Source organism: Balaenoptera ricei, chromosome 5 (genome assembly GCF_028023285.1).
Source record: "Balaenoptera ricei isolate mBalRic1 chromosome 5, mBalRic1.hap2, whole genome shotgun sequence".
Taxonomy (NCBI): domain Eukaryota; kingdom Metazoa; phylum Chordata; class Mammalia; order Artiodactyla; family Balaenopteridae; genus Balaenoptera; species Balaenoptera ricei.
Genome location: NC_082643.1, coordinates 4,656,409 through 5,809,841, shown reverse-complemented (window position 1 = coordinate 5,809,841; position 1,153,433 = coordinate 4,656,409). Strand labels below are relative to the sequence as shown.

Sequence of the window (1,153,433 nt, the reverse complement as noted above, 5' to 3'; positions counted from 1 at the left end):
TATTTGCAATATTCACTTTATTGCAGTGGTCTGGAACCAAACCCACAAATTCTCCAAGGTATGCCTGTATTTTGATTATTTCATCCCATTCTCTCCTGGACTGAAAGTTTCTGTCGAGAAGTCCTCCTTTAGTGTTATGTGGGTTCCCTTGTATATTGCTTCTCTATTTCTTCTTGCTCCTTTTAAAATTCTTTCTTTGTCTTTGACTCCTGACAATTTAATTATAATGTGTATCAGTGTAACCCTATTTGGGTTCAACCTATTTGGGATCCTTTGGGCCTCATGGATCTGGACGTCCATTTCTCTCCCCAGATTCAGGAAGTTTTCAGCCATTATTTCTTCAAATATACTTTCTGTCCCTTTCTCTTTTTCTTCTCCTTCTGGAATTCCTATAAGGTGAATGTTTCTACTTCTTTCTTCTGCATGTTGAGTTTACTTTTGAAACTCTCTATTTAATTCTTCAGTGCAGTTATTGTATTTTTCAGCTCTAGGATTTCTGTTTATTTATTTATTTTTGATGTTGCTATTTCCTTGTTGAACTTCCCATTTTGTTCATGTATGGTTTTCCTAATTTTCTTTAATTGTCTGTGTTTTCTTGTGGTTCACTAAACTTCCTTAAGAGAATTATTCTGAGTTCTTTGACAGTTCATAGATCTCCTTTTCTTTACAGTTAATTATTGGGACTTTATTAGTTTCTTTTGATGGTGTAATTTTTACCTGATTTTTTCATTTTCCTTGATTCCTTACCTTGGTATCTGCCAATTTGAGTAATCAAGTTCCTCTTCCAAACTTTACAGGTTTGCATTGTCAGAGACAGTTCTTCACCAGTCAGCTCAGTCTGGGTGTCTCGGTGTGTCTGCTGATAATGTCCTTGGGCAAGTGGGACCTGCTTTTATGATCTGTTTTGGGGTGAAGCAACTGTTCAAGCTCTGAGGACAGGAATGGGGAATAGTGCCACAGGCTGGGAAGAGTTAAACAGGACTGCTGGCTTGGTTCCTTATCCAAGCAAGAGTCTAGGATAGGCTCCACCTTGCCTGGATTCTCTGGTCAGGCTCACTAGACGGTTAGGACTTATTACTATATTCAGTAATAGATGGGGCTATAAATTAGCTTCCCTGTCCTGGTAGTAGGGCAGGATGGGACCCAGGGCCTGCACAGCTTATTTTTTGGAGACCTGAATCAGGCCAGAATATTCACGGAATTACCTTGTTAGGTGAGGCCACTGGTTTTGCTCTACAGATAGAGGAAGCCATGGGCTGTGCTCTCTGCTCAGGTGCCATTCTATGCAGGGTTGCTAAATGGGCTACACAGCTTCCTGTGTGCTCTGGTCAGGTTCCCTGTTGGGCAGGCTGAAGGCTATATTCAGCGATGAGGATGAACGGGGTTACAAATTAGATTTCTTGCCCAGGCTCAGTAGGATAGGCAACTCTAAAGCTGGTAAAGCTCTTTGCTTATTGTGTAAACTCAAGCCAACTTGCTTCCCAAGTTACCTGATTGAACAGGGCCACTAACTTTTGCTCTGCAAACTATCATTATTGCTCTAACTGCCCATGCTTCAGCTAATTGCCACTGAGCTGCACAGCTTCCAAGAGTGCAGATGAAGCCAAAAGATACTCTCTACAGTAGGCAAAGCTATGACTCAGTTCCCCTGCGGGGGCAGGAAGGGAAGGAATCACTCCAGGCTACTCTCAATTTCCAAACAGGCTCTCCAGTTGGGAGGGGCTGCAAGCTACCTGCAGTCCTGGCTATGACTTAATCTCCCCACCTGTGCTTAGTAAGCAAATGCTCCATATCCAGTATGGGAGCAAAGGCTCTGGGGGCAATCAGCTTTGCTGCCCACCTCTGGGCTTGAGTGTCACTGGGTCACACTGCTTCCAGGAATTGTCACCAGACAGACACCAGTCAGAGGCCAGAGTATGCCCCTTGACAAGCTAAATTACTGGATGCACCAACCAATGCAAGATAGCAGGATAGAAGGTAGACTGAGACAGAGATCAATATTTCAGTGAATGGGGTCATGACTGTAACATCGGTAGCTAAAAGCAAAGAGCAAAGACACAGTAAAATATACCCTAATTATATTATCTGCAATGGATCATGTTTTATTTTTTATTTTATATTTTTATTAATAATAACAAGGGTGAGGTAATAATGGTCTGGAATGATAGTATTATTCTACATTGTTTGATTGCTAGTATTACGTTTTCAGAACTGTGCTAAAAACTGTTTGCAGATCATTTCAGTTGGATGATCACAGATGATCATGAACCAATGATTAAATAAGAATATTGGATTTAGGGGCTTCCCTGGTGGCGCAGTGGTTGAGAATCTGCCTGCTAATGCAGGGGACACGGGTTCGAGCCCTGGTCTGGGAAGATCCCACATGCCACGGAGCGGCTGGGCCCGTGAGCCACAACTACTGAGCCTGCGCGTCTGGAGCCTGTGCCCCGCGACGGGAGGGGCCGCGATAGTGAAAGGCCCGCGCACCGCGATGAAGAGCGGTCCCCGCACCGCGGTGAAGAGTGGCCCCCACTTGCCTCAACTAGAGAAAGCCCTCGCATGAACCGAAGACCCAACACAGCCAAAAATAAAATAAATAAATAAATAAATAAAGTAGCTATAAAAAAGAAAAGTGCTTTAAAAAAAAAAAAAAAAAAAGAATATTGGATTTAAATCCCAGTACACTGAAGGAGAACCTATGTGCATAGTCACTACAGATATTGCTTGAATTGCATCAGTGGGAAAGCCTGACATGTGTTTGAGAGACCTGGAAAAAAGACATTATTTTGAGAATAGAGCCAGTCTTCAGTCAATGAATGGAAAGAGAGGGAAAATTCCCTGACATCAGGGACCTGGCAGATGATGGAGAAAAATAGTTGTGGAGGGCAGACTTGGGAGAATAGAAGGGGTGATAGACTGGGCTCAAAAACATGAAAAGCCACTTGGGAATAATAGAAATCTAAAGAATGGGATACACAGATTGCCAACAAACACACGAAAGAATGCTCAACATCACTAATCATTAGAGAAATGCAAATCAAAACTACAATGAGATATCATCTCACATCGGTCAGAATGGCCATCATCGGGGGGTCGGGGCAAGATGGCGGAAGAGTAAGACGTGGAGATCACCTTCCTTCCCACAGATACAGTAGAAATACATCTACACGTGGAACTGCTCCTACAGAACACCTACTGAACACTGGCAGAAGACCTCAGACCTCCCAAAAGGCAAGAAACTCCCCACGTACATGGGTGGGGCAAAAGAAAAAAGAAATAGAGACAAAAGAATAGGGACGGGACCCGCGCCAGTGGGAGGGAGCCGTGAAGGAGGAAAGGTTTCCACACACTAGGAGCCCCTTCGCGGGCGGAGACTGCGGGTGGCGGAGGGGGGAGCTTCGGAGACACGGAGGAGAGCGCAGCAAAGAGGGGTGCGGAGGGCAAAGCGGAGAGATTCCCGCACGGAGGCTCGGCACCGAGCAGCGCTCACCAGCCCGAGAGGCTTGTCTGCTCCCCCGCCGGGGAGGGCGGGGCTGGGAGCTGAGGCTCGGGCTGCGGTCGGATCGCAGGGAGAGGACTGGGGCTGGCAGCGTGAACACAGCCTGAAGTGGTTAGCGCACCACAGCTAGCTGGGAGGGAGTCCGGGAAAAGTCTGCAGCTGCCAAAGAGGCAAGAGACTTTTTCTTACCTCTTTGTTTCCTGGTGCGCGAGGAGACGGGATTCAGAGCGCCGCCTAAACGAGCTCCAGAGACGGGCGCGAGCCGCAGCCATCAGCGCGGACCCCAGAGACGGGCCTGAGACGCTAAGGCTGCTGCTGCCGCCACCAAGAAGCCTGTGTGCGAGCACAGGTCATTCTCCACATCGCCCCTCCCGGGAGCCGGTGCAGCCCGCCACGGCCAGGCTCCCGGGATCCGGGGACAACTTCCCCGGGAGAACGCTCGGCGCACCTCGGGCTGCTGCAACGTCACGACGCCTCTGACGCTGCAGGCTCGCCCCGCCTCCTCCGTACCCCTCCCTCCCCCCGCCTGAGTGAGCCAGAGCCCCCGAAGCAACTGCTCCTTTAACCCCGTCCTGTGTGAGTGAAGAACAAACGCCCTCAGGCGACCTACACGCAGAGGCGGGTCCACATCCAAAGCTGAACCCCGGGAGTTGTGCAAACAAAGAAGAGACAGGGAAACCTCTCCCAGCAGCCTCAGGAGCAGCGGATTAAAGCTCCACAGTCAACATGATGTACCTGCACCTGTGTAATACCTGAATAGACAACAAATCATCCCAAATTCAGGAGGTGGACTTTGGGAGCAGGATATATTAATTTTTCCCCTTTTCCTCTTTTTCTGAGTGTATATGTGTATGCTTCTGGGTGAGATTTTGTCTGTATAGCTTTGCTTTATAATAGCTTTATTTTATTTTATTTTACTGTATCCTCTTTCTTTCTTTCTTTCTTTCTATTTTTTCTCCCTTTTACTCTGAGCCGAGTGGATGAAAGGCTCTTGGTGCTCCAGCCAGGCATCAGAACTGTGCCTCTGAGGTGGGAGAGCCAACTTCAGGACACTGGTCCACAAGAGACCTCCCAGCTCCACATAATACCAAACGGCGAACATCTCTCAGAGATCTCCATCTCAACATCAAGACCCAGCTTCACTCAACGACCAGCAAGCTACAGTGCTGGACACCCTATGCCAAACAACTAGCAAGACAGGAACACAGCCCCATCCATTAGCAGAGAGGCTGCCTAAAATCATAATAAGGCCACAGACACCCCAAAACACACCACCAGACGTGGACGTGCCCACCAGAAAGAAAATATCCAGCCTCATCCACCAGAACACAGCCACTAGTCCCCTCCACCAGGAAGCCTACACCACCCACTGAACCAACCTTAGCCACTGGGGACAGATACCAAAAACAACGGGAACTATGAACCTGCAGCCTGTGAAAAGGAGACCCCAAACACAGTAAGATAAGCAAAATGAGAAGACACAAAAACACACAGCAGATGAAGGAGCAGGGTCAAAACACACCAGACCTAACAAATGAAGAGTAAATAGGTAGTCTACCTGAAAAAGAATTCAGAATAATGATAGTAAGGATGATCCAAAATCTTGGAAATAGAATAGACAAGGTGCAAGAAACATTTAACAGGGATGTAAAAGAACTAAAGAGGAACCAAGCAATGATGAAAAACACAATAAATGAAATTAAAAATACTCTAGACAGGATCAAGAGCAGGATAACTGAGGCAGAAGAACGGATAAGTCACCTGGAAGATAAAATAGTGGAAATAACTACTGCAGAGCAGAATAAAGAAAAAAGAATGAAAAGAACTGAGGACAGTCTCAGAGACCTCTGGGACAACATTAAATGCACCAACATTCGAATTATAGGGGTCCCAGAAGAAGAAGAGAAAAAGAAAGGAACTGAGAAAATATTTGAAGAGATTATAGTTGAAAACTTCCCTAATATGGGAAAGGAAATAGTTAATCAAGTCCTGGAAGCACAGAGAGTCCCATACAGGATAAATCCAAGGAGAAACATGCAAGACACATATTAATCAAACTATCAAAAATTAAATATAAAGAAAACATATTAAAAGCAGCAAGGGAGAAACAACAAATAACACACAAGGGAATCCCCACAAGGTTAACAGCTGATCTTTCAGCAGAAACCCTGCAAGCCAGAAGGGAGTGGCAGGATATACTTAAAGTGATGAAGGAGAAAAACCTACAACCAACGTTACTCTACCCAGCAAGGATCTCATTCAGATTTGATGGAGAAATTAAAACCTTTACAGACAAGCAAAAGCTGAGAGAGTTCAGCACCACCAAACCAGCTTTACAACAAATGCTAAAGGAACTTCTCTAGGCAAGAAACACAAGAGAAGGAAAACACCTACAATAACAAACCCAAAACATTTAAGAAAATGGGAATAGGAACATACATAGCGATAATTACCTTAAATGTAAATGGATTAAATGCTCCCACCAAAAGACACAGACTGGCTGAATGGATACAAAAACAAGACCCATATATATGCTGTCTACAAGAGACCCACTTCAGACCTAGAGACACATACAGACTGAAAGTGAGGGGATGGAAAAAGATATTCCATGCAAATGGAAATCAAAAGAAAGCTGGAGTAGCAATTCTCATATCAGACAAAATAGACTTTAAAATAAAGACTATTACAAGAGACAAAGAAGGACACTATATAATGATCAAGGGATTGATCCAAGAGGAAGGTATAACAACTGTAAATATTTATGCACCCAACATAAGAGTACCTCAATACATAAGGCAAATACTAACAGCCATAAAAGAGGAAATCGACAGCAACACAATCATAGTAGGGGACTTTAACACCCCACTTTCCCCAATGGACAGATCATCCAAAATGAAAATAAATAAGGAAACACAAGCTTTAAATGATACTTTAAACAAGATGGACTTAACTGATATTTATAGGACATTCCACCCAAAAACAACAGAATACACATTTTTCTCAAGTGCTCATGGAACATTCTCCAGGATAGATCATATCTTGGGTCACAAATCAAGCCTTGGTAAATTTAAGAAAATTGAAATCGTATCAAGTATCTTTTCCGACCACAACGCTATGAGACTAGATATCAATTACAGGAAAAGATCTGTAAAAAATACAAACACATGGAGGATACACAATACACTGCTTAATAACGAAGTGATCACTGAAGAAATCAAAGGGGAAATCAAAAAATACCTAGAAACACATGACAATGGAGACACGACGACCCAAAACCTATGGGATGCAGCAAAAGCAGTGCTAAGAGGGAAGTTTATAACAATACAAGCCTACCTCAAGAAACAGGAAACATCTCGAATAAACAACCTAACCTTGCACCTAAAGCAATTAGAGAAAGAAGAACAAAAAAATCCCAAAGCTAGCAGAAGGAAAGAAATCAGAAAGATCAGATCAGAAATAAATGAAAAAGAAATGAAGGAGACAATAGCGAAGATCAATAAAACTAAAAGCTGGTTCTTTGAGAAGATAAACAAAATTGATAAACCATTAGCCAGACTCATCAAGAGAAAAAGGGAGAAGACTCAAATCAATAGAATTAGAAATGAAAAAGGAGAAGTAACCACTGACACTGCAGAAATACAAACGATCATGAGAGATTACTATAAGCAACTCTATGCCAATAAAATGGGCAACCTGGAAGAAATGGACAGATTCTTAGAAATGCACAAACTGCCGAGACTGAACCAGGAAGAAATAGAAAATATGAACAGACCAATCACAAGCACTGAAATTGAAACTGTGATTAAAAATCTTCCAACAAACAAAAGCCCAGGACCAGATGGCTTCACAGGCGAATTCTATCAAACATTTAGAGAAGAGCTAACATCTATCCTTCTCAAACTCTTCCAAAGTATTGCAGAGGGAGGAACACTCCCAAACACATTCTATGAGGCCACCATCACCCTGATTCCAAAACCAGACAAAGATGTCACAAAGAAAGAAAACTACAGGCCAATATCACTCATGAACATAGATGCAAAAATCCTCAACAAAATACTAGCAAACAGAATCCAACAGCACATTAAAAGGATCATACACCATGATCAAGTGGGGTTTATTCCAGGAATGCCAGGTTTCTTCAATATACGCAAATCAATCAACGTGATACATCATATTAACAAACTGAAGGAGAAAAACCATATGATCATCTCAATAGATGCAGAGAAAGCTTTCGACAAAATTCAACACCCATTTATGATAAAAGCCCTGCAGAAAGTAGGCATAGAGGGAACTTTCCTCAACATAATAAAAGCTATATATGACAAACCCACAGCCAACATTGTCCTCAATGGTGAAAAACTGAAACCATTTCCACTAAGATCAGGAACAAGACAAGGTTGCCCACTCTCACCAGTATTATTCAACATAGTTTTGGAAGTGTTAGCCACAGCAATCAGAGAAGAAAAAGAAATAAAAGGAATCCAAATCAGAAAAGAAGAAGTAAAGCTGTCACTGTTTGCAGATGACATGATACTATACATAGAGAATCCTAAAGATGCTACCAGAAAACTACTAGAGCTAATCAATGAATTTGGTAAAGTAGCAGGATACAAAAATAATGCACAGAAATCTCTTGCATTTCTATACACTAATGATGAAAAATCTGAAAGTGAAATTAAGAAAACACTCCCGTTTACCATTGCAACAAAAAGAATAAAATATCTAGGAATAAACCTACCTAAGGAGACAAAAGACCTCTATGCAGAAAATTATAAGACACTGATGAAAGAAATTAAAGATCATACAAATAGATGGAGAGATATACCATGTTCTTGGATTGGAAGAATCAATATTGTGAAAATGACTGTACTACCCAAAGCAATCTACAGATTCAATGCAATCCCTATCAAACTACCACTGGCATTTTTCACAGAACTAGAACAAAAAATTTCACAATTTGTATGGAAACACAAAAGACCCCGAATAGGCAAAGCAATCTTGAGAACGAAAAATGGAGCTGGAGGAATCAGGCTCCCTGACTTCAGACTATATTACAAAGCTACAGTAATCAAGACAGTTTGGTATTGACACAAAAACAGAAACATAGATCAATGGAACAGGATAGAAAGCCCAGAGATAAACCCATGCACATATGGTCACCTTATCTTTGATAAAGGAGGCAAGCATATACAGTGGAGAAAAGACAGCCTCTTCAATAAGTGGTCCTGGGAAAACTGGACAGGTACATGTAAAAGTATGCATTTAGAACACTCCCTGACACCATACACAAAAATAAACTCAAAATGGATTAAAGACCTAAGTGTAAGGCCAGACACTATCAAACTCTTAGAGGAAAACATAGGCAGAACACTCTATGACATAAATCACAGCAAGATTCTTTTTGACCCAGCTCCTAGAGAAATGGAAATAAAAACACAAATAAACAAATGGGACCTAATGAAACTTAAAAGCTTTTGCACAGCAAAGGAAACCATAAACCGGACCAAAAGACAACCCTCAGAATGGGAGAAAATATTTGCAAATGAAGCAACTGACAAAGGATTAATCTCCAAGATTTACAAGCAGCTCATGCAGCTCAATAACAAAAAAACAAACAACCCAATCCAAAAATGGGCAGAAGACCTAAATAGACATTTCTCCAAAGAAGATATACAGGTTGCCAACAGACACATGAAAGAATGCTCAACATCATTAATCATTAGAGAAATGCAAATCAAAACTACAATGAGATATCATCTCACACCGGTCAGAATGGCCATCATCAAAAAATCTAGAAACAATAAATCCTGGAGAGGGTGTGGAGAAAAGGGAACACTCTTGCACTGTTGGTGGGAATGTAAATGGATACAGCCACTATGGAGAACAGTATGGAGGTTCCTTAAAACACTAAAAATAGAACTACCATACGACCCAGCAATCCCACTACTGGGCATATACCCTGAGAAAACCATAATTCAAAAAGAGTCATGTACCACAATGTTCATTGCAGCACTATTTACAATAGCCAGGACATGGAAGCAACCTAAGTGTCCATCATCAGATGAATGGATAAAGAAGATGTTGCACATATATACAATGGAATATTACTCAGCCATAAAAAAAATTAAATGGAGTTATTTGTAGTGAGGTGGAAGGATTTAGAGTCTGTCATACAGAGTGAAGTAAGTCAGAAAGAGAAAAACAAATACAGTATGCTAACACATATATGTGAAATCTAAGGAGAAAAAAAAAAAAAAAAGGTCATGAAGAACCTAGTGGCAAGATGGGAATAAAGACACAGACCTACTAGAGAATGGACTTGAGGATATGGGGAGAGGGAGGGGTAAGATGTGACAGGGTGAGAGAGTGGCATGGACATATATACACTATCAAACGTAAAATAGATAGCTAGTGGGAAGCAGCCACATAGCACAGGGAGATCAGCTCGGTGCTTTGTGACCACCTAGAGTTGTGGGATAGGGAGGGTGGGAGGGAGGGAGACGCAAGAAGGAAGAGATATGGGAACATATGTATATGTGTGACTGATTCACTTTGGTGTAGGCAGAAATTAACACACCATTGTAAAGCAATTATACTCCAATAAAGATGTTAAAAAATAAAAATAAAAAAATAAAAAAGAATGGGATACTAAATTTTGAATGTTGACTATTGAAAAGGAGGTAAGTGGTACATTGGGTTTAGTATCATCAATTTCTTCAATGAGAGTGGACATTGGATTTAATGGCCAGAGGAAGTTCCTCATTCAGGTTGATTCCTGATAAGGAAGAAACCCAAGACTGAATCTTTCATTCACTTTGCCTACAATGGGGGCAAGTTCCATTGCTCTAATCTCTTCATCCAGATGGCCCAGGCTGGTAGTGGCATCTGTTTCTGAGGGGTACTGAAAATAATAATTCCTACAGTACTTAGACTATAAATAGTGAACATAAAGAACACTTCACCTGATTACAAACCATGTTACCTGAACATGAGAACATTTCACCTGAGTATAAACCCAATATAAAAATCCTATTTATGTTATTATATATTTTATATCATTTTTTGTTAAAGCTTTCTGTCAGTTGTTATATAAATATCTACTGCATGCCTATGATGTGTTCAGAACTATCACTAGAGATGAAGGTGTAATGGTGAACAAAAAACAAACAGTCATAGATTTTAAGGAAGATTTAAGTTTACTATGGGGACAGGAGACAGACATTAATCAAATGAATACAAATGAGTGTATAGTTAGAAACTGAGATACATACATACTCAACAGAGGGACATAAATCAATAAGAGCATGTGACAACAGCAACAACAAGGAGAAAAGGATTTACCTGGAGGAATAACAAAAGCATCCCTGCGATTATGTTTCTAGTGAGATCTGAAAATGGAGAATTTTTAAGTATGTATAAGTATATATTGTTACATGACCAAGTATAACAGTAACAGTATACCAAGCAAAGGGCAACGATTACACAAAGAGCCTGGGATGGGAGGGAACATGAGATTTTACACATCTGAAGAAGTCGTGTCTAGCTGGGGCATGGATAGGCTGTGTTTGGGATGAGAATAGGGAGATAGAAACAGGTAGGCGGCAGAGCCTGATAGAACACGTTGAGGATTTATTTTTATCTCTTTCCCAAAGAGAAATTGGAAACCAATGCAAGGTTTTAGAAAGAATTGATGTGATTGTATTTGCACTTTGAAAAGATGACTGCAGTATAGATTGCAGGAGGAGAAAGCTGGATGCCTGGAGACTAATTAGGAGGCTGTTATGTTATCCCCTGCCAAAGACGATAGTAACTTGGACCCTTGAGTTGGCAAAAGTGATGGAGGTAATTGGACAATTTGAGTTATATCAATAAGAACTGGCATTCTGAATTCCATTAAAACTCTTCCAAATAGTTTCAATAGCACACTGATATTTTAAAATATTAATGATTTGAACTTTTTATATAAGTACATTTTTTTCTCATTTGTTTAGATAATATCTCTACCAAACACAATACTAAGGTTTAATTGTAGTTGTCTTTTCATTGAATCAAATTAAAATTGTGTTATTTTACTTATGATAGTTTCAATTACATTTGTTTCACAAATGTTCCTTGATTATATACTTCTCTTGTCCTTTCTTTTTACACTTACAATTTTTCGCACTATTCATTCATATGGTACCCTTTTGGATATGATTGACATAATAGCTTCTTAATATTAGAAACTAAAAATTTCATTTAGATGAAATATATTCAACTTAGTTGATAAAATATTCCTATACCCCTGAAACTGTTCTTCTGAATATAATGTTTTGCTGAGAAATTTTGACACTTTTTTTTTGTCATCACTTTCTTTTTCATTTTACTGCAACATTTACCACTTCATAGCCCATGCAATTTTGCTCTTGTAGGATGGAGACAGAGTGTGCAATGCTCTGTCTATATCGGAATGGCTGCTGCACTATTTAGCTACTGCAGACAATTGGCTCATTTAGAAAACATTTTGCCACCCAGGCAGAAATGGGGAACAAGGAAACTAAAAGGCCTTTGGAGATATATTTTTTAACTCCTGAGACATTTCTAGGAAATCTTGTAAAATAAGATTCAGATAATTTTCTTACAGTAAAAGATAGTAACTAAAACAGTATTTTCATGCATGGCAGATAACCTGATATTCATGAAAGAGAAATGCTGTATAGTCACAGGAATTGATTTCATGTCTTGACTCCACCATTTTTCAGTGTGTGAGATTCAGCAAACCACTTAACATCCTGCTTCCATTTCCTCATTGGTAAATGGGTACAATACCATGCTCCTTCCTCACAGGGTTGTTGAGAAGAAGGAAGGTGTTGTAGGATTTCATGTCTAGTAGGAAGATGACAGCCGTTGGAAAATTTAGCGGATATGCTTATTTATCTAGTACTTGCTAACATTAGTAGGACCATGTCCTTGTAGAGTTGGAACAAAACTTAAAACCTGTGTTCCAGGTTTTCTACCACGTGTAGAGGGTAATAATGGATGTATTGTTAAGTACTCAGAGTTACAGCTCACAGGAAGATGAGCCCCATCTATCACATGGCTAGCATTTAGCTATCATTTAATGTATGCCAGGCCTGTGCTTAACCCATCACTTCATCGTATTTAGTTTTTGCCACCACACTGTAAGGTATTTTTATCCCCACTTTATAGTTAAAGAAACACAAGTTTTTAAAAGCTTCTTAAGGAACATGGTATAAGCCCACAAAACTACTAAGGGGTAGAATCTAGATTCAAAGCCAGGTCTTTTGAATTTTAAACTTGTCCTATTACCTACCACGCAGTATAGTAAAACCAAAGTTATCTTATTCTCAGTCCATCACAATTTATATGTACTTGATTCATACTGTAAGAAAGCAATATTTCATTATGTACTTCATTCTACTTCGTAGGCGTGGTTAGTAGGGCTCCAACATTGCTGAGTAACATCATATTTAATTGTTTTCTCTCTGGAAGAAAAATAGCGTTTACAATTCTCAGCATGTTGGAGATATTGAGATATATGCAACTCAGATTCATTTGAGCCTACAACAGTCTCTTTAGAGCCAAGTACTGTAGAACTTTGTGAGGGGGGTCGGGCTATGGGGTATTCCTGAGTCGAAGTGTCTAAACTCATTTTCTGTCTGGTTTCTTTTTAATTGTAGTAAAATATACATAACATAAAATATACTGTCTTAACCATTTTTAAGCGTGATGCTTAAAGCACATGTGATTACTGAATGTGCTTACTGGCATTAAGCACGCTCACATTGTTGTGCAACTATCACCAGCGTCCGTCTCCAGAACTACTTTTTTCATCTTACAATACTGAAACTCTGTACCCAATAAGCACTAAACAGAAACTCCTCATTCCCCCCTCCTCTCAGTCCCTAGCTGGAGAAAATAAAGACACGCGTGACTGGTGACATGCAAAAGTGAGGAAGTGAGATTATATATAAATATATATAGAGAGAGACAGAGATGGAGAGAGGTCGTATCACTTTTTATATATATATTGCCAATACTGGACTAATTGAGTAAATATGACCAATTCATTCAATAACAATGATTGGATAAACATTATTTCAACCTGTTTACGGAAAAGTATAAACAGAGATACATAGGGAGAGGGGAGAGGACAATAGGGCTAGAAAGGTCTTCACTGAAATATTAACATTGGTTTGGGTAGTGGGTTTAAAGTGATTTTTACTTCTTTTTGTAAACTACTGAGATTTTATTTCAAAATAAGCAGTTATGACTTTTACAGCTGAAATAAACTTATTTCTAAAAGAAAAACAATCTTGTCCTACATTTTTCATAGTTTCAGATATTAGAAGAATATTAAATAAAAGAAAATAATGTTGGAGATGGCTACCTGTCTCCAACAGAATGGGGAGTTAATTGCTGGAGAGTGAAAGCTACATTCAGATGCAATTAAAATTTATTTGTGCTCAGTTGTATGATTAATGAGTATAAATTTAATCAAAGTTTAGATAAGAGAAAAATCAGTATGGATTAGAGGGTTCATGCAGAAAGTGGAGTTTTATTACCCTTGATCTTGTGACAACTTGTGAACTTATATAAGTTAAAAGGTTAAGAAGGAGAGTGAGCTCAAAAGGATGGTATTACAATTGGTGAAAGATTTAATTTTGGGTCAAGTTTTAAGTAAACAATAAATTTTAATTGATATACTAAGTTAAAATATTTTTAGTCTATAAATTACATGAGTGAATATGTAGACAGGAACTTGAATAATTGCATGTCTGAGGAGGTTATCAAAATGGGCAAGTATCACTTCATTCCTGTGCTTGTTACATGTTGATATTTTGAAAAAAAGTCAGACATTTAATTATTGTAATTTTTTTTTCAAGTGAATGAATACAGCACCATGAATTTTCTTTTTTTTTTTAATTAATTGATTTATTTATCAATTTTTGGCTGTGTTGGGTCTTCGTTTCTGCGCGAGGGCTTTCTCTAGTTGCGGCGAGCGGGGGCCACTCTTCACCCCACTCTTCACCGCGGTGCGCGGGCCTCTCACTGTCGCGGCCTCTCTTGTTGCGGAGCACAGGCTCCAGACGCGCAGGCTCAGTAGTTGTGGCTCACGGGCCCAGTTGCTCCGCGGCATGTGGGATCTTCCCAGACCAGGGCTCGAACCCGTGTCCCCTGCATTGGCAGGCAGATTCTCAACCACTGCACCACCAGGGAAGCCCTATTGTAATCTTATTAAATTAAACACCATTTATTGTTCGGCTGTCAATCCTGCAAAATGTATATGATTTCAATATCGGGGTATTAAATTTCCTTGGGACACTCATCATTTATGTTTGCTCTCTGAGCTATTTGTTTTTCTTCTTGTCTTCTCTGTATTGTAAAGGAGACAAAGTGAAAGAGATTATGTCTGACTAAATTTTAACATCTGTTCCATCCTCCCATTATGTTGTTCTATGTGTAGTGCTGTTGCTGAAAAATTGCCCTTGTCAGCAAGAAAAATTGATTAGCAAGATGATCTAATATATTTCTCTGTTCTTAAGGCAGAGATCTTTCTAGTAACCATATTACATGCACATGCTTCATGTAATCTAATAAACATATTATGAAACTACCACTAATTAGCAGAATGTTTACTAAGGGCCCGATAATTGAGGATTGTCTTTCCTACAGGTTCCAAGGGACACTTTCTTTTAGGTCATATCTAACTGACAATAAGTGAGTGCTTAGGAAGGAAAGTTTGCATTAAACCCTGTGCAGTGTTATTACTGTCTTAACTGTAAAACCAGGTCCTACTGCAAAGGTGTACGCACCTCGTCCCTTAAAATTCACTGTGCACACACAACAGGAGTCCCAGCCCTCCTTTTTGAGCAGGAACCATGAGTTTATTATGGAGAGCTGAAATTCTTGCCTGTGGATGTAAAATGAGAGTTATAATGTTTATTTTTCTTTGATGGGAAAAGTAATATCACTAAATCATTGCAGGAGATGCTTACAAGGGCTGTGAAGTCTCCATAGCTCTGAGGACTGTCTCTGATGCTCCCCGAGAGAACCCAGGTGACTGTGGGGCTGAAGCCCATTTTCTTTCCGAATGTGGACTGTAGGTGGTGTGGACCATAGGTGGTGTAGACCGTAGGTGGTGTAGACTGTGGGTGGTGTGGATTGTGGGTGGTGTGCACAGGGCGCAGTGTCATTCTGAAGATTCCTATAAGACATCTGTGCTTCTTTTGTCAACCAGCCCCTTTGCTCTTGTAATACTGCTCTCCCCACAGCCTAGACAGCTCAGGTAGTACCTTACAACCATCAGCTGAATCTTGCCTTTGATGTTCATTTATCTTTTCTTAAACCTGCTAGTATACTAGGCAAATAAGCAAACTTTGAACAGAAAGTGTACAAATGTTGAAGAAATGTCAAGTGAATCCAACAAAAGTAACCTGAGTAAAGAAGTGGACAAATAATGAGATTTTCCCTTCTAGGTAATTGGAACGTAAAACAGTACAACATGAGGCCAGGGCAGAGTTTTGAGCACATGGTATATTAAATGAAAGGAAAAATGAATGGATACTATTAGCTTTATGCCTTAGAGCATCAACAGCAAATAATTTTCTATCCTTCAAGTCCAAGACATTTCATTCTTTATTTCTAGTACAAGGTAATGGTGCTCAGCCAAGGGCCATCTTATTAAAAACGCATAGGACAATTTAGGCAAACTGCACACCCCTGGAGTGTGTGAGGGTGAAAAGGATTAGGATTTGTGAAGAAGTCAGTTGTATGTAGAATGAAAAACTTATCAGTTATCCTGACACACACCTCCTGCTCAGGCAGCCTTCCAGGTGAGAATGCTGACCTGAACTGTCTAGCTTAAAACAGCATTATATTTTTCAGGATAGTTTAGAAAATTGAAAAAAAACACACAACGAACAACAAATTTTAATTGATTCTGGTGTGTGTCATTGTGCTTTCACAGCACTGGATTTATTGTTAACACCTAGAACACTGAATTTGTATTTTTTTAATTATAAATTTGCCTCTTAAACTAGACTGCAAATGTCTAGCACAGACACAAAAAGTAGAATATTTAATAAACAGTCCTAATGAAACACGTCAGGAAATTTTTTATTTGAAAACATTTACTTCTGAGAGGTGAAAATTTGGCAAACATCATTTATAGCCTGATGTGAAAATGCTTACCTCTTATGGGTTAACAGGTGAGGGGAAATGTTTAGATGGCAGTAGTAAAGATAATTCATTAGTACACTTATGATTTTTAATATGCTTTTCAGTTATTATGCTAAATGATTTTTATTTTTTAATTTTTTATAGAAATATAGTTGATTTACAATGTTATGTTAATTTCTGCTGTACAAGAAAGTGATTCAGTTATACATAAATACACATTCTTCTTTTTATATATTTTTTTCCATTATGGTTTATCACAGGATACTGAATATAGTTCCCTGTGCTCTACAGTAGGACATTATTGTTTAACCATTCTCTATAAAATAGTTTGCATCTGCTAACCCCAAACTCCAAGTCCATCCCTCTCCCACCCGCCACCCCCCTTGGCAACCACAAGTCTATTCTCTATGTCTGTGAGTCTGTTTCATAAAAGTTCAATTGTTTCATATTTTAGTGATATCATATGATATTTGTCTTTCTCTTTCTGACTTACTTCATTTAGTATGATAATCTCTGCTTGCATCCATGTTGCTGCAAGTGGTATAATTTCATTCTTTTTTATGGCTGAGTAGTATTCCCTAAATAATTCTTAAAATGTAGTTGAAAAAAGTTATTTTGGGATGGTATTACTCTGTTTTATTTTTATTTTGTCCCAACTTTATTAAGGTATAATTGACAAAATTTTGTATATCTAAGCTGTACAATGTGATTTTTAAGATATACAATGTGATTATTTAATATACATACACCTTGTAAAATGATTACCATAATCAGGTTAATTAACACATCCATCACCTCACATAGTGATTTATGTCTGTGGGTGATGAGAACAGTTAAGATCTACTCCCTTAGCAAATTTCAAGTTTATAGAGTACAGTGTTAACTCTGATTACCACCTTGGACATTACATCCCCAGATCTTAGTCATCTTAAAGCTGAAAGTTTTTACCTTTGACCAACATCTCCCCATTTCTCCCACCCCCTCCAACCCCTGGTGACAACCATTCTACTTACTCTCTGATTTAATGAATTCAACTTTTTCAGATTTTACATATAAGTGAGATCACACAGTATTTAAAAGACATTACTATTGCACATTAATCAAAATGTTATACATAATTTTGTGTGTTAATATTTGATAATTGTTGATATCTTACTTTCTATACCTTTTCTAGTCAAGTCATATAATGTGCACATAGAACTGACTTTAAAATCACTTGTTCCTCTATGTTCAGAAATAGTATATCAATTTCAGAGTTTATTTCAAAAACCATTTCACAAAGACATAATTGATCACTTTCCAACCTCACAGAATCAAGCTAGACTTGAACTGAGGCAAGTGATTCTACTCTAGTTGCAAAAGACTAGATGAAACATTTTATATGTTAACCAAATGTTTACCCTCCAAGATATTGAGGGGAAAATGTATGTGTTTGTACTCCTATCTATTACTTCTTAGTTTTGGGAAACAAATAAAAATAGGAGAAAGAAAGTTGTTCGTGTTATAGCAATAAAATAATTTTGTTTCAGGCATTTATTAAATTTTCTTATGTAAAACTACAGCCTACCAAATTGCAGTCTAGACCAAATTAACTTATAATGCTGCTCATTCATAGCATTAGGCCATTTATTTGACAAGAAATATTAAGTATGAAGGAATTTGATAGAATGGTTACGTCTACAGAGTATACCATATTATTATGCATATAGCTGATAAAATAAAGTATATGTTTAGTAAATATATACACACGTATATATATCACAATCTAATTGCTACTTTCACAAACACAGAATTCTAGGTTTACTATATCCATAACAATTGTTTTCTTTACCATACAAAACAGTTATTAACATCAGTATTTCAAAACCCATAAAATTACTGAATGAAGTACTTGGGGCTGTCTTATAAAACAGTTATTTAAACACCAGCATTTTATGGATATTAAAAGCTGTATAAGGATATTAAGAAAGTTGGCCAAATGAGCAAATAAACTGAAATTTAATAGCCTCTAATCATATTTATTGAAACTTGAACAACATGTGATATTAGATGGAACACAGAAAAAAACCAGGGAGGGAATTATGATTATTGAAAAGTTTCCATTTGCTCTTTCTGTTAATTTGGCATTCTTGTTTATTTGCGATAATATGTTATGTTGTATATTTCTCACAGGCTTTCCTATGGCTGTGTAATCATGTTTTTCTTTCTCTCTCTTGTCCTTGAATATACAATGATGCCCTTTGCTGGCAGTGGCTGTGACCTTTGATTTGAATGTCTTCAGAGTACGCAAAGCACATTCCAATCCATCCCTCCTAGAGGTCATGTTTCATTGTCTCCCTGAATTTTTGCTGCTGACTCTGTGAAACCTGGCAGTAATTGCCCTGCCCCTCACTGTCTGTGATTCTTCCAATAATTGGCCTATTTCAAGTATAAGTGGTGTCTTCTCATTAGGTTCTGTCTGTTTTGAAAGTAAAAATAAATAAAGGCTTTGGAGTGAGTATGAATTGTGAACATGTTTGTTTATACGATATGCAATATTTAGCAAGTGACAATTTTTCTAGTCAACAATTTTCTTTTCTACCTGAAAATTGTCCCATGTAGCATCTTTGTGAGGGCCAGAGAAAATGACCAGTACTCAGTAAGGGTTACAGGAATAGCAGATCTCTATCTCCACCTCCTTCCTTCCCGCAATTGCTACTTATTCCTTTTCTCTTCCATCTTATGCTTTTTGAGTGCAGTAAATTGTGTAGTAGTTAGCAACAGAACATTAGAGAACAGCAGTATGAAGGGTGGCTTGACGGTGGTAGCAAATGAATGCAGTGGTATTTGGTGATGCCATTACAGATGTGTTGCAATTCAGGCCTGGCTAAAGCAAGGGCAGTGGAAATGGACAGTTGAAGGGAAAACTGTGACACAGAATGTAGAAATAAAACTAACAACACCTGTGCAAGAATTGAAGTTTAAAAAATAGATTTAACAATAGGTAGGAGAATAGTAGATTAGATTGTTAAATTAATAATGTAGAGAAATTAGACAGAAAATAATATTCTTTGTACCTATTTTTTTCTTTGAATCAGTGTTCTTGAGAGCACACAAGTACAATGTCCTCTGTCAATTGTACACTGTTGTCCTCTGTCTACTGTATGGGGAATACAGTGATGAATAAGGCAGAGAAATCCTTGCCCTTATGTACCTTATATTCTACATCAGGGGTGGCCAAATATCTTCTGTAAAAGACCAGATAGCACATATTTAGGCTTTGCTGGATATAAAGTCTTTATCTTAGTAGCACTAGATCAGCCAAAGGCAATAATTAAACACAGCAGCCTATATATTTTCCAATAAGCCTTTTATGTATGGACACTAACATATGAATTGTATATAATTTTCTCGAAAGCACCATGAAATACTATTTTTTTCTTTTAATCATTTTCTCAACCATGTGAAAATGAAAAAAACAGGTTTAGATCATGCAAAAATAGGCAGTGAAATGGATTTGGCAGGCACCCCTTGTTTTACATTCCACACAAGAAGTCTGATTTAGTTTATGATGAGTTTGGATGCTGTGGGGTGCCCTTGTGCAGATATTTAGAAAATATTTGGAAGAATAGAAGGTGGAAGGAGCAGGGTCAGGTGTCAACATGAATAGTTAGGAATCCAACACAGGAGGATTCAGACCAAGGAAGAGAGATAAAGGAAGACTGAGAAGGAGGGCGGTTGAGACCCAGGACTTAAATTTGCATTAAAACTTAGAAAACCAACTGATTTGCATTCAAATTAAATTCAAAAGAGATTCCAGGAAAGGGAAAATCAGACTAATATTTTACAGGGAAGAAAAAAAGATTTTTGAAAATAAGACATATAATTTGATATAAAGCAATTCACTCAGAGATCAATAAAGTTTAAAACAATTTAAATTCATATTACCTTTTGCCTACACCTTCTCATAGCACCACATAAACAGACATCAGGACATAAAAAGCGAGGAAAAAATAGCATCACCATGGGCTTCTAAACACTCTGATCTATATTTCAGACCTTAGAATAAAACGGAGAAAATCTAGCTTATCATGAAATATTCTTGAAAAAGAATCAATTAGCTCTTTACTATGGTTTTGAGAGTAAAATTTATATTCTAATCTTTCTTATTATTTCATCATAGATTCATGGATGATTTTTAATGATTCTTTAGCTTATTAAAACAAACTTAATCATGTTCTTCATCACCATACGATATTTATACTCAATTTTCCCTCAGAGTAATAGTATCTTCTGCTGATGTTTATGCATGTTTGTAACAATCTTAGACACTTCTTTCTCCCTCTTTTCCATATATAAATTGTTTACAAGTGTGTAAACTCTATTCATCAGTGACCATCAGACACAGGCAAAGAATGTAGTTTTTGTTAGATATTAAGCACACTGGACCTTTTGAATCATCAGTAGCTGCTGTCACCTTGAGTTTACCTGATGGCACAGAAACAAAGTGATATAAAGGTCTTACTTTCTACCAATCTTTTCTTGGTTGAGTGTTATCAGTGTCAGAAGGTAAAAGCAAAATATTCTATTTTAACCCCATCATTTCTAACTGCAGTTGCTTCATCTGACATGCTTTTGGGAAATGGAGGAAAGAATGAACTGAGAGGGAAGTATAATAGAAATTTGAGTAAAACAATGTAAAAAATTAAACTCAACAAAACTTTTGTAGAACTCATTAGTAACTTTAAGCTACTCTTTAGACAGACAGACAATAATAAGCAGAAAAGAACCCACGCATTTAAAAACTCACAGACACCAAAATTTAAAATTCTACCTTTTACTTAATTTAAATTTAACATAATAGATTCTGTAGTCATCATGATAACTGAAGCTATGGGTGTGACCTGAAGCTTAAAAAGCTTTGAGCCTATCGTGGATACACCTTCCTGTAAAGGGTACACCATCTGTAAAAACTCTGATGCTGTATTTCTAATCTGCCCTGACTCTCACACTATTGGGACATTATATGTTCTGGAATATTTAGTAGTTCTCTTGAGAACTCAATATAAATCCACACTGACACCAACACCTTTGGTTGAGAATCATGATTTGGTATGCGGTCTGTGGACTTGAGCCAATGGAGTCTGATTTACACCTAATTAGAAAGAGGTTCTCACTTCACTTGTCAAAGAAAACACAAATAAACAGGCAGAGAGAGAGACGGACAGACAGACAGACTGACACTACTTGGAGAAAATAAAATTCCAAAAATTCCAAAAGATATTTTAAATATATTATTTAGTGGACAATAACTCTTTATGATATAGTACATGTTTTCTTCTTTAAATTCAAATTCACGATCATGTTCATTTCACTTTGGTATAAATCTTTATCATACTGCGTAAAAGTCTCTCTTATTTTAGAGCATAATAGAAACAAAGGCTTAGGTAATAATCCAAAGACACCAAAGTAAAGCCATTTTCAAGAAATTTTGATTATTTAATCAGCAATATGAATAAAGAATTTATTTCTAAAATAAAACACCTACATTTGTTTATAAGGAAATAATCTATAGGTATTTAATGAAGGATTTATTATTATATATCCTTATACAGATAACTAATATTTGTTACTGAAATTTATCTATTACATCTTAAATTCCCTGAGAAATTAGGATTAGCAACATCAAGCTTTATTGTACTGAGTACACATCATCAGCTGCTAAAATTTGGAAATGAAAAATAAATACAGAAAGATTTCTTTTGATCTATTACAGTACTAATCATTTAGGATGGAGACTAAATTATAATACAAAATCTGCACTAGCCTTGAGAGAGAAATTTTTCATCCTTGCAGGAAACACTAAGCTAAGCCAGATAGTGTTATAATAGCATTATTTTTATGTTAAATTTAAACCTACTTAATCTCCTAGGTCTAAAAAAAACCAAGAGTATTATGACTTTTTCAGAAAGGGTGTTGGCCTTTGTTTAGCTTAAACTGCTTGCTACAATGTGCCACATATAATTTACATTGCATATTACGTATACAAACAAGAAATTTGAGCAATAGAAATTTTAGCAGAAATAAGAACATACATTCTGTGATGGTTAATTTCATGTGTCAACTTGACTAGGTCACAGAGTGCCCATTTATTTGGTTAAACATTATTCTGGATGTGTCTCTGAGGGTATTTTGGGTTGAGATTAGCATGTGATTCAGTAGACAGTGAAGCAGATTGCGTTTCCCACCTTGTGTGGCCCTCATGCAATCCATTGGAGGCCTGAACAGAAGAAAAAGTGGAGTGAGGGAGAATTTGCTCTCTCTCTGCATGACGGTCATGGAACAGGGAGGTAGGTCTCTCGTGCTCTTGGACGTGGATTCAGATTGGAACATTGATTTTTCTGTTTCTCAGGCTTTGTAACTTAGACTGAAACTATACCATGGGCTCTCCTGGGTGTAAAATATCACGCTGATACTTTACATTGATGACATTATGATCACTGGACCCAGGGAGCAAGAAGTGGTTCTACCTTAGACTCGTCGTTCACATATTTGTGTGCCAGAGGGTGAGAAATGTATCTGACAAAAATTCCGGAGCCTCCTACCTACTTCCGGGGTTCTAAAGGTCCAGTGGTGTAGGACTTGTTGAGATAGTTCTTGTACGACCAGTTGTTGCATCTGGCCCCTCCTATAACCAAAAAAGGAGGCCCAATGAGTGGTGGGACTATGGCTTTTAGAAGTAACCTAGTCCTCATTTATGTGTGTTACTCTGGCCCATTTATGAAGTGACCGGAAAGGCAGCTGGATTTCAGTGGAGCCAGGAACAAAAGAAGGCTCTACAATAGGTCCAGGCTGATGCGTAAGCTGCTTTACCCCTTGTGCCATGTGATCCAGGAGATCCAATGGTGCTTGAAGGCAGATGGTGGTGTTATTTGGAGCTTCTGGCAGGCACTTACAGGTGAATTGCACTGCAGTCCTTTAGGATTTTGGAGCAAAGAGCTGTCTTCCTTTGCAGACAACCACTCCCCTTTTGAGAAAAAACCCTTGGCCTTCTACTGGGCCTTACTGGGTACTGAACACTAAGCATGGACCAAGTTACCATGTGACCTGGCCTGCCCATCATGAACTGGGTGTTATCTGGCCCATCAAGACATAAAGGTGGGCGAGTACATCAGTGCTCCATCATCTAATGAAAGTGGTTTATTCACAACTAGGACTGAGCAGGCCCTGAAGGCACAAGTGAGTTACATGAAGAAGTGGCCCAAATGTCCATGGTGCCCCCTCCTTCTACTCTACCTTCTCTACCCGACCTGCACCTGTGGTCTCATGGGAAACTCCCTGCAAGCAGTCAATGTAGGAAGAGAAGACTTGGGCCTGGTTTACAGATGGGTCTGTGTGGTGTGCTGGGACCACCTGAAGTGCTACTGCCCCTTTCTGGGGCATCCCTGAAGGGTGGTAGGGAAGGGAAATCCTGCCAGTGGGAAGCACTTGGAGCAGTGCACCTGGTTATTCACATCACATAAAAGGAGAAATAGCCAAACGTGTGTTATATACTGATTTAGGTACTGTGGCCAGTGGTTTGGCTGAAAGGTCAGGGTCTTGGAAGAAACGTGATTGGGAAGTTGGTGACAGAAAATTTGGGGAAGAGGACCATGTGGGTAACTCTCTGAATGGGCAAAAAACATGAACATATTTGTGTCCAAGGTGAATGCTCACCAAAGGGTGACCTCAACTGGGGAGGATTTTAATAATCAAGAGTAGAAGATGGCCCATTTTTCAGATACCAGCCAGCCTCTTTCCCCAGCCACCCCTGTCATCAGCCAAAGGGCCCATGAACAATGTGGCCATGGAGGCAAGGATGGAGATGATGCATGGGCACAGCCACATGGGCTTCTACCCACCCAGGCTGGCCTGACTACAGGCACTGCTGAATGCCCAACCTGCCAGCTGCAGAGAATAAGCCCCCATATGGCACCATTCTCTGGGCTGATCAGCCAGGTACCTGTGACTGGTTGATTACACTGGGCTGCTTCCATCATGAGGGGGTGGCATTTTGTTTTTACTGGAATAGATACTTACTCTGAATATGGATTTGTGCTCCCTGCATGCAATGTTATGCCAAAACTATCATCTGTAGAATTATTGAATGTCTTATCTGCCATCATGATATACTACATAGCATTGCTTCGAATCGAGGAACTCACTTCATAGCAAAAGAATTGTGACAATGGGCCCATGCTCATGGAATTCACTGGTCTTATCATGTTCCTGACCATCCTGAAGCAGCTAGTGTAATAGAATGGTGGAATGGTGTTTTGAAGACTCAGGTACAGTGTCAGCTAGGTTGCAATAGCTTGCATGGCTGGAGCAAGATTTTCCAGATGGCTGTATGTGATCTGAATCAGTGTCCAATATATTGTGTTGTTTCTCCCATGGCCAGGACTCATTGATCCAAGAATCAAGCCATGGGAATGGGAGTGGCACCACTCACAATTACTCCTAGTGACCCACTAGAAAAATATTTGCTTTTTGTTCCCATGACCTTGTGTTCTACTTGCCTTGAGGTCTTAGTTTCAAAGGGAGAAATGCTTCCACTGGGAAGCACAGCAATGATTCCATTGACCAAGGAGTTGATAGCCATCTACATCTTTGGGCTTCTCTTAATTCTGAATCAATAGGCAGTGAAGGTAGTTACTTGCTGGTTGGAATGATTAATACTAACTGTCAGGCGGAATTGGAATGCTACTCCACAATGGAAGTAAAGAAGAGAATATCTGGAATACAGGAGATCCCGTGTCTTATTATTACCATGTCCTGTGATTAAAGTAAATAAAAATCTACATGTCTCAGTGCCTACTGGATAAAAATTTCGGTCACTTCACCAGGTAAAGCACCATGATCAGCTAAAGTGCTTGCTGAAGGCAAAGGGAATACATAACAGGTAGTGAATGAAGGTAGTTATAAATGCCAGTTACAGCCACATGACCAGTTAACAGAAAAGAAGAATATACTTGTCATGAGTATTGCTTTATTTTGTTATGAATATGTGTGTGTGTATTCAGCAAATATCTTTTTTTCCTTCTCTTTTTCTCCCTTATTATGTAACATAAATGCACTGATTTTATATGATAGTGTGTAACTATTGTTAATTTTACATCATAATATTTAAGTTCTGGATATCAAGGAGAAAAGTAAATATCACTCAAAGACCTTACCTACTCTTCTGGACAAAGTGTTAAGTGTGTTCTCAGGTGTAAACTGGATAGTTGTATTATGTTAGGCAGAATTAAGACCTTGTTGTTAACTTTATTTGGAGATTCACTGTGGTTTAAGGAAATGCCAAGTTGACAATGGGTGGACTTGTAATGATTAATTTTATATATCATGTTGACTGGGCCCTGGGATGTGCAGATATCTGGTAAACATTAGTGTGTGTGTGTGTGTGTGTGTGTGTGTGTGTGTGTGTGTGTGAGGGTGTTCTTTTGATGAGATTAACATTTGAATCAGTAGACTGAGTAAAGCAAATGGCTCTCCCCAGTGTGTACGGGTCTTACTCAAATTACTGAAGGCCTGAATAGAAGGAAAGCCAGGTAACGAAGCTGTTCTCAAGGTGAGACATTGGGCTTCTCCTGCCTTCTGACTCTGACTTGTACTGGAAATCATACCATCAGCTCTCCTGGTTCTCAGACCTTCGGACTCAGATTGGAACTGAGCCTCCAGCTTGCCAACTGCAGATCTGGGGACTTTTCAGCCTCCATAACCACGGGAGCCAATTCTTTAAAATAAATCTCTTTGTATATACAATAAATATATACTGATCTTCCTGGGCATACTATGGGGTTATGTCCCCATAAACCCATGGTAGCTTGAAAATTTCTTCAGTTGAAAATGCATTTAATAAACCTAACCTGTTGAACATCACAGCTTAGCCCAACCTACCTTAAATGTGCTCAGAACACTTACACCAGCCTGCAGTTGGGTAAAATCATCTAACACAAAGCCTATTTTACAATAAAGTGTTGAGTGTCTCATGCAATTGATTAAATACTGTACTGAAAGTGGAAAGCAGAATGGGTCTGGAGACAGGATGGTTTGTAGGTGTATCATGTGTTTACCCTCCTGATGTGTGTCTGACTGGGAGTTGCAGCACTGCCCAGGATCGCTAGACAGGATCTCACCACATGCATTGCTCCCCCGGAAGAAGATCAAAATCCAATATTTGAACTCTGGTTTCTACTGATGTGTATTGCTTTCACACAATCATAATTTTGAAAAATAATAAGTCAGAAACCATCTGTATATAGAGATTCTACTGGTTCCATTTTTTTCTGGAGAAACTAGATTTATACATCTATTTTGAGACTCCTCGAATATCCTGTATTATTTCATAAGAAATCTTAAGCTCTTCACAGAGGGCAGCTCAGATATATTTTGGGTATTTCTATAGAGGAATGACAAGTAAGTGATTTAGACTTTGGCCAAAGAACCATGGGAATAGAACTGAGCCTTAATGGAAGATAACTGTCATATTTTTGCAAAGGAATATGTTTATCTTGCTTATGTGCTCCTAAACAGTAAAATAATATCCAAAAGGGGACTTAAATCAGACTTTTAAAACTCACATGTCTATCTTATTTAACTTTTTAGAACTATAAAAGGAATTTTTAAATGCTAAGTATACTCTAGTATTTGTTTTTATAGCTGATAAATTTGAATTTAAATTTGTCTAGTTATTCCCATCATAGAAGTGTCAGAAATAAGTAATTTTAAATTGATTCTTATTTACTTTCATTTATTTATTTTTAACATCTTTATTGGAGTATAATTGCTTTACAATGTTGTGTTAGTTTCTGCTGTATAACAAAGTGAATCAGCTATATGTATACATATATCCCCATATCTCCTCCCTCTTGGGTCTCCCTCCCACCCTCCCTATCCCACCCCTCTAGGTGGTCACAAAGCACCGAGCTGATCTCCCTGTGCTATGCAGCAGCTTCCCACTAGCTATCAAGTTTACATTTGGTAGTGTATATATGTCCATGCCACTCTCTCATTTTGAAGAACACAGCTAGTCACCTTTTGCTTACTTGTCATAGACCAATCAAATATTAGAAATAACCATCTAAACTTCTGCTATTGATTCTTCATTTCCTGAAGAATAAAATTGAACTTCCTGAGAATCAGTTCTGAGGCTGATCCTTACCCTGTTTTGGGCCTGTTCCTCCAGGGGCATGTCCCCCATCTCTGCCCACTGATCCTGACACAAGTGATTGATTTGAATGGACCATGCCATCTCACGCCTGTTCTGTTCCTTCTGTTTGGATTTTCTTAACTCCCTTCTTAAATGAGCATTCATCAGTTATGACTAGCAGAATATGTTCATGCAATAAAGGAGTTCAATTTTGTCAGATGTTTTAATTCATCAAAAAAGTCCAGAAGTCCTAATTTTTTATATGAAATCTCCTGAGTTTTAAAGGTTGCCAGGTAATTATTTTCTTCCTTCCTCCCTCCCTTCCTTCCTTCCATTTTTCCTTTCTCTTTTTACCTATGAATGAGATGAACATTCCTCTGGGCCAGTATATATACATATGCACACACATTCTAAAAAGCATCATGTGCTGGTAACCAGTTATTTGGTTCTTTCTTTAGCTCGTCAGTCTCTTTTTTCTTACCTCTTAAGATAATGACTAATGTTTGATATATTTTTTGTCAAATAAATGTTTGAATTGAGTTTGACTTATTTTTTATGGAAGAAAAGCTCAGGTCCAGTGGAGTTATAACTTGTACAAGTTCATAGAGCAAATTAGTGGCAGAGATAGGCATCAAATTTAGGTATTTTCCCTATCCCAAATTTTACTTTTCTAACTTCATTGTTATTATTGGTCAAGTTTTGCATGCTCTCAAAACATTACCTGCCCTTTTTGAATTGTGGTTTTCTCTGGATATATGCCCAGGGGGTGGGACTGCAGAATCAAATGGTAGTTCTATTTTTAGTTTTTTAAGGAATCTTCGTACTGTTTGAGAAGATACATGCACCCCAGTGTTCACTGCAGCACTATTTGCAGTAGCCAAGACATAGAAGCAACCTAAGTGTCCACTGACAGAGGAATGGATAAAGAAGAAGTGGTACATATATACAATGGAATATTACTCAGCCGTAAAAAAGAATGAAATAATGCCATTTGCAGCAACATGGATGGACCTAGAGATTATCATACTAAGTGAAGGAAGCCAGACAGAGAAAGATAAATATCACATGATATCGCTTATATGGAATCTTTAAAAAAATGGTACAAATGAACTTATATACAAAACAGAAATAGACCTACAGACACAGAAAACAAACTTACGGTTAGCAAAGGGAAAAGGGGGGAAATAAATTAATAGTTTGGGATTGACATGTACTCACTATTACATATAAAACAGATAACCAACAAGGGCCTATTGTATAGCACAGGGAACTCTACTCAATGCTTTGTAATAACTTACAAGGAAAAAAAAATCTGAAAAAGAATATATATATATATATATATATATATATATATATATATATAAAACTGAATCACTTTGCTGTACACCTGAAACTAAAACAATATTGTAAATCAATCATACTTGAATAAAAAGAAATTTACCAGGCCTTAAAATTATATTTCAATTAGGTAAAAAATAATTAAAATGTTTCCAAATTTCTCATCCCCCCCCCACACACACGTGCTACATGTATAATTATTTGATTTTTCCCTGTCATGTATGATGATGCTTCTTCTACTTAGTTAGAAATGCAGAAAATGTTACATTTAGACCACCATCGGTGCTTCAGAATCAGAAGTCTCTATCCTCCTTGAGACATGTATTTATAATGGAAGCAAGGGTGTCTTATCAGTAGTAACTGAAACTGCTGCTGATTGCCCTTTGCTGCGTCTTATCCACGCTCTTCCTACAGTTTATAGGAATAAGCTGAGTCTGGGAGGCCTGGTAATTCACAGGGCACATCTAGCTTTCCTTCTGACCTTGACTGGTGCCTCACTAAACCATCCCGAGGAGATACTTGCATATATTTTATGGAGTTTTAAAAAAGTTACCATAAATCTCAAGGTTTCCTTACACACCCTCATTTGCCTGGTGTCATTTTAGAGTATAATTTTGATGAAACATTTTACAGGGCATTCTCTGATTAAAATCTAATGAGATTAAAAGAATACTGAAGATAAAATAAGTTATGTAAACCTGCATTAACAGACCAGCTTCATCCATATTGTATACTTTGCATTGAATTCATGTTTTAAACATTTTAATCATCCTTTACTAATCCTTGGATAGTTTTAGTTAGTGAAGCAATTCTATTTTTCTGTAAAGAAATTTGCAGCTATTTCCGATAATACATGTAACTGTGTTTTCACTTTCTGTTTATCATTAGTGAGTGCTTTGCCCATTTCTTTGCATTTAGCTTCCTTTATGACTCAAAGAAATATATCCAAAACTATAGTGCCTTTGTACTTTGTACTTTACCAAAGAACAATGTTAATTAAGTTAAGCAATACACACAAAAATTATCTCTATTTTCCATTGTAATTTCCCCTAAACAATTGAATAAATTAGAAGTTTATATAGGCCCCGTTTCAGCAAAACATCAGGATTTATGTAAATTATATACAATTGCTCAGGCAGGTTTAATTAAAACTGTTAGAAAAAAATTGGTTTGATGAGATTATGTTTGAGAATGTACAATTATCTTTCAGTTTCATAATAAATTCTTAATGTTATAATGCATGAAGAGAGGGTATGATACCATGCTTAATAACAAAACTATTGAGCATTTATTGTGGGTTAGGCCTATTCATATACTTTATCTCTTTCAAACTTAATCAAACAACAGTGTTGTAAATCAGGGATCCCCAACCCCCAGGCTGCGGACCTGTACTGGAACCAGGCCACACAGCAGGAGGTGAGCGTCCGGTGGGCAGGTGAGTGAGCGAAGCTTCATCTGCCCCTCCCCATCTCTCTCCGCATTACCGCCTGAACGATCCACCTCCCCACTGTCTGCGGAAAAATTTTCTTCCATGAAGCTGGTCCCTGGTGCCAAAAAGGGTGGGGGCCGCTGCTATAAATATACATTATTTAACTTTTTTTACAGAGAAGGAAATTTAGAGTTAGAAAGGAAAACTTGCTAAAGAAACTCATTAGACTAATCCTAGAAGTATGTCCATAAACCCAGCAAAGTTTTGAGAACTACAGAGAATCCAATCATACGATATTTAGATATATTAAAAGGACAAAATGCAAGCATAACTGATGCCATATAAAAGTTTATTTATAACCTAATCTGCAGGCTTTCATACTAAATACTTGTAGACAAGCATTTAGTAATAACGAGTATGACTTAAAAGTTATGCATGTGAGCTTTGAAAGCAAAGCTAACCAAGGTTTTAAAGTTTGAGAATTTCTGATATTACATCGAAAACAGGTATCAAGGTGTCCAATCAGTATTGGAGGCAAGAATCTCTGGTTCTGCATCTTAGGTAAATTCTCTGGTCAATATAGCATCTAAGCTAACTGGGAAGATAATTTCATACTGTGTGTTTTCATTGATTTTAAGTTCAAAACCGGAAAAAAAAACAAAACAAAACTCTGGTGACAGCAGTCAAGATACTGGTTTTCTTTGTGGGATATTGACAGGGAAAGCTATAAAGCACCTTCCACACTGCTGATAATACTATTTCTTATTCTGTATGCTGGTTATTTGGTCACATAGATTTTGTGAGAATTCATTGAACTATGCATTTTGACTTTGTACAATTGTATTTATGTATGATATACATCAATAAAAATAGAAGAAAAATTGCTTTGATGGATCACCACAAGCATACCAGCTGGCTGCCTTCAGTTATTCACTCAAAATTATTCTTATTATAAAATAGTTGTTGTTTTATTGCATAAATGTTTCAGAATGGAAAAGTTAAATATAAACTTCAAAAATGGATAAGCAAATCAATAGTAGTAATAATTGTATTATAGAATAATGTGTTCATTTTTAAGTATTTGCAATATTTAAAATACTTTACTTAAAAATATATCAATATTGACATTCTAATTTAAGATGTTTAGTTGAAAAAATGATTTATAGTGTGGTTTTAAATAGTAATCTTAAAAATTACATAAACTGTATACACATTTAAGAAGCATGAATAGTCACCATATTTATAAGTTGAATTTATTAGTTTTATAAAAATATTGACTTTTTAAAAGGCTTATTTATTAGTAAATGTGAAGTGCTTATAAAGCTAATAGAATACAGTAAATTATAAATGCAATATTTAATCACTAATGTCAAAGAGTTAATGAAAACCAAGGACTAAACCAGTAGTTCAACAATGTGAGGTTTATTTGTTTTCTGAAACAAGGAAGGGAATTCCAAAATAACTGTGGAATACCTTTCAGTTAGGATGAAGCAAGGTGATTTTTCTTTGCAAAACACACTTGGACTGAATGATTCTGAGGAGGCCACAGCAAGTGGATTGTTTGGTCTTCCTGAGGTGAGGCTACAGGAGACTAGGGTTCACTTCTCCATTGACTGTTGCCACTAGGTGACAGTAGCTTAGCAACAGAGTATCTCTTATCTGTGTTCAAGGGTCATGATCAATCATGCAATAAGTTATTGGTGAGGAAGCTGCAGTACCTCAGAGAAGAGGGTTGGTATAACACTTGAGAACTGCAGCATGACCTTGGAGAAATAGTTTCTTGCTAACTTTGCCGCTGAATTTATCCATGTCTGTTACAGCAATCTGATTAATGGCAGGATTGATTTTCATGTTTGCAATCCCAAGCTGACTTCATTTACTCTTTTAGTTTCAGGTTAGTTTTTTCAGATTAGTTTTCAGATCAGTTCACAACGTTTAATTTTTTTTTCCTTTTGCTTCCTTTTCATCCTTCCTTCCTCTATTCATCCCTCCCTTCCTTCCTCATTTCCTTCCTTCTTTTCCCCCTCCCTCCCTTCCTTCCTTCCTTCCTACCTTCCTCCTTCCCTCCCTTCCTTCCTCCCTTCCTTTCCTTCTTTTTTGGAAAAGAGGGATGAAAATTACATGCCCAAACTTTTTTTCTCCCATGTTTATTTTCTTCTCAAAAGCAAAACACATGACACACCAGTCTACTTTTTGTCCTCTGCCCAAAATCTTGATGGGACTTTGGAGAATTCAGGACAATGATAGTTGATTAGAGTAGAATCAGAAGCTTCATTTTGGTCCTGAAAAGTAAGATCTATTTTTGACCCTGGAGAGCAAAAACAATTATGGGTGAGTGATTGGCATTCATAACCAAGGTTTTCGCAAACAGCAAAAACTCCCTCCCGGGGTTGAATTTAATCCATTTGAAACCAAATAATACTAACATTCCAGTTGAGTAAATCCTCAAGCTAATTTGGCCTATACCTCTCAGAATTTTAATTTTTAAATTAAGATATAAGCAAACACATTGACAGAGAGGGCTATGAGTACAGAAACAAGAGAGCACACTTGACAGGAAAGGCTTGAGTTTTCCTAGAGGAGCAACTTCTCTGGGAGAGGGGATGAGGAACCAGGGCTCCTGAAGGCTTTCACTGTGTCCCAAATCTCTTTGAGTCAGAGGAGACCCCACAGTCAACAAGATCTCTGAAGAAACCCAGTCACATACTGTTCCAATTACAAAACTTGCCATTAGCTAAAAGTTGACTAATACGGCTACAATACAGCCTAAAGGTCCAGCTCTTCTTGTTAGCTTTGGATTCTATTGAATGCTTACTTCTTTATGCCCTGTGAATTAATTTATTAAATATTCTTAACGCTAGATGTTCTAACTCCTGAGATTGAAAGATCGTTCTAGTATTTAAAGTAGCTGCTCAGGTATATAGATGACAAAAAGTCTGTTTATCTATAAATTATTGATTAACTTGTCCACCCATAACCATAGATGGGTAACCCAAGTGGGTACAGGGAGAACTAATTATTAGTCATATTAACTAGATTTGCATTGTCTCTCTCCCTATTTTTCCCCTAACTGCCTCATTATCCCGCCATACTGTCACTGATACAGTAGTTGTTAAGAAGAGAGGATGTTGGTGGCTTATCTCCATGACGTGTGGAAAAATATGCCAAAGGTCAGAGGAAATATCAGAATCGATAGGAAAGTAGAATTTGCATATGAAAAGTATGGGACTAGATCTAGATAAGTTTATTTGAGTTTCTGAGTCCAATAGTGTCTGATGACAAAATCCTCTAGATTTTTCAGAAGTGTGGGCTAATATGTTACACCTTTTTAAGAGGTTTTTCTAATTGGGATTTTCTTCCTCTTGTACCAGAAAGAATAGTACTCACTGAAATGACTCAACAACATGAGGTGACTTGTGCTCTGCAGTGACTCTTCCTCACGAACAAACACTTTTAAGAGAAGATCAAAATAGTTCGTTCCACATATACCTAAATTCATTTAAATTCCAATAATATGGATTCTGTAGTTTTTTTTTTTTTTTTTTAGTAAAACATGACTGAAAATATTTGTGAAATGCTTATTATATGCAAACTACCATATTAGGTTCTGGGCATTGAAATTTAAATGAGAAACAGAACTTTTTCTCAAGAAGGCAATGTATTTTGTGGAACGTCCAAGGAACAGGTGGATCCTCTTAGAGGATTAGACCTGAAAGATATTATTTGGAGGGATAATTTCCTGTGAAGGAAAGGGGAGAGAGGGCCAAAGAAGGAGAAAATAGAAGGTCTGACCCCTATGAAGTTAAGAGGGAAGGAAAAAGGAATAAATAGGCAGAGTTACCCCCCAAATCTGTCTATTAAATAAATGGGTCCTGTATCTCAGAGGGATGAGCTTCTTAGTCAGGGAATCTTGGCTTCTGTGGGTATGCACAGGTGGTCTAGAGGGCGCCCAGCAGCGGTAGTTGCTAACCAACTATGTTGCTTACAGCAGGGGATTTGATGGGCACATTTTCATAGCCACACATGAAACTAAATGTAATAATGACCTAGAAGAGGAAAAGCATAATAATAAAGTTAGTAAGACCAAACACACACATACAACTGAAATTAAATTTGAAAGAAAAATAATATATTAAGGGCTTAAGGCAAGCTTCAAAGGAGAAAGCAATTTGACCTAGGCTTGAAGGACGAATAGAATTTCCATAGCACAGAAAGTGGGAGAATGGCTTTCCAGGCAAAGAAACAGATAAACTGAAGCATGAAGACATTGGAATACAGGGCTGGTGGCGACCTCCAGCATTTTGATGGTGCTGGTATAGACTTACCTGAGAGTGAGGTTGAGATAGATTGAGAAACATGTATCATGTGGGTCAAGAATGTGTTAGGAATTAATATTTGTCAAGAAAGCAATAAAAGAAACAACCTGTGTGACGAGGCCAATTCTGGTGTCAACAAAGAAGGTGGGTTAGAAATGGAGAAATGAGGAGGGAGTATAAGGCAGCTCCAAAGTGAAGGTGAGAGCTGATGCAAGGCAATGGGGATGAGGGCAAGGCGGGGATGGTCCGTGTGGGGCAGAAAAGAGAGGAAAGACACCAGTGAGTCTTAAATTAGTTGGTACTCATGCCTTGCAAGATTATGCAGCTAAATAATACAGAATGCAGACAAGATGTTCAGATTTATACTTACCAAGTTCAAGACATGGTGCACGGTGTATTGGATTATAGTCACTTCCTCAGCCCGACCATCAGGGTTTGAATCAGGGATTCACCACTCACTGTCTATGGGACTGCAGGCAGGTCTCTTAAATTCTGTGCCTCGGTGTCCTCATATGTTAAATGGGAATAATGATGGTATCTGCCTTTTAGAGTTGCTTTGAGTATTAAGAGATTAAATTGGCCATAGTTATAATCATTGTTATTATTATTTTTTCAGAATGCTCAGCAATCACTTGAATTATGCAACTGATAGCTTTTTTTTCTCACGACACAAACAAAAAGTAACATTAGGCACCATTTTTAATTTGTACAACTCTTTATAAATTGATAAAATGTTATAATTCTAGACTACTATATATATTAGTACATACATATATATATATATACTATTTATATATTTAATTTGAACATAGTTACTTTTTGCTGAGTAAATGACTCTGCTTTATCAATTCCTAATCAGAGTTATTTGATGTGGTATATTTCTGCCTTGTCCCATAGCTTACATTGTTAGGAAACTCAGTTGGAATGGTTAGATAATAAAGACAAACTCTTGAAATTAGAATATATAGCCAGTTTTCTGAGAAAGAGAGAGAATGCAGGCTAAACTTTTCTCCCCTCCTCTCTCTTCCTATGCTAACATGGCTTTATAGCTTACTTTCTCACATTTCATATTAAAGCAGTAAATTTTATCTCTTAGCTGCGTTTTTTGTTTGTTTTTATCTCCCTGTGGAAAATATTCTTCTCATATTGCTATTTCTTGATTTATAAATTTTAGATCTCATCTACTTTTACTTACTACTCTGATACATTCAGATTATGTGTGTTATATTGCATATGTAATACATTACATATTATTACATTATGACACATGAGGATTCAGTTCTCTTAACTCACCTCCTCCAATAAAATTAAACTCTAGGTCATCCTATTAAATGCCAAGTATTAATATTGTTATGAATATATAAATATTGTTCATTGAAGATAAAATGATGTGCTATGATCTTTCCTTTTTTAAAAACTTGTTAAACTTTTAGAACTTTCACTTGTTTTGTGAACTGCATGCCTCAACTTTCTTTCCCTGATCTATTAGTTCACACCTCCCGCCCACTCCTCAGATGTTTCTTTCCCAGAGTACCTCATCTTTCTATCTTTCTGCTCCAGTCCGGCCTGTTTGATTTCAAGATTAAACTATTACATGGTTATCATTCTCACACTCTGTTATAATGTATTTATTGCTTCTTGTATGTCATATATTTCTATTTTTTGCTGATTTCTTCCTTGTTTACAGAGTAGTCTCCAAGGAATTACCAGGAAATTAAAGGAAATAAAAGCTTACAGATTTCTGGGGTACTTACTTATTGAGAATGTTGCTAATTTATCTTTTACCTTGATTAACATGCTGGTTTAGCATAACATTCTAGGTTAAAATTCATTTTTCGCCAGAATTTTAAAGGCTTTCCTCACTTGCCTATTGCTGCTTCTGAGAATTATGCTATCATTCAGATTCTCTATCTTGTTTATTTTTGGAGGTTTCTTTCTTCCTCTTCTTTGGAAGCTTTTTGTATCTTCTTTCTCACCTGTGTGCTGGGGAAATCCTTGGCCACTTTCAATTTGGAAAAGGATGCTCCTCAGTTCCGGATAGTTTTGTGCTTGGTTCTCTGTGGTCAAAGCAATATCATCATAACCACCTCCTGTATCCTCTGCATGGGAAAAGAGAATTATCAAAATCCCCTTCCCAAAGAATTGTGAGAATTTGTCAACGAGAGGTACTCCAAGGACTGCTGTATGCATACATTGAGCAAATGATAAACTCTTGCTGCAGGATTGCAAGCACTAAAATCAATAGCAGTGATCCACCTTCCCCAAGATTCTTGATTTACAGTAGCTGCCAGGCAAAGCTTCTGAGAATCATTGACTTTGGCAGTTGAGGCTGTGAGCACTGTCTTCCTTTGAGCCTCTCAGATGCCAGATATTTTTCTGAAAATCTCCAGCCTCAGTATTTGAGGCAGTAGATAGCAGAAGTGGTCGGTGCCCATGAGAATTCTGAGGCTTGAATCGGGTGCCTGGAGATCTCCCAGGTATCACCTCCTATTCACAGTTTCCTGTACCTTTGTATTTTCAGCCATTACAAGGGTGTGTGCGTCTCTCACTTTTTGTATTCAGAAACTTCCTACTTGGAATATCAAGAATGGCTTCTCCTTTCCTGAGTAAACTTGGCTGAAGCCCCTTCTTTTGTACTTCCTTGATAAGGTTCTCCTTTTATTCTCTCTGCCAACACTTTCTGTTATTATAACAGAACCTCTGTTATTCCATCAGCGGTATTCTTAGACTGATGCTCTTTTTAAAATTTGATTTTCTAGGCTGTTTTTCATTTCTTTTTATTGTGATTGTACTCTTAGGAAGTTTTCTTAATCTTCTCCTCTGATCATTTTATTGCTTTCTTTCATTTTAGGTAGGATATTGTTCATTTCTAATAGTTGTTTTCTGATCTCAGATTGGTCTTCTTTACAGCTTCCCATTATTTTATAGGTGACATATTTTTTCCAGGAAATTTAATTGTTACAATTTTTATTTGTGTTTAGCTCCTGTTTCCTGAATTGTACCTTTTTTTACCATTTACATTTTTTATTTAAATTAGTGTCTATACTATGGGAGGCATTCCACAAATGTCTGGTGATACTTAAATTCCAATTTAACAATAAAAAAAAGCTCAGTGGAAGCTGCATTGCTGGGGATGATGAATGGATGGATTTTGGTAAAAAAATTGTTCAGTTACAGAGCTACTTTTTAAAGCTATTTTTAACTGCCAATATCCAGAGTGCTTTTTTGGCACTTTTCAAGAATAATTTTCCATTTTCTCCAAGGAGCTTATACTTGGCTAGAAACATTCTGTGAGTTGGAAGGGAGAAGGCTGGGGTTCCCACTGTTGGGTGTGAAAAATTTAATTAATCTCCTATTTTCCACTCCATAACTCACTCCTTCCATCTGCCTTTTCTGATGTGCCTGAAAGGGGATAATATATTGTTCAATTTCTGTAGAGAATAAAGTACTAGTCTCATGCCTGGGAGTGGGGCACTTCAGCCCAAACTCCTACAATGCCTGTCTTTTTGTAACTCATGACTCTCATTTAGTGTTTTCTTTAAAAGCTCTAGTTCACCTCTTTTTTCTGCTGTACCTATCATTTTACCAGCCTGTCTCCTTTCCATCCTCAAAAAATAGTTAATATCTCCTACCCATTTAAATCACCTCTTCTATTTTATTTGAACTTGTAGTTTCATATCTTTTAAATTCTGTATTGTCATTTTGTGGATAGGAAAAGAGAAATGCACATGGTTAATCTTCTGTGTTCAGCTGGAAACCCCAGAGCCTATTACTTATTCACTGTGATACGCTGCTCTGCAGTGTTACTTATACTGGGGAGCAGAGAGGGGTTAGAGTCAGGACTGAAGAGAACAGAGGTTAAGCTTCACAGGTAAATTCCTCTTCCACTCTGTAACTTGTCTAAATGCTCAGACTTGAAGACTCTCTCTTTTAATTCTTATTCCACAAGACCACTTAATGCTTGGCTTCATGGGGACAAAGAAAACTCCTGTGATTAGTGTCCATTCTGCTGTGCTGTCTTTCTAGTCAACTATGTGGGGTTATCACGTGTCCCACCTGGGCATCCAGTGGCTGCTGAAGTCAAAGCAGGTACTACCATGTCCTTTCTCTGGTCTCTTCTGCCTCAACACCACTGGCAGCATGGAGGCTTTACCTAACCCACATCACCCTGCCTCTTCTCCATGGCTGCTGATGCCCCATGTTGGGGTGTGTGGACCTTGCACAGCTGTTGCCACCCAGGGTCACAAAGAAGAAATTAGGAGGGCTCTTCCTTTCTCAGCTTCCCCCCATGCCTGTTAGGATTTTGAACCTGCCAGTGAAATCAGGAACCAAGCATCTCAACTCATAATAGTAATCCTTGATTTATTCATTAATAGTGGAAGAATAATGCTTTTAAAAACATTTTGATAAGCATGTCTCATAACATATCTTATATTTCATTTAACTACTACTGACAATTACTATTGACAGCAAGGCCCTCTATTCTGTGCTGCCCAGGTGTACATTAAATATGTAAGAGAAGTTGAGACCTGTGAAAGAATACAATAAAAATAATATAAAATAACATTAAAAATTATTATACACTTCTTGTCATGGTATCAGCTGTTCTCTTGCATGCTCCTGAGTCCCATATGAGAAGCAGGGTGATCTGTGAGCATAATATGGCCTCTCTCTAACAAACTAATAAGGCATGGATTCTTGCTTCCAGATTTTCCTTCACATTAGTGTGGAAGGGAAATATAAGAAGGTCAGAAGTTACTATACCTTAACTTCCTCAACTTAAGTGATGTAAAGAAATAAATAAAAATAATTTCCCACATTGAAAAAATTTTGTTAACCACTGTGTTATGCATCCAACATATATATAATAGAATATACAATGGTTACTGTAAGAATTTAAAATATACGAACACCGTGACACATTTTCATTCATTCTTTTTTTTTTTTTTTCATTTTCTACTTCTGTGCAATTCTGATCAGAGTGAATTCCATTTCCTTCTGAATTTTCACTTGACTTTCAGAATGCCAATATTACAATTTAAATAAATGAAAAAAACTCCCTTCAAAGTGGGAAAATCAGAAATACATGCTGCCTCTGGTAGCAGAATTAGAGTCTTTCAAGTGTAGAAGTTGAATTGCTTCTTTCTTAAATACAATATTAAAGTCTGTGCAATTATTAAGTCACAAATTGAATAGATATGAATATTTTACTAACATCAAACACTGCCTGCAGTGTGCTTGAATAGTTATTCCTGAAATATTATGCAAAAAAGGAACTTAAATTATTTATTGAATTCGTGAATTGTTTAGTGTCTCTGATTTTAAGAAGGTTCCCTCATTTATTCACAGCTGTCAACTTTAGATTAACCCAAGGGTTAATTATCCATTTTATGATTTGTCCATACTTCCCCCCCCTTCTCCCTCTTTCCATCTACTTGCTGGCTATTTTCCTATTAGATGGCACCTGAGTCATGGCCTGGAAAAGGAGCTAATGTTGGATGAAATGAAAAATGCCTCTATGAAAAGTTGAAAAGTACTAGAATTAATATTTCTATTTGAATCTAAATTAGCTTGTAATCATTTCTATGTCATATCCATACACATCAGTCAAAAACGCTCCATGAGAAGAATTTTCATCCAAATAAGGACAATAAGTCAATGAGTAAAGCAAGCTAGTCAGTTGCTTAAAATTATACATCACAATTGACGCTATGAGAAAATGATTAGAGGACACATATTCCCTTATACCTGTGTGGAAAAACTTTTAAGTAATTTTAGAAATCATTTTATGTATAAGGGAATATATAAATATTACTTTTGTTACACAAAGGAAAAATATGTGTTCTTTCTGAAACGCAGAGGAAAGAAGTGAACACAGGATCATCTAACCATTTGGAGGCAGCTCGCTGACTTTATGAAGATGGATTCAAACCTGGAGATTAAAAAATGATATCATTTGAACACATGAAAATATTTTATTTCTTCGTGTATTTGCCTAACACTAAAAAACAAAAACAAAAACAAATAGAACCCAGGTTGTCATGCCACAGTTTGCAGCTGCTCTGTTAGTTGGTGTTTCAAACATCACTTAACCTCCCACTCTTCTGGGGCATTTGAGTTTGTTTCCTCAGTGCCAACCGCCATGAAGTTGGAATGCCTGAAGGAAATGGACAAACACACCTGGTTTTAGGTCTTATATTTGGAAGAAAGGTGATTTCAAGTCTCAGCTATCACATTTTTCATGATTTAAATCTGCTCTAATACTAGGAAATGGTTTTCACCTTAATATTTTTCTGTTCATTAAATTATACTCAGTCAAGAATTGTTGTATATCAGCAAGGCATGGGTATTACGCTATTAACAGTTAGCTTGTATGAGTTCAAGACATGTCTCTGGATTTTATTTTATTAGTGAAAGTGAGGAAAATCATTCTCCAAAATTAAATTTTGATTAGAAAAATGTCAGTGACAGTGAGGAGACCTTGCCTCTGTCTCCTCCTCTACCTCTGAATTGATAATTGTGATAAGACAAGCTTTTATACTTATCTTTTCTATATTTTATACTCTTCAACAGTAAAATAAATAAAGTCATAATTACTACCTGCTTAACTTAAAGAGTGCTGTGGAAGTTCTGGAGATGAAAGCCTTAAACTATTTTGATCTCTCTAGATCAAAGGTGCTTCATAAATATGAAGTAGTTTTATTTCTTTAATTAAGTTGAAGAAGATGTGCATCATATCTGAAGCAACTATACCTCATCACTTGCCACTCCTTATAAATACAAAATAATCTAATTAGCACAGTGGTGGCTTCTGCTTGAAATTGCTTTGTGAGATAAGAAAAGACAAGGGCACCCTTCGGCATGCATAGAATTAAGCTCCTGGAAATTTTGAGGGGAAATAGCCCTCAGCTCTCTGCTGCTCCTGGTGTATTGTGAAATTAGCATTCCTTTGCAGTTAAATATTTGGTCCCATGGCATAAAGAATTGAACTGAGAGAATATATTCTACTAATTAAAACAAAGGAAGTTATATTTTCTTCATCTAGTTAAAAAGTTATCTTCCTACAAATACATGAAAATAACAAGGAATTAGCTTACAAATTACTTTTAGAACAGTTTAGGTACAGCTATCCACAGTAAAGTGATTAAACAAAAAAATGTAGCAGCATCAGGAAGACCAATGTCGTTGAAGATGTAGGAAATGTGGACGTGGTGGTGATGTGTCACCTTTTGGTGAGAAAGCGTCTGAACCTTCTTTGACATTTTGAGTCTTCCCTGCCATGCGAGTTGCAGAAGACAGAGTGTGTCAGCTGCTAAGGAAGTGGAAAATGAGGGACTCACTTTCCCGCCGTCCCTCACAGCAAAGATGCAGGCACATTAGCCAAGCTGTGCCAAGGAAACGCCAGAATTAATTAAATTTAATTAATTAAATTAATTTAATTCCCTAGTATTAAAGTGGGAATCTAGTGTCACACACGCATGACCTGAGGCACTCTCTCGGAAAGTAGTTTCCTGGGCATCAGTGGCAACATCGATGTCCAGAAATATAGAATTGACCATGCCAGTTACAGAATTTGTCATCTTACCAGCTTGGCAATTATGTTCTCATGTGACTACTCACAGTGCAAATTTGGATGTGATCTTCCTGTCTGTGTAGCCTCAAACTTAATTTTCTAGTTACTCTGGCAGTTATGGGAACTAAAATCCATTTTCAGAGACATTTCTTCTGTGATCAGAGAGAGACAGTTTTATGTAGCTTGCAATTTAGATTTTAACTGATTCAAAATGGAAGGAATAGCTATATGGTATTATTTACCACATTAAAATCCATTTAACACAACATGGTGACAAAATATTGTTATTTTAATACTCTGAAGAAAGATCAACACGTTATTTTAATACAAATATCAGGAAATGAGTTGGATAATCTTAATGAGGTCTTAACAAATAAAAAAGGTTTTATTCAAAGAAAAGTACTTTGGTATTCTTAGAGTAGAAAAATATTTTATATTTTATGGTGGAAAAAAAAAAAAAAGAAGAACCTCAGAGCCTGTCAAATAAACTGATATCTGGCATTTCTACTTTCCATCATGTGACTTTAGATAAGTCATTTAAACTCTCTGACTCTTAATTTCCTCCCTCTTATGGAGGACAAGAGAGAGAGAGACTATTTCTGTTACGTGACTGGTGGATTAGAGGTAATATATTTCAAATGCTTACCATAGTGTCTAGAGCATGATAGGTGTCCACAAAATTGTATTATGAGATACTTACTGGATACTAATGTCCTTTCTGAGCATGAGTTTTAGCTCGGTGTGTTCTTAAACATCGACAAGGTGGATTCTGAGTCAGTCTGCCCATGTGACACCCTTGGTATTACACTTGGTACTGATGGTCTGGTGTCTCTGCTATATTGATGACTAAATGTTTTTTTATCACTCTTGGTCTTAAAAGAAGACGATATGGATATGGATTGGAAATCTGCTAGGTTGTTTAAATTGTATCATAAAACAAGAAAACTCTTTTATAACATGTGACTATTCATGTTTGCATTTTGTATCTTTGCTGACCAACTGTGACCGTTACTATAGGTTGGCTGCCCTACGTTGATTCTTCCATTTTACTTCTTGATTACTTAAACTCAAGCTGAAGATCTATGAAATGAAGTGATATGCTATCTGTTCCCAAACCTTCAACATGCTTCTTGACTTTAGGTATGTTTGATACAACGTTAGACTTTGATGGTTTCCTTGCCTTGAGCTCTGAAAAGATATTCTAGACCTTTACGTTCTGCTCCAGATACATCTGTATCTCTCTATTCACAATGAAGACTCTAGCTTCCAAGGATAGAGAAGATAATAGAATTAGAATTTCACATAATTATTCACTGGTTTAATTCTACATTTCATGTGCAGTATTCTCATTTAACAATACCAATACTACTACAACCATTATGATTTTAAAAAATTATGTATTTTTTGTCATTTCACTCCATTTTTAAATGTTGTATATCTACATTATCAGAGCATATGGGCTATACACATAGTTTCTCTGTTTTAAAGCCCTTGTTTAGTTTTTGTACTAAATGCAAATCTTTATCTACTGTTCACAATGAGTCTTTATGTCAGTGTCTGACTAGTCATTTTGTTTCTCTGAGATCTAAACTCTACTAGATTCCTCTTCCAAATTGTCCATAGCTTATACGCTTGAAAAGCAGTTTAGTGTCATAAAATCCTTGGTTCACATTTTCATTTCTTGCAATCTCAAATATATTTATTTTGGTAAAACACATTGATATTGAAAACTCTGATAACAATTCCAATTTGGTTATTTTTCTTTTGTTTTGTTTTTCATCTCATAAGAGTGATTTGATCTTTTCACTTGGGTATTTAAAAGACATCTATCTCCTCATCTTCCTCCCCATGCCCCCTTCCCTTCCTCCCCATTTCCTCCTCTTCCTCCTCCTCCTCCTTCTTCCTTGCTTCCTCTTCTTTTTCTCTCTCTCCCTCTTTCTCTTTTTTAAAATCTGATAATTATACTAGAATTCATCTTGTTGGTTTTTCTGGGTCAATAATATCAGGTAAAAACTTTTCCAAACGTACTTTTAAATCTTTTATTTATTTATTTATTTGAGGGTGGGGAGTTCTTTTAGTTATAGACTTTAGCATTTGTTTCCATTGATTTGATCTTCTTTTCTTCTTCTTTAAGGAATCTTCTTATTATAACTTTTTAAGTTTTTTTTTTTTTTTCTGAACTACATACTTATCTGTATGCTTATTCATGCCTGTTTATTTCTAGTTTAGTCTTCATTTCTGAAATGATGTTTTCCTTTTATTTAAATGACCCCATTTCAGAGTTTTCCAATTCTAATTTTTATTTTGTTCTATCAAATCACATCATATAAAAAATATGCATTGCTTATTTTGCCATAATATTCATTTGTTCTGTGACCCCGTCTTTCTAGAACGCTTTTCGTGGTCTATAGCAATGTTGTTCTGAACGTCACTGTATTAGAATTCCTAGTCAATCCCCTTGCTCCAAAATCACATATTCAGTAGCTTGAAACCGTTGTTTCAAGTGTTCCCTAGCTCCTGGCAGGGGTGCTTCCATAATCTAGCATAGAGTTAGGTTCTGTATCTTGGCTCAAATTATCCTAACTTGTATTCTGTACACACTCACCTTCCTCTTCCCCCACACACTCTAACAACAACAACAAAACTTGGGGGGGTAAGAAATTAAATCCACATAAGCAGATTTCACCAAAAATTTTATGAGGAGAATGGACATAATATTTGCATTTTACATCCTTGAGGAAATTGATTTGAAATGTATCATGGATATGTCTGATATCCCGGGCATATTTAAGTCACATAACCATTGATGGAACACAGGCAGTGGTGAAAGTAATGAGAATTATCTCAGTGGAGTTCCCTCTCTCCATATCTTCTATCTCTAAAAGGTTGTATGTACACCATCCCCTTCAAGGAAGAAGGGAAACACTGTGCTCTAGCATAAGGCATTTCTGGCTGATATACTGTTTTAGTAGTAGTAGTAGTAGTAGTGGTAGTAGTAGTAGTAGTAGTAGTAGTAGTAGTAGTAGTAGTAGTGTTCTATTATTATTTCTGGTCTAATCACTATTTTGAATTTAAAAGAAATTTTCTTTTTGAACTCCATTCTTTGCCAATATTTTATAGATACACAGAAAATGTAAAACAGCAGGCTACTCCTTACTTCAAATAAATGAAGAGGATAAGAATGATTAAATAAAAATCAGAATTGTATACCCTAAAGTAATATTTTCTAGCTTTCTGTGAATAGCAATCTATCTTGCAAGTCTTAATCATAATGTGAAAAGGGACTTTCATTTAGTTTCAATATTCTTTCGTCAAAATAAAATATTTATTTTTTCTCTTTTTGCTGCCTAAATTGTATTACTTTGTTGACACAGTCCACTGATAGTTGTATATTGAATATATTCGCATACATATAGGTATGTGATTGAATAAATATATTCCATATTTGCTTACAGAACAACAAACACTGGCATAAATATTCTTCTAACTCCACAAGGGAAGGGATATTTGTTTCAGGAATGATATCAACTACCAAGAACTGTATCTGGAACATATTTTGTTCTCCATAATCAGTTCTTGAATGATTGCTCCTAATATATCACTTCCTCCCCACCAACCTCTTCTTCAGAAAAAAAAAAAAAAAATTGGATATGGTGCTTGATTTTGCTATAATATTGTGCTTAACTCAGGATTTGGAAATTTGGATGAATAATTTGTATAGAAGAACATATATTGAAAAACTATGTTGAAAGATAGTGAATGTTAAATAAGATTCACATAAAGACATTTTGATATAACATTTAAATTTGTTTCAAACTAAAGCCATCTATTTCCTTGAGGATTTATGGTAAATACTAAAATTGGGGTGGGGGTAGAGTTCTTTTTCATGCCATTGGAATAATGACCTTTGTAACTAACACTACCATGTCCCTGATGAAGTCCTTGGCTGTGACCGTCCCTCTTTAGACTGAGGGATGAAGGTAAGGACAAAAGGGTAGTTCACATTTTCATATAATAACTATTTCCCAAAGAACACATTTCTGCTCTAGAAAACTTATTTATTATCCAGAGCACAACCTACCTACTTCTGTGGTTGAAAATCCAACTCTAAATATGTGAGAGAGCTGGACTTTACATTGTGCAAGGACTCTCTGTGTGCAATAAGGTGCAGAAACACCAAGCCTAAAAAGAACCCCCAATTTTCCTACCCTTGTGACTATAAGAGGGTCACATGACAATGTGACAATGACTCTGAAGGTGTCATTGAAGACTAAATTGGCTAAAGGTTACAGAGTCTTCACCTGATTTAGATCTTTCAACAGAAACCCAAACAAGTCATATGCTGGAGGCTTGATGAACAAAAACATTCATATTCGAAGGGGAATTGTTTTCATCTGAGCTGTGTGGTAGAACCTTGCTTCTCTCTTTACTTCAAAATAATCAGTCTACTTGGCAGTCACATCAAACTCACTATAATTGTCACTAAAATCTCACTATAATTTTATCAGTTATTCCCAAGTTGGAAGTTTGTATGATAAACTGCCAACCTCAGATGTCCAAGAATTTGTAATTTTCTGTCTTCAGTACTAATCACAGGTGGTTTGGAGTCAGCTCCACAGAGGAAGTGTCATATTGTATCTCAACCACCTTTTTCCTCATTCTTGGCCTAAGGTAGAAGGACATGGCATCCCTGGGGGCCTGCTTCACAACAGCTCAAATTTCTCGATGTTTCTTTAAGAAGAAACAACTTCCCTTCCCAAGTTATTGATGGATATGATGTCAGATCTAGTTAGCACTTGCTTAGATGGTCAGCAATTCTTGGTTGTCCTAAGAACCATGCTCAACTATGGGAAGGTATAAAACAAATAACTAATTAGATGATCCTCTGACATTTTTTCAGATCAGACTTTCAAGTCCATTAGTGTTGGAAGTAGGGATTATCTGTTTATAAACTATCATTTTCATAATCCCCTTTATGTTTATCTTCAATAATATTTTATTTTAAATAGATTATCTATTATCACTTTTTTTGTTTCTGCATCTACTTTTTCATTCCTTCACTGTTGATCCAGTAACATATATTAAAAAAAAAATATTTTATTGAAGTATGGTTGATTTATAATGTTGTGTTAATTTTTGCTGTACAGCAAAGTGATTCAATTATACAAATATATATATATATATATATATATATATATATATATATATATTCTTTTTCATTTTGCTTTCCATTATGGTTTATCACAAGGTATTGAACATAGTTCCCTGTGCTATACAATAGGACCTTGTTGTTTATCATAGTTTGCATCTGCTAATCCCAAACTCCCAATCCATCCCTCCCCTACCCCCTCCACCTTGGCAACCACAACTTTGTTCTCTATGTCTGTGAGTCTCTTTCTCTTTTGTAGATAAGTTCACTTATGTAGATAAGTTCATATTTTAGACTCCACATTGAGATATCATATGGTATTTGTCTTTCTCTTTCTGACTTACTTCATATATGTATGATAATCACTAGGTCCATCCATGTTACTGCAAATGGCATTATTTTATTCTTTTTTACGGCTGAGTAGCATTCCATTGTATATATATACCACATCTTCTTTATCCATTCATGTGTTGGTGGATATTTAGGCTGTTTCCATGTCTTGGCTATTGTAAATAGTGTGTAGCATATGTGTTTTTATCTAAAGTTACAGATGAGAAATAACATCTTGGTTTATGATGGGATTCATCCTGGGGACCAATGTTGCTTCACCTGTTGGTTATTTTAGAATAAAAACTGATCCAAATTTATAATGTTTATCCATTCTCCTCAGGATGCAAAAAATCCTGAGCTGAGAGACGTTCGATACCGTTAATTTATTGATATCCGCAACTTTCTACCTTTGACTTGTAAGAAAAACATTTCTAAACATGTGATTTTTCCAACTGGTATTTGCAGTAATTGGCCACAGCAACTGACACAAACTTCATATCTAAGGGAGCCTATGACCCTCGCTCTAGCGACAATAATGAAATATGTTCCAATGTCCACTGCGGTAAATTTTATTACTGTTTATAAATACCTACTTCCCTACTCTGGAGGAGGTGCTTATTTTCCCTTCCCTTACTAAAACCAGACTTTGATATGTTATTGACTTTAGCGAACAAAATGTGAATATCAAATCCAGGAAGAAGTTTTAACGTCTGTGGTTTGCAAGGCACATTTTGTCTTTCTCCATGCCCTATTGAGTGAAGTGCTCCAGATAGAGAGCTGGGTCCGGTGGGAGGATAACTTGAGAATGTGAATCCCTTCCATGCTCACAATGCCTTTTACCTGGGAATAGGCGTGAAATGTAAGTGAGCAATAAACTTTTATTGTTATAGGCCACTAGGATGTTTGTTTGTCTGTTGGTTTTTCTTTGACCATATTTATCACAAACTCCTATTAGAGAAAATATCTTCTGCTTCATAGTCTCCAATTTATCAACCAGGGTATTTTCATATTCTCAAAAACTCTACCATCATTTTGGCTGCATGTTAGTATGTACAAAATTATTACTTTCCATTGAGCCAACTCCTTTTTTCTGCTTGTTTTTCTCTACTCCCAGTATAATGGCATATACCTAATAATTTCTTCTGCTGAGGTGATATATGTGACAGCTGGTGCAGTATCCTTACTTTCCAGTGATTCTCAGTCTTAGTCATATAATGAGTGGGTTACACTGTGAATCATACATCTTCCTAGGGTTTAAAACATTTGTCACTGGGACCAATTTTCAAACGTATGTGATGTGTGATTCAAAGATAACAATTGGGATCTCTTTATTAGGCAGCAGACTATCTATTCAGGGTTCTTATTTCCTTCTGTAGAGCACCTTGAAACTGTCACAGATACATTATTTCAATTTAATTATGGAATAATTAATTATATGCTCCCCACTGATGTGACATAGAGACCACAAAATACTTAATTCATAATTAAGTGTACTGGTAGAAAAACAATTATATCCTAATGTTTAATTTCTGAACTCATAGGAACCCAATGCAAATTGCAATCATGTTTTAAAGTGTAAAACTTTCAGTACCCTTTAAAACATCATTTGGCATCTCTTCCAATTTCCAAACAATATAATGAAAAGGTTTTAGAAAATTCCAATATCATATTCCTTTCAGCATATACCTAGACCACATTTTGCCCAGAAACTGCAGGTGAGGACCACCTCTCCACTGAAATCTGTAGGTGTTGAGTGATTGGCTCTGAAAAATATCAAGAGTATTATTCTCAGGTGAGATTATATTCCATGGCCAGAGGACAATTATATTGGCCACTTGACTTTCTTCTGAAGATTTGTGTGTGTTGAGGAAGGAGGCATGGGAAGGAAAATGGGGTAGAATGCTATCCTGGAAAAGCAGAGAATAAGTGGTGGCATTAAATCTTCAGATGCAAGATGGGTTTACTTATCTGCAGGGATCTGAGATGGTGCTTAATAGACCATGGTGTTCCTAAGACAGAGTAGACTTTCAGCCCATGAAGATATTACTTAATTTATAACCCCAAAAAAATCAAGAGTAGGTGAGCAAAATACTGATACCAGCTGCTATAATGGAAATTCCTAGTCTCTCAGTTTCCAGATCTAACTGGTTTTCAGACTTAAAACTTGTTGATTAAAAAGGAGCCAGTTCCCTTGAGGAAGAGCCCTTCAATGTCATAACAAACGTTTAAAATAAATATCAGCCCAACTCTTCCCCAAAAGCACTTAATTTTTTTGTTAAATTTAATATACTTATGGATAAAAGAAACCAAGATCTTTTGAAAGCTGTGGGGTTCAGCTGACACAAAACACCATCAGGGCCCCTCTCCACTTGGTGCAGAGATAAAAGCAAGCTAGGCGATCCATGACATGCTGTCACAAGTCTACCCCCTGGGTGTCTTACAGCCCTGCAGATCAAACTTGTGGTTATCTCTATAGTCCCTAAATGTATAATTGGTGTGATGGCAGAAGTATCGCAATGGTTTCTTAGCCCAGGGAATGAGAGCCATTACGGTAGGAAAAGCCAGACAGACGTCTCTGAAACATCCCCCTCTACATAGAGAAGATAATCAGCATCAGTGTCATGTCCGACGTGGAATGGCAGAGACTAGTGTCTTAATGCGTGCAGTGTTACAAATCGTCATTACATTTTATTTAATTCACCAATATGGCCACTGAAAAAATAAGATGGATATTGACAGAAGACAGTGGACCACTTAAACATAATAAAGTGGTAGTACCAAACGTGGCTGCTGTGAGAGGTGGGATATCTTTATTAGAAAAGATTTAATCAGTTCTGGAAATGGTATATAGCTAAGGATCTGGTGGTGTGCTATTTTCAGTCTCCACAAGGAAAGATGACCCGAACTAGGACACATTCAGTGTCTTGCCCCAGAGCTATGATAACTTTCTTACACAGTTTTAAATAGAGTCAGGGACTTCCCTGGTGGTCCAGTGATAAAGAATCCGCCTTGCAACGCAGGGGACGCGGGTTTGATCCCTAGTCAGGGAACTGTGATCCTACATGCTGCGGGGCAACTAAGCCCGCGTGCCACAACTACTGAGTTTGCATGCCTCAACTAGAGAGAGAAAACCCGCATGCCACAACTAGAGAGAAGCCCATGGACTACAACGAAGAGCCTGCACGCTGCAACAAAAGATCCCACATGCCGTAACGAAGATCCCGCATGCCATAACGAAGATCCCGCACGCCGCAACTAAGACCTGACTCAGCCAAAAAATAATTAAAAAAAAATAAATAAAGTCAAAGAAAATTTGGTCATCTTGATGTTCCCTAGAGCAGATTCTCTATTGATGAATGACATTAAGGGGACCCAGTGAATCGAAATAAGCAAGTACTTTCACTTCCCTGCTAAGATTCATGTGCGACAGAGTAGAAAATAAATCCTGTGATGATCCAGGGACCTGTAACATGGGTGAGTTTGTAAGGGCTCTAATTGTTTGGAGATGCCAGGACATTCCTTCAATGGAAGGACAAATTATGACATTTTACCTCTCCTAACGCTAGTAAAGGGAACAGCACTCTGTAGGCATTTTTGGATTTTGAAGCAGAGCATAGCTCTTTTTGGAATACTTTTTCAATCTATTTTTAGATAATTCAAAGGCTGCCAACTTTTAGTGGAGCCAGAGCAATATAGGTTTCTGCAGTAGGTCTAGACTCTGGTAAAAGCTGTTTTTCAGCTCAGTCTTTTTATCTGATAGACCCAAAAGTGCTGAAGGTAAATGAGCATGTTATGTGGAGTTTCTGGAAACAATAATAGGGGAATACCAGTGAAGACTCCTATGTTTTGGAGAAAGGTTGTAATTTATATAGCAGAAACTGGCAGCTTTTGACATGCTGCTGGGTCCCAGTAGATGGTGAACACCTGATGATGGAACAGTGCGTGACTATGGGATCAGAGTTGACCCTTGTGAACTTGAGAGGTCAGACATTCCAACTCATAAATCAGGTACTGATGGAGTCTAAACAAATGTAGAGGGTATAAGTCAGTAATACTAATAATTGTGTGTGTCTGTGTCATCTCTCTTTGCTGCACTGACACCTCTCCTTAAGCTCATCCCTATGGTGTCATGGGGGATGAGGGACAGATCCCCTATGAGTTGCTAGTGTAGAAGAATCATCTTGGGCCTGGATCAAGAATGGCTCAGCTAGATAATGTGGTTTGACCAAAAAAACTGGACTTCTACTATATTACAGTCCAAATTAGAGGTGGCCCTGAAGGCAGTAGTGAATCAAAATCCTTCCATTCCCTAGAGTCTTGAGCCACACACTTGGGCACCCACTTTGAGTGGAGGGAAAAGTTGTTAAAGCAAGTGTATGTATAGAATTCTGGACAGTGACAAATGACTCGGAAGGATGATTAGCATCTTGGAAGGTGAAAGAGAAGAAGATCATATACAAGAAATTCTGGGGGGATAGACTTGTGGATGGATCTGGTAGTGGAGACCAGGGGAGAAGATCTTTGTGACCAGTTTTAACCCAGCTACTGAATGTCTGACCCGTCGTTAGCAGGGACCAATGCTAAGCACATAGCATGGATCTGTTTGTCCTATTTTATACCATATTACCCAGAAGTTACAGGTCAAAGAGAATACTGCAGTGGCCTTTTAAACATATATAAAGAAAGTACCAACTCTGGTTCACATCCTGCAAGGGGCTGGGGTGTATTTCCAGATGTGGTGTATACATTGAATATACAGCCATCATAAGATGCTATATCTCAACAACCTGGAATATGGGTCCAGAAACCAGAGTGAAAGTAGGATGGGCTCTCCTCACCACTATTCCCAAGCACCACTTAAAGGAATTTATGCCTTCAGCCACAACTTTGTGGGATTATATGTCCTGATCCCAAGAATGAAATGACTCCACCAGTTTATACAGTAGAATTTGCTCAGATCCTAAAGTTATGACTATCAGCTTGTCATTTTGGCCTCCTCCAGAGAAGACAGATTGAACTTCAAGTGGAACAGGAATGGATCTGAGTTATGTAATACATAGGCTGTATTGATGCTATTGGAGCCTGGCTTGTATCACCACATTCTATTCTGGATTCAACTGAAGCTTCAGTGGGTTCCTGTATATACTGACTCCCATCTCAGATTTCTCTATCTCCCTCCTTGAGGACTCACTCTGACCCCTGGGGCATGCTTAAAAGCTTAACAATCATAGTCAGAAATATCATTCTTGAAAGTAAAATTTAAAAAATAATAGTGAATCTTAAATTTTCTTGGACAACACTGTATTAAAAGCTATATAAATTCTCTTAGATATTTTTGATTAAAATTAAAAGAGCAACATGAACTATAACATAATTAAATTGCATTATAAATTGCATTATAATGCAATTACGTGTATTATGGTAATCTATAACATTTGTTATAATTTTGTGTTAAATTTTTAACAAACATGGTGCACATTTTAACATGCACAGATTGTTTTTAAACATATTGAGTAAGATTGGTATTATTTTTCTGAGTTACATAACCTTCCCTATATTTAATTGCAAACGTTTCCAGTGATAATTACATTTATTTTTTAAACTGAAAGAAGCATCAAAAACATCACGGGCAAATTGAGGTCGCTATTTAAAAAATTCAGAAGCATAATAGAGTTAAGTAACACTTAAAGATTGTCCACCAGGATACAGAATCTGAGTGCTGCATATCTGCAAGTTAATTATGTCTGAGTCACAGCTGGGGACACTAAGCACGCTTGATAACAGGCTAGTTTAGCAGTCTTTTTCTACATTCTTGACCCCAATCGCCCTGTGATGTAGGGGATCTCCAGATATTTCAGCTGTGCCCTTTCGTTGTCCCAGATTTTGACTGTGTTATCCTGCACCCTGCGGTTTGTGACCAATTGGCTGTCACTCTGGTTTCGCACTTTCAGAATATTTCTGTTTTACTCTTGGGCAAGTGGTGTCATTTTGATGAGGTCCGTGCCATATGTGAGCCAAACTATTTCAAGAGAGCACTCTCTGTTCTCTCCTATACATGCATTAGTGTTCCTGTGCAATTGTGAAAGTCTGGTCTGGAGGTTTTACATCTAATAGCGATTTTTCACAACTTTACTTCCTATTACCTGCGTTGGATCCATCCCAAGACTAAATCATAAATCTCCTAAAACCTCCAGAATTCACTCACATCTCTTCATCTTGCTCATTTCATCCTAATCCAAGCTACCATCATCTCTTGCAGTGGACACCTAAAAAACCATTGTTCCTGTCCCAATTCTTATCTGCATCCACTCATTAGTAGCCAGATGCTATTTTTGAAATATAAATGCAATCCTGTCCATCCTTCTTCCCTCCTACCTTGTTGATTCACGTTCAGATCATTCTAGGGCTTTGCACAGGGCTTAGTCCTTAGTGCTTCCACTTCCCGGGGCTCTGCACAGACTTTGCTCTGGCAGTCCCTCTACTTGTAAAGTTTCCTCCACGCTCCACCTGTAATTATCTCCTAGTCATCCTACAGGCTCACTGTCATACATACATGCATGCCTTCTATGAGGTCTCCATGTGTTCCCACAGCATCATGCACCTGCCCTAATTAGATCCTCATTTATTTTATTTTTGGATGATTATGTGTTTATCTCCCTCATTCAACTGTCAATTCCATGTAGTCAGGGCTGGATTTACCACTGTATTCAGAGTGCCAAGTGGGCCTTGGTTGGGAGGGCGTGAAAAGTTGCGATCATGATATTAAAGCTGGTGAATTAAGGAATATGATGGAGTCCAAGTAATCAATGTGGTGGTCCATGGAGTTAACAAAGGAAGGGAATACGATGGTCCTTATTCTCATTTTCCCCCCTTAATCGTTCCATTGTTCTATTACAACCAAATAATAGTTGACTCCTCTCAGGAATTGTAAAATTGGGCAGAGGTATTTTTCTGCACCGAAATCATGTGTCTTCTTCATAACATTAATTCTACAGGAGCGGGCACGTTTAAGCTCAAACAAGTGAAGAGAATTGAATAAACAAGAACTCTTGGTGCACAGCTCATTTACAACATGAGGACTCCGTTTATCAAAGACAAGCTCTTAGACAATATTTTTCAGAATCACGTCTCAAAAACATTCGTGTTTCATGAAAAAGCAAGGAAAAGTATCTTCTCCCTGAAGGAGAAGATATTTTCTTAAGAGTGTTTTATGTACATCATAGAAAATTGTTGGATTTAGTCCAGATAAATTATTCATCATTTTCCCTGGGCAAGGCTGAAATTTTAAAGTAATGGTGAAGTTTTTGCTTCATCTCCATAATAGAACTTAAAATATTCCCGGTTATGCTTTAAAATGTATTTCAGAATTTGTGTCAGCCATAATAGATCCTCAGAAAATGATTGAACTCCTTAAATATATTTTGTGTAATAAACCATCCATTCTTTTGCAATTACAAGTTTACTATCTAGTAGCAAAAATACAGTTTAAAAAGTGTTACCTACACACGAGCTTAATTTCCCCAGGTATCAACTGTCTGTGGTTTTCATTAGCAATATTCACTTGAGATCCATGGGCAATTACCTGCACCTTGTCATGGAGGTCCTTAGGATCCTTCAGATTTCCCCACAAATATTGCTTTATCATTGATGCCCAAGGAGGTTTTGGAGGCCCTAAGAGGTGTCTTATTTGCCTTTTACACGCACATCTATCCTGCTGGGTGCTGTTCTTCCCGGCAGTTTGACCGTTCTTCAGCAGGCACTGCAGTGCTCTTCCTGACAGAGCTGGAACCATCCTGAGCATTTTCGTCCCGATCAACAACTTCACTGTGCTGTTAGGCACTGTTGATGCTGCCTTAGGAGAAGCAGATTTTGACAGATGCTGCTGCTGCCGTGCTGAGTATCGTGGTGTCTCTGTTGCTGCTACAGCTCTTGTCCCTTATGTGCACCCCCAGAAATGGCCCGAGGCAGCAGTGGGTCTAAAGCTGTTTTGCTCTACTGCTGGCAAAGTGCAGGAGAAGGCACCTTTCCTTCGATAATACATTCTCTTAGATTTAGAGACATTCAGAAGAAGAACTTATGACAAGTACCTTGCCTTACATAGTTTTAGGCAGACATGCCTTCCTGTATTTGTTTTGTTTCATTTTACTTTATCATGTACTTGTTTTCTATAGTTCTTGAGCATGAATCCACTAGGGATTATGCTGTGATAACAAACCTCAGCATTCCAGCTCCGATCATGACCTTAATACAGAAAGCCCTTAGTGGTAACAGGTCATAACACATCTTCAAATTCTACTTTGAATCAACTGGTGAGTGCTAGTAACCTCCAACACAATTACAATTAATTTGCATAAAGAATAACCTTTTACAGAGTTCTCTTCCAAATTATTGTGAGAAGAGTACTGAATTGAAATATGTTATTCTCCCCAAAAGACAATATTGATTAAGAAAAAAAAGAAATAAGGTAATGCAGTGTGGAACATACCACACAAAACTAAATAGATTAATTAATTAATTAAAAATCAAAAGCTTGTGTATCTTATAATCCAGTTTATTTCATGAAAACAGATCTTCAAAATCAAATTAAGATAGCTATTGTGTTCTTTTACCACCATTGAAAACCTTACCTTAATTGAAAAGATAAAAATAGCATGTACTATAAATTATGAAATACATCGTAAGGATTGTTACAGGTACAATTTATTCATTGATTGTTGCACTCACTATCAACATTTTAAGGCCAATTGCCTTAAAAATAGAAAATAAAAAAGTACATGTTATAATGCAAAATAAACTAAGAAATATTCATTCCTATGAGATCTTTCTTGATCTGCAGAGAGGAATATGCAAAAATCTGACCTCACCATTTATCCTAATAGCATTGACAAAAATATCATCAACAACTAAGTCACGATGACTTAGGTCTCTACCTGGACTTAGCCTGAACTTCACAAGTTAAGAACACAAGCTTCCTCCACAAGACTGCCTTCACTTCAGACAACAGCTGCAAGTTTGGGGATTCCCGGACACCCACAGTCCTGGCCAGCTGGCTACAAATTTGAGAGTTCCTGCTACCTCTTGGGTTCAATAATTCACTAGAATGACTCTCAGAATTTGCTGACAGCACTATACTTACAAATGCAGTTTCACTGTAACAACAAGGATACAAATCAGAATCAACCAAAAGAGGAGATGCACCAGGTGTCTCTTCTAGAGATTTTATTGGGGTTGCATTATGTAGACATGACTGATCAAATCTTTGGTGTGTCATTGAACTCTGTCTATATCCCCTTTTATTCCCTGGATGTTGTGCTGATATCAAGTGGCTCAAAGTCCCAACCTTATAATCATGTGATCTTGCTGGCTTGGCCAGTCCCCATCCTGAGTCATTTTATTAGAATAAACTATCTAAGGGTCCATCCTGAGTCACCTCATTAACATAAATTATTAGAACAGACCATGAATAACAAAGACACTTCTATCACTAGGGAAACCCCCCAAGTTTAGAGGCTCCCTCCCAGGAGACAAAGACCAACCAGATTCTTTATTATACAATAGAAAATCTGTCCATGCCATTTCTTTCTTTTATTTAGCCTTTCTTTTTCAAATTTCTCTTTTAGCCAGTAATTTAAAAATACCTCTTGATCTATAGCAATTTACTCTATCCCATGTGGAATTTATTAAAATTTTATATTAAATTGCCTCAGACATCCTTTTTGACCTCTCCATTACCATTTTCATTACCTTATTCCTATCAAACCAATTGTGCTCCTACATTATATAAATCTGTAGTCCCCTAGCTGTTACATCTTCTTCATTTATACAACAAACAAGATAAACTCAAAGAAAACCATACTAGAACACGTCATAATTACATTTTTGAAAACTAATGACAAAAATAAAATCTTGAAAGCAGTCAGAGATAAATAATATATTATTTGTAGGGGAAAGCCAATTCAACTGAAATCTGATTTCTCATCCGAAACCAAGGAGGCCAGAAGAAAGTGGCATGATACTTTTTATGTGCTGAAATAATAATTGTCAATCATGAGCTCTATATTTGGTGAAATTATCTTTCAGGAGTGAAAGAAAAAACATTTTCTTACAAAGAAAAATTAAGAGAATTTGTGAATAGCAGCCCTACCCTTAAAAACTGGTTAAAGGAGTTCTTTGAGTTGTATTGCATACAGTAGACTCTTTCTTGAGCTTTTATATGAGTACTTATATAAAATACTCCTTATAAGTTTATATATGAGCATGTAAATATATGATTTATAAGTTATATTTGATTACTGAAATTAAAATAAAAGGTCATGTGATCCTCAAGACAGCATTTAAAACTGTAGCAAGTAAAAGGACTTAAATGGAAGTGAGGTTTACACCCTTGATTGGAAGTGATGAAATGTTGGTACCAGGAAACTATTATAAGCCACACGTGAATATTATAATACACAGAGATGGAAAGTAATTGGTGAGTTTTATCAGAGAAGTGATATATTGTGGCTTACATTAAAACAAAACAAAACTTATGCTGCCAGGTGGATAATTAATTCCCTGGAGATAAGGGACACACACACACACACACACACACACACACACACACACACACACGAGGTTATTACAGTGATTTATGTGAAAGGCAGCTTGGCACAGGGTAGTAATGTTTAAGATGATGGGAAATGGTCGATGCTGGATATATCTTGAAGGTAGTACTATGAGTACTTACTGGTATATTGAATGGGAGTGTGAGTTCCGAAGAAGGAAAAGGATGACCTTAAGAGTCTTGATCTGAGCCAAAATATGTAGTTGCCCTTTATCCAAATTGAAAGTTTATAACAAAACTTAGGTTTTGGAAATCTTACTAATGAATCTTAGATGACACTTAGATGTAGAGTTGTGTAGAACTTTTAAAAATATGTAAATCAAGAATACAGAGTATAAAATAAAACTAGAATATATGTATAAAATTTTATTCTGCTTTATGGGTCACATAGTAATATTAGACCCACGAGGCAAGATAAGATCACATTAAGAGTTGAGGTACAGAGAGAAGAGAAATGCTATGAGGACAAACCCTGGTGACATCCAAAATTAAGACATCATGAAGATGAGGTGACTGAGAAAAATAGACTGAAAAGGAACAATAAATGAGGTGTGAGAATTGAGAAAGAGGTATTCTGGAATCTAATTTAAAAAAAAAAAAAGGGTTTCAAGAATAAGTTGTCAATCTCCTGTTACAAATGCTGCTGAAAGTTCAAATGACATGACTGGGACTGACAATTATATTAGCCTGTGTTCTATTGTCAGGATCTAAGAGTAATTTCAATGACCATAAATCTTTATGAGATGATTTAATGCTATAATGATGGAATGATAGATTCCATATTGATAAAATGTGTGAAACCCTGTACTTCTGAAAGAACATAAAGCTATTTCCTGTCCACTCCCCTACCTACATGCTATGCACCCTCTCTGTCTCTAGACTTAGGTGTTGCAACCAGAAAATGTATAAAATGTCTTAATTCATAGGTTTTGATTCTGAGGTAAATACAATAATTACCTCTGTTCTTTATTAAGAATTTTTTTAAGATCAAAGCAATCATGCAACAAAGAGGAGTAAGGGCACTGCCAAGGGCACACTCTATGTATTTAATCTACCACATACCCTCCACCTGAGCAAAGTGCTGTGAGCAAGCTATAAACAGAAAATGCAGCAGGAGTCATACAATTCTGGGGTTATTTGTTCCACCAAAAATCTATCATTCTCCCTGACAGACACGCAGATACTGTGAAGATGCAAAGATCTCATCTCAGTGAAATTAGATCATGCTTGATAAGTGATGACTCGTTAATGGGAATTGTATGCATCAAACTGTAGATCTAAGAAGTGAATTAAAACATCACTCAAGCAGATAGGTTAGGAGACCAAAAATGTGTGATTTCCCACGACTCCTTTCTGTTGAAACGCTGATTCTGGGTAGATTGTTTCCAAGCATGTGATTTACAGAAAAAATATGGCAGAAGTAGGGTCAACATGGCATCCTGAAAACACAGTGGTACTGTGTCAGTTGAAAAACATAACTCTGGAAATCATCTACAATAAAAAACAACAAAAAATTAATTTTAATTAAAAAAACCAGAACGTCATAAGAAAAATGAAAGCTGAAAATAATGTACTAAGGTAAAAAGAAAACAGGATTACAAAAGGAAGAATTGCATGGACAATAAAATTGTAAAAGGAAAATGTATACTGATAGTGTTAAAAAAACTGAGACATATAAAAAAGTGTCACCACATTACAGCCAAAATAAATAGAAAATTAAACAATCAAGAACTGTCCTATAAAGAAAAGTTTTAAAATTACAATAATAATGAACAAATTCTGCAATCACTGAGCCTCAAAGAAACCCAAACACTAAACAAACACATAATAACAAAATTAGAGGTCTTTCTATAACTGATCAAATATTATTATAAACTTTTAAGGTAGAGAAATTCGAGCCAGAGAATTTGGGGTTAAAAAATTCAGTTTCTGGGCTTGCCTGGTGGCGCAGTGGTTAAGAATCTGCCTGCCAGTGAAGGGGACATGGGTTCGAGCCCTGGTCTGGGAAGATCCCACATGCCGCGGACCAACTAAGCCCGTGAGCCACAACTACTGAGCCTGCGCATCTGGAGCCTGTGCTCCGCAACGGGAGAGGCCGCGACAGTGGGAGGCCCGCGCACCGCGATGAAGAGTGGCCCCCGCTCGCCACAGCTGCAGAAAGCCCTCGCACAGAAACGAAGACCCAACACAGCCAAAAATAAATAAATAAATTAATTAATTAATTTAAAAAAAATTCAGTTTCTATTGAATGTAAAGACTTATTCAGATAATTAACGATTCAGAAATTTTATCATACATGCTTTTATATATATTTTTTTGCATAAAAGAATACATATACAGTTTTATTTATGGGCCAATAACATACAGGTATATAATGTAATTGACAGTAAAACACAAACGATATGGGTAGGAGAAAAGCTATATGGGAGTAAGAATTTAACACCAGATGTTAACTTGAATCCACAGGAGCAAGTGAGGAGAAACAGAAATAGAAAATAAAACAAACTCTATAATAAATATAGACTGACTCTCTTTCTCTTAGCTTAAAATGTATATAATTGAAATATATTTGACTTATAACATTGTGCAAATTTAAGGTGCAGAACATGTTAATTTGATACATTTATATAAAGCAATATGATTGCTATTGTAGTGTTAGCTAACACCTCTATCTTGTGATATAATCGCTCAGCTTTTTTAAAAGATACAAATTTATATAAATAATGATTCTAATAATGTACTGTAAAATATTTTACTGGGTTTGTAAAATATACAGACTAAATACATATAACAATAGCACAAGAAGGGGAAGCAGAAATAAAATTATATAAGAGTAATACTTTTATGTCTCACTGGAATTCAGTTAATGTAAACATGATAGATATACTAGGTTAAGATGTACATTGTAAGCCCAATAATAACCACTAAGAAATTAACTAAAAAATCTAGTATAGTGACATATGATTAAATAAATAAGAATGTTATATTAGAAAATATTCACTTAATGTAAAAGAAAGCAGAAAAGGAGACATGGACAAGAAAGACATGAATCATATAGAAAACAAGAAGTAAAATGGCAAACATAAATTCAACTATGTCAATAATAACATTAAATATGGATGGATTACATAATTCAAACAAAAGGCAAAGATTGACAGACTGACTAATAAACAAGATTCAATTAAGTTATGTCTATGGCAGAAATACTTTAAATTCAAAGATACAAACAGATTGAAAGTAAAAGGCTAAGAAAAAAATGTACCATGAAAATACCAACCATAGAGATTAGAGTGGTGATACAAATGTCAGATGACTTTGGCTTTAAGACCAAAATATGTTACTAGATATAAGGGATATTTTATATGCATAAAAAGTCAATCTATCAAGAGTTTATAACAAGTATAAATATGTATATTCACAAAATAATAAAACCCCAAAATGCATGAAGCAAAAACTGGGAGAGTTGAAAGGAAACCTAGACAATTTAACAATAATAGATGGAGAGTCCCTCAGCCCATTTTCTTTTTTTTTCTTTTTCAGATTTTTTGTGGAACATTTTTTTTTTTTTTAATATCTTTATTGAAGTATAATTGCTTTACAATGGTGTGTTAGTTTCTGCTTTATAACAAAGTGAATCAGTTATACATATACATATGTTCCCATATCTCTTCCCTCTTGCATCTCCCTCCCTCCCACCCTCCCCATGCCACCCCTCCAGGTGGTCACAAAGCACTGAGCTGATCTCCCTGTACTATGCGGCTACTTCCCACTAGCTATCTATTTTACATTTGGTAGTGTATATATGTCCATGACACTCTCTCACCCTGTCACATCTCACTCCTCCCCCTGCCCATATCCTCAAGTCCATTCTCTATTAGGTCTATGTCTTTATTCCCGTCTTGCCACTAGGTTCTTCATGGCCTTTTTTTTTTTTCCCTTAGATTCCATATATATGTGTTAGCATACTGTATTTGTTTTTCTCTTTCTGACTTACTTCACTCTATATGACAGACTCTAACTCCATCCACCTCACTACAAATACCTCCATTTCGTTTCTTTTTATGGCTGAGTAATATTCCATTGTATATATGTGCCACATCTTCTTTATCCATTCATCCGATGATGGACACTTAGGTTGCTTCCATGTCCTGGCTAATGTAAATAGAGCTGCAATGAACATTTTGGTACATGACTCTTTTTGAACTATGGTTTTCTCAGGGTATATGCCCAGTAGTGGGATTGCTGGGTCTTATGGTAGTTCTATTTGTGGTTTTTTAAGGAACCTGCATACTGTTCTCCATAGTGGCTGTATCAATTTACATTCCCACCAACAGTGCAAGAGGGTTCCCTTTCCTCCACACCCTCTCCAGCATTTATTGTTTCTAGATTTTTTGATGATGGCCATTCTGACCAGTGTGAGATGATATCGCATTGTAGTTTTGATTTGCATTTCTCTAATGATTAATGATGTTGAGCAGTCTTTCGTGTGTCTGTTGGCAATCTGTATATCTTCTTTGGAGAAATGTCTATTTAGGTCTTCTGCCCATTTTTGGATTGGGTTGTTCGTTTTTTCGTTATTGAGCTGCATGAGCTGCTTGTAAATCTTGGAGATTAATCCTTTGTCAGTTGCTTCATTTGCAAATAATTTCTCCCATTCTGAGGGTTGTCTTTTGGTCTTGTTTATGGTTTCCTTGGCTGTGCAAAAGCTTTTAAGTTTCATTAGGTCCCATTTGTTTATTTGTGTTATTATTTCCGTTTCTCTAGAAGCTGGGTCAAAAAGGATCTTGCTGCGATTTATGTCATAGAGTGTTCTGCCTATGTTTTCCTCTAAGAGTTTGATAGTGTCTGGCCTTACATTTAGGTCTTTAATCCATTTTGAGTTTATTTTTGTGTATGGTGTTAGGGAGTGTTCTAATTTCATACTTTTACATGTATCTGTCCAATTTTCCCAGCACCACTTATTGAAGAGGCTGTCTTTTCTCCACTGTATATGCTTGCCTCCTTTATCAAAGATAAAGTGACCATATGTGTGTGGGTTTATCTCTGGGCTTTCTATCCTGTTGCATTGATCTATATTTCTGTTTTTGTGCCAGTACCAAACTGTCTTGATTACTGTAGCTTTGTAATATAGTCTGAAGTCAGGGAGCCTGATTCCTCCAGCTCCATTTTTCGTTCTCAAGATTGCTTTGGCTATTCGGGGTCTTTTGTGTTTCCATACAAATTGTGAAATTTTTTGTTCTAGTTCTGTGAAAAATGCCAGTGGTAGTTTGATAGGGATTGCATTGAATCTGTAGATTGCTTTGGGTAGTAGAGTCATTTTCACAATGTTGATTCTTCCAATCCAAGAACATGGTATATCTCTCCATCTATTTGTATGATCTTTAATTTCTTTCATCAGTGTCTTATAATTTTCTGCATACAGGTCTTTTGTCTCCTCAGGTCGGTTTATTCCTAGGTATTTTATTCTTTTTGTTGCAATGGTAAACGGGAGTGTATTCATAATTTCACTTTCAGATTTTTTGTCATTAGTGTATAGAAATGCAAGAGATTTCTGGGCATTAATTTTGTATCCTGCTACTTTACCAAATTCATTGATTAGCTCTAGTAGTTTTCTGGTAGCATCTTTAGGATTCTCTATGTATAGTATCATGTCATCTTCAAAGAGTGACAGCTTTACTTCTTCTTTTCCGATTTGGATTCCTTTTATTTCTTTTTCTTCTCTGATTGCTGTGGCTAACACTTCCAAAACTATGTTGAATAATACTGGTGAGAGTGGGCAACCTTGTCTTGTTCCTGATCTTAGTGGAAATGGTTTCAGTTTTTCACCATTGAGGACAATGTTGGCTGTGGGTTTGTCATATATGGCCTTTATTATGTTGAGGGAAGTTCCCTCTATGCCTACTTTCTGCAGGGCTTTTATCATAAATGGGTGTTGAATTTTGTCGAAAGCTTTCTCTGCATCTATTGAGATGATCATATGGTTTTTCTCCTGCAATTTGTTAATATGATGTATCACGTTGATTGATTTGCATATATTGAAGAATCCTTGCATTCCTGGAATAAACCCCACTTGATCATGGTGTATGATCCTTTTAATGTGCTGTTGGATTCTGTTTGCTAGTATTTTGTTGAGGATTTTTGCATCTATGTTCATCAGTGATATTGGCCTGTAGTTTTCTTTCTTTGTGACATCTTTGTCTCGTTTTGGAATCAAGGTGATGGTGGCCTCATAGAATGTGTTTGGGAGTGTTCCTCCCTCTGCAATATTTTGGAAGAGTTTGAGTAGGATAGATGTTAGCTCTTCTCTAAATATTTGATAGAATTCGCCTGTGAAGCCATCTGGTCCTGGGCTTTTGTTTGTTGGAAGATTTTTAATCACAGTTTCAATTTCAGTGCTTGTGATTGGTCTGTTCATATTTTCTATTTCTTCCTGGTTCAGTCTCCGCAGTTTGTGCATTTCTAAGAATCTGTCCATTTCTTCCAGGTTGTCCATTTTATTGGCATAGAGTTGCTTATAGTAATCTCTCATGATCGTTTGTATTTCTGCAGTGTCAGTGGTTACTTCTCCTTTTTCACTTCTAATTCTATTGATTTGAGTCTTCTCCCTTTTTCTCTTAATGAGTCTGGCTAATGGTTTATCAATTTTGTTTCTCTTCTCAAAGAACCAGCTTTTAGTTTCATTGATTTTTGCTATTGTTTCCTTCATTTCTTTTTTATTTATTTCTGATCTGATCTTTATGATTTCTTTCCTTCTGCTAGCTTTGGGGTTTTTTTGTTCTTCTTTCTCTAATTGCTTTAGGTGCAAGGTTAGGTTGTTTATTTGAGATGTTTCCTGTTTCTTGAGGTAGGCTTGTATTGCTATAAACTTCCCCCTTAGCACTGCTTTTGCTACGTCCCATAGGTTTTGGGTCATCGTGTCTCCATTTTCATTTGTTTCTAGGTATTTTTTGATTTCCCCTTTGATTTCTTCAGTGATCACTTCGTTATTAAGTAGTGTATTGTGTAGCCTCCATGTTTTTGTATTTTTTACAGATCTTTTCCTGTAATTGATATCTAGTCTCATAGCGTTGTGGTCGGAAAAGATACTTGATACGATTTCAATTTTCTTAAATTTACCAAGGCTTGATTTGTGACCCAAGATATGATCTATCCTGAAGAATATTCCATGAGCACTTGAGAAAAATGTGTATTCTGTTGTTTTTGGGTGGAATGTCCTATAAATATCAATTAAGTCCATCTTGTTTAATGTATCATTTAAAGCTTGTGTTTCCTTATTTATTTTCATTTTGGATGATCTGTCCATTGGGGAAAGTGGGGTGTTAAAGTCCCCTACTATGATTGTGTTGCTGTCGATTTCCCCTTTTATGGCTGTTAGTATTTGCCTTATGTAATGAGGTGCTCCTATGTTGGGTGCATAAATATTGACAATTGTTATACCTTCCTCTTGGATCTATCCCTTGATCATTATATAGTGTCCTTCTTTGTCTCTTGTAATAGTCTTTATTTTAAAGTCCTTTTTGTCTGATATGAGAATTGCTACTCCAGCTTTCTTTTGATTTCCATTTGCATGGAATATCTTTTTTCATCCCCTCACTTTCAGTCTGTATGTGTCTCTAGGTCTGAAGTGGGTCTCTTGTAGACAGCATATATATGGGTCTTGTTTTTGTATCCATTCAGCCAGTCTGTTTCTTTTGGTGGGAGCATTTAAACCATTTACATTTAAGGTAATTATCGCTATGTATGTTCCTATTCTCATTTTCTTAAATGTTTTGGGTTTGTTATTGTAGGTGTTTTCCTTCTCTTGTGTTTCTTGCCTAGAGAGGTTCCTTTAGCATTTGTTGTAAAGCTGGTTTGGTGGTGCTGAACTCTCTCAGCTTTTGCTTGTCTGTAAAGGTTTTAATTTCTCCATCAAATCTGAATGAGATCCTTGCTGGGTAGATTAATCTTGGTTGTAGGTTTTTCTCCTTCATCACTTTAAGTATATCCTGCCACTCCCTTCTGGCTTGCAGAGTTTCTGCTGAAAGATCAGCTGTTAACCTTATGGGGATTCCCTTGTGTGTTATTTTTCCCTTGCTGCTTTTAATATGTTTTCTTTATATTTAATTTTTGATAGTTTGATTAATATGTGTCTTGACCTGTTTCTCCTTGGATTTATCTTGTATGGGACTCTCTGTGCTTCCAGGACTTGATTAACTTTTTCCTTTCCCATATTAGGGAAGTTTTCAACTGTAAACTCTTCAAATATTTTCTCAGTCCCTTTCTTTTTCTCTTCTTCTTCTGGGACCCCTATAATTCGAATGTTGGTGCATTTAATGTTGTCCCAGAGGTCTCTGAGACTGTCCTCAGTTCTTTTCATTCTTTTTTCTTTATCCTGCTCTGCAGTAGTTATTTCCACTATTTTATCTTCCAGGTCACTTATCCATTCTTCTGCCTCAGTTATTCTGCTATTGATCCCATCTAGAGTATTTTTAATTTCATTTATTGTGTTTTTCATCGTTGCTTGGTTCCTCTTTAGTTCTTCTACATCCTTGTTAAATGTTTCTTGCATTTTGTCTATTCTATTTCCAAGATTTTGGATCATCCTTACTATGATTATTCTGAATTCTTTTTCATGTAGACTACCTATTTCCTCTTCATTTGTTAGGTCTGGTGTGTTTTGATGCTGCTCCTTCATCTGCTGTGTGTTTTTGTGTCTTCTCATTTTGCTTATCTTACTGTGTTTGGGGTCTCCTTTTCACAGGCTGCAGGTTCGTAGTTCCCGTTGTTTTTGGTATCTGTCCCCAGTGGCTAAGGTTGGTTCAGTAGGTTGTGTAGGCTTCCTGGTGGAGGGGACTAGTGGCTGTGTTCTGGTGGATGAGGCTGAATCTTGTCTTTCTGGTGGGCATGTCCACGTCTGGTGGTGTATTTTGGGGTGTCTGTGGCCTTATTATGATTTTAGGCAGCCTCTATGCTAATGGATGGGGCTGTGTTCTTGTCTTGCTAGTTGTTTGGCATAGGGTGTCCAGCACTGTAGGTTGCTGGTCGTTGAGTGAAGCTGGGTCTTGATGTTGAGATGGAGATCTCTGAGAGATTTTTGCTGTTTGGTATTACATGGAGCTGGGAGGTCTCTTGTGGACCAGTGTCCTGAAGTTTGCTCTCCCCCCTCAGAGGCACGGCCCTGATGCCTGGCTGGAGCACCAAGAGCCTTTCATCCACACGGCTCAGAGTAAAAGGGAGAAAAAATAGAAAAAAAGAAAGAAAGAAAGAGGATATAATATAGTGAAGTAAAATAAAGCTATTATAAAGCAAAGCTATACAGATAAAATCTCACCCAGAAGCATATACATATACACTCCAAAAAAAGGAAAAGGGGAAAAATTAATATATCCTGCTCCGAAAGTCCACCTCCTGAATTTGGGATGATTCGTTGTCTATTCAGATATTCAACAGATGCAGGCACATCAAGTTGTTTGTGGAGATTGAATCCGCTGCTTCTGAGGCTGCTGGGAGAGATTTCCCCTCCTCTTCTTTGTTCGCACAGCTCCCGGGGTTCAGCTTTGGATTTGGACCCGCCTCTGCGTGTAGGTCGCCTGAGGGCGTCTGTTCCCCGCCCAGGCAGGACGGGGTTAAAGGCGCAGCTGCTTCGGGGCCTCTGGCTCACTCAGGCGGGGGGAGGGAGCGGTACGGAGGAGGCGGGGCGAGCCTGCGGCGTCAGAGGCGTCGTGACGTTGCAGCAGCCCAAGGCGTGCCGTGCGTTCTTCCGGGGAAGTTGTCCCCGGATCCCGGGAGCCTGGCCGTGGCGGGCTGCACCGGCTCCCGGGAGGGGCGGTGTGGAGAGTGACCTGTGCTCGCACACAGACTCCTTGGTGGCGGCAGCAGCAGCCTTAGCGTCTCACGCCCGTCTCTGGGATCCGCGCTGATGGCCGCGGCTCGCGCCTGTCTCTGGAGCTCGTTTAGGCGGCGCTCTGAATCCCGTCTCCTCGCGCACCAGGAAACAAAGAGGTAAGAAAAAGTCTTTTGCCTCTTCGGCAGCTGCAGATCTTTTCCCGGACTCCCTCCCGGCTCGCCGTGGCGCACTAGCCCCTTCAGGCTGTGTTCACGCCGCCAACCCCAGTCCTCTCCCTGCGATCCGACTGCAGCCCGAGCCTCAGCTCCCAGCCCCGCCCGCCCCGGCAGGGGAGCAGACAAGCCTCTCGGGCTGGTGAGTGCTGCTCGGCGCCGATCCTCCGTGCGGGAATCTGTCCGCTTTGCCCTCCGCACCCCTGTGGCTGCGCTCTCCTCCGTGGCTCCGAAGCTTCCCTCTCCGCCACCCGCAGTCTCCGCCCTCGAAGGGGCTCCTAGTGTGTGGACACCTTTCCTCCTTCATGGCTCCCTCCCACTGGTGCAGGTCCCATCCCTATTGTTTTGTCTCTGTTATTTCTTTTTTCTTTTGCCCTACCCAAGTACGTGGGGAGTTTCTTGCCTTTTGGGAGGTCTGACGTCTTCTGCCAGCGTTCAGTGGGTGTTCTGTAGGAGCAGTTCCACGTGTAGATGTATTTCTGATGTATTTGTGGGGAGGAAGGTGATCTCCGCCTCTTAATCTTCCGCCATTTCGCCCATTTTCCTATATTTTTAAAGCAGGAAAATAAGGTATATATAAGCATCCATCCATCCATCCATACATACATATATAAGCTGGCTGAGAGATGGATTAAAATTTACGCTTTAAGAATAAGGCAGGGGTGACAGTACAAAAAATGATTGCTTATAACCAGTATAATCCAATTAATACTTTTACAATTTAATGTAAATTTTACAACTAAATACAAATATCAAAATAATCTTGAAGCCAAAAGATGGGATATAAATTGTGAGTGTCATAACAATGATCTTAGTTCTAAACCTTAGCTTGTATTAACACAGAGGTAGTTTTGGTATAATCATTAATAATAGAGGCTTTTCAGTAAGGCAAACTTATTTCAAATTCCATCTATACTGCTTACTATATTTGTGTTGAGATGTCATGTGAACTTGGTCATTTAATTCTAAAATATGGTAAACTACGACAACATACCAAAACGATTGCTGCCAATATCACAACAAAATATGTGAATTTTAGGGATGCATTTCTTACCTGTTGAATCACATCCATGTCACTTGGTCATAGGACTTACCTGTCTATTCAGGTCATACTTGATGCTGTTCTCATACGGTTGGTCTTCATTAAATAAGGGTACCTGCTGTGTATACCCCAATTTATGGTTTGTTGGGTAAGGTACAACTTTTTCATGATGGGCAACTCTGGTTGCCTTGTAGCTTGTTCTCACCTGACCAAGTATTTAGTCTCGACTAAGATCTAGTGTTAAGCCTTCTCAAAAGGAGAAAAGTTAACTGAAGAGGATGGATCTCTTTGTTCCAAAACCTTAAGGGTCTGTGCTGTGCTGTGATTCACCTGCAGGTGTCTTTCCAAAGGCTCTATGGCATTTCTGTCTGTCATAGAAATTCCAGGCAGCACTGAATCTACTGAGCTATATAGTCCAAGGGGCCAAGCAGCTTTCATGACAATCTAGAACTAAAGCAGAGACTCTCTTGTTTTTGGAACTCCTCAAAACCGTCTGCTTCTCAGGTTACACAAAAATGGACTATGGGAGTGTGCCTAAATAAATTATATGTTGCCTCAAAGATGCAAAGAGGCCACAAGGCATTATTAGTTGTAGGGAGAAGATTTAGCAACATATTCTTTCATTTGAAGGAATATCACAATATGATCTATTCCAAGTGTCGTTAAACCACAGCCTGTGGGCCAAGACCAGTCCACTGTCTATTTTGTAAAGAAAACTACTGGGAAAACAGCCTCATTCATTTCTGTACATATTACCTGTGGCTATCTCATATTATAAGGGCAGAATTGAGTAGTTGTGATAGAGACATATGGCAAAGCCTAAAATATTACTATTTTCCCCTTGAAAAAACTGTTTGCCAAACCCTGTCCAAGACCAATGGGCAATGAGAAATTTCACCAAGTGACAGATCATTGTATTTTGTGGGATTTATTTCCCCCAGTCTGGCGTGCATGTGTCATACCAATGTGTCTATTGTAGTTACTAATTCCAGATCATCAGGGTCCAATCATCATGATATCATCAATTTAATGAACCAACTTGATATTCTGTGGACTAGAGATATGATATAATTCCTTACAACTAGATTATGCTATAGGTCTTGCCTGTTGATATAACCCTGAGGCACAATAATGAACATATATTGCTGGCCATACCAACTGAAAGTAAGTTGTCGCTGATGATATTTATTCACAAGTATAGAGGAAAAAAATGTTCTGAGTTCAGTAGCTGCATCTATGCATCAGAGGATATGTTCATTGCTCAAGCCATGCAACTTGTGTTTGAAATAGCAACCACAATTGAATTCATCATCTTCTTAAGTTTATTCACCATCATTATCTGAAATACATCTCTCCTCTGCACAGTTAAAATAGGCACATTAAATGTGAAGTGATAAGGATCACTACCCCCTGCCTCTTTCAAGATCTTGGTGGTGGCTCTAGTATCTGTAATTTCCCCAGGAATGAAGGTCTGCCTTGATTTACTATTTTGATAGGTTGTGGAAGTTCTAGTGGCTTCTGTTGGGTTTTTGCTACAAGATTAGTCTTATGATATGTGTCTAGGCACTAATATAAGAATTTTGACAGTTGACGTGTATATCTAATCCTATTAAGCATTTCAGAACTGGGATAATCACAAGATAGGACCAGGGATGCATTCAATTCACTTAGGGACAAACCTTGGACAAAACTCAAATTGATCACCTGAACATCATCTGCTCTTAGTCTGACTGGTGGACCACAGTGGTGTTCTGATGTCCAAAAATCTGTGTAAGTTACAGTCAGCATATAACAATTTCAAAAATGTCTAATTATTTCCCATTACCCAGTACTCAGTGCTATGGTCTGAACAGTGAACTCCTAAAACCCCCATGTTGGAAGTTGTAAACTCAGGGTGATGGTATTTGGGGGTGGGGCCTTTGGAAGATTATTAGGTTTATATGAGGTCACAAGGGTGGGGCCCTTATGATGGTGTCAGTGCCCTTACAAGACTCCAGAGCCCTTGCTCACTCTCTCTGCCAATGTGAGGACACAACCAGACAGTAGTCATCTATCACCAAAGAAGAGAGCCCTCACCACAAACAGACCATTCTAGTACCTCAACCTTGAACTTCCAGTCTCCAAAATTATGAAAAAAATAAACTTCTGTTGCTTAAGCTACTCAGTCTACGGTATTTTGTTACAGCAGTCCAAGCTGACTAAGACAGATTTTGGTACTGAGAGTGGGATGCTGTAGTAACAAATACCTAAAATGTGGAAGCAGATTTGAAACTGGGTAACAGGTGGAGACTGGAAAGTTTTGAGGTCATGATAGAAATATGGTTGTTATGGGCAAATCTAGTGAGTTCTCAAACAGAAACAAGGAACAAACGTATTGGAAAGTGAAGAAAAGATGATGTTTGTAATCAAGTGGCAACAAACTTGCCTGAACTGTGTTCTAGTGCTTTGTGGAAGGTAGGACCCATGAATAATGAAATTGGATATTTAGCTGAGGAAATTTCCAAGCAAAGTGCTGAAGGAGTGCCTTGGTTCCTCCTCACCACTTAGAGTAAAAAGTGAAAGGAAAGAGATGAATTGAAGAAGAAATTGTCAAGTTAAAAGGAAACAAAATTTGATTGATGATTGGAAAAACTTTTAGTCTATTTATATTGCAAAAAATGGGAAAACATGTTCTGAGGAGAACACCAAGGTTGTGGCTGGACTGTTGCTTGATAAAGAGCTTATGGGATTATAGAAGCAGAAACACTGCCACTTAGAACTGAAGGGGGCAGAGATGGGGCAAAATGAAGGAAGGCTGTTGGACTTCCTGAATTTGACTGGGCAGTTTGTTACTGGGAATGAAGACTGGTGAGAATAAACGTGTTGGGAGCAAGGTCTTCAGATGTGACTGTGATATTTTTGTTCTCAAAAAAAGGAGTTCTGACCAAATATGAAATATGTTAACATTCAGTAAACCTGGATGGAGGCATATGGGGCTTCATTATACTGTCTTCTTCTATGTGTGGATCAAATATTTCTTTAAAAAATTATATAAGAAACAAACCATAACAACAACAAAATAAAAAATGGTACAACCAAATCAGAGCCCAGTGACAGTTTAATTCTCAGTCTTGAATCACAGATAGTAAGAAGTTCAAGAATCAAATGTGTGCTCAGACTCGAAGCCATAACATGGAATAGGACAGATACTACACATGGTAAAGAACAGGTAGTCAATCTACATGGGCTCACATACATTCTTGGGTAACTGATTTTAGAGGCTGGGCAAAAGAAAACTTTTAAGTAAAATATAAAATGCTTTTTTATTGTTAGAAAAAGATTTTGATTTTTTAAAAAAATTATCACCCAAGTATTAAGGAAATTAAAGCATTATAAATTTTAGAGTAAATGTTTTAAAATCATGGCAGAAACTTTTATAGATTTATATAATAAAACATTTTTCTAAATAATGTCACGTCATACTTCCTTAGGTTCTTGACCTTAACTTTGTGCTTTAGATTAACTGTTTCCTCTACTTTTGGCATTTTAAATAAATGGGAATTAGTAAAGCAGTAACAAATTGACATACACAATATTTCTTTCTCATTCCATGCAGATGTGGTTAATATGAGTTTCAATATAAAAGTCAAATGTCATTATACTTAGTTTAAGTCTTATGCTCTTCATTTGAAGGTAAGACTTTCAATCTACTAAAATGCAAAGCTAAAAATGTCAATAATTCTGAAATTAAAACTAATAGATTCAATGGTGGTGAAGTAAGAGGTCTAAAGGAACACAAGTTAGAAATGAAAATTGGATATCATTTTCTTTAGCAATTTTACTTTTTTTTTAAATTATTGATTTACTTATTCATTTTTGGCTGTGCTGGGTCTTCATTTCTGTGCGAGCGCTGTCTCTAGTTGCGGCAAGCGGGGGCCACTCTTCATCGCGGTGCGCGGGCCTCCCACTGTCGCGGCCTCTCTTGTTGCGGAGCACAGGCTCCAGACGCGCAGGCTCAGTAGTTGTGGCTCACGGGCCCAGTTGCTCCGCAGCATGTGGGATCCTCCCAGACCAGGGCTCGAACATGTGTCCCCTGCATTAGCAGGCAGATTCTCAACCACTGCGCCACCAGGGAAGCCCCAGCAATTTTACTTTTAATACCACTATGAAATGAACAAAATATTGTGTTCCCATATTTAACATTACAGGGGGAAAAGGATATTCATCAAAAGGAAACTATACCAGCGGTTTCCACAGTTGCTAATATTACTTCATAGAAGTGATCTTTCTCATCAAAATTTAAATAAGTTTTACTAAATTTTTATTTTGCAATGACTGTGAAATAAATGACTAACAACAAAAAGAGCTCTTCGAATATTTTTATTCATTCTGCAATATTTAATGTGTTCCTTTGTGGTTTTTTTTGTTTTATTTTTTAAAATTTTTTATTGAAGTATAGCTGATTTATAATGTGTTAGTTTCAGGTGTACAGCAAAGTGATTCAGTTTTATATATATATATATATATATAATATATATGTATATTTATAAATATATATATTTTAGATTCTTTTCCCTTATATATTATTACAAAATATTGAGTCTAGTTCCCTGTGCTATACAGTAGGTCCTTGTTGGTTATCTATCTTACACATAGTAGTGTGTATATGTTAATCCCAAACTCCTGATTTATCACTCCCCCTTTCCCCTTTGATAGCCATAAGTTTCTTTTCTATGTCTGTGAGTCTGTTTTGTAAATAAGTTCATTTGTATCATTTTTTATTAGATTCTACATATAAGTGATATCATATGATATTTGTTTTTGATTTACTTCACTTAGTATGATAATCTCTAGGTCCATCCATGTTGCTGCGAAAGGCAGTATTTCATTATTATTATGGCTGAGTAATATTCCATTGTGTGTATATGTGTATATATATATATATTCCACATCTTCTTTATCCGTTTATCTATCAATGGACATTTAGGTTGCTTCCATGTCTTGGCTATTGTAAATGTGTTCCCTTATTAAAAGAGAAATTAAAAGAAAACTATTTAAGAAGAAGACAGTGTTAAATATCTGTAGAACTCCATCACCTGTTTATGAGCAACTTCAGTGAATTTTTTGAATCTAGATGCTACAGGTTAAAGGACAGGAGTGAAGTAGGAATAGTGAGGAGATCAGGGGAACATGATGAGACGAAAACACCAGGGGAATCACACGTGAAAAATCTGATACCAGTATCTGCTCTGCCTCTTCCTAGCTATGTAGTTTTGCATATTGACCATCTTCTGTAAGCTTATGTTATTTAATCGACAAATGCTATAAAAATTTTTTTGTCCTATTTCACAGGGTTTTTCAGATGGTTGCTATAAATATTCAATGAGAATTTATATACAAATAGCAACATATTTTGAAAGCCACTCAGTATTTTGTACAGATGAAAATTAATATTATTATTTGAATCTTACATATTTCTGGTGACATAGTGAATACATAAAAGTAAATCATATGCCCAGGAACAAAGCTATTGGGGTTATTGGGTTAATTGTGAAATCTAATTAGATAAGGGAGGAACTTGTTTTAAGTCATGTCAAAAGATTTCATTAAGAGGCAAACAGCAAACACATCATTAGGGTGATTTCCTTTGTTGTTATCAGGATGCTGAAGATCTGAGAAGCAAGAATGTTTCAGGATGCTATTATTTGGATATGCATGCATAGCAGCTGGCAGGTTTGGTTTAGAAGATACTACTAAATAGAGCAAGAAACAAATCTGCTTTCAAATTTTTACTCAGCCACTTACCATCTGTTACGACCTTGGGGGAAATTACTTGGCTCTGGAGTTCAATGTTATCAAATATCTAAAATAGAGATGATAACATTAATAACAATAATACTAGTAACTTGAGAAGCTACCACTGAATGCTAATTGCAGCAGGTACTGTATTCAGTGCTTTCTGTAGGGAATAATCATGTACAAGATTGCTGTAAAGAATGAAAAATATGTCATGTGTAAAAGATTTACTATTCTCTGAAACTTACATGTGTTAAATAAAAGACAGTCACATTTATTTTTATCAATTTGAGAAAAGGGAAATACAGGATAGTAGCTATGTTATTTGGTTTTGGGGTAAATAGATAAGAATTTGAATTCTGACTCTGTGATAAAGTAGGTTATTTTAAAATAATTAACCTCTGTAAGTCTCAGTTTTCCCACTTCCAAAAGATTAAATAATAGCAACTAATTTAAAATGCTTTTAATGATTTTTATAATATTGTTTTTTCATGATACTGACATAAAGAGTCAAAATAAATATTTGCATTTTATGTAAATTAGTGTATTTTTTTGATTCAAGATTGTGAAACACTTTAGAAAAAGTCAAATATTAATCAGTGTTGTACTGAACTCTGAGTTTGTATCTGGTCTTATTTTGGAAAGTTCTGAAATACGATGTTTTTTTCTTTAATGTAATACATTGCTTAAGATGGACAGTTTCATTTGAAATCAGTAGTACTTTGTTTTCAATTCATTTTCCCACATTTAACATTAAAAATAGATTTTTTTAATTTGTCCATTCTTCAATGATTAATCCAAGTCATGTAAACAGCTATTTTAAAACATCTTTATGAATGATCTGAGAAAAATTACTTGGAGGAAGAAATTAAGATAATTTTCAACTTAATATTGATTCTTCCCTATGCCAAATAGGATATTATTTTCAACAAATGACATGAAATTATTAAAAATAGAGCACATGATACATATCGAGGTGTACTTGGGTGGCACTCAGTCATTTGAATATCTCAGCAGCCCAGAATCAAGTGTAAGCAAGAGATAAGCTAGATCAGAAGCCTGGTTTCAGGACTGGAAAGCCATCTGGAGTGTACTGAGTATTGAACAATGATTTTTGGTTTGTGTGCACAGGACAGGCACAGAAAGAGGCAGCTTGACTCCTTTGGCTAGTAAGAAAGAATCCAGTGAGGAGTGAAATCATGTTTATATTTTAGAAAATGAAATTAAAAATAAAAGATTTAGATCATTTGAATGCATACAAGGTGCAGAGTATTCTGCTACATGTTATTTAAAAAAAAAAAAAAAAAGAAGTACTGAGAAGTAAATCAAATACAGACCTGGTGTCCACCTTTGAGAATTTTCATTTAGAGATAGATAACATTTGTGCTGACACCAAAAATAAAATATTTAAAAGATGAGGACATGTGGGCAGTCAGGCAATCCTGAAAATAATTTCAAAGATGTTTCCTCTCGTCCAAAGTGTGCACCAGAGTTTAGTGATATGTCACTGTTGATGTAGCAGGCTATTAGTCAAAGTGAATTGACTGAAGCCTGCATCAACAGAAAGACAATTTCCAAGGGGGAAATGCACATCACAGCATTATCCTTTCTGACTTTTTTTTCCATGTTGGGCAGTTATAAAATGTTTCCAAAGCCTTATTTCTTTGTTTCTCTCAAACCCTGTGTACCCTGAAATTTAGTTCCTGTTTTGTATGCTGATTGGCTGTCTAGATTTATGAAGTCAGGGGCTTTCCTGCCAATGGGTTATTCATTTATAAAACAACCATTTGTTACTTCTTCCTATTTGTGAGATTCTGAGCCAGAAATTTAGAGTTAAACAAGGTACAAGTCCTTGTCCTATCAAACTCAGAGTCTTACTATTTTTACCAAAGAGTAGAGAAGAAATGCAGTAAAGTTGAAGAGAAAGGAGTCAGAGAGGTCTTTACAAAGAAGAACGTTTACTCTGTTTGCTAATTAAGTAGGACTTCTTGGGAAGAGAATTCTAGAGAAAAGTTTGCCTAAAAAGTGTCCAAGCTTAAAATTCATTATCTACGAAGTGACTGTGAAACTGCAAGTAAATTAGTATAGTTGGAGGACAGGAGTTTTGGGGAGAAGCAGGAAATAAAGGCTGAAATAAGTTTAGATTATATATTAGCTTGTTATGGCTGCTGTAGAATATTATTACAAGCAGATTAATTATCTTCTAATTCTGCAGTTCAGAAGTCTGACACCGAGGCTAACTCCAAGAGTTGGCAGTGCTTCTTCCCTTTGGGGATTGCTCTGGGGGGGTTCATGCCCCTACTCATTTAGATCACTGGCAGGTGTCCATGTCTTGCTGTGGTAGGACTGTGGTCTCTGTTTCCTGGGTGGCTGTCAGATCCAGAGGCTGCCTGCAGTCATTGGCTCGTGACCTCCTTTCTCCAGTTTCAGAGCAGCAATGGTGGACCAAGTTCCTGTACACTCAGAATCTCTCTGCCTCTTCTTCCATTGTCACGTCTTTGATCGAAGTCTTCTGCCTCCCCTTCTGCTTTCCTGGGCTCATTTGATTTCATTGGTTCCACCTGGATAATCTAGAGTTCTCTCCTTTGCAGGTCAGCTGATGAGCAACTTAATTCCTTTCTGAGGGCTAAAGTAACATATACACAGGTGCCAGGGACTGGATCTTGGACATCTTTGGGAAGCATTTATTCTGCCTACCATGGGTCACGTTTGCCATATTTGTTTAAAGAAAGTAAAGAGAAGGATATTTTATTTCATTTCAGATTCTTCATTATATATCTGTATATTCAAATTTCTTAATTCTTCTTTGCCCAATTCTAGTATATTAAATAAAAATTCCTCCATTTGTTTATGTTATGAAATTAATTAGCACATAGATATACATACTATTCTGGAATTATTATTTTAAACTTTTACTGTGTTAGTACGCATTCAACGCTTTAATTCACATATTTTCCCCTTCTTTCTTCTTGGTTGGCACCACTAGAAGTCTTACATCCTTGTAGATCTTTTCCAAAAACCTGCTGTTGATTCTCTAAGTTTTACTTATACGTTCTTTGTTTTCTATATTCTTTTTATTCTTATTTTTAATCCTTTTTCAGTTTTCTCTATTCTTTTCAAACTTCTTGAAATGGTTGTTAGCTCAGTAGTTTTATTTCTCTAATTTTTCTTTCTCATATATAAGCTATAAATTTCTCTCTCTGTTTTTTCCTGTACCTTGAAAATTTTGGCCTCTAATGTTTTCATTGGCATTCAACTCTGAGTTTTTTAAATTTCTTTTATAATTTCCAGTTTTAATCAAATATTCAGTAAGTTATATTTTATTTAAAATGGAAAAAAATGGTGTTTCTTTTGTCATATTTTTAAAAAATTATTAATTTCTATTTTATTGCATTGTGAATGGAGAGCACATTTTGTATGCTCTTAATTCTTTGGGAAAAAGATGTTTTTGTACATTATTTCATGGTAAACATTAAAAAAATTTCCATCAGGGTTTAATATAAACGTGCATTTTCTGTTTAGATGCATGTAGTTTTATATATAGTTATTAGAGTTTTATACTTAGATTATTCAAATTTTATGTATTTTGGTTTACTTACTGTCTACATCATATCAACTTCTAAGAGAAGTAACAAGCGTAGTTTAATATTTTATCATTTCTTTAATATTTAGGGGCTATATTATTCATTATACATCACATTAGAGGTAAAATCTTTAATATTTGTAATGAACAGATAATCATTATCTTGTAAAAGGAGCTGAACTAATTATAGGAAAAATGAGAAATAAGAAAAACTGCTCCACTGATTTTATTAGCCAGTTAAGTATAAAGAAAATAAAAAGGATCATGTAATTTATGAATATTAGGAGTATATGGTATCTCATCCACTTTTGTAAAAGGTATGGCACTGACAAAAACAGCAAATAATGTACTTAATAGACTTTAGGCTATTCCTGTTAATAAATGAAACTCAGTACATTATCAATGATACTTTCTATCACTTCTAACATTTAACATTACTGGAAGGGATGGGTAACGCTATAAAGAAAATACATAAGAAGCGTGGGGATTGGAAGAGAAGATATTTTTTAAATGTGATATAATCATATAAACAGACAGCTCAAGAGAATCAACAGTGAGAAAGTTCATCAAGGTGGCTGGATAAAGATCAGCTTATGGCCATCAATAGCACTTCTCTGTAGCAGCAGCAACCAACCCATAAATGTTATATTAAACAAATATTACTCATAATAACCAAAATTTAAAATACCTAGGAACCAACATAAAGAACTAACATTTTATAGAGTAAATTGTAACTATAACGTAGTAATAAAATATGTAAATAAAATTAAGAAGTAGATTTAAATAAATGAAAAAAATATACCACATACAAGAATGAATAGCTACATTTATATGTCTTAAATGTCAATTTCCTCCAAAGTAAGACATATTATCAATACAATCAATGTGAAATTTCCAGATGAGCATTCTGAGACATTTAACAATCTTATTCTAAAATGGAAATGAAAGTTTTCAGTTGTAGAGATGTCTAAGTCAACTTTAATAAAGACGGTAAGAGTACCATCACTGACAAATATTGCTATGTATTAAGAAACCATGGTACTAAACTGGCACAAGAACAAGGAGTTTGACTTAGAGAACTAAATAGAAGGCACAGAAATATATATATATAAATGAGAACTGGAGAATGTATGGTTTATTTAGTTGTCAGTGTTGAGAAAACTAACAACTCTATAAAGAAGAGCACAGCTATATCACTACTTTATTCCAAATAATGATGCAATCAAAATGTATTAATACACCAAAGGTACAAGAAAAGAAAAAGTATAAAGATAATAGAACACAACTGAACAGAACTTTTTTGTTGCCAAGGGGTGAGAAAAATTTCTTGAATGAGATATAAAAAGCACAAAAAATAAATAGAGAAACAGATTTGACAACACACACACACACAAATTACCTTCACTGACAGTCTCTGCAACCAAAATCAGATAAACAATAAGTGAAAGATATTTCTAAATATCTTCTGAATTCTAAAACTAAAAAAAAGATTAAAAATATTAATTATTAATAGCTAATAATTGTTCTAATTACAGAACAATAAAAAGAAAATATTTCAACAGCAAAATTGACAAAGAAGTGAACAGCAAATTTGTAAGTGTTGTAGCCCAATGGCTGTGCAAACTTCATAAGTAACCAGAAAAAAGGCAAATTAAAACATCAGAGTGGAAAAATTTAGAAAAATGGATATAATCTACTGGTGACGAGGTTATGAAGAAAGGAAATCCCTGACAGCACTTAGGCAGACTAAACATTGATCCTACGCCAGAGTAATACATTCCCAAAGGGGAAAAAATTTTCTCAAAGGACCTGAGAAGACAATGACAAGGTATTTATGGGAACTTTCTTTGTCATGGCAGGGCGTCTATCTCTAAGTATGTATAGATAGGAAATGGGAAACTTCTATTGACAGATGCAGTAAGAAGAAAGAGACTAAAATACATATAGCACCATGGGTAGATCCCCAAAATCTGTAGATGAATGAGAAAAACAGCAAATAGGTCTTAAAGCTTAATGCCATTGTATAAATTAAAATAACACATTCATGAAATAATAAGTAATATCTTGTAATAGCATTTGCATGTTAAGGACATACGCTGAACACATTAGATTGATCCCTATGAAAGAGAGATGTAGAAATAGGTATTTGGAAGAAAGAGGAAAAGAAAATAAGATATAAATTGCTTATATCAGAAAACTCCATAATAGTACTTTAAACTTTTAAATATTCCTTTTTTTCCTTAATGTAAAGTGAGTCCAGAACTAGGCAGAGGTAAGTTAGAATAGCAGTTCACGATCTTATCAATCCATTAAACTCTTTCTATCTGTCTGGAGGTGTAACTGGGTTCATGGCTGTTATACATCTCTTTCACTTCAAGGTTTGGCACATACATTCCAGACGACCTGGAGACAAACACAAAAAACAAATGACAATGGAGTCTGTCTTTATAAATGTAGTGATATTTTGGTCATTGTGGTCTTGAGGAACATGAAATATGTATTGTCTATTATTTAGTTTTTCTTGTTTTGATTTATTTGCACAATTAGGCCAAAACTTTGTCATTTTACAAAGGTAAATTAATAATTAACAAAAACTGTACTTATTATTGTAAAACTATGATGTATTCAAATTTTAACAAAGTATCAGCAATTTCAAGTATCATGAATAATTCAGTGTATTTTTAATCACACATGCTTATAAACAGTAAAAGAACTTTAAATGTTATCTTTTTCAGAAAATCTTATTAAGGAAGTGGCAATTTATTGTATCGATATCAGGATACTTAGGTAGCATGCTGACAAATTTACTATTGTTTACTACTGATATTTCTTTAAAATATATTGGTTTTTTTCCTTTGTATCTCACTCTACAAAATGTAATGGAAAACCAGATTTCTAATACATATTGACCTCTGCCTCAAGTTGTTACTATACATCATCTCATTCAATCCTTAAAACAACCACTTGATGTGGGACTATTATTCTCCTAGTTTACAGAAGAGGAGATTAAGATGGAAAGGATAAATGCCTTCCCTGAGCTATGAAGCTAGTTGGCAGTGAGCACAGATGGGCACCAGGAAGGAATTCTATCTCCAAAGCTTGCTCACTGAAAAATCATGCCCTACCTCCTTCTCTCAGGGATTTCCGTTATTCTTTGTTTAAACTGAAGTTATGCTTTGACCAAATATAGAACATGAATATGAGGCTTTTGGAATTGAAACCTGTGTTTAGTCCTACCTTCATCATTAGTGTGAGAGCAGAGTTATGTGAAAGGAATAAGACAAATATTCACTTAGGGCACTAATAGATTCCTTCTGGGCTCTAAGAAAACCCATGAAAGGATTTTCCTTCATGAGTTTAAAAGTATCTGGCCTATTACATGTGATTTATGAAAAATAAATAGGCTGAATAATAAAAATAAAAAAATAAAATAGGCTGAATAAGTTCTGAAAAGCAAGTGATTTGAAAGCTTTTTATTTGCTTCTATGGGAACATAACAAAGAAGCCAGAAGCAAGCAGAATCAGTTTATCCTGTTGCTTGCGTGTCAGAGATGCCCCTGAGGTGCATTATAATAATGTTCTGTGAATAATTCTGTCTTAACAACCCAAGTTCAATAAGGACAAATAATTCTCTTTTTCACATTGAGAATTGAAAGAGTGTTTTTTGGTATAAAATTCTAAAAGTTGTTGCCAGTATTGAACAAGAGTGAATGGTATTAAAGCTGAGTAATGAATTAGTGTATTTCTTTTCCTATATTGGATCACCTTCTTAAAAACAATTGTTCTCTCATATTCTTTTAAACCCACAGTATTATAATCAGGTAAAATTATGCCTTTGTCAACTCTCATTACCTGCTTTATTTATTTTATACTTGTACTTCATACTGCAAGTAACATCAAATATTAAAAATATTTAAGATTTACATAATATTTAATGTTTCTGTTTCTTTTATAACATAAGTGAAAAACAATTTTAAAATGGCATTCTTTTCACATATATGCTAAATAAAATTGCTAAAATTAAACATAGTTTGATTTTTTCAGTAAAAACCAAAGGTTAAAACCTGCTGTAATAATAAAAAGTAAGTATAACCAAATCTACATTTTCAATATAGCATTGCCTGTAATCCACTTTATAGTATCAACTCAATACATAAATTGACTGTATATAATATTATTTCCATCTATACTTCTTGAAGATAAGATGAAAAAATCAATATATTTAGGAAAGTCTCCAATAGGAGTGGAGCTTAGTGTCTAAAAATTCTTTAGGTTCTCACCTTCCCAAACAAATTAGACAATGAAATGCAACTAAATTCCCTATAATAATGTATCTTCTCCACTTCCCTTCAAGCCACCACTGAACAGGTCTGAGACTCTTCCTTTCTGGCTGCTGACAATATATTATGCAGATCCACTTGTTTTAAAATTAATAATAATTATTATTATTATTAATAATTAATAATAATAATTAATAATTGCCATCAGTCTTATTCATCCTCAGTCAACACAGGTAAGTAATTTCTTGACAAGACCCTAGAAGGGAATCGAGGGAATTATAGCTGTGAGGTGGGAATAGGCACCCTGGGAATGCATGGAACTAATGTGATCCTTTGGACCCTGTGTGAAGATCATCCTTCTCCCCACACCTCTACCTTATGATCAAGGATGTTACTGTGTGTCCCAGCTATGCTGAGGTATATACTTTATGTAGTGAGACAGTGGGAAGTCCTGTAGATGGATGAGAATCAGTATCTACTCCAACTGAATTGTGGGTCACATATAGAGAATTGGCATATCCTTGAGGCAGGATAGAGAATGTACATTGCTATTCTTTCCAGGAGAAAGTAGGCTTTTCTTTTGTTTGTTGCTGAGTGATTTCCAATAGATGACTGTATATCAGGTGTTAAGGCATATGCTCTCTACTCCAGTAAAGAGAGAATAATTGACAAAATTTTCACTTTGAAATCTTATTAATTTTATAACCATTCCCTTTTACTTTTAAGACCCATCTGTCTTTTTCAGAGTCCAAATAGGTAGGCTAAATGGTGATATTATCAGGATAATGGAACCAATGAATGGATTCTATATTGTCTTCAAATATCTATTCCAACTGCATGCTCAGAAGTTGAAAGTTAAACATTCTTTGGATTTGGGGTCCCACAGTTCTGACCAAGAGGCAGACTCAGACTCTTAAATCCACTTATTAGTATACCATCATGTATACATGAGATTTGAGAGCAGGGTCCTTCCTGGCCAGTATGCAGACTCTGCTTCCCTCCAAGGGCACTCAGAGTTTGTAGTTCACATCTGAAAAACAAAGAAAGGCTCTAACTATCTGTTGTAGTGGCTTCAGTCAGGCTTCAAATTCCCAGACTTTTCTCGATTTATACATCTAGAAGTAATTGTTCCAGAGATGCCACCGACACTCTCTTAAAAGTTCCTATGATTAGACCATTTTTATCACCTTTTTTGTCTTTTGCATTGCCTCTTGTGTATAATTGTAATTATTTGTTCTCTGCCACCTGAGAATCTTATCATTTTCATTGAAATCAGGAAACCCTATTCAGAGGCATAATCACCCCTCCGTATCCTCAGACTACATATAGCAACTACTAAAAGTAAGTTGTCTCATATTGCTACTCTCCTCACCAATACAGTTTTCAGAGAGGTATCCTATGAGGACTATCAGGAGAGAGACCGTAGATGATGGAAGAGGAGTCGGATGATACAGCTTCTCTAATGTTTCTAGCTCCTTTGATTATTCCCATTACATAATGAAAATTAAATATTAACATCCAAATTAGATTTTACCATAGGCCAACATCAAGTCCAAGTGCTGGTCAACCAAACAAGTGAATAGCAGACTGTTTGAGAATCCAGGTTTCTTTTATTGGCTACTTTCCCTGCAAATACAGCCTGATCTAATACTTTCAGACTACAATATAACATATGCATTCTCCATATAGAGTGGAAAATACCTGTGATCCTTTTGGTGTCTGGGGCATTTGGAAGGTGCCAAATAAATAAGACACCAACTGTGGGTTCCCATCATTATCAGACCTCCAACAAGATTCTCCCGAACCTTGACTTGAGAAGCAAAATGTGAAAGTACCACTCCAGAAAGAAAATTTATGAGAAGCTGATCTGAGGAATACTCACTGTGTCCTAATTTACTAATCAGGAAATTCCCTTCATTACTCTTGGGCCAGAATTTTTAAATTCAGCAAATTGCAGGACTGGCCTATTTGAAATTTAGCTATAAGGATTATATTGTCTTATTCTCTTCAGGTTACTATAACAAATACCATAGACTAGATGATTAAACAACAAATATTTATTTCTCACAGTTCTGGAGGTTGAGAAGTCCAAGATCAAGGTGCCAGCCAACTTGGTGTCTATTGAGGGCCCTCTACCTGGTCTGCACGTGGCCGTCTTCTTCTTACCTTCTCACATGGCCTTCCTTGGTGAACGTGCTGGGGAGAGAGAGAGGGAGAGATAGAGAGAGAGAGAGAGAGAGAGAGAAGGAGAGTTTTCCTGTTTCTTCTGCTTCTTATAAGGATATTAATCTTATTTTGAGAGCCCCACCTCCCAAAGGCCCCACCTCCAACTACCATTGTATTGAGGATTAGGGCTTCCACATATGAATTTTGGGGGGGACACAAACTTTCAGCCCATGCATCGGCCCTGAGCCTGTATGAGAAAAATTGTTTTTAATTAGAAATTTTACAGGCATTCTTTCTTTCTGACCATTGCACTCTGAAATTCTCATTTTTCTTCTTTACACTCTCAAATGCAGTTAGAGCAACCAGGCCAGCACATTGTCCTTATATAAAGCCCAGCAAGGATTTATTAATGGCTATTAGGTAACTCACAGAAACAACTGGAGGATTGGGAAGTATCCAAATACATGGGAAAACTTGTAGGACTGTATAACTTAGATGAAAAACTAGAAGTCTCTTTCTTTACCTTACAACCCAGAATAAGCCTTTTCTTTCAAAGGAGTTATTCTAAACTACTGCATAGACAAGAAGCTTGTTTAATAAAGATGACTGCTTGGTTTCTTAGGACATTTTACTATTACTAAAATAGATGGTAGCAAAGACCACCCATTTGTTTACTTTTCTGTAGTCTATAATGGTCAAGATTCGTGTTGTTGTGGAATTTTAATGGGAGAAGAATTTCCCTAAGTTGAGTGTTCAAAGTGAGTGTCGGTATATGTACATTCATTAAGATAATATGTGCTCCTTGTTTAATAAAGGGAGGTTTCCTTGGGTAACTTTGTAAAGAAATTCATAATTTCTGGGCTCTAATGAATAGATGTTGATTTCTGGACAAAGTACCAGCATTTCATTAAACGTTTTATATATATTAAGGAATGACCGTATATATTTAATTGAAATTTTTAGAAACAATTGTAGATTGACACGCGATTGTAAGTTATACAAAGAGATCCTGCGTATACACAGTTTTCACCAATGAAATTTGCAAAACTATAATATAGTATCACAAACAAGATATTGACATTGATACATTCTACTGACCTTATTCAAGCTTCCTCCTTTTACCTGTACTCTCTTGTGTTTGTGTATGTGTGTGTATATGTTTGTGTAAGTCCTGTGCAATTCTATCATATATTTAGGTCCATATATCCACCGTCAAGACACTGAACAGTTCCATCACCAAAAGGATCTCTCAAGTAGCTCTTTTATAACCACACCTACCCTAACACCCTCTCTCTGTCCCTACCTGCTGAAATCCACTACTCTGTTCATCATTTCTCAGACTTTGTCATTGCAACAATATTATATAAGTAGAATTTCACATTATGTAATCTTTTGTGTTGCTCTCCCACACCCTGTCTCAAGATTCATCCAAGGTGTTGTGTGTGTCGATTCCTTTCATTTTTTTATTTTAGAGTAGTATTCTTTACTATATATCCACAACAGTTTACTTAAATACCAGCTTATTCACCTATTGAAAAACATCTGAACTCTTTCCAGTTTTGCAATTATAAATAAAGCTGCCATGAGCTTTGGTGTACAGGTTTAGTGTGAACATATGTTTCATGTCTCTGGGATGAATGCTCAAGAGTACAATTTCTGGGTTGTATGGGAATTGCAGCTTTAATTTTGTAAGAAACTTCCAGACCGTTTCCCACGGTGGCCATACAACTTTACCTTCCCAATAGTAATGTATGTGTCATCTATTTTCTCCACAATCTTTCTGGTATTTGGGGGTTTTCACTACTTTTTTAACCCTTCTGATTGGTGTATAATGTCTCATTGTGGTTTTTGTTTGCATTTACCTGATGGATACTGGTGTTGAACATCTTTTCATGTGCTCATTTGTCACTTGTATATCATTTTCAGTGAAATATTGTTCATGTTTTACTGCTCAGTTTTTAACTGGATTTTTTTCATAACTGTTGAGTTTTGATAGTTTTTAATATAGTCTAGGTAACAGTGCTTTGTTGAGTATGTGGTTTGCACATATTTTCTCCCAGTTAAAGCTACTCTTTTTATCCTTTTCACATCAATTTCACAAACCATGTTATTCTGCAGGCAGTGAGGTACGTGAATCACGTTCAGAATCATATTCTGCCGCTAATCTGTGGGATCCCCAATGTGGCTCTTGAAGACACCAGCCTCAGCTTTTAAGAAAAGCAATGTTTACAGAAAACTCTCTACTGCTAACAGCCAGATGCTTTATGCCCTCAGGGACCTGACAGGGTTTGGGTTGAGATGAGTGATGATGAGTTTGCTCTGGCCTTGACAGGGTTCACCTGCCAAAGAAGCTGGCAGGTGTGGTGACTCGGAGACAGCTAAAGGGTCTCCTGTGTGACTGTGACAGCAACAAAGGCCACGTTCTCCAGCAATCTGGTTTGCAGTTTTTTGTTTCGTTTTGTCTATGTTTTTTATCTTTTAAGGTGACCACAGTAAGTTTTACGTTATTACATTTAGGCAAATGACCATTTTAATTCAATTCAGTTCATCATTTTTTTTTTTTTTTATGGATCACACTTTTGGTATCAAGTTTAAGAATGTTTTGCATAGGCCTAGACCTCAAAGATTTTTCTCTTGTGTGTTTTTTAGTTTTCTAAAAGTTTTATACTTTGGCATTTTCCATTTAAGTCCCAGACCTATTTTGGGTTAATTTTTGTATAAGGTGTAAGATTTAGACTAAGTTGTTTTTTGTTTTTTTTACACTTTGGGTGTCCAATTGCTCTAGAGTCTTTTTTTTTTTTTGGAAAACACTATCCTTCTTCTATTGAACTGCTTTTGTATTTTTCTTTTTTGTCAAAAAATCATTTGAGCATATTTGTTTGGGTGTATTTCCAAATAATATATTATGTCCCATTGATATATGTTTCTATCCCTCTAATAGCACCACACAGACTTTTTTACTGTAAGCCTTAATATTATGTACAGTGAGTTCTCCCACTTTTTTTGTCAAGATGATGACTACTATAGCAATTCTAGGATAAGCCTGTCTATGTGTATAACAGTCTTTGTTAGGCTATTGGTAGGCATTACATTAAACCTATAGACCAATTTGACATCTTTACTATGTTCAGTCTTCTAATCCATGAACACTGTATGCCTCCCCATTAACCTAGATCTTTGATTTCTTTCCTCAGCCTTTTGTAATTATCAGTATACAGATTTTGTATATGTGCTGTTAAATGTATGAAAAGCGCTTCATTTTTTTGGTGCAGGTGTTTATTATGTCCTTAATTTTAGTTTCTGTGTGTTCGTTGTTAGTATAAAGAAATGTGATTGATTGTGTGTTGATCATGTATCCTGCAACCAATTGAACTAACAATTTTTCTAGGTCTCCTATTTTTTTTTTTTTTGGTCTGGTAAGACCATTGTTATGCTCTACACAGATCTTTATATCTACATATATAGTTGCATTTCTTCTCTTCCAATCTGTATTGTTAAAATTTATTTTTCTTGCCTCATTTCAATGTCTAGATCTTCCAAAACTATGTTGAATAAGAGTGGAGAGAGTGGCCAACTTTGTCCTGTTTCCAATATTAGAGGGAATATATTCAGTTTTTAATCATTAAAAATGATACTAGCCAGACAAGAATGCCACAAGAAAAGAAAATTACAGGCCAATATCCCTGATGAACATAGAAGCAAAAATCCTCAGCAAAATATTAACAAATCAAATTCAACAATACATTAAGAAGATCATACACCATGATCAAGTGGGATTTACTCCAGGGAAGCAAAGTCTGCAAATCAATCAGTGTGATACATCACATTAACAAAAGGAAATAAGATAATCATATGATCATCTAAATAAAGGCAGAAAAAAATTTTGAAAAAATTCAATATTTTGAGATAAATATTCTCAATAAAGTGGGTAGAGAGGGAAAGTACCTCAACATAAAAAGGCCATGTAATGGGGGCTTTCCTGGTGGCACAGTGGTTGAGAATCTGCCTGCCAATGCAGGGGACACGGGTTCAAGCCCTGGTCTGGGAAGATCCCACATGCCGTGGAGCAACTAGGCCCGTGAGCCACAACTACTGAGCCTGCACATCTGGAGCCTGTGCTCCACAACAAGAGAGGCCGTGATAGTGAGAGGCCCACACACCGCAATGAAGAGTGGCCCCCGCTTGCCCCAACTAGAGAAAGCCCTTGCACAGAAACGAAGACCCAACACAGCCAAAAATAAATAAATTTTTTAAAAAAAGAATGCAACACAATTCTTAAAAAAAAAAAAGGCCATGTAAGACAAGCCAACAGCTAACAGAAAACTTGAAAGCTTTCTATTTAGAATTAGGAACAAGACAAGAAAACTCACTCTCACCACTATTATTCAATGAAGTATTGAAAGTCCTATCCAGAGCAATTAGGCACAAAAAATAAAAGGCATTCAAAGTGGAAAGGAAGAAGTAAAACTGTCACTATTTGCAGATGACATGATACTATAGATAGAAAACACTAAAGGCTCCATCAAAACTGTTAAAACTAATAATAAAACTCAGTAAAGGGCTTCCCTGGTGGCGCAGTGGTTGAGAATCTGCCTGCCAATGCAGGGGACACGGGTTCGAGCCCTGGTCTGGGAAGATCCCACATGCCGCGGAGCAACTGGGTCCGTGAGCCACAATTACTGAGCCTGCGCGTCTGGAGCCTGTGCTCCGCAACAAGAGAGGCCGCGATAGTGAGAGGCCCGCACACCGCGATGAAGAGTGGCCCCCACTTGCCACAACTGGAGAAAGCCCTCGCACAGAAACGAAGACCCAACACAGCCATAAATAAATAAAAATTAAAAAAAAAAAAAATTTAAAAAAAAAAAAAAAACTCAGTAAAATTGCAGGAAACAAAAGTAATATGCAAAAGTGAGTTGCATTTTTATACACTAATAATGAACTATCAGAAAGAAAAAGTAAGAAAACAATCTCATTTACAATTGCATCAAAAAGAGTAAAACACCTAGAAACACCAGAGGTGAAAGACCAGCATATTTAAAACTACAAGATATTAAAGAAATAAATTGAAGAAGACCCAAATAAATGGAAAGATATTGCTCATGGATTAGAAGAATGAATATTATCAAATGCCCATAGTACATTTAATGTACATTTAACATTCAATGCAATCCCTATCAAAATTCCAATGGCATTTTTCACAGAAGTAAACAAACAATCCTAAAGTTTGTATGGAAGAAAAAATGACCCTGAATAGCGAAAGCAATTTTGAGAAAGAACAAAGGTAGAGGCATTACATTCTCTGATTTCAGACTATCTTACAAAGCTATAGTAATTAAAACAACACATTACTGACATAAAAACAGACACATAAATCAATGGAATAGAATAGAAAGCCCAGAAATAAACCCATATATATATATGGTCAATTAATTTATGATAAAGGAGCCAAGAATATACAATGGGGAAATGAAGTCTCTTTAATAAATGGTGTTGGGAAAATTGGACAGCTACATGCAAAAGAATGAAACTGGACCACTATCTTACACCGTAAAGAAAATTTAACTCAAAATGGATCAATAACTTGGATGTAAGACCTGAAACTATGAAACTTCTATAAGAAAACATAGGTGGTAAACTTGTTGACATTGGTCTTGGATATGTTTTCTTGATTCTGAGACCAAAAGAAAAGTCAACAAAAGCAAACACAAATAAGTAGGACCACATTAAACTAAAAAGCTTATGCACAGTTAAGGAAACCATCATCAAAATGAAAAGACAGCCAACTAAATGGGAGAAAATGATACATGTAATAAGGGGCTAATATCCAAAATATATAAAGAACTCATACAATTCGAAAGCAAAAGAAACCCAAAAAACAAGCAATTTTATTTAAAAATTGGCAGAAGATCTGAATAGACGTTTTTCCAAAGAGGACATGCAGATGGACAACAGGAACATGAAAAGTTACACAACATCACTGATCATCGGGAAACGCAAATCAAAACCACAATGAGATACCACCTCACAACTTTCAGAATGGGTATTAACAAAGACAGGAAATAACAAGTGTTGGCAAGGATATGGAGAAAAGGAAACTCTTGTGCACTGTCAGTGAGAATGTAAATTGGTGCAACCACTATGAAAAATAGTATGGCGTTTCCTCAAAAAATTAAAAATAGAACTAATATGAACCAGCAATTCCACTTCTGGGTATTTATCCAAAGGTAACAAAAACACTAACTCAAAAAAATGTAGGTGCCCCCACATTCAATGTAGCATTATTTACAGTAGCCAAGATGTGGCTATAATTAACTGTCTATCCATGAGTGAATGAATAAGGAAATTGCCATGTATATGTAATGGAATGTTATTCAGCCATAAAAAAGAATGAAAGCTTGCCTTTTATGACAACATGGATGGATATAGAAGGCATTATGCTAAGTAAAATAAGTCATACAGAGAAAGATAAATACTGTATGATCTGTCTTATATGTGAAATCCGAATAAATAAATAAATAAATAAATAAATAAATAAATAAATAACCGAGCTCATTGATACAGAAAACAAATTGGTGATTGCCAGAGGAAGGGGGTGGGAGGGATGGGAGAAACAGGTGAACTTTTTTGTTTCATTTTAAGTAAATTGATTGAATGAATGAATGAATGAATGAATAAATAGAAAATCTGTTTTACACGAATAAGTTAATACTGACCCTCAAGAGTCATTTTTACATTATTACCGTATTGCCTTTATCTACATGAAATGCATCTGTTCATCTTTTTATCCTTTATGACTTATGCAAACAGATCAAATTCTTACTTTATTCAAGGCCCAGATAATGTATTAATTTTTATAATGTTACTTCATTCTTTCTTTTTAATTCTTTTTTCCCTGTTCTTTATGTCCGATGGGTATATAACATGATATAACAGACATTTATGTGTGTCTGAATTGTCTACATATTTTGCTATGGAAATTTAAATATACATGAATAATATAAACTAGTGTAAGGTACCTAAGTATTCTACCTTCAGCAATTAACTTCTCATGTCCTATTGTGTCTCCTTTAAACCTTTCAACTCTCCCCCCTCTTGTATTGTTTTAAACTAAATCCTAAACATTATATTATTTCATTCATAAATATTTGAGTATATATTATATTTATGAACTAAAAGATAAATTACTTTCAGTAAAATCACTTGGTGGTGAATAAATACATGCTTCAGGGTTGATTGAAAAGTTTAAGTTTTGGTTGAAATCAGTGAAAGGGATCTGTGTTAGCTTTCCATGATAATTACATGAAATTATCAAAAGTGATTATTAAAAACTGTTATTTTACCCTAATACCATTTTTTATTATCATTGTTGAACCCAATGTTATAACTGCAGGTGAGAAACACTTCAATACCATGAAGTCCTGTATGACTCATCCAATTGAATAAGGGTTCCATTAAAAAAATGATACTGGTTATAGTTGTTGTTGTTTTGTTTTTGTTTTGTAGATGCTATTTATCAGGTTGCTGTAATGTATTTCTATTCCTAACCTGCAGGATTTTTTAAAATCATGAGTGGGTGTTGGATTTTGTCTAATGATTTCTTGTGTCAGTTGACAAAGTCATATGATTTTTCTTCTCTAATTGATATGATTTATTGCATTATCTGATTTTAGAGTGCTGAAACAACCTTGTATGCCTTGCATATATCTCACTTGGCCGTTGTGTATAATTATTTTCGTATGTTGCTAAATTTGGTTTGATAGTGTATTGGTGAAGATTTTCATCTCTGTGTTGACCTATAGCTTTCTTTTCTTGTGATGTCTTCATCTGTCTCTAGTTTCAGTAATATACTGATCTCATATGAGTGGCTAAAAATTATTTTCTTTTATATTTTCTGGAAGAGATTGTGCATAATTGTAAATTATTTCATATATATATTTCCTAGAATTCTCCAGTGAGCTTATTGATTTATTTTTCTGGAGTTTTTAAATTATTCCCTCAATTTATTTGATGGTAATAGAGATATTGAGACTATCTCAGTTGAGCTGAGTTTTGTTAATTTGTGGCTTTCAAGGAAAAATTGACCCATTTCTTCCAAGTTGTTTATAGCCATTATTTTTTTAATGGCTAAAAAAATCTGCAGTTATATCTCCTTTTTCATTTCTGATACGGGCCGTTTATGTTTTCTCTTTTTTCATTTTTGTCATTTAAATAAGCTCATTATTTGTACTGATACTTCTTTCAAATAACCAGCGTTTTTTATCACTGATTTTCTCTATTGTTTTCCTATTTTCAACTTAATTGATTTAATTTTTCTTCTGCTTGCTTTTGGCTTATTTTGTTCTCCCTTTTATAGTTTCATGGGGTGGAAAATTAGTTTATTCATTTGAGCACTTTCCTTGTTCCTAATATAAGCATGTAATGCTATAAATTTCCCTCTCAGCACTGCTTTAGCTGCATACTACTTATTTTTATAATTATTTCTGTACATTTTTTAAAATGTCCTTTAAGTCTTCTTTACTTTACTCTAGAATTATTTACAAGTACATTGTCTAATCTCCACATGCTTAGAGATTTTCCTGTTGTATTTGTATTTTTTACTTCTACTTTGATTACATAATAGATAACTCATTCTATGATTTTTTTTTTTTTTTTTTTTAATTTGAGATGTATTTTACAATCCAGGCTATGGTATATCTTGGTAAATATTCCATGGACACTTGAAACAAATGTGCATTCTGCTGCTGTTGGGTAGACTATACTAGGTATGACAGTTAGATCATATTGATTGGTTGTGTTTTCAGGTATTTTATATCATTGCTGATTTTCTGCCTAGTAGCTCTATCAATTTTCATTATAGATTTGCTCATTCTCTCTTAAATTCTGTCATCTTTCTTCATTTATTTTGAGGCTCTGTGTTTGATGCCTACAGATTTAAGTTGATTATGTCTTCCTGGTGGATTGTTTCTATTAGCATTATAATGATCTTCTTTGTCTCGAAATTTATCTGTGCTTAGACGTCTACTCTAATGGATAATAACATACTCATTCCTGCTTCTTACATTTTTTATTCACTTTCAAGACATATTTAATATCACACACATCTATTTTTATGTTTTTTAAAACAAATATCTCTTAAAATATATTAATTTTATTATGGAAAGACGAACTTTTGAAAATAATCCTCAGAATTACCCATGCTAATTTTAAAAAAAGTAATGTTGAGTAATCAAGGAATATACATTATGTAATTACTTATTGACTCACTAATCAAATTATGATAGAAGAAAAATCTGAAAACCATTCAACTGCCCATGATCAGATCTAGAAATATAGGGAATGAGACTCTATGAGAGGAATTAACACACACAAGTCATGATACCAGTAACACAAGGCAGTTAGGTAGGGTACCATGTGGGACAACAATCCAGGTTTGAAAAAGGGAGAAATGAAGTAAATAAATTGTCAGAACTAGTACACAAAGATGATGCTTAAATAACAGCTACATTTACTTGATGCTGTTGATATTTAAGAATCAAGCTATGTTGGGATAAATAAAGTATATTTTGATGTAGTCTATCTTACACGAATCACTTCTCCCACAGGTATCATGTGGACAGTGAAACAGTCAAGATTATTATGGCTTGAGCAAAAATAGCACAGTGATTACACATATACAGGGATAATAATATTGATGATAATACTAGACATGGACCAATGTATTGAGCTGAATACTTATGTGCCAGGTACTCTGATAAGCAATTTATATGCATTTCTCCGTTTAATTATCCCCCAAATCACATGAGATTGATGCAACAAGGAAGTAATTATTTTCCTTAGGAGAATTACTTTCTGGACTATGTTAATATACACTAATATGAATCCAACTCCCCTGAAGTTTGTGTAAGCACTGGATTTTCTGATTTATTTTCTATTTATTTACTAATGTTTTAATTGATTTAAGTTCTACTGATTATGATGATCGTTGTTAAGCATTATCTAGCTTTTGTATTCACTGAATTGTTTTAAATCTGATTTCCATCATCAGGCAGTTAAAAATAAAATAACTATGCAAAATTTGTATACAGTGAGAGGAAAAATTTTACTTTTCTAGTGTTTGAACTCTATACTATCAAACCATCTCTCTTAAGTCAGATATAGTTTTCCCTATATAAATTCATTTTTCTTACTATTTTCAATTCATTGACTAAAGCTTAGCAGATTTACCTAGAGCAATGACAGTGGTGTTTGTAAAACGATGAATCTTTCTTCGATTCTAGAATATATAGCATATATGAAAACTTTTATAACTTTTAAAATGTTATTAAAAATAAAGCATTGTCAAGGTATTATTTCAGCCCTGCTGTGACACATCTGAGGACATTTTTTTTTCAATATCTTTTTTTTATGATTGGAAAATATATGACAGAAACATAAAAAAAGAAATTCAACAAGAAAATACCCATTAATTACCAAGGGTAACAATATTCTATAAATAAAAAAACTTAAAAAAGAGAAACATAAAAAAGAGATTCAACAAGAAAATACCCATTAATTACCAAGGGTAACAATATTGTATATGTTACTGGTTATATCCATAAATATGTACAAATATATACATATATACACTATTATATACATATTTACATTTTTGAAAAGTAAAATCATGTTATAAAGCTTCATTTCATTTACGGTTTTTATCAAAAGTATTTCCCTGCACCATTAAATATTCTTTCAAAACATAATTTTAAAAACAGAACCATATTCTCAAAATGCACATACTAGATTTCCTTTAATTATCTCCCTATTTTTGGGATTGTAACTGATTAAAAACTGATCATTTTAAACACACTGGGGATATATTTTAAAAGAATCCAAGATGTTGATGTATGAGTGCAGTGGGGTGTCTTCTTAACATATGCCTCCAAAGAATTCATCAGCCTTCTGTAAGATCGACCTTCTAGCTCTCCAAGGTTCTATTTTTCACTAGGAAATGTTTTAATATATAGCAAGCAATTATAATAGTGCTATCACAGTACCTGAGGCATTTAATCACACGTGATTCTACCCTCTTTGCCCAACTGTATCGGAATTATCTTGATGAGAAAAAAAGTACTTACCCTCAGCAGGGCTGCAGTAAAACCAGTGGAAAAAAGTAATATAAAAGATCAAGCAGAAAAGGCCTGGGAAGTGCATGAGAAACTGTACCTGGGTTTAGGGGACTGGTTCCTACTCTCTGCTGAGCACTTAAGTATTGTCATGCCTTGGGGAAAGTCACTTAAATTCTCTAGACCTCTGACCCCTCATCTGATAATTTACCTCGAATAGTAATTTTTGCTCCAAAAATTTTAATTTATCCTTAGAGGGAATAAATGCCTCAATCGATGTAATCTTGTATCAAAGTGACCTATCTGAAACCAGGTGAAAATTATACACATTAATTCCATATATCTGGCTATGTTTACCAATGAGGTTTATGTAATTAGAGCTTGAGTTATTCGAGATGATTAATGTCATGTGGTTAAAGTTCAGAGCATTTTTCTAAATGTTTCTCTACTATTTTTTACTCCTGCATAAACTCAATACATTCTTGTAAAATATACAGTAAATACTCATATTCACTCATCTTTCATATAAACATAAGAATTTCATTTTTATCTCTAAAATAATTCATTTTATATTGAGTAGATGTGTATTCAAATCAAAAATTAATTTGGAAATAATTAATATTATTATACTATTGAGTCCCATCGGGATGAAATTTAAAAATCCTTCTGGTAAAAAGAATCTCTTAGAATCTGATATTTTCACTTTCAGAAGAAATATTACTCAAAAAGAAGTTCTTTCTGACAACATGTACTAGAAAAATAAATGGATGGGACTCACCCAGCTTATTGTGTATGAGCAGAGAAATGAGAGAGACCTAGCCCTAGCAGATAATAAAATACTCCTACAGTATTAGATCAATATGGTATTGGCCCTTGAATAAAAACTGAGATCAAAGAAGTAGAAATGAGAATCTACAAAACAAGTCTGACATTAATAGAAATAAATATTAAATATTCAAAAGTAAAACTGGGACAATTGTTAGATACTTGGATCAAAAACAAGGATATAATCTTCCTTCTCAATTTCACCAAATGAGTTCAGTATAAATCAAAGTGAAAGAAAGAATATTTATAAAATGGAAAATAAAACACCATAATTAGCAGAAAAAAATGTTGATGTATTTTAGTTATTGATACTGTAACTGAGCAGGACCCTATGAGGCCTTCCCAGAATAGACCCCCACCATGTCCTTCGCCTGCCTTTTGTCTGTAGAAAAACTTTACTTAAAGAATAAATTTAATCAAAGAACTGAGAAAATGCAGAAAGAAAGGAAAACAGTCAAGCAAGAAAAAATAATAATACTTTAGCCATTAAACAAAGTCAAGGACCTTTAGCTCTTCCTCTACGGCTATAGATAATATTCTGAGCAATGTCCTTTGAGCTGTTTTGCAGCTACTGAAACCCCACCAGGTGGAAGAAGTTAACTGTATGCTGCCCACAAGAACGTAGATCCCAGACCTCTTGGAACCAGAAGGTTGATGATGCTGACTCCCGATTACCTCACCACCAACCAAACAGAAAAGCCCATGAGCTGACCATGCCCTGCTCCTTGAACTCTGTAATACTCCTCACTACAAGCTCCAGGGCGGGACACACAGTCTTGAGTCTTGGCCCCCTTTGCCTGGCAAAACAATAAAGCTATTCTTTTCTGCTTCACCCAGAACTCTGTCTCTGCGTTTCGATTTGGCACCGGTGAACAAAGGCCGAGTTTTGGCAACATTACTATGCTATAAAACTGTTTCTTAGCAAAAGACCAAAAATAAAAATACATGAAGACTAAAAGTGGCAGATTTGACAGCAAAAAGCTACAATCAAAATGTAACAAGGGAAGTCAAAGGTAAAATAAGAAAAACTAAAGAAAGCAAGTGCATCATAACCAGTATCACAGGTGAACTATCTGTTTAATATCTTTAACAAATAAGGAGATTTTATAAATCAATATGAAAAGTTTATGTGTGAAAAAGAAAAATGGCAAAGAAATGAAATTGATTAATTAGAAAAGAAAATATATAAAAGACAAATAAGCAAATGTGACATATTTGACCATGCTTGTAAGCAAACAAAAGCAAATCAAAGAGACATACGATATATAATATTTACCTGCAACATTTCTATTACAAATGATGTGGGACACTATCACAGATTACAGTACAGAAGCGCCAACTTTATTTTGTCCCATTTAACATCAAAAGCTTTCCAAGTTCATGGCGTTTGTTCAATCAATTCAATTCCAGCAATTTATCTTCAGCTAAAACGGGCAAGTGTATAAAGGTGTGATTAAAAAGATGTATTGGAGCAGTTTATACCAGTGAAAAGTTGGAACAACTTAAATGTTTTTCAACAGGAGACTGGTTAAATTAATCATGGTTTATTTAAGAGGAAAGTTCCATTGGTCAAAATAACGACAATAAATTTATATACTCACTAACAAGCAAAAATATATACAATAGACGCTAGTAGCATTTCTATTTATTTTGTATGTCATTTATTGACTGTACTTTTAAAGAGCCAGATCCAGATCCGCTTGTTTCTCCTAAATGGCATTGCTATAAATGACACTTTTGGAAGAACCCAATTAGTGAACATACAAACACATTTATAAAAATACAAACATAGATTTTTCTGTCATACCTTTTACAATGTAAGGTAGTTGACAAAGTGTTTCTGTAAACATGTTTAAATTAATCTGATCAAATAAGTGGCTATACAAGGTCATTTTGAAAGAAAATATTAAATGTTTTAAAAGAAGCAAATCATTTATATAATTTAATACAATTTTTATAATTTAGACCCACTGTGAGGAAATTAGACAAAAATGAATAGTTTTTACATGTTGATCAATATATCCTATATGCCTTATGTATTTACAAGATGTGCACTTATAAACTTGCATACACTTCAGACTGTTAATAAGTTTTCCTTGGACTTGCATAAACATAAGGTTTTTCTGATGTTTCTGGAGTTAAATATCTTTTGAGCCTATCTCTTAGGCTCAAAATGAGTTAGCCTTACAGTATATTTCACAGTGACTTGAATATTGTAAATGAGTTAAGTAATTGTATATCCATTTGTATGCCTTCTGACATTTCATTAAATCCTGTAGGGTGATGTAGAGTTTATAACTTTAAGGAGAGTATTTCTGGAGTGGAATTGAAATTCTTTGCTGCCAGGCAAAAGAAAAAAAAAAAAAAGGTCTGAGTGGGAGTTATTAATTCTTGCATAGTTTCAGTCTTTTTTAAAATATTGATCCTTGAAAATGTGCACTGAAAGTGTTGGTTTGTATGTATGTCTCAGAATTAGAGGAAGTGTGACCTGGCTTTATGTATCTAGTAGTTATTAGTAAAATAGTTTAAATATCTATCATCCTCCACAACTAACCTTCATTGTCCAGTACAAAAAGGAGGAAAATAAGGTCAAGGCTATCTGAGGTCTGTCTGTTTCAAGATGGAAGAAGTAAAGTGAGAAGAAAGCCCAGAGAAAACTACATGTATAGGAGGCTTTACTTTATTCTTATCAATTTTTAAAACAAAATTATCAAATATTTGTTATCTAAATCTGTTCTAATTTAAGATATTTGAATAGTCAAAGGGGCTGCAGCTACCACGTGTCTGATCTTTCAAGATCGTCCTCGTACGTAAAATGGACCCAAACTGCAGTGGGACTGCTGTTAAAGCTGCTTGGGTGACAGTTTATAAAATGTCATATAAATTTTGCAGCACAAAAGAGGTGTTCTGCACTTTATCTCTTTGTCTCCTGGATAAATACTTGTTCTCCATTTTAGCTAGATGCCCAGTAAGTTTCAGGCGAACTTACCTGTTTTTCATTTCATCATGTATTCAGTACAGTATTTTGTTAGGTAAATCTAACAAAGCTGACTTGAGAATCAGTGTCTCTAGCTCCCGGGGGCGCAGCTTCTTGGTTGTGTGACCTGATGAATAGAACTCACCAGGATCCACCTTTGGAAGGACTCCACACCTGGTTCATGCTCTGCTGTTGCCGTCTTGAAATTCTGAATAGTTTTGAACCATAGGCCTTGCATTTTCACTTTTCACTGGGCCCTGCAAATTATGTGGTCAGCCCTGCTCACTCTTTACACACACACCCCTGATGATGCAGACAGTTGGGATTGAGCTAGTGGGCTTGGTCATAACACAGCACTTATAGGGAACTTTTCTAGACTCTGAATGTTTTAACTATTAAAATTTAAAACAATTACAGACTCGTAGAAAGTTGTCACATTAGTACAGAAAAATCATGTGTACCCTTCCCCCAGTGGCAACATCTTACATAATTCTAGAGCAGCATTAAAACCAAGAAACTGACCTTGGTACAATCTAAGACCTTATTCAGATTTCACCAGTTTTTTTACCCGAACTCAGGTGTCAGTGTGTGTGCATGTGGTGCGTGTGTGTGTGTGTTTCTATTCAATTTTATCCCTCAAGACTCAGGCGATTAGCACCACAACCAAAACACAAACTGTTCAAGCTCCTTTTCTGATGTCCTTTTACAGCAGGAGTTTTTATTTTAAAGACATAGCAATTTACTTAAACAAAACAACTTGTCCATTCATTACATCTGGCATTAACTTTAGCATTTACTATTTGTTAGGGACCTTTCAGTTCTTTCTCAAACATGAACACTTGTAATCCATCTAAGAAGCCCATGAAGTAGATACTATTGTCCACATTTCACAGCTGAGGATATTTATATATGAATTGTCAGAATATGTGAAATCCTAATTCCTTAACCTATGGACACTATGCTCTCTCTCCAAATAGTGAACACATATTTTTAAAAGTCACTGTTTATTTGTTACTTATTCATCTTTAAACTTGTCCAAATGTTTTATTAATTTTAAATGAAAAATATTAATTATTGTTAGAAAATGTTTCCTTATTTTGGACCCTTGCCCATAAATCCCAATCACATACTATTTTAAAAAATATGTTCTTTTAAACAAGCATTTGCAAAAAATATTAAGATAAATGATTAATGTTTTATCCATCCTAAAGTCGTTATGTATGATATCTTAAACATGTAAACCAATTTATGAAACACAGATTTTGAGTTAGGCAGTAAAATAGAAAAATAATAACCTTCCAATAAGCCAAGATTCATGGAAATAATTATAAATTGGACAGTTAAAATCAAGTTTTTAAATTCTCAAATAAGTTAATTATAGAAATTATTTTACCCTATAAATACATTATTTTCTATTTTAATGTAAGGAAGTTAAAATTTATAATCAAATTTATCATGGCCATATATTGAAAACTGCATATTTAAGCCAATTTCCATTCTAAAAAACTATAAAATAAGTTGTTTTTTGAGGACTAGTCTGTACGTTTGAGCCTTAGTTATCATGTATGCTCTATCTGAATATGTACAACTGACATGCTGTGCTGTATATATTTAGGTTTAAATATTTCACAGGAATTTTGAAATTAGATGTGTTATGTATGCTCAGGAATGATATTTTGGTTTTATTGTTTTTTGAGAATGCTAGAGGACAGAATAATTTGGAGAGTTGGGCTATAATATATATCATTTGCTGTAAAATAGGGCTGTTTTATTTGAAGCTCTGATGATTACTTATCTACCTTATTTCTAACAAACATAAAGTCTTGTGATAAATCTAGTCTGCTACAACAACAAAAAAAATACTTTCAGTGTTAGCTTGTGCTTGTCAGGGCAGTAGGGAGCGTTAATTGAATAATATATCCCATATGCTTTCTTTTTATATGTGCATGAAAATCAGAGACAGTAAAAGTATAGTCCTAAACGATAACAAGAAGGCGTAAGACTAAAGACAGCTAAATGGTGGTCAAAGGAAATATAAAATTGATTCTGAATTTGATTATGTACTCTGGGGATATATGGAGCTTATCACATTTTTAGTGCACATACACTTGAGAGAAAAATATGCTAACTGAAAACCCAGAACTCCTTATCCTTTAATAATGAACAGGAAAAAATCTCATGACACTTTTCTTCAGCTGTAAGAGAGACCCTGCTGAGATCATAGTACTCACAATCTATGCACCCGGAAATGTAGCCTCCATTCTTTGCCGGGTGCACTCATTCACATTTTGACAACTCACATTCTGAAATGCACATTTCAATGAGCCTCAGGGCCTCGTACTGTCTCCCATCACTACTCTAAGGGAGTAAACCAATTTTACATACACATATATCCATTCTTTTTCAGAAACTTTTCCCATATAGGTTATTACAGAGTACTGAGTACAGTTCCCTGTGCTGTACAGTAGGTCTTCGTTGATTATCTATTTTATATGTAGCAGTGTGTATATGTTAATCCCTACTCCTAATATATCCCTCCCCCCACCTTTCCCCTTTGGTATCCATAAGTTTTGTATATGTAAAACTGAGTCACTTTGCTGTACACCTGAAACTAACACAACATTGTAAAAAAACTATACTCTAATATAAAATAAAAATTTAATTAAACAAACAAAACAGAGTAAACCAGCTTCCAACAAACCTTCCTAGGAATTGTCCAAATCCAACAGTCACTTCGGATACCAAGTACCCTGCGCTGAACCTGGGGTGTTTGAGACTAGACAGTTCCAGCTGTGTCTCTCACTCCATAATCATTTGTCACATCCTAAAGCAAGGATATTTGTTTCTCCTACCCTTTATGATTTTCTGATGTGTTATTGCCTGGTTGTTATTATACCTTCCCAACCCTGCATCTTCCAGTATGGAATCTACGTGCTTTCCTATCGTTTGTTATCTTTTTGTACTCAAATTCTAATTTAACTGCATAATTGTAAAATAGTTTGAAAATTATCTTTAACATGTTTTGAGTCTTAGTACCTGGTCAATATACATGTAACTGTGTATTCTCAAATTTGAGGAGACACTTTTCTGTCTTTGACTTTTGGGACATCAAGTTTGTTTAATTTTTGTTTTTTAAAATACTTTTTATTTGCATTTTGGTTTACTTGATCAATCACTTACTGAGAGAAGTGTGTTAATATCTCCCATTGTGAAAGAGAATTTGTTAGTTTTCTTTTTTTCAGGCATCCCTTCCATTGTTATTATTTTGAAACACAAATATTAGTTAATAAAACGATTGTTATGCAAAGTTTTTTTATCACTAATAATGTTCACTTTCCCTTCATGTTTATTTTTGTCTAATAAAGCTATCTGTGCTCTTTTTGGTTGTTGCTTTTATTTCCTACTGAATCGTCTTTCTTGTCTTGGGTGAATGCCTAGTAAAGTACACATTGCTCATTTTTGCTCTCTCTTATTTATCCAATTGTGATGATTTTTAAAATAGGACCTTAAAAAAATAGGACTTTTTAGACCATTTCTGTATAGTGTGGCATTTCTTTTGTGCTTTCTGTTTACCAACTTTATCTAAAATATCCATTATTCCCTCTTTCTCTCTCTCTCTCTCTCTCTCTTAGATTTCACTATTAATATGTATATAGGATTTCTTCAACAGTAGAATCAAAAGTTAATCACCATTTCTTTCTTCCACCTGAGTGAAATATGAACCTTAGAATCAATTCAACGAGATCACTCTGTTGCCATTTAATGCTATTGTTTTCTAATATTTTAATTCCACATTTAGATTTTTAAAATTTAGTCATTATTATTATATTTCACTTTTCTGTGTTCAATTTTCTTCTTCCAGAAGAGCATTCTTTAGAAGTTATTTCAGTGAAATTCTATTGGTGACAAATTCTTTAAGTTGTATCAATCCAAGCCTGTCTAGTTCAGCCATTTTCTTGTTCTTAAATGATACATTACCAAGTTTAAAATTCTAGTTTGGCAAATTTGCTCAGAACAACATTATTCAATTCTAGGTTCAATTTTTCCTCTTTTAAAGTCTTCTACTCTGTATAATTGCAATTATTTGTGTGCTTCCCTCTGACTTTATTTTGAATTTTTTTCTTTATTTTGGGTGTTTGGCAGTTTACTTTCAATAAGTTTATGCTTTATCATGTTTGGGATTTGTGAAGCTTCCTGAATTGGTGATGTATGCTATTTCTGTCTTGAATAGTTCCTCCCTTATACATTGTTTTTTGGTCTTTCCTTTGAATTTCTTATTTCTTTCATTTTGTATTACTTTTATTTTAAACTCTCTCACATTTTCCCCAACTCTTTATTTCTCTGTGATCTATTATGAAAGAGTTTACAGACCTATTTCCTAATGTATTAATTATCGCATAAGTTATATCTAAACAGATGTGTTAAGCATCTTTATTTTTTGAATTTCAGTTATTATATATTTCATATCAAGAAATTACATTTCTTTTAAAAATATACCAGTTAATGGTATATTACTTTATCATGTTTTCAATTTCCTCTAATATTGACACATTTACAATTTTCATCTATAGCCAATATTTTTATTTTCTGGAGTCTGACAATTTTCTAATTTAGCTATTTTTTGTTTCCCCTGATTCTCTTTTATGGTGGTTTGTTTTATTGCTTATTTTGTAATTTGGAATTGTGACCTTGTATTTCATTGCTTTAATCTGTGGAAATGCTCTGAGATTCAATTTGAAGGGTATATTTTGGCAATCGAGATGTTTGCTTGCTTCTAGCAGGTGATCTAGTGATTAAATGGTCCAACACTACATTTTGATGCTAATGTCCTAGCATCAACTTTTGTTGGAGTGATCACACAGAAGGTGTAGTTCGGAACCCCAAATCCATTTGAAGATAGGCCTGTGATTTTGAATTCTTAGAGGAGACTTTTTTTTTTTCTTTTCTTACCAAGATCTCAGGTCAAGATAGAAGCTGCTTTAATTTCACTTCTCTTTTCCTGTGGGATGTTCCTTTTCTAGTCTTCCTTTCACTTACCTGTAGCTGCTGAAGTTCACAGTTTTGCCTCAAGTGGCTCCAAATCATTGTCTTCCATACCTGCATGGACTTTATCAGCAAAATTCCCAAGAGGAAGCGAAAGTTTTGTGAGAGACTTAGCTCTGTAACTTTTAGCACTGTCTTTATTTTTGGTCCCTGGGAATTTCACCTCTTTATATGTTCTTCTACCATTTAAAGCAATGTGTACGTTGTACGTTGTGCAACGTTTTCAATAGTTTTTTAAAAGATGTGTGTACATTCCTAGGTGATACCTGAATTTATCCTAAAGAACCCACTTCCTTTCCATCCCACTCCAGTAGGAGTTTTTACTCATTCTTACATATCCTAACACAGAGCCAGGAGGAGAATTCTTCTTCATCTGTACTTCCATCCTGTTACCCAACCACTAACATTACAACCTCCAACTAAAGTCCTCTCCTTGGAATCCTTCTGAATTTGTCATCATCAATATCGTCACCATCGATCGAGTGCCTGATACCAATCTATGGAAAAGTCTAAGCACTTTTGCACATACTGATTCACTTCCTACTAGGAAATGATTACTATTACTGTGCCCATTTTGTAAACGCAGACTCTGAGGTATAGAGTGAGTAAATAATGTGGTCAAGTGTGTAAATGATGAAGTCAGGATCTGAATCTAGAAAATCTGTTTTCAGGGCCTATGCTCATAATGACTATTCTATGTGTTTTACTCCCCCGTGTTCTGTTTTCTGATTTCCAACACTAATTAAGTATTTAGCAATCTGGTTCACCAGCTTCCTCTTAAAACCAACTTCTGCCATAATTACAAACATTTTAAAATATATGGGACAACTCATCAAAGACACTAGGCTAGTGTCCATTGATTTTTTTTCAATATCAGTCATTTTCAATTCCATTCCACTTCAACAGCGTACTCCAAATTGGCAACTCTAGACCTTATTCTTTATATTTTTGCAGTTTCCACCTCTGGAATCCTTAAATGTATTTTGCTATAGTTTCAGCTCTTTCAATATCTTATTTACAAGGCACCTGTCTTTTGAGGGAGATCTCTACATGGAAAGGTCTCATAATCTCTCAGTGCTTCAATTTCCTCACTTATAAACTAACACTTTCTCCAAATATTTTATAACTTCAGTGAGATAGCATGTGTAAGGCTGTACCATAAATCCAGAGAATGGTTCTGATTAAAAGCCTGAATTGTACTCCTCATTAAATAGTAAACTCTCTCCTAGCACTTCAGTTGTGTCTTTTTTTTTTTTTTACCATTATTTGTATTTTTAAAATCGAATTTAGCTATTTAATATTTTTCATTTTATTTATTTTTATTGAAATATAGTTGGTGTACAATATTATGTTAGTTTCAGGTGTATGACATAGGGATTTGACATTTAAATACATTACAAAGTGATCACCGTAATAAGTCTAGTAACCATCTGTTCTGGTAGAAAGTTATTACAGTATTATTGACCATATTCTTTATGTTGTATAATACATCCCGTTGACTTATTTATTTGTGCCTTAATCTTGCCTTCATCCACTGACCAATTCTGTTTTCTTGTAAAATTATTATTCCTTGTAATTATTTGGTTTATATAATTTACTTGCTTATTGTCTTACATTGCAAGTATCAGTAGAAAATGTTAAATAGCTGTGGTTGTGTTCTGTGTGGTGCATCTGGGTTTCAGGAGCAGATTATTGACTTTAAAGTGTCTACCTGTATTTGGAGAAATGCCAAAATGACAAAGCAATTCTAGATTAATAAAGAAATGACCTTGTGTCTCAATTTTTGTATAATATCAGAGAAGACAATCGTGGGTTTCACAGCAAACTTTTAATAACTTGGCAAGTGTGAAATATTTGCCCAGTGTGAAGATTGTTCTTTGCTTGTAATCAAGTCAAATATTTATAGCAAATATAATCTTAATATTTAAACATAGTTTAAAATCTTTATATTTGTAACCTAGGTATACTTGTAAAAATCCTTGAAGATAATTAAATACAATTAAGAAAAATAATCAAATTATACTTTTTACTTGATTTTATGTGTCACACCACAGACCTATTTAAAAATATCAACATAGATAATCTGCCAGTTTATACTAAAATTTAAAAATACTGGTTAGATTCTATGCCTATTAACTTACATACAGTCCAACTGACAGTAGCATGTTGGTAAATACAATATAAATATATCAAGAGAATTTAATGCCCAATTGATTTACTCATTTATCATAGAATTTTACTCTAACTGTATAAAGGATATTAGCCATTTCTAGGCAGAAAAGGAATGTGAAGTAATGAGCTGATGGAAAGTTTGAACAAAATGGAAAAAACTTTTTTAACCAATTACCAGCACAACCATTTAATCTACAAGAATTCATACTACAGTTTAACAGCCTATTGAAAATGTCAAGTCATTTTAGAAATCCAGCCCCTCAATTCAAATGTTTGTAAAATTACTCTGGAAGTGCTGGAAGCATCAGCATTTTTTCTCTCTATCCTTTAATTTATCTATTTGTGCCTACGGGGAGACTTAGTCCCTTACTTTCTAGGTAGTTTTATTTTGTGATGTGAGATAAAAAGACTGTCTGAGAAGCATATTCTACTCCTCCCTGAGGAAGAAACTAAACTGATTAAAATCTTGTCTACTGTACTTTCAAGAGTGTCACTTTTCGTTTACTATTCTTACAGCGTTGTGCACATACCTAAAGAGAAAAAAAAAAAAAAAACTTGGCGATTGATTTTATTTTTATAAAATGTGTTTTCTTTAATGGTTTATTTCTACAGTTTAACATCCTGTTTATTCTTGGTGTAACTTAAAATTGTTCAGCTAATGATGTCTCATGACTGCTGATGTTGGTAACAATGAAGGTAGGACCTCAATATGTTTTTCTTTTCATTGTTAATTAATATATTAAACCCGAATTCCAGGGAGGTGTATATCCTGTTGCAGAGAAGGAAACTGCATTCAAGTAAGAGATATGTAAATCGTTCAGAGTGAGCCCACATACTTCTATACACTTTATTTCCATCAAAGTTAGATCAATTTTAGGCTTAAATTGACTTTCTAATATTCTGATACAGTGGTAATCAGTTTAATCAGGTCTGTGGTCAAGCAGAGACCCCTATCTGTAATCAGGTGTTGCTGTCTTTGCCTTACCTTTTGTGACTCATCTGTTTTGTTTGGAGTTGAATACAATTTCATTCACTTGAAACATTACTTTTGGATTAATATACAAACATACATAGCAGCCTAGGAATACAGATATTTCTGACAGCACAAAAACCAACCTGATATTTCTGTTAGTACACTGGTCATGGGTAAAATGCCAAATGCAATATGTAATGCAGTGTATTTAAATCATCCTGGACATTACTACTTGCGAAACTTAGTGCTCACAGAAATGACACTGCTATACTCCTAGGTATTTCTTGGGTTTTTGGGGGACAATACTGTAGCTAGTACTTACTTTGGAAGTTTGTATTGCTTGCAAAATGTGGTTGAACAGCAGTTTGTACCTAAATCTCCTTTAAGGATATTTGTAAGCAACTTATTAAACCTGTTACTGATAGCATGAGGAAGACCCAGAGTTTTTCCCATTGTATATGATGATTCTTTGAAAAAGATCTCAAGATTAAATATATTTAAAACATAAAATTTACAAAAATGTGGTCAATGTTTTGAAAACAGATAATTTCTAGGAAAATAGAAGAAATTACTTAATGAAAACATTATACATATATATGTAAATATACAAATCAATCCTTTGAGGGGAAGAATTAGTCTGAATTTTCTATCACTAGTATCAACTTCTTCAGTTTCCCACTATAGTTGCAAGAAAAAAAAGGTATTTATTATATATTCCAGGACCCATTGCTCTTCACTGGTTTTTTTCTTTAAATCCCTTTTAATGTCTGGTTTATTTTTGAATTTGAGACAGGTTGTTGAAGCAGATTTCATTCATATTCATGACTTCATTTACCAACTATACAAAAATGACTCTCATGTTAATATCTCCACCACAGAGTTCTCCTCTTTTTTTTAAATTTTTATTTATTTATTTATTTATTTATGGCTGTGTTGGGTCTTCGTTTCTGTGCGAGGGCTTTCTCTAGTTGTGGCAAGCGGGGTCCGCTCTTCATCGCGGTGCATGGACCTCTCACTATCGCGGCCTCTCTAGTTGCGGAGCACAGGCTCCAGACGTGCAGGCTCAGTAATTGTGGCTCACGGGCCTAGTTGCTCCGTGGCATGTGGGATCCTCCCAGACCAGGGCTCGAACCCGTGTCCCCTGCATTGGCAGGCAGATTCTCAACCACTGCGCCAACAGGGAAGCCCCAGAGTTCTCTTTTGACTTCCATACTTACATAGCCAATGGATTCCACCAAGTTATCTCCAGGCTATCTCAGTGGCACCTCACATTCACTGTAGCCAAAATTACGCCTATGACTGAGGGACACTGTTTCTCATCTCAGTGAAAGTATTCCTAACCAACTGTTATTCAAGTCAGAAACCTTATAACCTTGATGATGTTCTGCTTATAGAACAAGTAGTCTATCATCAAGTCCGCTCTAATTTATTAAATAGCTCTCAAATAATTAATGTCTTTTCCCCTTATGGTACCACTACAGGAGTCCAATGTTTTATCAAGGCAAATCTCCCAAAGCTAATCCTCTCCTAGTTAGTTCGTTCACACCTACATCTTATTCAATGTAGTTGCCACACTCAGGCCACAGAGGTCACCTCACAGATGAAAATCTGAGCTTGCCTGTGCTCCTCTTTTCATTCCTCAAACCTTCCTTATGGTTCATGGAGCAAAGAGTCAAACCTTAACACGGTTTCAAACTCCTGCATCATTTAGCTAATTTATTTTCCACGTGCTCTCTTTGTTTCAGTTACAGCAACCTCTTAGCACTTTCTCAAAAATGCTGTGACCGGTGCCACTTCAAATCCCTGTGAAACTGCTACATCCTTTGCCTAGATGATAATTTTGCCCTTTTCTTCTTGGTTAATTTCTACTGACCTTCAGTCCACTGCTCAATGTTACTTTCTTAAAGGAGCCTTCATTAAGCCTAGGACTAAATTGGATTCCCTGGTTATACGGCCACATAGTTCCCTATGCTTCTTTTTTATTGCACTTATTATAGTTTACAGTTTACAATTTGGCATTACTTAGTTACTTTCTGTTTACCACACACAGCTCTAAGTTTTGTATGGCCTGGATAAACAGTCATACCTGTTTATTCCACCACTGAATTTTTGGCCATAATTAATTGCCTGGAAATCACCAAATATATGTTAACTAATAAATATTTTGCCTGAAAAATAATTTTAAACTTTTACTGGTTTGGTACCTGTTCACAGCTACCCACATACTGTGATATCCATAACGTTAGTGACTGTGGTTCTGAAATTGGGCGTGTGACTCCCCAAATAAATAACCCACAAAATTATCATTATAAGATTACTCATCTGTGATTATAACAGGTCAGAACATAAGCAAATGGTTTTCTCTGTCTTTCACATTGCTTCTTCCTAAAATCACTGCTTTATCATACAAATGTCAGCATAGACCCAATAGGTCCCTGTAAAAGTTATCATTCTGCTTCTGATCTGTTTCTTCCTTTTTCAAAATGGAAATATTTTGTTTAAAAAAAGAATAAAACAGAAGTTGAGGAGTTGAGAAGGAATAAAAAAGGCAGGTTCCAAATTGTGCCTACTATTACTTGATTAATATTCTTGTGAGATATCCTCCTAAATAATCAGATCCCAAACCAATTTTCTACATGAACTAAACAGTGAAGGTCGTATGAAATGTCCTTAAAGCTCTACTCCTATCTCACAGTAGTAAAAAGAGGGCAGTGCATTGTGATGCAGACTTGCTGAAGCATTCAGCCTAGTTCTCTAGCAGTTTCCCATGAATATCATTATCCTGCCCATAAAAAGAAGAACAGGTAGTAATGGGCAAAGCACTACCCACAGTAAGATGAAAAGCCCTCTCAGCTAGCAAACTCAAACACTTGACATTTGAATGTTTGGGAATTACCAACAGGGGCAGGGAAGCAAGGCAATAAGGATATTAGGTTAAGGTGTAAGGAATTAGGCAGAGAATCTAGTGTTACCACTGAGAGATATTGAACTGAGCTTGGTATTTGGCAAAGGTTATATATTTGAGAGTTACAATAAAATATGAAAAGCTAATGGAAATGAGTGTCCTAATCAGAAGCAGTATTGAGAACAAGTCTTAAAGGTCTTTCTTTAAAAAAATGGAGCATACAGTAAATGAGGCAGTTTCATATTATTATATTTTTCATGTATGTACTTTATAGCATTCAATATATATTGTAATGAGGCATTTTTTAATACTAAATAAGCATTCTCAAAAGGAAGGTAGATGCACATTTAATTAATAACTGAATTGTTTTTGAATAAAATTTATTTGCATAATCTAATGTGAACTATATATTAAACTATAAGGACTACTAATAAATAACTTTTATCGTCAAAAGAAAAATAAAGTTCAGAGCTAAAATCTAGGAATTCTGAATGAATAATAAACATACAAGAGTCAGACTTACATTAAGTTTACAAGTGATTTTAATAGAAATATGCCAAGATAAACATTCTTTATCTAATATTTTGTCATTGTAAACATTCTAAGTCATTAATATTAAACAAGAATATTAATTTTGAAGTAAATGTTCTTTACTGGTTGTTTAGAAATCAATGATTATTTGCTACTTATTTTAAACTTTAACTGTATTGCTATTGAAAATGATCATAAATTATTCTGACATTTAAAATGTCACAAGTATTTAGACAATAAAAGAACAATTATAAACTCTGGACAGAATAGAAAATAAAACTACCTGAGGGCTCTGATGAGTGAATAAAAACAGGGAGAATTTAGAGAAGTTCAGCCTGAAAGGAAGGGACACACATGAATGTATTTCCTGTTTTAGGTCCAGAGGGGCTGAAACACCATCAGGAAATACAGTCGTATTTCTAGAAAGAAGAAACAGGTGAAGGTGCCCCGTCCCTGAGAATCAGGGTCACCAGAAAGTGACCAGAAAACCTGGGGAAGAAAAGAACCATAGAAAGAAACTCCACATTCTGTGTAAGATCGTGTACTTGTGCAGGAAAAACTGAAAGCAGTCTGATTGGACATCTGAGCTCCCGGCCATCAAAGGTACGGCAGACTTTTGGTCCAACCTAGACTTTGCTAGACAAAAAACATCAACTCCCTTCAGAACAATATAAAATAATTCAGAATGCCCACAACACAAGGTTCACAGTATCCAGGAGACAATCCCAAATTACTTGACATATAAAAAGCAGGGTAAATGGAATCATTCTCTCAAGAAAATGAAAAGCAGCAAACACCAAATGACCCAGATGTGGGTTTTAACAGACAAAGACTTCAAAACATTTCTTAATATTTGTAATTGTGGCAAATGAATTAAATATAGAAAATTTCACCAAAGAAATAAAAAATATTTTAAATGGACTATTTAGAATGGAAAAATGAAATCTCTGAAATGAAATATTGAGAAGCAGGGCTTAATTTCAGAAAGGAGATGTCAGAGAAAAGATTTAGGAAGTTTGAAGATAGATTAATAGAGATAATATCATCCAACTTGAAGAGAGAGAAAAAAAAAAAAATGAATAAAATGGTCAGAGCCCCTGAGATGTGTGGCATATTTTTCCCCAGAAGCTTTGGCCATTTTATTCACTCATTTATCTACATATGGATAATTGAAATGCCAAAGAAGAAAAGTGAGAGAATTGAACAAATAAAGTGTTTGTACAAATAATTGCTGAATATCCCCCAAATTAGAGAAAAACATAGATTTAGAGATTCAAGACGGATAATCCAAACAGAGTAAATAGAAACACACACACACACAAGTACATCAAAGTTAAACTATTAAAAGCCAAAATTAATAGAAATGATTGAATTCAATTAGAAAAATACACATTAAATACCGAGGAACAATTATTATAATGTTCTCTGACTTCTCTGCAGAAACCATGCAGGTCAAAAGAGTGAAGAAACATTTTTAAGGCTAAGGGAAAAAAAGAACAAAGATGAAGTAGATTTAAGTAAAGAAAATCTAAGACAAACTTGATACTGAACCCACACTGAGAGAGAAATGTTAAATAAACTAATTATTATTTAATTAATTATTCCAAAGAGAATTCTAATTTTAAAGAATGAATAATGAACATAATAACTGGTAAATATCTGAGTGAATATAAACATATATTTATAAATATATTATTTATTTATATATAAATATATGTTATACATATACCAAATATTTATATATGAAACAAATATATATATACCAATCAAAGTAAAGCATACTTTTTGAAACAAATAACAAGGTCAATTCTAAAGTTGGTAAAGAAACAAACTTAACGAAAAACAAATTTGGGAGAAAAACATTACCCAATTTCAAGATGTAAGTTTATAATAATCAAGACTCTGGGTTGACCCTGAACAAGACTGTGGAATTTGTGAAAAGCCTCAACCTATAGATTGATGGAACAAAATGAAGTCCAGAATAGACCCTCTTGTATGGTCAGTTTTCAGCAAAGCTGCTAAATCAACTCATTGATGAAAGATGGGTAGTAGTTTCTTGATGTAGTTATAATTTGCATTTCCCAAGTAATGATGTTGAATGCCTTTTGTCTTTAAGAAGTTTATCATTAAAGTCTGTTAAAATCTACTTTGGGTGAAAATTTTAAAAGACTAGCAGTGCAAAGATTTGATGCAGATGCGGAGCAACAGGAACTCATATACTGATGATGAGAATATAAGTTACCCATGGATTTTAGAAAATAATTTGGCAACTTCTTCAAATGTTAAACAAACACCTACCATATAACCCAACAATTTTATCCTCAGTTATTTAGACAAGGGAAATAAGAAAAGTCCAAACAAAGACTTATAAATGAATGTTCACAGGAGATTTATTCATAATAGCCCAGCCTGAAAAAAATCCAGTGAGTATGGATTGATGAATAAACAAACTATGACATCTCCATACAATTAAATAATACCAGCAATAAAATGTAACAAACCTCTGAAACAAGCAACAACAGGGATGAATGTCATAATCACTACACTGACTGAAAGAAGTCAGATATATATAAAATTTTAGAAAATGCCATCTAATCTATAGTGACCAAAAAACAATCACTAGTTGCTTATGATTGGGAATGGTGGACTATATTAAGGAATAAGGGTTCCTTTAGGGATCATAGAAATGTTTTATATTTTGATTCTGGTGGTGGTTTTACAGAAGTATATAATTTTAAAATCTCATCACATTTTTAATGTTAAATGTATGCAGTTTACCATAGGCAATTCATATCTCAATGAAGTTCATATAAGTGAAAATTGCATAATAAATATACTATTATATTATTTACATGTAAATCTAATTTAGGAAGATGTTTTTAATGTAACAATGCAATGTAAAGGACTCTTTTTGTAGTTAATGCTGTTTAAGTATTTGAAAGAACTTTTTGTGGAATAACAGCCCAACAACTTACAGTGAGGTGAAATCCATCATGCTAAAATTCTGAGACTGGCCTTGTGTATTGATTTCATTGGTAACAAAGAATGTCCATTTTTTTAACAATCTGAATCCATTCAGTAACAGAACTCACACAGTAGTTTGAAAAAGGAACATTTAATATAAAGATTAGACTACCGTTAACTAGTAACATGATTTCCTACTAGGATAAAGAGAATTCTGGGGAACATAAGAATAGCAGTTGTAGGAATAAGGAGTAACAGGATCTGATGGTAAGAATATCCTTACTTCATTACCTTAAACAACAGATAAAACAACAGAGTAATATGCCAAATATGAATAAACAAAGCACAGTCTGATTTGATCGTACGTGGAATTTTACCTTAATGGATTAACAGCTGGTCTTAATTCTTTACCTATTTCTTTGCCAGAAGCCGAGCAGATAGATATTTGAAAATAGTGTCTGACTTACACATTTATGCACAAACGCCTTGCTTTCTAGTTTTCCTACTTAAGGCTGATTCCATTCTCCTACGCAGTCTTTCCAGAATTTTTTATTACTTTTCTCAAAGAAAAAAGACATTTTTGGTTGGACACTATTTTACTTACTACAGTAGAATAGTTGTTTGCTTTCCTGTGCTTACAGACTCATCAAAGCTGTCCTCAAGAGATCATCTAATATGATCTCACATCCTTACATCATATATCTGATTCTATTAAATTTTTAAAGCACAACAGTAGTTCTTATTACGTAACAGTCAAGTCCCCTAAATGGGTTCCCTATTTCCAGTACTCTGTTTTATCTTAAACCTTGCCTCTCATAATCTAATTTATGTATGTTATCAGACATTATTGCTTCATGTTCATTGGGATCAATATTTGGCTGGTTAAGGTAAAGCGCCGACTCTAGCAGAAGATCATTAACAAAATTATACTATATAACATTAACATTGTTTTTTAATTTAAAACATAAAAAGTACATTCATTCTGTAATCTATTATGTAGAGCCAAATTTCCCATAGGTATAATCTTAATAATGACTAACATTTGTCATCGTTCATTTAAATAGTACACCCACGGGACATCATCTACAATATTCAGTTGAGCTCTCTAAGCTAAGAATAATTCTAAAGACAATGGCAAATTAATCTGAATTCATTATCATTTATAAAACTTACAGAATTTCAAATAAATAGTATTCTTTCACTTTTCACTCCTTCCATTGGCTTATATAATACATGGTACATACCTCCTTTATTGTGCTTCACAGACACTGTTGTTTTTTGGTTTTTGGTTTTTTTTTTTACAAATTGAAAGTTTTTGGCATTGACCATTTTTCCAACAGCATTGGCTTATCGTCTCTGTGTCAGATTTTGGTAATTCTCACAATATTTCAACCTTTTTTGTTATCATATTTGTTACGGTCATCTGTGATCAGCCCTCTCGCAAGGTGTCCCACCAGTGGTGGAGCCCTACAACTTACCCTCTCATTCCACCAGCTCTTAGAAAATGCAGATGAGACCTATTGCATTGATAACAAGGCCCATCTGCTATGGAACCCTCAAGCTGACCACACCACCTGTGCTCCTCGGGCCAGCTCAATGCTGATCTGTGTGAGCTGGATGTGAACAGGGGGCTCTTCCCTTGCCTGCCTTTCTTCATGCCCATCTTCACCCCACTGACCAGCAGGGGAGCCAGCAGTACCGGGTCTTCAAGGTACCAGGGCTTACCCAGCAGATGTTCCACTCCAAGAACATCATGGCCACCTACGACCCCGCTATGGCCCTACCTGACTGTGGCTGCCAAGTTCGAAGGCTGTTTGTCTGTGCAGGAGGTGGATGAGCCCGTGCCTAACTCCAAAACAAGAACAGGAGCTATTACATACAAAACAGAAATAGGCCCACAGACATAGAAAACAAACTTATGTTTACAAGGGGAAAGAAAGGTGAGGGATAAATTAGGAATTTGGGATTAGAATATTCTCAGTACTATATATAAAACAGATAAACCACAAGGACCTACTGTATAACACAGGGGACTATATCTAATATCTTGTAATAGCCTATAGTGGAAAAGAATCTAAAAAAGAATATATACATAAATAAGTATATATATATATGTTTATATATATATATATGTGATTCACTTTTCTATACACCTGAAACATTGTAAACCAACTATACTTCAATAAAAAAAAATAATAAAAAGAAAGAACAGCAGCTATTTTGTCAAGTAGATCCCCAACTATGTGAAAGCAGCTGTCTATGACATCCCACACCAGGGGCTAAAAATGTCCACCACCTTCACTGGCAACAGCCCGGCCACCCAGGGGCTGTTCAAGCACATCTCTGAGCAGTTCACAATCATGTCCAGAGCAAGGTCTTCCTGTACTGGTGCTCAGGTGAGGACTGGATGAGATGAAGGTCACCCAGGCTGAGAGCAGCCTGAACGACCTGCTGTCCAAGTCCTAGTAGTACCAGGATGCCATAACCAAGGAGAAGGGCAAGCTGTCTTATTTTAAGAAATAACCACAACCATCCCAACCTTCAGCAACCACCACCCTGATCAGCCAGCAGCCATCAACATCAAGGCAACAGGCTCCACCAGCAAAACGATTATGACTCACTGAGAGCTCAGATGATGGTTAGCATTTTTAGCAAAGTATTTTTAAATTATGATATCTACATTGCTTTTTTAGACATAACACTACTGCAGTTAGACTGTAGACTGCACTTGTCCTATAGTAGTGTAAACATAACTTTTATATGCACTGAACCCAAGAAATTTGTGTGACTCACTTTATTGTTGGCTTTATCTTATTGCAGTGATCTGGAACCAAACCTGCAACATTTCCAGTGTATGCCTGTACTTCTTTAAATTATTTGGTGCTATTATAAGTAAAACTAACATAAATAAATCAAACAAAATAAAATCATAGTGAGCATATATTTCATCTGATAAAGTCATTCCTTAGCATACTAGTGAATAACCTAGTAATGTCAGCATTAAGTATCAGTCAATATGGTAAACAGATTAATGGTGGTAAAATGACAAAGTCTTTTGAGTTAAAATTGTTTTTCAGAGTTTCTACTTACTTACTCTTCCTGTTCTAATATACACTAACAAAACTGATCACTTACATATTTAATGAATCTCTGCAAATATGTACAATACAAAGACATGCACCATGTTTTACTGAAAAAAAGTACCAACTTCAGAAATACTTACTCAACCATACATCTATTTAATCATTTACTCAACCATGGATTTAATCTCTTCTTTCATACTGGGCACTGTGCTAACGCTTGTATACAGAAGGACAGAAGAGTTCAAAGCCTGAGTGGATTCAAGTCCAGCTTTTCTTACTACATGAGTGATTTGGAAAAAAAAAAGTCACTTTCTTATTCTAATTGTCAATGCTTTCTTCTGTAAGATAGAAAGTATACATTGATCTGATGAAAACTAAATGAGTTAGTACAGGGATGAAACTCACACAAACATTAATATAAATAATTGTTGACAGTACTTGTTTTTATCAACACACAGTTTTTAAAAATGGTGCTTATTGTAGGTAAGAAAAAAGAGAGATAAATGAAAAGTGAGATATAAGTAACCATAACTTCAAACCGTATGCAAGCTTGGGAGACACTGACCAAATAAGAGCAAGTAGACCAATCTCGAGGTTTCTGAAGGAGAAAAGGGGAGTCAGTATAAACTGCCCTGATAAACATTTTGTTAGTTTGTTTGGCTCTGTTTCCTTTCTCAGATATAGAATAATTATGAAAGAGGTAAAGTCATCAGCACTGAAGAGAGAAATCATAATATCTCCTTAGACACAAAAAATGAGGATCCCATTAAATTGAGCTAGGAAAATATTACTTAAGACAAACCAGTGTTTATCCATGAAAACTTCCAAGGCACTGCAAGCGTGCATGGTCTTGACTATATAGGGTTAATTATCACAGACCTCCTTTTTATATTCTTCTCTGAAAAACATCCCCTCCTTTTATGAAACACATGATCATACATGTCATCGGGATATGGAAAGAATGGATATCTAAATCCCCAGATAAGTTGCAATTTAATTTTTAGGTAAAAGAACTTCACATTGATTTTAGTTCCTGTAATACTAAAGTGAACTATTTTTGTTTCCAAATTAACCTCTCAATGTAAACCCTCTGATAAAATGCTAATTTATAAGAAGATACATTCATACCTCTTACTAAAAGTATACCCTGAATCTTCACCAAGAATTTCTCTTCTGTGATTATTTTATCTTCTTCAATTTTAAGTTTTACGGTCAAAGTTTTGGAACTTTAGTGTCTTTCATGATTTTTAAGCTAGTAGTTTGCACTTAGAAAATAATTTTATCCTACTATGTCCATAACAAATGATGTTGGGCTACTATGAACCAAGACAAGTGTAGCTGAGGCAAGAATTGGACATTATTGGGTAAATTTTGCACATGTCATGTTTGGCAGGAATGTATTTATGTGGAGGCAGTAATTAAATCTAGAAAATGAATTAATACATTTATTAAACAAATATTTATAGACAAGTATCCATGTGTCAGGCACTTTGCTACACACTGGGCATAAAGCAGAGAATAAAGTGTAAAAAAGTCTCTGCCCTTAAAATGCTGCAAAGATATTTTATTTTTATTATCTTATGGATCTGGGTTTATAAGTAATAAGAAATCAGGAGATTGGGTATAGAAAGTTTGAGTGGGTTTTAGGGGATTTAAACCAATCTTATGCAAAGCGAGCTTATGCAGGAAGGAGCAGACAGGAGTCTAAATCAAATAAACATCACAGTCAGCACCTAAAGATTATCCATGATGGAGCCCGATAAAGGGGGAATGAGTTCTGTACCAACAGGAATAATGAACTTGGGGGAAATAAGGAACACTAGATGGCCTGTGCCATCAGTGGGTGAAAATGTAGAGCAAAGCATGGCTTACTGTGAACTTCCTAGATGATTGAAGCAGCTGTCTGGCAAGAGGACGATCAGGTTGGCATGCTTAAAAGTGGAGTAAAAACTTGTACACATTCTTCCTTCAAGCCAACCTTTAGAAATCAGTTATTCTAGATAGTTTACTTCTTTGCTGAGGAGAAGGAACTTTTGACTTAGTTTTAATTGCCATTATAGAAAATAGTAAAATCTTCCAACTCTATGTTTTCTACTGAGTTCTCAATGACATGGTACAAGTATTTATTTCTTCCTTGTGTCAGAGAAGGTTAAAATCACTAAGAAAGCCTATTCATCCCTGAAAAACTACGGTTACATCACAAGAAGCATGGCCTTGGGGCTTCTAGGGTAAGGCAAGGTTCACTTTGTACTTCAGATTGTTGCTTTTGTATTGTACAGACATGATGTTTTGGTTGGAATTTGTGTTTGACAGGTCTGTAATGTAATTTTCCAGAATGTGTTGAAGTGGAACCCAATATCATTGGCTTCATTCAGTAGATTTTCTGCCTGATGGAACATACCATTACTATTCTGTTTATTTTTACAACCAATGAAAAAATGGATTATTTCAATTTGTGAAGTTCTTTTACACATAATTTTCCAAAAGATAAAGATCATATAGCAATCCCTATATTTGTTCATGATTGAGCATTGATTGACTCTGATCTGTAAGAAATTCCCTATGTTGAGTTATATTTTGGCATTACTTGTCCTAGCAGTTAATAAGTAGTATATTGGCTTAAGGAATATATATGAATAGAGGGAGAATTCTGTGGAATGATTTAAAGGGGGTTCATGTAAAAGTCATCCATAAGTACAGAGAATGAAAAAGGGATTTTACAATATAAAACCAATTCACAATCTGAGAGGAGAAATGATGCTGAGTCAAATACGTGTGCCAAGTGAAAAAGCACTGGGGTCTTGTGACACAGGCTTTTTGGGAATAAGAAGCAGAGATAAGGCTGAGGGTATTGGAGCTCAGAGATCAAGTATAGGTCATGCTGTCATCAGAGGCACACCGAGGTTTTTCTGGCCAGGAATGTAACACAGAAAAGATTTATAGGTTTTAGGTAGAGGAGTAAAAAAGTTAAGCCAGACATGATTTTTTAAACACTAGCTAACATGAAATTAGAATTTTAAAGTCAAATATTATTTAATTTTTTCTATCAGATTAATCAATGTTACCCTTGTGACTGTAGGGAAACTATGACAACTTGAAAAAGAGGCTACTACTGGACATTATTGCAATTTTTAAATGTTTTTCTAAGTGGTTTTTTTTTTTTTTTTTGCTGCATGTCTCGTTTCCATTAATAAAAGGTGGGAAATCTATCTCTTGACATTCAAATTGTAACTTTAATCAATCTATTTAGTGTAGTGAACTTGAGAATAAAATAAATAAAATACTTTATTAATATAAGAGAAACCTAAACAACAGTGAATTTTTGATATTAAATGTATAAAAAGTTCTTATTTGCTTTTGTTCTGTACTTTTCAACATGAAGATATTTTATGCAGATAGAAATCATGATGCTGAAATCGTAGGTAGGTTATGCAAGAAAATGGAAATCTTAGAACTTCAGCATAAAAGGCCATCATATAACATAAGACTGATTATTTTTTATAGTAGGAGCACATGCATAAAGTGTTCAAACAAAGGGTATTATGAATCAGGTACCTGACTATATCCTGTGGCACCAGACTGTACAGTCAATCCAGCTTTTTAAAAATTTTCCATTAATTTTTCTGCCGGTCTCCAGGAAGCTTAGACAAATATGATAAGAACCCCCTGGTACTTCTCAAGCCTATCATAATCAGCAGGAAATCATTCATGTGAGGTTATTTGAAAATGAAGCAAGCATAAACTTCTGGGCTCTGGGTCTTTTTAAAGAGAATATGAAACATTCACTTTGCTTGAGTCAGAGCTGACTTTGCTTCGTCCTTCTCACTGATGCTTTATATATAAATCTCTATCTCTACTTGCCCAGGTCTGTGAAAGTTGCCTGACCTTTCTGCCTTAGCTTCCCTCCCTATGGTTCAGCCTCTTCTTTTGCTGGACTATGATGAGAGAACTTGGTTGATGCCTCTTATCAATCAACAGTCCATTGCATGTGGTTTCCATAGGAATTAAATGAGATAATACACATAGGGGCTTAGCATATTGCCAGTATGATACATTTTATAGTTAAATGCTCTTTCCATACCTTAAAATTTTGAAATAAAATTTAAATATCTCATGCTACACAACAATTCCACACCTAGATATCTACATAAGGGAAATGAAAACTATGTTTACATAACCACATGCATGCAAATATTCATAGCAGTGTTACTCATAATAGCCAAAAGCTGGAAATATCTACATTTCCATCAACTGGTGAATGATAAAATATGTATACTGGCTGTATATTGTGCCCCATAAATCCATGTCCATTTGGAACCTTGGAATATGACCTTATTTGGAGGTATTTGCAGATGTAATTAGCTAAACAAGGTCATGTTGAATTAAGTTGGATCCTAATCCAATGATTGGTATTTTTATACTAAAAGAAAATAGAGGAAAAACATAGACAAAAAGGAAGAACCTCATGTGACGATGGAGACAGAGATTGGAGTGATGTCTTTACAAACCCTGGAACACCAGGGATTTCTGGCAATCACCAGAAGTTAGGCAACATCACTAATCATTAGAGAAATGCGAATCAAAACTACAATGTGGTATCACCTCACACCAGTCAGAATGGCCATCATCAAAAAATCTACAATCAATAAATGCTGGAGAGGGTGTGTAGAAAAGGGAACCCTGTTGCACTGTTGGTGGGAATGTAAATTGATATAGCCACTATGGAGAACAGTATGGAGGTTCCTTAAAAAAACTAAAAATAGAACTACCATATGACCCAGCAATCCCACTACTGGGCATATACCCTGAGAAAACCATAACTCAAAAAGAGTCATGTACCAAAATGTTCATTGCAGCACTATTTACAATAGCCAGGACATGAAAGCAACCTAAGTGTCCATCGACAAATGAATGGATAAAGAAGATGTGGCACATGTATACAATGGAATATTACTCAGCCAAATAAGGAAATAAATTTGAGTTATTTGTAGTGAGGTGCATAGACCTAGAGTCTGTCATACAGTGTGAAGTAAGTCAGAAAGTGAAAGACAAATACTGTATGCTAACACACATGTATGGAATCTAAAGAAAAATGGTTCTGAAAAACCTAAGGGCAGGACAGGAATAAAGACATAGAGAATGGGCTTAAGGACACAGGGAGGGGGAAGGGTAAGCTGGGACGAAGTGAGAGAGTGGCATGGACTTATATACACTACCAAATGTGAAATAGATAGCTAGTGGGAAGCAGCAGCATAGCACCGGGAGGTCAGCTCAGTGCTTTGTGACCACCTAGAGGGGTGGGATAGGGAGGGTGGGAGGGAGACACAAGATGGAGGAGATATGGGGATATATGTATACGTATAGCTGATTCACTTTGTTATGCAGCAGAAACTAACACAACAATGCAAAGCAATTATACTCCAAAAAAGATGTTAAAAAAAAAATTAACCCCACAAAAACAACAAAAAATATCCACTATATTTGAGTAGTTTCTCAAAACCAAAAGCATAATGAAATAGTTTAAAATAGGACATTTCATTAGAAACTGTCAATGAACTGAGAAAGCTGCATAAGTGATTAAATAAACATAAACATGTAGTTTATATACACTTGGTTTTAAAAAAGTAACTCTAATATGCATATAATTAAATCATTCAAGTTGATTATATTTTAATAAGTAATACTTCATTTTACAATGCTTATGCAGTATCATATGAGAAGTCTCTCTTTTCTCACTTAGTTTACAAATATGTCCTTTTGCATTTATTTCAAATTTTGCAGGCTGCAATTTAGAAAATATTTAAGAAACAGTAATGCAAGACCCAAGTAAACTAATTCTAAAGACTATATTAGTTCCGTTTAAGGCTCTCACCATTATTCACTGTGTTCTATGTTTTCTGCATTTCATTTTCCTTACCTTTCTCTCCTTTTTCTTTGTCTTTCCTAGGATTAAATAAGTAAAGTTCTTTAAAATAAAAGCAACAATGTATCTATTATTGATCCATCCCGATCATTATTCTCCCTTTTCCAGTCACTAGCGATTACAATGTTGTATGTTATTTATGTTTAGGAACAAAGCCATAATAAGCATTGTACATTTTACTTTCATTATCAAGAACCTGAATATTAAATGGCAAAAGCAGGCACAGCATGGATCTACAAGTGTGGTGTGCGATCTCTTTCATATGTTTTGTCTTTACACTTGTGAATTGGATAAATGCAGCCATACATGTTTTTGACAGCTAATTAAACGTGATTATGTGCAATTATATGCCAGTTTACCACCACTATTTGTGGAAATAAGATGGGGTTTTTATAATTTGTACTGAAATACTTTAACTTCTGTTACTTTACAAACCTGATTTTATGATACCTACTGAAACATTCAAATTGAAATTTCCATTGTGTGTGGGGGTTATATACATATATATTTATTACTTATTTGTTTTTGTTTTTTTTAACTATTAGGCTTCTATTTAAAAAAAATTTCCTTCTTCTCATGTACCCTTCCCGCGTGTGTCCTCTACTTTCAAGTTTCTTTCAACCCCCTCGGTAAGTTCCTCTCTTTTGGTGGCGAGTTCCGTCCTGAAAGCACATTTTTATAAATCTCATATAATGCCAAATCTGTGAGAAGCAAATAATGTTAGTTTGGAAATAAGTTTGAAGGCCTTGGCTTTTTCATTATTTTTAGCTTTTGTCTTTTGTAAAAATTCTTAGGGAAAGAACACACTGGAGGGTTTTTAAAATACTTAGATTCATGAGAAAACATATGTTCTTACTAAATTGGCATGCCATTATCTTGAGTTAGTCACAGAGACCAGGAGTAATTAGTCAGCCTCTGAGTTATGATGGAAGATGATGTGTCCCAGAATGATATATGTATCAAAATATAGCCTAAACTGAGCCCAAATTCAACAAAATATCTTGGATTTCAAACAGCCTATACTTTTAACTGTGTTCTTCCATCCTGCTTTCCCCTATAAAGTTGATCATAAAATATGAGAAAAATGTAAGGAACATAAGATGATCATAAAAAGAGGAGTAGAGATTTAAAACGGAGAATCAATTAGGACCACAAAAATGTATAAGTCCAGTATAAATGAACAATGGGCCACAGATCTGGCTGTAAGCTTTGGAAATTAAAATGAAATGAGGAATTAAGTAGATTGATATTGCACAATAACAAAAAAATAGAAACAAACCAATTGCTCACCTTAAGGTGAAAAATTAATTTTATCCCAAAGTTCCCTGTAAAAATGACACCACTGTAATTAGCAATGCCTTTAAAAGCAGGATTATAGTAAACATCGAAGTTTTTCTTCTAACTTCCCTCAAAAAAATGTTAATGAGACTCATGTTCTGTAAAAACATTTCCAAAGGGCAATCATAAATGGCAAAATCTAAGCTCTCTGTTGGCCTGGTTAAATTACAATGTAGATGTTTACTGAATATTTTTCAAACATTTCTTTATAAATACCATTATTTCTCAAAACTGTACGTCCTACATAAATGTGTTAACAACAAATTGCTAATATCCTAAACTAATTTTGGTTAAAGAGTTTCCAGAATTGCCTTTGGGAAACCACCCATTTGATCTGCATGCTTTTTCCCATCCTGCTGTTACCCTGGAGGGCAGTAATGGGTCCTAACCACTCAATGTAGAGAGATCCAAACAGGCATGCTTTCTAAGCAAAAACCATGAGAAATTGAGATGTTTGCTGAGACTTTTGAGACAGAGTTATATTCTTTCTTTAAAAGACAAATTTAGATGTGTATCTTTTTGGCATTCTGCCACAAATTGTTGTTACCACTGTATAGCACCTGAATATGACTCCATCACAATGTAGGACAGCATCACATGGGTTCTGATGTTACATGTGAGTGGTAGTCGACTAGAAACAGGGAGCAGACTACTGGTAGCTTACTGTTATTTAACTATGCCATTTTGTCTAAGTCAGATTTGTTGTATTTTCTATTAATTTATGTTTAAATGTTCTATACTTATAAAATAGTATATACACAGGGATAAAAATTTAAAGGGTAAAAAATGGTATCAGGGTACAAAGTAAATATTTTTCTATTCCTGACTCTGAAGATGAACAGAGTCAATTTACCACTACAGAGGTGAAAATTGTTAAGAGTGCCTGTGTGCTTCCAGAAATATTCTATGCATACACAAGACAATATGTTTAAAATTCCTTTATTTACTACACAAGTAGTAGCATATTCCTCACCCTTTTCTACTTAATTATTTCACCAAAAAATGTATCTTGGAAATTCCTCCATATTAAAAGGACTGTCTCTTTTGTTTAATGACTTTATGATTTATATAACTAATCCTCCAGAAAAATCTGGTTGAATTGATCTAATCTTTTGCCACTATATATAATGATGCAATAAATAACCATGTATATGTTTTGTTCGGCTTTTTGTACGGTTGTAAATATAAGTATATATGTGTATGTACACACACACTCACAAATGCAAAATTGTCCCCACAGTGATCGTACTAATTTACTTTTCTACCAACAGTGTATGAAAATATTGATTTCCCCCCTCCCCCCAGATCTCCTGACATAGTGTGTTATCCACCTTTGGAAACTTTGATCACCTGAGGGATTAAAAACTAATCTACGTGGCTAATTATTAGAGAAATGCAAATCAAACTACAATGAGATGTCACCTCATAGCAGTGAGAATGGCCATCATCAAAGAGTCTACAAACAATAAATTCTGGAGAGGGTGTGGAGAAAAGGGAACCCTCTTACACTCTTGGTGGGAATGTAAATTGATACAGCCACTATGGAGAACAGTATGGAGGGTCCTTAAGAAACTAAAAATAGAGCTATCATATGATCCAACAATCCCACTCCTGGGCATATCTCTGGAGAAAAACATGGTTCAAAAGGATACATGCACCCCAATATTCATTGCAACACTGTTTACAATAGCCAAGACATGGAAGCAACCTAAATGTCCATCAACAGATGAATGGAGAAAGAGGATGTGGTACACATATACAGTGGAACATTACTCAGCCATTAAAACAAATGAAATAATGCCGTTTGCAGCAACATGGATGGACCAGGTGATTATCATACTAAGTGAAGTAAGTCAGACAGAGAATGGCAAGTATCATATGATATCGCTTATATGTGGAATCTAAAAATAATGATACAAATGAACTTATTTACAAAACAGAAACAGACTCACAGACTTAGAGAACAAACTTAAGGTTACCCGGGGGGATGAGTCAGGGGAAGGATAGATTAGGAGTTTGGGGTTGACATGTACACACTGCTATATTTAAGATAGATAACCAACAAGGACCTACTGTATAGCACAGAGAACTCTGCTCAATATTCTGTAATAACCTAAATTGGAAAAGAATTTAGAAAAGAATAGATACATGTATATGTATGACTGAATCACTCTGCTGTATGCCTGAAGTCAACACAATATTGTAAATCAACTATACTCCAATATAAAATTAAAAATTTTTAAAAATACGTAATAAACTAAAGGACAAAAAATACTAATCTACGTTTTTTCTTATTCTAAATAACATTGAATTTTCATTTTAATTTATTGGTTTGTGAACTAACTTCACATCCTTTGTCAAATTTCTTTGGATTGTTAATCTTTATTATTATTATTTTTTAATTTTTTTTAACTGGTTGTGGAAATCAGTCCTTTGTTATAAGTTGCAAGTTTTCACAAGTTTTGTATTTGTTTCTTTATTTTGTATATGCATTTTTTCTTCATGAAAATTTTAAAATTTTGATTTATTTAAAGTTACCATCCTTTGTTTTATATCTTTGTGTGTGTATGTTTGCAATTTATAACATATATTTGAAAGTCTTTTCCATCCCAAGATTACTAAAAAATTGTATAACATTATCATTTCCTTTTTGGACATTTATATCTTTGATATACCTGGAAATAATTTTAGTAAAAGGTGGGAGTTATGGCTCAACTTATTTTCCCAGAAGACTAATCAGTAATTAACACTATTTTTAAAAATTTCCACTCATACCTCATGGGTATGAAATGCTACTTACCCCTTCCTTTTTTATTTCTTTTTCATGTTATGGTAACACCATGTTGCTTTAATTATTTCAGTAGTATTATATGATATTTATTACCTAGCAAACGTCATTCCTACATCATTTATTATTACTATTTTTGTTGGGTTTTTTTTCTTATTTCTACTTCACATTTTATTTATAAACTTTAAAATCAACTAGTCTACTTCCCCTTTAAGTGGGAAAAAGTGTGAGTTTTTTTTTTTTTTTTTTAATTTCTTAATGTATAGACTAATTTAAGAGACTTCACTTATTTTTGTAGGTCTTTATTTTTTCCCAACAACATGGTAGAATCTTCTCTTTTTGTTTAAATATCCCTTCTGTTCCACAGAGTCACATTTTAAAGTCTCTTTATACCTCTATTACAAATGTCTTAGTTTTATTAGATATTTTAACATTTATTCTATTATGAAAAAGCATTGTGGTAGGCATAATTCTAAGATGATCCACAGTTATCTTCTACTTGTATAATCCTTTCTACATTTTTGTGGAAGCTGTGAATTTGATGATTCAAATGATTATACTACCATGACTATATTACATTATTTGGCTAAAGGGAGATGATCCTGGGTAGACCTGGTTTATCAGATGAGCCCTTTAAAAGCAGAGTTTCCTCCTGGTGGTCATAGAAGAGAAAGACAGATATGGGAAGCACCAGAAGGATTTGACATTCTGTTGCTGGCTTGAAGATGGAAGATGAACAGCGTCATCGGGTAATATCCTGAGGGTCATCCTTAGGGACTGAGAGTGGTCCTGGGCCTACAGCCAGCAAAGCAACAGAGACTTCCATGGGACAACCTCAAGGAACAAACTCTGCTAATAACAGGCATGAGCTTGGATAAGGATCTTGAGCTTCAAATAAGAAGGCATCAAGCTGACAGCTTGATTTCAGTGTGAGCAAAGAACCGAGTCACGCTGTGCCAGACTGACAAACAGAACTGTATACTAAATACATTAGTGCTGTTATAAGCCACTCAATTCTTGTTAATTTTTTATGCTTCAATAGAAAACTAATGCAGGCACGTCCATCATTTTATATCCTAACAGCCTGTTATTAGTTACTTATTTTCATACTCTATTTTTGTGCTAAATGATCTCATTTCATAATTTCATAATTAGCCAAAAATATCAGTTTCTGTTCTTTAGTTTTTCAGGCAAGCAAATATATCATCTGCAAATAAAAATGAATTTGCCTTTATTTTTCTTTATTTTTATTTTTTTTAAATAAAAAGCTCAGAAATCGGTGTTTATTAATTTCACATTTGCTAAAAGCAATTTATCAGGAGAGAAGATTAAAAGGCAAATTAAAACTTAAGTCCCATCATACCGATGTAATAAAGTTTGCCTTGTCACAAAGTATTCCTAAAAGCTTCAGAAGTATGAAAACATATTCAAAAGGCTGATGCTTATATGCTTTTGGTAACATTAAGATGCATTTGATTACACTTAATACATCATTTTTTATGTATTAAAATCATGTCTTCTAAATTAAAAGTACCCTGGTTTGCAAAAAGTTTAGATATTCATTCATTCTTCTGGTATGTCCTTTTTAGAAATCCAATTTATATAAATGTTCCAGATAGTTGATTTCTTAATTTCAATTTCTCTGCCTTTTATTTTACATTTAAAAATATTTTCCCCTGCTCAATATTTTTGACCGTTATTACAAAATAATGCTACCTTATAAAAGAAATTGCAGACATTCTTATAGCAGACACTGCTGTCACACCTATCTATGTTTTTGTTTGTTTGTTTGTTTTTAACTGGGATCGCCCAAAACTCTCTGCCTGACAGCTATTTTCTGCTGCAGAAATAGCTACATTCATTATACAGAACATGGCATGAATGTTGAAGATGATTACTACTTTCCTATTGTTACTATAAAAGATTACCTCAAATTTAGCAGCTTAACCAATACAAATGTATTATCTTATAGTTCTGTAGGTAGAGATCTGACACAGTCTCACTGGGCTAAAAAGCAATGTGTTGGCAAGATCATGTTCCTTTGTGGAGACTAAAGGACAATCTATTTCCTTGCCTTTCCAACTGGTGAAGACAGCCCACATCCTTAGTTTATGCCTTCTTTGCTCCATATTCAAACCCAAAACAGTGGGTTATATTCTTCTCATAACAGGTCACTCTAACCTGATGCTCTTCTTCTGCCTCCTTCTACTGGTTTTAAAGTCTCTGATGAATACACTGGATCCAGGTGGATAACCAAGGATAATCTTATTTTTTTTTAATACATATTTATTGGAGTACAATTGCTTTACAATGCTGTGTTCATTTCTGGTGTACAATAAAGTGTATCAGCCATATGCATACATATATCTCCATATCCCCTCCCTCTTGAGCCTCCCTCCCACCCTCCCTATCCTACCCGTCTAGGTTGTCGCAAAGCACCAAACTGATCTCCCTGTGCAATGCTGCTGCTTCCCACTAGCTATCCATTTTGCATTCGGTAGTGTACATATGTCAATGCTATTCTCACTTCACCACAGCTTCCCTCTACCACCCCGTGTCCTCAAGTCCATTCTCTACGTCTACATCTTTATTCCTGCTCTGTCACTAGGTTCATCAGTACCAATTTTTTTTTTTAATTCCATATATATGCATTAGCGTACGGTATTTGTTTTTCTCTTTCTGACTGACTTCACTCTGTATGACAGACTCTAGGTCCATCCACCTCACTACAAGCAATTCAATTTCATTTCTTTTTATGGCTGAGTAATATTCCACTGTATATATGTGCCACATCTTCTTTATCCATTCATCTGTTGATGGACACTTAGGTTGCTTCCATGTCCTGGCTACTGTAAATAGTGCTGCAATGAACATTTTGGTACATGACTCTTTGAGAATTATGGTTTTCTCAAGGTATATGACCAGTACTGGGATTGCTGGGTCATATGGTAGTTCTAGTTTTAGTTTTTTAAGGAAGTTCCACACTGTTCTCCATAGTGGCTGTATCAATTTACATTCCCACCAACAGTGCAAGAGGGTTCCCTTTTCTCCACACCTTCTCTAGCATTTATTGTTTATAGATTTTTTGATAATGGCTATTCTGACTAGTGTGAGGTGATACCTCATTGCAGTTTTGATTTGCATTTCTCTAATAATTAGTGATATTGAGCATCTTTTCATGTGCCTCTTGATTATCTGTATGTCTTCTTAGGTGAAATGTCTATTTATGTCTTCCACCCATTTTTTAATTGGGTTGTTTGTTTTTCTTGATATTGAACAAAAAAAGAAAAAAAGAACAATAACAAAGAGTAAAAAATAAAATTAGACTAGGAAACTAACAGATAGGTTAGAAATAAAGTAAAAATAAAAATATAGATGAAACAACTGGAAGGTAAAACGGACCCACAAGAGTGAAAAAGAGGAGAAGAAAAAAAAAAAAAAAATGTGGAAAACACCTTGGCTGTGGAGGGCTGGGTGTAAGGAGCGGCAGGGTTTGGGCGGTGGGCTGGGCCTATGTTTAAGGCCCAGAGAGCTGGAAAAGGTCCTGGGGTTTTGGGGGGATTGGGGGTTAGGCACAATGGAACAGCAGGGGCCCTGGCTTGCCTCTGCCCTCAGAGGGCAGGGGACTTGCCCAGGGAGCCCAGCAGGCTTCCTGGGCCTGAGCGTGAGGGGCAAATGCCCTCTGCTCCTCTTCCGTTCCTCCGGTCCTGGAGGCCCCCTTCCACCTGCCTATCCTGTTCTCCCCTGGCCTCCTCCCTATGCCCCCAGGACAAACGCAGTCTGGATGGGGCCGCTGGGGGCACAGGACCTGGACCGAGAGCCGGGAAGACTCCTGCTGATTGGGCAGGAGAAACACTCAGCGTGCTCCTCCTGATTGGAGCCCCCAGTGTCCCACCAGTTCTCTCGGGGTTCCTCCCATCTCCTTGGGCATTGAGGTCCTCCACCAGCCTCTGGTAGGCACCCTAAGTGTGGGGAGATGTGAATTCCGCATCTTCCCAAGTCGCCATCTTGACTCTGCCCCCCGGGTTAATTTTAGAGAGAAAAAATATGTTTCTGTGGATATTAAGTTCTAATGTCATTAATTGTCTTTGAGGTTTGATATTTACTGCCTGAGACTCGATCCCTAGGTGACTCCTTGGTACTATGCTACATTATTATAAATTTTAATTAGGTTATTAAAAGGATAAGCTTGTTTCTGAAGCTTATCACAGTAATCTACATTTGGGTGAAGATCAGATGCCACATGACATGCAACCAGGGGATTATGAATACTGGAAAAGACATCATTTAAAGGGTTCTCCCCAACCTAGATGGAGAGACACTTGTGAGGTACTGTTAACTAGCTCATGTGCAGTAAACCTGAAGGAAATTGATACTTGGATTCATATTTTCCACTCAAAAAAGGCCCTTGCACTGGACTAGTCTATAGAGAGGACTGCTGACCTCAAACTCACCTGAAAACAACAGTGAAACAGAAGAGAAGTGACACCCACACCAGGATGAGAAGTAGAGAACATCTGAGTAGACAGCTTTCCCAAGGAACCTGACCAGGCCAGTACAGTTTTGCTCAGCAACCACATTTTCCCAGTCGCCGGTCCTAGGGTTCTTTGCCTTCCCAGCATTTGCCTTTTAATTCCTTAGCTCAAATTGTCTTCTCCCACCATGGTTGATGTTTATTTGGGCTGATGTTACCTATTAAACTGTATAACTTCTTTCGTGACCTGACAACCTTCCAGCATATGCATCCTGTCTCCAACTCACATAAACGCTGTCCCAGCATCTTCAGACTCTCCACACTCAATGACCAATGACTCCAGGCAGGCAATGACTGAACTCTTTCCCGAACCCCAGTAAATTTGTAAACAGGTTCCTGGAAAACACTGTCTGCATGGCCCAAGTTGCTCACTTGGTTTCGTAAGACCCTGTGAGACCCAGATCCCTCGGTGGGAAAAGATGGGTCCAGGGCATGTAGCTATGCTACTCTGGTAATGAAATGGGACATTTATCCACACTGATGATCAACACTGCTTCTGGCAGGTTTTAATCAAAAGGGGTAAATGTGAGAATAAAATAAAAATCCCCTGAGGAAAGAACATAGAAAATGGGCCTGGAGTGGTTAACAGGGACCCAAAATAAAATGGAGTCAGGCATTCATGACAGGTCTGGGGTTCAGTCACATACTCTGTGTTCTAAGAAAAACCATGAACTGAAACTATATGAACTTTTGACCCTGCCAAGATTCCTGCTCAGAAAACCCCTAAGGAAAAGTGTTGACTATGGCTAATCATCAAGGACTTGTGGTCAGGCCGTCAAGTTCATCCAACTTATGAGTGAGTTTCCTAACTGTGGTTCCTATGGTTTTTGCCTTTAAAAACCGCTTGCCCCCCCTTTTGGTTACTGCCAAAGGCTATGTATCCCCAGTTTAATAAACCCTGAAAACAATAAAGCTGTCTTCTTGTTTCCAGACCATACTGATTATTTTCTAGAATTTATTTCTAATTTAGGACAATGATTTGATTTAATATTTTATTTTTTCATGAGATTTCTTTTTTAGCAAAGAGCTAATTAATTGAGCAACACAGTAAAGTGAAACAATTTTTCCTTTAAACAATTTTTTTAAACCAAAAAAAAAAAGTAACAAGTAGAATCTTGATAAACAAATGGATCATTTACAAAACCCCATTTTTATGTCATGTAGAGTATTCAAGTCAATGGCCAACAATGTGAAAATATATAATATTAACTAATTATATTTTATATATAACTAATATGTATTTTATATAAATATATTATAAACAGTGGCATACATTAAAGAATGCTGCATTTATCTTCCAGAGTTTTAAATTTATCATTTAATGGATTACATTATTGTTTTTCAATTTTCTGAAAGAAAAGTGTTAGTCATTATTAGGAACTAATGTAAAACACGCCCACAAGACATGAAGAAAAATTAAATTTCAATCATTATTGTACATTTTTTCAAAAATCAAAAATTCTTTCACATGATATCAACAAAAATCTCTTGCTCTTCTCTGGCATGTTAGTCTAGAGTTGCTGATATATTATTCCTAAAGTTGATAAATACTATAAGCTAAATGAGGCTTAAAGGAAACTAATTATTCTTTTCCCAATCTCTCTTCAAATCTTTCCTTTTTATTATTGACTTATTCATCACTTATTACAGAAACAATGAAAATTAAAAATGGAAATGAAATGATACCCAGATTAGCCTACGTCTCAGGCTGAATGTAGAAAATCACATATTTCAGAGATTTTCCAGAGAAAAAAATGATAGGTGATGATAGTGATGATGATGATAATATAGACAGATTTATCAATAGATATCTGGACACTACAGCCAATGAATAATAGCAGGTGTAACCACTCTCCCCCAGCAACATACTCCATTCATTCTGTTGGAAAGTGAACACAATGACTCAAATGAACAGACCCATTTGGAAAGAAAAATAATAAATTGGAAGCAACACAGTGATCACTGCTGTATCTCTCTGAGCATTTTCTTTTATTTTCTCTAAGTTTACTCTCTGGGAAGTTTCCTCGTATATACTATACTTCATGACCAGAGATAAGCTGGAAACAGAAAAATAGCTCTTCAAGAATCTCTACCTATTGTGTGGCTTACTGTCTATATATATGTTTAGAGATGCCTAAACTTTTCTTAGAATTTGAAAAATTATGGAATATTGCTGAAAAGGCCTGAGGTTTGTTCATTTTGCAACTAAATGTACAGACACACACACATACACACAGAGGATCTTACTACAGGATGCAATAAATAGCTGATAGAATATTTATACATTTTACTTTTCAAGTCTGCTATTGCTGTAAGCTTGGTAGACACACAGTTTGATTCCCCACTTATATTAGTTAAAAGTGTATTCAGCTATTTGTACCTCAGAGCAAGGATTGCCAACTCAGCCATATCCACAGACTGGGGTCTCTCACTTACAACACCCAGGTTATGGTAGCAATTTGTTTCAGTAAGAACATCTGAGGTTCAAAGACTCAAAAAACACCTGAGGTTCCAAACCACAAAGCCAGCATCAAACTTAGGGTGAGACAACATCAATATTTCCATTGATGATAGGAAAAGAATAACTCCTGTTTTAGGGTGAATTGTCCTGGAAGAGCACCTGAGACATGGACTTAGGAGCAATTATTTTATTGGCAGATTATCTTGGGAAATATCAATAGTGCAGAGCTGAAATAGAATGTGTGGGGAAAGGGGCCAGAGAGAGTGAGGAAATGACAAGTTTACTCAATGGTACCAATGGGAGATATTTGTCAGCATCAGACTTTTCCTACAAAAAGGGAGTGTATGTTGGTTTCCTATCACTCCCACAACATATTATCACAAACACAACATCTTTACACAACACAAAATTATTATCTTACAGTTCTGGAGGTCACATGCCCAAATGAGTTTCACATAACCAAGATACTGGCAGGGCCGTGTTCCTGATTCTGGAGGCCTTCGGGGAGATGTGTTCAATGCCTTTTCCCAGCTTCTGAAGCTGTCTTCATTCTTCTGCTGTGTCCTTCCATCCTCAAGGCAGCAGTAATGTTTGGTCTTTCTTCCATCACTCACTTCTCTGCCTCTCTCTTCCATTTTTAAAGGGCCCTTACCATTACTCTGGCTGACCTCGTTAATCCAAGATAATCACTTTAAGGTCAGCTAATTAGCAACCTTAATGTCAGTTGCAATTTATCCCTGAAATGTAACACTATATCAAAAGTTTCCAGGGATTAGGATATGGAAGTCTTGGGATGGACGTGGGGGGTTAATCTGCCTATCACAGTGAGGAAGTTTGGTTGCAATTTTCATCTGCCATTATGTTGGGGGCTTCTCTTAAGCATTATGACTCATGTGGCTGAACACGCTCCTGTAGCAAGGTGATTAGTTCTTATAAGGTCTCAGGTGATTGCATTAAGAGCAGCATATATGTGACTGCTAAGTTGTGCTGTTGCCTTTCACACTCCTTCGTTGCATAACTCAGACCCACCCATGCCTCCACAATACCATCTGTTCTGTCATTAACTTATCAAGGCAGTAGTCAGTCAGAATTTCTTAATTAAAAAAAAAATTTACCAAAGAAGAATTAAAGAGAAAAGCTATACCTCTAGACATCGTTGCTCTAGTTGGTTCCTAAACTGGAATTTATAAAAACCATCATCTCCCTCCTCTGCTACACGTTCTAGATTTCCCCTCACAACCAGCCAGTGTGTGGTCTAGTGCAGGATGCTCTTCTCAAGTAGTAACTCATACTTTCATCCCTGAAGAGTTTAGCCTCTGGCTAGTGTGCCCTTGTGAGGACATGGTTTCTGTGTTTGTCTGTTAATGATTAATATTGAGCAAGAAACAATAGGAGACATCTACTTAGTGAGTGCCTTGAGTTTTAGATGTAATTCTTCCAGCCCTGGTCATGAAGAATCAATCTCTATCTCCTTATGAAACTCTCAGTTAATTATTACTGCCTCTATAGTAACTTGCTTCATTGCTTGCCGGTCCAGAGGCATAAAGATTGCAAAATGATTAGGTGACAGTTATAGCTTCAGGTTTAGTAGAAACTTTACTGTTGACCAGAGGTATATCAAAGATGGCAGCATTCTTTCATAGATTCAGACAAAAAGAGTGTGCTTTGTATAGAATTCAGAAACACTAATGAGCTGTTTACATTGTGGTTGTTGTTTTTTAATCAACATGCACCATCAACTAACCACTAACAACTTCAGTGATAAAATACTCATCCTTGTCAGGAATGCACACTTACACCACATCTCCCTCCACCTTCCACTCCACGCTTGGTTGGTATGCCACTGCTATTGCCTAGTTGTAGCAGCTAGCTATCACTCAAGGACCAGAGTCTCTAATTCAGGAAAGCCTTTTCCAGTGCAAATTTCCAAATAGATCACTGGCATTAATGGTTAGAGGAGAGACACATAGTTCTACATTTAAAATTTTTTTCTGGACCAGTATATTTTAGTTGTTGGAATTAAGAAACATATAACGACCATTGTATGTGTGTGTGTGTGTGTGTGTGTGTGTGTGTGTGTATGTATATACACACACACACACATAGGCTGCTCATTCATGCAAAGTGTCACCACTAAGCCTTAGCTGCACATTTAAGAGTCCATTAGAACATTCTTTCAGACTTCCATCTTCCAGATGAACTAGTAAAAGAAAAATGTTCTGATGTTTAAATGGAAAAATAGATTCTGAAGAAATATGGTGATTGTCGCATCTTCTTTGTTATGAAGTAATATCTTTATCCAAAGTGTTCTTAGGTAACAATCATGTCAGTAAATCAGATACTCTAAAAGGTTCACAAAGTGCTGCTCCCATGACGGGTAAGAAGACAAACCTTAATCCGGAATGTATATCAATCCCAGAAAAGATGACGTACTGCTCTCTCGAGGATAGAAGAGGTATAATAAAATCAACTTGATACCGATGCAATCATATCAAAGGCTCAGCCGTCGATTCTGCTCCTGTGGGACATGGTGGACTTAGCATGTCTCCTCAGCAGGAAAGCTGATTCAGCTACTATCACAGCTGAAATTTCATGCCTGATGGGCACTGACAAGAGACACAAACATCTACACGTTTTGTCCTAATTTCCATGGGCCCATCATCAAACCTCCTCCCAGGCCTCTTTACTTTCAGGGACCTGACAATCCAATCAGGCAATTTCCTACTCTTCAGGAATCAATATATATACTCTGCTTATCTCCTTATCTTTAACCACTTCTCCTTCCATATCTGGTTGGTGGCCAGCTGAAAGGTGGAAAGATTTCCCCTCATTCTGCCTTTTGGATTCCCCACTAAGTAGCGGAGCAGCAGTCTCTTCTCAGTTCACTTCAGCATACTGAGACCCAGTCTCAGGTTTTTCTCCTCTGGTTGCAGGAAATTCTCCAGAAGCCTATAGGGATTAGCTAGAAGAGAGGCATTAGGTAATAAGTATGCACGTCCTGAGGTGTGAGCTTCTTATTTCTGAAAATTAATTATTCCTCTGCACCTGCTTGCTTCCTACCCTGAGCGTACTAATTCCATTTTATGAGATTGTTGTTGTTCATACTCAAGCTTTTGAGGTGGTGGATCTTACAAGGCACAGTTCAAGATGCCCAACTCTGGACACCGTCAAATGATGTGTGAAGGTCAGATAGAGTGTCTACTAGGACCCAAAAGCATCTCAAGAGCTGATTTTCAAGTGATGAATGATTCCTTGTTACAGCAGCATGACTCTGAATCACACCCCAGGGTGTATTCATCCCCTGCAAATCTCCTATTTAGACTGGCCAGAGAGTCCACACACTATCCTATCTTTTATTTCTTTTATGTTCTGGCATCTTCTGGGTCCTATGAACTAAATTGCAGTCATTTGAACATCAGTCTGAATGTCCTACAGAACACTCTCTTGCTCAGGCCCATTTAAAATTTGAAGCTTTATGATTCACCTGATAAGTGGGTTGTAGTAGTATGACTAAGTGATTTATATATTACCTTCAAAAGGCAAAGAGGCTTAGAGAACTTCGTGCTCTTTTCAGTGGTAAGATGTGCAAGATGAAATAATTTTTCATTACATTAGAAGGGATGTTCCAGCATACACTAGACAAGGGCAAAAGCTTTCTTTGAAAAGGTCCAAATAGTATACTTTGGGCAGTAAGGGCTATGTTGCAACTACCCAACTTGATAATGTGGCAGAGCAGAAAAGTGACCTTAACCTGGGGAAATAGTGTGAATATACATTGCCGTGCCTCTCAGGCAAATGCTCTTTCTGATTATCCTTTCTCATGGAAATCAAAAAGAACCCTGTTTTTAGATTAGCAGAAAATTCCAGAGTCTGAGTTAATCATTTTTATTTTATTAAAAAAAAAAGTATACTAACTTTGGACAGTAGCTGAGACTGGAATTATCACTTGGTTAAATTTAGGTCCATGTTATCTGCCTATGACTCTTCTCGTTTCTGTATACATCAAAGCTATAAATTAAATAGTGATGTGATGGTGACTAGCACTTTTACATCCTTTAATTCTTTGAACATGGCTCTGACCTTTGCCATTTCAAATGGAATAAGATATTGTTTTTGATTTATTATTTTGTCCCAGTCTGCGGTGGAGGAAGAGGTACAGTTTCAGAAATGTTCACTTGGTCTTTTTCTTTAATTATAATGTGAATGACTTCACAGGTCAGAGAACCCATGTGAGGATTCCATTGCTGTCTATTTATTCTTATGATAAAATCAAGTGTGGGGAAATCGTTTTAGAATTATTCAGTAGACCATTGGACCTATGATGAGATGAGTTTCAGCATTGATTCTGTCACCTGGGCTTTATAGGGAAAGAGCATTGTGTTATTTTGATCCCCATGACATTAATGTCAACTAATATCCTGCATCAAGCAGTCCATGAAATTCTGTATATTTTCCTTTCCCAATGGATAGCTACTCTCATACATGGGCTCAAGTCCCTTTGAGAGAAAAATAGTGATTGTACATACTTGCTGTGACATTTTGTACTTCTTCAAGAGTACCTGGCCTCCAGTTTAATCAATGTCCTCTAGGCTGAGAAATATCTCAAGTCTGGAAAACTTTCAATGTATTGTGATCGTTCACTGTGACATTTAACATCAGCCTTCTTTTGTTTAACATTCATTCACTCTTGATATTTTCCGGTTACTTATGTCAAGCAACAACTTCATTGACTGCCCACCCATTTTGCTTCTAGGCAGAAACAACCTGTTCTCTTGCCACCGTCAGTGATGCCTATGGTTAAAGTGCATATGGATTGCCAGTCATCGTGCACCTAATGGTTATATGTTGACACCCTATGTCTGCTCTTCAAGAATCCTGGCCTCTCCACTGACATTAGGTAGACAAATCAAAGCTGAATATCTCACCATCATTCCTTGATCACAAAGGACAGCCATCACTAACTTTCTCAGATATGCCAATGCCTCCCTCACTAGTACATTTCTTATCTCCGTGTGTGTGAAGGAGTGCTTTCTGGGTCATCCTGGGAATGATTTTCAGTCACCAGGTTCTCAGGTCTTAGATAACATTCATTCCAACATGCCTACATTTCAGAGCCATTTGAGCTGAAAATCTGTACTTTGTCGAGACAGTTATGACAGCTCTAACTCATTTACTATAAACCATAGCTGTTCCAGATACATATGATTTCAGTCATCCTTGCCAATATGTTAAATTTTGAGTCCTGAGAGAATTCCCCCATATTGACAAATTTCCCCTTCCATTCATTTATCCTTCCTTCACTGGTCCAGCCCCGTCAAGATGCACACTCAGGCATTATCTTGCAATTGCTGCCAGTGTATGCTAACCACATTTCTCAGTTCCTTGGTGAATACTTTCTCTTTTCACAGCAGGGACAGTCCTTTAGGCTCTATTATGCTGAGGTTTGACTCTTGCTATTGATGTAGAAACAATGAAGGGAGACAGTGGAAGATCTGGAAGAGGTTAAGCATAACCATGCAAAACATCTTTCTCAGCTGAGAGCTTTTCATGGTCAGGTAATGAGAGACTGCATTCCTCTAACAAAAAGGAAAGGAACCATTTCTGCCAACCTAGAACATTTAGAAGATTTGAGTTCAGATATCTCTAGCACTTCCCCCAAAATACCAATCCCAGGTCTCTGAGTTCCCCTCTTTTCATAATATTTTAGCATGGGAGCCAGTGATTGAACGTTAGCTTGCTTTATAATTCCACTGCTTTTGCTACCAAACCCTGGGCCTGATTTCCATCACAGTTTGAATTTGCCGGTAGGGGATGAGTGTCCCTTTAAACAGTGCAATGCCAGCCTTTTAACTTTCACACTGTGCCTTGGATCAAGTGTTTGCTGACCTCAGCCTGTTATTTTCTTCAAAGTTTTTATGGCCATTAACAACTGTCATACAACCTCTCAATCCTTATTACCATTCCTCCCTTCACCTTCTAGTTCTCAATCTACTGCACGAAATCGTCCATCCCTTTCTGCCTTTTACCCCCATTCTCAAGTAAAAATATTAATAATTTGTGATGCTTATGTATATTAGGGATAACTATCACCCTGGTTTCAACAGGCAATGGATTTCTAGCTAACCATATGACCAGTGAGTAATCTAGTTGTAGAATTCCATTGTAAGAGTCTATTCCCAAGGACACTTATGTTACTAATTGTCTTAGGTAAGCTCTTCATCTCAATAACAGGAAAAAAAAAGATTTTAAACACTGATTTGAGAACACTGAGCATATGAATAAGAGCAAGTGGGGCTCAATCCCACTTGTAACCTATGAAGACAGTGAAGATCAGATCTTAGAGGTGTACCATCGCAGGGGTGTGGAAGCTGGGATATTCTCCTAGGCAGAATAGTTGCCCCCCACACCACCAAAGACACCCATGTCCTAATCCCCACAAATGTGAATATTTTAGGTTACATGGCAAAGGGGAATTAACATTGCCTATGGAATTAAACTCCTGAATCATTTGGTTTTAACATGAGATTGGGGGCAGAGTCAAGATGGTGACCTGGGAAGACACAGAGTTTGCATCTCCCTACAGCTAGGGTGCCTGCTGGATGCTGGTGGGGGAACTTGATGCCCAAGGAGATGGGAGGAACCCCCAAGTGAACTGGTAGGACGTGGGGAGACTGAGGGGGAAGGAGAAGTGGAAGCTGGACAGGACAGGCACCCCTGAGGGGTGGCTGAGAGGAGGCAGGGGTTCCCACGCCTGGAGGGACCTTCTGGGGCTCGGATGGGAGGAAAGTGCTGAACACTTCCCCTGCCCAATTGGCAGGAGAAATCTGCCTGGTTCTGGGGCTGGGTCCTACACCCCCAGAGGCCCCATCCAGACTTCGCTGGTCCTCGGGGCATAGGAGGGAGGCCAGGGGAGAACAGGAGAGGCAGGCGGGAGGGGACCCGCAGCATGGGAGGAGTGAGAGAGGAGCGGAGGGCATTTGCCCCACACACTTGGGCTCAGGAAACCTGCTGGGCTCCCCAGTGGGGTCCCCAAACCTCTGAGACCAGAGGCAAGTCTGGGCTCCGTCTGTGCCATTGAGCCTAACCCACACTGCCTACACACCCCCAGGGCCTTTTCCAGCCCTGTGTGTCCTAAAAATAGGCCACACCCTCCACAGCCAAGGCCTTTTCCAGCTTTTTTTTTCTCCTCTTTTTTACGCTTGTGGTTCTGTTTTACCTTCCAGTTACTGTTTCATCTACATTTTTATTTTTACTTTATTTCTAACATATCTGTTAGTTTCCTAGTCTAATTTTATTTTTTACTCTTTGTTATTTTTCTTTTTTTCTTTTTTTGCCACCTCGCACAACTTGTGGGATCTTGGTTCACGAGCTGTGGGTCAGGCCGAAGCTCCTGTGGTAGGACCTCTGAGTCTGAAACACTGGATTGACAGAAAACCTCAAACCCCAGGGAATATTTATCAGAGTGAGGTCTCTCAGAGGTCCTCATCTTGGCAAAAAGATCCAGCTCTACCCAACAGCCTACAAACTCCAGTGTTGAAAGCCTGAGGCCAAACAACCAGTAAGACAGGAACAATCTCACCCATCAAAAAAAAAAAAAAAAAAGGAATGGCAAAATAATATGTCACAGATAAAGGAGCAAAGTAAAAAGCTACAAGAACAAATAAATGAAGAGGAAATAGGCAATCTACCTGAAAAAGGATTCAGAGTAATGATAGTAAAGATGATGCAGAATCGTGGAAATAGAATGGAGGCACAGATTGAGAAAATACACGAAATGTTTAACAAAGAAGTAGAAGGACTAAAGAACAACCAAACAAAGAAGAACAACACAATAACTGAAATGAAAAAATAAACTAGAAGGAATGAAAAACAGAATAACTGAGGCAGAAGAACGAATAAGTGAGCTGGAATACAAAATGGTGGAAATAACTGCCAAGGAGCAGAATAAAGAAAAAAGAATTGAAGACAATCTCAGAGACCTCTGGGACAACACTAAATGCACCAACATTTGAATTAAAGGGGTCCCAGAAGAAGAAGAGAGGAAGAAAGAGTCTGAGAAAATATTTGAAGAGATTATAGTGGAAAACTTCCCTAATATGGGAAAGGAAATAGTCACCCAAGTCCAGGAAGCCCAGAGAGTCCCATACAGGATAAACCCTAGCAGACACATACCAAGACACATATTAATCAAACTAACAAAAATTAAATTCAAAGACAAAATATTAAAAGCAGCAAGGGAAAAACAAAATATAACATACAAAGGAATGGCCAGAAGGGAGTGGCAGGATATACTTAAAGTGATGAAAGAGAAAAACCTACAACCAAGATTACTCTACCTAGCAAGGATCTCATTCAGATTCAAAGGAGAAATCAAAAGCTTTTCAGACGAGCAAAGGCTAAGAGAATTCAGCACCACCAAACGAGCTTTACAACGAATGCTAAAGAATCTTCTCTAAGTGGGAAAAACAAAAGAAGGAACACCCACAAAAACAAATCTGAAACAATTAAGAAAATGGTAATAGGAGCATACATATCGATAATGACCTTGAATGTAAATGGTTAAATGCCACAACCAAAAGACGCAGACTGGCTGAGTGGATACAAACACAAGACCCATATATATGCTGTCTACAAGAGACCCACTTCAGACCTAGTGACACATACAGACTGAAAGTGAAGGCATGGAAAAAGATATTCCATGCAAATGGAAAGCAAAAGAAAGCTGGAGTAACAAAACTCATTTCAGATAAAATAGACATTAAAATAAAGACTGGTATAAGAGATAAGGAAGGACACTACATAATGATCAAGGCATCAATCCAAGAAGAAGATATAACAATTATAAATATTTATCCACCCAACATAGGGACATCTTAGTACATAAAGCAAATACTAACAACCATGAAAGGGGAAATTGACAGTAATGCAATAATAATAGGGGACTTTAACACCCCACTTACAACAATGGACAGAGCATACAAACACAAAGTTAAAAGGAAACACATGCTTAAATGATGCAATAGACAAGTAGATTTAATTGATATTTATAGAACATTCTACCCAAAAGTTGCAAAATACACTTTCTTCTCAAGTGCACATGGAACATTCTCCAGGATAGATTTCATCTTGGTTCACAAATCAGGCCTTGGAAATTTTAAGAAAACTGAAATCATATCAAGCATCTTTTCTGACCACAATGCTATGAAATTGGAAATCAATTACAGGAAGAAAACAGTGAAAAAAACCCACAAATACATGGATGCTAAACATTGCATGGCTAAATAACCAAGGGATCACTGAAGAAATCAAAGAAAAAATTTAAAAATACATAGAAACCATTGAAAATGAAAAAATGACTACCCAAAACCTATGGGACACAGCAAATGCAGTTGTAAGAGGGAAGTTTATAGCAGTTCAATCTCACCTCAAGAAATAAGAAAAATCTCAAACCGTCTAACTCTACACCTAAAGCAACTACAGAAAGAAGAACAAAGAAAACCCAAAGTCAGTAGAAGGAAAGAAATCATAAATATCAGAGCAGAAATAAATGAAATAGAAACGAAGAAGACAGTAGCAAAGATCAATAAAACTAAGAGCTGGTTCTTTGAGAAGATGAACAATATTGATAAACTCTTATCCAGACTCATCAAGAAAATAAGGGAGAGAACAAAAATCAATAAAATTAGAAATGAAAAAGGAGAAATCACAACTGACACTCAGAAATTCAAAGGATTATAAGAGACTACTACAAACAACTATATGCCAATAAAATGGACAACCATGAAGAAATGGACAAATTCTTGGAAAGGTACAATTGCCCAATACTGAACCAGGAAGAATTAGAAAATATAAATAGACCTATCACAAGTAATGAAATTGAAACTGTAATTAAAAATCTTCCAAGAAACAAAAGTTCAAGACCAGACGGCTTCACAGGTGAATTCTATCAAACATTTAGAGAAGAGCTAACATCAATCCTTCTCAAACTCCTCCAGAAAATTGCACAGGGAAGAACACTCCCAAATTCATTCTAAGAAGCCACCATCACCCTGATACCAAAACCACAAAAAAGATATCATAAAAAAAGAAAATTACAGACCAATATCACTGATGAACTTAGATGCAAAATCCTGAACAAAATACTAGCAAACAGAATCCAACAAAGTATTAAAAGGATGATACACTATGGTCTAGTGGGATTTATCCCAGGGACGCAAGGATTCTTCAATATATGCTAATCAATCAATGTGATACACCATATTAACAAATCAAGGAATAAAAACCATATGATCTTCTCAATAGATGCAGAAAAGGCTTTTGACAAAATTCAACACCCATTTTTGATAAAAACTCTCCAGAAAATAGGCATAGAGGGAACCTACCTCAACATAATAAAGGTCATATATGACAAACCCACAGCCAACATCATATTCAATGGTGAAAAAGTGAAAGCATTTCCAGTAAGGTCAGGAACAAGACAAGGGTGTCCACTCTCACCACTCTTATTCAACATAGTTTTGGAAGTCCTAGCCACAGCAATCAGAGAAAATAAAGAAATAAAAGGAATACAAATTGGAAAAGAAGAGGTAAAATTGTCACTGTTTGCAGATGACATGATACTATATAGAGAATATCCTAAAGATGCCACCAGAAAACTACTAGAACTAATCAATGAATTTAGTATGGTTACAGGATACAAAACTAATGCACAGAAATCTGGCATTCTTATACACTAATAACAAAAGATTAGAAAGAGAAATTAAAGAAACAATCCCATTTACCATCACAACAAAAAGAATAAAATACCTACGAATAAGCCTACCTAAGGAGATGAAAGACTTGTACTCAGAAAACTATAAACCACTGGTAAAAGAAATCAAAGATGGCATAAACAGATGAAGAAATATACCATGTTCTTGGATTGGAAGAATCAATATTGTGAAAATGACTATACTACCAAAAGCAATCTACAGATTAAATGCAATCTCTATTAAACTACCAATGGCATTCTTCACAGAATTAGACCAAAAATTTTACGATTTGTATAGCAACACAAAAGACCCCGAATATCCAAAGCAATCTTGAGAAAGAAAAACGGAGCTGGAGGAATCAGGCTCCCTGACTTCAAATTATACTACAAAGCTACAGTAATCAAGACAGTATGGTACTGGCACAAAAACAGAAATATCGAACAATGGTACAGGATAGAAAGCCCAGAGTTAAACCCATGCACATATAGTCACCTAATTTATGACAAAAGAGGCAAGAACATACAATGGAGAAAAGACAGCCTCCTCAATAAGTGGTGCCGGAAAACTGGACAGCTTCACGTAAAAGAATGAAATTAGAACACTACCTAACACTATACACAAAAATAAACTCCAATTGGATTAAAGACCTAAATATAAGACCAGACACTATAAAACTCCTAGAGGAAAACAAAGGAAAACTACTCTTTGACATATACCACAGCAACATCTTTTTTGACCCACCTCCTAGAGTAATGAAAATGAAAACAAAAATAAACAAATGGGACCTAATTAAACCTAAAAGCTTTTGCACAGCAACAGAAATTATAAACAAGGCAAAACACAACCCTCAGAATGGGAGAAAATATTTGCAAATGAAACAATGGATAGAGGATTTATCTCCAAAATATGCAAACAGCTCATGGAGCTCAATATCAAAAAAACAAACAACCCAATTAAAAAATGGGCAGGAAACCTAAATAGATATTTCAACAAGAAGACATACAATGGCCAAGAGGCACATGAAAAGATGCTCAACATCACTAATTATTAGAGAAAGGCAAATCAAAACTACAATGAAAAAAAATAAACTACAATGAGGTATCACCTCACACCAGTTAGAATGGGCATCATCAGAAAATCTTCAAACAATCAATGCTGGAGAGGGTGTGGTGAAATGGGAACCATCCTGCACTGTTGGTGGGAATGTAAACTCATGCAACCACTATGGAGAACAGTATGGAGGTTCCTTAAAAAACTAAAAATAGAACTACCATATGACCCAGCAATCCCACTACTGGGCATATACCCTGAAAACCATAATTCAAAAAGAGACACGGACCACAATGTTCATTGCAGCACTATTTACAGTAGTCAGGACATGGAAGCAACCTAAAAGTCCATCAACTAGTGAATGGATAAAGCAGATGTGGCACATATATACAATGGAATATTACTCAGCCATAAAAAGAAACAAAATTGAGTTACTAGTAGTGAGGTGGATGGACCTAGAGTCTGTCATACAGAGTGAAGTAAGTCAGAAAGAGAAAAACAAATACCGTATGCTAACACATATATATGGAATCTAAAAAAAAAAAAAAAAGGTAATGATGAACCTAGTGGCAGTGCACGAATAAAGACGTAGACATAGAGAATGGACTTGAGGACATGGGGTGGGAGGGGGAACCTGGGATGAAGCGAGAGTAGCATCAAAATATATACACTACCAAATTAAAACAGGTAGCTAGTGGGAAGCAGCAGCATTGCACAGGGAGATCAGCTTGGTGCTTTGTGACGACCTGGAAGGGTGGGATGGGGAAGGTGGGAGGGAGGCTCAAGAGGGAGGGGAGATGGAGATATATGTATACATATGACTGATTCACTTTGCTGTACAACAGAAACTAACACAGCATTGTGAAGCAGTTATACGCCAATAAATATGTATTAAAACATAAAATAAATAAAAGTAACCTCTTTTTTACCAAATATAGCCAAATTAAGAGTAATTTATTTGCAGAATAAGTCTGGTTTTAGTAAATGTGGCCTGATTAATTACATAAGTGTAATGAAATTAGCAACTGATCACATAGGCTCTTTTATTTTATTTATTTATTTATTTATTTATTTTTGGCCATACAAATTATTTTAATCTCCATTTCAACTTTGCAAAGGGAGTATGATGCGTCTCATATAAAAAATGAGGCATTTGAAACTCAGGTTTTGAGGTTTTTTCAGGATTCCAAGTGAGAGAGGATTTGAATCTAGGTGCCCTGTCCTCAGTGTTCTTTTTTTTTTTTTTTTAAACATCTTTACTGAAGTATAATTGCTTTACAATGTTGTGTTAGTTTCTGCTTCATAACAAAGTGAATCAACTATACATATACATATGTTCCCATATCTCTTCCCTCTTGCATCTCCCTCCCTCACACCCTCCCTATCCCACACCTCTAGGTGGTCACAAAGCACCGAGCTGATCTCCTTGTGCTATGTGGCTGCTTCCCACTAGCTATCTATTTTACATTTGGTAGTGTATATATGTCCATGCCACTCTCTCACCCTGTCACATCTCACCCCTCCCCCTCCCCATATCCTCAAGTCCATTCTCTAGTAGGTCTGTGTCTTTATTCCCATCTTGCCACTAGGTTCTTCATGGTCTTTTTTTTTTTTTTTTCCCTTAGATTCCATATATATATGTTAGCATACTGTATTTGTTTTTCTCTTTCTGACTTACTTCACTCTGTATGACAGACTCTAACTCCATCCACCTCATTACAAATACCTCCATTTCATTTCTTTTTCTGGCTGAGTAATATTCCATTGTATATATGTGCCACATCTTCTTTATCCATTCATCCAATGATGGACACTTACGTTGCTTCCATGTCCTGGCTATTGTAAATAGAGCTGCAATGAACATTTTGGTACATGACTCATTTTGAACTATGGTTTTCTCAGGGTATATGCCCAGTAGTGGGATTGCTGGGTCATATGGTAGTTCTAGTTTTAGTTTTTTAAGGAACCTCCATACTGTTCTCCATAGTGGCTGTATCAATTTACATTCCCACCAACAGTGCAAGAGTGTTCCCTTTCCTCCACACCCTCTCCAGCATTTATTGTTTGTAGATTTTTTGATGATGGCCATTCTGACCGGTGTGAGATGATATCTCATTGTAGTTTTGATTTGCATTTCTCTAATGATTAATGATGTTGAGCATTCTTTCATGTGTCTGTTGGCCATCTGTATATCTTCTTTGGAGAAATAGCTATTTAGGTCTTCTGCCCATTTGTGGATTGGGTTGTTCTTTTTTTTGTTATCGAGCTGCATGAGCTGCTTGTAAATCTTGGAGATTAATCCTTTGTCAGTTGGTTCATTTGCAAATATTTTCTCCCATTCTGAGGGTTGTGTTTTGGTCTTGTTTACGGTTTCCTTTGCTATGCAAAAGCTTTTAAGTTTCATTAGGTCCCATTTGTTTATCTGTGTTTTTATTTCCATTTCTCTAGGAGCTGGGTAAAAAGAATCTTGCTGTGATTTATGATATAGAGTGTTCTGCCTATGTTTTCCTCTAAGAGTTTGATAGTGTCTGGCCTTACACTTAGGTCTTTAATCCATTTTGAGTTTATTTTTGTGTGTGGTGTCAGGGAGTGTTCTAATTTCCTACTTTTACATGTATCTGTCCAATTTTCCCAGCATCACTTATAGAAGAGGCTGTCTTTTCTCCACTGTATATGCTCGTCTCCTTTATCAAAGATAAGGTGACCATATGTGCATGGGTTTATCTCTGGGCTTTCTATTCTGTTCCATTGATCTATATTTCTGTTTTTGTGCCAGTACCAAACTGTCTTGATTACTGTAGCTTTGTAATAAAGTCTGAAGTCAGGGAGCCTGATTCCTCCAGCTCCATTTTTCGTTCTCAAGATTGCTTTGCCTATTCGGGATCTTTTGTGTTTCCATACAAATTGTGAAAATATTTGTTCTAGTTCTGTGAAAAATGCCAGTGGTAGTTTGATAGGGATTGCATTGAATCTGTAGATTGCTTTGGGTAGTAGAGTCATTTTCACAATGTTGATTCTTCCAATCCAAGAACATGGTATATCTCTCCATCTATTTGTATCATCTTTAATTTCTTTCACCAGTGTCTTATAATTTTCTGCATACAGGTCTTTTGTCTCCTTAGGTAGGTTTATTCCTAGATATTTTATTCTTTTTGTTGCAATGGTAAACGGGGGTGTTTTCTTAATTTCACTTTCAGATTTTTCGTCATTAGTGTATAGAAATGCAAGAGATTTCTGGGCATTAATTTTGTATCCTGCTACTTTACCAAATTCATTGATTAGCTCTAGTAGTTTTCTGGTAGCATCTTTAGCATTCTCTATGTATAGTATCATGTCATCTGCAAACAGTGAGAGCTTTACTTCTTCTTTTCCGATTTGGATTCCTTTTATTTCTTTTTCTTCTCTGATTGGTGTGGCTAACACTTCCAAAACTATGTTGAATAATAGTGGTGAGAGTGGGCAACCTTGTCTTGTTCCTGATCTTAGTGGAAATGATTTCAGTTTTTCACCATTGAGGACAATGTTGGCTGTGGGTTTGTCATATATGGCCTTTATTATGTTGAGGAAAGTTCCCTCTATGCCTGTTTTCTGCAGGGCTGTTATCATAAATGGGTGTTGAATTTTGTCGAAAGCTTTCTCTGCATCTATTGAGATGATCATATGGTTTTTCTCCTTCAATTTGTTAATATGGTGTATCACGTTGATTGATTTGTGTATATTGAAGAATCCTTGCATTCCTGGGATAAGCCCCACTTGGTCATGGTGTATGATCCTTTTAATGTGCTGTTGGATTCTGTTTGCTAGTATTTTGTTGAGGATTTTTGCATCTATGTTCATCAGTGATATTGGCCTGTAGTTTTCTTTCTTTGTGACATCTTTGTCTGGTTTTGGAATCAGGGTGATGGTGGCCTCATAGAATGTGTTTTGGAGTGTTCCTCCCTCTGCAATATTTTGGAAGAGTTTGAGAAGGATAGATGTTAGCTCTTCTCTAAATGTTTGATAAAATTCACCTGTGAAGCCATCTGGTCCTGGGCTTTTGTTTGTTGGAAGATTTTTAATCACAGTTTCAATTTCAGTGCTTGTGATTGGTCTGTTCATATTTTCTATTTCTTCCTGGTTCAGTCTCCGCAGTTTGTGCATTTCTAAGAATCTGTCCATTTCTTCCAGGTTGTCCATTTTATTGGCATAGAGTTGCTTATAGTAATCTCTCATGATCGTTTGTATTTCTGCAGTGTCAGTGGTTACTTCTCCTTTTTCACTTCTAATTCTATTGATTTGAGTCTTCTCCCTTTTTCTCTTGATGAGTCTGGCTAATGGTTTATCAATTTTGTTTATCTTCTCAAACAACCAGCTTTTAGTTTCATTGATTTTTGCTATTGTTTCCTTCATTTCTTTTTCATTTATTTCTGATCTGATCTTTATGATTTCTTTCCTTCTGCTAACTTTGGGGGTTTTTTTTTCCTCTTTCTCTAATTGCTTCAGGTGCAAGGTTAGGTTGTTTATTCGAGATGTTTCCTGTTTCTTGAGGTAGGCTTGTATTGCTATAAACTTCCCTCTTATCACTGCTTTTGCTGCGTCCCATAGGTTTTGGGTCGTCATGTCTCCTTTGTCATGTGTTTCTAGGTATTTTTTGATTTCCCCTTTGATTTCTTCAGTGATCACTTCGTTATTAAGTAGTGTATTGTGTAGCCTCCATGTGTTTGTATTTTTTACAGATCTTTTCCTGTAATTGATATCTAGTCTCATGGCGCTGTTGTCGGAAAAGATACTTGATAAGATTTCAATTTTCTTAAATTTATCAAGGCTTGATTTGTGACCCAAGATATGATCTATCCTGGAGAATGTTCCATGAGCACTTGAGAAAACTGTGTATTCTGTTGTTTTTGGGTGGAATGTCCTATAAATATCAATTAAGTCCATCTTGTTTAATGTATCATTTAAAGCTTGTGTTTCCTTATTTATTTTCATTTTGGATGATCTGTCCATTGGTGAAAGTGGGGTGTTAAAGTCCCCTACTATGATTGTGTTGCTGTCGATTTCCCCTTTTATGGCTGTTAGTATTTGCCTTATGTATTCAGGTGCTCCTATGTTGGGTGCATAAATATTTACAATTGTTATACTTTCCTCTTGGATCGATCCCTTGATCATTATATAGTGTCATTCTTTGTCTCTTGTAATAGTCTTTATTTTAAAGTCTATTTTGTCTCATATGAGAAATGCTACTCCAGCTTTCTTTTGATTTCCATTTGCATGGAATATCTTTTTCCATCCCCTCACTTTCAGTCTGTATGTGTCTCTAGGTCTGAAGTGGGTCTCTTGTAGACAGCATATATATGGGTCTTGTTTTTGTATCTATTCAGCCAGTCTGTGTTTTTGGTGGGAGCATTTAATCCATTTACATTTAAGGTAATTATCGATATGTATGTTCCTATTCCCATTTTCTTAAATGTTTTGGGTTTGTTATTGTAGATGTTTTCCTTCTCTTGTGTTTCTTGCCTAGAGAAGTTCCTTTAGCATTTGTTGTAAAGCTGGTTTGGTGGTGCTGAACTCTCTCAGCTTTTGCTTGTCTGTAAAGGTTTTAATTTCTCCATCAAATCTGAATGAGATCCTTGCTGGGTAGAGTAATCTTGGTTGTAGGTTTTTCTCCTTCATCACTTTAAGTATATCCTGCCACTCCCTTCTGGCTTGCAGAGTTTCTGCTGAAAGATCAGCTGTTAACCTTATGGGGATTCCCTTGTGTGTTATTTGTTGTTTTTCCCTTGCTGCTTTTAATATGTTTTCTTTATATTTAATTTTTGATAGTTTGATTAATATGTGTCTTGGCATGTTTCTCCTTGGATTTATGCTGTATGGGACTCTCTGTGCTTCCAGGACTTGATTAACTATTTCCTTTCCCATATTAGGGAAGTTTTCAACTATAAACTGTTCAAATATTTTCTCAGTCCCTTTCTTTTTCTCTTCTTCTTCTGGGACCCCTATAATTCGAATGTTGGTGCATTTAATGCTGTCCCAGAGGTCTCTGAGACTGTCCTCAGTTCTTTTCATTCTTTTTTCTTTATCCTGCTCTGCAGTAGTTATTTCCACCATTTTATCTTCCAGGTCACTTTTCCGTTCTTCTGCCTCTGTTATTCTGCTATTGATCCCATCTAGAGTATTTTTAACTTCATTTATTGTGTTTTTCATCGTTGCTTGGTTCCTCTTTAGTTCTTCTACATCCTTGTTAAATGTTTCTTGCATTTTGTCTATTCTATTTCCAAGATTTTGGATCATCCTTACTATCATTATTCTGAATACTTTTTCAGGTAGACTACCTATTTCCTCTTCATTTGTTAGGCCTGGTGTGTTTTGACCCCACTCCTTCATCTGCTGTGTGTTTTTCTGTCATCTCATTTTGCTTATCTTACTGTGTTTGGGTTCTCCTTTTCACAGGCTGCAGGTTCATAGTTCCCGTTGTTTTTGGTATCTGTCCCCAGTGGCTAAGGTTGGTTCAGTGGGTGGTGTAGGCTTCCTGGTGGAGGGAACTAGTGCCTGTGTTCTGGTGGATGAGGCTGGATTTTGTCTTTCTGGTGGGCACGTCCACATCTGGTGGTGTATTTTGGGGTGTCTGTGGCCTTATTATGATTTTAGGCAGCCTCTCTGCTAATGGATGGGGCTGTGTTGCTGTCTTGCTAGTTGTTTGGCATAGGGTGTCCAGCACTGTAGCTTGCTGGTCGTTGAGTGAAGCTGGGTCTTGATGTTGAGATGGAGATCTCTGAGAGATTTTCGCCATTTGGTATTACATGGAGCTGGGAGGTCTCTTGTGGACCAGTGTCCTGAAGTTGGCTCTCCCACCTCAGAGGCACAGCCCTGATCCCTGGCTGGAGCACCAAGAACCTTTCATCCACACGGCTCAGAGTAAAAGGGAGGTAAAATAGAAAGAAAGAAAGAAAAAGGATAAAATATAGTGAAGTAAAATAAAGCTATTATAAAGCAAAGCTATACAGACAAAATCTCACCCAGAAGCATATACATATACACTCATAAAAAAAGAAAAAGGGGAAAAATTAATATATCCTGCTCCCAAAGTCCACCTCCTGAATTTGGTATGATTCGTTGTCTATTCAGGTATTCAACAGATGCAGGCACATCAAGTTGTTTGTGAAGTTTTAATCCGCTGCTTCTGAGGCTGCTGGGAGTAATTTCCCTTTCTCTTCTTTGTTCGCACAGCTCCCGGGGTTCAGCTTTGGATTTGGACCCGCCTCTGCGTGTAGGTCGCCTGAGGGCATCTGTTCTTCGCTCAGATAGGACGGGGTTAAAGGAGCAGCTGCTTCGGGGGCTCTGGCTCACTCAGGCGGGAGGAGGGAGCCGTACGGAGGAGGCGGGGCGAGCCTGCGGCGTCAGAGGCGTCGTGACGTTGCAGCAGCCCAAGGCGTGCCGTGCGTTCTCCCGGGGAAGTTGTTCCCGGATCCCGGGAGCCTGGCCGTGGCGGGCTGCACCGGCTCCCGGGAGGGGCGGTGTGGAGAGTGACCTGTGCTCGCACACAGGCTTCTTGGTGGTGGCAGCAGCAGCCTTAGCGTCTCATGCCCGTCTCTGGGGTCCGCGCTGATGGCCGCGGCTCGCGCCTGTCTCTGGAGCTCGTTTAGGCGGCGCTCTGCATCCCCTCTCCTCGCGCACCAGGAAACAAAGAGGTAAGAAAAAGTCTCTTGCCTCTTCGGCAGCTGCAGACTTTTCCCGGACTCCCTCCCGGCTAGCCGTGGCGCACTAGCCCCTTCAGGCTGTGTTCACGCCGCCAACCCCAGTCCTCTCCCTGTGATCCGACCGCAGCCCGAGCCTCAGCTCCCAGCCCCGCCCGCCCTGGCGGTGGAGCAGACAAGCCTCTCGGGCTGGTGAGTGCTGCTCGGCGCCGAGCCTCTGTGCGGGAACCTCTCCGCTTTGCCCTCCGCACCCCTGTGGCTGCGCTCTCCTCCGCGGCTCCGAAGCTCCCCCCTCCGCCACCCGCAGTCTCCGCCCGTGAAGGGGTTCCTAGTGTGTGGACACCTTTCCTCCTTCACGGCTCCCTCCCACTGGTGCAGGTCCCGTCCCTATTCTTTTTTCTCTATTATTTCTTTTTTCTTTTGCCCTTCCCAGGTACGTGGGGAGTTTCTTGCCTTTTGGGAGGTCTGATGTCTTCTGTCAGCGTTCAGTGGGTGTTCTGTAGGAGCAGTTCCACGTGTAGATGTATTTCTACTGTATCTGTGGGAAGGAAGGTGATCTCCGCGTCTTACTCTTCCGCCATCTTCTTCTCCCCTCCTAGGCTCTTTTAATTTGCCTTTGCCGGAACTTTTCATAAGGAATCTCAGAACTTTTAAAAGGCCTCTCATGGTCAGGAAACTCATGCTAAAGACTTATCAGATTTTGCCTCGAATACCTACAGATTTGGGTGGATTTCTCTCTTTTTGTGATGCTCAAAATATCTTAGGGTTCTTGCATCTGTCAGGAAATTTCTTTCCTTACTCACCTGGTAAGGCTGCTGGAAACCCTGTAAGCAAATCACTAGACTGTTTTTCCAAGGAGCTTTGTGGCTCCATAAAGTCCACCTTAGTTCTATAAAGCTGTCTGGTCATATCTGAGTCTATGCATGTCTCTCTCAAACAAAATATTCCAGTCAAAGCCTTGGTAATATAATGAATGTTTCCTATTGTGTCTTGTTATAAGGAGAACAGATTCTTATTTAACTTTTGTAAATAACTATATTGCCATGAAAATAAGAATACTCAACTAAGAATTTCCAAATTCTGGAGGGGTCAGAGAAAAAGAAATATTTCTTTGTTTACAAAACTCATTGTTAGCTTAAGGGAAATGTTTTTCATAACTGGAAAACTGAAGATTAAAGAAAACAGTTATATTTCAGTCAAAAAACATAAAAATTATAACCATATTCATCAGTTTATTCAGTTCTGTCTAACTAATTCCTGTTGATCTTGCTCTTTTGTTAGCAGTTTATGAAGCCATCAGATTTTCCATTAGAGTACTGTAATTTCTTACCCAACTTAGTGATATGATCAAAAAGTTATCAGAAATCTTTATTGGTCAAAAAGCCCCTTTTATGAATATTCTTGAAGATTTTCATTTTTGTAAAAGAGTTAGAGTAAAATAATAACTGTCTATAAATGACAAAAGACTTAAAATGCCATGGTTAAAGATCTGACTACAGTGCAACTGACAAATAAATTTGGTTATATCTGCAACATACAACATTTTAAGATAATAGCTAAAATTATAACACTATACCCAGACATATACAACTTTTGGGACCTCAGATAATTTCAAGGACATTTATATTAATAACATTTACCCATAATGTATAACCTCAGAAGGTTTATCATCACTCACTTGATAATGTTTTCCATGTAACATACTAAGTAAGCCTAATTAGTTTAATATCTCTCTTTGAATATTTTCAGGGACCCTCTGAAGCATCCCAAAGTCAGCGAGAGGTGAAAAAAACTTCATTTAAAATCTGATTTGGGGAAAGATATCAAAAGGTCTTAAAACATTTGGTCAAATAGGATTATAGGTCACTATGAAGCAATACTTGTTCACTTAACCAAAGAGACAATAAAAGGTTTCAAATGCAAATACAGAAAGTTACAACAGATTAATTAAAAGTTAAAGAAGCTTTATAACTTGTTATGAAAAGCAGATCAATCATCCAAGAAAACTTTGTTTTCTAACAGAGAAAGTCAAATTCTAGTTTTGCATCAGCTCACTTTTAATATCAAAATTCATTTACTTAATTAAACGTATTGTAATCTTAGCCAGTCCTGACCATTAATAAAACTATTTTTTCAGGGTTTCTTTTCCATAAACATTCTATAATTTTTCTTTTGACATTCAGATTTTGTCTTATGTTTTTGTTTCTCTCGCTCGCTCGCTCTCTCTCCTTTTATCAGCTTAGGACAAAATTAATTTTTTTCTTTAACAAAATACATTTCCATTCCTTTCACCTCTTTTGTTGGCATAAAAAGATGTTTTCCTGATTATTTTATTAATTTTAATTACTAAAGTTCCCCTTCTCTTTCCTCTCCCTTGCTCTATCCCAGAAGATTCAGGGACTTTGAGAAGCGAAATGAGGGAGGAAGGGTGAAAGTGATTCAGTAAGGAAACTAGATGGACCAAAGAAGTCTTCTAAAATTTTCTTGCCTGAGACAAGCTCCAGTTACATGAGCAGGAGTAGCTACAGTCATATAAGATTGTAACCTTGAATAGTAAGTGTGACTGAACTCTAAGGACTGAATCAGATCCATATCCTTGTCTTAGAGTTATCATAAACCACTTTGTACTAATCAGGAGTGACCAGAGAAGGGCAGAGTCTTCAACTAAGGGAAGAAGAAGAACTTGCTCCACATTATGCATTTGGAAGTTAAGTTAGGAGAGGAAAAAAGAAAACAAAAAACTTTCTGATTACACACTATGAATTGTTTTCTCAACAAAAGATACAAATTTAAAAGAGAATATTTTAAAAATCAGAGTCTATTTTGCCATGTTATATAATTTACAACTATTCAAAATAACTGATACCAATAAAGAACCAAAGAGACATTGAACAATAAATTTATCCAAAGTAAAAAAAAAAAAATACTGCATTTATGAACACTTACCCACAAAGCTTGCTAATTTATGAGGGACTGTGTAAAACAGTTCTAGTGTTTAAAGCTTTTAAATATTCACTTCTCTTGACTTAATTATACACCACTTCTAAATGTTTACCTATTTCTCTATTTATTTGCTCTTCAGTTCATAAAAACAAAATTTGCTATTTTAAGTGGGATAGTCATATGCTTCTGCACATTTAAATGACTGGGACCAAATAATTTGACTGTAAGAATGTTACAAAAGTAATTTATATTGGAAATACCTTGGTAAATTAAATTTAACCTCTTACTGATATGATTATTTTATGTACTTATCATAATGCACACTTTATAACATGAATTATTATGCTCTATAGACAAACAAAAGTAAAAAAAAAAAATAGTATAGAATTTTGGCTGAAAATACTACTGTAAACATGGATATATGTAGAGACCCTATACACCACATTGCTTACCTTGGAAGAACATTATGGCATATAATCTTCATTACCACATATTACAGTAAGCTTCTGTGAAATACTCCATACCCAGATGTCATTGGGCACAAAGGATCGTTTATATATTTCCAAAGAAGGAACATCAACTATTTGGAGAAAAGTTTTACAAGTTTGAGAGGGTCCTTGAGTTTAGAAAGTGTCAATATTCCTGAACTTTGTCCTTAAAGTCATCTTCTAGAATCTGATATGTCCTATCAGGATGTGATTATGCGATCATGCTCGTAAGATAAATGATTCCTATCAGCTTCAGTGTGTTCTTACCTACCATTCATCTTCTTGATTCCACCCTCAGTGAGTGATGCATGCAACAAGCTTAAAATTGGTCAAGGTTACTAAATACATGGGCTTCGGAGATGAATGCTGGAGTGGGCAATCAGATTTTGACAAGGAGAAAATAAAGTACTTCAGATTTCTGACAACTGAGTGCTGTCCAAATAAAATTCTCTAGCTGTTAAACTGCTGGAAGAGTATCATCAACTGAAAACACAATTTTGATCTTAAGGTTGTTGTTATTACCTTCAGCTGACACAACTCTTGAAATATTAGTATGCATCCACAGCACAAGGAACACAACAATTCTGAATTGGAATGGAAATATCAGCATTGTTACCATTCCATTTCTGCTACAGCATTCACTGCAATATGCCTTCTTGTACAATTAGAAATCTGTCTGTTTTTCTCAACACATTTAGAGGACTTAGTATATCTGTCTGTTTAGCTAATAGAAAGTGAGTGCTATATAATTGAGCTTAGGGAAAAGAGATCTTATGTGTCTCTTGCCATATCATTCCTCTATCCACAAAAAAGAGGGGTTATTATGAATGGATCATAATTTTGAAGGACATTCTAGTGTCTGAGTATGAAAAGTTTTAACAAGGCTAGACTGTCATTGCTTATGAGACTGGTTCCATTAACTCTCCTGCTTTTTTATGATGAAAATTATAAAGGATCACTGCTACTCAGGGTGATTTCTCTGTGAATAAATGTTTTATACTTACTCTTTAGCATCAAGACAAAGGACTTATGCTATGATCTGAGCACTGGTCTAGAGCATACAGCATCAGCCCATTCTGTGGTAGGCATCAAGGACAGATTTTATTATTTTTGTTGTTTGATTTTTTTTCTTTTATTTTCTTGCTGACTATTGGTGAATATACTTTTTCATGCCACTGAAGTGTTAAATTATATTGCTTGAATTGATTTATTCTTCATTGTGGCAATTATGAGTTCAAGAAAGAGAACTTATTGAACCATACTCATGACTTAGATATTTTTATATTTTGATTTTAAAGTTTGGCTCTGGAGTCTCAGCTTATAAACCACTGCTTCGTTTGCTTTTCCACTATTTATTCCCACTCATTTGAAGACTACATTGGGTGGAAAGGTGGTTGGACCAACATACATTTATTCATTCCTGTATCTTCTGCTTTATTAATAATTCATAATATGTTTTAATATGACACCTTACTAGAACCCGATTATTGTTTGTCTAATATATATTTTTATATTGGGACCTCTTCCTCCATAGGTAGCAGAAGCTATTTAATTTCCTTAGCTTTAAAGTATATCTTTTTAATGATTTTTATATAAATTAGAAAATAACCTCATACTATTGTTCTAATTTACAAACTTTAAAGGATTTAGCACCTTTCATCACCATAGCAGCTAGGAGCCTAAACAGAGAGAGGTTAACCATCTGTAAAACCTTGCCTATAATTTGAGATATTTGTTCCAGAAGGTCTTCTCTCTCATCTTTCCAAATATCAAAAATCACAAGACATCCTCTGTTAAACATAAAAATGGCAAAATACAAAAAATATAATAATACAGAATATATTCAACTTCTGAGAAATTACAGGTATCTTGCAGCATGTATTTTACAATAGATTTAGAAAAGTAGGTGGAAAACTACTCTTCAAGTGATTTCAATCAAATTTAATTTTTTAAAAGTGTGAAGATTTCTTAAAGCAAATATATAAGTTGGAATTTTGTGCCCAGGAAATCTATTCTCAATTACTTAAATTATATAGAATTATTTGCAGATCAACCAGGTATTTTATTTTAAACTTGAAGATGGGACAGCACGCAATAGATGTATAATTCAAAAACAGAGTATGTTTTAGGCACTACTATTCAGTGAATCATTTTTATGACAAAAATTATAATAGCTAAGTATTGTACAAAATCTGTATCTTTTAACAAGGTTAGGAAATAGTATTAAATTATAGCATCCTCATTACAACCCTAATTCAGTCACTTCACATTACTTTTGTCCAGGTTGATGTGTGCATTCACAGTCATGGCCAGATTTCCATTACTACCTTCTCCTGTCATTTATCATTAGTGTAGGATAGAAAGCCAAAAAAGAAACCTAACGTGATAAGGAATATATAAAAGGAATACAGCAAGTAAAACGAAGTGTTCCAAATAATCTTCCTTGCATATTCTGGTACATTATAAGCTGGGGGAAGAATATTATTTCTTCTTTTATTTCCTTTCTAATATTATTATAAAACTGCTCATATGGGAAATATGCTAATGCAATATTATTAAACAATGTATGATCGTGAGCAATTTATAAATTAGGAAAGTCAATTGAAAGCTAGCCCCTTATCCCAGTTCCCTTCTCAGAATTCATGGAGATGGATAAAGTATAGAACTGTGATGAAAGGCTCAGGTGAAGTTATACTATGGGGAATTTTAGCCTGACCCTATGCCACTTTTCCTTAGTGGGGCCCAGTAATCCCAAAAGCTATCACCTTTCGTTCATAAAGCTTCCTACCTAGATCAAAACGAATCCTTGAAAGGCTGAGATGGAGAAAGATTTTCTAACTATCTGGAAAAGTCATAGAGCCCAGTTAACAGTGGACGTTCTTAGGAGTGTTTCACATCATTATCAAGAACAATGGGCCAACCTTTCCTCTAAATGAGGTACTCTGTCTTTCTATGTCCTTAGCTATCAAATCCATTAAGTTATCCAACTAATTGCTTGAAAACCAGCAAGATGGGTTATAAGGAAATGAGTAAAGTAAGACAGTAAATCACATAAAACCTCTCTTTATTGTTCATAAAAACACTCATTGTATTTTCAGAAAAAAATTAATTATATATTGCAACCAGAATATAATAAAATGTACCAGGCATTTAAACGAAATTCCAGTGCATATCCAAGGCAAGATTTTGTTCAGTGACCTTACTGGTGATTAACAAAATAGAGAAATCATCACCCTCAAGTAAGCTATTATCCTCCAAAATGGAGAAAAAAACAAAAAAAAAAAAACAAAACTAACAACACTTTAAAAAAGAAAGTACTCATTAAAAGTGAGACATTTTGATCATGTTAGATATGCTTGCTTAATTCTCAATATCTATTTGCTCCTCCTGTGTGCCTTGCTCTATATCTGAAAACTACATTTCCCAGAATCTCTTCTACATGTCCTAGATAAAAATTAAGCTTTACTAATTTTATGAACTTAAAAGATTTATAAGGCAGAAAGGAAGCCAAGGCCAACTTACTGGTGTTTTGCTCTTTTATCTAGCAAGAAAAGTCTATGAGGACATGCGTGTCTCCTTACTTCAGTCAATATCTTCCTGGATACGTAAGGCACTTGCAGATTCAATTGGGCAGCCTCCTCATCCTGGCTTTCTTATCGCTAGACCAGCAGGTTCAGCAATGTCCTGATGCTCACTCATTTGGCCTTTCCAATTATTTTGTAAAATTTGTGGATTAAAGGTCTTCCTGTTTAAAATACCTAGAATGGTTTTGATTCTTGGAACAAAGTCTAACTGATAATAAGCAACACGAAGTAGGAAATGGGGTTAGTTTATTTCTTATGTTCAAAACAATCAAAAATTTTTGCAGAACAAATTGCCTTTACCTGTGAAACAGACAAAAGTCTCAGGCATATAAGCACAAAGGAAATAGTCTTCCTTTGGTGTCTTGGTCTCATCAGTTCCCAGTTATAGCCCAGGATTGATGCATCCACTATGTAACTATTAAATCTAGAGTTTCTTCCCTCAATCCTTAAGTGAGCAATATGAACAAGTCTTCAACATCATCCCCCCTGTAATCCATTCGCTTGGGATCTGCAAACGAAAAGAAAGAGACCATTAAAAATGTCAGAGAAAAGAGTACTAAACAGGTACCACTGAAACATTTAGCATATTTTTTGAAAAAGAAAGAAAGCATAAAATAATGCAGAGAACAGTGTATTAAGTATGAACCACTGAAACATTTTACATTAAAAAAAGAGAAAACATGAAGTCACTGATAATTGCAAAAAGAAACATGAACCCAGCGATTATATTCCTTACATAAAACTTTTTATTATCATGAAAAAATTAAGTTTAGGGGAAAGAAATATGATTGCCAAAGCTATTAAACAATGGCATCATGGAAGCTCTACGCAGCAATATCATTCAGAGGCAAGCTGATTGATATGCCACCATCTCGTCAATCTGTTTCCAATAGTTTGCAAAAGAATAAAGCATAAAGGTAAGACATATAGGGCCTTATTACCCATTAAACAAATGCCAGACATAGGTACAGCAAAAACATTTGGAAAACATGCAACTTTCAATGAATCAGGTACTCTGAAAGGTACTGATTCTTTTATCTTCAGTACTCTCTCTAGAATTTACTTTAGTGTGGGCTTATCATTTACAATTTTTTTCAGTTTTCATTTTTCTGAAGGATATTTGCACTGGAACTAGAGTTCTGGGATAAGAGCTTATTTTCTTTCAGCATTTTAAAAGTGCTATACTTTGTTTTCCTCTGTTGAGAAGTCAAGATTCAAGCTTACTCTTTCCGTTGAATTTTGCTTTCTAAAGTTTATTTTCTCAACCAATTTCAAAGGATACAAAGCATACGGTGTGTCTTTGCAGTAGAAGTAAACTAGAGACCAGAAACAAACAAAAAAAAAACCTAGAAAATATTCAGTGCTTGGAAATTAAGCAATACACTCCTATATAATTTATGGGTCAAAGAACAAATCACGATGGGCATTAAATAACACTTTGAAACAGTGTTAAAAAATATTTCATGTCAAACCTCTACTGATGCAGCTAGATAATCTTAATGCAGCGATAATCTCTTTAAAGCATATAATAGAAAACAAGACAGAAAATCAATGAACCAAGTATTCTTAGAATTTAGAAAAATAAATAACAAATTAAAGTAAAAGTGTGGAAAGAATAAAATAATAGAATCAATAGAAGAAATAGAAGAAACACACTACAGAGAATTGTTAAATCAAAAGGTGGTTTTTGAAACTAAAGTTGATATATCTATAGAAACAAGTCAAGAAATGGATAGAGAAGATATACTTAAACTAGTACATAAATGATACTAGTATTTAGAAAGATAACACTACTATAGAACCTACAGTTACTATAATGTTAATAAAATAGTTCTATAAACAGCACTGTGGGATAAATATGAGCAATATATATGCAATGAATACAATGTTAGAAAAACAACTATACTTAAAACTGACACAAATGAAATACTTTTCATATACACAAATGCACACACACACAGATACAAACAATCCATAATTTCTTACAAAGAAAACTCAAGGTTCACGGCACTGTGGTGAATGCAACGTGGCATCATAATATTACGTGAGATAAAGGGAGCTGAGGAAGAGTGCGCAGGTCCCAATCCCCTTCACCTTATTTAAGGAGAAAGTTGAAATTCACATAAGGGTACAGTTGGGCTAAAGGGAGAAGGGCAGCATGCTAGCCTAGGTTCTAATATAAACTGGCTATTATATTTCCATACTCATTATTGAGGCGGTGTAAGTGAGTCACTGACTGCACATGAAGGTTCTCACTTAAAATTTCCAATATTTCCTCTCAAGGACTGTACATCTGTGGAACTCTTAGGAGATTTGGGGTAGACAAAACTTTAGATTTAATAAAGATATAAAACAAATGTACATCTTAATATCTCATTTAAGAGCCACCTAAAGGTGAATATATAGACAAACTAAAAGTAAAGATATTATTTAGTCAAATTTATAGAAAAAGAAAATAAAAATAAACAATTCTATTTATTATATGTCCCTTCTTTTTTTTTTTTAATTAATTTTATTTATTTATTTTTGGCTGTATTGGGTCTTCGTTTCTGTGCGAGGGCTTTCTCTAGTTGCGGCAAGCGGGGGCCACTCTTCATCGCGGTGCACGGGCCTCTCACTATCATGGCCTCTCTTGTTGCGGAGCACAGGCTCCAGACGCGCAGGCTCAGTAGTTGTGGCTCACGGGCCTAGTTGCTCCGCGGCATGTGGGATCTTCCCAGACCAGGGCTCTAACCCATGTCCCCTGCATTAGCAGGCAGATTCTCAACCACTGCGCCACCAGGGAAGCCCCCTGTCCCTTCTTTTTTAATTTTTAGTTTTCATTCCATTTCCATGTTTTGGGGTTGACTGCTTTATTTACTTAGTGCTTCTTTAAACAAAAAATAACAAAGTGCCTCTGGGAATTTCTTACTTGATATATGTGTTTTATAAGCTGTTATATAGTGTTTATATTGACATTATTTTCTTATTTTCTTTTAATTTTAAAAGTTTAAAACAAATGTATTCCTGTAATTTAAAGCTTAAAATTCATATTCATTTAGTTATTCAGGATACATTAATGAGAATTTATGTTTAGAATAAGAAATTAACATAGTCCTTAACATCAAAAAGCTCACAGAATATAAGGGATACCAATAAAATTATAAATAATCACAGAATAAAATATTTAAAACTATTTAAAATTCAAATTTTATAGAAAGGAAATTATTCTTTAACCAAATTTCATGGGTAAAATTGAATAAATTGAAAATTGAAATGAATAGGGTAAATTCAATATACACAATATATAACAAAAGTTAAAGTAGAACACATTTACAATTTCATGATTTATCTCTAAAAATAAATTGTTAAAAATAGAAAGTGTTGAGAAATCAAATTTCAAATTTTGAATCTTTGTGTCAAAAAATAGAAATTAGTAAAAAAATTAAAACAAAATATTATTTTATATAACATGTAAATCAAAGAAGAAATTAAAAGCACAAAAATGGAAAACTTAGAAAATAATATAAATGATAATGTGATGTGGCCACATACGAGACTTAGACAAGTGAGAATTCATAAGAAATTTCAGTTACAAATAATCTTCAAAAAGAAACATTAAATAAACATAGTGGACAACTATAATACTGCAAATGGAATAGAAAAACAACCCAATGGAAAATATGATGTGACAAAGATAAAATCAGAAATAAGCACATAAAATAAGGAAAATTATAATGAACACAACTAAATTCATGTTTTTATAAAAATGCATCAAAAAACAGAAGACTTTGTGAGCTTCATCTAGAGAACAAGACAGAAAGCACAAACAGCAATATATTAATAAAATACAGTTTAGGAAAATATAATGATGAAGATTGGGTAGTCTCCACCTGATATAGTTAATAATATCAATGTACTATATTATTTTCTATATAATAAGTAAATTTTTATAATTAAAATAGTAACCTGAATTTCCAATAATAGCACTCCATAATAATTATGGAGCCATTAAAAATCAAGACAATTGAAAATGTGCAACATATATAATTCTTAATATTTTGCAATAAATTTTGATTAATGTTATGCTACTTTTGGAAATTAATAAAATATTAAAAAATAAATGAGTTCTGAATAAGTGACTTACCTCTTCAGAATCAATGCATAGCTAAACATTGGGTCCCATCATGCCTGCATCTTGAAATACATACAGAGAAATATCACTTTCTTATCCTTGGTTCAGAAGAGTTGAGTACCTTCCCTTGTCATTAATAAATACAAATACCTCCTCTGAATTAAAATCATTATTACTAAGATAATAATAATGGTCACAACATTAATTGCCATCAGTTGTACTAACACAACTGTGAAACTGTCTTCTTCCAGACCTGGTGGCTTTATAACTAGTCTCAATGTTTCTTGTCTGGACTTTCGGTATTCTTCTTTCTTAAATTAATAGTTTTTTTTTTTTTTTTTTTTTTCTTTTTTATCTACTGGATTATGTGATGATCTTTGAATTTAACAAAGTGTAACACATACCTTTTAAACAGCTTCTGAACGTTGGAAGGATCTGTCATCTACAGGATGGTGCTGTACAGCCTTAGGGTTTAGGTGAAGCCATAAAGGGATCTAATATTTTTTGAGTGATAGCAATAAGCCAGGCAGGATACTGTCCTTTACAGATGCCACTTCACCTAATCTAATGCAGGTATGAGGCAGGAGTTTAGCATCTTTGTTTTATCAATGAAGACATTGAGTTCCACAAAGTTAGGTGAATCGACTAGGGCCACAGCCAGTTAATCATGGAATTAGTGTTCAAATCTTCTGCTACTATCCTAAATCATACATAGAGGAAATGTGCATATATGAGTCAAAACCATTTAAAATTTTAACAAAAAGCTTTCCTCAATTTCTCTAATATTATTAACAACACTGAGAAAACAAAACTTCCCAGGTGTGTGTAGGATGTGGTGGCATTCATGAACTCTGGTTCCCTCTCTGGATCACCACACCTTTTCCAAAAGTCCAAATTGCTTTCAATTATAGGTTTTGTCAGAGCTATCAATAGGACCCTACTGTCTTTAATGCACAAAGAGAATCACCTCATGGCATACTTTCTCTAATACTTTTCTCTATGGTGTACACGAATGAAAGGAGCAGCTGTTCAGGAGAGTGCCGATTGTTTTTTTATTGGTCTCTCCCTCACACATCTAACATTTAGGCTAGAGGGAAAACAACTGGATCTGGGAACAGTAAAGTCACATTAGAGTTCTGCATTTTCTTCCAGTTACTGTTTATTTTCCTGGAATCCTGGTGATTCTCATCCCCATTATGCACTGTTTACCAGTTTCTCTCTCATCATTCTAATTTACTCTCTAAGCGTCACCCACAGTTATCATTTTATTTACCTGCTCCAGGTGCTGGGAATGTTTCCCTGTTTTGCTACACTGTATAGCAAAGAATGAAATAACAAGCTCAAAGATATTTTCAAATTCACAAGAGACATGGGCTTGTACATGTCTGAACTGTGGAGAGATCTAATTTGTATTCCCCTTGTGCAGAGCAATTCCCTGCAGAGTCCTGAAAATCAATTGCACATTGCAGCAGCAAAACTTGCCATGCTCCTCCCATAGCTGACATTTGGTTGATTATCTCAAGAATGTCCTTGTATCACTTTCTATTCTTGTTGATGAAACATTTGACAAATTGTGTTCCTGTTCTATTTGTTTCTTTCTTTTTCTCATGGTTAGTTAGATTAGGAACAGGAGATAACTTAAATTTTTCATATAATTTACTCGTCTCGTTTTTTTCTTTTTTCCCCTTAATATCAACAGTACACCATATTTACCTTTTGTGTGTGATTTTCCTAAGCATATTTAGAGTATGTCTAAACTTGTGATGATCCTTTAATGTGATATGGAATAAAGCATATATCTAAATAATTTAAATTAGGCATTTGCACTATTAATGCTATGAGTCATTCCCTCATGGATCATTTATTTCCTCCTTTAATTAGAGCAGGAAAGATTGTTAAATTAGTAACAAAGTACAATTATCTTTCTGTGGCTTCTCTTAACATCTGTTTACAGTTAGATGTTAATGTATCTTATTTAGATTAGAAAGCTTTTTGCTTCCCTAGACAATTCCAATAAGAAGTTCAATATTATTTATGCAAACATATGTCATTTCAAGTTAAAACTGAGAAAAATATACAAGACTTAAAAAAATTCATTAATGTTAATGAGATGGATATAGTTAATGATCTTAAGATTAAATTTAATGTTAAAATTTAAATAATACTTAACAAATATTAAATTATAGAATATTATACTATTTTATACAATTACCTTTAATCTTCTGGAATATGTTCTTAAATTAAACATGAGTATTTATTTCAGAGTGCTAAGTACCTGTATATATGATCAGCCTATACAATGCATATGAAACACATGGAGAATGCCACTCATTAAGTGATTTAATAAACTTTATTGGATAGTATTTTGTGCCAGATACTCAGCTAAGTGCTAGTGACAGGGACAGAGTAAAGGGACAAAGTAGGTAATTAAGCAGTTAATCTCACCAAGGGATTGTAAGTAAAGGAAAAATATGGGAGACCCCTGTAAGTTAATTATCACTCAGGAAAGTGGTTTGCTTAACCACAAAGCCAAGCAGGCTTGCTTAGCAACAAAACCGTACAACAGTAGCATGAGACATGCCCCAAAACAATAAAACAAGGCAGCATGAAACCCACATCCTGCTCAGTGAGCTCAGTAAGTTTTTATGACCCCAGGACATTTGCTCTGTACACATAGAAAACAATAATTATGGAAAGGTGACACTTCTAACTGAAAGACCCTCATTGTACTGAGACCTGAAATAATTTTTCCATAACACCATGACAGTCTCGGTTTGACCATGTAGGGACAAGAAAACTCCCCCGCCTGACACGGAGGAGGAGGTGATGATGGAAGCTTGATGTCTACTCAAGGATGAGGGAGAAGGTGGTCTTATCCCCCTCCGCAATTTTCCTTTGATTATAAAACTGTCGCCCACTAAGTTCTTGGTATGGCACCTTCTCGCCCGCCCACTTGTAAGCCTCACAGAGTCCTATTCTAGTAAGTCACTTCTTATCTATCATTGTGCCTCTCACTGAATTCTTTCTGCACTGAGACATAGAGAACTGGCGCTCCTCAGAGCCCCCCAAAAAGCCACCTAGCGGTTTCACTAGGAATGAAATATTTCCTAGAGAAAATTACAGTTCAACAGTGAAATACATGAACAAGTAAATATTTTTAATTGTTCTAGTAAATGATTATAAATGTTTCCAAAGAAACACAGACACAAGCAAATCATTCCACCTAAAAGAGTGAAGAACATTTGTCCAGGATTAATAACTGAGTTATGCTGTGGAGAATGGGAAGGGTGGCATTTCTATCAGGGAACCCGAATCAAGAACACGTAAAGCACATAGGATGCTTTGGACATAGGAGGAAATCTGTATTACATTCCTAGCGCTGCCTTAACAAAGTGCAACTATCTTAGTGGTTTAAAACAAAAGAAAGACATTCTCTTACATTTCTAGATGATTGATCAATGTCCCCTCTGAAGCTCTAGAGAAGTTTCCTTCCTTGTCTCCTCCAGCTTCTGGCGTTTCTTGGCCTATAGCTGCATCACTTCAGTCTCTGCCTCTGTCATCACATGGCTTTCATCCCTCTGTGTCCTCTCCATTTATATTTTCCAATATGTTTATCCTTTTAAGGATACCAGTCATTGGATTTAGGGCCCATCCTAATATAGTAAGACTGAATCTGAATTTGATTATATCAGCAAAGACCCTATTTGGAAATAATGTCACATTCACAGGTACTAGAATTAGGACTTGACCATATCTTTTTGGGGAACACAATTTAACCCATAATAACAGAATCCCACCAAAAATTCTTCAGAAACAAATTTAAAGCAGCTGATAAACTATACTAAGGAATTTGGATTTGAGGCAGTATGGAAATATCAAGGCTTTTAATCCAGGTATCTACTAAGGTGCTAATTTTTGTTTTAGAAAGCTTAAAATGTTGGACCTGTGAAAGATAAATTAGAAGGTGGGAATCACAGACTCAAACTAATAAAGGACTACCAAAGACTGGCAAGAGAAGAAACAAGTGAAAACGATGGGCGTCAGTGACTTATGAATTTGTCAAATTCAGCTTACGTGGAGTATGGCGTGTTGGATAGTGAACACTAGGTCAACAACAGACCACAAGAGGAATCGAAATAAAGCAGTTTATTACTCCCAGGTCCTGGAAGGAAGCACCCGGCATGCCCCCAGGGTCTACACAGGGAGGGGAAGTCAAGATAGAGTTCACACAAGGAGAAAGGCAGTACCTGTGGTATATGCCTTTACTAGGGTCTGTGGGTAGAGTGTTTTGGGGTTCCTGGGCTGAGGCCAGATTAGTCAACTCTAACCGAAAGAGCAGGGTTTTGGCAAGCCTCATGGGGATCTTACCTAAAGGGGGAGCATAAGGTAAAACTGTGCTTTTGACTGTGGGCTCCTTTTAGGGCAGGTGCTTGTGGGAGGGGCTGGAGTTAGTTTAAGGTCCCCATAGGCAGCTTGACCAATGAAATGGACGCAGAGGCAGCAATACCATGGAGGACCTTAGGATATTACTGACAGTGATAAAATGTGTGAGTTATGTGGAGGGAGGAAAAAAAGGAGGAAGAAACCTGATGCTAAAATGTGTGGCTTGGTTGAGTGGGTGGAAGGCAATGTTCGTACCCGGGAAGCAAAGAAATGTAGGTTTGGAGCAGAGAATACAGAAGAATAAAATTAGTTTGCTTTTAGTTTTCTACAAGGAAACCTTGAGATTTGGGGCATATATTAATGAAAAAATATCCCGTGGGCAGTTGTAAATACCAACTTGGATTTCAGAAAAGGATTAGATGCTGAAATGATGTCATCAGATGTAAATGAGGATTCAGTCCTTGGGGAGTAAATATCACTGCTCAGTTTTGCTGGGGTGGGAGAAGAAGAGAGTAATAAAGACCAAAATCTTGGGAAAAATTTGACACTATATCAAGACACTCTCATAAATGTCATATATAAAACTATATTTAAACTATTTTGCAGAATTAAACAAAATGAAGGAATACATTTAAATCACTTAGAACTGTGGCTGGCACATAAAATATTTTAATAAATATTTGTATTATTAATATAATCATTACCATTATTATTGTTCAAGTGAAACATGCTTACTTTCTATAAGTCTGATAGGATTTTATAAATGATAGGACTATCACTTTTTTACCTCTTTTTTTAATTCAATGAAAGGTTCTTTAAATTCCATAATGCTTTACAATTTTCAAATGTTTCACACACATGATTTTATATAATCCCATAATAACCCTTTTTTTTCCTACCCTTATATTGCCCATCTCTCCTAGACTATCATATTTTTAATAAACGTTTTATTTTAGAGATATTTTAGATTTTCAAAAAAATGTTAAGATAACACAGAGTTTCCAGATTTCATACTCAGTCTCTCTTATTGTTAAAACTTACATTACTATGGTAACATTGTCACAATTAGTGAACCAATATTGTTGCATTACTATTAATTGAAATTTATAATTTTGAAATATTTCTCTTAGTTTTTCCCTAATATTATTTTACTGTAGTTGTGTTTCCTTTGGCTCCTCTTAATGGTGACAGTCTGTCAGACCCTCCCTGTTTTTGGTGACTTTGACCATCTTGAAGTATGCTGGTCAGATATTTTGTAGAATGTCTGTCAATTGGAATTTGTCTGCTGTATTACCCACAGTTAGACTGAAGTTATGGGGTTTTGGGGGGAAGAGCTCAGAGATAAAGTGCCATTTTCACTGTATCATATCAGGGGTACATATATCAACATGATTTTCACTGCTGATGTTGACTTCAATCACCTGGCTGCATAGTGTTTGGGAAGTTTCTTCATTGTAAGTTACTCCCTATTTTATCCCTTACAGAAACTTTAGAAGAAAGTCACTATGCAAAGCCCACACTTAAGGAATGGGGCGTTATTCTTCCCCTTCTTGAGAACAGAGTACCTACATAAATTATATGGAATTCTGCATGGGACGTTTGTCTTTTCTCCTGTAATCATCTGTTGATCTAAGCATTATTTATATCAGTATGGACTGAACTGTGGGTGTTTGTTTTGTTTTGTGGATGTTTTTACTATCTAGCACTACTACTTTGCTCCAGGATCATCTTGTATACTTCTTTCCTCAATCCTAAAAACATCCATTTCCCAAGGAGAAATGGATCCTTTTCCTGGAGAATTGTATTGGAAACAAATTCTGCATGCTACATGTGCTTATTACTATAGAGGTGTCAATACTTCTACACCTGCTCAGATGACAGAAGAACAAAGTATGTGCATATACTGATCTTTGTATATACACATATTTCCTAATATTTCTATATGTAATAATTTGTATCTATATGAACATGACATGAGTTTATATTGATATATCCAACTCTAAGACATTACCACATAGGTTATTCTAGCCTCCTCTCATTTTATTTCTATAACCTTCAGTCCAACACTGAGAAACCCGGCTCCCACTACCCACCATCCATATACAGGGTTGCTCAATTCCACTATATGTGTATAATGGTATTAGAATTTTTAACTTAAATCCATGTGGAAAACCACTATATCAACTAGAGTACAATGTAGCTTATTATGTACAATTCCTTTTGTCTTTAGTCTTACAGATTTCAACCACATCCAGAGCTACTTAGATTAGTACCTTTTCCTACATCCCTTTCAGTGAGGACAATTTATATATTTGTAGAGACTTTAATATTAAAAAATGATTTTAAAATAATTCTTAAATCCACATACAGAGGATTAGTACTTTTACACCAAAAGGAAAGGAAAAAATTACTAATAGTCATAAGTTTGAATAACTGCAATTATAAAATGATACTCTTTTCAAAGCAAAAAAGATACTTTTAAACTATCCTTAAAAGATGTTCATTTAGCATTATTTTGAAATTGCCCTTTGCAGGGTAAAAATAATTTTGTAATTATTTTACTTCAGTAGGGTTTATCTAAATTATTCTTCGAAATTTAAAGAATAAAATAGAGACCTAGTATTTATGTTAAAATGTCTACACAATTAAATTTCTAAGGTTTTCTACAACTAAAAATGAAATACTAACTAACATGAGTAGGGTAAACCAACTTGAGATGTCTCCCAGCCAATCTTATGTATTTTGTTTAGATATCATTCCACATTTTGGAAAAACTAAACAAATTATGATTATTGATACTACACTACCAAAATTAATCAAGTAACAGCCCTCTGTTTATAAAGATCTGTCCTAGTGAACTGTTAACATAGTTCTATAATAGAAAGGAGAAAAATATACATACTTTATCATTTAATAATGTCTTTCAAATACCTTTTTAACAAGAATACATTAAAACTAAGCAAAATAAGATTCTAGGCATTTGAACACATGGTGAGACTTGTTCTTTTCAGTGGCATAAAATTATTATTCATCAGTACTCATATTTGACATATGATTGTTGAAATCTTATTCATTTTCTGAAAAACAATATCTAAGTTAAGATACCCAGACATCAAACTAAGGTCTAGTGGGAAAAAAAAATAAATCCATTACCACAGAGCTGAGAAGATCTGTGCTCCAGACTTGGATTTTTCACTGAATTTCTTGTGACCTTGAGCTCTCCCCTTAACTCTTTGTGTTTCAACTTTATGTAAAGTTGTTTGACTTAAGTACATTCTAATGAATGCTCTGATGTTAGTGTGATATGATTTTCTATAAAAAATTACATATGGCATTCTTTATTCCTCTAATCACACCCATAAACTCATACAAGGTAAGAGTCTCCTCAGCACAAAATAACATAGAAAGCAGCTGGGGGAACAAACAAACAACAAGTCCTATAGTTTTAAAGTTATTGTCTCTGAAATCCTACATAGGGATTAGCTGACACTGTGAAGTAATAATTCTAATTCAGAATATGGGTCTTATTATTAATCAATATCCTATCCACACTCAAGACAACCTAATAACCCAAATATATTTCACTAGAATAATTTTTATTTTCTCAGTACAGATACTACTCCATAAAGGTGTTTGGAAACAACAAGCAGAAGTTGCAGAACAATTTAGTGAGTGGCATCTCAATAAATCATTGAAAGCTCTTCTCTTGACACAGGATTTGCTCTCGAGTCAGCTTTTTACAATTCTGTAGTTCTAAATATCCCGCATTTTCATTCTTCAAAGCTCAATTCCATAAAAAATATAAGTACATATTTACAGCCCGTTGCTTAGTACCCAAGCTCTCCATCATCTGGCTCATGTCTGTATCTGAAGCCTCATGGCCCTCTCCTTCTCATGGTTATGTATGCCTCAGCCTTGCAAATGACCCACAGCTGCCCAAATGAGACCTTCCATCAAATGCTTCACACACGTCTTAACACACGCTGTTCCTCCTGAATGTAATGACACTACATTCATTTCTTTATCTGGATGATTTCTAAACATTGAACTGACTCATGTATCCTCTGAATCTCCCCACTGCTTTGGAGTTTAACTTAACTATCCTGTTTCTGATTCCAGAGTAGAACTTTACGTATAGCGATACGTACTGTATTGTGTATTATTGAGTTACAAGGTCTTTCTCCTCTAGATTGTGCTTTCTTTAAGACTAGGGACACTTTTATTTTATTTGACATTACTCACACCTAACTAAATGGGGTTGTCACGCAGTAATGCCTCTTGACTGTATCAGTGAAAAGTTAGTTTCTTAAAAAGTGTGAAGGAAAAAAAACCCATCCTAGGTTTATCAATGCAGCCATTTAACAATGCACCTAATCTTTACAAGTTGAAGCAGGCCATTTCATGAAGGGTAAAGAGAATTGACTTCTTATTGGGCTGATTTTTATTTAAAACTTGGATATGGCTCTTATTATTAGTAGGTTGACCTAGAACAAATTGCCTTCATTTTATGAAACTCAGTTTCTTTATCTTAAGTAATTGAATGAAAATAAATATATCCATATTGTTAAGAGGTGTGAGTGAAATAGAAAATGACAACAACTCCCACTATGTGCAAGGCACAGAGTGAATCCTAATTCTATTCCTCATATGCTCAATTTGAAGTTAAAATTACATTCGAAAAGATTTAAATAACCGATGAGATATGTACATAAGTCCCATAATTATGCAATCAAGTCTTTAGATATTAATTCACTTTATTTTATCTTAAACGTGGATACAACAATTATTTTGCAAGTTAGGGGAATACCATTTTAAAGAAGTCTCACTTAGTCTTAAATTAGAATAAAACTACTACAGTAAATGGCTAGACAAAACCAACAGATAGAATGGTAGTATTAGACTATCCAGAAGGCACTGAAGATGATCACTACTGATATCCAGGGTAAATTACTGGCGTTCAACATTCTCCTAGGTCCCAATTCACATTTATCAAATTTATATGCCAGATATGGGTCAAAACAGAACCTGATTCTATTAAAATTAAACAACTGATTACTAAAAAACTGATTAGAAAGTTTGAAAGCTGAATTTCTATCAGTCAATATCAGTATATTCTGAGAGATTATCTGCAATTTGGAAAGATTAAAATGCATATTATCATGTCAAAAAATAACCGATTGAAGAAAGCAGTTGACTATTTCATTAATTGAAACATTAGGTGAAGATAGATTTTGAAGCTGAATTAATATTTCTCCCAACCTAGATTTTTTCCAATGATAGATAGCTCTGGTAATACTTGGCTGAACAGTTGTTGTCAGAATAATGTATAAAGTTAAATATTAACATAAAAGTAAGTGACATGATATTATGAAATTAGGTTTTGCATTTTTGTCTTTTAAAAATTCTATACTAATACTCTGGATATTTTAAAGTAATTTCATGACCTTAATAAATATTATTCTGAAAACCCACTATCTCTTATGGGGACCACAACATTTACAGCATGCAAAGACAAATCTCATCAGAGTAATAAAAATACAGCAAATCAATTTGGAAAATATAAATACAAGAAAAATGCAGCCACTCCCTTATTGATCTTCTCCAGTCTCTTGGCTTTGAACTGTCTATACTGGGAAGACTCATATATTAACATCTCCATCCCAAACTCTCCTCTGAACTCTAGACTCCTATATTCAATTAAATACTCAATAACTTCACCTCTATATTATCCCAAATTTCATATGTCCAAAGCAGAACTCCTCTCTAAATCTGCTTATCTTTCAGTCTTCTCAATTTCAGTTAATGGCCAGTATTTTAGGGTCATCTTTGACCCTTCTCTAGGTATATTCATATGCAATTCATTAGCAAATACTGTTGGCTCTGCCCTCAAATATATATATCCATTGTCTAACCACTTCCCAACCCTTCTGTGATAACACTGTGGTCAAAGCCATATTATCTCTCCTTTGAATTCTTGCATTAGTTTTCTAATTGGTTTCCCTTCTTCTGTCTTGTACAACTGCAGTCTGAAGGTAACACAGCCAGGATGATCTATAAAATATATATTATAATATCATCACTTTACTCAAAACTATCTAATCCCACCAGAAATACACTTGTAGTCAATGTTAGATTGATGCATGAAGAGAAAGTTCACATCAGAGAAAGCCTGTGAGTGTCAGTAAGACAGCATTTACATGGAGGAAATTATTATAAGGTTCTAAGGAGGAATTTGAAAAACAAGGGTCTGCTTTGGATTAGATAGTGTTAATTAGCAGGGCAGTTCAGTATTGGGTATCTTGATCATCTTTGTTCAGAAAACAAGAAGAATGATTTGGTGCTGGTAAGAAAGCAATCACACTTAAGGAAACTGTGGTTATTTTATAACTGTGATGTGGTCTTTTGTTTTAAAATTTTTATTGGTGTATAGTTGATTCACAATGTTGTGTTAGTTTCTGCTGTACAGCAAAGTGAATCAGTTATACATATACATATATCCACTCTTTTTTAGATTCTTTTCCCAAGTAGGTCATTACAGAGTATTAAGTATAGTTCATGTGTTATAAAGTAGGTCCATATTAGTTATCTGTATTACGTATAGTAGTGTGTATATATCAATCCCAATCTCCCAATTTATCTCTCCTCCCCCTTTCCCCCCTGATAACCATAAGTTTGTTTTTTACATTTGTGACTCTGTTTCTGTTTTGTAAATAAGTTCATTTGTATCATTTTTTTAGATTCCACATATAAGTTATATCATATGATATATGCCTTTGTCTGACTTACTTCACTCAGTATGACAATCTCTAGTTCCATTCATGTTGCTGCAAATGGTATTATTTCATTCTTTTTAATGGATGAGTAACATTCTATTGTACCACATCTTCTTTACCCATTTCTCTGTCGATGGACATTTAGGTTGCTTCCATGCCTTGGTTATTGTAAATAGTGTTACTTGACTGTGTTCTTTTAGAAACTGTGTTGATCTAAGAAAGGATAGACTGATTCCCATTAAGACTGATTGTCATCTTCTCAGAGCCCATGGACTTCATCCACTCATTTAAGGCAAAATCCAGTATTATCACAGTGAACTATGAGGCCTCAATAAATGTCATCAGACATCTCTGACCTAGTTTATTCCTACTACTTCGGTCACTCTTTTCTGTACACATTCTCCCCTGCTTTTTCTACAACAACCAGGTGTGCTTCATCTTGGCATCTTTATATTTGAAATTCTTCTGCCTGGCATGCCTCTCTGCAGGATTAGGAAGAGTTTACTTACTCTCCTTCACACCATCACTCAAACAGCACATTCTCAATGTTGGTTTCATGGCCACATTTGCATTTTAATTTTGCAATTAACTGCAAGTATTCTCTATCCCCCTTTTTTGCCATATTTTGTTCCCAGTAACACATCATACAACGTGGATTGCTATAGACTTTATATAGTTGCTTTGCTTACTACCTCCTTACTTGTACTAGAATCTAAATTCCATGGAGGCAGGTATTTTCATCTGTTGTGTTCATTGATGAGCCTAGTGCCTAGAACAGTGCTGAATACAAAGTAGATGTTCAATAAACAAATATTCCTTTTCGTCTTGTTTATGGTTTTCTTTGCTGTGCAAAAGCTTTTAAGTTTCATTAGGTCCCATTTGTTTATTTTTGTTTTTATTTCCATTTCTCTAGGTCAAAAAGGATCTTGCTGTGATTTATGTCATAGAGTGTTCTGCCTATGTGTTCCTCTAAGAGTTTGATAGTATCTGGCCTTACATTTAGGTCTTTAATACATTTTGAGTTTATTTTTTTGTATGGTGTCAGGGAGTGTTCTAATTTCATTCCTTTACATGTAGCTGTCCAGTTTTCCCAGCACCACTTATTGAAGAGGCTGTCTTTTCTCCATTGTATATTCTTGCCTCCTTTATCAAAGATAAGGTGACCATATGTGCATGGATTTATCTCTGGGCTTTCTATCCTGTTCCATTGATCTATCTATATACACTACCAAATGTAAAATAGATAGCTAGTGGGAAGCAGTCACATAGCACAGGGAGATCAGCTCGTGCTTTGTGACCAGCTAGAAGGGTGGGATAGGGAGGGTAGGAGGGAGGGAGACACAAGAGGAAGGAGATGTGGGGATATATGTATATGTATAACTGATTCACTTTGTTATAAAGCAGAAACTAACACACTATTGTAAAGCAATTATACTCCAATAAAAATGTTAAAATAAAACAAAACATATATTCCAAAAGTACAGTGAGTAGCACTTTGTTTTCTTTGAAACTTAATCTCATTTGTAAATTTCAACAGCTTAGGATAACTAATTTTCTTACTTTAATGCTATTGTCTATGATCAACTGAGCAATGATGGACTTTTTTTCAGCAGTACACTAGTCCTGAGATTAGAATAAAAAATAAGCCAAACAATGTAAATACAAAATGGCTTAAGGAGTTTAATATGAACCTTGTGGAAGGGTATTTTAGGAGATGAAAGTGCATGAGGAGACTGAAAAAAAAAAAAATCTTGATTGGGTTTTGACCTTTATCTCATAGACATAACAATGGACAGCCTTTGGTGGTCTTAAATGCAGTGATATTTTTTGATATGTACATTAAAATATAAATTGACAGCAATATGGAAAATTATTATAAAGTAATAAGATGGGACATAATCACTGCTTGCAGATTTAAGTGTTTGATTTCCTATAGGACGAATATCTTGGGGGACAATCTATTAGCCAAAGGTAAATACTAGTGTTAGTCATATGAGGTATACAACAAAGACTAAAATTTGGCAATCATTGATGTACATGGAATTTTTAAATTCCCTGTAGGATACTTCATTTGTGGATATATATTGTATTATATGTTAATCATAGAGGTTCCCAAAAATAAGTTTTTTTCTTTGAGTTGAAGAAAGTATCCTCATTTAAGCATTGCATCACACTTTATAACATATTATATTTTAAAAATACCTAAAAATAAAACTTTTTAATTAAAGAACTTCAGTGATTGTTCATGCACATTTGTACTGCTGATTTTATTCCTTCAGAATGATTAAATAAACATATCGGTGTTTTTAAACTGAACAACTTGTTTTTTTTCATCTTTAATAAATTCTAATTAATGCCAAAATTAGTAGCCTAATAAGAATGTATACATGCAATTCACTAGTAAGCATAATTCACATTATATCAGGCAAAGAAAAGAAAAAACAGAGAGAGAGAGATTCATAAAGGATGCCCAGCCTTTCAAGCTTGCATTACAGCAAACCTGGGAGCATAAAGACCTGAATAAGGCCTTTAATATGTCAAGTAAAATGCCATCTCCAAAAGATGAATATGAGAAAAACACTCATTAGCAGTAACAAAATCCTAGTGTAAACAGCTTTAAATAAAACAGAAAAGGTCATCAAAAAGCAAGGATAGAAAAGTTTGAACATTTTCTTAAACAGATCACTATGATTCAAATTTCCTCCTGATCAAAAGGAAGAAACTGGTCTTTGTCTAGTCTGAAAAATGTATTCACATAAACAGTTAAAACTTACTTCAGTTTCAAAATCTACCTTATTTCTTAGAATCAGAAGTTCTTTGAATGTAGTATTTTTTTCTAACAGTTTTATTGAGATACAATTTACATATAAAATTCACTCGTTTAAAGTATACAATTCAGTGGCCTTGAGTATATTCACAGAACTGTGCCCCATTATTACTGTCTGATTTTAGAACATTTCATCACTCCAATAGGACACATACTGAAGAGCAGTCTGGCTTTGTTTCCCGCTCTCCTAGGCTCTAGCAACCACTAATCTACATTCTGTCTCTATGGATTTCCTATTCCAGATATATCTATATATAAATATAATTATAAACGTTTTGTGGCTGGTTTCTTTCCCTTAACATAACATTTTCAAGGTTCTTCTTATAGAATGTATCCTTCCTTAATTCTTTTTTATTGTCAAATAACATTCTATCATATGGATAGACTATATTTTTTATCCATTCATCAGTTATGACCATTTGATTTGATTCCACTTTTAGATTATTATGAATCATGCTGATTTGAACTCTGTACAAATTTTTGCCTAGGTATATGTTTTCAATTCTCTTGGTTATATTCCTAGGATTGGGACTACTGGGTCATATGTTAACACCTTATTCAGCTTTCTGAGGAACAGCCAAACCATTTTCCACATTGGCTGGGCATTTACATTCCTATCAGCAATGTGTGTGCATTCTAAACGCTGCACATCCTAAACACTTGTCACCAAGCTTTATTTTTTAAAACTCATACTAGAGGGTGTTAAGTGGTGTCTCACTGAGTTTCTCTTTTTCTTTGTTTATTGAGGTGTAATTGACATATAAGATTATATTAGTTTCAGGTGTACAACACAATGATTCAGTATTTGTACATACTGCAAAATGATCACTGCAAATAAGTCTAGTTAATATCCATCACCAAAAACAGTTACACAAAAGAAATTTTTTCATGTGTGATGAGAACTCTTAAGATCTACTCTCTTAGCAACTTTCAAATATACAATATTATTAAGTATAGTCACCGTGTTGAACATTAAATCTTCATAACTTATTTAATTTATAACTGAAAGTTTATACCTTTTGACCCCTTTCACCAATTTTGCCCACCTCTGGAAACAAACATATTCTATCTGAGGTTTTTTTTGCTAGTTTGTTTTAGATTCCATATATAAGTGAGATATTATGGCATGTCTTTTTATGCCTGACTTAACCTTATTTCACTTAGCATTAATGACCTCAAGGTCCACACAGGTTGTCACAAATGGTGAGATTTTATTCTTTTTTGTTACTGAATAATATTCCATTGTATATACCTATACAGCATTTTCTTTAGCCACTCATTCATCTATGGACAATTTGTTTCCATATCTTGGCCATTGCAAATAATGTTGCAATGGACATTGGTGTGCATATAGCTTTTCAAATTAGTGTTTTTGTTTTCTTCAGATAAATATCCAGACATGGAATTGCTAGATCATATGGTAGTTCTAGTTAAAATTTTTGATTTACAAAAAGGTAAATGTTTTGATTTACATTTCCCTAATGACTATTTATGTTGAGAATCTTTTCATTTTTTTTTATGTTATTTGTCTATCTTCTTTGGAGAAAAGTCTATTAGTACCTTTTGCTCACGTTTGAATTGAGTTTTCTTTTTATTGTTGAGTTATAGGTGTTCATTATATATTCTGGATACTAAAGCCTTATCAGATATATAACTTGTGAATATTTTCTCCCATTCTATGGGTTATATTTTCACTTTTTTTGTCTTGTGAAGTACAAAATCTTTAATTTTGAGAGCTGAATTGACCTCTTTATCAGTCACTTGTGCTTTTGGTGTCATATCTAAGATACCATTGCCTAATTCAAGGTCATGAAGATTTGTTCTTATGTTTCCTTCTAATAATTTAATAGTTTTAGCTTCTACATTTAGATACATTATATATTTTTGGTCTTTGTTGCTGCACACGGGCTTTTCTCTAGTTGCAGCAAGTGGGGGCTACTCTTCGTTGCGGTGCACGGGTTTCTCATTACGGTGGCTTCTCTTGTAGCAGAGCACAGGCTCTAGGTGCACGGGCTTCAGTAGTTGTGGTGCCCAGGCTCAGTAGTTGTGGCTCACAGGCTCTAGAGTGCAGGCTCAGTAGTTGTGTTGCGTGGGCTTAGTTGCTCCACAGAATGTGGGATCTTCCCAGACCAACCAGGGATTGAACCTGTGTCCCTTGCATCAGCAGGCGGATGCTTAAGCACTGCGCCACCAGGGAAGTCCCTCTAATTATTATTATTAAGTTATGTATTTCTCTATTCAATAGTGTCAAAGCTGAAATAAGTCAATACTTTATAATGGATGAGAAAAATAAGCAATCATTGGCACCACGGTGTTGCCAAATTTCATTGAAGGATCAGATAACACTTTAAAGATTATTTTGCACTGATATTAAAAGGAATCCTATGAACAGAATCTAACATGGTCTGTTTTTTAAATTCTATGTTTATCAGTTTTTCAAAACCTTCATTAGCTTAATCTAAAGCTGTCATTGCATAAATCCCAAATTTGTATAAACCACATATTTATTTTTCTAAATCAGACTATTATAAAAGAAAACCAATTACCTAACAAATACTTGTAATCACTTGATTTACTCAATTAAAATGTACATTCTTAGTATTTTTTGAACCTTATTCATCATTCAACAGTCCTTTTACTTTCCCAATGCAGAAACATTTCTTAATTCCTACAGAAGTAATTTTAAACTTAACTCGATTTTGAAACCCTTAAATTTATATTAATACTGATTCTCCTTATCTTTTTAAGAATTGATATTATATTTACCTGTCATAACTTTTTCTACCTCTCCACAATAATGAACACAGTTTTAGTGATAGATATCACTTGAAACTTCATTTTAAGGACCCCATAACATAATTTTGTGAAACTGGAGGCTTGAACTAATTTAGAAGAATGGTTCTCTCTTACAGGCTTTTTTAAATTGTAGACTTCAATTCCTATAGATCTATGTGAATTCTACACTTTTGAGGCTGTGTATTATTTTTATTTGTGGTGAATATAACTTTATAATTGGAGTAGAGCAGTAAAAGTACTAGAAAGATGAACAGTGAGAAAACTGAAAATCTCTCCTTCCTTTCCTTTTCTTTCCTACTTTTTATCCTGATCAACTTGATGAAAATATTTTTAATTAGAAATTGCAGGCACAAGATGAATAGCTTCTAAGAAATAAAGACAGTCTCAAAAAAAAAATAACTTGCAAAACTTTAAGGCCATCATCTTTCTAGCACTTCATAAGTTTAATAAGTCATAAGTGTAGGAGAATAACACTTAGTATTAAAATAACTAAAAATATTCATTGTCAATTTTTTGAAAGTAGAAATTGCATGGTACACAATTAAAGGAACAAACCTACTTTATGATTTCTGATGAGTCTCTAAAAATAGCCACATTACTGTGTGGTTAATGATGTAGATGCACAGGATTTTGTGTCTAGAAATTAGAATCATTATCCATACTCAAAGTGTTTCATGAGAACTATTAGGCAGAATTTCCCAAATAGAAATGGTATTTATTTATTTATCTATAATTTTGTGACTCCTAATATCCCTCATCTATTTCTCTCCTCTCTCCACCCTTCTCCCCTCTGTCCTTTGTATCTATGACTCTGTTTCTGTTTTTTTATGTTTATTTTGTCGTTTAGATTTTACATATAAGTGAAATCATACAGTATTTGTCTTTCTCTGTCTGAAATGCTCTCAACATCCATCCATATTGTCTCAAACGGCAAGACTTCATTCTTTTTTAAGGTTGAGTAATATTCTATTATATATAATGGAATATTACTCTCTCTCTCCCTTTCTCTCTCTCTCATTCTCTTTCTCTCTCTCTCTCTCTCTCTCTCTCTCTCTGTGTGTGTGTGTGTGTGTGTGTGTGTGTATATACATATCACATTTTCTTTACCCCTTCATCTATTGATTGACATTTAAGTTGCTTCCATATTTTTGCTATTGTAAATCATACTGTAATGAACATAGGAGTGCATATAACTTTTCTAATTAGTGTTTTTATTTTCTTCAGATAAATATCCAGCTAGGAAATTGCTGGATCATACGTTAGCTATATTTTTAATTATATGAGAATCTCCATATTGTTTTACATAGTGGCTAAACCAATTTACATTCCCACCAACTGTTTATGAGGGTTCTCTTTTCTCCACATCTTGCCAGCAATTTTTATTTGTTGTCATTTTGATAATATCCTTTTCTGACAGGTTTGGGGTAGCATTGCACTGTGGCTTTGATATGCATTTCCCTGATGATTAGTGATGTTCAGCAAGCATATTTTCACGTACCGGTATGCCACCTGTATGTCTTCTTTGGAAAAAAAAGTTCAGATCCTCTGCCCATTTTGTAATAGTGTTGTTTCTTTTTTTGACATTCAGTTGTATGAGTTATTTGTATATTTTGGATATTAACACCTTATTAAATATATTGTTTAAAAATATCTTCTTTTTCAGTAGAATACCTTTTCATTTTTTATTTTTTATAGTTTCCTTCACTGTGCAAAAGCTTTTTGCTTTGAAATTGTCCCATCTGTTTATTTTTGCTTTTGTTTCCCTGAGGAGACATAACGAAAAAAGTATTGCTAAGACCAATATCAAAGAGCATACTACCTATGTTTTCTTCTAGAGGTTTTATAGTTTCAGGTCTTACATTTAAGTCTTTAATACATTTTGAATTTAATGTTGTTCATGGTGTTAGGAAGTAGTCAGTTTGATTCTCTTGGATGTAGCTGTCCAATTTTTCCACTTCCATTTTTTTTTTTTAATTTAGACTACAGGCTTTATTTATTCATGTTTCACAATACCATTCAGACAAACAACTAATGACTTTTTAAAAAAACATCTTTATTTGAGTATAATTGTTTTACAATGGTGTGTCAGTTTCTGCTTTATAACAAAGTGAATCAGTTATACATATACATATGTCCCCATATCCCTTCCCTCTCCCATCTCCCTCCTTCCCACCATCCCTATCCCACCCCTCTAGGTGGTCACAAAGCACCGAGCTGATCTCTCTGTGCTATGTGGCTGCTTCCCACTAGCTATCTATTTTACGTTTGGTAGTGTATATATGTCCATGCCACTCTCTCACTTTGTCCCAGCTTACCCTTCCCCCTCCCCATATCCTCAAGTCCATTCTCTAGTAGGTCTGCATCTTTATTCCCGTCTTGCCTCTAGGTTCTTCTGACCACTTCCATTTAATAAAGAGGTTGTTTTTCCCCACGGTATATTCTTGCATTCTTTGTCATAGATTAATTGCCCACTAAGCTTTGGATTTATTTCTTGGGTCTCTGTTCTTTGCCGTTGATCTATGTGTCTGTTTTTGTGCCAGTACCGTATATTTTTGATTATGTAGCATTGCAGTGTGACTTAAAATCAGGGATTATGATATCTTCAACTTTGTTTTTCTTTCTCAAGATTGTTTTTGCTATGTGGCATCTTTTGTGTTTCTAAACTGTTTTAGAATTATATGTTCTAGTTCTGTCAAAAATGTCCTTGCTATTTTGATAGGGTTTGCATTTAATCTGTAGATTGCCTTGGGTAGTATGGTCATTTTAACAATATTAATTATTCCAATTTATAAACGACATATCTTTCTATCTATTTGTGTTGTCTTCAATTTCTTTCATCAGTGTCTTATAGTTTTCCAAGTACAGATCTTTTACCTCCTTGGTTAAGTTTATTCCTAAGTATTTTATTCTTTTTGATGTGATTTTAAATGGGATTGTTTCCTTAATTTCTCTTTCTGATAGTTTGTTGTTAGTGTATAGAAGCACAAATTTCTGTATATTAATCTTGTATCCTGCAACTTTACTGAATTCATTGATTAGTTCTGGTAGTTCTTTGGGGGGATGTCTTTAGAGTTTTCTATGTATAGTATCATGTCATCTCTAAACAGTGACAGTTTTACTTCTTCCTTTCCAATTTTGTTCCTTGCATTTCTTAAACCACCATATTTGTACACTGGAGTTGAAAAAATAAGTAAATATATTATAGATAATAGGAATTTATTTTTACAATATTAGGTAACTTATGATTAAGGAAAAGGGGAAGGCTGAAATTAATCTTGTGGTGTTGGATTGAAATCCAAGGTGTCAGTATGAGCACATGTTTTAGATAGACTTTTGGTAGATAAATGATAGATAGAAATAGATAGATAAATATAAATATGGATATGAACACAAGTACAGAAATACAGATGAGTGTATAAGTGTGGTTAGGATATACACATATATTTCCTAGCCTGAACACTGAGAGGACCTGGAAGTAATAACTTCTCATAGCAAAAGTTATGTTTAAGGTCCTTTCTTGGTTTCTAAAAAGTAATTTAAAAAAAATTTTTTTTGATGTGTACCATTTTAAAGTCTTTATTGAATTTGTTACAATATTACCTTTGTGTTTTGGTTTTTTGGGTGCGGGGCATATGGGATTTTAACTCCCTCACCAGGGATCAAACCTGCACTCACTGCATTGGAAGGTGAAGTCTTAATCACTGGACTGCCAGGGAAGTCCCTAAAAAGTAATTCTTAAAAACAAAAGAACCCTGAACATCTTGCAGAAGTGGTTGATTACTGGGCTGGCTCAGAAAAAATACAAGATGAACGTGAAGCATTTTGTGGTGCCATAATGAAAGAAGTACTAAAGAAGAAGGAAGGAAAAAAAAAAAAAAAAAAAAACAAGGAGGAAGAGAGGTAGAGAAGAAGTAGTGAAGGAGGAGGGAGGAATAAAGGGGAAGAAGAGAGAGGAAAAAGAAAGGAAACAGTAAAAAAAAAAAAAAAAGCATAAGAGCACACATGCAGGAGTTCCTTTTGGCCAAAGGTGGAAGAGTTTGACATCCCTAAAATAATTAAATAAATACAGATGTTTTCAGGTTGTAACCCATAAAATGCAAGAAACAAAGGAACGTCATGTCCTAATCCTAGAACAGAGAAAGGACATTAGTGAAAAAACTGGTGAAATTCAAATAAAGTCTGGATTAGATAATAGCATTATACTATTGTTAATTTACTGGTTCAGATAATTGTACTACAGCTATTTATGATGTTAACACCAGGTGAAGTTTGGTGTACGATTTAGGAAAATTCTGCCCTATTTCTGCCTCTCTTCTGTAAGTCAAAAATTAATTCAAAACACGAAGTTTTTTCTGTTTTTTGTGTTTTGCTTTTTTAATGAAGGAGGAAACACAAATCTAGGGAGGACAATTTGCAATGTCTTCTTTGCTGTCTCCAAGAGGTCAAGGGTTATGTCTTTAATAAGTTCTTACTTAAAATACATGAACTACCCTGGATAAGCTGTCAAAGCAGAGAAAGAATCAGATATTATAGCATAAAGTGGGATAACTAGATAATTTTCCACAGTACACTAGGAGATGGTGAGATATTTACCAGCTTCTGCTTTGTTTGGGGGTGTGTGGAAAGCAAAGCAAAACAAAAATGGAGAAACAAATGAGACACAAACCACACAGAAAAAAAATGTGAGAAAAGATTTCTTACCACATGGCAATCCCCACACTGACAGAGAAATAAGAAGGCAGAAGAAATTTAAAGTGGTCTCAGGTTGATCGTATCCAAAGCTCATGGCACAACTACATATGCGTTAAATGAAGACCTGAAAGAATTGCCACAGATAAATATACAAGGATCACACCAAAAAAATGCAAACAGGTCATCTTGAATGAAAGCCAGTAGATACACACATAGATTGCAGTGGCTGAGAGTCTGCCTGCCAATGCAGGGGACACGGGTTCGAACGCTGGTCTGGGAGGATCCCACATGCTGCGGAGCAACTAGACCCATGAGCCACAACTACTGAGCCTGTGCATCTGTAGCCCATGCTCCGCAAAGGGAGAGGCCGCGACAGTGAGAGGCCCGCGCACCGCTATGAAGAGTGGCCCCCGCTCGCCACAACTGGAGAAAGCCCTCACACAGAAACGAAGACACAACACAGCCAAAAATAAATAATAAATATTAAAAAAAAAAAAGAAAATGAAATGTCAAGCCATAAAAAGACATAGGACTACATTAAATGCACATCACTAAGTGAAAGAAGACAATCTGAAAATGCTACATACTGTCCAATTCCAACTATGTGGCATTTTGGAAAAGTATAATAAAAGCTAAGGAAAAAATAAAAAAATCAGATTGCCAGGGTTTAGGGGAGAAGAGAGGAATAAATGGGCAAAGCACAAAGGATCCTTAAGGCAGTGAAACTACTCTCTATGATACTATAATGGCAAATACCTGTCGTTAAAAATTTGTTCAAACACATAGTGTGTACAATAATAAGAGTAAAATTTAGTGTAAACTGTGGAGGTTCATCAACTGTAACAATGTACCATCTGTTGGGGCATGTTTATAATGGGGGAGGTGATGCATGTACAGGGGCAGGGGTATTTGGGAAATCTCTGTACCTTCTTCTAAGTTTTTAAAAATATAAAAAATAAAATAATTTTAAAGTATGCTTGTTATGTTTAAAGCCATGAAAAAGAACATTTAAAGTATTATGAAGAAAAAAGCATGCAGCAGGGTAGTGACAGAGATGATGATATGAATGAAAAGAATGAAGAAGCCATTTTTAAAAAGACACATTTGTACTGGATAGTTTATTAATAAGGTTTTGCAGTATTTTCTTCTGATTATTTGTATCGATTGATGAAACTAGATAAGTCTATTTGAAATCATATTAGAATATGTTTAACACCCAGATATTTAGGGATATAGTTAGCCTAATTTATATGATTGCCTTGTTAAAATGCAGATACTATACCACTTAATTAAGTCTCTGCAGCACTATGGGACTCTGGGTCATCTATCGTCCTATGAGTCACTCTGAGAGAAGGTAGATGGAACAGGGTGGTGGTTAAAGCTTTTTTTGGATGAATATGTATTATTTAATAGCATTATTATTTATTTTTATTGATGTATAGTTGATTTACAAAATTGTGTTAGTTTCAGGTGTATAGCAAAGTGATTCAGATATATAATATATATGTATATATTCAGATTATTTTCCATTATAGGTTATTACAAGATATTGAATATAGTTCCCTGTTTTATACAGTAAGCCTTGTTCCTTATCTATTTTATGTACAATAGTTTGTATCTGTTAATCTCGTACCTTTAATTTATCCCTCCCTTATCTCCCTTTCCCCATCAGTGACCAAAGGTTTGTTTTCTATGTCTGTGAGTCTGTTTAGTCTGTTTCTGTTTTGCATATAGATTCATTTTTATTATTTTTTTGATTCCACATATAAGTGATATCATTTAATATTTGTCTTTATCTGATTTACTTCTCTTAGTATGATATTCTCTAGGTACATCCATGTTGCTGCAAATGACAATATTTTATTCTATTTTTATGGTTGAGTAATATTCCATTGTGTATATATACCACTTCTTATTAAAGAATTGTCTTTTGATGGACACTATGTAAATAGTGCTGCATGTATATGTCTGGAAAAGATGAAAACTCTCATTTGAAAAGACATGCACCCCAAGGTCCCAGCTGTTGTTATAAATCAAGGCACAAAGGAGATTAGAAGGCAGGAGAATCTCAGAAGCAACTTTCTTTACATCTTTCTCTGGTCTTGCCAGCATCACTCCAGCACCACTTGTTCATCTCTGCATCCAGATTTATCTGGCTTGTCAAGAAATAGGCTCTCATAACCTTTCAAAAGTGTCAGTCTCACGTGGTTGTTGCTCCCTCCTCAGATGCCTGATCCCTAGATCTGAGGGACTTCTCTGAAATCTTGAATTACCTAAAGTTTTTAGTCACTGAAGTTTGAATTTTGATCAAATAAATATTATACTTAAAATATATCGAGGAGTTGAAAATCGTGTGGTGTGTGTGTGTGTGTGTGTGTGTGTGTATTGGTTGGGTGTTGGGTAATAAAGAGCTAAATCTTCCAACATGAAAAGTAAAAAACATGTAAAAAACAAGTAAAACAAGTAAAAAACAAGTAAAAAGAATTTCCAACATGAAAAGTAAAAAAACATAAACAAAAGAAAAATTTTTAATGGAGAAAAATTTAACAAATAGAAAGATAAACATATTTAAAGATGTGGAAATTAGTACTAAAGCATGAGATGAAAGAGTAGAAATAAAGTGTTTTGGGAGAATTATAAATGGAAAAGGAGCAGTTGATGTATTTTTAACAAACTTTACTGAGGTATTCAACACTTTAAAGTAAATACATGTTACAATTCAACACTTCACTAACAATTAAAGCAAAACAAGTAAAATCAACTCAGGAAACTAATTTCACAAAATAAAGTCTAATTACCCCAAGTAACAGGAAATATGATATTAAATATTATAACCCTGATGACACTTCTATTAAATTCAAGAATAAGATACTGATAATAGCCTTTACTAATATTTTTAACCATATTTGGGTAGATTTAGCTGCTATCATAAGACAAGAAAATTTTTAAATTTGTAAATTTTGAAAAAGTAGATAAAAATCAGTTTGTATATTACAATCTTACTAATTATGAGGTTACTTTTATAATCATAGCAAAAGAGCAGTCACAATACAACTGCAAATCCATGTGCATGTGACATTTTGGCTAGGAAATTCAATGTTGCCTTTACTTCATTTGAGTTATGTATATTTTTGGAACTCCATCTGTTAAGTTTAACTGTCACTTAATATAACCTCAACAAAAAGAGCATACTATAATTTGATATCGAAGCAAAATATTTTGTACAAAAAAGGCCTTTGAAACAGTAGTGGAGGTTTACATTTGATATAGTAAAACAGATATTTATTATTTGTGAAATGTCTACAATTTTATGTTTTCTTGCATGGAAAAAAACACAATGGTCTAGGGAACCTGAGAAAAAAAGAAACACACAAGAACATGGATCTATGTTATAGCTTGTCGTTTATATATGAGCAAAAAGATTTTCTATTACAAGTCAAGTGGTACAACTAAAGGCAAGAGAAATTCTCAATTCCTTGGAATAGATTTAAAAAACAACAAACACAATGAGAGATTGATTTGACCAATTTATTATTTATACATCACTGTCATCAAGAAAATAAATGTCATTTTGTTAGAAAATTTCTGCTCATTTTGTACAGAGACTATATAACTTCAAACAATACATGATGCACAAGAGGAATAAAATGAGTTTATGATTTAGTCAAAAAGGAAATGCTGATAAAATCTAATGCACTCCAGCATACCCAGAAATTATACTGCCAATCCTAAATATACAAAAGGCGTCAAGATCAAGATGATCAGGATGGGTTAAAAAAAAACATTGTTTTATTATGACATTATTGCCATATTAAATTTGAAACTGCAAAAGAATAAGGCCACCTCCAAATATTTTTATCATTGCAGAAAAAAAAGTTTGGATAAAGGTTGAAAAGGAAGGGTAGATAAATATAATTAGGAAGAGTCATAGAAAATATAATTAGAGCTATATCTATTTAATAATTGAATTTCTATTCAAACTATTCCCTCCAATTAAAACTTTAGACCAAGATGGTTCAACTGTTGATTCCTGTTCAGTATTTAAAGATGACAAAACGTTATCCTTGGTCCTTGAAAAATCTCATAAAGTAGAGATGCAAAGAGCACTAGCAAACTCACTCATATTGTGAAGCCAACCTCACCCTCTTTTCAAAGCTGGGACGGGAGTTACGAGAAAAGAAGAAGCCAGACGGATATCTTTCAGAAATGCTGCTATAGAATTTTTCAGCATACAACAAAAAAATCATATTCAACAATACACAAAACTATGATCAATATGGAAAAATGGAGTTTTTTCAGGCATTGAGTGGTATTTTACTGTTTCACATTTAATTGAAATATTTCATCACATTAACAGAATAAAAGATAAAAACCACACAATCCTCTCAATTGATGCACAAAAATCATGTGACAAAGTCCCACAGCCATTTATGATAAAAAGAACATTTCAGTCAAGTAAGAACACAAGAATATCCTCAGTTTTTCAAAGGGCATCTACAAAATTTTACAGCCAACACTATGCCTAATGGTAAAATATTGAACACTTTCCCCACATTTCCAGGGTGAAAACATGCTTTGATATTTATCCTCACAGCCTCTGTTTAGTAATTTACCAACAATAACTCAAGAAAAATAAGTAGAATGAATACAGAGTATAAAGAAATTGCAGATTACCTGGTTGTGTATATAGAAATCCTAAATATGTACACAATTCTGCTACAACTAATCAAAGAATTTTGAAGTTCTTAGGATACTGTCACTATGTTAAAAATCAATTGCATTTCTATATGTTAGAAAGAAACATTTGAAAAATTAAATAGGACAAAAGTTCCATTATTCAAAGAAAATTTCTATTATTCAAAAAGTCTATTATACATTGCCACCTAGTATGTGGCACTTTGCTATAAGAGCCCTAGAAAACAAATATAGTATTTAACTAAGAAAAACTAAAAATGTATGTCTACAAACAGCCTTGAACAACATTTCTATCAGTTTTGTTCATGACAGACCTCAGAGAGGAAACCATGAACAATAATCATGGTCAGAAAAGTGGAAAACCAATGATATAATTTACAATGCATAACTACCCATCAATAAGAAATAATGCACTATAGGTACACTAATCAGCATGGGCTAATCTCAAAAACACTGTGATGAGGAAAAGAAACCAGGCCAAAAAGATTAAATATTTTATGATCCTATTGGCATGAATTTCAAGATCAAACCCGAGGGAATGATTTGGGTGGTAAAATGTATTCTCTGAATTCAGTACCATTAAACTGCCTTTACAAGAAATGTTAAAGGGACTTCTCTAAGTTGAAAAAGAAAACTGCAACTAGAAGTATAAAAATTATGAGAGGAAAAATCTCATTGGTAAAGGTAAATACATAGTAAAGGTAATAGATCAACCACTTATAAAGCTAGTAGGAAGGTTAAAAGACAAAAGTAGTAAAATTATATATACATACAATAAGTAGCTAAGTTATACACAAAACATGTAAAGATATAAAATATGATGTCAAAAACAGTAACCATGTAGAGAAGGGAGTAAGAATGCAGGATTGTTAAAATGTGTTTGAAATTAAGAGATCAGAAACTTAAAATAATTATGTATTTTTATAGATTGCTATATATAAACTTCATGGAAACCACAAAACAAAAATCTATAATAGATATACACACAAAAAAGGAAAAGAAATCTAGACAGAATACTAAAGACAGTTATCAAATCATAAGGGAAGAGAACAGAAGAAGAAAGTAACAAAAAAGAAAAACAAAAACAACCAGAAAACAATGAACAAAATGGAAATAGGTACATATCTATCAATAATTACTTTAAATGTAAATGAACTCAGTGCTTCAATCAAAAGACCTGGAGTAGCTGAATGGATAAAAAACAAGACCCAGGTATATGCTGTCTATAAGTGACTCACTTCAGATCTAAAGACACACAGACAGAAAGTAAAGGGATGGGAAATTGCATTACATGAAAATAGAAATGAAAACAAAGCTATGGTAGCAATAGTAATACCAGACAAAATAGAATTTAAAATAAAGACTGTAACAAGAGACAAAGAAGGATGCTACATAATGATAAAGGGACTGATTTAACAAGAAGGTGTAACAATTGTAAACATATATGCACCCAACATAGAGGCATCTAAACACATAAAGCAAAGTTTAACAAGCATGAAAGGAGAAATTGACAGTCACACAATAATAGTAGGGTAATTTAATACTTCACTTAAATCACTGGACAAATCAGACAGAAAATCAGTAAGGACACACTGGTTACCAATAACACATTAGACCAGATGGGTAATATATCTAAATCTATCTATCTATCTATCTATCTATCTATCTATCTAGAAAATTCCATCCAAAAGCATCAGAATACATTCTTTTAAAGTGCACATGGAATATTTTCCAGGCTAGATCACATGGTAGGCCACATAGCAAGTCACAATAAATTTAAGAAGATTGAAATCCTGTCAAGCATCTGTTCTGACCATTATGGTATGAGACTACAAATTAATTACAAGGAAAAAAAAAAAAAAACTACAGACATGTAGAGGCTAAATATTATCCTATTAACCAACCAATCCATCACTTAAATCAAAGAGGAAATTAAATATATATATATCTGGAGACAAATAAAAATGGAGTCACAACAATCCAAAAATCTATGGCACACAGCAAAAGCTTCCCTCTTTTTAAGAGGGAAGTTTAGAGTGATACAATCTTACATCAGAAAACAAGAAAAATCTCAAATAAAGATTTAACTTTACACCTAAAGGACCTCAACAAAGAAGAAAAGCAAAACCCAAAGTGAGCAGAGGAAAGAAATAATAAAGAACAATGCAGAAATGAATAAAATAGAGAATAAAAAAATAGAAAAAATGAATGAAACTTAGAACTATTTATTTTAAAAGATAAACCTTTAGCCAGAATCATCAAGAAAAAAGAGAGGGACCTCACACAAGCAAAATCAGAAATGAAAGCAGAAAAGTTGCAACTAACATTTCAGAAATACAAATGATCATAACAGATTACTAAAAACAATTATAACCAATAAAATAATCAACACAGAAGAAATAAATAAATTAATACAAATTTACAATTTCCCAAGACCAAATCAGGAAGAAATAGAAAATATGAACAGATTGATTACTACTAATGAAGTGAAATCTGTAATTTAAAAATTCCCAACAAACAAAGTCCAGGACCAGATGGCTTCACAGATAAATTTGAACAAATATTAAAAGAAGAGTTAACAGTGATCCTTCTCAAAATATTCCAAAAAATTGAAGAGGAAGGAGTCCTTCTAAACTCATTCTATGAATCACCCTGACACCAAAACCAGATTAAGACACCACAAAAAAAGAAAATTATGGCCAATAATCCGATGAACATCGATGACAAAATTCTTAACAAAATATTAGCAAAACAAATTTCACAATACATTAAAATGATCATAAACCATGGTCAAGTGGGGTTTATCTCAGGGATTCAAGTGCTGTTCAATATCCACAAGCTAATCAATGTGATACACTATAGTAACAAATTTAAGAATAAAAATCATATGATTACCTGTTTAGATACAGAAAAACCTTTTTGACAAAATTCAACATTCATTTATCATAAAGACTCTCAACAAAATGTGTGCAGAGGGAACATATCTGAAGATAATAAAGACCATTTATGACAGTCCTACAGTGAACATTATACTCAACAGTGAAAATCTGAAAGCATTCCCTCTAAGATCAGGAACAAGACAAGGATGCCCATTCTCACCACTTTTATTCAATATAGTATCGGAAGTCCTAGCCACAAAAATCAGACAAGAAAAAGAAATAAGAGAATCCAAATTGGTAAGGAAGAAATAAAACTGTCAATGTTTCCAGATAACATGATACAGTACTCTTCATAGAAAATCCTGAACGTAGCACCAAAAAGCTATTAAAACTAATAAATGAATTCAGTAAAGTTGCAGGATATAAAATTAATATGTAGAAATCTACTGTGTTTAGATACACCAACAATGAACTATTAGTAGAGAAATTTAAAAAATAACCCTATTGACAATGGCATCAACAAGAATAAAATACCTAGGTATAAATCTGAACAAGGAGGTAAAAGACATATAAGTAAAAAGTAGTAATATAAAAAGTAATAGTATCAAATAATTAGTTAGACCCCTGTGTCTACATAGAGTCTTGCCTACAGAATATTGGTTCTCTTTTTCATTTCACTCCCTGCATAAAATACAACCACAGTTATTTTCTGAACATACAATGGTGAAAACTAATAATATTAACTTCTTTCTATACAATGGATTTCTAGAAAATACTTTCCTAGAAAGTATTACTCAGTATGATGTAGGAAGTTACTAACAAATAAAATATTAATTTATAGACTTCCAAGAGGGACTTTTCCATGCTCTTTACCTGAGAAGGCCAGGTGAGGTAGGCCTGGCTGGCCCAGTTTCATTCACAATGATGGATTATTTCTCATTGAGTAATTGGTTCTGTGGAGAAGGGAATCAAATACTTAAATTCCTTATCAATAAATTTTTGTGGTTGAGCATCATGGCATATCAAAATGTCATCAGACCCACAGGGGATGTCACAGAAACAGACCACAGACCCAAAAGTGGGACTGAGGGTCTAAACAAAACAAAAGAAAAGCAATCCAAATGAGACTTCCTTTCTACACATTTAATAGATCAGTAATGACATCTTGCAACTGTTATTAGAAATTCTTGTGAAATGCTTCATTGGTGTGGGTTTAGGGATTTGGTCTATTTGTTACCAGAATGAGACAGAGACCAGAATATACACACATACTCTCTCTCTAAGGAAGTATGGCCTTGTTATTTGAAGTTCCAAGCAAGTCCAGCCACGTGATTTTTGAACTCTAAAAGTCAATTATTTATTTATTTATGTATGTATGTATGTATGTATTTATTTATTTATTTTTGGTCATGCAGGAACTTAATTCCCTGACTAGTGATTGAACCTGTGCCCCCTGCAGTGGAAGCACGGAGTTCTAACCACTGGACCGCCAGGGTATTCCTCCAAGTCAATTTTATAACTTTTTATAGTTGCTTCAATAGTTAGAGTTAAAATTTTCCCAAATGAAATTATCCTATGTGACCTTTCTCCTTAGCTATTTAAGTAAAAGTTAAATGACCATACAAGAAAGACGTGGTAGAGAGCTTTCTCCTCCAAAGGATCTCAAAGGTACTGACCACCACTAGGATTCTACAGTTCCATTAAATGAAAAAGTATTGGGATCAAAACTCATGTTTATATTTTGGTCAAAAAGTATGTTATTACATATGTAGTTATTATAATAACTCTAAATTTTGGTTAAGAATTTATATTATAAACCTCAATAATTCTTAGCCTGAAAATAAGCAAGTGGAGAATTCTCATAGAGAATTTCAACTAATAAATTTCCAAGTACTGGGTCTTTGTATTATACACATTCAGATTTTTGTGCTAGATTTGATCTTTATTTAGTGAAGGTGGAGTTTCAAGAATACAGTGTGACCCAAGGGATATTAGACTTTTTTCATAAGATAACAGGGAAATGATGAACATTTAAAGCACTATTGATTTGTAACTTGTAATAATGAAGAGAGGAGTGGGTTCATGTTTCTTTGCCATTAAGAGAAGGTTCTAAACAAATAAATAGCCTTTAAAACAGACTGGATATAGTGTTCAAATGGCTCAAATGTACACTGTTAAGAGCATTCCAGTATATTAACACTTCAATCTCTGAAAGAGTAATATAAAAATAATTATCTACATATACAGTACCGGAGATTTTGCAAGGAATTTATGATAGATTATATGTTACTCTAGTGAAGCAAAGTACATTTTTGAGTGGGTTCTAATGGTTGGTACAGTTCATAAATAATACATATGAAATATACCTATTTATAATTTTGTATGAATATTTGAGGGAGAATATCCATCATGAGATGAATAATGGTAAATCTTACAAAATTACAATATTACTGTACAGTTTACTAATCATAAACATAAAATATAATTGAAATAATAAATAAAATAACAAAATACATTTACCTTTTATCTACAAAGATATAGAACTATAAGATCATTGTGAATTAACGCTCCACCAATAAGGACATATTGAGATAAAAATTAAAAAGAGAAAAATAAGATACTATAAGTCAGTTTGATTCTGCTGTATCAATTATCTAAGGAAACAAGGAAAGATGAAAAAAGGCCAAATTTAACTTGATAAATTGAAATACAGGAAACAGATTCTTACTAACTTGATTTTAACCTGTGGAGAATGTCTGAATATAAACCAGATTCACAGCATAGTGATAATATAACTGAAATTAGATCAAACATATTTCATTGGAGACTTCAATAAATCTATTAATGAAATAATGAATTGATTATAGGATAAGTAGCAGAATATCCTTCTGACACATGCCAGAGATATTTCTGTAGTGGTGTATTCTTTTTCTTCCTAATCAAAATATAAATTAATATATTTGTAATTGTTTGATGAAGGAGACATCAAATGCCATACTTAGTTACAAGATAAGTCTTCAAGAGCCAAATTGTAAATTCTTAAGAAAAACATGATGATATAACTTAATTTTAATAAAAATTTACATTTTAATCTTATAAACACTAAGCTGTTGAAAATAGTATTATGTGTGTGCCTATCCTGAAGTTATAAGGACAACAATATATACCTCAACAAATTATATATACACCTATCCAAAATAATCATTTTCTTGATTCCAGTTTAAATTATCCATAGTTAAAGTGTAAGAGTAAATGATGACAATTTCTACAGAGACTTATCCAAACAATTTAAAACAGAATTCTAATTAATTATTCTTTAACATTGTCAACAGGAGTAAAACTACCTACATGGCATTGATTGCTAGTGTTCTCTGTTGAGAGTAGATATTCTGTATTTTCTAAGGAAATTTATTGGAAAAGACAGAAAATAACATTACTTGAGTACTTGATATAGTCCATGTATTCTTTTTATTTATTTATTTATTTATTTATTTATTTATTTATTTATTTATTTATTTTTGGCTGTGTTGGGTCTTCGTTTCTGTGTGAGGGCTTTCTCTAGTTGCGGCGAGCGGGGGCCACTCTTCATCGCGGTGCGCGGGCCTCTCACTGTCGCGGCCTCTCTTGTTGCGGAGCACAGGCTCCAGACGCGCAGGCTCAGTAGTTGTGGCTCATGGGCCCAGTTGCTCCGCGGCATGTGGGATCTTCCCAGACCAGGGCTCGAACCCGCGTCCCCTGCACCAGAAGGCAGACTCTCAACCACTGCACCACCAGGGAAGCCCCCATGTATTCTTATACTATTTTATTTTGCTGTCACAAAAACTGAGAGCACATTTTACTGAGGTGAGTAAAACTGAGATGAGTAGTCAAGATATAAAGTAATTTAGTTTGTCTTAAGAAGTTGTACAACTTTTGAATAGACAAATAGTTTGGGGAGGATCATGGGTAGCTTGTTTCAGTGAGTAGAATGACCATACTTCTCCATCCAGCCAGGACAATCCTGGTTTACATCTGTAGCCTGAGGCAGATTATTAATCATGCCTCTTTTACTCTCAAAAGTCTTCCAGTTGGGATGACAAATTATCTGGTCACTGTAGCAATGGGGAACAATGGCAGGCCTTTTAGTGGGATACTGACATGATGTGGAAAATGCTTTACAAAGATTAATTTGAAAGAAATGTGTAGAAAGGAATGAAGATAGGAAAGACATGAAGCAGAGAAACCAGTTGGATTTTCAATCATCTCAGGAAATGTATTGAAAAATCTGAACTAGGAGAGAGTCAAGGGAAAGGAAGAGAGAATATATATTACAAGCTGAATGAAGCAATGTTACAGATATAAACTAAATAGAACTTGGTGCTTAATAAGAGAAAGAGTGAGGAATTAACAGTGATTACAAGGTTTGGATACAGCATGACTGGGAAAATGATGCCCTAATATGTGGAAGATATTCTGATTGTGTTCTTTGCCTGGAAACTTTTTTTTGAGAAAGCTGCTTCAGTTATTATGGATTATCTGAAAACATTTTCCTGTAAATTATTACATTTCAAGTACTAAGATGCTAATTTATATTTGTTTGCAGAATTCCTAGCTATGTAGGTCACTCTTACAAGTACAGTTGATTTTACAAACTATTAACATAGAAACTCATGTGCTCCAATATTTTCACAATTGATTTTTCTTCTCTCTTTGTCTATATTATCCTGCACAGCAAGTCCCCATACCTCAGCACAAACAATAAATTTTAAAAGTTGTTACGGTGTCTACCATGTTCCCACACAATCAACATTGTGCAAAACACTAAACAGAGAATTGATTAATTTGCAAATATTAAATAACTGCTTACTTTTGTACAGTAGAGTACTTGGGCTACAAGTACTACCAGCACTAGTCATAGTGGAACAAACATGAAAGGGTGGCAATGCCAAGATTTAGGAGGGAACATCATACGTAATTTTTTTTTTTTTCTTTTTAACTTTTGGCAGTACCACGAGGCATTTGGGATCTTAGTTCCCCGACCAGGGATGGAACCCTCACCCTCTGCAGTGGAAGCGAGGAGTCTTAACCACTGGACCACCAGGGAAGTCCCAATACTTCTTAAGTGATGAGAAGTTGTTCCAGTTGAATTAAAAACAGGATCAGTTAATCACAGAGTGGGAGTGATAGTGACACTGAGGGAAATGCATGCGGAGTAGAAATGGAAATAGCATCATTCTAATGTAAAAGAAAATGAATCTAAAGAAACTGGTCCACTAGATGTTTAGATACTTTTTCCCATTTTTTTAGTAATAAGGTTTCTTGGGAATTATATGTATGGAAGACATATATTATATTATATTATATTATATTATATTATATTATATTATATTATATATATTCTTCCAAGACAACCCATATCTTAAAAATAACTGTTATATTGAATTATCAGTGTATATTTGGGAAAAGAAAAAAGAGAAGAAAGAGTAGTTAGCCTTAGGTTCTGTTTTGCCAAGATTCTTGATGTTATTCGTCTGTATCTGGAATCAGGACAAAAGGAAGGTTATATGCAGCCTAAATATTTATAGTAATTGCAAAAAATGTCCTAATTCTTGGAGCATGCCAGCGATTATTCTGCCATTTCCTCTGCATGTCTGTTTAAATGCCATGCTTCTGGGAAGGAGGTAAGTGAGCAAGTGTGAAAGCGGGGGAAATACTGCAGATAACAAGCTGCAGAAGAGGCAGAGGGATGATGAAATGAGGGTCAGGAGTTCAGGGAAGTCATGCTCGAGTCAGGAGAGACAGAGAAAACTACAATCCGACAGCAAAAGAAAAACATAACTTTAAAGTTATGAATAAAAAAGAAAAATGAAAATAGGAAAATTATAGATTAAGGGAATGTGTACATTAGCTTGAGAAAAATTCAATGCAAAGAATAAATTTCAGGGGAGGCAATGAATTGAGTGTAAGGTGAGGAAAATGATGCTAAACCTGGGAAGCATGACTTTTTATTTCCCAATAATTCAAATCAGGGATTTTCCTAATTTTATAACCAAGGTTGGGGGGATTCTATGCCATGGAAGGGAGCACAATAGATGAGAGAGAATTTATTCATTTAGGCAAGATTCAGTAATCATAGAGATTACTACAAACTAGGCAATAAATCTGGATCTTAGTGGATACCTTCTGCGGTCAGCTATGTCCTCTCCTCACTGCCTCTGTTGTCCTTAAGTCTTCATATACAGGTTCGTTGGTATCTTGTATCTACTAGATTCTGTTTAGAAACCAGCCTTCACCAGGGCAGAGAATACACCAGTGACATCAGCCTCTTCCATTCATGTGGGTAAAAATTACTTGTGATCCTCAAATGTATATGCTGGTGATCAATTACTAGTAAGCATATCTTTACTATCTAGAAACAGGCTCTGGAAAATCTCCACTACAATAGGAGAACCTATAAACCTCTGGAGTCACATCAATCGCAAGCTACCCTGCCCCTATCCCCACCCATGGAAATAAAACAAACAAACAAAAAAACAAAGCAACATAAATATTGCGCTGATCCAGTCTATAAGCCTGGGCTTGTGCCTGAGAGACACAACTTGTAACTATCTGTATGACAGATGGAAAAATTGTAGTTGTTGGATGAAGGCAGAATTAGATGTGAACTATAATGTTAACCCTTTCTAGATACTATACTTTAAAATAATAGTTTTCTCCTCTAAGGTAAGGATAAATTTGAGAATAAACTCTTAAACTGAGTTTAAAAATACATGACAAAAAATCACCATCTTAAGCATTTTTAAATCTACATTTGAGTAGCGTTAACTATATTCGCATAGTCGTGCATTTTCACTGGAAGCACTGAAACTCTAAACCCATTGAACAACTTCTCATTTAACCCTCATTCCAGCCTCTGGCAACCACCATTTTACATTGTGTTTCTATGAGTTTAGATATCTCGTATAAGTGGAATCATAAAATATTTGTCTTTCTGTGACTAGCTTCTTTCACTTAGCAAAATGTCCTTAAGGTTCATCCATGTCGCAGCATGTGGCAGGATTTCCTTCTTTTTTAAGGCTGAAAACAATCCCATTGTGTGTATAGACCACAATTTACTTATCCATCCATTCATTGCTAGACATTTGGGTTGCTTCTACCTCGTCACTATTGTGAATAATACTGCAATGAACATGGATGTCAAATATCTCTTCAAGATCTTGCTTTCAATTACTACGGGTATGTACCTGACGGTGGAATTGCTGGATAATGTTGTGATTACATATTTAATTTGTCGAGGCACTCAATTCTTTTTTCCATAGCAGCTGCACCATTTTGCGTTCCTACCAACAATGCACAAGGTTTCCAACAAGAGTTCCAGTTTCTGCACGTCTTCAACACGCTTGTTTTCTGTGGGCTTGTTGTTCTATTTTGTTTTGTTTTGTTTGATAATGACTCTCTTATAGCTACGAGGTGATATCTCATTGCAGTTTTTATTTGCATTTCTCTAAAGGTTAGTGATGTTGAGCATCCTTTATTATGCTTCTTGGTCATTTGTATATTTTATTTTTAGAAATATCTATTCAAGTCTTTTGTCCATTTTTGAATCAAGTTGTTTCCTTTTTCTGTTTTTGAGTTTGGGGATTTATTTATACATTCTGGGTGTTAACTCCTTATCAGATATATGATTTTCAAATATTCTCTCCCTTTGCATGTTTCTTTTTCATTCAGTTGATTGTTTCCTTTGCTGTGCATAAGTTTTAAAACTTGATGTATTCTTATTTGTCTATTTTGCTTTTGTTGCCTGTGCTTTTGCTATCATATTAAAAGAAAACTTTGCTAAGTCCAATATCATGAAGTTTTCCCTTTGGGCTTCCTTCTAGGAGCATTTACAGTCTTACATTTAGGTCTTTAATCCATTTTGAGTTAATTTTTGTATGTGGTGTAAGGTAAAGTTCCAACTTACTCTTTTACATGTGGATATTCAGTTTTCTTCTTTTCCTAACACCATTTGTTGAAGAGACTGTCCTTTTCCCATGTGTGTGGCCTTAGAAGTCCCGTTGAAGGTCATTTGACCATATGTGTGAGGGTTTATTTCTGGGCTCTCTATTCTTTCCATTGGTTTATATGTCTGCTTTATGCCAATACAACACTCTTTTGGTTTTTGTAGCTTTCAATTGTGTTTTGAAATCAGGTCGTGTGAGGCTTCTGACTTTGTTCTTTTTTTTAAGTTGGTTTTCGCTATTTGGGGTCCCTTGAGATTTCATATAAATTTTAGGATTTTTAAAATTTCATATTTCTGCAAAAAATTTCATTGGGATTTTGATAGGTATTACATTGACTCTGTAGATCTTTGGGGTAATATGCATATTTTTAACAAAATTAAGTTTTCTAATTCATAAGCATAGGATTTTTTTCTTTATTTGTATCTATCTTAATTTCTTTCATCAGTGTTTTGTAGTTTTCAGTGGACAAGTCTTTTGCCTCCCTGGTTAAGTTCATTCCAAAGTATTTTATTGTTTTTGGTGTTATTGTAAATGAGATTGTTATTATAAATTTTTTTTTTATTTATTCATTTATTTATTTATTCATTCATTTATGGCTGTGTTGGGTCTTCGTTTCTGTGCGAGGGCTTTCTCTAGTTGCGGCAAGCGGGGGCCACTCTTCATCGCGGTGCGCGGGCCTCTCACTGTAGCGGCCTCCCCTGCTGCGGAGCACAGGCTCCAGACGCGCAGGCTCAGTAGTTGTGGCTCACGGGCCCAGCTGCTCCGCGGCACGTGGGATCCTCCCAGACCAGGGCTCGAACCCATGTCCCCTGCATTGGCAGGCAGATTCTCAACCACTGCGCCACCAGGGAAGCCCTGTTATTGTAATTTATTTTCAGATTATTCATTGTTTATAGAAACAAACTTATTTTTGTATGTTGACTTTGTATCCTGCAAATTTGTTGAATCTGTTCTAATAGGATTTTACTTTTTTTGAAATTTAGGTCTTTCTACATATAAAATCACATCATCTGTGAAGAGAGATAATTTTGCTTTTTCCTTTCCAATTTGGGTGTTTTATTATTTTTTTTCTCGACTAATTTCTCTGGCTAGGACTTCCAGTAATACGTTCAATATAAGTGTCAAGAATGGGCATCCTTGCCTTGTTCTTGATCTTAGAGAAAAACTTTCAGTCTTTAACCATTAAGTATGATGTTACCTATGACTTTTGTGTATGGTCTTTATTATATTGATGCAGTTTCCTACTATTTCTAGTTTTTTGTGAGTTTTTATCATGCAAGGATATTTAATCTTGTCAAATGCTTTTTCTACATAAATTGGGATAACCCTATGATTTTTGTCCTTTATTCTGTTAATGTGGTGTGTATTTTCTCTTCTGTCACTACCACATCCTCAGTGCCTATTATATCACCTGACCCAAAGAGATGCTCAAAATATATTCCTGTAATTATTAAAATTATAAACATATCAAATAATAAAACTTCACCTTCACATTTCATACCAAACTCTTCCTCTAAAATCTAAAATTTGCTTATTTTAGCTGCATTTATATGACAATACAGGTCAATCTAATTCATGTGTGTATTTCAGGCAGATACAACTGTAACTCAGAAGCAAGTCAAGTAAGATTTTCTCTTTCATATTTGCAAATGGACTTGAAGCTTGGTTGAAGTTGAATTAGTATCCAGTCATCCATCTTTGTCAAAGTATTTCATGAAAATATTAAGGTTGGGGCAAATGTAATGATATTTGTAGGAAAAAAATAGGAACTTCTGTAATAGATGAGGTGGAGAGTGTTGAGAATCCTCAGCTCCGGTTTAATTAGGATGGATTAGATGTTAAAATGATAATGAAACAAGGGAACTGGAACTATTAATTGTACACAAAGATAGGTAATAAGGCAGGTTGTCTGTGACCTGAAACTGAGGAAACAGCTCTGTGAAGTCAACCAATATTATTCTGAGACATATATTGTACAACTGAGTGAAGTTGTCACTTGCCTGGAGTAAGTATATAAAGTGCTGTGCCAGTAATAGGGCCTGATTTGGAGTAAAAATAAATAAATAACCAAATAAAACATTGTATTATGTGTGCACTGAGTTGTTGCTTAAGTCAAAGGTATCTGATTACTTTAATGTTTTTTCATAAATTTTCTTTACTAGTTTTTCTTGATATTTTATGCTCAATAGTAAATATAGCAAATAGAACACGTTAATCTTTAAGGCTCATTTTAAAATGTGTTATTTCTTTGTTTATAACTTTTCATTTCTTTCTTCTATTTCACTGGCTAACAGATTACTTTTATTTATTCAGTGTAAAATGTCCTCATAGAACTATTTTCAGTAATTTAAGCAGTATTCTGTAAAATAAATAATATTATTAAGCTTTTTGGCTACAGTTTTATACAAAATTTAGTAATATTATATTGTTATTCATAACTGATATGCACCATTGAAGATAACTTAAGTATAATTGTTTTCATGTATAACTATAGTGTATGTGTTCTAAATTTCTGTGTCTATGATAATTACATTAGCTTAATCTCTATTTTTAGGAAAAATAACTGTATTCTGTACATAATATTTAAATCCTATAGTGCAGAAATATTTATTCTATTTGCCACCAGTTTTCTCCTGTTAATAGATGAAAGATTCCTTAAATATATCAATTAGTGTCTGTTGATTGTTTTTCTTCATAAAGCAAGATATTATAATTTTTTAACTGACAGGAGGGAAGGTCACATTGATAAAAACTACTTTGCCAGTTTCTTTGCTGCTCCTCAGTAAAACCACTCAACAAATATAGTAAACTCACTAATAGTTGCTAGTGATTACGTATTTGATAGATTACTCAACACAAACACTACTATTTAGTTGTTTAAAATGGGCATATAAACAGCTTCTATGTAATAGCCATATTTTGTATATCAGCCTGGAAACTTGGGTCTATATTTTCTTAATTTTTTGAAATCTTATAAGTTGTGTTTGTGTCATGAACAAAACAGTGGCAAAGGAGAACTGAATATGTATCCATGTAAGAATAACAAGTATTATTTTGTCAGTGTAAATTTGGTTTAAAAGTTCTAAACTTTAGTCAAAGTTTAAAGTATGTATTCTTAAGTTATCTTGGTTTGCATTCCTCTCTCCTACATTTACCGAGGATAAGTACAGACTGAGAATCAGTAAAATACTTTACAGAGTAAGGTAAGACATCTAAGTTCATGTCAGGAAGTTGAAACGTACGAATCAAGGGGCATACTGCTTACTCTCAGATAATACATTTTCTATCCACACTATTCCTAGAAGCTGATATATCATTTTTATTCCTTAACCATTCATAAAATTTTAAATTAACCATTTGTTGGATAAATAATTAGGCATAATTAAAATTCTACTAATCTTAAAACACTGCTTGATCATGTAAGCAATTTAAATGATTATAACGAATATAGCAGGCTTGGAATAAATTTACCAGATGATGGTGATGCTAATACGTTGACTGTCAAGAGAAAAGAATATTTTAGGAAATGTCAAATTCAGTGAGAAAATGTTCAGACTTTTTCATTCTTTCAGCAGCTATTCATTGGGCTTCTCTTACTTGCCAGTTCCTGTCAAGGAGATGAGGATATAGCAGTGAGCAAAAAAAGGAGGTCAAACTCTCCTTTAGGGATAGATAACAAATACATAAATAAGTAAATATATATGTTTCTAGATTGTGTTTACTGTGAGTCAGAAATTCACATTACATTCTGGATATCGAAATTGTAGAGTCTAGATGTTTTCTTTGAGGTGATAATTATCTAGTGATCAGAGAGAGGAATTTTTTAAAAAATAAAAAACTTTGAATAGAGTCAGAAAGAGCCTCATGATAGATTTCTACACTGGTTCAAAGAAAAGATGTGTCACAAGTTTGAAAATCAGATAAAGTTTATGAAAGAAGTAACATTCAATCTGCTCTTGAAGGATGGGTAGATTTTGAAAATGTTAAAAGGTACAGCAAATGAATGCATTGCTAAATACATGAATGCATTTGTTCAGTAAATGTATTGAACACTTATACTAAAGGCAGTTATCTGACTCCACAGAATACTAGTATGAACAAGTTGGGTCTTATACTCAATGAGCTAACATTCGAGTTTGAGAAGACATAATGTTGATGACTGAATTAATAAATAATATATCTTCAAATATTAATATATTCCATGAAAAAAGTAGCTGTATAAAGGTTAAGAGTTGGTAGTGTAGAGGGTTGCTAGGCAGAAAAAGGTAATTCCATAGGGATGAATATCAAAGACTCACCCATAAGGAAATCTGGGGAACAGAATTTGGGAAAAAGAGGCATCAAGTGTAAAGGCATTAAAATGGGTATGAGCTTCATATGTTGAAAGAGAGCAAGAATGCTACAATGATTGAAACTCGGTGAAGATAAGGGAAGGAGTAGTTTCTGACCTGGAAGGTGTGTGTGCCTAGTGATAGGAGGACCTGTGGACAACAGTAAGGGATTTAGGTTTTTTTAAATACAAAATGGAATGCAAAGTTTTAAGCAAAGAAGGGACATAATGTGACATATATATTTTTTAAAATAACTATAGCTGAGGTTGTGAAATGCAGTTTGAGTTAAGAGAGTAAGTAAAGAGATCAGTTAGGCAACCAGATAATCGTAGATGATAGGTGATACCTAATATAGATGTTCATAGACCATAGATGATGGTAGGTTGGAATAGGTGTGTAGCAATGATAAATAAACCACAAAGTTCAGTGAGACCTGTGCTGTCCAGTTTTAATTGTATGGGAGGTTAGAGAGGAATTAAGGCAAAACCAGGAGTTTTCATTTAATTTACTAGACAATAGTGACTCCTTACAGGTTTTTTTTTTTGTTATTGGTGATGGTGGTGGTGTTTTATTTCTTCTTCTACTTCGTCTTCAATACAAGTCTTGATTTTTTGAAGAAAGTTGTCACATGGGATATTATTCATACCTTGCTGAAGTTAAATTCCATGGAGTTTGTATAATTCTTTTGAAATTCCAGTGGCCAATTGTGAAATTCCTTGGAAATTGTTTAAGTAGTTACTTTCATCATAACAGTTTAGGCCTAGCATGAGTTGGGGAAAGAAGCAGAGGGCTTGACAAAACCAGACTACTACTTTAAAAAAGCAAGGAGGCCAATTCTGAAATTCAGCAGTTTGGGCAAAGCACAGTACTCAAAGAAGCAAGTAATTTGTCATCAGTTTTAGGTAGATAGTAAAGGATAATACGCATTTAACTAGCTGTTGCTCACCTAAGTGAGTGGAGTAAGCAAATATAGAATACAGGCTGACAATACTTGGAAATGTGGAGATCAAATATTTTATGTCAGGGAGCAGTGTCCTTGGAAAGTACCAGTCAGTGATTCTGAATGTGTCCTAAAGGCAGAAATTTAGTTCCTAGTAGAAACAGCCATAAGGTTCATACTGGACTGAGATGATTCTAGGCACATTACCTTATTTTAGTACTTATTACATTGTATAGTAATGGTTTAGTTGGGTTTTGTTTACAGCATTATATATTATTTATCTTTGTATCTCTAACCTCCAGCATATCTGTTTCAGAGTAGGAACCCGATTCTCATGTGTTGAAGGAACACTTGGAAGGGAAGTGGTTTGGTTCTTACTCTGGGTACATGTGGGTAAGAGGAAATGAAATCCTTAAGTGAAAGATAGTGAACCATTACAAAAAGTCTAGAATAGAAGCCCAACACATAGCTCTAAAGTAATGTATGCAGGTCCGAATGATAGACAAGTTATCTTGGCTCAGGTCACTACAGGAGAATTTAATTTTGCCAGCCTAACCTAAGCTTATTTTAGGATGGATATTAAGAGGATGAGATTCATTTTGTTTAATTCCAGATAAATGCAAAACCTAGAGAAAAAACAAGCCTATACCTGAGGGGATCAATGACATCTTTCGTGTAGGAAGCCAGAGACGTCAGCTTTGTGTAACAGGTGTTGTGAGAGATTGATGCAGACACAACTATTTCAAAATCAACTCAGTTGCTGATATTTACCAACTGGTTTAAGTTATTGATGCTGTGATGACAGACTAATAATCTTCAAATCTCAGTGGCCTAAAACAACCAAGGTTTATTTCCTGCTCATGTTCCATGCCCACCATGAGTCAGCAGGTTTTCTCAAGAAACAGCACCAATAGGATTTAGGCACATAGATGAGAGAGAGAGAGAGAGAGAGAGAGAAATAGACAGGAAGATATTTGTTATAGGAATTGGCTTACACAATGACAGAGACCAAGAAATCCCATGATCTGCCATCTGCCAGCTGGGCAAGCAGCAAAGCTGCTGGCGTAATTCAGTCCAAGTCCAGAGACCTGAGAAATGGGGGGTCGGAGGTGGGGCAGGAAATGGTGTAAGTCCTGCTTTGAGTTCAAAAGCCCAAGAACCCGGCGGGCGGATGTCTGAGGCCAAGAGAAAATAGATGACGCAGCTCAGAGTTGAATTTGCCCTTCCTCTGCCTTTTTGTTCAATTCAGGCCTTCTGTGGTTTGGGTGATGCCCATTCACGCTGGTGAGGGCCATCTTCTTTACTCAGTCTACCAGTTCAATTCAACTGTTAATCTCCCCCGGAAACGCCCTCACAGACACACCCAGATATAATGTTTGACCAGCTATCTGAGCATTCCTTAGCCCAGTCAGGGTGACACACAAAATTGACCGTCACAGTCAGCAAAGGCCATTCAGCTCCTCATGTCCCCCAGGAGTCTAGGGTAACTGGAGCAGCCACTATCTCAAATGTTGCCCATTTCTTTGATAGAGAGAAAAGGGTGCTGCAGGATATTGCTAAGTTCTCAGCCCAGAAGTGACATGTGTCACTTCTATTCATAGTTCTTTGTACAGAAGTGTCTCCACTCAACCATCGGAGACCATGAAGTGAGACTGAAACACAGTCACAGGAGGAAGGGTGTGGTGAGTAGCAGTAGTAAATACAAAACAAGTATAGTGCGAAATCCTAATTTGTTACACAGAATTGTTTTCAGGTTTCTTTATTGGCAGCTTTTGCTTTTTGAAGTTCAAATAATTTCTGTATAATGTTAATAAACAACAGCAATACACATTAACAGAGGGAGTCTGCAAGAAAAGGAACATACATGTCTCTTTTGGTCCCTAGCATAGTTCCTCCGAGACAGCGCTAACACCATTCTTGGGAACAAACTGGGACAGATGCTCTGGTCCATATGCTCTGGATGGATCTTATACACGGCGAAGGCTAAAAAGAGCAAGAAAAATCAGTAGTAATTGCTCACTTCACCAAATGCTTCTTTACTTCTCGTTCAACTTATCAGTTTGTACCTGTGACATTTTACTAATTTTTACTTGTGGTATTTTATATATACTTGTAATATTTTTCTATCTTAATTATATCATAATTTTAGTTATAGAGTTATTAATTGATATATTATTTACTACATAATATATTTGTATTATATATTATATACACACAGATGCTAGACTTTCCCATCCATTCTCATTGCTGGGCCTAATGTCTAGCAACTAGCTGTGATGTTTGACAAAATGAACTTTCCATCTGTCCAGATACATAGATTATTTCCACTTCTAGCAGTATATTTCCTTTCACGTTACAATCTTTCTGAACTTGAGACTTACAGTCATATTTTCAACATCCTTTTACATTCTGCTCTCAAAGATTATAATGTAAAATATGTTACTGTGTGTGCCTCTTTTGAAATTTGAAAAGACAGTTATTTTGATACTCGTAACAAAATCACAAGTTTAAATAAAATACTGATGGCAGCAAATTCAAACAGTGATATAGATTCTAAGAGACAATTAACATAAATTTTGAAAATGTTGAAATGTAAATATAGTATTATAAAAGTTTTATAAGATCAACTCCCATACCATATTTGTTTTCATATATTTGTTTAATACTTTAAATCCAGCAATAAACATTAAACATTTCTGTCATAAATCTCTTTATCAACATACATTTAAATAATTGTTTTGATACAAAGAACTCTAGGGTTCAGACTGCTGTACTCAAATTCTCATATGCAATACTAACATTGGCCAGTAGATGCCCTAAGAGATCTCCTAAACACAAGAACTCTAAAAATTAAAATCATCTGTTTGAGCATCAGTAAGTTCTTATACTTTATTTTCATAGTTCAATTACACTCGTGAAATGGCACAATATTTTTAGATTCCAAAGACTCTTAAGATTACCAAATTTTAAACCACCTCCTCAAACTTTGATTATTAAAATGATAGAAGAAAAGGAAACGTTTCCAGAATTGATTTTTAAAACTACAGTGAAGATAGCGATACATCTGATCCACTTAAATTGATTGCTTCTAATTTAAATAAATGTGGCCAACACTATAGTGTGTAAATATAACTCTAAGCTTAACTTAATCATAGAAGAAGATGAGGTTGAGTTCTAAAGCATTTGCTTGTATTATCTCACATATTTGGATTTTTCTGATTTTAAAACTACAATTTCTATTATTTTCTATAATAGTTATTAGAGTAGTGTTCTTCAAGGTCTACTAATAGAAGTTATTTTAATTATAGATCGCTCCTTCTAGGTTTTTTAACATTAAAGTTTACTTATAGAAAAAAATGTTACTCAGATACATTTGTTATATAAAACTGGGAAAATAGAACTATGTTGTTTTCTCCCTACCTTTAGTTTATAAAAAATTACTCAATTACTCCTAAATTTTTTTTTGCTAAGCCAAGGACTAAATGATTTTCTTCTAGGCTTATATCTTTATGTGTCATCCTCCTAAGGAATTTATCTGAAATTGTATAGATATGTGGCCATATAAAAATAATCTTTAACTTATTCAATTACAATTATTATAAAAATATTTTCTTTATCCATCATTTCTTTTGACACTCTCCTTTAGAAAGCAACACGTTTTGACACCATCCCTATAAGCCTGAGAATTCTGTGCATGGACATATTGGTGGATGACAGTTCTTATTGAAATTTTATTCCCATTGTTTTATTCCCATTGTTTTCGCAGACTAAGATATACAAAGTCCTGTTTTACCACACCAAAACAGAAAAGAAAAATACAGCTCTGGGAGAAATTCATAGTTATACCCCTTGGAAGTCAGAGGAAGCACGTCTATAAAGGAGCTATTCAATTAGGAAGATAAAAGTACATGAAAGCTTGAAAACTAGAGTAGATAACACAAACCAGAGTCTGGCAAATCTGTCTGTCAATGTTCATTCCCCTTGACATGCTTATATAAAGAGCTAGTTGTATTTTCCCCTTCAATTTAAAAGATAAAACTTATAAAGTCAAGTAACCATGTTTATCAAGAGGGAAATATTAGGTTTACAGGTTTTTCCACACTCGGCACCCTTGGCACATACCTTTCCTTGTAGGCTACAGTGATCCTTTTAATGTCCATCAGTATTTAATTCTGGATTCAAATTCAGAATCTGAATTTGACCCCAAATTATTGATGTTAATTATTGGCAATAATGAACCTTACGTTATTGACTACAATGAACAAATTTATTCCTTTAAACCCAAAATAGATTGCTCTGTTAAATGCTCTAGGTTTTAGCTTTTTAGTTTCACAGCCTTTCTTGAAACGTTCTATCATTTTTCTATTTAATATTATCTCAATACAGATTGAGGTCAACCAATTTCTTAAACGTGTAACTTTTACTCATGTTATACAATTGCCCAGGTTCTTGTGGAGTTTGTAAAGCCCATTTACACAGTGGGAATTAAAGATTTCATAAGTGCATCGATCTGAGAGTTTGAGGGATAAAGAGCTATATACAAGCTTTAGCATAATATTTCTGAAAAAGATCTATAATCATTTATGAAATATACCATTTTGTTGGTGAGTTCATGATTAAAATTTGTAAAAATAGTCTTTCTTAGTGTATCTCCCTGTGTGTTACAGATAATACTAGTAAGAAAAGAACTATCATCTTCCATATTACTCATGATAAATGTAAAAATCTCTTATCCAAAACCAACACAACACCTGCACTATGGTAGAGAATGGAGACCAAAAATTTAACATAATCTTAATTTTCAATATATAATGAGAGTTTTAAAAAGTAAACTAATAAAACCTCATGAAAACTATGTAGTTGATCAGAAATAACTCTTAGGTAGAAAATGTGTATGTGTAACTCAAGTGGTCTTCAGTCTGTAGCTTTATGTATTGGTATTGAGGTTTTGATTCTTATATGTATCCCAAGTCTTATGTCTACATTTTAAAGAAACACACTTGAAAATCCTCATCAGCACATACTTTCCCTCCAACACCCCATACACAAAGTGCATTTAAGATCGCAAATCCACGTTAGTTAAGAAATTTATATTTAAATGAGTTGTATCAATATTCCATTCCATGACACAATATGGTATTTAAATATCCTATAACACAGCAGATGTATCACTAATAAATGTTTTATTAAGGAAATAAAAGATAGGGAGAGAGAGAGAGAAAGGCCCTAAGGGGAAAGAGTTAGGAAGGGGGAGGAAAGGAAATAACAAAAATAAGAAAAACAAAAGAGGAGGTAAGGAAAGGAAAATATATTTTCAGGTGTCGAATAGTCAAATAATATTGTAAAACTCTGTGTATTTAGCATGTGGAATTGAATTACAAGGCCAAAAAGTAAGTGTACATTTCAGAAATTCTCTTTTTTCCTGAGAACTAATTGTTAAAGGCAGCATCGACTCTTTAGAACATGTATCAGGAGAAAGCATAATCATAGAGAAGTCCACGTTGCAGAAGATTTGAGGTCTCTATGTGCTTATGTTGTAAGCTTGTTGCTCTCTTTAGTTAAAGAAGGTTTGGTCATTATGCCTATGATTTTTTCCTGTCCTGGTTTTTTAGGATTCCCCAAAATTAAGAGGGATAATTACCTAGCACAAAGTAGTGAATCTTTGCTTTTCAAAAAAGCATGTTCTTAATTCTCAGCAAACCTTCGCATAATTGATTCAAAAAGAAAAATTAATAACACACACACTGTTATTATCTGTAGAGTATTTATAATTCTAATGTACTACAAATACATTAGAATAATTATAATTTGAAAAGGAGCTTGGAAAATTTGATGACACTACAGGAGTCCAAAAATAGAGAACTGAAAAGCAGTATGATTAAAAGGTAAATCTCTCATACAAGTATAAATACACACTCACAAGAAAACAACACAATGAGCTTCATGATTTCTGTGTATCACATTTTAATATGCTCATGTAAATTACTTAAATTAAAATCCTTTAGTAGATGTTGGCCATTGAGCCCTAAAGACATTTCCTTGAGCGTATTTACTTGATATTTTAGTCATCTTTCCAGTGACAATTTACAGCTGAAAATCCATGTAATCACTTTCTGCATGCCTTGCATCTTATTGTTGTTCTACAGCTGCCTTGAATATCCTAAACAGTAATTATATGTGACTATATGAGTATATTGTAATATTGCTTATATAAAAATAAGTGACTACTTTAACAAACCATTCAGTCCTCTCTTAGTTTCCTCTTGGATAGGTAAAATTTATTTTCTGACCTCTTAGCCTCAACCTTGGCCCTAGTCACTCATCCCCTTTCCACACCCCCCAAACAAATTAGCCTAAGGTACTATTTTCATAGTCTTAGTAACAGATGCCAATTTTTCCCACCTAAGGAGAAAGTTCTTAACATAGTGAATTCCAATATAAAAATTTCTGAAGTTTTTGAATTCTAATATAGAATCCCATAATGGTGGATATGTAGAGGACTTTAAAGATAATTTAGTACAATCCCCAGATTTTACCAGTGATGAGTATGATGAAAGAATAACTTGCTCTAATTGGTCACACAGCCAATTAGAACAGAACAAAAGCTAGAATACAGTCCTCCCATTACTTTTCTGCATGCATACATCTCTGTGCATGCATACCAAAATAGTTCTATTTTTTTTTCTGTTTTTTTTCTTCTTTCTTTCTCTCTCTTTTAGGGACAATGAGAAAAATGGTCTGTTTTTTCTTTCCACATTTGAAACGTAGGTCGGTTTTCCAGTTTCATCCCCTCAGGTTTTTGCTTAGCATTATGCTTGCCTTAATTGAATTCATAGCCAAAAGCAATATGATCACTGAAATGAACTGAAAAATAGTGTCTATTAAACAACACATGACACAGGCTTTGGTGGAATTATGTAAGAGTTTTTTTATGATGTACTCTATATATTTCCACAGTGAACTTTTAAGTCTTCTCTGACATTTTGGCAGGTTGGCATGAAGCAGACCAAAATATGTCATGTGACATTTCCAAAGAAGTAAAGCACATGTGCTTTGATCTGCCTTAAAACAAGCTATTCAAATGGTTCCATTGTAATTACAATTGTAGAATGACCCTCTGTTCCCAAATGTCATCTTTCATGCCCTACTATGGTGTCAGAAGCCATTATTAAAATCACTTTGGGAATTGAGGGGCTTTCAGAATATGTGTGTGTGTATACATGAGTATGTGTGTGTATACATGAGTATGTGTGTGTATACATGAGTATGTGTGTGTGTACATGAGTGTGTGTGTATACATGAGTATGTGTGTGTGTACATGAGTATGTGTGTATACATGAGTATGTGTGTATACATGAGTATGTGTGTGTGTACATGAGTGTGTGTGTATACATGAGTATGTGTGTGTGTACATGAGTGTGTGTGTACATGAGTATGTGTGTGTGTACATGAGTATGTGTGTGTAGGGAGCCGTGCAAGAAGGCATGACACTTGGTGTTTATATATTTACATAAAATCAATAGTCGTCACAGGAAAATAAAACATTGCAGATTACCTGGAATACAAACATTACGGTCTAGATGTGTTGGAAGGATATTCCCAGGAACTTGAATATTTGGGAAAGAAACTGACAAATTTGGGAATAAATTGGATACAGAGTACAAAAAAGAAAGGTCCCTCAGAAGCAAAAATAATATATTCTTCTCTCTCAATTTTGCTCCTGTTTAAATAGCTATTAAGAAGGTATTTGAGTATATATGCCCACAAAGTAAATATGCTTCCTGAAATAATTTCTTAAACATTGCAGAAAATCAAATTTATTATTTATTTTTCCTGATAGGAAAATAAACAAGTGAATTCATTCCATCAGAGTCCCTGAAAACACTCAGGAGTGAATCCAGCACAAAATTATTTTAGACTTCAGGAATATGACGACACATATATGTATGCATTTGGATGAAAAACAAGGTGTTGAATGTTACGAAATTTCTTGAATAAACATCTTTTTATGAAAAATGTTTTATCCAACTTAAGAAAACTTAGGCTTAATTTTATTTGCTCATTTCTTTGTAAAAGTAAGTCCTGATGGCTGTAGGTGGGACATGGGATAGTATGTGAATAATGACCCTTTGGGATGATTGATCATTTCAATTCACAAAAAGTGTTTGTTTACAGGGTTAAGCAGTCAGAAATCTGGCGTGGTCCCCTCCCCACCCCCCCCACCCCCCCACTCTCCACCCGGTTCTCTTTCTGTCAAGGGCCTTAGAGTCTCACTGGGACAAGATTCATCACATACACTGAGAGAATTGCTAAAGGCTATGGAATGCTTCCAGCCTACCCCATCTTCCATAGAACAATTGATACATTAGACATAATCAACATTGCATAACCTTCAGGATTTTGGCAGTGGAAGTTGAATTTGAGAACTCTCACTTTTTTCATTACTAAATGATGCTTTTAACCCTGGAATCTCCAAATCCATTTAACGTGACAATGTATTTAAATCATGTCAATGAGAGAGAGGGTTCCACAGATTTTACAGGAACACATATGAAGTCTGATATATGCTACGCAGCACTCATATAAGAAAAATTAAGACAGCATCGTTTACGAATGGTAAGTACTGCAAGCTTTCACATTTTCTCCAAGTGCTCAAAGCATTTTTTTTTTTTTTTTCCCTCCAGAACAAGTTTCTGCTGCAGTGACTTCCTCTAGCAGTTTCCTGAACCGAGGAAAGAAAACGGAGCACCAAACCCACCCTTTCCAGTAGACAAATGGCAGGGAGAAAGAGGGAAGTTTGGCCAGGAAGATCAAAAGGACTTTTTTCTTTTTCTGACCGGTTGCACGGATTCCTTCGGTCCCCTGATCCCCCGTCCTTCTCCACGGGCCCCTAGCCTGTCCTCTGCTCCACGGTCCCCTCCGCCCCGTCTCCTTCCGGAGCTGTTAGCTGAGGTCTCCGGAGTGCACGGGAGCGGCCGTCCCAGCCAAGGCAAAGCTCAAGCAGCGCCGAAAGCATTCGGTTTCTTCAGGGCTGGTTGTGACGGATCGTGAAGTCCAGTGATGCCACGCCGGTCCTCAGCCTGGATTCCGTCGCCTCCACTGCCTCAGCGGACCCCAGTGCAGGGGCCGGCCCCGCACCGCCCGGGGAGGTGAGATGCAAAGTCGTTACGTCAGATGGAGGGGCGGGGCGCTCCCGGGGTGAGTGGCAGCAGCCCCGGCTCGGGGAGGAGGCGCGAGAATCAGCCGGGCTCAGGGGCTGAGACACGCTGGAGGCGAGAAGAGCGGGTGCTGTCCACGACGCTGCCGGTGCTGAACCCGGGGCGCGGGAAGACCCGCGGCTCTCGCCCCTCCAAGCGACGCCCTCTCGCACCCTCTGCGCCCTGCGCGACCCTCTTCACCAGCTGGACCCCATCAACTTGACAAAGGAGTGTGGTCTCGGACGTGGGAGAGAGTCCTGCGTTCGCCCCCTGGGCGCCCAGCCAGGCGTGACTTCGAGGATTTCTATAGTTTTAGAGCAAACTATTTCCATCTTTTCCCCAGCTAAGACCATCTTTTTAGTTTTTTTAAAAATTATTATTATTGTCGTGATTTACAGATACACGCCGTTTAAGAATCTTTCTGGGAGACTTTGTAACTGTTGAAATAAGGTAAGAAAAAGAACATTATTATAACATTTTTACAAATGGGGGAGCAATGCAGACTGTCATACAAAAATTTAAGACCAAGTTATGATTATTTTTATAATTTGAAACGGGACAGTTGGCAATGATTGCAACAATTATTTTACTAATTACTGTTATCATTACTATTACAAGAATAATGATTGGTGATTAGGCACTGAATTCTAGAGGGGAAGTTGAAGGCTCTGCTTTTTATGTGTGTGAAGTTAATGCCATCATGTTACATCTTGCTTTATAAATATAAATTTTGTAGAGCAACACTTCTTGCATGGCTCAAGGAACAGGAACCATTCACTGCAAGTCCTCAAATATGTTAGTAAATTGCATTAAATTATCAACCAACAAGTTGTTTAAAATAAATGTAACCTTAAAAATATGTGAATGGACTAATCTCTGATTAATCAATATTGCCTATGGTATCTAGAGCTTAGACTGCAAAGTGCAGAGCTCTCTTCACATTATTCTGGAGGGGAGGTGGTAAGGATAGGAGCATTTATACCATGCTGGGTTCATTTAGATGTGTTATACAGTAGATCCAAATAAAACTTGTGAAACTCGGTCTCTCAGAATTCTGCACCCCAAGGTCATGTGTATTTCCAAGTTGGGAGCTGTTTGTTCTGCTTGACTAGTGAATGTCATCCCCTCCCTGCCCCCTCAGGTCGGAGGTGGATGTAAATGGGAAGCTCTGATTTAATAATACGGTATTAGCTTGTATTATAGTTGCTACTGCTGTTGGTAATTGAATGGAACTGGGAAGCGTGGGCTGGGAAAATGTCTCGCTATTTCAGCAATGTTTAACCCCTTGTATGCTTAACAGAGAGCTTTTCTCTACTTGGGAGATTTTCTTTTGAAGCTACATTCCTTTTGTCAATTGGCAGTGTGTTTTGAGTGTGAATGTATAAATAATTCAGTGCAGAAAACCACTGAACAGTACTTCTCATAATGAAGAATCATTAAATGATAGAAGTTAGCTGGTGCTCTATGTATTTCTATTACTATTCATGACTTTTTTAGGTAGGCATGATAGTTTGTCTGATAAAGGATATTATGTTCTTTCATTTATGTCATTTAGTGACATTAGATTAAGTATAAACGATGGCCGGGGAAACATGGGGAGGAGCTTCTTTACATTCCGGGAAGTGAGTTCAGGTTGCAGCTAGATGTCCTTTATTAATAGGAATGGGTAAAATATGAGCTATTTCAGACAATAAATACCATTCAACTGACTAGGGCTATGTTTTTCAGCAACTAAAAAGTACACTAAGTTTAAATATTTGTATATTTTTAATCATCATAAAAATTTCTACTATAGTTGCATTATACATACAAAGATGAACTTTAGGTTTAGAATTTATTGTTTAAAATAATTCCTCTGGGTAAAGATTTTGCATTTTATTAACGGCACAGTCCTATATGAGAGTGATTGTTAAAAGAAATGGATATTATTGCAAACATTAGAGGTCAAATGTAAGCCCCTTTAGCTCTTCTCATGTTTTACCCTAAGCAGGTGTTCTTTGTAGGATTCCTGTAAGTCATGCTATCTTCCATTAAATAGTGCTACAAGTTTTTAAGAACTAAGCAGGTAGAAAAGCAAACTACAGTCTATGGAACACTGGGCCATGAGGCTTACACCAGCCTCTTTTAATTGTATAGAGAATCATTCTTTTCCTCTGTATATTTTGAAACGTTCTCTTTAAGACTAATCATATTGGTATAAATATTCAGACTGTGGAATTTTAAACAGATTTATGGCTTTAAAATTTTAGTTTTATTTATTATATGGAAACATAAACGTATATTTTAATTATAACTTACTCTAAAAGTAGTAACATATATAAACACTATATTCACCCAAATGAGTATCTCATTGACTTTTTTTTTCCATAAAGTTTTCCAAGATGTATGTCTTTGTTTGGGTAGAAACAGTAAAGCTTTGAACTACCAGTATCCGGAGTTCATCTAGATGAAGTTTAGAGTTGTCACGATGAAATGGTGAAACACTAAAATCAAAATGTGTTATTGGTGGTAATGAAACCAGTAAGGTAGGTTCAATGAGATTGCAAACTTAAAATACTAAAAGCATTTTCCCCTGATTTTTTTTACGTATTAAGCTTTTATATAATAGTTCTGAAGTAAGGTAAAATTAGGTGACCATAATAAACCCAAAATCAGCACGTAGGAGATACTATTTGATCAGAATGCAATTCTAACTGTAAACAAGTAAAACTGCCAACTTTGAAGACTTCTAGTAAAGATATTCACACATGGTGGTATGTCATTAATTCTTTGCTCCACAAAGAAATGACCATATTTTGAAGTTATAACTTGTCCATGTGAAATTCAAGGGAATAGTCAATACCATAGCAACAGATAGCCTGCTCAGCCATTAATTCATTTCATAGGCACTGAAATTGTATAAAGCACTATTTATTTCAAGATAATGAACTTTTAGAAAGTATATAGACAAATTACTGAAATAATTTAATGTCACCTGATATGTTCAAATTGTTTTCTTTCTTGTTTCTCAAATTCTTAAAGCACATTGATCTAGACAATAATTTAAAAGATGATATTTCTTGATAGATGTCTTTTTTTCCCTTACAAGTAATATTAATGACTATGTATAACTGGAGGAATTTAAGATAAAGATGAACAATTTGGATTTATGTTATCAAGACTATATATTGCTATCTTTTCAAAAATTAATTAACATGTACAGTAGAGAAATCAAGTAAGTAATGATAAAATCTGAAATATGCTGAAAAGTTTAATTGACTTTTTTAAAATTAACTTTTAAATTATATCTAATAGTTTATTGAGAATTTTCTTTGAATGATGGCCAGTTCTCATATTTAATACTCATTTACCCATGAAACCAAAGGACTTTGAATAATATGTTCCTATGAATCTTTTATATTTGCCCCAAATTGACATACAATCGCTAGTATTTTTTATTACTTACTATATAATATACTTTATATGATACACTTTATAAAGTATACTTAATAGAATATATAATATACTTTATAATAAGTTCAGGAGATGTTTGTGAACTAATAAGCTAGAAAAATGCTTCCTGTTGTTAACCTCATTGTAACAGCCCTGTGCCCAATTATTTTCTTCAGAACAAACTTAATCACCTTCGGCTCCAACACCTCCAATGTCCTTTGGGCTTAGTCTACTTAAGGTGAGCTGTAGATTCCCTTGTGGAAGATCCCAATTTCCTCATTAAATTGGTCACCACACAAGAAAACAACTGGTCCCTTTGTTCCTTAATCACCTTGGTATTGAAGAAGTTAATATTTTATGTTATGAGATATATTAAGAGATGAGCTAGTGCTTTTGATACATTCAGAATTCTAATGAGTCTTAATGTGGATTTTCTAAAAGAATAAGAATTAAACAATAATATAATGCTTACTCTGAGTGTGTGAATGTATATATATGAATGTATTATACATAAATATGTGTATATATATATATATATATGCTATCTACCTATCTATCTAATTAAATATATATATATATATATATATATATATATATATATATATATATATATATATATATAATTTTTGGTAAATTCTTCTCTACCATAAACATGCAATGGGATAGAAATCATCTGGAACATGCAAGTTCAAGAAATGTTACTTAATATAAAAATAATTTACATATTAATCTATAATACAATATATAATTTGTAGTGGCAAAAGTGTTTTCTAATTATTGTTAGTTTTTATTTAGGCTAGTTCTGCACACACAAGTTTTTGTTTTTGTTTTTGTTTTTTCTTGCCATGAAAATGTCATTCAGAAGGTCTCATGTTGATTGGCAAGGGAAGGAAAAACTGGAAACAAAAAATTGGCAGGAATAAGAAACAGAATGAATGTGTGAATAATGAAGAGATTAGAGCACTACACTGATTCTGCAAAAAGTATGGGTAATGATAAATAATTTGAAAATTATTATCTCTGAAAGAGGCACATGAGGTTTACTTCTTATACATCTTCAGGTAATAAGCATGAACGTCTAAGGAACAGAGCCTGGATATCCCTATGCCTAAAATGTGTTTGCTGTTTGTATATCAGTGTTTTCATACATAGATGTGGTGAAATGTGGGAAGAAGAGCAGCTCAACTCTGAACTTTCTTGCTTTAAAACCAAATTATTAATATTAATTTAATGTGGTTTTGGTATCAAATTATGTAAATCTCTAAAGCAAAGTAGTAGCTTAGTGAATTCATTTGCATGTCAATGCAGAGACTATTATTCCAACTCATAACTGGTTCATAGCACTGCTAACAACTCTAAAGCACAATGCAGAAGACTTGAAAATCCTTTTTTCATTGAGTTTTATTTAAATATATTCATTATAATTGACAGTTAAGAGAAACTTACTTTAGTGATATATCTTCCCCGCACAAGTAGCACCAACGTACCAATTAAAACATACATACAGTAGCAATTAAAACATACAAGTCTGAACTATGTTCCCCAAAGATGATGATGAAATGAAAATAATCTGCCCTTCCACTTCCACCAAACATATTAGATAGTGTTTTAATGACCACCAAGGCCTTATTTTTTCTAATTTCTAAAGCCTTCAAAGTAAGGTTCTTACACATATGAAATGACAAATGCTCCCATGCCCTTTGTGGTTATGTGCACCTTTTTCTCAAAGACACAAGTGTTGTTGTGGCCCTGATGTCAGTCAGACTCTGGACTACCTCATTTAGGGGTAAGGAAGTGGTCTCATTCATCTTTCCAAAGAAAGAGGGCCAGTGAGCCACTACTAGTAAACACTTTTTCTGTCTCATGATAGATTACCTATTGACATCTGAGCATATGGTCTGTGAACCTAGATTTGCCTATACAGGAAGAGGGAGAATATAGGAAAAAAATGCTATTTTAAAGTATTAATATGTGTACATATACATTTTATTCATATTATCACTTTATCCATATTAAGACATTTTTCATTTACATAACCATGTAGAAGTTTCTGTTATCTTCATTTTAGATATGAGAAAGCAGACAGGTGAAAGCTTTCTACCTCTCCAGCCCATGGTCCCACCACTAGGAATAGGTGGATTAGGCAATCGAGCTTAGCTCATCCATCTTGCATCTACTCTCCAGTTTTAGCACCTCTGTTTAGGTCAGATATTCAAGTGGGTGTGTCTTATTTAAAGCTAGGATTTTTTTTTTTTTTCTGATACTTTATTTATTTAATGTGAATGCCATTTCCCCTCTTGCCCCAAGTCTTTCCCTTAATTATTAGGTTATGTTGAAATGATTTTATGTCATATATTCTCTAGTATACAAGCTTTAGAATGTACAATACCAAAGGTCTTAAGGAGTTTTTCCTCTGTAATGTTAGAGGTGCTACATTATTCAATCTCATAGACTATAATACTAGCAACACAATATTTCCCTTTATATCTCAAATAGAAGAAGAAACAATATAATAGAGCTCTTCCCTAAGAGCTCAAGGTTTTGTTTGTTTCATTCTCTAAAAAGTCCTCCTGGATACAAAATTCAAATCCAAATACATCTTGAATCTTGATCTTCAATCACCTACTTCAAGCAATCACCACTTGTGTTATAAACTGCTACTCACATTTAAACTTTCAGACTAGTTAGCTGCTAATATTTCAAATAGTCTATGAGATGAAATAAAATAATCAAAATAAAATTAGTAGTTTTGAAGCACAATACAAAGAGAGGTAGTCTAAAGCGGGCTCTTGAACACTCAGGAGACATTCAGTACTTCACTCTGTTGTTTCTTCTATTTGAGGTATACAAAGGGAAGTGCTGGCCAGTAACTGAGGCTCTTTGCTTTCACAGGGCTTTTAGGATGACTGAGGAGAAGCGGTAAGTGCTGGTGGCCCTCCCAGGAGGGCCCCACAGTTGCATCAGATCCCCTAGTGAATCCTCGTTATCCGAGTTTGGGTTGTCCTTATTAAGTGGATCCCAAAGGAGATAGAAAAGTTTGATTTGTGGAAAAAGTTTAACTTAAAAGTGGAAAGATTTATAGGGATTTTATTAAATATTTTACATGCTGATTAGCAATACACAGTGTTTTACTTCTGAAACGAAGCCTGGCATAAAAGTTTTTAATCTTGAAATGTCTACACTATTTTGTATACTATTCACTGTTCCTTATTCTCTCGGGAGCCCTGCAGGAAGACTATTCACTCCAAAAGCTACAATTATTCTCTCTTCACAAATATCTTCCAAATACATAGCTCTGGCCCACATTTGAACTCCATAAATGTAAATATTTACAAAGCTCTGCTAAACTTTTTAACTCTGATTTCATGGTGACAGGACAAACTCCATGAACTCATTATCTCATCCCTAACGTGGTCCCCCATCCTAATTTTTCTGCCTGTCAGTTAATGACATACTTTTTTTCCATTTACCTAGGCCTGAAAATTCATACACATTTTAAACGTACATCATTCATATTCAATTCTATTCTATTCTATTCTATTCTATCCTATCCTATTATATGCAGTGAGTCTCCAGGTTTTGACATTCTTCCCTTTGTAATGTAACTTTACCTAATTCTCTATTTTCTATTCTCTCCTCTTATCACTTTTACCTTGACCCAGACTGTCGCATGTCAACCAGAATTATTTTGACATTTTCTACATTGATCTTTCTAATTCTTGGTTCTTCCTGCAGTAATAATAATTAATGATTATAATGGTAAGTAAATGTTTTGATGATTCATAACAGGTCATGAAAGGTGTTAAGTATTTATAAACATTATTTCATTTTATATGCACAACACCCTATGAGGTAGACACTGACAGACCAAAGCTTCAAGAGTTATGTTGCCCACAGAGCTGGGACTCAGACCAAGCTCTGTCTGAAACAGCTGCATGATCATAATCATTATGCTCTGTGGATACAGAATTCTTACCTCTTCTAGATTCCTCTTGGTTAAAGTAAGCTTTCAAATGTCACTGTGTTCTGAAATCATCAGTGGATCTCTAATTTTTACTGTATTAAGTTGAAATTCTCTGCTTGTTTTTAAGATCCTTCTAATTGGCTCTACACTCTGCAAGCAATCAATCTGATTTTCAGTTTTCTCATATGTGCAATGCACATTTGTAAAACAGAGATAGGTCAAAATATAAAGTATGATTCCTTCCCAGTATATAAGCACGATGTCTTTTCTGGACTGCTGTATTTTCAATAATCCCAACCTATAACCCACTCCTGTTTCCAGCCAAGTTTTCTCACAGTATAAGAGCATATTGTGCTCATGTGTACTTTTCAGTCTCTGTAGTTTTTGTTGCAACAAATGACATGTCACTGTCACCCTGGATATCACCAAGATGTCAATATTTTTGTATGTATTTGTTTTAGATTGTTGCATAAAAATTACCATAATCTTATTGGCTTAAACTGTTATTATCTCACAGTTTTCATGGGTCACAAGTCTGGGTACAGGCTAGCTGAATCCTTTGCTCAGGATCTCACATCCAGGTTTCATCCAGGGCTGGGCTCTTATTTGAGGCTCAGATTCCTCCTCCAGGCTGTTGGTAGGTTTATTTCTTTGCAGCTCAGAGCTCATGGGAGGTTGCTTCTTCATGGCCAGAAAGCATCTCACTGACTTCTTTGGTCTGACCTCTAGAATTGCTTTTCTTTAAAAGAAACCTCATTGGATCAGGTCAAGAGAGAAAAATCTCCTTTTTGACATACATAAAATGAACTGATTTGAAACCTTAATTGCTTCTTAAGATCTATCCTCTTTGCCATAGAACATAACCAAAAGAGCAATATCACATCACCTTTGCCATATTCCGTTGGTCAAAAGCATGTTAAAGGTTCTGCTTACACATAAGATGAGGTGGTTATACGAGAATGTGGGTCATTGGGATTCACGCTAGAATTCTGTCTACTGTACTTAGTTCAAGTTCTATTGAACTTTAGAGTCTTTCCTCATTATTGTGGTGCCTCTGAGTCCCTTTTTCTCCTCCCTGGTATGTATGACCTGGATTATATGCAGTGGACAGTTTGGCATTGTTTTGGGATTTTTAAATCTGTCTTAGGCTGTTCTATCCAATTAATCTTAATCTGTTTTTAAAGGAAGAAGCTTAGGAGTTCCTACCATGTGTATAAAACTTTGTGGTTTACAATTATTTCAAACACACATTATTATTTAATCTTCATTGAAGTTAATTCTTTTTACGTTTGCTTCTATTATGTAGTGTTTTTATACATGTAAGATTATAATAAATTTGTACTGTGTTTTGCACACCTAAGACTGTAACAGATTTATGCTCATGAATTGGTTAATATTTCTAGATTTTAGATTTAGGTATTCTGCTCTGTTTTCATGTGTTTGTCTTTGATCCCTGGCTAATTGAAAAACCACACAAAGGGTTTCTTATTATTATCTTATTTCGTGCAACATGGGATCTTTCCATGAAAAATCAGGAATTTATACTTAATATTATGCTTTACAGATGATATAGAACTTATGTAAAAGGTGAAAATGTTTCCATTTGCTATTTAGGAAAAATGCAAGAAATTTATTTTATATTTACTTTGAAAGAAAAATTTCACAATTTAAAAGAATGTCACACATATGGTACCAATAATATTGTTCTTGCTTATTTGGTCTGAAGATTGGTAAATAATCACACGATTACTTTTACAAACATTAATTATACAGAAAAATTTCATTGGACTTATACCTTTTATAGTTTGTATACAATTAAGGTAATTTTATTTTGACAAAAGCTAAAGGAAATTAGTGTATAAATTCAATTTTTAACTTTAATAGACAATAATTTTCTTAAAACAGTAAGATCATATTTATTATAAAATAAACTATTAATTCAATAATATTGATTATGTACCTACTATGTTTCAGATGCCCTTTCAGTTTCTGGGGGTTGAGCAGGAATGAGAGACAAAGTTCCTGCTCTACTCTTTCTGTGGAAAGATAGATGACAAGCAAACCAGTAAAGACAAAGGATAATATCTGGCATTGACCAGTGTAATGATAAAAAGGACAACAGGGAAAAGATTACTAAGGGCTAAGAGTGCTGCCTAAGATACGGGTCAGCACAGGAGCCAACGCTGCTGTTCTAAGATAGTCATTAGGTAGTTTCTGATAAGTTAACATCACTTAAGGCTATTGTGAATAATACTACAATGAACATGGGTGTGCACATATCTTTTTCAATTCTTTTGGATAAATACCCCGAAGTAGGAGTGATGGATTATACGGCAGTTTTATTTTAATTTTTTTAAGGAGTCCCCATACTGTTTTTTAAAGTGGTTGCACCAGTTTCCATTTCTTTCAACAGTGCACAAGGATTAACTTTTTCTCCACATCCTCCCCAGAACTCGTTATTTGTTGTCTTTTTGATACTAACCATCCTAGAAGGTGTGAGGTGATCTTGTTGCACTTTTGATTTGCATCTTCCTGATGATTAATGATGTTAAGCATCTCATTTATTTATGTACATTTTGATCCTTTAAATGTCTTCTTTGGAATATCTCTCTCATTCTTTTTTCTTTTTTTTAATTGAAGTATAGTTGATTTACAATGTTGTGTTAGTTTCAGGTATACAGCAAAGTGATTTAGATATATCTATATATATATCTATATATATATCTATATATATATATATATATCTATATCTATATCTATATATATATATATATATATATATATCTGAATATATTTATATTCTTTCTCAGATTCTTTTCCTTATAGTTTCAATACAAAGTATTGAATAAAGTTCCCTGTGCTATACAGTAGGACTTGTTGTTTATCTATTTTATATATAGTAATATACATATGTTAATCCCTAACTCCTAATTTATCCCTCTTCCCCCTTTCACCTTTGTGTTTTCTATGTCTGTGGGTCTATTTCTGTTTTGTAAATAAGTTCTTTTGTATCTTTTTTTTTTAGATTCCATATATAAGCGATATCATATGATATTTGTCTTTCTCGTCTGGCTTACTTCACTTAGTATGGCAATCTCTGGGTCCATCCATGTTGCTGCAGATGGAATGATTTCATTCCTTTTTTATGGCTGAGTAATATTCCATTGTATATATGTACCACATCTTCTTTCCATTCATCTGTCAATGGACACTTAGGTTGCTACCATGTCCTGGCTATTTGTAAATAGTGCTGCAATGAGCATTGGGATGCAGGTATCTTCAAATTATAATCTTTTTCTGGATATAGGCCCAAGTGTGGGATTGCGGGATCATATGGTAACTCTATTAGTTATTTTAAAGAACCACCATATGGTTCTCGATAGTGGCTGCACCATTTACATTCCCACCAACAGTGTAGGAGGGTTTCTCTCTCTCATTCTTAATATCAAATCATGGGCAAAAACTCAAAGGCTGTCACCATAAAAAAAAAATTTCTTCTTTTTATTTGTGATTTTCTCATTAATGAAAATCAGCTTCCTTCTTTGTTTGGTTCTACAATATATTTAAACTGTTATTTAGATAAATTTTTCTTTCCACTTTTAAACACACTATACAGAGCGTGTTGCATCTAAATCCTGGGACTTAAAGTGAATCTAAAAATTAGTCTGTACTTTTTGTGCATTGTACAGTTTATTTGTTCAGAACTTCATATTTTTTCATAGAAAACTTAAGTGCTCTAAAATCGGTGTTCCTTTGAATCAATGATCCAGTGGGCTAGTACTTCTATCAAATGATCCATTATCCCAGACACTATGGCATTATTAGGGAAAGAGAAATGCTTAGAATGTCTTTTGGGTTTGTGCACATGCTTGAGAAACCACAGTGTTTATTAATTATGTAATTATGTTCTTCTTACCAAAAAGTGTGACAGCATGGAGCCATGTAAGGAAAAAGCAAAAGAAAATAAATGTAATAAAAACATACACAAAATTTAACAAAATAAACGTAACAATTAGATGCACAATATCTCAAATCTTTGGCAGAGGCTCAGAAAATAATATGTTTACAAAAAAGTAAGGCCTGAAAGAACTTGCACAAATTGTGCCAGTGCTTTGCCTGACTTATTTCCTTTGGTGAGCTTTCTCATGAAGCCATAATTAATTGAGCTAAAAAAAAAAAAAGTGAAGATAAAAATTTCTAGAAAATTCTTTACATTTTAAGTCTACGTGTTTACAATTCATGATAACAAAGAATTCAAATAATTATCTTCTACAACTGTTTCTTTTGGCAAGTGTCCTATTTCCCAAGTTTCCTGAGGCCTGAGGAAGGGGAACAGCATTCAGAGTTTGTTTCCCTGTCTGTGCACAAAAAGTACAGCTTAACTGGTAATGCCTGGAGTAGAAGTGTGCGTCCACCTATGAAAACGGTTCCAGATGCTAGAACTCAACTGGACGTCTTGTTAATTATGTATGTTTTGTTGAACATTTCAATTAGGTTAACAACTGTCTGAAAATCAGGAGAAGGAGCTCAAGAAGGCAGTCAGGATATTTTGATGCTAGTTTCCTAATGTCATTATGCTTTTCCTCAAAAACCATCTTCTTCTCGTATGGGAAATAAAGATTTCTTAAGTGCAAAGTAATCTTTTTGAAGTTGGGAAATTCACAATTATTTAAATAATTAACGAAGCTGCACTATTTCTCTTTAAATTTCTTTGTGCTATTTATTACAGAAGGTAAATGGGTTTGATTTGTAAAGTATTGGAACACAATGAGGACCCTGATGTGATCTCCAGGCTTTTACTGCACCAGGTTTTAGATCTTCGTACAGGGCTATTGACCCAGGAAAGAGAACATGAACGCTAGAGGCCTAGTTTTCAAGGGACTTTTATGAGACATCAGTAGTCTTAAATCTGTGATAGCCCTAAGAAGATGGCAGGCCATATCCTAAAATTGTACTGGTTTGCCTAAATCCACTGGAATTTTGTTCTAACCCAGCACTTGTAGCATCATTCTCCCAAATGTTTAAAAACTGGCACAAAGCTAAGGGACATTAGTCCCCAGAAAACCTTAAACAGACTGTTTTTAATTAGCAACTTCATACCAAGAGCCATATCCCATATTTATAAAGTTTTTAAATTTGGACGTATCAACTATTTTGAGTGGGACTTCCTTACATGAATTTTCAAAGTTCTGCTGCAAATATAAACTTTTCTAATTAAATTTTTTGAAAATTAAAATTTTATATTTTTCTATGGATCAGAGAGTATTAAATATATCTGAATATTTCAATTGAAACCCTAACCAAGATGTAAGAATGAGCTATGATATAACAGCATTCTTGTAAAGGAAATAAATATTATTACTAATAATTTCTTAACATGGTTTCACAGTGATAGTATTATTAGTCCTGATTTAATACTAAATTAATAGATTCTTTCCTTGCCTGATGATATTTTAATAATTAATTGCTTTTTTCTATAGGACATTTAAATTTAGTAGTAGCATCTATGAAATATTAAACTTTCATTTTAGTAAAATGTATATTTATTTACTATGTGTAAATTTACTATTTACTATTCTTTGTCATGCAGTTAATTTTTTACTTATTTTTTATTCTTTAAAATTTTTATTGGAGTACAGTTGATTTACACTGTTGTATTAGTTTCAGGTGTACAGCAAAGTGAATCAGTTATACATATACATATATCCACTTTTTTTTTTTTTTTAAGATTCTTTTCCCATATAAGCCATTACAGAGTATTGAGTAGAGTTCCTTGTGCTATATAGCAGGTTCTTATTAGTTATCTATTTTACATATAGTAGTATGTATATGTCAGTCCCAATCTCCCAATTTTTCGCTCCCCCCACCCCTTAACCCCTGGTAACCATGAGTTTGTTTTCTACATCCGTGACTAATTCTGTTTTGTAAATAAGCTCATTTGTACCCCTTTTTTTTTTAAGATTTCATATACAAGTGATATCATATGATATTTGTCTCCCTGTGTCTGTCTTACTTCACTCAGTATGAAAATATCTAGGTTCATCCATGTTGCTGCAAATTACATTATTCTGTTCTTTTTTATGGCTGAGTCATATTCCATTGTATATATGTACCAGATCTTCTTTATCCATTCCTCTGTTGATGGACACTTAGGTTGCTTCCATGTCCTGGCTATTGTAAATAGTGCTGCAATGAACGTTGGGGTGCATGTGTCTTTTTGAATTATGGTTTTCTCTGGGTATATGCCCAGGAGTGGGATTGCTGGGTCATATGATAGTTCTATTTTTAGTTTTATAAGGAACCTCCATACTGTTCTCCATAGTGGCTGTACCAATTTACATTCCCACCAACAGTGTAGGAGGAATCCCTTCTCTCCACACCCTCTCCAGCATTTATTGTTTGTAGATTTTTTGATGATGGCCATTCTGACTGGTGTGAGGTGATGTCTCAGTGATGTTTTGATTTGCATTTCTCTAATAATTAGTGATGTTGAACAACTTTTCATGTGCTTTTTGGACATCTGTATGTATTCTTTGGAGAAATGTCTATTTAGGTCTTCCACCCATTTTTTGATTGGGTTATTTGTTTTTTTGATATTGAGCTGCATGCTCTGTTTGTATACTTTGGAGATTAATCTCTTGTCTGTTGCTTCATTAGCAAATATTTTCTCTCATTTTGAGGGTTATCTTTCTGTTTTGTTTATTGTTTCCTTTGCTGTTCAAAAGGTTTTAAGTTTAATTAGATCCCATTTGTTTTTGTTTTTATTTTCATTATTCTAGGAGATGGACCAAAAAAGATCTTGCTGTGATTTATGTCAAAGTGTGTTCTGCCTATGTTTTCCTCTAAGAGTTTTATAGTATCTAGCCTTACATTTAGGTCTTTTATCCATATCAAATTACCAATGGCATTTTTCACAGAATTAGAACAAAAAATTTTACAATTTGTATGGAAACACAAAAGACCCCAAATAGCCAAAGCAATCTTCAGAAAGAAAAATGGAGCTGGAGGAATCAGGCTCCCTGACTTCAGACTATACTACAAAGTTACAGTAATCCAAACAGTAGGGTATGTCACAAAAACAGAAATATAGATCAATGGAACAGGATAGAAAGCCCAGAGATAAACCCATGCACCTATGGTCACCTAATCTATGACAAAGTAGGCAAGAATATACAATGGAGAAAAGCAGCCTCTTCAATAAGTGGTGCTGGGAAAACTGGGCAACTACATGTAAAATAATGAAATTAGAACACTTCCTAACAACATACACAAAAATAAACTCAAAATGGATTAAAGACCTAAATGTCATGCAGCTTTTATATGAACATTAAGCGATCTACAAACTCTTGAAATGTATATTTGAAATCCATCCAAATCTTTTATTGTTAAAAAATTTCCCAGAGGTTAAATTACTTAGTAAAACCACTTGTCATTCTTAAGATTAGAGATACCTATGTCATATTCTTTTCTAAAATGATTACATCGATGCATTTATGCTAGTAATGTTTGAGATATTTGACCATAGTGTTGTGTGTTATGATTTTCTTAAAATAGAAATTTCTAGATCTTTTTAAATTCAAGATATATTTATTGTTGTCTTACTTCTGTTCATTTCTTTCATCTACCTCCTTAAGTGTGAGCTTTTATTTACAATTGCTTATTAGTGAATGTGGTGTTTCAATATACCTCTTAGAAATAATTCTTTTGTTGTAAATCCTCCTGTATGTTCTTTGACTGTTAATCTAAGAGAAACTTGATTTTACAGAATCAGTGAAAATTGGAGTCTATGAAATAATAATAATAGTTTATTGAGCAAGTATTGGGTTTCAAGCACAATTTTAGACTCCATATAAATTATTTTACTAAAGCTGTAAAGAGCTTTTAAAGTAGAACTGAGGCTGAGCCCAAGGCTTCTTGGGAGGTTAAAGGCCCCATGTCTGTATATGAAGAACACTGAAGTTTTAGTTCATATTTTCCAGGCAAGCTGATTTTTTTCAATGTCTAAAATTTTCAATAAAAATGCACCAGGTTCAGCATTTTTTCTAGAGAGCACTTGGATTTCTCAAGTACATAAGTATTTCTACAGAGCAACTCATCTCTTGCATGTCTAAAATTCTTAACAAAGATATTTTATTCCAATGCAATCCTGATTATCCATTATTTTTTAATTGAGAAATTCTAAATTTCTCAATTTTACAAAAAGCAAAAGCACTATGAATTAAAACATTTCCTAAATTATGGGAAAATAAAACTAATTTTGTTAATACAATTTTATCTCTGTTTTCCATTCAAGTCATATCAGTAAATGGTGGAATATCCAATTTTCTATTTCTGGTACACTCCAAATATTGTTTCTTAAAAACAGATAACAGGACTTCCCTAGTGTTCCAGTGGATAAGACTCCATGCAAAGGGGCACGGGTTCGATCCTTGATCAAGGACGTTCCACATGCATGCTGCAAGGTGTGGCCAAAAAACAAAAAAACAAACAAAAAAACAAATGACAAACTGAACATAATATTGAAACTGACTTACAAATTAAGTAAAATCACAAGGTATCATTTTCACCAGGAACAAAAATATTTTTACAGTCATCTTATTTTTCCCATAAAATTAAATATACGCATATATATATTAATGCAGATATAAATATATAGACTATTTGAATCCACATTGAGTTTTCAGTGATGGAATCTTTATTTTCATCAGATTCAATAATAAGAAAAATAAGATTAAGCCATTTTATTTTAATTGTAATTAGACTCAACTATGTATGGGCCTCATTCTGTCACTCCGCACTTCCATATTTTTGTGTATAATCCTTATATCCATTCAGAGATATTCAGCCACTTAATTTGGGGGGATTGTTATTGTAATAAGTTTTGAATACTAGAACTCCATTTATGAGCCTCATAGCTATGATCATATATATGGTGAAGGATACAAACAAAAGGATTTGATTTGGACTTTGCAATATTTCTCCTTACAAACTTGGAAAAAGTAATGTCAAACATTCCTTTGTTTGATTGTTTTCCATTTTTATGTATAATTTCAGGCTGAGTACTAAATATGTTACTTCTCAAGAGTTTACTCCTTTGTAAGCATTATAGCACTTAAAATTCATTTCAAATTATATAAGGTGTATTCATTTATAAAATAGTTTGTGGAATCATTCCTTTTGTAATGCAATTTAATAATGCCTGACTCAGAAAATCAAAGTACGGTAATAAATCACATGGACTTCAAGAAGTTTATATTTTTTGAGCTACATTGTATAATACTTTTTACATGTTTAAGATGAACACAATTATCTTTTTGGGAGTGAACTACACATATGATAATTTATTATTGACAGTGAATACTCTAATCATGTTTAACTTGAAATACGTAATATTTTATTTTTATACCATCATATATATATATAGCCTCTAAAACTCTCATATCAGTTGGAATTTTTATGATTATTAATATGTAGATAACTACGTTTTCGATAGAGTATTATGTTGACATATTAAAAGTTGAAGTCCTGTTAGAATCATGTATATACTAGATATAATGGTTGAAAATGCAGTAAAGTACAAAATTCAAGACAGAACAGAATTTAGGGTGACACAGTAATTAATTAACACACTAAAAATTATCAATAGCGCCTTTGATTTCACATTAATTTGAATTACACTTGAGGATTTTTTTAATGATAAACTAGTTGTGGGTATCAGAGGGAAGAACTGATCACCCAGTAGGGAACAGTATAATTTGTTCACAAACTCATCTAATATGTGAAGGTTCGGACAGCTTCACTGTTTAAGTGTTTATTTATTGGTTTCAGATATCAAACTTCACCAAATATTAACCAACAACCTGCCAGATTCTAGGTAACTCAGACTGTGATTTAGGTAATGAAGATGGATCAGTCATTTATGCCTGTCATTTACCTAAACAAATAGGCAAACTAAAGACATGACACACAATTAAAAAAATGCTTCTAGAAAGTTTCATCAGAGAAAGAATAGTGAATTGATCTCCAGTAGAATTTTAACTTAAATTTTGTACAGAAATGTGAATCCAATTTGGATTTATCACTCTATTTTGTATTGGGTTGGCCAGAAATTTCGTTCAGTTTTTTTCCATAAGATCTTACAGAAAAACCTGAATGGAAATATTGACCAACCCAATATTTTCTCATGATAATAAAGTGAATGTATAATTCTGTACAACAAAGAAATCTTACAGCTTTTTTACAAGACACACTTGGAAATGCCAAGCATCAAAGAATTGTTGTAGATTTAAAATCCAGTTTTTGCCTGTTGTGAAAACAGCTTCTTGTGAAATGCTTCTTGAATTTGGACTTGATTGGCATTATTTGAAAAGCAACATTTCTGTGTTAAGCTAGGGAAAGTGACCTAAAAAGAAATAGATAAGTTTAGAAACTAATTCCCAGATAAAAATATTTACAAAATTTGGGGGAAAAAATGAAGATTAGAAGACTAGCAAGATCATAGTTAAGAGGAGCATACAGAAACAACATCACCAAATGTAATGTGATGTCCTCAAAGAGATCTTGGGAAAGAAAAGGGACATTCGGTAAAACTAAAACTATCAAAATATAGTACAGACTTTAGTTAATAATAATATATTGGTGTTGGTAATGTATCATAATAAGATGTTTACAGTGGGGATACTAGGTGTTAAGTATATAGTTATGATCTAGCACAGTATATATACTATCTTTGCAACTTTTCTGTGAATCTAAAACTTAAAAAAAACTATAAAAATCTTTAAAAATGAGCTGGAAACAAAGAAAATGTGATAAGAAACCTAGTTAATCTATAGATAACTTATTTATTAATAAGTGATTTATTTTTGGATAATCAGTATTTTTTTGCTATACAGAAAATCATAGATTTGAACATATTTTAATACTTCCTTGTATAAAGAGTGCAGAAATTATGACAGAAAGTCATTATAAGGAATTTATTCTAGAAAGGAAATTCTATATTTGACCCTTCATTAAAATAGATTCACCCCAAAGCTTCACAGGTATTTCAATTAAAGAAGAAGTATTCTTTATCTAGAGAGATAGATGATAGATTAATACATAAATCGATTGATACATAGATACATACAGGTAAAGATATATAGATGTTATTAAGTATGTAGACATCCCCATCCAAGGGTTAGAAAGAAAATAACATTAGGTGCTTAATGGGTTAAGGTCTGGGTTCCAAAAATTCATTATTATTTCCTTCCCTATCAAGCTATATGAGTAAAAAATTATTATGATTAGATATATTTTAGTAATAAAAGAACATCAAGATTTTAATTACTAAAGTGCAATTGTGAAAAACTTTTTGTCTATTTATCTGTCACAGAGTTGAAATACAGCATAAACTACTATTTAAAGGTATGTTCATAGAAATTTAGTGCAAAAATATCCCACTTAAAAAAATAAGTCACTTGTTCAAAAAGTTTAAGGAGCTTCAAATACAGCTTTGGAGAATCATAATACACATTCAGGATAGTATAAGCTTTACAATATGAAAGGTCCTGTAGTGTGGTAGAAATTATTACTTCTCACCAATTCTTTATTCTCTTCACCTTCTGAGCACACAGAGATTACACGGTCTTATCCCCTTAAAGTGAGCTGTGGTCATGTGATTTGAGAGTAGATACACCAGGGTCACTCCTCTCTGGAAGCATTGAAGAGCGGGTGCCCCATTCTTTCTGTTTCGTTCCCCTCTATGGCACATCCTGATGCCCATGAGATAACAATGTCATAAGACTGGGGACTCTCCATTAGCTCCTTTTTTTAGTGACTCCAGGAAAAGACTTTTTTCCTGCCAACCGTCAGTGAGTGCATGGCACAGGCAAAAACATGCAATAAAAAAAATAGGTTCCTGAGATTTTCGAATTGTTTGTTATGTAACCTAGACAATCTTGACTCTAAACTGTATAAACGCTTTATAAACTTGTATTTTTATAGATATTTTGAAAAGAAAGTTTTATTTTTATCATACCTACTTGTAATATTGCATAGGCATTTTGCCCTATATGTTTCTAAATATGTGTTTTTATTTTTACATCTTAAATTCCATTAAAGAAGTTGAGATGATTATAAGAATTCTCTTCCGTTATTTGTAAAAAAAATAAATTTCATATTTTATAAGTTTATAATTCTCTCTATATGTAAATGTGCATGCTTGTATGAATTTCCATTTGTGTGTGTGTGTGTGTGTGTGTGTGTGTGTGTGTGTGTGTGCATAATGGTATTGGATATGTGTTTATTCAAAATGCTATTGTATTATATAGAAACTTATGTTTGTTTCATTTTTGAGGATTCTCACTTCTTAATTTACAACCTATAACAATAATTTTGTGTGAATATCTACTGTTTAGAACAAGCTTCACATTCTAAAATATACACCTTTATAAGCATTGTATAAGGAAATTCCAAAACAAAACATAGGTTTTTAAAAATGTCCATTTAACATACCAGATCACAATAATATGTGTATATTGGATATTTCTTAATTCTTTTTGCTTTCCTGTACTGGCTCATTGATGTAATATAAATTCACTTTTTTCCCACTGATCATTATATTTGTATAATGATAATATAATGATAATATAAATTTTCAAAACGACCATGATGTCCTTTATATTTACAACCTCATCACGAAGAACCACAACTTTGGATTTGGTGTCATTCTCCAGAGCAGACAAAGTTACTTAAAAATTTAAGTTGAGTTTGATTCCATACTAATCACATACTCTGAGTGATTGTATGCAACCTAGCATACTCTGACATGTTTGAGTATAATGAATGGAATACAGATCAAATAGCAACCTGGAAATACATTTCCATTTGGAATAGCCTTGTGGGAGAAAAGTTCAAATTAAATCCTCCTAGTGGATTAAAATGCAAATATAAGAAGGCAATCCAATTGAGTTACATCGATAATAGAATATATAACACAAATGGAAATTCCTCCCAAATAATTAAGTTATAGCTCTATAAATCACTGATGTGTGCATTTGAATTTTGTTCTTTCTGTGCATGCTTGAAAGTTCATTAACTTTGGATCACATTAGAAGACGTTTTGTTTATCTCGCACAGACCAGTCACTAGACAAGTTTTTTCCCACTGAGGCCGGTGAAGGCTCTTCACTGCTCTTCATTGCATTCAAATACTATCACTAAAGCTGTCAACTCTGCTGGCAGGTTTTATTTCAGACATAATTATGGAAGCTCTGTAATTCGGGCACCACCATGGGAATGTCAATGTCCTGAATTTTCTCAGTAAATCATTTTGACTCTAAAACATGCAATATCTTGAGAACAGTCATGTTCACACTCCAGTTGTATAATCTTGAAAGAAAACAAAAAGCTTTTGAAAAGTCTGCTTAGAAACTGTAAAAGCATGTGTCTCCTTGTGTGTGTGTGTGTGTGTGTGTGTGTGTTAAAATTCAGATATAATGTCACTTTAGCTGTTGGAATTTTAAAGTGTGTGTGATGATCCAATGTGCAACTTATAATAATTGTGGAGACCAAGGAGCACTTGCAGTAAAAAAAGAAAAATGGGAAGAAAATAATATGCTTTAGACATTTAAATTAGTAACGATGCCAATTATATATCCAGTTAGTAAGGAGCATTAACAATTATGCTGACCACTAAACACAGGCAAGAATGTCTTTGGTACAAATTCTGATCTTGAGAGATGATCATCTGCTCTCAGATTTAAATTCTAAGGACACTTGTAAGTGATAATGTGAATTCATAATTACAACTTTAAAGTAAAAAAAAATAAATTAACTAAATTTGATTTAACTTAAATTTAGCAAGTATATGCAAATGCCTTAATACAGATCAAGCTATAGTTAATAACTTTTAAAAGTAATTTTTCAGACATTAGTGTTTAATACCTATACTAGAAACAAAATGACCCAAGTATAAATTGCAGATTGTTGCGTATTAAAAGAAGTGTAGCTGTTGTTTGAGATAACATTTCTAATGTTATCTATCATTGGATATCAGTGGGGATCTTTCTTAGCAGAATATATTCTATTTTAAGAGACCGCTAAACAACTATAGACATTACATTTGAGACTTTAAATGATGATAACAATCAGAGATATTTCAAGGATGAAGGAATTGATTTTATCATTTAAAAATCAGAACACTAATAGTTCTCATTATTTGAGAGCCTAACTGTTTTATCTGAAAATAAATTGTTAGGTGTTATACATATATTATTTTTCTTAATTCATTCAACAGCCTCACAAGAAGGAATGATTGCCCAGGTGAAAGCTGGATTCAAGTGTAAATAAATTGTCTAAAATCATTTTGCTAATAATTGACAAAAATCACAATAATGTTCCTGCAGGTATACATGCATATGACAGAGCATGCTTGTTCTGTCATTTTCTACTTAAAAATAAACAAAGAAACAAACAAAAACTTTGGAATATATCAACTACTATATCATATCTTCTCTTAGCTACTCAAGGGCAGTGGTCCAAGGGTTTTCTCCCCTCTTCCGTCAGTTGGTTCTGCTTTGCTGGTTTATTTTCATCAGCAGAAAAGAATGCTGTTGTTTTCCTATCTTTAAACCCAACGAACAAGCACAACTCTTTTGACTGCAATTATCCTTTAGCTATCACTCCATTTCTCTCCATTGTATGATTCAAAATTCCTCAAAAAGTAATCGCTCTGCACTCTCCCAAATTCCTCTCTTCAAATACATCCTCACCTGCACGGGCGTCACCAGTCCCTGAGATCTATGGTGATGTCAGTGATGTTCTGCGTTTACTGCATAACATTGCTCAACTTTTAGTCTCAGTTTGCTTGAACTGTTAGATGATTTGCTAGATTCTATCACGGCAAACATTTTCTTCATTCATCAATTTCCCCACCTAGTTCTTCCTCTGGGATGTCTCATACATCTTGGTTCTTTTTTCTTCCATATGCAATTTAAAATCAACTTATCAGGTTCTATAAAGAATCCCGTTGGGATCTGGATTGGAATTGCACTGATTTGATTGCTTAGTTTGGGGAACACTGATATATTTATGATAGAAAATTATCTCCAAAATACAGTCAAGGTCACCATTTATTTTAAATTGTTTAATGTTTTCAGTAAAATAATTTATTCTATAAAGGGCTTTAATATAGTTTTTTATTGACATTCTAAATGTTAATTTAAAAAAAAATACATTTTCTAACCAAACATTTTGGCCTAAAGAATTATGGTTGTGTGTCATATGTCAACTTCTTCTTTTGGTTGAGTCAGCCTTATTTATTCTAATAACAAAACTGCATGTGGAACTTTCTATATAGACAATCACGTCATTAAAAACAAAGAGTTTTGCTCACCTTTCCAATCATAGATTTTATTTTTTTATTTTTTCAGCTACACTGACTAGGACTCCAGTACAATCCTAATAGAATTGAAAATAGCAAACTTTTTCTTTTTATTTCTGGTCTTATTAAGGATTATTTTAATAAGTATGTTGGTCTTAATATGTTTTCTTTTAATTTTTTAAAATAAATGCCCTTTTTTTTAGGTTTAGTAGGTCCCTTCTATTTTTTGTTTGCTAAGAGTTTTTAATCGTACATTATCTTAAATGTAATTAAGGGAATTATATCTGCACGTACTAAGATGAATTCTGTTTTAGTATCCCTGTCCTTTAATTTGTAAATTGGGTAAGTTACAATAAACACTAATCAAATTAATTACTTCAGTTAATTACTTAACTGAAGTTTCTGTAATTCTGAAGTGTTCTTTCCATCTCACTGTGCTTTCTCAAAAAAACTGTTTCGTATTTGGATTAGAGCTTGTTGTTGAACTACAGTCTCTTAGCACATTTAAGAGAGAGGTTTATACTTTATTTATTTATATGTATATCTACTCCGTGTGTGTATATGTGTATATATATATATATATATATATATATATATATATATATATAGTCTTCAGACTTTAATGTCGCAATTTGGAGCACATATTATAATTTTTCATTATGTAGAAAATAACCGTCAGCTTTTATTTATTTTTGCTGGGAGAACTATGATGATAACTATTGATTTATTGCCAACATAGAAAAATAGCTGAGAAAAAGTTAGAATATAATTTACACACTTTTTTTTTCATTGTTTAGTATACTGCATCTTTAAAAATCTTGTTTTACTTAGTACCGTGGATATACAACTGGGTTTCCTGCAACTATTTTTAGCAATATGTTTCAAAGTTTATTCACAAGTCTCTTTATTCCTTAGTATATTCTTCTTTTAAAAAATGGGAATTGCTCTTAAATATATATATATTTTAATTTTAATTTTTTATTGGATTATAGTTGATTAACAATGTTGTGTTAGTTTCAGGTGTACAACAGAGTGATTCAGTTATACATATGCATGTATCTATTCTTTTTTAAATGCTTTTCCCATTTAGGTGATTACAGAGTATTGAGCAGAGTTCCCAGTGCTATATAGTAGATCCTTGTTGGTTATCCATTTTAAATATAGCAGTGTGTACATGTCAGTCCCAAACTCCCTAACTAACCCTCCCCCACCTTTCCCCCCTGGTAACCATAAGTTCATTCTCTAAGTCTGTGAGTCTGTTTAGTGCTGTTTACAATAGCCAAGACATGGAAGCAACCTAAATGTCCATTGACAGGTGAATGGATAAAGAAGATGTGGTACATATATACAATGGAATACTACTCAGCATAAAAAAGAAAAAATATAATGCCATTTGTAGCAACATGGATGGACCTGGAGATTATCATACTGAGTGAAGTAAGTCAGAGAAAGACAAATATCATATGGTATTGTTTATATGAGGATTCTAAAAATAAATGATACAAACAAATTTATTTACAATACAGAAATGGACTCAGACTTAGAGAATGAACTATGGATGTTAAATATATTTAGGAAACCCTGCACACTACAGCTTCCTCTTGGAGTTTCCAATACACATTATCATACTGAAGTCTCTGACAATTCTTTCATAAAATTATTTTTTATCCCAGCTTTCCTAAATTAATTTGACTATCTAAGTCCATTTCCTTTCTGTATAAATCCAGCTAGTAAATCACTAGTGTTCTGCAGGATGCATTTTGGAAAATATAGTTTTAGTTACAAAATACATAATTTTTCAATAAGACTTTCTTTTGGTGTATAAGTGGCTATATTCACAGGTTGGACTTTCCAGAACAGAGTTATAGCTTTTTTCTAACTAGTTTGGCTTAATAATCCAGTCTACAGCTATGGAGTTCTGTCTAGGTTTCTTGGTTAATACCCTAACCAAGTCTCTCTCTGAATCCCAATCCATTTCACAGGAAGCTTTATGTCCACACTTCCCCAAATCTTGAAATGTAAAACCTAAATTGACACACTCTTAATAAACAGTTTAGTTTGCTGATGCATTTATCTCAAAAGTAACCATCATGGGCATTTATTCCTCCAGATTGTCTTCAATTCCTCTCTTTTTTCACCTACAACTGGGGTCTCTTCATTCCCCACAGTCAAGCCCATTTTTGTCAGATTATTCCTAAAGACCTCACAGAGAGATGAAGTTATTTTGGGGGAGGTGAGAGGACTTTTTTTTTATTTTGGCTTAAGATGTTTCTGAGATGTATGTGTCAAAGTGGAAAACGACAGTAGACAGTCACATTTATGAATCTGGAAAGAGAAGATCTATAATGGATTTTGATTTAGGAAAGATAACCATGGCTTCCCTGGTGGCGCAGTGGTTGAGAATCTGCCTGCCGATGCAGGGGACACGGGTTCGAGCCCTGGTCTGGGAAGATCCCACATGCCGCGGAGCAACTAGGCCCGTGAGCCACAGCTACTGAGCCTGCGCGTCTGGAGCCTGTGCTCCGCAACAAGAGAGGCCGCAATAGTGAGAGGCCCGCGCACCGCGATGAAGAGTGGCCCCGCTTGCCGCAACTAGAGAAAGCCCTCGCACAGAAACGAAGACCCAACACAGCCAAAATAAATAAATAATTAATTAAAAACTTTAAAAAAAAAAAAAAAAAGGAAAGATAACCATCCAGATGACAACTGAAATAACAAATGAGTGTGTGGAGAGTCAGGTAGATTGTGAAAGATGAAGATGTAGAGAAGAAAGGCACTAGCATTGAATGTAGCAAGGAACAAGAGAAAAATAAAAGAGATTTTGAGCACTCTTTCACAAAAATAGTGGAAAGTAGACAAAGTTTATTGCCATAATATAAAATGGAGAGATTGTCTGAAGGTGAAGGACATCATCATTTATTCAACAAAATATCAAAGGAGCCATACCATGTGCCAGGTACTGTGCTAGTACTGCAAAGATAAATAAGACAGGTACCACTCCTGATCTCAGAGAGACTGAAATATATAATGATACTCAATTATTTAGGGAAAGCCAAGGCAGATAAAAATGTATTTAGAGGTTTTTATTAAATTTAACAACAACGAAGATACAAAAGGCTCAGTGAGATAATTTTCTGGAGTACTGGGGGAAAAAGCCATATTGAAATGGGTTGAACTATACTGTAACATTTATTTTAGATTATATTCGTAAGGAAAATACTGAAATGCACCAATGTATTAACCAGCATTGACTCTGGACAGTGGAGTTACAAGTAATTTTTATTGTATTTTTCTCATATGTATTTTATAAATGCCTACAATAAGATACATCCTTTTTTTATAATAAAAAATATATTATTAAAAAAGAAAAAAATGAGCTACTCTGTTCTAATGAATTATTATTAATTACATTTTAAATATAAATGAAACAGAGGCATAACGTTTATCTGAATAATATGATAAACACGAAGAGTTTAATAAAATGATTCAAACAAATACTAACAATAGCAAAACCTGAGTACATCTATTTTGAAGACTTCATTATTTTGATTTGCTCCAAAATGATATTATTATGCAGATAATTGCCCAAACTCAACTTTTTCTATGCTGACAACACACATCCACCAAAATCTAGAGCTGCTTGAGCTGCTAGAAGTTTTTAAAAAGTGGAAAGCAGAGCATTAATTTATGTAGCTACTAAGTCGGCACGTGCTAATGCTTTCAAAATGTAGAATGGCTTCAATTCCCACCAGTTTAGCAGCTGACATGATTATGCACATGAGTCCTCCAGGAAATTGAGGAAACAGTAATAACAAGCCCAGTTAACAAGAGAAGAAAAGGACTGCCTGGCTGGCTGTCTAAATTCCCTATGTTAACACTGATTATAAGTATCAGTGGTGGTAAACACAGCCATTCCACCAGATTGAGCTGTGAACATGTATGGGAAAATGAGATCAACAGCCATGATTCCATTCTATTAAAACAACTCCCCTGAGGCCTTTGTAGGATAATACCTTTGTTGTTCCGCCTTCCCTCCAGCATGTGAGATCACAGTCTCCAGGAGCAAAATCAGAAGGGGTTAAATTGTTAGTTTCTTCCAACATTATTGCATTGTTAAAAAATACACCTTGGAAACCAATGAGCTTCTAAATCCTTTTTTTTTTTTTCCTCTCAGATACCTTTCCAAACAAATTAAAACATTTCTGAAATATTCTCAGGTGGTTTCCCATGCCATTTAACAGAAAAAAGTGTGTAATTGCTAGCCTGAAGCCCATCAACCAATTACGGATTAAAATACACCTTGCAAGATGGGAAACTTCAGGGGCAGCGTAATCACATGTTTTAAAATTGATTATTTTGCATTACTGAACACGCTTCTAGGTCACCTGACTAAAATTATTCTCCCTCAGCACACGTCCATTAAGCCTCCATGGCCTGAGATACCACTGTGCTTAAAATTATTCTTATTTATCAACATTTTACAATGCAATGGCCTAGAGGTAAATGTCAGATAAAATAAACTGTATGCAGGAAAGAGGGAGAATAATAGAAGCTATGGATTAGAAATCAAAATTCTGAGGTTTAAGAAACCATGAAGATCATTCATTCAAGGCCCCATGATTGACAAAAAAATACATATATATATATTTAGTGATATACCCAACATGAGACAAAGTTGGGTCCAATTCATATGTTCTCTGGCTTTTAGTATTAGGTGTGCTTCCAATGCAAGAACCATGAGTCCAGTTCGTTTAAAGAGAGGCAAAAGTCAGAGAGCCTCAGGGAACCTGGGATGGCAGTGGTGGCACTAGGTAAAAATGAGTCCTGACTGACCAGAAGAGGGTACATGCACATCACGATCTCTGCCCTTTGTATTTTAGAGCTGCTTACTTAATGTTCCTTAAAGGCTGACACACAAGAAACGAAGCATCTCATTATGGCACTAATTACCACAAATTTAGGAAGATTCATAATTTCAAGAGAACTATTTCTGATAGATCTGGACGTTTTCACTTTTCAAATATTTGTTAAGTCCACCATATACCCGGCACCAGCTGAAACACTGATCTGACCTGAGAGAAGGGCTTCATTTTAAAGTATCTGAATGTGGTCAGTATTTATATTAAAATAAGATGTTACGTGGATGGCCAAAAAAGGAAAAGATGTGGGTGAGAAGAAGGAAGAATAAGAAGGAAAAAAAAAAGCACAGGGACTTGAAGACAAAACGTTTCATCAGTGAACAGCAGTGTAGTCTCCCTCTTGTGCTTTGCGTGCTGAAGAAACCATGAGTTGGAACCACAGAGCTAGATTCAGGGCGATCTTCTAACTTACTCTCTGTGTGACCTTTGGAAAGGTACTTACCTGCTCTGCCTCAGTTGCTTAATTGTGTACTGCAGACCAGACTTTCATTCCTTCCTTTCTTGCAGGGTTTTTGAGAACCACAAATATTGTTAAAAGCTCAAATGTATATGAAAATACTTAGATTAACCTCAACTCTCTATGCTTCTGAACGACTATTAGAATTATATTACTACAACTTCTTTGCTACATACTAAAACAGTTTTGATCTATTTCTAGTAATTATACAAAAGTCAGATTTTAAAATAATTAGTTGCTATAACTTAATAGCACACAAGAGTTCACAGGTTGACAATCTCTGGGGATCAAACAAGTTCCTCCCCTAGAAGATAAGATGGAATTAGTTCCTCCTAGAGAGAGCAGATAGCAAAATCCTCAAGAGAAATATAAATGCCTGCAATTTTCTTGATTGCAATTTTTTCAGGCTTCTGAAGTTGATTTCATATCTCACACAAAGATGCCCTATTGTCAGACTCTGAGGAACAATTTGCAGGGTAGGTATTTTTAATGCCACTAACAAGTTCATTTCAGGGTGGAAAGATTAAACTTTTTAAATTCTAAAGTGTGCAATATATTGCTTCTGACAGAGCACCATATATTTTCTGGCCCTAATCTTGTAAATGGGGGTACTTACATAGATGCAGTTCTGCCTCTATTCGAAAGAACAAAACCAGCATTCAGCGACTGAAATCCCACACTCAGTTTCATCAAAGAAGCAAATAATTGCCTGCAAATATTTTGCTATACCTTGGTATGCAAGTTGAATTCATGTGCTTTGAGGTGAATCTGTTTCTTATGTGAGTATAGTATGTAGTGTAGAGCAGTGTTTCTCAAGTACGGGGCTTACTGTCCCAGTACTGGAGATGATCTCGGGTGGCCTCGGCCTGCAGCGGCCTGAAGCAGGATTTCTGTTCCTGGCCAGAGATTGAAGTCAGGCCACGGCAGTGAGAGCGCCGAATCCTAACCACTGTACCCCAGGGCCAGCGACCAGTGATAAGGCCCCGGCGCCAGCTTTGTAGAAATGAATCTCCACAGAGAGATGGAAAGTAGTGAAACAAGTAAAGTGCTTCTTAGGAGGAAAAAGAGAACGTGTGAATAGACTCACACAGGCAGGCTCAGAGAGAGAGTCGTGCCCTCACTGTAGTTCAATTCACTTACACAGGGCAGTTCTTCTGGGTTTCCTCTGGCCAATCATCTTGCTTTGCCTGGTTCTGAGTCCATATTTGATTTAACTCAGCGTCCTCTCCTGTGTGCGGGCGCATCTCTTAGTCAAGATGGATTCTAGCGAAGAGGCCGTGAGTAGGTTGACATCACCTACGATGGGGTGGAGCCCCTCCCTTTTGACCTCCGAGGTGCCTTTCTGCGCATGTGTAGTTAGGAAGGCCTCCTCGACCGTGAGAATGAGAAACATGTGGTCTCTTTGCCTTTTACCTGGGCTGGACTCAGCTCCTCCTATTATCTTCCTGCTCTTGTCTTCATCTTGGGGTATCGGTCCACAGGGGACAGACTTCAGCTGCTCAGCCTGCGGCCCATCTATCTCCTGTCTCAGAGTCACCTAGGATGCCTACTTAACGTGCAGATTCTTGGATCTCATCCGAAAACCCTGAAATCAGAATCTCTTTGGTTGGGCCTAGGAAGTTTTAACCAACACTCTCTATTCAACATTCTCTTGCCCACTGAAATCTGAAAGCCATGGGAACAGTGTCAGGTCTGCTGGTCTCAGTGAAGAGAAAGCAAAGGCAGAGAAGAAGGAAAAGTCAGTGAGACAAAAAGGGCACAGAGCAGGGTTACCACTGGGCCCTCTCCTTGTGCAGAAGCTTTTGACTTTCATTCTGATGCAGCTCATGTCCATCCAGCCCAGGGAATCTTCTCTCAGTGAGAAGCCACTGCCATAGCAGAAACTCTCCAGTTCCACGGAATAATTTTAAAGCATTGTGACATTTGATTACTATAATCTCTGTAAAGAGAGTTGAATGGCTTAGCCATGTCCTCCAGAGATCAGAGTGCATCGTTTGGAACATGACTTCCATCTGAAATGAGACCAACAGATGGCCACTTTGAGAGATCAATGAACTTGTCCCTAAGTGGTCAAAGGGTCCCCACATTGTAAAATTTAGTTATTTTTGATATTAAACGGTTGTGACCTTGTTATAACCACAATCCATATTTTTTTTCATTGTGTGAATGCTAACAGATAGTGTAGCGGATTTGTTTGTTTAGTATAAAATGTTAATAGAGCTTTATTAGCCCACAAATAATGAAGAATATAAAATCTTTCCAATGAGAAATCATGGCCTATGATCACTCAAATCACCCAAATGATATCTGAGATTCTAATTCTATTAAATTTAAGGGGTGACTGTAGAGTAATGTGGTCCTGCTAGTTTAAGTATATTCTTAAGTCTTCTAATGGGATTGTATTTTGATTAACTCAGCAGACAAAGATATGTAAACCCACTGGACCACCACATTTGCAATGAGTATAATGCAAGTTGTATTCTAAATCAAATGATATGTTTACATGGCCTATAAGTCTTTGGGCTAGACTATGTGGGTCTCTAAAATAATAGAGGTTTCAAAGTAATTTTCTTTTCCATTTAATATTCATATATCTAATGAGCAATGTGGCTTAAAGGTACCACCATTAGGACTGACATTTATATATTCACAAGGAATAATATATATGCCTAAGCGGATACATCATGTAAATAAGCATAGAAATATGTTCAAGTCATAATCATTGACCATATTTAATACTTCATACCACATCTACATTATGGAAATGTTGATAAGGTGAACTAATATTTTGCTGTTGTTTGCTGTTGTTATTATATTGTTTTAACTCTGTAGGCCTTGACATATCTAGAAGGGCTTTGTCTATAGTTCTCTTTGTGCTAATGCAGCTTGTATAAATACAAAAACCTAAGAAGAAAAAAAAAATCACATTCACTTGGAACTTTTTCTTATTTAACGTAGTTATCAGTCATTTGAAAAAGTATGATTGTAAGAATAATAAGCTTCTGTTTACATAGGTCTTAGATATTTAACTCATACCCTTTCTTAATCAGTTGCATAGAAAGTGCTTTCAGTGTTCAGGCTTGATTGAGCTCATTTTAAAAGACTATAATTTTCAAATCCATGAACCTATTTATTGTGCACTTGATGAGGGGTGAATTTATAGTTGAGATGGAACATTTTATACAGGTAGTTCTGAACTCATGAATCTCAGAATACTCCTCTTTCCTAAGAGTGAACTCATATAGGCAGTGAAAACAGAAAACAAAGTGAGAGTTTTTCAAAGACCAGACACAGACGATTTTCCCTAAACTCTTTGTCAAGTGCTCAGGGATAGCAGAATAAAGTCATTTTTACAAGACCTTCAGTCTGTTGCTTAAAATGGCAGGGTGATTTCAGAAAATGAAAAATGTTCAATACCTTTGTGGATTTGATGCCTCTAGGTCCTTAGAATTCTATTGCTTCATATTGGTAATCTCACTGTATTGTCTTTGTAAAATATATTTATAGTGCTAGCATGTTGCCTCTTAAAAAATGGCACATTTTAAATCTTGTGATGAGTAAATCTAAAAGAATTTGATGGTTTTGTTTGAATAAGTTCTTCCTCTCTTCCCTTCATAGCAGATGCATTTCTGAGTACTATCTCTAAAGGTATAAAATTTGGAAAAATGTGTTTTATTATTTATTTAAATATAGCATTTGCCTAAGCTTTATCTATAAAAATGGATTATTTACTTTGTATTAAATTAATATTTGAGCCAAATATAACAGGGTTTTTGTTTTGTTTTGTTTTCATAAATAATGAAATATTTATTTTTGTAAATAATGTTATCTTGATATTTTTGATTATTAAGTGATTTTTGATTATTAGGTTTTAATTAAGAATTCACTATATAACATCAACTTTACCATTAAAGTGGTTTTTTTTCACTTATTATTTTTGTAAATTATATGAAAACTTGCAGATTTTATTTGGAAATATTAAATTCCAGCTGTGTTCCCTGAAAGAAATTTTCTTAAAACTTAAAATACAAAAGATAATAATTTACACTACAATATTCAAAGCATTCTACTTCATATAAGATGTGGATTTTCACAAAACAAATCAATTAATTAAACATAAAAATAAAGTGTCAAGCAATGCGGTATCAAAGTTAAATTTAACCTGGGGATAACACACTGCCACAATGTGACAGATCTCTTGTACATAAAGTCATTTTCACAATGAAAAAAGTTGCCACTTACAAACACTGTTACAGAAGTATGCATGCTAAATAACCAAACACATTGTTAGAGCAGGACCAAGAAAATACCAGTAGTTTTATCCTGTTATCTTATTCTAGACATCTTTTTCCTACATATTTTATAATATTAGGATAATCATATGGAGGTATTCAATTAAAAACTTCAATAAAAACTTAGAAAGAACTCTAGGTATTAGGAAATTTTGTGTCTAGACATATTCCTACATATGTGTCTAGAAATATTGTAGACATATTGCTGGAAGCTATTAGCTAAGTACCATCAGATTTCAGCTCATTATACTGATTTTTGTTCCTCATCTGTGGAGAAATGAGTTTGGACTACATAAATTCTTAGAGGTCTTTCAAATATAAAATTTTTGTTTTATCAATTTTATAAAATTCATGTTTCATTGAATTTATGTTGGCATTAAATTAAATTTAACATTAATTACTTGCTCTGTAGTTTCTGAAAATCACTATGAAAAGATGGATGTATATTTTTTAATGTAAAAAATTATTCTCAGTATGTCATTTGAAATATTTCCATGGTTGTAGATCCAATAAATTAATGACTTCCAAATATTATCAATTTTCTCCACCCAAGAGAAAATTAGTTTATGAACTGAATAATAATATGTCTACTTTTGAGTAATATTAATAAAAGACCCCATGTTCAGGTTGACATTTTCTACTTTTCTCCAGATTTTTACAATGAAGACCAAGTTATATCTTAATAGTATATATTTTAGCATTTTGTATCCACATTTGTACTTTAAGGAGCTTATAAACGCAAAAACATTGTCCACTTAACATTTATCACGAAAAATGTTCGTGAAAATTCTATTAATTTATCTAAGTAAATTTAAAAAGCAATTATATACTCACTAAATGATCAGCAAATGGCATTTCCATGAGGTCCACTTTTTTTTGAATTCTTAACACAAATTTATTTATTTTTGATCTACCTGATAAATAGTTAATATTTGGTCCAATAACTTGGATGGGCTCTAGTGTGAGCACAGCCCTGACAGTACAATCCCAAAGCAAAGCAAAATAAAACTTATTTCCCTATTTATCCTTTGAGGATATTCCTAAGCATAAAACATATAATAATAATAGATAAAACATAAAAGGGGAAATCTAAGAGGCATGACTTTGCAGGAAAGCAGGAGGAGTTGGTGGCAAGAGCCAAGGATCCACAGAGAAGCAGTTAAGGCTGCCTGGAGAATTAGTTACTTGGGGTTAATGGGAAAGAGAACTTTCTGTCAAATTCATGGGAGGTGCCAGAACCAAACTGAATCCAGGGACTGGAATAGTATTGATCTGAGATGGAGAAAAAAGGCTGGTCATTGCTGCAACTTAAATAAAGTATTATGTAGAGAGAGATGGTTACTTAAAAAAAAAATTCTTGTGATCAGTCAAGCTAGCCTCAAGCTTGACTCTGCAATGCTTTCAGCAGAGTAACATGGCAGAAGTCCAAAGCTGCCAATATAAGACCAGGGAGGTAAGGTGAAACACAGACAAACACCCACCCTTACTTAAGCACCCCCACACACACACAGCCACTGATGCTACAAATAAATAAGCAAATACATAATTGAAGATATGTTCCAGAAGAAATTGAAAAAAAATTAAATTAATACATTTAGGATCATTGAATAAGTAAAAGAAGGTATAATGTCCAAAAATAAGAAGACTTTATGAAATGAAGTCAGAATAAATTAAATAAAAATAATTTGATATTTTTTAAAGACTAAACAATTTGAAATCTTGACAAAATACCTATAGACATTTAAATAAAAGTTAAATGGATAAACTACAAGGTCCTATTGTATAGCACAGGGAACTATATTCAATATACTGTAAGAAACCATAATGGAAAAGAATATGCAAAATAATATATATATATGCATATATTTATGTATAACTGAATCACTTTGCTGTACACCAGAAACTAACACAAAATTGTAAATCAACTATACTTCAATTAAAAAAAAAAAATTAAGTGGACAGATTACACATTAGATTATACACAAAAAGAAAGAAATGAATTGTAAAATATTACTGAGAAATTCACCAAAAAGAAAGTGCTAGAAGAGAAAAGAAAAAAAAAAAATAACAAGGAGAGTATTAAAAGCTACCAAGGAAGAACACATTACCTACAAAGGTGTGACAAATAGATTAACAGATGGCTTCTCATCAAAACAGTACATGCCACAGACATTTGAAAGTGTTGGAGAGGAAACTACCAACCTAGAATTATTAACTTCTCTAAAATATGATTTAACAGTAAAAGCAAGACAAAGACATTTTAAGACACAAAAAACAACAGAATTTGCTTCTTATTGACTCACGTTGAAAAACTATAGAAATGTTTACTTCAACATAAAAGTAAACCATTAGAAATGTATGGTGTGTAAGAAAAAATGACAAAACAGAATTTAAATATAACTTTTTACTTTAAATATAATAATTGATTGTCTTTTAAAGGTAAAACTATTATTCTTGTCAATTTCATGTAAGATCTTATGTTTTCAAAACATGTTTAAATCTCAAAATTGTATCTTGTTCAGAAGAAAGATCATCTATTCAATGTACTAGACAGTAAAACATATTTTCGGCTTCTACATGAGAAAAAAGAGAATGTACTGAAAATATATCAATCCAATAGAATGTAAGAAAGGAAACAAAAGAATCAAAGGTAATAAATGGTTAAAAAACAATAACAACAATACACACGAGAAAAAATAAAACTAATGCAGAAATATGTTAAAATATATCTGCAATCTTAATAAATGTAAAAAAGTTATATGAACCTATAAAAGACAGATTTTCATAATGGCTTAAATATTTCATATGCTGCTTATATATTAAACACCTAAAGTAAATTGCACTGAAGGATTAAAAAGAAATGCAATTTAAATATGCATCACAACAAGCTCTGATAAAGAACTTTATGTGCTCATTCTAAAATGGATATGGAAGAGAAAAAGACCAAGGGTTTTCCTTACTGAATATCAAGAATTATTATCAAACTCTAGTAATTACAATCTGTGATAACTGCCTAGGTACAGATAAGTTAATGGAAGCAAATAGCGGAATCCCAACATTTAACCAAGATAGAATTATAAATCCAATAGGGACTTCCCTGGTGGTCCAGGGCTTAGGAGTCTGCCCTTCCACTGTAGGGGGCATGAGTTGTCTCAGGTCAGGGAACTAAGATCCCACATGCCCCACGGTGAGCCAAAAAAAAAAAAAAAAAAAAAAAAAAAAAAACAGTAAATTTTCTAAAAAACTGTAGTTAAATAGAATAAAAGTAGACTAAAAATAAAATTAAAATGCAAGTAAAATAAAATAAAATCTTGTAACCATACCATGCCCCAAATTATTTCCAGAACAAATAAAAAACTAAAGAGAAAAAAATTAGGTGCAAATATTTTTATTAAGGGAAGGTTTTTTTTTTAAAACATTATCACAGTCCCTTAAAGAATTCAGTGAATTAAGTAAAAATATATACATTATAATTAAAAATTAAATAGAAGTAGAATAATTAAATATGGTTGTCAGGGTTATTGCGGATTTTGCAGAATTACAAGGGTCCTGAAGCAGGCCATCTGTGGGTTGTATGATGCTACTAAATTTTTGTTAGCTGCCTTCAGATTAAGGCAGCATCCTGATGGAGTTGCAATTTAGTTCCAATTCCATGTAGTTCAATACCATGTAGTATTTGCTCTTAAATCTAATGAGAAGGACTCATCCCAAAATACCTCAAATGTGAGATTCTCAGAGAGCACACTGGTACCTGTGACTTGCCTTTATTTTCTCCTAGAAGCATTTGCTTCTAGATTGTATAATATAGTAAATTGTTATGGATATATTGACTGAACTCACATATCTGGTCTACCTAAATTAGTGGATTTTGTGTTGATAGATTGTTATCAAAAATGTGAAAGCACATGGTATACTTGTGCCTGGATGAAATATCCAAAAAGTACTTTTTATTATTATATTATAAAGCATTAAATTACTGATTTTGTTTTACATCTTTTTTCAGGCTTCTTTCTTTCCCAATCTGATAAAATGTGTTTTAACAAAATTCAAGCTACTCACAGACATAGAGAACAGACTCGTGGTTGCCAAAGGGGAGGGCGGTAGGAGAGGAATGGATTGGGAGTTTGGGGTCAGCAGATGCAAACTATTACATATAGGATGGATAAACAACAAGGTCCTACTGTATAGCACAGGGAACCATAGTAATATGGTTAAAAACATGATAAAAACGTGATAAAACATAGTGAAAAGAATATTAAAAAAAATGTGTACATATGTAAAAAAATCCAATATTTTACCAATGTTTATTTTTGAATTTGAAAAATACTGGTATAAAATAAAATGCAAGCTCTCTTAATGTCACTTGCTGAAAACCAACTTGACTTTCGCTGTTTTTTTGCTAATGACTTTTGTTTTGATCACTGTTCGCCACTGACCACATAACTAGCTACTACAGTTCTTGTTAATTCCTGTTAAGAGTTTCTTGGAAAGTTTCCACTCCCCTTGTCTGCTTGGGTTCAGATCATTAGGAATGTGCTCATCTTCAGTTGACTCAGCTGAAGTTGGTCTACATGCCCAGTTTGCTCTCTGCTTTTCATATCTCCCATGAAAACATGGATGTTTTGATTCTGAGAAAATGCTCAGATCTCTCCTTCTGGGGAGGCATGAAGTCATCCTGGCAAATATCCTGGGTCCCAGTGACTTCTACAACTGATTCGGGGCTCTATCCTTGGACTCTCCTCATACTTCCCTGAATATGAACTAGGATACCTCTGAGACTCAGCTGACCTGAATGAATGGGCAAGTTTTTCCCATGGCATTTTAGCTTTAAATACAGAGGAAATTAAGTTGTTCCCTGTGCAGCACTTCATTGCTAAACTGACAAATATTTTTCCTTGTATACTAAGTGTAGTCCCAGATTTAAGGAACATAGGCTGCTAGAAAGCTTGGTATGGAATAGGTTGAATTTAAAATGTCTGACATTGACAAAATTGCAATGATTTCTTTTAATAGCAAATAAAATCTGTAACATAGTACCTTTGGGATTTTAGGCATAGTCAATCCTAAGAGCTGTATTCTTCCTTAATTTACATTTTAAGTGCCTATCAAGGTAGAAGGCAATGAATTCAGAAGACAGAGCCTATAATGATGTTCTCTTCTCCTGAACCACGGCAACATCTTCAAGGTCATATAATATATTATTATTTGTAAACTTTTAAAGCATCATTTTTTCATATCATATCAGTCAAACTTATTACTGCTTAGATACAAATTAGGAGAATAGGTCTTTCACACCAAACATATAGGCAATTGCTAATCTTTAGGTAACATTTTGCAATGTGCAATAAGTTACATCCATTGCGTTTCAGGGAAAAAAGAGAAAAACCAAGATCATTGTGGTTGGTTTTAATTTGCATGATCCCTTCCAGCTGGTGCTTGCTTTGAAAAGAATGAAGCTATTTTTTTATAACTTTCAGTTTATATGTCCATGACATACAGATGTTGTTCCTTAATGTTTTGGATATATTATCGAAAATAAAAATAAAAAGGCAAAGGGAAAGTGAACTTTATTATTCTGATTCAATTTTTCTTTTATGAATCAGGTGAGTAGATCAGGTGAATAAAGAAAAGTGGGGAAAGAGACTGCAGAAGGATGGCTAGAAATGTGAAATGAAATCATGACAATATTGCGTGATGGAAGTGAAAGTGTCAATAAAGACCTCACTTCTGGAGGCAGTTTCAGCGGACTAGTGGGTAGACACCCTGGGTTGAGAACTCTAAAGCAGTGTTAAAATAGTTTATAAACACAGCCACAAATAGAATCCATCTCTTTCGACTTTTAGCCTACTGTTATTTCCACTATAGCGTGCCGCTGCTCAGTATTGAAAGGACTTTTGTAAGGTTTGTAGAAATAAATACCTTCAGTTTATCACCCACCAGAAGAAAATGTGCCTGTTTGATGCCAGACTTCTGGGAAAATGAACTAAAATTCAGAAATTTAAAGTGTAATAAAATTTAACGTGTATATGAAAAATAGAGGAATGATATTGTAGTGGCTTCTTATTTTTGAACTAGTCACACATAAGATGGGTGGGCATAGAGTAGAGAAAAGCTAAGAGCAGATGAGCTGGGTCGCATCACCTTGGCGGTGTTAGAACAGGATTGTGACCTGTTATGTTTCACCATGTTATGGACCACAGCTCTCAGCAAGGTGATACTGGTGGTCCATTATGTGCACATACTAAGATATTTAATCCAGAATATTATGATCAAACTTTCTCTAAGGTAACTGAGATTATTCATTGTGAAGAAGAAACTGACAGCCCATGATTTAATAAGCTGAACACAAAGAAGTGAATAAAGTTTATTTTTTGAAGTATTGTCTACCGAGGTCATCATAAAAATGGACATAGGGAATTAATTTAACTTCAGGCTATGCATAATACACTTTTTGACTACTGAATCATAAATGTATTATAAAGTCCAGGGACTTCTTTTGGGAGATTGAAAATGAGTCACTGAAGGTTGTATTTTTTTTTTTTTTTTTCTGCCTAAATTTGAGGTGCTGGTGTATACAGTTGGAAGTCCAGCCTACTGTAATGTTATACAATTTACAACATTTCCTGGGTTAAGTCAGCTAGATGCAAAGTTCATTCTTTATAAATCTATGTATCCTGTATTATATATAGCCACCTATGTATACCTATGGACATCCACATAGTTATATAACTACATAAACCACAATATATGCATATATATATGTGTGTGTGTGTATATATATATGGTATATGTGTTTATATGAAACTACTGTGTAATTGCAGTTATATGAGGACAGCTGTAACCATCTATGTATAACTTTAACCACAACTACATTATTGTGCAGTGAAGATTATTGTGCAGAACAAAGGAACAAGAGAAAGGTTTTCCAAACATTCTATTCAAACAACACGATTCTCTAGAGATGGTGTCTCTGGTGGCCTACCAGCTAGCTTCTGGAAACTCTAGCAAGTAGCAAATACAAGGATGCTGGGGTTCACAGAGATGCAGTCTCTAAACAAAACCTCATTGATACCTGTGTGTCCTTTTCTTCCATAGTGAATGGATTCTACCGGGTGTGTTATAGTATTAGAAAAAATAATACCTGTGTACTTGGAATCAGGACAGCTGTATTCCCACCCACTTCTACTTTCCTCCTAGGCAAACCTTATTCTAACCGGTTCTCATGTTCATCACAAATAAAAAGAAGTGGTTACACTAGGTCTCTACTATGTTTTTCAGTTCTGTTACCTGTTGTATGTTGTACTTGAATATCTTATTTAAAAAATGTTTTCTTTTTAGTGCACCACAATAGTTAATATAACTGAGTATAAATAGTTTTGTAAAGCAAAGATGGTTTTGGAAAACAATATTTACCACCTAGCATGCTTTTCATAATGTGAGACTTTCATTTGCTTAAAGCAGAGTAACACACATTTTTTAATTAAATGGAATTCAGTGTGAATATTTTCTCCTAGTGCAAGCTTAAATTATTGTACATTTTAGACTGCAGTCCTAAAATGGCAAAGAATATATTTTATCTATATTTAGCTTCTTTCAGCTTCAGATTAAGCTGGCTATTGAAAGGTATAATTGATTAGAATCTCTACGGTTTTTGTTATCTGAATTAACGACTCAGATGTCATTACAAGTTCCTCCTTCCTTGAAAGAGTGAAATTAATTTAATGGTCATAATTCTCATTATTTAACACTTATAATTCTATTCTTATCCCAGATGTTTAAAAAAAGTGTATTGCCCATGTTAGAATTTTTCAACATAGAACATTACACTTAAAAGTTTTAGACACTTTCACAATATGAAACATAGGATTAAGAATAAAGTTCCATGTTTGCCAGTGTTTCCATATAGATTTGAACCACCCTTACCCATGCAGTCTGGACACAGAAGTCACATAGCTACTGCTCTCACATTATAGCTGCATTTGTTTATCTTAAGTCTTCATTTACATTGATCTAAAGCAAAAAGAAGTGAAGGGTTCCCTCTTCCAGTAGTATGCAGTCTGAGTAATTAGTTTGTTTTCTTTTTTTTTCTCTATGGCTACTTCTCGTATAGGCTATCCCGTTATATCTGCAACATTATGTGTGTCTTAAAAGTAGAATTATATAACAGAACCATGGGTCAAATTTGATCAGAGTCATTCTTGGACACTTTATCTTGAGAAGTTTCCCTTTATTTATATATTAATTCAATATGAGCAATAATACCTATCAGGAAATGTTTTTGGATAATTATAAATGCATCGTAGGCATTATCCCAGTATGTCTAGCTGGGTATACATGATCTGATTATCCTTTGCTGCTCTCCCCTATGATTATACAACTCTTAGCTCTTTTCTAGTTGGTTTTGTTTTGTATTCAAATGATACTCATTAGGATGAGTATTTGAACATAGTACATTTATTGGGAGAATCCATTGCTCTGATGTGGAGAATTCACTGCTGGATGGAGAGAATCCACCTCCCTGATGGGGAGAATCCACTGTCCATAATAAAACTGGGTTCTTTGGATAATATTTCCTTCTAAGAGAAATGTCAAATTAAAACTCAACCTCAGAGTTGACAGTGGTGGATGTCATGGTGAAGTGGGTCAAGAGATGAAAACAGTTGCTGCAACAGACAAGACTGAGGAATGTAGGAGAATCTTGCTGGCCGCTCCAATTTCATTTGAGCCAAAGAATGAAAAGGTTGTCTGTCTTTGACAAGAGAGGCTTTTTTAAAGGAACTTCCCATTGAAAGCCAAGCTCAAAGGTTTTGATCCAGGGGGAAAAGAAAAGCTTTTGTGATACATGCAATTTGACTTCTAGATTAATTTCATAGCCAGTTTTAATGAATATTTTTGACCACATGGAGAATATTAAGAATCCTTTTATGTACAGCTATAATTTCAAATTAATTACTTATCACCATTAATTATGAATTAATCAATCAAAATTATTTATTAAGCTTATGCTGTGTGCCATGTACTGCTCTGATTCACACAAATGATTAACAAAGTCCTGTCTTTATGAGATGACTTCTGGTTGGATACAGAGTACACACAAGCAAACCAGTGAAAATACAGGCTGTCAGATAATAAGAGCTGTGGGCTCTAGTCCTTCCATTCTAATGAAAATGCCCATCTATCATTTTTCTAAAATTGCCAGTTTACTCTTTTCATTTCCTCCACCTCCTAGCAGCACTTAATCTTCTGTTTCAACTAAACTTGCCTGAGGGCTTAGTCTTTGGACCTTTTCTCCTATCTAACTTCTTCCCATTTCCTACCTAGAGTAAAAGACATATAAATTTTCACAACCCCAAACAGGTATCTCCAGGCTATACCGCATTGCCAAGCTCCAGGTTCAATATCCCAGTGCCTATCTAACATCTCCAATAGGACTACAAAAGGCATCACACACAAAAAAAATCATAATTTTCTCTTGCAAACCTGTTCTTCCCTGTATCTTCTCCTGATCAATAAATCTACTCAGTAGGAATAATCTGGTACAGGTGCTAGACTTTATAAGCTCATAAATTTCTTTTTACAGGTGGGGTCCAAGTAAGGCAATTGGTTTCGCTTAGGTTTTACAGCATGACACAAGGTAGTCTGGAAGTCCGTTTCTCCATCTCATTGAATTGCAGGATACCAGAAAGGAAAAAAGGCACTAGTGATCGTGTAGGCACCTCCCTCACCCAGAATAGAGCAAAGAGAAGTCTGTGGAAGTTAAGAAAAGTGTTAAATTGTGACAGAACCAGTTCAGTGTACTTCCTTCTATAGCTATATGAGGATGATAGCCTTTCTTAAACTGATAACCACAGTGCAAGGTAAAAAGTCTTCTAAGGGAGATACATAAAAATTGCAGCAGAGAGCAGTCAAGTTCATGTGAGATTGGCAGGGAAGTTTCACAAAGGAGGTGACTGGGGCTATTTCTTGAAAGACCTATGGAAGTTTTCTAGGGTGGAGTGAGATGCAGTGGGGATACTCCAGGTGAAACTCTTAGGATAATTGACTCCTCTAAAACATTTGTTAATGTTGGGGATTTGCTTTACCTTAACATTCGTTTCATTCATAGGCATGATACCAAAGTTTCCTTCCCCATATCAAATTCTGCATTTTGTTCCTAAAGCAATACTTTAACACTCTTATTTTGTTTTCCCAAATGATTAGACATTAGAATACAGAGAATGCATAAACAAATCAAAATCCCTCAAATTTGAATCTACTGAATAATGTAAGTACTCTAAATCCTACTGCCAAAAGCAGTTATGCCATATGGTGAAAAAAAAAAGTTTGATTCAGAGAAAAAAACTATTTTTTTGAAAAAGAGAAAAAAAACCTCTGTCCATCCCCCTTACCACTTTTTAAATTTTATTTTACTTTATTTATTTGTTTTTTAAACATCTTTATTAGAGTATAATTGCTTTACAATGGTGTGTCAGTTTCTGCTTTATAATAACAAAGTGAATCAGTTATACATATACATATGTTCCCAAATCTCTTCCCTCTTGCATCTCCCTCCCTCCTACCCTCCCTATCCCACCCCTCTAGGTGGTCACAAAGCACCGAGCTGATCTCCCTGTGCTATGCGGCTGCTTCCCACTAGCTATCTATTTTACGTTTGGTAGTGTATATATATCCATGCCACTCTCTCACTTTGTTCCAACTTACCCTTCCCCCTCCCCGTATCCTCAAGTCCATTCTCTAGTAGGTCTGCATCTTTATTCCCATCTTGCCCTTAGGTTCTTCTGACCATTTTCTTTTTTTTTTTAATTCCATATATATGTGTCAGCATACGATATTTGTTTTTCTCTTTCTGACTTACTTCACCCTGTATGACATTCTCTAGGTCCATCAACCTCACTACAAATAACTCAGTTTTGTTCCTTCTTATGGCTGAGTAATATTCCATTGTATATATGTGCCACATCTTTATCCATTTATCTGTCGATGGACACTTAGGTTGCTGCCATGTCCTGGCTATTGTAAATAGAGCTGCAATGAACATTTTGGTACATGACTCTTTTTGAATTATGGTTTTCTCAGGGTATATGCCCAGCAGTGGGATTGCTGGGTCATATGGTAGTTCTATTTTTAGTTTTTTAAGGAATCTCCATACTGTTCTCCATAGTGGCTGTATCAATTTACATTCCCACCAACAGTGCAAGAGAGTTCCCTTTTCTCCACACCCTCTCCAGCACTTATTGTTTGTAGATATTTTGATGGTGGCCATTCTGACTGGTGTGAGATGATATCTCATTGTAGTTTTGATTTGCATTTCTCTAATGATTAATAATGTTGAGCATTCTTTCATGTGTTTGTTGGCAATCTGTATCTCTTCTTTGGAGAAATGTCTATTTAGGTCTTCTGCCCATTTTTGGATTGGGTTGTTTGACTTTTTGATATTGAGCTGCATGAGTTGCTTGTATGTTTTGGAGATTAATCCTTTGTCAGTTGCTTCATTTGCAAATATTTTCTCCACTCTCAGGGTTCCCTTTTCGTCTTGTTTATGGTTTCCTTTGCTGTGCAAAGGCTTTTAAGTTTCATTAGGTCCCATTTGTTTATTTTTGTTTTTATTTCCATTTATCTAGGAGGTGGGTCAAAAAGGATCTTGCTGTGATTTATGTCATAGAGTGTTCTGCCTATGTTTTCCTCTAAGAGTTTGATGGTGTCTGGACTTACATTTAGGTCTTTAATCCATTTCAAGTTTATTTTTGTGTGTGGTGTTACAGAGTGTTCTAATTTCATTCTTTTACATGTAGCTGTTCAGTTTTCCCAGCACCACTTATTGAAGAGGCTGTCTTTTCTCCACTGTATACGCTTACATCCTTTATCAAAGATAAGGTGACCATATGTGTGTGGGTTTATCTCTGGGTTTTCTATCCTGTTCCATTGATCTATATTTCTGTTTTTGTGCCAGTACCATACTGTCTTGATTACTGTAGCTTTGCAGTATAGTCTGAAGTCAGGGAGCCTGATTCCTCAAGCTCCTTTTTTCTTTCTCAAGATTGCTTTGGCTATTCGGGGTCTTTTGTATTTCCATGCAAATTGTGAAATTTTTTGTTCTAGTTCTGTGAAAAATGACAGTGGTAGTTTGATAGGGGTTGCATTGACTCTGTAGATTGCTTTGGGTAGTACAGTCTTTTTCACAATGTTGATTCTTCCAATCCAAGAACATGGTATATCTCTCCATCTATTTGTATCATCTTTAATTTCTTTCATCAGTGTCTTATAATTTTCTGCATACAGGTCTTTTGTCTCCTTAGGTAGGTTTATTCCTAGATATTTTATTCTTTTTGTTGCAGTGGTAAATGGGAGTGTTTTTGTAATTTCCCTTTCAGATTTTTCATCATTAGTGTATAGAAATGATAGAGATTTCTGTGCATTAATTTTGTATCCTGCTACTTTACCAAATTCATTGATTAACTCTAGTAGTTTTCTGGTGCATCTTTAGGATTCTCTATGTATAGTATCATGTCATCTGCAAACAGTGACAGCTTTACTTCTTCTTTTCCAATTTGGATTCCTTTTATTTCTTTTTCTTCTCTGATTGCTGTGGCTAAAACTTCCAAAACTATGTTGAATAATAGTGGTGAGGGTGGGCAACCTTGTCTTGTTCCTGATCTTAGTGGAAATGGTTTCAGTTGTTCACCATTGAGGACGATGTTGGCTGTGGGTTTGTCATATATGGCCTTTATTATGTTGAGGAAAGTTCCCTCTATGCCTACTTTCTGCAGGGTTTTTATCATAAATGGTTGTTGAATTTTGTCGAAAGCTTTCTCTGAATCTATTGAGATAATCATATGGTTTTTATCCTTTAATTTGTTAATATGGTGTATCACGTTGTTTGCGTGTATTGAAGAATCCTTGCATTACTGGGATAAACCCTACTTGATCATAATGTATGCTCCATTTAATGTGCTGTTGGATTCTGTTTGCTAGTATTTTGTGGAGGATGTTTGCATCATGTTCATCAGTAATATTGGCCTGTAGTTTTCTTTCTTTGTGACATCTTTGTCTGGTTTTGGTATCAGAGTGATGGTGGCCTCGTAGAATGAGTTTGGGAGTGTTCCTCCCTCTGCTATGTTCTGGAAGAGTTTGAGAAAGATAGATGTTAGCTCTTCTCTTAATGTTTGATAGAATTTGCCTGTGAAGCCATCTGGTCCTGGGCTTTTGTTTGTTGGAAGATTTTTAATCACAGTTTCAATTTCAGTGCTTGTGATTGGTCTGTTCATATTTTCTATTTCTTCCTGGTTCAGTCTCGGAAGGTTGTGCATTTCTAAGAATCTGTCCATTTCTTCCAGGTTGTCCATTTTATTGGCATAGAGTTGCTTGTAATAATCTCTCATGATCCTTTGTATTTTGGCAGTGTCAATTGTTACTTGTTTTTCATTTCTAAATCTATTGATTTGAGTCTTCTCCCTTTTTTTCTTGATAAGTCTGGTTAATGGTTTATCAATGTTGTTTATCTTCTCAAAGAACCAGCTTTTAGTTTTGTTGATCTTTGCTAACGTTTCCTTCATTTCTTTTTCATTTATTTCTGATCTGATCTTTATGATTTCTTTCCTTCTGCTAACTTTGGGGTTTTTTTGTTCTTCTTTCTCTAATTGCTTTAGGTGTAAGGTTAGGTTGTTTATTTGAGATGTTTCTTGTTTCTTAAGGTAGGCTTGTACAGCTATAAACTTCCCTCTTAGAACTGCTTTTGCTTTATCCCATAGGTTTTGGGTCCTCATGTTTTCATTGTCATTTGTTTCCCGGTATTTTTTGATTTCCTCTTTGATTACTTCAGTGATCTTTTGGTTATTAAGTAGTGTGTTGTTTAGCCTCCATGTGTTTGTATTTCTTACAGATCTTGTCCTGTAATTGATATCTAGTCTCATAGTGTTGTGGTCGGAAAAGATACTTGATACAATTTCAATTTTCTTAAATTTACCTAGGCTTGATTTGTGACCCAAGATATGATCTGTCCTGGAGAATGTTCCATGAGCACTTGAGAAGAATGTGTATTCTGTTGTTTTTGGATGGAATGTCCTATAAATATCAATTAAGTCCATCTTGTTTAATGTATCATTTAAAGCTTGTGTTTCCTTATTTATTTTCATTTTGGATGATCTGTCCATTGGTGAAAGTGGGGTGTTAAAGTCCCCTACTACGATTGTGTTACTGTCAATTTCCCCTTTTATGGCTGTCAGTATTTGACTTATGTATTGAGGTGCTCCTATGTTGGATGCATAAATATTTACAATTGTTATATCTTCTTCTTGGATTGATCCCTTGATCATTATGGAGTGTCCTTCTTTGTCTCTTGTAGTAGTTTTTGTTTTAAAGTCTATTTTGTCTGATATGAGACTTTCTACTCCAGCTTTCTTTTGATTTCCATTTGCATGGAATATCTTTTTCCATCCCCTCATTTTCAGTCTGTATGTGACCCTAGGTCTGAAGTGGGTCTCTTGTAGACAGCATATATACGGGTCTTGTTTTTGTATCCATTCAGCCAGTCTATGTGTTTTGGTTGGAGCATTTAATCCATTCACATTTAAGGTAATTATCAGTATGTATGTTCCTATTACCATTTTCTTAATTGTTTAGGGTTTATTATTATAGGTCTTCTCCTTTTCTTGTGTTTCCTGCCTAGATAAGTTCCTCTAGCATTTGTTGTAAAGCTGGTTTGGTGGTGCTGAATTCTCTTAGCTTTTGCTTGTCTGTAAGGCTTTTAATTTCTCCATCAAATCTGAATGAGATCCTTGCTGGGTAGAGTAATCTTGGTTGTAGGTTTTTCTCTTTCATCACTTTAAATATGAGGTTTTTCTCTTTCATCACTTTAAATATGTCCTGCCACTCCCTTCTGGCTTGCAGAGTTTCTGCTGAAAGATCAGCTGTTCACCTTATGGGGATTCCCTTATGTGCTACTTGTTGTTTTCCCTTGCTGCTTTTAATATTTCTTCTTTGTATTTAATTTTTTATAGTCTGATTAATGTGTATCTTGGCGTGTTTCTCCTTGGATTTATCTTGTATGGGACTTTTTGTGCTTCCTGAACTTGATTAATTATTTCCTTTCCCATATTAGGGAAGTTTTCAAGTATAATCTCTTCAAATATTTTCTCAGTACCTTGCTTATTCTCTTCTTCTTCTGGGACCCCCTATAATTTGAATGTTGGTGCCTTTAATGTTGTCCCAGAGGTCTCTGAAACTGTCCTCAATTCTTTTCATTCTTTTTTCTTTATTCTGCTCTGCATTAGTTATTTCCACTATTTTATTTTCCATGTCACTTATCCGTTCTTCTGCCTCAGTTATTCTGCCATTGATCCCTTCTAGAGAATTTTTAATTTCATTTATTGTGTTGTTCATCTCTGTTTGTTTGCTCTGTACTTTTTCTAGGTTCTTGTTAAACGTTTCTTTTATTTTCTCCATTCTATTTCCAAGATTTTGGATCATCTTTAGTGTCATTATTCTGAATTGTTTTTCAGGTAGACTGCCTATTTCCTCTTCATTTGTTAGGTCTGGTGGGTTTTTGCCTTGCTCCTTCATCTGCTGTGTGTTTCTCTGTCTTCTCATTTTGGTTAACTTACTGTGTTTGGGGTCCTCTTTTTGCAGGCTACAAGTTCGTAGTTTCCGTTGTTTCTGGTGTCTGTCCCCAGACACTAAGATTGGTTCAGTGGGTTGTGTAGGCTTCCTGGTGGAGGGAACTAGTGCCTGTATTCTGGTGGATGAGGCTGAATCTTGTCTTTCTGGTGAGCAGGTCCACATCTGGTGATGTGTTTTGGGGTGTCTGTGGCCTTATTATGATTTTAGGCAGCCTCTGTGCTAATGGATGGGGTTGTGTTCCTGTCTTGCTAGTTGTTTGGCATAGGGTGTCCAGCACTGTAGCTTGCTGGTCGTTGAGTGGAGCTGGGTCTTGACATTGAGATGGAGATCTCTGGGAGATTTTCATCGTTTGATATTACATGGAGCTGGGAGGTCTCTTGTGGACCAGTGTCCTGAACTTGGCTCTCCCACCTCAGTGGCACAGCCCTACACTTGGCTGGAGCACCAAGAGCCTGTCCTCCACATGGCTCAGAATAAAAGGGAGAAAAAAGAAGAAAGAAGAAGATAAAATGAAATAAAATAAAGTAAAATAAAATAAAATAAAGTTATTTAAATAAAAAAATAAAAAATAATTATAAAGAAACAAAATTTTTTAAGTAATAATAATAAAAAAAGGACAGATAGAATCCTAGGACAAATGGTAAAAGCAAAGCTATACAGACAAAGTTACACACAGAAGCATACACATACACACTCACAAAAAGAGAACAAGGGGACAAAATATATATATCTTTGCTCCCAAAGTCCACCTCCTCAATTTGTGATGATTCGTTGTCTATTCAGGTATTCCACAGATGCAGGTACATCAAGTTGTTTGTGGAGATTAATCCACTGCTCCTGAGGCTGCTGGGAGAGATTTCCCTTTCTCTTCTTTGTTCGCACAGCTCCTGGGGTTCAGCTTTGGATGTGGACCCGCCTCTGCGTGTAGGTCGCCTGAGGGCGTCTGTTCCCCGCCCAGACAGGACGGGGTTAAAGGAGCAGCTGCTTCGGGGGCTCTGGCTCACTCAGGCGGGGGGAGGGAGCGGTACGGAGGAGGCGGGGCGCGCCTGCGGCGTCAGAGGCGTCGTGACGTTGCAGCAGCCCGAGGCGCGCCGTGCGTTCTCCCGGGGACGTTGTCCCCGGATCACGGGAGCCTGGCCGTGGCGGGCTGTACCGGCTCCCGGGAGGGGCGGTGTGGAGAGTGACCTGTGCTCGCACACAGGCTTCTTGGTGGCGGCAGCAGCAGCCTTAGCGTCTCACGCCCGTCTCTGGGGTCTGTGCTGATGGCCGCGGCTCACGCCTCTCTGGAGCTCGTTTAGGCGGCGCTCTGAATCCCCTCTCCTCGCGCACCAGGAGACAAAGAGGTAAGAAAAAGTCTCTTGCCTCTTCGGCTGCTGCAGACTTTTTCCCGGACTCCCTCCCGGCTCGCCGTGGCGCACTAACCCCTTCAGGCTGTGTTCACGCCGCCAATCCCAGTCCTCTCCCTGCGATCCGACCGCAGCCCGAGCCTCAGCTCCCAGCCCCGCCCGCCCCGGCGGGGGAGCAGACGAGCCTCTCGGGCTGGTGAGCGCTGCTCGGCGCCGAGCCTCCGTGCGGGAATCTCTCCGCTTTGCCCTCCGCACCCCTGTGGCTGCGCTCTCCTCCGTGGCTCCGAAGCTTCCCCCCTCCGCCACCCGCAGTCTCCGCCCTCGAAGGGGCTCCTAGTGTGTGGACACCTTTCCTCCTTCATGGCTCCCTCCCACTGGTGCAGGTCCCCTCCCTATTCTTTTGTCTGTGTTTTTTCTGTTTTCTTTTGCCCTACCCAGGTATGTGGGGAGTTTCTTGCCTTTTGGGAGGTCTGAGGTCTTCTGCCAGCGTTCAGTAGGTGTTCTGTAGGAGTTGTTCCATATGTAGATGTATTTCTGATGTACCTGTGGGGAGGAATGTGATCTCCGCGTCTTACTCTTCCGCCATCTTGAAGCTCCTCCTGAAACAAGCTTTCCCTCTTACTATTTTTAAGTCCAACTTTGTTACCTATGATGTTAGGCAGATACTTTTTAGGTAACATACATTTTGTTTTCTCTAAGTTGATAGGTTGTTTTCTGTTGCTTCCATATAAATATTGAGGTTAGAAGGAAATGTCGTAGGATCATTATCACACCATCTGCTCCAGCTGGTTTGTTTTTGTCACATGCTTTTCAGTGTTCTTACTGAGCTGTCAACAAACTGCCAATTAATTATGAAAACCTAACAGGTTGTCAGAGGTTACTATACCGAGAAAGTGAGCTCATGAGTCAGTGTATCAGGGGATCAATTATTGCTGATTTAAAATTTCCAGAACAGCTTCTGTGGACAAGTGAACTTTAAAAAATACAATAATAACGCCTTTGGATTCTATAGACGAAGAGAAGTAAGAAGGTAATAATTATTTTCTGAGTATCCTTTGAGAAGAGCCATCTTTATGTTTATGTTGCCATTTGATAACTATATAATTGAATTCAAGTATTTTCCTTAGTGATATTTCAATGGAGAAAATCTTATGAGGTACCATTCACAGAAGATAAACACGGAAGCTAGTCTTTGTCCTTTGTTTAACCACTGCTGAGCTCAAATGTCTATCTGCAATAGAAATCAGAGATCTCCTAAAAAAATGTTATCTGACTTTTAATATTAACTCTTTTTTACTTTATCTGTAATACCAAGTAAATCACTCCAGTTGTATGACAGTTTTTGATAAGATAAAACATTCTTATTTTTGTATAACGTGGTATTTTTAAGAAATTTTAGACTTGAAAATCGTAAGACTACCACTGAAGAAAAAATGAATCACGGTTAAGAGTATCAGAAAAGTAGATTAAAATAGTATAAACAGGTTGCATATATCAATACTACACCAAAGATTTACTCACTGACTTATTTTTCTCAACTAATGAAATTTCTTAAAGTAGATATTCCTATCCCGTTGCTTTTTGGCAGAAAATATATTTCAGCAGATTGTTGATGTAATTATCAATGTGTAGAAGTTCACTCACCCAAAATTTATGAGATCTTTATTCACCTAATTAACTGTTCATTTGTTCTGTATTTTATAGTAGATGAACTCTTTTCCTTGTGGGATATATATATGATATATATATATATATTTGTGTGTGTGTGTGTATGTGTGTGTATATATATATATATATATATATATATATATATATATATATATATATATACATACACACACACACAAAAAAGAGAGAATTAGAGGGAGTTTAGGAGGGGAAGAGAAAGGGCAGAGAAAGACAAACCCTTAAGCGAACACTTTTAGGAAATTTATGACCTCACCTTCACCTAGAATCATAATGCTACAGGGTTGTTGCCATGCCTCTTTCCTCCTTCTCCTGCTTCACAACAGAAGGAACATAGTATGCAGAGCTCTGAAAAAATACCCCTTCACCTGAACTGTTCGCTTTATTCTCGGTCTCTATCTTGAATTTGAAATATTCCATCCAGTTGTCTTATAAACAAATATTTACCTCTGGGAGAAGGATTAGACTATACGTCAAAATGACAGCAGAAGGAAGGATTGCAAATGAAAATATTTAGTTTTCTCAGGTTAGTTTTCAGATGTTTGTAACAGTAGTGGAAATGGGAATTGCATTCAGAATTGTCAGAATGCAGGAAAACACGCTGTTTCTTGTTTCCCTTGCATGCAAGATGACATTCATTTATGCATTCATTCATTGTATGTCCAGTAGGTGAAAGGCAATTTGGTGGGTCCAGATGATATAATGGTGGGGAAAAAAAAACAAAACAAAACAGATTCCAGCAACCACGAAGTTTGAAGGAAACAGATATATAGTCTTGTGAGTACATTTTAAAGTAATCATATTAATGTTGTATAATTACAAAGAGATGCTCTGAAATGAAAGAATACTGATCTATGAGTAGAGTAACTAAGAAATGTAAGTCAAGCTTCATATTATGGGGAAGGATTCTAAGGGACATTTTTGATGTGTGATGGTCTTGGGTGATAAATGGGAAAATAATTGTATTTCAATTGGAGATAATAGTACATAAAAGCCTTATAGTAGGAATGGACAAAACAAGTTCAAATAACTGCATGAAATTAGTCAGGCTGGAGAACAGTTATTTAGAGAAGAGTAAGACATGCAGAGCCTAGATGCTGTAGGAACTTGTAAGAACCAGTGGTTTTGTTTTTTATCTTAAGGATAAATGTATATATCTCAAAGTTACTAGCAAAGGCAATAATATCATGATGTTTAGATTCAACATGGAGAAGGGATTGAAGGTGCATAAGTGTGGAAGGAGGGGAAGGATGGGATTGGAGCATTTGAAGGAAGAAGTGGTGCCTACAGCTTGAACTAGGGTTGTGGCTATAGATTTGGAAAGGAACTGATGTTTGAGAGATATATATAGGAAGGTAGAACTAATAGAACTTAGAGATGGGTTCAATATGGAGAGTAAGGGAGACTAAGATGTCAAAAATGTCTCCTTTGTTTCTGGCTTGAGTAAAGGGTTGAATGAAAGTCTGCAAAAGCATGGCTTTATGTAGGGATGTGTATACTATGAGGAGTTTCTTTTGAAACATGAAGGCAGAGCTGTTAAGGAAGCTAATCATACCAATCTGGAGATTGAATGAGAAGCACTACATATAATTAAAACCATAGACTATGTTGAATGTCTGGCTGAGTGAATGAAGTAGGATACATGGCTAATGGGATTAAGTAATATTTAATGGCAAAATAAAGGAGTGGGATGGCTTGCAAAAGGACTGAGAAGACGTTTTTACAAACTCTGTAGACACAGAAGAGATGGATGTCATAGACATCAAGTAAAGTGACCATTTCTTGAAAAAAAGAAATGTTATTTTGATAGAGTGATGAGGATAGAATCATGATTGGTCAGAAAATGGATAGAATGAGATACACAATTCCTTCCAAAAATTCAGAAGGAGAGAAGAGAAATTATCTTAAAACATGGATGATTTGAACACATTTAAAGATGGAAGAAAATTATTTAGAGACAGAGTTTAAATACACTAAATAGCAGGGTTAATCAGTTGGTTAAGTTTCTCAAGCCAGATGACCAGATTGGATTAGACAGGAGGAGAAAAAGCTCCTCCTATGGTCACAATAGTGACAAAGATGTGAAAGTGGTAAAGTGGAATATAGTTGAGGTCAAAGCATAGATTTGTTTGTTTGGAAGAGGGCTTAGAGAGTTTATATGGTGATAAATTTATGCAATTTTACAGTTTCTCTGCTATAGCCAAGAATATAGAGCTGTGGAAAGAGCCATAGGACTTTTAGTTTAAAGCACTTAAAAAGCAATTTCTAGGAAACGTCCTCTTAGGTGCTACTGGTAAAATGCATTCATAACTCGATGTAACCTATCTGTATAATTTCTGTTGTACCTCAGTTTATTAAGTACTTACCATAGAAGACTATCCTATCAACCTCTCACCAATATTTACCAGTAAATTATAATAGCTATAGTTTTATTAAGCATTACTCATCAAATATACTCAAAGAGGAGTTTGAGATTTAAAAACATTGATAATTGTATTCTGTATGGATGCTTAGAAAATTTATCATTGTTTAATGTTTTCTCTCTTTTTAAAAAATTTTCTTTCAACATGTGTTTATTAATTGTTTCTCAATACATTTTTATTGGCCCCTAAATTTCTACTTATTCAATGTTGTGTAAAGCTGTATGAGTAAAACAAACGATATTTGTTATGATCAAAAAGATAATCTTTATTCAGAGATTCTTACCTATTATGGATTCAGTTGGCGACTGCTGCCAGGTTTTGATTAGATCTATGAAGATTTCTATTTGCTATTGAATATTTCTTGATACATTTATTCAGTATAGAATGTATTTTCTGATTATTTGCAATGTTAATTTTCACAGGTGAAAAGCAATAAGGATGTTTAAGTGCTGGTCAGCTGTTTTGATTCTTGGATTCATTTTTCTGGAGTCAGAAGGAAGGCCAACCAAAGAAGCAGGATATGGCCTTAAATCTTATCAGCCTCTAATAAGATTGCGACACAAGGTACAGTACCCATCTGGACTTGCTCCTAGTGTCTAGCGGTTATGAACTAAACTATTGGTTGTCTGGTTTACTACTCACTTAGGAGCACTTATTTCAGAATATGCTTTCAGAATATAATTTACATAAAAATCACATTTTAAAACATGAAATAGTAGTACTTTTGGAAACTTACAACTTTGGGAATTAAATACTTTTTAACAAATTATAGAGATGGGTTATTTTAAAAATATGTCACTAAAAGTTCAAGTGAAGTAATAGTAAAGGATTTATAAAAATCAGTAAATATGTTAAGACCTAATCACCCAGATGCTTTCTATTATTTTGATATTAATTTTAAGTTTAGAACTTTTCAAAATAAAACAATATTGTTATATTCTTGAATTTGTCATAAAGATAAACAGAAAAGGATGTCTGTACCATCTAGAGATATAGTTTGGCAGTTTTTGTTTTTATAAAAATCATTAGACATTTTAACTTCATCAAAAATTATAATTTTGTGTTGTCTAATGTTGAGAAAATACTTCATTTATTTATGTTAAATATTTTCAAGAAAAAAATAAGTTGACATTTAAGAATTCTATAAATTATATAGATTATATACTTACAATAAATTAAGCTAGTGCTTTTATTTTAATAACAGATCATGATACTGCAAATAAGATACTGAAGCAACATTTTATTCAATCAAATAAGTTTACAATACATTTTGGTTTTCCTAGAGAACTGAAAAAAGACAAAAATGCTGATTTTGAAAAGAACATATGTACTTTAAAATTTCTTATGCTACTTGTCTTTTAAAAAACACTTGAAATAAACATAACTATATTGATTTTCTCCCTTACATTCAATACATGCTAGTGACATTTATTTTTGCTGAAATTCTTTCATCACATTATTGTATTTTGATAAAATTGCTAACATTTACTGGGATTTTTATGTGCCAGACACTAGGCTAAGCTATTAAATGTATTATTTTATTTAATCTTCAAAACAAACTGATGAAGACGTATCTATTTTCATTCGATAGATGAGAAATAAAAATTCTTAGAATGTTAAAGGATTTTTCTGAATGCATATATTTATTAAATATATCAATAGGCTAGGGTATAACATGCAGGATAGATTTGATAGGAATAAAAGAGAAAATAAGTAAAATATAAAATATTCTTCAATGTCAAAAATCATTGTAGAAATTTAGTCTCATGTAAAAGTAAATAAGTTATTAAAGTGTTCAGTCTGGATAAATACAATTGGAGAATTGGCCTCGTTCTACTATCTTTCAAATATCATTTGTTTCCCCTACTTCTTGGGCTAAGAATAAGTTTTATCACTGCCCCAAACTTAGAAATAATAACTCCTTTATGAATGCTCTCAAAACACATTATTATTTCAACATATTGACTCATACTGTTACAGACCCAGTGAATATTTATTCCATGCTTTGTGTCTGCCCTATGTTATGTGTCTTAGGTCAGAAACTGTGCCTTTCTAATCTTTTCATTCCTGGTGCCATGAATATAGTAGATACTGTTTAATTGAATCGATGGCAGAAAAATGACAGGTAGAATGCATGACTAGGAGTTTTGACTGTTCCCCTGCTAAATATAAACCACAGATTTTTATGTATTATTTATAAATAATTTTGAATTAAATTTGGACGTTGAAGATAAATTTCTTATCCTGCACTGCTGTGTGATTTAAGAAACCTTTAAGGAAATGAAACAACAAATGAGTTAAACCTGTTTTAGAAAGACTAATACCCACCCAAAATGATCAAAGTCACCTCCCAATCTTTTCCATCTCTGTGTCTTTAGCCCGAAATAATTAGAAACAATACATGATTGCTAGTATGTAGAAGCAGATAGCAGAGAATGCTATGTAATACCTAACTTTCAAATGACGTGAGACAGAGGTGACATGAAACTATAAGAGGCATTCTGTGACTCTGTGTGTGTGTGTGTGTGTGTAAACGTGTGTATTTGACAGGAATAAAGAAGCACCTTGAGCTGTGCAAGTTCCTGCAGTGTCCCACCAGATACTTTCCACACACTATCAACCCCTGACCCAGCCACTGGGATCTACTTTTCCTTCCCCAAGACCTTGAAGACTAATCTCATTATACTATTTATTTTTGTTTATATCAGTCACTGTTTGAATCCCAGGGCTACCTGGTCGTCCTTTTTCCACTGCTTTCATTCCAGTTAGGTTCACATGCTACTTTGTTAGGCTTTCCCAAACCATAATTGAAAATGGGACAAACATAGACATTCCCTAGATCCCCTGTTTGATTTCTTTTCTTTTCTTTCTTTTTTCTTTTTTTTTTCTTTTTTGCTAGGAAATAAGCTTTTATTAATTAGTCCCAGAGGTTCTAAACTTTTTATGTCCATTTTTTTTTTTTTTTTGTCTTAAACAGGAAGGGCCTTTTCTAGTCTTCTTACTGATATTCTAAATAGTTTTGTAAAATGTTTTCTTCTGTACTCTTCTCTCATATTTATTTATTTGTTTATTTTAAAATTTTTATTGGAGTATAGTTACTTTATAATGTTGTGTTAGTTTCTACACTACCACATAGTGAAGCAGCTATACATACACACATATCTCCTCTTTTTTGGATTTGCTCCCCATTTAGGTCATCACAGTACATTGAGTAGAGTTCCCTGTGCTATACAGTAGGTTCTCATCAGTTATCTATTTTATACATAGTATCAATAGTGTATATATGTCAATCCCTATCTCCTAGTTCATCCCACCTCCCCTTCCCCCCTTGGTATCCATACGTTTGTTCTCTACGTCTGTGTCTCTATTTCTTATTTCCACTCATAGAATACATCACTATTTGCAAGATATCTATTTTAATTATCTATTAGTTTGTTGGATGTTTCCTTCCATTATGATATAAGCTACTATTCATCTTGCTATAACACAGCACCTAGAACAGTTTGTGACACATGGTAAACAAGAAACAAATATATGTAGAATGAATGATTCCATCTGTTGGCTAGAATAAGGCTTAAATCAAGATGATATACATGTATAATTATACCATATTATTATAATTAATAATAAGTCAGAAATAATTTCTTTTTCTATCATTTTACCAGAGTAAAATCAATAGAGCTATACTTAATAAATTTTTAAAATACATTATTTTAATAGCATTACATAAATTGATTTCCTCTTATTTGTTATTTTTTAACCTACATGGTTTTATTTAAATTGCAAGGAATAATAACATCTATAAACCTTTGGATAGGTGTCACTAGTATTAAATATTAGTTATTAACTACAAAACTATAAAATAATAGATATGATAGATACTGAGTTCTGATTAGCCAATCTCCACATTTTCCCCAGAGAGTTGTCTGTACTTTGAATCCAGACAAATGTATATACAGAATTCATTTTTATCAAATATTTGTGTGTTAACTGTATAGTGAATCCCCTTTTGGGAGCAAAAACTGAAATGTGAGAATTATTTGTCATTTTACATAGAAATAGTGTAGATATAATTATAAACATGTATGTACATAGTTATATCATTTACAACTCTATATACACACAAATGTGATTACAAATATATTTGTCTGTCTCAAGATAAAAATGAGTAACATAAATCCATCATGCTAATTATAGAATCTTAATTATAGTCCATAGTATGTATCTAAGGGAGCTGATCCTGTGTTTCATCCAATGTGTTTACCCAACAAGTATTTATTGAACTTAAGAGTAGGAATTCATTAGCACTGTAAAATTGTAAAATACAATTACAAAATGCAAATCCAAATAGTGGCTCTTCCTTCATTATTATTTTAAAATAACCATTGCATACTTATATTGTACTATGTACTTTCATATACATTAATTGTTGTAATTTAATTCTACAGTAATCCTGGGATGCAGGGAATATTATTCCTGTTTATCCAAATGATATTATTAAAATCAGAAAGGAAAAGTTACTTTCGCAAGGAGAAGAGAGGGGAACAGACAGAATCAATGAGATTAGTAAGAGGTAGATAAAAGCATAGGTAGACAACAGATGTGGAAGAGGGACCAGAAAAGCATAAAGATGATGATGGTAGTAAAGCAACGTGACATTAACTTCAACGAGAAACATCTCATGTTCTTTCAGATTGTTCCTCTTGCCTTTCCATAAGCACAACCACAATGTTCCCACCTCCATTTTCTTGGCCAGATTGAATGCCTTCTTCTGAAGGTTGCTGTAGCTCTGGTTTAGGCCAGTCTCCCAATGAAGTCTCACTAGGAAGCAATAGTCACCACCCTAACTGCTGGTCTGTTGCTAGGAATCTGGGTGTTGAGCATAATAGTAACTATTGGCTGCCATGTGCATTTGTGAGAAAATTCCCTGAAGTCTCCCAAATTTTAAGCCATCTCCAGAATTTGTATACTCAGAGCAGCCCATACAGAACTTAGTCTCACAGAACATTGACTGTATACCAGGTACTCTGTTAGCTTTATTCTATACATTGGTTTAATTATATGAAGATTTTCATGTCATAAGTGGTTTTATTACCATTTGATAAATGAGAAAATTGGGCTTCAAAAATGTTTAGTAATTGTTTAATACAACACCCTTATAATGTTAGGAAGCAGGATTTAGGATTTAATACAGAGTCTATATATCTTAATGCCCATTCCACAGTGAGTAATTTTTGTAGTAATTTGACCTGTGTGCTGTGTATTTCCTATTCTCTCTGCATTCTGATCACATAGTAGTAAGGCACGATTTTATGTCTTGGTCCCTTTGTGGTTGATGTGACTATGTGTCTACTTCTGGCTAATGAACTGTAAGAAGTGACATGAAATGCATCTGGGCTGAACATTTGATCCCAATTGTAAAATCTTTCTGAATTCTCTTTTTCTTCTAGCATGACAAACAGCATCTGATCAAGGTGGTGTCAGCTTAAATCATCCCAAGTGTCTAAATAACTAGGATGAGTGAAACACACTGGCAATTAGTGAACATTGCATACTTATATTGCACTACGTACTTTCATATACATTGTTGTAATTTAATTCTACAATAATCCTGCGATGCAGGGAGTATTATTCCTGTTTATCCAAATGATATTATTAAAATTGAAATGTGAAATGAAGGGAAAATCTTCTGTTTTAAACCACTGAGACTTGGGAGTTGTTTGCTATCTCAGCATAACCATAGTCTGTTCTCACCAATAAAGAGAGAACTAGAATGTAAACTCCTATCACCTAACCACAAATTCTGGGCTCCTTTTCCTCTACTGTCGAGGTATTTTTTTTTTTTTTTCATTTCCATTCCTAGACTTTTCTTCCTCTCTTTCATCCAGTATTTCTTTCTCCTCTCTGTTTCCTGCTGAGTCATAATTTCCTATCACAATTAAAACTCCTGTTGTAGTCACAAACCTGTAATATGCGTGTACTAATATTTCAGCATATTACCCTAGTCAGTTCACTGTAAATCCTGTTAGGGTCGGTGCCTTATCTAACATCCTTTTTCTTACCTTCGGCACTGATCGCACTGCTACATTGTTTGCTGATACTGGTGATCAAAGCCAAGCTAGAGGGAAGATCTTATGAGAACAGTAAGGAGTTCTCTTTGAGTATACCTAGTGGGACCACTGAAAGATGTTAAATAGCTTACATGTTTGTGTGGCCAGAGAATGTGATGCCCAGCTTTATAGTGCAGAGAAAACCAAAATTGCATTACTATCCCTTTACTTCCTAATCAAAATGTTAGTCTATGAAAGTAGTTACCGTGCAAATGGAGCAAAGAGTTTGCATAATTTAATAAGTCCAGAGAGTGTTGCTATGCATGGCAGTGCACTATAATTCAAAGAAGTCGTTTGTGGGAGGTGATGTTTTACTTTTGGTATTAAAAGATTGATAGATGTGGATTGGTGAAGAGTGACAGGAGAGAACTCTAGGGAAGGAGAAAAACATTAAACAACACATCAAAACCGTGACTGCTCAGAGGATAGAAACCTTCAGGCAAACCCAGGAGCATTATTTCCTGACTGACTAAAAATTTTGCCATTCCATCTGAAATATCTTACTGCTTCCAGCATGTTCAAGGGAAGGCCTTTTAAAATGTTAATGTATTTTGCAGGGGTCAAGAAGCGATTTGGACCATTATGTAAGAGCAAAAATGGTCGTGATGAGGGAAGTAAAGACATCATGGTGAAATGATTGATTAAGTAAATGTTAAGGAATTAATCAATTAATATATAGATATATTTATTCCATATATATCTTAGTGATTGATTATTATTAATAAATCTCTGGCTTTTTATGTTTTATTTTTTTATTGAAGTATAGTTGATTTACAATTTTGTGTTAGTTTCAGGTGCACAGCAAAGTGATTCAGTTATACATATACATATATATTATTTTTCAGATTATTTTCCCTTATAGGTTATTACAAAATATTGAGTATAGTTCCTTGCACTATACAGTAGGTCCTTGTTTATCTGTTTTATATATAATAGTGTGTATCTGTTAATCCCAAGCTCCACATTTATCCTTCCCCACCTTTCCCCATTAGTGACCATAGGTGTTTTCTATGTCTGTGAGTCTATTTCTGTTTTGTATATAAGTTTGTTTGTATCTTTTTTTTTTAGATTCCACATATAAAAGATATCATATGATATTTGTCCTTCTCTGTCTGGCTTACTTCACTTAGTATGATAATCTATAGGCCCGTCCATTGCTGCATATGGCATTATTTCATTCTTTTTATGGCTGAGTAATATTTCATTGTATAAATATACCACATCTTCTTTATTCATTCATCTGGCTATGGACATTTAGGTTGTTCCATGTCTTGGCTATTATAAATAGTGCTGCTATGAGCATTGGAGTGCATGTATATTTTTGAATTATGTTTTTCTCCAGATATATGGCCAGGAGTGGAATTGCAGGATCATATGGTAGCTCTATTTTTAGTTTTTTAAGGAACTTCCGTACTGTTCTCCATACTGGCTGTACAAATTTACATTCCCACCAACAGTGTAGGAGGATTCCTTTTTCTCCGCACCCTCTCTAGCATTTATTAGTTGTAGACTTTTTGATGATGGCCATTCTGACTGGTGTGAGGTGATACCTCATTGTAGTTTTGATTTGCATTTCTTGGCATTTTTCACATAACTAGAACAAAAAATTTTAAAATTTGTATGGAAACACAAAAGACCCCTAATAGCCAGAGCAATCTTGAGAAAGAAGAATGGAGCTGGAGGAATCACAATCCCTGACTTCAGAGTATACTACAAAGCTACAGTAGTCAAAACAGTATGGTACCAGCACAAAAACAGAAATATAGATCAATGGAACAGGATAGAAAACCCAGAAATAAACCCATGCACCTATGATCAATTAATCTACAAAAAAGGAGGCAAGAATATACAGTGGAGAGAAGACACTCTCTTCAGTAAATGGTGCTGGGAAAACTGGACAGCTATACATAAAAGAATGAAAATAGAACATTCTGTAACACCATACACAATAATAAACTGAGAATGGATTAAAGACCTAAATGTAAGACCAGATGCTATAAAACTCCTCTAGAAAAACGTAGGCAGAACACTCTTTGACATCCATTGCAGCAATATCTTTTTGGATTCGTCTCCTAGAGTAATGGAAATAAAAACAAAAATGAACAGTTGGGACCTAATTAAACTTAAAAGCTTTTGCACAGCAAAAGAAACCAGAAACAAAATGAAAAGACAACCTATAAAATGGGAGAAAATATTGGCAAATGATGCAACTGACAAGTGATTAATCTCCAAAATATAGAAACTGCTCATACAGTTCTCTCTCTATCTATCTATATCTATATCTATCTATCTATATATATATATTTACATATGTATATATATATATAAACAACTCAATCCAAATGGGCAGAAAATCTAAATAGACTTTTCTCCAAAGAAGACATACAGATGGCCAAAAGGCTCATGAAAAGATGCTCAACATTGCTAGTTATTAGAGAAATGCAAATCAGATTTTTTAATCCAAAAATTATGTTTGAAAAAGGAGAACATTTATTTATTTTTTTCTGATAAATGAAGTTCCGCTATTAATTGAGCTAGTGCCTGAAGCCTAGTTTCCACAGGACTATGCAAAGAGGGCTATGTTATAGCAGCATACACCATAGGATATAGAAGATTTGTGCATTGAAGGACACCATATGGGCCGTTCTTTGCACCAGAAGAAGACATTATCTTTAGGACACTGGACAGTAGGTAGTCTTGCCCTTTGCTTGGATTAGAGATACAATCTCTGTCTTCTAAGGCTGTATATACACTTGCCTTTGCTCCGGAAGGGGACATTATCTCTGTGTTTCAAAGCTGCGTGCTGTACAAACATCCTTGAATAGATTCCAGAGCAAATGACAGTCAGTGTCTCTGCTCAGGAGATGTGCAAAAACATGAGGGGGATTGTCTCCCAAGACACAAGGGGAGTACCACCTGTATCAGGAGGTCAGAGTCACCATCAAGTGTATCTAAGGCCTGAACTAATGATATGTATTTCAAAGTTGATTTGCAAACCAAGTGCATAGGTATAACTTCATCCTACCTTTTACTGCTTAATTTTGTACTTTCTAGAACTTTAAGGAAAAAAATGTTTTGTCGACCTTCGAATGTGTTGCTTTCATGTTTATTCCTTTACACCAGGAAATATTTGCTAATCTGGGGAAAATCGGCATGTGGTTGACTAAATCACTTTCCTTACCAAAAATAAGTCAATAAAGGGATATATCTAACTTTTAAAATCTTCAAGATAAGAACCTACTAGTCATTTGATCCTTTTGAGAATGAATTCTCAAAGCAGTACTATTATTACAGATGTGTAGGGTGATATGCATAAAGTCTGTCCCTTTATACCTCTATGACCCTACATTAAAATATTTTTTGTAAAACTTTAAAAGTAGTAGTTATAACTGCTTTCGTTTGAAGATTTGAAGTTTTGAAATGTTAAAAATGGGATGCATTAGCATTCTACTTACATCTATTCAATAAAATATAACAAAGTAGTCAAATAAATCAAATTCATATAGTTTATTAGAACCAAGCTTGTCAGGATTCCAGAAAACTCTGTTTATGTGCTAGTCTTGGGCACTTATGATGTTTTTTACCACTCTGGGATGAATTTCAAGTGACCTGAGCCACAATGCTTTCTCTTACCCAACTCAATAATTTAAAAAATTTATATAGATAGATAGATAGTTGAAAAACAGTGGCTTTATCCCTGTTTCCCTGAACAGTTATTGATTCTTTTACTGATCAAGAAGCACCAGAATATTAGGACCTAGATGTGGTTAAACAGGTTTGTCATTATTGTTCATTTTGATTGACTTTTGATTAACTTCCAAAACCTTCTTATCTTTAGATATAGTTGTATTTTTCTCCTCATTTCTGTGGAAAGAATGTGCTAGTACACATCAGTTTGCTAAGGAAAACAAACTACTGATAGACCCAGATCTACCACTAATTAAGCACATTATACTACCTCCTGTTAAAAAATATATATATAGGTGTCATAGTTTATAACAGGGTTCAGTGTGGTTACTCTAAACATGTACATGTAGAAAAAAGGCTTATGAGTTAAGAACAGGCAAATGAGGTAAATTAATATTAATATACCACAACCTAATATTTGTATTCACTACTTCAATGTGTAAACTAATTATAAGTTGTTTTGTACATCTTCCATTATTAAAATTCTATTGTGAATTCAATTAGCAAAGCTCTGTATTATAAATGAAAAGAAATATTCTGATTTATGAGCTTGACATTCAACATGTTTAAGGCATAAAATCCCTATGGTGTATAGATCACAGTTGAAAAGAATAGGATTAGTTTTAACTAATATTGCTTACTGCTTATTTCTGGCGTCGGGTTCCCTGTATATGAGCTGAGATATAGTGGTTTTAGAGCTATAAAATAGTAGAAAATATTCAATCCATCTTTAAAAGCATATAATACAGATGGGAAAAGTGAGTGCCTGAGAGGAAAAGGTCTTTATTGAAGATCACACAAGCTGAACTAGCCACAAGTCTGTCTGAAAGTGATTGGGAGTTTATCACTTGTGTGTGTTAAACAAATGGCCCATTCAAAGATTGGGCTGTCAGTCATTATACTACCAATTGGTAGAACCATCCAACAAAAAATGTCTATTTTCAACATCCTGTCAGAAGGATACTTACATATGCTATCAGCAATGGTGGCAATGTGGTTTTATTTTCTCCTAAAGGGCTTCTTTTCTCTTTCCCAATTTTTAAATAGACTATTTTCTTATAACACTTTTAAGTTCACAGCACAATCGAGTAGAGAGTCTAGAGAGTGCCCATATACTTCCTGGCACCACATCTATAAGCTTCCCTCACTATCAGCATCCTGCACCACATGGTACTTTTGTTACAATTCATGAACCAACAGTGACAAATCATTATTACCTGAAGTCCATGGTTTGCCTTAGCACCATTGTAGTAGCATACAGGATAATTTCATCCTCCTAAAAATACTCTGTGCTCTGCCTATTTATCTCTCTCTCCCATAACACCCCATAAACTCTAACATGTTATTGTCTCCATAGTTTTGCCTCTTCCAAAATGTCACGTTGTTGGAATCGTACAGAATATAGCCCTTACAGATTGGCTTCCTTCACTTAGTAGTATGCACTAAAGATTTTTCCATATCTTTTCATGTCTTGATAGCTCATTTCTTTTTAGTACTGAATAATAGTCCATTGTCTGGATGTACCACAATTTATTTATCTACTTACTTACTGAAGGACATGTCGGTTGCTTGATTTTGATAATTAAAATAAAACTGTTATAAACATCTGTGTGCAGGTTTTTGTGTGGACATAAGTTTTCGACTCATCTGGGGAAATTCCAAGGAGTGTGATTATTGAATCATATGGAAGGGTATGATTAGTTTTATAAGAAAGTGTTACACTGTCTTCCAAAGTAGCTGCACCATTTTGCATTCTCATCAACAGTAAATGAGAGTGGTTCCACATTCTTGTCAGCATTTGGTGTTGCCAACTATTTGGATTTTAGCCATTCTAATATACATATAGTGGTATCTCACTGTGGTTTTAATTTGCCATTCACTAAAGACATATGACGTTTAACATATTTCTATATGTTTATTTGTCATCTGTATATTCTCTTGGTATAGGTGTCTGCTCAGGTCTTTTGCCCATTTTTTAAATTGGGTTATTAGTTTTCTCATTGTTGAGTTTGAGTCCATTGTATATTTTGAATAATAGTCCTTTATCAGATGTGCTATTTTCAGATATTTTCTTCCTGACTGTGACTTGTTTTCTCATTTCTTGACATTGTCTTTTGCAGAGAAGACATTTTTTAACTTTAATGAAGTTCAGCTTCACAATTATTTCTTTCCTGAATCATGTCTTTTTTGTAGTATTTTAAAAGTCATTGCCGTACTCAAGGTCATTTACATTTTCTCCTGTGTTATTACCTTCTGGGAGGTTTATAGTTTTCCATTTCACATATAAGCCTAAGATTCATTTTGGGTGATTCTTGTGAAGGGTTTCAAGTCTGTGTCTAGATTCACAGGTGAATGTAGGTGTCCAGTTGTTCCAGCATCATTTGTTGAAAAAGCTATCTTTGCTCCATTGTACTGCCATTGCTCTTTCATCAAAGATCAGTTGATTATATTACTGTGGGTCTGAGCTGGACTCTACTCTGTTCCATTGAGCTATTTGTCAATTCTTCCACCAATGCCACACTCTCTTGATTACTGTAGCTTTATGATAAGTCCTAAGTGCATTCGTGTCAGTACCCACACCTCCTTCTTTCTCAATATTGTTTAGCCTTTTCTGGGTCTTTTTCCTCTCAAACTTTAGGATCAGTTGTCATTATCCATAAAATAAGTGGTTGAGATTCTGACTGGAGTTGCATTGAACATATAGATCAACTTGGGAGGAATTGAAATCATGACAATATTGAGCCTTTATATCCATGAACATGGAATATCTCTCCATTTATTTAGTTCTTTGATTTTGTTCATTGGAGTGTTGTAGTTGTCTTTATATAGATCTTGTACATATTGTGTTAGGTTTATATCTAAGTATTTAATATTTCTGGGTGCTAATGAAAGTGTTATTGTCTTTTCAATGTCAAATTCCACATGTTCATTGTTAGTATGTAGGAAAATGATTCACTAATTCTGAAGTTTGAGTAGTGATCTATCTTTTTCCATTGTACTGCCTTTGTTCTCTTGTCAAAGATCAGCTGACTATATATATGTGGGTCTGGTCTGGACTTTCCAGTCAAAATCTGACAAAATACCTCCTGGAACTAATAAGTGATTGTAGAAATTTCATAGGATACAAGGTTAATATACAAAAGTGAATCACTTCCCTTTTTACCAGCAATGAATAAATGGAATTTGAAATTAAAAACATAATACCATTTACATTAGCACTCACAAAAATGAAATACTCAGGTATAAATCTAACAAAACATGTACAAGATCTATATGAGGAAAACTACAAAATAAACAAAATCAAAAAATAAATAAATTAAGAGATATCCTATGTTCATAGATAAGAAGACTCAATATTGTCAAGATAACATTTCTTCCCAACTTGATCTATAGATTCAACACAATCTGAATAAAGCTCTCAGAAAGTTATTTTGTGAATATTTACCTCATCTACTGAAAAATTCCTGTGGTAATGAAGGTCAGTCATTGAAATGTCCACATGATACAGTATTTCAAAAGAATATATTTCTATTATTTGCCAGTTTATACATCCTCAGGAAATTTTGCCAACTAAGTTTCTATAGAGACCTAACAAAAACAAGTGTTCTGACATTATCAAAACAAACAAGTAAATAAAAATACAACAATTTTTATTTTAAAAATATATGCTTTGAAGTAATATAAACATTTGTCTTAATTGTATGAAGGTTTAGGAAATTATTGAAGGGAATTATGTATCCCTTATATTTTATTTTTACCCAAATTTTAGAATGAAAATTTAAGCATTCAGGCAAATTTGAAAGAATTTTACAGTGTGCGCCCGTGTAACCAAGACATCAATGAATATTTTGCTATGTTTGATTTTCACATATTTATGTGTGTGTTTGTGTGCCTCTCCATCCCTCTTTCCATTTATTAATTTATCTTACTGTTGTATTAATTTCAAATTATATTATAGACATTAATCTCTTCTTTCTTACTTTAACTAGATTTAACTATATCATTAACTAGAGTTAATATTTATTTAGAATTTTTAAAATTATTTTAAAATACTTTATCCATACAGTGGAAAACCCAAAACTTATGTCTTCATTCTCTGAGTTTTTGACAAATGTGTACATTTGTGAAACAGGCATCTAGATACAGGTGTATCAAGATTGGAATGTCATCATTCCCCAAGGAAATTCCCTCACACCACTTCCCAGGCAGTCTCTGACCCCATTCCCTCTGAGGCAAACAAAGTTCTGATATTTTTCACCATAATATAGTTTTGTCCATTCTAAAATCTCATGTAAAAGGGATCATGCCACATGTGCAGATTTGTGTAATACTTCTCTTACTCATTGTAATGTTTTTGAGATTCATCTATGTTATTGAGCTTCTCCATAATATATTTAATTTTATTGTTGAATAGTATTCCAGAATATGAAATACCACAGTGTTTTTTTTAAAAATCCAGATCCTATTGATGAAAACCTGGTTGGAGTTCTTATAAATAAAGCTGCTAAGAACATTCCTGTATAAATCCTTCATGTTTGTATATTTTCATTTCCCTTGGGTCAATAGATAGCAGTGAATTGCTTGTTTGTAGGGTAGGTATTTTTCCTTGAATAAGAAACTACCAAAACTTTTCTTAAAGTAGATGTACAATTTTACATTCTTAAGATTAATGCATACAATTTCAGTTACTGCACATTTTGGAAATATTTGCTTTTTTCTGTGTTTTTAATTTTAGCCATTCTGAGTCTTATTCATTATAGTTTTAATTTGAGTTTTCTTGATGACTAGTGACATTGAGCATCTTTTCATTTGTGTACTGGCCATTCAAGAATTTTATTTTGTGAAATCTGTTAAAATCTCTTTGCCCATTGTTTGTTATATATATATATATATATATATATATATATATATATATATATATATACACACACATATATTTAATATTTGGTTTTTAAAGTTCTGTACATTTTATAAGTACTTCAAAGTATATAAATTATTTTATGGAAGTATTTATATTACTGTAAAATTTCAAGGTCAGTAAAGCCACTGTTAACTTCGTCAGTGTGATTTCATAGAAAACAATGTGAAGACAATAAAAAGGGTCTGCATTTGGGCAGAAGTTTTAAATGTTTAAGTAAACAATAATTGAAAGCTATAACTATTAGTACAAATTAGATATGACTAAAATAATGCTATATTTTATTACTGTACACCTAAAGATATATCTGTATATTTTTATATATGCATGTGTATTTATATGTTTGTATATTTATAATTATATATAGTAATATGTTTTATAATATATAATTACATATTTACTGTGATATATAAACATTCATGTAATTCCAAAACATAGATTGTTCATTGTTAAAAAATTTAGGAATTCATCTATTGCAGTTAGTTTATGAGCCACTAAAATTAATCGGTCACACCCAATTTAAGATCTAAAATAGTATTTCCCTAGTATATGATCTCTATAACTCACTTCTCTGAGAAGATTAACGATATGCAAACCAGAAATAGCAGATATAGCATTTAAAAGAAGGAATTAAAACTCCAATTAGGAAAAGAAAGTGTAAGAGAACATGTAACTATTGTGACGAGAAAAATATCTCTTGCTTTATCACATCATACTAGATTTTTAACAAGTCTTAAAAATGAACTACTATTTTATCTTTGAAGAATATGAAAGTAAAAGATATTTAACCTTACTGTGTTTACATTCCTATCAGTACCATAAGCATGTGGCCAAGTGTTAATACAGCTTCAACATTACGTCACTCATTGTATCAATTCCATTTCATCAACTGAATACTGTTGACTTTCACTTTTTGTGTTTATCATTTAAGTTTATTTTTTAAATTTTTAAAAATATTTTATTTATTTATTTATGGCTGTGTTGGGTCTTCGTTTCTGTGTGAGGGCTTTCTCCAGTTGCGGCAAGTGGGGGCCATTCTTCATCGCGGTGCACGGGCCTCTCACTATCGCGGCCTCTCTTGTTGCGGAGCACAGGCTCCAGACGCGCAGGCTCAGTAATTGTGGCTCACGGGCCCAGTCGCTCCCCGGCATGTGGGATTCTCCCAGACCAGGGCGCGAACCCGTGTCCCCTGCATTGGCAGGCAGACTCCCAACCACTGCGCCACCAGGGAAGCCCTAAGTTTATTTTAACAATACAGATATTTAAGATATGTGAATAAATTTTATAATTTATATATATATATGTATATATATATATATTAATTGAGGACAATTCTAAAAGCTTTTTTCCAAGGGAAAAAATTAAATTTTTGACACCTAATTGCATTTATTTATACATAAGTTACAAAAACTTCATTAAAAGTTGAAGTGTATCTGATCTGTCTACAAGTCTAATACCTTCATTTGGCTAATGAAAAATTCAAGTCCTAATTGCTAAATGCCCAAGTTGCTAAAATCAATTAGTGATAGATTTGCAAATAAAATTCTCATCTTCTAACTAAGAGTAGGTAGGGACTTTACACATTAGTGATATCTTTTTTGATAAATTTGTTTAAAACCCTCCGTCAAAGTACTTACATGCATGTATTTTGTGTATTGTGTGTAAAAATATTTCCATCACAACAATATTTTTACCAATTCTACTAGATTTTCAGTTCCTATATAAAAACTCTTTCTTCAAAACTTGGGATTCCAAATAACTATGTGTTCCCCCCAAAGAAAAGCAATTCCTTTTAATTCTCCATGTGAAATATCAGCCTACTGTTTAAGTCCATCTTTATAATCACCCCCTTAAAATGATAAATATAATTGGGTTATACACTATAGATTAAAACTTCTTGCTGTGTTCAGTGTCTCTCTCTCTCTGGAAAACTATTCCTGAAGATCTTAGGATTTTTCTTTTTGATTGATATAATAAAATTCCTTATTCACCTCCCAGAAGTCTACATTCATTGCCCCTGAGAAATTATTTCTGAGAAATTTTCTGCTGAAAATGGATTCTAATGGCCAAGTCATTTGGAGAAAACTGCATATGTAATTCTGTGAAAATCCACAATGCACAAGAGCATATTAAAATCTGAGAAATATTCTAAACTTTGCTTAACCTAGAATTTCCCAACTAAATGAACTATAGAAAATTTTGAACACCATCTGATATTCTGGGAAACACAATTCAGGGAACTCTGCTCTAGTGGCTTTTTAGAATTAATTGTTGCTATACACATCAGCTGACTTTGCCACCTCTTGAAACTAACAATGTTAAAACTCTGGCTTAATATCTAGTTGTAGTAACAAATAGTAAAGTATTATTAATCCAGTCTCTTATTCTAAGGTATTTTTTTCTAGAAAGAGAATGCTGATGATAATTTAAGAATTATGAGACAGGATTTAAATCACAAACTGGCCATGTATGAACACTATTTCTCAAAATTTTGCTATGAGTAACTAGACTGTGTTGTTCAGGAAAAATATTGAACTACATCAATTTTTAATTTGAGGTAAGTTAGATACAGTAATGTACATAGGTCATCACTGTACATTCAAATACACGTTTATATATGTATCCACTCACAGAACTACCACTCAGATTATAATGTAAAATATTTCCTGCAATCCAGAAGATTCCTCTTGCCAATTTGAATCCATACTACCTTCTGTAGGTAATTACTATTCCACGTTTTTCACCATTAATTTGTTTTGCTTTTGAACTTCATATAAATGGAATCCTACTGTAAGAAGTCTTTTATATATGGATTTTTTTCTTTTTTGCTAAACACTATGTCCGTGATATTTATCCACATTTTTGAATGTAGAGGAAGCATATTGTTCTTATTACTCTAAAGTTTTGTCACACAAAATTCACAATTTTTATGCATTCTGCTAATGAAGTATATTTGAATTGTTCCCAGTTTGGGCTATTAAGAAGTTCTCGTGTATGGCTTTCGTTGGGCATACGCACTTATTTCTCTTGGAGTGTAGTTGTAAGGTGGGCATATATTTAGCTCTAATAGATAATTCCAAAGAGTTTTGAAAGTGCTTGTACCAGCATATTTATTTTTGTAAAATATTTTAGCATGATTCTTAGGAATTATTTTAATTCTAGATCTTTCTTTTGTCTACCTAGTTGGAAAAAATAAGATGTGAGCAGATGTAATGTTATTGCTGCTGATGATGAATGTTGAATAAAACAATTACAGAATGATTAAGTGACTGAATATTCATCCTCCAAGAGAAAAAAAATACTAAAACTGAAGCTCCAAAATTTCTTGCCAAGTCCCTTTTTGAAAGTTTAGTATGATGTGAATTAGTATGTAATATCTGACTCAGAAAAAGTCATTCTTCAATTATGAATTTACCTTAATGATAAATCACAGAACTTTGTAGTTTAAATTTTTCTTAAAGGTATTTATCTCTTTTGATATGTTAGGAAACTTAATGATTAACAACTTAAACTTCTTAGAGCTTTTGTCCATAACATAAACATCAAAGTTTTTGACATTATTTATTTAATTATTTCATGTAAAATACACTCCAGGTATGGAATTTCCTATTTACATTCTTTAAAATAAGGCTTTTGAAGCAGCTTCCATCTCTCCTCAATCCTTACTAGGGTTGACCTCAACATTTTATTTTTTTAATATTTGCTGATAATTACAAAACAGATTTTACTGTAGAAAACTGTATTCTTCTGAATGAGTGCTTACTACTGAAAAGCATAATAATTTTTGTATTCATTTTGTGACTATCTTATTTTTCTAATAGTTTTATTACTATTAATAATAGAGATTTGCTGAGACTAGGATCTTACTGAAATTACCTAAGTTTATAGGATATAAGATGTTACACAAGTAGAAGACATAAACTCAGCTATTTTTTGAATTATGTGCCAACTGGTAGAATTACTGAGCTTCTAAATGAAGCTACTGTGGCTTATTTCTTTTTTACTGATCGAACTGTAGAAAAATGATTGTCTTAATCAGTTCAGGCTGCTATAATAAAAATACCATAGACTGAGTGGCTTAAAAGACATTTATTTATCACAATTCTGAAGACTTGAAAATGAAACATCAAGGTGACAGCAGATCTGTTGTCTGGTGAGAGCTCTCTTAATGATTCAGAGATAGCAGTCTTCTCATTATGTCATCACATGGCAGAGAGAGAGGGAGAGAGAGGGAGAGAGAGGGAGAAAGCCAGCTCTCTCACATTTCGTCTTGTAAGGGCACTAATCCCACTTATGAGGGTTCCATCTTCATGACCTAATCACCTCCCATAGTCTGTACCTCCCAATACCATCACATTGGAGATTAGGCACCAACATATTAATCTGGGGGAAATACATTCAGCCCATAGCAGTGATCTCAAAACTATTTACTTCCATTTGTGTGTTAGTGCTGTTATCAGGAATGTAAGAAAAGTGAATTGATTTCTGGCCACAAAATGATCATCTGTTGGGAGTTTTACCTGTTACCAGTTATAAATGGTAACAAATATTACTGACTCTCAACAGAAAACGTATATATAGTATCATCATGGTGAAACATTATACAAAGCTGCAGCAAAACGTTTTATATTTCTGTCGAGTTTGTTTCTTTTGAACAATTAAAGAATATTTTGAGAATTACAGGTGTAAACTGACTCTAGGGTCTCTAAAGCAGTGGGTATAAATCTTGACTGCATATTAGGATCATCTGTGATCATATAAAAATACAGATGTCTGGTCCATTCCTTTAGAAGATTGAATTAGAGCTTCTGGGATTGGGTGCTAGACATGGATATTTGCAAAGGTTCCTGGATGATTCCAAAGTGCAGTCAGGATAGACAACTGTTCTACTAATGGCTAGAATTCCATATCAAAGAGTTGAATATAAAAAGCCATAAGAATATTGATTTTTATTTAAAAAGCAATATTAAGCATTTTTAAATTTAGAAATTATACATAAGTCATATAATAAGAATATACGGAGAATACACAGAATAAATTCAAAATATATATAATATAGTCTATAATATATAATTAGAAAAAAATATATATTCTAGAAAAAAATATGTTATAGAAAAGGTATATATTCTAGAAGGAATTTTCAGTATTTCTAAATTAAAAATATATACTTTCATGTATAAATATATATGTATGTGTGTGTATATATATACAATTTGAATAAAACTAATAAGGAAAAATGTTTCCATATAAAAAGTAACCCACATTGGTGAAAACTTTGTGCAGGTGGGAGAAATTGTATTTGCTGCTGCAGTTGTAAGAACAAAGAAAATAATAATGCAATGACATTAACCAGAGAGGATGTGAATGTGTGACGCCTGGGGTGGGTTGTTGTCTATGATATATACTTGATATCAGAACAGGAAAATCTAACCTTTAATCTTTCAAGCCACAATCAAGGCCTGGGAGAGTGAACTCCAAACAAATAACAAGAACAGAACTTCCAGAGGGTCTGTTTGGATCATCTCTTTAATTAGAATCCTTTAATTTCTGAGTTGGCTGGGGAAAGATGCTTGGAAGCCTTTAATGACAATTTACAGTGAAAGAAATTCCAAAAGGAGCCAACACCTTTGTTCAGGCCAGGGTGATTCTGTTCATAATGAAGAAAATATCTTTGGTTTAAGCCACAACTGACAGCAGTTGAAAATTATGATGCAAGATGCCTGTGTAAAGCTTAGATATTTAAAATCTTCCAATATTAACATACTTTTATTTAAGTATGTATTAGTGCAGAGATTTCAACAGTATTTAGTACTTATGCATTCGGGGAGATAATTTATCAAGCAAAAACTTGAGTTAACTGCAGGACACAGTTGATATGCATAAGATAGGCATTCACGCTGGTTTTTTGGGGAGTTGGGTAAGTGAAGAAACAACAGAGCTGATACTTGAAAAAGAACGTTGGTGTTAGGTAGCAAAAAGAAGGGGTAAAAGTGTTCTAAGCAGGAGGAAAGACATAACTATTCAGAAACCCTGAGAATTATTTCAATATTTTCAAGGATTGAAAATATTCACCCTACAGGGAAATAGAGGGAGTAACTCAGTTTAAAGAGGTAAGGAGCAGAGAGACAGTGGAGGATACCATAAATAATAGTAAAACTTTTGGATCTTAATCTGGTATTGACAAGAGGCCAAAGAAAAAGATATAAGATGAAGAAATAATATAAAGTTAGTAACTTTATATACCTTAAAAGTTAAAAAAAAATATTTTGCTAATTTTTAATCTAACATAATTTTGTGCAGGAGCTAATTTTTATCATGTTTCATTTAATAATATTTTGGAAAGGCTGGCCTTTCTGCATAATAACCTGGAGCTCAGATTGCACTGTTGTCTAGGTGCCATTTGCCTGCTTGAAAGTCAGCAATAACACAACAAACCCACTTCCTTAAGGCATTGAATCAGAAAGTGTGGTCCCAGAATCAACTCTGCCAGCATCCATCAGGAACTTGTTAGAAATGTAAATTTTCAGATACCACCCAGATCTACCAAATCAACTTTCCTGGTAATTCTGACTCAGCATAAAATTTGAGAATGACTGGGAAAAACAGAAGGCAAAATGTTCCAGTTTTCTTTTTTTCTTTATTTTTTTTTAGTATAGTTTTTAGTGCTTGTTATCATTGGTGGATCTGTTTATTGGTTTCGTTGCTCTCTTTCTTTCTTTCTTTTTTTTATGACTTTTTAATTTTTTTATTTTTAATAATATTGTTCCAGTTTTCTTAACATAAGAAAATAACTCCCCTTGTCCCCTGAAATCAAATAAAAATTTCTAATAAGTGTATAAGAATTTAAATCATAAGTATTCATAAGTATTCCTTTTCTAACATAAGAGTTCACTTACTGTATGCTACATATTTTGGATGTGTTAAAAATCATCATTTATCAAATGATTATTCTTTTTTGATTGAATAATCTCAAAAATGCCTGTTAAATAGTCATTCAGCTTATAGGAAGTTACTTTAAATAACATGCAGCCACTTGTAAATGGATGAAACTCCTCAGTGTTACTTGAAAACATGCTAATTTATTTTGAACTAAAATCTGTCTCCTTGTAGCTTTCAATTATGGGTGCTAATTCATCTCTGTCACTTTTTTTCATAAAATATCTGATATTCTTTCCACAGAGCAGCCCTGGAAATATTCCTCAAGCTAACATTTTTAAATTTTATTAACTATTATTCATATGACTTGTCTTCTAACTTTGCTGAATGCACTCCATTTTATCCCTTCCCTGTGAAGTGAGGTGCTTGGAATAAAACCCAGTTCTCTAGGTGTGGTTTTCCCCCAACTAAACTCAAAATTCCTTCTGGATATGACATTTGTATCAAAGTACTTAAGTTATTAATAATGAATTAGTTGTTTCTTTTCCTTTTCTTCCCCCATCTTATTCAAGATGACATACATTAGTTACTCTAAAATCTACAATCTAGAATCTAATTTTGTGCTTTTGTTTTTGTTTTTTTGTTTTTTTGTTTTTTTGTTTTTTGTGGGAGAGATGTTTTTTTTCTATCATGCTGTTAAGTCAAGCTATTTTATTGTGAATTGGGGGAACTCTCTGTATTGAGAATTAAACCAGTATCTTATCTTTATTTTTGTTAAAGTTCAAAATCCCTGTTTTATTCATTTTTTCCACTTAGATTCATGTTATTCCCAAATCAATATATTATTTTGTATATATCTATCTAAGACAATGCTTGCAACTTAGACAACGTTGATATAGCTGTTGGCATAGAAAATGTGAACAATTATTCAAATAGATGCAAGGGCACTTGGTTGGTCCAGAATCAACCTATGTAGTTCAGCATCCCATAATGATACTATGAAATGTATTCAATACTTTGCTGAAGTGAAGATCTACTCTATCTCTACTTGTGATAACCTTCAAAAGGGAAAATAAAAAATTTAGTATATGATGACTTTTACTTAATCATCAGACTCTCAGCTTCTGGGTATACAAAGCATGTTGTTCAGTAAATGCTTCTGGAAAATTGTTTGAAATTAAAATTCTTCTGTCTGTGATTTGATGAATCTGGTTTGATATTTTGTCTCTTTTTTAATTGGGGGGAGTGAAGAAGATGGAATTCATTTAGACCATGAAATTTGAATTTGATTGAAGCAGGAATATTTACTATTTATAATCCCTTTAGTTTTCCTGACCTTTTACCTTTTACCAATGTTTTTCTAAGGTTTTATTCTCTCTTGGTTTTATTTGCTTCAAAACGAAGCAAAAGCAAATTGAAGATTTTTCCTTCGTGCATGGCAATCATAACAAAACAACAGACCTGTTATTTGCTTGATTTTCCTTAAATACAAGTAAAATTATAAACCAATAAATAGCCACACAGATTTTTGTTCAACTTAACTTTCATTAATTGGAGTAGTTTTATATAAGCTACTCTGTAAGTAATTATCGTTGCAATGTTTCATTTGGAATTCATTTGTTACTTTTTCTCATTCTCTTATTCAAAGAGAATAAAAGTTTGATTTATTTCCTCTGAACAGAGATAAGTTAGTTATGATGATGAAGAACACAGGAAATCTGAAGAGAGTTCTCAGACCTCTGAATCGCTGTGTTTTATACACTCACACTACTGCATATCCTCATAGATTTCTTCAGATTTGGTGCATCAGTAAATTGTCTTTATAGATACAAAGAAAATGAATTTTCTATCAGAAACAAGTTATCACTTTAAAATATCCAAATAATAGTTATCTTGAGAGACAGAATAATCTGTAATGTGAATGCATTATTACACACTTGGATCTAACCAAATATTCAGATACACTTTATTCCATTTTTAAAACTTATAAAACATTGTTGAAATGTTAACTTCATCTTTCAAGCTCTAAAATTATGTTATTATTTTCTTAAATGGAAGTGTCCATTGAGAACATAGAAATTGAGTTTTGAACTCTTTGAAAAAAGATAAAAATATGTAGCTCTCAGATCAATAGCAATTTTGAAATACATAGGGAAACCAAAAGGGGAAAAATAACCTCTCCCAGGCAAAATACATTTGGAATAAACCACAAAAATTACCACAATTCACCATTAAAAAAGTAATAAAAAGGGAATTACATTTTAGATGGTGTCAATTTTCAAAAGCATCCTACAGAGATAAAAGCCACAATGTCTTAAAAATAGTAATAATAGCAAGCCACATATTCGTTATGCCAGAACTGAAAGTTTTATAAATACCCAGATATTGTTAATGTTAACAGTGGAATACCAGGTCAGGACGTAATTGAGTAAACAACATCCATTATCAAAATTGAAGTTTGAGAAAGAATAGCAAAAATAAGTTTGGGGGGGCAGGTCAACAAGAGGGAGGGGAGTAAAGAGAAAGAGGCTATAAAAGCAAAGGCAATAATATGTGCAGTGGAAATGATGTAAAGGAAAGAAAAAAAAAAAAACGAGTATATTTCCCCTAATCTATGTTACAGAAGTTTGGGAGTCAGCATGGTGCATTATGAAATTAGGTACCTAAAGCATCTATTTTAATAATGGTTGAGTTAAGAACACTTTAAATCCATTAAATATTAAAGGAGAGAGCAAAAAGAATATTAAATATTGCATCTGGTGCCTACACTGAAAACACCCTGAGGCTAATAACAGATTCAATTTCAGAGACCACCTTCTAAATGCTGTATTTTTGTTTAAATGCTGATTACACTGACTTTTTTCTTTTTTTTACCTTGCTTCAGGAGCCTCACTTAATTTAACTATGACAGTTTGTGATGTAAATTAAATTGCGAAATGTTGTGGAACAAAAATCACGTTAACATATGAGTTGGGTATCTCGAAGGTATCAAATCCAAAGCACTGTATTTTAGTGTTCAGGAGACTGAATATTTGGAGGTAGAGTGAGCCATCATGCAAGTGACAGAACTGTTCAATGGCAGACCACCATGACCAGGCAGGAATACTGGGTGCTTCCCTCTACACTACACAAGCACTTTATCTGTCTTTTCTACACCAACGCCTGATAACGTTTCCTGTTCATGAACCTGATGCTTTAGTGCCTGGCTAGTGATTATATGTGGATACATTGGATGCATACTGGATTCTGGATATATAGAGTATATTGTATCTGGCTGATATAATTGTAAAAAACTAAGAAATATTTTGATTTGACTTTTCTCCAAAATCATTGAAATCAGTATATTTTTCAAATTTCCTTATAATGAAGCTGAAAATAATCTCCTTGTTTTTAGTACTATTATTTATTTTAAGTAATATTAAAAGTTGTGTTATGTTCATTGGATATGTGACTTTGCTCATTTTCACTATAGGTTTGTTGTTTTTTTTTTCACTATAGGTATTTTAACTTTTATTAGTATATTAGAATACTTGATATGCTAAAGACATTAACACTTTGGTCCTACTTACTACAGAATTTTTCCCAGTCTTAAATAGCTTCAAAGGTTTTTAGTGAATAGTATTTTCAATGATGAAAATTTTAAATACTTATTGGTCACACTGAATTTCTTTATGCTTTTTAAAATTTTTTTTTAATTTTTATGTATTTATGTATTCATTCATTTATTTTTGTCTGTGTTGGGTCTTCGTTGCTGTGCATGGGCTTTTCTCTAGCTGCGGAGAGCAGGGGCTACTCTTTGTTGCGGTGCGCAGGCTTCTCATTGCGGTGGCTTCTCTTGTTGTGGAGCACGGGCTCTAGGCATGTAGGCTTCAGTAGTTATGGCATGCTGGCTCAGTAGATGTGGCTCGTGGGCTCTGGGGTGCAGGCTCAGTAGTGTGGCGCACGGGCTTGGTTGCTCCATGGCATGTGGGATCTTCCTAGACAAGGGCTCGAACCTGTGTCCCCTGCATTGGCAGGCGGATTCTTTTTTTTTTTTTTTTTAATTATTATTTATTTATTTATTTATTTATTTATTTTTATTTATTTATTTATGGCTGTGTTGGGTCTTCATTTTTGTGCGAGGGCTTTCTCTAGTTGCGGCAAGTGGGGGCCACTCTTCATCGCGGTGTGCGGGCCTCTCACTATCGTGGCCTCTCTTGTTGCGGAGCACAGGCTCCAGACGCGCAGGCTCAGTAGTTGTGGCTCACGGGCCTAGTTGCTTCGCGGCATGTGGGATCTTCCCAGACCAGGGTTCGAACCCGTGTCCACTGCATTAGCAGACAGCTTCTCAACCACTGCACCACCAGGGAAACCCGGCAGGCGGATTCTTAACCAATGTTTTGTTCTATTTATATAGGAATAACTCCCAAAATTGTAGTCATCAAGCCAAGTTATTTATTGAGTTATTTTTTTTCTCTGCTGGAATTGTACTACAGGCAAACCATTAATCTAAAATACTTATCCTAGAATGAATATAATTACATCGTTTAAATTTATATTTAAAAGTGTAAATACACATTCCAAAGTGTTTAAAATATATTTTGTTATTGTTTTTTTGTTGACTTTGGGGTCAGAAATCTTTAATTTTTTCCTCCAAATTATTAACTAGCTTTTCAAATAGAATTCTTGTGATTAATATTTTCTAACCTCTTTAAATGCTTTTTAGTCATAAATTAAATTGCCAAATAAACATAAATCCAGAAGATGATATTCAAAATATTTAACAATAAGCATGGTTATGGGCATTGACCCATCAGAAAGACTGTTGTATGTATTTATCAGCTAACAATCTGTCCTGCAAAACTCTGTGTCTATAATTTATAATTTATACCGTTAATGTATCTGTTCACTCTGGCGTAAGTGTAACAGTTTTATTTAGTATAGCTTTATGATATTCTTTAATCCTGAGTGGGCATGCATCATCCTTGTTATAATTCATTTTTCAGAATTTTTTCTACTTACTGGCACTTTCTTCTATGAACACTTTGGAGTAATGGTAGTTAAATTACAGACTTATTTATTAATGTATTGCATTAAAGTTATTAATTAACTTGTTCCTATATCAAATACTGTATTTGTTGACAGTCTCATATCACTGAATTTTACCTTGAGAAGAACCATCATATTATAATAATGAATTTAACTTTTTCCATGAAGAAACAAAATGTCTCTCAACTAACTTTCCTTTGACATCTCTTTCTAATGTTTCCTAGTTATCCTGATAATGGTGCTATACATTTTAAATTGATTTCTAAGAGTTTTACATGTTCTGCTATTGTAAACTGGTCTGTTTTGGTAATATTTTAAATATTCAAGTGATATGACTTAAAATTATTCCTTGCAACTGTATAAAAATGATCCAGATTTTTGTAATTAATTTTGTTTTTGGATAACTCTATTGGTTCTCACATATTTTGAGTTGAAGATCTTTTGTTCTTCAGAAAGAAAATCTCTTTTAAAAAGACGCCATTTTTCTTCATTAACTCGTTAATTCCTTTCAATAAAGCTCTGTTATCTTGCACAAGCTATTTGAATGAAAACATGTTTATTTGACATCAAATTGTACTCTTAAAGGGAGGCAACACTTTATAATATAAAGCTGAACTATCTCAGTTTTTATCGTACTTTGAGTGAAGTGATGTATGTAACATTCATCCCTGTGGATATTAGAGCACACCATGTGGTAATGATTGCTCACTGTTTTTTTTATGAATTCAACATTTTGAAGACTTTCATTACACTTGCTTAGCCATTAAATACAAGACAATCATCAAGTAAATGTTAATAGCCATATGTTCTGCACATGTTTCCAGTAGAACTATGTGAAATCAATATTGTAAAAGACCCTCTCCACCCATTTTTCCCAAAGTGTAAAAAGTGATAAAATAGTTCATTATCTTTGACATGCATATTCTTATGATAAGCTCTTTTCCAAACAAACAACTCACAAAATTCTTGCCATTGAGTAAGCACTAAATATGGACAGCAGCTTTTACTGATATCACCCATTTACTAAGCTTATAAAACTATCACTATGAGGTACCTTCGACATTACCATTATCTTTGTATTTGATAATGATTTACTTGTAGTATGTACTGAAGCATTTCTTCAGTGGTTAGTTTCTGAGTGTGTTCGGAAGCCACATGAAGTTAAACAGATGGGACTGTATTTCCTCTTGTCTCAGAAAAGAAAAAAAATGTTTTGTGACACAGGCTTGAGTAGATATAGATTAAGTTTAATGTGATTTTGACAACAGAAGATGTAAATTTATATATTTATTATGCTGAGTTGCCATAAGTTGACGTGTTGATGTTCAAGCGTTGTGAATTCAAATGATTCTGGGAATTAAATGAGTGACATAAGTGAACAGATTGGGCTTGGTGGAAAATGTAAGAAACTAGAGGAAAAGATATAGCCTTAAATACCTTCTTTAGTACAGATTTTGAAAAAGTAAAGAACTTAATTTTTCATCCTAAAATTGACCCAAGAATAAATCAAGTAAAATCAGGAATAAGGAATTTATGAAGTAAAAGCAGAAATTAATACGCTAGACAATAAAACTTAGTGGAACAGGTAAATATATCCAAAAGCTTTTTCTTTCACTTACTAAAAAATATATATAATCCTCTCTTAAACCTGACTGATTAAATACATGAACAATAATAGGAAATGCCAGGAAAGATGAAAAAACCATAAGCAGTTCTTACAGCAATTCAATTGCAGAAATTTGAAATTTAGACAAAATTAATGATTTTGTAGAAAAATGCATATTTTCAAAATCAGCTCATGTGAAAGTGGAAAACATTCTCCAACTACTATAAAAGAGATTGGAAAAGAAATTAGAGGTCAACATTGATGAAGCTCTAGAACCAGAGGCTCCACAGCTGAGCCATCTCTGCAATTAACTGTCCAATTTCTAAACTATCTAACTTTAAGAAACCAGATAATTCCAGTGGTACTAAAATAATTCCACTCTTTTTCTTGAGAAATAACTCAATTTTTACATGTTGAAATTCATTCAAATTTTATAAAATATTCTGAGATCAAGATAACTTTCCAGAATATACTATTACATTGTTTGAAATGTCCTGTCGCTAGGACTGAAGGCTGCTTATTCGTTACTGAACTCAGTTTAGAAATCTTTGAAGTGTATTTTCTTGTACGTTTGTCTGCCTAAGAAAATGTGTGTGTGTGTTTGTGTGTGTGTGTGTGTGTGAGAGAGAGAGAGAGAAATAAGAGAGAGGGAGAGTAGAGAGAGACTTAAGTGATTTTCTTCCTGTTTCTGTTTTCATATCATTTAACTTTTTTCTAGTTGAAGGTATCTATGGATGGGATGCCATACTATAAATGAACCCTTGTTTGCCAAATTGTTCTATTGACCCTCTGGTGTTGTTAAGTAATAAATGGGGTATGTTTTCAGTGGCCTCCTTAGAAATAAAAGAAGAATCTAACTCCCCTAAGACAAGCCTGAGTTTTGCTTCCCACCTTTATGTGTTTTGCCTTTGGACGGGCAAGAGAAAAAATTGGGTTTCATTTTCCATATCTTGTTTGATTTATCTGCATTCTGTTTGCCCATGAAGAGAATCACTTTACAAATTGGCCTTTGTCTAAACAAATGCCAGGTTAGCAATAAATGAGTTAAATCGTTTTGACTGGACATCTGCCTCTGATCTGCTTCATTACAGAGGGCTCTCCCCCAGGGTCCCTTTGAACACTGGCTTCACTGTGATCCATTATATCCTGTCCCTTGTGACCTACGCTGACGGAGACTTGCCTTTTCAGTGTATTTTTGTGCCACTGACCCAGGAAAACTCTCATTTTCTATAAACTCCAGCACTGCTAGACCTTGAGATGCTGGCATTAGCTGATGAGAGATTATACATTCATTTTATAAAAATTAGACTGCTTCCTACAGTGAAGATTATTTAGAGGGCAGACACAAAAATATCTGCTAAGATTACCTTCCTAGCTTAATCAATTTAATAATATATTTCAATCTTGGAATTTCAATTCTTATTTTGGAAAAAAAACTCCCATGGACATAATCTGTACAGAATAAAATTGTCTAAAACAGTGAGGCTTATTTATGCTTAGTTCACAGCAATGCTTTTAAATTTAGGCAATTTAAAACCCTAGGGTGCTTTTAGTCAATTTATTTAGGACTTGAGAGTTAAATTGTGTTTAGAAGTCCCTATATTTAATCTACTGCACAGAGTTTGTCAAATTTACATTGTAAACTTTAATAACAAAAAAATTAGCAATTTTGGAAGCATGGGGAATTTTGTTCAGAATCAATTTCAAATTATTGATACTCAAACTAAAAAGTAGTGATTTGGAGACAAGATAATGCAATGAACCGTATCATACAAGAAAATTAGTAAAACTTTGAAAATGGATTGTTTTATGATTAATTTAAAGGAAAATGTTAACCTGTGGTACATTTAAAAAGAGTATACTTTGCAGCACTTTACAAAAATGTCTAGAATGAAGGTCTCCTGTAGAATTTGCCAGATTAGTGCCTTACTTCAGTACCAGGGATGCAGTAATGAAAAGGAGACTGTCCCCCACGCCCCTCTCTCTTCTAATTTGTCTTTACAGTATTCTGCACAGAGGGAAAATTCTTCCTTAAAACCCTCTAGCAATCAGCTTATGCCCTGCAGCATGAGATTAATTTATTCATGTCAGTTTTAAGACACACGTTAAATACGTTAACTCAGAAAAAAATGCTTACAAAATTTGTCATAGAAAAATAAATATAATAAAAATGTGAGTAAAATTACCCTTCAAGATGATTGAAATAAATCCTATCTGAAGTGGCATGGGGAACTCAACACACATAAATAATCTCAATACTATATTGTTTCAAGAGATGTTTCTCAGCTAGTGATAAACAAGACAGAATATTTAAAGGTTCATGTAAGCAGCACAAAATGCATCATTCTAGAGAGAGGGGTATAGTTTTCCTGACCGCAATTTCTGTCATTTTACTTTTGGAAAAATTGTGGTACCTTCAGAAAGATACGCATTCTCTTTTCCATTAACTAATATCGTCTTTGGTTGGCTACAATCCCTTAATTATTTTCCTGAAGTGTGTACTGTACTATTTATCTCTTCAACAAATCTAATGTTCTCCTAAAATTGACAGTAGTTTCTTGATCTTCATACCACACACTAGCATTACATCAAATCCAAAGTACACTTTACTATCTTAAAATTTATTCTCAATTTGATTGTATTGCATGTTCTTCTTAGGTGATTTTTTCTTCTATTCTTATATTTTCTTTAAATGAATCAAACCTTCCTAATTCCTGTTCCAATTCTCATTTATATAATTGTCTCTTTGAACATTATAATGCTTTGAAGTTGCCCTGCTCCTGTCCTGAAGAATTTTCTAATTAAAGGGTAATTGTCACCATATCCAAATATTTACACATGCAAGTTTAGGGACAAATAAACATAAATGCAATATTATTATATTTTTATTTAATTTTTAAAGCTTTTAAACGCATAAAATATTTCAGAAAAATAGCACAAGGGAAACTCACATCTTATGACCATATAAAGAGGTATTAACATTCTTCCAGGTTAGTTCCCTATTTCTTTATGTAAAAAAATAGAAAAAAACAAAACAAAACTCAGATATACCTAAAGACCTTCTCTCCATTCCTCCCCACTTCTTGTTTCCATCTCCAGAAGTCATTTTCCCTGTAGTGTACTGCAACCACCTGTCTCAAACACCAATCCATATGCCCAGAAGAAGACATACTGAGTTCCATTTGTCATGGAATACAGATTGGGATGATATTCTTTGCACTAATTCAATCATAATCTCAACTTGATATGCTCTATCCTGAAAGCTAAGTTAGAAATTTAACAACCACCTACATACGATATGTAAATCCACAGGAGAAAGGTAGGTTAATAGAGAATAGATAAAGGCAGAAAACACTGGTGTCTTCTACAGTCTGTGATTCTTACTTAACTGATCAAAAATTATAGTTGGTGTTTATGACATCCTTCCTCCACCAACTGTTTCATGTTTTCTCGATCCCTAGACAATATCTCAACCATTAGTTCTTTCCCTGGTAGGATGGGCTCAAATTTCTTTCCTGAAGGTCCTGAGATTTTAGGATTTTGTTTTTTCTGTACTAGGTTACTGTAACCTCTTATCAGTATTTACCAATGCATGTGAAAATATTATGCGTTAGTCCAAAGGATCTTCTGAGTTCCAAACTCGTGCTTTGAACCTGCAACCCTGTTCCCTTGATAATCATAATCAGGATCCCTGTTTTCTTCTTATTTCAACTGCATGAAAATATGCAGGTGTCAAGTGGCACTTTAGACAACCAATTCAGTGGAAGAATTTTTTTGTGCCTTAGTGGGACCATCCCTCTCTGGAATACTAAAGTAGCAGAACTTGAAGTTGGAGAATGTGTGAACAAAAAAATGAGTATAAGCTATTAAGTGTAATAGTAAGAAATACTTCTCCTAATGATATCCCTTTGTTCCTTGGTCTTCTAGGATATGGAAGAACAACATTATGATTTCCCATTTATACTATCCATCTCATCTTGTACCACTAATTTACAAGCAATTGTTTCCTCGTAGCTGGGAACATAACTAAGTACCCAATAAAATAAACCATTACACTTATCTGTAAAGCTAACTGCTTCTGGGTATTGAGATTCATGGTAAGATCAGTGGATTTCATAATCCACTGTTGGAAGTAATCCTGTTGATTACTTCTCTTACATGAAAATAGCTATTTGGTCCAGAAGCAATATTGTGTGGAGTATATAGCAGTAAATAAGGCATTTAATGAGTCTAAAGAAGGTGACCACTTCAGAAATATTGGTGACAAAAAAGGTAAAGCCATATCCAGAAGGCTGTCTATTCTAATGTGGAAAATATCTATTCCATGATGCAATGTAACCAAGGTAATCAACCTGCTTAGGTGATTGGCTGGTCCCTCAGTGTGATATGGAACATTGTACAGGTGCTACATCAAGGATTTAGAGGTGACTTCTGCTGTGGCATAACCATACTACTCTTCAAGTGTGGTGGTGATCAACTCACCTGTGCCTTTATAAAGATTTCACACTATGATATTTTAGGGGACATTAAAGAGCCTGAATATGTAGTTAAAGATGTGTGCTTTAACTTTGCTATCACCTTGAGTGTTTTATTTAATCTTTTGAACTACAGCAAAAAAAGTTTAGGACTCTCAGCATTATTTAATATAGGCCACTGATGAGTATACTAGCTTTGGTCGATAAATCAAGCAAAAGAATCAAATGTCATATTCAGATTCCATCCTAGTAAATCCAGAATACTCGTAATTACACCCATATTGATAAATATGGCCTAATAGTTATTTTATTTCCTATATAGTTTATTACTCTTAGAGATCACCTCCACACATATTATCCACATTTTTGCCTGTATAAATTATCAACATCTTGCAATTATTTTTATTGGTTAGTTACTTCCTCCTCAGTCAGATTTTATTCTTGTTTCCCCTGGGATACCTGGATCTGACAGTCAGCGATAGAAAGGGGCAGAAAAATATTGGCATGCCATTGTAAGGTAACTATTACAAGTGAGTTTATTATAATGTCTTTATATATATTATAATGACAGAAGTAGTTTGATTAGACTTAGAGTTCATTGTGCCAGCAGAGGAGGTTCTGTAGGGTATATCAGAAACAGTCCATTCTATTTTTCAGAGTCCTATGTTCTCCCACTTGGTACATTAACACTTATATGAGACATGGAGGAGTTAAAAATTCAATTTATGTTGTAATTCAACAATCCATAAGATTAGATTCTGTAGCACATCAACCCTGTGTCTACAAAACAAGATATGATTTTAGGACAGTTATAAAACCCTTTGGTCCTCTCATCTGAGTGCAGGAAGTCCTTAGCTCATAAGTTTCACTATTTATTCCAGGGCAGCCAGAAGCAGCCGGTGCTCCAACCCCACCTTTGTATTTCTCTTTCCCATCACAATGTGCCAACAACCAGTTCATTCACAGAAGATTTGCTTTCAACTGGCACCTTATTCCATATGATCTCAGGGGATTATTTAAGTAATCCTTTGTCACTGAATTCTTGTGAGTTTGTCTCACAGCTGAGGAACCCAGAGCTTCTGCATGTTTTAAAATGGACTGCAGCAAACCTATTAAATCTTAGCCTAAAGATAACAAACACTATTGTTGTTATATTGGAAAGAAAATAATTCTGCCATTTATGCTGGATGGAAACAGTATCTCTAAATTCCAAAACTATGCACTATCCAAACATTCTTGACAATACAGTTTGGAAAAAGAAGATAGACATTGCCTTGCTCACAAGATGTGCAGAAACATCAGAGACCAAGGGAGAACTCCGTCCCAGGACACTGAGATTTTAGCTACAGCAACCCGTTCTGGGACTTAATCATCCAGTTGTAGCTTCAGACTCTTACTCCTCCAGACCTCCCAATTATTGCATAAGCATCTAATACCTATATTTGATATTTGTGCTAGAAATACCAAGAACAGTTTCTGCTTCCTTCCTGCTACAATATATGTCTTAAGTTCATTTCCTGGAAACAGAAGCTGGGATAGAGATTTGGGCGCAGATGTACTATTGTGGAATACTCTGAAGAAACCACCTTTAAGTAATGAAGGATTGGACAGAGGAATAAATTAAACTACTATGATGTTGCAACAGAGACCCCAGCCAATCCCACAGGGAGCTCAGGAGCTGGGATGGTCTTTCAGGGATGGCCCAATTTGAGACAAGGGGGGCTGCCTTTGTAACCCTGTTATTAACCGGTCTCCACATGGGGTTGCACCTAAGGAGGGTATGCAGCAGGCACATGGGTATCTCTTCATGGCTCTAGTTGGATCTGAACAGGAAGAAGACCCAGCAGGAAGTAGCTCATGCTTTCTGCTGTGCCATTAGTAACAAAGTCATTTGCTTATGACGCCCTGGTGTCTTCTGGCTGCATCTATAAAACTGGGGTGGACTGACTTGTTACTTGAAAGCCGTGTGAATTCTCAGATCCTTCATAGTTCTTGACATTAATAAGCTATTGGTGCTGCCGCTACAGCTGACTCTCATGCCCATGAACCTGCTGACCAGATCCTGGAATGTGGCATCTGTCTGTTGCCCCTGACTCAGATCCCCATGGAGATGAGAACTGGATACTGGCCACCTCAGCTGTGTCTAACACTCAGTGTCACCACATTGCTTTCTAGCAGCAACAGAATCAGGAAGATGACCTCTGCCTCAAGAATTGTGTGCCAAATCCCATGGAGGTGCATCTAACTAGGAACACCCAACTTACATCCAAACCCTCATGGAAAAGGACATTTGGGAAATATAAATTTTACATTTTCTGTCTATCCAACCAACAGTATGGACACAAGATTGAAAGATCCAGAGATTGAGAGATAAATCCTGTGGAGTATATCCTAGTTTGTGTCTCTCTGGAAAGCTTTTGCTTTTGATTCTACTTAGCAGTATATCCAGCCAGGGTCAAATTTCATGTTAATAACTTTCCTGAGGTTTTCCTATAGCACAGGCATTGCTGTGCTATAGGAAAACCTACCCTGGTGGGCTCGTGATTATTATTATGTGTTCTCAGAGATTTTCCCAATTCCCCAGAAATAAATCAAAGGTAGTTGCTTTGTTTTCTTCTTTCTCCAGTGGGTATATATTTTTATTTTTTACCTAATTCAAACTTTCATTAAGGGTACAGCCCACAGAAGGTGCAGATTTTTTACAGTCATCACACATACAGGCCAATTTTTGGAAGCCCGAGTCTTCATTTCCTTCATGTTCAAGGAAGCTACCTTGGTATTGTGTATTAAATGTTTACCTAGGACTATAATCTCAAGTATAATGTTTGTTATACATACACTTCTCAAAATTTATCACCACTAAATGATACTACATCAAAAGTGACTATAAAACTAATTGAAGAAATATTTATATATATTTTAGTATACAAAAAATTCAGCCTGATGAAACACCTTTTCTTTTCAAACATTATTTTCTATGTTTCTATACAAATGGAATCTTTACCTCTGCATTTTAATGAGCCTTGCCATAATTACTATAGAGAGTGGCTTTTCAAAGATATTTGTTGCACTAAAAACCATGGTAGTAAACTCAGTGAACATGATGTGTGGAAGAGCATAATTAGCTGATCAATATTTTTGTCCAAAATACATACAAGAGTAATAAGAACATACCTTTTAAACATGATAATTACTACAATTTTTTCATCTCTGGAGGGCAGTGCTTATATTGTCATGTGAACATGGGTTTTGGTACATGAAGTGGTAGTTTTGTTTTAATGCTTTATGTCAGAAATATAAGAATAATAATGAAAAGATGGTACATAGTTTAATAGAGTGCAGAGAGAATATTTCAGTTTATGGAAAACCATGGGTAAAACAAGCATTGGAGTACGATCTTTAGAAATGAGACAAATATTTCAGCCAAGAATCTGTGCAAAGAATTTTGTAGACCATCTTGTTTTAGTCATTTATTACTGATGTTGTTCAAATGGGTAAATATATAGGAAAAAATAGAATAAACTTGGAAATTTGAGATTTAACAAGAAAAAATCTGAATTATAGAACCAATCACTAGCACTGGCTGATGGATATTGACAAACCATCCCCCTTTTGCTCCTAAATGTATGTACGTGTTTCAAGATTTTTGTTTTTCCAATTAAAAATGGAAACATCAAAATAAATTTTCATATTTCATGTGGGCAATATATGTCAAGCGTCAGAATTACTATTTCAGCACTTTATGGAATGTGCAGTATTCCTTTTGACTCTTGCAACTTGATTTTTCACTTTCCTATTTGTTTTCCTATTTGTTTCTAGTACCTTTGTCTCCTTCTTTCTTGAAAGCTCAGATATGCATTTAACTGAAAATATGTTATACTTTTTCCAGAATTTCTAGGTGTTCTTGGAGGGAGTGTGTGTATTTGTGTGTGTGTTTCTAACAGATTTCTGAAGCTAGTAGCCAAATTACCCATATCGTAATCATTTCACACCATTAAACATTGTCTGATATATTTCTTTTTTCTTATTTATTTATAGACACTCTTTTTTTGTCTAATGAGAAATTGATAGTTTTCCCCTAGCTCTCTCCTTTAAAAAGTTTTTAAAATTTTATTACTAGATTTTTGGATGTCAATCTCTAGGAAAAAAATCTCTTGATCAGCTTTAGACCATTTTTACATAGATGTGGGCCAAATCAAGGGAAGGCAGTGATTAAGCTCTAAAAATCTTACTTGGAACATGAATTCCTTGGAAATGTTCCATTGAGATAATTTCCCGTATACCTAAAGATGAAAATAATTACTTCTTTTGATTAAATTAATGTGAATGTTTGTCTTGGATGCTGGTCTTTTTTCCATGAGTAAAAAATAAAAGGAAAAATATATGGGACTTGTTTATATGAAGTTCATATAATGGTAAGATAGATACTAATTCCAAAGATTATACAAAGGGGTGCATAGTTGGAAGACCAATTCAGTCTGTCATATTTTATGTATATTAACAATTAAGGTAGTATATGTATTAAATATCAATTCAACAGATATTCATTAAACCCATAGTACATATTGCCCTTGGTATTCCATACTGAAATTTTCAGTCTTAAAGAAAAAAATCCTTTGGTCACAGTTATAATATCCATATGGATAAATTTAGAAAGTAACAAAAGATTCAAATTAAAAATAAAGGAAACTTAGCAAGCATTAAGAATACCATCTGTTAAACAGTAATAAATATTCAAAGGAAACTGCGCAACCATGATTATAAAAATAATAAATGTAGTAGGCAGGAAAAAAGATTTGTAAATCTCCTTAGGAAAAGGGAAATAATAAATCTGTAAATTACTAAGTGGTGAGCAAATACTTGTGCCTGGGGAATCACTTAAAGTCACCAAAGGGAACAATTTAGAATCACCTAAAATTGGAAAGTAGCTGTGCATAATGCATCTGACTTTGTGAAGGGCTGATTGTGCTGAACTAACTTCCTTTTTTGGTAGAATAAGAGTTTTCATAAGCATGGAACTACCTGAGAAATGTAGAAATGCAAGTGAAAAAGGTATATTTTAGCTTATAAGACTCACCATTTACAAGGTAACAAATATAACATACACTGTTCAATTTATTTTTAAAATTCATTGGCTCAAGAATCTCAAAATTCTCAAAAAATAGTGTCTGTATTGCTTTGGCAAAAGTTGCAAACCCTGAAAACATTGCCTGATCTATCCTAACTTATTTCTGTAAAAGAGGAGTACAGCAGGAATATTCAATTTTACATAAAAGGGTACTAGAATAAATATAGTTTTTATTTATAACCATTAATTTCCCTATAATTTTGCCCACTATATATTTTCCCAACAAAAATTAATTCACCAAAGCAAACTATAATACAACAAATATTCATGTTTTACATTTGCTATTGCAGTCAAATATCATCTAAATACTTCTTAATCAGAAGCATATTTTCAAAGTATAGCTGTTTGTTTTGCTGCTTCTTGAGATATTTCTTGATGTAGAATTTTTCTATTTTTGCAAAGATTAAAGGCATAGCCTAAATAAATGTATCAGTTTGCCTTCATATAAACAGTTTTACTGTGGCATTTGCAATTTAATCAATCAGATTAATTTACTAAAAGAAACAAAAAAGAAAGAAAAATGTTTCTGAAAATGGTCAATGTAAAATAAGTTATTCTTTTTTAATCAAAAATATATCATTATATTGAGTTTATATCATAAAACACACACACAGACACACAGTGGTATAGTGGTTAACAGCAATTCATTAATAACAAACATTTGTACATTCTGTATTAGTCAGGCTTCTAATAGAAGCAATAGGAGAAATATAAGCAATAGGATGTACATATATATTGTTTTGTTTTATTTTTCTTCATTGTATATGTTTATTGTTTTTTAAATTTCTATTTTATATTAGAGTATAGTTGATTAACAGTGTTGCGTTAGTTTCAAGTGTACAGCACAGTGATTCAATTATACATATACTTGTATCTATTCTTTTTTCAAATTCTTTTCACATTTAGGTTATTACAGAGTATTGAGCAGAGTTCCCTGTGCTATACTGTAGGTCCTTTTTGGTTATCCATTTTACATATAGCAGTGTGTACATGTCAATCCCAAACTCCCAATCTATGTACATGTATTTTGAAAGAGATTTCTTACAAGGAATTGATGTACATGCTTATGGGGACAGATAATAACGGAGCTCTGCAGGGTGAGTCAGCAAACAGGAGACTCAGGAGAACTGATGGTGTGGTTCTGGCCTGGAGGTGGGCTGTCTTGAGAACCAGGACGAGCCAAAGTTTCAGTTCAAGTCCAAAGGCAGGAAAAAACTAATGTCCCAGATCCAAGGGACTCAAGCAGAAGGAATTCTTTCTTCCCTGAAGAGAGTCAACATTTTGTTCTATTCAGTACTTCAACTGATTGGATGAGGCCCACCTACATTAGAGAGGGTAATCTGCTTTACTGGCTCTACCTATTGAAGTGTTTGTTTTCCCCAAAAAACATCTTCACGGAAACACCCATAATAATGTTGGACCAAATATCTAGATACCCCTTGGCCCAGTCAAGTTGACACATAAATTTAAGCATCCCTCATACTAAACTTAAAAATGTCAACTATGTTGTAATTGAATATATCTTAGATTTCAACTGTATTACATTACACACAGCAAGTGTTTGCTGTTGTATCAGAATGCAATTAAAATGTTAAAATTGTTTTCACTATATTTGTCCTATAACTATTAAACTTGACTCTGTTTTAAGAACTAATTTCATACCTAGAAACAAAATCATGTAGTGTATTTATTCATTGAATTAGCAGTAAATAGGTGAAAAATTACTTTTGAATTCATTTGTTAATATAAGAGCTTATCCCTTTTTGATTTCTTACAGATTTCAGAACAAGGTTATCCTCTTTTCAAATTAATTATATATTTTATTTCAACATTTTAAATATACTTTACCTCTATATTTTGGAAGATTAACAATAATTGGAATTATCTTGGTAAGATTCTATCCTTATTCCCTGTATGTCGGTGGTGGAAAAAAAGGATATACTTTCATAAATAAGCACTTATACTTTGACTTTTTAGATGTGAAGTAATATTGTGAGCTCTGATTAGATGTCCTTTATTAACTATGCATTGTTTAATCTGTTGAACTAATGTCAACTAAACTAACATTACTGATAAAAATAATTACAAATACAGGCTATTTGACTTAAGACTCCCACATATTCCCTCCAACTATTAAGATTCCTTTGCATCAAAAATTCCTTGATCACTTGTAGATATTGATGTTATGTTATACCAACAGCATATATAATATCAAGTATCCATGCCAATTCATCATAACTGAGGCCAATACTCACCTAATTTTTTGTGGATGAATATACCATCCTATCCTATGGGGAAATAGCTGAACTCTTAAGACAGAAAGAAAATATAGAAAACGTAATTATGGTAAATACTGGGCAAGAGAAAGGGAAGAAAATGTATTTCTTAATTTCTTAGTCTATTTTTCATTGAATCTACAGAATGAAAGGTGGCTTTACAAAGTTTATACAAGTTTCTGGGAAGAAGAACATAGGGCAGAAGAAACACTTTAAAGGATAGCTCAATTTTTAAGAATTCACTTCATAAGTAAGTGAATAAGTAATAGGAATAACTTCCTAGAAAAGTCTCATGAAATGGGAACCTTGGTTAATTCCAGAGAGATGAATTGAAGCACAGTTGTCCAAATTCAAATCTTTCAAAGTAAGGCATTTATCATTTTAGAATAGGACAGAAACTGATTTTTTTTTAAGAGATGTCAGTTGGTTTGATCAAACAATAACAAATCAACAAGATTTTAGAAAAAAAAAAGAAATTCAATGACAACTGTCCAGGCCAAATTTAGATAGCTAATTCTCATATATAATGGTACATATTGTTTTTCTTTTAGAAATTAGCATCTAAATTCAGCATTTTTACTGTGCAGTATAAGATTCGGAAGGATGATTTTACTGTGTTCTTTCATTTCAGTACAGAGTTTTAGTTGATACAGCACATTGATCAATACAGTGTATCAGTAAAACTCAGGAAACCATTAAAGCAGGATTTTTGAAATTTAAATGCAATCATTGTTTTGTATATGGAAAACAGAAATATGAAAATTCTCATATAAAAGAAGTTTATAACAACTGCATTGGAAAGAGGCTATGTTATTTAAAACTAAGTATATTTAAGAATAAATACAGAAAACCAGTACTTCAAAAATAGTTCATAATTTACAGATGAGAAAAAGGAGAATGGAGATAAAATAATGGAGCAAAATAACAAAAGCAAATAATCATAATAATCACAGAGTAGTTAAAAGAATAATCTCAGAAGAGTTAAGTACACATGGGAGATTAAATAATGTTGAGATGTAACAATGCAATTGGAGGACTCAGTAGGATCACAAGAGAGGGCATGCCAGGTATATTTGAACAGAAAGAGGAAAAAACACAATTTAAAATAGCATATAGTACACATAATAAATAGATATGCAAATTTAAGACAGGATATTATCATTATCATGTATAAAACACTGGAGAGAATTCAATAGGGTAATGTTTTGTTTAGGGAGAATTTGGTTTGCGGACCATTTGCAAATTTATAAGAAGAGAATTGTATGACTTTTATTATCATTGTTATTGTTCTTGTTTTGGAAAACATGAAAAATTTGAAAATGTAGTTCAGTGTAGGCAGAAAAGCTCAGATATCCAACTAAGCTGTGTGAGTAAAAATATATTTTTTAAACATTCTTGAAGTAAACTTTATTGTAACCTACCTTCTAATTGCAAAGGGGAACATGAGGAAGACAAAATATTATTTAATGTTTATTATAACAATTAATAATCAATCCCAAATTGATTTCTTACTTAGAAGTTGTATCCATATGAAATGAGGATAGGAAATGTCAAGTGTATGAATGTGTATACATTGTTCCAAGAAGAAACATAGAAGAGAAAAAAATGTAGTGTATGTATTATCTGCACTTTCTCAGGAAGGCAAAGCAGGTGCTGAGAAGAGAAGTTATTAATTTATTTTAGGAAATTGTAGTAGGAATTGAACTAAACAAAAAGCAACATAAATATCCTGAATCTGTGAACAAGCAGGAGTGTTAAGAATTCCTCATTTTGTTTGTAAGACTACCTGGCTAGTATATATTCACACTTCAAATTAGACTGCTCAACTGTTATTTAGAAATCCATGTCAAGGAGAACAGTAAATTCATGATGAGATAAAATTTAGACTATATGCTTAATCTATAATGAAAATATCACAAACTTTGTATTAATGTTGCTAATCAGAAATAGTATGTGCCATATATAAATGAGGCAGATATTTTGACTTCGTGCACCTAATTCTAATAAAATTTAGAAAACACTTCTTGATCATTTTAATTAAAAAAATCTAGAAAGTAAACTCTCAAACTAGTAAGCCATTTATTTGTTTAATACTTCAAAATATATTGCTGGGTCAAATACTCTTAGCATATTCACCATTTTAATTTTTAAAGCAGTTAAAAAGCAGAAAATTAAAATTTTAACATTTCAAATAGCTATCATACTTAGTAAATGGAGGAATTATAGGAAATTGATATACGTGCTTAACCATAATCCCTTTATGTTAATAATACTGTCTCGTATCAGTTGCTACCCTATCTGCCTCTGAATGAATCATATCCAGGTAGGGCAGGTTTTATTGGCATGTGACCTAGGCAACTGAGTGAGACTCCGTGCTTAGTAGGGCTGCATGTTTGAGTTTAAACTATGCTGCCACTATCTTGAAATTCTTCATAATTTTTGAATAAGGGGCCTTGTATTTTCATGTTGCACTAAGCCCTGCAAATTCTGTATCTGATCCTATCTCAGGGCCACAGATATTTCCTTCATTTATTTCAGGGAGTCCTAGGGTGGCAGAGCCTCTGGTTTGCATTCTCTGCAGCTTTTGCCTTTCCCAGAGCGCACACATGGCAGGAAGAAGGATATAATTGAAGCTGCTCCCCACATCACTTTGCAACATTCTGGGTGCCTGAGGCTTCTTGCCCATTGACCTGGAAGGGAGAGAATGACCCCTTGTACCGGTCACCTGTGCTCCAAAGCAGAGCCTCAGAAAATCACTCCTCAAAGCGGTGCCTTTGGGTTCATCATTTCTTTTGTTTCTCCCTGGGACCTGGGCAGCCACGAGGCCTTGGTCACATTTCCTTCATTACCTCAGCCACTTCTTTATTCTTTTATTGTCCTCTTCGTGTGTTTCTTTAATTTTTTTTCCTTGTTTTTTGTCCTAGCATTTTCTTATCTTTTATCTTTTATTATTTTTTTTAATTTTTATGCTATTTTTAAAGGTTACTTTCCATTTACAGTTGTTACAAAATATTGACTATAGTCCCTGTGTTTCATAATACATCCGTGAGCCTATCTTACACTCAGTAGTTTGTACCTGCCACTCCCCACCCCTATATTGCCCCTCCCCCCAATGCTAACCACTAGTTTGTTCTCGATATCTGTTAGTCTGCTTCTTCTATGTTATATTCATTAGTTTGTTGTATTTTTTACCTTCCACATATAAATGATATCATACAGTATTTATCATTTTCAGTCTGATTTATTTCACTTAGCATAGTGTCCTCCAAGTCCATCCATGTTGCTGCAAATGGCAAAATTCCATTCTTTTTAATGACTAATATTCCATTTTATATATATATATACATGCATATACGTATATATACACATATATGTATATATATATCACATCATCTTTATCCAGTCATTTGTTGATGGAGACTTAGGTTGCTTCCATATCTTGGCTATTGTAAATAGTGCTGCTATGAACATTATGGTATATGTATCTTTTCAAATTAGTGTTTCTGTTTTTTTGTCGGATATATACCCAGGAATGGAATTGCTGGGTCAGCGGAGAAATGCAAATCAAAACCACAGTGAGATATTACCTCACCCCTGTCAGAATGGCCATCATCAAAAAGTCTACAAATAACAAATGTTGGCGAGGGTGTGGAGAAAAGGGAACCCTTGTGCACTGTTAGTGGGAATGTAAATTGGTGCAGCCACTGTGGAAAACAGTCCGGAGGTTTCTCAAAAAACTATTGATATTAGAACTTGCCTTTTATCTTGAACCAGAACCCTTCATTTTACTTCCAGCAAGTAAACAAACAAGCAAACAAAATAACAACTCAAACCCACCAAAGCATATAAACTCAGGTGCAATACATATTCAGAAGTGGAGGAACATTGTGCCAATCTTCAAAAATACTCAAGACCCAATTCAGTCACTGAAAAGTTATTTTGTTACAGAGGCATACATTGAATTTTAAATGTTTCCCCAGATAAATATAAACCAATAGTTAGCTTATGAGTAATTAAAAGGGGAATGTGTCAACTCTCAGTAAGTTATGCCAGAAATTGTTAGTTTTTTTTTCTGTGACAGTATATTGGTACCGCACAATAGATATGACTCAAATAAACACATGTTCCACTTGATAAAAATGACCATATGCTATATGAGTATACTAGGACCACCATAACAAAATACCACAGACTGGGTGGCTTAGAACAACAGCAATGTATAATCTAGCAGTTCTGCAGGCTAGAGGTCTAAGATCAAGGCGTCTGCAGGGTTGGTTTCTTCTGAGAGCCGTGAAGGAAGATCTGTTCCAGGCCTTTCTCCTTTCTCCGGAGGTTCGCTGGCAATCTTCTGCATTCCTTGTAGATGGCACTCTCTCTGTACCTTCATATCATATTTCCTCTGTACATGTCTGTCTGTATCCAAATTTCCCCTTTTTACAAGGACACCAGTCATATTGCATTAGGGCCCATGATGACCCCATTTTAACTTCATTACCTCTGTCAAGACTCTATTTCCAATTAAAGGGTCACATTCTGAGGTACTGGGGGTTGGGACTTCAACATATATCATTTTTGGGGGACACACTCCAATCTATTACACATGCCAACATAAATAGAGAGGAGGGAAAGGAACACAGGAAGAAAAAAGTGGAAAAGACTTTTTATTATGATGTGAACTGGCCCTCATTTTAACATAAATCACCAATAGAAAAAATTATAGGTTTACAGATATGAAGTGAAATATTTTATTCTTTCCAGCATCTGATGCAAAAGTTATTTATTTACTTTTAGTTGATTTACAATGTTGTGTTAGTTTCAGGTATACAGCAAAGTGAATCAGTTATACATATACATATATCCACTCTTTTTTAGATTATTTTAACATATAGGCCATTACAGAGTACTGAGTAGAGAGATTCTTAGAAATTTGTTATGGCTTTCTTGAGGCAAGACTATCTCTTTCAGAAATTTACTACATTTAGATAATTTTAATTTTATCAATAAAAGCACTTATCTTTCATACTGTTAAAGTGTGGTCAGATATGTTGAAAAATGTTCTTAAATAAATCTTTTCAAAATATGTCAAAGGTTTTAAACAAGATACATGACATATCTCTTGATGAAGCATCTTATAAATGGAGAAAACAGGCAATAATACATTTTAAAAAAGCAAAACTGATAAAAACCCAACCCCAATCCAGAGGATTTCAACAATGAAATAGGAGGAAGGTCTGTAGACCGTACAAGAACAAAAGTAGCACCCAGAGTTCTCATAGCCTGAGAAGAAAAGCTAGGGCCAGAAGCTGGTTTAAGAAATAAAATAAGAGCATTAGAGTGTCAGCTGAGAAACTACAAGATCAGGAAGAAATTCTTTTCAAAAGTGAAATTAGTCAAGATGGGATAGGGTAGAATGGAAAACTTGTATAGCATATGGCCACAGGTGTTTTTTTTGTTCGTTTTTGTTTGGGACATTGAAAATCAGTGGCTTAAAACAATTACTTTATAGCTATCGATTAAAAATGAAGTCATTTCATATCAAGCAGGAAGAAAAATCATAACTAATTATCACATTTTCCAATATTGATGCTGTAAAAGGAGTATTTCAATCCTGCATATTTTAGAAAAAGTGGCCAGAGGGGTATTTCCATTGCATTGTAGGAATTTTTCGAGTTCAGCGTCTCAATGTGGCCGAATATGGGACCCTAGCCAGTTGGAAACATGTTTTATGATTGAAGACTCCCCATGACATCCGTAGAATTTCTTATAGTCATTTTCTGACATAGGAAGTCACAGTGTTAGGTAGCTCTGCTAAATAGCCCATACTATCCTGTCTTTATGACGGGGGACAGCTCGGAAGAACAATGCTTATTGAAACCTGACATGACGTCAGATATAACTCAAATATGAAAAAAGACAAATATCACAGTATAAAAACTGAAGGGCGTTATCTAAAAAAAATGAGTATTATCTAAAAAAGGGTTTAATAATGATTTTAGAAGACATGTACATGATAAAGCTAGCTGGTTCTGAAATTATATTAGAAAAATCCAATCACCGTTCTAAAACTCAAAGAAGATACTGAGTCTAGAGGGTCTGCTGCAATATGATGTTTTCAGTTTCAGCCATTGATCCACCGATTCGAGTATCAATCTAGTATGAGACCACTGTTCTAAAATTTTACAACAAAAGTTTTCAAATACAATGTTTAAGAAAGTTATGGAATGAAAAATATTTAGGGGCAAGAAACAAATACTAGAACTGAATATAAGGAATTAATTGAATCCTCCAATAAACACAAGCCAACTGAGTGTAACCTTCAATTCTGATGTTTTTTTATTCCACATTTCCAATATCATTTTGAGAGAAATTATAAGAAAAGGCTCCTATGAGGAATTTATTTTAAAGATATTTTAGACAAAACATATTGAATCAATTCACTCCTCTTCAAGTGGAATCCAAAGAAGCCTTCAGTTTAACAAGTTTCCCGGTGATTCTGATGCACACTATAATTTGAGAAATATAAAACTTTTTCCAGACCTGTGACCTTTATCCAGAATTCAGACATCTGTGTATATGTTTCTGATCTCTTAACCTTGATCTTCTTTGCAGCCCATCTTTCCCCACAGTCCGCTTAAATTTTGAGCATGATCCTGCCCTGTTTTCCTCATGTCTATAGACATAACCATTTCTCATTTGTCTGAGTTATAGATTATGCTATTTACAGACTATTATTAGCTTTCCCATTCCACTGTGACTCTTGACTTTTCCTGACCTTTGTGATTGTTTGTGCACTGACTTGACAGACTAATATGATATTAATAGTGATCTGAAACAGAATGTAGTTTTCACATTGTGCTGAAAATACTGATGATGTTACATGAACCTAATAATAAATAAACAGTATCTGATATTATGTCTTTTTCCATTTTATTCTCAATTTCCAATATGAGGCAAAAATGTAAATTGTCAAATCTAACAATATCATTCTATTGCAACTTAATATTTATTTGACTTTGAAAAAGTTTGCAATTTGAATGCTTTAACCCAACCATAGCACTAATATGTAAGAATGTATGATTTCTACTATGCATGATGTTCTGTGGCTAATATTTCCGTTCTGAAAAACTCAAACATTTTGACTATCGATAAGTATGAGAAATTAACACATGATTCGTGGGTTTTCTTTTTCCTCTCTCCCTTTTGTTGTATCACAAGTATTAGCCGCTCAGCACCTGTTGGGGTTTAAATATCAAATAGTAGAAAATTGTCTCAGACTTCTTCTGATACTTTCTCTTAAATTTTGACTATTATTTAAAAGGTATGCATATAGCCCTCCAACTATTTAATAAGTTTAAATGTTACAAGAATTCTACCTTATTTTTAAAAGATTTCCTCAATTATTTTGAAATGTTATTTCTTAAATTTGAAATTGATAGAATCACACCTGTTCAAAGGGCAAAAATTGGTGAACTTGCTTTCCAATACAATTATGCCATTGTTTTAGATGTAATGATGAATTGCATCCTTGAAAGCCTGTAGGCTAATTGATTTTTTTTTTTCTCTCTTAATTGAGGGAATAGTGTGAATATACCACATCTTCTTTTGACTTTACTATTTGACTCAAAGCATGTAGTATGTCCTCTTTGTATTAGTTTAGAAATCTAACTCCGTTTAAAATGTATGTCAACATAAAAATTATTCTAATTGAGTAATAGATAACAAGCTGAAAATCTAAAGTTGATGAATTATTCTCACTTTTGGAAAACTGGCATAAAAATCTGATCTCTTTCCCTGTCATTTCACATCCTTTCTTTATTTTAAGGCCAATGATTTGGATGAACCCTTCATATTTCCAATCCAGCCTTGTCCTTAACTCTTGGAAAAACTTCCTCATCACTGTCGTCAAAGAACAAAACATATGGGTTCCTCATCTGTCACCATCCTCATCCTCATGTATCTCATTATCTATACCAATCCTCACAATCAGAATATATATCTTATCTACTTTATAACTATGAATGGACTCAATTAAGAATGCATACACATGTGTAATAGGCTAAATACTAAATTTTCTCATATCACACAATTTCAGAATATGTTTGCGGCATACTACCCTGTCATAGCCAATACCCCAGCATTGTATCTTCCAAATATAAAAATGTATTGAATATAAAGTGAAATTAAAACTAACATTTAAAGAGCAATTGTAGGAATGCTTAGTAAATTCATGGGTGCATTTTTATTGTTTCTTTAAGCAAAATGGTCCAAGTAGTTGTAAATATATTTAACTTTGCATACTGGTCAATGTTATGCATAAGGCAAAAACACTAAAAATAATAGAATTTTATTAATTCTTAAATCTTCTTAAAATTAGTTTTAATAGTATGAATAATTTCTAAATTATTTCTAGATTTTTATTTTTTGCTTTAATCTCAGCTCAGGGGACTTTTTTGTTTGTTTTTGTTTTGTTTTGGTTTTTTCCCAATAACGTAATGGCAGAGGATATGGAGAGTTTATCAGGATAGTAACCATCTATGAGAGTGCTCTTGAGGGAAATCCAGATTAAAAAGGAATAAGCAGAGGGAAAGCTTTTACAGTCCTATAGAAAGCTATGATTTAGTGAAATGAGGTTCCTGGAATTTAAAGATTAGATAAAAATAGAAGCTGCTTGTCAGCCCCTTTCAACCATGGTGCTAATCAGGCAGGTGGGCCACACGTTCCAGCTGGGTTGTTCCATCCCCTCAGGACCTATTTGCAACCTGCTGCACGCGTCTTTTTATATTAAGCAGCAGTTTAAATCATATGCCTCTGCAGACATACAATATCAAATGTCTCCATGTATCAGCATATTTTTCTGTATGATAATGAAAATAACAACAGATGATTTAAGTTGTCTTTTTATTCTAGTTTAGTTTTTTGGAATTTGGCATTTAGATAAACTATTTTCCCACAATTTATTAGAAAATATTTCTGATATACAATAACATATAAAATAATTTAATAAACCCCTATGAATCCAACACCAAAGTAAGAAATAAGATATTTAAAATATTCTTTAAGCCCCTCTGTATCTCTTCCCAACCATATTTCTTACTTGACCACCTCTTTAAAAGAAAATGTTGTTCTTGAATTTTGTGTTAATCACTACCATTATATTCTTTGTAAGTTTAATACATATGGATATGATGACAAACAATAAATAGTGATTTACATATTATAAAATGTTATAGATTATAGTATTTTATTTATTCATTATGATTCCAATAGCTTCAATTTATTTATTTCCTCTATAATTAATCCTCACTCGTAAATACACCATACTCGCCATGTGAAGTGTTTCAAATTTTTATTACAAACTGTGCTGCTTGGGAGCATTCTTATACATTTTTCCAAGAGCACAAATGCAGAAATTACTCTAGGATACATTATCAAAAGTGGGTTTCCATCTCACAGGATATCTGCATATCCAAGTGTAGTTGATATTCACAAATGACTCTAGAAATGTCCTCAAACAATAGTATTTCTGATGGTCCTGTGACAGTCACCTGCATTGATTCCAGGTTCTTTGGTTGACCTGTTCAGATTTGTCTTCCAGTCTAATTGTTCAGCTTGGTGCTGTTCAGCATGTTAACTAGTTAGGTTATTTTGAACTATCTTAGTTGTGTGTTTAAAAGGGTCTCACAACTTACTTAGATGTGCCTCATTCTCTGAATCTGTGAACATTCTAATCTCTTCATATTCCACATGCAGTAATCTCGGTGTTTGAAACGTGGGACAGCATAGCTGGCCCACTGCCGCCTCCCCTGACATTCGCATGTGCTGTAATTGTCCTTTTGGCTTCTGAGGCTGTGTTCTTTTCATTCCTGTCCCTGAGGACCTTGGAAATCATGAGTCAAGAACACAAGTCTCCAGATATGAAAACCTCTCGGCTGTAAATGACCTTAAAGCACTACCAAAGTACAGACATTTTAAGTTTATTTCTTGAGTTTTTATGGTCATATCAGTAGTATAAACCTGCAATCCAAATCTTTACGAGGACATGCCTAATGTTACAGATACGAAGGGAATTATCTTCTCCCCAGCTAGAGCTCAGCCTAGAAACGGCACATTCCCTTGTTGCTTCTATTTGACAAAAATGTTATTTTAGAAAATTTATATAGATGTATATATATATGTATCTCTCCTGTTTGAATTCCATACAAGACAGTTAATTAAGGCATGTTAAGTACCTGTTATCAACTGGTGACATGAATTATCTATTTTATTTTTATCTATGTCTATGTGTATGTGTGTATATGTGTATGTATCTGTGAGTGTATGTATGTATGTATGTATGTATCTATCATCTATGCATCTACCAATCATTTATCCACCATTCCATCGATTCTTTTTATCCTCATCCTCTAACTCCATTATTTCAGCCTTTTTAATTTGTTTGATTGTTCTCGGAGGGACAGTAGTCGTGAACAAGGCTCTTATTCCCCTGTCCAGGGATTGAACCTAGCTGCCAGTCTGCCAGGGGCTAGAGGCTAGAAGCCAAGTTCCCTGATTCTTATCCCGTTTGAAAGCAAAAACGTTTCAAGGAGGAAAAACTGCAAAACAGGTACAAAGTTTATTATTAGAGACTCAGCACAACTTATGGGAGGGCACACAGAGTAACAGTTTATTTACTTAAAGCAGAAATACACACCCAGAGAGGAGGGCGGGCGCCTGAATGAGGAGCGCCGTGAAGAGGTGATTTAAATCATTCATATAGGCCAGTTCTTCCGGGTCTTTGTTCACATTTGGCCAATTATCTTGTTTCTTTTTTCACACCTGACTCGTCTTAGGACCCTCCCCAAGATGCGCGTGCAACAATTTTCTAAGATGGATCCCACCGCAGAGGGCTGTGTGTGCATGTCCACACTTATTATGGGGTGTAGCCCCCTCCCTTTTTGACCCCCAAGGAGCTTTCCTGTGCATGTGCAGTTGGGGAAGTTTTCCTTGACCTCAGGGTGGGCACCTCATCTCTTTACTTCAGCAGAGCTCAGCTTCTGCCACTGGCTTTGTCCTTGGCGTGTCTGGGTGAGAACAAAGCTTCAGTGTTACTCCACTTGACAAACACCAGCTGTCCAGCCCAGAGGCCCATCTATCTCCTACCTCATGATGACTAAGTTTTATGTGTATGTAGACTTATAAAACTGTATTTTCTTGTGCTTTTGTGGTTTGAATTCACATCAACAGCACTGCTTTTGTTCTCATTCTATTGATTAATTTTTCACTCAGTACTCTATTTTTAAGATCTTTCCATGCCATTTGATTATTGCTTCTATCTGTTGAATCCCCAGTCTTTACAAATCAGTTCTCCTAGTGATCACCACATCAATTGCCACCAATACCTTTTACCACAAACAATGCTGTGATGGTCATCCTCCCACCCTATTCCTTTAAGGAACTTATGAGAATTTCTAAGCATTTATAATGTGTGGTTTGCAGGGGATTATTCCTACTTTATTGCTCTGGTCTCACGCAAACAGTAGTGTGTCTTTTGTAATTTTATTTTTTCTTGAATTTTTTTTTTCTAATATACAAAACATTTATTCCCTAAATATACAATATAATTTATCTGCTAAAGTATTTGGGTCTTGGTATTTGGAAAGATAGATTTTTCTTGGCAATTTCAGGCATTTCTGTTGTTTTGTTTTGTTTTTGTGTTGTTTTTTAAGATTTTACTTACCTATGCATGTTTTCTTTTTTCTTCTTATGCCATTTTGATATTTTGTACCTTTTCAGAAATATATCATTTACATCATTTACATTTACAAGATTATTAGATAAGACTTTTAGAATATAGTGCTTAAATACCCTTTACATTAAATGCCTGTTGTCTGTATGTCCAACTTTTTTCATACCACATTTTCTTTACATTCTATCTGTACTTTTTAAATCAGTCTTGCAAAAGGTTTGTCTTATTAATCTTAACAAAATGAAAGTCCCAGTTTAAACTTTGTTTATATTCTTCATTTCTTTTTGTTCTCTATTTCCTTGATACCTATCCTTTTTGTTTATTTTTGTTTATGTTGTTACTATCTTTTAATCTCTTAAGTTGAATGCATAGTTTGAATTTTCTAAACTTTCTTGTTCCCTGATAATTAAAGCTATAAATTTCCCATGAAAGTTGTTTTTGTAGAGCTCCATGAATTTTGTCATGCAGTGCTTTCCTTTGCTTCAATCTAAATATGTCAGAATTACTTTATGGTTTCTTTTTTAATCAAAGGATTGTTTAGTAATCCATTACTTAGTTTCTGGATATAGGGTGCTAATTTCGGCATCATTTTGTTACTATTCTAACATTACTGAATATTATTTGATAAAATTATATGTATAATTTTCCTAATGGTTTTAATGAAGTTCCCTTTATGGCCTAATATACATTCAGTTATTATAAATGTTACATATGTGCTTTAAACAATACATTTTTTTCTTCATTGAGTATAGGATTCTTTACCTAATAGCTTGAGCTGATTCTCTTTAGAATTCATAGCTCAGATTACTCTTTGCTTGAATTTTCAGTTTCTGAGAGGTTGTTAAAAACCACAACACCACTTGTAGGTTTATTTGTAGATATATCTACTTATATTTCTATTGAATCATTATTTAATATAATTAATTTATATATTAATTCAGTTTAAGTCTATTAGATGAATGTATGTTGGTGATGGTTATATCTTCTTATTTTATGCTTCTTATTAAGACTATATTTTCTCTCTAATTCCTTCACCATGTTTGCATATTTTTTACCTACATTTTATCTCAGATTCGAGTATTGCTATGCCAAATATCTTTGTTCTTATTTGGAATAGATAGATAGATTGATTGATATAGATATACATTTCTGTTCTTTTAAGTGCTTCTTGAAGACAACATGTTGATAGATCTTATTTTTTGACCCATCAGAGTTTTAAATGGTGAATTTAAACTGTTTTTAATAACTATTATTACTCTTACATTTGGTTTTGTTTTCAACATCTTCCATTTATATTTCATATGTGTTTTACTGTACTTTTATGTTCTATTTGTCTTGTTTTTTCCTTTCATTGTATAGGTATAATTTCCTTTAATTGGTTTAAATGTTATAGTTTGGTTTTCTCATTATCATATAAAATCTATACTTAAAACTCAGGTTTATATTCTATTTATGATTTATTAACTTCCTTAACATTTATATCTACCCATAGAACAACACATATTTCACTTAGGTTAGACTTAAATCCCTTTGTATTCTACTGTCTGTCCTCCCAAAACAGAACAAGTTGATAGTCTACATCTGTGCCTTTACCTAATATGCAACTAGTTTTCTTTTCTTTTTCTTTTTTTGTCCTTGTTATTTAGGCAATTATATACTTGTTGTCATGAAGTTATTTCCTTGTCAAATTCTTCTGGAGTCTTTTTTCTCATCTTAATGAAATATTTTCTCAAAGAGTGACTTTCAAAGTGAAAGGGGAAAAAGTCACACTGCAACAGTGAAGAACTCTGCTGAATTATTGACAGCCCAAAATATTGAAACCCTATTTATTTTTTCCACCCTTATGCCTAAAGATATTTTATTATGAACTCACATATAAATGTTAAAAAATAAATTTTAGTAATTTAAACATTTCATTGTCTTATTATAAGTATGTTGCTATTGAGAAGTCTGATGTCAATATAATTCTTTTTTTATTGTAATTTACTCTTCCTTTCTGGAATTTAAATATATATGTACAGTATATGTAATATATACATATATTATACATATGTCACTGATCTCTTTATATTTCACTCTATGCAAGTGGTTATAATTTGTTTTCTTATATCTTAATTGATACATTATAAACTCTTTTGATTCTAGATTAATTACATAGTGTGGATAATGTACTTCCACTATTTCTTCTACTCTTTCTTACTTCCGTTTTTAGGTTTCTATTTTCCTGGAATCCCTATTAACAGTTGAAGGCACTACTAATTAGAAGCCTCGTATCATGTAACGTCACTGACTTCTTTTCTAACACTCTTTCCAGGATTCTTTGTCTTATCTCACTTATACTTTGCTAATCATTCTGCTTCATTCTTCCTGCAATTTATTTCATTTCTCATTTTATTGTTTCAACTATTATACTGTTCATGATTAATATTTCTACTTAGTTTTTATCTATGATAACTTGTTCTCATTTCATTTACTAAAACATTTTCTTAAATATGCCCATCATGCTTATTTTAAAATTATAATTATCTCCCATGGTTTATGTTGTCTATTTGCCTTTATCTTCTAGTAATTGCATTAAGATGCCTAGATGTTTTGATCTGCAAAATCATGTTTAGGCACTGCTCCCTGTTAATCCTGATTTGATTCAAAAGAGAGTAAGAGACTGCAGTGTTAAAATCCTTAGAAACCAAAGAAACATCTCTGATCTTTCCAGTACTACAAATGTTCCATGAACTCCTGTACTGAGAAGTTTACCTTTCAACCCTTTGAAAGGAACAGTGTTGTGAAGCTGTAATGCCCTTAGATTGTAATCCATAAATCCTTGTGATCTTGAAATACAGTAGGTAGAGAAATACATGAGCAAGAATATATAATCAGCCAGCTTACTCCAGCTGGGGGCTTGAGCTGCACTGAAAGTATTCTGTTGAAACCCATAAAAGGTGTGAAAAGAAAATAATATGCTTAAAAAGATATTGCTGTGGTTTATGTCAAAGAGTGTTTTTCCTATGTTTTCCTCTAAGAGTTTTATAGTGTCTGGTCTTACATTTAGATCTTTAATCCATTTGGAGTTTATTTTTGTGTATGGTGTTAGGTAGTGTTCTAATTTCATTCTTTTACATGTAGCTGTCCAGTTTTCCCAGCACCACTTATTGAAGAGGCTGTCTTTTCTCCATTGTGTGTTCTTGCCTGCTTTGTCATAAATTAGGTGACATATGTGCATGGGTTTATCTCTGGGCTTTCTATCCTGTACCATTGATCTATGTTTCTGTTTTTGTACCAGTACCATACTGTCTTGATTACTGTAGCTTTGTAGTATAGTTTCAAGTCAGGGAGCCTGATTCCTCCAGCTCCGTTTTTCTTTCTCAAGATTGCTTTGGCAGGAAGAGATATGGGGATATATGTATATGTTTAGCTGATTCACTTTGTTGTAAAGCAGAAACTAACACACGACTGTAAAGCAATTATACTCCAATAAAGATGTGTAAAAAAAAAAAGATTGCTTTGGCTATTCAGGGTCTTTTCTGTTTCCATACAAATTGTAAAATTTTTTATTCTAATTCTGTGAAGAATGCCATTGGTAGTTTGATAGGGATTGCATTGAATCTATAGATTTCTTTGGATAGTATAGTCGTTTTCACAATATTGATTCTTCCAATCCAAGAACATGGTATATTTCTCCATCTGTTTATGTCATCTTTGATTTCTTTCATGAGTGTTTTATAGTTTTCTCAGTACAAGTCTTTTGCTTCCTTAGGTAGCTTTATTCCTAGGTATTTTATTCTTTTTGTTATGATGGTAAATAGGATTATTTCTCCTTCTGATTTTTCGTTGTTAGTGTATAGGGATGCCAGAGATTTCTGTGCATTAATTTTGTATCCTGCAACCTTACCAAATTCATTGATTAGTTCTAGTAGTTTTCTGGTGGCATTTTTAGGATATTCTATATATAGTGTCAAGTCATCTGCAAACAGTGACTGTTTTACTTCTTCTTTTCCAATTTGTATTCCTTTTATTTCTTTTTTCTCTGATTGCCGTGGGTAAGGCTTCCAAAACTATGCTGAATAAGAGTGGTGAGAGTAGACACCCTTATCTTTTTCCTGACAAGTATTAGTGGAAATACTTTCAGTTTTTGATCATTGAGTATGATTTTTTCTGTGGGTTTGTCATATATGGCCTTTATTATGTTGAGGTAGGTTCCCTCTATGCCCATTTCTGGAGAGTTTTTTTAATCATAAATGGGTGTTGAATTTTGTCAAAAGCTTTTTCTGCCTCTATTGAGAGGATCATATGGTTTTTATTCCTTAATTTATTAATGTGGTGTATCACATTGATTAATTTGCATATATCGAAAATCCTTGCATCCCTCGGATAAATCTCACTTGGTCATGGTGTATGATCCTTTTAATATGTTGTTGGATTCTGTTTGCTAGTATTTGTTCAGGATTATTGTATCTATGTTCATCAGTGTTATTGGTCTATAATTTTCTTTTTTGTGATATCTTTTTCTGGTTTTGGTATCAGGGTGATGGTGGCTTCGTAGAATGAATTTGGGAGTGTTTCTCCCTCTTCAATTTTTTGGAAGAGTTTGAGAAGAATCGGTTTTAGCTCTTCTCTACATGTGTGATAAATTTCACCTCTGAAGCCATCTGGTCCTGGACTTTTGTTTGTTGGAAGATTTTTAATTACAGTTTCAATTTCATTACTTGTGATAGGTCTGTTTATATTTTCTAATTCTTCCTGGTTCAGTCTTGGACAATTACACCTCACCAAGAATCTGTCCATTTCTTCATCGCTGTCCATTTTATTGGCATATAGCTGTTTGTAGTAGTCTCTTATAATCCTTTGTATTTCTATGGTGTCAGTTGTGATTTCTCCTTTTTCATTTCTAATTGTATTGATTTGTATCCTCTTCCTTTTTTTCTTGATGAGTCTGGCTAAGGGTTTATCAATTTTGTTTATCTTCTCAAAGAACCAGCTTTTAGTTTTATTGATCTTTGTTATTGTTTACTTTGTTTCTATTTCATTTATTTCTGCTCTGATCTTTATGATTTCTTTCCTTCTATTGACTTTGGGTTTTCTTTGTTCTTCTTTCTCTAGTTGCTTTAGGTGTAAGGTTAGACTGTTTATTTGAGATTTTTCTTGTGTCTTGAGGTGAGATTGAATTGCTATAAACTTCCATCTTAGAGCTGCTTTTGCTGCATCCCATAGGTTTGGGGTTGTTGTGTTTTCATTGTCATTTGTTTCTATGTACTTTTTAATTTCTTCTTTGATTTCTTCAGTGATCTCTTGGTTATTTAGTAGCACACTGTTTAGCCTCCACGTATTTGTGGTTTTTACAGGGTTTTTTTCCTGTAATTGATTTCCAATCTCATAACACTGTGGTCAGAAAAGATGCTTGATACAATTTCAATTTTCTTCAATTTTCCAGGGCTTGATTTGTGGCCCAAGGTGTGATCTACCCTGGAGACTGTTCCATGTGCCCTTGAAAAGAAAGTGTATTCTGCCACTTTCGGGTGGAATGTTCTATAAATATCAATTAAATCTGTCTGGTCTATTGTGTCTTTTAAAGCTTGTGTTTCCTTATTTATTTTGTTTGGATGATCTGTCCATTGGTGTAAGTGGGTTGTTAAAGTCCCCTACTATTATTGCATTACTGTTAATTTCCTATTTCATGGCTGTTAGCATTTGCCTTATGTATTGAGGTACTCCTATGTTGAGTGCATAAACAATTTTAATTGTTATATCTTCTTCTTGGATTGATCCCTTGATCATTATGTAGTGTCCTTCCTTATCTCTTAAAAGAGTCTTTATTTTAAAGTCTATTTTATCTGATATGAGTATTGATACTCCAGCTTTCTTTTGATTTCCATTTGCATGGAATATCTTTTTCCACCCCCTCACTTTCAGTCTGTATGTGTCCCTCGGTCTGAAGTGCGTCTCTTGTAGACAGCATATATATGGGTCTTGTTTTTGTATCCATTCAGCCAGTATGTGTCTTTTGGCTGGGGGATTTAATCCATTTACATTCAAGGTTATTATTGATATATATGCTCCTATTACCATTTTCTTAATTGTTTTGGGTTTGTTTTTGTGTGTCTTTTTCTTCTCTTGTGTTTCCTGCCTAGAGAAGTTTCTTTAGCATTTGTTGTAAAGCTGGTTTGGTGTTACTGAATTCTCTTAGCTTTTGCTTGTCTGTAAAGCTTTTGATTTCTCCATCGAATCTGAATGAGATCCTTGCTGGTTAGAGTAATCTTGGTTGTAGGTTTTTCTCTTTCATAACTTTAAGTATATCCTGCCACTCCCTTCTAGCCTGCAGAGTTTCTGCTGAAAAATCAGCTGACAACCTTATGGGGATTCTTTGTATATTATTTTTTTGTGTTTCCCTTGCCACTTTTAATATTTTTTCTTTGAATTTAATTTTTGTTAGCTTGATTAATATGTGTTTTGGTGTGTTTCTCCTAGGATTTATTCTGTATAGGACTCTCTTTGCTTCCTGGACTTGGATGACAATTTCCTTTCTCATGTTGGGGAAGTAGTGGGAAGCAACAGCAGAGCACAGGGAGATCAGCTCAGTGCTTTGAGATGACCTAGAGAGGTGGGATAGGGAGGGTGGGAGGGAGGCTCATGAAGGAGGGGATATGGGGATATATGTATGCATATGGCTGATTCACTTTGTTGTACAACAGATACTAACACAGTATTGTGAAGTAATTATACTCCAATAAAGATCGATTAAAAAAAAAAGAAAGAAAATAACATGCTTATAGATTCAATAAGGTTTTAATTGTCAGATTTAAATATGTATGTGTATACTACTAAATGCATTTCCTAAAGGGGGTGAAAACAATATTAACAGCAGTGGGTAGATCAGATGAATTACTGACCACCCAAATTGTATCTTGTCTGTAATATGTTATTGAATGTCATCTGTAACCTATCCTGGGATTTTACTTTTTTTTATATCTGCATATGTTTCAGTCCTTAGTGTATATTGTAAGTTTTTTGAGGGAAGAGACTTTGACAACGATTGTAAACAGTAGGTTCTAGATGGAGGGCTAGAGGTAGTCTCCCCCAGGAACACAACAAAACCAATAAATAACAACTGCAAACTGATGAAAGTAGCTCTGGGAAAGTTCTGGATCATAATAAAGGGCAGCAGAAATCCTGTGAAGCTAAAAAATCTCAGGATCACTGCACAGAAAAACATAGGGAACATTTTACCTGAATCATCCTTTACCCCATTCCAGAGCAGCTCAGCACCAAGAGGTATCCCTTGGAGGTATTTTATCCCATGCAAGCCTCACTGCCATGGATGTTTGCAGCCTTTGCTACTGAAGACCTCCACAGTCTTCACGAACACTAAACCCAGCTGATGGAGCTGCCCAGAGTTCCTGCCTCTTCATCTCCTCTGGCACTAGAGATGTCTGTAGTGAAACCTACACACAGGGGCCCCACTCACTGCCTCACTGCTTTGCCCTGCTCTCCAGGATTGGAACACCACAGTGCCCCACTATCTATAGGACCAGAGCTGCTGCTGCTCTGCCCCCACCCGCTGCCCAAGTTCTAAGTCAAGGCTTTGATCCACCATCACTGTGGCTGCACTGTTGTAGCTCTGTGTGGCCACTGGGCTTCTAAGTTGCAACTTTGTCCCACCATCACTGGGTCCAAGCTGCTGCTGTTCTGTGACTGCCCCAGGTCATGTTTCAGCTTTGACCCACCATCACCAGGCTGCACTGCTACGGATCTGTGCCCAGAGTTCTAAGTTGTGACTTTGACTTGCTTGCTATCACTGGCGCTGAGTTGCTGCTGTTTTGCAATCCCTCCTGGGACTAGAGTCAGGACTTTGATCCTCCACCCTAAGAGCATGCAGCTACTGCACTCTATCAACCCAGGGCCTTGCTACTGCTGCATCCTCTCCCATCCTCTGCAGCCTGAGTCACTGCAGTGAGCCCCAGAGACCCAGACCCGAGTTCCATAGGAGATTTTCACACTCCTGCAACTCAGACACTGACACCACCACTGCTGCAAGTGCATCTGTGCCCCAGGATCCAGGCACTGTGGAAGTTCAATGTGCACCTGATCCCAGGGTCCTGGCTCCACTGCTATTCTGAGAGTAATGTGTCAGACCTGGCACCAAGAGGGATCTCTTGGTGAGAACATCCTCCAACAGGCAAAAAAGAATAGAAGGACTCTAACAGCCTTCACCTCTGCGGACTGCAATAGCTCTAGCTGCCACAGCCACTCACAGAACCTCTGTAGTCTCAGCCACAGAAGACCACCCACTCTCTTTGCCAACATTAACCTAGACTGATGGAGTTTCATGTGACCTCCCTGGAACCAAAGACACTGCACCTCACCCAGCCAGCACTCTTGTAGATACCTTCAGGTGAAAATATTTCCACATTAAATCCAGTCTGAAAAGTCTGGAAGAGATGACTGCTCCATCAAATAAGCAGACATCAATGTAAGGCCAATAGAAACATGAAAAAGCAAGGAAACATGACACCACCAAAGGCACACAGTAATTTTCCAGTAACTGACCTCAGATAAATGGAGATCTGCAAGATACCTAAAAACTGATTCAAAATAATTATTTTAAGGAAAACTCAGTGAGATTTAAGGGAACACAGACAAAGGAGTCAATGAACTAGTAAAATAATGCATGAACAAAACGAGAAGTTCAACACAGAGATAGAAATCATAAAAAAAAGAACTGACCACGGCATGTGGGATCTTCCCAGACCAGGGCCACGGAGCAGCTGGGCCCCTGAGCCACAATTACTGAGCCTGCACGTCTGGAGCCTGTACTCCACAACAAGAGAGGCTACGATAGTGAGAGGCCCACGCACCGTGATGAAGAGTGGCCCCCGCTTGCCACAACTAGAGGAAGCCCTCGCACAGAAACGAAGACCCAACACAGCCATAAATGAATAAATAAATAAATTAATTAAATAAAAAAAAAAAAAAAGAACTGACCAGACATCTGGAGCTGAAAACAAAACAAAAGAAAACAAAACAGTGACTAAAAATGAAAAAGGAAACAGAGAGCTTAAATACCAGGCTCTATCAAGCATTAGAAAAGAATATGTGAATTTGAAGACAGATCTCTTGATATTATTGAATCAGATGAGGAAAAAAATAAGAATGAAAAAGAGTGAAGAAAGTTTAGGTGAATTATGGGACACCATTAAGAAAAACAATATTTGTATTATGGAAGTCCCAGAAGGAAAAGGGAGAGGGAGAAAAGGACGGAAAACTTATTTAAAGAAATATGGCTGAAAGCTTTCCAGATCTGGGAAGAGATACAGCCATCCAGGTACATGAAGGTCAAACATCCCCAAATAGATTCAACCCAGAGATCTTCACCAAGACACGTTATAATAAAACCCTCAAAAATCAAACACGGAGAAAGAATTTTGAAAGCAGTAAGAGAAAAAAAAAGACTCATCAAATACAAGGGAACCCCAAAGAGAAAGGCTATCATCTGATTCCTCAACAGAAACCTTGCAATCCCATTTACAATAGCATCAAAAACAATAAACTTAACCAAGGAAGTGAAACACCTATGCACTGAAAACTATGAGATATAGATGAAAGAAATTGAAGAAGATACAAATAAATGGAAAGACACCCCACGTTCTTGAATTAGAAGAATTAATATTGTGAAAATGTCCATATTACCCAATGAGATAACAGATTCAATACCTGTAATTCCAATGACATTTTTCACCAATGGAAAAAAAAAATCTATCCTGACATTTGAATGAAACCATGAAAAACCCCAAAGAGCCATAACGATCTGGAGAAGAAAGAACAAAGCAGGAGGCTTCACACCTAATTTCAAACTATATTTCAAACTTAGGTAATCAAAACAATATGGTACTGACATAAAAGGAAGCACGTAGACCAGTGGAACAGAATCAAGAGCCCATTAATCAACAACACATACAAGGTCAGCTAATTTTTGACAAGGGCACCCAGAACATGCAATGGGAAAAGGATAGCCTCTTCAGTAAATGGTGCTAGGAAAACTGGGTATCCACATGCAGAAGATTAAAACTGGAGCTCCATCTTACAGCACTCATAAAAATTAACTCAAAATGGATTAAAGACCTACTTGTAAGATCTGAAACAGTAAAACTACTGGAAGAAAACATAGGAAAAAAATATTTATTTTTTGGAAATGACTCCAAATCATAAGCAACAAAAGCAAAAATAAACAAGTGGGACTACATCAAACAAAAAACCTTCAGCAGAGCAAAGGAAACAATCAATAAATTAAAAGACAACCTACAGAATGAGAGAAAATATTTGCAAATCATATATCTGATAAATGGTTAGTTTAAAATATAAATAACTTATACAACTCAATAACAAAAAAGCAAATAATCCAATTAAAAATAGGAAAAATAGCTAAATAGACATTTTTCCAAAGAATATATCCAAATGGCTAACTAAAACATAAACATGTGCTCAACATCACTAATCATCAGGGAAACACAAATCAAAAGTGCAATGAGATATCATCTCACAACCTGTTATAATGGCTACTATCAAAAAGACAAAAGATAACAAGTGTTTAAGAAGATGTGGGAAAAAGGGAACCCTAGTGCACTATCGACGGGAATGTAAATTGTTACAGATATTATAGAAAACGGTAGAGTTTTTCCTCAGAAAAATTAAGATAAATGTACCGTATGATCCAGAATTCCCACTTCTGGGTATATATCTGAAGGAAAAGAAATTACTATCTGGAAGAGATATCTGCACCCTTATGTTCTTTTAGCATTAGACAATAGCCAGCACATGGAAGCAACCTAAGTGTCAATGGACAGATGAATAGATATTGAAAATGAGGTATTATTCAGCCATTAAAAAATGGAAATACTGCCATTTGGGACAACACTAATGAAACTGGAGATCATTATGCTAAGTGAAATAAGCCAGATGGAGAAAGACACATGCTGTATAGTATCACCAATATGTGGAATATTTTTTAAAAGTCAATTTCATAGAAACAAAGAATAGAATGATGGTTGCAAGTGTTGAGGGGAAGGGAAATGGGGTGATGCAGGTCAAAGGGTACAAAAAGAAGTCATAAGAAGTTACAAGAAGAATAAGTCTGACGGTCTAAGCATATAGTACATTGACTATATTTAATAATAACAACCCCATATTGTATGCAGTGGTCTCTCCATATCTGCAGATGTGGAGCCCATGGATATGGAGGGCCAACTCTACTATGCCATTTTATGTAAGAAACTTGAGCACACATGGATTCTGGTATCCATGGAGGTCCTGAACCCAATCTCTGCAGATACCAACTAATGACTGTACATGAAAGTTGCTGAGAGATCTTAAACATTCTCACCACACCCAAAAAGAATTGACCATGTAATATGATGCATGTGTTAATTATCTTGATTTTGGTAATCATTCCACACTGTGTGTGTTTTTGAAAATATTTATAATACCATCCGGTTGTATACCTAAATATATACAATTATTGTTGTCAGTTATTCCTCAATAAAGTTGAAAAAAATAAACAATTATAAACATAATGCCATAGGTCTCACTTACCTTTTGGTGAAAATTAAGCTGATATTACAATAGCTGTTACCACCTACCTGGCTAACCATGAATGAAAATCCTATCAAATATTCTTCTACCTATTCTAGGAAGACCCCAGTTGGGCAGCTCATCTTTTTATAAGGGCAGTTTAACTCAGGTTTGGGCTCAGGTCTCATGTAATCATATTTGCTTGAAAATACTTCTGTACATGTAATGGTCATCACCTCCTAGAGAACTGCATGAACTTACAGTTTGAAAATGCAAGTAGGGGAAGCTAGACTGTGACTTTTGGTCACCTCAGATGAGATAATATATGTAAACGACTTAAAAATTGCTTGCCACCTAGTTAAACTGATATGAGTGTTTTAATCTCCCCGCTTCTCCTCCTCCTCCTCCTATCCCTCCTCTTCCTCTCCATCTCCTTCTCCTCCTCCTCCTACTAATTCTCCTTCTTCTACTGGCATTCCTCAAGCCTCAATCTTCTTTTCACTGACACTTGCAAATGGTCTCTCTGCCTATTGGGAGGCAACTGGTGTGTAGATGCTTAGACTCCATGCTACTGACCACTGTTGTTCTTACCTTCCTCACAACGCCCCATGGTTACCTGTGCCAAGAGTATCTCATATGAGGTTGGGTTACCTGGGATACCTGGCTATAAGTATTTATAGTTTCTGCATTGCAGGATATAGTTTATTGACAAAGTATATTCTCAATAATAAATGGTAGTTATTAATTGGCAGTCTTTCTAAGTTTTATATTGCTATCCATCAATCCAATAACAAGTTCTCTATCTTTTTTCCTTAAAATCCCATAAAAATATCAAATATAATATGAACCTAAAATAAGAAGCAACTACAATTTTTTTTAACTTTTTATTTTATATTGGAGTATAGTTGATTTACAATGTTGTGTTAGTTTCAGGTGTACAGCAAAATGATTCAGTTATATATATCTAGTCTTTGACTTTGGAATTAATGACATCACACCAACAAATTAAGCCAAAAGAGAAACAGCTGTAGATTGACAGTCTATAGCTTTTATAGCTTGTACTTTGAATGTCTATATAGAGCTAGATCTCTCTCTCTCATATATATATATATATATATATATATATATATAATATATATATAATATATATATCATAGCAAATATTTTATCAAATTTTAACATATGTTAAACATATGTTATATGTTAGACTATTAACATCAAATTTAACATATGTTATATGTTTGTTAGACTATTAATATATCTTATGACATTTCTTTAAAAAATTATGAAAATTACTTTCATGTCATAAAAAGCTGAAAATTACTAGTTACCCAACTGTATTTAATGTTTACCGTACCAACTCTGCACTACCACAAACATTGTCTGCAGTTTTGCAGTCTTACCGTGCAGCCTCATGGATCCTTAACTTCTTTCGTGCTATGTTTTCTGCACAGAATCTTCTCCTTCCCTTTGCGGTAGAGATCAGCTACAGCAATTATTCTTAATTAATAATTCTGTAATTATTCTTACAACCTCTTCTTCTCTCTGTGTATCCCTAGTTCTCCACACTCACAAAGCTTCCCTTCACCTGCCTCAGTTAAGACAGAATGCATTGCTCCCTTGACCTTTCCCTCTAGATTTTATGCACAATTACACTATTGAATGTCACGTTTTATTTCACAGGTTGTGTTTTACCTGTTTCTTCTTCACTAGGCTGTTAAATTCTAGAGTTCAGACACTATATTAAGAATGGTGTCCACTCTCTTGTAGATACTCTTCTAGACACTGTGGATATACAAGTTAAGACTCCAGTAACGGGAACATATCATGTGAAAATAAATATACTCCAGTAACGGGAACATATCATGTGCAAATAAATACATATTATCCCAGGAAGTGGTAACTTCTCTGAGAAATGAACAAAAAGTTAAGAAAATCAAATAGTAATGGGGGTGTTGTTTTAGAAAGAATGGATAGGGATTGGGGCTTGTTGCAAGGTGGTATTAAATCAGAAACATGTGGAATCTAGAAAAATGGTACAGATGATCTTATTCGCAAAGCAGAAATAGAGTTACAGACATAGAGAAAAAACGTATGGACACCAAGGGGGTAAAGGGAGGTTGGGATGATTTGGGACATTGGGATTGGCATATATACACTATTGATACTATGTATAAAACAGATAACTAATAAGAACCTACTGTATAGCACAGGGAACTCTACTCAATGCTCTGCGATGACCTAAATGGGAAGGAAATCCAAAAAAGAGGGGATGTATGTATACATATAGCTGATTGACTTTGCTGTACAGTAGAAACTAATCCAACATTGTAAAGCAACTATATCCAATAAAAATTAATTTAAAAAACTTAAAAAAGTAAATCAGAAACATGGCTTAAATTCCAAAGGGAACAATCTTAAATAAAAGATAAGAAGATTGTGATTCAATGTAGTAAGACTGAAAATTCACCATTACAGTTTATTAAAAATACATTGATAAACCCAAGATTTAGGAGGCTGTATACACTGCATTATGATTGTGATATCTCTTATTTTCCAGACATTTTATAATTAAATTGCCAGCAACAAAATATGTTTGAGGGAATGTATGTACATATGTGTGTGTGCGTGAGTGTGTGCATTGAAGGCCTGGGGGAGAGAGCTAGTGTGTTCATGGGTATGCATGCATCAGAATGGCATAGAAGAGATTTGTTACAAGACTGTGGTGGACCAGCTCCACTGAAAGTCTTCTATTCCCAATTTCCATGAATTTACAATCTATATTACTGAATAGCTCTAATAAATATCATAAAAACATTTAATATTTCATATTTTTACCACCTAGCACATGGAAATGTTAAACAAATATATATTGAACATGAGTACTCTACTGCAAATTAGCAATTCACAAATTTTGTTTGTTGGTATTTGTCTGGGAAACAATTATTATTTACATCGAGGAGAAGGGAAGAGTTCTGAGAAGGAGTTTAAACTAGGCTGCCTTCTAAAATTAATAAGCTTTATGTATGTTTGCCACCAAAATTTATATTTATATATGCTTCCTTTCCATCCATTGACTGTTTTCACTGTTAGGATCTATTGACCTTTAGTCATGAGTTTAAAATTACATACGTTTACTTGAACTTGTATAGCACTGCTGTGTATATACATAAAGCCACCTTTGGTGAATGATGACATCAATTTACTTCAAGAACAATTGTGGATCATATGAACCAGGAGGAAGATTACTTCATCTAGGACACATCACTTTTGGTTACTACAGACTTCGTTGTATCATTTGTTAATTTTTAAATTTTAAGATAATTGATTCATTGTGGGCTTTATTCAATATGCCTGGAAAACTCTTCCATAAATTTGATTTGTCTTACATCCCATGAGAGAAGTTACTTTTTGCAGCACATGACCAACCTAAACACAGTTTGAATGTGCTTCATTACAAACTATTGGCAAAGAAAAATAAATAAATAAAAATACCTTTTCTCCCTCCTAACTTTAAAAAGGTGAAGTCTATATTCTCTTAGCCTATGCCACCAATTCAACCAAAGGAAACATTATGTTTGAAACAAAGGGGTCTTCTTAAGAAGACAACAACTTTCTAATATTATCATGTTAATTATCTAGGTAGCATGGGCTTACCATAGCTTTTAATTAATGGCCAAATGCAAACTGAGTCACATGGGGCTGAGGAAAAACCATAGCGACCCAGAAATCTTTTCTTCATTACTCTTGTATTAAAGGAGGGAAGACTCTTGCATTTTACACCCTTGATGACCCCTACTTCCTTCATGTATTGATAGTATAGAGTGGTTATTATCATGTGTATTCCAATGAAAGATTAAGTGAGACAGAGAGACAATCTGTTTACTTTTCTAAGGAACCAATTTAATTCTAGCTGCACCTGTTTCATTCTACACCCCTCTGTGTGAGGGGAAGCCTGTGGGATTCCTAATATTGACCAAAGAGCATATAAGGAGTCTCATTATTCTAATATCATACATATGCAATTAAAAAAAAAAAAAAGGGTATCCATGGGTATTACCTGTATAGGCTTCATGCCTTTTCCTTAAAGTGATTTAAGCTTTATAACATGGAATTGGAGGACAATTCACTGATAGTCTGATGATTATAACTCAGTGCTGTTATGATGGACATGATGCACTCAGGATTCAGGTGGTTTCTTCTCTTCCCAGAGAGCATGTGCTTCACAGCCAGAAGGAAGAAACAAGATAAATTATGCTTGAAGTTGTCATAGCCAGATATTTAGTTTTAGTGTTTGATCATAAGACATACATTTTTATGATATAGCCATCATCAGATGTTAATAAATGTCATACCAAAATCCAAATACTAGATAAGAAACATTCTTAATAATATCTTCTAGAGTGATAACATTCTGCCCATTTAAATTCTGCACAGGTTTCTGTGCATTGATGTTATTTGGTTATATCTTAGTTTGCTTAAATATTTTAGGACTGACCACCACATCTCATTTTAAAAATTACTGCTCCCAACTTGACTTAATTTTACCCTGGCTTAGCTATGTTCCACTCATTTTGTTGTATTTTGTTTAATATTTAAGAAATCATATCTTACAATCATGTGTTTCTTCTGAATCCATACTTCTGTCCAGATTGTCTTTGCTAATCTTTAACATACTGTCTGAAAGGATCTGTTTGCCCATTTCTACTATTGAGCTGGATTTCACGTAGTCTATTTATGTAATAAAGATAGCACTTTGGGATTCTTCCAAGAAATGGTGTGGTATGAAGTAAAACATGAATCGTTTGCTTTGATTTAGCTTTGATACGTAGCCAAATATATATTTCTTATTTTAAGACAAGACCACTTTGTCAGAAAACCTTTTGGAAGAATATTAAAATTGAGATATACCAAGAGATTGGCACTTCTTCTATTATGGACAAGACCGAGATTGGCACTTCTTCTATTATGGACAAGACCTAAGTTTTCATAATGTAAGAATGGTTCTCAAAAGTATCATGCAGACAGGGTAAAAAAATTTTCTGATCTCTTAAGACTTATCGCATAATTAAATAATTATAGTTTTCTTCTTAACATTTCCTCATTTAAAAATTAACATTTAAAATATAAAGTAATAGTTTGTAAAATAAAATTGTGGATAATACATATTGCTTAGTGAACAATGCAATATTTTAGTGATAGAAACAATTTGGAACAGTTATTACTTTGAAAATCCTAAATTATACATATATGTGTATACGCACACACACACACACACACACCCACACCCACACACACACACTTACACTGATAAGGTTCTAATACATGTTTAGGAATAAATGGAGTAGTTCATCCCTTTTACCTTCCTACGTTACAAGTCTGTTCCTACTCTTCCCAGTCCATAAAATTAAATTAATCATTAATTTAACTTCTGTAAATGCAGGCTTCTTAAACATTTACCATTTGTAAAATTTTTAAGGATATTTCATTGGTAATTTATAATTACATACAATTGTACAAATAGAGAATTGAGTGTTAAGAAAATAATAAAATAAAATACAATATCGGTGAGTGCTAAGCCTATTTGACTATAGTTAAAATAAGTCACTATATATTTACAATGGCAAAACTCAGTTAAGATTTCAAAAACACCAAGCTGTTTTACTCAACTAACCTCACAAAAACCAGTGCATTTAAAATCTACGCTATCTCCACAAATTTCTGACAAGCCATCCTACTTCACCACTCAGCAGACTTTTCTTCTATTACATAAAGAAAATAAATCATCACAGATTGAACATGTTTAATTCATCATATCAAACCTACAAAACTCCTGCATTTATAACCATGCCTTCCTATGCCCACCGGTTACATTAGAGCAACTGGTTGTCTTTCTAACTAAATTTTGTCCCCACTTATGTTCTGTATCACACCTACTTTTTCAATAACCTTATAAAATTAGTCTAATCATCTCTCCCTTTTATGTTAATCCTCTCCATTTCTACTATGTATCTCCTATCATTTAGACTTTCTCAATTCTCACTTATGTAAATAATATATTATAAATTTATACAAAATAAAACAAAAAGACAAGTGAGCAAAACAAACACTATACCTCTGTGGACCTCCCTTCACTCTTCAGCTACACATCATCCTAGACCTTTCTTTCCCAGCTGTGTTTCACTCATTCCATTTTTACCACTTCATATATTTCTCAGTTACCCTCTCCTTCAATGAATAACTTCAGTTTTACTTCCAAGCCCAAACAACAACAAAAATGTGCTTATTTTTAAATCAGTGATTCCATATATGTCAGTTCATCTGAAGGGCATTGCCTTAGATCTAATTTTGCTAAAGCAGTCATAATAATTCTATACTATTGAAAATTTCCCACTTACATAATATATTCCCTAGTATTCCATGATTCCATGCTCTCCTGTTTGTTCTTCTATAATTTGTCTATCCTTCCATTCTCTTTTGTTGGTTAATTCGACTTTATATTTTTCATATATTGTTTACAATATTCAGTTCTAGATGATTCAACTCTATTATATGTCCTCCAGATGCAGTACTGATGATTTATACATAGGCTGGTGATTTCTAAATTTATGCAACTTGTTAAAATATCTCCCATAAGTTCCAGGTATTTTGACCATCATCCTACTTTGCATCCTCAGAGTGATATTCAAAGTAAAATCAGAGTCAAATGTCAAACCCCTGAAAATATCAGGCTCTTTACTCTTAAGAGACAGAGAAGGATTACTTTAAGTGTCCAAACCACAAGGAAGATGGAGAGATGAAGAAGATGAGAAAGATGATCAAAGAAGTCAGGGAAGATCAGAAGTTTAGTTTTAGACATGATAGGTAGGCTGTTATTAGATAATCAAGTAGAGATGTCAAAAATAAAGCTGAGTCCTCAAGTCCATTCTCTACAACTGCGTCTTTATTCCTGTCCTGCCCCTAGGTTCTTCATAAACATTTCTTTTTTTTCTTTTTAGATTCCACGGGGAGGGGGAAGGGTAAGCTGGGACGAAGTGAGAGAGTTGCATGGACTTATATATACTACCAAACGTAAAATAGGTAGCTAGTGGGAAGCAGCTGCATAGTACAGGGAGATCAGCTCAGTGCTTTGTGACCACCTAAAGGGGTGGGATAGGGAGGGTGGGAGGGAGATGCAAGAGGGAGGAGATATGGGGATATATGTATATGTATAGCTGATTCACTTTGTTATAAAGCAGAAGCTGGCACACCATTGTAAAACAATTATACTCCAATAAAGATGTTAAAAAAATAAATAAGTAAAGCTGAATCTTTGAATCTGAAGTACAATATTGAGGATTAGCTAGTGATATAAATTGAGAGTCCTTAGGAAAATATGGCACTTAAAGCCAGAAGAGTAGAAAAGATCACCAAAAGAATGAGGTGTATAGAAGAAAGATAAGGGCTCAGTGTCTAGGAAACTAGTAGTTACAAATTGAGGGACAAGAAAGGATCAGTACAGGAGATAGAACAGGGGTAGCCAGACAAGAGAAAAATGAACAAAGTGGGACAGTACCAGAAGGCAAGCCAAGAAGGGATAAAAGTGTTTCTTATTTGGCCATCTTCCTTATCTTAGAGGTAATGCCATTCTTCTACTGGCTTAGACACTTGAGATCACCCTTTTAAGCACTGTATCTCGCACCCAACACTTATTCTATCAACAAACCTCTCCAGCTCTAACTGATATTCCAACTCCACTGGCACCACACCTTTCTGAGCCATTATCACCTCCCACCAGGATTCCTGCAATACCTTCTCTACTGGTCCCTCTAATTTTGTCCTTCCCTTGTTCAAACTATTCTCAATAGCCAGAATGATTCTACTGAAATGTGACTCAGATAATGTTAGTCCTCTGAGAAGAAACTCTCAATGTTTTTTTCAGCTCTCTCAGTGCAAAAACCAAAGAAATAACCAGGGACCGCAGTGCTAGTCTCTCTGGCCCTGTTGCCTCCTTGATTGAACTTCCTACAAAACTCCCCTCACTCAGCCTGCCCTGTTACACAGGTCTCCTTGGTATTTTTGACAATGCCAAGACCTCCTGTATCTCAGGAAGTTTGCAGTTGTTTTTCTCTCCTAAAACATGTTTTCCCCAGTTATATCATCTCATCTCACTCAGAATTCTATTCAAAAATTATTTATCATTATACACCTGTGTAAAATTGCAGTCATTCACTACAAAATAACTCCTTTTAGGGTATTTCTTTTTCTAAATATAATTTATTACCATTTATGTAATAATTAGGTTCCAACAGGACATAATTTTTTCATCCTTCATAGTCTTATCACTTGGAGCAGTGTCTGGCACATAGAAGTGATCTATGCAAATTTGTTGAGAGAATGAATGATTAAATGAATGAAAAAATGGCAAAAGATGAGGAGAGAGAGAGACACAGATTTTTCTCTTCCTCAGTACCCACTTGGAAAATTTAAACCAGCTTGACCTAAAATTATGTAAAAATAATGTACTTTTAAAGCAAGTAATTTATATTTATTTATATAATATACATAAATTTGTATTTCATATTTAAATTTTAGTTTAAATGAACAACAAACACTCTAAATTAAAAATACATCAGAACTGAAAAAAAATCAATTAATTAACAAAGGACAGTACATAATTTAATCACAAAGCCTGGATGGGTTAGAATAAGAGACAAAGTTTTAGTCTAATAGGGTCTAATAATACATAGGGTTGGCTGTTTCAGTAAATATACATTTGTCAATATGCATTTTTATTATCATAATATGACTCTGGGATGAGTGCTTGCCGCAAAATAAGTTCTTTATATTTTTTAATGTGTTTAAAAATTTTACCAAAATTTATTAGCATTCATACAATTCTGCAGTTCTCTGTGTATGTGTGAGACATTTTGTTAGAAACATATTTCAAAATTATTTTTAGTTTGAGACCCTGAAACTTTTAGACAGAGTAAACTGTGCTTGAATATGAATTGAGAAGTTATAGAGTGCACAATTTCTACTTAAAAACTTGAAAGCAAGCTAATTCTTCTGGGGTTGCCTGGTAACTAATAAGGAGTATATCAAATTGAAAGACAGGTCTGACTGAAGCAGCTTTGAATAAATAATAGAATTGTTGTCAACTTTAGCCTCAGAGAAGCGAGACAGGGGTGAATTCTAAGCTAAACTGAGGGAAAGACTGTTGAAACATGTCTTGTGTTTTTTTTTTAATTTTTAGTGAATTATCCACATTTGCCTTTAAACCTTTTTTCTCACCAGAATTTTATGATTAACATAGAGACATTGAAAGCAAATTCTGAAGACATCATTGGAATTAAATGGAATGAACCAAGACCTTTTTAGGGCATAATAATTTATTTATTATTTATTAGGCATTTATTTATAAATCCATATTCTTACAATGCATTGGTTTCTTAGAAACATTTATGTCCACTAAGAATGATTACTGCTTTGATAAAAGATTTGACATAAGTATTTTTTAAGTTGAGAATTGTGTTACAGTAACTCCTGGGTATATGTACAAGAAAATATTTTGACAAGTCTTTATTTATAGTGATATTTTATATCAGCCTGTTGATAAAATACTTACAAATTTTGAACTATTTTTGTTTTATTTCCAGCAGGAAAAAAGTCAAGAACGTTCAAGAATCAAAGGTAAGGAGTGACTATTTTATGATCATTATTTTATACATTTGTGTAAGTATAGGAGAAGGAAAAAAAAAAGACCTTGCTACTTTGAAATTATAGCTAAAAATGAGAAAACAATGGGACTTCAAAATCTTCAACATGATTTTAAAACCATTGTGAACCCTTTGGGAATTCCCCAAGGCCATTGAAGATTCTCTATCAAGATTTCCTTTCTTCAGTGGTGCTTTTGGAAACTTCGACACAATTTTCTGTTTATTCCCTGAGTTGTTCTCATTGAATTCCTCCACCAACCATTGTCCATGCACTTGAGGACTCAGGGAAGGGGAAGGGGGAGCTGGAGAGAAGTGAGGGAGTGACATGGACTTGTCTATACTACCAAGTGTAAAATAGATAGCTAGTGGGAAGCAGCCGCATAGCACAGGGAGATCAGCTCAGTACTTTGTGACCACCTAGAGGGGTGGGATAGGGAAGGTGGGAGGGAGACGCAAGAGGGAGGAGATATGTGGATATATGTGTATGTATAGCTGATTCACTTTGTTATAAAGCAGAAACTAATACATGATTGTAAAGCAATTATACTCCAATAAAGATGTTTAAAAATAAATAAATAAACTAGAAGGAAGAAAATTAAAAAAAAAAAAAAAGAGTTGGTGTTCTGTCACATCTATGATTTAGCAGATGAACCTTTTCAAAATATGTTTTGTAGAAACTGAACTATTTAGTCACTGCTATCTCACTTTATATTCTCTGAAAAAGCAAGAAAATATGTATTTATATATTAAAAGTTGGTGATAGCTTTTTGTATGGCATAGTCAATCCTAGTCAGGCACAGGAAGGTTCTTTACACCACAAAGACAATCTTAAACTTTGAAATGCACTCACTGAGATAATAAATTACCCTAAATAGATTGTAATCCTTCAACAAAATGTTTCCATTAGTGTGTGCTCCTGCTCATCATGATAGAACTTCACAGATTTTTCCAGGGTTAATCCTTCTGGTCTCTCCATTCTTATTCTATGTTTTGGGTATCCTTGCCCACCTATCCCTTCCCCAAGGTGTAGTAGTCCCAAGCCTGACAATGGAGCAAAGCACAATTGCCTTGTTTTGTTTTGTTTTGTTTTTAATTTCTTTTATTGAAGTATAGTTGATTGACTATGTTGTGTTAATTTCTGCTGTACAGCAAAGTGATTCAGTTTTATATACATACATATATATATACATATATATATATATATATGTATATATATATATATATATATACACATTCTTTTTCATTTTCTTTTCCATATAGTTTATCACAGGATATTGAGTATATTTCCCTGTGCTACACTTTAGGAACTTGCTGTTTATCTATTTTGTATGTAGTAGTTTCTATCTGCTAATCCCAAATTCCTGATTTATCCCTTTGCCCACCCCTCTCCCCCTTGGCAACCACAAGTCTGTTCTCTGTGAGTCTGTTTCTTGTTCATAGATAGGTTCATTTGTGCCGTATTTTAGATTCCACATATAAGTGATACCATATGGTATTTTTCTTTCTCTATCTGACTTATTTCACTTAGTATGATAATCTCCAGGTCCATCCATGTTGCTGCAAATTGCATTATTCTTTTTATGGCTGAGTAATATTCCATTATATATATATTCCATTTTATATATATATATATATATATATATATATATATATATATATATATATATATATATATATATATATATCTCACATGTTCTTTATCCATTCATCTGTCGATGAACATTTAGGTTGTTTTCATGTCTTGGCCATTGTAATAGTGCTGCTATTAACATAGGAGTGCATGTATTGTTTTGAATTACAGCTTTGTCCGGATATATGCCCAACCATGGGATTGCCGGATAATACAGCAGCTCTATTTTTAGTTTTTTGAGGAACCTCCACACTATTCTTCATAGTGGCTGCACCAATTTACATCCCCACCAACAGTATAGCAGGATTCCCTTTTCTCCACACCCTCTCCAGCATTTGTTGTTTGTAGTCTTTTTAATGATTTCCATTCTGACCCGTGTTTGGTGGTATCTCATTGTAGCTTTGATTTGCATTTCTCTAATTATTAGCGATGTTGAGCATTTTTCTTGTGCCTGTTGACAATTGTCCTGTTTGATTCCATGCTTTTGGCATAGGAAAATTTTTTTAGAGTTTTTTGGAGTTATACACAAATAAATTTTAAAATATAACTGTGGAGAAAGCTACAAAGATTACATGTATTCCTGAAATGATGAAAGGATTGTTACACTTTTGAGGGTGGCTAGGTCGATGACAGCAGTTTTGCTTACTTAAGTCCAAATATAATCTTCTCTGCACATTTTCACACAACTGACTGACACAAATTTTTCCTTGTTTGGTCATCTGTAAGCATCTATATTACTGAAGAATATGAAAAGACATACTTTTTAAAATATTGCTTGGTATATTTTTATTCAAATGAATTATGTAAAACTGCCCTTTGAGGGATTCCCAAACTATGTTCTTTTTCATCAAACTGAAGTATGTCTTGTTATTTTATATATGAAATTATTACATTTATTTTTCCTCAAAATACTCATATTAACTCAAAGTTTTGTACTTTTGTGTTGCAAAAGGGAATTTCTATTCTAAGAGGTGAAGTGTGATGTTCATTTAAATGATATTTGCATTTTAAGCATACTGAGTGCACATCTTCCTTCTTACGGAGGGGCCCAGTGTTTCAGAATAATCTTAAATCATATTTATAATTCTGTTATAGTTGAAATAAGTTAAGTATAGCTTTCTTTTTGATGCTTTATTGCCTTGCAGTACATAAATTATATCATCTGAAATAGTAGAAATTAGTTTTTTTTCCAGCTATTGACTGGGAACATGTTTTCTTTTTATAATGTAATAAAATTTTCAAGATGATGCTTGCCACTTCTTTCATTGTTATTGGCTGACACATGGTTCAGAACCTTGACATAATGTCTGCTAGACTACTGAATTTTAAGTAGATATAGGGTTGTATCAGGACTTGTTGCCTAGCTCTGCTTAGAGGAACTCTACATTTTTTCTTGAATACTTATGGGAATCATCTTACAATATTATCTTACTGGAACTTATGAATGGTCATTTAAATATTTTTAAATCTATATTAAGCAGAAGAAAATTGTCATAGAAGCAATAGCTTACTCATTATTAAATAACAAAAATTCTGAATAGTAAATACATTTCTTGGTCACTAATAGTTGAAGTGTGAGCTATGGCCTCATTTGATCTTAGCAAACGATTCTCAGCTAGTAATTCTCTGACTTCCTGACTAATTGGTAACCTTATTTGCCAGAACCCGTTTATTACATTGTCAAGAATGTATACACAGAGTCTTTCATCTTCTAATTTCTTGCATTCGGCTCCGGTTTCTGCTTGAAGCAACAATCCCAACCTCATGGTATCAGTGACCTGAAATTACATTAATTCACAAAGCACTACAATGAGAACCAATCCCTCATTTTCCTGTGTACATAGAGACATACATTGAAATGTTTGGAAACTTGCAATTCTATCTCTAATTGATTATTTGACACTCACATGCTCTTATTCTAATATTATTTTGGAATGTTATACAAATCCATATTTTATATATTCTAAAATTATATCTATATGGAATTCAACCGACAAGATGAATTTCGGTTCAATAGTTAGTATGGATTCTCAACTAATTTTCATCTTTATATTGCCTGTTGTTAAATGAGACAAAGACCAACCTCTATTTAGTACACAATTTTGAGGTTTACAATTAAGATGTCCTTCCTTAAAGTTACATTAAAGATTATAGCAGAGAAATAAAGACAGTTACACAGGTTTGAAAGAAAGATCAACTATTCAGGAAACCATCTTTCACACTGTTCTCCAGTGACATTACAGCTAAATTAAACAGAGCACATTATGTGTTTAAAACCCATTGAAAATTGTATAAATATTATCAAGAAATAATTTCTACTGTAAGGATCACAACAAATCAATTATCATCTGCCAATATTTCTCAGGTAAGTATTTTAATTTGTGACTGGTTTATTTGTGTCTATTTTAGAGCATCTCTCTAGAGTTCTTAGTGATAAAACAGTAACAGTTTTGGAGGAAAATTTAAATAAGCCATGCTTGACAAATAGCTTAAAAATTCTGTCAAGTTTCTACTACTCCAAAATAGTGTGAAGTTTTACTACAATCAGAAGGATGAAATCACTGTGGAAAGTTTGCACGTGGTTATGCTGTGGCATGCTCCTCAGTATTGGCTTCACCCTCTTCTGTCAATAAAAGAATGTCCATTCACCAAAGAGATTCGATTGCTTTTAACACACAGTTTCCCCCCTCCTCTCTCCTCAAGTGGATATTCTTGGCTCTTCCCATTCAGAAGGGTTAAAAATAAAGTATGTTCCCCTTTCATTACTAGTTATATTTTTGTTAAGACTCTACATTTGGGGGAGACTGAGGACTAAAGTCCGTTCCCTAATAATCGTTTACATGTTATATTATTATCTTCTCTGTTTTGTTAAATATCTAATTGATGTCAGACACTGTGCTTTTTACATATATTATCTCATTTTAATAGTCAAACATGCATTATTAGTTAAGATTTAGAATCCAAATATGCCTGCATTTTGAGAAATCACATCCAAAGTAAATAATTCAGATCAATATTATCATTCTCATTCTATTTTAAAAGGGATCATAGTTTATTTACCCAATCACCAACTTATGTTAGGTAAATTCAACATACTGTTATGAGCAAAGTTTTTTACATTTTCATGGATTTGATACATATGAATTTTATTACTTATGCATTATTTTTCTTTAACATCATGGTCACAAATATTTTCCTGCTAATTTATATAAAATCTGCTCAGTGCTTTGTAGCTTTAAGAAAAAAATAGATAATGGTAAATGCAACATAGTAATATTCTAAGGGACATATGTAAGAATTATGCAAGCTTGTTCACTAAATACTTATGATCTTTTACAAGTGACTTAACCCCTCCGGAAGCAGTTTCTCTTTTATGGTAAATATTAGCGAAACATACCTTGTGATATCAAAAGTCCTTTACGTGTCTGAAACTCTAAGGCTTATACTTCTATAAGGACATTGGACAATGCTATTATTACAAGCACTTATGATGCAAAAGTCTATGACTCAATAGGTTCTAAATGGCAAATATTATGTCATACACATTTGTGTATATGAAAAAAGTAAGCTGCACAATTGCTCTTCCTAAGGTACATAACTTCTTACATACATTGAGCAATAACAGAAAACATTATGTCAAGACCATACTTGATTGAATTAAAAGAGTGTGTTTGGGACAGTAAATGCTATTAAAGAACTATGAAGCCTGCAGTCTTTATACACATAAATGCACATACAAGCTACATTCTATTTATTTTTAAACACTCATGGGTTCAGATTCTCCTTTATTTCCTTCATCACAAAATTGGTAACTTAGAACACTAAAAATAATCTGATATATACAGGAATTATATCTCAGTCAGGCTGAAGGGGCATTGCTATGAGATTGGAATGCTAAACTCCTCATTTGGGCTGCCTGAATATTCAGAGCTCCTTCATTAGAATAATTTCACAGAGTTCCTGCAGTCAGCTCTCTTCTTCAAGCTCAGGTAGCTAGTCAGGAACAGTGAGTGGATAGAAATTGACCTTCAAACTCTTATTCATAAAGGCCATTGGATATATTACATTAACAAATGAAAATATCATGTAAAACTGAAAGACAGTCATTCATGTATATGAGCCCTTTATGAGACTGTTTTGTCTAATTATTTCATTTCTTTATGTTTAGGAAACAAAATATAGCCAGCACAATTAGTGCTGAAATGGAGACTCTTACCATTAACTGAAATACAGAGTCACTATGTATTTTTTAAATAGATCTTTATTAATAATTGCTTCACAATACTGTGTTAATTTCTGTTGCACAACAAAGCAAATCAGCCATAGGCATACACATGTACATATCCCCCCCCTCTTGAGCCTCCCTCCCACCCTCCCTATCCCACCCCTCTAGGTCATCGCAAAGCTACAAGCCCATCTCCCTGTGCTATGCTGCTGCTTCCCACCAGCCAACTGTTTTAAATTCCGTAGTGTATATATGTCCATGCCACTCTCTCACTTCACCCCAGCTTCGCCCTCCCACCCCATGTCCTCAAGTCCATTCTCTATGTCCACTTCTTTATTCCTGCCCTGCAACTAGGTTCATCAGTACAATTTTTTTTTTTTTTTTTAGATTCCATATATATATGTTAGCATACGGTATTTGTTTTTCTCTTTCTGACTTACTTGGCTCTGTATGACAGACTCTAGGTCCATCCACCTCACTACAAATAACTCAATTTCATTTCTTTTTATGGCTGAGTAATATTCCATTGTATATATGTGCCACATCTTCTTTATCCATTCATCTGTTGATGGACACTTAGTTTGCTTCCATGTCCTGGCTATTGTAAATAGAGCTGCAGTGAACATTGTGGTACATGACTCTTTTTGAATTATGGTTTTCGCAGGGTATATGCCCAGTAGTGGGATTGCTGGGTCATATGGTAGTTCTATTTTTAGTTTTTTAAGGAACCTCCATACTGTTTTCCATACTGGTTGTATCAATTTACATTCCCACCAACAGTGCAAGAGGGTTCCCTTTTCACCCCACCCTTTCCAGTATTTATTGTTTCTAGATGTTTTGATAAGTGGCCATTCTGACCGGTGTGAGGTGATACCTCATTGTAGTTTTGATTTGCATTTCTCTAATGATTACTGATGTTGAGCATCTTTTCATGTGCCTCTTGGCCATCTGTATGTCTTCCTTGGTGAAATGTCTATTTAGGTCTTCCGCCCATTTTTTAACTGGAAAGTAAACCATAAATAAGACAAAAAAGACAACCCTCAAAATGGGAGAAAATATTTGCAAATGAAACAACAGACAAAGGATTAATCTCCCAAATATACAAATAGCTCATGGAGCTCAATATCAGAGTCACTATATTTTTTTAATGGATTACAACGTCATACATTATGAATGTTAGGTTCTTTGGTATTCAGTTTAGAAAGCTATTGCTGAGAGAAATAATCATTTGTAGGATTTATGAAAACTGTGGTGTTCTTTCTATCATAGTCAATAGTTATAATCCTTAGAAAGTCCAAGCACCAAAAGACAAGAAAACTCATCTCTAGAATATGTCAACTGAATGATCCATAGGTTTGTTTATTTTTTTGTTTTTGGAAAAGAGCAATGCTGGATAAACCCCAGACAAGTGTACTTATGGCAGACTTGTGATAATAATCTTAAAAAATAAATGCTGTAAAAGAATGTGAAGGAAAAATATTTGTTTTGTATACATTTTATGCCATAGTAATTGCATTATAGCAGAACAATTCTCTTTGTGCTCTGTTTACTTAAAATGGACTTTTGAAATTAAATGGGGGCAAAATGTATTCTCATAAGTAATTATTGAGTACCTAGCAACAAAGTATCAATGTCCTATATGCACAACTTAATAGTGTATGATTGACTAGCAACTCTTTAATTGCTTATATGAGAACCTCAAATATTTCAATCCATTTCATTTTACACTTAACAATATAAATTGATTGTTCAGTGATAAATCAATTAAAAATGTAATTTTCAATTATTATAAACACATTGGCAGTCTTCTCTGAAATTGTTCTATTTCTGATCTTTCACTATTAAACAAAGTGATCATATCTCTTTATGTGAGTGATGTGAGTTTTTGTTTTAAAGTGAATGAGGTTTGGAAACAAAAATGATAACACATAGATGCAAATTCTGGAAGCCATTGTATACATAAGATAATAATTGTTACTTTGACAAACTTTGAAACATATAACAATTTAAGTTCTAATGTATAACTCCATAAATGAAAAATTAATTAATGGAAATATATTCACTGCAAATAATCTAAATAATGCCCCCAAATGATTTCCTACATAACTTTTTAGTAGTAAAGATTTCAATGTCAGTGATAACTTTTCTCTGTGAATTAAGGTAATATTCATCCTCCATTCTTAAAAAGATTCATTTAAACAGCTTGGTCCAATTTTAGATGCTCTTGATGCATGTCGTCCTGCCCCAGCAGCAGGAAGACAGACATCCACCTCTACCTAATGATGCTATTCTCATCAACCAGAAGAGGTTTCAGAAGTATCTGATTGTGTTTCTCATTTATGCCAAGAAAGGCTCAATTTATATTATGCCAAACACATCATCTTTCCCCCTCCATTTTGCATACATTCTCTAGCTTTCTAAAAGATATTCATAAATCATCCCATTCAATGGGTCATTTATTTTGGTTTCAGGATGATTAATTTTGCAGCTCACTTTGCCCACCAGGAGGCAGTGCTATCTAAAAGAAATCGAGGTGTAATAGGTTGTTGGGAAAACAACCCAGAATAACTGGATTTAATTTTCGCTAATAAATAATGATTTCACTCTGCATGGAGTATCAAATGAATATTGTTCGGGGTTTTCTTTACATAGTTTTTTCTTATTATTTTTTACCTGCACAGTAACATACCAACACGGATCTTCCTTTCAATTACCAATAAATAAAGATATTTTAGACTTTTAACAGAGCTCAGTGATTTCCTAAGTATGTTTTTTAAAAAAATTCCCACACAGTCTCCTGAAATAATTGAACATCATGTCTCAAGAAATGTCAAGTAATATTAACCAAACTGTGTTTGATGGCTTCATTTATTTAGCTGGAAACAGTAACTTCACTTACTTGCAATGGTTAGCCTTTGTGAAAGAGGGGTTCTTGAAATGGTCATATGGACGTAACATATTTTTCTTTTTTTTTTTGCAGAAGACACTGTCTTATCCTCTAATGAAAAACTATATGGTCTATCAGTTTTTCCTTTTGGCTTTGCCTCCCCTGGCACTTTAAATATGAAATTTGATTTTACTTAATAAACCATATTTACTTGGATTTTTAAAATATATATTTCTATTTTTTTCCCCAAGGTCTTAACCTAACATTTAATGTAGTAATATTTAAGTATTTTGTAAATTGTTTGGTTTTTTTGAATTATGAAGGATATATATTTTATATAAGAAGGATTTATAACTCTCTAAGTGATATTGTACTCAGTGACTTCTATGAGGCAAAGTAGACATACATTTCTTTGTCTTATGATGGATTAGTTAATTTGGAGTTTTACCTATTATGTCAAAGACCAAATAATTTTCCTTTTAAATATTTTTAAGCAGCATTTCATAGTTTTAACTCATTATGTGGGTAATAATTACTTAGATAAAAAGATGTAAATGTTTTTCCTGGAAAATAATGCATATCACTCTACTAAAGTTAATATAATTGTTTCTTAAGTTGGTGCATGAATTCCTTATCCACTGGACATTGGAAAATATGGAAAAATTCTGGTCAAATTTGCACTGTGATATTGTGAAATTTTTACATAATCCTTTCGTGATGGTTACCTTTGCTTTACTAAGCATTTACAATTGTATTTGACCAAGGATTTCTTTTCCCGCATTGGCCACCTTTCAGGAAACAGCTATTACCATTCAAAGCACTAGAGTTACAAGAACCACATTCTGAGAAGCACTGAGTTATATCACACTTTTCAAGATATATCATGGGGTTTAGCCTCAGCGTACTTAAGCTCAATTATTTATCTCTACACTTAAGGACTCTTAATCTCTTCTTACCTGTAATGTAAGCATAATATACCACAAAGTGCTGTTGTAAGGATTAAATAAGGTATAGAAACCTTTTGAGTGGAGTAAAAAGCTCTTGGTTTATGTGAGTTCTTATTTCAACATGTTTTGAAATGTTTATAATCATTTTTTAATCTATCAGTGGTAGACACATATTTATGAAAAAAATAATGTTCAGTTTCATAAAATGGTAAGATTAGAGGTCAACACACATTGACTTGGCCTCATTATTTTATATAATTCTAAATTATAATCCACAGATTTTCCATACTTGAGATATCTGACCTACTGATGTAAAATAATCTCTAGGTATCCTGTGATATTTATTCTTAGGCTGACATTCTTATCAGATCCCTAGCATGAGGCGTTCAGCTCCATGGGAAAAAAAAAAAACAGTACAGTGCAGTGGACACTGCTTTGGATGTAAACATAAACAGAATATTATTCTTTGGAAAGTAAAGTATTATACTCTGAGAGTACTAATTTGATGTCTTAATGGCTTATATTAAATTTGAAGAAATTTATGAGCAATGTTATTTTTATTTTTAAAAAAAATTATTTATTTATTTATTTATCTATCTATTTATTTATTTATTTATTTGTATTGGTTGTGCCGGGTCTTAGTTGCGGCACGCGGGGTCCTTGTGGCGGCATACAGGATCTTTGCGGTGGCATGCTGGATGAGAAATTTTAAAAAACTAATTTAACCCACTGACTTATAAGTTAGCTACTGTTTCATTTAGAAAGTGCTGTTTTATGTCAGAAATTTTGTGGTAATGTTAGCCTGTCCAAATAATTCAGAAAAGAAGATATCAGTTCAACTGCATTCTATAATAAAGCCTAGTTCAACCAACATTTATTAATTTCAATATTAGAAGCAAAGTTAGATGCCAGAGAAATTAAGGACAAAGTTATGAGGCAGGTTGTACTGGCTGTGAGTCTGGGAGATGGGACCTAAGACTGATAAATACAGTTACCAAAAAAGCGTGATAGATTCTTGAAGAGAGAAAGGCCGGACTGCTGTGTAAGTATGGGGGTAAGGCGAGGGGGAGGAAGGGGGTCTGGGGATGGACTTTCGGAAAAGGTTCACCTTTTCTTTTTATAGGGAGACAAGATCTTGTCTAGAAGAACAGGGAGGAATCAGAGAGGTGAAGAATAAGGGAGATTATTCCAGTTCGTGTGGCATTAATGAAATACACGTTTACATATTAATGTGAGGTTGATGAGAAGCAAAGGAGAAATCAGTACAGAGTAGAATGGATTCATAGAGGAATTTAAAACTAGGAAAGTATCAGTAGCAAATTGGATGGCAGGAATAATGCTAGTGTGATGAGATTGTCCAGGCTGGACAGAAGGCTGATATTGATTAATAGGTATAGCATTGAGAAATACTGGGTACAAGCTCAGCAGTTTTCCAGTTTGATAAGCTGCAAGTTCTTCTGAAATTATTATTCCATTTTTTTTCCTTTCAACAAACAGAACAAAAACCTGAGAACTGCACGATGATGATAAAATCAGTTTTGCTTAGTGGTTTAACACTCAGGCTTCAGAACCAGAGTAACTTTCAGTCCTGAGTCTACCACTAAATATCTGTGTGACAATGGAAAATGACCTGACCTTGGTGGACTAATGTCCCCATGTGTAAAAAGTGGGTAATGATGGTTCCTTCTTGATAGGTTTGTTTTTGATGATTAAACAAGTTATTAAATACAGAGGACTTATCAAAAACAGTCTGAGATTTTACCCTCTTCACAAACCAACATGGGAGCCTCACAGTTTTCTGGATTCTGGCAGAAGACAGGAGGCTCCTGTGTCAGAGGCAAAGTTTCTTCCTCACAGCCATAGCAGTTGCCAGTGTACCAGCACCTGTGCTGAACCCCCAGGGCGATGGGAAGAGGCCCTCAGGATGCATGCTTGTGCAGCAGTTTGTATTGTAGGAGAGGACCACTCCCTCTGCCTGCCCCGCTGAGGAAAACCAAATATTGTATAATGGGCAGGAAGCACGCCTGACATTTGACTGTCACACTTGACAAGGAAACATACTTACCCCTGGCTCCAGAGGGAGGTGCTCTTTCTATTTTCTGAAGATATTCACTATAGAAAATCCCTGAGAAGAAAAGTCTGGAATAAAATACAGTCAGTATCTCTTCTCTCAAGACACACAGAAATGCAAGAGACCGTAGGGAATTGTCTCTCAGAGCACTTAGAGTAGTAGCAGCACAAAGTGCCTCCTCAATAAACCATAAATGCCAACACCACCACGAGCATCATTATTCAACAGTCGTTTTTTTTGTTTGTTTGTTTTTCTTGATTATCCTCTGGAGTGCAAGTCAATGTAGATAGATGCATAGAGAAATACATATACCATATTCTTTCTCTCCACAGTGTTAATGTGTGGTTATTTTAAAAGTCAAACAAATTCAGAAACTTAAAAAGAATAATTACAGTAATTCACAGTTTCTGTGTAATTAATAAGTACCAGGCCCTATGTCTCTATGTAATGTGCTTCAGTTGCTTTATCTTGATTTATATGTGTGTGTGTGTGTGTATATATATATATATATATATAGATAGATAGATAGATATAGATATATGTATATATAAAGTATATATGTATATATGTGTATGTATACATATATGTGAATATATATGTATACATACACATATATTTGAATATATATAGTTATACATATATAACTATATATATATAGATCAGTGTTGGAATGTTACTGTGCAGGTAACTATATATTGTTATGAATATATGTAGTTATATATATAAATATGAATAGTTAACATTACTTCTTTACTGCCAGGTCTTCTGCTAAGTGCTTTCCATGTATAATCTTATATAACCCTCAGAAGAATATTATATATTAACAAGAGAGTAAATTTTATTGGCAATGTATCTATCTATAAATGACCATCATTAACATTTTGGTATGTGTGGATTCAGAAATTTCTTACATATGCATCTATTTTTGCAAAATAACTTTCAGTATTCTCCTTTTGGAAGTGTTCATGTATATCCTTTTTTCTCAAAATTTGCAAAGGATTTGCAGTAGGTACTGTAAATTGGTTCACTCAACAACCATTTCAAACACCACTTAGCTTGCTTTCTTTTCATAGATTTTTTTTACAGCGTCTAGTAAATGAAAAGGTACATTTCCCGGATTCCCTTGCAGTTAGGCTTCTGGATGTGTTTTAGGTTTCTCCAATCAGATTCATGCAAGCATGACCTTTTATGAAATTCTTGTTGGAGAAATAAGCACAGTTTGGGGGAAAGACATTTTCCTTTCACATGTAATGACAAAGACATTGTAGTTCTGAACCCAGCAACTAGGGTGATAGCTTCCTTATGTGCTTAGTCCTGACTATAGTAAGGGTAGTAAACTTTGATATTTCAGTTCTGTGGTGAGTTCTAGAAGTTTTTCTAACAGCTTAGTATACATACCTTCTCTTCAGCCCTGTGAACAATTTTCTATATTCTTTTCACAAATATCTCTAACCTAAGTTAAATTAGTGCAGATTCTATTGTCTGTAACAAAGAGCCTTGATCAATGCAAAGTCTGTCGACTGAAAAAAAAAATACACAACTTAAATTTGAGAGTATGTTTTTTTCGTCAGACATTCTGAGGACGAAAGCCTGGGACACATCTCAGTAGCTCTGAGGGACTGCTCGGAAGAGGTCAGGGAGAAGCCAGGATATATAGGAGTTTTTGCAACAAAGACAAGGTGGTAGGAACATCAAAAGATTTCTATTAATTAAAAAAAAAAACAGACATCTCAAGTTAAGGAATTTAGTGCTTTTCTAGGTATGGGAAAATGTGAGAATCTGGGCTCATGGAAATCATTCCTTTGATATGCACCTCAGCTATCTGGAGTCAGTATCCTCAGTTTTCTCATCCTGAGTCTCCTCAGGGAGCACCATGGCAGGGGTGGTGGCCACAGCGGCTGACTGATGGATGGTGGGGACCCTATTTCTATCCTGAGTTCCCTCAGGGCTCACCGTCAGGGCAGCTGTAATAAGATGGCTTAATAGCTGCAACAACCTTTGTTTATTGATATGGCAGGCAACATTTTTTCATTGACAAGTCTACTCTAGGACTACAACTAGGGTATCTGGTACGGAAAAAGTAAATAGCCAAGGGTTTATCAGAGATCTATTTACCAGATCTTCAGGAAAGACTCCAGGAGCAAACCTATCTGCAAAGCTGATGCAGGCAATGACGGCCAGGAGGCACAAGTTGTTAAAATCAAATTGCAGAGCAAACACATACATTGTTCAGGCAAATGTAAAACCAGCTGGTCCTATCTAGCTGGCAAGCATAACAGTAGGACATTCTTAAGCCAGATATAATGATGGCTCATACAGTCACTTATTCAAACTTTTGTGTTGAGTATCAACTATGTACCAATCACAGACCTGGCCATGGAGATACTGTAGTGGACAAAACAGGACAAATATCTTGTCTTCCTGGATTTTAGACTGCAGCGCGTAGTAAATCTGCCCCTGCCACAGGAAAGATAGTTGCTATTTTCTAAAAAACAAACAAAAAAACCTTCTGAAATCCCATGAAAAGCACAGGCATACAATGAAAGGATAAACTCCATCCCTGACAGTTTAAATATCCCCCCCCACCAAACCTTCAAACCTTACAGTAGAACTCGTTTCTGATTCTGCAAAATACATGTCTCTTAATCTTGCCTTCAAATCTCTTCCTAGTGGTTCTGAATCATGGGAATTAAATGGTAATTTTCATGATGTAATTCCCATGAATCCATAAAAGGAAAGGACTCTACATCATTTCTTGGTCCTGTTTGGTCTTCATCAATTTATTTTCTCAGGGTAATGAAGCAGCAGTGCTTTGATAAGATGACTTAGAACACACAGGCTTATAGTTCACCTCTAGAAGTATCACCACGTTTCCTGGTTTTCTATGTGGTAATCCTTCTGTTCTATTATGCAAATCTCTCTCCTATCAAAGGCATTGAATGAATATTATTATCCCATTATAATTTCTAATAAAAAAGTGTTTAAAGTTTCTCCTTAAAAAATCTTAGTATAAAGGACATTATATAAATTATATATATATAGTGTTAATACAAAATGTTAATATACACATTAATATATAATGCATAATAATATATAATATTATAAATTATATGATCTATATGGTAGATCATATAATAAATAAAATTTATGTAAATAATAAAATTAATATAGTCACAACATTAGGTTATTATAGATGTGATTTATTTTCTGCATTTGTTTTGTGTTTTTTGCAAAGACTTAAAAGGAGAACGAATATATATCAATCTCTTACCATGTACCACATATCTATTCATATTTTTATTTCTTTAGCTTATTATAACTATCAAAAAACCCTGAGAAGTAGACAGAAGTTCATATGTAAGGAAAATGAATCTTGAATATTAAATAGCTCATGCAAAATTATACAGCTAGTAAATGCTTGAAACTTCATTTAAAATAAACTTACTGCTTTTACTTGGATTGCCATTCTAACAAGTATCCTTAAGCATCCTACTGCACATGTAATACAGTGAAATCTTTCTATTTTTGTGTAAGTCTAAATGTGAGAATGTGTTCATTGTTTGAAGCTGCCTAGTAACCAATAAAAATTACATTGCGTCCATTGTAAGATAGAAAAGTCCTATCCCTTCAAAACTTGAATAGTTTAATTATTTAAATGTCAGAATCCGTGTGAAAAATTAATGCTTCTTAACCAATACAAATGTAAACAGGTTAAATGGGAGAAAAACTTTAAATTTTGCCTTAAAATAAAAAAAAAGGGTCTGTGATTTAAACAAGTGAAAGATTAATTTTATTTACTTAAATTTCAATTATAAAATAAACAAAAGTAAAACATTAAATTACCTCTTATGAGGAGTCTGATAAGGCAATAATCATTTGATTCAATCAGCAAAGAGCACATGATATATGTGCTGAAAAAACATAAATTTATTTGAAATGCTTTTTTGTTTATTTGTTCTTTGTTGTTGTTGTTGTTTTAATTGAGTGTGAAGTGACTTAATCCTCTTCTGTCCAGTTAGGCAGAATCAAATCATAGTGCAGTGAGATCAAGGGTCAAATGCATGGGTGGGATCCTGGCTTGGGCATTCACTGGCCATGAGACTGCCGACAAGCCCCTCATTAGCCTGAGCCTTGACTTTCTCTGCCCTAAATCACAGACAACTAATAGCACCCACCTGATTGTTCTGTTGTGAGAGTTAACTGGTTGCAAATAGAAGTGTTTGAAATAGTTTCAGCACATAGTTAATACTCAAAAATGGCTGGCTTAAATACTATTATTATAATTTACTGGGTGATTTGACATATGAACTAAGCTTTGGAGAACTGTCTAATAACTATATCATGAGTTATCTTGGGTGGGAGCAGAAAATATCTGTTGTAAGGAAAAGGATACCTTTCAACATCCATATCATTCACAACACTGAGCTTAATCATCATTTTTTGAAATACTGGATTAATTTTCACTAAACAGATTTGTTTTAAATCTGTATTTTCAATAACTTAAGTAGTTAGTATTATTCACAGTGTGAGTTTATCCATAGGACTTGTGTCCCATGACCCTGGTTGATCAAGACATCAGTGTGCAGTGTTATTTATTCAAATTGAAAAAAAAAGTTTAAATTGTATAATTTTTTTCATTTCTCTTACATTTCTCATTTATAATTTAGGATTTTTAAAAAGTTTTTCTTTTTAGGACCAAATAAGATGGTGAATCTAATAATATATATGAGAAGTACTTAGCACATTACCTGGAAACTCACAGGTATTCAATTAACATTTATTAAAACTAAATCAAATTACAGTTTATGAATATATGTAGGCATGTACACACATATATGTCCATATTATAAATAGTATTAAATATCATATATAATAATTTCCATAAGCTCATATATAAATGAAGTATATTTGAAATAACTTTATAAGTATACATATATACTTAGATACATAAAGATATAAAATTAAATCACTTTCCACCTTTTGAAAAGCTACTATGCATTATTACACACACTCAGACATACACACACACACACACACACACACACACACACACAGCCAGATTCTTTATGGTTAAAATCAGGACTTACCCAGATTTGTATCTCTTATAACCCTGGCAGGTGGGTTCTTCATAAAAGCTATTCCAAAAGTATTTGTGAATACATTATGAATGAACTAGAAGACACATTCAGTTACAAATGTCAGTATACTTTCACAGAAAAGCACTTAATGCAATCCACGATGAATTATTTAGACTATTTCTAAGTAGAAATGTGATATTATTTTTTTCTCAAAGTTAATTACTATTACCAGTGTTCTATATTTAAACAATAGCAAATATATTCCCTTTCAGTCATCTGTTAACATGTATAATCTAGAAAAACAATGTAGTCTATTATTAACTTTTTACATTTACTGACATACATAAAATTTTCATTTAATTTCAAGAGTTGAAGTTTGCAAATGTTGAATCATGTATTTTCATTATGAGTTAAAAAATGAATTGATATTTGGATCATATGTTATGCTTTGCTAAATTTTTAATGAGTAAGATACATAAATTTGTGATCTGTTCAAATTGTTTTTATTTTATAAGACACTTTAGGGATTATACATGGATCACCAAAATTCCATTTTCCTCAATTGCGGAAAAATATGTGCCATATCATAAAAAGTACCAAATTTCAGATGCAGAGAGAAAAAGCATTCTCCTGGCTGACTGGCAAAATCAAATGTACCAGCCAAAATAATTTGAGTAATGTCATCAAAGGGCCACAGAAACAACAACAGAAAGTTTAGTCTCTGATTAGGTTTAGATGTCAGTGGATCAATTACTGCACCCACACAATAAATACTATGTGGGCCATCTAGACTTTTAACAGATTGTTAACTTTTTTCCATGCTTTATTATTAAACATATTATTCAGCACAGAATAGATGGGGACAGTAAGTGAAGAAGACAGATCTGTACAGACTGAAGTATAAGGAAGGGGGCTGTGAGCTCCCTCAGTGTGTGTTAGCTGTGGGTCCCAGAGAACAGGAACTGGGTCTGAGCTTACTGAGAAGGTTTTGTCGAGTTTTCTGGAAGTTGAGAAGGAACACTGAGTGGGCAGATGGCACTGATCTTTTTTATTTTTAAATTAAAGAAACGTAAAACACAGAAATATTATACAGGTCTACAAAAAAGAAATTAAAGTAAGTAGGCTTCAGGGTCAAGAATCATGAAGAGAGAAATAATCTAAGCTGCACTGTGGTTTCCACGATGCACTAAGCAAGAACATCTCATAAATATAAAAGAGCTCCACCCAATATACTGCTAAATAAAAATCTTGCACATATAAAACAATTATCAAATTACTATCACCAATCAGCTACAATGTTAAATGCCAATAAGATGTTGAGAAATTGAATAGAAAGCAATATTCTAACAATGTAAAATCTATGAAGTTTGGTTCAACTTTTATTCACTTGCAAGGTCTTACTTAATGTATGTTTTTGTTTTGTATAACATTTTTTATTGAAGTATAATTGATTTACAATGTTTCAGGTGTACAGCAAAGTGATTCATATATATATATATTCTTTTTCAGATTCTTTTCCATCACAGGTTGTTATAAAATATTGACTATAGTTCCCTGTGCTATACTTTAGGTTCTTATTGTTTATCTATTTTATGTGTAGTAGTATATATCTGTTAATCCCAAATTCCTAATTTATCCCTCTCCTTCCTTTCTCATTTTATAACCATAAGTTTTTTTTCTATGTCTGTGAGTCTATATGCATTTTGTAAATAAGTTCATTTGTATCATTTTTTTAGATTCCACATATAAGTGGTTTTATGATACTTTCCTTTCTCTGTCTGACTTCACTTAGTGTGATAATCTCTAGGTCTGTTCGTGTTGCTGGAAATGGCATTATTTCATTCTTTTTATGTCTGAGTAACATTCCATTGTATATATGTACAACATCTTCTTTATCCACTCATCTGTCAATGGACATTTAGGTTGTTTCCCTATCTTGGCTATTGTAAATAGTGCTGCTATGAACATTGGGGTGCAAGTATCTTTTCAGATTAGAGTTTTGGTCTTTTCTGGATATAAACACCTGTTTTAAACAGGCCCAATTCTAACATTTTTGGGTCCTGGACCAAGAGTACAAATAGAACACTTCACCCACTCCCCATACACCTTGGTCTGCCCTCTTCTCTCACACCTACCTGCATGACCATTCCACCCCCTTACCTCTTCTGAAAGTTAAAAACAAAAAAGAAAACAAAACAGTCTGCCCTGTGCAGGTCCAGGAAGTAGGCTCAGGGTCAGGGTTAGGGAATTCTAGGATCCATTCCCCCTGAAGAAGGCCCAAAGGGTAGCAAGGCACAAACTTTGACTTAGTCCCTTGCTTGAACTTCTTGCCTTGCCAAGAGGGGAACAGTCAAAGGAGGGCTCCAGGCCATCCTCCAAAACCAGGGGCTCAAGGTGGGAACCCAGCTGTTTAACCCATTCAATACTGTTTGAGAAGCTGTAATGAGCTGGAAAATACCACTTAAGGAAGGTCCAATGAGTAGGGAGATTTGCATTAGGGGAAGCTAAGAAAAGGGAACTATATTTGGAAGAGCAATGGTTTACATGAGATACAACCCCGTTTTGAAAAACTTGAGTTTCATGAACTTGTTATCAAATCTTTGTATATTAGGAAAGAGTACTATCCACCGTCGTCTCCTTCTCTAACATATTTTACAGTTCTTGTTGACCATATCCTCTCTGTTGATCCAATGATGCTGACTTAGTTAAGTGGTCTGCTGGAAGTATGAAAATAAGCTAATACCCAAAAAGTGCAGAAAACCATGTGCCTTCCAGCAGACGGCTGCTATAGGTATTCTAAGATTAGCCTGCTTCAAACTGCTCTTCAAAAATGGCCATGGAAATCGTACGTTGTATCTCAGTGCCTCCCCTGCCCGTCCAACACAACTTCCCCTTTACGTGGTCATGTCTTTGGTAACAGATATCTTTTATAATGGTTTTAGTGTGATGTAATAGAATTTGGAAATATCAGAAGACACTTTATTAGAGAAAAGTGCTTTCACTTTTGTTTTAGGGCTCTGAGCCTTTAATGAATTGATCTGCAAAAAACAAGAACGAGGTCAGAGAGAGATGAGAGATGTTGCAAAGAGTTTGGCTGTTGTCTGCTCATTCTCGAAAGAACATGCTGGCAGATAATCTACAGGATGGTAGCATACAGCCCATCTGGCATGTGGTCTGTGCGCCACAGGCCCTAAGATCAAAATCACAGCAGGAGAAACATGCACGCGGTAACCCCACAGGCACTCGCAAAAACTGACTCAAAGTGAAATTTACTAGAGAATAAGAACAGAGAGGACTTCCAACCCCTCCATCCAGATTTTTTTAAACTGACTTTTAAACCACTGAGCTAAATTAGTAAGTCTATGTTCAATCGACAATGTGAGCATCATCCCTGGAATTTATTGAGACAGTTATAAGACTTCATGAAGTCGCAAACTCAGTATCTACCAGAGCTACTAATGTTCTGACAGCTACTGTGGATTTTGTCCCCAAAAGATGATGAAATGGATCAGAAAAAATAGCTTTAGCTCTAAGACTATTCCCTCCACATCTGAAAATCCATTCCTATTCTCTTTTCCTTCCCAAATTAAGCACAGCCATGTTGTGAACTATATTTCATGCGAAGTTCCATATTGAGATTATGTAACTTTTGAAAGATACTCCAGAAATGCCAAGAAGATAGAAATACCTCAAATACAGTTATGAATCTCATTCTTATTTGAAGCCTGGGGAAGCCATTAAAGAAATTTAATCAGGAGAATAAGTCCCCATGTCAGTAGAAATCCAAAGACACTAGAAGCCAAAGGGATTAAAACTCAAGAAAATCAATTATCCAGCTCCTTTAAATCTAAAGAAAATAGAATTCCCCCCATTTCTTTTCCTGATCAGCATGAGCCTGGCTGGGACACAGCCTCTTTCAACAGCAGCAGCCTGAGGGCCCGTGTGCCACAGGGTTGAGGCGGTTCTCCCACGGGCTCAGAATCTCCATTAGATCTACATCAAGTCTGGTGTGCCACTCTTTTAGAGAGCCCGAAGATGATCGAAGTCTGTATTCTCATCCAAGAAATTTTGTAAAGAAGCTCATTTCTAGAACCCAAAGTTATTCCACTCAGAATGATGTTTTCAGAACCTAGGATTTGGGTTTGGCAAAGACCAAAACAGAAACTCAGTGCTATCCAAGGAAAGGAGGTCATACAGTAAAAATGGGCTTTGTTTCAGCCACTCCAGGACACCAGTTCATCTACACCAGTCCATGATCTTTGAAGGTAATTTCAACCAGAAGAAGACTCTTATCAAGAGATTAATTACGGTGCAGAGTTTACTGTAACTGAGAAGAAAGTAATCTCTTATGAACACTCTGCTTTCTCAGATAATGGCTGTTGAGACAAGACCAGCTTCTTCTGGAGTCTGGAAATATACAATAAAATGACTTTGGCAAGTGTTAAATTATGTAGTTTTCTTTCTCATCCAGCATATTAAAATCTTCTAATTTCCTGTCTTAACTGAATTTCTCCTAAAAGCAGAGTCTTTGGAAAGACTTATGTGCTGACATTTTATGGTGAGCATATCCCTAGCGATTGAGAGGGAAAGAATAATGTAGGAAAAAAGAGAATATTGGAGACCATGGATGCAGTGCTCTTAAAAACTGGCCTTCATGACAAACAGGTTACTTAGTCTCACTGGACATTTTTAGTGAAACCGTATGAAGCTTCTCTATCCACAAACAGTCCATCCGTGGGAAAGAAGGCAGAAGAACTTACCTGAGTTCATTGATCACCTCCATACCCATATGTCAAAGCTTTCCAGACAAGCACTAAGGGTCATACATGCACGTGTGCTGAGCTGCCCCTGGGCTCTCCGTGTGCAGTGCGTGAAGCAAGTCTGTGAATGTGGGAGATGAGAGTCACCAAGTCTATACTGAGGGCAGTGACAACTGGCTCCTTGACTCAGGATAACAGCTAAATTGTTGTTTGAGGCATTCGTTCAGGAAGTAAGTCAAGTAGGCAGATCCGGAGCAATGAATACAACTGAATCCGGGACTTTTCCCTTTTCCGTGAGCCCCGTGTTTGTGGCCCACCAGTGCCACAATGAAGGTGGCTCTTTTCAGTAGCCAAGCCTCCCTCCTTTCTTTCATTTACAGTGTCTGGCCAGGAGAGGCTCATTGCTCTGGAACTGTCCTATGCACCCTGCATCCTGGGGAAGGTTTTACTCCTCTTGTTTTCTAACATCCCTCTCCAAATATTCCTGACTTTAACCTCCCATCAATGCTTCAAAAAGTTTGCACTAAGGACACAGTGAGAATACAGCCAAGAATTTTTCAAGTCACTATTGCTCCTCATATTTTGAATGTTTTAGACATTTTTATTATTAAAGCATTGTTGATTGACAATATTATATTAATTCCAGGTGTACACCATAGTGACTCAAAATTTTTATGCATTATACACCATTTACAGCTATTATAAAATATTGGTTGGCTCTATTCCCTGTGCTGCACATTGCACCCTTGCAGCTTATGAATTTTATACACAGTAGTTTGTACCTCTTAATCCCCTACTCCTACTTTGCCCCTCCCCCTTCCTTCTCTCCATTGGTAACCTCTAGTTTGTTCTCTGTATCTGTGAGTCTGTTTCTCTTTTGTTATATTCATTTGTTTGTCGTATCTTTTAGATTCCACTTATAAGTGAAAACATACAGTCTTTGTCTTTCTCTGACTTATTTCACTTAGCATAATACCGTCCAGGTCCATCCATGTTGCTACAAATGACAAAATTCCATTCTTTTTTATGGCTGAGTAATAGTCTATTGTGTGTATCTACCACATCTTCTTTATAGATCTTGAGTGGTATTTCTAGTAGAAGTTTTTCATGCAATAATGGAAGACAACTTCGTTGTTTTATTTTCGTACTTTTTCTCTTCTCTCTTTAGAAAAGCTATAGTGACCTGTTTATAAAGTTGGTCTCTTCCCTTTTCCACAGTGTAAAGAGATAATAATTTCCTGGATCCAAATGCCTTGCTCATTTTACCATCCTTGTGTTTCCATCCAGAGTATTAAGATTTTAGCTTGCTTGTTCTGAGTCTGCCAGATGCATCCACTTTTCAAACAAATCTTATATACCTTCATTTCCTTGGCTTGGACAATCCCACCCAGGAGATACTGCCATTGAACCACAGCATGGACTGAATTTATCTTCATCCCATCTGCCTTCCTGTCATGTGCCTATTTTTTGCTATGCTTTCTTTTATGGTCTCAATTCCACAAATTTATCATACATGTTCTCTCAAAGCACAGCAAATTCCTGGATAGTTAATTAAATGGCACTTCATTATCTAACATTGTTTATTACTTTTCAAATCTCAGGCTTGTGGACTAACTCCATGACTTCAAGATTAGTTCTTGCACAGTTTCCTCTTTAGCCCTGAATGTAAGAGGACATTTGAAGCATTAAACCTCAGGCTGACAATAATAATATAAAACCTGAACCTCTTTAGTGCTAGGTCATACGCTTGGAATCCGGCTGCCTTGTACTATAAAAAGCCATTCCCTGCAGCCAGGAGGAAAAGCATGGCACAAATGGAAATAACTGTTCTGCTCTGTAAAGACTAAATGGTAGGTGTATAGAAAGATTCCCTTTTCCATACAATTGAGCTCTTGCTTCAGTTAAGTCCAATTACTTGTGCCTCTATAGTCCACGGCATCTACCGAGGCACTGCTGCCTTCACACATGTATGGAAGGCAATGCAATCAAGCTGCCACAGACACTCAGAGCCAGGACTCACTGGGCTCACCCCTTTCCCAAGGCCTGTGAGGCTTTGAGTGTGCTGCGGAATTTTCTGCCCACATACAGTTTCTGAGATCCATGTGGCTTCTATTTTGCTTGAAGCGGGGATGCCCAGTGTCTTTATAAAAGTCAGTGAACCTTTGCTTAAGGCCTGATGTTTGCAGGTATGTCTTTTTTTTTTTTTTAATTTTATTGAAGTATAGTTGATTTACAATGTTGTGTTTGCTCCAGGTGTACAGAAAAGTGATTCAGTTATATACGTGCTTGTGTGTGTATAGAGAGGCAGACAGAGATAGATATTGCTTTTCAGATTCTTTTCCGTTATTACAAGGCATTGAGTAGAGTTCCCTGTGCTTTAGAGTAGGTTCTTGTTGGTTATCTATTTTATATACAGTAATGTATATACGTCAATCCCAAACTCCTAATTGATCCCTCCCACACCCTGCAGGTAAGTCTTTACATCTCTTTTAAAAGTTGCCCATGGACGTCCTTCATAAGCTGCGGTGACCAGTCCCAACAGAAAAATAAATCACAAATGTTTGATTTAAGGCTGTTGACAACTTAAAATTCATTTACATAACCTAATCTAAGCCTCTACAAAAACAAACATAAGAAACATAAGACTCTTGTTTACTAATGCCTGAAATAGAGCCATGTGCCATGAGCTTAACCTGCAAAGCCTAAATTATGGAGAGTAGGGAATAAACTTCTAAAAAAAAACAAAAACAAAAAAACAGGAACTAAACAGAACAAGCCCAGTTTTTCTCCCAAATTCACCTCTTCCATAAGTCTGGCCTTCTCCCAAAGGACCGACGCAAGAAAACAAAGAAAGCAGGAGCTGCATGTGTTATATTAATATAGTTCCTCCCTGGGAAGGACCTTCCTCCTCCTCATCTCTACACCCTGGTCCTCAGCACTGCCCTTCCCCAGATCCCAGGGGAACAGACTGAATGCTGAAGTGGTGGCAGGGAATGTTTAGACTATAATACACTCTTGTGAAACTATTCTAAGAGGTTACATTTTAGTGAATACAATTCATAACACTATGAGATTCAAAAATTCTAATGAAATATAATATCATACAGAGGAAGGGGGTGAAAAAACATGATTCTCCAACCATTCCAGAAAAATAAATCTATTATAAATCCCCAATTTAATATGATTAACTACTCAGATATTTGATGTTCACTTAAAATGCATCTGATATATTTAAAATTTTCCTATATGATTACCTAAAAGATAAAATGAAGCTTTCTATGATATTTTTTTTCTACCAAAATTCATCAGCAGGGTAGAGATGAAAATTTATATGCTTAGAACTGTTTTCTTTTAATTTTCTTTTAATTGATATTTGGCCACAGATTTCATTGATTGAAGAAATAATTGGAATGTTTTGAGTTACGGTTGAAATAAAATTTGGGTTACATCATTTAATTTTTAACTGTGATTTTCTGTTTTACTAATAATCCATGGTCACTTGAAGAACTGTAGTTCTATTCAGATATCTCAGATTGCATCAAGGCAAGAGAATCTTGTGCTGATATTCTGAAGTGTTGGGATAATGCTTATTACAATTCAGTACTTCTACCCCTGGAATATCATCAAGATTTCTGTGGGTATCATGTCCTTGAGGATAATATATTTTTCCCTTATTCTAACTTGAAAGGTGATATTGGAGTTTATGTCTCATTTCAGTCTGCTGCCTTCCAGAGATACCTCCACAGAGGGTTCCTGTAAGTTGTATATCAACATTTGTTGTGTCCTAGGCAATGCAATCCTGGCATCACACAGGGCTTTAGAATCTACATGTTTATTAAACATCTGAGAGTGCAGAAAGTATTATCCTAGACACACCAAAGATGCAAACTCATAAACTGTTTTTGCCTGTCTTCTAGTTGCTGTGCTCCACTAGATAAGTCAAAAATACACAGGGGGAGAAATATCATAACAGAATAAACAGACTCTAGAGAAAAATAGCAAATAGCAGATTTTAGGAAGGCCTTTGGAAGAGTGAGATTTGATACAGTGCTTGAAAAATGCACAGGACTCGAAAAGTATTCATAAAAGGGACCCATGTTCCAAGCAAACAATACAACTTAAAGGAAATCTAAGTTAAGAGAGTAAAATGACAAGCACAGGTTCACTGAGAGGGCTGGACAGAGGGAAGGCTGGAAACACAGGAGGAATTATATCTCCAAATTTTGGGGAAACTATGATTTTAAATATTCTGTCCTGCTGTTAGTCCATATGTCAACCATATGTTCTGGTTTTACTTTGGAAATCTGGTCTCTGGACTAGGAGCCAATTCATGGGGACATTTTTCCAGAAAAATTCAAGTCAGATCTTTGGCATGTAAGCCAGGTATGTCAGCCTGGGGATGGAAATCTGAAATCTTAAGGTTTGATGATAAAAAGAACAATGGCTCAGCACAAGAGTAGCACTGAATATCTGGCTTGAGAGTTCCCCTAACTCTGAGCCCCATCTTCCAGGCATCATGGCCCCCTGCTTCTCACTGTCATGTGTATTTTCTATAACATGATAGCCAAGAAAGAAGACAGTGAAACAGATGTGTTCTTTCTTTCTGGGGGGATCTATAAACTGTTCTGGTGTTCCTGTCTGTTACTGTACTATATAGAATTCCTCAAAATCTAATTAGCTTAAACACTGAGTTACCATATGGCCCAGCAATGCAACTCCTAGGTATACACCCACGAGAAATAAATCCCCATCAACTGATGAATAGATGAACAAATTTGGTATAAGGCAGTGGAATAGTATTCAGTAATAAAAAAGGAATGAAGTACCAATACATACTACAACATGGATAGATGAATCTTAACAACATTATACTAATGAAAGAAGCCAGACACAAAAAGCTTATATGGTTGCATTTATATGAAATGTCCAGCTTGGCAAATCTATAAATACAGAAAGTGTGTTAGTGGTTGACGAGGGCAGGAGGGGTAAGGGGAAAGATGAAGACTGGCTGTTAACTGGATGTGTGGCTTCTTTTGGGGGTGATGGAAATGTTCCTAAATTAGATTGCAGTGATTGTTGTACAGCCCTGTGAATACACTAAAAGTCATTAAATTGTACACTTTAAATGGGTGAATGTATGGTATGTGAATTGTTTCCCACATGTTCCTCTTTCATTTTTCTTCCTTAGGATGAAAAGCATATTATTATTCAGGACTCTACATCCTATTTAACTGCCTGTGGCCTGTGATCTTTAGCAATAATGCATTGCCACCCCACAGTGCTATGACAAATTTATAATTTTATTGGCCTACAAGTGCATTAGAAATTGGAAAAAAAAGTTTGAGATATATTGCATAATACAACCTTGTTATTTTGAAATAGTGTTGTCTGCTAAATTCCTAAGCTCAGTGTGTTGAACTCTATAAAAAGCAAATTAACCTACAAATAGGAACAAAGCATCAAGAAATGGTTCAGAATCTCACCACTTATGCTTATATTCTGTACTACTAAAAAGATAGTAAAATAGTCAAAAGATGCAATAGGTTCAATTTCTTAAAACAAAACAAAAATAAACAAAAAATACCAAAAAAGTTTGTTTAAACTTTCACATCAAAAACCAAACACCAAAAATAGCATGCCACTTTTCATCTTTATAGTTTGTTACTAGTACACCTGATTCGTAGAAAATGGTCAGAAATATGTTGAGTTGAAAGATTACTTATGTAATGTACATAAGAAGAAAAACAAAATACTAAATGATATTGAAATTTTTATGCATGCACAGAATAATGGAGGAATAAAAATAATGATCCTTATTTTCTGTGTATAGCAGTTTTATTATTTTTGTTTTTATGCCCCCTATTACCTTCAAGTCTATGAGTTAATGCTCTTAAATATTATTAATTATATATTAAGATGTATTAGTTTCTCTTGTCTACTGGTAATTTAAAGGACAATTAGAGCTCATATAACCTTGAAATATGAATCCAAAGAGTGCTTTTTTATGTGGCATATTTTATAATAGTAGCCTTTTGCATTATGCAGGTTCTTAATGAAACAATTATTGTATCATTTTGTGCTTTTACCTTTCCAAAGAACTGCTGCATTTCCTTGACAATTAAGGTCATGTTCTGGTTCACTCCATGTACTTTGGTTTGCTCCTACCCCAGATCCAAGCTTGCGATGAACAGTGCCAGCTCTGGTTAACGTTTCCATCAGACTTAAGAGGAGATATTACAGGGAAGTGCAAATCAAAGCCTGCTAAAATTCTGCTGCCGACAATTACACTGGGACATGAGTACATTTTTCATTTATATCAGTGGGTCAGATTAACAAGGCTGCATTCCACATTATCATAAAAGGTGGACCAGGCTGTCAGTTCTGATTACTGTTAAAGCAATGGCATTTCAAAGAAGGCTTTGCCAAAAGAGATACATCTATTGTTAACTAGTGGTTTAAATGTATGTAATTATTGGCTGCTTTTTGTAGGATGTTAGAAGCTTCTGTCAATCAAAGGTCAATTTTTTTTTTAATGTTCCCCCTTTTATTTACTTTTTCTTTTCAGTTAATTTCTCTGCAAAATCAAACCCCTTTATGTAAGCTAAATAGAAGAGAAAAATTCTTGCATTTTAATAGCTTCTTAAGTAACTAAGCCTGTTTAATTTAAAATATTGCAATGCAAATTACTATCCTAGAGGAATGTGTGAATCAAGCCCAAGTTTAGGCAATTCATCCTCCATATTAAATATTTAAAAAAAAGGAATATCCTAAAGTCATTCATGTTAAAAGAGATCACAGCCCAGCATTTTTTCTATCTATTTCATTGTCTTTGGGGTAATGGTGTCTATCTCCTGGGACACAGATGAAAATTGCATTTAATAACTCATTGTTTATTCCTGTGTAATATGAGCAAATATCACAGTGATTATGCCATGGTTTCTACAGAACTGGAACATCAAATAAGATCTTTCTGTCCCTGTCAGGAGAATAGTGCATAAGTTATAAACCATCTCTAGATTTTTAAAAATGTAAAAAGATGACTTTCCTACAGAACCATCCTTAATCAAAACCAAAATTAGGTCAACTTAAATACTCTAAAGTATTAAAAGATGCTGTTAGAAAATAAGTCATGCATCTTAAAGTTATGTTCCTGACTCCTTCAACTGTGCTTCAGCCCTGTCCTGGCACTACTGTTCTTTGATTATTTGATCACCATCACCACATAGAACACCTGTATTTGCTTTATTTTATACTAAATGTTTTAGTTTTGTAAAATGTTTAGTTTTGTAAAAATCACAGTGAGGACTAGTTAGCAAAATTGTTATCTCATTCATGGTCATTATATAAATCCAGGTGATCAGAGTTTAAATTTCAGAATGCTTAACAATACACTACTTATAACATTTCCATAATATGTTTTTTAAAATAATGTTTTATGATAGTATAGTTCACATAAGAAAATAAACAAATTGCAAGTATAAGATTTGATGTATACCATATAACTAAACTGAATGTTACCAAGCCCTCTGAAGTTTCTCCCTCTCCTGCCACCCACTGCGCAACCACTTGCAACTTCAAAATTTAGCCACGAAGGCAACTTTTGAAAACCAGTTTAATTTACCAGCTCTAATGATACATAAATGTAATAATTTAAATATTTTGTGTTCAACGCTTTAAGACCCTTATAACAGGTTGCTTGAAGCTGTGGTTTGTTCATTTTTATCGTTATATACTATTTTACTGTAAGAATATACCACAATGCAGTTACCCCTTGTGCTGCAGACCAGTGTTTGACTAATTACAAGGGGTCAGTCCCAACTTTGCCTGTCTTTTGAGCCTGTACTATTTCTACTACACTTTTATTTATTTTTCAAAATAACTGGAATATGGTGAAAGATTGTGTTCCAGGCTTTGCAAAGTTAACACATGGAGATATATACATAAACACAATACAAAATTTACCCAACAATATAAAATGTTTCAGTTCTTATATTTTTCATAGAAATCTGAGCATTCAAAAGGTGGGTGTGTTCTTACACATTTTTATTGTACTTGTCTCTATATCACAATTTTTAAATTGATTTTCATTGGAGCATAGTTGATTTACAATGCTGTGTTAGTTTCTGCTATACAGCAAACTTACTCAGTTATACATATACATATATCCACTCTTTTTTAGATACTTTTCCCATGTAGGTCATTACAGAGTATTGAGTAGACTTCCCTGTGATATACAGTAGGTTCTTATTAGCTGTCTATTTTATACGTAGTAGTGTGACATATACACACTATAAAATAGACAACTAATAAGAACCTACTCTGTATCACAATTTATGTTTGAAAAATATACTTTCTTGACTTTAAAATATTTCACTATGTGTTATGCTTCCATATACCATGGTTCTTTATAGCCTCTCCATATTAATAACTTTAGAATGTTGAGTGGTAAATTTATCTTATTTCTTTTGTCTTTATAATAACTCATATATTGTCAACCACTGATAACCTCTTGATGGTTAATTGTGCATCTGGCAACAAGTTACAGATAAATGGGGACTCATCCTTAAATCTCTTAATGCCTCACCGTATGAAAATAAAATTCTTATTGGCTATCAGAAAGTCAAAATATCCCAAGAACTGACTTGGGATGTTACCAGATGGCTTATGTATCTATTATTTTTTTAGTTTAAAAATAATATTTACTGATCTAGTAATTTTAAGACTTGGGCAATCCCTTCCCACAGTCATGAGACTATTTCACTGTTTTTGCCACTGCATTATTTGAAATAAATCTACCATAAAAAATAGAAAATTGTAATGTTGAATAGGATCCATGGGAATTGAATAAGTTTCAAAGCAGGAAATATACTTGGAAAATAACACGAGCGTGGCAAAAGAAAAGAAGTTGTGTTGGCTTATGATTAAGCCACTTAGAACAACAAATAACACTGGAACTTAGGAAATATGATTTCATTCTTGTTAGCAAAAGAATACTAGTTCTAATCCATGAAAATTCATTCTACTGTAGAAATACAGAAAACTTGACATTAATCACAAAATATTTTACTTGTATAATAACAACAACATATAAATTTTTTTCACAAAAAACACAGAGAACATGTATTGTCTAAATTTTTATATAATGTATTTATTTATTTGGTTCTCATTTTTTAAGCACCACAATGCCTGGGTATTTACCAGTTTAACTTTCTAAATGAAGGTCAGAAAATTATTTTAAAAATTCTACTATTATCCTAATTTCTTCCACTTTTTCCAGAATTTACAGGGCATCTAGGTCATTAATTATGTTTAGATTAAATGAGGGAAAACTTAAAAAATCACGTATTGGGGATGTAAATATTACCAATAATAAAATTCACTGTGGTAAAAGCTGCAATAATCTACCCAGTTATAAATTATATGCAACTATAACTTTAGCCTTTATATTAGGACATTACAGTATCTTACTATCTTTTACAGTCTTCATTTACATTATTCAAAAATAAAAGCCTGTGTTAAACTTGATTTTTGCAATGAAAACTAGAAATGCTGAAGCTGTATATATAGCTGCTGCCATTTAACTTTGTGTGTAGGGTGGGGGATGGATGTGTGTGTGCATACACACAACTGAGGACCAAAATATGAAAACAGCACAACTTGGGAAGTACCATTTTGTATACAGTCAGAGAAGAAGCAGTATGCAGAGGAGTAAGAGAGTGGGTTTCCGTGTTTAAATCCACTTACGGAACGTGTTTCCTCAGGACAGTTATTGAGTCTCTCTCTGCCCTGGTGGAGGTGTAACTAGGACCTATCCCACGGTGTCATAACGAGGGTTAAACGTGGTCACGTATAGAAAGGGGTTAGAGTTGTGCTGGGAACTTACCCATATCCGTTCCTCACCTTCACACAGTACATGAAGTGATGGCGCTGAAACAAGAAAGAGCAGATGTTTGTAGTATTCCCTCCCACCTCCCCGACTCCGTTGTCTTCTCTGTCTCTCCCCCTTCTTTTTCACTGGCTTTACATTCCTTTCAAGCTCTGAAGTCTTGAGATCCCACTGGCATCTCAATGGGCTTCTCACTTAATTCACTCTCTGTCGTCCTTAATCACGTGATTTTATCTACAATTTATCTATTCAATGATGCATTAAATAATGCAATGATGCAGAGAGGAGGAGACTACCAAGGATACAGTAATAGATAGAACTTGACTCATGTAAGTTATGGTTTGGAAATAAAGACAGAAAACAAACTTATAAACAGAGGGTGTTATGGAAACACTAAACCTAGACACAAGGATCTTAGTCAGAAAATGGAATGCTCTGTGGGAAATATATACTTAAAAGTTGTATGAAGGATGCATAAGGAACCTACCTCAACATAATAAAGGCCATATATGACAAGCCCACAGCTAATATCAATGATGAAAGCTATGACATCAGGAACAAGACAAGGATGCCCATTCTTGCCACTTTCATTCAACACAGTACTGGAAGTTCTAGCCAGAGCAATTAGGCAACAAAGAGGAAAACAGATAAAGGCATCCAAGTCAGAAAAGAAGAAGTAAAATTGTTTTTATTTGCAGAAACATGGTATTATATATAGAATAATATACACAGAAAAAACTGTAGGATAAATGAATTTGGTAATGTTGCAACATACAGAATCAATATATAAAAATCAGTTGCACTATACACTATGAAATCTATACACTAACAGTAAACTTTCAGAAAGGTAAATTAAGGAAACAGTCTCATCTATAATAGCATCAACTTCACTGAGGCCACTGATTCAATGTTAATCTCATCTGGAAGACACCCTGACAGACACACCTGGAAATAATATTTAATCTGGGCATCACATAGCGAGTCAAGCTCATGCATAAAATTAGCCACCTAAAGTTTACCCCTTGTCAACTTGGCAGCCATATGCATCTTAAACCGTATTCAATCTACAAATAAAGACACCTAATGTGACAACTATCTTGCATTCAGCCAAAACATACACTAACGTCTTCCCTAGAAGATAAGTAGAAATCATTGAGTGATTTTTGCTCTTCTCCTTGATATCCTGTAACTTAAATACTGTGATATAAAATCAATACATTTTATACTGTGGGATGATGTAATGAGACAAAAGAAAGCAAAGATAGATGATAGATAGGTAGATAGATGGATAGATAGATAAACACATAAACATATTCATAGTAAAATAAGGAGGAACTACTCATGACAATTACAGTTCTTGTTTCTCCGACTGGTCACGTGGTTGTAGCTGGTATTTATAACTTCCATGTTCCATTATCCATTCTGTCTTCCCTTTGCCTTCAGTGAGCCCATCAGCTGGTTGTGGTTCTTTTACCTCATGGGGTGATGCAAAACTTCATTCTTGCAAAGTCTAGTCCATTAATAGTCCTGCCTGGGTTGGGTTGTTGTAGTTTTCCATTGGCCTTAATAATGGAGTATGGATACTAAGATATGCCCTAAGAGATCTCCTGTGTTCCAGACATATTCTTTCTTATCGCCATTGTGGTGTCGTAATCCCCTTCACTATCAGGATCAGTCATCCCAGCCAACACCGTAACTCCCTCCTTTGCCTGTTGATTCAGAGATACGAGGAGCCCAAAGGGGCATGATGGCAGTTTTTACTTCCAGTTCAATAGAATCTTTCTTGTCTCTCCTGGTGGAAGCCTTTCTCCTTCTGAAACTAAGACCTCTAGGCCTGCAGAGCACAAAGTCATGGAAACTGGAAGCAAAAATTTGGCTAAGGGTTTATTAGGGATGGTGGTGTGTGGTGCCACTCCCTTGACTCCTGGACCCATAAATTGTGGTTCTGGGAGAAACAACACCATATATTGGAAGCTCATACAGAGCAGAAACAGCTTTTTGGAGAAGCTTGCCCTAGCTCAGCAAGACAGTGTTACCTAGACGATGCTGTATCTGAGTCCTCAAAAGGCCATAGTAGCATTCTGTCAAGGCAACTGCACAAGGACGGTGGGAACTATGGTAATACCAGTGAACTCCATTAGCATGAGCCCATTGCTGCACTTTTTTGCTGTGAGATGGGTTCTTTGATCAGAAACAGTGATTTGTTGAAAACCATGGTGGTGGATAAGTCCACAGATGGTAGTTTGGGCAGATGCACTGCATGTAGAGAAGGGAAATTCTTATCCAGAGTAAGTGGCTCTTCTAAATACTAAGAACAAAATGCTGTCCCTACCATGATGGAGGTGGTCCAATGTAATCAGTCTGCCACCAGATAGCTGGCTGATCACCCCAGGGAATGGTGCCGTGTGGGGCCTCAGTGTTGGTCTTTGCTGTTGGCAGGTTGGGTATTCACTCAGCTGTGGTCATAGACAAGTCAGCCTTGATGATCATAAGTCCATGTGGCTGAGCCCATGCGTCACCTCCATCCTTGCCACCATGGCCACTTTGTTCAGAGCCCACTGGGCGATGACAGAGGTGGCTGAGGAAAGAGGCTGGCTGGTATCCACAGAATGGGTTGCTTATCCACTTGATTATTAAAATCCTCCTCTGCTAAGGTCACCCTTTAGTGAGCGTTACATGGGGCACACGTCTTCATTTTTTTGTCCATTCAGAGAGGTCCATCCACATATCATTCCCCTCAGTTTTTTGTCACCAGTTTTTTAATCATAATCCTTTCCAGTCTCTGACCATCCAGCCAAACCGTTGACCACAGTTCATGAGCTGCTATATAATCATATGTCTGGCCACTTTTCTTTCCAATAAAGTGAACAACCAGGTGCATTGCTCAAAGTTCTGTCCACTGGGAAGGTTTCACTTTACTACTGTCCTTCAAAGATGCCCCGGAAAGGAGCTGTAGCACTGCAGCTGTCCGCTTTCAGGTGGTGCCTGCATACGATGCAGCCCCATCTGTAACTCAGGCCCAAGTCTTCTCTTCCTGTGTCAGCTGATCATAGGAAGATCCCCGTGAGGTCACAGGTGCTGCGTGGGAGAGAAGCCAGAGTAGCAGAAGGAGGACAGTGGGCATTTTGGCCACTTCTTCATATAACTTACTTGTGCCTTCAGGGCCTGCTGGGGCCCAATCAAGTATATACCACTTCCATTTAATGATAGAGTCCTCCTGTACTCACCCAACTTTATGGCTTGGTGGGTCAGATAACATCCAGTTCATGATGGACAGCTCAGGTCGTGGTAACTTGGTGGCCCATGGTTAAGTGTTCAGTCTCTACTAAGACCCAGTAGAAGTCAAGAGTTGTTTCCCAAAAGGAGAGTAGTTATTTGCATATGATGGCAGGGGCTTGCACTAAAATCTTAAAGTCCTGTACTATGATTCACCTATAGGGGCCTCCCAAAGACTCCAAACAGCACCTCCATCTGCCATTGACACATCAAGCACCATTGAATCTGCTCAATTGCATGGCCCAAGGCACCTTAGAAGGGATATCTTAATATGGACCACACCACTGGACCTCCAGAAATTTCACTAGGTAGAAAACTCATGAATTTTAGATTTATTTCCTACCCTCTAACACACAAATGTCTTATCAATAGGTCTAGAGTAGTTGTTACCCCTTGCATACTAGGTCCAATCAGCATGATGTCATTTATATAATGGACCAATGTGATGTCTTGTGGAAGGAAAAGGTGATCAAGATCCCTGAGAACTAAACTATGATATAGGCCTGGAGAGTTGATATACCCCAGAGGTAGAGCAATGGAGGTGGATTTCTGGTCTTTGCCAGCTGAAAGTAAACTGCTTCTGGTGAATCTTATGGGCAGGTGTAGAGAAAAAGGTATTTGCCAGATCAAAAGCTGCATACCAGGCACCAGGGTATGTGTTAAATTTCTGAATCAATGAAGCCACATTTGGTACAGTACCTGCAATTAGAATCATCACCTGGTTAAATTTTCTGTAATTCACTGTTATTCTCCAAGATCCACTGTCTTCTGTACAGGCCGAATTGGACAGTTGAAGAAGGATGTGGTGGGAATCACCACCATTTCATCATTCAAGTCCTTGATGGTGGCACTAATCTCTGCAATCCCTCAGGAGATGTAGTATTGATTTTGGTTTATTATTTTCCTAGGTAGTGCAGTTCTAAAGACTTCCACTTGTCCTTTCCTACCATAATAGTTTTTATTCCACAGCTCAGGGAACCAATGTGGGGATTCTGCCAGTGTCTATGTATGTATATTCAAATTATGCATTCTGGAACTGGGAAAATAACCACAAGATGGGTTCATGGGCCCACTGAACCCATTGTGAGGTAGATCTGATCTTAGATGATCCATCAATTATCTGACCTCCATAAGCCCGTACTCTTGACTGGTGGGCCACATGGACATTCTGGGTCTTTTGGAATCAGTGTCAGTACAGAGCTAGGGTCCAGTTATCCCTAAAAGTTCTGATTATTTCCTTTTCCCCAAAGTATAGTTATTCTAGTAGAAGACTAGAGCTTCCTTAGGGAAAGGGTTGGAGCAAGATTAATAGTAAAATATTTTAGTAGTGTTCTTCCTCAAGGGGACCTGACTTCTCCTTTATTCAGTGGACTTTGGGGCTATAAATGAGCTCAAGTCTAGGATTTGACTGATGTCTCATGACTCTCTGTTTTTCAATATTCAGGCTGGACTTGTGTTCACTGAACCTGAAATTTTTCTGCTTTTACAGATATAGTAAGAGTTTAACAGGCTTTCTATCTATTTCACTTCCAGGAATATCATCATCAACTAACCGTTGATCTGCACAAGTCAGACTATTCTGATTGCTGCTTTGACTCTGCTGTCCATTACCATAATCATGGCCACCTTGCCTTTGGCAGTTGAGTGCTGCCATTTGGCCCCTGTCACCCCAGGGGTGAATTACTCCCCTCATGTTTAGTTTTCCCAATTCATTGACTGCAGTCCCCACTGGGAGGTCTGTCCTACAGAGAAGAGTGATCACACTGCTCTCTAAGGAGGACAGGGCTCCCCTTGCAAATCGATTCCTCCCAGTATCCATGAAAGATATGCCTTCTGGACCCTCTCCATTGTAACATTTCAATCTCTCTAAGCCTTTGAACCCCTTCCTCTAAATTAAACTAAGGCACATCCAGCAATTCCAGTTGCCTCACAGTGGGCCTCCTTTTGGTTCATGTTTCAGTCAATGAACCAAACAAACTTAGATTTAAAGCTCTTTCCAATTCTGTTACCACTGCAGCATTAAATGCCCAATCTCTTTTTATTGAGCTCATATCAATAAATTCAGGCTGATCCAACTTTATGTTCCTTCAACCATTACCTCACACCCTTAATATCTATTCCCAGAAGTTTCCCAGATATTTTTCTGTAAAAATTAGGAAACTGAAGTTGTTACTTTGGACTGTAGCACAGATCCTCATGGGTCACACTTTGTACCTCACCTTTAGGGGCCTGCTGGCAAATGAGTCTAATTATAGGTCTAGAAGCAAAGAGGGTGTTGGGATGGGTACTGAGGAGAATTAAGATTGTCTTGTATGTCAGCTTCCTCAGGGAAGACTATTAGAGTTTTCTAAGGCAATGCAGGGTTAATCTCCTCAGAAGGAAGTGGAGAAGGCAATACCACTAGGGGTAGGGACGCTACTGCAACTGTGGGTGGAGAAACCTCTTCCACTAGCAAGGAAGACTCATCAGAATTTAGGGACTCGATATTCCCACCTTCGTAAGGGTCTTACCACATGTCCCCATCTCAACCTATGGGATCCTATTCCTTCCCGATCAATGACTTCACTTTAGCAGTAGACACCCTGCGAGGCTGAGAGTTCCACTTGCATTTTAATTCAGCCATTCACAGGATAAAGTTCTGCTTTTGATTTTTAACAATTTTAACCCTGCAGCTGCAGGAGACAAGGGTTTCCTTCAGTGGTGCACTCATAGAAGCTCTTGGGTTATTTATGTGGTGCTTGATCTGGGAATTCTAAACCCTGAACTCATCCTTTTCTTTCACCACTTTATCCAGTGACATTAAGAGCAACCAATCATATTCATCAGTTTTCCAAAAGTGTTCAGAAGAGTCATATACAGTCGCTTAGCTCCTTGTTTCTTATAAGTAATTAGAAGTATACTGTAAAATAAGCATATATTTTGCATATCTCTATAAACAGTTCATATCATGGACAATCAGTGTCCTCTTTATTAATGGAAGTATAGTCATCAGTGTCTTTAAATCTAATAAGACTGAGGAGACTATTCCAGAAACCCGAGAACCAATTCAGAAAATTCATTCTCTCATCGTTAAATTCTATCAATATTTCCCTAGAAACACTCTTATTTCCAAAATTTGTATTAGGGTTCTCCAGAGAAACAGTAGATATAGAGATAAAGAGAGAGATATAGATATATACATATGACAGAGAGAGGAAGAGCTAGCTTTATTATGAGAAACTGGCTCACACTATTATGGAGGCTGAGAAGTCCCATGACATGCTTCCTGCAAACTGGAAATCCAGTGGTGTAATTCATTCTGAAAGGGCAGGAGAATATGAAATAAGATGCCCTAGCCTAAACAGTAAGGCAGTAAAAAATGAAGCAATATGTGAAAAGGAACTTTATTCATATAAAGTGTTAAATGGATAGAACATTATATATAATTTGCATATATATCATTTAATGAAATAATATTTTATTAATTTCTGCATGTTACATTTATGTTATATATATTAAATAGGTCATTCTTATGGATCGTAGCACACCATTCATTCTATCTTCATCATTTAATTCATTGTAAGTTAAATACTATTTTTTCCTCCCTACCTTCCTTTCTTCCTGATTGACTTGCTGTCTTTTTTCTTTTCTTCTTTTCTTTTTTTCCTTTCTTTTCCTTCCTGTCTTCTCTAAGCATTCATTCATTTAGTACCAAATCTGCTAAGATAACATACTATAACAAATTAGAGTTCAAATTTCAAAGCCAATCATCTGAATGTAAATTCTGAATGTCTTTGGTCACTGTGCCTTAGTTTCCCATCTCCAAAGTGGAAATGGCAGTTCCTACCGTATAGTGTTGATGGAAAATGAAATCACTAAAGCACATAGAATGACCAACATCTGGCCCACAGTAAATGTAAATGTAGCATTATATTACTCCTTGCCAGATATTGTGATAGATAAGGCAAGATGATGGATGGCCCCTGCTAATAACCTTTAATAACCCAAGGTCTACAGAAGAAAAGCAGAGTTAGACATGAAACAGATAACTGTAATAATAATGTGGTATTTGATTACCAATGTAGCAAAATACTGCAGTAAGATAGAAGAAAACTCTCTTATGTAATAAGGAAAGACTTCACATAAAATAAGTATATTTGGGTCTGTGTGGTAGATTGCCAGTATTTTATCTGATTCTATGAAGTCTCTTTGTGTGTATAGAACTAGAATCTGGTGACTATCATGTCCTGAAGCAAACCACAATACATTGGATTTTTGCATTTGTAGCCATTTGTTTAGTCAATAGGATCATCAACAAAGTAGGTATAATCTCATAGTTAACAAACTGAAAATAGCAACTGTAATTGAATAATTGACAGGACAAGACAACATGAAATGGACACACCTAGCTGCAGTCTCTACCTTACGGAGCCCTGTGCTGTGGTTGGATTCATGGAGGGTTTACTAGACAAAGCAACCACTAATCTGATACCTGATATAGGAGCACGAGTTAACCGTGGGATGGCAGGCTGGATTGGGGGAATAATTTTGCTGATGTTAAAGTAGATCTTTTCCTCTGAAATTATTTTGAAACAGTAGTTCTGTGTTAGTGTGTTAGTTAAAGCTGTGCAATGAAGCAGATATATGTTATAAAAGCTGCACAAAAAATCATAAAATATCAATCTCTTTGAGTTTATAGCAGTATTGGTCCAAATGTAAAATTTTTGTATATCATCAATTTAGGTACAATATTCCTATATTGAATGCTAAATTTCTGACTCGATCAAAATAATAATACATTTTAAAGAAAACAGTAGTCAGTTTCAACTCTATCTTGCAAACTTATAATATTATGATTGCCCTTGTAATCTATAAACACTGCCCTAATGGATAGGCAGTTTCTCTTTACCTACGGTTTCTCTTTACCTAGCCACAGTGTCTGAAACAAGACCTCCAATCAGGTATAGAATTTTAAATAAAAATAAAGAAAAGGAGAATAAATCATTTTTCTTAATCTGCATTAAAGAAGCAAGAGAATGAGAAGTTTGTGGTTTGGCACTAATGCAGAGAGAACGTGGGTTTTGGTGTAAAAATAACCCTGGGCTTGAATCCTGGTGCTAACAGTAAGAACACTGTCATTTCTTGAAGTAATAAACACGTGCACTCACACTATTTGAATGTTATGCATGTGCATACACATGTGTGTACAACACAGTACAAGGTACACACACAGGCATATATCCTTATCAGAAGGAGCCTTGTGTACATTATCCAATTAACAGCTCACAACGTATAAATGTGTTTACTACCAGACCCTTCATATACGACGAGGAAAACTAAAACTCACAGAAACAATGCAATGTGTCTAAGATCTAATGGCCAGCAAGTGACTTTGTTGTGATTTGAACTCATGACCATGTGACTCTTAACTTCTATTCAATGATGCCTCCGTTTCATAGTCCTTAATAGCTGCTAAATATCACCTCAATTCCACTCCATACATATGATGTTCTTCACCTATACAAGAGAGAGTGATACCAACTGCCTTATAAGCATATCGTAAAAATGAATGCAATGTGCAGACACACGCACTTATAAAATACTGACTTTTTCTCCCTAAAGGGAATACAACATTTTCAATATCTTATCTGGCTTGCCATCTTGCACTGTATACAATACACTGAAGAATTTGCTGAGGAGTTTCCCTCTTTTAACAATCTGAATGAGATAAAGATATAAATGCAGTACAGCCTCCTCTCCCCCCTTATCTGAGGTTTTGCATTCCACAGTTTCAGTTAACCAGAGTCAGCCACGGTCTGAAAATATTAAACAGAAACTTCCAGAAACAAACAATTCATAGGTTTTAAATTCCATGCCATTTTCAGTAGTGTGATGAAATCTCACACCCACCAGCTCTGTCCCTCTGGGGTCGTGAATCATCCCTTTGACCAGCATATGCACCCTATACACGTTCCACGCCAATTAGTATGGGAAGAGACATGGTATATGAAGGATTCGGTACTTTGTGCAGTTTCAGGCATCCCTGGGGGTCTCGGAACAAATTCTCCATGGAAGGGGGTAGGTACTGTATTCAGTTCCTGGCCCATGGCAGGTAGATTATAATTGGTAACTGATAATTCTTATTTGTTTGTTATTATGCAATTAAATCAAAATCACAAAATCTCAGGACTTCTTGTTATTGTTTGGATATTTTTTGGAATTCAAATTTAAAATTGTGTTTGCTCATCCACTTATAGTTTCTAATAAATCTAAATTCATAGGATATGAAATTTCATTGCTTATATATAATTATATGCTACTTCTAATAATCTATTTCCAACACTTAAAGTTTTAATACCTTGCCAAACATTCCCAGGCATATTCTCTCTCTCTCTCCCTTTATTTTCTTGTTTCCTTATTTTGTACCAAGGACTGATATTTCTGCAATTCCTATTTTACATCTACTTCCACAACCCCTGTACGATAGTTTATAATTATGACCCCTTTAAAAAATAATAGCATTTATTTTAGTAACACAATTTCTCAATCTCCCATTAGATTAGAAAGGTCATTGTACAGAGGTAATTTTGCCCAATCATCCAAAAATACTACTTTAACTTTACTATTTTATTTCTCAGAAGTTTAAATTTTTAAAAAATGTGTAAGAAGTATAGCTTTTTCTGTTCTTTTAAGTCTGTAAGTGGTACATTAAAAAAAGAAAATATTCCACCTTCAATTTTAAAGCATGAATTATTCACCTTATGGATACTTGAGTCTTTGTGCCTGGCAGACAGAAATGTAAGCACAGAGATTTTGGCTGATGCTGCTAGAAGTCAAACCTCTTGACATCTGTTCTCCTGATAGCCCCTAAGCAAAAGCACTTCAAATACAATATCTCAGATCAGCTCATCAGAATCAATTTCAGTCTTCAATCAGTTAGTGCAGGCTGACCTTATAGTGTCTGAAGAATCCAGCAAAAACAGATTACTTGTGTTTAAAAATCTACTTGTGTTTTACCTGTGAAATCAGAGCTGAATTTGACCTCAGAAAACTTTTTTGACTTTTGACTAGACTTAACGATGACTTTGATGGTTTTCATGTGAATTGTCTAAGGAAGAATTACAAGGAATGTGATTTTTATATCATTATTTTATGTAGGCTATCAAATTTTTAAGACTTATGGATTATACTTGAAATTTTCATTTCTAAAATTAAGATATAATTGAGGCATAAGTGAGATTTGTTGGCTCTCATGGTGGTAATTCAGCCACATTAAAACATCATATCCAAATTATCATTTGTGCATGCATAACGCATTGTCATTTTCCCAGAAGAGAGTTATTCTCTTCTTCTTTTTTTTTTTTTTTTCATAATGCTATAAGTAATTTTAATATACTAAGTGGTAGTGACTTAGGGACTTTACTTATCTCATGTAAGATAAAACCAATGGACAACTAACTATTCTCTTCTTATTAGACTTTTTTTAGGCAATCTATTTGCTGATGAGTACAAATACCTTAGTGACACCATGAAGTGTTTACTATACATAGTTAATTAGAAAGATATTTACTATACAAAAAAGGAGATAATTTCAAAGCAATTTTGTTTTCTCATCAATATTAATTTGTATTACCAGATTAAAGTTAATATTCCATTTTCAATGTTTAACTTTACTTTCAGGGGGCTGTTTGTTTGTTGTTTATTTTCTATCATTACTTTAAATAGAACAAATATTTTATAACTTTGGTCCAAGTGGCATAGCATTCATCTGCATAGTCAGATAATGTATTCATTATTACAGTATGTGGTCTTTATCTTAAATAGCTAACTTCATATTTCTTTCACTGTGGAAGTAAAACAAATTAATGTCTTTATAAGCAGTCTTTGTTAAAACTTGAACAGGTCTAAAAACCTGAAATGTAATAAAAATTTGTTATTGATAACTTAAGTATTGTACATATTTTCATAGAATTCTCATAGTTCATTTTGATCAATATATGTCACCTATTTTTTGTAAACAGTATTAAAAACACATATGCTCTTTGAAGTTCTCTTTCAACACATTTTATATTCATTAATTTTCTTAAGCACCATAATTATTTCAAGGATATGGCCTCTTTGCCATCTTTGACATTATTCCAGGCATTTCTGAAAGCATCATCCTTTGTCATTTAAACAGTATTTTCAGCCCATGTTAGTTTCTTCCTCCAACATCTGAATAATTCGCTAGATAGGAGGTCTGATTCCTTTAATGAACGTAGTTTATGGTAACACAATCATCACAGGCTGTGTCATCCCTTATGGTTACCAGTTCCATGCAGGGTTATAACTCATGTAACTTGGGTTATTTCAGAGACTAAGCAGGAAAACCTCAAAGCCAAGAGCTTGACAATATTTTCAGTATAACCGTAGCTTCATTTATTTTCTTACATTGCTCTCTAAAGATTTTTTTTCAAATACTTCACATCTGCTTTGCATCCGAACTATCAGTTATATTTTACTCTCATTTCTATGTTGTTAATGTTTTAATTTTTTTTCCTAAAATTAAGATGGCCAGAAGAAATAGAGTATGTGAAAATACTTTTTACATGTAAGTGATTTTTTAAATGCCTATCTTGGATTATATAGCCTGTTGGAAGTTTCATCTAATTATATAACATTGTGGTAATAAACTTATACACCAGACTAGAGGTCACAAAATCCTATCACTTAAAGGACGTTGCATTTAAAAATAGGGTTATTCAGAGAAAACACTGGAGATATTTGACCTAAGAAAAAACACAAATTATGAGTAAAGCCAGGATCAACATTCAAAATGCAATAGATCATCCACCACCTTATCTAAATAATTATTTATTTATTTGTTTGTTTATTTAATTTATTTTCATTAAACTTTTTTTATTTTTTTACAGTTTTAAAGGTTACTTTCCATTTTCAGTTATTAAAAAATATTGACTATATTCTCCCTGTTGTACAATACACCCTTGAGCCTGTCTTATACCCAATGGTTTTTACTCCCTACTCTCCCACCCCTATATTGCCCCTCCTCCCCTTCCCACTGGTAAACACCAGTTTGTTCCCTATATCTGTGAGTTGGCTTCGTTTTTCTTATATTCACTAATTTGTTGTGTTTTTTAGATTCCACATATAAGTGATATCACACAGTATTTGAATTTCCTGTCTGACTTATTTCACTTAGCATAATGCCCTCCAAGTCCATCCATGTTGCTGAAGTGGCAGTGTTTTGTTCTTTTTAATGGCTGAGTAGTATTCCATTGTGCATACTTTACTTTCAACGTAAGTATACTTTGCTTACCTTTGCTCCTTCTTAGGGTTGGCTGAAGATGGCGGTATACAGACTGGAGTAGCCAGGCCTGCTGAGGTTTATTGGGGGTCATCGATTACAGAGCTTGCTCCTCTAGAGGGGCGTGAAGCACCGCCAAGGCCTTGGAGTTTTCAGCTGTTGCTAGTAGTACTCTGGCAGATAATCTGGTTCCTATGATTACCTGGGTTTACGGCTAAGCATAGTGGGGTATCTAATCCCAGTTTTGGTCTTAGCTATCGTGTAATCAGTGTATGTTAAAGTCACTTTCGTAGTCTATTTTTACTTTAATTATGGCTTTTTACAGCTTAATCAAGATTTAACTTTATTTTGTATTATTCTTTAACACGCTTTACACCATAATTCTATTAATTTGGGTCATTCGTATGACCGTGGGGGCTGGCACAAAATTTACCAACCTTAATTAATATGGTTTAGTCCAACTTTCGTTTATGGCTTAATTCTCATTACTGCTGTCTCCCGTGGGGGAGTGGTTGAGCAAGGTGTTGTGAGCTACTGGTATAGTGTGCTTGATACCTGCTCCTTTTAATCTTAGTGATTTAGAGGGCATTCTCACTGGAGGGCGGTTACTTGCATGTGTAATTCTACTAAAAATTAATAGAAAGGCTGGGACCAAACCTGTGTGTTTATGGGGCTAGTAAGCCCGTCTAGGCATTTTCAGTGCCTTGCTTTAGAGGTTGTTTAAGCTACATCAACTTGTTATACATAGGTGGTGTTTATATGGCTGTGTTGTGAGGTTTGTGTCAGATTTAGTATTAAATTTTTGATAAACTGGCTGATGAATCTAGGGAGATGTCTGTCTATATGGGTGGTGAATATCTAAGTAGTTTATTGGTACGATGGGGGCGTTCTGAGGCTGATTTGTTTTGATGGGTATATTGTTTTAGACGGGGTGGGGGGAGAGTGGAATGCTATGTCTATTGCACATATGTACATGTATAATATCGTTATATCCTGTGACCACTGACTGAATTGCACACCATGGATTGCTGATGCTGCTAAATAATCTTCAGTTAAAGTCCAGCTACAATTTGCTTGACTGTGTTAAGACCCTTTAGGGTCATAGCTGAGTCCAAGCATCCCCCCTAAAAATTAAAAAATGCTAAATTTATGAAATTGCAGTTATGTGTGAGCATGGGCTGATTAGTCATTAGTCCATCAAGATGTCTTATTTAAGGGGAAAGAGTGGGCGATTTTAGGTGAGATGGCCCTGAAGTAAGAACCAGATGTCTGATAACGTTCATCAATAGAAACTCCCAAAATTTATGGGCCCAGAGAGAGAAGAGGGACACCTGCCAAGCGGGTTGATGGTTTCACAAGACCTGGTGATTAAGCTTGTGATCTAATGGACTGGATATGCATGTTGACTGGAATTGATTTGACTTAATGTACTATTTATGATTAATAACCTGTATGTACTATGCAATGCTAATAATATAATGTACATGCTTATAAGCATGGGGTAAATAATGTAATGTACGATTATACATATAATGTAATATGTATGTATAAGATGTATGTACTCATTAATGTGGTGGTGCAAAATATGCACGATGTACATAGTAGTATGTGATAAAATGGACTGCTTTAATACTGACATAGTACTTAATAATTTTATAAATGTCTTCTAATAAAATTTCAGGGGATAGTTTAAGTAGAATTTCAGCTTTGGGTGCTGGCAGTGAATCAGCTAGATTCAGTATTCACTGCTAGAATCACTATTGAGAGTAATAGGGCTAAGACTCCTCCTAGTTAGTTGGGGATTGATCGTAGAATTGCATATGCAAATAGAAAATGTCACTCTAGTTTGATGTGTGGTGGTGTGTTAAGTGGGTTTGCTGGGGTGTAGGTGTAGGAGTCGCCTAGCAAGTTGGGTGAAAATATGAGTGAGGCTAGGATTAGTAGTAGGGAACCTAGGATATCTTTGATTGTGTAATAGGGATGGAATGGAATTTTGTCTGTGTCGGATGGGATTCCTGTGGGGTTGTTGTATCCTGTTTCGTGGAGGAATAGTAGGTGGACAGCTGCTAGTGCTGTATTGATGAAGGGGAAAATGAAGTGAAAAGTGAAGAATCATGTGAGTGTTGCTTTGTCTATGGAAAAGCCGCCTCAGATCCATTCAACAAGAGTGGTTCCGATGTATGGGATTGCTGAGAGTAGGTTTGTAATAACTGTCGCTCCTCAGAATGATATTTGTCCTCATGGTAGTACAGAGCCTATGAATGCAGTGGCTGTGACTGTAAGCAGTAGAATAATTCCAATGTTTCATGTTTCTTGAAAGGCATAGGATCCATAATATAGGCCACGTCCTACGTGAATGTAAAGGCAGGTAAAGAACATGGAAGCTCCGTTTGCATGCATGTATCAAATGATTCATCCATAGTTGATGTCTCGACAGATGTGTGTTACTGATGAGAAGGCAGTTGTTGTGTTTGGTGTGTAGTGTATTGCTAGGAATAGGCCTGTTAGGATTTGTAGGATCAGGCGGATGCCTAGTAAAGAGCCGAAGTTATCATGATGAGATGTTTGATGGGGTTGGGAGGTCGATAAATGTATTGTTGATGATTTTTATCAGTGGGTGAGTTTTTCGGATGTTGGTCATTGATGTTCTTATAGTTGAATGACAATGATGATTTTTCATGTCATTGGTCATGGTTGGAAGCCATGTGAGAATAATGATGACATGTATTTTTTTTAAGTGTTATTTTTGTGATCAGTTTTGGGGGGGCTTCTTATAGATAGATAGATAGATAGATGATAGATAGATAGATAGATAGATAGATAGATAGATAGATAGATGTATATTTATACAACTATATTTATATCTATCCCTCTCTGTATATACATACACACATCAATCTTCTTTATCCATTCATCTGTTGAGGACATTTAGGGTGCTTGCATATCTTGGCAATTGTAAATAATGCTTCTATGAACATCGAGGTACATGTATCTTTCCGAATTAGTGTTTTTGGTTGTTTTGGATATATACCCAGGAGTGGAATTGCTGGGTTATAATGTAGTTCTATGTTTAGTTTTTGGAGAAACCTCCATACTGTTTTCCACAGTGGCTGCACCAATTTGCATTCCCACTAACAGTATACAAGTGTTCCTTTTTCTTCACATCCTCTCCAACATTTGTTATTTGTGTTCTTTTTGATGATGGCCATTCTTCCAAGTGTGGGGTGATATCTCATTGTGGTTTTGATTTACATTTTCCTGATGATTAATGATGTTGAGCATCTTTTCATGTCCCTGTTGACCATCCACATTTCCTCTTTGGAAAACTGTCTATTCAGTTCTTCTGCCAATCTTTTAATTGGGTTGTTTATTTTTTTGATTTTCAGTTGTATGAGCTGTTTATATATGTTGGATATTAATTCCTTATCAGTTCATATCATTTGCAAATATATTCTCTTATTCAGTTGGTTGTCATTTCATTTTGTAGATGGTTTCCTTTGTTGTGCAAAAGCTTATAAGTTTAATTAGATCTCATTGTTTATTTTTGTTTTTATTTCCATTACTGTAGGAGATGAATCCAAAAAGATATTGCTGTGATTTATGTCAAAGAGTGTTGTATATTTTCCTCTAGAAGTTTTATAGTATCCTATCTTACATTTAGGTCTTTAATACATTTTGAGTTTATTTTTGCACATGGTGTTAGAGAATGTTTATTTCATTCTTTTACATGAAGCTGTCCAGTTTTCCCAGCACCACTTATTGAAGAGACTTTTCTCCATTGTATATTCTTACCTCATTTTTCATAGATTAATTAACAATAAGTGTGTGTTTATTTCTGAGATTTCTATCCTGTTCCATTGATCTATGTGTCTGTTTTTGTGCCAGTACCATACTGTTTTGATTACTGTAGCTTTATAGTATAGTCTGAAGTCAGGGATCCTGATTCCTTCAGCTCTGTTCTTCTTCCTCAAGATTGTTTTGTCTATTTGGAATCATTTGTGTCTCCATACAAATTTTAAAATCATCTGTTCTACTTCTGTAAAAAAAAAAAAAATACCATTGGTATTTTGATAGGGATTGCACTGAATCCCTACAGACTACCTTGGGTAGTATAGTCATTTTATCACTGTTGATTCTTCCAATCCAAGAACACAGTATATCTTTCCATCAGTTTGTGTCATTTTCTATTTCTTTCATCAGTGTTTTATAGTTTTTGGAGTACAAGTCTTTCATCTTCTTAAGTATGTTTATTCCTACGTATTTTATTCTTTTTGATGCAATGGTAAATGGGATTGTTTTCCTGATTTCTTTTTCTGATGCTTCACTGTTAGTGTATAGCAGTGCAAGATATGTCTGTGTATTAATTTTGTATCCTGCAACTTTACCAAATTCATTGCTGAGCTCTATTAGTTTTCTGGTGTTGTCTTTAGGATTTTCTATGTATAGTATCATGTCATCTACAGACAGTGACAGTTTTACTTCTCCCTTTTTAATTTGAATTATTTTTATTTCTTTTTCTTCTCTGATTGCTGTGGCTAGAACTTCCAAAACTATGTTGAATAAAGTCGTGAGAGTGGGTGTCCTTATCTTATTCCTGATCTTAGAAGAAATGTTTTCAGCTTTTCACCAGTGAGTATGAGGTTAGCGGAGGGTTTGTCATATATGACCTTTATTATTTTGAGGTATGTTCCCTTGCACTGCATATATCTTGCACTGCTATACACTAACAATGAAGCATCAGAAAAAGAAATAAGGAAAACAATCCCATTTACCATTGCATCAAAAAGAATAAAATACGTAGGAATAAACATACTTAAGAAGATGAAAGATCTGTACTCCAAAAACTATAAAACACTGATTAAAGAAATAGAAAATGATACAAACTGATGTGATGTCCATTTCCTGGAGACTTTTTATCATAAATGAATTTCGAATTTTATCAAAAGTTTTTCTCCATCTATTGAGATGATCATATGGTTTTTATTCTTCAGGTTGTGGACATAGTGTTTTAAATAATACACTTGACACTTGGGGTGGGAAATATTTCTAGGTATTATGTTTAAAAGTAAATTTTCTATAAAATAAAGCAAAAACATTTATTTCAAAATTTATCTGTAAAGCAGGAGCAATATAAATATATATTTAGAGTTTAATATTTTTTGATATATATTTCCCCTTAACAATTAGACTGTTATAATTTCTTTCCTTTACTAATATACTAAAAAGTACTTATTTCTCTTATATTTGTAAAATTTGAATTCACAAATTATTTTCCAGTATTCCACTCCTTCAGCATTTACCTTCTTAGCTAAAGACCAATTTCATAATATTTGAAAATATAAGTCTTGAACTTTAAAAGCAATGGAATAATATTGCTCTATAGCACTTTTGTTTAGGTTTAGTCACTTGATCATTTGACAAATCATTTTTTAAATCTTTATATTCTTTTGTAAGAAAACTAGTTTTTAATATATGAATACAATAGTACATATTTATTTTCCAGGATAAAGAATGTGTGTGTGTGTATATATATATATATAAAACTTAACTAGTTGACTCTCCAATAACAAGTTTATTATTAAATCTCTCCATGCAATTTCTTTTATATAGTACAAAAAGCCAAAGACCTAACTATTTAAGGTCCCATTTGCATGAATGAATCAATTGTCCGAATTGGCTGGTTATTAATCCAAAAGCAATTCAATCAAATCACCTTTCAGCTATATACTTGCACATTTATTGTAAAGAAAAATTGCTATGGATACTTGTTAAAAGTGGCAAGCCTCTATTACAGACTATTTCAATAGGAGTCAAAGCTTGTTGCAATAAGTGAGAGAGACTGAACTCAACTCCACCTAAACAAAAGGATTTTAAATGGTGGAGTGAGGTAGTGGAAAAGAACATGAGACTGGGAGATAAGGGGACAATCTTTCTTGATTACATTTCAAAGAGGTGATTCCCAGGTCCTTAGGAATGACATTCCTGGGTTGTAGATTTACATATCAAAGTGGAAGAGAAAGAAATCATAATTGAAAGTTTTCTAAAGTAAATTCTGCAAGAAAAGGGAGGTCAGAGGCCTATATGAAGGGAAAAACCTGTCTAAAATTCATCATGCATACAGGAATGTTAAAGGCATCTTGTTCACAAAGATGTACGGAACATTGTGGAAATTCTTACGCAAAGGGTAGACAGAGTTTCTTGTTTTGAGTAGCTTTAGATGAAGGATTGTTACAGCCATCCAACTCTGTTTCTTGTATAGTTCTAACTGGAGGTCTTGTGGCTTCTACTTGTGGCCACTGTTGCTTCAATCTTAACTGTTAAGGGTGATGCGGACCCTGTGATCCACACTCACGTTCACACAGGTACATATACATGCACACACATGTGTGCACACACATATATACACATATATGTTAAATAAAAAATATTTGTCATTTGTATTAAGGTATATTTGACTTGCCTTCAATTGAAGGAAATTTCCATTGTAAGGAGCATGTATATAATAACTGTTATCTACAGTACTGCTATATATGCAGAAGATATTTAGGAATTTTACAAAGGTTACTTAAGTTCTTTAGACATTTATATCGGATATGTGTTCATCCTGCATTCCCTCCTCAATGATCCCTGCAAGTTATTCTCTGTCAACTGTATGCATTTATGCTACACATCTTAAGATATATTCTAAAAAAATAAGGAAAAATCTATTAAAACATAAAAAATTTATATGCAAAATATATTGTGTTTAATTCAACAAGTAAATTATATGATGAAAATTATGTTTCTAAATATATTTTTAAATCTATGAGGACCTTATTAGTTCAAAATAATTCTAAAAAATTAATATAGCTACTTCATTTGCTCCTCACCAAGGTAATAATAAAAAGTTAAATAAAACATTGCAAAACTATAAAATAAAAAAACAATATACATCTGTCTGACTCGTCCCATGAAAGATCTAATTAGCATGTGTTTTGACTATATTCACATAACTTTTATTGAAGTGGTGACTTCACACTTTAAAAATAATTGCCTACTAAAACATGGTACATATTTTTAACTGTAAAAATGATTCCCCTGTCATAACATCTATCCCAAGAGAGTGATTTTTGTGATGTTAAAAATATTTTCTAATTAGCAAAAGATATTCTTCTCAAAGTAAATATGTATTCCTTATTTATAATCAAACCTTCAAGTCATGCAAAAATACAGCTATATAGTGCGATAATAGTAGGAAACAAATAAAGATGGCCTATTTATCAAACAACAATCTGGGCCAATGGTTCCAAAGTGGGGAGAGAACACACCAGGTGGTACAAACAGGATGCATTTCGATGCAAGAAAAAACATGATGCTGTAGGCAAAGGTTATTAAATTATTTTTAATATGATTATTTTTATATGTTATTTTATATGCCAGTAGCTGTGTAGAGCATGGACTAAACAAAGAGACAGGGAAAGCAGGTGAGGGGGCAGTTGTGTGAAATATGAATGACTAAATTATGGCAGTAGCAATGAAGTTTGAGCAGAGGGAAAGAGCTGAAGACTGATGAAGAAGTTAGCGTCAATGGTGAATATTTGGATGTGAAAGGACAGGAAGAGATGCTGTAGATGACTTACAGGTGCCTGGATATTTGCCAAGCATTGTGATGATGGATCTGGAAAGAAAAGCAAGTTCTGGAGTGTAATTTCATTGAGATTTCACTGGTGAGCAGCCTTAGTTCAAGGCACCTGCAGGCCACTCACTGAAGTCAGATAATTCATGGTTAAAGTGTGGCTTGGCCATATGCAGGTTATATTACCTTGGACAACGTATTTAATATCTTTGAGTCTTAGTTCTCTTGATGTTTGCTGGAGACTGTAATCACTAGTTCATACAACTATTCTCAGGATTGAATTCAGTAGCAAAAGGTACCTTTTCCTAGGCACAAGGCTTTACCTCTCTGGTGTTTTGGGGCTTTGATTAGCAAATAATCCTGTTACTGCATTAATTCCCATCTTGCTATGAAAGTGGTTTTATATCCATGAGGTAACTGAGTAGTAAACAGTCTTTTGGGGAGAGCAAAAGGCCTTAGACTCTAAGGAGATCTGAAGAGTGGTACGGACCCCCAGAGAGTTCTGGCTAACTCAGACAAGCAGTACATTTTCATTAGATATTAAAATGAATATTAATCCAACAGAAAAATTACATTACATGTTAATAGATATTTGGGAAACTGCCAGTATATGTAGAGAAATACTTAGAGAATATAAATTAATAATGCATTAGCAACCTAATGGTCTGTATCCTAACATATTTTTGATGTGATACACTATCTTTCGTACAAAAGCACTGATCAGAGTGCTAATTATTGCATTCTAGGTGCTGACAAGTGAATAACTCTGGTCCCTCTGCTTAAGGCTGATAAGAACAATCTTCCCTTTGGGTACTAAGCGAGCAGTTTTTCAGGGAAGATTGGTACATAAAGGATATTGGTGATACATAAAGATTTGACACGATAATAGCAAGCCAAGTACAGTCTCTAGTGATAGACTGTCTGATTCGGAATCTTGATTCCATTGCTTTCTCACTCTGTGAAGTTGGGCAAGTCACTTTTTTTCTTTGCAACAGGAAATAATTTCAAATTTATCTGAGGGAGTGGTTATGAGTAGCCAATGCTAAGTGTGCACAGTCCTATCCTATATATATCCTATATATATATACATCTATCTATCACATCTCCCTTATCTACTTGGCTATGGATGGGCACTTAGGTTGCTTCCATATACTAGTTATTGTAAATAAGGCTGCGATGAACATAAGGGTTCATATATCTTTTCCGATTAGTGTCTCCTTTTTTCCTTTGTGTAAATATCCAGAAGTTAAATTACTGGATCACATGGCAGTTCTAATTTTAATTTTTTTTTTTTTTTAAAACAGGGCATGACTATTTTATTTTGTTTTTTGTTTTTTTTTAAAATTTTTTATTAATTAATGAATTTATTTATTTATTGGCTGTGTTGGGTCTTCGTTTCTGTGCGAGGGCTTTCTCCAGTTACGGCAAGCGGGGGCCACTCTTCATCGCGGTGCGCGGGCCTCTCACTATTGCGGCCTCTCGTTGCGGAGCACAGGCTCCAGACGCGCAGGCTCAGTAGCTGTGGCTCACGGGCCTCGTTGCTCCGCAGCATGTGGGATCTTCCCAGACCAGGGCTCGAACCCGTGTCCCCTGCATCGGCAGGCAGACTCTCAACCACTGCGCCACCAGGGAAGCCCTAATTTTAATTTTTTGAGGAATCTCCATACTGTTTTCCAGAGAGGCTGCACCGATTACATTCCCACCAACAGGCACAAGGGCTCCTTTTCTCCACATCCTCACCAAAACTTGTTATTTGTTGTCTTTTTGATGATAACCATTCTGACAGCTGTGAGGTGGTATCTCATGGTTTTGAGTTGCATTTCCCTAATGATTAGTGAAGTGGAGCATCTTTTCATGTGTCTGTTGGCCATCTGTACATCGTTTTTGTCCATTCAGGTCTTCTGCCCATTTTTTAAATGGTTTTTCTTTCTTTGTTTATTTTTGATGTTGAGTTACCTGAGTTCTTTGTATATTTTGGATATTAACACCTTATTAGTTATATCATTTTCAAATATCTTCTCCCATTCAGTAGACTCCTTTTTCATTTTGTTGATAGTTTCCTTCATTGTGCAAAAGCTTCTAAGTTTAATTAGGTCCCAATTTTTTATTTTTACCTTTATTTTCCTTGCCTGAGGAGGCATATCCAAAATAATATTGCTAAGACCGATGTCAAAGAGTGTACTGCCTATGTTTTCTCCTAGAAGTTTTATGATTTCAGGTATTACATTTAAGTGTTTAAGCCATTTTGAATTTACTGTTGTATATGGTGTGAGGAAATAGTCCAGTTTGATTCCTTTATATGTAGCTGTCCAGTGTTCCAACACAGTTTATCAAAGAGACTGCCTTTTCCTCATTGTATATTCCTCCCTCCTTTGTCATAAATTAGTTTACAGTCTAAGTGTGGTTCATTTCTGGTCTCACTATTCTGTTCCATTGATCTATGTGTCTGTTTTTGTGCCAGTATCATACTGTTTTGACTACTGTAGTTCTGTAGTGTAGTCTGAAGTTAGAAAAACGTGACACCTCAAGTTTTTGGTCTTCTTTCTCAATATTGTTTTGGCTACTCAGGCTCTTTTTGTTCCCATACCTATTTTAGAATTCTTTGTTCTAGTTCTGTGAAAAATTCCTTTGGAAGTTTGATAGGACATGCTTTGAATGTGTCGATTGCCTTGGGGATTAAGATCATTTGAACAATATTAAATTCTTCCAATCCATGAGCTCAGTATATCTTTCTATTTATTGGTGTCATCTTCAATTTATTTTGCCAATATGGTAGTAGTTTTCTGAATTCAGGTGTTCCTTGGTTAGATTTATCCCTATGTAATTTATTCTTTTTTGATGCAATTGTAAATGGAATTGTTTTCTTAATTTCTTTTTGGTAACATTGTTGGTGTATGGAAATGAACAGATTTCTGTACATTAATTTTGTATCTTGCAACTTTAGTGAATTTATTTATTAGTTCTAATAGTATTTTGCTGGTGTTGTAGGAATTTTCTATATATAGTTTCATGTCATCTGTAAAGAGACATGGTTTTACATCTTTCTTTTCAAATTGGGTTCCTTTTATTTCTTTTCCTTGACTGACTTCTGTTGCTAAGACTTCCAATCCTGTGTTGAATAAAAGTGAGAGTGGGCATCCTTGTCTTGTTTCTGATATTAGAGGAAATTCCATCAGCTTTTCACCATTAAGTATGATATTAGCTGTAGGTTTGACATATATGGCCTTTATTAAGTTGAGGTATAATTCCTCTATACTCACTTTGCTGAGAGTTTTTATCATAAATATATGTTAAATTTTGTCAAAAGCTTTTTCTGCAACTATTGAGATGATCATATTATTTTTATTCTTAAATTTGCTAATATGGTGTATCATGTTGTTTGATTTGCAAATATTTACATCCCTGGGATAAATCATACTTGCTCATGTTGTATGACTCTTTTAATGTAATGTTGAAATAAGTTTGCTGATATTTTGTTGAGGATTTTTGCATCTATGTTTATCAGTGATGTTGGCCTATTATTTTTTTGTTTTTTTTGTGGTGTTTTTTTTCTTTTTTTATTATCATGATGATGTTCGCCTCATAAAATGAGTTTAGAAGTGTTCCCTCCTCTTGAACTTTTTGGAATATTTTGGGAAAGACAGATGTTAACTCTTCTTTAAGTATTTTGTAGTATTAACCTATTAAGCCATCAGATCCTAGGCTTTTGTTTGTTGGGAGATTTTTGATTATTGATTTTATTTTATTACTGGTAATCTATACATGTTTTCTATTTCTTCTTGATTCATTCTTCATTGTATTTTTCTAGGAATTTATCCATTTCTTCTAGGCTATCTACTTTTTGGTGTATAATTGTTCACAGCAATCACTTATAATCCTTTGGATTTCTGTGTGTTTAACTTCTTTTCATTTGATTTTATTGATTTGGACCATCTCTCTTTTTTTCTGGGTAAGTCTGGCTAAAGGCTTATAAATTTTGTTTTTGTTTTTTTGTAACAGTTGTTAGTTTCATTGATAGACTCTATTTTTTTCCCCTCTATTTCATTTATTTCTGCTCTGATCTTTATTATCTTTTTCCTTCTACTACCTTTGGGCTTTGTTCTATTTATAGTTCCTTTAGCTGTAAGTTTAGATTTTTTACTTAAGTTTCTTTTGTTGTTTCCTGAGGTAGGCTTGTGTCACTATATATTTCCCTCTTAGAACTATTTTTGCTGCATCCCATAGATTTTGGATCATTATGTTTCCATTTTCATTTGTCTCTGGTTACTTTTTAACTTTTCCTTTGATTTCTTCTTGACCCACTGGTTGTTTATTAGCATATAGTTAACCCTCTTTGTGTTTGCTTTTTCTGCAGTTTTTTTTTTTCCTTTAATTGATTTCTAGTCTCATACCATTGTGGTCAGAGAAGATGCTTGATATGATTTCAGTCTTTTTAAGTTTACCGAGACGTGTACTGTGGCCCAGGATATGATCTATCCTAGACAATGTTTCATATGCACTTGAAAAGAATGTGTATTCTTCTGTTGGGGGGTATAATGTCCTGTATGTATTTATTTAGTACATTTTATATAATGTGTGCTTAAGGCCAGTTATTCCTTATTGATTTTTGGTTTGGTTGATCTGTCCATTGATGTAAGTAGAGTGTTAAAAGTCCCTTAATATTATTCTGTTACTGTCAATTTCTCATTTTATGATTGTTAAGTTTTGCTTTATATAACTAGGTGTTCTTATTTTGGGTGCATTTATACTTATGTTATATTCTCTTGTTGGATTAGTCCCTTTATCATTATGTAATGTCCATCTTTTTTTCTTATTAAAGTCTTTGTTTTAAATTCTGTTTTGTCTAATATAAGTATTGTTTCCCCAGCTTTCTTTTCATTTCCATTTGCACAGAATATCATTTTCCATCCTATCACTTTCAGTCTGTGTGTCTTTAGAGCTGAAGGGAGTCTCCTGTAGGCAGCATAAATATGAGTCTTGTTTTTGTTTTTGTTTTTGTTTTAAGTTTATTCAGCCACTCTATGTATTTTAATTGGAGCATTAAAATTGTGGTCTTTTTAGTCCACTTAGGAAGGTCCCTTTAACATTTCTTGTAAATCCAGGTGAGTGGAACTGAACTCTTAGCTTTTGCTTGTCTGTAAACTCTTTATCTCTCTGTCAAATCTGAATGATAGCCTTGCCACATACAGTATTCCTGGTTGAAGGTTTTTTCTTTCATCATTTTGGCTATGTTATTACAATCACTTATGGCCTGCAAATTTTCTGCCGAAAAGTCAGAGAGTTCCCTTTTAAGTATCTAGTTGAATTTCTCTTGCTACTTTTAATATTCTCTCTTTCTTTATAATTTCTGCCATTTAAATTATAATGTATCTTGTTGTGGTCCTCTTTGTGTTATCTTGTTTGGGACTCTCTGTGCTTCCTGAAACGGATGTCTATTTCCTTCCCCAAGTTAGGGAAGTTTTTATTTATTATTTTTTCAAATAAATTCTCTCCCATTTTCTTCTTTTCTCTTCTACTTCTGGGACCCCTATAATGCAAATGTTAGCATGTTTGATGTCATCACAGAGGTCTCTTAAGCTATCCTCATTTTTTAAAGTTATTTTTTCTCCTTCTGTTCAGTTTGGGTGATATCTACTAATTTGTCTTCCAGTTTACTGATCCATTCCTCTGTACCATCTTGTCTACTGTTGATTTCTTCTAGTGTATTTTTTTTAATTTACATTACTCTCTTCTTCAGCTCTATTTGGTTTTTCATTATATTTTTTAAATCTTTACTAAAATTCTCCTGTGTTCATCCATTCTTCTGCCAAGTTTGTTAAGCAACTTTATGGTCACGTCCTTGAACTCTTTATCAGATAGGCTGCTTACCTCTTCTTTGTTTATTTATTTTTTCTGCAGTCTTGGCTTATTCCTTCATTTGGAGCATATTCCTCTTTCTTCTCATTTTGCCTAACTCATTATGTTTGTTTCTATGTATCAGATAGGTTGGTTATGTTTCCCAATCAATCGTGGTGAAGTAACCTTGTTTTGGATATGTCCTTTGGGGCGTAGCAACACTCTCCCCTCTGATCCTGAGAACTATATGCTCTAGGGGTGCCCTTCACATGGATTGTGTGGGCCATTGTTGTGGTGGGGCTGAGGAAGGTGGGCACACTGGCCTGGTTGACTTTCAGCCCTGCTGTCTTTGGTGGCTGCCAGCCCATTGGTGGATGGGGCCTAGTCCTGGCATGGTTGGCTGCATAGCGTAGGGAGTCCCAGAGCTGGTGCTGGCCACTGGTGGGCACGGCTGGGTCCTAGCATGGCTGGCAGCAGGGTCCTTGGGGCCCCTAGGCTGATAGAGATCTCTGTTGGGCTGCTGATCCCCAGACACTAATAGGCTACAGGAAGGACTCCAAAATGGCGCTTGCCGGTACCACTGTCCTCGTGGAAGAAGGGGCTCCATAAAACGGCTGCCTCCAGAGTCTGTGCCCTCAGGTAGCATCCCAATTGTCTCCTGCTTCTCTGGGAAGCTCTCCAAGATTAACCAGTGTGTCTGACCCAGGTTCCTTTCAAATGACAGCCTCTGCAGTCTGACTTGGAGCATATGAGATTTTTAGTGCACCCTTTAAGAGCAATGTCTCTGTTTCCTACAGCCCCCCAGCTCCCATGCACAAGCAATACTGGCCTGCGAAGCCAGACATGCTTCCTCGTTGCAGGTTCCCTAAGCTGTGGAGCCTGATGTGGGGCTCAGACCCCTTTCTCCCTGAGGAGAATCTCTGCGATTGTGACTATCCTCCTGTTTGTTTGTGGGCTGTCTACCTGTGGGTGGTCTATATGTGGTCTCTGACACTCGCACCCATCTCTTTGTCATTCCTTCTCTATACCTTCGGTTGTGGAAAGTGTTTTCTGCTGGCCTTCATGTCATTTGCATAGACAGTTGCTCTGTAAATGGTTGTAATCTTGGCATGCCCGTGGGAGAAGGGGAGCTCAGGGTCTTCCTACTCCGCCATCTTGGCCACGTTTAATAACCTGTAATCTTATTACACAAATTGTTAACATTTGAATCAATTATATATTCCAAGTAAAACAACTGTCTGACACACAGGCGTGTGCATACCATGCACACACACACACATACATGTTCACAGAAACCAAAAATCAGGTGAAAATAAATTTAGTGTTAGTTTTATTCACTACTCCTCCCCCGCTTGCCACAAAAAGGCATTCCACTAAGGTATTCTTTTTTTTTTTTTTTTAATATTTATTTATTTGTCTTCATTGGGTCTTAGTTGTGGCACACAGGATCTTTGTTGCAGCATGAGAGATCTTTTGTTGCAGCATGCAGGCTTCTCTAGTTGTGGCATGCGGGCTTCTCTCTAGTTGTGGTGCATGGGCTCCAGAGCATGTGGGCTCAGTAACTGCAGCACACAGTCTCTCTAGTTGTGGCACACAGGCTCCAGAGGGCTCAGGCTCAGTAGTTGCAGTTCGCAGGCTCAGTTGCTCCACGGCCTGTGGGATCTTAGTTCACCAACCAAGGATCAAACCCTCACCCCCTGCATTGGAAGGCAGATTCTTAACCAGTGGATCACCAGGGAAGTTCTCCTATTGCACATTTAATACAGTATAGTATAAACATACCTTTTTTTTTTTTCTGGTTTATTTCTCTAGCTTTATTTCTTTTTTGATAAATTTTTATTGGAGTATAGTTGCTTTACAATATTGTGTTAGTCTATACTGTACAGCAAAGTGAATCAGCTATATGTATACATATGTCCCCTCTTTTTTGGATTTCCTTCTCATTTAGGTCACCACAGAGCACTGAGTAGAGTTCCCTGTGCTATACAGTAGGTTCTCATTAGTTGTCTCTTTTATACATAGTATCAGTAGTGTATATATGTCAATCCCAATCTCCTAATTCATCCCACCCCCCCCTTCCCCTTTGATATCCATATGTTTGTTCTCTACATCTGTGTCTCTATTTCTGCTTTGTAAATAATATTGTCTATACCAGTTTTTCAGATTCCACATATTTGCGTTAATATACAATATTTGTTTTTCTCTTTCTGAGTTACTTCACTCTGTATGACAGTCTCTAGGTCCATCTGTGTCTCTACTATTGACCCAATTTCATTCCTGTTTATGGATGAGTAATATTCCATTGTATATATTTACCACGTCTTCTTTATCCATTCCTCTATTGATGGACATTTAGGTTGCTTCCATATCCTGGCTATCGTAAATAGTGCTGCAGTGAATATTGGGGTGCAAGTGTCTTTTTGAATTATGGTTTTCTCTGGGTATATGCCCAGTTGTGGGATTGCTGGGTCACTTGGTAGAGTATTCTTAATTCAAAAGACAGATTCTTTGAAAAGAGTTGTTCTTTTGTGAGCCTGTAATAAGGTGTGAGAAAGTCCTATAATCACACAGCTTTAAAGTCTTTGATTTCTATATACACCAAGAGCAAAAAAAAAAAAAAAAATGTATACTGTTTTTCTATTTACTTTTGAGTAATTTTCATTATGATTAAAACATATGCAAAGGTAAAATTCACTTCATACTTTTGAAAAGGACACTGTTTCCTAGTTATAAATTATATTATAATTTTTCAAAGAAATCACACAACTTATCAAATGCCTCATATGCAACTTACATAATTTTTCTTGTTCCTTTGTAGTTGATATTGTTGTATTCAGTAATAAAGTTAACTCATAAACCATTCAGTTTTCTTTTTTTGAAGCATAATCTACCAAGAGCTTTTGTAAATGAGTGCATTTATATAAGAGTGTCATGACTTTTTTTTCAAGTTTTACATCAACCATATCACTAAATTATTGAAAAAATAATTATTGACAATTTTTTTGAAATCTTGGTTTACATTTGACATTCAAGCCATGGAGTCACCACTTGATATCAAATAAGGCATCATAATGCCTTATTTCTAGAAAACAAAAGAAAACAAAACACACACACACACACACAAACTGTGAGACATATTGAAACATATCTATACATGAATACCTAAGACATCTCAAACTTATCCTATCCAACCCAGAATACTTCTTCCTTCTCTTGGTATCTTCATCTTCTCAATTTTCTTCTCCTTCCTTCCATGTGCTCAGTCAAATCTTGCATCAACTTTGAATCCTCTCTTTCACTAGGTCACTCTCTCTATATCAGAGCTCTAAGCTTCCCCACACCTCTGTTTCTACTGCTTTTGTATCTCCGCTTAGAAGTTTATCTCAATTACTCAACTACCTGCCTGCATTTTCTTCCCTTCAAACTCTTCTCAGTCCAGCAGCCAGAAGGATTCCTATAGAGTCACTCTGCTCAAACCACTCTTATGGCTCTCTACCTGCCTAAAGGCCAAAGACCTAGAATTACTCACATGGCCCTGTGAAATGTGTTCCTGCCTCTACATCTCTGACCTCAGCCAGTATCACTTTCTTTTCATTCATGTTGCTCCTGCCTCACCCCCCTTGCTGCTTCTTGGGCAAGAACGTATCCGACAGTCTCTTCCTGGGGTCTTTGCACTCCATTCTCCCTCCTTCTGAAACACTCTTCCTTACTTCCTCACTTGTCCACATGGTTTATTCTTTAATATCATTGATGTCTGTCCATGCTTAAAGGCCAACTTCTCCATGAGGTCTACTCTGACCCTTCTCTTAAAAACTGAAACTTCCCATTCTAGTACTTCCTCTCCTCTAACCCTGTTTTCTCTTTTGTTGTGGCCTTATAAACTTTTAACGAACTATATCTTTTATTTGTTTATCCGGTTAATGTCTGCTTCCTTCACTAAAATGTGAGTTACGTGAGGACAGGGTTTCCTTCTTTTTGGGTCGCTTCTGTATGCCCTATGTATAGAATATTATTATGTAGTAGATCTTTGATAAATATTTTTAATGAGTTAATAATGCAGGAGCTTGACTTGTACTTCTATCTTAAAATATTTGATAGAATACATGAAAAAGTTTCTACAAATAATTATCTTCCAACAGAAATACTGAACTAAGTAAGAGAGAGAACACGCAGAGTTGAGGATAGTTCATGATGGAGCCACCAAAATAGGTTCACAACTTTGATACTCCTAGCTTTCCAGGAACTCAGTTTTTCTGCTTTCCCAAAGCTCAGTTATCCTAGGTATAAAATTAGATGCAGATTATGAATTGGCATTGGTTATTCAGTAGATATGAGAGGAAACAATATATTATGTGAATTAATTTAATTTACATTAAGATAAAATTATATGAAATTAAAACATGGCATTTCCAATTTGAATATATTAATAGCCCTTTTATTTTTGTGCCTTGATGGTATTTCCAAATCAGTAACAGTGTAATAAATTTTGTTGGGAAATCAGTGTTGGCAACTTGATCCACATCTAGAGAATTTTTTTTTTTTTTTTTTTTTTTAACCAAGTCTATTTCTATTCACTCACTTCTGGGATTCCATTGCTAACATCCTGCTAGTAGCTGCTATATTCTGATCTCCAGGTGAGTGAAGCCAGCAAGTTTGGGCTTGTACATCTAACACCTAGCTAGAGGGAATAATTATTTGTTAGCTATGATTCAATTTTAAAACTTGGTGTGTCATGCCTCACATATTTCATTCATTGGAAAGTGTTCAGGAGTGAGAGTATTATTCAATTTATTTTCAACTAAGGTTATGATGATTCATAGGGAATTAAGTTTAAAAAGTTTACTCAGGAAAAGAATAAGATTATACTTTAAGCTAAAAACTAAATAGCCTTTCATTGTAGTACCTATCATATCATCCTATGAATTTTCATATCTATTTGTATTTCTCCCTGTATTTCTTAATGAGTTGGAATAGAAAGAAATTTACATAATGGTAATATAATTTATATGTACGTAAATTAATGTTAAAATTATAAAAGAAGAAGAATTGGTATATTTTATTACATTTTATTTATTATATTAACACATTTTTATTATATATATTTTGTAACAAGGTAGTGTTAATAATTTATTCATATTTAAAAGTGTTTAAAATTTAAGTTACTTTATTGATCATGATTTTACAATATCATTTTCTTTGAAAATGCATCAAAAGAACCTAAAAAAATAAACAAAATTAAGTACTTTTAAGAGTGTTTTGATAAAGAAGGCATTTTGTGTATAATCCAATATATCTTTCTTGCTAAAAATCCAACATATTAAATTCTTATCATGGTATGACAGTCACTTAGAAACTGCTTTAATATTGATCATATAGCCTAAAGTCTTAAAACAGAGTTGACTAAACATGGACTCAGCCTCACTACTTTGAATACAATCCACTGGACTGTGTAGCATCTGAATTTTACCTTGTTTTATTTTGAATATTTAAATTTTGCTTTAATTTAAAATTATGGAAATAGCTTCTCCAAAGTTATTTCCTGTATATCTACATTTATTTAAAATGACTTTTAACTATTTATTGAGGTATAATTCAATTATAGAGGTTGTATGAGATTTTTAAAATTATTATTATATGTATCTACCTTTATAGTATTGTACAGAGTATTTTCACTGCCCTAAAATTCCTTTGCATTCATTCCTGCCTATTCATTCTTCCCTCCCTTCTAACCCTTGACCACCACTAACCTTTTTAGTGTCTCCATAGTTTTGCCTTTTCCAGGTTTATATGGTTAGAATCACACAGTACCTAGGCTTTTCAGATTGACTTCTTTTACTTAGTTACATGCATTTAAATTCCTCCATGTATCTTCATGGCTTTATAGTTTATTTCTTCTTAGTGCTGAATAATATTCCATTGTCTGGATGGACCACAGTTTATTTGTCCATTCATCTACTGAAGGACATAATGGTTACTTCCAAGTTTTGGCAATTATGAATAAAGCTGCTGTAAACATCTGGGGGCAGGTTTTGTCCTGTGAGCTTGACAACATATTGACACATACAACCATTATCCACATAATCAAGAGATATATGAATAAATATCTATCTACTTGTACATCAATCCCTATACCTATTTCTATATCTCTATCCACACACTTATACGTGAAATTTTTTATTTCTTATTTTCATACACAGGTCTATGAGTTTTTTGTTGTTGTTTATAACTTTTACTTTTTATTTTAATTTTTACTGGAGTATAGTTGCTTTACAATGTTGTGTTAGCTTCTACTGTACAGCAAAGTGAATCAGCTATGTGTATACTTACATCCCCTTTTTTTTGGATTTCCTTTCCATTTAGGTCACCACAAAGCATTGAGTAGAGTTCCTTGTGCTATACAGTAGGTTCTCATTAGTTATCTATTTCATACATAATATCAATAGTATATATATGTCAATCCCAATCTCCCAATTCCTCTCACCCCCTCCCCTTTCCCCCTTGGGATCCATACATTTGTTCTCTAAGTCTGTGTCTCTACTTCTGCTTTGCAAATAAGATCATCTATACCATTTTTCTAGATTCCACACACATGCGTTAATATGCTATATTTGTTTTTCTCTTTCTGACTTACTTCACTCTGTATGAAAGTCTCTACATCCAACCACATCTCTACAAATGACCAATTTGGTTCCTTTTTATGGCTGAGTAATATTCCATTGTATATATGTACTATGTCTTCTTTATCCATTCCTCTGTTGATGGACATTTAGGTTGCTTCCATGTTCTGGTTATTGTAAATTGTGCTGCTATGAACATTGAGGTGCATGTATCTTTTTGAATTATGGTTTTCTCTGGGTAAATGCCCAGTAGTGGGATTGCTGGGTCATATGGTAATTCTATTTTTAGTTTTCTAAGGAACCTCAATACTGTTCTCCATAGTGGCTGTATCAATTTACATTCCCACCAACAGTGCAGAAGGGTTACCTTTTCTCCACTCCCTTTCCAGCATTTATTGTTTGTAGAATTTTTGATTATGGCTATTCTGATCGGTGTGAAGTGGTACTTCATTGTAGTTCTGATTTGAATTTCTCTAATAATTAGTGATGTTGAACATCTTTTCATGAGCCTCTTGGCCACCTGTATGTCTTCTTTGAAGAAATGTCTATTTAGGTCTTCTGCCCATTTTTGGATTGGATTGTTTGTTTTTTTGATATTGAGCTGCATGAGTTGTTTCTATATTTTGGAGATTAATCCTTTGTCTGTTCCTTCATTTGGAAATATTTTCTCCCATTCTGGGGGTTGTCTTTTCATCTTGTTTATGGTTTCCTTTGCTGTGCAAAAGCTTTTAAATTTAATCAGGTCCCATTTGTTTATTTTTGGTTTTATTCTCATTACTCTAGGAGGTAGGTCAAAATAGATCTTGCTGCAATTTACGTCAAAGAGTGTTCTGCCTATGTTTTCATCTAAGAGTTTTATAGTGTTTGGCCTTATATTTAGGTCCTTAATCCATTCTGGATTTATTTTTGTGCATAGTGTTAGGGAGTGTTCTAGTTTCATTCTTTGACATGTAGCTGTCCAGTTTTCCCGGCACCACTTATTGAAGAGGCTGTTTTTTCTCCTTTGTATATTCTTGCCTCCTTTATCATAGATTAGGTGAACATAGGTGTTAAGGAAACAATCCCATTTACCACTGCAACAAATGTAATAAAATACCTAGGAATAAACCTACCTAAGGAGACAAAAGACTGTATGCAGAAAACTGTAAGATACTGATGAAAGAAACCAAAGATGACACAAACTGCTGTAGAGATATACCATGTTCTTTGATTGGAAGAATCAATACTGTGAAAATTACTATACTACCCGAAGCAATCTACTGATTCAATGCAATTCCCATCAAATTACCAATGGCGTTTTTCACAGAAGTAGAACAAAAATTTTTCCAATTTGTATGGAAACACAAAACACTGAATAGCTAAAGCAATCTTGAGAAAGAAAAACAAAGCTGGAGGAATCAGACTCCCTGACTTCAGACTATACTACAAAGCTACAGTAATCAAGACAGTATTGTACTGGCACAAAAACAGAAATATAGATCAATGGAACAGAATAGAAAACCCACAGATCTATGAGTTTTAAGACCTGTTTAGCATTTTGTAATTACTACCAAAATCAAGATACTAGACAGATCCATCAACTAGTAATACTTCCTAATGCTTTTCCTCCACAGTCAAACCTTCCCTGCTGATCTGATTTCTGTCCATATACTTTCACCTTTTCCAGAGTGACGTATGAATGAAATCATGCAGTTTGTAACATTTTGACATTAGACTGACATCACTATCTAATGCATTTAATATTTCAATAAGGTAGTATTTGTTTTTAAGTTATTAGAGTACATGTATAAAAGTCAATGTATAGTTAGCCATATTTTTTTTTAAGTTTTGATCATATAGCTATGCTTTAACTGGTATTTGGAGCATCATCAGTCTACGTTCAATAAATGTAAAACCTGTTGTAATACTTTTAACAGTATCTTGGTTGAAAGGTACTAGGATATTTTTCTCCTTGAAACATTAAATACTTCAAGCTAATTTGAGTATTATATTTCCAGAATATATTGATTATTTAGTATACAGTTAGCTGACCTTTTCTATTCTCTCCCCAGTTTATTCAGAGGGAGGAAGATTTTCATGCGCTGGTTTGTCTTTTTGAGAAGTCAGTTGCAACCTTAGGCTTTGTTGGTCTGGGTCTCCTGAGAAACATCATGAGACACAAGGCCTGTTTATTTCTTCCAAGCCTTTATTGTACTGGCAAAGACTGCCCTTTCCCAGATGTCTATTTTATTTCTCAAGTTGTGGAAACTGTTTAAAGGTTAGCAGAATCAGAGATTCAAGTGGAATACATCCTTGGCATTGAGAGCATGAAGGTCATTGCCACATTCCACAAAATGATTATACTTTCCTATCAGACACTTTTCAATCTGATCCAATCTATCAGAAAAGTCAATATTTGCATTCTGTTGAATATGTATGATCATTAGTGTTTGAAGAAAGGGCTACTTGATATGTGCACTTGTATGATTATCTTGTTTGCATTCACAAGAAATTATCTGAAAATCCTCTAATGATTCAAAGACTTGCTCTAAGGGGTTATTTCATTATTTGAATTAGTTCTGCTGTAACTTTAAATTAAACTGACTTAACATTTTACATCATTTAATTTAAAATAAATCGCCAGAAAAGGGAAAAAATTAAAATGTCTAAGAAATAACCTCTTTGTTCATAAAATGTCAGATGTATATATGGAAACAGAGTTTCAGTATTTTCATCATAGTCCTGATTTTGTTAATCTCAAAAGTATGTGCAGTGAAGGAGTTTGTCTTCCTGGATGTTTCTCATATTTTAATAAAGCCAACTAGCTTCCACTGAAAATTATAATATGTTAGTTTTTAATTGATAAATAATTTTCAAGCTTTATATTCTATAGAATTTTCTTCTTTTTGAGATTTAGCATCTCTTTGAGAAGGATTGACTGTCACTATAATTTATTTACACATATTCTGGATTTTTTGTTGTTGTTTTGCTCTATATCACCTTTTGTAATGATCCATCTTCTGTTTTCAGTGATTCTGTTAACTGAAATACCATGGGGTCGCCTTTGTCTGCTTGTCTACCTGTGATTTCCTTATTTTAAACCCCGTGCTTTGTGGTTCCTAGGCTATGAAAATAGAGAAATCTTGTTAATTACTTCATGAGACCAAACCTCTCTACTTTCTCCAAATTCTATTTACTGTTCCAATTTTGTGAAATCTAAGAAATGCTACAGCTTATCTGATACTGGAAGCATCTTTCAACTCTCATGAGTTTCCTAAGTTGCTCTTTTAGTGGTTTTTAATTCAGTCAAGTAGTCTCAACAAAATTTATAGTACCCTCTTTGTACCTTTAGTTTAAAATTTCAAACTGAAATAGAGTAAGTTTCTTTACGTCTCTGAGATTCACTTTTTGAGTCTGTAAAATGATGAAGTTGGACTAGAAAAAAGCTAAATTTTATTATGATTGGTAGTTTGACCCTTACTGATCTCTCAAAGCCCAGCTGAACGTTGCCAGTCTCTTACCCGGGGGTCATGAAATTGATGGTGTGCTCCTGTACGAAGTCCTTCACTGAGATCTGTAAGCCTGCAATTAGAATTTGTTGGAGCCCTTGAGTAGGAATAACCCTCCTGACTCTGACTTCCTCTATTAGGCTTGGTAAACTCACTGAATTCTCATTTTATATAGTATTTAAACTGTTTCTTAAGAATTATAAGCCTACTCTTGTATTTAGAAAGTTTTTCTCCTTTCCCTACCATCCCAAAATATCTTTTTCACTGCTTTGTTACTGTTTCCAAAAACCCACCAGAAGAGATACATTCATTTGGATTAAGAAGTGTTTTTGTGAACACAAATAAAAGCGATCATTACCACAACAAAACCTCTGTGAGCCATAACACAGAAAGATATAAGTAATAAAAAAGGAATTGGGATTGTTTTTAAATCAGGTTTCCTCTACATGACAGTTAACGGATTAGATTTAATAAGGAAAAACTAGGGGTGGGATGTGTGTCTTCCCCGGAATCACTGCAGGTTTAGGTTCCTCCTTCCCTTGGGCATCAAAGCCAATTTCATAACTTCCAGTTTTCAAATATCATATTTTTAGGAGTCATCTGTCAAAACTTATGATTTTTGACAGATGATTGACTGATCTGTGGTTAAGTTCCCCAGATTCCTAGCGTTAATGAAATCTGACTCTTGTCTTCAGCAGTTATTTAAACAGGAACAGCTGAAGGCAGACTGAAGCCGTGAATGCACGGTACCTGCAGCCACCCTTCCTCCCGTGTTCTGTGTCTCTGTCACCTCATGCCTACTTGTCAGAAAGCTTTTGAGGTGAAAATTCTGGCTTCCACTCTCCATTCAGTCATCTCATTCTAGGAGCTAAGATTTAAACAAAGATGCTTCCACATTGGAAACAATTCTGAAATCCCCCAATTATTAATTTTAAAAACTCATTTAATCCATACATTTATTCCTCTAGCTTCTTTCACTATTTATTCTTTAAACAAATGTTTTTTAAGTTTTATAAATACCATGATCTTTGGTAAACACTAAGGTTACAACTGTGATGGGTTTCATTCCCTACTTGCAAACACCTTATATTCTAAGAGAAAGAGGTGTGCAAAAATCATAACAACTTTGAGATCTCTATAGATTTTTACATAAATCAATTTAATTCACCATTGTTATATAAATGTTCAATTTAAATGTATACATTTAAAGGGCATATTAATTAATAGATTATTTGAACGTCAAGAATTCAAAGCTTCCATGCCTTTTCAAGGTAAAGAATATATCTAAACACTAAAATACCAAGTTGAAGATCAATTCCAAAGAACTGAGAGGGGGAAATCCAAACCTATATTTGCTACAAGGTATTATCAGGATGAACTAGTCACGTGCTCTGAGGTGAGACTGTAATTACATGTCATTATGGAAATAACAAGATGTATAATGGCATATCACTAGAGTAAAGGAAGAAAATATGGGGAAAATATTATATATATATATATATATATATATATATATATATATATAGTATTAGTGGTATTTGGTAACAGTTACCTACACCTCCTGAATTAAATAAATAATTCTGAATTAAACAATGTCCTGAGAGTATGAAAGTTTTACATTTTTTTGTTGTCGTATATCAAAAGGCAAAGAGCTTTTCTAGGTAATCTCTGGAAGTCTTTACACTACTCTGATTTCTTATTGGAAGCACTATAAAATTCAAAATCATCATTATAACAGTAAAGCATTTTCATTATCTTTTAATGGATCTAACTTCTGGTTTAGAATGTGTGTTGTGCACGATAGCGAATTTCAATTGAGGAAGCTAGGATTTTATATCTGTATTTTAGTAAAGAGGTAACACATGTTGGTTCTCTCATCAAATCTTTTCCTACACTGACTTTTCAGAAAATATGTATCTTAGAACTATAAAGTGTTTTTCTTTTTTTTTTTTTTTGCTTTTGGCAGAAAAAAGGAGCAAAGATTTTATACATGCTAAGTTTTGCAAAAATTACTTGAAGAAAGTACAACCATGTTGTGCTTATTATTAAATTCCTTTTATGCTTCTTTTTTTAACAGAGGGGATTGGTGTCTTGAATAGATAAATTTAGAGAACAAGCTAGAGTATAAAAATACCACTCACTTTCCTCTAATTTCCACATGATACAGATGACAAATGAGAGACAAAAAATTAAACTGAAGACTATAAGGAAAAAAAGAGAAGATAGAGAAGATGAAAATGTAGGGAGAGAGTTATAATGAGCAAAGAAAGAGACAAATGGGAGGAAAAAAAACTTCCATGTGTAGGAATAAAGAAAACAAAAGAACAGGTGCCTGTGGATATAACTTGTCATTTGTTCTTTGGTCTTAAGCAGCTGCTTCTTCTTTCCCAATGTTTGTTTTTAAATCCATCTGCCTCTTGATAATGTATTCAGCTCCTTAAATGTTCTTCTTTCTTTCTTTCTTTTTTTGGTTGGAAATAACTGAAGTATATTTCTCTAGAAAAAGTTTGGCCTTAGATATAAAAAATGCATAATGTTGGATTTGCATTTGAGGCCTTTATATGAAAGCATGAATTGAATATATATATATATATACATATATATATATATGTATATATATATATTCCTTATCTTTCCAATAAGACTAGAAGCAATCACTTAGAGTAAGACTGAAAATACATAGAGCACATATCTTGATTTTTCAGTACCATTCCCCACTAACTTGGATAAGAGATCCTTGAGAAATGGGTGATCCCACATCTGGGCAGCATTGAATATGCTCTTATTATAGAAAGCAAAGAAGTGCCCAGAGACAACAGGGTCATGTCCAAAGAACATAATAGTGTTAAGGGTATTCCCTTGTACAGTTTGATATAATTTAAATTTTAAAAAGAATAATGCTCTAAATAAATTATAAGCTATTGAATAAAAAAATGTATCCATAATGACTCATAAAAAAAAAGAACAAGGAGAGAGAAAGAGAGAGATAGATTTATTTAAGGTAAGTTAATAAATATGGATGGAAAAAAATTAGAGAATCATTATTTTTCAAGACCCAAAGTTCCTAAGTCAAGTAAAGATTGTCAATGTATGCTATATTCCATTCGTATACAGTCTTATGTTGTAGCAGGTACAATGAACATTTATTTCTTCTTCCTGTATAGTTACTCCAGGCTGCATATTGGGTTCAGATCGATCTCATGTGTTTCTCTTTCTCCTGGACCAGGGGCAATTCCAGTCATATTCTTCTCATGGTGAAAGGCAAGAGTGCAAAAGAATAAGCCCAACTGAGCAAGGACATTGGAGAGTGATTTCATCACCTCCATTGACATCTCTGTGGCCAAAGTAAGCCACATGACCAAGTACAGACCCAAAAAGAAGCAATGAATACTTGTCCCATGATTTAATCTATCACAGATTAGATAGATCTGTCTAATTAATGGTCTGAAAGTTTGTTGAACATCAGGGTATTCATACTCAAATATTATAATACAGATTACCTTTTTGGTTCAGAGATAAAAATAATGTGCTTATTGAATGACGAGATATTGCAGTCACCATTTAAATTAAGAGATAAAACAACCAAAATTTACAAATAGCTCATGCAGCTTAATATCATCAAAATAAACAACCCAATCAAAAAATGGGCAGAAGACCTAAATAGACATTTCTCCAAAGAAGACATACAGATGGCCAAGAGGCACATGAAAAGATGTTCCACATCTCTAATTATTAGAGAAATACAAATCAAAACTACAGTGAGATATCACCTCACACCAGTCAAAATGGCTATCATCAAAAAATCTACAAATAATAAGTGCTGGAAAGGGTGTGGAGAGAAGGTAAACCTCCTACACTGTTGATGGGAATGCAAATTGGTACAGACACTATGAAGAACAGTATGGAGGTTCCTTATAAAACTGAAAATAAAGCTACCATATGATCCAGCAATCCCACTCCTGAGCATATATCCTGAGAATAACATGGTCCGAATGGACCAGATATCAATGGAATATTACTCAGCCATTAAAAACAATGAAATAATGCCATTTGCAGGAACATGGGTGGACCTAGAGATTGTCATAGAGTGAAATAAGTCAGAGAAAGAGAAATATCATATGATAACGCTTATAAGCAGAATCTAAAAAGAAATGATACAAATGAATTTACAAAACAGAAACAGACTCATATAGACTTAGAGATGGAACTTACGGTTACTAGGGTAAGAGTGGGGAGAAGAGATAGTCAGGGAGTTTGGGATTGACATGTACACACTGCTATATTTTCTTAAATATTTATTTATTTATTTATTTATTTACTTACTTACTTACTTACTTACTTGCTTACTTCTTTATTTTGGCTGTACCAGCACTTAGTTGTGGCATGCGGACTTCTTAGTTGCAGTACTGCTATATTTAAAACGGATAACCAACAAGGACCTACTGCATAGCACAGGGAACTCTGCCTAATATTATGTAACAACCTAAATGAGAAAATAATTTGTAAAAGAATAGATACATGTATATGTATAACTGAATCACTCTGCTGTACACCTGAAACTATCACATTGTTACTCAATTATACTCCAATATAAAATAAAAAGTTTTAAAAAAAGAGATAAAGCAAAATCATCAGTCATTACAAACAAACTGATATCATGTATCTCCTAATATGATGCACAGTATCACCTGCATAGTAATATTATCTAAAAAAGTAAATTTAAATTTAATTATGAGAAACAGTAGGCAAATATGGATGTAAAATATTCTAGAAGACAAGAGGCATATACTCTATTCTTCAAAACACATACTAAAAGGCAGTGATGCTCTTCTACAGGAAAAAAATAAACAACCTAAGAAAAACAAGTAGGGACTATACAATTACATGATATTATTAAATTAATAACAATTTTATATAGTGTTACAATAATGCTGTATTATATAGAAGTCTGTCATTCTTAGGAGATGCATGCTGAAATATTTAGATGTTAAGTTCATAACATCTGTGGCTTACCTTCAAATGCATGGATAGGTAGAATAGATGGATGGATAGATGATAGATAAATAGATAAATAGACACACAGATAGAATAGGGCATTGTTGAAATTTAAACTGTTCTGAGAGTGTGAATAGTAAATAAAATAAGAGTGACGCATTTTTTGTATGAAAATAAAGCATATCAATCAGCTTCATGTGATTGAGACAAAACAAATAAGTATCTTTGAATAGCCATAAGTGTCCACTAAAAGGTTTTTCTTTTTATTATTGAGGGTTATTTTAACACTTTAGGGAACATTAACATTTTATAATCAATAGATTCACAAGATAGAGTATATGCATATAAATATATATTTGAATATTTGGTATTCTAATTTACTTAAATGAGACATGAATAATATAATTTATGTCTAGCAAATTATCATGATTTGTGTATTGTTAATAAAAACTCATTAACCATTATTTTCAATGGCTGTTATACACAGACTACATTAAACAGGCACAGTAGGTTGCCTTTGGATGTTTACAATTTAAGTAAAAGTGGAAAGGCCAATACTATTAGTTTCATTTCGATACTGTCCGCACAATAACATGAGTGATTAATGGATTCTGCATTTTTATGAGAGCATCAAAATAACTTACAGAATGTTACGGTAGTTCTTTGTGATAATGTAAACAGACGTATAAGCACTATGGATTCTCAATCCATAATTAAGATATGGGTTAATAAAGAATATTATATCAAAGGAAACTTCTGGTCTGCCTAATTCTGTTTTGGTGAATTGTGGTCCACTGTAAAGGAATGATGGGTTCACTTATGACTGAAACTTTATAACTTTAGGACTTTATAATTGTGCTTCTGTGAGTGAATAAAATGAAGATAGCCATAATAGTCACCAATGAGAACAAAAAAAGATGGTGTCCATTTCCAGGGAAGATAGGCTATCTTGATAGTTTGAATCTTGGAAACTTAGTGTTGAATGAATTTGTAATTCTCATATATCTCAAAGACCTTTTTCTTCTGTTCTAAATGTCCCTTGGGGTTAACTAGACTCATGCAAACTTTTGAAGACTAACTGCACCTTAAAATCACCTTGTAAACATTAAAATACTACTCATGCCTAGGTCCTATACCAATAAATTTAGATGTTTGTATTAGGAGAACCACTTTACTCCATTCTTCCTTTACCAGCCCTTATGCCTATTTTGAATTAATCACTCTATACAAAGACCATCAAAGAGAGTCCTTCATGATTAGATGTATTTTCCCATCTTTATTCCAAAGGAGAATCTGTTCATGGTCTGTGATTTTCCCCTTGAGATGAATGTGCATGAAGATAAAATGCACAGAAGTAATAATTTAGTGATTCTAATTTGGCCCCTGCCTTTCTCTGATTATTCAGTGGTAGAACTTGGGTCTCAATACAACACAGGCCGTCCAAATTCTCTCCCCGACTCTTTTATCAGAATTGAAGGGAAGGTCCCTCTGCAGTGCTCTAAGTCTCCTAACACTATGGGACTAAGTGGGAGTAGTTTGCATTGTACTGAATTATATTTTTGAACACTTTTAAAAATGTTTTTGAATATTTACTCTGTAATAAGCATAAAACTAAGTGCTTTCCAAACATAAACTCATTTAATCTTCAATATAACCTTATGGGTCATATATAAATATAACATAAAATATTATTTACATTGCTAATGAAGAATTCCTCATTGCTAGTGAAGAAACTGAAGTACAAGATATTGAATGTAGTTCTTTGAGCTATACAGTAGGTCCTTGTTGATTATCTATTTTATATATAGTAGTGTGTATATGTTAATCCCAAACTCCTAATTTATCCCTCGCTGCCCCTTTCTACCCTTTGGTAACACGTTTGTTTTCTATGTCTGTGAGTCTGCTTCTGCTTTGTAAATAAGTTCATTTGCATCACTTTTTTAGATTCCACATATAAGTGATATCATATGATATTTGTCCTTCTGTATCTGACTTACTTCACTTAGTATGATCATCTCTAGGTCCATTCATGTTGCTGCAGATGGCATTGTTTCATTCTTTTTTATGGCTGAGTAATATTCCATTGTACATTTTGTGTGTGTGTGTATGTGTATGTGTGTGTGTGTGTGTGTGTGTATCACATCTTCTTTATCCATTCACCTGTTGATGGACACAGGTTGCTTCCCCACATTCTATCCTTAAGAAGCAAGTCACAGCTTCCTCCCCCAGTCAGGCAGGGATTGGGGGGCAGACAAGAGGAATTATACGAGTGAGTGATCACTGGCAGGCAGGGGTCACTGAGGACCACCTTGGAGGCTGTACACCATAGTAACTTTGACTTGAAGTAGCAACTAGTGATGGAAGATAGTATAGAAAGATGATTGAGATAATTAGAAAATATTACCAACTAGATAATGGATTGGATAAGGTAACGGTGGGAGAATGACTTCAAGAATATTTAACAAACAGTTGAAGGAAAGATGTTAGCATTTCTGAGATATAAATCAGTGTTTATATTACTGTTTAGGGTTTTTTTTTTTTTTTAATCTGAGACGTGCAGTTTATAACTGGGTTTTTTTGCATCATTCATGTCAATTGATAGACTATGATGCCTTTTTGTTCTCATATTTAAACTCAGGAAATTTATCGTTTTCAAGGAGGAAAACCATATTATTGATTTAATGTTTTCCCTAAGAATGTTGAGGCAATCACAATTCTTTTTCCATGTGTCCTGACTGCCCCCTAATAGTTATTCATGTATGAGGATGGTTCTCTGGGTTTGTTAGAGAGAGGAGTTGTGAATATAATTAATAGGTACATCTTAAGTCATCCAATACTATATGAAATATGCTAGAACCCTTAAAAAGTAGTTTAGGAATATTTTAATATGGGATTTGTAAAATTAATTTCTCATATTTTAAAGTAGAACTATATGAAGTCTGATATTTCATAGTTTATGACCTATTAAAAAGAGCAATTCATATGGTTCAATGTGACACTACATTATCAGAAGTGATTGACAATCTGCTATCTGATTTGAGAACACCACTCTATTCATCTCATGAAATCTCCAGTCTGAGTCATTTTATATCAAAGAAGATAAAAAATAAATAAGCATTTAATATTTGCCATTTCTATTATGATATTATGGCAGTAACTGACACATGCATTAGTAGGAAATTTTTATTGTTTCCTAGTAAAATAATTCACAGGCCCAGATGGAAAAGTCATTTCTTAATAATGAACCAGCTCCCTTTTATGTAATTACATTTTTTACATAGAGTACACAAATGAAATAGAATCTATACCAGGTATTAACTTTAATTTCTACATGATTCACTTGAATTTCATTGTTCAAATATAACTGATACAGTCAGAGTTTCTTAGAATATAAATTAATGTCCAATAATCTATTGCAATCATATTATTCTATTTGCACTTCAGAGGCTATTTTTTGAATATTTGCAAGCTTTAGCATGGAGGTTTTATTTCTAATATTCTGTTTTAATGGCCTCTTTCTTAAACCAGGTTTAAAATTTTGTGCCTTTTAGAAAACTTTCTGCTCAATATTCCAGCCTGAGAGAGTTTTTGTACAGGGTGGAAAAATCTGTTTCTCACTGCACAGATGCCTTCCCCATAAGGTGAAGCTTTGCTTTTTTCCTTTAGTTCAATCTGGACACCAGATTCCTGAAAAATTAAATAAGGTAATTTTATGTGAATTAAGTCTTTTTAAAAATTTTGTCTTGAAGGATATGTAATGTAAGTGAAACTTCAGTTGTAACTGCAGTATCGTATTTCAAAACATTATAGTTCATAAATCTGTATTATTCTCATTACTCTTTTCTTCCTAAATCCAAACTCGTTGCTATTCAAAATCAATTAAGGTATTTCCAAACTGCAAAGGATCTCTTACAATCCTGGAAAATATTATCGATATAGTCAAGATAAACTTGCTAAATACAGAATAGACTCTGTGAGTGTAAATTCTTAGTGTTTTTAAAATCTGTTCTTAACCTCTTTATTCCTACTACCGTGATCTTGCCTGAGGTCCTTGTGATCTCCATCTGGACTATTGTCATAGTGGAAAACAGTCTTTTATTTCACTCTTCCCCACTCAAAAACATCGTCCACATTAATGCAACTCTTCCTATTTTTTAATCACATATTTTCCCTGAATTTCCATCAAATCCAGTTCAGATGTCTTAGCCTGGAACACAGGAGTCTGGTCCCCACCAATCTCTTCAGCTAATAGTCTCTCTCTCTCCACATTAAAGCTATCCTGAATGCGTAATAAACTATTTGCAGTTTTTCAAACATACACCATCCTCTTCATTTCCTCTAATCCTCCCTCATTTCCTCTGTACTTATTAACATCACCTCCCATTCCTTATTCATTCCCCCTATTTGTTTGTTTGTTTGTTTTTTGAGTTTGGGTTCATGAATCAATCCCACAACAAGAAGTCCTTACTCATCCTGAGACTAAGTTCCCCTCTTCTATTTCCCTATGTCATCCTACATTACATCTATAATAGCAGGTGTTATCTTTCTTATTTGCGCTGGAAATAAAGGTGTGCCATTGTCATACACTTGGTTGTATTTTAGATTCAGTGAAATAGAGGAAGAGGTCGTTTTATACTTTGAGGAATACTTTGTATCACTGTATTTTCCTTTCCAATGAGTGGGAAGTACAATAACTTGATTTCTTCTAAAATGAAATACTTAAATTGATAGTTTGATCATTATGTGCTCCTTAAATTCTGTGGCTTGTCCTTCTACAACCTAATTATTTTATGTGATTCTATAGACAGATTTCTGCCTTCACTTATATAGTCTTGACCTTAATTTCTACCTGCCCCTAAATGCTGAAAATCACAAACAAGTATAATTGGTTAGTCTTTTGTTGATTGTTAATTTCTTTTGGGATGGAAATCTATTGTTTTGGTCTTATTCTCTGCCTTTTGAACACACTGCTCTATAGACTATTAACATAATCTTAATTTTTATCATTTTACTCTATATTCCAATTGGGTGACTCACCACTGCTCTAAGGTAGCCTTTGTTATTAGAGAGAAGATATTCATAAGATGTAACAATCGTTTTCTCAAACTTTCACTGCTTATTCCACTTTGCCAGTGTCTCTATCGACAGTGTCCTGTGTCAGATGTTCCTCTTTATGTCTTCAACCATGTGCTATTTTGATATTTTGAAATATGTCCTCTGTGTAAATGTTATTCTTTTGTCTCCTAGGGACTGAGTATCTTGAGAGGACTAACTGTGTTATTCAACTACACATCTTCTATATTTATGGCTTTGGTCCAACTCTCCCAATAATAAATATGACCCAAATGCATTAAAATAATTACTTATAAATGCATTCCTTTCAAAATAAAAGTAAAATAAATGGTATTTAGATGTCTGTGACTCTGTATTATTGTATCTTTTTAGCTTACAGAAGAAGTGCTTGACAAATTTGTGTATATCATAAAATTCTGATAGAAAACTAGGTAAATATTTTGTAATCTCAATCCTGTCAACATCTTGGCAAAGAGTTTTAGTAAAACCACTTAAAATATGTTAGTTCCAACACTTGCATAGAAAAAACAACTTGAGAGGAGGAGGGAAGAGAAACAGAACATTAAAGTGTCAGAAAAAATGTATGAATTAAACTTACTTATCCATATTAATAAGTCATATGACACAATAGACATATTGATAACTGCACTCTACAAGAACTCAACATGGAGTATTTTTTTTTCATATATAAGTGGGTCTACACTTCCAAGCAATAAAGTCCCCTACCCCTGCCCCACCTTGGAACTTGTACAGAGGATGCCCTTGGTAAAAAGTTTCACAGTCAACTCATAAGTTTCTGTTCCTTACATATTTCACTGGAAGAAGAGCAAGTCGTGTGTGTGTGTGTGTGTGTGTGTGTGTGTGTGTATCTGTGTGTGTACACATTGTTTGTTATGAGTGTTAGTGAGAAGCATAATAATCATCTTTGCTTATTTAAAGTCTGTTATAACAAGGGGCATTTTTCCTCTCTTTTATGTCCACAAGGACTAATAAGTCGAGGCTAAAGTAAATGTATTTGGCTCCATATGAGCCAAATATTAGCTTTAAATAATGGGGATTTTGGGACAGTCTTGGCAGGCAGTATGTGGTGATGCTTGTCCCAACAGGTGTTCAAACATAGATGGAATGGCTTCTTGGCTAAGATGATTTTGAGGGGATTAAAATATCAAATGAATGGTTGTCTTAGAATGTCTCAGAGGGCCCTTGTAAACCCTGGATTAACCTATTTTTAAATATCCTTTTTCCCAAATGTCTAGTTCAAATATTCAGTGGGAAATTTCTGCTCTAAATTCCTACTCTGAGAAAGATCACATATTTTCTTTTATATTTCTCCATATAAGGAATGTGTGGTGCTACATATATGAAATAATATAAATATTTGATTTATAAATACACTGCTTTTCAACTATTTGTGTTCATGTGTCTTTTAGAGGCAATATAACATATTTCAAGGGTAAGGATGGCACGTTTTCAAAAAGGTTGCATTTACATTTTACACTTGTATTTCATTTTCTCCACTTAACTAATAATTAGGGTATATTTCTCCCTTAACTTATTTTGTGTAACATTTGTCCCAGACACTAAACATTGTTTGTATCATATATTCAACTTAAAACAAAAAATGAGAAAACAGGTGAGAAAACTGGTGTTCAGGGTAATAAACTAATTACCATAGTTGCACAATTAATAAAAGAGAAATCAGAGTATTTTTAAAAATCAGAAACACACCAAACACTTGTTCTTATCAACTACAGTATATTTAAAACAAACAACAAAGAAAGAAGCATTTTTTTTCTTGAAACATCCATAAGCATAGAAAATGTTTAAAGGCAAACTCTTTCTTGGGAAAATTCCTTATTTTGAGCATAAAATATTATCTTTATTAAGATTTGTCTGGAAGAAGGTATTTCTTTAACATTGTTTTTCAGAATAGACACTTAAATCAGGAGGCTTTTTAAAGCAACTGCTTCCAATAATTAATGATTTTTAAAAAGAAATGTTGACTTAGCACAAACTATGATTCCCAAATATTAGTGTGAACATGTTTTTTGTCTTTTGTGTCTTGTCTGTTATATCTGCATGCTGTGGTTGTCTCATATCTATACATCATTTAACAAATCAACAACTTACAAAGTTACTTTCTGTAATCAAACCTTTTTTTCTATTACTTAGATGTAGGACCATCCTGCTTTTTACCTTCTTCTCCTTAAGGGTTCTCTTTTTTTTTTTTTTTCTGTCCTTCCTTTAATTTCTTTCCTTTCCTTGTTCTTTTTTTTTCCTCCCGTTCTCTCTTTTGCTTCTTTTTTTTTCTTTTGGGTTGATTTTTTTATTAGTTTTTTATTGAGGAAAGTGCTGATTATTTGAGGGTATCTGGAAGCAGACTATTTGTGTTGTTTCTAGTTCAATAAACCTCAAAATTATTCAAAAGGAAATTTTATAAAGTGGAGCTTCTCAACAGCACATGACAAGAATGCATCAAATGTCCTTTAACAGCTGTGACTCTCGCCCAGAACATTTCAAGACAGATGTAACAAACTGACTATCTCAGCTAGACTAAACAAAAACTAAAATGTTTACTTCAAATCTTATATTAGAGTAATGCTATAACATTGTATACCTATAAGACACATTTTTTTGTGAAATATAAATCTCAAGTCATTAAATACCCGACTTTCTATGAAAATGTTATTTATAAAAATTAAAAATTGTGGAATGATTAAGCAACATCTTTAGTTTTAAAATAGCTTATCTGTGTCACTTGTTGAGAAGTCAATAATTTTTTTTGAAACTTGAAATAAAATACAAGAATGTTTGTGTATAAAATAATATTTTTCTTATTCATTAAAGAATTTAATTTGAGTTGTTATCAGATCATTCAGATATAAATAAAAAGGGGGCGTACCAGAACATATTCTGTTTTATTGTGTTTTAATGCCATAATTCTTGATTTTTAAAGAGCAGTTTCTAGTTTTTCATCAATGACATTTTGAACTCATGAGGCTTAGCTCATCATGAATTCTGTTTACATAGTAAAAATCTAGAGGGGAAATAGGAAATGAGTCCATTTCTAGTTCATTATTTTTATGTGTAGAGGTTTATTATGGCTAAGGTAGTTGTAACTAAGTCCATCTTGTATAGAACTTTTCCACTGTAAGATCTAGATTTTTTGCATGTCAAGCCACAAGTTGGTCATTCATTTACATTAACTAAAGCATTATTTTATAAAGATAGACTAGATGTACCCAAGTAGGATCATGATGGCAAAATAAGAGGTTCTCTATTTGTTTGCTGGGGTTGCCATAGCAAAGTACCACAGACTAGTTGGCTTGAACATCAGAAATTTATTTTTTCATAGTTCTGGAGGGGAAGTTTGAGATCAATAGGTCAGTAAGGTTGGTTCCTGCTGAAGGTCATGAGGGAAGGATTTGTTCTAGGGATCTTTCCTTGACTTATAGATGGCCACTCCTTGTGTTTTCACATAGGTTTCCCTTTGTGAAAGGGAAACATCAGTGTCCAAATTTCCCTTTCTTAAAAGGACACCAGTCATATTGGATTGGGGTCCACCTGATGATCTCATTTTCATTCAGTCACCTTTGGAAAGATCCTAAATATAAATAAGATCACATTCTGGATTTTAGGGGTCAGGACTTCAAATTCAACACATTAATTTTGGGGAGAGACACAATTCAGCTAATAACCACCTATTAGATATTTCTTTAAGTGCTTATGAAATTATCTTTAAAGAAGATTACCTGAATAATTTATTTAATGTTTCTTTCATACTTAAGTGCACAAAGTGAGCAATTTAGTGAAACCTACAGTGGACAAGTTGAGATCAACAAAATCAGGATAGATGTTTGCAAACTGTAGCGCTCTAAGCCAAATATCTGTATGAACTGAAATTTAGGTTTCCACAACCTCATTCATCTGCTTAGTATAAATCAAAGAAAACACATATGTTTTCTTGTTATAGCTTCGTATTTCCTACCACAACATTTTATGGCATCTCACTTACCTCTGTGGCAATAAGAATATCACACATACACATATATACCCACATGCTCACATATAAAGTAAGAAATTTACACATACATGACACATACTAAAATTTATTAGGTCCTAGGTGTTTTGCACATCATTTATCTAATCTGGTTATTCAACAGGCCTTAAATGAATAAGCCAAGTATGTGGGAACTTTATAAACCATGACAGATTATCCACACCCTACTACTGATCATTGGTGAAAAGAGAAACATTATTTTTAAGGCAGCTGAGTTGAATTTCTAAATATACTTACCAGTAGAAAATGACAATCCTCACCATTTTTCCTCCCTTTAAATGCCTTAGCCCAATGCTGTCTGAACAAAGGCCTGAGAAGTGCTTTATTCCATATTAAGCAAGTTGTGAATTATCACTTTCTGATACCTTTAAATAACATTCCTATGGAAAGTAAGAAGCAAAAGAAAAAAAAAAAAAAATAATGGCCTCTAAAGAAGATATGTATGGTGCGTTCCTTCCAGATTTATTTCTACTAGGCATAGCAAATCCCCGTCTCAAGACAAATGTGATCTGATCTTCCTAGAGATTCTGAGTTATAATTTGCTCACAAAAATATAATTAAATGACTTACTAAGTACGTCAAATATAAAAGATAGGAGATACTGATTAATATTCACCCTCTCTCTAGTCCAGACAAAAATTCCATTTACTATTCCAAGGTGAAGTTACCAAAACTTAGTCTTTCTTGGGCTCAAAATAAGATTGCTAGAAGATCTAACTCCCCAAAATATATAAGGGTAGACCCATCCTCTAGTTCAACAAATTTGGGGCCCTTAAAAAAGTGTCTAGAGTGTCATCATGGACCAGAGATTCGGAACATAGTTTTAAAAGGGACCATGGATATTGCATGGAAGTTATGGTCAAGTAACAAAGGTAATGGGCCCACTAGACCTATGAAGGATTAAGGTATAATGAAAAATTCAAAATTCTCATGAATAACATGCGTTTTACAAAAATATTCAAAAAATTAATGTATGTTTACAAGTAATCAGTTCTCCTTTAGTTGTAATACTGTTTTAGAAGACATTTTAACAGTTTTATATCAACTCAATATTTTCTTCTTAATTAGATAAATGTTATCCTGCTCTAGAATAAAATGAAGCAAAATAATGGTGAACCAGCAATTAAAGAGGGTCTTATTTGTTACAAAGAAATTATTATGCTTTTCTTGGAGCTCAGGAAAATAAAAAATTCTAAAGAATTGTGACCATATGTGTTTAGGAAGTATTTTATTCCAAAATGTAACAGTTATAACTAGAAGTCAAAAATCATGTTTTGAAAATTTCTAATATTATCATGCTGCATCCTAGAAGGCAAACACAGGAAGCTATTAATATTTATAGTCTAAGAATGAAGTAAACCTTATAAATTAAATATTACCTGTATTCATAGAAGAGCACAATAAATGGACCAAAAATCTGGCAGGTGATTTCCTGTAGAAGCAGAAAAAGAAAAACCACAGAGGGTCTTTAAAATAGTTAACCTTTGATGTTATTAAATTGCCTGCTTTACTACATGCAAGAGCCTGAATTTCCCGAGGTAAATAACAAACAGCTACTCCTTAGAATTTTAGCTAAAACTTTGTATTCTGCATGTAATTCCTCATAATGTAGCTTGACTGCCCTATGTGGTTTTGTGAAGAAAACCATAACAATCTACATGTAATTTGTCAACCATGTTAAGGAGCTGCTGTGAAGCTCTGTAGAATCTAACAGAGAATTTAATAAATTGGTTGTTAATTAAATAATCAAAAACCAATATCAGTGAGCTGAAGTGTGAAGATGTCATTTTCTGCTAGAGGTGAAATCTGACTTGAAATTTTCCACCTCAGTTAGATGACTGCCAATCCAGAACACATGCTCAGAGATAGTCTTCAAATTACAATGAAGACCACCTTCAATGTGGTGTTTTTATTCACAGCTACCATAGTTCAGGGTCACATTAGAATTCCACAGGGGCCCAAATCACTACAAGTGTGAATACTTAGTATTTGACATTCATAAAGTTTAAATGAAAATAGAGAAAAAAGGATATTACTTACAATTATTCTTTATTATCTATTCTGAAATCCTTTTTCCCAGTAATACAAATCTGTATAAAATTCAGAATTCATGGAGATGTATTATAAATACAAGTACTCTCATAAGCTCTCTATGACTACCAAAAAAAGAAAAAAGAAATTATTTAAATCACTGCTCAGTATATTTTACCATTAGACACGTGTCAGGCATGAGCAGGAAAAATGTTTTTGGAATTTGTTCAACATAGCATAGTATCATGTTAATACTTAGGCAAGGCCATTCATTGCTAATAACAAGTATGCACGTTATGTTGAAAACAACAGTAGTTGTAAAATGTAAATATAAGGAATTCTTTGTACCAAATGACATCAATCCCTCACTAAAGGTCAGACATTAGAAATGGACAGTTCATAGAAGAATATGGTTTAAATAAATCCCATATTTTGCTATGATTTTGTTTATATGAGTGTTCAAGCATTTATCCTAATTTGTTACTTTCAAGTGTTTGAGTCATTTTAAATTGGAAATATATAAGAGGGGAATTAAATTATCTAAGGAGGAACAAGGCTACTGTAGTATTTCAGTTTTGCAAGCATTATGCCCAATAAAGAACCCTGCAAGTGAGGAAACTAGCTGTGAATGTTTTAATTGTTTTGATTGATTTCTTAAAAATTCAAAACCATCTTCTTAAAAATACTCTTCTTGCAAGTATATACAATATATGGGGGATTTTAAATGTATTGTTTTAATAAAGAGCCTTTTTGTATATTGAAGGTGACTCTATATGAACTTGGTAGAACAAAGGGAGATTTTCTATTTCATAGTTATTTAAAATGCATTTCCAAGGAAATTCAAAGAAAAAAAAATAAAACTCTCATGTATTGTATTCAGGTGTTCTGCATAACATTTTACTTAAATAATTTCATTCAAATTTACAGCAGATCTGCAAAATAGTTATTTTTTTCCCTCTCTAATAGGAGTAAGTTGGGACTAAACGAAATGCAGCAGGCAAGTTGCGTGGCTAGAACTCAAGCTTTGTTTTAACCCCAAAGACTATGCTACCTCTTTCATACTAACACTCACATCTTGAAATACAGTATACACCAACACACACTTATTTCCTCCCTTAAAATATCCTTGTAAATTAAAATATGCCTTTACTGGGTTCTAAACATTTTTGATAGCAAAATTTATACATATGCAAATAGTATTTCAAATAATTTGTAAATAGGAATAAACCAAATGCTTACTAATTATACGTATATACTCATGAAAATACATATTACTATTACTGGTAGGACAGTTTTCAGAGGAATAGCCACTTTATCCACAATTATAATAAAAAGGGGGCTAGTTGGGAGACAGGAAAATGGATTCTGATCACAAAATCACAAATCTAGCATATACAATTTTTAATTTCATGTTCCTTAACTGAGAAATAAATGTGTTTAAATGATAGTCCTTCAAGTGCCTTGAGAAATAAAAGTTCTTTAGTTATATGAACATGCCTGAAATTACGCTTAGAGATTATCTCAATAGTGGTTTCAAGAGTATTAAGGGCTCAGTTAATAAGCTGTCTCAGTGACAAAATTAAATTTAATTCATGGTGCCTGCCCTAGAGGAACTTAAAGGATAGGGCATCAACTTATGAAAATTAAATGACAGATAATCAACAGCAAAGGTAATAATAGAAGATGCTGTTGTACAATACCTGTGATTTCATTTTCAAAGAGCAGTATGAACAATTATTCCTCTTAGTTCATAGGAAGCTACAGGTTAGAGTGTTCTGGGGTGTTACAGTAGAGGGAAAGAAATTGCTTAGATCTCAAAAAGGAGCTGCCTTGCAAGAGTAGCAAAGCAGAAAATATTTTCTAGTTTATATAAAAATAATAACATATAGAGAACGATGCTAGGTTCTGAGGCAAAATATTTAAAAGAGTAAGTGGAACTCTACTCTCATGGAGCTTACAGTCTACTTGAGAATGTTTATGTAAATCGTCAAATTTTATTCTGTAATTTTCTTAATATTTTCAATAATACTATAAAAAGGTTTTACATTTGAGAGCTGGGTACACAAATTCTTCAGTTCAGAGTTTATTAGATTTTACTCATATTTGACTTTTTTGTGAGTGGGACTCAATTTTCAAAAAAACAAAGATTATATTGTAATAAATATACAACATTATGTGATGCTGATGTATTTATAATAATATAGTCAACACATATTACTATATATAGCATAAATAAAATACATATCAAACTAGTTGGTAGAGAATTTGTTTAAAATTGCATAAGTTCACCTAATTTGAGCACTCAAAGTTTATAATGGCTATGTCTGTTTTATGAATTTTAAGAAGTTTTATGGTGGAATTAGGTCATGTACTAAAGATAAGGACCATGATACAATTGCTAATTGAGGTTGGGAGGAAGGACATCTTTTTAAATTAATATTCAGGTACTAACTGGGTTTTACAATTAAAAAAACAAAAACAAAAACTGTGTAGCACCAAATTTTGAAATTTGGAGACATTGCAATTGTTCTGTAATGGAGAAATGTATTGCTAACAGTTGGTTTGGGGATGAAAACAGAGTTTCCTAGGTTAAGAGAATTTCAATTTAATATGAAAGGATGCTAATTATATATATTCTTTCTCTCAAGGTAAAGTATATAGTATTATTTATTTGCTCATTACCTTTTTTGGGACAAGTATTCCAGTTGTTATTAACTATGCAATTTAATTTTTATTTGAATTTAAAATTCAAAAATCTATTATATCCAAAGTGATCTCTCTGCTTTCCTTTTGAAAATAAAAAGCACAGTAGAACAAATTAAAAGCTTCATAATCAAAAGAGTATACATCAGGAAACATCACCAAGTGATTATATTTAATGAGATATACATGTAGAACAAGAATTTAAATTAAAATTTGCTTTTTCACTTACAAGTGAACTCACTCCATCCCGTGATTTACTTTCATTTTAGCTCACAACTCTTTCCAATATTGAATAGTTTCCTTAGTTTTCCCATTCATATCTGAACCTTCTAAAATCATTTTTGCTTTGAACCATCTTCTCAGGGTCTTCTTAATATTTTAGTGTGATATCAGGCTTGCATGTGGTGGAAAGCAAATAGTTTAACAGGAGGTTCACTTCTGTCTTGAAATAAATAGCGTGCATTGATATGTACAAGAAAAGCATTATACTTAAGTAATTTAAAATAAATTAGTCATTTCAGCCAGTTATATAATGTAAATATTTCTACATAATGACCAAACATATTAGCAAGAACTATCTTAGCACTAATTGTTGGTAGTGAAAAAAAAAAAAAAAAAAAAAAAATATATATATATATATATACACACATTTTATTGGTTAGAATATGTTAAAATTCTGTATATCTCAGTCCACTTCTATTTTAGCATAGGAATAAATATTGAAAAAGCAAATAAGCTAACTGAACATTCAAATGTCAAAATGTATCTTTATTTAGTTACATTGCAGATAATGAATGTTTATTTGCCTTATTTTTCTTGATATGGTGTTTCAGTTTGCTTTAGTTTGGGGTCTGGGATTACTGGGCAATATTAGCTTTGTCACGCTGAGCACATAAGAAGCCAGAATCAGTCTTCTGTGTCAACTGTTCCCTAGATGTAAATTTAAGGCATAGTTCATTCTTCTAGGCAACCAGAACACCACTATATGAATTACCATTTGTGTTAAAGGATAATTCAATAGCACACCTTTGAATGAATGCCCTCAGACAGCTAATTAGCACCCAAAGAATTGTGAGGTACACAACTCTGAGGGTAGAAACATTACCAAAAAAAAATCTCCAAAACCAGTTCTATACCAAAAAACATATCTAATTTAAATATATGCTATTTCTCACACATATATATTACTTTTGTTAATGTAGTTAGAAATTGTTGATACTACTAAGATACATTAAAGTTTGACAGAATTTCTTCCATTGTTAGCATTATCTCAATCATTAGTTGAACTTCTGTTATATGAGCTTACATATTTTTAACATGAAAATATAATTAGTATGCGTTAAGTAAAGAACTATTTACCTAAAGTGTTTATAACTATCTGAGGTAACAAATTTCACTGAATATAGAATGCCATTAGCTGAAGGACTTTATTTTGGTACTACAAAAGGAAAAATGAAATCCAGTTAATTAAATTATTACATCTATGTTAAAATGTGGGAAAATGTGCATGTTAAAATTAATGAAATGGATACATTTATTTAAAAGTTGTAAGTTTTTACTGACCATGATACAAGTTCTTGTCACCTGGCATAAAATAATATTTTTATAAAAGTAGAAGTCCAAACTCTATTACAAGATTTGTGCTTCCAGACAAGAGGAAGGAACAGGGAAAGATTCAGCCTTCTACCTGAAATAACTCAAAAAACAGGACAAAATATATAAAACAATTTTTTAAGATACTGGGCATCAGAGAACAAAGCACAGTGATCCCTGAGAGATGGGAAATCAACAGTGTGAGAACTATGTACACCAGAGGTCATAGGCAGGGAAGTTTCTACACCATGGCACAAGGAGATGGAGCTTAGAAAGAGAATTGAGGGGGCAAAGCTGGATTTGGGGGAAACTAACACAACTAGAGTTTAAAGGACAAAGTATTGAAAAGGAGAGAACTGCACAGAGAGAAAAATCTGGACATCTGGGCATCTGCAGAATTTCTTCCTTGAGGCTTCAGCTGAGTTCTGAACAGCACAAGCATGTGAGAAAAATATCTGTGGCAGGAGAAAGAACAACCTGAAAGGATTAAAGGGAATAATCTCTGGAGCTCACATAGGACTAGGAATAGTTCCAAGCTGGTCCATCATCCAAAGTAGAATACTTCACAATTCAAGAAGTGAATCATTGGGTATAGTACTCAAAAGGGTCTTGCCTGAGAAATGAGTCAAGTTTAGCACTAGGTTAAATACTGTTCTGATCTCTATTATCAAAGCTTAAAAACAAGTTAAAAAATGATCAAACTGTTTCCAAGTAACTTTTCTTTTCCAAGAAAAGCTCAGTAATATTAATAGGAATACAAAAATATCAAGCACCCAAGAGGATAAACTTCACAATGTCTTCTATCCAATCAAAATTCACTAGACATGTGAAGAATCAGGAAAGCATCACACACAATGAGAAGAAATGGCAATCAATTAAAACTAACCTGTGACAGAGATGATAGAATTGGTAGACGAGAGCATTAAAAGAGATATTATAACCATATTCTATAAGTTTGAGAAACTAGAGGAAAATTTTAATGTATTAATTAGAAGTAGGGAAGATATAACTAAGACCCAAATTGAACTTCTAAAGTTGAAAACCACAAAGTCTGATGTGAAAAATATAGTGGAGGGATTAACAGCAAATCAGATACCGAAGATTGCTAACACTGAAGACATACTAATGAAAATTATCCAAAACATAAGAAAAATAGAAATGAGTTTAAAAAAAATGAAAAGAGTATCAGTGAGTTCTGGGACAGCTTCCAGCAGCCTAATATATATGTAACTGAAATATCATATATTTTGTTTGATTATGTTTCCTTTTTATTTTTAAGAACTGGACTTTGTTGTGTTAGTTCTATTTATTTATTTATTTATTTTTAAAATTTATTTATTTATTTTTGGCTGTGTTGGGTCTTCGTTTCTGTGCGAGGGCTTTCTCTAGTTGCGGCGAGCGTGGGCCACTCTTCATCGCGGTGCGCGGGCCTCTCACTATCGCGGCATCTCTTGTTGCGGAGCACAGGCTCCAGACGCGCAGGCTCAGTAATTGTGGCTCACGGGCCTAGTTGCTCCGCGGCATGTGGGATCTTCCCAGACCAAGGCTCGAACCCGTGTCCTCTGCATTGGCAGGCAGATTCTCAACCACTGCACCACCAGGGAAGCCCCAGTTCTATTTACTTTTTAAAAAAATTTTATTGGAGTACAGTTGATTTACAATGTTGTGTTAGTTTCAGGTGTACAGCAAAGTGAATCAGTTATACATATATATATATGTATGTATATATATATATATATATATATATATATATATATATATACACATACATATATATATCCACTATTTTTTAGATTCTTTTCTCATATAGGCCATTACAGAACATTGAGTAGAGTTCCTGGTGCTGTAAAGTAGGTCCTTAACTATTTACTTTTGAAATTCATTTATTTGTATTTTACCATTTGCTCCTCAGTTTTACTTTATTCAATTGGCTATTTGTAACCTAAATCTTATACAGACTTAAATGAATAGGAGCTTTTATTTTTATTTCTTCATCATAGCAAACAATGTAGGTAACTGGTACAACAACTTCACTACGGCATCATTTCCCCAAGCTCTTTTTCATTCTTTCTCTGCTGTCTTTAGAATGTGATTCTCATTTTTACAGTTTCAAGGCTCCTGAACTCCCAGGAGCCTGTCTGAGTTTCAAGAATGAATAAGGGTAAAGAACAAAGGTCTATTCTACTGGTCAAAAATTTAATCTTCTAAAAAAAAAAAAAAAAAAAAATTAATCTTCTTATATTTCTCTTATTATTAATCAAAAGCACATCACATGACCACCTAGCTGCAAGGGTTACAGATGCTGAATACCCTACATTGGACTCACTTGCACACTCCAAACGCAGGCTCTCTTTGCAGAAAAGCAGGTCGATCCTTCTTAGCTAGGAAGCTAGTTGTGTGTCTTCTGCTAGTTGGGTGTTTTTTGGAGATTTTCTTATGATGTGTTTTGTGGCTCAGTTTTGGTTTGCCATCTTTTAAGTTAATTTATTTCAAGGTTTTTGCATAATATTATTCCATATAAGTGTAGATATTTTCCATTTTGTGACATTTCTGTATCCTCCAGGTATTGCTGTACAATGTTATTGCTTTGCATTGCTTTTTTTTTTAATCTTAATTTCAGTTTTTATTCTTATTTAAAATAAGATTTATTTAGAACAGATTTTTTTGTGTGTGTGGTTTTTTTTAATTTACATTATTTTCTTGGGGGGGTTATTCTTTTATTATTTATTTACCTTGTTATTGTTTTGAGGTCAAATAATTTGGTATGGAGGAATTTTACCTTCTGGAATTAGTTAGAGTTTCCTTTGTGTCTAGGTACCTAATCAATATTTGTAACTGTTCCTTAGATATAAAAGAATTTGCCATTCCTATATGGGACATAGTCTCTTTGGCAAAACCAATCTCAAATTAAATGCATTTTTTAAACTGTTACCAGGCTCTACCAAGTTATATATCTTATAATTATATAGAAAATGTTTGAAAGTCATTGGAAAAATTCCTCTGTATGATAACTACAGAGTTTGAGATACACAAAGTGAAACAATTTTGTCATTGTGCCCTCAGGACTTAAAATATTTCTACCCAATTTTTGAAAAGATTTGTTTGGTAATTTTATGGTGACCTAAAATCGTGTAATTTTATTAAAATAACATAAAATGATTTTTTTTTGACTCTATGAAGGCAAACTTAACCTACTTAAAGAAGTATGTTAGTTCTGTAAAATATAAGACTAATGTGTGAATTGAATTCACATGGACACATACAACTTAGAAGTTAGCAATGTCTTATTATATACCATTCATTTGTATAAAATAAATGTATTATCATAAACCAAGTGTTTCTGTATTTCATAATACTTTTCATATCATTTACACATAACTTGTCACAAGTCAATGAAATATAGTGTTAAATTTTAAGTTATAAATTTAAAAGTTTCAGAATATTTATATTTTATAGTTATCTAATTGTACTGAGATTTAGATGAGTTGATTGTAAAGTTAACAGAAAGATTTACAGCACTGTTCTTGAAGTTGTATGCTTGAATCCACAGACTCACACATTATACTGTAAATTAGAATACAACTCTTCTGAATTTAGAGAGCAAACAGCCATATTTTTAAAGTATGCTCTAAAGGACCCACTTAGGTTGCCTGTGATAATACATTCTTAAGGAGAGAAAGGGAACTAAAATAATCCTTTGATCAGCCATCTATCTTAGGGGCCTTCAGGCAGATAAATGTCTAAATCATTTTAAGAGTTGTGTCCTGTATTCATGAAGATAAGGAACATTGCCCTTAGCCAATGGTAAATGGTCATATAATTTAATGTATGCTCAGTTCGCTATAGACCCTTCATCTTTTTGTACATGGTTATGTTTTTAATAAAATGATAGTTCTTAAAATTATGACTGGAATGGCTAAATTTGAGTTGTACAACAATATTTTCAGAAGCAGTTAAACATTGAGACTCTACTAACCTGTTCTGATAGAAACACAAATGTATCAGTTACCACCTTGATCATTTTACTCCTAGTGTAGTACCATGTCTAGGCTCCTTAGATATTTGCTAAATAAATGAATGAATTTAATTATTTTATTGAATTTTAAATTGAACCTAAGACCTTGATCATGTTTATTTTCAAAGCCAGGTGGGATCCCTTTACTGCATAATAATGTTTAAACCCAAAGATGAGATGATTTCCTATGCTAAGTAGCTAGCTGCAATCCAAAACAAAGCTTAACTAGAAGTTTCAGATATTTTTCAAGGCCTTGGTTAAAAACGTTATGTAGTATTTTTTCCTTCTTATTATATGATGGGTTAAATTATTTTCCAATGACCTCACATCTGTCTGCAATAATCCCTTGAAAAACCATTGCATTATATCTTACCTTCTCTCCCTTGTCTGGATTTTTATCTTCTCTCTCACTTTCCATCCCCTGAGGCGTATTTTTCAATAAGGTCAAAAGTAGAACTATTGATTGTGTCTGACAAATGTCAAAGGTCTTTTCTAACAAAAAGAAAGATGAGAAGAGTACCTGAGAGTCTGATCAAAGGCTGTGAGATAGACAGTGTCACATTAAAAAGGAAGATCCACTATTTTGCCACTTTCAACCCTTAAGCACCCTTAGTTATTTATCAAGTTATATTTCTGTAAAGCTTTCTTTTTTCACAGATTATTTTTAATTTAAAGTTTTGTCAAGGGGCTTATGTTTTAAGTACTTCAAAGAGTAAACATATAATACCTTGAAGGCTATATATTTCAACTAAATAAGAAACAAGTGAATTTGTCTGTAGCTGTATCTAAATCATTTTCTACCCATATAACTGAGTTTAGAATTATGTTAAGGCATTTCTATGAAAACGTCTTTTTTCCCACTGTTATTAATCTAAAAATCACACAATTCTAGCTTAAAAATAAAACTGTATTTCCATGTAAGGACACAACAATATGTGAAAATTTACAGACACAAAATAGATAAATTTAAAATCTCAAGGTATATTTCAATAATTTTGCAGAAAAAAAGTGCTCTTAGATACTTTAGTCTAAAGTTATAGATTTTGATATATTATGGCATATGACTTTTGAAGTTTATGTATACTATACTTTCTAGTGTATCTAATAGATAAAATTATTTAAACATTAATAGCTAAGTTAATTTTGAAGATATACCTTCAGCTCAGGATTAGTTAGTACACATTTAATGTCAAACATTGCAACATTGCAGACTTCTGCTTTGAAATAAGACAAAGAGAATATTACCTTCAGTATAATAATGAGAAAAAGACAGATAACTGACAAACTCATCGTTTTAAAAACCCATCAGAGATGAGGATGCATTCAGAAATCTTAGTAAACCAAAACCCATGAAGTGACAGTTTTCTTCTAGGAGAGAAGAGAGCTAAGTCTGCTTCCATTCCAACAGAGTGGATGAAGGAGGAGGAATTCGCCTTAAGAACTAAGTCAAATGAAAATACATTATATAATATAATAATAATTAAGGCCAAGTGTTGTCTACCATGATGGTTTAGAATCCTGAAGGGACCCAACCTCCAAGCCAGTCTCCACCTACCTGCTAACTCTTTCCAAAGTCTTTACTGAGAACCCGCTTGCAACCAAAAGGCAAAATACAGAGCAGAAGAGTGAATAGAGAGAGTCTCCTGAGCTCACTGAAAGCTGCAGTCAGGGTAATTGAGAGGAACCAAACCGAGGCATTCTGTCCCTAGCTAGGAGGCTGTGGCTGCTGGACACTGAGGGGAGGACAGGACTGTTAAGACTAACTCCTTACAGGGAAGCAATCTGGTCCCTGGGAAACACTGGGCATGGCTGCCACAGGCTGTGTAGCAGATGATCTGAAGATGATGCCACTGAGGTCCACTGTGTCTTCTCATAGTCTGAAGCTCTGCAGCTAAGGATGGTGACAGGATAGGAAAGTGCAGAGGAGTCTTCCCAAGGCTTCCCAGGCTTCCGCTGAATGTTGGACCACAGCCCTTCAAAGGGTGGGCACAGGGCAGCAGGGGAGAGGAGAGAGAGAGAGAGAGAGGGCAGCTGAATTCATAAAGACAGATGCAGGAGTAGAAAGCAAATAGACCTCCTCAGTATCTCAATTTAGCTGAGAGCCAAATCTCCCATGGTTTAGAGTGTTGGAACTGTGCTGAAAATCAAAAAGGGATTTTTGCAGTGTTCTTGATACTAAGAGCCCAAACCCTGCTAAGGGGAATGTACCACATCAGTACTGAACTCAGTCTAACCAAAGCATCAGCCTGGGCTAGAACTTCTCAACACAGACTCACTGGCTCAGACACCCACATGATCATTCTGACAGAGAATGGGTGTACCATTTAGTGAAGGAAATATTATTTATCTCATTTTTGCCTTAATTGTTTAAAATTATGGGGTATGAAAAGGAGCCATAAAATGTAACCTCCTTAAGAGATGAAGAAATTAGTAGAGGCAAATGTAGAGATGGCCTAGTTATTATAATTATCAGATGATTTTAAAAACCTGTAATAAATATGTTATTTATACAGCAGAAAAGTAAATAGCTTGAGTAAGCAGATGAAGAATTGAAGCAGAGAACATCAACGATTAAACAAAATTCAAATGAGATGTTAGGAAAAAAAAAAATTTCAGCATGGGTGTCCAAAAAATGAACACAGGAGGGGAAAGAGTCAGTGAATTTGAATACTGATTTTAAAAATGATCTAAACTGAAACATGTGTAGAAAATACAGAATAATAATAAATATAGGCGGAATGTTTGTGATCTGTGCAACAATAGAAATGTTCTATGTGTATAAACTGAAGTCCAAGGAAGAAAAAGAAAATTAGAACAGGGAAAAAAATGGAAGACATAAAAGCTGAGATTTTCAAAATTTGGTAAAATACATTAAGCCATAGACTCAAGAGCCTCAGCAAATATTAAACAGAAGAGAAAAAATAAAGCCATGCCTAAATATATCAAAGTCAAGTTGAAGAAAATTAAATATAAAGAGAAAATTCATAAAAACTATGTGTAGACTGAATAGTAGCTCTGCAAAGACATCCACGTCTTCATCTCCAGAACCTGTGGGTATGTTACCTTACGTGGCAAAAGGATGTGATTAATTGCTGATGTGGTTAACCCTGTTAAGTACATGGATATGGGAGATTGTCCTGGAGGATGTAGGGGACTCAGTATAATCACAGAGGTCCTTATAAGGGAAAAAGGGAGACAGAGGGCATGAACCAGAGAAGGAGAACAGAGAGCAGAGAGGAAGTTGGGAGCAGAGAGGAGAGAGATTTGAAGATGCTGTGAGGCTGGCTTTAAAGAAGGAGGAAGAAGCCACAAGCCAAGGAACACAGACCCCCTCCAGAGGCTGCAAGGGGCAGATTCTCCTCTGGAACCTGCAGGACGAATACAATACTGCCAATGCCTTAATTTTAGCCCAATAAGACCATTTTGAACTTCTGATTTCCAGAATTTTAGGACAATTAGTTTTTGTTTAAACCACCCAATTTGTAGTGATTTGCAGCATCAATAGGAAAGTAATATAAACTGCCAGAGGAAAAAGCCATGGCACACACTGAAAAACAGCAAGAAACATGGCTAAGTTCTCATCAGAAAGAATGCAAGTCAGACTAAGATGGAACAACATCTTTCAATAAAAAATAAATGAATTAAAATTTAATAATTAAACTGCCACCTAGAATTCAATTTCTAGCAAAAAGTATCCCTCAAAAATTGAAGGTGATAAAAAACACTTCCAGAAGGACAAAAACTGGAAACATTCCTCCCCAGCAGACCTGTACTCTAGGAATTATTAAAACAGCAGCAACAACAAAGTTGTACAGTCTGAGGGATAATTGTATTGGATTAAAACCTAGATTTTCAGAAACAAAAGTATCAGAAAAGATTAATTGATTTCTTTTTATTTCTTTCTCAATTAGAAATAAAGTATAATTTTCACATCAAATAACTAAGCATAAGTCTAACAAATCTAACAAAATCCTCTTTATGGAAAACCTAAATAATAGAGAGGAACACCAAATTCATGAATTAGAAAACACAATGTTGTTATAATGTTTATTCTTGCCAAACTGATCTATAGATTTAAATAAAGCTCAATCAAAATCCCAGAAGACAAGTTTTTGTAGAAATTTCAATAAGATTCTAAAACATATAAGGAAAATCATCACACCTAGACTGGGCAAAACTGTTTGAGAGGAAAAAAGAAGGAAAGAAAGAAAAGGAATTATGTAGCCTTCACACTAGCTCACAATGTTGGTATAGGCAGAGATAACTTAGCACATAGAAAGCAAAACCCCAAAATAAAATAAGAATAAGAAGCAGGACTTTTAAAAAATAAAATATATGTTCATCAAAAGTCTCCATCGAGGAAATTAATAGGCATCAGCAAGTCACAGAATAAGACATACACACATACACACACATGAACACGCACACATACACACACAGAACATACATAACTGCCAAAGGAGTATATATAGAATTTCTAAATATCAGTATATAAGGATTATGACCCAATAAATATAGACAAAAGACTTGAACAGAAACTTTGGAAAACAAGAATATAAATGTCTAATAAGTACATTTAAAAATGTTCAACATAATTATTCATCAGGAAAATTAAAATATGAAATACCATCCCACATGCACTAGAATGGCTAAAATCAAGAACGATGACAAGAACATGATTTAACAAAGATGTAGCATGTGGAACTAGCACATGAGAGTGCAATATATTAAGTCACTTTGAATAATAACTTGGCAGTATTTTATAAAATTAAACATAAATCTACATTATGACAAATTCTACTACTATTCAGAAATGAAAACATGTTCCCACACAAGTATTTGTCTGTGAATGTTCATTGCAGTTTTATTCATAATGGCCCCAAACAGGAAACAACTCAAGTAACCATCCACAGGTGAATAGGTTAGCAGATGTCCGTATATTCATATAATGGAATACTACTCAGCATTAAAAATGAAATAACAGATATTATGCATAGCAACGTGGATAATTCTCAGAAAAATGATTTAGAATGAAAGATGCCAGACACAAAAGAGTATGTTCTGTATGACTGATTTCATTTACATGAGGTCCAAAGCAGACAAAACTTTTCTATGGTGCTAGAAATCAGTGTTACGTTATGACACTGTGGGCACTAAGCACATTTGCCTTGATGGGCTCCTTCCCTTATGCAAAAAAAAAAAAAAAATTATTATGCTTTATGACTCTCCTGATATATTGAAAAACAGTGTATAACATTCCCTTCTACCAGCAGTTTACTTTTTCCTTCTGATTTAAAATAAATTAAAACATTTTCATGGACCCCTAAAGGTGTTATGGGCACTAAGTACTCTCTCCAGACGGAAATCAGAATGATACTTCTTTTCATGGTGGGGAGTTGAGCTGGGATACTGACAGGAAATCCAGAAGTGAACTTGATGAGGTGATGGAATATTATACATCTTGATATGGATAATGTTTATATTGAGTGTGTAGGATTGTCAAAATTGAATACTTGAGATCTATGCATTTACAATATATAGATTCTGTCTCAAAATAAGCTAAATATATACAAATGTATCAAATCCCCAAATATGTATAGAGAAAAATAAAATACTGGGTGAGATTAGAAATTAATTCTTGCCTTCTGAAGAGACCATTTTATTCCTCTTTCTCATTGCTCTATGACATTATGTATATGACATAATTATTCTCAAGTGAGAAACCACTCAATGCCTCAATCTCTGTAAATTAGCAGAGGTAAACAGAAATAAGTAATTTAAAAGGGATTCCTCTCTTCTGTCTCTCAACACCATTAAAAAAAAATGTAATACTCTTTTTTTTCCTGCCCTATAGTATGTATTTTTGGAAGTTTCCTTTGTTAATCTGGTAAAGCTACTTAACAACTTGCCCATGGTTTACTGTAGAGAATGAGGAGTGTATTCACCCTACCTGACCTGTGAGATTATCTTTCTTGGGGGGACACATGGATTAATCCAGGGATGGGCACAGGATCCAATTAGGGCCAGTTAGAACCCTTCGAATGAGCTGATAGACCAGAGGAGGGTATCTCCTCTTCTGAGGTAAGATCCATGTAAATCCAGAGTAGCCTGGGATCATCATTGCTGCTGGGTGGAAAGGTCATTGTAGACGTTGAGGCCAAGAAAACAGAAAACAGTTTGAGAGTAAGGATGATTCATGATGACATTGATGAGTACCTGAAAAGAGCCACATCTAAAACCAGAATCAAATCTGGGCTTTGAGTTACAAGGTCCAGATACTCTCTTTTGTGTGTAGCTAGTTTGAGTGTGATTTCTGTCAGTACCAAGTAAAAGCAGTCTGACTAATCCCAGCTCTATTCATAACCTACACGGACACTTTCCAAAAGCCATTCTATGTATTCTTGAATTTTCTGGCAGCACCCTGCATCCCTGGGGTCCTTTATGTGCCAATGTTTCACACACGTCTTGGCCATGGAGCTTTTCCGTCTTCCATTTTCCCATGCTTTTCTATCCTTTCATCACTGATAACGTGAACAACCCTCCTCATGCATGCCAACAAGCCCAAACCCTGTTTTTAAGGAAGAGAGAAAGATGGGAAATGACAAGGGGAAAGCAGGAAGGCTACGAGCATTTCCACAGTCATAATTTTTTTATCATAATTATCATAGACTATTTGTAATAAATTCAGTGTTGAAATAAGAAAAGCATACATTGCATATTAAAATTTAATTTTGAGAAAAATAAATGCAAAAATACTGGTATGAACAATCATTTATGTCTATTTATATATTTTCTGCATATTTATGCACAGTCTTATGAGTATAAAAATATGATATCTAAGGCTAAGACATATTAACACAGTTGTCATCTACATATTGCTTAAAAATTACAGTGAGCTTTTCTCTGGATAAAAAAAAAATGCACATTTTAATGTTTCAGTAGATCCTAAATTACTACAGTGTCTGTTATGAACTTTGCAGGTAAATTTTTTTAAACAGCATAAGGCAAATCTAGGCAACCACATAGGTATATCAGCAGAAATTAACACGTATGGGCATTATACATCCCGAGCACAACTGCTTAGACAGGAAAGCTTAAAGCTAATGCATGAGTCCTGAGCGTTCTTGTGTGTGCTCTGTAATTCCAAATCCGTTATGTCTGTGAAGGAGTAGGGAATGAACCTTTTCTCTTCACATATATTGCATATCCCTGTTGGTACACTGAAATCAGGAAATGTTACAAATATCTAAATTGTATCATCAAGAATCGTTTTTTCCATAGCTGCATTGCTATAATTTTTGTATATTTATAATTGTATTTTCAAGAACAGAAGTCAACTCAAATTATCTTGAGTGATAATGAGAACTAGAGAATTTAGAATTGCATTTGTCTCATAAAACCCACCGAAGGCATGGTGTAGAACTGGGTTTAATCTGTAGGCAGGGACAGGCACCAGGATCCAGTCATTAGATATCCAGGTAGCATTTTCTTTCCAGCTGTCTATTTTCTCAGGACGAAGCTGCCCATGTTCTGTGTGGAAGCCTTGATGACCCCACACCCTCCAATCCTGCATGTTAGAATTCCCCAACTACACACTGAAACCATCTAGAAGTCTCTTGCTTCCAACCCCAAATTAGAAGCAGAGAAAAGTCTAAGTAACAGAGTTTGGGCTAGCTGTCCTCTCCCTTCATTAAGTTAGCTGTAGTCAAGGGGTGAGCATTCTTATTTGAAAACCTTCCTGATGATTGGCACATCCAATGTTCTTAAATAACAATCTATAGACCGGATCATGTGTACTAAAAACAAAACAACAACAACAACAACAAAATAATCCTACTTTATGTTTTTTGCTAGGTTCTGAATATTGGTTCCACACTAAGTTTCCATCAAATGCAGAGTTCGAAATACAAAGATTGGTTAAAACTGTATGTAAATAGCACAATCCACATACTTGCTCTCGTTTGCAGACGTGCATAGTAAACACTAACCAGCAAACAGGTGAAAGGACACATGACTGTCTACTTTGTTTGAGGATGCCACAGAAAATATGCTAACATGATTCGTAGTCAGCTATAATTTTTTTTTTTTACTTTTTGTTGTGATTTTTCAATTAGTATTTTAAGTTTAGAATGAAAAAAAGAATCAAAGATCAAAGGATAGATCCTAGTTATTTGAATTACTTGATCTTCTCAGGTGTTCTTCAAAATTATTATAAGATACTATTCAGTTATAATTACAATATTCCAAAACATATACAACTAACTAATTTGAACTAACAATCTGATTTCATTGAAATTTCTGAAATCCAACAAATATTCTGTAATAGATAAATCACTTTTAAAAAACACAGCGTCTTTTATGAGAGTAGCATAAAATCATAGTAGTACTGGTTTGAAGTGGAGAAGAGGAAAACAACATTTCCTCTGCCTCTTACTTCAGTACGTGGGGCCTGCAAATTAAACTGACAAAAGAGAGATTAGCAGGAGAAAAAGGTTTATATATATATATATATGCATGTTATGTGCTGTGGCGCCAACAAAAGAAGTAGCTGGCTGGTTAAATAATTCAAGTTAGAAGTCTAAATACCTAGGCTAGTAGGGAAAAGGGAAGGGGGGAAAAAAGGCTCTAATAGGAAGAACAGAGACACTTCTTTAGAAAAGACACATGGGTTTTTAGAAGGCAGGGGAGATAAAAGTCTTTATACCGCTTCTCTACACAGGTGTGAGTGGTCTTCCGATTTTCTTGACGGATTTATCATAGGTTTACTTTTGTTCTTCCTCGGGCAAGGTGACCCACCTTGAAAAGAGAATTTATGGCAGCCTCCTTTCCCTGAAGTTGCTGATTTTAGTCATTTAAGGGAAGCTCGGAGACTTCTTTCTGTTTCTGTTGAATTTCAAATGCCTTCAGCTTAAAATAATCTTTATACCAACTCTGGGTTTTCCAGCTAGGTCACCACAGAAACAAATGGGACACATTGTTTAAAAGATAAACAGTGGCATATTAAAAATTGTGAGGGTTTATTTAAGTAAAAAACGATTCAGAATGCTCAGTCACAGCAAGCCAAGGGAAATAATTATATAGAGAAAATGTGAAAACAAAAAAAGTAAATTATTTGATTGGCTCTAGATTAAAGCCTAGTTGTCTGTTTGTGATTGGTTGCCCTTAGCATTCTGATTTCATAACTTTAAGGAATTTTCAGACTTAGATTTTTCTTTTTTTATGTAAGCTGCCGTGGCATTAAAGCCACCTCAGTCTAAAGGTCTCCTTGTTTAATTAATTTAACAACATACATTATGTGAATGTTCTCACCAGAATTCTGTGTTATTTGACAATTTTATTAAAGTTTTATATCTTCTGAAGCCATTTAATAGGAGGAGGTGAGAGAAGGACAGTGATTAATGGATACAAAATTAATGACATGACTCAAAGTTCAAAGATGACCAGGCAAAGATGCAGACCGTAAAATTTAGAAAGGTCATTTGAAAAATAAGGTAATGACTGAACAAATTAGACTGGTTTATACCTAATTCTGACACAGGAATTTGAAATGTAGCTTACAGTGTACAGAAAGAAATACATGATGAATCTATAAAAAAAAAAAAAAAAATTGATAAGCCTGGGTTATACCTTTTATGTGTAAATATGTGTAAAAATTATTTTATCCATATAAATAGGTGATTTTGGTAGCATTGATCAGAATAGGAAAAGAGCATTAGCAAAATTTTAATTTAGAATTATAATATGAAAGTCTTATACATTTTTAAAATGTCTTTAACTCTCTGTGTCTGTCTCTGTCTGCCTGTTTCTCTCTCTGTTGCTCCTCCCTGGTGCCTCCTCTCAGAATTCTATTTTTTTGTTCTTTGTTTTCTCTGATTCCAAACTTAAGAGTGTCGCTCCATCCTGCCCCAGGATTTCTTCATGCCTCATCAATAGTTTATGGAATTAGGAAAGGGGAAAGAAATGTGGATAGAATTCTTCCTCATATAAAGGGGATCTAAAAACTAGCAATTTTGTTGTTTGACTGTGGGTGGATTCTAGGAGGAAAAGAGAGTCCAGCTCGACATATAATATTTGGCTTTGGAAAATACTGTAACAGTTGACATCCTTTGATTAATCAGAAGCCTTCGGTCTTTACTAGATTATTTTAACAGCAACAACAAATATCTTCATGAAAGAGACACTAAAGTTCTTCTAAGGTACAAATGAAATCATCACCCAAGAGAAACACCATGGAAAGATAGGACTGCCCTCAATTCTACAATTTGACTGACGCCAAAAACCTGGCCTCTGGGCACCAGTGCCCAATTGAATCTCAGAGACAGAGTTTTGGGTGAAGTAGAAAAGAATAGCTTTATTGCTTTGCCAGGCAAAGGGTGTCACCATGGGCTCCTGCCCTTGAAAACTGTGTGTCGCCACCCGGGGGGGAATTTGGTGAGGAGTTTTACAGCAATGGTTCAAAGTGGGATTGCTAATAAGGATCAGGGTGTGTGCAGGGCCTGCATTCCTTTAACCTGTCCTCAGGGGGCCTCCTGATCTTCTCTGAAGAATGCTTCAACAAGTACTTAGCACCTTCCATTTTTTAGGGATTTTAGTTCTGCAGAAGAGCTCAAAGATATTGTTAGGTGTATCCCTTGACCTACAAACAAGAAACGGGGTAGGGGCATGGAGGGCTTCTGTGCCCAGGTGCCCCACAGGGTCCGACTTGGTTTCACAACCCCTGAGTGCTGGGGAACTTCTACATTATTTCCCTGCTGCTGGTACCTAGCTTGCACAGACACTCTTGTTTCCCTGTCTACTTTGATCCCCAAATGGTAAAACTAAGAAAAAAAATAAGTAAATAAGCAAGTGTAGGGGAGGAAAGATAAATTCCCATCTCTCCTTCTAGGTTCCTAGCTGAGACATTCCCCCCCCCCTTTAATAAAAGACAGATTAAAACAAACAGAAGTTTAATAGCATGTACACCTCCTGTATACATGGGGGAGACCCCAGAAAACTGAGTAACTCCCTGAAATGGCCCAAGTTACCACCTTAAATACCATCTCCAGCTAGAGACAGAAAAAAAAAAAGATGCTGGGCCAGTTTCGGGAGGTGACCAGAAAAAGCACAGTAAACAAGACTAAAATCATTTTGCAGATTTAAGTCCTTGTCTTCACTGGTAAGTGTTTCTAGAGCTTCAGAGTCATCCTTGTCTTCCTAGTACAGGGAGGGGGTCACCCTACAAATGGAGAGTTACCTTAAAAATGCAAATGTCTCTTACAAAGGATAACTTCTACTCAATTTTCAGAATTTCTCTTGTCTTTGCAGTTTATTAAAAATGACGATCTCAAGATAACCAATATGCCCAAGGGACATATTTTGGGGTGGTATATTTTGATCCTTTTCACAGGCAAACATAAACTTTTATTTTTTCACCTATCCTATTTAGCACAGGTGATAAACGTAGATAATCTTAAATTAAAATAATTTGGGGAAGAAGAGCTGGGCATTGAACCTAGGATATACAAAATATTCTATAAAGTAAAATTCATGTAAGATATATTTATAGAACATACATTATAGAATATAAAATATTAAAATATTTTTGATTTGGCTGATACAGTCTAGATGTAGAGGTTGGCACTTAGAAATGTATTAACTGTGTGTTTTTTCATGCTGTTTCTCCATTGGACTATGGCCTTTACACTAGGGTCCTTTTTGCTTTTACTTTTTATTCTCTGTCAGAGGAATAAACTTCAAAATTAAATTCTTTTTTTTTTAACTTTGAACTAGGTAATTTTTCTCTGTTCTAATTTTCCTTCACTGAATTTTGTGTTCTGATATGGGGAACAGCCATACTATATAACTTATGTGGCAACTCATTATTATGTATCATGGAGAATGAACACCCTATAAGGGGAGGAACTTTCTCCTCTACCCTCTTAGGTTCTCTGGCTGAGCCTAAGAATTAAAGTTATATAAAACCGATTGGCAGAAGAAAATCATACAAGTTTTATTAACTTTTTATTTGTACATGGGGGCTTTCATAAAAAATGAAGTCTTGAGGAAGCAACCAGAGAAGCAGAAGACTTTTACGTATTTTAGACAAAGGAACAATATATTTGTGAAGAAATGTTTTAAGACAAAAGGATTGGGCCAGGAGCAATAAATTATGGAGAAGTGACTAGGAGATGTAAGAGGGACAGTACCGAGAAATAAGGGCTATTTTAGTTTCTTTGTACAGACCCATTTCAGCATTGATTCCCAGTCTCTGGTGATAAGGATATTCTCTTCCTGTTATAGGGACCCCAACTTTCTCATGGGAAATTGTATGGCCCACTTTTAGGTAGAAAAGGGTATGTCAGAGAGCCCTTCCTGCATCTGCTGTTTCTCAGGTGTCTTTTTCAGATTCTTTTCCCATTTAGATTATTACAGAATATTGAGTATAGTTCCCTGTGCTATACAGTAGGTCCTTGTTGTTTATCCATTTATATATTGTAGTGTATATATGTTAATTCCAAACTCCTAATTTATCTCTCCCCTTGACATTTCCCCTTTGGTATCCATAAGTTTGCTTTCTATGTCTGTGAGTCTGTTTCTGTTTTGTAAATAAGTTTGTTTGTATCATTTTTTAAGATTCCACATATAAGTGATATCATATGATATTTGTCTTTGTCTGACTTACTTCACTTAGTATGATAATCTCTAGGTCCATCCATGTTGCTGCAGATGGAATTATTTCATTCTTTTTTATTGCTGAATAATATTCCACTGTATATATGTACCAACCTTCTTTAACCATTCCTCTGTTGATGGACATTTAAGTTGCTTCCATGTATTGGCTATTGTGAATAGTGCTGCTATGAACGTAGGGGTGCATGTATCTTTTCGAATGATGGTTTTCTTCGAATATATGCCCAGGAGTGGGATTGCTGGATCATATGGTAGGTAACAGTATATATATGGACACATTTAGTGTAAGCATACATTCTCTGTCATGCCACCCTGATAGATGGATCTAGAGAGAATCTACCATAATATGGAATCTTTACATACAGTCAGTCCTTAAATTATGTACAAACAGTTGTTCTAAAATTTAACATGAAACATGTAACACATGTTTTCATGAAACAACTTTAGAAATTGTTCTTAAACCTATGTGGAGATTAATTCACAAATAATTACCCCGATATGCAGTATAAATTGTAGTATTACAGACGGTTTCTACTTAACAATGTTTCGACTTTTGATTTTTTGACTTCAGGATGGTGTGAAAGCAACAAGCATTGAGTAGAAGCCACACGTTGAATTTTGATCTTTTCCTGGACTAGTGACATACAATATAATCCTCTCCTGATGCTGGGCAGTGGCAGCGGCCGCGGCCCCCGATCAGCCACGTGATCATGGGGGTAAACAACCCGCGCTCTCACAAACCATCCTAGACCCAGACAGCAATTCTGTTTTACACGTTCAGTACCTTATTCAATAAATTACATGAGATGTTCTACAGTTTATTATAAAATAGGATTTGTGTTAGATGATTTTACCCAACTATAGGCTAATGGAAGTGTTCTGAGCATGTTTAAGGTAGGTTGGGCTAGGCTCTGATCTTCAATATGTTAGGTGTGTTAAATGCATTTTTGACTTATGATGTTTTGAATTTACAGTGGGTTTATTTGGATGTAATGCCATCGTAAAACCTAGGAAAATCTGTAGTCTGGACCCTGCAAGAAGGATGTAGGCAGGATATGAAAAATGTTTTCCCCTGATTAAGCTGATGGCCAGTGCAAATAAAACTAAAATAGATAAAATTGTAGATGCAGACTCTTATTTTTCACCTTTAATCCATTTACTATTTACTACTGTCTGAGATTATAACATATGTAGTGTATGAATCCTTCTATTCTCACATTATACCTGAGATTATCCAATTCTAAAAGTTCTCTAGGTGGGTCTTCTCAAACTGAAAGTAAAATATGAATATTACTTTATATTTAAAGTAATTAAAGAGGGGACTTTGCAAATTACAAATGTTCACTTAATTATTTTATCTTAATATATATCCATAACTAGTTATAAACTTTATATATTAATAGCTGTTTTACATTTATAAAAGCTAAAGAGTATTATAAATTAAATACTACCAAACTATAAAACCAGTATCATAATTTGATTTAACTTAACAGATATTATTTTTCTAAAACTAAATAATAATTTTCAGTGTATGTATGATACATACTACTATAATGATGACTCTGAGTTTAAAATATATATATGTACTTTTTATTTTTATTTTTTTTTATTTTTTTTTATTTTTTATTTTTTTTAAAAGACTTTCAAACCAGACAGGCTTTACGATCCCAGGTTGTTTTTTTTTTGTTGTTGTTGTTGTTGTTGTTTTTTTAAATTTATTTATTTATTTATATTTATTTTTGGCTGTGTTGGGTCTTCGTTTCTATGCGAGGGCTTTCTCTAGTTGCGGCGAGTGGGGGCCACTCTTCATCGCGGTGCGCGGGCCTTTCACTGTCGTGGCCTCTCTTGTTGCGGGGCACAGGCTCCAGACGCGCAGGCTCAGTAGTTGTGGCTCACGGGCCTAGTTGCTCCGCTACATGTGGGATCTTCCCAGACCAGGGCTCGAACCCGTGTCCCCTGCATTGGCAGGCAGATTCTCAACCACTGCGCCACCAGGGAAGCCCTGTACTTTTTATATTGCAAATTTTTCATCCAGTTTCTCTATTTATATGACAGTGTAATGCTTACTATTATAGCATGCTATGACATCGTTTGGCCTTGCTTCAGTAAAATACATAATACATTCTCTATACCCGTTTCTATTCTTTTCTAATTAGCCAACAGTAATTAATCAATTAACCATTATATTATTTTCATGATGTCAAATATGTCTCATTTTTTGAAATAACATAAGACAATAAAGTTTTAGCTTTCTAAATTGCCTTTCAGTTTTTAATTATAAATGTAAAAAAGACAGTTGTCTTTTATACTGGCAAAAATATTTCAACATGTGTTCTGGAACCAACACAGAAGATTATTGGCAGTTGATATTAGGATGTATTGGTATAATGATAAAAATAATTAAATGCTAGGATCTTCTTGCAAAATGGAAACTATGTTGTTATCAACAAGCAACCTCTAGATAGAAATATATAAAATTTCAGATGAAATACAAGCTGATGGTAGTGAACCCAACAGAGTTCCACATGAAGATAGAAGTTAGAGGCTGAGCATCAGCATTGCAAGGAAAGAAGCAATGAATATACACCTCAGAACATTGGAAACTAGAAGCCATAACTCTGCAGACAGACTAGATACTTAAGTTGCTTTTCTGCATGTTAGAAAAAAGCAAAAAAGCTCCAGACTTCCACCCATCAACTCAAGGCAGTAGAAAAAAGAAAGACAACCATCTGCCTGAGGACTTGTGGAAAGGAGGAAAAAAATTAGTTGCTTTTTTTTTTTTTTTTTGGTGTTTCTGTGGAGAGATGTACCCTTAGAATTTCCTGCTCCACTGCTATTGCTGATGTCATCTTGCACAAAACTTTAAAATTAACCTTTCTGATTGGCTATTTTCCTCATGTTACAGCTTTTTCTATAATTGAGGATGCCACCTTATTTCTTGTCAAATGGAGCCAAACTCTCCAAACTGGCAATAAGAATAGCTTTACGTTTCCCTTTCATAAGTAATAAAAACCACGTCCTCTTACAGTCCTTCTCATTACATGGTCATTTTCATGCCTGAGTTATGAAGAGCGTCAACCAGTTTAATGATCCTGCGTGCAAACTAGATGAGAATCAGCTAGTGGTAATAAAGAAGAAAAGTTGCTGAAACCATTAACTGAATAGCCCTAAAATAGAATTACATCTTATCTTGATCATTTGGGATTAAAAGATATCATAAAAAAGTAATATACCTACAGTAAAAAAAAAGCTTCTCATATTACAAATATTTATCATATAATTTCAAGTTATAGGTACGCCAATGTTACCAACAATATGTATCTTAGGACTTCGTTGTGATTTCTGTACCCTGTTCCAACTTAATACATGGAAACATAGTTTTCTTATATTTATTCCAAGCAAACAAAATCAATTTATTATTCATATACACCTTTCTCATTATTAAATATTTCAGCAACTTTCTGCTGCATAAAATGGCAACACTTTGTACAGTACAAAAATTAAATTATTTCATCAATGTCTTTTGCATCTCTTAGATGATGTAATTAAGGGTCTCAGTTAACACTAGGAAAGTGTTATACTATGCTCACTGTCATTCTTTTTTCCTGCGGCTACAATTCCTTAATATATTCTTATGTTACTAACTGTTCTGTTTGTTGAGGACTGGAGCAACAAATATAAATCATTAAGTTATTGATTCAAGTTAAAATGAATCATTGGAAAACTTATGACTTACGTCACCAATAAAAGGAAACTTAAGTTGAAGAATAGCCTATTTGTTATAGATCAAAGTTTTAAATAAATATAATGCTTTTTCATAAGAATGCAACTATTAAATTATTAAAAGGATCTTAAATCTAAAGTTCTCAGACTAAATGGAGATCAAGGACGAACATTTTGATATGTAATATACATTGCGGTATTTCTTTAGTTATGTCACATTTTTGTCAGCCTTATTTAATCAATTTATTATATTTCAGCATTGGATTTTACTACTCTAACCTACCAACCATACATTTTAATGACCCATGGTACATAAAAGATGAAGTTGTGCACAGTCTTTCATATGCCAAATGTTCTCAGATAATATTTCTCATAGGTTAAAAATCTGTGCCCAATTTATAGAATTTTAAAAGAACCATTTTTGCTGAATATTGCTTTTTAAACGGTGTGTGTGTGTGTGTGTGTGTGTGTGCATGTGTGCATCTTTTAAAAACATTTCACAATGTAATACCATTTGATGATGCATTTTGATCTTTTTGCATATAATACAATATCAACTAGCATATCAAGCATTCACTTATTCACTTATCAAGATTCATCAGAGAATCTGCTAGCCCCTGAGGAGACAGTTGTTGAACTAACAGACATATTTGCTCTCTTGGAACCCATATTTATTGAGACATAGAAATTAAACAAATACTCAAATAAGTATTCCTACAATCACACTTTTGTTTAGGTGTTATGGAGAAAAACATTGAATTCTACAAAAGTGCATGGACACTTCAGTAGTAAAGTAGTGTAAGGAAGGGTGGAAAGGAAGAGGGTAAGTGAAAGGAAGAGGGTAAGTGAAAGGAAGAGGGTAAGTGAAGCCTCTTAGATGGGAAGACACATCACAGGAAACCTAGGATGAATGGGAGTTAGACAAAGAGAACAGGTGTGTCGGTGGGGAGGTGAGATGATTTCGGAGCAGTCGCTATATTAGGATGCCCTCAAGACCTGCAAGCCTGTAACAGGTAGGGCAAACTGGCAGGGCTGTAGTGTAAACCAGGTGCTAAAGTACAGCAGATGTACGGGCAGAGAGACAGGTCTGAATTTTTTTCACCTCTAAATCTCACATTCCCTATCTCCAGCTCTCAGGAGTCCGCCAAAGCAGAAAGGCCTCTCTGGAGAGGACTAAGTGTCCTCAGGAGCAGGACGTGGAGGGGAGAGCAGGACCACAGACACATCAGCACAAGGTCCTCTCCCTTCAGCATCCTGTGCAGCTCTGTGGCCTTTGCGCTTTCCCCGCTGCTATTGAGAAGTCAAAAGAAATTCTGAGTCTTAACCCATTTTGTGTGCCTGAACATATCATTTTTCTGTTTGGAAGCTTGTAGAAAATTGTCTTTGTTTTCAATATTTATAAATTTCACAGTATGTCACGGCATGAATCTATTCTAATTTATTTTACTGGGCACTGGGTGAACTCTCCCAATGTGGTAATTCTTGTGCTTCAGTTCTGGGAAATAGTCTAGTAATTTTATTAATTATTTCCTACCATCTGTTTTTCTTCCCCCTCCATCTGGACATTCTATTATTTGTACTTTGGAATTCTGGAAGTGATATCTATGTTGTTTTGTATTTTCTTTCCTATGTGTTATTTTTTCTATTTATTTATTGTCTGTAAGATTTTCTTAACTTTATTTTCCAGACTGTCTCTTGATGTTTTTTATTTAACAATCAGGTTTTTAAAGCCCAGTAGCGCTTTTGGTTTTAGAAAGTTTCTTCTTACTCTCAATTCCTGGATTCACTATTATCTTTTATTTCTTTGAGGATATAAATTATAGGTTTTCTTTTGTTTTTGTAGTATTTTTCTCTCTGCATATTCTCATTCCCTATTGTTTTATCTGTTTGTGTATTTTGGCCTTATTTTCCATGTTACACTGTTTACTCACATGTCTAGTTAATATCAGCTTTCTGCTTTTGATTAAGACAGGGATATCAAAAAGCTGACTTGGAAAAATAAACAAAAGGATAAAATTTTTTAAAAAAAGCTAACTAGGAATTTCTTAGCACTGGGTAAGGCTTTCAACTGTAAACTTCACTGTGGGTGACCTGGGTGGATCGGTTATAGGGATCCCCCAATATGAGGTTACAGATTCTGCAGAAAAAGTCTTTGCATCATCTGCCTGAAGGCTGTGTCCATGACTGTTGGCATTTGTGCAGGTGCTGGAAGAGAGGGCAATGGGGCAGAGGAAGCCTTCACTGGTCTTCACACTCCATGCAGTTGTGTCCTGAATGAATTCTCTCAGGAATGTGAGGTGGAGGGGAATCTAGTAATTTAACAACTTCTCAAACAATTTTCAGCAGGTCATCATATTTTTAAATCACCGGCACTTTCACTCCCAGAGGTATTTGGTATTACTAAGTTTTTTTGGTATTGCTACTTTTTTTTTTTTTTTTTTTTTTTTTTTTTAGTTTATGTACTTTTTTGAGGAATCTGTGCAGTAAATAAGGTTTTACCCACCACAAGGTTGGAGTTCAGCTTCCTTAGGGCAACTAAGTCAGGTCCCACTTACCACATGCTTTCAAACTTCCAGTATTTCCTTGTGGCCTTTTCTCCAGTTCTCCTCATCCTGTGTGTATCTTTTAAAATATATTTTTAGTGGCTTTGAAGGATTTAAGGAGAAAGCAAAATGATATTTCTGTGTTCAATATGCCATAGTAAACCAGAAGTGCACTTAAGAAGAAAATATATGTATGGTACTGTATATCTAGGTACACGTACCACATACTCAGATTATGTAATTGCATGTATGCATGTAAAATATAAAGGAATTGTCATTGCTTCTTAATTTCTACAATTCCCCGAAGGAATAACGATGAAGAAACTTTGATCTGTATTTCATTAAAGGAAGCTGTGTGCTGGGTGAAAGTAGTTCCTATTTTTTGTTTGCTTGTTTGTTCATTTACTAAAAGTTTCAGGAGAAGGTCTTTAAGTCTGTGCTTTTCTTGTAAGACTACTTGTGAAGGATGTACAGATTTATCCTATTGGTTGCCATCAGGACCATTGAGAAACCTAGGAAGAAAATCTGTTAATTGGACCTGACTGGATAAAAGTTGACTACAAGGAAAATGACATAGGGCAAAAAAGACTGAGAATCAAGGCAACAGAGACTCATGAAAAGGAAGAGGTAGAATGTGATACACAGAAGCTTGAAAAAAGTCCTCACCTTCTCCAGGAGAATTCCATGAACAGTCCTGCCAAATGTCCAAACTCTAATTACCTCTTCCTGGTGATTAAGGAAATGGCTGTGACTGTGCAGCCCTAGATATCAATCAGAGTTTTCATAAGAGAGATGCATTCGATAACACCAGCTTCCTTAGGTCTGTGAGGACAGCCATTGGTAAGCTGATGGATACGAAGCAGTATAGGATGGCCTTTGCAGGAAGACATTACGGGATGGTTGACTTTGTTGAGGAAAGGCAGAGGGTTCTGCACCATTGATGCTGTGTACCTGAGAACAGAGAAAGAACTGGAAGCAAAGATTATCTGGGAATCAAAATTGAGAGAAATAACAGGTCTCCACAGTTTTCTCTCCCTACTGTCTTAATGTTCTCATTCTTCTCTTTACAACCCCTTACAAATGCCCTGCATTTGTAAAAATTGGAACTCCTTTGCTAAACAGAATTACTAAGTAGAAGCTGAAGGAGTTCTTACTTCCATTACTCGATACATTGACAACGTGGACAGGAAATTTCCTACAAGAGAAGAAATATGGTCATGAGATCCAAAGATAAATTTCTGGCTATATTTGGTTTAAGAATGTTTTACACATAATGATTATTTTCTGTAATATCATCATTATGGCCTATACTATTGAATCATTGATGGTTAAGTAAAGTTCATGGGTTAACCTGGCAGCCTATCATGGTAAGTGTTGTTTCAGTAAGCATCAAATATCACATAAACTCTGGGATATAACTTTGACAACTGCCTACATTTTTGGTTGTTTTTTAGGGTAAAATAACGTAACAACAATAACAGCAGCAATAATAATATTAATAATACATAACATTAATGTTGCACTTATCTGATAGGTACTATTTCATGGGCTTTATAGGCATTAATTTACAATAATTCAATAAGATCATTTCCATTACCACCTCCATTTTCCTGATGAGAAAACAAAGCAAAAATAAACCAAGAAAATTTCCAAGATTACAAGAACCAGTTACTGATGCAGCCAAGTTTCAAACCCAGGCAGTAGGACTCCAGGTCCAAGGCTCCCAACCACTAGTGAGAAAAATGAGCCTTTTTTAAATAGACACTTCTTTAATGTCTCAGGGTGAAGGTGCTCCCTGTCCTCTGAAAAACTGCCTAAGTCCAAGTCTAGATATTCCCAACTGTCCCTTCTTCATATACTTTTATTTTTTTTATTTTTTGTAATACATTCACTCATAGCTTCACGTATCATCTTATATAGATGGTTGTCAAATTCAGATTCCTACTAAGATCAAGTTTCCATTTCCAGTTGCCTATAATACTTACCTCCTATATTTTCCACCAGAATTATACAAATCAGTAGGAATGACATCCAGGCAGAATCACATAATTTTTAATAGTTCCAACAGGCATGAGTTTGAAGCTCGGTGCTTTCACTCACAGTTGTGTGGCCTAGGACATGATAAGTAACCATTTTGAGTTAGTTTACTCTCTATTCATAAAACAGGAAACACATGGCAATTGTTTCCTAGGATTGTTACAAAGGAGGAAAAATGCTTAGGAAAATGTTTTAGTCAGTATACATAAATGGTCGTTATTAGAAGGGAAACTTGGTTTGAGATGTTTTCTTATTTCTTTTCTACTTCAGAGCTACCACTCAAAGAACTAAATACATAGAAAAAGCTATATTGTACTGCTTTTTATGTAATTTTTGAAAATACAGGGTAATTAATTGTTTAAAAGTAAAACTGTTTAAGGAGAGATACAGTAGGTTTTACTAGTTGTACATTGTTGGGACCATAATAATGATGGGTTTACCAGCTTAGGGAAATTATCACTCTGAAATAACAGGTAAGGAAAATGAGAGCAGGGTCAAGTTTTTTGGAACATAGGATATTGCTTTTTTGTCTTCCCATGCTTTTCCTTTTCCAATCCATTTCCACCTGTCAAAAGCCTAACCATTTTTTAAAAATCCCTGATAAAATCTGAGTTTATTAGGAAGCTTGTATTACTTTCCCTCTAAAGAACAATCTCTCTTCTATAAAATTTCATATCACTTCGTCTCCCATGTGACAAGATTTTTGTTTTTTTTTTTACCTTTTAAAATATTTACGTTTTAGTTATATCATAGCCCTACTAAAATATAAGACCCTTGTAAGTCTAAGCATCTTAGTATACTTTTCAGTACTTAGGGCATTACCTTCATGTAGAGAGTCCTATAATACAGTCTCTACATCCAAGAAGGAGGAGATGGGCAGAGGGAACAAGCAGTGATAGTCACCAAGTTATTAACACCATAAAATATCAGTCCAATGGGATCCTGTGGCCCTGGAGCTTGAAACAAATGAGAGAAACCCTTGGAAAAGAGCATCGGTGCCAGATATGTTGGCACAGTAGGGAGAGAGTGGATCCAGGTCATGAAATAGCTTCTAAGTTTACAAAGAACCTGACATATCTGTCTGCCAACAATGTGAAGCAGAAAAACAGTATTACTATCTAATCAAATTATATGTGATATGAAGATGTGTATGCAGAAGATTATCATATGTAAATTAAGTAAAAAGAAACATTTATGTGTTTTAGTGTAATGTTTTGTTTTGTTGTATAACTTGTAGAGAGTTTATCAATGGTTTGAAATGACAAAGCCAGTGATGGGAAGAACACCAAAACCAAAATATTCAGGAGGCTAAGAACACGATGCAATTAACTAACAAAATTAACAAAATAATCCTTAAAAACAACTGAAAAACTTTTGCTTTGTTTAAGTGATGAATTTTAAAATATCAATTTCATTTTTTGGAAAAGTGAAGATTCCAAATATGTAGAAGTCATAAGTATGGAATAAGTTTAAAAAAACAAATTGGTTTTTCAAAAATGAAAAATAATAAACAGAGTGATATGGGGCAAAACCAAAATATTTACAGTGCTACAGAGTAGAGATAAATCAGTAAGACCAAAGACTTAGATATCACCTTGGGACTTATGCTAAATGGGATTTTAAATACTAATACATTAACCATTTTAATATGGTTAAGTATTTTTATTGTTAGGGCAATTATTTTTAAGATATTTAAATCATATTTCTGCTATGTAGAGCTTAATTTTCAGACACATGAAAACAGCAGGCAAGTATTGGAGCTTATGAACATAAAGGCGATAGTAAACAGTATTTTGAAAAAAAAAAGATTTAAGATCTTAGCAATTTTACATTTAAAAAGTCTCCTGTTACTAGGGTGGATGGAAAGAGAATTTCTTATTTTCATAAATATTAGAGAAAAGTCAAGATATTGTCATTTCAGCTGAACAGACTATGTTGGACTTAACTCCTTGACTATAAGTGATATTAAAGTACAAAACAATTTACCAGGCAAGACTTTAGGAAACTTTGCCTTGTTTCCCCTATTTGTACCCTGTTCCTTGTACCCTGTGAGCAGTACTTTCTTCTGGGTTGCTTCTCATCCATTCGAATCCTTCCACCACGTGGAACATGTAGGAACATTACTCTGAATAGTGCCATAATCTTATAGCTCCACTCTTCCATGTGAGATGGCTGAGTATTGATGAAAAACAACATGACTTTGCAGATTAGTGCAATTAAAGGTATTTGGTTTCCAACCTCAGTTGTGTCACTTTAATCCACAGCCAATTATTTATTGTTCTTGTGCTTACTGTTGTTATTATTATTCAAGAATATTAGTTAAGAATTCCTTTGACTGCTGACAATGCTATTCACACAATTATCTTTATTTATAACCACATTTAACTCCTTCCTTTATGTTCAAAGCTACACTTTTTGCCCCCTCCCTTTTTAATTCATTTCATGTTGCTCCAAAAATTGATTTTTTTATAGTTCTCTCCTTGTTCTGGCAGGTTATTTTCACCTAGACTAGGGTGGTAGCTTCCTAACTCCTGTTGTTTCTTTTTTAGAGTCTACAGACACTCCTCCTTAAACCTATTAAGTAGTAACTTCCACAACCTCAGTAACATAGCCTTAGTATAGCCTTCAGGATGTCTATTATCATTTCCCTAATTTGTTAACCACATTTTCTAACAATCTCAGCCATAATCACTACACTTTGGCAACACTCAATCACTTTGTGCATAAATTCACAATTTTGCCCCAAGTCTCCTCTCATGATTCTCTTCTCTACATGACTAATTCCTGTACAGTGCCAGCTTGTTCTCCTCTGGAATGCCTTCCAGAACCTTACTAGACTGGGTTAAGTGGTCTTTTGTTATGGTGGTGACATAATACGTTTCAGGTAGCATTCTATTATCCGTACATGCTGGTTTACAGAATTTTAAAAAGAAATTAACTTCAGCGTGGGGCTCTGATTTCAGCAAGAAAAGGGGCAGAAGTAAAAAGACACACCTACAATGATCCACCTAGTTTATTTCTTGGCAAGTGAGTATCACATCTTCTACAGAGACTTGTGCTTGTGTTACAGGATAAGTGGATGTCTTAAAGTTGTCCTCAAGAAAGCAGTAGCCTATCCTAAATTATTAAATGTCTCTAAGCACATACATGCCTGCATACATACTCTATAACTCCATAACCATTAGATTTCTGAAAAATAACATTTGACTGGGAGTTTGTCAGTCAGAAACTTAATATGATTTTTTCATTTGAAGACAAGGGCATGAATAAACTTAACCTTTGTCCAGTTTAATCAATGGATTGAATCTGTGTCTGTTACTTCAGGGAAGGTAAGTCAATGAAAAGCTGAAAAAACCTGCTTTTATTCCAGACACCTAAGCTGAGGGAATGGAGAGGATTCAGAGAATGAGTAAAGTTTTTGGATAAATTAGACATGAAATAGTTTTTGTTTTTTTTTTAATTTTATTTATTTATTTATTTATTTATTTATGGCTGTGTTGGGTCTTCGTTTCTGTGCGAGGGCTTTCTCCAGTTGCGGCAAGTGGGGACCACTCTTCATCGCGGTGCGCGGGCCTCTCACTATCGTGGCCTCTCCTGCTGCGGAGCACAGGCTCCAGACGCACAGGCTCAGTAGTTGTGGCTCACGGGCCCAGTTGCTCCGCGGCATGTGGGATCTTCCCAGACCAGGGCTCGAACCCGTGTCTCCCTGCATTGGCAGGCAGATTCTCAACCACTGTGCCACCAGGGAAGCCCATGAAATAGTTTTAAACCACAGATGGTGGAGGACAGAAATGGGAGTTTGAAGGAAATGAGTTGATGAGCCTAGAGAGAGTGCTTTTTGTCCTAATTTTTCTTTTTAATGTTCAAAGAACTTGAGTGACCATGAGAATAAAAACCCAGAATTGTATTATTAATGAACAGTGTGGTCTGAACCTGAGGTCAATGTATTTATCTCCCATGCCTTGCTATTTCAGTTTACACTCTGGAACATAGGCCTAAACCCTCAAAAGTGAAAGAAGAAGCCTCAAAAATGACTGAGATTGAAGTTTTATAATTTATTTATAGAAGTATGGTGTTTCAGATACAGTTATAATTTGATTCTTAGGAAATATATAAAAGTCTCTTTTTTGCAAATAGTAGATGCTCAAGTTGGTTGATGGTGGTGAAGGCTGTATGTTTTTGGAAGGAGGGAATAGGTAGGGACTCTGCACCTTACTTTTTTTTTTTTCCAATTTTTTGTGGAAAAATGCATATAACATAAAATCTATCTTAACTGTTTTATGTGTCCTGTTCAGTGGTATTAAGTACATTCATATTATTGTGCAGCCATCACCACCATCCATCTCCAGAAATCTTTTCATCTTGCAAAACTGAAACTCTATACCTATTAAACAATAATTGCCTATACCCCTGTCCCCTGGTCCCTGTCAAACTACCATTCTACTTTATGATTTTGTATGATTTTGACTATTCTAAGTAGCTCATATAAGTGGAATCATATCGTATTTGTCTTTTCTGTGCCTGGTTTATGAAACTTTCTATACTTTCCACTCAATTTTGCTGTGAACCTAAAAATTCTCAAAAAAAAAACCCCATTAAGTCCCTTAATTGAAAGCATAAAATCAAGACATTAAAAACCTCTTTTTTTACAAAGAAAAATGATTTTTCAAATAAATATTTTAAAATAACTTATGGAAGTGAATTTTGAAATGAAAACTTTTAAATTCCAAAAGCAATCTTTTTCTAGCAGTCATTTATTCCTATACTTATAACAGAAATTGCTATGTCTTCATTTCTCCCTCAGTTCCCTATTAGCCATATGCCTGGTCTGACTGTAATGATTAGCATTATAACGAATCTAAAAATTACCTAGTCAAATCTACCCTTCTATTATAATGTTTGATCTTCACTTTAAACTTCTGATTTTGCTATCGATTAATAATATTTTCATCACTTTGTGAAAGTATGTATATTATTTGAGAATAATCTACCTACTGCTTTAAATCTTAATAAGAAATAATGATGTTTCAAAGTTTTGGGTTTATTCGAAAGCCTGAAATATTTTTAGTCTCACAGATGATTTAGCATATGTATTTACTCTCACTGCATAGACATATAAAATAAAATACTTTTCTGTTATGTTTGCTAATTAATTTATTTTCTTACTTATTATATTAATCAACATCATGGGAGAGAATGGCACCTAACTACTAAGTGAAAAAAATACTTTTTTTCTTTTAATATCACTCAAAATCTTCACTAAATGAAAACATTTTAGAACAAATATTTTGCTTTTAAAAATCACAGGCATCTAAAAGTATTAAGTACCAATATATTTGTTTTTGATTTATCTCTGCCTTTCTCTCTTTATCTGTCTAGCTACCTATCTAGCTATCTCTCTATCTATCTATAATGTCAAGACATTTCTAGCCACTAATTGAAACTACTAGAGTAGATTTCTTTGGCTTCTGTCCCATTTCTATGATCTAAATAAATAACACAGATGATGAAAGTATTTTCAAGTATATAATTGTAAGTACTAATCGAAGTTCTCTGTGGGCTAGACATATTAATAGAGAAATATCAGCTCTTAGGTGAGACTTGGAAAGGATAAAATTAATGATAAGGAAAAATATTTGTGTACTTTGTTATCAAGGTCACAGTTTGAAGTTGGAATGTTTTAAGAGTGTTTCTTAAGCTCTTTCAGTGTTCTGTCGTCATAATTAGAATTATCATACTGTATTTGAGAACATGAAATAAGAAGTAACTGTTACCATATTACTTAGTGAACTCAAATCATCTGACTTCTTGAAATAACACATCGAAACTCATCTGCACTGTCAAAAACGAATTTTCATTAAACAAACTATAATTTGGATGGATGCAATTTAACTGAATCCCGAGCATCTTTTGTACTTATCTTTTCAAATTTACTTCTTTTAAAATAAATTTGATTGCATAATTACATGAAGGTGGTTGCAAAAGTTCAGTGGATTGTCTGAAATAAGATGGGAAGAAGATACAAAATTCACCTAACTGCAGATATGTGACTGTTTTTCAATAGTGGTACCCTGGGCAAACACAGTCAGGCAATCTTGTTTCAACCAATGTTACAAAGTAGCAGCAGGAAATACATATCCTAGTCATTAAACGTCATGAAAAGGTCATATTGCTCAATCTTCTGTAGGTTTGGAGTATTTTACTTGAACTGTCACTTGCCATGAAGTTTGTGAGGGCTGAATGTGTTTTGTTAGAGTTTATACTGTGCAACAGAAAATTGTATTTTGGATTTATTGAAGAGTTTCACAATTTTTCCATACATAGGAAGCAAACGTCACCAAAATTCTTATTTTTAAAACAAAATATGTAATTATATAAACGTGAGATTTTTTCCTTTTTTTGCATATGAGGGAAATTCTTATCTAGTGGATACTCTTGAAAATTTTATGTGCATTATTTGAAAACATATGTTTCAACACACCAATAAAAACATTTCCAAGGGCTTTAATAAAAACTAGAGTTGTGACAGGCTGTTCTTTATTCGTTCCAATTATTCTAAGCCAATATATTCTACGGGCCAAATCTGTAATAAATGATAATTCTTCATAACTATTTTTATTAATACATACACTGTGCCAGACAGTTTCAGTACCTCATCTCACTTAATCCTCTCAACAACCATATGCTACCATGATTATTATTGCTACCTCCATTTTAATGTATTCATTTAAATAATTCACAGTTTCTTCTATGTTCTAGTTAGATGGAGAAACTGAGGTTAAATGACTTTAACTAACTTTCTTAAAATCACACTTGTAGTGACAGTTGGAATACAAATAAAGGACTCTGATTTTAAAGTTCAATTTGTAACAAATAACACACTGAAAAAACAAAATAAATAATGACAAAATCTTAGGAAAAAAAACAATTTAGCAAATCAAAGTTAAAAATAATGTGGGGAACTTCCCTGGTGGTCCAGTGGTTAAGACTCCGTGCTTCCACTGCCGAGCACCCTGGTTTGATCCCTGGTCAGGGACCTACAATCCCACAAACCACATAGAGTGGCCACAAATAAAAAAAATAAGGAGTAATAATTTTGCATTTTGTACAGCTGATGCTATTTCTTTTTCTTTTTTTTTACATTTTATTGGAGTATAATTGCTTTACAATGTTGTGTTAGTTTCTGCTGTATGACAAAGTGAATCAGCTATACGTATACATATATCCCCATATCTCCTCCCTCTTGTGTCTCCCTCCCACCCTCCTATCCCACCCCTCTAGATGGTCACAAAACACCGAGCTGATCTCCCTGTGCTATGAGGCTGCTTCCCACTAGCTATCTATCTTACATTTGCTAGTGTATATATGTCCATGCCACTCTCTCACTTTGTCCCAGATTACCTTCCCCTGCCCCCTGTGTCTTCAAGTCCATTCTCTTACATCTGCCTCTTTATTCCTGTCCTGTCCCTAGGTTCATCAGAACCTTTTTTTTTTTTTTTTTAGATTCCATATATATGTGTGTTAGCATACAGTATTTGTTTTTCTCTTTCTGACTTACTTCGCTCTGTATGACAGACTCTTGGTCCATCCACCTCACTACAAATAACTCAATTTCATTTCTTTTTGTGGCTGAGTAATATTCCATTGCATATATGTGCCATTTCTTCTTTATCCATTCATCTGTTGAAGAACACTTAGGTTGCTTCCATGTCCTGGCTATTGTAAATAGAGCTGCAGTGAACACTGTGGCACATGACTCTTTTTGAATTATGGTTTTCTCAGGGTATATGCCCAGTTGTGGGATTGCTGGGTTGTATGGTAATTCTATTTTTAGTTTTTTAAGGAACCTCCATACTGTTCTCCATAGTGGCTGTATCAATTTACATCCCCACCAACAGTGCAAGAGGGTTCCCTTTTCTCCACACCCTCTCCAGCATTTATTGTTTGTAGATTTTTGGATGATGGCCATTCTGACTGGTGCGAGGTGATACCTCATTGTGTTTTTTATTTGCATTTCTCTAATGATTAGTGATGTTGAGCATCCTTTCATGTGTTTGTTGCCAATCTGTACATCTTCCTTCAAAAAGTGTCTATTTAGGTCTTCTGCCCATTTTTGGATTGTTTGTTTGTTTTTTTATATTGAGCTGCATGAGTGCTTGTATATATTGGAAATTAATCCTTTGTCAGTTGCTTCATTTGCAAATGTTTTCTCCCATTTTGAGGGTTGTCTTTTTGTCTTGTTTATGGTTTCCTTTGCTGTGCAAAAGCTTTTAAGTTTCATTAGGTCCCATTTGTTTATTTTTGTTTTTCTTTCCCTTTCTCTAGGAGCTGGGTCAAAAGAACGATCTTGCTGTGATTTATGCCATAGAGTGTTCTGCCTATATTTTCCTCTAAGAGTTTGATAGTGTCTGGCCTTACATTTAGGTCTTTAATCCATTTTGAGTTTATTTTTGTGTATGGTGTTTGAGAGTGTTCTAATTTCATTCTTTTACATGTAGCTGTCCAGTTTTCCCAGCACCACTTATTGAAGAGGCTGTCTTTTCTCCCTTGTATATTCTTGCCTCCTTCGTGAAAGATAAGGTGACCATAGGTGCGTGGGTATATCTCTGGGCTTTCTATCCTGTTCCATTGATCTCTATTTCTGTTTTTGTGCCAGTACCATACTGTCTTGATTACTGTACCTTTATAGTATAGTCTGAAGTCAGGGAGCTTGATTCCTCCAGCTCCGTTTTTCTTTCTCAAGATTGTTTTTGCTCTTCGGGGTTTTTGTGTTTCCATAAAACTTGTAAAATTTTTTGGTCTAGTTCTGTGAAAAATGCCATTGGTAGTTTGATAGGGATTGCACTGAACCTGTAGATTGCTTTGAGTAGTATAGTCATTTTCACAGTGTTGATTCTTCCAATCCAGGAACATGGTATATCTCTCCATCTGTTTGTATCATTTTTGATTTCTTTCATCAGTGTCTTACAGTTTTCTGCATATAGATCTTTTGTCTCCTTAGGTAAGTTTATTCCTAGGTATTTTATTCTTTTTGTTGCAGTAGTAAATGGGAGTGTTTCCTTAATTTCTCTTCCAGATTTTTCATCATTAGTGTTTAAGAATGCAAGAGATTTCTGTGCATTAATTTTGTATACTGCAACCTTACCAAATTCATTGATTAGCTCTAGTAGTTTTCTGGTAACATCTTTAGAATTCTCTATGTATAGTATCATGTCATCTGCAAACAGTGAAAATTTTAAATCTTCTTTTCAGATTTGGATTCCTTTTATTTCTTTTTCTTTTCTGATTGTCGTGGCTAAAACTTCCTAAGCTATGGTGAATAATAGTGGTGAGAGTGTGCACCCTTGTCTTGTTCCTGATATTAGAGCAAATGTTTTCAGTTTTTCACCATTGAGAATGATGTTGGCTGTGGGTTTGTCATATAAGGTCTTAATTATGTTGAGGTGAGTTCCCTCTATGTCTACTTTCTGGAGAGTTTTTATCATAAATGATTATGGAATTTGTCAAAAACTTTTTCTGCATCTATTGAGATTATTGTATGGTTTTTATCCATCAATTTGTTAATATGGTGCATCACTTTGATTAATTTGCATATATTGAAGAGTCCTTGCATTCCTGGGATAAAACCCACTTGCTCATGGTGTATGATCCTTTTAGTGTGCTGTTGGATTCTGTTTGCTAGAATTTTGTTGAGGATTTTTGCATCAATGTTCATCAGTGATATTGGACTGTAGTTTTCTTTTTTTGTGACATCTTTGTCTCATTTTGGTATTGGGTGATTGTGGCCTCATAGAATCAGTTTGGGAGTGTTCCTCCCTCTGCTATACTTTGGAAGAGATTGAGAAGGATAGGTGTTAGCTATTCTGTAAATGTTTGATAGATATCTCCTGTGAATATCTCTGGTCCTGGGCTTTTGTTTGTTGGAAGATTTTTAATCACAGTTTCAATTTCAGTGCTTGTGATTGGTCTGTTCATATTATCTCTTCTTTCCTGGTTCAGTCTTGGAAGTTTGTACTTTTCTAAGAATTTGTCCATTTCTTCCAGGTTGTCCATTTTATTGGCATATAATTGCTTGCAGTAGTCTCTCATGATCCTGTGTATTTCTGCAGTGTCGGTTGTTACTTTTCCTTTTCATTTATAATTCTGTTGATTTGAGTCTTCTTCCTTTTTCTTGATGAGTCTGGCTAATGATTTATGAATTTTGTTTATCTTCTCAAAGAACCAGCTTTTAGTTTTATTGATCTGTGCTACTGTTTCCTTCATTTCTTTTTCATTTACTTCTGATCTGATCTTTATGATTTCTTTCCTTCTGGGGTTTTTTTTTGTTCTTCTTTCTCTAACTGTTTTAGGTTTTAGGTTAGGTTTTTTATTTGAGATTTTTTCTTGTTCCTTGAAGTAGGATTGTGTTACTATAAACCTCCCTCTTAGAACTGATTTGCTGTGACCCGTGGATTTTGGGTCATCGTGTTTTCATTGTCATTTGTTTCTAGGGATTTATTGATTTCCTATTTGGTTTCTTCAGTGATCTCTTGGTTATTTAGTAGTGCATTTTTTAGCCTCCATGTGTGTGTATTTTTTACAGTTTTTTTCCTGAAATTGATAGCTAGTCTCATAGTGTTGTGGTCAGAAAAGAGATTTGATATGATTTCAATTTTCTTAAATTTACCAAAGCTTGATTTGTGACCCAAGATATGATCTATCCTGGAGAATGTTCCATGAGCACTTGAGAAGAAAATTTATTCTGTTGTTTTTGGATGGAATGTCCTATAAATAGCAATTGAGTCCATCTGGTCTAATGTGTCATTTTAAGCTTGTGTTTCCTTATTTATTTTCACTTTGGATGATCTGTCCATTGGTGAATGTGGGGTGTTAAAATCCCCTACTATTATTGTGTTACTGTTGATTTCCCCTTTTATGGCTGATAGTATTTACCTTATGTATTGAAGTGCTCCTACGTTTGGTGTATAAATATTTACAATTGTTATATCTTCTTTGATTGATCCCTTGATCATTATGTAGTGTCCTCCTTTGTCTCTTGTAATAGTCTTTATTTTAAAGTCTATTTTGTCTGATTATTGCTACTCCAGCTTTCTTTTGATTTCCATTTTCATGGAATATCTTTTTCCACCCCCTCACTTTCAGTCTGTATGTGTCCCTAGGTCTGAAGTGGGTGTCTTGTAGACAGCATGTGTACAGGTCTTGTTGTTGTATCCATTCAGCCAGTCTATGTCTTTTGGTTGGAGCATTTAATCCATTTACATTTAAGGTAATTATCGATGTGTATGTTCCTGTTACCATTTTGTTAATTATTTTGGGTTTGTTATTGTAGGTCTTTTCCATCTCTTGTATTTCCTGCCTAGAGAAGTTCTTTTAGCATTTGTTGTATGCTGGTTTAGTGGTGCTGAATTCTCTTAGCTTTTGCTTGTCTTTAAAGGTTTTAATTTTTCCATTGAATTGGAGTGAGATCCTTGCTGAGTAGAATAATCTTGGTTGCAGGTTTTCCCCTTTCAGCACTTTGAATATGTCCTGCCCCTCCCTTCTTTCTAGCAGAGTTTCTGCTGAAATCTCAGTGGTTAACCTTATGGGGTTTCCCTTGTATGTTATTTGTTGCTTTTCCCTTGCAGCTTTTAATATTTTTTCTCAAAATTTAGTTTTTGTTAGTTTTATTAATATGTGTCTTGACATATTTTCCTTGGATTTGTCCTGTATGGGACTCTCTGTACTTTCTGGACTTGACTGAGTATTTCCTTCCCCATATTAGGAAAATTTTCAACTATAATCTCTTCAAATATATTCTCAAACCTTTTCTTTTTCTCTTCTTCTCCTGGGACTCCTATAATTCAAATGTTGGTTCATTTACTGTTGTCCCAGAGGTCTCTGAGACTGTCCTCATTTCTTTTCATTATTTTTTCTTTATTCTGCTCTGTGGCAGTTATTTTCAGTAATCTATCTTCCAGGTCACTTATCCATTCTTCTGCTGCAATTATTCTGCTATTGATTCCATCTAGAGTATTTTTAATTTCATTTATATGTGTTGTTCATCATTGCTTGTTTGCTCTTTAGTTCTTCTAGGTCCTTGTTAAACGTTTCTAGAATTTTCTCCATTCTACTTCTGAGATTTTGGATCATCTTTACTGTCATTACTCTGAATTATTTTTCAGGTAGACTGCCTATTTCCTCTTTATTTGTTTGGTCTGGTGGGTTTTCACTTTGCTCCTTCATCTGCTGCATATTTCTCTGTCTTCTCATTTTGTTTAACCTACAGTGTTTGGGGTCTCCTTTTTGCAGGATGCAGGTTTGTATTTCCTGTTATTTTTGTTGTCTGTCACCAGTGGATGAGGTTGGTTCAGGGCTTGTACAGGCTTCCTGGTGGGCAAGACTGGTGCCTGTGTTCTGGTGGATGGAGCTGGATCTTGTCCCTCTGGTGGGCTGGGCCATGTCTGGTGGTGTGTTTTGGGGTGTCTGTGAGCTTAGTGTGACTTTAGGCAGCCTGTCTTCTAATGGATGGGGTTGTGTTCCTGTCTTGCCAATTGTTTGTCATGGGGTTTCTAGTCCTGGAATTTGCTGGCCATTGGGTGGAGCTGGGTCTTAGTGTTGAGACAGAGATCTCTGGGAGAGCTCTCTCCAATTAATATTACATGGGGCTGGGAGGTCTCTGGTACTTCAGTGTCCTGGACTCAGCTTTCCCACTTCAAAGGCTCAGGCCTGACACCCAGCCGGAGCACCGAGACCCTGCCAGCTGCATGACACAGAAGAAAAGGAAGAAAAAGAAAAAAAAAAAAAAAAAAAACTGACCAAACAGAACTCCAAAACAAACGGTAAAAGAAAAACTAAACAGACAAAATCACACATAGAAACATACACACTCATAAAAACAAAAACAAAAAATGAACATACAGAACCCCAAGGCAAATGGTAAATGCAAAACTAAACTGACAAAATCTCACAAAGGAACACACACACACAATCACAAAAAGAGAAAAAAGAAAAAGAAAAAAAGAAAGAGGCAACCAAACCAATAAACAAACCCACCAATGAAAACAACAACTAAAATCTGCACTAAGATACACATAAAACCAAAAACAAATAAAACACAGAAAGCAAACCCCAAGTCTACAGTTGCTCCCAAAGTCCACCGCCTCAATTTTGGGAATATTTTTTGTCTATTCAGGTATTTCACAGATGCAGGGTTAATCAAACCAATTGTGGGGATTTAATCTGCTGCTTCTGAGGCTGCACAGGGAAATTTCCCTTTCTCTTCTTTGCTTGTACAGCTCCTGGTGTTCAGGTTTGGTTTTGGCCCCACCTCTGCATGTAGGCTGCCTTAATGCATCTGTTCCCTGCCTAAACAGGAGGGGGTTAAAGCAGCAGCTGATTAGGGCTCTGTTGCTCACTCAGGCTGGGGAGAGGGAAGGGTACGGTAGTCATATTTGGAATGTGGGGAGAGCCTGGGGCGGCAGAGGCTGGTGTGAGATTGCACCAGCCTGAGGCACGCTGTGTGTTCTCCTGGGGAAGTTGTCCCTGGATCACGGGCCCCTGGAGATGGCGGGCTGCACAGGCTCCCTGGGGGGTGTGGGTAGTGACCTGGGCTCGCACACAGGTTTCTTGGTGGTAGCAGCGGCAGCAGTAGTGGTCTGTGCCCATCTCTGGGGTCCGACATGATAGCCACAGCTTGTGCCCATCTCTGGAGCTCACTTAGGTGGCACTCTGCCATCTGTGGGCACATGGAGCAGGAAGCCTCTCTCCTCGTGCACCCCGAAACCATGGTCTCTTGCTTCTCCAGCAGGTCAGCTTTTTCCCAGACTCCCTCCTACCAGCTGTGGCACACTAGCCTCCTCAGGCTGTGTTCACACAGCCAACCCCAGTCCTCTCCCTGGGGTCTGACCTCCGAAGCCAGAGCCTCTGTTCCCAGACCCCACCCCCCCAGCGGGTGAGCAGACAAGCCTCTCGGGCTGGTGAGTGCTGGTTGGCACTGATCCTCTGTGCGGGAATCTCTCCGCTTTGCCCTCCGCACCCCTGTGGCTGCGCTCTCCTCCATGGCTCCAAAGCTTCCCCCCTTCCGGTCTCCTGTTTCTGCCACTGAAGGGGCTTCCTAGTGTGCAGAAGCTTTTCCTCCTTCACATCTCCCTCCAAGAGGTACACGTCCTGTCCCTATTCTTTTGTCTCTGTTGTTTCTTTTTTCTTTTGCCCTACCCAGGTATGTGGGGAGTTTCTTGCCTTTGGGGAGGTCTGAGCTCTTCTGCCAGCATTCAGTAGGTGTTCTGTAGGAGTTGTTCCACATGTAGATGTAGTTTTGATGTATCTGTGGGGAGGAAGATGATCTCCACGTCTTACTCTTCCTCCATCTTGGAGGTCTCTGATGCTATTTCTAGAGTACATAAATATTGTTTAAAGTAGAGAATTATGAGTATATGATTGTTTCCTGCAGGTGAAGTTTACTTATTAGGCACTCTAGAGAAAGATTCCTAAATATATTCTCAGACATTACCTTTTATTAGAAACTGTTTTGTCAAGCACTCTTAAATGAAAGGATTTTATTCAGATGAGAGTGAATCTAAAGATGATTTATCAGTTTCCTTTTCTCTTACCATTTAAACATCTGACCCAAAGAGATTGCAACCCAGCTGAGGTCAGTCCAATAGGTAATGGAAATGCAAAGACTGTAATCCTATTCTCTTCCCCAAAATCTGTTGTTCTTTTTAACAAATCAAAGTTAACATAATACTTACATTTTTTATCAAAACATTATGCATTTTTATGAGAAAATTAACACCTCAAATAATTTGGCACTCTAATTAATTTTGTTTATGTTCCACTATTATCATTAGAGGTAGTTAGCTTGTCAAAATCTGGTTCTTTCTTCCCTCTGCTGTTACTGTTTTATATCCAACATCAATCTTTAATTCATACCTTGTCTATTCCATATATTAGCCTTCTGAACTCCTAACCCATTCCTGGAACATAACCTCAACCATGACATGATATAATATTTGTGAGGTCTTACCTGATATTATTCATCTCATGCTCCTTTGTGCTCCTAAATATGTCCCTAAACTTTTAACTCTCTCCTTCATCCCAAAGCCTGCCTTATGCCCTTTTTAAGCCACTAGAAAAAGTATCAGTGACTGCTCTTTTGATCTGTAGTATCTAGTATAGTACCTTGCACATAAAAATAATACATTTTATTAAAGTTTATTTCAAATTAGATCCACTCTATATGAAGTACCTATTTGATAAAGTATATATAAATAAACCACATGAAGAGAATTGCATAATCATTGAGAATCTGAGAAGACTATCTTTAGAATTATATAGAATGATTTTGTTTTATGACTTGGTGTCTTTCGTCTTTCGTTTCAGTTCTTTGTTTATTTTAAATCTGAGGAATATTTGTAATGCCCTGAAGGCATAGAAGTTATAAAATAATGTGCTTGTTAAATACATAGTACTTTTGTGGGAACACATGTTATTTTATCAAGTTGTGAGATAGCAAGATAGAAGTTCTTGATTAAAATTCATTTAGTGTGTTATCTAACTGAGTATACTTAAAAGAAAGCTTTGACATGTTGATCAGATTAAATTGAGTTAATCTCAGCTGATACTTAAGTTCAGCATTAGTCATGGATAATTACTGTCAGAAAGGATATGTTCTAGTTATTCATTTACATAATATGAGCTTTCTTTTGGATTGCATATGAATTAATTAAATTTCCTTTAATCGTAGCAGCTATATGCAACACACGGCTTCTAGCTAGTGTAAAATAGTTCATTAACTTCTAGAAAATGGCTTATTGGCCATTCTAATACAAATCTCTGAACTGGAGTACAAGCAAAGAGAGGAAAAATTGAAAAAGAGAGAATCAAGGAAAGATACTCATTGACCTAAATATACCATAAATGACCTCATTTTATAGCAGAGCACTCCTTCTTTTTTAGAAATTGTACTGATTTGGTTAGCCACCTCAGTTTATGACCAAAACATAAAATAATCTCTTGACCCAGTTGACCTTAAACTCATTCTTAGACAATAAAAAAATAAAATAAAATACTCCATTCATAAATTTTAAACTATTTGATAGCAAGAAACTAGTTGTTAGTAAGATATTAAGGAAATAAGGAAAATATAAGATATAAAACTGTACAAAATACAACTATATGAGTCAAATCCCTGTGCTATACTGGCAGCCCCACTTTGGACCCTATAAACATAAGATCAACAATAGGCATCAGTAGAAAAATGAAGAAAAGGATTTTCCAAAATGAAATCAGTCATTATTTTACAGTTGTAATTGACACAATTATAGAATTTCTTTTATTACTGTATTGTATTGAACACTAAAAAAGCAATTATGTAAAAGTAGAAAAATTTGCCCAATATCATATCCAATTAGCTAATCAATTGTGTTCATTTTTCCATATCCTTTCTTAGTTTCATTCAAATACTCGCTTGATTTTATCTGGTTTTAACCATAACATAAAGTTCTCACTTTTCCACTTAAGAATATTTCATAATTGTTTACCTAGTCTTTTTGTTTTTGTCGTATTTATTTTAATTAGCAATTAGGATTACATTAAGTCAAAGGCCCAAAAGTTTGATACCAGAAACCAAAATAACATCATCACTTGGGAAATTAGAAATATAAATTTGGGGTTCAATCTCAGATCTACTGAGTCAGAAACTCTCGGGTAAAGTGAAGGCTGAATCTATGCTATAAAACTTCTGTAGGCCATTCTAAAGTGACACACTTCAAGAAATACTGCATTAAATATATTTTCCAAAATCTACTAAATATTTCATAGTAATTATCAATTATTTAAAGTAACACTACGTTGGAAAGATTGATTCAATAAATTTTATTGTCTTTTTTCTTATTTTTTGTTCTAAATGTTTTAGAATGTTTTCACAAAGATTATAATATGGTATCAGAGTGCAAATAATTTTAAGTTGCTTTGAAGAACAGTTGTTCCAATTTGCAGTTCTATAAAAAATATAAATTATTTTTTAAATTATACTATTGATAGTCTTGGTCTTTTTTTTATTTCAATTTTTCTAAATTCTACTTTGAAATACATGCATTATATGAAAATCAAAATGCCTAATGGGTTTTATTTATAAAAACAAATTGATTATTTAAATACTTTTTTATTTGTATATTTGTTCTTATGAAAATTAGTTACTTAAAAAAGTAATAATAATAATAATAACTAACATTTAAATGGAGTTTTACATGTGCCAAGACTTTTAATTTTGTTTTCAAATGAAGTATAGGTGATTTACAATGTTATATTAGTCTCAGGTGTACAGCACTGTCATTAGATATTTTTATAGGTTATACTACATTTAAAGTTATTATAGAATATTGGCTATATTCCGTGTGCTGTACATTACATCCTGTATCTTACTTATATTCTACCTAGCAGTGTGTACCTCTTACTCTCCTTCCTCTAATTTGCTTCCTTCTCCACCCCTCTCCGCACTGATAACTACTAGTTTGTTCACTTGTCTATGGGTCTGTTTCTGTTTTGTTATATTCATGAGTTTGTTTTATTTTTTAGATTCTACATATAAATGAAAACATAAAACATTCTTCTTTCTCTGTCTGACTTACTTCACTAAGCATAATACTCTTCAGGTCTATCCACGTTGCTGCAAATAGCAAAATTTTATTCTTTTTATGGCTGAGTAATATTCCATTGTGTATATACACCACATCTTCTTTATCCATTCATCTGTTGATGGACACTGAGGTTGCTTCCATATCTTGGCTGTTGTAAATAGTGCTGCTCTGAACATTGGGGTGCATGTGTCTTTTTTTTTTTTTTTTAATTTATAAATTTATTTATTTATTTTTGACTGTGTTGGTTCTCCATTTCTGTGCGAGGGCTTTCTCCAGTTGTGGCGAGCGGGGGCCACTTTTCATTGCGGTGCACGGGCCTCTCACTGTTGCGGCCTCTCGTTGCGGAGCATGGCTCCAGACGTGCAGGCTCAGTAGTTGTGGCGCACGGGCTTAGTTGCTCCACGGCATGTGGGATCTTCCCAGACCAGGGCTCGAACCCGTGTCCCCTGCATTGGCAGGCAGACTCTCAACCACTTCACCACCAGGGAAGCCCGCATGTGTCTTTTTGAATTAGTTTTTTTTTCATTTTCCCTGGATATATACCCAGGAGTAGAATTGCTGGGGCAAACTATTCTTTTTTCTCCACATCTCACAACATTTATTATTTGCTGTGTTGTTGACAATAACCATTCTGGCAGGTGTGAGGTGATATCTCATTTTGGTTTTGATTTTCATTTTCCTCATGATTAGTGATGTTGAACATTTTTTCATGTTCTCTTGGCCATCTGTATGTCTTTGGAAAAATGTCTATCAGGTCTTCTGCCCATTTTTTAACTGGATTGTTTATTTTTTTGATATTGAGTTGCATGAGGTGTTTATATATTTTGGATATTAATCCCTTATTGGCCATATCCTTTGCAAATATCTTCTTCCATTCAGTTGGTGGTTGTTTCATTTTGTTGATGGTTTTCTTCGCTGTGAAAAAACTTTTACATTTAATTAGGTGCCATTTGTTTATTTTTGCTTTTGTTTCCCTTGCATGAAGAGAGAGATCTAAAAAACTATTGCTAATATGTATGTGAAAGAGTGTGCTTCCTTTTTTTTGCCCTAGGAGTTTTATGGTTTCCTATCTTACATTTAGGTTTTTAATCCATTTTGGGTTTATTTTTGTATAAGGTGAGAGAAAATGTTCTAATGCCATTCTTCTACATGTAGAGTTCCAATTTTCCATCACCAGGTATTGAAGAGACTGTATTTTCCCCATTATATATTTTTGCTTCCTTTGATATAGTTTAATTGACCACATGTGCATGAGTTTGTTTCTGGGCTCTCTGTTCTGTTCCATTGACCTATGTGTCTGTTTTTGTGCCAGTGCCATAGTGTTCTGATCACTTTAGTTTTGTAGTGTCTGAAGTCAGGTGGTGTGATACCTCCAGTCTTGTTCTTTTTTCTCAAGATTGCTTTGGATATTTGGGGTCATTTGTGCTTCCATATAAATTTTAGGATTGTTTGTTCTAGTTCTGTGAAAAAAGTCATGGGTATATTGATAAGGATTGCACTAAATTTGTTGATTGCTTTATGGACACTTCAACAGTATTAATTCTTCCAATACATGAACACAGGATATCTTTCAATTTCACTGTATCATCTTCAGTTTCCTTCATCATTGTCTCATAGTTTTCAGAGTGTAGGTCTTCACCTCCTTCCTTTAAGTTTATTCCTATGTATTTTATTCATTTTAATATTATTGTAAATGGGACTATTTTCTTGTTTTCTCTTTTTGATAGTTTATTACTAGTGAATAAAAAGCAACAGATTTCTGTATATTTATCTTGTATCTTGCAGCTTTACTGGATTCATTTATTAGTTCTAATAGTTTTTTGGTGGAGACCATAGGATTTTCTATTATAGTATCCTATCCTCTGCAAATAGTGACAGTTTTATGTCTTCCCTTTCACTTTGGATGCCTTTTCATTCTTTTTCTTGTTTGATTTTGGTGGCTAGGACTTCAAATAATATGTTAAATAGAAATGGTGAGAGTGGCTATCCTTGTCTTGTTCCTGATTTTAGAGGAAAAACTTTCAGGTTTTAACAGTGAGTATGATGCTAGCTGTGGCTTTGTCATAATGGTCTTTATTATGCTTAAGAAATATTTATTCTATACCACTTTGTTGAGAATTTTTAGGACAAATGTGTGTTGAATTTGATAAAATGCTTTTTTTGCGTCTATCAAGATGATTATGTGCTTTTTATCCTTTGTACTTTTAACATGGTGTATCACATTGATTTGCAGTTATGAACCAACCTTGCATCCTTGAAATAAATCCCACTTGATCATAGTGGATGACCCTTTTCATATATTGTTGAACTGAGTTTGTTTTTATTTTGTTGAGGATTGTTCAATCTATATTCTTCAGGAATATTGGCATGTAATTTTCATTTTGTCATGGTATCAGGGTAATGGTGGCCTCCCAGACTGAATCTGGGAGTGTTCCCTCCTCTTCACTTTTTTGGAATAGTTTGAGAAAGATAAGTACTAACTATTTTTTACATGTTCAGTAGAATTCTCCTGTGAAGTCATCCAGTCCTGGACTTAGAGTTGTCAGTAGTGTATTGATGACTGCTGTTATTCTTTCATTTGGAATACATTCCTCTGTCTTCTCATTCTGTTTAACTTTCTTTTTCTCTATGAAACTGGGTGAAACAGTTGCCTATCCCAGGCTTGATGGTGTGTCCTTGTGTGGGAGTGTCCCTATACACTCTACGTATGTTCAGTGGCTCTGGTGGGAGAGCTGGATCTGAAGAGAGTACAGGCTGTGTCCTTCCCTTGTGTGTCCTGCTTTGGTGGGTGGTAGCACTGGTGTAGCTGGGCCACAACCAGAGCCAGGTGAAGGTCAGGGCATCGTCTATGCTCAATAACCATTACTGCCCTATCTGGGGCAGAGTTGAGGCTTGAGGGGCTAGAGCAAGAGCCCTGAGGTATTTGGCTTTCTCCCAGGTGTGTTGGCAGTCTCCACCTTGATTTGGGATGTAGCCAGGGCTTGAGTACTTGGGGCTGCACTTCTGTGCTGGTTTCACTTTCCCCCCTGGTGTGCCCACTGTCTTTAGAGGCTGGCTTGGTGCTGCAGAGGTGGTGCCACACCACTGAACTGACCCTGTCCACTCTCAAGTGTGCCCAGGGACTCATGAGCTGGCAATGTCTACCTCCACACTGGACAGAGGCTGGGCTGGGGTCTCAGCCAGCTCCATTCCCTCCAAATGTGTGCAGTCTCATTGGCGATGACAGCCTCTGCCTTAGTGGCGAGTAGCACCGGAGCAAGATGGGCTGGAGCAGGAGGCCTTGCAGGCTGGATGTGTGCAGAGCACGTCCTGGCAGGCTGGCCAGAGCCCCAGGGAATTTCAGTCTTCTGCCTCCATGATGTGACTGGGAGTAAGTCTGTGTGTGTGCTCTTTTAAGAATGGAGTTTGGGGTTATTACAGCCCTCTGGTAAGCCCCACTGGTTTTCAAACCAGCTAAGAGGGCTCACCTTCCTGGTGTTGGACACCCCAGGCTGGGGCACCTAATATGTAGCTTGAATCCCTTGCTCCCAGGGAGAATCTCCAGGCCTGTGATATTCATTCCTCTTCTGTGTCCCTTGCAAGGGGTGTGGGTTCATGCCTGATCACTTTTCTCCCTTCCTATCAGATGCTCTGTGGATCTTTATTTATAGCCTTGGTGTAGAAGACCTGTTGTGTTAGTCCCAGGTAGATTTCAGTGAGTGTCACTCTACAAGGATTTGTAGTTTGATGTGTTTGTGAAGGGAGTTGAGCCCAGCCTCCTTCTACTCTGCCATCTTGATCTCTCCCTCACAAACCCTTTAATCTTGATAAACATTTGAGGATATATACTATTAGTCCTATTTTACAGATGAGGAAACTAAGTTATAGATATGTTAGATACCCACCCAAGGTCCTGAAGTTTGTAACTGGTGGAGCTATGATTTAAACTCTGGATCAGAAACCATGTTCTTAATCATTATGATGCAATCATGTAGGGAGATGGTTTTAAACCAACCAGCTGAAAATATACACTAAGTATCTAATAAAATTACTGTAATTTAAGTATATAACCTCTCAAAACTTTATTTTTTTGCAGTATATAAGTGTCACCAATGGTAAATATATGTACACACACATTTATGCATGTGTATATATATGAATATATATTATTCCTTGAGATACATGTATATATATTCCTCTCTCTCTCTCTCTCTCTTTCTCTCTCTCTCTCTCTCTATATATATATTTATATATATTTATATATGTATGTATGTATGTACAGTTTACTGACATTTTTTACTTTTCAGTCAGATAATGTTCTCAAAGAAGAAAAGCCAGATTTACCTATAAAAGCCTGAGTATTGAAGTTACTGTTTGGTTTTAGTACAAGACTGCTAGATCCACCTATACTTTTCTGATGCAAATGTAGATTGTTAGACTGAACAAGTAACAAGACAATCAAATTCTTCATGATTTGTTCATTTAGTCATGAAATTAATCAGTAATTGCCAAGTGGCAAAGGTCAAAACAAGAAAGGATCAGATGTTGGAACCCAGAAAGAAGTTTTCAAGACACTGTTTCTTATTCCTATTCTCTCCTATTTCCTACATTATATGCATACATTTCTTTTCTCCTACCAGAATTCTGCTAATGTAAAGGTTGACATTTGTTAAACATTTGATATGTGCCAAGGCTGTGCTTTCTGTGGACCAGTATATGTACTATTCCTTACAACTGTAGGAGATCATCTATACTATCAACCTCGTATTACAGATAGGACAACTTAGCACAGAGAAACAATTTATCCAAGGACATAAAGCTAATAATTGGTAGAGAATTTGAGTTCAGGCAGTTTAACTTTAGAGCCCTTGTCCTTAAGGACTGTAATACTCATTGAGTAGGGAGGTGAGAATTCAAGGAGAAATGGGAAAGAAGGGGAATATGTCAAGGGTATTTTGAAAAAGTTCACCTGCTGGTTCTAATACAAGTCCCTTCTCCACTGAGAACAACTGAACTCTGATTAAATTATATTTCTCTTAGATTACTTTTTTCCTTTTCCTTTTAAACTTTAACATCATCATTTTATTTGGACATATGAATCCAAGTGATTTTCTATTCTTTGTCCTCAGGATTCCTGATCCAGGATGGCCCTTTGGGATCTTGTGAAAACAAATACTGTGGTTTGGGAAGGCACTGTGTTCTCAGTAGAGAGACAGGGCAAGCGGAATGTGCCTGCATGGACCTTTGCAATCGGCACTACAAACCTGTGTGTGGATCTGATGGAGAATTCTATGAAAACCACTGTGAGGTGCACAGAGCTGCTTGCCTGAAAAAACACAAGATTACCATTGTCCACAATGAAGACTGCTTCTTCAAAGGTAAATACAGGGTGAGCCTAAAGTGTCACCCCTCTGTTTCTTCCATCTTCTCAACTAGTGCCTTTAAGTTTAAACTCTAGCACCACTTTATATAGCAAGTGTCTAAAAAAATAAAGAAAAAAATGTGAGCTTAATGACACTTGTGATCAGCAAGTGGATAGAAATTTACATGGATACAATTCTGAATCTCAGTCATGAGAACAAAGCTGGCCAAAATATGACTCAGAATTTAATATAGCTTACAGCATTGCACCATATGGCTTCCCAATCATGGCAGTTTTCTTAGGGACACAGAGTGGCCAATTCAGTCAACAAGCCAATTCCACCCATTGAAATGTACCTGGAGTGAAATTGGGAGAAGAATGAGTGCCAAGCCATGCTGTGAGAACATCTCACTTCTTCCTGATTAAAAACGATACCTTCATCTAGTACCACATAATTCAAATTATATGGAACCTGTAAATGCCCACTGAAATAACTATGAACTCATGCTAAACCCAATTAGTAAATCTGAGATGACAATAATTTAAAATTTAAAAGTTAGCAGTATTTACTTCCATGGTGCTCAAAATCAGTGGTAACTGTTTATGGAAAAGTACTGCTGAATTAGTAATTTGACAAATTGTTTTAACATGCTGGATAAATAAATCATTAAACATCTTTAATGCCTTTGATTTATTTATAAACTTATTTCTTGTTTATTTATTTATGCTGGAAAGAATATTTTTTTATTAATAGTCATAACACAGACTGAAATTATAAAGTGTTAAGTATATAGAACGTCCATCATTCAAACAGGTCAGTGATCAGCTTGATTTCTAACCTTCAATTGTTTCTACATCCCTAGCTCTCAGAATGTTGCTGAAGTATTTTTACACTTAAAAGCTCATGTGATATTTTAATTCTTAGCTTAAATGTATGGTAACGTAAAATGTTGTTCATTTGCCCACCGATTAAATTTTCTTTTTCAAACTTGGTAGAATAAAGTATTATTTCCAAGGCGATTTAAAAAAAGACACACAGCTTTTCAAATGAATTAAGATGGAAGGCTCTGTAGTCATTGTGGCTACTAGAAGCCCTTTGATATAAATGAGATAAATTACAAGAATAGTTTCTTTACCAGGGTGAATCTGTGCACCTTGATTATACGTATTGAAGAAATTGATAACATTAGATTATTTTCTTTTACCGAAAGAATAACAGATGCTTTGGTTTCAAGTTCTGTTTCTTATCCTCTTCTATCTAATCTATCTTATAAATAGCTAAAATTAACTGTATTAACATTGTGCTTTAATACTCATAAAATAATATTTTTCTGTCATTTTGACCTGAAATGGTAAGTGAAATTTTTACTATTCCATTGATGTATAGTATCATAAAACTATGCAAATAATATGCGATTAACTTAGAATTATATTCTAAAGTTGAGGTTTGGCCCAGCCGATTGATTATATGGAAATATACGATAATTATCATGTGAGGAAAAAAATCTGGAGTATTTAATGTTCTGCTTTATTGCTGGAGGCTTAGGCATAATGCAATGCAGTATGCAAATCAGCGTGGAAATAAATGAACTGGATATAGCGTGTAATGTTGCCTTCCTTATGAGTTACTTCATGAAACAATGGTTTAAAAATCTTTTGTCCTTCAGACATACTAAGCATATTTATTAGATCTATGATTGCTTCCAAAATACTTTGTCATCATACATAGTATTACAATTTAATTTATATTAACTGGGTGAGTTACCAGGGGTTAACACATTTCCCAGGTCTCAGAATTTGTGGGTCTTCTGTTTGTTTATTTATTTTGGTGTTTTACCTAATATAAATATATATGTATCTCATAAGAGGATTTTATTTCAGCAGGAAGGAAGTAAATAATATATAATAAAATGATAAATTGCTTGTCTTATTAGTGTGCAATTGGCCAAATTTTGGACATAAAAGAAGATTCTATGGAGCTGAAGGCCTAATAGTGTGATGGCTAAAATTAACTCTTGTGCTTGTGGATTATTCTTTCTGTGGAATTTCAGCAGTTTATATTGTTTCAAATAATGGCCCAAAGGAAGAAGCAAGTCAAAATATTATGTTCAAGAACTGCTAAAAAATTATGTTTAATTAAATATTTTCAAATAGAAAACATCAAAACAAGCAAAATAACAGGAATGTTTTCCTCCTTAAAATTTTTTTTCTACTTTTAGATATAATAAAAAGTGATTATGAAAACCTTATAGAAATCCACAAACTGGAACCTATAGGCCAAATCCAGGTCACTGCTTATTTTTTTAAGCAAAGTTTAAGTGGAATACGGCCACACTATTAGTTTAGGAATTGTTGTTGGGTGCTTTTGAGCTACAAAAGGAGAATTGAGTCATTACAACAGAGACAGTATGGCCTGCAAAGCCTAAAAAATGCTTTATCTGCATCTTTTCAGTAAAGGTTTGTTAACTTCTGATTTAAAAGATTGCTAATGCCTTAAAATCAATTTTAAACATATTCGCAGATCTTTATCATCCTATCTTTTTGGCTAGGGTGGTGAATACAGGGACCTACGTGTGTGGTAAAATTGACTAGAACACAACACACATACCCACACACAAATGGATAGAAGTAAAACAGAAAATCTGAGTAAGATCAGTGGATAGGGCCAAAGTTGGTATCCTGTTTATGATATTGTACTATATCTTGTTTATGATATTGCACTATAGTTTTGCAAAACGTTACTTACCATTGGTAGAAATGAGTAAAGGATGCATGGAATCTCTCTGTATTATTTCTTGCAATTGCAGATGACTGTATAATTATAAAATGAAAGAGTTTAATTTTTAAAGTACTGAAAAAATAATAACAAAAACTTTTAAAAAGTTAAAGAAAGGAAGATTTGCATTATTCATTAATGACTTGAACTTTAAGCAAAGTCCTATTTGTTTCACATATCATAAATTTATCAGATTTATGTTTAGTATTTATAATTAAGCCTGTATATTTATTCATCATTTTAAAATTAAGACTAGAGTCCAGATTAAAAACATTTATATCTATATTTATCTCTATATCAATACATATATCTATATTTATATCTAACCTACATCTATATATATCTTCTTATTATTTGTGTTAAATATTTAAATGTCTCTGTTGTATACTCAACATTTACTACTACTGACTCATAGACATGAATTCACTAAGAATTTTCTTTAGTTATTTATGATTTCTGAAACTATAGAGAAAACATACATCTGTGAACACAAATTTTTTTCTAATTTATTTCTATTCACATTTATTTGATTATGAAGAAACTGTCTACAATAGGATATATAATATTATAGTATTTGTTTATTGGCATCAAATACTTTATGATGATCTTTACCATAGAATCAAACTTTCCATTTTATATAATGCCTTGTTATTCACTGTGATGAGAGTTTTGCTTTAATTTCCCATCCCTCACCCCCAAATGGCTTTCTGACTGCTGCAATACACGTGGTTACACATAACAAATAAAAGGTCCTCTCACCCTGACACTGGGTCAGTCTGTCAGACACTGAGTCACCTAGCAGAATTTACACACTCAGAGTATAGATGTAAGCTGGAGTAAGAAACTCAAGATATAACCTCTGCCAAGAGAAGTAGGGAATTAAACCTTTTATGAGAAAGTCAATTGAACAGAAACACTTTGGGCATTTACTGCACTGAGATTAAAACTGCTATAAATGCAAATGTTCTGTGCACCTGAATGTGCATCACAAAGAGTAACAACTTGGGAAATATGTTTCTTTATAGCTATGTGTGTGCTATTTGAATGAGATCTGACATAGTGTTCTTTTTCTTTGGTATAATCTGGAGAGACATTCATATTTCATGTTTAATTGATTCTCTTTCCTAATTATTATTATTTTTTAAGACAGAACTTCTAGAACTTAGGCTAGAAAACTGGGCTGCCAATTTTAAAATAGATCAGTAAAATGCCCTGTGATAATCCACCTGGGCTTTTAGATTGCCTTTTTTTGGGGGAAAGGGCATGTTGGTAAAGCTTCTATTTTATGTTGAAACAGACTTGTTTACCATTTCATGAAAAATAATTATGTTGATAATATCAACTTTGGAAAATGGTACCCAGATGTTGGTTTGTTTGTTCTGTTCTATTTTATTTTGTTTTTAGTCAGTATTAACCAAATGGAATTACAGATTGGTGGTGAAATTAATAACTTGGACAAAATGCTGACACTCAGAAGTTCCAGTTCCTCTGAATGCATCCTGTACCCACAACCTCAAAACCAATTTTATTAGTCCCCTGAATTTCATTAGATGTACATTAATTTTTTCTGATTTGATGACAAAATCAACTGAGTTGTGTTTCATTTTTCATATCTATTTTGCACTGAAATTTTAATCAGTGTTAAGAATATAGTTTTGTTGTCACTCTCCTCTCTAATCAAACTGTGACCTGCAGAATCCTATGTATAACCCACTATATAGCATACTTTAGGAATCGTTGTTAGGTGTACACTTGTAAATGCACTAATTGCTACTAAAATCATACCAAATGTTTACTTCTCCCCTGATTTTTGAAAACTCTGTAAAGGATTTTGTAAACATTACATAGTGTATGTGTTTGTCTTCCATTTATAGATAGTAGATATGTTATAGATTTTACATGTACTATGAAAAGCTCCAAAAGAGGAAGATTTAAATGTTAGGACCACCCAACAGATGTATTAAAATATTATCAGAGAGAAATGAGAAATATTGGGTATTATTTATGTCAAAAAATCTTTCACAACTATGATATTATTAATTCATTATAATAACAAGCCAGAAGGCAAGAAGCCTAAGATTTTTTTAAATGGATTCCAACATTCACACTGTAAGTTAAAGCTACTTGGATAAGAACCAAGGGCTTCTGGCCTCTCTTTTAGTGTATGTATGCTTCAAATCATTCCACTTAAGTCTCTAATACCATAATAGCTTACTTGCCTTTGATTTTTAAAAATTTATTTTTTATAGTAATTTCCATGTGACTATTTTACGTTATTTACGAACAACGTTTCTCACTGTGGTATGTGTAAGGATTAAATAATGTATTTAACACAGTTCTTGGGCAAAAGAAGAAGTTAGTAAGAGATAATTACTGGGTTTAAAAGACTGGAACTTCAATAACTGTGAACACTTGATTGAAATAAATTTTCACCCTTGAGTCTGGGAAGCCACACATAATTTCTTTTAGTTTTACATCAGTCTTGTGTAAAAGACTGGTCAAATTATTACAGAACCAAATCTGTCAGATCATAATAAACAAATTGAAGGTAATAAGTTTTCCAATTGTAAATAAGACTACTTAAAGAAAAAAATAACTCAAGTTTAGAAACATATTTATTATTAGTTTCTTGATTGTAATTGAACATCTGTCTCATAGTCACCTTTCTCACTGACTTATTATAGGCTTATTTTGTTTACCGTATACTATAAATAGAATATCTATTAGATGTATAACAATGTGATTTTACCCCCCTACACCCCCCATATAAATTTAGAGACTAAGTGGACTTATTATTGTATTTAATTTTTGTCAAATTTTCCTCTATTTGTGACATATAGGAGCTAAATTTAACTTTCAAATACATGGATAGTCTTAACTTGTTTTTGTACATTTTTATGTTTATCATTTTTTGGGGATCAAGTTATAAAAAGAATATTTTATTTTTGTATTTTATTTCATGTTTTCTATGGATTTATGAATATTTATCAATAGAGCACAGTATTCAACAATGACAGAAAAAATGAGAACAATTTATTAGTTCAAATAATTTTGATTCTATCTTGAAGCTGTTTAAATATTGTATCAGTCATTACCTCTCACTGACACCTACACTTATGGTGTTCATTTTCTTACTATCTGATTCTCAAATGTTAAATGTGATATTTCTGCAACTTACGAAGTGAAGAACATTTTTTACAAATATTATTTTTCAATGTAGTTGATTTTTCCTCTCTGATATTTCTTTGCAAAAACCAGATAATGAAAAACTTTCCATTGATTACATTCACCGTATGTAATTGGGGATAACATGTTCTAGAAAATGCAGTTGGAAATTATTCTCAATTAGTCTGATCTATGTTTCACTTTGAAAATCCTTTCTGAGGGAGTTCCTATAGATATTTCAGAGAACATTTGAAACCTGATAATAATAAAAATTAAAGCCAAATAGGAAAAGTGAGAAGCTTTGCATGTGATTATCATCCAGAGAGTTATGTAGAAACAAATTTGGAGGGAATCACGTCGCAAATCAAGGAAGATTTTGGAGCACAAGACGTACATTTAAGAATTATAAGTGTCAAGACCAAAAAACTCTATGGTTGAGATAAACTAGAGGATGAATGAGTGCACACTGGGAAGCAAGAGAGCTGAGGATAGAACCTTGCTGTACTTCAACAACCTTCAGCAGTCTGAAAGTGGAGAAAAGCAAACAAAGAAGACAAACACATAGTTAACAGCGATATAGCAGGAAAACTTAGAGAGCGTAGATAAACAGAAGCTAAGTAAGAAAGTTTTTCATGGTGGCCAGAATGGTGAGCTGAAATAAATGTGGCTGAGGTCAAGTCCGATGAAGTTCGGGAAATGACCACAGGTCTGGAAAGATTAAGTCCAAGCTTGACTTTGGTGAGAGTTGGTAAGAGAGAAAACAGGAGCTGAGAAAGTGAGAGATGAAGTACAGAAAGCTCACTGGAAGAATGTTTCTCTAAAGAGGAGCAGATCCATATAGAGATTCCCTATCTCTCTGTCTCTCACCTCTATATATGGTGATCAGAAGGGAGACATGTAAGTGGGGTAGTGAAACGGAGAAGGGAAAATTTCTGGGGCAAGAGAAAGAGGAGCCCTTGCCAGAGCAGAGCCTTTGGATCAGCTAGAGAGAATGGGACCCAGTGCACAAGGGCCAGATTTGGCTTTAGATGAGAGCACGGATTCTTCAACCGTTAACAAGAAGGAAGGGAAAAAACAGGCCCTTTCTGGTGCCGGTAGCTGGACATATTTCATACTATAGATGTGTGTGGTTCTCATCTGGGTGCTTATAATTTCTTAATGAAATAAAAAGGAAGCATGAGTTAAAAGTGGCAGAGAAGAAAGGTTCAGAGATTTGAGAACAAAGAAAAAAATTTGTGAAACAATAAACAAAGAAAGAGAGAGAAAAGACCAAGGGATGTAATAGGGTGTTGGGTAGTGCTGACAAACCATGTGATACATTTTGCTCATGAATTTAAAGTGAGAGTAGTCTTCCATGGCTGTGTATTCTTCTACTGATACAAATATAGTCAGCTGCTTAGAGTAAGGCATTGAGAAGATAAGGAATGGAGTTGAACCAGGATTTAATTTTTCCAGGAAAGAATTACATAGGAAGAAAGAGACCAAAGCCATATTTTCTCCCTCTCTCAGGGGCAGAATGATTATGTTATCTTTGCTTTATTGTGCATATCTACTCTGTATCCAGAGCTCTTCTGGTGAGTACCTTTTGCCTCAGCTTGTGTATAGAACAAAATGGATTCCCAATCATCTCTAAATCCTGGAAATTCTCTTACATATTTTGGGTTAACTTCCTAATGCTAATATACAGTTTACATTTGTGCCTCTTAGTTAAAACTTACAATAATGAAATCTGTTTAGACTAGTTAGCCAAGACACACCTTTCCAAAGTATTTGGAAAGCATATAAGTCTACAATAGCTATTTTGTTTCAATGGCTTTCCATCTCTCTGATGAATTAGCACTCACCATTATGCGTAACTATTTGTGTCATACACAAACTATTTTTATTTAGGAAAAAAAGAACTGTTGACAGATAACTCTCAAAAAACAGAAAGTGGATGGGCAATTATCTTGACATATATCTAAGATAATAGCATTTTATTATTACTTCCATACGCAAGCTATAAGTCAATGTTATTGAGAACAGTCATTGTGCTGAGGGTATACTTTGACAAATGAAACTGCTTTATTTGGGTAAGCAAATTATCTGAAAGTATGAGGCAGCTCAAACATTTTCTATCTAATATTTCTTCATTTAAACATTTAATTTATTCAATATGTTTTAATCCATCTGGCTCCCATTCATGCTGGAATATAGATTGGCTTAATGTGGATGTTTCTAGGGTTTTTGACATTTAATTCACTTTTTTTAATATAAATTTATTTATTTAATTTATTTATTTTTGGCTGCGTTGGGTCTCCGTTACTATGCGCGGGCTTTTCTCTAGTTGCGGAGAGCGGGGGCTACTCTTTGTTGCGATGCGCAAGCCTCTCATTGCGGTGGCTTCTCTTGTTGCGGAGCATGGGCTCTAGGTGCATGGGCTTCAGTAGTTGTGGCCTGTGGGCTCCAGAGCACAGGCTCAGAAGTTGTGGCGCATGGGCTTAGTTGCTCCGTGGCATGTGGGACCTTCCCGGACCAGGGCTCAAACCCGTGTCCCCTGCACTGACAGGCAGACTCTTAACCACCGCGCCACCAGGGAAGCCCTAATTCACTTTTTGAAACATTTTTTTCTTAAAAAGGAAGAAAACGCTAATAAAAATTGAGAGAGATGCATGAGCTTTTGATGAATGTAATTAAGCATTAGTGTAATTAATTGAAATGAACAATATTACATATGCTTGATTAAATTTATAAGTGTTCAAAGTGTCACATGCCTGTCAAAAGGCTTCAGGTTATAATTAATAAAAGTATCTACAGAAAATATATATGCATATATATATACCATGGATAGGTATGCATGAGCAAATATAATTTTTTGACTGTTCGCTGATGATTGTTTATTGTCACCTAATCCTGTGGCTGACCCATTTTAAAGGCACTATCCAAAGATGAAGATGACACAGTTCTTACTTTTGCCAAATGAGTGGAAATGAGTGGCTAGTTCATTCGATAAATGCCCAATGATGTTTTTCCCCATTGCCAGAAAATCTCATGTTATGTTAGATTAACATATGTACCTGATAGTCAGATATGCTGAAATCATTCTGTGTCAAAACAACCTATCTACCCTTTGTTTAAGTGAAACATTTTTTTATCAGTGTATATATGTCACATTCCATCCAAACATTATTTATGTCCATATAGTTTTTGTTTTTTCTCTTGGCAGTTTATTATTACTGAGTATGAGGTCCAAATTAAAAGCGGAAAGGAGGGATGCTTGAGAACAATATTCAGAAAGAAATGAGACAGTCACATTCAGAAAACAACAGGGAAGTTCAAACTCAGAAGGAACGTGTTGAGAACAAATTCCACCTTCTTATCCCGCGTGTCAACTCATGCGGCTTTGAAAGTCACTGCCCATTCTTTTAATAAGAAGGGAGTCTTCCTTTGTAAGAATTCACATCTTTAACCTATTCTATTCACTCTGTCAACCTAGGAGATACTGGTCATTCACTTGAATTTCAGATGAGTACCAGTAAAAGTGTTGTTACGTAGTGTGTGCTGAAGCTAATTCATATGTATAAAAACTCAGACAACCTGATGTCCTGTACGTAGTGCGTGGCCTGTTTTGACTAAGGGAATATTATAAGGAGGAGAACGATTTTTGGAACTGCTCATTTGCATTGTATCTATCTAGTCACTGGATGTCCATCTACTCCCAAACAAGCACAGAATATTGACATTAGAGCTCTAGCTTTGAGTGGAGTTTCCATGCCTTATCAAAACCCATAATTCATTTTTTGGATCCCCAGATTTACTTATTTTCAAAACAGATACGTGGGTGTAAATTAATTATATAGACAATATAACTGATCATTGTTTAATTTTTCACTTGAAAGATACTAATAGGCCCACATCAACTGCACTTTTGGTGAAATAGAAAAGAACATGCTGGTTGGTATTGGGTGTGTTTTCCAGTACTCGGAATAATAACTATGGCATTTAGCTATGATGGCATTCTACAAAACATAAGAGTGAGGTTGGAGTTTAATTAAATTTTGTCAAAATTACTTTCAACTCCTGAAGAAAAATATGTTTGAATAATACAGCACATGTTTTGGCCTTTAAAAATCTTAGGAAGTGGAAACATTTACATGACACGTTGGCACGCTCTCCATAGCTCAGAAACAGCTCGTATACAACATAGCGACAGCTTTGTTCATTAATTCCACAGTAAACCTGCACACCGACTCCTGTATAAATTTGTTACTGCTGTGTCTACATCTACTGGAAGCAGCAGGCGTGGAGTTTCATTTAAACATATCTTTAAATATATGAGAGAAGGATGATGCCATGTCCTTTCTGTGGAATTCTAATTATTTCACCATCAGAATACTACACAAAATAAATTAATAAATAAGCAAAAATCATATTTAGACATCGAGACATTATCTTACAAGCAGTAGAGAGAAACAGGTTTGCTGTGTTTGACTCTAGGTCATCCTAAATATTTGGAAATTTTACTTGCAGATACAGAAAATGGTTTGTTACTCAGAGGCAAAGCCTCTTTTCACCTCACCCCTCTCCTAGCCCTCCTCACTCCCCTGTCCCAACACGGACCATCCCATTGCCCTCTGAGACTGGAAAGCAGTGACCTTGAGAGAAATAAGTCATTACACTGTGGCTTTTGGAAGACGCCAAGGCATTGCTCCCAGTTACAACCCAATCACTTGACCCTGTTTCTTAAGAAAAGCCCAGGAGGACCAAAGTGTTAAGTGCATAAAAAGCAAGCTCTATTCCAACCTTATTTCCAATCAGATTAGAGTGAATGGATCAATTTGAGCTAGAGCCTTTAGCTATTTCAAAAACCTATCTTCTTTTCACCAAAGTACTTGACCCAGATCTCTTTGTCTTTGTCTGCTGCTGTCCTTTTCCTACTCTTGCATGCTGGGCGGTCTCTTCACCAGCACCTAGTAATACAGAAGGAACTCTGGTTGTTATTCGTGATATCAGTGAGCATTCATAGGATTTCACTCTGGTTGATTTCTTGCCATTTCTTGGGGCACTTAGTTATGTCTCATCCTCAGGAAACTCAAGTTTCTTTTCCATTCTTCTATCGCAAAATCTCTTATATGGACTCAGGATTCTGGAAGTTTTGACTCTGAAGTTATCACAGGTTTGCACAGGTTGGGCTCTAATTTGGGAGTTCATGTGCCAAAATCATAGGTTAAAACATTGTCTACAGGTGGGTCCCCCAGAAGATTCCAGGCTCAGCTACTTTCTGCCTCTGAAGAAAGCCTCACTCTGAAACTTCTCCATTCTCCTTCTTTTCTGCTTGGTTGCACTTTGTTCAGTGTTCTCTGTGGTCAGTAAATCTCAGCCAGGACTCTGCCAGTCTGCCGCACCATGTTTCCCTCATTTTGAACATCAGGGTCAAAATTCTATTTTTCATTATTACTTACCAGTGCATCCCCAGAGCCTTCACCTAAACACAGGAAAAAGCGTCTCGTTGGTTTTTTGCTTTACCTTAACCATACATATTCATGAACTTTGATCATAATCTCCTCTCAAAGTAAATGTGGATCATTTGCTTTATATTCATATTCTACAAAAAGGCCATTCAACAGGTTCTTTCCTGGGCATGGAACGAACGTCTGGGACATGGTGTAGCATCTCTAGGTAAACATACAAAATTCAGTTATTCCTGACCAAGCACCCTGGGAGCACAAAAATTGCATTGCATGTGAATTTTATTGTCCACCAAAATTTCTATGATAATTATGTCTAATTTGAATCATTTAAAAAATTTTAAACGAACTACAATGGGAAGGAATATCTCCTGTAAAATGAAAATTACTTGACAAAAAAGATAATTTTTTCATAGTTTATTAAAAGCGAATTTCTATATATTGGGTTTGTTAAGGCACCATATCACCCAACTGCCTGTTACTGTGATAGGGCCTGTGATAAATTCATAATATTAGGCAAGAATTAAGTAATTAAAATATGAATTTTAAAATAGTAATATATATGTACATACATATATACATTGATCTGAAATTTTAATATTTACAATAATAATGCTAATCTCTATTTTCCCACACATTTTAACAATAAAATAATAAGTTTTTTTTAAAGACTGGCATTAGTGTGAACAGATATGCCTCAATGATTAACTGGCTGAGGATCCAGATATTTATAACATAAAATAACCAATAAAATGTACAGGTATATTAATGTTGGTATTGGTACTCAAATCATTATGACTTTTAACATTTTTTTCTTTATTATGTGAAAATGTGTGTGTTTTGTGGTTTTTGTTTTTCTAAGGATAGCATAAAGTGCATCTTCTACTGTCTAGTTTCTGCTGAATGCCAAACATACCCTTACTCTTTAAGAAAAAGGAATTTTACATAAATGGAACACTATTAGTATTGTTTAACATAAATTATTTAGACTAAAGTAAAGCTTCAACAATAAGTTTCATTTTATGAGAAAAAGATGAATGGGATGTTTAAAATGATTAGCTCTCATCATTAATCAGTAATGAATTGAGTTTTGAGAAAATAAACTTCCTATTTCTAATTATCAAATCCTAAAGCACTTGAATAAACTAAATTGTGAGCTAGCTTAAGAAACAATCCTCTTGATTCCTTAATTATTTTAAGACAAGACATCACCACATTTATGTTGTGCACCTGCAAATCCAGGCTAGGATTGGTATTTATGTGCCAAGGTCTGTAAGTTTGGAAGTGATAGAATTCATCAGAATTGTGTTTGTGAATATCTAAGTTAAATCTGGAAATCCTAGTTGGAGTTTAAAAAATCATATTTCTTAAAGTTTTAGAATTTGAGATTATAGAAAATAGGAGTGTTGTTCTTTTTTTTCTTATAGGACTATTCTAATGTGTTTTGCGATATACAGGAAATTTTTCTTTGCCCTGATTTTCTCCCATGAGCTCGGCTCTTGATTTTTTCTAGTAATACTGTTTCTGTCTTTGTCGTAATGTTGCCATTTACCTTCAATCTTTACATGATTGAAGGAAGGACTGGAGACTTGGAAGATAAAGGAGGGGCCCAGAGTAACACAGAAAGCATTTGGGTGGCCAAGGACACAAAGTATCTGAATTTCTGTTAATTAGTGATTGATCTATGCATGGTATGTTTTTGGAGAAAAAAGACTAAATATACTTTGGAAAATCGACATACTATTTCCCCAAGAGGGTCTTATTGTCTATAACTAAGCACCAAAAATGCTCCATGTATCCTCAGTGAAATATCGATGTCTAATTTCTGGGAAAATCTAATATGACTTCAATAATTGAGCTATCAGGCTTTTGATAAGAATTATTTTTAAAAGTCTTGAGATACGTAAGATTTATGTTGTATGTCAGCAATTGTTAAAAAATACATTTTACTAAAATTATAATATATTTATAGCAAGGATGTTTTAATAATTTACACTTAGGAATAGCGGTGGAGAAAAAAATGAAAGGATGGTTTCAAGTAATAAAAATTGAAGAAATGAATGAAAAAAGTGTTCCTCATTTTTCTTATTTTTATGGGACAAGGTGTAATAGGTTTTGAGAGGTCTAGAAAAGAAAGCTTTTAAAAAATTATCTCTTTATGCCAGAAGGAAATGAAAATTATATTTGAATAGAACCATTGGGGCCAGTCACATCAACAGCATCCTTTAAACTTTGTTAAAAGTGGTGGTACATAAAATAAGAGAAACTTATAGAAGACTTAATAACCTGATCAAACAAAATGAATGAAGTTCATGAAAAAATAAGTGTTAGAGCTTGGGATTTGATATCCTGTAGGAATAACACCTATTAAAAAATCCCACAATAAAAATCTGATAAGGTGTTTAATATAGTCTACTGTCAAATATTGCTAGGGTGAGTAGCCTGACTTTGATGATTAATTAGACATCACCCTTCAAATATCTAAAAGCAATTATCAAAGTCTTAATATTGGTGGGAAAGCTAGCAAAAGGTAGGATAGCAGATATGAGAGTAGCAAGGATTAAATATATCCACAAAAAATATTCTTTGGGAAATTATTTTTATAAAGCTTTACATTTTAATTCCTTTCACCTTTAATGACACAAATTCACAGAAGATGAAGAAAATAAAGAGAAACACTACTACATTCCAACTTAGCCCTGTTGCCTTTGTCTATTATTTAAATATCTGTATGTTCCCTTGCCTGATCATTTAAAATATTATGTATTAAAAAAAAAATAAAACACCTGTCTCAATGGCTGTACTACTAAGAAAGTTAATTTGGCTAAGGATTATTAGTACATAAAAGCAGGTCTAAGAGAATCTGTCTTCATTTAGTGAAATTAAAAGAATAAATGTTTACTTATCAGATTAAATATCATACGATTTTACATATTAAATTGATTTTACAGAGTGTTTATTTTATTTTATTTTTTGGCTACACCACAAGGCTTGCAAGATCTTAGTTCCCCAACCAGGGATGGAACGGGCGCCCCCTGCAGTGGAAGTGTGGAATCTTAACCACTGGACCGCCAGGGAAGTCCCTACAGAGTGTTTTTATGTAGTTGCGATCTTCATTAAACTTATTAAAACTAGGCAAAATATTGCTATGTATAACATATAATTGGTAACAATATTAAGTTGGTAAGTATTTTAAAGAACTGAGCAATGAAACTTATCAGAATACATATAACGAAGTATATTTAGATGAAGAAATTAAGAAGAAAAAAGAGACTGAAAATGTGGCACATATATACTCATCTTTATTTGGGGTTTAATTGATGTAAACCCAGTCTTATGCTAGTTTTTTTTGTTTGTTTGTTTCTAACTACATATCTGTTTCAAAGATTAGAATGAAATTTATAGAAGACAAATAAGATTATGTTGCTCTCCTTCTCAGAACACCCCAAATGTTCTTTAATACCCCGAGCAGAATGCAGTCTTAGTCACAATCTAGGTTTCACAGGATCCATACCTTAGGCATCCTTTTTATCAGTCTCCCTAACTGCTCACTCATTCGGTCCCATGTCCCTTTTCACTGATACTGAAATACGGGGAGCTCACTCCCACCCAAGGGCCTTTATGTTCCCATCCTTGCACGGCTGTGAAGGCTGTTCCTCAGGTCTGCACATGGCTTATTCCCTCACTCCTCCAACTCTCATATGTCAGCTCCACATAGGACATCCTTTATAAAATATCTTTCGATATTTTTCTTCAAAATACATTAAGTATTCTATACTTAATTTTTAAGTACAAAATACATTAAGTATACCTTAGTAACATTACAGAAATGATACTAGCAATTTATGACTTCTGGTTTTTGGCAGGCTTTCTTATTAAAATGTAAACTCAGGGAGAGCAGGGACATTTTCTTTCTTATAAACCATCTTTGCCAAGTCTAGAATTGAGGTAACAACTCAGTAAATATATGGTAAATAAATGAAGGAATAAATAAAAGAATGAATATTCAAACATATCCCTTCAGACATCTTGAAGGATAACAATAAAAGTGGTTTAGAAAAGCAATTTCAGAGTAAGAATAAATTACTAACAGGTTTCTAAAGAGTTTGACAGTACAGACAATCTCAAACATGTTTAACTATTGCTGTAACCTCTTTACAAATGAGAACTGGTCAGTGCTTACTGACCGAGTAGGACCAGACCAGGGCCACAGCTCTACCGCTGGGATGTGTCTGCATCTTCTCAGGGTTCAAGGTGCTCACAGATGCCTTCGCAGTGGCTTAGCGTCCGCATATTGCTGTGATTATTAAGGGTTTTCTGTTCTTTCATTTCTTGTTCGCTCCTCTTGTTTTTCCTGCTGCTCTCTGCACTTCATTGTTTTCTCTTTTTAGTTTCTGTTTCCTTCATCATTGGTCACTCCCTCTGATGAGATGCCTTCTCTTCCAACAATGTTCTTCAACCTCTATTTGAAGACTGATTTTGACCATCTGCTTCATAAAAGTGTTCCTTGATTATGCTCACTTGCCTTGAACCACTGTTAAAAGTAATTATATTAAAATATATATTTACATATGAATATGAAGGTAAACATAAATATAAATATAAAAACAGTCTCGCTTTGCTGTGCTGGGTTCAGAGCTTTCTTGACAGCGCTGGTAACATGTTCTCTAAATACGCAACCTCTTCCAGGCAGGCTCCTTCATGTTCTCTTCACAGACACCTGGCTGCTCTGGGGAAGGGGTTTACTTGTCCTTGGTTTATTTACTTGTTGGTGTATACTGTCTGTTTTTCTCTGTTTCCTCCCCGCTGGAAAGACATTCCTTAAAGACAGGGACATTAGTTGATTTTTCATCACTGTATCCTCAAGTCCTAGAACACAATCTGACACTTAGTAGATGTTCTGTAAATAAGAAATAGCTTAAAATCCTGAATAAATAGGAAGAGAGAAGCTTCCTAGTAGTTCTGCAGAAGAATTTTAGGACTTTTCATGACACCTCTGTGTGAATGTATCTGTTTGCAGCTTTGAAATTGTTAAGTGATAAAAAAAATCCAATGAAATGGATTAAGCAAAAAAGTAGGACATTTAGTTGTATGTACAATTAAAATTGCAAGGGTAGAGTAAAGCTGCATGCCGGGGCTCAAATGCTTTCCCATGAAGGTGTCCTCTGTCCGCGCCTGACTCTGATCTCCTCTGCATCAGCTCTGCAGACCTGAGTGGCAGAAAGCAGACTTTCTCAAGAGTCTGCAGCACCATGGGACTTACTTTCCCCAGTTTCCCGTCCAATGAAAGACAGACTCTCTCTCACACAAATTCCCATTAGAATCCCATGACTGACAATTGTGTCACCTGCCCATCTCTAATTCTTTGCCCACCAACTGACTCTTATGCCAGGCCTGTTTCAAATATTGAAGATGGAATTACTCCATCCAAGAGGATAAGGGATGGAAGGAAAGTATCTTCCTGAAAGAAAACTGTAGGGTTGTTACCTGAAAAAGGGTAATAGAGACTGAGCAGTGATGGACACCTCACTAAAGAAGATAAACAAATGCAAACATGTGTATGGAAAGAGACTCAACATCAGTTTTCATATGGGAATTGTAAATATAAATGACAATTAGGTACTATTATGTAACTATTAGATAGGCTAAAAAAAATCCCCAAACTGACAATACCAAATGGTGTGGGGCTTTTTGGGTTTTTTTTGTTTGTTTGTTTTTTCCAAAAGACTTGACACAAACTTGAGTTCCACATAAAATTGAACTCTTCAGTTTGTTTGCTGCCACTTAGTGACTTTTACGTTCTGGCTGTTTAAAAAATATAAGAATGACACTTTTCATTTGAGAGTTTGTTGTAATTATAATCTCAGGACTGAATTATACTTCCCTGCATTCTACTAGAAAGAGATTGAATTGTTTACTTGGTGTATCTGTGTAGATACCACAGACCTGATTTATTTCTGGTAATCATATTCAATCATAGATTAGCACTCTAAATATTCAAAACTTAAAACACGTATTAGTAGTTGTTCAAAGTCTCCTGAGAACTAATGCTTAATTTTGAGAAAGTAAGAAAGCATACTTTGGGTTGATAGATGCAGGTTTTTAAAACATTAATTAAGAATAGTCAGAAGTGTCCCCAACTGTTATAATTTCCTTTGCTTCAAAATTTGAGTAATTTCTCTGAAACCAATATTTAACAGTTTGGAAGTTTCTTACAAAGCTAAACATTGTTTTACCATATAATCCAGTAAACATGTTCCTAGGTTGTTGAAAATTTAGGTGCAAAAAAAAAAACCTACACACAAATGTTTATAGCAGCTTTATTCAAAATTGTTCCAACCTGGAAGCAAACAAGATGACCTTCAATAGGTGAATGGATAAATAAAGACTGGCAAATCCATACAATAAATATATAAGTATATGCATTATAAATATGAACGTAATTTATAAATTAAATTTTAATATAGTGTTAATTATATTTATATTTATTTTATATATTTAATATGTAATACATAATATTCTCCTAATTGCCTATTACAAATAAATGGAATGAAATGTGTAATTTATTCTTTTAATAATATTTTTATTCATAAACAGCATGATTCAGTTGAATTCAAATGTTTGGTGTCTTAATTTAAAAATACAAAATATTAATATATATTTACTATTATTTATTTATTTATTTATTTTTGGCTGTGTTGGGTCTTCGTTTCTGTGCGAGGGCTTTCTCTAGTTGCGGCGAGCGGGGGCCACTCTTCATCGCGGTGCGCGGGCCTCTTACTGTCGCGGCCTCTCTTGTTGCGGAGCACAAGCTCCAGACGCGCAGGCTCAGTAGTTGTGGCTCACGGGCCTAGTTGCTCTGCGGCATGTGGGATCTTCCCAGACCAGGGCTCGAACCCGTGTCCCCTGCATTGGCAGGCAGATTCTCAACCACTGCGCCACCAGGGAAGCCCTATTTACTATTTTTAAAAGTATATATGTATTTATAGTTATATATATATATATATATATATATATATATATATATATATACATACATATATATATGTCAGTAGAATCCTTATTCACCTAATGAAAAAAAAATTAATACATTTCACAGAATGTATGATTGATTGATTTATGCTTCCACACTGAAAATAAAAATGTAGAATGTAAGTATACAAAATTCAATTGTCTATAATGCAAAAGGTCTTAGAGAGTAAAAACACAATTTTTAATTTTTATAAAATTCTTCTCATGAAATTATGTAAATGCCTGATTACCTAATTAGAAAAACGTAATAGTTTTTCAGGTTTAAGATATTAAAATTTATCAGCTTCCGCAGCTGCAACTTTATTAGATACAAACTCCATTATATATATTATAACCATTAATATTTATTGATAAATAAGAAGTAATTCCTAATATTATATAAAACAAAATGGAAGATAGGAACTTTTCCGAGTTACATTAAGCTGCTTTAATTCTGTCTAATTTGTATGTGTGTGTTGGGGGGAGGTGGTAAACATCTCGTCAGCATTTAAATTAAAAATTTCACAAAGCATTAATACATTGGTGGAGGAAAATTAAAGAAGTTATTACCAAATAACCAAGTTTAGCATGAACATTTTAGGAAATAAGAAAATATTATCAGTTTGAAGCATTAGAAATTGCTAATATGCAATCATTTTTACCTACAAAATAATTTTGTGTATTTCAATCATTGAAAATCAAAATATATTTGTATGTAATTCAATAATTACAAGACATTTAATCTATCAATTTTACCATTAATTAAGGAAAGAAACAGTTCAGGTACAAAAACAACAAAGATACAAAAAATGCCTAATTATTATTGACAGTATTTTTGAGAGTTTAGCGTCATTATGGAATTCAGAGGTCATGACAGCATATCAAAAAGATTAAGGCTAAACTAATACATGATAGATTAATTATCTAGACAAGTACTGATCCTATGTATCAACTGTATATTTCCATATATAGGTGGAGGAGGAAACTATTACTCTCTTGTGGCCCAGGTGGCATTGATAAAACCCACTATTGTCATATATCTGAGGGAAAATAACAGAAAGGAAAGTAGTAGAAATGCTCCTCTGTATTCTTGTTTGTGGTTACGAAAAAGTGCAACCTCTGGAGTACGGAGTACTTGTTCTAAATCCCACCACTGCCACCTAGAAGCCAACGGTCCTCTGGGTAATGACTAGGACTTGCAAAAACGATTGTGACCTGTAAAAAATAATTCTAATAATCTTAAGTGAGAATTAAACAGCAGGATTTACAAAAAACTTTATACCTTTATCACAGTGGCTGGCACAAAGTTAAGTGCACTCTAAAGTAAATTAAAATAATTAACCTTATTATTTTATTTGCAGCTTCTTGCTGCTCTAAACTGTCATATATAATATCACAGTTACAACTGCTATGGATAGTAGCTCAGGCAAATCCAAAATGTCTGCATAAATTCAGCTTCAAATTTCTCTAATTGAAATAGCTCTGGACTTAAAATCAGAAGATTGAGCTTAATATCTGTCTTTGCTACTTATTAACAGTGTGGAAAGCCCTCCTATTTAATTGAGCTCCTCAGTTAACTGTGAATCATAAGCCTCATTTAAAACTCCTTCCAAATAAAAGGAAATGAAGCATAATAGCCTTTTTCTTTAAATTATTGCTTCTTTGAAATGTAGAAAGAACTATAACAATAGATTTTTTTTTTTTTATTCATGCAGAAGAAAGGGCATTTCTAATATAACTTTGAAATATAATAATGAAGCACAATGTGGCCAAGTGGTTAGGAGAACAGGCATTGGAGTCAGATTACATCTGCTTGATGTGCTTCTGCTACTTATTATACTTATTATTAGCTATGAGACCTTGGGTAAGTTAGCCAAATATTCATGTCTGCATTTTCTTATCTGCAAAATGGAGGTAAGAACAATACCTACCCCAAAGGGTTGTTGTGTTGATTGAACACTGTAAAGAACATAACTGCAACTCTCAAAGCACAGTGCCTGTCTTTGTGAAACCAATGTCGTACTGCTTGCTCATGACTGGCCAATAAATCAAGAGACAAGTTGTTGGGACAAGGAATAGCAATTTTTGTTGGAAAGCCAGTGGACCAAGAAGATGGCGGACTAGTGTCTCAAAGACCCATCATCCCTAAGTTAGAACTCAGAATTCTTTTATGTTAAAAGGGGAGTCCTGGTTCGGGTCAGACTCTGCAGTGGATGTGTTAATTTCTTCCTTCCTGCAGTCATTCACAGGTGGGCCTGGTCAGGATGTTTTCTAAGAGCTAAACGAAGGTGTTTTAGCTTAATGCTCATTACCTGGGAGGCAGGGTTCCCAAAGATGGGACATTATGTGTTATTTAAGCTTATAGGCAACATCCCTTTAGTGATTAACTTGTAATACAATACAAAGGTTCTTCTCGATCACACTTGTCACATAGCAAGTGCCCTGTACACGTGAGCTAGTGTTGTGACTGATTTCTCTAAGTTTTGATTTACTTTTGACAAGCACTGCACTGATAGAGCCAGGAGAGCTTAACTAAATAATGAGCACACTCTTGAAAATAATTGTCTGCCTTATAGAAACTTCATGTCCAACATGGGATAGAGTATAAATATGCACCACACAAATTAATTTCTGTGTATGCATATGTGTCTGCATAAGTACATTTGGAAGAAGCACATGTTTCTTTGTTCACAGGCAGATACATTAAAATGACCCAAACAGTTGTTTGTTTGTTTGAATTGACCAAATACTACATTAACATGGATATTGGTAGGGTTCCTGTAGTTACGTGAGCATGTAAGAAGAGACCTGATTTTTCTAGACTAGGACCAATAGTTCCCTAGTGTAATGCAGAGGAAGTGGGTCTCGAGTCAAGAAAGCCTGACAGTAACCTGTGTTCCACCTCTTACTGTGTGACTTTATCCAAACAATCATCTCAGACTTACATTTCCTTATCCATGGACATACTGTTGAGTTAGGTGAATGGTAATATGCTCTTCATGTAAAATTCTGAAGCTGAGAACTGTGTGTCAGCCCCTAACTTGGATAATTTTATAATATAGCCTATAGATATAGGATTAAAAACATACCTATATTTTTCTATGACAGATAGAATTTAAGGTCTGCAGGCATTCCCTAGGAAAGTCTGACTAATACTTAAGTTTGCAGAAATAAAAAGTAGGTTTTCCCCTCTAGTCTGGAACATGATTAAAATATTTAGGCACGAAGATGATTCAATCTCTAGAGAAAAAAATATATCAATTAATAAAAATTGCTGATGTCAATTTAGAGTTCTGAAAACTCTTAAGGTTGATTTCTAAGGAATTACTGCTGATACTGCAAATCAGTCAGCAGTGTGCAATGCTCATGTGTTCTAAGACCTTATATAGCTATTTAGGAATTACCCTGTTACCAGAATACATAATAAATATCCAATGTTTAGAAACAGCTTCTAATTACCTGATAAGAAAACAAAAATGTATGTCTGCTTATTTTTTGCTAGGCAAAAGACATTTAGTGATTTTTTTTTTTTCTATTGTGTATGTAATTGGAAATAGTATGAAAGCATTCTGATAATCCAGTGGTTTAGCTGTTGAGGATTATGTGATGCCTTTAACCAACACTGTTGGTGACATTAGAAAAATGAAGCAAAACCATAGTCAAAGAATTATGCTAAGATGAGAAGTTTCAAATGTTAGAATGGAAGGTAGAACTTGAAAACAACCTTTCCAGTTCTATATGCTAATTATGACTTAGAAGTTCTATTATCTGTCTTAAATTTAAAACAACTGCTAACGGATCATTTCTTTGTTATTTAGCAGTTTGAGCTTCTCTTTGATAAAGGTCCTTGCCATTCAGATGGAACATAAAGATTTTATTGGTCTCTAATGATGCCAACTACAGCTATACAATCATCATTTTAGAGTCCGAGCTCTGTCTGTTCTTAGATCTGCTGTTGCTTGATCACAATTGCAGAAGTGTCTTTAAGTGTATTTGCTTAAACAGATGGCAAATGGCTGTACAGGGATTACATCCATCTTCGTTACTGTGTGACTAAAAGTGTTAAACCAGAAATGTTAGCTGTGGTGGGAAAACACAGACTTGTATCACACTAAAAATAGTTTTTCTTTGTTTATTGCAAGAAAAAGATACAAATATATGCAGCATGAGAATACAACATTATGGCAAACACTTTTATAATATGTACTTAAATATATGAATAATACTTCTAATTAAAAGTTAAGTAAAGCATAAAATATTGGCATAAAATGTTATGCAATTCCTGATATATTTTTCAAAAGAAAACCTGAAGAATTTCTACTTGCTATATTCTCCTATAACTATTACTTTAAAATATTAGCTTATGGGTGTATGGGTTAGGGATATGGTTAGCTTAATTTTTGTTATTGTATAAACTCTCCTTTGGGATTTAATTCATTTGTACAGTTCAAAATGCATAGTTAGATTTCCAAAACTCAGTTATACCATCAAAAATGTACTGAGGAGAGAAATGGCTCAAGTATATTCCCTTGTTTACTTTCATTCCTTCTCCAATTTATATAAATATAAATCATATATGATCTTATCCCCATTTATTTATTTTTTATTTCCACCTCATGACAATGTAAATGGCAAATTTTACAAAAATCATTCTTGTGTGTATCTACATGCATTTTTTTCAACTACTTTGCACACCTTAAGTTATAATATTCAATAATTTTGTTGATAATAACTACCATTGTAGCTTGTACATTTTGGGGTATAGCTGTCAATCAAAAATATCCCCCTTATGGTAATTTAGATCATTTGTATTAATCTCTCTCCTTCAATTATAGAAATTATTCAGATATTTAGAATTGAGATGAGTATCAAAGACAATCACCAGAATAATTCACCTAAAACTTTCTCCTGAATTTTCTCAATTTTCAAGTGTAGAAATTGAATTTGAACCTCACTAAGATCTCAAAATATGACAAAGATCAGTTGCAGATTTTAAAAAAAATGGGTGGTCTCCTACTGAGATAAAGACTTTTCAGTTTTATTATCTCATATTTACTGCAAGAATCTGGTCAAGCTCCTGGAAGTAAAACTCACAGAATTGTGGTAGTCCCCCCATGACTGGGTACGCCTGAAGTTTTTAACTCTCAGCCTTGTCCACACTGATTCTCAGCAATTCAGCAATTACAGTTCAGGTTTTATTTCCAGCACAGGTCCCCACTGCAATTTCCACTCTGCTTTGGTAAACCCTATCTCCCTGTACTCACCTGTCTGTCTGTCCAACCTAGAGACAGCAGTTTGCCTTGTATTCTCCTTTCTCTAATGAATTGAAGGAGAGTTGCTGACTTTTTAATCTGTTCAGCTTTTTATTTGTTGTTAGGACACAGTGGTAACTTACAAGCTCTTTACGTGAGGAACTGGAAACCAGAAGTCCATATATACTGTTTTAAAGTTTATCTTTTACCTCTTGTTTTCAAACTGCAATACTGTTTTCTAGTCAGGGAAAATATCACATGCTTTTCAAACATCTAAAATATACCTTTAATGGACTTTACCCACAAATAGAGGAGATATTTGTTCTTCAGCAATGATCTCACTGAAAATCAGTAATTCCTTATTGACCCAAATGGGATAAAACATTGACATTTTGGAGGGGTGTCTTTTGGAGGCAAAATGAAACCAAACTATTTATACGTTTCAATGAACCATTTAGCAATAAGCCTCATACATGGATGACCAGAGTATTCTACTGATACTCCTGCCTATTCTACCATGTAAAGAGTCTATCACTCTTTCTTCAACTGGAAAGATAACTCGAGTTTTGTAAAATGGTTATTCCACTGTAAATGGAAATGAAAGTGTGTAGAGAAAATAAATGAAGATAAAACATACTTTAAAATCCTTTCTATTTTCGATTAGCCTTTTTGATCTATCTAAATAGGAAATTTCCTAGATATAGTATTCTTATTCATAGTTATTTAAAGCTTTTATGTTTCCTCAACAAAGAACTGTCATGATCACTTTGGATTTATAGATAATATCATTAGGTTGAAATGTTCATTCTGGGTTTTTAAAATAATACCATTGGGATGAATAAGTGTAAATAACAAACAGGTAAGAAAAGAAAATTCTTAGTTAAGAGAAATGCCAAAAGCTGTGTGAATGTTTTCCATTTTCCAAGTATTACAATTTTGCTTTGGTACAACAGATGAAGTTTCAGGATAATCTGATGTCAGGAATTAGTTGAGGATTTGCGGTTTTCAAGTAGTAAGTCACTAGTGATTTGAGAAAATCCTGAATTAGAAAAGAACAATTTAAGATAAGACAGGTGATCAGCTTGAAGTCCATTACTGTTGGCTTAGGTCTTATAAGAGGAAAAAAGTATTGCTGGTGCTCACAGAATCTGAAAAAGCTTGACCTTTTTCAGAGGATGAGGGTGAAAGAAAGCTGTAAAAAAGGACTTTTATATAATTGAATACTATTTAATCAAATATAAAAGATATTCAGGAACTATTTTGATCATTTGTAAGACCATTGTATATTTCTGCCTTAAAGTTGCTTGATCAAATAGGAATTTTAAGTGGTCAGAAAGAAAAGAGTCTGACCTACATAAGAATTAACATCAAATATTAGTTTGAGGACACTTTATAAAATTCCCTAGATGCCTGCTCAAACGGTTAATAAATAATCTTTGAGGGTTAGTGCAAATTAACATTTAAGAAATTCCGGTATTCAGAATAAAGGAATCATGCGCATCATGACTGAAATGAAGCCAAGTAGCCTGAGGTAAGCCTGTGTAAGAGAAATAATTTTTCATTTCCGTTTTTGTTTTTTATAAAAGGAAAACAAAACCCCCCAAAACCACAGTGACCTAAGTCTTTCCTGCTATTAGTAGAATGCCAGGACTTTTTCTTCTTTTTTTCCCCATTAGGATATTTAGAGCAGCAGGACAATGCTGTCAGAAGAAACAATTAATAATCAGCAAGAAATGTGCCAGTGTTCAAATGTCAGGATCAGAAAAATTGTCATTAGTTTAAACAGTGATTTCTAAAATGTAAATGTGAATAAGAGGTGTAGTTGTTTGTACACCTGTTTGTTTTTCATTTACTGTTGTTTTATTCGGTGTTCCAGGTAATTAGTACAGTATGTTCTTAAAAATATAAAAACTATTTGTCCCAAAGTTTAATCGATACTACATTAGTATGCAATTTAACCCTACTACGAAAAAAGATGAAAACATGTATGTGTGTGTAGCAAGTAAAGAACAAAATGTTTATTTGAAATACAGTTATCAACTATGGGCTGGATATATTAAATTGCTAAATCATTTGCTCATTACCAATCAGAGTTGTTAAAGTTAAGTTTAATTCCTCAGCAATATCACTGATTACTATATTATGGAACACTATAAGGTGATATTTTAAAAATTTACACATAATCATATTTACCTTTTTCATCTCTTTGGTGTATAGTGCCATGAGTTTTAACACTTGTAGACTTGTGTAACCACCTTCATAATCAAGGTACAGAGAAGTTTTCTTATGCCCCCAAAATTCCCTTTGCTGTTTGTAGTAATACATTCTCCCTACCCCTACCAGAGGGCAGACACTTAATCTCACCTTTTTCTCTGTAGTTTTGCCCTTTCCAGAATGTCATATGAATGGAATCATAATGTACAGGACCATTTGAAACTGGCTTCTTTCACTCAGCATAATACCATTGAGGTTCATTTATGTTGTGTAATAAGAGTTTCTTTATTTTTATTGTTGAGTAGCATTCCATTTATGAATATTGTAGTTTGTTTATCCATTTGCCCATCAAAGGACAGTTAAGATTGTTTCCAGTTTGGGGCAAATAAGAATAAAGCAGCTATAAACATATGTATTCAGATTTTTGAGTGGACATAACTTTTTATGTCTCTAAAATAAATACCTAGGAATGGATTAGCTAGGTCATATTGTAAATACATGTTTAACTTATTAAAAAACTGCCAAATTGTTTCCCAGAGGCCTGTACCATTTTACAGTTAAACAATATATGGGTGTTAGCTTAATACATATTTTTAAAAAATACAAATATTAGAGAAATGAGTCAAGGTCCTATTATATTTAATACTTATATTTTATGTTTAATTAATGTGGTAGAAAGAATAATGGCCTTCCAAAAGATATTCAGAACCTAATCTATGGAAAGTGTGAATTTACAATAAGCAGCAAAAAAGGTCTTTGCTGATGTGATTAGCGATCTTGAAAAGGATGCCTGCTGACATGGTTAATAACCTTTAAGATTAATAAAAATTAACACTAAAGAAATTACTGTATTCAGAATCAGAGAACCAGGCAGAAAAAACAGTTCTATTGCTTCTATGAAATTAATATTCTAGTGGGAGAGACCAGAGTATAAGGAAATAAATAAATATAAAATATAATAGTGATAAGTATTCACAGACAGAGAAGTATCCCAGGGTTGGAGGAAGAATACATCTTGTAGAAGAAGTTCTTGGATGGTCCCTCTTGTAAGATGATATTTGAGCAAAGGATTGAATGAAGTGAGGTGTGCTAGCCATGTGACAATAAAGAAAAGGAAAGTTCAAGGCAAAATGCAAAGGGGTTGGAGAGGTGCTGAGGCAGTAGCAGACTGCAGGTCTTTCCAAGGTTACTACACTGTGTGGTGAGATGATGTTGGGAACAGCCTGAGGTGAGCTCTTGCAGAGACTTGTACACGTTGGTGAGAAGCCTGATGTTATCCATTATGGGAGGCACTGCAGTGCTTCGCTTTGCCCAGGGAAGTACCATGAACAGATTTACATTGTAAAACAATCACTCTGGCTCCTGTACAGTGAATAGTTTGCAGTTTGAGGAGAGTAGAAGCGGGGGGGGGGGGGGGGGGGGCTCAGGGAGGGGGCTATTAAAGTGGTTAGACTCCGGGTGAGAGATGTTGCCAGCTTAGAGCACTGTGATAGCGGTGGAGCGGAGGGCAAGTTCTTGGACAGTGCTTGTAATTTACAACTAAATCCAATGAGATTTGCTGCTAGTCAGCTAGGTGAGGGTGGGGTGAGACAAAGATAAAGTCAAAGGTAATCCTAAAGTCAAAGACGTCAATGATAACACCAAAGTTTCAGTTGTCAGAAATAGCCATTTCTTGACCAAGGACAGACTGGAGAAGAGAAAGTTCAGGAAAGGGAGAAAGCCACAGTTCTGCTGTTTAGAGTGAGTATTGAATCTTTAAGTGGAGATTTTGAGTGAGCAATTCAAAATACAAATTTAATATTTATTGAAGAGGTCATAGGTCCAGAAAAATTAAGAATCACCAGAAATTGTATACAATTCTGAGCCCAGTGGTATTATCTATAACCTTAGGATTATACTATCCATGTTAAAGAATCAGATGATAGTTAGCATTTTTTTTTAACAATATAGTCTTTATTAAACATATGCTATTACAGACAATGTACTACAGTGCAGTGTAAATATAACTTTTATAGGCACTGAGAAACCAAAAAATCGTTGTGACTTGCTTTATTTGCCGTATTCACTTTATCGTGGTTGTCTGGAACTGAACCCACAGTATCTCCAAGGTATTCCTATGTGTGTGTGTGTGTGTGTGTGTGTGTGTGTGTGTGTATATATATATATATATATTTGTGTATATATAAATATATATGTATATTCTGGTTGAATAGTACATATATGTATGTTGAAGTGTATAGATATAGACTTGTTCAGACTTTCTGAATCAATTTTTTTCATAAAGAAGATCAGGTATGTAAAATTTTGTAAAGGTCTTGAGTAGAAACATTCTTAAAGCCATCACATTAAGCTATGAAAGACTTTTCTGGAAATCAATGAACTTTGTTTTTCTACTAAACAATATATTTTGATGTGAATTAATACGTAGTTGTAAAATGTACAAACAATACCAGTTTAGTGGTTAAAAATTAATTCTATTACTTTCTTGAAGTAATGATAATTGGAAGAGTAATAACTTTCATGACTGTGCATTTATGACATGCCAGATGCTTTTCTGTGTACTTTCAATGAATCAAAGAAGGGCTAGTTTCATGCAAGCACTTTGTGAGACAGTACAATTATCCCCATTCTACAACCTGAGGATGGAGGTCAGTGATGTTTGTAACTTGTCCAAAGTCAACAATAAATTAGTTTGGAAAATGGATAATCTTCCTGCATGGGGTCAAATAAGCCTTTAACCAGCATCTGTTAATCATTTGATAGTTAGGTCTTTTACTTTAAGATGTAGAATATTAATTCCTGTGTAACTCATAATGTGAATTGTCATGACTATTACATGTGGAAATATATGTAGGATTATTTTTTACACAACATGGTATTAGTTAACTGTCTTTTGCCTTTACTGTATTGCCTTTTGAAAACTGTGGCAAATTTGCAATCTTGTGATCACATCTAATCAGAGATTCATCGAATAGATTTTAAAAGTTGCAAATAAAAATTTTAAATACCAATTTTTCACAAATTAAGAATTCATTAGTCTGTAAAACAAACAGAAATTTTTCTTGAATTTGAAAATTGAAAGTAGCTAAACAAGTCTATGGAAAATTAATAAGGATGTAAAGATATATAGACTAGTTAGCTAGCAGCTATGTTATGTTTTATATTTACTATGTAAGGTAAATCTATATTGTCTGTAGTATGTGCTAATGAATCTCATTATAAAAATTCTTTATAAGACCAAACAATTATAATTCCTTTAAAAGTATTTGCTTTTATGGATGGCATAGCTGTGCATAACTTGTTTGAAAGAGTAGTCAGATATTCATATAATAGTTAATTCTTCTTGACTTTGAAAAGTAATGTGAAGATGATATTTATTTATAAGACTGTGGTTTTCAAAGCAGTGGGTATTTTTTTTTAAATGTATATTGAATTATAATTTATTTTTAAGTAAAATTTCTGATTTAAAACATATCTTCACATTATTAAGTCATCGTTATGAATCAAGGTTTACTCTGTTTTGTGTCTGTCATTCTTTTGGGGCTTGTTTTCATTATGTGACCCATTGATTAGTATCCTTCTGTCTGAGATGTTTCACAACCAGAAAATTGTTTGGAAAAATAGAGACAGAAAAGGAAGTAATGTGTATCGAACACCTCTAATATGTCCAACACTTAGCTTACTTTATTTAATTGCATCCTAATAAAACCTGGAGGTAAGTATTATTAGCCCTATTTTACAGAAACTATTGTGGCTCAGAAAGGTTAAGTGATATTTATTCAGTCATTGAAAATTTATTGAGAGCCGAGTATATACCAGACATTTCTTCTTCCAGACACTTGGGATACATTGCTACATGGCTTAACAGAAAAAAAAAAAAAAAAAATAGAACCCTCCATGATGCATGAGCACTATGATGTGATATTAAATAAGCAGGGCACATATTGGAAACCAGCTTTTCTAGTATATATATATATATATATATTTATATATTCTAATCAGATATATGTATGATTGAGCAAATAATATTTCATATTTGTAATGGAAAGATAGTCTTTAGTTACTTGCTCTTTTGTGAAAAGGTAAACATAAAACAAAACAATAAAACAATTAATTACCATTTATATGTCAATTAATATGTGCCAGATACTGTGCTAAGCACAGGAGGTTGAACACATTGTATGACCTCTCCTATGGACTTCAGAGAGAGGGTAGAAAATGGAAAAAGAGAAATAAGAGGTGGAGGAAGAGAGACCTTGACAGTGGATGGAGAGAACTGGAGAGGATGAGAGGGAGACTCCACACTTAAACATAACTTCTGCTTTTAAATCCAATTATATCCATTTAAGCCATACACACTCTAGACAAATACCTACCTGTAGGAGAATGCTACATGCTGATGTCTTAAAATTGGCACAGTGCCGGGGATATCCGTGATTGGTTATTAGATCAGGATTTCTTGAACTTGGCTCTATTGTTGCTTTGAGTCAGATCATTCTTTGTTTTGGAGGGCTTTCCTGTGCATTGTAGGATGTTTATACACATCCCTGACTTCTACCTATTAGATGCCAGTAACACTCCCAGGTTGTGAGGGCCGAAAGGTCTCCAGACATTGCTGACAATTCCCTAGAACATAAATCACCTTTGGTTGAGAACCTCTGCTGTTAGAACGCTCATGACTGGCAGCTGGGAAGGGCATGGGGTAAGAGTCAGCCACAGTGACAACAACAGAGGTATTGTTCCTATTTTGCTGATAAAGAAACTGAGACTCATGGATTAAGAAGCTTGTGGACAGCTACATGTAAAAGAATGAAATTAGAACACTCCCTAACACCATACACAAAAATAAACTCAAAATGGATTAAAGACCTAAATGTAAGGCCAGACACTATAAAACCCTTAGAGGAAAACATAAGCAGAACACTCTATGACATAAATCACAGCAAGATCCTTTTCGACCCACCTCCTAGAGAAATGGAAATAAAAGCAAAAATAAACAAATGACACCTAATGAAACTGAAAAGCTTTTGCACAGCAAAGGAAAGCATAAACAAGATGAAAAGACAACCTTCAGAATGGGAGAAAATATTTGCAGATGAAGCAACTGACAAAGGATTAATCTCCAAAATTCACAAGTAGCTCATGCAGCTCAATATCAAAAAGACAGAAAACCCAACCCCAAAATGGGCAGAAGACCTAAACAGACATTTCTCCAAAGAAGATATACAGATTGCCAACAAACAAATGAAAGAATGCTCAACATCACTAATCATTAGAGGAATGCAAATCAAAACTACAATGAGGTATCACCTCACACCAGTCAGAATGGCCATCATTAAAAATCTACAAAAAATAAATGCTGGAGAGGGTGTTCAGGAAAGGGAACCCTCTTGCACTGTTGGTGGGAATGTAAATTGATACAGCCACTATGGAGAACAGTATGGAGGTTCTTTGAAAAACTAAAAATAGAGCTACCATACGACCCAGCAATCGCACTACTGGGTATATACCCTGAGAAAACCATAATTCAAAAAGAGTCATGTACCACAGTGTTCATTGCCACTTTATTTACAATAGCCAGGACATGGAAGCAACCTTAGTGTCCATCGAAAGATGAATGGACAAAGAAAATGTGGCACATATATAAAATGAAATATTACTCAGCCATAAAAAGAAATGAAATTGAGTTATTTGTAGTGAGGTGGATGGACCTAGAGTCTGTCATACAGAGTGAATTAAGTCAGAAAGAGAAAAACAAATACCATATGCTAATGCATATATATGGAATCTAAAAGGAAATAATGGTTCTGAAGAACCTAGGGGCAGGACAGGAAAAAAGATACAGACATAGAGAATGGACTTGAGGACATGGGGAGGGGGAAGGGTAAGCTGGGACAAAGTGAGAGAGTGGCATTGACATATATACACTACCAAATGTAAAATAGATAGCTAGTGGGAAACAGCCGCATAGCACAGGGAGATCGGCTCAGTGCTTTGTGACCACCTAGAGGGGTGGGATAGGGAAGGTGGGAGGGAGATGCAAGAGGGAGGAGATATGTGGATATATGTGTATGTATAGCTGATTCACTTTGTCATAAAGCAGAAACTAACACACCATTGTAAAGCAATTATACTCCAATAAAGATGTTAAAAAATAAAAAAATAAATGGGCCACAGTCTTCAAAATGTTAAAGAAAAAAAATAAAATAAAAATAAACAGGAAAAAAAAAAAGAAGGTTGTGGTGATCACACAACAAGTAATCTGTGATCTGCCTTAATGTGAAGCTAATATTCTAATAGCTTCTATATACTTCCCCTCCTAAATAGTTACTCACTGAATATCATTTATGTTTTAAAACATTTACACACATTACTGCATTCTCCCTCACAGCTGCCCAGGGAAATCAGCATCATTTATTGTCTTTTCACAGCGAAATCATTGTTGCAAGAGATGATTCAGATTACAAAGGTAGCACTGTCAAAATCTGTCCAGGAGACTCAAAGAAGATTGTCAAAGGAGAAGATAGATTGTTAGAGCAGAGGAATAAGTATGGCCTGGGACGTAACCAAAGACTTATCCAAAGAGGGCACACCAAGAAGGGGGTGTAGCATTAACAAATGAATGCACTTGTGAAAGAGTGCTGCGTTAAGAAATTATAATAATTTCAGTTTTAAATAAGGTACTTATCATGCTAATGGGTTTAGACAGTGTCCAGTTAATGATACGGAGTCATTGAAAGAATATGACCAAAAAATTAATAACAGCAAGAATTTGCTAGAAAATCACTTTGACAATGTAGTAGAAATTAAATTTGTGAAGGAAGTGGGACTTATTTGAGACCGAAGAGTTAGTGGGTTCAGACAAGACTGGGTGAAAAATGATGAGCATCTAAAGTAAAACAATATCCATGGTTTTGAAGAAAAAGTGAAGTTTTAGAAAGGTTTAGAAAATTAGATCTACAAGAGACGTAAACTGAGTTGAAATAGTAAAAGAAGGAAGGTAACACCTAGGGTTTGGCTTGACAACCTAATTGGTACAGTACATTGATAAAGGAATACCAAAAAAAGAAAAAGAGAGAGAGAGACAGAGAGAAAGCAAGATGGAATGGAGGAGAAGGTCGAAAAGGCACGAGAAATGTGGATGATGAATAGAATAGAAGAAATGGAAGACTAGCCTCACAATGGTTTTCTTGTTTCATTTCAAACACTAAGTTTATCTCATTGTCTCTCTAATTTAAAGAAAAACCTATTTTAGTTAAAATTGTGCTGCTCTAAAAATATGTATACTCCATTATATTTTGGATTGGCTCCCTTCATCCTCTTTTTGATGTAGTTTTTATTTGTAATGTATGTCGTGAGCATACTATTAACAGAAATTTGTACCAGGTTTCTCTTACTTTGCACTATAGGCAAATCCCTATTGTTCAATATTTAATTTTCTTTAATTTTTGCACCAAAAAATCCTGACATAAACATCTTACAGTGTGACTTTTTTTTCCTGCAGTTTGAATTCTTTCCTAGGGTTATGGTCTCATTACTTGGTGGATATCTAATGCTCCTATTACATATTGCTGTCTTTCTTTCATAAAGAATTATACTAAATTATTTTCACACAAGTAATATTTAAGCATGCTGTTTACTTTTTAGCCTGTGAAACATTAACTCTGTTATTTTTCATTCATATAATATCCAAATCATTATACATAAAATATATATATAATTTTGAACATATTTGATTAGTTCTATATTTGAACATACTTTCCAAAAATATTTAAAATATTCATATTTCTTCATTTTAAGTTGCCTGCATAATTTGCTCAAATATCTATGTGTCGGTCACATAGAAAATGCTCATTAAATTAATGTGTAATTAATGATTTGAGACATTGGCAAATTAAATATGTTATTAATACCTTGTACTACTTAAGGCATTGATATTAAAAGAGTGTATGATCTACTTAGGAAAACATATTATAATTAAAAGACAATTTCAAGATATCAAGTAGGATGAAAATATAATAATATTGTACATAATACACAATGTATATGTATACAAATATAAAATGTATATGTATGGAACTGAGGCCGCTTGATAAAATGCACTTGAATGATAAAGCAATGGGTCGGAATTGGAACTGTAGCCCAGTATACCTCATTCTATTTCTGTCTCTCTTCTTCTGAATTAAATTTAACAAATATTTCCAGAGGCAAGCAAGAGAGAGAGAGAGGGCTTCCCTGGTGGTGCAATGGTTAAGAATCCACCTGCCAATGCAGGGGACAGGGGTTCGAGCCCTGGTCCGGGAAGATCCCACATGCCGCAGAGCAACTAAGCCCCTGCACCACAACTACTGAGCTTACACTCTAGAGCCCGCGTGCCACAACTACTGAAGCCCGCATGCCTAGAGTCCATGCTCTGCAACAAGAGAAGCCACAACAATGAGAAGCCCGTGCACCTCAATGAAGGGTAGCCCCGCTCGCTGCAACTAGAGAAAGCCTGCGCACAGCAATGAAGACCCAACACAGCCAAAAATACAGATAAATAGATAAATTAAAAAAAAAAAAAAAAAAGAGAGAGAGAGAGAAGTCATTTTATTAACCTCGTATAAATCATATTTGACACTTGCTTTCATTGTCTTCTCTTCCAGAAAGAGCTTAAAGATAAAGTGAAAAAGTTGCCATTTAATTTCATAACACAAATTAATAAATGTAAAATTCACCATTTCCTCAGACTTCTTTTTGTTCCTTTATTTCCCCATCTGCACTATATTGCAAAATGAGTTGACACTGTATTAGTCCTACTGGCAGAAAATAACAACTTGATTTTAGAAGGTTATAGAAAAACACTTTAATACATAGGAAGAAAAATGTATATGTAACTAAATATATTTTAGATTGTAATTTGATCACTACATTTTAGCATCAAAAATATTATTTCATTAAATTGTAACTGATGTTAAGGCTACACTGACTAATGCACTCATTGTTTAGATAATACATGCTGAGTGTCAAAATTTTGAACAGGCTCAGTCTCTGTCTTAAGGAGTTGATACTATAGAACGAACCTGAGGCAACAGATTTGAATAGAAACAAAACACACACACAACAGTGCAACTGAAGTGATCTAAGACGTTTGCATTAAAGTTGTAGAAATAGGCAAGGACAAAATCATAAAGCGCCTGCTACATCAGGGAAACAATTTAAAATATTATCCTAAGTGCAATCAGCAAAGACTGAAATATTTTCAATGAGAAAATTGAATTTTTTTTTTTTTTTTTTTTACAAAGAACACTCTAATATTAGGTTGCAGAAGAAGTTGGAAGAACATAAGAAAGAAAATTGTAAAACTAGGGGGACTAGTTAGAAACCCATTGAAGACGAAGTAAGAGATTATGGAGATTTGAACCAGGTTGGTGGCACTAGGAATGGAGATCAGAGATGACAGAAATCTGATTTTACATAAGAATAAGAAGGAGAGAAAGTGGGTAAAAACTCCAGAATTTCTCTTATGTGCAAATAAGAATGTGATATCCTTTATTGAAATTGGGAAAAAGCGAGTGTTCATTTTTGAACATTATGAAACGTCTAAATGGAAAACTGACACACCTATAAAACATCCAAATGGGCATAGCAGCTATAATATCTGGGTCTGCAGAGAGAAAACAGGAAAATCAGGAAAGGCATGTGTCCCAGAAGCCAAGATGAGAATGAGTTTTAAGCAGAAGGCAGGATATTTTTGTGTTTAATTATTTTTAGAAATGAATTATTCTGGTAAAGTTCCAGAAAGAAAATCCACAAAAACTGACTGATACCCTGGACAAAATAGTGTGGGAAATGTTGGAGTCATATTACATACGGGACTTGAAAAGGTCTGGAATGTAGTTTTTTAGCGGGAACCATCAGGCCAGGGATAAACTAATCCTGACTCCGTAATCTTCTTTAGGTTCTCTATGAACTAGAAGGGCACCGTTATTCCAGTAGCCAGCACTACCGGCAGTACTTAGAATACTTAAAACAGTTTGCCTCAGTGAGCAGCTCGCTGCCCTTTCTCTAAATTATTTTCTCTGAATCACACGTTGTCAGGGAAAAAAATATCTTTCACATTGTGGGCTAGACGCGAGATGTGCAGTAGTTTAAGATAAAGGTCCATCAACTGTTCTTGGGAAAGATTTCCTATTCATGTTAAATGTGCTTCAGTCTATAGCAGCAAAGGAACTTGAGTTTTAGAACTGCTGATTGGAGATGTTAGGTTTCAATTTAGTACAGCAACTAAACAGAAAGTGCATCCTCATAGGTCAAAAGAGCCTATTTTTTGCACTTGTGATTCAAATTAGAGCAGAGCAGGTTCATGATGCTTGAAAGACTATGGAAATATCTTATGAAGAAAACGGATTAGGATATTGTAACATTAAAATAACAAGGCGATATTTCAGTGGTTCTGTATCTTATCATGACTCCTGACATCCTGATGTATTATAATAAAAAAATGCATTAAAATAATTTACTGAGGTTACCATTTGATTAATAAAAGTGAAAAAATTGTATGTGCTTTCTTATACATCACTGAATGCATGTTTCTATTTATTTTCATATGTAATATATGTGTTATTATTCTTTAACCTATGATTTGCACCAAATAATTTTGTAGCCAGTTTACAAATTGTCCAATAATCTTTAAAATACCAATTAATTTAAAATTAGATGAAGGATATATAAGCTGCTCCCCATAGTGATTTCCATGGTTGCTCTTGCTGAGGAATTTAACACTCTTAATCACCTTATTTTTTTTTAAAACATCTTTATTGGAGTATAATCGCTTTACAATGCTGTGTTAGTTGCTGCTGTATAACAAAGTGAATCAGCTATAAGTATACATATATCCCCATATCTCCTCCCTCTTGTGTCTCCCTCCCACCCTCCCTATCCCACCCCTCTAGGTGATCACAAAGCACTGAGCTGATCTCCTTGTGCTATGCAGCTGTTTCCCACTAGCTATATATTTCACATTTGGTAGTGTATATATGCCAATACTACTCTTTCACTTAGTCTCAGCTTACCCTTCCCCCTCCCCGTGTCCTCAAGTCCATTCTCTACCTCTGTGTCTTTATTCTTGTCCTTCCCCTACGTTCACCAGAACCACTTTTTTTTTTTTAGATTACATAAATATGTGTTAACATACAGTATCTTTGTTTACCTTTCTGACTTACTTCAATCTGTATGACAGACTCTAGGTCCATCTACCTCACTACAAATAACTCAATTTCGTTTCTATATACAGTTGAGTAATATTCCATTGTATATATGTGTCACATCTTCTTTATCCATTCATCTGTCGATGGACACTTAGCTTGCTTCCATGTCCTGGCTATTGTAAATAGTGCTGCAATGAACAATGTGGTACATGTTTCTTTTTGAATTATGGTTTTTGCAGGGTATATGCCCCGTAGTGGGATCACTGGGTCACATGGTAGTTCTATTTTTAGTTTTTTAAGGAACCTCCATACTGTTTTCCATAGTGGCTGTATCAATTTAAATTCCCACCAACAGTGCAACACGGTTCCCTTTTCTCCACACCCTCTCAAGCATTTATTGTTTGTAGATTTTTTGATGATGGCCTTTCTGACTGGTGCGTGGTGATACGTCATTGTGGTTTTGATTTGCATTTCTCTAATTATTAGTGATGTTCAGCAGCTTTTCATGTGCCTCTTGGTCATCTGTATGTCTTCTTTGGAGAAATGTCTATTTAGGTCTTCTGCCCATTTTTGGATTGGGTTGTTTGTTTTGTTGATATTGAGCTGCATGAGTATCTTGTATATTTTGGAAATTAATCCTTTGTCAGTTGCTTCGTTTGCAAGTATTTTCTTCCATTCTGAGGGTTGCCTTTTCATCTTGTTTATGGTTTCCTTTGCTGTGCAAAAGCTTTTAAGTTTCATTAGGTCCCATTTGTTTATTTTTGAGTAGTAGGGATTTTCATAAAATGAGCTTTATGTGTATTTAGGCATTATGACAATTGAGAGCAAGTTTAATTAAATAAAATTGTAGTGTTATCACAGACACTTGGTACAGAGAATAGTTTGTACTCAATGGAGAATTAATAACACACACTTTCTTCATTCATTCATAGCCTTACCACTTTTGTTTTTCAGATAGTTTGAATTACAGTAAAAGCACATTTGTAACTTCTTTACATATTTTGAGAAAAGAGAGAAGGGACAATCACTTAAGTTCTTTACAATTTTCATATCTCTTACACTGACTTATAGATCATTCTTTTTCTGATATTAAGATATTAAATGCTTCTTTAAAATTGACATTGTAATAGAAAATACTGAACTTCTCTTACTAGATAAAAATTGCCCAATAACTATAGAGTCAAAACTATCTTTATATTTACCCATGAGTGAAATAATTATCTATTTTTTCTCTTTGCCATATTCTGAAATGTCACTATAAAAAAATATATATATTTTTTAAGGTTATCAAAGACACTCATTTTATCTATACATAATCAAGTGAGTTATTTTAAATGTTTTTCTGCAGTATTTATCAAACAGGAAGTATTTTCATAAAGAATGCATTCCCTTTGAGAGTTAATGTGATCTCTGTATTACAGTTCCTCCTAAAGAAGGAAATTCAGTTCCCTTGCATAGGCTGTGTCAGTTTTACCAGGTGAGGAAAGACTAATGTTGTTAGATTACTTTTCAGTGGGATAGAATGAGCTAAATTTGCATCCAGGGAGAAATGATTTCTTAGCCACAGACACATGCATTGATCAGATTATCTGTGAGTAGTTTATTCTATGTATTTATATATTTTCTTTCCATCTTGCTGTCAACTATTATTATACCGCATTTATTATTGGAGAATTAAAGTGAGAAAGAAGCTTCCAGAGACTGTTTGAGATGAATTGAAGTTTTCCCACTAAATCCTTCAGCTGCTTCCCTAGGAAGAGTCCAGAAGGAAGAGAAAACCTCTACCCATGAAAAATATAACACTAACTGAACTTTTTTCCAAGAATTGGCTTGTTGAATTTTTGGTACCATGTTTGAATGAGAATCAATGCCAGAATAATTCTGCTAATTTGAGTGATGCCACCTAACTATCATTTAGCATTTCTTACAGGAAAAGAGAATACTCTCTAGCAGAACCAGTAAAAGGGATGATTTCATAGCAACACAAATATTTACAAATGTAACACACAATACACTGAACAAAGAAATGAGACTTAAGCATATTTGGTTGTAATATTGACTTCGATGCTGTATTTTTGAGAAATATAATAGACTACACTTTGTTTGTAGTAATAGGTATACTACCCATCCAAGGTCTCTTGGGCTTGAAACAAGTACTTGTGTTGTTGTGGGTGTATGCATACGCATTTATCCACTGCTAAACAACACTCTGTCAGAGTTTCTTGTAGTGTGAGCCTCATAAATATAGTGTTATGAGACGTTCTTTGGGAAAAATGAAGGCAAATACATGTAAGAAATGTTATACACTTTATTCCCTTCTTAGAGATTTACCAGGCAGGATATAAATGTGCAAAACTAGGGGAATGGTTAAGTTAATTTCTATATATCCACAGGGCAGAGTATTTTACAGGCCCAATGCCTCTACCCTGATTTATGCTGCCATTACCTTTTACATGAGAGTTCCTCTTAGTTCAGCTTTCTGCCTGCATTTTTATACTCTTGGACAGTATTTCTTCCCTGAAGCCAGAATAGAGACAGACTGATATAAAAATCAAATCTAACCTTATTAATTCTTCAAGCCTCCCTATGCTTTTATTACAATATCCAAGCTTCTTAACATGGCAACAATAACAAAATTACTTGTTCAACTCCGTCTGTCACCCACCTTCACCTTTAGCTCTGCATTTCAGCCAAACTAAGTTTTAAATTCTATACGTACTCTTAACATCTCAGAAAAGCATGGCACACATTGTTGTTTCCTGCCTGCCATCTCTTTTATGTAATACATGCTTCTCATCCTGTAACCCTTAAGGTAATTGGTATTTAATGTTCAAAGCCTTCCTTGACAACCCACCTTAACCCCTCACTCTGGGTACCATTTCCTTCTACATGGTCCACAGATCCCACAACATCATATAATAGCATTTAATTGATGGCTTGTAAGCATCTGCTGCTTCAAATGGGCTGTGAGCCTATTAATGGTAAGGAACAGGCCACTTCATTTATTATTTTATTCCCAGCAGTTAGTGCTATGCCTTTAGTATAGTTGACTTCTTGACTGGAATTCACTTCCCAAGTTTTTGAAATTGAAGAAGTATAATTTTTTAAATAATAAAAAAGTACAAGAGTGTTGGGGAAAAAACAAAGGCCCTGTGAATTGGGAGTCCATATGTAGAGTGAGAGTTGTAGAAAGCAGCATTATTTATCATGAAGTTAGGTTACAGAGTTTTAAGTAAACAGATGAAGAGATTGGGAAAGATACTAAAGGCTTAAAGAAATTTCTGGGAGTTTTTGTATATGGATGGAACCCAGTGAAATATATTTTACTAAGGTTAATCTAGTGATACCATGTGTGATGATTCAAAAAGAAAAGTTCAAGAGCAGAGAGACCATTCCAGAGGTGTGTAAATTAGCATTTGTGTAAACCATAAGAATGGTGATAGGATGTGAGTGTGAGAAGTCCCCACCCATTACTCTAGGGTAGAAATGAAGGCAGTGGGAACATTTGTGGCTGTGGATAAATGTGCCAGCACCAGAGTAGTAAGTTAATGGTCTACTTTTGATAGACCAAATGTTCCAAAAATGTAAAGCAATATGATATGCTAAGAGACTAGGAAACAGTGTTAAGAAAGGTTCCTGGAGAGAGTGGAAATCAGAGAGACCTGGCGAGGGGCACATAACAAGTCTACTGAACAACGCTGTTCCTGATGGAGATGGGAAAACACAAATTTGCAAAGCCACTAATTAAAATTTTTATGGGATTTTCCCCAGCAAAGTTCAACTGCTCTCACAGAATTAGAGAATGAAAGATACATAAATATATTACAGATTAGGGCTTACCAAGAATCTGTGGCTTAAAGCAGAGTTGAAGAAGATGAAGCTTCAGGAAAGAGAGAAGAACGAGGAGATATTAAGGGAAGAAGAAGCAGGGAGTAAACCCACGAACAAAGCAGTCATCTAGGGTAAAAGCCGAGGTCATGTACCAGATGTCTCAACATATGCACAGAGCGGGTCGAGCAGAATGAAAAGGGTGCAGGGACCAGATTTGTGGTCTCGGAACCAGGACTAGAATTACAATAGAAGTGGAGAGTTCAAGGCAGCGTCTATGGTAGAGGGGAGCTAACATGGATGGGAGGTCAGGGTATTTAATGGGCTTGTTTGATTAGTATTTGTCTCCTCCATCAGAATTGCATTTGCCTGATGGGCTCTCTCAATATACCTTTTATGAAAGTGAATTATGCAAGTAAGTCAAGGGCTTTCAAAGTCGAGTATGAATGGTTGCCCAGGACTTTGGATTTGGTAGTTAGCTAAAAGTAGGCAAAAAGCCTCTTCCCCACCCAACACTTAGCTGATTGGTAGTTGACAGCAATAAGAAGAGGTAAAAGGTGATAGAAAAAGACAGCAGGAGCTCCCATATAAAGGACTGGAAAAAAATTAGGAGAGACAAGAAAGAGAATTGCTTACTCACTCAATAAATATTTATCGACATGCCACTACTGGCAAGGTCTTAGTATTGAGAATAATCTGTGAATATAACAGACACAGTCGCTGCCTTTCTGGAGCTTTCATAGTAGGGATGGAAACCTTAAATTATTAAATGAAAAATTAAGTAATTAAAATTGAGATAAATGTGTTAAAAGATATGTAGGCTTGCAGAGAAGCAATCTCTAGGAAGATACTGAATAATAAATAATGAGTAGCAGAATAGCAGTTAGATTGATGAAGGGGATGGAGGATGGGCTGGGAGGGGTAACACTCCAGGCAGAAGAGTATAATGCAGCTGTTAAGGCTAACTTAAATTTAATAACTTAATATTATAAATGATTGCTCCCAAGCATTGTCTTCTGGACTTGTTAGAAAAAAATAATTCTAAATGAATTGAAATATGTTTTTACTGAGGTGCTCAGACAAAAACACAGAAAATATTGGTTACTCCACTTTCTCTCACATCTCACATCCCATTTGTCAGCGAGTCCTGTAGCCGACATCTTCACAATACGTATGTGATTTGAGAATCTGGTCAAATCTCATCTGTCCTCCACTACCACCTCGTCCATGTCACTTCTGTTTCTCACCTCCACTACAGCAGTGGGTTTTTAAACACCACTTCTCTGCTTCCAGCTTTGCAATCAGAATGATCTGGTAAAAAGGCAAGTCAGATCAAGCCACTGCTGCTTTTAAACATCTCAGTCAATGAATGCCCAACAGCGCTTAGAGTGAATTCCAAACTTCACACAGGAATCTACCAGGATGGTACATCAGCTTCTCCATCCATCTTGGCCCTCACCTCATCATTTTATCCACAGGTTTACTCTACTTGAGTCCACATGGCCTACTTTTCCCTTCCTTCAGCATACAAAACTCCTTCTGGCCCCAGGGCCGTGGGTTCTTGAGTACTCTGCCTAAATCCTCTCCCCTCAGGTCTTCCAAAGCCTCATTTCTGTTCATCATTCAGGTCTCGGGATGCATTCATGTCTTCAATCTTTAAGTCCCACCCAAACTTTCTATCCCCCACCTGGGTTTTATTCTTCAGGATACTTGTTAATATTTGAATTTACATTACCTACTTACTTGCTTACCTGAGTGGGTATAGACACATACACATGCATACATATATCAGCATGCAAATAAACAATAGAGGCACAGATATAAATAGAAATCCTCTTCCTTTCTTGTTAGAATATAAATTCCTCAAAGAGAGATGAGAATTTGGCTGTCTTGTTCACTCTTGTTTCTCCAGATCAAGAGCAGTATCTAACCCAGTATATGCTCCATAAATGTTTGATGATTGCATATAGGAAAACCACAGGGTGTTTCAAAATGGCTTCTTTTTTTTTTTAATGTTAATTTTATTGGAGTGTAGTTGACTTACAATGTTGTGTTAGCTTCAGGTGTACAGCAAAGTGATAGAGTTATACATATATGTATATTCAGAATGGCTTCTTTTTTTAATGACTACACTTTGATGCTATATAGCCCTTCCTAAAATCATTAATTTTATAATTAAATATATTATTAATATTTCCCTTGAAGAATATCTTTGAAAACAACAAGCTATTTGGTTACAATACTCTCCTTCCTCTTATGCACACACGTTTTCCCTCCATCATGCCTTTCTTCATGCTGTTCCTTCTCATTTCTTAATCAAGAAATTCGGCCTGAATTATCTTTTTAGGAAAATTTATATTCTTTATGATATGTGAGAATTTTCCCCTTTTTCCAAATGGAAGTAGTTTACCGTTCCCTCAGCATCAAGATATTTCCCCCTGCTTTCACTAATTAGTATTCTGTATTATATACATGTGGTTTTTACTGTATGCTTATAAGACCTTTATATATTATAGATTTGTGGTTTATATTGTATCTCTATAAGACTATAAGCTATTTAATGGCATGATGTATATAAGCATTTAAAAACAAAATAAGCAAACAAACCAAACAAAAAAAATAGCAAGGTTTGAAATATCTTGCTTTCATTCTTCTTGTTGAGCATTATTTCTTGTTCAGACCCAGATGCTCTTTCTTTAGTGTCTTCTCCTCCCCTGTGTTGAATGGTTCTTCCCAAACCAGCCAAAATTATGCACACTTTAATATGTACATGTTGGAAAAAAATATCCAATGAACTGAGATTGCATTTAATTTTGAGGTGTTTATCTTACCATTCTAAGTGAGGAAAATAAATGTTATTAAATTAACTTCAGTGTAATATGATTGGTGTCTCTAATAGTGAGATGATAAGTTGCTATGTGACCAGAAAACAAGCAAACTAGTAAACAGTATTATAGTCTTAGGACCAAACGTCATACATACTGCTCTATCTTCTTCCTGAACTTCCTATATATTTTGGCGTTGATGTAATGAATAACTAGGAGCACATTTCTCTGAGTTTCTGTACATTTCCAGTATAACTATATATCCTGAAACAAATGTGAGTCAGCACTCTGATTGCAAAAATGCACACTGACATTATATTGAAAAAAAAGAGTCTGTTTATGCTGAAAGGAGAAGTTTGTTTCTTTTCCATGTACTCCTTATAGACATGAATATATAATTTTCTTCAATTGTGAAATTTCAAGGGAATATAGAATAGCTCTGAATATACCAGTTAGAAAGCTCTCCAAAGATGCCTTATGGCAATATTGTCCTATGCTTACATAGCCCAGGGCATAAAACTTTGCTAATCTTAATCTTTATATTTATTGCAATATAATTAATTTACTCCAAATAGCACAATCAGGGCTTTATCAAGGCTCTCTTCTCTTTAATATTACTGCCTGAGTCAGATTCTTGAGAACATTCTCAATCTTTCCTTCCAAGCTGTAGAACTTAGTGATAATAAGACTAGAAGGAAAAAAACAAAACAGAACTCACAAATGTACTTCTCAGAAGAAATGTGAAGATAGGTATAGTTACACTGTTATTTACATGGTAATTATTATCAGGTTTAGATTTAGGAAAATGATTTGGCATGTTTTTGTTTGGAATTTTTAAAAAATAACCTTTTGAGTTTCAGTAATATGTTTGAATATATACCATATGATAAATATAGGTCTATTTTGAAATTATTTTTAATATAAACATTTATTTTATATAGCAAATTTTGAATTATATATATTTTATATAGTTCATTGTGACATATTTTATAAAAAATTTCTCATGACCCCTCTATTCTTAAGAAAGCCAGCTACTATTTTACACAATAGCTTAACCTAATTCATTTATTCCTAGTATTTCTCATTTGAGTCACACTGTCTGACTCAAGAAGTACATGCTTGTCTATAAAATTGGTGTTTTTGTTGAAATAACATTAGTAATTCCCATGGAGAAATAAAACCGCCATCACCCACTGTGAAATCAAATATCTTTTGTTCTCTTAAGCCATTGAAGAGGCATGTACAGTATGTCCCCTACATACAAACGAGTTCCATTCCGAGAGTGCGTTCGTAAGCCCAACTTGTTCACAAGTCCAACAAAGTTAGCTGAGGTACCCAACTAACACAATCGGCCATATACCGCTGCTTGTACACTTGCTTCAGGACGTGCTGGGCTTGAAATAAAGATATGGTACTACTGTACTCTATACAGTGTTGTACAGTAAAGTACACAAAAGCACAACCACTTGTAGAGAATGCATGCACTTGACAATTTACGCCAGACACGTGAACTAACTTACGTGATTGGACATGCGAACGCACGTCGAATCTTTGAAAGTTCTCAACTTGAAGGTTTGTATCTAGGGGACTTACCGTAATCGTGCCCAATATATACAAATGCTTATAATCAAAACCCTTGTCAAGAGGAATGATCGTGTAGGGTAGGGACTCCCCAGTCGTTCATGGCACTCACCCCATTCATCCAAAGAACAAATACTGCTCCTTCCTAGGCAAGCAGCCTCTGTGCTGAGCGCTGAAATTGTCCGCTGGAAGATTCATTCCAGACCAGAAGCTCCTTCTAAGGACTGAGTGGACTCTTTTGAACAGTGGCTCTTCTCAACTGGGAAGTGAATAGTAATCATTTTTTTCTCTTTATAATTCAAAGTATAACTGCCCAAAGTATAACTTCCTGAGTTTCTCCCATCAATTCTAGGAATTCTTCCTAGAATTCCCGTAAAAGGCTTTCTCCTAACCAGCCTCACCCTAACCCAACTGCATAAGTTTGTGTTTAACTTTAAGGTTAGCACTACAAAGAAATGTATACAAGTCATAATCTATGTTTATAAATATGTATTTTTATGGTACTTAGTTTTCTTATTTACTGTCTTTTGGGTGGACAATTTTATTGAACCCTCATCTTGAACCTGGAAGGTAGAAATTATTACTTTCATTGATTGGGCGAGGAAAGTGAGTCTCAAAACTTGTAGCTTATCTAAGGCTACATTGCAAGTGAGTGGAGAGTCTTATCTACTCCAGAATCCTAATGTCCCCTGATCTGTTTTCTGTCAGACTCTGGATAAATCACATTAAAATGCATAGGAACACTTGGAATCAGTTTTACTGTATTTTTCTGACCAAGATGAAGGGGAGAAACACCTACCCATGAAGAAATAAAAATGACCCCTTGACCAGGTCAATAATGTTAACTATTTAAAGTGTAAAAATGCTAACAACCGTTGGCATATACCCAAGAAAAAGTAACAAAAAAGTGATTAACTTTTAGGAAAGTGTAAGACTTTCTTTTTTAGAAGTGAAATATAAATTCTTAAAAAAAAAAGTCACTTAACCCTTATTCGTCTCTGTGATTAAGTTATACAGTTTTCATTACAACTTCCTTAAAGGTGAATTGTATTCTACTGATATGATAAAAAATGGATGGGCTAAAAAAAATGAGACACAATTTGATAGAATTCATCAGGGAAGATTTAGGAAACCAATTTTTTCTCTCGTTTCAATGATAGAAATAATACATAAGTGATATAAATATGAGAAAAGAACAAGAAATTATTTCACCTTTATGCTAAAGGGTCGGATGTATGCTGAATTTTTGTTGTTGTTGTTTTTATTTATTTTTATTTGTTAATTTTTCTTTAGTTTTCAACTCCATTATCTTCAAATTAGTTATTTTAATATTTGGCAGTCATTTTCCTTTAGAACTTGTATGTATAATTTCTAATACATGTATATATTTTACAACTGCCTTTGTTTAAAAAGTGAATTCAATGAGCATTCTGAAAGGATGAGCACCAAGTTATAACCTCATTTAACAAAATGAGAAACTATGGTAATTCTTAAAATACATTTCTTAGGTAAGTCTGAAAGATGGCATAAATTAACCAATTTACAATGCATTTTCTGATAATGTTATAGCTTAACAAAGTAACCGAACTGTCATAAAGAGAAAATACTAATAAAACCAAGATATAATTAAAGTAAATCAAATGCTTTGAAAAATCATGTGTTCTGGTGTGTGTGTGTGTGTGTGTGTGTGTGTGTGTGTGTGTGATAAATTGGATTTTCCTTTGTACTATTTTTCTTATCATTTAAGATGGATGTAATAAAAGTAAAACTATCCCTAACTTACATAACTTTGAGAGAAGCCAAAGTTATAAATGGTATAACATGCAAAACAAAATATATTCAAAGATTACATGGAATATATATGACTCATACATTTAATTTGTTTTCTGAGTTACTATAAAATATTTTACTAACATTTAAATATTCTAATAGTGTTTACCCTAATATCTAGAATTAAATTATTTCTGATGTGGGAAAAATCATAGAAATATATGATAATATTATGAATTAGATATACACATATCATATGCATATATTTGTATATATGTATGTGCATATATGCACATGCCTTTGTTTTGGCAATTTGTCATTAAGAAAGACATATTGAAACAGTGTTTCTAAAATTGCTTGCGATTATGTGCACCTGTGCTTGTGTGGTCAGTACCTAACTAGTGAAAACTGAAGGTTCTCTACTCCAAACAGATAAGTTTAATAGTGGCACGATAATAACAACACAGACTATACTAAAAATTCACATATATTTATGTCATAAACATTTTATGAGGGTAGCTTCTACATTTCTATATATTCCATGTGAAAAAGGACTATGGATCAACTTTCAAATCCAAGCCCTCTCATTTGCTTCCTAAATTATTTACTGTGAGCAGGAATTTAAGCTTTCTAAGCTTCAACGTTGTCATATATAATTAATGGGAATAAACACTCCTACAGTAGACCAGATTTTTGCTTGAGTCATTCTTTCCCTTGCAGATATGGATGAAATTAATTCAAACCCCCAAACTCATATCCTTGCTCCTCTCCAAATTTGTACAAATTTCTGATTTTATTTGCTTACGATCATGTTTGTTTCCTCCCATATTAATACACAGGTCTTAGCTTTTCTTCTTCCGGTGAACCCTTGAAGATCTGTGGGTTAATGGAGAGACAGGTCACTTTATTTGGTGCATAATCACCCCTCCTCAAATTTGAACACCAATTCCTTTTTGTCATCCGGTGACCATTGTCTCATCCTCCATGCCTTCTGTATGATTTTGAGCCAGACCCAGGATTCTACTCCACTGGGAAGAGTGTCCCAGACTCACCAGCTCTGTGCTCCCCTAGCACAGGTTCTCACTATTCTTTGCATGAGATAACTCAATTGTGTGAAAAAGCTATTCTCTCCATCTTGTTCTATCACGTTGAGTGTTCACCCTGGTACATAAATGGGCTAATGTTTTAAAAATCCATGACAGTACACAATAATACAATCAATGCATTTTAGTTTTCCTCTCTTCAGACAGTGTAATCTTCATCCCATGGTGCTGATTCTAAAATGCATTACTATTAATATCTATAGGTAGCAACTTCTACAATTTTCTGGCTAAAATTTCCTGAAACCATATTATCCTTTTCCCTCAGTTATAGACTACTATGATGAAATACATGTGGCATTGTTGAAACTGTCTAAGAGTTTACATGCTGAAAGATACTCATAATTACAGCCCACTTTTCTACAATATATATTTTCAACAGACATTACAGGGTATAAATACTATAGCAACTTTCATGGAAAATTAACCTTTCCTTTGTAGTCTTTGTGATGTCAAACAATTCAACTTTAATGGAATAAAAATAGTACATATTTTTGACACAGAAATTGACTTTCTTTTTTTTTTTTTTAAAGATTTATTGATTGATTGATTGATTGCTATGTTGGGTCTTCGTTTCTGTGCTAGGGCTTTCTCTAGTTGCGGCAAGCGGGGCCCACTCCTCATCGCAGTGCGCGGGCCTCTCACCATCGCGGCCTCTCCTGTTGCGGAGCACAGGCTCCAGACGCGCAGGCTCAGTAGCTGTGGCTCACGGGCCCAGCTGCTCCGCGGCATGTGGGATCTTCCCAGACCAGGGCTCGAACCCGTGTCCCCTGCATTAGCAGGCAGATTCTCAACCACTGCGCCACCAGGGAAGCCCTAGAAATTGACTTTCTTGATTTTGTCATATTAAGACCTAGAAGAGCTGCCTTTGCCTAGGGATAATCTGTAACATCAGGGCTCATGTCAAAGAAAATAGAAATAACAATTTTATGACTATGAAAAGAAAAAAGTCCTAGACGCTTACAGGCAATGTAGTTTAAATATAAGTAGGCCAACAGTGTCACTAAAGACATTGACCATTAATATTTTACACTATTAAAAGTTGGTTTTTGCCTTTATCTTACTTATTCCCCACTTGTAGCATTTTTATTCCTATAATGTATATAAAAGAGCTTATGTAATTTTTATTAGTATTTTGTCTTGTGTAATAGAGTTATTCTTGTTTAGCAAAGAAGGAAATAGAGGAGACAGAGAGAAAATAGCCAATAAAGTTTGAGAATCCTCTGTGTGTTTGTGTGTGTGTGTGTGTGTTATAGCTTTGAAGGCACTGATGAAACTTTGAAGTAATTTTGTGTCCATCAAGTACAGATACTCCTAATCTAGAAGACATACATAAGCCTCAGAGGTTATTTATTATTTCCCTATGACTTTAACCAGTAGGATAATTTTAATACTATTCTGTGGGTAACTAAGAAATAATTTCCTGTGTAGAGCTAAGGAGTCAAGGAGATCAGAGCACATAGGAGCTGATAACCCATCACTGCTGGATGGTCTAGGAGGCAGAGACCCAAGCAATGCAATCCTGTTGCTGGTGGTTATCAGGGCTTCCTTCTGAGGAAATAGTTGGTTTTATCTCGAGTTTACTCAGATTTTCTAAAGATCTGCCCAAGAAAGTGTCTTTAATACAGAAACAATTTTACTTTAACATTTATTCAAAAACATTTATTTAGCAACTACTATGTTCAGTTAGGTCCAGGTTTGTCCCTAACCCCCCTATAGATGTCATGCTCATTCTTCATATCCCTTTCCCGTCCTAACAAACTCAGAACAGCTATGTAACTTACTTTGGTCAAGTTAATGAAAGCAAAAGCGATATATGTGTCACTTTTCAGACATTAAGAACTGATTCATGTTTGTCAAGACTCTTTTCTCTCTGGCTTTTTTTTTTTTTTTTTGCTCTTTGTTTTTATTTGCCTTTTTTTTTTCAAGGACCAGAAATTTTCCAGGTAGAGGCAGGACCACAAAATTGGACCCCCAAATAGTTTCAGCCAACACACTGTGAACATGTAACAAGGGCTTTTCTGATTGTTTTGCACTGCAGAAAACCCTATCTATTCCTGACTATATCATAATGAAATAATGTTATATATATAATATGCAAATATGTAACATACTATATTAATTTTTGAAATTACACAACACATGCTAGCATATTAAATACTGAGAATTCATTGAGCAATGTTTATCTAGTATGTTTTAAGAATTATGACGGGACTCCCTTTTTTATAGTTCCCATTATAGAAAATGAATTTGGCATACTATTAAATTAGAATAGTTCTGAAAAACTTAAATAGTGAAATTATTATTTTTAAAATGACAGTAACCTTCTATCTCCTAAATCAAAGCTAAAGTAATCAAGAGGTCAGGATCCTGAAAATTACAAGGCTGATGATCCTTTTATTGTAGCTGTTTATTATATTTCTGAAAAGCCTGATTATACCTGAGATCATTTTTATGGATGATTCTTGGAAGATGGTACATTTATGATAAATGGTAGTCATTTTAATACATTAACATTACTGTAATTTTGCAATAGTACCAACTATTGTCTTTTCTTAAAACAAAACATCAAGAAAAAAATAAAATTGTATGCATTGTCTAATATTAAAGTAGAAATGATTTTAAGATTATGCTGAAATTAAAATGTTAAAATGATAGCTACAAATACTAAAGTAAGCCTGGGAGTTATTTTGGCTTTTACTCTAATTCCACTTAGAGAAAGAGAGAAAACAAAATTTAAAACAAAACAAAAACATAACAAAACAAACAAACAAAAAAAACGCTGCTTTCTGGAAAAGCAACCAGCAGTGATCCTAGTGGTGTCTTAGCTCTAAAAAGTAAATCAACTATGGTGCTTGGTAGGGAAGCCCTGGAGCCCTGCTGACTGGCATTCAATCTCAGCTCTCCCACTTAAATATCTATGTGGCCTCCAGTGAGTTCCTTAACCATGCTCTGTGTGCTTCTTCATTTGTAAAATGAGGATAGTAAAAGTAGCTCCCTCATAAAAGATTTGTATTAATTGAGCTGATCCATGAAAAATGCTTAGAACAATAGCTTGCACATTGGAATCACTCAACAGAAGTTATTTATTGTAACCATAAGAAGGGTTACTAATTCATCCTTTCTTTTTATGTTTCTCTAATAAAATGTTGTACAAATATTTTGGGGTTTTTTTCCCTTTATATTAGATGTTTTCTAAATATTCCATCCAATATGTATATCATGTGAACCGAACACCAATAAAAATAATATAACTTTTCTGACCTTAAATATTTATATTCCTCAGTTTTAAAGATTGTATGATTTTAAAGGTATAATTCTATTATGCTGAAAAATACCTCCTACCAGTTATTTGAAATAATAGCTATGTCTAATACAGATTATTAGAACACCCAAATATCACTTTAGATCTAGGTTTAAGGGTTAACTATATGTTCCAAGTGATAGATGCACACAGTAACATATTTTTATCAAAAACCATTTCAATATTTTTTCTTAATCAATTACCAAAAAAAATCACAGTAGACTCTGAACTCAATAATACTTGACTTCATGGTTGTATAGTGAAGTGGGATTAGTCGTGGAGAAGAGAGTGCTTAGGTTCTAATTCTCCATTCAGTTTTGAATAGCTAATGACCTAGGTAAATAAACTTTCAGTACCTCAGTTTCTTTATCTGTGCAATGTCAGTAACATACAACAGAGATTGGCACAACATTGTAAATAAAATATACTTGAATTAAAAAAAAAAACTACTTGGTATTGTGGTTTTATGAATAAAATGAAATAATGAAAATAAAAGCTGGACAGAATGGATTGTGGTTGGTTAACCATTGTGAATTCTCTTCATAGATATCTATGGAGGAATTTAATTTCCACAGAGTGTTAATAGGTAGTATATAGCATTTGAAATCATTGTTACTATTATTTCCATACTAATGAAAACCTACAAATGCATTACATCTTAACTAGTAAATTAAAATAATTTATATTCGAGTATGAATTTAGTTGTATATTGTTTATGATATAATCAATGACAAAAGTGTGTACCACAAACTTAAATTCCAAATTGCTGTTTCTATGATTATAAGCAGCATTTTAATATATGGTAAAATCTCACAATTTTGAACAAAAAAGGTACTTTGGATATACACACTGATTTTAAATATACCTATTTTTAAAATTTTCACTTGATTACAGGAACTAATTTAAAGATTACCCCCAAAATAACACTGTGGACTAGCATTTACTTGTCCTTTTTTTCAGTACATACACACACACACAAATACACACTCACAAATACACACACACATACACACAGTACTTCATATCAGATAAAATACTTAAAGATACCTGCAAAGAATAACATTACAAATTTTTGAAGTAATGAATTAGTGGGCCATATTATGACTTAATACACTTCAATTATCAAATGAAAATCTGAAGATTTTGACATTTCTGAAAAAATATCTTGAGTTTCTGTTTTGCAATTGCATTTGTATTATAAAGCAAAAGTTTCCAATATATTCAGTGGTGGTAAATTTGTTTTATTTAAAGTAGAACCCTTTCATGTCTAGTGAATAAGATGGGCAATCAACCTTGATAATATCATTTGCAGTCACAAATGCAATTTGTCTACTAAAGAGTGAGATTGATTTTCCTAGTCTGCAAGGCAGCTCCTAAGTACTCTGAAGCTTGAAAAGACACACAATAGTCGTGCTTGTTTTAAGAGCACATTACCTTCTTGCATCAGGATAGACAGCATGAATAAAGAGAAGCAACAACCTGAGTTAAAACAAAACTCAAAAGCAAAAATGATTTTACTTGGTTTTAAAGATATTTAGGAATCAATTATTATAATTCATAAAGTACCTTAATCTCAGAGCTTGTACTACTAAAGTACATTAAATAGTTTCTCAGACATGCAATTTGAAGATATGTGCATTAAACTCAGGAAAGAAATAATGTTCATAGTTGAACTCCTAAGAACAGTGTTTGTTATTGTCTTTGGTTCTTTTTTTTTTTTTTTTTTTTAATTTTATTCTGTAATACAAATGAAGCAACAAATTCCAGGTACATTATTATCATCTAATAATAACCCAAGGCAAGGAGAATAAAAGTAACACAATGGAGTTTATATAAATAATAAGATGGTTATTCAGACATTTAAGTGGATATCCACAAAATCTTTAAAGGAGGTTTCTGAAAAAATGCTACTGCTCAGCAAATAAAGAATTGGGTTTATCAGTCCTAAGAAAGAAGAACAAGGCTGAAGGCATCACACTTCCTGATTTCAAACTTTATTACAAAGCTATTCTAATCAAAACAGTATGTATTGGAACAAAAACAGACACGTAGACCAATGGAACAGAACTGAGAACCCGGAAATAAGCCAACACATGCATGGTCAGCTACTATCTGATAAGCGAACCAAGAATACTCAGTAGGGAAAAGAGAGTCTCATCAATAAATCGTGTTGGGAAAACTGGATATTTGCATGCAAATGAAATCAGACCCCTATCTTAAACCACTAGCAAAGATTAAATCAAAATAGACTAAAAACTTAAATATAAGACTCAAAACTGTAAAACTGCTAAAAGAAAACATAGAAAGTTCCTTGACATTGGTCTTTACACAATTTTTTTGTATATGACACCAAATGCACAAGCAAGGAAAACAAAAATAAAGTGGTACTGCATCAAAAAAAAAAAAAAAAAAAAAGCCTTCTGCACAACTAAGGAAACAATCAGCAAAATGAAAAGGCAATCTACAGAATGGGAGAAAATATTTGTGAACTACTTAATAAGGGATTAATATCCAAAATACATAAAGAACTCATACAGCTCAACAGCAAAAAAAAAAATCTGATTAAAAAATGGGGAAAGGATTTGAATAGACATTTTTTCTAAAGAAGACATACAAATGCCCAACAAGTACATGAAAATATGCTCAACATCACTAATCACCAAGGAAATCCAAACCAAAACAGCAATGAGATATATCCTCATATTTGTTAGAATGGCTATTACTAAAAACCAAGAGTTAACAAGTGTTGGTGAGGCTGTGGAGAAAAGGATCCCCTGGGCACTGTTGGTGGGAATGTAAACTGGTACAGTCACTATGTAAAACAGTTTGGAGGTTCCTCAAAAAATTAAAAATAGAACTGCCATATGATTCAGCTATCCCACTTCTTATAATTCATCTGAAGAATGTGAAATCACTATCTGGAAGAGATATCTGCACCCCCACGTTCACTGCAGCATTATCCACAATAGCCAAAGCATGGGAACAACCTAAGTGTCCACCTGTGGATAAGTAGATAAAGAAAATGTGAGATCTATATCTATAACTATATATCTATATCTATATATCTAAATATATAATGAAATATTATTCAACCATAAACAAAGAAGAAAAACATGTCTTCTGTAACAACATGAATGGACCTTGAGGGCATTATGCTAAGCAAAATAAGTCATACAAAGACAAATACTTTACGTCCTCACTTGTGTGATCTAAAAAGGTTAAACTCATAGAAATGGAGAGTACAATGATGGTTTCCAGGAGCTGGGAGATGGGGAAAATAGAGTGATGGTGGTCAAAAGGTACAGGGGCTTCCCTGGTGGCGCAGTGGTTGAGAATTTGCCTGCCAATGCAGGGGACACGGGTTCGAGCCCTGGTCTGGGAAGATCCCACATGCCACGGAGCAGCTGGGCCCGTGAGCCACAGCTACTGAGCCTGCGCGTCTGGAGCCTGTGCTCCACAACAAGAGAGGCCGCGATGGTGAGAGGCCCGCGCACCGCAATGAAGAGTGGTCCCCACTTGCCGCAACTAGAGAAAGCCCTCGCACAGAAACGAAGACTCAACACAGTCATAAATAAATAAATAAAAGAACGTGAGTTTCTAAAAAAAAAAAAAGGTACAAACTTCCAGCTATAAGATGAATAAGTTCTGCAGACCTAATGTGCATCATGGTGACTATTGTTAACAATACTCTATTACATACTTTAAGGTTGCTAAGAGGATAGATCTTAAATGTTATCACCACACACAGATGCACACACACACACACACAGAGTAGTTAAGTGAGGGGATGGAGGTATTAACTAAACTTATTGTGATGATCATTTCTCAGTATATACATGTATTAAATTATCACACTGCATGTTGTACAGTAACATATATATCAGTAATATCTCAATAAAGCTGAAAAAAAAGAATTGAGTTTATATTGCACCATCTTAATAATTTAAGAAAGAAATATTCAATCACGCGAAATGATCAAAACTGTTAAAAATATACAGTAGAGCAAACACAATCAAGTTAACACACATGTACTCAAATCCTTCTGTTCTCCTTAGGGTAGTAGATAAAGAATAATTGAGAGCATTAGTGATTCTGGTGGAGAACTCGTGATAGATCAAAGTGACTAAGGTCTCAAAAGATCGTCATGTTTTATGACGTGTCTATGTTTTATGATAATGTTATTTGAACTTTAGAGCAGGAGAGTTAGAAGAAGAATTAACAGAATGGCTAGTTGTAATTGCTTAGTGGAAAAATAAATGATATCAAGAAACCACTTGGATTTGTCAAAAATCAATAATAGCTGATTGTTGTTTCTCTTTGATAGGATAACATTTTGTTAGTAGAAACTTTTCAAAGAGTTTTTTAGACATAGTATATTGTTAAAGATATATACTGTTGTTTATTTTAGTGACAACTAGGAGTACGTTTGAAGTTAAACTTAAAACAGATGATAGATTTGAGATAGATAGATGGTAATTATTAAGCAGCATATTCTTATGTAGCCCATTTATCAAATATAAAGAGATACAAATTTCATTTTAAGTGAGGATATTTGCATTTTATTTTGTATCATTTGTAACTTCAGAAATAACCTGAAAGAACAATTACACTGGTGTTCCTTTTTAGGTGACCACTTTCAGGATCATAGTTGGTTCTCCATATTGGTATAAATGAAATTTATAAAAAAACAGATGCTTGAAATTATATAAGCAAATATGTAATCTAATGTGGTGAAAGCATAGATAGGGGTTGCAATAAGCCTATAGCATTTATAACACAAACAGCTAGCCTGATTATACACAGGAAGATTCACAGACTGTAGCTTCAAAATACAATAATCACCATCACATTTCAGTTCACATTTAGCCACCTGTTTTTGATTACTTGGTACCAGCTGTCTATTTGCAGCTATTTATATTGATGTCACAAGGTGTCCTAGCTTTGCTGGAGTCCTTCATGGAGTTGACACCATGCAAAATCCCCTTAGTGTTTCCCTGAAGCTCAGGGTAAAGACAGACTCAAATCTGAACCAACACACACTCAAATTTGAACCAACCTGCAGCCCAGCTGGGAGTAGATCTTCAAACCCATTGAGTGGATGCCAAAGCCTCATTAGCATCAAAAACAGTTATTGCAGAGCCAACTTGAAGAATAAACTCTAAAATATTGAACATTTTCTTACCCACTATGCTTCTACTACACTGGTCACATTTCTCTTCTTAAAGTAACTCCCTTAAAGAACTAGAAACAGTACTTAATACTACATAAGATTTTTATCTATTTCTTTATTTATTTATCGTCTGTATCCTCTCACCTAAATATAAACTCTATGAGCGCAATGATCTTATCTCTTCCTTTTAACAGTTTACCTCCATCTCACAGTAAGCTGCCCTATAAATATCTATGGAGTCAACAAAAATCATCTCACATGTTCATCTATGGACTTTTGCTCCCAAATATTAAAAAATATTACTTTAGAACACATTTTGTATATTCAAAATGGAACTGATTTTTTAAAATAACTTTAATATCATCAGATGAAGATGTATACAGTCTACTATATTTCCTGTTTTGTTTTAAAATAATTAGGCGATTATCTGGTAACTGAAACTTTGAAAGTTTTCATTCATAAAAGACTGAAATACATATTCAGATAACATATCCAGCCCTCACAATTTGTTTATGGCAGAAGTTGGAATCTCTTCATGCCCACTTCAAACACCTGGGCCACTTGAGCCCTACAAATATATGGTATCAATATATTTTATACAATATTTTATATAAGATGTGAGTAAGAAACTGTAACAGTAGTGCTATCATTTCCCTTTCATTTATAATTTTATCAATAGAAGAGGCAAAGCAATCAGAATTCTGACAGGAAACAAATGGCACATGCACTTCGGGCAATTTGAAGGGAGTTTAATTAATGAGCTGTTTATAGAAGCTTGGAAGGACCTAGTAAAAGCAAGTTCTCCTTCTCAATTTTAAGACTAAAAGGCAAAGAGAAAGCAGCTGTTACCAGGAAAAGAGCCATGTGCAGAGTGCCCCTGACAAGAGCTGTGATGTTAGGTCGAGGGATGTAGCTGAATCCCACTGATTCCACAAGTGATAGGGAGGAGAAGGGATATCTATCCACATCCACATCTACATCTACACCTACACCTACACCTACACCTACACCTACACCTACACCTACATCTACAGCTACATCTACATCTACACCTACACCTACATCTACAGCTACATCTACACCTACATCTATACCTACACCTACAGCTACAGTTACATCTACATCTACACCTACACCTATACCTACAGCTACAGCTACACCTACATATACATCTACACCTATGTCTACACCTACGCCTACACATACATCTACACCTACACCTACATCTATACCTACACCTACACCTACAGCTACACCTACATATACACCTACACGTACATCTACACCTACACCTATGTCTACACCTACACCTACACATAAATCTACAGCTACACCTACACCTACATCTACACCTACATCTACATCTACACCTGCATCTACATTTACACCTACAGCTACAGCTACAGCTACATCTACACCTACACTTACACCTACGTCTATACCTACACTACACCTACAGCTACGTCTATGTCTACACCTACACCTACACCTACCTCTACATCTATACCTACACTTACATCTACATCTACATCTGTATCTACATCCCCATCTATGTCTATATCTGTATCTATATCTAATCTATATTCTAGCTAGCTAGCTTTTCATCTGTATTTACATATTCCCAGTCTCAATGTCCCTTCTCCTTTGATTTCTTGCCTGTACTCCTCATTTTTGGAACCCCACCAGAAACCAAAAGTCAAGGCAGCTTCTTGAAGTCATCCATAGAAGTCAAGAGAGGATCTGGACAGGGAAAGAGAGAACAAGCATAGGAAATATGATCCAAATGGGGAACTAAGATATTAGTTACCCAGTTTATCTTGCACAATAATTTTAACAATGTTTATGGGGTAATTGGTAAAATGTGGTTGGCCAGATAACTCAGATTACATGGTAGTGATATTCCTTTAAAGGAATTACCCAGTAGGAGATAGAGTGGCTAAAGTTAAATTTAAGGATTAACGAGACAGTTCTTTTTACTACTGTCGACTTCTGCTGATATCAACATGGCTTGAGAATACTAACCGAGGCTTAGTCTTGAATGAAGATCTTTTATTTATGCTGTTCCATTTTCCTTCATCCAAATTAAAGAAAACTTTATTACACACTGAAAAAGTAACATTATCACATAAATTCTGAACAGAATATAACAGTTACCTTGGATATATCAATATAGGATCCAACACAATCTTTTCTGGACATTTTTAAAACCCTAGTTTTATTGTTTGTTTGTTTGTTTTTAAATTTCTGCCTCTTTTCCATGTCATTTAAACATCTTGAAAACAAAAACATCCCTTTATTATCCTTACTCAACATCAATTCTCTCTTATTTCGCTTGTGCTTCAAAAAATACATAGAATCACTTTCCCTTAGTTCAGCCAATACCTGCTGATACAGTGGATACTGTTCAGCAGTGACCTAAAGAGACTTCTACAAATAACACTCCTGAACAATAAAAAAAAAAAATCAACAATATTAAAATTATGCAGCCCCTTAGCTTTTGTAATATGGCAGTTTTCTTATAATTACACTCCAAACTCTGAAAATTTCCAAGTAGCCTACTTGTTATTCAAAATTCCAGGCTTTGTCCCAAGTTTTTCTCTCTAAATGCTCTCTTGAAACAAGCTCATTCAGCCTTATGTTTTCTTTTAAAATGTTTGTTATTGATGTAAAATTTACATACAATGACATACTTAAGTGGTTAGCTCCTTGAAAAATGCATATACTGTGTGATCACCACTCCAATTAAGATATAGAATATGCCCAGCACTCCAGAAAAGACTTCATACCCCTTTCTCGTTAAACCTCCTTTCTCAGCCAATGTTATCTTTCATTCCTAAATAGTGGTGATTTGTGTTCTCTCTCTCTCTCTCTCTCTCTCTCTCTGGTCAGTTTTTTAGGGGTTTAATCATTTGATTAATGTTTCAAAAGAAAGAACTACTGACTTTTTAAATTGAAGTATAATTGACATATAACATTATATTAGTTTCAGGTGTACAACATAATGATTCCGTATTTGTATATATTGTGAAATGATCACAATAAGTCTAGTTACCATCCATCACCATACACAGTTACATTTTTTTCTTGTGATGAGGACAAATAAGATCTACATTCTTAGCAACTTTCATATATACAATACAGAAGTATTAACTATAGTCTCCATGCTGTGTGTTACATCCCCACACCTTATTTATTTTATAACTGAAAGTTTGTAGCTTTTGACCCCTTCACCCATTTTGCCCACTGCCACCCCCTACCTCTGGGAGCCACCAGTCTATTTTCTGTATCTATGAGCTTTTATTTATTCATTTTTGGGTTTTTAAATTGCTTATATGATTCCTAATTTGTTGATATTTACTTTTATCTTTATTATTTAATTCATTTCATACACTTTGGGTTAATTTTATCTTTAATTCTAGCTCCTTAAGATGGAATTATATCACTGAGCTTAAACCTATTTTTCATCCTTGTATAAACATTTAAATATCCATTTTTTCTCTATAACTAGGAATACATAATCTTCCTGTGTAACAAATCTCATAATAGCAAAAACAGTTTTTATAAAAAGAATAAATTGGAAAGATTATCTTACCTGAAATTAAGACAGTGTGGTATTAGTAGAGAGACAGACACATAGACCAATGGAACAGAATAGAGAACTCATAAATAGAGCCAGAAAAAGGCAAAGGCAATCCAGGAAAGACAGCCTTTTCAACACGTGGTGCTGGAGCAAGGACAGGCATAGGCCAAAAAAAAAAAAAAAAAAAAAAAGAGAGAGAGAGAGAACTTTATCTAAAAATAGATAAAAATATTTAGGATTTAGGATTTGATAAAGATTTCTTAGAATCAGAACAAAGTCATGATTCAGAAAAGAAAAAAAGTGATAAATTGAATGTCAGCAAAATTATAAATATTTGTTCTAGGAAAGCTTATTGGACCAGGATGAAATGACAAGTTACAGAGTACAAGAATATATTTGCAAATTGCATATCCAATAAAGGACTAGCATTTAGAAATATAAAAATTTCAAAATTTAACAATAAAAATAAACTATCAAATCAAATTTTAAAGTGGGCAAAAAACATGACCAGACTTTCACAAAAGAGGATATACAACCGGCAAATACATGGAAAGATTTTCAGCATTATTAATCATCAGGGAAATGTAAATTAAAAAGACAAGGATATATCACTCCACACATATCCGAATGATGAAAATTAAAAATAGTGGTAGCATCCAATTCTGGTGAAGATGCAAGAAAACTGGATCACTTATACATTGTTTGTGGGAATATAAAATGGTACAGCCTTTCTAGAAAGCAGCTTGTCAGTTTCTTATGAAACAAAATATCCAATTACCATACTTTATGGACTGAAAGTTTTTGTCCTTCCCAAATTTCTTTGTTGAAGCCCTAATCCCCAGTGTGGCTGTCTTTGGAGATGATGTCTCTAAAGAAGCCATTAATGTTAAATTAAGTCATAAGAGTGGAGCCCTGACCCAATAGGATCACTGTCCTTATAAGAAGAGACACTAGACAGCTTGCTTTTTCTACACACACAATTGTGAGCACGTGAGAGCAGATGAACATCTGCAACCCAGGGGGAGAGTTCTCACCAGACACCAACCCTGCTCTACCTCGATCTTATACTTTCAGCCTCCAGGAATGTGAGTAGATAAATGTTTGTGTTTAAACCACAGAGGTTGTGGCTTTTTATTATGGCAGCTTTAGCCAACGAACCTATCATATAACCTAGCAATTGTATTGTTGGTCATTTATTCTAGAGAAATGAAAACTTATGCTCACACAAAAGCTATACACAAATAATTATTTCAGCTTTATTTATAACAATTAACAACTGGAATCCACCCAGATGCCCTTCAACAGGTAAATGGGGAAACCAAGTGTGGTCTACACATACATGGACCACTACTCAGCAGTAAATAAAGAAATAAGCTTGGGATTAATCACCAAGGTATAAAAAATCCTGACTGCTACGTACTGCATGATTCCATTTATACAACATGTTTAAAAGTATGCTATTTTAGAAATGGAAGAAAGTTTAGTGGTGGGTTGCCAAAGGCTAGATGGGTGCCAGGAGAAGCTGGAGGGAGCTGAGTGTGGATATAAAAGTGCAACACGATGGATCCTTGCAGGATTGGATCTGTTTCTTATCTTGACTCTGGTAGTGGATCCATAACCCACACAAGATAATTTACTATTGTTACCAGTTTGTGTGTGTGCACATGTGTGTACATCTTGGATAGATTTGATTGAATTCACCCCTACTTGCCAAAATAAAAAATAACACATAGAATATTAAAACCATGTTAAAAAGACAAATCTTTTAAGCATATAAAATGATCAAGTCAAATGGTTAACATTCTGTGACTTCCACAATGATATATTAATATTTGTTTTATTGACCCTGAAAGTCAAAAATATATGTATTTTATAGATGAAGAGGTATTCATAATTTCAAACGAGTCAGCCTTGCTTATATGGGTAGATTAAAGGGTATTAAATGCATAACACAGAAGATGCATCTACCTCATAAGCCATAGAATGTATTTTTAACCTTATTCAAGGCTGTATTAAAGTTAACTCTTACAAAGTATTTTCATTTTTCTCTATGGTATTTTAAATATTAGAGTTTGTTGTGTAATTAGACTCCTTTCTTCATAAATCCTACATATACAAAGATGGATGGGACCTCACTGATAAAATAGTATAATCTTTTTATTTGACTAATGATATTCAAGTGTTTCATGTCTTTAGACAAATACCTTGTCTAAGTTCATTATTTCAATTCCTTGCTATCTCTTCACCTCAAACTAATACAATGACATGTGCTCCCCCAAATCCACTGAAACTTCTTTGCCTAATTTCAGTCATCCTATTTAGTTACCATATAAAATAGGCATTTTCCAGGATTGGTTGGATATAACTTTTCAGATTATTTGAGGTTTTTGAGCACTTTATATATCTAGAAATTCTCAATAGTATTATTTTCTAAATTTCCCTCAACGTTTTAACATCTTTTAGTCTCATTCACGGGCTCCCCTTTCTCCTCCTTCGGTCTTGAAGAAAGGTCTTTCTCGAATCCCTTATTTTGTGCTCCTTCTTTCCACAATACACTCTTTCTTTGGATGACCTCATCATCTCTGTTGAGTTTTGAATAAATTTTTAATCATTTTACACCCTATTAGCAAATAAATGATACTCTCCCCCGTGGCTTCAACTATCACCTACATTTTAACTAATTCTTGAGTTGAAAATGTATCCTGAGCTTCCAGATTCACAGGTTCAGCTACACATGTAGCACCTGAATTTGTGGTCACACAGATGTGTCTCCAACTCAAAGGATCTAGAACTGACTGATTACTGTTTCACAAAAACTGCCCCTCCTTTTTTCTTTTTTCTGTCTAAAAAAATGAAATCAACATCTACTTGACTATTCAAGTCAAGAAATAGGGAGATATTCCAAATTTGTTTTTAAAAAATTCATGATCTGTTAAATATATCTCCTTTTCTTATATGTGCATGCTCAATCTTTATTTTAATATCGGAAAAATAATTTTTAAAAATCCAAAATTTCACAATATCCCAAATTGCTTCTCAACAGTCTATTCTCAACAGTGCTTCCAGAGTGCTTTTTCTACTATCCAAATTTGATTATACAGTAGCTCTGCTTAAAATAGGCTCCCTGACGTAGTCCAAACTCCTTGGAGGAACATACAGGAGTCTCCGTGAACAGCTCATTACCCACCGGACATCCTCAGGGATGATGCACTATATGCAGGTGTTGGAATAGTTCTTACTCATTACCAACTCCATGCATCTCTACTTGTGTTCTGGCTCTCTGGAATAATCATCTCTCCTCACAAAATTCACCAGCATCTTGTTCTATTGTGCAGCTTATTTTTTTTAGCTCAGTTTTCATACCATCTATGAATTCTTCCTTTGTCCTTGTCCTGAGACAATGATTGGTTAGTCATCCCCTCATCACCTTGAAAAAGTATACCATGCATAAAACTGTCATCCACTCCCCATGTTGTATTATAGGGGTCTGTTTATGCATAGGAATTCTGCACTAGCTTTACTATCAGTCATCTTTCAACTCTGTATTAACTTTCCTTGCACATACCAAGCAGGGGGCAATAAGTATCTGTTGAATGAATTAATGGTCTTAATTGGGCCGTGTCCTTTGCTATTATTCAAACCACTTAATAAGTTAATAAAGTCACAAGTCATTACTTTTATCAGTCTTTTAAAATATGTTTTCCAGCAAATTGACTCTAAAGCCCTAGGAATATATTTTTGAATTTTCAGAATGGCATTATTTGTATATGATGTATATATGTATACATCATATATAAATATATATGATGCACTGATGTGCTATTCATAAGTATGCATATTACAGTAAAATAGAAGTTACTTAATGAATGACATTACTTTAAGAGATATTTCTAAACAGCTCTTACTTTTCAAAACTAAAATCTTGTGGAGATACACATTAGAATAAAATACTATATTGAATTTGAAAGAAAGAAAAAAACTAGTTAATTATCTTTTTTTAAATAAATTTATTTATTTTTGGCTACATTGGGTCTGTTGCTGCACGTGTGCTTTCTCTAGTTGCGGTGAGCAGGGGCTACTCTTCATTGCGGTGCGCGGGCTTCTCATTGCGGTGGCTTCTCTTGTTGCGGAGCACGGGCTCTAGGCGCGCGGGCTTCAGTAGTTGTGACTCACGGGCTTTAGAGCGCAGGCTCAGTAGTTGTGGCGCACGGGCTTCGTTGCTCCGCGGCATGTGGGATCTTCCTGGACCAGGGCTCGAATACGTGTCCCCTGCATTGGCAGGCGGATTCTTAACCACTGCGCCACCAGGGAAGCCCAGTTAATTATCTTTTAATCTCAAATATATTATAATGTAAACTTTTGAAATTGGGAACTAAATGATAACATTTTTTTAAGTTTTTATATGATTTATATACTTCCTAACAAAATAGTGAGTAACCTTTGGAAATTTAACACTTTCCATTTTATTTCCAAAGTTTGTATTATTTCCTCCTCACAATGGCCCAAAAGAAAGTATTCAGGTGATGAATATGTCAGTTTAAAAACTAGGTAGATGGTGCTTGCTTGTCTTATCAGGTACAGGATATGAGCTATATTTCAATGAGGAAAAATTGAATTTAAATGTCCAAACAAGAATTTGCAATATTTCTATTGATTTCGATATTTGTGAATGACTCCAAGAGCCAAAATATTTCCTTATGCTAAGTCATGAAAGTCTCATTTTGACCTCTGAAGAGCATGTAAGAATTGTGATTATCAAATGAGTTCAACATCATAGCAATTTATTGCTGATGGGAACCCATATGTCATCCTATACTACCTTTCCCCTCAAAATAACAATGCAGCATCCTAGGGGTCACAGAGATGTTAACACATGTTCTAATCCTACTTCCCACATCCTCATTTATGGAAGTACCCTGGTCAACTTGAGGAAATGCAGATTTATTGTCTATTTATTTATTTAGCGGTTTTTTTTTCAAGATTTCTTGAAGTCCTTAATATTCTGAGGTTGGTAGGGTCTCTTTGTTGAGAGGCTAGAGAATGATTATTTTCCAAGTATTTTATCAAGGAATACTTTCATTTAATTTTATACGTTTGAAGCACACAGGATCATCTTGAGTTTGATACTGATACCTTCATTTTGTAGACAGAGAATCTCAAGACCAGGGACTTTTTTTTTTTTTTTTTCTCCGATGAGTCCACTTTATTTATTTATTTATTTTATTTATTTATTTTTGGCTGTGTTGGGTCTTCGTTTCTGTGCGAGGGCTTTCTCTAGTTGCGGCAAGCGGGGCCCACTCTTCATCGCGGTGCGCGGGCCTCTCACTATCGCGGCCTCTCTTGTTGCGGAGCACAGGCTCCAGACGTGCAGGCTCAGTAGCTGTGGCTCACGGGCCTAGTTGCTCCGCGGCATGTGGGATCTTCCCAGACCAGGGCTCGAACCCGTGTCCCCTGCATTGGCAGGCAGATTCTCAACCACTGTGCCACCAGGGAAGCCCCAAGACCAGGGACTTTAAGAAGGTCTCAAGGCCACAAAACAAGTAAACACAGAAGATAGGATATACCTCCCTCAGAATCAAACGTTCTGCCTCTACAAATGTATGCCTGCAAATACAATTTCAGTTCTGTCAAAATCTTTAATTTAAGCAGGGAAATGTAATTTTGGTCAAGTTAAATATTATGGACAAAATTGATAAGCAGTCAAATTTTAAAGAAAAATCTAATTATGGATATCTTTATTAATTCTTACTATCCCCTTAAGAACTAGGAAAGTATATCCTAGCAGGCAACAAAATCTCTGGAAATAGTTGGCAGCATGTTTACTTACTTTCAAAGTACACAACTTGGAGTATCCTGGGTGTTCCAAAGGCAAAAAAATATGTCTGAAGATGAGTAGCCAACTTTTCTCTGTACTGTAGTCGTAACCACAAAGAGAATTCTGCTTGCACAATAGCAAATATGTTTACCTAAGTTAAATCCCTATGAATGTTATTACATCGGCCAAAAGGTCCACCAATATTTGTTATTTAAATCTGTTATATTTATATTATATATATTTTAAAAACCACTTAAAACAATAAGCTGATTCTGGAATTCTACTGGATCTTTGCTTTCCTGTCTTTATTCATCTCAAAAAATGCTTCTGATTCTAGTCTCTCACTGTTGTAAACTTAATTATTGTTTTTTCCTTGTGAACAAAATTGCAAAATGTGTTTGTTCCCTGTCATTGATGCATACACTCATTTAAGGGAAAATTGGCAGGATTTATCTGAGATTTTGGCTCTGTGGTTTGAAGACACCGCATACGCTTGTGTAAAGGCAGGTGGCAAAATGTGAATCCAAAACTATATCCATTATGTTCATTTACTTTACCGTTTACAAAGTACAGATGTTAACTATGTAACATCAAGGTGGTTTTTATTGTAATCCCCTGCTGTTAGGGTCTATCCTAGCACAGTAGCCAAATGGATTCTTGTTTCTTTCTCATTTACAAGGTGTTTGTTATATGATGGCTCAAAACAAAACTGCAAATTATTTTTCATTCATAAGAAATGCTTAAAATGAGATCATTTTGAAGAAAAATCAGTATAAATTTGAATTGCATACTATCATAGTTAATTGTATACATTCATCATAATGTAATTTGTGTTGATTTTCAGCTTAAAAATCTAGTTCTCTCTTGGTTTATCTTTTGATTTGCTATTGTTTAGGCAGAATTCTTTCTATTCACTGACAATCCTGAAAATGATTATTTGATTCGTTTTTCCTTTAGCTCTCACCCAAAATGGAAAATTGTAATATTTTCCTATGCTTGTTTTTGAGTTAAAATTAATATTTTAAAGAGCTTTTGCCTTTAAATACCAGAACTTTATATATATATATATTCACATGCTAGTATTTACATATAAAATGTATAGTATTATAGATATGATACATGTAATGCCTACCTATATTATAAGGATTTTTTCATTAATGCACTAGTCAGAAGTTTCATCAACAAAGAAATAATTTAAAATGTACAAAGATCTCTGTTCCTGGAGGTGGAATCCACTTGCCTCCTACTTCTCATGATGTCTAATGTGACTGAAAGTTTTTTTTTTTTTTTTTAGCGTCTTTATTGGAGTATAATTGCTTTACAGTGTTGTGTTAGTTTCTGCTGTATAACAAAGTGAATCAGCTATACGTATACATATATCCCCATATCCCCTCCCTCTTGCTCCTACTTTGCACCCTCCCTATCCCACCCCTCTAGGTGGTCACAAAGTGAGAGAGTAGCGTTGACATATATACACTACTAATGTAAAATAGATAACTAGTGGGAAGCAGCTGCATAGCACAGGGAGATCAGCTCAGTGCTTTGTGACTGAAAGTTTTAAACTTCCAATTTTTCCTCTTTGGAGTTAATCTATTTCTCAAGTATTCTAAATTCCCCACCATTGACAACTTCCAAGTGCAGAGTTCCAAAAGACTTTGTGGAGGACAGGACCTCATGTTCTGCTTCTACTACTCCAGCCTTTGACATACTCTTGAGTTTAATAGAACTGGCCCCTATCCCTAGCTAGACCGAATCAAAATATTTGTCTCTCTCTCTCTCTGTTGATCTTCCTTTCTGTTTTCATGCATATCACCTACATAAGATACTGTAAAATCTAGCAAACATGTGGTGTACTAATGATTCACAATAAATATCATAACTGCTAAAGTAAAATTGGATACAAAATATATACTTTTGGGCTTCCCTGGTGGCGCTGTGGTTGAGAATCTGCCTGCTAATGCAGGGGACACGGGTTCGAGCCCTGGTCTGGGAGGATCCCACATGCCGCGGAGCAACTAGGCCCGTGCACCACAACTACTGAGCCTGCGTGTCTGGAGCCTGTGCTCCGCAACAAGAGAGGCCACGATAGTGGGAGGCCTGCGCACCGTGATGAAGAGTGGCCCCCACTTGCCGCAACTAGAGAAAGCCCTCGCACAGAAACGAAGACCCAACACAGCCAAAAATAAATAAATAAAGATACCTCTCCATTAAAAAAAAAAAAAAAACGTACTTTATTCAATCATTCAATAAAATGTATTGAGCATCTATCAATTGCTAAATATAACTTAACTCTGGCCTAGAAAGATTAACACTATATGACTTTACTCTCAAAGAAAATATAGTATAGTGAAAGAAATAACAGATTCTAAACCTGTCAGATAACGTTTCTCAAAAGTTAATGCCTTTTTCATAGTTTAAAAATACCCTTCTCCCAAATACATCCCTTTTAAAAATGTGAATCTTAACATGCCCAAAAGAACCTAGGAAATCTTCATCATCTAATTCTTCATTGTCCTTTAATTAAACCTGTGTTTAATCAAATATCATTATTCAAGAGTGTTTACAAATATATGCATTTTCCATTTGTAAAGTCTTTGTTTTTTTGTAAATCACCCTTTGAATTCTAATAATTAAGAGTCCTTGAAATGTTAATTAAATGACACTAGGGCACTGTAACAAATAAAAACATTGTGATGGATTAAATATGATAGACATTTTTTTCTTGCTTATATAAAATCAAAAACACGTTTCTGAAGGGCTACTTGTTTTCCTCTCAGTGGTATTTCAAGGACTCAGGTTTCTTCCATCTTAGGGCTTCATTATCTTCAGCATGACTTCAAAGTGCCCCCTTTTCATCTGCAGGTGGTCTATGAAAGTAACACGCAAAGGAAACCACCCGGAGACAGCTTTTAGGGTCTGCCCCTAGAATCACCATAAACACCTCTATTCATTTCCCATCAGCTGTCACTCAACCACACCCACTACAGGAAACTTGAAAAACCGCACACAACAGTGAATTCAGGAAGAAAAAAGAAAATGGGTTTGGTGAACAGCTATTACCTATTTTTCGATTAAAATTAGTATGTATGTGTGTGCACGCATGTATATACATGGTATTAGATTGCCGTATGTTGGAATTCATCGTTAAAATACATCTATTTGAATCCTGAGAATCCCCAAAAGTTCTTAATGGTGATTTGGATTTTTTTTTTCTCATCTCATTGCTTCCATTAATGTTCTTCCTGGAATCTAGGGGGAAATTACGTAATAAATCACTTCCTGTAATCTTTATCTGCCAATAATGCTTTCTAATCTTATTTTTTTTAAGCTAGAAAATGTTTCTATCAATTGATATTACTTGAAATAGTAGGCAATGTAAGAGGAAATTCTGGTAAATTTTTGTAAATGGTTTGCTCCTTTGTATTATTGAGAACAAGTTTTGGAAAGCATCAGGAAACAAATATTACTTTCCACTTTAAAAATATACCGTAATAGAGTAAAAGATTATTCCAGCAATTTAGTGGAACTAAAGAGTCTTCAATGTCCTTTAGAAAAAATCGCTATATACATTTTTTTAAAAGTACTTACATGACTTTTTTCCATCATATTATGACAAAAAACTCCAAAATATCATCAATTTTTGATATAGACATAATATTTTGAAAACAAATTGACTCAGAAGATGGGAACTAAATTTTCCTCTGAATTACGATTATTGAGGACTATGGTTTAATCACATATTTATCATGCCAACTTTATTAGAATATGCCATTTTTACATAAATTTCAAAGGAGCTTACTATAGTTAAAATGTATTTTGAAATGATCAAAACTAATTTTGGATGTTTTTCTAGTTCATAATTTCCTCCTATTTGATGCAATGGCTTGAAAAGAAATTACAGTATATCTGATTGATGTAGTTTTTCTAACAAGGTCACATTCTATGTATATCACAAAATGCAAATACTGCATTTTAGAATGTTGGAAATCCACAGAGAAAGACAGGTAGATGATGAAAACTGGAAACTAAAGATTAAATTTGAGAAACTCTAAGCCCTCTTTATGTTAGTTATATAAAACAAAATGTCAGGGAAATATTTTGACTATTACTGCATAAAATAAAAGGAACCAGCTCAAATTGCCTGTTGTTTGCTGAGTAAGTTATTTGACATAGAAAGCTATTGCTTATTTCTAATAGACATTTTTTTTCAGCTCTCTTTGAATATTGAAAAATTCTAGTTTTTCAGTACTTATAATGAAACACAAAGAAATGTATTTGACCAAAAATATCATTAACTTTGTAATTATTATTAGATAAATGCATTAGTTCATATATTAAGGTATAGAAAATTAAGGTTAATAGTATATTTTATTGCAATAGGGAGATGAATGCATATAAGCTATAGCATTAATATTTAGAATAGTTAAATTGTACTATAAATTGTTCTTTATTTCAACATATGCATCTCTTTTTACTTTTCATCACTAAAGTTTTTATTAAGCCTTAAGAATGTGAGGAGCAAAATAATTATTCAAGGTGTTTCCCCTCAAAAATTAAAATCTGAGCATTTAAGGAAGCTACAGTTTTCTTGAGAAACCAAATATATCCAGCAAAAACAATAGGTAAACAGATTAAAAAGGCACCCATCCGTAGACACAAAAATCATACAGCAAATCCTGTTGTAATTACTGAGCAGATGTTATTTAGCTTTGGGACAATTCCCATTAGCTCAAAATACACTGAAATTTTAGAAAGCCCTGAAAGGAAAAGGGATTTTTCCTTGACTAGAAAAGTCATGTGTTATTCTAAGATTTCCAATGCAAACTAAGATCTAATTATTTAAGAGAATTGAAATAATTTAAAAGTACTTATAATCCCAGACCCTTTTATTTGAAAGTACACACACACACACAAACACACATACACACACACACACACACACACACACACACAGAGTCCTTTACATTCAATTTCCAGGTATATTGTGTGGCCATCACCATTTAAATTTCTATAAAATTTGGAAATTGTTTTTAAAATACTATTAAACACTTAATAAAAGAAAACTGCTAAAAGTGTTGAGGATATTTTGCAAAATGAGAGTACAGATTATCTTCCTGTTTAGAAATCCCAGTCAACTGCCTCATTTCATCACTGTAGAATCCAGCAGAGGCTCAACCCAGGCTACTATTAAACGTTTCCTGCTCCATCTCCATTGTTCTAGGCTGGCTTCCCCTAGTTACAAAGTTATAGATTGTACTTTATTTTCTCCCCTAAAGCCTCCTTTTTAAAAAGTACTTTTCACTATTTTTTTACCTAAGCAATATTTCTGCATACTTATTTTTTTATCTCAAGCCTAATCCTTGAATAGGTCTTTTCACTGATCCCAACAAGCTATTAAATTTCCTTCCCTGAGGTTACAACGCACGTAACATTTGTGTGTCCTCTCCACCAGTATTACTGAGAGCCTTTGAAAGAACAGCTCAAGAAATACCTTTTCAAATTAGCTTATGGACTCCAAATTGGTTCCTGGCTTTCAACTTAATCTTCCACATTTTTTTTCCAACTCCAACTTTGGCCCTCAATATATTGTGTCTTCTTTGTTATGATCTATACCTTTGATCAAACTCTTCAACTTGTTCCATATGTGTGACCTTTGAACTCTTGGTTATAACAAAGACACACCCTATTTTGCTCTGATTACTCCACTAGTATGATATTATAATTTTGGCCTGTCTTCTTACATGATTACTCAGAGTTGGATATCAGCAGAGTTAGAGCATAATCCTGAGTAATTTAGAGCCTTTAAAATTAATTATTGCTAATATAGGTGATATGTCCAGTGACTTATTTTGACATTGCAATATACTTGATATATAAAATTAATTATTTTAATACTGTCCATCTCTATGAAAAGCCAATCAGTCAGAATGTATGTACGGTGCTCAGCACTCTATGGGCACTATGACTTGGAGGGTGGAGGAGGGTAAGTGGATAGACTCAGCTTAATTCCATGAAATATAATAGTCACAGTGTTAGACCCCCTCGTTAACCTCCCTATAAAAATATCTCAAAGAATAACTTAGCCTCCCTCAAGGTCTGAATCCTAGTCATTGCCTTTTGAATTTTGCCCCATGCTTCATCTGGAACCAGGTGAGCAGGATGGTATCATCTTTAGGTTGTAGTAAAAATGTAAACCAAATTGTAATATATGTGACAATTGTAAATTTGTAACTGTAAACCAAAAAATAAATTTGAAAGAAGGCTCTCCTCTGGTTGTGGACATACTCCTGTATAATGGATGAACATTTCCATGGCTACTTGAATTTTTACAACATAAAGATATGTAACTATGGATATTAAGTTTTACACATTAGTGACAGAAACTTATTTAAACATGATGTGGTTATACTCAATAAAGACATGTATAATTAAATGTATAGTGTTTAAAATTAAAATTTAAAATTAAATAGTGTTAAAAATTAAATATTCTATAAGGCCCAAATATGGAAAAAATGTCACATGATACCCATCTCAACCTGCATGGTGATAAATACCTGTATCAGGGCAGAGGTGAGTGATAGCCTGACTAATGCCATCACCTCAGTTCATTTGCAGGATCCAGAGTCTGAGTCCACCCTGAGCCTTCATTTGCCTGATTTAGGACTACATCCCAGTGGGTTCATCTATGGGAAAATTATTCCCATTCATCTAGCCCACAGGACTGATGCCAGTTTGCTAACGTTCCATGTGTTTGTGTTCCATATAAGCTGCTGTTTCAGCAAAAGTACCTGCTTTTAAGACACCGTTTTTTCCCTTATTTCTAAGTTCTTGGTGCAGGTGGAGAGAAGATTTCATTTGACTGATTTTCTATTACTTAAAATGATACATTTAATAAATTACCATTCAATAAACATGTGAAGTAATTGTAGCAAAACCAATAACATAATGAAATTCAGTAATTGTCTAAAACTATGTATAAAAATGCATTAACAAGAAATATACTAAATAATTTGCTGCATATATCAGTTATTCAACAATGTTGAAACCATTCAGATTTGAAACAATAAGGTATTACAAAATGACTCCTAGTTAGGAAATTATTTTTAATAATCCTAATTGGAAACTATACTGACAATTTATTTGGGGAGCTGAATAAACAGTCACTTGTATTATGATGAATAATAAGTGATAAATATATCTTGTTTTGGGACAAATTGCCAGTTTTATTATTTGTAAAAAAAAAAAAAAAATGCAATAAATGGCTGTCAGTATTCATGGGGTTAAAATTCTAGACAAATATTTTGCTGTATATAGAACAATATATAGTAATATGGTAATTTTTATACTTAGGGTATAACTATTTGCATAATTAAATATTATCTTTATCTCCAAGTTGATATGTCTTCAATGAGAAAGATATATGTAATAAACATTAGCTGAAATTATTCTTATCTATCATGATATCATCAACAGTATTCTATTTATACCATTATATATAAGGTATACAATATTTACAATATTATAATGTTTAATTATTTAAGAATAAATAAACATATAAAAATATCTTAAAATTAAATTTTAAATACATGTAAATTATATTTAAAATTTAATAGCTTTGAAGGCTTAGAAAGGATACAGACTTTTTAACCTTGATGGTTAGTATGGACAATTTGAAAAGATAAATCATCAGACATAATCTACAACTGTTTCAAACAAATAATTTTTAAATTATCTTTTAATTTATTTATTAGATGATAGTGTCAACCTCAAAAATAATCAGTTATTTTACCAGCAAGATGGATTTATTTAGGAAGAGCAGAGAATTGCAAGTCAGGACAGGCAAGCCTGAAGAGACAAAGGGAAGTTCAACTTTCATTAAATTTTAGGAGAAAATTGGGGAGGGTTGTTGTTCACTGGAGAAGAACAAGAGTTCAAACTTGTGGTGCTTTCTTATTGGCTGCAAGCAAGCGGTGGCTAGAGCATTGTAGCTGGGACAGGGAGGCATCTTCCTTCCTTTTCTTAAAAGCAGGAGATGAAATTTCCCTGTGAAAAAATGTCCTCCTTTGGACCAGAAGAAAAGTGACATCCTTATCATCAAGGATCATCAAGGATTGAGACGAAGAGAATTTTATACAAAGAACTGTACACAAAGAGACCTTGTTAAAATAATTCTTATCTCTCTTGTTCCCATTGGTGATGGAGGGGTGTTGAGGGTACCTGCCTGAGAGCTCCCTCTGCAGGGCTTCCTGACTCTTTTTTTCATGAGGTTTTCCTTCATTTATTTTCACAACAGTCATGATCATCTGCAACTGTTGATCTTAAATTTTCAATATAAAATTAAAGCAACACTATATTATCCTACAAATGTATAGTTGGTATCTCTGCTGGGATGTATACTAGTTCTACACAAAGTAAATATTATAAACCCATAGTATTAAGGAAATACTATCACATCTTAGAGAATTAATAAAGGTCTATCTCATAAAGTGGATAAAATAAAAATTATGTAATTGACTCAAACCTCTACATTTCTTTTTTGTCACCAGAGCATAAGCAATTGCACTAAATGTAAGTGTATAAATGCTTTGGAGGTGGGAAACATTTTACCATTTTAAGCCAGAGGTTGGAACCAAAGCCATATGCAGCGCAAAATTCCTTTATACAATGCAAATGTTTCAATCGCACTTTCCTGAGTCCATTGCAACTGAACATGAATGGTGAGAAGTTTTCTTCTGTTTCCAGGTTATTATCTAGAAATGGCACCTGGAGTTAAGGTTAACTTGCACCTAGTACACATCTAAAGTATTATGTGATGCCAGAATGTAACCTAGCAGGACGGACCCTTCCCCCATATCCTCTGCCATAGCTCCTCTCTGAAGGACCTAGATAATAGTATCTGATGCACATTTCTTGAGTTGTTTTACTGATGCTAAAACCACCAGCCAATGGAAGAAATTAACTACTTGATGACCATGAGTACATAGCTCCCAGACCTACTGGCACCGAAGGATTGATAATGTTAACCCCTGTGATCCTGCCCAGTTACCTCACCATCAACCAATCAGAGAATTGTGCAAGAGCTGATCACATACCCTGTGACCTCCTCCTTCACCTGGCCTTTAAAAATGCTTTGCTGAAACCCATTGGGGAGTTCAGTCTTTTTGAGCACGAGCCATCCTGAACTCCTTGCTTGGCACCTGCAATAAAGGCTTCACCATAATTGGTATCCGTAAATTGGCTTTACTGTGTGGGAGGCGAACGGACCTAAATTTGGTTCAGTAATGAGAAGAATCAGTCCAAATATTTAAACATCCATGAAACAATAATCCATCCAGAAATGAGCTAAATAACCTCCTTTTTAGGCCAGTTTGATCCTTTCTCTGGATTTAATCCACGAATCCATAAATTATAGCAGTATATTCTTGGCAAGAGCTTAGTTGAAGAATTTTTTGTAAACTAATGACTGGAGATTAAAGGCTACAGGATTATTTATACAGACTTTCATGGAACAGAAAATGCACAGATGCCTTCTGGACATGCTGATTTTCTCTGTAATTTCCTGGTTCTTACCCTTCTCTATCATCTCCTCTCAGTGAATATTTATGTCTTCACCCATCTGTCTTTCTCTTTCCCAAACTTTTCATTCTCTTTCCTTCTCTTGCTTTCTTTCAGCATCATTTACTTTTTCTCTGTTGCTCTCTGCCCACCTTCCTTTACCCAAACACTTGCTGAACTGTTTTTCTTTTTTTTTGTGCTCCATTACCTCTTCATGACATAGAGACAAATTTCTTTATTGACTGGGTTCTTTAGATAAAATTTGCATTTTCTATTTAACTAAAATTGAATAAAAGAGTCTGAACTAAAACAAGATGTCTTGTACTTGAACTATCTTTTTATCTCCAGTTTTGTAAGGGCCAGGGATCTTGCCCAAAACTTTTTCTTTAATTCCCAATACCTGATCTAGAATAATTAAAAAAATCGTAATTATTATTATGTATAATTAGAATACACTATCTTATTTACACGCTGGTAGCAGTGTTTTTTAAGGAGGTCATATTTATAAAATGCAAAAAACAAACATTGCAGTTTCCAGAGGTGCTCTGTTTTTGAAGAGTCAGCTTGTGCTATGCAATGTACCAGTATGTAACCCACAAAATACTGAGGGTTCACAGAGGGAAAGACCAACTAGACATTCTCACAACAACCTCAAAATGAAAGTTAGGATTCAAAGAAATGAAACAGCATTCTCACAATCACTTCATAAGTAAGTGGCTGATTCTGGGTTCTGCATTCTCTTTCTACTACAACGTGCTGCTTCTAGTAACATTTTAGTACATGTAAGCTGTTTCATTGTTCACAGTTTAGCGTATTTATGAAATGCGGCCTTCGCGTGGCCTTGTGTGATTCTAAAGCACCCGTAGTCTCATATCCCCACTGCCCTAATCTCGTCAAAATACGTGTTAGAGTCCGTGACTAATCTAAACAGGATCTCTGGCCTGAGAAAACTTTCTTAGTGGCTCTTCCTACTTCTGGAACAGAATCCTTTTTGGTGAGATTTGGTATCTTGTTTGGATGAAATTATTCCCTTGCACCTAAAGATTCACATCTATGATCACTCCTTAAATCACCCATTCAAGGATCCGCCAAGGGCAGCTTAAGTGGTAACAAAGGCTGGGCTAATATTGTTGAAAATGTAGAATAGTACATTGGTGAAACATGCTCAGACAGAGTGTGTACTTTGGTGCACTGCTCCTCAGAGACGCTCCCAGGAATCCGTGTCTTCTTTCGGGCTGTTGTGACAAAAATACCAAGACTGAGTGGTTTAAACGACAAATATTTATTCCTCTCGGTTCTGAGCATGGAAGTCCGAGATCAAAATGCGAACAGATTTGGTGTCTGGTGAGGGTCCTCTTTCTGGTTTGCAGACAGCCACCTACTTACTATAGCCTGCCATTGTGGAGGGAGGGAGGGAGAGAGAGAGAGAGAGAAAGAGAGAGAGGAAGGAGAGACAGAGAGGTCTTTTTTCTCTTTTTATAAGGGAGCTAATCTCATTCATGAGGACTCCACCCTCATGACCTAATTACCTCTCCAAGGTCCCACCTCCAAATAACATCACATTGGAGATTAGAGTTTCAGTGCATGAATGTGGGGGAGGGAGGATACAGACATTCAATTCCTAGCCCATTGTAACAAGAACCAAATGTTAATGGGGGTGTCCTATGTGCCAGATCATACTTTAACTCCTCAAAATATAATTTTCAATCTTCATTAGAACCTCATGTGATAGTTTTGTTTGACTGATTTGTATGGACTTTTTTCTTAATTTTAGAAGAAAATTTAGAGAAAGAGAGGTTAAGCAATCTGCAGTCTTATACCTAAAAAATGGCAGGACTGGGTTTTGTCTCAACTCAGTGTGGTCCCAGAGTTCAGCTCTTAGTCATGCATCACAGTACCTGTACACCAGCTCTGTGATCAAGGAAAATGGTGAAAACTGCATCTATGTTATCCTCGCGTGAAAACTCACAGTCGTTTTTTAAAAGGTCTAAAAAAATCTCTTTGAGGATGTTTGCTTCATTATTTCCCAAATATATCTGTCCCACAAACTATTTTTTTAATGAAATCTCTATTAGTATTTTATAGAACTAATGTTGCCTAAAACACAGTTTGGTAACACATTTCTCTATAACATCTATTGAATTTTCAGCTACATTGCTGTTTTATCAAAACAGAGGTTCTAGGATTCTGAGAGGACTATTTCTTATTAATATTTATGTTATATTCAAACATTTCCCAGGGACTGTTATCAAGTATTACTTTAATACTTAACTGGTTAGTTAGAAATACTCATAGGGAGGGATGGATTGGGAGGCTGGGGTTAGCAGATGCAAACTATTCTATATAGAATGGATAAAAAATAAGGTCCTACTGTAGAGCACAGGGAACTATATTCAATATCCTGGGATAAACCATAATGGAAAAGAATATGAAAAAGAATTTATATATATATAGATATAGATATAGATATAGATATAGATATGTATGTATATGTATAACTGAATCGTTTAGCTGTATAGCAGAAATTAACAGATTATAAATCAACTATACTTGAATAAAATAAATTTTAAAAAATGAAAGAAATACTCATAGGGTAGACCTAGCTTTACGAATAGTGATCCTCAGAGCCTTTAACTTGTATTCAGTGAGGCAGCCCTGAGAGCCAATTGGAAATAATTATTTATTTTAGATAAATTCAGTGTTTATTTTTAATTCCTAAGATAAATATTTGATGCTACGGCACATTGTGTGTAATATTAAATATTTATATAAATTGTTGTGCATGAAATTTGCTGATTTACAACAGAATAATGGCATCTTTATTCTGTTCTGCGTGGTTTTGAAGATTAGCCATGATTAATGGCATATTTTTATTTCTTCAAGCCATGTCTTGATTTGAACATCAAGTAAAATTTGAGGTCAATGTTTCATTTGTGATTTCATCTCTATGCCTTCAGACATGTTGCACACAAAATTCACTCCTTTCTCAGTAGAGTCATTTTAAGATTAACTCCGTAGCTTTTTACAGTGAAAGCTGAGTGAGGGAAATTTAGATTCAATTGTCACATATATAGAAAGTCCATTAAAATGCTGTCACAGTGTACAAGTCACTCAATAGTTCAAGTGCTTGGCATCTACGTGAAAGGAAAACATTTTAAACATCTCATTATAAAATAATGTTATATTTTTGATTATCCTACAAAAAAATTATATGGTCTTTAGATTTTTAACTCTCTCCTAGTTTGAGTCAGTGAGGTTGCTCTTGTTCAGTCCTTTGGACACCGAAGCTGTTCCTTCTTCAAATCCTCTTGCTTTTCTTACCGTTCCTTTCTCAGGACACCACTCGCATTTCTCATCCCATCTCTAGTCACTTTGTATGTCCTGTTCATAAAAATGATGGAGGGGAGTAAAAATAGGTCACAGAGGTTTTTGACGATTAAAGGAGAAAATTTATGAGAAATCTTTAGGACAGGGCTAACACAGTTACACAATGAGTGCTTCATGCCTTCAGATGGTAGCTACTCTTGGTGGTGATGCTTTTATTTTGTTGCTGTTGTTGTTTTGGTATTATTATTGGATGCTTATCAAGTGCTTGTGTCAACAGTTATCATTTTTGTTATAGCTACATCTAAGTACCTTCTATATGTTAAGGAGTTTAAATAAATTACTGTTATATTATATAAATTATATTTTGATTAGTATTTTAATAAGTATATAAATTAATTTTATAACAAAGCTATTAAGTTTTATCTCTGTCACTAGGATTTTAAGTAAATACTCAAGGTCACATTGGTAGTAGAATTAGAAGTCTTAATCTATTTCTTTCTATTTATACAATGTAGCTTTTTAGGAAATGGAAACATTTTACCATAACAGCCGCCAAATTAATGTCCCTGGTCAGGAACTTTCTCTCACACCTGGTTCTGAGTTCCCAATTTCCTTTTAGACATCTCTACAGCTTTCTTTCTTGGCTACTCAAAAGAGAATGCATCCCTCATTCTGCATAACATTCATTTTGCTTCTCTTGCATTTTCTAAGTATTTTAGTAGTTTTATCATCAGTGTACACCTCAGTCTCAGGAGCTTGAAATAATAGTACTAATAACCAATAATAATTAATTTGTATTGATTTCTTTCCATGTGCCACATGCTGTGCTAAGTACTTCAAATGTATTATCTCATTCTATCTCATTCACAACACCATCGTGGTTTACGTTTTAATATTATTCTCATTTATAAATATGGTAACTGGGACTTAGAGAGGCTAATTGACTTGTCCAGGTTCACCAATCTGTAAGCAATGCTATTTTGACTCAAACTTACATCTCCTAACTTCAGAGCCTATTAGTCAGACCAAAATATTTAGACTCTTTAGAATTCTTATTTTATTGTTATAAAATATGAATAACATAAAATTTACCACTTTAACCATTTTTTAGTGTACAGTTTTAGTTCGTAAGTACATCCACATTAGTGTGCAGCCACGCTCACCATCCATCTCCAGAACTTTTCATCTTCCCCCATCTATGCCACTTAGACGCTAATTCCCCATTTCCCTCTGTCCTCAGCCCCTGGCAACCACCATTTTACTGCCTTTTCCTATAAATATGACCACTCTAGGTACTACATTTAAGTGGAATCATGTAACATTTGTCCTTTGTGCTGGCTTATTTCACTTAGAATGCTTTCAAAGTTCATCCACATCATAGCACGTGTCAGAATTTCTTTCTTTTTTATGCTAATATCCCATTCTATGTACAGACAAAATTTTGTTTATCTATAAATCCATCTATGGACCCTTGAGCTGCTTCCACCTCTTAACTATTGTAAGTAATGCGACAAATATCTCTTTGAAACCCTGCTTTCAATTATTTTGAATATATACCCAGAAGTAGAATTGCCGGATCATATTGTAGTTCTATTTTTAATTTTTGGAGGAAAATCCATACTGCTTTCCATAGTGGCTGCACCAGTTTACATTCCCACCAATAGTTTACAAGTGTCCCAATTTCTCCACATCCTGGCCGTAACCTTGGTTGTTGTGTGTGCATGTGTGTGTGTGTGCATATATATTAGCCATTCTAATGGGAGTGAGGTGCCATATTGTGGTTTTGATTTGCATTTCCCTAATGATTAGTTTGTTGAGCATTTTTTCAGATGCTTGTTGACATCTGTTTATCATCTTTGGGAATATACTTATTCACGTCCTTTGTCCATTTTAACAGGGTTATTTTCATTTTTGTTATTGAGTTGTAGGAGTTCTTTATAAATTCTGGATATTAATGCCATATCAGATATATGATTTGCAAATATTTTCTCTCATTCTGTAAGTTTGCTTTCTGCTCTGTTGATTGTGTTATTTGATGCACACACTTTTAATTTTGGTATAGTCCAATTCATCTATTTTTACTTTTTTACCTGTGCTTTTGGTGTCATATCCAAGAAATCACTGCCAAATCCAAAGTTGTGAAGTTTTTCCCCAATGTTTTCTTCTGAGTTTTATAGTTTTAGGTCTTTGATCCATTTGGTGTTAATTTTTTGTATGTGACATAATAATTCATCTTGTTTATCCATTTATCTATTGATGGACACTTCAGCTGTTTCCATCTTTTGGCTATCGTGAATAAATCTTCTATGAACATGGCTGTACAAATATCTGTTCATGTTCCTGCTTTCGTTTCCTTTGAGTACATGCTTAGAAATGGAATTGGTGTATCATACGGTAATTTGATGCTTAATTTTTGGAAGAAACTTTATATAGCTATTTTACATTGCTATCATACACTTCAATCTATCTATCTTTCATCTATTTATCACTATTTTTTATTTTCTGCCTGCATTATTTTAATTTCCCATCAATCCTTTTCTCTGGAAGTTATAACACTTAGATGATTTTTTTTCTTCACTACACTGCCAAAAAAATAATTGTTTCATCAATCACATAGATAGAAACTTGTTGTAGCCTGATTTTACTGTATTCTATTTCATGTAGCCTTTTGTTTCCCTTTCTTCTACCCAATAACACACAACACGCATGTTATGTGTCTCCTTTGATTTTTGGTTCCTTTAATTTCTCCCTGTATATAATCCCCTGATTTAATTAGCTCTTATTTCCAACGCAGTCCATTCAACATGGTCAACACTTTTAGCGCAATTTTGCCTATATTCTCAGCCCCCATGTCTTATCGCCTGTCCTGTCCACTGATTGGCACACTCTGCTCAGGTGCAATACAAGTTTCTGCTTCCTTGTTTACAACCAAATGAATATACATTCCTGCCGAGCAAAGGTCTGTAAACTATGGCTTATAGGCTAAATCTAGCCCACCACTTATTTTTGCAAGTAAAGTTTTATGGGAACACAGCCGTGCCCATTTATTCCTGTATTTTCTATGGTTGCTTTCATGTTAAAACAATAATTGAGTAGTTGCTACAGAGACCTATGACCCACAAATCATAAAATATTTACTATATTACCCCGATAGAAATGTCTGCTGACCCCTGTCTTTACAGTATCAAAAATCTCACAAAATATCCACATCACAAATTCAGCCACAATTTGAGTATTAATTCTGCCCAGCGGCAATGCTTCTACATTTTGCAAGTTATCTCTGGTTTCATACTCCACAGCAACTATTTCAAATTGTCTCCTTTTTCTTCATCCACTCTTAGTAAAAGGCCTTGATTTATCATTCAGAGTGAACATCATTGTCATCAATTTTATGCCTATAAACCAACTGATTAACCTATATCAAGACTCCTTGCTTCTGATTACCTCCTATTATAATAGAAAATAGTCCTCTAACTGAAGTATAATCTTTCTACCTATGTGCCAGCTCACATCCCTTTCTGGAACCCCTACTTAAATTTATTCTACTCTTCTTCCAATTAAAAATCAAACATATTAATGTGTCTATCATGCATCTTTCTATCTATCTAGTCTGTGGAATATAAAATATTTATGAGACCACCCTTAAACACTCCTCTCTCTTGACTACTAAACTTTAAAAAAAGAAATCCCTTTTATAGCCACTCCCAACTGTTTTTACCATCTCTAATCAACTCAGGGGTCAACCAGCTTCAATTTGATTTTATTCCCACTATTCAAGGCTTTTTTAAGGTCATCACTGATGTGATTCTTGCTATGTCTGACAGCCATTTTTAGTCTTTTCCTCACAATATCTGCCTTTCACTGTCGGACACTTTTCCTTTTCAAGCCGTCTTTACTCGGACTGATACATTCAACGTTTTCCTCCATCTACTCATGGCCCTTCTTAGAGTCCTTGATGGACTAAAATGGCCAATGGTGGTACAGCAGTGGGAGAGATGGACACAAACACAAACATACCCACAGAAACATTTTACATGACTTAATGCTGAGTGTTTATCCAAGTGCTATCATTACTTATTGTCTAACTTGTGTAAAACTAACTTCTCTTTGGCTTAGTTTCTCATCTATAAAATTTAGTTTAATAATTACACCTACCTAATAGGATTAAATTTTAGGATTAAATGAGTTAATATATGTAAAGTGCTAAAATAGTGTTGTGCACATAGCAAACTTATAAACTATAAAGTTTAAGAATGACCTCTGGAACCTTCCTTTGACCACCTCAGTGTCAATGGATCTTAAATTTCTATATTTAGATAATTTTTAAATTAACTACGTTTTCTCTTCCAGTCTCTTCTGGTATTTAACCAAGTAAACAATGAACCTTTTTCTCTATTAAGAACCTGATTTGAGTTTTGCAATTTACATTAAGCACACCTCTTCAAGACCCTCCAGCCATCTGTGCCACTCAACAAATCTTTATTATCTATTAATTTCTATTTAAAAAATAATAAAAATCCATCCATATTTTTTAAGAATTATCTCACAAATACTGAAAGTATGATAGCTGTTTTTCACTTTGAAGAAAAAGGATAATTGTACAGAAAATATCTGGTCATAAGAGGAACTGCTCAGTATATATTTTGGCACATAATTTTTTTTGATAAACTTCCATGAGTAATTGGAATTTGAAAATAAAATATGATTGAAATAATTCAATTGTAAAAAATTGGATATGTAAAATAACCCCCCAAAATCTGTGGTAGGCAGAAACTCTCCCTCACCCCCAAGGACATCCACATCCAATCCATGGACTCTGTTAATAAGTTATATTAAACAGCAAAATGAATACTGCCAATATAGTTATAATTAGGGTCCTAAAAGTAGAGAGAGTACCCTGCATTATCTGGATGGGGTTAACTAGTCACAAGGTCCTTTAATCCGGAAGTCAGAGAGAAGCAGCAGAAGGGAGCATCAGAGAGATTTGAAGCATCAGAAGGATTTGAAGTGCCATTGCTGAGTGCTGAGAACAGAGAGGCCTTTGGAGCTAAAAGTGACAGCAAGGAAACTTCAGTCCTACAATTTCAAGGACTGAATTTGGCCAACAGCCTGCATGAGCTTGGAAGTAGATTTATCCATACAGCCCTTAGATAGGACTGCAACCCAGCTGACAACTTGATTTAAGCCTTGAGAAACTCATAGCAGAGGACCCAGCTGAACTATACTAGACCCGGACATCTGACCTAGAGAAACTGTGGAATGACAAAATTGAGTTGTTTTATACTGGCTAAATTAGTAATAATTTGTTAGGGCAGCAATTGGAAATTATTAAAATATTATTACTATAATTTTTGTATAAATTATTGATCACTAGCTTTGCATAGAGAAAAACATCTGTTCATGCAAACTTATTTGTTATATTTAAAAGTGATCGTCACCACCATGAGTGTCTTTGAATATTTTGAAACTTGAAACTTTGAAATTTGACCATTATGAAGAGTCAGTAACAGAATATTTGATCGTCAGTGTTTCACAGGATCATAGATATTAAAAGACAATACACATATTGTCTTTTTTATATTGTATATTATCTCTCTTCAAAAAGTTACAACCTATTAAATTCCGATGTTTTATTTTTATGAATTCTTTTTATATGGATTTCAAGCATGACTCTGAAGCTTGTTATGCTAGACGATTAATTTTACCCAGTTAATCAATCACAAAGTCAGTGATAAACACTGAGCACTCCCAGGCACAGAAATAGAATAAAGGTTTAAGTGATTTTTGGAATGCCTTATGCAGAACTCATGCAGCATTCTCTTCAGTACAGCTGCAAATTAATTCACTTTTGGATTTGTAAACCAACAAGTATAAAATATACTAGATACTAGGATATCAAAGCTCAATATATGTGTCTTATACCTTAATTCTCTCTGTGGAATCTTAGTATAAATAATAGGGGAAAATAACCTTTCACAGATAGTGAATTATTAAGTTACAAAAATTATTTTCAAGCTATTGCCACAAAATATATACGACTCAGCTATCTTTAAGAATGGATTCAGGAGGCATCCTTCTGTTCAATAATGCCATGAAAATCATTGGAGATGGTACAGAATGAGATTTTTTAGTCTTCCCGTCCACATATGAATGGAGTTCCTCTTTTTAATAACAGCATTTGTGTTATTTGTCATCTGTACTTTACCAGCAGCAAGACATGAATTAAAGACACTCTTTGAAACGTAGCACCTACCAGCCTTTACATTTTGCTTAATACACAACATAGCATCCTAGGTATTGATCTAATAATAAAGATAATTAATACCATGAGATTTGGAAGGATGGAACATATAGGCTTAAGAAAACTGCTCATACAGTAAAGTTTATTACCTCTTTTTACCTAACTAGATGGATGGGCCACAGAGTAGAGCAAAGTCAGGGCTCCACATCATTTCCCCTGACAGCACTGCCTCACTCATCATTTACCAGAGTTCTCTGGTTTAGAAAATTATAAATGGGTTCACTGTGTTAGATTTAGAAAATATTATCAGTACACACACACACACACACAGACACACACACAGAGTACATTTATACTACCTGGTCTTAGCAATTCTTAGACTAATGTGACTACAATCAATATCCTATGACTAATGTTTGGAGCCAGTTAACCATCTTCCATTTTGTGACCAAAACTGACCTATTTTAGCCATGTAACAAAGAGAAACAAATGTGGTTGCATTTTAAGCACATGTGAAGGGAAAATCCAAAGAATCCATTATTTTCCTAATCAAGAAAACACTGAAGATTGACCCAAAGAGTCTTCTTTATATGTAAAGAATAGCACACTATCTAAATATTTTTAAAAGTGTACACACGAGGCCTTTAGATGACTGCATGATTTTATTCCTGTCATAGATGGCGTACCACCACAAAGTAAGATTTGAATACTGGGCACACAAGGAGAAATATCTTCAAAAATGCCATATCCTGCAGTTTATTTGCTGGGGATAAGGACATGAGCAAGAGAGGCACAACAGGAATCTCTTTTTAATCTGTCCTTCAGACATTTCAATCAAAGCTCATCAGGTGTTCGAGAAACTTGATGGAATGCCTGCTACGTAGAGGCATTTTTCTCAAAAGGCTTTTTTATTTTTATTATACATACCATATCAGCTAGGTAAGATACTTATAAATATTTATATAACGCAGTCATAAAGTGATATATTCAACTACAGTTTCACAAGAATGTATCAGTCATATTGAAAATTTTGATTACAGTATATCTGAAACCGAAGACTGTCCTGGATAAGAGATTTGAAATCTGAGCCCTAGAAAGTCTGGAAGGAGGGAAGGATTTTGCTTTCCCATCAGGAACATAGAGGGATAAAACAGAAGGATCTCTTGGTATTGCAGAAATTATTTCTTTCTCATATTTCTCTGAGGACATCTCCTCTAAAGAAAATTCCAGACCCCAGAAAACATAAAAATGAGAGAAAGATGGTCAGACCCCATTCATTTGTCCACAAAGTAAATGTGCATTGAGTGAATACATAAAACCAAATGGCACCCCTACTATTTGCCAGCGATGCTGCAGACTAGCCATGAAAAGATTAAGAAGAAGGAATAATATAGTTCATAGAGGAATTATATAATTTATGCATCAATCTTGTCCTCCCAGAAACACTTTCCCTCCTACGAAAAAAAATGCGTGGATAACAAAAATCTAAAAACTATGATATTTACAAAAAAGTTTTTTTTTTTTAAACTGGGACTGCAAAAATGCTGCTTTTTTATTTTTCATCTCCATAATATTACAAGCATATCATTTTTCCTCACCTAATACCAATCCCTGCAGCTGCTTAATGAAACATATCCACTGTCATTTATCATTATTTTCTAATTTTTTTCAGTATTTCCAAACTCCTATCAAAAGAAACTAAACAATGTATTCACATAAACTTTGATAAACTTATCAACTACTTAAATATATATCACAATATATTTCACAATAGTCACTGATTTATTTTGGGGGGGGATTGTTTGGGATCTCATGAAAATTAAATAAAATAGTGGTTTATATTAAAGATATTCATGCTACCTGAAGAATAGCCCTTTACAGTCATGCTTACACAGTTTATTGCTCACATTTTTAAAGACTAGTATTTTTCATGGCATTTTCTGATTTAAAATATGACTGAACCTTAATAGAAATGAACTTCTTTAAATTTACTATTTCAGTCACTTAAAAGTGCTAATTTATCAAAGTTTTAGCCCAACAAAATCTACATTAAAAGTTAGCATTACTTGAGAGGTAAAGAAATGAGGGCAATTCTGTCCCAATTGAGAAAAAAAAAAAAAAAAAAAAGATCTTTGTATATTCATTTCCATCTGCCAGCTTGAGAAACATTTTCTTGTATAAGATTCTTTTACAATTTAAATTTAGTCTACATGAAGGCTCTGAAATGTCCTTTGACATAAATATTGAAAGGCAAAAATTGGCCAGGCCATGTAGGAAAGACGCTGATGGTGGGTGTTGGTCTAGTGCTTACATTATAAAAGAGGAAATAAAAGTCACTATGGAAATGTTCCTTTCAGCCTCTTCTTTAAGAGGTGTATCTCTCCAGTTGGACTGGTTTTGTGTATTATTTACTATGTTTAACCCATTTGATGAAATTAAGCATTAGAGAGAGGCAAGATTTATAACATAAATTTTCTTGTGAACCATTTACTTAAAAATAATAGGTCAACCTTTTTCAGCTCCTCAGAGATTACATCTAAAAATTACAGCTCAGAAACAAACAGTCGGAATGAAAATGGGAAAGGGATTTTTATTTCAGTGATAAAATAAAACGTATAATTAGCTCTTTAAGATGAGACATCACTATTTCAATAATCAGTTAGCCGAGTCTAATCTTAGCCCGCCTCTAGCATTCTGTACTACATCTGTATGATATGGAAATCTAAATTTGAACAGATGTCCTGAATGTTATGTCAATATTTGCATTGCTATTATGGCTATGAATCAATATTATTTTGTAAACATCCTTATTTCAAGTGTCTTGAATCATGGCACAGTGGTTAAATACACAGATTCTGGAGTTTAACTGCCTGATTTTATAACCCAGCTCCAATACTCACTGAATGTATCTTTTTTGGAGACTTAACTCCCTATTGCCATAGTTTACCCGCCCATGAAAAAGACATAAAAGTTATCTCCTAATAGAGTTGCAGGGATTAAATGTGTTAATACTCAGCTTTGGATACTATAATACAGTGAATATGCAATTACATTAGTTGTTGTCATTCATGTATACATTAGGTCTTGCTTCTACATTTCCATTTTGGAATCAGGCAAGCCATACATTCTACTAAAGTATAGACTATGTGAACAGATGTCAAGTGGAGAATAAGGATAGACAGTAAAACAATTTGAGTCAAATATCTCTTTGTTTCCACTATCAAAAGAGTTCAGGCAAAAAACTTTTATATTTGTTCATGTATTTTACCTTTGGAAACATCAGAACATTTTAAAATAATATCTTCAAACTAAATTAATATCACTAATATCTAACCCCAAACATTTGTAAGTAGAGTATAAATATCGTTATTTGATTTCTCATGCCTCACTCATCACTATGAGGGATGGGTTCTGTTTACATTAAAAGGAGAATCTAATGGAGGGTGGGTTTATTTATGTGCCATAAACTATGATGAGCTCTTCACATATAACTTAATCTTTTCAAAATGTGTGAATTAGGTTTTGATATCACTGTATTAAATAAGAACACTAAGGCCCAGAAAGATCCAGTGATTCACTAACGCATTCACAACTAGTATTTATACATTGGAGTTAGGTTCTTAACCTGGGCGCCTTGGCTTTTGGTAATTGAATATATGGTCTCAATATCTAAGCTAATTTAGCGTTCATCTTTTGAACTTCCATTAGAGTTTCCTATAATGCCTTCATAGCCCATCATAATTTCCCTTTTGTCTCTGGTCTGTCTAAATTCCACCCCCCTTCCCAACTCTACAATTTCCACTTTTCTTTCCACTTCACACAGTTTAGAAGTTCAAATACTTACAATTTTTTTTTTTTTTTTATTAACTCAGATTATTAAAACAAACACCCGTTCATTTGGCATGCCAGGCCATACTAAAAATGAGACTCAGCTCATCTCTAAACTACTTAAACTTTGTGTGTTTTTTATGTTTCTGAATGTGCCCCATCACTGAATCATATTGTTGTGTGTAAAACAACACAACACAACACTTGAACACAACAAGTTGCCAAACTTGAGTGTTCATGTGAATCACCTGAAGAGCTTGTTAAAGCACAAATGATTTGGTCATACACCTAGAGTTTCTGATTCATCAAGTACTGATTGGGGCTGAGAATTTGCAATTGAGCTACAATATGAGACCACTGGTGCAGACTAACACAGTACATTTTAAAAATGCCTTCAATTGTTGTATTCCCATGAATGCTAAGTACTTTTTAAATTATTATGACCATTGTTTTTTTTATTTTTAACCCTTGACAAAATTCTAACTAGCAAAATATCTCTATTAGTTTTTGGGTTGATAAAGTTATGATTTTAAGACTATTTTTCTTTTCCATTTTTTAGATATGTTTCCATATTTCATAAACTAGAAAAATTATTTGTGAAACAGGAGGCTGTAGTCAAGTTTGTTAGTTATAATTATCTAAGGTTGATCACTATCACTGGGCAGACTATAAAGTGGCAGACTCTTAGCCAAACTACCTGAAATTCAAATTCCAGCTCTACCATTTCTTAAATCTGTCACTGTGATGAAATTAGTTAACTTCCATATGTCATGGTTTCCTGATCTAAAAGAGGAAAATAATACTAGCATCTATCCCATTATGTAGTTTTATTATCATATAGATTTATATATATGCATATATACATATATATGACATTTAAAAATATACACAGTGAGGGATATATGAGTTTGAGCTTTTATTTGATGATGAGATTATGCTTTGCATAATGTAAAATCTTTTGTTTGGAGGGTTTATTAACTGATAATATATAAAGGGCATAACCATCGAGTCAAAATGAAATTCAGATCTCAGCTTAACATGTTTTACACTGCTTTTATATTTTTAATTTAACTATAATATTCCTGGAAGCTTATAACTGAAATATTTCCAATAGAAAAACCTTCAAAAATACCACATTAGTAAAGCAACAAATAGGCTTTGCTACTTATGAGAAAAGTAATTTCCTGTTCTTGAGAGTGCTGCATTCATTAAAAAATGTATTTGAAATTCTTTAATGAACACAGTACATATAAAACAGCATACAGAGTCCACCTTTTGTTTTAAAGTCCAATTTTTCTAATAGTGTTCCATGTACTTTATAATTGAAATATAATCATCAGAATGGATCAATTGTTTGGCTGAATATTTACTTCAGTTCCTAATTTTGGAGAAGACTTGTCATTTTCCTACTAGAATAGCTAATAGTGCCAGTGTGGTAGAAAGTAGCATTTTACCTGATTAAAACCAAATTAACATAAACAAACTGTTCTAGGAAAATTAAGTGCTATGCTGAATATCATTAATCAGTTCCCAGAATATTATAGTGCTTAATTTGTAATAATTTAATATGTGTATGGACATTTAAACAATTTGAGTAAAACATAATGCTTACTGTGCAGCTTCAGTATGCTTTTTGTACCATGACCCTCCTGAATAGACAGTATGAAATCTTTGCTAAAAGAAGTAGAGCAGCCAATGAAAAGTCAGCTCTCAGAAATTTCAAAGTATCCAAAGTAACTACACTAGAAATGAAGAGTTAGCGGCTTGTCTGAAGGACTGTGTCACATGTTTCTGTTTGGACTTAATATAGAAAGAAATGGTGAGCCATTTAAAGGTTTAAAGCAGAAAAGACATCTGAAAATATTAATTTATAGATTACTTTAACAGTAATTAGATTGAAGTTGGCAAGGTTGAAAGCAAAGAAAGTTAAAAGTTAGGCAGTTAGGAAAGGAATGCAAGATTCAGATGAATGATAAAGGAGTCCTGAGTTAATTTACCTACTGTTAGTAGGGATAGAGAAATACAACAGACATTAAGAAGCCAGGATGGAAGAAAGCCAACTGAGATTAAGCATTTATCTCCTTACCTCCTTAAGGCTCTTATAAAGTAAGTGGGAAAGCATAATACCATAAAAGATTTGGGCCATTAATGAAAAGAATTTGAAATTTCTCAGACACAGAAAAGGATAAAAAATATTTCTACAATAAACATGTATGATAAAATACCCAGGGCAAGCACTAAAATAAGGAAAAAATATATATAAATTCGAAGTCTGTAACAGGAAAACAATGAAAAAAAAAAAACAAATAAACACAATATATCCAAAAAGAAAACATACCAAAAAAAGACAATAGAGAGCACGAAGAAAAGTTATAGAAATAAGTCCAAAGATATCAATTATTCTTATTTTCTTAGTCCATTCAAGCTGCTATAACAAAATATCACAGACTTAGAGGCTTATAATCAACAAACATTTATTTCCTACAGTTCTAGAAGATGGGAATTTCAAGATCCGGGCATCGGCAAGTTCAATGTTTGGTGAGGGCTTCCTGGTCATAAACAGCTGTCTTTTCACGATGTCCTCACATGCCAGACAGAGTTAGGGAGCTCTCTGGGGCCTCTTTTATAAGAGTACTAATCCCATTTATGAGGATTCCACCCTCATGACCTAATACTTCCCAAAGGCCACACCTCCTAATACCATCACATGGGACATTAGGATTTCAACATATTAATTTTGAAGTGACACCTTCGGGCCATAGCAATAATGAATATAAGTGGACTAATCCAATCAATTTTAAAACAGAATATCAGATTTTTAAAATCCATTTACATAAGATTAAGTTAACATAATTTATATGCTAGCAATACCTTTATCATGTCTTCCTACCCCACATCACACCCCCCAATTATACATATATAAATCTTATAAATGATACGCATATAGTAGGAGAATAGAAAAAGGTGCAACATTTACATAGTAGTATTTGATTTATTTTATGACAAATAATTGAAATTTTATTATGTATAAATCTAACTCAAGAATCTGTAGATGATATGGAAATTAATCATAAATGGTCCTTACCATCAGCATATCATAGTCCAAAAGAAGGGGAAAAAAGGCATGCCTAAAAAATAAAAGGTAAATTGAGAGAGAGAAAGGGAAAATAAATATGATTCAGATAAAGTACTATAGATGTCTAAAGGGGGAAATAAAAATAAGCTCCAGCTAGGGCTTCTATAATTCTTCTTGAAGGACTGGGGACACTGCCTAGATTGCCCTTAAACTGAGCATTAAAAGTGGATGAGACTTGGAATGCAATTCATTGATAAAAGTGTATTTTTCTTCAGCTCCACTAATTTAATTCAGATTTACAATTACTGCAATAGACACAACTTATGAGTCCTAAATGCTCAAGGCATTGTTCCATTACATAATCTAATAGGCTTATGTGCATGAAGAAACAACTGTGAGATTATGGTCTAGATTTAGCACCCGAACTAATGTCAAGTTTCAGTTTTTCCCCTAATAGGGATGTGATTTTAATTTACTTTATTTAAGCTCGGAAACAGTGGCTCACCATCTTGGCTGCACATATGAATCACCCAATGTGCTTTTAAAAAACACTGATGCCCACACCTCACCACCAATGAATTAAATCAGAACCTCTGATAATGAGGCCGGGGCATCAGTTGTTTTAATGCTCCTCAGATGACTGTAATGTGAAACACAGGTGAAGAACTACTGCTTCTGGGAGTCCCATTTCCTCATTCAGTATAACTAAAAAGCAAGTTTAAGCTGTAGCAAAGTTACTCTTTGGGGTCAAATTGCCTGTGTGTCTAGCGTTCCTGACCATGCTTACTAGGTAAATGATAGCTCTGTCTTATGTTCACCAATTAATACAACACCAAATTTACCCTGATTGTATTTGACAAAATGTTTTCACCTGAAACAACGAAGAGGTTATGTCAATAGAAGTCCAAGGTCTAGTCCACTTTTTTATGACAGTAGAGAAAAATCAGTGACTTTGCTGGGATGTATGTGATACAGAAACCTTCCTCTATTCTGACACTATCCCTAGAATTTACATAAAATGTTAATTCCTCACATATTATTTGAAATACATTTATATGACAAATGTTAGAGGATCTCTTAAATTGAGATAACAAAAAATTGCTACTTTTAAATTCATAATTGAATATGGCTATATCCACATGTTTTTTTCTCTGATTCCCATGAAGTCTATACTTAAACCTTTTTTTTTTTAATTGAAGTATAGTTGGTTTACAATGTTGTGTTAGTTTCTGTTATACAGGAAAGTGATTCAGTTATATATATATACATGCATATATACACGTATTATGCATGTTTATATACATATTCTTTCCCATTATGGTTTATTATAGGGTACTGAATTAATTCCCTGTGCTATACAGTAGGAACTTGTTGTTTATCTAGTTTAGGTATAGTAGTTTGCATCTGCTAATCCCAAACTCCTAATTTATCCCTACCCCACCCCCTTTCCCCTTTGGTAACCATAAGTTTGTTCTCTATGTCTGTGAGTCTGTTTCTGTTTCGCAAATAAGCTCATTTGTGACATATTTTAGTTTCCACGTGTAAGTGATATCATACGTATATTTAAATGTTAAGAACAACAACAAAAAAAAACTTGTTATGTTAATGCATTTTATACTGATATCTATCTACACTATACCATTATTTTATAGATCAGTGGCCAAAAAAAATATGGCCCAAAGCCTGCTTTTGTAAATAAAATTTTAGTGAAACATAGCCACGATCACTTGTTCACATATGCTTGTGTCTGCCTTTACAGTATAACACGTTGCTATATAATACTGTGACAGAGAGGGGATGGACCAGAAAGCCTAACATATTTACTCTGTGGTCCTTTAGAGGAAAATTTGTCCAAACCTGCTATAGATTGATTTTTTTTAATCTATTACTTAAAATAATTTGTGATTACTAATTCTCTCAAATTACTCTTTGACAATTCCTTGCAATAAACAAAGAAAGAAGAAAAAGTTATTGTGAAATAAGTTTATTCCTCAGTGTGGTATAATCTCCTTCATTTCCCTCCTCCATATTATCAGTTTGTTTGTTTCTCCTCCTATGATACACTTTTCCCATCTTCCTTGGTCTATTTAAAAAGCTGTACCTCCTTGGACTTTTAAAATGATTGTCGTATTTCCACAAATCAAGTGTCAAATATTTCTTTGCTTCCCTGAGAGCAAGTCTGGGAAAAAGCATTTAAGGATGATTTGAGGAGAGAAGACTCAAATCAACAGAATTAGAAATGAAAAAGGAGAAGTAATAACTGACGCTGCAGAAATACAAAGGATCATGAGAGACTACTACAGAAATATATAGCAATAAAATGGACAACCTGGAAGAAAAGGACACATTTTTAGAAAAGTACAACCTTCCGAGACTGAAGCAGGAAGAAAGAGAAAATATGAACAGACCAATCACAAGCACTGAAATTGAAACTGTGATTAAAAATCTTCCAACAAACAAAACCAAGGACCAGATGGCTTCACAGGTGAATTCTATCAAACATTTAGGGAAGAGGTAACACCTATCCTTCTCAAACTCTTGCAAAATATAGCAGAGGGAGGAACACTCCCAAACTCATTCTATGAGGCCACCATGACTCGGATACCAAAACCAGACAAAGATGTCATAGATGTCATAAAAAAAAAAATAAACTGCAAGCCAATACCACTGATGAGCATAGATACAAAAATCCTCAACAGAATACTAGCAAACAGAATCCAGCAGCACGTTAAAAGGATCATAAAACATGATCAATTGGAGTTTATCCCAGGAATTCAAGGATTCTTCAGTAAATGCAAATCAATCAATGTGATATACCATATTAACAAATTGAAGGATAAAAAACATATGATAATCTCAATAGATGCAGAAAAAGCTTTTGACAAAATTCAACACCCATTTATGATAAAAACTCTCCAGAAAGTGGGCACAGAGGGAACCTACCTCAACATAATAAAGGCCATATATGACAAACCCACAGCCAACAACATTCTCAATGGTGAAAAAAAATTAAACCATTTCCTCTAAGATCAGGAATGAGACAAGGGTGCCCACTCTCACCACTGTTATTCAACATAGTTTTGGAAGTTATAGCCACGGCAATCAGAGAAGAAAAATAAATTAACAGAATCCAAATCAGAAAAGAAGAAATAAAACTGTCACTGTTTGCAGGTGACATGATACTATACATAGAGAATCCTAAACATGCTACCAGAAAACTACTAGAGCTAATCAATGAATTTGGTAAAGTAGCAGGATACAATACTAATGCACGGAAATCTCTCATATACCTACACACGAACGATGAAAAATCTGAAAGAGAAAATAAGGAAACACTCCCATTTACCATTGCAACAAAAAGAATAAAATACCTAGGAATAAACCTACCTAAGGAGACAAAAGACCTGTATGCAGAAAACTATAAGACACTGATGAAAGAAATCAAAGCCGATACAAACAGATGAACAGATATACCATGTTCTTGGTTTGGAAGAATCAACATTGTGAAAATGACTCTACTACCCAAAGAAATCCACAGATTCAATGCAATCCTTATCAAACTACCAATGGAATTTTTCACAGAACTAGAACAAAAAATTTCAAAATTTGTATGGAAACACAAAAGACCCCGAAGAGCCAAAGCAATCTTGAGAAAGAAAAATGGAGCTGGAGGAATCAGGCTCCCTGACTTCAGACTATACTACAAATCTACAGTAATCAAGACAGTATGGTCCTGGCACAAAAACGGAAATATAGATCAGTGGAACAGGATGGAAAACCCAGAGATAAACCCACGCACATATGGTCACCTTATCTTTCATAAAGGGGGCAAGAATATACAAAGCAAACACAGCCTCCTCAATAAGTGGTGCTGGGAAAACTGGACAGCTACATGTAAAAGAATGAAATTAGAACACTTCCTAACAGCACACACAAAAATAAACTCAAAATGGATTAAAGACTTAAATGTAAGGCCAAACACTATCAAACTCTTAGAGGAAAACATAGGCAGAACACTCTATGACATAAATCACAGCAAGATCCTTTTTGACCCACCTCCTAGAGAAATGGAAATAAAAACAAACATAAACAAATGTGACCTAATGAAACTTAAAAGCTTTTGCACAGTAAAGGAAACCATAAACAAAATGAAAAGACAACCCTTAGAATGGGAGAAAATATTTGCAAACGAAGCAACAAAGAGTAATCTCCAAAATATACAAGCAGCTGATGCAGCTCAATATCAAGAAAACCAACAACCCAATCCAAAAATGGGCAGAAGACCTAAATAGACATTTCTCCAAAGAAGATATGCAGATGGCCAACAAACACATGAAAGGATGCTCAACATCACTAATCATTAGAGAAATGCAAATCAAAACCACAATGAGGTATCACTTCACACTAGTCAGAAAGGACGTCATCAAATAATCTACAAACAATAAATGCTGGAGAGGGTGTGGAGAAAAGGGAACCCTCTTGCACTGTTGGTGGGAATGTAAATTGATACAGCCACTATGGAGAACAATATGGAGGTTCCTTAAACAACTAAAAATAGAAATACCATATGACCCAGCAATCCCACTACTGGGCATATACCCTGAGAAAACCATAATTCAAAAAGTGACATGTACCACACTTTTCATTTCAGCATTATTTACAATAGCCAGGACATGGAAGCTACATAAGTGTCCATCGACAGATGAATGGATAAAGAAGATGTGGCACATATATACAATGGAATATTACTCAGTCATAAAAAGAAACGAAATTGAACTATTTGTAGTGAGGTGGATGGACCTAGAGTCTGTCATACAGAGTGAAGTAAGTCAGAAAGAGAAAATCAAATACTGTATGCTAACACATATATATGGAATCTAAAAAAAAAATGGTTCTAATACACCTAAGGGCAGGACAGGAATAAAGACACAAATGTAGAGAATGACTTGAGGACACGAGAAGGGGAGGGTAAGCTTGGATGAAGTGAGAGAATAGCATTAACATATATACACTAGCAAATGTAAAATAGTTAGTGGGAAGCAGCTGCATAGCACAGGGAGATCAGCTTGGTGTTTTGTAACCCACTAGAGGGGTAGGATAGGGAGGGTGGGAGGGAGACACAAGAGGGAGGTCATATGGGGATATATGTATACATATAGCTGATTCACTTTGTTATACAGCAGCAACTAACACAACGTTGTAAAGCAATTATACTCCAATAAAGATGTAAAAAATAAAAGGATGAATTGAAGCATCATCAACATAAGATAGAAATTCAGATCATACCTCACATAACTTTTTATTTAGTCTCTCAACCTGGCCAAATTCCAAAAAGATAGAACTGTGCTAGAGACCTGGTCCTGAATCAAGTATTGGGTGCCAGCCCAAATCCTGTCTGTTCTTTGGGGTGCCAAGGCCGGGTAAGAACAGGAATTAGTTAGTGGTATCAGGGGTAGTAGCTCCAGAAAGTTGGTATAAAATGTTTACTATGAATGAGAAAAATGGAAAATATGAAAACAGCCTGCTCTTAAGTAGAATTGTTATTGACTAAATAATGATACCATTTGCTTTTAACTCTGTCTTTTGTTTTCTTGTCTATCAGATATATTTTTCTCTAATAAGATATCTATTAATAGTAGTATTTTCATGGTACTTTTATCATTATTTTATATATTATTGGCTGATCTCTTTACATGATATATGAAGCACTATGATAATGTAATGCATATAATGGTGTAAAAAAATAGAGGCTTGTTCATGAAAAAGGGCTTTGTTAGAATTTATAATAGAATGCTTAACTTAAAGTAAAATACAAAAATGATGCCCAGTACAAAACGGTAGAGGCAAGGTTGCCATCAGCTGTCCAGGGCATAAAGGCACTGGGACAAGGCAATGAGTGAGGCTGAAATTAAAACTACATCTCACTTTTCAAACCAGGCACCCTAGGTGGGGTATATTCACCAAGAAGAGCTTTCTTCTGTCTATGAAGTGTTGTATTCACCAGCTTTTTCTTCTTTCCACAAAGGCAGTATTTGCTTGCTAAGTTTGGTATCCAGAGTTTTGGCCACCTAACTGAGTGCTTTTCTTAATTCACTAGAAGGTGCAGTAAAGTCTAAAGGACCTTGTTAGAAGTGCATAGTAATTGGAAATTCTTTTGAATATAACCAATCAAAATTTCGTGTCTTTAGGAAATAATAGATCATGATATTTTTGCATTATTTCAGTATACCAAAATAAAAATTATATTATTTTCTCCTTGAAAGGATGTTTTAATGATTAAAAACAATAAAAGAACTATTTATTTAGAGTAAACTGGTAGAATAAGTATAGGAGGTTTACTTTAGAAAGGTCAAGAGTTAATTCAGTTAGTGAGTTCTCTTTTTTTAAAGCTTATTTTGTGTAGTAATAAAGAATCAAAAAATTAAAACTGAAAGGTGTTCTATAAGTTTTCTATTTACAATATCTTTCCTTGTTACATTCTTTGTTTATATTGCAGGAATTATATTTAAATTTGCCTATATATAGTCATTTATGTATTATATAAGTGATATATAATCACTTATATCTTAAACAATTACAAGAACTTTGAGTTTGTATTAATCCTTTTTTTCTTCTTCTAAGAAAAATGAATCAGATATCTAGAATGTTAAAGGATACTTTTTCAAGGTAAAATCATGAATTTCTTACAAATATAAATTTAACATGTTAAATATTTAATTAACTCATTATTTAAGAGGGAACTAGGCAGATTTATATTCAGTTCAAAGAAGTCAAAGAGCCATACATTTATGTGGTGTAAACAATTGTGGAAATGAAATTACAAATAGACGTAAACCTGGCTTTTTCCACAAAAAAGGGAATAGAAATCAATTGAATCTTTTCCAGACAAAATTCATTTGCAAGTCCATAGGCAAGATTTATTTTCCATTGGTATCAGTTATCTGCAATTTACCAGGTAGTAAAATATTTCAAAGGCAATGTAAGGCTAAAGTCATATAACCCAGAAAGTCATGCTATAAATAATGAGTAACTTTCCATTGGGAACACCTAATAATGTCTTTGTTTATTCCAAACTTATTTACCAAGCTATACTAGAAATCAGTATATGGCCTAAATGACGTTCAAATCACAAGTGAAGATCTTTAGACACAAATTACATAAGCTATGGTCATTATTTTAATTATGAAGCCAAGAAGAAATAAATTTAATTGGAGAGAATACAATATCACTAAGCCATTTTATATTTTTATATTATAAAACACTAAACCATTTTATATTTTGTATTATATACACAAACATACAAATATAGGCATATGAACATTAATGTATGTTATCTTCAAAGAGAAGATGTTTTTTATGTCCATTGTTCATAACAGGTAACTCAACCAAGAAATTAAATAAATATGAATTCTGGAGTGTATGTAAAGGCAAAATCTTGGTTTTCTTCTATCCCCAGAAACTAGAAAGCCAGACATCGTTTTAAAATGTGTTTATTAAGTAATTCCACAACTCACTTGTAAAAATGAATGATTTTTAATACAAAGGGTTTGTTATTCATTTTCATCTGGAAAAATTCATGGAAAGGACAAATACTTAAGTTATTCTCTTCTGCTATTTATTCATAAGGTGAAAATTGGGAATTTTACATCTCTCTATTGACTTTAGAAATTTCACACATTTTAATGAATTTTTTATGTAAACGTATTCAAAACTCATATGCCTTTAGGTTGTAGCAAAATTAACTTAAGAAAAGTCAATTCGATGAAAAAGCAACTTTTCGTTATGTAACATTATCTTGGACTTTGATAAAACAACCCATAGCCTTTTTGTGAACATAAGTCAATACTATGTCAGAGGAATATATCTCTACACCACTGTTCTTATTCATATGAATATAACCACAGATTTTGTTTTATTTATACACACACACACATATCCATGCATATGGTAAAAATCAAGATGTCAGCTGGATTTCACCGAAAACTTTTGCATTTCAGAGAAAGGCAACTTCCCTTGTCCTCATATTCTTCTATCTAATTTGCAGCAGTTATGAAATGGAGCAGGACCCTATGGTCCTTGTCCCCCACGTCCTCAGCCTGCCTTTTGTCTGTAGAAATCTTTTAGCCAAAGAATAAGTTTAATAAGAGAAGTGAGAAAAAGCAGAACAAAGGAAAACAGTCAAACGAGACCAAATAATAATAATAGTTCAGTCGTTAAGCAAAGTCAAGGACTTTTAGTTCCTCCTCAAGGGGGCTACAGATAATATTCTGAGCCATATCCTGTGAGCTGTGTTGTAGATACTGAAACCCCCACCAGGTAAAAGAATTTAACTACATGATGACCAGGCGGTAGCCATGACATAAGCTGCCACAATTCCAAGAACTGGCCTCAGAGAAATGGTAACAAACTGACCCTGGAACTAAAGACTAACTGTACTTAAAACCATCAAGATGACAAGATGACACTGGTCAGACCACTGCATGACCAATTTCAAGGTGACCGTCAGAGCTGACTGTGCTCTTTCTGCAAGTAGCCCCCTCCCTCCATCTATAAAATCTCTTACCCACTGGCTGTCATTGGGGGTGAGTGGGCCTTTGGACAGGAGTCCTCCCCACTGCATTGCTTGCCTCCAAAATAAAGCACACTTTCCTTTTCACCAACCTTGTCTTTTTAATTGCTTTTGAGCAGTGAGCAGCCAGACTCCTACTTTCAATTACAGTTAGCTGATATTTTTCCCTTTTCAAGGAATGGGCCTTAGCATATGAAGATGTGTCATAAATCTATCTTCATTCCTTCTTCCACCAAACTAGACAACGTTTTTGTGGTCTCTTTTTAAGTCAGCAGTGTCTTAGTACTCCTAAAAAATGCTCACAGTCATGTTTTGACCAGGAACATCTTTACTTCACATTTACACATGCCCTCCCTTAACAACCAGACTTCAGCTTCCATGCATTCACCAATGACACAAAGCCAATTCATCAAACCGTTCCTTTCTTCTTAGACTACAGAGCTTCTTAACTGACTATGTTTTCTTTTCCCTCACTGAGGCCTCTACCAGCATCCACAATTACCTCAAATTCATCTCATTTAAAAGCTCCCCCAACTCTTGAGGGTATAGCTACTTCCTGCAGTTGTCTCTGAGTTACTTCAAGATTTTTTTGTTTTTTATTTTTCACCTAATGCTTTAACAACAGGGAAACCAGTTCCCTATATTGTCTCCTGTTTTGTTTTGTTTTGTTTTTTTATTTTTTATTTTTGGGGGATTGATTTGACTTTCTTTTTTTTTTTTTAATTTTTACTTATTTTTTATTTATTTATTTATTTTTGGCTGTGTTGGGTCTTCGTTTCTGTGCGAGGGCTTTCTCTAGTTGTGGCAAGCAGGGGCCACTCTTCATCGTGGTGCGCGGGCCTCTCACTATCACGGCCTCTCTTGTTGCGGAGCACAGGCTCCAGACGCGCAGGCTCAGTAGTTGTGGCTCACGGGCCTAGTTGCTCCGCGGCATGTGGGATCTTCCCAGACCAGGGCTCGAACCCGTGTCCCCTGCATTGGCAGGCAGATTCTCAACCACTGCGCCACCAGGGAAGCCCCTTGTCTCCTGTTTGAAATATCTAGTTTGGTTTTGCTTTTTGACTGGACTCTGACATAACAGGTCAATCGATCTTTGAACTCCTTCCAGTTTGTGGGCTAAAAATCACACAGTGATACAGTGTTATAAATTATTTTTAAATTGGTAATTAGCTGACAATTTGATTAGGTTCTGCTTCAGTTCTTCATTTTTTTTTTTTTTTTTTCTTTTTGAAAGCCAATAATTTAGAGGGCTGGGGAAAACACTCAACTTACCAAAGTATCTGTTATTCAGTCTCTAGGACTATTCATTTTCTCAATTTCTGGGAGACTTTCAAAATATATTTTATCAAGACTGATTAAATGGCTATTAATTATAGTTGTTACTAGTGGTACCTTATTTATTATACATGTTCAAAAGCATTGGGAACTGTTATTAATTTCAATACACCTTTGCCACTACCATATTTTGGATAAAATGCTTTTATCATATCATGTACTCTCAATATAATTTCTACCTTAGATGAACAAAATTAAGCTATAAATTTATGGAAAACATTTGCCGTTGACCTAACTAGGAAGTCATCAACTGCCCATGAATCAAATCTGACCTATTTTCTGTCAAAAATATGACTGTTTTTCAGTTTTTGTTGGTGAAAAACTTGTTTTCAAATTTTTTTCTATTATTAACATCAGGAAATGTTTGTTTTCTCTAATATGTGGAATATTTACTATGTTTTGTTGAAAATATCTCCAAAGAACTATAATGAAAGAATAAAATTGTTCTATTTTTAAAAAAAAGATTAATTTATCATTTCCCCTATATTTATTTACTCACTGTCTCATAAGCCCAATTTCTACGGAAGACACACACAGTTTATACTTAATGTAGAAACTTTCCAGTATTAATTACCCCATGTCCTCCTATTCACATCCCTTATATCATTTGTCCTCAGCCTTTGCTATCTCTTATAAATCTTTGGTCAAGGTCATGATGAGCTATTGTTAAACATGGTGCATACCCATAAGAAAGTGTAGGACTAAATAAATATTTGTTACTTATTGTGTGTGATTGTGTGTAAATTAAAATAAAATGTCAAATAGTATCATATTTCTATGATATGTGTACCACTGAGGAATTGAACAGTTAACATTTATAGTCTTCCAGAAAACAAAACAATAGATGTTGCATGTAGGCAATATATGACCAAATGTTCTTAATATATAGTATTTTATGTTATTGCAATTTCAGACAAAAATAGGGGTCCACTTTGGAAATATTCCAAAGAATCATTATGTAATAGAGAATGGCAGTCCAGTTGAAGAAGTCTTCTGTCGATGACTGAACTATTTAACTGCTGCTACCAGGATTCTTGAGAGCATTGGGTGATCCTTTTCTACAGAGACACAAATTGGTAGAATCATTTGTGTTTATTTGGTTGGTTTGGGGTCAAAGAGGAGGCAATTAGTGCTAGCATCCATGCTATGACCAATTGAAATGTGAAATATCAAAGGATTCTCATTGGACAATGTCTCCTGACGGTCAGCTGTTCTTAAAAGAAATAATGACAACACATAGTGACTACCCCAAGGACATGGTTTTTTACAGTTTACATTTATTCAAATAAATTATTTGTACATATCATTGTATCAAGATAAAAAATCCAATAAAGTGATATTGCCCCACACACATACAATACATACAAAAGATCTCTTCCCAAATCCAAGCTATAAATTGTTACATACACTAACCCACTTCAACGTTGAGCCTGTATGAAAGTATTTATCATAAAACAAGAGAACAATACTATAAATGTTACTGTTGTGATGTTTAGTGTATAATGATATTTGAATATTTACTGTTGCTTAGAATTAGATGTACTTTGGAAAGACTATTTCTTTATGTTAAATTTAATAAGATAAAGACATAGCTGGGGGTTGATGCCCATTCATGACTATTATCTCTTTTGTTTGCTTGATGGGAAATAATGAATAGGCTATATAGAAAATATATAAAGTAGAAACCATAGAAGAAATCCTGTTTTTTACTATCATTTTTGTATTTTTCTGTGATAAATAAGACAAAGTGTAACTGAGATATTCTGAGACAAGATATATATGAACTCTTGACTGAATAAGATATTCAGTGACCAGAAAAAGAAATATGCTTATGCTCATAACTTGGAAACTTAACACCAAACTATAAACTTCAGGAAGAAAGTAACTCAACCTCAACCTTCTACTGTATATAAATTTAGCATTAAACCTGATGCTTATATAAGAGTACTATATTCCTGTAAGAGTATATTTCTGGGTTTGCTCCACACCAAGGCACTATGCTTAATGGCTGCTTGATCTACATTTCCCACCTAGAAGTATTACAGTGTTTCTCTATCATTGTGGTTTATCAAGTTTGCCTGTTAATATCTCCATTTGATTCACATTTTTGAAGTTATGTTGTTTAGACAGGCTTGGAGAGTCATTTCTATCAATATTATGCAGCATTCCTAATGATTGTTGGGGAAATTAAAAATCCTACCAACCAAAAGACCTCTCTCTCTCTCTCAATGTAGCAGAGAAAAGACACATGATTTATTATTGAATATGTATATTCATACACATGAATATATGTATGCAGGCAGTCCTCAGAAAACTGTAAATTCTTGACAGAATTTCACACAAATTTGTAGAGTAACATAAAAGAAAGAATAACTAAAGCTTCTCTATCTTCTCAAGAGACAAATAGATGCAACTTGTGAGTCCTGTGTACCTCATGAGAAATGTCTGAGTTAACTAGTATGATGCGCTTACAACTATTGGGTCAGAATTTTCTTAATCTTTCATGTAAAGTCAAATGTCAGTCTTGTTATTGGGCTTATTATGTTTCATGGAGATGGTATAGTAATTGTACTTACTTCACAGGATCATTTTAAAGATTAAATGAGCTGTCTGTAAAATACTTAGAACAGTGCCAGCACACAATAATTGCTGTGTATATATTGGATTAAAATCATCATATGCCTATGGCTTCACGGCTATGAATAGCATATCTTCTGTAAGATCAATGCAAACAATACAATTTTCATTGAAAACCACATATTTGAGTAATGTGATGAAATTATTGGACAAGATTATTTAGTGTTCAGAAGTACTAAGAGTCCTGCTCTTAATGGAGGTACATGAGTCTTAGTTTTGACTCTACTTGATTCAGGGATAGACACTTTTTCATAACTTGATTACTTTTTTAAATTACTTTCATCAAATTTTTTTAAAATTCAAGAATATCTTTTATATGTCTTTACTCCTTGAAATATTATAAATCCAGATAATATAAATCAAAATTAAAAACCTCTATAAAACACAGACTACCACAATGAGAACTGTAAGAACTGTGTAGTATAATTTTTAAGGCAATATGCACTCATACTTTAACAGCAATTGCAAAAATGTGAAAAGATGAAAGCCCTTCATGTTGTGTACAAAATATTTGTAGAAAGGTTGCCAGAAAACAAACAATAATTAATTAGGAAAAACTTATTTCATAAACTGTTTGATATCATTAGCTACTTATCACATATTCTATAGGAGGTATGCCTTTTCATATGAAGCATACTATATTTTCTTGGTTTTAACTATAAAGATAATGACTTAAAAGACTGTTAATTTACTAAACGTTAAAATCACACACTTGAGCAATTGTGATAATTATATTACAAGTTGTATTTATTTCAGGTAAGATAAATATACATTTTTCACTAAGGTTCCCAAGCTTTCTAGATAAACATCATCATTGTATTGTGCTCTGTTTTATTTTGTTGTGTTTTCTGCCAGCATTCTCTGCATCTTTACTTTATAATATGTGATTCTGTTTGTGAGGGTGATGAGAGAGGATGGGGATAGTAAGAGCTAAGCTGCCTACTTGCTCCAAAGTGTGTCACCTTTGAAGAATATAATTGAAAACAGAGCATGGGATGCCTAATCTTGTCCCTCAAAAGCATTTTAATTAATATTCTTTCAGGGTAAAGAGAGCAAAGTGACCTGGTTACTAGAACACCTTTATTGAAATTATAATATCACATTTGCCAAGCTAGAAAGTCAAACCTCTTTTTAATACTGCTTGTATAGATGTAGGCAGTTGTCAATGACCATGTGGCATATAATTGAAAAAAGTTACATCATAAGGAACAAAGTGTTTGGAGAATTAATATTTAACTTACAGTACTTTCCTTTTATTTCCAGTAAGACTAATTCCCAACATTAATCAGTAAGCATGTCAATTGAATTCATTGTGTTTTTAATCATTTTCATTTAACTAGTCAACAACGTTTAAGGAGATGTTAAATTAAGCCAAATCACATTGTGCGTGTGCAGAGAGTGGGGGAAAGGTTATGGAACCAATGTCTCTTGTAAAATATAGTCCCTCATTCATTTAAAAAATTCCCTGTAAGACAATGCGACACCACTACACACCTATTGTAATGGTGAGTCCAAAACACTGACAACACCAAGTGCTGGTGAGGGTTTGGAGCAACAGGAACTCTCATCCATTGCCGATGAGAATGCAAACTGGTACAGCAATTTTGGAAGGCAGTTTGGTGATTTTGTACAAACTAAACATAATCTTACGTACAATCCAGTAATTATGCTCCTTAGGATACGGATTTGAAAATTTAAGTCCACACAGATACCTAAACATGGATGTTTACAGCAGCTTTACTCAAAATTGCCAAAACTTGGAAGCAATAAAGATGTCCTTCAGTAGGTAAGGGGATAAATAAACTGTGGTCCATGCAGACAGTGGAATGTTATTCAGTGATAAAAAGAAATGAGCAAACAAGCCATGACACAAAGGAATCTTAAATGCATTGACTTCTCAGAAGCCAATCTGAGAAGTCTACATATTGTATACAATTCCAAATCTATGACAGTCTGGAAAAGGCAAAACTATGGAGACAGTAAAAAGGTCAGTGTTTGTCAGGGTTTAAGGAGGATGGAGAGATGAATAGGCAGAGAGCACAGAGGATCTTTAAGGAAGTGAAACTACTCTGTAGATACAGGTGCACACATGTCACTATACATTTGTAAAAACCCATGGAGTATATAACACCAAGAACCCTATGTACTAATGAACTCTAATATAGGGGTTTTGTGATAATGACATCACTGTAAGTTCATCAATTTTTGTGGGGATGTTGATAGTGGGGGAGTCTGCATATGGGGGGGGCAAAGGGTACATGGAAAATCTGTATTTTCTGCTCAATTTTTCTGTGAAAATAAAACTGCTCTGAAAAGTAAGTCTACTGTTTAAAAAAAAAAAAAAAATTCCCTCTTCATGAGGAAATCATGGCTCTTTAAATGTACAAAGTTGTGAAGTGGTATGTGTAGGTGTGCTTGTATTAGTAAATTTCCAGAATTAGAATAGTATCTGAAACATAACAGTTTTACATTAATCTTATGTGTAACTGTAAACGTTTTAATAAGAACTTTTAAGTAAAGTTTATGTAATACAAAACAATTTACACCATTAGATTTTGCATATTTTAGTAGATACTCCAGTTAAAGTTTATTTTAATTTTGTTCAGACTACTTTTAACCAAGATAATTTTAATTCCTTCAAACACACAGTTTAACAATTTACAAATGAATTTAAGTATAATAGTTTTCCATGTTGAATTGATTCATAGATGCCTATTAAATCAACATACTAAAGTTTTCATACATTCCTTATGTTATAAATGCAAAGTATTTTTCTAAAACACATTTTAGAAAATATTTACATTTTACATTTACATATTAAAAAGATGTAAAAGTTTTCTTTTAGCAATTGTTTAATAGTTTGAAGAAAAAACAATTCCAGTATGCATTCTAATACATGAAAATAATTGATGCTAAAATAAAAACATTTAATTTATATCCTTTTAATTTCTAAGATTTCAGCTTATATTAGGATCAAATTAATCAAATTTGAAATATAAATGCTAAAAAGAGACAAGTAATGTTCTTATATACTTAGATTTGATTATTTTTTTGTTGAAAGGAATTGGTACTTCTTAACGATGGATAGAAGGGAAGGATAAAAGTGTAATTTCAAAGAGATAACAAATTATAGGCTTTGAAAAAGTAGTGTTAAGCATAACTGATAGACTCTATAATTTTGAGCACATATCATGTACTCAAAACTGATGGTGGTACTATCAGATATATAAAACGTAATTATCCTCAGTTCAGTAGAGTCTTGGAGAAGCCTTGCCAATACACAGGTGTGACCATTTGAAAGTCAGAGAGTCAGAATGAGAAAGACAAATATCACAGGATATCGCTTACATGTGGAATCTAAGAAAAGGGTACACATGAACCTATTTACAAAACAGAAACAGAGTCACAGATGTAGAAAACAAACTTATGGTTACCAAGGGAGAAAGTGGGGGAGGGGGGAGGGATAACTTGGGAGATTGGGATTGACATATACACACTGTTATATATAAAATAACCAACAATAACCTGCTGTACAGTATGGGGAACTCTACTCAATACTAAGTAATGACCTATATGAGAACAGAATCTAAAAAAGAGTGGGTATGTATATATGTATGACTGATTCACTTTGCTGTACAGCAGAAACTAACACAACATTGTAAATCAACTATACTCCAATAAAAATCAATTTAAAAAATCAAAACAAGTGAGAACTTGTGCACATAATAAGAATACAGGAATATCATGCATGTTTTGGCCATGTGGCATTATCAAGCATGTTTTTTGTTTCACAAAATAGTTTAGTTTGAATAAAATTATGAATCTATTACTTAAATGAGAAAAAAAGAAAAAAAAGAAAGAAAGTCAGAGATTCTGCCTTCTTCCAGGTCCCACAAGACTAGGTGGATTTTAACTGTCCTAGAATCACTCTGAGTCCAGAGTCAGCACAGCCCTGGAATCTGCATTCATGGGCAGGAGGATGGTATAGGTACCATCAGGTGACGACCTCATTAGTCTTGTCCTCAGTGTCTAGAACAGGCACAGCAAAGATGATCTCTTACTGGTCCCCAAGAGCACCAAGTGAGTCCAGGAGAAGTTTTCTTTCCTTTCGCTGCCTAACACCAGCAGGTGTCAGGTTTCTTTTCCTAACACCATCGGTTGATTAAGTATTGAGAAAGGAATCCTACCAAAGCAAACAAATCAACAAACTAAAATTTCTTAACTTCCTTCTTGAAATTATTCTTGGATGAGGCCATGATTTCTTAATATACATTGATGTTTATTTCTAAATATCTATTCTTTTTCATTAATTCTATTTTTTTATATTGATACTTATTAAAAGGGTGGTAAACATTTAATATTTCCAAATCGTCATTTTGTTTTTACTCATTTTAACCCATTGTAATAGGACTTTTCCATTTATTCACTAAAATTTCCCTTTATTGTCATCAATTACCTCCAACTTAAGGAATCTAATGAGCATGTTTCATTTCTTATATTATTTTTACTCTGAAACATTTAACATTTCATCACACCCTCTTTCTTGAAAAGTTCTTCCCATTATCTTCCTCTTCGGTACTTATAGTTTTCTTGCTATTTCTCAGATACTCCTTTTCTTTTTCTCTCTCTCCCTTTGCAAGTTCTTTTTTCTCTACCTGCAATTTAAGCAATGATATTGCCTGGAGTTTATTATTATATTTGTTTTTCACTTTTCAAATAATCCTTGGACAAATTTACTGAATCCATGTATAAGTTGATTTTAAGCTCAGTTGTGAAGATGAGAAAAGGAGAGAATAAAGGCTAAAAGAGATATTGCCTGGGTGTAAAAATCACTGTGCTCCTTTCTAGCTCTGTAATTTTGAACAAGTTATTTAATCTCTCTGTGTCTTAGTTCTTCATCTGTAAAATAGTGGTAATTATAAGGTCTTTCTTGTTGGATTGTCATGAGAGTTAAGTGATTTAATACATAAAAAGTTCCTGGCACATAGAAAGCCTGCATTACATGTAATCTATATATTAATAATAGATGTATCTATTTATTCCTAAAAAAGATCTGTAACAGTGATTATTTAAAATATCTAAATTCTACAAAGTTTTACATAATTTTAGGACTGTTTATTGCACGTTTCCATAGAATGTGAATGCTTTAACTGCAATGCTTTTATTTTTGTTTTCTTTGGATTGCCAGCAACTACCTGAATACCTGGACTTGCCAGGGAATTTACAATTTGGGAAAAAGTATCTATAGAGAGAGCATGATGATGATTGTATTACTTGATTTGATCAAAATTAGAGTGTAACAACCTAAAATTGTATCTCCTCACGTCAAATTTCAAATATTAGTTAAAAGGTGTTCAGCACTTAAATTCTATTTCCCATGTTCTCACCTGCTCATCATGGATGGACACAGGTCAGTTCCCCCAGACTCCATCCTCCTTCCCATCAGTCAAATGAAAGAACAGGCAGGTCCAAGGTCAAATACAAAAATCCCAGGGAGGGCTGTTGGAATGGTTTTCTCCCTCTTCCTGATGCACACACACGCACACGCATTTGAAGGCTCCTCTTATGCGTCTTTCACAGACACCAAAATTGTTACCTATCCCTCTGGACTTGATTACTTTTCTCTTTTGTCAGTGATTTCTGTTCTATTATGAAAACATATTCTTATTATTATTCTTTACTGAGAACAGAATAGTGCAAAATTCACTTAATTTGTGGTACAAAGTTTACATCTTGTAAAAAAAGAAGTTCTTGACAGGATTGCTAAACACTAAAATTGCTGAAAAACAGAAGCCATTTCACTGTCTTTGATAAACAAGATAGTCTCTCATCTCTCTGGAAGAGATTGTTTTCTTGTCTGGAAAAAGAATGAGACCTCAACCCCATGCTTCTCAGACATATATTTTAAAATCTTTAGAAATATTGTAGATTCTGTCACAGCTTAATTGTCGAAATGAACCACAACTATAAAGTTAGGTTTTTTCCTAAAAAATATATTGTGAAAATTCTCAGCTAATATAATGCCTACTTTTTCATTTATAAATTACATTACACATTGTATTTTCTGTATACATTTTAAATCACATTTACTATCAATAGTAAGCACATTTCATTTCAATGTGTTATAAAGACATCAGCATGGAGACTATTGTAAGAAAAATCCTTTGTAAAATAATGATGTCAAGATATTAGAGCAATTGCAGTTATTTTTGAAGATATTAAGCCAAGCAACTATTTCCATTAACTGTGAAGTTCCCAGTATTCTGCTGGTTATTTTATGGGAGATACTGAAAATCTGTAATGCATTGTTTCTTCAGTAAGCTCATACTTTAGCTGTGGAAATGAAATTGACAGGTTAAGACTTCAAGATACAAAATGGAAACATATTTCATATTATGCACCAAGACTCTAAATGGAGAAATAGATGAATATCAGAAAAATAAGTAAATAAATAAACTTTTGGAAGAAAACAAATATGAGCTTAGCATCATTAAAAATAGAATCAAGAAAAAATGTAAATACACACACACACACAAACTTCTTCAAAACAAATCCAAATGTAAAAAATGTATATATTTCCAATTAAAAACTTGCTATACTCTTTTGGAGCCAGACATATATCAGTTTAAGCACAAAATCCAGCACAATCTAACCCTTTGTTTGGGTGAGCCATTTCATCTCCCTGAACCTCATGTTCAAAACCTGTGAAATTATCACTATAGACATGTATAGTGAGGAGTTAAACTAAGGTAGTGTATTTAAACATTGGAGCCAATTGAAGCTATCATGTTTTTCTATGTGCATTCATAGAATCAATGACTGTCATCAAGAAAACACACAGTATTTGTGTCGTTATTGGATTTGATACTAATGAAAAATTTCTATCCTCTCATGTAAATAGCCCATTCTTTTTTCCTTGTACAAGTAGTAAAGTATGCAATTAGAAACATAAATATTATGTACAAAGTATGTTATCTACTAGATACCAGCTTAAAACATTAATAAAATAAATGATTCCTTTCTAATAATATTGTTTTGAAAATAACTTAGTTCTTCTGTTACAGGAGATAACTGCGAGGCCACTGAATACAGCAAGATGAAAAGCATGCTTTTAGATTTACAAAATCAAAAATATGTTACACAAGACAATGAAAACCCTAACGGTGATGACGTATTTCGGAAGAAGTTGCTGGTGGATCAAATGTTTAAATATTTTGATGCCGACAGTAATGGACTTGTAGATATCAATGAACTAACTCAGGTAGGATTAATGACTAAATTAACAAGCTCATTTAAGTATAGCATATGCAATATATTTACATTTGTGTGAATTTATGCTATATAAAAATATTTTTATGCATATAATTTGACTATAGACATAAAATATTTTTAAGAGAAAAATTTGACTACTCTAACAGCAGTATTAATTTTAAGTAACATTTATATGATGTTGTACAATTTAAAAGAGATACCTACTTTTGACAGGTTTCTATACCTTAAATACCTAAAGGAATTGCCAGTTCTCTCTTATAGAATTTATAAAATATCTCCAGATATATTCTGGAACTTTTGTAATGTTTAATTTTCTATCAGTCAATGGAAGCTTGTTTATCTGGTATTCAAGGGCATTACTGAACAGCAATTGAGTACATCTATAACATATTGTAAATAAGTGATTTAAGAAGGTATTCAATTATTGACCTACTCCAGTACTTTTTTAATTATCAAAGATCAGGTATATTAAATCTGATTTTAATACTATGTCAACATTATTAAATTTCATTTCCTTGAAAATTGCCACCAAAATGATACATATAGACAAATTGTTATTAAAGAGAAGAGAATATTTTAATAAACAGAAGGTCTTTATGTGAGCCATTTTGGAAAAATAGAAATATTTTAATATGTCTGTTACTGAGACAGACTGCTGAAGGAAATTGAAATACCCAGATTTAAGAACCTAAATTAGTTGCGGATAGTGATGGAAATATAAAATGATGGACATAAGATTTCTCTACAAATATATATAGGTTTTAGGGAGCAAAGGAGAGAAGAAGCCACTCCAGGGCGACTAGGAAATTGCTGATAGCCCTGAGGAGTGCTGCTGAGTCCATGTTAATTCCTATAGTGGATCTTAAGGTGGATTTTGCTGCTGTGCTTAGCAGGAAATATAGTTTTCAAAAAAAAAATTCAATTGTCTATTTCCACAACATCATGCCATTCACGTTTCACATTTAATTTTATGGCTTACTTAAAAAATCCAGCAATGTGGAATATCGGTCTTATTATGCAAGTATTTCAAGTTTTGAGATAGTGTAACGTAGTTTAGAAACTTCATATCAAAGTGACCTTGTGAGCAAATTGACTTGTCATTTTAGGTAATTAAAAAACACACCGTTTTCATTATCTTCTTTAACTCAGCTTACATTTAATGAGTAGTTACTAAGTCCCAGGCCCTGGGCTTCAAGGAATGAAACTCTGGAATTTTAAGGTAAAGTTAGAAAACTTTTAATTAAGATATTCATGTTGTCATACATGTCATAATTTATTTTTCAAGAATGAAACTCTTTAGAATTTTACATTTCTAGTAAAGAAATGATGTAATTCAGTTAAAATGAATTTATAATTAAGGCATGTCACTTGGATCTATGCATGTCTGACATATTCAAATATATTGTGTTTTTGGTTTTGTTTCTTACTTTTTTATTTTATAATAGTTTTTAGTTTTCATTAACATGTCTATACTACTTTAACCACTGGTTGGGTATGACACATGATCTGACCAAATCTAGGACCCACTTCTGAGTCCAAAGAGAAAATTGCTCTGTCTACACTACTTTAACCACTGGTTGGGTATGACACATGATCTGACCAAATCTAGGACCCACTTCTGAGTCCAAAGAGAAAATTGCTCATCACTGGAAAATGGCATTGACAGCACTCACCTATAATTGTTTCAAGTTTCTGCTACATCCAAGTTTATGTTAGTTTCCTAGGGTGGCCATAACAAAGTACCACAAACTGGGTGGCTCAGACAACCTCTCTGTCAGTTCTGGAGGCTCAGCGTCTGAGATGGAGGTGTTGGCAGGGCTATGCTCTATCTGAAGCCTCTTGCGGGGGAGAGTCTTTTCTTGCCTCTTTCAGCTTACGGTAGCGCCAGGCATTCCTCGGCTTGTAGGTGCATCACTCCGGTCCCTCCCTCTGAAGTCAAATAGCTTCTCTCCGTGTATTTGTTTTCACATCATTTTGTCCCTTCTTCAAAGGATACCAGTCATATTGGACTGAGGGTCCACCCTATTCTAGCAGGACAGCATCTTACAGTATCTAATTACATCTTCAATGATCCTATTTCCAAAAAAAGTTTACATTCCGAAGTCCTCAGGGTTAAGACTTTTTAACATATCTTTAGGGAGGACAGAGCGCAACCCATAATAAAGTCATCTGCTACAGAGTTTAGTTTTGTTTTTCTTGTTACCTTTGATTTGGATTTGCTTTTACATCTGAAAAGTGCCCTTCCAATTCATCTGAAAGTTATCATGTGAGAGCAGAAAGGATCTTCAGAATCCTATTTATATGTTGACCATCCACAAGGTACAGGCAAGGAAGGAACTGGGGAGGTAATATTTACTAACCCCTGAAGACATGTCCCAGTCCTTCCTTCAGCTTTATAGAGTGGAAATGTTAGCATCTCATCTGTCAGCAATCAGCTGTGAAAAAACCAGAAGGTTGTAACTGATGTCGTGGAAAAGATATAATACATTTCTAGCTCTTATGAACATAAATATTGTTTTTGACTTGTGTCTTTTTAGGTTACAGGTGCTTTTAAGGAACTTGTATTCCAAGTATTATAATATTAAAGTCAATAATGTATATGACTTTAAAAATCAACTTGGAAACATATAATATCATCATTTAATATCAAGTTTCAAAATAAATTAAAAGAGTAAAAGGGGAAAGGATCTTAATGGTGTCTGCTAATAATTTACAAGCTATTATTAGCAGAAATGTAATCTGTAATTCCAAGATACTGCCAATGACAAGTAAAAATTAACGAACATAATTTGGCTTTGAGGTTTTATAAATTCAGCATAAAAGCTGGCTGCCCGTGTTCAGTTCATACTTCACATAATGAATATATATTCTAAAGCTTCTCTTGCAGATTTTCAAGTAAATTAGAAACTAGAGGTAGTTGAGAGAAGAAAGAGATAATAAAAAGCAATAGTTAAAGGGGGTAAGATCTATAGTATCACAGTTTAAGAACTTTGATTATAGAAGCTGGACTCATATCTACTACTTAATTCCTGTGCAACCTTTAGCAAATGACCCAAACTCTCTGTGTCCCAACTCCCCTTTCTACATATCGGCAATGATAATAACACCTAGTATGTAAACTGGATGTGATATTGATATTATTTTGAAAATGTAGACTTCTTAGAAACATAACTAGCACATAGGAAACATGACGTAATTGTTAGGTCTAATTAAATTTTCCAATCTAAGTTTCCTGTGCATACCATGGAGGATAATGGAAATATAAAGAGGGCACACATGCTTGAGTTATTGGATGAGCAACTGATCAATATTTCTATCCAGTTCATCCTTTGCATTTTTTAATGTTTACAATCGGCTGATAGGTGAGAACAAATCGGCCATTATAACCCAGAAATCTATGTACACATTATTAAATATGCAAACATTTTAATACCAATTTTCACAATGAAACAATGTTTCTTACAAAAGAAGAAAAATAGTTTGGTTATTCCAAGAAATTAGGAAAAATAAATGGTAACATGTTTTATTTATTTATTCATTTATTTATGTTGCTCATATCATTTGAAGTACTCATCTGCTTATCTCACGTATCTAGTATGAATGTTGTTAAATCCTGAGTTCTAGGCTAGAGACAAGTACATGGCATCATTCTGCAACCACTGTGATGTTGGGCATTTTTCTCCAGAGTATATAGTGCCCCTGTCTTTACAAATATGATGTTAAATTGAACTAAACTTAAAATAAATATATATATTTTGTTTTTAAGATGCTGATATATATTATACTAAAATATCCTTACCTGTCAAACTGTAAAATACCTAGTTTTGTGCAGTTTTTTCTTGTACATAAAACCAAGTTATTAGAAATAATTGAAAGCAATATCTTGATTAAGACAGACATAGATGTGTTATGAAAGAAACAATATGCTTTAATTGACTATATTTTACAATTTAAATATTTTAAAAATAGAGGTCCTCAGTATAGTACAGTAACTGAGTAATGATAATAGTAGTAGTAATTGTAATAATACTATTACGTTTCTATAATCCAGATGTCTGTCATTCCCTTTGCATTTCTCTTTGAGCTACACACACACACACACACACACACACACACACACACACACAATCCATTTGCAAAAAGGAATATGTACTTGGTGGAATGACTGAAGATGTATAGGGTGGTAGAGGATGGGATTATGTCACATATTACACAAATCACACATTGAAATCCAGTTTAGATGAAGCACTTTGTACACTTCCTTTCCTTGTGCTCTGTCCAGATCATGCCTTGCATTTTCTGTACCACAGACGCAGGACCCAAGTCTACCTCTCAGTTTCAACTCCTTAATTTTCCCTGGGGCTCCAAATTTCTTATCATTCAAAACAATATAGCTGTGTTTTATTTATATTCTCCCCCTAAATGTGTATAACCAAATACATCACTTTAAATAGTTGCCAACATCTATGTGCCTTTCTTAAAAACTAATGGCAAGTTATAGAATATAATACCACCAACATCAAAAACCGATATCTGCAAGAGGGAGGAGATATGGGGATATATATATACGTATAGCTGATTCACTTTGTTATACAGCAGCAACTAACACACCATTGTAAAGCAATTATACCCCAATAAAGATGTTAAAAAAATAAAAATAAAGCAATATCTGGTACAGTCTTTCCTTGGGCAAATAAGTCTTCAGTCCCTGAGACTAGTAGAAATTCTTATCTTCTGTCTTCTGCCTTATATTTTATACCCTCAGAGCCAAGTGAAATCCCACATCTCTCTCTTTCCTCAAGTGTGTATGATGTCCATTTTCACCCTTGGTGAGGATTTTTGCCTTCCCGAGGGACATGGGGTTGGATGACAGGGGAGAGTGTGGGAGCTTTTTTAGAGGCACAGAACAGATGATCACTCTCTCCTCTCCCATATATGTGTCTTAATTACTGTATGACAAAGGTAATATTTCAATCACATTTAAAGTAATTTTTGAGCATTTTTGTTTTAAAATGTCTATTCTCTCTTTATTGACAACAGGTAAATGGGCATTTAATTTACTTTGGTCTAGGCAGCCCTGTATCTTTTCTTAAATCTGTGCTATACTGCCTGGATCCTATTCAGAATAAGGTGGTAGAACTGAGTGGTCTCAGCCAGTAAGCAGTTCTATGCACTAAAGGCAAAATCAAATGTTCTGGCTCTTCCCAAAGACCAGGCTGACGGTGTGAAACCTTGCTTGTTTGGTGTTCTGTCTCAGTTCCATTCCCCAAATCTAAACAAGTGTCTGAGGTTCATCTCTATTATCTGTATCTCTCTCCTGCTTCTCTTAAATTGCCTTCTCCAGCAGTAAGAATTCAGGGCTTTCTTTGGGTCTATGGTGAAATCTGAGCTTTACTAATGCTTGCTTCAGTGAAAATTGTCCTTGTAGCAATATGCTCCAAATTTGCTTAATATTCAAATGTATGTCTCATAGGATAATAGCTCACTGAAAAAGCCTTAACAAATGTAAAGTATAGTCTTTATTTGAAACATAACAACAAACAGGGTTTCTCCCCTAATTACTGTGTATGTGACTAGTGTGGTCAGGCACTCAGCTACACAGTAACACATTTATGGTTTTAAGAACATATGTTATTCCAAAACAGACCTGTAATGCTTGAAATAAGGATTTCAGGCTGAAGTGACCTAAGGTATGATCACGTTCCTTTTGGCAGGCTGGCATGTAGGAAAAGATCATTGGAAGAGAGAAGGTTCATGATCATTTGCTATGAAAAGAAGCATAGAACTCTTCCTGGTGGTTTATTCATATGCATTTTGAAGTTTCTGGGGATATTGATAAAGAGTTAAGGTAGACAGAAATATTGTGAATTGAGGGGTAAATCATTGGTGAATTATGGGGAGAGAATAGGAAAGAATGATGTAACTGACCTGACATTCAAAAGAGAAGCTTCTGTTTACCATCCATCCTTCTGTCTGCCTATCTATCTATCTATCTATTTATCTATCTATCTATCATCTATCTGTCTGTCTATCTATCTATCTATCTATTTATCTATCTATCTATCTCTCTATCTATCTACCTGATGAAAGAAAACTCATTTGGCAGGAGGAAGAAATCCAGAAGTGCCAATAGAGAAGCATTTAATTTTTGACGATCTTCCTTCCATTGAGGTAGAATAGACATGAGAAAAAAATTAGTCTCCAATTGTTAAAATTGTTGGACAAATGGTTTTCTTAAGGGGTAGCCAGATTTTCTTAAAGTCAGTATGGTGAAGAACATGTTTTCATAAGAAATAGAAGCCAAAAGAGAATTTTCTGATCAGAGAGCAGGATTTACAGAGGATACTATGATGGGTTTGAGTTGGAAAGGAAATGAGACTAGGTCAGATTGGGAAATGTGCACAGCAATATGGGAAGACTTGGATTTTATAGGGTCACAGAGGTAAACCAGGGTTTGAAGCACAAGGGAATTTGTATAAATTGTCCCTTAGAGAAAGGACAACTACTTCTTGCATCATGGTTCCATCTATTTGCTCCTCAGAGTAAAATGAGGGGATACATACGCAGACTTCACTCAGCAGAATGGCGCCCTTGAGTTTATTAGCAATGTTAAAAGATAAACTGAAGCATATTAAAATGTTGAGTTTATCTGAGCAAAAATCCATTCAAATCTGGCAGCGCCATACCAGAAGTGGTTAGAAGCATTCTGTGGAGGGGAGCTAGGGAAAACTTTTATAGAGAGAAGGTGAAAGCAAAGTAAGGAAAGTGCTAGTTGGCTGCAGATTTAAGCCTAGTTGTTTGTGTTTGGTTGTCCTTAGGTTTTGATTTCATAATCCTCAGGCATTTACAGGTTTAGGGGTTGGTTGTATTGTATGTGCCAAGGCATTACAGCCAACCTCAGCCTAACATTCTCCTTGTTTAATTTAAGAGCAGCCAACATAAAGTTCTTGAATTGAAATGGTGCTAATGGCTTGGAAAATGTGTTCCTCAGCCTTCTCCCCATTTCATAAAATAACTGCCCATGGAGTTTAAGTAAGCAAAGTCATTCCCTTGTGAGTCTGAGTTTAAATTAGCAGCTGTATTGAGTATATTGATTTAGCTTTTTTCTTCATTTAGATTCTGTCATCTTAATAAGCTGATTCACATTAGGAATACATATTAGAATGAAATATTTCCTTAATGTGCACACATGACAACTGTTTATTAAAATAATAAAAAGAACTACTTGTTCTTGGGATTTAGATTATTATGTTACATATATTTGACTTAAAGAGCCATTTGCTCAATGACTACCATATGTGAATTCATTTACAAAATTAAATAAAAAAGCAAGAATAAATGACGCTAGATATTTTTAAGCTAACAGGATAGGCATGGTGCTGATGTCTTTGCAGACTTTGTACATATCCATTTTCTTTAAAACTTATTAGAACTGTTACATAGGGAATGGAGAGTTAGTCTTTATTTTGAGTTGTTGAGCCTATTACAATTTTAAAGATTTTTGAAAGGGTTCTTGTAGCTAGTCAACATATTTATTTATAATAAGATTGGTAAGAATTGTTTTACCCCATAGATAAATTGCTATTTTAGTGGAAACAAACTAAATGCAAATAAATAAGCATTTGTTTGGGTAGAGAAGGAGATAAGTGAGGACTGTCTGGGAGTGCCATAGTAATTAATCCTATTCAACATTTACAAACCCCATAAACCTGTCAGGTATACAAAATGAGGCAGCAGAAACCAGGTGTTAAAATGGCATTGGCAATGCCAGTAGGTAGATCCTAGTAGAACTGGGAATTTCAAGGGCTAAGGATTTCACAATAATAACAGCAACAATTAGCACTTAAAACAGAAAGGTAAGTCTTGTATTGTTGGGTTAGGTGTAGTTCAGGGCTCCAATTAAGAAACAGTAATTTCAATTGTAGCTGGAAACCTTAGTAAGTAGTTTCAAATATTCCTTTTTTTTTTTTTTTTTTTTTTGCTTTAACTCTGTTCATAGTATCATAAGACAACTTGAAAATTAAAATTAAGTTTATAAAAAATTTTAAATATATTGTTTGTAGCATCTTTCCTTTAGAATGTCAAAGTACTTTAAAAGTGTTGGCATTAATGTTCAGAGAATCCCTGTGAACCATATAGAATGCCTTAAAACTAAAATAGTTTTTATCCCACCAATGGTTTAATAATTTTATCTCTTCAGCTAGTCTTTCAAAATTAATGTTGGCCATAACGATTTTTTAAATGTCTTCTAACGTGTTAAGCGTGTTACAAAACCTAAAAGAGAACTTAGAAGATGTGATTATTTTATGCAATTCTTTTCTTTTAATACATATTGCAGGGTAGCATCAGTTATATATGATTAAACCATTATAATTTGTAATATTAATTATTTACCCTCTGTCCTTTCACATTGTTTATTTTTAAGCGCTGTTGACCATCCATAATTATCCTGTTTTTTCAATTGATTACATGTTCCCACTCACCCTTTCTAGAATATTAACTCCATAAGGGAGTCATTCTTACTTACTAATTAATCTCCAGCCCCTAGAACTATTCTTGGCACATGGTGGTTGTAAAGAAAGGAAAGAAAGAGGGATGGAGGAAGGGAGAGAGGGAGAAAGGAAGAAAGTGGATAAGAAGTAGTCTGGAGGATCAAGTAATAGAAGAGCCAACCTGTATTGATGTGGGAGAAACTTAAAAGCCAGTGCCTGGAGATGTGTATTGTTACCACAGGAGTATATTTATTTTCTGAGCCTTGGAATGTAATCTACACATTTGTCAAGTAAAGGACTGAATATATCTGCCTCTGCTTAACCTCACAAACGTGATGGACTTTCTTTAAAATAGAGGATCACTGAGCTCTAACTCTACTAAGACCATTGTGATTCTGACACGAGCATGATTAGTTTGAGAAAAATAGTTTGCGAAGGATGAGGAAGAGCTCAGATTACTTGAACATATTATCAACTGAAAAAAAAAAAATGCACAACGTGAGAGCTGTGAGTTAAGTTGTATTTGGGGCAAAATGAGGACTATAGCCCAGGAGACAGCATTTCAGATAGCTCTGAGAAACTGCTCCAAAGATTTTGAGGGGAAGGTCAGTATACATGTGATTTTTGGTGAAGGATGAATACATGCAAACAAGCACATATTTTTTGCAGAAGGTTTCTGCTAGTCTCATGAAGGTTACTCGTCACAAGGAGCAGACGTCACCACGAAGGATTTTAGTGTTTTTCTAGATATGAGGAGATGGAAGAATTGGGCTAATGAACTCTTCTCCTGAAAATATCTAACTATTTGAAGACCCGTTCTGCCAGTTTTTCGCAGAGCACAGAGGGCCTCATTTCTGATCTCCATCCTGTGCTCCTTTCAGGGGGTGTTGAAGGTCAGCAGCTGCTGCAGCTCATGACTTAATCTTTGTAGAGGCAGATGGCAAGTGCCAATTAGTAGTTGGCAATATGCGTGATATATTTCATGAGTTCATCTTTTCTCCTACTCCACCAAGGAGAGGAAAGAAAAAGACACAAAACTGGAAGATTAGACTCCTCTGTCTTCCTACCCCTTACACAGATGGTCTCATCACCATGACCTGACTTGAGACATCAAAATCAACTACATGTATCTTATTGCTTTTATGAGAGTTAATATAATAACCTTGGATGTCCAAGTCATGCCTTATCCCCAGAAATCTAATAACCATACATCTCTTAACAGGGAGACAATCCTTTACATCTACCTCTGGCACTTTCTATTTCTCTTTCCAGTTTTATTTATCTTTAGATAAGTTATCGTCATCTGAGATTCTGTGTAGGGTACAAGCATGTCTCAGAGATATTGCAGTTTGGTTCTAGACTACCACAATATCGCAATAAAACAAGTCACATAATTTTTTTTGTTTCCTAGTGCATATAAAAGTTATTTTTACACTACACAATATTTTATTAAGTGTGCAATAGCATTATGTCTAAAAAAACAATGCACTTACCTGAATTAAAAAAATACTTTGCAAATGAAACTATGACTGGCCTCCTAGACTAAAGTTTCAACATGAGATACTTCAGTGACAGTATATTCAGTGAGTCTGGCCTTGTCAAGAATCTCTAGTTCAGATGTAACACATGCATTTTGAGGAAGCTACAGTGGGAAGTCTTTGGAACCAGAGCCAGACGGTAAATGAAATAAAGGTCCTACAAGTTTGGATCCCCAGCACCAGAGTGCTTAATGTATTACCACTTCTATTTTGTTTTATACTTTCTTTCCCCCAGTCACACATTCAGCTCATTCAGGCTATCAGAACTCTGAATATCTGAAGCAATTTTCCCAGGCTGGTTAAAAGGTCTGTAGGAGAGTATCGTCCTCATTTGGAACACCCCAGAATGTGCCAATGCTCCCAACAGGAAACAAAGGAGAGAAAAAGTTACTAGGAAGCATTTCTTAAGTAGGCTATTTCATTGACCAAAAATGGACTAAATGAGGAAAACGTGTATTTAAAAAATGGAAGAATGAGGGAGTGAATCACCTCTCCCCTGTGCATGGGCATGGCCAAGTGTCAGTGAACAAGGATTTTTATAAAAAGCTCACTAGCCAGGACCATGCACTTTTCTAAAGCACATTCATTAAAACAGCATATCCAGCTTGAGTTTTATAATCATGATCAAATCAAGATCAAGATCAAATCAAAAGCAAGCTAGTCTTATGCCGAAGCCAGTTTCAAGGAAAAAAGTCGGAGTCTGTTCTCTTGGTCTATACATGATTTAACTTGAGTGAAACAGAACAGAAATAAATATGAGACATACACTACAATGATGAAAGCTTCTCCTCCAACTTTCTGTTCCATCGTTTCACAAACAGGTATGTGACTAAAGGTCACTAAAAATAGTACTAAAATATCTGACCAAATCCTGGTGTCACTGCATCCTAAAAATTACCGCAATGCTGGCACTGCAGGTCTTTAGGAAGAGTATAGTGAGGTGAGATCAAACACGCTGCTCCTCCGCTACCCAGAAAAGTCACTTCCCATTATCTAACAAATAACAGATGGAGAGTGGCTGAGAGCTCCGTTGCTTTCTAAACAGAAAAGCAGTACTTGTTTTCCCATTAGGCTTATAGGAGAGAGAGCTTCAGCCATTAGATAGTTTTGTTAATCCCTCCAGCTGGACCGTGCTAAAGCCTAGGGCTTTAATCCTCACTATCAACAATATCTATTTATGTGGAAAGCAGATAAATCATTCACTTTTCCCCCCTTCTAAGGCAGCAAATGCCAGCTTAGCCAATGAAATTTGAATCCCGTAAACAAGAAGAGAGAACACATGATGTGTAAAAGTCGTATTTAGCAGTGCAGGTGCTGTCCTTGCATGTCACCACTCGGGTGGCTACAGGGGGGGCTGGAGCTTCTGGTGATCCACCGGCTAAGCTCCATCCTCAGCGCTGCCTCTGCAGCTCATCCAAGCGCAGCCATAACAACTTCTGACTTGGGGATGTTCCATAAAAGGTTAAAAGTAGCTCTTCAGAAATTCTTATCACCAATCTGCCATTGCTGTGACAAAGCTTGAATCATCCCGCTCTACCAAAAGAAATAATAAAGCATCATGAATATACAACTATAATGTGCACAAACTGGTGTGGAAATCTGCAATGAATTATTATAGTGAGAAGCACATTAAATAAAAATCATTATTTTTAACTTTGATTAGGTCTGAATGTATACTGTATGTCTTGCACTTGACGATATGTGTGTGTGTATAAGCATATACATGTTTTTAAAAGTCCTCACAACAACCAGGAGAGATAGAGGTTACTATCTTTAATTTCTAATTGAGAAAAGGTTGAGTGACTTGCCAGATATTATAGAACTATTAAGTGGCCTTGGCATGGTCTGAACCCAGAGCTGGCTGACTTCATAGTCTGTGTTTCCTGATTGCACCAACTTAAAAAAAAAAAAAAAAAAAAAAAAAAAAATGGGAAAGCAAAGCTCCAAGCAATATGAACCACTCCTTCTGTGGACAAATATGAAAGACCATGGACACAGCTATGCAGCTACCCAGAATGAAAAGGAATGTTTGAAAAATCTTGGAGACCTCTTTTACCAGACAGCCTATATCTGTCTGGTAAAAAGCAGAGTATAAAAAAGCTACTGCCCCAGTCCATGGAACAGAGCACAGAGTAGAAAAGCAGTCTGGTGATTTTCCTCACCCATGCTTGGGTAGGTTTCCATCATCAATCGGTGCATTAATTCTATCTGGCTCCTGGAAACAGTCATTTGCTGAATAGCTCCTTTGTGACCCAGGGAGTTAATTTAGAATACCAAATGCCTTCACTTTCAGCTGGGGAGGAGTTTAGGCAGAAGAGAAAAAAAAAAAAATACTAACTTCATTTTTTACAAATAATAAGAAGATGAAAGTTGGACCAAATTTCCTCACTATTTTTGTTGGAGAACAGCTGTTCTATTTTGACATGGGTCACTGAGACATTGGAGGAAATTTTCACGTGCAGGTATTTCCTTGAGTCAATATAAGTGGAGCAAAGGAAATGACTGAAATACAAAAATGTCCTTTTAGTGTTCAGATTTTCTGGGTCCTACTGGGAGATTTTTGTATTAGAAAGTTTAGGCTAAATTCTAAGTATGTATCTTAGCGTCAAAGCAACTAAGTCAAATTTATAACTATATATTTGAAACAGTTGAAAATAAATGTCCAGTAACTGAAAACCCAGGTTTCTCATAGGTTCAGTTCTTTGCCCAACTACAGACTTAAATTACCTATTGAGTGATTTACATATAATTAATTATATTATAGAAACTTTAAGACAGATATAATTGCATGAATTTAATTTTCTTGTCAGGTGATAAAACAGGAAGACCTTGTCAAGGACCTTTCTGATTGTACTTTGTATGATCTACTGAAATATGATGATTTTAACTCAGACAAGCACCTGGCTCTTGAAGAATTTTATAGAACATTCCGTGAGTATAAGATTCATTCTCTAATTCCTCTTTGTTCTTTTTCCTGTTTCTTTACCCAATATGGTGTGTTTGCTTGATGTCAAAGTACAGACTGTTTCTTAAGAGAAGTGATATAATGGAGATAATTTAAGTGTGTGGCTGTATTGAAACGAATGTAAAAGCTAAGGGAGTTATAGTTCTAAAATGCAGAGCTGGAAATGTTTGATAACATTTGCTATCAGTTCCTATTGATTCTAGTTTAAGATATTAATTCCACAATGATGCTTCCAAGGTTATTTTAGACTAGGAACAGCACTTCACTGTCACCATGTATCAAAAACAATTTAATTATTTACATAATGACAATTTTTTTTTTATTTTATAGAAAAACCAAAGTTGATTAATAAAGTTTGCATATATGTTAACAACAAAAATTAGCATAAGAATTGAAAATTATATTTATGTTAAGATACTTTGGAATCAATTATATATGTTTAAAATGCTTAAAGACTTCTCAAAATTGAGTATACTTTATAGAGCAAAGTTGTAAAGATGATTTGGTTAAGAAAGTTGTGTGACAGGTTATTCATTAAAAATAATTCAAAGAAAAAAGACTAAGAGGCAAAAAACAGAAGGGAAAGTTTTGGAGCTGTGTGTAAAAGAAAGAGAAAAAAAAATCATTAAATTAACTGGTTGGTATTTGAAAATCACCAAGTAATCAAAGTTTAATGAGATTTTAGATTGACAGATAAATAGATGATAGATAGATGGATAATCTTCAATATTTTTATATGCACTCACATATATAGGGCTTTCCAAATATATACATATGTATATATATATTTTTTTTCCAAAAAGGCAGGAAATAAGATATGTACTTGGTGTTAATAGATCCTTTTTGAATTATGCCTCTGTCGTCCATCAGTTGTCTGATATTGGAAAAATTACTTAAATCTCTGAAAATTCATATAAATAAGGATAGTAGTTACCACATGATCATTTTATATTAAAACACTGAATTATATTTTATGTAATATTTGATACTAGCAAAGTAATAAATGTGAAATAGTTGCATGTTACAAAGCTTTAAGGCAAGATGTCAGTATGCTCTTCAGATTTAATTAAACTGCATTTCCACTTTAAATTACAAGCAGAATACAAGATGGGATATCTCAGTAAACAGTTAATCCTTTAAAGTGTGTCACAAGGCTAGACAACTTTTCAAAGATAACAAGAAAGCAGCATTATAATTCAATGATTATATGAAGAAACTGAAACACAGTGAAGTTAAGAACCAAGTGGCTGAGTTTATTATCAGACCTATGCCAAACCAGTTAAGAAGTCTATGTGTTTGCCCCTAAACTTCACTCTGTAGTAGGCATTGATTTGTGTGCTTAGGATGACAGGAATATTATGGTTTATCAGGAAAAATTGTTTACATTATATTATATTGTATTATATTGTATACTATCATGTAAGATACAAGGGGATAAATGTCATAGGAAGGCCTACATAAAATATAAAGTGAACTAAGAATATAACCTCCAGCACTGGGGATCAAGGAGAGTTTATGAAGGTAGTAGCAATTGAATGGGTCTTCAGGATGAGTGGATTTGGACTTTAGGGGATGAGAGATGGAAGATGGACAAAGAGAAGGGTGTCAGGGAGGAAGAAATTTTCCTCTACCCTTCTGGGTCCTTTTGGCTGGTCTAAGAATCAAGTTCACATAAGGCAGATTAGCAGGAGAAAATCAAAATTTAATAACGTGTATACATGGGAGAGACCCAGGAAAACTGGGTAACTCACCAAAATGTCTGAAACCCTCACCTTAAATACCATTTTCAGCTAAAGACAAAAGAGGATGTTGAGGTAGGGGTGTTGTGCTTCAAAGGGGAGGAAAGCAACGCACATGGAGATGGAAAAACAAGTGTTTGGTAAATGAATGTTCTCTCAGCCCTGCACAAACAATGGGACACAGAGAGTAATTTTAAGAAGCAGACTTTGCTGAGTTCCTTTCTGTCCACACCCCTAGTTCATACTATGGTAACCTGTGGTGATAGCTCCCTTCCTGGAAGAGGTCCTCTATCCTCTTTCTTTTAGGCAGTTGGGGGAAAGTTGAAGTTACTTTCCAAGTGTTTTGGGCTTTGATTGTTTTCAGCTTGAAATAATATTAATACCAAAGAGACATTTTGGGGTGGCAATTTTGCTCCCCTACCTCAGCATAAATAAAATCTCTACTGCATGATACACCAGAGTATTTAGAGAAACTAGTCCAACCGGAAGATCTCTTCCAGGTCTGAAAGTCTATGGAAATATATCAATTATCATTACTATTTTACTAAATTATTGTATTAAACAGGCAGTCTAATCTACCAACTCCTATCCTCCACTCCCATAATATGAGGATACATGGATGTGGCTAAATAAAAGTAGTTGAAATCTATAGCAATAGCAGAAAATATTTTTAATGGTATACAAACTATCAAGCATCAATAAGAGAATTAAATTGTATGTTTACATAGGATTTTTATTCAAAATATTGTTAATGGTGGAATAGTGGAGCTAGAAACTAATAAATACAATGAAAATAAAGTGTGAGTAATATGTTATTTTTATGGTAACACAGCAAAGACTGAATAATGATCCCTGGCAATATCAGTACAAAAGAATCTTCCCTAGAATACTGCTACCTGCACCTATCAAGGGGAAAATGATGTTGTGTTTGGGATGATATGATTTGATATTGCTAAGGAAGGCAAGGTAGATCAGTATGTTGTAAAGATAAACAAAATTTGCAATTCAGAAATCTGAATCATCAATACAAACTTCAATAGAGACATAGTGAAACATTGTTTTTAAAGGAGCTACAGTGTACTACAAACTATTGAATTTGGAGAGAAGAAAATCTATATGATTCTGTTAGCAACTGGAAGGTAATATGGTAGCAATTTTACTGAAATTATTTATAGTAAATGCAATGAAGTTTAATGAAGATTGTAATGATTCTGCCATTCTGTCAAAATTATGTATAATGCAAAAGGTCTACATTTTTAATATTTTGAATCATAAAGTGATATTTGATAACGACAGCACTTGGCAATCAGCAATCATATTATGAGGTTTTATCTTTTTGAATAATCACAAAACTTTTCCTTAACTATGATAAAATGATGTTAACATAATCATTTAGAAAAGGTAATGTTTTTAAGTAAATGCTGGAATTATCTGGGGTGTTTTAATATTCATTGTGGTCTCACCAAGCAGTTTTCTGCAATGTTTTATATTTTCAGTGTTTCACCGTTATTAAACAGGGTATCAAGCTCTAGAATGACCCTTTGGAGAGAGCAAAACTAACTTGTATGGGTTGTCTATATCAGCAAGATGTATTTATACTTATAAGTGAATAGGAAACATACGTCTATTTCTTTCTCTCCTTCTGTTAAAATACTTCACGACTAAACCCACCTCAGTTTTGTGAAGTTTAGTGACAGGCGTTGTATAATGACATGATTTTAGAAAGTCACTCTATTATAAAATATAAGTATCATGAATAAAAAAAATATAACAATTGTGAAAAGGCAATCTATTTTAAAATTATATATTAAGTACCTATGTGTATAGACTGCTGTGACAGTTAAAGCAACTTGAAAAGATAAGTTTCCTTTCCTTTAGAATGCATCATCTCAGACAGACAATGATAAAAAGGACAGATATAGTAAGGATAAAAAGTAATCAGTTTTTCCACCCAGAATTCATTCCCCCAGAAAGTTTCTAAAAAGAAATCCCAGAAAACTAAAAAGTCCCTAAATGAATAGAATCTAGAAGAATAAGCTAAGACCAGAGAAGTTAAGAAACTTGTCTTTATCCAGTCTTTATTTACTGGCAGATACAAAGATAAACAGATTTCTTGAGTTCCAGTTTATTATCCTTTCTGCCACCACACAACATGGAGGAAAGTAAAGGGTACTTTGCAAACAGGAAAAGGTTAATGGTAAAGAAAAAAGAACCAGCACATTATCAACTGTTATTACATGATTAGGGTGTTATTTTAGTAGTTATAAAGTTTTCCATAAAATAGTATTTCTTTTCATTTTGGATAAGAATAATTATTTTATTATTTTACAATAAGCATCAGATAATATTCTTAATTTTTCTCCAGAATTTTTGACGTTATTAAAAAATCCTTTGATTTTTACTAGGATATTTAAAATAAATCCTCACTGCAAACATCAAATATCTTAAATCATGCCTTGTTTGATTAACAAACTTGGAAATCTATGCAATGGGATCCAATAAATCTTAAGTGAGATCAGACATAGTTTTGAATATTTAAAAGAAATACTAAATCCTCTCGTCAGATGGTGGAGGTGGACACCCTGCACCCTTGCATTTTGTTGCCTTGATAGTAAAATGTGTAGATTTTTCAGTGCAAAGAGTACTTAGAATTAAAAACAAATTAATAGGGTCATTATTAACTACAAGGACTTGTATTAAAATACAGAGATTCAGCATTTTATTTTCTTCCAACTCAAAATTAAAATACAATGTTTCATTAAGTTTACATGTCTGGAACTCTAAATTTTTGCTTCAGATCTGTAGGTAAATGCAAGTGATTTGCCGTTAGACAAGGTGACCATACACAGAACTGAGACATTTAATTTCAGAAGTGATGCTCAAATAAATGTTTATATTTATTTATTTTTGCAAATTCAATTAAGATGATAAAGTGTTATTATATGGCTCTTAATTTTAGGAATTAATTGTTTTCATGTGGACTTTCTAGATAACCCAAAATGGTTTAAATGTCTACCCAGAGAAAAGATATTTGTTTTGTAAATGCTTTCCATGTACATAATTTCCTGAGTTAAACTATAAAGTGCTTTGACTTAAAATTACATGAAGTGAGGAGTTTGTGTAACTCTGATAGATTCTTGAAATCCTATTAAATTACGAGTTGTAGTTTCCAAAACCATATACATACACTTTAAGATGTGTATGTGTTCTAGTGATTCAAGATCTAATGTCACCCTTAAATAAATCTTTATCAATTCAAAATGATCTCTATGTGTGGAAAGATCCAAAGGAAGACGTTTTTCTACTATGCATAAAATAATTAGGTTTTTGCAAGCATAATGCATCAGTTGTGAGCATTTATATTGAAATTAACTGTACAATATCTGTCTCTCCTTTCTTAAAAAGAATAATTAAGACTCTAAAATTCTAAAATATTAAAAAACATGGAACAGTTATTTTAAATCACCTAACTCTTCATGATTATATTCAAAATGTCATCTCTTTATATGAAAGAATTCTTAATGGAATATAAATTTGATAATGACATTATAAGGAAAATATATTTATTTTTCTGGGAAATCACAATTGCTATAATAAAATGTTAATTATCGGAATCATCTAATAAGAAGAGCAATAAAATATGAGTATTATATTAACATTCATTGACATTAGATCATTAGTGTATGAAAGTCCTTCATTTGAGAAAAATAGCAGAATTTAGTGAATTTAGAATTTAATAGCAGAATTTAGAAAAATAGCAGAATTTGGCATATTCAAATAGAAACTTTTGGATGGAGAATATGGTGGTCCAGAGTCAGGTGGGAGCTCTGGAACACAAATAGAGACATAGAACATGCAGTCAAAATTTGATACTCTGGCAAGGAGTGGGGTATCTAAGGTGAGTATGTGAAGAGAGAAGAGATGGGCAGAACAGCAGTAGGAAACTAAAACTAAACAACAACAACACTTAGAGAGATAGGAAGAAAGCCAAAGGAGTACACCATCATAAAATTTTAATAAGGAATTGTTTCCAAGGCTGGGTTCAAAACAAGAAAGTATATAGCAGATGAATGGGCACTGGATTTGGCAATAAGGAATTTGTTGGTAACTTTGGTCACAGCACTTTCAGCAGAGATGTAGGGGTAGAAGCAAAAGTGCTGGTGGTTGAGAAGTTGGATGTAAAAAAAAAAAAGTGAAAAAATAATGTTGAGCAAAAAAGCAGAGCACATAGTATACATCAAGTATATATGTAGTTAAAATCCAAATTAGGTAAAACTCATCTGTGGTTTTAGTAGTTAATATGAACGGTTGCCTTTGGGGGAGTGGAGGGCGTGTGGTGGGAACACAAAGCAAGAGAAGGGCTTCTATGGTGCTGGCAATGTTCTACTTTTCATCCAGATAAAAAATCCCACATGATTTGGGAAATGCTGCATTGGATGAACTGCTATAGAATAACCCCAAACTGGATCATTGTAGCATAAAATCTTGCAACAAGTTTAGTTGACTTGTCCACTGGGGAAATCATTCTTTTGTTACATGCTTTGAATGCAAAGTTAGTTTACATGTGTGTATGAATATACTCCTCTATGTCGGAGTGTGTAGATGTGCACTAATTGTTGGATACATAGAGCACCACTCGCTTACAGATGGTTGTAGTGTATGTTATTTTTGATGTGTCTGGGTTCTATCCCTAATAGAAACATACTGTGCAAAACATGATTGTTGAGATCCAACTTATAGACATAGATTCCAAAAGGACAGTTTTCTGGTTCTAAAAAAAAAAAAAAAAATTACTTGTATACCCCAAATGTTAATAAAAAGACAACCGGGAGTTTGATGTCTTCAAAGGTGGCAGAGCCAGGGCACCTCAGAGCATTCCCACAGTCCGTCGAGACCTCAGAAGTTGCCTCCGCTGGCTTACGCCTCAGCCTTTGCCCTGCACACTGGTCTCGGGCTTCATGGAAGTGAAAACAAGCCAAGAGTAAAACAAAACCAGTACAAATCCCCAAGTCAAAACAGCTACAATCAAATTCAAGGAAAGCAAAGTTGTGTGGCTGACACGGTCTCGATGCTCCAGCCGGCTGTCAGGCCTGAGCCTAGGAGGTGGGAGAGCAGGGTACAGGACACTGGACCATGAGAGACCTCCTAGCTCCACATAATATCAATTGGCGAGAGCTCTCCCAGAGATCTCTGTCTCAACACTAAGACCCAGCTCCACTCAATGACCAGCAAGCTCCAGTGCTGGACACTCCATGCCAAACAACTAGCAAGACAAGAACACAACCCCACACATTAGCAGGGAGGTTGCCTAAAAACATACTAAGTTCACAGACAACCCAAAACACACCACCGGACACGGTCCTGCTCACCAGAAAGACAAGATCCAGCCTCATCCACCAGAACACAGGCACCAGGCTTCTCCACCAGGAAACCTACACAACCCACTGAACCAACTTTACCCACCAGGGGCAGACGCCAAAAAAAATGGAAACTATGAACCTGCAGCCTGTGAAAAGGAGACCCCAAACACAGTAAGTTAAGCTAAATGAGAAGACAGAGAAACACACAGAAGATGAAGGAGCAAGGTAAAAACCCACCAGACCAAACAAATGAAGAGGAAATAGGCAGTCTACTTGAAAAATAATTCAGAGTAATGATACTAAAGATGATCCAAAATCTTGGAAATAGAATGGAGAAAATACAAGAAATGTTTAACAAGGGCTTAGAAGAAATAAAGAGTAAACAAACAATGATGAACAACACAATAAATAAAATTAAAAATTCTCTAGAAGGAATCAGTAGCAGAATAACTGAGGCAGAAGAACAGAAAAGTGACCTGGAAGGTGAAATAGTGGAAATAACTATCTCAGAGCAGAATAAAGAAAAAAGAATGAAAAAAATTGAGGACAGTCTCAGAGACATCTGGGACAACATTAAATGCACCAACATTTGAATTATAGGGGTCCCAGAGGAAGAAGAAAAAAAGAAAGGGACTGAGAAAATATTTGAAGAGATTATAGTTGAAAACTTCCTTAATATGGGAAAGGAAATAGTAAATCAAGTTCAGGAAGTGCAGAGAGTCCCATACAGGATAAATCCAAGGAGAAACACATCAAAACACATATTAATCAAATTATCAAGAATTAAATACAAAAAAAAATATTAAAAGCAGAAAGGGGAAAAACAAATAACACACAAGGGAGTCCCCATAAAGCTAACAGCTGATCTTTCAGAAGAGACTCTGCAAGCCAGAAGGGAGTGGCAGGACATATTTAAGTGATGAAAGGAAAATAACTACAACTAAGACTACTCTACACAGCAAGGATCTCATTCAGATTTGTTGGAGAAATTAATACCTTTACAGAGAAGCAAAAGCTAAGAGAATTTAGCACCACCAAACCAGCTTTACAGCAAATGCTAAAGGAACTTCTCTAGGAATGAAACACAAGAGGAGGAAAAGACCTAAAATAACAAACCCAAAACAATTAAGAAAATGGTAATAGGAAAACACATATCAATAATTACCTTAAATGTAAATGGATTAAATGCGTCAACCGAAGGACATAGAGTGGCTGAATGAATACAAAAACAAGACCCGTATATATGCTGTCTACAAGAGACCCACTTCAGACCTAGGGACACGTACAGACTGAAAGTGAGGGGTTGGAAAAAGATATTGCATGCATGGAAATCAAAAGAAAGCTAGAGTGGCAATTCTCATAACAGAAAAAATAGACTTTAAAATAAAGACTATTACAAGAGACAAAGAAGGACACTACATGATGATCAAGGGATCATTCCAAGAAGAAGATATAACAATTGTTTATAAACAATATTTATGCACCCAACATAGGAGCACCTCAATACATAAGGCAAATGCTAACAGCCATAAAAGGGGAAATTGACCGTAACACAAAAATAGTAGGGAACTTTAACACCCCACTTTCACCAATGGACAGATCATGCAAAATGAAAATAAATGAGGAAACACAAGCTTTCAATGATACGTTAAGCAAGATGGACTTAATTGATATTTATAGGTCATTCCATCCAAGATCAACAGAATACACTTTCTTCTCAAGTGCTTATGGAACATTTTCCAGGATACAACATTTCTGATCTTGGGTCACAAATCAAGCCTTGGTAAATTTAAGAAAATTGAAACCGTATCAAGTATCTTTTCTGACCACAATGCTATGAGACTAGATAATCAATTACGGGAAAAAAATGGCAAAAAATACAAACACATGGAGGCTAAACATTACACTCCTAAATAACCAAGAATTCACTGAAGAAATCAAAGAGGAAATTTTAAAAATACCTAGAAACAAATGGCAATGAAAACATGACGGCCCAAAACCAATGGGATGCAGCAGAAGCAGATCTAAGAGGGAAGTTTATAGCAATACAATTCTACCTCAAGAAACAAGAAAAATCTCAAATAAACAACCTAAACTTACATCTAAAGCAACTAGAGAAAGAAGAACCAAAAGAAACCCCAAAGTTAGCAAAAGGAAAGAAATCATAAAGATCAGATCAGAAATAAATGAAAAAGAAATGAAGGAAATGATAGCAAAGGTCAATAAAACTAAAAGCTGGTTCTTTGAGAAGATAAACAAAATTGATAAACCATTAGCCAGACTCATCAAGAAAAGAAGGGAGAAGACTCAAATCAGTAGAATTACAAATGAAAAAGAAGTAACAAGTGACACTGCAGAAATACAAAGGATCAGAGAGATTACTACAAGCAACTATATGCCAATAAAATGGACAACCTGGAAGAAATGGAAAAATTCTTAGAAAAGCACAACCTTCCGAGACTGAACCAGGAAGAAATAGAAAATATAAACAGACCAATCACAAGCACTGAAATTGAAACTGTGATTAAAAATCTTCCAACAAACAAAAGCCCAGGACCAGAGGGCTTCACTGGCGAATTCTATCGAACATTTAGAGAAGAGCTAACACCTATCCTTCTCAAATTCTTCCAAAATATAGCAGAGGGAGGAATACTCCCAAACTCATTCTATGAGGCCACCATCATTCTGATACCAAAACCAGACAAAGATGTCACAAAGAAAGAAAACTACAGGCCAATATCACTGATGAACATAGATGCAAAAATCCTCAACAAAATACTAGCAAACAGAATCCAGCAGCACACTAAAAGGATCATAAACCATGATCAAGTGGGGTTATTCCCAGGAATGCAAGGATTCTTCAATACACCAAAACCAATCAATGTGATACACCATATTAACAAATTGAAGGATAAAAACCATATGATAATCTCAATAGAAGCAGAAAAAACTTTTGACAGAATTCCCCACCCATTTATGATAAAAACTCTCCAGAAAGTAGACATAGAGGGAACTTACCTCAGCATAATAAATGTCATATATGACAAACCCACAGCCAACATCGTTCTCAATAGTGAAAAACTGAAACCATTTCTTCTAAGATCAGGAAAAAGACAATGGTGTTCACTATCCCCACTATTATTCAACATAGTTTTGGAAGTTTTAGCCACAGTAGAGACGAAAAAGAAATTAAAGGAATCCAAATTGGAAAAAAAGATGTAAAGCTGTCACTGTTTGCAGATGACATGATACTATACAGAGAGAATCCTAAAGATGCTACCAGAAAACTACAGAGTTAATCAATGAATTTGGTAAAGTAGCAAGATACAATATTAATGCACAGAAAACTCTTGTATTCCTATATACTAATGACAAAAAATCTGAAAGAGTAATTAAGGAAACACTCCCATTTACCATTGCAACAAAAAGAATAAAATACCTAAGAATAACCCTACCTAAGGAGACAAAAGAGCTGTATGCAAAAAACTATAAGACACTGATGAAAGAAATCAAAGCCAATACAAACAGATGGAGAGATATACTAAGTCCTTGGACTGGAAGAATGAACATTGTGAAAATGACTGTACTACCCAAAGCAATCTACAGATTCAATGCAATCCCTATCAAACTACCAATGGCATTTTTCACAGAACTAGAACAAAAAAATTCACAATTTGTATGGAAACACAAAAGACCCCGAATAGCCAAAGCAGTATTGAGAAAGAAAAATGGAGCTGGAGGACCCAGGCTCCCTGACTTCAGACTATACTACAAAGCTACAGAAATCAAGACAGCATGGGACTGTCACAAAAACAGAAATATAGATCAATGGAACAATATAGAAAGTCCAGAGATAAACCCAGACACATATGGTCACCTTATCTTTGATAAAGGAATCAAGAATGTACAATGGAGAAAAGACAGCCTCTTCAATAATTGGTGTTGGGAAAACTGGACAGCTACATGTAAAATAGAATGAAATTAGAACACTCCTTAACACCATACATGAAAATAAACTCAAAATGAATTAAAGACCTAAATGTAAGGCCAGACACTATAAAACACTTAGAGGAAAACATAGGCAGAACACTCTATGACATAAATCACAGCAAGATCTTTTTTGACCCATCTCCCAGAGAAATGGAAATAAAAACACAAATAAACAAATGGGACCTAATAAACCTTAAAAGCTTTTGCACAGCAAAGGAAGCCATAAACAAGATGAAAAGACAGCCCTCAGAATGGGAGAAAATATTTGAAAATGAAGTAACTGACAAAGGAGTAATCTCCAAAATATACAAGCAACTCATGCAGCTCAATATCAAAAAAACCAATAACCCAATCCAAAAATGGGCAGAAGACCTAAATAGACATTTCTCTAAAGAGGATATACAGATTGCCAACAAACACATGAAAATGGATACTCAACATCACTAATCATTAGAGAAATGCAAATCAAAACCACAATGAGGGGGGCTTCCCTGGTGGCACAGTGGTTGAGAATCTGCCTGCCAATGCAGGGGACACGGGTTCGAGCCCTGGGCTGGGAAGATCCCACATGCCACGGAGCAACTAGGCCCGTGAGCCACAATTACTGAGCCTGCGCGTCTGGAGCCTGTGCTCCGCAACAAGAGAGGCCGCGATAGTGAGAGGCCCGCGCACCGCGATGAAGAGTGGCCCCCGCTTGCCGCAACTGGAGAGGGCCCTCGCACAGAAACGAAGACCCAACACAGCCATAAATAAATAAAATAAATTAAAAAAAAAAAAAAAAAAAACACAATGAGGTATCAACTCACACTGCTCAGAAAGGACATCATCAAATAATCTACAAACAATAGATGCTGGAGAGGGTGTGGAGGAAAGGGAACCCTCTTGCACTGTTGGTGGGAATGTAAATTGATAGAGCTACTATGCAGAACAGTATGGAGGGTCCTTAAAAAACTAAAAATAGAAATACCATACGACCCAGCAATCCCACTACTGGGCATATACCCTGAGAAAACCATAATTCAAAAAGAGTCATGTACCACAATATTCATTACAACTCTATTTACAATAGCCAGGACAAGGAATCAACCTAAGTGTCCATCGACAGATGAATGGATAAAGAAGATGTGGCACATATATGCAATGGAATATTACTCAGGCATAAAACGAAACGAAATTGAGTTATTTGTAGTGAGGTGGATGGACCTAGAGTCTGTCATATAGAGTGAAGTAAGTCAGAAGGAGAAAAACAAATACCGTATGCTAACACATATATATATGGAATCTAAAAAAAAAAAAGGTTCTGAAGAACTTAGGGGCAGGACAGGAATAAAGTCGCAGACGTAGAGAGTGGACTTGAGGACACGGGGGGGGGGGGGGAAGTGTAGGCTGGGAAGAAGTGAGAGAGTGGCATGGACATATATACACCACCAAATGTAAAATAGATAGCTAGAGGGAAGCAGCTTCATAACACTGAGGATAAGCTCGGTGCTTTGTGACCACTTAGAGGGGTGGGATAGAGAGGGTGGGAGGGAGATGCAAGAGGCAGGGGATATGGGGATATATATATATATATATATATATATATATATATATATATATATATATACACATAAAGCTGATTCACTTTGTTATACAACAGAAACTAACACAACAAAGTAAAGCAATTATACTCCAATAAAGACGTTAGAATTTTTTTTTATATAAACCTAAAAAAATAAAAAATAAAATTACAACTGTTAAGGCAATATAGATTTGAACTATACTTTTAAAAACAATAAAAGCCTTAAATCATTCCCATTTGAAGATGACTTTGTCCTCACCATTGCTAAGGTTACCTTAATCTGATGTAGCTGGTACACATTTATGTTTCTCTTTTTACCTATATCCACTGGCATTCTACATGCTCTGATTTTTACACGCTCTGATCTCTCACTGGTAAATTTTGCTTGTTGGCCTGTTTGTAACTTTTAAAAGCAGATACAGTTAGATATTTTAGCTTCTTTTATTTCAGGTGACACACTTCTATTTATTTCTTGAAGTATTGACTCTTTTGTCACATAGATATTGAGAATAAGGACTTGCCTGACAAAGTGAAATTGAAATAAAAAGTAATAAAATGGTAACTCACCAATCTTTCTTATTTTCCACACTTGTCAATCATAATTTAGTGTGTCTGACTTAAAATTACTTTCTGCTGATTTCAGCATAATATTCTGAGATGGAGTTTGCCTGAGGCTGTTTATGGACTTTCACAATCATTTCTATAATTCACTAGTCCTTTGGCTTTGTTAACCCCATGTTCTTAATACCAACTTCTCAGAAACTCCTTGAATTGAGGCTTATGTTGTCCTTGTGTGGTCTGAAACCCTATCTGGATGGCGTCTTCATAGTGGCTTTACTGTGGAGATCCAGGAGACACTGCTACCCAGATCCGAGCCATTTGGACATGACTGAGTGACTGCAGATTGGCACCAAAGCCTTTGCTTCATTTCAAAGTATCTCAGATTCCCAAACTGAGTTCTTACTAATGGGATTTAATTTTTAACTGGACAAAATTGTTCAACAATTTTAAACAATTGGAATGCAATCTGTCATGTTTTAATTACTAGCTGTTCTCTAAATTCCCTTCTCTAAGTTATTCTGAGAGAAGGCATTTTATCTAAATCTTCCAGTTGAAAGTTTCTTTATAGGACTCTGCTCTGTCAAGTGATCCTTTAGAGAGGCATTTATCTAACAAGTGAGTGTTATTATGAAATATAAAATAAAGTGCTTTTTAAACTTATAATATCAGATAATATGTGTTTAAGCATTTAATCTTTTAAAAATATTTATTTAAAGAATTTGATAGTTAATACTCAGAAAATATATTTTTGCTAAATTTATTTTAATGAATAGTTATTATTGCCTCATTTATTTTTAACCAGGTAAGGTCTACTCTGTCAGTTAAGTGAGTTCTACTGCTTTTATGGAATAGTTCTATGGTTATAACCAGACAAAACATAAAGCTTTAACAGGCCTTATCCACGTATATAGACATCGTAAGATTTACATTGAGTATCTAATATTAGTTTGAATCCAGTGTATCTTGTTGAAAAAACGGAAGAAATGAATCAAAACTAGAGAAATGGATTTTTGAATTTTCCTAAAGTTTAAGCCAAATTGCGTGTTAATAAAAGGTCTGCCAAAGACTTTGCTTTTTTGCTTGTATTAACTACCATATTTCCACAACTTTGTTTCTTTTTTTTTTAAGGAACTCCTTTCTTTCTTTCTTTCTTTATTATTTTTGGCTGTGTTGGGTCTTCGTTTCTGTGCGAGGGCCCTCTCCAGTTGCGGCAAGCGGGGGCCACTCTTCATCGCGGTGCGCGGGCCTCTCACTATCGCGGCCTCTCTTGTTGCGGAGCACAGGCTCCAGACGCGCAGGCTCAGTAATTGTGGCTCACGGGCCTAGTTGCTCCGCGGCATGTGGGATCTTCCCAGCCCAGGGCTCGAACCCGTGTCCCCTGCATTGGCAGGCAGACTCTCAACCACTGCGCCACCAGGGAAGCTCCATAACTTTTTTTTAACAATGATTATTTATTTTTCTTGCTGTAGAAGTTAAATAAAGCAGAAAGGAATGCAAGAGAAAATTGGAATCAATTTTAATTACATCATTCAGTTACAATCACTTTGAGATCTACATATATACATATATGACTATATTATTCTTATATATTCAAGATTTATTTTAATTGTAACTTCTTTTAATTATTAGATATTGGAAACGTATCTCAACATCAACAAATATAGTTTAATATCATGTTTTTAATGATTTGCATTGTGTAAAGATACCATAATTATAAAAATTATAATCATGACACTTTATTACTATCCTCAAACTATTATTCCTCTCCTTAGAGTTTAACACTGGCCCATTTGAAAAATAATACAAGCAAAATATTTTAGACATCCTCATAGTTTTAAATTTTCTAGCAGTCACATTAAAAACAGAAAAGAAAGAAGTGAAATTGATTTTAATAACACTTTACCCCAATATATCCAAAATATTATTATCACAACATATAATCAATGTAAAAGTTAAGGAAATAATTTGAATTCTTTTTTTCAGCAAGTTTTGAAATCTACTATATATATTATATGTACAACACATCTCAATTTGTACTAGCCACATTCCAAATGTTTAATAGCCACATGTAGTACTGGCTACCATCTTGGAGAGCTAACATTAAAGTGTTAAAAACAAGACTATCTAAAATTTTATCCCAGTATTTTAAATAGAGATTAGAGAGTGAAGTAAGTCAAAGACAAATATCATATGATATCACTTATATGTCGAATCTAAAAAAAAAATGATAAAAATGAACTTACATACAAAACAGAAATAAACCCACAGACATAGAAAACAAACTTATGGTTACCAAACAGGAGATGGGGGGGGGGGATAAATTAGGAGGTTGGGATTCACAGATACACACTACTATATATAAAACAGATAAAATAGATAAAACCAGAAAGACCTACTGTATAGCACAGGGAAATCTACTCATTATTTTGTAATAACCTATAAGGGAAAAGAATCTGAAAAAGAATATAAATATATATGTACTACATATATATATACACTATATTTATATGTGTGTGTATGTATAACTGAATCACTTTGCTGTATACTTGAAACTAAGAAAACATTGTAAATCAACTGTACTTCAATAAAAAATAAAATTATATAAATAAATAAATAAATATGAGGTTAAGCACATATTCTAGTTTGTAGATAACATAATGTGAAAATCATGTTCATATCTATTTTTCAGCAAACCAAAAAAATACACACATAGGATAAATGTAATCATCTAAGTGACAAAATATACATCCTCAACATAAATAAGATGTTTATTTTAAAAATAGAGTTCACTAAAATGTATTCAATACCACCTTCTACCAGTGTCTCCCAAATGTTGTTTATTAATTGACATTTAAGTCATGTATCTCCTACCCATAATTAACACCTTTAAATATATATTTTCTAATTTTTAATAATTTTATTTTAAAACGAATGACTATTTTTTCTTCTGATTTAAAATAAATGGACCAATTATGTAAGCCTTCCATTGAGAACCTGTTCTGGGAATAATAGTGTTACTAGTCTGAGTTATTTCAGTCACTGGACTGAATTAGCAGTGTGACACTTTCAAGGAGCCTGTACAACCTTATATACCACAAGGATTAATGTTTTATATTCAGTTTTGGGGAGGTTCAAAAATAGCATCAGATCATTGTTACCTCCGAGATCCCTAGGAGAATTAATTCACTACACTCAAAATAACCTAATAATTCTTTAATGCTTAGAAATCACCAAAATATTTTGTAGTGCCTCAGGGACATCACAGTGAAAAGAAATGCACGTACGTATGTATGTATGTACTCATGTTAACAAGGTATATGTAAAATACCTTATTACCATGTCTTATAGCAATTCAGTGCACGATACTTTCTTGGCAATTTCTCTTACAAATATTCCAAAACCAGTAACAAATTTGTTACAAACAAATGTTCTTAACAAACATTTTAAGAATTAGCAAAATAAAATGTTAATACACATTTATCTTCACACTTTTATACAAATAATTAATTGATGATTATCTATTTAAGGTATGTATGCCTGACACTCTATTTGGTAATGCTCAGTCTTTTGATTGTTTTACCCCATTTTATTCAATAACAAAGTCACATCTCTTAAGGTAATTCAATTACAAACTCTCTCCCTTAATTTATAACAGACCTCTATCTCTGCAGTATTATTTGGTGAGTGCATTTTCAGCAAGATCTACCACTGCTATCATCCTTAGTAAATTTGGAACGAAAATTTCCTATAAAATAAAAAAGTAAATTTATCTTAAATTTTAATGAATATTCGTTATCTCCTTAGGTGACAATTTAAAAATAGATTAAAGCTAAATAAATTTCTTAACAAAAGTGGAAAGGAGGCATCCATACCAAGCGCTATTCTGCCGCCCGACAGAGGATTTTGTGGGACACAGAATACCGTATATCATCTGCAATGTGCTCACTGTAAATTGTGCTCATCCTAACAGAAACTGTTCCTATAAAAGGGAGGCAAATTGCAGTGAACTTGTTACCAGACATTCGAGTAATATAAATGGACCCTTGTTGTTGATGACCAGCTAGGACTAAAGCAAAGCATCTGTGATGTTTAAAGCATTACAGAAGTTATAGATTACTGATTGTCTTGAGAGGTAATGCACATTTATAGTGACTGCCTAGGAAACATTGAATGCTTAGTTTCTTCTGACTGCAGCTATAATTGATTATTAATCATAATAATACTTCATTAAATACATAAGTAAATTAGACATCTTAGTATACGATATATTGTTCTTGTCTATTCCAAAAGGATGAACATTTTCAACTAAAAATAAAAGTTAGAAAGTTAGGTTGGATGGAAGGAGGAGAGAGGGACTGAGGGAGAGGGAAACAGAGAAGCAGAGAGAAAAGAATTTAAAGGGAGCAAGAAGAAAGGCAGGCAAAGAAGAAGTATGGTCTATTTGATATTAAGTATTTTGTAGTTTAAAATTTATCAGCTGTGCAAAGATCCAATTCCATCCTTTTACATTTTTAAATTAATATTTCAAGTTACTATTATTAACTTTATCCACAACAACCAGCATTTTTTGTACTCTTATGTGACATTATCAAGGCTGTTCACTACAAATATAAAGATAGATAAGAAACGGTTTCTCTTCTCAATTCTAGGAAACTAAACTGTAAAAGGCGATTACAAAATAATATGGAATAGGGTAAAAGACACATGTATAAAATAGCACAGGGCACCAAAAAAAGGAGCAGTCTCAGGGATGGATTCTGAGCAGAGGTAACTTCTGAATCAAGTATATCCCTAAATAGTAGTTCTTAAGAAGAGAGTCAGAGACCAGGTGCTTTTCTGGTAAGGAGATCACATCAACAAAGACCTAGGTGTGGGAAATTGCAAGCAGTTTGGGAGTCAAGGAAGATGGAAATGCAAACTGGAAATCAGTGAAGAAAGAGGCTGAGGAGGAGGTAGGGAGTAGATCTTGAAATGCCGTGAATACAACATTGAGAAACAGAGATAGTCCATGTTGTGACAGGCAAGGCACTTGGCAAGGATATGGAATGGTGAGATCTAATTTGGAAGGATCATTTAAGCTGAGTGATAAGGGGTTAACATCCAGCATATATAAATAACTCCTACAACTCAACAACAACAAAAACAACAACTCAGTTAAAAATGGGGGGCTTCCCTGGTGGCGCAGTGGTTGAGAGTCTGCCTGCTAATGCAGGGGGACACGGGTTCGAGCCCTGGTCTGGGAAGATCCCACATGCCGCGGAGCAACTGGGGCCCGTGAGCCACAATTGCTGAGCCTGCGCGTCTGGAGCCTGTGCTCCTCAACAAGAGAGGGCCGCGATAGTGAGAGGCCCGCGCACCGCGATGAAGAGTGGCCCCCCGCTTGCCGCAACTGGAGAGGGCCCTCGCACAGAAACGAAGACCCAACACAGCCAAAAATAAATAAATTAATTAATTAAAAAAATAATAATAAAATAAAATTTAAAAAAAAAATGGGCAAAGGACTTTATATAGATATTTCTCCAAAAAAGATATGCATAAGTCCAATAGGCACATAAAAAGTATGTTCAACATCACTAATCATCAAGGAATGCAAATCAAACCCATGATGAAATACTACCTCACACACATTAGCATGGCCATTACCAACAAACTAAGAAATAATTGCTGGTGAGTATGTGGAGAAATCAAAATCCTGTGCATTGCTGGTAGAAATGTAAAATGTTGCAGCTACCATGGAAAATGGTATATGGTTCTCCAGAAAATTTAACAAAATTACCATGTGATCCAGCTATTCCGCCTCTGGGCATATAGTCAAGAGAGTTGAAAGCAGGGACTGCAGAGATATTTGTGTACCCATATTCATAGCAGCATTTTTCACAATAGCAAAATGTGGAAGCAACCCAAGTTTCCATAAACAGATGAATGGGTAAACAAAATGTGGTGTATATGTACCATGGGCTATTATTCAACATTAAAAGGCAGGTAAATTCTGACCCATTCTTCAGAATGGATGAACCTTGAAGACATCGTGCTAAGTGAAATAGGCCAGTCACCAAAGGACATATATTGTATGATTCCGCTTATATGAAATATCTCATCAAATTCACGGAGACAAAAAGTAGAACGGTGGTTGTCAGGGGCTAGAAGAGAGGGAAATGGATAGCTTGTGTTCAATCCATACAGAGTCTGGGGAAGGTGAAAAGATGAAAATGTTCTGGACATGGATGCTGATGATTGTTTCACAACAATGTACTATCCTTAATGCCACAGAAGTGTACACTTAAAAATGGTAAATTTTACATTATATACGTTTAATTACAATTTTAAACAAAAAATGTATCTGCAAATATTTTATAAAATAAATGCAAACGATTGAAGGATACATTTATTTTATTACCAATATTTATTTACTGATTAGAATGGATATCTACTATTGCCCCAATCTACTCTTGCCCTAGGTGCCCAAGAAGCAATTGGCTATTCATTATGAGTCAGTTTTACTTATTGTAGGAGATTGACATCAATTAATGCACTGCTAAAACTCCCCATAGAATGAACAGAGGTAGGTCATACATTCCAGACAAATCTATCCCCTTTTCTGCACTACACTCATCTTTTCTTCATTATTTCTAGTTACAATATAAGGAAACACGTCTACCTTTAATTCCTTGTAATGTTTTTACATTCATTCTCTGTATCTTTTTTTTTTTTTACATCCTGTAAGATCTGAGTCTAAAAATGATTCCTTCTCTATGGTTTACCTTCGATCTCTCACGTTATGATGGCCACCTTGCACTAATAATTTCAAGGACTTCTAATCTTTCCCCCCAAAACAGCATGCTTGCTTCCAATTGCCATTGTACTTGTATTCCCTTCTCATCCAAACTTTACAGTTTCTTATATTTAATGGTCCTCTACTTCCTTCACAATCTGATTCCCATGCTACCATGCTAACGAAGTTGCCCTTGCCAATGGCAACATTAACTTGCTTGTTACTAGACCCAGTGAAATGTTTTTATCTCTTATTTTACAAGTACATCAAGTGTCTCCTCAACTATGTGAAATTGCTTATTATTCCCTCCACTTAAATGTTTGCTTTTTTTGGTTTTTCAGTCGCCATATTTCCTCAAAACCTATTTATTTCTGGTCACTCCTCAATTGCCTTTATTGAGTTCCTTTAGTCATCATACGAAGGTTGAAATTCCTCAGAGTTCTGCCTATGACCTTTTTCTTGTCTAACCCACTGTCCTTTGGTGATTATAATCTATGTGCTCTAATAATCCAATTAATACCTCCAGACTAGATTTCTCATCAGGACTACAACACATGCTTGGCCCACTGGACGCTGTCACTTGGATTCTCAATACTATTTGTTCAAACTGAATCCACTGTTTATCTCACATCAAAGTCTACTCTTATTTCTGTGTTTCTGTTTAAGATCATGACATCACCATATACTCAGTGGCTAAAGCAATAAAAATATATTCTTCCCCCTTTCCACTGTTCCTCAAGGAATTAAAAATCCATGTTGAATCTTTCTTCTAAAAAGTCTAAAATGTGGTCCATTCTCTCTTCCTCCCTACAAGTCTCCCAGTTCAGGCCTCCATCATTTCTAAGTACATAAAGCAACAGCTTTCCTCGTGGTATCTCTGCACCCCTTGCTGCCCCCTCTCAATCTATTTCTTCTATCTCAAATGCAAAGCTCATCCTGAAGTCATTTTAATGGCCCTTCAACCTCCTCAAGATATCAAATGCATTTTCCTTAATACGTTTATCTCTCAAATAATTAGTCTGTCTTTAGCCTGACAGTAATTGGAGTTTTTGTTAACTTGTTTGTTTGGTTTTGCTGTTTTTTTTTTGTTTTGTTTTGTTTTACTCATAAGCTATAAACTTCCCATACCAAAATACTATCCCAAAATGCCACATTCCTTCTGCTTTTTGGTCTTTATACCTGCTGTTCATTCACCTTAAGTCATAACACCAACCCCGAATTTTCTTAATGAAAACCCATTCTTCCTTTATGTCCTACTTCCTTCCCAGTCCCTAGTGAACTTCAGTGGACTTGCCTAAATATTCCTATACTAACTCATATTTCTCCAGCATACCACTTACCACTCAGTGCTGCGATTCCCTGTTTATTTTTAGGAATTCTCTATTTGTTTTTTGGATATATTCAATCAGTAATATTACCTGTATTCACTTTCTATTGCTGCCTTAACAAATTTCCAAAATATTATAGGCTTAAAACAATACAAATGTCTTGTCTTATAGAGTACTGTAGGTCAGAAATCTGACACAAGTAGCCCTGGGCTGAAATCAAGGTGTCAGTGCCAAGTCTGTATTCCCTTTGGAGGTCTTAGAGAAGAAGTTCTTTCCTTGCCTTTTTCAGCTTCTAAAGGTGACCACTGTACTTGACTCATGGTTCCCATCTTCCATCTTCAAAGCCAGAAACATTGGGTCAAGGCTTTCTCAAGCTGCCATCTTTCTGGTTCTCTGCTTCCTGTGTTCCTCTCTTCCATTTACTTATAAGACACTTGTGATTACATTGCCCCCTCAGAATATTTCAGAGTAATCTCCCCATCTCAAGGTCAGTTGATTAGTAATCTTAATTTCTACTGTAACCTAAATTCTTCTTTTCCCTGTAACCTAACATATTCACAAGTTCCAGAGATTAGGATAAGGATATTTTTGGGGGGGATGGGTACCACAGTAAGTCAATAAGTGTTCTGAAAACCTATTTTATGAATGAGACAATCATCAATGAATGCATTTCAAGAGATATCAATTTCAATATGACAATTTTGGTACAAAACGTAAGGTTTGTGCAATGTCTATGAAAAGCACTGCACAGACATAGCACTGCTCTGTGAGTTAGTACAATATGCCGTTGTGTAAATAAGATGGAAATCAAAAACAAGAGACTGGAATTTTGTCTCAGTCCTGCTTCATCCTATTCTTGATTTGAGAAAAGTTCATTTCTCTTTCTAAGAATCAGGTGTTTTTGATGTTGTGCTGCTCTGTTTTCTCCTTGAAACATGGAGATTGAAATAGGGCCTGATATTCTTATCCCATAAAAACAAAAAATCAAATTAGATAGTGCATTAAAAACTTCTTCTTAAACCCTCTACACATTAGAATATTGTCAATTGAAGCAAAAAGGATTCTATCCTATTTCAGATACCTGAATTACCATCTGGGATCGTTCGCCCCTGATTTGTCTTTTGAACTCAAATTTAAGGATGCTTTAAATTTTAGGGTAGTCTACAAGAGATACAAGACAACAGTTATCTTGCTTCTGTAGAGTCCAGTTATACCCAGTGTTTAAAAATAAAGAAAAGTGTATTAGGCTACTGAAGTTTTGGTTTTGTTTTTCAGGATTAAAAAAAAAAAAAATTATTGGAGTCTAGTTGATTTACAATGTTGTGTTAGTTTCAGGTGTACAGCAAAGTGAATCAGTTATACATATACATAGATCCACTCTTTTTTAAGATTCTTTTCCATATGGGCCATTACAGAGTATTGAGCAGAGTTCCCTGTGCTATAGAGTAGGTTCTTATTAATCTATTTTATATATAGGAGTGTGTATAATACATGTTTACATTTTAAACAGGGGACAGAGCTGTCTTTCACTGTTTCAAGCTACTCCCATTCCTGGCCTTCCTTCAATTTACATTTGAACACCTTATTTCTTCCCAGATCCAGAAAGTTGGTCTCTCAGTCTGCATCTGTGTCCTGGTGTGTGCCTTTAGTCACACAGGCCCCTGAGGAGACTCCTGTTCTTGATCTTCTCTATTTATAGTTATCCCCCATAGAAGTCAATTTTGTAAAAATGTTTGACTCACTGTTTAGAAAATTTGGTAGTTAAATCAGTAATGAACAATTTAGAGATAAAATGATATTAAGCAAGTTGTATTGGTTTGCTAGAATTATTGTAACAAAATATCACACACCTGGTAGCTTAAACAACAGAAATTTATTGTCTCACAGCTCTGAAGGTTAGAAGTCCAAATACAGGTTTTGGTAGGATTGGTTCCTTCTGTGTACTGAATGAAAGATCTGTTCCTGGCATCTCTCCTTGGTTCCTAGATGGCCATCTTCATGTTCACATGGCGTTTTTCCCGTACACATGTCTCTGTGCCCAAATTTCCCTTTTTTATAAGAACATCAGTCATATTGGATTAGGGCTCACACCAATGACCTCATCTTAACAACTGATTGCATTTTCAATCACCCTGTTTTCAAATAAGGTCACATTCTCAGGTACTGGGGATTAAAGTTTCAACAAATGAATTTTGGGGAGGGACACAAACCCATAACACAAGAAGTCACATCAAACACATTTTTAATAACTGAAACATACAAATTATGCATACACAAATAAAACGAAGCATAGTTGTTGGAATTTTCCTTTACAAATACTGCCTTAAATGAAATTTGGACAAAAATGTTTTTCTTGTTAAATTTTAAAAAGAATAGAGCACTTATAAGAGAGCTTGATTACAACTTGTATCATTAAGGAAATTGTGCAAGTGATTTAACCAAAATATGCAAATAAATTAGAATAATCAGAAAAAACAAGTCAAGTGTTTTAAGTATTATCAGAAAATATGCAAATAATCAGGCTTATTTTCTAGTTTAATATGTTGTTAAGCCAAAAAGTTTTGATTTTGCATATAATTTTTCAAGTAGGTAAAGCATTATTATTTGAGTTTGATCAACACCAATTAATTTGGTTACCTTTCTACTAGGTGTTCCTATTATATTTTTGTTCATTTTGATAAGCTTTGGCATAATGCAAGCTACATTTTGATCGTAGTGTATTATGTTAATTATCCTGTCTCTGGATCAGCTTCAATGCCAGCTTTTCTCATTTTTATTTTATTCTTATTCATATAATACTTGTCTTCAATGTGCTATCTCCCCATGTTCATTCTTGACCCTTCTCATTTTGTCATTGAGAAAAATCATTACTGAGTATATTGTGAGCTATTATTTCACAGTTATTGAGCCAAATCACATGTATTATAAAGGTTTTTTGGTTTTCAAAGCTAGCAACATAGGTCGCTGCATTGACAGAATTATTTAGATGTTAATGGCCACTTTTGAACACAAGGATTTTTTTCAGTGGACTATCTCACTCTTATTTTCTCAGGTAAAATTGACACTCAAAAGCAAATTAAGTGTTGTCCTGAAAACATAGTTTGTAAGTCATGAAATAATATATATATAATATATATTATAATATATATATATATTCCTAGTCAGTATAGGAGAATGTATGTAACATAATAATTATTAGATAAATAATGTTCTTTCTCTTTAAAATATTATATCCACTATCATTTAGAGAATCAGAAAAACTTGTTTTCTCATTTTTTATTCAGTCTTAATCAATATGATCATTTGCTCAACATATGCTCAAAAGAAGAACAGCACTGAAATTCTAAAAAGTGTTAGTTCTAAATATTTGTTCTTTAACATTAGTCATAATTGTTATATTTAAATGCATCATATTTGGCCATTTTTAAATTTAAAGTTATAAAGCATATTATAAAGTAGTTGATTCAGAAAAAGCTGAAAATCCCCCCCCCTTTTTCTTTTTCATTTAAAACCAATCAATGAAGAGACGTCAGCAGTTGATGTTATAAAAAAATTAAAAGTCAATGGTGTTTTTCAGTTTGGAAATAAATATATAGACTTCATTTAGTTGGAAGTTCAGTTGTCTTTGACTCTTAACTTTCCTTGCATTCGTTTAATTTATCATGAAAAAATATGCCAAAAATAATGTTTGAGAGTTACTTCATACTTGTGCCCAACTGGTGTTAAAAAGACTCTGAAAGATAGTGAGGGTATTAACGTCTCATATTATTGTTACAGAATGAACTTATAAGGTAGAAGAGTTGTTCCACATTCTCTGACCCTTCCAGCTTTTCCTGCTGCATTGCAGGATCAAATTCCCTTTTCAGCTCATCTCATGGCTGCATTCATCTGCCTGGGTGTGAGATCACAGAGGGTGACTGATGGCCACACTTCATTTTCCTTTCCTCACCCTTTCCTTTAGTTCCAAAAGAGCTAACACACAGTGCTTTATGGACATGAAAGGTAATAATAAGAAGTTAGATTTATTAAAGGGGATTATAGACGGATTAGAAAAAGCAAAAACCTGAACTTTCAATTGGACATTTCCCATAGCCAAGGCTGAAGCTTGTACAGAGTTAACAGTGATAGCTTTGTCGGTTTCCCTGGTCACTACCCTTGCTTGCTCTGCCTGCTCTCCAGTAATTCTCTAGGAAATTTCCTCCTTCTTCTAAGGTCCATTTTGTCAATCTTCACTCAGCTTTTGGCAATCTAAATTTCACAAGATTGTTCAGGGTTAATACTGGTTCCTTAGAGGAGGAACCAATTCATCCTCTTCCTGTTCATTACCTTGAGGTGCAGCTATGACTTTATTCTTTAGATTTTCCAGGACTCACAGTTTAATCCAACACACACACACACACACATACACACACCAGATACCAGATACCAGTAGGCTCCTATAGCCACAGACATTACTGCCAAGCTCTAATTTGCAGGACAAATTCTCTCATAACCCTGTTCAGATTATGCATTCCACTGTGTAGAAATAGGAAAAGAACTCTTATAATTACTTTTCCTTGGCTACACACTAGGGAAAATGGGAATTTCCTTGGCATGATCATTATCATTTCCTTTACTTGCCTCCTGGGAGGGGTACATGAGGTCACTTTTTTAGTTACATCCCATTATCCAATACTAAGCTATCATCAATAAGGTCTAGGAAGGGAATGAAATAGATGCAGTTTATGTACTACAGGATATATTAGTTAGTGTTATAATAAAGCCAAAACTGCTTGTTAAGTGGTAGATTCACTCCATTAAATAGATAACTGTCTGGGGAGTGCCATTTAATCTGCACAGTAAATTTATGTAATAATGTTGTTCTTTCTTAAGAAAACAAAATTTTTAATAATATGTGTTTTTACTAAAACAAAATGGTAGCAAAACAATGAACTAGATGACACAAGTAAACTGTTCTTTGGAGATTATTACAGCATTAAACATTTTTATTTTGGTGATTGCAAGCAAATAACATGCTGTAATCAGATGTACTGTTATAAAATTTATATGATTGCTTTTTGAGAGTACAAATATGTTAAATTTGATTTTACAAAGTCACATACACTCAAATACTAAGCTTACTGAGAGAACCTTACTCTCATAATTGTGGAAATCTGGCTTTTATGTTTCCTGAATGTGGAAGTAAAAAACTGATAAATAATCTCTTCCTCAGAGTATGCTATTTTCCATTTTTCCTTACTTTTCTTTATGTGTTGAAGTTAAGCCTAGATTAAACTATTCTATTAGAAAATAGAGAGTTTGGGGGACTTCCCTGGTGGTCCAGTGGTTAAGAATCCACCTTGCAATGAAGGGGACGGGGGTTTGATCCCTGGTCAGGGAATTAAGATCCCACATGCCACGGGGCAACTAAGCCCGAACACTGCAACTACTGAGGCCACGCACCACAACTAGAGAGTCCACGTGCCACAACTACAGAGCCCATGCACTCTGGAACCTGTACCATAACTATAGAGCCCGTGTGCCACAACTACCGAACCCACACACTCTGGAGCCCACGCACCACAGCTAGAGAGAAGCCCATGCGCTGCAACAAAGAGCCCACACACCAGAACAAAAGATCTCGTGTGCCTCAACAAAGAACCCCACAGAGCCAAAAATAAATAAATAAATACATTTAAAAAAAAAAAAGAAAATAGAGAGTTTTAAGGAAAGAAACAAATAAGATTTTTGACCCACATTCCTTCTAAGAATGAATATACAATATAAATTCTTACTTTGTTATAAATTATACTGGGAAGTCTGTATATTTAATTAAATGTAAACACAAACTGTTGTCTCTTATTAAATTCTCAGTGACCAGTAATTTAAAATTATCCTTCTGATCATTATTGCTGACATTATCCATACATTAACAAGTAAAAGTATTACTTATACTATACAAATTTTAAATTCTGAATCAAATAGAAAATTTTCTTAACTAAAAATTGCGTAAAACTAAAAGACTCAATTAGGCTTCAGTTTACTGATCTTGGAAGAAGCAGATGATAATAAAAGATAGGGAAATCACCTAATTCTTAAATATTTAACTTATTCTTCTAGATTCAATTCTAAAGACTGACTACTTGTTAAACAAAAATATTTTATTTTCTCATAGAATCAAAGGGAATTTAGTAAATATTGAAACGGCCACATTGATTTGAGATACACATAAAATGAGATACCTACAGTAAAGCACATTTCAAAAAGTTAATTAATATATATTCATCACCTGTCAGGCCAATCAGAGATCACAAAAAATTTGAATCAAAAAATCATTTATTTTAATACCTATACTTACACAGAAAATAAAAAGGCCTAGAGATAAGAGATAAGTTGTCCAAGGTTTCAAAGGCCATTAATTCACTGAAACTTGGCCCTAGCTGTCTATATCTATTGTAAATAATACAAAATAAAACTACTTAGAAATACTTTACTGTCATTGTAAAAGTAACTAAATAATTTTGTTTATATTATTGGTACCTAAATTTTACTTCTCCTTTTGTTGACTGAAAATATCATTAATACTTATGATAAAATACACACTTATGGAAGTGTTTATATATGGTATAATGTTTAAAAGACAAAATATTTCTCATCCACTAAAATGAATTTATAATGGTGTTATTTAATTCTCAAAGATCTATTCTTACTTTCTCATTGAATGTACAATGTAGTAAACAGATTGAAAATTTAATTCAAAAACATTATTCATGTATTTTAAAGAAGAGAGACAAAGGACAAAGAAGGAAATTCTATATATTTACTTTGTGCGTTGAGTAACCCTGAGACAGTCATTTAAACAAACTGGAAATTATAATCTGTATCTCTAAATATAGACTTAGTCTAGATAATTCCTGTGGCTGCCTACATTTCTAAAAGCAACACCAATTTTCCATATTTGCAAGAAAATATAATCATGCGTTTTCACAAATTTTAATTACAAAATTAAGGAAACATATGAAATAAAGCTTGGCAATTTTAATAAAGTGATAAATATAAAAATAATTAAAATATTCCAACATATATTACTGACAAAACCTTCACAAGTTTGAAATAGGAGGGAACTTTATCACCTAATAAAAGACATCTACAAATGACCTTCAGCAATCCTACTTAAAGTTGAAAGATTGAATGTTTTCTCCTATGATTGAGGAAAAAATATTTGTCTGCTCCTTCCACTTATATTTAACACTGTCCTAGAGGTTCTCTCAGTGCAGAAAGGGAAGAAAAGGACCTGAAAGTTATACAGATTAGAAATGAAGTCAAAGTGTCTATTTGAAAACAACACTATCATACTAATGAATATACGAAAAACAGCTGCTAGAATTAATAAATGAATTTTGCAAAGACACAGGATATCAAGCAAATAATGTATATAATGTATAATGTATATTATACAAAGCTCAACTGCTTTTAATAAACTAGCTATGAAAAACTGGAAGTTAATTTTTTAAATACCCACAGTAGCAACAAAGAACATGAAATCTGTTAGGGATAAATCTGACAAAAATGTGCAAAATCAGTACACTTAGAATGACAATTTTCATGAGAGATCAAGAAGAAGACTTAAATGAATAGAAAAGTACATAATGTTCAGGAAACAAAACATGGTAATTCTATCAAAATTGGTCTATGGATAGATAAAATTGAAAGCAAAATCCCAGGAGACTTTTAAGTTAAGATCAAAAATGTATATGAAGATGAAGAGTATCTAGAATAGCCAAAATTATTTAAATAAAGAGAAGAAAAAGTTGGGAGACTTACGTCTAGTTTTTAGATGTATTATTAATATAAAGCTATAGAATAAAGACTGAATTCTGTGAGCATAAATAGAGACATAGAACAATGGAATAGAAAAAAAGAGTCAAGAAATAGCATACGTATAAGGTTGATTCATTTTTTTTTTAAATAAATTATTTATTTATTTATTTTTGGCTGTGTTGGGTCTTCGTTTCTGTGCGAGGGCTTTCTCTAGTTGTGGCAAGCGGGGGCCACTCTTCATCCCGGTGCACGGGCCTCTCACTGTCGTGGCCTCTCTTGTTGCGGAGCACAGGCTCCAGACGCACAGGCTCAGCAATTGTGGCTCACGGGCCTAGTTGCTCCGCGGCATGTGGGATCTTCCCAGACCAGGGCTCGAACCCGTGTCCCCTGCATTGGCAGGCAGATTCTCAACCACTGCGCCACCAGGGAAGGCCCAGGTTGATTCATTTTTGATAAAGGTGTTAAGGCCATACAATGAGGAAAGTACAATCTTTCAACAAATGGTACTGGAACAAACAGATATGCATAAGCAAAATAAATGAGTAAACAAATAAACTTTAACCATTACTACATGCTACAGACTAAAATTAACTCAAAATGAATTATAGATAAAACTATCAAATTTATGAAAGGAAATATAGAATAAAATTTCACTTACCTTGTGTTGGCAAATCTTAGTTAAATATACTTAAGAAACACCAACTACACAAGAAAAAAAAAATCATTGAATTTGTCTTCATAACAATCAAAACTTTTGTTCATTAAAAAACACCACTACAGGGCTTCCCTGGTGGCGCAGTGGTTGGGAATCTGCCTGCTAATGCAGGGGGCACGGGTTCGATCTCTGGTCTGGGAGGATCCCACATGCCGCGGAGCAGCTGGGCCCGTGAGCCACAATTGCTGAGCCTGCGCATCTGGAGCCTGTGCTCCACAACAAGAGAGGCCACGATAGTGAGAGGCCCGTGCACCGCGATGAAGAGTGACCCCTGCTTGCCACAACTGGAGAAAGCCCTCGCACAGAAACGAAGACCCAACACAGCCAAAAATAAATACAAATAAATAAATTAATTAAAAAAAAACAAAAACAAAAACACCACTACAAAAATGAAAAGGCAAGCACAGAATAGGAACACATTTTAGAACCATATATTCTACAAAGGACATTACCTAGAAACTATAAAAAATCCTGTCAACCTAGTAATGGAAAGACAAAAAAACTCAACTTTGAAAATGGGCAAAAACATGAACAGAAATTTCACTAAAGAAGATATACAAATGACAAATATTCATATGAAAATTGTTCAACACCATTAATCATTAGGGATATGGAAATTAAAACCACAATGAGATACTGCTACAGTCCCACTAGAATGGCTAAAATTACAGATTGTCTATACCAAATGTTGACAAAGATACAGAGCAATTGAAATTCACATACACTGCTGATGGCAATACAAAATAGAATAATCACTTTGGAATCATGTAGTTTCTCAAAAGTTAAACATAGAGCTGCCATACAGTCATCCTAGATATTTACAAAATAAAAATGAAAAGATGTGCCATACGAAATTTTATACATGAGTGTTTATGTCAGCTTTATTTGTTATAGTCAAAATTTGTGAACCACTCAAAAGCCTATTGACTGGTAAATGGATGAACAAATTGTGGTACATCCATATAATAGAATGGCCCTCAACGATAAAAGTGAACCAACTACTGACACACACAACAAAATGGATAAATCAAAATAGTTATGCTGAGTAAAAGAGGCCAGACAAAAAATATCATGTACAAGATTCCACTTATACAAATTCTAGAAAATGCAAACTTATCTACCATAGCAAAAAGAGAGTCAGTGTTTTGTCTGGGGGTGGTGCAGGGCTGGGATGGGGGGAATGCAAGTAAAAGATTACAAAGGGATACAGAAGAACTTTTGGGGTGATGGATATGTTTATCATCTGGAGTGTAGTAATGTTTTATGGGTATTTATGTATATTTAAACTCAACAAATCATATATTTAAATATATGCAGTTTAGTCTACAACAATTTTATCTCAGTGATGTAAGAATTAACATATTGATTAAAAATATTAGTAATAGACAAGAATCCTCATTTGATAGTGACTGGTAACTATAAGTAAAAATTAATTAAAATTAAAATAAATTATCTCAGACCCATAGAAGGTGCAACATGCTGTGAACCCTAATGTCAACTATGGACTTTAGGGGATTGTGATGTGTCAATGTTGGTTCATCATTTGTAACAGATATACCACCTGGTGCAGAATGTTGATAGTGAAGAAGGCTGTGCATGTGAAGGGCAGGCGGTTTATGGGAAATCTCTATACCATCTTAATTTTTCTGTGAACCTAAAACAGCACTAAAAAAATTGTCCAAAAAAAATAATAGATGATCTTAAAAATTAATATACATATATTTATGTACTCATATTTTTTGCTTCACTTGGGCACTAGGAACATGTTTGTTTATTTGTTTGCTTTCTTTACAATGGATACTTATATCCCCCAAATTCCCTTTATTCTGATATGAGATTATTAGTGTTTTCATTAACAACTTTCATTTACCTAGCATAAGATTCTGAGTAATTCAATGTTCAGTTGCAAATCTGAAATCCTTCCAAATCTCTGATGGCTTCTACAGTCAAGTGCAAGCAAGAAAATGTAAATTAGTGTTGATTCAAAATTTATGGACAGTAGGCTCAGTATTCTGGCTAATGAGCCAATGCATCATTTCAGAGAAAGGGTTAGATTTGTGAGAATCTGGCTGAAAGGGGAAGTGAAAGGTCAACAATTGAAGATAGATTCTGACAGCAGCAAACTTTCTGTACTAGCTTTTCCTATGAAGAGTTGATTGAGGCCATCTATTAAGGACACCACTGTAGGAGAATCTTGATTGGTTCAGTACATTCTTTACGAAAAGTTATTTAAAATATGTTTAAAAAAATAAAATTAGAATTAATTCTAAATAAAGTTATTTTATATTAAATAAGTAAACAAAATACAAATACAATGGAAAATATCTCCTTCTCTAAGAAATTGTTTTAGATTTAGATACTTGATGTTTCCTATTTCTCATTTGTTGTAAATGGGTTCAGAAAAGTACTATATACCTGAAAAACATCTCAAAAAATACTCATTTATAATTCCTTTGGCATTGTATTTTAGAAACAAAGTTTCCAATATAATATGAATACTTTATAATTCTCAAAGGAATATTAGTTGCATGCAAAGTTCTTCTGTCATATAATTCAATATGTGCAAACACACAGAAAAAGAATTGAAGCCACAAAACACAGAATTTGAATAAGATTGGCATGAACAGAAGTGAATAAGATTGACATAAAATAACAAAAGCATTCCTCTTGGAAAAGCTGAATAGAACCCACAAACATGGGTGCACACACACACACACACACACACACAATTCCAACAAATTCTGATTTAGAATATTCTAAGCTGAAAATACTTCTAATTTCTCATGAGAAGTAAACATATACAGAAATAAAATGCTACACTGTTACATCTATGCGTAGGTAGAGGTAATGCTCCGTGTTGCTGGCGGGTCACACACTCTGGGAGCCCATCACTACTTTCTCCCCTGAGCCTCTGTGTAGAATATATGAGGCTCCCTCCATCACGGCCATATCCTGTACCTGAAAGTCCTTGGAAGGCAGTTTTAATCATTGACCAACTGCTACCCTCTAACTTCAGCATAAATGCCTGTGGAAATAAATGGTTATACACAGAATAGTAAGATTTTGTTTGCTTTTATTTCAAATCAGGAAGACATGGTCTCTTGCATATTTTTAGTAGATTTTTATAATTCAGAATTACCTTTGCTTAAAATACCTATTTTTGTTCTTCCTTTCAAATGCTTAAATCACTGACAAGAATAAAAAGGAGACAAATCACATATCACTGAACATGATGAAGTGGTAATTGCCATCTTTTTAAAGACTGCTGGACTAGAAAGAGGAGGTCTGAGGGCAGAGTTATTCAGAAGTGTGTGTTTAAAATCCATGAAGCTGAAAATCTGACATGCTCAGCATCGTAAAATATTCTCAGCTGTCTCTCTGCTTCTTGGCCCCATGCTTCTCAACTTTCACTACAGGAAAGTGATGGGTAGACGAGGGCAAGACATTCATTTTATTAGAGTTATTTGGGGGGTTATAAAGCGGAGGGGGTGGGCGAGAGTAGGCACCAAAACTTTCTCAAACCTAACTTTTATAAATGCGTTTTGGTGTTTTGGTCACACTCCCTCACAGGATATCTTGGCTTAAAAGGAGGCTGCAGGGGCTCAGTGCTATTTAAACAACAGGAAAGCACATGTGGCATATACATGCCACTCCCTGAATTGAGAACTGAGATGGAGAGGCAGATTCTGTCGACCTCCTAACATGCTGGCTTCTGGGGTACCATTATCCTAAAAGTGATGGCAGGTGGACCATGCATTTGTGTCAGGTTTCTGGAATTTTCAAGGTCATTTGCAGATGGATGATTGGATGGCTGTACAGGGCAGCTATGAATGAATTTGAACAGCATTTTATCTCATAATATTGGAGAAGACTTTTTAAATAATGTCTGTTAGTTTAAGTGTTATTAGGAGATCTGAAAGGACATTATTTACCATCACAGACTTATCATATTCTGCCCACTTACAGAGAAGTTCTATACGTCTTTATATTTCACATGTTAGTCACACCTAAAATTTTTATTTCATTGTGTGGTTTTCACAGGAAATCAGTTACCTGGTGTATATTACTGAATCACATGTGTAAGGTGGTTTAAAGTTGGTTGATTTCTTTGTCATCTGAATTTTTTTTTCCCATCACTTTGCTTACTGTCTTTTTTAGAGAGGGATATGCAGATGAAATAAAATACATCATAATTTTATTAATGTGATCTAAGTTCATAGCAATATCACACGTTAATACCCACCTATTAGTTTGCAGTTGCTGCCATGGCAGATTGCTATAAATGAAACAACTTAAAACAGCCCATTTATTATCTCACAATTGTGTAGGTCAGAAGTCGTGGTTCAGAGTTGTTAGGTTGAGTCTCACAAGCTGAGATCAGGCATAGGGAATGCTGTGTTTTTTTCTGGAGATTCCAAGGATGAATCTGCTTCCTAGCTCATTTGGATTGTTGGCTGAATTCAGTTTCTTGCAGTTGTAGGACCGAGGGCTCCGTTTACTTTCTGGCTGTCAGTGTGGGTCCGTCTTTGCTCCTAGAGCTGCCTGCATTCATTTTGTATTTTCCAGATAGTCCCAATTCCAGCAACGGCCAGCCAAGTCCCTCTCATAGTTCAAATTTCTCTGACTTCTCTTTCTGCTGCATCTCTCTGACACCAGCTAAAGAAAGTTCACTGCTTTTAAGGAATTATGTGAATAAAGATAGGGCCCACCTAGATCCAAGATAATCTACTTGTTTTAAGGACAGCACCTTAATTATGTCTGCAAAGTCTCCTTTACCACATAACATATTCAGAGGTTCTGGGGATTAGGTCACAAGCATAGTTGAAAAGCCACTATTCTGCCTACTACGGTATGAGAGAACGTTCTAATCCAAGTCTTAAATGTATCTTGTGCATCTACTGTGTAAGCAGTAGGTCCCACTCCACCAGCTTGGACTCTACCTACAGACAGATTTCTTCTTCACATCTAATCATGCATGTCCCATCTGCTGCAGTGATGCTTTGTGCTTAGCATTTCAAAGTGAGTCCTCCATAATGCTCGTAGGTTTGTCTGCTGATTTCTCCCCCATCGCTAGTTTGCCTATGTCCAGAGGAGCTTCCAGATTTAGACATCACAGTAGCAGATGCAGACAGTTTCCTAAAATCGCAGGCTTTGATGAGTTTATGTCATCAGCACAGAATATCCATTCCTCTCTTGGACCCCTTTGCGACAGCCTACCACAGTTAATGGCATTCACATCCTTTGGAGGTTGTAATACCTTGACTTTCAGGTAAGAAATGTCTAACAAGCTAATTGCTTTCTTGTCGGTTCCCTTCTTAATTCCTGTGCCAATTTACCCACTCTCCTCAGCAACTGTCTACATCTCCATTTAGGAAGAAGTGTCTGGTAACTTTCACCATTAGTCTGCTAGTTTTTAATGGCTGTTGTTTGTTTTTTTTTAATACCTCCCTGGACATTGTTACAACTAGGTACCCTTCTCATTCCTTGTGACACACTATAGAGATTAATGTGGACTCTGTAATGGTGGAAATCTAAGTAGTAATGCAGCTAAATCATAGAAGGACAGGAAAGATATTTGCAATAAGAGAGCATGTGAAAAGTCTTCTTTCCTAGAGGTGGAAGGTTTTCAGTATCTTGAAGTTCTCTTTTGGCCAAATCTTCTCTCTCCACAATTATTAACTGGGAAACAGAGAAAGAGAGAAAGACAGAGAGAATCAAATATATATATATATATATATATATATATATATATATATATGTATGTATTTGTAATAGACTGTTACAACTGCCATTTCCAATGAATTCTTTGCAGCATAAGAGAATAAAGTACATAGATAGAATTATGTGAGTTCTTCCCCGGCTCCATCATGTACCTTCCTTTTTCCACCAATACTTGTTACTTTTTCTTTTACTGATACATATTTCCTGTGTGATATATAACTTCAGTTATACTAAGTCCCAATCTTTATCTCTCTCCCTTCTGAGCTCAAATCCGGACACACACACACACACACAGTTTGATAAATTACCATACAAGTTCTCTTGAATGGCATCTTAAGTCCAAAAATAAACCAACATTATCATCATCTCTTCCAAACTATTATCAATCTCTTATTTCCTCTATGAGGTAAGCACCAATATTCCACGCCCAAATCTTTTCACTTCGTGTATTTTTTCCTGTGCCTAAACACAATTAGTCATCAACATTACAAATCTGTTTAACTAAATATCTCCCAAAAATGCCCCCTCTTCATCCACATTTGTACTAATTGATTAGTCCTTCAGCATTGATTGCCTAGATTATTGCAAGTCTCCTAATTAATATTTCTGTTTCAAAAACTCTCACCTTAATTTCTGATCTTTAAGCTGCCAACAAGATGATATTTCTAACTTTTAAAAATGTTGCTATCTTGCTGTGAGTCTCTCAATGGCTCTCTCTGGCTTCAGGGATCAAGATGGACTTCTTGGGATCTGTTCTCTGTTTCCCTTTTGAGCATCATTTTAGTTGCTTCCCTCTTTTTCCTGTTTGTATCACTTTCCATCCTCATAGATTTTGACCCAACACATTTGGAACTTGCCTTGCTTTGTTTTCAACCATGGTTTTTAAAAAGCTACTTTCTTTTTCTTGAACACATTTTCCTCTCCTTTCTCTAGTGCAAGTTTTGCAAAACTAAGACATCATCTTTTTCAGAAATTCTTCTCTTACATTTACAATTATCATTTGTTGCTACTTTAATGACAAATAGTCTAACGATCTGGTGGACAGTGGGAGGAGCATAAGTGGATAAAGGCATATGTTTTCAACACACAGTACGCTACATGTTAGGTTAGAGAAAAATTCCACACAGCTCCACGTGAAGATAGAGGACCAGGGTCAGAGACAGAGCTGTCAGAGAACAAATGACAACTTTCAAAAAACTATTCAGCAATTTGGTAGGTTAGTGATTCAGTAAAATGAATAAAGTGAAATAGTATTTGGCAAATTGGCCAGCCTCTCTCTATTCAGTAAAACTACTGAAGCAGAATCGCATGTGTCTACCTGGGGATAGAACTATATCTGATTCTGGTGGAATTTCAATCAGGAGCAGATATATTCATACACAACCTCTCTCTAATTTTGGCTCCCTACTTGTGAAAAATAAACAATAATTCAAATCATTTTAAAATATATGGAGACAAAAATAACTAAAGACCACTATTATCTCAAAATATAGTCTTATGAGGTAAATGAAGAAGTCAGTTTTCAAATCTGTTTACAAATTCAGCAACATCAGGATCCCTCAGTTGGGTACATCTTCAGCCACTATAAATTTCACATTTGATGCAGGAAAGAAGCATTAAATTAATATTTGACTCCTAGCTCAGCATCATAATAGGCAGGCAATGTCTCTGAACAATCAGAATATCTATTCAAAATAACTCATTTCTCTTCAATTTTTAAATGAAAACTTGTATAAGATAAAGATATGCAAAAGATAAATTATACTTTCATTGTACTTTAATGCTTTTCTTCATCCCGACACAGAAACAATAAAAATTACATGAAAGTATTTTTTCTGGGTTGATTTCTTGGCAGAGCACTGATTGCCTCTTCGTAGGTTAGAATTCCTTAATTGACAATAACTTCCTTAATCTGTGGCATTTTGAGGATATCAGCTCCCAGAGGAACTGTTCTATAGGTATACTTACTTAGTAAATTAGCTAATTAGCTAACTACTTATGTGCAACTAGTGTACTTTTAATATTTATGATAATGAAAGGAATGACAGTGCATTTTAGTATTTATAAAATGTGGTGTTTTTAGTAATAATCATAAGTGATGCCAGCAGAGTTTAAACCTCTATTCATATTTCCTTCCAGCTTATTTTTGTGTGTATAGTATACATTTAGTTATTCTTTCAGAATTATGTTCAGATTATTTGAGTTGCATTCTGATATTCTTTCAATTATCATCACATCAAAATTGTCTATATCACTAAATAGTATTTTTAGTTTGAGTCCATTGTAGAAGCAGAATTGCTTTGTGTGGTCAGATGGCCTGTGTTTACATTTTGACTCTGCTGCTCACATTTTTACCTTGGGTAGATTACTTAATTGATTATTTCCTCAACTGTGAAATGGGGATTATAATTCAAGTTACCCCACAGGGTGGTAATGGGAATTAAATGTCTTGATATGTATAAAGTCCTTAGAACACGGCCCAGTACACTTAGCCACTCTTATCATGGTTCCTATGATTTACGTAATCTTTCTCCTTGAATATCCAGATGACTCCAAACATTGAAGTATATTACGAAGTTTGTCTTTTCACAGATGCACTGAATTAACATTACCAAAAATGCTTGCTATCACTAAATCTTATGAATATAATATATTTTTCAAAAATATGTTTATTTATTTATTATGTAATATTTTCATATATTTTATGTATATATTGTATTTTCTCTTTCAAGTAACTTTTCATATGCACATGGTACAGAATAAATAATATTGAGGAATTTATAGACTCAACGGGACAGAAGAGTTTTGCCCTTTCCCTTTTCCCCAAAACAATCCACCTCCCTGGAGGCATACATTTTACAAACCACTTAAGTGAATTTCCAGTTATTTGAAACATGTGCAAGCAATTATGAATTGTTAGACTATGATGTTCATGGGTCTATAGTTTGTTTTTTTCCATTAACTATATCATATAGATGTTTCATGTTAAATCTTATGTTTCTTCCTTTAAAAAAAAAAAAAAAAAAAGTTTGTATGCCTTTGCCCAAATGCTTAGCATTTAATTTTGATTCATGTCATTTATCCATGATATAACTTCAAGAAATTTTTATAGATAGGACATTAATTAGTAACTTTTCTGAATAAATGTGTATATGTGATTGTCTTTTTATTGTTTTCAGATAAAAACTAAAAAAAAAGCAAACAAACATGTATACATAAAAAATTTTGCATCATAGGCAATGTCTGTACATCTTACAATGTCTTTTAATGTTTTATATTCCAGAGGAAATTTTTAAAATAATTCATATATATACACATATATTAATGTATATACACATATATACAGGAATGTGTGTTTACACACATACATACATGTGTGCATGTTTTGTCTATAGTGTATATGGATATCTTTTCACTAACTTTTCCATTTATTGTGTCTGGAATATGATGAACTTTCTTGATCTATGTATATAGGTATTTTTTCAGTTCCAAAAAGGAAGTTATTTTTTTCCTAATAAAAATTACATTATACTATACATAGACAATCCTAAAGACACCAGCAGAAAACTACTAGAGCTCATCAATGAATTCAGTAAAGTTGCCAAATTAATATATATAAATCCATCACATTTCTGTACACTAACAATGAAGTTTCAGAAAGAGAAATTAAGGAAACCATCCCATTTACCATCACATCAAAAAGAGTAAAATACATAGGAATAAACCTACCTAAGGAGGCAAAGACATGCACTCTGAAAACTATGAGACACTGATGAAAGAAATTGAAGATGACCTGACAGATGGAAAGATACACCCTGTTCTTGGGTTGGAAGAATGAGTATTGTTAAAATGAGCATACTACCCAAGGAAATGTACAGATTCAATGCAATCCTTATCAAAATGCCAGTGACATTTTTCTCAGAATTAGAAAAAATAATTTTAAAATTTATATGAAACACAAAAGACCCCAAAAGGCCAAAACAATCTTGAGAAAGAAGAACCCTGTCTTCAAACTATACTACATAGCTACAGTAATCAAAACAATATGGTACTGGCACAAAAACAGACATATAGATCAATGGAACAGGATAGAGAGCCCAGAATTAAACCCGGCACTTATGCTCAGTTAAACTATGACAAAAGAAACAAGAATATACAATGGAGAAAACACAGTCTTTTCACTAAGTGGTGCAGGGAAAACTGGAGAGCTACATGAAAAAGAATGAAATTAGAACCTTCTCTAACACCATATACAAAAATAAACTCAAAATAGATTAAAGACCTAAGTGTAAGAGCAGATACTGTAAAACTCCTAGAGGAAAACATAGGCAGAACACTCTGACATAAATCACAGAAATAATTTTTTGGATCCATCTCCCAAAGTAAAGGAAATAAAAACAAAAATAAACATATGGGACCTATTTAAACTTAAAAGCTTTTGCACAGCAAAGGAAACCATCCACAAAACCAAAAGACAACATACTGAATGGAAGAAGATATTTTCAAATGATATGACTAATAAGGGATTAATATCCACCATATATAAACAGCTCATACAACTCAATATCAAAAAAAAAAAAAAACAAAAACAGAAAGAAAGAAAGAAACAACCAGATTAAAAAATGGGCAGAGGAACTGAATACATGTTTTTCCAAAGAGGAAATGAAGATGGCAAACAAGCACATTAAAAGATGCTCAGCATCACTAATCATCAGGAAAATGCAAATCAAAACCACAATTTGATATCACCTCATACCTGTCAGAATGGCTACCATCAAAAAGAACACAAATAACAAATGTTGGCGAGGATATGGAGAAAATGAAACCCTCCTACACTGTTGGTGGGGATGTAAATTGGTGTAACCACTGTGAAAAACAGTATGAAGGTTTCTCAAAAAGCTAAAAATAGAACTACCATACAACACAGCAATTCCACTCCTGGGTATATGTCCAAAAAAAACCCCCAAAACCAAAAAACTTTAATTCAAAGAAATACATGCACCCTAATGTTCATAGCAGCATTATTTACAGTTGCCAAGATATGGAAGCACCTTAAATGTCCATCAACAGATGAATGGATAAAGAAGTTGATTGATTATATATATATATATATATATATATATATATATATATATATATATATAAAGATATTACATCTTCATATATATAGTACATTATATACATATATATATACACACATACATACAATGAAATACAACTCAATCATAAAAAGAATGAAATATTGCCATTTGAAGCAATAGAGGGCATTGTGCTAAGTGAAATAACACAGACAGAAAAAGACAATTACTATATGATATCACTTATATGTGGAATCTAAAAATATAACAAACTAGTGAATATAACCAAAAAGAAGCAGACTTACAGATATAAAGAACAAACTAGTGGTTACCAGTGGGGAGGGGGGCAGAGGCATTTTAAGGGTGAGAGAGTGGGAGGCACAAACTACTGGGTGTAAGATAGGCTTAAGGGTGTATTGTACAACACGGGGAATAGAACCAGTATTTTGTAATGATAGTAAATGCAAAGTAACCTTTAAAATTATATAAAAAATAAAATAATAAGTAACCATTCTTCATTTTAAAATACTTCATTATTTACTGACAATGCTCATTTGATTGTTCTGGCGTCTACTCAAGAACATGAACAATATTTGCGTGGCCTGCTCTCTGTCCTTATCTACACCTCTATTCATTTGTATTTTATTTTTCCTACATCCTTATGAAAATTTTCTCAAGTTTTCTCTCAGGACCTCTCATTAGATTTTTGCATTACCTAGTCTGCTCTTATTGCCTTAAATACACAGTTGACCCTTGACCAACACAGGAGTTAATCTGTGTAAAATTTATAGCTGGCACCTGAATCGTACCCACAGTTCCTCTGCATCTGTGGATTCAAACAACCACGGGTTGTGTAGTATTTACTACTGAAAACTATCCATGTATATGTGGACCCTCAAAGCGCAAACCCGGGTTACTCAAGAGTCAATTGTAATTTTTAATTCTGCTAATGCTATTTTGCTATTTTGTCTTCATTGTGATCTTTTCTTTCCAAGAGCCTATCCCTTTGAATCTCATTCAGTTTTACTTTTATTTCACCTTTAAATCCATTCAAAAATACTTTACTCTTCTCACAGCCTTTCATTCTCCTTCGTAGATTTAATATTATTTTGAATTTCACTGACCACCTAAACAGTGACATTTTTTTTCTCTAGAAATAGCTTCAAATGTATATTTATTTTTTGGAGGGTATCTTTCCTCTTTGTTTATAGACTATTTTCAAAATCCGGTGTTGGTTTGTTTTGCTGTTGGTCTCGTTCTTCAACATGCTCTTCATAATCCAGGCGTCTGTCCTGTGCAGTGAACACTGGCTAGTCGTTAATTCCTACTCGCAGAGAAATAGGTGTATATATTGATGTCCATGCCTCGAATCCTATCTGAGTTTGCCAGGCATTATTCTAACTTTTGTAAGCCATTCCATCTCCAAGGATTCAGTGCACACTTAATACTCCTCTCTCTAAATTCCCAGTTGTTGTCTTTTAAATGTACATTCCATAAATGGATCCAAAAAGATGAGTAGAGAGCAAAGGGAAGAATAGTTTCAACATTTAGGCTGCCCTAAAGGCATCTCACCCTGCCTATATTCTGTTTAGTGCAGATTCTTGACCTCCTACTTAAAGGACGAAGAGAGGGAAGGAAACCAATTGCTTATTTTATTAAAAAAAACATAAATTGTCCACTGATGTTTTTTCTTGTCAAGCTCAATCAGTGTTATAGTTAGTGGATAATCCCTCTATACTCTGCCAGCAAATTGCTTATCGTCTGAGTTTTGGTTTAGATATCGTTATTTTCACATATTTTAGTAGATGGAGGAAGCTGCTAATCAAATATGTTTCTAGCTACAAGTCTTTATATTTCCCCATTTCTTTACAAATGGCATTTCTGCAGGTGAAAATATGCCTTAAATGTGCACATTAATTATAAAGATTCATTCTTGTTTCAGAAATGCACTTCCTGGCAGCCCTCTTGGATGACTTGGCCTCGCAGATTTCTGTTTCTATAAAATCAAATGTTCTCTAGAAAGCATTGTAGCTGGTCCTCTGTAAATGTGAGGGTGACCCTTAGAAAAAGCCTTATATAGCTCTAACTGAGTATTTTTAATAAAGACATGCTTTAACATAGCTATTCAGGTCCCAGAAGCCTCTGTGGCATTCTAGTGGCCCAAAAGGATTAACATGCCTCCATGATTCCCTTCTAGTGACGTTTAGTATATTTAGCCTGAAAAGCTAATCAATCATGCCTTATGAGATATGTCATTTAAAAAGTAGTTTGGCTAAGAATATAATTCAATATATTTAAGTGAATCAAAGTTGTGAGAATGATTAAAATGGAAATTGTCTAGAAGGAGGATGTAGCTAGTTAAGTACCATGGGGTTAGTTATGCATATAGATAGATCAACAGTGTTGTTATAGGGAAAATACATCATTGCAATTTACATGCATCAGAATATTTAAAGGAACTGGAAATACCAGTTAGGGAAAATCACCTAAAATAAGCGAACTAAAAGGAGATATATGGAATCTGAGCTGAACATCAAATGAGATTCATCTGAAGAGTAGGTGAGAAAATTATTTGAAATTCAACAATTTTAGAGCCAAGAAGAGCCTGGAAAGCAATATTCTAAAAAGACTTAGATGACCTGACTATTCATTTTTGAATGAAATCCATGTTGTTAATTAATAGTGACAAATGTTGAATAGGATTTGTCATTAAAACAAATAGATACAAAAGATTTTTACAAGAGTAGAAGACTTTTGTTAAGGAAATGTTTGCATTTGCATTTAATTTCCCAGCTGTGTTTTCACATCAGTGAGAGGATGAAAAAAAAGTAATATTAACATTTCTGGGAACTAATCTCAGGCACCCACATAATCCTTAAAACAACGCAGTAGAAGCTTGGCAAGTTATTCCAGAGATATGAAAGAAAAAGACAGCTTCAAGTATTTTTTTCATGTATATTTGCATTCACATTATGTATAAGATGTTACCACACTCTAATTATAATTTAATTCACCAGATATCCTTTGTGCCTTTTTAAAAATTCAATTACTTTGACCCCTGGCTCACCAGTATAATGATACCTGATTATGTTTCTTAAGACTCTTTGCAAACTGTTTTAAAATTCACTCACTATTTTTTGTATAATCTTTACCAAAGGGAGAGTTTGAAAATTTTCTATTAAGGAGCTTTATTCCAAAGATAAGCTTGTCTGTATGGGATGGTGTTTTTAATTTTTTTTCCTCACTTTATTTTTCTGGCACAATGTATTTTAATCCTACTCCACAAGGCGATAGTCTTCAAAATGTGATTCTGGGAGACCGTGCCTTACAAGAAAAGCTCAGAGGTGATTACAGGGTGTGAGGGAAAAACCTGGCATGTGGGACTTGGACTTCCACTTCCTAACTCAGCATAAGCAGCTCAGATTTTAACCATTAAAGTTCCAGAGTTTTATTTTTGATGTCACTACAGATGAAGGTTTGTCTATGAATTACTGGTGTCAGTATTTCCCAAATGCAAACTGGATTTCTAGTGGCTTCCAAAGGTATTTCAAAGAGTGTGGACTCAACTACTCCTTTTTAAAGCAAAACTATAGTAACTAATTTGAATAGCAAGTAAACATCTGTGTCAGTGACAGTAAAATAAGCATATAGGGATACAGATCTCCCTTCAAATTTTTACTTGGTAGAATATAGCTGCCGTAGTGCTAATGCTTTAATGTGCTTTTATTTATAGATGCATATTGTATAATTTACACCTTAAGAACCATAATTTAGAGATGGGGAATATAGGAAATACTAACTTTGAGATGAAACATTTAATGAGGAACATAAAAATGATAATAATTCTTCAAATTTCCCCAAGATGCTGCTCATAAATTGGTAAAAGACATTAATCTAAATGAATTCCTTACTGAGTATATAAAGATATCTCTAAGACTTCAAATATTGTTGATAATAAAATAAAAATGTGGTGAAGAATATTTTCAATTTCCCTTTTCAGTTATGGAATTATAGATCAGTCAAATCTACTATACTTAAAGAAAAGTGTTTTAAAACAACTGCAAGAATTTTCCAAAATTTGTATCATTTTTTATAAATAAGATATGGCAATTATTTTAATAGTATACCAGTTGATTTTTAAAAGCACAATATGCAGTGATTTCAAATATCAGGTAATAAATGTCTATTTTTCTCTGCTAGATGTCATAACACATAATAAAAGTCTGTAATACTTGGAATTAATATTTCCCAGATCAAATTGATATAACACATACTTTGTATTACATTCATCAAATAAATTATTTTAAAAATGTTTTCAGTAACTATGTAACCTATTAAATGGGAAAAATTGATGTCTTTACATATGTAATTATATAATTGGTTACTTCTACCTATACAGAAATATAATAAGCATATTTTTCTTATAATTACATCCTTATCAGGAAATAATTTAACAAAATGCCAAACAATAAATACATTTTGCTTATAATAAAAAACACACTTTTAAACTTCATGTTAAATTAAGATAAAATAATTACATAATTTTATATAAAAATCATTTTTAACAGCCCACATATCACATATCACAAGAAATACATTCATTCCCTTAAGTGGACTCCCTTTGCACAATTCTAAGAATCTTAGAACCCAATTCTCTGAAGAGGTCAATCTTGTTTACTTGACCCTATGGGTGGTTTTGAGGTGGAGATAATGGAAAATGTATTCATTTACACATTTACGCAAGAGGTATGCTTTTGATGTTATGTCTGTCTACTTTGAGGCTCTGTCCACTGGGGCATAAACCAGAGTGGGTAAGGCCTGCTGTCACACGAAACTCTACATGAACAAATGCAAGTCACTGCCCTAAAGTCAGTAATAGTTTCTCATAATGAAGAGGAAATGATTGCCTTTCCGATTGAAACACTCAGCTGTAGGAGCTCCACGATTTGACTCAACACAGTTTAAATATTTGTTTAGGAAATGAAATCTCTAAAGAAAACATGACCTGCAAATTTCCATTAATAAAAAGGCCATTTAACTTCTCAGTGTGAAAAATGGACATTCAGGTCATGCCACTACATTCGTGTCTTAACCAAGCATCAAAAATTCTACTAAAGGCAATTTTCCAAAACAAAAGGAAAGTCTGTTCCAAAAAAGTGAATTTCAATGTCAGATAAAAATGAAAACAATATTCGCAGTTTTAACCAGGTAGTTTTTCTCCATTCTAGCCATAAAAATGTTCAAATCATTTTGAAGTCTGTACTGAAACTGCTACACAGATATTTTCATCTAACTTCTTCTGTCTATCCTTAATGCTATGACCTGAATAAAATCAGAATTATCTCCTTTCTAGACGAGCAATAAACTCCTCATTCGCTCATTCAGTTAACAAAGATTGTATATCAATCACGTGGCACTGAGGACAAAAAAGTAAATAAAATACATAGTCTCAAAGAGCTTCCATTATCTTGGGAGGGGGTGAGAAAGAAAGAGTGTCATTAGGAGATTAACAGACATTGTGTTATGTACAAACCTGATAAGAATTTTGGCTTTGATTCCAAATGTGGTAAGAAGCCAGTTATTTACTTTTTAATGGATTTTTTCTGATGGCTGAGTAGAGAAGTCTACTGAATAAGAGAGGTAAAGTTTGGAAGTGATGGACTGAAAGGTAGTTTTGGCTCTGGTCCAGGCTGGAGATTATTCAGATACATATTTCATAATATATTTCATAGAGCATATCTTTCGATCAGGTATAGAGTGGATGAGAAAGGAAAATCAAGGATGACTCAGAATTTTTCTCAGAACACTTGGATCCATGGGTTATTGCTTCCCTAGATGGGGGAAGACTATAGGAGGAGCGAATTTGGTGTATGTTATGTTTAGGTACCTATAGACATTCAAGTAGAAACGTTCAGTTGCCACTCAGAAGAGAGAATGACATTGGAAGTACAAATAGGTGGTACTTTAGACCATGAGGAGTGAGTAGCTCACATATTAGGAGAGTGAGGAGCTAGATATTAGGGTGAATATTCTGCACCCTACTATCTAAGTCAGGAAGGTGAAACAGCCAGCAAAAAAGGTGAGAACAAGTAGCCAGTGAAACTGGAATCAAAAAAAAAAAAAAAAAAACAATTACAAAACGTGTTATTTGAGAAGCCAAATGAAGAGACTATTTCAATAAGGAGAGAAGGATCAACTTATCAAATATTTGGGCACCAGACAAAAGGATTTTGACTGGTCTTATATCATCTCTTTCCCATAATTCAGCCTAATGCCCTTCCTGACTTCGGTCTCTATTTGCAGATGGAGGGAGAAACCTACATACATGTTAAATGTCTCACAAGTGTTAGGTTCTCAGCGCATTTTTTTCCCTTTTCTCCACCATCCTACTCCCTAAAATATTTGTTTCTCATGGTAGCAATTCTGGCTGTATTCATAATATAGCTACATTAAGTATTTTAAATAATAAAAAATTATTAGTTGTTTAAACATTTTATGTAGTCTGTTTTACTTTGAAATATTGTTACTATATAATTAGTCAGACCAGTAAATCTATTATATTAGCTTCAAACCTAGAATGAAAAAGATATATTTAAATTGACATTGAAATTATGAGTCTTATACCTACTACACATTGGATAGAGAAAATAACCTCAGGCCTTTTTTGCCAAAAAAAAAAAAAAAAAAGTCGCAACTCTTCTACTAAAATAAAGCTGCATCTTTTTGCCTCTATAATCAAACTCTATTTCTCCCTGGGCAGAAAGTATGGCTTGTCTGTAAAACAATTACATACTAGAGCTGATATTTTTATTTCCCTGTTTCTAGAAGAGACTGGTTAGTATGTAAAGGTGACCTTGAAATAACTACAAAACTAAGCAGATGACACAGTCAGGCTGAGGGCAGGAAGCGAGAATCCAGTCAAGAGCACAGCAAATCCTGCGGACAGAGTGAGAATTCATTACAGGAGGCAGGCGAGTGGATTAGAAGATTTGTTAAAGGATTAGGAGATTTGAATCCCATGTTTTTTCTTTTCCCTTTTTATTCCTCACCATAGCCCTCATTGTGTATATTGTTTATGAAATGTTTTATGTCTGAACATTAAGTAGAGAACGAATGTGGAAATAAGTAAGATGGAGTTCCCTTTTTAGCTGAGAAAACAGGACTCAGAATGTAAAGTTCTTACGTTGCGTTCTGGTTCTGAGTAAATTGAATAAGGATTTCAGGTTGTGATTTACATCTCCTTTGTGTGAGAATGTGTCATGTGGTGACCTCAGACCATTTCACACACTTTAGTGAATGTGTGCCTGCCGCCTGGGTCCCCCCTTTGGATGGGAAGCTCCTAAAACAGATTTTCCCAAAGAATGTTTTGGGAATAGAGGCAATTTTTGAAAGTAGGAATGCAAGTGACCGACCAATAGGAAGCACTCTTCATCCCACTAGTCAATAGAGAAAGAAAATGTGAAATGGTGAAATTGTTTTAAATATTTACAAATACAATAGGTTGAAAAAAGTGGCAACACAATCCCACAGGATTATGGATAAAAGTTATCTCTTGGGAGTGTAAAAGGACATATTTTTGGGGAGCAATCTAGCATTAAAATTCAAAAAGTTAAAATGCATACCCTTTAATAAACATTCCAGGTCTAAGTACAGAAAATGTAAAATAATACAAACTGCACCAAGAGTGAACTAGTTAAATAAAGTATACAAAAAACAAAAGTTATCATAAATGAAAATGCATTTACATGAAATTATGCCTATTTTTGTAATGTTAGGAGAAAAAGTAAACTATGAAACACAATGGAGAGAATAACATAAGTAATGGAAAATTTTAAACATCTGTGGAGATAGATGTAGGGAAGTGTGTGTGTGTGTTGTTTTTTTAAATGGATAATCAAATGTTTTCATCACTGTTTTTGTGGGATTTCAGGTGATAATTACTCTTTCATTCTTTTTATAAGGCGGGCATTATTTTTACACTTGGATAGAATTTATCAGGTGTTTTCTAATATAATTTAAGGGTATTCTGTAAAAGAAAACATTGAAAGTTATGGTGAATATTAGCTTTTCAAAGTAATGTCACAGAGCAAAGAAACACATTTGACCTTGTATTACCTAACTTTTCCTTAAAGTAGTTACCCAGGAAATGCCAGTGACAAGAACCAGTGATACTGCATGTGGTCTGAGAAACTCTCTATGAAGCTTTCACACTTCAACTCTTTGTGCAAGGACACCTCCACACACCCAGGCAGAACTCCTAATAATGTGTACATGGGTAAAATACATTTGGTTGCTTTGGGTTTTTTCCCTCACATTATTAATTATTAGTATTCATAATTTACTGTTCAATTATTTCTCATTTACAACAATTTGACCAGAAAGATGTACTCCTTTAAACCACATAGTTGTGGAGGGCAAGTTTGGACTTATTCCCTGGGTTCATTAAGTATGCATAACACTACTGAACACTTGTTCATTTGGACCTGGGAACTGTGTATGATTTGCAAATGACCATATTTTCCGAGTGTCTTCATATCAGGCAGCCACTTTGCAAATCAATGTTTTCAAAGCCCCTCAGTCTTGATTTAATTCTGTGGTAAGGCATCTATTGTCTTTGTGAGTCTGTAAGGTTTCTTGCAGTCACTACTAGGAAGGTGGACCTAATGGTCAAATGAATTTAAGAATGTTTACCAGCACTTATTTTTTTCTACATAACAGCAGGTCTTGGTCCTATATTTATTACTTTAAAAAAATACTTTTATGGAAGTATAATTTGTATACTTACAATTCAATTCACCTATTTCAAGTGTATAATTCATTAGTTTTTTAGTATATACACAGAGCTGTGAAACCTACATCACAATCGATTTTAGAACATTTCTAAAATCCCCAAAGAAATCCCATACCCCTTAGTAGTTGCTCCACATCTACCTCAACCTTCTCTATAATATCAAAAAGAAGCATTGAAAACCACTGTTTCTTTTTCCTGATCTTAGGAGGACAGCCTTAAGTCTTTCAAATGAAGCATGCTGTTAGCTGCTAGATTTTCACAGATATCCTTTATCACGGTTAGGAATTTACCCTCTAACTTCCAGAAATTGAGTATTTTTATCACAAAGACTTTCGGAATATATCAGATACTTTTTCTGCATCTATTCAAATGATCGTGTATTTTTTTCTTTATTCTACTCATATGGTGTATGGCATTAATGGATTTTCAGGTGTTGAACCAGTCTTAGGTTTATAAGATAAATTCCACTTGGTCATAATGAACAGTCCTCTTTATATATTGCTGAATTGGGTTTGCTTGTATTTTGTTGAGAATTTTTGCATCCGCATTCATAAAAGATACTGTTATGTGCTTTTCTTTTTCGTGTTGCTTTTATCTAATGTTGACGTTAGGAAAATATTGACTTTATAGAATGACTTGGGAAGAAAACTGGTCATTTTGGACATGATATTTTAGCAAACCTGAATACTGATTCCCCTACTCTAGAACTTCTTCTTGTTGTTTGCATTTTTGCTTATGATTTGTTTAGTAATTTGGCCATAATATTTCAGTGAAGTCTATTTTCTCTGCAGAAAATGTTCAGCCTCTGATGTTGCAACTCAAAGGACTTATCTTGGGCATACACACATTCACCCTGGACCCCTCCACGCAGGCATGTCGGTGGTTATATTTGGTTTCTCTTTGACTGTCTCCTTGTTCAGCTTCTAACTGGTCTGCATCTGTTGACATCCCATCCAGTTGGTACTATCCACTGTTAGCGGATAGTTCTATTGTTTGATGACACTCTGGAGCAATCATTATTCCACAGTTTGATCCAATTAAATTCGGTAATTATGCAACAGTAATTTTGATGCATTATTTGAGGCTTGCTCCCATCCTAGGAGGGCTCTTTTTAGCTATTTCTTTCCCTGTCCTCTCTGTTAAACGTCTAGATTGTACACAGTTTCATGTGTTGTTATCATGAACTACCAGCCTCATTTTAACTGTTCGCCACAAAAATTTCCACTGTTTTCAGCAGTCCCCTTAGGCTTGAACTTCCCCACAATCTGTTCCAAAGAATGTTAGTCCTGTTAGGGTGTGCTGTGAAGATCTTTTTTCCTTATGGCCTGCCTCTCCCCTTGGGCAGAATTTCTACGCCACGGTTCTGGACCTTGTGGTGAGAATAGCAACCCATTTCTCTCTGTGTGATACTTCTGTTCTATAAGAGGTATATTGAGTAAGCATTGTTGCCTCTAGTCTTCTTGTCTTGACTCTTCTGGGTAAGTAGGAATGAGTACCATTGAGCCCAGTGTTCACGCAGCTTACAAGTGGGCACTGGGTAAAAGAAGGAACCCCAGACTTCTCATCAGTGCTTGCCTGGAAAAGAGCCTCCATAATACGGAACTGAAGGAGAGGAGAAATGATGGAAATCTCTATTTCCCAGGAAGCAACTGTACCTCTGGACTTGTCTTTGGGGAAGGAGGGATCACCCTTTCTTTCTGCATACGCCTAGCTTCCATCTTGATGAGGTCAGGGAAGAGGAGCAGGTCTTGGCTCAAAAGCCACAGATTCTGTTTTTACTAAGATTTAGTAGCTCTTCTAAAATGAATGTGTCCCCATTTGCTATATGCTCTTAGGACAATTCCCAAATGTTATATATATACATATTTAAACAATGTTTACCAGTTATGATTATTTTGCTAAGTAGGGGTGTAGAATTCTCACACTCTTACTCCTGAAGTGCTTTCCTTACAGTATTTTTTTTCTTTTTTTTGTTTTATTTTTGTATTTTTTTGTATTTTTTGTTTTTTGTTTCTTGCAGCATTTTTGAAAATTAATTAGGAAAACACAGAAAGAAAGGAAGTAAATATGTTTCATAATTTTTGTATTTTTGTAATATGAATTTATCTTAAAGTTATAATAACACAGAAATAAAGTTCAATATTTCTCTGGAGAAGATTGATATAAATGAATACAGTATTCAGTTTTCTAACTATCAGCTAATTTAACAAACTATTCATTTAAGAATAAAGCTACAAACACACAGATTTACATCTTACAGCTATTTTATTGAAGAAATTATTATGGATATCTGTTACTTATGCCATCCATTATCTATGTATTCTTCTAGTTCCAAAATCCATATGTTCTATTAGGGTTCTCAAACTTGAGCAGGCATCAGAATCACCTGGACAGCTTGTTGAAAATCAGATCTCTAGTTCTCACCATTAGAGTTCCTGATTGAGCAGAAGTGAGTTGTGGCTAAGAATTTGCATTTCTCAGACAAACTGAGAACCACTGTTCCAGGGAACTGCTCTTTTGCCCACTCTTAGTCTCTGGGGCATATAATAACTCAGGTCTGAGAATCACATTCTTCCTCCACAGTGATGGAACATGACTTGGTAAGGACCAATGACGCTTGAGGTTTTGTCTGTGTCTTTGTTATTTGGTCTTTGGTGATTTATTTTGCACCCTTGGGAGAAAGGCAAGGATTCTGAGGAATCCTCTAACACTAAGAATACCATTAGCCTGGAGCTACTGATATGGCCTGATAATGCAGATAATACAGCAAAAGCGAGAGCCATAAGATGGAATAAACCTGGTTTGATAACATGGTTTGGAACCTTTGAACAAGTAACATCTAAAGCCAGACCAGATGTAGTCCGGAACTGCCTTGTAGAAAGCACTTATTCCCAATTTTGTCCAAGCCATTTTGAGCTAGGTTTGCTATTTAACTGTACTGGTATGCTAATGTTCTTAACATAACCAAATAATTATCATTTATTCATATATTCTAAAAAATATATGACATAAAATTTTTTGAAATAAATAATATGGAAATGATCTCTACTCTGTCACTATTATTCCCTTTAAAAAACTTAATGCTGTTTTCTATTTCCTGTTCCACTCTAAAAGCTCAAGGATATATCAATAAAATATAATAAATTTTTACTTTTTGATTCAATATTATCATCATTTATAGCATATATATTTAAGAATTTACTGTATCTCTTATTGATTTCTTATTTTTTCTGAACACATATTCCGAGAAGACTTTTAAATAAATAGAAGCTAATATAGTTTAAATAATTCTGTTGATGATGCAATTAGATTATATTAAAAATAGTATGTGTTCTTCAAATTTATATTAATTTACCCATGTTTTTGGAATTGTGTATCAAATTGGATTTTTTAAAGTTTTACTGAAATCTGTTAAAAATGAAATGGGTATATGTAAAATAATAAAAGTTGCTTCAGGTCACTGAAATTGTTCAAGCTATGTTACGAAACACAGCAAGATATGTTGGAAGCAAAACAGTGGCAAATTTTTGTGACACATTAGATGATAAATAATCAATGTATACTGAATTTTTTAGATTTAAATGAAACTACAGCACTTATGATAAACTGCACTAAGAAAAAGTAAATTAGCAAATTATTAACATTATCTTACATCTGACGTTTCAAAAATATTCTGTATAATATTGTACACATTTTTATGTCAACTCAACATATGAAAAAATATATTTAGAAGAAGTATTCCTAATATATATTTCCATAGATCTCCAATCAGCGTGCCTGGTAGGCAAATAACAAGATGAACTGTTTTTTCTTTCTGTTTTACAATTCATCTCCCTTTCTCCAGTTGCTAAAAAATACATAATCATTAGAAATGGAGGAAGAAGTTAGACAACAAAGTCATAGTCACAGAAAGAAAACAAACATAAAATGATGGTATTTTTTATTTGGAAAATTTAAAAAATAACTTACATAATGACTTCATTTGGTGTAAGCAGAGACTGGAAAATCTTAGTCTCTAAATGATGCATATGGTATAAAAGAGATTTATGGGAACACCAATGATAAAATAGTTTTTCTTCTGACTCAAGACTCAACAGTTCTGTGAGTTTCATATTTTCATTGTTTTATTGGTTAATGCTTTTTAATAAACTGAAGTACAACTGTGCATTAAGGATGGAGCAGTGTTATTTTATAAACCATTGAGTGCAAACGTAAACTATCAAACAAGAACCTCTTATTTTAGGTAAATTCGAAGTAAAAGAAGAAATACAGTGCAGAAGCTTAAGCTTTAAGCTTAAGCTTTAAGGGGTCTGCAGTTTTCTGAAGTAGACAAAGGTGAAAAAAATGTAATAGAGAAGAGATCTAGACAGTTTACAGGTGAGACAAGATTTACAGTCTTTTCTTTGCCTCTGAATTTAGGAGGAGAACCTGGGTAATTTCTGGGCTGAAGTTTTAATGGAGATAGGAAATGTCTAACCTACCTTTACATGGCAGTAAGATGTGCTCACTTGAACTTTCTATAATCTGGAATTTTGTGGGCAGGTATTAGAGTTCTACAACTGATAAACTGTACCTTTACTAAACTTAGAAGATGTTTTGGTGGAGGAAATAAATATCTATTAATTCCTGATGCTTGTTCCTCTTTTTATATTTTTCTGTTTCAGTGTTATTAGGTTTAGATGCCAAGTATCAATGAAAAAAGGCATTGTCTAGAGAGCAAATTTTGTCAAAGATTTTTTATCTACTCCCTTTGTACTGTGGAACATATTCTCTTATTTTACTTCACCATTAAATGATGATTAGTAATGGTTGTTTTCCATTATGTTATAAAATTAAATTTACAAACTCAGGAGAACAAAATGTGTTAGCAAATTAAATGTTTTCATATATCACTATATTTGGCAGAATGATATTGAAATAACATTTTATGAGGAAACTTTGAAGTAAATTTTGGAATAGACATATTAAATTGTTTCATTTTCATTAATAAGCTGTGTTAATTTATATAGAAATATTATATGTAGTACATACTTCAATCTTTATTCTTTAAAATTTTTTATCCTATTGAGACATTTGTAGCATAATGAATGACGTAAAATTTTAAACTTTGATCATATTCTCTCCTTTCCAACTCATACATCTTTATATCTTCTAATAAATGTATCATAATAATTTTTACATTTTTAACGAAATAACTTAGTCATTAACTATATAAACATCATTTCTTAATAATGTGTATCATGTTTCTATAATAGTAATTTGACCAGGAAACCAGATTTAAAATTCTTTTCAGTACTATGTTGTTCTGACTTGTGAAAATTAAATTTCTTGCTAAAGAAGTGAAAAGTACAGGTAGCTATTATTAGCTAATTATAATCAATTTACTATTGTTATTATTTATTATTAGTAAGTGTAGTCAATTTTTCTAGAAAGGTATTTCTCTCTGAACAAATTAATTTATAGAAAGAAACATAAATTTATTTTTTGCTGAGATGATTTTTTGCTTAAATACATTAGAATAGGTATACAGTAAGATAATTTATATTATAGCACTAATTACAATCTGTATAAAAGTAATGTTAATTTAAGAATCGATGATCAATAACTGTGTGTGCAAATTTTTTACTATTATCTCATATCTCTTTTCAGTGAAAGATTGTCCTAATAACTGAGTGATGTTGGCAATGAGATGATTTCATTTTGCAAAGATTAATTTTGAGAACCTCGTTCAGAATCTAGGATTTGGACTGCTCTTGATGATATTAGTTTATTAATTTAAATAAGCTAGTTCATCCAGATTTATCTCTTTTAGGTAGTGATAATTGTGACGTTCCAAAAATTCATTAGATATACATTTTCTCATTTTAACTTTAAAATCACTTTTGTTAAAACAGTGGAAATATTTATAAACCATACTTAATCTACAAAAATATTATTTTAAATGATTAATACAGTCAGAAAAATAAAAGCAGAAAAGACACCTCAGTATTAGCAAATACCCTGTAATATCTCCTACTAATTTTCTTCTCTTTTTTACAGTAAGGGATATTTTATTTTATTTTTTGATATGTAAGAAGTGGGTTTATTTAGAGAGATACACATTTCATAGACAGAATGCAATCCATCTCAAAAGGTGAGAGCTGCCAGTAGGAGGTATTTTAGTGGAAAAAGCATTAGATTGACAATTGGACATTTAGTTTCTAATATTTTTCTAGTACTAATTATGTCTGCAAGCTGGAATAAGTCAATAACATATTTAGATATAAACTCCATTCTCAATAAAAAACTATGAAATGATGATAAATTATTTTGTTCCTAAAGTAAGATAATTTTATTAAATAACAAATGATGAAAAATAATAATGATCATATATTTTCTATGTATAAAATTAAATAATTATCATCTACTTCCACACAGCTGCTTATTGTGAGTTCTTTACACTTACTATAAGCTAATACATGCTCTCTTCTTAAACTACTGTATTTACCTAATGTTTTTTATAGATGTTGGCAGTTAAGTCTCCATAGGTGCCATAGAATAAGGCTTTTTGCTTCAAGCAGTGTTACCTGATCTCAGGGATGGTTTTGACCCTCAGGAAATGGAGGATAAGTCCATCAGATAGAGACCACCAGGAACAAACCTGAAGTCAAACAAATTTAGGTTTATTAACCTGTTGCAACAGGGAGAACATAGGAAAGTCAGAATACCCTGACAAAATAGACAGCCTGGGGGCTTAAACAATAGAAATGTATTTTCTCACAGTTCCAGAGGCTAGAAATCCAAGATCAAGGTGCAGGTCTGTATGGTTCCTTTTGGGTCTCTTTCCTTGTCTGCAGATGGCTACCTCTCACTGTGTCCTCACACAGTTGTCACTCTGTTTACATTCATCCTGGTGTCTCTTTGTGTAAGGACACCAAGTTATATTGGATCAGGGCCCCTCCTTAATGGCCTCATTTCACCATATTTACACCCTTTAAAAGCCCTATCTCCAAATAAACTTACATTTTGAGGTCCTGGGGTTTAGGGCTTCAGCATATGCAGTGAGGATGCAATTTTAGCAAGCAAGGAAATAAACAAAAAAGAAAAAACAAAAAACAAAAAAAAACAAAAACAGCAAATTTGAAGATAGGGCAATTGAAATCAGTCTTTGGAGGAAAAAAAAAAAAATTAAAAGAATGAAGACAAATGAACAGAGCCTAAGGTACCAAGAAACATACCAAAATAGGAATTATGGGAATTGCAGAAAGAGAAGAGAAAGAGAAAAGGAGCAGAAAATATATTTAAAGAAATAATGTCTGAAAACTTCCCAAATTTGAAGAAATATATGAATTTGCATATCCAAGAAGCTGAATGAACTCCAAGCAAGGTACAACAAAGAGATCTACAGCAAAATACATTATAATCAAACCTGTGAAAGACAGAGAGAGAGAATCTTTAAAAAGTGCAAGAAAAGAAGTTACTCATCATGTACAGAGGTTTCTCATCAGCCGATTCCTCATCAGAAAGTATGGCGGCAGTAGGATGATACATCTAAGTGCTCAAGAAGAGAAACCCTATAAAATAGGAATTCTATAAGAGGCAAAGCTATCATTCAAAAATGAGGGAAAAATTAAGAGATTCCCAGATAAACAAAAGCTGTGACCATTTGGTGTCTGCTCCACAATAAATGATAAAGGGACTCCTGGGAAAGATAAATTAATATTTATTTATTCATAAATAAATATAAAAAGTAGAATTATTTTATTTTTCGTGTCTAACTATTCTTTTAGTTTCCTAAATTATTTAAGAGACAAATGCATGAAACAATAAGTGTAAATCTATGTTACCAGATAGAGAATGTGTAAATATGCAATTTGTGACAATAAAAGCATAAAAGGGTGGGGGGAAAGACTTGGATAGGAATAGAGTTAATTTATGATATTGAAACTAAGTTGGTATCAATCCAAATTGATTGTTATAAATGTAAGATATTCTTTGTAATCACCAATGTAACCATTAACAGAATATATTTTAGAAAACACACCAAAGAGAATGAACAGGGGTCAAAATAATTCACAGCAAAAACTGAACTAAAAACAAGAAAGAAAGTAATGGAAGAAATGAAGAATAAAAATGGTATAATAAATACAGAAAGCAATTAGTACTTTAGAAGCAGTCCTTCCTTATCAGTAATTACTTTAACTGAAAGTGGACTAAACTCTCAAAGGCAGAGATGATTGACAGAATGGATTAAAAAAACATAATCAACTCTGTGTTGTTTACAAGAGACTCACTGTAAATTCAATAACAAATAGTCTGAAAGTTAAAGAATGGAAAAAAATGTTTCATGTAAGTAGTAACCAAAAGAGAGCTGAAAGACTATACTAATATTAGACAAAATAGACTTTATGTTAAAACATGTCATGAGAGATAAGGAAGGGCATTATATACTAATGTGTCAATTAATCAAGAAGAAATAACAATTATAAATATATATATATATATATACACAATAAACCTCAAAATAGATGAAGCAAATACTGACAGAATTGATGACAACAGATGTCTACATCTGTCTACATCTACTGACAACAGATGTCTACAGTATTGTTGGAAACTCTACAATAATACAGTTGGAAACAGTATATTAGTTGAAGACATCAAATCTCAATGGAATAAAGCTAAAAATCAATAAAAGAAGGAAAACTAAATTCACAAATACATGAAAATTTTAAAATACACTCTGAAACAACAAATAGTTTAAAGAACAAATCACACTAGAGAATAAGAAAATATTTTGAGATGCCTGAAAGCAAAAACACAACATACCAAAAGCTGTAGTATGTAGTAAAAAAAAAGCACTCAGTGGGAAATTTATAGTTCTAAATATCTATACTTAAAAAGGAGAAAGGTCTGTAATTAATAACTTAACTGTACACCATAAGAAAGTAGGGACAGATGAGCAAACTATACCTAAAGCAAGAGAAGGAAGGCAGTAATAAAGATTGAAGAGATGAATGAAATAGAGAATAGCAAAACAATAGAGAGAATTAATGAAACCAAAAGTTGGTTCTTTGAAAAGATCAGTAAATTTAACAAAGTTTTATTTAAATTGACTAAGAAAAGATGAGAAAATGTGCAAACTAAAATAAGAAATGAAAATAGAGACATTACTACAAACTTTACATGGATGAAAAATACTACTGTAGAATACTAGGAGCCCTTGCTTGCCAACAAAGTAGATAATTTAAATGAAATGGACAAATTCCTAGAAATACACATATTACTAAAATTAGTCCAAGAGGAAATGGAAAATCCCAACAGATATATAATAAGAAAAGATATTGGCTCCATAATCATAAACCCCCAACAAAGAAATTCCAAGAACAGATGTGTTTACTGGTGAATTTTACCAAACATTAAAAGGAGAATTATCGCCAATCCTACTCAAACACTTACCAAAAATATAAGAGGAGGAACACGTCCTTACAGGTTCTATCAGGACAGCATTATCTGATGACGAAGCCAGATAAAAATGTCAAGAGGAAAGACAGCTATAGACCAAAGTCCTTTATGAATACTGACAGGAAAACTCTCAGTAAAATACTAGCAAACCAGATCCAGCATATTAAGATGATTATACACCATGACAAATGGGATTTATCTCAGGAATGCAAAGGTACTATATTCATTTGCTAGAGCTACCATAATGAAATATCACAGACTGGTTACTTAACAAATTCATGTTTTCACAGTTCTGGAGACAGGAAGTCCAAGGTCAAAGTGCCAGCAGATTTGGTTTCCTCTGAGGCCTTTCTTCTTGGACTTTTGCTATTCTTACAGGTTTTTTGATGTGGTTTTTCCTCTGTGCAGGTGCATACCTAGTGTCTCTCTGTGTACCCTAATTTCCTTTTCTTATAGGGACAGCAGTCAGATCGTATTGGGGTACACTTTAAAGGCTCTATCTCCAAATACAGTCCTATTCTGAAATAGTGGGGATAAAGTCTTCTAGATATAAACTTAGAGGAGACATAATTCAGCCCCAAACAGGTGATTCAACATAAGAAAATCAATCAATATAATACACCACATTAACAGAATGAAAGAAATAAAAAAACAAAACAATCTCCACATCTCAACAAATGTGAACAAAGCATTTGATAAAATTCAACATTCTTTCATGATAAAAATACTCACCAAACTAGGAATCAGTGGAGCTTCCTTTACATGATAAAGAGCATTTAAGAAAATTACATAGCTACAATCATATTCAATGGTGAAAATTGAACGCTTTCCCCCTAAGCTCATGAACAAGACAAAAATGCCCATTGTCACCACTGATATTTTGAGATACTATGAACTTATCTAGAAAAAGTTTTAAGGAATCACAAAAAATTACTAGAGCTAATTAACAAATTCAGCAAAATTGCGTGTTTAAAGATCAATACACAGAAATTAGATGTGTTCCCCTGCCCCATCAGTGAACAATCCAAGCAGTAAATTAAGAATATAATTCCATTTATGATATCATCTAAAAGAATAAAATATCTAGGAAATGATTTAACCAAAGATCTGAAAGACTTGTGCATTGAAAACTATAGAACAATGCCAAAAAAAATTAAAGACTTTAGTAAATGAAAAGACATCCCTTATTCTTGGATTGCAATTCCTATCATAATTCCAGTGCCCTTTTTTTTCTACTTTTCAGAAATAGAACTGTCCAAGTTCCCCCAATAGCAAAAACAGTTGAGAAAGAAAAACAGTGTGAGTCTTTAGAAGACTCACACTTCTCAGTTTCAAAAGTTTCACGAATCAAAATAGTGTGGTATTGACATAAGGATCAATATATGGACCAACACATTAAGATTAAAAGTCCTGAAATAAACCCAAACCTCTATGACCAATTCATTTTGGACAAGTGTGCTAAGACCATTCAATGGGGAAAAGAATCATGTCAACAAATGGTGCTGGGACAACTGGATAGGCACATGTGAAAGAATGAAGTTGGACAGTGTACCTCATTCTATACATAGAAATTGACTCAAAATGGGTCAATGGTCTAAACATAAGATCTAGAGTTCTAAAACTATTAGAAGAAAACATAAGGGGAAATCTTCATGGCACTGAATTTCACAATGTATTCTTTCATTTGACACACACACACACACAGAACCATGAGCAAAACAGAAAAAATAGATGTCTTTAAAAATTAAAAACTTTTATTCATCAAACAACATTGTTAAGAAGGTAAAAAGACAACCTATAGAAAGTGAGAAAATTTTTTCAAACGATGAATCTGATACAAGTTTTGCATCTAGAATATATAAATAACTCTTATGACTCAACAACAGAAAGACAAAAAAAAAAAACTATTAAAAATGGTCAAAGTACTTGAATAGACATTTACTCAAAGAACATATGAAAATGGCCAACAGCATATCAAAATATCTGCAGCATCAGGTGTCATTAAGGAAGTGCAATTCAAAACCACAGTGATGTAACACTTCACACTATGATGGTTATAGTCAAAAACCAGAAAGGTGTTGGAGAAGATATAGAGAAATAGGAATCCTGATACATTGTTGTAAAAATGTAAAATGGTGCAGCCACTGCAGAATAGAGTTTGGTGGATCCTCAAAAAGTTAAGCCTGGAATTATCATATGACCCATTAATTTCACTCCTAGGTAGACACTCCAAAGAACTGAAAATAGGTACTCAAACAAACCTTGTTCATGGGCATTGGTAGCAACACTATTCACAATAGCTGAAAGGTGGAAACAAACCAAATGTTGAACTATGAGTGAATGGATAAAGGAATTGGTATATCCATGCGATAGAATATTTTTCAACCTTAAAAATAAATGAAATACTGATACATTTTACAATCTGGATGAATCTCAAAAACACAATGATAACTGAAATAAGCTAGACAAAAAGGTCACGTATTAAATGACCCTTTTTATATGAAACACCCAAATTTGTAGACACAGAAAGCAGATTAGTGGTTGCCAGAGAATGAGGGAAAGGAGGAATAAGATACGGAGTGTTCTGGGGAGATAAAAATTTGGGAGCAACAGAGACATGGTAGTTGCACAACATTATGAATGCACTAAATGCATTGAATTGTATGCTTTAAAATGTTTAATTGTATGTTGTGTGAATATAATCTCAGTTTAAAAAATAAGCCCTCTAGAATTGTGCTGTTGAATAGAACTCTAATGCCAGGCACATGTGTAATTTTAGATTTTCCAGTAGTTACATGAAAAATAGAAAACGGAACAGATGAGATTTAATTTAAAATATGTTTTATTAAATCAATATATCAAAACATTATTTTAATGTATGGTAAATATAAAGACTGTTAATAAGATCTTTTGGGTTTTTGTACTGCCTATAATAGAGTGTGTGTTTGATTCAGTTCGTCACAAGTCAAACTAGCCGTGTTGCAAATTCTCAGTGATCACACCTGCCTGCTACCTTTGTCATAGAGTGTGCTGCATTAGAAACTACAGGACCTTTCCATAAAACTGAACAAAAGTCACCTTCTTACAAACCGAAAAAAATATTCTTATAGAGTTTATTCTGTACAGAGTTCATTATGATTGGAAGAAGAAAAGTCTGTCCTATCCCAAGCAAGTGAAGAGGACTTTCTCAAGCAAGCATTTTTTTAATTTTACTCAAAATAGTCGCTCCTATTGTGTAGTCTTAACTTATAAAATACTTAAAAGGAAAAAATATGTACAGAATATATATATATATATATATATATGGCTGTATGTAGTGACGTAAATGCTTCCCAACAAAATCCAGTGCTGCATGAAATGAAGTTGTTCACGACTTCAAGTAATTTGTTTATTTTGAAATTAACTAACCATAATAGGACTAATAAAATCAGTAAGAGACAAGGATAGAAAAAGTCAATTATTATTTGCAAATGATGTAATTGTATATCTAGGAAACCTAAAGATCTCAATTAAAAAGCACTATAATTGAGAAATCTTTTGGATTCAGGAGGAATACTCAAGCAGGACTACTCCTAATTCCATCAATAAGCATTTAGAAAACACAATGAAAGATGACATTCACTGTATCAACTGTATAATTAACTTACCCATAAAAATGTATCAGTTGTAAGAGGAACAACCCTGTAGAATTATAAGTACATAAGAATTTGTCTGTAAATGGGAAGTCATAACATTTTTGAAAGATGTGATGAAATAAAAATGGCAAGCTGAGTGACATGTAAGAAGTCCAAATACTCATGGATTACTGTTCTGTAAGGAAGCCAAAGGCCAAGGTGGTGAGAGAATGGTCCTGCGGAAGAGCACTGATGCACATGCCCCATTGACATGTGAGCAGAGACTCTTGGAACCTTCTAGTCTAGAACACTGAGCAGCAGAATGCAACAAAGTGAATGGCATGGAAAAGAATAATTAAGTAGTTGAGTTGAGGCTGAAATACTGACTTACAGAATCATGAGTGAACACAATGTTTTTCTTTTAAGTCACTAAGTCTTAAGATAGTTTGTTATGCCAAAAAAAAGTATTATTATAAGGAAGGGTTTAATTAATGAATTTAATGCATTCCAATATCAATCCAAATATGATTACTTTTTAAAAATAAGATTAAAACTGGGTACGGAATTTCCAGAAAGGCTCATTTCTCTCATTCCACTTTCTTCCTTTCAGTTTGTATAGAATGTTAAGGCTGTGTAATAGTTATTTTGGATCAAGAGGTAGCTTTGAGGATGGAAAACAGAAGGAGTGAAGAAGAGAGAAGAATCCTAGTTTTCTAATGATATTGTCAAGCCACCAATTCTAGACTTCTCCCCAGTACCTGAGAAAGAATAAAATCTTTTGTGTTTACACTATTCAAAGTGATATGAAAGTTTCAGTGATTAACTATTTGAAAATAGTATGCATTCTTACAATCTTAACTCATATCTTAGGGGAAGGTTAATGTAAAATGGCTCCAAATGATAAAAAGAAATAAGTGAACTAATAGAAAATAATAAATGCATTTTAATCACAGGTTCTGGAAAGCTTTGTGTGAGAACACTAATGGAATAAATACTGAAGCATATTTGTTAAATTGAACTGCACATAATTAAATATGACTCCATAACATACACTGCCATAAAAAAGTATTTGTGACATATATGGCAGATAAATAAATGTTAAACATTGTATGAAATCATGATGAATTTAGTATACATTTATTTCACCATTAGCATGTCATTATACTTTTAGTTTGCTTCAAATATTTCATTGTTATAAATAATTACGAAAAAGCGAATTAAATTGAGATACACATTTTCACTTCTTTAATTGCCAAAGTGTGTCTGTTTGTGTGTGTGTATGTGTGCTGTTTAGTGATAATACGTAATGTTGGCAGGGGCCAGAGCAACATACATTCTTAGTCAAAATTATTAGATTGAAAATTGGTATTCATTTTGACAGCTCAAATATCAAATATGAATGAAAAATTTAAATTTGTTAACGAAATTTGTTTCACATATTCTAAGGATTTATTCTAAAAATAAAGTTTGTTAAAAAAGAGTGTGTAGTGTATATAAGATATGATTCATTTAGAATAAATAGTAATGGAGATCGAAATGACCATGATGCCAAAATGATGAGACTGAATAAATAAATTATAAATGTTTTACATCTACATAATGTAAAACAGTGTAATTACTAAAAATAATAAAGAAATATGGGTAACAATATAAAAATATGCCTAACATATAATTGAGAAGAAGGATACAAATCTACAGATACAACATTACACTTGTATGTCTTATGTTGCCATATATATGCATATGTTTATATAATAATGTTTTTATATATACACAGAAACATACATACACACATATTTATCAAAATTTAAACCTTACTATATAATTACTTGATATGTACATAAAAATATTTCAGTGCAGGAGAATTATGGGAGACCTTTATTATACAATATGTAGGGCTTTTTTTCTGGTTATTTTCCCCCAAATATTACAAAATTGCATACTAAGTAGTTTAATATGTAACATTAAAATGTGGAAGTAGTATCAGATTTATATGTATATATACACATACATATAAGAGTTGGACAATTCATTTTTCTTTTCTAAAGCAATTTAACAATATGTACCAAGAATTTTAAGAAATATTTTTAATTTTGACCTTTAATTCCTCTTTTGAAATTAGGACAAGATAATATAAAATAAGGGGGGAAGTATATAATCATGAACATGTACATTATTGTGTTTATTACACTAAAAAGAATAATTAATGAAATTATATCTAGTCCACATGGTAGAATCTAGTCTTTTTTTTTTTTTTTTAATTTTTATTTATTTATGGCTGTGTTGGGTCTTCGTTTCTGTGCGAGGGCTTTCTCTAGTTGCGGCAAGCGGGGGCCACTCTTCATCACGGTGCGCGGGCCTCTCACTATCCCGGGCTCTCTTCTTGCGGAGCACAGGCTCCAGATGCGCAGGCTCAGTAATTGTGGCTCACGGGCCTAGTTGCTCCGCGGCATGTGGGATCTTCCCAGACCAGGGCTCGAACCCGTGTCCCCTGCATTGGCAGGCAGATTCTCAACCACTGCACCACCAGGGAAGCCCCTCTAGTCATTTTTTAAAATATGATTTTGAATGAGAAATCAGTTCTTGTGCAAATTCTGATCATCACCAGGACTAATAATCATCTGTCACAGACAGTTTTACTAGTATCTCCTGTACAGCCTCTTCTGATTGGTCAGTGCCAATGTGATACTTTATGAGGTACTTCTGTTTACAAGGATGGAAAATAAACATAAATGTCTTGAAACGCACAAACATCTATCCATTCATTGAAAAATAGCTTGAAAAATGGTACCAAAATGCTTCTGATATGTGCTAGATTGTTTCCTAATTCGATTTTATATTTCTCATATTTTCTGTGATATAGTTTTTTGTTATTGCAGATTTTACTTTTATAAAAGAGAAAACAAAAACAAAAGCAATGGCATCAAAGTGTTTGTTTGCAATACCAGTATTTACACATTTTTAGTGGAATCATTTCTATTTTATGAAGATCATTTTCAAATCACACACACACATACACACACACACACAGAGGCTGTCTTTACTTGATTGACATGACCCAGGGCTGGATTTATCTGCTTCATTAATTGATTTCCATAGTTACTCTCTCATATACTGAAACTTTTTCTTGGACTCTGTAATTCAGTTTAATTTCTGGATGGCATCTACATACTATTACCATTTTCAGTGCTACACTTCACTGAACTGAATGATTTACTGTATTTTTCTTTATTCCGGAGGGCCTTACGAACAGGATAGATTAGAAAGCATGGAATTCGAAGATCTTCCTATTTTCAATCTTTCAGTACCTCCTATTTTTAAGTCTTCATAATGCCACTGTTAGTGTGTTGCCTGAAGTTTTTACTTAATCTTTTGTAAATTTCTTGTTTGACAAGATACCTCCTTTTTCAAGGGGAAATTAGAAATACATTTGAAAACATACACTCTATCATAATTTTTTCTTTAAATATTTTCCTCATTTAATTGAAAGAAAAATAAATAAAATGATAAATAAAACATAATAATAATAATAAATAAAATAAAAACAAACTCTAACCTCTAAGGAAGGTGGCATAAGTCACATCACTTGGAATGTGCGTGTCTATAGCACATCCTTTCCCTCCCATATGAAGATGCCAGAGAGAGAAAGATGAAAACAAAACAAACAAAAGCAGAAAAGTTAAAGCTTTAAGGTAGCCCTTCATCAAGCAGATTAAATAATGAGTCTTCCTGTAAACCTTACCAGATGTAAAGCTCAAAGGAGATGGAAGGGTTGAGGAATGAAAAAGTATCTTGAAGGGACAAAGAACAGCTTAGAATTAGGACACTATGCACACGAGATGGGTAGGTGGTTAAACATTGATCTAATTAAGTAGATTCAGAGCTCAGAATGTGATGTGACAAGGATAATGTATAACATTACATCTAACTCCAACATATTCACATCTATTTAATTTGTATCTCAAAGCTCTCAGTTCCTAAATTGAAATGTGGATTATATTCATTTTTAACACAATATTTTCTCCTTACATAAAAACATATTTATGTGAAGAAAAGTTTTTAAGTTAAAATTGCATCTTTAATATCCTTGATATAATAGTGGATTTCACTTTATATCATGTAATTACACTTTGATTCAAAACTAACTGGAAGAATACAATTAGGAATAAAGGTGTAAATATTTGGGCCTTGGTATAATATTATTTTATACTTTCTGGAATATAAGTTCTGTGAGGACAGGACTATTTCTGCCCATTTCAAAAATGTACTTAACACACACATATTACCCAGCAGATCATATGACTGTGCCCCCTTTCCTGGGAAATAGGAAAGGGTCTTATAGTTTCAAGGTGGAAAAGAGGGCTGTAGATAAGGATCAGGGCTGATGTTGTCTTGCATTCTTCTTCTCCTCCTGGTGGCACTGAGAGCATTAGGGCTGGCATCAGGTAGTTCCGGAACAGGTTCTGGTGGTCCTTGAAGTTATCTTTCTGTGACCTTCTTTCTGGAATGAAGAATGCTCACAAAGGAAAACAGTGCTAGGGAATGTTGTCTTGGAGAAGTAAACATCAGGTGCGTAGTACCACTTTAGCTAGAGGGCAGTCACTATCAGAGTGCAATCGTGCAAGAAAGAAAGGGGCGGAAAAACCACCTGTAGGAGACCGGTTGAATGGGAGGAAAGAATAAGGGCTGAATAAGGGCTAGCATAATGAGTGTGTCTCAGCTCGTCTCTGCTACAGCAGAACCAGTGTAGCATAATGATAACGAGCCCATATTTCTGGAGCTGGGGCTGGGGAGTGCTGTATTCCAACCCCAGATCTGCCACTTAATAGTCATATGTCCTTAGGAAAGTTACACAATTGTTCCCTGTTCCAGTGTTCCTAACTTTAAAATGCAATAATCATTGTAACTCATGTGATTTTGGAGGATTAAGTGAATAAAACCTAATAAAGCATGGAAAACAGTGTGTAGCACATAGTAAGTACTTAATGTGTGTTAGAAATTATTGTGAAAATCATGTTTTACTGAAATCTTTATTCTACTATATTATTAGTCAGTGTTTCTTATGCTTCCTTTAATTTTCTCAAGTTTTATGCTGTAAGTTTTCAATATTTATATTATCCTTGCTCCACTGCTTTTAACTGTACAACCTTGAATAATTATTTAACATCTCTAAGATCTAATACTACATCTGTAAAATGAGGATAATAATATTTGCTTCAATATTTGAATGTTCAATGCCGAGAAAAGAATTTAGTACGATGTCTAGTACATACTTAGTGTTCAACAATGTTCAGTTATTATTGTTGTTTTTAAAGTTTTATTGTTTGCTAAAAATGGACTCTAGGTGTATAGATCAAAAGCTAATAATACCCTTCATATACTACAACTCATATTTCATTTAGATTTACTTCACAGTCATGTACCAAAATTCTTTCCCATGCAGTATATAGTTAATCTCCAAACGGTGTTCTCTAACCAGTACACTTCAACTTGTCTCTTTCTTTCAGCATTCATTTTGTGTATTACTTTATATTTATCTAAATTAAATCTCATCCTGTATTGCTGTTTTCCCATTTCTCACTTTTCATCACTCTGAAACTTTTCTCACTTTCCACTGGGTTTGCCGTTTATTTTGAAAATCTATCTGTAGCTCTGATAAATGCACCCTCTTCTTTCTGTTGATCAAATGCAGTGATAGACCCCTCTCTGGATTCAGCTTGACTCATAATTATAACATTCTTTTTCTATATTTTCAATAATTTATTTCTGTAATTTATATTATCAGTAGTAGTAGTAATAATGATGAAAACAAACTTGAAAGTACTTGGATCTTAGAAACTACAGAGATTGGTTTATTGTTCTTTGTTGCATTTCTCTGAGCCCAAATGCATAACAAAAGGGGCCGAAGATTGTTGTAAATAATCTATTTTTCTTGATGAGTGAAAAACAAAACAGCATATTTTAAATTACTCCCTTCAATCCCCCTTATATTCCCTTCCATGAGGAATAAATTTTCGTGAGGGTAGTTTGGTCACTGGGATTTATATCCAAGTGTGTGGGGTATATATACACATATACATAATATATTTATTTATATTATAAATAGTGTTATATATACTTGGTATATATTACATATAATAACCCTTATATATATTATACATTTGCATCCAACACAGATATTGACCAATCTGCTTATAAAAATCCATGTTTTCTTTATTATTTGTCTGGCATTAAATTTCAGCCTTCTTAGTCTTAAGAAAACTATAGTGAACACTCCAGATTATTAGTGAAAGGGCACACCTGCTCAGTTCTCATGTGGGAGCTGCAGGGACCAGAGATCAGAACTGACACAAGAAAATGTGTAGCTGTTTCTGTTCTGACTGCCCAAGAATACTAATAGGTTCAAGAAGGGAAGTGGTGACATTTCCAAATGTACGATATTAAGAGGCACACATTAAAAACTGATGAATAATAATTTTGAAATAAAGAAAAACAATATATTATAAAGTGGTAGCTATTAATTTCATCTTAGATCATAAATTTTTCCCCAAGATACAATACGTTGTTAATACTTTCTTGCTTTCCCTAACTCCTCCCCTCTCTTCCTCTCTCAATCTCTCTAATCGCCTCCCTTTTGGCCGGCTCTCTGTATTTCTCTGTCTCTCTATGATTCCGTCTGTCTCTGTCTGCCTGTCTGTCTCTTTCTCTCTTTCTATTTTTTTTCATACTAGATGGTAATATATGTCAGTTATATGGTATAAATAAATGAATATTTCTCAAACAACTATATTCTATAGTTTGAAATGAGCATTTTGTAGTTTTTTAAGATTTTTTTATCACGTATAACTGACTTACAATATTATATTAGTTTCAGATGTACAATATAGTGATTTGATATTTTTATATATTGTGAAATGATCAACATGATAAGTCTAGTTACTATATAGCTGTGATCAAAATTAGGTGTCAGGTATATATAAATTCCCTACGTTGAGACTGATTCTTCATTATATTTTAATTTAAAAGTGATATATAACATTTATAAAATCATAATCATACATGAAGAAAAGGAAATTTACACTTATAGATCAATTCAGGAAGAAAAATATAAAGGTATCTGTTGGATTGACCCCTTTATAATTATGTAATTCTCTCCTTTGTCCTTTATTACAGTCTTTCTTTCAAAATCTATTTTGTCAGTTATGAGTATAGCTACTACAGCTTTCTTTTCATATCCTTTTGCATGGAATACATTTTTCCATCCCTTTACTTTCAGCCTGTGTGTTTTTGTTCCAAAGCTAGTCCCTTGTAAGTAGCATATAGATGGGTCTTCTTTTTTTAAAATCCATGCATACCCTCTATGTTTTTAGATTGGTGAATTTTGTCCATTTATATATAAAGTATAATAATTATTGATAGTTAAGCACTTATTGCCACTTTTTTATTTGTTTTCTGGTTGGTTTTTTAGTTCCTCTTTTTTCTTTTCTTCTTTTTCTCTCATCCCTTGTGTTTTGGTGGTTTTCTTTAGTATTTTGTTTAAATTCCTTTCCCATTTTTCTTTTGTGTATATTTACTATAGGTTTTATCCTTGGTGGTACATACGGCATCCTTTGTAATAAGTAGTGTGTATTAAGTGGTAGCAACTTAAATTCATACACATTCCAAAGCTGTATCTTTTATCACCCTACCCTTGTTTTGTACTTTGATGACACATTTTACATCTTTTTATTTCATGCATCCCTTAACTAAATATTACAATTTCAGTTTTTACTACTTTTGTTTTTTAACCTCCATGCTTGCTTTACGAGTAACTGATTCACTATCTTTTTTTTTTTTTTTTTATTCTTTTAGAGTATCCATCGCTTTACTTACATTATCTATCTGTCCTGGCATGTTGCCTACTTTTTTATTTTTTAACATCTTTATTGAAGGATAATTGCTTTACAATGGTGTGTTAGCTTCCGCTGTATAACAAAGTGAATCAGCTATACGTATACATACATCCCCATATCTCCTCCCTCTTGTGTCTCCCTCCCACCCTCCCTATCCCACCCATCTAGGTGGACACAAAGCACCAAGCTGATCTCCCTGTGCTATGTGGCTGCTTCCCAATAGCTATTTTACATTTGGTAGTGTACATATGCCAATGTAACTCTCTCAAATTGTCCCATATTACCCTTCCCATTCCCCGTATCTTCAAGTCCATTCTCTACGTGTGTCTTTATTCCTGTCCTACCCCTAGGTTCTTCAGAATCTTTTATTTTTTATTTTTTTTTTTAGGTTCCATATATATGTGTTAGCATACGGTATTTGTTTTTCTCTTCCTGACTTACTTCACTCTGTATGACAGACTCTAGGTCCATCCACCTCACTACAAATACCTCAATTTCGTTTCTTTTTATGGCTGAGTAATATTCCATTGTATATATGTGCCAAATCTTCTTTATCCATTCATCTGTTGATGGACACTTAGGTTGCTTCCATGTCCTGGCTATTTTATATAAAGCTGCAATGAACATTGTGGTACATGACTCTTTTTGAAATATGATTTTCTCAGGGTATATGCCCAATAGCGGTATTGCTGGGTTGTATGGCAGTTATATTTTTAGTTTTTTAAGGAACCTCCATATTGTTCCCAATAGGGGTTATATCAATTTACATTCCCACCAACAGAGCAAGAGTGTTCCCTTTTCTCCACAACCTGTCCAGAATTTATTGTTTGTAGATTTTTTGAAGATGGCTATTCTGACTAGTGTGAGGTGATACCTCATTGTAGTTTTGATTTGCATTTCTCTAATGATTAGTGATGTTGAGCATCCTTTCATGTGTTTGTGGGCAACCTGTATATCTTCTTTGTAGAAATGTCTATTTAGGTCTTCTCCCCATTATTGGATTGGGTTGTTTGTTTTTTGATATTGAGCTGCATGGGATGCTTGTATATTTTGGAGATTAATCCTTTGTCAGTTGCTTCTTTTGCAGATATTTTCTTCCATTCTGAGGGTTGTCTTTTCATTTTTTTTATGGTTTCCTTTGCTGTGCAAAAGCATTTAAGTTTCATTAGGTCCCATTTGTTTATATTTGTTTTTATTTCCATTTCTCTAGGAGGTGGGCCAAAAAGAATCTTGCTATGATTTATGTCATGGAGTGTTCTGCCTATGTTTTCCTCTAAGAGTTTAATAGTGTCTTGCCTTACATTTAGGTCTTTAATCCATTTTGATTTTATTTTTGTGTATGGTGTTAGGAAGTGTTCTAATTTCATTCTTTTACATGTAGCTGTCCAGTTTTCCAAGTACCACTTATTGAAGAGGCTGTCTTTTCTCCATTGTATATTCTTCCTCCTTTATCAAAAAAAAGGTGACCATATGTGCGTGGGTTTAACTCGGCATTTTGTATCCTGTTCCATTTACCTATATTTCTGTTTTTGTGCCAATACCGTATTGTCTTGATTTCTGTAGCTTTGTAGCATAGTCTGAAGTCAGGGAGCCTGATTCCTCCAACTCCGTTTTTCTTTCTCAAGATTGATTTGGCTTTTCGGGGTCTTTTTTGTTTCCATACAAATTGTGAAATTTTTTGTTCTAGTTCTGTGAAAACTGCCATTGGTAATTTGATAGGGATTGCATTGAATCTGTAGATTGCTTTGGGTATTATAGTTATTGTCACAATGTTGACACTTCCAATCCAAGGACATGGTATATCTCTCTATCTGTTTGTATCATCTTTAATTTATTTCATCAGTGTCATACTTTTTTGCATAGAGTTCTTTTGTCTCTTTTGGTAGGTTCATTCCTAGGTATTTTATTCTTTTTGTTGCAGTGATAAATGGGAGTGTTTCCTTAATTTCTCTTTCAGGTTTTTCATCAGTAGTGCATAGGAATGCAAGAGATTTCTGTGCATTAATTTTGTATCCTGCTACTTTATCAAATTCATTGATTAGCTCTAGTAGTTTTGTAGTAGCATTTTTGGGATTGTCTAGGTATAGTATCATGAAATCTGCAAACAGTGACAGTTTTACTTCTACTTTTCTGATTTAGAATCCTTTTATTTCTTTTTCTTCTCTGATTGCTGTGGCTAACACTTCCAAAACTATGTTGAATAATAGTGGTGAGAGTGGGCAACCTTGTCTTGTTCCTGATCTTAGTGGAAATGGTTTCAGTTTTTCACCATTGAGGACAATGTTGGCTGTAGGTTTGTCATATATGGCCTTATTATGTTGAGGAAAGTTCCCTCTATGCCTACTTTCTGCAGGGCTTTTATCATAAATGGGTGTTGAATTTTGTCAAAAGGTTTCTCTGCATCTATTGAGATGATCATATGGTTTTTCTCCTTCAATTTGTTAATATGATGTATCACGTTGATTGATTTGCATATATTGAAGAATCCTTGCATTCCTGGGATAAACCCCACTTGATCATGGTGTATGATCCTTGTAACGTGCTGTTGGATTCTGTTTGCTAGTATTTTGTTGAGGATTTTTGCATCTATGTTCATCAGTGATACTGGCCTGTAGTTTTCTTTCTTTGTGACATCTTTGTCTGGTTTTGGTATCAGAGTGATGGTGACCTCATAGACTGAATTTGGGAGTGTTCCTCCCTCTGCTATATTTTGCAACAGTTTGAGAAGGATAGGTGTTAGCTCTTCTCTCAATGTTTGATAGAATTCACCTGGGGGGCCATTTGGTCCTGGGTTGTTGTTTGTTGGAAGATTTTTAAACACAGTTTCAATTTCAGTGCTTGTGATTAGTCTGTTTCTATTTTCTATTTCTTCCTGGTTCTGTCTCAGAAGGTTGTGTTTTTAAGAATTTCTCCATTTCTTCCAGGTTGTCCAATTTATTGGCATAGAGTTGTTTGTAGTAATCTCTCATGATCCTTTGTATTTCTGCAGTGTCAGTTGTTACTTCTCATTTTTCATTTCTAATTCTATTGATTTGAGACTCCTCCCTTTTTTTCTTGATGAGTCTGGCTAATGGTTTATCAATTTTGTTCATCTTCTCAAAGAACCTGCTTTTAGTTTTATTGATCTTTGCTATTGTTTTCTTCATTTCTTTTTCATTTATTTCTGCTCTGATCTTTATGATTTCTTTCCTTCTGCTAAATTTGGGATTTTTTGTTCTTCTTTCTCTACCTGCTTTAGGTGTAAGGTTAGGTTGTTTATTTCAGGTGTTTCTTGTTTATTGAGGTGGGATTGTGTTGCTATAAACCTCCCTCTTAGAACTGCTTTTGCTGTGTCCCATAAGTTTTGGGTTGCTGTATTTTCATTGTCATTTGTTTCTAGGTATGTTTTCATTTCCTCTTTGATTTCTTCAGTGATCTCTTGGTTATTTAATAGTGAATTGTTTAACCTCAATGTGTTTGTATTTTTTACAGAATTTTTCTTGTAATTGATATCTAGTCTCATAGCGTTGTGGTTGGAAAAGTTACTTGATACAATTTCAGTTTTCTTAAATTTACCAAGGCTTGATTTGTGACCAAAGATATGATATCTCCTGGAGAATGTTCCATGAGCACTTGAGAAGAAAGTGTATTCTGTTGTTTTTGGGTGGAATGTCCTATAAATATCAATTAAGTCCATCATGTTTAATGTATCTTTTAAAGCTTGTGTTTCCTTATTTATTTTCATTTTGGATGATCTGTCCATTGGTGAAAGTGGGGTGTTAATATCCCCTACTATTATTGTGTTACTGTCGATTTCCCCTTTTATGGCTGTTAGCATTTGCCTTATGTATTGATGTGCTCCTATATTGGGTGCATAAATATTTACAGTTGTTCTATCCTCTTCTTGGATTGATCCCTTAGTCATTATGTAGTGTCCTTCTTAGTCTCTTGTAATAGTCTTTATTTTAAAGTATAGTTTTTCTGATATGAGAATTGCTACTCCAGCTTTGTTTCATTTCCATTTGCATGGAATATGCTTTTCCATATCCTCACTTTCAGCCTGTATGTTTTCCTAGGTCTGAAATGGGTCTCTTGTAGACAGCATACGTACTGCTCTTGTTTGTGTTTCCATCAGTCAGTCTATGTCTTTTGGGTGGAGCATTTAATCCATTTACATTTAAGGTAGTTATCGATATGTATGTTCCTATTACCATTTTCTTAATTGTTTTGGTTTTGTTATTGTAGGTCTTTCCTTATCTTGTGTTTCCTACCTAGAGAAGTTCCTTTAGCGTTTGTTGTAGAGCTGGTTAGGTGGTGCTGAATTCTCTTAGCTTTTGCTTGCCTGTAAATGTTTTCATTTCTCCATCAAATCTGAATGAGATCCTTGCTGGGTAGGGTAATCTTGGTTGTAGGTTTTTCCCTTTCCTCACTTTAAATATGTCCTGCCACTACCTTCTGGCTTACAGAATTTCTGCTGAAAGATCAGCTGTTAACTTATTGGGATTCCCTTGTTTGTTAATTGTTGCTTTTCCCTTGTCACTTTTAATATTTTTTCTTTGTATTTTATTTTTGATAGTTTGATTAATATGTGTCTTGGCGTGTTTCTCCTTGGATTTATCCTGTATGGGACTCTCTGCACTTCCTGGACTTGATTGACTATTTCCTTTCCCATATTAGGGAAGTTTTCAACTATAATCAATTCAAATATTTTCTCAGTCTGTTTTTTTTGTTTGTTTGTTTTGTTTTCTTCTTCTGGGACACCTATAATTCAAATGTGGTACATTTAATGTCGTCCCATGGGTCTCTGAGATTGTCCTCAATTCTTTTCATTCTTTTTTTTATTCTGCTCTGCAGTAGTTATTTCCACTATTTTATCTTCCCCAACACTTATGTGTTCTTCTGCCTCAGTTATTCTGCTATTGATTCCTTCTAGAGAATTTTTAATTTCTTTTACTATGTTGTTCATCATTTTTTGTTTGCTCTTTAGTTCTTCTAGGTCCTTGTTAAACATTTCTTATATTTTCTCCATTCTATTTCCAAGATTTTGGATCATCTTTGCTATCATTACTCTGAATTCTTTTCAGGTAGACTGCCTATTTCCTCTTCATTTGTTTGGTCTGGTGGGTTTTTACCTTGCTCCTTCATCTGCTGTGTATTTGTCTGTCTTCTCATTTTGTTTAACTTACTGTGTTTGGGGTCTCTATTTCACAGGCTGCAGGTTCTTAGTTCTCATTGTTTTTCTTGTCTGCTCCCAGTGGCTAAGGTTGGTTCAGTGGGTTGTGTACGTTTCCTTGTGGAGGGGACGTGGTGCCTGTGTTCTGTTGGATGAGGTTGAATCTTGTCTTTCTGTTGGGCAGACCCATGTCCAGTGGTGTGTTTTAGGGTGTCTGTTAACTTATTATGGCTTTAGGCAGCCTCTCTGCTAACGGGTGCATTTGTGTTCCTGTCTTGCTAGTTGTTTGGCATAGGGTGTCCAGCACTGGAGCTTGCTGGTCGTTGAGTGGAGCTCGGTCTTAGCATTAAGTTGGAGATCTCTGAGAGACCTTTTGCCGTTTGATATTACATGGGGCTGGGAGGTCTCTGGTGGATAAATATCCTGAACTTGGCTCTTCCACCTCAGAGGCTCAGGACTGACACCTGCCAGAGCACCAATACCCTGTCAGCCACATTGCTCAGAGGAAGAGGGAGAAAAAGAAAGAAAGGAAGAAAGAAGGAAAGAAAGAAAGAAAGAAAGAAAGAAAGAAAGAAAGAAAGAAAGAAAGAAAAGGAAGAGAGAAAGAGAAAGAGAAAGAGAGAAAGGAAGGAAGGAAGGAAGAAAGAAAGAAAAAAGTTATTAAAATAGAAAAAGTATTAAAAATAAAAAAGTAATAAAAAAAAAGAGAGAAAGAAAGAAGAGAGCAAACAAACCAAAAAACAATCTACCAAAGATAACAAGTGCTAAAAACTATGCTAAAAAAAAAGAAAAACAAAGTCAAAAACAAAAAAACAATACAGACAGTCAGAGCCCTAGGACAAATGGAAAAAGCAAAGCTATACAGACAAAGTCACACAGAGAAGCATACACATACACACTCACAAAAAGAAAAAGGAAAAATACATATATAGGTATATAAAATAAAAATGGAAGACAGAAACCAAATCAATAAACAAACCTACCAATGACAATTAGCTCTAAATACTAAACTAAGATAAACATAAAACCAGAAACAAATTTAATGCAGAAAGCAAACCCCAAGTCTACAGTTGCTCCCAAAATCCAACACCTCAATTTTGCGATGATTGTCTATTCAGGTGTTCCACAGATACAGGGTATATGAAGTTGATTGTGGAAATTTAATATGCTCCTCTGAGGCTGCTGGGAGAGATTTCCTTTTCTCTTCTTTGTTCCTACAGCTCCTGGGGTTCAGCTTCAGATTTGGCCCTGCCTCTGCGTGTAGGTCGCCTGAGGGCATCTGTTCCCCACCCAGACAGGACGGGGTTAAAGGAGTGGCTGCTTCGGGGGCTCTGGCTCACTCAGGCCAGGGAGAAGGAGGGGTAGGGATGCGGGGCGAGCCTGCGGCTGCAGTGGCCAGCATGACATTTCACCAGCCTGAGGCGCACCATGTGTTCTCCTGGGGAAATTGTCCCTGGATCATGGGACCCTGGCAGTGGTGGGCTGCACAGGTTCCCTGGAGGGGAGGTGTGGATAGTGACCTGTGCTTGCACACAGGCTTCCTGATGGCTGCAGCAGCAACCGTAGCATTTCATGCCCATATCTGGTGTCACACTGATAGCAGTGGCTCGCACCTGTCTCTGGAGCTCATTTAGGCGTGCTCTGAATCCCCTCTCCTCGCACACCTTGAAACAATGGTCTCTTGCCTCTTAGGCAGGTCCAGACCTTTTCCCGGACTCCCTCCCGGCTAGCTGTGGCACACTAGCCCCATTCAGGCTGTGTTCACACAGACACCCCCAGTCCTCTCCCTGAGATCTGACCTCCGAAGCCGGAGCCTCAGCTCCCAGCCCCTGCCTGCCCCGGCGGGTGAGCAGACAAGCCTCTCGGGCTGGTGAGTGCTGGTCGGCACGGATCCTCTGTGCGGGAATCTCTCTGCTTTGCCCTCCGCACCCCTGTGGCTGCGCTCTCCTCTGTGGCTCCGAAGCTTCCCCCTCCCACCCCCCATTTCCGCCAGTGAAGGGGCTCCTAGTGTGTGGAAACTTTTCCTCCTTCACAGCTCCCTCCCACTGGTGCAGGTCCTGTCCCTATTCTTTGTCTCTGTTTTTTTCTTTTTTCTTTTGCCCGACCTAGGTACGTGGGGAGTTTCTTGCCTTTTGGGAAGTCTGAGGTCTTCTGCCAGCATTCAGTAGGTGTTCTGTAGGAGTTGTTCCACATGTAGATGTATTTCTGATGTATTTGTGGGGAGGAAGGTGATCTCTGCATCTTACTCTTCCACCATCTTGAAGGCGCCCCCCCCCACTATCTTTATTACACATTTACCTTTTCCAGTGAGATTTTTACTTTCATATATTTTATTATGAATAATTAGTGCCATTTCTTTTCAGTTTAAAATGTCTTTAATATTTCTTGTAGAGTCATTTTTGTGATGGTGAACTCCTTTATCTTTTGCCTACCTCTGAAACTCTTCATCCCTCCTTCAATTCTGAATAATAACATTGTTGCATAGAGAAGCCTTCTTTGGAAGTTTTTCCTTTCAGCAATTTGTCACTTCACTCCCTTCAGGCCAGTAAAGGTAGTGCTGAAAAATCTGCTGAAATGTTTATGGGGTTTCCCTCGTACATAACTAGTTATTTTTCTCTTTCAGCTTTTAGCATTCTCTATTTATCCTTAACTCCTGCCATTTTAATTACAATGTGTCTTGGGTGTGTGTCTTTTGGGGTTCATGTCATTAGGAGTTCTCAGGTTTCCTGGACCTGGATATCTGTTTCCTTTCCCAGATTAGGGAAATTTTCAGCCACTGTTTCTTCAAATAACTTTTCTGGCCCTTTCTCCCTCTCTTCTCCTTCTGGGACTCCTATCATGCAAAGGTTATTTTACTTGATGTTGTCCCCAAAGTCCCTTAAGGCATCTTCACTTTTTTAAATTCATTTTTCATTTTGCTGCTCTATCTGGGTGAGATTCATTGTTTCGTATTCCAGATCACTGATTCATTCTTCTACCTCATCCAGTCTGATGTTGAACCCCTTCAGCTTATTGTTCATTCAGTTATAACTTCTGTTTGGTAGTTTCTTATGTTTTCTACCTCTTTGTCACAGTTTTCACTGTGTTCATCCATTCTTCTCCCAAGTTAGATTAGCATATTTATGACCATTACTTTGAGCTCATTATCAGGTAGATTGCTTACTCTGCTCATTTAGGGACCCCCCGCATAGGTTCTTTTGATTGGAACTTATTCCTCTATCTCCTCATTTTGCTTAATTTGTTTCTTTCTATGTATAAGGTATATCAGCTATCTCTCCCAGTCTTGAAGGAGTGGCCTTATTCAGGTGTCTTGTGTGGCTCAGATGTGCAATCTCCCCTGTCCACCCGGTCCAGGCACTCGATGGCTGTCCCATATGTGGGCTCTTTGTGCCCTCTTGTGTGGTGTGACCATGGCTGCTGTGGCGCAATGGTGGGTGTGGCTGACACTCAGCTGGCTGTGAGGCCTGGTCAAGTTGCAGGGGCTCTTAGCCGGGCATGCCCACTAGTGCTAGCAGGTTAGGTGGAGAATTCCAGTATTGCACCTCCCCGTGCTGGTGTTAACAGGGTACCTGACCCCACATCAGTGGCTCCTGCCAGCGGCTGCTCCATTGGGAGCATCCCAACTCTTTCCAGTCTCTCTGGAAGACACTTCAATATTTGTAAATGGGTTCCCTTCACCTATGGTCCATGCACTTTTTATGCTGGTGTATTTGTGCTGGTTTTCAGCTTGAGTGAGTCTGCACACAGTCCCTTTAAGAGTTTTTTTTTTTTTTTTTCTCATTCCCTACAGTTCTATGGTTTTCCAGGGTGTATTCCTCTTTGGTTTTCACATCCAGTTGTTTGGGGCTCATCTCTCCTGTGCAGGATCTAGGGGCTGGGGTGCCTGATGTGGAGCTCGAATCTCTTGATCCCCAGATGAATAAATCCGTACCTTTGTGATCCTGCTCGACTGTGGCTTGCTGCAGCCGGGATGTGGACCTTTTCTTGGCTAGCCCGTATCTCTGCCTCTATTATACATCTCAGTGTTGTCCTTTTATTCTTTGTTGTGGAGGTTCTGTTCATCCAGTTTTCAAGTCTCTTTCCAAGGGAATTATTCCATGTGTACTTGAAGACTTGTGTCCCTGGGAGAAGGTAAGTTTAGGATCTTCCTACAGCACCGTTTTGACACCTCCCTTCTGTTTTTTTTTTTTTTTTTTTTTTTTTTCTTAGAAGCACATTCATGTAAGCATTTCTTGCAATGTATTAAAATCTGATTATGCGGGGGAGGAGAGAAGATGGCGGAAGAGTAAGACGCGGAGATCACCTTCCTTCCCACAGATACAGCAGAAATACATCTACACGTGGAACTGCTCCTACAGAACACCCACTGAACGCTGGCAGAAAACGTCAGACCTCCCAAAAGGCAAGAAACTCCCCCCGTACTTGGGTAGGGCAAAAGAAAAAAGAAATAACAGAGACAAAACAATAGGGACGGGACCTGCACCAGTGGGAGGGAGCCGTGAAGGAGGGAAGGTGTCCACACACTAGGAGCCCCTTCGCGGGCGGAGACTGCAGGTGGCGGAGGGGGGAGCTTCGGAGCCACGGAGGAGAGCGCAGCCACAGGGGTGCGGAGGGCAAAGCGGAGAGATTCCCGCACGGAGGCTCGGCAACGAGCAGCACTCACCAGCCCGAGAGGCTCGTCTGCTCCCCCGCCGGGGCGGGCGGGGCTGGGAGCTGAGGCTCGGGCTGCGGTCGGATCGCAGGGAGAGGACTGGGGTTGGCGGCGTGAACACAGCCTGAAGGGGTTAGTGCACCACAGCTGCCGGGAGGGAGTCCGGGAAAAAGTCTGCAGCTGCCGAAGAAGCAAGAGACTTTTTCTTGCCTCTTTGTTTCGCGCCGCGCAAGGAGAGGGGATTCAGAGCGCCGCCTAAACGAGCTCCAGAAACTGGCGCGAGCCGCGGCTATCAGCGCGGACCCCAGAGACGGGCCTGAGACGCTAAGGCTGCTGCTGCCGCCTCCAAGAAGCCTGTGTGCGAGCACAGGTCACTCTCCACACCGCCCCTCCCGGGAGCCGGTGCAGCCCGCCACGGCCAGGCTCCCGTGATCCGGGGACAGCTTCCCCGGGAGAACGCACGACGCGCCTCGGGCTGCTGCAACGTCACGACGCCTCTGACGCCGCAGACTCGCCCCGCCTCCTCCGTACCGCTCCCTCCCCCCGCCTGAGTGAGCCAGAGCCCCCGAAGCAGCTGCTCCTTTAACCCCGTCCTGTCTGGGCGGGGAACAGACGCCCTCAGGCGACCAACACGCAGAGGCGGGTCCAAATCCAAAGCTGATCCCCAGGAGCTGGGCGAACAGAGAAGAGGAGGGGAAATCTGTCCCAGCAGCCTCAGAAGAAGTGGATTAAAACTCCACAAACAACTTGATGTGCCTGCATCTGTTGAATACCTGAATAGACAACGAATCATCCCAAATTCAGGAGGTGGACTTTGGGAGCAGGGTATATTAATTTTTCCCCTTTTCCTTTTTTTTTTGTGAGTGTATATGTATATGCTTCTGGGGGAGATTTTGTCTGTATAGCTTTGCTTTACAATAGCTTTATTTTACTTCACTATATTATAGCTTCTTTCTTTCTTTTCTTTCTTTCTTTCTTTCTTTCTTTCCTTCCTTCCTTCCTTCCTTCCTTCCTTCCTCCTTCCTTCCTTCCTTTCTTTCTTTCTTTCTTTCTATTTTTTCTCCCTTTTACTCTGAGCCGTGTAGACGAAAGGCTCTTGGTGCTTCAGCCAGGCATCAGGGCCGTACCTCGGAGGTGGGAGAGCCAACTTCAGGACACTGGTCCACAAGAGACCTCCCAGCTCCACGTAATACCAAACGGAAAAATCTCTCAGAGATCTCCATCTCAACATCAAGACCCAGCATCACTCAATGACCAGCAACCTACAGTGCTGAACACCCTATGCCAAACAACTAGCAAGACAGGAACACAGCCTCATCCATTAGCAGAGAGGCTGCCTAAAATCATAATAAGGCCACAGACACCCCAAAATACACCACCAGACGTGGACGTGCCCACCAGAAAGACAAGATCCAGCCTCATCCACCAGAGCTCAGGCACTAGTTCCCTCCACCAGGAAGCCTACACAACCCACTGAACCAACCTTAGCCACTGGGGACAGATACCAAAAACAACGGGAACTACAAACCTGCAACCTGTGATAAGGAGACCCCAAACACAGTAAGATAAGCAAAATGAGACGACAGAAAAACACACAGCAGATGAAGGAGCAGGGTCAAAACACACTAGACTTAACAAATGAAGAGGAAATAGGTAGTCTACCTGAAAAAGAATTCAGAATAATGATAGTAAGGATGATCCAAAATCTTGGAAATAGAATAGACAAAATGCAAGAAGCATTTAACAAGGACGTAGAAGAACTAAAGAGGAATCAAGCAATGATGAAAAACACAATAAATGAAATTAAAAATACTCTAGATGGGATCAATAGCAGAATAACTGAGGCAGAAGAAAGGATAAGTGACCTGGAAGATAAAATGGTGGAAATAACTACTGCAGAGCAGGATAAAGAAAAAAGAATGAAAAGAACTGAGGACAGTCTCAGAGACCTCTGGGACAGCATTAAACGCACCAACATTCGAATTATAGGGGTCCCAGAAGAAGAAGAGAAAAAGAAAGGGACTGAGAAAATATTTGAAGAGATTATAGTTGAAAACTTCCCTAATATGGGAAAGGAAATAGTTAATCAAGTCCTGGAAGCACAGAGAGTCCCATACAGGATAAACCCAAGGAGAAACACGCCAAGACACATATTAATCAAACTGTCAAAAATTAAATATAAGGAAAACATATTAAAGGCAGCAAGGGAAAAAAAACAAATAACACACAAGGGAATCCCCATAAGGTTAACAGCTGATCTTTCAGTAGAAACTCTGCAAGCCAGAAGGGAGTGGCAGGATATATTTAAAGTGATGAAGGAGAAAAACCTACAACCAAGATTAATCTACCCAGCAAGGATCTCATTCAGATTTGATGGAGAAATTAAAACCTTTACAGACAAGCAAAAGCTGAGAGAGTTCAGCACCACCAAACCAGCTTTACAACAAATGCTAAAGGAACTTCTCTACGCAAGAAACACAAAAGAAGGAAAACACCTACAGTAACAAACCCAAAACATTTAAGAAAATGGGACTAGGAACATACATATCGATAATTACCTTAAATGTAAATGGATTAAATGCTCCCACCAAAAGACACAGACTGGCTGAATGGATACAAAAACAAGACCCATATATATGCTGTCTACAAGAGACCCACTTCAGACCTAGAGACACATACAGAATGAAAGTGAGGGGATGGAAAAAGATATTCCATGCAAATGGAAATCAAAAGAAAGCTGGAGTAGCAATTCTCATATCAGACAAAATAGACTTTAAAATAAAGACTATTACAAGAGACAAAGAAGGACACTATATAATGATCAAGGGATCGATCCAAGAGGAAGGTATAACAATTGTAAATATTTATGCACCCAACATAGGAGCACCTCAATACATAAGGCAAGTACTAACAGCCATAAAAGGAGAAATCGACAGCAACACAATCATAGTAGGGGACTTTAACACCCACTTTCACCAATGGACAGATCATCCAAAATGAAAATAAATAAGGAAACACAAGCTTTAAATGATACATTAAACAAGATGGACTTAATTGATATTTATAGGACATTCCACCCAAAAACAACAGAATACACATTTTTCTCAAGTGCTCATGGAACATTCTCCAGGATAGATCATATCTTGGGTCACAAATCAAACCTTGGTAAATTTAAGAAAATTGAAATCGTATCAAGTATCTTTTCCGACCACAACGCTATGAGACTAGATATCAATTACAGGAAAAGATCTGTAAAAAATACAAACACATGGAGGCTACACAATACATTACTTAATAACGAAGTGATTACTGAAGAAATCAAAGGGGAAATCAAAAAATACCTAGAAATAAATGACAATGGAGATACGATGACCCAAAACCTATGGGACGCAGCAAAAGCAGTGCTAAGAGGGAAGTTTATAGCAATACAAGCCTACCTCAAGAAACAGGAAACATCTCGAATAAACAACCTAACCTTGCACCTAAAGCAATTAGAGAAAGAAGAACAAAAAAACCCCAAAGCCAGCAGAAGGAAAGAAATTATAAAGATCAGGTCAGAAATAAATGAAAAAGAAATGAAGGAAACAATAGCAAAAATCAATGAAACTAAAAGCTGGTTCTTTGAGAAGATAAACAAAATTGATAAACCATTAGCCAGACTCATCAAGAGAAAAAGGGAGAAGACTCAGATCAATAGAATTAGAAAGGAAAAAGCAGAAGTAACCACTGACACTGCAGAAATACAAAAGATCATGAGAGATTACTACAAGCAACTCTATGCCAATAAAATGGACAACCTGGAAGAAATGGACAGATTCTTAGAAATGCACAAAATGCCGAGACTGAACCAGGAAGAAATAGAAAATATGAACAGACCAATCACAAGCACTGAAATTGAAACTGTGATTAAAAACCTTCCAACAAACAAAAGCCCAGGACCAGATGGCTTCACAGGTGAATTCTATCAAACATTTAGAGAAGAGCTAACACCGATCCTTCTCAAACTCTTCCAAAATATTGCAGAGGGAGGAACACTCCCAAACTCATTCTACGAGGCCACCATCACCCTGATACCAAAACCAGACAAAGATGTCACAAAGAAAGAAAACTACAGGCCAATATCACTGATGAACATAGATGCAAAAATCCTCAACAAAATACTCGCAAACAGAATCCAACAGCACATTAAAAGGATCATACACCATGATCAAGTGGGGTTTATCCCAGGAATGCAAGGATTCTTCAATATACGCAAATCAATCAATGTGATACACCATATTAACAAATTGAAGGAGAAAAACCATATGATCATCTCAATAGATGCAGAGAAAGCTTTCGACAAAATTCAACACCCATTTATGATAAAAGCCCTGCAGAAAGTAGGCATAGAGGGAACTTTCCTCAACATAATAAAGGCCATATATGACAAACCCACAGCCAACATTGTCCTCAATGGTGAAAAACTGAAACCATTTCCACTAAGATCAGGAACAAGACAAGGTTGCCCACTCTCACCACTATTATTCAACATAGTTTTGGAAGTGTTAGCCACAGCAATCAGAGAAGACAAAGAAATAAAAGGAATCCAAATCGGAAAAGAAGAAGTAAAGCTGTCACTGTTTGCAGATGACATGATACTATACATAGAGAATCCTAAAGAGGCTATCAGAAAACTCCTAGAGCTAATCAATGAATTTGGTAATGTAGCAGGATACAAAATTAATGCACAGAAATCTCTTGCATTTCTATACACTAATGACGAAAAATCTGAAAGTGATATTAAGAAAACACTCCCGTTTACCATTGCAACAAAAAGAATAAGATATCTAGGAATAAACCTACCTAAGGAGACAAAAGACCTGTATGCAGAAAATTATAAGACACTGATGAAAGAAATTAAAGATGATACAAATAGATGGAGAGATATACCATGTTCCTGGATTGGAAGAATCAACATTGTGAAAATGACTCTACTACCCAAAGCAATCTACAGATTCAATGCAATCCCTATCAAACTACCACTGGCATTTTTCACAGAACTAGAACAAAAAATTTCACAATTTGTATGGAAACACAAAAGACCCCGAATAGCCAAAGCAATCTTGAGAACGAAAAATGGAGCTGGGGGAATCAGGCTCCCTGACTTCAGACTATACTACAAAGCTTCAGTAATCAAGACCGTTTGGTACTGGCACAAAAACAGAAATATAGATCAATGGAACAGGATAGAAAGCCCAGAGATAAACCCACACACATATGGTCACCTTATCTTTGATAAAGGAGGCAAGCATATACAGTGGAGAAAAGACAGCCTCTTCAATAAGTGGTGCTGGGAAAATTGGACAGGTACATGTAAAAGTATGAAATTAGAACACTCCCTGACACCATGCACAAAAATAAACTCCAAATGGATTAAAGACCTAAGTGTAAGGCCAGACACTATCAAACTCTTAGAGGAAAACATAGGCAGAACACTCTATGACATACATCACAGCAAGATTCTTTTTGACCCAGCTCCCAGAGAAATGGAAATAAGAACACAAATAAACAAATGGGACCTAATGAAACTTAAAAGCTTTTGCACAGCAAAGGAAACCATAAACAAGACCAAAAGACAACCCTTAGAATGGGAGAAAATAGTTGCAAATGAAGCAACTGACAAAAGATTAATCTCCAAGATTTACAAGCAGCTCATGCAGCTCAATAACAAAAAAACGAACAACCCAATCCAAAAATGGGCAGAAGACCTAAATAGACATTTCTCCAAAGAAGATATACAGATGGCCTACAGACACATGAAAGAATGCTCAACATCATTAATCATTAGAGAAATGCAAATCAAAACTACAATGAGATATCATCTCACACCGGTCAGAATGGCCATCATCAAAAAATCTAGAAACAATAAATGCTGGAGAGGGTGTGGAGGAAAGGGAACACTCTTGCACTGTTGGTGGGAATGTAAATTGATACAGCCACTATGGAGAACAGTATGGAGGTTCCTTAAAAAACTACAAATAGAACTACCATACGACCCAGCAATCCCACTACTGGGCATATACCCTGAGAAAACCATAGGTCAAAAATGTCATGTACCACAATGTTCATTGCAGCTCTATTTACAATAGCCAGGACCTGGAAGCAACCTAAATGTCCATCGACAGACGAATGGATAAAGAAGATGTGGCACATATATACAATGGAATATTACTCAGCCATAAAAAGAAATGAAATGGAGGTATTTGTAATGAGGTGGATGGAGTTAGAGTCTGTCATACAGAGTGAAGTAAGTCAGAAAGAGAAAAACAAATACAGTATGCTAACACATATATATGGAATCTAAGGAAAAAAAAAAAAAAGGCCATGAAGAACCTAGTGGCAAGACGGGAATAAAGACACAGACCTACTAGAGAATGGACTTGAGGATATGGGGAGGGGGTGGGGTGAGATGTGACAGGGTGAGAGAGTGGCATGGACATATATACACTACCAAATGTAAAATAGATAGCTAGTGGGAAGCAGCCGCATAGCACAGGGAGATCAGCTCGGTGCTTTGTGACCACCTAGAGGGGTCGGATGGGGAGGGTGGGAGGGAGGGAGATGCAAGAGGGAAGAGAAATGGGAACATATTGTATATGTATAACTGATTCACTTTGTTATAAAGCAGAAGCTAACACACTATTGTAAGGCAATTATACTTCAATAAAGATGTTTAAAAAAAAAATCTGATTATGCAATATAATTTTGAGGGAAAATGACATTATTGTTATTTTTTTTGTCTCTCTAGAATTTTAATATTTGTACTTCTGAGGGAATTACTGCATGGAAGTTTATGCTTTCATGATAATATAGCAAATCCCTGCTTCTTAAAACTACAAAATTAGAATTTTGATGAATAACAAATATGGATTATAAAAAAGTGCTTTCCATTTAACTGTGTTAATTATAAAGCTTTGTTTTTATCAGCATAAGAGGAATTACTTAAGGATCTTAATGTGTTCCTGGGTTGTTATTTTAACAAAATGGTGAGCTTAATGTCTGAGTTATTTAATATTAAATTGATAATTAAGAAGTACTTGGGAAATATTGTGTTCTGTGAATTCATTTGTATTACTACTTCTAAGTAAATGAAGTACTAGCAAATATGCACTCAGAGATATGATATGACACTCCTTAAGGACCAAATTTAAAAATAAAATAAAACCAGTATTGGTTTATTAAATTTTCATGAAGAGAATAATACTAATGAAATATTTTCACATAATTTTAATCTCTCTGCTATTATTTTATTGATAATAAGCAATTAAATAAGCATATATCCATTTGTGTATTTTTAACTTTTTATTGAAGTGATTAGAAGCATGTCTATTTAGAGTTGTTATCTATTTACTAAGCTGAAATGTTTATGAAGTATCCCACATTATCTATAATCTTGTTTTTGTTGCCTTTAAATCCATTCATATTAAATTGAAACAGATATCTCAAGTGAGTCAAACCAGAGATTAAAAAGCAGAACTCTGATACTGAGGCATGAGATTGCTGTATGGGACAGTGGGTGTCTAACTCCTATGGAAACTCCAGAAGCACAGTGCCAACGCTGGGCGCTCAAGTCCAGAAGGGTTCTCCCAGGGATGAAGTCTGACACATTCCTCTGTTAAACAGAATGAGACATGTCTTCACTGAAATGTTTCTTTGTCAATGTTAACAGTCCCCCTTTGTGCCTTCTGCATATTGACTGCCCTTGTTACATTTTTCCAGATAAACTGCTAAGTTGCAGACCTGAGCTCCTAAGTTAGTCTTTAGCTACTTCTTAAGATACCCCAATCCAACAAGCCTACAGCAGAGCCCTTGGGAATGATGACATACCCATATGACAGCAGGGCCATGCCCTCATTGTGGCTTGAGGTGGTCCAAAAGATGCTGCTGGACCATGCTGCACTAGTTGTTGAATCTTGAATTTTTTTTCGTTGTCTGAGAAGTGATGCAAACATAAAAGGATAAGAATTACTTTTTATTTTGAGTATTATTTACATCAAAGGCTAGGGTAGCAATGGAGTAAAGAAGCCAATGGGTTTATAAGATTCCTCCTAAGATATTTTCCCTGTTGACTTTCTTTTTTTTTTATTTTTAAAATTAAATTTATTTAAACTACTGTCTATAAGTATTCTTCAGAGAAATGTCTATTCAGATCTTGTGCTCATTTTTTAAAAGATCATTGTTTTTGTTATTGAGTTGTAAGAGTTCTTTATATATTTTGGATATTAACCCCTTATCAGATATATGATTTACAAATATTTTCCCATTCAGTCTGTACCTTTGCACTTCGTTGTTGATTTCCTTTGTGGTCCAGAAGCTTTTTAGCTTGATATAGTCCCACTTTTTTACTTTTGCTTTTGTTGCTTTTGTTTTTGGTGCCAGATTCAAAAAATTGTCACGAAGACATACGTCAAGGAGAAGCTTATTGCCTATGTTTTCTTCTAGGTGTTTTATGCTTTCAGATCTCACATTCAAGACTTTAATCCATTTTGAGTTAATTTTTGCATATAGTGGAAGATAGTGGTCCAGATTCATTCTTTTGCATGTGGCTGTGCAATTTTCCCAACACAATTTATTGAAGAGACTGTCCTTTCCCCATTGCATATTCTTGGCTCTTTTGTCAGAAACTAATTGGAAATATATCCATTGGCTTATTTCTGGGCTCTCTATTCTGTTTGAGCTATATGTCTGTTTTTAAACCTATGCCATATTGTCTTGGTTACTAAAGCTTTGTAGTAAAGTTTGAAATCAGGGAATGTGATGCCTCCAGATTTGTTCTTCTTCTTCAATATTGCTTTGACTATTTGGGGTCTTTGTGGCGACATACAAATTTTAGGATTGTTTTTTCTATTTCTGGGAAAAATGCCATTAGTGTCTTGATAGGGATTTCATTGAATCTGCAGATTTCTTTGGGAAGTAAGGACATTTTAAAAATATTATTTCTTCCAATCCATCAGCATGGAATATCTTTCCATTTATTTGTGTCTTCTTCAATGTCTTTCATTAATGTCTTATAATTTTCAGTGTGCAGTTATTTCATTTATTTGGCTAAATATATTCCTAGGTTTTGTGTTCTTTTGGATGCAATTGTAATGTAGATTTTCTTAATTTCTTTTTCTGCTAGCTCAGTATAAGTGTATAGAAATGAAACAGATTTTTGCATATTGATTTTGTATTCTGCAAATTCACTGAATTTATTAGTTCTAACAGTTTTTTAATGGAGTCTTTAGGGATTTCTATATATAATATTATGTTATCTGCAAATAGTGACAGTTTTTCTTCCTTCTTTCCAAATTGGATAACTTTTATTTCTCTTTCTTTCCTGATCGCTCTGGCTTGGACTTCCACTACTATGTTGAATACAAGTGGCAAGAGTGGGCATCCTTGTCTTCTTCCTGATTTTTAAGGAAAAGCTTTCAGCTTTGTACCACTGAGTATGATATTAAATGTAGGCTTTTTATATAGGACCTTTATTATGTTGAGGTATGTTCCCTCTATCCCCACTTTGTTGAGAGTAATGTTGAATTTTTGCCAAATGCTTTTTCTGCATTTATTGAAATGATTATATGATTTTTATTCTTTACTTTGTTAATGTGGTGTATAACATTGACTGATTTGCAGATGTTGAACCATTCTTGCATCCCTGGAATAAATCCCTCTTGATCATGATGTATGATTCTTTTAGTGTATGTTGACATCAGTTTCTTAATATTTTGTTGAGGGCTTTTGCATCTCTGTCCAGCAGGGATACTAACCTGTAATTTTGTGTCTATATGTGTAGTGTCCTTGTCTGGTTTTGGTATCTTTTATATGGCGCCTTTTATTCTGTACATTTCTTCCATTGTATCAGCTATACCGACTCTTTTATTCTTTCCTCATTGATATTCTTTTCACTTTTGCTTTCTTTCCAAAGGAATTCTTTTTGTAACAATGTCAGTGCTGTAAAACTTTACAATTTAGCTTCCTGCCAAAATATATATTTGTGTTAAAAAATTCTATTTGTAGTGAAAACCTGTAGTGTTTTTTTTGACATTAATCCTTCAGTTTCCTTTAATTGTACACGAAATAGTACCCAGCTGAAACAAAATTACTCTTGTTTAGAATTTTATATGTAGTACAGTGTTTGATCGTATCTTAAAATAGACAATTCTACATGAAACAGGTTAAAAAGCTTAAAAAGCTTTCCTATGACATTTTATAAATGTACATTGAAATATCCTGTTAAATATATAATTAAAACCAATTATAAATTTTTTTTCATGAATTTAAAATAAGTATAATTATTCTCAAAAATAATAATTTAAAAATGTAAACAAATGTCATCTGATAAAAATTATGTACTTTTATTACAAATTAATCATACAAAATTAATAAAATGAAACTTAGACTAAATGTAAAAATAGGGACATTTGACAATTTATTACAAAAATATATATTGTCAGAGGCTGCAATTCATTAGTATATGTGTTTGGTCACTTTTTCGTTTACTTAACCAGAAATATCTGTTTTACTTGTTTTTTGTATGATGCTATATTTTGACTTTTATTATTTAAGAATTTACTAAAAATCCTTTCAGGTTTGCTTCAGCAGTTTCTTTCAAAAATAATTGTATTTAATTTTTTTTTTTTTTTTTAATAAATGTATTTATTTATTTTTGGCTGTGTTGGGTCTTCGTTGCTGCGCACAGGCTTTCTCTAGTTGCAGCAAGTGGGGACTACTCTTCATTTCGGCGCGTGGGCTTCTCATTGCGGTGGCTTCTCCTGTTGCGGAGCACAGGCTCTAGGCGCACAGGCCTCAATAGCTGCAGCACACAGGCTCAGTAGTTGTAGCTCGCGGACTCTAGAGCGCAAGCTCAGTAGTTGCGGCGCACGGGCTTAGTTGCTCCGCAGCATGTGGGATCTTCCCGGCCCAGGGCTCGAACCCGTGCCCCCTGCATTGGCAGGCGGATTCTTAACCACTGCACCACCAGGGAAGCCCATAATTTTTTTTTTTTAAACATCTTTATTGGAGTATAATTGCTTTACAGTGGTTTGTTAGTTTCTGCTTTATAAAAAAGTGAATCAGTTATACATATGTTCCCATATCTCGTCCCTCTTGCATCTCCTTCCTTCCCACCCTCCCTATCCCACCCCTCTAGGTGGTCACAAAACACCGAGCTGATCTCCCTGTGCTATGCGGATGCTTCCCACTAGCTATCTATTTTACATTTGGTAGTGTATATATGTTTATGCCACTCTCTCACCCTGTAACATCTTACCCCTCCCCTCCCCATATCCTCAAGTCCATTCTCTAGTAGGTCTGTGTCTTTATTCCTGTCTTGCCACTAGGTTCTTCATGACCTTTTTTTTTTTTTTCCTTAGATTCCATATATATGTGTTAGCATACTGTATTTGTTTTTCTCTTTCTGACTTACTTCACTCTGTATGACAGACTCTAACTCCATCCACCTCACTACAAATAACTCCATTTCGTTTCTTTTTATGGCTGAGTAATATTCCATTGTCTATATGTGCCACATCTTCTTTATGCAATCATCTGATGATGGACACTTAGGTTGCTTCCATATCCTGGCTATTGTAAATAGAGCTGCAATGAACATTTTGGTACATGACTCTATTTGAAATACGGTTTTCTCAGGGTATATGCCCAGTAGTGGGATTGCTGGGTCATATGGTAGTTCTATTTTTAGTTTTTTAAGGAACCTCCATAATGTTCTCCATAGTGGCTGTATCAATGTACATTCCCACCAACAGTGCAAGAGTGTTCCCTTTTCTCCACACCCTCTCCAGCATTTATTGTTTCTAGATTTTTTGATGATGGCCATTCTGACCGGTGTGAGATGATATCTCACTGTAGCTTTCATTTGCATTTCTCTAATGATTAATAATGTTGAGCATTCTTTCATGTGTCTGTTGGCAATCTGTATATCTTCTTTGGAGAAATGTTTACTTAGGTCTTCTGCCCATTTTTGGATTGGGTTGTTGGTTTTTTGATATTGAGCTGCATGAGCTGCTTGTAAATCCTGGAGATTAATCTTTTGTCAGTTGCTTCATTTGCAACTATTTTCTCCCATTCTGAGGGTTGTCTTTTGGTCTTGTTTATGGTTTCATTTGCTGTGCAAAAGCTTTTAAGTTTCATTAGGTCCCATTTGTTTATTTGTGTTTTTATTTCCATTTCTATAGGAGCTGGGTCAAAAAGGATCCTGCTGTGATTTATGCCATAGAGTGTTCTGCCTATGTTTTCCTCTAAGAGTTTGATAGTGTCTGGCCTTACACTTAGGTCTTTAATCCATTTTGAGTTTATTATTGTGTATGGTGTCAGGGAGTGTTCTAATTTCATACTTTTACATGTACCTGTCCAGTTTTCCCAGCACCACTTATTGAAGAGGCTGTCTTTTCTCCACTGTATATGCTTGCCTCCTTAATCAAAGATAAGGTGACCATACGTGCGTGGGTTAATCTCTGGGCTTTCTATCCTGTTCCATTGATCTATGTTTCTCTTTTTGTGCCAGTACCAAACTGTCTGGATTACTGTAGCTTTGTAATATAGTCTGAAGTCAGGGAGCCTGATTCCTCCAGCTCCACTTTTTGTTCTCAAGATTGCTTTGGCTATTCGGGGTCTTTTGTGTTTCCATACAAATTGTGAAATTTTTTGTTCTAGTTCTGTGAAAAATGCCAGTGGTAGTTTGATAGGGATTGCATTGAATCTGTAGATTGCTTTGGGTAGTAGAGTCATTTTCATAATGTTGACACTTCCAGTCCAAGAACATGGTATATCTCTCCATCTATTTGTATCATCTTTGATTTCTTTCATCAGTGTCTTATAATTTTCTGCAAACAGGTCTTTTGTCTCCTTAGGTAGGTTTATTCCTAGATATTTTATTCTTTTTGTTGCAATGGTAAACGGGAGTGTTTTCTTAATTTCACTTTCAGATTTTTCATCATTAGTGTATAGGAATGCAAGAGATTTCTGTGCATTAATTATGTATCCTGCTACTTTACCAAATTCATTAATTAGCTCTAGCAGTTTTCTGGTAGCATCTTTAGGATTCTCTATGTATAGTATCATGTCATATGCAAACAGTGACAGCTTTACTTCTTCTTTTCCGAGTTGGATTCCTTTTATTTCTTTGTCTTCTCTGATTGCTGTGGCTAACACTTCCAAAACTATGTTGAATAATAGTGGTGAGAGTGGGCAACCTTGTCTTGTTCCTGATCTTAGTGGAAATGGTTTCAGTTTTTCACCATTGAGGACAATGTTGGCTGTGGGTTTGTCATATATGGCATTTATTATGTTGAGGAAAGTTCCCTCTATGCCTACTTTCTGCAGGGCTTTTATCATAAATGGGTGTTGAATTTTGTCGAAAGCTTTCTCTGCATCTATTGAGATGATCATATGGTTTTTCTCCTTCAATTTGTTAATATGATGTATCACGTTGATTGATTTGTGTATATTGAAGAATCCTTGCATTCCTGGAATAAACCCCCCTTGATCATAGTGGATGATCCATTTAATGTGTTGTTGGATTCTGTTTGCTACTATTTTGTTGAAGATTTTTGCATCTATGTTCATCAGTGATATTGGCCTGTAGTTTTCTTTCTTTGTGACATCTTTGTCTGGTTTTGGTATCAGGGTGATGGTGGCCTCGTAGAATGAGTTGGGGAGTGTTCCTCCCTCTGCTATATTTTGGAAGAGTTTGAGAAGGATAGGTGTTAGCTCTTCTCTAAATATTTGATAGAATTCGCCTGTGAAGCCATCTGGTCCTGGGCTTTTGTTTGTTGGAAGATTTTTAATCACAGTTTCAATTTCAGTGTTTGTGATTGGTCTGTTCATATTTTCTATTTCTTCCTGGTTGAGTCTTGGCAGGTTGTGCATTTCTAAGAATCTGTCCATTTCTTCCAGGTTGTCCATTTTATTTGCATAGAGTTGTTTGTAGTAATCTCTCATGATCGTTTGTATTTCTGCAGTGTCAGTGGTTACTTCTCCTTTTTTATTTCTAACTCTATTGATTTGAGTTTTCTTCCTTTTTCTCTTCATGTGTCTGGTTAATGGTTTATCAATTTTGTTTATCTTCTCAAAGAACCAGCTTTTAGTTCTGTTGACCTTTGCTATTGTTTCCTTCATTTCTTTTTCATTTATTTCTGATCTGATCTTTATGATTTCTTTCCTTTTGCTAACTTTGGGGTTTTTTGTTTTGGTTCTTCTTTCTCAAATTGCTTTAGGTGTAAGTTTAGGTTGTATATTTGAGATTTTTCTTGTTTCTTGAGGTAAAATTGTATTGCTATAAACTTCCCTCTTAGATCTGCTGTTGCTGCATCCCATTGGTTTTGGGTCGTCGTTTCTCCATTGTCATTTGTTTCTAGGTATTTCTTGATTTCCCCTTTGATTTCTTCAGTGATCACTTCTTTATTAAGTAGTGTATTGTATAGCCTCCATGTGTTTGTATTTTTTAGAGATCTTTTCCTGTAATTGATATCTAGTCTCATAGCATTGTTGTCAGAAAAGATACTTGACACGATTTCAATTTTCTTAAATTTACCAAGGCTTGATTTGTGACCCAAGATATGATCTATCCTGGAGAATGTTCCATGAGCACTTGAGAAAAATGTGTATTCTGTTGTTTTTGGGTGGAATGTCCTATAAATATCAATTAAGTCCATCTTGTTTAACGTATCATTTAAAGCTTGTGTTTCCTTATTTATTTTCATTTTGGATGATCTGTCCATTGGTGAAAGTTGGGTGTTAAAGTCCCCTACTATGATTATATTACTGTCGATTTCCCCTTTTATGGCTGTTACTATTTGCCTTCTGTATTGAGGTGCTCCTGTGTTGGGTGCATAAATATTTACAGTTGTTATACCTTCCTCTTGGATCGATCCCTTGATCATTATATATTGTCCTTCTTTATCTCTTGTAATAGTCTTTATTTTAAAGTCTATTTTGTCTGATATGAGAATTGCTACTCCAGCTTTCTTTTGATTTCCATTTGCATGGAATATCTTTTTCCTTCCCCTCACTTTCATTCTGTATGTGTCACTAGGTCTGAAGTGGGTTACTTGTAGACAGCATATATATGGGTCTTGTTTTTGTATCCATTTAGCCAGTCTGTGTCTTTTGGTGGGAGCATTTAATCCATTTACATTTAAGGTAATTATCGATATATATGTTCCTATTCCCATTTTCTTAAATGTTTTGGGTTTGTTATTGTAGGTGTTTTCCTTCTGTTGTGTTTCTTGCCGAGAGAAGTTCCTTTAGCATTTGTTGTAAAGCTGGTTTGGTGGTGCTGAACTCTCTCAGCTTTTGCTTGTCTGTAAAGGTTTTAATTTCTCCATCAAATCTGAATGAGATCCTTGCTAGGTAGAGTAATGTTGGTTGTAGGTTTTTCTCCTTCATCACTTTAAGTATATCCTGCCACTCCCTTCTGCTTGCAGAGTTTCTGCTGAAAGATCAGATGTTAACCTTATGGGGATTCCCTTGTGTGTTATTTGTTGTTTTTCCCTTGCTGCTTTTAATATGTTTTCTTTATATTTAAGTTTTGATAGTTTGATTAATATGTGTCTTGGTGCATTTCTCCTTGGATTTATCCTGTACGGGACTCTCTGTGCTTCCAGGACTTGATTAAGTATTTCCTTTCCCATATTAGGCAAGTTTTCAACTATAATCTCTTGAAATATTTTCTCAGTCCCTTTCTTTTTCTATTCTTCTTCTGGGACCCCTATAATTCGAATGTTGGTGCGTTTAATGTTGTCCCAGAGGTCTCTGAGACTGTCCTCAGTTCCTTTCAGTCTTTTTTCTTTATCCTGCTCTGCAGTAGTTATTTCCACCATTTTATCTTCCAGGTCACTTATCCTTTCTTCTGCCTCAGTTATTCTGCTATTGATCCCATCTAGAGTATTTTTAATTTCATTTATTGTGTTTTTCATCGTTGCTTGGTTCCTCTTTAGTTCTTCTACGTCCTTGTTAAATGTTTCCTGCATTTTGTCTATTCTATTTCCAAGATTTTGGGTCATCCTTACTATCATTATTCTGAATTCTTTTTCAGGTAGACTACCTATTTCCTCTTCATTTGTTAGGTCTGGTGTGTTTTGACCCTGCTCCTTCTTCTGCTGTGTGTTTTTCTGTCTTCTCATTTTGCTTATCTTACTGTGTTTGGGGTCTCCTTTTCACAGGCTGAAGATTCGTAGTTCCCGTTGTTTTTGGTATCTGTCCCCAGTGGCTAAGGTTGGTTCAGTGGGTTGTGTAGGCTTCCTGGTGGAGGGGACTAGTGCCTGTGTTCTGGTGGATGATGCTGGATCTTGTCTTTCTGGTGGGCACGTCCACGTCTGGTGGTGTGTTTTGGGGTGTCTGTGGCCTTATTATGATTTTAGGCAGCCTCTCTGCTAATGGATGGGCTTGTGTTCCTGTCTTGCTAATTGTTTGGCATAGGGTGTCCAGCACTGTAGCTTCCTGGTCGTTGAGTGAAGCTGGGTTTTGATGTTGAGATAGAGATCTCTGAGAGATTTTTGCCATTTGGTTTTATGTGGATCTGGGAGTTCTCTTGTGGACCAGTGTCCTGAAGTTGGCTCTCCCACCTCAGAGGCACAGCCATGATGCCTGGCTGGAGAACCAAGAGCCTTTCATCCACATGGCTCAGAATAAAAGAGAGAAAAAAATAGAAAGAGAGAAAGAAAGAGAATAAAAAAAAATAAAGGTATAATAAAAAATAAGAAAAAAATTATTAAGAAAAAATTTATTAATTTTTTTTAATTTTTAAAAATAAATTTATTAATTTTTTATAATAAAAAATAAGAAAAATTATTAAGTAATAAATTTATTAAGAAAAATATTTCTAATTTTTTAAAATAAAAAATATGGAAAAACTTATTATGAAAAAATATTTTTTAATTTTTAAAAATAGAAAATAAGGGGCTTGCCTGGTGGCGCAGTTGTTGAGAATCTGCCTGCCAATGCAGGGGACACGGGTTCAAGCCCTGGTCTGGGAGGATCCCACATGCCGCGGAGCAACTGGGCCCGTGAGCCACAACTACTGAGCTTGCGCGTCTGGAGCCTGTGCTCCACAACAAGAGAGGCCACGACTGTGAGAGGCCCGTGCACTGCCATGAAGAGTGGCCTCCGCTCACCACAACTAGAGAAAGCCCTCGCACAGAAACGAAGATCCAAAACAGCCAAAAATAAATAAATTTATTTTTTAAAAAAAAGAAATTAAGGAAAAAATAATAAGAAAACATTTATTAAGAAAAAAAAAATTTTTAAGTACAAAAAAAAAAAAAAAAAGGTCGGACCGAACCCTAGGACAAATGGTGAAAGCAAAGCTATACAGACAAAATCTCACCCAGAAGCATACACATACACACTCACAAAAAAGGAAAAGGGGAAAAATTAATATATCCTGCTCCCAAAGTCCACCTCCTGAATTTGGGATGATTCGTTGTCTATTCAGGTATTCAACAGATGCAGGCACATCAAGTTGTTTGTGGAGCTTTAATCCACTGCTTGTGAGGCTGCTGGGAGAGATTTCCCTTTCTCTTCTTTGTTCGCACAGCTCTCGGGGTTCAGCTTTGGATTTGGACCCGCCTCTGCGTGTAGGTCGCCTGAGGGCGTCTGTTCTTTGCTCACACAGGACGGGGTTAAAGGAGCAGCTGCTTCGGGGGCTCTGGCTCACGCAGGCGGGGGGAGGGAGCGGTACGGAGGAGGCGGGGCGAGCCTGCGGCGTCAGAGGCGTCGTGACGTTGCAGCAGCCCGAGGCGCGCCGTGCGTTCTCCCGGGGAAGTTGTCCCCGGATCACAGGAGCCTGGCCGTGGCGGGCTGCACCGGCTCCCGGGAGGGGCGGTGTGGAGAGTGACCTGTGCTCGCACACAGGCTTCTTGGTGGCGGCAGCAGCAGCCCCAGCGTCTCATGCCCGTCTCTGGGGTCCGCGCTGATGGCCGCGGCTCGCGCCTGTCTCTGGAGCTCGTTTAGGCGGCGCTGTGAATCCCCTCTCCTCGCGCACCAGGAAACAAAGAGGTAAGAAAAAGTCTCTTGCCTCTTCGGCAGCTGCAGACTTTTCCCGGACTCCCTCCCGGCTCGCCGTGGCGCACTAGCCCCTTCAGGCTGTGTTCACGCCGCCAACCCCAGTCCTCTCCCTGCGATCCGACTGCAGCCCGAGCCTCAGCTCCCAGCCCCGCCCGCCCCGGCGGGGGAGCAGACGAGCCTCTCGGGCTGGTGAGTGCTGCTCGGCGCCGAGCCTCCGTGCGGGAGTCTCTCCGCTCTGCCCTCCGCACCCCTGTGGCTGCGCTCTCCTCCGTGGCTCCGAAGCTTCCCCCTCCGCCACCCGCAGTCTCCGCCCGCGAAGGGGCTCCTAGTGTGTGGACACCTTTCCTCCTTCACAGCTCCCTCCCACTGGTGCGGGTCCCATCCCTATTCTTTTGTCTGTTATTTCTTTTTTCTTTTGCCCTCCCCAGGTATGTGGGGCGTTTCTTGCCTTTTGGGAGGTCTGAGGTCTTCTGCCAGCGTTCAGTGGGTGTTCTGTAGGAGCAGTTCCACGTGTAGATGTGTTTCTAATGTATCTGTGGGAAGGAAGGTGATCTCCACGTCTTACTCTTCTGCCATCTTCTGGAATCTGCCGTATTTAATTTTTTTAGTACTGTTTACAAAATTTGCTCAAATGAGCAGGATAAAGATATAGTAGCTAGTAAAATCTTCACAGAATTGAGAAACATTATTGAATTGACATAAAAACTGAGAATTCTGCATGAAAAAAGAAAAGGTTTAAAATGTAAATTCTGGCACTTATTGTACTGTACCCCTTTTTTCAAATAATCAAATGTGCCTTGGCAGTTCTGAAATTTTTATCTCTAGAATTTAAAATTTTCAAACGTATAATTTAAATCTAGTACACTAATTTTAGCAATCAATGTACTAAACATCCATTCACAGTTATTGAATTAAGTGTAAAATTGTTCACATCTTTTCTTTGTTTTGATGATGAAGATAAATGACCCTAAATCTGAGTTCTTAGGCTTTTAATTTGCTGGAGAGCTTCAAATTGTACTGCATTTACATGGGATTTGTAAAGACCTGCAGTTTTGAGGTAGTGATATTATTTTAAGTTACGCCTAGAAGATCTTAAGAGACATACATATTTAAATTAATTAAAACTACATTCATATGCAGAGAAGATGTATTCCAAGCTTTATACGTGGTCAGGAACAATCATTGTATGGCAACAAATCATAGGTTTATAAAAAATCGTTACATTTATGGATTTTTATTTTGGAGAGAGGTACAAACAAATCAGGACAATCTCTATCTTTCTTCAATTCTCGTTCTCTCTGTAATTATAGATCATAAATAAGTGTTACTCATTCTTCCATTAGTACTTTGTAAACTCTCTCTCTCTTAAGCATGAGTGAGAAAGAGTGAAGGTAAGTAAATATTGGTAATTTTTCAGAAATAGAAACCTGATTTTTGATTGTCGGTGAAAAGCTGCACCAGACAAGTTAAAAAGACAAGGGAGACTGTAACCAAGAATTTTGTAATAGGAGTCAAGACTATCGCAACGGGGGGAGAGGTTGAATTCAACTCCACCGACACAAAAGGCAGGAGAGTTATTAGGCACTGAGGTGAGCAAGTGGGAAAGTACTGAAGGGCAATGGGGGTGGGGGGAGGGAGATGAAGTTGGTCAACGGGATTCGGACAAGTGTGTCTGCTAATTGGCTCTTATTGCATTTAAACTCCTACATCCTCACAGAGACTGAAATTGGGGTACTATCTTCCCTGATGGTTACATTTCAAAGGGTTAGCTCCTAGGTCCTAGAGAAAGACATTCCTGGATTATAAAACCTGCAGCAAGCTGAGAGAAGACTTTCATCTCAAAGGGGCAGAGAAAGAATATACACTGCAACTTTCTTAAGAAAAGGGAAGTCATAGGCTTATAATCCAGACAGGTTTTGTCTAAAGGTTAGTCAAACTGAGAAAAACGGGAAGGCAGTCCTAGTCAGATCTAGGTCCCTCTGATTTCTTAGAAAGAAAGTGGCAGCAGTGTTGACAAGTGTTCCTGGGAAGATTTTCATCTCAAAAACATTTCTGCTAAGCATCTTTTTGGTTAAAATGCATTTGAATTAAAATGTTCCCTATTAAAATGTAAATACTATCTTGGCAATCAAGTTTGTTCACGGACTAGTACTGTGAATGACTTACACGGGAAAATCAGATAGCTTTCCTTCTGGCTGAGAATGTGCCCTGGGAATTAGTATTTTGATTGGAGGAAGAGGGGAGAAATGATCACTGTTTTACATGATAAACTTGGGGAAGTTTATAAACTTGGGGACCCAGTAGGACGCCATCATCAGGGACTAAGAAACTGCATTTGAACAAAAAAAAATTAACTCACATTTGCATTTTGCATTGGAATGTGAAAGGAGCAACTATTGGAGTTATAATAGAAACTCATCCTTCTGTTTTTTACAGAGGACTCAAAGATAAAAAATACATTGGTACTTTACAAACTCACCCGTTGTAAATGGGCACAATTTTCACGTATTCTCTGCATAATTATTTTATGCTTAGCGTCGACTGAAAAAAAATGCACAACCTAAAAGTTGAGAGTTATGTTTTATTCGGTGGACATTCTTGGGACTTCAAGCCAGGAGACAGCCTCTGAGATAGCTCTGAGAGAACTGCTCGGAAGAGGTCAGGGAGGAGCCAGGATATACAGGAGTTTTGCAACAAGACCAGGTAGTCAGAATATCAAAAGATTACCGTTAATTAAACAAAAACCAGACATCTCAAGGTAAGAAATTTAGTGCTTTTCTATGTATGGGAAGATGCAAGAGTCTGAGCTCACTGAAATTATTCCTTTGCTATGCACCTCAGCTCTCTGGGGCCCGTGTCCTGTGCTTTCTCAACCTGAATCCCCTCAGCGTGCACCGTCCATCCAGGCAGCCCTCAAGTAATGGCTTCATGGCTACAACATCCTTTGTTTACTGATATGGCAGGCAATATTTTAGTTCTCACTACTGTTCTGACCTAGAGAATGAGCAGAATCCAATAGATCACATTTAAATAAGTAAAGCATGTTGAAGGAAAGTAAAACCATCAGAGTAGTGTTTCAATTGAGTAGGCGACTTTCTATGAAGGGCCAGCAGAAATATTTTAGACTTTGCATACCATAAATTTTCTATAGCAACTGCTTAACTCTGCCTATATAGCAGAAATCAGCCATAGACAATAGCACAGACAGTAGTAATTAATGGATATGGCCGAGTTCTAATACAACTTTATTTATAAAAGCAGGTGGTGGGCCAGATTTGGTTCATGGATGTAGTTTGCCAAGCCCACAACTATGGGAACATTTGCTTATCTGAAGAAGGCTCTAATAGCTCAACTCTTTTATAGCTTACCTGAGTTAATGGTCTACTTGCAAACATATGGTGATATGCGTGGTGTGAAAAAAAAAAGGAAAAGGAGACCAAGAACTAAGAATTTGTCAATAAACTTGAAAGTGACAAGAAAAAGAAAGGTTCTCTACACAGAAATGCCTTTAGAGTTGAAAAAGGCAATTCATTAGCTGATTAGAGCTTGACTGGATAGGGAATAGCCAACTCCCTTTTTTGTAATTTTCTATTCATCAATCTTGAGAAGTTTTTGACCTGTGCATTACAAGGGATATTCCCAGGCTCTGAGCTGACACTGCTTACTAAACCTGAGGCTTTCCCATTTGTAAATGAATAAATTGGTATTCCAGGATAAACAAAAGTATCCTGTGGTTTTGATTAGCTCAGTCAATCCCCAATGGTCTAATTAATTCTGGGTGAATTGTTTAAATTTGTTTCTGGATTTCCATAGCTGAGGCCCAGTCTTCAGATGCTGCGAAGAGTTGCCAAAATGAACAGCCAGCGTTCAGTGCCCCATCCTTCACATCCATTTGCTGTAACATCTTAGAGAGGCTCTAACTCTGTAAAACTTCATAGTGAAGGCAAATGCTCTGGATCCCAGTTTCAGTTTTATCAGTAATAGCAGTGCATTATGACTAAGAGCAGTCTTTCTTACCTGGATTGTTTTAATTAGACAAACAATGCTAAAATCTTTTTCGGTGGGAAATGCCCAAATTCTCTTTCACTGTGTGGAATGAATAGTTCATTTGTTTAGCTCTGTCTGCCTGGCCTTAATATTAAAAAAATGGTGAAATTTTTTCACTTTATTAAAGACAGAGCAAATAATGCATTGTCTGATTCACTTCTCCTGCATTATCATCCTGGGGTTTCCCAGAGATAAACTGAGGGAATGAACACGGGTTAACGTTCTTTCCTTGTATCTGTAATAGCTTTTTAACAGACCACTAAGCACACGGTTAACATACAGGAAATGTGTATTGATTAGCTGATTGCTTTCCTCGGACTGACAAATGAGGATTCACAGCAAACTCTTCATGTGGGATTGTCTCTTTCATATATCTATGCAATTTCTCATCCCAGATTACCTCATTGAATTCCATATATAAGTAATCATACTGAAACTTTAAAGGAAATATTAAAGACAGCAAGAAACTTCAGTATTTTATGCATTCAGGGATTTGGATCTCAATATCAAATGTTCTCAAATCATATGCTATTTATACCAATAAATCATACAGGGAAAAGATAATTGATGATTTCAACATTTCATTGATATTCTTCACAATTGTTTATAAATAGAAGAATGATTATCATTATGTTCCATAGCCTCTTTGTTTTAACATGCATGTATATAAGTTCAACCTCAAGGGCACTGAGTTTGTAGGTGAAAGTAAAACTAGAGAATAAGCAACCTAATGGGTCATGAGGCTGGGATTTTTTCTCTCACGCTTAAGTAATATCTATGAAAATTAAACCAATGAGATTTTATATAAGCAGTACCTTTCTCAAAGTGATCGCAAGGTTCTATTTATAAGCTGGGTGAAATGGCGCCTATCTTAACCTACAAGCACTTTTTTTAGCTCTTCACTAGTAATAGCAGCTGCAGCCTATGCAGAATTTGCTAAAGGCTAGACACAGTCATAAGTATTTTAAAATATCATATCTTATCTTCACAATATTCTTAAGAGTTAGGTACCATCTTTATTATAAAGATGGAAAAATTGAGACTTGGAGTTTAAGTCACTTGTCAAAAGTCTTCTAAATAGTGTGCATTAGAAATCAAACTGGGGCAGCCATCAAGTCATGTCTCAAATCTGGGTCTTGCTGGTAATATAGTTCATGCTTTCATCCCCATGTTATGCAGGCTTCTTTGTCAGTAGCATGCATCTTTTTAAGACAATTGTTTTACACATTATCCAATAATAGGGTGTTTTCTTCTCACCATTTGTGATCAAGGACCTCAACTCCTCTTTCTGTGTCCTTTTGTGGGGAAAGTTCCTATCTGATCACAAGACGTCTGGTGAAACTTCAATTATGTACTTCTTCCTTACCTAATAGTACCACAAAAAGAAAAAAAAAAAAAAATTAGGGTCATTATAGCATCTAACTCTTAGATGTGAAGGTTAAATGAATCAACCACTTAGAACAGTGTCTGGCAAACATTAACCATTGAGTGAATGCTGACAGTTTTCTTTTATCCTAGTCCTACAAGAAGCAATTCACTTGTAAAGAAACATTAAACTTGGTATAACATACCTTGAAATATCAATACCTTATTATTCCAGCATACCTATCATGTGAAAATCATCCAGTTGTATGCACTCTTGAAGTTTTCCAAATCATAAAGTTAAAACTAACTTTACTACTTGGGGTGGCCACCAAATTCTCTGTTGGATACAGTTTTCGTTAGGTCAGGTTTCAAATGAAAACTATTCTTCATAAAGAAATAATTATTTTTCAAGTTGTTAGTGTCATACATATCATTGAATGAATAACCTTGTTCTTCACATACTCCAGTTTAAAATTCAACTGTATAAAATTATTTGAAAGAAAGAAATTAAATTAAATGGAACAAAAAGTTGAATGGTAATTGTATTATATTTGTAAGACCACAGAAGGAGTATCAAAATCATGAATAAATAAAAAGGAAAATGAGACTCATTATTGTTAACTTGTAAAACTGCTTGAAGTATTATCAAAATACAGTCCTGTCTATAATAATGTATTGCCCTTATTACAGAGTTATGAGGTGAATAAAAAATGAAATTCTAATTTTACACAAGAACATATTGCTTCATTGTTTTACAGAAAAATCTTTTATGGAAAAGTCTTTTTATTTCTTCCCATAACTTTTAAATCCCACCAATGACATAGGAAGAAATGACCTTTTTGTTTTAACTACTAAATATTTTTATTTATGCCTGTGATTATAAGTCCTTCTTTCTTTCAGAACTTGTGACAGAAATCATTCCATTCTCACTTGAATTCTCAGAATTTCTTCACTAGTGGCTTCTTTTCTTCAGGATAAACTTGAGATTCCTTTTTCCTATTCCTTATCAGATTTGTCTTTCCACATTTAGGCTTCTCTTCTTTTTTCCTTTGTCCAGTATATTAAAGGTATCATGAAAATGTATGCATCACTACCTCTGCTTTGTCTTTATAACACCTGAATACTCTGCCATCTCTGTGTCATACTCTAGGCTGCTACAAGGCATATGGCTAACTGGGTCCTTGGAAACAGGAGCTGACAGGGCAATTTTCTCTAGCTGAGGCTTCATTTACCAATACAGAATGTTTATATGTGAAATTACAATCTTGTTCAAGGCATATAAGAATTCATGTTGCTTCATATTCTTCTTGACACTAGACCTAGTGATTCATACCAATCTGAAAGGTTTGGCTTAAATTTGCATCTCCCTGATTATACATATAGTTGAGCACTTTTCTGGCTTTTTCTTAGTCACATGGTTTTACTCATTCATGGAGCATTTGTTTGAGTTTCCTGTTGGTAGTTCTTTGGAGCTGTCTTTTTCTTATCTACTTTTAGGAGATCTTTATTAATTCTACGTATAAGATCTTTGATAGCTTTGTAGATGGCAAGTATCTTTTCCTGCTCAGTGGCTTGCATTTTTTATCTCTTAATAGTATCTTTTGAGGAAAAGATACTCTAAATTATAATGTAGTAAAACTTATAAATCATTTCTGTAATGGTGAGTTTTTTGTGCCTTGTTTAAGAATATTTCTCTACCATAAGATTATGAAGATATATCTCCATTATATATTATTATAAATATATTTTTTATTATTATAAATGTTTATAATTGCATATAATCATATATTATCAAGCATTCTTGAAGTATCAACGTTTAATGTTAAAGCTTAACACATATTTAAACATATTTTTTTCTCTCCTTTCCTTTTTTTTTTTTTAATTTTATTTATTTATTTATTTATTTTTGGCTGTGTTGGGTCTTCGTTTCTGTGTGAGGGCTTTCTCTAGTTGCGGCAAGTGGGGGCCACTCTTCATCACAGTGCGCGGGCTTTTCACTATCCCAGCCTCTCTTGTTGCAGAGCATAGGCTCCAGACACGCAGGCTCAGTAGCTGTGGCTCACAGGCCTAGTTGCTCCTCGGCATGTGGGATCTTCCCAGACCAGGGCTCGAACCCGTGTCCCCTGCATTGGCAGGCAGATTCTCAACCACTGCGCCACCAGGAGAGACCTTTCCTTTTTGCATCTTTAAGCTTCCATCTGAGATCATTTTCCTTTTGCCTGAAGAACATCCTTCAGAATTTATCTTAAGACAAGTTATTAGAGATGAATTTTCTTACTGTTTTTTGAAAATATACTTATTTTAATTTTTATGTATGTGTATAAAATTCTGATTGACTTTACTTTGTTTCATCACATAAAATATAATCCCAGTAGCTTTTTGTTCCTATTTTTGCTCATGACATCAGTTGCTTAACTCCTTACTGTAAATGCAATCTGTATTTTTTCATTTACATAATTTTAAGATTTCTCTGTCATTGATTTTCTTCAGTTTCACTACTAAGTGTCTAGATGTGGGTTATTCTAGCTTTTCATTTTCTTTGCTTGACATTTAATAATCTTAAACTTATAGATTGGTGTCTTTCAACATTAATGGAAAATTCTTAACTACTATTTCTTCAAATATGGCCTCTGCCCAATTTTCTTTGTTTCCTTCTTCTCGGTTTCACGTAAACCTATTTTTGTTAACCTCAACTGCGTTTTTAAATCTTTATTTATTCTTCTGCTTTTTATTCCGTAATATTTCTTTTAATCTCTATTTCAGTTTACTAATTCTCTTTTGTACTGTGTCTAATCTGTTCTTAATGACATCAATTTAATCTTAATTTCTGTTATCATATTTTCTACTTATATAACTCATAAACTTATAATGTTCATAGATTATATATTTAAGTTCTTTTTTAGAATTTCTAAGCTGATTTTATTTTCATAAACCTAAATTTTACAATCCTGGTGACTTTGTTATGGTTGTATGTTATTTCTCCTCATTCTCTTAATGCTGTTGTCTTTCTTTGTTTTCTACATTATCCTTCATTGTGTACTGGATATTTTATTTAAAAAAATTTTATAACAATAATTAGATGAGCTAGGATGATATTATTATAGAGAGGAAGACTTTATGTTTTATGAGACACCCAGACAAAAATAGCCTGCAGTCCACACATTCACTTGCAGAGTGAGGTGCTTTAAAATCCTGGCACAGAGAGGGAGGTGGTCTAGTACTGTACCTATCCCATCTATCCCATGTCTCTAGGAATAAGAAGCCATATAGGGCATTTAGGCTGATCAATCATTTTCTTAAGGTGGAAAAATTCCCAAAGCAATGTGCCTCCAGGTGCAATCCCATCTCTCTAAGTTACAATTCTCTTCAGGACATAAGCTGGGAAATTCCTTACTGTCTTCTTGTCTCTTTCATAGATAAGAATGAGAAAGACTATCTCTTTCATTTATCCTTTAAAATATATTATGTGTATTTAATCCAGGGTTACTTATCCTTTGTTGTTGTTTTATTTCTTCAGTGGAAGGATTAGTCCAAATTATCTACTGAATTGTTATTGAAGAAGTTTCTAAATCTCTTTTTAATTTAGTTTGTTTTATTTTTATAATACATATTATGATATAAGCATATAATAATTTACAGATAAGCAATTAGCATAAAAAACTCTAGACATTTTATCATAATAAGTTAGTGTATATATTGGTGTGTCTAACTTAGTTCAGATGTAACATTTATTTGAATATCACCTATTTCTTGATGGAAGACACCATCATAAATTTCCAGTTAGTTAAAGAGCTTGTCGTTAAGTAATTGTGATTTTCTTATTATGAGAATAATTAATTTATTCCTTCTAGCATTCCTAAGTGTCTTTTATTCTGATGTATTTCTTTTTATTTTAATTATTATCTGCTTTTAATTAGTAATTCATTTTAGTAGAGTAGAGAAGGGAACATACACACTATTTGAAAATATCACTGATAAAATTTCTTCTACGTATCATTCCTAAAACAGAAATTATAAGCGTGATCAGATCAACAAGATTATGAGACTAGTATTTAAATAAATTAAATAAAATATTCAACATAAGTATGTACTTTGAAACTTGAGAAGATGTAGGCATTTAGAAGAACAGAATTCTGTTTATGATACATTATTTTCTTCTTATGATTTTACAAAACTGATTTTCAAACAAATTTACTGAAAACATCTTCTTTTATAAACTGGTGTTTCACAAATATTCGAAATATTTTATTCCCTTTCTGTTCTATTTTAAATTTATATATTATTTTTACCAAACTTTTTATTGTTATTTCCACCACCTAGTTACTATTGGCATAAACGCTTCATAAATACTGATGTGCAGTGTTCGAAATTTTATTCAACTACACTTGTCTCTCCAACTTCAGATTCTGCTAGAGGAGAACACAATGTTTCATTTCTTTGAAAACAAACTCTTTATATTCCTCTAAGCCAAGTTGTGAAGGTGAGAAAGTGTAGAAAGGGATCCACAGAAAGAAAAAAAATTATTTGCCTCTTAGCTTTCCCAAGTGAGCAAACAAAAGAAGCTGGTCTGGAAATGGCATTAATAGTCTTCGTAATACAAGATCAAAGGAAGCACCACTAGAGCTCTAATTTCTTTCCTTGAATACTTGAGAGGGCCTCCAATAAGAGGAATAATTTATAGGTCAAAAGAAGTAATGACATGTTTCAAAAAACTCAGCAATATCTGTTATATCTAACCTATATGCTTTTACATTTGGTCAGGACATTAGATGACTCTTGATGTCATATGATACATGTTTTTACTTAGACCTTCAAATGTGCAATATCATTGGAGCTAAAGAGATAGAGTACTAAAATGATAGATGCTATTTGCTGCACATAACTGTTATTTGTCTGTACATAACTAGCATACAATGTTTGTGATTAGAGTGCTATAGAATAAAATATGTTACCTTTAATGTATATCTACAAAATTGTATATTAATGATAATTGATAATGAATTAAATTTCAATAATTTTCTTTAAAACTCTTATTTCTAAACTAACAACTATGATCACTCAAATATACACAGATGCTCAGATTCAACCGATCTTACTTCTTAAATTCAGTTTTAAATTAGTTTACAGATTAATTCATAGCTATTGTTTCAGGTTGTTAATGTATTTCTAGAAATAATCACCATTTCTCTCTGAAATTTATAAATGTGACATGTTTTATAAACATTTAATCACTATTAAAGCATATTGAATGACATTAGAATATAGGAATAAAAATGTTTAACCTTTGTGATTTTGTGAGACTAAATCTTAGTCTGGTAATAATTATCAGAAAGACTAGTAAAGATGAGCACGACAATTTTGTAAGTAAAAGAAATCTTGCAGCTAAATTTATCTGAGAAAAGGACCACTTGATTTTGAACAATAACAGGTAAATGTAATTGGTTTTGTAGATGTAGCTCAATATAATACATTAAAGAAAAGGTGAAGCATGCAGGAAAAAAAATTTTATAGACTTTTTGAAATACATAGTATTTAATAGCATGTATTACTGAGATAATTTTAAAAAATCATTTAAAAATGTAACCTCCAAATTAACATATAAGTTTTTACTGTGCATGTTAATATTTCCTGGGTGAATAGTAATTCTTATTTCTAATTAGGCATTCTCTCAAAGGATGTCCATTTTACAAGGATGTCCCACATAATGTTACGCCAAATCTCAGCATTTATTCTAAGATGTTCATATTATCTAATTAGCATTGTAATGTATAACTACCAAAAGCACAACTAATCTAAAAGGCCTGGGACCTAATACCAGATGCAGAAGGTTAGTGAAAACATTCCAAGGTGACTTAGTACCAGTTGTATTTCTAAATGTCAGAATAGCCAATGCTAACATGCCGTTTTTTAGAATAGATGCCTTATTATCTTGTACGTGATTTTATGAGGAACCAGAAGGTGAAATTCAGGAATGTTAATGGAAATTATTAATAATTCTTATTTGATACCCTACATGATGTTATTACTTTTATAGTTTTCTCTCTTCCCGTAAGTTTGCAATATTAAAGAAAAAGACATAAAAAACACTGTGTCTGCAAATTTCAAAAATTTCCTATGCCTAATTGGTCAAGTATATTTTCTTTTAGTAATTTTATATAAATACATATAACAGAATGGGTATTAAAGAAAAGAAGATTGAACACATTCCCTTTGGTCTTATTACTCAGGAAACATTGAAATACAATGTGAATATGGAGAAATGTCATTAGGAAAAATTAAACTGTCAATACAAAAGACTGACCAAGATGTTTGTTCCCCATTTCTATTATTTCTGTTAATGATGTAAAATCAAAAGAATACATTGAACTGAGCCTCTCTCATAGAATTTTGAAATTTCAAAAGATTGCCTACCCCACTCTTTGACAACACAAACCAATGATGACTTAAATAACTTGGCTTTTAAAGACAAGATCCTGTATAACAGAATATAAGGGTCAATCTCCTTCTGCTTATTTTTATCAGATAATGGTGTGGAACATCAGCACTTAACAAGTGCATGTAGGGATTATATGTTCAATCCCGACCTTCTGAGACAAAGAATTGTGCCATTTTTTGACATTACAGTTTGTGGTGGTACCAAAAATTCAAAGAACTTTTTGTTGAACAGTTATAGTCTATAAAAATCATTTGATTAGCATTTCTCTTCCTCCTTAAGAGGAAGATAGGATTCAGAAAGAGAGAAAAAGAAGGTCAAATGATGAAAAGGAAGAAGAGGGGTTTGTGGAGGATACAGCTCTGATTGTACCTGATCATATTTATTGCAAATTAAAAGCCACCACTTTGGGCAGTCAACACCTCCATCATGAAAAATATCATCAACCTCAACAAAGGAACAAAGGACAATTATGGTCTCCCCACCCACATGGAAATTTCAGTGAGAATAGTGATTTTGGTATTTCTCACCTGGCTAAGACTGAGCAAAGTCACAATGCAAGACTTCAGCATAATATAGAAACAATAGTGTGTCAGCGAGTGTAAGTTGAAAACTAAAGGGCAGTTGTCACATGGGTAAAGACTGGTGGGATTATCCCAGGCATCTCTGGTGACCATGGACAATCATGTAAATGTCATGGTTCATTCCCAAGCTTGGTGAGGACCGTCTGGAAACAGGAAAGAGGATCCAGATTACAAAGTATATTTCCTGCTGTGGCAGCATTATTAGGAGAAATGCGTTTAATGGTTATTTAAAAATATATTTAACTTTAAAATTTAAGAATAAGGAAAAGACTGTACTGGACCCACACTGTCTGATAAAGGCAGCTGACAGAATTTCAGGAATTTGCTGTTTGGTTGGTGAACTTCAGTTTTTCCTCCCTCAACTTCCCAAATAAATCTTATTCCTTTAGAGTCAGTTTATGTTTCCCAGCATAGTGATGCATTTTACCCATTCAGCTATGCTAGTGTTCTCTGAAGCCAGCCAGCAATGATCTCACCTCACCCACAATATAAATCTATCAGTGAATAAACATCATTTTTATTTCAATGCCAGTGACACACTACATGTTGATTTAGCAGTTAAATAATTTCTCTCTCTTCTGGGTGCAATCTGCCAGGCTTATTATAACTCTACTTCTGATATTCATTTCATGTTTAATAGTGCTTTGCCTCATGAGGATGCCTGTCAATCAATTAAATTAAAATGTCATTCTGACCTTTTATTGGAAACAATTTACTCTTTTTTCATTTCATCACAAGCTTTTTCCATCTTATACAAATTAAAAGCCTTAATTACTTGTATTCAGAAACTATACAAATTAACTTTACAAAACTACATGCTCATCCGCATTCCTGATACTATCTTTACAGAGGTTATCCAGCTGAGTCTGCCTGAAGATCAGAAACTAAGCATCACAGCAGCAACTGGGGGACAGAGTACAGTTCTGAGCTGTGCCATTCAGGGAACACTGAGACCTCCGATCATCTGGAAACGGAACAATATTATTCTAAACAACTTAGATTTGGAAGACATCAATGTGAGTACATAAATAGAGGTTGTGTATAATTTGTGCATTTGACATGATATACTCTAGACTTTGTGCAGTCTGAGGAGCTTAATGAAATAGGATGTAGAATTGAAGAGAATTATTGGAATATTTTCATATCCATTCTACTGTCTGGGAGGCACTTATAGATCATTTGAAATTATCCAAATCACTTGTTTAAGTGTAGTAAGCAGGTTATATACCATTGTGTTGGTGGGATCACAGAAACTTAAACCATAAAGGTCTGGCTCTAAGAATTTCTATAATTACCAACAATGAATCTCTATGTATTTGCTATTATAGTTGAGCAACAGCCTATAGCTTATGAAGTGTTAAAGTGGGTAAAGGAAGTTTTTGCTTCAAATACTTCATAATGTATTAGAAACAATAAATATTAATAAAAGAAATAAATGATGTATTTTTCTGGAATGAAGGAACATGTTCATCACTCAGGTTTATTCCTAGAGAATCAGAATCTAAACTCAAAGAGTGTACAGCCCAAAAGGTGAAACAAAGGCTGAACAAACTCCAGGGAATTAATTTCTTCCATGCTTTCTGTTGAAAATGAACATGAAGAAGTGAGCATCATCTTAGATAATGAAAAGAAGGAAAAGTCGTATGTTATGGGTTGTCTGTGGAAATGAGGTGGGAGAATCCTTTACCTTAGTGATCTTGGGGTTCTGTGATGTCTTTGCATATAAATTTTAGATATTCTTTACTCTCACTCAAGAAAGCCATCACCTATCCACTTATTCTTTGCTGCTTCATAAAGAACCCCTAAAACACAAGCCCAAGAGAGTCACTCTTATTTGTTACATTTTAATAATATTCTTGTTTAATGTCCTTGAATGCTTCGAAAAAGAAAACTTCTCCATTTTAGATTTCTTTACTTCTATAAAATTCTTCTAAATTTGCTTACATCCGGGAAATTTCCTCAGAGTACACGGAGAATAATGTTTAATTCTCCAAGATACCAAGAACATTGTGCCATAGAACAGCTATAATTTCAGGAGCATTCAAGATTCTTTGAGAGGTATGGCCCTAGACAAAATCATCTTAGGTTTGCATTATGGGTTGTTGTGTCTACATTTATGCTTTTTAAAAAATTGAGGTAAAATCGGTATATAATATTATATTTGTTTCAGCCATAAAACATAAACAAAGTCAATCTTTGTATACACTACAAAGCAATTACCACAATAAGTCTAGTTACCATCAATTACTGTACAATTGACCCCCTTCACCCATTTCCCCAACCCCTTTACCCTTTCCAGTCTGATAACTGCCAGTCTGTCCTCTGTATCTATGAGCTTTGTTTTGTTTGTTTGGTTGGTTGGTTTGTTTGTTTTGTTTTTATACTCCATATATAAGTGAAATTGTCTGATTTATTTCATTGAGCATAACACCCTCTGATCTGGTATCGAACATGGCAACATTTTCTTCTTTTTATTTGGCTGAGTAGCTTTCCACTGTATATATATAGCACGTCTTCTTTATCCATTCATCTATGGATGGGGACATAATTTGCTTCCATATCTTGACTATTGTAAACAATGCTATAATAAACATAGGAGCACATATATCTTTTAGAATTAGTGCTTTCATGTGCTTAGGATAAATACACAGAAGTGGAATAGCTGGGTCATATGGTAGTTTTATTTTTCATTTTATGAGGAATCTCCATACTGTTGTCCATAGAGGCTGCAACAATTGACATTCCTGCCGACAGTGCACAGGGGTTCCCTTTTCTCTACATCCTCTCCAGCATTTATTATTTCCTGTCTTTTGATAACTGTCATTCTAACAGGTGTGAGGTGATATCTTACTGTGGTTTTGATCTGCATTTCTCTGATAGTTAGTGATGTTGAACATCTTTTTATGTGCCTGTTGTCCATCTGTATGTCTTCTTAGGAAAAATGTCTATTTAGATCCTCTGCCCATGTTTTTGATCTGATTGTTTGTTGTTTTGCTATTGACGTGCTTGAAGTATTTATACACTTTTTGATATTAACTCCTTACCAGACATATGGTTTGCAAATACTTTCTCCCATTCAGTAGGTTGTCTTTTTATTTTGCAGATGGTATCCTTTGCTTTCCAGAAGCATTTTAGTTTGATGTAGTCTCATTTGTTTATTTTTGCTTTGGTTGCCTTTGCTTTCGGAGTAAGAGCCAAAAAGTCCACGACAAGACTGAGATCAAGAAGATTACCACCTATGTTTTCTTCTAGGAGTTTTTATGGTTTCAGGTTTCATATACAAGTCCTTAATCAATTTTGAGTTTATTTTTATGTATGGTATAAGATAGTGGTCTAATTTCATTCTTTTGCATGTGGCTGTCCAATTTTCCCAACACAATTTATTTAAGGAACTGTCCTTCCCCTATTGCATATTCTTGGCTCCTTGTTATAAATGAATTGACAACATATGCATGGGTTTATTTCTGGGCTCTCTATTCTTTTCCATTGATCTATGTGTCTGTTTTTATGCCAAAACCATATTATTTTTATTACTATAACTTTGTAGTATAGTTTGAAATCAGGGAGCATGATGCCTCCAGAATTATTTTTCTTTCTCAAGAGTGATTAGGCTATTCAAGGTCTTTGTGGTTCCAAAGTAGAGGTTCTTACCTCTACTTCAATCTAATTGTGAATGATAACATGATAACTATGCTAAGTAGAGTATTCTTAGTTAGATTCTTTTTGTTTTTCACTTTAAGCACTTTGAATATATCATGCCACTTCCTTCTGGCCTGTAAAATTTCTGTCAGATCTTTAGATCTGAATGAGTCTCTTGTTGGAGGCATATAGATGGGTCTTGTTTTTTTTTGTTTTTTTTTTTTTTTAATAAATAAGTTCAGTATCTTATAGTTCAGTTCCCCCTTAAGTTCAGTATCTTATAGTTCTCAGTGTACAGGTCTTTTACCTCCTTGGTTAAATTTATTCCTAAGTATAATTTTTTTTTTTAAATAAATTTTACACTTTATTTATTTATTTATTTTTGGCTGTGTTGGGTCTTCGTTTCTGTGTGTGGGCTTTCTCTAGTTGCGGCGAGTGGGGGCCACTCTTCATCGCGGTGCTCAGGCCTCTCACTGTCGCGGCCTCTCTTGTTGCAGAGCTCCAGACGCACAGGCTCCAGACGCACAGGCTCAGTAGTTGTGGCTCACAGGCCTAGTTGCTCCGCGGCATGTGGGATCTTCCCAGACCAGGGCTCGAACCCGTGTCCCCTGCATTGGCAGGCAGATTCTCAACCACTGCGCCACCAGGGAAGCCCAGTATAATTTTTTTATTCTTTTTGAAGCAATTGTAAATCGGTTTCTTCTTAATTTCTCTTTTTGATATTTTATTATTAGTGTATATAAAGGCAACAGATTTCTGTATATTGATTTTGTACCCTGAAACTTTACTGAATTCATTTATTAGTTCTAACAGGTTTTCAGTGGAGTCTATAGGCTTTTCTATATATAGTATCAGGTGATATACAAATAGTGGCAATTTTACTTCTTCCTTTCCAATTTAGATTCCTTTTGTTTCTTTCTCTTACCTAGTTGCTGTGGTTGGTATTTCCAATATTTTGTTGAGAAAAGGAGGCTAGAGTGGGCATGCTTGTCTTATTTCTGACTTTAGAGGAAAAGATTTCAGCATTTCACTGTTGAGTATGATGTTAGCTGCAGGTTTGTCACATATGGCCTTTATTGTGTTGAGATATATTTGCTCTATACACACTTCGTTGAGAGATTTTATGTTTGTTTTCATCTTGTATGTCTCTAGGAATTTATCCATGTCTTCTACGTTGTCCAATTTGTTAGTTGTATCATTATATGTAGTAGTGTTTTATGATCCTTTGTATATCTCTGGTATCAGTTGTAACAACTCCCCTTTCATTTATGATTTTATTTATTTGAACTCTTTCTCTTTTTTTCCCTAAGTGAGTCTAGCTAAAGGTTTGTTGATTTCGTTTATTTTTCCAAAAAACAACCCTTAGTTTCATTGATCTTTTCTATTTTTTTTTTTATTTTTAGTGTCTATATTGTTTATTTCTGCTCTGATCTTTATTGTTTCCTTCCTTCTAATAACTTTGGAGTTTGTCCTTTTTCTGCAGTTCTTTTACTTTTAAGAATGGACTGTTTATTTCAGATTTTTCTTGTTTCTTGAGGTAGGCCTATATCACTGTGAACTTCCCTCTTAGAATTGAGTTTCCTACATCTCATAAATTTTGGGATGTTGCATTTCTATTTTCATTTGTCTCCAGGTATTTGTTTGATTTCTCCTTTGATTTCTTTGACAAATTGGCTGTTCAGTATTATGTTGTTTAATTTTATGTATTTGTAACTTTTTTCATTTCCTTCTTGTGATTGATTTCTAGTTTTATGCTATTGTGGTCACAAAAGATGCTTGATATGATTTCAATCTATTTAAATTTATTGAGGTCTATTTTTTGGCCTAATATGTGATCTACCCTAGAGAAAATTCCATGTGCACTTGAGAAGAATGTGTATTCTGTTGATTTTGGATTGATTGTTCCTTATATATCTATTAAGTTCAACTGCTATAATGTAGTTTTAAGTCCATTGTTTTCCTATTGATTTCTTTCTGGATGATCTGTCCGTTAATGTAAGTGAGATATTAAATCTCCCTACAATTATTTCAGTGCTGTCAATTTCTCCCTTTAGGTCTGTTAATATTTGCTTTATATATTTAGGTGCTCCTTTATTGGGTGATTACATATTTACAAGTGTTATATCTTCAAGTTGGATTGACCCCTTTATCATAATGTAATGCCTTTCTTTGTCTTTTATTATAGTCTCTGTTTTAAAGTCTATTTTGTCTGATATGAGTATAGCTACACCAGCTCTCTTTTTGTTTTCATTTGCATGGGATGTCTTTTCTATTCTTTCACCTTCAGTCTGTGTGTATCTTTATTTTTTAATTTTTTAATTTTTTTATTTATGGCTGTGTTGGGTCTTTGTTTCTGTGCGAGGGCTTTTTCCAGTTGTGGCAAGTGGAGGCCATTCTTCATCGCGGTGCACAGGCCTCTCATTATCACAGCCTCTCTTGTTGCGGAGCACAGGCTCCAGATGCGCAGGCTCAGTAATTGTGGCTCACGGGCCCAGTTGCTCTGCGGCATGTGGGATCTTCCCAGACCAGGGCTTGAACCCGTGTCCCCTGCATTGGCAGGCAGATTCTCAACCACTGTGCCACCAGGGAAGCCCTGCTGTGTGTATCTTTAGATCTGAAATGAGTCTCTTGTTGGAGGCATATAGATGGGTCTTGTTTTTTTTGTTTTGTTTTTTTTTAATCCATTAAGTCACTCAATATCTTTTGATTAGTTTATTTAGTCCACTTGCTTTAAAGTCATTATTTTTTTTTTATAAATTTATTTATTTATTTTTGGCTGTGTTGGGTCTTCGTTTCTGTGCGAGGGCTTTCTCCAGTTGCGGCGAGCAGGGGCCACTCTTCATCGCGGTGCGCGGGCTTCTCACTGTCGCGGCCTCTCCCGTTGCGGAGCACAGGCTCTAGACGCACAGGCTCAGTAGTTGTGGCTCACGGGCCCAGTTGATCCGCGGCATGTGGGATCCTCCCAGACCAGGGCTCGAACCCGTGTCCCCTGCATTGGCAGGCAGACTCTCAACCACTGCGCCACCAGGGAAGCCCTAAAGTCATTATTAATAGTTGTATACTTATTGCATTTTGCTACTTGTTTTTTGGCCATTTTTACAGTTCCTCTTTGTTAGTTTCTTCTTCTCTTGCTCCCTTTCCTTGTGGTCTGATGATGTTCTTCAGTGTTATGTTTAGATTCTTGTCTCTTTGTCTTTTGTGTATCTACTATAAGTTTTTGCTTTGTTGTTACTGTGAGGTTCACATATAAGAACCTGTATAGAGTCTAAGTTTAAAGCAACTCAAATCTGAACACATTTTTAAAAATCTACATTTTTATGCACCCCCCATATTTTATATTTTTGATGTAATATTTTACATTGTTTTATTTTGCATATTTCTTACCTAATTATAATAGTTACAGTTAATAATTATACTACTTTTGTCTTTAACCTTATACTAGCTTTGTAAGTGATTAGTCCATTATACTTACTATATATTTGCCTTTGCCAGTGAGATTTTTTCCCCTTTATATTTTCTTAGTGCTAGTTAGTGCCTTTTATTTTCAGCTTAAAGAAGTCCCTTTAATAGTTCTTATAAGGCTGGTTTGGAGACAATTAACTCCTTCAGCTTTTGCTCGTCTGGAAAACTTTTGACCTCTACTTCAATCTAATTGTGAATGATAACATGATAACTATGCTAAGTAGAGTATTCTTAGTTAGATTCTTTTTGTTTTTCACTTTAAGCACTTTGCATATATCATGCCACTTCCTTCTGGCCTGTCAAATTTCTGTTAAGAAGGCAGCTGGTATTTTAAAGGGAGTTTTCTTGCATGTAAAATGTAGTTTTTCTCTTGCTGCTTTTAAAATTGTCTCCTTTATCTTTTGACACTTTAATTATAATGTACTTGGTGTGGATCTTTTTGAGTTCATCTTTTTTGGAACTCTCTGTGCTTCCTGGATCTGTATGTCTGTTTTGTTCCCCAGGTTAAGGAAGATTTCAGCCATTATTTCCTGAAATACATTTTCTGCCCCTTTCTTTAAGTCTTCTATTTCTGGGAACCCTAGAAGCTGAATGTTTTTCTGCTTGATGTTATCCCATAGATGCCTTAAGCTATTTTTATTTTTTTAATTCTTTTTTCTTTTTCTGCTCTGTTTGGGTGAGTTCCACTGTTCTGGCTTTCAGGTTGCTGATTTGTTCTTTGCTTCATCAAGTACACTTTTGAATTCTTCTAGTGTATTTTTAGTTCAGTTCTTGTATTCTTCAGCTCTGTGGCTTCTATTTAGTAGTTTCCTATATTTTTTATGTCTGTTGAAATTCTCACTGTGTTCATCCACTCTTCTGCCATGTTCAGGGACAATTAGTTCTAACTCTTTATCAGGTAAATTATTAATCTCTATTTTTAAGTTTTTTTTTCTGGGATTTTATCTTGCTCTTTTGTTTGGAACATTTTCCTTTGTTTCCTCATGTTCTTGTTTCTCTTTATTTTATTTGTTTCCATGGAGTGGGTGAAACCTCTACCTCTCCTAGTCTTGAAGGTATAGCCTTGTGTAGATAATGTTACTGTTCAACTTTGCCCTAGCTCTGGTTGTCTCTAGAACTTTTGTGGCTGTCTTATCAGCCCAATTTATTCTTGATAGGTTCAGTTGTTGAGGTCATGCCAAGCCTTGTCAGTGTTTCACATGAAGGGATCTTTGTCAGCCACTAGTTTTAGGCTAATTGAAAACTAGACACTCAGGTAGCAGCTTTTAAAATATGCAAATATATACAGTCCTGTGGGACTACCTCACAACCCCTGCTGGCCTCCAGATTAGGTGATTTGAAGATTTTCCCTTGGAGAGAGTTGAGAAAACCAGGGCTCCAGATGAGTGTATAAGGTCCTTTCTGGAAAGTACCAGTGAGCTGTAGCAAGGCCAAAGGAGAGCACAAGGATGGCATCCCCAGCCTACATTCCCTGAGAGCTCCTTTGCAGCCTCTACATGTGTGGTAAACCTGAAACCTGCCCCCTCAAGCCTGTCCCTCAAGCTCCAGGACAGGTAAAGAGGCCTTTGTCACGGAAAGTCTGAGAGTGTCTGTGTTGTGACCTGGGGGTTGTAGCCTGCCAAAAACTGTTCCTCCAATTGTTTCAGTCCTATGGGACCCAGAAATATAGGCCCCCTTGGCCACCCAAGCCTGGTGCTCAAGGGGTGTCCCCTGTGGGGACTGTGTGTGTCCGCTGGCTTCAGTGGGGCCACAGAGGAGCCTGGGATTGGAGTCACCAGCCAGCTTCAGCAGGGTCACAGGAGAGTTTGTGGGTGGGACAAAGCCACACACTTCAGTGGGACTTTAGAGGGGAGCAGGGCTGGGGTAAGCCCACTGCCTGCAGCAGGGCCACCTTAGGCTCAGGGGTGGCGTGGGATCATTGTCTTCAGTGAGGCTTTGGGAGAGTATCTAGGTGGGGCAAGCCAGCCAGCACTAGCAAGATAGAGGGAGTACAGAACCTGGTGCCCACCAGTGCTGGCTCTACCAAGCTGGAATGAGAGAGCAAACATGGCACCCACTAGTGCCTCCATCCCCAGAGGAAGCCCCAACAGACTCCTGTGCCCCAGGAGGCACTTTAAGATTAGCTAGTAAATCTCCTTCACATGTGGTCTAGGCATTTTTCAAATTGGTGTTTTTGCACTGGGTCCTGGTGTAAGTGAGTCTGTACACGAGCCCTTTGAAAACAGACTCTCCATTCCCCAGAGCCTTTTGGGTCTCCTGAACATAAGCCCCACTGTTTTTCAAAGCTGGGCTTTTGGGGGCTCATTTCTGCAGTGCAGATTCCCAGGTTGGGAGTGTCTGAGATGGGGCTCAACCCTTCCGTCCTCAGGGTGAAGTTTGTAATTGTGAGTTTCCTCCTGCTTGGGGGTTGCTGCACTGGGTGTGTGACATTTGTGGGAGACGGTCTCTGCCTCTTCTACCATCTCGAGGTGGTCCTTTGTTGTGGAGAAGCTTTTCAGCTAGATTTCAGCTGTTTTTCACAGGGAACTGATCAATCTGTAACTATAGAATTGGTATGCTTGTGGGGAGAGGTAAGTTCTATGCCACCATCTTAAACCACTTTCTTCATTTTATCTTTTATTTTCTATTTTCATCCTTACTATCAAGCTTACCACTGTTATTTTAAAGAAGCCTATGTATTCTATGATGCTTTGGTTTGAATACCTCAAAATAAGCTCATTTGAATTGTTCCAAGAATAAGGGGGAGTACGTACTATGTAAGTCATATGATGATATTCACAGAGCTCTAGTCTGTGGACAACTTGTAAAAGTGGACATATTCTTGTGCATGGATCATGTAAATTATTTTGCTTACTTTCTTATTCTTGACTGTTCTAGAATCTTGAAATTTCCAGAAAAAAAATAATTACAAATAAGTTAGAGCTCTAAAATATATGTAAATGTTAGATGAATTCTGGCATCAATAAATTAACTTTTACTGGATGATGTTATTTTGGATACATTTCATAGAGCAGATAAATATTGAGAACTTAAAAAAAATCACCTTTCCAATATTTAGAAAGTTTCAATTTCATTTCAAGGCATATTTAATTAAGTTAAACAAGCATTCATAATCTATAGTGTACACAAAACTACCAGCCTTTCAAATAAAGCTGCACGGAATATCCAAAGATGTCTTTGAAAACAAGGATATTTTTTCAACTTCCCAATATGCTTCTGGTGTTTTCATTAAGTGCTATGCCATCACCTGTCAAATTATCTGAATACATTTAATTTCATTTACCAATGTAACTAAAATGTGAAATAAAACAGTTATAAAATTTCACTTGTGTTTTTCTTTATATTTATTTCTGCTTAAAGTCTGCTAAAATAAAGACTTCAGCATATAAATAAACTATATATTATATGCATATATTCAGCACTGTCTCTGGTGGACATCTGACATGACTTTTGGTCACCCAACACCTTTTGAACACCTCTTTGAATATTCTGGCAATGCTCTGATTTTTGCTAACCCCAAGGTGGAAACCAAAATCTTACTTAATCCACTGTCTCTCAGTTAGGAATCAGACATGTGAATAAGGCTCTAATAAAGAGGATGCTGAACAAGATTTCCTTTTATAAGCAAGAACAGGGGAATGCAGGTGCTTTTCAGAATCCACTCTCTCCACCCATTCTTCCCGGTGAGTGTTGTGGCAGCAGGATCCCACTTTCAAGGGCATCAGTGACAAAAGCTTTGCAGTTGGTCAGTGTTCAGCTTCAGCAGGGTCTCCAGTTGGCCAGTCTCAGTATGTGGCTTGTGCGCCTTTTCTGGCTTCTCATTCCCTAAGCTGACACGCTGATATCCTGCTTATTCTATGACCTTCCTAGTATCTTTATTAAACCCCTTTCCTGCTTAAAACTAGAAAAATATGTTCTATTGTTTGCCACTATGAATGTTGTCTAGTTATATTTTGAATTTAATGTTAAGAAATATCTGTTATTATATCTCCTTAAAATGTATTTTTAATTGTTCTATGTGGATTTATGACATGTTGAAAGATCAAGATAATCTTACTGTGGTAAATTACATTTTACTTTGTTTATAAGCAAAGAAGACTTTCAAAAATTCAGATATGAGTCGGTTTTTATACCCTGTTAGTATATTGTCTATTTTCACAAAAGTGGGTTTAATGTCCATTAAACTGTGTAAAGTTAAATTTATAGTGCTTTTTAAGTCAAAGGGAATCAGTAACAATTTGCAATATTATTTCTGATTACTTAATATATATAAGATAAAATTTAGTATTTATTTACCTACTCAATACATTAATACCTTCTGATTGCAAAAGATTAAATAATATAGACATTTTTTTAAAAAAAGCATAATTACCCCTCATCTTTTATATCCACTTACTCCTATTCTCAGGTGAAGAAGAAGTCCTGTGAGTACATTTTGAATCCCCTTCCCATTCATTGCAAAGATAATTTTGTTTATTTAATAGGATGTATTCATATTAGTTCTTATTACCTCACTACCTCATTATCTCATTAACCCTAAAAACAACTCCATGAAGCAAGAAATAAGTCCCCATTTACACACGTGGGGATTTATGCTAAGAGAGTTGTTCACCGCAGGTTGGTAAGCTATTAAAGTGGTACACCTGGGATATTTACAGGCCTGATTTACTCTAGATCATGAGCTAAACCATTGCATGTAAGTGAGAAGCTCTGTAGCTTTCTGCTGCCTTTTGTAAAATGTATCCCAAATAATTCTGGCTCCTATGTATTACAACTAGATGTGTTATACTCTGCTATTTTGTGTGGGATTGATTCATGATCAATTGATGTTTGAAGACTTTCATTTTGCCTGTCTTCTGTTTTGCACCAAATGATTAAAAAGGACACCACAGAACTACTGGAGGAAGGATGACACAGAGGTTTGCAGCATGGGCTGGGGATTCAGACTATCTGGATTCCAATTAATATAAAGTCTCTTGGGAGTGATGTGCCCTCAAGCAACTTATTTAACCTCCCTGTGCCACAGCTTCCTTATCTGTGAATTGAATGTACCAATAAAATGAACTCATTTTTGTGTGAGAGCTAATGAGAGAAAGTATTTTACAGCTGATAACACTCGATGAAGTACATTGTAAATGTTCAGTTGAACCAGGTTCTTTGTTTTTTCTTCTCTCTCCTTCTCTTCCTCCTCCTCCCTCTTCCTCTTTCTTCTCTTCCTCCTAATATATATTTCATGGTGCACAGACACACCCAACCTGCCTGAAAGAATGTGAATTCAATGTAAGTTACATATAGCAATAAGGGAGTTTGGAAACTTGCAGAAACTGCCAGAACAAAATTGTATCCAATTATAGCCTCTGAAATTGGAAGATTTTTTCTATTCAATGAAGCTTTAAGATCATGCTGTTATATCTCCATATTAGCAATCTTGCATTAGTCCCTGCTTTAAAGATATTCCATTAAACTCACTCAGCTATTATATATTTATCCATTTTTTGGTATGTGTGTCTTCAATCCTCTTTCTGCCCAATTCCTGAAAAAAGATAATTGACTTATTTTGATCATCTTGTTTTGGGTGGAGCTTGGCACACAAGATTCAATTCTCTTATTACTGTGACTGAGCCTGAGTCTTAAGCCTGGTCTGATCAACTTTGACCAGGTTATGACGAAGATGAGGACAAGAGTTATAGAATAAGGCTCTTCTATCAAACTTACTTCTCTCCAGCTGCTTCCTGGTTTGCAATTTCCTTTTATTAAGGAAGCTCAGTTAAGGAAGGCAAGGGTGCATAGAGACAAAGATATAGAATTGAGAGAAATGTGGATAGAAAATAGAATTCACTGACAGGATTGATAGTCAGAAGTGAGGGAAAGAGGGGAGTCGAAATACAATACTTTTTGGATATCTTGACTTTACCAAGAAAATTTTCAGTAGATCTTTCTAAAACAAAATTTTTTGCTTTCCTTTTGTTTTACCTGAGAAAAAAATAGGTCTAAAAATTCTTGTCTGTATCTTATTTATACTATCTGTAGTTTTTCACCATTCACTAAACTATATTACAATCTGATCTGGTCTATATTTAACATCAAAATCATATTATGTCATACCAACCTAGATTCCAATCCTAGTTTTGCTACTTATTAGCTGTATGTTCACAACATACTGATTGAAGCTTATGCTTCTGTCTCTTCATCTATAAAGAAGGGATTATTATACAATTCAAGGACATATAACAAATGCTTAATAAAATACACGTTATTTTCATATCACTATGAGTATCTTGATTCGATATGGCATTGTTGATCATGTTGAATAACAAAGCCCCATGAAAATATTATTTCTTTGAAAAATAACCTAATGTAATAAATATTACTATGAATTTCAACAACTTTATAGGTAGGCTTGTTAGATAAAATGCAGAACTTCCAGGTTAATTTGAATTTCAGATACATGATAAATCAAATTTTACTGTATGTACCAAATGTTGCATGGGATATACTTATATAAAAATCATTCTTGTCTCTCTGAAATTCAACTTTAATTGGGGGTCATATTTTATTTGTTAACTCTGGCACTCTATTTACATGAAACTCAAATTGGTTTGAATATGGCATTAGGCTACTCTCCTAAAAATGTTACTGTGGCTTATATCACTGATATGAAATGTTTGAAATGCTGAAAGTTCATGTGAAGTGAAATCCCGGGCTTTGTAGATTCCTTTCGTTCTCTCATTTTTAGTATTTGTTCTGGGATTTTTGTTTTCTACATCTATCTAACCTGTGTTAGTAATTGTGTCCAGCACCTAGTAGAAGACTGGAAAAAATAGTGGATTAAATGGACAGCAGTTTATTCTTTAATAAAATATACTGTCCACAGCTGACATGATTGCTCCTTGAGGCATCTGGAACTCAACCTCCTATCTTTTCTGACATTCCAAGAGCATGGCTTTTGTCTCCAAGATCATTTCAGGATTCAAGAGGGCCATAGGAGCTCCAGTCACCAATCTCTATTCTATCAACCTATAATTCAGGCTCACAGTAGTACAAAGCAGGTGAAAGATGAACAGCACTTATTCCTGGAAGTCCCACACTGTTTATAGGTCACTGATGTGCCATAATTGCAATAACTATACCGGGGAGGCTGGTAAATACAGTTGTTTAGCTGGGCATACTGCTCAGCCTTCTGTTACAAAGGAGGACCAGGAGAGCAATCTCCAACTCTCTTTACAAGTCCATCTAAGAGGATATAAGACGTTTTACTTACACTCTGTCTTTCTGCATTGATCACATATGATTATCCCTCTGAATTCAAATTTGAACAACTCTGTGTACCACTTAAGTTCCTTCTGTAGTTGTATCAGCTTTCAATTTATTTCTTTGATTGTTTTGCTTTGTTACCCCTTCCTTAAATATTCTACTAACTTTTTTTTGCATTCAGTCTGATGATTTTTCCTTATGATCATCCTTAAGATTGTTCTAGCCCTGAAACTTATTTGAGGTGATTCTCACCATGTACAGTTGATCTCCATTTAAAGCAAAGCATGCCAAAAAAAAAAAAAAAAAAAATCATGGAAAATAAAAAATTTAAAATGAACATTTTAATTCAAATCAGGATACAATTGCTGGTGTGGCAGCTTGTCATATTAGTAGTTTTTTTGTTTTTTTTGTTTTTTTGTTTTTTTTGTAGATCTTTATTGGAATATAATTGCTTCACAATACTGTGTTAGTTTCTGTTGCACAACAAAGCGAATCAGCCATATGCATACACACGTCCCCAAATACCCTCCGTCCTGAGCCTCCCTCTCACCCTCCCTATCCCACCCCTCTAGGTCATCGCAAAGCACGAAGCCCATCTCCCTGTGCTATGCGGCTGCTTCCCACCAGCCAACTGTTTTACATTCGGTAGGGTATGTACGTCGATGCTACTCTCACTTTGCCCCAGCTTCCTCCTCCCACCTCAAGTCCTCAAGTCCATTCTCTATGTCTACCTCTTTGTTCCTGCCCTGCAACTAGGTTCATCAGTATCAATTTTTTTTTTTTTTTTTTTTAGATTCCATATATATGCGTTAGCATACGGTATTTGTTTTTCTCTTTCTGACTTACTTCACTCTAAAATCTAGCATTAAAAAAAACCTACTCTGAAAAAAAAAATAGAATAGATAAATAAGTTGTGAGAAAAAAAAAACCTACTCTGGTCTAGAGTAGGTTTTTTTAATGCTAGATTTTCTAGTACATTGCTGACAAAACTAGCACTGGAAGATAACATATCAAAGCATAATAAATAAAATGTTCTCTATATGTCTGGATTCTTAAAAGCCATTAAATGCTTAATAAGGAATATTATACCTTATTCTGGTAAAAAAATGTTTCAGAATATGTACTATACTTCAAATTTACAAGTAAAATCCCTAAATCTTATCTATTCCCCAGAGACGGAAAAGACTTTGTTACTTAATTTTAACGTCTAAAGCAGTGTGAAAATACAAATTTTTCCTTTAAATGTATGACTTTTAAAGTTCTTATATATATGAAAGGGACAATTTTACCCTTTAGGCTATTCATTGATAACAGAGCCCAAATTATATAACACCAATTAAAATAATTTAATTAGTAAGTTTTCTTTATAACTTTTTAAAACTCTAAAGTGTTGTGTTCTAATATGGGTCATATTAGACAATACCATCAAAACTAGTTATTTGAAAAGAAAGAAATTGACTTTTTTCTTCTCTAGACTATAAACAATCCATTTCTTTTTCCCCCTTCACTAAAAATGTAGACATTTAATGTTTGTAATATAATACATCATTAATCATGTAATTTTTTTTATCACTAATTCATTTTTCATATAAGCCTGAGGCCATTGTGGATCTTAAAATCCACAAGTGAAATCAGAGAATATTTATGATTCAAAATCTTCCAAGCCAAATCAAGCAGGGAGTTTTGGCATGGCTGAGGACTTTGAATTTCTTCCACAAACATACAACATGCAATATGCATTCATCTGTCACTTAAACATATGTGATGCAGGTTCAATACTAATTGTTAACTTGGTGAAATTGCCTGTGATCATAAATATTGCCTAACAGTATGCTGCTTTAAAAAGAATATTGTTCCTACTTTTTTTTTCTGCTGATATAATAGAACACTGCATTTTACAATTCACTTCTCAAAGAATCTTAAAATCAGTCTTTTAAAAAATATTTTTGAATATATTTGGCCAGATTCCTTTGGAACTTACTCTTGCAAATAGCAATGTATAAAGATAAAATGTCCATGTCTGAATGAGTGGAAAAATATTCACATATCAGTTTGTTGAGTACTTGATATATATATTTTTTAATTTTAGGTTCAGTTTTCAAAATTATAGAAGATCACATTATTTAAATAAATTTGTGAAGAATAGTAATATGGAAACAGAACTTCACTGTGACATTTTTCCTTTCAGTAAGATCAATGGTCAAATAACTATATAGATTCTTAACGTGATGAAGCTTGTTTTTTCAATTTTTTCTTCATTATTATGTCTCTGAATCTAGGGCTTCAATTACTATGTTTAAGCTGATACATTCCAAATTATAGTTCTACTTTCAATTTCTCTTCTGAGTAATATTTTCTTCATTTGAATGTGCAAAATTCAAGGCAATATTTCTACCCTAAAACCTACAACATTTGTGTGTTTTCTATTCCATGTAAATGTAGTCAACAACTGAGTTTCTGCTGGATTTCTCTCTCAATTTTGCCCTCAAATCTAATATGTCACAAAACCTTGTGAATTTAACTTTTTATTTATCTTAAATCTATTCTGTCATCTCATTTCCACTACGGCTGCCTTAGTTTAAGCTCTTATCAATTCTCACCTTCAAACTTTATCTTTGCCTACTGAGAGTGCCCTTTTACTCATAATAGAGCCAGGCATAGCTTCATAAAATTTACATCTGGACATTTCACTTTCCCCTTTACAACCGTTTAATGTCTTCTTGTGAGTTTCAGGAAAAAGAAAAGATTAAAATTATTTAACATATTCTAAAAAGCCTATTATCTATTAATTCTTCCTACATTTCACACATGTTCACTCTTTACTACAAGCTTTCCAAAACACTGGCTATTCTCTGTGTTGTGTTATTACTACCTCTGTCACAGACATTCTTCTCTCATCTGGAAAACCCTTCCTTGTCCCTTCCATCTACCTAAATCCAGTTCTCCTTTATAACAGATGAACACTTGTTATGCCTAAACTTGAGTTGTTTTTAAGTTTCTTGTCCAGTAACTACAATACTTATTGTATCACAATAAAACTATGAATACTCTTGCCTTTCTTCCCCGGACTAGAAACTCTGAACGGAAGGACCTTTACCTGTTCAGCTGTGTGTTATGATGTTTGCACTATACAGACAAAGAAGGTAATAATTTTTAAATGCTCAAATAACAAAAGACATTTTGACACGTCATATTTGTAATTTTGCACTATTGAGTTTGTGGGCTTTTTATATTTACAGCTTGCTAGGGATTTTATTTACTTACTTAGCCACATCAAGGATTATCAGTCAACTGGTGTTTATTGGCAGTCAATCGTTTAAACCTAGCACGGCTCACCAATTTCTGTATTCAATTACTTTAAACACATTTCTCATTAAGCATATCGATTTTTTACTACAGTTTCAATTTAATCTCCTATCATATGCAATAAGGTGGGTAAAAAAAAAAAAGATGAGGAGAAACACATATTTGGTCATTGTTTAATCTTTCTGCATCCCCAAATATTCATTTAACTGCTACACTTTTCAAGGCACTTACCTAAATGGTGAGGATATACCTATAAAATATACGACTTCAGTCTTTAAAAGTTCACAGAAGGAATCAAAAAAGAAAATAACTGCATTAAATTTAATAATGCATATGAAACAGTGTCATAAATATATACCTTTGTATATTTTGTACACAAATATATAAATAATAGAAAAAAGAAGTCAAATTTAAGTTTTCAGGGTCATAGAAGACTTTTAAGAATACACTAGTCTTACAGTTGAGATGATAGCTATCAATAGATGAAGAAGTGGTGGATAGGTATCCTTGAGAAAGGGTACATGAGCTTGAGACACCGTGGTGCCTTCAGAGACGTGACTGTCCCTGTTATGTTTTAGAGAAAGCAAAGGCTTGAATATATCAAATAAATCCAGGTTTTTGCATTTGATTTTAGACTGTACATTTACATTTATAACATATAACACAAGATAACATTTGAAGAAAACTAAATATTTACCAACCATTCTAAGTTGTCATTTTTAAAAAATGTATTAACTCATTTACTTCTCAGCACAAGACCTACGTAAACCAACATATTTATACCCATACAGGATGATGCTTAAGTTGATTTTTAATGGTATAATTTCAAGAATAACTTTGGTTCCCTTTGTAGTTTGCCTTTCTCCATTCACTTTGGTCCACATGTGCAGATTGAACCATAATTTAAACAAATAATACATCCATACAATTTTAAGCAATTTTTAAGTTCTATAGCAAAAGAAACTAGCAAGCACCATTCAAAGGTAAACTCCCTAAAGCATATACCATTAATTTCACAGGAGACTTTTCATTGCCCTTCTAATTACAGTTAACTTTATTCCTGACCTTTTAAATAATGCCCAGCTTGTGAGAGATATTACTGCTACTAAGTTACATTTAACAAAAGTAAGGAAAATTATAGTGGGATAATTGCTTCACAACCACCAAAAATCATAGGGTTTAAAATCAAAATCTTATTGCATAATTCAACACAAAATAGATGGAAGATTTCTGACAACCAATCACTTTAAGGTTAATTGTTTATTCTCATTTTTCTTATCTTTGTCCTTTTGTGCAAGAAGCAAAACTAACAGCCTGATTTAAAATAAGCAGTATTATAGAGATTTATGTTATGTGGATGTAACAGTATCCATGTAAGCTAGCTACATTTCTGAGTACTCAGTGTTTTAGAAAGAGAAATTTAAGAAGGCTGTTAGAGGTGATTAACCAAACAGAAAAGAAGTTCTAAAATACCATCCAGCTTTGTTGTTCCTTCAAGGATTTGTTATTTTATTTCTCTTCAATTAGCAGAGTTTTGGCAAAGGTTGGAGACATATATTTTCTTCCTAACTGAATATACTATCAAATGCTAGACAAGGGAATAAAAACATAATTAATAATTTTTTTTTTTTTTTTTTGCTCACTGAAGGAACTTCATGCAGAGTTGTGAGAACTCCAATTTATGTTAGTGAAGCATGTTGATTGGTCATTTCTTAAAAATTACTGCTTTTCTTCCTGAAAATGAATTATATTTATAACAGATAACTCTAGAAAACATTCTTAAATTTATATAACAGATGTTCAAACATATTTATATGGACATTATCATGATTCATAAAATTTTATTTCAATGGGAAAAATGCATTGTAATTTTACTACTTTTGTCTAAAAATAATAAATCAGCTATTGTTCAGAAGGAAGATATTAATCCCTCTCTTATTTTATTTATTTCTATTCCACTATGGCATATTTAAGTTTAATGATTTAATTTGAGTATGCTTCTTCAAAATCTTTATCAGTGAGTGTTTACAAAGTGTCAGCAGATCTGTATGAGTTTATGGCAGGAAAGATATTTTATAATCTCTAATTCTAGAGTTTATAGTTGTAAGATTTATTTTGACTCATGGCAAGAAATATTGTGACATCAAAAATAAAGACAGTCATCAATGGATTGCCACCATGTGTATGTGGTGAACAAGAACTTATTTTTTGTAGAGAAACAAACTGGGACAAACATGGTTGTAATGATATATTATGACCTTGGCTCCTATTCTGGCTTAGGGTAATTAAAGGGCCAACTTCTGGCTAATGCTGTAGAGTCAATTGCTTGAGATGATGTATCAATGACATTACAAATATATATAATGACAACATATCTTTTGAAGTCATATTGGAGTATGGTCTAACACTCCCACCTAAGGATTATTTAATTCTCTAGGATGTACCTTTGCTTGTCCATTAACTGATGATTAGAGCACAGAATCTGTGAATATGCATGTTGACTTGCATATATGTCCAAAGAAGAGGTAAATGATTTCTGTAGAAAAGACAGCTACAAAATAATTGTTTTATTACACTGTAGGACATTAACCAGTTTCTGTTTAACTTAACAAACTTATTTCAGCATGCCTGAACCAAATTATGAAAATCTCCTCTCCTCAAATGGACTTTGAACTAGCTTTACCGACTTGCTGGTTCTCTCATTAATGAGATAAATAAAACTTTGCCTCATGCTTACCTTATATTTGTATGATAATTGTGTTTTAACGCTTTTAAAAGTATTCCTCAACTATGTTTTAAGCTCCATACATTTGAGGTTTCTTTAATATGCCAGTGTGATATTCGATAAGATGTGTTTTTTATGTTCTGTAACTGAATAAAAGAGGAAGCTATTATTTATACAATGTAGTGATAAAATAGGTATTAGGGACAGCTTTTTTGTGGAATAAAGGTGGAAGGATCTTAAATATTTTTACTATTTTAGGATGTTTAGAGACCTTAATGTAATCCCTGGCCTAACAGAGATTTGTACCCCAGAAACATTTAAGTCATCACTCTATTATTTCCTAGGTGAGTGGATGCTGGAAAGACATGATATATCTCTAATTCAAAACCTTCTTATTTACAAGGAAAATAAAAGACATTTAAGCAACTTGCCTAACAGATTTGTAGTAAAATTATATTAAAGGGAGCATACATCTCTAGACTAACATCAGGTAAACAGTTACAATTTAAGAAATGTATTGCTACGTCCCTCCCAGGAAATTTAAGCTATTCCTTTTGACCTCAGTTAAATTCCTTTGTTCATTTGCTAAAAGATTGTATCTTATTATATTTGAATATTATTTTACTCAAAAGACTGAAAATAAACAACTCCACTGAATATGTCATTGGAATATGTGATATTCATCTTATAACTAAAAACACAAAACAATTGCTAGGAAAATGTTTTGTATATCTCAGACTCCTAATATTACATAAAATATATTTTCCCTGACACAAATTCCAGGTAGAAATACAAGCTACAATGTGTAGAAGGATAGTCAAAATAATACATTACATTAACCAGAAAAGGTATACGTGGTCATGTAATTTATTTAGAATCAAAATTATTAGTCTTTGAATGATGCAAATTTTCAGGACTTTGAAAATGTACACACCAATGTCTAAATATACCATTGCCACCATATTTACTTGAATCTGTTTCCCCCATTTTTAAAAAATATCCCTGTGCATTATTAAAAAATACCCCTGTGCGATGTAGTGTCAAAAAGTTAAAGACGGTCATTTTTGTTGAAGTTGGAGGTGATCTTGCCACACACTAAAATAAGTCTTATATAAACCAACTACAGCTTCAACATATTTCTAAATTGGAGGTAACCTTAAATGAGAAGAAGTGGGATAGAATAAATCAAGGCTCAAAAGGAATTCCTTACCTGAATTCCCACTTGAATAATACACTGAAATGTCTTATTACCAAATTTTGCTTTAATTACCAAATTTTTTCAGGCACCAGTTCAAATTTGAAACTATACTTATTAAATAAGTAATTAAGATATACTTTAAAAGTTTTAATTTGTTATTAAAGTTGTGTAGTCAAAATTCTGTAGTAATTGTGTATGTCAAAGGAGGCTACTTGGCAATGTGAAGACTAGTCATATTGTTAAATAAGTATAATAAGAGCATCAAGCACCAAATTAGTGTTATGGGTCACATGCATTATTGGTAGAACAAATGATGAATTAGTAGACTTAAAAACATTCATGAGGAAGCTCAGAATTTAGACTTGAAGGATGAGAAGAAACAGGATAATTTTAAGGAAATATGTGGAAACTTTAATTGTAGGGACATTATTATGAAGGTAGAAATGGACAAATAATATTCTGGAGGCACAGAATCAACCAACCCCAGTGCTGTTCTGCCTCTTAATATAAGGTGCTAGGGGGGAATGAGGTATTCCTGACTAAATCAATACTGAAAAATGCCAGGGTACATCTGATTAATTATTAACTTGGCCTGCAAGGAATTATTTGTTTAAGTTTTGCTTGCTTGTTTGTTATTGGGGAAATGTGTTATGGAAATGTTGGGAATAAAGCCGCATGGCATTTTGCATCAGATTCCTATTAAGAGAACAGGTAGATATCAGGTGAGTGTCTTTTTTGTTTTGTTTTGTTTTGTTTTTGCAAATGCACATGAAACAACTCTGTCAACAGATGAGGGAAAAAACAGGAACAAAATATGACACAAAAGCTTGAGTCTTAGTAGCTCAAAAATGATAGAACTATTGGTAAAAGCAGAAGAATCTTGTGAGTTGGTTTCTTGCTCAAATTAGAATATAGCTTACACATAAATGTGTTGACTTTGAAGTGCTCAAATGACATCCTAGAAAATAGACATAGTTTAAAAACAAAAGATTTATTATCCATCTATAAAAACTTATCTAACCCGAGTGTAAAATGACTCATAACAAGTGTAAAATGATTCACAAGTCACTGTTATTTACCGCTTTGGAGATCCTTCAAGTTTCCAGTTATCATTATGGTTTTGAGATTGCCAATCCTACCAGTTTTATCCTAAGAAATCCACTTACATCATCTCATGTTTATGATGGGAAAGGTATTGTTATCCCTGTTTGTCCATAAGAAAGGCTCAAAGAAGGTCGATAACTTCAAGAGCTGAGCTGAGCTGAGCTGCAGTGTCAGAGCAGCTGATTGACACAAAAAGCCAAAATGAAAGTAATATACAATACTTTGGTCACCTCAGTGCAAAAGTGTAAGCAAGAGGTTAAATTAGCAAAAGGGCTGCCTGTCCCATTGTTCCATTTTTTCCCCAGTCAATGGCAATGGTCAAGGGTCAGGTGGATTGCTCACTGCTAAGACAGGCTGAACAAAAGGATCCTGCAGTTTTATGGACCTGGGGGAGGAGAGGAGGGAAGGGTAAGAGCTAGGAGAGCAAAAAACTTAATACTGAGCCAGGAAGGAAAAAGGTGTCTCCACCATCCCCTCTTCTTTCCCCATAAAGAGGTCTCAGGAAAGTCTCTGCTGTAGGTGGTTCCTGATGAAGACCTCTCCTAGTGCAGATGCTTGGGCTCCTGATACAGAGAGCATAAGAGCACAGCTGGCCAGGGCATCTGGAGGCCTTGAGTGTTACTCCCTTCAGAGATGGGCTGTGCGCCAAGGCTGGTGTGAGGAAGGCAGCTTTCCGCTGTCAGGCCTGCCCAGTTAACTGCCTGTGGTCAGATCTGAAAGAGCACACATAGGTTTCTGACCAGGAGCCAGACTCCTCAATAATTTTGGCATAAACTGATTCAAACCAAAAGGTATACCTGTAGGGCTTGAAAAAAAATCATATGTTCTTCTGTTCAAAGATGTTGGTCTCATTAAAAACAGTTTTAGTAAATTACCTATGACTTTATTGATTTTCCTCTCACCTCTTATAATTTTGCTATTCTTTACTAATAAGATATATGTTTGGAAATGTTTATTGTAACTTGGGATAGAAAACAGAGGTGGAGATTGAGATGTAGACCCAGAGGCCACTTAAAAAAAGGAAGGAGACAGAAATTACTTATGCTGGGATTTCTGTTAGACAGCCAGAGGGTTCTGCTTGCCTGGATATGCCATAAAAGCCGCCAATCTCCAGAAATAAGACAAACTTAGGTTTCAAAAATGTTTCATTGTTATAAATTCTTTCTGCTTTGTCTTCATACATGCTGCCTTAGCTCCTTCGCTAAATGCCAAGCTGTGTTCACTGGCAGTGTTTTCTTAATTCTTATTTTATAACCATGTAACAAATACCAAAATTATATCTGGATAGGAAGCTTCCAGTAAATATTATTGAGTTGAATACACTAAGCAGTCAATAAAACATAGATCTTTGCTGTTCCTGGAGATCAGTGACTTTTTTTGTACATTCAGGCAGCAGGGTAGCTTGGCTGTCGATTAATAGTTTGAATCTTGATGTTAGAAATGACAACTTGTGATCTGGGTTAAAGATTGGCAAAGCCAACCTGATAGGAAGTTAAAAGGAATAAATTACTAACTAGAAAAGGAGGTTTCAGATTGAGATGCATTATAAACTTCAAACTTAAATTTCATTGGGATTTAATGTTACAGTTAATGGAGTAGAGTGATTTCAAATGTCCTTTTTGGCATCACTCTGCACATCAAAACTAATATGGCTGTCATCAATCTTTGGTTAATATGAGAAAGTAAAATAATTATACCCTGATATTGTTATATATATTAACTTTTCCTTAGGCATAACTTTAACCATGGAGTTTCCATTCATATGTTTCGTATAAGCAGTTTTATCACTGCAGTCATATTTCTGCTTAGACTATGACGTTTCCTTACTAAGGAAACCTTTAGACTCATCAGGACTCATTGACAGTTTAAGTTCAATTTTTTGCTGTTTTGTTACAATTTCCCATAGCTACAATATTTTCCATATCTCAAAACATAGAGATTATAGATTTTTCAAATCAAATCTGTAAAATAAAAACTGGGCTTCCCTGGTGGCGCAGTGGTTGAGAATCTGCCTGCCAATGCAGGGGACACGGGTTTGAGCCCTGGTCTGGGAAGATCCCACATGCCACGGAGCAACTGGGCCCGTGAGCCACAATTACTGAGCCTGCGCGTCTGGAGCCTGTGCTCCGCAACAAGAGAGGCCGCGATGGTGAGAGGCCCGCGCACCGCGATGAAGAGTGGTCCCCGCTTGCCGCAACTACAGAAAGCCCTCGCACAGAAACGAAGACTCAACACAGCCATACATAAATAAATAAATAAATAAAAGAACGTGAATTTCTTTAAAAAAAAAAAAAAAAAAAAAAACTAATGTTAGGGAAATTAACATTCTTGAGTGCCTATCACATGACGAACTCAGTGCTAATGCGTTATATTAAACTAGCTTATTTAATCGTCATAAAAATCTTGTAAGGAAAGGTGCTTTTTTCCCTACTTATTTATGAGAAAATGAGGCTATGTGACTGATTAACCAAAATCATATAAATAGAGCTGGAAGTAAAGCCAGAAATGAAGGCAGATTTGTTGGTTCCAAAGTTGTACCACTTTGTGTAGAACTGTTTCCATTTGTCTAATTCTTCCTTGTGTATTAGGTTTGAATTAAAAATGAGGTATTTTGTCATATTGCCATCATAAAACTATTCCAAAGCCCATATATATAGGGTAATATCAAGATAAATTCAATTTTTTTTCTCAGTAATAACTTGTGTTTCAAATATGAAGTCATTTTTTTTTATACATAGGGTAGAAATGCTGTTGTCATAGTCAAATTCACTTTAATACTCCAGGAAATTATTTGCTAATATCCATGGGAAATCATCTGGCTGTCCACTACTCATAACTATAGTAGTAGAAATAAAAATCTGGTGACTATCAAACATAAATTCCATATAATTAACCATTATGATTTTTGAGCTTCTGTATTTTCCACCAAGGCACTGGTGAAAATCCATTTTCTAAAATTATTGTGAAATACTGGTATTAAAAACTAGTAAACATAGAAAATGGTCAATTTATGAAGACCTTAAATTTGCATGTGATTAAAAAGGACTTTCCAGAAGGCTATTATTTCCGTATGATGGATATTTTATTCTGTTATTCCACCGATGAAAAATAGTGCATGCTATTGGCAATCAGAGAAGAGCTAGAAGGGCGAGCTGGTCTTCCCCAGACCCAATGGCGGCTGCTGTGATGCTGGCCAGAGGCCCCACTCAATTTACACGCCATTAACCATGACACCGGCTTCTCTGCTTTTTCCAACCTCCACTGCATCGCACTTCTGTGTAGGGTTGACACTAAAGTTTTGCATACAACAAATATATCCAAACTCAACAATATCTACAGGGGAAAAACTGATACAGATTTTAAAAGATATGCACTAAGGTGTGAAACAGGTTAGAAGAGAGAATACATATTTTATTCATTTTCTTTATTTTTTTATTGAAGTACAGTTGATTTACAATGTTGTATTACTTTCAGGTGTACAGCACAGTGATTCAGTTATAGTTATACACACACACACACACACACACACACATATATATATTTATACACACACACACATATATATATATATATACACACATATATATATATACTTTTTCAGATTCTTTTCCCTTATAGATTATTACAAAATATTGAGTAGAATTCCCTGTGCTATACAGTAGGTCCTTGTTTGTTATATGTTTGATATACAGTAGTTTGTATATGTTTATCCCAAACTCCCTCCCCTTCCTCTTTGGTCACCATTAGTTTATTTTCTATGTCTGTGGGTCTCTTTCTGTTTTGTAAATAAGTTCATTTGTATCATTTATTTTAGATTCCACATATATATATATATATAATTTTTTTTTAGTTTTTCATTAGAGTTCTGAAAATGCTTATTCATTCAGTTCAGCAGTATAGTCAGTTACCAGAAACCTGTACTTGTCAGAGTCTTTTCCATGAATTTCTTGAAGATGAAACCCTTTTATAGGAACATACTTGCAAAAGCATCAGAGTACACCCAGAACTGTCTGTAAATGACAAAAGACTTAAAAATGACCACAGTTAAAGATTTGATGAAAGTTCATAATAATGCAGTTGACAAGAAAATTAGTTATTTCTGAGATATACATTTTAAAGTAATAACTAGGATTATGACTTATAACATTATACAAGAACATATAAGATTTTTAGAAATTTCATGTAATGTCTGAAACATTTATATTAACATATTTCCATACAAATAACCCAATGAAAGTTTAGTATTAGTTGTTTTGTTTGTTTGTTTTTTTATACTGCAGGTTCTTATTAGGCATCAATTTTATACACATCAGTGTATACATGTCAATCCCAATCGCCCAATTCAGCACACCACCATCCCCACCCCACCGCAGTGTTCCCCCCTTGGTGTCCATATGTCCGTTCTCTACATCTGTGTCTCAACTTCTGCCCTGCAAACCGGCTCATCTGTACCATTTTTCTAGGTTCCACATACATGCGTTAATATACGATATTTGTTTTTCTCTTTCTGACTTACACATATATTTTAATCTTACAAGAACACTCCGTTCTGGACATTTAACTTATTGCAGAGTATTAGGTGACATTTTGTTTTCTCAAGAAGCGCAAAATTTCTATTTTGAAATAGAGCTCTATGAGCACTTTATTAAAATGAGTATAAAAAAAGTAATTAATTTACATTGAAGGATGAAAGGTTTTAAGCCGTTATGGTTAAAAAATTAGACACCTATTGTTGTAAATCTCTACCTCTATTTATAACATAAAGCAACTTTTACTAGTATCTATATTTGAGAATCAAAAAAGAATACAGTCTTTACATTTGAAATGCTCACAATTTTATGTTTTTCAATTATTCTCTAAATTATTATATCCAAAGATATCCTCAGTTTCAATCTTTAAAACAAATTACATTGCTATGTCTATACATGCAGAGAAAGATTAAAATATCAAAATAAAATGCTTATCTCTGGATTTCAGAACTGGGAGTCATTTAGGCTTTCAAAAATTAGCATGTGGTCCTATTAATATAAGAAAAAGAAAAAATAAAACAAATTGAGTGCATAAGTTATGGAGTAGAGATCCACACTTCGATTTGGCAGGCATGGGAAATTCAAAATAGGAATAGAGTGACTGCTGTTATTCTTTAGTAATTACTTCAAATGCAGTTTTTAATTGGTAATAGCTATCTTATCTCTTATGAGGAAGAATTTATTTTCCCCATTGTCTTTGTTTTATGTACAATAGTATGAAAACAGTATTGGAAACTTTCACTATTGTCCATCCATCCATATTATCTTTCTCATCACTTAAAAATTTCTCTTGAAAACTTAATTGCTTAAGAGCATATGTAAATTTAATTATAAATAGAAATAATAAATTTGAAATGTATAAGCAAGTCCTTGGGAGTTTTACCATTTCAAATATCTCAGATACATTAAATTAAAGCGCTCTGAGCAAAGACTGCAAGATATCCTGCACAATTCTACTATTAATTAGAGATTCCAGTTAATGAGGAGAAGTGGTAGCCTTCTTAATAGAAATAACAGATATTTGTCATTGACTTGAATTACCATATCATGTCAGAAATCAGTCACTTTAGGTGGGAAATACAAAACCATAATTTTATTATTTTTCTTTCATAAACAATGTGTCAAAGGAAAAAAAAAGGAATGTACTGGTAAAAGCTGAACCTAAAACTAAAGTAAAATATTATCGAAAATTATAGAATGGTTTTATTGATAATGTAACACTTCACTGTAAAATTCCAACAATCAGGGCCCCATTTATTAAATAGGAAAAGGGTGAATAATCTTCACAAACAGCAATAATTATAATATAATTTATAAAGATTCCAAATATACTATTTCAGGGAGGTCCCTGGTGGCATAGTAGTTAGGATTCCAGGTTTTCACTGCTGTGGCCAGGGTTCAATCCTTGGTCAGGGAACTGAGATCCTGAAAGCTGAATGGCACAGCTGAAAAACAAACAAACAAACAAACAAAAATAAGACAAAAAACCCAAAATGTTTCAAGTTAAAAAATTTAAATACCTGATCATTTGGTAGTCATTTAATCTAATGCCACATAAATATTGAAATAAAAATTGACAAGAGTGGAATGAATGTATTTTTATAAATAGTGCTAATTAAAAAATAATAAAAAAATAAAATTTACTTTATAGTCATTTACTTCTTTGTCATTTTTGTTAGTGCACTTGAGAATGAAATGACAATGGTGTTCATTAATATCATAATCTCTAATTGGATTCAATATATTATAAAATAAAAATTGGACCAAAAAGTTTAGAAAATTCCCATAGTGAAGAATCAGTACCAAATATAACCCAAAGTACAACAGTGTGTTTTTGTTTAAATACAGTCTTAACCATGCTTCCTTGTGATGCTTGGTATTTCTGTTGAGGATACTGGAAAACTCCAGAAATAAAACTAGGAATGAAAATGAGATTTCCTGCCTCAAAATATATTTGTAAATTGAAAAAATAAATCTTTAAGTGTTGACACAAATATTTCCCATGTTGAAGAGAAGCGTGTTAGTTAGATGTATTCTTGCTTGACACTTTGTTGAAACTCCTCCATTATTTTGTCCTAATGTTGTTGAATACTGACACGGTCCTTTCTGTTCTATCTCTATGCTTTTATTTCTCTTCCTTGACTTATTGAACCTCCTTTAAACTCCAGTGCAATCTTGAATGAAAGTGATGAAAATGGGAATTTTTCTCTTCTTACAGGTCTCAAAAGGGTTTAACCCTTAAGTATGATGTTTATTCTAGTTTTGAATACCTGTTGGCAGATAAAGGATGTTTATTTTATTCTGAATGTGCCAAAAACTGTTATCATCAATGATTCTTTCCTATCAAATGTGTTATTTCTTCTGCAGTTTTTGGAATGGTCTTAAGAATTTTCTCTTTCAATCTTTTAATATAGTTAGTTGACTTTTATAGTATACACCAACTTTGGTTTCCTGGATAAAGCAAATTTGGCCATGATATATTGTCATGGCCAAGATACTCCTTATTAGATTGAAAAATCATCTTCTACATTAATATGCCATGAATTTCATCATTAATATGAGTTGAAAAGTGTCCAATGTTTTGTTTTCATATATTAAGGTGGTTATACTATTCTGTTAATTTAGTATATTACATTGTTCAGTTTTCAAGGATTAAACTACCTTTTCATTCCTGGGATAACTTTATTTGGTCAAATATATATTATTGTTTATTTATGATCACTTACATATATTGTTTATTTTTTAACTTTTAATATTTTATTAAATATTTTCATGATATTCATAAAAGGCTATAATTTTCTATTCTAGTCATGTTTCTGTCATGTTTTGATATCAGGTTTTCCTGTAATCATGACATGTGTTTAAATGTGGCTCTTTTCCTCTACTTTGTGGTAGAGTTTGTATAGGATTCACCAGTGAAAACACCTAAACTCTGAATTTTATTTTTGGGGGAAGATTTTTATAATAAATACAATTTTTTAAGAAATATAGGGCTAGTCAGATTTTCTATTTCATCTCATGTTTATTGGGTTAATATGAGTGTTTTCAGCCATTAGTCCATAATTCTAAATTCCAATCATCAAATGTATTGACATACGGGTATTACGTAGAGCATGACTTTATCGTCATTTCTTTAGGATCTGTAGTAATGGCATCTACTTCAATTCTGATATACTATAGGTCATCTTTTTCTTTTCCTTTAAGAAACTTGTGAGAGGTTTATCAACTTTATTCACCTTTTCAAGTAACCAAATTTTGTTTTGTTAATATTTCTGTTTTTATTGTTTTTTATTGGTTTCTGCTGTGGTCTTTATTATTTTTCCTTCTATTTAGTATGGATTTATTTTGCTTATTTATTCTTAGCTAATTTAGGTTAAACTTTGTTTACTTTCCTATAAACTATTTAAATATATATGCACCATGTTAGCTTCAACCACACATTTTGAAATTTTATATTTTAACCATCATTTAGTTTGAAATATTTTCTAACTTCACTCATGATTTCTTCTTTGTCCTATAAAGTATCTATCTATCTATCTATCTATCTATATGCTACTTACATCCTAAAGAACCCAATTTAGCATTTCTTGTAGTGCAAGTCAACTGGAAATAAATTCTCTGTTTTTTTGATCTGAGCATTTCTTTATCTATAAAATTTATTTTCACTAGCTATATAATCACATGCTCAAAATTTTATTTTTATTTTCATTCATGATTTAAAGATGCCATTCCATTGTTTTCTGGCCTCTTGTTTTTTTTCTAATGAGAATGAAGTCATCAATTCCATTTTTTTCTTTCAGGTTTATTGAAATATAATTGCCATATAGCACTGTACAATTTAAGGTGCATAGCATAATGATTTGACTTACATACAGCATGAAATGATTATCACAATAAGTTTAGTGAACATCCATCATCTGATATAGATACAAAATAAAATAAAAAAATATTTTTCCTTGTGATGAGAACTTTTACTGTTCACTTTCTTAACAATTTTCATATATAGTTATAGAGTATAATTTAGTATCTATGTTCAGCAGTGATACTGGCCTATAATTTTATTTGTGTGCTGTCTTCCTCATTCTGGGCCTTCCTTTTTCGCGGTTGTTGCACTTCAGACATCATGGAAGCATTTTAGGCAGACAAAGAAAGTGGACAAGGCAGGGCCAGCTAACTTCCTAATATCCCACTTGCATTACTGAGTCTTCTGGCTATTTTTTTTCTTGTTTAGAATCTTGATATGAGAACTTTATTCCTAATTAAATCAAATGTTAAGGAGCCATTTGTCTAACAGAAAGCTAAAGAGCCATTGTCCCCAAAAGTTGTTCTTCCAAGGTTCCTGAGTTTCTTGGAGTATGTTTACAAACCCTGACAGAGTGGAGAGAGATCTTTTAGCCAGCAAGAGTTCAGGGGCTAAGCAGACCTAAGCAACCAGTATCAACCAAAGGAGCCAAGTAATTCCATAGTCTTAACCCCTGGCTCACAGCTGCTTTTGTAATACACAGCCACAAAAGGCAGAGGGATGGTAGGAGGTGCTTTTCCAAACACATTTCCCATACCCCACTGTGCGGGACATGTTCACAGACTGGAGCTCAGGAGAGACTGCCCAAGGTTTAATGGAGTCAGCATCATTTCAGTCTGAAAATTCTATCCAGTCAATTTGTCATAGGCCAGGATCTTCCCATCGCCTGCAGCCCCTGGAGACTCAGAATTTCTTGAAGTATTGTCACCCATCAAAAGTACAGTTGTGGTAGGGATGGTTCCACTGATCCCACCTCCTCGTATCTGCACCATTGAAAAATGCCTTCTCCTTGTGTGCGGGACGCACCAAGTGGCTTACTTCAGTATAATCAGATGTCCAAGATGGATCTCACCAGCTAAAATCAAGGTGTTGGCAAGGCTGCATTCCTTTCAGAGACTAAGGGGAAATCTTCTCCAGCTTCTAGAGGCTGCCAGCTTTTTTGGCTCATGACCCTTTTCCTCCACCTTAAAAATCACCTGTAAAACATCTTCAAATCTCTCTGGCTAATTTTACCTTATCCTTCTAGAGCAGATGTGACATGTCAGGAAGGGCATGACATGAACATTGTGTGAGCCAATAAATTGTTTTTTCTACAATCAGAAACATTCTCTCATTTTCCACCATCATATACTGGTCACTAAGCCAAAGGGGTGATATTCCTATGGCCCAAGTATCTGTGTATAGTAAGTTTTGTAATGTTTATTATAACCATGTACATATGCCCTACACAATTTCAGATTCCCAGATTGATTCTTGTGTCAACTTTTTTATCAATAAGGGCAGTTAAAGTTTGAAATTGGACCTTAGCCAAGAAATATAGGATAATACCAATGTGAACAATATAGATGAAAAAAATGATGAACCGTATATAATAGAAAATAGTATAGGCATAAAATTTTACTTCTAGAAGGTTGTTAATGGCAAAACTTAGCTATATTGGGGCTGAAATGTCAGGCAGTGTAGCTGGATCAAGTTACTTTGTATTAGCGGAAATCAGAATAAATTTTTAGGTAAAAGAAGTGTTAGTAGCTTTTCAGATTGCTGGAAATAAAGGAGGATATCTAGCAAGAATGACAAAAGGAAAATGTGAGGTAATGGTTAAGAAAACTAAATAATTCGTTCTTGGAAATGAAGGAGAGCTTTATTTTTTCAATGATAAAGGCAAAAAAGCAGGAGCATGTGTAGTGGGTCTCAAACATTAATATATGTTAAAAATCATCTTGCGAAGGTTTTAATTATGTGTTTTGTTCCCTCTCATGATCTAATAAATAGATGGGCTGGGAGAAGTAATCTATATTTTTAAACAAGCATCCATTGGGATTCTAATACAAGTGATGTGCAGATTACATTAAAAAAAGGGTATATATATTTTTTAAACTACATTTTTCTTTTTTTTTTTTCTTTTTTGGCTGAGCCATGCAGCATGCAAAATCTTAGTTCCCCAACCAAGGATGGGACCCGTGCCCCCTGTGGGAGAAGTTCAGAGTCCTAACCAGTGGACTGCTAGGGAATTCCCCAAAACTGTACATTTTAAATAAGAGAGGAGAAAAGATACAATAGTTCACACATTTTCTCTATAAAGTAGATGAAAAAGTTCTATGACTATCATGAGAATTTAATGAGTGAGACTTGAGAAAAATTTTTTTTTAAATTTTGTGAACATTGTGTCAGTGAATTCACAAGATTAATATAAGCTTTGGTTGGATTTATGGTGCACAAGACATCCAGTTCCATGTTTCTCTAGCTGTAGGCCACAATCTCATGTCAATTATCCCAACAACAAGAGCAAACTAACTCAGCCTTAGGGTTTTGTCAGACTATAATAATGCAAACTTTATGTCTTAAATATCAGGTGATCTATCTCTAAGAAATATAAAACAAATAAGATGATGTATAGCTTTTAAACTTAAACTGGTTTTATGTAAATTCCTAATGTATTCTTTGCCCTGAAAACTAGGTAAATTGTAAATAGTAATGAATATGTAATGATCTCGACAAGACTTCACAAATACAAGCTTGGGGTTTATCCCCTGAGGAGTAGAAAACAAAATCAAAAGAAGTAAATTATAGGAAATATTGGGAAGCACAATTCAATATTTATAATATTTATAAAATGATAAGTGAAAAAGGCAAAAAACTGCTTTGGTAAAGTAGCATTTTGTTTGTAATCATGATTTAAGTGTTGAGCTAAGGTAATATAAGCCAGGCAATAGGAAAGCAGAATGACGCTATATGAAGGCCATGGTCTTTGCCTTTAGAAAGACCTTCTCTACCCTTAACTAGATGGGAATCTGGACTGAGATTTGGAGCCTCTTCACTGTAAAATGAGGATGATAAACTTTTCTACCAGATGAGTTTTGTGTCTCCACGTTTTCTACTAATAAAGGAATAAAGTCTGAAGATACATTTTAGGCGGAAAAAAGAATGTGTTGCTCTTAAAGTCAGATTACCAGGAGAAATAAGAGAATGTGATTGTTGAGAAGCAAATAGAATCCAAACAATTTCAAAAAGTGTGGCATAATAAAATAACTTTGACAGAAGGAAAACCAAGTATGCTATGTTTTTTTTTGTTTTTTTTTTTTTTTTTCCGCAGTACGAATGTACCAGAATTTGTTCAACTATTTCTCTACTAATAGACATTCAGGGTTGTTTTTTCCCCACTGCAAACAATACTGAAGTAAACACATCTTTGTGAATATATCCTTATATACTGATGCTTTCATTGTTGTAGGGTAGAGTCCTCTAAAATGAGAATGTACTTTGAAAATTTTAGAGATATTGTAACACTAAATTATTAAAGTTTTTTATGACCTATTCATTTTTTTTTTTTAATTGGGGTATAACTGCTTTACAGATGAACCTATTTGCAGGGCAGGAATAGAGACACAGGCATAGAGAACAGACATGTGGACGGGTGGGGAGGATGGGGGGATGGGATGAATTAGGAGATTGGGGTTGACATACATACACTACCATGTTTAAAACAGATAGCTAGTGGGAACGTGCTGTATAGCACAGGGAGCTCAGCTCGGTGCTCTGTGATGACCTAGATGGGGGGTGGGGTGGGGAGGATTGGAGGGAGGTCCAAGAGGGAGGGGATGTATGTATACATATAGCTGATTCACTTCATTGTGTGCTACGTTTTTAAAATGTATTGCTACAATAGCCTGTTAAAAAGTTTCTACGCATGCTATTATGGAAAATGTTGATGGCACCAGAAGTATAATGATAGTGTAAATATAGAAGCATGGGGAGAAATAGAGAATAATTGTACCATTTCGTTTTGATGTTTATTCGATCTACTGAGGGTAATTCAATCCCATTGCCACTCTAACATTTCTTATGGTGCTACAGGGAGTGATACACTTCAGTGAAACAATTAATAATGTTTCTATGCAAGAACAAAGGGATTGTACAACTCTAAGTATTTTTCATGTTTCAAGATTTTGATATTTAAAGAGGCAAAAAATTCAGATTCTTTTTACCCTAGGTATAGTTATAACACTTGATAAAGGTACCTTTTTTGTTATGTTGCCCTTGAATATAAATCTGGAGGGTGGAACTACATAAATTCGTAATTTTTCAGGAGGCTTTTATCTTTTATTTATTTATTTTACCTGATCCTTGTTGATTGTGTCACCCGAAAAAAAATGCACAACTTAAAATTTGAGGATTGTGTTTTATTTGGCAACATACTGAGGATGTAAGCCCAGGAGGCAGCCTCTCCGATGCTCCGAGGGACGGCTCCAAAGAAGTGAGGGAGGAGCCAGGATATAGAGGGGTTTTGCAAAAATAAATACATAAATAAATAAAGCAGTCGTCAGAACATCAAAAGATTACTGTTAATTAAAGAAAACCAGACATCTCCCGTTAATGAGTTTAGAGCTCTTCTATGTATGGGAAGAGGCAAGAGTCTGGGCTCACTGACATCATTCCTTTGATGTGCATCTTAACTCTCTGGGGTCAGTATCCTGCTTTTTCCCATCCTGAGTCCCCTCAGGGAGCACCGTTGGGGGCAACTGCAGTGGGTGAGGGCTTGATGGCCCAGCCTCCTTTGTTTACAGATACGGCAGGTGACATTCTTCATCCACAATTGATTACAGTTTCTATCATCTCAATAAATGTCTCTAATTGAGATCCCGTAAAAGATAATAATGGATACCTGAATACAGTCCTATATTTAATTTAAGGTTTTCCTTCACTAGTTTTGGGATTATCAACCATCAAATGATGAAGAGGGATTGATGAATTTTTGTTGATTGCAAATACTTAGTATCTGAGAATAAAATTGTTTTAAATATAGTACATTTTATAATGGATGGAACATAGGAATGCTTTTCTATCAGAGTTTAGGAGGAAGATTTACTAATGAGAATAGACAGTTGGAATATAATTATAAATGACAATGATAGTGACTACTTGCACTTTACCAGAATCTTCATATGCATATATCATAAACATAACCATTTTTATTCTTAGTAATCAATGAGGCCAGTTAACTTGTGAACATATATAGCAAGTATAGAATGGAATCAAACTCCTTTCCAAGGTTCTGATTTCAAAACCCTTGCTTTTGCCCCTTTGGTAAATTCCTTCCAAGTTACTTCTGGTTTAATGAATGCCTATTTTGTGACAGATACTATACTAGAACATTAACTGACCCAAACTTATTTAATCAGATGAAATGTTTTACTAACCTTATTTTAAAGGTGAGGAAACTGAGATTCAAGGAGTTCATCTTACTGTCTCAGAATCAGATAATTGTTAAACATCACATCTCTGAGTTCATATAGAAAAAGACTGAGAACTTTAACAGAATCCCTATGGGATAATTAAGCTTTAAGAGTCATGTCAATTTTATTAGATTTATTTTTTATAATTCTGAGATAAAACAGTTACTAAAGAAGAGTGTCAAGTATGACAGAAGAGACTGGTCCTTTCTAATATAAAACCACTTGGTAAAGTTCCCTCTTTAGGGAGTTCAAGTAAATTGGAAGCACAATTCTTGTTAGCAATAATCCGTTATAAGCTCGTATCACTTTTTTTTTTTCTTCTCTTCATTTTTTTTTTTAAACATCTTTATTGAAGTATAATTGCTTTACACTGGTGTGTTAGTTTCTGCTTTATAACAAAGTGAATCAGTTATACATATACATATGTTCCCATATCTCTTCCCTCTTGCATCTCCCTCCCTCCCACCCTCCCCATCCCACCCCTCTAGGTGGTCACAAAGCACCTAGCTGATCTCCCTGTGCTATGCGGCTGCTTCCCACTAGCTATCTATTTTACATTTGGTAGTGTATATATGTCCATGCCACTCTCTCACCCTGTCACATCTCACTCCTCCCCCTCCCCATAGCCTCAAGTCCATTCTCTAGTAGGTCTGTGTCTTTATTCCCGTCTTGCCACTAGGTTCTTCATGACCTTTTTTTTTTTGTTGTTGTTGTCTTAGATTCCATATATATGTGTTAGCATACTGTATTTTTTTTTCTCTTTCTGACTTACTCCACTCTGTATGACAGACTCTAACTCCATCCACCTCATTACAAATAGCTCCATTTCATTTCTTTTTATGGCTGAGTAATATTCCATTGTATATATGTGCCACATCTTCTTTATCCATTCATTCGATGATGGACATTTAGGTTGCTTCCATGTCCTGGCTATTGTAAATAGAGCTGCAATGAACATTTTGGTACATGACTCTTTTTGAACTATGGTTTTCTCAGGGTATATGCCCAGTAGTGGGATTGCTGGGTCGTATGGTAGTTCTATTTTTAGATTTTTAAGGAACCTCCATACTGTTCTCCATAGTGGCTGTATCCAATTACATTCCCACCAACAGTGCAAGAGTGTTGCCTTTTCTCCACACCCTCTCCAGCATTTATTGTTTCCAGATTTTTTTGATGATGGCCATTATGACCGGTGTGAGATGAAATCTCATTGTAATTTTGATTTGCATTTCTCTAATGATTAATGATGTTGAGCATTCTTTCATGTGTCTGTTGGCAATCTGTATATCTTCTTTGGAGAAATGTCTATTTAGGTCTTCTGCCCATTTTTGGATTGGGTTGTTTGTTTTTTTGATATTGAGCTGCATGAGCTGCTTGTAAATCTTGGAGATTAATCCTTTGTCAGTTGCTTCATTTGCAAATGTTTTCTCCCATTCTGAGGGTTGACTTTTGGTCTTGTTTATGGTTTCCTTTGCTGTGCAAAAGCTTTTAAGTTTCATTAGGTCCCATTTGTTTATTTGTGTTTTTATTTCCATTTCTCTAGGAGCTGGGTCAAAAAGAATCTTGCTCTGATGTATGTCATAGAGTGTTCTGCCTATGTTTTCCTCTAAGAGTTTTATAGTGTCTGGCCTTACACTTAGGTCTTTAATCCATTTTGAGTTTATTTTTGTGCATGGTGTCAGGGAGTGTTCTAATTTCATACTTTTACATGTATCTGTCCAATTTTCCCAGCACCACTTATTGAAGAGGCTGTCTTTCTCCACTGTATATACTTGCCTCCTTTATCAAAGATAAGGTGACCATATGTGCGTGGGTTTATCTCTGGGCTTTCTATCCTGTTCCATTGATCTATATTTCTGTTTTTGTGCCAGTACCAAACTGTCTTGATTACTGTAGCTTTGTAATATAGTCTGAAGTCAGGGAGACTGATTCCCCCAGCTCCATTTTTCGTTCTCAAGATTGCTTTGGCTATTCGGGGTCTTTTGTGTTTCCATACAAATTGTGAAATTTTTTGTTCTAGTTCTGTGAAAAATGCCAGTGGTAGTTTGATAGGGATTGCATTGAATCTGTAGATTGCTTTGGGTAGTAGAGTCATTTTCACAATGTTGATTCTTCCAATCCAAGAACATGATATATCTCTCCATCTATTTGTATCATCTTTAATTTCTTTCATCAGTGTCTTATAATTTTCTGCATACAGGTCTTTTGTCTCCTTAGGTAGGTTTATTCCTAGATATTTTATTCTTTTTGTTGCAATGGTAAATGGGAGTGTTTTCTTAATTTCACTTTCAGATTTTTCATCATTAATGTATAGAAATGCAAGAGATTTCTGTGCATTAATTATGTATCCTGCTACTTTACCAAATTCATTGATTAGCTCTAGTAGTTTTCTGGTAGCATCTTTAGGATTCTCTATGTATAGTATCATGTCATCTGCAAACAGTGACAGCTTTACTTCTTCTTTTCCGATTTGGATTCCTTTTATTTCTTTTTCTACTCTGATTGCTGTGGCTAACACTTCCAAAACTATGTTGAATAATAGTGGTGAGAGTGGGCAACCTTGTCTTGTTCCTGATTTTAGTGGAAATGGTTTCAGTTTTTCACCATTGAGGACAATGTTGGCTGTGGGTTTGTCATATATGGCCTTCATTATGTTGAGGAAAGTTCCCTCTATGCCTACTTTCTGCAGGGCTTTTATCATAAATGGGTGTTGAATATTGTTGAAAGCTTTCTCTGCATCTACTGAGATGATCATATGGTTTTTCTCCTTCAATTTGTTAATATGATGTATCACGTTGATTGATTTGTGTATATTGAAGAATCCTTGCATTCCTGGAATAAACCCCACTTGATCATGGTGTATGATCCCTTTAATGTGCTGTTGGATTCTGTTTGCTAGTATTTTGTTGAGGATTTTTGCATCTATGTTCATCAGTGATATTGGCCTGTAAATTTCTTTCTTTGTGACATCTTTGTCTATTTTTGGTATAAGGTTGATGGTGGCCTCGTAGAATGAGTTTGGGAGTGTTCCTCCCTCTGCAATATTTCAGAAGAGATTGAGAAGGATAGGTGTTAGCTCTTCTCTCAATGTTTGATAGAATTCGCCTGTGAAACCATCTGGTTCTGTGCTTTTGTTTGTTGGAAGATTTTTAATCACAGTTTCAATTTCAGTGCTTGTGATTGGTCTGTTCATATTTTCTATTTCTTCCTGGTTCAGTCTCAGCAGGTTGTGCATTTCTAAGAATCTGTCCATTTCTTCCAGGTTGTCCATTTTATTGGCATAGAGTTGCTTGTAGTAATCTCTCATGATCTTTTGTATTTCTGCAGTGTCAGTGGTTGCTTCTCCTTTTTCATTTCTAATCCTATTGATTTGAGTCTTCTCCCTTTTTCTCTTGATGAGTCTGGCTAATGGTTTATCAATTTTGTTTATCTTCTCAAAGAACCAGCTTTTAGTTTCATTGATCTTTCCTATTGTTTTCTTCATTTCTTTTTCATTTATTTCTGATACGATCTTTATGATTTCTTTCCTTCTGTTAGCTTTGGAGTTTTTTTGTTCTTCTTTCTCTAATTGCTTCAGGTGCAAGGTTAGGTTGTTTAGTCAAGATGTTTCCTGTTTCTTGAGGTAGGCTTGTATTGCTATAAACTTCCCTCTTAGAACTGCTTTTGCTGCGTCCTACAGGTTTTGGGTCATCGTGTCTCCATTGTCATTTGTTTCTAGGTATTTTTTGATTTCCCCTTTGATTTCTTCAGTGATCACTTCGTTATTAAGTAGTGTATTGTGTAGCCTCCATGTGTTTGTATTTTTTACAGATCTTTTCCTGTAATTGATATCTAGTCTCATAGCATTGTGGTCAGGAAAGATACTTGATACGATTTCAATTTTCTTAAATTTACCGAGGCTTGATTTGTGACCCAAGATATGATCTATCCTGGAGAATGTTCCATGAGCACTTGAGAAAAATGTGTATTCTGTTGTTTTTGGGTGGAATGTCCTATAAATATCCATTAAGTCCATCTTGTTTAATGTATCATTTAAAGCTTGTGTTTCCTTATTTATTTTCATTTTGGATGATCTGTCCATTGGTGAAAGTGGGGTGTTAAAGTCCCCTACTATGATTGTGTTGCTGTCGATTTCCCCTTTTATGGCTGTTAGTATTTGCCTTATGTATTCAGGTGCTCCTATGTTGGGTGCATAAATATTTACAATTGTTATACCTTCCTCTTGGATCGATCCCTTGATCATTATATAGTGTCCTTCTTTATCTCTTGTAATAGTCTTTATTTTAAAGTCTATTTTGTCTGATATGAGAATTGCTACTCCAGCTTTCTTTTGATTTCCATTTGCATGGAATATCTTTTTCCATCCCCTCACTCTCAGTCTGTATGTGTCTCTAGGTCTGAAGTGGGTCTCTTGTAGACAGCATATATATGGGTCTTGTTTTTGTATCCATTCAGCCAGTCTGTGTCTTTTGGTGGGAGCATTTAATCCATTTACATTTAAGGTAATTATCGATATGTATGTTCCTAGTCCCATTTTCTTAAATGTTTTGGGTTTGTTACTGTAGGTGTTTTCCTTCTTTTGTGTTTCTTGCCTAGAGAAGTTCCTTTAGCATTTGTTGTAAAGCTGGTTTGGTGGTGCTGAACTCTCTCAGCTTTTGCTTGTCTGTAAAGGTTTTAATTTCTCCATCAAATCTGAATGAGATCCTTGCTGGGTAGATTAATCTTGGTTGTAGGTTTTTCTCCTTCATCACTTTAAATATATCCTGCCACTCCCTTCTGGCTTGCAGAGTTTCTACTGAAAGATCAGCTGTTAACCTTATGGGGATTCCCTTGTGTGTTGTTGTTTTTCCCTTGCTGCTTTTAATATGTTTTCTTTATAGTTAATTTTTGACAGTTTGATTAATATGTGTCTTGGCATGTTTCTCCTTGGATTTATCCTGTATGGGACTCTCTGTGCTTCCAGGACTTGATTAACTATTTCCTTTCCCATATTAGGGAAGTTTTCAACTATAATCTCTTCAAATATTTTCTCAGTCCCTTTCTTTTTCTCTTCTTCTTCTGGGACCCCTATAATTCGAATGTTGGTGCATTTAATGTTGTCCCAGAGGTCTCTGAGACTTTCCTCAGTTCTTTTCATTCTTTTTTCTTTATCCTGCTCTGCAGTAGTTATTTCCACCATTTTATCTTCCAGGTCACTTATCCTTTCTTCTGCCTCAGTTATTCTGCTATTGATCCCATCTAGAGTATTTTTAATTTCATTTATTGTGTTTTTCATCGTTGCTTGGTTCCTCTTTAGTTCTTCTACGTCCTTGTTAAATGTTTCTTGCATTTTGTCTATTCTATTTCCAAGATTTTGGATCATCCTTATTATGATTATTCTGAATTCTTTTTCAGGTAGACTACCTATTTCCTCTTCATTTGTTAGGTCTGTTATGTTTTGACCCTGCTCCTTCATCTGCTGTGTGTTTTTCTGTCATCTCATTTTGCTTATCTTACTGTGTTTGGGATCTCCTTTTCACAGTCTGCAGGTTCGTAGTTCCCGTTGTTTTTGGTATCTGTCCCCAGTGGCTAAGGTTGGTTCAGTGGGTTGTGTAGGCTTCCTGGTGGAGGGAACTAGTGCCTGTGTTCTGGTGGATGAGGCTGGATCTTGTCTTTCTGGTGGGCACATCCACGTCTGGTGGTGTGTTTTGGGGTGTCTGTGGCCTTATTATGATTTTAGGCAGCCTCTCTGCTAATGGATGGGGCTGTGTTCCTGTCTTGCTAGTTGTTTGGCATAGGCTGTCCAACACTGTAGCTTGCTGGTCATTGAGTGAACCTGGGTCTTGATGTTGAGATGGAGATCTCTGAGAGATTTTCGCCGTTTGGTATTACGTGGAGCTGGGAGGTCTCTTGTGGACCAGTGCCCTGAAGTTGGCTCTCCCACCTCAGAGGCACAGCCCTGATGCCTGGCTGGAGCACCGAGAGCCTTTCATCCACATGGCTCAGAGTAAAAGGGAGAAAAAATAGAAAGAAAGAAAGAAAGAAAGAGGATATAATATAGTGAAGTAAAATAAAGCTATTATAAAGCAAAGCTATACAGACAATATCTCACCCAGAAGCATATACATATACACTCACAAAAAAAGGAAAAGAGGAAGAATTAATATATCCTGCTCCCAAAGTCCACCTCCTGAATTTGGGATGATTCGTTGTCTATTCAGGTATTCCACAGATGCAGGCACATCAAGTTGTTTGTGGAGTTTTAATCCGCTGCTTCTGAGGCTGTTGGGAGAGGTTTCCCTTTCTCTTCTTTGTTAGCACAGGTCCCGGGGTTCAGCTTTGGATGTGGCCCCGCCTCTGCGTGTAGGTCGCCTGAGGGCGTCTGTTCCCCGCCCAGACAGGACGGGGTTAAAGGAGCAGCTGCTTCGGGGGCTCTGGCTCACTCAGGCGGGGGGAGGGAGCGGTACGGAGGAGGTGGGGCGAGCCTGCGGCGTCAGAGGCGTCGTGACGTTGCAGCAGCCCGAGGCGCGCCGTGCGTTCTCCCGGGGACGTTGTCCCCGGATCACGGGAGCCTGGCCGTGGCGGGCTGCACCGGCTCCCGGGAGGGGCGGTGTGGAGAGTGACCTGTGCTCGCACACAGGCTTCTTGGTGGCGGCAGCAGCAGCCTTAGCGTCTCACGCCCGTCTCTGGGGTCCGCGCTGATGGCCGCGGCTCGCGCCCGTCTCTGGAGCTCGTTTAGGCGGCGCTCTGAATCCCCTCTCCTCGCGCACCAGGAAACAAAGAGGTAAGAAAAAGTCTCTTGCCTCTTCGGCAGCTGCAGACTTTTCCCGGACTCCCTCCCGGCTAGCCGTGGCGCACTAGCCCCTTCAGGCTGTGTTCACGCCGCCAACCCCAGTCCTCTCCCTGCGACCAAAGCCCGAGTCTCACCTTCCAGCCTCGTATCACTTTTTAAATTTAAATGTTTAGGTATTTTCTTTCTTTAAACATGAAATTAATTTAGGAATATTATATATATATATAGAGAGAGAGAGTGCTGTAAGGATTAAAAAGTAAAACACAAACAAGTTTTAATTAGTCAATGACATATGAAATATAATTGTACTGCATTAGGAATTCATGTTTTGCCTACCTTATAATGTTTGTTTCAATCAAAGTCTTTGCAGAAAATAAATATTTTAAACATGACCTTCAGACTTCATTATATTTTCTGTACTCTATATACTTAGGTTGTTAGTCAGTTCACAGGCCAGATATGTTCCAGAAAAGTTACATGAGGAACAAAACTTGTAATTTATAATTTAAAAGATGGTAAGAGAATGTGCTTTTTAAAGGAAAGTCCAGGTGAGTATTTCTGAAATGTAAATAGAACTTTTTGCATATGGATTTACCTGAATGTTTTCTTAAAGGGTAATATTTGAAGGGATTTTGGCTTCTGGTCTTCCTGTGACCTTCTCCCTCACTCCCACTCTGTCCTCTAGCTCCCATGCTCCTGTCCCTTCTTTTCAAATCATCAGCATCACCACCTATTAAGTACTGATACTTACATGATTAGACCACCACAGTAAATGTCGGGGACATTATATTAGGTGCTGCATTAGTGAATTGTAATGTATTAGTTCTAGTTTCCAAAAAATTCTGTGATTATATTTTGGGTTCAATAGATATTGTACCCCTCAGGCTTGGTTAAAAGATTTACTACCTTAACTAACTTCAAGCATGTTTAAATTTCAGTATTCAATCTTAAGCTCTAATTATTAAGCTACTTAAAATTATAATAACAAAACAAGAATAAGCCTTTATATTAAAATTGTAGTGTTGCAGACACATTGGTAAGTACTTTTTTACAAATTAAAGTGTTTAGTCTTGTAACATGGTAGTTATCACTCATATCCCAATTTTATAGATGATAATTCTGGGACAAGAGTTTATGGGATTTGCCTTCATCACATAACTCTTGTTTCTGTTACAGATCCCACTTCAGCACCTTTCCTTACATCTTCCAATCCCTAACCCCCATGTTAGCCAGCCTATCAATTCATGAGCAATAATTCCCTCTGAAGCTTCATAACCTTTTATGTCTAATTGAAGTAATGCTCTCAGAAAGGCATGGTGGCTTCTATACTTCTCATCTCCACTCTTTTATCTTTGTTAAATGAATCTAGAGAATCATGTTACAAGTCTGTGGGCTACTGAATATCACAAAGGCTGAACACAATAGTGTGGATTCAAGCACCAAACTAATCTACCATAATCATAGAATAGCTCTGGAGAAGGACAAAGTAGCGAAATCTGACATTTCTAGCCCTCTAAACTGCCACTAATCTTATTTTCCTTTAGTGCAAAAACACACTTTGGAAACTGAAAAAAAACCCTTGTTCATTTTTCACTTTGTTATTGAACTACATGCTATTATCCTAAAAGTTAGTAGGGATAGAACATTTTCATTCCTTAGTGAGTATGAATACACTATTTCCATTTAACTCAAAATACTTTTACGTATATATTATTTGATTTCTTTTCCTTCATCTGGAAGTAACACTAAAGTTCAACTTTATTCTTTGAATTTGCTGCTGTTAAGTATTAGAAGGAACACAGCTGTGAAGCATCTCCTCTCCCTCCTGCCTTCCCACGTGTTGCTGATTTTGTTTTCGCACGTGTGGCCGTTCCTCGGCCTTCTTGTTTGCCAACTAATCCATCACCCGCTGCCTCTAGATCTGCACGACATCTGGGCTTTTACCCTCTTCCGTTTCCCCCAGTGACCCCATCCAGCCCCAGAGTCAGTGATGATGACACTGCAAGGACACCTCCAACAGCTCAGAACCTGGCTGCTTTCATCTGTGGGGACCTCCCTCCTCTTTCTGGCTCCTCCCATGGCTGCTTTCTTTCCAAGTCTCACCTTTCTCTGAGGAAGACATCCCCTGGTAGAGAGAACTTTCATGGCCATTCCATCCAAAGTCAGTTTCCCACCTTAATTTTTCCCTGCCATAATTTTACACTGGAGATGAGATTCTTCATGTGTTTACTCTTTGATTCCTCTCGCTGTAATTATGCTTCCTGATGTCAAATTCTGGTTGGTTGGTTCACTGTTATATACACAGTGCTTGAATGGTGTTTATTCCCTAGTAGGTGTTTCATAATATTTATAACGAGAGGAGAAAACTCAAGTAAATGAAAATATATCAAATGTTGTTAGCTTTTAGTTAATGAGGGCTAGAGGCTATAGTTACTGTAATAGTGTATATACTAAGTTATAAACAAATATTAGTGAGATAAACACATAAAAGATTAAAGAAGAAATTTAAAGAAATACAAATAGATATCCCTTGCTTCTGGGGACAACCGAGAACGTTCCCACTCCCCGTGGGTGGGCTGAGGGCTCTCTTATGATAACATCTCAGCCCATCCTCTCCTTCTGCCCACTCTTGCTTCTCACAGAGGTACTGCTCCCCAGAACCATCCCAAGTGAGCCTCAGAGGCTGTTTCTGGGAAAATCTGATCTAAGATCACAGCTTTAAAAAAAAATACCATTCCTGCCCACCTGGAGTTCACACCGTAATGGAAAGACAGACCATGCACGAAAGTAAGACAGTTCAGTTGGTCCCCTGACTCCCATCGTGTGTTGTGACCTGTGTGCAGGACCCAGTGGTTCCCCCCAGACCCCACCTCCTGTGTGCAGGACCCAGTGGTTCCCCCCAGACCCCACCTCCTGTGTGCAGGACCCAGTGGCTTCCCCCCAGCACCCCACATTGTGCGTTGCTATACGGGTGGTGGGTGATCGCAGCACCACAGGACTGATTAGTGCGATTCCGAGGTGAGGCAGCCTGTCTCTGGTCACTGAAGAAAAGATGTCTCTTTCTCTCTCCCCATTTCTCCTTCATCCCACTTATCAACCACCTGGTGTTTCACCAGTGCTGAGAAGAAACGGAAAATCACTTCCTTCCTGCTTCCTGGGCAAGTGGGTAATCCAGCTTCCACGGGAATGTCAGGCCGAGATTTCCCCAGGTGCCCTGCTTCTCGGCCCTGGTCCCCCAGTAGCTGGGAGGCTGCTATCCTCCTCACACCTTGCACGTGTGCCCACCTTTTCAGCTGCATCAGGAAACCATTCCCACATCCTCTCTCAGATCCGCTACAATGTCACTTCCGTCTGGTGCTCCCCTTATTGCACCCATGGTCTTCCAACAGCAGGCACCCGGCTGTAGCTGAGTGCCTTCGGAAAAAGGACCAAGACAACCAGGCAAAGTTGGCTCACGCTCTGGGCTCTGACACTTCCTAGCAGCAGGAACTCGCCTCTCTGAGCCTCAGTTTTCTCATTCTGTAAAATGGGATCAGCCTGCCCACCACCCGGGACCTTGTGAGGATGCAGTAAGGTGAGTCACACCTGGCACCCAGCACCCCGCACTGCCTGGTACACCGTGCCTTTCACTTCTTCTCAAACCTGCCTCACCTGCACCAGGTTTACGTGCAGGGTCCCTTTTTTCATGAGGCATCCCACCTCGTGAGCCTCAAAGAGAGCTATGAGGAGACATTTACCTCCTGGTGTATGGATACCATCTTCCCTAACCCAGGGTCACAGGCATCTCGGGCTGCTCATGGTACCCCCAAGAGTCCCAGACACCCCTCCTCTATCTCTCTGTCCCCTCTGTAGACTCTGCTCCCACAATTTGTCCTGGGGGTGTTTCTGCTGCTGTTTCACCTTTGGCTGAAAACCCACCACACCTGGCATCAAGGCTTTTCTGGTCCAAAGCACTGTTCTCAGTCAGCACCTTGAGTGGCCCCTGGCCCTCACTTGGGGTCCATTATCCCGTCTGATGCTTCAGAGGAGGTGGTTTATCTATGTCTTCTTGTCCGAAAGCACGATCCTCGGCTAGGTCGATCAGAATGGCTGTCACATATTCCGTGTCAGGCAGGGGTCTCAAAAAAATAGATAAAGGAAATACAAATATCTCAATTTTCTTGATGGAGTATTAATGCTTAAATTACAAACAAAGAAGACCTTAAGATGATGAATGAAATATAATCAACAGGTTTAGGAAGTTTTATTTATATATTTTTATTTCTTGATGCCACCTTCTCTGAGACCTTGGGCAAATTATTCAGATCTTCTATTTCAGCTTATTCCTTCATAGAGTAAGTATGCTGAATTATCTTCCAAGTAATTCTATATCTTCCTTTTATAACATTAAATTTAAATAGGGTACCTATTTTGTCTTATGCATGAGAAAAGGGGTTACAGAATATCAAATCAGTTCTTACTATATCTGCACCTGAAATTAGCAGATAGAAATTAGAAAAACATAATTCACAACCAAAATATAAATGAAGTATATTAGAGAGGAAATCAATTTAATAAGTTAATAATTCCATGTTAGTGTGTTGGCAACTCTCTAATCATTTCAAGAAGGAGATTTGTGCCGAATCCTGGGTTTCCTGCTCCTCCTGTGATGTCTCATGTAGGTTTCCACGGGAGGAGCAGAGTTGGCCCCACGGAAATGGTCCTCCCCTCTCTCTTGTTTAGAGCAATACTACACTAGATTTCAGAAACATGAATTCTATTTAATGACCTCAGTCATGCAGTCACCTCAGATTTCTCAATTTTAAAGCCAAGTTGGGTTATAACATGGATAGAATCAGGTTTCTTCTGAAACCAGCAGCACGTGTTGGGAATGGAAAAAGGATATAACTGACTTTGGATGTTATATGTGATATACACCTCTGACTAACATCTTTATCACTGTTGCCAGCTTAAGGATTCTATAATAAAGCTATAGCTTTGAGATTGAACTACACGTAATTCTTACACATCCAAAGGATCACTTTAAAATTGTGCAACATGATTGAACCTAGAAATAAAACCCAAAAGAGGGGAAGCCACACATTTAATATTTTTAAAGCCTCAGATTGTTATCCATTGTTTTATTAGCAAGAAGAGTTTCAATAGACAAGTATATTTTTAATTGGTATAATATTTAGTGGGCATAAATTTACCTATCGAAATCGAACTTTTCTGACACATACATGTACTGCCCTGATAAAATGAATAAAATGATTATTTCAAAATGTAATCTGCAAGATTTGCATCAATAGGAGAAGAATACACTAGGAAACAGTCGTCCATTGGTGTATTATATTTTTACATGTCTGTGAGCAGAGGCCCTGACCGTTTGTGTTCCGGACTATTATTTGTAAGGATACAGTCTTTGAAGACAGAAATAGTGCCTCCCTGTAAAGTAGACTGCAGGTTTATTTACTGTCTGCAGCATTCACCAGGCTCCCATTGGACTTAGGGGACAGAGGGAGCTGATACAAGTCCAAAGCTCATGCCACTTGCTGTACCATGAGTAATAAAGCCCTTTGTCTCTGATCCAGGAATATCTCGTCTTCTGCCAGCATTCACGAAACTGTAGCAGGCTTACTTATCAGCTTGTATGTAAGAAAAAACATCAGACCATTCACAGTTTTTGACAGCTTTAACTGATTTCATCCAGTAAACTAACCGTGTGATGTATCAAGTTTGAATCTAATTTCGATAACATCTTTAAATAAAATCTTTGCTATGTAATCCAATGAAATAAATGTTTCAGTGTAATTGTTAGTTTAAAACTGAGATGCTACAGCATAGCATGATATAATAATACAAATAAACACAAACATCCAGAGAAATGTTATATAAGGATGCCTGGTAATTCTAATTGGCAACATTTAATGATATAGCACTTCATATATAGGTCTAGTCAAAGGTAAAATTAAACTTTTCAGCATTATATATTTTTAAAGTGTTGTTTCTAAGAAATAATTTTCCAACTAAATGCCTGTGAGCTTTGAGTGGTTATAATTCATTATTTCCTCATTTTTAAAATGAACTCGTTCAAATGCCCATCACACACTTCCTATCTGCCAGGCACTGTGCTAAACGCTGTAGGTTACATAGTGAACTACACGGTACCTGCCTTCATAGGTAAGACTATGGAGATAGTTGATTAACAAATAGTCACACAAAAGTTAAAAGCTAATAACAATTATACTGAAAACTAGGAATAAAAGAGTTTAGAGTAATATGATAGATTGTACAAAGGGGACCTCATTTATGTTATCCAATAGGAGACTAATGTAATATCTCAAGGATACATAGGTGATATTCTGCAAAGTGTATGCCTGGCAACGGAGATGAGGACCACAATGTGTGAGGAAGGATGTTGAGCTGCTGGAGGGTCTGAAAGTGGCCTCTCTTGACGGAGCCTGATGGCAGGAGACAAGCCTGGGGAAACAATCAGATATTATTTTTTGATACAAAATTTAAAACTCTTCCCATGTTCATTGCAGCACTATTTACAATAGCTAGGACATGGAAGAAACCTAAATGTCATATGATACCACTTATATGTGGAATCTAAAATATGGTACAAATGAACCTGTTTACAAAACAGAAATAGAGTCACAGATGTAGACAACAAACTTATGGTTACCAAGGGGGAAAGTAGGGGGTAGGGAAGGATAAATTGGGAGATTGGGATTGACATATACACACTAATATATATAAGATAGATAACCGAAAAGGACCTATTGTATAGCACAGGGAACTCTGCTCAATACTCTGTAATAATCTAAATGGGAAAAGAATTTGAAAAAGAATAGATACATGTATATGTATCACTGAATCACTTTGCTGTACAGCAGAAACTGACACAACATTGTTTATACTCCAATAAAAATTAATTTAAAAAATAAAATAAAACTCTCCTGCAACATTTTCTTTTATTGTGCCAGACGTCTTTCCCCCCTATGTATGTTAGCCTGAGGTATAAAATATTTTTAAGGGATATGTATTTACGATTTATTAGAAAGGCATCCTAATACATTCACTCTAGAAACCTATTAGATTACTCTTTTAAGACTCATAGTCATGACTTTATCATTTTCATGATTTTAGAAAAGTGTAGAAATTTTCCAAATTGTGAATATAGCCTTATTTCCAGTTACTTTTTTCTTTCCCATTTTTCTCTGAGTGTAAAACTATCATCTGAACAATGAAGCTATCTGAGCCCATGTGGCCCAGAGAAAAGGAACCCTTAGTGAAGCAGTCCTTCCCCGAGGAAGCAAGAATATCCAGCTCCGCTTCTAAAGGAACTCCAGAACATCTTACTTTTACCAACTACATGAAAAATATAGTGATTGTTGATGTGGGGATGAACTGTTAGAAGCAGTTATAAAATTTTAGTCCTTGTAACTTTAACAAGTTTATTCCCATTTAGAAGTCTCCAATGCATGCAAAATCAGATGTACAAACTGTTAATTCCTTATGATTAAGAGAATATGTCTCACATTTTACTCTAACTGCAAAGCGCTTTCCAAAAGTACATTTTATTTGCTCCTTACATCTATTTGTGAGGTAAAGTAAGCAAATATTTTAATTCCCATGTTGTATATTTGGAAATAGAAGCCTAGAGAGATGAAATAACTTTCTCCAGTTTCATGAAACCAATCCATGACAAAGCTGGGTTTCAAATTCAAGTCTTTATTTTTCGAAAACTTGATGACCTAAATAAATAATTGGATGAAGTGTTGTAAAGTTAACACAAGCAACAGCAAGTCTTGTCTAAGACTCAGTTTTCATGGGAAAAGTATAATACACGTGTGGATATACAATATCATCCAGCAGAGCTGAAGGAAACAGAAATAGGTAGAAAGAAAAACAAACATTGAAAGATGATAAATAATTGTTCTGCTGTAAATACTGTGAATATCTTTTGTTCTACCTAAGCATACTTTGAATTAGAGAGTTGAAAATTATTTAAGATTGGGAGCAGATAAAAAATCAGCTGGCTTTTTTTCAGATCCTTAACATCAATTGTATCTTTCTTTTTGTGATTAGTTAAAAGGAAATAATTTCTTACCATTAGACATCCAAAAGGAGAGTCATGCAATCTTTGTTTGAGATTCACAGTGGCTGGTAAAGAAGAGGTGCCCAGTAAACATTTCCTGGAAAAATAAATTGTCTTAGAGAAGGTTTTAAAGTTCTTCATTTTTTAAATTCTTATTTATTCTTATCTCTGAAACAGAGAGCATAAATATAAAAGAGTCATTGTTTTGGAATGTGATATATGTTTTAGCTGTGTTATATGCAATTAGCAGAACAATACTCCTAATTCTCTCCCGACTCATCAAAGACAGCTGAGCCAACACCAGGGGTAGCAGCTAGCTGCACACAGGAAAAATATTCATGATATTTTGTAATACATTTCTCATATAAACTATATTTCTTGACTATTCATCAAGTCACTGGTTCTTTCCCTGAGTTTTTGGAATGATCCAGACCAGGAGACAGATTTTGTGCAGCTGTTTATCATTATTGCTTAATTGAGAAAGTCATCAAACTTATTATATTCCTTAATAACAACCTATGGGCTCATGCACACTTAGTGAAACAGTCAGTAAGCCTACATTTATTGAATTAGCACCTATTTTATTGTAAAACATTTCCAAATGATTTTCAAAAACTTTTATTTAATCCTTGAAACAATGTCTCTTAATGTGGAAATCAGACCACCCCTATTGTATGTGCAATTCTTTTTTTTTTTTTTTTTTTTTTGTCCATGACAAGCACCCAGAGGATGCTGCCTTTTATTTTTTTTTAATTTTTATTTTATTTTATTATTTTATTGACTTTAGTTATTTTTTTTAAACATCTTTATTGGAGTATAATTGCTTTACAATGGTGTGTTAGTTTCTGCTTTATAACAAAGTGAATCAGTTATACATATAAATATATTCCCATATCTCTTCCCTCTTGCATCTCCCTCCCTCCCACCCTCCCTATCCCACCCCTCTAGGTGGTCACAAAGCACCGAGCTGATCTCCCTGTGCTATGCGGCTGCTTCCCACTAGCTATCTATTTTACATTTGGTAGTGTATATATGTCCATGCCACCTCTCACTTTGTCACAGCTTGCCCTTCCCCCTCCTCATATTCTCAAGTCCATTCCCTAGTAGGTCTGTGTCTTTATTCCCATCTTACCACTAGGTTCTTCATGACCTTTTTCTTTTTCCCCTTAGATTCCATATATATGTGTTAGCATACTGTATTTGTTTTTCTCTTTCTGACTTACTTCACTCTGTATGACAGACTCTAACTCCATCCACCTCACTACAAATAACTCCATTTCGTTTCTTTTTATGGCTGAGTAATATTCCATTGTGTATATGTGCCACATCTTCTTTATCCATTCATCTGATGATGGACACTTAGGTTGCTTCCATGTCCTGGCTATTGTAAATAGAGCTGCAATGAACATTTTGGTACATGACTCTTTTTGAATTATGGTTTTCTCTGGGTATATGCCCAGTAGTGGGATTGCTGGGTCGTATGGTAGTTCTATTTTTAGTTTTTTAAGGAACCTCCATACTGTTCTCCATAGTGGCTGTATCAATTTACATTCCCACCAACAGTGCAAGAGTGTTCCCTTTTCTCCACACACTCTCCAGCATTTATTGTTTCAAGATTTTTTGATGATGGCCATTCTGACCGGTGTGAGATGATATCTCATTGTAGCTTTCATTTGCATTTCTCTAATGATTAATGATGTTGAGCATTGTTTCATGTGTTTGATGGCAATCTGTATATCTTCTTTGGAGAAATGTATGTTTAGGTCTTCTGCCTATTTTTGTATTGGGTTGTTTGTTTTTTTGTTATTTAGCTGCATGAGCTGCTTGTAAATTTGGGAGATTAATCTTTTATCAATTGCTTCATTTGCAAATATTTTCTCCCATTCTGAGGGCTGTCTTTTGGTCTTGTTTATGGTTTCCTTTGCTGTGCAAAAGCTTTTAAGTTTCATTAGGTCCCATTTGTTTATTTGTGTTTTTATTTCCATTTCTCTGGGAGCTGGGTCAAAAAGGATCTTGCTGTGATTTATGTCATAGAGTGTTCTGCCTATGTTTTCCTCTAAGAGTTTGATAGTGTCTGGCCTTACACTTAGGTCTTTAATCCATTTTGAGTTTATTATTGTGTATGGTGTTAGGAGGTGTTCTAATTTCATACTTTTACATGTACCTGTCCAGTTCTCCCAGCACCACTTATTGAAGAGGCTGTCTTTTCTCCACTGTATATGCTTCCCTCCTTTATCAAAGATATGGTGACCATATGTGCATTGGTTTATCTCTGGGCTTTCTATCCTGTTCCATTGATCTATATTTCTGTTTTTGTGCCAGTACCATACTCTCTTGATTACTGTAGCTTTGTAGTATAGTCTGAAGTCAGGGAGCCTGATTCCTCCAGCTCCATTTTTCGTTCTCAAGATTGCATTAGCTATTCGGGGTCTTTTGTGTTTCCATACAAATTGTGAAATTTTTTGTTCTAGTTCTGTGAAAAATGCCAGCGGTAGTTTGATAGGGATTGCATTGAATCTGTAGATTTCTTTGGGTAGTAGAGTCATTTTCACAATGTTGATTCTTCCAAACCAAGAACATGGTATATCTGTTCATCTCTTTGTATCAGCTTTGATTTCTTCCATCACTGTCTTATAGTTTTCTGCATACAGGTCTTTTGTCTCCTTAGGTAGGTTTATTCCTAGATATTTTATTCTTTTTGTTGCAGTGGTAAATGGGAGTGTTTTCTTAATTTCATTTTCAGATTTTTCATCATTAGTGTATAGGAATGCAAGAGATTTCTGTGCATTAATTTTGTATCCTGTTACTTTACCGAATTCATTGATTAGCTCTAGTAGTTTTCTGGTAGCATCTTTAGGATTCCCTATGTATAGTATCATGTCATCTGCAAAGAGTGACAGCTTTACTTCTTCTTTTCCAATTTGGATTCCTTTTCTTTCTTTTTCTTCTCTGATTGCTGTGGCTAACACTTCCAAAACTATGTTGAATAATAGTGGTGAGAGTGGGCAACCTTGTCTTGTTCCTGATCTTAGTGGAAATGGTTTCAGTTTTTCACCATTGAGGACAATGTTGGCTGTGGGTTTGTCATATATGGCCTTCATTATGTTGAGGAAAGTTCCCTCTATGCCTACTTTCTGCAGGGTTTTTATCATAAATGGGTGTTGAATTTTGTCGAAAGCTATCTCTGCATCTATTGAGACGATCATATTGTTTTTCTCCTTCAATTTGTTAATATGGTGTATCACGTTGATTGATTTGTGTATATTGAAGAATCCTTGCATTCCTGGGATAAACCCCACTTGATCATGGTGTATGATCCTTTTAATGTGCTGTTGGATTCTGTTTGCTAGTATTTTGTTGAGGATTTTTGCATCTATGTTCATCAGTGATATTGGCCTGTAGTTTTCTTTCTTTGTGACATCTTTGTCTGGTTTTGGTATCAGGGTGATGGTGGCCTCGTAGAATGAGTTTGGGAGTGTTTCTCCGTCTGCAATATTTTGGAAGAGTTTGAGAAGGATAGGTGTTAGCTCTTCTCTAAATGTTTGATAGAATTTGCATGTGAAGCCATCTGGTCTTGGGCTTTTGTTTGTTGGAAGATTTTTAATCACAGTTTCAATTTCAGTGCTTGTGATTGGTCTGTTCATATTTTCTATTTCTTCCTGGTTCAGTCTCGGCAGGTTGTGCATTTCTTAGAATTTGTCCATTTCTTCCAGGTTGTCCATTTTATTGGCATAGAGTTGCTTGTAGTAATCTCTCATGATCGTTTGTATTTCTGCAGTGTCAGTTGTTACTTCCCCTTTTTCCTTTCTAATTCTAATGATTTGAGTCTTCTCTCTTTTTTTCTTGATGAGTCTGGCTAATGGTTTATCAATTTTGTTTATCTTCTCAAAGAACCAGCTTTTAGTTTTATTGATCTTTGCTATTGTTTCCTTCATTTCTTTTTCATTTATTTCTGATCTGGTCTTTATGATTTCTTTCCTTCTGCTAACTTTGGGGGATTTTTATTCCTCTTTCTCTAATTGCTTTAGGTGCAAGGTTAGGTTGTTTATTTGAGATGTTTCCTGTTTCTTAAGGTAGGATTGTATTGCTATAAACTTCCCTCTTAGAACTTCTTTTGCTGCATCCCATAGGTTTTGGGTCGTCGTGTCTCCATTGTCATTTGTTTCTAGGTATTTTTTGATTTCCCCTTTGATTTCTTCAGTGATCACTTCGTTATTAAGTAGTGTATTGTTTAGCCTCCATGTGTTTGTATTTTTTACACATCTTTTCCTGGAATTGATATCTAGTCTCAAAGCGTCCTGGTCGGAAAAGATATTTGATACGATTTCAATTTTCCTAAAATTACCAAGGCTTGATTTGTGATCCAAGATATGATCTATTCTGGAGAATGTTCCATGAGCACTTGAGCAAAATGTGTATTCTGTTGTTTTTGGGATGAAAATGTCCTATAAATATCAATTAAGTCCATCTTGTTTAATGTATCATTTAAAGCTTGTGTTTCCTTATTTATTTTCATTTTGGATGATCTGTCCATTGTTGAAAGTGGGGTAATAAAGTCCCCTACTATGATTGTGTTACTGTCGATTTCCCCTTTTATGTCTGTTAGTATTTGCCTTATGTATTGAGGTGCTCCTATGTTGGGTGCCTAAATATTTACAATTGTTATATCTTCTTCTTGGAATGATCCCTTGATCATTATGTAGTGTCTTTCTTTGTCTCTTGTAATAGTGTTTATTTTAAAGTCTATTTTGTCTGACATGAGAACTGCTACTCCAGCTTTCTTCTGATTTCCATTTAAATGGAATATCTTATTCCATCCTCTCACTTTCAGTCTGTATGTGTCCCTAGGTCTGAAGTGTGTCTCTTGTAGATAGCATATATACGGGTCTTGTTTTTGTATCCATTCAGCCAGTCTGTGTCTTTTGGTGGGAGCATTTAATCCATTTACATTTAAGGTAATTATCGATATGTATGTTCCTATTCCCATTTTCTTAAATGTTTTGGGTTTGTTATTGTAGGTGTTTTCCTTCTCTTGTGTTTCTTGCCTAGAGAAGTTCCTTTAGCATTTGTTGTAAAGCTGGTTTGGTGGTGCTGAACTCTCTCAGCTTTTGCCTGTCTGTAAAGATTTTAATTTCTCCATCAAATCTGAATGAGATCCTTGCTGGGTAGAGTAACCTTGGCTGTAGGTTTTTCTCCTTCATCACTTTAAATATGTCCTGCCACTCCCTTCTGGCTTGCAGAGTTTCTGCTGAAAGTTCAGCTGTTAACCTTATGGGGATTCCCTTGTGTGTTATTTGTTGTTTTTCCCTTGCTGCTTTTAATATGTTTTCTTTATATTTAAGTTTTGATAGTTTGATTAATATGTGTCTTGGCATGTTTCTCCTTGGATTTATCCTGTATGGGTCTCTCTGTGCTTCCAGAACTTGATTAACTATTTCCTTTCCCATATTAGGGAAGTTTTCAACTATAATCTCTGGAAATATTTTCTCAGTCCCTTTCTTTTTCTCTTCTTCTTCTGGGACTACTATAATTCGAATGTTGGTGCATTTAATGTTGTCCCAGAGGTCTCTGAGATTGTCCTCAGTTCTTTTCATTCTTTTTTCTTTATTCTGCTCTGCCATAGTTATTTCCACTATTTTATCTTGCAGGTCACTTATCCGTCCTTCTGCCTCAGTTATTCTGCTATTGATCCCATATAGAGTATTTTTAATTTCATTTATTTTGTTTTTCATCGTTGCTTGGTTCCTCTTTAGTTCTTCTACGTCCTTGTTAAATGTTTCCTGCATTTTGTCTATTCTATTTCCAAGATTTTGGATCATCCTTACTATCATTATTCTGAATTCTTTTTCAGGTAGACTGCCTATTTCCTCTTCATTTGTTAGGTCTGGTGTGTTTTTACCTTGCTCCTTCATCTGCTGTGTTTTACTGTCTTCTCATTTTGCTTATCTTACTGTGTTTGAGGTCTCCTTTTCACAGGCTGCAGGTTCATAGTTTCTGTTGTTTTTTTTTTTTTGGTGTCTGTCCCCAGTGGCTAAGGTTGGTTCAGTGGGTTGTGTAGGCTTTCTGGTGGAGGGGACTAGTGCCTGTGTTCTGGTGGATGAGGCTGGATCTTGTCTTTCTGGTGGGCAGGTCCACGTCTGGTGGTGTGTTTTGGGGTGTCTGTGGCCTTATTATGATTTTAGGCAGCCTCTCTGCTAATGGATGGGGCTGTGTTCCTGTCTTGCTAGTTGTTTGGCATAGGGTGTCCAGCACTGTAGCTTGCTGGTCGTTGAGTGAAACTGGGTCTTGGTGTTGAGATGGAGATCTCTGGGAGATTTTTGCCATTTGGTATTACGTGGAGCTGGGTGGTCTCTTGTGGACCAGTGTCCTGAGCTTGGCTCTCCCACCTCAGAGGCACAGCCCTGACACCTGGCTGGAGCACCAAGAGTCTTTCATGCACACGGCTCAGAATAAAAGGAAGAAAAAATAGAAAGAAAGAGGATAAAATAAAATAAAATAAAATAAAGTTATTAAAATAGAAAATAATTATTAAGGAAAAAAATTTTTTTAATTAAAAAGAAAAAAAAAATGGACGGAGAGAACCCTAGGACAAATGGTGAAAGCAAAGCTATACAGAGAAAATCTCACACAGAAGCATACATATACACTCACAAAAAGAGGAAAAGGGGAAAAAATAATATATCTTGTTCCCAAAGTCCACCTCCTCAATTTGGGATGATTCGTTGTCTATTCAGGTATTCCAGAGATGCAGGCACATCAAGTTGATTGTGGAGCTTTAATCCCCTGCTTCTGTGGCTGCTGGGAGAGATTTCCCTTTCCCTTCTTTGTTCGCACAGCTCCCGGGGTTCAGCTTTGGATTTGGACCCGCCTCTGCATGTAGGCCGCCTGAGGGCGTCTGTTCCCCGCCCAGACAGGACGGGGTTAAAGGAGCAGCTGCTTCGGGGGCTCTGGCTCACTCAGGCGGGGGGAGGGAGCGGTACGGAGGAGGCGGGGCGAGCCTGCGGCGTCAGAGCCGTCGTGACGTTGCAGCAGCGTGAGGCGCGTCGTCGTGCGTTCTCCCGGGGACGTTGTCCCCGGATCTCGGGAGCGTGGCCGTGGCGGGCTGCACCGGCTCCCGGGAGGAGCGGTGTGGAGAGTGACCTGTGCTCGCTCACAGGCTTCTTGGTGGCGGCAGCAGCAGCCTTAGCGTCTCACGCCCGTCTCTGGGGTCCACACGGCTCGGGCCCGTCTCTGGAGCTCGTTTAGGCCGCGCTCTGAATCCCCTCTCCTCGCGCACCAGGAAACAAAGAGGTAAGAAAAAGTCTCTTGCCTCTTCGGCAGCTGCAGACTTTTCCCGGACTCCCTCCCGGCTCGCCGTGGCGCACTAGCCCCTTCAGGCTGTGTTCACGCCGCCAACCCCAGTCCTCTCCCTGCGATCCGACCGCAGCCCGAGCCTCAGCTCCCAGCCCCGCCCGCCCCAGCGGGGGAGCAGACGAGCCTCTCGGGCTGGTGAGCGCTGCTCGGCGCCGAGCCTCCGTGCGGGAATCTCTCCGCTTTGCCCTCCGCACCCCTGTGGCTGCGCTCTCCTCCGTGGCTCCGAAGCTCCCCCCCTCCGCCACCCGCAGTCTCCGCCCGCGAAGGGGCTCCTAGTGTGTGGACACCTTTCCTCCTTCACGGCTCCCTCCCACTGGTGCAGGCCCCGTCCCTATTCTTTTGTCTCTGTTGTTTCTTTTTTTCTTTTGCCCTCCCCAGGTACGGGGGGAGTTTCTTGCCTTTTGGGAGGTCTGAGGTCTTCTGCCAGCGTTCAGTGGGTGTTCTGTAGGAGCAGTTCCACGTGTAGATGTATTTCTGATGTATCTGTGGGGAGGAAGGTGATCTCCGCGTCTTACTCTTCTGCCATCTTTTCCTACCCTCGACTTTAGTTAATTTACAGTGCTGTGTTAATTTCTGGTGTACAGCAAAGTGATTCATATACATATGCAAACACTGAATTGGAGAGTTGAAAATTATTTAAGTTTAGGAGCAGAATAAAAATCAGCTGGCTTTATTCAGGTCCTCAACATCAATTATATCTTTTTCTTTGTGATTAGTTAAGAGGCAATTTATACATACATATATATATATTCTTTTTCAGATTCTTTTTCATTACAGGTTATTACAATATATTGAATATAGTTCCCTGTGCTATCCAATAGGACCTTGTTGGTTATCTATTTCATATATAATAGTGCATATATGTTAATCCCAAACTCATAATTTATCCCCTGTCCCCCCCACCCATGCCTTTCCCCTTTGGTAACAGAAGTTTGTTTTCTTGCCTGTGAGTCTGTTTCTGTTTTGTAAATAAGTTCATTTGTATCATCTTTAAGATTCTGCATTAAGTGATATCATATAATATTTGTCTTTGTCTGATTTACTTCACTTAGTATGATAATTTCTAGGTCCAAAAACAGTTGATAAAATATAATTCTTATTGTTTACCAATTATATCATTTGGTGGACTCAACATTTGTAGATTTTAAATTTTAGCTTTTAACTCTTCCCAAGTAACCCAAAAAGTCCATGGTACGTAATATTCTGTATTTTAGTTGTAATGCAATTTGGATTCACAATCTCTCTTGCTGGTATGAAGAAAAATGGTCTCTAGCTATTGAGAAATCCAAGTGACCACCTCGTATAAGAATCTCAGTGCTCTTTTTGATTCTCAATTTAGCTTGCCTGTGCAATAGCTCCAGTGAAGTGCTACGAATATTATTTCTTAAGAAAACAAAACAGCATTCTAAAAAATTTTTAAAAATCATCGAGAGGGAAAACTTTAGCCAGAGGTAAAAAGTTATAGTACATAGCCAGATATTGTTCCATGACACATTACTGCAAAATTTAGTGACTTAAAATCACAACCATTCATTACTTTTTGCAAGGTTTTGGGTCAGCTTGGGGCACCTGCTGCTCTGGATTGAACTGGGCTGGTTTGGCTGCGTGTTCCCACTCCTGTGTAACAAGCTTAAGGGTATGCTTTGAACTGACCAGCCTCTGGTAGCTTCAGCTGAGATGATGCAGCTCTGCTTCGCGTGGACTCCCACCTGCCACCAGGCTGGTGAGCACTCGTTCTCATGTTGGCGGTGAGCATCCAGGAGACAGCAGGCCGTGTCACGAACAGGGCAAGCAGAAGTGCACTTTTCTTTTTTCACTTCTCTGCTTGCATCACATTTGCTAACATCGCTTTGACCAGAGCATGTAACATAGAAAAGTCCACAGTCAAAGGGAAGACTAGAAAGTTACAAAGCAAACGGCATGGCTTGGAAAAGAATTAATTGAGACCATCAATGAAATCTGTCTACCGCAGAAGGTGATTCATTTGTTAACAATGCTATTGGAAAGACCTGTCTTCTAAGACAGGGAATGATTCTCCCTTGAAGGGTGAAGAGAGTTCAATTTTCAGTTTGGGGGCAAGATTGGCTCTCCAGCTAAATTTCATTGAAGGGCATGATTTCACTTATATGTGGAATCTAAAAAAATAAAATGAAGGAACAAATATAACAAAGCAGAAACAGACTCACGGATACAGAGAACAGACTGGTGGTTTCCAGAGGAAAGAGGGATGGGGGAAGGGGCAAAATGGGTGAAGAGGATTAAGGGGTACCAGCTACTATGTATAAAATAAATAAGTTACAAAGATCTAATGTACAGCACAAGGAATATAGTCAATGTTTTATAATAACTTTGTATGAAGTGTAATCTATAAAAATGTTAAATTTCTATGGTATACACCTGAAAGTAATAGAAGTCAAATATATGCCATTTTTTAAAAAAAAAGAACTTAGTGACTGAAAGGGGGGCATTTAGATTTTTGACATAAAGTAATTAGTACTGTTGGAATCAGCTTTCTGATTGCATTTATAATGGCAATTACCTTCATTTAGAGATAAACTAGGAACCTGTAAGAAGTCATAGAAAAAACATATTTTGAATGATTGACAAGTCTTTACTTCCAAGATAAGCTCGTTCTTCAATTATTTCTTTTGAAAAAACCTTTATTTAGAGCCTGGAAATAAGATTATTTTCAATTCAGAGCCATGGCAGTTAAACAGGCAATTACAACGTAAAGAAATAAGTGTGTCAATAGGGCTAAATGCATGGATTCCAGGGAGTGCTATGTACAAGCTACGTCATCAGAAATTAAACTTTGCAACATGTATGGCTTATTTTAACAGTTTTTATTGAAATATAAAAATGATCAAGACAGGAGTATAAACCTTAGGTTTACAGCTTGGTGAGTTTTCAGAAATTGAAAACACTGATGTAACCAGCTCTAAGATACTTTTGAATTTATTCTCTGTGCATGATCTCTTTCTTTTCCCTTATTATTGGCAAATGATTAGAATAGAAAATGTGTGTAGTGCAAATCATGTGGCTTGCTGTAGACCAGATAGCTGATATTTCCTTTTCCAAAATGGCATTTTTCTTGAGAGACATTAAAATTCGATGTACTAGTTATTGACACATCAGCTCTCTGCTGCAAATCACTCTTAAATGAATACCCTAGAATAGTATATCTGGACGCTGTGCATGTTTCTCCTGTAGCAGATGGCATGCTTTGTGAGTAGAGGGTAACAAGGAGACACTGGAGTAAGAAAGGAGTTTCTCTTCCAAGTCTGATGTGTTTTTCTAGACAGGCTCCTGCACTATGTGCACATTTCTTAGTACCTAGGCTTCAGCAGAGCACACAGATCCTCCAGTTCCTTGGCTCCAAAAGTGCCTGCTTTATAGCAGCTCAGGATAGTCCCCGTGGGCAGATTCCTCCAGCAATGCCACAGTGGCTTCTCAGTGAGCATTTCCAGCAGGATGCCTCTGTACTCCCGGGGAGGCTTTGCAGCCTCTGTGAATTCCTCTACTCTCCAATGAGCCAGAGATACACCCACCTTCCCTCTACAAAGAGGTCTGGGTGTCCACACTGAAGGAAAGGAGTCTCTCCCTTGGGTTCACAATCTCAACCCTAGGGGTTCTGGTTGCTCCTAAATCTGTTATTCCTATGTTATTTATAGTATCCTTTATTTGTTAGTAGACAATTCCCTGTTACATTAATAGTTCCAGTTAAAATTTCCATGTTCAGATTACCGTGTGGTTCCTGACTCTTGATTAGTTCCTGAATGATGTGCTTGCTTTCTTCAGGGTCCCAGAGTTCTTATGATTCAAGACTGTTGATTCATGGTAGTAATGCTGAGTGGGTTTTGCATAATATTATTTGCCAATTTAATCCCTGATATTTAAAATATCTATCAACGAATATTAAACTCAACTTAACAGAATAGTAAAATCTACCTAAGAAGATATTGGAAAGATAATGATCGAAATTACGTTGAAAGTAACAAGCAAATGCTATTGAAAAGAAAATCATCAGAAATGAATATTATTTGAGTACAAATATCAAGAAATGGTTAGTTTTACCACTGATAAAATGATAGTAGCATCAAAATCTGTTTTTTTTAAAAAACGTATTTACTTGTTATTTATATATGCTCATACAATTAATTGATTTATTAATTTTTACAATAAAGCTATAGATGACTGGGTGATCCAACTTCTCCTAGCCAGGAAAAGCACACTTTATGCTGGAGATTTGATATTGTTACCTCCCTTCTCTGATTTTTCTTAACCTCTTTGGTAGACATTCACTCCTCTAAATGATAAATAATTTTTTTCAGGCATGGTGATACCTTTACTCTGGTTATACCTGGTCTCAAAAACCTGGGAGACTTTCCATTTCCTGAAGATGATTATGCACTTTTCTCTGACAGACTTTAATACTTCTCTTTACCTTTGGTCTTCAACAGTATGAATATATTTCTAGATTGTTTTATAATTCTTATTTGTGGAAAATTCTAAACCATTCATTTTCAAATGTTTTCTCCCCATTCTCTCCCTTTTCCTTCTGGGATTTCAATTAAGTATATTTTAGACTAATATCGGCCTACATGCCTTGGATACTCTGTTCTTTCAAAGTTGTTTTCAATAATTTCCTCTTTTGTTTCCATCCGAGTACTGTCTATTGACCTATGTTCAAGTTCACTGAGGCCTTCCTTGGATGTGTCAGGTCTACTGATGAGCCTGGCAGAGTCACGCTTCATCTCTGCTACTGTGGGGAGGGTACATTTATTTCCAGCACGCCCTTTGCCATTTGCTTATTGTTTCCATTTCTCTGCTGAAATGACCCATCTATTCATGAATGTCTTCAAGTCTTTCCACTGGAGCTTGTAACGTATTAATCATAGTTATTTTAAATCCTCTGTTTGTTTTGTCTCTCAACAGTGGATTATTTTTCCTTTCCATTTTATATGTCTCATAACTTTTCATTGAAATGTACATGCTCTGTGTAGGGTAGCAGAGACCAAGGTAGATAGTATTTATGTCTGGAAATAAGCATGCCTCTTTCTCTGCGTGGCCTTTAATGAGGGCCTGTGCTGCGTTTCAGTTTTATTGGTTGCTGTGATTACCTTCAATGCGCCGCCAGCCTCGGTTTCTTCAGCGCCACCTTGTGGTTAGGGTAAGAACCAGACTGATGGGATATCTGAGCATCTCCCAGGTGTGCTTCGTCCACCCTCAGTTTTAGGTGCTCCCTGTGAGCCTGCACCTTTGTCTCTCCATGCTCTTGTCCCTCTGTTAGTCCGCTGTTGCTGGTTTCTTGATCCTCGCTAGCCTGGGTGGTGAGGAGCGAAGCTTTCTACATGTTCCTCATTCAGCATCAGCCTTAGGCAGCTCATGTGTCTTGAGTCTTTTGAGCCAGGTTTTCTCCATGATGCTGCCCTGCCTTCAGTGGTAAAGGATCTTTAATTCTCTGAAACTAGGAGGATTTCTTGCTTTTCTCCTTTTCCCAAGCTCTGTCAGTTTTCACCCACTGAAACTGACAGGATTTGCTGCCTTTTTTTTCAGCAGCTTAAGACTTTGCTCCACCGGGGAGAAGGATCCAGGTAAGAATTGTTTTCTCCCTCAGCAGCGCCATTATTGCCTGAGGGATGCTTTCTCAGCTCTCTCCTGACTCCAGACTTTTCAGAAGCAAAGAGTGGGGTCCAAGGAGAAGGGACTGCCGCTGTCTGTGCTCTCAGGGCTCTGTACTCTCACAACTGTGGCTGCTCAGCTTTTAGCAGTTCCTTAAGAAGTTAGTTGATATCCTTTGTACCTGTTTGAACGGCCGCCTTGTTTCCTTCCAGTGCTCTGTTAGAAGTGAGTGATTGCCTGTGTCTTGTCTGTTTGGAGGCTCACTCCAGCTTTCCTCAGATTTTACTTTCATTATTGCCTTTCAAAGTCAGCACACTGATGGGTTCAAGAACAGGGTGATTTTGCAGATTGCCCAGCTTCTTCTTGTTTGGATAACACTCTTTCCATCTATCTGTCCTAAAATGGAGCCAGAACTCTGTAATACGTGTCATTAATTAACCAATTCCATAAAAGTTACCAGGATTCCGGGTACTTTGGTTACTATGTTAAAAATATTTTTAAGAAAACCAAAATAAGGATTTATTCTCTTTTGAAATACACAGAAATATAGTTTAAAATCTAAACGTTTTATTTTTATTCCATTAAATTAAGAAGTGCAATTCCAATGTATTTAAAGTAATGAGAAAGAGATTTTGAAATTTCTATTGAAAAGTTAACTCTTCTGACTTCTGTTTCTTTGTGTGTAAAACATATTGTCAAAATATAAATAATGTGGTTAATTAATATATTTCAAAGTTATATAGATCTTGATGTTTTAAAGTACCTACATTTTGAAGGTGTTCTATTTAAGAAATAGGATACAAATTATAAATAACAATTAGCTATAAAATAGGATATTAATTAAAATAAGAAAAGAAGTCACAGAAAATTATAAATATATTTCTAAATTTTACAGAAATATATGACCATATAAACACATTCCAGGCCCTTGGAAATTGTTTGTACAGATGAGGGGCTCTGAAACTTAAACTCTATCAGCTTCTGGGCAAATCTGACTCTGCATATCTGTAAAACATTTTGAAGAGTTGTTCTATAAAAGTGATTGATATTTTTACTTATTTTTATTACTCACTATTATATTATATTAATGGAAACTTTTGCCAGGGTTATTTTCTCAAGTGAAATAAAATATGATTAGTCTCTTTACATATACCATCAAATAATATTGTTGCACATAGTTTTCATAATTTTAGTTTTCTACCAAAGAATGCAGTTGCTTGACTTTTTGTTTGCTTATCAATTTGGAAAAAAATTTCAATTCATATTAGTTTACTTTTCTATTGTATTTCTTTAAATTGATACATGAAATTCTTTACTTTAGGAAAAAAGGTATTAAAAGTAACGAATTTACCAAATCGGATTTATATTATTTAATTTTATACTTCACTGTGCTTTTTATTGATGATAGATTAAATATCTAAGAAAATGGACTAGTGAGAATCTTCCATAATTTTTAGAAAATTACATAAATTATGAGATAATGGTTTTTTGTGTATTTCAATATGTAGATGCTTGCTTAAATTACTTTTATTGCTATTTTATGAAAATATATTTTATACACATATAAAGCTAGGAAAATAGCTTTCACAATATTACAAAGTAAAAGCATACTAGCATAATCAAAATTAGAAAGGAAAGTAATGTCAGTGTATATCAAAGCAATGTATTACATAGAAAACCTCATTTAAAGTATAGTAATACTGGGACCATGTAATTTAAAACTATGAATAAGAACATAATATGAAATAGGAAAATAAACTTAAATTTGAAATTTACCATTTTCTAATGGATGGGTTTATCTTTTGGATCATAACAAATGCCTGTGGGTAAATACAGACCTAAAATTCAGCTGTTTTATTCTGGTATAGTCATACCTGATGTTTACTGCCTTATACATTCTGACTGATCAGTTCCTATCCTCTATAGGTTGTTAAACATTGTGATTATTACTCTTACACCACTGATTATAGTCAATTAGTGGTAGCCATACAATTTTCAAAATTTTAGAAGTGTGCTATAGATTTTCCTTTTTTCCACAGTTCCCTTTTGTACTGCTTTGAAAATAATATAGGTAGTCAACTCAACAAAATAAATGGTTTTAGTTTTTTTTTTTTTTTCTATTGAATTTCCAGACATTAGTGCCCTGAGGCAACTTTTTAATGGTGTAGAGGTTCATAAAGATTTAATCACTGAAGAAATATTTATGGAGAATCTATTGGCAGCAAGATTATAAAGGTGTAATGGGGGTTCTGAATAAGTGCAAGATTTTGTTCCCGAATTCAGGGAGCATCTGTTATATAAGGACATAATTCTCAACCATGGCTGAGCATCAAAATCACACAGTTAGTTTAATCTATTTAAGACTGGAAAAATGCTGAGAAAATGAAAGAGTAAAAGATTAGAAATGCTGAATCAGGATGGAGGTAAGGCATAGGATTGATGTATCCATATTAAAAAAAAAAAAAACTCAAAAGGTAAGTTTTATGTTTGGCTAAAATAATGGAGAATCAGGAAAGATGAAGATGGGTTAAGAATTGCATAATAACAAGGGTTCAATTCTGGAGTCTGACCATTTGTGTGGATGCCAGTCTCCGATCCCTTACTTTGGTTGGTGTCTTACTCTGTTGGACTGCTATAACAAAGGACTAAGTCTTGGTGGTATAAACAACAAAAATGTATTTCTCACAGTTCTAGGGCTAAGTCCAAGATCAAGGTGCCAGCACATTAATATTCTGGGTGATGGCCCCCCTGTCTATTCATAGCCAGAATCTTCTCCCATGTCCTCAAATCTCTGTAGGATAAGGGCACTAATCCTGTTCCTAAGGCCCCCACCCTCACAACCTAATCACCCCCCTAAGGCCCGCTATCACATTAGGCTTTAGTATTTCTACAGACGAACTTTGGGTGGGGCACACAAACATCCAGACCATAGCAGTTGGTGACCTCAGATGAGCCCAAGCTTAACATCAACATATTTCAGTTTTCTTATATATAAAATGGGGCTAATAGTAGTGCATTTTAAAAAGGTTGCTTAAAGGATAAAATCTGATAATTTATTTAAATTATTTATTACAGTGCCTGACATATTTAAGTGCTCAATAAATATTTATTGAGTTTTATTATAAGTATAGTGAAACAATCCATGCTTCATTCAAAGTGGTGAGACAATCTTGCTTATTCAGAAATGCTGTTTGAAAAGGTGATTATAAAGTTGTGTATTGAAAGAAATTGAGGGTGGAAGATTTTGCTTCTACTTGGAAGAAAGAGGAAAAAATAAGAAATGATATATAGATTAGAAGGGATCACACAATATGTTAATTTAGAGCATATCTACATTAAAAGGATTTCATATTACAGAATAACACAGATAGCAAAATAAGATACTTTAATAAACATTCTCAAGGTTATATTCTTGGAAAATTTTTACATCATTCGGTGAAGGAATCTGGATTATAGTAGATTGGGAAGGGCCAAGCTTTCTAGGTAGCTATACAGGAAAACACATGGAAAAGTTGTTTATTTCAAGTTTTATGAATAGTTTAAAAAGTATTATTTGAAAATAGACTTTAAAAGACCTATGTGCAGTTTGGCATAAATGAATTTAAACATAATTACAAATATGAGATATATTTTGGGTTTTTATGATTATTTCCAGTTATTCTTGTCCCGTGAGAGGATTCATCTCTGTTCTGATTTGGTCTCCCTGGTCTGTTCTGCTCATGAGGAGTCTTTCTGGTACATGCATGTCCTGTGTTCTTGTCTGCCTTATGCTCATTAGGTATCTTGCTATTATATTTCAGGTTATCAAGAATTATTTTTGGCTCATAGTCTTTCTCAAAATTTCTTTAACTCTAATCATCCTGAACTGATTTTTGCAGAGGTTTGGCTTTTTCTCATATTATACCCAGCTGTGTGTCAACTACCTGCCTTAATGTTAACCTGAGGGACAGCCTGGCCTTTCTGTTTGGTGTTTCTATTCTCTAGCCTAAGTGCTCACCCAGGAGCCCTGTTTCTAATGGTAGCCCGTGGTGATGCAAAGGATACTATCACACATTGGTGTCACTCAGTGACGTCCTTGTTCGGGTTTAATCTCCAAATTCTCCCCAAACGTGCAGGGCATGAGGCTTTTCCTGTAAGTCCATGAGATGCCCCTGGGAGCTGCAGAAATGTGGTATGATCAATCTCATATAATATGATGTTGAGGAATTTTCTTTTATTTGATAATCATTAAGAAAATATTATTCATCAGCTAAATAAGCTGATGGCCAGAACATACAGTCTGTTTCTCCTTCCCTCCTGACCCTCCTCCTCTTCCCCCTCCCTCCCCCGAAGCTCCCTCCCCTTTCCTCCCCAGCGTCCTTCTGCTTCTCCTCTTCCTCCTCCTTATTCTCATTCTTCGTCTTCTCCCCCATTTCTTTTTATCTCTCTTCTTCTCCCTGTCTCTCTCTTTCTTGACTGGGAGAACATTTTCATTATTCTGAGGTCCAGATTCAATAGCCCCATAGTCGTTTTTTTGATTGTAATTAATCTGTAGTGAGTATCAGTTAGAGGGAAGCTATTTTCAACAGAAATGCACATGGTGTGAATATAGGTAAAGTCAGAAACATATGGAGTCAGAAACATATGGACTCAACTCTAAGTCTTGCTCAAATAAAAAGAATTCATGAAAATGGAAATTTTCAGGGAGCTGCTATGTAGGTCAGGTTGTGATGATTCTCTGAGGATGGGGTCTTGGAGGAGCTTCAAACCCGTTCTTCTCTCTCTGGGGTCTGCTAGGATGATAGTTTTCACTGCTAGGAGAGTTACAAAGCTGGTGGTCCAAGGCTTCCATGTAGCTCTGAAGAGAGGGAAGCCACCAGCCTCGCTGTCCTTGCTGAAATTCAGCCACTTTTTCCAGTAATGCTGTGTGCGCTGGTGTGAGCCTTTGTCTATTTCTGAAGTTCTGAATAAGTTGATTATGACAATTTTTGCCAGTGTATTCATTCCCTTTATGAAAGAGAAGATTTTCTGGTCTTTACTCTTCCAGAGGTGCTTCTTGGATTTGATTTTGATAAACAGCACAAGATTTTTTGATCTTTTTTCTAAAATGGTTATGCATTTCCCCCCATAAATTTGAAATGCCGTGGTTATTTTAGCTAATGTACTGATTATTTCTGGGAGGCTTAAAAAATCCTGTTCTACTGATATGGCTATAAATTTTATGTCTGAAACCACACTGTTTTAATATTTTTTTCCTAGATAAAGATATAATTAAAGGATATAAAACTTAATAGACAATTAAAAATGTGAAGAATGTAGTTAAGAGCTATTTGTGTTAGCTATAAATAAGAAAAATATTTTATACCTTTATTCATTAAAATGTAAACTGAATTAGAATAAATATGTGAAAATTCAGTTGTTTTATATAAGCTCATATATTTCAAATAAATACTGAGATTATACTTTTTAAACAAAACTTGTCTTGAGAAAGTAGTAATTACAGCCTATAAAATCTTGTAGCTTTATAGAACTAACAGTGATCATTTTGATAAAGATAATATTTTAATTTACTTTGCTCCTGAGTACATTTTTTTAAAAAGTGAATTGTTGAAATACATTTTAAGTAAAAACAGCTAATTTTATTTAATTTTACTTTTTTTCTATAGGACTTTGGAGATGATGGATCCTTATATATTACCAAGGTCACCACAACTCACATGGGCAATTACACCTGCTATGCAGAGGGCTATGAACACATCTATCAGACTCACATCTTTCAAGTTAATGGTAAGAAATGTGGGGGTGTTTTAATTGCTTTTTGCTTCAGTAGGTATTCAAAGACTATCACAGTTGACTAGGAAGGCTTCATTTTGTGTTTCAGGACTTACTGTTAATGTAAAACCTTTCCAATTAAAAAAAAGTGAGTAAGTAAATATAATAAATTTGTACCACTTTTCTCATCATGAAACATTACAGAGTAACTCATTCTGACTGGAAAATTAAAGCATAGGAAATTTAAACTATTTTTTCAACTTTAGAATACCAACAATTAGGCAACTGTATAAATTTTAGAAACTGAAAAAATTAAGCATTTAAAAATTTTAGTTAGATCAGATGTTTAGTTGATCTTATTAGTGATATAGAAAACTTATTTATGTACAAAGTTTTATAATCTGAATAATTAATTTAATGGCTATGAGCATTGGCCAAGTAGGCTGATATCAATCTTACAATCAGTGCTTTGTTTTATTTCTGACTTAATTCACATTTTAGTTATTTAGTTGAATTGATAATAGGATTGTATGTATGATTCATTAATACACACTAATTAATTTCCATACACATATATACATTAATTTACTCTATGGTTTACAAAAAGGAGGCAGAAACTTACTTGGCTTTCTGTAGGAACAGCAAAGTGGCTAGTGTGACTGGAATGAATTAAGAGGAGAGTGGCGGCTATGACATTGAAGAGGCTGCCTGTGGTCAGATCACATGGAGCCCTGGAGACCTAGTTATATACTTGGATTCCTATTCTTATTGTAACCAGAAGCCATCAAAGCATTTAGTGCATGAAGTGGCAGGTTCTGATTTGTTTTAAAATGACTGGAAGCACTGAGATCAGTTTTTAAAAATCGATTTTAATAGTCTAGAGAAGAGGTAAAGATGGCTTAAAATGTTGATGGTGAAGAGGTAAAAATGTGGTTACAGTTGGGATATACTTTGAAATTAGATCTGAAGAATGGCATGCGAGTTTGAGAAGAGAGCTTTACACATATGAACCCAAGGAATATGAAGGAAGTATTTAGATATATGGCCATGACATGAACTGCAATGGAGAAGAAGCATATTTAGAGACTGAGTGAGATTAATGTTTTTCTTCTTTTTGTGGGACAAGTTAACTTCAATACAATTATCCAGATGCAGTTCAAGTATGTAGTTTAGTTTATAAGTTTGGAGATCAGAGTGACAGCCTAAAGTTGAATATTTTGATAATATCAGTTTGCATAGACTGTATTTAAAGCCATAAATCTGAGCTTTATGAAGTCATCTTAGGATGAGTATAGATGGATTTGAAGTTAGAGAATTGAGCCTTGGAGCTGAGGCTAACAATTGGAGTAAAGAAAACTTAGAATGAGAACCCTGTGATGGGAAATAGGTGTCCTGGAAATCAAGTAAGAAAATGTTGGAAAAAAAGTTTGGAAAGGTTGGGGAGCTTATGGTTTTGTTACCGAATTAAGTCATATAGACTCTGCTCCCCCTACCCGGCAGGGCAGGGTTCTTGTTTTTTTTTTTTTAATTTTTATTGGAGTAGAGTTGATTTACAATGTTGTGTTAGTGTCAGGTGTACAGCAAAGTGAATCAGTTATACATATACATATATACACTCTTTTTTTGGATTCTTTAGGGGAAGGTTCTTTTTCTGTTTTGTTCAAGCAGCTAATAATGAAGCTGCAGCTGAAATTGACAAAGCACAAGCTTTATTCAGTGACCAAAGAATGGAGAAGCAGGAACTAAGTTCCCAGATCAACTTCTTGCCTACCTGGCAAGAGGAATTTAATTTTAAAGAGTGAAGACAAACGGAGGAGGAATGAGACTAATGATGGGGAGTTATATGCATTAGCCTACTGGGGAAGGGGCAGTGCTTTTTTGAGGGAGAGGGGTGCCACCCCCTTTTTATCCTTTTTTGGTCCTTAGTGTCCAGTCATGGCCACCAGGTAGGCATGTCACTTAATATACTGATTAGGAAAATCAGCATACAATGGGATTGAGGGTCTGTTGGAGGTCAGATTTATTCCCTTCTTGGTCCCAGCTAGTTCCATTTGTTTTTTTTTTGTTGGCAGCTTCCTTTCTTATCTCTGGACCCTTTAACTTAAAGATTTATGTTAACTTCTGCTAAAAGTGGGGTTGGAGCGTTTTGAGCAAAGACTTGGAGCAGCTCTGGCAAAGTTTGAGTATTGTTGACACTCCACAGAAGCAGATTTAGGTTTTGGTTTCTGGCGCAAACCCATCTGTCAGCTAGACATGGGTCAAGGCTTGGAAACTGGCTTTCATGGAAACCAGTGAATACAACAGACAAAGTGTGAAGGAGGTGAGGCTTGTTCCCAGTGGTCCCAGATGTTTGGAGCTGGATGTTCAGAGATAGCAGCTGTCCCAGAGGACTCACAGTCTTGGGAGGACAGGACAGGAGTGTGTGTGGGCTGTTCCCTATCTGGGTGCTGCGTCCATGGCGAACTGGTGGTTGTAGCCAGCCTGGCCCTTGTCTCCCTCTTTGTGGTGATTTTTACTGGCTAATGGCCTAATTGACAAAACTGATGCTTTGAGGTGTTTTTTGTTTGTTTGTTTGTTTGTTTGTTTTAAAGTTAAGGAGAAAGATTCTCCAATTTTGTGCTTGGCTAACCAAAAGTTCTGTCTTTTATCTCTCATCCTCACTTCTAGCCCTTGTTTGTCCAGTCTAAGTACCTACCACACTAGAGTTCTAGCTAGTTTGTAGAGCAGTGCAAGGTACATGTTCTACCTGCATCAGAACCACAGGAAAAAATATCAAAAATTTAGAACCTGACTTCAACAGCACTCTCTGGAAATTTGATTTGAAATCTGCATTTTGATAAGCTTCTCAGGTAATTGTGATGCACGGTAGAGCGTCAGAGCCATTCTAAATGGATCTCTTCTGAGGGTCTGCTCCCCGTTCACGTCTGATGGAGGTTTCTTACATAACTCACTCATTTGCCATGCTCCAGCTGGAAAGCCCAGGAGAGGGCTTTGAGCCAAACTGCAGGCATTTATGTTGTAAGATGTGCCTTGAGTGGTGCTGGGGAAATGCGGTGTCCCTATTTCATCCTTCCTGTGTGTTAACTATTTACTCTGATCTCAGGTTTTTCTGAAGATGGAATATGAGAATAAAGGAATAATGAGGTCTCAGAAACAGTGCTGCCTCTCGTCCACCTTCAGGCTTAGCATTATGAATTAATTAAGAGGAATTCACTATTAACGGTGATTGCCTAGACTGAGCGCTGGTGCTTTCCTTTTCCCAGGAACAGAGATCCCTAAACCTGGGAGTAAAACCAATCTCTTCCTATTACCTCCTACTGCATTTAATCTGCTTTGAAATCCTTGGTATAAATGTTTTTGTGAAGGGATGGGGTTTGGAAAGAGAAACAAGGATATTATGTTTGTTGAAAGTGAACATAGAGAGAACTGTGCAGTAAGTGGAGAGTCACTTGGGGTCAAGAGAGGGAATTTCATTTTGTAGACGTGATTATCTTTTATGTTGATGTGAATAATCCAGTAAAAATGAAAAGCAGCTCATATAAGAGAAAAAGGGGAAAATTGCAGTAATCAAGTCTTTAAAAAGTTGATATAATCTAGTACACAAATGGAAGGGCTGTTCTTTGGAAGATTGATAGTTAATCTGTTGAAACGGGGAGGAGGACAGACAGTTTGGGAGCAGATGCTCAGGGTGAGAGCATGAGGAAATCCTCTTTGCATTGCTTTGATTATTTCAGTGTCATGAGGAGTAGTCCCCTACATACAAACGCGTTCCATTCCAAGAGCACATTCATAAGTCCAGTTTTTTTGTAAGTCCAATAAAGTTAGCCTAGGTACCCAACGAACGCAATCGGCTATATAGTACCATACAGTAATAGGTTTATAGGTTTATAATACTTTTCACACAAATAATACATAAAAAACAACACAAAAAATAGAAAACATGTTTTAATCTTACAGTACAGCACCTTGGAAAGTACAGTAGTACAGCACAACAGCTGGCATCCAGGGGCTGGCATCGAGTGAACAGGAAAGAAGAGTTACTGGCTGGAGGGGGGAGAGGAGGTGGGAGATAGTAGAGCTGAAGGATGGTCAGCAGTAGGAGTCAGAGGGAAAGCTGCAATTCCACTCACGCCTGATGTGGATGGCACAGGTTCTAGTTCCTTGCTGGATTAAATTCTATCTACCCTCTTGAAAAAATGATCCAGTGATGTCTGGGTAGTAGCATTTTTTTCTCGTCATAGATGACACGGTAGCACTGGATTGCATTCTGAACGGCTGCTGCGACCTTCATGTACCATTATACGTTCAGGTCCCGTGCCTCAAAAACTAATAGTGTCTCCTCAGATAAAGAAAATCCCCTTGCCATTTCCTGCATCATGAATCTCTTCAGTTCTTTGGTTACTTCTTCTTCCTCTTGTCTCTATTCATCCTTTCCCTGGGCCTCCTATTCCTGGTTCTTCTTAGCAGTACCAGCCACTTCACCGCTGCTTTTACACTTGCTTCCAGACATTCTGATCTTGAAATAAAGATACTGTACTGTATACAGTCCTGTACAGTAAAGTACATAAAAGCACAACTACTTGTAGAGGATGCACTTATGTGACAATGTACGCCAGACACCTGAACTAACTTATGTGATTGGACATGTGAATGCACATTCACATCTTTGAAAGTTCGTAACTTGAAGGTTCGTATGTAGGGGACTTACTGTACCAACTATTGAAAGTGGGCAGTTTGTGAGAGCTTTAGTGATTTGAGGAGAAAAGTTGTAGGGAGGTGGGGTTATAAAAATAGCAGTATGTAGTTGGAATGTTGGGCAGATCTTTGGGTGTTCTTGAGATGATATATATTAGTATGTTTTCTTTCTGTTGTGGTTGGCTGCGAATTTGTAATCATGGAAAGAAGAGATTTGGGCTTACCAACATCTTATTTTGTCAGATGAGTAAGTAGGAGAGAGACAGACATTATAAATTTAAGTATATTTACAAGAGAATGATTATAATGATGGAACACAGAATAAATGGTAAGGTAAGGAAAGTTGTAGGTAAGGAAAGAAGTGAGACCATGGGAAATGAGAAACGAAGTGAAAAACTGACTGGGTTATCCAAGTTGGTCAAATACTACTAGAATGGGGTACTAGAGAGAAAGAAATGCAAAACCGTCCCTCAGAGCATTTTCTTAAGGCATCTGGCAATATCTGTTTATAAGAAATACTTTTATTTAGGTCAAGCATATATAAAGGAGTATATGGACCATTAAGATTTGATAGATGTTTAGACAGCCCAGCTGTTCTTCTAAATCTAACTTGCCAGTTCTTGCCTTAGCTGAGAGGGAGGAATGAAGTTTAGACTAACACTAATTCATCAAATTCAACCACAACCAATAAAAAACAACCAACTTTGTTCTACTTCATTTTTATCAACTAGGGAAGACAATAAGTGTATTTCAAGGATCATTTTTAATATTTAAACCTATTTGAAGAAGCCAAAAACGTGGGTAGAAAATGTATTATGCATGGATCGGTAAGAGATTATCTTCAGCTGCTGTAACAGACACCCCAAATAACAGGGGCATAAAGAAGATACCGGTGTGGTGTTCTTATGTATAAAAGAAGTCCAGATGAAGTGGCTCAGGATGGCAACTCCACAATATGTCATCACTATCCTATGCTTCCACTATGTGTGGTTAGAACATTCTTTCCTTTCTCAATGTTTTCCGAATGGAGGTGAAAATTCCAGCCATCATTTTCACATTTCAGCAGGGAAAAAGTAATCAAGAGGAAGGAAAAATACTGCCTGACACCTGAGAGCCCACTTTTAAAAGAACTTTAAAGGAAGTGCCGACAATAACTGCCATTGACCCTCTAAATGCAGAGATTGTTAAAGATGCTTCTTTGACCTTGGTGTTTGCCCTTCACAACAATGAAACGTTCAATTATTTAGGAAGAAGGGAGGAAGGTGAGAATAAATACTGGGTAGGTAACTAGTTGTGTTTATCACTTCATAATAAAATGTTTAGAAATGGTAGAATTAGCTATAAAACAGCAGCCCTACAAGTCATTTGCTAAATAAGTGATTTGTCGCTTTTCTTGGTGTTTCCCTTTCCTTTGGTTTTATATTGTTTATATTTGGCATAATAACTTTAAATGTATGCTTTGTGTATAAATAAGTATAGTAAACTTGAGGTCACTCAGAACAGTTATAGGCCAATAACAAAAGAATAGTTGAGAAGGAGCTGTGACACTGAAAAATACAATGAACATGCGAGAAAATGCAAATTAGGTAGACAAATAGCACATTTATGGACCCAATAAATCTCTAAAACTAGTTTAACTCATTTTTCAAACTCTATCCACTTTGCAGAAAAGGTTAAAAAGACCTTTAGAAAATCAGGTTTCCACAGGGAATTTAACATATTTATCTTAACAATTTGTCAATTAGCTATACAAATAAAATGTATTATTGATTACCATAAAAAGCTCTGCAAATACCACAAGTCATTGGAATTTGTTAAAGAGTGTTTTTGAAGTGCAAAGTCTATTTAAATATCCCTGGGTGCGAGCCAAATAAAAGTCTATCAATAGCCCTTTTTTCTTTTCAAGCAATGCAAAATTAGATTATTGAAATATGAGAGTGCTTCTGTGTCCTTGTCAGAAGAAACATTATGTATAAATCAAAGGAGCTTGACTCTACCAGTGGAATTCATTTCCTGCTTTTCTTTTTCTTTTTACATAAAGCAAAGCGGCTTTAGATCTTCAGCTTAGAATACAGAATGTATGAAAGTTTAAAAGTCATTCAGTGTTTACACTGCCCTCTGGGCAGAAAGCTCGTCCATATTAAAAAAAAAAAAACAACCCATATGCATGCCATTATTTCTCCCTCCTTTATTGTTTAAGACCTCACACATAATATCAAGTGGATTTGTTTTTCTACTCATGTCAGAAACTGCTGCACAAAATTTCTGGTTCTATAGGATGTCTATGTAGAACACCTCTATTTTTCTCCTTCAGAATTTGGAAACATCATTTGGAGCTAGCCATATAGACATCAAAGCATCATCTCCTTACTGATAAAGCTTTTTAGAGAAAGTGGCTTAAGTCTGGAGCAACAGTGGCCTGCTTCTTCATGCATCATAGAACTGAACTTCCAGTTTCAGGCAGCCTTCCTTCCCTGCTAAGCTTCCAGCAAGGACAAAGCACAAATGGGAATATAACCTTCCTGCAGGCAGTAAGGTCCGGAAAGCAGGAAGCAAAAGGCCGAGTGCCTCCTCTCTCTTCTTCCCACTGTGAGTTACTAAAGGATGAGAGAGAAGTTTTGAGGGTCACTCTGGCTCAGTGATTCTCTAACTGTGGTTTTTGAGCAAGTAGCATGAGCAACTTATTTTAATTTTTATTTTATTTTTTAAAAACATTTTATTGAAATATAATTGATTTACAATGTTGTGTTAGTTTCAGGTGTACAGCACAGTGATTTAGTTATACATATATACATATATATATTCTTTTTTGATTCTTTTCCCATTATAGGTTATTACAAGGTATTGAGTATAGTTCCCTGTGCTATACAGTAGGTGCTTGTTGTTTATCTGTTTTATATACAGTAGTGTGTATCTGTTAATCCTAAACTCCTAATTTATCCCTCCCATCCCCTTTCCCCTTTGGCAACCATAAGTTTGTTTTCTATGTCTGTAGGTCTATTTCTGTTGTATAAATAAGTTCACTTGTCTCTTTTTTTAAAATGCAAATTCTCAGGTTTCACGCATACCTACAGAATCAGAGGATCTGGTCATGAGGTAGGATGATCTGTGCTTTATAAACCCACCTGATGACTGATGATAAAGTTGGAGAACTACTGGTCCAGCAATTTGATTCCCCAGAAACATGTGAAGCAGGAGTATGTGTCCTTCCTCAGATTCTCCAGCTTTATTCTCTTAATTTTGACTTTAAAATAAGCATATAGGGATCTCAGGGAGTGGCTATTTCTTCAGGGGTTGAGATAAGACATGTATCAAATCAGTTTTGCCCTCAATCTTGATGATTTGCGCCAAGCCCCACTCGGGCCTCCTCAGCTGTGGTGGACATCCCCTGACAGCTGGTCATGCAGGAGTTTGTCTCTCTTCCACTCTCCTTAGGGCTTTATTTGACACAAGAAGCTTTATCAGCCTCACTTCAGGTAGCCCAGTTGTGCCAGGGATTGAATGCCCCCAGGGACAGTCCTTAACCAATGAGAGACACGAGTCAATGGGTAAGAAGCCCAGCACCCGCTCCTCAGTGGGAAGATTCTCAGGTGCATTGTACCTGATTCCTCAGAGTGTCCTCACCGGAATTAACCCTTTTTTGTGCTATTTTTCTTTTCTCTGTAGTACTTTTCCTATTCTTTAACTTGTGCTTCCTGGGATCACTTCCCAAATCAACCATCTGAACATGACTTTGGGGATGAAAGCTGAATTTGGGGACACTCATACTTAAGGGGTGTCCTTAGAGCTGAATTTGGGGACACTCATACTTAAGGGGTGTCCTTAACTTAATGACTGTTGCTTCCCTTCTGTATCTCCCCCCCTGAGAGCTACTGTGGGCACTATATGTTTGCTTCCAGAAGGTTTTTAAATATGATAGAACAGTACATTACCTCATTAACTCCAAGGCCTAAAGATTCTTTCTATTATTTCCCATGCTAAATTATGTGCAGTTAACTGTTTAACAGAGCTCTTCAGAGCTTCTGCAATTAGATTGAATCATGATATCAAGATACTCCAATTACAGAATAGTGAGAGCATAGACATGGTCACATTTTAATAGATAATCTAATTGTTAAATTCCCGGACAGAAATAATACTTCAAAGATTAAAGTTACAATGAAATTAGTCCAAAGTAATTAATATCCAAAATTAAATTCTTCTGCCCTGGTGAGATAAAGTCTAAAGAAAGTCTGAAAGTTTTAAGGACAAGTAAAATCTAAACAGTCATGTCCCTCCCTAATTTCTTATTTTGCTTCCTTTTAGTGAAAGAGTTTCTTGAAGTTTATAGTTTTGGGAGAACTTTAACATCTCTCTCCTGGGCTGATTCTCACTGGATTTAAGTGTACCCTCATGCTGTGTTTTCAAATGGTTGCATCTGTTCTCTATTCATTATTTCCTTGTATTCTGCCTTCTGTTGGATTACATAACTTTTAGAATTCTGTTTTTTCTCCACTATTAACTTATTAGCTATGGCTTTTTGTTGATATTTTAAGGTGTAAGTGAAAGCTTTGTTTACAATATACAACTTTAACGTATTGTCATGTATCTTCAGATATTTTACCACTTCACATATAAAATAAGAACTTTAATACAGTATACATTGATCTCTCTTCTTTCCATTCATTGTGGTAATATTGTCAAACATTTTACTTCTATATATGTTATAAACCTCATAATACATTGTGTTATTTTTGCTTTAAATAGTTAAATATCTTTCAAAGAATTTTAAAAAACACACAAGAAAACAAGACTTTTACATTTATCCTTTCTAATTCCCCTCACTCTTTCATGTCAATCCAAATTTCTGAATTTTCCTTTAGCCTAATAAACATCATTTAACAATGTGAAATTCACATCTGCTCCTGATACATTTTCTCAGCCCTTGTTATTTAAAGATATTTTAATTTTTTCTTCATTAAAGAATTATTTCTGCTGGATATTGAATTTGGAGCAGATAGTTTTCCTTTTTGTTTTCTTTCAACACTTTTCACATGTTATTCTATTACCTTCAGGCTTGCATGATTTCTAATGGAAACGCTCTTATTTCTAGTTTTTTTTTTTTTTTTTTTTCTATTTCTCTTCTGTTTTTACAATTTTCTCCTTTTCAATGGGTTTCAGCAATTTGATTACGATATGCCTTGGTTTCATTTTCTCTACTTAGATTTATCCTGCAGGGATTGCTCAACTTGCATTTTTGGTATACATTTTTCAACAAATTTGGAAAAATAAATTGTCAATTCTTTTCAAACAAGATTCTGCTCTCTCCCTCCATTAGGAATCCAGTTACTGATATGTGTTATTCCTTATTATTTTCACATAGACCACTAAACTCTGTTCATTTTTTCTCTTCAATCTTTGTTCTTACTGTACTTCAGTACAGATGGTTTCTGTTGCTTTGACTTCAAATTCACAAATCTTTTTTGTACATGTCTAGTCTGCTATTAATCCCAACCAGAGTATTTTTAACATTTATTTCAGATATTGTATTTTCAACTCTAGGACTACCATTTATTTTTTATGATCTGCATTTATCCCCCATTTTTTCATGTTTTCTTTTAAATCTTTCAATCTTTTCATACCAGATATTTAAAAAAATTTTTTTGCTAATTTCATCATCTCTGAAATTGTATGTCTCTATTGACTAATTTTTTTTTTGCATATGAGTCTAATTTTCTCTCTTCATGTCTGTTAAAGTATTTTTAAATTGGATGGTGAAAATTGTTGAGAGAGATTTGCTGGATACTTTTGAGAAGTATTGATTTTTGTTTTGACATTAATTTACCTGTGTATCAGTTTTATATTTTAGAGTTTTTTAAACTCTATTTGATTATTTCTAGAGTAACCTTTATACTAGAATTTTTTTCATTAACCTTCTAGGATGCATTATTTCTGGAGTCTCTGAGCTCTCCAATCTGGTTTTTCAGTTAAGTCTCTCCAGTCTGAAATCTGATTAATCCAATTCATATGTCACCTACCACTATGTAAGCTCTTGGAACTTTTAGAATTATAGCTCCCTGGTTTTATTTCTTGCTATAGTAATCGAATTTTGCCTGACTTTGTGAAGTGTTATGCTATACATTGAACCAAAGCCCCCAAAGACCCCTATTCAGATTCCTGTAGCTCTTTCTCAACGTATTTCTCTCCCTTTTGGTACTCTGTCCTGCAAATTCCAGCTACCAAGCTTTCCTGAATTCCAATATCTTTATCTTTAGTTCATTGAGACCTTTTGCTTCCCCTTCTCTGCATCAATATCAACCAAATGCCTTTTGGCTGATAGCTGAGGCAAGTCTACAGCTCATCCCACTTTTTCTCTTTTTGCCTTATTTCAGGAATCATAGTCCTCTGCTGCTGGTTTCCAATATTTGATAACTGTTGTTTCCTATGTATTCTATTTATCTATGGCAGAGGGTTTACCTCATTAATTTCCACCATGATCTTATATCTCATAGGAATCATTCTTAAAAACCTGATTGGTTACATTAGTTAAAGGCATGTTTTCTTGTGACCCTCATTTGTAAAAGTTCTGAAAGTTAGTGGATATGGCTAATGTAGACAACATCAAGAAAATATCAAATAAACTTAGAAATTACAAGTAATACTTCTTTGTTCTCAGAGTTCAGTACTTTAATTCTGCCCAAAACCACAGCAGGCACTCAGCAGTATATGAAGGAAGGAGAATGACAGAAAAAAAAGTTGGTTTTGCTGTGGAAAGATACGACTCTTTCTGTATCAACTGTCCAAGGTTAAATAACTTATATTTAACTGATCAAACCCACACATAAATAGGTTAATTTTGTCACTATATGTGGAGAAAACTTGATTTTTATCTTCCAAATAATTCTCTTTAGGTTTCTTTAGTAATAAAAGATCAGTTTTAGCAGGCCTAAGGCCACCCACCAAAATCTACTTTTCCCAGATCTCTTTGAAGCTAGATGTTGTCCTGTGACACATTTGGGGCCAATGGAATGTGAGGGTAACTAATGCATTTACTGTCTGAATTATGACCAAAATAGGAAAGCTATGTGCCTTCCCTTCCTCTTTTGACTGTTTCTGCTTTTTTGGAATATGGGTCTGGTGGTGGTAGCTTGGGGAGCTATTTTTAATTTGGAGAAAGTCATGCTTTGATGTTTGCAGAAGAACTAAAATAGAAGGTGCCTGGGTGTGGTAGGCTGAAAATGTCTTAACGAAAGCCATTCACATCCTAAGCCTTGGAACACGTGAATGCTACTTTAAATGGCAAAGGGGACTTGTATACGTGATTAAGTTAAGGTTCTCAAGATAAGGATATTATTCTGGTAGGCTCTAAGTATAATTATAAAGGTCCTCATACAAGAGAGGCAAGGAAGTCAAAGAAGAAATTAGGAGATGTGATGGCAGAGACAAGAAGTTGGAGAGATTTGATGAGTGAGTAACAGACCAAGGAATATAAGTGGCCCAAGAAATGAGAAATTGCAAGGATGTGGAGTTTCCCCTAGAGCTTCCAAAATGAACCAACCCTACTGGCACCTTAGTAAAACTTATTTTGGTTTTCTGACATTTAGAAATGTAAGAAAATAAATTTGTGTTGTTTAACGCCACAAAATTTATGGTAACATGTTACAGCAGCAAAAGGAAATGAATACATCATGTATGCAATGTGAGCAAGTTACCCAATCTGGCCACCTACAAGGTCTTATATCTTGTTTAAGCCAAAGTATTTGGTTCTGTGTTAAAACAGCTTAATCCATGTCCACACTATGAAGCCACCATACCCCTTTATGACCACATATCAGGATTTATATCTTAATTAAGCCACTGACAGTACTGTTGCTCTGTTTATTCCAGTAGTTTAACCAACATCCTACCTTTATTTATCATGTTGATTCTCATTTCTACTGCAGTCCAGCTGTGGGTTTATGGGGGGCTCTGTTTCATGCAGACATCCAGGATCAGTCTCACTGCAGTCCATAATATCATATAAGACGGTGCTACTGAATGTCCTTGCTTCAGTCTGTGAACTACTTGTTACCTGGTGATGAGATAAAGTATAGAAATTATGAGTAATCGTTAAAATTTTTCCAGTAAATTCATACTGCTGCATCATCTATGAAAGGGGTCTTATTTTCTGGTAACTATAGAAATTGAAGAGAGAAAATATCTTCAGCACCACAGATAGTTCCCCAAGGCCTTGGAGTCCTCCACTGGATCGTCTGTGTTTAACAGACAGTGAAAGAGATCACATGTGAAGGATCATGTGGGAGATTCACAGGGCGGGCCTTGTGGTAGCAGACAGTACTTTTGCTGCTTATCAGGACTCACAATTAGTACGTTCTATTGTAGAGGAGTCTGAGAGAGGTAAACTCGGACGGGGCTCAGGAAGAAGAGGGAGTACATTTAGCGTACATCTAGCCTGATTTTGCCACAAGAGCCCAATACTCATAAACTTTCTGGGAGAAAGAGGAAACCGTACAGGGTCCCCTTTCTCAGAAAAACAATGTTAAGACAATCATTGCCCTTGGGACATCCCTGCCCTTGGGAACAGGCGTTTTTGGACCCAGTGCCCTGATGGAATTACTTGCCTTTGTGAAACCGGATCCATAGGGATTACACCAAAGCCCCACACTGTTTTAGCTGGCGTATATCCTCTAGCTGATTCTGAAACAAAAAATGAAATGAATGTTTTTGGAGACTGTGCCTTTGGGGGCTGCTGCCGACCTAAACCTCCCGTGAGGTCCACGGTGTTTCACGCCCTCAGTTTGAAAGTTTTGAGACCTTGTGCTGTATTTATTTCTGCTACATTTCTCCCTGTTTCTCATGCTCTCTTGTTCTTAATTGTTCCATTATTTCTTTCAGGAGAGATCAGCCACTTCATTTGGCTCTTTCCTTTTTCCTTTGGTAGGGCAGTGAGCTAGAAACAAGGGTCTTCCTTCTTTTTTATTGCTCTCTGCTTTCTGGCCCACACACTTTTGTTCTCATGTATTTCTTTATATATAGTCCTGGGGGATCTGTCACCGTGAGAGATTTGAAAATATTGCATCTGGGTCTGCCAAAAAAGCATTCACAGTTCAAACAAATATTTTCCGCCTTCTCCTTACTGATTTGAATAATCCCACCCAGGGGCAATTCTTCCCGTTAGAATGGTATCTCACCTATGCTCAGACATGATCCATCATTATCTTCCCTAGAGTCCTTTTAGTATGTTTCATCTTGCCTGTGTTTTCCCTCAGAGTCCTAATTCCAAAGATTGCCTGGTCATGTGCCCTTAGGTACAGAGGACAGCTCCATGAGCACCTTCAATAGCTGTCACTTTGAAATGCATCCAGGGATGCCAGGAGAATTTTTTACTCTTCCTCTGTCTTTCTAACATATTTTTCCACGATTTGTGTAAACACTTGATAGAGATTTATGAACTATTATTCTTATTTTTTAGTAACCCTACCTAACAGTATTATTCCTATTTTTGTGTATCCCCAACTCCACATTTTCAAGTTAAGTCACATCCCGTCTCTGCTTCAAATGCTAAATTGGCTCCCAGTGTCACTCAGATTAAAAACCAGTCTCTTGAATGCACGTCAAAACCATAAGTGTTCTGATTTTGCAGTATCTTCCTATCCTGTTCCCCTCCCTCTTGCAAACTCCACTCAGCTGCTATTAATGTCCATTGCCTTTCTGTCCTGAAATAAAACCAGTTCGCAATTGGCTACTCCCCCTGCCTGAAGATACTTTGCCAAATCCCCACAAGGATTAGTTTCAACCACTTTCATCTCTTTGGTTAAATGTCCCTTTCTCAAGGAAGACTTATTCAAAGTACACAGCTTAAGATTATGATTAGTCCTCGCCTTCCCACACTTTTGGTCCCTCTCAATTTTATTTATTGACAGCACTATTACTTTCTAAAAAGTTGTGTACATCCTAGCATACTATTAATACTGATTTTTTTCCTCATATCTCAACATATTTGAAATAGGGATACATTCTACAATATATGGTTATAAAAACAATGTGTCTATTAATGGGCAACATTTTCTTCTTTGTTAATGGTATATAAATAATAACATGTTAAATTTAATTAAATAAGGTAAATACTTATCTAATATGTTTATAGTTCATTTTTGTTCTTCCCTCACTGGAGAGTTCCTCTCTCTCCTTTTACATGCCTAAAACTGTGCCTTGAATATAGTTATGACTCACCAAATATTTGCTGAATGAATGCACATTAATAGATGAATAACTGTTCCTCATTAGTTCCTGGTTCTGGATTCCTTTGAAGAGTTACTTTAGCTTGCTCTCTGAGATTTTTCCACTCTCCTCTGCTGACAGATTGCTGGAGACCACCAATGGTTTTATTAAATAGACAAGTAAATCATTTCCTCATTTTCTAATGATAACCTACTTTAAGAGAAGTTAGTCCTCAGAGCTGCCTCTCCATGGTGTGTGTGTGTGTGTGTGTGTGTGTGTGTGTGTGTATGTATGTATGTGTATGTGTATCTGTGTGTATGTATGTGTGTGTGTTTCTGTGTATATGTATGCATGTGTGTATGGACTTTAAGATTTCATTTTCCTTTTCATATCTGGTGGCTTCTCTGTCCTCTAAGATGTTCTCTTAAGTAAATCTTTCTCTCCAACTTAATCACTTTCTTTCTTTATTTTGCTTTCAGTTTCTACTACTAGTGCCCTGATGAAACATTAAAGTATGTATTTTAAAGCACGTCAGGTCCTCCTTGACACCCTGGGCAAACCTCCTTCTTAGACACAGTGGAGATATGAAGCTTTAACTGCTTTTAAAGCATTAGTTTTTAATACTTTCATTGAGTTGTTTCCCTATCCAGCCCTTGATATTTATTTTTCTAAAATAGGGTACTTTTTACTTTGTATTTCTTTGTGAATATATACTTTTTCTTAGGGTGAAGAGACATTGTAGATCTCTGCAATCTAAAGTCATGACCAGAGTTGATACAAATAAGGAAACCAGAGTACTTGTTACTACATAGTAGTGGGCTGGTCCTTGGGAGCCTTTGAACAAACCCTTCCTTACAGAATTTATCTCTATAAGAGCTCTCCTTTGTAAATAAAGGTAGTTAATGGAATTTGGGCAGTTTAGTACTGCCTACCTAGGGCTGCTACTCATAATTTAAAGCAATAACCTACACTTAATGCTTCGTAACACTAGTGGAAATTAGCTGCCTATGCATTAGGAAAAAACCCCACAAAAATGCTGCCTACAGATCTGGTTGAGAAACATAGCAAAAGTCACTTGCTGATCCAGAAAAAAGGACCTACCCCTGCTTCCACTGTGATTGAAATTTCAGACCAAAGTGCACCTGTGCAGTTCCAAGTTGAACCATGCCAGCCCATACACAGGGCAACCTGCCTCCCAATGTCTGTGTTTGTGAGACACAGCTCTCCTGCATAAACACAGCTATTCACTCATGGAAGGAAGTCATCCAATGGGATCAAATCCAGCTAGCCCATATATTTAAAGCTAAGACCTAAAGCTACCCGCTGAAGCTACAGCATATAGAAACCACCTTTTTCACTAGTGTATATTTTTTAAACAATCAGCTCCAAGGCATATACCATCAGAGCTAAGTTACACACTAGAGCCATTTCAAAATCTGTGATCCCTCCTCATATGACTGTGTCAATCACAGGTACTCTGTGAATTTCTTAAGGTTTCCTAAAGCATCAGATGTGGAGCATTTAGGAGATCAGTAAATAACACCACTCCAGACCTCAGCACGGAAACAGGGCTGAGGCCCCTGATGATCTCCTGTTGCCAAGAGAGCAGAACAGACCCACAATATGAAAAGGGATAGGCTGACTGTGGCCAGTCATTCTCAAAGCACACCAAGCAGATCCTTTGTCCTCCTCCCGCTTGGTGACTTAGTAAGGGCTAGGGAGAGATGCCGCCCTCTCTACATGAAGCAGAGATGTGTGCAGTCTTTTGCTGATGGGGCAAATTCCTCAGGTAGATGACTCATTCTCAGATACTGTTGTTTTGTATTCACTTACGATTGACTCAGATCTATATTCTTTCAGCCAGAATTCTTTTATGGTATAAGTCAACATGCTTATGTACTTTTAGGTGTAAATGAATGTACTAAGTCTTGTTTTTGATTGCAAAATTATTTTTCTTTATAAAATTTCAATCTGCTTATATCTACTGGCATATTTAAATTAGTCTGACATGGTTTACTGGACTAGTTTACATGGGTCGATAGGAGTGATATTTCTTAGACTACTTCTGTGTATACAAGGACTGGGTAATGTTACAAAACACTCATGAGGTAGCCAGCACTTAAAGAACTGTATAACGACTAATTAATGTAATGACACTTGTATAACAAGAGAGTGGAAAGAAGGTTAATGTGATAATGAGGCTTATTTGATCTTAAAGATTTAGCATGAGGGCACTCTCAAGATAGCTTAATTAGGTTTTAAGCACCTTTTGCAATTTGCATGTGTACTTGTTAATCCACATGTTCTAAAAATACATTTTACTTCATTTAAATTAAGGAATTTATCTAATCTCTTTCGCTGTGTTGTTTTACTCTTATCGGTGATGGTGTTTTCTTGAGTTTTACACTTAATGTGTATTATTTATGATTGTTTTCTTCTATATTATGCTTAAGTTGTAGCTCACTTCAAAATAGTATAACATTTTAAAATTGCAAAACAACACCTTAGCGTAATTCAGGCAGTTATGACAAGTCATGACGTGACTCTTTTAACTAATCTTTAAGTCATTTAGCACATTTTATTGCACCATACAATATATCAGTAAATTTGATTTCATTATCTGACACCTGTGTCATTTTTAAACTTGGCCAAATGGAAATAACATTTTAGAAATTAATTTAACAATGGAACAAAATATCATTTCTTTTCATTCATTCATTTGTAGCAGCAATTCAATCAACAGTATGTTGTTTCCTGGTGCTCTCGGAAATAAAGAATTATACATTCACATTCTGCATATAGGTTTTCATGAGTTCTCCAAATTAATACCTTTTTATGCTTTGTTTATATTTATAAGTGATTATTACAATTTACTTTTTCAAAATTATAAACTTTATTTCTTGTAAGCTTTATATAAGTGGTATATTACCCCATGCTTTTTTTTATTTTAAGTAATGCATATTTATTTTATCATGTCAAGCAATTCAGAGGTACATGAAGGAAACGATAATCTTCCTCTATCTTTTTTTTTTTTTAATTTTTAAAGCTATTTTATACAGTTTTTAAAGGTTACTTTCCATTTACAGTTAAAATAAAATATTGGCTATATTCCCATGTTGTACAATACATACTTGAGCCATGCTTTTATTTATTTATTTATTTTTTAACATCTTCATTGGAGTATAATTGCTTTACAATTGTGTGTTAGTTTCTGCTGTATAACAAAGTGAATCAGCTATACATATACATATATCTCCATATCGCCTCCCTTTTGCATCTCCCTCCCACCCTCCCTATCCCACCCCTCCAGGTGGTCACAAAGCACCGAACTGATCTCCCTGTGCTATGTGGCTGCTTCCCTCTAGCTATCTATTTTAAATTTGGTAGTGTATATATGTCCATGACACTCTCTCACTTCGTCCCAGCTTACCCTTCCCCCCCCCCCCCCCCCCGTGTCCTCAAGTCCATTCTCTATGTCTGAGTCTTTATTCCTGTCTGCCCCCAGGTTCTTCAGAACCTTTTTTTTTTTTTTTTTAATTCCATGCTACCATATGTGTTAGCATACGGTATTTGTTTTTCTCTTTGTGACTTACTTCACTCTGTATGACAGTCTCTAGGTCCATCCAGCTCACTACAAATAACTCAATTTCGTTTCTTTTTATGAGCCATGCTTTTAAATCAACATTTCCTTCAGAAACTTTATCCATGATGATAAATGTAGCTCTATTAAAGTCATTTTAACAGTGGTATCCTATGACATTGTCAGAAGATGCTACAATTTATTTAATTTCCTGCAGATATACAATTTATTTACATGATTTCTACTGCTCATTCCTTATTCCTTTTTAAATGCAGTTTCCTCTGTAGCATATTAATCTTAAAACCATCAAGACAGGAGTACTAGCATGACAGGGGTCTCTCATTTTCTCTGGCTGATCTAAGTCAGATCCTTTTCTAAGGCTCAAATCATGTTCCATGTTTTACATGAAGGTGTCAATGAACACTGAAGCTCACAGTAATCAATTCCGCCTCAGGCATCCTGCATTACTAGTTATTTTTCATTAGACATTATTAATTTGATTTTCGTACCACATTTCCTTTAGATGTTTAATGTCTATGAAATATTGTAGTTAGATGTCTGAAGAACAAGAGCCATATTTCATAAATTCTTTGCTTCTCTATAGGCATAATTTTGTATTTTTCAAATAGTAAAAGTGAACACATATTTATTGATCTATTTTGTTTACTGAACTGGAAAATGTTTCAATATACTAAATTAAATGATCAACTAAATGGTACGTTGACTGGTAAAAGTCAGCCACTCTACATTGTAGCCATGAGATTTGTTTCTCAAGATATGCCACCCTCACAATGATGAAATCAGACATTGGACTAATCTCACAGCAGTTTAGGTCACTAATTAAATGTTCTGGTGGCATAAGCAAGAGCATAGCTCTTACCCATACAGCCTTTTTGAAATTTGAGGTGTCAGACAAATCCAAAAAGTCGTACGCAAAAAAAAGTTGCATGCAAAGGAAGAACTGTTTCAATGCAGGCGAAAGAGATATCTGGTTTGCTTAAATTTTCTTTTAATACCAGGATTGCCACTCATGTAGATAGATAATTGTAGGTGAGAGTCAGGGAGAAAGAGTGGTCCTGCAAACAGCATTTTTTCCTCAAAAACCTACATACGTATTTTTTAAACGTGTTTATTGACATTATATTAAGTACAAGGCAGTTTCTATTTGGTGGAGATTACTAGGCAAGCATACGTCTAAAAGTTAATGCCACTGAAGACTCCATATTGATCAAGTGCTAAAAGATGTTGTCATTGGTGTTGCTAATTATGATGAATATGATAAGGAGGACAGACAAGGTATGCCAAAAGGAAATGAGAGACCAGCGTGCACTGGAAAGCTCTGGTTATTTTATTATTAAAACGGCAGCCTGAGAAGCTCTTTTTGCTTCCAACTCCACATTTCCAGTTAACACAAATTCATTTAAATAAGCTTTGCCAGAAGGTAAGTAGAAAGTTTGCTATACAGTATACCGGCAACTTTAATAGTGACATGGAAGTATGCTTCGTGACAAAATACAGATAATTTTGCCTGTCATATAGTTGCATGATAGATTAAAAATAGAAAATATATCATTTGTGACTATCAGTAGTGCTCTATAGCTATTAATAGATAATTTATGCTATTAAATTTTAAGAGTTTCCTCCAACTCACTTTTGACTTAAGACCATTGATTATTTGAAAATAAAAACAAGTAATAAGCAAGCAAAACAGCCAATGATAACCCCACTCTGACAACTACAACAAACATTTCCCCCACAAATGCCACCATGAGTCAGAATGTCTCAAAAAATTAATAATAAAAAGAATTTCTTAGAAAATATCTGGTATATTTTGTGGATGATAATGCATTTGACAGTAATTATCATGTATTAAAATTGTAAGTATCAAGAATCTAAAAAAGAGTGGATATATGTATATGTATAACTGACTCACTTTGCTATACAGCAGAAACTAACACATTATGAATCAACTATGCTCCAATAAAAATTAATTAAAAAATAAAATAAAATTACATTAAATTGTATCACTTTTGAAAATGAATATTTTAAAATAACACATCATTATGTCAAGTAAATAATACATTTTTTATTGAAGGTAAGTTTTGCAGAAGGAAGAAAATATATTATTTAATCAACTGATGTATTTTAGCAAGTGTTTTGTTATAGTGTCTCCAAAAAATACAGTAAATAGTAGTGCCATCTATTGATAAAACTGAAAACTACAGTTTCTTCTTAAAGAAAATGAAAACTGTTACTTTAGAATATATATCTCCAAAAATAATAATTCCTTATTGTTATGACTATTTTAAATTATTATTGTGTCACATCAAATACTGGAACTGTGTTAAAACAGTATGTGTGTATGTGTGTTTGCATATGTGTGTTCGTGTGTGTATATGCATGTGTGTGTATGTATATATAGTTAATAATGTGACACTTTTGATAATAAATATTGGTTATGGGTTTAAGTGTAGTTGGGTTGTTATTCATTTAATCATTGAAGAAAATTAAATTTAATATTAAATATTTATTTTCTGGTAAAATTTTTAAGCAAGAAATACCTATGTAGTGAAAGAGGAAATATTGTCTTTATTCTATTTTAATATGCACAAAATATTTTTAAGATGTAAAAACTTGCATAAGTACTTCTTAGGACGCACTCTGACCATTTTAACATTTATTTTTCTTTATAATTTTGATTTTATTATATATAATAATAGCCTACTATTTGGAAAACTCTTAAATTAGATTGGCTATTCTCAATACAGTACAACTGACTAGAACAATCTATATGCTGTCTGGCTAAATTATCAGGGTGAAATTGAATAGTTTAGAAGAGTTAGGTTAAAATATATATCACTAATAAGTGACAAGATTACAGAGAAGAAAGGAGCAGAAAGCAGTGCTGATACCCACTGACCTCTAGGGTATGGTCAGATTATATGTTGCAGGTGACAACTGCCTGAGGATTAACAGCAGCAGAGGAAGCAATGTGACTGACAAGAGCAGAGATAAAGTCAAGCACAGACTTAACAGGGAGGAATTAAAATGAAGGCTGAGGTGACATTAGCTGCCTCCCCCAGCATGTTATGATGGTGACAGTTAGAACATAAAGCTGATACCAAACTCTCATTCATTGATTGACTCGCATGCATATAATTTATCTACTTTATGACTGCAGGTTGAGATCTATTATATACCATGCTAGATGCTGAGAACCCAGTAGTGAACAAATGATAGTTATATTCTTCCTAGAGGAGTTTACTATCATTTTTGATGTCCAGCCTCCCATATATTGAGTACATCCTGCCTTTCCCTCAAAACACTTTGCTGCCATTGGTCAGATATTATCCTAAACAGAGAAATGTATGATGAGTAAAATATAATGGTACTACAAAGCTACAATAATCAAGATGGTGTGATACTGGCATAGGATAGACACAAAGATCAATGGAACAGAACTGAAAGAATTGGAGAAGGGAAAATGGATGTAAAGTTGGGAAGAGCAAGGAAAATACACACTTGTGAGCATGAAGGGGAACCCAGGATACTGGCCTGGTACCCACGTCAATGCTCACTGCTCCAACCTTGATGGGGTGAGTGTCCTGAGATTGTACAGAACCAAATGCGTGCCATGCCCAGGAACCAACGAAGCTGAGACGGGCCGAGCAGTGGCACGTCTGGCTACTACCCCACACTAGCCACACGCACCCCAGGTCTGCTGCCCTGTGTGTGAGCTACAAGATCACACAGTGTGCTGCTGCAATATTCAAAATGGCCTCTGCTTGCTTCTGCCCACCAAACCTTGGACAAAACTAAAATTATAGTTACTCTTTTGCCACACCCTAACTGGAAACATACAAGAAAGGGGATTCTTGGAAATGAAGTTCAGCCCAGCCAAATTGAGACATTACGAAGCCACTATTAATATTTTTTTTACTTTTTTTCCACAGAAATGTAATATATTGTTCTTACTGTTCTTCCCTTCTTTTCTCCTTTTTTTCTTTATATTTTTTTGAGTTATAATTCTCATCCCATAAAATTAACCTTTCTAAAGTGTACAATTTAGCATGTTTTGGGGGTATCACCAGAATTATGCAACCATCATCACTAATTCCACAACTTTTTCACCAACCCAAAAAGTAACCCTGTGCTAATTAATTAGCAGGCACTTGGCATTCACCCCCAACTTTCCAGCCCCTGAAAACCACTGATCTGTTTTCTGTTTCTATGGATTTGCCTATTCTTACACTTTACATCTATCTTCCTTTCTTAACTGTCTGCCCTGTGAACTTAAGCTACAGAATCAGAGAGGAAGACAACAGTCTAACAGAGGCTGTTTACTCAGCTCATACAATTGAACTGTGTAAGGTCAGAATCCTGCAACAAATCCAGGTAGATAGATAGATGATAGATTAGATAGTTAGATAGATAGAATCTACATATAATGTATATAATTATATATCTATATATATAGATAGCTCTCTCTATATACACACACACACACACACACACACACACATATATATATACACACACATATGTAATATCTCTGTCAGAATGCATGAGAAGCTGGTAACATTTATTAGTTGCCTCTGGAGAGAGGGAAACTAGATACCTGAGAGATAGACATGAGAGGGAGACTTTTCATGGTATATTTTTTCTATCTTTTTAAACATTCAGTCATGCGAATGTATCGTGTATTTATAGATTCATCTACGTTGTTGTGTGTATCAATATTTTGTTCTTTATTATTGCTGAATAGTAGTCCATGATATGCAAGTTCCAGGGTTTCTTTAACTATTCACCTGTTGAAGGACATCTAGGATAATTCCAGCTGTTGTCTATTACAAATAAAGCTGCAAAAAATATTCATGCACAGTTTTTTATGTGAACATAAATTTCATTTCTCTAGGATAAAGACTCAGATGGTTAGTTGTTGAGTCATACTGTAGTTTCATGTTTAGATGTTTTTCAGAAACTAACAAAGCGCCCACACCATTGTATATTCTCACTAGCAATGTATGAGTGATTGAGTTTCTCTGCATCCTCAGCAGTATCTGGCATTATCACTAGTTCTATTTTAGCCATACTGATAGGCGTGTGATGATGTCTTATTGTCGTATTAATTTGCACTTACCTAATGGCTGATTAAACAAACACCTTTTCATATGATTATTTGCCATCTGATATCATTTGCAGTAAAATGTCCTCTCATGTCTTTTGCCCATTTTCTAATTGGACTAGTTGTGTTTTTTTAACTGTCGAGTTTTGATAGTTCTTTATTCTATATACTAGCCTTTTGTTGCATGTCTGGTTTATAAATATTTTCTCCCACTCTGCAGCCTATCTTTTGATCTACATCATAGAGTCTTTTCCAGAGCAAATGATTTTAATTTTGCTAAAGTCCAATTTATCAATTTTTTTCTTTTATGGATAGTGTTCTTGGTGTCTAGTTTAAGAATTACTTGCTGAGTCCTAAATACTGAAGAAATTTTCCTATATATTTTCTTAAAAGATTTATAGTTTTACATTCTGCACTTAAGTTTACAATCCATTTTGAGTTAATTTTCATAAGGTACGATATGTAAGTCATCAATGATTTTAAGACAGAAAGATAATATATAATTTCTCTTCCATGAGTGGAGGAGAAATAGAAGCCTCCATCCATGGGTGTGACCATATAAGTAGCAGGAGATGTGAGGGATGACACAAGTCAGTGTGATTGCAAATTTGATCACTTCTCCGTACAGTCACATATTTGCCTCTGCCTTGGACAACTTGTAGATCTCCAAATTCTAAGTCCTCAGTAGAACAGGAAAGTAAAAGGATTCTCAGCTCCAGTATGTAATTGAGTCAGAGTTTTTGCTGGTCCTGTTTCACTTCTCCCACATTTAGGTTAGGAGTGGATATGGGGAACAAAAAGAAATGAGGAAGCAAAGAAATTCTAAAATTCTGTTTTGGATGGAGATGTTTTCATATCTTGAGTTGCAAGTACCTGTTATTTAATTCCTGTTCACAATAGCAGAATTGAAGTGGAAGGAACACAAAGGAACTTTACGAGTGCACTAAAGAAAAAGTCAGAAAAAAGGAGTAAACAGCAACAATGTGTAATACATTATAAGTATAAAATAATATAGAAAAATTAAAACAAATACGTTTATCACAATTGATATATGTGGGTGGAATTTCTGCATCAATCAAAAACTTGTACAAAAAAAAAAAAAAATAGCTGTGTAAGAGTTACAAAAAACGCCTAAAAATATATTAGTAATAAAGTCAATGCATATGTAGAAAATAAAAATAAAATCACTGGTACTATATATTAGCTAAAGTATTATTTATGCTAAACCTATTGGCTGGAAAAAAGAAAAATGTTTTCTGATGGTAACGAACATATGCAGATCAGGTAAGTGTCAAAACCTTTTAGGCACCTAATGTATAGAATAAAATTGCATCAAGCAAAATTTAAGAATCAAAGGATTTCCTGATGAAACTATAACAATGGTGAGAACTTTAATGTATACTTATAAAATAATTTGACAGATAAACTGAATAAAATCTAAGAAAAAAAGATTTTAATAATTCAGTATGTTTGAGGTATGTATGTTGTATTTAGATTACAGACAGATGATGGCTGGATGGCTGTAGCATTAGTGCTGTACTTTTACCATTTATTTTACACCATATATTTGACCACAATAAGATTGGTTTTTAAAAAATCTTACAATAGTAGGTGCTGAAAGTATCTGATAAAATTAAAATACCATTTTAAACATTCTAAATTAGGTATCAAAGGAATCAGGCTATACTTTATAATGCTTATTTTTATAATGATAACTAATATCATAAAGGACATCCTTTTGACATGATAAATGTTTTTTTCTTTAGCATTAAAACAAATGAGGCTATAGTTTTATCATCCCTCTCCACTAATATTTAAATTGTTTAGGATTTGAAAAACATACATATTACAAAATAGACAAATTTTATATGTATTTGAAGATGATGTGATGGTTTACCTCTGAAACCCAAGAGGGCAAAATCTAAAAGTATTGTAACTAAAATAAAAATAGGACTCAGCCACATAACTGTGAGTGTATATAAAACACACTTAGCAGCAAAAAAAAAGAAAATGTACAAGGAAAAAACTGTTTAGGAAAAATTCAGACTCTAACTTAAGAAAATCATAAAATGTTATTGAAGGACTTAAAAATAATGTAAATAAATAAAAGAATATACCATGTTCCTAGATTGGGATATATAAAAATAATAACGCCTTCTTTAATTATAAGTTTAAGGCCATTTCAGCCAGAATTCCAAAAGGTTTGTCTCTCCTTCCTTTCCTCTTTGTTTCTTTTCTGTCTTCTTCTCTTCCTCCCTACATATTCTCCTTTCTTTCTCTTTCTGCCCCTACCCTTTCTTCCAATAAAAGAATAAATATGGGAAAATTACCAAAAAAGAACTGACAAAATGGACACTAGTTTGAATGAACTTGTTATAAGGAATATTAAAGCTTATTTTAAAGCTACATTAACCAAAGAATATGGTATAGATTCATAGGGTGGATAGAATACCAGAAAGAGATGTAATTTGGTTATGTGTAAAATTATTTTAGGTATGAATATACATATATATAGGTGTGTGTATAAATGTGATGTATCAAATAAAAATAAACATATAAAATGTATTATGAAAATATATATAGTGATTGAAGCATTATTATATATAACTGTAAGAAGAAGAAAGAATATCAAATTCTGGAGACTATATTGCTTCATTCTGTGTGATATGTAAAAAATTAAATTACTAAAAGACAATTATGTTTCTTTACACACAAAAAAACTTAAAAATCTAACTGGAAATTGGATTGTAAACTAGACTGTAATTTAATCTCAAGTATCATTGTGTTAAAAAAATAAAGTAAATATTAGGAGTTTATTATTTAAGAAAATATTGATATAACTGTGGATGGTGGTCTGTATGTGTATTTCTGTAACAAGACAAGAAATTCCATACGGAAAGAGATGTCTGGTGGGTTAAATTAAAATATTCTGTATTGTAATTACTCAAAATTAATAGAGGAAATAAGACATTTATGGCACAAATAAGGGCAAAGGCTATAAATAGGCTATTTGTAGAAGAAATCAAAGTAGCTAATGAGTATATGAAAACATACCCATGTAGTAATCAATAAAATCCAATTTATTTAAAATGAGGAATAATTTGCCAAATTAAAATGATTAATAACATCTACTCACCTTCAAGATGGCAGAGGAGTAAGACGTGGAGATCACCTTCCTCCGCACAGATACATCAGAAATACATCTACATGTGGAACAACTCCTACAGAACACCTACTGAATGCTGACAGAAGACCTCAGACCTCCCAAAAGGCAAGAAGCTCCCCACGTACCTGGGTAGGGCAAAAGAAAAAGGAAAAACGGAGACAAAAGAATAGGGACAGGACCTGCACCCATGGGAGGGAGCCATGAAGGAGGAAAGGTTTCCACACACTAGGAGCCCCATCGCGGGCGGAGACTGCGGGCGGTGGAGGGGGGAGCTTCGGAGCCGCGGAGGAGAGCGCAGCCACAGGGGTGCGGAGGGCAAAGCGGAAAGATTCCCGCACGGAGGATCGGTGTCGACCAGCACTCACCAGCCCAAGAGGCTTGTCTGCTCACCCGCCAGGGCGGGTGGGGCTGGGAGCTGAGGCTCGGACTTCGGAGGTCGGATCGCAGGGAGAGGACTGGGTTTGGCGGCGTGAACATGGCCTGAAGGGGCTAGTGCGCCACGGCTAGCCAGGAGAGAGTCCGGGAAAAGGTCTGCAGCTGCCGAAGAGGCAAGAGACTTTGTCTTACCTCTTTGTTTCCTGGTGCGCGAGGAGAGGGGATTCAGAGCGCTGCCTAAACGAGCTCCAGAGACGGGTGCGAGCCGCAGCTATCAGCGCGGACCCCAGAGACGGGCATGAGACGCTAAGGCTGCTACTGCCGCCACCACGAAGCCTGTGTGCGAGCCCAGGTCATTCTCCACACCGCCCCTCCTGGGAGCCTGTGCAGCCCGCCACGGCCAGGCTCCCGTGATCCGGGGACAACTTCCCCGGGAGAACACACGGCGCACCTCACGCTGCTGCAATGTCACGACGCCTCTGATGCCGCAGGCTAGCCCCACATCCGTACCGCTCCCTCCCCCCAGCCTGAGTGAGCCAGAGCCCCCAAAGCAGCTGCTCCTTTAACCCCATCCTGTCTGAGCGAAGAACAGATGCTCATAATAATGTCACAGACACCCCAAAACACACCACCGGATGTGGTCCTGCCCACCAGAAAGACAAGATCCAGCCTCATCCACCAGAACACAGGCACCAGTACCCTCCACGAGGAAGCCTACACAACCCCCTGAACCACCTTAGCCACTGGGGACAGACACCAAAAACAACAGGAACTACGAACCTGCAGCCTGTGAAAAGGAGACCCCAAACACAGTAAGTTAAGCAAAATGAGAAGAAACAGAAACAACACAGCAGATGAAGGATCAAGGTAAAAACCCAAAAGACCAAGCAAATGAAGAGGAAATAGGCAGCCTACCTGAAAAAGAATTCGGAGTAATGATAGTAAAGATGATCCAAAATCTTGGAAATAGAATGGAGAAAATACAAGAAACGTTTAACAAGGACCTAGAAGAACTAAACAGTAAACAAACAATGATGAACAACACAATAAATGAAACTAAAAATTCTCTAGAAGGAATCAATAGCAGAATAACTGAGGCAGAAGAACGGATAAGTGACTTGGAAGATAAAATAGTGGAAATAACTACTGCAGAGCAGAATAAAGAAAAAAGAATGAAAAGAATTGAGGACAGTCTCATAGACCTCTGGGACATTAAATGCACCAACATTCAAATTATAGGGATCTCAGAAGCAGAAGAGATAAAGAAAGGTACTGAGAAAATTTTTGAAGAGATTACAGTAGAAAACTTCCCTAATATGGGAAAGGAAATAGTCAACCAAATCCAGGAAGCACAGAGAGTCCCATACAGGATAAATCCAAGGAAAAACACGCCAAGACACAAATTAATAAAGCTATCAAAAATTAAATACAAAAAAAATATTAAAAGCAGAAAGGGAAAAACAACAAATAACATATAAGGGAATCACCATAAGGTTAACAGCAGATCTTACAGCAGAAACGCTGCAAGCCAGTAGGAAGCAGCAGGACATCCTTAAAGTGATGAAAGGCAAAAACCTACAACCAAGATTGCTCTACCCAGCAAGGATGTTGTTCAGATTCGAGGCAGAAATTAAAACCTTTAGAGACAAGCAAAAGCTAAGAGAATTCACCACCACCAAGCCAGGTCTAAAACAAATGCTAAAGGAACTTCTCTAGGCAGGAAACACAAGAGACGGAAAAGACCTACAATAACAAACCCAAAACAATTAAGAAAATGGTAATAGGAACATACATATCAATAATTATGTTAAATGTAATGGATTAAATGCTCCAACCAAAAGACATAGACTGGCTGAATGGATACAAAAAGAAGACCTGTATATATGTTGTCTACAAGAGACCCACTTCAGACCTAGGGACACATGCTGACTGAAAGTGAGGGGACGGAAAAAGATATTCCATGCAAATGGAAATCAAAAGAAAGCTGGAGTAGCAATTCTCACATCAGACAAAATAGACTTTCAAATAAAGACCATTAAAAGAGACAAAGAAGGACACTACATAATGATGAAGGAATCAATCCAAGTAGATGATAGAACGATTGTAAATATTTATGCACCCAACATAAGAGTACCTCAGGGCTTCCCTGGTGGCGCAGTGGTTGAGAATCTGCCTGCCAATGCAGGGGACACGGGTTCGAGCCCTGGTCTGGGAAGATCCCACATGCCACGGAGCAACTAGGCCCGTGAGCCACAATTAGTGAGCCTGCGAGTCTGGAGCCTGTGCTCTGCAACAAGAGAGGCTGCGATAGTGAGAGGCCCACGCATTGCGATGAAGAGTGTCCCCGCTTGCCACAACTAGAGAAAGCCCTCGCACAGAAACAAAGACCCAACACAGACATAAATAAATAAGTAAATTAAATAAAAAACCCAAAGTTTAAAAAAAAAAAAAGTATGCTGAAATTAAAAAAAAAAAAAAAAGAGTACCTCAATACATAAGGCAAATACTAACAGCCATAAAAGGGGACTTCAATACCCCATTTTCAACAATGGACAGATCATCCCATGTGAAAATAAATAAGGAAATACAAGCTTTAAAAGATACATTAAACAAGATGGACTTAACTGATATTTATAGGACATTCCATCCACAAACAACAGAATATACTTTCTTCTCAAGTGCTCATGGAACATTTTCAAGGATAGATCATACCTTGGGTCACAGATCAAGGCTTGATAAATTTAAGAAAATTGAAATCATATCAAGTATCTTTTCTGACCACAATACTATGAGACTAGATAGCAATTACAGGAAAAATTCTGTAAAAATTACAAACACATGGAGGCCAAACAATACACTACTTAATAAGCAAGAGATCACTGAAGAAGTCAAAGAGGAAATAAAAAAATACCTAGAAACAAATGACAATGAAAACACAAAAACCCAAAACTTATGGGATGCAAGAAAAGCAGTTCTAAGAGGGAAGTTTACAGCAATACAATCCTACCTTAAGAAACAAGAAACATCTCAAATAAACAACCTAACATTATACCTAAAGCAATTAGATAAATAAGAACAAAACACCCCAAAAGTTAGCAGAAGAAAAGAAATCATAAACATCAGATCAGAAATAAATGAAAAAGAAATGAAGGAAACAATAGGAAAGATCAATAAAACTAATAGCTGCTTCTTTGCGAAGATAAAAAAAAAATTGATAAACAGTTAGCCAGACTCATCAAGAAAAAAAGGGAGAAGACTCAAATCAATAGAATTAGAAATGAAAACGGAGAAGTAACAACTGACACTGCAGAAATACAAAGGATCATGAGAGACTAATGTAAGCAATTAAATGCCAATAAAATGGACAACCTGGAAGAAATGGACAAATTCATAGAAAAGCACAACCTTCCGAGACTGAACCAGGAAGAAATAGAAAATATAAACAGACCAATCACAAGCACTGAAATTGAGACTGTGATTTAAAATCTTCCAACAAACAAAAGCCCAGGACCAGAAGGCTTCACAAGCAAATTCTATCAAACATTTAGAGCAGAGCTAATACCTATCCTTCTCAAACTCTTCCAAAATATAGCAGAGGGAGGAACACTCCCAAACTTATTCTATGAGGCCACCATCACCCTTATACCAAAACCAGAAAAAGATGTCACAAAGAAAGAAAACTACAGGCCAATATCACTGATGAACATAGATGCAAAAGTCCTCAACAAAATATTAGCAAACAGAATCCAACAGCACATTAAAAGGATCATACACCATGATCAAGTGGAGTTTATCTCAGGAATGCAAGGATTCTTCAATATATGCAAATCAGTCAATGTGATACACCATATTAACAGATTGAAGGATAAAAACCATATGATCATCGCAATAGATGCAGGAAAAACTTTCCACAAAATTCCACAGCCATTTATGATAAAAAACCCTCCAGAAAGTAGGCCTAGAGGGAACTTATCTCAACATAACAAAGGCCATATATGACAAACCCATAGCCAACATCATTCTTAATAGTGGAAAACTGAAACCATTTCCACTAAGATCAGCAACAAGACAAAGTTGCCCACTCTCATCACTATTATTCAACATAGTTTTGGAAGTTTTAGCCACAGCAATCAGAGAAGAAAAAGAAATAACAGGAATCTAAATTGGAAAAGAAGTACTAAAGCTGTCAATATTTACAGATGACATGATACTATACCTAGATAATCTTAAAGATGCTACTAGAAAACTACTAGAGCTAAACAATGAATTTGGTAAAGTAGCAGGATACAAAATTAATGCACAGAAATCTCTTGCATTCCTATGCACTAATGATGAAAAATCTGAAAGAGAAATTAAAGAACCACTCCCATTTACCACTGCAACAAAAAGAGTAAAACACCTAGGAATAAACCCACCCAAGGAGACGAAAGACCTGTATGCCAAAAACTATAAGACACTGATGAAAGAAATTAAATATGATACCAACAGATGGAGAGATATACCATGTTCTTGGATTGGAAGTGTCAACATTGTGAAAATGACTATACTACCCAAAGCAATCTGCAGATTGAATGCAATCCCTATCAAACTACCACTGGCATTTTTCACAAAACTAGAACAAAAACTTTCACAATTTGTATGGAAGCACAAAAGACCCCGAATAGCCAAAGCAATCTTGAGAAAGAAAAACGGAGCTGGAGGAATCAGGCTCCCTGACTTCTGGCTATACTACAAAGCTACAGTAATCAAGACAGTATGGTCCTGGTGCAAAAACAGAAATATAGATCAATGGAACAGGATAGAAAGCCCAGAGATAAACCCACGCACATGTGGTCACCTTATTTTTGATAAAAGAGGCAAGAATATACAGTGGAGAAAAGACAGCCTCTTCAGTAAGTGGTGCTGGGAAAACTGGACAGCTATATGTAAAATATTAAAATTAGAACACTCCCTAACACCATACACAAAAATAAACTCAAAATAGATTAAAGACCTAAAGGTAAGGCCAGACACTATCAAACTCTTAGAAGAAAACATAGGCAGAACACTCTATGACATACATCACAGCAAGATCCTTTTTGACCCACCTCCTAGAGAAATAGAAATAAAATAAACATAAACAAACTGGACCTAATGAAACTTAAAAACTTTTGCACAGCAAAGGAAACCATCAACAAGACGAAAAGAGAACCCTCACAATGAAGAAAATATTTGCAAATGAAGCAACTGACAAAGGATTAATCTCCAAAGTATACAAGCAGCTCATGCAGCTCAATAACAAAAAAACAAACAACCCAATTCCAAAATGGACAGAAGACCTAAACAGACATTTATTCAAAGAAGATATACAGATTGCCAACAGACACATGAAAGGATGTTCACATCACTAATCATTAGAGAAATGCAAATCAAAGCTACAATGAGGTATCACCTCACACCAGTCAAAATGGCAATCATTAAAATATCTACAGACAATAAATTCTGGAGAGGGTGTGGAGAAAAGGGAACCCTTTTGCACTGTTGGTGGGAATGTAAATTGATACAGCCACTATGGAGAACAGTTTGGAGGTTCCTTAAAAAACTAAAAAAATAACTACCATACAACCCAGCAATCCCACTACTGGGCATATGCCCTGAGAAAACCATAATTCAAAAAGAGTCATGTACCACAATGTTCATTGCAGCACTATTTACAATAACCAGGACATGGAAGCAACCTATGTGTCCATCGACAGATGAATGGATAAAGAAGATGTGGCACATATATACAATGGAATATTACTCAGCCATAGAAAGAAACAAAATTGAGTTATTTGTAGTGAGGTGGATGGACCTAGAGTCTGTCATACTGAGTGAAGTAAGTCAGGAAAACAAAAACAAATACCGTATGCTAACACATATATATGGAACCTAAAAAAAAAAAAAAAAAGGGTTCTGAAGAACCTAGGGGCAGGACAGGAATAAAGACACAGATGTAGAGAATGTACTTGAGGACACGGGGAGGGGGAAGGGTAAACTGGGACGAAGTGAGAGAGTGGCATGGACTTATATACACTACCAAAATTAAAATAGATAACTAGTGGGAAGCAGCCGCATAGCACAGGGAGATCAGCTCGGTGCTTTGTGACCACCTGAGGGGGAGGATAGGAAGGGTAGGAGGGAGACACAAGAGGGAGGAGATATGGGGATATATGTATATGTATAACTGATTCACTTTGTTATAAAGCAGAAACTAACACACTATTGTAAAGCAATTAAACTCCAATAAAGATTTAAAAAAAAAATAGCATCTACTTAAGATAAATTTGTGGAAACTGAACCCTCATACACTGGTTACTTTTGGGAGATGTGATTCCTACAAACATTAGTTTAGTAACCTAGCATTACCTATCCAATTTTAAATTTATGTATTTTTTTAATGTAGCAATTATTTGATTCAGCTAATCTAAAAAAATGGAAGCAACAGTATGTAAGTACAAGGATGGTCTTTGTGCACACTTGCATATAATAGTGTAAATCTGTGACTACTGAATCATCAATATTGAAATTGATGAATAAATTATCATAAAGTCATACTGTGAAATATTAATATAGTAAATATAATGAGATAATTTACATATATTGTCCTAAAATATGTCTAAGATATCTGACGTGAAAGAAATCCAAAGAAATATTTAGAGAATAAGTTCATATTAGGAAACAAAAGTGTGCATATATATTGTATAAGGATAGAAGTAAAACTTAGACTACATTGGAAAGTTAAAACTGTTCATATCCGAAATCTGTGGTGAGGGAGACAATTAATATTTTATGTGCTTCTCTATATTATGTATTTAAAAAATAAATATGTGGTACATTAGGAAATCAATAATATGGAAGAAATTAAAAAGATAAATTATAGTTAGCATGAATAAGTAATTTATATTTTTCAGCATTTTAAAATGACTTTTCTATATATGTGATCTCTTTCTTTTTCCACTCAAAAATCTTTGGAGGTAATTTTTATTAGTATGCTAATTTGATTGTTGCAGAAACTGAGACTCAGAAACCTTAGGAAGTTTCCAGGTACATGTGGTACATGTGGTACACGTGGCTGTACTTGTTGAACGTGGACCTCCAGCCCTGATTGGTCTGGTTTCAAGTGGTCCATGGACTTGGATAAGACACAGATCGATTTTGACTGTGGCTCTATGAGTAAAATCAATAGGTTTAGACTAGGGGATAAACAACACAAAACTAGGACACTGTCCATTAAGTTAGGGGATATTCTGAAAATTATCAAAGGCATTGTCTAAAAAAGCATAATTTTCTTCTGTTTAGAATTAGCAAATTTATGCCACGATTTTGTTTTACACGTATGAAAAATTAAAACAAAAATCCTATTCAACTTAACAATGAAAAGTGATGAAAATTAAATAATAACTTGTTTTAAAAGAAATAGTCATGTGTATTCTCTTGGTTTAATAGGCATCATGGTCAGTATGATTCTTACATAATTTTTAAGGCTACAGTGTTATTTATAATTTTGTAACTTAAGGATTTCTTTTGACATTTGTCATGGTTAAACTATACATAGCATAATGCTTGTTCAAAACAAAGTTTACTGCTGCTTTATTCAAGAGTGTCTTTTCAAATGAAGTATCTGCACATTTTTAATAAATTAATACTATGGCTTACTTTTACATGACTATCTCCAACTACAGGTAGATTGCATTTACAATTTCGATCCAAAAGCTCATCCTGCAGTTAGAAAATTATATTTATAATCCTCAGTATGTTAGCATATATAAAAATTGTTCTAAGATCAATTAGGTAGTTTCTTAAGAAATTACTTCATGTTGATAAAACTAGAGTTCAACTTATAGTAAAAATACATAGCTTACATGGAATTATAGACTAGTTAAGTTTTTATATAAATTAGTTTTCAATAAAAATCCCTGAAAAATTTATTTAATATTTGTAATTTTCATCATCTCTATTGAAAAGATTTTCATCCACCCTTGCACTAACAATGTTATCATGAATCCATTTCTCCATCTGCAAAGGCATTTTATATTTTAAAGTACCATCACACATTACTTTATTATAATGTTCACTTTTCAAATGAAGAAACAGGAACCGAGAGTTGAACTAAGTCTCTCAAAATCACATAGCTGGTTAGTTCCAGGTTGTGATCTAAAGTCTGTCTCCTGAGTAATCCTGTTTGATGCAAGGTGCTTTATATTTTAGAGTTTTACCATATTCTTTGAATTCTTTAATTTCTTACACAAATGACAGAAGAAGATAAGGCTAGCTGGAGTAATAGCTGTAAGAAAAATTATGAATTTTTCCAAATTCCAAAATCATATATATTTTTGCCACACGTTTTAATTATATTGAATGAAATACATTTTCCTTATCTTTTTAAGCTCTAACTAATGCAATTGTTTTTACTTCCCAGTCACAAAAAAATGTTTTTTGCTGGGTATACATACACTTACTAGTTCTGTGACTAACGGGGTGCAAATGTGATTGAGGAAAAGCTTAGAAGATACACCTGATCTGTTTAGAATTTTTCTGGATAAATCTAATCACATATTGTATTTAGATAGGGTTTATATTTGCATCGTTAACATTAAGCAAGTTGGCTAAATGTTGTCTTGCTTTCATTTCCTTTTCTCTAGTTTTGGCAGATATTGCTGATCGACTATAGCTTTCACTCTTATTGAACTCATACATGGATTTAGGCTACCTGTAGTTTAGATCTCCAAGAAGTGCAATCAATTGGTATTGACTAGCGAAATTATATGCATTTGCCATTTCTCCTATGAAGCTTCGGTCATTCTATTTGTAACAGGCAAAAAAATGATTTCTGGGAAGTGAAGTGTGTGGGTTAAGACACCTAACATTTTCCTTCTGACTTGGGTCTAGCAGTGGGTTGGGAACTTGCCGTAAATTGTTTCCTTTAATCCATGTAATCCTAGAAATGGTTTCAAATTTTATAAATGGGGAAAGTGAGACTCACAGAAACTGGATATTTTACTCCTTAGAGCATAAAGTAAGTGTTAGAAATGCATTCAAATTTTCAGGTTGGGTGGGGTTACTATAATATATCCACTGCACAGTCCCTGCCTCAAATAATTAATTTGAGATCTCTGGACAAATTATTTAAATTATGTATATATTAAATCAAAGAAAGTAAAGTCTAAGGAAAAAAAAGCATCCATCATGACAGCATTAAATTTATTTTTTTCATTAATTCCTCCTTTATTTTTAGCATAGATTTAGAAACACAGCATCCTATGTATTATTATTTTGAATACTTTAGTTATCTTTTGTGTTTCAGAGAGCATTTTTGAAAATGGTGGCTTTTGAGACTTTGAAATTGGGCATTAAAAGGGCCACTAATTTTAAGGATTAGTATAATAGATCTAAGTTAATTAAACTAGGATGAACTGCTGTTCCTTTCAAAATGGCTTAAACAGTTGTGATTTATTACAATACTGTAGGAAAATAGGAAGATCTAATAATAAAAAAAAATCAGAAAAGTTTATGACCATAAGTGTGTTGCTGTTAATTTATAATTTGCCTCTAACATTTGTTGCATCCTCTACACTTTTATGAAGGCTGCAGTAATGTGGTCAGAGAGTTTTGTAATATTGACAAGAGGCAGTGTGAATGTCATGAATATAAAAAGATCGCTTTGGGATAAAGTTAAAGAGAAATTGATGGCTTTAATAATGTCAGAGACAAAAGGCAATGGACAAGCTCAGTAGCATTTAAAATATTTATTAAACCCAGTCTGTAATTTTTCATAGGAAAGTTGCTTTAATGACAAAGGAAGTCATAATACAAACAGAATAATCCACATGCCACTGTGAGTCAGCACTACTTCAGAGACATTTATATTCTTACCCTCAAGCTTTCTTACAACCTTTTCTAACAGTGCAGCTGTGTGAATAATTTGTGGAAGAGCACTGATAGAATCCTTCAAAAGAATACAAGATAATGGCATCAAGAAAAGGAAAAAAGTATCCAGCGTTTATTTGTTTACATTCCTGTGACCTGACAATTCACCTTAAATTCACTTTTGTTTTCAGTTAGAATGCAGTCACTGTATTGGGTCAGTGATCTCTGCCTAACTCTAAAATCAGACTTCCAAAATACCCGGGATGTGCTATACTTTCCAATGTGCTATAGTGCAGCAACTTCTAAAGAAAGATCACAGAATGAACGTTGAAGGATGAAAAAAGACAGAGTTCAGTATTATAAGATATATATTTTTCCGTTAGATCCTTTCTATCATTAGATTAGAGAGATTTTTAGATTAAAAGGATTCTCTTAGATCTTTCCTAATACTGAGAAAAACAATGATTTATTCTAGTTCAATAAAGTTATTATGGACTTTTGAGAAATATATCCATCGACCTTTATTACCCAGTTTTATACCCATTATTATTATTAAATACTTTATGGTTTTGAGCTGATAAATGTTTATAACTGATTCTATGTAGACTCAGAGTTTCCAGGAATATAATTAAACTAGTTCTTTAACTTATTTAAAAAAAATTTTAATTTTTTTTAGTATCAGAACCCCATTTCCATTTCTAATTTCTATAACTGGTTAAAATATTAGCTTTATGTGTGTATTCTTAGAGTAACTAGTCCTTCATATGTAGCATCCAATTATTTATACTTTATGCCCTAATAACTATTAAATTAAATAAAATGTTATCTATATTAGTTTAATTCAGTCTCATGGTGATACTGTTATTTTAACTGGGTGATAGAAAAGAATAATTCCGTTTCCTTGAGAAGTTACATCTATTTGAAATGAATTATTAATACCTCTCCAAAGATACTGTGAATGCACTGATGATTTATTTGACTTTTACATTTTAGAATACAATTTTTCAAGGATCTCAAATACACCTTATCTATTAATATGTGAAGCTTAATTCAGAATTTATATTTAGATTTCAAGTAGTCACATTCCGCTAGATACTTCTCTGGAACCACTTATTTTGTGATCTACCAGATAAGACAATTTAGGCCAATTATTTCCCAGGTTCCATTAGGCTAATTTCCAAACCTGGTCTCAGCATTCATTCAACATGTTAATATGTAAAACTGAACATGTGAGAGATGGAGAGAAAATGACACCTAGAACAACGTGCTACACTCAGAAGTTGCTCAGTAAATATTTGTAAATTATTATCTTAAGACTCAAAATAAAGTCAGATTTTATACTTTTCTTAAATTTTATTCATGAACAAAATTCATATATTTGGATCTTCTTGTATACCTTCTATTTTAAATGTCAGAAACTTATTTGGTTATAGTTATAGAATAAAACTGAACAATATATAATCTCAACCATTTAACTGTTTGTATACATATATGTATAATATATTATTAAATATTGATATTATTTGACTTTAACTGATGATATCAAATAAAGCCAACCATTTAAATTGCTGAGATATTTTTGTGAAACATCCAATATCATCAGGAAATTTTCAGTGAGTAGACACATTTAAATATTACCTTTTGTTTAAAATATGGGGAACTTTAAGGATAATCATGATAGTGGATGAAATTGGATTCTCAATACAATGTGGGAAACCTTTGGTGGACCCTAAATTTCGATTTTCATGCACTTCCCAAATAAAGGAAAGACAAGCTCATAGAGTGCACTTCCTAACTAAAAATGATTGTAGCAAATGGCTTGAAATGTTCTCTGGGTGAGTACTGACTTTTTAATTCAGGCTGCCATCAATCCTCATTTATATTTCATAATATGTATCCCAGGAAAATAAACTACTTTTAAATGTGTAGCTTGTCACTGAGGTTAAATAGTTGTTATGCCAATCACTTATCCTTCAAGTTTATAGGTGTTATTTTTCAGACCATCATTTGATACCAGTGCACTAAATGAGAACCATATTATATGAGACTATTATTATTTTTCCAAAGTATATATTACCTATTTGAGTATAAAACCTCTATATGACAAAAAAATTATTGTTGACTGTTTCCCTTTCAGTTCATGCACACGTGTATCAATAAAGCAAAAACAGGAATGCAGGGGGAAATTGAACATCTGATTTGAAAAGTTGTCCATTAGAGAGTATCAGAGACAGTATATATGACCCGTATAATATCTATGTATTCTAACATGAATCATGTAGTGTCTATTGTTATCATTGAGTTGATTAATGTGCTTCCTTTCAATCTAATTTTCAAATATATTTAGGTTGTCTCAAGTTTTTGCTGTTCCAAAGAATGTTGCAAGAAGCATTGAGCCTTGGTTTTGACAAGATACACTTTCTCGTATTAAATATTTATTGGGAGTACTTATCCGTTTTGGCTTTCTACATAAGTCTTTTTAAAAGGCTTAGTTCCTAACTCCCTTGTTGTTAAGCTATTAGGGATTCGATCTGAGTTTTGATAGAGTCTCTTTACTCCAGATCTTAGAGTAATGTGGGTTTGCTGGGGAGTATATTAAAATATCTCCTTAAAACATTATTTGTTTGAACCTCCAATAAAATAAAATTCTACAAGAACTGCTCAGTATTAGGTATATTAAGAGCCTAAACATATGCTCTGTGTCATCAGTAAAGCATGTACAGAAATACTATGAGAGTTAGTTTTGAAATTTTATTTGCTATTTTATATTTTTGTTTATTTTTTTATTTTATTTCATTGAAGCTTAGTTGATTTACAGTGTTTCAGGTGTACAGCAAAGTGATTCAGTTTGCGCTATATATATATATATACATATATATATATATATATGTGTGTATATATATATATATATATATATATATATATATATATATATTCTTTTTCAGATTCTTTTCCACTATAGGTTATTACAAGATATTGAATATAGATCCCTGTGCTATACAGTAGGTCCTTCTTTATCTATTTTATACATAGTAGTGTGTATCTGTTAATCCCAAATTCACAATTTATCTCTTCCCCCCCTTTCCCCTTTGGTGGTTACCAATATGTTTGCTATTTCAAAATAAGCCATTTACGTAGTCATCAAGGGAAAAAATTAGAACTGAGTTTTACTCCCTATTGTTGTTGCCCATGCTTGTGTCTGTGTGTGTGTGTGTGTGTGTGTTGAATTATATGTATTTAGGAGAAGAAAGAGGGGTGTAGCAGAATTCTGGTACTCATAGCTGTGGAAGTCTATTATTTGTCCACTCCTGAGACTATGAAAGGCAATACACATGGTCAAGTCCCAGCTGTGGAATCTAAGGATTATTGGGTCTCTGAGGAACCCTCCCTCACCCTTTCTTGTCTCTGTTTTATAGTTGACATGAGTCTGGCTTATCGATGTCTAGAGTATCTATAGCCAATAAAGGGAACTAAGGGGACAGAAGAGTGATAGGCTTATATATAGTTCTGATCTGGTGACTTCAGCTAGTCTCTTGGTTTGCATTGCTTTTATAATTTCAGTAGATCTTAAGTTCTGACATTTACTGGTTAGTCAATAAAATTTGTGTGTGCAATAGCTCCTCCAGTCACTAGAAAGAAGAGTGGTGAAATTAACTTTGGGCTGAATTTGAGGCCCTAGGGAGAGTCTCAGATTGGTTACCGACTTTGCATCTTTGACTGGCATTCTGATGGGTAAAACAAAAGAAATCAGGTAGTTCAAAGTATACACATTAACCAAAGAGCAGGTTGGTGTAGGCTGTCAAAAGTTCAGAACTAACAGAATGAATCACCAACATAGTAATAAGTAAAAGTTTATTATACACACACCGAAAAGAGAGTTTGCAAATCAGGAGCGCTCAAACCAAAATATGGAATGAGGCTCAAGGGTGTATTTGTTATAAAGCAGCTTATATAGTGAGAAAGCAGTGACTGTTTACTCTTCACAGTGATTAGTTATAACATTAGAATTTTCTTAAATGATAAGGAATTGGTTAGTGGTTACCTCATATCAACCTTGGGAAACAATTTGGGTTTTGCTTATGACTTCCAGAGGCATAAGCAAGAAACGATCCAAATCAAGTTAGTGTTGCAAAATATGTTAAATTAAACTTTGCTTGTATGACTAAGGTGGTTTTGTCTTTTCAGTGAGTTTTCACGACTGGTCTCCATTTCTTTTTTATTTTAACATGGTGAACACAACGTTTCTGTCCATCGTCTCTTGCTAAGATAGATCCTGCAAAAAAGTCTTTTGAGAACTAGAATCTTTTTTCTTGTCTGCCAAGCCATATTCTTACTAAGGCAAATGCAAGGTACATGTGCTCTCATGGTCATTCTGAATAACAAATGTCAAAGTCTGAGTGTGAAGAGGGGATAGGTGTGATAAACCTGTACCACACACCCTGTGGACTACTTTCCCATGTGCTATGGTTCTTTACATATGTATATATAAAACATATTATACACATAATTTGCAAGATATGAATCTTTTCACTTTTATTATTCCATTTGATTTTCCAAACCTTTATAATATGATACAATATCTGTTTTAGATATAAGAAAAAGATGGTTCAAAAAGGTTTAAGCATATGCTCAATATCTTTTAAATATTGAGTAGCAGTGTGAGAATGCAAATTTATTTGTCTCAGTCTAAATGTCATTGAGTGACACCACATAAAACAATGTTTTCATTATCATAGAAGTTTCCAAATATGAGGTCTGTAATTCACTTGAGAGTTTCATAAAAAGCAAATATACATCTTAAGTATTGTGTTATAAAAGGTTCACTCTCCATTATTTAGAAAATTTACCTATCTAGAATAGCTTGTTTTCAGTATGAATACATTTAATATTTATAGTAGAGATAATTTATTAGCTTCTCTTGAAAAGAACAATATGCTTTTGCATATTAGAATTAAAGTGTCTAAATCATTTGTCCTGATGTACTCACATTCTCATCTAACTCTCAGAACTCTAAGTTACAAGATCATTTGAGAATTATATAATTAATAGTCAATCATTGCATAATCCCTGAACCCTTCCACAAAGTGTAGATAATCGATACACATACATTTATTGAATGAATGCAGAATTTCTCTCACAGCAGTGTTGGTGGCAAATTGAGTAACTGACTCTCAAAACTAATGTATACGACATATATCTAACTACCCATGACACAACTCAAGTTCAAGAAGCACTCATTGAAATAATATGATATTCACCCTTGTGCCTCAGTTATAAATACCTCCCTCACAGCCACATTCACTTGTCCTCTTGTTATACTCCTAAAAACTCTCCAAAATCCAATTCAAACACTCTCCTAAGGTGTGCTGTGTTGATCCCTCCTTTCTTTCTGTAGCCATCCCATCCTTATCAGCTTGACTGCAGGACGTTAAGTATTGTCTTAGCGTTATTTGTTCCTTGGTTTCCATTATCGAGCAGTGTATACTTGAGAGTATGAGCCTTGTCTTCTCATTCTGCATCAGTGTATCACTTTGCAGTTTGTCACAAATATTACGTAGTCTATCTATGACTATTTAATAAAATAAATAAAAGAATTCAGGTAAGAGGTACGCTATTTAGAAGATTTCTATACAAATTGGTTTAACTGACTGAAGAATGGGGAGACAAATGAGCAAAGAACTTCTGATGGCTGAAATCAACATAATGAAAACTAGAGGAGGTGCTAACTAAAGGGGCTACAGATGTGTTTTATTCCTCCATTAATTAGGTCTTATTTCATTTTTCTTAACAATATTTTTTCAAAGAATATTTTAGACTTTTCTTGCAAGGGATTTGGACAGCATTTATTGATTAGATATATTCATATATATGTAACATGTTTGTTGCTTTACAAAATCACATTATTTAAGATACTTTGCTGCTGATATTTACAAATATAATTAACTTGTATCATGCAAGCTTACTAAATTTACTTGTTCTGACAATTCATCTGTAGATTCTTTTGCATTTTGTTTTACTCAATCATCTACAGATGTTGGCTATATATTTTAAGAAATCCTTTATCATAATAAGGAAAATACTTGCTCATTTTTGTGTGCTAAAAGTAAATGACTTTTCTGCAGCTATTGAGAAGATCACACAGTTTTTCTCCTTTAGACAATTTATGTGGTAAATTATATTGAGTAATTTTTCAATATCTATATAAAACAAATATTTTATGGTTTAATATTTTTATATTCTGCTGGATTTTGTTTGACAATATATTCTGGAGACTTAAAAAATCTATTTTCATAAATGAAATTGACCAATAAATATTCTTTTTAATAATACCCGTGTCATATTTTGGTATTAAGCTTACATTGCTCTCAACTGTTGGGGATTTTATTTATCTATGAGCACATAATAAATTACCGTACAACTTAGTGGATTTAAACAACAAACCTTTATTATCTTTTGAGATAAAAAGAGATGAGATAATAAATAGAGAAATGAGATTTTTTAAAAAATTGAGAAAAGCTTAGCTAGGTGGCCCTGGCATGAAGTCTTTTCTGAGGTTGTAGTCAACATTTTGACCAGAACTGTAGTGATCTGAAAGCTTGCTGAGGGCTGGAGGATTTACTTTCAGGATGGCCCCTTCAAATGACTGTTGGTTCCTTGCTGGCTGTTGGCATGGGACCTTTCTCTGTCACCTGACATATAAGCATTTCCCTAAGGCTGGTAAAGATACTCATATCTTTAAGACATGACAGCTGACTTCTCCAACAGCAAGTGATCCAACGAGCTAGAAAGATGCCGCAATACCTTTTATAATATTGCATACCATGCACCATCACTTGACCATATTCCTTTCGTTAACAGTGAGTCATTAAATCCAACCCACATGTAAGATGAGGAGGATTTGTCTCCAGCTTTTGAAGAGAGGAGTGTCAATGGATTTGTATAGATATTTTTGTTTGTTTGTTTGTTTTTGTTTTTTTTTGTTTTTGTTTTTTTAGATATTTTAAAACTACCAAAGAAACCCCACACCTTTTTCTATTCTCTAGAAGAGTTTATATAAGATTGGTGTTATTTCTTATTTAGATTGGGTCATTCTACAGTTCTCTTTGAAAAAAGGATTTTAATAATGTATTAATTTCTTTTAACGTAATAAGACTTTCTAGATTTTATAATACTTTTTGTACAGGTCAGCCAGAAGTTTATGTTTCTAGAAATATGTTCATTTTATTTAAAGTTACTTATTAGCATGAAGTTGATTATAATTTTTCATTAGTTTCCAGCATTTCTGTAAGAATTTAGCTGTTAGCCTGACTTTCCTTCTTTTGTGTGTCATTTTTTTTCCTGGGATTGTTTTTTACAATTTTTCTCTTTTTCTTTGTTGTTCTACAGTTTCACTATAATGTATACAGGTGACCAGAATTTTAAGTTCTATTCAGAAAGATAATCGAACAGAATTGATAAGAATTACATATCCAACATTATTGGAAGCAGAAAGTTCTCAACTGATCCAGGCATCACTTTTAGTTTACTGATTCTCTCTTCTGTTGTGTCTAATTCATCCCACCCCCTTCCCACTTGCTATCCATAAGTTTGTTCTCTACATCTGTGTCTCTATTTCTGCTTTGTAAATAAGATCATCTACACCAATTTTTCAGATTCCACATATATGCGTTAATATACGATATTTGTTTTTCTCTTTCTGACTTACTTCACTCTGTATTACACTCTCTAGGTCCATCCACGTCTCTACAAATGACCCAATTTCATTCCTTTTTATGGTTGAGTAATATTTCATTGTATATATGTACCACATCTTCTTTATCCATTCCTCTGTTGATGGACATTTAGGTTGTTTCCATGTCATGGCTATTGCAAGTAGTGCTGCAATGAACGTTGGGGTGCATGTGTCTTTTTGAATTATGGTTTTCTCTGAGTATATGCCCAGTAGTGGAATTGCTGGGTCACATGGTAGTTCTATTTTTAGTTTTTTAAGGAACCTCCATACTGTTCTCCATAGTGGCTGTATCAATTTACATTCCCACCAACAGTGCAAGAGAGTTCCCTTTTGTCCACACCCTCTCCAGCACTTATTGTTTGTAAATTTTGTAATGATGGCCATTCTGACTGGTGTGAGGTGATACCTCATCGTAGTTTTGATTTGCATTTCTCTAATAATTAGTGATGTTGAGCATTTTTTCATGTGTTTGTTGACCATTTGTATGTCTTCTTTGGAGAAATGTCTATTTAGGTCTTCCACCCATTTTTTGATTAGGTTGTTTGTTTTTTTAATATTGAGCTCCATGAGCTATTTGTATATTTCGGAGATTAATCCTTTGTCCGTTGCTGCATTTGCAAATATTATCTCCCATTCTGAGGGTTGTCTTTTCATCTTGTTTATGGTTTCCTTTGCTGTGCAAAAGATTTTAAGTTTAATTAGGTCCCATTTGTTTATTTTTGTTTTTATTCTCATTACTCTAGGAGGTGAGTCATAAAAGATCTTGCTGCCATTTATGTCAAAGAGTGTTCTGCCTATGTTTTTCTCTAAAGGTTTTATAGTGTCTGACCTTACATTTAGGTCTTTAATCCATTTTGAGTTTATTTTTGTGTATGATGTTAGGGAATGTTCTAATTTCATTCTTTTACATGTGGCTGTCCAGTTTTCCCAGCACTACTTATTGAAGAGGCTGTCTTTTCTCCATTGTATATTCTGGCCTCCTTTGTCATAGATTAGGTGACCATAGTCGCTTAGGTTAATCTCAGGGCTTTATATACTCTTCCACTGATCTATATTTCTGTTATTGTGCCAGTACCATACTGTATTGATTACTGTAGCTTTGTAGTATAGTCTAAAGTCGGGAGGCCTGATTCCTCCAGCTCCGTTTTTCTTTCTCAAGTTTGCTTTGGCTCTTAGGGATCTTTTGTGTTTCCATACAAATTGTAAAATTTTTTGTTCTAGTTCTGTGAAAAATGACATTGGTAATTTGATAGGGATTTCATTGAATCTGTAGATTGATTTGGGTAGTATAGTCATCTTCACAATATTAATTCTTCCAATCCAGAAACATGGTATATCTCTCCATCTGTTTGTGTCATCTTTGATTTCTTTCATCAGTATCTTATAGTTTTCTATGTACAGGCCTTTTGCCTCCTTAGGTAGGTTTATTCCTGGGTATTTTATTCTTTTTGTTGCAAAGGTAAATGGGATTGTTTCATTAATTTCTCTTTCTGATCTTTTGTTGTTAGTGTATAAGAATGCAAGTGATTTCTGTGTATTTTTTTTTTTTTTTTTTTTGTATCCTGCAACTTTACTAAACTCATTGATTCACTCTAGTCGTTTTCTGGTGGCAACTTTAGGATTTTCTATGTATAGTATCTTGTCATCTACAAACAATGACAGTTTTACTTCTTCTTTTCCAATTTGCATTCCTTTTATTTCTTTTTCTTCTCTGATTGCCCTGGCTAGGACTTGCAAGCCATCCCATTTTTAAAGTTAGTGATATGTATGTGTGTGTGTGTGTGTGTATGTATATATATATATATATATATATATATATATATATATATATATATATATATATATAATTTGAGATAAATTTTCTTGTTACCACAAATTAATTCAGCATGTACGTTTTTTACTCAGTCAAAATACAATTATCAAATCAGTAAGCATAACATTGATAGAATCTCATTATCTACTTTACAGTCCATATTGACTTATTGGCAACCTTCCTAATAATAGCTTTATAACTAATTTTTCCTGGTCCAGCATCCATTCTGGATTCCACATTGCATTCAGTTAATATTCCTGTTTAGTATCTTTTAAGCTAGAAACGTTCTTCGGCCTTTCTTTGTCTTTCTTTTCTTTTTTATCAAGGTAAAATTCACATAACATTGAACAATTTTAAAGTGTACAGTTCTGTAGTTTATAGGACCTTTAAAATGTTATGCAACCATCTCACTGCCTACTCCCCAAACATTTTCATCAACCCCAGAATACACCTCATAGCCATCAAGCAGTCATTTCACATTTCTCCTTCCCCCCAGCCCCTGAAAACCACTAATCTGCTTTTTATCCTGGTGGATTTACCCATTCTGGATGTTTCATGTAAATGAGCTCATACAATATGTCATCTTATGTGTCACACTTCTTTCACTTAGGGTAATATCTGAGCATATTGTAGCATATATCAGTACTTCTTTCTTTTTATTACCAAATAATATTTTATCGTAAGGATAAACCACATTTTATTTTTCTGTTTATCAGTTGATAGTTGTTTTTGTAATTTCCACCTTTTGGTTATCATAAACATTCAGATACATGTTTGTTATGGAAAACCTGTTTCAATTATGTATACAAACCTAGGCTTGGAATTGCTTGATCACATGATGATTCCATGTGTAACAGTTTGAGGAACCACCAATGTCTTCCACAGTGGCTACATCATTTTATATTCCTACCACGGATGTGCAAGAGTTCCAATTTCTGCCTATTGTTTTGTTGTTTAATAGCATCCTAGTGGATATGAGTGGTATCACATTGGGATTTTAATTTGCCTTTCCAGTGATGACTAGTGAATTTTGATATCTTTTCATGTGCTTATTGGCTATTTGCATGGCTTCTTTATGGAGGCATGTCTATTCAAGTCCTTAGCCCACATTTGAATTGGATTGTATGGTGTTTTTTTAGCCTTTTTTTTTTTTCCTATGTGAAAACATTTAAGTTCTATTCTCCTAGCAAGTTTCAGTTATACCCTACAGTGTTATAAACTATAGTCACCATGTTATTCGTTAAATCCTCAGACCTTATTCATCCTATAACTGACGATTTGTATCTTTTTCCCAACTTCTCCCTATTCCCTCCACCTCCCTGCCCCTGGCAACCACTTTTCTACCCTCTGCTTCTATGAGGTCACCTTTTTTTTTTTTTTTAATTCCCCATATCTTTATACCATGCAGTACTATTTGTGCTCTGTCTGGCTTATTTCACTTAGGATAATGCCCTCCAGGTTTATCCATGTTGTTGCAAATGACAAGGTTTCCTTTTTTTTTTAAGGCTAACTAATATTCATATATATATATATATAATAGTTTCTTTACTCTTATCAATTGAAGGAAACTTATGTAGGTTGTTTCCATATTTTGGCTACTGTGAATAATGTTACTATAAACATAAGGAAGATGTTCATACATATAGCTATCTCTTTGAGATAATAATTTTGTTTCCTTTGGATATATACCCTGAAGTGGGATCACTGGATCATAAGGTATGTATACGTATTTATGTATGTGTATATATGTATATATGAATATGAATCATATATATAATTCATATTATATGAATATAATTATACACATATGAATTATATAAGTAATTCATATTATATCAATATATATAATTCATAGTATATTCATATGTATACTATGAATTATATATATATATATAATTATTTTGTCATAGGAAGTCCTGACAAGTCAAATTTGGAACATACTTGTTTTTAATACCCTTCAGATTTTCTTTCTTATTGGCTAAATTCAGTGGCTGTTACAGACCACAATCAGCCAGGTTAGTTAAGGGCAAACTGAAATGTAGAGAGCATTGGCCCAGGAGTCAGACCTCCCTTGATTTTAGCCTCAACTCTGGACTCTAATAAGCTTTGTGACTTGGGGATGCCATTAACCTCTCTGTGACTCATCTTCAAATCAACATGACTACAAAGCATTCAGCACATTCCATAACATCTATCAATATATTATAGTTTTTACTCTAAAGGTACTTGTACTGACGTTATCACCAGAGTAACTGATGCATATTCCAGAAGAGACATAAATCAAATCTCAGTTTTCCTGGTGAGAATATTGAGGCTAAAGTTCAGAAGGAATCCATATTAGTTAAGGCTTACTTAAGCAGAAAGGGGAAATTTATTGACTCGGAAATAGATCTATTTTTAATTTATTGAGGAACCTCCATACTGTTCTCCATAGTGGCTGCACCTGTTTACATTCCTACCAACAGTGTACAAGGGTTCCTTTTTCTCCACATCCTCACCAGCATTTGTTATCTCTAATCTTTTTGATAATACACATCCTAACAGATACAAAGTGATAACTCATTGTGGTTTTGATTTGCATTTCCCTGATGATCAGTGACGTGGAGCACCTTGTTGTGAACCTGTTAGCTATTGTATATCTTTGGAAAAATGTCTATTTTGGTCCTTTGTCCATTTTTAAATTCTTTTTCTATTAAGTTGTATGACTTTTTGGTATATTTTGGATATTAACTCCTTATCAGATAGTGGTTTACAGATATTTTCTCCCATTCTGTAAGTTGCCTTTTCACTTCTTTGATGGTTTCCTTTGCTGTGCAGAAGGGGGCCATTTGTCTTTTAGTTGCTGAATTGTAAGAGTTCATTGTATGTTCTGGATACCAGGCTCAGATCAGATATCATCTGCAATTTTTTCCTGTTTTGTCAGTTGTATTTACACTATTTCCTAGCATCCTTGTCAAAAATCAATTGACCATAGATGTATGAGTTTATCTCTGTGCTCCTTATTCTAATTCCATAGAAGTATATTTTTATCTTATTGCCAGTACCACATTATTTTGATTACTGTACCTTTGTAATATGATTGGGAATCAGGAGATATGAGAACTCCAGTTTCAGTCTTCATTTTCAGGATTGTTTCGGCTCTTTGGATCCCCTTGTAATTCCATATGACTCTGAGGATTAGCTCTTCCATTTCTGCAAAAAAAATGCAGTTAGGAATTTTGATAGTGATTACATTGTATCTATAAATCAATTTTGCAGTATTGTCTGTCATCTTACCAAATCTTATTATCTCACCAATTACTTATTCAATCCATCAACACGTGGTGTCCTTCTGTTGATTTAGGTTTTATTTAAGTTCTTTCAACATGTTTTGTAGTGTTCAATGTAAAAGTCTCTCACCTTCTTGGTGAAATTTATTCCTAAATATTTTATTTTTGGATGTACTGTAAGTGGAATTGTTATCTTAATTTCTAAAAGATGCTATAGTAAGGAAAAGTTTTTTCTTCTCTCCCATTTATATATTTGTTCATTTATTTACGTTACTGAATTCATAGAGTCTTGTTTGATTCTTTATACTCCTTTGTAATTGATAATTATCTCAATGCTCAAATTATTTCAGATTTGGTGAATGAGAGCCCTTTTAAACTGGTTTTGTATTTTTTGATATGTTTCTATCATTCCTTAAAGACTTCTTTAGTTATTGAGTCAAGATAGCCCAGGCTCAGCTTATATTTTCCCTGGTTCAGTCTCAGAATAACTTTTATCCAGGGGACACTGGTACATTTTAGTGGATGCTATTATTTGCAAACTAAGATCTGTAGAAATAGCATTCATTAAATTATCATCATTAAAATAATATAATTGTAATTTTCTCATATTGCAATTTTTCTTTGTTTTGGAAAATCAAATGGCAAATACAGATCACTCATTCACTTTCTTTTCCATTTCTTCTTTTAGTCCCTCCCGTAATCCGGGTGTATCCAGAGAGTCAGGCCAGAGAACCTGGGGTAACTGCAAGTCTCAGGTGCCATGCTGAGGGCATACCAAATCCTCAGCTTGGATGGCTGAAGAATGGAATTGATATTACATCAAAGCTGTCCAAGCAACTCACACTTCAAGGTGCTTTTTACTTGCATTTTTCCTCTTAAATGACAATGTAAAAATTTTATTCTAAAACTTATAACACATTTTACATTATTATGAGAAAGAGCAAATAAGTCTTGGTGGCAAAAGAATATCATGAATATGAAAAAAGATATGGTTGTACCTAAGACATAATATTTGAAATAGAGTCCTTTAATATTTTTAATGTTTTAAATAATAGTCTTGTCATAATGATTAGTTATGTCATTATTTCTGTCATAAGTAAAATATTAAATTTTTTTCTTTTAAAAACTTATCCTCTGAACTATAGCAGATATACTGAACAGAATCATTGGATCTCTTCATTGAATACATTTCTGAAGAGACAATTTTAAATGCTTAAATCATATGTTAAAATATATATTACAGAGGGTGTCAGTAATATAGAAATTCTTTAGAAAATGTTTTGCATCATGAAATGAAGATAGAAAAAATTCAAAATGCTACTAAATATGTTCCATATTTATGTAGTTTTACAGTTATGAAGTTCTTGCATTCTAATATATAAAAATATTCTATATGTTCTAATAGTCTAATGTGCAGACATTAATCAATTATTTTACAGATTATAATAATCACAAATGAGTGGTATGTGAAAAGCAAACCAGGCAATCTTTCTAATGTCAAATAACCTAAATAATGCAAAAGCAGTTTCATATATGTTGATTATACTAGTAAGCAAAATAATGTAAAAATCTTATTTCCATTGTCATGAGTGGCCCAGGGACAGTCATTTTACTGGAGTATCTATTGCATGGCATTACATTCCTTGTTCCATGCTTTTAAATTACTTCAATTCATACTTTAGAAATGAATATATTTTCATTTTTAAAATTATTTCTGTAAGAATAGACTGCTCTTATTATTCAACTTAGAGAGTGAATACACTTTATCAGTATACATCTTAAAATAAATCTTTTAAATCACTTACTTATTTATTTTTGCAAATGAAAAATGACATATGAAAGTATTTTTGACCTTTCAGAGCTGAATCCTAGCAATCTCTATGTTAATATAAGTAGGTCCAACAAATTTACATGTTTGCGTCTATTGATTGCATCATGGTGTCTGTAATCTGAGATGAGGATTGATCTGATAAACTGAAGTTAAATTGAATGAAAGTCTATTTAGTTTCTGATTTTGTCATCTCTTACCTATTTGATAGCAACAAACCATATTATATGAACTTATTTTGTTTTTGTTTTAGAAATATACAGGAAGGCAAATTTGGGGAGTTGGTTACACTCTAGACTCAACATTTGAAAGATTGGGACATTTGTAAAATAGTTATTATCATTTTTTTAAAATAAGAGAAAGTAAGTTAATTTTTGAGAGACTATGACAAGTAATAAAATGTAAGTAGGAAGCAGAACCTAAGAGATAAATCTGGGTGCACAGGAGTGTGAAATTCCATGTGGTTTTGTATATGATCACATATTACCAAATTACATAGTTATTTAATTATCCATTTATTCATCAGATGCTTATTTAGCATTTGTATGTGAGGTCCAAGTCTAGGCACTAACTGATAACTATGGCAATAGATGGGATGATATGGTTATGAGAAGTAAAATTCAACAAAGCAGAAATATTTTGGTGGGCAAATCCAGACAAATATCCAAAGGGACTAATAATTAGCAAAGAGGCAGGAGAACAAGGTGATTACAGAATGAAAGAAAAGAAAGCCAGAGATGGGAACAAGTTCAACAGTGCTGGCGGCATAGAAAGGTCAAGGAAGATCATTAAAATATATTCATGGGTTAGTGATTAGTTTGTCCTTGTGACATTTAGAAAATCAGTCCTCAGTGGGCTTAGAAATGAAAAGGAGGGAAGAAGTATAAAAACCTATTTCCAAATTTTGAAAGAGTAAAAAATAACAGTAGTAGCTGCTGGTGGGAAGGTTTAGGACTGATGAAGATATTTCTCACTTCTTGGACAATTTGTTGGTTTAAAAGGATATTGGTAAAGAGAAAGATGTATGAATAATGAAACAGGGGAAGGAGCGACAAATACAAAACAAAAAAGGAGGGGAGGTTGGCCTTGGAAAGAAATAGAAAATTTCCTTTGAGAATGAAATAAAAATGAAGATGTAAATGGAAACAGGAGGTTTGGGGATTAATTTCTTTCTTTTCCAGCTTTTATTGAAATTCAGTTGGCATATAAAATTGTGTAAGCTTAAGGTATACAAGGTGATGATTTTTTACACATATATTGTGAAATGATTTAGGTTTACTTTTTAATCACTTCTATGTATTTCATGATATAAATAACAAGACAGCCTGCTTAGAGTGAGAAGTTATTATTATGCTGGGAAACATCAAACAAAGACTAAAGACAAAGACTAAAAGTGGAGTAGTATATGAAATGCAACTAACTGTAAAGGTCAAGTAACATCCTGTTACTTGAAAATTGGAGATTGTGAATTTGAAAATTTGTAAATTTGCTTATGTAATAGTCTAGTAATTTAATCAAAAACTTAAGTGCAGGGGATGTTTTCTAGTTCTGAAAACAGATGTGTCAGGATGATAAATGGACCCGGAAATTGGTAGTTCTGGTCATAGAGTAGAAAACATCTAGATATGCTAGATTATGTAGGAAAGGAGGGAAAGATAGTGGGACACATAGGTTAGAAGAATATATAAGAATATTGAGAAGAGAGAATTTCAAGAAGGAAAAAATTGAAGTTTCAAAAAAGTTCTAGAGAATTTAAACATAAGTATGTAGTCTTTGGAGAGGGCCATGTTTCACATAAAACAAGAAGCTGATCTGGGCTTAAATACATTGTTTTCTTCTCATCTTTTAGAACAGGGGTCTGCAAATGAAGGACCACAGACCAAATCTGGAAAGCTGCCTATTTTTGTAAATAAAGCAGTTGTTTTGCTTGTTTTTAGAACAGCCACATTCATTTTAAAAAATAATGTCTGTGGCTTCTGTCATGCTGCTATGGCAGAGGTGAGAAGTTGGCACAGAAATTGTGTAGCCCACAAAGCCAACTGGCCTTTTTCAGCGGCCCTGCCAAAAAAAACCTGCCAATTGTTTTGGGGAAGTGATTCTCAACAAAGGATGGGGGGAATGGAGGAGTGCAGCGATATTTGTAAATCAAGAAAGAGGGTCCAGTGATTTCAGTGATTAGCCTTTCCCAAACACTCACTGCCTCTCCATATCCTCCTAGGGATGACATTTAAGCTCTTTTCCCCTTGGTTTTCTACCTTCCTTTCCCAAACAGCGGCTCTGATCATTCAGTCTCCTCTCTGTCACAGAGTCGTGCCCCTTTCTATTGCACATGGTTCATGGTGTCCTTGTGATTGGATAACATGGAACACACCACAAACATGCACACAGAGACCTACAGAAAAAAAGAAAAGAAAGTAAAAGAAAAGATGCAAACCTAAACAAATGAGCACTAAAACACTGAACCTTAGGGTCTGATAGAACAGAAGTCCAGCCTTTACCTTTGAGGGGAGTGACCTGCATAAGATCATTCCATGAGTCTCAGATTCCTCATTTGATAATTAGCTATTATCTGGGACAATTAAGGAATAATATATATAAAGCACCTCCTGTATTGCCAACATACAGTAAATGATTAATTATACCCTGGTTTCCACTTTGGGGAATGCAACTCATTCAGAGATTAGCTGCAAATATTATTTTACCAAAATTTAAAAATTAGATTAATTATTCCCTTAACCCTTTGGTTATACACTGACTATATCAATTTCCATATTATAATACTGCTTACTTTAGGTATATTTCTTGCAAACAACTGCAAATCTTACAAAAAAAATCATGTGTTATTTTCTTTATGTCCCCTATACCTAATAATTCCAGATATATAATTCAGACTCAAGAATATGCTTGCTAAATGGCATTGTATTATACTTGCATGATGTAGCTCACTTAATTCCTTTATGACATGTCTTTTCACAAGTATTCTCCTGTAAATGAACCATATTGGTATTAATTGAAACTGTTGTAAAAACTGAGGACAAAGTGGATTATGAATATTAAAAATAAATATAGAAATGGAATTATAGTTTTCAATATGTAACACTTCTTATGCAAGGTAGGAAATAGGAAATGGATATAAAATATGGTGTGTGCATTTGATACAGAGTATTGGGATCTCTGTAATAGAATGACAGCACAATTTATGAAACACTTGAATGCATCTGGAATAATTTGGCATGTCTCCAAAGCATGGAAGTATGAAGGGAAACAGTTTAATTAGGATAAGCTAAGAGAACTGTTTGACTGTGTAATCAGAAATCACTGTACCAAAACTGAAACTGTAGTTTACAGGTTGCATTTGCCTTCTGTTTTCAGCAAATGGCAGTGAGGTTCATATTAGCAATGTGCGCTATGAAGATACAGGAGCATACACTTGTATCGCGAAAAATGAAGCAGGAGTGGATGAAGACATTTCTTCTCTTTTTGTGGAAGATTCTGCTAGAAAGACCCGTATGTATTGAATACACACACACACACACACACACACACACACACACACCGCACACACACACACCATACTCAACTTTACAAGTAAGTTTTTTCAAAAACAAAGGCATCAGAAAATGCTGTGAAATGAGCAATGCATAAAAGAAAAAACAAGCAAACAAAAGCAGTTTTCATATGTAGGAAGGCTGGAATTCTTGAAATATTAAAAGAAGATTTAAGGATTAAATACAAGATTTTGAAATTTTCAATACGACAACTAAAATGATTTTGTTTCTTTGGCAAGTGTACATAAGATGTGTTGGGTCCTGTCCTCCCATTTGCTCATATAGGAAATTAAATCCTTTGCAAAATCCTTCTCCCAAATGATTTGGAATTCAAAGTCCTATAATATAGCCAAGGAGCATTCTGTAGTTTTAATACATCAATCATTCTTTTTCTTGAAGTTGCATTGTAGTCATGACCCAATGGCTGTACATCAGCCCTTCTTTGCAGCAGTCAGAGAAGTAAGCCACCTTGAGACACCCACTGCCCCAGCACCAACACCACACCATGGGCTATTCTCCGTTTATAGCTAGAAATCCTTTGTCATTGCTGTACATGTCTCCTCGTTGTTTCATGAAGTTTTAACAAAAATGTACTGTCCTTTTAAAAAATTAGTACTTAGAAAAAGGGATATGGTGGCCTGGGATGCTAAAGATGGATTTTTGGTTACAGCTGAATTATTTAGAACTCAAAGTACTCTTGTAGCATTTATCAAGTGAGCTCTCTATAGGCAAACACTCAGACATTTTCTTCCCCTGGTGCACATGTGCCACGGATGGCTGTTTTGGGATTGGGTCTGGATATACTTGGAATGGCTATTCTCATTGTTCCAAAGTCTTGCACCTGTCTGTACCTCCTATCAGTCTAAGTTTTTTCAGGGATCCTTATATTTTGAGGACCATTTACATGTGCAATTCTCTGAGCCCAGTTTTTGGACGAGGTTAAAATATTGTCCCAGGAATCTTCTTATTCCTCTTTCAATCAGTGAGTGCATGTAGATATGAGTGGATCCAATGAGGAAGTTGGGTCTTACCCAGGCCCTGACTACTGGTATATCTGTATCTATATTTCATCTGGCTAGGACAACCCTCATTATAAGCATACTTAAATATAAAATTCTTAAGGTGGAAAAAGAGAAAAGAAAACTGGGTTTAATGATCTAGATAAGGACCGCCATAGTTTCTTTACCTCAATTTGCAATTCATTTCCTGTTAAAAATTAATTTTGGGTGACAAGTAATTGAAAACTTTAGTTTTCCTTGTCTTTTATGATGGTGCTGATGAGACAGATTTTATTTTCAACTCTGTATTTTAATTTTCTTTTAATATTGGTCATGTAGTTTCCAATATATTTCTCTATTACAAAATTGAAACACATAGCTATAGCTTCTTTAATCAATGAATCACTATCTACCAGCATGTATATTTGAGAAACACTTTACTGGAAGATTTCATATAATTTTGTCATATAAATTTGTTAGTTTAATCATAAGCTGTGTATGAAATCATGTTTTCAGTTTATTTTACTTATACCTTAAACAGTTACAGGTCAAAATAATGCATTTTAAATATTTATTTATTTATTTATTTATTTTTGGCTGCGTTGGGTCTTCGTTGCTGTGCACAGGCTTTGTCTAGTTGCAGCGAGTGGGTGCTACTCTTCGTTGCGGTGCGAGGGCTTCTCCTTGCAGTGGCTTCTCTTGTTGTGGAGCACGGGCGCTAGGCCCGCAGGCTCAGTAGTTGTAGCTTGCGGGCTCTAGAGCACAGGCTCAGTAGTTGTGGCTCATGGGCTTAGTTGCTCCACGGCATGTGGGATCTTCCCAGACCAGGACTTGAACCCATGTCACCTGCATTGGCAGGCGGATTCTTAACCACTGAGCCACCAGGGAAGTCCGAAAGACATTTTGTTAGCAATATGCTGTTAAAATCAGAAATACTAGTTTTATAAGACATAGCACTGCAGGTCTTACTACATCTATAGTTATAGAACTTTCAAAGCCATCTTATAAGAAACAATACAAATGAAAGATTTGGAGACTTTTGCTTTCTAACTCTGAAAGTGAAATATGTATAGGTATTAATTATACATTCAAATCATGTGACATTTTGAAGGATAAAGAGTGAAAACTAACAGATTTTATTTTTTTAATTAATTAATGAATCTCAAAAAGGTACTTAACATAAGGTCTACCCTCTTAACATAAGGATACCCGCTTAACCCTCTTAAAGTTTTAAGTGTACAATATTGTATTGTTAACTACAGGACTAAGTTGCACAGCAGAGCTCTAAAATTTGTTTATCTTACATAACTACAACATTATAACCATTGAACAACTCTTCATGTCTCCCTTCTCCCCTTCCCCTGACAATCACCTTGTATTTTCTACTTTTATGATTTTGACTCTTTTAGATACCTCATTTAAGTATAATTACACAATATTTCTCCTTCTCTGACTCACTTGTTTCAATGAGCATAACATCTGCCAGGTCCATCCATGTTGTTCCTTCTTTGTAAGACTGAATAATATTATATTTTATGAATACACAAAATTTTCTTTATCCATTGATATGTTAATAGATATTTGGGTTGTTTCCATATCTTGGCTGTTGTGAATAATGCTGCAATTAACATGTGAGTTCAGCTATCTCTTTGATCCTGGTTTCAATTCTTTTGGAAATACACCCACAAATGGGATTGCTATGTTATATGATAGTTCTATTTTTAGCTTCCATAATGTTTTCCATAGTGGCTACACCATTTTACATGCTCACAAACAATGTGCAAAAGTTCCAGTTTCTCCATATCCTTGCCAATACTTTTATCTTTTGTTATTTTGATAATAGATGTTCTAACCGGTATGAAGATAATATCTCATTGTGGTTTTGATTTGTATCCCTGATGATTAGTGATATAGAAAAAATTTTCATATGTCCATTGGCGATTTGTATGGCTTTGGAGAAATGTCTATTCAACTCCTTTGCCCATTTTTAAGTTGGGTTATTTTTTGCTATTGAGTTATTGGAGTTCCTTTTTTTGAAAATTAAATGATTATCAGATATAAAGCATGAACATATTTTCTCCCATTCCATAGGTAGTTTTTTTCACTCTGCTGATTGTTTCTTTTGCTGTACAGAAGCTTTTAAATTTGATACACTCTAACTTGGCTATTTTTGCTTTTGCTAATTGTGCTTTTGAGAAAATTATAGACCAATGTCCCTTATGAACATAGGTACAAAATTCCTCAACAAGATATTAATGAACTGAATCCAGTGGCACATTAAAAAGAACATGCACCATGATCAAATGGGATTTATCCCTGGGATTCAAGGATGGTTCAACATAAGGAGATCGGTACATGTGACTTGCACATTGACAGACTACAGAATAAAAATCACTTGATCATCCAGTAGATGCAAATAAAACATTTGAAACACCTTTTAATGATAAAAATACTTTGACAACACCCTTTTACAATAAAAATGCTCAACAAACTAGGTGTGGAAAGAATTTACGACAACATAATTAAGGCCATATATTTTTAAGCCCACAGCTAACACCATACTCAGTGGTTAAAAGCTGAGAAAAAACTTTCTGCCTAAGATCAGGAACAAGACAAGGATACACACTCATACTTCTATTCTACATAATATTGGAAGTCCTAGCCATAACAATTAGGCAAGGGTAAGAAATAAAAGGCATCCAAATCCGAAGAAGAAAAATTGTCTCTGCAGATGACATGATCTCATATAGAGAGAACTCTAAAGATGCCACAAAATAAACCTGTTAGAACTAATACACATATTCAGCAAAGTTGCAGGGTACAAAATGAACATATGAAAATCAGTTGTGTTTCTATACATTAACAATGTATATCTGAGAAGCAACTAAGAAAGAAATTCCATTTACAAATGCATCAAAAAGAATAACATACCTAGGAATAAATTTGACCAAAGAGGTGAAAGACCTGTACACTGAAAACTATAAGAAATTGATTAAAGAAATTGAACAAAACACAAATAAATGGAGAGATATTCTGATATTCTGTGCTCATAGATTGGAAGAATGAATACTCTTAAAATGTCAATACTAACCAAAGGAGTCTCTGATCCAATTCTATTTCCATCAAAATCTCAGTGGCATTTTACAGAAATAGAAAAAATTCCTAAAATTCATATAAAACAACAAAAGATCCAGAATAACTGCAAAAATCTTGGAAAAGAAGAGCAAAGCTGGAGAAATTATACTTCCTGATTTCAAAATATATTTTAAAACTATAGTAATTAAAACAGTATGATATTTACATAAAGACAGGCATGTAGACCAATGGGACAGAAAAGAGATCTCAGAAATAAATCCACACATATGCAGTCAACTAATCTTTGACAAGGGCTCCAGAATACATGTTTGCCAAAGGATAGTCTTTTCAAAAAATGGTGCTGGGAAACTGAGTGTCCACACATAGAAGAATGAAACTGAACTTCCCATCTTTTACCATATAAAAGAATCAACTCAAAATAGTTAAAGACTTAGGTATAAACCTGAAAATGTAAACCTCTTATAAGAAAACATAAGGGAAAACTTCATGACATTGCTTTTGGCAAAAAAAAAAAAAAAAAGGATTTTAGTTGTAACCCAGAAGTCTCAAGCACCACTAATTCATGTTTATATTCTACTATTTTGTAGGCATGTAAATACAGTTTCTTTGCAATAACAAATTTACCTCTCATTTAAATAAACAACTTTAACCTTTTTTTGGGGGGGGGGCACCTCGTGCAGCTTGGGGGAATCTTAGTTCCCCACACAGGGATCGAACCTGGGCCCCTGCAGTGAAAGTGCCAAGTCCTAACCACTGGACTGCCAGGGAATTCGCTAAACTAATTTAATTTTTGTTAAATTTGTTTTCCACAAATTTGCGACACCATTATTAAGAACATATCATATATATAGTTGTTAATGTGAAAATAGCCATTTTTAGAAACAAACACACATACTTAAAACCAGAATAAAGCTAAATAAGTAAACTGAGTAGAATATTAGTAGTGATAAAAGAGAATGAACTGAAAATGTGAGACTGTCTAGTTGAAGGCAGTTTTCCTTGGGATGTTTCCTAGCACTCAATAAATTGTCAGAATTCTGTATAACAATACCAAAATCAGGTGGACAGCACATCAGGGAAAACTACAGCCTTTTGTAAGTCCTAACATAAGAATTGCTCTGGGTTCTCTTCTAGTAATTCCATGGAAAAAGACTAATAATATTAATTATGCAAGTCACATTTGTATTTTGACAGATATTCTCAAAAAGTCAGAGAGAAGAGTCACAGACCCATCAATGATGACTTCACTCTTCTTATTTGCACATATTAAAAATTACTGACTTATCAAAATAATTTCAGAGGTCTTTTTTCCTTTTAGTTGTGTTAGGATACAACATACAGTTGACCCTTGAACAATGTAGTGTTTAGGAGGTCCAACCGCCCTTGCAGTCGATAATCTGAGTAGAACTTTACAGTCTGTCCTATGTGTCTGTGGTTCCATATCCATGGATTAAACCAATGGTGGATCGTGTAGTATTGTAATATGTATTTATTGAAAATGATCCCTGTATAAGTGAACCCGCACAATTCAAACGCATGTTGTTCTAGTGTCAACTGTATATTTAAAAAGCAGATTGGTCTAACAGAAGAGCATGAACTTTGGAGTAAGACATGAGTTAGAATAATTTCTCCACCACATAATAGTCCTGTGATTTGGAGCTACTAGTTAGCCCCTCTGAGCTTTAATGTCCTTATCTGTAATACAGTATAAATACTAACTCACTAAGGGTTTTCTATGCAGATACTGTAAAGCACTCACCATAATGCTAGACATTATGCTGATTCTTACTAATTTTCTGAAAATAATTACTTACTTCTTGCTAGAAACATTGACAAAAATCATTTTTAATAAGACTGGAAAATCTAGTAATTGTTAGAAATCAGCATTTCCAAAATGAATGATACCTATACAGAGATATAGGTATAGAGATAGATGGAGATGGAGATGTGAGTGTATATTGACATCTATAGTATTATATATCCAAACATAAAATATTATATATCTTCATACTAAAAACTTGATTCTGCTGATAAGAGTATAACTTTTCCTTTAATGTAGCTATTAAGATATTTTAAATAAAAATATATTTTTTTGCCAGAGTCAAAGCAAAAGCTACACTTTATTTCCCCTTTACATTGGTCAATTTATATTCCCATTACACTAAAAAATTATTTTGTAAGGTGATTTTCTTCTATTTTCTTTTTGAAAGATGCAGAGAAGTATTGAATCCCATGTAGACAGCAATAACAAAGGGGAAAGATTTACAACTTTTGGGTCAAATGACACAACACGGATTTTGTTTGGCTACAACTTCAGAGTAATCATCCAGCTATTTTCTGTATAATTGAGTTCTGATAGTGGCATCAATCACATTTTTTTCTTATACTATATTTCCCAGCAATATGATGCTGTTGAGAGAAAAATTCATGCAAAGCATCACAGGCCAGGGAGCTGATTTTTGTTGTGCCTGAATCTTTGAATTGGAAAACCTTGAGTTACAGGTTTGTTGGCAAACCCTACTGGAATTTTTCTCATGTGACAAATTGAACTACAAGAAAGTGCTGCAAAATAATATAATCTCCAGCTATATTAGGCTTAGGGTTTGATAACTAAGATTGAATAGAATGGTATACAGGGAGGATTTAAATGCAAAGAACAGTAGAAATGGGCCCTAGAATGGTGCTTGTAACAGGGAGTAGAAGACAATTTGAAATAATGTGAGGGGATTTTAGGTAGAGGTAGATCATTGTTTATTTGGAAACATCTTGCACATAACATAAGTACTTAATACACTTCCATTTCCAATGGGAGGCAATTCCCAGATGATAACAATTTATCTTCAGAATTATGGCAAATTAAAAGCAGTGTGAATGTAGGCTTCTCTGGAAAGCTTTTAAGCCTCTATGCGCATTAAGCCCTGGACACAGGTTTTATGACACCTTGCTGCGATTTTAGTAAAGGATACATTTAATCTAGCTTCTCACAAATATTGGAATATAATGTTTGAATATGTTAGACTAGTGTATATATTTTTTTTTTTCTTTTTTTCATTGTCACAGGCAGTATTACATTGGAAATATTCGGCTATTGCTACATTCCTTACTTTAGAATTAACTTCAATAAATTAACATTGGTTGACTGTTATGAACTAAAATTCATTATGATTCTTTAAATGAGTATTTTAAATGGGTTAACTCTACAACAAGATTACAAGAATGAACAAACTATATAAATATATAATGTTCATATAAGTTAATAAGTATTATAAAAATATGATGAGTATAATTCACAATACATGGATTTAGAAATATGGTGAAATGTAGCCACTTGTACCTAAATATTTCAAAACATATATGAATGTTTAAGAATGTTTAAGAAGTATTTGCCTACTTTAGAAGTAGAGGAAAGGGTCTTAAAATAGGTTAAAATATGGTATTTTTACATTTAAAGGCAGTTTAAATATGATATCACAAACTTTGGAAATAGAACATATTCTGGTAATATGAACAAGTTAATTAACCTTTCTAGTCTTCATTTACTTTCTATTTTTAAAGAGTAGAGAAAATACTTACTTCGAAAGAGCAATTGTATAGGTTTAATGAGATCATTTACGTAGGATTTTATCAATGTCTACAGAGGCTAGGAAGATAGTATAAACAAAGAATAGCATAGTCTATCAGGTATAGATGGACCCAAATGCACCAGTTATCAATTAATAATCATTTTTATACTCAACCAGTATGAGTGAGGTAGAACAAATAGGAATTTGGAAAATCTATAGTTAAAGAGATGGTGTGGACATCATAGCCAGGGTGATATTTTAATCCTGATAGTTATGAACTAAGTGCTGGAATCAAAAAGAACCAAATCAAAACAGATATCTGAGAAAAATGAAATAAATCAATAAATGAAAATTATTGTTAATTTTCGTTTAACATTCACTGACTATTATTTAATAGACGTACAATACTAAAAACACTTTAAAGCAGAGTGAACAATGCATATTTCTTTTGAAAAACCCAAAAAACTATTTAGTTAATATTTGTCACAGACATTTACATACTAGTAAGCTTATTGTGAAATAAAACACACTTAGAATAATCAGACTCATGTTGAGGTTAATCATGCTTGATAAGCATTTATTATTTTATGAGCTTTCATTACTTATCTTAAATTCTAATATTCAAGCTCTCAATTTGGCCAATGACATTGTCGCATCCTGTGAAGTATCTTGTTCGTAAATCTTTTCATCTGTTGACCCAGAACATGGTGAAATGATCTGCTTTGTGATTTCCATATCTGAAGGTTATATTTTCAAAATAGCATGCTTTTCAATGTCATTAAATAGACCTGTTTCTAACGCATTGCCATTTTTGCCCAATAGTGGAGGCTTGTCTCTCATTTAACAAGATGCTACGTGATCTGAATGTCATCAAATTGAAAAGTTTACAACAATCATCAATAATCAGGGATCCCTTGCCTACAAAACAAAATATGACTCTAAGCTTTCTTATTTTGATTTATTTCCTCCATTTTGTCTGCAGGACCTTATATACCTTCAGTGGAATATTCCTATATCTCATCTCATATTACACCATGTCAATTTGCCTAATTTTTTTTATGATAGAAATAGGCAAGTAATGATGATATTTTATTTATATTTCTGCAGGCATGCAGACTAAATTAGCTTATATACAGTGACAGTGCTGAGTATAAGGTCTCTAGGAAACTTTCAGAAAATCTATATACTAATATTTTGTTGGTGGTGTTCAGGAGAGAATGTTAGGATTCACTTTGATAATCCATAATTCCAGAGGCATTGTACTTGGTGAGTCCTTTGCAAAATAGCTGTGACAGGTTGCCCCCGATTTTCATAAATTCTGTTTATGCCACTTTCTTTTATGAAAGACCTACAAATACATTAGTGTCAGCTTTCGCTAACCAAAAGAAATCCTAAGCGGATCTTCTTTTTTAGTAAGAAAGGTGAAGAACTAAAATCACATCCAACCAGCTTTGCAGCAGCCCTATAGAGGTTGGGAGCATCTGAGCTGTAAAACTGGCACAGCCAAGCTCCTTCCTTGGAACCACACTCAGCATCGTCTCAGCATCTCAGCATCAATCCCTTATAGCTGTGAACCGTGTCTGTGAGCACCTGTGCTTTACCTCCATTTATTTTGTGCATCCCTTAATAAGATGTGTCCTAAGGTAACTGCTTCTTCACTTTATAACATTTTGGTTTGTGAAAGGTTTCACAGGAACCTTCTACTTTTGGATAGTGGGGAAACCTGTACTTAGGTTCAAGAAGAGGTTAGAATTATCACTCAATGATTTTCTTAGAGTTCTCTGATATAGGGATTCTGTCAGAAAATGGTGTCAATGTGTGAAGAGTTAATAAAACAAATGTGCTCTTCAAATTCCCAGGCTCCCATATGAGGGGCTGAAGGGAGGTGCCTTCTTAACATTTTGTGAAATCTAATTGATGCCATACATTTTTATCAACTGTGTACAAAGAGCCCAGATTATACATCTGTGTGCCTATTATCCTCTGTTTGCCCAGATATCTGGGTTCTGATAAGAACTAATTGTTGTACGAATATGCCAGAAAGAGTGAGTCAGACAGTTTGATTACTGTTTATCTTCCTTATTTGCTTTATTTTCCAACTTTGTGTTCATTTCCATATTTGTGTTACATAGGAAATATAACTTTACATTTGAAACGTTATTAAATATGACATTTCTTAAAAGTCACTTTTCTAACTCATGCAGTAAAATTGTGTACCAATTTAAATACAATATCTTTCCCCTAAATTGATCTACTGTCTGTCTAATGCATACCTTTATAAATACTAAACTCTGGTATAAATAATAATAAAACTTTTGGAAACATTCTAACAATAGTACAATTTAAATAGAAAATAAATTATTAGTGAATAAAATATTTGTTTTTGTCTGAAACATATGCTTATAGAAAGTCAAAATGTGTTTCTAGATATAGTTTGGATTCAGAAGACTAAGATTATACCATACAGTAAAGAAAAAAGGTGTGTTATTTTCTAATGTAATTATTATAATGATATTCAAGTAAAGACTATATACATACATATACATATATATATCACATCCAATATTGTCTTAATTATGATTATACTAATATTAATATTAGAATATAATTTTAGGGGTATGTTTCAAAGGCAGAATAAACATCAGAAGAAAAAGTATGATTAGATTAAAATTAAGAAGTTCTATTCATAAGAATTTGCCCTCAAGATATTGTCTACCTAAAAAATTAATAAGAACTTAGTATCATAGATTGCTCAATAGATAGATAGATAGTTATAGATGAAACAAACCAAAGAAAACTAGGCAGTAGTTTTAAAAAGACTTTTCAGATAGAAGGAAAGATGAAGTGTCAATATATATTATGAAAAGATGTTAATCCTCATTAGTTTTCAAGGAAACACACTTTATAATCACAGAGAAATGCCATTTTACATCTATCAGAATACCAAAAATTAAAAACCTACAAAACACCAAGACTTGATGTGATTTGGAAAAATAGGGCTTATTATCAACTGCTAGAGGTAGTGTCAGTTTCACCTCCCTTTGGAAAGCACTTTAACATTATCTGTTAGGATTTGCATACGCCTTGGAACACAGCAATCACACATATTAGAGAAATATTGAATTGCCATACATTCAGAAGTTATTTAAGAAGAACCTGCCACGTACTTAATATTTTGCTATAATTTATTTTCATTTTTATTTGTCTTTTAATTACTTCCGTATTTCCATAGTAACTGAACTAACTTCATTTAAATACTTTTTATAATGGCTGTAATTTGATTTATGTAATTTAAATGTGTGTGAAGTTGTTACATTCCCAAGTGTGTGAATACTATTTCAAAATTAATCCAAACTTATTTATTTGTTTTCTAATGTCTATTAGAAAAGGGATATTTACAAAATTTATAAAATTAAGAGTTTTCATTGTAAGGCGAACAAAAAATCTACAGGGAACGATAGGTTTGTTCATTTGTGTTTTCACCTATGAAATATTCACTGAGGAAAGAACAAACATGCAAACAAACATGCTGCTAGCATATGGCTAGTACTGAATAAGACAACTCTGTACTTTCAGAAAGACTATAGTTTAATGCAGTTAGAAGTAAAGGACAGCTTTAATACATGGTAGAATAACATAATTGTTGTAACAGACATACAAGTCAAGTGGGATAGGATCGCAACCACAGAATCATCAAATTCCAACTGAGTTGAATTGCATAATGTTTATTGAGATGATGACATTTGAGCTAATATTTGGTGGCTGTAGCAATACCTCTACAGCTGGAGACTTAAAAGTATATCAACTCAGGGAAGAGTCATGAACCCACGTGGTGTGTTTTATTAACTTTGTGTAATATACTCGTAAAAAGATTTGCTGGGAATTTGCAATACATGGTGAGAATAAATTATTGGGTAGAACCAGATTAAGGGAGGTGTTGAACATTGTGAATAGAAAAAGTCAAATGAGGAGTCATTTACATGCTATGTTTCTGCAAAGGTAAAAATTCTTTTCTACATAGTCATTATCTAGTGTTTAGATAAATATCACAATAAGCATTTTTTGTTGCATAACTCATTGTTAATATATAGTAGACATTTGAGTAATTTTTTTTTTTTTTTTAACCTGAGCAGGATTAACCAAATTCAAATTGCCAACATGGTATATAAGACCAACAGTCTTTTATGTTGACTATTTAATCTCAAGACAGAATACGTGTTGTGCTGCTGGATACAACCCCTGTGAGCATTCAGTATGAGGTTGGACCGTCTTCCTCTACTCATCTTTTGAAAACTATTTTGCATAATGGCATTTCCCAAAAGATAGTGTTACTTGATTTATCAGCCTATTTGAGCTTCTAAGAAGAAAATGTTCATAAAATATTATTTTTAATAAATAATCATATTAAAATAGTCAAGGACTAAAATTATGTCTTAGGCTGCTTGTGCCTATTAATTTGTATCCATTAAATTAGAGCAAAGCTAACACTGAAAAGATTCTATTTTAATAATAGATAAGAGATAATCTACTGCTGACTTTATGCTTTTGTGGCCCCTGAGCAATGTTTACTTCATACCAATGGGTACAGTGTTGGCCAGGACACAATTCTGGCTACAGAAACTAATCTGAAAACAGTTTGTTTGATATATAAATAAGTGGATACTCTGCTCATTAATTTGTTTTTAGAACATTATTATTCTACTCCAAACTATTTGATTAGACTCATATTTTTAGCACATGCTTGCTTTATTTTGCTTTTTTTAAATTAATTTTTATTGGAATGTAGTTGCTTTACAATGTTGTGTTAGTTTCCACTGTACAGCAAATTGCTTTCTTAAAATTATTAGAGAAATTAACTCAATTAGAGATATTGATAGAAATAAAATTTTAATGGCTCCAGTATTCTAAGGTACTTGGCACAGTGTCTAGCACATAATAAGGGCTCAGTAAATGTTTCTGATTACTGATACTGTTATTATTCTGCTTCAGTAATTTTAGTTTTAATTTTTTCTTAAATATATTGAACAATGGATAAAAATTATGTAAATGGTAAAAATGGGTAAAAGTGAAAAATGCTAGGAATAGGACTATTCAAGAAAGTGTTACAGATTAAATATTTTATATTTGTTTTTAACAGCAAACTATTTTGAGGTTCAGATTTACTTAGGAATTACTTATAACTTTATTAACATGTATCGCAACTGGCGATTTCTTTACTCTTGTATCTTACATAGTCTGGTACTCCTGTGAAGATAAATTCCCTTCTTGAATCTCCTAGTCACATGAAAAATTGTATGCTCAAGTTGGAAAAAATGCCCTTGGAGCAAACATTTCAGAGTTTTATTCAAATCTGATCATTTTCCTTTGATGTTCTTTCTTGTAGAGTGTGGGAGAGGTAAGTTTCATACGGATTGTTAGTAAAAAATATATATACATATATAGGAGGGAAACCGTTTTTTTTTTTTTAAATCTTTATTGGAGTATAATTGCTTTACAATGGTGTGCTAGTTTCTGCTTTATAACAAAGTGAATCAGCTATACATATACTTATAAACCCATATCTCCTCCCTCTTGGGTCTCCCTCCCACCCTCCCTATCCCACCCCTCTAGGTGGTCACAAAGCACCGAGCTGATCTCCCTGTGCTATGCGGCTGCTTCCCACTAGCTATCTGTTTTACATTTGGTAGTGTATATAAGTCCATGCCACTCTCTCACCCAGCTTACCCTTCCCCCTCCCCATGTCTGTTATGTGTAGTGAGGTGGATGGACCTAGAGTCTGTCATACAGAGTGAAGTAAGTCAGAAAGAGAAAAACAAATACCATATGCTAATACATATATATAGGGAAACTGTTTTTATATCACATTCTGGAAGTCATGCCTGACTGCATCTTATTTTCAAGAGTGAGCAATAATTAAAGGTTACACGTGTGGAGTCCCGGTGGTATCAGAAGGCTTCAGCTGAAAATGCTCTCCTGTTTCAGTGCCAGCGTTCACTCTTCCCACAGCACAGCTGGCTACACTACTGCTACTTGGCCTAGTTTATCTCTCTTCCTGTCACTTCTCTCTGAGCATCTTTGACCCCGTTCTCTTTTACTCTGTTGCAGTCACTGCAGCTGCTGGAGTATCACTGTTGTTTGTGCTGACCTTTTTCCAGTTCTGACAATGGAAGGAAGAAGGGCAGCTGGCATTGTTCTCTCTTACTAATACAGAATCTGTGTTGCGTGGGAGTGGGGATGGGAAAGGAGGGGAGAGAGGAAAGAATTAGAGGAGAACAGAATAGTTTATTCCTTTTTTTAATTTTTTTTGTAATTGAAGCATAGTTGATTTACAATATTGTGTTAGTTTCAGGTTGTAAAGCAACTATACCCCAATTTAAAAAATAGTTTGTTCCTTTTATGATTTTCCACCATTTGTTTCTCCAGTGTAACAGTTTGAAGTAGCAGCTCCCAGGAGTAGCAATAAGGTTTCAAATTAAGAAGACGATACACGTTAAAGTAATATGGGTAGTAACTCCAAATTTCTAATCTTAATGTGTAGTGGTGGTTTCTTTACCTGGTTTTAGACACTGATGTCACTTCTTCATGTTTTAATTTTCCCTTCTAACGTGATGAGGAAGAATTTTGTTTCTCAATCTCATCTTCAGGCATTTAAAACCAGGGATGACAGTGTCCCACAGAGAAGGCTTTAGGCTCCTGAAAGATTCGGGATTTAAAATCAGGTAGCGTTATGACCAAGAATTTTAATGGGACAACGTAAGAAGCATAGAAAAAACAAAAACGAACAAACAAAAAACTGTGGATGACTTCACACATTTTTCTGGTTTCACTATATTGTCATCCCTCTTTAAATACACTATTGAATCTTTTTTTTTACTTTCAAATTTAAAAAAATTAACAATTTTTAAGGTTACTTTCCATTTATAGTTATTACAAAATATTGATTATATCCCCTGTGATGTACAATACACCCTTGAGCCTATCTTACACCCAATGGTTTGTGCCTCTCACTTCCCCACCCCTATGTTGCCTCTCCCCACTGGTAACCACGAGTTTGTTCTCGATATCTGTGAGTCTGCTTCTTTTTGGTTATATTCACTAGTTTGTTGTATTTTTTAGATTCCACATATAAGTGACATCATACAGTATTTGTCTTTCTCTGTCTGACTTATTTCACTTAGCATAATGCCTTCCAAGTCAATCAATGTTGCTGAAAATGGCAAAATTTCATTCCCTTTATGGCTGAGTACTATTCCATTGTATATATACACCACATCCAGTCAGCTGTTGATGGACACTTAGGTTGCTTCCATATCTTGGCAACTGTAAATAATGATGCTATGAACATTGGGGTGCATGTATCTTTTCGAATTCCTTTTTGCTTTTTGTGGATATATACCTGGGAGTGGAATTGCTGGGTTGTTTTGTAGTTCTGTTTTTAGTTTTTTGAGAAATCTCTGTACAGTTCTCCAGAGTAGCTGCACCAATTCACATTCCCACCAACAGTGCACAAGGGTTCCCTTTTCCCCACATCCTCGCCAATATTTGTTATTTTTGTTCCTTTTGATGATAGCCTTTCTGACAAGTGTGAGTTAATATCTCACTGTGGTTTTGATTTGCATTTCCCTCATGACTAGAGACGCTGAGCATCTTTTCATGTGCCTGTTGGCCACCTGCATGTCTTCTTTGGAAAATTATCTATTCAATTCTTCTGCCCATGTTTTAATGTGGTTGCTTTTTGTTTTTTGTTTGTTTGTTTTGATGTTGAGTTGTATGAACTGTTTTTATATGTTGTATATTAATCCCTAATCGGTCATATCATTTGCAAATTAAAACACCATGAGTCTCACTTCCTTCATCTAAATAATATGTTTTTAAAACAGGTAGGTAAATTATAATAACTAGGGACCTCCCTGGTGGTCCAGTGGTTAAGACTTCATCTTCCAATGCAGGGGATGTGGGTTTGAGCCCTGGTTGGGGAGCTAAGATCCCACAGGCCTCGCAGCCAAAAAACCAAACATAAAACAGAAGCAGTACTGTAACAAATGCAATAAAGACTTTAAAAAATGGTCCACATCAAAAAAATATTTTTAAAAATCCTAATAACTAGGATACATCAAGAATTTTAGGAAAACAGAGTAGTAAGTGACAGTGCCCTGAAAAGTTGAGAACCTAACAGCTTATGATGTCATTTTAGGCAGGACCTGCCATTTGCTCTCCACTAATGTGAGCAAAACAAAGAGACTAACGTCTTTTGAGTAAATACTACTTTCAGAATTATGTCAGACAGAAGAAAAATTATCCCAGAAAAAATAGTAAGAGAGACATCAGGCTAACATTGAATTGGCCTAATCCTATTCAACAAATGACTCAATGAACAAGTTGGATGTGCTGTGTACAGCTAACTCATCTTGGGACCATCAGGATATTTTGTAATTTAAGATCACAAGTTCTTCCATGACTAAGCTGAAATTCCTTTATGAATGTCATTATTAGTTTGTAATTCTCCAATTAACATTTTTACATCAAAATTCTTACTATATAACACATATCTGGGTTCTCTATCATAAAACTGTATGAGAACAAAGACGTATTTAAGGTACTTTGGGGAAGAAAATTTCAGTTCTAGGGTTAGCCATCCTTCTAATCCACAATACGTGACCTTATTGCTATAGGATGGGGATTTAACAGATTGAGAATGTCAGGTTTCACATTATTGTTTAACAGTGCTGAGCCTGGAACTATTGTGTAAAAGCAAATCAAAAGCAATATGGAATTCACTTTAATCAACACAGTGTAAACACTTGAACCAATTTTAAAAAGCAAATTGAATTTACTATGGAACTTGCCATTGGCCTGCTAATAAGGCTTTTCATATTTGAGAAAGAATGTCTGAAGAGGCATGTAAATATCTGTTCCTCCACACTGTGTACACTCAAATGTTATACTATTTCTCTGCATTACAAGACAAGATATATAAGCCATATTACTACTGCAAGTTGCTTCATTTTTGAGTCATAATTTAAAGTTCTTATCTTTGAAGTTATGTTTATATGTATGTTTAGCAAAAATACATATTCATTTTCAAAAAATATATGTGCACTTATGTATATAAACATATGTGTTGTGTGTGTACATACACTAGTGTGTTTGTATATGTGTGTGTGCACATGCCAGGCACTGTTCTAAGCAACTGAACATTTTTAGCTCATTGAATGCTCATAAAATCTTCATACTGCCTGATTTTCTGTTCTATGTCATGCAATTTCTTTAGAAATCTGTTCCAAGAAGAAGTTAACCTCTGTTAACTTATAATCAGCTTGTTTTATGAGACATTATGTCATCTTCTACATGAACACTTTCCCAGGCAGTGTAAAGTCCAATATATTTTTAAATCTTGTGATAACTAGAAATTTCCAATGCTAAGGTTATGGCCTACTTCAGTGATTATGTTGTTTAGGTGTCTGCTGACTTTCATTGTCCTGTTTTATATCTATTTTATAATGTCTTTAGAGATAAGCAAATGTAACCGAATTATAAACTATATATTTAACCAGAATGCCTTAAATATCATGATATTTAATGCATTTGTGGATTGTAATTGTAATGTGTAATTTCCCTCACAAAATATTTATCTAAAAATCTTCACTTATCTGAATGATAAATAACTTTTTAATGTAGCCAGTTTCCTTCAGAGAATGGATATCTTTTATTTTATACCATGTTTAAATATAATTAGATCTATATGTTAACATTGTATGTAATATAAATATATTAAATATGTATATTTGAATACATATCAAATAGTGGAGAGTTCAGAATATGAGAGGAGGGATAAAAATTGCTAGAAATAACACCCTTTTATGAAAACTGATGTTCATTGCTACAGCTTTAAAGTCTAACATCTTTAATTATTTCTTTGCTCATATGCTAATTAACATCCAAGTAGTCTTCCATTTTTCTAATAATTTTGTTCTCTCAAATGATAATAAAGAGAATCCTCTGGTAGCCCTAATGATAGGTTAGAATATACTTTTATGCAACTTTTTTTTTTTTGGCTACCTCTCTGTTAATTTAATTTCTATAGGTATGATGATCTTGAGTTCTGCTTAGGAGATATATATATATATATATATATAACATTATGTGCCACGTACTACTTAAAATGTGTTATAATCATTTTATTTTTCAAATTCTCTAATTCACCATGTGGTGTATTTTCTAGATGAGGAAGTCAAAGCAAAAGAGGAAGTAACTTTGCTTGCCATCTACCTAAAATAGCAGGGTGTATAAGTGAATTAGAAGGCAAAGTTGTTCTCTTATATATCTGTAGCTAATTACCCACAGTTGTTTAATACTGTCACTGTTTATTGTTTATCATGTAAAAACCACAGCCAGTCATTTGTGTGAAGAATTCTCAAAATCGAGTCGCTTCCTGACAGTAGTAGGCTTAGAATTTCTATATTAAGAGAAGCTTAGGTCTTGGCAATCTGGCTAAGAGGGAGTTAGATTTTCTCTATGTTTCCTTAGTAAGCAGTCTGTTACACTAACATTGTGTGGTGTCCAACATGGTCCTAATGTTCCTCCTCTTCTGTTTCACTCACCCTTGTAGTCTCTTCCCACATTGAAACAGATCAGGTCTCTATCATAAATAAAGTAGGATACAGGAGAAGGTGTATGGCTTTTGAAGATGGTTCATGAAGGGCATTATGGCTCTGCCTTGCTCTCTTGGATCACTTATTATGGAGAAAGCCAACTGCCAGCATAGGGGGACACTTAAGCAGCCTTGGGGTGAGTCCCAGGAGTAAACTGAGACCTTCTGCCAACAGCTGGCACCAAATTCCCAGCCAGTCAAGTGAACCTGCATGGAAGTGGATCTTCCAGCCCAAGTCAAGCCTGCAGATGACTGAAGCCTCATGAGAAACCCTAAGCCAGAACGCCCCCCCGGCCAAAAAACCTCCATAAAGACATAAATGCTTTTTGTTGTTTTAAGCCGCTGAGCTTGACATACTTTCTTACTCATCATGTTATAACCACTGCAGACACTATGCTTACTTGGTTTGGCATTGGAAGGAAAGATGGGTACCATTTTCATTTGTTTCAGGCGATGGCTTAAATCTTTGACATGGGAATAATTCTTTTAAAAAAAAATTATTGAAGTATAGTTGATTTACAATCTTGTGTTGAATGTCTGCTGTACAGCAAAGTGACTCAGTCATATATATATATATATATATATATATATATATATATATATATATATATATATATATATATATATATATGAATGAACTGTTTCCATGTCTTGGCTATTGTAAATAGTGCTGTTATGAACATAAGGATGCATGTATCTTTTCAAATTATAGTTTTGTCTGGATATATGCACAGGAGTGGGATGGTTGGATCATATGACAACTCTATTTTTAGTTTTTTGTTCCATACTGTTTTCCATAGTGGCTTCAACAATTTACAAACTCACCAACAGTGTAAGAGGGTTCCTTTTTCTACAAACCCTCTCCAGCATTTATTATTTGTAGATTTTTAAAAGATAGCTATTCTGACTGATGTGAGGTGGTACCTCATTGTTGCTTTGATTTGCATTTCTCTAATAATTAGTGTTGATGAATATCTTTGCATGTGCCTATTGGCCATCTGTATGTCTTCTTTGGAGACATATCTATTTAGGTCTTCTGTCCATTTTTTGATTGGCTTCTTTGTTTTTTTGTTATTGAGTTATAGGAGCTGTTTGTATAGTTTGCAAATTAAGCCCTTGATGGTTGCATCATTTGCAAATATTTTCTCCCAGTCCGTAGGTTGTCTTTTCGTTTTGTGGTTTCCTTTGCTGTGCAAAGCTTATAAGTTTGATTAGGTCCATTTGTTTATTTTTGCTTTTATTTCTATTGCTTTGGGAGACGGATCTGAGAAAACATTGTTATGATTTATGTTGGGGAATGATTTGCCTATGTTTTCTGTTAGGAGTTTTATGGTGTCTTGTCTTATATTTAAGTCTCCAAGCCATTTTGAGTTTATTTTCGTGTATGGTTTGAAGATGTGTTCTAACCTCAGTGATTTACATTTGGCTGTTCAACTTTCCCAACACCACTTGCTGAAGACACCGTCTTTTCTCCATTGTATATTTTTGCCTCCTTTGTCGAAGATTAATTGTCCATAGGTGTGTAAGTTTATTTCTGGGCTCTTTATTCTCTTCCATTCATCCGTATATCTGTTTTTGTGCCAGTACCATGCTGTTTTGATTACTGTAGCTTTGTTGTATTGTCTGAAGTCTAGGAGGGTTATGCCTCCAGTTTTGTTCTTTTTGCTCATGATTGCTTTGGCAATTCTGGGTCTTTTAGTGTTCCATATACATTTTAGGAGTATTTGTTCTAGTCCTGTGAAATATGTCACAGGTTTTTTTTAATAGGTATTACATTAAATCTGTAGATTGCTTTGGGTAATATGGCCATTTTAACAATATTAATTCTTCCAATCCAAGAGCACTGGATATCTTTCCATTTCTTTAAATCATCTTCAATCTCCTTTATCTGTTTTTATAGTTCTCAGCATATAAGTTTTTCACCTCCTTGGTGAGGTTCATTCTTAATTATTTTATTTTTTTTGATGTGATTGTAAAAGGGATTGTTTGTTTACATTCTCTTTCTGATATTTAATTTTTAGTGTAAAGAAATGAAACCAATTTCTGTATGTTAGTCTTGTATCCTGCTACCTTGTTGAATTCATTTATCAGTTCTACTATTTTGTGTGGAGTCTTTAGGTTTTTCTATATATATTACCACATCATCTGTGTATAATGAGTTTTACCTCTTGACATGGGAATAATTCTTACATTGTCTTGGTTTCAATCTGACTCACTTTGTTGCCAGGAGTAGACTCTCTCTCTTTGGTTAAGTATAGGTTATTTTTAAATGGATGCGAATGTTGAACTGGCAATGTGAAGCAGTCAGAGACGTATCTGCATTCAGAACCCAGAAACCAACTTTACATAGTCAGACAACGGCTGAGACTCTTGCTTCTCCCATGGGTTGCATAGGTCTTCCTCCTGTTCACATCTAATTGATTCCTGATCTGCATGAGCACAAATTATCACAGCCCTAATTCTATGTCATGGTGCCTTTTACTATGCATTCTTACAATTCCAGTTCTCTGTACTCTTGGCTTTCTAACATGATTTCTTGATTCAAATTACACCCCCAAAAGAATATTATTATCGTATGTCATCACTTCATAGAATTTAAAACCATGGAGTCATGGCTAGTTTCAGGTTGTAGGCTTTAATGTAAGCTTGGCACTATAGCCTAATCAGCTAATTCTAGACACTAGGTTGGGAATCTGTAGTCTTGAGAGAATCGTCTTCAGTCAGTGCTAAAAGAGTGACAGTTTCACTTAAAAGTGGCTTTGAATTTGGCATATGGCAGGCAGTGTATTTGGCATATCTTATATAGTTTCCATCCCCAAAATAGTATGTTTTAATGTCTCATTTCCTTCTCCATATGTACATTCAAAGAAATTTCAGCTACCATGACACTAACCACACATTTTTTCAGATACATTAAATTTTTATCTATATTTTCTTTTGCCATTGCCCTTTTTCATTTGCCTTCTGAAGTTAAGTCAATTTTTTAAGTCCAAATGGAGAAACAGTCAATAAGACATCTAGCTAAAATGTTACACTTACATAAATGTAGCTTATCAGAAAATGTTTTGCACTGGTGCCAGCCTTACACTTTCAGACAAAGACAAGGATGAGCAAAAAACTTATTTAGTTGAAAGGCCAAGCAATTTACACATGAGTAGCCAAGAAAAATAGCTGTTCAGTGCTATAGCATGCTGCTCCGTAGTTAACTATGTAATTGTTTTTGCTTATGTAATATTCACCCTCCACATGTGTTTTTTCATAGAGACAGCATACTTAATATGGCATCCATCATTTGAATATAATTGCAAGTCCCTAATTTACAAAATAAAGCAATTTACGAAAAGAGCATTAATAAAAGTTCCTGGTGTCTATGCATCTGTTCCATTGAACCACATTTTCATTATAAGACATATGTTATCTTCAAAAAGAAATTTACATTTCCGTTAAGTTGTAGATAAGTATTGAATACTGGAGTTCTGTAACTTTGAGGTTTTCATTATCTAATTATAAATGAAAGATTTCAGGACAGATAATGTAGGTATGGTACATTATGGAAGGCCACAGATGTTTCACAGGATTCCATATGTAGAGAAAAAGAGTCATTTAACCCAACTCCTGGTTCCAGATAGGCTAACTATAGATAAAAGCTAAGTTGGATCTTAAAGGACAATTAAGGTCAAGTTAGGTGAAGAATTTTGGTGAGGCTATTCATGCAAATGTAATACATGTGTAACAATGAAGAGATTCAAAATGACTTGATGTTTGGATTGTGACTTTAGGATGACACAGGCATATCATGGAAGACCATATGTGCTATGCTAAAGATTTTGAGCTTACACACACACACACACACATACACACAAACACAGATACATGCATTATGTTTTTAAGCAAATGAGTGGCATCATCAAGCCTGCATTTATTATAGGTTGCTGTTTATATTTTATGAAGAATAAATTAATGTGACAAAATAGAGTTATTCTAATCTACAAGCAGCTATTAAAAGTGTAAAAATTATCAAAGTTACATCCCAATAGATAAGCGATTAAGGATATAAATAGAGGAAAGTTTTATTTATATATGTGCAAGCAGAGTCAATATAATTTAAAAGCAAACTAATATATGTAAGAGATAGTATTTATTCACACTTGGTAAGCTTGCACACACATGCATGCTCATACACACATACACATTAATAGTCCACCTTGAGTGTGGTGGGATGAATACTTTCCTGGACAGCTGGTGGTACTGACAGCAACCTTTCAGAAATCTACCTGGCAACAGGTGTCAATGGCTTTGAACATAGCCAGACATCTTGTACAGCTGTATGCTAATGGAAATAAGTAGCTAGAAAGAGGGTCATTGCAGTGCGCACACACACGTACACGTACATATACATGCATACATCTATATGACTGATCGACCAAAAATATTTATTGAGTCCCTATCACTTATACTAGTCTTTGATTTAGGTACTAGGTTTAAGGTGACAAACAATGAACAATTGTATTTTTAAAAAGTAGAAATCCATATGATGGAATAGTGCACAGTGATTAAGATTAGACTAGCCAGGTTATGATAAGTGAATTTTTATCTGTCACATATTTATATATTGTGTCAGAAACTCCCCCTTTCATGTACACATTTATGTAAAAATTAGAAAAATAATGAAAAGTCATATAAGGAAAATAGACTTGGTTATTTTACCTGTGTAATTGAATTCAAAGTATTTTTTTAATGTAATGCACATTCTGACTTTGTACAATAAATATATAAAACACGTTCTAAACAGACAATAACAATACATGACATTTTTAAATTAAGTATTTTCAGAATAAATTTTATCTTTATAAGATTTATTCTCTTGATCTAGGAATAATATAGTGTCCCATCTAGTGTACTTTTAGTGAATGTTACACTTGATTTGCTATATTTTTTATATTTTAGTAAATCGTTGATATATTATACTTTGAGGCTATTGTAAATGAAATCTTCTATTGTATCTTCTAATTCTTACATAAGAATATAGAATTTGGGGGTATTTAGCTTATGTCTTGTCACCTAACTGAATCCTCTTGCAATTTTTATGTGTAATTTTAATTTAACCTTTGTGACTCATTTTAGCTTCAAATTTTGATTATTTTATTTACAAGTTTACATGCTTATATAATTTATATTTGTTTCTGGGCTTAATAAAGTGGTTCATCAAAATAAATTTCTAATTAATTTTTAACATTTAACAAACACATTTATATTAATATAAAATATGCCTCTACTCTTAGTTTGCCAGGTTACTAAGAGTATATTACACTTAGTAATATGTGATACATTTCATCAGGTTACGTTTTTAAATTTAAATTATATTTGTCATTCTCATTTGATATTCTAATATATTATATCAGATGAATTGATTTCTTAACTAAATTTCTACCAAATCCTTTTTTCATTCCAAGAGGATTCCTGTCTATGATCAAACTTTTAATATCCTGGTGAATTTCACTTGCATTTTATTTGTCATTTTTGTCATTAGTGAAAGTATCCTGTAATTCTCTTTGCTTTGCTACTATTATCACTTATTGGCATCCCTTTTGCTGACTTTCCAAACTGAATGGGAACGTTTTCATCTTGATCTATATTCTAACAACACTGAATACAACTGGAATTATATAATTCTTGAAAGTAAGTACTTTTTATAGAAGCCTTAGACTCTAAGAGCATCTTGGGAAGAAACTATTTTTGAAAGTGGTTTAATTAGCACCATGGTTATTTTTATTCAAATTTCTTCTTTACGTTCAGTTTGGATATTTATAGTTCCTTGGAATTTTTATGATATAGAGATTATCAAATTTATTACCAAAAGATTCTACATTAATTTAAAATTATCATAGCTACAAACATTTCTTCTTTCTTCCCTCTTTCCCGACTTCCCATCTCCTCCTCTTTCTACTTTTTTCCTCTCTCTCTCTCTCCCTCCCTCATATATTTTGTTCAGTGATGCATTAATTAAGCCTATGCATTATCTTTTGGCCAAAAGTCTTTGGGTCTACATATTGAATTTTATTTTTGCATTTTTGTTGTTTTATATGAATTATGATTATATTTGATTTTTTTAATATTTAATTTGTTGAAGAATTTAGTGGGTTTAAATACTTGTAATACATTTTCATATTTGCTTTATTGTTGTCAGAAAAAGTCTTAACAATTTATGATTATTGGAATATACCTACAGAATACAGAAAAATTTTCTATTTTCCAGTTACTTTGTGACTACTCTTGATTATCTTTCAAGAAAACTTGAAAACACTTCCTGTTTTTATCACAGAACATTCATTATGAAAACACTAATTTAGTCATAATAACTGTATTATTGAAACTTTGTGTTTTTTCCCTTCATTTTTCAAATACCAAAGGTGATGAATTAAAGAAGCAGAATATGATGGTTGGTTTATAAATTTTGTATCTAGTCCTAATAATTTTGCTTCATATTTTAATACTATGTTTTTAGTTTATATAATTTTAAATTCATTATATAGTGCTTTGAATTTTACCTTATCTGGTATTAATATTACAAACCATGTATTTTTGGTACTTTCTCATAAATGATTGCATGTCTTAAAAATATCTGCCGTTAGTCCTTTAAAATAGCAGTGCTTGTGAATTCCCTGGCAGCCCAGTGGTTAGGACTCTGTGCTCTCAATGCTGAGGGGCCTGGTTCAATCCCTGGTCAGGGAACTAAGATCCTACAAGTGGCAGGACGAAATAATAAGAATAATAATAAAATAGCAGTGCTTTGACATACCCACTAGGGTTTGTACATGCTTTTCCTGTGTCTGGGAGTCTGATTCCTACAACCCTCCCTGGGTTCCTCTTCTTCATGTTTCAGACTTCACCTTCGCCATCACCATTAAGGACGTTTCCCCCAGTTTCACTGATCATGCCTAATCCACTCGTTAAAATCATTCACATTACTGTGTTCCTTTCTTTCATAACATATTAAATTTGTAATTTTGAAATTACATGATTTGAATCCAGTTTTTTTTTTTTTTTTTTTTTTCCCCTCAACTAGTGTATAAATTCGATTAGCACAGAGCCTGGGTCTGTTTTATTCTGTGTATGGTAGCGCTGAATACAATGCCTGGCACACGATTGGCACACCATATTCCATTGGTGGATATATGAGGAAACATAGGTCTACTTACCTTTGTTTATAAGCCGGAAAAATAAAATTCGTCTAATCATGGCTCCATCTTTCCTGAGCCTACAGAAGAAAATTTAATCTCCTGTGCACCATGTAATATAAAAGACTTTCTTGACCTTGTCAGGGTCAAATTCTCCAGCTGTATCTTCTATCAGTTTTGCCCTCCAAATATATCCAATTACTTAAATTTCGCTGAATACGTTATAACGTTTCCCGTTGATATACCTTGAACATCTCATGCCTCCTGCACCCGACATCCCCTTGTAAGCTTGGGTGGCATTATCTTGCTCGAGCATCAGCAGCCCAATGAAGTGGTCCCTCCACTGCCCAGCTTCTGCCACTTGAAGGTGACTATCCCGTCCTGCCCCTTGCCACCGAACCTGATATTTGTTTCTTTAATTGCACTTATCACATGCTTATAATCATTTTTAGCATGGTTCTCTCCTTTCTCAGGTCCATGTTCTCTCCTTGTGACTAGGATCTGTCCTCTTACATATTCATTCCAAGCACACCATAGGCAACAAGAACAGCAGCACAAAATGTGCTGAAGGGATGCAAGTACCATGAATGCATATTTGAATAAATATTCCTAAAGAATTAAAAATGCCAAGAATCTCAAAAAAATGCTTACTCTACAAAAAAGTATTTTTTATACTATGGTAGGTGCTGAAGACTGCATGACTTGGACCTCCACCCTCCAGCTAGGAGTGCTAGATTCCAGTCTTGGCTCTGGTACACTGGCGATCAGGGTTTAGTTTTAGAAAAGTGATTATGTTTAATATGGTTAACATATGCAGGAAGTAATTAGATGCGGATGAGCTCTTCCTTTAGTTACATTTTCTTTTCGCCAATATTATTCTGCTTTGAAAGTATATAAGTACACCTGAAACTAATAGAATTGTAAATCAACTATACTTCAAAAAAAGAGAAATTATATAGAATTAGATAAATTTGGATTAGTAAGGGAATCAGGCATTTGGTTGAGAATATGTTTAATTGGTATTTTTCTTTATTTCTGTCTTAATACTTTAACTCTATGTTGATTTAGTCCCTATACAGTATTTAATAAACCTATTGTCCAGGAATAATTTAATATGAAGCATTATTGTGCATTGAAATAAACAAGATATATTTAGATATATTTTATTATGCTGGCTTAAAAAGTGAAAGCATATACTACTTAAAAATAGGCTATTTCTGCGTTCAAAATCCTGTATTTATAAGAACTCATCTTGCTCAGGAATATTGCATATTATGTTGAAGCATTACTTATAATTATTGAGAATTCTAAAATTATAACTGTTTCAATTAGTAACTTTTAACTAAGCTGTCAAATAAATAGTCTTTATTAATGTGTGTTCTAAAGATATGTTTTATTAAAATTAACTTAAATATCCCATTATTTTCAGTGATACATAATTTTTTTTTTGTTTATTAACGAAATCTTTATTCCAAAGAAGAATTGGCTATTTCAAGACATGAATAGAACATTATTATACTCCCAGCATTTTACTGTGTTATTAATATAGATCGTTGAGTTCATCCTCACTATTTTTATGTGCATGTTCTGTCTTAGAGATTGTGACCTCTTTCATAGTTATTTATATTACTATGTAATTGAATCACTCTTTACTCATTTTTATTTTTCTCCTTTTTCTTTTAAACATGCTGCAGTAGCTAACATATTATGGAGAGAAGAAGGTAGTAAATTCCATTATTTTTTATATTATTGTGATTATTTTGCTTAACTTTTAGATGTATTGACTATCAGTTCTAATAATTGCCTTATTCATTTTTATTTTGACTCAATATTTTTATTTGATCATAAATCAACATTATTCTGTAAACCTGCTACCATTAAACATATTTATAACTCCTCATCAGCCTGATTTATTTTTGATATATAATCAGGAAGTCATATTACAATATATGGAAATGCTTTTAAGAGTATAAAATTAAAATTAGTTAAATAAATGAAAGCAAGCTTAAACATAATTTATGTAATAAACCATGATTTAGATTAGAAAAAGAAAAATTATAAAAACTATTGCCTTATGAAGGGACTATAATAAATTATTTAAGAAAATGGGTTATAAACTTGAAGGACATGGATTCAAATCCATTCTGCACCGCTATGTAACCTAGGGCTTTTTTATGTCACAAATTCCTTATCTCAAAAATAAGGGTAGTTGTTAATTCTCAATAGGGTTGTTTTATCAACTCCTTAAATATAGTCTGCACTCAATAAATGCCATCCACGGTCATTTATTATTGTCTTCGTTTTTCTTAATCAGTCACAAAGGCCGAGAGGAATGTGTTTGCCCAGGTATTCAAATAACCCAAGTGCTTTAGTTAAATTCTTAGGAGAAAATTAAGGATAAGTCATCATTACACTCCTGGTAAACAATGGCCAAAATAACTGCCTTCAGGATCCATCCTAGAAAAACTTTCTCTTCCCCAGTTATAGCTTCCTAAAATTATTGAAGCAGAATAATAACAATATCAGTAACCAGAACACATTTATTGAGCCCTTATACTGTGCTAGATACTGTACCAAGTATCTTAGAATATTAGATCCATTAAAATTAGCAAAAGGTGAGCATAACACTTGATTTTTTTTTTGGTTCTTGGTATTTCTTGCTCCTCAAATCTTTTGTAAAGGCTCCTTTAAACTCCAGTTTACTAAAGAGGTTCTGGTGTAACTTTATCTTCTCATTTTATTCCTCTTGGATATTTCACATTTGAACGTACAAATGCAATCATTACTGAAACAGATATGACATGATTAACATATGCGTTAGACATTTCTTTATACTCTCTTCCTTCTTGAGATTAAACAAATTTCTCTGGGTACCACAGATCTAGCTTTGTTAGCTAATTGCTGGGAAAATTTGAATGAATCATTTTACCTCTCTGAGCCAGACTTTTCTAAAACAATGCTTGAAATACAGTTTGGGACTCACCTTGCAAATTTGTGATATGTATATCTCCTTAAAATATGTGAAACAACTCTTCCTTATAATTTGACCTTGATAACAGTCATTAACATTATTAGTTTGTAATACTCATTGATATGTAATAATAATATAATTTTCTTCAGACTACCCTTAAAAGTATAGGAGACCTGCAGATTAATTAAAATCACACTGAGATTCATTTTATGAAATCATTTTTATTTATTTAAAATTTTCTTCTGTTAGTCTTTGAAGATGTATGTTCTCAATAATTATTCTCCATCAATCAGTGATGTGCTTACTCTTCATGACTTTGACACAGAATATGTGCTTGAGAAATCAGAGCTATTTAGTACATTTTGCAGATAATTTTAAAACTTATACAAGAAATGTTTTGGGGAAAGTTTTTAAATCTTTTATTTCATGTACAGTTATCATCAGAGCACTTTGTTTTTTGAAATAAAAAGATTTAAAATAATACGTTTGAGAAAATAATATACTTGACTCAGATTAATAGGAATCTGTAAATTACTTTTTATAATGCCACAGTTATCGGCAAGGCATTACAATTAGAAACGATTGCATGTAATAATAATGGTGGCCAGAGATAATAGACCAGCTTGAGGAATCACTGAACCCCAGCTGTGTGTACAATTATTTCATAAAAAATAATTAAAATAATAAAGAAAGTTTCCAAAGCAAATTTCTACCTCTGTTTTTAAAAGATAGAATAATAACTAATATGAACAACATTTTTCTGTGGTTCATTTTTATTTCCACACTAGCAGTGCTTTCTATTTGTATGCTTGTCTTCTTACCATGGCCAAGAGAAATTTATCTCAGGAAGAACCCATTGAAGAATTTCAAGCATTTTTAGATGAATAATAATGGAAAGAGAGTTTAAAATGATAATACCTCTATAATGTCATATGACTTACATGCAAGTGTAAGATCTATAAAATTTTGTTTAACTGAAAAATTATTTTTAAATGTATATATCAGAATCTGGCTTATCCAGGACTTTGTGAGCTAAATCAACTTTACTGAATTTTGTGTATATTATCTTATTAATCACACGGATATTTAAGCATGAAAGGGTCGTCCTTTGTTTCTGAGTTCACCTTTCAGTTCTTTTCTAGCCATGATTCAAGTTAGCAGGAGTGTAAAAATAAAATGTTTTCAAAGAGAAGTATCTCACTCATTTACTGACAAATATTTTAAAGAGCCTACTGTATGTAGAACACTTTGAAAGCACTGGAAATATAAAGATAAGAACTAGTATCTGCTCTAAAGACGTTCTCAATCTAGTAAATTAAAGGCTAAATCATTCTTATTGTCAACTAATTTTACTACCTATATGATTTCAAAATACACATTAAAAGATTCAGTAGGATTGGGTCTCTTCTACAATATTTTTTATGATCTTGTTATCAAATATAATCTAATAAAGTATTTCCTAGTATTTATTTAGTAGACAACAGTTTGGGTATATGTTATAAGGTCTAACAATAATAAATGTTTGTATAAGCATTGAATTAAAGGAACTTAAAACATTTTATTCACTGCAGGATTAAGCTGAACTTTTAAACATACTACTTTCAGACTCTAAGGAGAGATGTTGGGTGGTTCATTATATGACACAGAATTTTCTAAATTTATTATAACATGTAATTATTTTGATGAATACCTATAGAATCAATATTTAACTGAAGCTACTTTGGGAAATACTGGCTTGATGTGATATCCAATGATTTGAAAGCAAAAATATGTATATTGATATTTTCCATATTTATAAAAATTGTCTCTTCTATTCTTTGTAAATATTTATGAATCTATTCACACATAAATATGGTATAGAAATGGTTCAAATAAATTTCTATATTAGTTGGGCTAGTTAACACCAACCAACACCAGGTACAAGTAGACATTACAGTGAAATCTTGCAAAAAAGTTTACATCATCTGATTAGCTTTGTGAACTATAATATCACCAAAGTGGGGAAAAAAGAATAATAGGAAGCAGGTCAGCTCTTAACTCCTTTAGCCTGAGATTTTTCACATTTCGATGTCCAGACCATTATATGCTGCAGGGGAGCATTGGAAATATAGGAGCATGCACGCCTGCTTAATGAGCTACTTGAGCCTCCTGTATAATTATTTTTAGAGACAAAAACTTGCTAAGGTTCTCAGGACCAGATTACTGTCTCACAATAATACTGGTGAAATACTTAAAATGAAAAAGGAGAGTTTTCAGAGGGTAAGGCTTCTAAATTCATGAGAGTTAGTGAGTCATATAATTGGGTGAGGCAGAGACCACGCCTTCTAATGGCTGGCTGCGATGCCATCGCCAAAGTGATGAAAGCTGTCAATGTTTTCATTTGCAAGTTCCCTACCTTCTCTGATGAAAACAAATGTCAAATTTTAGCGCTTCAAATTATCTCATAAACCTGTTTTCAAATCAAAAATGAATCTGACAAGAGATAACCATTTTCAGATATATGTGTATACACACACGTATGCATATATGTATACACACATATACATGTGTACATATATAATTATACATATGATTTCACCTAATATTAACTACATAGCAAACAAATACTCTATTATGTTATAACCTTTGCTATGTTAATTATTAAATGTGAAATTAATCATGTAAATATGCATTCAGTTTTTTTCAGCATATCTTTGGAAGTTCATGAAATTGAATTCTGACTTAAAGGGACTGGTTTTAGATAATATCACTCTGACCAATATATATAATGTTCAGACAGTACCCACTTTCCTGGATTAATAGTGGCTAATAAAGAGCTTAACACAGTCACTCCCAGAATATCTGCTAGAAGAATGAGAGAGGAAGTCAGTCTAATTTTAGTTGAACATAATATAGAAATCTCATTGAGGTGTGATGGTTTGGTTTTGCTATGTATGTGAAAAGGATTTTAACTCCAAAGACAGAGATACAAAAATGGGAACATTCATGAAACAAAAATCCCTCCCTGCTGAGTTATTCAAGGTGAGAGATGCAATATAGACCATCTATTCTTGCCTATATTTTTCTTTAGCTAAAAAAAAAAAAAAAAGATTTCTTCTATATTAAAAATATGAGTAAGTTTAGGATCACTTGAAAGGGAAAATAATGATATAATATCAACTAATAAAGGACTTTAACACCAAACATTGATTTATCTTTGATTGGTTACCAAATCAGTGCTTTGTAGGATTATAATTTGCCATTGATCATAATTTAAATGCTAAAGTAATGGCGGTTTAAGTCAGAGGAAGGCAAACATCAGCACAAAATATTTTTGTTATTGACTTAAATATTCATCCAATAATCACACATTAACCAAATATTACTCTTCATATAAACTATGGAATATATATGTAATTTATAATACATAATGTAACTATATTATCATGATACACTATTGTTCTTGAGAAGAAATCCTCAAAGGATTGAGACAAGAATGTGAATTATGTACATTTTTTTCTCAGTCCATCTCATGTATTTAAAGGTGCAGTATTTGTTGAAAAACCCTCTGGGAAATACTTCTCTCTTATGAGACTGCACGTAATTCTTGCCATGTCCTCTCTGTATAGAAAGGAAAACAAAGAAGAAGAAGAGCTCACAAAGAAAAAACAAATTATGGATCACTTTTTGGTGCTACTGTACTTTGTTAGATTAACAATCGACCTGGAAAAGACAAAGTACCTGTGTCTGTCTTCACAGGGGATGAAAAAGACAAAACAGCACATACTCCTAATCTTTACCATGACTAAAGTGGTAAAGCTTTTACTGAAGTCAAGAGCCTTTGTAATAAACTGCAATAGAAAGCATCAATGAGGAGAGAATGGTAACTGAAACCTACATGGTTATCAGACTTTTGGGGACTCAAAATTATTCACAACTCCAAGAGCTTTTGTTTATGTGGGTTATTTCTATCCACTTGTATTTACCATATAAGAAATTAAAACAGAGAAAATTAAAATATGTATTTATTTATTTGTTTAAAATAACCATAATAAATAACCCATTACATGTAGCCATAAATACCACATTATTTGTAAAGTTATATTAAGACTCACTGTTGTACATTTTGCAAATTTTTTAAATATCTGGCTGAATAAAAGATGCTGGATTCCTATATTTGCTTCTGCATTGAACTGTTGTGATATCACTCATAACATCATATGTCAAGTAGCCTGTTGAGAACTACATTCCACATTTGGAAGCATCTAATTTGTGAGAATGAGAGAGAAAAATGCAAATGACATCTTAGCATTATTATGAACATAGTTTTGACTTTGCAGACCCTCTGAAAGGATCAACTTTGAGAACTGCTCTACTAGAAAATCAAGTTGCTCTTTTAGCAGGCTCACGCATTCATAGAATTCAATCTCGTAGAAAACTGAAATGTACTAGTAGTATATCTCACAGAGTAGATTTGAGGAAAACAGGAGGACAGTAATCACATTTTGGTTAGATGCCATTTCACCATTTTTTTTCACTGATGTTTCAAAGAAGACATAATGCCAGTCATAAAAAGAGGGACAGTTATCATTTCTTGAACTCATAGTAAGAGTTCAAGCCACTCTGCTACATGTTTTCCTTTCTCCATCTCATTTACTTCTTACAACAGCTGCATAAATCTAATTATGAGATGGAGAAATTACAGCACAGATATTACATGGGAAATAACTTTCCCACGATACAACAGTAAGTTCTATAGTCGTGATTTACCTCTGAGCTGTCTGAATTCAGAAAATTAAGTTTATCTCTCTTTGTTATATTCTCCCACACAAAAATAAAAAAAAGTTAGGGCATGGAAACTTAATAGTTATAATTAACATACACAGATATGTTATTGCTTCCTATACAGATTAAGCTAACAAACGCCCCAAAGTGAAAATCAGCATGTGTTTTCAATTACCACATCTCAAGCATCAGGTAATTCATATCATTCTATGCCTAGTATATTCAAAATAAATTATAATATTATAGCAGCAAATTTAAAATGATATATAGCTGCATCATATATTCAGATTATAAATTCTGCTGCTAAAACCTAGTAATTGATGAACAAAATATGTCTAGCAAGAAAATAAATGCAAAATATCCCTCGTGTAGGTAGGGAAGAGAGGAAGACACAGATGGCTCTGAAGATAAAGTTTTATTTCATAGCGGAGTGATTGATACATAGGTGTTCAGTTTATCTTATTATTTTAACATATATTTATACATGATACTTTGTTGGCATTACTATTTCATAAACACTAGGGAGTTATATTCCCACCAAAAACAGTAAAATGCAAAAGCAAACTAAACGTTTCATAACTTTATCTGTATTTTTCAATAACTTGTAACTGGGAAAGTAGCTTATACTCTGTAAAAATGCTGATGTGTATGTAACTCATACTTTTAAAAGCAAGAAAATGGACTTTCAGTTTTGAAAGTGATTTGCATGGATTAAGTGAGTTTTAGAGGAAAATACAGCTCAAGAAATTTCATCTGTGGAATCCCACTGACTGTACTGTGCACAGAATATAGTAAAATAACACAATAAAAATATCCATAGGAATAAGGGCAGGGAATACTTCAAGAAACTTTGCAAACTGTCTGCACTTAGAGTAGTTGTCAAGTTCAAACACATTCAGACTCCTGACTGTGGAGCAGAATTGTGCAATACCTGAAGGAGAATATAGTCACGTTCATTAAAAAATGTTACGAGCTTTGTACGTAACTGACACAACTGAAAATCAGATACAAGTTTCAACTACCAGTATTGTTAATTTGCTAGTCACTGATACATAGCACACATCAACGTTCTGACAATGTTTACACAGAAGCTTGCTAATACAAATCAATTTTTTTGCATAAGCGGTTTTTGTAAGTTGTATCCTTTTGGTATGGAATTGATCCCTCTGTATTCAAAACTATAATTATAAATTGTAGCTGACAACTCTTAAATTTTATTTTATGAAAACATAACTTGAATTTAGTTCTTGCAACTTCTGCTACTGTTCTGGAATATCTCATTGTAACATTGTGCACTCTGGAATTAAAATGCACAATTAACTGATAAAGATTGCATGTATTAAAATATGAGGACTGTAAAATATTTATAAAACAATAATAAGATGTGCCAAAATAATCTGGATCATTTAAAATATATATGCATTATTAGAAATAATTTCACTCTGTATAAACACCAATAAAGTGATAATTATGATCAAATACATTTTCCTCTGAATCCTAAGAATAGATGGTAACTTTTAAAATTAACTAGGAACATATTTAACAAAAATAAATGTGGCTTAAGTTGAATAAACAATTTTTTTTTTTTTTTTACAAATCAATAAACTTTTATTGTAATCCTCAGGCTTGACTTCATGGGCCTTGCAGGTGTCCTCAATTGAAGTAAAAATTAAAAGTAAATGTTTTTAAAAGTTAAGCATTTTAAAGAACAATGTTTTGCTTTTCAAACTCTCAAGATTTCAGTATAATTGTTTATCTATTGGCTCTCACTGAACTATGTGAGGTATAGTTATACTGAATAAATATGATTGTGCAAACCAGTACAACAGGATGAGGTACTCAGGTGAGGATCAGGAAAGGGAGAACTACATGCTCTTAGTCTGGACATGTTGGAACAAAGCAGAAGCAGAGGAAACAAAGAGAGCAGGTGTGCAATCATACGTGACAAGTCCCCAGGTGCAGACCTCCGTTAACTCCACGACATTCCAGATGTCTAATCTGTAGCATCCGTACCCATGAGGTGTGAGTTTATAATATAAGTTAGATGAATTTCTGAGATGTCACACACCCAAACCCTCACTGTGAAAAGAAATTAAAAGTATGATTTAAATGAGATTTTTGCAAGACCTTAAATTAATTCAAATTTTAAACTGGAGAAATAGACCCCAAACTTTGTCACTATGAAAACTGATATGTAAGACCTCTAGTAGGATTATATTTACAAACATTATTTTAGGAAAATACATATTCTCCAAAATCTGGGGGACTTGGTCTTTTTGTTTCTAAAAGTCTCTATATAAGCTAAATTCCTGCAAAGAAAGCCATTTTATTTTCCTTAGGGAACTCTAATAGAAATAGGATAAATATGATTCTTCAAAAAGTACTTTTGTGTCTTAATCAGCACCTAAATTAAGTAGGGATGGTAACAGATATAATCTATGTATGAAAGATTTTATTTCCATTTATAATTATTTTTAAATATATGAAACATTTGTTGAATTATGTTAAAGAAATCACTGACTTGCAGATTAGAGAGAGGAAGTAGAATGTCTGCATAATATTGCAGAGTTACTTGGGCATATGGTAAAGGTCTCACATGGTTTGCTTTATTAGCATTATAGGACTTCACAAATTGATCTCTCACCAGCAATGTGAGGGGCACTGAGTTTTGGTTGTAAATGTTTCTGATAATTTTATTTTGAACTTTTGAATGTGTTTTTACTCCTAAGGTCTGGGAATTGGGAACATGTTCTATGTTTTTTATGAAGATGGAATCAAAGTGATACAACCCATAGAATGTGAATTTCAGAGGCACATTAAGCCTAGTGAAAAGCTCCTTGGATTTCAGGCAAGTATTTTAAAAATTCCTTTACAGTTTTATACAGTAATTTTGTTAAGTAGAATTGTATTTTGGAAATACAATGAAAGCTACACATATATGAGACACGTGGGTAGGACAGTGTTAAAACTATGATATTATCTGTTACTCTATGCAGATTTTATACTTAAAGAGGAAGATAATATATTGTGTATTTGTAATGACTTGTTTGTAATTAAAATAAAGGCACTAGAGGTGAAATACCAAAAGTGAACACAGCATAATAACTTCACCCGTTCCTTAATTTAGAATGTCTCCCATTTTGGCAGGCAATGGTTACTTTACTGTAATGAAAGAAAACAGCCCATAAATAATCGGATGGGAAGTTGAGGTATATTAGATGCTTTATCAATGTTGATGCCCATTTATTCTTCATCTTGTTTTTTCATGTACCTTTATTTATTTACATGTACTTACCTTTCACAGAAATATTTATTTTCTGCAAAATTTTGGTCAGCTTTCAGAAAATGAAAGAATATATGACAAAATGTGTATTGCTTATACATATTAAGGACTGTACTTCTGTGCAGGATAATAAGAAATAATAATTAATTTTATATTGCTATGACTATGTATATCTCCACATAAATATGTATACACCAAAATATGTAATACTGAAGGTACCCATGTTACCTTTGTGTTCCCACACAAGTGCAGGCATGCACCAGACACCCAAAATAAGGTAAGATATTGGTAGACCTCAGAATGCAACCGTGTCTTGATACTCATTTTAAGGTTGACATGGCGACAAGATATGAACAAAATAGATATTAATGCCCTGGTTTAGATCCTTTACTTTCAACTCCTATTTTGAGCCTACCAGTAGCCAGTGTTGCCACATATTGAATTATGGAGAAAACAATTTACAAATTAAAGCCATGTCCTAGAATGAGAAGAAGGAAAAAAAATATGAGACTGAGGTAAGATAGGCCAGCATCTCTCAGACACTCTTTAGGACAAAGCAATCTAATGACCTCCTATTTTAAATAAAAGAAATGATTTAACTCAATATGTGGATGAGTGTTTAAAACAAAAGAAACTGTTTTTAATTTAAAAATATTTCACTTAAAGGCTAAATTACTAAATAGAATCATTACCATTTTTGTTAAACTATAAGTTTAACAAGTATGAAAACACTTTAAATTGTACGTGCAATTTTCTTTTCTTTTATAATCAGATGATATCAATACTGACTAAATCCATTTTGAATAAGGTGTGTGTGTATGTAAAGAAACACATATAAAAATATAAATATTTGCTTCTGATAAAGCAAGTCATTCAGTTTTATGGCATGTGTATATTTTTATAAAAACATTATGGATGAGAAATTTGGGCTAACAGACAGATATTGGAAATGTGGCATCAAAATAGTTATTTAAATCAAAGCAAAATCATTTTACAAAAGAGTGTTTCTGATTCCTACAGGATTGGTAGCATTGTAGCTAACTATTTGGAATCTAAAGCTGAAAAAGCAAGGAAAAACTGATGTGATAGTTTTGTGACATGTCTGGAAAATAGGGATGTGAAGTTTACTTACCTGAATGTCTCTTTTTAAAACCTTTGATTACTTAGACTTCCTCCTAAAACAAGTAGATCTCTCTCTCTGTCTCTCTCTCTCTCTATATATATATACACACACATATATATAGTGAGAAATTATATACATATATAAATTATGTATACCTTTCTATAAAAAATTAAAATTGAAGAGGAGATAGAAACCAAACATCAGTGATGACAGCCTTAACTCATTTCCTTCAACCTGAGAACCCTTATCCACAACAATGACAAGGCAGTGATTATTAGTTATTAAGAACTAATTGACTGCATCAGATTTTTCAAATCATAGCCGTTGGAAATCTTACATCCATCCTACACATGGGATTATTCTAGAAATTCATACTGCAAAATAAAAAGAAATGTAAGGATAGAAAGTTAGCATTCTTATATAAAACAAACATTTACAAAAATTTCTATATGTTAATGGAAAACTAAGTAAAAATATAAGAAAAGTTAGATTTGTATTTTTAAGATGAGAGAAACTATCAAATTGTGTGTGTTTAAATTTATGACATTTCTACTGTTTGGATGTTGAAATTAAAATACAAATACATTTTAGCTGACCAATATATTTGTTAAAGCACTAAGAATAATATAAAGAATGGATAATTGGCTAAAACTACATCCTGATTACATTGTAAAATGCAGAATACAGGCATTTGTTTATACCAAAAAAGAGAGACATATTTCTCATGCAGTTATTATGGTCCACATATATGAAATAAAGGCTAGAGTAGATAAACTTTTATTTCATATTGCTTTGTTATTTTGTTATTCCTTAATGTGAGATAAGCTGAAATAATTGGAATATGTATACACAGACACTTTCATGATACACAAGTATACAGCACTAGAAAAAAGAAAAATTGACGGCAGTATGCTTTGAGAATAAATGTTGAATTAAATGTGTTTCTTATGTGAAGCTATTTTATTTCTGTTTAAACACAAGAAGATGTTCATTTCAGAGTGTGTAAGCTATTTGGTGCCACATTCTACTAGATTTCATTTCTAATTATAAAATAATTTCATGAGAAAATTGTTGAGTATTATGTCAAGAGAACATTTTTCTCCAGAGAAACAGAGCCAATAAGATTAGTAACTGTATCCTTGTCCGGATCTGGATCTGGATCTATATCTCTCCATCACTGTCTGTCTCCATCTCCTTATTTTAAGGAATTGGCTCCGGAACTGGTGGGTGGAGTGGCACGCACGTGTGTGAAATCTGTAGGGCAGGCCAGGCAGTAGGAAATTCAGATACGAGTTGATGTTCAGTCTGGAATCCAAAATCCACAGATTAGGCCAGCAGAGTGCTGATACAAGTCAACACTGGGGTCTTGAGTCTGACGTCTATAGGCAGACTGGAAACAAACAGATTTCTGTGTGGAAGCCTTAAGGCGGGATTCCTTCTTCCGTGGGAAACCTCACTCTTAAATCTGAAGGCCTGCAACTGACTGCATGAGTGCCACTCACATTCCGGGGGGTGATGTCTTAATTAAAGCCAACCGATTTAATTTACTTTTTAATTAATTTTTATTGGAGTATAGTTGCTTTACAATGTTGTGTTAGTTTCTGCTGTACAGCAAAGTGAATCAGTTATACGTATACATATTTCCCCTCTTTTTGAGATTTCCTTCCCATTTAGATCACCATAGTTCATTAAGTAGAGCTCCCTGTGCTATACAGTAGGTTCTCATTGGTTATCTATTTTATACATAGTAGTGTATATATGTCAATCATAATTTCCCAATTCATCCCTCCACCCCCCTTCCCTGCTAAGTATCCATATGTTTGTTCTCTACATCTGTGTCTCTATAAAGCCAACTAATTTTAAATGTTAATCACCTCCACAAATACTTTCACAACGGCATCCAGACTAGTTCTTTTTTTATTATTTTATTCAAGTATAGTTGATTTACAATGTTGTATTAATTTCTTCTGTACAGCAAAATGATTCAGTTATATATATATATATATATATATATATATATATATATATATATATATATACATATATATTCTTTTTCATATTCTTTTCCATGATGGTTTATCACAGGATACTGAATATAGTTCCCTGTGCTTTACAGTAGGACCTTCTTGTTTATCCATTCTCTATCAGACTAGTTCTTGACCAAAAACTGAGCGACATAGCCTAGTCATAGCCAAGCTGACATAGGAAACAACCCACCACATCTTACTATCTCTATTAGTCAAGACTTTGATTAGCATTTTTATTCCCAATGTACTTACACATGGCAGGTAGTCAAGTAATATTTGTGAAATGAATTTAAGGAAAACTCCATTGCTTAGAGCCTTAGGCTATTCATTCTTTTATGCATTGCCTGAGTTTAAAGATGTTTACATCTAATTCTCTCCTCACCTCTCCTTGCTTTACAATTCCCACAAAACAGTGTTCTTCTTGTGAAAAACGTTTCACAGAATAATTGATCACTGAATTGTTTCAGGGTAAACATAACCTCATGGTTCTATTAATTCAAGATCACACAGTCAAAATATACTGTGCAAATGCCCAGTCTAAGATAGTTTGGAGTTCTATTATAGAAAAAAGAAAGCTAGTTCTTCTGGATTTTAGAAGATAAATCACTTGATTGTGAGTAATGGAAATGAGTCTTTTCGAATCATTTTTTCCCCACAAAAAAGGATTAAACATAAAAATAATATTTTTCAAAGTCACTGTTGATATTAAGAGAATTGCAATTCCCAGTACAACTCATTGGCTAGTAAAGTTTAGATAAAAACTGAAATATTTAGAATACAGAATCTTTGATCAAATCTCTTAGAAGATGCTGTTTGCTTGCTCTAAATAAAAATTCAATTTTAGTACAATGCCAGATTACATCAGGTTTCAGCTTTTGGTAGTGAGTTGGTTGAAGATTCACAGAACATGCTTTTATTTATACTTTCATCTATCTTTTTTCCTTTTTTTGTGATGCAGCCTAACTAGACAGGATTCTTGCTATATTTATCCTAGTTGTATACATGATTTCATCTTGTCACCTACAGTAAGTATGTACTTCAAGCAAATAGGATTCTATCTCAGACTTATAACTTCAGAACTCAAACTGAAATGGGTTTGGAAAAATTTTTCAATTATTAGGCTTTTGCAAGATTACCAACTGTTTCACTCTTCTGGTTTTCAAGTATTTTGTCAACCTTATCGACAACTCTTTTAATCTTCAATGCTTTTTTACTTCACTTCCTTCTCTGTTCGCTTATTAAGATCCAGCTGCTGTTCTCCATACATACCATGGTGTTATTTATTCTTTCATGAGGACTAGAAGAGCTTGAAAGAAAAATCACACAAATCTTATCATGCGTGGGTCTTAAGTATATAGATGTGTGTGTGTGTATTTTGGTTGGGGGGCAATGTTGCGTGGCTTGTGGGATTTTAGTGCCCCAGCCAGGGATCAAGCTTGGGCCCGTGGCAGTGAGAGCACAGAGTCTTAACCACTGGAGCACCAGGGAATTCTCACATGCATGGGTCTTATATTTTAGGATGCAAAGATTCTGTTCCTGGTTTTAATGCAACTTAAATGATGCTAACTCAAGAGGATCATAGTTTCTGCAGAAAGTCTGATGTGAATCACCTCTAAAATGTCTATTTTCTAGTCTTGGAATTTCCACATAAGAAAATTACCTAAACTTTATAAATGAATATGATTGGTACTCTATTAGAATGGAGTTTTTACATAGGAACAGGTTGTGTCCATAGTGTGCAGAATACTCAGGTATCAAGAAATTGAAAGTGAGATTAGAAATGGGGAGACAGCTCTCTCTGCTGTGTCCACACTTCTCTCTCTGCTGGCGTTCCCCTCTTCTCAAGCAGTGCAGCCTTCAGGGCATTTATCAATTTCCTTGCTAACACTTCCAAACCCCCTTTTCAGCATCTCCTTCTGTTTCTAATCCAGTTACTACTTCTCCAAACTCTGTCCAGAAAAATAATTGTTAAAACACCAGCCACTTTATACAATACAGACAATTCATTTCTCCATGAAGCCATCAAGCAACCTTTTGAATTCAATACCACTGTATATTTCAGAAAGGTACTCGAAATATTTCCCCACTTATTCTTTTCTCAGTGGGTCTCTATTCAAACATGGCTTAACTTACAAAGAGTTCTAGAATGATAAAAATTTAAGCTTTCTTTACAATGATATCCTGCAAAGAGCTTCCTTTGCACTTACAATGATATCCTGCAAAGAGCTGCCTAAAGAGAGTAATGCAAACTACCTCTAACTATTCCTTAGAAGATTATGCTGTTGATTTTAAAAGAAATAAATTTATGAAATTGGTCTTTGAAGCCCTGGATTTAAAGGGGCCTTGTAATCTTTCATTAAAAATCACACTCTTATGAAATTCTCACATTGTGCTTCTGTTACGCTTGAAGTAGGCAAGGCTAACATTAGGGGGATAGCCACGGGGAGCATGTAAATCATGCAACAGCACCTTAATGGAGTTGTATAGCATATTAATTGGATCAAGTAATCTTATCTAAGAAAGCATATTAGGTTTTCAAGAGATTATTAATAAGAACCAGCCAAGTTATTTGGTAAATGTGACCAGAATTATGTATGTGTCTCAAACAATCTCTTGCCATCACAGTTTTCATATGAAATATAAGGATTCACTATACACACCTAGGAGCACATTTTCTGTACTTGAGAAAGAAATGTACTTATAGTAATTTAGAATTTCAATAGAAACTTCTTAAGGGTAAAAATGAAGAGTTTAACATAAAAATTATTCATACAAATATCTTTAAACATAAAACCATTTTACTTGAGACTTACAAAAATCACATAAATCTAGCTTTTATGGCTCTTAAACTACAGTTTCTGGACTAAGATTGAGTTTTATTCACAAAAAAAGTGCCTGTTGACTTATTCAAGGTAATAGATTGGCATTGTAAAAATAAAATAATACAAAAGTAGTAGTTTCTTATTTTGTGCCTTACTATCCCCAGTCTGACTTCATGCAACCAATTACATTTAATCACTTCAAGTAATGTGCTCAGGAATGATATTTCTTGAACTATCAATATTAGATATTTTCTAGTGATGTTCCTCTCTGAAGGATGATAATTTCCAAATTTTCTTCTTTCTAAATATGTTGAAAACTTACTGTAGCAAGATTAATTGTAATTATCATATTGAGGATTAGATTTATGATTTTAATGATTTATTTAAATCTTAGTCCTTATTTTTCTTTTCCTTTTCTTTCTTAAAATGTCTATTTAACTGATCTCTTGCTTGATTTCTCATTGCTTATATTTTATATTTCAACAATAGTTGTCAAAATTGTAATTTAATACTGAAGGCTTGTCACTTCTTTAATATCTTTTTCGTATTTAGATAGGTCATTAATCTCAGTTTGAATAATTTGAGAGGCTGTGCAAGAAGGAAAATAATACAGTAAATTAATGCCTTTATTTTATTTTATTAAATGTTTGAATAACTAAATTTTTTTTAAAAAATTGCTAAACGTTTACAATGACAGTTTTGCATTTCTCCATGTACTTTATCATATAATGATGTTATATGTTTTCTAAATTTCTTAAATCTATATTTAAGATACAACTATATAATAAAACTCTCAAGGAAAACAAAACTTAAACCTCAAAGTTATTGTTCATCCCATTACTATTTAAGCTGCTAATTTTTGCCCATTAAAACTCTTTTTTTTCTCATATTTAAAAATCCACACACTAGTATCATTTTCATTTAAAAAGTCACTCTTTAATATATAACTTTCAGCATAGTTATTTGTGAATATAATTTTGCAAAAATATCAACTTATGTCTAATAGTTTACTTTTGAAATTATTTAGAAAGCTTAAAGATGCAAAAGAAAAATAGCATATCGGATTATATAATCTGCATACATAAAGGATTTACATTGAACTAAATCACAGAGGCAGTTTTGGTGAATTCTTATTCAATATTGTCTTCACATTATTACTCAAGAATATTTCTGAGCTGGATAGTGTGGCAGAACCCCTATCAGATTTGTCAGTGAAAAGAGATGAGAGAAAATGTAATTCTGCAGGCAATATAATAAATAAAGATATAGTTTTAAAGAAAATGTAAATTTGGTCTGTCTTCTTACCTATAAGGAAGATAGGCACAGGAGTAAATTATTTTTATGTAACATTTATTTCTAAAGGTTTACAAGATAGGATTTTAAAATGGGTATATTTTATGGTTTTTATATTAATTGATACAAACATAGCAAAATACCTATGTGTATAAATTATTTGGCCAGAATCCGCTCACTTCATACCTTTAAGAAAGAGAATATAAGGTCATTTTCAATAATAATAATTAACTAGTTAATAACATAAAGCAATAATTTTTTAAAAAATGTTGACCTGAAAAAGTATAATGATTCTCAGTGTAGGCGTTCCTGTGTGGAACAAATTAATGTGTGAATTACAATACAGTTTAAAAGTACACATGCGTATAATTATCCTCTAAGGAGCCTTATAATTTTTGAAGGTAAAGCTACCACATTTCAGAATGTTTTTCAGTCCATAATAATCTGGAAAAAACGACTAAGCCTGTCTTCCACATAAGGCGCCCTCTGCCGGACAATATGGGGAGATGAAGAACTCCATCAAAATGACACTTTGCCATCTGCATTGTGAGATTATGTTGCATAGAAAAAAGTTCAGTTCCTAAGTGATGTTACACTGTATTGAACAAATATAGAGAATGCAACAATCATAAAATTCCCTCAATTCATGCTTGTACGTCAACATTTTTAAAGCAGTTACAAGGCAGAATAAGCCTTTCAGAGCAAGAGATTACATAATGCATTCTTAGAAAGGTAATCAATAAAACCTCTCTCGGTCCTCCACTAATGTCCCCCAAAACAGAAATCTGAAAAATGTGCATTATCAAAACCCATGCATTTAAAGAAAGAAAGGGGAACTTACGGTTTCTGACATTCCAGGTCATTCAAATTGACCCTTTTCCTTAAAAGTTTATCTTTGTTTCCTTTGTGTCCTACGGATTTATACCAATAAGAAATAATTTAATTTACTCCATTTTAATACAAGAATTTCAAAGAATCAAGGAATAGAATCTACATGAAAGTCCTTTAAAGGCTTAATGACAGTTTGTTAATGTGGTTTATGGTCCCCCAAACTAAACTTCAAGTTTTTACTTCAATCCTATCTTGTAGAAGTAATTTCTTTGCCTGCCTGATAATCTGTCTCATAGGTATTATTTATTTCAAAATCTATATTTGCTTTAGTAATATGATCAGAACATAGAGAAGTGAAATCTGTCAAAACAAAATTGCTTGCTTTTAAAATACATTTTATTTATCTATTTATTTATTATTTTTTTGCAGTATTCACTTTATTTTATTTTATTATTATTATTTTTAACATCTTTATTGGAGTATAATTGCTTTACAATGGTGTGCTAGTTTCTGCTTTATAACAAAGTGAATCAGCTATACATATACATATATCCCCATATCTCCTCCCTCTTGCATCTCCCTCCCACCCCTCTAGGTGGCCACAAAGCACCAAGCTGATCTCCCTGTGCTATGCGGCTGCTTCCCACTAGCTATCTGTTTTACATTTGGGAGTGTATATAAGTCCATGCCACTCTCTCACTTCGTCCCAGCTTACCCTTCCCGACTCCCCGTGTCCTCAAGTCCATTCTCTGCGTCTGTGTCTTTATTCCCGTCCTGCCCCTAGGTTCTTCATAACCTTTTTTTTTTTTTTCTTTTTAGATTCCATATATATGTGTTAGCATACGGAATTTGTTTTTCTCTTTCTGACTTACTTCACTCTGTATGACAGACTCTAGGTCCATCCACCTCACTACAAATAACTCAATTTCGTTTCTTTTTATGGCTGAATAATATTCCATTGTATATATGTGCCACATCTTCTTTATCCATTCATCTGTTGATGGACACTTAGGTTGCTTCCATGTCCTGGCTATTGTAAATAGAGCTGCAATGAACATTGTGGTACATGACTCATTTTAAATGAATCTATTTGGATTAGTTTACCTTGATGCTTCAAATGAAGAAGTGTCAATGTAAATTAATCCAAACAGTCTTCTTAAAGTAGTTCTCTTAATTTTGACTATTAATCAATAGCTGGAAAGGACCATTTAAGCAAGTATTCTCTATTGTTACTTAAAGAAACTAGAGTACAGAACATATTTGAAGGAGTAACCTCTATCTTTCCATGATATCCATCAGTGTTCATAGTGATGTCATAATTTTGATGAGCTTTTCAACATTTTAAAGAGAGGTTTACATACTAAAGTCCATTCTTTTTTTTTTTTTTTTTTTTTCTTCTTCTTTTCTTGTGTGGTCATTTAACTTCATGCGTTATCTGGTAAGAAAAGAATTTTTTAATAATAAATTTTCACCCCATCTAACCAACTTACCAATTGTGCTTCGTTAAATAAAGTTAGGAAAGAGCACCATTGCTCCTGTACAAATCAAATCTTCAACAAGTTGGGGAGTGAAATTAAATACAATTAATTCTTTAATTCCAACTATCTAAACTGCCATTTAATTGAGTTGATCCTTCATGAACGTTGTGGGTCCATATAATTTACATTTCCTGATATTCCCCATATTTGTCTAATTTCTTTAGTGCTTAATGTTAGCTTTCAATTCAAAGGACATTTTGCCAAACTCTATTTACTGGTTCTTGGACCTAATGTGAAACCTATGGTCTTGATATTTAATTTGTCTCCCCATTATTCAAGTTTATGCCTTTTCCAAAAGTCTTTTAAGTCCCTGCCCCTGGATTCTCAGGGACATCTGGACCAACCCCCACCCAGAATTCTGGCTCATTTACAAGAACCAGGAGAATCGACACACAAATCATTCAGTCCTGCACTGACAAAAGATCTAGAGTTCTTCCTTCTCTCATGTTTTGCAGACATTTGAAATTTAACACTCTACAAATTTATTTACTTTTAAATTGGTTATTCACCTCACACCTCTCAAGATGGCCATCATTAAAATGTCTACAAATAACAAATGCCAGTGAGAATATGGAGAAAAGGGAACCTTCCTACACTGTTGGTGGGAATGTAAATTGTTGCAGCCACTGTGGAAATCAGTATAGAAAGCGCCTCAAAAAATTAAAAATGGAACTACCATATGATCCAGCAATTCCACTTCTGGATATTTATCCAAAGAACATAAAAACACTAATTTGAAAAGATACATGCACCTCTATGTTCATTGTAGCATTATTTACAATAGTTAAGATATGGAAGCAACCCAATTGCCCATCAACAGATGAATGGATAAAGAAGATGTGGTATATTTATACAATGGAATATTAGTCATAAAAAAGAATGAAATTCTGCCATTTGCAACAACATGGGTGGACCTAATATAATATTTCTATAAACTGATAAAATATTTTCTGTTTAAGCAGAGTAGAAGTAATTCAGATAGCTTTGGTTTTTTTTTTGTTTTTTCTTTTATTGAAACCATGGACAAGTTCTAATTTAATTCTCTCAATTTCTAGATAAGGAAATGAGAAAAGACAAATAATTAGCTCAATATCATAGAACTAACAAGTGATAAAGGGAAAAATAAGTTCTCCTGACCACATATGCAACCATCATTCTGTATTTAAAGTAACTCTTTGAAATTCTTAAATATACACAGTGAACTTCCCTCCAAAACACTTTGGGAAATTGAAAAATGAAATATTTGGATGAAAAATGTGTAGACTATTATAGTTTTCATGAAATGTATCCCATAGTGAATTTTCTATAGGAAAATAACAGGTAACATTTATTGATCATTTGACCTTTTCAAACATGATTTCATTTAACAAACATAATAATCCTATGTGATTGGTGATATTATACCAGTGACATAAACAAAGCTTAAAAGGAGTATTTACATGGCTAATATGAGTGTAAAACTGGATTACATCTAATTCTGGTTGACCTCAAAGCTTGTGTTTTTAATCTTTCTAATACTTTGCTGCTAAAGAGAAATCAGTCCTCAGTTTATGATTGTATAGTGTTATCTGCTCCATTTTTGTTATAACATTGGAGGACATAAATGCATTCTCCTTATGTTAAAAGAAAGGACGAAAATTTCTTTACTGTGGTCTTTGTATCACTGATATCCTAGAATCAAAATCATACTATCTGACAGTTTTCTTATATAGGCCAAATTAAGGCAAATCAGCCCCTAAATTGCCATGACTACCTATGCTTTGACTAATATGAACTAGATCGTCTATGACATTTTCATAAATGAAATGGCAACTAGAATTAGATAAATTGAATATATCTAACTGTAGAAATTGACAAAAGTAATTTAACCTCATTGCCTTTAAAAAAAATGGTCCAATAAGGGAGATAACCATATTAAATTGTTTAACATGCTATTGTAAGATCTAGGGGTTTTTTTATATTGCAAAGCAAGATTAAAAGAATACATTATATCTAGTGTATTCACAAATAGCTCAACCTTATATATATATATATATATATATATATATATATATATATATATATATATATATATTTCTTCATGATTATAAAAAAAAATTTCCTGGAAATCATAATCTAAACATTCCAGTTCAGTACAAAGAACCCTTGTTTCATTTCTTTGATTCATGATAAACTGAACAAATTCTCATTGAGAATAATTATTTATTTTCAATTGCATTTATTAAAGTGAACACTATTTTGTCAAGTGTTTCATTCACTTTTCTATTTATCTCAGTAGACTCAGATTGCAACAGTTTTGGATATATATGTATTTTAAAGCTATTTGAAAGAGAGAGAGAGCTAGAAAAGAAAAAGAAAGCTCAAAATCAGAGCTTCTTAAACGATTAGTGGAAAAGAACCCTCCAGGCACGCCTGACACACCCAAGCTTGTCTAAACCCTATTAAAGGAGATGGGTCCACTGACCATGCTCATGGATATTACAGCAATGGCAAATTGTTAGAAAAGATTCTAAATGGTTATTTTCCATTTCTGTACTATTCTCAGCTTGGTAAGGAACGATATGCCAACAGGCAGTTATCCACAGACCATATTTTGAAGATGCTCTAGAATTCGGTTTATCAATGATTCTGGATGACATGAAATAGTGTTTAACAACATGTTTGAGAAATATACACTTTTTGATCCCCTCTCCATTTTTTTTTTCTATGATAAGTGACATTTAAACTTGTATTTACTGAGGAAATATTGTACCTTCCCCAGTATGTCTGTAAAATGTTGAAATACAGGAATAGCAGAGGCTAACATTTTAGGCAGGGATGATAGTACATGATTAAAGGCCAAATTATGTGGCACCAAATATAAATGCTATGAAAATTCAGACAAGAAGAAAATTAGTAAGACCCAGGGTAATTAGGATGAGCCATATAGGTGTTGGAAATACGACTACCAAATGTAGATTAAAAAGAATTTGATTAGTAAAATGTGTGATGCGTTCTTTAGTTGCTGTGGAAAATCACTGTTTTTTTAATAAAATTTTGATGAGAACACTCTAGCTGGAGAACAGGTCATTTGTTGGAGAACAACAAAGGATACAGTTATACATTTTGAGTAAGGTTTATTTTTTATTTTTTCCTTTTTGCAAAAGTTCTCTTTCCTCCCAATTCTCAATTACTTCCAAGAAAGCGGACTCTCCTGCCAGTCTTCGGAACCTAATAGGTAGAGAAGCAGTAAAGTTAAACAATGAGAACTACTGAAACCAATTTATTTTCAATAGTTAATGACCTGATCCCAATCAGTGAGAGAACCAGGTCGACAATACGTCTAGGAGTTTTCAAATTTAATGATATGTTTGCATATTTATCAAACATCAAACCCTCTCTCTCTCCACCTTTGATGCAACATTCATTCGCAATAGTTCACTCTATCTAGGAGCATATGTATACTATCCTTGGGTGAACCCACAATGTGGTAGCCAAATTGGGTGTGTACATCTTAGGTCACCTGATTTGTTGTATACTTATTTCTGCACTTAGTGCTGCAGTGAACCTAGGGGTGTGTATATCTTTTCATATTAACATAATTTTTGTTTCCTTCAGAAAAATACCCAGAAGTAGAATTCCTAGATTGTATGGTAGTTCTATTTTTAATTTTCTGAGGAAGCTTCATATGGTTTTCCATAGTGGCTGCATCAACTTACAATTCCACCAATGCCACGTGAGGGTTCTCTTTTTTTCCACATACTAGCCAACAGTTGTTTTTGCTGTCTTTTTGAAGATAGCCATAGCCATTCTGGTAGGTGTGATGTGATGGCTCATTGCAGTTTTAATTTGCATTTCCCTGATGATTAATGATGTTGAGCATCTTTGCATGTGTCTGTTGGCCATCTGTATGTTTTCTTTGGAAAAATGCCTATTCAGGTCCTTTGCCCACTTTTTAATTGAGTTGTTTGCTTTTTTTGATATTGAGATAGACAATATTTAAATGAATGGGTGTAGATGTGTTCCAATAAACCTTTATTTATGTAAACCTGAATACCAGATAATGTTTACACATCACAACATAGTACTCTTCTTTTGACTTTTTTTCAACGTTAAAAAATACCAAAAAATGTTCTTAGTTCGTAGGCCGTTTACCAAAATAGGCAGTGCGCTGAATTTGGCCTGGGGTCATGATTTGCTGATCCTCGCCTTACAAGAATGAAAGAACATTCCAGGAAGAATCAAGAGTCTGAAACAGCTAAATATGGCAGAAATTATAAGCAACTTGAGAGCAGGCATTCACTCAAATTCATATTTTTATTTCCCAACAGAGCTTTGCATGATATCTTTCACATAGTACGTGTTCAATAAATGTTCCCCAACAAGAACTGAAGAGCAATGATTGCAAATTCTGAGGCTCTTTGTGACTCTTCAAGTACTCTCTTTTAGAAGAGACAGGATCTGGAAAGCAAGTTTGAAGTATGAGCAATTTAGAGTGAAAGGTCAAGAAATGGAATTAAGGTTCTTGACAGCTTGTTCAAAGTCTAAAGAGAATTAGATGGATTATTGAAAGGGAAATCAGATGAATCCAAACAATGTTTACTTAAATTACAAGGGCATATGCATATTCCAACACACCTGGAGACATACCTAAATTTATAATTTAAATGTAGGCAGATTCTGTCTTCAGGCAAAAGATAGTGGACAAACCATGATTAGAGAGAAGGATGGGAGGAAGGAATAATGACAGAAACTTGTTGAGTTGGATGCAAGGTAAACAGATGTACTTGTGACAAATTCATTCATCCTCACCATGAATGACACAGAGGTTGACTATGAAGAAAAGGAGGAAAGAAAGTTGGGAAATTGGAGATTTAAGGGAAAAGTATTTTTAATAGGTCATCAATACAATATATGAAAATGACAAGTCCTATAGAAGATGAGTATATATATCCATCTACTCGAACTATAACTTCTGTTTAGCAAATCAGGAAGCATCAACCCTATTTTAATTGCTAAATCAAAATTTCCATCATCACTAGTGATACATCTTATATTCCTTTAAAATTTTGGAAGAAGATAATACATAAATAGGAAATGCATAATAAAATATGGAAGTAACCCAAAGGGAAATAGATAAATTCTAATTATGAGCTAGAATTGTCTTTTTATTATTGACTCATTTTCATTAGCTCTAAAATCTTATTAATCCTTTAACTCTCAATGGCAGTATACATTTCTATAAAAATGATTGAGTGATACTCTTTGATATAATTTCTGACAATTTTCCTCATCAGTACATATTATCTTAATCTTCTTTTGCATCTCTTGTATATTTTAGTTTCCTTTTATCCCACTGAATGCCTAATGCATGTGAAAAATATTCACCTACTATTCCTATCCACAGAAATAAATACTAATCTATGTAACCTGAAAAAAGAGGAGTGCTATTGTAAAATGGGACCTAATAGACTATAATCAGAAATAATGGCCTGAAGCAAAGCAAAGAAAATTCAGGGTGACTGTCAGGAAACTTTTAATGGCTTTGTAAAAATGATTGTGAGTCTGGTCAGGGACAGCATACAAATAGGAAATAATTCCCAGCAGAGCAGTTTATTTTACTGTTGAATAGTTTTGTAGCAAACAAAGGGGTGGAAATTTCTCCTGGTTCAGCTGTTTTTTGATTGACAGTTTAGTGTCAGGTTACTCACGCTTTCTGTTATTTTGACAGGTTTTGTTGGGAGCTTTTACACAATGGCAAAGAATTTGTAAACAATTTTCCTATATTCAGATCCTTTCATCAACCTTAGGTCCCACTTTTTCCCACCTTTTCATGCCTCTCAAGTACTTATGTTAGGTAGTGTTTGAGTCTTGTGAAATAGGTTCTTGTCAAAGATGTTCAAGATATTGGGTTGGCCAAAAAGTGCCTTTGGTTTTTAAGTAAAAATAAAAGACAACATTTTTCATTTTCACCAAGAACTTTATTGAACAACGTATTCACCCTTTTGTTCCACTACCTTCTGCCATTTTTCAGGCAACTTCATAATTCCATCTTCCCAAAACTTTTTATCTTTTTGAGCAGAGGACTGTTGTAGGTGACTTTTACAGTCTTCCAGGGAATTGAAATCTTTTCCATTAAGAGAATTCTGTAAAAATGAAATCAATGGAAATCCGAAGGTGCAATGCCTGGTGAATACGGCAGATGAAACAGAACTTCCCAGCCAACCTGTAACAGTTTTTGCCTGGTCATCAAAGAAACATCAGGTCTTGTGTTATCCTGATGGAAGATTATGTGTTTTCTGCTGACTAATTCTGGATGCTTTTCATCGAGTGCTGCTTTCAGTTGGTCTAATTGGGAGCAGTACTTGTTGCAATTAATCGTTTGGTTTTTTGGAAGGAGCTCATAATAGAGGACTCCCTTCCAATCCCACCATATACACAACATCACCTTCTTTGGATGAAGATCGGCCTTTCGTGTGGTTGGTGGTGGTTCATTTCGCTTGCCCCACGATCTCTTCAGTTCCACATTATTGTACAGTATACACTGTTCATTGCCAATCAAAATTTTTTTAAAAACGGAATGTTTTCATTACGTTCCAGCAGAGAATCACATGAGGAAATACAATCAAGAAAGTATTTTTGCTTAACTTATGTGGAAACCAAATATCAAAGCGATTCACATAACCAAGTTGGTGCAAATGATTTTTAACACTTGATTTGGATATTTTGAGTATGTCGTCTATCTCCTGCATGGTATAACGTTGATTGTTCTCAGTTGTCTCGATTTGATCGCTATCAACTTCAATTGGACTACCTACCTGTGGAGCGTCGTCCAGCAAGAAATCTCCAGCATGAAACTTCACAAACCACTTTTGACATGTTCGATCAGACACAGCACCTTCTCTGTACACTGCACAAATCTTTTTTTGCATTTTGGTTGCGTTTTTACCTTTCTTGAAATAATAAAGCATGATATACCAAAAGTGTTGCTTTTTTTCTTCCGTCTTCAATATTAAAATGGCTCCACACAAGTTCACCAATTTTGATAATTTTTTTTAAATGCACGCTGATATGACAGCTGTCACAGTACAATCTAACAAATTGTTTTGAATGAAGTTAAAGACAACTAAGCGCTACTAGAGGCATCTTACGGAAAAAAACTGAACGGACCTTTTTGACCAACCCAATACTTCTGAAGAAAAATGTTTGGTGTAGAAAATAATGTTTCAGTGAATTGATGAATGAAGGTACAATCCTGTACTGTGTTCTGGGCATGTGCTGAGGACAGATTTCTGCCTTCAGGTTTGTGCTGCCTGCTGACGAGTGCCATGGACACCACTGGTGGTCATCTTAGTATTATTGTGGTGCATTCTATGAAATGCAGTTCATTCAAACGCCCCAGAACTACCAGAAATATACACCTGATGTTTAGTTTTCAGTTTTTTTGCTTATGTCCTGTAAGCCTGTCACACTTGTACTGTTCAGAGAACACTACAATTCCCTGGTGTTATATGTCCCTGATATGTTAGTGAACCTGGTAACTTCTGGACTGGATCTTAAAAATGAGTGGATCCTCCAGCTCCTCTGGAATTAGATCTGAAGTTTGGAAAAAAAAAAAAAAAAAAAACCCAGCAAACTACATACTAAGCTTCTCATTCCAAAGTGTTCTGGTTTTTGCATTATTTTCCAAGTTTTATGCAAGCAAGAAAAAACACCTACTATGGTTGTGCTGCCTGAGAAGAGTTATTGTGGTAGTCATTTTAGTTACTAAAAGACAAATGTGCTTTATGTGCTCTCAGTATTATCTTTTCATTGAAAGAAATGCTTAGGGGTGTTGACAATGAAAATTTTGTTGATTTTGTTTTATGATTATTAAATATATGTGGTGGATGGTATATCTGCTGAAAAATAAATGTTTTGGTTTGAATTAGAGATTAAAGAGAGTATTCTAATTGAGCTTATGAGTTACTAACTGGAGTATACAAGTCAATGAATTAGACATGATAATCTGTGATCAGGCGTAAACCATAAAACAAGTGACACATTGGAATCAGTGTTTATCATTATATCATTATCATTATATAAGTAAGTGTTTATCTTTACACATATATTTCATGTATAATTCAAGAAATCTCTCTTCTCAGTGGTTTTTCTAACTACAAATAAATTGAGAGAATTACAAAACCAATAGACCAGTGAATAAAAGAAAAACCTGAAACATAAATAACAAGCTAAATGACATTTCTTCTAATCGCCGTGTGTCTGCCCATACAAATCAGAGAGGCTTACGTATCCCTTCAACATTCACTTACTGAATGTTGGAAGGAAGAAACAGAAGATAATTTTTGCCTCCTTTATGACCATATAGCACAAAATGCACAATATTAACCAGAAGGTAGTTCTAGGGTAAAGGAGCAGAATAAAAAGGGCTTGGGCAGCTTAAAGGACTTTATAAAATTTGACCTTGATACCAAATTGAAAATAAAATAACCATTTCGAGTAACTACCTTATTATCATTTTTCTAAGTTTCTGGTTCTCCACAAAGTAGAAGACTCCTTCAGTCTTGTGTAGTGGATTTGGTAGCTTTTAAAAAGCCCATGAATATGCCATGAGGGCAGCTCTTGAGGTTTTGAGAAGCTCTAAATATACTTTAGTGTGGCATAGAATGTCTGATAAAGAAGTTTGAGATTAGGGGGATTTGGGAGGAAACATTTGACTTATTATGTACTTCTGCAGTTACTGAGCTAAGAATAGGTAGTGACAAATGAAAAGACTATATGTTACTATAAATAAGCATTCAAAGGCTTAATTAAATGTATTTTAAGGGTTATTTCACACTGATTCCTATACAAATTTAATGAATTTAAATATGCACTATATACTGTTTTATTTAACTCTTTATATATTTATATATTTGACATAAATCTAAATATATAAATATGTAACATATGAATATATATTTAACATATATATATATATATATATATATATATAAAACTTTTGATGCTAAAAGTAATAGAATATCAAACATTAATGCTACTCATAATATGGCTATATCCATGTTATCATTTAAGATATTCATTTGATTTTTATTTTCTAAATTACAGGATGAAGTCTGTCCCAAAGCTGAAGGTGATGAAGTCCAGAGGTGTGTGTGGGCCACAGCTGTCAATGTCAAGGACAAGTTCATTTATGTAGCACAGCCAACTTTGGACAGAGTCCTTCTTGTTGATGTACAGTCTCAAAAAGTTATTCAGGTATGAATGACTCCTCCTTTTGAAAGTGGTTTTGAAGAATATTTAATTTAATGTAATAGATTTTACCAGGTAACTCATGCATTGCCATTTGATTGCCATTGATAACTTGTTTCATTACTTGGATAACTAGAAAATCTACACATTTTCTACAAACTGTCCTCTCATTCCGCTCCTTGAGCCTAAAGAATTGAAGTAATTGAAATAGCTTTTGTTTTCAACAATTAGATTCCATGAATACCTCATAATTCCCACATGACCAGTTACACACAAAAAAATCCTCACAATTGCTTATTCTGTCTAGAGCAAAGAGATTCCCAGTCCAAGGCCAATTAAGACATTCCTAGTTACCATCACAGTAACAGTAGTATATCTTTCTCATGTGATTCTTAACAAAGACTGAGACAGTAGTAGATTTACTGGATAATAGCAACTTAGTAGGTTTTACTATAGTAGTAAAACAAGTAATATGTGCATAGGTCAATGACAGAGAAAAACACCTATAACACGCCTTGCCATGTCATTTTTCCATGTTGCCATGGTCATGGTTATGAAAAGTTATTCTGGTTTGGGCCGTCACCTATATTATGCCCTGCTCTTTCTAAGACTGTCCATCTTGGACAGTCTACTAGAACTCAGTCTTACAACAATCAAGGGGCAGTGCAGGATTTATGCCCGGGCAGTCTGGCTCCAGTATCTCAGCCTTTGACTGTTAGGATCTGTGGCTTCTCAGCTCAAAGGAATCTTAAAATAGTTTTGTGAGATATGTATAATCTGTTAAATGGGAATAATAGCTGTACATATCTCATAAAGTTATATTAAGGATTATACCAATTAATGCATACAAAGCATTTGTAGCAGAGTCTGGAATATAGAAGTGCTATTTACTATCAAAATTCTGACAGACACAGGAATCTAACCATTTCTTATATTTACAGAGATTTTTTTTTTTCCTTTGCATCAATATTGGTTTGAATTTGAAGTAGCTGTTAGTCCTTCTAATGTTGATTCCTGACTAGAACCAAAAAAAGTGTTAAGAAGTTCAAAATCAGGGCCTCTCATTCTAAGAGCTCTTAACAGATCCCCATGAATTCATCCACCCGTCTATCCATTCTGTATACATTCATTAATTGCCTTTTATGAGATGTGTTTGGTATTACAAATAAAAGAATCAAAAGTGTTTCTATTAGAAAGCTCTGATATCTCCAGGGTTACAAATTTACAATGGATAATTAGTCCAGTGGTTCAGTTTCTAATATGAGAATGAACAGAAGAGTCATGAGTAGAAGGATGAATAACTGTCTTCTAGAAAATTCTAAGGCCTCCAGGATTACACAGTTCCCTCTGCACCCAATCTAATGGTCCAGTATCTTCTGTGAAAACATACTTTTTCTGTCTATTTCACTTCCTATGTGTCTGTCTTTGAGACTGCTTGATTTTTGACCAGGTTGATTTTACTTTGACTTCAGCTGCAACATAGGCCAGTGAATTATAGGCATTCAGTCAGTGATTATCAAGACTCTTTAGTTAGCATGTGTTAGCTACTAGATGTTCTTTCAGGAATAATCAGGCTGGTTTTTAAATTCAGTGTTCAAACTAGAAACCTACACTGACTGAATATGTACTACCTACTAGATATTCAAAAGTGAGAAAAGTTAACACCATTTATTATTCATGTAACTTCCATCTTCAGACAATGAAGTAAAGTTTAAAATTAATAGAAAATATCAATAATGAAACATTCATGCAATGGTAAAAAATCACATCAATTATATTATTTTTCTAAGTGCCTATAATGCCTATAAAAGAGCAGAATGTAAAAGACATTATTCAAGGTTAAAATATTAAAATAATTTTACAATATAATTATGATTGTGGATATTTTCAGAAAAGAATCTAACACATTTTTAGAAGTTAGAAACTTGGGCTTCAGTCCAAATGGGTTTTCCTTGTGATCTTGTTATGAAAATAATAATTATGCTTTATTACTCCTTCTAGCCATTACCTATCCAAAGGTAATCATTATGTGGCTTTCTGTCACCATAAGTCAGTATTGCCTAATTTTGAATATTACAGAGATGGAAATATACAGTATTCACTGTCTGTGTCTGGCTACATGATAATTGTGAGGTCATTTTTTTTGCATAGAGCTAGTGTTATTCTTTTTTTTTTCGTTGCAGAAAAATTGATTACAGTTGATTCTCACTGTTTGTTGATTCTGTATTTAAAACTCACTCTCCTGAATTTATATAGAACCACACAACCAATACACATGGTGTTTTGCAGACACTCAGGGACTTGTGCAGAGTGGGGAGAAATGTATGACCTGAAGTACATGTTCCCAGCTCAGGTTGGACAAGGAGACACCCCGACTTTTTTGGTTCAGCTTTCATACTGTGAACAAGTGTTTTTTTCATGGTCTATTTACTATTGAGTTTTCAAGGACAATTTTGCTGTTTAAAACGGCCCGCAAGTGTCGTGTTGAAATGCTTGTGAAGGAAGGCCGTGGTGTGCCTAACGGTGAGCTTCATTCAGTCATGCGTCCTAACGCTGTATGGCCCTGAGTTCAATGTTACTGGTTTATTTTTTTAATATAAATTTATTTATTTATTTATTTTTGGCTGCGCTGGGTCTTCATTGTTGCGCGTGGGCTTTCTCTAGTTGCGGCGAGCGGGGACTGCTGTTTGTTGTGGTGCGTGGGCTTCTCATTGCAGTGGCTTCTCTTGTTGCGGAGCACAGGCTCTAGGCTCGCGGGCTCAGTAGTTGTGGCACGTGGGCTCAGTAGTTGTGGCTCGCGGGCTCTAGAGCGCAGGCTCAGTTAGTTGTGGCGCACGGGCTTAGTTGCTCTGCGGCATGTGGGATCTTCCTGGACCAGCCCTCGAACCCATTTCCCCTGCATTGGCAGGCGGATTCTTAACCACTGTGCCACCAGGGAAGTCCTCAATGTTACTGTTAATTAATGGACAATATGTATTAAATAACGTTTCTCTGTGCAGAAACACTCATGAAATTAGGTTATGTATTGATCAGATGATGAAAATCTTGTGACCAGAGACCGATAGGAACCTAACTATGCATTTCCTGTAGAAGCAGTGGTTCAGTGTTCAGAAATCCAGTGTTGTTGGTCACTTTATAGAACAAATACCATTAATAATGAGAAGCAAATATATTTAAGAATATCAGACTTTATTTATACATTAACAGTGGAAAGGATACATTCTGGAAGGAGATAATAGAAAGGAAAGGGAAATGTTGATAATTTGGTCAAAGTGAATGAGAATTTTCTGTAATATAATAAAGAATAATATATAGTATATGTATATAATAATATATATAATATATGTGTATATGTGTATATGTAATATATATTATATACTATATATATTTTTATATATTATTATATACATACACTATGTATTATTCTTTATTATACAACTTATAAAATATACAGTAAACTCTCAGATTTAGAAAGGACAATGAAACAAATGGAAAAAAAATCAATACCTGAATATATTAACATGACACAGCCACACATAAAGCCAAGAGGAAGATCTAAAAATAGGAGATAAAGTACTATGAGAACAGCAGCTATTTTCTTAATAGTGATAATGGACACCAAAAGAAAGTGAAATAATATTATTAAAGGACTAAGTGTAAATAAAATATACTCTGATATTACATGGTCAGTGGAAAAAAGTATATAATTTATTTACTGTATCAGATACAAAAAAATAGACTTTATCAACAAAATAAATTTAAACAAAGCTGAAACTGAAAACTATATGCTTCAGGAATAAGGAAAATTAAGCAGTTCAATTTGATGTATAGTGAGTGAGTAAACTGGTAAACATAGGATCTACTAAAATACTGTCAATAATAATGATATTTCCTGAATTTAAGTTTGAAATTATTAAAAGAGTGAAAACACAGGACTAAAATAGCAAAAAAAAAATGTTTAAATATTGTACAACAATATGTAAGCAGGGGAAGGGCTGATATTATTTGAAATATATATATTAAGATTTCTTGTATTATTTAAGAATGGGAGTAATTACTGATTACCTGTGCACATTAAGTATGTTTATTAATATTTCAAGAAGCTGTGTCTTAAATATTGTATTTATCTATGAAAAAATAGTATTAAATGAAAAACTTACTCCTAAATACAATAGGAAAAGAAGAAATAAGAAAGAGAAAACAGTAAGAATGGAAAAATCAGAACAAAAAGCTTTAAACAAAATTATAGAATAAAATCAAATATGTTTATAATTACAATAACTGAGAATGGAGTAAAGTAATAGCTGATAATAAAAAGTAATGGACCGAATAATGAAAATCTAGCCATATGCAGATTATGAGACATACCCCAAAAATAAGAAAAAATAAAATTTGAAATTTAAGGACAGTTCCAGATAATTTAGCCATATACTAACAGCAAAACAAAAGAGCTGATGTAAGTGAGAAATATTTGATACTTCTGTCCTTGATAAATCAACAGACAAAATTAATACTATATGCAAATTGAACACTATTCGTATGCTTGAACTAACAGATACATGTATTAATTTTTGCATCCAGCAGTAATTAAATATACATTATTACTAAATATTTCACTTTCTAAACCTTTTCAATATCATTTCATATCACCGTTCAGCCTGCTTTAATTAAATCCAACACACTGCATAGCTTATAAACAACAGAAATTTGTTTCTCAAGGTTCTGAGTGTGGAAAGTCCAACATCAAGGTGGCAGCATGATCATGACCTGGTGAGGGCCCTCTTTCTGGTTCAAAGCCATTGCCATCTCACTGTGTCTTCTCATGGGGGAAGGGGCAAGCGATCTCTGTTGGGTCTTTTTTATAAAAGCACTAATCCTACTCATGAGGGCTCCTTCATCATGACCTTATCACCTCCCAAATGCCCATCATCTGATACCATCATCTTTGAGGGTTAGGATTACAACAAGTGAATTCTGGAGGGACACAAACCTTCAGAAGATAGCATTCACTAAAGGAAACATTTTTGAAAATGAACACATGTTGGGTTATAAATTTAGCCTCAAGAAATATTAATGAAATCATTTCATACTGATTCTCTGACACAGTGCTAAGCTATCAAAAACTGCAAAGTAAATTTAAAATGTCAATATCAATAACAAGTAATATTGATAATCATGATTAAACATGTTAAATCCAAGTAAGGCTGTCTTTGAAGGAATTTTGCTACTGTAATGGAAAAATAAATAAATAATAGATTGAAAATAAAACATTTAACTAGATAATTTTAGAATTTAGCTGAAGAAAATCACAATAGTGTAAATGAAAGAAGGAAAGTAAAAATATATGTAGATAAAGACACAATGAAATGAATATATAAAAGCTAAAAATTGATTTATTCAAAAAAGACTAATTAAAAGGCAACTGGGAATTTTGGCAAAGATCAAGGACAAAAGTCATGGTTAATACTATTAGAACTGAATAAAAGAAGATAGCAAGAACCACAATCCTAGCAGAGAGTAAAAGGAACTAAGAAAGTATTAAGGTAAAAGTCATGGTAGTAAATTTGGAAATGTAGTAAGAAAGAACAAATTAAAGAGAAAATATAAGTTAATAACATATAATCCAAGAAGTAATCCAAAAGGAACACTTTTATGACAAATGAACTGATTTCAGAGTACTAAAACCGAAAATTCTGTCCCAGATGGAATTAGAGGTGAAAGTTCTTCCAAACTTTAAAGTAACATTTTAGCAAGCAATTTGATGAGATCTAGTAATTTAAAAATGTGTATTTTCACTGTCTTGATGGCTGACTTCCTGTTTTACCCCTTCTACCCACTGTATATACAGTCTCTGCATATTCTCAGATTGTCAGCTATCAAAAACAAATCTGAACCCTGTCTTCATGCATCTTGCCTCATGCCACCACTTAGCCTTATTGCCTCATTTATCTATAGCTGCCTTCCATTAGGGGAATAGTAGGAACGGAGAGTAACATAACAGAGACTTCCCTATTGTAGGAAAAATATGGGCACTTAATCCTTGGATCAAAAAGGCAGTACTGTGTCATGGGTTTGCCCACACAACTCTGGGGAGGTATGGAATGGAATTGAATATTGCCCTTCTGTCAATAAAAAGAAAAATTTTGAATTATAGGGGTGCTTGAGTACCTCCCTGGAAAGAAGTAGAGTGAAGTAGCAGCTGCAATGATTTGGGACGTTCTGCAAGGATCTATTCTATAGAAATTTAGAGACCAAATTAGTTTAGAAAATGAAAATTTCCATATTGGGTATATTCAGTCTAGCTATCTTTCTGAAAGGGACATTATTTTCTGAGACCTATTGTTGACTATAAATATCAACCTAAAATTTTAGGTATATACTCCATAAAAATATCTTTTAAAAAATTAAAGTTTTCTATCTTTGAATTTGTCTAAATTCTTTTTTTTTTTGTAACCATGTATAATTTGAGTCTGTGAGCCTCTTTAGATGATGAAATTCCATAAGTCTACTAATTGTTGGCTGAAATAACACATCCCTATATTTGTCTTAACATGACCTTAGAGTATGTGAATTTTAATGCTTGAAAGTACACGCTTAAAGGTGAATTAGGAATATCCTAATGACTCTACTTTTATACTTGAAAATAGGCCATCTTTTAGAATTCTAAATTCCCTCAAAGTTTTTCCTAATTTAAAAACAACATGTAAATGATAGATTTAACAGATGTAGGTATTGAAACTTATGCTTTATAAATTAATAATCCAATTAATTCAAGTTTTAAAACTATTTAAGGAAAGAGTATTTCTAGCTACTTAAAAAAAATAAAACTACTTCATTTGTGATTTAAAGCTTTATTTATATCCAAGGTCAGAGTACACTCCAAGTCACCTGCAAGGTGCAAAGTTAGTTTTGTGAAAAGTAAAGCATCCTTTCTCAATTTGATACCTTTTCTCAACAGAGGCTGACTCAAGTCAGCCTTTTTTGTATCCAAATGAAGTTATACTTCCTGATTGTGTGCTGCACCTCTGTTTATTTCTTTCTTCTTAGCCTAAGTATATTATACAGTGGCAACTAAGAATAATAATTATAATCAAAATTTGGTTAATCATCTCCAAAATATGATAGAAACTAGTATAGAATTTTTTATAGGGTGGACAGAGATGGAACAGTGAAGTCCAAAACCAAATTGCCTTCTTTTTGAACAGAAAAAAAAAGTAGAAACAAAAGAGAGAGAAAAAAAGAACAGTAAACTTATTTAAATTTACTCTTTCAAGTTTTCTTTTTCAGTCCAATTAAAGTGGATCCCTAGTGTTTTATACTGACCTTATCTAAGAAATCATATTTCTGACTTTCTTTTTTTCTTTTGTATATATTTGAATGTGAGTATTGGTATTAAATGTGTAATTTTAGCACGAAACATTTTAAAAACTTGAACATTTTTACATTTTACTCTTAAAATGACAAATGTTTTCTTGACAACATGTTTTACAAACCTCATGAAAAATTCTCACCATAGGGGTATATTTGTTTTCAGTGGATACATTAATATCACTTCTATGTGCAGCTTAAAAATAAAAGGTCACACATTTTTAATGGAATCTATCACCTTGGTGTTGCTCTAAACGTCAAACGCTTATTACTTTTCTTGCCATTAATACTTTTTTGTAAGAATGGCATGCAGGTGATATTTTCCTGTGTAAAAGATGAACTAGTAAACAACTGACCTCATTTTGTCTTCTGTGGAGGAATATCAGGTTCTGCTTGGATGCAGAAGTGGCTTATGGTAACACATCGGGTATTCTTAAGTGTCGTCAGCAGTCTCCTCTAGCCCTTAGCACATTATCCTGAGAATCTACATCATTAGTTTAAATTAGGTTCACTTAATTAGCCAGCTGGTATTCTCCTTGTCAGACTGATAAACAAGCTGTATTTCACTGCTCCTTCATGTCAAGGCTAAACTCCAAGTTCAGTGTATCTTTGTTGCTATTCTCACTACTTCGCTCTGACAAAATAACCCATCTTTATATAAGTTGACACAACTGGTCCATAACCAGTGTAGCATCAGTTTTAAATTATTCGTAGTTGGTGCACCCCCTCAAGGAATACTGATAAAAATTTTTAAACATCTTTATGACAGTATAATTGCTTTAAAATGGTGTGTTAATTTCTGCTTTATAACAAAGTGAGTCAGCTATACATATACATATATCCCCATATCCCCTCCCTCTTGCATCTCTCTCCCACCCTCCCTATCCCACCCCTCTAGGTGGTCACCAAGCTGATCTCCCTGTGCTATGTGGCTACTTCCCACTAGCTATCTATTTTACATTTGATAGTGTATATATGTCCATGCCACTCTCTCACTTTGTCCCAGCCTACCCTTATCCTTCACCGTGTCCCCAAGTCCATTCTCTAAGTATGCGTCTTTATTCCTGTCCTGCCCCTAGGTTCTTCAGAACGATTTTTTTTTTTTTTTAGATTTCATATATATGTGTTACCATACGGTATTTGTTTTTTCTCTTTCTGATTTACTTCACTCTGTATGACAGACTCTAGGTACATACACCTCACTACAAACAACTCAATTTTGTTTCTTTTTATGGTTGAGTAATATTCCATTGTATATATGTGCCACATCTTCTTTATCCATTCTTCTGTCGATGGACACTTAGGTTGCTTCCATGTCCTGGCTATTGTAAATAGAGCTGCAATGAACATTGTGGTACATAACTCTTTTTGAATTATGGTTTTCTCAGGGTATATGCCCAGTAGTGGGATTGCTGGGTCGTATGGTAGTTCTATTTTCAGTTTTTAAGGAACCTCCATACTGTTCTACACAGTGGCTGTATCAATTTACATTCCCACCAACAGTGCAAGAGGGTTCCCTTTTCTCCACACCCTCTCCAGCATTTATTTTTTGTAGATTTTTTGATGATGGCCATTCTGACTAGTGTGCGGTGATACCACAGTGTAGTTTTCATTTGCATTTCTCTAATGCTTAGTGATGTTGAGCATCCTTTCATGTGTTTGTTGGCAATCTGCATATCTTCTTTGGAGAAATGTCTATTTAGAACTTCTGCCCATTTTTGGATTTTTTTTTTTTTTTTTTTTTTTATAATGAGTTGAATGAGCTGCTTGTAAATTTTGGAGATTAAGCCTTTGTCAGTTGCTTCATTTGCAAATATTTTCTCCCATTCTGAGGGTTGTCTTTTCGCCTTGTGTTTTCCTTTGCTGTGCAAAACCTTTGAAGGTTCATTAGGTCCCATTTGTTTATTTTTAGTTTTATTTCCATTTCTCTAGGAGGTGGGTCAAAAGGATCTTGCTGTGATTTATGTCATAGAGTGTTCTGCCTATGTTTTCCTCTAAGAGTTTGATAGTGTCTGGCCTTACACTTAGGTCTTTAATCCATTTTGAGTTTATTTTTGTGCATGGTGTCAGGGAGTGTTCTAATTTCATACTTTTACATATATCTGTCCAATTTTCCCAGCACCACTTATTGAAGAGGCTGTCTTTTCTCCACTGTATATGCTTGCCTCCTTTATCAAAGATAAGGTGACCATATGTGCATGGGTTTATCTCTGGGCTTTCTATCCTGTTCCATTGATCTATATTTCTGTTTTTGTGCTAGTGCCAAACTGTCTTGATTACTGTAGCTTTGTAATATAGTTTGAAGTCAGGGAGCCTGATTCCCCCAGCTCCATTTTTCGTTCTCAAGATTGCTTTGACTATTCGGGGTCTTTTGTGTTTCCATACAAATTGTGAATTTTTTTGTTCTAGTTCTGTTAAAAATGCCAGTGGTCGTTTGATAGGGATTGCATTAAATCTGTAGATTGCTTTGGGTAGTAGAGTCATTTTCACAATGTTGATTCTTCCAATCCAATAACATGGTATATCTCTCCATCTGTTTGTATCATCTTTAATTTCTTTCATCAGTGTCTTATAGTTTTCAACATACAGATCTTTTATCTCCTTAGGTAGGTTTATTCCTAGGTATTTTATTCTTTTTGTTGCAATGGTAAATGGGAGTGTTTCCTTAATTTCTCTTTCAGATTTTTCATCAACAGTGTATAGGAATGCAAGAGATTTCTGTGCATTAATTTTGTATCCTGCTACTTTACCAAATTCATTGATTGGCTCTAGTAGTTTTCTGGTAGACTCTTTAGGATTGTCTATGTACAGTATCATGTCATCTGCAAACAATGATAGCTTTAATTCTTCTTTTCTGATTTGGATTCCTTTTATTTCTTTTTCTTCTCTCATTGCTGTGGCTAAAACTTCCAAAACTATGTTGAATAATAGTGGTGAGAGTGGACAACCTTGTCCAGTTCCTAATCTTAGAGGAAATGGTTTCAGTTTTTTACCATTGAGAACGATGTTGGCTGTGGGTTTGTCATATATGGCCTTTATTATGTTGAGGTAAGTTCCCTCTATGCCTACTTTCTGGAGGGTTTTTATCATAAATGAGTCTTGAATTTTGTTGAAAGATTTTTCTGCATCTATTGAGATGATCATATGGTTTTTCTCATTCAATTTTTTAAAATGGTGTATCACATTGATTGATTTGCATATATTAAAGAATACTTGTATTCCTGGGATAAACTCCACTTGATCGTGGTGCATGATGATTTTAATGTGCTATTGGATTCTGTTTGCTAGTATTTTTTTAAGGATTTTTGCATCTATGTTCATCAGTGATATTGGCCTGTAGTTTTCTTTTTCTGTGACATATTTGTCTGGTTTTGGTATCAGGGTGATGGTGGCCTCGTAGAATGAGTTTGGGAGTGTCCCCCCTTCTGCTATATTTTGGAAGAGTTTGAGAAGGATAGGTGTTAGCTCTTCTCTAAATGTTTGATAGATTTCGCCAGTGAAGCCCTCTGGTCCTGGGCTTTTGTTTGTTGAAAGATTTTTAATCACAGTCTCAATTTCAGTGCTTGTGATTGGTCTGTTTATATTTCCTATTTCTTCCTGGTTCCATCTCAGAAGGTTGTGCTTTTCTAAGAATTTGTCCATTTCTTCCAGGTTTTCCATTTTATTGCCATAGAGTTGCTTGTAACAATCTCTCATGATCCTTTGTATTTCTGCAGTGTCAGTTGTTACTTCTTTTTCATTTCTAATCTGTTGATTTGCGTCTTCTCCCTTTTTTTTTTTGATGAGTCTGGCTAATGGTTTATCAGTTTTGTTTATCTTCTCAAAGAACCAGCTTTTAGTTTTATTGATCTTTGCTATTGTTTCCTTCATTTCTTTTTCATTTATTTCTGATCTGGTCTTTATGATTTCTTTCCTTCTGCTAACTTTGTGTTTTTTTGTTCTTCTTTCTCTAATTGCTTTAAGTGTAAGGTTAGGTTGTTTATTGGAGGTGTTTCTTGTTTCTTGAGGTAGGATTGTATTGCTATAAACTTCCGTCTTAGAACTGTTTTTGCTGCATCGTATAGGTTTTCGGTTGTTGTGTTTTCATTTTCATTTGTTTCTAGGTATTTTTTGACTTCCTCTTTGATTTCTTCAGTGATCTCTTGGTTACTTAGTAGTGTATTCTTTAGCCTCCATGTGTTTGTATTTTTTATAGAGTTTTTCCTATAATTGATATCTAGTCTCATAACATTGTGGTAGGAAAAGATACTTGATACAATTTCAATTTTCTTAAATTTACCAAGGCTTGATTTCTGACCCAAGATATGATCTATCCTGGAGGACATTCCATGAGCACTTCAGAAGAAAGGTATTCTGTTGTTTTCAGATGGAATGTCCTTTAAATATCAATTAAGTCCATCTTGTTTAATGTATCATTTAAAGCTTGTGTTTCCTTATTAATTTTCATTTTGGATGATCTGTCCATTGGTGAAACTGGGGGGTTAAAGTCCCCTACTATGATTATGTTACTGTCAATTTCCCTTTTTATGGCTGTTAGCATTTGCCTTATGTATTGAGGTGCTCCTATGTTAGGTGCATAACTATTTACAATTGTTATATCTGCTTCTTGGTTTGATCCCTTTATCATTATGTAGTGTCCTTCTTTGTCTCTTGTAATAGTCTTTATTTTAAAGTGTATTTTATCTGGTATGAGGATTGCTAATCCACCTTTCTTTTGATTTCTGTTTGCATGGAATATATTTTTCCATCCCCTCTCTTTCAGTCTGTATGTGTCCCTAGGTCTGAAGTGGGTCTCTTGTAGACAGCATATATATGGGTCTTGTTTTTGTATCCATTCAGCCAGTCTATGTGTTTTGGTTGGAGCATTTAATCCATTTACATTTAAGGTAGTCATCAATATGTATGTTCCTATTACCATTTTCTTTATTGTTTTGGGTTTGTTATTGTAGTTCTTTTCCTTCTCTTGTGTTTCCTGCCTAGAGAAGTTCCTGTAGCATTTGTTGTAAAGCTGGTTTGGTGGTGCTGAATTCTTTTAGCTTTTGCTTGTTTGAACAGTTTTTAATTTCACCATTAAATCTGAATGAGATCCTGGCTGGGTAGAGTAATCTTGGTTGTAGGTTTTTTTCCTTTTCATCACTTTAATATGTCGTGTGATTCCCTTCTGGCTTGCAGAGTTTCTGCTGAAAAATCAGCTGTTAACCTTATGGGGATTGCCTTGTATGTTATTTGTTGTTTTTACCTTGCTGCTTTTAATATTTTTTCTTTGTATTTAACTTTTGATAGTTTGATCAATATGTGTCTTGTTGTGTTTCTCCTTGGATTTATCCTGCATGGGACTCTTTCCACTTCCTGGACTTGATTGACTATTTCCTTTCCCATGTTAGGGAAGTTTTCAACTGTAATCTCCTCAAATATTTTCTCAGTCCCTTTTTTTTCTCTTCTTCTTCTGGGAACCCTATAATTTGAATTTCAGTGCATTTAATGTTGTCCCAGAGGTCTCTGTGACTGTCCTCAATTCTCTTCATTCTTTTTTCTTTATTCTGCTCTGTGGTAATTATTTCCACTAATTTATCTTCCAGGTCACTTATACATTCTTCTGCCTCAGTTATTCTGCTATTGATTCCTTCTAGAGTATTTTAAATTTCATTTATTGTGTTGTTCATCACTATTTGTTTTCTCTTTAGTTCTTCTAGGTCCTTGTTAAACATTTCTTGTATTTTCTCCATTCTATTTCCAAGATTTTGGATCACGTTCACAATCATTACTCTGAATTATTTTTCAGTTATACTGCTCTTTTCTTCTTCATTTGTTTGGTCTGGTGGGTTCTACCTTGCTCCTTCATCTGCTGCGTGTTTCTCTGTCTTCTCATTTTGCTTAACTTACTGTGTTTGGAGTTTCCTTTTCGCAGGCTGCATGCTCGTAATTCCCATTGTTTTTGGTGTCTACTCCCAGTGGCTAAGGTTGGTTCAGTGGGTTGTGTAGGCTTCCTGGTGGAGGGGACTGGTGCCTGTGTTCTGGTGGATGAGGCTGGATCTTGTCTTTCTGGTGGGCAGGACTGCATCTGGTGTTGTGTTTTAGGGTGACTGTGACATTATTATGATTTTAGGCAGCCTCTCTCTAATGGGTGGAGTTGTGTAGCTATCTTGCTAGTTGTTTATCATAGGGTGTCCAGCCCTGTAGCTTGCTGGTCATTGAGTGGAGCTGGGTCTTAGCATTGAGATGGAGATGTCTGGGGATCTTTTGCTGTTTGATATTACATGGGGCTGGGAGGTCTCTGGTGGACCAATATCCTGAACTTGGCTATCCCACCTCAGAAGCTCAGGTCTGACACCTGGCCAGAGCACCAAGACCCTGTCAGCCACACGGCTCAGAAAAAAAGGGAGATAAAAAGAAAGAAAGGAAGAAAAAGAATAAAGTTATTAAAATAAAAAATTTAAAAAATATATTAAAAATTGAAAAATTAAAAATAATTAAAAAACAAAAAAAAAGAGAAAGAAAGAATAAAGCAACCAAACCAAAAAACAAATCCACCAATGATAACACTTGCTAAAAACTATACTAAGAAAAAAAAAAGGACAAACTGTATCTGTGTCCTAGGACAGATGGTAAAAGCAAAGCTGTAGTGACAAAATCACACAAAAAAGCATACACATACACACTCACAAAAAGAGAAAAAGGAAAAAAAAATACATCTTTATATATTAAAAAAGGAAGAGAGCAACCAAATCAATAAACGAATCTACCAATGATAATAACCTCTAAATTCTAAACTAAGATAAACATAAGACCAGAAACAAATGAGATGCACAAAGCAAACCCCAAGTCTACAGTTGCTCCCAAAGTCCACCGCCTCAGTGTTTGGACTGATTCGTTGTCTATTCAGGTATTCCAGAGATACACGGTACATAAAGTTGATTAAGGAGATTTAATCTGCTACTCCTGAGGCTGCATGGAGAGATTTCCATTTCTCTTCTTTATTCACACAGCTCCTGGGGTTCAGCTTTGGATCTGGCCCTGCCTCTACGTTAGGTCACCTGAGGGCGTCTGTTCCCACCCAGACAGGACAGGGTTAAAGGAGCAGCTGCTTCGGGGGCTCTGGCTCACTCAGGCGGGGGGAGGGAGCGGTACGGAGGAGGCGGGGTGAGCCTGCGGCGTCAGAGGCGTCGTGACATTGCAGCAGCCCGAGGCGCGCCGTGCGTTCTCCCGGGGAAGCTGTCCCTGGATCACGGGACCCTGGCCGTGGCGGGCTGCACTGGCTCCCGGGAGGGGCGGTGTGGAGAGTGACCTGTGCTCGCACACAGGCTTCTTGGTGGCGGCAGCAGCAGCCTTAGCGTCTCATGCCCGTCTCTGGGGTCCGCGGTGATGGCCGCGGCTCGCGCCCATCTCTGAGCTCGTTTAGGCGGCGCTCTGAATCCCCTCTCCTCGCGCACCAGGAAACAAAGAGGTAAGACAAAGTCTCTTGCCTCTTCGGCAGCTGCAGACTTTTCCCGGACTCCCTCCCAGCTAGCTGTGGCACGCTAACCCCTTCAGGCTGTGTTCACGCCGCCAACCCCAGTCCTCTCCCTGCGATCCGACCGCAGCCCGAGCCTCAGCCCCCAGCCCCGCCCGCCCTGGCGGGGGAGCAGACAAGCCTCTCGGGCTGCTGAGTGCTGCTCGGCGCCGAGCCTCCGTGTGGGAATCTCTCCGCTGTGCCCTCCGCACCCCTGTGGCTGCGCTCTCCTCCGTGGCTCCGAAGCTCCCCCCTCCGCCACCCGCAGTCTCTGCCCGCGAAGGGGCTCCTAGTGTGTGGACACCTTTCCTCCTTCACGGTTCCCTCCCACTGGTGCAGGGCCCGTCCCTATTCTTTTGTCTCTGTTATTTCTTTTTTCTTTTGCCGTCCCCAGGTACGTGGGGAGTTTCCTGCCTTTTGGGAAGTCTGAGGTCTTCTGTCAGCATTCTGCAGGTGTTCTGTAGGGCTTCTTCCACCTGTAGATGTATTTCTGATGTATCTGTGGGGAGGAAGTTGATCTCCGCATCTTACTCCTCCGTCATCTTGAAGGTCTCTAATACTGATAAATTTGTATCACACTAGGTATGTTGGGATTATGAGGGAGTTAAAATTTATAGATCTACAAAGAAAAAAAAATAACTCATAATATAAGTAAATTGTAGCCTTATTCAATGTTTGAAACAATGTTTTAAAATATTAAAGAAAAAATATCAATATCTTTATAAAGCTACAACAGATAAAAACGTTTTGTTATTACATTATGTAGTATATTTTACACATTTTTACAGAGGAATAGGATAAGAAGATAATTCATCATGATAATATAACACTGAAAATGGTACTTACATGAGAAAATAAGAAATATGATTCTAGGATCTGAATATTTAGACTACTATTAATTACAATAACAAAATATTAAGTTATTTGAAAGATACTTCTGAATTTGTCTCATAAATCAATAAATCTTTGGAAGAAGGATTGTGGCTTAATTATCTGAATATCACCAGGCCAAGCAAAGGCTACTGTGTACAGAAAATTACAGTGTTTATGGGATGGAGAGAAATTTCCAAACTATAGTATCAGAAAATTTTATTTAAACAAAGTCTCACAGAATCATTCAATAGATCAAAAGTGAGTCCCTTTTTCTATTATGGGGGTTTCAAAGCGCCTGCTGTGAATAAGGCTCATTTCTGTAAGCTTCTCAAGGCAAAGTTTGAAAGCAATTTTTCTAGCAAAATAATATTGGTAGTCAAATGCAAATTATACTAAGTACTAAATGAGCATTCTATGCACATAAGGTAATTTTGAGGTGAAAGATAAGCATATGTGCAATGCTTTTTCCCAATCACATATTCTTGAACATTACATATTGATTTACATCGTTTTTCTTGATAAATGCTCGACGGTTGCAGAAACAAAAAATATTTACACTAATGGTTTCCAAACGAAATGTATGCAACACAAGGGCAATGAAAGATGACTAGTTGTGGGAAGGGAATCCCAAGACATTGTTTATTTTTATTTTTATCTTAAAAAAATCATATTACGTTTTATAAATATTTAACATATGGACCAAAGTTGGAGACCTGAATTTATCTGTATATTGGATGGTGGGCATGAAGTTATTTTGAGAGGAGAGTGAGAATTTTATAGTCTGGAGGGATGGACATTGGTACCCTTAGTCTTTTATTTACTTTTATCTATACAAATGGGATAGCAATAGTGCACACATCAACAGAACAACTGTCAAGAAGATTAAAAAAATAATTTGTATTTGTAATATATTTAGAGAAAAACTTTGTTCATAACAAGCCTAGTGCAGAGTGTAGTTGTTTTTGTTATATAAAGTAATAATCATGATCTTAATTATAATGCCTTTTGTCATGTTGTTCAATTTTGCAATTTGCTTTTCCCAATGAAGTAGATGTAGATGTTCATTAATTATATATTGAATACTACAATTTACAAGGTACTGTTCTAAGCTCGTAAGTGATACCATTGAGCTAAACAAACACAAAAGGCCTGCCTTCTTGGAGCCTAGAGCCCACTGCATAGAGACAGAGAACAAAAAATAAGAATACTAAAAATGATATGTAAATTCTACAACATGGAAAGTGGTCAGTGCCACTGGAAAAGGTAAAATGGCAGAGCAGACCAGGTGGGATTGGGAAAGTTAAAGGTGAAGGGCAGGCTGGTTACAGTATTAAGTAGAGTGGTCATGCTGGCCTCACCCACAAGGTGAGTTCTCAGCAAAGGTGTCCAAGAAGTAGACACTGGGTTATCTGGGGAAGACGGTTGGTTCTGGGGGAAAGCCTCCAAAAAGGAGAAGTGTGATTGGCATGTTAGATGAACAGCAAGGAAGCCAGAGAATCTGGATTGGAGCCATTGGGGGAGCCTGGAGGGTGAAAGATCTGAGAAAGAAGACCAGGATCGACAGGTCATTATAAGGGCTTTTGGCTTTTACTCTGAGGGAAATGAGAAGACATTGTGTTTTGAGCAAATTGGTGCCATGATCTGCCTAATGCTCACCAGAAAAGAAAAGAAAACAAATCACTCTGACAAATCTGTCGAGAAAGTGGACGAGTAGAAAATTGAAAGGTGGAAACCAGGAGATGAGGTTGGAGGTGATAGAGGCCGCCTGTGTGGTCTGAGCAGGGCAGGAGCTGCGAAGGGCTCAGCGTTTGGAAGGCAGGTCCAGCCGGGGCGTGAGGATGGGAAGTAGAAGAGAAAGAGGGTCATCAAGGATAATAGACACTATGCAGTCTTTTTCAAAAATAAGATCTGTTTTATAACACAGGCTTACAGGCTTACTTGCGGCAAGAATTTCTTGTGTGTGTCAAATATAGTGCCTTTCTCTTTTTCAGAAGCTAATGGTCTAAATTGAACGTTTAGAGTAATTTCCAAAGTAGACCAGCAGATATTTTATAAAAGTCAACACCTGTAATTTATCCCTTTCAAACGTTGGCCATTTAAGTAGGAAAATTTATGTTTTTTGACTGAAAACTGGGTTATGGAAAGATGATCCTGAATACGGTTGTTTGCACATATTTTTGTCATTGTTGTATGATTTCCTTGCTGAAAACCATGTCAACATTTCCTCCGTAAAACGTGTTGTATCTGCACACTTGAAAACTTGTAAATATATTTTTTCTTTCAAATTCTGAGGTTGTTTTGAAAATTGATATTTTCTTTCTTCAAAAACGTATATCTTCACTTTTTTGAAGGAATTTAATTGTGAACTGCCTTCTGACACCTCTTGAAATATATTCTCATAAGTTAACTTTAAAAAATACACTCCTATGTGTCAAATTGCTAGCCAGTGGGAACCTGCTGTGTAGCACAGGGAGCTCAGCTCGGTGCTCTGTGATGACGTAGCGGCGTGGGATGGGAGGGGTGGAAGGGAGACGCAAGAGGGAGGAGATATAGGTATACATATCGCTGATTCACTCTTTTGTACAGCATAAACTAACACAACATTGTAAAGCAACTATACCCCAATTTAAAAAAAAATAAGATAAATAAAAAATTGTCTCTGTCCTGCCATTTATAAAAGAAAATGTTTATACTTTAAGGCTCAATTAAAGCATCACTTCTTCTTCTCCCCTATCCTGCTCTGTACTTCTTCCTCTGAGCTTCCAAGGCATTTGGCCCTTATTTTTATTTTGTGACACGCATCAGCTTATTTTAAATTCTTCTTTCACCCTCTCACCTATAAACTCTTCCAGGACAGAGACTGTGGTTATTAAAGTAAATAACCTCTTCTAGTTTCTTCATTTGCTAAATAAGGGCATTACATCTCCAAAACACTATAATGCTGTCATGAAAATACTCTAGTTCAGTTAGTTTTTCTAATAGTAGGAGCAGTGGTATTTCCATCATGTTTAACATTCATCAGGCATACCTGAGCACTTTATATTTACTATCTCACCCAATATTTACAACGACCCTTTGAAGTAGGTGTTATTACTGTCTCCATTTTATTATAGAGGAAATTGAGCCACAAAAAGTGTTAGTAAATTCCCAAGTTATTATTATTAGTATTATTATTTAATTTAAGTGAAGACACTAAGTTTTGAAGTCAGCTTCAGAATACATGCTCATAAGCATGGTGTATACTGCCTCTCAGTGATTTTCCCCTGGGATTGTACTGCTTATACAAATGATACTGCATATATTTGAGTCCCATGGGTTTCTCTTCACCCTCCAAACAAAAAAAACCCAAAAGAATATTTCTTATCTATGAAGCATAAATAAGAGGGCAACATATCCACACATTGTCAGGAATGAAACTGTCAACTAGGAGGAATGGTCTTTCATAGGTAGGGAGGTTCCCACTTTGGGAAAGAGCACAGACCCAAATCCCAGGCTTGCTGTTCACTGGCTGGATGACTACTGGTAAGATAAGTGTCTCAGTTTCCTTATCACATTTAATGGGGCATTAACAGAACCTATGGATTGTGGTATGTCCTTACAAGATAATATTTAGGAAGGGCCAAGTGAAAAGAAAAGAAATTTATAAGAGCTGGCAAACTGAAATTTTTTATTCAAATTGGTCCCTACTTTATAAAGTTATCTAAGGATCTTTGCTATTTTTATAACCATATCCTAACAACTGATTAACAATGAGGTCTTTTTGTTATTGCCTATTGAATTATTTTATCTTTAACATTTTAAATGCCTAAAGATTATTCCATGTTAAGTTGCATGCAAAATAGGTTATTATAATCATACCTAGATCAGGTTTAACATATAAAGGGAAAAATATGAAACATCAAAGGAGTCTTACTGCTCTGCTATTAGTGTAATGATTAATGATGGCTCTTTTGCTATATACCCGTTGAAATTATTGATCAGTGCATGAAGAATCGAAATGAAACATCTGGCATTCCCTTGAGTACGATTCACCAAATAGCAGACTAGCTATTCCTCAAGCAATAGAACCATATAGTTACCCCAAATAACATCAGGTCTCGGGAGAGTTATTCTAGGTTTGTGCAGCAATTCAAGACTATCACGGAGAATTCAGTCTCTTTTCATATTTCTCCTGCTAAATCCTCAAAGTGGTGGTTTTTCCTTCTTAAGCTTATTGTTTCATGACCTCAAAATGGCTTTAGAAATGGAGGCTTAATATCCTCATCTGACAGCATTCAAAGCAGGAAGAAGGAGAAAGTGTGATGCTTGGACATCTCCTCCTGCTATTGTCTCTTTCGATGGAAATGCTTCACTCTCAGAAATCATTCATCATCTTAATCTTTATGATGTGTAAACTAGGATATGCCATGTGACTACCCCTCACCTCTAGAGAGTCTGGGAAATTTCACACTTGTCAAAGGGGAATAAGATTAGTCATTGGCTTAAATCTCTGCTGGTCCTCAGGTGGGCTACCTTCCCTGAGAACATCACTGCCCACCTGAACCCAAAATGTTATTGTGGCTCTGTTAGCCAGAAAGAAAGGGGTGAGGACACTAATACAGAAATGCTTAAATAGGTCTTTTCAGAAATCCAGTAATTAATTCTAATCCAAGAATATTGAGAATTTTAAATAGATAAAATACAGGGCAAGATTTCAGAAAAGAAATACTTTAGTAAGACTAAATTGCCAAAGTGTTAGTTAAAATGTGAATCTCTATATATTCAACTACAACTATAGTTTACATTTAATCCACTGAGAAGAGAATTACATTATAAACTAGGACTTGGGAAATTCTCTAAGGATATTCAATAGAGCTTGGAAAGAAATGTTTTCAATATTGGATAAAGGTTGTTTTATTGAAAACAATTTGTTCTATGTTATTAAATTAGAAAATGTCTAACTATTAATATTACAGGTAATTACTTCAAAAAGGTATTAGCTTATGATATAAATAGCTTGGAATTAAGGTGAGTGAAATAACTTCCTGGCAGCAATGTGTGTTTTGGAAGTTTTGTTTTCAGTAAATGCTAGATATTATAAATATTAGCAGAACAATACATTTACCATATCAAGTACGATACAAAAAATTGCTTCTTCTTTTTCTGTGGCTTTAGACTTCTCATTAAGGAAACTAAATTAGGTAATCTGTTATTAGAGTTACAACTATATATCAGATTGTTGGCATTTTAGCATTATAAATGGTCAAATCCCATAACCAGCAGTGGGATAGAAAAATCTAATAGTATAAATATAGTTCTTACCTATACTCAACAGTTGATTAAAATGCACATATTAATCATTCATATCTTGAGTTTCTAAATAGCTTCTCCATTAAACACCATTTGCATAGGTAATGAATGAATGTAAGACTATATAAAATTGTGCAAAACTATATTTGAGTAAAGTATCATATTTCCAAATTAACCAAATAAAGGTTTAGAAAATTAGATAATTGTCAACATACTTTTTAAATCTGACATCTAAACTCTTAGATTTTTCTATAATTTCTGGCCTAGTTTTAAACTAATATTTCGGTCTGAAAACTTTTTCGACTTCTATCTATTACAGGCAGTAAGCACAGACCCCATCCCGGTTAAATTGCACTACGACAAATCACATGATCAGGTCTGGGTGCTAAGCTGGGGTACCATGGAAAAGACTTCTCCAACACTACAGGTAAGTACATTTCAGTGTATTTGAGAAAATAATGATCTTTAAACCTTTCAATGTTTAATCGGACACATAACCATTTAACAATGATATTCTTCCACCTAGATCTTCACAGTAAGGGAAAAAAATGTTGATTCTCAAGTACTTTTTTGCTTGGAAAATATTTTAGTTCAGACATTCCAAACATTAGATTTATATGCAAAAGGAATAACCTACGATGACAAAGCTGAAGCCATTAAGAAAAAAAATATTATGATTTACGTTTCCTACCTCCCTCGAATTTTCATGAGAATTTTCTTGTTTTCATCTCTTTTAAATGGGGCCTGGAGGGTGGGTCCTGTGAGACAGAGACCAGGAGAGTTAGACAGAGTCTCAAAGCAGGTCCCCAGTGTTCTCCAAACACACAGTATGTTACTATCTGAGTGCAGGTTCATTTCTCATTGGGAATATGTACTGTCATTTTTGTGAAATTTGCTTATGTTTTGAAATTGTTTACATGAGAAATTGACAGATAGAGGTATATATACATATATACACATTTTGACAGCGACTATCTGTAGAGTTGATGAGAAACTTCCCACACATTGTCCAGCCATCTAAAAACAGGTTCTTTTTCTCTGAATGTTTAATAAAAATTATGCTAATAAGATTTAGTGAATTTTTAAAATACTTGGTGGGTGGAAGTGAAAGGTTAGTTTCACATCTGAAAATATAAAATAAAATGTAAGAACTGAGAATTACTCTTAGAATACGACATACAACAAGACTTATTTACATGAAGAGTGTGTATGTGTATTTATGTATGTATATGACAGATAGATGATAAATAGGTGATAGATAGATAGATAGATAGATAGATCATAGATGATAGACTGACAGGAAACACAGGGTCTCTGGATCAGAGAACAGACCATTTCTTATCCATGTAACCTGTTAGTATTTATTCTCTGGCCCCAACCCCTATGGGGTGATGTGGTAAGAGACTAGTGTCACCCTTCGTGACCAGCACAGTCCTACTGCAGGAGGAGCCTGGAATCATGTGTCTCTAAGTTATTTTATGCTGCTGGCACCTCAACCCACCATCTCATGTGAGAGAGAAGGAATTATTAGTCTGGAAAGCATGCAAATCTTCTCCAGGGAGAGGAGGGGAAGGTCAGTACTCTGGCACCTCAGTAATTGGCTCAGAGGAATTAAGTCTCTAAATCTCTCAGGAGAAATACTCTATCTCTAGCTTCCAAAGGCATTTTTGCTGCACCATCATCCTTTAACCAAGGTGGCGTGCTTTTCTGCTCAGAAAGACCTGACTCTGCGGAAATGTCAAGATATTTATGGATAATTGTCTCCCAACAGGATTACCAGAAAATATCTTCCAAAGAAATAGGATTTGAGATTTGTTTGAAAGGGGAACAGATTTTCCTCTGGAGAAATTGAACTGAAACCAAAAACATGGTCAAGCTCTCATTTTTGCTAGAGTGTCCCTGTGCCGTGATGGTGAAAGATTAGACTGGAAAGAGAGATTGACGCCAGGTCTTGAGGGCTAGGAAGTAACCTTTTAGCCCTAATGTGTTATATCTTATAATGGGACCCTCTTACCCTTGAAGGTGCAAAACATTTTATCAAGGATCTGAAAGCCCTCCTTTGTGTTTTCCTGTTGAGTATAATTAAATCTGTACATCTTTGTCGATTATGAAAGCAATATGTATTATTTTCTGTCACATTTATAATTAATTAATTAATACCCATAAACTGGCATAATTTTATGTATTTAAGACAGTGATTTTCCATCTAGTGTTCTCAGATGAAGTCTGAATATTTATCATAGTATGTTTCTCTTTTTAAAGGGCACTTATATCTTATGAAAGCTTAAGAAATTCTGTAAAAATCTAAAACTGATTAGTCTGTCATCTGCACAGTTTTGCAACCTGTATGTAGTGTCTTGTAAACGCACAACAATTAGAGAAGAAAATATCCCCAGGAAACAACTTGGAATAAAGTCCTTGCGTTCTTCCATTGGCCAGGAAGTAGGACCCAGCCAGATGGGGTGACAGTGGGAGGTGGTAGCTCTGGGCTGGCAGCAGGCATCACATAAAGACAGGCCAGCAGCAGTATGCTGTTAGAAATGAGTTCAGAACTGTTGCAAGATTGGGCTTATTGATTGAGGTGCATCACAGATCAGTCTGTGTCCTTCAGTGAGCTCAGTCCCAAACCTGGCAATTCACCACTCCCTGCTCAATTCCATCAGTGAGAAGGACCTCGACCCATCAAAGTCCAGACTGAGGGGAACTGGGGAAATGGCTTTGTATTTTTTACAGCCTAGGATGTTGCCAAGTGCAGAAGAGAGGTCCAGTTAATCTGCCGTCAGTGGCATGAAATATTTTTGCATCAGTAAGTTTGGGGTGCAATACACACATTATAGTGTTGTTTAAGTGTTACCTGGCCCATAGCAAGCTCTCAGTATTATTATTGCTGCTGTCAGTCTAAGTATTATTATTAATTTCAAATACACATACATGCAGCTTGAGAATTATGTACCTCTATACAATCTAAAGGGAAGAAAATTTGGACAGTTCCATTGTTATTACCCCTGTTGAGTTTCATTAAAGTCTTGTAGGCATAATTATGAATGGCTAAAATCCAGTGAGGACTTTCTCACTGTTACTCATTAATAAAATAGGTAGAGTGTCTTTAAAGCGTTATCACATACTTTGTTTGTCTCTTCCTCTGGGCACATGGTGGGGGGGACTTCTTTTGGTTGAGTGAGGCCATATGATTAGTTTTGGCAAAAGAGGTCTTTCATGAATGGAAACATTCAAGGTAGTTGGCTGCTCTTTCCATATGGAAAATGGAATTAAAAACACTAAAAACAATAGATATCCTGCCAAAGCCCTCTAGGAAAGTAAGAGGTACGAAACAAAAGACTATTACAATAATTACTGTATTTTCTTGAACTTGGCAATTCCCAATGTAGCGCAACAAAATTATGCTCATTGCAATGAACAAAAATTAACTTTTTAAAGTAAAAAAAAAAAATCTAAAACTAAAACTGCTATCTCCTTCTGTCCTAAAAACCAAAGGAAGACACCCAGTTTTGAGGGAAGAAAGTCTGTTTAACTTAGGCAGTCAGAAGTTTAGGAAGTTTGATTTGGTGCCCATATGTAGAAAGGATTTAAAAGGGGTAAAATAAAGGCAGGAAAATACTTTAAAAAGCTAACACAGAACAATGGTTGTGCAGCAGGGACAATAGGACAGCTGTGAAGGTATGAGAAATCAGAAGAAAGAACTGATAGAATTTCATGCAAAATGGGATAAAAGAGCTTAAATGTAGTGACCTTTTCTTTAATGAACTATGAAAGTTTTAAAAACCAATTAATGATGAATAGTTGGAAGAGACCTCTTTGATTAAAACTTACTCAAATTTATTATTTTCAATTTATAAAAGGAAACTTTTTTAAATATGATGTAATCTATTCTAAGATTTCTAAGAGCAAATATTTCAAAGGATATATTTTAGAGTTTTCTGTCCTATGTTTACAACTCTGTTGTATAAGAGGGGGAGTTTTTTTTTTTTTTTAATATATCATTTATTCCTCAATCAAGTTGTGAAGGATGGATGGAAGGAAGGAAGGAAAGAAGGAAGGAAGGGGGAGAGAGAGGAAGGGGGAGAGAGAGAAAAAGAGGGAGGGAAGAAGGAAGAAAGAAAAGAAAGCCAGCATCTCATTTACGTCATATGTACGCTTGCTTTCATATTTCTTATTATAGCAATAACATTTTTATAATGCAGAAGTTACCTATATGTGTGTTTATTTTATCTTTTAGGCAGAAATTGTTCAAGAAAAAGATGTCTCCCATTTTTTTCTTTTAGAAACTTTTACACTGAAAATAAGCAAACGCAGAATTGCAATTTGCTTAACACTGTACTAATTTTGAGGTTGAAAACAAAGAGTCTGTGCAAACAACCGCCAGAGATTTATTTCATCTCTGATCCCGTTAAGGGCCTGCATGGCCAAGATCTAAACGTGGTGCTGTGTTTAGGTGATAACCCTGGCCAGCGGGGACGCGCCACACCACACCATCCACACCCAGCCTGTGGGAAAGCAGTTCGACCGAGCCGATGACTTCTTCATCCCCACCGCCACCCTCCTCATCACCCACGTGAGGTGAGTGCTCAGATGAGCATTGACTTTTAGATTTCTCCCTAATCTTGGTAGAAAGCCACGGGAAATCACCAAAAGAAAAATTCAGTTATACCACAAATATACACATAATTGTACTGTAGCTCTGTCTCGTCTGCTTGATGAACTTTTATTGATCAACATTAGTGATGAATTTTCTGTCTTCTCTTCCCTTTTATGTGTAATTGAGAAGTGAATCTATAAAGGTATGCTTGCATTTTTAAATCAATCTTACAGTTAATATTTTGGCAAATTGCTCTTAAGGTCTTCAGATTAGGCTTTTGCAAAATGCTGATGTTTGAACTTGGCCTGAGTTCCTTTCAGAGAAGAGGGCCACTTGCATCAAGATCTATTCAACATATTATAAGAACATTCTTGTATTGTTTTGCCCATATAGAAATGAATATAACATTGTATCAGGGAGTATGGTAAGTTGAAATGAAATGTGTGAGATCTGCACTTTGAGAAAATGTGTGGGCGTGTTATATCTCTCTGTGTTCACAAGAGGTAAAAAAGTAATAACTCCTAATGACATCACTCTAAAGGTTCACAGAAGTGGTTTAAATACTTAACAGGGGGAGACTGGATATTCACAATTTCTAATACTATATCTCTTGATAATTTATTGAAGTATTTAAAGTATTGCTTAGCAATGTTAGTGAATCTGAACCAAAGTAATATTTTATTCTCTATTTCAAGGGAATTTGGATAGGAGGAAACTGCTTCATGTATGTTATATGAGCCATTATTTGGTTCTTGTATATATTTGTTTCCCTTGAATTAGCGTGAAAATTATCTTGTCTAAAAGTTGGAGTTGTAAGAATTCCGAAAGAGTGAAAAATTCAACTTGCAAAAATAAAAAGGGAGATTCATAAATTAGAATTGGGGCTCACAGTCAAGATATGATATAGAAACTATTGTTTGGACAGCCAAGTATATGTTTTCAAAGAGTTTAATGTATTTGTCAAGTAACTGATTATTATTTTCAGAACACCTATTATGTGCTCAACAATAAAGTGATTAAAAATTATAATATACTTTTATACATGTCACAATAATTACATGTTTTTATGGAAAATAAGTAGAACTTATTGAAAATGCAGCATATTTGAGAAGTATTTGCATTTGCATTAAAGTAATAATCTTTAGGTCCGAGTGCAAGCACTATAATAGTTAAGAGACTGAAGAAATCAGCAGAGAAACTGAAAATGGCCCCTCTTGAGGTGATATCTAAAAAATATATAATGTTCTTATACTTATCTATTGAGGATAAAATTTTATTTAATTGGCATTGAGTGTTATGTTTAATAAATATCTTTTTGTTATTTTCAAGTTACTGATAAATTATTACTGATAAATAATTTAATATGTAACATTTGCTTTTATTTATCTCATTCTCCTATTCCCTGTTACTGTACTTAATATACTATTATCAACTTTGCTTTTTTTTTTTTTTTTAAATGCACTATTAACACAATTATTTGGGTCAAAATTCCTATATCTATGACACATATGGTTAATAGTATACAATTTGGGGTATTTCTTTTCCCCTATAACAAGTAAATTGGATCATTAGGGTAAAATCGCTACTAGAGGCAGGAGTTTAACTTTGTCTGGCTGCAGTGATGTCATGTGTGATTCTGGGCCTGTATGTATTGTACAATATGCTGTCAGAACATCACACCTCTTGAGGGTCAAAATGATTACTACGTAGCTGAAGTTGGAGCTAATAATAATTAGAGGAGCATGCAAATAATGTGAACACGTATAATAATGTGAACACAAATAATATGAACACATAATAAAACAAAATTTTATTTCAGTTATTTCTATATATTGGGAGAAACACTGAAAAGTATGCTTGAGGATATTTTTAAATGTCTTTATTTCTTTTAGGGATATATAGTCAAATGCATAGGTGTTTTGCCAATACGTGTCAGAATTCTATATTAAGTTATAGCAATTCTACCAGCATATAGAGTCCCATTTTAATGAATGTGAATGATCATCATAATTCCTATTACATTTCACAGTAATTATCCCTACTGCTAAAGTGAAAAGTAAGAGTAAAAATTAGCACGCATTTCCGAAACTAAACTGTTAAATATGAAAAGTATTTTTAACATAATGGGGATCTTTTCCACATCAGGAAAACCTGAAGGATAGATATAGTCTTTTCTCTTACCAATTCATGGAACATTTTTTCCTACCTAAATGTGGCTTGTGTCCTGAGATTGCTCTTTTTAAGAATTGTCTTTAACAGAATTTGAGACTATTTTCTGACTATTGTGTTGAGTGTATATTCCAGGCCAGGCAGAAGGTCTGACACATAATATGCATTTAATTAATATTAGTTTTCTTCCTCTGACCCCTCATCACACTAATCTGCATTTCTCTCAGATTGCTACTCTCTCATTTCAAATAATTTATATCTCCTGTGTCTGAAAAACTTCTGGATGTGCATCAGGATTTTATATCCTTAGTGCCTCAAAACTGGTAGGCGCTTAATTCATGTTTCTCACAAGAATGGAAATAAAGAAGGAAGTGTTACACTCTTTCCTAAACCAGACTACGTAATATTGAGGGAAGAAAGTATTTCTTATGTACCTGATTTCTCAGCACCTAACACAAGATCTGACAGGCCACCAGCACGGCGTCAAGCACACAGGAATGGTGTGCGTGGAAGCAGTAAATAGGAAGAAGGACTTACATCTCCTGTCAGACAGATCTCAGCCTGAATGCCCCAGCAGCACCATCTGCCATTGGCAAATGTGACTTAAACCAGCTTACTTCGTTTCTTTCTAGGGACTGGAGTAACATAATGTTTGAAAATTAAGCTGCCCATAATAGTAGTGTCGAAACTACTCATAATGTACACTGGAGAAAGGGCTACCCTGCAATTAGCTACAGTTTTGCTAAACGTTTTTTTTTTTTTTTTTTCTCTCTGCTTGGTTTCTTATTTTTTTTTCTGTTATCTATAATTTTCAGGTTTGTTTAGTCTGTAACGTAAATCAAAACTGAAGAATTTAAGAGAAACAAAATTACTTCACATCTATACTAAAAGATAAACTTGTAGCTTAAAAAAACTAATCAATCATTATTTGGAAAGATGTTCACTTTTTAAGACAGTTTGAAGTTCTCAGCACTGTAGAAATTCTTCAGAGCCTAATGTAGATACCTTTCTGAGTGTCCTGAGGAATTTGAATTTCAGGAGATTAATTTTCACTTAAAAAACGCCTGAGAATGATGGCCTGGTACCACCCATTCATTCAGCTCCCCAGCTGAATTCCATCCCGTTCCGAGTGGCACAGTCCAGGCCACATACCATTATTTCTATTTTATACTATAGCATAAGAGCTTATTAGTGAAAATAACTTCTTTGGGTTTTATTGATATTTACACATTCCTTCTCTTTAGACAACAGAAGATTACCTGAGCCCTAGGCTGAGCTCAACCAGACATACCAATGCAATATACGTTTGATCTAAATCAAAAGGGTCTCTAAAGTGTTGAGCTCTGGCTAATGAACCAAGCTGGCATCCTTGTCTCTTTCTTGAATATGAGCGCTTGCCCAGGAGATGGTGCAGAAAAACTCGAGGCCAGCATGCAACCAGTCTTTAAGCCTGGTGTCTATTAGCTCCAACTGTGAATACAGTTTAGTTTAACTAAACTAAACTTCCTGGAAGATGAGAGAGGGTATATTACACTCCTGTCTCCCCCATAGTTCCTGAGCTTCTGAAAGGGACTGATTAATACTTATTGACTCAGAGTTTATTTTTAAAAAGTTATTAAAACTCCATATTAGATATTTTTAATACATCTGAGTGTGAGTTGGCTAATCCACCCCCTAAATATTTAGAGAAAATATAAATTACTTGAAATTTAGTTAATAACACAAAAGATTTTCTGATGCTTATTGAAATACATTGATTTAAATCACTGTACAATTATATGCCTTTTTGCTTTTAAGTAAGAATAAAACATTTTATATCTTACGTTTTTTTTTTAACTAAAATAGATCATTGAATATGTAATAAATGATGTATTTTTCACATTAATAACTCATTGTGCATTCAGTTAACTAGCAATGTATACTAAACAGACATTTTTCAGACTGGCAGTTAATAGAAAATTTTCTTGAAAAAACCTTAAATTTCAACAAGTCATTAATGAACCATGAATCATAGTTCTAAAGTTGAAGAGATTATGCATTATAAAAGGAGTGTTTTGTAATGACCTGAGAAATATAAATTTCTTATATGAAGAATTTTAATTTATAATTTTATCTTCTTCTATGTACAAAAATATCCAGATAGGTAAAATTAAAAGAGACTATTAAAAATAAAAATGCATGTGTAATTCTCAGAAGAGTCAATTATATCTATTTAATGTCATAGAAATTGAACTAATTTATTATCTTTATAATCAAAAGTGCTCTACAAATGTAAAGCAAAATGTTTCATTATTTTACTCATAATTTGAATCCAAAGAATTAAGTTATTATATCATTACATGTACATAGATATATTTGAATAATATTATAGTTCTACTACTCTTACAATTTTTATGATCTGGCCAATGCATGGGAATTTAATGATTTTTGTTATCAATTTTTTAATTAGCCAGAAATTTAAAAATAATTTAAAAATAAGTTTATTGTTTTCAGAAAAATGGTTGTGTTACAGTGGTTGGATTAAAGATCAAATCTCAAAAAGAAAAGACATTTACATAATTGATTGTGTTTTATTTTGGGCACCATTTTGAAGAGAAAAATGTAAATGTCAGTTTCTTGTAATATATGTAAAGATTACAACTTTCTGTGCAGGTGCTACTAGAATTTGCCTATAAGAAGTGAAAAACAATAGGTTTGGCAGTAATTTATCATGTTACCATATTTTTTTTTAAATTTCTGTATGAAGATTGGAGCGGTGAAGAAAATCGACAGAATAGGAAGAGAAACATGGGTAGCAGGTAGTCAAGCAATGAGTGAAGAAACAATTCCACTGGATCTCCCTAGAAAATCTTAGATAATTCTCCAACAAATGGTTTATTTGTGGTCGTAGGGGGTATAAAAGTGAGAACTAGAAGGGGCCAGTGTGGTTCAGAGCAGGGAAATCTGATAAAGCTTAGTGCAAGACACTAAGAAGGCCAGAAAGTAGTGCTACAACAATTAGCAGAAGTCTTTCTTAGAGGTTTCGTGTTGTCATGAATAAAAATAGCTGGAAGGTAAGAAAAATTATTACCGTCAAGATATTTTTACCTAAATACAAGGGCACAGCTAACATTTGGGCTATTTAGGGCTATAAATAGAAATTCTTTAAAATTTTCACTGACTAAAACAATACCTTTGATACAGTTGAAAACAGGTGTCAGTTGATATAAAAAGATGTATTTACAGTCTGACCCTCGTAGCATCTGTAAATCACGCCTCTCCCATCTCTTGCCCACTCTCAAATTGGAGTGCAACTAGAGTTTAATCTCATCCAGTTCAAGTAGGTCAGTGTAAATTGGCACAGAGGATGCTTATAGTAAATACAAGAAGGCAATCATTTCTGTTTTACGTACCTATCCCAGGACTAGTGCTATATATAGAAAGGGAAGATAGCAACTTAGGTAACATTATCGCTATCCGAGATGTTTTGAAAGGCTTGCCTACCCTTGAAATCACCCCCGATACCACATTTGATCTTATTGTCTAGAATTTCAAACTACTTCTCCTGTTCCTTTGGGTTACATTTCTCTAGAAATCTACCTTTAAAGTACTCCTTTTTCTTGAGAGGAATATGGAGCAGTTGGGAAAATGATATTTTTATTATTGTCATTTTTCTTTAGGGGTGATTGGTTGATTGCATAGTGTCTTAAAATTAATGGTTATAGTTGGGATGGTGTGCGTGTGTGTGTTTCAATCAATGATCACATGATAAACAATAAGATGAATAGAGTGTGTATCTGTAAATCACAGTGACAGGGAGACCTTGAAAGCAACAGGCACTTCTATAAAAATCTGAAAATGTCAGTTTCCACACTCTGTCTTCTTCTGCAGTTGACTTGCTAACCAAAACAAACAAATAATGTTCCAAGAATTTCTTCCTGATATACTCCTCTCTTCCCTAGCACATACCCTGAGGTGAAGTTGGTTCCAGTGAATGTCTCAGATTGGATAGTTCATTAATCTTATGGAAAGTGAACCTCAGTGTTATTCTTCATTGTGGGTGGGCTGGAAAAGATGAAGGTGGTAACTAGAGTCACTTTTTTAGGACCCTCAAAAGTTGATGAGTGATTGCAATCAAATATGGCAATAAGTGGCTAGGGGCTTATCCAGGGTCAGATCTGCCATAATCCCTGCACAGCCAATGGCTATGTTGCCACTCAAGGGGTGAAGAAAGAGGAAATAACGCGTAGCGGGCACCATGGTAGTCTGGAGAGAGGTCTCTAGCACTCCTTTTTCTTTATAAGTTATAGCAAGAAAATGATTAAGAAGGGATTGGGTTTGATAGATGTTTCCTTAAAGCTTCTCTAAGGGAAAAAATAAACATTCTGTGAAAGTGAAAGTTAGTAAAGTATATCATTCTCCCTCATATTTTATCAAATCTGTTAAAGCAAAATTACATATATGGCTGGCCATATATCAAGACAACTCTACACTTGTGACTTGATTCATGGACAGGCCAGGTGGATGGAGATACAGTTTTAGCACTAAAATTATCTGGTTACATTGAAGCCCAAACACATCAGAAATTGAAAATATGAGTTGTTTCATGTCTTTTTAGGAAAAGTATATTATTAGCATGATGAGTAGCAATTAAAATTGTTTCCAAACACGGTTCCTAGATAAAGATCTGGCAGTCACAATTCAGTGAGGTTCAATTATTTTTTTGCTCCCTTCATGCTTATATGCTAATTCCTCCCACAGAGAAATAAACTAACAAACAAATAGGGTTTAAATATCCCAGGAGTTGGAACTTTATCTATCTAGCTATGCTCTTAAATAGTGAATATCTGAAGCACTTATAAATCCTGAAACCATGACCTTCGCTTTTCCCATTTCTCTGAGTTTCTTCCTTCCCTCTCCACTCTACAAAAACACAAACTCTAGACTGTCAGGACCTCTCAGTTCCCTAAATTCTCAGAGCCTTGTGCACTATCTTAAAAAACAAGACAGTCATAGATTGTTTTTTAAAGAAATTATATACTTTTAAGAGTGTGTATGCACATGCATATGCAATTCATCGTTGGTAAACCCTCCAGCATTCTTACAAGGATGCAAAGCTTCTTCTACATAACACGTGCTAACTTTCTTCATCTTATTTCTAAAGAAGTAAACACATTATACTTTTCAAGCTTTGACCTGTCATGCCATTCTTCTTTTTTCATTATGGTTACTGGATTTGCTTTTATCTTAAGCAGTACTTCCCACCTTCTTTAGCATATTGGTACAGCCCACACATGGAGTGTAAAATGCTTAGACAGAAAATCACCAACTGCTTGTAGCCTAGTGTTGTGTGTGTGTGTTCAGTTTGTTATCTTCATTATTTCTTGAGTTAGAGAATCTTGTCTGATTCCCCACTTGGTCTCTGCCCAGTATTAACAGGCTGTATATGAGCCTAGTAAGGAAAGAGCCCAAAGTGGATGAATCAAGTATGCCAGCCCCTCTTTTGACAGAATGTTCACTTGGTCAGATTACTATCCCATATTAGCTATGTAATATTTTTGTTGTGTGGGAAATAAGGGTGGATTTAAAAGCAAGCTCTGTTTGAAATATAAGGATTTTCTTATTTTTAAAAAATAAAAAGTTTGTACAGGTATTATTAGTAGACTCCAAGCTCTAGGATTTAATAAAAGCCTCTAACTAGATTCATTCTATGGCATTTCTCACTGAAGAAATCAATGGAGCACTAATAACATGTAATTTAGAAACACTCTACATTGCAGATCTGCCTCCTGAGTTTTATTATGCAAAGTAAAATAGCTCTTGCTTCTGCCCTCAGAGGTCCTTAAGCTAACTCACCAAAGTGTTCAGTAAAACAAAGGGCAGCCTTCTCCTTAGGAGACAGCTGTGGTGTGTACATAGCACATTTCCACATACTTTTTCCCCCTCTGTCACGTATGATTTGGGATTTTGCTGGAAATGGTAAATCAAACTTATTTTACCCTAAACGAGTAAACAATATGACCGCTTAAATTACTTGGGTTTTTTTGTTAGTAGTAAAAACAGACTAAGATAACAATTAAGTTGCATGAAGAAATACATCAAAAGTTATCATACAATGCACTACTTCACAAGAGGGGGGCAGAGTTCATCCTGAGAACTTAAAGAATTTCTTATGTGAATCTAATGTGCATATTGCCAGGACCTATTTCATATGTATATGTAATAGATTACACTGTGATATTTTGAACCAAGCAGATAAAGCAATATTAGTTCTCATAAAATGTGTATAGAAAACAATAATGCATATTGATCTTTCTAATTCTTTCTATTTTTAAGTGGATATATTATTTTTCTGTTGGAGGAAGAAGATATTTTTTACCATAGCATTTAATTTTATGAATTCATGAATTTTTCTTGAAGAAATGTTTTATTAAAATGTTAAAATTTTAAATACAAGTATCATACCAAAAAAACCTCCCTTTTGAATGAAAGACTCCTACTGTGGCTCTACAAAGCAATGCTATTAAATAAATAAATTTATCTTTGTGAACACATGTGTAAATTAATGATAGAAGTCAGTAAAACATTTCAGAAAGTTTCTGTGAATGTGGCTAAAATGCTTATTTCATATATACATCATATTCTTTTCTTTTTTCTTGCCACATAATCAAGTTAATTTATTTTACTTTATTTTTTCTTTTTGGCTCCGCTGCGTGGCATGTGGGATCTTAGTTCCCCAACCAGGGATTGAACCTGAGCTCCCTGCAGTGGAAGCGTGGAGTCTTAACCACTGGACTGCCAGGGAAGTCCCTAGCAAAGTTATTTAAAATGTAAAATTAGTGGTAGTTGTGAGGGTTCTTTAGATGGATAACATTAGGGACACTGATATTCTCTGTCTTTACAGCGATTTGAGGTTGTAAAAACTATTGTGAATCCGCCTGAGTTAATATTTTGTACCATTTTTTTTTTTAATTTATTTATTTTTGGCTGTGTTGGGTCTTTGTTTCTGTGCGAGGGCTTTCTCTAGTTGTGGCAAGCGGGGGCCACTCTTCATCGCGGTGTGCGAGCCTCTCACTATCACGGCCTCTCTTGTTGCGGAGCACAGGCTCCAGACACGCAGGCTCATTAGTTGTGGAGTACAGGTTTAGTTGCTCCACAGCATGTGGGATCTTCCCAGAGCAGGGCTCAAACCCATTTCCCCCACAATGGCAGACGGATTCTTAACCACTGCGCCACCAGGGAAGCCCTATGCACCATTTAAATTTAGTTGTAAATCTGTAGCTGTAGCCTCACTATGGCTACCCATGTAGGAAAAAGAAATTGATTAGTGTGGGTCAATCAAAGAGTAAGTAGACAAATGGATTCCTTTTTTTCCCTTCAAATTAAGTATGCTCACTTGTTATGTTACAGTGTTCTATCTCTTGAAAAATAATCTTGCAGCAACATGTCAGGGTTTTTTTTGTTTTTGTTTTATTTATTTTTTTGTCTGTGTTGGGTCTTTGTTTCTGTGCGAGGTCTTTCTCTAGTTGCGGCAAGCGGGGGCCACTCTTCATCGTGGTGCGTGGGACTCTCACTGTCGTGGCCTCTCTTGTTGCGGAGCACAGGCTCCAGACACGCAAGCTCGGTAGTTGTGGCTCATGGGCCTAGTTGCTCCGCGACATGTGGGATCTTCCCAGATCAAGGCTCAAACCTGTGTCCCCTGCATTGGCAGGCAGACTCTCAACCACTGCGCCACCAGGGAAGCCCCATGTCAGGTTTTAAAGTTCTTTAAGATATGGTTCAAGCAAAACTGAAGTACACGAAAAGGATGTCAGAGAGCCTTTACATTTAACTGTAGTGGAAAAACCTACCAAATTAGTAGATATACGGAGAAATCTCCTATTAAGTCTAATCTGTCATGTCATGAGTAGACATATTCACAATAATCCCATGAGTATATTAAGAATGCTAGGCAACAGACATCACAGTGCCAGGGTTTTATCCTTTGGTGTTTACATCAGTGTGATATAGGGTATACAGACTTCACAAAATGAATAGAAATAGCTTCAGGGGAAATAAAAATGATAGTTGCCTTAAATAACTCTTAAAACTACTTGTTGGGTTAGGTATGCTTAAAATCTCCTCTGTATTTGTTTAGGCTGAGGTTAGCTGAATTTTTTCCAATACTATGGAAACGTTACCTTTCTTTCCTTTTTTTTTTTTTTTTTTTTTGAAGGGGGAGGGAATTATGAAATATATAGATTTTTTTCTATATTGACAACTGATTTTTAAGAAAAAAACTGTAAAATTATAGTAATTCATTTTTTGCCATGATGTAGACACTAATTTTTATGCTTATGTAATATTGCATACATAAATATACCTTTTAGTTTCTTTGAAACAAAAGGGAATCAGAGTTTGCATATGCTATGGAAGTAGCTGATGATTTATGTAACTAAGCCAAGAAAATCCTAAAATAACCTAGATTTTTTTCATTAATAATGTAAATCAAGATTATTCATCAATTTGAGTGAAAGGAAACATTACTTTTGTTTTTCATTAAAGTATACATTATTTAAATTCTGCTTAAAAACTTTGTTGTATTTATATCAAATACACAGAGTAATTTGAACCCTGAATAATTTCTAATTAAAAAAAAGCTTGGCCAAACTCATTTAATTGATACATGACAATGGCTTGAACATAAATTATTAGTTTATGTAGAAAGATGATGTTAAGAAATATTTTAATAGATCATAGATACATGTATCTTAATATTGACTGGATATGCCTTCCTGACTTCTTGCATAAGCCTTAACTTGCTTGACATTTTTTGACAGAAAAGTAACTTCTACTTCCATCCAAATTTTTATTCACACTGGGAAATAATGAAATCTAATTCAAAGAGATTTTGTTGGACACAAATTACTTTTTAATAAATAGAAATAGAGTGGAAGATAAACCATTTGCCAACAGTCATTTGAGATGTATATTATTTTTATAATTTAATATTTTATATTCTGTGAATTAAGAAATATACTGTATGGGTATCATCATTATCAGTGACCTCATGAAACTAGAGTTACATTAACCTATTTAATACATTTTTTTATGTCCTGAATCCAATCTGTGCCCTGCCAACAAACACACCATTGTAAAGCAATTATACTCCAATAGATACGTTAAAAAAAGAGATATATTGAAAACCCTTTTGGTACTTCTACCACTTATTTAATTTCAAAGTGATCCATTTTACCATCTTTTAAAATTTCAAAGCACTTGAAAACACTTTTCAAACCACCATAATATTTGGATTTACAGGAGCAAGATAAATTGTATTTATTCTTCTGATTCATAAAGGCATTATTAAAATTTCAAATTCACCAGGGAATTCATTTATACAAGTGAAATATAAACAGTAACCTTAAGTTTTTCTTGTAAGACTATAATATAAATAACTTAAAACTATTCACTCTTTTTAATTTGATAAACTCCAGAAGATTTCCTAAGACATGCACAGAAATAAATCAAGAGTTCAAATTTTAGCAAGAAATTAAGGAATGAGAATGTTAAGGAAAAGTGGACCAGGTATGAGAAAATTTCTGGAAATGCAGGAAATTCACTACCATTTATTCATACTGTCTAACAGTTTCATCAGTAATGTCTAACTTTCCTATTGTCCTACATACAATAGTCATTTAAAGTGTTCCCCTATAATTTTTTTTTTTTTATTTTAATGTAGAAGCTACAGTCTGATTTTCTGAAGTCAATTCTGAGTTGCTATATCATATACATCTCTTCAGGTTGTATCGCTTAGTTGTAGTTTTTGTTCTTATTACTATGGTTATTTTACAATATGCTAATAGTAATTAAGAAACACTGGGCATTTACTCTTTACCAGACAGTGAGCTAAGAATTTTTATGCATTGCCTCATTTAAAACTGGCAACTACATAAATTTTTATCCCTATTCTACATATGGTGAATCACTTAACTAATAAATGTTGAAACCAGCTATAAACTCAGTTCTGTCTAAGTTCAGTGTCTTAGCGCTCAATACATTATAGTATTCAAGTGCTTTTTTCACTTTCAGGGTAAAACCTAACAACTAGTGTGCTTTACAAATTATCCTAATGTCACCTTTAAAAAATTCCCGTCTCTCGCTTCTATGTGCCTCTGCTACAGCAAAACTTGACTCCTCACTGCAGACCTACACATTTCTTGCCAATCTGCATTTATTTGCAGAATGTCTGGTTTCTTCCTTGTTCACCTAACAAACCCTTCAAGTCTTCTCTCAAAGCCACCTTTTATAAAATGTGTTATAATCTCCTTAATTGGAGTCCCCTTGACGTTTTGAATTTTCATCATTTTTCATTTGTCCTTGAGATTCACACAGACTTAGGCTGGAAACTAGTTCTTTAGCCCCTTGGGACCACAATATTTAATATCATTCAGACTAGTTTGATTCTCCACTAACACAACATTGTAAATCAACTACAGTCCAATATAAAATTAAAATTTAATAAAAAAAAATTTTTAAAGGCCAACAAATGATAAATAAGAGGACCAGCTAAATATACTATGTTTCTACTACTTCCATTACCAGAATCCTTTAGATCCACTGCAAGATTACTTTTATGTCTGTCCTTAGTTTTGTTAGATACCAAATTAGACATAGATACTTATTTTTCATAACTGATTTAATCTAAATTTGAAGTCATTCATGACGATATTGATATATATTACATTAAAATTTTGTGCACCTTTTCAAAAGATCAGAAACAAATACACAAGTCGTTTAATTTATTAGATATTTAAATGGAGTAAGGAAATGTAAGTTCTGTTAAACAAGGAAATAAACTAGGCTATGAGTATGAAAAAGAAAAGGTACATGATTTCTGAAAGGACAGAGAAAAATATGGTGTGTCTACAGTCCTAACAGACCCTGCACTCATTTTTTGTTCTTTGCCCTTGTCTAACTTGTAATGTCTCTTTATTAATCTGTTCTTCTCCATTCTCTAGACACAGCCCTAAGTTGATCCCTCTCACTTCTCACCTTGCTAATGCAACTAACCCTTTACTATTTCTCCATACTTCTTATTTTTTCCATACTTGTATTAAGCATCAACTATTTGTATGCCAGACAGTATTCCAGGTTCCGACAGGAAATTGAGGATATATTTTGCTTTATTTTCCTATAGTGCAATATATATATAGTTAATTAAAATTAAAAATTATTTTTTAAAAAGAACTCATACTTTGGAACTTTAAGGGCATAGTTTCAAATTTAGTGAATCACACTTACTACACTGTGATTCCAAGCACATTAATTTGTCTGCTAACGGTTCTCCCTGCCCTCTTCTTAGATACAGACTTTTGCATAAGTTTTTTCACATACTATCTGCCAAGGTGGAACACCTGACAAAGGCTTAGGCAAATAGATCCCAGAATTCTCTCTGGCCACAATCATTAGTTCAAACATGGGTATGTAACCCACTTAGAACCCCTATGATAAACATTTTGCTGGGGCTTTTGAGAAAGAGACTTCTGATTTTTGTGTAGTTTGTCTAGAGGATCTAGAGCTACAGTAGTAATTTTCACACCACATAAAGCTTAGATCTGAAACCAAGACAGGAGGTGGCAGAGCCAATAGATTAAGGGGAAAAAATGAGTTATTGTTACATTACTGTAGAGCAAATTTCAGCTATAATTAGCTGGTTTTAGAATTTCCTCTGTATGAGCTCTCCATTTTTTTGTTGTTTAAAAAAGTTTGAATTGGATATCTTATTATAAAATGAGAGTCTGAGATTGGGTTTCCTTATGTCTAAAATATACATATTACTCACTTCACACTATTTTGGTTGATTGCAGGATCTTGTACAGTTCCTAGCACACAATACGTGATTAACAAATGCTATTTTCTTTTTCCCTTGGGATGATTAATTTTTCTTTGTCATAGCATCTCCTATAGCAGTTACACTAATTAACACTCAGTAAATATTTGTTAAAAAATACTGCACTTAGTAATGTTTCTCTGAGTGTCTATCTGGCATAGTGTTTCCGCATAAAAGAAAAAAGTGCCCTGAGCTAAGTCCCAGTTTGTAGTTTGCTGAAAACTTCCCTGTGGCCTTAGGTGCTGTGGAGACAGAAAGTCACCAATTATCAATCACTTGTGTAACATGGTATGGAGACAGCTCAGTTCAAGATATTTGGATGACTTGAGTCAGCTCAAGGTAACACCGAACCTATGAGATTGCCATCTGCAGAAGTTTTCTCAGAGTTCCTTAAGTTACGACAGTTATAGATGGGACTATTTGCTTATTCAATCTGGGCATCCTTCTCTACAGCTTCCACAAATCCACATCTTCTCTAAGTGCTCAGAAGAGAAAACTCACTAGGACTTTCCTCCAAGGGAAACTTTTATGTCATTTAGGATTTGATTGAAACTTGTGATTGAACAAGACCTTGAACCCTGGGAATATTGTAATTCTTCTATGGTTTAAAGACTATTTTTTTTTCTCTCTCTCTGGTAGATTTCATTATAAATCTCCTAGATTGTTTGTTTGAGATTAAGTCTTTCATGCCATTCTGAAAATGCTCTAGAGACATTTACTCGGTGAATTTTTTATCTAGTTCAAAACGATGTATATTGGAGTGCATATTTCATTAGGCTTCTCAGTTTCAATTTAGTATCAACTTACTTGACAGGAATGTTGAATAATTGGTAAGGTTTATAAGTTGAATAATTGGTAAGGTTTATAAGTAAGATAGAACCCTACTCACTCCGTGATATTTTTCCAAAAAGTGTAATTCTTTTTAAAGATGGAATTTATGAGATTGTGACACAATGAAGAACAAGGCCATCTGCAGTTGACATTTGGTATATTTACTAAAGAACTTATAAAACTCGGGAAGTCTTGTTTATTTGTTTATTTTAATTTGAAATTTTAATATTGGTTCTGTACAGAGAGCAAATCATATTCTTCAGCAAACAGGATATAGGAGGAGCCTCAAAACCAAGAATAGAATTTTGGTCAGTCTTGAGCAGTGATGCTTCACTCAACTCCTGTGATGAGCTCTGTTGATGGCCTTATCTTTAGCCACAAAAATTTAGAGAAAAAACATTCTGTAACAAAGATGACTTGGAAGAATTCTAAATAAATACCTGTCAAATGGATTACTGGAGAATTTTTTGAAATGTCACTATCAAAATAGTCAATGATAAATCTGTATGCTTATTACCTAATTAGTATCAAGCAGGTAAATGCTTGAACACTCTCAAAATGTATTACTCAGTTTACTAGGAATATCAGTATATACCCAAAACAAATTAAAAAATAATTTCTCACAGCTATTTCTGTTACGATCAATGTGCACCACTGTAAACGTCAATCCTATAGGGTTAAGTCATCTCAGAACCCTGAAAATAAAACGCCATTAGTGGTTGAAATCACAGACATGATAGAGACCTTTATTTCTTCAAGGCTGAAAGGAAAATGTGGTAAAAGCAAGAAGATATGATATCTGGCAGATCCAAAAGGAGGTCAGTGTTTTGAACAAAATGAATAAATCACCAGCACAGAAGATGTTCATTAGAAAACTCAGAACAGCATGAGGAAAACAAGACAGAACCCCATTCTGTTGGAAAATGAGGTCATCAGAGACTTTCTGTAGGTGGAGGGAGAAAGAAAACAAATACGTTATCAAGACATCCAGATATGCAGTCACTCTCACTGTGTTCTCTGCAAAAAAATGGATGGAGCAAAGATCTGTATGTTGGTGAATCACTTACATGTTCAATAATGACATGCTTGTTTTCAGTGCTTCCTCTGGAATATTTAGCTATTCTTTTTTTCTACTTAAAAAGGTAAAATAAAAGAAAAAGTAACCTTATCGTTGTGAGATGACCTGCAGAGTCATCTTATTCTTCTCCAAGACTAATAATATGAGCAGTTATTGTACTGTTTGACATTATCTGTATCTGTCAGGACCTGCAGCTTCTGAATATGGCAATAATCTTCAATCACTTACAGAATATATACCTGAGCCAACTCACTCTGGCCATTACTTGGAGAACTTTCCTGACACAATCCTTAGATGCACAAAAGGCTATCTCTACAACTCAGTGCATGTCTAACATAATTTTTGAGTAATACAAATTTGAAAGTGTCAGTTGGTTTCAATTTACCCTGTATGTACATATATTTTACATATGCACGGATGTGTGTGTATTAAATAATCAGGGCTTGTATTAAGCGGTGTACACCAGTTGTCACATGTTCTAATGGATTGGTGCCTTTGCCTTATCAGTTGTCATATATTTTTTAAATCACTTCACAAATAATTGATATTCATTAATGTTTAATTGTGCAAGGCAATGTTTTATCCTCTGTATGTTTTAACCTATTATTAATCATAGCAACCATACTAGTTCCATTTCATGAATTAAGAAAGAGAGACACAGAGAAATTAAATGGCTTTCTCAATGTCACACCGCTATTAAATTTTGGAACAGGGATATATATGGACATAGTCTTGTTTGAATGCTGTGTCTGAGTGTTTTTAAATACTTGGTTCTGCTGATGGCACTCCAAGCCCCCAACCTACTCACTCCTCCAACACACATATACTCACACTGACCTCTATTTACAGTTTGTCTGTACTTGGTTTAACTACTAACGTTTTCTTGTTCTGTTTTGTGGAGAGATGTTGAAACTATTATTTGATCAGATATATTTCTGAAACATGTTTTATGGAACATTTTTGGATATATGTCCATTGTTAATCTGCAAAAAAATAGCATATTATATTACAGGACATTGAATCAATTAAGTTATTTCGATTATAAGGTGTGTTTATTAATAATTGGATCATGCTACGTTCTGGTGTTTTCAATGCTTAAATCATTTCCAGTAGAAAACAAGGCTAGTCATTTCCTCATTTCTGTCATCATCTGAGAGCTTCCTTCATAGCTGCCTGTGTGTTAAATACTCTGTGAGCAACAATATTTGTACTCACTATCAAAAGTCACTGGCATAAACTTTAGAAAGGATACATTTCATGTATGAGAGAAAGGAATGACTATAAGATAGATTTTTGTTTCTTATCTATTATATCAGAGTAGAATGCTTATCTCTTTCAGAACAGTGCTTCATATATGATAATTAAATATTCTGTAAAAAATTCAAGCATCAATTATAGTAGTTAATTCATTACATAGATCCATCAATTTAATTTTACTTTTGAATCTTTGTCCAGTAATGATATATTTTAATTCGATACCGTTATCTTTTGTTCATTTTAATTTATGAATTGGAGAACTGAAAAATAATCCCAGGTGTTATTTAGACTTTAATGAATATTTTTTTCATAAGACATTGTAAAATTACCATTCTATAGCCATATAAGATGCTAATTGGGCAACCTATTTTCTTTATCATCAGCAAGAGATAAAAGGGCAATTAAAAGGCACCATATGAAAGATTTTAGAAAAAATGCTTTTTTTGAATGGTATATTCATTTTCACAACCAATGCATTCAGTACAAGGAGCTGCTCACTTATTTCTAAGTCAAAGTTGTACATTATGAACATTAAAAAAACAGTAAGTATAGACTTTGGGCCACTTAAAGATAAATGTGAAAAATATCAGATGGCCAGATGGACTTACAGGCAGAAAATCACCTCATATGCCTTGATGTTATTTCACTTTTATAGACAGCTATTTGAGCTATTTAAATTTCCTTACATCCACAGACCTCCACCAGCATTTTTCTTTACCCTTCTTGCCTCTAATGAAATTCCATTCTCCTTATTGAGGCAACTTTTGCACACATTGCCATGCCTGGTATTCTCACTCTGAACAGCCTTGATGCAGTAGGACCGTGAAAGGGAATTGTTTGCCTTTGCCATTTTTACTCACACTGTCATTTACAGACCATTGGTCCTAAATCAACGTGAGAAAAAAAAAAAAAAAAAAAGCATCCCATTTAGCAATGTATAATCCTGCATCTCTTTCAACTTGTTTTATTTATTGGTATCTAACGGCATCTAAGCTCCCCATGAGCAACAATTAATTATTGAAAAGTCTCCACAGTACCTTCCTCCCCAGGCTCAGTCCTGCCAAGTGACTTCTGCTTCCATGTGGACAGCTCACCCCCCATCTCACTCCCCACTTTCACAAGATCCACACATGCTCTTGATTCTACTGCCAAAAATATATTCTTATTTGTCTAATTGTCTCAATTACTTATATTGCATTTAGAATCAAGTCATTGCTTCCAAGATGGTAACTTAACCATCATTAACTTTAAAAGGAGTTTTCATGGGATTAAGGCCATGTATGACCTACTTCTTTTCAATTATTTTTTCATCCTCACTAGCTGCTACTACTTACTATTCATCTTGTGCTTCAGACACTGCTCACTATGCCTCTCCTATGCCAGGCCCTCTTAAAGGGTGGCAGTGTCTCCACACCTAATCTCCTATGTTAAACCTATTCCAGCCCCTCAAAATTGTATTTTCATAGAATTCCAGGCAAGTTTCTATGATAGCAGAACTCATTTTTCAAAAATTATTTGTTCACATATTTGTCTTCTCCATCAGAATAAAGTCCTGAATAACAGAATCATACTCTGGTATCGTATTCTTACCCCAACACTTAGGTCATTGCCTGGAACATGGTGCCAATTCAGAATGCTCAGTAAGGGAAAGATTGAATGTAATTAGTAAAAGTTACTTGAATGTATTTCAAAAGCATTCTTCTGCAAGCTTGCAACTACTTAGGAAAAGTTTTTACTTCTCTATCTCAAGTAAGAGTTAATCATTCTAATTTATTAAGAATGATCAAAATGTCCCAGCTTTTTGACAGCTCAATCTGACCATCTGCAGACAAATACAGGCCTAGATGGAAGGGGTGGATAGAGAAATCATTAACACACATGTTTTAATGAGGACTGGCCCTTAAGTCTTCAAAACCTAGTAAAATAGTTTAATATATAAACAGAGTCCGATGCATTATGGTAAGTGCTATAATAGAGGTAGTATCAAGACATTTCTAAGAGAAACAAAGGAGACAAACATTTTGGAGAAGTCAGGGAAGATGTGGCAGTAGCAGTGATGTGTACAGTGGATTCTGAAGAAATATAAGAATGTAAAGCTTGGAACATGAAAATGCTAGCAGATAGTATGCCCAGAAAATTGAACACGAACTCACCCTTTCTCCAGTAACCACTCAGGAATGCTTAGTTTCTTACACCAGGCAAGCAGGCAGGCAATAGCCAAAACTGCCTAAAGACTTGGAAGAATCTGGGAAAGTATGTAGATCCCTTGAGAATAGAAGGTAGAAATAGAAGAAAGGACTTTTCTAGATCTTTATCCTATTTTAAGGAATTTCACCAGCTGTTGTGTGCTCTGACGGGGACCTGAGGGCTGGTAGAATTGTCCCTCCAACTGGGAGCATTCTGCTGTGTTCTCTGCATGAAGTTCTGACCACATACAGACTTGTTCTTAAATCTTTGACTTCCATTAACAAATACGTATCTTTTTGCTTGTGTCTGTTGGAGAATTTTTATTAATCATGGTTACCCTGAGACTGACAAAAACTTGATTTGTAGTAGGTTGTCAGCCAAACAGGGGGAGAAACGAGAGGGAGGATGTTATAGGTAGAGGAAAGAATGTGTGCAAAAGCAGGTGTAAATAATAAAACATGGCAAGCTTACTTTATAATCAAAAAATAAAAGAAACTAAAAAAGCTGTTCTGATTCCTTTGAGGAAGTCCAATTTTTTTCTGTATGGTAGAAGTATAAAGTGATATATTCATTGACCAATTTGAATAGCATTTTTGAGATTGCCAAGGGACCGTCTAGTTTTGATTGTTTACTATGAAGACAGCTTCTTGAATAATAATAACATTGCTTCTGTTGAAAACTTGTCATATTCATGATATGGCTTATTGTAATCAGACATTATCTTTATGTATCATTTATATGCATGTGTCTTATTCTGGGTCTTTTGAAAAGCAGATACCAAGCGTTGTGCAAGCAATTTATATTAGGAGAAACTCCTGTGAGAACAAATGGGGAGGGAGCCAAGCAGGGCTGGGAAAGCTCTCTGACCATGGTGCATATCTGACCATGGTGCATATCTGACCATGGTGCATATCTGATCATGATGCATGGTTAATCATGGTGCATGTCTGTCCATGGTGCTTGTCTGACCATGGTGCATGTCGGTCAGCCCATGATGGATGTCTGTCCATGACGCATGTCTGATCATGGTACATGTCTGTCCATGGTGCATGTCTGATCATGATGCATGTCTCATTATGGTGCATGTCTGAGCCTGAATGAAGAAGAATGGTCAGAAAGGAAGTTAGTTTGGGTGAAGCATCTTAGACTAACATAGAGTGTAAGGAAGATTTAGCAATGCCATTGGAAATCCTAGAGCCAAAACCCCCATTCAGGGATGGCTCACATCGGTAGAAATGGGCCTGCTTTACTACTATGAGGACCGTACTCAACCTTTGGCTCAGTTGTCCAGCCTGCGGACAACACGGTCATGTCACAAACGCAGTTACAGAATGCAAAGCACAACAGCTGAGACCCTTGTTCAGTTAAGCTCCCCACAGTAGAAGAACTGATGATCTTATTCTCGTGTCTGATATAGCATGTAACATGTGCAAAATTTTAAAGTTAACTTCTACTATTGAACATTTATTGAACTTAGGAGTTTTCTAATTTCTACCTAAACTATATATTGTATATTTATAATGTTTACATATTAGTGATGCTTGGTTTTCTATAGTAATACATCATTTATATTTTAATCTCAACAATAGGTATAGACCATTAAATCACATTAAAAGCTATGGTCAGAATTTTGACATAGTTTATTCTTAGCACGATCTTTGGTAAAGAATGTTAAGTCTTTTCAAAAACCACTTTTTGTTGAATTCTGAGACAGTTGGCAAATATTTTACATGTCACTAGATACCATTAGGTCATCAGAGAAAGTATGCTTGTTTTACCCTTTTTTGTAATTAAAATAAAAATGTACTTTTTTTCTATTAAAAGACTTGTATCCTCAAGCTTGGAAAAGGAAAGGGGCATGTCATAGAAATGAACTTGGAATAATTCCTGTGCTAAAAATATCCACCTTCATACCTGCCTACAAGGTTCTGTCTTTTGTTTAAAACCCACATCAAATTGTGCCTGTTAGTTTTTAGGAATTTTTCCAGATTTTCCTGGACCATCCTCTAGCTGCATCTATAATTCTCTGTCCATTTCCTATAGTATCAAAACTGATTATGATTACAGACATTTCAGTATTAATCATATTGTATTTTATATGAGAGAATTTTGTTTATCCTTGCACTCTAGATATTAAGCGTCCTGAGCTAATCTGTAAAACCATTCATTCAGTGCAGTACCTAACAGACAAAGGTTATTAAATATTATGTAAACAAAATTACTATATATAGTTAATTCATCTTAGTAAGTTGAATCTCTGCATATAGTGAAGAATATGAAGATACACAAATGTTTATACGTTACACAATACAAATGACATTAAGCAAATATAGATTGAGATTCTAGCTAGAAGATGGTACATTTTTTCTTTAAGTATTTTTTCCTGGCACTTTTTAATGGTTTGTAATCTTTAAATACTCCAAAATAGTTAACCTTTATTTTTCTCTATGTACCAATTAAAATTTTTTTTTAAAAAAGTTATGGTTTTCTTCAGATACATACCCATGAGTGGTATTACTGGGTCATATGGTAGCTCTATTTTTAGTTTTTTAAGGAACCTCCATACTGTTCTCCATAGTGGCTGCACCAGTTTACATTCTCACCAATAGTGTAGGAAGGTTTCCTTTCCTCCACGGCCTGTCCAGCATTTATTATTTGTAGATTTTTTGATGATGGCCATTCTGACCCGTGTGAGGTGATAGCTCACTGTAATTTTAGTTTGCATTTCTCTTATAATTAGCAATGTTGAGCATCTTTTCAAAGCAGAAATAGACTCACAAACATAGAAAACAAACTTACAGCTACCAAAGGGGAAGGGAGGGTGTGGAAGGATAAATTAGGAGGGTGGGATTAACATATACACACTACTATATATAAAATAGATAAACAAGGACCTACTGTATAGGACAGGGAACTCTGCTCAATATTTAGTAATAAGCTATAAAGGAAAAGAATCTGAAAATGAATAGATATATATGTGTATGGCTGAATCACTTTGCTGTACATCTGAAACTAACACAACATTGTAGATCCAACTATGCTTCAAAAAACTGTAAATAGGTAAATAAAGTGCAGCCGAGGTGTTAAAAAAATATATTTCCCACAGTAGTTTTAAGCTCTACTCATGACGATCTCTTTCCTGAGAGAGGAACAGAATAGAATTTAAGAACACAGGATCCAGTCCAAGCTCTTCAATAAGTGAACTGTGTGACTTCAGGTATATCCTTTAATCTCACTGGACTTCAAGATTTTCATCTGTAAAATGAAGGGACTGATCCAAATCATCTCCAAAGTCCCTTCAGCTTCAAAGCAAACTCTCAGGTCTTAAGACTGACTCAGGCCAGAGCATCATGGTCTGGGCTCTTCTTCTCTTTAATGACTTGTACTCGCCCTCTGGTCCTATAGAAGGACTACAAGGTGTTAATCATTCTCTCAAAGGAGGCAAACATTCTTTGAAATAAGTACTTCCTCAGCAACGAATAGCTGTTAAAGTACAATACATAATCATCCAAACGCTTATGATATCTGTAACATCTCAGTTGACCACATTACCAAGTAGAGACTTAACTACAAATAAACCATAAACTCAGCCTGTTTGGGTGACATTCAGGCAGAAGCTGATACACCCCATGATCATTGGATTTAGTATTTTTCATACCCTGACATAGTTAATATCTAAATATGGAAAACTTGAACATTAATCAAGATAGCAACGTTTTATGGTATAAAAATATTTTCTTTCCAAGGTATAGTTTCTCTCTAATATCAGTGTCTGCCTTTTAAAACTCTTCCAACATCGTATAACCTTTTCGTATTTTTAAACTTCTCAAAATTGTAGTTCGTTTGTGGATTGTTATCTGCAAAAATTCAAAGTAGTGTTTTGCCACTTTCTGACCTAACTTCCAATCTCTGCATTTAGAGACTGGATATTTACAAAATCTTAACTGCCTACTGAGTCCTAGAAAAAAAAAAAAAAAAAAAATGGGAAAGAAGCAAGATTCCCTTTGTATAGGAAAATAAATACATAAAGAGATAGAATGGGGATAGAACAAAATAAAAGCAATATTTTTTTTTTTTAATTTAGAGAAGGTGGAAAAAGAGGTATAAGCTTTTCTTTATATAAAGGAAAATACAGGTCTTCTACAGACACTATTCAGGAAATATTCTCCCTGTTTCTCAAAAATAAAACCTTAAGAAGGGTGCACTATTTTCCTTCAGGACTTTATATCATTCACTGTCATGTCCTATGTCCCCAGTAAAGAGTAAGTAAATAGTTTGAATAAATGAACAATCTATTTCCAATGACAAAATAATTATGTTAAAACTACTTTAAGAATTACTATTACTACATGGATAATCTGGGCAGTCTTTGAACCTTAGCAAAATCTTTGTTCCCTCTCCTACTTCCATCTGATGATAAACAATATAAAATACTAGAAAAGGTGAAGCCCTGTTTGCTGCCTTAGTTTACCTTCAGTTGACTTTGGTTCAGCTGCCATATGTGAACCAGCTGTCTATGACAGCTGTCTATGTGCAAGACTAAGGCATCATATCTGGAGAAGAGTGTATTTTCATCATGTATCTGGTCAATGATCCCAATGATGAAATTCTCATTTCACCAATGTCTTAGTCTTGGCAAATTCAAGATAACGCTGAATAAAAAACATAGAAGAGAGAATGATTCCATTTCAACAACAGTAGATACAAAAATCCAAAAACATAGAGCCAATGAAAGCAACTGGGAAGATTATTCACATGATGAAAAGACTCAGTTAACTGTTTCTTTAGGTAGACAGCATTTCTGAGATAAAGCATGATCTATTTGACTAGAAATTATTCTTCACATGGTTTTTCACAGAATATTTTCAGGAAGTCCTTAATAAAGAATATAATACTTTATGTCATACTGAACTCAAAGCTAAACTGTTTTTACTTATTGATCTTTTACTAGCCAAGACATGGTCTTGGAAGGAAATTTCCATGTGAGGAACGTGGTGATTGCCCCATAGGCCTTTCAAATCTGTTTCCTGTAAAGAAATGGAGTTTTGAGCCTCATCAATTTTTAAACGCAAAGGAAGGACTCGACATGCTGTAGTGAAAATAAATTATAGTCCCTCATTATTAATTCACAGGTCAGCTGTTCAAGCAAAATTGTTTCTGAGTTTATAGTAAACTAAAAGGAGCATAAAAATTATTTCTTCCTTGTGGTCTCCATAAACAGACTTAACAGGTACTAGGTAATAAGTGCAGTATAAATGCCTTACCAAGTAGATAAGCGAAGCTGTGATTGGATTGTAATACACTGTAATGTGCTTTCAGTCCACAGGTCCTTTCCAAGGCAGCACCATGGCTAAAAAGCTGTGCATATGAAAGCTCATACTCTGTTCTCTAAGAAAGAAACAGGTTGCATTATAGTGTGATGTATTTTCAAAAAATTAAATAAACTCCTTAGGGCACTTTAGAGAATAGCATCTAGGCCTCCTGCAGGGAATGCTATACTCAGATTGCCTGCTTTTTTTTTTTTTTTTTTTTAATACGGTCAGCTAGAGGAAATTGAGAGCAGGCAATACAGGCTGCCCTAAGGCCCAGTGTAGAAGCTCAGATTCCCTGAGCTGTGCTGGTACCTCCACATATTTGCTTAGCCTCCTTGGATGCCTAGCTTTACTTTCTTTGGAGTAATTCCAAACCTAGCTCGTTTCTGGAATATTCTGGCAATATAAACAAGAAAATTCGTTCCGGACTCTTAAGAAGATTCTCATTAACACGGAGGAAAGTCTAGTTTTCCCGTTCAGAAATCTCATGAACGTCGTTAATTAGACCAGCAGTGACAGTAATAGTAGATGGTCTTTAGTATTCTGCCAAGCAGTCTACTGGGTACCTTATATACAACATTTGCAGTGTTCTCAATAGTCCTTCAAACAAGGAATTTATAGGCATTAATAGAGAATGAAAAATGGGAATTATATAACGCCAACCAAAGGACAGCCTGCTGGAACTGAGCAGAACCTCACCAAGCAGTTCTTGGATGAGGTCACAGAATTCAGGACCAGGTTTCTAATTTCAAGGACTAGAGGTTAGTATCTGCAAGTACCCAGGGATGGTCAGAACCCCAGTAACTTACACTGGCCCACTAAAATACATAAAAGATTGAGGAAAAGAGTAGAATGTGAAGTTATTGACAATGAGAATTTTAACAGGTATTTGTGAAAAGATATTAATTGAAAAAAAATGAGAGAACAATCAAGCCAAGTATTTTAGGTAGAGGCAACTGTGAGCTCAGTTATTGATCAGAAATCCTTCTGGAATGTTTGAGGTACAGTCCGCAGGCCACTGCAGCTCTAGAGAGAGGAGACAGGTTTGGGGAAGGAGAGTCAATTACATTTTATTCTAAGTGCGATAGAAGCCAGTAAAAGTTTTGATCAGAGATGGGATCAGATGAAATCCTGATTTTCATTGAGAAAGTGTCACTGTAGTGGGTGTGGAGATTATAGTCCCAGCAGACTGGGGTGGAAAACAGTTAGGAAAGTAATATAGGAGTTCAATCCAAGGACAGATCCTTCACGACAGTGAGTCCTCGAGGACGTGGTACTAAGAACTGGTCAGTATTCAGGAACTTAATCGCTTTCCTTTAGGAATATTTTCTTTTTTGTTTTCTTATGTTTTCCCTGCTTTTCCCATTGCACTATTTTTTAACCTCTAGATTAAAGAATGCAATACAAAAATATATATGTTGTAGTTGGAAAAATTATGTGTGTTTCATGTGTGTAGGCAAATACATATAATTGAGATGGAAGAACAGAGGGGCTGAATAAAGAAGGTATGAAAAAAATGTGGCCAGTGCTGGAACATCACTGTGTGTCTTCAGTGCCGTTTGTTACAGGCAGCCACTGAAGTTCTTTTACCTACTCTTCTCTTGAGGGATTACGTGTGTGCTGTGGGTTATCCTGGAAGCTCTATGTGAAGTAGATTGAAATGTGACTGAGAGGAGTATTTGAAAGAAGTTTAGGAAGCGATCTCAGGAATAATGCATGAGATGATGTGTCTCGTATGTGTAAAGCTCTGTGTTACAGATACAAGGACAGCAGATACGCTGGCTCAACACCCACCGCTCAAGGAGCTGAGAAACAGAAGGAAATAAATACCTCTGCTTTATGCACTTCACTTTTGTATTGCAAGGCAGCTTGTCCTCGCTGTCACTGACTACGGGTGCTTATTGTGTTTCCTACATTTGAAATGGGTTTTCCCCCTTATTCATCCAACCACTGACTTCCAACAGTTGCTTTATTTCCTTGAGAAAGACTTGCATAATCTCTATCAGTCTCTGTGAACTGCCCGTTTTCCAATGGAATGCCATACCTAATTATAACACTTAATGCACTGTATTAAAGTAATTCATGTATTCATTAGTAAACATTTAAATATTTATTTAACAAACATATGGAGATGCGTATGTGCGAGACACAGTTGTTTGTGTTACATGGATTAATCCAGTCTTCACAAAAGCCCTATGAGCAGATGTTATTTCTATTCTCATTTTATAGATGAGCATTCTAGATCATTGACGGCCACACAAACAGGATGTGGTAGAATTTGAAACCAGATTGCCTGTCACCCAGGCCCACATTATTAATCCTAGACTATAAATGCTTTAAGAATAGTGACTGTTTCACATTCAGTTATGCATTTTTAGTACCTAAGCCACTTTTTGAATAGAACATAAGAAGAGGAAATCAGAAAGTTAGAAAAGGATGAAAAGTATTGCAGAAATTAATGTTACCAAACCAGGTTAAAGTAAACATAGGCTCATATACTTGATTGTGCTAGACAGACATACTTCTCCATATGGCATTTCTAAATATCTGAGTGCTCAGTTCTCTGAATAAAGAAACAGTTTATACAGGCCATCCATCACTCACCCACCCATTGTAGACATTAAATTAAAGAACAACATCAAAACAAATGAACAGCTGGTGCTCTGAAATGCTAGATATTTAGCCCTCATAGTTCAACATGCATCTTTTTCAGTAGGTAAAAGATAAGGAATTATTTTAAAGCCAAAAGTCCTAAGTCGACCTAAATAAACAAATGAACAGACTAGAAAAACCTGCTGAGGGGAAAAATTGTATCTTCCTTTTTCAGGGAAACGGTCTAAATTCTTGAACTGAATAAACTGATGATTGATATTTGCATTATATGTAATTTTAATATATTTTCTTGATGTCTTACAATTACCATTAATAATAATAGCTGTAATTTACTAAGCACCTAAATATATCAGACTTAGTTGTACATGTATTTCTGTAATCCTCACTGGTTATGCATTATTAGAATGTGTAACAAAGAAAAGAGCCAAAGCTCAGATAAAGTACCTTGTTAAAAACCTCACAAACTAGTACATAGGAAACCAGTACACAAATCCACTTGACTCCAAAACACACATTTTCACTATAAAACAATCATGGAACATGAATTAGAATATTTTTGCTCCACACTGGAATTCATATCGGTATTTAAAAGAAGAAAATAATAGGTCTGCTCATTTTTCCAGATGCCAAAAAATTTCTGTCAATATTCTTCTGTAATTATTGGGGTGTTATTGTAATTCTCCATTTGTGTTTGTTTTCTAAATTTGTTCTTGCTTTTGTTGCTTCCCTACCTGTAACATTTAAAATGTTTCCCCTTTTGACGAATTTAACTAATGAATATTAGACAATCACTAGGTCATCTTCCTATATAAAATATAAACAATAAAAAGATTTAAGACACCTGACTGATATTCCCATGATAAATAAATGACCCCTTTGAACTAAATGTTACAATTACAAGACTTCTAGAAGCACAGGTCTTACCTTATGTTAGACTCTAAACTCACATATTAAAAACTGTATTGTTTTTTACTTCTTTAAGGTGAATAACATAAATTATACAGATGATATTTTTGTTTTGCTTTTTTCTATATCTAATGGTTATTACGGTCTTCTAAGGGATGTTTATGTTTTTATTGTCTTTTTTTTCCATCCATTAACTAAAGTTAAGGATGTGATAAAAGGACTGAAGGTGTGGTGAAACTGGTATTCACATGTGTCACAAGGCAGGAACAGGGTTTTTGAATCTCATCAGTGTTAAACTGAGTTAGACTTGTCAGAAATTCCTACTCTTTTTTGCTGTTAATTAGTCTTAGCTTAGTCATCAACTAACATTTAGATTTAGATTGCTTGTTTTTCTTAATATTTTTGAGGTGAAATTCACATAACACAAAATTAGACATTTCAAAGTGTACAATTCATGATATTAGTATATTCACAATGCTGTGCCGCCATCACTCTATCTAGTTTCAAAATATTCCAAAATGTTTTCTTCACCTCCTAAGGAGAAGCTACCTGTGCCCACTAAGCTGTCACTTCCCATCCCCCCTTGCCTCAATCTCTGGAAACCACTAATATGTTTTTTGTCTATATACCTATAAATGGAATGTACTTCATATAAATTGAATCATACAATATGTTAACATTTTGTATTTGGTTTCTTTAACATAGCTTAACATTTTCCAGGTTCACCTACATTGTAACATGTGCCAGTACTTCATTTATTTTAGGCTCAATACTCCATTATATGAATACACCACATTAATTTTTTACCCTATCATTTGCTGATGGATAATTGGGTTGTTTCCTCATTTTGGTTATGGATAATAACACTAAGATTTGTGTACAAGTATTTGTGTACAAGTAGTTGATTCCCTGTTTACAATTTTGAAAGGATATATACCTAGCATTAAATTTCGAGATGATATGATAATTCCATGTTTGAGATTTTCTTTTTCTTTTTTGAGAAACCACCAAACTGTTTTCTGCAGTGCTGCATCATTTTACCTTCCCATCAGGAACGTATAAAAGTTCTAGTTTTTCCGCATCCTCACCAATATTTGTCATCTTTTTTGATGATAGCCATCCTAATGGTCATCAAGTGGTATTTCATTGTAGTTTAATTTGCATTTCTTTATTTTCTCTTTTTTTATTAATTTTTATTGGAGTATAGTTTCTTTACAATTATGTGCTAGTTTCTGCTGTACAGCAAAGTGAATCAGCTATACATATACATATATCCCCTCTTTTTTGGATTTCTTTCCCATTTAGGTCACCATAGAGCACTGAGTAGAGTTCCCTGAGCTATGCAGTAGATTCTCATTAGTCATCTATTTTATACATAGTATCAATAGTGTATATATGTCAATCTCAATCTCCCAATTCATCGCACCCCCCCTTCCTCCCCTTACTATTCATAGGTTTGTTCTCTACATCTGTGTCTCTATTTCTGCTTTGCAAATAAGTTCATCTGTGTCATTTTCTAGATTCCACATATAAGCAATATTATACAATATTTGTTTTTCCCTTTCTGACTTACTTCACTCTGTATGACAGTCTCTAGGTCCACCCACATCTCTGCAAATGGCACAATTTCGTTCCTTTTTATGGCTGAGTAATATTGCATGGTATATATGTACCACATCTTCTTTATCCATTCCTCTGTTGATGGACATTTACGTCACATCCATGTCCTGGCTATTGTAAATAGTGCTACAATGAACATTGGCGTGCATGTATTTTTTTGAATTATGATTTTCTCTGAGTATATACCCAGGAGTGGGATTGCTGGGTCGTATGATAGTTCTATTTTTACCTTTTTAAGAAACCTCCATACGTTCTCCATAGTGGCTTTATCAATTTACATCCCATCAACAGTGTAAGAGCATTCCCTTTTCTCCACAACCTCTCCAGCATTTATTTTTTATAGATATTTTGATGATGGCCATTCTGACTGGTATGAGGTGATACCTCACTGTAGTTTTGATTTGCATTTCTCTAATAATTAGTGATGTTCAGCAGCTTTTCACGTGCCTTTTGGCCATCTGTATGTCTTCTTTGGAGAAATGTCTATTTAGGTCTTCAGCCCATTTTTGGATTGGGCTGTTTGTTTTTTTAATATTGACCTGCATGAGCTGCTTGTATATTTTGGAGTTAATCCTTTGTCAGCTGCTTCATTTGCAAATATTTTTTCCCATTCTGAGGATTTTCTTTTCATCTTGTTTATGGTTTCCTTTACTGTGCAAACACTTTTAAGTTTAAATAGGTGTAATTTGTTTATTTTTGTTTTTATTTTCATTACACTAGGAGGTGGGCCAAAAAAGATGTTGCTGTGATTTATGTCAAAGAGTGCTCTGCTTATGTTTTCCTGTAAGAGTTTTATTGTGTTCAGGCATACATTTAGATCTTTAATCCATTTTGAGTTTTATTTTTGTGTATGGTGTTAGGGAGTGTTCTAATTTCATTCTTTTACATGTAGCTATCCAGTTTTCTCAACACCACTTATTGAAGAGGCTGTCTTTTTTCCATTGTATGTTCTTGCCTCCTTTGTCATGGATTAGGTTACCACAGGTGTGTGGGTTTATCTCTGAGCTTCCTATCCTGTTCCATTGATCTATATTTCTTTTTTTGTGCCAGTACCATACTGTCTTGATTACTGTAGCTTTGTATTATAGTCTGAAGTCAGGGAGCCTGATTCCTCCAGCTCTGTTTTTCTTTCTCAGGATTGCTTTGGCTATTCGGAGTCTTTGTGTTTCTAAACAAATTGTAAAATTTTTGCTCTAATTCTGTGAAAAATGCTCCTAGTAATTTGATGAGGATTACATTGGATCTGTACACTGCTTTGTGTTATATATTCATTTTCACAATATTGATTCATCCAATCCAAGAACATGGTATAGCTCTCCATCTTTTTGTGTTGTCTTGGATTTCTTTCATCAGTATCTTATAGTTTTCTGAGTACAGGTCTTTTGCCTCCTTAGGTAGGTTTGTCCCTTGGCATTTTATTCTTTTTGTTGTGATGGTAAATGGGATTGTTTCCTTAATTTCTCTTTCTGATCTTTCGTTGTTAGTGTATAGGAATGCAAGAGATTTCTGTGCATTAATTTTGTATCCTGCAAATTTACCAAATTCATTGATTAGCTCTAGTTGTTTTCTGGTGGCATCTTTAGGACTTTCTATGTATTGTATCATATCATCTGCAAACAGTGACAGTATTACTTCTTTTCCAGTTTGGATTCCTTTTATTATTTTTTTTTTTCTTCTCTGATTGCTGTGGCTAGGATTCCAAAACTATGTTGATTAAGAGTAGCTAGAGTGGACATCCTTGTCTTCTTCCTGATCTTAGTGGAAATGCTTTCAGTTTTTCACCATTGAGAATGATGCTTGCTGTGGGTTGTCATATATGACCTTTATTATGTTGAGGTAGATAACCCTCTATGCCCATTTTCTGGAGAGTTTTTATGATAAATAGGTGTTGAATTTTGTCAAAAGGTTTTTCTTCATCTATTGAGATAACCATATGGTTTTCATTCTTTAAATTGTTAATATGGTGTAACACATTCATTGATTTCCATATATTGAAGAATCCTTGCATCCCGGAGAAAAATCCAACTTGATCATGGTGTATGATCCTTTAAATGTGTTGTCGATTCTGTTTGTGATATTTTGTTGAGGATTTTTGTGTCTATGTTCATCAGTGATATTGACCTGTAATTTTCTTTTTTTGTGATACCTTTGTCTGGTTTTGGTATGAGGGTGATGGTGGCCTCGTAGAATGAGCTTGGGAGTGTTCCTCCATCTACAATTTTTTGGAAGAGTTTGAGAAGGATAGGTGTTAGCTCTTCTCTAAGTGTTTGATCGAACCCACCTGTGAGGCCATCTACTCCTGGACTATTATTTGTTGGAAGACTTTAAATCATAGTTTCAATTTCATTACTTGTGATTGGTCTGTTCATATTTTCTATTTCTTCCTGGTTCAGTCTTGGAAGGCTGTACCTCTCTAAGAATTTGTCCATTTCTTCCAGGTTGTCCATATTAATGGCATATAGTTGCTTGTAGTAGTCTCTTATGGTACTTTGTATTTCTGCAGTGTCCATTGTAACTTCTCCTGTTTCATTAAAAATTTTATTGATTTTAGTCCTCTTCCTTTTTTTACTGATGAGTCTGGCTAATGGTCTATCAATTTTGTTTATCTTCTCAAAGAACCAGCTTTTAGTTTCATTTATCTTTGCTATTGTTCTCTTCATTTCTATTTGGTTTATTTCTGCTCTGATCTTTATGATTTCTTTCCTTCTACTAACTTTGGGTTTTGTTTGTTCTTCTTTCTCTAGTTGCTTTAGGTGTCAGTTTATGTTGTTTACTTGAGATTTTTCTTTTTTCTTCAGGTAGGATTGCATTGCTATAAACTCCCCTCTTAGAACTGCTTTTGCTGCATCCCAAAGGTTTCGGGTCATCATGTTTTTGTTGTCATTTATTTCTAGGTATTTTTTAATTTCCTCTTTGATTTTTTTCAGTGATCCATTGGTTATTTAGTAGCATATTGCTTAGCTACCATGTGTTTGTGCTTTTAACAGTTTTTTTTTTTTTCCTGTAATTGATTTCTAATCTCATAATGTGTGGTTGGAAATGATGCTTGATACTGTTTCAGTTTTCTTGAACTTACCTATGCTTGATTTGTGACCCAAGATGTGATCTATCCTGGAGAATGTTCCGTGTGCACTTGAGAAAAAAGTGTATTCTGCTGCTTTCAGATGGAATGTCCTATATATATCAATTACGTCTATCTGGCTTAATGTGTCATTTAAGGTTTGTGTTCCTAATTAATTTTCTGTCCTTATGATCTGTCCATTGGTGCAAGTCAAGTGTTAAAGTCCCCCACTATTATTGTGTCATTGTCTGTTTCCCCTTATGGCTGTTAGCATTTGCCTTATGTATTGAGGTGCTCCTATCTTGAGTGTGTAAATATTTAAAATTGTTATATCTTCTTCTTGGATTGATCCCCTGATCATTATGTAGTGTCCTTCCTTGTCCCTTTTAATAGTCTTTATTTTAAAGTTTATTTTGTCTGATATGAGTATTGCTACTCCAGCTTTCTTTTGATTTCCATTTGCCTGGAATCGCTTTTGCCATCCCCTCACTTTCAGTTTGTATGTGCCTTTAGTTCTGAAGTGGGTCTCTTGTAGATAGCATATATACATGTCTTGTTTTTGTATCCGTTCAGCTATTCTGTGCCATATGGTTGGAGCATTTAATCCATTTACATATAAGGTAATTATCAATATGTATGTTCCTATTACCATTTTCGTAATTATTTTGCTTTTGTTTATGTGGGTCTTTTTCTTCTCTTATGTTTCCTGCCTAAAGAAATTTCTTTAACATTTGTTGTGTAGTTGGTTTTGTGGTGCTGAACTCTCTTAGCTTTTGCTTGTCTGTAAAGCTTTTGATTTCTCCATCGAATCTGAATGAGATCCTTGCTGAGTAGAGTAATCTTGGTTTAGGTTTTTCCCTTTCATCCCTTTAAATATATCTTGCTACACCCTTCTGGCCTGCAGAGTTTCTGCTGAAGAATCAGCTGATAACTTTATGGAGATTCCCTTGTATATTATTGTTTGCTTTTCCACTGCTGCTTTTAATATTTTTTCTTTGTATTTCATTTTTGTTAGTTTGATTAATATGTGTCTTGGCATGTTTCTCCTTAGGTTTATCCTGTATGGGACTCTCTGCGCTTCTTGGACTTGGGTGACTCTTTCCTTTCCTATGTTAGGAAAGTTTTTGACTATAATCTCTTAAAATATTTTCTCAGAAACTTTCTCTTTCTCTTCTTCTTCTGGGACATCTATAATCCAAAGTGGATGGATTTAAAGTTGTCCCAGAGGTCTCTGAGATTGTCCTCATTTATTTTCTTTCTTTTTTCTTTATTGTGCTCTGTGGCAGTTATTTCCACCATTCTATCTTCCAGCTCACTTATCCATTCTTCTGCCTCAGTTATTCTGCTATTGATTCCTTCTAGTGTATTTTTCGTTTCAGTTATTTTGTTGTTCATCACTGTTTGTTCTCTAGTTCATCTAGGTCCTTGTTAAACATTTCTTATATCTTCTCAATCCATTCTCTTTCTCTTGGATCATCTTTACTATCTTTACTCTGAATTCTTTTTCAGGTAGATTGCCTATTTCCTCTTCATTTATTTGGTCTTGTGGGTTTTTAACCCTGCTCCTTCATCTGCAACTTATTTCTCTGTCATCTCATTTTGCCTAACTTACTGTTTTTGTGGCCTCCTTTCCGCAGGCTGCAGGCTCATAGTTCCTCTAGCTTCTGGTGTTTGCCTAATTTGCATTTCTTAATGACTAATGATGTTGAATGTCTTTTCAGTGCTTGTTGTTCATTTGTGTATCTTCACTGGAGAAATTTCTATTCAAGTCCTTTGACTATTTCTTATTGTTTTATCTTTTTGTTCTTGCATTGTAAGTATTCCTTCTTTATTGTGGGTACTAGACAATATTAGATATCTGATTGGCAAAAATTTTCTCTCATTCTGCAGGATGTCTTTTCACTTTCTTGATAGTGGTCTTTGATACACAAAAATTTTTAAATTGCTAAAGTTCAAATTACTTATTTTTTATTGTGTTACTTGTACTTTTGGTGTCATATCTAATAATCCATTGCTAATGCAAGATCATGAAGTTTTTTATAGTAATAGGTCTTTGCTCTATTTTGAGTTAACTTTTATATATAGGATGAAGAAGGGAACCAACTCCATTCTTTTGCATATGGATCTCTACTTGTCACAGCACCATTTGTTGAAGAGACTATCCTGTCCAATTGAATAGTCTTAGTACCCTTGACACAAATTAATTAGTCATAGATATATTGGTTTATTTCTTGACTGTCAATACTGTTCCATAGGTCTATAACTTTATCCTTATGCTAGGAACACATAGTTGTGAATAAAGGAGACTTTAAGGTAAGTTTTAAAATCTGGAAATGAGAGTCCTGCATCTTTTTTCTTCCCTTACAAAATTGATTGCCTAATATGAATACTGGGTTTAGCTTTTTTATTCCTGCAAACAAACAAACAAAAAAGGCCACTGAGATTTTGATAAGGATGGCATCGAATCTATGGATCACTTTGAGGAGTATTGCCATTTTAGTAACAGTATGTATTTCAGTACGTAAACAAGGAATGTCCCTTCATTTAATTTCTTTTAGCAATTCTTTGTAGTTTTTAGAGTGAAAGCGTTGCAGTTCCTTGGTTAATTTATTATTAAGCATTTTATTATTTTTATGCTATTGTAATTTCATTTGTAGATTGGTTGTTGCTAGCATATAGAAACACAATAGAGTTTTGAATGTTGTTCTTGTATCCTGCAATTTTCCTGAATTTGTTTATTAGCTCTAATAGAAAGTGTATGTGTGTATGTGTGTGTATTCTTTAGGATTTCTTATTATAATATCAGGTCATCTTTGAATTAAGGTAGTTTTAATTCTTCCTTTCCAACTTGAATGACTTTTTTTTTAATCCTTAATTGCTCTGGCCAGAAATTCCAGTTTAATGTTAAATAAAAGTGCAAATGTAGTCATCTTTGTCTTGTCCCTGATCTTAGAGGGAAGGTTTTCAGTGACGGGTATGAGTAGCAGCAGGTTTTTCACAAATGTCCTTTATATTTTCATATTAAGGAGATTCCTTCCTCTTCTTAGTTGGCTGAGTGTTTTGATCATGGAAGGGTGTTGGATTTTGTGAAATGATTTTCTGCCTCAATTTTGATAACCATGACCTCCTTTATTCTATTAATATAAACAATTATATTGCTTTTCTTATGTTCAACTACCCTTTCATTCTTGTCACCAGTCCCACTTCCTCATGGTGTATAATCCTTTTCGTATGCTTCTGGATTTGGTTTGCTAGTATTTTGCTAAGGATTTTTCTATATTTATTCAAAAGTGATATTGATATCTAGTTTTCTTTTAATATTGGTGTTGGTGTCTGGAGAATGATGGCCTTTTACCATGCATTAGGAAGTGTTACTTCCTCTACTATTTTTGTGGGAGATCTTTAGAAACTTTGTTGATATTTTTCTTTAAATTTTTAATAGAATTTCCCAGTGAAGCTTTTTGGGTCTGGACTTTTCTTTCTGAGAAGTTTTTAATTACTGATTCATTCCTTGTACTTGTTTTATTACTGTTTAGCTTTTTAATTTTTTCTTGAATTAATTTTGGGTTTGTGTTTTTCCAGGAATTTATCTACTTAATCTACATTATGTAATTTGTTGGCATACAATTGTTCATGGCATTCTCTTTAATCCTTTTTAGATCCATAAATTGAGTAATAACATCCTCACTTTCATTACAAACACAGAATTTGATTCTTCTCTTCTTTTTCCAACTCAGTTTACTTAAAAGTTGGTCACTTTTGTTGCACTTTTAAAGAACCAACTTTTCTTTTTATTGATTTTCTCTATTATTTTTCTATGTTTTTTTATATTTCATTTATTTCCACTCTAATATTATTTACTTCCGTTGGTTTTAGGCTTAGTTTGTTCTTATTTTTTAGTTCTTTAAGGTGCAAAGTTTGATTATTATTTTGAGATCTTTCTTCTTTTTAATGTAGATTTTTATAGTTATAAATGACCTTCAAACGCTATTTTCAATGCAATATGTTTTGATATGCTTTGTCTTTATTTTCACCTGTCTGAAAATATTTCCTAACATTGCTTTTAATTTCTTCTTTGACTCGTTAGTTCTTTAGAATGTGTTGCTTGATTTCCAAATATTGTGATCTTCCAATTTTCTTTCTGTTATTGATTTCTAGTTTTATTCCACTGTTGTTGGAAAAGATACGTTGTGTGATTTCAGTTTTTAAAAATGTATTAGGGCTTGTTTTGAGGTTGAAACATATGGACTATCATAGAGAAAGTTTCACATGTCCTTAACAAGAATGTGAATTCTGCTGTTTTGTGGGTGGAGCTGGTTTATAGTGTTGTTCACTATAGTCCTCTATTTTCTTATTGAAAACCTGTCTGGTTGTTTAATCTGTTATTAAAAGTTTCGTATTTAAGTCTCCAACTATTATTTTAGAACTGTCTATTTCTCCCGATTTCTGTCAATATTTGATTCACATGTTTTGGGACACTTTTATCAATATATAATGTCCTTCCCTGTCTCTTGTAACAGTTTTAAAGTTTATTTTGTCTGATATTAATATAGCTATCCCAGATCTATTTTGGTTGCTCCTTTCATGGAAAATCATTTTCCATCCCATCAGTTTCAACCTATTTTTGTCTTTGGATCTAAGTTGAGTCTCTTGCAGATAGCATAGAGTAGATTATGTTTATTTGCTTATTTTTTAAAAAAAATTCATTTTCCCACATATGTCTTTTAATTGGAATGTTTAATTAATTTACATGTAAATATATTACTAATAAAAGACTTCCATTTTTCTACTTGTTTTCTGTATGTTTTGTAACATTTTTGTTCCTCATTTCTTCCATTAATATTTTTGTTTGTGTTGGTTTTTTGTAGTAAAGAATTTTGATATACTACTCATTTCCTTTTTCATATCCTTTTTAGTTATTTTATTAGTGGTTGTCCTGGGGATTACAATTAACATCTGAAGACAAGTCAGTTCCAGTTAACACTTCCTTAACTTCATTAGTATACAAAACTCTTAATCTATACTACTCTGTCCCTCCTTCTTTACACTGTTGTTTTCAAGAGTTATGTCTATATACATTGTGTTCCCATAAACATATATTTATAATTATTGTTTATACAGTTGTCTTTTAACTCTCTAAAACATGTTAGAAATAAAAAGAGGAGTTACAAACCCAATATACAATAATACTGACTTTTATATTTACCTATGTATATTCTTTTACATGTGCTTTTTATGTCTTCATATTGCTTCATACTAACTATGTAAGTTTTGAGAGTTTGCATTTTTCTGGGATTTTGTCCAAATTCTGTCCAGTTTCCTTTCATTTCAGCCTGAAGGATGCATTTTAGAATTTCTTATTTGGCAGCTCTAGTAGCATGAACTCACTCAACATTTAAAATCTTAGAATTCCTTAATTTTGCCATAATTTTTGAAAGGTAGTTTTGTGGGATATAGAATCTTGGTTGTCAGATATTTTCTTTCAGCACTTTGTATATGTCATCCCATTGCCTTTTGGCCTTCATGATTTCTGATGAGAAGTCTGTTGATAATGTTATAGAGGATCACTTTTGTTTGATGGGCTGTTTCTCTTAATGATGCTCTTGTGATTTTCTGTGTTTTGGCTTTTGACATTTTGATTATAATATATCTTGATGTGGACCTCTGTATTTGTCCTTGGAGTTTGTTGTGGTTCTTGGATACGTAGAGCCCATGATTTTCATTAAATCTGAGAAGTTTTTGTTTTTGTTTTGCCATTATTCCCTTAAATACATTTCCAGCCCCCTTTCTCTCTTTCCTTTCATTCTGGGACACCTGTAACAGGTTTGTTGACACACTTGATAGTGTTTTGGCTCTGATTAGTTTTCTTAATTCTTTTTTCTTTCTTTCATTTAATTTTCTTCAAATTTGCTTATTCTTTCTTTGACTGGCTCATATCTTCTATTGAACCCCTCTAGTGAATATTAAATTTCAATTATTGTAATTTTAACTCTAGAATTTTTGTTTTGTTTCTTTTTAATAATTTCTATCACTTTACCGACATTCTATATTTGTTCATGTCATTCTCTGGTTTCCTTTAGTGGTTTGCCTGTGCTTTTCTTAGAACTGCATAAAATAAGGCAGTTGAATTAAAGTCATTATCTAGCAAGGCCTCTTACATTTCTGTTAATTTTCTTTTCTCCTGTGAATGGGCCATAATTTCATGTTTCTTTATATGTCTTATTACGTTTTGTTTAAACTCATCCTGTTCATTATTATAATGTGGAAACACTGGAAATCTGATTCCTTCCCCTCCTCATGGTTTGTTGTTGTTGCTTTCTGTAGGTAACAGGTTTTTGTTTTTGTTTTTAGTGACTTTTGCAAAACATTTTCTGAAATTTGTATTCTTTGTTATATACCATCTTTGAAATATCTGTGTCTTTAGCTTATAGTCATTTTATGGTTTGACAATCATTTTCTAAATGTCTGGAGAAGAAAGAAAGAGAGAAAGAGAGCGAGAAGAGAAAACCATGAAAAATGAAAAATAGACCATGAAAAATATTTTGGCTTAAATATAAATTATACATATCTCTATTACTAAAGTATATGTATACATAATACCTTAAATTCTGAATTATTTTTTCTCATGATGAGATAAGAACATCAAAGGGATTCTCTTCTCAAACATAGATCATTAGTAGCATAAAAACAAAATTTTCTGGGAACACACCAGGAAGGTAGTACAGGAAAATAGCCCACTTCTGATACATTGCAGTATTGATAAACTAGATCATAACTTCTGCAATAATTAGTCATTTTTTTAATTTTTAAAAACTTGCTCAATTTGTTAAGTTTTCAAATTTCTTCTTGTTTTTCAAACAATAATACACTCCATGTTAGTCTTGTGAAAATAGTAAGAAAACCTAGTACTCAAGAATTTTGAAAACCAGGAAATTCTACATGAAGAATTAAGAGCAACAGTCCATTTTATGATGTTGAAATGTTTAAAGCCATTGTCACATTGATTCAATATTTTAATTGTTATTTTTATTCATGGATTATTAATAATCCTGGGGAGCACAGATTATGGTTTTGATTTCTGATTTTGTGCACAGTAGATAGCATAAGTGAGATTTGAATCAACATCATTACAATTCACTAAAGGAGGTGGTGGCTGATATGAGAGAGATATCAGATCAGGCTCACAGGGAGTGTGCCATGTACATAAAGTCAACATAAGGAAGAAAACTAGGATGAGAATGTAACCAGAGGTCTAAGTCCTTTCCTCTCAGAAAAAAATAAAGAAAATCTTACTAAATCTATCACTCAAAGCAAAAGAAGTTATATAACCCATGGATACTAGGAACAAATTCAGAAAACAACAAAACATGATGTGATATTGTTTCCAAAATGCATTGTTCAGTTCCTAGTATTTTAAGTGTCGCACAGTAAATCTCAGCTATGTAGAGCCTTCAATGGAGGAGTCAGTCTAAGAGTCAAATAATTTATATCACTAGTAATTCAGATTATTAGTGATAATTCATATTATTGTTTAAAATAATTTTTGTTTAAGATACTTCTAAAATATATTAATCATTTTGCCAATAATTTGTTAAATGTTTTTGGTTTTGTTGAAATAAATTATGTTGTTTTTGAATTGCATGCGTGCATGTGCATGTATTTCCCTTTCTATAAGACTCCCATCAGAAATGTTAGATATACCAAGATTCTTCCAAAACAGTGCCTTTGTGCTTTATATCTACTGTTAAATGTCTGATGTTTATAGAGAAATATGAAAAATTTTATAACTGATTGAAACTAAGAGCAAATCAAATAATTATAAAAAATTTTAAATCAATGTAGAAAATAAGAAAAATGTCATTATTGAACTCTAAATTAATGAATATTAATTAAATATTCGAAAAGATAGCAGCCATCTAAATTCCATTGGAGGGGCATACAACTATTTTTTAGTTTGTTATTATAAACATTTTAGTTATGTATATGTTTCCTTTGACCTTCATAGGAATTCCATGATTTAAAATACAGAGGTTTTTAGAACTAATTTATTCTCAGAGTATTCTGGGAATTAACCAATATAATCACCATTGTGCAAACAGAAATAAAACCAATAAGACTTGGACAGACTTACAACATAAGTATGAGGCACACTTGGTTTTTCTATTTCTACTCTCTTCCTTGTAAAATTTCACAAGATGTTTCTCTATGGCATCATCGTGCCAATAAAATAAGTAACCAACAAAAGGTTACTGAAGTGGATAACATTACATTTTCAAGTGGAAATGAAAAACTAGTTACACATATTCAACTACTTCAGACTTGTTTGTCCTCAATTCCATAGTATGTGTGTTTAGTTCAGTATCTGTAATAAATATGCCTTTTCAGAGATTTTCAATAAAATCTTATTAAATTTTAAATTCTGATGTTTAGTCACCAAATTACCTATAACAGACTTAAAAATGGAAAACCTTCCAATGTTATTGAAATGACAGTTAAGACAATCATCAAAGATGCTATTTTGAATATAGAGGTTGTAAAAAAGTAATTAGTTATGCCAGGTTGGATTTAAAAGCAGATTTTCATAGAGAGAATAGTTTAAAGAAATATTTTTGAAAATCTCTGATTAACATTGTAAAATGATGTCAAGAGGAGAAAGCTTTCCTTTTTCCAGTTTTTACATGAAATTACTTTCTACTGTACCCTCTGTCTACTGAAACCACAGGTGCAAGCATTTTCTTCTGGAAAAGGTTTAGTTTCATTGTACTACTCAAATACTTTGTTTATATTACAAATCACAAGATTTCCGGTTGGTCCTCTGTCTAATATTCAGTTACTATATTCTTCCTACTTGTACAATGAATTTATTTTTCCATCATCTCTTCTATTGATTCAGTACAAGTATGCGTTGTATTTATACATGTTTTTTATTTAATTTGATATCCAAACATATTCTGGTATTTTAAGAATTTTTTTCAATATGTCTTTAGTTCTCAGACGATGACTCTTTACGTGCATGAATCTTTTTATTGAAACACCAAGCATAGTCTGTACATTTATCTACTCACTTAGTAAGTGCATTTTCAAGATTAAAATGATGGTCAGTAATCATCATGAGAGCTACCTGAGCCTTTAATATAGAGTTCCTTTATATTGTTTTACTATTAATACATATGATTATATGTATTATTATATGTATTAATAGTATACATATATTATATATATACATATACAATACTTATGTATATGCTTACTATTAATACTATATATACTCATTAACCCTTATTACAAAAGTAGATTATGCTCATTGGAGAAAGATTGCAAACTTCAAAACAAAACAAAACAAAAAATTAATTAAATCCAATCTCCAAGCTTGACCAAAGTTAACCTTTGGGCATATCTATCTTCAGTGCAAGTAGGGGCTTTGCTTATTTTATTTTTAATTGTTTAATTAAACCATTCATACAATATTGTGCTCCTTTCATATAACTTTATTGAATAAACATTAATCCTAAATTAGTGCTTTATAGTATATTTTCAACATGTGTATTCTATTGCCTAAAGTGGTTATATCATCATTTACATAAATACTTACAAATACTTTACAAATTTTCAGTACTATATATAAAATTTTTATAAATGTATTTGTGAATAAAGTTTTATCTATATCTATTGTTTTTTCTTCAGGTTAGTCAACTAGGAATTGAATTACTACTAAAGAGGGCATAAGTATGTGAAAGATCTTTAGTGCTAATTACTAATTATTTTCTACCTGCAATTTACACTGATACTAGCAATATAAGAAAGTGCCAATTTCATTGAACATTTTTAAGGTTATGTATTCCTAATTTGTAAAATGAAAATGGCATCTCACTGCTCTAATTTTATTTAGTTGAAAATAATGAGTTTCATATTTCCTTTAAGTGTTTTGATGCATACATGCTATATTCAAACCATGGGGAAGTAGATATAGTAATAAGTAAAAGCACCCATAGCACTTTCTCTCCAGAAGAATAGACAGATTGTTGAGTAATCTTTCAGTTCATTTACTGAAGCAATTACATATAAGTATATTAAAATACAATATTCTTTTTAATCTGGTATATGCTTGTTTAAAAATAAACAGTTTAAAAATAAAGAGTTTCGCCTGTGTCATTACTAATGCACTACCATTTTTATAACTGCAGCATGATATTTTATTTGGTGGATGGTTCATAGTTTATTTAAGCATTCCTCTATTGTCTGAAGTTAAGATTATTTCTAAATTTCCTTACTACAACCAGTGCTGCAATGAATATCCTTATACTTGCTACTATGCAGTCATTTATGAGCATTTATTAAGGGGAGATACTGAGATATTATTGCTTCATTAAATCAGAGTCATATTTTAGTTTGGGTAGATAATGCCAAATTGTTCTCCAAAAAGCCTAAGACAATTATGCTTCTACCAACATCGTGCAAGGGAACATATTTAATCACATCTTTACCAATGGTGGATCTAAACACCTTTATTATTGTCACCAATAGATTGATGAAATAAATATCTCACTTCTTGGTTTTAATTTATATTCAACTAAATATTTATGAAATTTTGAATCATTTTGTGTTTGTAGACCATTAATGCTCTCCTTCATGTGAGGAATAGCCTTTTGTTTGTTTACTAATTTTTTCTTAATAGTTTTTTGCTTTTTCTAATTTTAGTAATACATTATATAAAGATATTCTTTTTCTCTTATATTTTTATTCATTTCATAGATTGCATTAACCATTTTCATTTTTAAAATAAAGTCACCTTTATCAATCTTCACTTTTCGACTTATCAAATGTGGGGTCTTGCTTAAAAAGGCCTCATCTCCAATATTTAAATATTTTATGCTTTTAATAATATTATAATACTGCTATTATACTGAACTTTTAATATTGATCTTTTAATATTATTATAATTTTATCTGTAATTTAAACACATTCATCCATCTAGATAGTATTTTGTGTCAGAAATGAGATATACATATATTTTCTTTTTAAATAGCTGATTAACTCAACCCTATATATCCTGTATCTTTATTATGTTTTTAATTTCCCATATGACATGAGTCTGCTTCTGAAATCTTTATTCCATTCCACCAATAGTTTTCTGTACTGTTGAAACACCACTAGGTCAAAACCAATTATGAAATTTATATTTTAAAGATAAGAGGAGTGTACTAGTCACTATAATGATAAAGATGAAGACTTGAGTGGATTAGAAATTGTAAAGGGAAGGTAAAAAAAAGTTATCCATCTTTACAAATGATATTATTAAATGTAGGTAACACTAAAAAATGAGATGTGAAACTACTATAAAAATAAAATAATTTAGAATGTTAAGGGACCTAAGAGTAATATTCAGAAATTAGTAATTCTATATATAGTAACAAAAATCAATCAGGAGATGTAATGGAAAAAAGAATTGATTAACATTAACAACTGAAAAGGTAAAATATCTATGTATACGTTCAAGAAGAGATGACTTTTTCATGATATAGCAATTAAAAATGAATCAAATAAACAGAAATGCATACAGTATTCCTTTTAAAATGTTAAAATTCAATTAGTTAATGTATAAATTGAATAAATCCCCTGAAAATATTAACATTTTTAAATTAGATAAGTTGATTCTAAAATGTAAGATAAAAATACTAATCATGTTTTAACTTGATAAACTGACTGCAAAGTTTATGGAACACCACACATAAAAAAAGTAGCCAATAAATTGTGAGTAAAAATTGTGAAAGATTCATTTTCCTCGGTATTTATACATATTTATAAGCTCAATAAATAAAATAGTGCAAAACTTATATGTGAAGAGAAACGCTGATGAAGTAAATAGAACATTCAGGAATAGACTAAATGCATGTCGGCCAACAAGCAGCATTCCAAATCAGTGGGAAGTGATGGATTATTCAATAAATTGTGTACTAATAGATGGCTATGTCAAGAAAAACAACAGCATTTGAACCATTACCGTATATAGTATATTGTTATAATAATGGTCTCCAGTGAATAGTCTCCCAGCATCAATGGTTTTGGGTAATCCCCTCAAACGTTGACCCTAGGCTTGGCTCTGTCATTTCTTAATGTCAGTGGGACCTAAGCAAACATGAGGCAAGCAGAGAGTTGACTATTTGAGCTTCCCTTCTTAGAACGCCATAGTCACCTTGAGAGGAAGACTTGTGTAGCATCCTTGAGGATAGAAAACCACACTGAAAGAGGGAGGCAAACCCATCCCAGGTTTCCTTGCTGAGCTCAGCCACCAACCAACCCAGCAGTTGAGTGAAGCCACATGAAGCCACCTCATTGAGTATATGGAGTAAGTAAAATATGGTGGCTCATACTTCAGTTTCCTGGGAATGACTCTAAAGCAGTAAATATACTACAGACAGCTATGGGGACATATCTTTCAAATGTAGTGTTGAAAGAGGAAAACTAAGACACAACATGAGATATATGCCATATCATCATTTATGTAAATAAAAATGCAAAAACAAAACAAAACTCTCCCCTTTCCCTCTTTCCCTTACTCTTACATACCCAAGAACACACACACAGGATAATTTTTTTTAATACTAAGTCCAAATAAATTTCAGAACATATGTTATGATCCCTTAACCTGTTAAGCAATAATTATTCATGCAGCTTTAGTCTTGTCTGAAGAAAATGTAAAACATAATGGGAAAATAATAATACAACTACTAGTATTAATCATGTTTGTAACTTTTACTACATATTTCTATATCAGTTCCATTAATTTAACAAAACACTATGGAACAAGTGGCTTAAATGACAAAAAATTATTTCTCACTCTTCTAGAGGCTGGGAAGTCAGAGGACAGGGTATCAGCATGGTCAGGTTCTAGTGAGGACCCTCTTCTTGGTTTGCAGACTGTCATCTTCTTGCTGTGTCCTCCCATGGCAGGGAGAGAGATCACCTTTCTAAGAAGTGTCTCTTCTTATAAGGGCACTAATCCCATTTACAAGGGCTCTATCCATGACCTAATTTCCTCCTAAAGGCTTGACTTCCAAATAGCATCACATTGGGGATTAGGGCTTTGACATATGAATTTGGGGGTGGGGGGGGCACTATTCAGTCATAGCATTCCACTCCTACCGCCTCAAAATTAATGTCCTCCTCAAGTGCAAAATTCACTCATTCATACCAATAGCCCCCAAAGTCGGAACTCATTCTAGCATTTAAAGTGTAAAGTCCAGAGTCTCATCTAAATATCACCTAAATTAGATTTGGTGGAGACTCAAGGTATGGTTCATACTGATACAAAATTCCCATCTTGTTGTGAACCTGTGAAATCAAACAAGTTATGTGCTTCTAAAATACAGTGGTGGGACAGGCACAGAACAGACACTTCATTCCAAAAGGGAGAACAAAGAGAGAAGGGAGTGGTGATGATAAGTCCCAAGCAACCCTAAAATGCAGCATGGCAAACTCCATGAGATTCTGAAGTCTGAAGAATATACTCTCTGGCTAGATGCTGTGGCTTCCAGACCCACTGGAGTGGCAGTTCTGCCCCCTGCAGCTCTGCAGAGCTCTGGGTGGTCCTGCCCCTGAAGCTCTGGGTGATGTCTCACGTCTTTTCAGTCCAAGGATGTGGCCCTGATAATCCTTGAATCACCTCTGGAGCCATTCACCCTTTGCCTTGAAGAATAATGCATGTCCACAGCTGAATAGCTGTATGGTCTTATCCTGTAAAATTCGAGAAGTCATACAACCTCCCTTCACTCCATCCCATCTCCATCTCCTTTAGTTCAAACTGGCCATGTTCTTCCTGGTGACTGATTCGTTCTGTGGTTCCACCCACACTAAACTCCTTATCAAATAGTCAGTCTTCCACACACTTAATGTTCTCTTCTGGACATGCATTCTCATTTTTTGTATTATGGACACAGACAACTCTCCACATCTTTATGATCTGGTTCCTTTTTGCTTAATGATTCCTTCTTCAATTCATCTCTCTTCTCATATTTTTACTATAAACAGTGAGGAGGAACCAAGCCACTCCTTTAGCACTTTGCTTACACATCTCCTCAGCTGAACATCTAAAATTTCATCATTCCCAAGTTCTATCTTCCATAAGACACTAGAACACTAACGCAACTTAACCAAGTTCTTTGCATATAACAGAAGTCACCTTTCCTCTGGTTTCCAATAATATTTCCTCAGTACCGTCTGAGACTTCATCAGAATGGCTTCTACCATTCATATTTCCACATTATGCTCATGATTTCTGGTGTATTCTTTAAGAAGACAGAGGCTTTCTCTCCTTTTTTATTTCTGGGGCTTCATGAGGCTTGCCTTTAGCATTCCCTCCATGGCAATATTGGCTATTTCTCACATGTACATCAAAACTGTCCCAGCCTCTACCCATCACTCAGCATCAAAGCTGCTTCCACACTTTACAGCAGCATCCCTACTTGTGGTACCAAGGTGTGTCTTAGTCAGTTCATGCTGTTTTAACAAAATACCAGAGCCTGGGTGGCTTAAACAACAGAAATGTATTTGTCACAGTTCTAGAGGCTGGGAAGTCAGAGACCAGGGTGTCAGCATAGCGAGGTTCTGGTGAGGACCCTCTTCCTGGTTTGCAGACTGCCATCTTCTTGCTGTGTGCTCACATGGCAGAGACAGCGAGAGAGATTATCTGTCTCAGGTCTCTTCTTATAAGGCTGCTCATCTCATTCATGAGGCTCCTCCCTCATGACCTAATTCTTCCCAAAGTCTCCTCCAAATACCATCACATGGGGAATTAGGGCTTCAACATGTGAATTTGGAGGGAGGTGAAGGATATGGGTCACACACATTCAGTACATAGGAGTTATTAAAAATATTTTACTAGTAACTGGATGTTGGAGACATTTTCTACAACTTTACCAGAAGAAAATGTTATGCAAAGAAGAAATCATTTCAGGAAAAAAAAATCAAGAATTTTTCCTTCGCCCAACTTGCAAAGTTACACATTTTTTTCCTTATCAATTGTCAAATGATCTCAATTAGAAAAACTGTGTATGTTACAATCCTCGCTCCAGGCAGCTCCATACATGCACTAGACTTGAGACTCTCAGACTCCTCAGCCAAGGAAACCTGTGCTGCTCTTTTGCAAAACCTTTACCCTTCTCCACCTTGCTCTGTCCCAGGGGTCTGGCCAATGAGAAGCCTGGCTGGAGATTGCATGCAGAAGGTGGGACCAGAGTGTATTATCCCCACCCTCCACCCCCAGCACCTTGTCTGCTGATTTCTAGGAAACCAGATGCTTCTTAAAATGGAAAGTCCCAGATCCTCACAAGACATACCTCTCCACCCAACTCCTTCCTTTGAGGACGCAGCAGTGACAACAGGCTTACTGTTGCTCTCCACACATTACTGCACTATCACTTGTAGTCAATTTACATTGCTTTGTAAACAGTCTCTTTGATTTATTCTAATTAGAATTTGCACCTTTCCTTCTGGGATCCAGACTGAAATGAGCTCTCTCTTCCACTGAAAGCCTAACATAACAAAAGTTAGTAGCTGTAGCAAATTAGTAGTTGTAACCCATCTTTTCTTTGAAGAGTTTCCCCAAATACTCTTTGCAAGTCAAGGCACACAATGATAAGCACACCACTACTTGACATAATTACCTTAAGGATAGAAACCATTTATTTCCTCTCCATTTCCTTCCTAAGGTTTTATGAAGTGTACTGCACACAGTAGGTTGTGAATTATTACTGAATGTGATCACATAGCCTCTAGAACCCAAATCATACCTAACCTGATTCCTCAGGGAACCTGTTTTTCACTTCCTTTTCTGTCTTACAGGTATACAGTGGACACTTGGGTAATATTTTTTGATTGATTAATAAGATTCTAATTTGTTCATGTCTTTGTTTTATCTTCCTTTTCTCTTCCCACCTCTGTGCTCACAAATTATTTCTCACTCTTCTAATTACTAACTCCACTTCTGTTATGTCACCTCTGATCCACTTACCAGCTCTTACATGAAGCACATCCTCTTCAGAAGAACAGGTAAGGTCAGGGAAGCTGCTATTTTCAGATTTTCATGTTGTTTTCCAAAAAAAGTTAGGGAGAGCAACCAATCTTTTAAAATGCCATCTTAATGCACAGTTGTCATGTTTTTCCCTAAGCTGTTAAGCTCTTCAGAAAAAAAGTGGAGGGCTTTGGTATTTGAAATACGGTCTGTAGTCCATGTGGTGTGCACAGAATTCTTAACAAATCTGTTTTTTTCTGTATGCCCTGGCTACTCACTAGAAGTGATAGAACTTTAGACACTATATTAATTCTGTCAAGCGATTAGACATCCTGAATATACTAAAATTAAGTTATATATTTATGTCTCAGTTTTTCCTAGAAGAATCAAACTCCCTACACAACTGAAAAATAAGATACCAGAGAAGGAAGACAATAGGGGATTTAGTGATCAGTAATACATTCTGCTTCATTTTTTAAGAAAAAAAATGAAAAATGAAAGTAGGGAAGAAGTAATGTAGATAAAATCTTTAATACAGAATCCACACAATATACTTATAAAAGTCAGGAAGGAGGGCATCCTGGTGTTCATTTCAGCTTTTCAACCTGTGTGTTGAAAACAGAAAACGTCAAAGTATTATCATTTCTCAAACACATCTAAGCATTAGGCCAATTCAGAAACCGTCCTTGCTCTCGTTATAAATCTTTACTAAATGTGTCAATTTTACTTCTGTGATTCACCTCTTTCGAATGTGAATGTGACCACTCTTTAGGAACAGGTGTATTTTAGTGAGTTGTTTATGTGAAATTCAGATAAAAACTAAATCCTCTGGTACTTGAGTAGGAACAGCATTCAATCTTTTCTTACAAGGGTCGGTCTGGGATAATAGAAAATAGCTAAATATAAAGGAATTCATAAACTAGTGAATGATGGCTCATGTCAGCTTTATGGTTTGTGCCCATGAAAACTCTGTGTTAGCTGTAACACAATGGAGGATATTTCAACAGCACATTGTGTGTGGAGGTTTATATATTAATTGCAAGGAGAGGAGATTGTAATTTTAGTTTCTTATCTGTTAAGCATTTCTTACCTTCCAGTTGGAAAAACAGGATACTTATCATCCAATTAGGAAAACAAAGTATTAATAATCCTGCTCGTCACTTTTTATGAAGTACTAATTATTTACTTGATCCTATGTTTTGGATTTAGATTTTTCACAAGTAAAATCTCAATACAACAAATTCCTATGGCTGTTCAAATTTTCTTGTTCTGAGATTTTATTTCAAAGAATATGCTTTCTACAATTGAGACATCAGAAAAGTTTGGGGAAATTCTTTTATTTAGATGTGGATTGCAGCAATTTTTTTTTTTTTTTTTTTTTTTTTTTACTAATAAGGCATAGTGTCTGGCAAAACCAATACTCAAATACACCCAACCTCCACTTACTGCTTCCCATTTGCATCCATTGATATACATGGAAAGACTAGTTTTAAAATCTGGGGAGGTGCAGATGACAGGGTTTGAGGAAAGAGATCATACAGGAAGGGAGAGGGAGCAACAGAAATATTTCCCAGGGGGAAAACCATGATTCAAAAAGATACACGCACCCCAATGTTCATTGCAGCACTATTTACAATAGCCAGGACATGGAAGCAACATAAATGCCCATCGACAGAGGAATGGATAAAGAAGATGTGGCACATATATACAATGGAATATTACTCAGCCATAAAAAAGAACAACATAATGCCATTTGCAGAAACATGCATGGACCTAGAGATTGTCATACTGAGTGAAGTAAGTCAGACACAGAAAGACAAATATCATATGATATATGTGGAATCTAAAAAAAGGGTACAAATGAACTTATTTACAAAACAGAAATAGAGGCACAGATGTAAAAAGTAAACTTATGGTCAGGGAGGAAAGAGGGGGAGGGATAAACTGGGAGATTGGGATTAATATATACACACTACTATATAAAAACTAAAAAACTAGTAAGGACCCACTGTATAGCACAGGGGACTCTACTCAATACTCTGTAATGGCCTATATGGGAAAAGAATCAAAAAAAAAAAAAGAGCGGATATATATGTATATGTATAACTGATTCACTTTGTTGTGCACCTGAAACTAACACAACACTGTAAATCAACTATACTCCAATAAAAATTAAAAAAAAAAAAAAAAAAAAGAAACACTTCCTAGCTTGTAGAATGGGGACTGGTCCTTAGTTGTTAAGTATTAGAAGTCAGCTTTAATGAGAACTGTCCAGGTGGGGATCTGTGAGGACTCTGGGGAGAGGCAGTCCTATATTATGATTCTGGAGATAAAATAATTGTTTTTCTGTAAATCTTTGGAGCATCTTTCACTCTAAGCTTTGGGGTATCACGACTCTTGGCACTGACCATGGCAAATTAATACAGGTCATTGATTACAATTATGAGATTCCTTCAGTAGCATCTCAGGTCATGGATTTGAAAGCAGGACAGGAGCAGAATATCATCACAGATGCTGTGGGGTGAGTGACTTAAAAACTGCTTTGTGAGATTCTATTTGGGGGCTGTCTAGTGAAAGATTTGGGGAAGTCATTCATTACTCAAATGCAAGAACTGTAGCCTGGTCTTGTGGGATGTGGAGGTCATGGCACAGTTAATCTTTATTAGGCTTCATGATGTTTCAGTCATGTTTCTCTCTAAGTATCTGTTCTTCTCCCCCTCTCTGCCAAGTCACTTCCCTTGCAACGCTCCTGAATTGCCATGACATACACTCTGACTGCAACTCTCCATGTCCTTAGAGATCCAGGTCCTAAAGTCAGCCACAAAATTTTCTGTTACTTTTACTGAAAGTCCTTGAGTAAGACAGGTATCGATTCCAAATCCCATCGTTTGTGCGGAGTTCAAAGTCACCCAGTACTCCATGGAAACCTGCTCCACACCCTCCCTAGGAACTGAAACAGCATCTCTGAGAGATGATGGAGTGAGCTCGGCTGCCCATGTTCCTAACAACATGAGCAATTTGGTGACTGGGCAAGGTGCGCACTGGACATAGATCCTGTTGATACAAGTGAAAGCAAGAATAAAAAGGTGGGGCTTCCCTGGTGGTGCAGTGGTTGAAAGTCTGCCTGCCAATGCAGGGGACACGGGTTTGAGCCCTGGTCTGGGAAGATCCCACATGCCGCAGAGCAGCTGGGCCCGTGAGCCACAATTACTGAGCCTGCGCGTCTGGAGCCTGTGCTCCGCAACAAGTGAGGCCGCAGTGGTGAGAGGCCCGCGCGCCGCAATGAAGAGTGGCCCCCACTTGCCACAACTAGAGAAAGCCCTCGCACAGAAACGAGGACCCAACACAGCCATAAATAAATAAATAAAATAAATTAAAAAAAAAAAAAAAGCTTGCCTTCAATTAAAAAAAAAAAAAAAAAAAAGAATAAAAAGGTGAATTTCTATTATCAAAGTGACCGCTGTTGAATTCACAAATGGATAAATCTCATCACATTTGGGTAATACCGTATGCTTATTTTTAACATTGTGGGAATACTGGCTATACAAAAAAATTAATCATTTGTTTTTGTTTTTCCATCCATGGATTATAATAGTCTGTGGTCCCATAGGAAATATTATATTTGATACATAATGGGAAAATGATGCTACTTAACGTATAAAGCATGGACAAGCTCTATTTATTGAGAATATACTATTTTACTGGTAATAAACACGCATTTATTCGCATTCTCAAAACAAGGTACTTTTATCCTCTTCCTGCTGATGAGGAAACTGAAACTCATGGAAGTCAAGCACTTTATATGAGTAAAGGACTTTATATGAGGTCACATATCTATTATATTGAAAAACTGGGTCATGAAACTAAATGAGCTCAGATTGAAAACACCTACTTCATCCAAACAACAAGTTCTCTGAATATGAATCACCTCATGACCTCACTTTAAAGCATAAAAGCAGTAATTAAAGTTGAATCTTTTTATAAAATGTATAATGAACTAGATTGATTAAACACTCAGAAAAAGAAAATAATTTGGTAAAGAAAAGAAGGCTCTCACTCGCCTCACCAAATCTGGCAACAAATCCACACAATGCCATGCCAAGAGGTTACAATTCCTAGTTACTTTATTTCCCAAATACACGAAGTCATTTCAAGAATAAGTTTTAACTCCCTCATTTCTCATAGTCTGCAACTTCCTACACACATTCTGACAAACATTAGACAAACTATGTTAGGCCTAGTACTATGCAGGATTTTATTATACTAAGCAGGCATGAAAGTTGAGAGCCTTGTAAATATTAATCACAGACTAATGAACAGTGGGAGACTTCAGAATATCAATCTGTACTGGGGGAAATTTTGAATTAGAGACACCACTTCCTACCAATAAATCAGTAGTGAAAAATTGAAGGCTATCTCAATGCATCTGCTTATATAGCTAGATCTCTAGTCCTAAAGGATACAGTGTGGATGACAAAAGGATGTAATTTTATCACCCCACATGGGGCTTTTGCATTTTTAACGGAACCATTTTTTAAAATTGTATTTACCTCCAAAAGAGGCTGGATTGTATCACAGGAAACTTGAGTGCATTCTTCAGCATCGGAGTTAAACTAGTTCATGAGTGGTTAGAGCTTGTCTCCTTCTTCCTCTTTAGCATTCAAATACCATTGCCTAAAGGGAGCAGAAGACCAGGTTAAGAGGAGAATTGAAATGCCAAGACTTGACTGGTTTATGGCTTTTATTAAATGTGCAAATTACTGCTTTTGCCTCTGAGCACTTACACCATATATAACAAAAAAAAAAGACAGTATCTTCCATCATAATTAACAATTCCATAAATGACACCAGACACAATGATACACCTCCACACTTACATGTCCTTAATGACGGTCAATGAATGGAAGTACATCCCTTTCCAATAGCCCAAGTTCATTATTTATTAAGACAAGTATGAGAGTCGGTAGTGATAATTAGGATTTTATGATATTTTTGATGCCGATAACACAAAAATAATGAGACTCAGTTTTCAGTTTGAGGGCTTTTTTGTTTGTTTGTTTGTTTATTCTTTAACATTCAGGTAGTATTTAAAACCTGCACTAGGTATTCATATTTTTGTGTGTGTGTGTGTGATTTTTTTTTTTTTAAGGACATTCTTTTTTCTTATTTTTTATTTTTTATTATTTATTTATTTATATTTATGGCTGTGTTGGGTCTTCGTTTCTGTGCGAGGGTTCTCTCCAGTTGCGGCAAGTGGGGGCCACTCTTCATCGCGGTGCGCGGGCCTCTCACTATCGCGGCCTCTCTTGTTGCGGAGCACAGGCTCCAGACGCACAGGCTCAGCAGTTGTGGCTCACGGGCCTAGTTGCTCCGCGGCATGTGGGATCCTCCCAGACCAGGGCTGGAGCCCGTGTCCCCTGCATCGGCAGGCAGATTCTCAACCACTGCGCCACCAGGGAAGCCCCCAGGTATTCATATTTTAATGGGAGCATTTAGAAGTGATTGTTAACAATATAGAGGTCTCTTCATACCATTGTAATCAGGACTGAAATTGTATCCTGAATAGGTATAGTATGAGCTTTGTTTACTGAAAGGACACAAGCACAGTTATTAGGGACACAAGAAAAAATAAAGATCCAGTAAGTCAACCAGAAATGGTGCATGTCATTCTGAAATACAATAGAAATATTACTTTCAAAATGATTACTTTATTCCATTTCAAATATATATATATATATATAAAGTAATAGTTACTAAGTAGTAGTATTGCAGAATATAATTAAGCATTAATCACTAACAGTTTTTCAATTCACTCAAAATTTCTAGACTCATTGGAAGCAGGGCGAGTTATGGGCACCTCCAATATATTCCCAATTCTTTGGATTTAGTGGTTGTTCAGTAAATATTTAAGATATCTTTTTAAAGGAGTAGATATACATGGTATGGTAGCTTTTCTTTTGTATAGAAGAATTTGTACTTTCTCCAGTGACAGCAGTCTCTTCACAAATGTTCTAATATATCTAAAGTTATAATATAGTTTCCTAAGTCTATGTAATACAATAACATAGAAGCAGTTGCAGTCTTATGTCTATTTTAGTAAAATATTTGTGCTTATGTACTTCATGCCTTCCATAATACAAGACTGATTCTTTGAAAACATTCATCTTATTTTTTCTACGATATTAAAGGTCTGTGTTTATTTATATTTTGAGCTTGCCATGTGATTATATTTAAAATTTTATGGATTATTACACGAATGCACCATATTACTGTATTATGTGTGGAAACGGTAATTTTTTTTACAAAAATTAAACTTTGTTTAAGAATTAGTATACTGAAAATGAATTGCACAGGTGACAATAATAAAAATGGATATCTTTAGAGATTGTTTTGTTTTGCTTTGTTTTAATACAGTAAACTCATCTTAATTTTTTTCATTTAGGAGTACAGTCAATGTAACATAACAATACTTTTCTGATCTTTATTTTTAAGGAATTTTTGGAAATATTAAGAGGTGTTTTAATCAATATTATTAACGAAAACAAAATAAAAGTCCTTTACAATTCTGTTGTCCAATATGCATTTTGGATATAATTGTGTATAGTAGTTTCTATCTCATTTTATCTTATTTAACCTACTTATTCTTATTTTTGCTAGGAAGCCACTGATGTTATAGGTCAGGGTTTCAAAATGTGTTTATATCCCGTAAAAAACCAAAGAAAAAACCCCACAAAATATATTTACCCTTGTCACAGGGAATTTTGATAATTTACAGCTAACATTCAGGACAAAAAGCACTGAAGTAATCAAAGAGGTCACAAAAACATATTTTAAAATATATTTATTTTTTTAAATCTAGAAACAATAAATGCTGGAGAGGGTGTGGAGGAAAGGGAACACTCTTGCACTGTTGGTGGGAATATGAATTGATACAGCCACTATGGAGAACAGTATGGAGGTTCCTTAAAAAACTACAAATAGAACTACCATATGACCCAGCAATCCCACTACTGGGCATATACCCTGAGAAAACCATAGTTCAAAAAGAGTCATGTACCAAAATGTTCATTGCAGCTCTATTTACAATAGCCAGGACATGGAAACAACCTAAATGTCCATCGACAGATGAATGGATAAAGAAGATGTGGCACATATATACAATGGAATATTACTCAGCCATAAAAAGAAATGAAATGGAGGTATTTGTAATGAGGTGGATGGAGTTAGAGTCTGTCATACAGAGTGAAGTAAGTCAGAAAGAGAAAAACAAATACAGTATGCTAACACATATATACGGAATCTAAGGGAAAAAAAAAAAAAAAAGGCCATGAAGAACCTAGTGGCAAAACGGGAATAAAGACACAGACCTACTAGAGAATGGACTTGAGGATATGGGGAGGGGGTGGGGTGAGATGTGACAGGGTAAGAGAGTGTCATGGACATATATACACTACCAAATGTAAAATAGATAGCTAGTGGGAAGCAGCCGCATAGCACAGGGAGATCAGCTCGGTGCTTTGTGACCACCTAGAGGGGTGGGATGGGGAGTGTGGGAGGGAGGGAGATGCAAGAGGGAAGAGATATGGGAACATATTGTATATGTATAACTGATTCACTTTGTTATAAAGCAGAAGCTAACACACCATTGTAAGGCAATTATACTTCAATAAAAATGTTTTAAAAAATATATATATATATATATTTATTTTTTTAATTGAATTTAATAGAAAAATGCCATAAATCTCCAAAGTTCATCAGTGTTCAATATAAAATAACTGATACAGTGCAGGTATATCATTACAAATTATAATAGTATTTGCTTGGCAAGGATGAAAATTTTAACTTGTATTTGAAATTTATAATAAAATAAATGTTAAAAGGATAAAGATAGTTAATCAAGATGATCCTAAAATGTAATAAATAGAAGGCTAATAGTTTTATACCCCTCCTGAAAAAAATCTACATCTATTAGGGTAGAGAGGCAGCTTAAAATGAGAAAAATATGGATAATTATCTAAATAGTGATGATTGTCAGATTTATTTGAAGGTCATAAACAATATAAGAAGTAAATGAAGTGAGTGAAAGCGATATATATTCAAGACTTTTATTCTTGCTGGCTTTCTTGCAGTTAACAAAGTTGATTCAATATCAGTAGGTTTAGAGACGTGCAAAATAATGTTTACTTTTTGACCCTCTAGAGTAAAAATAAAATGTATTGTTCCAATTAACTAGATACATCACTTTTAATTATTTTGCTTTCTACAGCATGAGCTATAACTGTTTGGCTGTAATGAAAGGATGACCTAGAGGAAGGAGGAGGGCAGCAAGATTTAAACTTAATTCTAACACAATTGGGCCACCAGTTGCTGCATAGCCTGACAATTAATGCCTGGGCTGTGATGGCCCTTTCCACCTGCCCACGGTGCATTTTCTTCTGGTAAGCACCCCGGAGTTTCCTGTCTAACTTTGGTTTTCATCTTTGCAGGTTTGGATTTATTCTTCATAAAGATGAAGCTGTACTACAAAAGATTGATCTTGAAACCATGTCATACGTCAAGACCATTAACTTGAAGGACTATAAGTGTGTCCCTCAGTCGCTGGCGTATACACACTTGGGAGGATATTATTTTATTGGCTGTAAACCCAACAGCACTGGGGAGGTTCCCCCGCAGCTCTTGGTGGACAGTGTAACTGACTCGGTCATTGGGTTCAACAGTGATGTGACAGGCACTCCGTATGTCTCTCCAGATGGACACTATCTTGTCAGCATCAGTGACGTGAAAGGTCTTGTGAGGGTCCAGTACATCACCATCAGAGGAGAAATACAGGAGGCTTTTGATATTCACACAAACCTGCACATATCTGACCTGGCCTTTCAGCCATCCTTTACGGAAGCCCATCAGTACAACATCTACGGTAGTTCAAGCACACAGACTGATGTGCTCTTTGTGGAGCTCGCCTCTGGGAAGGTTAAGATGATAAAGAGTCTTAAGGAACCACTCAAGGCAGAGGAATGGCCTTGGAACCGGAAGAACAGGCAAATCCAAGACAGTGGCTTGTTTGGTCAATACCTGATGACCCCTTCCAAGGACTCTCTCTTTATACTAGATGGACGACTCAATAAGTTAAACTGTGAGATCACTGAAGTTGAGCAAGGAAATACAGTCGTCTGGGTTGGAGATGCCTAGAAGCCCTATTAAACAATTATTAAATGAAGAGTTCCGGTACACTGCACTTAATCCACGGTTTACATTTACAACTTACATTGCTTAACTTTTCAAGTTTGTATCCTAGGCAAACATAAGTTACTTGGGTGGCCCAAATAAAATAGATTTTTTTTTTTTTTTTTGGCAAAGACATACATAATTAGTAATATTGGTTGATTGATTAGAAATATTTAACACAATATTTGAGAAGCTATTATGCATCAATTACAAGAATCAGATCTATAGTTATGTTATAAGCCAAGAAAATAGGAATTTAAATACTTACAAATAACTCAACTGCAGGGAATTTGAAATGATTTTAAGCATCATTTCATTTTGAGGGTGATTTATCTATTTTTTTCTCTGTCCTTTTGGTATGCTTACACCAGAAATAAAAGGTGTTATGGAACCTTAAAATTCTTAATTCAAAATATTCTGTCCCATCCACTGTTTATAATCTTTTGTGCCTTGAAGGGAATGTCACAAGAAGAAAAGGAAGGCTAAAAGCTGCATACTGACCACCCACATCACTATAAATTTCTTGTCATTAAAAGGCTAAAAGCTGCATACTGACCGCCCACACCACTATAAATTTCTTGTCATTAAAAGAGAAAAGTTGAATATCTCTTGCAACAAACCCAGTCTTCAGTCATTTGTCTAACCCTCAATGAAATGTCGTTTGAAAGCATAAGTTGGCCTAAGGCTGTACACATGTGGCAAACTCTGACACTCACTGTATAATCTGCAGCATGCTATGGAAAATGGGGAGGAAAAGAGGAAAATAATTATGGTGAAATGTTTGCAGTGTATTCTCGACTCATTTTGGTTTCAATCACTAGAGTGCATTATATTTTTAATGCAAGTTTGTCTGGGATGTCAACTGCTTACAAATGTCTATTATTAGTGGAATAGATTTTTTTTCTTTTCATGTAGTCCAGTGTTGCATCAGCAGTAACTTCCATTTCTAAAACAGACGCATTATTTGTGTCTGCTTAGAGTAAACCACATATCGGGAAATTAATAACAGGGAGAAAACACTGGCTAGGGAACTGATGAGTATTAGTGTTTTAGGAGAATTAGTAACAGAAATTGGGAATTAGGGGATAGCACCACAGTGGTGAGGAAAGATGTACTTCTCCATTGCCTTTGCTATTTAAATATAACCCATCACAGGACTTCATTCCTTAATAACTTTCCTAAATGACTTCTGTTTAACTCCTACATAATCCTTAAACAACTCTCTCACTATGTGCCGTAGTTTGAAACCTGACTAATCCTCTTATTTGAGACACTGCATAGAAGTAAAAATTATTGCTTTTCTTTTTCAGGGCAAAGAGAAGGCTGGTAGAAGTGGATTAAAACTAGCGAGTTGGTTTATTAAAATAAGCGGATAATTATCCAGGCTTAAAGTAATAGCTTACATGTTTGGAGAATCTTTTTACTTATTTTTGTTTTATTGTTGCTAAAAATGCTAATGAGCTGTTGAAATGACCTCCATTTCCTGAAGGTAATCCAATAAGGTCTTTTTTAGATACAAATTTTACTCAAGTTTAAATTGTGTAAAACTGCTTAGAAACCTGAAATTTTATAGTGTGTAATATCTTATGTGTATATAGCATCCTGAACTGTGTGATACAGTAGATTACTTCTTAGCTTAAGGAAGCATTATGGGAGGTAGATTTAATAAACAACAGAAATCAGCTTATGTTTCTACTTATCTGTTTTCCTTTTTAGCAATTTTCTCCTTTGTGATCATGAACCACATAAAGTGTCCGTGACCTAATGATTTAATGTAAGTCTGTCTCATATATCCTTCTTTGGTAGCTTACACCATGTGGATGCTCTGTCTGTAGACTTTGCTTGATAAAAGGAGAATAAACCTCTTACATTTTAACTCTTGAGAGTTCAGTCAGTGTTTTAATGTAAATGCCAATGTTTTGTTTTGTTTTCCTCCCTGTACTTCAAACATAGTCTGCTGTTCTGCATTATTTTTAAAGTGATGGGATGGGGTAGAGGGCAGGTAAAGTGAGACCAATCAAGGAACGACAATTTAGCTTTATTATATCAATTCTAAGTTGCTCTATGCCTTCATATTCATGTGTAAAGCAAGATATTTATACTTTAAAGGTGTCTATGTCTTTAGAATCCCTTCTCGTGTATTAAAGAAATGAGTATCAGAATGGAACATACAAGTAGACTCAAATCCTTTTCTTTCCACATCCTTACACTTTCAACCACACAAATACTGAGCCCTCTTTTTTAACAATGAACTATTTAAAATATTGGCATTTGTGATTCTTTTAAAAAAGAAGGAAATGCAATAATATAATATTTTCTAAAGTAGATATTTCTTTCTTCAACAGAATAAGAGCTGGCCTACAGGGCATCAGCATTACTCTATACACATCTTGATAAAAGTGTGTTGAAAATAATGATCTCATCAATAATACGGGTATGCGTAAAAACTGAACGTTAAGAAAAAACAAGATAAAATGATAAGGTCATCGCTCTAAAAAGAAGCTATAACATCAAAGAGTAGATTTTTAATAGGCAAGAGAAAATAGTGAAGTGATAGCAAAAAATAATAATAATATGATTTTGTTGCAGATTATCTGGTGATAATTTTGTGATAGCAATGAAGGGCATGAAGTAAGAAACGGTGTGAAACCAAGAACAAATAGGATGTGGGGAGGTCCTTGAGCAAAACTGACTAGAAAAAGTAAATATTTATGTAAAGAAGGTGATATCCATAACTCAAGAAAAATGGGTTATGATCAGATTTTAGAGGGAGGGAAGTGAAGAATGAAACGAACTTAAAGAGTTTAGACTTAATCCAGACAGTAGGAACTCAGCAATAATTTAAAAAAAGAGAAATAACAGTGAAAACAACACTTTCAACATTCATTATTTTCTAATGGAATGAAGATTTGACTGAAGGGAAATTAGAGAAAGAGGTATCATTTGGGAGCCTACTGCAAAAAAAATGTAAGTTTGTGATCTTTAATATATGACAATTAAATTGAAAGTATATATTACAAGACAGGGCTTGTTAAGGAACCCGACTTGAGATGGCAACTGAATAAGTGTGTATGATAAAAAGAAATAATTCAACAGGTCTCAAATAGGACATCAGTGGTAAAAATAAGAAAGTCATGAAAGAGAAGCAGATTTGGGTGTGAGAAGGAGGATTTAGATAAAAGACAAATAAAATAATACTAGACATGGAATATATTTCCAGAGGAGTGTCATCATGTTTATGTAGCAAACCAATACAATTTTCAGGCATTATTCCACCTTCTGTTTAGTGATGTAAAAGTAAAGTAGAAGCACTTTTTAAAGAGTGCAATTTTAGAACCTTATCACCTTTAAGACTCCCACACAAAAGTTCTTCACAGGGTTTTCTTTTAAAAAATAAGTGAACTTGACTGGATTTTACATTAAGTATTTTAGATTTTACATGATGAAACGATATGTTTAATCATATCTGACAGCTTGTCATATTATGTAAATTTTAAAAGAGAAAAAATTAAGAACAATATGGCTATCATGAAAATTAATACAGCTCTAAAATAGGATGAAAATGTACACCCCAATGTTACAACCTTACGAACTCATAAGGGGCCACTTCTAATGTCACTTGTCCATACATCTACCATTTAGCGGTTCCTGTGTGAATGGGTAAAGAGAAAAAAAGCAGCACCTTATCAAAAGCCTATTTTCACTTTTCTTCCAAACACACTCTAATATCATTTTTCTCTCCTTGGAATCTTCATGCACAGAAATATGTTCTGAAAATCATGCTATAGAAATTCACGATTGTAGACTTGAGTCACGGTAACTTTCCCCATCCTCTGAGAAGACTAAATCTTAACATATGAGCATGATTTTTTAGTCTGTATTTAATAAATGATATAGTCCTATTAGTAAATAGAAAAGCACACAGCTTTTTCAGCAATATTCATCAACAAAATATTCCTGCCTCTGTGGAATATAATGGGCACTGCACAGCTCTTTTACAGTAATGTGCAACAAACCATTGGTGAATTAGAAAAGATTTCACCATTTTTCTTTTATACGAGAGTACAGTAATGATAAAATTCTCAATGTTTTGAGACTTGTGTTCAATTCCATAACTAAATTTTGCATGTAGTATAATTTGGCTGAAACTGAGAAAGAACAGACTGAAATATCAAATTTATCTTTTAATGTTTGATAAATATTTCAAAGACTATCTCTATACACACATTTTCCACTTTTAAAAGAAGATTCAGAATTGTCTCAATGTCAAAAGAATATATGGTTCCTTCAATTGGAAATATGTTCGTTTTATTCATGTGTATAAATTCTTTTTGCATTTCCATGAGAAAGTACACTGTTCCTTTACACCTGGCTCTATATACTTCTTCAGTGTTACAAAGTCCAAGTGAATAATCCCATGATAATCAAGAAAGGGACTCTACACACATGAAAATATATAGATATCACAAATGGATAATCATTGAATTACTCCACTATACCTCTGCTTATTCACCTACCTTCAAACCAGTTTTGCTTCTAATTTAAGGTTCTATACTTTGTTCAGAACTATTACCAAACATAGCAAACACTCCACATCTGATCTTGGGAACAAAGTAGTATTCATGACTTTCTTTAGGTCATTACACATCATTTTGACACATTAATTGTCCTTTAGGGAAATAATTATTATAAGTTGAGCAAAAGTAAATATATCAATTAGATTAAGGATATGAACATACAGTATGTTAATTTTGTATAGTTTTAAAAATTTGATTGTTGACAGAAATATTACATGATTTCATTTTGTCTATATTGGTGCAAATGTACCATACATCATGCAGGTTTACATAGCAGCAGTTAAACATCACACAGGGGTGTGTGTGTGTGTCTCAATTTGGGCATATGCAAAAATGGACGCATCTGGGATGGAGAATTAAATCTTAATATTCAAACATACCTCATTAGTACTTTTAAATTTCTCTTAAATCTAGGACAAGATTGATTTAAATAAAGTGTTTTATATATAAGATTTTAGTGTAAGTTTGTGGAATGACTGTAGAGCACAGAATCCCCATCTTCTACACACCTATATACATGTGTTCTTTAAAATGAACCAAAATGAGGACATAATTTCAAAGTATTTATGCAACACCTACTAATTAACATCCATGTGTATAAAGTACGAACTACAGAGAAGTAAGAAAATAAAAGAAAGAGAAAGAGTAGTGTGTCTTGATTCTGGAGACTCTATTAGATGGAGTAAATAAAGATATGTAAACATGTATAGCAATACTAAGTACCACTTAGCAATGTAATACTAAGATCTAATGAATGTATACATATGTACACATATGCATATAAATACATGTATTTATACATGCAAAAATCAGTTCTCTAATATTTTCTCACAATTACTAGTACATTTTAAAAACAGTTACAGACACAAATTTAATAAAGAAAAATAATATAGAAAGCATTCTCAGTTCACTGAAAATAAACAGAAATAATCTTTCAACTACTTAAGAAATTATAAATATGTAAATAAACAAGCAAGCATATACATTATACAACTATTCACAAACAACACTTTAAAAAGGAATCAAATTGAGAGGTGCAGAATCTGTGGATTCTGTTTATAAAAATGAAAATGAAAACAACATACTTCAAAAATAATGTGGTGCTTCTGACATTTCTTAGAAAGAAGAAACCTGCAAAGAAAGTTATTCCCACTCTAATAAAGAGAAAAACCTGGAAAACTGCCAACATCATAATTTCACCTGAGCATAGCATAGAGCTGGGGGTGCAAGGTCAACTGGTAAACTAATTTCTAATGAGGAACAAGGAATTATTTAGCCCTTGGCACGGCACGGGAGAAAGAGGTGGCCTACATAAAAAGCAGGTGGCACGAAATCAGCTAAAAGTTTAACAAATTCTTACAGGCTATGTGGAGGGCACCTTATCAGTTTGGAATGGCTGGGGTGAAGGGGGCGAGGCTCAGACACAGGAGGAGTTCCCACACTCAGAATCCTTTAAGCACATAAGATGAAAGGCCGGCAGGAAATCGGAGACACCTACCCTGGTGCTGTGTGTAAGGTGACCATCTGCTGTGGGGAGCAAGCCTTGTCCCCTTGCTGACACTCTTGTACCCTAGGAAGCCAAACATTAAGCCGCTAAGGCAGGGCAGCCATCTGTCTCGCCCCCGGAACAGGCAAGGACCCAATGTTTCAGGAGGAGTAAAAGCAGACCCTCTGTCTCTGAGGGAGGAGTAGCAAGCGCCCAGCCTCAAGACACAGGTAAATAAAGGAGAGAAGAAAGGATGCTCTGGTGCTGGGGGAGGGGCAGGAAACCTGGTCCCGTGGACCATGTAAAGAAGAACTGTACGCCACTTACAGTTAAAGGGACACTTTTTGTATTAAACTCTCATTTGTCTGATATTAGTAGAGCTGCTCCAGCCTTCTTATTGTTGCTTTTGGAATAAATATCTTTTTCACCCTTTTATTTTATATTTGTATCTTTCAATTTGAAATATGTTTCCTTTTAACAGTATATATTTGGATCTTTTTGAGTCCAGTCTGACTGTATCTGTATTCTGATTAGATTATTTAATCCACTTACCTTAAATGTATTATTACTATCATAGGAATTACATCTTCTTCTTTTTTTTTTTTTAAATAGGTCTCATGTCTTTTCCGTTCCCCTATTCTTCTTTACTGCTTAGTTTTGAATTGGGTGACTATTTTCTATGGTAACATTTCAATTCCTTTAATGATCTTTTCACTCTTTAGAAAATCGTTTTTGTAATTGTTGCTTTAGGGTTTACTAGGTACATCTTATTAAAACAACTTCAGATTTATACTAACTTAATTCTAGTGAGATACATAAATGTTACTCCCATAAATCTCTAACCACTCTTCCCTCATTTTGTACTACTTTTTGTTATTTACTTTATGTAAATGTATGTCTTTTAAATAAACAGAAAAGGAAGAACAATTATATATTTTTTCTGGTCCCCTTTGTTGCTTCCTGTGTAGCAGAGTTATTACCATGTTACCATTTCCTTATTCCAGTACAGCTTTTCTCCTATTCACCTCCTTTGTGCTTTTATTGTCAAATATATTGCATAAGCATATGTGACAGATCCTACAATACATTATATATAATGTGTATATATAACACATGTGTATATATACTTTTAAATAAATAATTTATGTGTCAGTTAAAAGAAGACAGGAGAAGATATAGGCATTTATAATATCTTTTTTAATTGCATAATTGTCCATACTGGTGCTCTATATGTGTGTGAGTGTGTGTTTATGTGTGTGTGTGTGTAGATCCAAATTACTGTCTCTTGTAACTTGATTTCAGCCTCAAGAAATTTGTTTAGCATTCTTGTAGGTGGGTCTGCTATCAAGAACTTCTCTCAATTTTTGTTTATTTTAGAATGTCTTTATTTCACCTTTATTTTTGAGCTCAAACATGGTAACAATGGTAGAGAGTAGGGTGCAGTGGATGTGGCTACAACACAAGGGAGTCCTGTGATGGTGCAGTTAAATATCCTTATGATGGTGGTTACACTAAGCTACACATGTATAAAATTGCATGGAACCGCACAAACACACACAAACAAGTCTATATTTAACTGCTGAAATCTGAAGAAATTCTACATTTTGAATTAAGGTAATTTCTTTGTCTCAGTATTGTACTGCAGCATGCAAAATGTTAAAACTGGTGGAGTCTGGGTGAGGAGTATGTAAGACGTTCTGGTATATATTTTGTGATTTTATGTGAAACTATAATTATTTCAAAATAGGTGTTATGAAAAGTCACATTTTTGTTGAAATAGAATACTACTAATGTCAATTTTATGTATGTGGTGAATATGCTATATATTTGCCAGTTATGGAAACCTTGGTTAATAAACCAGGTCCAGGGATTCTTATTTTGTGATGTCACTTTGGCAACAAATGTTGCTATGAAGTGTCACCATGTTCCTAGAGGAACAGAAACAAAGGCAAGAAGTTGCTGTGATATTTACATTATATATATATTTTTAAACATCTTTATTGAAGTATAATTGCTTTACAATGGTGTGTTAGTTTCTGCTTTATAACAAAGTGAATCAGTTATACATATACATATGTTCCCATATCTCTTCCCTCTTGCATCTCCCTCCCTCCCACCCTCCCCATCCCACCCCTCTAGGTGGTCACAAAGCACCGAGCTGATCTCCCTGTGCTATGCGGCTGCTTCCCACTAGTTATCTGTTTTACATTTGGTAGTGTATATATGTCCATGACACTCTCTCACCCTGTCACATCTCACCCCTCCCCCTCCCCACATCCTCAAGTCCATTCTCTAGTAGGTCTGTGTCTTTATTCCCGTCTTGCCACTAGGTTCTTCATGACCTTTTTTTTTTTTTTCCCTTAGATTCCATATATATGTGTTAGCATACTGTATTTGTTTTTCTCTTTCTGACTTACTTCACTCTGTATGACAGACTCTAACTCCATCCATCTCATTACAAATACCTCCATTTCATTTCTTTTTATGGCTGAGTAATATTCCATTGTATATATGTGCCACATCTTCTTTATCCATTCATCCGATGATGGACACTTAGGTTGCTTCCATGTCCTGGCTATTGTAAATAGAGCTGCAATGAACATTTTGGTACATGACTCTTTTTGAACTATGGTTTTCTCAGGGTATATGCCCAGTAGTGGGATTGCTGGGTCGTATGGTAGTTCTATTTTTAGATTTTTAAGGAACCTCCATACTGTTCTCCATAGTGGCTGTATCAATTTACATTCCCACCAACAGTGCAAGAGTGTTCCCTTTCCTCCACACCCTCTCCAGCATTTATTGTTTCTAGATTTTTTGATGATGGCCATTCTGACCGGTGTGAGATGATATCTCATTGTAGTTTTGATTTGCATTTCTCTAATGATTAATGATGTTGAGCATTCTTTCATGTGTCTGTTGGCAATCTGCATATCTTCTTTGGAGAAATGTCTATTTAGGTCTTCTGCCCATTTTTGGATTGGGTTGTTCGTTTGTTTGTTATTGAGCTGCATGAACTGCTTGTAAATCTTGGAGATTAATCCTTTGTCAGTTGCTTCATTTGCAAATATTTTCTCCCATTCTGAGGGTTGTCTTTTGGTCTTGTTTATGGTTTCCTTTGCTGTGCAAAATCTTTTAAGTTTTATTAGGTCCCATTTGTTTATTTGTGTTTTTATTTCCATTTCTCTAGGAGCTGGGTCAAAAAGAATTTTGCTGTGATTTATGTCATAGAGTGTTCTGCCTATGTTTTCCTCTAAGAGTTTGATAGTGTCTGGCTTTACACTTAGGTCTTTAATCCATTTTGAGTTTATTTTTGTGTATGGTGTCAGGGAGTGTTCTAATTTCATACATTTATATTTATCTGTCCAATTTTACCCACACCACTTATTGAAGAGGCTGTCTTTTCTCCACTGTATATGCTTGCCTCCTTTATCAAAGATAAGGTGACCATATGTGTGTGGGTTTATCTCTGGGCTTTCTATCCTGTTCCATTGATCTATATTTCTGTTTTTGTGCCAGTACCAAACTGTCTTGATTACTGTAGCTTTGTATTAAAGTCTGAAGTCAGGGAGCCTGATTCCTCCAGCTCCATTTTTCGTTCTCAAGATTGCTTTGGCTATTCGGGGTCTTTTGTGTTTCCATACAAATTGTGAAATTTTTTGTTCTAGTTCTGTGAAAAATGCCAGTGGTAGTTTGATAGGGATAACATTGAATCTGTAGATTGCTTTGGGTAGTAGAGTCATTTTCACAATGTTGATTCTTCCAATCCAAGAACATGGTATATCTCTTCATCTATTTGTATCATCTTTAATTTCTTTCATCAGTGTCTTATAATTTTCTGCATACAGATCTTTTGTCTCCTTAGGTAGGCTTATTCCTAGATATTTTATTCTTTTTGTTGCAATGGTAAACGGGAGTGTTTTCTTAATTTCACTTTCAGATTTTTTGTCATTAGTGTATAGAAATGCAAGAGATTTCTGTGTATTAATTTTGTATCCTGCTACTTTACCAAATTCATTGATTAGCTCTAGTAGTTTTCTGGTAGCATCTTTGGGATTCTCTATGTATAGTATCATGTCATCTGCAAACATTGACAGCTTTACTTCTTCTTTTCCGATTTGGATTCCTTTTATTTCTTTTTCTTCTCTGATTGCTGTGGCTAACACTTCCAAAACTATGTTGAATAATAGTGGTGAGAGTGGGCAACCTTGTCTTGTTCCTGATCTTAGTGGAAATGGTTTCAGTTTTTCACCCTTGAGGACAATGTTGGCTGTGGGTTTGTCATATATGGCCTTTATTATATTGAAGAAATTTCCCTCTATGCCTACTTTCTGCAGGGCTTTTATCATAAATGGGTGTTGAATTTTGTCAAAAGCTTTGTCTGCATCTATTGAGATGATCATATGGTTTTTCTCCTTCAATTTGTTAATATGGTGTATCACGTTGATTGATTTGCATATATTGAAGAATCCTTGCATTCCTGGGATAAACCCCACTTGATCATGGTGTATGATCCTTTTAATGTGCTGTTGGATTCTGTTTGCCAGAATTTTGTTGAGGCTTTTTGCATCTATGTTCATCAGTGATATTGGCCTGTAGTTTTCTTTCTTTGTGACATCTTTGTCTGGTTTTGGTGTCAGGGTGATGGTGGCCTCATAGAATGAGTTTGGGAGTGTTCCTCCCTCTGCAATATTTTGGAAGAGTTTGAGAAGCATAGGTGTTAGCTCTTCTCTAAATGTTTGATAGAATTCACCTGTGAAGCCACCTGGTCCTGGGCTTTTGTTTGTTCGAAGATTTTTAATCACAGTCTCAATTTCAGTGCTTGTGATTGGTCTGTTCATATTTTCTATTTCTTCCTGGTTCAGTCTCGGAAGGTTGTGCATTTCTAAGAATCTGTCCATTTCTTCCAGGTTGTCCATTTTATTGGCATAGAGTTGCTTGTAGTAATCTCTCATGATCGTTTGTATTTCTGCAGTGTCAGTGGTTACTTCTCCTTTTTCATTTCTAATTCTATTGATTTGAGTCTTCTCCCTTTTTCTCTTGATGAGTCTGGCTAATGGTTTATCAATTTTGTTTATCTTCTCGAAGAACCAGCTTTTAGTTTCATTGATTTTTGCTATTGTTTCCTTCATTTCTTTTTCATTTATTTCTGATCTGATCTTTATGATTTCTTTCCTTCTGCTAGCTTTGGGGTTTTTTTGTTCTTCTTTCTCTAATGCTTCAGGTGCAAGGTTAGGTTGTTTATTCGAGATGTTTCCTGTTTCTTGAGGTAGGATTGTATTGCTATAAACTTCCCTCTTAGCACTGCTTTTGCTGCATCCCATAGGTTTTGGGTCGTCGTGTCTCCATTGTCATTTGTTTCTAGGTATTTTTTGATTTCCCCTTTGATTTCTTCAGTGATCACTTCGTTATTAAGTAGTGTATTGTGTAGCCTCCATGTGTTTGTATTTTTTACAGATCTTTTCCTGTAATTGATATCTAGTCTCATAGCATTGTCATCAGAAAACATACTTGATACAATTTCAATTTTCTTAAATTTACCAAGGCTTGGTTTGTGACCCAAGATATGATCTATCCTGGAGAATGTTCCATGAGCACTTGAGAAAAATGTGTATTCTGTTGTTTTTGGGTGGAATGTCCTGTAAATATCAATTAAGTCCGTCTTGTTTAATGTATCATTTAAAGTTTGTGTTTCCTTATTTATTTTCATTTTGGATGATCTATCCATTGGTGAAAGTGGGGTGTTAAAGTCCCCTACTATGATTGTGTTGCTGTCGATTTCCCCTTTTATGGCTGTTAGTATTTGCCTTATGTATTGAGGTGCTCCTATGTTGGGTGCATAAATATTTACAATTGTTATACCTTCCTCTTGGATCGATCCCTTGATCATTATATAGTGTCCTTCTTTGTCTCTTGTAGTAGTCTTTATTTTAATGTCTATTTTGTCTGATATGAGAATGGCTACTCCAGCTTTCTTTTGATTTCCATTTGCATGGAATATCATTTTCCATCCCCTCACTTTCAGTCTGTATGTGTCTCTAGGTCTGAAGTGGGTCTCTTGTAGACAGCATGTATATGGGTCTTGTTTTTGTATCCTTTCAGCCAGTCTGTGTCTTTTGGTGGGAGCATTTAATCCATTTACATTTAAGGTAATTATCGATATATATGTTCCTATTCCCATTTTCTTAAATGTTTTGGGTTTGTTATTGTAGGTGTTTTCCTTCTCTTGTGTTTCTTGCCGAGAGAAGTTCCTTTAGCATTTGTTGTAAAGCTGGTTTCTTGGTGCTGAACTCTCTCAGCTTTTGCTTGTCTGTAAAGGTTTTAATTTCTCCATCAAATCTGAATGAGATCCTTGCTGGGTAGATTAATCTTGGTTGTAGGTTTTTCTCCTTCATCACTTTAAATATATCCTGCCACTCCCTTCTGGCTTGCAGAGTTTCTGCTGAAAGATCAGCTGTTAACCTTATGGGGATTCCATTGTGTGTTATTTCTTGTTTCTCCCTTGCTGCTTTTAATATGTTTTCTTTATATTTAATTTTTGACAGTTTGATTACTATGTGTTGTGGCTTGTTTCTCCTTGGATTTATTCTGTATGGGACTCTCTGTGCTTCCAGGACTTGATTAACTATTTCCTTTCCCATATTAGGGAAGTTTTCAACTATAATCTCTTCAAATATTTTCTCAGTCCCTTTCTTTTTCTCTTCTTCTTCTGGGACCCCTATAATTCGAATGTTGGTTCATTTAATGTTGTTCCAGAGGTTTCTGAGACTGTCCTCAGTTCTTTTCATTCTTTTTCCTTTATCCTGCTCTGCAGTAGTTATTTCCACCATTTTATCTTCCAGGTCACTTATCCTTTCTTCTGCCTCAATTATTCTGCTATTGATCCCATCTAGAGTATTTTTAATTTCATTTATTGTGTTTTTCATCATTGCTTGGTTCCTCTTTAGTTCTTCTACATCCTTGTTAAAGGTTTCTTGCATTTTGTCTATTGTATTTCCAAGATTTTGGATCATCCTTACTATCATTATTCTGAATTCTTTTTCAGGTAGACTACCTATTTCCTCTTCATTCGTTAGGTCTGATGTGTTTTGACCCTGCTCCTTCATCTGCTGTGTGTTTTTCTGTCATCTCATTTTGCTTGTCTTACAGTGTTTGGGGTCTCCTTTTCACAGGCTGTAGATTCGTAGTTCCCGTGTTTTTGGTATCTGTCCCCAGTGGCTAAGGCTGGTTCAGTGGGTTGTGTAGGCTTCCTGGTGGAGGGAACTAGTGCCTGTGTTCTGGTGAATGAGACTGGATCTTGTCTTTCTGGTGGGCATGTCCACATCTCGTGGTGTATTTTGGGGTGTCTGTGGCCTTATTATGATTTTAGGCAGCCTCTCTGCTAATGGATGGGGCTGTGTTACTGTCTTGCTAGTTGTTTGGCATAGGGTGTCCAGCACTGGAGCTTGCTGGTCGTTGAGTGAAGCTGGGTCTTGATGTTGAGATGGAGATCTCTGAGAGATTTTTGCCGTTTGGTATTACGTGGAGCTGGGAGGTATCTTGTGGACCAGTGTCCTGAAGTTGGCTCTCCCACCTCAGAGGCACAGCCCTGATGCCTGGCTGGAGCACCAAGAGCCTTTCATCCACACGGCTCAGAGTAAAAGGGAGAAAAAATAGAAAGAAAGAAAGAAAGAGGCTATGATATAGTGAAGTAAAATAAAGCTATTATAAAGCAAAGCTATACAGACAAAATCTCACCCAGAAGCATATACATATACACTCACAAAAAAAGGAAAAGGGGAAAAATTAATATATCCTGCTCCCAAAGCCCACCTCCTGAATTTGTGATGATTCGTTGTCTATTCAGGTATTCAACAGATGCAGGCACATCAAGTTGTTTGTGGAGTTTTAATCTGCTGCTTCTGAGGCTGCTGGGAGAGATTTCCCTTTCTATTCTCTGTTCGCACAGCTCCCAGGGTTCAGCTTTGGATGTGGCCCCGCCTCTGCGTGTAGGTCGCCTGAGGGCGTCTGTTCCCGCCCAGACAGGACGGGGTTAAAGGCGCAGCTGCTTCGGGGGCTCTGGCTCACTCAGGCGGGGGGAGGGAGCGGTACGGAGGAGGCGGGGTGAGCCTGCGGCGTCAGAGGCGTCGTGACGTTGCAGCAGCCCGAGGCGCGCCGTGCGTTCTCCCGGGGAAGTTTTCCCCGGATCACGGGAGCCTGGCTGTGGCGGGCTGCACCGGCTCCCGGGAGGGGCGGTGTGGAGAGTGACCTGTGCTCGCACACAGGCTTCTTGGAGGCGGCAGCAGCAGCCTTAGCGTCTCACGCCCATCTCTGGGGTCCGTGCTGATGGCCGCGGCTCGCGTCCGTCTCTGGAGCTCATTTAGGCGGCGCTCTGCATCTCCTCTCCTCGCGCACCAGGAAACAAAGAGGTAAGAAAAAGTCTCTTGCCTCTTCGGCAGCTGCAGACTTTTCCCAGACTCCCTCCCGGCTCGCCGTGGTGCACTAGCCCCTTCAGGCTGTGTTCTCGCCGCCAACCCCAGTCCTCTCCCTGCGATCCGACTGCAGCCCGAGCCTCAGCCCCCAGCCCCGCCCGCCCCGGCGGGGGAGCAGACAAGCCTCTCGGGCTGGTGAGCGCTGCTTGGCGCCGAGCCTCCGTGCAGGAATCTGTCCGCCCTGCCCTCCGCATCCCTGTGGCTGCGCTCTCCTCCGTGGCTCCGAAGCTCCCCCCTCCGCCACCCGCAGTCTCCGCCCGCGAAGGGGCTCCTAGTGTGTGGACACCTTTCCTCCTTCACGGCTCCCTCCCACTGGTGCAGGGCCCATCCCTATTCTTTTGTCTCTGTTGTTTCTTTTTTCTTTTGCCCTCCCCAGGTACGTGGGGAGTTTTTTGCCTTTTTGGAGGTCTGAGGTCTTCTGCCAGCGTTCAGTGGGTGTTCTGTAGGAGCAGTTCCACGTGTAGATGTATTTCTAATGTATCTGTGGGGAGGAAGGTGATCTCTGCGTCTTACTCTTCCGCCATCTTCTTCCCATCCTACATTATATTTTAAAGCATACTTTTAAATGAAATTTCTTATCAAAGTCAAATATGTTAATTTGGAGAAACTTGCAGAAATACTTAATTTGATATGAGTATGCAGCCATCAGCAAATGGGATCTTCAGAGCTGTGATGTCCTAAAGAACATTCTGCACTGAGGGAAAGTTCTGTATCTTTGCTGTCCAACATAGAGCCACAAGCCACCTGTGGTCATTGGACACTTGAAATGTGGCTAGTATGACTGAGGAATAGAATTTGTAATTTAATATGTTTAATTAATTTAAATCTCAGTTTCAATTACATGTGTCTAGTGTCTACACATTTGACAGAAATAGTTCTTCAAATTTCTAGTTTGAAAACCATTAACTTAGTGGAAACCATCCTTTTATTGCAACACATAGGATATATGGCTTCTCATTTACATTCTTATTCACACCACTTTTTATCTGTGTAATCCTGATTAGTCCATTGTCTCTTTGGAATGGTTTACTTATCTTTAAAAGGAAAGAATTAGAACACTTTAAAGCCCCATGTATCTGTATATTATCTCACCTCCCACTGCTATTGTTTTATTTTAAATATTTATGTCTGCCTGTACTGCCTGGTGTACGATTTTCCACATATCAGTTGGTTCATATTGATAACACAAATCAGATTGAAGCCCAAGGGACAAGAGAACGGGGCTCCCTTGTGGTGTGGAAGCTGTACTGTGTTAGAAGTGGTGCTTTTCTAAACCAATTCATGGGATCACAGAGGTGTGAATGCACTTTCTCTCTCAGAGCCTCCATCTTCTGAGAGAGCTGACAGGCTGTGGGTGGCAGCAAGCTGTCAGACAGGACAGACTTGCAGTGCATTCCTCAAGTGATGGGATTATAGAGAGAAAAACATTAAAAAATCAAGTCCGTGTCAACACTGTGGTTCTTTCCAACTAGAGGAGGAACTTCCTAGCATTCCCTGTTTTGCAGGAAATTTAATGAAGTAACAACAGTGCATCCTTTGCTTGCAGAGATTAGGGCAGTGTTTATTTGATCTGGCAGGATGTCTGCTTTACTGAGAAAGTTTCTTGGGATTTAGTTCAATTACATTAATAAATGTGTGCTCTCTGAATCAGATACTGTGCACCACCAGGAAACAAAGATGAATGAGACACTACTGTTGTCCGTAAGAAGTTTCCAATTCAGTGAGGACTAAACAACCAAATAAAACAGATATTTTGAGGTTGTTGTTTGGCAACTTTTTATCTTTCTCAATGCAATAATTTGTATCTGTGCTTTGCTGCATTGCTAGTTTGGGAACTAGCCAAGAAGGTGTTATAAGAGTGTAATGTTACTGTGTTTTATACAGCAACATAGCTTTCCCCAAATTGATAAATATTTGCTTTAGGAATAAATGGGCATGGCATATGTTAGCAACTTGACATTTTTAGTAGAAGAGGTCTCTGTGTCCATAGCTACACTGATCTTCTAATCTTCAAATTCTGCTTTTTCTATGCTGATTTTACTCCTTGGTTCATCCATTTATAAAATATTTATTAAGTACCAAGTATTGCTAGGCTCTGCTCTAGGTATTGGTTATATAGGAACAAAACAAGCAAAGACTGTTCTTGAAACGGGGCTTACTTTCTAGTGGGGGGAGAGGCAAGGAGCCAGGAGAATGAAATTCTTCTCTCCTAAGTCTTTGATTCCTTGTCCTGTGCCCACTGCTATTCTTGGTGATTTCAAAAGCTGTGTTTTGGTCAATTCCCATTTCTGTTTTCTGTGTTTTGTTATTTATCCCTTTCCAGGTGATTCTATCATCCCTCCCTTTTAATTACTGCAGCTCTCAATAACGGTGTACAGGACTTTCTGGGGGAAAGAAATGTCACATGTACACAAACATACTGATGTTAAGTTAAAACATAGTTAGAGAGGAGGCATGAAGTTTCATAGACCTAGCCTGGGGACTTTTACCCAGTTACCAATGCTGAAACTCTGTCCCCCTGAAACTGAGTTCCTCTGCTGAGTTTATGGTTAGTCTCTCTATCAAAAACTTTACTCCAAAAACTTTACTCCCTTTCTTTTCCTGAGCCTGTTCCCCTCAAAATTGAGGACTATCAAAGAAAAGGAGGATTGAAACTGTGTAAAAGCCCCCGTGTCCCTGTCCTTTGAAGTAAAAGCCTTTTGCTTTAGTCTCCCAGGCCTCCCCTGAGTCTCTAAAGGCTGCTCCAGAGTTAATGATTAGGAATGTGAAGATGTAGAAACAAAGAACAGCTGTTGGGCTGGGAAACTGGTGACAATTTAGACTATAAACCAGCCACATAGCAGCATCTCTGAACTCCCGGTTCCCTGGAAGATACAGATAAAGGCCTGGCACACATTCCTAAGTTGTTTTTACAGGAAGCAGACCCACCAGATGAAAGCTGCTGACCACAAGCACATAGGCCCTATTCTGATTGAAACCAGAAGGTTGATGATGCTTGAAACTTCACCTTGATGCCAACCAATCCAAGAACTGTGCATGAGCTGATCATACACCCTGCCGCCCCTCCCTCACACTGCCATTAAAACCCCTTCCCCGAAAGCCATTGGGGAGTTGGGGTCTTCTGAACATGAACCGCCCATTCTCTTTGTCTCGCACAAATAAGTTTCTTTGTCTCGCAAAGAAATAAATGCTGCACTTTCCTTCACCACAACCCAGTGTCAGTCGATTGGCTTTCCTGCACATGGGTCAGTGGACCCAAGTGTGGTTTGGTAACAAAGTCCTTTTGGTTAAGCTGGTCACGTTGCCCTCGATGCAACTCAGAGCCACTGAGCATCTTCTAAGGGCCAATTTCATATCCGAGTTCATTAAAATCATTAGACAATAGTATGACTTTCCACTCTTTACTTAATTTTTACAAATTACAGCACAAATGAGTCATTACAAATAATTTGATCACATATGGCAGGTTTGAAAATCTTATGTTTAACAAGTTTACTTTAAAATGTTGAGCCGTCAACCTAGGCCATGTGATTGCCTAAGGGACTGTGCGCCAGACACCCAGAGACATGTGAGTATGAGACTTGTTGTAACTCTACAGCTCTGACTTCAAGAACACACTTGTGCCGTAATAAGGAAGAAGCTCTGTATTCTATTACACGTTATTCATTAAAAGGATGTTGCCTATATGCTTAAAGTATACATAATGTCCCATCTCTGGGAACCCTGACTCCCAGGTAATGACCATTAAGCTAAAACACCTTAGTTTAGCTCACAGGAAACATCCTGACCAGGCTCACCTGTGAATGACTGCAGGAAGGAAGAAACTAACACATCCCCTCCGGAGGCTGGTGGGAACCAGGAAATGTTTGACTTTACTCCCTCCCCTTTTAGTATAAAAGGAGCCTGACTTCTGACTCAGGGAAGATGGTTCTTTGGGACATGAATCCACTATCTTTTCAGTCTGCCACTTTCTGAGTGAAGTCTCTATTCCTTGCCCAACAACTCATCTCTTGATTTATTGGCCTGCTGTGCGGAAGGCAGTACGAGCTTGGACTGGGTAACAGTGCTAGGCTTTATTAGCCTGGGAGGCTACAAATGACAACTGAGGATCGTGTTCCTGCCTGTGTTCTGTGCACTCCCTCACTCTGTGGCCATCTGGTGTCTAGTACCACCCAATACTGATACTGATGTGGTGTACAGCCTACTTCTGATCTCGCTGCATGCCACCATGGCTCTAGTCTTGTACAGATAAAGTTGACTTTGGATGGCTCATTTGAATAGCTTGGTGATGTAATATAACATTCTCTCTCATGTTATTATTTCCTGGAGCACATGAGGATTTTTAAGAACTTTATACCACCATCACTTAGGAAGAAGGGGGCTTCTCTCTGTCACGTATTCTGACTGCACAGACTTACATAGGAATAGTTTAGATGATTTGCTTTGGAAACCATAGACCATTCAGGGCAAACCTCGGTGAAAAGATACCAGGGTGATAAAAGGAGGGGAGGTGGGAAGAGCAATGTAATGCTTGATTCAACTGATCCTCTTCTGTGACTCAGACATTAGGATATATGATGGCGAGTAGAATTCCCGGTAGAGTATGAAGACTTACCTCTTAGGGGCCTGGCTCATTAGATTATATTAGACTTTAAAAAGAAAGAATTACTGCTTTTCCTTGGTGACTGCTCTGGAGAATATTGAGACAGCAGAGTTTGCAGGAATACTATGGAGGAGGCTTCTGGGTTCTATGGATTATGCCATTAGTTCAAAACATAGACAAGAGGCTTGCTGTAACCCTGACCAGATGTGGGGCTGTGGTGGTGAGCAGTCAAAGATGAAGGAGAAGCTAAAAAGCTTCAGCATGAGCTCTGTTCTATGACGCATTGAGATTACAGGGCAGTGGTGTGGGAAATACAACCAAATGCTCAAGCATCACTGATGTGGTGAGTGCCGGGCCTCTTCTCAGTTGCTTTTTTTTTTTTTTTTTTAATAGATCTTTATTGGTGTATAATCGCTTCACAATACCGTGATAGTTTCTGTTGCACAACAAAGCGAATCAGCCATATGCATACACACGTCCCCAAATACCCTCCCTCTTGAGCCTCCCTCCCACCCTCCCTATCCCACCCCTCTAGGTCATCACAAAGCACCGAGCTGATCTCCCTGTGCTATGCGGCTGCTTCCCACCAGCCAACTATTTTACATTCGGTGGTGTATATATGTCGATGCTACCCTCAGAAGACATGCTTAGTAGAAACCTCTGATCTCACTAAAGCTAAAAGTAGTGGGGAATTGGAAACAGTAATGGCTCTCAGGAAGACCTCAGGAAGTATGGTTTCTATTTAAAGACATGGTATATACAAAGTATTTGGATATAAGAATAATAACAAATACTGATACAGCTCTTTGTATTTACAGACACTCCATTACATGCTTTAAGTATTTTAACTGTTTTAAGGCTCATGGCAAATATGAAGTAGATACTATTGAAACTCACTTTCTTGATTAGGGAAAATGAAGCACAGAGAGATTAAGGAACTTAGCCAATGTCACACAGCTAATAAGAGGTGGAGCTATAAAATGAATCCAGAGTCCATGTTTTTAATCTCTGGAGCAGTGGAAGTTCAGCTGGCTGGAAGAATATGGTGTGCTGATACTCACTTGTTCGTGCTAGCTTTTGTCACTCTACTACAAAAGACAGAAGAGTTTGCATTTACTTGGGAAAAGATTCAGTACACCTCTCATGTGTTGTCCTAGAAAAAGGTGGATTCGATTTTCATGATATTAATATTGAAGGAGAGAGTGCAATCTATCATAACAGGTCGTGATACTCACCACCTGTACTCTGATAAATGATGTTGACATCATGTACGAATAAGTAGAGAAAAGATTTCTCAATTGAGAAGGCACAGGAGATACTAAGATGGGCTGCTCAAGAAAAAAGAAAATCAACTTTATAAAATGATTACTTCTATGTCTGTCCTAAGGTGACATATCAAGGGGTGAAATTATTTGGATTTTGGTGAAACCATATCCTTAAACTGGATGGAATTTGGGGACACATATGTCAAATTGCATATAAAAAGAATGTTTCTGAAGAAGTTAATAAAACTTCCTAATTGCTCTGTGATATTTAAAGTCTCAGTTACAGAGACTGCAGCACCCACAGTTTGTCAACGCAGTGACTCTGAACTACAGATGTTATCTTTTACCCTCTTTTTGAAAGGTGGTTACTAGCCTGATGCTTGATGCAGGTTGAGATTAGTCCCCTTGAGAGAGGCTGGGACCTGGGACCTGGGACCCTTTACTGCAGTGCTGGCACCTGGACAAAGGTCTCAAGCAACAAAATACAAAGAAACTATAATGGATTAAAAATAACTGCATGCATGCAGAGTTGGGGCAAATTATGGACAAGATACAAAAAGACCAAAAGAACCCAACTGCTACTTCTGAAGAGTCCGGAGCAAAAGCAGGGTACTGCACATGCCCCCTGCACTCAACACCACCAAAGGAGTGGGCAGACCACCTAAGCCACACCTCTGGACTGACCCCTGGACACACGCTTACCCTCCCCCCATATAAGGAACCAGCTCACCCCTCCCCCGGAGCAAGCGAGCAAGGGAACCTATTACTTATTTCTCTCCCCTGTGCTGCACCAGGAGCCCCAGTAAAGCCTTGCCTGAATTTCTTGTCTGACATCTTATCACTTTCTATTGATTAGGAGACTGGGAACCCTGGTTGGTAACACCATTACTGAAGAATATCAAAGAACTCTGTAAAAAGAGGTCCCAGTGCTGCACTAGGTGATATCAAAGATGCATTTAAACAAGAAGGACCCTGCTCAACAAGGGCAGTGGTTTTCATTGAAAGAATACATGCAATAATATGATTTAAAAAGGAGAAGCAGAGAAGGATATGCAAAGTTTCCAAGAAAGTGTGGGTGGATACTTCTCTTGGGCCCCATCACCGCTTCTCCTCCTGTGTCCAGGGCGGATGACCCACGTGGACGGCATCAGTGACTCCCTAGTCTTCCGCTATCCCTTACGAGGAACAGAATACCACACAGAGGACAGCACTGAGGCAGGAAAGTCAGGGCGGGGCCTGAGCACAGCCTCCTCATGCATAGGCATTAGGCAGAAGACAAAGCCACCTCCTTGCTTTGCACTTAATGAGGCCATGATGCATGGAGGAATGGCATCTAAAACAGAAAATTTGTAGTATCTGAACAAGAAACTCTGACCATGAAAACCCAGGAGCATGCGCAATAAAGATGCACAAGTTGCTTATGACCCTGTACAAACTTCCACGTGTGGCACTTGGCTAGTAAGGGACAATTTAAGGGAAAACAGCTCTTAGAGTTCATGTACGATGGCTTCAGGAGACAAATGCACAGGACCAGAAGCTGATGCAACCTGGTGCAATCCAGGCCACACCGCAACCCTCCCCTCAATGAATATTCTACCCATAATCAAAAAGACCCCCTCCCATTCAAAGGGCTAAAAATAAGATAAAAGGAGGATCAAAAAAAAAGACCTGCAGGGTATCCCTCACTCACCAGGACGCCCACACTCTTCTCTGAGTGTGTTTTTTTCCCTTTTGTCTCAATAAAATGCTTCTTTGTTCTCTTTGCTCCTTAGCTTCAGTGGTTTTTATTTTGATTTTTGATTTTTTTTTTGTTCTGTTTTCTTTTTCTTTTTGTTTTTTCCTTTGTGTACCTTGCCCAAATTTTTCTTGGATGAGTTGAACAAGAGCCTGGACTTTTGCTGGGGCTTTTCTGGTATCAGCATGAGTAGTCAGGGTCCTTATTTACCTGGGTCCCTCTGCTGCATCACCGTGGGTGGCTGCATGTCTCCGTCAGAGGACACAACTTGAGGCAGGAGACTGCTCTATTCAGCTCTCCCTCCACTCCCATCCAGGCAACCCCCATAGCAACACTTCGGACCCTGTGACAGGCTCCCTAGTTTGGAGGACCGTACCATCCCTTCCTGCTATTTCTAAACCCTTCTCCTGCCTTTTCCAACGGCACAAGTTTTTTCTCCAATTACACCAAGAATATCTGTTTCCTGTCAGGTCCTGGCTAACGTTTCAAGGGGAATTAGAAATGGCCTTAGGAAAGTAAAAACTCAAGATGAGATTCCAGCTTGGCTTCCGTCATTGGAACAGGACGAAGAGGACTCTTGGACAGTACTGGCAACTATGTAAAACATTAGTTGATTTTATTATCAGCAAGTGTTTTTACTCATACTACCAAATAAATAGATGTTTCAAGAAGATAAATCGTTCATCTCACAATGCTTCCCAACTTAGCCTTAAAGTACTGATAGACTGATTAGAGGGGCAGGACTCTCATAAATCTACTTAGAAATTTTGTTCTATTGTTTGTAGAATGCACAGATTTTCTTTAACCTTAAATATGCCTTTCTTTCTTCTTCATCAAGAGTTGTTGTCCCCCCACCGCCCCAAGCCAGTCCTATGTGTTCAAGATCTTTTCCTCCTCTTGTGTCTGTTACTTAATGTCTTATAGAGACTATTCTGTCAAGTGACTCTGATAAACTTTGTTATAAAATCAGGGCATCCAGAATCCCAGAAATTATAAAAATGGAAAAGTCCTTATGTAGTAATTTGAATATGGTCACCTGAACATATTGAGTCCTAATCCTAGGAATTTGTAAATGTTAACTTATTTGGGAAAAGTATATTTTCAGATGCAGTATTAAGATTAATACTTAATCTTTCACTATGAAGAATACTGAGGTGAGGAAACTATCCTGAATTACCTGAATTATCCTAAGTGTCATCACAGGTGTCCTTATAAATGGAGGCAGAGGCTGTTACACGGAGACACACAGAGGGGAAGGCAGATGTGAGAATGGAGCAGAGACTGGAACAATGCGGCCACAAGCCAGCAATGGGGGGAGGGTCGGCACCAGAGATGGCAGGGGCAAGGAGCAGGGTGTCCCCTAGGACTCCTGGGAGAAGGCACCCTACCAGATTAGAGACTTCTAGCCTCCCCAACTGTGACAGGACAAATTGCTGTATTAAGCTACCAAATTAGTTGTTCTTCCCTACAACAGCTACAGGGAACTAATACACCCTTATTATGTGTTCAGTACTGCTCTGTGCACTCTTTATGAATTAAACTCTCTGAGATACGTGCTTTTGATAGGACCGTTTCACAGATAAAGAAACAAAGTTACAGAGACGTGAAGTATTGATAAGATGCTCAAAGTTACGCTGCTGGTGAGTAGCAGAGATGGCACTTGAACCCAGGGAGTCTGGCTCCAGAGCCCCCGCTCTTTAACCACTGTGTCACACTGTGTCCCCTAACAAGATTCAGCCTTTGCCTTTCTAAAGAAGGGCAAACAGTAGAACAAACCGTCTTGGGTATTCTAATACCTAGGGTTTCATATCAGGCATGTGACCTTGGCCACATCACTTAACATTAGATTCTTTTTCTTTTCTTTTTTTTAATAAATTTATTTATTTATTATTTGTTTATTTTTGGCTGTGTTGGGTCTTCGTTGCTGTGTGTGGGCTGTCTCTAGTTGCGGTGAGTGGGGTTACTCTTCGTTAAGGTGTGCGGCCTTATTGTGGTGGCTTCTCTTGTTGCGGGGCACGGGCTCTAGGCGTGCGGGCTTCAGTAGTTGTGTCACGTGGGCTCAGTAGTTGTGGCTCATGGGCTCTAGAGCGCAGTCTCCATAGTTGTGGCGCATGGGCTTAGTTGCTCCGCGGCATGTGAGATCTTCCTGCACCAGGGCTCATACCTGTGTCCCCTGCATTGGCAGGCAGATGCTTAACCACTACGCCACCAGGGAAGCCCCCAACATTAGATTCTAAAGTGAGAGAGTGGACTGCACCCTATAGCTTGGATATTCTTTAACTTTTTAATCATCTCACCTTTATTTCCCTCCATATATATAAGGAAATTCTACTTGTCACTACTTCCCTCATGCAGTTTTAGATATCAGTCTTTTGAATATTTTCTTTGGTACTTGCATTTATCTTGTTGCTTACTTTGGCTGGACAAAGGTTTCCCAATAAATGGTATTTCACTTCTCCCCCTCCTAAACCAAAGAATCAGAATTTCACAATAACAAAATCTACCCCTGTGAACATACAAAATTCTCCTGATTTTTTATCAGAAACAATATTAATAAAACTTTGCAAATATTTTACAAGTAGACTTACATATGTTTACAAAATGCCATAAAGTTACCCATTTAAAAATATCTAAAGAAGAAAATTGTACAAATTTTTGACTTTGTGACAACCAATATAATAACATCAGATATAATAAAAATGTTTCAAATAGTCAAACAGTAAAGTAGTCATCCCTGCATGAATGAACCATCTTTCCCTTGTGTTTGTTTTCTTTTCCTCAGCCTTAACTATCTTCTAGCCAATCCCTAAATTTCAAGAGAATTAGATAAGTGTGTGATTCAGAATTGAAGACTCCTCAACATTTTGGATGTCTTTTTCTCCTTTTTGTAGGATGGAGAAAACAGCATATTTAAGTATAAAAAGGGGAGAAAGGGAAAGTTATTCTTAGTACCTTTTTCTTGTATGTTGTTAATAATATCAGTTATTGCAGTATCCTCTTTCAGAATTTTAATGTAGACTCACTAAATGAGAGGCAAATTATTATTATTTTTTTTAAACACTTTAAAAAAAAATAATTAGTTAATTTAATTATTTATTTTTGGTTGTGTTGGGTCTTCCTTGCGGTACGCGGGCTTCTCATTGTCGTGGCTTCTCTTGCTGCGGAGCACAGGCTCTAGGCATGCAGGCTTCAGTAGTTGTGGCCCATGGGCTCAGTAGTTGTGGCTCACAGGCTCTAGAGCTCAGGCTCAGTAGTTGTGGTGCAGGGGCTTAGTTGCTCCAAGGCATGTGGGATCTTCCCGGGCCAGGGCTCAAACCCATGTCCCTTGCATTGGCAGGAAGATTCTTAACCACTGCACCACGAGGGAAGCCCGAGGCAAATTATTCTGAATTAATATTTTGAAATCCTATGCAGTAAGCTCACCAAAATTCTAAGCATTTTATTTCAGGTGATAAATTTCACTTCTTTGGAAGTAGACTATGCTTTATGCTTCTTCATAGTTTTTTTTTTTTTTTTTTTTTTCCGTGTTATATACCATAACTTTTCAGCATCTGAATATTCTCATACTCATGCTTTCTGATCATAACTTTTTATTTTCTTAATATTAAAGTAATATTACATAAATACTTATTTCAGGTATGGTGATAAAATCAGAGTTTATTCAAATATTTTAAGTGAGGCTTGGTGTTCTTATATTCCTTTTAGCTACACCAGACACTATGTTATGGCTTTTGCTGATTTCTCTGCCTCTAATTTCTTAAATTACCACTGATTCTGATCTCGGAGAGACAGCAGTGAGCAGTCCTGAAAAGAGAGCGTAGTTCCCTGCCCAGGAATTGAAAGTCGGTAGACTGGACGAAAACTAGGAATCCTAGCCAATAGACCGCCAGGGGTTAGAGACTAGAAGAAAAGTAGCACTGGCTCTTGCCCCTGTTTGAAAGCAAGAATATTTTCAAGGAGGCAAAAACTATAAAAACAGGAACAAAGTTTATTATTAGAGACACAGCACAACAAGTAGGAGAGCACACAGAGAAACAGTTTGTTTATTTAAGACCAAGGCAAGGCAAAGATACACAGCTGGAGAGAAAAGGTGTGGGTGTCCCCTCTAATGAGGAGGACCGCAGTAAAGTGGTGATTTAAATCACTCATATAGGACAGTCTTTCAGGATCTTTGTTTAACTTTGGCAAAATATCTTGTTTCTTTTTTCACACTTGACTCATCCCAGAGCCCTCCCCAATATGCATGCGCATCTTTTGGCTAAGATGGATCCCACGGCAGAGGTTTGTGTGTGCATGTCCACACATATTATGGGGTGACAGCCCCTCCCTTTTTGACCCCCAAGGAGCCTTCCTGTTCATGAGCAGTTGGGGAAGTTTTCCTTGACCTCAGGGTTGGTCATCTTAACTCTTTATTCCAGCAGAGCTCAGCTTCTGCCACTGGCTTTGTCCTTGGAGTGTCTGGGTGAGAACAAAGTTTCAGTGGTACTCCACTTGACAAACACCAGCTGTCCAGCCAAGGGACCCATCTGTCTCCTACATCAGTCCAAGAAATGTTTGGAGCAGGCTTAACTACAGCTTTGAAACAAGGGATTGAGATGGTTATAAAGCAGGGAACACTTCACAATATTTTACATTTAAGTAGTAGACATCCCTGTCCTTTATGAACCATTAAAGTCCCAGCTTCCCAAGACCACACAGCTAGAATATGGCTCACCTAGTACCTGAACTCTGGTGTCCATCACTCTTTAGAGTAAAGTGCACTGGACCTTGGTACCATCGGAGGCAAACACATGGTAACACAGAATTTTTGTTGGAATATGTTATCTCTTTCCAATAAAGTGTGGATATTCTCTTCAAAATTTGTGTTGGCAAAATTTGGGGTATAGATTTACATCATATGAGTTTTTTTTTTTTTTTTTTACCATCAAAATCTGGAAATATATAGCTTGGACTATTTTCATTATGCCTTTGTTTTCTGTTTCCAACTTAGCTAATAACATATTAGTATTATAAATAATCAGTAATGAAATCTACACATTTCATTTGCTTGTTTATTCTACATTTATTTTTTGGTTATTACATTTATGGCCCTGTACTTGTTTGCATTCAGGGAACATGACAGTAAATTAGGGCCTCTGCTTTCTGGTAGTTGACAACCTTGGGGCTGGGAACCAGAAGAGAGACATTTAATACTAAGAAGCTATATCCTGAGTGCTATAATAGCTATATAAACAAAAATCTGCCAGGGACATAGAAGTGGTATTGATTAAAGGCCTAATAATTGAATAACCCCCTGTAGTTTTCTTGGCACTGTGATATGCATTAGTTTACTTAATCCTTAAAGCAATCCAATAAGGTAGTTCATATAAATGTTATTTTTAACACTTAACAAGAGAAGAAAGTGTCCAAAGTAGCTAGGCTCCAATGGCAGAACCAGGTTGAATCTATTCTGACTCCTAATAAAAATCTGTTTCTACTTTTGTGTTACAGTTAAGTCCCCTACATAGGAACCTTCAAGTTGCAAACTCTCAAAGATGTGAACGTGCGTTCACATGTCCAATCACGCAAGTTAGTTCACGTGTCTGGCCTACATTGTCACATGTGTGCATCCTCTACAAGTGGTTGTGCTTTTGTGTACTTTACTGTACAGTACTGTATAGAGTACAGTAGTACAGTATCTTTATTTCAAGCCCAAGCTGTAAGCAACTTTGCAGCTTGCCCTCCGTCTCTTATTGCTGACGATCCTTCACCTCTGCCATCTCCCACCTCCTCGCCCTCCCCCAGTCAGTAACTCTTCTTGTCTGTTCACTCAATGCCAGCCCCTGGATGCCAGCTGTTGTACTGTACTACTGTACTTTTCAAGATATTGTACATTTGAGAGAAAGGAACTGATAATCCATTAAAAAAATAGGAAAAGCCTTAAATAAACCATATGGAGGTTTCAGAGAAACATCTTGACATAAAGAAAAAAAATTAAAGGTTAAACTTCATAAGTTTGAGAGGACATGATGAGTACCATGGGAATGGTTTAAACAGAGACTTTGAGAAAAAGTTTTAATACAAGTCCTGTGAAATGAAATGGACTTTCACATTGAAAGAGTGTCAAAAGAAAATGGTAGTGTTTGAAACTCAAACAGCTGGGTTTGTACTCATGCTCATGTGAAATAAGATCACTGGAATATCTTAGAGGTCAAGAATAGGGATGTTTTTATCTTGATCACAGATGTACGCCAAGTGTCTCAGATTGTGATATATTATGAAGGTGTTTATGATGAGAATTCTAGGTCTTTACAAACTACACATTTTTGTAAGCAAGGCACATTAGGAAACATCAAATTCAGTGTTTCAAATGAAAATAACCTAATGGGATTATGTTTATTCATTATCAAAAGAAATGTTAAGAAAAAAGAAGCTAATTCCACCCAAAGGTCTTAATGTTAATAGTGAGGATTGGGAGTGTATAAAACACTTATTACAAGTATAGCAGGAAGAAAGGATAATATGAAATCTGCTTAATAATTAATAATTATCATAGGGAGTGAATGTTCTGGGCACTCAGGAAAAAAATACCTTAGATAGTATAACATATATTAAAGTTTAATCTTTAAGGGAAAATATATATATTATCTTATAAACATTTTGTATTCATCAGGAAAAAAAGAGTAAAGGAAAAATAATCCCTGTACTTGTGAAGCTTACAGTTTAGTAAGCAGAGAATGACATGTAATAATAAACAGTATCAGTAAATGATATTATGGTTAGAAGATATGTTCTGTTAAAAAAAGAGAGCAGGGAATTTTGAAGTAACATATACACATTATTATATATAAAATAGATAAACACAAGGACCTACTGTATAGCACAGGGAACTCTACTCAATATTTTGTAATAACCTATATGGGAAAAGAATCTGAAAAAGAATGGATATATGTATATGTATAACTGAATCACTTTGCTGTACACCTGAATCTAACACAACATTGTAAATCAACTATACTCCAATAAAAATAAATTAATTATTTTTAAAAATCACTGCATGAGGCTAAGAAAAAAGACAATGAAAATCACCAAAAATATCATAAACCAGATAGATCCATGGTTATTATTTTGGTCTTTCTTCTTTCAGACTTTTTTATTCATCCAGACATATGGAGATGTGTATTTTATATGTAATTGAGATCAAATGGTGTACACAACTTTGGATATTCTTTTCACTTAAGATTTTGAAAACATAGGGATTTTCCCATTAAACATTTTTTTGGAAAACAAAAAATAAAAAAAAAATAGAAAATAGAGAAAGAAATAAAATTAAATAAGCAAAAATAGAGCAGAGTAAGAAGGTGGGCACCCTGGGGCAGGTGTACACGTGGTGGCTAACTGTAGTTTGAAACAGGACAGGTGGGGCAGACTGCCGAGAAAGTGGGGTTTGGACAGTGACTTGAAAGATGAAATCTTTTGCAAGTGAGTGTCTTCCAAGAGACTATTTCAGGCAGATGGTCTATGTAGAACTAGATCCTAATTCAGGGTCATGCTTGGTGGTTTTAGAAAGAAAAAGGAGACTCTGGCTGGAGTAGAGGAGATAAAAGAAGGATGACTCAGAAAGCTAATAGGTGTCTGTATTAGTCATTTTGGGAGGCCATAACAAAATACCACAGACTGGGTGGATTAAACAGCAGAAATTAATTTTCTCACAGCTTTGGAGGTTGAAAGTCTGAGATCAGGGTGCCAGCACTGTTGAGTTCTGGTGAGGGAGCTCTTCCTGGCTGTCAAACATCTGCCTTCTTCCTGAATCCTCCCATGGCAGAGAGAAAAAAGCAAGTTCCCTGGTGTCTCTTCTTATAAGGACACTAATCCCATCATGAGGGCCCCACACTCATGACCTCATCTAAACCCAGCTATCTCCCAAAAGCCTCAACTCCAAATATCATCACTTTGGAGGGTAGGAATTCAACATAAGAGTTTTGAGGGGGGCGGGATACAATTCAAATCATAGCAGAGTCAGATCTTGCCAGGCACTGTAGGTCATGGTAAGGTGTTTGGCTTTTACTCTGAGTGAAATGGAGAATCATTGTTTGGTTTTGGCCAAAGAATTACCTCGCTTTTTACAGGACCCCAGAAGCAACTAACTATCTTAAGAACAGATTGTAGAGAGTACCAGTAGAGCTTGAGATATAGTGGTTATGGTGGCCATCCAAGCATGAAATGACAGCAGTTTAGACAAGGGTTAAGAGATTAAGAGTTGAAGAGACTGAGAGAAATGGTTGAAATATAGATGATAAGATTTCTTTATTTTTAACTTTTGTTTTTATTGAAGTATAGCTGATTTACAATGTTGTGTTAGTTTCAGGTGTACAGCACAGTGATTCAGTTATATATATATATACATATGAAAAAGAACATTTATATATATATATTCTTTTTCAGATTATTTTCCTTATAGGTTACTATGAAATATTGAGTATATTTCCCTGTGGTATACAGTAGATCCTTGTTGGTTATCTATTTTATATATAGAAGTATGTACTTGTTAATCCCATCCTCCTAATTTATCCCCCACCCTTCCTCTTTGGTAGCCATAAGTTTGTTTTCTATGTCTGTGAGTCTGTTTCGATTTTGTAAATAAGTTAATTTGTATCTTTTTTCCAGATTCCACATATAAATGATATCATACGATATTTGTCTTTCTCTAGAGTCTGGCTTACTTCACTTAATATGATAATCTCTAGGTCCATCAATGTTGCTGCAAATATATATATATATATCTATATATATATATATATGATATATATATATCACATCTTCTTTGTCCATTCATAAATGATGAGATTTCTTGATGGTTGTGGTAGGTGAGAGAAAAGATGAATTTAGGATTTTTCTAATTGAGCAACTGAGAGGATTTATCTTCAACAGAAATTGGGAACACTCTGACACTACGGTAGAACAAGCATAGAAGAAAAAAATTAGGAGTTAAATTTTAGATTTGTTGAGTTTGAGATGCTTATTTGATATACAAGCTAGAGGTATAAATTTGTAAATTGTTAGCTTTTGCCAGATTTAAAACCATGGAACCAATGATTTCAAGAGATTAATTATAAATAAGGAAAGAAGAGGACAAGAATTAACAACAAGCAGTCTTGAGAGAATAGAAGGAACCAGAAAAAGAGAAGTGAATTAGTTGAAAATAATGTAATACAGTATTCTGTAGACTATGTGAAGAATGGCTATCAATGGTGTTATTATGTCCAACTTTGTTAAAATGTTATGTAAGATATTTTATTGAGAACTGAGAGTAGGATTTATCAACGTGGATGATATTGTTCATCTTGAGAACAATTTTGGTGCAGAGGTGACTTTCAAGGCCTGATTACATTGGGATTAAGAGAGATGAGAAGAGAAATATTGGAGTCGACGTATCTTTCAAAGATACACATGTAATGAATTGGGGTAGTGGCTAGTATTGGCAAAAGCCACATAGCACAGGGAGATCAGCTCGGTGCTTTGTGACCACCTAGAGAGGTGGGACAGGGAGGGTGGGAGGGAAATGCAAGAGGGAGGAGATATGAGGATATATGTATATGTATAGCTGATTCACTTTGTTATACAGCAGAAACTAACACACCATTGTAAAGCAATTATACTCCAATAAAGATGGTAAAAAAAAATAAAGAGAAATAACATCATTATGGTAGCTGAGTAGAATGATCTAGTCATTTTTTTTTTTTTTTTATTTCAATTAGAAGAGACAAAGGAAAATTGCTAGAGGGATATGCTTGAAAAGATGAGAAGAGATAGGGTCTAGAACACAGTGGAAGGAACTAGATATGGGAGGAAGGTGGAGTATGTTAGCAGATGCAGGAGAGTGTGGTGGGAATCTGAAAGTTTTCTTTTTCTTTTTTTTTTTTTTACAAACGGCTTTTATTTTATTATTATTATTATTATTATTATTTTGGCTGCACCACTTGGCATGCAGGATCTTAGTCCCCAACCAGGGATTGAACCCGGGCCCCCTGCAGTGGAAACACAGAGTCCTAACCACTGCACCACCAGGGAATTCTCCGAATCTTTTCTTTTAATGCTTCAATTTCCTTGGTAAAGTAGCCATTGAAATCATCAATAGAACGTGAGGATCGGGAAGAGGGTCCTAGTGGCTTCACCCATAAAAATAATCCATAAGCATAGAATATGTAATTTTAAGCAAGATCTCAATAATATTTTATATAAATGTAAAATAAAAATTAATTTTACTAATATAAATATTCCATATAAATAGTGTTAATACCCTTCAAGAAGAAGTAAAAACTAGAGGGTAAAGTTGGCCATCGAAACATTAAAGAATGTTTGAAAATTAACATGGACTGACTGCAATAAATACAAGTAGACTTGAGACCATATCTACCTTCCAAGTAGGAGACACTGGTTACAGCTACAGAAAGCAACTTTGGTTTTGATAAGTTAGTTGAGATGTGGGGTTGAATCTGGGTATAGACAGAAACTTCTTCAGTTATTAAAATGTTGGATGAGTGGAGAGGCAAAGTAGTAGGTAGGAAAGAGGGAATGTTGATAAATCTTGTTCCAGTTATTTCCCTCTAGCCACCAGTAATGTTATGAAAGTATTTTTCATTGAAATGAATTTTCCTTTTCTATTATAAAGTGTTCTTATTGGAGAAATTCTTTCCAAGTCCTGACTTTTCAACCTTTAAACTTCATAATGATATTTACTTGTACGTTATATTACTAATCATTAATCTTATAACTACTAAGTTAGCTATAAAAATCCTAAAAGTTTTCTGTAGGCATTGCATTTGCCTATGTACATGTGCAGAACTCTATGTGTTTTTAGAACTATGTACAAAGCACTGGAGCAGGACAGATATTAAGTCTTTGCCTGGGCTCCTTGGTGTCCCTCTGCCATTCCCTAAGCACCTTCTTTGAGGCTGTCAGTCCTGGGAAACCACAAATGTCCACACATCTCTATTATAATTAACTCAAAGGATAACTGCTAAACCTCATATTTCTGAAAATTGAAGCTTCTGAAACTGTTTTTGTTCTTCTTCAAAAAGTCAACATAACTTACATTCAGCAGTAGCAGCAAAGTTTTTTCTGAGCACCCAGTATTGCTACGCCACTGACTCTGGTCTCTAATCCACAGAGATGACTAAGGCCATCCTCTTTGTATGACCCACATCATAGCCCACTATGTGCAGTGTCAGAGGGTACTCAGGGACATCAGGACGCCAGGAGAAGGAGATAGAGGCTAGACTGAGCAAAGGAGTACATCATGACATCTGCAAATAGAGGCAACTCTTGAGCAGAGCTTTGAAGCTAGCAATCAGGAGGAAAATGGGAAGAATCCCAGGCATAGAGAAAGGAAAAGAGTGACAAGACTGATGAGAAAGATCAGGTCACATTTTTAAAGCTGCAAGAAATTTGAGTCCAGTGGAGGGTGCCTTTGAGGATGGCAATAGAAAAGTTGTATAAAAAAAGACAGCTAATGAATGTGAATTGTATTCTAAGTGAAATGTGAGAATTGCTGTAGAAATATATTTGAGATAAGAATAAGTCTTATGAGTTAGGGAAAGATAAATAATATTATTCATTATTTAACTTAGGTTCACTGTAAGAAAAAAATAACCTAACAAATGCTTATGGGTAATTTTATTTTATGTAAGAACTTCCTCAACATCCATGAGATACTTTTTATTATGACTTCACCACTTTGAGCACATAAAAACAGAAAGGTAGATTGCAAAGTGGAAAAATGATATTAGAAGGCAGAGAGATCAAGATTTGAATCTTAACTCTGTTTTACAACATTTTCTGCTCTAGACATACCTAGGGAAACTATGACTATTCCTTTCATATTGCAAAATAGTATTAATTTCTGAAACAACATTAGCTATAGTAGTAGAATTACTCCAGGAAACCTTTCATTAATCTATATTGCATTATTTACCAAATAATATTACTGAGTTTAAGCCAAAATCAACTTAAATACTATCTTAAATAATTTAAGTTCACAGAAAATAAATACCATCATTTGTCTGCATATGAGAGTCATTTACGAAGAGAAAAGTTTTGCTGAGCTTGATAAATTGCTGTTCTAATTATAACCCAATAAGAGCCTGTTAATCATTAAAATATTTTAGCTGAATTCAATATGTGTGTATGTGTGTCTGCTTGAGAAAACGTGCTATTTTCACTTGTATTATTTCAAATGAAAATTATTAGAGAGGAACCCCACTCTTCTCTTCACATTAATTAGGATGGAATTGAGTGGAGAAAAATTAGGAAAAACATTACAGTGGAAATCTATCTTAGAGTCAGATGTTATATTCCAACTACTTTTTTTAAGGATAAAAATTGAAGGTTTAAAGTAGATTAAATCACACTTACTTTTATTAACCCATCATTATATTTAATATATTTATTGATGGGAGAACTTGTCTAAGAAACACAGTGTGCTCATTTGTCATTTAATCACACAGGATTGACTTTGAGAATACAGCAAAGACATATTCTATTCAGGGCATTTTGAAAGATGTGGGCAAGTAATACATCATAGATTTCCTCAAGCAGCACATTTTCCAATTGAGGGAGCCACAGAAACAGGAGCTGAGCATCTAAGAGGCAAACTTTTGTATAACTTAGTAACTGAGATCTGTAAAAGAACATAGTAGCAGGATGGTGGAAGAGGTGGATCCGGACCCCATTGATAGTTAGGATTTGAATAGATGGAACAGAGAAAGCTGAGCACCTCAGATCATGAAAGTGGGACACAGGAATCTGACCTGATTATCTGCTTGGAAGTGTGTGTTACAGAACTAAACTTGGGTCTGCTCACCCGAGTGCAGTAAACCCAATCTACTGACACTGGGTTGTGGTGAAGGAAAGTACAGCATTTATTGCAGGTGCCAAGCAAGGAGAATGGGCAGCTCATGCTCAAAAGACCCCCAACTCCACTATGGCTTTCAGGGAAGGGGTTTTAAAGGCAAGGTGAGGGAGGGAGCTGCAGGGTCTGTAAAGAAGAAAAGTAGCTTTTATTGCTTTGCTGGGCAAAGGGGGCCACAGGGGGCTAATGCCCTCAAGACTGTGACCCTCCCTGGAGGGGGTAGTGAGGAGTTTTATAGTGTTCAAGGAGCAGGGTGTGGTCAGCTCCTGGACGATTCTCGGATTGGTTGGCTTCAAGGTGAAGTTTCATGCTTCATTAACCTTCTGGTTTCAACCAGGCAAGGGTCTATGTTCTTGTGCTGAGCAGTTTTCATCTGGTGGGTCTACTTCCTGTAAAAACAACTTAGGAATGCGTGTCAGGCCTTTTTCTGTATCTTTCAGGGAACCGGGAGTTTGGTGATTCTGCTACCCTGTAGATTTATAGTCTAAATCATTACCAGTTTCCCAGCCCAACAGATATTCTTTGTTTCTACATCTTCACATTCCTAATCATTAGCTCTAAAGCAGCCTTTAGACACTCAAGAGAGGCCTAGGAGACTAAAGCAAAAGCTGTCTACTTCAAAGTAAAAAGGGGCACACGGGCTTGTACACAATTTCAGGTGGACGCTTTAAGGAATGACCAGCTCCTAAACAGCAGTGTCCTCAACTGGGAAAAGCGAAGTTAGGACTCGAGGGCCTCAGGGGTCCACTGGGCAGTAACGCTCTGGGTTTCTCATTGCTTAGACACATTTTCTTTTACTCTTTGAAATGAATACAGATCTCTGTACTTGAGGATCCCTTGTGAAAATCCGTCAGTCATGAGAAGTCCCAATTCTCCTAAAAAAAAAGTGCTTTGGTGAAAAGTAGATTCTCATTGTGTTCTCACAAGTCTATTTCGAAGGGAAAGTGTCATCAGTCAGACCCTGGCCTTGAGTAGCTCATGCAAAAAATAAGATCAAGAGAGGCCATTGTGTTCCTAGGTAGCACCAGTGCAGAAAGTCCCTGGTGTTGTTTTTTGACTTGTTTCTTTTCACGATACGGGCAGCTCCAAGAAGATACATCAAGAGCACCCTGGAACTGGTTTGAGCCTTACGCTTGACCGCAAGACTGGAGCCTGCTCAGACAAACCCGTGTCCCGAAGTTACCTTTGCTTAATTTCAGTGCTAAGATCTCCTCCCCAGGTGGAGCTTATGCCCCATTAACGTAACGTGCAATGTATGAAGAAGCATGTTCCAAAAGTGCGTGAACAAGATTATGTCTGCCTTTATTTGTACTGACAAAACCTTCCTGCTTGAATATTCATCCGCTGCCCTAATAAAAGACCTGAACTTTTTGCTGGGGAGCCACGGCTTTAGGAAATGATTCCCCGTGTTCTCCTTATTTGCTACAAATAAAAACTTCATTTTGTGTGACAATTAAAAGAAAGAAAAAAAAGAATGTTGGATTCACTTAATAGGGAACTTTACAAGACTGATGGACAGGTTTAGATTAAATGTGACATGTGACAGAAAAAAGGGGAGTCAGATTACAGTGTGTGCAGAAATTCCTTCAAAAACTTGGTGTTTTCCTGGCAATTCTCTGAAGTATGGATTGAGGCAGTAATCAGAGAGTCCAAACCAGAAGTATCTCTATAAATCTAAAAGAAAGAAACAAACAAACATAAAAAAACCTAAGCCCACTATAACAGGGGCCAGCTTGCAGCATGCAGCCTGAGAGACTGGCAGTTCTTAAATAAACACAATTATTGTCTCTACTTCCAAGTTCACAGTATATTGTTTTCCCTTCCTATTGCCTTACCTCTAACAATGTTTACTTCACTTTGCTATAGGTTTCCTATTTTGACTCTGCCAGTCTCAAGTTTTTATTCTAAGACTGTAAGCTTCAGGGCAAAGACTATCTACTTTTCATTTTCCACAATGTTCGTTGCCCTGTATCCCAGTGACAAACAGAAGAAACTGGAGAAGTAAATTAAATGAGAAATGAATTTCACCTTTCTAGGCATCATGAATCATTACATTTTACACGTAGCAAAAAAATACAATGTTTATTTTAATTCTTGAATTTAATAATAATTATATTTTATTTGATACTTTCAATAAAGTTGAAAAGTGTTATTGGAAAATCTAAAGCATACCTTCTAAAGATAAACACAGTGTGAGAAAGCTCTTGAGAGACAGATTTTCTAACTGAATTTGGAGGGTGTGTGAAACCAAAACAGATGGATAAAAAGAAAAAATAAGTAAAAAAAATAAAGATTTTCTTGCAAAATGACTAGATCTGTGTTGGTTTATAATTTGCCATCCTTCCTCTTCTTAATATAGTGTGTATAACCATTAGCAGCACATTTCAGTAGGACAGATTTAAACACAGTATGTTTTGCTACACAAAATGTGTTGCTACTTTTATGATTCCAAAACGTACTGTGCCCCCGGAACTGCAAATGTTGTCATATTAAAGCTCTTGTCATTTGGATTTGCAAAAACAATAGCTTTTGCCAGAATTCGCTCTTCTGAAGATGATTGCCTTTTAGGAGTTCTCACAAATAGATTTATTAGCTTTCACACTGAATAAACAACCAAGAACTTGCTATGCAGAACGGCCCCAGAAGCTGTTATAGAGGATATATTTCCAACTTCTATGGCAACATCCTTTACATTTATGTTCTACCCTCTCTCAAATTGATAAACTGAGTTTTGTTTAAAAAGTACAAGAAAACACAACAGAATAAAGCAGAACCATTTCTTCTGTTTTGTTGTTTTTTTTTTTAAACTAACTCTTGGTGTTTCCTTGATTTTAATATTTACAGGAGCAGGAGTTTTTCATGGTAAAGTTGCTAGAAATGAGGATTCAACAGGGATGGACTGAGGCAAATTTAGGAATTAGTAAACAAGAACATAAGTATCATTTAGGAAATATAGCATCCTTGGAATTTCCTCCTACCACTGGGTTGTTAATTTGTTTTTCTTTTGAGGCGGTTAGTTTCTGTTCTTAAGGAATAAGTAAGCATGCAAAAGTTTTCTGTCTTGAGAGCATGCTGTTTTGTCAATTAAAATATTATTAAATATTGTGGAGCGAAAAGTGCTTTAAATTATAGAGAAAGCTTTAGATATGTGGAGAGAGGGAGGGAAGAAGGAATAAGAAAAATAGGAGATGAAGAAGAGAGGAAAAAAGAAAGAGAAATTTCTAGGACCACCTTCATTGATTTGCAGTATGAAAAAGAAGAAACACATTATCTCCAGAGATGGTTACATTTCACGCTCCCTAAAAGTGCAGGCACTGAGCTTATGAATACGTCACATTGTGAGACTGTTTATGTAAGTAGATTCTCCATGTCTTTACACTTACCTTTTTTGTATAATAAATGAGGAGTCAGATTAACTCCTTGTGGGACGTTTCCTCTTTGTATCCTGGCTGCTGTGTTGCAACCCTAACCTTCTGAAAAAGAGAGAATCAGAGTCCAAGATGTTCCAGGACTAGATATGGATGGAACTAGTGCTGCATATTTTATATTTCTCTGCAATATGCGATACTCCAAGGAAAGCGTAGCACATTCGGATAACTATTTCTCATAATTTTTAGTGGAAAATATGTTAAATTAAAACAGAAAAAAAATAATTTCAGTATCATACGACTAAAACATGATTGGCAAAGTTGAGGTTCTGTGATGTATTTTCTCCAATCTCTGTCTCTCCAACATCCTGAAAGATTTCTCCTGAACCATGTATTCAGTCCTTTTATATGCAGAGAGGTCTCAGCTAAGTAGGAACAGCATAGAAGATGAGAAGAAATGAAATGCCCTCTTTAGCCTGAAATATTTGGATCCTTCCCACCTACAGGTGAACAGAGATAATGTAATAAACATGAAATGTGTCCACCACACCTGCTGGTGATGGACCCCATGCTCTTCACTGTCTCAAACTCAGCTTCTTGTAATACTTACGATTCTGTTGTTAACAATTTTTTTTTTTTTTAATCACATACCCATATGTGATTCCAACAAGAGTTGTGGATTCTTGTTCTAGGAAAGGGCAAACATATAACTCTAACCTAAACATTAATGGAAATACATTAGGCCAGGTATCAGGAGACCTAGTTCTGAGTTGGCTCAACCATGACCTTCAGGCATTTAGCTTCTGGGCTTCAACTCTACTACTCATAAGGGGGAAATAAAGATATGTTGGAATAAAGTATATAAAAATGATTTCAAAATTAAAAGGCAGTTTACATGTATAAAACACAGTGTCAGAGAAATCCAAGACAGGAAAGGCATGGCCAAAGGTATACATGTTGGAGGTGGAAGCCAGAGGTGGAAGGCAGTACTCAGTTTCCTACCAAAGAACTAGAAAAATACTCTTCATGGGGTTGAGAAATGTGTCCAAATGAAACAAACAATATAGCAACCTTACTTAATCTGCAATTGTTTTCTACAGGTAGTATCACAGTTGTACATGCATTGTCATCTGCCTTCGCATTTCTTCCAAGAGCATTTGGTAAGAGAGACATGAGGGGTAGGGAGGTAAAGAAAGTATTTTCACACTACCCTTTATTTGAGAGGTTTTCTTCTCCAGAGGTGTGAAGCAGTGATGCATAGGCTTGGTCCACACAATTACTAAACCTATTTATATACAAGGGAAATTGTCTGATAAGTTTGTACTTTCCATATTTCTGAGAAAACTATTTCTAGCTTATGGAAATTTCCTACATGTATGCTTTAGAATACATTATTTTTTCTAGTACATATTTCTCCAGGTCATGTCAGTCTAGGGCATAGCAGGAATAATAGCAGTAAAACTAGTTGGTAGTCATTTAACAATTGCCATGTGACAATGCCGTTCTAAACATTTTATACTTATTAACTCACTTAATTTCCCATAATCCTTGAGTTGAATATTTTTAAAATCCCCATTTCAGAGATGAGGAAACGGGAGACCATGGAGCTTAAGTAATTTATTCAAAAATCTCAGGACTAGGAAATGACAGAGCAATTCTGTGCAGTGTGGTTAAGTCGGGTGGTTCAGCTGGACTGGTTAAGGATTACTAGGCATGTAGAATCACCATTTCTCCCACTATGTGTGCACCCTCACACACACACACACACACACACACACATGCATAAACATGTGCTCTTTATTTGTATGAATTAATATGCTTGGTAATGCCTAATTTCTTTTGAGTCTTGCTACTCCATGAGATGGAGTAGCAGAGAAGATTGTTGGTGAAAGAAATGTAAATACTCATATGCTTTTGATTTTGACTGTTGGAGAGTTGCAAAATGTTGGCAGGTTCTGGGCGCACATAGTGTTGGTTCAGAATCTGGGAGACAAGAGACCACAAAAATCTGAGCATGTAGACATTGTGCTACCTCCCAATTCTCCATTCTAGATGGCTTCAACACTGTCAGCTCTCAGAGCAGTCATGAGCAAATGATAGCTTTACTTAGTTAAGGGTTATTTTCACCTAGGATGTGAGAAGCAATTTATTTTTTTTAATTTATACAAATAATTATTCAAAATATTAAAAGGTACAGTTTCATTTTCACCCCTCAAGGGACCTAAATTAAGAGATCGAACATTGCAAAGAAATGAGTCAAGAGAGTTTATGTCAGGGAGTTGGCAGGAAAAACAGAAACCAAACTAGTTATTTGAAAGGATGGAATTTAGCAGGGAATTTGTTATACAGGTGCTGAATAAACTGAATGAGTAAAAACAAAAACAAAAACAAAAACAAAAATTTGGTAAGCCACAAATAACAACGGCAAGAAGAATCTGTCACACTTACATCTGGAGAATAAAGCAAAAAGGTTGGGATTATCATAATGACTGTCAATAGTGGTCCTGCAGAACAGGAAGACAGACCTCTTAGGAAGAGGTGTGCTTCTAGTGCTGTTGTTACCTGAGGGGTTTCAGTGATGCTGGGGCTCAGAGGACAAAAAGGATCTGGAGACTGGGACTAACTGCGGTTACTTTGGGGCAGTGTGGTTGTTGAGATGATGGTGACAAGAACAGCAAGTACACAGGAAGAAGAAAGATTCTTCTTCCTTTTGTTTGCCTTGCAATTTCCTTCTTTTGCTGCCCCCTATAAGCAGAATGTAACAAGAAGGCAGTTGTAATTAGAAATGTAGTTTGTAAGTTTGAAAACTCAGCATGATAAAGTAGAGATTAACAAAGTAGAACTGATAAAGTGACATAATGGTCACATAGCCAGGAAAATGGGCTAGAAGGTATTTAGTCTCTTTGTGATTCAGTTTTCTCATTTATGAACGTCTGAATACAGTAGTATCCACTTTGATGATATAAATAATAAATAAGCATATTCGATATACATGTATATACACATATAATGGTATATAGTAAGTGCTCAATAAATGTTAATTACTAAAACAATTTTTATTATAGAATTCTATAAAATATATGAAAGTATGTGAGGGGTAAACAAGAAAGAGAAAAACACTTTAAAAAGAAAAAAATGTACTGCAGAGAATGAATAGATAAATATTAAAATTCTAAGGAAATTCAGAAAGTAACTTTGAACTGACAATACCTACGTATGAAATCTGTTGAGCAGACATTTCTAAGACAGTACTCATTTCTGAAGATTCTGTTAAACTCAAAGAAGAAAGCTTACATAACATTGCTATTCAAGTGACAACTCACTGATCTGTGCCTCTGAAGATTCTATTTACTGAAGTCTGAATGTGTGACCTGATATTTTCCTAAAACAAAATAACTTGGATAAAAATCTTATCCTCAATCTCAATCTTGTTTTCATATGAATCTAAGGTTCATATTAGAAAAAATAATATTTTTTAACATTTGTTATTGATGGTATATTCTAGGTTCATGGAGAAAAACAACACAAAACAGGACAGCCTGCTATATTAGGACACATATTTGGAATGAACGTTTGGTGGGCTATAAGCCACAATTTATGAGCAGATTAATCAAGTGGTTTTATTAAACACATTAGGCCATATTTATTTTAAAGTTTTTAAGGAGCAAGGTAAAAGCCCACCAGAACAAACAAATGAAGAGGAAATAGGCAGTCTACTGGAAAAAGAAATCAGAATAATGAGGGTAAATATGATCCAAAATCTTGGAAATAGAATGGAGAAAATACAAGAAATGTTTAACAAGGACATAGAAGAACTAAAGAGCAAACAAACAATGATGAACAGCAGAATAAATGAAATTAAAAATTCTCTAAAAGGAATCAATAGCAGAATAACTGAGGCAGAAAAACGGATAAGTGACCTGGAAGATAAAATAGTGGAAATAACTACCACAGAGCAGAATAAAGAAAAAAGAATGAAAAGAATTGAGGACAGTCTCAGAGACCTCTGGGACAACACTAAATGAGCCAATATTCGAATTACAGGGGTCCCAGAAGAAGAAGATAAAAAGAAAGGGACTGAGAAAATATTTGAAGAGATGATAGTTGAAAATTTCCCTAGTATGGGAGAGGAAATAGTCAGTCAAGTCCAGGAAGTGCAGAGAGTCACATACAGGATAAATCCAAGGACAAACATGCCAAGACACATATTAATCAAACTATCAAAAATTAAAAACAAAGAAAAAATATTAAAAGCAGCAAGGGAAAAACAACAAATAACATACAAGGGAATCCCCACAAGGTTAACAGCTGATCTTACAGCAGAAACTCTGCAAGCCAGCATGGAGTGGCAGGACATATTTAAAGTGATGAAAGGGAAAAACCTACAACCAAAATTACTCTACCAAGCAAGGATCTCATTCAGATTTGATGGAGAAATTAAAACCTTTACAGACAAGCAAAAGCTAAGAGAATTCAGCACCACCAAACCAGCTCTACAACAAATGCTAAAGGAACTTCTCTAGGCAGGAAACACAAGAGAAGGAAAAGAACTACAATAACAGGGCTTCCCTGGTGGCGCAGTGGTTGAGAATCTGCCTGCCAATGCAGGGGACACGGGTTCGAGCCCTGGTCTGGGAAGATTCCACATGCCACGGAGCAACTGGGCCCGTGAGCCACAATTACTGAGCCTGCGCATCTGGAGCCTGTGCTCCGCAACAAGAGAGGCCGCGATGGTGAGAGGCCCACGCACCGCGATGAAGAGTGGTCCCCACTTGCCGCAACTAGAGAAAGCCCTCACACAGAAACGAAGACTCAACACAGTCATAAATAAATAAAAGAACGTGAATTTAAAAAAAAAAAAAAAAAAAAAACTACAATAGCAAACACAAAACAATTAAGAGAATGGTAATAGGAACATACATATTGATAATTACCTTAAATGTAAATGGATTAAATGCTACAAGCAAAAGACATAGACTAGCTGAATGGATACAAAAACAAGACCTGTATATATGCTGTCTATGAGAGATCCACTTCAGACCTAGGGACACATACAGAATGAAAGTGAGAGGATGGAAAAAGATATTCCATGCAACTGGAAATCAAAAGAAAGCTGGAGTAGCAATTCTCATATCAGACAAAATAGACTTTAAAATAAAGACTATTACAAGAGAAAAAGAAGGACACTACATAATGATCAGGGGATCAATCCAAGAAGAAGATATAACAATTGGAAATATTTATGCACCCAACATAGGAGCACCTCAATATATAAAGCAAATGCTAACAGCCATAAGGGGAAATCGACAGTAACACAATCATAGTAAGGGACTTTAACACCCCACTTTCACCAATGGAGAGATCATCCAAAATGAAAGTAAATAAGGAAACACAAGCTTTAAATGATACATTAAACAAGGTGGACTTAATGATATTTATAGGACATTGCATCCAAAAACAACAGAATACACTTTCTTCTCAAGTGCTCATGGAACATTCTCCAGGATAGATCATATCTTGGGTCACAAATCAAGCACTGATAAATTTAAGAAAATTGATATCATATCAAGTATCTTTTCCCACCACAACACTCTAAGACTGGATGTCAATTACAGGAAAACATCTGTAAAAATTACAAACACATAGAGGCTAAACAATACACTACTAAGTAACCAAGAAATCACTGCAGAAATCGAAGAGGAAATCAAAAAATACCTAGAAACAATTGACAATGAAAACACCACGACCCAAAACCTATGGGATGCAGCAAAAGCAGTTCTAAGAGGGAAGGTCATAGTAATACAATCCTACCTTAAGAAACAAGAAACATCTCAAATAAACAACCTAACCTTACACCTAAAGCAATTAGAGAAAGAAGAACAGAAAAAACCCAAAGTTAGCAGAAGGAAAGAAATCATAGATCAGATCAGAAATAAATGAAAAAGAAATGAAGGAAACGATAGCAAAGATCAATAAAACTAAAAGCTGGTTCTTTGAAAAGATAAACAAAATTGATAAACCACTAGCCAGACTCATCAAGAAAGTAAGGGAGAAGACTCAAATCAATAGAATTAGAAATGAAAAAGGAGAAGTAACAACTGACACTGCAGAAATACAAAGGATAATGAGAGATTACTACAAGCAACTATATGCCAATAAAATGGACAACCTGGAAGAAACGGGCAATTCTTAGAAAAACACAACCTTCCGAGACTGAACCAGGAAGAAATAGAAAATATAAACAGATCAATCACAGGCACTGAAATTGAAACTGTGATTAAAAATCTTCCAATAAGCAGAAGCCCAGGACCAGATGGCTTCACAAGAGATTTCTATTGAACATTTAGAGAAGAGCTAACACCTATCCTTCTCAAACTCTTCCAAAACATAGCAGAGGGAGGAACACTCCCAAACTCATTCTGTAAGGCCACCATCTCCCTGATACCAAAACCAGACAAAGATGTCATGAAGAAAGAAAACTACAGGCCAATATCACTGATGAATATAGATGCAAAAATCCTCAACAAAATACTAGCAAACAGAATCCAACAGCACATTAAAAGAATCATACACCATGATCAAGTGGGGTTTATCCAAGGAACACAAGGATTCTACAATATACAAAAATCAATCGGTGTGATAAACCATATTAACAAATTGAAGGAGAAAAACCATATGATCATCTCAATCGATGCAGAAAAAGCTTTCAACAAAATTCGAAACACAGAATTATGATAAAAACCCTCCAGAAAGTAGGCATAGAGGGAACTTACTTCAACATAATAAAAACCATATATGACAAACCCACAGTCAACATTGTTGTCAATGGTGAAAAACTGAATTGAAAAAGAGTCAGGTACCACAATATTCATTGCAGCTCTATTTATAATAACCAGAATATGGAAGTAACCTAAATGTCCATTGACAGATGAATGGATAAAGAAGATGTGGCACATATATACAATGGAATATTACTCAGCCATAAAAAGAAACAAAACTGAGTTATTTCTAGTGAGGTGGATGGACCTAGAGTCTGTCATACAGAGTGAAGTAAGTCAAAAAGAGAGAAACAAATACTGTATGCTAACACATATATATGGAATCTAAAAAGAAAGGAGTGGTTCTGAAGAGCTTGGGGGTAGGACAGGAATGGGTGCTCAGATGTAGAGGGTGGACTTAGGGATGCTGGGAGGGGGAGGGGTGAGCTGGGATGACGTGAGAGAGTGACATGGACATATGTACACTACCAAATTTAAAATAGATAGCTAGTGGGAAGCAGCCGCATGGCTCAGGGAAATCAGCTTGATGCTTTGTGACCACCTGCAGGGGTGGGATGAGGGGCGGACGCAAGAAGGAGGAAGTATGGGCATGTGTGTATATGTATAGCTTACTCACTTTGTTGTAAAGCGGAAGATAGCACACCACTGTGAAACAATTGTGCTCCAATAAAGATGTTAAAAAAAAAGAAAAAAAAAAGACATCACTTGCAGAGGGACATCTGCAAAGTCTTTTATTTTTAGCTTTCCTCTTTTTTATAAAAAGAACAAAACTGTTAACATTGTGTTCTACATCCAGCAAAGTATATTTTAATATAAACAGCATTTTTTAGACATACGAAATTGAAATTCACCAATGGCAGACTGTACTACAGAAACGGTAAAGGAAAGGCAGAAAGGATCTGACAACAGATGGCAACTAGATTTCAAATACAAATGAAGGACATGGTAAATATGTATACAAATATGAAAGATAGTTTTTTGTTACTTAAATCTTCTTAAATAAAAATTGACTTCTTAAGGCAAAAAATAGTTATTTGTGGGGATTATATCATGTATGGAAAGTAACATGTACGATAACCATAACAATGAGGGCAGGAGAGGAGAAATGAAAATGTGCAATTGTGAGGTTTTTATATTATGGATAATATATCTGGAAAACAGCCAGTATGAAGTTAAAATGAACACCATAAATCCCAAATCAAGCACAAAACATGCATGAAAAATAGTTAAGCTAATAAGCTAACAAAGGAGATAAAAGAGATTATAAGTAAAATAATCCAAAACAAGGCAGAAAAAGAGAGAAAAAAAAGAAACCAAGGACCGATGGGAAAAATAGAACATGTACAGAACACGAATAGAAAAACAGTAAATTCATAACCAATCATATCAATAATCATAAGACTGTAAATTATTTTAAGAACCACACTGAATGAGTACTGCCAGATAATAAAGCAAGACGCAACTATATGTTCTTTAAAATAAACCCATATAAATATAAAGAAAAAGTAGATTAGAAGTGAAAGGATGGATAAAGTTATACCACACTAACGTTAAACAAAAGAAGGCTAGAGAGAATATTTTAGTAATAGAAACATTATAATTTAGAACAAAGAATATTATCAGGTACAAAGAAGGTCTTGCATAATAATAACTGTGCCAAAACATCAAAAAGACATAACAATCTTAACTGTTTATGTGCCTAAGAAGAGGATTTTAAGATTAATTAAGAAAAAATCAATAGAACCACAAATAGAAATAGTAAAATTCAGTTATAGTTAGAGATTTCAACATCCCTGCCTCAATAATTGAAAGAACAATAGTCTATAAAAATTATCAGGGTATCATAAGTATATAGACGACTTGAACACCACTGGAAATCAACTTGACCTAATTGATATTTCTAGAATACCCCATTAAACAACAGCACAATCCACATTACTTTCAATTGAGACACTTAAAGGTCGATCATATTCTAAGCCATTAGAAACCTCCATGTATTTAAAAAAATTAAATTTGTGCAGAATATGGTCTCTAACCACAATATATTTAAATTAGAAATCAATAACAGTGAAGACTCTAGAAAATCGTCAAATAGGTAGGAACTAAATATCACACTTCTAAATAATCCATGGGTCAATAAAGAAGCCAATAGCAGAATTACAGAATATTTTAAACTGAATGAAAATGAAAATATAACATATCAAAATTTATAGTGTGAAGTTAAAGTAGAACTTAAAGGGATAGGTATAGAATAAAAGCCTACATTAGAAAAGAAGAAAAGTCTCAAGTCAAAGACCTCAGTTTCCAAACTAAGCAACTACAAAACAAAGAGCAAGCAATATAGCAAAAGAAATAAAATGATAAATATCAAAGAGAAATTGAATAATTAGAAAATAAAAATAGCCAACTGAAAAAAAATCCATAAAATTGGTAAACCTCAAGCCTGACCAATCAGGGAACAAAGAGGCGAGACACAAATGACCAATATTTACAATGAGAGGTGACATCATTACAGCTTGTGTAGGCATTAAAAGAACAAGGGATTATTTTGAACAACCTTATGCCAATATATTAAGAAACTTAAATGGACATGTTCCTTAAAAGACAAATGCTACTAAAGCTCGCAGAAGAAACAAAAGTTTACATCTCTTAAAGACAGTGAAACTATAGTTAAAACATTCCTACAAAGAATACTCCACACCATAATGGCTTCACTGATAAATATTAGCAAACATTTAAGGAATAAAAAAATGGAATTCTACCTAAACATTTGCAGAAAATGGAAGAGGAATGAATAATTTCAAAATCATTTTTATGGTCAACATTACATTGATTTCAAAATTAGACAAACACATATGAGAAACAAAAATACAGATCAATTTACAAATAGGGCTTATCTCAAAAAATGCAAAGTTGGTTTAACATTTAAGAATCAATCAATGCATTTCACTGTGTTTTAAAAAATTGAAAGGGTAAACTACATGTTAATGTCAACAGCTGAAGGAGAAAGTTTTGATAATATAAGGGAACATTCTCAACCTGATAAAAGGCATGATCTAAAAAATCTACAGCTATTATCCTACTTAAAGATGAAAGACTGAATCCTTTCTCCTGAGAGCAGGAAGAAGGCAAGGTGTTTGCTTGTTCACCATTTCTATTTCATACTGTATTGGAGATTCTTGCCTGATTCTTAATGACAATGCATTTCATTAAGGAATGGCAAAGAAATGAATGTTGTCCAATTGGAAAGGAAGAAGTTAATTTCTCTCCATTTGTAATCAACATAATCATCTATGTAGAAAATCTACAGAATGTATCAAAATAACTACTTAAGCTAAGTGAATTTAACGAGGTTGCAGGATACAAGATTAATTTTAAAAATAATTAGTATTTCTGTAAATTAGCAACAATCAGAAATTAAAATAAAGAAGCAATACCACTCAGAATAGATTCAAAAATGTGAAATACTGAGGAATAAATCTGACAAAAGATGTGCGACATCAGTGCTGAAAACTACTCAACGTTACTGAGAGAAATCAAAGAAGACCTAAATAAATGGATAAATATACCACCTGTGACACTGTGATTTATAATAAAAAATATGTATTTGGTCCTTGTCCCCATTCCTAGCACAGGACTTCTAAAACTCTTGGAATTTCAATTAAGGTTTCTCTTATTCATTATAAGCCCCTTTAGGTCACACCTGAGTTTATATTAATGAGGTGACTTTTGGAAAGGCCCTAAGGAAGGGCCTTGGTTGCCCATTCATGTGATTAGAGGGTTGGAAATTTCAGCCTTACTCCTTACCTCCAACCCCTGGGGAGGAGGGAGGAGCTAGAGATGGAATTAAATCACCAATGGCCAATGATTTAATCAACCATGGCTATGTAATGAAGCCATCATAAAACCTCCCAAAATTGGGGTTCAGAGAACTTCCAGATTGGTGAACACATGTAAGTGCTGGGAAGATGGCACATCTGGAGGGGGCATGGAAACTTCACACCCCTCCCCACACCCTTGCTCTATGCATCTCCTCCATCTGGCCTCTCCTTAACTGTATCCTTATTAATAAACTGGTAATCTAATAAGTCAACTGTTTTCCTGAGTCCTGTGAGTCATGCTAGCAAATTAATGAGCCAGAGTAGGGGATCATGCAGCCCATGGGACAAGCTGGACTTTAGATTAGTGTCTGCAGTGAGGCAGTCATGTGGGACTGACTTAACCTGTGGAATCTGATGCCAACTCCAGGGAGATCATGTCAGAATTGAGTTAAATTATAGGACACTCAGCTGATATCAGAGAATGACTTGATGTGTGGGAGAATCGACACATCTGGTTTCAGAAGTGAAGCATTGAGAGTAGAGGGGAAACAGAAGAGTTTTCCCTTACGTCGTGTTCGTGGATCAGGAAACTAACATAATGCTAGCAAGTCTCTGCAGGTCTTGTGATGGGGGACTGCATAAAGATGTCCATTCCAAAGGAGGGTGGAGTAAAAATTGCCCTTGGAAGAGATGTTTCAATTAAGAAAAAGGGTATAAGGATGCAGTTAAGCTTTCCAACCTAGAAAATGTTCAAATATTGTTAAGAGAATAGCCATTGATAGAAACAGGAAAATTAAGCATGGGAGAATGGGTTTGAGCTGGGTGTATGGGAGCCAGAGGGTTGGATGGTGACTCCTTGGCCAAAGGGATGCATGCTGGGTGGAATGACACCTTAATGGGACAGAACAAAATAGCCCAAGCCTAGGGCAGGCCAGTGGAAAAGTTAATTTAGAAGAGATTTAAATCTATATACTATCATCAAACTAAAACAAGGAAGAATAGTATAGGAGACAGCAAATAAATACTGTAAGATAATAAATTTTCATATCAAAAGCATTTCAGTGAGTTATTCTTATAAATTATAGTAATTTAATTCATATTAAACTGTGGATGCCTTTGTTCTTACCCAAATTTAACACCTCATATCTGATTATTATTTAAATCAGTGAAACCTCCTGGGATTTAATGATAAGTTTTAAGTTTGAACTTTAAGAGTAAGTTATTCCTCTTTCTGGAAATGAAGTAGTGGACATTTGAGCTTGGGTAAACTTCATCAGGAAAGAAAGTGCTTGTGTAGAAGACACAAGGGCACTTACAACACAGCAGCAGCCTAAGGAGCTGAGAGAAAAGACAGTTTTATTAGGTCACAGGGTACAACCAGCCAAATAAAGGGTTAACATTATTATTGCAGTGTCATTAGTAAATGTGACATTTTTCTTGATCCAGCAAAAATAAGTTATTTTGTAGATTATGTGAGGATTGTTTTTAGTGACTTGTTCTTAAAGTGAAATGTATTTCTCATATATAAACCAAATGACAGCAACAAACTTTTAATGAAATTTTGTCCTTGCTAGTTAAAGAGGTAAAACACACACACATACAGCACACTCACAGTCACATACACACGCTAACATACTCATACTCACAAACACACACTTAATAGTCAAATACTTAGTCAATCACAGATGCCTGTGCTTTTTCATTGACTATCTTGTGTGGAACTAAACTAAGAAGCAAAATGGAAATATTACTTATGGAAAACTGGATCATTATTGAAAATATGTTCATTTTCAGAATATTGATATTCGTTTTTGTATGAAGAAACTACAGCATGGATAAAATTTCATAAATAGAATGAAGTTCAAAGATTTATTACAGATTTATTTTCAGTATGTGTATTGTGTTTTAAATTTTTGATTAAACAGCCTATTTAAACAGCAGGAAGTCAAGCATACAAAGAATGGTTCCTTTAAAATTAAAACAGAAGAAAAAGTATCTTGAGAGAAAATTATAATACTTTTAACTACACATACTTGTTTTTTCATAGAGTTTCCAGTCTAATGTGCATCTAAGCAAGTGGTATAATGATATGCTTGATGACATAATCTTTTATACAAAGAAAACTACTGGTCAAATGTTACTACTAAAACATTTAGTCAATAAATATTGTATTAATCCTTCCAGGTACCTCATTCAAACCCTTTCATAGAAACATATTTGTTAATAAGAGGATTTTTATGCACAGCATACCTTTAAACATATATAAGCAATGCATAAAAACATGAATCAGAAAAAATAAATAACCTGTTTAGATAATAAAAATTTGATAAAATAGCTCCACATTATGGCTACATCAGAAAAGACTGATTAGGATGAGAAACCATTAACTCTGATTTAAAACAAGAAAAGATTTGGAAAACATGATGCTATTGGAATAACTATTAGTAAATACAAAGCTCCTTGCTCTTAAAATTTTTGTTGTTTTGTTTTGTTTTTTTTTAACATCTTTATTGGAGTATAATTGCTTTACAATGGTGTGGTAGTTTCTGCTTTATAACAAAGTGAATCAGTTATACATATACATATGTCCCCATATCTCTTCCCTCTTGCGTCTCCCTTCCTCCCACCCTCCTTATCCCACCCCTCTAGGTGGTCACAAAGCACCGAGCTGATCTCCCTGTGCTATGCGGTTGCTTCCCACTAGCTATCTATTTTATGTTTGGTAGTGTATATATGTCCATGCCACTCTCTCACTTTGTCTCAGCTTACCCTTCCCCCTCCCTGTATCCTCAAGTCCATTCTCTAGTAGGTCTGCGTCTTTGTTCCCATCTTGTCCCTAGGTTCTTCATGACCATTTTTTTTTTTTTTTTAGATTCCATATATATGTGTTAGCATACGGTATTTGTTTTTCTCTTCCTGACTTACTTCACTCTATATGACAGACTGTATGGGGGAAAAGTATTGGATATAAAGAAATATAACCTTGGAGTGCTCAAAACTCAAAGAAAAGTGAAAATGAGGGAAATATCAAAGTAGGAGAAAATTTCAGACTTTTAAAAAACATTTCAAAGTCTACTTTGATTTAAATGAATAAAACTCAGCACCCATTGAACGTTTCCTAAGGACCAGACACTGTGTGCAGTAGCTTGCTGCTGGAAGAGTTTCATTAGGCTATAAGCCTAAGATACTCATTAGGTGAGTGTGCTAGTGACAATAATAAAAAAAAAAAAAAAGAGAGAAAGAGAGATTAGAGAATTAAGAGAGACAAAATCCTAAGGGCATAAAGATCACATCTGGAAGGATCTGGAATGCCTCCTGAAGGTGAGCATTGAGTCAGAAATTGTGAAGGGCCTGAGAGTTCTCCTTACTTGCAAGTTAACTTGCGACACTGCCAGTGTTGCATACACATCCTGAGAAAACTTGAGAACCTTGTATCAAAACCAGTTATAACTCACGATCAAAACAGCAGCCAGGGCCATATCTGGTAGCAGTTTCCTAATCCCTGATCCCCACACAGGGACACAGTGAGGGGCAGGAGGTACCTGCGCATGCCATGGGGGCCTGACATAGAGGAACTCAGAAATCAGGAAACGTGGCTCTTACCTAGGGCTTCTAGTGACCTACCCAGTCTCCCCACAAATGAGAAAAAGAGGCATCTTTACTCTGGAAGGTAAACATATTTTCTCTGAGAAGGAAAAGGAGACTTTATTTTCCTGGAAAAAAATATAAAATATAATAAATATTATGTATTACAATAAATGTAATAAATTCTCTATCTTTATTAAATTGGTCAGCAAACAAATGTCCTTTGAACTGGAAGGAGACACTATCTCTAGCTTCCGAGGAAAATTTTAGTACATTTTTCTCAGGGAACCAGACCATGTAGAAACATGAAATAATCATGGAGTGTTATCATCTCCCAAAATATCTGTTTGAATTCTTAGAAGAAATTGGAAAGCATCTTTAGATGGAAGAGACCCTCTGAATCAAAATATTCTGTATTACAAGACAGGAGTCTGTCTAATTCATTTTATACTGGTTTACTCATTTGGGGCTGCTAGTAGAAGAAAAAGAGAGGTAGCTGGGACGTGCAGATGGAAGAAAAGTAGGAGGTTCATGCCTGTGCTGATAATTCTGTCTTGGCCTTGTGGCTCTACAGTGCCCTTTGGATTCATACTTCAAAGCTTTGAATGTGGGCTGCTGGTAGGTCATTCAGGTGTAAAGGTTTGAATGTCTAATAGGTACTGTAAGTATCATTCTGTAGTTTGAAGAAATAGTAGGGCTGAAGACGTACAATTGGAATCCTTCATTTATGGCTTATAATTTGATATTATATATACATTATATCAAATATCATATATTATTATATATACATATTATTATATCATTATATATGATACCATATATATTATCATGTATTATACTATTATATACTATTCATAAAGGCCTATTAGGTAACATGACATTAAATTTGGGATTTCATTGACGAGCAAGGCTACTGCTTCTGGGTAATGGGGCATGTGTTGTCAATGAAATTAAGAGCACAGTGCGATTGCCTTGTTCTTGTGCCACACAACATGCTTCCTGAACACAAAGGATGCCGTCCTGGAAAATACAGCAAAGGATAAGGGATCATCGAGCTGACAGAAGCTCTGTGGAAAGGGGAGACTTATTCTTATCTGGAATATTTGTCTATGGTATTAGGAGGTTGGGGGTAGGAGGGTTTCACTATAATCAACTTGAACCAGGCAGCCCCCTGGCAGCATATCTGGAGCTCAGCGCTGGACTTGGCCCTTGGAAGGTCATGCATTCATTCAGCCGTGTTGGTAGACAACACAGCTCCAGGGAGGGAAGCTCACACACAAAGCCTCCACCCTTGCCTCTAAAGCCACGGTATACATCGACAGTCTTCTCCACAGTGGATGGCCTCTGGTGGGCATTTATATGTGCACAAGTGTCTACACACTTTGCCTAGTTTAAGGGGTCCATCAGCATACATTTTCTTAGACACATGTGTCACCAACTTTTCAATTTTGTTGTTTTCAAGTTCTGTTCAACAAATTATTGGATCTACAACTACTAGTAGGCCAGTCTATCTGAGGATAGATATTGGAATTAATTTTCAGTGAGATCTTTCTTTCACTCAGCCACTGTATTAGAACTTTTCTTATATTGCTATAGTTAATCCCCATAAATATCCAAGAAGTACTTGGATTTCCATTTTCTAGACGAGAAAATTGAGGTTTCTTTTTTCTCTCTTTAAAGCCACAGAACCATCTTCAAAATGTGTACATTAAATATGCACAATTTTGCATATTAACCATACCTCAGTAAAGTTGAAAAAAATGGTAGAATCAGAATTTAAACCAGGTTCTGACTCCAAGTCCCATACATCTTCTAAAACCAGCTGCCTCTGAGTCAGTTGAAATCTGATTCATTGAAGTTTTTATTGTGTGTGCTTGTGTACGTGTACTTGTGTTCTTGTATGCATAGGACTGGCCTTATATGCATTAATGGCACATAATTTTGCTGTAATGTCTTTCCTGCTATCATTTTTTGGTTTAAATTTTCTCTTAGGTAATAAAAAAATAAATTCTTTCTAATTCCTCAAATACTTCTGGATGCTCAATGGCTAGGACATGTGAGCATAGATTGGATCACTATACACTAAGACTCAAACTATTTAATCTCCTGTCCCTTGGACTCTCAAAACTGTTTCCCCTTAAGTTATGTTTTTTGAAATCAAATCATTTTTTTAGCTTGAGTCCTTTAAAAACTATTAGCTTTTCACTGCCTTCATTCCATTACTTAGTTATGATTTAAACTATAATTGCTTAGCTATAATTTATTTACCTTAACAATAAGTGTCAGCTCTCTTGTTTAGAAACTATAACAGCTAAAATGCATAGTGGCTTCCTCAAGTAGTTTAGAGTCTAAAATAGAAGAGAGATGAATTAACAGACAATTGCTATAAGGAATTATAAGTGCAGAGGTAAGGTTAAATACAGAGGCTAGGTCCAAGAATTCAGATGAGAAAACAAAACAAAACAAAACTGAAGTACAGCCAAACTGTACACTACTGACTTTTGTCATATTCTCTTTAACTCACCATTGAAAAGCCATTGTTTTATTCACTGAACAGATATATGCTAATATATGTGTACATAATGTGTACTATACGTTATGTCAGGTAAGGGGCAAACAGCTATAGTCTGCCTGAGTCTGTGCCTTCAATGAACTTAAAATTTTATGGAGAAAGCTTTGTTGGTAACAAAATACTTTGTAGCTTTTTTTTAAGCTCTTAGTGTATCTACAACAATCAGCAATGGAGAAAACCATATGAACTAATATTTTGGAGGTTATTAGTCTTTTTTGCAAAATATTAACTTTAGACTACTCCAAAAAATGATATTAACATGTGTTCTCTCAACTTGAAATAATATTAGGATCCCCAGAAAGTAAATGATAGACTATTTCATATTATCACCTATTTAAATTCTTGGGACATTTTACTCTTTGGCTATATAGTACTCCATGTAATTCCTGGGAGAAACTAAAGATTTCTGTTGTCTGTAGTCTCCTTCATGGCAACTTCTCTATGTGGCCCGTCTCCATCTTCTTTTCCTGAAAAATTCCTACCCAGTGGTAAAGTGTCAACTTAAACAAAACTCCTTGTCACAGAACATGCACTTATAACTCACCCATCCACAGCACACCCATCCATAGCACACCCATTGCACACCCATCGAGCAACTGACTTATATTTCAGGCTTATATTCTCACTCTTTACACCTTGCATATTTTTTTCTAGTAAATCTAACTAGTTTGAAGTCACCATGCTGTTTTCTGAAAATGTCATGCTGTTTTGTAGCCCACACTTGACCCCATATATCTAACTCTTAGAATATGGTGGTACCATGGAGGTAGAGGCTCTCTAGCTAATGTAATAAAATTTTAATGGCGATTTGCTAAGTACCATACCCATAAATGTCACATAAAGGACCAAATTTGTCAGAGAATGATACTATCTTCCCTAGATTCCTCCAAATGACTCTTCTCACCCATCATGGCAAACCCTTATAAAAAGTGGGGGAAGATTTCTTTTGTCAATTCCAAGATGTTTTTCTTTCTTTGCCATTTCATGTTTTGTAACACCACCTATGGATCACAGGCAACCTTCTAGTTAATCTCTACCATACAGCAAAACTTTCACGTTATCTACATTTTCTAATCCATAATTAGTTTGATATTCTAATTTGTCTCTCCCTAAGGAGAAAAAAGAAACTTTCTGGCCTTAGCAAAGTAGTTCTTATAATATTTTTAGAATACTGCTCTACAATAACAAGAGGAAACAATTCATAAAAGAGCCATTTGACATATTACATATATTGCATAATACTTTAGGAAAATGGTGATGTCTCACACACACACACACACGCTCAAAACAGTAACTATGCAGAGTTGATGGATATGTTAATTAGCTTGATTGTGGTGATCTTTTCACAACATATACACTTATGTACACCTTATGTATATACAGTTTTCATATGTCAGGGATGTTTCAATATAGCTGTTAAGGGAAAAAAAGAGACAAAAAAGAAAATAAAAAAAGAAAATTGTGTTAAACGCTTTGAGAATGGAGAAAAAAATATTCTGAAGTTTTCTGTGGTTGAATTTATTCCAAATATGTTGGAATAGTAGCCATCCTTACTATTACTTTAGGTTTTTAACAGATTATATCTCTTCAGTGTTGACTTGTTAATACCTTATAGCCACTGCTCTTTTGTACACAATATTCCTTCAGTACAGACTGACCTTCTCCTATATTTTGCTCCTTTCCTTTCAAGATATGTATTCATCATATTTAAGATAGAAACTTATTTTATTGCAGGTTGATTAGGTCAAGTAACTAATATTTATGGGTCATGTACTATGTGATATAGGCAAATGCTACATCTTGAGGGTGTAAATTCAAATAATACAGATTGTACCCTAAAGAAGCAAGGAAATAGTACTCATAATTTCATATGCTAATTTCAGTGACAGGCTTAAATGGAATAGGCACAGAAAAAGGCAATGTTTTCATCATTCTTTCTATATTGAACAGTAGTTTAGCAACTTGTTTGAAATCTCCCAGTTTGCATATAGCAAAAACAATATCTTACTCCTATTTGTATGCCCAACTTTACATAGCTGTATGTCAATATATACATGTTCAATAAGGAAGGAAATGAAATGATATCACAGGAAGTACAGAAGGATTGTCAGAACGTCTTAAAAAGGATATTGTAGAAAAGACTTTTCTGAAGAATAAATTTTTATATTTTTACTTTTATTTTTAAATTTTATATTATTTTTGGCTGCACTGCACAGCATGTGGCATCTTAGTTCCCCGACCAGGGATGGAACCCATGCCCCCTGCAGTGGCAGCATGGACCCCTAACCACCAGGGAATTTCCTGTTTTTGTTTTTAATTTTAATTAAAATATAGTTGATTTACAATGTTGTGTTAGTTTCAGCTGTACAGCAAAGTGATTCAGTTATATATTTATATATAATTCTTTGTCAGATTATTTTCCATTATAGGTTATTACAAGATACTGAATATAGTTCCCTGTGCCATCCAGCAGGTCCTTGTGTATCTATTGTATATATAGTAGTGTGTATCTGTTAATCCCAAACTCCTCTGGTTCCTCCCAATTCTAATAACCTGCGCTTCAATTTTCAGAATTACCCTTCCCAGATTAATTCATTTTATTTATCTGCATTGAAAATTGTCTAACAACTTTGTACACTTAGATGCAGCTTGTCAGATCTTAACATTCTCACAGTCTGTCAATGCCTTAGGATTAGCAAAAGTATATAAAAGTCATTAGAGACTTTGCCCTTATGAGACTTGTCACTGTATTTTTGGCACTGGAAGATCAAAGGAAGGTTGTTCCTAGTTATTTCCTCTCACTGAAATGTTCTCCCCAAGAACCCTGCCTGTCAGAAGTCCATCAATCCACAAGTTACAGCTCACAAGTTATCACTTCTATAAAATAGTTTCAAATATTTCAGTCATAGTATAAAATAGTTTCAGATATTTCAGTCATATTTTACCTCAGTTTTCTGTGTTATCAGTGCTAATTATAAAAGATGTTGTAGACTGTCAACAAATGTAACATAAATGTATTTCTTCAGTGTACCTGTTCCCATATCTATCTTTGCTACCGTGGAAGCTTCCTGAGTAGAGGTCTAATTTAATTGGGTTCCACCTCTCTTACACAGTTATAAACATTATTATTCTTTTGAGTATCAATTATTAATGCATGTTTACAACATTGGTAAGTGCAACATTATGAGATGAAGATTCAATAGCAGTTTATTAATTTATAATAGATATATTAGGAGACTTATAACTTTGAAGTTTGGCTAATCACAGAATATTATGCCATGTCAAAAACACAAAATTACTAGTTATGACATAGAAATTGACAGATTATTGTTTTAAGTTTAATATATGTATTTTAAAATTTTATATGTATAGTATAGATCAGGTTAGATAATTCAGAGACAGAATTGGAAACAGATTTGGTAGTAAAAAATACCAAAACCATATTGATGATTGTAGCTCTCAAAGTAATGTTTCAATTAACATACCTCAAAGTGAAATCAGATATGAACGAAGTACAGAGTGTGACACACAGCTTTTTAACTATTTTTATTTTAAAATGTTAAACGTATATAATTTTATATTTCATGTGGGTTTTGAAAGTATAATAGTTATTTTAGGAATCTTTTAGGATCCTGAAATTGCATAAATAGAGTGTGAGTTTACATTCTATTATTTTGAAAAATTGAACGTGTCAGTAAAAAGACTGCAAATTACAGGCAACTCTATTGATGAGGTATAAATAAACAGTTCTCCGCTTTTCATAAAGAGCTCTCTTGCTATTCATGAGGGAGAGGTTATAGAAATTCCTATGAATGATAGACCTGAGAAATGTCATTAGCTAAGTACATGTTATATATGAAGTATCCCCAAATATCACCAGACAGCATGTAATTGCCAGAGCATATTTTGATAATAATAAATGTATAATGATGCTCACCAAGTAGTAAATAAGTAGTGAAATCCTTTAGAACCACATAAAATGCATAAATCTTAGTAAAACCTTTCCCTTGGGTTTGGAAAGAGTAAACAGACAGTAGGACAGCCAGCACATTTCTGCCTAAACTATCTGAAAGTATTCATATAGCCACAGATGTTACCTTATAAAGGACTCATTCTATTTAAACCATTAGATGGCTTCACAATGACATTAGATTAGATTCATATGTTATAGCAAAATTGATGAATGCATTTCGCATTTTTAAATTAATACCTGTGTTCTAAATGGACAGTCTCTTTCATGACATATAGTTCAAATATATATTGGACTCTTAGTACGTTTTTTTTTTTTTCTTTACTGGATTTCAAATCAAAGTAGACTTGTTAGCATTTGCTGCAGTAAAAACTTCACAATTTTGTCTTTTCCTTAACGTGATTTAATATGAGCATTTTCTTAACATACATGTTGTGCCACTACTACATTTACCAACTGTCTCTAATCAACATCCTTGCTAATTTCAGCAATTCTCTCAGGGATAGAAAAACTGCGCTTCCTCTGATTTTTCTTAGGTGCTTATGTTTATTTGTCTGTAAAAATAGACAAATTTGCATCGAAGTTTTAGTAGATCACCAGTAACTGGCGTTCAAGAGATAAAGAAGATGGGATGAGGTAGAACAATGTGAACTCCAAGGCCAGCAAACTTCAGAGCTGATAGTAGTAAATAGTACTTACTGAGAGTATTTCATGTCTCGAGTAGTACACAATGCAGATGGAACTAAATAATTTTATAACGTTCCTTTAAAAACTTTCTTTTGTTCAACTTTGACAGTTTCATGAAACTAAGGTCAGATACTTGAGGAATCAAGTATCAGATTTAAAGGAAAACCATCTTAGTTATATCCATTTATAACAGTATTGAGGCGGTCACAAGTATTACAAGATAACATATTGGGCAAGTTTGTCCGTTTTCCTCCAGTTTTGTTGAGATATCATTGATATATAGTACATGTAAGTTTAAGGTGTACAGCAAAATGATTTGACTTATATACAGCATGAAATGATTATCACACTAAGTGCAGTGAAAATCCATCATCTCATATAGATAGAAAATTAAAGAAACAGAAAAAAATTTGTGATGAGAACTCAGGATTTATTCTCTTGACAACTTTCACATATAACATACAGCAGTGTTAATAATATTTATGATGCTATATATTACATCTTTAGTAGTTATTTTTCTTATAGCTAGAAGTTTGTACCTTTTGACTACCATTCCCTTACCCCCACCTCTGGTGACCACAAATCTGATCTCTTTTTCTATAAGTTTGTTTGTTTGTTTATTTGCTTTTGAAGAGTAATTGACCTTCAATGCTATGTTAGTTCCTGTTACACAACATAGTATTTTGACATTTCTATACATCTCAGTGTGACCACCACAATAAGTCTAGTTTGTTCATATTTTTTTTTTTTTAGAATCCACCTATAAGTTAAATGTTACAGGATTTGTTTTTCTCTCTCTGATTTATTTCATTTAGCATTTTAGCATAATACCCTGTAGGTTATCCATGTTTGCACAAATGACAAAGTCTCATTCTTTTTTATGTCTGAGTAATATTCAATTATATGTATGTGTATCCAGTCATCTATTGACAGGCACTTAACTTGTTTCCATATCTTGGCTATCATAAATAATACTGCAATGAACATAAGGGTGCATATATCTTCTCTAATTAGTGTTTTGGTTTCCTTTGGATAAATATGCAGGAGTGGAATTGCTGGGTCATATGGCAGTGGTATTTTAAAACTTTTAAGGAATCTCCATACTGTTCTCCATAGTGGCTGCACCAATTTACATTCCCATCAACAGTGCACAAGGGTTCCCTTTTCTCCACATCCTCACCAACACTTATTATTTGTTGTCTTTTTGGTAATAGCCATTCTGACAGGTGTGAGGTGATATCACATTGTGTTTTTGATTTCCATTTTCCGTATGATTAGTGATGTGGAGCATCTTTTCATGTGCCTGTTGGTCATCTGCATGTTTTCTTTGGAAAATACCTGTTCAGGTCCTCTGCATATATTTTTAACTGAGTTCTTTGTTTTTCTGATGTTGCGTTGTTTGTATATTATGGGTATTAACTCCTTATCAGATATATCATTTGCAAATATTTTCTTCCATTCAGTAAGAGGTCTTTTCATTTTGTTGATTGTTTCCAACCCTGTGCAAAAGCTTTTTAGTTTGATGTAGGCCCATTTGTTTATTTTTGCTTTTGTTGCCCTTGCTTGAGGAGACATATCCAAAAAATATTACTAAGACTAATGTCAAAGAGTGTACTGCTTATGTTTTCTTCTATGAGTTTTATGGTTTCCAGTCTTACATTTAAGTCTTTAATCCATTTTTTTGTTTATTTTTGTATATGGTATGAGAAAATATTCTAGTTTTATTCTTTACGTGTAGCTGCCCAGTTTTCCCACCACCAATTATTGAAGAGGCTGTATTTTCCCTATTGTATACTTTTGCTTACATTGTCTCAGATTAATTGTCCATATAAGAGTGTGTTCTTTTCTGGGCTCTCTATTCTCTTCCATTGATCTATGTGTCTGCTTTGTGCCAGTACCATACTGTTTTAATTATTATAGTTTTATTGTAGTATAATATGAAATCAGAAAATGTGGTACTTCAAGTCTTTGTTCTTTCTCAAGATTATTTTGACTCTTTGGGGTTATTTGTTTTACCATACAAATTTTGGAATGATTTTTTTTCCTATCACTATGAAAAATGCAGTTGGTATTTTGATAAGGATTGCCTTAAATCTGTAGATTGCCTTGGGTAGTAAGGTCATTTTAACAATATAATTCTTCTAATTCAGGAGCAGAGTATATCTTTACATCTATTTGTGTCATATTCAATTTCTTTCATCTGTGTCTTCTAGTTTTCTGAATACAGGTCTTTTACCTCCTTAGCTAGATTTATTGCCAGGTATTTTATTCTTTTTGATGAGATGATAATCCTTCCTCTGCATTTTGCACTAGTTTTGGAATAGTTTGTGAAGTATAGGCATTAACTCTTCTCTAAATGATTGATAGGAATCACCTGTGAAGCTGCCTGGTCCTAGACTTTTGCTTGTTGGGAGTTATTTTTATTATTGATCCAATTTCATTACTAGTAATTTGTATGTCTATATTTTCTATTTCTTACTTGTTCAGTCTTGGGAGATTATACACTTCCATGGATTTTTTCATTTCTTTTCAGTTGTATATTTTATCAGGGTATACTTCTTCATAGTAATATTTTGACACTTTATATTTCTATGGAATCAGTTGTAACTTCCTTTTTCATTTCTAATTTTATTTACTTGAGTTTTCCTTTTCTTCTTGATGAGTCTGCCTAAAGATTTATTAATTCTGTTTATCTTTTCAAAGAACCAGCTCTTTTTTTCCATTGATCTTTTCTATTTTTTTAGTCTCTATTTCTGTTCTGATCTTTATGATTTTTTCATTCTACTAACTTTTGACATTTTTTGTTCTTTTTTCTAGTTCCTTTAGGTCTAAGGCTGTTATTTATTTGAGATTTTTTGTTTGTTTGTTTCCTGAAGTAGGCTTGTATCATGATAAACTTCTCCTTAGGCTGTATTTGCCACATCCCATAGCTTTTGTATCATTGTGTTTCATTTGTCTCTAGATATATGTTTAATTTCCTCATTGATTTCTTCATTGATCCTTTAGTTGTTAGTAAACAGGGTGTTAAAGTTCCCTATTGTTATTGTGTTACTGTCAATTTCTCCCTTTATGTGTGTTAATATTTGCTTTGCATATTTAGGTACCCCTATGTTGGGTGCATAGATCTTTAGAATTTTTATATCTTCTTGGATTGATCTCTTGAACATTATGTAATGTCCTTCTCTCTCTTGTTACAATCATTGTTTTAAAGTCTATTTTGTCTGATATAAGTATTGCTCACCCGGTTTTCTTTTCATTTCCATTTCCAAGGAATACTATTTTCTATTCTCTCACTTTCAGTCTGCATGTGTCTTTAGATCTGAAGAGAGTCTCTTGTAGGCAGCCTATATATGGGTCTTGTTTTTATGTGCATTGAGCCACTCTATATCTCATTATTGGGGCATATAGGGCATTTACATTTAAAGTAAATAATGACTATCTCCTAGAGTAACAGAAACAAAGCAAAAATATAAAAATGGGACCTAATTAAACTTATAAGTCTTTGCATAGCAAAGGAAACCATAAGAAAAACAGACAACCTATAGAATGGGAGAAAAGACTTGCAAAAGATTCAAACAACAAGGAAGGGATTAATTTCCAAAATTTACAAATATCTCATACAACTCCATATAAAAAAACAAACAAACAAATAACCCAATAAAAAAAAAAATTGGCTCAAGACCTAGATAGGTATTTCTCCAAAGAAGACATACTGACGGCCAACAGGCACATGAAAAGATGCTCAACATTGCTAATTATTAAAGGAATACAAATCAAAATTACAATGAGGTATCACCTCACACAAGTCCAAATGGCCAACATCAAAAAGTCTACAAATAATAAAAGCTGGAGAGGGTATGGAGAAAAGGGAGCCATCCTACACTGTTGATGAGAATGTAAATTACTGCAGCCACTATGGAAAACAGTATGGAGGTTTCTTAAAAAAAACTAAAAATAGAGTTACCATACATCCTATTCCTGGGCATATATCTGGAAAGCATGAAAACTCTTAATTTGAAAAGATACGTGGACCTCAGTGTTCAAAGTAGTACAATTTATAACAACCAAGACATGGAAGCAACCTAAATGTCCATCAACAGATGAATGGATAAAGAAGATGTGAGATTATATATATATATATATATATATATATATATATATATATATGAACACACACACACAATGGAATATTACTCAGCCACAAAAAGAATGAAATAATGCCATTTGCAGCAACAGGGATGGACCTAGAGATTATCAACCTAAGTGAAGTAAGTCAAAAAGAGAAAGACATATATCACTGGATATCACTTACGTGTAGAATCTTAAAAAAAAAATGATATAAATGAACTTATTTACAAAACGGAGATAGACTCACATACATAGAAAACCAACTTATGGCTATCAAAAGGGAAAGTGGGGGTAGGGATAAATTAGGAATTTGGGATTAAGAGATACACACTACTAAACATAAAATAGATAAACAACAAGGACCTACTGTATAACACAGGGAACTGTATTCAATATCTTGTAATAACCTATAATAGAATAGAACCTGAAAAATTATATATATATATATATATATATATATATAACTGAATCAACTTACTGTACACCTGAAATATTGTAAATCAACTATACGTCAATAAAAAACTTTTAAAAGGACTCTTCTTCAAAAACTAAAATGGTAAAATAATTGATAGGTATGCAGTAATTGTAATTATGTTAAATGTTTTGTGGTTGTTTTTGTAGTTCCTTTTCATCCCTTTTGTCTTTTTTGCTCTCTTCCCTGGCAATTTGGTGTCTATCTTTAATGTTGTGTTTGGGTTCCTTCCTCTTTTATATGTGTGTGTCTATTATAGATTTTTAGTTTGTTGTTACCATGACATTTGCATATAGCAATCTCTATCTAGCTAGCTAGATATCATCTATTATCTATCAATATGATTATTTTAAGTTGCTTATCCATTAAGTTTTTTTTTTTTTAAACATCTTTATTGGAGTATAATTGCTTTACAATGGTGTGTTACTTTCTGCTTTATAACAAAGTGAATCAGTTATACATATACATATGTTCCCATATCTCTTCCCTCTTGCATCTCCCTCCCTCCCACCCTCCCTATCCCACCCCTCTAGGTGATCACAAAGCACCAAGCTGATCTCCCTGTGCTATGCGGTTGCTTCCCACTAGCTATCTATTTTACATTTGGTAGTGTATATATGTCCATGACACTCTCTCACTCTGTCACATCTTAACCCTCCCCCTCCCCATATCCTCAAGTCCATTCTCTAGTAGGTCTGTGTCTTTATTCCCGTCTTGCCACTAGGTTCCTCATGGCTTTTTTTTTTTTTTTCTTAGATTCCATATATATGTGTTAGCATACTGTATTTGTTTTTCTCTTTCTGACTTACTTCACTCTGTATGACAGACTCTAACTCCATCCACCTCATTACAAATACCTCCATTTCATTTCTTTTTATGGCTGAGTAATATTCCATTGTATATATGTGCCACATCTTCTTTATCCATTCATCCGATGATGGACACTTAGGTTGCTTCCATGTCCTGGCTATTGTAAATAGAGCTGCAATGAACATTTTGGTACATGACTCTTTTTGAACTATGGTTTTCTCAGGGTATATGCCCAGTAGTGGGATTGCTGGGTCGTATGGTAGTTCTATTTGTAGTTTTTTAAGGAACCTCCATACTGTTCTCCATAGTGGCTGTATCAATTTACATTCCCACCAACAGGGCAAGAGGGTTCCCTTTCCTCCACACCCTCTCCAGCATTTATTGTTTCTAGATTTTGTGATGATGGCCATTCTGACCGGTGTGAGATGATATCTCATTGTAGTTTTGATTTGCATTTCTCTAATGATTAATGATGTTGAGCATTCTTTCATGTGTCTGTTGGCAATCTGTATATCTTCTTTGGAGAAATGTCTATTTAGGTCTTCTGCCCATTTGTGGATTGGGTGGTTCGTTTTTTTGTTATTGAGCTGCATGAGCTGCTTGTAAATCTTGGAGATTAATTCTTTGTCAGTTGCTTCATTTGCAAATATTTTCTCCCATTCTGAGGGTTGTTTTTTGGTCTTGTTTATGGTTTCCTTTGCTGTGCAAAAACTTTTAAGTTTCATTAGGTCCCATTTGTTTATTTGTGTTTTTATTTCCATTTCTCTAGGAGCTGAGTCAAAAAGAATCTTGCTGTGATGTATGTCATAAAGTGTTCTGCCTATGTTTTCCTCTAAGAGTTTGATAGTGTCTGGTCTTACACTTAGGTCTTTAATCCATTTTGCGTTTATTTTTGTGTATGGTGTCAGGGAGTGTTCTAATTTCATACTTTTACATGTATCTGTCCAGTTCTCCCAGCATCACTTAATGAACAGGCTGTCTTTTCTCCACTGTATATGCTTGCCTCCTTTATCAAAGATAAGGTGACCATATGTGTGTGGGTTTATCTCTGGGCTTTCTATCCTGTTCCATTGATCTATATTTCTGTTATTGTGCCAGTACCAAAGTGTCTTGATTACTGTAGCTTTGTAATATAGTCTGAAGTTAGGGAGCCTGATTCCTCCAGCTCCATTTTTCGTTCTCAAGATTGCTTTGGCTATTCCGGATCTTTTGTGATTCCATACAAATTGTGAATTTTTTGTTCTAAAGATTGCTTTGGCTATTCCGGGTCTTTTGTGATTCCATACAAATTGTGAATTTTTTTGTTCTAGTTCTGTGAAAAATGCCAGTGGTAGTTTGATAGGGATTGCATTGAATCTGTAGATTGCTTTGGGTAGTAGAGTCATTTTCACAATGTTGATTCTTCCAATCCAAGAACATAGTATATCTCTCCATCTATTTGTATCATCTTTAATTTCTTTCATCAGTGTCTTATAATTTTCTGCATACAGGTCTTTTGTCTCCTTAGGTAGGTTTATTCCTAGATATTTTATTCTTTTTGTTGCAATGGTAAACGGGAGTGTTTTCTTAATTTCACTTTCAGATTTTTCGTCATTAGTGTATAGAAATGCAAGAGATTTCTGTGCATTAATTTTGTAGCCTGCTACTTTACCAAATTCATTGATTAGCTCTAGTAGTTTTCTGGTAGCATCTTCAGGATTCTCTATGTATAGTATCATGTCACCTGCAAACAGTCACAGCTTTACTTCTTCTTTTCCGATTTGGATTCCTTTTATTTCTTTTTCTACTCTGATTGCTGTGGCTAACACTTCCAAAACTATGTTGAATAATAGTGGTGAGAGTGGGCAACCTTGTCTTGTTCCTGATCTTAGTGGAAATGGTTTCAGTTTTTCACCTTTGAGGACAATGTTGGCTGTGGGTTTGTCATATATGGCCTCTATTATATTGAAGAAATTTCCCTCTATGCCTACTTTCTGCAGGGCTTTTATCATAAATGGGTGTTGAATTTTGTCAAAAGCTTTGTCTGCATCTATTGAGATGATCATATGGTTTTTCTCCTTCAATTTGTTAATATGGTGTATCACGTTGATTGATTTGCGTATATTGAAGAATCCTTGCATTCCTGGGATAAACCCCACTTGATCATGGTGTATGATCCTTTTAATGTGCTGTTGGATTCTGTTTGCCAGAATTTTGTTGAGGCTTTTTGCATCTATGTTCATCAGTGATATTGGCCTGTAGTTTTCTTTCTTTGTGACATCTTTGTCTGGTTTTGGTGTCAGGGTGATGGTGGCCTCATAGAATGAGTTTGGGAGTGTTCCTCCCTCTGCAATATTTTGGAAGAGTTTGAGAAGGATAGGTGTTAGCTCTTCTCTAAATGTTTGATAGAATTCACCTGTGAAGCCACCTGGTCCTGGGCTTTTGTTTGTTCGAAGATTTTTAATCACAGTCTCAATTTCAGTGCTTGTGATTGGTCTGTTCATATTTTCTATTTCTTCCTGGTTCAGTCTCGGCAGTTTGTGCATTTCTAAGAATCTGTCCATTTCTTCCAGGTTGTCCATTTTATTGGCATAGAGTTGCTTGTAGTAATCTCTCATGATCGTTTGTATTTCTGCAGTGTCAGTGGTTACTTCTCCTTTTTCATTTCTAATTCTATTGGTTTGAGTCTTCTCCCTTTTTCTCTTGATGAGTCTGGCTAATGGTTTATCAATTTTGTTTATCTTCTCAAAGAACCAGCTTTTAGTTTTATTGGTGTTTGCTATTGTCTCCTTCATTTCTTTTTCATTTATTTCTAATCTGATCTTTATGATTTCTTTCCTTCTGCTAGCTTTAGGGTTTTTTTGTTCTTCTTTCTCTAATTGCTTCAGGTGCAATGTTAGGTTGTGTATTCGAGATGTTTCCTGTTTCTTGAGGTAGGCTTGTATTGCTATAAACTTCCCTCTTAGCACTGCTTTTGCTGCATCCCATAGGTTTTGGGTCGTCGTGTTTCCATTGTCATATGTTTCTAGGTATTCTTTGATTTCCCCTTTGATTTCTTCAGTGATCACTTCTTTATTAAGCAGTGTATTGTGTAGCCTCCATGTGTTTGTATTTTTTACAGATCTTTTCCTGTAATTGATATCTAGTCTCATAGCATTGTGGTTGGAAAAGATACTTGATGCGATTTCAATTTTCTTAAATTTACCAAGGCTTGGTTTGTGACCCAAGATATGATCTATCCTGGAGAATGTTCCATGAGCACTTGAGAAAAATGTGTATTCTGTTGTTTTGGGGTGGAATGTCCTATAAATATCAATTAAGTCCATCTTGTTTAATGTATCATTTAAAGCTTGTGTTTCCTTATTTATTTTCATTTTGGATGATCTGTCCATTGGTGAAAGTGGGGTGTTAGAGTCCCCTACTATGATTGTGTTGCTGTCGATTTCCCCTTTTATGGCTGTTAGTATTTGCCTTATGTATTGAGGTGCTCCTATGTTGGGTGCATAAATATTTACAATTGTTATACATTCCTCTTGGATCGATCCCTTGATCATTATATAGTGTCCTTCTTTGTCTCTTGTAATAGTCTTTATTTTAAAGTCTATTTTGTCTGATATGAGAATTGCTACTCCAGCTTTCTTTTGATTTCCAATTGCATGGATTATCTTTTTCCATCCCCCCACTTTCAGTCTGTATGTGTCTCTAGGTCTAAAGTGGGTCTCTTGTAGACAGCATATATATGGGTCTTGTTTTTGTATCCATTCAGCCAGTCTGTGTCTTTTGGTGGGAGCATTTAATCCATTTACATTCAAGGTAATTATCGATATGTATGTTCCTATTCCCATTTTCTTAAATGTTTTGCGTTTGTTATTGTAGGCGTTTTCCTTCTCTTGTGTTTCTTGCCTAGAGAAGTTCCTTTAGCATTTGTTGTAAAGCTGGTTTGGTGGTGCTGAACTCTCTCAGCTTTTACTTGTCTGTAAAGGTTTTAATTTCTCCATCACATCTGAATGAGATCCTTGCTGGGTAGAGTAATCTTGGTTGTAAGTTTTTCTCCTTCATCACTTTAAGTATATCCTGCCACTCCCTTCTGGCTTGCAGAGTTTCTGCTGAAAGATCAGCTGTTAACCTTATGGGGATTCCCTTGTGTGTTATTTGTTGTTTTTCCCATGCTGCTTTTAATATGTTTTCTTTATATTTAATTTTTGACAGTTTGATTAATATGTGTCTTGGCATGTTTCTCCTTGGATTTATCCTGTATGGGACTCTCTGTGCTTCCAGGACTTGATTAACTATTTCCTTTCCCATATGAGGGAAGTTTTCAACTATAATCTCTTCAAATATTTTCTCAGTCCCTTTCTTTTTCTCTTCTTCTTCTGGGACCCCTACAATTCGAATGTTGGTGTGTTTAATGTTGTCCTAGAGGTCTCTGAGACTGTCCTCAGTTCTGTTCAGTCTTTTTTCTTTATTCTGCTCTGCAGTAGTTATTTCCACCATTTTATCTTACAGGTCACTTTTCTGTTCTTCTGCCTCAGTCATTCTGCTGTTGGTCCCATCTAGAGTATTTTTAATTTCATTTACTGTGTTTTTCATCGTTGCTTGGTTCCTCTTTAATTCTTCTACGCCCTTGTTAAATGTTTCTTGCATTTTGTCTATTCTATTTCCAAGATTTTGGATAATCCTTACTATCATTATTCTGAATTCTTTTTCAGGTAGACTACTTATTTCCTCTTCATTTTTTTAGGTCTGGTGTGTTTTGACTCTGCTCCTTCATCTGCTGTGTGTTTTTCTGTCTTCTCATTTTGATTATCTTACTGTGTTTGGGGTCTCCTTTTCACAGGCTGCAGGTTCGTAGTTTCCGTTGTTTTTGGTATGTGTCCCCAGTGGCTAAGGTTGGGTCAATGGGTTGTGTAGGCTTCCTTTTGGAGGGGACTAGTGCCTCTGTTCTGGTGGATGATGTTGGATCTTGTCTTTCTGGTGGGCACGTCCACATCTGGTGGTGTGTTTTGGGGTGTCTGTGGCCTTATTATGATTTTAGGCAGCCTCTCTGCTAATGGATGGGGCTGTGTTCCTGTCTTGCTAGTTGTTTGGTATAGGGTGTCCAGCACTGGAGCTTTCTAGTCGTTGAGTGAAGCTGGGTCTTGATGTTGAGATGGAGATCTCTGAGAGATTTTTGCCGTTTGGTATTACGTGGAGCTGGGAGGTATCTTGTGGACCAGTGTCCTGAAGTTGGCTCTCCCACCTCAGAGGCACAGCCCTGATGCCTGGCTGGAGCACCAAGAGCCTTTCATCCACACGGCTCAGAGTAAAATGGAGAAAAAATAGAAAGAAAGAAAGAAAGAAAGAGGATAAAATATACTGAAGTAAAATAAAGCTACTATAAAGCAAAGCTGTACAGACAAAATCTCACCCAGAAGCATACACATATACACTCACAAAAAAAGGAAAAGGGGAAAAATTAATATATCCTGCTCCCAAAGTCCACCTCCTGAATTTGGGATGATTCGTTGTCTATTCAGGTATTCAGCAGATGCAGGCACATCACGTTGACTGTGGAGCTTTAATCCGCTGCTCCTGAGGCTGCTGGGAGACATTTCCCTTTCTCTTCTTTGTTCGCACAGCTCCTGGGGTTCAGCTTTGAATTTGGTCCCTCCTCTGCGTGTAGGTCGCCTGAGGCGTCTGTTCTTCGCTCAGACAGGACAGGGTTAAAGGAGCAGCTGCTTCGGGGGCTCTGGCTCACTCAGGCGGGGGGAGGGAGCGGTACGGAGGAGGCGGGGCGAGCCTGCGGCGTCAGAGGCGTCGTGACGTTGCAGCAGCGTGAGGCGCGCCGTGCGTTCTCCCAGGAAGTTGTCCCCGGATCATGGGACCCTGGCGGTGGCGGGCTGCACAGGCTCCCGGGAGGGGCGGTGTGGAGAGTGACCTGTGCTCGCACACAGGCTTCTTGGTGGCGGCAGCAGCAGCCTTAGCGTCTCACGCCCGTCTCTGGGGTCCGTGCTGTTGACCGCGGCTCGTGCCCGTCTCTGGAGCTCGTTTAGGCGGCGCTGTGAATCTCCTCGCCTCGCGCACCAGGAAACAAAGAGGTAAGAAAAAGTCTCCTGCCTCTTCGGCAGCTGCAGACCTTTTCCTGGACTCCCTCCCGGCTCGCCGTGGCACACTAGCCCCTTCAGGCTGTGTTCACGCCGCCAACCCCAGTCCTCTCCCTGCGATCCGACCGCAGCCCGAGACTCAGCTCCCAGCCCCGCCCGCCCCGGCGGGGGAGCAGACGAGCCTCTCGGGCTGGTGAGTGCTGCTCGGCGCCGAGCCTCCGTGCGGGAACCTCTCCGCTTTGCCCTCCGCACCCCTGTGGCTGCGCTCTCCTCCGTGGCTCCGAAGCTCCCCCCTCTGCCACCCGCAGTCTCCGCCCGCGAAGGGGCTCCTAGTGTGTGGACACCTTTCCTCCTTCACAGCTCCCTCCCACTGGTGCAGGGCCCGTCCCTATTCTTTTGTCTCTGTTGTTTCTTTTTTCTTTTGCTCTACCCAAGTATGTGGGGAGTTTCTTCCCTTTTGGTAGGTCTGAGGTCTTCTGCCAGCGTTCAGTGGGTGTTCTGTAGGAGCAGTTCCACATGTAGATGTATTTCTACTGTATCTGTGGGAAGGAAGGTGATCTCCGCGTCTTACTCTTCTACCATCTTGACGTACCCGATATCTGATCCATTAAGTTTGAAATCATTATAACAACCATGCATTTTAACCCCCCCCTTATTTATTGTTTTGACATCACATTTTGCATCTTTTCATTTTGTGTGTCCCTTCACTTTACATAGTGGATATAGTTCTTTATTTCTAGTAAAGCTTTTTTCATGGTGCTGAACTCTTGGCTTTTGCTCTCTAAAACTTTTGATCTCTCCTTCAAATCTGAATAAAATCTTGCTGTGTAGAGTATTCTTGGTAGTAGGTCTCATCACTTTAAATATATCATGCCACCCCCTTCTGACCTTCAGAGTTTCTGCTGAAAAGTCAGTTCATGGCAATTGGAGAGTTCCCTCTACGTAACTTATTGCTTTTCTATTGCTGCTTTTAATACTCTCTCTTTTTATCTTTAATGTTTACCATTTTAAATGGAGTGTGTCTTGGTGTGATCCTCTTTGTGTTTACCCTGTTTCTGACTCTCTGTGCTTCCTGGACCTGGAGGTCTGTTTCCTTTCTCAGGTTAGGGAAGTTTTCAGCTATTATGTCTTCAAATCTGTTCTCTGCCCCTTTATCTCTCTCTTCTCTTCCTGGAACACCTGTAATATGAATATTAGTACACTTGGTGTTGTACCAGAGGTCTTTTAAACTGTCCTAATTTTTAAAACTCTTTTTTTCATTTTTCTATTGGTTTCAGTGGCTTCCACTACTCTGATTTCCAGTTTGGTTCTTATTTATATTTTTTTAATCTCTTTTTAAACATTTCTAACTTCTCACTCTGTTCATCATGCTTCTTTTGTGTTCTTTGAACGTATTTATGATCATTACTTTGAACACTTTATAGGGCAGATTGCTTATCTTTGCTTCACTTAGTTCTTCTTTTAGGGTTTTATCTTATTCCTTCATTTGTAACTTATTCCTCTGTTGTTTCATTTTGCCTAATTCACTGTTTTGCTCTTTATTGCTATATATTTGGTAGGTTGGTTAATTTTACTGATCTTGAAGAAGTGGCCTTTTTTTATGAGATGTCCTATGTGTTCCAGCAGTATACTCCCCACCGGTAACCAAAGCTATATGCTCTAGAGATGCCCCATTGTGGGCTTGCATGGGCCCTTCTGCTGCAGTGGGCTGACTACTCTGCATGGGCTGGTAGGCACAGCTGGTCCCACTTCAGTTAGTTGCCAGATCCGGGCTTGTGCACAGGGCAACATTTATGTCCCCAGGATGAGCTTAAGTTGCCCCCTGCCTCTTTAGGAAGTTCTCTAAGATTAGTAGGTTGGTGTGACCCAGGCTTCTTTCAAATTACTGCTTCTACCCTGGGTCCCAGAGCATGTAAGATTTTGTGTGTACCCTTTAAGTGTGGAGTCTCTGCTTCTTATAGCCATTAGGTTCTCCTGAGAATAAACCCCATTGGCCTTCAGAGCATAATATTCTAGGGGCTTATCTTCCTGGTTCAGGAATCCTGCGCTGGGGAGCCCAATGTAAAGATGGGACCCCTCACTCCTTGGTGAGAAACTTTGCATTTGTGATTATCCTTATGTTTGTGGGTCACCACCTGCAGTTATGGTTCTTTACTATACTGTATCTCCTCCCATCCTACTTCTCTTGTTGTGGTTCCTTCTTTATATGCTTAGTTGTAGAAGGTTTATTCTGCTAGTCTTCAGGTCTTTCTCATTAATAGTTCTTCTGTAAATAGTTGTAATTTGTGTGTATCCATGGGAGGAGGTAAGCTCAGGGTCTTTGTACTCCATCATCTTGGTCATTCCTCCCTAAGCAAGTTTTTATGTTATGTTTTCTATGTACTTGTTGCACTCATTTCTGGTGCATAGTTATTTTCAGTCAAGATCAATTTCTGAGTTCCAGAGAGACTACAAAATATTTCCATTTAGTACTTCCAATGTTAATACATAATTCCACACGGTACATCCAAAACTTAACTTGTTGTCTGTACCCCAAACCAATTCAACCTTCTGGTTTTTCTGAGTGAGTAATGCCATGACAGAAACTTGAAGACCTTGATTACCTATTTCCAGTCTAAGCATATTTATCTATCAATCGTTTACCACATTCTCTTATTATTTTTTATTTATCTGAATTACATTAGCTTCTAAGCTTCTTCAAGACAAGATTTTGGTCTTATTCACTGATCTCCAATGCTAGCCCAGTATCACACATAAATAACAAATCAGAACCATTTGTGTAATTGAGTATATTAATTTGAAAATACCTATGGAATAACAAACTGGATTAAACCTATACATATATCATAAGAGATAACTTTGATATAACCACAAATTATATATCTTTGAATTTCATATGTCTGGCAGTGACCTCCATAAATCAGCTAAGGTGAAAATGGAAGATTATAAATAAACATATATAAGAACACAAAACACATAGGTAACACAGAAGAAGTATATTTTATTATTTATTTTATTATTTTATTTTAGTTATATATTTTATTTATATTATCATTGATTTTTACTCATATAAAGTATAAAATGGGTGTTTCTCAAAGTGACACTACAAGGAACAAGGCAGCTCCAATTCTTATGCCCAGAATCTTCAATGTGTGATTTTCAAAATTGCCATATTTTCTGAATTAAGCTGACAGAAGATTAAAATTATGGAAAGTGTACACGGGAGGTTTTAGGAGGCCAGTTCACATCAATTCTGTTTATATGATATTGACTATAGTTTAATCAGATCCAAATGCAAAGGAGGCCAGCATGTATTCTGTAGCTGGTTCTCCAGCTACAGACAAAGAGGAAATGGGTCCAGTAAACACAGAGCCTGTCTCTGCCACAGTCAACCCATCTGCTCACAAAATTCAGAGTTCACACTTGTTCCCAAATATGGGACAAAAATCAATCTCTTTTCAGGAAGTTAAACAAAGACATGTAATTACTGCACCCAACCCAAAACTCAAGATCGCTAGGCAGTCTCTTTGGTCTCAGTGAATTACTGATTGTCTGACAACCTATAAACAAAGACACATCTTATCTGATTTTCACATGTCTCAGTTTACATGCTCGAGGAGCAGGAGCTGTAAGACCGTAGTAAAAATTCTCATGTGGAACAATGAAGAATGAGAGATACACTGAAATCATTTTTCTAGAGCAATAGTAAAATCCTACAGTGCAGGCGTTGTAGAAACTTCTGCTTTGATTGTTGGAAAATCACCTTAATGATACCATCCCTAATTTTCCTCCTTATACATTGTTCTTCATGATTGCTTGCTTTTTTTTTCTTCTTTCTGACAGATTTTTCTTTCTTTTTTACTCTTTAAAGCTACATCTGAAGTGGGTGTAATTTGGAATAATTACCTATTTGGTAGAGTATGGTTTTTACAACCTTCTTCCTACTTGTGCAACTCTGAACACCAAGGGTTGATTTGAAGTAAAAATGTCAAAGCATTCTTTTCTGGTTTAGTTTTTCCTTTGCCAGAACAGGTCATTCAAAACATTGTAGGTTTCTGATATGTTTGCTTGCAGGCATTTCAAATGTGCATGTAAAATTACACAAAGTTCTCTGGGTGCATAATTCTCAGGTTTGCTTTATTTATTTGATTTGTTAATATTATCTTCCTCTTCCCCTTAATTTTGGCTGATTTGAGGTAAACTGAAGGAAAAGATTCAGGTATGTCAGTATTAGGTTGAATGGTCTTTGTCTCAGGACTAAGATGTTTGTTCAACTAGGAGTCTTATTGGGTCTTTATTGTTAAGCCTTTTCTAATTCCATATCATCTTTTGACTTGTATCCACAAGTGGTTGGTGGCTTTTCAAAGCCCATAATTTCTTTATTTCTGTATTTCCTCTATTGTCATCTATGTTTGAAAACCAGTCAACTCTTGCTTGATCTCAAGCTTCAGGTCATAGCCAATACACATTTTGTTTTCAACTCAATTTCCTTGAAGTCAGGCTTAGTAGGCACATAGTCTGTTTTGAAAATTGTCAACCGTTTTATGGGCTATAGTTTTACTGAATATTCTGCCATTATATAACAGATCTTCAGCTTTACAATTTGCAATATCTCTTCTTACCATCTGTCATCCAACCACGAAGCCAATGACACACACTTTAGGTGACTGTAAAGGCAGCAAGCCATTTCCAGTTAAGTTTTGGTATAAGGTTTTGTTTTAAGTTCATGGAATGTTAGCTGCGCTAATAAATGTACAAAGACTCAAACGTGAGTGAGATTTATCATTCAAGTAAATTCCAAAATTGTGTTCCTGACTAGCTTGTGTTTTTCTTCCTAGTAGTAATTTACAAATCAGGGTTTCTTTTATCTTGAGCCTCTGTGTTTTTCAACACTTGGGCTTTCATGCACATTGGATCATGTTCAAAGGAGAGGGAAAATGCACGGACGATGGGGTACAGGAAGTTTCACGGGTCAATCCTAGAAATAGTACACAACACTCCCACTCATATGGTGTTTCTCAATCACAGTGCATGACCACTCTTAACATCAATGTAATCTAGCTGTGTGTGCGGGAAGAAGAATAAACAGTTCTGAGTCCATTTTCACATCAGTATGTGATTTGATAATATAGTTTCAAATTTCCTGCAGAGAGGGATTTCTGCTTTTCTAACATACCACTTGTATAATATTGGGAGGGAAAACCTGTGATTTTGGAAAGGTGTTTTTGGTCATAGAAGAATTGAGGCCATTGTATCTTGAGACACAACAGCTGCACCTTGAGAAGGAAACTGGAAAGTAAGAAATTTTGACCAAGTGCTGATGGACATATAAATTACATCCTTAGTCTAGAAAGTGTGTCAGGAGAATCAACATACTTCTTTGACTAATGAAAGTGAATATTCAGGAAAAGAATAAACAAAAATCCTTCTAGATACAGTTTTACACTAAGATGTGTCAATTGGTTTGGATTTTTTTTATTTTTGAAAAATATTAAAGAGTTAACTGGGAAATAAGAGGCATATTTTTAGACCAGGTGAACTCAATTCTATTTAAATTTACCTTTGCTTTATGCATGCACATGCTTTGTTGACTCAAGGATGAAATGAGTGGTTCTGGACTTAAACTGAAATAAGTGATGGAAAGAGTGCGTAGATATTGTGACATAAATCATGCAAAACCTTAAACTTTTATTCATCATATATTTCAAAAAAATACAAGGTGGCATGCCTGAGCGGTATTATTTGAAGGATAGTTTCCAAGCAAAGACACTTCATTGTCTTTTGTCAAAATACATCCTTCCTCCAACTGTATGTGTGAATACTGTCATGATCATGCACATTTAAAAGTTACAGAAAAATTTGAATGCTCCAGGGCTTTTCATTTACTGTTACTGTCATTATTAATTTCAAATGATGTCATCTAACAAAACTTTTTCAACTAAAACATGCAGTGGCAAGCGATTGTGTTTTCTGATTCTCAAAATAATATGTTTGGAGAGTTATTTTGGCCATAATTCACTTCAGGTTGCCCAAGGGAGTAACAGGAAAATAGCTTGTGCTCTGACTATTCATTTTCATCTACACTGTGTTTTACATTCTGCTTTATCTAGGCTCTTCTCATTAAAATAAATATGATTAATTGGCAGCCATTGCTTGTAAAGCTTAAATTTCCTTCAGATACATTTGGAATTAATTAATTAATATCTTTTCAATTTTATTAGGAGGTAGCATGAACAGCTTACCATCAGAACTATTTCTCTTTCTTATTATTTTCCTGGTCCAAAAATGAGCAATTATTGGTAACTCCTTTATTTCTATTTCAGATAGGCCAGTTAAAGTAACATAGGCAACCATTTCCTGCTTTTGTGTTTTTAAAACTAGTCTTTATTGGTATTTGAAAAGAACATGACACTGAAAATTAAAGCCATAAATGTAAGCCCTATAAAGTTGAGAACTGAAAATTGCAAGATAGATCAGAACTAGCTGAGAACAGAGGAAGGAAACTCTCCCTTAGAGGATCTTAATAGCAAAGAAGAACAAATGCATAAAGAAGATAATGGTAATAAGTTCAAAGTCACCTAAATGATTATAGCATTTTGTTTTTAAGAACAAGTTGAGGAACTATGATATTTTTAAAATGGGTCTGTCCTTTTGAAACCTGAAAACCGACAATGTTATGGTTGAACTTTGTCTGGTAGCCACCTTCTTTAAAAGTTATTCTTTGCCTTTAAAAAGAAATAAGTGGAATGACCTTAAGGACAGAAATCTGCAATAATGGTCCCAATTTTGCCACCCTAGGCACTAAAACCCTGTTGACTTCAAAAGGGCTCTGTTCTACTCTCAGTGATTTTAGCGTTCTTTTTAAGTCATGTTGTTTTTGCCACTTGCAGGGGCCCAGGCTGTTAGGAACTCAGGATAACTGGTGTTTTGTGACCTTCAGAGTCACAGCTACCTGTCTTTGTCTCTCATCTCCGAGGTGACATCGCTGACACTGTTAATTTTCTTTAGCAAAGCCCCTCTGTCAGCAGGATTTATCCTTACATTGTTTGGAATGGTCATGCTAATAAACAATTTTTATTGTTTATTAGCATGACCATTCCAAACAATGTAAGGATAAATCCTGTTAAATGCTGTTCTCTCAGCATTTCAGAACTAAATGACATGTAGCTGCATATTAAATCTAATAGTTTTTTGACATATTGCAAAATATCTACATGAGGGTAGGAAAAGAGGATTTTGCGTTACAAAATTTTGCTGTCAGGTGATACCCAGAACTCAAAAGCCTAATAGTGATTGTGATAGTAAGGGATCCCTCCAACTTTCAATAACTTTATTTCCCCATAACACATTCCTAAAAAGAAGATTAAGAGATTGAAAGAAAGAAAAGATTTATGTCTTAAGATTTTTCCTTGATTCTTTGCATATTGCTGAACTGCAAATCACATTTATGTAAAAATAATTGTATCTTACTTTCATATTTAACTATGTCCTAAAAACAAATTAAAATGTATTTCACTACTTGCTCTGTAAATTATTTTTTATCTAGAATTCAAGGGGGAAAAATCAATATGAAAACACAAACTTTGCTAATAATAAGAAAATAAAAGGATAAAAATATAGGTTCTTAACAGATATCACATTTCAACTGAAGCTCATATGGGTTATTCTAAATGCCATAATTGGACAAAAATTACCCAATGGAATTTTAATTAGTTTATAAAAAAGGGGTTTTTATTACAACAATGTAGAATGGTTAGTATTAGAATAAGAGGGTAAAAAATATTGGATTGAAAATAAAAGCTTGTATAACAGGACAGCCATGATAAAGAATAGATGTGTACTAATATTTTTAATTAATTTTTATTGGAGTATAGTTGCTTTACAATTTGTGTTAGATTCTACTGTACAGCAAAGTGAATCAGCTATATGTATACATACATCCCCTCTTTTTTTGGATTTCTTTCCCATTTAGGTCACCAGAGTGCATTGAGTAGAGTTCCCTGTGCTATACAGTAGGTTCTCATTAGTTATCTATTTTATACATAGTATCAATAGTGTATATTTGTCAGTTCCAATCTCCCAATTGTGTACTGATTTTTTTAATCCCAAGGCAGCCAATTTAAAAACACATCTCTTGTGGGGAAGTTTTCTCAATAGGAAAATATATATATTTATATATAAAATACACAAAACATATAATGTTACTTTCTGAAAGATTTTATTAGTAGAAAAAGATGTGCAGATTTGCACACTGGAACATTCTTTTTCAGACAAATATGCACAGGCACCCCAGTGGAAAATAACACATATGAAGATATTCAGAAAATAACACATATGAAGATTTAAATACAGAGCAACACAGAGAAATATTATATTGTCACAAAATGAACACTTTGTTGTGGTAATGAGTTTGTTTTTCACAATAGGTAATAGGTGGAATTGGATATTATTACTATTTCATCCTTAGAAGTTAAACTGAGTATTTTTGTTAGGCAGAATGGTGTCTCCCACATCAAAGATATCTATATCTAACCTCCAGAGCCTGTGAATATTAGATTACAGGGCAAAGGCAAATAGGTGCAGATGGAATTATGTTTGCTAATCAACCGACCTTAAAACAGAGGGTATTCTGCATTATATCCAGGTGAGCTCAATGTAATCACAGGGGATCTTAAAGTGGGAGAGGGAATCAGAAGAGAGATGGAGGCTGTTGAGTGCTGCTTTGAAGATGGAAGAGTGGGCCACAAGCCAAAGGATGCAGGCCACCTCTCAAAGATGGAATGGAAAGGAACTGAATTTTGATGTAGAGCTTCCAGAAGGAAGGTGACCCTGAGGGCACCTTGACTTTAGTCCAGTCAGACCCATTTGGGGCTTCTACCTCCTGATTATTAAATAACAAATTTGTATTATTTAAGCAACTAAGTGTATAGTGATTTATTACATCTGCAATAGGAAAATAATACAGATTTGGATACATTTCCGTTCATATTTTCAAAATCCTACTCTACCCAAGTATTTGTGGCCATCTAATTTAATGTTCTCTATAAGATTATAATGTCAGAAAATATTAAAATGTTGAGCCATTGTAGGTAATTCAATTACTTAGCAGTTATATCTGAGATTTAGAGATTCACTCACACACGTTTATAATCTAAAAACTGTTAGTTAGCATTTCTATTTATGTTTACACAATAAAGGTTAATATATGTTTTCTTTTTTACATAAGGATCACCAGTCTAGGTGAAATTATATGAAATTTTAGACTTTATTAAGAATTGTAACTTATTTACGTGTAATGAGCACTTACATGCCAGGTATTATTTGAAACACATTATATGCCTTAACCCATGTCATTACCACAACAATCCTCTAAGTTTATCTATCTTACTTATAGATACCCTTATTGCTTCTCGCTCTTAAAAAAGTACCCTAATGTACAATGTCAGCAATTTAACTAATATCACTCAATTCGAAAATAGTGTAGTTAGAATTCAAACACAGGCAGAGCCGTACAAACTGTATTACTCAGCTCTTGCTCTGGTAATATTGTGTAACAAACAATCCCAAAGCCCAATGGCTTGAAACAACAAACATTCACCTTTCTGGCTTATGGATCTTTAGGTTGGCTGTAGTTTGGCTGATCTCAGCTAGGCTCATTTTGTCTTAGCTGGGCTCAGCTAGATCCAGGCTTCTTCTTAGTTTATCTTCTTCATTCTGGGGTCTAACCCCAAGGCATGCTCTTTTCATGGCAGGTGGTAGAAGACCAAGTGACTAAGCCAAACAATACAAGCACATTTAAAACCTCTGTTTATATCATAACTGTTAACATTTTATTGTCCAAGCAAGTCACATGGTCAAGGGGGTGGTAATAGATACCCTGCTTACTGTATTGGTATCCACTACAAAGGCAGATGGAAAAGTTGGGTGAATGAGTAACTCATTACAGAGAGGCAGTGAAGGATGGGAACGATTATGACATCTTCCATAAACTCTCTTACATCCCCTCTCCGTTTCCACTTCTGACATTTCACCTTGCTGTTTTTCTCTATAGTTCAGTGTTCTTTACAAGATATCATTTTATTCATAAAGCAAAGAGTTTAAGCTAAGTTCTTTAAGAATACCTATTTTGAGATTGTCCTCAGTCAAGTCTTAAAGGCATATAAAAGCTCAAATGTATTTTATCAAGCTAGGCTCTCACAAAAATTAGGTAGGGACAATTAATATTTTTCATTATATAGTTCCAGTGGCCCAGAAGAAGAGCATCCTTTTTTTCTTTTTAAGTATAGTTCATTTACAATGTTGTGTTAGTTTCAGGTGTACAGCAAAGTGATTCAGTTGTAATATGCATATATATTCTTTTTCAGATTCTTTTTCCTTATATGTTATCATAAAATATTGGGTATAGTTCCCTGTGCTATACAGTAGGTCTTTGTTGGTTATCTATTTTATATATAGTATCATGTATAAGCTAATCCCAAACTCTTAATTTATCCCTTCCACCCCTTCCCCATTGGTAACCATAACTTTGTTTTCTGTTTGTGGGCCTGTTTCTGTTTTGTATATAAGTTCATTTGTATCATTTTTTTTTAAGATTCCACATATAAGCGATATCAGTCTCCTAAATGAAAGTTGAGAGCGGGTAAAAATATATTTATTTGCATTCAATTTCTTTATTTACTGAAATTTATATATTTTCATTACTTTATACTTGTTTATTTTAAATAATTTACAGTTATTATAAGTGCTATTTTGATAAACAAATATACAACATAGCAAACTATTTTTGGAGATAACTTCTTTGATACTAACAACCAAATTTTAACCTGACCATTTGAAATTTATGTTTTTCTTGTATGCCATCTCCATTCATAGAAAAGTGAAAAAGTATGTACATGGAACTGTTTAGAGAATTTTTCTAAGTTATGTGTTAGAAATTAAAATTTTTTCTTATTTCTAATTTTATTTTAATATTTCAAACATTTACACTAATTGATACATAAATTTTGTCATAAAATATTTTTTAAAACTTAAATGTAGTCAGATCAGGTGGGGAACAGTGCTATTTATATTCCCTACTTAGTTTTCTGGGCTTTTAAAATATTTTTTTATTATTCAATAGGATCTGCCCTTTTTTCTTAAGTTGATAACCCTCAGTGGAAAATATATTTTCAACTCTGTTTGAATGTCTGTTGTTGTATCACAGAGTGTTCAAGTATAACCCAAACTAGAAGAGTAAAACATCTTTTGAACCATAGATAACTAAGAAGCAGAAATGGAAAGTTATAATTCTCAATTAGAAATAAAAATTCAAGTGGAAGCTGAAATGTTTTCTAACACACACTTTTTAAAGCAATTACTAATAAATAATTAGAACAACATGTTTCCATGATAATATGTTATAATAATTAATTTTATTTAATTACAAGACAATGAATACTTTCATTCCCACATGTTTTTCTGAGACAGATATGACAGCAACTAAATTAACTGTGTTGACAATTTGTGATTTGATTTAAATATTCATTTATATTTATATATGATGTCCTGCCAAGCATGCAGGTGTAGAAGATCCAGGAAAGCATGCAGATATTTTCTGTGTTGTCTTACATTGCAACTTCAGCACAAAGGCAATCTCTATTTTATTTAATTCACTCTGTAGGTTCATTTCTTATAGGAAGAGTGTTATTAAATTTGACTTATCGTATGTTCAGGAATGAAGTATTTCTGACAGTCCCTGAGCAAAAATAAAGGCCCCTTAGGATAGCATTCAGCACTACAGCTCAAGAGCTTTTCTTCTTGTTTATTCTAAAAACTACCTGAGAGATTTTCTTCCTATTCATACTTAACTCTTATCAGTGCTATGATAGACATTCTTAAATACTCAATGGAACAAGCTGTTTAATTTTATTTCATCCCAGTAATCCTTTTTAGACACTAGAATTGTGATAGGCAGAGCTCTTTTTGTTTCAAATGAAAGCTCTTAGAAATCCTTGTGTTGGATGATTCAGTGTTCTGTGAAAACAAAATGTTACCATTTACAAACTGTAATAGAAAAGATAAATAGGACTACACTATAGTCTTATTGATTTTATCTACATGTTATCTTTTCAACTGAATTTTAATTTTTACTCCATCATAGCACTGGTGTTTTTAATAATCAAGGCTTACAAATCTCACTGGTGTGAATATAATGGTGACAAGTGTGGGAGCGATGGAAAATAATATTTTAAATAAAGATAATCCTGGAAAATCTGAAAGATGTGATCATGACAATAATATTTAGTCTATTGTATTAAGTTTATTAATAAAGTAAATTCTCCTAAATAAGATCAAAATTATAAAAGTTCAACATAATCTGGAGAAGTATGTATACACACATATATATAAACTTATACACATACACATTATAAATTCTATTACATTATATATGTGTGTATAGAGTGATGCCTATCTCAGCTCTAAGTGCATTGTGTAGTATTATATAAATAACATTTTGAGGTAGACACTATTTTTTTTTTTTTTCACTATTTTGTTTTAAACCAGGGGAAATGAAGGCACCAAGAGGAGAGATTAAATGAGTACTTGATCAAAAAGTCAAAGTTTATCAGTGTTGCAGCTGCTCTTAAACTAAGGTTGTTTGTGCTATTTAAACATTATCCACTATAGGATGCTGCCTCCCATTAAAAGAGAACCCCAAACTGGCATTTCCAATAATTTTTATTCATGTCCAATATTTTGTCAGTGTTAAACACCAAAATGTGGGTGGAGTTTTAATACTTTTTCAAACTAAAGACCTCACAACAGTTCTCTGTTTTAGAACATGTGTTAAGGCAAGAAATTGCACCGTTCTTTTTTATTCCTAGGGTGGCAGGCTCTATACATAAGGTTGACGAATCAGTCAAATATTTTGTTATTTGAGGTCATTTCAGTTGCAGAGTGGCTAAGTTCACAGCTCTATTGTTTTATAAAACTAAATTTGTTTTTTAAGCCATCTACTGTTATTTTTTTAAATCAGTGAATTTTTTATAGAAACCTTTCATGAGTTGTAATATGTATAACATTTAACATTATAGTATAACCCTTAAATGAATCTATACATGCCCGACCCTTAATTAAAAGTGGAAGTGCAATTTCTTATAAATATGCAATTTCTTATAAATAATGTGACATGACCAAAAGATAAGCACCCCACATTGCTGTCATCCACAAGCAGACTTGCTTTATGCTAAAAGTAATGATTTGTAAAAATTCAGTGAAAATTAAAAATCCAATGGCCTTCAATTGTTTTGGATAGTTCAAGATACTTGTAAATGATAAGTAGCCATTAAAAACTATAGTCTTCCAAGTTGGATATACCCAGTTTAAATCATTTTAAATGCTGTGATTTATTTTACTAGCTCTCACCACTAGATGAGTGGGAATGATTTGCCAGCAGTTGGTGTGGTTCCCCACTGACTGTCCTGCTGTCAAAATTTCTTGAAGAAGACCATTTGAAAGAGCTGACACAATTACACAATCACTGCACGTGGAAGGTTTCTTATACTGATTGTTGGAACGCTGAGGATTTTGATTCATCAAATTGTTTTTGTTCTTTAAACACTGGTTTGTTAGAGAAGAGTTTTATTTAGAATCCATGAAGTGTGTCTCAAAACAATAATAAAACAACGACAGACTGAACAGATCCATGAGTAGCTTTATTTTTATTGGATTCTTTAATCTGAAAGCGGTTCTCTTATTTACTTACTTTTTGGTGTGACGTCTTAAAGTTAGTTTTCACTTCTATACCTCATCTATTTACATTTAACCTCCTTGTTAAATGATGTTTCTATTCCGTGTACGATATTATAAATAAGTGAAGGTGCTTCATACCCTTGCAATCCAAATTTTGTAAGGACAACACTGATTTGGGAAATGCGGTTATAGCTTCCCTGAGAATAAAGTGAAGGAAGATGAGAAAATATGGAAAGCAGAACCTGCCAGTAATGTAAAATGAATCAGCTTATAATTACTTCTCACGTTCCACCCTAACTTCGTATCACTGAGGCAAATCTGACTTCTTTAAGGAGCTTTACACTTTCAATTTTACAATATGAACAAACATTCATGACTTCCTTTTAAGTGTATTAACCTTGTTTCAAAATCACTAGTCACATTAAAAGTTAGATTATCATATAAAAGTAGTTTAGAAATGTACATTTTGTGTTTAATAACTGTTTCTCAAAAGGTTTATTCTGCAAGTTTTCTTTTCCTAGACATCTTTAATATGGTTTTTGCAAAAAGCTTTAGTATTGCTTATATCAAGCAATGTCTCTGTGTAAACAGTTTTATACCTGAGGTAAGGAACCACTCTTCAAGCTGTAGTGTGCCAAGTATTCTTATCCTTCTGAATGACTCTTCATGAACTAGAAAGAAAAGTGATTACACATTTCACCTGAAATACAATACTGTGATGCTTTATAAAAGCAGACAAATGAGGACTTCTTTTAGATCTATTCTACCTAAACCTTCTGCTAACATAATCACTGTTGTATTTGGCAACATATTTTGTCAATTCTTTGCAAATCAGGAACCAAATGCCGTGACTTGCACGTAAGTTAAAGAACTGAAGGGAAAATAATCAGGCAATTTAAGTAATTAAATTATAAAGCATTAGTTAAATACCTAACAATATTCAAGAGCAGGGTATATTAAATGATTCCCTTGTTTTGGTATAGATTCATTCATGTGTTTAATGAATACATATCGAGCACCTACTCTGTACTAGATGCATTTCTTGGTGTTGGGAATATAGTGGTAAACAAGATGGAATAGCTCCTGACTCCATAAATACTATTTTTCATTACACACCACTACACAGATCAATTTTTCTTGGAAATTTTCCATTAAAAAATACATTCAAAGTGTGCTCAGCCTTTTGGAAGTCTTAACTTTCAGTTTTGTTTCCTTTAAAAATAATTTGATGTTTTATTTGGTTTTTAAAAATTTTTATGAGAGTTTTATATTATGTTTATTTTCAAGATAAAACAATTGCACAATTGAGTGGAATGATGAGAACAAATGATCATTTCTCACGACACTATCTTTTGAGGCATACTTACTGAATTAAGTGTATGAGATCTGGGCTTATCATGGACTCATAGAACTACAGAATTTCAGGGTTGTATACAACCATATAAATTATTTTTCTAATTTACTGAGTTTTGAAAAATACAAAAAGAATACCAAGAAAGTAGAATTTACACAGGATTATTTTTAAATTATATAAATATTTATGTTGTAATGGATATTCATATACAACTAGTAAGCATTCATTTATTTTGCATGTTTTTTTCCTAAATAAATATTTTCCTGCTTTAAATTTTTTACTCATTATAGATGTGCCAGCAAGACTAATTCCTAGTATGTAAAATATATCTTTTAAATAGTACTCATTATGATTGATAGCAGTTAATATATAATAAGGGGATTTTTTCCTTTCAGAAGAAAAATATGTGAAGCAAGTAGGTGTTACAGACAAGAGAACACCTAACACTTCTTTATCCCATGTTTTTGATCTATGTAAAACTTCTGGAGAGGCTGTTTTCATTGAAATAGCAGGGCAGGAAGATTTGTTGAGAAATCGACAAATAAAGAGTTTGTGTGTCGTAGAACAGCTTGGAAGTCCTTTCAATCCATATTTCTTTTAATCCTAGCATGTGAAATAGTCAGCTATTTTCTGTTGATAATTATTTAACTTCGTATAAACTTCAGAATAAAAAGCTACACATACCAAAAAACTGCCTAAATAAATTGTAATATGCTTGAAAGTCACTTATCTTGCTCTCAAAGAGTGTAAGATTTATGAGATCTGTGGAGTGTGACAGAAAAGGAAAACTAAAATGCTTTCATCATGTCCAGCAAAGAAAAGCTTGGCTTTCAGACTGCAATGTTAACAGAAGGGGAAAAAGAGACATTGAAGTAGATGGGATTTAGTTGCAAAAAGACAGATGAAGGTAACTTGACTAAGGAGGCCCTTTCTGGCAGAACAATATGGCACTTCAGAGCTGTGCTGTTTCTAAGCGGTCATGCTTAACTCTGGCTTGGTTCAGGCAGTCCTGGAGAACTAAAGGAGGCCCATTAAGATGGGTGAGATATGGTACAGGGAGAACGCAGCAAGCAAAGCTTGGAATTAGAGAAGAGCTGGTGGATCTGCCTGCTTTGAACAGTGCAGCTGCCAAACAAATGAAATTTGGGGGAGACTGGAAAATAAGGATTGTGGTTCAGGGCTCCAGCCAGCTCTCTTCTGCTTGGTGTAGTGGCAGAATTTAAGCATATAAGTGCTGAGCAAGGATATCAAGGCTGGATGAAACCCAGTCATGCTGATGTGGCCACATGTATGTAGAAGGGGCAGTGATGAAGGAGAGGAGGAAAAGGCAGTGCATTTATGTGTAAGCAGATCGTCAGCAAGACAAATTTCAGAGCCTGTCAGCTGCTGTGTATGAGATTGCCAATGTATTGACTACCTCGCTCAGGATATGGGCAGAGTGAACCTTTAGTTAATAAAGGGTCTGTTGACATTTTTATATTTTATTTTATTGGAGTAGAGTTGATTTACAATGTTATATTAGTTTCAGGTGTACAGCTTAAGATTCAGTTATACATATATACACATATTCATTCTTTTTCAGATTCTTTTCCCATTTAGTTTATTACAGAATATTGAATAGAGTTAGGGTTAATTTAAACTGAACAAAGCCAGGGAGTAAGGCAAATTTGGATACCATATTCTGCTTTAAATAAGACTATCCACAATATAAAATGAGTGAGTCATTAACATTAAACCTAAATAAAACATTACAGGGATAAGAAAAATACAGATGATAGATCAGTTTTTCACAAATAACTGATTTATTTTAACTACTTTTTCCTTATTTGTTTTCTTTTTTTAAAAAATTTCAGAATCAAAATAGTCGTACTTTTTAGGGTGAGAAGTACTATCACATTACCTTTATATAACTTCAAACATAATTACAAGTAACTCAGTTGCTGATAGGATGGCTCCAATGTGTTTGCACATGCCTCATCTTATTTCTTAAGTGCAGATGATTTAGAACAATTAAGGCAAGATCACACAAAGGTTTAAGGCAAACCCTGGTGTCAATGATCTCAGGTCCCTTTGTTTTTTAAAATGTATTACTGTATAGTCACAATCTCACAATCCAACAAGACATGTTTTCTTTTCTCCATCAAGTGGTTATATTAAAAATGTATAATTCAGTTTCTCCTGTGGTGTTTTATTAGATTCCAGTATAGATGTGATCAAGTAATGATTCTAAGAGGCACCTTGGTATCTGTCAAAGTATAATGTAAAAAACAGTGTAAGAATCCACTTCAGGTATTTCAACCAGGAAGAATTTAATACAGGGAATCCTGTGGTTACAATATTGGTTCAAGGGTTGGATACACAGAATGTAAGGAATCTTTAGGTATAAATCCTGAAGATTTATACCTTTGCTTCACATCCATGAAACTTATAGCTAAATACAAAAATATGAAACCAGCTACAAATATTCATATATGCCAGGTCTTCCTTGCCAGGCATCAATCATGCAAGAAAATGGCCTAAGCTAAACTTTCAGATCCCATGAGAGTGTTCTTTTTATTTCTAAAATTTAAATAAACACTGAACACTAGCTTCAAGGGAGATTGACAAATGTAGTTTTAGCCTTCCAACCACTGTGCTAAAGGGGGGGCAGGGTTTGAAGAGTTGAAAATGTATGACAAATTCCAACTGATGCTATGCAGCACCACAAATTCGACTTTTCTAGGAGAAACACCTGTTATGGCCAGTTCATGTTTAAGAGTCAGCTCAGTAAACTGTAAATGCGCCAATTTTTTAGCAGTCACCAATAAGGATGCCAAGATTATTTCCAAATAGTTGATTCCACTTGGATGAAAGGATTTCTATTTTAACAACAAATGGATGACTTAAATTGTGCTTAGCAATTAAATGCAAATTCTGAAGTAACCTGCACTACCGCTATAATGAAATGATTATAAGTTAACCAAAAGATTAATATGTATATTAATTAATATGCATATTTATTTTATGATATATTAATAGCCCTCCTCTTGCTGAGTTGCTCATTTCTCTTTATCAAGAACTGTTCAAGTATTTTAGCAAAAGGCATTTAAAGGCAATGTCCTGCTCTGTCCCAATTTTCTGTTTTGTTATTCTGTCCTTGGAATTTGTATTGTCCTCCCAAGCTAGAAATTTTCTCCTGAGGCAGTGATATTTAAAATTTGTTGGTCCCAGGGCCTCCTGGATTCCCTATGCACTAATTTCTTTAAACTGTAATGGCTGCTACTTTTCTTTAGTTCCTGTTGCTATTGCTAATGATCGTATCTTTCATCTATTTCAGTCTCCTTGTATTTGTTCACTCATCCTTTACGCTTCCTGCTAAATGCAAGAGCTTCTCTCTGTCTAGTTAGGAAAACTGCTCCCCTTTAATCATTTGTAATTTGCTCTTGTGTTACACACTCTTCTATATTGGAGTCAGTTTTTATGGGCCACCCTTTCTTAGTCACAATCAAAAGCCGTGCCTATATAAACACCAAGATTTTGGTCAAAATGGGTTTTATTCAGTCCAGTTAAGATGTTGTGTAACTCCTCTACTGAATATGTGTCATTGTGTACACATTTCTCAAGGTTGTATACTCTCTTTGATTTCCTGCTCTAAAGGCTGGGTTTTAGACAACTTGACATTCTAAGGGACCAGAACATTAGTCATAATTTGCATTCTGTTGATTTGGTTAAGCTGGAAGTGTGTTTTCCAGAGGCCCCTTCCTTGTAAGGCTCTAGGTGAGAGTTGGCCAAAAGAGAAATGTGCATGAGATTTGGAAAACAGGAGTGAAGCAGGAGCCGCTACTGAAGATTACCACACACCCATGGGTTCCAGCCTCTACATTATCTCTTCAGCCCTTCCTTCTGACTGCTAGACTTGCTGACCAACAGGGACCCCAAGCCCACCACCATATGCTTAGCTGTGGACCCACAGAGATAAAGCTACCCTGAGACAGCACCTTCCCATAGATCTCACCATGAGTTTCTCCATTCCAGACCCACATATGGGGGTAGAAGTCTTTTCACATGGACCGGTTAGAATCTTTTTTGTTCCTCTACTTCCCCTTCTAGCCTTGTGCTGTCCAAGCTCCATCCACAAATAGGAGAGGTCAAATTAGTATAGTACAATCTTTATCCCATAACACTCAGAGTGTCTCTGTTTCCTTGACTGAATCCTGATAAAAAACGGGGCAGTGATAACATAGTATTAATGTCCTAATATATCTCATTTTCTCTCCAAACCATATACATGAACTGTTCTTACCTGTTTATATTCATGACTATTATAAGCCTCATCCTAATGACTTCACATCTTCATTGATATAAGCTTTCTGTATACAGAGATACTTAAGTCCCAGTGACTTAATTCATCTTTAATCGCAACATTTTCAGAAAGTCAACTCACTTTGATTCCACAATAAAGCATGGTAAGGAAACTTCCAGTTAAGACTGACAGCTCTAGAAACATCAGATCACTTTCTTTATGATGTTTTATCTCTTTATTTCCTTTTTTAACTTTTTTCTAATCTCTCTTTTTAATCCATTCCCCTTTCTAAGAATTGCATAGTGAGAAATAATCATTATACACAAAAGCACCTAGAATATTCATCTCTTTTTTTTATAATTCCAAAATATACATAGCTTGATTTCCCCTTGCTATTGACACAGCCTAATATTTTTAGTAAAAAAAAGCACTTAACTCTTTATTGCCTGAAGATTTTCTACACAGATATGCTTAAGGGACAATGAGAGATTCCTATGCATATGTTTATTTTAACTTTGTTTCTAATGATATAAAGGTGCTTGCATTTGCCAGCTGAAATTAACAACAAATATTCTAAGAATACATTGATCCACATATTAAGCTCTTTTGCAAGAGAGTAGAAGCAGTATAAACAGGGTATGGTCTGCTCAATTGTAACACAGAGATCTCTAAGTTTAGTAGTAAAGTATATAACCAAGCTCATACTGGTACTAAGTGAATATTAAGCAATCAATCAAGGGCCTTTGTTATATTTTTATAACAAACTACTCCAGCCCCATAAAGATGAATCATCTGATGGTCGTTTACGTTCATTTACTGATACACTGTAAATCTACCACAATTCATGTGGGTTGGCAAAGCCACTGACAGGAAGTTAAAGAAGATACTGTGCTCACCAACTATCTTTATCACTATCTGAGAAGAGTGGTTTAGAAGATTCTTGATCAGAGGAATCACATACATATACAACTTGTCTCATGTATGCTATTTTTACAAAGAGTGCATTTGTACAAAAGCCAAGATGTGCAAGGACCGTGATGATCTCTTTGAGCCAAATTTCTTGCTTTTCTCTCTAAGAAGGAAGCTGTTCTTACCAAAATATGTAAGGTACAATGGCATTCTTCATTTGGAAATATAGATGATGCCTAACAGGAATGATAATTTGGTAATCAATTTTTTATAAAATAATACAAGTTAAAAAAATTTTTATCTGTCATAGAGATGACTTCATTTAGATGGTTCAGGTTGGAGACACACCCATTTCTTAAATCAAAACAAACCAAGAAAGTTAGCTTTCCAACTTCTCAGCTGATGATCCTGGAATTCCACATTTAACTCCTCTTATATTAGATAATGATTTCATTAATAAGAGGCAAATCAATCTTGCTTACATAAATAGAGTTTATAGTGACTTAGTTAAACTGAAAATCCAGTTTTCCAGTTTCAAGTACAGATGAATTTTGGTCAATATTTTGGCATCAGGTCTAGTTTTCTCTATCTGTTCATATCTTTGATCAAAAAGAGAGAACCACTTTCCAAATGTTGTAAAGGAACAAAGAATTATTTTGGGCCATGACCCAATTCATTCCAATCCCTGAAAAATTACTGTGACCAAGGGTACAAAAGGCCCATTTTGGATCATGTGCCTACCTCTAGTGCAAGGGAAAGAATCAGGTCACTTGAATAACATTTCCTATAAAGGATCTAAACTTAGACTTTATGTTATTGGACAAATTAGAACACAATTTCTTTTAAAATATTATGCTATTATCATGAGCAATGCAGTATTAAAATATATAAAGTACAAATGTTTCAAGGAAGAGATAAAAAATAAGGAATTACATATTTCAAAAAGAGTAAAAAGATTATAATGTATCAAAAATTTAATGTATGGTTAGATATCAAATTGTTTCTGAGAAATGCAGAGATCAAAGTTTTAGATTTCAAAACATTACATTTTTCTCCCTTAAATTTTTCAAAACAATGAATTTCTCTACTTCCTTAACAGTTGCTGTGGAGACAATCTTACGAGATTATTTTCAAATTTCTTCAAAATTATTTAAATGTCACTTGACCTCATTTATATATTTTTTAAAATTTCCTAAGAAATCTAGGATTCCTAATTCTCCATTGATGAGCATTACTGATCTTACTATAACAACCATAATATTTCAATGTAAGGGCCAAAAATGTTAACCCTTAGTTAGAATTGAAGTCAATTATTCAACAGTGCTTTCAAAACATTATATGAAGGAGATATTCCTAGGGTTTTTGTTGCTGTTTTTTTTTCTCATAATAATAAAATTATTGGAATACTTACAGAATTGGAATCATATAGCTGTAGTTTAAATATTTGGTTCCACTTTGAATTTGTATTCCTAATGTGAGAGAAAATAACTTCCTGATTTGGTTTTTGGGGGAAAATGGGCTTATTATCTGGATGCTCATTAATTTTTCAGCCAGGTTTTGGAAGAAATCTTTACTTTATCTCTAATCTGTGTATGTGCAGTAAAAGGAATTCTTGTATGTTAATCTTTCATAGAGCTTCTGTGAGCCTGAAGGTAGCTAGCAATTGATTTACTGTCTACTGACTTCAGATTCTGATCTTTATATTTTGTTAATAGAATTGATAAGAAAAATCCTGCCTTTTTCCTCCTTTTCTATTTCCTTCCTACTTCACCTTGGCAGAGGTTTATCCGTAGGCACACAGAGGAGTCAGGTATATGAACTGCAGTTGTGCTTATCTCCCTCTGAGGTCACTGTAGTATATGCCTTTCCTTCTGAAACAAGAAAAGAACTGATTTATCATAGATGCATGATAGTGAAACAGTGTTGTTGGGGAAGCTACTATTTTTCACAAGATACAAGTATTTGTTGGGAGGTCATAATTATTCCTGTTATATATTACAAATCAAAGTGGCTTAATTTTTAATTGCAAAGATACATAAGCTGAAGAATGACATTACAGCATGTGCTATTTATTGACATAGTCCAAGTTATTTTGGAAGTAGCTAAGTAAATTAATATATGATTTAAAAGAAAATGTAATCTTTAAATATACTGAGAAATATCATTTTGCCTTAAAAATATTTATTTCAAAGAAGAACAAACAAAACCCAAAGTTAGTAGAGGAAAGGAAATAATAAAGAAAAGAATGGGGATTATTGAAATGGAGCTTAAAAAATAGAAGAGATAAATTAAACTAAGATATGGTTCTTTGAAAAGATAAACTAAATTGATAAACCTTTAGCTAGATTCATCCAGATAAAAAGAGAGGGGACCCAACTAAATAGTATCATAAATGAAAAGGGAAATCTTATAACCAATACCACAGAAATACAAATATATAAGATATTACTATAAAAATTATACCACAAAAAATTGAACAACCTAGAAGAATGGATAAACTCTTAGAAATGTACAGTCTCCCAAGATTGAATCAGGAAGAAATAGAAAATCTGAACAGAATGATTACTAGTAGTGAAATTGAACCAGTAATCAAAAAGCTCCTAACAGAAAAGTTCAGGACCACAAATCTTCACAGGAGAATTCCACCAAACATTTAGAGAAGACTTAACACCTATTCTTAAACTATTCCAAAAATTTGAAGAGGAAGAGACACTTCCAAACTCATTCTATGAGGCCAGCATCATCCTGATACCAAAATCAGAAAAAGGTATCACTAAAAAAGAAAGCTATAGGCCAATATCCCTGATGACATTTATGGAAAACATAGATGAAAAAATCTTCAACAAGATATTAGCAATTCGAATTCAACAATACATCAAAAGGATCAGATACCATGATCAAGTGAGATTTATCCCAGGAATCCCAGGATGATTCAATATCCACAAATCAATCAATGGTATACCACATAAACAAATTGAAGAATTTGATAATCTCAATATATGTGGGAAAAGCTTTTGACAAAATTCAACATGGATTTATGATAAGAATTCTCAACAAAGTGAGTATGGAGGAAACATACCTCAAAATAATAAAGGCCATTTATGACAAACCCACAGATAATATTATACTCAATAGTGAAAAGCTAAAAGCATTTCTTCTAAGATGAGGAACAAGACAAGAAGCCCACTCTCACCACTTTTATTCAATACAGTATTAGAGGTCCTAGACACAGCAATCAGACAAGAAAAAGAAATAAAAGGACTCCAAATTGAAAAGGAAGAAATAAAACTGTCACCTTTTGCAGATAACATGATACTATTCAGAGAAAATCCTAAATGCACCACCAAAAAAAAAAAAAAAAAAAAAAAAAAAAAACTGTTAGAACTTATAAGTGAATTTAGTAAAGTTGCAGGATAAAAAGTTAATATACAGAAATCTGATCCATTTCTATACACTAACAACAAACTATCAGAGAAAATAAGAAAACAATCCAGTTTACAATTGCATCCAAAAAAATAAAATATAATACCTAGGAATAAATCTAAGGAGGTGAAAAACTGTACACTAATAACTATATGACTGATGAAAAAAATTGAAGATGACACAAATAAATGGAAATATGTATGATGCTAATGGATTGGAAAAATATTGTTAAAATGTACATACTACCCAAAGCGATCCACAGATTTAATGCAATCCCTATCAAAATACCCATGTCATTTTTCACAGAACTAAAATAAATCATTCTAAAATTTGTTCGGAGCCACTAATGACCTCGAATAGCCAAAACAACCTTGAGAAATAAGAACAAAATTGGAGGTACCACACTCCCTGGTTTCAGACTATATTACAATGCTACAATAATCAAAACAGTATGGTACTGGCACAAAAACAGACATATAGATTAATGGAGAGCCCATAAATAAACCCACAAGTATATGGCTAATTAACCTATGATAATGGAGGCAAAGTATACAATGGGGAAATAATAACCTCTTCAATTAATGGTGTTGGGAAACCTGGACAGCTACATGCACAAGAATCAAACTCAACTTTCTCACACCATTTACAAAAATAAACTAAAAATGGATTAAAGACTTAAATGTATGGTCTGAAACCATAAAAGGGACTAAAAGGGTTTTGAACAGGAAGGAAGCCATCAATGAAACAATAGGGCAACCTACTAAGTGGGAGAAGATATTTACAAAAAATATCTGCAATAAGGGTTAATATCCAAAATATACAAAGAACTCATACAACTCAACAACAAAAAAACCCATACAACCCTATTAACAAATGGGCAGAGGGTTTGAATAGACCTTTTTCCAAGGAAGACATACCAATGGCCAACAGACACATAAAATGATGTCCAGCATCACTAACCATCAGGGAAATGCAGATCCAAACCACAATGAGATACCACCTTACACTTGTGAGAATGGCTATCATCAAGAAGACAACAATTACAAATGTTGGTGAGAATGTGCAGAAAAGGGGATACTCCCTTGTTTGTGGAATTGTTAATTGGTGCAGCCACTATGGAAAACAGCATGGAGGTTCCTTAAAAAATTAAAATAGAACTGCCACATGATCCAGCAATTTCATTTCTGGGTATTTACCAGAAGAAAACAAAAATACTAATTCAAAAATTATATGCTAACCAACCATCATTGTAACATTTTTTTACCAAGATAAGGTAGCCAAGATATGGAAGCAACTTAACTGTACACCCACAGATGAATGGATAAAGAAGATGTGCATATATTTTATACACATATAATGAAATATCAGCCATAAAAAATTAAATCTTGCCATTTGTGACAACATGGATGGATCTAGAGGGTATTATGCTAAGTGAAATAAGTCAGAGACAGATAAATACTGTATGATCTCACTTATATTTGGAATCTAGAAAAACAAAACAAATGAAACAAAATGAAAACAGATTCATAGACACAGAGGAAAAAAAGGTGGTTTCCAGTGTGGAGGGAGTTGGGCTGGGATGGAATAGGTGAAGGGAATTAAGAAATACAAACCTCCAGTTACAAAATAAATAAGCCACAGTGATATAATACACAGCACAAGGAATACGGTCAATGATATTTTAATAACTTTGTATGGGGACAGATGATTACTAGACTTATGGCTGTGATCACTCACAATAAATGGAAATAATCTGCATTAAAGTAATTGTATAATCAGTGATATTCAATTTTTTAAAATTCAGTCACTTAAATATTAATCTTTATGAATGTAAATCAATTCTGTATCTACATAGTCTCTCACTGACTTCTTATTTTTCTCTGAGATTGTTTCTCCAGAATTCTATTTTCCTTGTTTTTATCTGCCTAATTTATCTAAACCTAAATAACTCTTTATTTCTTTATTTTATTCCAAGAGTCTCTATGCCTATTTACCATTCTTTTTATCTATTTTTGTTTCCTGTTCTCCTTGTATCTCACTCGATATACAACTGCATTTTTTACTAATTACATTTCTTACTCTTGTATTTTCCTTGTCCTCTCAGAACCATCTCCTGTCTCTGCATTATGTAACAAGTAATCACGACAGAGATAAAGAATAGCTGCTGTATATTGAATATTTACTCAGTGTAACAACTAAGAACATAGATGGAATAATCTTAATTGTGTATTATTATTTCCCCATTTCAGAGTTCTGAAACTGAGGCTTACAGAAATAAATTCAAGCAATTAATCTCACAGGTGTTAGTAAGCCAGCAAGTGACAGTATAGTGATGTCATTTTAGAACAGCCAACATCCCTCTTTAGTTGTATATTGGATTAATAGAATTATAGTTTCATTTGCTATGTTTTTCTGTTCCTTATTTATTTAAAACCAGTATATGATGTTTATAACATACTTAGAAATAGTGACAAAATGATGTTTTAAAACAGATGCTCTCAATGGTTATTTGCACTGCAAAGGAAGACAGCCTGCTAAAAAACATAATTTTATCAGTATTTCCACAGTAAGACTAAGCATTTGGCCAGTGGATAAGCAGGGTTGCATAATCTAAAACCTTCATTAAGCCAGGGGAAGGTAGGGGGGCAATGTGGTCCTGGTTTAGAAGTGAACTTTGACTTCCAGGAGAAGCAAATACAAATTCCATTTAAAAGAAAGCATTTGAAAATTAGGGTTCAAATTTCCACTTCCAAGACCAACCTAATAGGAGTTCATAATCAAAGAGCATCAGAGTCAAGAACAAACCACTGTGTGTGTATCAAGCTGTGTCTCCAGGCAGAATGGATGTTCTTGCATCTATAATCCAATAATATACTGTTATATGTAATGTGCTTACTGTTTTATGTATTAATGAAATAAAGTATTTAATACTGTGGTTATTAAAATAAAACTTACCTAAATATATTTTTGAAAGCAACCACTCTCAGGTGTGAAACTTGCCTGTTCTTTGATGTAAAAAATAAAGTTTTCTTTAATCTGAATCTGGTTTTATATACAAGTTTAATATTACTAGATCTTCCTAACTTAGTCTGAGTTATTAGAAAGCAAAGCCTTTAGGCATAGTCTGTGTTTGACACTGATGTAAATTGCTTTTAGCACCCCCCCCCCCCCCCCCCCCCCGCCCAGCACCTCTGTTTACACAACTTACCTCTATTAGAAGCTATTAGAGCTAATTAAAAAAACAGACAATTTTCCTTTCAACCTCAGATCAGTAGAAGCTCCAGGTGTTCTTATACTGAATTGTTCTTCTCATTATTGAACAAAAAAAAGAGGAAAAAAAATAATCTCATAAGAAATGTCTTTAGATTTCAGTATATGATACATTCATGACTAAATTTTACCAATTGGAAGATTGTTACATGAACCTCTTTGTTAAAGAGAAATGAAACAACCTATCATTTTTATTTCTTTTTTGTTAAGATTTTAAAAATGATAGATGTGGTTTGTAAATTTTCCACAAGCTATGAAAAGCTGTCTTTAGCATCAACTGATTTTAAAAAGGATTTGTTGCTTTTATCATGGATCATTACTTTTTGAGTGACACTTTAAAGCAGATTATAAAGGGACTTTTCAAGCAGTGATTTTACATTGTTTTCATCACAGAGGCAAACTAAATTTGCTGCATGTAGATGAATGGTTTTATGGTGATTTTGAATATCTTACCTTCTTTGCTGTTGAATCAAGACTACACCAGCAAAATCAGTGTGAGGAAATTCAGTTCAAATTTGAGGACTGAAATGCTGGTAAATATCATCTGTAAAGATACAGTAATATTTTGGTATTGGCAAATAGGGAATCTTGAAATTCACCTAGCGAACAGGGTAAGGAACAGGCATCAAAATCTTCCAGAAGGTGATTTCATCCTAAACTTTTTATTACTATTATTGTTATTATTATTATTTAAGAAGAATTTCATTGAATTCGTAGATCAGTTGAGGAAATTTTGCCATAATAACAATACCTACTCTTCTTATTCATAAACACGTGGTAGCTTTCCATTATGTTGATATTTTTTTAATTATTTTTTAATTAGAAATTTAGAAATTTCAATCAAGCATGTTTGGTAGATTTCAATAAACAAGATTTTCACTTCTTTTGCTAAACTTATTCCCAAGTACTATATTAATTTTGATGCTATTTTAAATGGGAATTTTTCTTGGTCTTTTCATTGTTACTATATAAAAATACAAATGATTTTTGTTTATTGAACTTATATTCTGTAAATTTACCTACTTATTAGTCTTAATGGTATTTTCGTGGTTTCTTTAGGATTTTCTGTATGCAAGACTGTATGCATCACATTATAGATAATTATAGTTTTACTCCTTTCTTCCGAATCTGGATGTCTTTTCAAACATTTTCCTGCCTCATTTCCCTGTATAGAATTCCCAATACAATGTTAAATGGAAGAGGTGAGAGTGTAGGTATTTGTCTTGCTCTCTATTTACAGAAAAAACGTTCAGCCTTTAACCATTCAATTTGATGTTAGCTGTGGCTTATCTATACATGATCTTTATTTGGTAAAGGAGGTCCTTTTCTTTTTCTTTTTTTTTTTTTTTTTTGGTCCTTTTCTATTCTTAGTTTTTTGAGTGTTTAACAGTAAAAGGTGTATTTTGTCAAAAAAATGTTTTCTGCATCTATATAGATAATCATGTGGATTTTGTCCTTTATTTCATAATATGATACTTGATTTAGAATAAATGGACCTTTGAATTTTATGATAAATCCCACTTGATCAAACTGCATGATCATTTTGATATGTTACTGGATTTGGTTGAGGATTGCTGTCTATATTCTTAAAGAATATTGTTCTGTAGTTTCCTTTCCATTTGATACCTTTGTTTTATTTTGGTATCAGAATAACACCAAAATTAATGTTACCATGTAACCCATGAAATTAGCTTACTTCTTTTATATTTTTGGAAGAATATATAAAGGATTTGTATTAAATATTCTTTGAATGTCTGGTAGAGATTACCATTGAAGCCATCAGACTTGGACTTTTCTTTATGGGAATTTTCAAAATTATTTATTAACTCTCTTTACATTTAGGAAGTTTATTCAGATTTTCTATTTCTTCTTGATGTAGTTATGGTATTTTGTGTCTTTCTAGGAATTTTTACATTTCATTTTGATGTTTTATATATAGATGTGTATATATATATATATATATATATATATGACATGTAGTTGTTCATAGTATTTCCTTATATATATATATATATATATTTTTTTTTTTTTTTTTGTAAAGTCATTAGAGTTGTACCTTCTTTCATTCCCAATGTTAGTAATTTAAATCTTTCTTTTTCCTTGGTTAGTCAAGCTAAAATTTTGTCAATTTTGTTAATCTTTTCAAAGATCTAACTTTTGGTTTTATTGATGTTCACTATTGTTTTTTCTATTTCTCATTTAATTTATTTCTGCTTTAATTGGTTTTACTTTCTTTCTTCTGTTAACTTTGAGTTTAGTTTACTCTGTATTTTATATTTTGTTTAGGTGAAAGGGGGGAGGATTATTTTTTGTTATCTTTATTCCTTTTTAATATAGGTGTTGACAGCTATAAATTCTACATTAAAGGACACTTTGACTTCATTCCATAATTTTGGGGTGTGTTTTTATTTTCTTCCTTGTAAAAGTATTTCGGAATTTTCCTTGTGATTTGTTCACTGACCCATTAGTTATTCAGTTTTTTTTTTTTTTATTTTCCATATTCTCCAACTGTTACTGTTAAATCTTCTATCCTTTCCTGCAAGTCACTCAGTTTTTGCTTTATGCATCTTAGAACTTTGTTATTAAGTGCATACCTGTTTATACTTGCTGTATTTTCCTTGTTTGACCCCTTTATCATTTAAAATGATTTATCATTTAAATGTTCTTCTTTGATCCTAGTAATATTTTTTCTTAAATTCTATTCTGCCTTATATTAATAGATCCACTACTGCTCACCTGTGTTTATTATTTGCATGGTATATCTTTTTCTTTCCTTTAAACTTCAATCTATTTGTGACTTTTAATCTAAGGTATTTCCCTGGGCATAATATATATTTGGATAACATTTTTTCTTCCTCTGCCAATATGTGACTTTTTATTGGAAGGTTTAATCAGTTTAAGGTTAATGAAATTACTGATAAAGACTGTATATGATATTGTGCTATTTGTTTGATATATGTCTTGGGTTTTATATGCTCCTCTATTCCGACATTCCTGCCTTCTTTCATGATAAATAAACATTTTCTCATTCTCCATTTTAATTTCCTTGTCTTTTCTTTTACTATATATTTAGAGATATACTCTTAGTGGTTGCCTTGGGATTATAATTACATCTTTACATAAACCTACATAGTTCAGACTAATACCAACTTAATTTCTATAACATATAAAATGTTTTCTCCAAAATAGATTCATTCCCTACCTGCCTTCTTTGTGTTACCTTTATTATACAAATTACATCTTTATACACTTTATAAACCATCTACATAGCTTTATAGTAATTGCTTTCTGCAGTTGTCTTTTGGGCCAGAGAGTAGAAGAAAAGTTTAAAATCAAAACACATGCATACTGTTTTTCCTGTTTATCTACAGCACACATTGTTTTATTGTACTACACTTTATTGAACTTTGCAGATATTGTGTTTTTTACAAATTGAAGGTGTGTGTTAACTCTGCATTGAGCAAGTCTATTGGTGCCATTTTTTCCACAACATTTGCTCACTTCATGCCTCTGTGTCACATTTTGGTAACTCTCACAATATTGCAAATTTTTCATTATTCATAATATTTTTATGGTGATCTGTGATCCTTGATGTTACAATTGCAAAAAGATTATGACTCACTGAAGGCTCAGATGATAGTTAGCAACTTTTAGCAATAACGTATTTTCTAGTTAAGGTGTGTACATTGTTTTTTAGACATGGTGTTATTGAACATATAATAGAGTATATTAAAGTGTAAACATAACTTTTATATGCACTGGGAAACCATAAAGTTCATGTGACTCACTTTATTGCAATATTTGCTTTATTGAGGTGGTTTGGACTGAACCCACAATATCTCCGAGCTATGCCTATAATTACTTTATCAATGATCTTTATTTTTTTTTTCATAGATTGAACTTACTTTCAACTATATTTTCATATGAGCCTGAAAGAATCCTTTCAGAATTTCTTATAGAGCAAATCTCCTGGAAATATATTCTTCATTAATTTTTTAAATTTATCTTACTTTTATCTTCATTTTTGAAGGATTGCTTGCTGGGTATAGAATGATTTGGTGATGATTTTTTTCTTTCAGCAAATTGAATGTGTCATCCTACTTCTTTCTGACTTTCATGGTTCTAATGAGAAGTCTGCTGTTATTCTTACTGAGGATCCTTTGTAAGTGAGGAGTCTCATCTCATGCTGCTTTTAAGAGTCTCTGTTTTTTGGCTCTTGAGAGCTTGACTATAATATATTTAGGTGTGGATATCTTTAAATTCATACTACTAGAGGTTTTGAATTTCTTGGATGTATAAATCATGCTTTTCATTCAATATGGGAGGTTTTTGACTATTGTTTTGTCAAATATAGTTTCTCTCTTATTCTCTCTGCTGCCCTTCTGTCATTCTCATTGTCTGCACGTTGGTACATGTTGTGGTGTACCCCAGACATCTGAGACTGTCTCCACTTTTTCTTTATTCTTTTTTCTCTCTCATCCTAAGAATTGATAATCTCCTCTGACCTATTTTCAAGTATGCTTATTCTTTCTTAAGTCTCTTGTGTTGGAGATTTGAACTCCTCTTGTGATTACTGTAAATTTCAGTTACTATATGTCTTAGTCTATTTGGGCTGCTATACCAAATTTATGATAGACTGTATGGCATATAAACAAGAAACATTTATTTCTCACTGTTCTGGAGTCTTAGAAGTCCAAGATCAAAGCGATAGTAGATTTGATTTCTGGTGAGGACATGCTACCTGGTTCATAGATGGATAACCATCGTCTCATGTCTTCACCTGGTGGAAGGAATGAAGGAGCTCTCTGGGCCCTCTTTTATACAGGCACTATTCCTGTTCATGAGGGCTCCATCCTCATGACATAATCACTTCTCAAAGGCCCTGCGTCCTAATACCATCACATTGTAGGAACAGGTTTCAATGAATTTTGTAGGGACTTCTAGCAATGTACTTCTCAACCCCAGAATTTCTTTCTGGTTCTTTTCTGGAATTTTTCTCTCTTTACTGATATTCTGTATTTAGTGAGATATCAATTTATGCTTTCCTTTAATCCTTTAGATATGATTCGCTTTCATTCTTTGAACATATTTATAATAGTTAACATAATCTTTGTCTAGTAAGTCCAACATCTGTTCTTCCTTAGGGAGTTTCTATTGAGTGCTTTGTTTACTTGATATGGAACATAATTTAATGATTTTTAGCATTTATTGAAAAAAAATTTTGTTGAAAACCAGATGTCTTAGATAATGTAATTGGCAAGTGTAGATATCAGACTCTCCTGCTTCCTTATGTTTTGTTGGTGGTGCTGATTTTGTTGTTGTTTTCACTGTCTGTCTAGTGACCTTCTTGAACTGATTCCATAAGAAGACATGTATTCCCTGACATTTATGGCTACTTGAAGTCTCTGCTCATTTTGCTTAGTGGTTAGGTAGTGACTGGACAGAGATTCACTTCAATGCTTGGAATCAATTAGTCTTCCAAACTTTGTCAAGATGTAGTATTTCTGATTTGAGATCATGTAGGCAGTTTGCAGCTCTGCTTTAGTCTTTAATTTCTGTTTGCATAGAGCCTCAAGGTCAGCCACAAGTGAAGCATCCGTGTTTCTTTGAGATTTTCTGGCATACACATGGCCTTGCACAAGCACATGGCCTTTTAGATCCCTAGGAAAATGAGGAACTTTTCAAAACTACTATGGATATCTTCCTTATAATGTTTTACTTTCTTCTTGTTTGTCCTAATTGGTATCGTTACTTTAGTCTGCTGTGATGTTAAATACTTGTCACTAAGTTTTTCAACAACTGCTGAGGGAGAGAACTTTTTTTCCATTGAATAAGGCAGAATCAGACAATCAGGCCTGGGAATGGGATTTTTACAGTGTGTTTCCATAAATGTCAAATAGTGGCAGTTCTCCAGGGATGGGGCTTTTGGATTAGCTGTGTACAAGGCCTGCCCCCTCCAATGGTTACTAGGCTGCTCGTTTTCACAGCTTTCATGATTGTGAGGTTATCATTTGAAAGCTACTATGTACCTGGGGAGAGAAAATGGGAATAGCTCAAGTTAAAATATCAAGAATTTAGTTGTTTCTATAAAGATTTAGCTGTTATTAAATAACCACTTCTTAGGTTGTTGCAGACTTTGGTTAAATCCAGAGTTCTGAGAAGTTTATTTTGACACTTTTTGCTAGTTTGTCATGGCTTTTATAGAGATATAGATATTTGGAGGGCCTTCCTCTGCCATTCTGGAAGTCCTGTCTTTCTCCTGAGTTGAGTTTTTTATAAGTGCATGCAGCTGATTACTTTATGTTTGCTCAAAAGTATACAATTAAATGCTTTAAAGAATTTTCTCTATCATAAAATTTAGACAGATTTTTTTCAAGAAATTTAATGTCTTAATTTCAAGACCAATTCTTCAGGGATCCACTCAAATTGCTCTTCATCAAAATGTACTTTTTATGCAAGCAAAACAATACATTTATATTCAATATGAAATAACCCATTAGTTACTTAAATATGCATTCATCTATATATTTATTTTAAGCAGATATTTATTGAGCAACCATAATATTCCAGACATTGGCAAAACCATGGTGAACAAAATATGCTGTCATTGCCCTAATGATTTTTATAATCTATAATTTCAAGTGGATCATCAGTGACATTGGAAAATTTTTCCTATGTTTAACTCTTTTATTTTTCATTTCATTGAAAAGTCCAGCTATGTCTTCATTTTCACATTTGATATTAAATAATTTTAAACTATAAAAGTTGCATATATTCTTGGAAACAAGATGTTCAGTACACAGTAAGTAGATATCATGTAATTTTTGTTGAGACTGTTTTCTATGTCAGTATCTCTTAAAGTTGAATATGGCAAGTCCTCTTTTAAAGAAAATAGTCAAATTACTGTGAATTACTTATCCTAAAAATATCTTTATTAAACTATTAAATATAATAGTACTTTATATATAAACTGTTATGGTATATATACAGCTATGAAATCAAAACATATTTACAAATTAATACTAATATAACTAATATATTAATACTAATATAACAGTTAAATTATAATTGTTTCATTGATTTAATGTCACAAATTATGTGCTGAAGCCAAATTCCCAATAGAAGCTTATCTATAATATTGAAATAGTACCAGTGTTTTTTTCAAGTTTGTCATATTTGGATTTATAAGTGACATGTGATGTCTAAATTCTGCCTTGTAAAAAAATTTTGAATCGTTACGGAAGCTTCATTTGTACACCATGATCATCACTGAGGCTTCACTTCACGTGAAAACATTATTTTTATGACATTTCCAGTGATCATTCTTCATTCACATTTTTAAGATAAAATAGGACTAACAAAACAGTTAACAGCACACCAAACATGGACTTTAATCTTATGTGGCAGTGCTCAGTCACAAGGTGAATAACCAGTGATCCAAAATATTATAACAAATCTCAAAGAGAAAGTATGTCCTGCTCCATGCTTTGTAGTACCATGAAGCTTTTAAAAAGAGTAAACTAGATTTTCATCCATGGACATTGAAAGAGTCACAAGAAATATTTCTAAGTGAAAAATTAATATTGAATAATATTGTTTTATTTAATAGGTTATGTAATATAATAGGCTAAAGTATAATACACTAAACATTATCTATATATTACATATAAATAAATATACCCACACCCACATACACATGTAAAATATCTAGAAGTATAAACTCCAAACTGTTAACTGTTTTTACTATTTTATTTTTAGTGAATGTGAGTATAGGATCTGAAAAATTGTTTTAACTTATTATTTTGTATACTTTTATATAATAAAATTATTACTCTACTAAAATTATGTATGCCACATAGGGAAAATATATATTTTAACTCCATGGTATTGAGAAGTTTAAGACAGTTATTAGATAAAATTTTCTAAATATAAATTTATAAATAAAATTAATACTCAAGTGGGTAATTAGGAAGTAGACATTAGTAATGAGATTTTGTGTCAAATGAACCCGAAGTGGAAATGTACCAAATATCTGAACTTTAATATATAGTGAAAAGCAATATTTTCCATTTTTTTACAGTTAAGCTATAAATAGAAACAATTGAAATTCAATTTAGAATTCGAGTCCAGTACTATGGAAACTCTCACTTTGTGTGGTTCAGTAATCTGGGCATTTAATGAATTTCAGGTAAGATAAAACCATTCCATACAAATAGATGTATTATAAACCCTCAACTTCTAACACCAAAATACACCTTTTCATATCTCACCTGATAGAAAGAACCAACTGTTTTACAATAACAGGTGAAGTTATCTCTCTAATAAATATTTTCTTCTTCAACTACTGATTCTTTCTGCTACCAGCTATGTCCTATTGGCAAAGAGAGAAGTCATCACCTAACCCAACAACTGATTTTTCATAATGTGCATACAAGCATAGGATATCTTAGTATAATACAACATAAGTGTGGATACCTGTCTCCTTAGCATTTTCTCTCAGCAAAACTTATTCCTGAATTTTTTTTTCTTGTATTTTACTCTACCTTTTATCTTGAAAATATAACATTTAAAATATAATATTAAATTATAATATAATTTTAAATATATACATATGCATACACTAACCTATATTACTTGTATATTATTTACACCTAAAAGTGGGAATTTAAACCTAATCATCCTCACATTTTTAACTTTAAAAAAAGAGCCCACTATTTCCTTTAGCCCTGTAACCACACAAGATAATCTTAAATTATTTTAATGGTATAAGTTCTTAACATCAAAGAGAACGATATATAACCCTGGAAGCAAAATATAACACATTAGAATTCTCTATTCCTAGTAGAATTTTTATATCCAGTTCTTTAAAAAGACAACAGTTTGACTACCCAGAGCTTATGTTTACACCAATTTTTTGTCTTCTCTTAATCTAAGTCAACATTCTCCAGCCTCTCTATGCACAATATGTAGTGTACGAGGTTATGGTAAACAAATAAAAAGTAAATATTTACATGATTTAAAGGATTTGAAAAAGAATAGTTACATGTATATGTATAACTGAATAACTGTGCTGTACACCTGAAACTAACACAACATCGTTAATCAACTAGACTCCAATATAAAATAACAAATTAAAAAATAAAAATAATTTTATGCTGTAATTTAAAGTAATATATTACATTTCTTGTAAGATCTAAAATAACTCTACAACAAAGGCATATGAGAATAACTTAACCAACCAGTGATAGATAAAATGATTTTTCATAAGAGAGCCAGTATTTGAAATAAAATATATTGTTGTTCAATGGAGTCAAAAAATAAAAAGTATCTCTAATGGCAATTTATATGAAACATTCAACTTATTTTTATATTATCTTCTAATTATTTACCCAGTGTTTTATTATGAAAATTTTCATAAATAGAAAAAATTGAGGACTGATAGGATAAATACTACTATACCAATTACCTAGTTTCACGTATATTTTATTATAATACATATTTTAATATATTGGCTCCTTATCACTGTTTATATCTAAATATGGTAGATATATTTTGTCGTTACTGGGCCACTTGAAAGTAAGTTGAAACATCACAATATTTTACCACCAATTCTTCAACATGTATTTTTTAAGATTAAGTATATCTCCTTCTAAGCACTCTACCATTCACACAGGCTTCCAAGTCTAAGATGGTATCACCATGAACTGGCTTCTTTCAGACAGTATTAGGAGACAGTGTTCTCAGAATTTTTTAGTCCAGAAGCAGATTTCATGAAAACAGACCGCATAATTCAAGATTGACAAAACAAGAATAAATTACCTATGGCTAAATGGACTAAAAAAACGTAAAATTTTTATTAATAGTGTATGCAAAAAATCCATTCATATTTTCTTTATCTATAACCCACAATGTATTCGATTATTATGATACAAACAGAACTAAAACATTTATTTCCAACTAACCCTTAAAATTAAATAAAATTATCTTACTAAAATGATTACTGATGTTTATAAGCTAATAAATTTTCAGGAAAATATTTAATGAAATTTATGTAAGAATGATGAATACTAATTGACTTTGTCTACAAAATATCTCAAAATGGTAAGAAAAATATTTAAATATTTTCCAAATTATCTAGATTTTGTTTCTTTACTTCGGATGGCCATGTAGTTATTTGCTTAGGATTAAGAATATATCCTTTTCCTAAAAGGACATGATTGGATATATCAAATGTACAGCTAAACTATGTCAGAAATCTCATTAATTAGGTATGATAAATACAATATAGGATTTTCCTACTCATTTGAAAATAAAACCTGCAAAATCTTTTCAGGAAACTGGCCTGTTATCTGCTCTATAATTAGTGCAGTCACAAGCTTAAGTTAGTAAAGATTGTCATTTTCTAGAAGAACAGGAATATTGACAACCTTGAGATATCAGAAAGAGAAAGAAAAAACCTTTATAGGTACTGCAGGTGACATATAGAAGAGTTGGACTCAGTTGTTCTTGGTTTCCTGTCTTTTTAGTATAATCTGATGGCAAAAATATATAAACAACAGCAATGTTGGAGCATTGTCAGTTTCATGACAAATTCCTGTAGTCCATTGCTAAGAACAGTTATAATTTTTATTCAAACAGAGTTTTACTATATTATCTTAGAGCAATATAGAGTTCTGGTATCACATTTTAGATACTATTCCTTCTGCCTTATATAAAAATGCTGCTTTCATTAACCATCATTTCCCTTATTTATCAATAAAAGGAAGGAAAGTTTTGAGAGTATGCACATGGACATGACTTTAAGTGAAATCCCTCAAAGTCAGAAAAGAGACAATCAATGTAATTGAGATTAAAATAGCTTATGTTAGGCATGACACTGAGTAGTAACTGAGTTCTCCTAGGATTTTGTAAAGTAGACTCAAATCAAATTTGCAGCTTTTGTTTCAATGTTACAGACATAAAAATCTTGCTGAGTGATGAATATAATGGCTCTTTAGGTTTTTGCACCTGCTTTGAAAGGATTTTCAAATAATCGCAAGTGCCTAAGAGAGACTTTTAAAGTACATGAAAATTTTTGATATTGGAAGTTTTTTATTACCATAGCAGTTGGGAGAACAAATGATTTTTTTCCTTAGGTATTTCATTGAGAAATCACAATTCTGTGAAATAATTAACATATTTTTAAAATTTTACATCTCAGTAAAAACTTTGGGTCAGTTAAAAATGAAAATTAAAGAAGGAATTAGAAACCATTAAGATAAAGTTTCATGGTACGAGGTCATTATTTTGAGTGCTTAATAGAACTCTGAGCTTCCTGGCAATTATCTTCTATTTCTCCTAACGTCAAACATCTTATATTTACTGCATGTAGCGTGTTTCATTTTTACCTCCATCATCACATATTTGTTGTTTTTTCATCTTTCCAACCCTAGCTTTTTGCTCTTTTCCAGACTCGTTTCTCTGACACCTGCACTGACATTAATTCTAATCTATATGTTTTGAAGCATCCCTTGTTTATTTGTAGGATGTTTTAACATTAAATTACATCATTAGATGCATGCTTATCTGCTTAAAGTCTGTTTCTGTCTCAGGAATACACACTTTATGTTGTTCAGAACCTTTATGATGTTAGGGACTACTTTCTTCAAAAAAACAACTGCATTTTCTTATGTATAAGGAATTGCCAAGAGATCTCACATCAAGGGTACATAGTTATATCACCACACATGGATTATACTTTTACATAACATATGCAGGAGCACTGTCACTAGACATAAAATGATACCCCTAAGACCCTGCCTTCTTTTACAGTGATGGTTGGTGCTTAGATTTTTGTCACTTTGAGTAAAAATAAAATGCCTTATTTATGTTTGTGCTTTCAACATATTTCAGGCATGTATGTATGGAACATAGGAAGTACTTAATTGTATTAATAAAATTAATGAAAAAATAAACTTACGTTAGCCATCTTCCTTATCTAGTCCACAGAGATGCCCAGAGTCCAGGGCAGGGTCAACCACACATTATTCATAGATACTGATGTATTGATTTTGAGGAAAAAGTATAATACTCATGAAATGAACACTGACCCACTTTGTATGGGTATTCTTTTAACTTTATAATGTACACTTGTAAATGGATACTTCCTAAAATTTATATTTGTTACTGAACAGAAATTATACTCTTTATTGGAAATGTATTATTCATTTATTTTACCATTTTTATTGAAGTATATTTAATTTACAATATTGTGTTAGTTTTTGGTTTACAGCAAAGTGATTCAGTTATATATATATATATATACACATATATATATATAAAACTTTCTCTTTCTGACTTATTTCACTTAGTATGATAATCTCTAGGTCCATCCATGTTGCTGCAAATGGCACTATTTCATTCTTTTTTATGGCTGAGTAATATTCCATTGTATATATGTACCACATCTTCTTTATCCTTTCATCTGTTCATGGACATTTAGGTTGTTTCCATGTCTTGGCTATTGTAAATAGTGCTTCTATGAACATTGGGGTACGTGTATCTTTTTGAATTAGAGTTTTCTCTGGATATATGCCCAAGAGTGGGATTGCACAGTTATATGGTAACTCTATTTTTAGTTTTTTTTTTAATTTAGTTATTCATTTATTTTAAATCAGCACAATTACAGGAGATGACTTGCTTGTATAAACTAGTAAATTACCTTTGCTATAGATAGTTAGGTTGCTATATTACAGAAAAAATAAAAGGTAGAAAATATTGAATGTTTAAAAATTATGTTAAAGTGTGATTAAAGTTCAAAGACATGACACCAAGGAAACTTATCTGTCTAGTTGGTCTTTTGTAGTGTGACATAACTTGAGTTAAAGCATAACTAATAAGTTTTGATTATTAACTGTTTAAATCTCATACTTCTCTCTGGACTGTGGACTGAGAATTTATCAGACTCAGGAATATCAAGATATCATGTCACACTAAGCTAACTCTCAGGGAATAATACATATATATAATTATAAAGAACCTGAAAACCTTTAACTATTGCTTCATGACTTATACTCTGTAATAAAAAACCTACATTGGAATTCATATTAATATGAATTGTACTTGGTAAACATAGACACTAGCAAACTATTAAGTGACATTTCCAATTCCAGCAATGATTGCTTAATAAGGCTATCCCCCAAGAGAACGTGACTGGGTCATCTTAAGCAATTGACCAGGCACTCCATCACCCAAAGAGGACGAGACGTATATTGACAGATTATCTTTTCTCAGCAATTCAAATTTTTAGGCCCCATAAATACTTTTTTCATTCTTACTAACAAGGTTTTTTAAATTTTTTAAAGTGTATTCATCAGGAAATAAGTGACACTGACCTTGAAATGTGAGCTTAATAAAGAAAACTTTTAAAATGGTGCAGGTGTGGGTAAGAGACAGCTAATAATGATTAGCACAGGAGCTTAAGCTTGCAATAAGGGAATCCACTCTTATGCATGATGTTATCAGAACCTGGGCAGATTATTTGTAGCTTTCATTAAAAACAAACAAACAAAAACTTAGCCAATCTGCAGTAAAGTTGCAGGGATGATGGATTGAGAGGAAACATTCCAGGAATAACTCCACTCCCATTGCTGATTTCTTGCTAGTACCTCTTGTTAGTTCATTTGGATGCCAAGAGCAAAGCGTTCCTTTGATGTATTCCCTGAAATCAGTCTCTCTCAGCACAGAGCATGGGAGAGAGCTGTGGAAAGTGGGTTTGGTGAGGCAGAGAGGAAATATACAGCCCATACAGATAAAATATATTTGACTAAGTTGCTAAAATGATCCTGTAAAATGAACTATACTCTAGGTACCGTGATTAGAATACGGCTATTCAAAATCCATTTTATTCAACAATTTATAGGTGATTATTTAGTTTTAGTTAATTTACTAACCACATTCACTCTATGCCAATTTTTCCAAAGTGCATTATTAGAAGGCAACCTTTATTTTAAATTGAGTTCCTTTATGTCATCCCCTGTGTACTGATTAAAATTTCCAGAGCTTTAGATTAGGAAACTTTACTCCACATACACACACACTACACTAACCTACTGAGTCTGCATGTGTTTCATCCTAATAGTTTGGGCACATGCTCCTTTACTGTGCTTTATTTGTTTTCCTTTATGTGTAAGAACTATTCAGTTAATCTGTCAGTCATCAATTGCACACTTGTTAATATATGTTCTCATAGTGACTGAATTTCAAACATTTCAAGCATAGCTGAATTTTGCTTTTCTTCATATAGCTTTTCACTTTGCATTTTCAATTGGCTCTGCTGTGGTATTATTTCTCCAGCACACAATAGGCTTTTGTGAATGTAAAGGCCATATTTTCACTTCCACTATTCCAAACAAAGGATCAAAATCAAGTTTGCTTGTATTAGAATATGAAGGAAGCATTGCTTTGTGCTTTGTGTCCTGAAGGGGCTACTTACTAAGCTCAGTAAATGCTGTCATTGCTGATATAGTAGGTATTACATACACTGAATGTAATGTCTTATTCAGTGATATTTTTCCAAACGAGGATGTATCTCTGAAATGAACATTGTTACAATTAAACGATTGAGTCAACAAAACTTAAATATTCCCTTTTGAACATTAAAAACATTCACTTCTTAAATATAGTCAGTTCTAAATCACCTCTACTAACAGAAGTACAAAAATGCAAAAGGATAATCTATAAATTTTTACATTTTGTTTTAAAATGCGGCAAGTAGTGAACAAAAGTCAACTAGCAATCTAAAACAGTTTGAAATCAAGCATAATGAGTTAAAAATTTTAGGTTTGGTCTTGTGAATAAAGTAAGTGGTTTACATAAGTTTTCAATTCACCTAATGACTGCTTTATTATAACTCATAGTCTAAGACATGTATTTTTCCTAATTCCTGCCACATACAAATATGTGGTTTACTTTAAATGCATGTGACTTTCTAATTTAAAGAAACATATTTATCGACTAAACTTATTTAGTGCTTATATTATGAATTAGACTTCTATTGATACAATATTACTACTACTACTACTAATGATGATGATGATAAACAGTGCTAAAAATTCATTTACAAAGGTAGAGTACTAACCATTTACAGTAATTAATTTTTAAAATTTTCTCCAAAACACTTGATAGGAGTGGAGCAATGGTGTTTAAATGTCAGAAGGACACCTTAATAATATACAAAAATACAGAGTGGCCATGCCCCTAACTGCTGAACAACACACGAAGAAGGAAAAAACTGCCTGATACAGAGTTGAAACAGGCTATTTAGTTTTTTAATCAAATCATTCCATGATAGAAAAGTTTATTAAACGAGTTTCCAAGAATAAGAGAAATTTTCTTTAGTTCTCAGTGACGTTATTTATGACACAAGATATATGTGTGAATTCGTGTTACTTTTATCACTCTCTGCCTTCAGGTATCTTCAGATATAAGAGTACTCATAATTCATTCTTTCATCATACTCAGCAACAGACAGCTTCCTACAAAGATGGCCTATCCAAGGGATTTCTCATTCATCCTAACTTTTCCAGCTCCTCCTTCATGGTAAATCTGTCTAGGAAAGCCCACATCAGCCCTCAGACCATAGTCCCGTTCCTCTAAACAAGGGATGGTTATTTTTCTTTCCACGTGTGCTGCCTCCTTTAGAGAACTTTCAGATATCTCTGAAATCTGATCATCTAGGAGTTCTCTTTAGCCTGCTTGCAACTTCCCTTCATCTTGTTCTGTTAAAGATGGATTTTGTATATCATTCTCTCACATTCTTGTGGTACTCGATGATTTATGAGATAAGGGGGCATTCCATTTATACTCTGCAAGATTACTACTTTAAATAAGGGTTCTTTTTGTTGTTATTTTGTACTGAGTTTAAAAAAAAAAAAGCTTAGGTCAGTGTATTGAGGCTAAACATAAAAATAAAGGAAAATAAATGTGCACAGTGCAGAAAATATTGTTCGTTATATATTTTTTTCTTATAGCAAAATAATCTTCAAGTATGTAAACTAGGGCATCTAATTAGAGAAACAGGAGGAAGAGAGAAGATTTCATGGAATGTAGAACAGAGGTGGCCCTCTGAGGTGGTGCAGAGATGATGCACAGAAGGTCCACATTAGGGTTTTTCATAACAATGTCATTTTTATTAATATACACAGTATAATTTTGGTTGTTGTGAAACAAATAATTACCTAGATATTTTTGCATGGCACTGGCAAGGTAAAATAGGGGATGTAAAAGTGAAAATATGTAGTCTTTTATCTTTATGAGTTTGTAATTTGTAGGAGTGATGAGCTTCTTGTGGAAGGCATAAATTCCCTGTCATTAAAAAAAGAAAAGAATACATTGTATCACATGAATCTTGAGGATGGAGAGACAGATTTAAAGAGTTGGTTCTTGAGGGTAGGAATTATTCAAAAAAAAGAATGAAAGTACTCCAAAAAGAAGAAAGAACATGGGTGATGACATACATGGTGCACACATAAAAAGTAAGCAAATTTGGCTGAAGTATAGAAAATACAAAAGGCATTAGTTGAATAGAAGTTTGAATGCTTAAGGAGAAACCCTTGGGTACCAGGCAAAGTCATTTTATTCCTTTTCCCTCAGCCAATGCAAAAAAATACTATAAAATATAAAGATAGCTTTAATTAATGAGGTTTTCTGGGAACAATTTTAAGTTTCCAAACTATTTGCTTCTTTTTCAAAATGTTTGAAATAAAGTAGACCTGAAAATACTGTAAATGTGCAGTTTTACTATTCACAGGTTAATAATTTCCACGCAGGTGCACTTTTAGGAATTCTAATTTGTTCTGTTTTCCATTGATCAATGAGAAAAATACACGTTTTGACCCTCTGCTAAGTCTCTGCTCTCTACTTGAAGATATGTACAAAATTGTTGTTTTTATTCTGCTGGTATCTTTATTATGGATTTCAACTAGTAATTCACAAATTCCTGACCATGCTTTACAAAGGATATGTAACGATGAAGTTTCAATGAAGCTAATGAAACTCAAACTTTGGGACTTTCATTTGCACGGACTTCTTTTAAAGCTCAGAAAGAGCTCTGGATATTTGCACAGAAGTCATACGTTTTTGTAAAATTTGCCAAAGCGCTATTTTAAATGCAAATGCTAAAGACTACTACAGCTTAATGTTTTATCTTACCATCGCATTTTCTCTCATACAGGCTGATATTGGAGTAAGCATGGGTACTTTTGGGGTCACACTGAGGAAACACTGAGGTGGGAAATCTATCCCTTTTGGTTTAGTAGGATCTATTTCTGGGATTTGCAGTATGTGGCTGACCATCTCCATTTTAAGAAACTGCCCTCCCCTGTGCCGACTCACCCAGCCTTGTGACACAGGGCTAAATACATTCACCATGCAAGTGTAATCTCTAGGACCAGGCTCTGGAATTATGCAGGTAGTGTAGGAGAAAAAATTAACTACATGGACCTAGAAATGCTTTTGTAGAAAATTGCTCTAATCACAAGCTGTAAACTCTAAGTGTACTATTCACTTCATTGATCCTTATGATGGGTATTCTCTCCTTGTCTGACTATACCTATAATTCAAGTTTTAACATTGTACAAGATGCATAAGTAGATAGATGGATAATTTGGGGGGCGGTCAAGAATTGTGTGAAATAGAAATCATCAAAATTCATGGGTTTGTGGCACAGACTGCATTTAATACTTCAAATAGTGAATGTGTCTGTATGTGAAGTTGCATATTATATGCATCTCAATGTATCAGATTGTATTTTAATATGCTTCATGTGTTGTCCTGATGAAAGTTGGCAGTCCCAGAAGAAATGGCATGCAAAATTGCCTCTGGTGCAGCAAAATAGCCTGAAGAAACAAATACTATAGTGACAAAACTTCTACACATATAAATAAATACATCAATGTAGGTAATATCCATTTGAGTGTGCATTTTTATAGCTTAATACATAGTGGCAAATTATAAAATGCTTTAATGATTCTTGTGTATGTCTTGATTTCAGAATAATGTTACATATTTTTTCACAATAATTGAGCCTGCAAAACTTAAAATATAACCAAAAAGAAGCATCATAATTGAAGCCAAAGATGTTAAAAGAGAGGCTTCCAGAAGCATCAAAATATTGAACATTTGTTGATTTTGTTTGTATGTTTTAGCAGGCAGTTACCTTGATTCGACTCAAGTAGGAAACTGTCTTATAAGGAAGGTCAGACCTAAGCTCAGTTCTCCAATCCTTAGCTGCTCAGTGTGTGCTCCATATCTGTGTGGCTCAAGGGTGATCCAGGCACTTAGACAGCGTTTATACACAGATTGGAGGTGCTCCTTTGGCTCTAACCTTTCTGGGATTTCTCTCTCATCGCTCAGCCCTGTAATTGTCTCAGACCCTGTTCTCCTCTTCATGCCAGAAAGCCTTGACATTTTCTTTTGAAGGTTTAGCCATCCAAGTAACACTGCCGGCAGCCTGCCTGAGGCTAAATGTCGTAAAAACTGGAAATTCACTCAGAGACATTCCCTTCATCCTAGTGCCAACCGTGGCCTGCCTGCTTTTGTTCACTCTCAGTATCTCTGGGTTCTTGTTTTTAGCGCTTAATCTAGAGTGGATTTCCTATCTGCAAATGTTACTCCTGTGGGAGATTACTGAGTTAGAGTCTAAGGGTAGGTTTTTCTCAGTCTTTTGATTAATTGCACAGTGGCTTTCTGATTCCTCAGAGCTAACAGATTATAGAAGACCCCATTCCATTCCCTACAGTTCTTGAGTTTAGCTCTCTGGCCTCATCCTACACATTTCCACAACCTGATTTATGCCTAAAGGGAGAGACTGATTATGCTTGTGTGGCCAGCACTTCCTGAGTCCACTGCCCCCTGGATCAGAGAAAACGTGTATAGTAAACACTGTGACACTGTGGGTGATTTCACTCCATCTTTCTGGCCCAGACACCTCACCTCAGGTGCCACCATAGAATTCATAAAATGTACTGGGGTAAATTCAGCCTGTTTTATGGACTGACTAATTTCCGATCTCTCCAGCTAGTCCCAAGTAAACTTGAAGATTTTAACATCGTTTTTTCCCTTAATAGAGATTGTCCTTCTGGGCAAATCTGACTGACCTACCACAGAGAGATTTGGCAAATTCTCACTTGGGAGAAAATGTCTGCTGATGATCAAATTCATTATGAAGAGTTCTTCTTTCTCTAGTATTTTAATTACATTTTTGTTCATCTAATTTTAGTCTATTTTAGTACTCATTATTCCACAGTCTTTTGATGTTTTTAAAAATTAATTCTGTCAACACTTATTCATGAAAATAACTCTCAGCAAACTAAGAGTGGAGGGGAAATTTGTCAACCTGATAAACAACATCTACAAAAAAAAAACCCCTAAAACTAACAAAATTAATGTCACCCTTAAAGATGAGAAATAGATGCTTTTCCCTGAAATCAGAAACAAGGAAAAGAAAAAGAAGTAACAACTGACACTGCAGAAATACAAAGGGTCATGAGAGATTACTACAAGCAACTGTATGCCAATAACATAGACAACCTGGAAGAAACAGACTAATTCTTAGAAAAGCACAACATTCCGAGACTGAACCAGGAAGAAATTGAAAACATAAAGAGACCAATCACAAGCACTGAAATTGAAACTGTGATTAAAAATCTTCCAACAAAAGCCCAAGATAAGTAGGCTTCATAGGCAAATTCTATCAAACATTTAGAGAAGAGCTAACACCTATGCTTCTCAAACTCTTCGAAAATATAGCAGAGGGAGGAACACTCTCAAACTCATTCTATGAGACCACCATCACCCTGATACCAAAACCACACAAAGATGTCACAAAAAAAGAAAACTACAGGTCAATATCACTGATGGACATAGATGAAAAATCCTCAACAAGATACTAGCAAACAGAATCCAGCAGCACATTAAAAGGATCATACACCATGATCAAGTGGGGTTTATCCCAGGAATGCAAGGATTCTTTAGTATATGCAAATCAATCAATGTGATACACCATATTAACAAGCTGAAGGGGAAAAACCATATGATCATCTCAATAGATGCAGAAAAAGCTCTCAACAAAACTCAACACCCATTTATGATAAAAAAAATCTCCAGAAAATAGGCAAAGAAGGAACCTACCAAAACGTAATAAAGGCCATATATGACAAACCCACAGCCAACATCATTCTCAATGGTGAAAAACTGAAAGCATTTCCTCTAATATCAGGAACAATACAGGGATGTCCACTCTTGCCATTATTATTCAACATAGTGTTGGAAGTCCTAGCCATGACAATCAGAGAAGAAAAAGAAATAAAAGGAATCCAAATTGGAAAAGAAGAAGTAAAATTGTCACAGTTTGCAGATGACATGATACTATACATAGAGAATCCTAAAGGTGCTACCAGAAAACTACTAGAGCCGATCAATAAATTTAGTAAAGTAGCGGGATACAAAATTTATGCACAAAAATCTGTTGCATTGCTATACACTAATGATGAAAAATCTGAAAAAGAATTTAAGGGAATATTCCCAATTGCCATTGCAACAAAAAGAATAAAATACCTAGGAATAAACCTACATTAGGAGACAAAATACCTGTGTGCAGAAAACTATAAGACACGATAAAAGAAATTAAAGATGATAACAAACAGATGGAGAGATATACCATGTTTTTGGGTTGGAAGAAACAACATTGTGAAAATGACTATACTACCCAAAGCGACCTACAGATTCAATGTAATCTCAAACTACCAATGGCATTTTTCACAGAACTAGAACAAAAAATTTCACAATTTGTGTGGAAACACAAAAGACTACAAATAGCCAAAGCAATCTTGAGAAAGAAAAGCGGAGCTGAAGGAATCAGGCTTCCTGTCTTCAGACTATACTACAAAGCTACAGCAATCAAGATACTATGGTAATGGCACAAAAATAGAAATATAGATCAATGGAACAGGATAGGAAGCCCAGAAATAAACCCACACGCATATGGTCAACTTATCTTTGATGAAGGAGGCAAGAATATACATTGGAGAAAAGACAGCCTCTTCAATAAGTGGTGCTGGGAAAACTGGACAGCTACATGTAAAAGAATGAAATTAGAATACTCCTTAACACCATATATAAAAATAAACTCAAAATGGATTAAAGAATTAAATGTAAGGCCAGACACTGTAAAACTCTTAGAGGAAAGCATAGGCAGAACATTCTATGACATAAATCACAGCAAGATCCTTTTTGACCCACCTCCTAGAGAAATGGAAATAAAAACAAACATAAACAAATGGGACATAATGAAACGTAAAATCTTTTACATAGCAAAGGAAACCATAAAGAAGACGAAAAGTCAACTCTCAGAAAGGGAGAAAATATTTGGAAATGAAGCAACTGACAAAAGATTAATCTCCAAAATATACAAGCAGCTCATAAAGCTCAATATCAAAAAAACTAACAACCCAATCCAAAATTGGCCAGAAGACCTAAGTAGACATTTCTCCAAAGAAGATATACAGATTGCCAACAAACACATGGAAGCATGCTTAACATCACAAATCATTAGAATAATGCAAGTCAAAACAGCAATGAGGTATCACCTCACACTGGTCAGAATGGCCATCATCAAAAAATCTACAAACAATAAATGCTGGATAGGGTGTGGAGAAAAGGGAATCCTCTTGCACTGTTGGTGGGAATGTAAATTGATACAGCTACTATGCAGAACAGTATAGAGGTTCCTTAAAAAACTAAAGATAGAATTACCATATTACCCAGCAATCCCACTACTGGGCATATACCCTGAGAAAACCATAATTCAAAAAGAGACATGTACCACAATGTTCATTGCAGCACTATTTACAATAGCCAGGACGTGGAAGCAATGTAAGTGTCCATTGACAGATGAATGGATAAAGAAGATGTGGCACATATATACAATGGAATATTACTCAGCCATAAAAAGAAACAAAATTGAGTTATTTGTATTGAGGTGGATGGACCTAGAGTCTGTCATACAGAGTGAACTAAGTCAGAAAGAGAAAAACAAATACTGTATGCTAACACATATATATGGAATCTAAAAATAATAATAATAATAATAAAATGGTTCTGATGAACCTAGGGACAGCATAGGAATAAAGACACAGATGTAGAGAATGGACTTGAGGACACGGGGAGGGGGAAGGGTAAGCTGAGACAAAGTGAGAGAGTAGCATTGACACATACCCAGTAGCAAATATAAAATAGCTAGTGGGAAGCAGCTGCATAGCACAGGGAGATCAGTTCAGTGCTTTGTGACCACCTAGAGGGGTGGGATAGGGAGGGTGGGAGGGAGATGCAAGAGGGAGGGGATATGGGGATATAGGTATATATGTAGCTGATTCACTTTGTTATACAGCAGAACTATCACAACATTGTAAAGCAATTATACTCCAATAAAGATGTTTAAAAAATAAATAAAAGAGATGTTTTTAAAGCTGCTTTCAGTAAAATTTTTATAAATGAGAAAATGACTGCTGTATCAAGATTTCTAAATCAGAAAACCAGAAGAATTGACTAATAAAAATAAAAACCCACAACTGGAGAAAAAAACAAACCTAAAATAAAACTGAAGTTATCTAAAAATACATACTCTAAAATTAGTACCAGCTTAAAACTTAACAGAAGAATGAACTCTTCTGATGAAATTTATATCTTTGAAATGTGACCCAGAAATAATATACTTCTTTGGATTCATGGACCAAAAATAATATTCACAGTGGTACAAACTATAATTCAAAATTGGCTTGAACCAAAATAGCTTATTGAATATTTATTTGAAAGTTAACATAATAAATAGATGCCAAATAATTTTTGAGTAAAATTAGACGAAATTGTGTTTAATTTTATTTTTAAGAAAAATATAATTATTTTGATTTAATAGGTTTAGATGCAAAATTAAGTTTTTCCTCAATATTAAACATACTTGTATTATTTTGATAAAATATTAGTTTTCATATGTCTCAACTAAATATTTTGGGGCAAAAAACCAGTATGTCCACTAAACATGAAAACAACAGATTTTAAAACATCCTGTATTCATAGCTGCCTATAGGTTAACAACAAAATAAAATGCATTAGAATTTAAATCATCTGAATTTTTGTTTCTAGAATACCAACATCTAAATTAAAGATTTGAAATAGGAAAAGAAAATTGAGTTAAAGTCCCCTTCAGGAAGTTAATATGAAACCTGTAGGAGTCAATTTTAGAATATAAGTAAATAAGGATGATAGCGAATTTATCTATTTTGCATGGTGTAAAGAATAGAATGAAACCATGGAGGGAACTGAAACAAATACGTAAGTAAATGTGGAGTAGTTTCAGATATGGTAGAATTAAGACCAACTTTGTCAGTTAAACTTGTACACAGAGCCTAGTTTCATCCAACAACATGACATGGTATTTTATATTTTTTCTAGAAATCATGAGGTTGTTATGTATTTTATCAATAGATGTTTAGAAACAAATATGGAACCTCCTATGTATTGAAAAATAAATTAAAATAATATGCTTACATAAGTTTTGTGATTTGTTTCTTGTTAAACAGTGGAAAGCCAGAAAAAGTAATTTCCCAAGAAATTACTCTATAATATAAATTTATCTAAGGGTCATCCAAGCCATTATTTGCAACTAATACTGATTCATATTTTCATTTAAAACTATGTTCTTATTAATTTCTATGCACATTGTACACCTTGTATTAGTTAGGGATTTAACAAAAATGTTTTATTTTTAGCATACAAAAATATATGTACATAATATGTTAAAAGACCATGTCTTTTCCACTTTTCCAAAAATTTGTGGGCATTTAAGTAAATATTTATTCATTCTTGTTGTCTTAAGTTCGGTTAAATATGCTTATTCCTCATCTTTAAATGCTAGCACATATAATACTTAAGTTCTATGAGTATGGGCTTAATATTGAGTCAGATAAAGAGAAGTATATTCTTAAACTATTTCCAGATAAAGGAGAATTATTTTCAGAGTACTTAGAATAATAATCAACCCCTATAATAAAGAAATTACATTTTCTGGGAATTTTTTTTTTTTTTTGGCAGTGGTTTCATAGAGCCATATGGGTAGCTTTATTTTCTCCTGGCTTCAGCTGCAGTTGTTTCCTTTTTCCCCATAAGGATGCCTTCGGTGTCTTGTTTATAATATTTCAAGCAGTTTCAGGCCCAATGAGCTATTGCCACACTATGGCATTGACAATAACTAAAAGTTTTCTCACCTTGAAATGGCAGATAAGTGTGAATATATATTCATGATCTAATGAATCTACAACCATGTTTATGTACCAGCTGTTTGCTTTTCCTTAGCTGCTGTGATGTATCTGGCTGTGAATCTTCTCTTGCTTTTTATTAACTGTCTTGAAAAAAGAAAAGGAATAAAAAGTCCACAGGATATGAAGAGTCTTTTGATAAATGCAGAGTTCTGACATTATAACTTTTCAAATATATATGCATCATGATGAAATAATATCGCATGCATCCAAAATGCATCAATCACATTTATTTTAATATTCCAACTTATTTTTAGTAAGTGTAGATGGAGATTTTTAGTAAATATGCAATATGTGACTACAAATAATAAAACTGATTAACATATAGTACATTAAATATCTTATTTTCCATCATATCTCACAAAGCCTGCCCAGTTTAAGCAGGTTCTAAATTTTCCTTGTGACATTTTCCACTGAGGCGACTTTAATTTTCTGATATCAACATTATACAGAGTTTCATAAAGCTGCTAATATATTAAGTGAATGTGCACAAAAACAACAAATACATTTGAAGTGTTTAGAATTTAAATGGCAAAAAAATAAAACGAATGCATTAATTTATTAGACCATTATTCTGAAGATTAGGAAGATGTCTGTCACCTTTTAACTAAAACCAGCCTGAGACCCATGTTGGTTATTCACAACTTGTAGATGTAAATGTAATTTTCTCATGTTCCTACCTGGCCCATGGATTGTGGAAGTGTCAATTACATACCCCATATTTCAGTAAATTCTTGGAGCCTCACATTTTTATGGCTTCCTTAGCATCTAAAACATTAATGACTAAAGAAAGCCAGCCACTCAAAGAATATTGTAGGTACAGTAGGTGTCCTTAATGATTTGGCAGCCGTAGTAAAGTGTACATTGAATGACCATCTCCTTGTTTCTCTGGTCGCTAAAACACTCTTCCCAGTGTGAAAGGAAAAATAAGAAATAGTTCTAAGTGATATGTTAATTAACTCATTGATTTAACAAGTCTTTAATGAACACCTGCCAAGGAAAACACTTAACTAGATCCTGAGAATTCAGCAGAGAGAACAGAATAACTAATTCTCTTTCCTCGTGGGATTATATTCTACCACATACTTAAAAAGAGTAGCTTAATAACTACTTGCTGTGGCTTAAGTACATCCTGGAGACCCGTCATCTACACAAATAACTTTCTTGACCCCAAGAAATATAATGACTTAAGAATCACAGGGTTTTATTTATTTTGTTATAAATATCATGAAGAGGGAAGAGTTGATGATATTGCTATTTGACAAATTATTAATTGACTTGGATTTTCTCTTATTTAAAGTTAACTTATTATATTTCAATTTCCAAATGTGTAATCTGAATTCCTTGACTCCATGGTGCATTTTTATATTTCAAAATTTTGAAATCAAAGCATAAATTTTAAAATTGAAACTGCAATAAAAATGAAACTCCAATTAATATTTGTTCTTTAGTTTGACTTCAAGTTTCTATTATTTACTTGGCATAGATTTTTAAATAGAGGTAATTTTAAAATATTTGATATTTAATACTAAGTTTTTATGAAAGTGATTATTTGACATGTTTCCACTAGCTTGTGTGGGGATGTTCATCTTATCACTTCCAGCCCCTAATTTATATTATGATTTAATTTTTTGTTACTTTTAAACACATACAAAAAAGAATCTCACTGTAATTTTTAAATTTAATAATTATTTGATTGATGATGTGAACAAATATATTTTCATATGGTGTTAATTTTTTATTTTTTACTGTATTATCTGCTTTATTATCCTTTGGTATACAATACAGTCACATTAAAAAATCAGAATGGCTTTAACAAGATACAGCCATTTCCTGCTACTATCACTTTCCAATGCCTTCTACGGTTCTCCCCCCAACTTCTTTTGACTCTTTGAGGTCACTCTTCTGTTAGTTACCCTATATATCATAGTAATATGCTTTCCCATAAGTGCTTGATTTATCAATCTGAGATACTAGCTATTACTTTACTGGTATAACAGATGAGAACTTAGCTCATTTATTTTCTCTTTCACCTTTCCTCCTGCCAACCATCTTCCGATCATATTTATATCCCTATTTTAATTTATTTATTGGTTGCTTTAAATTTTTAATAATTTGTTTCATTTATATTTTAACTTCTATCAATTATCATTTGACTCCCTATTTTGAAAGATTAGGGCAATATGAACACTACTCTTTTTTTAAGCTTTGTTCCCCTGCTCCCAACTCTTAATTTCTGCAATCCATATTATAATGTTATGTTTTCTAGGTTGGTGACTTACACCATGCCCTTCAAACACAGCATAACAATACCTTTATCTTCAGTTTTAGTGTAAAGGTAAGAAAATATAAACAGAATTTACAATATATTTATGTAAAAAGTTTTCATCATGGATCCAAGTAATATATTTTAGAAATGTCTTCTCTGATATACTTTTTAAAATTAATAATTTACATTCATTTTTCATGAAATACATATCTACATATTAGCCAACTATTTTCCCAAACTTTCCAACTAATGAACTCCTATTGAGTCTTCTCTATTGGCTGAATCCAACCTCCTTTCACCATCCATTTTTCTGCTTCAATATGGTATTTATTTTCTCAGCCATTCAGCTGCCATTTGGGATGCTTTTCTAGTTTAGTTCCACACTTTTCTGGATCCTAGTCTTCTTTTTTTTTGGTCCATCCTGTCATTTGCTGTAGCATCTCCTTACTACCTTCCTGCAATAAATTTAGGAAATGAACTGTTTTGAGTCCTTTGAAATCTTAAAAATGCACTTATTTTACCCATACAATTGACTGATACAGTAGCTATGTGTAATGTTTTAAAATATAATAATGATGATAATATGTCACATTACTGAGCACTTATTACCATCCAGGCAACCCTCTAATTGCTTACATGTATTAACTCAATCTTCAAAACAACGTTATGAAGCAGATACTATTATTGTCACAGTTATCAAAGGTATAAGGAGTTTCAGTAACTCAGTGAAGTTCAAGTAAGTAATAAATGATGTCGGCAAACGTCAGAAGTGTTAGTTCAGAAACACATTTCCTAAACATTATACATCCTGACTCTACTTTGAGGGGTCTTAGTTCCCATCTTATGCTCCATTTCCTCAGGCAGAGATGGATAAGGTGAAGCTAAAAACAGCACCTCATTGAAAGAGGTCCCTAACGATGGCCATACAAATGTGCTCATATAGTCAGGCATTTTTCATCATTTGAAAAATGAAGATATTTATCTACATTCATTTAACACCTACTTGGTTTCTTCTCTGTAATTTTATCTATGGTGTTTTGACCTCCATTTCAAATTTAACAACAGCAAAATGTGCATTCTAAATAAAAAACACAATGAGGAAACTCAGTGCTCTAGGATAACGAACTAACTCCAAAATGGGAGAAATTAAGCCTTTGAATATCAGAAAATAATCTAAATAAAAGAGAAATGCCCAAACATGCTACAGATTTTCATTCTATCTTGTAAATAGTAGAAAACCATGAGAGATTTTATGGTGGTGAGTTGAATGGTCAAAATTTTAATTCAGAAAACTCACCCAGAATGCATAATAAAGATTAAATGTTTGTGGAAAGAAAATTGAACTATAAAGAGATATCTATGGGTAATTGAAAGAGACCAGAACCTCAACTAAAGCAGTATACTCTACATGGAAATGGAGAGGGGGAGAAAACAGTTCTGAGACCTATTATACATGTAGACAGGGCAATAATTGATAAGATTTACCAAGAGCAAGTGAACGGTCAGGAACAGTTTGTGAATTACATAACCCCCTAGCTTGACTGACTAAATGAATGGTTGTCTGGATTTATAAAATATTTCACAAGGAAGGAGAAGCAAGTTTGAAAGGAAAAGAAATGTTCATTTTTCACATGATGAATCTAAAGTCCATCCTGGAAGAGCTATTCAACCTCATCCCTCTACAGCCTCCATCACCCCACTTGCTTCTTTGATAGAGAGGCCCAGAGGGTTTGTTTGGGCAGGATGTACCAACTTACGTTCTATCAACACAGCTATTCAAACATAGGTTTTCTAACCTAAAAGTTAGTTTTTAAAAATTCCTTAAATTTGTTTTAATACTCTTCTCTATTTCTGTACATCACAACATTACAAGTTTGCATTTAAGATCAGATCTGTCTGTAGAGGCTATAGAGAATGCAAAGGCTATGGTTTTCACCCCTTATTATTTATGTGTTTATATGAGTAAGTGTAACACGTAGCAGTATATATTGATATACACATCAATGTGTAATGCAGTGTATATCACTGAAGAAAACACACTGATTAAGTACAAAAATTTGACATCATTTCCAAACTTAAATAGTAAAAATAAAAACTACAAAAGGAGTTGTACACACTAAATGTATCATGCGAAGCAACAAACATTTTTAAAAATGTAAATTTACGTCCGGTTCCTCTGGTCTTGACATATCACATTAGACCCATTTACAATGGCATTTTTTAAAGCTGTACTACATAGTCTTGTCAGAGCAAATTTGATTTGAGAGAAAAAAGTTTCTTTGAATATATTTAGCTTTCTCATCTCTGTGGTTCTTTTTTGTTAGTACTTCGAAGCCAAAAATGTCCTTTCTCAAGATTTAAAATCTATATTATAGAAGTGAGATAAAAGGCAAGATACTCATTGTTGCTGTTGAGATGGTGCTGTTAATAATTTCTATAATATTTCCCCTATTTTGTTTTTATTTAATGCTATCTCTCTTTTCTATATTGATGTTTTTAAGATCTTCTGCTAGTCTTTGGAATTCTACATAGTTTGCAATATGTATGGGTGTACTTTAATTTTATATTCTGCTTGGAATATATTCTGCTTCTTTTGACTTTGTATCTCATCAAATTTCAATCCTACTTTTTTAAAGATTGAATAGCCACAATCTTTTTTTCAATTTCTTTTCCTGAAAGTCTTTCAGATTATCATAATCTTAATCAGAGAACTTGAAGAAGTTTGAAAAATAAGTGATATTGAAGAAATGCTGATAAACATTACCCAAACTAGAACAAAAGAGAAAATAAAGTAGAAATAAAAATAATAGATTATATTGCTGCCAGTCAATATCAAATGGTCTAACATGCATGCAACTGAAATTTCAGAAAGAATAGAAAAATAATGGTTCAGAAGAATTACAGAAGTCTTCTTGTTAAAAACTATATGAGAAGAGAGTGGACTGAACCATTTTGCATTGAAAGAAAAATAAAATAAAATCTACCAACCTATATTATTCTTTCAAATTTTCATCTTTCACTTTCTTCCTACCTTTCAAAATTGAAGGAGAAAAACAGCCTTCTTCCAATGAAGTAAAACAGAGAGAATTCATTACCAGCCGACCTGCACTGCACTACAAGGAAATTAATGGAAGTTCTTCAGGCTGAAGGAATATTACAAACTTATATCATATTAATATGATAATATTATAGACAGAAACTTCATTTACACAAGCAATGGAAAGTGCTGGGGATGGCAAAATCAAAGTAGGAATAAATTTATTTTTAAAATTTTTAATCTTTCTAAAAGTTAATCGACTGCTAAACTCAAAACAGTAGTAATGTACTGGTGTTTACAACATATGTAAAAAGTGAAATGTACATCAGTAATACCAAAAAAAAATGAGGCAGAAATTGAGTCACACGAGTTGAGTAATGATATCTCTTTATATCTCTGCTAAATCAAAGGAATTAAGGAATATATTTTTAAAAAGGTAAATGTACCATACCATATTGTCATTAAAAATTATCCTCAAAAAGTTTTGATTTTTTTTAATGAGAAAGAAACAAAGTCTAAGTGTCCACAGCGCATGCAGTACTTGGTTTTCATTTAGGCATCCTAGAACACACACCAATGCTGTTTTTAATCTCTCTGGTCACCTTCTTCAGTGTATTTTCTTGGCACAGACGGATGATAATTTGCTATCATTGCTCCTTTTGTTATTTATAAATGAAGTTAGATTGAGCTATTTCTCCCAGTGAAAGGTCTAATTGCAATTCAGTTTTCTGTTCTTCCAGAAATGACCTGAAGGATATGTTTTTTCCCTTAATTGAAGACTTCAGGCAAACCTGCCTTTATCACTCAGTTATTGAAGCTGAGCACTCAGATGTCTATGGCTATTAGATCATGACACACACACAAAGCAGTCATTTGTTGGTCATCATGCAGTAAATCTTCATTCAGTACACATAAAAGGCACTTATAGAATAATACTATTTTCTTTTGTTCTATTCATTTGGCAAATGTAGTGAAAATTCATCACTGTATGTTATGATATCTGGGAAACTTTGATTATTTTGACTTTTTAAAAAATAAGTCAAATACAAACTAAGAATAAACTATTAAGTTCTATTTATGCCAGATTTTTCTTTTATCTTCTGTAAAATAAGATCAGATTTGGTCTGATATTTGCTCTGATCAATGGGATGTTTACGACAATATATATTTCAAAGATGTCTGAAGTAGGTGAAATGGAATGAAGAAAGGGAGAATTCCATTTAAGGGAATAGTGAGTCAAAATAATTTTGAGGCTAGGAGAGTAAAGATAGAGCAAATCTATAGCTAACTAAAGAAATGAAATGGCGAGTCTAAATAATTTCTCCAAATACAATTTATATTTGTTTTTAAATTAATATTTCCTACATTTCATTATAAAATGAAACATCCAAAAAGTTTTCTCTGTTTTTAAAAAAATGTATGACCGGGGCTTCCCTGGTAGCGCAGTGGTTGAGAATCCGCCTGCCAATGCAGGGGACACCGGTTCGAGCCCTGGTCCGGGAAGATCCCACATGCCGCGGAGCGGCTGGGCCCGTGAGCCACAACTACTGAGCCTGCGCGTCTGGAGCCTGTGCTCCGCGGCAAGAGAGGCCGCGATAGTGAGAGGCCTGCGCACTGCAATGAAGAGTGGCCCCCACTTGCCACAAATTGAGAAAGCCCTCGCACAGAAACGAAGACCCAAGACAGCCATAAATAAATAAATAAATAAAATTAAAAAAAAAAAAAATCCCTTTTCAAAAAAAAAAAAAAAAAATGTATGACCATTACAAGCACATTTTTTAGTTACTCTACACCTGTAGCAATGTAGTGATTATACATATGTAAAATATAACATATATATAATACACACACATACACACGCGTGTGCATGGGCACACACACCATATCATTTATATATTATAAATAAATATACTATATATTAATAGTATTTTATGCTTACTCATATATACCAATTACATATATGCCCAATTATGGATATTTTTATTCTTTACTATGATATAAACCAAGTTATAAAAAAAATTATTCATCACAAAAAATATTTTTATTATTTCTACTTGTCTCATATTCACCATTCCTCCCCAGAGCTCTGTGTTCTCTATATGTTCGTCCTGGATGACGTCAGCCAGACGATTTTTTGATTAGCACATATAAACCGAAACTCCCAACAGCTCCAAATCTACGTCAGATTCTGTCCTCTGAGCCAAAGCCCATCTGGCATATCCACTGAATTGTCTCATTAAAAGCTAAAATAAATATGTTTAAATCTGAAGCCAGATGATCTTTCTCCCAAAATGTCCACTCTCCCTGTATTTGTCATGCTTGTGAATTGCCCTGTTTCTGCAGTCAGCCAAGCTAAAGACTCAGAAAACTCCATCCTTCCTTCTGTCCCCAACCTGATCATCCACCAGAGTCTGAGAATTCTCCTGTTTGTTCAACTTCGCTTTCTTCATCTTCTCTCCCTTCCCACTGTCCCTAGTTGTGTTATTCTACTCCCTATTTCAGCCTAAATATCCAGATTTGATTCTCAATCGCACTTCTCGCTTTTATTTTCACAATCTTTCAAACAATCACCACACTGTACCAAAATCATTTCTGTAAAATGCAAACATGCCTTCATATTCTAACTGCAATCCATCATGGTAATCTTTAAGTGCTTGACTTAGAACATAAAGCCTTTCATCATTTGGCTGGTGCCTTCTCCCCATCATCGGTCCTTACCTCTCCTTCTTTTCTCTCTATTCATTCCAGAAGAATGTCCCATGTCATTTTATAACTCCCTGACATTGCTGATGCTCTTTCCTGTACCTGGAATACACTCCCCTTCTTCATCCCACTGCTTTCAGTCTATACTTCAAAGAACCTTCTGCCACGACTCGCCTTGACCCAGTCTGATGGCAGATCTTCCCTCCCTTCCTGAACACACAGTGCAGAGCGTGGAGTGTTATCCGGCAACACACATCACACTATCCTGCAGTCATAGTTTCTCTCTGGGATATAATATTTTAAAGTCAGGATCAGTCTTTCATTTTGTATCTCCTTAGCATTTAGCAGAATATCTGGCAGATAATAAGCGTTTTAAAATAAATGCTGCAGGTTAGAGATTGTTCTCCCTACGTTTTACATTAAAAACAGCAACAAAAACTGAGTCTCACAGAAGCCAGTCATGTGGCCAAGGTCAAAATGCAAATGAACCCAAGAGTCCAGTTTAAATTTAATTTTCTGTGCAATACAAAATCCTTACCTGTGTACGGTTATGAACAAATATTAAAGTAATATGTCTAATTATAATGAACATTCTTTCTACACTTACTAGAATGTGACTATTTACAATGCTGTAATGTTTAGCTATTACTGATTTTGTATTAAGAAAATTTACACTCATCTTTATTAAAGTTGCTGTGTCATGCTTCCTGGTTCTTTCATTACCACACACACGTGATAACAAAGTTTAAAACATTCAGACCTCCTTTAAGCCACCTCTTTGCTTTTTATTTGTTTCTCTTACAGTCTTTAATATTGAAAGAAAAATTGGACAGAAATATTTATGCATGTTTTATTCTAACACTTAATGATTTAAGTGACACTGATATACCAGGTATATGCTGCTTATATAGAACTATTGTGTCAGGGGAAATAAATTATTTTTGTAAAATATTATGATTACCAAGGTTAAATCTTTCTTGCAGTCATTGTATCAGTGACTATTAACCTCTTCTAATGGCTTATTTCAGCTATAAACAAAAATGTTTTGAGGGATAAAAAATAATGTTTCCCTTTTATTTATTAAGCTTTGCAATTAAAATGTGTAGACCAAGTCCTGCTGTCACATAGACATCTTAGTCAATTTTTCTGTAACTAAAGAACTGGCCTTACAAATGCTCTTTACAAACAGGCTCTTCTGAGAGTCTTCTGAGACTATGTAGGTTTTTTTTTAAATAGTGTTCTTATTCCTTATTTAGGCATCTGAATATTATATCTTTACCCATTTAGAAATGTTCTAAAACTATACTCTGGCTGATTTACTATGTGGTGCTGCTGGCTTAAATATATTTACTTATGTACAATTTTTCTTTGAGTAAAGATTTAGCATTGATGTGATGAAGTAAATATTCTCTAATTTCATTAATTAAAAAAAAAAAAAACCATCACCATTGTTTTAATCAACAGATATAAAAACAGATGATAAATCATTTTCTGAGGTATTTTAGAAGATTTTCTGGAATTCAGTAGATGTATTTTTATCATTTGACTGCATCTAGAAGCAGGAAATATTTCTATATAAAAATATTAATCATGTATAAGATAGTAACTGCAAAACATTGTGTAAAGGAATATGGCAAACAAAATATATTTGTATGCCAACTTCAAAGCTAAGTCTAAATCTGTTCAAACAGATCTAAGAAATATATGAACTGCTTTTTTGTTCTGTCAGCTTGGACTGATTAAAAATCTTAATGCATGGTGAGAATACAAAACAATGTTGGTAGAGAAATTAAGTCTGGGTAGGAGGAAGTGAACGTGTTAAAAAGATAAAGAGGGAACTTAACTTTCATTTTACATGTAATGTTAGAGTGAGTGGTTTGTGGGTTTATTTTAACCTCTAAAGTATGCAAATAACACCAGGAGATCCTTTACTATGTATCTCAATCTTTTTTTTTTTTTTTTTCCCCAGTTTAGTTGAGATACAATGGACATATAACATTGTGTAAGTTTAAGGTGTACACATAATAATTTGATATATGTATATATTGCAAAATAATTACCACAATAAAGTTAACACATCCATCACCTCACATAGTCACAAGTTGTGTGTGTTTGAGAACTTTTAGAATTTACTCTGTTGGGGACTTCCAAATACACAATGTAATATTGTAAGCTGTAGTCACCATCCCCAGGACTTATTCATCTAATAAATGAGAAGTCTGTACCCTTTGGCTTCCTTCACCCATAATTCCCACCTCCCTCTCACCATCCCACCCTTGGCGACCACCAATCTGTTCTTCAGTCTTTTTGCAGTTAGACGTATCCATATTATTTAATTTCAGGCAATGTATTTGAAATGACTTTTGTGTGTACCTTTCAGTTTAACTAAATATGGTGGAAATTACATTCTCTCTCCTCAAATGTTGATGGACAGAAATGTCTAGATTGCGTTTTACTCCAAAGGCCAATTGGATACATGTGTTCTGCCATCTTAAGTGTGATGTTTGGCTTCTTGCTCTGGGTCTCAGTCTGTGGAAATGGGAAAAGGAAGCACAGGATAAGCACACATCTATCCCCCTCACTCCCCTCATCTCACACCAGGCACAATGCCACATCTACAGCCAGGAACTGTAGTCTCTGCTTTGACGTCCATATTACCAACTACAACTCGGGGGATTGTATAAATAAAAGATTATAAGATCAGATACTAGGTGACAGGTGAATGGATAAATGTACTACATCTATACTATATATAGATGTAGTATATATATACAGTGGAATCCTACCCAGACATAAAAAAGAATGAAATAATACCATTTGCAGCAACATGGATGGACCTAGAGATTATCATACTAAGTGAAGTAAGTCAGAAAGAGAAAGACAAATATGATATATTACTTATATGTGGAATCTAAAATATGACACAAATGAACTTATCTACGAAACAGAAATAGACTCACAGACATAGAAAACAGACTTTTGGTTGCCAAGGGGGAAGGGTGGGGGGGACGGTTGGTTGGGAGTTTGGGATTAACAGATGCAAACTATTGTATATAGAATGGATAAACAACAAGGAAATACTGTGTAGCACAGGGAACTATATTCAATATCTTTTAATAAACCATAATGGAAAGAAAATAAAAAATATATAAATTATGTATAACTGAATCACTTTCTTGTACACCAGAAGCTAATACATTATAAATCAATTATACTTCAATAAAATGAAGTTCAATACATAAATAAAATAATAAATAGATAAATAAATAACCAAAGAAAGATCAGACAGTAGGCTATAGGTAAAAATCAGCCATCTGATTAGTCTAGTATTCCTGCACTCCATTTTTTCCCCACAAGTAGAGATAGTTTACATATTCCCTCTGCGCTATAACCAGCTCACTTTCTAGGATCTCTTAGTGATGTGCAGTAAGTAATCTCTATCAGGTCATGTTGTGGCTACTTTTTCAATGATAACTTTAAAAAATAAACATCTGCCCAATATACAAGGATAGAGCAAAAATATAATAAATCTACTAAAAATTTCCATTTGGAAGAAGGAATAATGTTGTAATAGTTGTAAAAAGTTAATGTCCTTTCATAAAAGGTCCCCAAATATACAAGGGCTACGTTTACATTTTGCCTTCATCAGTAGCATGGCAAAGGGTCTGGGGTCTCACACACTCATATACTCTGACATCTGTAACATGTGCTCCCACAAGGTCAGTCTGAGATTAGCTGTATCACAAAGCCAAAAGGCAGAAAGAGCTTGGAGGAATCGTGGGATTGTCACATGCCAGGCTGAGATATTGCCCTTCTCACTTTTACTTATATTTCAAAGAGAAAATACCACTGAACAAAAAAACTTTGAAACAAGAACTGAAAATTAAATTTTCTGCCCCAAATGGTGAATGTAAAATGAGAGTTCATATTAATCTCTGTATTTTACTGATTTCTCTCCAGTTGACTTGAGTTCAGATGTTATGGACTCTGGACATTTGAAGAGGACTGATCAACATCTCAGGGATGATTTTTCTCTCTCCCCTTTTCAATCAGCTACGACTGAATTTCTGTTGTGGCCTTTGACAGATCTGAGTAATGAGTTCCTGATGCATTAACCTTCCAAGTTCTGGGGATAGTTCGGGGAGTTATGTACAGTTTTCTGTAATATTGGTAGTGTGATACTGTATATCTTATTAACTCTATAGATTTTTTTAAATTGTGCAAATTCAGAGATTAAGATTCTAAATTTTGAGACTCTAAAGGAATCACATACCCTCAGTAAGAGAAAGCAGGGTTGAAACAGCTCAACAGACCCCAATGTAACCCATGAATCAGGATCTCTCCTTTTCAAATGCAGGCCTGGAGGGAATCAAGCTAAAGCTCATTTTTCCCATTTTTCAGTTTAACTTCTTTGGGGTCTTACAAAAGAAATAAGATCATGACAAAGCAAACATAATATATTATAAATACTGGTAATAAAATAAGAGAGAAATTAGGTAATGATCCCTGGGAAAATTCATCAAGCCCATCCTTTGAATCATACCTGTGGGTTCCATCAATTTATCAAAAGAGAAGTGACTGCAAACATAGGATGAAACCCTTCATACAGTAGAAAGTCATTGCTGTGTGATTTATCTATAAAGAATGATCATGTGAACATTTTTCTCTGTAATTTAAATATCAGATTAAATGTGAAAATACATATAAAATTAACTGAGTACATTTAAATAAATTTAAGATTTTAAATTATAAGCAACATAACAGTACCCAAGCACAAAAAAACGAACAGCACAATTAAAAATCAGAGAAGGATCTGAATAGACAATTTTGCAAAAAAGACATACAAAATGACCAGCAGGTACATGAAAAGGTGCTCAACATTACTAATCAACAGGAAAATTCAAATGAAACCACAATGAGACATTACCCCACACCTACTAGGATAGCTAGTATCAAAAAGACAAGAAATAACAAGTGTTGGTGAGGAAGTGGAGAAAAGGGAACCTGTACATTGTTGATGGGGATGTAAACTGGAACAGCCACTGTGGAAAACAGTATGGAGATTCCTCAAAAAAATTAAAAATAGAACAGCCGTATGACCCAGCAATTTCACTTCTGGGTATACATCCAAAGGAAATGAGATCAGTACCTTGAAGAAATAGCTGCACCCCCATGTTCATTGCAGCACAATTCGTAAGAGCCAACACATGGGAACAACCAAACATCCTGTCTCTCTCTATATCTATCATCTATCTATCTATCTATCTATCTATCTATCTATCTATCTATCTATCTATCATCTATCTATCATCTATCTATCTATATAGTTCAGTCTCAAAAAACAAAGAGAGGCTGCCATTTGCAACAACATGGATGAACCTGGAGGACAAGTGAGCCAAATAAGCCAGATACAGAAAGAAACTACTGCATGATCTCATTTATATGTTGAGTCTAAAAAATATATAGACGCAGAGAGTGGAATGGTGATTATCAGGGGAGGGGAGGTGGGAGAGATGGGGAGATGCTGGTTTAAGAGTACAAAGTTGCAGTTACGTAAGATGGAGAAGCCTAGAGATTTAATGTATAGCATGATGCGTACAGTTAATAATACTGTACTGAATACTGAAAATTTGCTAATATAGTAGGCTTCAGGTGCTCTCACCACAGAAAACATGTAACTGTGAGATGATATGTTAATGGCTTGACTGTAGCAATCGTTTCACTATGTATACATATATATATATATATCATTACATTATGTTGTACACCTTAAATATATCCAAATTTTATTTAAAAATAACATTTAAAACAAAACGAAACCATGACATCTTTCAATCAGTCATTACCAATGAATATAGTTCTTGTACACAACATTAAAGCTTATAAAAAGTAAGGAGGGCTTCCCTGGTGGCGCAGTGGTTAAGAATCTGCCTGCCAATGCAAGGCACACGGGTTCGAGCCCTGGCCTGGGAAGATCCCACATGCTGCGGAGCAACTAAGCCCGTGCACCACAACTACGGAGCCTGAGCTCTAGAGCCCGCAAGCCACAACTACTGAGCCCACGTGCCACAACTACTGAAGCTCGCACGCCTGCAGCCTGTGCTCCTCAACAAGAGAAGCCACGACAATGAGAAGCCCATGCACCGCAACGAAGAGCAGCCCCTGCTCACCGCAACTAGAGAAAGCCCACGCACAGCAACGAAGACCCAACTCAGCCAAAAATATAAATAAATAAATAAATAAATAAATAAATAAATAAATAAATAAATAAAATTTAAAAAACAAAAAAAGTAAGGAAACAGGGCTTCCCTGGTGGCGCAGTGGTTGAGAATCTGCCTGCTAATGCAGGGGACACGGGTTCGAGCCCTGGTCTGGGAAGATCCCACATGCTGCGGAGCAACTAGGCCCGTGAGCCACAACTACTGAGCCTGTGCGTCTGGAGCCTGTGCTCCGCAACAAGAGAGGCTGCGATAGTGAGAGGTCCGCGCGTCGCGATGAAGAGTGGCCCCCGCTTGCCGCAACTAGAGAAAGCCCTCGCACAGAAACGAAGACCCAACACAGCCAAAAATAAATAAGTAAATTTAAAAATAAATAAATGGCTGTTGTTTAAAAAAATAAAATAAGGAAACAAAGGGAGAATGCACAGGAAGAAAGAAGTTGATCTCATCTTTATTTTAAACACTCAGCAGAAAAGGTTTATGATCTATTTGAGGAAAAATTGTTTGGGCAGTCATTTAGAGAGAATGACATTGGATGCGTGTTGAATGTTCAAATCAGTACGATTAGCATGCAAGATTCAGTACATCATCTCTCCGGATTTCTCTCCTGTCTGTGATCACGTGCTTCAAATCCCAAGTCTCTTCTCATTCCCTCCTCCTTATTCCTGCTATCTTTCTCACCAATCTCAAAGGAAGCACAGGTTTTCACTTTCAATTTGTACTTTACTCCTAATTTAGTGCACATGGGGTTTCTCTTCTCTTTCAGAACAATGACATTTGTCTATAAATCTATCAAAGTATTGAGGTTTGTTTGTATTATTTACAGAAGCAACACCCGTAGTTCTCCTTATACCACGGATTTATGCTTTCCATACATTAAGGATACGACTTATGAAAAATGTAACATGATATATTTGCAAATTACATTAAACAATGATCCATAAATTATATTAAAAATGCATTTAGCACCACTGTTTATAAATATCTATCAGGTTTCTTTCTTTTACATAACTTACTGAAAAATGTGCCTGTAATACAAACTAATTTACTAAAAAAGTATACAGACATCATTTAACTTTTAACTACTGACTTAGGTACAGAATAGAAATGTTTTAAAACAATGCAAATATCTAATCTGTAGTAGTGAATACTTGCATGGCAGCAACATTTTGAATAGATTCCGTGCGGCTCTAATAATAAAGTATTTATTAATCTACTAGAAATTTTCAAGAGGTCACTATTATGTGTTTTGAAAATTAGAATTGATGACATTTGCAATTCCCATAAATGAATAAAACCAATAAAACATAAAGTGCTTACACTGAAAAGACAAAACAATGTAAAAATAACATATTCTGAGGTACTAAGTAGAAAATGCTAGCACTTATTTCCTCAAATAAAAATAATATTAATGGTAAAGAAAAAGGTGATTACAACTACACTTGTAAGATTTTCAAACATATTTTGATACCATAATAGATATGTGTGAAGTATTTGAATATAAATTCATATAATTATATGAATATATATTTTTTAACTTGCAAAATGTCAGCCTTTACTAAGAGTATCTAAAGGAACTACCTAACAAAGTCACATTTAATAAAATGTAAGCCACATTAAAACTAACAAAAAAGGCATAAAAACTACTAAATTATCAGAGTAATTCTGATGCCTTTTCTAGTAAATATTAAGGTATTCTGTTATTTTGTTTTGCTCAATTCAAACACAGTAAGTCTCCTACATACGAACTTTCAAGTTGCGAACTTTCAAAGATGCGAGCGTGCGACCGCATGTCTAATCACGTTGTTAGTTCACGTATCTGGCATACATTGTCATGTGCGTGCATCCTCTACAAGTGGTTGTGCTTTTGTGTACTTTACTGTACAGTACTGTATAGAGTACAGTAGCACAGTATCTTTATTTCTTGCCTGTTCACTCAATGCTAGCCCCTGTATGACAGCTGTTGTACTGTACTACTGTACTTTTCAAGATACTGTGCAGTAAGATTAAAAATGTTTACTTTTTGTGTTTGCTTGTTTTTTATGTATTTGTGTGAAAAGTATTATAAACCTACTACAGTACGGTACTATCTAGCCAATTGTATTAAATGGGTACCTAGGCTAACTTTGTTGGACTTTGGAACAGTTTGGACTTACAGACGTGCTCTCGGAATGGAACTCGTTCGTATGTAGGGGACTTACCCATAACCATGTTCCCTAGAGTTTATTAGGCTTGTTGTTGAATCACGGCCAAAAAAAGGGGAGACATTTTTAAAAATTATCCTCTTACTTTTAGGTGTTTTGTTTTGAAATGTGGAGTTTCAAGTAATCTTCTTGATTTCTATGAGGATTATAATAAAACTACAGCAAACATGAGACACAAGATTATTGATATCTTGTCCACATACAAACTAGAGTTTGTTCATCCATCTGCATGTTTGGCAGGCACACAATGCAAATGTAAATTCTGGCAAATTCCATTTTTTCTATAAACTTCTTTTTTTTTTTTAATTTTATAGCTACTTTATTTATTTATTTATTTATTTATTTTTGGCTGTGTTGGGTCTTCGGTTCGTGCGAGGGCTTTCTCTAGTTACGGCAAGTGGGGGCCACTCTTCATCGCGGTGCGCGGGCCTTTCACTATCGCGGCCCCTCCCGTTGCAGGGCACAGGCTCCAGACGCGCAGGCTCAGTAGTTGTGGCTCACGGGCCCAGCTGCTCCGTGGCATGTGGGATCTTCCCAGACCAGGGCTCGGACCCGTGTCCCCTGCATTAGCAGGCAGATTCTCAACCACTGCGCCACCAGGGAAGCCCCTAAACTTCTTAACAAATAAAATGAAAATACCTTACGTGCTAAATATTCTGCATACTTTGTACATAACACTGTCAACAAGGAGTAGCGTTTGGGATACTGAGGCTTTCTTAATAAAGATTTTCTTCACTTTCTCACTTTTCAGTTTTCTTAAGACAATGTAGAAGCACTTAATGAAATTTCACCTTAATAGAAAAGTAAAGAGATGGCAAAAATGATGGTTATCATTTTTGTTGGCTGTAGAGAAGATTTTAAAATGTTGGCCAGCCATCAAATCATATTTTCAAAGCGTGGGTAATAGGATGTCCTTCTCTAATTTGGAGATACATTGAGGATGAGAATGTGGAAACGTGTTACAGTAAAACAGAAATCTATATGTAGTTTTGCCAAAACAGTTTAATGATCTTAGAGGAGGACATCAGGAGCCTAGAAAAAGATGAAAGGACTGAATTTAAATTAGTCACTGTTATAAGTAGATTGTGACAGAAATTCCCATGGTGAGAAAATAACCAAATGTTTGGAAATAAGAGAGCTTCAGGACTGCAAATAAAAAAAAAAAAAAAAAAAAAAAATTACCACAAAAGGGCAGCCAAGTTAAAAAAGACTTTCTCATGTCTTTACTAAAATTGACTATTTGAAATGTAACTTCAGTTTCCAAGTCCAAATTATCTCTGTGCATTAACACCATTTTCTCCGAGAATGGGACGTTTGTCTTATGGTGACATCCTTATGACACAGAGTGGTTTAAAATGATGGGCATGATGGCCTGTATGATACATTTGTAGGTACGAAGAACCTGATCGACAAATAACTGTTCTACCTGAAATAGTTGGCTGTATAAGTGGGTGGACACTTTTGAAGAGGTGGGATCTAATTCCTACACATCTAAAAACTTACTGTTGCTGGTAAGTAAAATCCTAATTATTTTATGCTTGACTCTTTTTGTTGAGAGGGTATTTAGTGTGATGCCATTACGTTGAACCAGGAATCAATGTATCAATAATTATAGGCTTGGGGCTTCCCTGGTGGCGCAGTGGTTGGGGGTCCGCCTGCCAGTGCAGGGGACGCGGGTTCGAGCCCTGGTCTGGGAGGATCCCGCATGCCGCGGAGCGACTGGGCCCGTGAGCCACGACTGCTGGGCCTGCGCGTCTGGAGCCTGTGCTCCGCAGCAAGAGAGGCCGCGACGGTGAGAGGCCCGCGCACCGCGATGAGGGGTGGCCCCCGCTTGCCGCAGCTGGAGGGGGCCCTCGCACAGAAACGAAGACCCAACACAGCCAAAAATAAATAAATAAATAGAATACCATGGCCAAAAATCAGTAAAAATAAAAAAAAAAAAAATTTAAAAAAAAAAAAAAAAAAAAAAAAAATTATAGGCTTGAGAAGAGCAGAACACCAAGGCAGAGTGGATTTTACATTGGACCGTGTTTGACTTTATCACTACATAAAACCAAACCAAACCAAACCAAAACAAGATCTCCCAGTGGCTGCAGGCAGTTCAGAGAAATATTATTAGAAAAAAAAAAGGGCTTCCCTGGTGGCGCAGTGGTTGAGAATCTGCCTGCTAATGCAGGGGACACGGGTTCGTGCCCTGGTCTGGGAAGATCCCACATGCCGCGGAGCGACTAGGCCCGTGAGCCACAACTACTGAGCCTGCGCGTCTGGAGCCTGTGCTCCGCAACAAGAGAGGCCACGATAGTGAGAGGCCCGCGCATCGCGATGAAGAGTGGCCCCCGCTTGCCACAACTAGAGAAAGCCCTCGCACAGAAACGAAGACCCAACACAGCCAAAAATAAATAAATTAAAAAAAATAAAAAAATAAAAAAAAGAAAAAAAAAAAAAGAAAAAAAAAAAAGAAAACAGAGAATAAATATATCCTACTGTATAATGGGCAAAATAAATGTGCCATTACTATTTTTTATTGAAGTATAGTTAATATTCTGTTAGTTTCAGGTATACAGCAAAGTGATTCATTTATATGTATTTTTTCAGATTATTTTTGATTATAGGTTATTACAAGATACTGAATATTATTCCCTGTGTTATACAGTAAATTCTTGTTGCTTATTTATTTTATGAATATTGGTGTGTACCTGTTAATCCCAAACTCCTAATTTATCCCTTCCCCACTCCCTTTCCCCTTTGGTAACCATAAGTTTGCTTTCTGTCTGTGAGTCTGTTTCTCTTTTGTATATAGATTCATTTGTATTATTTATTTTAGATTCCACATATTATAAGTGATATCATATAGTACTTGTCTTTCTCTGTCTTAGTATGATATTTTCTAGGTCCATCCATGGTGATATCTGTTTAATAAGTCCTATTATATTTATCTCCTTTAAAAGATCTTACCTTATGTATCACATCAATACATAAAAATATGCTCCATAAAATTTAAATGTCCAATATATATTTTTACTTTAATTTTTGACAGGTATTTAATATATATGATATATTATTTTAATTAATCTTTTAGTTACACTTCTGATTTTAAAATATATATGAAATCCCGATTATGTTAAAGTCAATATTTACCGGCATTGCTTGTCTTTCCACTTTATAAGATGAGGCTATCATTGATGTACAAGTTCCCACATTTCCACTTTCACATCTCACCTTTCATCACCTGCACTTTTACTTGTACACCCCACGGTAGGATTCCTTTGTTCTTTCTCCATAAGTTGACTCTATATTTTGAAATAAATACCAGAGAACTTTATACTATTATGGTCATATTTAATTTGTCTCATACTCTATTCATAGATTGTCTTGAAGACAGTAGTAGTAGTAGCGGTAGTAATGGGGTAATAGTGTTATTGATTTTTGCCCATCTTATAAAATCTTCTTTTGGGACTATTCTTATCATGTCTTCATTTTATGTTCTGCTCCCTCAGTCAAACTTTCTCATTTTCTGAGTTTGTTTGTTGTCCCTCTGAGACACTCCTCTTTCAATCTCCGTTCTTTCACTAAAACTTTGTTCTCTAACCTGCAGTCACGCTGTCTCCTTGGAACTTACTGATAGTAAGAGCCACTGTTACCTGGTTTCTAGATTTGTCTTCTTTGTTAACAGTCTCAATAAGCCAGAATACATTCTCAACAATTTCTTAACAAAGGCAGCTGCAAGGATCAACTTTCTAAATGATCATATATCTGCCATTCTTGTTTAAACTCCTCCCACATGAATGATAGTTTGGCTGAGTTTTCCTGGTAGAATATAATTTTATCTACAATGTTCAAAGCACTACTGCTACATTTTCTAGCATCCATGTTACAGTTAAGAAATCCATTGCCAATCTAGTTTGTAAAGTTTTCCTGAACATTTGTTTTCTGTGTTGTTTTATTTTCATCTAATGTTATTCTTTTGAATCATCACTAAGTACTTGGTGAGCAAGTTTGATCTGAATACTTAACATTTCTCAGTTCTGGAGACATAAAAGTAAAGGAGAAATCAATGTAAATTTAAGTCATAACAGTAGATTTAATCAACATCTGTTTGTAATTTAAGAGTTATAAAAGCTTAATTGGAGTTTTGAAGATTAATTTTAACACAAAGGAACTCAAACTTTAGGGACACTAAGATCTAGAGGGAAGCAAAGGAAAGAAAGACAGTGATTCACAAAAGAAGTTGATAAATATATCAAGAGCACCCAAAGTGCGTAATATCTTAAGAGGAAGAAAGAGAAATTTACAAGTAATGGTTGATCTGAGGCACCAAATGCTTCAGAGGAATCAAGGAGGATTAGTATAATGTAAAAGATTGGAGAATATTTTGTAAACTTCAGGCCACCTGTGTGTAGAGTAGTGCAAGGGTGGGAGCCAAATGGAAGAGTATGAAAATAAGAGCACGTGAAGGTTCTGAGTAAACCTTCTTTCAAGGAGTTTTAATGAGAGGTCAACTAGTTACTAAAAGATGTTTAAGTTAATCAATTTAAAAATATGAACAACTTGAGGCTATTTAAAGACATAGAGAAAGGAACACTTTTGGACCTTGATATTATCATACTAAGTGAAGTAAGTCAGACAAAGAAAGACAAATAGCATATGATATCACTTATATGTGGAATCTAAAAAAAAAGGATACATATGAACATATATACAAAATAGAAATAGACTCAGAGACATAGGAAACAAACTTATGGTTACCAAAGGGGAAGGAGGGAGGGATAAATTAGGACTTTGGGATTAACAGATACACACTATTATATATAAAATAGATAACCAACAAGGACCTACTGTATACCACAAGGAATATATTCAATATCTTGTAATAAAACATAATGGAAAAGAATATTATGGAATATTATATATATTACATGTATATATTATATATATATCTGAATCACTTTGCTGGACACATGAAAGTGACACAGCATTGTAAATCAACTGCACTTCAATTTAAAAAAAAAAGAAAAGAAAAAAAAAGGGCTTGAACTTGTTAGAAACGAAGGCCATATTCATTCGACCAAAACCGCAGATCAGAGATCAGATATTATTTCAAGTTAATTTTACAAATGGTACATGTGTACTTATTGCAGTACTGAGAGGAGATCAGGATATGTGAAAAACTCAGATTTTTCTATTAGGTGAGAGGCAAGTTATATTATTAGGTAAGTGGGGGGGATGAGCTGGAGTTGGGAACTTAAATCCTGGTGAGATAACATCTGTGGATCACACACCATAGAGTCAATTAAAGATAAGCAAAGGGTTTGAATAACTATTTGACTTCAGGAGCGATTATTATTAGAACATGTGCACATAGATTCAATCAGTTTTCCATTCAAACTAGTTTGAATAACTAAAAGATGTAACTGTTCTATAAGCTCCAATATGTAGACTTACATATTTAATTAATTGTAACTTTAAATTTCTTCATCCTTTCTTTTATTAGTATCACTTCCACTCTGGGGAAATTGGAATACTCTATAACAAAGAATTGTGCTACAAATTCTAAAGCAAATTAACCTTTGGGAAAACATATCATAGTTTCTGTAATTAAAATAATGAGAATTCTAAGAATAATAGTATTTAGGTCTTTTCTATTTAAAACAGAAACTTATTTGCACCCAAAGAGCTAATCAAAGGGCAAACTCTGATTGTATATTCAGAAATTCCATTGTTGTGCCTCTATGCTAAAATACTCTCCCTTAAAAAATGATTGTCTTTAAACAGGGTAAGTTTGACATTTGCCAAAAAGTATGGCCTCCATAGAATGTCAATGTTAAACTTTCTTGACTTCAATTCATATATAAGTGCAGGATGATTTTTATTGTTTGTAATCTTAGAATATTTTTTACCAAATAATCTTTAATGGTCTTATGCTCAAAATTGTTAAAATTTTGGAATGTTTAAATTTCAGTTTATTTTTTTGGACATAAAGCATCACAAAACTTTTTAGTGACTGAATATAATGTTTGTGGCAATAATGCATTTAGATGATATGATCAAAGGGCTTAGACAGTCAAACTGTGGTTGTAACACTATCAGAAGAGAGTGACATGGATGAACGTGACAGCATGCCAAGATGACAAACATCTTGGTTTCAAAACTGGTTTCAGTAAATGTTGATGAGAAGAACACAGGGAAGGAGTTAAGAAATGTATATAGTAAGACTTCTGCTTTACCTGTCCCAAATTGTTTTATAAGGCAAGGAAAAGACAATAAATAGATGATATGAATGGTACAAGTAAGCATGGAGCAAATTGACAGTTATAATACTGAATTGTGATATAAAGCAAGAAAAAATAGAATATTTTGAAGTTTCATAAAATACTGAAATTTTTGTGTTGGTAACCACATTAGAACTGTTTAAAATCCTTCGAAGCAGATATAAAATGCATGTGTATAATCAAATTTTATTTCTGAGGAATGGGATGAGTGATGGCAAACACTATGAGTGGTGAATTTCTGGGTAATGTCCAAAGAGGTGAATTTAAGTTCATTCAAAAGGTAAAGGCAAACAGACACAGTATGGTGTTAAGAATGTATCCCCAGTTTTCTAGTGGATTCTAATGGTCCAAACTAATGCACTTAGCATTACAGTTATCTAACTACACAGTTTAAATCCTAGTATCATTCATGGATACCAGTGGAAATCACATCTGTGACCATGACCTTTCATGAAACCAAATATGCCAATGACCCCAGAGAAGGGCAGATAACAGACTGAATCCCATTCCCAGGCAGCTATGCCTACAACCTCAACAAATAGTGTAGGAATGTTTTCTTTCCAGATATTTTAAACCCACCTTATTTTTCAATAAACAAAAATTATTTTAACAATTTGAACTTACATTTATGATATCTTCCATTTTGCACTTGCATTTACTGAATACATGTGAAGAGAAAAGATGCTTCTTGCTTTTCAAGATAAAACTTCATGGGGAATTTCAATATAGATAATAAAAACCATACTACTTTCTGAGTTTCACTTATGGAAGGAAAATAAATCTCTCTCCCAGAATAGTCATGGGCGTTCATGCAATGTATGTCAGAAGCAGGGAAATGCTGATATGAAGAGGTTATTTCTCTGCTGGTTTTCCACATAATCACATGTTCTTAGACTTTTACTCTCTCACCTTCCTTCCTTAGTATCAGACAGTTATCAGGTGACAAATATACGTGGGAACGGAAAAAAAATTGCGTGTGAACATTAAGAGTTGTACCTCCTACCACTGACCTCTAAAATCACTGTATCAGTCTGATTGTTTTTCATCACTATTTGGTATTCTGAATAAAAGTTATTTTAATTAATGGAAAAGAGACTAGTTGCTTAACTTAACAAAAGGCTCTTGAAAGAGCTAGGAGGCAGAAAGAGGAAAAGCACTCTTGTGAGATGAGATGTAGATTGTTGAGCTGGGATTTAGATCAATGAGAAGCTTCAGAAGATCTTTGTCAAGAAAATTGGGTGGAAAAAGGAAATTTGGGAAACTGTTGACATGAATTTTTAATTAGATACCTTTCAGTAATCTTTCACAGATTCAGGTAAAGAATATAATTCTATTTTAATGATTTTCTGTATGCTGCTCTAGAAGTAATACTGTATAGAGGTTAAAACATCTGTCCCCTCAAATTTGTCAGGTTTTTCTCTGGGCATTCATCTTAGATTTTGGAACTCAGGTATAATACAAACCTATTGATTAAATCTATGCTTTCAATAAATTCAGGAACCTGAAGTATTTCTCTTATAAGTTAGCAATCTTGATATTTTCTTTCCACAACTTCAAGAACACAAATTTGCTTGAGAATCTGGGCTTCTTTTTAGTTGATGAAAACAAAGTCACTATTTAGGATCATTTTATTGTCTCTGCCTGGCTCTGACAGTCAAGACCAAAACTTCCAGGATTTGCGAACCTGCTGTGGAAATCATGATGACGTTACTAGTATAAGCAATTTGCTATTAGAAATTTGAGCAATTTTTATTGTCATGTTCCATGAATTGTATGAATTGGTATATACATATATCTCTATGCTAGTGTTGTTTAAATATGAGCTAATTTAGAGCATAAAATTTCACTGACTGTGAGAATTTGTAAAGACCACATTAATAGGTGTTTATAGATTCAAAGCCACAAAATGTGTTTTACATGTAAATCCTTTTACTCACTGGTCTAGGAAATATCTACCTATATCTATATATCTATGTATCTATATAGCTATCTATAAATGTGTATCATTTTGCTAAGGTCAAAGCACATGAAAAAAGTGTGAGGGAATACATTACACTGTTCATCATCATTCTCCTCCTTCTTCTTACTGTCTAGAAATGAATTGAGAAGCTAAGAGAAATTCATTGCAATTTTTGTGTAATATAATGATGGATTTATTATCACATGCTGAGGGAAGGGCTCAGACAACACTTCAGGGGTCATATTTAGAAACTAGAATTACAAGAAGAAAGTTACCAACAGGATGAAGAAAACGGTTCCCTTTTCTCTTGGCATCCTGTGGAGAGGAATGTTTGGACCTGACAGAGCTAGAAATAACACTGTTCTCCAAGAAAGAAAGTTTCCCAAAATACGTTCTGTATTTTTATGCAGAGAGTATTTGAGTGTCCTTAAAAATGGTAAAATAACAGTCTGAGTTTGGGCACCAGATGCTCCTTCATTGCACTGATGTCACTGGAAAACCTTGAAGGATGTTGAGACTATTCACAGATTTTCCTACTGATTCTCCTGGTAATAGAACAAGCTGACTGCTTACTGAGCAATGCAGAGAGAATTGTCATGGTCATTAGTCTTGCAGAAAATCCTCTTTGCCTTTGCCCAGTCAACCCTTGATCTTAAGGAATACTCAAATATAAGCCCTTTTTATCAGGAGATATAGTTAATTGAATCAAGGATAAGAATAGAGTGATAAAGATGTTATATCCTCCATCCACTTCCTGGGGTTGGCATTGTTTTATAACTAACAATTGAGCTTTTATTCCTCATTGACTATTAACCTTCTCTCATTCCCAACAGACAATGTTGTCACCATATGTGATCTCTAGAAACATAAGAGAGTAGCTCTGGAACCACCTGAAATGAAATCACTGTTCAAGTTGTGACCACCTAGCTGCCCTTCATCTAAGCAATGGAAACCACCCATCTGCCTACTAAGTTAAAATCAGTTATGAAAACATAGAGAGGGTAGTGCATGGTTCCTCAAGGTCTCCACCCTCCCAAACACCTAGTTTTCTAGTTTTGTCTGGGTGGAGGAACTGAGTGTTGATTGCCTTTCTTTGGTGGACTTTTCTACCCACATGTTTGTTTGCAATGATTAGTCTTTTGAAGCCATCAGGAAAGGTGACAATAAATAATTTCAACTGCTATTTTGGCACGTTTACACTGAGCCAATAAAACGGTACCCTTCTTCCAGTCCAAGGAACTTTGCATGGCAGATGTTTGGAATGAGAATTAACAGTTTTGATCTGTAAGAGGCAATTCTCTCCAGATGACTACTCTTTCCAATCTCCTAGCTGATTACTCCTAAAAACTATCTATTCTGCTACTATATTCAACAACACGTCCCATTCCTATAAAAAGGCTACCTCTATTTTGGGTTTTGGCCCTATTTCTCTAGCTTTCCTGCACCTCTGTCCCAGAGAATTAGCTATTGGTAAGCTCCCACATTAAGGATCATTCTGGAAACTTTCCTTAGGCCCATCCAGTTTCCTTATGTATCCTTCCAGGCCCATTGGCTCTCATGTGTTTCCCCCAAAGAGAAAGTCATTAACAAGTCCCTGGGGAGCATTGCTGTGAGGATTAAGGCAAGACAGTGGGAATGTGCTACCAAAGGGACAGTCCTCAGCACCACCAGCTTTCAAGGGATTGCAAAGCGGAAGTGCTTAGCTGACCTTGGGTAACTACTCTAGAAACCAGATAACCCCTGTTCTCACCCATTGGATTCCCAAAGGCAAGGACTTTGGGTGGAAAGAAACATCGTCCATGGCCTTGATCTGAAATCTTTGATAACCAGTGAAGAGTTGGGGTTTGGGAATGTGAGCGTTAATTTTCCCTCCGTAAACAGGATATGATGCCACAGTGGACTGATTTAGCTATTGGGCACATCAACTCCAAGTTATCTGGACACCAGTATCATGCACTCATCAATTCTTTGGAGACTAGCGATGGTTGTGCTCTTGCTTTTATTGAGGTAAAGAAGATTATCCAATGACCAGTGATACACAAACCACCTATCTCCTTATGGCTGAGATGCTTACTTCTAGAAGGAAAGTATATATGCATAAATTTTATAGATGTATTGTTTATTCCTCAGAAAGCCTCTTTCCTTTCACAAGTCTCTAAGTTTTATATAAGTGATTCTCATGGATCAGTCAAATTTCTCCTGGTAGTGTTGTTAGAAATGCCCAAGAGAAATCATACAAACACCCAGTAGGAAGAGAAAAGAGAGGAGGAGCTGGAGTGGGAATAGAATAGTCCCTGGATGATGCTCTTCAATATGCAGCATCTCTGTATTTGCAGACTGGCTCATGGAAAAGCGTGCTGATGGAGAAAGTTATCCAATATCTTACACCTGGTGGAATGTGGACATCACAGTGCCAAAGCTGATTCCAGATGTTTCATTCTGTGCCAACTAGTAATTCTTGATGAAAATAATATTAAGCATATCAAAAGACTTACTTAAAATCAGACTACTGTAGGATACACAAAGTTTCCCCTTATCATGAACTAAATACAAATAAACAATGCAAATAAAACAATAATATACATAGCTTACACTTATGTTGAGTATGAAGAGTCATTTCGTAGATATGAATTGTCATCCACGTGATCTTTCAATAATGTTAAACAAGAAGGCAATGAACTAGCGATAGTCCTATAACATAGATTATTCTAGAAATGTTAGATGATGTAAATGATCTAGGCAGCTTCTGGTTGTTATTTTAAAACAATATTATAAAAAATAGTAGTCAAATGATTGGAATTCTCTGGGATCTTTGACTTAGAGTGCAACATGGGAAAATTATTGTTTAACACACATATGAAAATAACTGAAGTTTAGTTTATTCTCTGCACAGTCTAAACATAAAAGAGGTAATGCTTGCTTTAAAATTCAAAATAAATATGTAGATAACTGACCAAATGGGGACTATTAAATAATTTACTTTAAATGACAAAAAAATGTGAATAACTAGATCTCATCACTCACTAGTAGTTATATATGACTATGTGTGTGTGTTTATCTCTTATAATATGATTAATTTTAAGGTGAGAGAAATATAGGCACAATGATTTTACACTTTTATATATTTATCTATGTACTTTTAGAATTTTTTTAAAATGTTAAATCATTCATTACAACTTAATTTAACTTTTCTTTTGGTTTATCTTTTGTAAGCAATGTCAATTTTCTTTTTTTTTTTGTTTATGTAATGGGTATAAATTAAAATGACACCACTGCATCTGGTAATTGCAAAAAACTTACCTCTTTTTTATTCTTTCTCATTGAATGTGCCGACATATTATTCAGCATGACATTTTCATGATTATTTAGAACAAAAAGGTCCTTTTTGTGTTTTCTCCATTAAAGAAGAATAGCTGATAACCCAATAGAAACCAGACATTTGGAAAGGAAGACAACATCTGTAACTAGTTTGGCTGGATGTTATCTATGTTCATCAACTGGGAATCACATCCACTATTCTGTACACAATAAACAACTATCTAGACTCTCTTTGGTACCAAATTTCTTTATAATTTGCTTGTTCTAACTAAGGAGTCTCAACTGAGTTAAAAGGGGGTTGGAGCATTGGGAAGGATTCAACCAGAGAAGCAGAACTAATGGGATAGAAATTTAAGACATGCATGAGTTAGTTACTCAATGTTACAATGTTACATGTATTTATTGAAAGGAATTGGCATATACAATTGTGAGGTCTGGTTAAGCAAATCCAGAATTCATAGGGCTGCATCTGGACTGGAATCCTTGCCTTATTCTTTGTACATAATCATATCTCAAAATATAAGCCCAAATTTTGCTTTTTATAGGAAATACTTCTCTGAAGCTGTGCAAGTCCAGCATTTCATGCTGCTTACCTCAATCCTTAGGGCTAGTTTACTTCAAAGCTAACAGAAAACTGCCACAGAGTAATATCCTAGGAGGAGGAGAGAAGATGGCGGAAGAGTAAGACGCAGAGATCACCTTCCTTCCCACAGATACAGTAGAAATACATCTACACGTGGAACTGCTCCTACAGAACACCCACTGAACGCTGGCAGAAAATGTCAGACCTCCCAAAAGGCAAGAAACTCCCCATGTACTTGGGTAGGGCAAAAGAAAAAAGAAATAACAGACACAAAATAATAGGGACGGGACCTGCACCAGTGGGAGGGAGCTGTGAAGAAGGAAAGGTGTCCACACACTAGCAGCCCCTTCGCGGACAGAGACTGCAGGTGGCAGAAGGGGGAAGCTTCGGAGCCATGGAGGAGAGCACAGCCACAGTGGTGCGGAGGGCAAAGTGGAGAGATTCCTGCACGGAGGAGCGGTGCCGAGCAACTCTCACCAGCCCAAGAGGCTTGTCTGTTCCCCAGCCGGGGTGGGCGGGGCTGAGAGCTGAGGCTTGGGCTTCGGTCGGATCGCAGGGAGAGGACTGGGGTTGGCAGTGTGAACACAGCCTGAAGGGGCTAGTGTGCCACGGCGAGCCGGGAGGGAGTCCGGGAAAAGGTCTGCAGCTGCCGAAGAGGCAAGAGACTTTTTCTTACCTCTTTGTTTCCTGGTGCGCAAGGAGAGGGGATTCAGAGCGCCGCCTAAACGAGTTCCAGAGACGGGCACAAGCCGCGGCCATCAGCGCAGGCCCCAGAGACGGGCGTGGGATGCTAAGGCTGCTGCTGCCACCACCAAAAAGCCTATGTGCGAGCACAGGTCACTCTCCACACCGCCCCTCCCGGGAGCCGGTGCAGCCCACCACTGCCAGGGTCCCGTGATCCGGGGACAACTTTCCCGGGAGAACACACGGCGCGCCTCGGGCTGCTGCAACGTCACGACGCCTCTGACGCCGCAGGCTCACCCCGCCTCCTCTCTACCCCTCCCTCCCCCCGCCTGAGTGAGCCAGAGACCCCAAAGCAGCTGCTCCTTTAACCCCGTTCTGTCTGGGCAGGGAACAGACGCCTTCAGGCAACCTACACGCAGAGGCGGGTCCAAATACAAAGTTGAACCCCGGGAGCTGTGCGAACAAAGAAGAGAAAGGGAAATCTCTCCCAGCAGCCTCAGAAGCAGTGGATTAAAACTCCACAAACAACTTGATGTGCCTGCATCTGTTGAATAACTGAATAGACAACGAATCATCCCAAATTCAGGAGGTGGACTTTGGGAGCAGGATATATTAATTTTTCCCCTTTTCCTTTTTTTGTGAGTGTATATGTATATGCTTCTGGGGGAGATTTTGTCTGTATAGCTTTGCTTTATAATAGCTTTATTTTACTTCACTATATTATAGCCTCTTGCTTTCTTTCTTTCTTTCTATTTTCTTCTCCCTTTTACTCTGAGCCGTGTGGATGAAAGGCTCTTGGTGCTCCAGCCAGGCATCAGGGCCATGCCTCTGAGGTGGGAGAGCCAACTTCAGGACACTGGTTCACAAGAGACCTCCCAGCTCCACGTAACACCAAACGGCAAAAATCTCTCAGAGATCTCCATCTCAACATCAAGACCCAACTTCACTCAATGCCCAGCAAGCTACACTGCTGGACACCCTATGCCAAACAACTAGCAAGACAGGAACACAGCCCCATCCATTAGCAGAGAGGCTGCCTAAAATCATAATAAGGCCACAGACACCCCAAAATACACCACCAGACGTGGACGTGCCCACCAGAAAGACAAGATCCAGCCTCATCCACCAGAACTCAGGCACTAGTTCCCTGCACCAGGAAGCCTACACACCACACTGAACCAACCTTAGCCACTGGGGACAGATACCAAAAACAACGGGAACTACGAATCTTCAGCCTGTGAAAAGGAGACCCCAAACACAGTAAGATAAGCAAAATGAGAAGACAGAAAAACACACAGCAGATGAAGGAGCAGGGTCAAAACACACCAGACCTAACAAATGAAGAGGAAATAGGTAGTCTACCTGAAAAAGAATTCAGAATAATGATAGTAAGGATGACCCAAAATCTTGGAACTAGAATAGACAAAATGCAGGAAACATTTAACAAGGACGTAGAAGAACTAAAGAGGAACCAAGCAACGATGAAAAACACAATAAATGAAATTAAAAATACTCTAGATGGGATCAATAGCAGAATAACTGAGGCAGAAGAACGGATAAGTGACCTAGAAGATAAAATGGTGGAAATAACTACTGCAGAGCAAGATAAAGAAAAAAGAATGAAAAGAACTGAGGACAGTCTCAGAGACCTCTGGGACAACATTAAATGCACCAACATTCGAATTATAGGGGTCTCAGAAGAAGAAGAGAAAAAGAAAGGGACTGAGAAAATATTTGAAGAGATTATAGTTGAAAACTTCCCTAATATGGGAAAGGAAATAGTTAATCAAGTCCTGGAAGCACAGAGAGTCCCATACAGGATAAACCCAAGGAGAAACACGCCAAGACACATATTAATCAAACTGTCAAAAATTAAACATAAAGAAAACATATTAAAAGCAGCAAGGGAAAAACAACAAATAACACACAAGGGACTCCCCATAAGGTTAACAGCTGATCTTTCAGTAGAAACTCTGCAAGCCAGAAGGGAGTGGCAGGATATACTTAAAGTGATGAAGGAGAAAAACCTACAACCAAGATTACTCTACCCAGCAAGGATCTCATTTAGATTCGATGGAGAAATTAAAACCTTTACAGACAAGCAAAAGCTGAGAGAGTTCAGCACCACCAAACCAGCTTTACAACAAATGCTAAAGGAACTTCTCTAGGCAAGAAACACAACAGAAGGAAAACACCTGCACTAACAAACCCAAAACATTTAAGAAAATGGGAATAGGAACATACATATCAATAATTGCCTGAAATGTAAATGGATTAAATGCTCCCACCAAAAGACACAGGCTGGCTGAATGGATACAAAAACAAGACCCATATATATGCTGTCTACAAGAGACCCACTTCAGACTTAGGGACACATACAGACTGAAAGTGAGGGGATGGAAAATGATATTCCATGCAAATGGAAATCAAAAGAAAGCTGGAGTAGCAATTCTCATATCAGACAAAATAGACTTCAAAATAAAGACTATTACAAGGGACAAAGAAGAACACTATATAATGATCAAGGGATCGATCCAAGAGGAAGGTATAACAATTGCAAATATTTATGCACCCAACATAGGAGCACCTCAATACATAAGGCAAATACTAACAGCCATAAAGGGGGAAATCGACAGCAACACAATCATAGTAGGGGACTTTAACACCCCACTTTCACCAATGGACAGATCATCCAAAATGAAAATAAATAAGGAAACACAAGCTTTAAATGATACATTAAACAAGATGGACTTAATGGATATTTATAGGACATTCCACCCAAAAACAACAGAATACACATTTTTCTCAAGTGCTCATGGAACATTCTCCAGGATACATCATATCTTGGGTCACAAATCATGCCTTGGTAAATTTAAGAAAATTGAAATCGTATCAAGTATCTTTTCCGACCACAACGCTATGAGAGTAGATATCAATTACAGGAAAAGATGTGTAAAAAATACAAACACATGGAGGCTACACAATACACTACTTAATAACGAAGTGATCACTGAAGAAATCAAAGGGGAAATCAAAAGATACCTAGAAACAAATGGCAATGGAGATACGACAACCCAAAACCTATGGGACGCAGCAAAAGCAGTGCTAAGAGGGAAGTTTATAGCAATACAAGCCTACCTCAAGAAACAGGAAACATCTCGAATAAACAACCTAACCTTGCACCTGAAGCAATTAGAGAAAGAAGAACAAAAAAACCCCCAAAGCTAGCAGAAGGAAAGAAATCATAAAGATCAGGTCAGAAATAAATGAAAAAGAAATGAAGGAAACAATAGCAAATATCAATGAAACTAAAAGCTGGTTCTTCGAGAAGATAAACAAAATTGATAAACCATTAGCCAGACTCATCAAGAGAAAAAGGGAGAAGACTCAAATCAATAGAATTAGAAATGAAAAAGGAGAAGTAACCACTGACACTGCAGAAATACAAAAGATCATGAGAGATTACTACAAGCAACTCTATGCCAATAAAATGGACAACCTGGAAGAAATAGACAGATTCTTAGAAATGCACAAACTGCCGAGACTCAACCAGGAAGAAATAGAAAATATGAACAGACCAATCACAAGCACTGAAATTGAAACTGTGATTAAAAACCTTCCCACAAACAAAAGCCCAGGACCAGATGGCTTCACAGGTGAATTCTATCAAACATTTAGAGAAGAGCTAACACCTATCCTTCTCAAACTCTTCCAAAATATTGCAGAGGGAGAAACACTCCCAAACTCATTTGATGAGGCCACCATCACCCTGATACCAAAACCAGACAAAGATGTCACAAAGAAAGAAAACTACAGGCCAATATCACTGATGAACATAGATGCAAAAATCCTCAACAAAATACTAGCAAACAGACTCCAACAGCACATTAAAAGGATCATACACCATGATCAAGTGGGGTTTATGCCAGGAATGCAAGGATTCTTCAATATATGCAAATCAATCAATGTGATACACCATATTAACAAATTGAAGGAGAAAAACCATATGATCATCTCAATAGATGCAGAGAAAGCTTTCAACAAAATTCAACACCCACTTATGATAAAAGCCCTGCAGAAAGTAGGCATAGAGGGAACTTTCCTCAACATAATAAAGGCCATATATGACAAACCCACAACCAACATTGTCCTCAATGGTGAAAAACTGAAACCATTTCCACTAAGGTCAGGAACAAGACAAGGTTGCCCACTCTCACCACTATTATTCTACATAGTCTTGGAAGTGTTAGCCACAGCAATCAGAGAAGACAAAGAAATAAAAGGAATCCAAATCGGAAAAGAAGAAGTAAAGCTGTCACTGTTTGCAGATGACATGACACTATACATAGAGAATCCTAAAGATGCTACCAGAAAACTCCTAGAGCTAATCAATGAATTTGGTAAAGTAGCAGGATACAAAATTAATGCACAGAAATCTCTTGCATTTCTATACACTAATGACGAAAAATCTGAAATTGAAATTAAGAAAACACTCCCGTTTACCATTACAACAAAAAGAATAAAATATCTAGGAATAAACCTACCTAAGGAGACAAAAGACCTGTATGCAGAAAATTATAAGACACTGATGAAAGAAATTAAAGATGATACAAATAGATGGAGAGATATACCTTGTTCCTGGATTGGAAGAATCAACATTGTGAAAATGACTCTACTACCCAAAGCAATCTACAGATTCAATGCAATCCCTATCAAACTACCACTGGCATGTTTCACAGAACTAGAACAAAAAATTTCACAATTTGTTTGGAAACACAAAAGACCCCAAATAACCAAAGCAATCTTGAGAACGATAAATGGAGCTGGAGGAATCAGGCTCCCTGACTTCAGACTATATTACAAAGCTACAGTAATCAAGACAGTTTTGTACTGGCACAAAAACAGAAATATAGATCAATGGAACAGGATAGAAAGCCCAGAGATAAACCCACGCACATATGGTCAACTTATGTTTGATAAAGGAGGCAAGCATATACAGTGGAGAAAAGACAGCCTCTTCAATAAGTGGTGCTGGGAAAATTGGACAGATACATGTAAAAGTATGAAATTAGAACACTCCCTGACACCATGCACAAAAATAAACTCAAAATGGATTAAAGACCTAAGTGTAAGGGCAGACACTATCAAAGTCTTAGAGGAAAACATAGGCAGAACACTCTATGACATACATCACAGCAAGATTCTTTTTGACCCAGCTCCCAGAGAAATGGAAATAAAAACAAAAATAAACAAGTGGGACCTAATGAAACTTCAAAGCTTTTGCACAGCAAAGGAAACCATAAACAAGACGAAAAGACAACCCTCAGAATGGGAGAAAATATTTGCAAATGAATCAACAGACAAAGGATTAATCTCCAAAATATATAAACAGCTCATTCAGCTCAATATCAAAGAAACAAATACCCCAATCCAAAAATGCGCAGAAGACCTAAATAGACATTTCTCCAAAGAAGACATACAGATGGCCACGAAGCACATGAAAAGATGCTCAACATCACTAATTATTAGAGAAATGCAAATCAAAACTACAATGAGGTATCACCTCACTCCTGTCAGAATGGGCATCATCAGAAAATCTACAAACAACAAATGCTGGAGAGGGTGTGGAGAAAAGGGAAACCTCTTGCACTGTTGGTGGGAATGTAAATTGATACAGCCACTATGGAGAACAATATGTAGGTTCCTTAAAAAACTAAAAATAGAATTACCATATGACCCAGCAATCCCACTACTGGGCATATACCCAGAGAAAACCGTAATTCAAAAAGACACATGCACCCGAATGTTCATTGCAGCACTATTTACAATAGCCAGGTCATGGAAGCAACCTAAATGCCCATCAACAGACGAATGCATAAAGAAGATGTGGTAAATATATACAATGGAATATTACTCAGCCATAAAAAGGAACGAAATTGAGTCATTTGTTGAGACGTGGATGGATCTAGAGACTGTCATACAGAGTGAAGTAAGTCAGAAAGAGAAAAACAAATATCGTATATTAATGCATGTATGCGGAACCTAGAAAAATGGTACAGATGAGCCAGTTTGCAGGGCAGAAGGTGAGACACAGATGTAGAGAATGGACATATGGACACCAAGGGGGGAAAACTGCGGTGAGGTGGGGATGGTGGTGTGCTGAATTGGGCGATTGGGATTGACATGTATACACTGATGTGTATAAAACTGATGCCTAATAAGAACCTGCAGTATAAAAAAACAAACAAAACAACTAATACTAAACTTTCATTGGGTTATTTGTATGGAAATATGTTAATATAAATGTTTCAGACATTACATGAAATTTCTAAAAATCTTATATCTGTATTTGTATGGAAATATGTATGGAAATATGTTAATATAAATGTTTCAGACATTACATGAAATTTCTAAAAATCGTGTATTTGTATCTGTATGGAAATATGTTAATATAAATGTATCAGACATTACATGAAATTTCTAAAAATCTTATATGTTCTGGTATAATGTTATAAGTCATAATCCTAGTTATTACTTTAAAATGTATATCTCAGAAATAACTAATTTTCTTGTCAACTGCATTATTATGAACTTTCATCAAATCTTTAACCGTGGTCATTTTTAAGTCTTTTGTCATTTACAGACAGTTCTGGGTGTACTCTGATGATTTTGCAAATATGTTCCTATAAAAGGGTTTCATCTTCAAGAAATTCATGGAAAAGACTCTGACAAGTACAGGTTTCTGGTAACTGACTGTACTGCTGAACTGAATGAATAAGCATTTTCAGAACTCTAATGAAAAACTGATGAACTCATAAAAGTGCTAACAAAAGATCAAGATGAAAAAAAAAATTAATTACATGGGACTGAGTGAACTGATGAGGATGAGTATAATTTTTGTGACTTTCTGTCTGAATTTAAAAAAAAAAAAAATCCCACAAGGACTCAGAGGCAAAGAATATACAAATCAATTTTCACTGCAAAGTAAAGGAGCTGTTACAGTGGAGGATTACTGGACTGAATGTCAATATTATGACATAGTATGAGTGTGTTTCATGTTTGGTAATTGCAATCATTGTTGCTTTTGTTGTGGTCATCCATGTACAATGCTTGGTGTCAGTCTATTTATCTCTTGTAAAAATAAAATACAGTGTGTGTGTGTGAAAAAAAAAAAAAAAAAGATTCTTTTTGACCCAGCTCCCAGAGAAATGGAAATAAGAACACAAATAAACAAATGGGACCTAATGAAACTTAAAAGCTTTTGCACAGCAAAGGAAACCATAAACAAGACCAAAAGACAACCATCAGAATGGCAGAAAATATTTGCAAATGAAGCAACTGACAAAGGATTAATCTCCAAGATTTACAAGCAGCTCATGCAGCTCAATAACAAAAAAACGAACAACCCAATCCAAAAATGGGCAGATGACCTAAATAGACATTTCTCCAAAGAAGATATACAGATTGCCAACAGACACATGAAAGAATGCTCAACATCATTAATCATTAGAGAAATGCAAATCAAAACTACAATGAGATATCATCTCACACCGGTCAGAATGGCCATCATCAAAAAATCTAGAAACAATAAATGCTGGAGAGGGTGTGGAGGAAAGGGAACACTCTTGCACTGTTGGTGGGAATGTAAATTGATACAGCCACTATGGAGAACAGTATGGAGGTTCCTTAAAAAACTACAAATAGGACTACCATACGACCCAGCAATCCCACTACTGGGCATATACCCTGAGAAAACCATAGTTCAAAAAGAGTCATGTACCAAAATGTTCATTGCAGCTTTATTTACAATAGCCAGGACATGGAAGCAACCTAAATGTCCATCGACTGTTGAATGGATAAAGAAGCTGTGGCACATATATACAATGGAATATTACTCAGCCATAAAAAGAAATGAAATGGAGGTATTTGTAATGAGGTGGATGGAGTTAGAGTCTGTCATACAGAGTGAAGTAAGTCAGAAAGAGAAAAACAAATACAGTATGCTAACACATATATACGGAATCTAAGGAAAAAAAAAAAAAAAGCCATGAAGAACCTAGTGGCAAGACGGGAATAAAGACACAGACCTACTAGAGAATGGACTTGAGGATATGGGGAGGGAGAGGGGTGAGATGTGACAGGGTGAGAGAGTGTCATGGACATATATACACTACCAAATGTAAAATAGATAGCTAGTGGAAAGCAGCCGCATAGCACAGGGAGATCAGCTTGGTGCTTTGTGACCACCTAGAGGGGTGTGATGGGGAGGGTGGGGGGGAGGGAGATGCAAGAGGGAAGAGATATGGGAACATATTGTATATGTATAACTGATTCACTTTGTTATAAAGCAGAAGCTAACACACCATTGTAAGGCAATTATACTTCAATAAAGATGTTTAAAAAAAAAAAGAAAGAAAACTGCCACAGTTTTACTGTGATTGCTCTTAATGAGATCAAAGAAAAGGAAATAGTCTTTTAAACTTTCTACTTATTTAATATTTTTACTGGAGCCAGATAATCTGGAAGTCATAATTATATGTTGTATCACCCAGTAAAATTTCTCTCCGAGTTAAATGTGACACTTCATGTGGCAGAAGCAACTCTGAAAATACAAATCTGACTTTATTTGCTAGACCCACATGGGGGTCAGTATTGCTTCATGATTATATTATAAACTTTAGAAAATGATGGACATGGTTTCTGGTAATGGATATTCTACACATTGGTTGTCTGATCATAAACAAATCACTTGCCTTCTATGATCCTCATTGTAAAATAAAATGAAAAAATACCTATTTTTCAGTATGTTCTAAAAATTAAGTAGGGATAATTCTTTTTGTTCCTACACTGTGCCCAGCAGATAGAGGAAGTAACTATAAAATGGTAATGTGATTGTGAGGTGCACTAAAATTGTGAGCTTAATGTTCCTTCTGTGAACAGTCTGTTCATTTTCTACACAATGAGCTGCACAGTGGTGTGGGGAGAACAATCCTTGCCTAACAGACATCAGAAAATGAGAAGTGGGAAAACATGTAATGAAATGAAAAACCAATAGGCTTTAAAGATTCAGGTTCAAATCATTTATAGCTGCATAACTTGGTCAAGTCATTTTAATTTCTGGACTTCACTTTCCTTAATTTGTATATAAAGATATATATATATTTATATATACATATACACACACACGTGTGATTGTGTGTGTGTGTGTATGTATATCAGGTTAGCTGTGAGAGTTAAAGCAAATAACAATGAAGTAATGACAGCAAACACTTTATTGAGTACATTTTAGACACAATATTTCTGTATGTTATTTAATTCTTACAGAAATCACTTAAAACAGGTGACAGTATTATTTCTATTTTATACTTGAGGGAATAAAGCCTGTAGGGAATAAGAAACTTCCTAAGTTCACCATACAAGTTGGCTCTAATTTGAATGGCGTCTGGCTCCAAAGCCTGTGGGTTTAATCCCTCCATACGTTTCTAGCACTATACCTGATATTAGATAAGTAGCTGGCATTTGGTAAGCACTCAATTATTTTTATTAGCTTTCCCCTCTCTCTAATTAACTTCATGTCCAGGAAAAAGGAAATAAGTCTCCTGCGATTGTTGCAACAAAATTGATCTCTCATTACTTTGAGAAAAGAACAACATAAAACATTATTTCTGTGGCTGAATAAACATTGTTCTAATCACTTGCTTTGTATGCACACACAAAGATGTATGAATTAATTGAGTGGTTCAAGCATCAACTATTTCTTCTTCATGGAGATGAACACTGGTTTCAAGTTTACTTTCCAACTTCAACTGGTCAGAGGTTGGCCACACCTGAACGGAAAGGACTCTTCTCCCAGTGGTAGCCATGAACAGAACACTACAAGAGCCTCTGAGGGTCAATAAAGCATCAGTGTGCAACAGTGGTGGCAATGATTATTTTTCTATCATAGATTATGTCATATATTGTACAGTGTTTCAGAGTAAACCTCCTTATTTCCAATACTTTACATATTAATAAACTGAAATAAAGCAGAAAATAAAGAGAAATGGGAGGCATTTAAAATTCATTCACAGATAAATGTGTTTTTATTTCTTTAACATATTTCTGGAAGCTGATATAAACAGTTTCCATGATCTTTACAAACACATGGCATCTTTTTGGAGTAATATAGTGTAACTAACTTATTTTTACATATTTAGTGGCACATAACCAAATGCAGCAAGTGAACCGATGCTATTGAAAAACAGGCAATTAGGAAATATTTGACTCTAGCCCTTCATTTAGATTTTACAGCTGGTCTGTGTTTGACCAGAGCTAGTATTTGGATGGCTGTAACTTTGAAAAATAAGGAGTGGACTTTTTTTGTTGGTGCTTTATTTTTGTTTTAATTTAATACCAGAGGTGACTCCCTCAAGCAAAAAGTGTAAAATTGCTGGACTCTCTAAGGATCCAAAGGAAATTACCTGTGGCATGAAGTGGGGTGTAAAGCACTCTTGCTTTTTAACAAGATGTAATCCAAGAAGTCAGCTGGGATATGTATGCTTTCACAATTGCTATTAAAACATAAAACAAAATATCACAGTGACCAACTATTTCTATGCAACTCTATAAAGAGACCAGAGAGAATGGACTTTCCTGAGATATTTAGGTTTCCAAATTGCTCTAGAAATACAACCATATTCCATAGTGGAATAAAAAAAAAAAGATTCCTATGATATCTCAGTATTTTAAAACCCCTAATAATAACTCATCTTTAGGAAATTTTAGCTAAATATAACTTGATATTGAGATGCTACATTTTAACTTATAATTTTGATTGAAATAAACTTCATCCTGCCACAAACCAAGACTTTATCTGTTTTATATCTGTAGTTTCATAGCTGTTACAACACACTGCACTTTTGTTTATATATAACTTGATAATGTTTCCAAAACTGGAATGTTTAGGGGATACAACATCATAATCTTTATGTTATTCAAAAATAAATGACAAAGAAATAACAGAGACTTTGAATAAAGGTCTGCTCAGTATGATTGCTCTTCAGAAACGTGCTTTCAACTTCACAGTTTTCTGAGGAATTTATTTCTCTAGTTTCTGGCTACTAGTGTGAAGATGAAGATGAAAATAATGATAATTCTGGGAGTCAAAGGAAGTAAGCTCAATGCTTCTCACAAGAACACCAAAATCACAACTAACCACTGAACAACCATCAACAAAAAAACGCTGGAACCTACCAAAAAAAGATACCCTACATCCAAAGATAAGGAAGAAGCCACAAAAAGTTGGTAGGAGGGGCATAATTGCGATAAAATCAAACCCCATATCCACTGGTTGGGCGACCCACAAACTGGAAAATAATTATACCACAGAAGTTCTCTAACAGGAGTGAAAGTTCTGACCCCCACATCAGGCTCCCCAGCCTGGGGGCCTGGCAACAGAAGAAGCTCTCAGAGAATCTGGTTTTGAAAATAAGTGGTGTCTAATTGCAGGAATTACACAAGACTGGGGGAAACAGAGACTCCACTCTTAGAGGGTGCACAAAAGGACCTGTGTACACCAGGACCCAGGGAAAAAAATCAGTGACTCCATAAGAGATTAGGCCAGACCTACCTGCTAGTATTGGAGGTTGGGGGTGGCAGCTCTGACTCACTGCAGGGACAAAAACATGGGCCACAGCAGATCAGGGAAGTACTCACTGGTGTGAGCCCTCCTGGAAGCCACCATTAGCCCGACCCAACAGACTGTAGGCTCAAGTGCTGGGCCACTTCAGGCCAAACAACCAACAGGGAGGGAACACAGCCCTACTCATCCACAGCCAAGCAGCTTAAAGTCTTTGTGAGCACAGTCCTGTCCACCAGAGGGATAAGACCAAGCTCCACCCACCACTGGGCAGGAACCAGTCCCTTCCATCAGGAAGCCCGCACAAACTCTTAGATAACCTCTTCCACCAGAGGGCAGACAGAAGAAACAAGAAGAACTCCAATCCTGCAGCCTGTAGAACAGAAACCACGATCACAGAAAGTCAGACAAAATGAGATGGCAGAGGAATATGTCCCAGATGAAGGAACAAGATAAAACCCCAGAAGAACAACTAAGTGAAGTGGAGATAGGCAACCCACTGAAAAAAGTATTCAGAATAATGATAGTGACGATAATCGAGGATCTCGGAAAAACAATGGAGGCAAGTATCCATAGGATGTGAGAAATATTTAACAAAGACCTAAAAGAAGTAAAGAACAAACAAACAGAGATTAACAATACAATAACTGAAATGAAAAATCCACTAGAAGGAATCAATAACAGAATAAGTGAAGCAGAAGAACAGATAAGTGACCTGGAAGACAGAATGGTGAAAAATCACTGCCGCCAAACAGAATGAAGAAAAAAGAATGAAAAGAAATGAATACAGTCTAAGAGACTTCTGGGACAATGTTAAGTGTGCCAACATTCACATTATAAGGGTCCAAGAAAGAGGAGAGAGAGAGAAAGGACCTGAGAAAGTATTTGAAGAAATAATAGCTGAAAACGTCCTTAACATGGAAAAGGAAACAGTCACCCAAGTCCAGGAAGTGTAGAGAGCCCCAGACAGGATAAACCCAAGAAGGAAAACTCTGAAAAACAGTAATCAAAATGACAAAAATTAAAGACAAGAAAAAAATATTAAAGGGAAAAGCAACAACTAGCATACAAGGGAACATCCATAGGTTATCAGTTGATTTCTCAGCAGAAACTCTGCAGGCTAGAAAGGAGTGGCATGATATATTTAAAGTGATGAAAAGGAAGAACCTACAACCAAGAATACTCCACCCAGCAAGTCTCTCATTCAAATTAATCTGAATTAATCAAAATTAATCAAAATGGAAAAATCAAAAGCTTTACCAACAAGGAAAAGCTAAAAGAATTCAGCAACACCAGACCAGCCTTGAAATAAATGCTAAAGGAACTTCTCTAGGCAAAAAAGAAAAGGCCACAGCTAGAAAAGAGAAAATTTTGAATGGAAAATTTCACTGGTAAAGGCAAACATATAGTTAAGGTAGGAAATAATCCATACACAAATATGACATCAAAACCAGCAAATGTGAGAAGAGGAAGATACTGGAAATGCATTTGAAATTAAAAGGCCAGCAACTTAAAACAATCTTGTTTATATATAGACTGCTATATCAAAACTTCATGGTAACCACAAACTAAAAATCTATAATAGATACACACACACACACACACAAAAGGAATCCAAACTCAACACTAAAGTTAGTCATCAAATCACAAGAGAAGTGAACAAGAGAGAAAGGGAAGAAAAAAGACCTACAAAAACAAATCCAAAACAAATAACAAAATGGCAATAAGGACATACATATCAATAATTACCTTAAATATAAACAGACTACTGTTCTAACCAAAAGACATAGACTGGCTCAATGGATACAAAATCAAGACCCATATATATGCTGTGTACAAGAGACCCACTTCAGACACCTGCAGACTGAAAGTGAGGGGATGGAAAAAGGTATTCCATGCAAATGGAAATCAAAAGAAAGCTGGAGTAGCAATAATCATATGAGATAAAGTGTACTTTAAAATAAAGAGTGTTACAAGAGACAAGGAATGACACTACATAAAGATCAAGATATCAACCAAAGAAGAAGATATAACAATTGTAAATATTTAGGCACCCTACACAGGAGCACCTCAATATATAAAGCAACTACTAACAGCCATAAAGGGAAAAATTGACAAAAACACAATAATAGTAGGGGACTTTAACAACTCACTTTCATCAATGGAGAGATCATCCAGACAGAAAATCAATAAGGAAACACAGGCTTTAAATGACACATTAAACCAAAGGGTCTTAATTGACATGTACAGAACATTTGATCCAAAAGCAACAGAATGCACATTCTTCTCATGTGCACATGGAATGTTCCCCAGGATTGACCACATGCTGGGCCACAAAGTGAGCCTCAGTAAATTTAAGAAAATTGAAATCATATCAAGCATCTTTTCTGACCACGAATGCTATGAAATTAGAAATCAACTACAAGAAAAAAACTCTAAAAAACACAAATACGTGGAGCCTAAACAGTATGCTACTAAACAACAAATGGATCACTGAAGAAATCAGAGAGGAAATCCAAAAATACCTAGAGACAAATGAAAATGAAAGCACAATGAACCAAAACCTATCGGATGCAGTAAAAGCAGTTCTAAGAGGGAAATTTACAGCAATAAAGTCTTACCTTAGTAAACAAGAAAAACCACCAAAAAACCCCTAAACTTATACCTAAAGCAACCAGAGAAAGAAGAACAAACAAACCCAAAGGTAGCAGACGGAAAGAAATCATAAAAATTGGAACAGAAATAAAGGAAATAGAAACGAAGAAAACAAAAGAAAATCAATAAAACTAAAAGCTGGTTCATTGAAAATATAAGCAAAATTGATAAACCTTTAGCCAAACTCATCAATAAAAAAAGGTAGAGGGCTCAAATCAATAGAATTAGAAATACAAAAGGAGAAATTACAATAGACACCACAGAAATACAAATATCATAAGAAATTACTACAAGAAATTATACACCTATAAAATGGACAAACTAGAAGAAATGGACAAATTCTTAGAAAAGTACAATCTCCCAAGACTGAACCAGGAATAAATAGAAAATATGAACAGACAAATCATAAGTACTGAAGTTGAAACTGTGATTAAAAAACTCCCAACAGATTCAGGATTGGTTCAAGATGGTGGAGTAGAAGGACATGCCCTCACTCCCTCTTGCAAGAGCACAGGAATCACAACTCACTGCTGAACAATCATCAACAGGAAGAAACTGGAATTCACCAAGAAAGATACCCCACATCCAAAGACAAAGGAGAAGCTGCAATGAGATGGTAGAAGGGGTGTAATCACAATAAAATCAAATCCCCTAACCATTGGGTGGGTGACTCACAAATTGGAGAACAATTATACCACAGAAGTCCACCCACTGGAGTGAAGGTTCTGAGCCCCATGGCAGGCTTCCCAACCTGGGGGTCTGGCAACGGGAGGAGGAATTCTCAGAGAATCAGACTTTGAAGGCTAGTGGGATTTAATTGCAGGATTTCAACAGGACTGGGAGAAACAGAGACTCCACACTTGGAGGGCACACACAAAGTAGTGTGCGCACCGGGACGCAGGGGGAAGAGCAGTGACCCCATAGGAGACTGAACCAGACCTACCTGCTAGTGTGGGAGGGTTTCTTGCAGAGGCGGGTGATGGCTGTGGCTCACCACAGGGACAAGAACATTGACAGCAGAAGTTCTGGGAAGTACTTCTTGGTGCAAGTCCTCCTGGAGTCCACCATTAGCCCCATCAAAGAGCCTGAATGCTCCAGTGCTGGGTCACCTCAGGCCAAACAACAAACAGGGAGGAACGCAGCCCCACTCATCAGCAGACAAGTAGATTAAAGTTTTACTTAGCTCTGCCCACCAGAGCAACACCCATCTCTACCCACCACCAGTCCCTCCCTTCAGGAAGCTTGCACAAGCCTCTTAGATAGCCTCATCCACCAGAGGGAAGACAGCAGAAACAAGAAGAACTACAGTCCTGCAGCCTATGGAATGAAAACCACATTTACAGAAAGATAGACAAAATGAAAATGCAGAAGACCAGATGAAGGAACAAGGTAAAACACCAGAAAAACAACTAAAAGAAGTGGAGATAGAGAACTTTCCAGAAAAATAATTCAGAATAATGATAGTGAAGATGATCCAGGACCTCAGAAAAAGAATGGAGGCAAAGATCGAGAAGATGCAAGAAATGTTTAACAAAGACCTAGAAGAATTAAAGAACAAAAACCTAGAAGAATTAAAGAACAAACAAACAGAGAGGAGCAATACAGTCACTGAAATGAAAAATACACTAGAAGGAATCAATAGCAGAATAACTGAGGCAGAAGAACGGATAAGTGACCTGGCAGACAGAATGGTGGAATTCATTGATGCAGAACAGAATAAAGGGAAAAAAATGAAAAGAAATGAAGACAGAATAAGAGATCTCTGAAACAACATTAAATGCACCAACATTTACATTATAGGGGTCCCAGAAGGAGAAGAGAGAGAGAAAGGACCCAAGAAAATATTTGAAGAGATTATAGTCGAAAACTTCCCTAACATAAGAAAGGAAATAGCCACCCAAGTCCAGGAAGCGCAGAGAGTCCCAGGCAGGATAAACCCAAGGAGAAACACGGCAAGACGCATAGTAATCAAATTGACAAGAATTAAAGACAAAGAAAAGTTATTAAAAACAACGAGAGATAAACAGCAAATAACATAAAATAGAATGCCCATAAGGTTAACAGTTCATTCTTCAGCAGAAACTCTACAAGCCAGAAGGGAGTGACACAATATATTTAAAGTGATGAAAGGGAAGAACCTACAACCAAGATTTCTCTACCTGGGAAGGATCTCATTCAATTCAACAGAGAAATCAAAAGCTTTACAGACAAGCAAAAGCTAAAAGAATTCAGGACCACCAAACCAGCTCTACAACAAATGCTAAAGGAACTTCTCTAAGAGGGAAACACAAGAGAAGAAAAGGACCTATGAAAACAAACCCAAAACAATTAAGAAAATGGTACTAGGAACATACATATGTTAAATGTGAATGGATTAAATGCCCTAACAAAAGACACAGGCTGGCTGAAGGGATACAAAACTAAGACTTGTATATATGCTGTCTAGAAGAGACCCACTTCAGAAATAGGGACAGATACAGACTGAAAGTGAGGGGATTGAAAAAGATATTCCATGCTAAAGGAAATCAAAAGAAAGCTGGAGTAGCAATACTCATATCAAATAAAATAGACTTTAAAATAAAGAATGTTACAAGAAACAAGAAATGACACAACATAATGATCAAGGGATCAATCCAAGAAGAAGATATAACAATTATAAATTTATATGCACCCAATATAGGAGCACCTCAAAACATAAGGCAAGTGCCAACAGCTATAAAAGAAGAAAATGACAGTAACAAAATAATATTGGGGAATTTTAACACCTCACTTACACCAATGGACAGGTCATCCAAACCGAAAATTTATAAGGAAACACAAGCTTTAAATGACACTATAGACCAGATAGTTTTAATTGATATCTATAGGGCATTGCATCTGAAAACAGCAGATTACACTTTCTTCTCAAGTGCAAATGAAACATTCTCCAGGATAGATCATATCTTGGGTCACAAATCAAGCCTCGGTAATTTTAAGAAAATTGTAGTCATATCAAGCATCTTTTCCGAGCATAACACTATGAGATTAGAAATCAATTACAGAGAAAAAATGTAAAAAACACAAACACATGGAGGCTAAACAATATGTTACTAAATTACCAAGACAACACTAAAGAAATTAAAGAGGAAATCAAAAATACCTAGAGACAAATGACAATGAAAACATGACAATCCAAAACCTATGGGATGCAGCAAAAGCAGTTCTAAGAGGGAAGATTATAGCAATAAAATCCTACCTCAAGAAACAAGAAAAATCTCAAACAATCTAACTTTACATCTAAAGGAAATAGAGGAGGGAGAACAAATAAAACCCAAAGTTAGTAGAAGAAAAGAAACCATAAAGATCAGAGCAGAAATAAATGAAATAGAAACAAGGAAAACAATAGCATACATCAATAAAACTAAAAGTTGATTCTTTGAGAAGATAAGCAAAATTGATAAACCTTTAGCCAGACTCATCAAGTAAAAGATGGAGAGGACTCAAATCAATAAAATTAGAAATGAAAAATCAGAAGTTACAAGGGGCACTGCAGAAATATAAAGCATCATAAGAGATTACTACAAGAACTGTAGGCCAATAAAATGGAAAACCTGGAAGAAATGGACACATTTTTAGAAAAGTATTACCTTCCAAGACTGAACCAGGAAGAAATAGAAAATATTAACAGACCAATCACAAGTAATGCAATTGAAACTGTGATTAAAAATCTTCCAGAAAACAAAAGTCCAGGACCAGATGTCTTCACAGGTGAATTCTATCAAACATTTAGAGAAGAGCTAACACCCATTTTTCTCAAACTCTTCCAAATAATTACAGAGGAAGGAACACCCCCAAACACATTCTATGAGGCCACCAACACCCTGATACCAAAACCTGACAAACATACTACAAAAAAAGAAAATTACAAACCAGTATCACTGATGAATATAAATGCAAAAATCCTCAACAAAATACTAGCAAACAGAATCCAATAACGTATTAAAAGGATCATACACCATGATCAAGTGGGATTTATCCCAGGGATGCAAGGATTCTTCAATATACGCAAATCAATCAATGTGATACACCACATTAACAAACTGAAGAATAAAAACCATATGATCATCTCAATAGATGCAGAAAAAGCTTTTGACAAAATTCAACACCAATTTATGAGAAAAAAGCTCCAGAAAGTGGGCATAGAGGGAACCTACCTCAACGTAATAAAGGCCAAATATGACAAACCCACAGCAAACATCATTCTCAGTGGTGAAAAACTGAAATCATTTCCTCTAAGATCAGGAACAAGACAAGGATGTCCACTCTCGCCATTATTATTCAACATATTCTTGGAAGTTCTAGCCACGACAATCAGAGAAGAAAAAGAAATAAAAGGAATCCAAATTGAAAAAGAAGAAGTAAAACTGTCACTGTCTGCATATGACAGATACTATACATAGATAATCCTAAAGATGCCACCAGAAAACTACTAGAGCTCATCAATGAATTTGGTAAGGTTGCAGGATGCAAAAATCTCTTGCATTCCTATACACTAACAACGAAAAATCAGAAAGAGAAATTAAGGAAACAATCCAATTTACCATCACAACAAAAAGAATAAAATACCTAGGAATAAACCTACCTAAGGAGGCAAAGGACTTGTACTCAGAAAACTATAAGACACTGATGAAAGAAATCAGAGATGACACAAACAGGTGAAGAGATATACCATGTTCTTGGATTGGAAGAATCAATACTGTGAAAATGACTATACTACCCAAAGCAATCTACAGATTCAGTGCAATCCCTATCAAATTACCAATGGCATTTTTTACAGAACTAGAATAAAAAATCCTAAAATTTTATGGGGACACAAAAGACCGCTAATAGCCAAAGCAATCTTGCAGGGAAAAAAAGGAGCTGGAGGAATCAGACTCCCTGACTTCAGACCAAACTACAGAGCTACAGTAATCAAGACTATATGGTACTGGCACAAAAACAGAAATATAGATCAATAATACAGGATAGAAAGCCCAGAGATGAACCCATGCACCTATGGTCAACTAATCTATGACAAAGAAGGCAATGATACACAATGGAGAAAAGACAGTCTCTTCAATAATTGGTGCTTGGAAAACTGGGCAGCTACATGTAAAAGAATGAAATTAGAACACTCCCTAACACCATACACAAAAATAAGACCTAAATATAAGACCAGACACTATAAAACTCTTAGAGGAAAACATAGGAAGAACACTCTTTGACATAAATCACAGCAAGATCTTTTTTGATCCATCTCCTAGAGTAACATAAATAAAAACAAAAATAAACAAATGGGACCTAATTAAACTCAAAAGCTTTTGCACAGCAAAGGATACCATAAACAAAGCAAAAAGGCAACCCACAGAATGGTAGAAAACATTTTCAAAAGATGCAACTGACAATGGATTAGTCTCCAAAATTTACAAACAGACTACTTAGCTCAATATCATAAATACAAACAGCCCAATCAAACAATGGGCAGAAGACCTAAATAGACATTTCTCCAAAGAAGACATACAGATGGCCAAGAGGCAATTGAAAAGCTTCTCAACGTCACTAATCATGAGAGAAATGCAAATCAAAACAACAGTGAGGTATCACCTCACACCAGTCAGAATGGTCATCATCAAAAAATCTACAAACAATAAAAGCTGGAGAGGGTGTGGAGAAAAGGGTAACTTCCTACACTGTTGGTGAGGATGTAAATTGGTAAAGCCACTATGGAGAACAGTATGGAGGTTCCTTAAAAAACTAAAAATAGAGCTACCATATGATCCTGCACTCCCACTCCTGGTCATATATACAAAGAAAAACTTGGTTCCAAAGGATACATGCATCCCCAATGTTCATTGCAGCACTGTTTACAATAGCCGAGACATGGAATCAACTTAAATGTCCACCAGCTGATGAATGGATAAAGATGTGGTACATTTATAGAATAGAATATTACTCAGCCATTAAAAAGAGTGAAATAATGTCATCTGCAACAACATGGATGGACCTGGAGACTATCATACTAAGTGAAGTAAGTCAGTCAGAGAAAGACAAATATCGTATGATATTGCTTATATGTAGAATCTAAAAAAAAATGATACAAGTGAATTTATTTACAAAACAGAAACAGACTCACAGACATAGAGAACGAACTTATGGTTACCGGGGGAAAATGTGGGGGATAGATTGGGAGTTTGGGATTGACCTGTACACACTGCTATATTTAAGATAGATAACCAAAAAGGACCTACTGTATAGCACAGGGAACAATGCTCAATATTCTGTAATAACCTAAATCGGAAAAGAATTTGAATAAGAAATATACATGTATATACGTAACTGAATAACTTTGCTGTACACCTGAAACAATCACAACATTGTTAATCAACTATCCTGCAATATAAAATAATTTTTTTTAAAAAGAAAATAACAATAATTCTAATTAACCAAGATAGTATGGAATTTTGATTTTACATCAAACATTTTTGTAGTGAGAGATACCGTTTAAAACATTCTATATTTTAACTTATTTTTCTAATTATAAGGTAAATATCCTTATAATTTACATTTTTAAAATAAGGAAACCAAAGCACCAAGATTTTAAGTAAATAAATTACACAACATGCTGTTGTACCCGGCATTCAGGCTGCACAATATCTGCTTTCCGCACTTCATTATCTCCCTGTGGATGCCGTACCTGGACATTGTTCTGGTGTAATCAGTGCCCCTTCATCTATTTTCCTGGTGTTGGAAATCCATTCACATGATTTATGTGAAGATAATCCTACCCACCATCCATACGATAGGGCTAGACAGCCAGGATATCTCGTTTCTGACACATGTTTTGACATATGTCTAGGGAGAAATAGTCTTTCTTTCCTTAAAATGAATACTTGTGTGTCAGTAACTGGATTGCCACACTTTTCCCTGTCCTTATGAAAGGATCAGAAAGAAAGAATGTATAAGGAAAAACAGAGCTGAGAGATGGATGGAGGAAAATATTAGCCAAAATACCACATTTTTAGTCTCTAGGTACAGATGTACCTAAATTCAGACTAGCTCTGTTTTTATTTAATGAATGACAAATTCTTTCACTTAGCTTAAGCTTGAAGAGTGCTTACAAGCTTCAAACTTTCCTACAGATGAGGAGGCAAACTAAGAAATGCCAACACTAGCTCCACTTTTATCTCCTTAAAGCCAGGTGTTATATCCTGTTCAACTTTGATGTATCTGCCCATGAAGGCACACAAAAATACTTGTGGAGTGAAGAAGTAAGGCTGGGCTGAAAGCTAGTAATTGCCAACATCATAATAGCAAAGCAGGGTCACCCAAGCCTTTTCCTAGAGGGCGGTCACCGATGGTTTGATTATTATGATACATTCACTCTACATTGGACTGGATTTATATTGAATATTTTTTACCATTATCATATGTTTTAAAATATTGAGGTATCATTTACATATCATGAAACTAAGAGCGTTTTAGGACAAACGTTGATGACTTTTGACAAATACATTCTTCCATATAATACACACCCTTATCATGGTACCTACAGCATATTCCTCACTCCAGAAACTTACTGTTTTCTCCAGTCAATCCCAATTCTTAGAGTTACCTATGTTGAATTCAGTCACAGGTTAGTTTGG

The 1,153,433-nt window shown here is 34.9% G+C and overlaps 1 protein-coding gene and 1 pseudogene across 3 annotated transcripts; both read left to right on the top strand.

Annotated features, from left to right (window-relative positions):
• The first annotated feature begins 108,263 nt into the window (after window positions 1-108,263).
• Window positions 108,264-117,491, top strand: LOC132366746 (tubulin beta chain-like; annotated as a pseudogene).
• A 153,634-nt stretch (window positions 117,492-271,125) lies between these two features.
• On the top strand, window positions 271,126-979,748 carry FSTL5 (follistatin like 5). 3 transcript variants are annotated; one of them, XM_059923877.1, is made up of 15 exons: window positions 271,126-271,251; window positions 343,717-343,747; window positions 479,540-479,788; window positions 591,432-591,628; window positions 604,480-604,600; window positions 716,130-716,296; window positions 785,231-785,351; window positions 835,868-836,029; window positions 840,380-840,514; window positions 867,736-867,762; window positions 876,506-876,624; window positions 895,781-895,930; window positions 917,263-917,370; window positions 921,397-921,521; window positions 978,921-979,748. In XM_059923877.1, exons 1-15 carry the CDS (start codon window positions 271,126-271,128, stop codon window positions 979,621-979,623), a joined length of 2,541 nt encoding a protein of 846 aa, XP_059779860.1. In that variant the 3' UTR covers window positions 979,624-979,748. The 3 variants fall into 3 exon arrangements, with proteins under 3 accessions (XP_059779860.1, XP_059779858.1, XP_059779857.1); XM_059923875.1 differs by having other exon boundaries at window positions 343,714-343,747; XM_059923874.1 differs by lacking the exon at window positions 867,736-867,762.
• The last annotated feature ends 173,685 nt before the right edge of the window (window positions 979,749-1,153,433 follow it).

What these genes read in the sequence shown, in the direction of transcription:
- FSTL5 (XM_059923875.1), top strand. Translation starts at nt 271,126, where the DNA reads ATGTTTAAGTGCTGGTCAGCTGTTTTGATTCTTGGATTCATTTTTCTG. An exon ending in AGAATTTTATAGAACATTCC is followed by an intron (nt 604,601 to 716,129) that starts GTGAGTATAAGA and finishes CTATCTTTACAG; the next exon opens with AGGTTATCCAGCTGAGTCTG. An exon ending in TAGATTTGGAAGACATCAAT is followed by an intron (nt 716,297 to 785,230) that starts GTGAGTACATAA and finishes TTTTTTCTATAG; the next exon opens with GACTTTGGAGATGATGGATC.